This window comes from Microcaecilia unicolor, chromosome 1 (genome assembly GCF_901765095.1).
Source record: "Microcaecilia unicolor chromosome 1, aMicUni1.1, whole genome shotgun sequence".
NCBI classification, from domain to species: Eukaryota; Metazoa; Chordata; class Amphibia; order Gymnophiona; family Siphonopidae; genus Microcaecilia; species Microcaecilia unicolor.
Window position 1 is genome coordinate 608,107,280 of NC_044031.1, and position 1,153,433 is coordinate 609,260,712.

The 1,153,433-nt window shown below is 42.1% G+C and overlaps 1 protein-coding gene across 5 annotated transcripts; it reads right to left on the minus strand.

The window, feature by feature from the left end:
* Window positions 1–15,150: 15,150 nt before the first annotated feature.
* On the minus strand, window positions 15,151–971,280 carry TSNARE1 (t-SNARE domain containing 1). Of its 5 annotated transcripts, none has more exons than XM_030219717.1 (13): window positions 970,999–971,280; window positions 896,165–896,248; window positions 808,359–808,474; window positions 714,447–714,524; window positions 691,460–691,529; window positions 600,474–600,564; window positions 582,744–582,818; window positions 581,410–581,466; window positions 564,625–564,795; window positions 451,166–451,238; window positions 410,762–410,844; window positions 183,867–183,978; window positions 15,151–15,489 (listed from the first exon to the last, which is right to left on the minus strand). In XM_030219717.1, the coding sequence occupies exons 3-12, from the start codon at window positions 808,441–808,443 to the stop codon at window positions 183,883–183,885; spliced, it is 879 nt and encodes a 292-aa protein (XP_030075577.1). In that variant the 5' UTR covers window positions 808,444–808,474; window positions 896,165–896,248; window positions 970,999–971,280; the 3' UTR covers window positions 15,151–15,489; window positions 183,867–183,882. The 5 variants fall into 5 exon arrangements, with proteins under 5 accessions (XP_030075577.1, XP_030075569.1, XP_030075545.1 ...); XM_030219709.1 differs by lacking the exons at window positions 15,151–15,489; window positions 183,867–183,978 and adding exons at window positions 345,183–346,084; window positions 349,802–350,222; XM_030219685.1 differs by lacking the exons at window positions 15,151–15,489; window positions 183,867–183,978 and adding exons at window positions 345,183–346,084; window positions 349,802–350,225.
* Window positions 971,281–1,153,433: the final 182,153 nt, after the last annotated feature.

Consider the following 1,153,433-nt stretch of genomic DNA (forward strand, 5'->3'; position numbering starts at 1 on the left):
ACCATTAATGAATACGCTTAGCATGTTGTGCGCATAAATCTTAATTAATGCCAATTAATGCTGATAATTGCTTAACGTCCAATTAATAGCGCTGATTAGCTCGTTAAACAATTAAGTTACACACACATTGTTATAGAATACACTTTGATTTCTGCACAGAAATTAAGGCACCATAGAATCAGGGAAAACCATTTACAAGTTCAAGCTAAGAAGAGAGAGAGAGAGTGGAGAAGGAAAGGAGGGAGGCAACATAGTCGTAGGAAAGGAAACAGAAAAGATGAACTTTCAGAGCTTGTTTAAAGGTGCAAGAAAACCAAAGCTAGATCACATCTGAGGGTGGATGGGAGTTAGGTTGGCCATCAGTACCGAAACTGAAAAGCTTCTTTATTTCTACCCATCTGTAGCTTTCGATAAGACTTAGTCTGAGTGCAGCTTCTGAGCAACATCTGTATACAGATTATTTGTGACATTTATATCCCACATTATCCCAAACAAGTTTGAGTTCATTGTGGCTTACAATAAACAGTACATGAAGCAAAGAGAAGGTTAATGATAAATGAGCAGCATAGCTTAGTTTATTGTATGTACTCCCTAATTTGAAAATAAGAACCATGTCTTATTTGGCATGTTAACACTGCTCATATAGGCACAGACCCTTTGATTCTATAAAGGTCACCAACAATTATGCGCATAAATTTTAGGTTCGCTCCTGATTTGTGTGTGCAATTTAATAGACTAATGAGCCAATTAATGCCAGTAATTGACTTTTTAACAACCAATTATTGGAACTAATTAGATTTAATTGGGGATTACACACATAAAGTTAGGTGCGGGATCTGTGCATAAAATTTATGTACGGCCCAAAAATGAGGACACATAAATGGGAGGGTCATGGGCGTTTTGGGGTGGATCAGGACATTGTTTTGAGTTTCATATGTAATTATAGAATAACTGTGCTCCATGTCTAAATTTAGATGCAAACCCTGTAACAAAGAGTCCAGTAATACTTTATGGCAGTATACAATACTTCTTTAAAAATGAGGAAAGGACCTCAAAACACCCAAATGCTTATTTTTTATTTTCAGTGTCTTTAGCTGGGGTATTCTTCACTGGTCATAAAAAACTTGTAGCTTATTTTTTATTTATTTTGTCAAAGTTTAATATATTTCATCAAATTGTATTTATCCTTTATTAAAATAACCTTTTCTTTATTTTAGTTACAAAAGTGGGATAAAATGTAATTTTAAAATGAATGACACTGTACTTTTTGTGGTAAATGTCGATGCACAGCCCCTGAAGAAGCCGATAAAGTGAAACGGATCTGGCCGCCGTCGGGTGACAGATAAGGGTTCAAATTTTTTTGCTTCAGAAATTATTAAAGACATTTTTTTGTGCAAAGACAATCCTACATATACGGTCAAACAAGTTAGACCCTTTTGTTCCTAAAATAACGAAAAGGTTATTTTAATAAAGGATAAATAAAATTTGATGAAATATATTAAACGTTGACAAAGTAAATAAAAAATAAGCTACGAGGTTTTTATGACCAGTGATGAATACCATGACCCAAGCGCTACTAGGGTTACACAGCGCTGTACAATTTATCATAAAAGGACAGTGCCTGCTCAAAGAGCTTACAATCTAAAGGACAAGTGAACAGTCAGTTCGATAGGGGCAGTCAAATTGGGGCAGTCTGGATTTCCTGAAAGGTAAGAGTTAGGTGCCGAAAGCAGCATTGAAGAGGTGGGCTTTAAGCAAAGATTTGAAGATGGGCATGGAGGGGGCTTGGCGTAAAGGCTCAGGAAGGTTGTTCCAGGCATAGGGTGAGGCGAGGCAGAATGAGCGGAGCCTGGAGTTGGCGGTGGTGGAGAAGGGTTCTGAGAGGAGGGATTTGTCCTGTGAACGGAGGTTTCGGGCGGGAACGTAAGGGGAGATGAGGGTAGAGAGGTAGTGAGGGGCAGCAGACTGAGTGCACTTGTAGGTAAGAAGGAGAAGCTTGAACTGAATGCGGTATCTGATTGGAAGCCAGTTTTGAGGTCTTTTCCTCGTTTTTAAAGAAGTATTGTATACTGCCATAAAGTATTACTGGACTATTTTGGGATAACCATAGATATAGAGTTGCAGTTTGTTTCCACTTTCGAGATTTATTGTAAAAGTAAAATGCAGACATTTGCACCATGTTTTTGTGGGTGCAAATGGCGGTGGCAAAATTTATGCACCTCTCCACTTAAGCATTAATTCTATAAACCACGCTGAACTTTAGGCACGGCTTATAGAATACTGCTTAAACAGGATTTTTTTTTTAATGCTGACTTGTTAGATGTCATATATATATATATAGAATCTAGCCCAGAGTGTGAGGGAGCCCTATAATTCAAATAGCTTGCAAATATCATTTACAATACTGGATATTGCTTAGATTTCTTAAGTTGCTTAGGTTTTTGCTTAGATATTTCATTTTTTGACTGCCTTCTTCTGACATCTGTATCATGCTAAACTTCAAGCACTGCTTGAAGTGAAGGATAATAATTAAGGAACAAAGGAGCTCCTCAATTAACATAGATGAGATATACTAATGTCTAGAAAGCTTGTTGATAATGTCTGTGAGACAGTAGGCAGCATTCTGTGAATCATATAAATGATGTTTGGTTTGTAGGCAGACAATGAAAGATAATAGCAGTTCAGTTCCCTATTGCTTGCGCTTTAGAGACCTCAAGATGAGAACCACCTGCTCACTACTAGTCTCAGAGGGTCTGATTTACAGGAAAAAGCTTAGATTATATTTCAAATATCCAGCACCATATGTGAGAGAGAGAAAGTCGGTAATAAGCAGAGACAGAAATAACATCTACCCACAGTTTTCCAGAGAAATAAAATGTTTCCTTCATTAATACAGAAAGGCCAACTGCTTCAGTGGAAATGTTATCATCCTCCAGCTATCCAATAATAATCCAGATGACAAGGAGAACCCTTTCTGAAAATATTGCTCTGCTCTAGGATTATTAACCTGTTACCTTTGGGCGATGTGAGGCAAGGAGAAATCCAGTGATGAAAGGGTCAGTAGTAAACTAACACCCTCAGATTTCTCTTGGTTTGGTTTATAATTCAACACTCTGGACTCTAGACTTCATTTAAAACAAACATTCTGTAGGGGCAAAGGGCCCCTGCATAAAGCACTATATACAGCATTGTATGTCCGTATATAGGAAAGTATATGGGATTATAATACATGGCACTAATCAGCATTTCCAACCTGACTTTAAATACAGACTTTGGCTAACTTCATCTTTCATTGCTAAGGCCTGTATGTGTGGGTGGGTGGGTGGGTGGGTGGGGAGGGGCACAGTCAGCAAGGACATTGTAGACCTCATCAAAAACTGCAGGCCAGCCAAGGACCACTGGAAATTCCCTTGGTGACTGAGCTGACATAATGGCTAGAGAGACAGAATATCACAACATGCTGTTTCATGGGACAATGCACTCAATGGTCAAAGTGGCTCTGGTACATAATGGGTGTGATGTTGCGGTTGGATCTGTAAACCACAATGGTGGAAAGTCTCAGGCCTGTTGTCTCAGACATGGTGGCACAGTTGTTTCTCAGGAAATCACCTTTCTCCCTGAAATGCTGACTGCGATTAAAGTGCATTTCATTATGGTGGTCATTAAGTCATAACAATCTGTAATAAAGAAGGTTGTTTCACTGCAGCGCCGTAGCAAGGGCTAATGACACCCCGGGGCGGGTTGCCGCTGCACACCCCCCCCCCCCGGGTGCAGCACGGGATGCCCCCCCCCCCCTCTGCGGTGCACCCCCCCCCCCTCCAGAGCGAAAAAAAACCCCGGAGCGCAACCCCCCCCCCCGGACCGCATTCTTACCTGCGGGAGGGCCGATCCACCCCGAATGCACGTCACTTGGAGCTGCGTCGGCCCCGCTGGTTCCCTGCTCTCTCTGCCCCGGAACAGGAAGTAACCTGTTCCGGGGCAGAGGGAGCAGGGAACCAGCGGGGCCGGCACCCCCCGAGCGTGTGCACCCGGGGTGGACCGCCCCTCCCGCCCCCCCTTCCTACGCCACTGTTTCACTGAACACTTGGGGTCCGAGCCAAGTCAGGAGTGACATCACCACGCCAGCTGGAGTTGACTTTTTCTTCTATAAGAAGGACTGTAAACAAAGACAAGGGGTTGGCATTCCATCTGAGCAGACAGTACAACAGAAGAACCACAAGGACCCTTGCAGTCACAAAGATACCACACAGCAAAGGTGACACAAACATGGAAACTAGATGATGTTTAGTGGAATAAAAACTTTATTCAAACACATCCAAGGCTCAACACGAGTCATGTTTTGGCCAATGTGGCCTGCATCTGGAGTCTGCTATAGGAAGTATAAAGACTTCTAGCTTCCAAATTTAGCCAATAAAGCCTCAAGTATTCTATAGCGCAGTTATTTCCAAAGTAGTCACTGACAGCATCATTCAACAAATTCTTCTATGTGGGAAGAATGGTTCATTTAAATATTGATAAATCAAATCATTCCAGAGCCTGGGAAGCTGCTGGACAGCTGCGAGGTGAACACCAGAACTCCACCACATTCTACAGAGGAGTAAGGGATGAGGGGAAGGAGGTGCTATACAATCCAGCCTAAAAGAAAAAAGCAGGGATTAGGGAGAGCCCCAGAAGATCACTCAAAGTAAAGATTCCAAACCCAAATGTTCTTCTGGGGAGAACTAGCTTTACACTAAGCCTGGTATTTAAAAGTAGAGAATATTAGAGGAAAATATAAAAGATTATATCTGTAACTATTTAGTTACAGATACAATCTGTACATCTGATGCAAACAATTGGCACACTAAAAATGCATTGCTTGAATCTGGAACAAAAAGACTGAAAAAGTTTATAGACTGAGCTCAAAGAAAGGAGAAGTAGTTAAATTGTTTTACCTTGGACTGTAAAAGTTCTGGCAGAGAGCAGGTGAGTGAAAGAGCGAAGAACTGACGGTAAACTTTCTTCAGGTATTCCCAATATTTCTTGTAGATAACGTTTTAACATTTCCATTGGTTTCACCATGCCACCCTTGGAAAGTTAATAAACCTGAGATTGTGATTTCTCATATAATTTTCAAAGTTTTTCGATTTATACCTTAGATTTGAAATATCTTTTACCATTGATGTTTGTATATTTTCCATATTTGTTAAATTCTTTTCAACACTTTCAAATCGTTCAAAGATTTAATGTCAGTATCATTTTTATCTATTTTCTGTTCAACCAAAGCAATTTTCTGTAAAACGTAATTTGTTTGTACTAGGAAAGTTTGTCCTAGTTGGGAAACTAAGTCCCACAGTGAATTTAATGTTACCTCTGTCGGTTTTGCAAGTAGTTCAGAGGGCAAAGTCACCAAAGATTCAGGAGCCTTCTCTCATTCTGTGCCTTGTTGACCCCGCTACCAATGTTGCAGAGTCGCTCTCTCTAGGGGATTCCAACAGCACCTCTACCTCCCTCTCATTTCGATATGGTAGAGCTTCTTTTGATCCTGGGCCCAAACCGCTCCCTTGCCATGGTCCTGTCGATCTCGAGAGGGGAGAGCTAGTCCTCTGCAGTTGCGGGGGCGGAGCTCTGCTATCGGGGCTCAGCATGGTCTCAAGCCCAGGGGACGCCAAAAGTTCCTCCAGCAAGCCCGCGTCCCCTATGGGACTGCTTCCGATCTCCGAACCCAGTCCCGGAGTCCTCAAAAAATGGTGCATCGGACCGGCAGTTAACGGGGCTGGCAGCGGGGAAGCTTGGGCTGCTGCCCTGCCTCATCTTTTTAGCATTGTATGTAGTGGAGAGGAGGACTGCACAACTCCTAGGTGCGTGCGGCCATCTTGGAATCTTTATGTATATTTTTATGGAAACCACCTAGGTTTAGGTGAAATATACCTTTTTAAAATAAATAAATATGTAGGTAGGCTACATCAGAGTCCTGCTTTAATGGTGCTTGCAGTGACACTTAGAGAGTCTAATAGAATATTAGAGTCCTGGTTATGGCAATCCAGTTTAGGATTAGCTGGAGGGGGCTTCGACAGAAACTCCAGTAATTTGGATGTGAGGACAGTGCCAGGCAGACTTTTACGGTCTGTGTCCCGCAAATGACAAGATAGAATTGGATAGGCTAGAGTGGGCTTTCACAGCAAACTTCAGTAGTTGGAACCTAAGGACAAGGTTGGGCGGATTTCTACGGTCTATGTCCCAAAAATGCTAAAGAGAGACAATGATCAAGTATTTTATATCACATTCATTGTTGGCTTAATCATGACTTGATAGTGAGTGTGACTGTTGGGCAGACTAGATGGACCATTCAGGTGTTTATCTGCCATGATTTACTATGTTACCATCGTTGCCATGACATCATTGGTTGCTAGAGAAAGTAATTTTCCTGTTGCCAGTATTATAATGAAAGGAGGAGATTACTTTTGGAGGGAGCTTGCCAGAGGTATAAAATCCTTTGCACAATTCAAATTCTTGTCTTGGGCTCCTAGCCTCCAAGGCCACTGAACTTGCATGTGAGGAGAGAGCCCATAAAGGCACTGGCCATTTAAGCTCAAGAAAACATAGAAGACAGAGATACATGACTGCTCTAGTCAGGACAATCCAGGGGCTGACTGACTATTTGGGCAACCGGGCAGTGCCCAAGGCCCCACTGCCCGGATGCCTGCCACACAGTACAGCCCTCCGAGGTCCTACCTTTAAATGTGCGCCGCTGGTGATCTAATGGCCTCTGTGGGGGGGGAAACATGTTCTCTCCTGCGGTCTGACTATTGTGCTACCACTATTCCCCCTGCCCATCACCGCCATATTTTAAAAATGGTGGCCAAGACTCCCTGCAGAAGTCTCATGAGACTGTTGAGACCCTGGAGACTACCGTGGGAAGTCTCAGCTGCCATTTTGAAAACACGGTGGCGCCAGCAGGTAGGGGAATAGTTGGCAGGAAAGAACATGCCCTCCCCCCCTGCAGAGACCACTAGACCACCAGGGCCCTTCAGATAGGACCAGGGCAGCAGGTGCATCAGCTGTGGCGGTAGGGTGGGCGTCGGGCAGCAGTTGGGCGGGGGGCTCAGACCACTCTCAGTTTGCCCAGACCACTCTTAGTTTGCCCTGGGACAATCTGTAAGGAGAAGCCTAGGCGCATCTAGCAGTAACAGCAGCCATTTAAGCTCTGCACTGTAAATGAGACATTGGGAGCAGTGAACATGATGCACCCACTCCTGGGACCAAGGAGTAAATGAGAAGCTGAGCATAGTTGTGTATTTCCAGCAGGGCAACCAGGGGGTGCTATAGGTGCCTGAGCACCCCCAATATTTCAAGCTATACTTTATTAAATTTGGAACAGAAAGCTCCTTGCTGTAGGACAGAAGGGGAAGGCAAGAAGGAGGCTTCTGTATCCCAGCCACTGCTCCTGCCTCCCCCTGCAGCCTATTGGCTGGCTGTGTATGACTGATGGACTGCAGAGCAAGGAAAGAGTTGTTGTATAGCCTAAGACAGAGGCACTTCCAGCTTACAAGCTGCCAATGGGAAGGGAAAGAGCAGTAGATGTATACTGAGACAAGGAATGAAGACTGACCCACTTCTCCTCTCCCTCCGCTCTCTATTTCAGTCGACAACACCCTCATCCTCCCCGTCTCATCTGCCCGCAACCTCGGAGTCATCTTCGACTCCTCCCTCTCTTTCTCTGCCCATATCCAGCAGACAGCCAAGACCTGTCGCTTCTTTCTCTATAACATCAGCAAAATTCGCCCCTTCCTCTCCGAGCACACCACCCGAACTCTCATCCACTATCTCATCACCTCTCGCTTTGACTACTGCAACCTACTCCTCACTGGCCTCCTACTTAAGCATCTATCCCCCATTCAATCCATTCAGAACTCTGCTGCCCGTCTTATCTTCCGCCTAGACCGATAAGCTCATATCACCAATCTACTCAAGTCACTTCACTGGCTTCCGATCAGGTACCGCATACAGTTCAAGCTTCTCCTACTAACCTACAAATGCACTCAATCTGCAGCCCCTCATTACCTCTCTACCCTCATCTCCCCTGATGCTCCTACCCATAACCTCCACTCTCAGGACAAATCCCTCCTCTCAGTACCCTTCTCCACCACCGCCAACTCCAGGCTCTGCACTTTCTGCCTCGCCTCACCCTATGCTTGGAATAAACTCCCTGAGCCCATACGCTAAGCCCCCTCCCTGCCCATCTTCAAATCCTTGCTGAAAGCCCACCTCTTCAATGTCGCTTTCGGCACCTAACCATTGTACCTCTATCCAGGAAATCTAGACTGCCCCCAATTTGATTGACTGCACTTTTTTGTCCTTTAGATTGTAAGCTCCTTTGAGCAGGGACTGTTCTTCTTTGTTAGATTGTACAGCGCTGCGTAACCCTGGTAGCGCTGTAGAAATGTTAAATATTAGTAGTAGTAGTAGTACATAACAATTGTAAATGTGTTGCCATAGTAATATATTTAACAGTTAAGGTTTAAAAAAAGGAGTCGTACTGGGAGAGGAATAGAAGGGCTGGAAAGGGGTGAAGGGAATTGAAAAGGGTTACTGGTTAGGCAAGAAAATGGTAATGTGAAGAGCTGAAATGGCAAAAAGTAGCTGCAAGGGGAAGAGTGGCTAGATGATGGTGACGGGCACTGGGAATGGAGATCTGAGAAGGAATAGAGCAAGCTAAGAAAAGGTGAACAGAGTTGAAAAGGTTACTGAATGGGAGATAAGATGCTGCTGTAAAGCACTGGGATTGGCAAAAAGCAGCTGTAAAGGAAAAAGAGGCTGGTTGAGGGGACAAGAAATGTGAGTGGGACTGTGTGAGAGGAGTAGAAACAGGCTGTGAGGATGAGAAAAACTCCGAGACAGAAAGCATGGGCTGTGATGGGGAAATGTTGCTGGGAGAAAGGGACATGATCTGGGAGAGAACATAACATAAGAGTAGTCATACTGGGTCAGACCAATGGTCCATCTAGCTCAGTATCCTGTTTTTCAAACAGTGGTCAAGCCACGTCACAAGTACCTCACAGAAACCCAAATCGTGGCAACACTCCATACTACAAATCCCAGGGTAAGTTGCTTTTCATGTATGTCTCAATAGCAGAATTTGGACTTTTCCTCCAGGAATTTGTCCAAACCTTTTTTAAACCCACTGCTTATTTCTAGAATAAGCAGCATAAAATGTATTGTACTGTTTTGGGATCTGGCCAGGTACTTGTGACATGGATTGGCCACTGTTAGAAACAAGATGCTGGGCTTGATGGACCTTTGGACTGTCTCAGTATGGCAGTACTTATGTACTTATAGATCTTTTGGCACAAACCCCATACCATTTTTGAAGCTTTTCTCTGAACTGCTTCTAGTATTTTTCTATCCTTACCAAGATATAGCCTCCAAAGCTGAATACAATACTCCAAGCAGGGCCTCACCAATGATCTGTACAGGGGCATTAACACCTCTTTTTTACTACTGGTTATACCTCTATGTTGCCTATGGTCACTGCCTTATCACAATGTTTCATCACCTTGAGTTCCTCAAACACTATCATACCAAGTTCCCTCTGCTAAACAATCTCATCCCGTATCTTGTACATTGCAACTCCTTCCAGGTTTTCCCAAATTAAGCTCTCAGGAACACCTATATTTTGATGGACTAAACGTTGGTGCAAATCTTTCAGAGTTCCAATTTTACCCATGTTTACTTTTGCAAATTTTACAACAGCTACTTATGTACTTTCTATATAAAACTATTTCCTCTATATTTATTTGCAGATCTCAAATAATAATGCTCAGATAGAGATGTTTTTTTCCTCTTGGGATGCAGGAGAAATACCAGATATCTTATCTCCTAGGAAACCTTTCAACTGGGCTGATGGCAAAGAAGATACATTTATTTTTTAGTTTTGTTTATCTTAAGCTTTTTCAGTGGTAGATTAAAGTGAGTCGTACTGAAATATTTTCTTATACTTAGCAGGTTTATAGACTGGTGATGCAACTTGCCCAAGGTTTCAAGGAATATCAGCAGGGTTTGAATCTTGGTTTCCCTAATTCTTAGGCAGCTGTTCTTATCACCAGCAACTCCCCACTACCCATATATGGAAGCCTGACCCCCTAATGATAATATTAGTATTACTGCCAGAGGCTTTGGCAGCCATGTCGGATGGCTGGATCACTGAGGCAGGACAGAGTGGGCATCCCTTTGGCCCCAATATATCCAGGGAGCAGATGGGGGTTCTACCAGGGGGCACCATTTAAAAACTTTCAAGCTGGAGGACGGTTGGGCCTTGGAAGAGGATACCACATTTTGGGCAGTTGCCCACATGTAGGGAGCCTGCAATCATGGGGGAGGGGGGCTGCAATTGGCAGGGAGGAGTGACTACCATCAAGGGAACCACTGATGCTCAGATTGGGACTCTTTCTATGATTTTAGAAGGCTATTCCTATATCTAGATACAGTTTCTACCATTTTGCCTGGCACCAATGTCAAGATCACAGTCTGTATTTTCCTGGATTACCTGGAAGCCTTTACAAAAACAGACAATACATTAGCCACCCTCCAATCTTCAGGTACTGTAGACAATTTCAATGGTAATTTACAAATCACTAAGAAAAGTTCTGTAATTTCATCTTCAGTTCCTTCAACACACTATAATATATATATCATTAAGTTTCTCCAACTCTTCATCTTTAAATATTTCTGGCATGAATATCTTCCTCATTAAAGACAAAAGCAAAGAAACCTCAAAGCCATGAGCCAAGAGATTTACAAGTTCCCCCGAGGCAGCATTAGCAAAACAGTGGCCTCACTGAGGGCCCCTTTTACAAAGTGGCGGTAAGTCCAATGCAGGCTTACCACTCGCTATAAAGGAAATACCTCTGGGCTACCGCAGCAGCCCGGTGGTACTTCCTACTACTATAAATAATTTCTATAGCGCTACCAGTCGTATGCAGCGCTTTACAATTGAACATGAAGAAGCGTGCCATCATATCCAGTGCTACAAAAATATATCTATTTTTATAGCGCCGGTGTGTAACCAGCGGTAATCAGGCTGTGCCGGGTTAGCACAGGAGCCCTTACCGCCACCTCAGTGAGTGGTGGTAATGACTCCCCCCTCCCCCCCCCCCGGAAATAGCCATGCAGCAAGTGCTTTACCCACTGTAATAAAAGGGGGGCTTCGGCATGCATCAAAAACAAGCGCTGACGCCAGCGTAGGCCCCCTTTTGCCACAGCTTTGTAAAAGGGGCCCTGGGTTCTTTGATATGATCCCCACCTTGGAAATGAGAATTTGGATGCATGATTGAGCTAAGTTGACGGCATATTTTGATTTTTTTTAAAACCTGTTTCTGAATACGATAACATAGGAGTGGGATTTTATGCATAGATGTTTTCTTGCCATTTTTCTTGAGTTCTTTGGTCTCTCTGGGGTCCTTTTATTAAGCCATGGCAAAATGTGGCCTGCGGTAGAGTAGGCGTGTTTTGGGTGCGCATCGGGCCAATTTTTACCACATCTGCAAAAGAGGACTTTTTTTAATGGGCCAGGAAAAGGGCATGCAGTAAAACTGAAACCAGCACGTACCTAGAACCGTCCTGAGCTCTTAACGCCACCCATTGATCTAGCATTAAGGGCTCATGCGCTACATGTGAGGTGACTTGTCAGTGAGCACCAACTGCTGATTACCGCAAGAAGTGGTGCATGTGGGAGGAAATAAATAAATAATTCAGGCATTATGAGCCCATGTCAAATCTGAAATTACCACCAGGGGGGCATGGTAGCTTGGCGGTAGTCTCATTTGGGCGCATGCTGCACACACATAGAGCCTAACGAGCCTTTGAAAAAGGGCCCCTCAGTCAGTGTAATATAATTTTTGATGACTGCTATTTTTTTTTTAACTTTAAAGTTTTTATTGTGAGTTTAACACGCATAACACCTCAAAAAATGACTGTTATTTTAACAGCATGTCTAGAAGATAATATTTGTTTCATTTGTGTTGTAGTTGTTTTTTTTATAAATATGAATGTTTTATTGTACTCCATTTAGGCTATAAGTGGATAATAAATGACTAAACAAATAAATTATAGATTGAAGTACAGTTTAGATCAGGTAACTGGCTGATTGGTGGCATTATTGTTGTTCTGAGGTCTTTTTTCCCTCCACTTATTTATATTTGTTGGTTTTGTTATTGATTTGTTAGAGACCAAACGACACAAGAGGTTAAGCAAGTTTTGTGGTTGGAAGTTCCAGAGTAAATACTGCTCATTCTCACCTTCTTTTTTTAAGTAATTGAAATCACCCATGGTTATTGTGTTGCAATCTTTCTTAGCTTCTCTTATTTCTGTTAGCATTACATCTTCTGTCTGCTTATTCTGGCCAGGTGGACAATAGTGTACCCCCACTACTATTCTCTTTTCCTTCTTTTATGCGATACTCTCTTTAAGATATAAGAGAGAGAGAATTCTATGGCATCTACTTTAAGCCTATAAAGTATATTGAAAGTAGATGTGAATTAAGGTGTGATCACTTATACCAGCCCTTGGCTGGTGTAAATAGCCACAGCTAGATGTTAGCGTTTACGTGCATAAATTATAGCATTTTATAATTTACGTATGTACCTGTACATTCTGCCCAATCTCCACCCACGTGTATTCTCGCCAGCAAAGTATGCTCCATCAAATCATGCTGCATACTTTGTCACTATAAGAGGTCATTTGTTAACATCTATGCATGGAAATGACTAGAATACTGCTATTGATGTGCTTTCCTGCCACCTAAAACTAGGTGGATCCTTTTAGAATTATTTCCAAAGTACCACCTCCTCCACTCTATCCATTCTATCATCAGAAAAGTGGTGCATTTATTGTTGGTTTATTATTGGTTGCAGGTTGTGACAGCATGAATCCAGGTCCCTGATGAGGATATTTTCGAAACTCTGCAGTGTCGGACATTAAGAGGATCCTACCAGGACAAGACTGTTGGTGTTCGGAAAGCAACGGGAGATGCCGCGTTAAGACATCATGGTTGCTGGGTGTAGTGCACTTACCCGACAGCCTTAAGATAAGTGTGCTTACTAAAAAGTATTCTAGTTTAATAAGTTAATAAGCCAGTTTAGCTGTACAGTACAGATATTGTGTATCTGTACTTCCAAAGATGGGAGGATATGGGCAATGATAGAATATATTATCAATGTTATAAATGAGAAAATAGACATTGCAGAGATTGTTTGTTCAGCTGTACAGTATAGATATTGTATACGTGTATATATAAGTGCCTTTCATAGATGGGAGGACATGGGAAATGTTAGCACATACTATTAATATTATAAATGAGGAAATAGATATTGTCAAGATTGCCTTTTTCAAGATATTTTCTGCTCATAGTGCATGGCTTAGGCGTGAGTATAAGTATATACAAAAGAATTTGGAGCACAGGGTGTGCTTAAATTTATATACAAAAAAAAGAATAATTTTCAATGATTGAGAAGTTTATCCACCCTCTAAGAATAGCCTTTGACTCTAGGCATTCTGCTTGGGTGAGTTATTACTCTGAGAATTTCTCCTGTTGCGTTTCTTGATATATGTGGCATCTTTTGTATTTCTAACTTATCTATAGCCATATACTGTTTTCAGTAGATTAAGTACTAAATATTGGGTACTGAGGAATTTTCTTATGTCCTTCTTGATATTTGGCATTGTACACCCTGGTTTGTTATTATTTGAGGGGTAAAATGGGCACTCAGGGGAGACAAGATTATAGTGGAGACATTAAATTAATTCTTTGCTTTGGTCTTCACCGAGGAAGATGGACGGAGGGGGGATACCAGCACCATAAACGGTATTCAGTGGTGATGAGTCAGAGGAACAGAAACATCTTTGTAAACCTGGAAGATATATGGGGCAATTTGATAAATTAAAGAGTGTGTAAGCCCCCTTTGTAGAGGTGCCTAGATACAGTCCAGAAGGGACACAAGTTATTTATTTGGTGGGACCAGGGCCATGGCCAACCATAAGGCTGGAGGGCCGGGTAAGCCAGGCATCAGACCATCCATCCTCACAAGAATTCCACTCCAGTCCACACCATGAAGTAACTTAAAACTGTAACTTTACTGTACTCTCAATTGATGAAGCACAGGATCAGTATAAAGTCATATCAAACACCAACTTATATACACTTGGATACCCATTCCTTCTGCTTACATTTCTTAAATGTCAAGGCTACTCAGGGTATGCTGATGGTATTCAGATAGTTGATAGTTACAGTTCAGTGAAATGTTACATTTAAACAAGCTCATGGTCACACGTGTTAAATAAATAACTTTTGTTGATTTCGCATGGTACAGTTAAAGATTTGTTTTTCTTCATTTTCATCCAATCTGTTACAGATATGGTGTCCCACAGAAGTGGTGTAATATAGGCTGCCTGGGTGATAAGGTTAAGCATCCATACTCTTTCCCCAGAGACTATACGGAATAAGAAGGGTCCCCACACCTCCTCACTATAGCAAGCCAGTAACCTGTTCAGATCTGTCACTTGCCCCAGTCGCTGAATCCTTGCTCCTTGCCACAAATGTCTAACTAGTTGGGTACAGATTGGCTGAATATCTCAGAAGCCTGCTGCAGGAATGGGCTTTCCCTCAACAGGTATGGTCAGTGGAGGGAGAGGTTCCAAAGACAGATTTAACTCTTCTTTGGGGGAGTATACTACTGCTACTAGCAACACTCCTCAGAAGGTTCAGCTCCTCCCCTGCTTCTAGTTTCCCTTCCAGAAACAGCACTAGAACAGGTGTAAGAAGAACACAGGAAAACAGCAGGTCAAAAGTGCAGCTTTGAGACCCTAGGTCTGCAGATTGGTAGCATGGAATGTTGCTACTATTTGGGTTTCTGCCAGGTACTTGTGACCTGGATTGGTCACTGTTGGAAGCAGGATACTGAGCTAGATGGACCATTAGTCTGATGACCCAGTATGGCTATTCTTATGAGTTGTGAGCTAAAGTCATGAAGCGGCCATCCCAAAGGCAATGACAAATGCAACAAAGGAGCACACAGCTTTTAACAGCACAAAACAACTTAGAGGTATTTGGTAAGTAGCATTAAATGTTTATTTTTTTTACATTTTATTTTTTTGGATCAAAGTAGTTTAAAAAGCAAAAGACATAATGCAATATTCTTTCCATATTTCAGACTTTTTCATAGGTTAAACTAGACAGCAATGATGAGAACATGTTAAGCACACAGATGACCACACAAAACACCTGCAAACTTCATGCATACTAAATAGGAAGACTTGCAGTATAAATAAGACTTGCTCATGCTGGGTAGTAAACGTTACACACACAAGTGGATCAGAGCCTCCGGCAGAAATGATGCTCCTCTATTGTCGCTAAATAACTCTTCTCTTCTTCCGTGTCAGCATATACGCAGAGAGAGAGAGATTAATATAAAGCTCCTTCCAGTCTTTTTCTTCTTCATTACTAAACAAGATTATCTGCAAAATAAATAAATTAAATTAAATAAGAGAGCCATGCTTGAGAACTGCCCAGCTTCTCTCAGTCTTCTACAGCAGTGCTTCCCAAGTCGGTACTGGAGTACCCCATTGCCAGTCAGTTTTTCACGATATCCACAATGAATATGCATGAAATTGATTTGCAGACACTGCTACCAAAATATGCAAATCTTTCATGCATATTCATTGTGGACATCCTGAAAACCTGACTGGCAAGGGGGAACTCCAGGACTGACTTGGAAAACACTGTTCTACACGATCCTTCTGACCCTGGGCAAGTAACATCATCTCCTGCTACCTCAGGTACAAACTTAGGGGTCTATTCACTAAGCAGCATTATGGCAATAAGTTGTGTTATTAACTAAATAATGGGACCCTTTTACTAAGGTGCGCCCAAAAGTGGCCTGCGCTCAGTGGTGTGCTGGAGCAGGCTCTCACAGGCTCACAAGAGCCAGTTGTTAAGTTTTTAAGAATTTTGGGAGCTGGTTGTTAAAGTAGGGCCCTCCATGGCTACTTTAACAACTGGCTCCCAAAATGTGGGCTTGGGCCCCCTGCTGAATTCTCTTTTACTTTGCTGGTGGGGATGCTGAGCCCTGCCAGCCAAGTAAATAGACTACTGCTCTGGGCAGCAGGCTGGGACGTCTCGAGCATGTGAGAGAAGTTCCAGCATGCTGCTCAGAGCAAGGCGTTGGGAGTGGTGGCAGTCCATTTATTGGCTGCCAGCAAAGGTATGCCTAGAGTGCTCGCACGAAGGGAGGGAGGCGAGAGAGGCAAGTGTTGCTCCCCCCACCCCAGCCCCCCCCCCCCCCAGCCACTCCTGGCCCTTCCAACTGCAGAGCTGGCTACGTCCGGAGAAAGAGCCTGTTAAAAATTTACCAGCACACCCCTGCCTGCACTGCTCCATTTCCTGAGAGCGCCTAGAAAAAAGGGGATTTTTCAATGTGCCAGAAAATGGACATGTGGCAAAATGAATACCAGCGCGAGTCTATTTTTGGCCTGAGACCTTAATGCCACCTATTGACTTAGCGGTAAGGTCTCACACGCTAACCGAGCAGTAAGCAGCCAGCGTGGTAGAAAATAGAAATATTTTCTACCGAGTGGTAGCCAGGCAGTAGTACCAATTTGATGTGCGTTGGATGCGTGAAGGTGCCTACACGTCTTACTAAAAAGGTCCCCAATGTGTACTGTTTGCCAATAATGTGCATTATCTGTACCTATCTATCTATCTACTTATCATTTCTATAGTGCAACAAGGCATACGCAGCGCTGTACACCATACACAGAAGACAGTCCCTGCTCAAACAGCTTACAATCTAGATAAGACAGGTAAACAGGCAGAACAATTAAGGGTAAGGGAGTAAAGAGGTGAGGACAAAGGACAGGGTAAATGAGTTAGGAATCAAAAGAAGTGGTAAAGAGGTGGGTTTTGAGTTTGGACTTGAAAACGGCTAAAGACGGGGCTAGATGTTCAAGCTCGGGAAGTCCATTCCAGGCTTGAGGTGCAGCGAGATAAAAGGAATGGAGTCTTGAATTAGCAGTAGAGGAGAAAGGGACGGACAAGAGAGATTTATCAACAGAACGGAGCACTTGAGGGGGAACGTAGGGGGAGACAAGAGTGGAAAGGTACTGGGGAGCGGCAGAGTGAATGCACTTATAGGTCAATAGGAGAAGTTTGAATAGAAAACGGAATACCTGAATGTAACTTGCTTTGAACTTCTGAGAAAATCATGAACTAAATTACATTCCAAAAATCTGCCAATAAAGCAGCTTAATACAAAAAACATTGCAGCTTAACATGTGTTTAATAATGAGCTGCACCATATGCAGTTTTTGCTGAAAAAATTAAAATAAGCTTTGCTCTAGAGTCTTTCAAAGTGAATAAATCAATCAGTACTTGTGAGTCCCGCTCTCTCCAACAAATCCGTTGTTAAATTCCAAATGTTCCCAGGTACACATCTCACTGTTGCTTCCTTATCTTGTATGCTGAGCCCTCAAAAACCAACCCCAAAGGTTTTTCACCTTAGGCAGTCACCTCATTCTGCCAGAGACCCCCCACAAACAGACATAATTACCACTGCAGTGCCAGCAACATCTTCAAATTTGTGCCACCCTAGGAATATGCCTAATCTTCTTACTGCTAAGGCCAGCCCTGCCCACTCAGGAAGGGAAATAATTTGTGTACCTTAATGTAACTCAAGTAGTACTCAGATTTGGAAAAAGATAAGTAATAAATCTAAAATCTAAACCCAAAAGGAGAGGTGAAGAGAAACCTGCAGGCGGGGTAGTAGAAAGGATCAGAAAGGGACTGAGGAGATTGGGGGGGGGGGGGGGGGGATACCCATTTCAAACTAAAAGTTGATCATTTAAAAGTGAAAGTAAAAATACGGATCGGTGACAAATGGCAGCGTTTTCCTTTGGACAAATCACAGGCATTCAGCTAGCTGTGTTTCTGAGGATCCACAAAAAAAAAACCTTTTCCTGAAATAATTTTGCAGACATAACTTTAAAAAAATAGTTTTGGATGTATGTGTATTGAAAGAATATACTATGAATAATGACAGAATAATGCATTATGAGTAATGACAGACTGCAGACATTTGAATACTTGCTGGGAGATATTGAGGTTATTAACATTTAAGCACTAACATTTTACACCTGCCTTTTATATGGTGTAAGTGTTGTTGCCCAAATGCCAACTTAGGCTCTTTTCTATAACAAAATCTGAGCATCCAGATGCCACTATAAAATACTATCTTAGCCAACAGATTTTGGGCACCTAGGGTCCTATTTACTAAGCCGTGCTAGAGGCACGTTAGTGTTTTTAGCTCACTAAGCATTAACACGTGCTGTGTAGATGCCCTTAATATTCCTATGGGCATCTACACAGCGCATGTTAATTTTTAGTATGCGCAAAAACCGCTAGTGCACCTTAGGCAGAGGCGTAGCCAGACTTCGGCGGGAGGGGGGTCCAGAGCCCGAGGTGAGGGGGCACATTTTAGCCCCCCCCCCCACGGCACCACCGATCCCCCCCCCATTGCCGACCCCCCCCCCCATTGCCGAGCCCCCGCCCCGCCATTGCTGACCGCCGCCGCCGCCACCACCACCAGCAACAACTTTGACCCCCCCCTCCCACCACATGCAGGACGTCAGACTCAGAAACAGAACGAAGGAAGAAGAGGACCTCGGCTGGCGGCGGTTGGGGTCTCCCGCCAGCAAAGGTAGGCAACGGCGAGTTGACGGCAGGTTGGTGGCGGGAGAGGGGGTCGAGAGGGTTGTCAGCAGGGGGTCCAGGGCCAAATCTACAGGGGCCCAGGCTCCCATGGCCCCACATAGCTTCGCCCCCCCCCCCCCCCTTAGGAAATAGAGCCCCTAATTTTTTGTGCCTTTTTATAGAATTGCTTTCTTTGTGTGCAGGGCCAGAAATGAAGCTGACATCAGAGTGCAGCTGCAGACTGCAGCTCCTGCATGCTCCAAGCATAATATTGAGGCCCTGTGAATTATATCTGTGTGTATTTCAAAACAGCGTGATCAGCAGTAGAGTATCCCATTTTGAAACAGTATATATTTAGCATCTGTTCATTTAACAGAGGCCCAAACCTTTTTAGCTGAATTTATCCCAGCCTTATTCTTCTAGAAGCACGGCTAAACTTTCAAGTTATAGCAGATTCACTGCACATTTGGGCTTTTTAAAGTGTGTTCCCTGTCTATAGAGCAGGGGGTGTCCAACCTCGGCCCTCGCCAGGTCGGGTTTGCAGGATTATCCCAATAAATATTATGAGAGAGTGCATGCAAATAGATATCATGTATATTCATTGAGGAAATCCTGAAAACCCAACTGGATTTTGCCCCAGGATCCCAGGATCACATCACCTGAGTCTCACCCTTAACAAAGCATCTGAGAAATATGGTTTCCTATTTCATCTTCTAGAGCACTTTTTCCTCTTACAAGGATAATATGTCCCATCACAGGTGGATAAAAGTGCAGAAAAATAATACATCAAAGATACAAGGGAGGCCATTTTTAGAAGTATTTACATGTGTAAGTAGGGGTGTGCAATTTGATTTGTTTTCCTGGTTTGTGTTCATTTAAATCAATTTTATCCTGAGTTTTGTGCATTTCTTGTGCTTCTTTCACTTATTTGTTTTTTGTTTGTTTTTTTAGGTTCATTATATGTATGTAAGTACATTTTTTTATACATAAAAATCTGAAGACTTCACCGGGAAGACTTATTGTCTCTATGAGGAAATCAGTGCTTGAGCCTTTGGGGCAATTTTTGGACTATTTGTTTGACACCTAAAGCTACTACTGTTCAATCCTATTTGCAAGACACTATTCATTTGCTTAGAATCCATATGGATATACAGTTACCATCGAATACTATACTAGTCATTATAATGCACAACAAAAAAAAATTTTGTGTGCTACCGGGCAAAAACCATTCATCCTATACTAAATTCAGTGTGCGTATTCCAAATCCGAAGTCAAAACTGTTGTAACACGTCAGGAAATTTTGTGGAATCATAGTGTAACATGAGGCGGGCTGAAAGGACCGCACAGCAACCGACGGACGACTTCGGTGTAATCCCTCCACCACAAAGTAACGCTGCTGCTGCCGACTACCACCCACCCGCCGGGGTACAACCCGTAATCACCCTCCTCAGCAGCCGATCACCTCCCACCCACCAAGTCTTACTGAAGTCCAGCTGGTTTCCTGCCGAACCCGTCTCCGACACCATCGCAAAGGACGTTCCTGCGGGGTGCTTGTTGGCACTGAGTTTGCCAATTCAGAAGCTCACCCTCGGCCGTCGCGCTCCCCGGCAGGAACTGCCCGGGACCGTGTCGGCTGGGAGTCGGACGGAGTTCGCCTGCCTGCACCGCGACTCTTCCTGACTGGGCTGTTGGGATGGCGCACAGCGCGCCTGTCTTCCACAAGCGCCCTGGTCGCTCCGCTGCTTGAGGCCAGCCCAGATCGGTTGCTCTGCAGCCCAGCTGCCCTAGCTTTCCTTGGTCCACCCGAGCCAGCTTCTCTGCTTGCTTGCTCCAGTCCGACGGTTCCAGCTTGCTCCAGTCTGCTGATCCAGCTTCCTCCCTGCTTGATCCGGTTCATCTGCTCTGGCCTGCCTGCTTGCTCCAGTCCAGCTGCCCTAGCGTGTTCCAGTCCGCCTGATCCCAGCTTCCCCTGCTTGCTCCAGTGTTCCAGTCCGCCTGCTCCAGCTTCTCCAAATGCTCTAGTGTGTTCCAGTCCGCCTGTTCCAAGCTGATTCCAGTCTGCACGACCCCATCTTATTCCAGTCCGCCTGATCCCAGCTTGTTCCAGTCTGCCGATCCAGCTTCCCCTGCTTGCTCCAGTGTTCCAGTCCGCCTGCTCCAGCTTCTCCCTGCTTGTTCCAGCCCATCTGCTCCAGTCTACTTGCTCCAGCCTGCCTACTCCAGTACATCTACTCCAGCGTGTTCCAGTCCGCCTGAACCAGCTCTCCCTGCTTGTTCCAGTACACCTGCTCCAGTCTGCCTGAATCAGCTTCTCCCTGCTTATTCCAGTACACCTGCTCCAGCCTGCCTGCTCCAGTACATCTGCTCCAGTGTGTTCCAATCCACCTGAACCTGCTTCTCCCTGCTTGTTCCAGTCCATCTGCTCCAGCCTGCTTGCTCCAGCTTCTCCCTGCTCATTCCTGCTCATCTGCACCAGCTTGTTCCAGCCCACCTACTACTACTACTACTACTATTTAGCATTTCTATAGCGCTACAAGGCATACGCAGCGCTGCACAAACATAGAAGAAAGACAGTCCCTGCTCAAAGACCTTACAATCTAATAGACAGCTTACAATCTACTAGCTTGTCAGCCATTGACTTACTTGCCTGCCTGCTAGCTTGCTAGCTCGTCAGCCATTGACTTACCTGCTCTCCAGTTTCTCCCTGCTCGTTCCTGTCCTTCTGCATCAGTATGCTCCAACCCGCCTGCTAACTTGTCAGCCAGCATCTCCCTGCACCTCCCTGCTCGTTCCTGTCCATCGGCTCCAGCATGCCCCAACACGCCTGCTAGCTTGTCACCCATTGATTTACTTGCCTACCTGCTAACTTGTCAGCCACTGACTTACCTGCCCCCCAGCCTCCCCCTGCTCGTCCCTGTCCATCCGCACCAGCTTGCTCCAGCCCGCCTGGAAGCTCGGCAGCCACTGCCTCACTTGCCTGCCTGCTAACTTGTCGGCTCACCGCTCTATCTATCTGCTTCTCACCTCAGTCACTACACTTACACCTGTTACACCGCAATCACTACTTATGGCCCCTGTCCACATCCTCTTCCTTGCCCTGTCCCTTCCTAATCTTTTTCCCCTCCCCTTACCGCTGTCTACCGCTGGAACTCATTACCCACCTGTGTTCCCTCCCGTCCTGCCCGCTTCGGCAGCACCCTATTCACCCCTACCCCTCACCACCTCACCATCTCTCTTATCCCCCTCCTCCTTCCTAGCCCTCAATCTTCAACACCTCCTTCCTGCCATTAACCCTTCACCATTCTTCCTAAGTGCACCCCGTCTTCGTCGCCTTCGTTGCCCGTCCTCCCCCACCCTCCTCCGCACTCTCCTGCTCCTCCTCCTGCTATCCGTGGGAGACATTAATCCTAATCCAGGCCCCCCTCACCTGTCCTCCTCCTATCCATGCAAACGATTCCGTGATGTCTCCAATCTCGTCTCTATTCCCCTCCTCCCCCCCTCTTCCCTCCCCTTCTCATGTGCCTTGTGGAATGCCCACTCGGTCTGCAACAAACTGCCCTTCACCCATGATCTCTTCATCTCTCGTTCCCTTCAACTGCTCGCCCTAACTGAAACCTGGCTCTCCCCTGACGACTCTGCCTCAGTCGCGGCCCTTTGTCATGGAGGTTATCACTTCTCCCACACTCCCTGCCCAGATGGCCGCGGTGGAGGCGTCGGGCTACTTCTCTCGCCCTCCTGTAGTTTCCAACCCCTCATCTTACCGCAGTCTCACTGCTTCTCGTCCTTTGAAGCTCACTCCATCTGGCTATTCCACCCATTACCACTCAGAATTGCAGTCATCTACCGCCCCCCTGATAAGCCCCTCTCCTCATTCCTTACTGACTTCGACGCTTGGCTCTCCGTCTTTCTTGATCCCGCATCTCCATCCCTCATTCTTGGTGATTTTAACATTCACGTTGACAACCCATCCAACTCCTACGCTTCTAAATTCCTCACTCTGATATCCTCCTTTAACCTCCGACTATGCTCCACCACCCCTACTCACCGTGATGGCCATTGTCTCGACCTCGTTCTCTTCTCTTCCTGCTCACCTTCCAATTTCTGCACCTCAGTCCTTCCTATCTCAGATCATCACCTAATCACGCTCACACTTCATCACCTTCCCCCTCAACCTTGTCCAACTATAACCACTGCCTTCAGGAATCTCCAAGCTGTCGACCCTCCTACTCTATCCTCTCACATCTCCAATCTCTTCCCTTCCATCTCGTCTTCTGAATCTGTCGACACGGCTGTCTCTACCTGCAATGAAATTCTCTCCACTGCTTCTCGATACCCTAGCTCCATCTGTCTCTCGCCCCACTAAGCGCACTAATCCTCAACCCTGGTTAACCCCTTGCATCCATTACCTTCGCTCCTGCACCCGATCTGCTGAACGACTATGGAGGAAATCTCGCACCCTGTCAGATTTCACCCATTACAAATTCATACTATCCTCCTTCCAGTCCTCCCTATTCCTTGCCAAACAGGAATATTATTCTCAATTAACCAATTCTCTCAGCTCCAACTCTCGTCGCCTCTTCGCCACCCTCAACTCCCTACTCAAGGTGCCCTCCGCTCCCACCCCCCCCCCCCACTCTCTCCTCAAACACTAGCTGACTACTTCCGCGATAAAGTGCAGAAGATAAACCTTGAATTCACTTCCAAGCCTTCTCCTCCCTTTGACTTCTTAACCCACTCCCTCAACCAACCTAACATAGCCTCCTTCTCCTCCTTCCCTGAGATCACCGAAAAGGAAACTGCTCGCCTTCTTTCTTCCTCTAAGTGCACCACCTGTTCCTCTGATCCCATTCCCACCAATCTGCTTACCAACATCTCTCCTACAGTTAACCCCTCAATCTGTCACATCCTCAACCTCTCTCTCTCCACTGCTACTGTCCCTGACACCTTCAAGCATGCTGTAGTCACACCACTTCTCAAAAAACCATCACTTGACCCCACCTGTCCCTCCAATTACCGCCCCATCTCCCTTCTACCCTTCCTCTCCAAATTACTTGAACGCGCTGTCCACAGCCGCTGCCTTGATTTCCTCTCCTCTCAGGCCGTCCTCGATCCACTTCAATCCGGCTTTCGCCCACTACACTCGACAGAAACAGCACTCTCTAAAGTTTGCAATGACCTGTTCCTTGACAAATCCAAAGGTCACTATTCCATCCTCATCCTCCTCGACCTATCTGCCGCCTTTGATACCGTCAATCATAATTTACTTCTTGACACACTGTCCTCATTCGGGTTCCAGGGTTCCGTCCTCTCCTGGTTCTCCTCGTATCTTTCCCAACGCACCTTCAGAGTATTTTCTAATGGCTCTTCTTCCACACCCGTCCCACTCTCTGTTGGGGTTCCTCAAGGATCTGTCCTTGGACCGCTTCTTTTCTCGATATACACCTCTTCCCTGGGCTCGCTGATCTCATCACATGGTTTCCAGTACCATCTCTATGCCGATGACACCCAGCTTTACCTCTCCACTCCCGACATCACAGTCGAAACCCAGGCCAAAGTTTCGGCCTGCCTTTCAGACATCGCTGCCTGGATGTCCAACCGGCATCTGAAACTGAACATGGCAAAGACTGAGCTCCTTGTCTTTCCACCCAAACCCTCCTCTCCTCTTCCCCCACTCTCCGTCTCTGTTGACAACGCCCTCATCCTCCCCGTCTCCTCAGCCCGCAATCTCGGAGTCATTTTCAACTCCTCCCTCTCCTTCTCTGCCCATATCCAGCAAACAGCTAAGACCTGTCGCTTCTTCCTCTATAATATTAGTAAAATTCGCCCATTCCTCTCTGAACAGACCACCCGAACCCTCGTCCACTCGCTCGTTACCTCTCATCTTGACTATTGCAACCTTCTCCTCGCTGGTCTCCCGCTTAGCCACCTATCCCCCCTCCAATCTGTCCAAAATTCTGCCGCATGTCTTATCTACCACGCGAACCGATACTCTCATATCACCCCTCTCCTCAAGTCGCTTCACTGGCTCCTGATCAGCTACCGTATACAGTTCAAGCTTCTCCTATTGACCTTCAAGTGCACTCAATCTGCAGCCCCCCATTACCTCTCTACCCTCCTCTCCCCGTATGTCCCCACCTGTAACCTCTGCTCTCAGGACAAATCACTCCTATCTGTACCCTTCTCCACCACCGCTAACTCCAGACTCCGCCCCTTCTGCCTCACATCACCTTATGCCTGGAACAGACTTCCAGAGCACCATACTCCATGCGCCCTCCCTGCCCATTTTCAAGTCCTTACTCAAAGCCCATCTCTTCTCCCTTGCTTTTGGCGCCTAATCACCTTCCCCATTCATGATACCTACACTGACTACATAGTTTATTACCTTTAGATTGTAAGCTCTCTTGAGCAGGGACTGTCCTTCCCCTTGTGTAAAATTGTACAGCGCTGCGTAACCCTAGCAGCGCTATAGAAATGCTAAGTAGTAGTAAGTAGTAGTAGTAGTAGTAAAAACACGCTTATATTCAAGGTGTGATCACTTTCACCAGTCCTATAGCTAGTGTAAACGCCTGTGCCTAGATCTTAGCCAGAACACTCATAAATTGTAGTCTTCTATTATTTACATGCATAATTACGTGTTCACTCATGCACATGCCCATCTGCAAAGTACGCATCATCAAGAAGCATGCTTTTCTGCTAATCTGTATTCATTAAGAAGCAAGTTACACATGTTAATATCTAGAATACCTCCATTTACACACCTTTTCACTACCTAAAACTAGGCAGTTACTTAAAGAGTCATTATGGAGCTGGGATTGAGGACTGGAGTAATGATGAAATTCTTATAGAGGGGTCTTTACTTCAGATCTAATCATGATTTCAAGGAGACATCATGCTAAACCCACGAAGTGCAAGCTAGAAATGAAGAAAACAAGCAAAAAGAAAACATGCCAAGCTAAAGGGTCCTTTTATTAAGGTGTGCTGAAAAATGACCTGAGGTAGTGTAGGCACATGATTTCTGCACGTGCAGAATCATTTTTCAGCGCACCTACAAAAAAATGTCTTTTTTATTTTTGCTGAAAATGGACATGCGGCAACATGAAAATTGCTGCGCGTCCAGTTTGGGTCTAAGACCTTACCGCAAGCCATTGACCTAGCGGTAAAGTCTCATGTGGTAACTGAGCGGTAATGACCTGCGTGCATCGAATACATGCTTGGTAAATGGGCCCCTAAGTCAGCCAGTGGCCCATCAAGCCCTGATTCCTGGATTAACCAATGGAACTGTCCATTTCTTGTCGTTGATGTCCCAGTCTACCTGATTAATAACTGGTCTGTCCATCAGAAAACATGTCCAAACCTTTTTAACACCTGCTATACTGTTAGCCTTGGTCATAACTTCCATCATCAAATTCCATTGCTGAAAAAGTACTGGCTTAAATTTGATCCAGATCTAAAACCAGTTAGTTTCATGCAATGTCTCTAGAGCTAGCACTATTTAAAAAGATGGCCGACACAGACTGAATGCAGTCATACTGTAGAGATATGAGATCACATTTCACACTCCAGTAACCAAACAGTAGCCTACAGCGTCCTAGAATTCTTTCTTGTGTCTTGATGTTCACATTACAAAGGGAGAATAAATCCTAGGAATACAGCATCCCCTTGTGTAGGGACTCTTTTCCACCCTTTACACTGTAAATTGTCTTAGTAAAAGGCAGAAACATTCCCTGCTGTATCGAATGTTCCAGTACAGACAGCAAAGGCAACCGCTTAGCAGAAAGAGTTTTGTGAACAGAAGTGCATGCTACAGGAGGAACTGGAAGAAGGAAAAGAATGAGCAGAGTTACAAGTCTTTCCCAGAAGAGGAAGGTTTGGTTCTGTGTTTCTCTGAGGAGAGACGGAGACTCATTAACAGCAAAAGTAGAAAAATCCTCAGAAGTGGATATCCTACTTCACAGTACATTGAAATGTCTCAAAAGCAGATATCTGTTGGTCTGCATATAGGCACCACATAAAGAAGCTTGGGGAGGCTAAGGTGCTCATTTTTAAAGCAGATGGACATCTTAAATGCCTAAAACAAAACTCTATCTGCTAAAAATGTCCAAATCCTGATCTGTCTAAACCGAAGGATGTTTTAATCTAGACCTGTTTCAGTAATGTCCAAGTTACAAAACATTGTACTAATTGAGCAGCTGACCACAGGAGGGATTAAGGCATAACTCCTCCTTAATCCTCCAGTAGTTGCTGTCTCCCTCCCTCTCCACTGAAAGTGAAACTGGAAAGGAAACTAGTAGTTAGTGCAGTGGACAGTGAATCAAGGGACTCAGGTTCAAGACTCACTTTAACTCTTATTTTTTAAATAATTCTGAGCCTTCCAGAAACAGAAAAAATACCTGAAGACACCTGAAAGCCTGAAGACTATTGAAGTGGTGTACTTTCAGGTTCAGTAGGTATTTCTAAGGCCCTGGAGGGATTACATTAGGGTTAACATATTTTGTCCTCTGAAAAAGAGGGCACATGTCACGCCCCTGCCCCACCCCTGCCCCGCCCAAACCACGTCCCTTTCGGATCCTCGCCCCACCCTTTCTCGCTCTCACCCTGCCCCCTGTCACATATTTCCCTCCCCCGGGTCACATATTCCCCTCCCCTCCCCCTCCGTCACCTTCCCTCCCCCTTGTCACATATTCCCCTCCCCTCCCCTTACTTACTATCTACTGCCCTGGTGGTCTAGTGACCTCTTCGGGGCAGGAAAGAGCCCCCTCTTTCCTGCCCGGAGTGCTGCCTTGCCCTGCATCCTTCTCGGTCTCGGCTCGGGATTCAAAATGGCTGCCGAGAGTTGAAGTCGCGTGAGGCCGCTTCAACTCTCGGCGGCCATTTTGAATCCTGAGACGAGACTGAGAACGATGCAGGGCAAGGACAGGCAACACTCCAGGCAGGAAAGAGGGTCTCTTCCCTACCCCAAAGAGGTCACTAGACCACCAGCGCAGATAGTAAGTAAGGGGAGGGGAGACCCACGGTGCCGCTTGCCTGCCCGCCCACCCGTTTGTCCAGAAATCCGGACAAACAGGCGGGCGGGCAAAACCCGCCGGATGCCCCGGACATGTCCTCAAGAAGAGGACATGTCCGGGGAAATCCAGACATATGGTAACCCTAGATTACATTCACAGAAGAAAAAATAGTTATAGTGGGGTTTCAACCTGTGTCCCTTGGTTTACAGTCCACTGACACCTAACCCAAAACTCTACACCTCTGTTCTGCAGTGATGCATCTGTGGCCATGTTTTTGAAAATGATGCCAGACATTTATGTCCCTGGTTTATTTGTTTTTTTGTCATTCAAAAGTTGGACATTTCACTTTGGAAAACGGCTATTAATTTTGGATGTTTTTAGTGCAAAAACATCCATCTCACAGCCAACAGGAAATCGACTTTTTTCTGTTTGAATATGGCTGTGAGATGGCCGCTACTTTGGAAATTATGAGCGGGGCTTTTTTTTTTTTTTATTTAGATGGGTTTTTTTTAAATGCCTTTTAAATGCCCCAGCTCCAACCACTATCTTCCTCTCCCTGTGGACACTTGCTCTCCTGCCAGGTAGCTGTCTTCTCAAATCTGCAGAGGCAACAAGAAATCACTAACTTCCCCTCTGTGCATCCCACCCGCTCCCTACTTGCTCACTCTAACTGCCAGGCAGCTGAATCCCTGACTCGGTAGCTACAAACAATGAGAAACCATGGGACTATAGCCCATGAGTAGGGTGCTACTAGCAGCTTTGTTGATTCTGCCCCTCCAAAACAGGAAGTTACATCACAGGGGGTGTGACCTGAAGAGCCGCTAGTGGCATGCAGAGGGCAGGGCTGCCAAGAGACTGAGATGGGTCCGTGGCAGGGCCACCGCGGCAGGGCCCCACCAGGACAGCCACTGCTGCACCCCCGGACCGTTGTGTAAGCAGACCACAAAAATTGGGTGGGAGGTGGCTTGAGACCAAACTAGAGGGCACATTTTGCTCCACCTCCTTGCCCCCTTCCGCGACTCCATATACTTTGGTTGGTAGGGGTCCCCAAGCCCCGCCAGCAGAAGCCTTCCTCCAGCACTGTTCTCCGCTGCAGGGCACGCAATGCAACGAAGAACAGCCCTGAAGGAAGGCTTCTGCTGGTGGGGCTTGGGGACCCCCACCAGCCAAACCAGAGGCCTCGAAGCCCTGTGTCTGCTCCTCCCCAGCCTCTGAGGGGGGCCCGTTGCCGGAGTTTTCTCTCTCCTGCACCTGTCAAGATGCGATCACCTGGGTCCCATCAGGAGCAGAAGACAGACAGATCCCCAGTGTTGGGCCCCCCTTGAAGGCCAGGCTCAGAGGAATCTTGCCCACCCCCCCTCAGCAGCCTTGGTAGAGGGTTATGGTTCCGTGGTTTGCATCTATCAAGTCAGGGAAGGAGCAGGTGGAATGCACAGATGGGAGGGTTATGGATTCTATTTCTTGTTGAGTAGAGGCCTGGCAGAGGTGCTGATGAAGGAGTGAATGACCTTGGGGAGGGACAGAAGAAGGAAAATGGTGGTAGTAGTTGATGTTGGGGGGGGGGGGGGGACACACAGAGAAAGAGATCTTTCTCTTTTAAGCATCTGTTAAGCAGATTTTGAAGTGTCATCTGTTGGCCCATCTGATTGATTTAGGATGTTTTCTGGTATTGGTGCTGTTGGAATTGTGATGAACTGGCAATGCGGTGTTTTTTGAGTAATCTGTCTTTTGTTGTATTTTAGATTATGAATGTTATTATTATTATTATTATTTGTTACATTTGTACCCCCTGCTTTCCCACACAATGCAGGCTCAATGCGGCTTACATAGTAATTTGAAATACAAAGTTAAGAATAGAATTTTCAATAAAACAGTAAAAACAACATAAAATCGGGCTTAGTAGTGTATGATATGTTGAGTTAGATAATATATGACTAGGATAAAAGAGGGTAGACAGGATAGGATAGTGTTGGGTTATAAATAAATAAACATAAATAAGCAAATATGGGAAAGAAGAAGGGCTGTGGTGGCAGAGAAAGAGATAAGATGACGCTGGATGGTAGAGCAAGGGGAAGAGAAATGAGGCAATATTGGATAGTAAAGGATTGGAGGGAAGAGACCAGATGATGGTGGAAGGAGAGAGAGATGGGGTGATGCTTGATGTTGGGGGGGGGGTGGAGGAGAGAGAGAGGGGGCAATATTTTTTTGGCAGAGAATTCTCTTGAGTGTCTTCAGCTTCCATATTACAATTGCTAACAGAGGTATGGGGTGGGGGGAACCGAGGGACACAATTAAGGGGTCCTTCTCTGCTATGTTCAGAAGTGCTATCACAGGTGTTGCCGCCCCAAGGATTTAAACTTGCCATGCTCCGCTCTATTCTAACCTCCCTAGTCCCTCTCCAGCCCCGCCTCACTTTAGCTTCCACAGACATCTGAGTCACCGACCACCTATGGGTCTACATTTTGTACACCTATTGGCAATTCTATAAAATACAGTATGTGCTAACATATATGTGTGTGTTACATATGTAAATGTGTGGAGTACCAGCATCTATATACAAATGTGTACACATATACAAACATATCTGCTTAATTTAGACAGCGCTGATTGAAAGGGGAGCATATACAGGGCTGAAGCCTGGAAGGTACCCACCTAAACTTATGCACATAAATTTATAAGTTATGCACATATCTGCAGCATGTAGGCATTAACACACCAGCTCTATGTCTGGCGTTAAGTGCTCGCACCTAAATCTTAGATGCATTAATACCTGGTTAGAAAAGGAAGTGCCTACATCCCTTTATAGAATTGCCCCCATACCCCTGGATTCTATATAATGTGCCTACAGATCTGCACTGAAATCCAAGCATATTCTTTAATAATGTGCGTAATTTAATTGGGCTTAAGCCAATCAGCATTGATAACAGCTCTTAACAAGCAATAATGAGCACTAATTGGCAATAATTATAATTTATACATACAACTCGCTAAGCACATTCTGTAATGCAGTGCACCTAACTTCTAATGTGCGCAGGCAAAAAGAGGGCATGGTTATGGGCAGGAAAAAGGGTGTTTCATGGGTGTTCCGAAATGTACACATATAGTTATAGAATATGGCCCAGTGCATCTAAATCTACAGGCCAGGAAGTTATGCCACATTTTCATTGGTGTAAATGGAGGCATACAGTTTTAGGCACTGAGATATTAACTAAGCGTATTCTATATACGGCGCTAATATCTAGGCACTGCTTATGGAATATGCTTAGTTGGCATTGATTGCTGTGCTGATTTCTTAGGCACCATATATAAAAATCTCCCCCTAGAGGGGCATAATCAAATGGCACCGGCCATCTATATGGCCGGTGCCGCAAAAGGCGGTCCCGAACCGTATTATCGAAAAAGATGGCCAGCCATCTTTCGTTTCGATAATACGGTTGGGGCCGGCCAAATGTCAGAGATGGCCGGGTTTGAGATGGCCGGCCTCGGTTTTCGCCGATAATGGAAACCGAGGCCAGCCATCTCAAACCCGGCCAAATCCAAGGCATTTGGTCGTGGGAGGAGCCAGCATTTGTAGTGCACTGGTCCCCCTGACATGCCAGGACACCAACCGGGCACTCTAGGGGGCACTTCTAAAAATTGAAAAAAATAAATAAAAATAGCTCCCAGGTGCATAGCTCCCTTACCTTGGGTGCTGAGCCCCCCAAATCCCCCCCAAAACCCACTGCCCACAACTCTACACCATTACCATAGCCATTATGGGTGAAGGGGAGCACCTACATGTGGGTACAGTGGGTTTGGGGGGGGGGTTGGAGGGTTCCCATTTACCACCACAAGTGTAACAGGTAGGGGGGGATGGGCCTGGGTCCACCTGCCTGGAGTGAACTGCACCCACTAAAAACTGCTCCAGGGATCTGCATATTGCTGGGTATGACATTTCAGGCTGGCATAGAAGCTGACAAAAAAAGTTTTTTTTTTTAGGGTGGGAGGGGGTTGGTGACCACTAGGGGAGTAAGGGGAGGTCATCCCAGATTCCCTCTGGTGGTATCTGGTCAATTGGGGCACTTTTTTGAGACTTGGTCCTAAAAAAAAAATGGACCAAGTGAAGCTGGCGAAATGCTCCTCAGAGCCGTCCTTCTTTTTTCCATTATCAGCTGAAGCCGGCCATGTCTTAACAACGCCCCCATCCCACCTCCCATACCCTTCCGAAATGCCCCCTTTAACTTTGGCCGGCTCTGCAACGGAAAGCAGTTGGAGCCGGCCAAAATTGGTTTTCCATTGTACTGATTTCGCCGGCTTCAGGAGATGGCTGGCCATCTCCCGATTTGTGTCGTAAGATGGCCAGTGATCTCCTTCGAAAATAAGCTGGATAATGTGTTTGCAATACATAAATGTTAGTAGTAGTAATAGTTTAGATTGGAGGTTAGAGTCTCAGCTCTGAAAGAAAAAGGGAGCCTCGGCCTCACTTTACATCTCATTTAAATGAGCTAAAAACAAGATATTACAGACACATTCTTGTCAGAGAAGGATTTACATTTCCAGGAACAAGAGTGAAGGAGCTGGAACTTGTCCCACAGCCCAGGAAAATTCAGCGTTTGCAGTTTCCAGTATGAGAGCAGAGAGGGGAAAGAACTGTGCTGTTTTCTTGTATTAGGAATGGCTGCATCAGTACCATGATTTTAGAGCTATCTTTACAGTGAACTGCATCACATATTAAGTTTTGTGGGAGAAAAGGAATGACTTTCTTTCTGAAGTAATTTTCTTCAGTGCTGTTAAGAGAATCAGAAGTAACATAAAGAGACTGTTCAGTTGCAAATCTATTTCCTTGCAGTTTTCATTCAGTAAGAGCCTGTTTGGGGAAACACATATTCTTTGTGACATGCCATTATTGCACAAGTGAAAAGAAATGGATAAAGGAGACTACAAGTCACCCAAAGACTTTGGAGATTAATTCTTCCTCCCTATCAATAAAAACTCTGGTTACTGTTTTGGGAGAGGTGTTGGGGTTAATTTGTAAACTCTCTGCATTGGTGAAAAGACCACACTTACTTTTCAGTGGGGAACTTTACTTCAGTTTTTATTAAAACAAAAAAAAAAAAGACATGGCCCACTTTAAATCTTGCTGCAAGGTGCCCAATACTCTTTGTACTGGCTCTGCAGGATGACAACCTTACTACATCAGAAATAAGATTAGCATAAGAAAATCAAATGTAATCCACTACACTAAAGGATAGCTATTGCCAGAATCATACTGAGCTACAGCTGTTCCCTGTGCAACTCACTCACTAGCACCCAACCACCCCACTCACCTCACTACTATCAAAGAGAGGAGATGGTGTGCCAGGGGCCATTTCTACACACCTCCATATCGCTCGCACAGTAGCCCTTTAATGTGTATTATAAAATAAAGGTAGAGTTCAAGGTCATGTAGATGTTAGGGACACATTTTGAGACACTGCCACATATGGGATAGAGAAATTATGCACAGAAAAGAAATTCAAGCACAAGGGGTCTTGATCTGACGTTGCAGGGTGGAAGATTTGGAGGAAAATGAGAAAAGGCTGCTTTACTGAGAATATGTCAGAGCTCCCAGAGTAGTGAACTAGCAGAAGTAGTGGCAACCAAACCACTAGAGAAGTAAACATGCTTGGAAAATGCACAGAGCAAGAAGGTAGTAAGGTCAGGTGAGCGGCAACAGAAGAAAAGAGGAAGGGCAGCTTGAGTATTTTCTCAGTCATAGAGAACTTTAAAGGACTGAACAGATGAAATGTAAGCCAATTGTTAGACCGGTGGAACAGCTACAATGATCTTCCACAATGGCTACAACAATCTTCATGGAGAAGTCATATTTTCAATCTTAACAGCAGTGGGAAGACCGTGGCCGGGCTGATTCCAATGTCAGGTTTTCTGTCATCAGGCTGGCTGGGGATGAGAATGCTACAGAGACAGCATTCGTACTTCCTAAAAAACAATGCCCAGTTGCCAGACTTTGGGTTCATATTAGGTGGGTTCCTGAGAAAAGCTGTGGTTTATGGTCCTTGGCTAGGGCTACTGTTATGATCATTAAGCTGAGGAGAGCAAGAAGAGGAGATTCGCCCCCTCCCCACCCATCCTTCAGGGCATTGCAGATGAACGCTCATGGCCCCAGGCCCCAGCTTGGATATAACTGAGGTGGAAATATAAAGAGGAAATTGCAAAGCAAAATGACATCTACAAATTTCCTTAAATTTAGCTGACTATAATGTAGATGGCCATCCTGCTGCTGATTGCTTACTGAAAATACATTGCTATGTTATCAAAACTGTCTGTAGACCCTTATCTCATGACACATCCCTATCCTGACCTGGAAAAAAAAGAGTATTAACAGATATTTTTCTAGGAACAGTCCTGCAATGATCATTGTATAATACTGCAATAACCTGATATCCACTTGGAGATCTAAATCTAAGGATTGGGGAAGCAAATGTTTGTCGTTTGTAATTCTAGTTATTGCTTTTTTACTACCTGCTGACACTCATCAAGGTACTGTGTTTCACTCTGCCCCTCCCAAGATATCCTTTAAAGTACCCCACTACATAAGTTTATTTCATTTCATTTATAAAGTACTCCTTTCCAAAAGCCTGAGCGTTGTACAACAAACTACATTACAATTGAAAAACCAAATACATAAGAATACAAGAATTGTCATATTGGGACAGAACAAAAAGTCCATCAAACCCAGTATCTGTTTTCAACAGTGGCCGATCCAAGACAAAAGTACCTGTTAGGATCCCAAAAAAGTAGTTAGATTCCATGCCACATATTCCCAGAGAACAAAAAAACAACAAAAACAAGCGGAAGGAATCCAGAAAGACCAAACTAAAATCACGGGTGTAGAAAAGCCAAAGTATTTTATTATGACCCTACACGGTCCGTGTTTCAGCCAAAAAGGCCTTCTTCAGGGGTCTACAGATTGGCATATACAGATATTCTTCTTTGTTGTGTTTGGACATATTCCCAGAGATGCATAGAGGGGCATTTTCGATATGACATCTAAGTCTGACTGTTGACATTTTGCAGAATACATCCAAAATTCGAATAGGAAATAAGGTCATTTTCAAAGAAGAAAAATGTCTCTTTTTTTTTTTTTTTGCAAAAATACTGTTTCGAATAAGGTTTTGTGCTTAGGGCGTTTTGTTTTTTGGTCCATTTTTGGAAAAAAAATGAATAAGTGCAAAACGTAGAAAATCAAGCCATTGGGATGTAGGAGGAGACAGCTGACTGGTCCCCCAGACATCACAGGAGAGCAATGGGGCACCCTAGGGACACTTCTGTGCACTTCATAAAAATGCTCCCAGGTACACATTTTACCTTTGTTCTCTTATCTTGTCCCTTGAGCCCTCCAAAACCCACTCAAAACCCACTGCCCCCCACTGTACACTACTACATTAGCCCTTATGGGTGAAGGGGGCACCTATATGCGGGCACACTAGGATTTTGGTAACTTTGGGAGGGGTTAAGTTTCCACCACAAGTGTGTAAGGTAGAGGGAGATAGGGACTTGAGTCTCCTACTCCATAGTGCACTGCACCGACCACTAAACTACTCCAGGGACCTGCAAGCTGCTCTAATAGACCTGGCTATAACATCTGAGGCTGCCATAGAGGCTGGTAAGTCATATTTTTATTCACATTTTTGGGAGGTGGGAGGGGGTCAGTAACCACTCAAGGGGTATGGGGGGGTCATCCCTGATTCCCTCCAGTGGTCATCTGGTCATTTACGGCAACTTATTAGTTATCAAAACAGGTCTAGCTCAAAACATCTTAGTTTTAGTTTAGTTTTGTTCTGCTATGGCTGAAAAAGTCTTAGGAATGCCCAAATCTCACCCCCGACATGCCCCCTTGAGATTTGGACACACTGCAAATGAACAGCATAGAAAAATGTCTGAAAAATAGGTTTCAAAAATACTGATTTGGATGTTTTTGTGAGATAAACATTCAAATGCTGCTTTATGCCACTTTTTAGACATTTTTCTCTTTCGAAAATGAGCCCCATAGTACTATACATTGTAAGTGACAGCAGATAAAGACCTGAATGGTCCATCCAGTCTGCCCAACAGTCACATTCATTCTCAATTCAAGATGAAATCAACAATGAATGTGATATTATATACTTAATCATGGTCTTTCTTTGGTGTTTCTGGGACATAGACCATAGAAGCCCACCTGGCTCTGTGCTTATGTTCCAACTACTGGAGTTGCTGTCAAAGCCCACTCCAGCCTATCCGAATTTGCGAGACACAGACCGTAAAAGTCTGTGGTTATCTCCAGATTGCCTTAATAATGGTTTATGGACTTTTGCATGCACTGCTTTTGTCATGTCCTCTGGCAATGAATTTGTGTTTAATTATGCATTGAGTGAAAACAATATTTTGCTTTGGGTTTTTTTTTTAAATAATATTTATTAAACAGTAACCCTGGATTCTATATATTGCACCCAACTTTGTGCGTGCATCTCTGATGCACACACAAATAAATTGCCTATTGAGCTCAGAAACATCAATAATCAGGTGCTAACAACCTAATTTAGGCACAGGGATTGACACCAATGGTTACATAAGTATTGCCATAGTGGGAAAGGCCAAAGGTCCATCAAGCCCAGCATCCTGTTTCCAACAGTGGCCAATCCAGATCACAAATACCTGGCAAGATCCCAAAAAAGTGCAAAACATTTTATACTGCTTATCCCATAAATAGTGGACTTTCCCCAAGTCCATTTAATAATGGTCTATGGACTTTTCCTTTAGGAAACTTTCCTTTTTTAAACTCCGCTAAGCTAACCGCCTTTACCACATTCTCTGGAATAAATGATTACACTTAAAAGTAGTCACGTTTCCCGGTGCTAAGTGCTATTCTATAAATGGCATCTAACTTTGAGCACCATTTACAGAATAGCATTAAGCACTATTTCTTTTGGTGCCATTTTTTTAGGTGCCGTTGCTTGAATTTAGTCCTTAGGTGAGACCACTCACATGAAGTCTATGGTTGGCTTTGGTTGACATGCCTAAATATACTATGCAATATTTGCAACTTATAGTACTCTATAACTTATGTGCATAAGTTGGCGCCATGCCCATGGCCTGCCCCAGAGGCTTAGCTAGGTGGGTCACCAGGGGAGCGGCCACTCCCCCAAACAGACTTCCGATGGAGCCGGCACCTATTTTTGATGCGATCTGTTGGATTTAAATTAAGCGCCGGTGCCATCAGCAGTCCGCTCTCACTGCCCCGCGCCCTCAACCTGGCTATGCTTCTGGCCTACCCATGTGTATACCCCTCTCGCACTTAAACGCTACCTAATAGTATGTATTGCATTTCAGTATGTAAGGCACACATAACTGCACAGGGCCAGTTATATGAGTTACAAATGTCTTGTACTTCTTTATATATAACATGAGCCAATCTTAATATTTCATCTCTAACTCCTACATCCTGCAAAAGGGCAAGAAGCAAAGGATGGGCTACAAGAGCAAAAACTAACTCAAGATCCTTGCTAAACAGAAGAGCTGACTTACCTGCATTAAGAGATAATCTGATTTCATGAATCTCCCAGTAAGCAGGGATGTGTGTTGTGTCCCCTTTGGAAGCCAGATGATTTGAGATGCAAAACCAGCATGCTTTCAAGAAAGGACAAAATTGAGCGCATGTCGTTAGGTATAGTAGGTTTTATTCTGGTCCTGGAGGGCTCAGTACAAAACTAAGGAGTTATGGTGGGAATTGTACCTGAGTGCCATTGTTTAAAGTCTTCTGTGCTGACCACTAGGCTGCCCCTATGATCTACAAGGATGTCAGTGTGGCCATTTCTCTCAAAATGATGATAGACATTTTTGTGCCTGTTTTTTTTTGGCATTTATAAGATGGACATGTCGCTGTGGAAAATGGCTCTATTTTTAAGATGTCTTTTGTGCAAATACATCCATCTTAGAGCCATTTTTATAAGGAAAACCGAGATGATTTTTCTCTTCAAAAATGGCTCTAAGATTGATTTTTTTTGTATGTAATGAGCTAAATGCCCCAATTCTGAACTGGACCTGTATTCGAAAATGCCCCTCCTAGAGAGGCATTTTCGATATGATGTCTAAGTCCGACTTTGGACGTTTTGCAAAAATGTCCCAATCTGAATAGCAAAGAAGGTCATTTTCAAAAAAAGAAAAATGTCTATCTTTTGTTTTTGAAAATAGAAGGTTTTGTGATTTGGATGTTTTATTTTTTGGTCCATTTTTGAAAAAAAAAAAAAAAAACATCCAAGTGCAAAACACACAAATTCAAGCCATTGGGATGTAGGAGGAGTCAGCATTTTTAGTACACTGGTCCCCCAGACATCCCAGGAAAGCAATAGGGCACCCTAGAGGGCACTGCAGTGGACTTAATAAAATGCTCCTAGGTACATTTCTGATCTTTGCTCCCTTAACTTGTCTTCTAAGCCCCCGCAAAACCCACTACCCCCAACTGTACACCACTACCATAGCCCTTACGGGTGAAGGGGGCATCTATATGTGGGTACAGTGGGTTTCTGGTGAGTTTTGGAGGGCTCACAGTTTCCTCCACATGTGTAACAGGTAGGGGGAGGTAGAAGCCTGGGTCCACCTGTCTGCAGTGCACTGCACCTACCACTAGACTACTCCAGAGACCTGCATTATGTTCTAATGGACCTGAGTATAACATCTGAGGCTGGCACAGAGGCTGGTAAGTAATGTTTTTCATCACATTTTTTGGGGGTGGGGGGAGGTTAGTGACCACTGGGGGAATAAGGGGAGGTCATCCCTGATTCCCTCCAGTGGTCATCTGGTTATTTAGGGCACATTTTTGTGCCTTATTCGTTATAAAAACAGGTCTAGCTCAAAATGTCTTAGTTTTAGTCCTGGACATTTTTGTTTTCTTCCATTATGGTTAAAAATGTCTAAGTCTCAGGAACGCCCAAGTCCCGCCCTGAACACGTCTCTGATATGCCCCATTGAGATTTGGATGCACTTCTGACAGACTTCAAAGAAATATGTGTAAAAATCGGTTTCGAAAATGCTGATTTGGACGTTTTTTGTGAGAAAAACATCCAAATGCTGCTTTATGACACTTTTTAGATGTTTTTCTGTTTTGAAAATGAGCCCACTAGTCACCTATATTCCACTATAGAATAGGGTCCTACCATATTTCCTTCTAGTGCCTAAAAGGAGGTGCTTGGTCATAGAATTGCGCATACAGTTCAAACTCCTTTTATTGACCTATAAGTGCATTCACTCTGCAGCTCCTCAGTACCTCTCCACTCTCATCTCTCCCTACTTTCCTCCCCGGGAACTCCTGGGTAAATCTCTCTTATCTGCACCCTTTTCCTCCACTGCTAACTCCAGACTCCGTTCCTTTTATCTTGCTGCACCATATGCCTGGAATAGACTTCCTGAGCCGGTACGTCAAGCTCCATCTCTGGCCGTCTTCAAATCTAAGCTAAAAGCCCACTTTTTTGATGTTGCTTTTAACTCCTAACCCTTATTCACTTGTTCAGAACCCTTATTTTATCATCCTCACTTTAATATTCCCTTATCTCTTGTTTGTCCTGTTTGCCTGTCCTAATTAGATTGTAAGCTCTGTCGAGCAGGGACTGTCTCTTCATGTTCAAGTGTACAGCGCTGCGTACGTCTAGTAGTACTTTAGAAATGATAAGTAGTAGTAGTAGAATTGCTGCCTTAGTATATGATAAGTGTGCAAACTGCAGGACATTTTTGACCTGAGTCCCAACAACACACAGATTTTACACTTACCACACATTAATTTTTGCACATAATGCACAGCAAGTGCAATAACCTACCACACTTTAGTAAACATCCCTGTGGTGGTATGGGTGTAGTGGCCAGACATGGGGCCTCAACAAAACAGCCACACAAAGGGGTTGCAAGTACAACTGTTTCATTAATGTTCAAAGAAAATCTTCAATTCTGTTCTCTTCACTGGCTTGATACTTTAAACAAACAAACACTTGAAACTAGAGTCCCTTTCAGCCCTGTGCTTGACAGGGCTCCACAATTCAGTATACACTACTTCTCTCTTAAAGGTTCCTGCATGACATGGCTCCACAGGTTCAATAAACACTCACTTTCTCTTTAACTTCAGGGCTCCAAGGATAACTTGGCCTACCTACCTCAATTAAGCTTCTGCTTCTGGCAAATACAGGGTAGCAGAAGGGAATTAAGAAGAGTGTGTGTCCAGCATGGCCCATACTAAGCAGGCTGCCAATAAGTCTATCGGAGGAAAAGCTCCTTATAAATAGTGGCGACCAAGGTGGCTCACAAAAGCGCCCCGGCCACAGGTGGTGTGAAGAAGCCTCATCGCTATTGACCGGATACTGTAGAGCTCAGGGAAATCAACCACTAGCAAAAGTTTACCAAGCTGCTTATTCACAAGCTTCCCTTCCACTGCCAGGTGCAAGAGATCACACAAAGACTGACTTGCACTTCCAGAGCTTGGTTGTCATGGCCCTGCAGGAGGCTAATGAGGCTTAACTGGTGGGGCTCTTCGAGGATACCAATCTGTACGCCATCCAAAACAGGACGCCTAGCACCCACCTGGGGTTAACCTGCAACCACCTGTAGGGTCTGTCCCCAGCACTGTTCAGGCTAGCCTGCACCTGGGCATGTGCTCTACACTAACACCCTCCTCCCACCAACTGTGTCCCACTTGCCTCTGGGCGAGTCTCCCACTCACAAGTTATTCCCTGGTGATTTCTAGGACACTGGGTCTACACTCCCAGGGGTCCCACAGTTTTTAGAAAGCACTCACAGACCCAAAACACAAACCACCAGGATTCTTAGTCCAAGATATCAGATCTAATAAACTAATGGGTTTATCATCACAGAAATAGAACAGTAAATGATACAAAACAGGTAGAAAAACAACGAGCAATAACAGGTAACTGAATAAGGATCAATTTTAAAACTATCTAAACACTTTGTCACTACCTGGGTGGCACCTGGGGAGTTTCAGGAAAATACTGCTCACAGTTCTTGAACTTGGCCTCAGGGCAGAGATGTTTACCCTCTGCAATCCCTATCTGAGACTGGGGAAAATCTAATTCCTCCTGGCTGGATTTTGAACTCCAGGGCCAATCAGAGCCCAGAGCATTAACTTTTGAAAGAATCTGGCCAATAGTAGGGCAGGACACTTTTTCCTCAGGGCTTATGCTAAAAAGCAACAGTCTTTAATACAATAGTTCAAAACAGAAAACAGACACCACCTGCTGGCCAAACAAGAGAAATACACTGCATGAAAAAAAATAATACAGTTCACAGGCTTAAAAAAAAAACCATGTTTCGCCTTGCATAAACCCAGCCATATACCACCCAATTCATCACAATCTCCTTTTTAATAAACAGGTTATACTGAAGTACACATGACTATTTTCTGAGCAACAGTTGTACAAAATATTATGGCTTTTTCATTTTAAAACAATTCCCCTTGTTTCAGTGTTGAGGTTTAAACTCAATACATCCTCTGCCACATATCAGCCTGCCAACCGAACACTGGACTGTAGCTACAGTGCCTTGTTTCCTGGCTCAAGAAAGACATTCCAATTAGCAGATGCCTCTGCAAAATAGCTGTCCACAATAGCAGTGTTTATAATATTCTGCTCTACTACTTCCCAATGTTACCACATGGGTCCACTTTCCTTGGCTCGCTTGCAGACGATTTGGTAGTGCCATATGTTTAACACATATATAAGTGCCAAAACCAACAGAAACGACATGCAATAAAATCTAGAGCTGACTGCACAGCTAGTATTGTATCTCAATTTGTCAGAAAAAAATATTTATAACTGAAAGACCTATAAAAAATACTGTATACCATCTCATCTAAGCAAGAATAATATGAGACCTCTGTATTAAGAGTATATCTGTCACTGATAAATTAAAAGGATTTGGACATGCAATTGATAATCTAACCAAAAGTGTTCTAAAAAGACAGATGAGTCATAGCTAAATATTTTTTATTGAGGAGATGAGGTATAAATTGCTAGCCACTAACATCTGCTGCATTTCTTAGAAGTAGAATTGGGGGATCCAATCTTTAGGATTCGGTCTGGTAGGTGAGAAATTTAAGAGTTTCTTTTTAATTCCAATGCAGTTTTCTGATATTACTTTGATTGAGATAGTTTGGCCACATATAGGTGGCAATTTTAAAAGACATTTCAATGGATAAAACAGTGTTTCACTGGTGATAATGGACCATATGAAAATTGCCCACCTTCTATAAGTTGGCTAAAGCTAGGTGCCGGGATGCTGCCTTTACACAATACTGCTCGTCTTGATGGCATTCAGATAAGTTACTAAAAATTCTAGCAAAATTGGCTTAATTGGTCAGCTAGCAGTACGGTAGAATGATAAAAATAAAAATAAAAAAAAGATAAAATTAATGTGAAAATATCCAGAGTGATGCTAGTTGACGTTTAAGGTAGGATGGTAGGCATGAGTCTATGATTAAAAACGTAAGCAGTTCAAGGATGTTGAATTAACTGCGACTCGAATATGAGACCTTGCCTTTAACCTCCACCTAAGTGTCTCTCCCATAGAACTCTACTGGTGTCAAGTGTTGTTTACACAATACTAGCATAAGTTCACAGTTACACACCTAACAATTAAGCTAGCAAAATAACTGGTATACAGTAAATGCTCAAGTCTAACTGTAGGCATGTGAGGTGCTAGGCATGCCCCTGACCTGCCTCTGACTCTCCCAGGTCCATGCCCCCTTGCAGTTGCATGCATTTCTCAACTAGGTCCTAAGGGAGCACCTGGCCAGTTGGGTTTTCAGGATACCCAAAGTGAATCTGCATGAGACGTAATAGCATGCATTTCCTCCATTGCATGCAAATCTGTCCGATACATATTCATTGTGGGTATTGTTAATATATGGCCTGGCTTTAAGGCTACCACTGGAATAGTGATGGCCAAAGCTATGCAGCCTAAAACAACTGAAAAAGTACTGACTAGGCCAAACAACAAGTAAATGATTTAATATTTGAGAATCTGCAAAAAGCAGGTCTGAACAATGAGTCCTGACACAAACTGGTACAACTTTTAAATCAAATATAGCACCTGTAATGAAAGATCAGATGAATAAAATGGAGCTTATTAGTTTTGGTATACAATGATACAGAGGTAATACAGAGTTCATGAGATGGTATGAAAGGTATGAAAAGTATGAAAAGTATTGCAGCCGGAAGATGTGAAACTGTTATCTCAACGCTTCCCAAAACATGTTGATAATTAGCAGTAGCTGAGAACGGAAGGAGGTGGGCACATCAGACAGCAGACCGCGTGGGAAAGTATGATCTCAGAAAGTGAGAAAGATTAGGAGCAAGGTTTCTCACCATTCACTTCTATGGAGAGGTTTGTGTATAAAAGAGGGGAGATTTTGCCTTAGTTTGGAACTCCTCCCCAACGCTTCTCTCAGACGGCAGGGCGCTGTGCAGATAAACCCAGAATCTGATGTCTGTATTTGTATCAACTTGAAGACTTGTGTTTGGGTAAGAAATAAAATGTACCTATCTATCTAAACCTATCTCTGTCTCTATTTTTATTGATTCTATCTTCTCTTTACCTAACATTTAGCCTAAGGTAGATCACATACAAGTGACACTCAGTTTTGGACAGAAAGCAGTAGTTATGGGAATTAGTTTTCAATTACGGCTCCTAATGCCACCCCCTTATGATTGGGTGACAATGGAGGTTAGAGAAACTATACAGAACCTGATATATGAAATAAGTACCTTTAGTCCCCCGTGTGACGGAGTCAGAAAGAGGTCTATAAGGGGGGGGATTTAAAACAGTATCCTGAAAATCCAACTGGCCAGGTGCTCCCTGAGGACTGGGTTGAAAACCACTATTTACACAATACCAACTACAAGCAATTAAGCACAGAACTGCTCATTTGTGTCAGTCATCTCTATTTAACACCAACAGCCAATTAACAGCTCATTAAACAATTAAGTTACACACAAAACTGCCCATATTCTATAAATTATGCACACAACTTTGCAACTGAAGTGTACAGTTGGGCAAACAAATTTCTAGAATTAGGGGCTTGCGTGTGGTTAATAATAAATGCATTATTCCACCGCACATGTACTTTTTTACACGCATGGAGGGGGCTAGAGCAAAAACTGAAGCAATCCCCTGGTGCTTTGAGTTGTGCGTGCAATTTAATTGAATAACGAGCCAATTAGTGCTTATAATTGGCATCCTAACAAGCAATTAGTGCTAATAGGATTTAATTAGCAGTTATGCACATAAATTTAGGCATGAGTCCGACAAGGGGGCGTGGAAATGGGATAGTCATGGGTGGATCGGGGTGTCCCTAGAATTTACTCACACATTTATAGAATAAGGAGGATATGTGCCTAATTTAGGCTCGAGGATTTCCACAACTTTTTAGTTAGTACAAATGGCTGTGCCTAAAGTTAAACGTAATTCCTGGTCATAAACTCTATTCTATTGTGCCTATTGTTAAACAAGATTTATAAAACAGCACTGAGCATTATTTTTTTCAGTGCAGATTGTTTAAGCAACATATACAGAATCTCACCCAATATGTGCATGTTACTAGTTTTTTAAAAGCATACATGTTTTTTTAGTCAGAAAAAATAACTGCAGGAAAAAGAGAAGTGATTGTTGCAGATTTCTAAGGAAAAAGTACACAAAGGCCATTGATAAAAAGTATCTGCAGCCCCTCCTGCTATATAGGCAGCATGAAAATTGTCCCCCCCCCCCCCCCCCCCCCCCACCTCATACATTCATTCTCCTTAAGAATAACAATCGGGGTTCTTTTACTAAGCTGCGGCAAAAGGTGACCTGTGCTGGCATCAGCAAGTGTTTTTTACGTGCACTGAGGATCCTTTTACAGCAACGGGTAAAGAGCAGGGTTTAAAAAAAAAAAAGAAATGGCCTTGCGGCAAGTGAAGCACTTGCTGTGCAGCCATTTTAGGGGGAAGCACTTACTGCCATCCATTGAGGTGGCGGTAAGGGCTCCAGTGCTAAACCAGCTTTATCCGGGCTTTACCACCAGGTAAACACTGGCGCAACAAAAATAAAAATATTTTTGTAGCGCTGGAAATGGCGCGCAATGGGGGTAGGAGCTACCGCTGGACTGCTGCAATAGCCTGGCAGTACTTCTGGTTTAGCGAGTGGTAAGCCTGCGTTGGGCTTACCGCCGCTTAGTCAAAACCCTCCAATCATTTCCATTTATTTCTTAATACACTGCTCTTCACCACATCAATACTATATCAGGCATGTGAAGCCTACAAAAATTCAGAAGAAATAAAAATTCAGTGGAAAAAACAAAACAAAAACAAAATAGATTGGTCTTCACCATAATACTCAACTGCCTACACCCGTTCAAGATACTAAGCCACAACAAAATACTCGCTAAATTTACAGTACTTTCTCTACTCTCAGAGTTTAAACTGGGAACAATTTTATGTACCTGTTATAAAACCTTTGAACAACAAGCTTCCCTCATCCCACCCTCTCTCCCCAGAAGGGCAAAGATCTCAGAAAGTAGCATTCAGAGAGTTTTCACTGGAAGGAAACTTGTAGAGGAGGTCATGAAAGGAGGCTCCAAATGGTAGAGTCAGGAGAAACCCTACATTAGGAAACATTTCTTGGCGGTGGATGCATGTTGCTGCCATCAGAGGAAGTGATGGAAGCAAAAACTGTAAGAAATTTAAAGAACTAGAGGGATAAACATGGAGGATCTTTAGTTCCAAAGAAGTGAAGAGAAAACCAAAACAAAAGTGATAATGACAGTAGCATAGCCAGGCTGCCAGTTTGGGGTGGACCTGAACCCATAGTGTATGGGCACAACATTTTCTCTCTGCCCTTGCCCTGCCCTTGCACTCCACCCCCTCTCAGACCCCTAGCACCCCCCCCCCCCCAACTCAAAATATAAATACCTAGCTGGCTAGATCTCCAAGCCCTGCCAGCTGAAGACCTCCTCCTAGGTGACATGAAACTTCTACCAAGCTCAGCAATTGGCAGCAATGTCTCTGCCAGCCACAACAAAAGTGTGCTGCTGCTGGATGGGTGAGCCCAAAGTGGGTAGCAGGCACACCCGTGGCTATGCTACTGAACTATGATATTGCTCTTGAAGTAAACAGGTAAATTAGATGGGTCTAGGGGTCCTTATCTGATGGTACACTATCTTCTCTAAGGACACTGTTTCTTTAAATGCTGGCCGCCACCAGCTGAATTAGAACTGGATATTCTGTGTCAGCCCTTTACCAGGTCCCAGTGCTGAATATCCAGGTACTCCATAGCCTGCTGGGAGTTACCTGAGTATCGCTGATTTTCAGGGGCAGGACCCGGATAGCTAATAACCTAAGAATAGCCATATTGGATCAGACCAATGGCCATCTAGCCCAGTATCCTGCTTCCAACAGTGGCCAATCCAGGTCATGGCAGAAACCCAATTAGTAGTAACATTCCATGCTACCAATCCCAGGGCAAGCAGTGGCTTCCCCCATGACCATCTCAATATCAGACTATGGGCTTTTCCTCCAGGAACTTGACCAAACCTTTTTTAAACCCAGATACCCTAACCACTATTACCACATCCTCTGGCAGTGAGTTCCAGAGCTTAACTATTTTTTGAGTGAAAAAATATTTCCTCCTATTTATTTAAAGGTATGTCCATATAATTTCATTGAGTGTCCCCATGGTCTTTGTACCTTTTGAAGAAGTGAAAAATCAATTCACTTCTACCCGTTCTATACCACTCATGATTTTAAAGACCTCAATCATATCCCCACTCAGCTGTCTCTTTTCCAAGATGAAGAGCCCTAACCACTTTAGCCTTTCCTCATATGGGAGGAGTTCCATCCCCTTTTATCACTTTGCTCGCTCTTCTTTAAACCTTTTCTAATTCTGCTACATCTTTTTTGAGATACAGCGACAGAACTGAATATAATACTCAAGGTGAGGTCACACCATGGCGCGATACAAAGGCATTATAATATTCTTGGTCTTATTTTGCATCTATTTCCTAATAATTCCTAGCATTGTTTGCTTTTTTGGCCACCGCCACATACTGGGCAGAAGATTTCAGCATATTGTCTACAATGACACCTAGATCTTTTTCTTGAGTACTGACTCCTAAGGTGGGCCCTAGCATCAGGTAACTATGATTCAGAATATTCTTCCCAATGTGCACCACTTTGCATTTATCTACATTAAATTTCATTTGCCATTTGGATGCCCAGTCTTCCAGTTTCCTAAAGTCTTCCTGCAATTTTTTTTGACAACTTTGAATAATTTTGTGTCATCTGCAAATTTGATCACCTCACTTGTTCTGATTTCCAGATCATTTATAAATATGTTAAATAGCACTGGTCCCAGTACCAATCACTGCAGCACTCCATTATTCACCCTCCTCCATTTAACCCTATCCTCTGTTTTATTTCCAAAAACCAATTCCTAATCCACAAAAGGACATTGCCTCCTATCCCATGACTTTTTAATTTTCTCAGGAGTCTCTCATGAGGAACTTTGTCTCAAGCTTTCTGGAAAATCTAGATACACTACATCAACTGATTCACTTTTATCCACATGTTTGTTTACGTCTTCAAAGAAAAGAAGCAAATTGGTGAGGCAAGATTTCCCTTGGCTGAACCCATGCTGGCTCTGTCCCATTAAACCATGTTGGTTTATATGGTCCATAATTTTATTCTTTATAATAGTTTCCACTATTTTCCCCAGCACTGAAGTCATGCTTACCAGTCTGTAATTTCCTGGATCACCCAGTTACATTGGCCACCCACCAATCTTCAGATACTATAGATGATTTAAACGACAGGTTACGGATCACTAACAACAGATCAGCAGTTTCATGTTTGCGTTCTTTCAGTACCCTGGGGTGTATGCCATCTGGTCCAAGTGATTTATCACTATTTAACTTGTCAATTTAGCTCAGTACATCTTAGGGTGGCCTTTTTGCTGAAATTGAATATCAGTAGTGCCCAGTTAGCTCCTTGCTCCACCCTGACTCTTCCTAACCCACCCCAGCACTAATCGGATAGCACCTTGGTGATCACACAGGATGTTCAGTGTCTTCCATTACATGCTGCTAAATAGCCTGTGTAAGGATCAGGTAAGTGCCTAGTTAACTGGCTCCGAGCCCCTTTTAACCTGTTAACTAATGCTGAATATCGACCCCTGAGTTTCTACAATATTATATCAGTATTGCAAGCAGTATCTAGATAGACACTCCCATTGAATATCCAGATAGAGTAGAGAGCTGGTAGCACCATACAGATAGTGCCAAGGCAGTCAGAAGAAATATTTGGGGGCTCTAAATAAATATCCCTCTTACTGGCACTTATCCAAGTAGAAGTTGCTCCTACCTGAATGCCTTTGAATATCGACACACATACATACAGTATATATTGTAGGCTGGTGTCCTCCTAGGTGGGGATGGGAGCTGTGGCCCAGGCAAAGCTGGAGGAGTGGGTCGGGATGTTACAGTTGCCTATATTAGAAAGTAAGATGAAGTGCTCCTATAGATACATCAAACTGCCTTTAACATGGCATTGTGCTCCTAACTCAGTTACTTATTCATCCTAGGATGGGCACCCTGCTATTAAGGGAGGTGCCTACAACTAGAATTAAAGCCAGTGTGTAGCCACCCCCTCCCCATCCGAAGGCATCCATTTCAGAGATGCATGGGGTAAGGAATGAGTACACCCTCCCTCCCTCCCATCCATATACACCCTAGCTAGATGTTTGCTGTTTGTACCTGCAACATTGCAGCTATTTATGGGGGGAAGTTCCTGAGCCAGGGGTATAACAATATAGTAATGGTTATGTAAGCTTTGTGGAGGATAGACTCTACCCCATCCCTACACACACATAACTCACCAGCGAATGAAGGAAAACAACGGGGTTGAGGAACCCTATATGGCTGCATGATGCAGCTCGGTTAGGCGCACTTGTGTGTGTGTGTGTGTGTGTGTGTATATCTGTCTATATACATATACATACATACACACACACACACACACAATACAGTAGGAGAATTTCAATTCTGCTACTTGCCTATTTTATCTTAGTACAGATCACAAAAGATTTTTAAAAGGGAAAAACATCCCCTAATTACAAACATTAGTTAAAAGCAAAATTATACCATTAAACAAAAGTGTTAATATATTTTATTAAAAGATAGGATTTCAAAAGTTTGCTAAATCTAAGATAAGAAGATTCAGTTCTCAATGCAAGAGCTAAGGAGCCCCAGCATTTAAATGCTTGATAGGAAAATGATGCAACAAAAAACCCCCATTTAAAACGTATCTTATGTATGGACGGAAAGAGAAGTAGCAAATTATTCTGAGATCATAAGTTGTTGAGTAGCAATATTATAGGAAGATAGCTGAAAGCCAACTTATGGACGAGTGAGTGAAAAGGTAATAGTACATTATATATATACTAGTATAAAAGGCCTGTTTCAGTAGGCAATGAAACGGGCGCTAGCAAGGTAATCCCCCCCCCCTGCAGCGTCCTTCCTGTCTCCCCTGCCCACCTGCAGCCACCCATCTGGTCTCAGGACCCCTCCCTACCAACCCTCCTCTGCCCCTGCAGCCACCCTCCTCTCTCCCCTGCTTCCCCTGCAGCCACCCATGTCCAGCGACTCTCCTCTCCCCCTGCCCCCCCTGCAGCCACCCATGTCCAGCAACCCTCCTCTCCCCCAGACCCCCTGCAGCCACTCATGTCCAATGACCCTCCTCTCCTTCCCCTTGCCCCCCTGTAGCCACCCATGTCCAGCGACCCACCTCTCTCCCCTGCCCCCCTGCAGCCACCCATGTCCAGTGACCCTCCTCTCCCCCTGCCCCCCCTGCAGCATCCCTTCTGTCTCCCCTGCCCTCACCTGCAGCCACCCATCTGGTCTCAGGACCCCCTCCCCACCTCCCTCTTCCCTGCCCCCCTGCAGCCATCCATGTCCAGCGACCCTCCTCTCCCCCTGCAGCCACCCATGTCCAGCGACCCTCCCCTCCCCCCCAGCGCATCACCAAAGCCCCTACACCCCCCCCTCAGGCACATCAACCCCCTCGCCACCCACAGCCGCCAATACTAACGCTGTCCGGCCGCTGCTGCGTCTCCTGTTGAGCAGCAGCGGCCGGTACAAAAAGAAAAAAGCCAAAAAAAAGATTTTAAACCTGAAACACGGCTCCTTAGCCATCTGGCATTGGCTGTCATCTCTGAAGCCGCTCCTCCTCTCCGCTCTGATGTCACTGCGCTCCTCCGGGAGGGGAGAGGAGGAGTGGCTGCAGTGATGACAGCCAATGCCAGATGGCTGTCTATGGAGTCGCGTTTCAGGTTAAAAATCTTTTTTTGGCTTTTTTCTTTTTGTACCGGCCGCTGCTGCTCCACAGGAGAAGCAGCAGCGGCCGGACAGCATTAGTATTGGCGGCTGCAGGTGGCGAGGGAGTTGATGTGCCTGAGAGGGGGGAGGTAGGGGCTTTGGTGATGCGCCGGGGGGAGGGTCTTGGGTGATGCGTCGAGGGGGGGGTAGGGGCTTGGGTGCTGCACCGGGGCGGAGGGGCACTGAGAGCTGATTGGTAGGCTCCGCGTGTTTCCCTACTCCTCCCCCTGCCTGGCTCGCGGTTTTGCAGGGCAGGGGCTTGGGTGTTGCGCCGAGGGGGGCGCACTGACAGCTGTTTCCCAGGCAGGGGGAGGAGTATGGAAACACGCTCCACGTGTTTCCCTACTCCTCCCCTTGCCTTGGAATCAGCTGTCAGTGACATCACTGACGTCAGTTAATTCTAAACTGCCTAGCAGACCACCTCCGAGGGAGCCACGGTACCAGGCACATTAGAACGTTGGAGGTGAGAATTATCATATAGGATATATATATATATATATATATATAAATGTCACAAATAAATAAATAAATACACACACACACACACACACAAACAAACATATATACATAAGTACATAAGTATTGCCATACTAGGAAAGACCAAAGGTCCATCAAGCCCAGCATCCTGTTTACAACAGTGGCCAATCCAGGTCACAAATACCTGGAAAGATCCCAAAAAAGTACAAAACATTTTATACTACTTATCCCAGAAATTGTTGATTTTCCCCAAGTCCATTTAATAATGGTCTATGGACTTTTCCTTTAGGAAGCCGGCCAAACCTTTTTTAAACTCCGCTATGCTAACCGCATTTACTACACTCTCTGGCAACGAATTCCAGAGTTTAATTACACGTTGAGTGAAGAAACATTTTCGCTGATTAATTTTAAATTTACTACATTGTAGCTTCATCACATGCCCCCTAGTCCTAGTATTTTTGGAAAGCATAAACAGACGCTTTACATCTACCCGTTCAACTCCACTCATTATTTTATAGACCTCTATCATATCTTCCCTCAGCCGCCTTTTCTCCAAGCTGAAGAGCCCTAGCCGCTTTAGCCTTTTCTCATAAGGAAGTTGTCCCATCCCCCTTTATCATTTTTGTCGCCCTTCTCTGCACCTTTTCTAATTCCACTATATCTTTTTTGGCATATATATACATGTAAACATCAGAAGAAGGGCATGATATGTTGTAAGCATGAGTATTTAGAGAAGAAGCCAGGGCTGGTCTTAGCAATTGCGGGGCCCTGTGCAAACCAGTTTTCTGGTGCCCCCTGGCCCCTTGCTTAGCTCCGCTCCTGCCTAGCTTCACCCCTGCCTAGCCCCTAGGTTTTTTTATTTTTATTTATGATCTCTGGTGAGTCCACTTCCATAAAACATGTAAAAATAACCCTGGCTCAGGGCTTTCATTCCCCAAGTTTATTTAAGGACCCATCCTAATACAATACACATACAATATAGGATACAGCCACACAATAGGACCAAGGTTGGCTAGGTCTTGGAATTCACAAAAACATCTAGTTTTCTTGGGATCGTAAATAAACCTGTGGAATGAAAGACATGAGACAGAACTTAATAGATCTGTCTCTGTCTGCTTATTTACCAATTACTAGTTCATGCCATCCAGTTTTGTTGGAGTTCAGTTCCTGGCTCCTTCGGCAGGGGGAGGGGGGGTTAAGAAAATGGGCCAACACAAAGCAGCTGGGCTGAAAGCTGACTCGTGGCAACCGGATCACGTTTAGTGCCATGCCGTGTTGACACCATTTTTGTTTACCACTGCAGGAGGCCAGCGGCCCGGCCCCGAGACTTCCGAGATCTGCTGTACTTCTCTGGACTCAGCCACAGTTTCTTCAAGTGGCTGGGCTGCTACAGAATTGCAGCTGTGATTGGTCAGAGAGTCCTGTCTAGCATCTAAAAGGGCGTTCCTGATTGGCTAGAAACCGACCAATCAGACGCGCCCTTTTAGGCGCCAGCCAGGGGAGGACTGGTTGTTCTCCAAAGACAAGCAGGCCAATATTCTCACTGATGGGTGACGTCACGTCGGCCCGGAGGACTTTCCAGCAAAGTCCATGACAAAGTCTAAAATGTCCCCCGTCGCGCGGGCGGACGCAGTGCGCATGCGTGCGTCCACTTTCCCGCCCGCCGCGCGGGCACATTCCTCAGTTTTTTCTTCTCCGCGTCTGAGGTGACACGGAGCTCGACGAGTTCGTCTTCGTGTTCCTCCTGTGCCCGGAGGTGAAGAAAGAAAAAAGCGAAGTATCCTTTTTCTTTTCTTTTTCTGTGTCATTATTTTTCTAGACACAATCGCGTCTTTTGATTTGGCAGGGACAATTTTTCCCGAGATGTCAACGAAGACGCCCAGCGGCTTCAAGCCTTGTGCCCGCTGCCATCGGGCCATCTCTGGCACTGATACACACTCGTGGTGTATTCAGTGCCTTGGGCCGGACCACCGCTCGGAGAGTTGTAAATTGTGTCTCGCCATGAAGAAGCGGACACTGCTCTCTCGAGACGCCCAGAGAGAAAAGATTTTTGGGCCCGGTGCTTCGGCGTCGGCGCCGTCGACGTCGGCGCCGTCGGCGTCGTCTAAGTCAGCGCCCTCCAAACCGGCGCCGGGCAAGTCGGTGCCGGTGAAGTCGGTGCCGTCGAGGATGATGTCTTCGAGGCCGGCGTCGTCGAAGTCGACGTCGAAGGAGGCGTCGGCACCGGGAGACAGGGGACAGGCTGCCTTTAGACCCATGCACGCTGGGAGCAGTGATGCATCGAGTGGGTCTCCACCCGCCTCGGCGCCTCCTGCTGTGCAGGCCCCCCGGGACCGTCCTGCGTCGGACCCGGCCCCGAGGAGACGTGTTGATTCCACGTCCTCCTCTCCGGTGCCGAGGAGTCTCGATGACATGCGTCGGGCGAAGGCCAAGAAGCATCGTCGTCGATCTCCTTCGAGACACGGCACCGGGAGCTCCGGGTCATCGATGCACTCGATACCCGAGAAGCGTCGGTGCCGAGAGGATCGCTCTCCCTCTATTACTGAGGTTCCGACGCATGGGGTCGCTGGCAGCCGAGTCCCCACTCCCCAACCTCAGCAGACTTTGCCTCTGACACCTCAACCGACCCCGCAGCCTTTTCCGACACCAGCTCTGGATGAGAGTATGCAGGCCATGTTCCCATTTTTCTTGAACATGATGCAGCAGTGGCAATCGGCATCGAGGTTGTCGGTGCCGACGGCGTCGACGGGGCCGGTGTCGATGCTTTCAGAGGCACCGGTGCCGACGGCGTCGAAGGTGTCGACATTGCCGATGCCGGATGTTCCTGCATCAGGCCTTCAGCCTGTGGTGAGGTCTGTCTCACCGGTGCCGTCTCCGGTGCCGGTGCCTTTGACTTCCCAAGTTGACTCTCCCGAGGCATCGGAGCAGGAAGCTTCCCCGGAGCCTCAGGGACCATCAACTTCTCGGCACCATCATAGAGGCCATCAAGCCTCTTCGTCGAGACGGGCTCAGATTCGGGCGGCTCTGTCTGAGCTTTTAGCCCCATCTGGTGATACCTCATCCGAGGATGACGAAGGAATGTATGGGGAGTTCTCTGGCGAGGATTCTCAAGGCATTCCATCTGACTCCACTCCCTCGCCACAAAGGCAGCTGTCTCCTCCCGAGAGCTTGTCTTTTTCATCTTTTGTTCGGGAGATGTCTGAGGCCATCCCCTTCCCCGTGGAAATTGTGGACGAGCCCAGAGCCAAAATGCTTGAGGTTCTGGATTATCCATCTCCACCTTCATCTTCTGCCACAGTTCCTTTTCATGAGACTCTTAAGGAACTTATGCTGAGGAACTGGGAGAAGCCTTTTTCAAGTCCAACCGTCCCTAAAAAAGCTGAATCCCAATATAGGATCCACGGGGAACCCAGTCTCATGCAGACCCAATTGCCTCATGATTCAGCGGTGGTGGATTCTGCCCTCAGAAGAGCCAAGAGTTCCAGAAATTTCTCCTCGGCGCCCCCGGGGCGAGAAAATGCAACTCTGGACTCTTTTGGGAGGAAGGCGTATCAGGCTGGTCTGCTCGCTTCCAAAATCCAGTCTTACCAACTCTTCACGAGTGTGCATTTACGGAACTCTGTGAGGCAACTTGAGAGTTTAGTAGATACACTCCCTGAGGAGAAAGCTGAACCCTTTCGCCAAGTGATCAGGCAGCAGAAGGCGTGTCGCAAGTTCCTGTCCAGGGGCATTTTTGACACTTGCGATGTGACATCTCGCTTTTCCGCTCAAGGTATAGCGATGCGCAGGCTCTCATGGCTGCGTGCCTCTAACCTGGAGGAAAGAACTCAGCGGAAAATAGCAGATATCCCATGCCGGGGGGATCACCTTTTTGGAGAGAAGGTTGAAGAGATGATTGATCATCTCTACCAGCGTGACAACGCTATGGATTCTCTCTCCCGCCGGGCGCCTTCTGCAACCACTTCCACTGCTAGGAAGTTTTTTAAGGGAAAGAGAAGTGCTCCCTACGCTTCTAGAAATCGTAGGTACACTCCTTATTCCCGTCAGCCGGTTCAGGCTCGACCCCAGCCCGCTCGCTCTCGTCAGCAGCGGGCACCGAAGCAGCCCCCTGCAGCTCCCCAGCAAAAACCAGGGACGGGTTTTTGACTGGCTCCAGCAGAGCATAGCCGAAGTCAAAGTACCTGTGCCGAACGATCTGCCGGTCGGGGGGAGGTTAAAATTTTTTCACCAAAGGTGGCCTCTCGTAACCTCCGACCAGTGGGTTCTTCAAATAGTCCGGTGCGGGTACACCCTCAATTTGATTTCCAAACCTCCAAATCGCCCACCAGGAGCTCAGTTTTTCAGCTCCTACCACAAGCAGATACTTGCAGAGGAACTCTCCGCCCTTCTCAGCGCCAATGCGGTCGAGCCCGTACCACCAGGGCAGGAAGGGCTGGGATTCTATTCCAGGTATTTCCTTGTGGAAAAGAAAACAGGGGGGATGCGTCCCATCCTAGACCTAAGGGCCCTGAACAAATATCTGGTCAAAGAAAAGTTCAGGATGCTTTCCCTGGGCACTCTTCTTCCCATGATTCAGAAAAACGATTGGCTATGCTCTCTGGACTTAAAGGATGCTTACACTCACATACCGATACTTCCAGCTCACAGGAAGTATCTTCGGTTTCGGCTGGGAACACAGCACTTTCAGTACTGTGTTTTGCCTTTTGGCTTGGCGTCTGCACCCAGGGTTTTTACAAAGTGCCTGGCAGTTGTGGCAGCGTCGCTACGCAGACTGGGAGTGCATGTGTTCCCTTATCTGGACGATTGGCTGGTGAAGAACACCTCCCCGCAAGAAACTTTGCAGTCTATGCGGATGACTATTCAGGTGCTAGAGATGCTGGGCTTTGTCATCAATTACCCCAAGTCCCATCTCGTCCCTGTACAAAAATTGGAATTCATAGGAGCTCTGTTGTGCACACAGACAGCTTGTGCTTATCTCCCAGGACCCAGAGCAGACAGACTTCTGTCTCTGGTTTCCAAAGTGCAAGCATCTCAGCAGATCACAGCTCGGCAGATGTTGAGATTGCTTGGCCACATGGCCTCCACAGTTCATGTGACACCCATGGCACGCCTACACATGAGATCGGCTCAATGGACCCTAGCTTCTCAGTGGTTTCAAGCCACAGGGAATCTAGAGGATGTTGTCCGGCTGTCCACCAATTTTCGAAATTCCCTCAGTTGGTGGACCATTCGATCCAATCTGGTCTTGGGACGCCCATTTCAAATTCCTCAGCCTCAAAAAGTGCTGACGACGGATGCATCCCTCCTCGGGTGGGGAGCGCATGTAGATGGGCTTCACACTCAAGGAGCTTGGTCTCTTCAGGAGAGGCATCTCCAGATCAATCTCCTGGAATTGCGAGCGATCTGGAACGCTCTGAGGGCCTTCAGAGATCGGCTAGCCAACAAAATTGTTCTCATTCAGACAGACAATCAAGTGGCAATGTATTATACCAACAAGCAAGGCGGGACCGGATCTCGTCCTCTGTGCCAGGAGGCCGTGCAGATGTGGCTATGGGCTTATCAAAACGGAATGTTTCTCCAAGCCACTTATCTAGCCGGTGTACACAACGGTCTGGCCGACAGGCTGAGCAGAGTTATGCGGCCTCACGAGTGGTCCTTGAACATGACTATTGTCAAAAAGATCTTTCGAGTTTGGGGAACTCCATCGATAGATCTTTTTGCTTCCCAGGACACTCACAAGGTCCCTCAATTCTGTTCCAGACTTCAGGCCCACGGCAGACTAGCGTCGGATGCCTTCCTCCTTTCTTGGGGGACAGGACTCCTGTATGCTTATCCTCCCATCCCTTTAGTGGGGAAGACTCTCCTGAAACTCAAGCAGGACCAGGGGACCATGATTCTGATAGCGCCCTTTTGGCCCCGTCAGATATGGTTTCCCCTTCTCCTGGAACTTTCGTCAGAGAAGCCATGGAGATTGGACTGTTTTCCGACCCTCATTACTCAGAACGAGGGGGCGCTTCTACATCCCAACCTCCGGTCTCTAGCTCTCACGGCCTGGATGTTGCGAGCATAGAGGTTGCCTCCTTTGGTCTCTCTGAGGGTGTCTCCAGAGTTCTGTTTGCTTCCAGGAAAGATTCCACACATAAGTGTTACTCTTTTAAATGGAGGAGGTTTGCCGTCTGGTGTGACAGTAACGGTTTAGATCCTTTCTCTTGTCCTGCACAGACCTTGCTTGAGTACCTTCTGCATTTATCCGAGTCTGGTCTTAAGACTAACTCGGTCAAAGTTCACCTTAGCGCTATCAGTGCTTATCATTCACATGTTGATGGCTTGCCGATTTCTGGACAGCCTTTAGTCATGCGTTTCATGAGAGGTTTGTTTTTGTCAAAGCCCCCTATCAAACCTCCTCCAGTGCCATGGGATCTCAATGTCGTTCTCACCCAGCTGATGACAACTCCTTTCGAGCCACTGGATTCCTGCCATCTGAAGTACTTGACCTTGAAGGTCATTTTCTTGGTGGCTGTTACTTCAGCTCGTAGGGTCAGTGAGCTTCAAGCCCTGGTAGTTCATGCACCATTCCTTGTCTTTCATCATGACAGAGTAGTCCTCCGCACCCACCCAAAGTTTCTACCGAAGGTGGTGTCGGAGTTCCATCTGAACCAGTCAATTGTCTTGCCAACATTCTTTCCCCCTCCTCACTTGAGCCCGGGCGAAAGCAAGTTGCACACTTTGGACTGTAAAAGAGCACTGGCCTGTTACGTGGAGCGGACGCGCCCCTTCAGAAAGTCCGCCCATCTGTTTGTTTCTTTTAATCCCAACAAGAGGGGAGTTGCTGTCGGAAAACGCACCATCTCTAATTGGCTAGCAGATTGCATTTCCTTCTCTTACGCCCAAGCCGGGCTGACTTTGGACGGTCATGTCACGGCTCATAATGTTAGAGCCATGGCTGCGTCGGTGGCTCATCTAAAGTCAGCCACCATAGAAGAGATTTGCAAAGCTGCGACGTGGGCTTCGATCCACACATTCACATCACATTACTGCCTTCAGCAGCATAGCCGACGCGACAGTCGGTTTGGGCAGTCGGTGCTGCAGAGTCTGTTTGGGGTTTAGAATCCAACTCCACCCCCCTAGGCCCATGTTTATTCTGTTCCAGGCTGCACTCTCAGTTAGTTGAATTTGGTTTCAGGTCAATTTTGTTTTTGTCCTCGCCGTTGCGGGACCCAATTGACCATTCTTTGTTGTGTTGAGTGAGCCTGGGGGCTAGGGATACCCCATCAGTGAGAATATTGGCCTGCTTGTCTTTGGAGAAAGAGTAGTTACTCACCTGTAACAGGTGTTCTCCGAAGACAGCAGGCAATATATTCTCACAACCCTCCCACCTCCCCTTTGGAGTTGTATTCCTCTAATTCTTGTAATTAACTGAGGAATGTGCCCGCGCGGCGGGCGGGAAAGTGGACGCACGCATGCGCACTGCGTCCGCCCGCGCGACGGGGGACATTTTAGACTTTGTCATGGACTTTGCTGGAAAGTCCTCCGGGCCGACGTGACGTCACCCATCAGTGAGAATATATTGCCTGCTGTCTTCGGAGAACACCTGTTACAGGTGAGTAACTACTCTTTTTCCACACAGCCAAAAGGTAAAGCTAAATCCAACCAAGGGAATATAGTGGGGCAGAGTTCAGTGTTGCCAGGTGGGCGGTTTTACCGCCCAATTGGGCGGTTTTCCGCGCCCCGCCGCGGGAAATTTTTGCCCGCGGCGGGTTGCGGTTTTTTGGGCGGTTTTTTAGGCTTCCGGGCGGCTTTTTGGGCGGCTTTTTGATTTTTTTCGGCCGCGGGGGGCGGGGTTAGTGACATTTTTGGGCGGGGTTAGTGACGTTTTGGGCGGGGCCGATGACGTGGGAGGCGGGGCCGATGACGTGGGAGGCGGGGCCGATGACAGGGAGGCGGGGCTGATGACGGGGAGGCGGGCCCGATGACGTGGGAGGCGGGGCTGATGACGGGGAGGCGGGCCCGATGACGTGGGAGGCGGGGCCGGTGACGGCGGGGGCGGGGCCGGTGACGCGGGGGTGGGGGTGTCAGGGGCGGGGTTTGTGTTTGGGCGGGTTTTGGGCTGGTTTCTGGCCCGGATTGGGCTGGAAAAAAAATTTCTACCTGGCAACCCTGGCAGAGTTTGGCAAGACAAGAGTGATACTTGATGCCGACGCTGACATGTAATCATTTTAGGGTCGCGCGGAGCCCCTGGAAGCATGAGGCCCTGTGTGGTTGCCTCAGTCACCCTGCCTAAGACCGGCCCTGGAAGCAGCACATTTGTGCTGTCCTTACCATCGTGATCACTCCTCATTTTTCACTGGCATCTGGATAAAGTAGTGTGGTAGACATGTTAGTCCACTTTTAAAGGTAATAAATAGAAAAGAAAACAAGATGATACCTTTTTTATTGGACTAGCTATACATTTTTATTTAGCTTTCAAATGCAGTACCTTCTTCTTCAGATCAGAAATGAGTAGATGATGGCCAATGAGCAAATGAGTAACTGTGTGGTGTAAATTGCTTATGTTGTTGATACATAATATATTTTATTTACATTTATCTCACACCTTTTTATTGGTAGTCTATGCTTGATTCATTGATTCACCCACTCTTTTGGTTATCTGAGAAGGGACCTTATGGTAATATTTACCCACTATTCTCCATCAAGAGTAGATAGGTCAGTTTGTATGAATTTAGCACAGAGCTTTGCAGGAATGAGACTCTGGGTTCCAACATCCTAAACTCCTCTTAACAAAACTAATAGCTGTAACTGAAGAGATTTCTGCAAATATCAATACAGTGAGCACAATTTTGCTACATGAAGTATCTGGTAAACCTATTTTGATGGATTCCTTTTTTATAACCTTGATAGTGGTGACAAAAGGCCAAGATTAGGGTTGAGAAAACTCAGACCTGAAGGACCCCAAACCTAGTCAGGTTTTCAGGAATTTGGCAAGGAATATGCTTGGAATCTATTTGAATGTCCTGCCTCATAATATACAAACAGATAAAATACAACTGAGTAGCTAACAGCTGCCCTTGAGAACTGAGTTTAGAATATGAGAATTACCATACTGGGTCAGACCCAAGGTCCATCTAGTCTAATATCCTGTTTCCATCCATGGTCAATACCACGGCTGCCGAGAGGCAGAGCTGGGCCTGGGACAGTGTTGCCACAGTCGCTGCTACCTGCCGCCCTGCCCCCCACTCAGGCAGCCCCTGCCCATTACCTTCCTATGTCTGCTCCTCCCTCAGTCTGTCATCATTCTGCTCCTGTATGCTGAGATCCGGGTTATTAACGCAATCACCCAGGTCCTGACACACAGGAGCAGGAGAGAGACAGAGCCCGGTGCTAGACCCCCCTTGGAGGCTGGACCTGGGGAATCTTCCCCCCTCCGCCACCGCCATCCCCCTCTCAGCGGCCCTGGTCAATCCCAGTCACAAGTACCTGGTAGGATCCCAAAAAGTAGCAAGACTCCATGCTGCTTAACCCCAGGGATAAGCAGTGGCTTCCCCCAGGTCTACTGTAATAACAGTGTATGGACTTTCCTTCCAGGAATTTGTTCAAACCCAGATATGCTAACTGCTTTTACGACTTCCTCCAGCAATGAGTTCCAGAGCTTAACTATGCACTGAGTGAAAAATATTCACACTCATTTGTTTTAAATGTTCTACTTAGTAACTTCAAGGTATTATACTTTTTGAAAAAGTTATCAATTCGTGTTTACCTGTTCCACTCCACTCAGGATTTTAACTTTATTTTTTATTTTTAATATTTCTAATATACAAAACTTCCAAGAATCATCTTTAGATAGGAAAAGAATAAGCTACAGATAAAGAAATTAAAATAAAGGAAACTTTTTCAACAAGTAACAAGAAATTAACTCATTTCAAAAAGGCAATTGAAAAGAGGGGCAGGAACCGCGTGATACAGAACTAATGGATAGTCACATACATGGAATGTACTGCAATCAAGGAATAGCAGGACAAATGGAGATGCACAATGTAATAGCATTCATTTAAGTCCAGATTAAAGAAGAATGGATCCTCAGCTACTCTGTCTCGATCTCAGTTTATTCTCTAATAAATGCCTTAACTGAACAGGCTCATAAAATATGCAAACATCATTCTGCAACTTCAATACACATTTACAAGGAAATCTTAAAAGGAAAACAGCATCCAAATCCAGTGCTTTCTGTCTTAGGTAATAGAGCTTCAGTACCCAGTTGCAATCATACTTCACTGCAGAGGAAACTATCATGGTAGTTTGGGGTATTGGCTCCTGATAGCCTGAATATCACAGAATTATTGGAAACATCCACACGCACATATCTCCCCTCAGTTCTCTCGTCTTTAAACTGGAGATCCCCCAATCTTCCAAATCCTCTCAATTATTTTGGTCGCCCTTCTCTGGACCTTTTCTAATTCCACGATGGGGTAAATATTCAGTCGCAGGCGGTCAGCATTTTTTGGCTGTCACTGGCTTTATCCTTCAATATTCAGGGGTCTTTTTACAAAGCATCAGTAAATCCAACACGGGCTTACCGCATGCTAAATCAGAACTACCGCCAGACCAATGCTGCCTCAGGTTCTAAGAAAAAGCTGCTGTATCTCCTTTTTAATTGTCAGTGACAGCAGCTCAGTTCCACCCTAGTTAAGGTAGAGCTCATCTTTTCCAAAAAGGCTACCCCCCTCCCCAGATTGTTGACCAGTTCTTAACAAATCTAAATCCCTCTTCTATTCACCTTCATCTCATCCTCACTTTCAGACACCTCACTGAGAGGTGATCAGAATTCTCTCATCAATCATTCCTTTGAATCCAAGGTTCAAATAAGTAAGTACGCATGACTATATGCGGGGAGGTGTCATAGGCATGACTGGGAGATCTTGCTAAGAGTACTACAGTGATTGTGCACCTCTAAGGACTGGGGAGGCATGAACCACTTAGAAGGCCTCAATCACCTCTGTCAACAGACAACATGGCAAAATAAGGATACTCTACCAAGTCTGAGACCTCAGATTGTAGTGAGAGGCAGACCTCACAAAATCTTTTGGTCTACTCATTGCTTTAGGATGGCCCCAATACAGTGCAGGATTTTCCTGGGGCCTGCTCACAAGCACTGACTTGTGCCTATCAGTAGAAAAAAAAAAGCATGACTTTGGTGGACAGACCCGTGAAAATGATGAATCCACTTCGCCAGGAAGAGCAGCAACTAAACAGAAAAAATATTTGAAGAGAAAGAAAATCTGATCTTTCAATAGCAAAGATAATACCAGACAAATTTCATCTCATTCATATTTGAAAGAGAGTTGAAATGTTTGGCAGGAAATGTATTTTTTTCTTACAGTTGAACATAATCACAGTGAAGAAGGTGAACCATGCAGCAACATAATATAACAAGCCTCCAGGATCTCATGGGTATTTATGTTATTCTTCAAGCCTAATCTGCATTACTTAAAATAAGCAACAGTAAGCATTTTTATTTCAAGCAATACACGACTGTTCCTTCTCAGGCAACGTTTAAGCTAATTTGCCACTGTACAGTATTTGTGCTGACAGATGTGCCCATTTGTTCCCATAATTCCTTTTCATTGTATAAAAACATCATCAAGAAATCTTTAGGGTTCTATTCAGAAGTAATTATGCACAAACTGAACTTTCGGCTGGATTCTGCCGAGCCAAAGAGCTGCATCTTGACAACTGGTCAACTTGTTTTGCAGAACAGTTGCTGCAACCCAACCCTGTAGAGAGTAACTCCGCTGGCACTTACACCGTATATCTTTAATGTCATTTGGTATACTAACAGATAGAGTGACTGTATTAGAGACACAGAAGGGAACCATCACCTTCATGATCAATTTGTGCCAGAATAAGAGGAATTGGTGGGCTGTGCTGCTATAATTAGCTTCATGTGCAAAAAAAAAAAAAAAAATACAGAGCGAACAGGAATGTCAAGACAGCACGAATGAAGATGGCACAGAAATGCATAAAGAACAGTGGTGTAGGGCCTAGTCCCTTGCTGACATTCTAGCAAGTACTTTGGGATATGCAGCATAAAATCTGCTTCACTCTTTTGGGACTCTGTCAAGTACTTGTGACCAGGATTGGCCACTGTTGGAAATAGGATTGTGAGGTTGATGGGCCTTCAGTCTATCCCAGTATGGTGATGCCTATGTTCTTATAAGTTGTTTTACTTTCCAGCAGAAACTACAGTTGTTAATTCTCAGCATCCTATGTCATTCCATGTATATTAAAAAAAATGACTTCTCAGCAAAGTTATATAGAAATTAAATCTAATAGTAAGCTCAATTTTTATGAAAAAAAATGGCCTATGTGCAATAAGCTTTAGCAAGTCCCCACATGCATGCTAAAAACAGCAAGGTATGCAGGAAGGATTTTTCTGTGCATTTCAAAAGGGGTCCAGAAAGATATTAGCATGAGCATGAAAAATATAGAAATCAACATGTTATGGCACTCATTTTCGAAGCAGATGGCCCAGTCCATCTGCCAAAAACGTCTAAATCACAATTTTTGAAAGGCAGAGAGTTTGGACATCCTACACTGCAGTTCATCCAAATAGCAAGGGGGCATGTTGTGGTTGTGGGCATGTTTTGGGCTGGACCAAGGACAGCCCAAATTTAGGACATCCAACAGCAATAATTGAATGGAAAGAAATATCCTAGTCAAAAAAGAAAAGGATCCTAAGTTAGACCTGTTTCTATCACGTCCAGGGTATAGAAAGGTGCCCTGATTGAGTAGCTGACCACTGGAGGAATTAAGGCATGACTCCTCCTTAATCCCCCTGCAGTTACTGCCCCCTCCCTTAGCTCTGAAAGTGACAATGGAAAGGGAAACTAGGTTCCCTGTCAACATCAGGTATTGTGGACATTCTGAGCATAGCCCCAAGCATGTCTGAAGGGTAGTCTAGTGGTCAGTGCAGTGGACTATAAACTAGGGGACCCAGGTTCAAATCCCACTTCAACTCTCTCTTTGTTTTTTAACCTTTAAATTGTGAGCCCTCCAGAGACAGAGATATACTTATTGTACTTAAATATTAAAGGTACCTGCAAGCCTGAGGGCTATTGAGGTGGTATATAATTCAGGTAGAGTAGGTATTTCCCTATATCTGGAGGGCTCACCATTTCAAATAACAGAGATGAACCTGGGTCCCCTGGATTAAAGTCTACTGCACTGACCAATCCTGGGTGGCCATTTTTTTTACTTGTCCCTGGTTTTTTTGCCATTCATAATTTGGACATTTTATTTTGGAAAATGGCTGTTCATTTTGGATGTTCTCACCCATTTTTGAACAGCAAACTCTAATGTTATTCCTGATCAAAAATGGCTGTGAGATGGTTGGGTTTTATCAGATGTTAAGAGTGGGACCAGAGATGGGTAGTAACGAAGTACTTGTACTTCATTATAGTACTTAAGTACAATTGTCAGTACTTTTACTTGTAACAAGTTACTTTTTTTTTTGCACTACTTTTTACTTGTAACCCATTACAAATAACCAGCACTTTTGCACTTTGTAATGAAGTACAAATCAAGAAAGTATTTTTAAAATAAAAAGTATTTTCCATATCTATGCAGATGATTGGGCCCAAACGTCCAATCCTATAAACAGCTGAGCTGTGACCGGAAGTTCAGGCCCAATCAGCTGCAAGCCAGCATCTGACATCATTGTTCCCCCTCCCTTCCCCAAGGCCGGCTCCACCTCCAGCTCCCCCACAATTAGAAACTCTTACTAATGAACTCCCTCTGTTTTACAGTGGAAACCTTCCCTCCCTCCCTCCCTCCCTGACCCACTGTAGTTCTTTCCCTGAGCCCACCTTACAGCTCTGGTGATCCAGTGGTGAGCTGGGGCAGGAACGACCTTCCTCTGCCACACCCCCTTCCCCTGGAGCAGCATCTCCTCTCTTCCTTCCTCAACCCATCCTCAACTTCCCCCGGGTGGCATCTCCTGCCTTTCTTGACCGACCCCCTCCCCTTCCCCGTGGCATCTCCTCCCTTCTTTAACCTACCCCACCCCCCGAGTCTACCTTCAATTTGTTCTAAAAGTCAGTGGGCAGCAGCAGTGATTCACACACACACATGCTGCCCTGCAGCTGGCTCAGCGTTGTCTCTCTACTGCAGCCCACCCCAGAGGAAACAGAAAGTTTTGTCAGAGGGTGGTCCGAGCAGCAGAGATATGAGCAACGCTGGGGCCAGCAACAGGGTAGCATGTGTGTGCGCCATCTGGGGGGATGTGTCTGAGGAAGGAAGAGAGGAGATGCCGCATGGAGGGGGGGGGGGGAGAAGGGGTTTCAGCAAGGAGGTTGCATGAAAACAGGAAGCAGGATGCTACATCCACGCTGTTGTTCTTTATGATTGGTAGCATTTTTATTTAATCTCACTTTTATTTTCAAACATACCAGCTTGAGCAGCATATGGATGTACACAGAGGAAGTATAATAACGGAATAACTTTTCATAGGTAAAGCAGTATAATTTGTTTTATAAATCATTATCAGTGTGTCATTTGGAGGGGCTGTTTATAGGGACACCCTAGCATGTGTTACATTCTTGCAGATTTTTTTTTCTCTTAGAAACTCTGAATGTTGAGTATTTGGTTCTCATAACATACAATTTACTTATTAACTTTATATTCCACATTAAGCATGAATTAGGTTGAAATCTGGGAGCATTTAAAATCTTTTCTTTTTTTCCTGTACTTAGATCAAAAAGAAAAGGATAGCATGTGGGAACTTGCTCCTTTTGTTTTGTGGATTGCAGATCTACCTTCATGCAGATGTCCAGAGTCTGTCTAAATGTGCCAACACTGTCCAGTTCAGCATACTGTTAGCCACCAAGTTCATACAAAGTTAATTATGTTCAATGGAAAACAAATCTGTTTGCTCAAGGTTAATCATACGGGTGGTGAAACAATTACATATAAGTTGTGTTGTTTCTGATTTGTTTTGGACTGCTTTGGATCCTGCTGATCTGCCCATCTGCTGTCTGGAATTTTGGAAGATGGAAATGAGAAAAAAACAAATACGTTTTCAATCTTTTGCAAAATACCAAGCACTCAGGCTGACCCTTGATTGCCATTGACAGTGAATTCCACCACTTAGCACGCTGGTATCTAAAGACAGCAAAGTGAACTGACATAACACACTCTCTTGCAATCTGGAAGACGAAGTCTAAAGTAGTCCCTAGAACCAAAGATTATACTGCATAGGGGAATAGTTATTAAAGGCTGCATATAATTTGATGTCATGCCATATAATACATAATTTAAAAATAATCCTGGTTTTAATGGACAGCCATTGCAGCTTGCATAAAATGCAGTGGCTCTATCAAAACATGATACCTTGAGGACAAACCTAGCTGCAGTATTTTGGGCCATTTGCAGCCTTTTTAGGACACTCTCCTTACATCCAGCATAGATGGAATTGCAGTAATCGAACTGAGTTAAAACCAAGGATTGAACTAGCAGTCTAAAGATGTCATGCGAGAAAGATGATCTGAAGGGATGGGTTTGTCTTACAAACAAGAAACCCTACTTTCTAAAAAGAATGATGTTTATTGAAAGAGATCACATACATATGTAGAGTGTTGGAGCCCAGATGGTGTGGGAGCTCTGTGTCTCAGCATTTTCCTCCTCATCTGTGGGCATCTCTGTTGTATTGGAAGCTGGAAAGAGCCCCAACATGGTGGGCGAAGTATCACTAAGCCCAGAGGGTTTCTGAGCTCCTCTAGGACCTGGTGATGTGGCTTGAGGTATGCCTTAACAACAGATTGAACTTTGAAGTGTGACTGACCTGATTCTGCATAAATTAATAGTCTCATCAAAAGATAGGGGTTTGCTAGGCAAACCTTCTCCCTCTTAGTCAAGACAAATACTTTAGGTATCCTATTCCATGCAGACACTCTCAACAGGAGAATCATTCCCACAATATATTTTCCTGTAGTTAAGCTCCTGGTTGGTGCTTTTCTCTCTTTTTTCTTTTCTTTAGCTTGTGGATCAAGCGCTCAAGTTCACTCCTTAATTCAACATTCAGGTAGAAAGGTGGTTAAGTCCTCTAATTTTTATATGCACTTCACGCAAGATAGTAACTTTATAGTCAAGTGAGGATTCATATTGGACATATTCTAAACCCCTGTTTATTGTATAATAAACATAAACAAACTAGGCCCAAAGGCTTAGTCTTTAAAAATCACTGCTTCTCACACAACAACCTCTAATCCAACAAATCCACACCACAACCCTAGGGATCTCTGGCTTAGATAAGAGCAGACAGAACCAGTCATCCCAGCAACTGAATGGTGCACCCTTCCTCTACACTAAATTGGTATAGTCATAAATTCAGGATTATTGAGGGTCCTGAAAGGATCCACACATGAAAGTGCTAAAACGGCTTTATTTAAGCAAGGATCATTTTCAAGGACACCAAGAGGGGCATAATTGAATGGTGCGTCCAAGCTTTCCTGAGGGCATCCTCGCAGGACGTCCCTGCGAAGGGGCGGGGAAACCCGTATTATTGAAACAAGATGGGTGTCCATCTTTCGTTTCGATAATACAGTCAGGGACACCCAAATCTCAACATTTATGTCGACCTTAGAGATGGTCGACATAAATGTTGAGATGGATAATGGAAACCGAGGACGCCCATCTCAAAAACGACCAAATGCAATCCTTTTGGTCATGGGAGGAGCCAGCATTCATAGTGCACTGGTTCCCCTGACATGCCAGGACACCAGCCGGGCACCCTAAGGGGCACTGCAGTGGACTAACTGATGCACTAACTGAACGGAAAAAGCCCTTCCCTTACCGATCCCTTAGCGATTCGGAAAGGGACGGGCATGCATGAAGGAAATCGCATGCAAATGAGCTGCTCACTGTTAGCTAATTTGCAAATGATTTCATTCCTAAGGAGTGGAAGCCAGTGCAGAGCAGTCAAGCATTATGCGTGGCTGCTCTGCACATGCCAAAGACAGCTTCATACATGCAGACAAGCTGTGTGTATAATAGCCGTCTACAACCTTTAAAAAATTGCCATCTACAACCTTAGAAAAATGCAAGTCCAGATGAAAATGTCCAAGTGCTCATCAGGGATGTCTTTTTTTTTTTTTAAGAGTATGGGTGAAGGATGTCCTTTGCTATGCCTCTGGTCCTGCGATGGCAGTTGAGGATGTCCAAAATGTGGATGTTTCTGTGAAAAGGATGTCACATGCCTTTACTATGCCTCTGACACCCCCTTTGTTTATTTGGATTACAAGTAGCAGCAGTGGGATTTGAACTAGCCACTTCTAGATTGCAAGACCAGAGCTCTAAGCACTAGGCCACTCCTCCATTCCTCCACTCCACTCCCTTGAAATTTGGCTGTCCCTGTGTGAGGGGGGACAGTTCAGGACGTCCAAAATGTTTGAAAGAAGGACATCCACGCCTTCGCTATGCCTCCGCTGACACACACATACCTCCTCCCCAAGGGGCCTACATACTGCTGCGATGGACCTGAGTATGACATTTCAGGCTGGCAAAAAAAGTTTTTAAAGTTATTTTTTTGGGGGTAGGAGGTGGTTAGTGACCACTGGGGGAGTCAGGGGAGGTCATCCCTGATTCCCTCCAGTGGTCATCTGGTCAGTTCGTGCACCTTTTTGAGGCTTGGTCGTAAGAAAAAATGGACCAAGTAAAGTAACCCAGGTGCTCATCAGGGATGCCCTTCTTTTTTTCCATTATCGCTCGAGGACACCCATCTATTAGGCACGCCCCAATCCCACCTTCGCTATGCCTCGAACACGCCCCCGGGAACTTTGGTCGTCCCCGCGACGGAAAGCAGCTGGGGACGCCCCAAATTGGCTTTTGATTATGCCAATTTGGGCGACCCTGAGAGAAGGACACCCATCTCTCGATTTGTGTCGCAAGATGGGCGCCCTTCTCTTTTGAAAATAAGCCTGCAAATGGGAAAAAGACTTTTATGACAAAGACCTATGGTCCTCGGAAAAAGAAACCTCCCTCACAGTATTTTCTAAAGTAAATTTTAGGGGCTGCTATGGATCTCATTTCTTTTCTCTTTACAATCTAAAAACACATCTGGTTTTTGTAATGAGGCATGACGTTGTCTCCTTGACAACTTGGGCTCTTATCATTTGAAACTTCTCAGTTTTATATCTACATGAGGAAAGTTGGAAGACAAAATGTCATAAATGTAATTGCAGTTCAGATTGTTTTTCAGTTTCTTCTTTTGCTGAGCCATAAAATTAGTACATGCAATAAAATCCTTTCTGGATTTAGAAAAAAATGCACCATGGAAAAAATTCATAACAATAGCAAAACATTATACTGTAGGTGTTGCCAGAGGTAGCATGGGGCTGTTATGATATAGAGAGAAGAGAGAAAGGGAATAACAGGGAAGAGAGAAATTGACAGTGCAAGAGAGTACACAGATGGAAAAGGGAGAGAGGAAGGATAACCCTGGCTCTCTTAAGACACATCCTCCCTGTCCCACCTTGAAAAGGCTAGGCCACAGCTGAGGGACTCCCAAGTATTTTATAGCCTATAAGGTAGGACTGGGAGATCACAGATCAAGTACGATCTGCTGCAGAACTCATCATAAGGGGAACACCATGATCTTGAGCACACGTTATTTTGCTTGCTTCTCTTTCCTCATGGGGAAGTGTAAAGGGAGTTACTGGACTTCAACTTCCTGCCCATTTTTTTTTTCATTTTGCTGGTCCTATAGATTTTTTTGTTGTGCATTCTGGAGCAGAAGAATGGCCCAAGATCCCAGCTTCGATGATATCATCAGTAGGAAGACATGACTCATCTTTCGAGGAAGTAACATTGAGTCCAGCTGAAATGCAATTCCTCCTCTGCCACAGACGAAACGTTTCCTGGTGCTATTGGTCTCCACCTTGGTGCCAGATAGTGTTGCAAAGATGGAAGAGGGAAGGACTTCCAGCACTTGCCCGGATGAGAGTGGAGTGCCCCAATTGCAACATGCACTTGTGCTCAAGAGAAATAGAAGGAGCAGAGTGGTGTGTTGCAAGAACAGTTTTCAGAGACATCTGCATCTTCCAGTTCAACAAGAAGGTCTGTTTGATCCTGTATATCTTTTTTTTCTCGACCAGAAATTATAAGCTTGGAAACAATTTGGACTTGGGTAAACAAATGGACTTGGGGAAAATCCACTATTTCTGGGATAAACAGTATAAAATGTTTTGTACTTTTTTGGGATCTTGCCAGATATTTGTGACCTGGATTGGCCACTGTTGGAGACAGGATGCCAGGCTTGATGGACCTTTGGTCTGTCCCATTATGGTAATACTTATGTAATTTGGGAGGCCATCTCAGATTTAACAAAATTGCTTTTTCCCCATGTTAATGAATTGGCCCAGAAAGTAAAGTTATATGAAACAACGAATGCTCAGTCTCAAAAGATGGGTCAGCCCAAGCTTCATTTAGAACATGATACTACTATGAAGAATTTACAGAGTGTTATTGTTAAAGATGTGTCTGCAATGAAGCTAAAAATGCAAAGTCTGGAAAATTCAGTCAGGAGCTGTAATTTACAACTCCTTAACTTTCCATGGCTCCCTATGGAATCTGCATATAGATATCTGACTGAGGTGTTGAATGTACCTCAAACTAATCTTCTACCTTTTCTGAGTGCATAATATTTTCCATTAAAGAAACAGGGTCAATCTTTACGGGATGAAGAAGTAGAACTTGATAAATTTAATGTTACAACTTTAGTAGAAACTTCTGATTCTGAACAAGTTCTCTCTTCAATGGTAATAGTGACATTGGCTTTGCTGTCTGATAGAGAACAGCTACTGAGATTGTTTTTCAAGAATTGTCAAAATTTATTTTTGAATTTGAAAATTTCCATATTTTCTGATGTGGCACAAGAAACAAAGATGAGGCAGCAGCAATTTCTTTTATTATGTCCTGGGGTTTTGCAGTGGGAGGTTTTGTGTTGTTTTTTTTTTTAATTTCCGTGTAAATGTATTATGTATTATCAGTTTGCAAACTATGTTTTGTTTTGTTTTTAAATCCTGTTCACTTGACTGCCTTTTTGGCAACAAAGAGAGTAGGGCCAATGTCTGGTGTGTTTTGAGGTCAAGCTTTATCTGAATGATTGCTCCTGTTATGATTAATTCTCCATTATACATTTAGGGGCATTTTCGATATGGCATCTAAATGATGTCAGAGACATTTATCGCAAAACGTCCAAAGTTGGACAGCTATAATCAAACCCAAATATAAATGTCTCCAGTGATTCGAAAATATGCCAAATGTACATCTTAGGAAAAGATGTCTCCAAGGAGCACCAGAAAATATCAAAAATACACTATGAGAAACAGTTCTGGGAAAACATCCGTGGCAGCATCAAGATGTTACTGTGGTGGTATCCAGATGGTCCTGTGATGTACAAAACGTCTATATATAGCACTGCATGTGGAGGAACGTTCCTCATAGGGCAGCATGTCTATGAGGAGGGAGCCTAACTATTCTCCAGAGGAAACTGAGCTCCTGGTGCTCCACCACCTGCCCCCACATGCTGTCTCCATGTGGGCATGGAGAACAATCAATGGAATCCTGGGAAGGTAAGTGTGCAACAGTGTACCCCAGGATCACAGTACCATTCATGTGCAAGCACCATATATAGGCAGGATCACATACAGAGGTCCCCTTTTTGCCAGGCATGTACATGTAGGAAAAAAAATAACAGTGATGCAATAACAATGTACAGAATTTGTCCTGGGAATGGGTGAACACATGAGCAAAGGTTCATGGGGTTTACAACACAAGAGAGGGAGCGAACTGATGAGATGTGAGGTACAAGACTGAAGAACAGCCACCAGATAAGGACACCCATGAAGCAGCTGAAGATAGATGTGAGGCGCAAAGCTGGGGAAAAGCCACCAAATGGGTACCACTTGACCCTGAGTCCAGGGGAGAAGATGGTGGGCAGACCCATACCCAGAGCCTCTCCCCCCCACTAAACAGCCACAACTGGTTGTGTCCAATTGAGAATGAGAAATAAGTACACAGGCTGGAAACAGTTAGTATCAGTATCACAGTCTATAGTATCACAGTCCACTGCTGTCCCTTGTGTTTCTGCTGACCAGTGTCAGTGCTCTATCCTGCCCTGCATCCAAGTCCTATAGAAAGCAAGGATTCTTTGGTTAGCAGATACATAGGGCAGAGCATGTCTCAGGTCTGCTTTTTACCAGAAGGGGAAGGGTTGGATGAGAGGTCTATACTTACCTGCAGACTATGGCAAAATGGAGTCCACCTGACTCAAGGCTTCCTAGGTGCAGCTGACTGATACTGGGGGGAGACAATGGACAAAAGAGTCCGGTATGGAAAGCTCAGAGCAGATGAAAAGCCACCTCCCACTTTGGAACCATTATAGGAAGGTGGAGATCATCATGAAAACATTTATACATCATTGAAATTCAGTCTCCCCAAGACGTCTACACATGTGGGTCATAATCAAATCCCAATGTCTATATCACTAGCTATCTCCTCAGGACATTTTCAGGAACGGACCATAATTGAAAAAAAACTTGTCTATCTCCCAAACATCTAAATTGCCTCAACTGGGACATCTCCTGTGGGCTATATAAATGTCCATCTCAAGATTTTCAAACCTCCTTATGCCTGTTTGACCATGGCTTCCAAAAAGCTGGCCCTAAGCCGCAAAGGAAAGTTCAGCAATGGGGAGATCCAGCTGCTGGTACAGGAGATTAAAGCCAGGTATGTCAACCTATTACAGCTCTCAGCCACCACCAAGGGGAGAGAGTGGGGAGCCATATGTGCCCAGGTTAATGCTGTATACCACTGCAACAGGGAGGTGGAGGACTGTAAAAGGAAATGGTGCCAGCTGAAGCATGAGGTCTGGTGCAAGGCTAGCTCTAACCCTCCCAGTACAGACACCAGCAACCTCACCCCCTGGAACAGATGGTACATGGTCTCCTCCAAAAGCCAATGGAAAGACAGAAAGGATCTTGTATAGAAAATGTATTTAAGATACACAAAAAAGACTCATTTTGGTGTATCTTAAATACATTTTATATACAAGATCTTTTCCATCTTTCCTTTGGCTTTTGGAAGCACTTACCCCATTCACTCTACTCTTTTGGCTTGCTTACAACAGTCATAGGGATTACTGTTCCTCCACTTCCTGTAGTTCTTCCTTTTAACATGGACTCCTTCTCCAGGAGGGCATTCACGGGATTGGGAGCCAGGACATGTCAGCTCAGCCATAAGAGTCTGGTACATTTGGGATATGACAGCTATGATGTGTGTTCTTTTTATGTCACCCTCCCTCCTTTCCAAAGGTAGGGGCATTATGGGGGCCTCAGTGATACCACTCACATGTGTAGCCCAGGTTCTCTGGTAGGTGTGGGAGGGAGCATGGAGGCACATCAGAGGACATAGTGAAAGCCTGGTTATCTAGGCCATTACCCAACAATTCAACAGAGAATACCAGTTAGTGGTCAGGTGAGGGTCTCTCGATATTCTTCTAATCTAACCTATTTAAATGATGGTACATCACAAGCCTTGCAAAGGTTTCAGAGTAGTGGCTATATACAAAGGAGAATCCCAGTGTAATGCATGATCTTAAATTTAATTCTCCAAATAATTGGAAGCCAATGAAGATGTTTCAATACTGAAGAAATATGGTCAAATCTAGAAACTCTACAAATCAGATGTGCTGTCATATTTTGGGCTACCTATAATGTGCAAAGCAATAATGGAGAAGTCCCAACAACAAGGCATTGCAGAGGTCAAATAAAGGAAAATCAAAAGCCTGCATTACAGTTTGAAAACTATCAGCATGCAAAGCTCACATAAAGGACGCAGGAATTTCCATTTAATTTTTATTTTAATACCTCTTTGTATAATACTTTTAAAATGAGGTTTAAATGATAATGAAGAGTCCAAACTGAATCCCAAATATTTGAGCTCTTTCACAAAAGGAATCTCAATACCTTCAAAATAAAAAGAGTAGAAACATCGCTAATACTAAGACCTGATAAAAACAGAATCTGGATCTTTGAAATATTCAGACTTAACCTACTGGCAGATAATAGGTATATTTGGATGCTGTGCCAAATCTGAAGACGTGATGCTGCCAACTGTTTCCCCCACGTCCCACAGGATTCCCAGTTTGCACACACTGCAATGCCCAATGCTGGCCGATGGGTTTCACAGTGGTAAAACCACTTAACTGCCTCTGCAAGAGTCATCATTCACCCTGATTGGCACAAATGGACATAACACAGTCGCAAGTGGTGTGTCAGAATCCCTCCACTGCACCAAGTAGAACTTGTAGCTCAAACTTTATTTTCCACTGCTGGCCACTCCCCCCAGGCTCACAGTCTCCACAAGTCTTACCCCAGCTGAGAAAGAAGCAGGACTGATACTCTGTCCATGCTCTCCTGTAAATCTCTTCCTTCTCCTTTCTTTCTTTTTTTCTTTTTCTTTCTTTCTTTAAGGTTGTTGTGCTGGAAAAGAAGATCTCCAGAGGAAACAAGGTTGAGATGAAGGGAGGGAAGAAGAATATTCGCAGGGCACCAGATACAGGGATCTGAAGACCTCCAGATCTGACTCAGCAGACTCAAGCCACCCACAAAGCTCAACTGGGGACTAGGTGCAAATCACTGAGGCTGAAAAGTATATCCATCCACCTGCTGGAGATAGAAAATACTGAGAAGCTGGACTGCATGCAAAGAGAGATATGTCTCAGCTCTGTTTTCAGTTCTCTATCTCTACCTGCTAGTTGATGGACACAACTATCCTACAGGTTCTGGAATACTGGGAAACTACGTAATGGAAGTCCAGGTTTGCTATGTCCGAGTAATGGCAACAGTTACACTTTACCAAATCTTTTTTCCACTGATACTCCCACACAGGCATGCCCAAGTCTGTGAATGGAGGAAGGAAAAACGTACTTTTCATCCTGTATGTAGACACCTGACTTGTTTTCAATGTTTCATCTTTAGGTTTAAGTTCACCTCTGAAGCTATCCTTCTGTCAGGTTTGATCTACATGTGGTCATTGAAATAATATTTTTATTTCCTGCTTTATCTGTGCACAATTTCTGTAGCATCTTTCTGTGCATGTGCTGCCATGTCCTCAGTCGTTCCTTCTATTTTTTCAAACACTTGCTCAGATCTGATGATGGAAACTGTGACCATTCACTTTCTTGCAAGTGACCATTCACTTTCTTGCAAGTGCAGTGCTGGCTGTTTGTTAATGTATTCTAACTGGATGTTGCTACACTTGAAGTGTAAAAGTAACCAGAAGGAGAAGTTAAAATGTAAAAATTATTGCATTGTGAAAGGGAAATAGAGTAATTGCACACAATAAAGTTATAGTGATTTTGCTGTTTTAGATTTTTTAGATAGCTATAGACAGTTCAGAAAGTTGCATTCATAAGTTATAGACATATTACAAAAGATGTAAAGTTTCATGGCAACAGAATATGTTATTTAAAAAGATTTTAAAGAGATAATAGAACCAAAAAACATAACAAAACAGAAACTGGTCATAACAGTCATCCTCTTGGCAAGAGAATTCACCTGGAGGCAACAGATAAGAAAAAAATGAGATGACCAGAAAGGAAACTAATAAATCGCTGGTACAGCCTATGTACAGCACAATGTGCTAAATCACAATGCTTGCTATTTCTGAGGAGGATTAATTTTGCTCCAAGATCAAAATCTCAAACCATGGTCAAAATCCAAGAATTACCAGGGAGACAGTTTATTACTTTTCTGGCTTGTGATCTTGGATCACAGGAACAAAAATGACAGTAAAATGTACACAGCCTGGACTCTCTTCTAGGGCTTCACTAATATTAATCTAGTTTTACCATTTTCTTTCATATGTGATTCTAGATAAAGTATACCTGTCCAATAACACCCAGATTTGGGGTAGAGATGCAGTCTGAAATCTCAGATCTTGATTAATCTATTTGTACTTGAAAACAATCTGCAACTTTTAGCATCATCCTAACTGTTGTTGCGATAGAGGGGCATAAATATAATAATTGACAAAAAGCACAGAGGTGTATAATAGTGTGAGCTAGTGTTTGGGCTCTGGGCCTCTGGAAGGCCTGTAAACAAAAAAGTAAGGCAACCTTAAGAACACCCTTTATTAAGAACCATAATATGAAGCACAGAGAGTATGCCCTACCTTGCAGGTAAAGTCACTGGCTGAGCAACAAATATTCCTTAAATATAAGCAGTGGAGATGCAGTTTGGGGGTCTATTTCTTCCTGCTATTCCTTCCTGTTCTGGGCCTCCCTGCTTTACTCTGGAGCTGGGGTTTTAGCTGTTTCTCCTGAGCCTGTTTCAGCTTCTTTAGCTATATACTTGTTAAGGTGGGCTGGATTGTAAGGAGGAACAAGGATCTCTCCTACATACCCTTTTGCAACCCCTCCCCCAGCTCAAACTTGAGCACCTACTTGCACCAGGGTCTCCTCACTTATTTACACTAAGAAGGGATAATAGAAGTCAGGACACCCCAGCACTGACATTTAAAAAAAAGAAAAGTCCTAATCATAATGCCCAATAATATATATATATATATATATATATATATATATATATATATATATATATATATATATATACATATGTATATATATATATTACTTATTTGACAGCTTCCCATATGTAGATATAAATATCATGAAATAAAAACTAAATATCACTAAAACAGCTTTAAAAATTATTGTAAAAATACAAAAAATACTTTCAAAAATTAAGTGTGGATAACAGAGAACATACACCTTTAAAAAAATAATAATTAATGTAATTAGTTGAGTCCTCAGTGTTGGATTGCTAAAGTAGGGAATAGAGACAATGCTCTTCCCTAACTCTTCACTAACTCACAGCCAAATAGAATAAGTTTCACAACCTAGATGAAACTTCACATCATCACCGGGCACAACTGTGTGTGAATGTAGTAGACCAAAATAACAGTGAACGGTGCTTCAATTAAAAAAATAAGTGTATATATATTCTCTGCAATCAACTGAAACAGTCAAAATCAAGCAACAGTCGCTAATGAAAAAATCCTCAGATAGTTCACAAATAAAGAATGTCCAAAACTGCTTTTTTTGTTTCACGTAAGACTAATAGTAGTCAAGGTAAAGAACTTATCTCAACAATAGGATGAAATCAGGTGGGTTCTACAGAGCTCCGGTTCAGAAGTTACTCCTTCATCAGGAACCAGACATCAAACATCCATTATATAACTCATTTGAGACTGCAATGCTCCATACGATGGCGACTGGTCAATTGTAGCTGATATAAACAGCAGTTATAAACTCTGTACTTTGTGCTCATTTTTCTACACTGTTCTATACAATATAGATGGCCAAATTTCAGTGAGGATATTCTGTTTCCTGATGGGTTCATCTTAACTGTTATAATCTGCCTTGGGAAGTTTGATGTTATAAAGATGAAATATATTGAAATTAAATGGAAGTAAAATTAAACTCTCCTTTCATTGGGGCACATGGAATCACATCTTCATTTCATCTATTTTGTAGAAGTTTATATTTTAGATACATAAATGGATTATCCTGTTTTGAGCATGTTTCAGAGACAAGTGGTTTTATAAGTCAAAATAAAAATAAATATTTTGTTTCATGCAGATCTTTTTGTTTAAACATAACTAATGCAGACCATTGGTTTTCTTATATTTTGTTCTTGTGATGATTTATACTGTGCCAAAACTGAAAACTCTTATCTCCTCTCTTTGGTTGATAATAAAAGGAGCTCACTGTGAACACTATCCACCTTAAAAGGTTGTTTTGTATCTGTACATGAGGAATTGTGAATTTCACCATATAATCTTAAGGCTCTTTATATTTATCTGATATCCCTAGTACTTTAATAAGTTTAATTAAACAGCTCTATAATACTAAGATGCAGACAGCAGTCCAGCAACGAGAGGGGTGCCATCTAGTCTTTTGCATTGAGTGTCAAATGTATGATTATCTCTCTGTTGGTGAGAGGTTACATGTGTCTGCTTGATGCAAACAGCTCCTAGCTCTCATAGCACAAGTCAGTTCTCTTGAGGCTAGAGTAGCAGACTTAGAGGAGCTGAGGGAGACAGAGAGATACATAGAGGAGGTCTACAGGGAAGTTGTAGAGAAGTCCCACCTCCAGTCTGACAGCCCCTGTGCTGCCTTGGAGGAGGGAGGCCTTCTAAAAGAAAAAATGCATTACCCTGCATCTGGAAGTAATCCTGTAGCCAGGACCAGCCCACCAAGAGATGCAATATTCTCTTGCACTGAGGATGTTTCTCCAGGAGCTTCTGCCCAGGCGGGATGGGTTAGGATGGTTGTTGTATTTGGTGATTCGATTATTAGGCATGTGGCTGGTGGACATGAGGATCGCCTGGTTACTTGCCTGCCTGGTGCAAAGGTGGAGGACCTCACGCGTCACCTAGATAGGATTTTAGATAGTGCTGGGGAGGAGCCAGCTGCCTTGGTACATGTGGGTACCAATGACATAGGAAAATGTGAGAAAGAGGTACTGGAAGCCAAATTTTATTTATTTATTACATTTGTATCCCACATTTTCCCACCTATTTGAGGGCTCAGTGTGGCTTACAATACATTGTGAATGATGGAAATATAATTTGTTACAGTATGATTATGGGTTACATTGTGAAGAGTTATGGGAAGACAAAATTAAATTTCGGCTCTTAGGTAGAAAGCTCAAATTGACAACCTCTAGGGTAGCATTTTCTGACATTTTTCCCTGTTCCACACACAGGGCCCAAGAGACAGATTGAGCTCCGGAGTCTCAATGCGTGGATGAGGTGATGGTGCAGGGAGGAGGGTTTTAGATTTGTAAGGAACCTCTAGGGTAGCATTTTCTGAAGTGTTCCCTGTTCCACACACAGGGACCAAGAGACAGACAGAGCTCCGGAGTCTCATGCGCGGATGAGGTGATGGTGCAGGGAGGAGGGATTTAGATTTGTAAGGAACTGGGCAACATTCTGGGGCAGGGGGAGCCTATTCTGGAATGAAGGGCTCCACCTTAAGCAGGATTGAACCAGGCTGCGGACATCGACCTATAAAAAGGAGATAGAGCAGCTTTTGAACTAGAACATGGGGGAAGGCCAACAGTCAATTAAAAGTGCATGGTTCAGAACAAGGTATCTTTCAAAGAAATAACCAAAATAGGTAAGATAGGGTATCCCGATAGCGAGGTTGTAATAGAGACCATAGTAGACCAGGTGTCTTTAAATAAAAAGTAGACAAAAGATTGCAAATTAACACTGTCAACTGCTGAACAGGACAATGTTGTCACATTTAGACTGACTCTGGATAGAATTTCTGCATGAGGGAAACCCTTCCCTTATTATTCAATACTCCCCTGTAAAATAGTAGTAATAGAAAGGCAAGTGCACTTTTATAATATACCACTTCATTCCACAAAACAAAAGGAGCAAGCTCCCACATGCCATCTTTTTCTTTTGATGTAGGCACAGGAAAAAAAAAAAAGATGTTAAATGCTCCCAGGTTTCAACCTAATTAATGTTTTTTGTTGTTTTTTTTTAAAGTGTACTTATAAATAGTAAGTCTTATTGTTAAGCACCTGATTCTCATAATATAATGTCTGTTTTGGTGGCCCTTTACTAGGTGAAAACATCTCTTCATGAATCCAGGGAGTCTCTATAACTAGCCCCTTCAAATGACACAAGGATTTACAATTTAGAACTAAATACTACTCTAGCTGATGAAATCAATACTTCCTCTGTGTACATCCATATGCTGCACAAGTCAGCATGTTTGAAAATATAAGTGAAATCAAATGAAAATGCTACCAACAATAAAGAACGACAATGTGGATAGAGCAGCTCATAGATATTCTTCATTGTTTTGGGTGAATGGGGTGACGGCTGCGCAGAGGAGAAGAAAAGGGAATCCAAATTAATTGGCTTCAGCTTTTTGATGTCATGCCATCTCCTGTTGTGAATCTAACTTCTTTGGGTCAATCCCACCCCCTCTGATGTAGACTTCCTGTTTTGGAGGGGCAGGACCAACAGTTAGCAGTAACAAGTGCACAGAGCAGTTGTCCCATGCAATTAATTCCCTCTTGATTCTACAATGCTGGCACAAACCTTCAAAGTAGTACTACATGATCAGAGGCTTCCCATTGCTTGCAGCAAAAGCATTGTATTACAGCAGCATAGCAAACAGGTCCCTAGTTTGGTTATTGCAGTGACAGTCCTGGGCTGTGGGCCATGCACCTTTAAGTAATGATACAACAATCTCCCCCTAGGGGCTGTAAATGCTGCCTCCACTGTCTCTCTAGACATGGTTGACATTCTATGAAAATTGAATTTGTTAGGTCTTAGTTACAATTTGGTTTGTGGGATTCCTAATAAAAGAGCATCTAGATGCTGGCAGATATGTAATATACTTCCCTGAGGACAATATAATGCTTGTTAACCATATAACCTTTCTCTTGCATTCAGTTTATTAAATATATTTGACTCAGCAGGGGAACATGAACTAGTCCTGGCCTTTCCAGCTCAATTCCAAATGAATTTCAATGTGGGAAATACTGTTTTCTTTGGGGTCTATAAGTGATTTTCAACTGATTCATCTTTCTTTCCAAAGAAGATACACTGGCTCTGAATGAGTCTGGAAACATAAAAACATATGGGTCAAGACACAACAGCTGTGGTCGTCATTTTGTTTTCTAATTCCGGCTGCAGTAGTCAAAACATATCCAGGAATTCAGCACCACTATCCAGATAAGGAGTACTTGTAGAACACAGGCACTATCATTTATGTTACAAATAATCTGCCCAATATTTACAAACATTTAACCAGCCAGGAATGGCTCCTGGCCTGTTAAATGGCACTTAACTGGCTATCCAGCAATACTCAGCGGGAGATTAACTGTACATTTGTCTTTTAGATTGTAAGCTCTTCGAGCAGGGACTGTCTTTCCATGTTAAATTGTACAGCGCTGCGTAACCCTAGTAGCGCTTTAGAAATGTTAAGTAGTAGTAGTAGATCGCTGGTTATCTCCCGCTGAATATTGCAGGATAACGCTTAGTGGATAGTTAGTTATATTACATAATTAGTTATACTGCACGATATAACTGGCTATCCGCTAACATTCAGCTCATTGCTGGCTAAGTTTGGCCGCCAAAATAGCAGGCCTGTCTTTGGCCAGTTTCAACTTAACCGGCCAGTGCTGAATATCGGCTTGGCCAGTTAAATTGAAGCCAGCCAAAAACCACCCTGATCTTCAATACCAGTTACTGGAAATGGCCTAGCATTGAATATCCGGGCTTAGTGCCAACCGCGGAAGTCAGCTCGGGTACCTCCCATGGGCCCAATGGCATTTAACAGTGCCTCTAATGTGCATAAGTCGCATGTACCTCTAGGCACCAGTTTACGGAATTAGCCTCTAATTCTATAATGGAAAATAGGCTTTATGTTCCTTTATAGAAATGGGTCCTACAAAGCACTCTGCTATAGGACTGCCCTAATAGAGGGCAGTGTTGAATATCCGGATAATGCGGTCAGCGCCAGAACTTCTCCAACAATGATGACATTCAGTCCATTATCCGGATCATTTAGGACAACCTTTTGCTAACCTAAGTTATGCAGATAAGGGACTAAATATTGGTGCTATCCGGATAAGTTCTGAGACTGCCCTGGCTGCACCCTTGTACGGCTCTAACGCTAAGAACATAAGTGTTGCCAGCCTGCTCAGTCACAACTGAACTGCAATGATTTTGCTGCATACTTTGCCAACAAAATTAAAAGTCTCTGCCAGGATTTACAGGCAGTCCCACCCAGTCTCCAATCAGCTAACCAAGAGCACACAAAAAAGGGCAGTGGTGTGTCTTTTGCTAAAGAAGAAGAACCTTGACCCGGACAAACTTGAAAATTACCGGCCAGTATCCAACATCCTATTTTAAGGAAAATTTATAGAGCAAACAGTCTGTGATCAACTCAGTGATTGGCTAGAAGAGAGAACTGGCTAGATCTATGTCAATCTGGATTCATACTCAGTTAAGGAACAGAAATAGTTCTTGTATCCCTACTAAATGATCTTCACCGAAACCAAGACAGGGGATTTGCCTCAGTGTTAATACTGCTAGATTTCTCGGGACCTTTTGATACTGTGGATCATGATATTTTGTTAGCACGACTGGCAGAAACAGGTATCAGTGCAACATTACTTGCCTGGTTCAGATCCTATCTATCCGATGGGCAACACCTCATCACTACCATGGGCATTGACCTGTAGGGTATTAGAAGGATCGATACTGTCACCTATTCTATTCTCTACCTCAAGCCACTAGCCAAGCTGATTCAGTCAATGGACACTCGGTTCTAAATCTATGCGAATTACTTGCAGCTACTCATACCCATTGAACCTGACTTACCCACAGCCCTGAATAAACTGACTACCTGTCTAACATCAATTCAAGAATGGGCTAAAAACAACAAACTTTGCCTGAACCCAAGTAAAACTGAGCTTCTATGGATCCCTAACACAAGTGGGCACATACTCCCCCTCAAATCACAAGTCAGGAACATTGGAATACAGTTCAATTCAACACTTACTCTGATCCTCCAAATCCAGGCAACCTTCAAGAGCAGATTCTATCACTTACGGCAACTACACTGCCTCTCTCCTTGCATTGAGAAAGCAAGCCTTGTCTCAGTTGTGCATGCCATGATAATATCAAGACTGGATGATTGTAATGCATTCTACACTGGTCTGATGATAAAAGGTTTGCACCAGCTCCAATTGATTCAGAATGCTTAAGCAAGACTAGCAGAAAGTTGTAAGAATCGTGATGTGACCACATCACACCATTTTTGCAAAACCTTCACTGGTTACCAGTACAATACAGAGTCAAATTTAAAACCCTCTGTTTGACCTTCAAGGCCATTAAAGGAAATGGCCCAGAGTACTTGAAGAACAGGATCTCCCTCTACACACTTTCAAGGTCACTATGGCCCTCCCAAGGATTATGCCTAACCAAACCCTCTCCAAATGACATCAGACAATGGGATACCTGCAAGCGAGCCATCTCTGGAATGCACACCCTGAAAGACTCTGCTTAACACAAGACTATCACTAATTCAGGAAGCAGGTGAAAGCTTGGATCTTCAACCAGTCCTTTAATGTAAGAAGTAAATGACATTGCCTGCACATACTATAGCAGGGCATGTTTATCCATTCCTACCCTAGCTAAGATAATGTTCAAGCACATTTCTGACCTCATTTGCAACTTTCTTTAAAGTAGTCCCTTATTTTTTAACTCCTGTTACCCTATTTTATTTATCTATATGTTCCATATTTGCTTATACCCTATTCTGTCTATTAAAATGTTTTGCCGGAGGATGTGGTAACAGTGGTTAGCGTATCTGGGTTTAAAGATGGTTTGGACAAGTTCCTGGAGGAAAAGACCACAAAATCGTCACGGGGAAGCCCCGGCCTATATGTTAGACCTTATAGACTTACCTACTAGGAACGCAAAAAGATCAGCACGCTCATTCCTCAATCTCCACTACCCTAACTGCAAAGGGCTGAAATATAAATCCATATACGCAACCAGTTTCTCCTACATCTGCACGCAACTATGGAATGCACTACCGAAGGCAATAAAAACAACGCAAGACCTAACTGGAGTGGAGGAGTGGCCTAGTGGTTAGAGTGGTGGACTTTGGTCCTAGGGAACTGGGTTCAATTCCCACTGCAGGCACAGGCAGCTCCTTGTGACTCTGGGCAAGTCACTTAACTCTCCATTGCCCCAGGTACAAATAAGTACCTAAGCCACATTGAGCCTGCCATGAGTGGGAAAGCACAGGGTACAAATTAAAAAAAAAAAAAAAGCTAGCTTCCAAAGACTACTAAAAACTGATTTGTTCAAGAAGGCATACCAATAACATCCATCCTCAATACTAAATAATAATGACCGCAAATAAATTAGAAAACCTGAACTTCGATCAATTGACTGATCAACCTCTTTACTATCAATGATCAAGCTCTAATACTTTAATCATTATGTCAAAGATAAGTTATCTATAGTTGATGAATGTCACAATCCAATCTTTCACTTAAGAACCAATGTGCATTACCATAACATATTCTTCTCTACCATGTATGTATGTACTTTACCTTTTGTAACCCTGCTACTCAGAAATGGCAATCACCATGACGGCAAATGTAAGCCACATTGAGCCTGCGAATCGGTGGGAAAATGTGGGATACAAATGCTACAAATAATAATAGTCTGCTATTGAGAAAGACATGGGGAAGCAACTGCTTGCCCTGAGATTGGTAGCATGGAGTGTTGCCATGATTTGGCTTGGCCACTGTTGGAAACAGGATACTGGGCTAGATGGACCATTGGACTGGACCCAGTATGGCTACTCTTATGTTCTTATGTGTTGTGTTGACATTGTAATGTAACATACCATGTCATACTTTGTACTGCTTGAATATTTTTACTGCTGTAATTTTCTATTGCTTATGTTTGACTTATTCTTGCAGAACACCTCTTTGAGTGAATTCCTTCAAAAATATGGTAAATAAATCCTAATAAATAAATAAAATATTGGGATGGACTGAAGGACCATCAAGCCTAGTATCCTGTTTCCAACAGTGGCCAATCCAGATTACAAGTACCTGGCAAGATCCCAAAAGAGTAAAACAGATTTTATGCTGCTTATCCTAAAATTAAGCAGTGGAAATAAGCAGATAATGATGAGAATGTCTGTAAGGATGTCAAACAATGCTATCTGGATAGTATATGATGCTCAAAAAAGATATAGTGGAATTAGAAAATATTCAAAGAAGAGTGACCAAAATGATAAAGGGGATGGAACTCCTCCCATATGAGGAAAGGCTAAAGAGGTTAGGCCTCTTCAGCTTGGAAAACAGACAGTTGAGGGGGTGGGGGTGGGATATGATTGAGGTCTGCAAAATCCCAAGTGGAGTAGAATGGGTAATTGTGACTCAATCTTTCACTCTTTCAAAAAGTACAAATACTAGGGGATGCTCAATGAAATTACATGGATATATTTTTTTTAAAACAAATAAGAGGAGATATTTTTTCACTGAAAGAATAGTTAAGCTCTGGAACTCTTTGCTGGAGAATGTGGTAACAGGAGTTAGTGTATCTTGGTTTAAAAAAGGTGTGGACAAGTTCATGGAGAAAAAGTCTGTAGTCGGTTATTGAGATGGACATGGGGGAAGCCACTGCTTGCCCTGGATTTGGTAACATGGAATGTTGCTACTAATTATGTTTTTGCCAGGCACTTGTGACCTGGATTGACCACTGTTGGAAGCAGAATACTGGGCTAAATGGACCATTGGTCTGACCCGGTATGGCTATTCTTATGTTCTTATCTACATAAGGGCATCTGAATATTTGACTCTGTAGAAAATGACAGTGGATAAGGACTTCAGGGTTTCTCTAGTCTGCCCATCTGTGACATGGTTTAAGTGCATTGGAGGGGGAATATTTTTAGGCAGTCACAGATACCAGGACTAGCACCGACTGCAAATACTGTAGCAGGACTTGCTTATCCATTCTTACTCTAGCTGAGTTCATTTTCATGCATCTTTTAACTTTATGTTCAATTTTTCCTTATGTTGGTCACTCACCCTTTGTTTCTACTTCTTATCTGTCTATATATTCCCCTTCCAGTTCCATCCTATGCTATTACAATGTTTTAAGGGGGACGTTATCAAGGTGTGGTAAAAGGGAAAATTTTACTACACCTTGATCTACCACAGGTCACCAACTTGCAGTGTCTCTGTTCTGCAGGTTGACAACTTCTGTGGCAAATGACAAAAGCTGCTTGCGAGCCATAGGCCTGGGAGCATCAGGCAGTCTACCATGTGGACCCCCATCCAGCTCCCCCAAACAGTGCTCACCAATACAATCTCCCATGTGCCCCCACACCAAAGGGTGGCCCCAAGTTCAGAAGGGCCCCCCCAACCCATGCACCCCCATGACTCCCCCTTACCCCATACATTCAAATATGTATGGGGGGTCTAATGGGTGGACAGGAGCAATGCCTAATGGATCCTGCCCTGCTAATGCCTGGATCCCAAAATGGGGCCAGCAACCCCTAACAGTAATCTTGCATTATTATCACTAGGGATTATCTTCCCATATAAGGGCAAAAGAAGCTCTTATATGAAAAGATGACCCCCCTAGCGGTAGTAAAGTGAGTCTATTGCTAGGGGTCACCAGCACCATTCTAGATTCTGGTGCTAGCAGGGCAGGAGTACCAGGGATTTCTTCTGCCTCCCCCTAGACCACTACAGGTGAGAGAAGGGTGCAGAGATGGGGAGGCAACCTTCTGAACTTGAGGGCTGACTCTTTGGGGTGAGGAATTATTGAAGGTGGAGGCCAATGCAGAAGCTATTTCAATAGGTACTGCCTCTTTAAGAGACAGCCCGGAAACATCAGTCTGCAGCTTGGTGGCCTAGTACTCCTTGGCTAAAAGTTGGGGTTATTTTACCTTAATTTTAGGGCCGTGAAGTAACTTGCATTGTGCACCCGGTGTTCACTGTCAGTCACGTTACAGAATTTATATAGTAATGAGCTGCTTTACATGCATCTAAATGTTTGGTATATCATTACTATATAACCCATGGTGACTTAAATATTGCCACATTAATATAAGACAAGCTGCATTAATGCCCTTTAAGTCAGGTTAATAAGGAGCAAATAATGTGACGTGGAGGGGCATAATCGAAAGGGACAGCCAAGTTTTCCTAAGGATGTCCTTGCAGGGAAACCCGTATTATCGAAACTAGATGGGTGTCCATCTTTCATTTTGATAATACTGTCAGGGACGCCCAAATTGCGAAATTTAGGTCAACCTTAGAGATGGTCGTCCCCGATTTTCGGCGATAATGGAAACCAAGGATGGCCATCTCAGAAATGACCAAATCCAAACCCTTTGAACATGGGAGGAGTCAGCATTCATAGTGCACTGGTCCCCCTGACATGCTAGGACACCAACTGGGTACCCTAGGAGGCACTACAGTGGACTTCAGAAATTGCTCCCAGGTGCATAGCTCCCTTACTTTGTGTGCTGAGCCCCCCAAACCCCACTCCCCACAACTGTACACCACTACCATAGCCCTAAGTGGTGAAGGGGGGCACCTACATGTGGGTACAGTGGGTTTTGAAGAGCTCACATTTACCACCACAAGTGTAACAGGTAGGAGGGGATGGGTCTGGGTCTGCCTGCCTGAAGTGCACTGCACCCACTAAAACTGGTCCAGAGACCTGCATACTGCTGTCAAGGAGCTGGGTATGAAATTTGAGGCTGGCATAGAGGCTGGCAAAAAATATTTTAAAAGGGTTTTTTTTTAGGGTGGGAGCACTGGGGGAGTAAGGGGAGGTCATCCCCGATTCACTCCGGTGGTCATCTGGTCAGTTCGGGCACCTTTTTGAGGCTTGGTAGTAAAAAAAAAATGGACCAAGTAAAGTCGGCCAAGTGCTCATCAGGGACGCCCTTCTTTTTTCCATTATCGGTCAAGGACGCCCATGTGTTAGGCACGCCCCAGTCCCGCCTTCGCTATGCTTCTGACATGCCCCCGTGAACTTTGGTCGTCCCCGCGACGGAAAGCAGTTGAGAACGCCTCCACGTCATAAAGTGCACTGTTATTTGAATATTTTCCTCTGCTGTAATTGTGTGGGGTTTTCTTGCAGTACATTGCCTTGGGTGAATTTCTTCAAAAAGGTGCTACATATGTCCTATTAAATAAATAAATATAGTTATACAGGAAAAAACACTTTTAACCAACATAAGTGACTTTCAAAATTGTCCTCTCTTTATTTTGCACAGGCTGGACTGAGGGAAGGATTTTTATTAGCCAAAAAGAGTTTGTCCATTTTTCCTTTGCCTGGAGCAAGTTCAAAGACCAAGTAATGAATGTTGTGAATGCTGATGCCAGTAGGCAGATGGCATTAAATAGCCTACATGTCTATCACTGTACCAAAGTCAGGAACCAGAGCGTTCTGCAATTCTGGACCCAGAGAAGCAAAAACCCTGCCAAAGAAATCCTTGCCAATAATTTTGATGAACTTGCAAGAGTTTTTACAGGTTTGCTGAATTACTTTGTCAAACTTTTAAAAAAATCTTTGTAGAAAGCTGGAATGGATTTCCTCACATCTCACATTCCACATCAGGTGTAGAGTGAATTCAACCATTATGGAAATCCATGGCAGGCAAATCCCATATGGATTTTTTATTGGTAGTTCAAGGTTAGTTCTATTCAGGTACAGTAGGGGTACAGGTACAGGGTAGATGCACATTCAAATTAATTAATTAACAAGGTATTAGAAACATAGAAACATGACAGCAGATAAAGGCCAAATGGCCCATCCAGTCTGTCCATCCTCCATAACCCCTAACAATTCCTTTTCCTAAGGGTTCCCACGTGCCTGTCCCATGCTTGCATAAATTCTGACACAGTACTCATCTCCACAACCTCCACCAGGAGGCAATTCCACACTTCCAACACCCTTTCCGTGAACGAATACTTTCTTAGTTTCCTCCTAATTCTATTTCCTCTTAACTTCATCGTATGCCCCCTTATTCCAGAGTTTTTCTTAATTTGAAAAAGGCTCAAAGGGCCCTGAGATATCTCTATCATATCTCCTCTCTCCTTCCTCTCTTCCAGCGTTTACATGTTGAGGTTCATAAGCCTATCCCTATATGTTTTACATTCAAGACCACTTACCAATTTTGTAGCCACCCTCTGAACCAACTCCATCTTATTTATATCCTTCCGCATATGCAGTCTCCAGAATTACACACAGTACTCTAAATGGGGCCTCACCAGAGACTTATACAAGGGCACTATCACCTCTTTGTTTCTCATGGTCATCCAGCTCTTTATGCACCCAAGCATCCTTCTGGCTATGACCATCACTTTTTCTACCTGTTTGGAAACTTTAAGGTCATCAGACACAATAACCCCCAAGTCCAGCTCTTCCTTTCTACAAAGAAGCACTTCAACCCCTATATTGTACTGTTCCCTCGGATTCTTGTGACCCAAATGCATGACCTTGCATTTTTTAGCATTAAATCTTAGTTGACAAATATCAGAACATTCCTCAAGCTTTCCTAGGTCCTTCCTTATGTCATCCACAACTTCCGAGGTGTCCACCCTGTTACAGAGTTTGATATCATCCACAAAGAGACAAACCTTACCAGACAGCCCTTCCTCAATATCACTCACAAAGATGGTAAAAAGAGCCGGTCCTAGGACCGATCCCTGTGGCACTCCATAACATCCCTATCTTCAAAGCAAGCTCCATATACCACTACCCTCTGTCTCCTTCTGTTCAACCAATTTTTAACCCAGTCAGTTACTCTAGGTTCCATACCAATGGTACTCAGTTTATTTATGAGTCACCTATGTGGAACCGTGTCGAAAGCTTTGCTGAAATCAAAGTACACCACAGCTAGCGCTCCTCCCACGTCCAACTGTTTGGTCACTCAGTCAAAGAAATCAATCAGAATCATCTGACATGACCTGCCTCTAGCGAAGCCATGCTGCCTCGAGTCCTGCATTGCATTCAGTTCAAGAAACCTCATAATCCTCCTCTTTAAAAGTGTTTCCATTAGTTTTCTCACCACCAAGGTCATACTGACTGGTCTGTAATTTCCAACCTCCTCCTTACTTCTACTCTTGTGCAAAGGGACCACACCCGCTCTTCTCCAGTCCTCCAGGACCACTCCAGATTCTAAGAAAGCATTGACGAGGTCCATCAGTGGAGCTGCCAGAACTTCTCCAAATTCCTTGAGTACCCTCGGATGTATCCCATCAGGCCCCATCACTTTGTCTACTTTTATTTTAGCTAGCTCCTCACAAACACAGTCCTCTGAAAATGGGTCTTGGCATTTGTTTTCTGTGTTCCCACCCCCGCCTTTCGTCTGTGAACAAAGAACAGAAATAGTTGTTAAGCAGTTCAGCTTTATCCTTATTAGCTTCCATGTATTCCTCCCTCTCAGATTTGAGCCTCACACTGCTATTATGGCCCTTCCTCCTGTCGCTTACATATCTGAAAAAGTCTTATCCCCTAATTTTACCGTATTAGCTATCTTTTCTTCCATTTGCCTCTTCGCTTTCCTGATGGTGGGGGGAGGTTGTAAGGGCAATCAGTGGGTGTATGCTGCAAGGAGAGGGGATCAGAAACCTGACAGGTTTTCTGCCTTCTGTTCCAAGCACAGAATTCTGCAAGACAAGTACAGAATACTGTGCAAATTCTGCATTGCACTGTGGCACAGAATTCTCACACAAGTAACCTATGAAAAGGCAGTACTACAAATATTACACTGGACCCTAAAACACCAACACACCTACTACATGTAATATAGAACAAGTGTCACTGATCTCTACTAAGAAACTACATGCAAATGGAATAGTACACCACAGTCACATAAAACATAGACAGACCCTCACCAAATACAGAACAAGTGAACACAAATTAGAAATAAGAAGACAAAACCCCCCAAGAAGATAAACTCAGCATGTACTACAACACTGAAAAACAGAAATGCATTTCCTTTTGTACTGAAAACAATATATAGAAGTAACATAGTCTCATCCATAGTTAAGTACCTTAGACAACAACTTACGTTTCACAATGCATTATGATCACAAGGAAATCCCATTTTTAGATATCCTTATTAGGAAAAATGATTATGGTTTCAACACGATGCTCTATAGGGAACCAACTGACAAAACCCATGTCACGACTGTGGTTGTGATCCCTCTCTGACTCACCTTATGTCCTGATGGTCAGCTGCTGAGCTGGCTACTGTCTGCATTGTTTCTTTCCTGTCCTGTGTGTTTCAAGCCTCACTTTGGTGTTCAGTGTGTTCCCTGTCTCTGTCCTGTAGGGTTTTCACTTCCTGTGTGTTTCAAGCCTCATTTTTGTGTGTTCAGTGTATTTCCTGCCTCTGTCCTGTTTATAAAGAAGTGGTGCACTTTCATTCAGTGCCTTTGGAATGCCAAAGGTCTCCAGGTTAGTCAGTGTGCAGTGTAGCACTTCTGCCTTGTTCTAGTCTGTGTGCCTGTGGGCACTTCTGTCTTGATTTCTTGTTGCCTTGTTCATAGTCTATGTGCCTGTGGGCACTTCTGCCTTGATTTCTTGTTGCTTTGTTCATAGCCTGTGTGCCTGTGGGCACTTCTGTCTTGATTCCTTGTTTAGGGTGCCTGTGTGCACTTCTGCTTCTGTTCTTCTCGGTCTGTTTGTGTACTAGGTTCAGCCTTCAGCCATAGTTCTGTTGTTTGTCTGTGTGGGTCAGCTTTGTGTCCTGCTTAGTTTGCCTTGCTTGTTCTAGTCCCCTCTACCTTAGCTTCAGCCTTAGCTCTGTTGTTTGTCTGTGTGGGTCAGCTTTGTATCCTGCTTGTGTCTGCCCTGTTTGTCTTCAGTTCCAGTCCCCTTCCTGCTTGTCTCTGCCCTGTTTGCTTTCAGCTTCTGTTCCTGCCAAGCTTCCTGAATCCTGTTCCAGTCAAGCCAAGGCTGTCCCAGCATCTAGTTCCAGCCAAGCCAAGCTTGTTAGTCCAGTCCTGCTTGGTGGGGGGGGGGGGGGGGGGGTTGCCTCCTGCTGCCGCTCGACGACAGTAGGCCAAGGGCTCACGTTGTTCCAGAGTTCTTGACTGTTTGTTTAAAGCCTGGGATCGTGACAAACCATTTCCTTCATTTTGAAAGTTTCCTTAACAGGAATTTGAAACAAAATCTACCATATTCCCAATTCTTAAGATTGAGAAGATTATGTAGTGATCACACAGAATTTCAAGGGGAAGCAACACCTATGGCCAAAAGATTCTGGAACAGAGGATACCCAATAGATTGTATTAAGCAGGGGATGCAGAAGGCAAAAGCGGCCGACAGGGAATCTCTACTGACTAACTGTAAGGAACAACAACAACCAGATATTGTATGCACAGTGAGATTTTCGAATCTCTCAGCAGATATCCAAAAAATTATAAGGAAACACTGGCACATCCTGGAGGGGCACCAATGTTTCAAAGATAAAAAATTAACCATCGCATACACTCGTGGTCGCAATATTAAAGAGAGGATAGCACCCTTGGCTCTACCTATAGAGAATCTGACATGAGCCCCTCCTTTAGGTCATCGTCCATGTGGATCCTGTTTGGTCTGCCCCTCATCCCTGTCTGCCACCACTTTTACTCATCCACACACTACCCACTTCAGCATACATCAGATCGCAACACAACAGGAGTAGTTTATATCATCTTGTGTCCATGCAACTTAACATATGTAGGGAAGACACTTAGGAAAATAAAAATCAGAATGATTGAACACCGCAGCAACGTATGGAGAGGCAATTCATCAGCACCACTAGTGCAGCATTGTGTGTTTTTAAGGTAACAAGGTTATCATAGGGTGGAGGGGATCTTGATAATTTATTACTAAGGCAAGAACAGAGATCAATTTTTGAATTAGATACAATCTCGCTCGCAGGTCTCAACGCAGAAATAGAACTCTCTGTGTTTCTATAAAATGTCTCTGTAAAACTTTATAAAAATTTGTTTCATTATACTAACATGGTCTATGGTTTATTTATTTATTTATTGCATTTGTATCCCACATTTTCCCACCTATTTGCAGGCTCAATGTGGCTTACAATTTTCCGTCATGAACTGATCCATGTTCATATTGGAGATTATAACAAAAAAACTATACATCCAGTTCCCTGTTTACATTGAAGTAACTCCCTCTCTTTCCTCTTCTCTGCATGTGATGGAAGGTTGATACAATATATTTTTATAATCTGAGATTTCCTTATTATTAATTGTGAACATTGTTGGGTTTAATCTGTTTGAGTTTAGTCTATTCTGGTGGATAAATCAATGCTATAGATCCATTTATATTTCACATATTAGTCCATGTTGAGATTTTTAAAATATCTTTAATGCTTTTAACGCTCCTTGCTGGCATCTTTTTGACATACCATCTGACCAAGAGATTTGATAGATCAATATATGTTTTCACATAGGTCGATTTTAATTATATATTGCCCTATTCAAAAACTACTTTTAACTTCTGGTTATTTTACTTTATTCAACAATTTGCACGTACATTTGTAACGATACAATAATTCACGTTTTCCAAACTGTCAGATTCACTATAACGGTCTGTTTTTCCAATTTTAAAAGGTTAAGTATGTGACTCTTACTTTTATTTTTGTTTTTTTTAAATATATTTATTTAATCTAATTGCACTACATCATTATTCCTGTTCATTTTTTAAGCACAGCACTGCGCATGCCATGTTTTGTTTGCGGTTATTTTCAGAAGAACGGTGACAGCGATTGAAAGGATTTTGGTACAGTCGGCTAGAAAAGTGAGTAATAGCAGCTTTAGCAGCGTATATACTATATTTATAGTTAACTGGGAACGCTTATATATTTTCACATTCGAAAGGCACCGTTTGTTTACTCGGTTAGAGAAGAATATCGCCGTGTAATTGAAAAGGTTTATGTGTCTGTGCGGTACTTACTTTCTCATTTGCAGTACACTGTTCTCTGGAGACGAAGAGCAAGTAAGAAAGTTACAATTGCATATATTATTCACTAGTTAAAATATTAATATAAGGGGAAACATTAGTTAACAGCAATTCATCTGGAATATTGATTATATTTATAGTATGGACATGGCATTTTTAACTTCACTTTTACTTTATGTGCTATTAATGTTGGACCTTAAAATATTCTACTCGTAAGTGATGACAATAGTTTAAAAAAATATTTCTTTGAACTCAGTCATGCTTGTCCTGTAGAGAGATTTTATTCCCAAAGGCTGTACTCCTCTTCTTTACCTTGGTTTACTTTTGCGGGCTCAGACCCTTCTCGATCTGACCCTCCCCCAGTACTGACCCCACTTTTGGTCCACCCTGGTTCTGGAAAGCTCTCCCTGGCTCCGGTCCCTTGCTCCCAGGCTGGGCCTTTTTCTACCCACCCCTAGCACACTATCTCCCAGTTGCCACTTATTGAAGTCACAATCTGCCTCTCACAGCCAGTGGTTCTTTCCAATTTTTAGGACTCCCCTCTCTCTTCTCCTCCTGGTGAATGGCAGGGGATGTCAATGTCAGTGTCAATGTTGCTCTTATTAATCGCTATTTTCCCTTAAAATAAAGGTTCAATGTGATGTACAAATAAGAATAATCCTAATTAAACATAATATAGATAGTAAAAATAGTAACAATAACATTGTCTAAAAAGATATGTTTTAAGCTGATTTCAGAATCTCATATAATCTACTTCAACTTTTTTTTCTCTATCTCTGTTAATGGCTCTCACATCTTTCCTGCCTCCTCGGCTTGTAACCTTAGAGTCATCTTTGATTCCTCTCGCTTCTTCTCTGCACATATTCAACAAATCGCTAAAACCTGTCGTTTCTTTATCTACAACATTAGCAAAATTTGCCCCTTCCTTTCTGAATACGCTGCCAGAACCTTTATCCAAACCTTTGTCACCTCTCACTTGGATTATTGCAATTTACTTCTCACTGGTCTTCCTCTCAGCCATCTCTCTCCTCTCCAGTCTGTCCAAAATTCTGCAGCACGACTTATTTTCCGCCAAAATTGTTATACCCACACTAGCCCACTCCTCAAGTCACTTCACTGGCTCCCTGTCCGCTTCCACATACAGTTCAAACTTCTCTTAGTGACCTTTAAATGCATCCATTCTGCAGCCCCCCATTACCTCTGCACTCTCATCTCTTCCTACATTCCTCCTCGTGAACTCCGCTTACTGAACAAATCTCTCTTGTCGTCCCCCTTCTCCTCTACTGCTAACTCCAGACTTCGTTCCTTTTCCCTCGCTGCACCTTATGCCTGGAATAGACTTCCTGAGCCTGTACGTCTAGCTCCATCTCTACCTGTTTTCAAATCTATACTAAAAACCCACCTTTTCACCACTGCTTTTGGCTCCTAGCCACTACTCAATTTGCCCTCCTCTTGTTCCTTCTCACCCAGTACTTCCCTTGTCCTTAATTGTCTTGTCTGTCTGTACTATTTTTAGATTGTAAGCTCTGTGAGCAGGGACTGTCTCTCTATGTTGGATGTTCAGCGCTGCGTGCATCTGGTAGCGCTATACAAATGTTAATAATAATAATAAAGGAAGAACATTCCAAAATGGTATTATAACAACTGCAAAAATAGTATTAAATATTCTAACAAATCGTGTTTTACTATGAAACTAAGGACAAAGAATAAGCTGTTTAAGCAATCTGGAAGAAGAACAAAAAAGAAATGTAGAAATCATACTAATTACCAAATGAATATAATAAGTAGCAAGCTTTAAATAAAACCTGTTAAATAAAAAATATAACTAGAGACACTAGTGAAACTGTTCAGTCTGAATATTAATCTCACAGCAACAGTACAGACAAATCCAGAGCTGCAGGCAACCAAAAACGTGTAAGCAATCAAAGACCCCCCCCCCCCAAAGGGTATAAGTTTAGATTTATCTCCTTCCAAACTGTTCCTTCCTCCCCCCCCCCCCCCCCCCCCCCCCCGGTAACTCTTCAGTACCAGGACACTATTTATCTGCATTGCATTTCAAAACTACTACCCATGAGCTAGGCTTCCTCCACCCAGGGACATCCTACCACTCCAGCTTTCTGGCAGGGACCACCCTCCCACCAGGGCTCGGGAAAAATCTATCCCTCTAGTAATACCCATTCCATGGGATATTATGTGGAGGGGCATAATCGAAAGGGGCGCCCAAGTTTTCCTGAGGACGCCCAGCGAAGGAGCAGGGAAACCCGTATTATCAAAACAAGATGGGGGTCCATCTTTCGTTTCGATAATACTGTCGGGGACTCCCAAATCTTGACATTTAGGTCGTCCCTAGAGATGGTCGTCCTTAGACTTGGTCGTTTCTGATTTTCGGCGATAATGGAAACTAAGGACACCCATCTCAGACATGACCAAATACAAGCCCTTTGGTCGTGGGAGGAGCCAACATTCATAGTGCACTGGTCCCCCTGACATGCCAGGACAACCAACCGGGCAACCTAGGGGGCACTGCAGTGGACTTCATAAATTGCTCCCAGGTACATAGCTCCCTTACCTTGTGTGCTGAGCCCCCCCCCCAAAAAAAAAAACCCACTCCCCACAATTGTACACCACTACCACAGCCCTTAAGAGGGGAAGGGGGCACCTAGATGTGGGTACAGTGGGGTTCTGGTGGGTTTTGAAGGGCTCACATTTACCACCACAAGTGTAACAGGTAGGAGGGGGTGGGCCTGGGTCCGCCTGCCTGAAGTGCACTGCACCCACTAAAACTGCTCCAGGGACCTGCATATTGCTGTCATGGAGCTCGGTATGATATTTGAGGCTGGCAAAAAAATATTTTTTTAATTTTTTTTGAGGGTGGGACGGGGTTAGTGACCATGGGGGGGGGGGGGGGGTAAGGGGATGTCATCCCCAATTCCCTTCGGTGGTCATCTGGTTAGTTCGGGCATCGGAGGTAGTGTCTTACTGTGGATTAAAAACTGGTTGAAAGACAGGAAACAGAGGTGTAGCCAGACCTTGATTTTGATGGGGAGTCTGAGCCCAAAGTGGGGGGAGGGCACATTTTGCCACGCCTCCCTGCCACTCTCCACCCCCACCACAACCACACATACCTTGGCTGCGAATATTGCTACAGGAAAGCTTCTGCTGTCAGGGCTCGAGGACCCAGCAAACTTTGGGGGCCCAAACCCAAATTGGGGGGGGGGGGCAGGCACCATGTGGCTATGCCACTGCTTCACTCCTATTTAATGCTGGGACCCAGACCCTTCCTTTGCCTTCTAACAGTCACCAGCGGCAGCAGTTCACATAGGTTGCCTTACCGCTGACCTTGGAGTCTTCTCTGTACTGTGACCCATTCCTGAAGAAACACGAAAATACGTCAGAGAGGGTGAGACACAGTACAGAGAAGAATCCGAGGCTGGTGGCAAGGCAACCTATGTGAACTGCCATGGCCGGCAGTGGCGGTGACTGTTACAAGGTAAATTAAGATACACAGAGGGGACGGGGCAGGAAGGTGAGATGCTGTACCAGGGGTTATGAGGGAGATGAAAGGTGTCATGTTCCCTGTTTACGCAAGGTATGGGCATCTGAGGATATGGCGGCCATCTTGGATTTGGGCATCTCCAGGATAAGGCAGCCATCTCAGAGGTGAGCGCCTTAGGATGGGGCGGCCATCTTGGAGCTGGGCAGCCTCAGGTGGCAACAAAAGATAGACGTTTTTCTGCAAAATGAAGATGTTTTTGGCTAGACCTGTTTCAATCATGAATATGTGACCAAAATGTGTCCTAAATGACCAAATGACCACTGGGGGGGAATTAAGGTGTAACCACCCCCTTACTTAGGGTTACCATATGGCTCCAGAAAAAGGAGGACGGATTGAGCCAGCCGGGTTTTACTTCCATTGCTTTGAAAGCAATGGAAGTAAAACCCGGCTGGCTCAATCCGTCCTCCTTTTTCTGGAGCCATATGGTAACCCTACCCTTACTCCCCCAGTGATCACAGACCCCTCCCAACCCCCTAAGATGTGACATGACAGTATAAACCAGGCTCTTTGACAGTTTCAGATATGATGGCCATTCTTGTTAGAGCAGCAGACTGGTCCCAAGAGTAGCCTAGTGGTCAGTGCAGTGGACTGTAGTCAACAGGACCCAGATCCATATCCCACTCTAACTGGTACAATTATTGTGGAACATGTGAGCCCTCCAAAGAGTTCCAAAACCACTAAATACCTACTGTACCTATATATAGGTGACACCTGCAATCTTGAAGGCTATTATAATGGTGTACAGTAGGTTTTTCTCTGTTCCTGGAGGGCTCACCATACAATATAAGGGGATTATGGTGAGATGTGAACCTGGGATCTTTTATGTGAAGTCCACGGCAGTGACCCCCTAGACTTCCCCATTGCTCTGCTGGGATATCTGTGTGGCCAGTCTAAGAATGATGGCCCCAAGACATCCCGATGGCTGGTATTTGGGTGTTCTTCTCGTAGACTCTTTCTTTTCCCAAAAGGCGACTTTCAAACCAAAAAGATAGATATATTTCAGGTTCAAAAATGGAATGTTCACTACTCAATTTGTGGACATTTTTAGCAAAACGTCCAAAATTGGACTTAGACATTTTATTGAAAATGCCCCCCTCTGTGTACCAATAATGGATCTTAAATAGGCTGAACTGGCATAAATTGCCACTAATTTGCAGTTATGCATATAACTGCACTTATGTGCTATTCTCGAAACTTAGCACCTAAGTTCAATAGTGCATACCTGCAAAGGGGGAGGATTCATGGGTGGGTCTGGGGCTTGTCTCGCAGTTGTGCTCATAAGTTATAGAATACTAGCACTTAACACGCAGCTGCAGCATCTAGGTGCACTCATTTATACCATTTGTTTGGCTGGCATAAGTGCTCATGTCTAAAGTTGGGCGAGAGAATGCTGATTTATGGTAGTATTTTATAACTCCTCTAACTCAACAAGGGGATTTTCAAACTTAAAATATCAATATCTAAATTCTGAAAAGCTTGAAACTACCAAAAAAACCTGACCCCCGAGATTTAAACCAGAAAATCTTCACAAATATATTTAATAAGTGGAACCTCAAACATCTCCCAATAGGGGAAAACTCATAGTCTTCAAAAACCCCAATATAGTCAGGGAGTGAGGTACTATCACTGGTCCCTATCTAGGAACAAAAGAAAACAAAAACATCTGAAAAAACTATTGACAACAGAGAAAAACAGGTGGTTTAAAAAACCTTATGTCCAAAAGAAAGGGCACGGAAGTGAGAACACAAGATCAGTGTCTACAAATAAACGTGACTCATAAGTGCATAACCCCACTATAAAGACCCTAGAGACTGAAATTGGTATAGACTTGAAATCCCTTAGTATAAAATACAAAAAATGAAAATGAAAATGCAGATACTTATGGTTAAAGTGGAAATTATAGTTGGAGCACCAGTTGAAGCACACAAACGAGGTTGCTTTTGCAGTCGCTATTACAATACCAACTGTAGATCCCGTAATTCGGTCCTTAACTGCCCGATCGCCAGCCAATCACCCCTCGTTGCTTCATAAGAACCTTGCCTCACATCGATCCACTTGCCACTTGCCGATCAAATTGCTCACTCACATCTCCATTATGTTACAGCTACACCAATCATGTCCAGGGACGTGAACAATCATGTTCAATAAAGAGCACCCAGTTCTCCCAATGAGCGCCTATTTCAACAAGAGTGCTTTGTTTCGCCCATATGACGGCTGCTTCAGGAAAGAAACTGCTCCCAAACTTGGTCACACACTCACAGTGTTATCCGACAGCAAAGATGTGACATGACAGTATATGTCATGAGAGTTTTCCCCTATTGGGAGATGTCTGAGGTTCCACTTATTAAATATATTTGTGAAGATTTTCTGGTTTAAATCTTGGGGGTTCAGGAGGAGAGACACACAATCAGTTTTTTTGGTAGTATTCTATAACTGCAATTATACATGGAATTGCCATTAAAGAATTTGTGCTTAGTGCCTAAATTTTTGGTGCCTAACTTTTGGCACACGTTCTGGAATTTATCCTTAAGTGTGTAAGTGGCAGTAATGCGACTATATTTTATTCTATAAGGATGAATGTAAGCCACATACTACCGGATTCTATACATGGCGCCGAAAGATTGGCCCAGCTCCAAGATGTGTTCAACCAAATTAGTTAACATGCTATCAACAATGAATTCATGGGCCTCACCAATCAATAATTGCATGTAATTGCCACTAATTTGGATTTGTGCCCTATTGTATAACCCTTAGCTCCTAAATCTCATACCACACAAATCAAAAGGGGGCATGGCCATGGACAGGCCAGGGGAGATCCAAAAATGTGCGCCATTTATGCACTGAAATGCCATGAGCGGAGCGCTGGCATTTATACCAGGTTTCAGCTGGCGTAAATACCAATGCTCTTTAGGCACGAGAATCAGTTCTAAGCGCTATTCTATAAAGAGCACCCTACTGATTTTTTTCTGGCGCTGATTATAGAATGTACCTCATAGCACATAAATGCAAGGAGGGCATTCACATCAGCAGAGCATGGGAGGGGCATGAGCGGAGCTGTCACTTATGTGCATAACTTACAGAATGCACTCTCGCTTCATTTACATGAGCACAGTTATGCTAGTGTAATTGTAATCGTATAAATGTTAAGTGTACCAATGCCAGGATACACTAATATTCTAAAACCGAATCTAGGCATCCGGATGCTGTTATACAGTAGGCTCTTGCCGGGTAGCACTGGGGCACCTACAAGTGCACCCCCAATTATAGAATTGCCCCCTATTTGGATACGTTGGTACTGACCGCTTCATCTGAATATTTAGCTCTGGCCAGTATCTGGATATTTTTTGGCCTCAGGTGGTATTTAAAAAAATGCTGAGCACAGAAGCTGAATCTTGACCCGAGTATTTCTCTGTCCCATTCCATCAGGTTATTTTTACTTCCTGCCTGATCTTTTTGGACTCTAATTCATCTGGAATCAGCACAGCTAAGCAAAGATCAGTCGTAAGTGCAGAGGGTTGATGTACACTATGAACTTCTGCACTGTTCTAAATGAACACAGAAAATGGCCTTAGCAGAGCTCCAAAAATGATGGTAGCTCCTATCATCTTACACTGAAGCACAGAATCCACTTCCATCTTCATGTTTGCTTTCTGTGCTGCAGGCATGCAAGAAATACTAAAAACATTGCTCTTCTAATTAAGACTTCAATGCACACATCGCTGTACGCTCGCAGGGGTACCATGATCTGTCACCTCAGGCTATACTTCTGCCATCTGGTACCTTTTCTATTGCAGATAAATGTTAGATAAGAGAGTCTTTTCTTTTTAACAGATGGGTGGATAGTGTTCACCAAGGGAGGAAAAAAAAGGAAAGAAGCAGAACAATTATTTACAAAAGAAATCTATTTAACCTTTCATGTTCCTAGCCTGAATCTGCAAGGAATGCTTTGATATGTGAAAAGATCAAGACAAGGCATTTGCAGTACCCTGAGTATGAAACAATTAAATAATACATTTATGCCAATATTACTACTATTTCTAGCATTTATAGTGCACCCTACTCATGGTCTTTTACAATAAATATACAATGTAAATGAAAATATGCATCGATCAATGGAGCATGATCCAGAAGTAAGAAGGCTGAACAAAAAACAACATAAAACAATTATGTTGCCATGACCTGAACAGGACGACATAGGGGTCATTCATACTAATCTGAAATACAATGTTAAAATCAGCAAAGAGCAGGAACCACCTAATCTTCAAATACAGACCCACAGGTCTGTCCACTTCATGCTAAATACATACCACACAGTTATTGCTAACAGTTATGTTCCAGAATAATTTTATTGATAAATGTTGGAGCATATTTACTAAAGTGCATTACAAACATGATAACACACATTTTTCCTATGTGTTTGTCTGCTAATATCAAGTAGAATTTACAGTGAAACCTTGGTTTTCGTCGACTTCGGTTTTCGTTGTTTTCGGTTATCGTCGATTTGTTGCGCGAAATTTTTGTCTCGGTTTTCGTCGGTCGCCTCGGAGTTTGTTGGCGTTACCTCAATAATTTCTATATACTGTATATAGCAAGGGCTGGGATGAGTATACAACATCTGGGGAACGTCCGACGCTCCTTCACTTTGCAGCCACGCGAACAAAACCCCGCCTTCGCGTTGAGAGGAACTCCTTGTGTACAGGCAGTGTTGATTGAGAGATAGGGGCCAGGATTACATGGAGACTGCTCGTGCTGCCATGGTGCCTCGGTTTTTGTCGGTTTCGGTTTTCGTCGATAATTTTCAGACGAATTATCGATGAAAACCGAGGTTTCACTGTATTAAGGGTAGTTAATCTAAGTACTGTGTTAAGTGGTTTGACTATGACCAGCAACATGCATATGCTATTGGTTATATCAATATCAAAGTGTACTCATACACCATTTAATTCCCATTTGGATTTGAGGCAGTTACAACATAAGAATAGCCATACAATGGTCCATCTAGCCCAGTATCCTGTTTCCATCAGTGACCAAGCCAGGTCACAAGTACCTGGCAGAAACCCAAATCATGGCAATATTCCATGCTACCAATCCCAGGGCAAGCACTGGCTTCCCCATGTCTGTCTCAATAGCAGACTATGGACTCTTCCTCCAGGAACTTGTCCAAACTTTTTTTAAACCCAGGCATGCTAACCGTTGTTATTGCATCCTCCAGCAACGAGTTCCAGAGTTTAATTATTCTTTGAGTGAAACAATATTTCCTCCTATTTGTTTTAAAGGGCCCATTTTATTCCTATGGGCACTGCTGCAGATAACTCAAGCTAAGCTTTCGTAAAAGACCCCCCCCCCCCCCCCCCCCCAATCTCTGCTAAGCTTCTAAGGATCCATTCCTTCTGAACAGGATTCATTTATGTTTATCCCACTCATTTTTTAATTCCGTTACCGTTTTCATCTTCACTACCTCCAGCGGGAGGGCATTCCAAGTATCCACCACTCTCTACATGAAAAAATACTTCTTGACATTTTTCTTGAGTCTGCCCCCCTTCAACCTCATTTTATGTCCTCTAGTTCTACCGCCTTCTCGTCTCCGGAAAGATTTGTTTGTGGATTAATACCTTTCAAATATTTGAATGTCTGTATCATATCACCCCTGTTTCTCCTTTCCTCCAGGGTATATATATGTTCAGGTCAGCAAGTCTCTCCTCATATGTCTTGTAACGCAAATCCCATATCATTTTTGTAGCTTTTCTTTGCACCGCTTCAATTATTTTTACATCCTTAGCAAGATATGGCCTCTCAGTGCCGTAGCGAGGGCGACTGACACCGGGGGTGGGTCGCCGCTGCGCACCCCCCCCCCCCCACTGGTGCAGCACGGTGCCCCCCCTCTCGGCACGTTCCCTCTCCCCCCCCCCCCCCCCAGAGCGCATTCTTATTTCAATTAGGAAGTGAGGGCCGGGCGAGAGGGCTGATCTGCCCCCGAGTGCACGTCGCTGGGAGCTGCGTCGGCTCTGCTGGTTCCTTGCTCTCTCTGCCCCAGAACAGGATGTTCCGGGATAGAGGGAGCAGGGAACCAGCGGAGCTGACACCCCCCCAGCGGCGTGCACCCGGGGCGCACCACCCCCCGCTTCCTACGCCACTGTGGCCTCCAAAACTGAACACAATACTCCAGGTGGGACCTCACCAATGACTTGTACCCCTTTCTTCTGCTAGTCACACCTCTCTCTATACAGCATAGCAACCTTCTGGCTACGGCCACAGTCTTGTCACACTGTTTTGTTGCCTTCAGATCCTCAGATACTATCACCCCAAGATCCCTCTCCCTGTATGTACATATCAGATTCTCACCACCTAACACACACGTCTCCTGTGGATTTCTACTCTATAAGTGCATCATTTTGTATTTCTTTGTATTACATTTTAATTGCCAAACATTAGACCATTCTTCTAGCTTCTGCAGATCCTTTTTCATGTTTTCCATTCCCACCGGGGTGTCCACTCTGTTACAAATCTTGGTATCATCCGCAAAAAGGCAAACTTTACCCTCTAACCCTTCGGCAATGTCACTCACAAATATATTGAACAGAATTGGCCCCAGCACCGATCCCTGAGGCACTCCACTACTCACCTTTCCCTCATCCAAGAGAATTCCATTAACCTTCACCCTCTGGCGCCTGTCCGTCAACCAGTTCCTAATCCAGTTCACCACATTGGGTCCTACCTTCAGCCTGTCAAGTTTATTCAAGAGCCTCCTGTGGGGAACCGTGTCAAAAGCTTTGCTGAAATATAAGTAGATTACATCTATAGAACAATCCTTAATTCAATTCTCTGGTCACCCAGTCAAAGAATTCAATAAGATTCGTTTGGCACAATTTACCTTTGGTAAAACCATGTTGTCTCGGATCTTGCAACTTATTGGCTTCCAGGAAATTCACTATCCTTTCCTTCAGCATCGCTTCCATTACTTTTCCAATAACTGAAGTGAGGCTTACCGGCCTGTAGTTTCCAGCTTCTTCCCGATCACCACTTTTGTGAAGAGGGACCACATCCACTCTTCTCCAATCCCATGGAACCTCTCCCGTCTCCAAGGAATTATTAAACAAATCTTTAAGAGAACCTCTCTGAGCTCCCTCAATATCCTAGGGTGGATCCCATCCGGTCCCATGGCTTTGTCCACCTTTAGATTTTCAAGTTGTTCATACACACTCTCTTCTGTGAACGGTGCTATATCTGCTCCATTCTCATATGTACTTTTGCCAGTCAATCATGGTCCTTCTCCAGGATTTTTTTCAGTGAAAACAGAACCAGAACAAAAGTATTTGTTTAGCAAATTTGCTTTTTCTTCATCATTATCCACATAGCGGTTTGCAGCATCTTTCAGTCGCACAATTCCATTTTTAGTCTTCCTCCATTCACTAATATACCTGAAGAAATTTTTGTCACCCCTCCTTACATTTCTAGCCATTTGTTCTGCTTGCGCTTTCTCCAGACGTATCTCTCTCTTGGCTTCTTTGAGTTTCATCCGGTATTCCTCTTCTTGAGTTTTTCTGTATTTCATGAACGCCAACTCTTTAGCCTTTATTTTCTCAGCCACTTGCTTGGTGGTTTCCTTTTTTCTCTTGCTTTTATTTACTCTCCTTATATAAAGGTTTGTGGCCATATTTATACCTTCTTTCAGCCTGGACCAGTGCCCTTCCACTTCTCGTATGTCCTCACAGCCCATCAGCTCATTCCTCAGGTATTCCCCCATTTTACTAAAGTTAGCATGCTTGAAATCCAGGACTTTGAGTTTTGAGTGGCTGCCCTCCACTTCAGTTGTTATATCAAACCAAAATGTTTATGGTCACTGCTGCCCAGGTGGGCACCTACTCGGACATTTGACACACTATCCCCATTTGTGTGCACAAGATCCAGCGTCGCTCCCTCTCTCATGGGTTCTGTCACCATTTGTCTGAGCAGAGCTCTTTGAAAAGCATCCACGATCTCTCTGCTTCTTTCCGATTCCGCTGATGAAACTTTCCAATCTACATCTGGCAGATTGAAATCTCCCAGCAACAGCACCTCTCTTTTCTTTCCCAGCTTTTGGATATCTGCAATCATATCTTTACCTAGTTCCTCTGATTGTGTTGGAGGTCTATAGACAACACCCATGTGGACAAAGGTTCTATCAACTCTTTGTAAGGTGATCCATGTTGCTTCTTCCTTTCCCCAGGCCCCTGTCATTTCAGTCGCTGCGATATCATTTCTCACATACAGAGCTACTCCTCCACCTTTACAACCATCTCTATCCTTCCTAAATAAATTATAGCCTGGTACATTTGCATCCCATTCATGGGAGTCATTGAGTCATGGCTCTGTGGTTGCAACAACGTCTAAGTCTGCCTCTAACATCAGGGCTTGCAGGTCATGAACTTTATTGCTTAGACTGCGAGCTTTTGTGGTCATTGCTTTCCATCTACATTTCAGTGGCATTTTTGTCTTCTGTTTAGTTTTTTGTTTAGTCTCACTTCCTGCTGTGTTGGTAAGAAGTGATTTGCTAAGATTGTTGTTTTCATTGCTTTCTTTTCTACTGTCACACCTTGTCTTTAACTTTAGCTGGGGGTGACCTCTTGAAGTGACCTGCCTCCTTATGCCACCCCTGCCTTCCAGTTTAAATGCCTAGAAATATATTGTCTAAATTTCTCCCCAAGGATTTTTTTTCCTGCCACAGTGAGATGCAGTCAATCGTTACAATATAATCTTTTGTTTTTGCATGTATTGCCCCATCCTCCTATGTACCTAAATCCTTCTTGGTGACACTAGGCTTTCAACCAGCTATTGAAATTTTCAGTACTTCGCAATCTTTTCTCTCCCTTTCCAAAGGTTGGCAGTACTTCAGAAAAAGCTATTGTTTGTACCAAAGGTTTTAACCCCTCCCCAAGCTCCTGAAAAACTCTCTGCACGGTAAGTGGGGTATTACTGGACAAGTCATTTGTTCCCAGGTGGATAACAACATCAGTGTTTGACTCCTTACTGTCTTCTCTGATTATAGAGATTATTTGCTTGGTACTCCTGGTAGCTGAGGAGCCTGGAAGGCATTTCACTTTGCATGGCCCCTTGAAACTGTATTTCAAAGTTAATGTCTCTGATAATTGAATCCCTAGTAGCAACAGTTTCCTGGTATGAGTTTCAGTATTAGTGCTTTGGGGGTGTCTTTTCTCTTTGGGCACCTTCATATGGTTTTGTTCCGCCTCAGTTCTATTTTCAGGGACATCACAGTGCTGTAATGGAGCAAAAAAAATCTGTAGGGGCAACACTAGTGAGAGCGGATGCTTCTGTGCCACATAACATAGTCTGCCTGAGCCTACCGTGAACCATCTATAGGTTCTTAGGTGGTTTTATCCTTTGAGGCAGTGGTGAAAAGTTGGTATGATTCTGTGCAGTCTTCGAAGCTGCTTTAAGTGCATCCAATTCCTGCTTTAGTTTACTGAGCTCCTGTTTTAAACTAGTAAACTAAAGACAGATAGGACAAGCCTTAAGTATCCAGATGACTTGCCTTGAAACTAAAGCACCATAATTATTACAGAGAATAAAAGTCATCCTGATTGGTTTAAATGGGTATGAACAGGTGTACTGTGATAGGGTTAACAGTCTGCAAGACTGCCTGTGTATGACTGAGTAAGGTTAATGAGTTTTGGCTTGTCTATATATATCAGACTGGAAAACCCTGGGATGGGTGGGGGGACTATAAGTCCCAGTGAGTCAGCCAAGTGCTGTATCAAAAAATGTTCTCTAGGTGTGACCAGAAATGATACAGTCTGATCAAACAAATTCAGTTGATTCAACAATCAATTTCCACTAGAATGTAACTTTTCTTTAGTAAATCTAAATATTCCCAATAATTATAGCAGTTTCATCAATGTAAAATGCAAATTTATAATCAGTTGGGTCCAGACCCTTTTTAAACCCCGCTAAGCTAATCGCCTTTACCACATTCTCTGGCAACGAATTCCAGAGTTTAATTACACGTTGAGGGAAGAAAGATTTTCTCTGATTCGTATTACATTTACTGCTTTGTAGCTTCATCGCATGCCCCCTAGTCCTAGTATTTTCGGAAACAGTAAACAAACATTCCACTCCACTTATTATCTTATAGACCTCTATCATATCTCTCTTCATCCATCTTTTCTCCAAGCTGAAGAACCCTAAATGCTTCAGCCTTTCCTCATAGGAAAGTCGTCCCATCCCCTTTATCATTTTCGTTGCCCTTCTCTGTACCATTTCTAATTCCACTATATCTTTTTTGAGATGCAGTGACCAGAATTGAACACAATATTCGAGGTGCGGTCGCACCATGGACCAATACAAAGGCATTACAATGTCCTCACTTTTGTTTTCCATTCCTTTCCTAACAATACCTAACATTCTATTTGCTGTCTTAGCCGCCACAGCACACCGAGCAGAGGGTTTCAACATATCATCAACAACAATGCTGAGATCCCTTTCTTGGTCCGTGACTCCTAACATGGAACCTTGCATTATGCAGCTATAGTTCGGATTCCTCTTTTCCACATGATTCACTTTGCACTTGTTCACATTAAAAGTCATCTGCCATTTAGATGCCCAGACTCCCAGTCTTGTAAGGTCCTCTTGTAATTTTTCACAATCCTCTCGCAATTTAACAACCTTAAATAACTTTGTGTCATCAGTAAATTTAATTACCTCACTAGTTACTCCCAGCACAGACCCCTGGGGAACCCCACTTTCTACCCTTTTCCATTGAGAATACTGACCTTTTAACCCTACTCTGTTTTCTATCCTTTAACCAGTTTTTAATCCACAATAGGACACTACCTCCTATCCCATGACTCTCCAATTTCATGAGGTATTTTGTCAAACGCCTTTGGAAAATCCAGATACCCAATATCAACTGACTCGCCTTTAACCACATTTGACTATTGCAATCAATGTTATGCAGGTATTAAGTGGAGTCTCCTAAGAAAACTACAAACTGCATCAAACATGGCTACCCGCCTTATATATAGATCGCCGCATCTCTTCTTCTTAAGGATCTACATTGGTTACCTATCAATGAAAGAATTTCATTTAAGCTCTGTGTTCTTGTTCATTGGATTATTTATGGTATCTTACCATCTTATGATAGATCTCATTACGTTATCACCACGAAATGCCATCTCATCATCTAGAGCATACCTCAAATTACATTTCCCAAGTTGTAAAAACTTAAACTACAAAACTATCCATAATGCTAATTTTTCTTGCCAAAGTACCAAACTCTGGAACTCATTACCCAAGTATATCAGACACTCAGTTGATTATGGGGTCCTTTTACTAAGGTGTGCCGAAACGTGGCCTGTATTGGATTCACGCAGGTTCATTTTTCAGCGCACCTGCAAAAAAGGCCTTTTTTTGGCTGAAAATGGACATGTGGCACAATGAAAATTGGCTTGCGTCCATTTTGGGCCTGAGACCTTACCGCCACCCATTGACGTAGTGGTAAGGTCTCACACGTTAACCAGGCAGTAATTGTCAGCGCACGTACAATGCCGATTACTGCCCAGTTAGCGCCGCGTGCTGGAAATTTTCCAGCGCTTGTAGTGGGTGAGCATAAAAAATGAAATTACCACCCGGGCACATGGTAACCAGGCAGTAGTTCTGAATTGGTGCATGTTGGACGCACTTAGGCGCCTATATGGCTTAGTAAAAGGGCCCCTAAATGTTGTTTAGAAGTTTACTTACAGCCCACTTCTTTAGATCTGTGTTCAGCTAATATGAAAACAATTTTTTAATAGTTGTACTCTTGTATTAATATAAATTGTCTTGTAATGCTTCTTCTTAATTTGTTATGTAAGCTGCATTGCACCTGAGCTTTCTTGGGAAAATGCGGGGTAGAAATGTCATAATAATAATAACAAACATAAAGAGATTTTGGCAATCCTGGCTTGAAGAACAACAGGAGAACAAAAAGGTTCTGCAGAAAGCAAAAACAGCAAAAATAGGAGACAGCCTTGACAATAATGATGACACTGGAGCCACACTCAGATTAACAATTTATTGATGACCCAATATGGCCGTGTTTTGTTGAGTGCCTGTGTCAGGGGTCCTAGCGTTAAAACGTTTATGTATATCAAAAGAACTTGATATAATGCCTTATCTGACAGGCAGGTCTAGGCGGTTCACACAATGCAAATTAAATAGAATTAAGGAAAAGAATGCTTTGGTACATCTTCCAGCAGTTTAAGAAAGTGTTAAAGATATATTTGATCTGGCAGGTTTTTCCCAGCATATAATCTTAGGCAATTACTGTATAGGCTTTTTATCAGGCTTGATTTGTTTATTTGTTGGTCTGTATTGTTTTTAGATTATGTATGTTTTATTGTAAGCTGCTTAATTTTCGGCAGAGTATAAGTTTTTAAAAATAAATATATGTAAAATAGGACAGTTAAAAAACCACACATAAAACAGGGAAGACAGAGGGGTAGAGGACAACAGCAAACCAACAAAGGCTCCAAACAAGTGGCTGAATTCAGCCCCTAAAAAAGTGGATTGTTACAGCGGATTTAAATTTAGAAAAAAGATTATTCGGTATGAAGAGCACAAGGGGGGTGGGATCATTCCATAATTTAGGAGCAAGAAAGAAACATGCCCTATGCCTAATGGATTCAAGATGTGCAGATCAAGGAGAAGGTAAAATCAAATGATGTGCATCCAATGAATGAAGAGAATGAGTAGGGGTGTACAGGATGGTCCAACAAGAAAGATAAAAGAGAACCTCTAAATAATAGGCCTTGTGAGTCAGAGATTTTTAAACTGAATATGGAAATGAATGGGTAACCAATAAAGTTTGAATAATAAGAAGGAAGCATTTTCAAAATGATATGCATGGCACAGAAGACGGGCAGCAGAATTTTGTAACGCTTCAAGCAGTAAAGTTAGGATTGAGCTGCCTCAGCATAAACAGAATTACAGGTACAAAAACTTAGATTGCGAGCCCACTAGGGACAGAAAAAATACCTGCATATGTGTACAATGCTATGTATAGAAATGATTAGTAGTAGGAAGGCATGGTTCGGAGTATGGAGTGCAGAAGGTTCAAGATAGTTGCAAGGTGAATCAAGGATGTGAAGCACAGCAATCTGGATTTCAAAACATTTGAAATCTGCTGATGAAATGAGAGTTCAAAATCAAGAACAATCTCTAATTAATGAAACGAATTCACAATAGGAACTGACACATTAAAAAAGGTAAGTGTAGTACAAGGTCAATGGAGTTGATCAGTGACCCAGCATGCTACTATCTTTTCTAAGTTTAGTATTAGCCTGTTAGGCCTCAAAAATGTTGCAATGGGGTTATGTCTGGCTGTCATGGGGAAGTAGGGTAAAACAGAAGAATATCAACATAAAAAAGGTATTGATACCAATATCCTGAATAAGAGTAGCCAACAGGCTAAGAAAAATATTGAACATCAGAGGGGATAAAATAGAACCCTGAGGGACTCTACAGGGCAAAAGACATGGAAACTTTTATTGGACCCCATGCAGTATATCAAATAATGTAAATAAATAATAAACAGAAAAAAGAAAGAGACATAACTACCAAGAAGGAACAACCGTGAAAAAAAAACTGGACCAATCAAGCACTCTGCTATCTAGGCCAATCTCTGACAGACGAGCCAGTAGGAGTGAGTGGTCAACCAGATCAAAAGCAGGTAATAATTCCAAAGAAACTAGAAGAATTATCTTATCAACTTCCAGAGAGGAATGAAACTCACTCAAAAGAGTTGTCACCACTGTTTCTGTGCTATGGTTAATCCGAAAAACTGCCTGACAAGGGTCAAGAATAGATAAATGCTCTACTTGTGACAATAGCTGAGAAAAGACCATCTTTTTGTCAATATATTTATTTATTTGTTACATTTGTACCCCACATTTCCCCACCTATTTGCAGGCTCAATGTGGCTTACATAATACCGTAGAGGCGTTCGCCAGTTGGTTGATAACAAATACAAGGTTGTATTGTGGTTGAATGAGGTAGGTATGTGTCAGGCACCGTGAAGGTCGAAGGGAATGAAGATTGTATAGTGTCCAGTATGATCATTGCTTGTGCTATGTTGCTGGGTGTGGGGATTTACGTAGATTTAAAAAAAACACAGATTGGAGACAGGATGGTAATTAGCTGACTAAAGAGGGCCAAGAGAAGATTTCTTCAAAAATAGGACGAACTATGGCATGTTTCTGTACAGTTGGGACAGAATCTGTAGACAAACTGTGAGTGATCACGATCAATGGCATGAATTGGGTGCTTCAGCCAAGTAGACCAAGTCGATGGCAAAGGATCTAGTGAGCAGGTGGTAGAAAGCATAGTAGATAGCTGAAGAGGTGTAGGTATACAGAAGCCATCCAGGTAGAGGAAGCAACTGAGAACTCACTAAATGGCAGAACGTTCTCTGAAAGGGGGAGGGGGTAAGTGATAAATCTCTCAAAGAAAGGGGATAGAAGAGTCCACATGATCTGGTCTAATGGTAGAAGAAGAGCTAAGGAGTGAACTTATTTTATCACAGAAAAACTGGGCTAGTGTCTCAGCAGAGGGCATAAGAAAAAATGGAAGAGACTGTCAATAATGAGTGATGTTAATAACCTTGTACAATTGCTGAGTGGAGTTGAAAGATGTATTGATGAAATGAGAAAAAATATTGATGCTTAGCTGCCTTAAAGTGAAAATTTTAAGTATGATTACATTATTTAAACAAAGGAAAGAAATAATTGTGACCTATATTTACTCGAGAGACGCTCTGACCTTCTGGCGTACTGTTTAAGCAAGTGAAGGCTTTTATGATACCATTCTGAGACTGCGTACAGGCTGAGAAGGAAGGGGGTGCAAGAGAGTTAAAATTAGTGCACAGTACATTATTCCAACATAATGGCTATTCATCATGAGTGAACCCAGCAAAGTATCAGTAAAAGTGAGAAAAAAAAAGTTGTACAATCAGAAAGATCAAGATTGAGTAAACTTGCAGTCTGGTTTTAGTAACTGGGGACTATTGGGGAAGAGAAAGGGATATTTAAACAGAAACACTGAAGAAAGTGATCACACCAGGAGACAGGGTGTGAAGAGAAATTATCCAAGAAAAAAGGGTCAGATTCATTTGCCAGAACGAGATTAAGTGTGTAACCAAAAACATGACTCGGGACAGAAATAAACTGAGAAAGATCAAGGTCAGCAAGGAATGACAGGTCGTCAACATGAACTTTGAGGGCTGATTCCATCTAGTGCTAGTGCATAGATGGAATCTTCAGTGTTTCATCTTTCCATCATCTGCCTACCTGTTACCAGCAGTCTAGGAATTTGATATGTACTGAAAGCTCTGTCCCTTGATGACACCATAGAAGGAGGTCAAGACTTTAATAGATTGGCCCGATGTTGAGGCTGACTTTTAGGGCTGATTCCATTTGTGCCTGTACTCTGCCAGTGCAGGCTCTACAGTGATCCATCTTTCCATTGTCTGCCTACCTGTTACCAGCTGTCTAGGAGGCTAATGCGGATCACCAAAAGCTCCACCCCTTGATGACATGGGCATTAAGAATTGAATAGATCAAGCCTGATGCTGGAGGCAAGGCACAATGGAGAGTCACACACCTCCTTGGTGCGCCGACAAAGGATTGCTTTTTTGTGCGCTTCTTCACGTGGACTTTGGGGGGTATTGGGCAGAGCAGTAATGGTTATCTATTTTTAGATTAGGGGATAAATTGCATATATTGTTTGCAAAGTGTGTTGTTTTCTTTGAACCCTCATAATGTGGCTTATTTTTCCATTCCAGTCTGGATGGCAGCAGGATATTATGGTGTGTTACTGTGCCCAGGTGTATCGCTTAGACCAGGGCAAGTTTTAATGCCAATTGCTCGAGCATCAGTTATGAAAAATTATATTTGAAGTTATTGCAGTGTATCTTACTTAATGATAGATCTGTGAAAAATAAGATTCCTATATTATGTGATCTTATAATTGATTTACATCTTGATCTGGTATTTATTACTGAATCCTGGATTGCAGTCAAAGATGTAGTTTTGATTATTGGCTTTTTTAGCCTCCCATCCTGAGAGATGAGGCGATGGAGTTCTTTTAATATATAAGGATACTTTTAAGTTTATTAAGATGGATGTTCCATCTGCTTGCTGCATAAATGTGCTAGGGGTCCTTTTACTAAAGCTTAGCTTGAGTTGTGTGCAGCAGGGCCTATTTTATTCCTATGGACTCTCCTGCAGGTGGTCAGACTTTTATGTTGGGTTGGTGAGATATGCCTTTCTGAACAGGTTTGTTTTTAGTTCTTTCTGGAAATTTAGGTGGTCGTACATTGTTTTTACTATTTTTGACAGTGCGTTCCATAGTTGTGCACTTAAATAGGAAAAGCTGGATGCATACGTTAATTTGTATTTGAGTCCTTTGCTGCTTGGGTAGTGAAGATTTAGGTATGTTCGTGCTGATCTTGTTGCGTTTCTGGTTGGCAGGTCTATGAGGTCTGTCATGTATCCCAGGGCTTCGCCATAGATAATTTTATGAACCAGGGTGCAGATTTTAAAAGCAATACGCTCTTTGATTGGGAGCCAGTGGAGTTTTTCTTGGAGGAGTTTGGCGCTTTCAAACGTGTTTTTCCAAATATAAGCCTGGCTGCTGTGTTTTGAGCGGTCTGAAGTTTCTTTATAATTTGTTCTTTGAAGCCCACATAGATTCCGTTGCAGTAGTCTACATGGCTCAGTACCATTGATTGTATCAAGTTGCGGAATATTTACCTCGGGAAGAATGAGCGTGTTAGCGTTTTTAACACACGTAAATGGTGTACGCATGTTAAATGCTAATGCGCCCATAGAAATGTATAGGCGTATTAGTGTTTAACGCGCCTTAAATTTACAGCCGCGTTAAAAACGCTAACACACCTTAGTAAACATACCAAGAGAATTAAAACTGTCTTTTTAAAGCTTAATATTATAAGGCATTTGAAAGGTTATCTATCTCTAGGTAATTTTCAAATGATGGTCCAGAGCACTGTGATCCCTCATTTCAATTACTGCAATGGTTTGTTGTGAGGAATTCCTAAGAGATTTTTAAAATGCCTCCAAACAGCACAAAATGCAGTATGGGAGTAATCTTTGGAATATCAAAATTTGAACATATTCTCCCGGATTCTATATATAGCACCTGAAAATCGAAGCGTATTCTAGAACAATGCTCATATCTTAATTGGTTAACTAGCTAATCAGCACTGTTAATTGTTAACAAGCAAATATCAGCACTAATTGGCATTGAGATTTACGCGTACAACAGCTGAATGTATTCTGTAATGTGGTGTGCCTAAATTCTAAGTTGCATAGTTGAAAAGGGGGCATGGCCATGGGCAGGGCATTATTATAGAATACATCCGATCTGTGCCTAATTTAGGCATCAAGATTTACACCAAGTAAAATGTGGCCTAAATGGATGCGACCAAATTTGGTCATATGGCAAGATGCTCGATGTATTCTATAAACCGTGCAGAAATTTGCGTCTTTTCTTTAAAATTTAGGCGTATTTTAGAGAATACTCCTAGGCATATTTTTTTTCTGCGTGGACTTTTCAGACACCATATATAGCTAGCCCATTACCCCTTCACATATAACTCTTCACTGATTACCTGTTGAATTTCACATTTGATTTAAAGAGTTGCTAATGGTGTTTAACAACATGGTTTCTCCAGTTCTTGCTTCCTTGTTACACTTTCATCAACCTTTATGTTCTTTGAGATCAACAATGTCAAATGTATTGGATGTACCATCATTCCACTTAGTTTATCTGAATAAGACTACAAATGTGGAATGTTCTACCTAATAGTATTTGAGTCTTGCCATATTTGAAGGAATTTAAGGTTAATTTGAAGACCTTTTTATTTCAGAAGGCTTATAACACTAGAATACGATAGATGGACTCACTGGTGTAATACTATTTTGCTCAACTGTGAAGGTTTTAGCTGCATGTTTGAGGGAGCACAAGATACCCTGTTTCCCCGAAAGTAAGACATCCCCCGAAAATAAGACCTAGTAGAGGTTTTCCTGAATTGGTAGATATAAGGCCTCCCCCAAAAGTAAGACCTAGCAAATTTTTGTTTGAAAGCAGGGCCGCTGAGAGCCGGACAAGGCCACCCCTGGGCGGCCCCCCCCCCCCCCCCACCCGAGGTTGCCGGGCCCCCCCCCCCTCCACCCACCCTTTGTTGCTCCTGGAACTAACCTTAAACGCCTCCTTTCACCTTCGCAGCAAGCAGCAGCACGGCAGACCTCTCCTTCCTTCCGTGCCCCGCCCTCGCGGACGTTACGTCAGGCGAGGGCGGGACACGGAAGGAAGGAGTGGCCTGCCCTGCTGCTGCTTGTTGCAAAGGTGAAAGGAGGAGTTTAAGGTTAGTTCCGGGAGCGACGGAGGGCGCGGGGGGGGGGGGGCAGGCCAACCCTGATCCAACCCCAATGTTTCCCCGAAAAATAAGACAGCCCCTGAAAATAAGACCTAGCGCATTTTGGGGGGCAAGAATTAATATAAGACAGTGTCTTATTTTGGGGGAAACACGGTAGAAACAACTGTATATAAATGACTGTGATGTTTTAATTGGATGAGTGATATACTGATTTTGTTTTGTTTTACTTTGGGGGGGGGGTGTATTCTTATAAATTGTTATTTTGTACTCCTCCTAGAAATTGTGTAAGACAGAGTGGAAAATAAATACCGAAATAAATAAACATTAAAATCACCAAAAATTAAAATATTAGGGAATTTTACAACAGCATCTAATAAGGATTGAAGAAAAGAATCTCATTGTTCAACAGACAAGGACAGGGGACAACAGAAAATCAAAATATAAAGGAGAGAGGGAAAAGTCAGTTTCACTATCAAAACCTCTAGATAACAAAGGGTAAAGGAGGAGATTAACTCTGAAATATAGCTTGGACAGATAAAAGGTATTCCACCACCTCATTTGGAAGAACATGAGGGAAAGAAGGTAGAAAAGCCAGGAGTAAGACACTGGTACAATTAAATGTCCTCACCATTCTTTAAACGTGTTTTAGTCAGACACAACAACTAGATATTCAGGTCTGAGAACAAATCCTGTACAAGAGCTAATTTGGAAACTATAATTAAGACCTACAATTAAGAACACCAGGGGCCCTGTTTACTAAGGTGTGATAGCATTTTTAGCACGTGCACAAAATTAGCGCAAGCGCACACTAACTGTGTAGGCACCCATAGGAATATTGGTTAGCTAATGGTTAGCACACACTAAAAGCACTAGCGTGGCTTAGTAAATGGGGCTCCTAATGACATAGCTACTGAAGGAGGAGGAGTAGGCTCAGAAATGCTACAAGGAAAGTACTTGAGGTGGGCAGAAGGAACGTTGAGAGGTATGGGCCCTAGAATAGTAGCCCCAAAAAAGGGGAATGGGAAGAGCTATAAACAATGGAGGCATAATAGCAAGAAACTGAGAACACAGAGAAAAGGAAATCTCAAATTATCCTAAAAATTGAATTACTAACAATGCCGCAAAGTTTCACCCTCAAGTTTGCTTCAATAAATTATTATAAATAACTTTAAAACATCCATACATTTAAAAGTCAAAATATATGAAAACATCAAAATCATAAATCAAACATAAGAAAAATCTTTAAAAGAATTTAAAAAGCATAGTTCATATAAAAAGAGTGTAACCTTAAAAAGATGTAATGAATAAATTAAAGACATATATGGAGGGGCATTTTCAATATGACATCCAAATGGCAAATTAAATGTTTTATCAGAAAACATGTAAAATCTGAAGTCCATAATACCAGAAAAAACAATACCCTTTCTGATATTTGAAAATACACACACACACACACACAAAACATTTTGAAAGAGGATGTACTGAAAACGTCCTAGACATTCGGAAATAAACATTTCTGCCAATTGAAAATACACTACACAAAATGTTCAATGGTAGTACCAGTCCCCGCGGTGAAAAAACATCAGTGGCAATGGCACGACATTCCCTCCTTGTGTAAAACATGCATATATAACTCTGCATGTGGAGGAACATTCCTCAGAGTGCCCAGTGTTGTCACTGAAAAGGGAACCAAATTCTCTGTGGAGGAGACAGAGCCATAGTAGATAGATTAAATTAATTCTTTCCTTGTGAAGAAAGATTTGGGAGAGATACTGGTGAAAGAAATGGTATTCAAAGCTGAAGAGTCAGAGAAACTGCATGAAATCTCTAAAAACCTGGAAAATATAATGGCAGAATTTGACAAATTGAAGAGTAGCAAATAGCCTGGACCAGATGGTATTCATCCCAGAGTACTGATAGAATTGAAAAATGAACTTTCAAAACTATTGTTAGTGATATGTAATTTATCTTTAAATTCAAGCATGGTACCGGAAGATTGAAGAGTGGCCAATGTAATGCTGATTTTTAAAAAAAAGTTCCAGAGGTAATCCAGGAAATGATAGACCGGTGAACCTTAAATCGGTACTGGACAAAATGGTAGAGACTATTATAAAGAACAAAATTACAGAGCATATTCAAAAGCATGGATTAATGAGGCAAAGCCAATATGGATTTAGTGAAGGGAAATCTTGCCTTACCAATTTACTACATTTCTTTGAAGGGGTGAGCAAACATGTGGATAAAGGTGAGCTGGTAGATATTAGTGTATCTGGAATTTCAAAAGGCATTTGACAAAGTACCTCATAAAGGATTCCAGAGGAAATTGGAAAGTCATGGGATAGGAGGTATTGTTCTATTGTGGATTAAAAACTGGTTAAAAGATAAGAGTAGGGTTAAAAGGTCAGTATTCTCAATGGTGAAGGGTTGAAAGTGGGGTTCCGCAGAGGTCTATGGTCATATATTTATAAATGATCTAGATATGGGAATGACTAGAGAGGTAATTCAATTTGCAGATGATACAAAGTTGTTAATAGTAAGAGGATTAGGAAAAATTTAAGATGATCTTATGAGACTGGGAGACTGGGTATCCATATGGCAGATGACATTTAATATGAGCAAGTGCAAAGTTATGCATATGGGAAAGAGGAACCCAAATTATAGCTACGTGACATAAGGTTCCGCATTAGGAGTCAATGACCAGGAAAAGGATTTAGGAGTCATCATTGACGATACTTTGAAAACCTATGCTCAGTGTGCTGCGGTGACAAAGAAAGCAAATATTAGGTATTATTAGGAAAGGAATGGAAAACAAAAACGAGGATGCTCTGTGCAATTCTGGTCACCGCATCTCAAAAAAAGATATAGTGCAATTAGAAAAGGTACTGAGAAGGACGACAAAAATGATAAAGGGGATGGGATGACTTCCCTATGAAGAAAGGTTGAAACAGCTTCTGCTCGTCAGCTTGGAGGGTGACTGCTGAGTGGAGGAGTGGCCTAGTGATTAGGGTGGTGGACTTTGGTCCTGGGGAACTGAGGAACTGAGTTCAATTCCCACTTCAGGCACAGGCAGCTCCTTGTGACTCTGGGCAAGTCACTTAACCCTCCATTGCTCCATGTAAGCCACATTGAGCCTGCCATGAGTGGGAAAGCATGGGGTAAAAATGTAACAAAAAATATGATAAAGGTATATAAAATAATGAGTAGAGTGGAATGGGTAGATGTGAATTGCTGGTTTACTCTTTCCAAAAATACTAGGGGGCCCTTTTACAAAGGTGTGCTGAAAAATTGCCTGTGGTAGTGTACACGCATTTTTTGGGCGAGTGCAGAATCATTTGCATGTCAATTTTGGGTCTAAGTCTTTACCATCAGCCATTGACCTAGTGGTAAGGTCTCACATGGTAACCGGGCGGTAATAGTCTACACACATAAAATGCCTGATTACCACCTGCGAGCCAGAAAATACAAATACAAATATTTTCTTGCATGCATAGTGGACACACATCAAAAATGAAATTACCGCAAGGGCTACGCGGTAGCCAGGAGGTATCTCAAAACTGACACATGGTGGGCATGCATAGGCTCCTACTTGGCTTAGTAAAAGGGTCCCTGGGACTAGGGGGCATGCAATGAAGCTACAAAATAGTAAATTTAAAATGAAACGGAGAAAATATTTCTTCATTCAACGTGTAATTAAACTCTGGAATTCGTTACCAGAGAATGTGGTAAAAGCAATCAGCTTAACAGAGTTTTAAAAAGGTTTGGTTATCTTCCTAAAAGAAAAGTCCATTGGCCATTATTAAAATGAACTTGGGAAAATCCACTGCTTATTTCTAGGATAATACACAACCTAGTGGTGGTGGAACCTATAATATTCAGTGCTGTCAATTAATTAATGAAGGGGACGTCTCATTCAGTCACTTGGGCATGTTTGCAGGACACATATTCTTCATATATGGTCTCACTCCATCATCAGTGGACACAGACTGTATATGAAGAATATTCCCTTGACAAAGCTGTTAATGCAAAACAGGCTCCTGTCGGGATCATCAGATTTCATGAGTATACCTGGGATTAAATACAGATAAGTGACACAGCTTTGTTTCTTCCTGTTATATGGATATACAGCTGCAGGGTGTGAATTGCAAGGCAAAGTATTGTAAGAGATGTGCCTGACATTGCATAGACTGTGGCTGCATTAAGTTTGAAGATATTTTAGTGTGTCCTGCAACTGATAGCAGTTGAAGTGTGAGTGCTGCAAAGAAAAATTAAAACCCCAAAAAATAATATGTGGAGGGGCATAATCGAATGCGAACGCCCATCTCCATGGGCATCTACAGTATGTCCGAAAACAAGTACAGTTGTGGAAATAAGTATTTGATCCCTTGCTGATTTTGTAAATTTGCCCACTGACAAAGACATGAGCAGCCCATAATTGAAGGGTAGGTTATTGGTAACAGTGAGAGATAGCACATCACAAATTAAATCCGGAAAATCACATTGTGGAAAGTATATGAATTTATTTGCATTCTGCAGAGGGAAATGCGTTTAATACCAATAGAGAGGAACTACTGTCTAAACGAGCTATACAGAGTACACCAGACATTGTTTGTAGTCTAAGATTTTCTAACTACTCTCATGACATTAAGAAAATATTGCGAAGACACTGGCACATCTTGGAAGGTCACCAATGTTTTCAAAATAAATGGCTCACTATAGCCCACACACGTGGAAGAAATATCAAAGAAATTGTGGCACCATCAGCATTACCGTCAGGACCATTACAACCATCATTACATGCGGGACACCAACCCTGTGGCTCTTGTTCTGTATGTTCATCTAGTTTGACAGTTTCAACATTTATTCACCCACAGACAGGTAGACATTATCATCTTAATCATTCTTCTAACTGTAACACAGAGGGTGTTGTTTATCTTATCATTTGTACTTGTAATTTGATTTATATAGGAAAGACCATTAGAAAATTAAAATTAAGGATGATCGAACACAGAAGTAATATCAGGAGAAAGAATATTACGGCCCCCCTGGTTCAACATTGTATAGACTGTACACATGATTTTTCTGATCTCAAGTTCCTGGTATTGAAGGTAGCTAAGACCTCCTGGCGGGGAACAGATTTAAATAAGATATTGCTACAACAGGAACAACGTTTCATTTTTGAGCTGAATACGGTTTTCCCCACCGGACTCAATTCAGAAACGGACCTATCTGTGTTCCTTTGAGATGGTGGATCACATTCTATGTCTGTGCTCAGTATGACGACCTGGACAAATAACATCCTTGAGAATATTTTTAAATTGGGTGTTTGGTGAAATTTTAAGCACTGTAGGTAATTCTATTGGATTCTGATTAGACTTCGCTTCTTTTCTCTTTGGATGAATTTCGAGTAATTTTCACATCAGCAGTGATCAATAATAGGAAAGGTTGATTTTATCTCATCTGAAATGAGAATGCTTCAGTATTTGAGGGGTATTAGCTTGACAAATTCAATCTTATGATGAGCATTATTTATTTATTTATATCTCCAGACTCAGATGTTTGTTTTTTTAAATATGAATTACACACTGGTATGTGTTGTGTGACAGTGATTTGTCTCATATTGTTAGTGCTAATCATGTTTTATGCTTTAATGATAAATATTTTAACGATAAGTGGGTTTATGGATATTATATTCATAAATATGGGTATTTATGATAATAAAGGACTGCATTTTTTCCCAATCCTGAAGGCCCAGTTTTTGCTTCTTTTTCTTGCTTTGTTGTTCTTGTATGCTGTTTGCCCTCTCTTTTGTGACTGTGTTTACTCTATTGAGGGATGGCCTTCAGGAATTGGGATAATGTACTGAGCTATTCAGAGGACCGTCTACATCACTTTCTACAGGAACCTGATATCTTCGAGGATAATAATGAGGATTCGCTGGCGGACCACTGGAATCATTTAATTGACACCACGCAGAACTCCATTAGATGTCAATTGCATTATGCCACCCTCATTCAATATTGTAGAGTACAACGTATCCCTAGGGGCTTGAGGATTAATAAGGAACCTCAGCTCTTTAAAGATAATAAAACCTTTCTTGATAAATGGTGTTCTATTTTGAATAAATGTTCGTTAGATTTAATGATCCTGCTGATTGAAACATCCAAAGAGAAACTAGAGATACTCCAAACTGATATCAACCAGAAACATGAGGTACTAAGGAAGGAAGATTCTAATTTTGAAGCTAATTTGGTCGCTTTGAATTCTAAATTGGACTCTTTTAAAAAAGAGATTAAGAGACAAAAATATAACAAATATAAGCGAGATGAGGAAGATTATTACAGAGGTGATATTTATCATTGGGCAGTACCAAAGAGGAATACCTTTAATAAACGGAGAACAAGTTATCGTATAGGTCGTGTACCTACTCAAAGACCTAACCGTGAGAATTATGATGATCAGGGGAATAATCAAGTGACCAATACTGAGAGAGCGCGTAAGAGAGTGCGGAATGAATCTGAAGAATTGTTCACTTCCCCTTGTTCTACACCCATCAACACCCACATGGTGATCCCTGATAAAGATCCCGTGCCATCTAATTTTTTAGACAAAATTTGGGACAATCGAACGAGAGGGAGAGAGAGGACCTTCCAATCACGGCAGAATATGGCACAGGAGAAAATAGAGAGAGCTCCCTATCACAACTACAGAATCGAGTTCCGAGGAAGGGGAAGGGGTCGAGGAAGAGGAAGGACCTGGAATGCAGGCAACCCACGGCATCTATCATACAGGGACCAGACATTCCAATAATTAATCTTTCCCAACACAGACTATCAGATGTCGAGACTTCAGTTCTGCAAAAGGGTCTTAAATTTATTCCTACGGATCATTATAACCCTTTACAGACTAGAATAGATCTATTTAGATTTGAAAGGAAATTAAAAATCACTCACTTTTTTGCCAAGACAGAATCAATTTACAATGATTCATCAATGGTCAAACGGCCTTCGAAATGGATCCCTCCAGGACCCACAGACCCCTTGATCTCTGCATTTCAACAATGTGTCCTGCGAGATATAACACATTTGGAGAATAGAAAGAAAAGGAGGTTCTACAACCTATCTAAAGAGGAAAACGTGGCTCTCAATCAACTCCGAGACAACCCTGACATCATTATCAAGCCGGCGGACAAAGGTGGAGGTATTGTGATTATGGACAAAGCTAATTACATTGCAGAAATTGAGAGGCAACTTTCTAAATATGAATTCTACGCCCCTTTGGATGTGGACCCTACAGATGACATTAGAAAGGAGATTGAATTTTGGGTCAATTTTGGATTCGATTCAGGCTTCCTTACCCAAAAGGAAAAGGACTTTTTAATAACGCAAGTTCCTATTATACCTGTCATCTATATATTACCAAAGGTCCATAAGACGTTGGAGAATCCACCAGGTAGACCTATTGTCTCGGGCATTGGCTCAATTTTGGAGCCTCTCTCTGCATTTCTTGATTCCTTCCTCAAACCATTAATACCGTCGGTTAAATCATACATCAGAGATTCCTCACATGCCATTAATTTACTAAAGAACTTTGAGGAAGATATATCAGATGTTATTCTTGTCACCTTTGACCTGGAATCTTTATACACTAATATACCACAACAGGAGGCCATTCAAATAATTACCGAATATCTGAATAAGAGAGAACAAAATATGAGAGTACCAACTGCATTCATCACTCAGTTAGCCTCAATAGCTCTTCAGAATAATTTTTTTGCGTTCCAAGGGAAATTCTTTAAACAGATAAAAGGAACCGCGATGGGAGCAAGGATGGCCCCTGATATTGCCATTTTATATGTGGCTTTTTTTGAAGAGAAATTCCTGGAAAATCATCCATATCAGGATGGACTGCGGTTGTGGAAAAGATACATTGATGATATTTGGTATTATGGAAGGGAACAACTGATAGACTTTATGAATTTTATGGATGGCTAAATAGTTTGGACACCAATTTAAAGTTTACAATGCATTTTGACACTAGTGAAATCCCCTTCCTGGATATTATGATCAAAAAAGATGAATATGGCTTCAACACAACTATCTATAGAAAGCCTACGGATAAAAATAATTACCTTCATTTTCAGAGCTATCATGACAGGAATTTGAAAGAGAATCTTCCAACCTCCCAGTTTTTGAGGCTACGAAGAGTATGTAGTGACCTTTCGGATTTTAAACATCAAGTAGTACCTATGGCCAAGAGATTTACAGAGAGGGGCTACCCTGAAGCATGTGTTCAGAGGGGTATTAACAGAGCGTTTAATGCCAATAGAGAGGAACTACTGTCTAAACGAGCTATACAGAGTACACCAGACATTGTTTGTAGTCTAAGATTTTCTAACTACTCTCATGACATTAAGAAAATATTGCGAAGACACTGGCACATCTTGGAAGGTCACCAATGTTTTCAAAATAAATGGCTCACTATAGCCCACACACGTGGAAGAAATATCAAAGAAATTGTGGCACCATCAGCATTACCGTCAGGACCATTACAACCATCATTACATGCGGGACACCAACCCTGTGGCTCTTGTTCTGTATGTTCATCTAGTTTGACAGTTTCAACATTTATTCACCCACAGACAGGTAGACATTATCATCTTAATCATTCTTCTAACTGTAACACAGAGGGTGTTGTTTATCTTATCATTTGTACTTGTAATTTGATTTATATAGGAAAGACCATTAGAAAATTAAAATTAAGGATGATCGAACACAGAAGTAATATCAGGAGAAAGAATATTACGGCCCCCCTGGTTCAACATTGTATAGACTGTACACATGATTTTTCTGATCTCAAGTTCCTGGTATTGAAGGTAGCTAAGACCTCCTGGCGGGGAACAGATTTAAATAAGATATTGCTACAACAGGAACAACGTTTCATTTTTGAGCTGAATACGGTTTTCCCCACCGGACTCAATTCAGAAACGGACCTATCTGTGTTCCTTTGAGATGGTGGATCACATTCTATGTCTGTGCTCAGTATGACGACCTGGACAAATAACATCCTTGAGAATATTTTTAAATTGGGTGTTTGGTGAAATTTTAAGCACTGTAGGTAATTCTATTGGATTCTGATTAGACTTCGCTTCTTTTCTCTTTGGATGAATTTCGAGTAATTTTCACATCAGCAGTGATCAATAATAGGAAAGGTTGATTTTATCTCATCTGAAATGAGAATGCTTCAGTATTTGAGGGGTATTAGCTTGACAAATTCAATCTTATGATGAGCATTATTTATTTATTTATATCTCCAGACTCAGATGTTTGTTTTTTTAAATATGAATTACACACTGGTATGTGTTGTGTGACAGTGATTTGTCTCATATTGTTAGTGCTAATCATGTTTTATGCTTTAATGATAAATATTTTAACGATAAGTGGGTTTATGGATATTATATTCATAAATATGGGTATTTATGATAATAAAGGACTGCATTTTTTCCCAATCCTGAAGGCCCAGTTTTTGCTTCTTTTTCTTGCTTTGTTGTTCTTGTATGCTGTTTGCCCTCTCTTTTGTGACTGTGTACACTCACCCGAGAGCCACATCAGAACCAGGGAAAGGCTATCAGAGGATAGATTTTGGGTTGCATAGACCAGAGATGCTGCTCTGATCTTCTCCGCTCAACAACTTTGTTTCCAGTACAATTGAGCACTATAGCTTCAGTTTATTGGTAAGACACACATATTCTTTTTATATTTGGATAGAATTAATAATCAACAGACGGCAGAGAAGACTCCTGATGCAGGCCAGTACTGCCGAAACACAGCTGTGTTAAGTCCCTTTCTCCCTGCTACAGTTTGGCTAATAAAGTTGATTCTTCATTTTTACATCCAAAGTGTTGCTTTTTTATGTAATTTTTTGATTTTGATGGATTCATCTTTTAAATACATATCTTATGATTAATTTTAAATTTTGACGTTTTTTATATATATATATTTTATTTTTATGTTTTTTGTTTTTTGCTTTTGTTGGTCATCTTTGCTCTTCTTCTTCTTTTTCTTCTTCTTATCAGAGGATAGAACACATTCTGCTGTCATGGAGGTGGGTACGGCATTTGAGGCTGGCATACAGGCTGGGAAAAAAAGTTTGTAAAGTGGGTTTTTGTTGGTGGGAGGGGGTTAGTGACCACTGGGGGAGTCAGAGGAGGTAATCCCCGATTCCCTCCAGTGGCCATCTGGTCAGTTGAGGCACTTTTTTGGGACTTGGACCTGAAAAAAAAGGGTCCAAATAAAGCGGACCAAATTCTCGTCAAAAACGTCCTTCTTGTTTCGATTATCAGCTAAACACGCCCATCTCTCCTCAGCCGATAACCACGCCCCAGCCCCGCCTTCGCCACGCCTCCAACACACCCCAGTGATCTTTGTTCATCTCCGTGACGGACTGCAGTTGAGGACGCCAAAAATTGGGTTTCGATTATACCAATTTGGGCGCCCACGGGAAACGGACGCCCATCTCCCGATTTGGGTCGAAATATGGGCGTCTTTCTCTTTCGAAAATAAGCTGGATAGACACTCAAACACTGGAAAGAAATTTTGTTTTGAAAGATATTTTGCACAAAAGGAGGTTGGGGGCAGTCAATGATTAAACATTGTCACGAAACATGGGCTCACCGTTTTTGTGATTAAAGATTGCCCAAGTGACTGAATGAGACGTCCCCTTCATTAATTAATTGACAGCACTGAATATTATAGGTTCCACCACCACTAGGCTGTGTATTATTCGATTGTATATAGGAGGTACCTGGCCATTTATTGTTTGATTGTATTTCTAGGATAAGCAGCATAAAATGTATTATACCCGGATCTTGCCAGGTGCTTGAGACCTGGATTGGTCACTGTTGGAAACAGGATACTATGCTTGATTGGCCTTCGATCTGTCCCAGTATGGCAACACTTATGTAACACTTATGTACTTATTAAATCATATGCTTAAGATGACCTTGATTTTCAATATGAGTAAACTCAATATGCTTTCACGGTCATGGTTTTTACCATGTGATCATGATTCTTTTTGGTCAGATGCTGCAGCGGTTTGCCAATGTCTTGTGCAACCTCCAGCATCTGGTCTTTCTAGGTGATATTTTACCCCAGTAACTAGCCAGGCTTGATACTTCTGAGCTTTCAAGATCTGACAGTATTGGGCACACTCAGGATGCAGTAGCAGGGTGGGGAGGAGGAGAACACACAGTGCCAGATGCTCTTTTTCCTTGCAACACACATTTCTATCTCCATGGGAAGGAAATATTACCTTCCATCACAGAATGTGTTAATCACACTGCAGACTCTACTGCAGCCTATTCTAACAATGGACACATACATTTTGTCCAAGGTGATATATAACTACATTATACTAGATTTATTACAGCATGCACTTTGTAAATAAAAGGTAATTAGCCATCATAGCTATTTGTTCCTATTTTGTTTAAACACATTAATGTCTTACACATGGCACACAACAATTTATAATTACAATCATTGTCTCTTAATCAGCACATTGCAGCCTATTAGCTAACCACTATACCTGAGCATCACTAGCTGTGTTGTTGCTACATTATTTCAGGCAATTCATTTAAGCAAAAGGGAATGAACCTACAATGGATTCATTAACATATAGATTTTATTTTTTTTATGTCTCCCAGTGGCAAGCTTAAACAGGTTCATCCAAGATTAAAAATAGCACTTAATGGCAGACATTCCACTTCTGCTTCTATGGCTTTGTTCATGAACCCCAGCCAAGTGGATATAATTTTCACTACTGTTTAGGTCTGTTCTAATTTATTGAATAAAGACATGCCAGAGGAGATAAGATACATCTCCATGTTCTAGGTGTAATTCCCCCATTGTATGGGGATTACTGAGTAAGTTCCCTAGAGAGTCACTGGGGGGAGTGGCTGGGAGGTCCCTGGGTGGGAGAAAGCCCAACCCAAGGGGATTATTTTTGAAATAAAATGCAGAGAAATAGTGCCCTTATACTGAAGAGTGACTGTGGGGAGGGGGGGGGGAGTTTGAAAGGGGATAAGGAGGAGTGTTTGCCCTTTAGGGGGGTCTTTGGTTGCCTGATGGTCCCCTGCCTCTGACCTGGAGAAGTAAAACCATTGGCTGTAAAGAGAAGTTGTGGCTCAGCAAAGTGGCAACTGTGAAGTGGAGAGCTACAGGTAGGCAGAGGAGAGACCCAGCCTGGGAGTGTGGGATGGGAGACAGGGAGTGCCTATCCTAGGACCAGGGTGAGCCAAAGCAAAGGTCACCTTGGAAGGAGGTCAGGCCAGGTGGATCTGAACCTATAAAAGTGAGAGGAGCACAGCACTTGGGACTATCCATAGGCATGGACAGGAGTTTCTACAAAGCGTAAATAGTCCTGCTGAAAAGACTCTGTATATAAATAGGTAAAGGGGCTTTGTATAGGTTTTATAATGTACTGAAACATTAGCATGTGTCTACTAATCAGTTTTAATAGTAGAACGTGAAGTTCAGTTCTGATTTATTTACTGCAAAGTACACCGAATGACACCTTCCAATTAATTTAGGGGTCCTTCAACAAAAAAGTGTTATGTTTTGGGCTTAACGTGTTATAACGTGGGATTTTAATGTTCAGCCTATTACATACACCATGTTGCCTGTCTTATTAAGGTGAACAATGGAGCAATAAAACCTCATGGATAATGCAGCAGCAAAGGAAGAGGACTGAGGTACAACAAACAAAGAATCCAGTATATTAAAGCTATACACTTGATTGAAGAGACTTGATATGGCCGTGTTTCGGTGATGACACCTGCATCAGGAGCCCATCAACCTTCAACAAAATCATGAAAATAAACCATGTAAATATTTGGTAAAAGCCATGTAAAAACCAACAAAGAAAATAAATAAATAAACATATATGACTGAATTTAAATATCCATTTTTACTAGACAGCGATACAATAAAATATTTAATATGCATGTGAATGAAAGCTTGATTACGTAAAACCATAGATATGCTAAAATGTGCAGCATTTACAAACTACTATTACTACTACTATTTAGCATTTCTATAGCGCTACAAGGCATACGCAGCGCTGCACAAACATAGAAGAAAGACAGTCCCTGCTCAAAGAGCTTACAATCTAATAATCTAATAATAATACATCAATAAAAACAAATGGAAATTATTTAAATGGTGATATAAAAGTACTTTGAATTTTCTACAGGGATGTATGGTTGCATAAACAAATAAATAAAGCAGAATAAAAAAAAGATAGTCTAACACCTTTCTTCAAGTACCTTTAATGTATATCTCTATTTACCGCATTTATATGCAACTTCCTATAGTTTTTTTAATTAGTAGAGAAAGAGTAAATTAAGCGTTACATTGTGAAACCTGTATCTTGAGGGCAGTGGAGTGATAGGAAAATTGTACGTGGGTATGATGGTGAGATGTATCTTATACACTGACGCTTAGCCCAGGGCACTGTAAAAAAAATAGCAGCACATAGTAGACTAGTTAAGCTAGTTTGGGGGAACTAAAAATGAAGGGATAAAGATTTGACCCATGCCCTGCACATAAACATGAGCAAGCATTCCATCACAACCATCAAGAAAACAAAAATATGTGAATAAGATTAGCCGGTAAAACTGGATAACTGGTTATGCATTAAAATAGCCACTAAAAAATGTATATAAAAAAGCCACTAAAACCATATGTATATTGTACAGATAACTGGTGAACTTAAATCACCGGTAAAGTGAAAAGCTGATCCTATAAAAAGGCCACTATAAATGCATATGAAAGACTGGAATGGTGTTCTGGGTAATAAGAGGGTTTTAGATTTGCAAGCAGCGACTCTCTAAGGTGTGCTATAATTGATACAGAGACACAGCTTCTTAAGAAAGGTTTATCATATGTTTCTCCTGTTCATTATGATTCAAACAAGGATTGACTTGTACAAGTCTATATGATACATCTCATCATCGTATCCACGTACAATTTTCCTTTCATTCCACTGCCCTCAAGGTATAGGTTTCACAATATAACACTTACCCCCACCCATTTTTACAAAGCCTGCTGCGGAGTAATGCTGACGCAGCCCATTCACTTTGAATGGGCTGTGTTGGAATTACTTCACCAGCAGCCGCTAGTGCTGCTTTGTAAAAGGGGAGGGGGGGGGGGTTAGTTTACTCTTTCTCTAATTAATATAATCATAGGAAGTCACATATGGTTGCAGTATATAGAGGTATACATTAGAGGTTCTTTAAGAGAGGTGTTAGGGGACCACCCTCTTTTAATTCTGCTTTATTTTTTTGTTTATACAACCTTTCATACCTGTAGGAAATTCAAAGTACTTTCACACCATTGTTTAAATAATTTTCCAATTGTTTTTATTGATATATATGATGCACATTTTAGCATTATCTATGGTTTCATTTAGAGGCTCATTTTCAAAGCACATAAACTTACAAAGTTACATGCGTTACTTACATAACTTTGTAAGTCTATGTGCTTTGAAAATGAGCACCTAAATCAACCTTTTTTTCAAATGTATGCTACATATTTTAACATATTGCTGTCTAGAAAAAATGGATATTTAAATTCAGTCATATACCTTTGTTTGTTGGTTCTTAGGTGTATCATGAATTTACACATATTATTTTCATGGTTTTCATCGCCAAATCACAGCCACGTTGAGTCTCTTCAATAAAGTGTATTGCTTATTTGTCGTACCTCACTCCTCTTCTTTTGCAACTGTCTTACTAAACCATGTGTATCTAGATGTTTATAATTGTAATTTTGCAGTGTTCTGTATTACTTCATCATGTATGTGGCAGTGAAGGGGAAAGTGAGGTACAACATCCATCCAATTATGTGTTTTTACAGGATCATTCTTGAGGGAGACGGCAGCGGATTGTGATCAGTGCTGTAGTAGTCAAAATCTTGACTGGAGTTTTATGGATCTAAACAATGGTTCTGGGAAGTACCCAAGAATCCCCCCCCCCCCCCCCCCCCACTTACAGATGGTGTTAGTTGCCACTCTTTCTCTCTCCCCTATCTCCTTGATTCCGTCCTCATAGTCTGTGGGCTAATTCCAGTAGCTTTGCTACTCCAGTTCGATCTTTCAGCAGCATTCAATTTTGTGGATCATGCAATTCTATTACAAATTTTAGTAACTATTGGTATAACAGGAAATGTTTTACAGTGGATTCAAAATTTTCTAACAAAAATTTCATATAGGGTGAAAGTCAAAGATTCTTTTTCATCAACCTGGTTGAATCCCTGAGCTGTTCCCCAAGATTCTCTTTCTCTTATTTTATTTAACATTTTCTTACAATCATTGGAGTTTATATTAGCAAACAATGATTTTACAGCTTATAGTTACATGGATGATATTTCTGTTATTATCCCATTTAATTCCATCTCTGAAATTGATACTTTCAGGGTGCAACATTGCATGACCTTAATAAGTAATTGGATTCTTTAACATAAATTAAAACTTAATGCTGAAAAAACTAAGTTTCTATGTATTAAGGGAAATGGGACTTGATATACTGCCTTTCTGAGGTTTTTGCAACTACATTCAAAGTGGTTTACATATATTCAGGTACTTATTTTGTACCAGGGGCAATGGAGGGATAAGTGACTTGCCCAGAGTCACAAGGCGCTGCAGTGGGAATTGAACTCAGTTCCCCAGGATCAAAGTCCACTGCACTAACCACTAGGCTACTCCTCCTAACAAATTAGGCTCCGTTCCTGATTTTATCCGCATTGGTCAAATTGAAAATAAGTTGTTTATTGTGATAAAGATTATAGAAGGCGTATTTTCAAAGAACATAGACTTAGAAAGTTCCATAGTAACCTAAAATGGAAGAACCACCAGGCTACCGCAGCAGCCCGACAGTAGTTCTCACCCCCAGCATGTGCCATTTCAGATGCTACAAAAATATTTTAATTTTTGTAGCACTGGTGTGTACTCGGCAATAATTGGGCAGTGCTGTGCGCTGCCCAATTAACGCAGGAGCCCTTACTGCCACCTCAATGGGTGGTGGTAAATCCTCCCCCTCTGAAATGGTCACACAGCAGGTGCTTCACTTGCCGCACAGCCATTTTTTAATAAAAGAAAGGCCTGCCTTTTACCCGCTATGGTTAAAGGGGGCCTCTGCGCACATCAAAAACACACATCAATGCCAACGCAGGCCCCCCTTTTGCCACAGATTCATAAAAGGATCCGTAAGTGCTTTGAAAATGAGCCCTTAGGTGTATTAGTTGAAAGAGCTGCCTCTATGGAAGCACAGGTTGCTTCCTTAGTGAAAAAATCTTTCTTTAGCATGAGAAAACTTCATTGTGTTCACAACTGTTTTGAGACAGCTTCATTTCGTCTATTGACACAAGTTCTTTTTTTCTCACAATTAGATTACTGTACCTTAGCTTATTTGGAATGCTCTAACACTAAATTAAAAAGAATTCAAACTGTTCAGAATACTGCAGTATGTTTGATTATGTAGTTTAACCAGATATGATCATATTTCATCTTACTATATTAAACTTCATTGGTTGCCTTTCGAGGCTAGAATCCTGTTCAAATCGGTCTGTTCTGTACAAACATTTTACATGGCCTAGCCTCCAATTATCTATATTTACACTTTCAGTTTGCAGCTTCTGTTAGATCTAGGAGGACTATTTGAAATCATTTATTTTCTTTTCCTTCACCTAAGGGTAGAAAGAGACTAAGGGGGGCATTTTCGAAAGGGACGTCCAAGTTGCAATTTGGACGTCCTTGCCAAACGGCAAAATCAAGGGGTGGGGAAACCCGTATTTTCGACACAAGATGGACGTCCATGTTTCATTTCGAAAATACCATCAGAGATGTCCAAATCCTTAAATTTGGACATCCCTAGACTTGGTTGTCCCAAGACATGGATGTTTCTGACTTTCGGCAATTTTCAAAACCAAAGACGTCCATGTCAAAAACGGCCAAATGCAAGTCATTTGGTCATGGAAGGAGCCAGCATTTGTAGTGCACTGGTCCCCCTGACATGCCAAGACACCAACTGTGCACCCTAGGGGGCACTGCAGTGGACTTCATAAATTGCTCCCAGGAACATAGCTCCCTTGCCTTATGTGCTCAGCCCCCCAAAACCCACTACCCAAAACTGTACACCACTACCATGGCCCTTATGGGGGAAGGGAGGCACCTATATATGGGTACAGTGGGTTTGTGGTGGGTTTTGGAGAGCTCGCTGTTCCCTCCACAAATGTAATAGGTAGGGGGGTATAGGCCTGGGCCCGCCTATCTGAAGTGCACTGCAGTACCCACTAAAACTGCTCCAGGGACCTGCATGCGCTGTCATAGAGCTGAGTATGGCATCTGAGGCTGGCACGACATATTTTTAAAGATGTTTTTTGAGGGTGGGAGGGGGTTAGTGACCACTGGGGGAGTAACGGGAGGCCATCCCCGATTCTCTCCAGTGGTCATGTGGTCATTTCGGGCACCTTTTTGTGCCTTAGTCATAAGAAAAACAGGTCCTGGTGAAAACGCCCAAGTGTTCATCAGAGACGTCCTTGTTTTTTTCGATTATGGGTCAAGGACGTCCAAGTGTTAGGCACCCCCAAGACCCGCCTTCGCTATGCCTCCGACATGTCCCCTTGAACTTTGGCCATCCTTGCGACGGAGTGCAGTTGGAGACATCTTAAATCGGGTTTTGATTATACTGATTTGGACGTCCCTGGGAGAAGGACGTTCATCTTCTGATTTATGTGGAAAGATGGATGTCCTTCTCTTTCCCATAAGGATGCTAGAATTCACCTCAACATTCCAAGCTGCTCAGTATTGGAAAGAGCTTGCTCAGAATATTTTTTTTCTTCTGACTTATATATGATGTTTAGAAGAAAGTTTAAAACCTCACTGTTTCAGAAATTTGTTTTAATATAATTATCTTATTTGATTTTTCTTCTTTCAATCACATCCCAGAGGTCTCCTTTGGTTTGTCTTGCCTTGAACTGCAAGGCATTAGTGGGATATAAGCTTGTACAGTATGGTACAGGAAAGTGATACTAGTGGTGTGATGGAACAGAGGAGAAAGTTAACGGTTAGTGCAGTGCTTGAGACCGGAATAGGACTTGATATACCGCCTTTATGTGGTTTTTGCAACTGCATTCCAAGTGGTTTACATAGTATATGCCTTCTTGAACAAATCAATTTTTAGTAGTCTTCGGAAGCTAGCTTTTTTTTTTTATTTGTACCCTGTGCTTTCCCACTCATGGCAGGCTCAATGTGGCTTAATTATTTATTTGTACCTGGGGCAATAGAGGGTTAAGTGACTTGCCCAGAGTCACAACTCACAAGGAGCTGCAGTAGGATTTAAACATAGTTCCCCTGGATCAAAGTCCGCTGCACTAACCACTAGGCTACTCCTCCACTCCACTGGGTTTAATTCCCACTGCAGTTCCCACTGCAGTCATGTAACCTTCCATTGTCCAGGTTCAAAATAAGTACCTGTTTGTAATATGAAAACTGCTTTGATTGTAACCACAGAAAGGCAGTATATGAAACCCCATCTCCCTTCCTTTCCTTCCTTCTCTCCCTTCCAAGCACTTTTCTAACTCACTCTTCCTGCTACCTGAATTTTTCCCATCTGGTTAAAGCTACTTGAATCACACTTCAAACCACCATGGAAATCTAGAGATCTCTATGGAGATCAAATTGCTGGGCAAGAGAGGCACCAGTTGCAGGAAGAGTGGATTGGAAAAGTGCTAGACATGCAGTGCACCAGCTCCATTCACCTGCTCTCATTTGGGATTGAGCCACCACGAAAGGAACATGGAGAGGAGAGAGCTGATGCACGGAAAGCGCATAAGCAAACATTGTTTTCCAGGCTCCAGAGACCCATGGAACACTAGTGGTTGGTTCCCAATCTGTTTTGCAGTTCAGAAGCGTAAGTACCACCTTGTGTTGGCTATACATTTGTGCCTGCATGTGTATTCTCTTTAAATTGTGCTGCTTTGCTTGTTAATGTTTCATGAATGGCAAGATCTAGAACTTTGGTTACAGAGATATAATTTCTAATGACACATAATTAGGACTGTACTGTATAAACAATTGCTTTACCCACTCGCAGGCTCTCAATTAAAGAAAGATCATCTCATTTATTCAAAATAATTTTAAATGCAGCAAAACTTGGTAGTAAAAGATGGTAATTAATTACAAATATTTAATAGTACATCATGTTGTGAGAAATTAATTTGCATATTGAAAACAAAAGATTAAATGGAATTCTGTAATATTAGAAAACACAAATACTGTAGCTAACCGATGTCTTCAATTATGTCCTGTTCTCAGAACAATAAAGAACTTCTGTTCTGGCATTTCTGGAACAGAGTTAGTTTGTTCGAAATGACTTGCCTGTTCACTTGATTCCAAATTTTTAAATCTCTGTTTCTATTTTAGATGGCTAATACGATATCACACTCACGAGACTGGCAATTTTCAAAAGCCATTTATCCTGGTAAACAACCGCAAGATATTCAAAATGGTTTAACCGGGCAGGAGAGGCTAACCAGGCACTGGTCTGAATATTGGCCAGTGCCTGGTTAACTTCTGGGTAGCTACATCTGGCCTCCCCTCCCTCCCCCTGAAGAAGAATGAAAGTCAGCCTGAGCCCCCCAATTTCCTTTCCCTACCTCTGAAGAAGAATGAAGTCTGGGGCAAGCCCCTCTGATCTCCCCTTCACTCTGAAGAAAACTGAAGTCCAAGCCAGAGCCAGCCCACCCCGATGGTGGTCTAGAAGGGTCATGTGGACAAAAGCAATGCCCACTCACTCCAGCCCATTGTGGGTCCAGCCACAAAATGGCCACCATGACTCCTAGCAGCAGTTCAATAGCATATTTAAACAGGTGCATCAGTAGCATACGCACCTCCTTTCAAATCCCTCCTCTCGGTACCCTTCTCCACCACCACCAACTCCAGGCTCCGCTCATTCTGCCTCGCCTCACCCTATGCCTGGAACAACCTTCCTGAGCCCTTACGCCAAGCCCCCTCCCTGCCCATCTTCAAGTCTTTGCTCAAAGCCCACCTCTTCAATGCTGCCTTCGGCACCTAACTCTCACCTCTCAGGAAATCCAGACTGCCCCAATTTGACTACCCCTATCGGACTGACTGTCTTTAGATTGTAAGCTCTTTGAGCAGGGACTGTCCTTTATGTTAAATTGTACAGCGCTGCGTAACCCTAGTAGCGCTTTAGAAATGTTAAATAATAGTAGTAGTAGTAGACCCAGTCCCCTACCTTAAAATCATCTCGGTTTTAGTCTTCACCCAGGCAGCAGCAGAAGCACTCATAGGCTACCTGCAGCCTCCTCCATGACTTCCTTTCTGAACCGTCCCACCCCTTCCCAAAAATAGGAAGCTGCATCAGAAAGGACAAAAATGTTCATGGAGGAAGTGCCAGAGCAGGCTGCAGGCAGCCTATGAGTGCCGCTATTGCTGGCAAGGTAAAGACTAAAGCCAGGAGGATTTTAAGGTATGGAGAGGCAGCAGTGGGGGGGGGGGAGGGGGGAGGAGACGGGGCTATGGCAGCATAGGGGTGGCACAGGGGGGAGACACACACCCCCTGTAAAAATTTCCTGGCTATGCTACTGCAGCAGTCTCATGGTTCTCATAGGGGTCAAGGCAGCCATTTTGTGCCAGACCTTCAACAAACAAGAGTGAGCAGCACTGTTCCTGCCCATATGACCCTCTTAGACCACCAGGGAATGTCAAGGTGGGGGTTAATGTGGGGGCTTGGGTCCAGACTTTATTTTTCTTTGGGGAAGGAGGGGAACTGTGGGGGGTGGGCCTGGAATTCATTCTTCTTTGGAAGGGGTAGGGAAGAGATCAGGTCTATAATTCATTCTTCTTTAGGGAGGGATTGAGGGATTTGAGCCCAGACTTCATTCTTCTTTGGAAGGGCCCGATCTGTACCTCAGGTTTCAGTTGGCGTAAATGGTCGCACCTATATTTAGTCGCAGGTCTGGGCGCTATGCATAGTCTATAAACCACACTTAACATTAGGCACGGTTTATAGATTAGTACTAAGTGTGGGTTCTTTTTCTAGTTTATAGAACCTAGTCCCAGTGTCTAACTTTAGCTCCTCAAATGGAAGTTACACATCCAAATGGGGGGTAAATGGCCATTAGGCGCCTAAATGCACTAAGATGCTTTAGTGCATAAATGCAAAGGGGGCGCAGGCATGTGGGTGGGGCATGGGCAAGTCACACACTTAGGCACCAAACTTATAGAATACTGTAAGTTGAACTCCTAGGAAAGAACCCTACTCTTTCCTACCCACTGTGCTCCATTTTCAGACCATCAATTGTGAGTAAAATGCTTTTTATCTACATAAACCACTTTCAAAATTGCCCTGCACATGGGATGTAGTTACATTCACTGGCTCATTGTTCAGTAAATGTAGGGTAATGCCCATAAGAAAAGTCATGCTGGGTCAGACCAATGGTCCATCTAGCCCAGTATCCTGTTTCCAACAGTGGCCAATCCAGGTCACAAGTACCTGGCAGAAACCCAGTTAGTAGCAACATTACATGCTACGAATTCCGGGACAAGCAGTGGCTTCTCCCATGTCCATCTCAATAACAAACTATGGACTTTCCTCCAGGGACTTGTCCAAACCTTTCTTAAACCCAGGTACATTAACCGCTGTTACCACATCCTCCGGCAGAGAGTTCCAGAGCTTAGCTATTCCTTGAATGAAAAAAATATTTCCCCTTATTTGTTTTAAAAGTATTTCCATGCAATTTCATTGAGGGGTCCTTTTACTAAGCTGTGGCAAAAGGGGGCCTGCACTGGTGTCAGCGCATATTTTTGACATGATCAAAGGGCCTCTTTTATCGCAGAAGGTAAAAAGATGCTTTTTATTTCTAGAGAAAGTGAGGCAAGTGAAGCACTTGTTGCACAGGTATTTTGGGGGGGACCACTTAGGTGGCAGTAAGGGCTCCCATGCTAACCCGACAGTAACTGGGCAGCGCGTGGCACTGTCCGATTACTGCCAGGAATGGTGTACGCTGGGGGTGGGAACTACCGCCGGGCTGCTGCGGTAGCCTGGTGGTACTTCTGGTTTAGCGAGCGGCAGGGGTCTAGCTAGATGGGGCCTGGGCACTCCAGATTTAGCCAAGGCCCCTGGTTTTGCTGGTGGGGGGTCCCGAGCCCCCGCTAGCAGAAGCCTTCTTCAGTGCCGGTCTCTGGCACGCCGCGTTCGCTGATCTCTGCTTTCTTGAGTCCTGACGTCCTGCACGTTCCTTTTAGTGAAACTAAGCATGCTCAGTTTCACTTAAAGGAACATGCAGGCCATCAGGACTCAAGAAAACACAGATCAGCAAATGCGGTGTGCCGGAGACCAGACGTGGCAGGGGAAGGGCGATGGCTGGGCTAAAATATGCCCCCCCCCCCACACACACTTTGGGCTCTGGACCCCCCTCCCGCCGAGGTCTGGCTACGCCACTGGTGAGCGGTAAACCCACGTTGGGCTTACTGCCACTTGGTAAAAGACCCCCTGAATGTCCCCTGGTCTTTGTACTTTTTGAAAGAGTGAAAAATCGATTCACTTTTACCCATTCTACACCACTCAGGATTTTATAGACCTAAGTCATATCCCCCTCAGATGTCTCTTTTCAAAGCTGAAGAGCCCTAACCTTGTTAGTCTTTCCTTATATGGGAGGAGTTCCATCCTCTTGATTGTTCTTCTTTGAACGTTTTCTAATTCCATTAAATCTTTTTTGAGATAGGGCAACCAGAATTGAACGCAATACTCACTGTGAGGTCAGACCATGGAGTAATACAGAGGCATTATAATATTCTTGGTCTTATTTTGCATCCCCTTCTTAATAATTCCTAGCCACACACTGGGCAGAAGATTTCAACATATTGTATACAATGACACCCAGATCTTTTTCTTGAGTGCTGACTCCTTAAGTGGATAACTATGATTCGAATTATTCTTCCCAATGTGCTTCACTTTGCATTTGCCCACATTAAATTGCATCTGCCATTTGGATGCCCAGTCTTTCAGTTTCCTAAGGTCTTACTGCAATTTTTCACAATCCTCATGTGTTTTCACAACTTTGAATAATTTTGTGTCATCTGCAAATTTAATCTCCTCACTCATTGTTCCATTTTCCCGATCATTTATAAATATGTTAAATAGCACCAGTCCCAGTACAGATCCCTGTGGCACTTCACTATTCACTCTCCTCCATTGAGGAAAAATGGCCATTTAACCCTACCCTCTGTTCTCTGTCCACTAACCAATTTCTAATCCATAGAAGGATATTGCTTCCTATCCTACCAAGTTTATCAAGTTTTATCAAGTTTATTAAAAGACTTTCTATCCTGCCTATCAAACGTGTTTAGACGGCTTACAATCTAATTGAAGGGGAATAAAAGTTTCAAAAAATGAAACAAAACAAAATAAAAACAAATTCATATGTTAAATCAACAGGACAAACTGTAATTATTTTCTGTATGGAATATTTTAAAGATTTTAAAGATTGTTTTTCAACTCTGCTCTAAATCGACAGTCTACTTTAAAGTTCCTCTTTTCAGACCGAAACTAATTTTTTCTTGCAAAACAAGATGAAGTCATGTCTCTGATTTATTTGGTGCAAAAGGGAAGAGGAGCATGTTTAAGGTTCAAGAGATAAGCCATCTGGCCAGTGGCTTGTTTACTTGAAACCAAGAGTATGTGACTACATTATCTTGCACATCTTTGTAATTTTCCATGGCTCTGAAAAAGCCTAATAAAAAGGGGAGCTTTGAACAGTGAAGTCAGAGGCTCATCTATGGGTGGAAGGATCGCATAGAACCAGACTCCTGGTCCGACTCCAGCTTCGCTGAAAAAGGGGCTTCTCTCAGCTGATGTAAAGAGCCTGGATGTAGAGATTAAGGACCAGTGATGGATGTATGTATAATGATTGTTTACTGCTTCTTTTCTTGGTCAGACTCCGGCTTCGCTGAAAAAGGGGCTTCTCTCAGCTGATGTAAAAAGCCTGGATGTAGTAATTAATGACCAGTGATGTAATGATTGTTTCTTTTTAACTATAGATAGGTAGGTATTGTTTCTTTTTGGGTATATAGCTTAATCATTGTATATATCTTAATCATTGTGTATTTTAGAACCTCTAATAAAAGTCTCATTTACGTAATACGAATCCAAAAGAATCCACAGTAATTACTGAGTAGTCTGTGTCAGTAAAGCAGACTGTAAAACGAGGGTCAGAACATTTTCCCAGGTACTGAAGTCAGGCTTACCGGTCTATAATTTTCCAGATCACCCTGGAACCCTTTTTAAAAATTGGTGTTACATTGGCCACCCTCCAATTTTCAGGTAGTATAGATGATTTTAATGACAGGTTACAGATCACTAACAGTAGATCAGCAATTTTATGTTTGAGTTCTTTCAGTACCGTTGGGTGTATGCCATCTGGTCCAGATGATTTATCACTTTTTAACTTGTCAATTTGCCCCAAGCCATTGTACTAGCCTGTCTAATTGTGCAAAGTTTACAAATTAACCCTTCCCCCCATATGTTAATGTGAATTCACCAGATATTTCGAAGAAAAGATCCTCAACATCAGCAAGAGCCTAACACAAGACAACACAAATCTCAAAGCCCTCATAGATGAACTTGATTACCCTCCAGAAGAAGCCCCAGCAGACAGGACATGGACCAAATTCGCACAGCCCATATCTGAGACAGTAGCACAAGCACTAAGAAAATTCTCCTCTGCCCACTGCATGTTAGACACCTGCCCCAACCACCTTCTAAAAACAACATAGGACTGATTCATAGACCAACTCACCTCCCATCTGAACTACATGTTTCAGGAATGCCGATTCCCAAGGGAGAAAAGCAACCTACTACTCACACCTATCCCAAAGGACACCAACAAAAAAAACCCATCAAGGATACCTCAAACTACAGACCAGTGTTATCATCCCCACTAATGACAAAAATAATGGAAGGTTTAGTGGCCCACCAACTAACCGATGACATCAACAAATTCACAGTCAGGTTTAAGAACACAACACAGCACCAAAACAGTACTAATTACACTATTGGCTAACCTCAAAAAGAAAATTACAAATGGAAAAAACATTCCGCTACTACAATTTGACATTTCAAGCACTTTTGATATGGTTGATCACCATATCCTCACAAGAGTACTTGATAAAATTGGTACCAGAGGGAAAGTCATTGACTGGTTCCTAGGATTCCTGACTATCAGATCTTATCTAGTGAAGACAAATTCATCTCCCTCCCCTCGATGAAAATCAGAATGTGGTGTCCCCCAGGGCTCACCACTCTCATCAACGCTATTCAACCTGATGATGGTCCCTCTTACACAAACACTATCCAAACAAGGGAGCAGAACGGAGTGGAACCATACTGCAACACTACGCACTAAGATAAGTGTTAGACATTGTCTAATTTGGATATATACATAGCGAATTACAAGTTATATCTTAATTTGCATCATAAGGAGTTTTTTTTAGCCGATGAAGATTCCATCCCGGAAAAACAGAGTCTAATATGTTCTGAACCGGGAATTCAGAGGCTTTTCCCTCCACAAACACATGAGAACAATAGCCACGCCACACATGGCCATTCTTTAGAATTTAAATATTATTTATATCAAATATTGTGGCTAAGTCCAACTGATCATATAAAAGATGATGTATCAATCTACATCCCTTTCAAAAAGAATCTTAATGAAATCGCAACCAGAATAATGGACAGTGTAAACCTAATGGAATCATGGGCTGGGACGTTCAAGTTCAAACTGAACAAAGAAAAAATTCAATGCCTCATAATCACGACAACACACAATACTGATCACTTCTCAAACTTAACCATCAGGGGCACATCCCTTCCAAAAACCAACAATCTAAAAATCTTAGGAGTCACCTTTGACTGCAACCTATCATTCAATAAACAAATCTCAAACACCACAAAGAAAATGTTCCAAACCATGTGGAAACAAAAACACATTAAAAACTACTTCCCAAATAATGTATTCCATTTACTAGTCCAATTCATGGTCCTATCACATGCCAATTACTGAAATGGAATATATGCTGGATGCAAGGAACAATTATTAAAGAAAATGCAAACAGCACAAAATATAGCTGCAAGACTAATATTTGGAACAAACCAATTCGAAAGCGCAAAACCACTGCTCAAAAACCTACACTGGATACCCATCAAACCATATATATCATTCAAGATATGCTTTCTGGCCTACAGAATAATATTCGACCAAGCACCGAAATACACAGGGCCGTGCCTAGGGTCTCTGGTGCCCCCCTGCATGCTATCAGTTGGCACCCTGCATACTATCAGTTGGCATCTCCTTTCTCTCTTCTCCCACTCTGCCCCCCTTTTTAGCCCATTACCATAAATGGTGAATGACAAGTTGAAGAACAGCAGGCAGAGGGAGCACAAGATGTACCCTGCATGCAACATATTTTTGGATATGTGGCTAATAAGTCAATACAAATAAATTTCTGGCTTGATGATGATGGCTGCCTTGGAAGCCTGAAATCCCCCAGAAATGGGGAGTAAAGTTATTCTGTGTGCCTGAGGGTTCCACACAGCCTTCAGAGGCAACTCTTTGCCAGTTTTGGGAAACAGGAGTGCTAGCTTGTAAATATTTCAAAAGGATCGCAGGAGGCCTTAATACTGATTCAGAGTGTGCAGGAAACAGCAGGAAACAAAGACCGAGCTTCTCAAGGAAAGTAGCGACCGTGCTGCTAGATAGATTATAAGCCTTCCTTCTGGGATTCTACATATAGGTCTGATTTCAAATGGAAATCAGTGTTACACTTTAGGCTGTAATGGCTCTGGCAGTTTGCTTTTAACTACATAAGCTGCACTTTTCACACCTGACACAAGGAATCAGCGTTCGGTATCAAACTGAGCAAAGCTATAAACAATAAAGATGGCAGGAAAGTGCCACACTACCGAGGATATATACCCGGGCTTAGCCACAGAGTATGACCACCTGCAGCAGTTCTCTGCAGGTCACTCTTTTTTTTTTTGTCCTTTGTATTCCACCATCGGATCTTACTTACCCTGGACTTTATTAACATCCGGACTTCCTCTGGCCTTAAGAGTGCTTATAACAGCTGTTACAGTAAAATGATTTGAATGTAGCCATGTGAACGCAGTAGCTCTCAGTAAATAAACTTCCAGACCCACGGCAACACCCGGTCCTCCTGCGATCCAAATAACTACTTGACGGCGTCGAAGAGCTGGGCGGTGCCAAAGTCAGAGCCGACGAGCGCTGCGCGCGGGAAGGCAGCAGTGCATGCGCATAGGCGCCGACGTGCCGATGCGCCAACGCGGTACGGCACTAGTAAGGTTTTTTTTTAAAAATCAACACTCGACTGGCAGCACCGCAGCCAGCGCGGCGCCCTTGAAGGCAGGTGCCCTCCTGCCGTGCTTACCCCACTTACCGGGTTTGCACGGCCCTGGAAATACATGTCAAACCTAATTGAATTACCTATACATAACGCAATCAAGGGAGAAAGAACCTACCTCACACTACACTTCCTTAATTGCCAAAGACTAAAATACAAATCCTCAACACTCAACCAGCTTCATATACATCTGCCCCAAGATTTGGAACACAATACCAAAAACACAAAAATGCATGAATGACTACCAACCTTCCACAAACACATGAAAGCCCACGTCTTTAGAAAGTTCTTCTTTGACGAACCCACACAGTCGGGTTGAACAATAACCAACACTTCTTGTTGCTTGACCACTAACAGATCATGATCTAAGCTCTCAACTAATCCAAACAATATTGTAACTTGTCTATCTGAAGAAAGCTGAAAGCCACATTGAACTGACATCTAGATTGGAAAATGTGGGCTACAAATGCAGAAATAAATACAGTAACCATGAAAGTCTGTACATGTATATCACCAAATAGTACAGGGGTCGACATTCAAAACCACTTATGTCACTCAGGGTGCCACTTTCTTCCAGATATATCTACACTGCTTCTTTTCTCATCTCAGCTGTTGTTTATGCCTCTTGGGATTTATTGATTAAAGGGCATGTTTACTAAAGCATGCTAACTGTGTACTGCAGGATGAAGTGGGAACTGAGTGGGTAAGGATGGGGATTGGGCATGGACTGCACATTGCAGTTAGTGCAAGGTAATTAGCATGCACTGTCAAATGTGCAGTTAGTGCAGGTATACAACGTCACCTCAAAAGATGGCATTAGGGTCATCCACGATAATTGTACTCAACATTAATGCGCAGTAGAATACAGGGGGAATGCTAGACATGTCCTCAATAGCTATCATACTGCTTTTGCACGTACCGAGAGTTAATTATGACTGTTAACGTGGTAAGTGCATATTCTTATTGCACTTTAGTAAACTTTCCCCAAAGCCCTCTGGTATAACAAGCAGACTAATCAAGGCCCCTTAGTTCTTCCGTGTTGATTTTTTCCCAAGGAGGCTGCCCTGAGTTTAACTTATAAAAGCATTTTCCCTGTTGTGCACTTATTACAACATAAAAGAAAAATCCTGCCCCAAGGATAAGTATTCAATCACTTTTATTAATTTGATCTCTCTTCTAAAGTTTGACCTAATCGCAATTTGGCACAGCTGTAAAATCTGTTCACTATTCCTGTGAGGCCCCACTTGGAGTACTTGGTTCAGTTTTTAAGGCTTTATTTTGCTAAGGTTGGAAAAAGACTTGAAGCAGTTCAGAGGAAGGCAACCCAAATGGTATGGGGGCCTGTGCCAAATGAGGTGTGAGAAAGGGAAAGGGAATGGGACTTGCTATACCACCTTTCTGTGGTTTTTGCAACTACATTCAAAGCGGTTTACATAGTATATGCAGGTACTTATTTGTATCTGGGGAAATGGAGGGTCAAGTGACTTGCCCTGAGTCACAAGGAGCTGCAGTGGGAATCAACCCCAGGATCAAAGCCCGCTGCACTATCCACTAAGCTACTCCTCCACTCATGGCTCTTGCCAGAGAAGAGACATGAAGATTTGAATACACGGCCAGTCTTAGCAACTGCAGGGCCCTGTGCAGACCAGTTCGCTGCCCCCCCCCCCCCCAGTCCCCCCAGCCCTGCCCCTTGTTGACAAGATATGTTTTAAACATTTTCTTTTATTTCAAATAAAGACAAATCAAACAAAACTTGTATACAAAAACTAATTCAAACATGAAAAACGGTATACTAGGAAACCTTTGGGTTTAAAAAGCAAAACCATGTGCACGTAAATACTAGATAAATGAATTAAAATGAATCCCCTTAATATGTAATACTTGGTAGCAATAATGAAACAGTGATTGAATATTCAGATAGCAAGCAACCTGAGCCAAAAGATTTATTTTCCACTGAACATAATTAACTTTGTATGAACTTGGCTGCTAATAGTGTGCTGAACTGGGCAATGTTGGCACATTTAGCCACACCCATTTACCAGCCGTGGTGCATATAAACAGTAATCATTGAAAATAATAAACACTGCCAAACAAGTTGGGAACTGAGACCCAGTATTCTATAACACGCGCAACTTTTTGGAATGCCCCTAACATGCCCATGCCCCTCTCCCTCCCATGGTCAAGTCTCCTTTTGAGTTGAAGACCATGTCATATAGAATATTGCACAGTCAGATGTGTGTGCAAATCCTAGTTGGTGCCAATATCAATAATTGGTTGTTAGCAGCCAATTATTGCTCATTAACAGCTCATTAGCCAAGTTGCAAGCGCATCTTGGGATCGCATGCAAATGTAGGCACCCATATCTAGGCACCATATACCACCATACATCAACACAACTGCAACAACCATTGCACTAATCTAATCAGCTGTTCACTATTTTAGCAGTGGCAAAAGATGCCACCGCCATCTTCTTTGAAGCTGAGTATGAAGTGAGAAGAATTAAATGTGAGTTGCTGCTGTATATTTTGCTTTGTGATATTTTTTTAGATGGATATTAATGTTATGCTTCTTTTTCCAGTGAACCTCTTCCCTGAAGAAGAAAAACTAAACCAGGCCATGTCGGCAAAGGTTCTGACTATTTTTGAAGCTTGAAGCTAAGTAGCTTTATTTTTTACTACAATGCTTTTCAAACAAAAAATTATTGAAAAATCATTTTGGATCAATGACGATTTACACTCTGCTGCTTAAGATTAGTTGATTCTGCATTATTTGTGTTGTTATTTCTGAAGATTCATACTAAAATGACATGTGTTACAAAGTAGCTTAAGACATATGAGTTGTGTATGATGCTGGGAACAGTTTTGGATGTGACATGGAGGGGCATAATCGACCAGAAACGCCTATCTCCATGGGCGTTAATCTCCGAGAACGGGTCCGTGAAGGGGCGGAGTGAACCGTATTTTTTAAAAAAAATAGACGCCCATGCTTTATTCGCCAAGGTGTGAGCTGGGCGTTTTTGCTTTTCACCGATAATGGAAAATGAAATCGCCCAGCTCAAAAACGAATAAATGCAAGGCATTTGTTCGTGGGAGGGGCCAGGATTCATAGTGCACTGGTCCCCCTCACATGCCAGGACACCAACCGGGCACCCTAGGGGGCACTTTTACAAAATCAAAAAAAAAGGTAAAAGAGCTCCCAGGTGCATAGCACCCTTCCCTTGGGTGTTGAGCCCCCCAAATCCCCCTCAAAACCCACTGCCCACAAGTCTACACCAGTACTATAGCCCTAAGCGGTGAAGGGGGGCACCTACATGTGGGTACAGGGGGTTTGGGGGGGGTTGGACGACTAGTAGCATTAAGCAGCACAATTGTAACAGGTAGGGGGGGATGGGCCTGGGTCCACCTGCCTGACGTCCACTGCACCCCCTAACAACTGTTCCAGGGACCTGCATACTGCTGCTTGGGAGGAGGGTATGACATTTGAGGGTGAAAGTAAAAAGTTGTGAAACATCATTTGTTGTGGTGGGAGGGGGTTAGTGACCACTGGGGGAGTCAGGGGAGGTCATCCCCGACTCCCTCTGGGGGTCATCTGGTCATTTAGGGCACTTTTTGGGGCCTTATTCGTCAAAAAACAGGGTCCAGGAAAAGTGCCCTAAATTCTAGCTACAAACGCATCCATTATCGGCGAAGGGCGCCCATCTCTGTTCGGGTGATAACCACGCCCCAGTTCCGCCTTCACCACGCCTCCGACACTCCCCCGTCAACTTTGTCCGCATCCGCGACGGAGTGCAGTTGAAAGCGTCCAAAGTTCGGCTTTCGATTATGCCGCTTTATTTGTTTTTGTGAGAAGAACGCCCATCTCCCGATTTAGGTCGGAACTTGGGCGTTATTCTCGTTCGATTATAAGCAGGTAAGTCACGCAGATGGGTGCTCAGCGTATTCTATAAACTGCGCAGAAATTTAGGCATATTTAGGCATACTTTATAGAATACACCTAAACATATTTTTTTCAGCGCTCATTTTTTGGTGTCATATATAGAATCTGGTCCTACCTGGGTAACTGCCACTGAATATCCCAAGTTTGGCCCAATCAGTGTGATTTAACTGAGCAGAAGCCTCTCCTGCCTGATTACATTGTTTAGAATATCAACCCCAAAGACTTTGAGTAGTCCTGTTGCTGGCTGTGGCATGATTCCAGTAGGAAAGTGAAAAAGATAATTAAGATATTTATGAGATAATTTTTATAACTGAAGAGGCATATAAAAAGTATGTGCACAATCTTCCCCATGGGGGCTTTGGCAAATTATGAAAATGAAAGCTTTTGTGTTCTTCTGTTTTGAAAAATACTCTGAGAAATGTATAAATCTGCATTTGCTCTTTTTACATGCAGAAATTTTCTAGATTAATTTGTGTGCATCATTCTAATTTTGTGAAAGAATGCATGCAAATATAACCCCCCCCCCCCCCCCAACGACTCCATCCTCTGGAACATCTACACTCAGCCCAGGAACAGTTATGGATGTACAAGCCAAATTAAAGTTTCTGTACAATTCATTAGTAATCTACTGTAGATGTGTACTTGCTGCTTCTACGTTCCAAGTTTCAAGTTCAAGTTTATTCAGAAATTTACTATCCTGCTCATTACAAAAGTATCTAGGTGGCTTACAGGAGAATATGGAGAAAGACAAAAAACCAAAATAAGACTTGGAAAAGAAAGGGGAGCAGGGGAAGAGCTACAATACTGATAGTAAAGTAAGGGGTGGGGCAAAACACAGGGACAATTGTGCAGCCAGAAAGTTAGAGATGGACTCCATAACAAGGGGTGTTTTCAGATCGGCCTTAAACTGTTGCATGGAAGGTTGGAGCTTAAGGTGACTTGGCAACTGGTTCCATAGTTCTGGCCCCTGGACAGAAAAGATAGTGTTCCTGGTTGAGGCATGTGTAATGTCAGGAGGGGAAGGAACCTCAAGCCACTGTTGCTTTGAGGATCACAATGATCAAGGACAGTAGAGGAAAAAAAGACTGGAAAGGAAAGTGGGCTCCCAAGAGTGCCATATTTTAAAAATGAGAAGAAGCTTATAAATAACAAGCTGTGAGATGGGCAACCAAAGGGAATCCTTCAGAAGTAGTGTAACTTGGTCATACTTCCAGTGACCTATGGTTCTATGGTAGAGACCAGAAGAATGTCATCAGCATATATATATATATATGACATTAGATTCTTGAAAAAGTGCCGCCAAGGGGCTCAGAAAGACATTGAAAAGGAGGGGGGACAGGACCAAACCCTGAGGGGCACCACAGGAGAGTGAGAAAAGGGCCGATTCTGAGGAAGAGGTTAGAACCTTACAGGTGCAGTCAGACAAAAATGATACAAACCAAGGGAATATGGTGCCTAAGATATGCAAAGAAGATAGTCTAGAGAGAATGAGAGCAAACGTTGCAGAAAGGTCATAAGAGACCAGTACAGCCGCATCACTGTGATCAAAAGCAGTGTGAACATCATTAAGGAGAGAGGCAAGTAATGTTTCAGTGGAATGGTTGTTTCAGAAGCCTGATTAGGTAGGATTCAGGATATTAGAGGTTTCACTGTGTTGTAGCAATTGTGAAAAAGAAAACAAAAAGGCATGTGATCCACCAAATCCAACGTGGAAGACAAAAACCAGAGGCAGACCTTATAAGAAACATTCTTTATTGATATTCAAAAGCTCCCAGGGATTCACTCATCTGTGCCCAACATGGCCATATTTTGCCTGAAAACCAGCTGCATCAGATGTAAAGTGCCAGTTGGTGTAAAACCACTAACTTCATCATGACTGGTCCAAAGGATAAAAGTGTAGAAAGGAATGTTCCTTCTCCTGGGAACTTTTGAATATCAATAAAGATTTGTTTCTTATAATGTCTGCCTCTTGTTTCTGTCTTCCGTAATTGTGAGAAAACCATTCTCTCTGTGAGCTTGGCAAGAAACAGAATATTAGAGACGGGTCTGTAATTGCTAGGGTGGAAGCATCAAGAGAGTGTTTCTTGAGAACAGGACATAGGATTGCAGTCTTCCAAGTGGGGGGTACTAGGCCTAAGGAAAGACAATTTGTATTAAGTGCTAAAGACAGGAGGCCATGCAATGGAGCACCAATCCAGACAGAGAGAATGGGATCAAAAGAGCACATCATCTTCCTAGAGGAAGTAAAAGCCTTAATGAAAGTTGTTAAGGAGGGGGTAAGTTAAACTTTGACAAAGTGGTCCCTAATGGAGGCAATGAATAGGGCCTGCAGAGAATGGCAATCCTGAAGTTCTACTAGAAAATGGTAGAAAAGGAGCTCAGAGAGTTTGAATTTGAGATGAGAAAACATGTGCAAAATTAAATACAGATGGGGTGGAAGGAATAGGTGAAGGTGGGGAAATAGCTCCCTTGGTTCACATAACAGCTTATTTTTGAAAGAGAAAGACGCCCATATTTCGACCCAAATCGGGAGATGGGCGTCTTTCTCCCATGTGCGACCAAATCGGTATAATCGAAAGCCAATTTTGGTTGTCTTCAACTGCATTCCATCGCAGGAATGAACAAAGTTGACATGGGCCTGTCAGAGGCGTGGCGAAGGCGGGACTGGGGCGTGGTTATCGGCCGAGCAGAGATGGGCGTCTTTAGCTGATAATCGAAACAAGAAGGGCGTTTTTGACGAGAATTTGGTCCGCTTTATTTGGACCCTTTTTTTCAGGTCCAAGTCTCAAAAAAGTGCCCCAACTGACCAGATGACCACCAGAGGGAATCGGGGATCACCTCCCCTGACTCCCCCAGTGGTCACTAACCCCCTCCCACCAAAAAAAAAACCACTTAAAAAACTGCCTGTATGCCAGCCTGAAATACCGTACCCACCTCCATGACAGCAGAATGTGTTCTATCCTGTGACAGCCTTTCCCTGGTTCTGATGTGGCTCTCAGGTGAGTGTGACACCTTTTCTGTTATGCGTACTGCAGAGTCACATCAGCAATGCATTGTGGTGGGTGTAGGGTATTGGGCTCCGTGATTCCAGTAGCTTGTGTTAACTGCTCACGATGTTGGTAGTTGGTAGGCTCTTCTCCCATGGTGCTTTTCCCCCTGCTTACTGGGTCAGAGTGTGCCCTATTTTGTTTCCGGTAGTCCATGAGGTAGTGGCCATTTTTGTAACACAGTTTTAGATCCCTTTCATGTGTTAGCCACATTACAGCACTTAGTTCTTCCCTTGAATGTTGCTGAAAGAAGGCATTGTACAGCATTCTGCCAGCTCTGACCTACTGCTAATCTCAGTACTAGGAAGACTCTTTGCCAGTGGGGCACAACCTCTGATCTGCAGTTAACTGTGAGTAAATGTGCTTATTCAAATAAAGGACTTTTTCAAAGAGATTAGTCTTCAGGTGTCATCTGGTCTGCCAAGGTTATACAGCAGCAACAAATCCTAGAGGCCTGCATGTATGCAGGTCCCTGGAGCACTTTTAGTGGGTACCGCAGTGCACTTCAGGCAGGCGGACCCAGGCCCATACCCCCTACCTGTAACACTTGTGCTGGTAAATGGGAGGCCTCCAAAACCCACTGTACCCACAAGTAGGTGCCCCCTTCACCCCTAAGAGCTATGGTAGTGTTGTACATTTGTGGGCAGTGGGTTTTGGGGGAGGGGGGTTGGGGGCTCAGCACCCGTGGTAAGGGAGCTATGCATGTGGGAGCGTTTTCTGAAGTCCACCTCTAGGGTGTCCAGTTGGTGTCCTGGTATGTCGGAGGGCGAGAGTACTACGAATCCTGGCCCCTCCCACGACCAAATGGCTTGGATTAGGATGTTTCTGAGCTGGGCGTTTTTATTTTCCATTATCGCTAAAAAAAACAAACGCCCAGCTCACAAACAACTAAATCCATGGCATTTTGGTCCGTACAAACCGTATTTTCGAAACAAAAGATGGACGCCCATTTTTTTCGAAAATACGGTCTGTCCCACCCCTTCTTGTACCCGTTCTCGGACATAGACGCCCATGGAGATGGGCGTTCGCATTCGATTATGCCCCTCATAGTAACATAGTAGATGATGGCAGAATACGACCTGCGCGGTCCATCCAGTCTGCCCAATAAGACAAACTCATATGTGCTAGTTTTTGTGTATATCTTACCTTGATTTGTAACTGTCATTTTCACGGCACAGACTGTAGAATTCTGCCCAGCACTATCCCTGCCTCCCAACCACCAGCCCCGCCTCCCACCACTGGCTCTGGCACAGACCGTATAAGTCTGCACAGCACTATCCCCACCTCCCAACCACCAGCCTCGCCTCCTACCACCAGCTCTGACTGCACCTGTAAGGTTCTAACTTCTTTCTTAGAATCAGCCCTTTTCTCACTGTCCTGTGGTGCCCGTCAGGGTTCGGTCCTGTCCCCCCTCCTTTTCAATATCTTTCTCAGCCCCTTGGCAGCACTAAATGAGAAGACGCCCATTATATTCCTATGGGTGTCATATCAATTAGTGCACGTTAAATCTGTTAGCGCGCCTAAATAAATAAAATGACCCCAAAATGTGAACATATGAAAGCGGACATGGCCACATTTTGTCCATAGGATGAATCATAGATCTATGGTAAACACAAAAAAACAATATAAAACTTACATATCAAAATGTCTCTTTCTATTAGACCAGAAGTAATTATGAATGATTTTTGTTCATGAAAACAGCACTGCCTTGAGTATTCACTCTTTGGTTTTGGTTATTTTGTGATGCACCAGCCTCCTTTTTTTTTTAGTCCATGCCAAAAATCATCCTGATAGCACCTGAAAAGCTTTTAGTAGATGGAATTGGTCCATTAGGTGTTGATTGAAGGCTATAGAGCTTCAGGTCAGAGCTTCCCGAAGCCTATGCGAGCAGTGCAGTGGCACAGGGTGCAAGGGAGATGGGTGCACAAAAATTACTCCCCTTCCTATGATGGCCGCAGTGCAGTGGGTGGGGTAAATTTGCTAACAGATGTGTGCACAGGCTGTGATTCTGGCTCAGAACACTCTTGCTTTAAGTCATCTACAAAAAGTAGATCTGATGTTACCTCTGAATCTTTACCGTCTTTAGGATTAAGGCTTAAACTGTAGACTAGAGAATTAATAAGAGTTCCCAGTGGAGTATGAGCTATACAAATCAAGAATGGTGACAGGGAGTCTCCCTGAAATGTTCCTTGCTGAATCTTGATGTCAGGAATGAGAAACTGTCCATACTTCAAATAGAGTATTGCTTGCCACATTTATGTGGTGAACTGGATGCACTCAATCGATCTAGAGTATTTTTTTTTTCATGAAGTTTTATTAATTTTTAAAAGCAAACGTATACAAAAACAATCTGTAACAAAACTGAGAGTAATATATAATTATGCATCAAGGAGTGTTTGTACACTTAATCATATGCAGTCAAACAGATGAAGAGAAAAAGAATACAAGTGACAAAAAAGAACTCTAAATCAGGCAGAAGTGTACATTTCAAGGTAATTTATTATCCAGGATTGTGGGACACTGTCAAAGGCCTTCTTATAATTAATCCACACTATCTATATTGAGATTTCTTCTATTCTTAGCACTGGCCATGATTACTTTATTTAGCAAAAACTAGTCTTTGGTCTCAAATGCTTCCTTCTGTTTTATTGCCATGATGTTATGTTATTGGAATCTATGTGCTCATACTTCTATCAGCACCTACTATAATGAACAGTGTGCAGATTGTAGGTAGACAAGTTATTGTCAATAATTTTTGGAAATATCACTTGGGTCTCCCTTTGAAAGAAGAAGAAGTGTTTCTCCTGTTATTGGCCAGTGTGGTGTTAAGTGTGGCTGCCTATCATTGGCTCCCTATCCGTTTCCGCATACAGTTCAAACTCTTCTTATTGACTTACAAGTGCATTCACTCTGCAGCTCCTCAGTACCTCTCCACTCTTATCTCCCCCTACACTCCTCCCCGGGAACTCCGTTCATTGGATAAGTCTCTCTATCTGTATCCTTTTCCTCCATTGCCAACTCCAGACTCCGTTTCTTTTATTTTGCTTCACTAAATGCCAGGAATAGAATTACTGAGCCATCTCTGGCCGTCTTCAAATCTAGGCTAAAAGCCCACCTTTTTGATGCTGCTTTTAGCTCCTAACCCTTACTCACTTGTTCAGTACCCATGTTTTATCATCCCCACCTTAGTAATTCCCTTATCTCTTATTTGTCCTGTTTGTCTGTCCTAATTAGATTGTAAGCTCTGTTGAGCTGGGACTTTATATTCAAGTGTACAACGATATGTATGTCTAGTAGCACTATAGAAATGATACATAGTAGTAGGTACTATTTTTGATGTTTGCAGTTTGCCAGGTCTTGTAGGAGGGATGATAATTGTTTGAACCAAAAATTGAACTCTCAATCTGGGCCAGAGTTCTTTGAGCTTGGAGCTCTTTTTAGCTTGCTTTCCAACTCTTTTGTTGTTTCAGGCTATTCTATAACTTTAATATTTGTCTTTTCTAAATTCTTTCACATACTGGGTAGCTATTCTGCTTCTCAATTGTACCCTACCAGGGCCTTGTATCTATTTCTCCAAAACTTTTCCATTTTAGTTGATGGTATTTTCACTGTACTGATGCTTTTTCCCAGTTCGCTGTAGAACTGTTTTGGACTTTAAATAGTTTATTTTGATCTCTCTCTTTTCTGTTTCTTTGCTTTGTAAGCTTTGTTGAGCAGGGGGTGTCTCTTATGTGTGAGTGCACAGTGACGCGACATCTAGTAGTGCTACAGAAATGATAAGTAGGAGTAGTAGCATAAGATAGGTGGGGTTTTATTTATTTTGCCCTTCAAATACTAGTGATGTTTTATGAAATTACCTGTTTAGAATGTTTTTCAAGGGCAACTGTTTTTGGGTCAGAAAATTTGAATCATCCCTGATCTCTCCAAGGATACACAGCATATGCAGAAATAATTTCTAATATAGCATCCCCCGCTCTATCAGTGCTCAGCCTGTTCTTTGATATCTATATATCAGCCTTATTAAATATCAGAAAACAATATATAATTTCTATGGTTTTAATAATTTATGATGCTTCTCGCAAGACAAAGCTTTGTCAGTCCCGGTGGCTGATTCTTTACACTCAAGTACACCTTCATGCAATTTTGGTTTGAGGGGAATATTTCAATCTGTAATTGCACTCAGTAAATATTGGATGCATCTGTGGTTTAATATGTCATTATTGATCTTTTTGACAATGTAATTATTCTCCTTTTCTCTCTGATCCTAAATTTTTCTTACTTTCTCCCAAATTGAGGTCTATTAGAGACTGACACCTATAACTGTATTTCCTTTGTTATTTTCAGCAAAGAAATTTAGAGTTTATATGTATTATTTATTATTAGCCATTACATTTTTAAAGTATACTTGGCATGATTTTCAAACACATTTACTTGTATACCAGCAGTTAGTATACAAATATGTGACATCCAAGAATTTTTAGTGGCACTCTTACAGACAATCCTGGCAATATCCAGATATTTGCAGTCCTCTACTTGCCTCAGTACATAGCTGTGACCAGCAGAGATTAAGACAGACTGCCTCTGACAGGCCATGGGGCTTTCCCTTTGCTGTGTCCCACCTTCTCTGATGCAACTTCTTGTTTTTGCATAGGCAGGATGTGGCAGAAGGAAGGCCTCATGGCCCGCTGGAGGCAGCCTGTCTTAATTGTTGCTAGCCAGCCATCTCACTGCACCAATTGGGTACTGAAGAGAAATTGGACTGCAGAGAGGAGGGAAGGGGGAGTGTAAAGGATAATGTTTAAATTAAATTTCAATGCCAGTAGGAAAAGGCTGCTGCAGATGTCTGCGCCAGTCCTGCTGGGTTTTGATGGCTAGAAACACAGAGGAAAGGAGAGGCCCATGGCACCCAGCACTTACCAAGAGGAGATGATGTTGTAATGTGCTGGGATAGACTCCATCCCCCTCTGATCCTTCTACTCCTGGCTCCAGCTCTAGGAATCAAACTGGCCACTATAATCTCATGATCCACTAGGGGTCAACTTTCCATTTAAGGCAGTACCACAAGACTGCTGCTAGGGATCACAGTGGTCATTTTGATTCCTAGAGCCAGATGGCGCTTCCATCCTACAACACTGCACCATCAATGATCATCTCTAGATAGGTCCTAGTGTGATGGGGGGAGTCCATGGGGTTGGGAAGAGAGATTCCTTTACAAGTTGTGGGCAGGGCTTTCATTGAGGGAGGGGCTTATCTGAGCCCTGTGATCAGAGGGCTTTGGGAAGCTGATCAGGGGGATTAAAGGGCTTGGGGAAGCTAAACGGGGAGGGGGAAGGATTGGAACTCGTCATTGGGTGGGAGGGTGGGAGAACAACATATAGTACCACTGCATTTATCTCTACCAATTACAGTAATGAGCATTGCATTACATGTCCAGGCTATTAATGAGGAGGCAGATGCAGGGCACTCCCTGCATTTATTGTACAGGCTTTTCCATTTACCACACATTACATTTTGCCGCTAACATGTAGTATGTGCAAAGATTACCATACTTTAGAAAAAGGGCCCCTTAGTGTATCTATAATGGGAACTCTGCAACTTAGAAACTGGGATGCAGATTAAAAGAAAAATCAGTCAGACTGGTGAAATTTGAGGAGGGAGGACCAAGATCATAAAACTTGTATTAATTAGACACCCTTGAACTATACATAGTTGTCAAACAAGAGGCTGGGACCAACACAATTAGAAAAAGTAAATGGCCAGACAACAAAGGTAGGAAAAAATGAATTTTATTTTTAGTTTAGGATAAAGTAGTGTGGTAGCTATATTAATAAATACAGAAAATGGAAATAAGGTGGTATCTTTATTGGACTAATTTTAATACATTTTTGACTAATGTTTGGAGACCCAACCCTCCTTTCTCAAGTCAGAACAAATACCTTAACAGAAGTATACTGTCCTGGCCTGAGGAAAGAGGTTTTGGACTCTGAAAGCTAATAGAAATATGTATTTATTCCAATAAAATGGTATAATCATATTTTCCATTTTTTTAATTTGTATTTGTTAACCTATAGTATATAGTAGTGATTGAAATATGTCAGTTTTTGAAATTTGCATCTGCTGTTGAGACCAGCAGGACTACCACAGGAAGTCTTGGCTGCCATTTTGAAAACACAGCGGCGCCAGCGGGTGGGGGAATAGCGGCAGCGCAGCAGGCAGGAAAGAACATGCTCACCCCTGCAGAGGCCACTAGACCACCAGGTCCTTTCAGGTAGGACCGGGATGGCGGGGGCATCAGCTGCGGCGGTAAGGGGGACAGCAGCACGGTAGTAGGGGATGTCGGGTAGCGGCCAGGCGGGGGCCCCAGACCACTCTCAGTCTGCCCCTGCTGTAACTTCTTGAATTATGGCACCTGGCAGACTGCACACCTTCCAGGACATTATGTCTGGTCTGCAGATGGATGCCTCTGCACCCCTCAGAAGAGAATCGCCAACCACCACAGAGACAGAGCACATATGCATGGTGGTACAGTAATGTAGCTAGTAGAGTTGTGTTCTGCAGCCCCCATTTGCATGGAAGCAGGCTGTTTGTTGTTTATGTATATATGTTAAGCATTGTCTGTAACAGATTACATTGCTCTTGAACTACAAGGTTGTGCTCTTGAACTACAAATCCCTGTAATCCTGTAGTTCCCTGTGATAGACTTGCTCAGAGCACATGTCCAGCTCCCTGTATCTTTTGGGACTCTTTCTATTGGCTTGCCTTGTTCTCTGTCTATGTTGGGCTAGTTGCCCCCCCCCCCCCCTCTCTATCATGATGTAAGAGTCTGCAGCATTATCTCCTCTTTGAACTGAAACTGCCTATGCTGTATTTTGCTGTATGACAAATGCACTCGATCTGCAGCCCCTCCTTACCTCTCTACTCTCATCTCCCCTTATGTCCCCACCCGTAACCTCCGCTCTCTAGACAAATCCCTCCTTTCAGTACCCTTCTCCACCACCACCAACTCTAGGCTTCGCCCTTTCTGTCTCGCTTCACCCCATGCTTGGAACAAACTCCCTGAGCCCATACGCCGGGCCCCCTCCCTACCCATCTTCAAATCATTGCTCAAAGCCCACCTCTTCAATGTCGCCTTCGGCACCTAATCACTACACCTCTTCTCAGGAAATCTAAACTACCCCAACTTGACATTTCGTCCTTTAGATTGTAAGCTCTTCTGAGCAGGGACTGTCCTTATTTGTTAATTTGTACAGCGCTGCGTAACCCTAGTAGCGCTCTAGAAATGTTAAGTAGTAGTAGTAGTGTATGTCCCCCTTCAAGTTACTGTGACGCTATCATGATTTTACCTGTGTAAAAGTGTAAACAACATCACTACTCAGCATGTTGTTGAATTACTCCCAGCTTCTCTATTGCATAGAGAGAGAGAGAGCTGGTGGAGAACAGACTCCCAGTTTGCAAGGCTAATCTAATCTAGTCTAATCTAAGGCAAAAACTCTTGTTCAGCATATCTGAATTGTAAGTTATTTTTCCTTATTTGATTACCGCACTAAAGAAGATTTTAGTTAAAAACTACTGAGTCATCTCATAGTGATGTGCTATACTTTGGTTTAAACTGCATGCCAATCACCTCAGTGAAAGGGCAGAACAAGTTGCCCAAAGCATTTTAAAAGGTGAGTAACACAGTTTTGGCAGATAAATCAACACAGCCCTATAAAATCAGTATCTGCATGAAAATCTTTAAAAATAAAGAAATAATGGATTATTTTGAAGGTCTTGATATAGGAAAAGTGACATGTTTGTTCCAGCTACATTTCCTATTTCTGCACAAATGTTAAAAAAAAATGTGTGTTAAAATTGCTCCTGTAAAGATTAATGAGAGCTGTGTGACTGTGGCAGCACTCTGTTGCCGACTGACGTAAATACATTTCTGTTTGATTGCTCACAGAAACAAATAAATGGTACTTATGCAGGCACAAGTATTTATGGATCAAGTGCTTCGCTATCTGGAATCTGTATTGTATCCTCCCTCCAAAGAACAAAAATAATTTGGGTGAATTAAGTCAGTAGTACTCTAATCAACAAATTCTCTAGTTGTCAAAAATGTATAACATTTTAGTGGCGTCCAGGAAGGAGGAGAGATGTGGTAAGAGAATTCTGGCCAGCTTAGACTATGTATAAAGGGTCAATATAAGCCATGATAAAGAGTCACATAAATGTTGAATAGTGTAGATAAACCTAGTGGCACCTACAGCAATATTTTATTTTTATTAAACTTATATGTCACATTTATAAATTGCATCACATTGCATGATAAAATATCAAAGTGCAACGAAAAGTATAAAACAAAGAATAAAATATGCATGGAAGAGATAGTTGCTGGGATAAATTTCATGTCTCTTCTGCTAAGCTGTTTTTTTTTAGGATGAGAATCCTGGGGAAAATAAGCTTATATTCTACAGAAGCAGAAATTTCTATAAAAGGATTGGTACTGCTTTGTGGTAAGAAACCAGTCTCTGGGGCATGCACTGGTAAGGGTGTTGGGAAAGCTGCAATGGTTTTAGGGGGTCTGTCTCAATATGTCAAGTGAGGGTTCATCAGTTTATGGCAGTGCTTTTTCTGCGTATATTGGGGGAGATAAAATCTCTCATCAGAATGTGACCTGAATGTCACTAAAGCCTGGTGTTAGCTCCTACCTCTGGACATGCTGGGTGTTGCAGGGAAGTCTGTGCACCATCATGAGTCCACATCCAATACAGCTATAAAGCTAACTCAGCTAGGGTCCCAAGTACCTGCCTGTAGAGCCTAGAAAGGAGTGAGTGAGAGGCGTTCATGGCTTTGAATCAAGCTTTGTTACCACACGAGGAGTAAAGCTGCTGTGTATACTAATGTATAATTACTGAAGTAATTATATTTACATCGAGAGTTTGTTTACCGCTGTTCATCTTGAATAGTGACTGTTCTTGACGTTTGATCCCTTTTGGTTATCATTAGATTGGAAGTTATAGTTACATGACTAAGTGTAGAATAGACATATTCAAGGACCAGCTCCCTCCTCCAAAAGGAAGGTCAGGACATAGTACCTCGATAACCAGAGAGTGGTATTGCTTAAGACCTTAAAGATATTCTTCCCCATGCCTCATTTTCTTGATTGAGCAGCCTGAGAAATCGCCCTTGAACAGAGGTCTGCTTGAGAGTCCTCACACTAACTGGGCCTACCTCTTCAACATGCTCAGGCAGGCCACAGAATGGGGGTTGGCTGTTGAATGAGCAGGGACAGCCATGAGAGTGGGGTTCCCTTGGACAAAGCAGATTGGCAAGTGGCATCCCCCCTCCAATGATCAGAGAACAGGGTGAATGGTGGGAATGGGCCCCCCTGGATGAAACAAATGATGTTCCCCTCCAACGACATGTCCACAAGTTAATGGCTACAGAAAAACTTCAGAGCTGCCACAATAGCTGCATCATGGATTATCAGCATACTATCCCCTGACCAGGTGTTTTAGCACCCCTCAACTTGTCACCCATCTTACCTTCATGGAATAGCTCTGTACTTGGGTGGTTACTAAAGAGATTCTTCAAATCACATGCACATGCTAAAGTTTTCCAGTTTCTGTGCAAACAAATAACATGGGGGCTCATTTTCAAAGCTCTTAGACTTACAAAGTTCCACATCAGAAATCAAAAGGACTCTGCTTTAAAGCTTAAGCCAAATCTGTAGCAGCATTTAATTTTTGAAAAGGTGATGGATAAAATGAGCAAATGGCTAAAAAGAAGCTAAAACTATTTATTTATTTCAACATTTATACCCCACATTATCCCGAACATAAAAACAAAGGCTGCAAAGGTTAGGAATTTAAATCAGGCATGAACATTGTTTAAAAATACCATCTTGAAAGCCCAGAACAGATGCATTCCACATATTTACAAAGATGGAAAGGAGAGAAAATGGCAGGCAGAATGGTTAAAAGGTGAACTGAAAGAGGCTATTAGAGCCAAAAGAATGTCCTTCAAAGAATGGAAAAAAAAAAGACCCAAATAAAGAATATATGAAGCAACGTAAGGCCTGTCAAGCTAGATGCAAAGCATTGATAAAGAAGGCTAAAAGAGAATATAAAGAGAAACTTGCAGCAGAGGCAAAAACTCACAGTAACAATGTTTTCAGGTATTTCAGAAGCAGAAAGCCTGTGAAGGAATCCTTCATGATCTGTTAAATTCATGAAGGAGCAAAAGGGGCACTTGGAGAACAAGGCCATAGCGAAGAAACTGAATGAATTCTTTGCTTTGGTCTTTATAGAAGAAGATGCAAGAGATCTACCTATACCAGAAATGGTTTTCAAGGGTGATGATATGGAGGAACTGAAAGAAATCTCGGTGAATATGGAAGATGTTCTGAACCAAATTGACAAAGAGTAGTAAATCACCTGAACCGGAAGACATGCATCCATGGGTATTGAAAGAACTCAAAAATGCAACTGCCGATCTGCTGTTAGTAATCTGTAACCTGTCGATAAAGTCATCCAGAGATTGGAGATTAAAAAAGGTTCCAGGGGTGATCCAGGAAATTAAAGACCGGTAAGCCTGACGTCAGTTCCAGGTAAATTAGTGAAAACTATTTTAAAGAAAAAATTATAGAACACATAAATAAACGTGGTTTAATGGGACAGAGTCAGCATGGGTTCATCCAAGGGAAATCATGTCTCACCAATTTGCTTCATTTCTTTGATGACTTGTAGATAAAGGTGAACTGGTAGTGTACCTAGATTTTTAGAAAGCTTTTGACAAAGTTCCTCATGAGTTAAGTAAGAGCTTATAGGGCTAAGCAAGTAGGTCAGAGATAGGAAAAGGGGATGCAGTAAGTGTAGAGGAAGGACTGGGAGGCAGGAAACCAGAGAGGAAGTCCAGGAGGTGGAGAAAGAAGGTGGCCACTGGAAGCAGAAAGGGGCGGCATTTGCAAAGGTGCAATCACCTTTTTTTGCCTGTTGCTCCAACGGCTCACCCCACCCCCACCCCACCCCTCATTTTTAGGGAAGTAGAGTTTCTTTGCAGCATTTGGCAGTGGATCCTAGCCTGATAGAGTACACAGCAGCATGTTGCAGACCAAAGCAAGGTCAAAGAGCAAGTAGTTGTTGTCCCATACTAGCAGTGGCATGAGTGATGTCTAAGGCTAAGGCAGTTCCCCCCTTGTATGGAGGGGGCCAGTGCCGGAGTAAAAGATGATTAGCAGTGCCTACCTCAAGGACTTAGATGAAATGGGGAGGCTGAAGGCTTCAAGAAAGAGAGTCAATAGTTGCAAAGGGGAAGATGCTTTTATGGCAATCTCCTGAGCAAAGCTGGGATGTTAACACCTAGGCATGTCAGCGATACATGCCCCAGATGGAGAAGAAAATTTACATCGTAACAAAGGCAGAAATAAAGGGATCTGTGTGACTCAAAAGGTTAGGCCACCTTGCCCCAAATGCTCTGCATAGAAATAGTCATATATTTGATTGTTTATTACTGTAAGATGTATACATGAATAAAATTGTTCAAAAGTACATAAGTATTGCCATACTGGGACAGACCGAAGGTCCATCAAGCCCAGCATACTGTTTCCAACAGTGGCCAATCCAGGTCACAAGTACCTGGGAAGATCCCAAAACAGTACAATATATTTTATGCTGCTTATCCTAGAAATAATCAGTGAACTTTCCCCAAGTCATTTTAATAATGGCTTATGGACTTTTCTTCTAGGAAGCTATCCAAACCTTTTTTAAACCCCGCTAAGCTAACTGGTTTTACTACATTCTCTAGCATTACTGTGAATGTATTTATATATATAAGTTGTAGAATGCTGCAACCATAATAAATTCCATTCTTTTCTCGGATAAATGTCATGTGCGGATATATGTGGTGTATGGTTTGGAATGAATGGAGAGTGCTAAGGTGCCGCCTGCCCAGTTTGTGTTGCTACTATTTGGATTTCTCCCAAGTACTTCTGACCTGGATTGTTGGAAACAGGATACTGGGCTAGATGGACCACTGGTCTGACCCAGTATGGCTATTCTTATGTTCTTATGCACAGAGAGTGACCGACTCAATCCACTTCCTAATGGCACTACACAGCCAGTGGGTAAACTTGGCCTAAATGAAATAAAAAAGGGAAGGAATTTCAGACAATATGGCTGTATGCATCCAGCCCTTTGCACAACATTCATTACAAAATTATTTATTATGGTGTGGAACATCTGCCAGGGACGTGAGCTAGTAACTACAAAGATGCAACAATGGGAACATTAACTATTAAATAACAATAATACTGATAGAATAAATCAGGAGATTGATTAAATCCTACATAGAAAGCTATGTGGTTAGCTATATTCTCTTAATAAGACAGGAAATGAAGCAGAAGAAATACTTTAGAATAAAAGCCTCTCCCATTGCCAGGGAGCTTACTGTCAGGGCCTTATTTTAGGTAGCTATGACTGGGTAATAATAATAATGACAGATTTTACATTACAACATAAGACTAGCAATACTGGGTCAGACCAATGATTCATTTAGTCCAGTATCCTTCTGCCAACAGTGGCCAATCCAGGTCACAAGTACCTGGCAGAATCCCAAAGAGTAGCAATATTCCATGCTACTGATCCCAGGAATCAGTAGTAGTTTCCCCCACGACTATCTTAATAGCAGATTATGGACTATTTTTCCAGGAACTTATCCAAACCTGTTTTAAATTCCGATATGTTAAATGCAGTTATCACATCCTCCAGCAAGAAGTTCCATAGCTTAACTATTTGTTCAGTGAAAAAAATATATTTTCTTTTATTTGTTTTAAAATTATTATTATGTAACTTCATGGAGTGTCCCCTAATCTTTGTACTTTTTAAAGTGTAAACAATCAATTCTTGTTTACCCATTCTACACAACTCAGGATTTTGTAGATCTCTATCATATCCCCCAAACCCCCCCCCCCCCAGCCATCTCTTCTCCAAGCTGAAGAGCCCTAACCTCTTCAGCCTTTCCGCATATGAAAGCAGTTCCATTTTCTTAATCATTATGGTCACCCTTCTTTGAATCTTTTTAAAATTCCGCTATATCTTTTTTGAGATATGGCAACCAGAATTGCACACAATACTCAAGAGGAGGTCGCACCACGGAGCAACCCAGCACACTAGTGCTGCACTGCCAAGACTCAGAGACTTCTACTTCTACAGCAGTAAAATGAGAAACTAACCTGTTCAAAAAGGCATACCCTACCGACCCAAATTAAAATGCCTGTACCCTGTAACACAACAAAACCAAAGCTCGTAATGGACATATAGTAACGTGGAGGGGCATTTTCGAACGGGGACAACCATCTCTAAGGGCGCCCAACTGTAAGAATGGTGCTGCGAAAGGGCGGGGCAACGAGTATTATCGAAACAAGATAGACGTCCATCTTTCATTTCGATAATACGGTCGGGGACACCCAAATCTTGACATTTAGGTTGACCTTAAAGATGGTTGTCCTCAGTTTTCGGCGATAATGGAAGGAGCTAGCATTTGTAGTGCACTGGTCCCCCTCACATACCAGGACACCAACTGGGCACCCTAGGGGGCACTGCAGTGGACTTCAGAAATTGCTCCCAGGTGCGTAGCTCCCTTACCTTGGGTGCTGAGCCCCCCAACCCCCCCCCCCCAGGTCCACCTGCCTGAAGTACACTGCACCCACTACAACTGCTCCAGGGACCTGTATACTGCTGCGATGGACCTGAGTATGGCATTTGAGGCTGGCATAGAGGCTGGCAAAAAAGTATTTTTAAACTTGTTTTTTATGGTGGGAGGGGGTTAGTGACCACTGGGGGAGTAAGGGGATGTCATCCCCAATTCCCTCCGGTTGCGATCTGGTCAGTTGGGGTACCTTTTTGAGGCTTGGTCGTGAAAAAAAATGGACCAAGTAAAGTCGGCCAAGTGCTCATCAGGAACGCCCTTCTTTTTTCTATTATCGGCCGAGGACAACCATCTCCTAATCATGCCCCAGTCCCGCCTTCGCTACCCTGCCGACATGCCCCCGTGAACTTTGGTCGTCCCCATGATGGAAAGCAGTCGAGGGTGTCAAAAATCGGCTTTCGATTATGCCGATTTGGATGACCTTGCGAGAAGGACTCCCATCTCCCGATTTGTGTTGAAAGATGGGCGTCCTTCTCTTTTGAAAATAAGCATGATAGTAACATAGTAGATGACAGCAGAAAAAGACCTGCACAGTCCATCCAGTTTGCCCAACAAGATAAACTCATATGTGCTACTTTTTGTTTATACCTGACCTTGATTTGTTTCTGTCATTTTCATGGCACAGACCGTAGAAGTCTGCCCAGCAATAGCCCCGCCTCCCAAACACTAGCCCCACCTACCACCCAATCTCGGCTAAGCTTCTGAGGATCTATTCCTTCTGAACAGGATTCCTTTATGTTCATCCCACGCATTTTTGAATTCCGTTACCGTTTTCATCTCCACCACCTCCCACGGGAGGGCATTCCAAGTATCCACTACTCTCTCCGTGAAAAAATACTTCCTGACATTTTTCTTGAGTCTCCCCCCCCCCCTTCAATCTCATTTCATGTCCTCTAGTTCTACCGCCTTTCCATCTACAGAAAAGGTTCGTTTGCGGATTAATACCTTTCAAATATTTGAACGTCTATAATATCACCCCTGTTTCTCCTTTCCTCCAGGGCATACATGTTCAGGTCAGCAAGTCTCTCCTCATACGTCTTGTAATGCAAATCCCATACCATTCTCATAGCTTTTCTTTGCACCGCTTCAATTCTTTTTACATCCTTAGCAAGATACGGCCTCCAAAACTGAACACAATATTCCAAGTGGGGCCTCACCAACGACTTATACTGTTTTCTTCTGCTGGTCACACCTCTCTCTATACAGCCTAGCAGCCTTCTAGCTACAGCCACCGCCTTGTCACACTGTTTCATCGCCTTCAGATCCTCAGATACTATCACCCCAAGATCCCTCTCCCCGTCCGTACATATCAGACTCTCACCACCTAACACATACGTGTCCTGTGGATTTCTACACCCTAAATGCATCACTTTGCATTTCTTCGCATTGAATTTTAATTGCCAAACCTTAGACCATTCTTCTAGCTTCCGCAGATCCTTTTTCATGTTTTCCACTCCCTCCCGGGTTTCCACTCTGTTACAAATCTTAGTATCATCAGCAAAAAGGCAAACTTTACCTTCTAATCCTTTGGCAATGTCACTCACAAACATATTGAACAGAATCGGCCCCAGCACTGATCCCTGAGGCACTCCACTACTCACCTTTCCCTCATCCGAGTGAATTCCATTAACCACCACCCTCTGACTTCTGCCCATCAACCAGTTCCTAATCCAATTCACCACGTCTGGTCCTATTTCAACCTGTCAAGTTTATTCAAGAGCCTCCTGTGGGGAACCGTGTCAAAAGCTTTGCTGAAATCTAAGTAGATTACGTCTATAGCATGTCTATGATTCAATTCTCCGGTCACCCAGTCAAAGAATTCAATGAGATTCGTTTGGCATGATTTACCTTTGGTAAAACCATGCTGTCTCGGATCTTGCAACTTATTGGCTTCCAGGAAATTCACTATCCTTTCCTTCAGCATCGCTTCCATTACTTTTCCAATAACTGAAGTGAGGCTTACCGGCCTGTAGTTTCCAGCTTCTTCCCTATCACCACTTTTGTGAAGAGAGACCACATCCGCCGTTCTCCAATCCCATGGAACCTCTCCCATCTCCAAGGATTTATTAAACAAATCTTTAAGAGGACCCGCCAGAACCTCTCTGAGCTCCCTCAATATCCTGGGGTGGATCCCGTCTGGTCCCACGGCTTTGTCCACCTTTAGATTTTCAAGTTGTTCATACACACTCTCTCCGTGAACGGTGCTCTATCTACTCCATTCTCATTAGTGCTTTTGCTAGTCAATCGCAGTCCTTCTCCAGGATTTTCTTCAGTGAAAACAGAACAAAAGTATCTATTTAGCAAATTTGCTTTTTCTTCATCATTATCTACATAGTGGTTCGCAGCATCTTTCAGTCTCACAATTCCCTCGCCCCTCCTTACATTTCTAGCCACTTGTTCTTCCGCTTGCGCTTTTGCCAGACATATATCTCTCTCTTGGCTTCTTTCAGTTTCATTCGGTATTCCTCTCCGTGCTCCTCTTCTTGAGTTTTTCTGTATTTCAGGAACGCCAACTCTTTAGCCTTTATTTTCTCTTTTATTTGTTTTAAAATTATTATTATGTAACTTCATGGAGTGTCCCCTCATCTTTGTACTTTTTAAGTGCAAACAATCAATTCTTGTTTACCCATTCTACACAACTCAGGATTTTGTAGATCTCAATCATATCCCCCCCCCCCCCCAGCCATCTCTTCTCCAAGCTGAAGACTCCTAACTCTTCCTCTCTACAATTCCCTAATGTGTCTGTACACACGAACCTTATTCTACCACAACATTACTGTATTGTTCAACGCCTTTACGGTACTATGTAAGCCACATTGAGCCTGCAAATAGGTGGAAAAATGTGGAATACAAATGTAACAAATAAATAAATAAAATGTTGAGAAGCTATACCAATGTAGATTTCAGACACACAGAGCTGCTGCCTAGATTTAGACAGCCAGTATGTGCATAAATGCCAGTATTATAGTCATTTAATTTCAATTTAAACAGAATTATTCAAACAGCTGTGTAATCCAAAACACAGCTGTTCAAATAATTCCGTTTAAATCAAAATTTGATAGGATTACTCCATTGGATGCCAGTTAAGGCTTGTATCAAATTTAAAGTGATGTGTTTTGTATACAAAATCTTGAACGGGATGAGTCCAACTTACTTAGCAAATTTACTTAGTCTTCGATCTAAAAACAGACCTGGCAGCCGGCTGTACTGCAACAAGTTAGATCTGTCATCACTATCATGTATTTGATTGTCACAAAAATCTATTTATGGCTGCAGATGAACAAGTGTGGAATTCCCATCCTGTTGAACACAAGCTGGAAGCACATTGTACAGGTCACTTTAGATATGACATCCAAATAAAAAAAAAAAAAACTTTTCAAAACTCCAGTGCCAAACATGGTCATTTTTGAAAAAATGCTATCTTTCTTGGTTTGAAAATTGTCTTATTTTAGACATTTTTGTTCTCAGTATATTTTTCTTTTAGGGTCATTCTTAAACAAAAATGTCCAAGGGTAAAATGCACAAAAACAAGCCATTGGGATGTCTGGGGGCCAGCAGTCTTACTAAACTGACCACACAGATATTCCAGCAGAGCAGTGTGGCAGCCTAGGGGGTACTGCAGTGAACTTCACATAAAATGACCCAGGTACACATCAAATCATAACCCCCATATATTGTTATATTGTATGGTGAGCCCTCCAGGAATAGCAAAAATTTACTGTACCCAACTGTACACCACCACAATGGCTCTTATGCCTGCAGGTGTCACCTATATTTGGGTTCAGTAGGTATTTTGTGGTTTATGGAGCACTCACACTTTCCACCACAAGTATACTAGTTAGAGTGGGATATGGGCCTACAGTTCACTGCACCAACCACTAGACTACTCCAGGGACCTGCTTCCTGCTCTATCTAAGAGGAATGGTGATTATATCTGCAGCTGTCATACAGCCTGGTATGTACTGTCACTGTTACCTCTTTTGGGGGTGGGAGGGGGTCAGTGACCACTGGGGGATTAAGGGGGGAGGGTCATGCCTTTATCCATCCAGTGGTCATGTGGTCAGTTTTGGCATCTTTTTGGCATTTACTTGTTATTGAAACAGGTCTAGCCAAAAATGTCCTATTTTTTGCCCTGGATGTTTTTACAATGTTCCATTATCACAGAAAAACATCCAAATCGTAAGATGCCCTAGTCCCGCTCAAAACATGCCTCCAGCACACCCCCTTGAGATTTAGATGAACTACATAGAAAAAACATCTTTAAAATGAGTTTTGAAAATAGTGATTTAGACATTTTTACGTTAAAAACGACCATGTGCTGCTTGGTACTGTGTCAGCGATTTCCATAATGACTATGCATGAGATTGCTTCCATTGCATGCAAATAGATCGCATGCATATTCATTGTGGAAATTTTTGAAAACCTGACTGTGTTGTGGCCCTTGAGGACCATGATTGCACATCCTGCAGTAGACAGTAGCAGAAGCACGTGGTACCGTCTACTGAGTGGTAAAAGCCACATTAGCTGCTTAACACAGTTTAGTAAGTGCTCACATTTTATGCTTATATTCTATAAAGAAAAGTAGGCACCTACTTTTCTTAATAATATAGGCTTTAAATTAGAACCCTCTTATAGAATTGCCCTCCATCAATTGAGGCACCAGAGCTGAGGACACCCAGTGTATTTACTCTTGTGTTCTTTTCCTCCATCATTTTGGGGCCAGAAACTCAGATGCATCCCAGATCTGTATCACAGAGTTTAGGGAGACCAGAGGCAGAAGGGAAAGAGAACTGTTTTCAACACACAAATAGTCTTCTCTCTCATTCCCTTCCCACTACTACAAAAAATGCCAAATATAAAAGAGAGCATTTGCTAAATCAAATCATAGTGCATTTCATCTTCATTATTACAGATTCTAAAACAATACAATGTAAAGTTTAAATTTGCAAATGCCCATTAATCCATTAGCTAAGTAAAATGAGTACTAACTTTTAAAACACATGTAATCATAATCGTAAATACACAACACTCAAACCTATAGCAACGAATACAATTGCTCAAATCAGATTCCTAATATAACATGAGTATTATGATCATTCTGATTTTAGATTAAATTATTTAAACTAAAATGGAATTTACTTTTTATCTGTTGTCTTTTTTATTACACTGTTCTTAACCTTTCCATTCCTCTCAGTTTGCCTGCTGAATCATTTTCCTTCTATGTTCCTCGACCTTTCTGCATCTCTACCCTCCTTCCATCTGTCTGACAATTACCATATGTACTTGTTTATAAGTTGAACTCATACACAAGTAGATAGTCAATTTTGAGCCAATAAAGTTTAAATTTGCAGTAAGTTGTGCATAAGTTAAGGTTAACAACTGAAGATTCATAACAAATAGACGTTGAATGCTATACACACTAATAATAAAAACTACAGTAAATTTTAAATAATTAATTTAAAGTCAAATCCATCCAAAATATCACTTCTAATCATGTGATATATGTGCAAATTTGGAGAAACAGATGCTAAAATTATGAGTAGTCAGTGATCAGTACATACAAAACAACTATTGTAAAATTTAAGTATGGTAATGTACTTGGTGGTCAGATCCATCAAAATTGGATTCATCAGAAGAATGCCCAAATAGAAGGTGGAAGTCAGCTTCAGTAATGCCGCCAGCATAGACATCCTCAATATTGTTATTTTCATCATCCAATTTCCCTTTAGTGCCATTGTTTTTACCATCTGCACAGAGCACATTATCTTCTAACCCACCATGGCATTACTTACATCACACTTTAAAAAAGGCTTCATCTTCTCATAGGGAATAGCATGCTGATCTTCCTTTCTAATTTGGCAACCAAATTAGTCCGGCTTCATGAGGTTGCTGCCCTTAGTCAAGCTTATCTACCCAGAACACCTCCAGTTTTTCTACCTCATTCTCAAATGATCTTTAAAAAGCTTATTGAAGCAAAAATCTAAAGGTTACAACACTGAAGTTAAATCACAAGGTATAACTGCTACAGTAGTTTGCAACATTTTTGCTGTGTCCTTTATGTCATCGGTAATGTGACTTTGGAACATATCCTTTACAAGTAGTGATGACCTTTTCCAAAGTGCCACACCTGGGACCAGACTAAGTAAGTGGCACCCATAATTAGGTAAACAATCAAAAAAAAAACAGGACAAGCAAACCTCTACATAGAAGTAATACTGAAAAAATAACAAGGTTTGCAATAAAATACCCTATTTTTCAATTCACCTGTCACGTCTGTGGCCGTGACCACCCTCATACTTACCCTGTTTCTGGGAGTCAGTGGCTGTGCTGGCTTCTGCTTGTCTCTGTGTCTGTCTCTGTCTTAGGTTCTCTCTGGCTCTGTGTGCTGATTGCCCTACTGAACCTCACCTGTGTGGGCTATGCCTCTTCCAAGATGGCTGCCGCCTCTTCGTCTCTGCCAGTATCCAAGATGGCTCCCGCTGTTACTTTCTATGGGATGCCTGCTCTGAGTGTCAAGCCTCTGTTTGGTTGCAAGGTAATTGCTGCAGCTGTAGCTCTGGGGTTGAGGGCTTTATTAATCACTTGGAGACTACAGTCCTGGCCTTTGCATTGCCTTTCCCTCCGCAGTGCTTTAGGTCCCGAGGTTAGTGTGCTGTTAGCACCATTTGCTCTGTGGGTTTTCAGCCCTTCTGTGTCTTTTGCCTTGTGGGTTTCCAGCCCTTCTGTGTTATTTGCTCTGTGGGTCTCCTACCCTTCTGTGGGTTTTCAGCCCTTCTGTGTTTATCGCTTGTGGGTTTCCAGCCCTTCTGTGTTTATTGCTCATCTAAAGGTCCTGGTGTATAGAGTGCTCTGTACACAGTTTCAGTGTTTGCTCTGTGTGTGTTTCTTTGTTTGACTAGTTAGCTTAGGCACCGTCTGGCTTGTAGCCTGTGCCTAGCTCTGCTAGTTCTCTGTGTTTGTTTCCAGTGCATGATTAGTTAGGTTCTCTGTGTTTGTTTCCAGTGCATGATTAGTTAGTGCTAGTTCTCTGTGTTTGTTCCTGGTGTTAGACTAGCCAGCTTAGGCACCGTCTGTTTGTTAGCTTGTGTACAGCTTTCCTAGTTCTCTGAGTTTGCTCTGTGTTTGTTCCTAGTGTATGACTTGGTAGCTTGGGCACAGCTTTGCATTGTCAGCCTGTGTACAGCTTTCCTGTGTTTTGCTTTATGTATGTTTCGTGTGTATGACTGGTTTGCTTGGGCATAGCTTTCCTACTAGCTTGTACAGTTGACTAGCCTTCTTGTGTTTAGCCTGCTGGTTTTCCGTGTGTGTTTCTTTTGCTTCTGGAGCTTCTGCCCTTGTTCTATCTGTTGCCAGTTCTCCTTGATACTGAGGCTCCAGCCGTAGTTTTGTTCCTTGTCCTGACCATTGCTTTGAATCTGCCTGCTGCCGGAATCCAGACATTTTCTGCCTTGCCTTCGCCTAGGTGCCAGGGGGCACTCCTGGATCTTCATTCCTGCTGTTCCTGTAAGCCCTACCGGCTGCCAGAACCTGAGGGCTCAACCCGAGGGGGAAGGCAGTCAAGTGTAGGTGAAGCCTAGGTCCAGGGTGTTCCAGTTCCGCGGGTTCCGCTCCAGTGTGTTCCAGTCCAGCGGGTTTCACTCCTGTATGTTCCTGTCCAGTGGGGCCACTCCAGTGTGTCCAGTCCAGCGGGCCCCACTCCAGTGCGCACCCGTCCGGTGCGTTCCAGTTCCAAGTGTTCCGGTGTAGAACTCCAGTCCGGAGTTCCGGTCCAGTCTTGTCTCATCTCTACCTTGTGGGTGATCTTGCCTGCCACTGCCGCTCCACGGTAGTGGCCCAAGGATTCACTAAACCAGTGCTCCCGGGGAAGAAGCCTGACAGTGTGTCAAGGTCCTCGTGCACGCGACAGAATGCAAAGGCCATGAGTCCGGCAAGATCATCCGCCCAGCGGGGACTACCGTCCATGTCCGAGTTCCTCACGAACCATCCGGAGGTAGTCCTTAATTTGTGGTCCGATCCCTATATCAACCCAATTTTTTCTGTAAATCGTTTTTTGACCCTCCGCGACTACCGGAAGAAACTTTTGTCTGATCCAACCCTGAGAGATACTTTGGAAGCGGCAGCTGAGCGAAAGCGTCTCCAGAGGTGTAGGGTCCGCCATAGCCCAGTTTCGGATATTGATCCGTTGACTCAGCTTTATGAATACCGCTACAGACTTCTCGAGGAGCCAGCCCTGCGGGATACTCCAGAAGCGGAGGCTGAACGAATACGCTGTGGAAAGCCCATGCTCGGGGCTTCCCAGCGGGTGGTACAGAACCATCGGGGTGCCCCTCGCAGTTCAGCTCCTGTTCGGGATGTCAAGTCCAGCCAAGCTCCTAAGCCGGTCCGAGGGGTTCTTCCTACCAAGCCCCTGACCCCAGTTCAAGTAGCGCTGCCTCCTAAGTCACTGAGTCCAGTCCAGGGGATGCTTCATACTGAACCTCCAATTCAAGTCCAGGTAATGATGCCACTTAAGGCTCCGAGTCCAGTCCGAGGGAGGCTTTCGATGGAGCCTCGGATTCCTGTTCGAGGGGTGCTCCAGGTCGAGCCTCCAGTCCTCGTTCAACTGGCACGCCCTCTGAAACCTCTGAGTCCTGTCCGTGGGGTGCTTCTGACGGAGCCTCAGATTCCTGTGCAAGTGGCGCTTCGGGTCAAGTCTCCGGTTCTTGTTCAAGTGACCCGTCCAGTCAAGCCACTGAGTCCAGTTCGAGGGGGGCTTCTAACCAAGCCTCCGATGCCAGTCCACAGGGTGGTTCAGGTGGCACCTCCGCTTCCAGTCCAGAGGGCACCTCCTATCAAGCTCCTAAGGCCAGTTCGAGTGGTGCTTCAGACCGAGCCTCAGTTAAAGTCCAGTTCGCGGGGCGCTCCCAGCCAAGCTCCTGAGTCCAGTTTGAGGGGCCCTGCCAGTCAAGCTTCTGATTCCAGTCCGGGTTCCAGTCCCGGTTCTACTCCTGTTCAAAGTTCCAGTTCCAGCCAAGATGCTGAGTCCGTTCCAAGTTCCACTTCCAGCCCAGATGCTGACCCTGCTCCGAGCTCCAGTTCCAGCCAAGATGCTGACCCTGCTCCGAGCTCCAGTTCCAGCCAAGATGCTGAGTCCGTTCCTAGTTCCACTTCCAGCCAAGATGCTGAGCCTGCTCTGAGTTCCAGTTCCAGTCAAGCTTCTGACGCCCGCCTGGGTCCCAGGCCCGGTTTGCTTTTTGACTCTAGTCCGGGTCCCAGTCCCGGTTTGCTTCCTGAGTTCAGTCTGGGTTCCCTCGGAGAAGGGTGCCTTTTGAATGTGGTTCCTCTTGATGCATCCAAGTTCCTGAGTTGGCCCAGCGGTGATTGGAAGGAGCCTCCTGTTGACAAGTTCCGCTCCTGTCTGCCAGTTTCGAACTTCTTTGTGACTTCCAGTCCAGTGATCCATGTCTGGGGGTTGACACCGATCAGAAGGTTTCACCACAGTTACCCCTGGACACCTGACCTCCTCAGGGAGACCGAGAGGGGGGTCTTGAGGAGGGGGTACTGTCACGTCTGTGGCCGTGACCACCCTCATACTTACCCTGTTTCTGGGAGTCAGTGGCTGTGCTGGCTTCTGCTTGTCTCTGTGTCTGTCTCTGTCTTAGGTTCTCTCTGGCTCTGTGTGCTGATTGCCCTACTGAACCTCACCTGTGTGGGCTATGCCTCTTCCAAGATGGCTGCCGCCTCTTCGTCTCTGCCAGTATCCAAGATGGCTCCCGCTGTTACTTTCTATGGGATGCCTGCTCTGAGTGTCAAGCCTCTGTTTGGTTGCAAGGTAATTGCTGCAGCTGTAGCTCTGGGGTTGAGGGCTTTATTAATCACTTGGAGACTACAGTCCTGGCCTTTGCATTGCCTTTCCCTCCGCAGTGCTTTAGGTCCCGAGGTTAGTGTGCTGTTAGCACCATTTGCTCTGTGGGTTTTCAGCCCTTCTGTGTCTTTTGCCTTGTGGGTTTCCAGCCCTTCTGTGTTATTTGCTCTGTGGGTCTCCTACCCTTCTGTGGGTTTTCAGCCCTTCTGTGTTTATCGCTTGTGGGTTTCCAGCCCTTCTGTGTTTATTGCTCATCTAAAGGTCCTGGTGTATAGAGTGCTCTGTACACAGTTTCAGTGTTTGCTCTGTGTGTGTTTCTTTGTTTGACTAGTTAGCTTAGGCACCGTCTGGCTTGTAGCCTGTGCCTAGCTCTGCTAGTTCTCTGTGTTTGTTTCCAGTGCATGATTAGTTAGGTTCTCTGTGTTTGTTTCCAGTGCATGATTAGTTAGTGCTAGTTCTCTGTGTTTGTTCCTGGTGTTAGACTAGCCAGCTTAGGCACCGTCTGTTTGTTAGCTTGTGTACAGCTTTCCTAGTTCTCTGAGTTTGCTCTGTGTTTGTTCCTAGTGTATGACTTGGTAGCTTGGGCACAGCTTTGCATTGTCAGCCTGTGTACAGCTTTCCTGTGTTTTGCTTTATGTATGTTTCGTGTGTATGACTGGTTTGCTTGGGCATAGCTTTCCTACTAGCTTGTACAGTTGACTAGCCTTCTTGTGTTTAGCCTGCTGGTTTTCCGTGTGTGTTTCTTTTGCTTCTGGAGCTTCTGCCCTTGTTCTATCTGTTGCCAGTTCTCCTTGATACTGAGGCTCCAGCCGTAGTTTTGTTCCTTGTCCTGACCATTGCTTTGAATCTGCCTGCTGCCGGAATCCAGACATTTTCTGCCTTGCCTTCGCCTAGGTGCCAGGGGGCACTCCTGGATCTTCATTCCTGCTGTTCCTGTAAGCCCTACCGGCTGCCAGAACCTGAGGGCTCAACCCGAGGGGGAAGGCAGTCAAGTGTAGGTGAAGCCTAGGTCCAGGGTGTTCCAGTTCCGCGGGTTCCGCTCCAGTGTGTTCCAGTCCAGCGGGTTTCACTCCTGTATGTTCCTGTCCAGTGGGGCCACTCCAGTGTGTCCAGTCCAGCGGGCCCCACTCCAGTGCGCACCCGTCCGGTGCGTTCCAGTTCCGAGTGTTCCGGTGTAGAACTCCAGTCCGGAGTTCCGGTCCAGTCTTGTCTCATCTCTACCTTGTGGGTGATCTTGCCTGCCACTGCCGCTCCACGGTAGTGGCCCAAGGATTCACTAAACCAGTGCTCCCGGGGAAGAAGCCTGACAGTGTGTCAAGGTCCTCGTGCACGCGACATCACCTGAAAAGTTCTACAATTTGGGTTCTGTCCTGAAGCAGCAAGTGTCTTATGAAACAAGGAGCATTTGTTGAGAGTTGGGACAGTGTGTTTTGTCAGCTGTACTGTGCTGGAAGAGCTAATCACAGTCATCAAGAAGTCGTTATGGGGTTTCCTGATATCAGCGGTTTGAGAATGAAAAGTAAAAACTAGTGCTGTGCAGTGTACCCTATGTGGAACGACACTGTTGGAAAGGACTGCAGGATGTTTATGCTCCTCCTTTAAGTTAAGTGTTTGTTGACAAGCTTGCTTTTTTGTATTTTTGGATGTATTTGTATTTTGCAGAACCCTTTCATTTGACACGCTTATACTCATTCACTTAGGACATGTTGCTTTTTAATGTATTTATAAATGACCTAGAGATGGGAATAACTAGTGAGGTAATTAAATTCGCCGATGACACAAAATTATTCAGGGTCGTCAAGTCGCAGGAGGAATGTGAACGATTACAGGAGGACCTTGCGAGACTGGGAGATTGGGCGTGCAAGTGGCAGATGAAGTTCAATGTTGACAAGTGCAAAGTGATGCATGTGGGTAAGAGGAACCCGAATTATAGCTACGTCTTGCAAGGTTCCGCGTTAGGAGTTACGGATCAAGAAAGGGATCTGGGTGTCGTCGTCGATGATACGCTGAAACCTTCTGCTCAGTGTGCTGCTGCGGCTAGGAAAGCGAATAGAATGTTGGGTGTTATTAGGAAGGGTATGGAGTCCAGGTGTGCGGATGTTATAATGCCGTTGTATCGCTCCATGGTGCGACCGCACCTGGAGTATTGTGTTCAGTACTGGTCTCCGTATCTCAAAAAAGATATAGTAGAATTGGAAAAGGTACAGCGAAGGGCGACGAAAATGATAGTGGGGATGGGACGACTTTCCTATGAAGAGAGGCTGAGAAGGCTAGGGCTTTTCAGCTTGGAGAAGAGACGGCTGAGGGGAGATATGATAGAAGTGTATAAAATAATGAGTGGAATGGATCGGGTGGATGTGAAGCGACTGTTCACGCTATCCAAAAATACTAGGACTAGAGGGCATGAGTTGAAGCTACAGTGTGGTAAATTTAAAACGAATCGGAGAAAAGTTTTCTTCACTCAACGTGTAATTAGACTCTGGAATTCGTTGCCGGAGAACGTGGTACGGGCGGTTAGCTTGACGGAGTTTAAAAAGGGGTTAGATAGATTCCTAAAGGACAAGTCCATAGACCGCTATTAAATGGACTTGGAAAAATTCCGCATTTTTAGGTATAACTTATCTGGAATGTTTTTACGTTTGGGGAGCGTGCCAGGTGCCCTTGACCTGGATTGGCCACTGTCGGTGACAGGATGCTGGGCTAGATGGACCTTTGGTCTTTCCCAGTATGGCACTACTTATGTACTTATGTTTGAAATTTTGGAAGACACAATGGACTTTTTTGAATCAGTTGTTTTTCTCTTGTTTGGAAGACAGGCAAAAATATCTGGAAAAGCTAAGAGAATCTGGAAAAGCTGTCAGGAAAGCAAAGAGACAAATGGAAGAAAGGATAGCCAACATGGTGAAATTGGGGAACAAGACGTTTTTCAGATATGTAAGTGACAGGAGGAGGTGCCATAATAGCATTGTGATGCTCAAAGCTGAGGGGGAGGAATATGTAGAAGCTGATAAGGATAAAACTGAACTTTTTAACAATTATTTCTGTTCTGTGCTCGTGGATGAAAGGCTGGGAGTAGGACCGCAGAAAACAAATGCAAATGGGGATGGTTGCATGATAGACCAGGACTAATTCTCAGAAGACTGTATTCTGAGGAACTAGCTAAACTAAAAGTAGGCAAAGCGATGGGGACTGAAGGGATACATCCAGGGGTACTGAAGGAACTAGGAGATGTTCTGGCAGCTCTGCTGTCTGACCTCTTCAATGCTTCCTTAGAGTCTGGGAGTGGTCCTGGAGGACTGGAGAAGGGAAATGTGGTCCCTCTGTACAAGAGCTGAAGTAAGTAGGAGGATGGGAATTACAGACATATCAGTCTGACCTCGATAGTGAGTAAACTAATGGAAACACTTCTAAAGCAGAATAACGTGAGGTTGCTTGAATCAGATAGACTGCAGGACCCAAGGTAGCATGACTTCACTACAGGCAGGTCATGTCAGATGAATCTGATTGATTTCTTTAACTGGGTGACCAAACAGTTGGACATGGAAGGGGTGCTAGATGTGGTGTACTTGGATTTTAGCAAAGCCTTTGACATGGTTCTGCACAGGTGACTGATGAATAAACTGAGTGCCCTTGGTATGGGACCTAAAGTGACTGACTGGGTTAAAAACTGGTTAAATGGGAGGAGACAGAGGGTAGTGGTAAATGGAGCTTGCTCTGAGGAAAGGGATGCTATCAGTGGTGTACCACAGAGGTCGGTCCCCAGGCCAGCTCTTTTTAACATCTTTGTGAGTGATATTGCAGAAGGACTGGTAAGGTTTTCTCTTTGCGGATGATACCAAATTCTGTAAATGGGTGGACACCCCGGAGGGTGTGGATGGCAAGAGGAAGGATCTAGTAAAGCTTGAAGAATGGTCCGATAATTGGCAACTTAGATTTAATGCTAAGAAATGCAGGGTCATTCACTTGGGTTACAAGAATCGAAGGGCACAATACAATATAGGAGGTGAAGTGCTTCTATGTACGAAAGAAGAGCGGAACTTCGAGGTGATTATGTCTGACAACCTTAAGGTGGCCAAACAGGTAGAAACGTTGATGGTCACAGCCAGAAGGATGCTTGGGTGCATAAGGAGAGGGATGACCAACAGGAAAAAAGATGTGACAATGCCCTTGAGGTACTATTTAGAATACTGAGTGCAATTCTGGAGATCGCACCTACAGAAAGATATGCACAGGATAGAGATGGTCCAGACGGCGGCTACAAAATTGGAAAGGGGTCTCTGTCATAAAATATATATAGGGACAGGCTCATGAACCTCAACATGTATATGCTGGAAGAGAGGCGGGGAAGAGGGGATATGATAGAGAGGTTTAAATACCTCAGTGACGTTAATGTACAGGAGATGAGCCTTTTTCAAATGAAGGAAAACGCTGGAATAAAAGAGCATAGGATGAAGTTAAGAGGAAATAGATTCAAAATAATCTTTCACGGAAAGGGTGGTGGATGCCAATAAGGTCCATGCTAAGCTAGTATTCTATAAAGGGTGCTCTGCACAGAGCATTCTTTATCAAATACTAGTGTAGTGCGCTTCCCACACCTAATTTTGGCATGAGCATTTACGCCTGCCAAAGGTTGGTGTAAATCCTGGCACCCAACTGATGGCAGTGATATCAACAGGAGAATAATGGAGAAACCACTGGTCAAACACTCTATTTTAATGAATCACAGATTTGAAGACTACAGGTTTTTTGTATTACAGAAACTTTTTGTCCCTTGGAGAAAAGGTGATGTGGACTAACTTCTCATTAGAATGGAACAAACAATGATTTTTGATTTTAGGAATATTGAGCTTTATGGTCTCAGCAAAGAACTTGAATTGTTAGCATGTCTTTAATATTTTCCGCATGTTGTTTTATGAGTACAGCTGTTCCTGGCTTATTTTAACATTGTTCTTTTGACTCTTATCTCTTGTATAAGATTGTATATTAGTAATTTGTACAATTCACCTCTTTTTTTATTGTTCTTGTTTTTGAATTGGTCTGTGCAAAATCTGTTTCAATTTTGTATTTAATTTTTCTACACATTTTATTTGGAACCTTCCGAATAGTCAGCTCATGATATAAGCGTTTCCATTTGTTTTGCTATGTCCATTTAAGATATGTTATATGATGTTTATATAGATTTGTTAGGTAGCTTCAAATACTGTATCAATGTTTTTGCATTAGTATGGAACTTCAATTTTTCTATTTACTTATAGATGGCATGGTAACATTCACAGTATTTTTCATCATCCCAATTATTTGGAGTCATTAAAGTTACAACATCATAGGCCCTGTTTACTAAGTTGTGCTAATGTTTTTAGTGTATGCTAAAAATTAATGCATGCTAACCATGTAGACACCCATAGGAATATTATAGGGATCTACATGGTTAGCGTGCGCTAATGCTTAGAGTGCACTAAAAACACTAGCGCACCTCTAGCACTGCTGGACTGTCTCTCTGTGTCAGGTGTTCAGCGCTGTGTGCGTCTGATAGCGCTATACAAATGTTAATAATAATAATAATAATAATGCTTTTGAGTATTTTTATTGTGGATGATCCATCTGCCTGTTTAGAGAAATGAAGAAGTGCATTTTAACCCGTATTTCATGATTATTTTTACTGGTGCCGATTTTGAAGGTCACTGATTGGCTGACTGATAGTTTGATGTCACAAGAATGCATGTGCATTTCAATTATTCCATTCTTAATTAATTTTTATCTTTTTGAATATTGTTTTATACAATATTTTACATTTGGATCTTTAACAGTATTTTGGTTACTTTACTTTTATGGCATTTTATTATTGAAGTTTTGAGACGATATCTTTGGAACTCATATGCGTTCCAAACATGGTTTTCTAGTTGTTTTGATTTGAGGTTTGAGTCTGTTTTTTTTTCTTTTAATATATATTTTTAATCATGTTTTTCCAATCTATTTCTTTTTATATGACACATTTTTTGTTTAATGTAATTCGGTTGGCTGATGCCCACAGCAAGGATTTTATTTATAAATTATTCATCATGCTTGTCTTCAAATGCTGCCTGTGAGATGACAGCGTGTGTTGTGCTGCTGACACGCTGGTAAGAATTTTGAGCAATCTCTTTCAGTTATTTAAACATTGTAGTATTTGTCTCAAAATTCATTTTAAATTTGTTGTGGGTGTCTTTATTTTTTTTATAAATATTTATTGAGTTGACAGTGTTTTTATAATCATTGAATTGTTTGAGTTTTAAGGCCTTTATATGCCACCTTTTTATAGCATAGAAGAATCACTGCCAGACTACTTAAGTAACTAATGTTTCTCACTGCCTCAGCTGGTGTGTAGAACTATTGTCTGTGTTTATATTCCCTTTTTTAGTCACTTACTATTTATTAACATTTGCTGCATTGTGGAGCTTCCATTTTTATCTTTCACAATTTTGTGCTTTCACAGCATGATTGGTATTGCCACTTTTGACTAATTCATATTGCATACCCCACTTTCAGTGTTTTTTAAACAATTGTTCAGGAAAATTATTGAGCTATAGAGCACGACTTTCTGAGTTTTCTATGTGGATATGTGTTTTTATAGTCTGTAATGAGCCCTTTTACTAAGTGCCCCTTTTACCACATGGCCATTTCTGGGGAGGAGCACTTGCTGCCACCCATTCAGATGGCAGTAAGGGTTCCTGTGCTGACCCAGCAGTAACCGGGCAGCACATGATGTTGTGCATTTACCACCAGATACCACCTTAAGGAAATGGCATGCACTGGGGGTGGAACTATCGCCAGCACCCACATTGGGTCGGTGGTAGTTCCGGGTTATCACGCGGCAACCCTTTAGTAAAAGGGCCCTTAGTGCACATAATCCCATCACTCAGTTCCATTATATTTTGAATGTTATATGATTTATACACTGTATATGTTATATATGTTCATATGAGCTTATGATTATTTTTAGTACTACACCCTGCACATTTCACCCTTAAGCAGCCCTTGTTGTACCTTCTATACCAAACTTACATGTCCATCTTAGCTGACCAGCCTGAATATACAATGGGCCTGTTGCAACCAACATAGATTATGCAGACAATATGGGTATCACTGAAATGACTACCACACTCACAGATAAGGTGTTTCATCACATTGCCTAGCACAATGGGCCATCATTCCAACTTGTGCTGTTAGATTAAAATTGGTGTGATCCATGCATATGATGAACACATTTTTCATGATAAAATTTTCAGCATATATTTCTAAACTTATTCAAATGTATATATGACATTCAATTCAATTTGTGAGTTAAAGTCCATATTTATAACTTATATTATCTCTAAATCTCTGATATCTTGCTAAAGTTTCATCAGCATTAAAACTTCCAAATAATTTCACAGGAGTGAAACACAGCCCTCTGATGCATGTCACTAATGAACAGAAGTATCTGTTAAATATTAGATACTGGACTTTAAAAACCAAATAACCTTGGTTCAAGTTTTAAAAATAGAAAATATAGGTAGAATTAGCTGACTGACTTTATATCTAACCCTTATTCACTTGTTCAGAACCCTTATTTTATCATCTTCACTTTAATATTCCCTTATCTCTTGACCTGTTTGTCTGTCCCAATTAGATTGTAAGCTCTGTTGAGCAGGGACTGTCTCTTCATGTTCAAGTGTACAGCGCTGCGTACGTTTAGTAGCACAATAGAAATGATAAGTAGTAGCAGTAGTATATCTCATTTCAAATAAGAAATCTTTATTGAAGCAACAACAAAGCTCATCTTCCTAGGAAGCTGATACTTCAAAGGGTCTAAGTCCCTCTGCAAGCGCTGTCTACATAATTAACACACCATTGTTAACTGCTCCCAAAGACAAACCACCTTTAGCTATACTCTGAAATGCTACCACAGCCTACATGCAGTAATTCCCAACCAAGAAAAACAATATTCTGACTTAAATGAGACTGTTTAAGTGAATTTAGAAAAAGAGCTAAACAGTAAATTCATTCAACATTTTGTACTAACAGAGATAACCAAGGGTAATTATCAAGACCCAAGTGTTTCCTCGGCTACATTCCAAGGTATGCTTAAGGTCAATGATGCCCCCTTGTCTTACAAATACCTGAATCTACTCAGATCACCACCTCCTCCTCTCTCCATTGCCTATAGTAATTCCAATCCTGCAACTTGAATAAGAGAATTATCTGGATTTGTAGCCACTGTGGCCTGTCCATTCAAAGCTGCACAACTGACTATGGAAGAATGGCAGCCTGATAGAGAAACCCAAGGATTGCTTAAGGTCAGTTCTCTCCATTGTCCTACAAATACCTGTCCTGCTCAGCTCTGTACTTATAACCATACTTCAAACAGCAAACAAAGGAAATTAACAACTCTATAACAGGGAGCTACAATGTGGCCTCTCGCCCGAACTTAACTCCCCCAACTGCTGCATGACTGATTATGGAAGAATGTCAGTTGAAATGAGGAACCCTAACAAATTATAGTGAGTAATAGCATCAGTTTGAAGCCTGCCACATCGGCAAATCCACACCTCCCCAACTCCCCACCTTATGAGTTCCTGAGACACCATGATCTCTCCTCACTATCAGTGGCATCTACTTCAAGGAGGACTCCATTCTGAAATCTTTAACAGCATACATTGAGAACTGATAAAGAGTGTTAAACCCAACTGACTTAAACTAGCTCCAAAAGCTATCACAATGAAGTGGCTCACATGGATTTGCTTAGCCTTTTTGAACACTTCGGGTGGCAACCTATCAGATAACTTACTGCCTAATCCTATCCCCATAATCTATAACCCATCTAGAAAACCCTGTACTAAGAAACACCCTAATTGTAATATCAGATATCTGCTAGACATTGCCAATACATACTGTCAGAACACTACTATGGTTACAGACCAGAACCAAATGGCTAACATTCGACAGCCTAAAAAAACCTCGCTAACTCACTCCTGTCCCAGCCATTTATATCAATGCCAGGTCTGTGGGGAACAACGGTCTCTTACTCAGGGATCTGCTAGAACCTTCAGATCTGTACTTTCTGTTTATCTCAGAAACATGGCTCACAGAAGCTGATAGTCCGATACTGCCCCACATCTACCCACCCAGTTATTACTACTACTACTACTATTTAGCATTTCTATAGCACTACAAAGCGTACGCAGCGCTGCACAAACATAGAAGAAAGACAGTCCCTGCTCAAAGAGCTTACAATCTAGTAGACAAAAAATAAAACAAACAAATCAATTAATGTGTAGAGGAAAGAGGAGAGGAGGGTAGGTGGAGGCTAGTGGATACAAGTGGTTACGAGTCAAAAGCAATGTTAAAGAGGTGGGCTTTCAATCTAGATTTAAAGATGGTCAAGGATGGGGCAAGACGTAGGGGCTCAGGAATTCTATTCCAGGTGTAGGGCGCAGCAAGACAGAAGGAGCAAAGTCTGGAGTTGGCAGTAGCGGAGAAGGGAACAGATAAGAAGGATTTATCCAGGGGACGGAGTGCATGGGAAGGGGTGTAGGGAAGGACGAGTGTGGAGTGATACTGGGGAGCAGCAGAGTGAGTACATTTATAGGTTAGTAGAAGAAGTTTGAACAGGATGCGAAAACTGATAGGGAGCCAGTGAAGCGACTTGAGGAGAGGGGTAGTATGAGTAAAGCGACCCTGGCGGAAGACGAGACGGGCAGCAGAGTTTTGAACTGACTGGAGAAGGGAGAGGTGACTAAGTGGGTTTATCTTTTGAACCTTGTCGTGAAAGAATTCAGCAAGGGTTTGAGGAGATAATGAAGGGGAGTTGGGGGAGGGGGCACCTTGAGGAGAGAGTTCAATGTGGTGAAGAGAAGTCGAGGGTTAGAGCCAAGAGAGTTAGTCAGTTGGATATAATAATCCTGTTTGGCGCGTAAAAGAGCAGATTGGAAGGAGGTTAGCATGAACTTAAAGTGTAAGAAATCAGCAAGGGCCTGAGATTTTTATGGTATTCTTCATTCTCCAAGACAGGGTAAAAAAGGAGGTGGATTTGTTCTTATCTTTAAGAGTTTTTTCCATGTGTTTTTAGTTAGTTCTGGGGTTTTCCCTAAACTGGAATACATGCTGTGCAAATTCTGCGATGATTCAAAAGAGGCAAATCAAATCACCCTTCTCCTCATTTACCGATGAAGCTGCAGTGTGGTTACTTTAAAATGAATCGGAGGAAATTTTTCTTCACTCAACGTGTAGTTAAACTCTGAAATTCGCTGCCGGAAAAGGTGATTAAGGTGGTTAACTTAGCGGACTTCAAAAAAGGGTTGGACGGTTTCCTGGAGGAAAAAGCCATAGAATGTTATTGAATGGACGAGGGAATAATACAGTATTTCTAGGATGGGTGGGACAAATTGCTTGTTCTTTTGGCCGCTGTCGGTGACAGGGTGCTGTGCTCGATGGACCCTTGGTCTGTCCCAGCATGGCGATGCTTATGTATGTACTTATGCACTTATTCCCAATTGATGTTTTTTTTTTTTTTTAAATAAGCCATTACAAATGAGCCTGATGGTAATAAAATATCAACCTTTTCACTATTTCATTTCAGGGTAAAGAAATATAGAGCTTGAGTATAGAACTAGGCCTGTACTTACCACCACCTAAGCAGGATCAATGTTTTATTGAGACTAGAATGATTATCATGACCACCAAGAAAATGGTCACCCCAGTAGAGATCAAGCAGCACTTCACCTTTCGGGCTCGCCTCTGAAAAAAAAACAGAGAGAGGGAGAAAAGACACACTCTGAATGAAAAAGGTAAAATGCAAATCCAAAGAAGGAACACCTGCCAACCTCAGTACCAACTCAAACTGACCTAAGTGAATGCCACTATATCATATCTTGGTAATGATTTCCAAACTGTCCACCATGGGTCAAAGTCCATTGGTACTTTTATCCATGGGCTTTGGACCAGTTTCTAAAAGAAAACAAATGTGTGCTTTCATTTTGAAACTTGCAGGTAGATTGGTAGATTTTCTTTAGAAAATAACACTTGTAGACCTGAGATTACAATGTATATGCATTATTTGTTGATTTCATTCAGAACATGCCCCCTTGGAGAAGAAACACTGAGGGGAATTATGACAGAGGTCTATAAAATCCTGAGTGGACTGGAATAGGTAAACACATACAAAGACTGGGAAACACTCTATGAAGTTACTAAGTAGTGTATTTGAAACAAATTGGAGAAATAGTTTTTCACTCAATGCATAATTAAGCTCTGGAGCTTGTTTCTGGAGGATAAAGTAAAAGCAGTTAGCATAGCTATGTTTAAAAAAGTTAGGAAAAATCCAGGAAAGAAAAATCCACAAATCATTAAGGCAGACCTGGACAGGACAAATGCTTATTCCTGGGAGTAAGTAGCATGGAATCTTGCTACTCTTTTGGAATCCTGCCAGGTACATGTGACCTTGACTGGCCGTTCAGAAACAGGATGCTGGGCTAAATGAACTTTTGGTCTGATCTAGTATGGTAATTCTTATATGCTTATGTTCTAGCAATGCCACTCCAATATGCTGCTAAAATTATGTATGCCAGGGAATATTATAAATCACTAGAGTGGAGTGAAGTTTTCACACTATCAGTACAAAAAACACTTCACTATAAATGTGTTCAGCTCTTTTACAAGCAAGATCTACTGCACATTCTAGTGTTCAAACTCATCTGAAAAACAGGGAAGAAAAAGCCTCAGATATTACAGGTTACTTCAATCACTATGGGGCCCTTTCACTAAGCCGCATAGGTGCCTATCGGGCTCGTTTTCGAAAGAGAAGGACGCCCATCTTTCAACATAATTTGGAAGATGGACATCCTTCTCCCAGGGTCGTCCAAATCGGTATACTCAAAAGCCGATTTTGGACGTCCTCAACTGCTTTCCGTTGCAGGGACGGCCAAAGCTCAAAGGGGCATGTCGGAGGCCTAGAGAAGGCGGGACTTGGGCGTGCCTAACACTTGGACGTCCTTGACCCATAATCAAAACAAACAAGGATGTCCCTGACGAACACTTGGATGACTTTACCTAGTCGTGTTTTTCATATGACCAAGGCACAAAAAGGTGCTCGAAATGACCAGATGACCACTGGAGAGAATCAGGGGTGACCTCCCCTTACTCCCCCAGTGGTCACTAACCCCTCCCACCCTCAAAAGATATTGATTGCCAGCCTCTATAGCAGCCTCAGATGTCATACTCAGGTCCATGATAGCAGCATGCAGGTCCGTGGAGCAGTTTTAGTGGGTGCAGTGCTGAAAGGTCCCTGTAGGGTGACTGTATACTTTAAGGAAGGTCTCTAGGCAGGGATATGCAAACCATACCAGAAAAATAACCAATGATAGCTGATAAGAGTTAATATAAAAATATCCATTTATAGGGCCTTCCCCTAGGTGCACAAAAATGTACAAAAGTAGAGCAATGGACTCGCACAAATTATCACGTTCATTTTATCTGTTATAAGGTCCTTGTGCATTACTAGTGGGCTCATTTTCAAAAGAGAAGGATGCCCATCTTTCAACATAAATCGAAAGATGGACATCCTTCTCCCAGGGTTGTCCAAATCGGTATAATCGAAAGCCGATTTTGGACATCCCCAACTGCTTTCCTTTGCAGGGACGACCAAAGTTCAAGCGGGTGTAACGGAGGCGGGACTTGGGCATGCCTAACACTTGGACGTCCTCGACTCATAATCGAAAGAAACAAGGACATTCCTGATGAACACTTGGATGACTTTTCCTGCCCGAAATGACCAGATGACCACCGGAGAGAATCGGGAATGACCTCCCCTTACTCCCCCAGTGGTCACTAACCCCCTCCCACCCTCAAAAAATATTGATTGCCAGCCTCTATACCAGCCTCAGATGTCATACTCAGGTCCATGACAGAAGTATGCAGGTCCCTGGAGCAGTTTTAGTGGGTGCAGTGCACTTCAGGCAGGCAGAACCAGGCCCATACCCCCCTACCTTTGTGGAGGAAACAGCAAGCCCTCCAAAACCCACCAGAAACCCACTGTACTCACATCTAGTTGCCCCCCTTCACCCGTAAAGGCTATGGTAGTGGTGTACAGTTGTGGGTAGTGGGTTTTGGGGGGCTCAGCACACAAGGTAAGGGAGCTACGTACCTGGGAGCAATTTATGAAGTCCACTGCAGTGCCCCCTAGAGTGCCCGATTGGTGTCCTGGCATGTCAGGGGGACCAGTGCACTACAAATGCTGGCTCCTCCCACGACCAAATGGCTTGCATTTGGTCATTTCTGAGATGGATGTCCTTGGTTTCCATTATCGCCAAAAATCAGAAACGACCAAGTCTAGGGACGACCAAATCTAGGGACGACCAAACCTAGGGACAACCAAATTTAAGGATTTGGATGTCCCTGATGGTATTTTTGAAACAAAAGATGGACGTCCTTCTTGTTTCAAAAATACGGGTTTCCCCGCCCCTGGATTGTGGCGTTTTGCGAGGATGTCCATATAAAAACATGGACATCCCTTTCAAAAATGCCCCTCCACGTGTGCCCAACGCACGTCAAATTGGAGTTACCGCCCAGTTACCGCATGGCCTTTGCAGAATTTTTAATTTTGGCATGCGTCCGCTACGTAAGTCTGAAAAATATTTTTCATTTTCTGACACGCGGCATTTGACGCACATAGACTATTACTGCCCAGTGACCGCGTGAGACCTTACCGCTAGGTCAATGGCTTCCAGTAAGGTCTCAGACCCAAATGGACGTATAGCAATTTTCATTTTGCCGCACGTCCATTTTCGGAAAAAATTTTTAAAAGGCATTTTTTGGAGGTGTACTGAAAAATAATTCTGTGCGCGCCCAAAACACATGTCTATACTACCGCAGGCCATTTTTCAGCGCACCTTAGTAAAAGGACCCCTGAGTTGATCCTGCTGAATCAATCATTGGCATTAAAAATCCATCCCTGAAATCAGAAAATTCTTACTTTATATTTTTACTTCATGTTTAAAATTTTTTTTTCTTTAGAAACCTTATATTCAAAAACAAGCTACTTAGATTAATGTACCAGCTATATTGCTCTTCTCGATGCTGGCCACTCTTTCACGAGACCATATCGCTGCTTCAGGAGGAAATTATCAATTGTGCTGTCTCACTCACGGTCACTAGAACTTGCAGATCTTGCTTTTAAAAAAGTTGAACACATTTACAGTGAAGTGTTTTTTTGTATTGATAGTGCCATGGAATACTATGCATAGTTTCAACCAGACTGAGGGACGACAATTTTCATATAGCTGATTTTTGTGCATAAATGGCTTAAACTGTCCTTATGTCTTTACAAAACTATCAACATTATGACGTGCTAGATTCCAAGATCAGCAGGAAAAGTAGAGGACTTGCAAGGCTACTAAGACCAATTGGATCTCTCTAAAAACTTGTGTAGCTTACATGAAGCTGCTAACTTGTTGTATGATGGCTTTGAAAAATATAGCATATCAAAAGCTGTTGAGTTGGCACAAGAGCAGAAAAACTGCCATTAACCATCTGTCATGATTCCGAAGATGCCAACACAAAGCTTTTATTTGGTTTGCTGGACTCTTAGTTCAATCTGAGTTTGTCCCAAGTGGGATTTACACTGCTAAGAAACTTTCTTTTAGCTTTCTCAGTTATACAAATTATTTCCCCAAATTCCTATGTTTATTTTCTTGCTATCCACCTTCTACAACCCAATTTTATGGTGACAGGTTTTAGTATGGGGCCACAGATAGCACGGCATGTCTACTTTCTGCATGATGACAAGGACTTGCCACTCAGAGACCTATGCTCTAAAATTTTCTTGTGGCCTCACATTTAGGAGCAAGGGCATTTCAGGAGTCATTCCAGATCTCTGGGACAGTCTGACTCAAGAAAGCTAGTTAGGGTTGACAATCTTTTTTGTTTCTTGAGATTAAAATGTAGTATTTTATTAATATTATGGGGGTTCTGAGTTGACCATGGTTTGGTATAGTCAGCTGCATTTATCTGTTAGGGGGGTTTTATTAGTCCTCTCTTAGAACAATTCCAAGCATTGTTTTTTTGTTTTAGTTTAACTTACGGAAACAGTACAAAAGAAGGAAAAGAAAAAGAAGTGTGCTGAAAAGGAATAATCAACAGTTATGAATTAAAGTGGAGCAAACTAGGTTATGTTGCACATATCTGACTCTGGTATCATTATAAACTTATCAGCTGTTTTTTTTATTCAAGCTAAGGATCCCTAACCTGTTTAGCCTCTCTTCATAAGGGGGCTGTTTTATTCCCTTTATCATTTTTGTTGCCTTTCTCTGAACCTTTTCAAGTACCACTATATTCTTTTTGAGATGGGCTACCAGAACAGCATCCAGTGCTCAAAGTGTGTTCACATCAGGGACTTATACTGAGGTATATTCTCATATTTGTTCATTCCTTTTTGAATAATTCCTAATATTATTTTTGCTTTATTTAGGAGTCACAGCACACTGGGCTTTCAACGTATTGTCCACAGTGACTCCAAGATCTTTTTGGTGGTGACTCCTAACTCAGATTCCAGCATTTTGTACCTGTAGTTCAGATCATTTTTCTCTATGTTCATCACATTGCACTTGTCCACATTACGTTTTTCTGCCATTTAGATGCCCAGTCTCCTACTGGGGCATTTTCGATATGATGTCTAAATCTAATATTGGACGCTTTGCTGAAAATGTCCAAAAATCTAGTAGTGAACATAGCCATTTTTGAACATGAAAAGCCTCTATCTTTTTGTTTCAAACATGGTCATCTCCTAAATGTTTCTTAGATGTTTTGTGCTGAGTGTATCCATCTTTTTTGGCCATTTTTAAAAAATAAAAAAAGTCCAAGTGAAAAATGGACAAAATCAAGCCACTGGGATGTAGGAGGGTCCAGCATTTTTAGTAGACTGGCCACACAGACATCCCGGCAGAGCAGTGGGGCACCCTAGAGGGCACTGCAGTGGACTTCACATAAAAGGTACACATCTCACCCTTACCCCCTTAAATTGTATGGTGAGCCTTCAAAAACCCTCCAAAACCTTACTGTGCCCAATTATATACCACTACAATAGCCCTTATGGTTGCAGGTGTCACCTATATTTGGGTACAATAGGTTTTTGGTGGGTTTTGGGGGCCTGATACTTTCCAAGTGTAACAGTTAGCATGGATCCCCTTCTCCACAGTGTACTGCACCAACTACTAGACTACTCCAAGGACCTGCCTGCTGCTCTATTACATCTGGACAGAACATCTGAAGCTGTCATAGAGGTTGGTATGTACTGTTTTATTCACATATTCGGGAGGGTCAGTGACCACTAGGGGAGTAAGAGGGTATCATTCCTCTAGTGGTCATCTGGCCATTTAAGGCATTTTTTTATGACTGAGTTGTTATGAAAACAGGTCTAGACCAAAATGTCCAACTTTTAACCCTGGATGTTTTTGTTTTGTTTCATTATGGCAGAAAAATTTCTAAGTGTTAGGAAAACCCAAATATTGCCTATAACATCCCTGACATGCCCCCTTGTGATTTGGATGCACTGCAGATAAACAGCATACTAAATATCTAAGAAATGGGTTTAAAAATAGCTAACTGGACATTTTTGTGAGAAAAACATCTATCTGCTGGTTTATGCCACTTTTTGGACATTTTTTCTTTCGAAAATAAGCCCCATAATCTCATACATTGCTTCTGAAAATTCTCATAACCCTCTGCCATTTTAATGACTGAATAATTTTGTATCATCTGAAAATTGATCATCTTTATCATCACTCCTATTTCTGAACCATTAATTGACATTTTAGCACAGGTCCCATTACAGACCCTCGGGGTACTATATTGCTGATTCTTTCCATGTGGATAACTGACTATTTAGTCCCACTCTCTGTTTACAGTCTTTTAACCAGTTTGCAATCCAGAAAAGGGCATGAGCTTCTACCCCATAATTCACGGAGTCTCTCATGAGAGATGTCAAACACATTCTGAAAATCCAAATACAGCTCACCATTACCCACTTATTTGTTTACACCTTCAAAAAACGGAAAAAATTGATAAGTCTAGACATGCCTTTGCTGAACCCATACTGACTCATTCACATTAAGCTATGTCCATCTATATTGTCAGTAATTTTTCCACCTGAAATTCAGTCTCAGGAGATGGTGCTTCTTTTGTATACCAGCTGCCAAAGCCAAAATAAATCTGGATATTTAATGGTGGTATCCACGTTGGGCAGTCTGTGACTGGCAAGTTTTTGCTGTCCTATCTTTATCCAGATAGTTATTCAGTTAGAGACTAAATATTGCTACTAATAATATAACTTCCAGCTCCACTTTTGCTCCACCCTATACAGCCCTGGTACCATTCAGATAATACCAAGGCAGTCTGCAACAATATTTGGTGACAGCTATCCAGACAGGCCCAACTAAGCCACTTCCTTAAATAACGGCAGCTGTTATCCAGATACACAGCTTTGATTATCAGGTCCTTTGCTTTTTTAGTATAGCTTCAAACATTTTGCCCAGCGCTAACATCAGACACCATTTTCCAGGTCACCCCTGCAGACCCTTTTCAAAACCTGATGTGACATTGGTCATTGACCCCTTAAATACTCTGGTACATTGGCCATTTTGAATAATAGGTTACAGATTACTAGTAACAATTTAGCAATTTCCAGTTTGATCTCTTTCAGGCCTCTGAGGTGAATACCATTTGGTCCTGGTGATTTGTTACTCTTAAGTTTGTCAATGTGCTTTACTTGCTCTAAATCATCATGAACACAGGTTTCCAGTATGGATATAACCTGAACATCCTCCTCAGTAAAGACTGAGGCAAATTGTTTAGTTTTTCTGCTATGACCTTATCTTCCCCAAAGCACTCTTTACTCTTTGGTCAACCAGTAGGACAAAGCACCCCTCTTCAAACAGTTATTCTTCTAACAAAGCAGTGTATAAATCTTTGAAACAAATACATACAGCTGAACTGTATAAGCCCATCCAGCTAGGTCACTGGAAATATATTTTCAAGGCTTTAGTGGAACTAAAACTCATGCTAACCATTTTCTTGCATGCATATAGCAAAACTTTAACTTGCATGTAGGCCTTCCCATTCACTTTTAAATTTGTGCTTTAACCATAAGAGAAATCCAGCAAACAATTCTGTTCAAATCACAAAAGTCTCCTAAAATTATGTTCTCAAAGTAACAAACCAGTGTACATAGCCAATACAAAAATGGCTGACTAGTGCTTTATACATTTTCTTTGAAGGTACATATTGTAATGACTTGAGAGCTTTACCTACAGCTAGAAGGCAGAGCAGGGAACGTTCCCACTGGTATGATCCTCAGCCATAGCATAGGTTTTGGCAAGAGGAAGAGACAGACAGATGCCATGCAATTTCAGAGGCAATTCTTGCAGCCAGACCAGCAGACCAGGATCCTGATTTAGCCCAGGCACCTTGGCTGACTAAACAATACAATATGGACACTGGCTGCAGCTGGGAGGGGGAGTTATGCCTAGAGACTAATAAGAGAGAGAAAGTAGGAAGTGAGGAGACGGAGATGGAGTGGGTTGATCAATCAGTGCCCCAGACTGCTTCAGAGGCATCCATGATTGAGGGAGAAGAGAGAATGTAAGTATCTCCAGAGACTGAATAACACCCAGCTGCGGGGAGGTACAGTGCCTAGAGAACTCTGTGTTTTTTGTTTTGTTTTGGGTTGTTTTGGCTTTCACAAAGTCCCATGGGAGGACCAGTGTAAATACTAACTGGTGCGAGGGAGGTGGGACCATCCAGCATTATAGTATGCTGTAGCTGTTTGAAAACATTGTGAAAAGCCATTGACCAATTTGGAACTATAAAATGAACTTGTGTGAACTGTGAAATGAACTGTTTCTGAACTTTGAGCTGAACTTTGGAATGATAATCAGGGGTAGTACTTTAGGCTCTGTTAAGGGTTTATTTTAAGGAAGATAAGATTGCCCTCAGTAGAAGAAAAAGAGTTAAAGTTTCCTGAGAGTTTGTTTTGGGTTTTTTTTCTCTCTTTTGCCAAGCCCTGTTTGTCCAAGTGCTTTACTGAGGGGAAGAAGAGGTGTGGAGTGCCTTCCTTTTGGGACTTTAACCATAAGGAAAACCCGTTACCGAGTGTTATGTCATACGGGAGAAATATCTCTGCACAGGATTATTGAGGGCATTGAGGGTTATTTTGGGGGGGGGGGGGGGGTGAAAAGCCAGACTGATATCCCAGACTGGAACTTAGAATTGGGATTGTGGTAGTTTTTTGTTGTTGTTCGCTGTGTATTTTGAGACCTGCTTTGCAGCAACCATCTAGCTAAGGACAAGAAAAGACTCCTTACCAGCTTCTCCTCAGCATTACAGCCAAGTGACGTGCTAGAATATATAAATGAAATGCCCTCAGACACGCATAAATTTACTAATATAGCATCCATAATTGAACACCTTCAAAGTGAATAGGAATTCATTTCTTTCATCGGGTCATTTCAAAAACACTAACGTCAAATAAATCATAAATCATTTAAGTGCTCAAGTGTCCAAAGTACCCCTCAATAAAATCTATAAACTATACTTCAACAAGGGAACTAGAAAGACATCACTTATCTTTATGGTGCTCTTTGTATCTATTCACTTAAAGAAACTCAACTGGAAAGACCTACAATTCCAAGCTTTCCTCTGGTGCCCCTTACTTCTTAACCATACATGTGGTGAGTGATGAAGAAAAGCAAATGTGCTAAACAAATACTTCTGTTCTGTGTTCATGGAAGAAACCCCTGGAGAAGGACCACGATTGACTGACAAAGATACATATGAGATGGAGTAGATATTGCACCATTCATGAAGAAAGTGTTTGTGAACAACTGGAAAAATTGAAGGTGGACAAATGCATGGGACTAGAAGGGATTCCATCCCAGGACATTGAGGGGTACTTTTACAAGGTGCTCTTGCGGTAGTGTAGGCGCGGGTTTTGGTTGCGCGCCAATCCATTTTTTAGCACAACCTGTAAAAAAGGCCTTTTAAAATTTTTGCCAAAAATGGACGTGCTGCAAAATGAAAATTGCCGCGTGTTCATTTTGGGGTCTGAGACCTTACCGCCAGCCATTGACCGGGCTGTAATGACCTATGTGCGCCAAATGCCACTTGGAGCGCGTATTGGATGCACGCCAAAAATATAAATTACCACAAGAGCCACACAGTAGTCGGGTGGGTAACTCCATTTTGGCACATGTTGTGCGCATGTAGACGCTTACGCAGCTTAGTAAAAGGGCCCCTGAGGGAGCTTAGAGGCGTTCTGGTAGGTCTTCTTAAAGTCTTGCTTAATAAATCCTTGGAGAGGTTCTGCAGGACTGGAGATAAGCAGATGTGGTCCCTCTTCACATAGGTGGGTGGCAGAGAAGAAGCTGGAAACTACAGGCCGGTAAACCTCACTTCAGTTATTGAAAAAGTAATGGAAGAGCTGCTCAAAGAAAAGGATAGTGAATTTCCTGGAATCCAATGGGTTATAGATCCGAGGCAACATGTTTTTACCAAATCATAATGAATGTGCGAGTGGGTGCAAGAGAGATTGGGATACAAAAATCACTCCCCATCCATTGTTTTTTCTGCTTGGCTGTGGCACAGTTGACAACATGTGGTGAGGCTTCTAAAATAAGGGCCTATGGAAGTAATTCAGTAAAGGTCACTAAAAGTTAGGCAGCTAAATGCTGAACATTAAGCGCGAATTCTATAGCAGCAATTAAACGGGTAATCGCTGTTATAGAATTCTATAAATTGTCAGCATGACAAGTGCTGTTCATGGCCTAACCTGAAAGTTAGCCCAACTAGGCTTCTGGGAGATACTGCAGGCAGCTCTGACTCCTCCTCTCTCCCCCCCCCCCCCCCCCCCACAGGTCTGACCCTTGGTGATGTCAGTGTAAGTAGACAGATATCTCCTACCTGATGGGATTAGTTGGCCTGATAGAATTTGTTTACAAGGGTAGCTAGACAGGCTATCTTTGAGAACTGGGCCTTGAAAGGAATACACACCTCCTTGGTAATCAGGAGACAGCAGATCAAACAAACCAAATTATGACGCAAAAAGGTGCTGGAAAAAGAGAATTCAGAAACAGGGGACAGACACACACACACACACACACACACACACATTCATACCTAGAGATATTCATGCTCAGAACATCCCTGCTCAGCCATCCACAGAAGGACAGACACCTATTCACCTAAACACAGACCGAATTAGGACAGGCAAACACTGCAACATACGTACACAGAAGCAGCTCTGTAACCTCTTTCTGTTCTTAGTGTTGTGCATTTGTAATAGGCCTACTTCTCTATAAAATACCCTTTTCCAAGCCACACCCGTGTGTTGTCTTATTGTGTTATAGCCCCACTGCCTCTGAGAAGTGGACTTAGGGCCACAAGAAAAGATAACCAAATACAAGACTAGAAATGAAGCTGATATAAGTCTGCACTTACATGTTTAAATTTAGGCGCAATGACTTACACCATGTCAATGGCTGGTGTAAATACAGTTGCAACCCTACTATTTTGCCAACAGAGGTGGGAGCCTCAGGCGGCACAAATTATGGACTGACATCTTTTCCCCTTCCTTCCTCAACTCGCCTCCACAGCCTACCTTCTTTTTTTGTTTTTCAAAAGTCAGTGGCAGCAGCGATCCCCATATACTGCCCTGCCTCCAGCACCAGCGTCTCCACTGTGCTGCGGCCCACCTCTGAGGAAACAGGAAGTTATGTCAGAGATGTGGCCCGTAGTACATAGGAGACACCGATGCCGGCAGCAGGGCAGCGTATGGAGATTGCTGCTGCCTCTGACTTTTGAAAACAACAAAAAAAAAAAGGTAGGCTGGGGGGGTGGGGGAGAGATGCTAGACTGTGGCTGAGGAGTTTGCCTTTCCTTCAAACTCAAGGAAGCTCCTGAATCAATTCCAACAATTAGAGGACTAGCGTTGACTTTACTCAGAGGCATAAAATGCTTTTCTATCGGCCCTGGAGCAGAGGGAGTACTTACAGTCGGGTATTTCACTTTTATCTTACATTTCTCCATCTCAACATATATTATAAACAATATATGAGAAGTGAAAAGAAATCCACATGAAAGACAGAGTCTCCTGGCCCACCAGGGCTCCAACAGGGTTCACAAGGGGGCCTGGCATGCCCCTTTGGCCACATCCTATGGCCACATCTCAGGGGCTCATCTGATTTTAAGTCCAACGCCAGTCTGTCCTTGATGACATCAGCAGACCAGTTCACACCACTAAGTGTGCATCACCCTCGCTTGCCTCCATGCACCTCCAACTCTCACCATGCTCCAGAAGCCTCTCTCACTCCAACTAGTGCAGGGGTTCATTTGCTTTTACGTCTGATGCCGGACTACCTTTCAAGAAATCATCAGACTTGTTCACACCACCATGGGTGTCATCCTAGCACGTTGCAGTTTCATCCCAAGAAGTGTGATGAACTTGGGGTGCAGAAACCCAAAAGAGAGATACCGGATAGGAGGGAAGAAATTAGTAAGCTCGACTCAGGAGAGAGACCTTGGGGTGTTGGTGTCCAAGAATCTGAAGGTGAAGAAATAATGTGACAAGGCGACAGCCGTGGCCAGAAGGATGCTAGGCTGCATAGAGAGGGGTATAACCAGCAGAAGAAAGGAGGTGTTGATGCCGCTCTACAACTCGTTGGTGAGGCCCCACTTGGAGTATTGTGTTCGGTTTTGGAGGCTGTATCTAGCTAAAGATGTAAAAAGTCTGGAAGCGGTGCAAAAAAAAGCTACGAAAATGTTAAGGGATTTACGTTGCAAACCATATGAAAGACTTGCCGACCTGAACATGTATACTTTGGAGGAAAGGAGAAACAGGGGTGACATGATACAGACATTCAAATATTTGAAAGGTATTAATGCACAAACAAACCTTTTCTGGAGACGGGAAGGTGGTAGAACTGGAGGACATGAATTGAGGTTGAAGGGGGGCAGACTCAGGAGTAATGTCAGGAAGTATTTTTTCACGGAGAGGGTGGTGGATATGTGGAATGCCCTCCCGCGGGAGGTGGTGGAGATGAAAACAATAATGGAATTCAAATGTGCGTGGGATAAGCACAAAGGAATCCTTTTTGGAAGGAATGGATCCACGGAATCTCAGCGGAAATTAGGTGGTGACACTGGTAATTGGGAAGCAAAACCAATGTTGGACAGACTTCTACGTTCTATACCCTGATCGTGACTGAATAGAAAGAGATGGGCTTGAGTGTAAATTTTAAAGGGCTTCAACGTTAGCTTCAGAACTTTTAGTACAAGAAGAGTGCTGGGCAGACTTCTACGGTCTGTGCCCTGAGAATGGCAAGGAAAAATCAAACTCGGGTATACATATAAAGTATCGCATATCAAGTAAAATGAGTTTATCTTGTTGGGCAGAATGGATGAACCGTACAGTTCTTTATCTGCTGTCACTTACTATATTACTATGTTAATATCTTCTTGGTAACATTTGTCAGTGAACGTGAGAAGACCATGGTTCTGAAAACATACTTAAAAAAAAAAAAAAGGATTTCCTTTTTATAGTAGTAAGGTTCAGATTTTTCCTGATGTGGTCCAGATAACGCAGGCATGCAGAAAAGCTCTTCTTCAATTAAAAACTTGAGTGCTTGCACATAGGGCTAACTTCTTTTTGAAGTTTCCCTGCAAGTGCTTGATTACATTTTCTGACTCAATTTATGCATTTTTTGAACTAGCCCTGTTAGAACAATTATTACTAGAAAAAGAGAAATGAAAAATAATGTGATTATGTTTTGTCAGCTAGGTGAGGGATATAGGGCTTTAGATATACCAGGTGATTAAGCAGAAGATATACCAGGTGATTAAGCAGATAGTATAATATTTATTACCTATAGAATTTATTTCTTTATTTTTTTTCTCTCTTTGTCCCCATTAAATGTGGGCTGGAATGTTTTCTGATTACAGATTATATGTATGCAAGAAACATTTTTAAATGCAAATAAAAAAAGAGAAATACACAAAGACATGAATAATTCATAGAAACAAATCTTTTTGCTGAAAAGGATATTCTAAAACAGCAAGACACCGTTGAGTATCAAAGGGATAGATGCAAGAGTGGCACCTGAAAATAATTCTTGACGAAAGACTGGGGTAGAGAGGTAGAGGGAAATTCTATATGTAATCCCTGTTAGGTTGGGAATTACTAGGAGAGTAAGTCCCTGTAGAGAGTCACGTGGGGGGTGGGGGGGGGAGTGACAGGGAGGTCCTTAGGTGGAAGGAAGCCCAGCCCAAGGGGAGTAGTTTTGAAATAAAATGCAGTGAGATAGTGCTCTGGGACTGAATAGTGACAGGGGGAGAAGATTGGAAGGAGATAAAGAGGAGTGTTTGCCCTTGGGTGGATGTCTTTGGTTGCCTGATGGTCCCCTGCCACTGACCTGGAGAAGTAAGGGGAATCCCAATTAGGAGATGTAAAATCATTGGCTGTAAAGGGGAGATGTGGCTCAGCAAAACAACAACTGTCAAGGAGGAGAGCTACAGGTAGATAGGTGAGAGACCCAGCCCTGGAGCGTTGGATCGGAGCCAGGGAATGCGTGGATCCAAAGTAAAGGTCTCCTTGGTGGAAGGTCAGACCATAGGGGTCTGGACCTGAAACTTTTGAGAGGAGCACAGCCTTAGGGACACTATTCTCTGGGATATGCAAGGACAGGAGTCTGTAAAAGAGTAAATAGCCCTGCTAAAAAGTACCTGTAAATATATTCAAGGGAGGAGAATACAGGAGTTCCCCTGCAGAACACCAGAAGCATCGGAGTTTTAAAAGCTTTGCATTCAATGTTGGAGAGCTGAACTGGATTGATGTTCCAGCTGTTGCAGAGTTGAAGAATAAAGCGTTTGAGTTGCATGAGCTGCTGACTTCAGTGTGTTCATTGAACTTCAGAGAATATAAGTAGCTACCAAGCCTGCCTAATCTAACAGCCAAAGGACAAGACTCGACATGGCACCGTGTTTCGGCGAACAATGCCTGCCTCAGGAGTCCGGTGAGGATTGGTCTCCGCTGAGCACTAAGGTGGCAGGGGTTGGGCGACGTCTTTGAATCTTTAAAAGTAGCTTCTATAGAGCCGTGGCAGTGCAGTGATCTTCCAAGCCTGCCTAGTCTAACAGCCAGCCTTGTTTTCCACAGCTTGCTCTGGACTTGATTTTTGAGTTTCCTGGGGAGAATACGGTAATACCACCCGCTAACACTTCTGTCCCCTGGTTGAGACACTATGCGCCAAGTCAGTAAGGACCAATGGAGACTGCCTTCGGGAGGCTCCAACCGGGTTGGCCTCCGAATCCAGGAGCGTCCAGGTCAGGGGCATTACATATACATTGGGTGCCAATATCTATGTGCAAAATACATGCATACATGATTAGAACACTGGCAAATACACACGTAGAGGCCAAAAATCTACCTAAGTACAGTTCTGTATTTGACAGGTGGGAATACATATATGTGGACTGTGGATGAGGCATGGGCGGGACACATACTGAAACATGTAACTTTCAGAATAGTATAAGTTATGTGAATATCTCCATCATTTAAGTATTGTGTACCATACAGTGAACACCTTATTATTTGATGTTTCACTATGCATTTATTTCTTAAATCTTATCACTTCACACATTTAATATACGTCTCATGTATATATCACATACTAATTATCCTCACCATTCAAGCACTCCTCTCATCCATACATTCTTACTACTACTCACAGCAAAACTTGCCACAATATATCAAATACACGTTTTCATTTAAGTATGAGTTCTTTGCGCTAAGTCATGTAATTTCCAAGAGATTCTCTTGGTTCTTTAATTATTGTAAACTGCTTAGAACTATTTGACGTTAGTGGTACATACACACAATGTAATGTAATGTTGTTCTATGGTGGTGTAAATGCTGGTGCTTAACTGCAACTGCATACACTTGTATATAGCCAGTTAAGCTACTATTCTATAAAGGAAAGTAGGCTTCTACGTTCCTTTATAGAATAGGCTTCCATTGGACACCAATGATTTTTTAGAGACTTGCACTCAGAATCGCTTTCCAGAAAAATGCAAACAAATCCAAGAAAGCATGGGGAAACCACAGAGGATCTCTAGTTGAAAAGAAATGAAAGAGGAGCCAGAGATCAATTGGGAATTAAATTGGGTCGATGAGATGGGCCTTATGAGCCTCAACTGCCATCATAAACTATGCTTCTATGTAATAACCATTGTACAGTCTGAAGAAGTCCTGAGGATTCACTGTTTAGAATGTTGACTGTATCTGTGTGTTTTTTTTTCTCTGGTAGATATTGGGACTGTAAAACCAACAAAAATCAAATTAAAAATCAAGGTAGTTTATTATATAATAAAACAAACAGAGAAACGTTAAACTGTTGAATATAAAATATGACAAAGTCCCAACAAGAAACATGCTAAAAATTGTATACTGTAAATGTTACTGCTGGAGTATGTGTGTGTGTGTGTGAGAGCGAGTCAATAGGTGAGGGACTAAAGTATTATGGGGAAAGGATCTGAATTAGAACAATCATTTATAAGGTACTCATCTGGAAGTATTGTTGTTCCTGGTCTGTCTCGTTACAGCACTACGTTTTGAAAATTATCTGCATCAGACATATGTACTCTTCCTGCTTTGGTCTTTACTACATGTTGTGCTGCAACTGCTTTTCATGAATATTAAATATTTATTTATTTATCAGGCAGGTGTTCAAAACTCCGGTGCCGGAAAATACCGCTGTTCCACTGCCAAAAAATAAGTTCCCAATGCTCAGTGCTAATGGTATGCAAATTGCATGAACACTGTTAGCGCTGAGCATTAGGAATTAAGGAGGGGGGGCCCTGTGCTTGCGGCGGGAACCATTTTTCCCACGCGCCAGGGCCCTTTTTACAGCAACAGGTAAAAAAGCCCCCAGCACACATGGCCATACAGTAAGAGAACTCTTACTGCATGGCCATATGACAGGGAGCCCTTACTGCCACCTATTGAGGTGGTGATAAGGGCTCCCGCGCTAGCCAGGCAGCGCACAGTGATGCCCGATTACCATCGGGTAACTGCTGCGCAAGCTATTTCCAGGGGGTTTTCTTTTTGCCCAGAAATGGTGCATGCTTGGGGCAGGACTACTGCCAGCGGCCGCATTGGGCCGACAATAGTCCCAAAGAGCGAGCGGTAAGTCTGCATTGGACTTACCACCGCTCTGTAAAAGGACCCCTTAAGCCTGTGCAGTCTCTGTCTTCCCATCCTTCTGTCACACAGACATGTCTTATTCCACCCATAAGAGTCTGTGTTTCCTTCTGTCCATAAGGCCTGTCTTCTTCTGTACACAGTCCTCGACTAATATTCAATTCTCCACTGCTACTAAATGTATGCGCAAATACATAAATGCATGTAAGAGACAGTCCATGCTTCAGAGGCAAACATACAGGACAAAAGAAGCCTCATTTATTAATGTTTAAAACCAACAAACTTGTGACCAGGAGAATCAAAGGTTAAGATTTAGAAACTCTAACTTCAATATGGTAAGATTTTAGACTGAGAGAGCAAGAGGTACCATTTCAGTAATTGCCCAATGAGAGTAGTTCACAAGAAGGGATATAGTGGAAAATAAGAGCAGTAGTAAGAAGCAACCACAACTAGTACCACTTCATTCTTCCGGTCTGTGCAACTAGATGAGCGTGAGTCTAAACTGACTGCACCTTTACATGGAACATGATTTTTATGAGACTGAGGGTGTCCAAAGTAAAGTTATAAAACTTATAAGGCAATGGAATCCTTCAACATACTTGAACCAAGTTTTGGAAACTCACTCTGTGAAGAGGAAACCAAAGGGAGAATATTAAAACACTGTGTAAGCATTGAAGGTTTAGGTCAAGTATGGTCCAAGATAACATTGATGGAAATTGTGGGCATTGGGACATTTAAAAGAAAACTAAACATGATGGACAAACATTTTAAATGTAATTGTATAACATTTGGGAGAAAGGGCAGGTGCCAGTATAGAAAATAGACAATAAAAGTGGAGGAGTGGCCTAGTGGTTAGGGTGGTGGACTTTGGTCCTGAGGAACTGAGTTTGATTCCCACTTCAGGCGCAGGCAGCTCCTTGTGACTCTGGGCAAGTCACTTAACCCTCCATTGCCCCAGGTACAAATAAGTACCTGTATACAATATGTAAGCTGCATTGAGCCTGCCATGAGTGGGAAAGCGCGGGGTACAAATGTAACAAAAATAAATATATGAGAACTGAGAGAAGCAAAATAATTTTTCCAGAGCTAAAGGTGATGGAAGCGGAATGACTCTAATGAGGCAATAGAATAGGCTTCCAACCTTGTGCTTCCCAGACCCTACCTACTGACACAACTTACAGCAGATGGGATATATATCCCAGTAAAACACCCCAGAACTGGTTCACTGTGCTTACACTCCCAAGGGTCAGAGGTGTTCCAGTCTCTTCCATATGCAAAAGAAAATGCAAAGCAATCACCTGCTACCAATGCTGGAACAGAAAAAAATTAGATAAAGTGTTGTCCATTAAACTCCCCCCTCCTCCCTGCAAGACACCCAAGAAATATCCTTGCCAAGCATAACCCTCAACTCAGATGTATTTACTATGAAGGATTCCCTTAACCCAACTGTTACTTTTTCACTCCTGCACATAATCAAGTTACTGAGAAAGGAATATTAAAAAGAGATCTGAAAGTGTCACCAATCATTTGTTAATGATGCCTGAGCTGAAAGGTATATGCTAAATAAAACCTCATCTTGATTGATTTTTCAAGCTTTGGATTCCTTCAGTGTAGAGGCACAATACAAAATATCACATTTCATATGCAAATCTACAAGTAGAGGCTTTCAAAGCATATCAAGATCTGTTAAATTGCACTTTGCCAGGAACTACATATATGCATTCAAGCATACACTTAGTATGCAATTGTATATCGAAATAAGGGTCGTTAGAGCAAAAGCCTCTTTTCTGTTTGCATGCATAATTAATATGTTACAATCAAGGTTGCCATCATTCCTTTGATATTTTTCATGACCCACACTTTGGATTTCCCTTAGGGACATACATGCAAGTGCGACATATAACAGTAGCAGGTAAACAGGCGATGCCTCAGGAGTAAGCGAGCTTTCATTGCTCCAAAAGATAATGTCAGTGCATTACCGGCTCACTGCTCCCACTACTGCTCAACAGAGAATGCAAAGAAAGCTTATCAAGGTGAGTTTCCTGCACCTGTCTGTAAAAGGTAGACATGTGCTGATCCCAGGTGTGTAGCCAGCAGCCCATTTGGGGGGGGGGGGGGGGGGGGGGGGGCAGGGGTGGATTGGAGGGGGCATGCATTTCCTCTCTGCTCTCTCTCCCATCACATTAGAAAAGTTTACCGTTGCTGATGGAGATACCCAAGCCCCACCAGCAAAAAAGATCCACTGCCTTCCCATCTCCAAAAAAGGTTTGTTTGCGGATGAATACCTTTCAAATATTTGAACGTCTGTATCACGTCACCCGTTTCTCCTTTCCTCCAAGGTATACATGTTCAGGTCAGCAAGCCTCTCCTCATATGGTTTGCAACACAAATCCCATACCATTTTTGTAGCTTTTCTTTGCACCGCTTCCAGTCTTTTTACATCTTTAGCAAGATACGGCCTCCAAAACTGAACGCAATACTCTAAGTGGGGCCTCATCAACGACTTGTAGAGGGGCATCAACACCTCCTTTCTTCTGCTGGTTATGCCCCTCTCTACACAGCCTAGCATCTTTCTGGCCATGGCCGTCACCTTGTCGCATTGTTTCTTCACCTTCAGATCCTCTGACACCAACACCCCAAGGTCTCTCTCCCCTGAGTCGAGCTTACTAATCTCTCCCCTCCTATCCGGTATTTCTCCTTTGGGTTACTGTCTTACTAAGAGACTATAGTACATGCAGTGGTTCTGCAGGAGCTGGCCACAGAGGACCGTCTTCTCTTCAAAGACTGGTTTTGAATTTGAATTCTCCTTCCCCTGTAAACTGAACATGACTCCCTTTTCCAACACCTTTAATAAACATTAATTTCACTCATCCTAACCTGCTGCATGGTATCACTCTATCCAGGCCCCAAACCCACCCTTGCTAACAGTATCGCAGAGAAACTCTTTGGGGAGAAGGTAAAAGAAACAGTAAACATGATTAAAGATCACAATTCTGCTCTTTAGGATGCAATCAGCAGGTTAACCTTCTGAATCAACTACCTCTACTAGATGCCCTTCTTTAAACCAGTATTGACGTGGCTATTACCACAAAAGATTTTACTACCATAAAAACCTCAGCAGGCTCAATGTATTGTTGGCTTAAAGCTAAGGCAAAGAAAACAATTTCAACCAAAGTAAGTGGCTCCTGTTTAAGGAGCAGCCTTCTTTTTTACTATTTCCTAAGTCTTCAGTCTCTGCAAAATTCCCATCCTGCCTACCTTTGGGGGCAGAGTACAATTTTTCCTAATGACTTGGCAGAAGATCACTTTAGACTCATGGATACTATCCATAATCTGAGACTTAAGCTTTACATTTACCAGTCATCCCCCACATCATCCTCTACCATGGACCGAACTTTCTTCCTTACAGAAGGAAGTTCACCTTCTTCTCCAGACTAATGCCATAGAACATTTCCCAAGATAGGAGAGGAATCAAGGTTCTTATTCAAGGTACTTCCGTAGTTTAAAGACAACAGAAAGCACGCATTCTATGTTAGAGACTTAAATTGTTTCTTCCACAAGAAGAAATTCAGGATGCCGTATCCCCGCCATTCTTCTTTTGCTCAGCAAAAGGGGATTGGTTGTGCCTTGGATTTGAAGGATACAAACACACACATGTCAATCCATACTTCTTGTAAAACGTACTTCAGGTTTATCCTTCAGTCCAACAATCTGCAGTAAAAAGTCCTTCCATTTGGCCACTCATGGCTCCCAGGGTGCTTTCAAAGTGCTTTGTGGTAGCAGCTGCACACATTCACTAAAAAAGGACACCAAGTATGCTCATACCTGGATAACCGACTTCTTGTGGCTCAGGCAGAGTCACAGGCTTTAACTCTTCTACACAAGACCATATCTCTAATTCAGTCACTGGGTTTCCTTATCAACCTTTAGAAGCCCATACTATATCCATGCAATATCATTTCCTTTATAGGGGTAGTGCTGAACATGGTTCAGTCCAGAACCTTTCTTCCAGAGGACAGAATCTGGGCACGTGTGGTCCATAGTCTTGCCATACAGTCAGCAATCAAAGTTACAGCAAGAACATACCTACAGATGTTGGAACACATAGCTGCAGCTGTTCATGTCATTTCTTTAGCTCATTTAAAAGTGTGTTATCTTTAGCTGGGTCGAGTCACAATGTTTTATGTAAATAAGCAAGGAGGTTCAGCATCTATATGCCTCTATTGAGAAGCAGCCTGAATCTGGGACTTTTCCATTGTCAAGAGCATCTAGATACAGGCTGTTTGGTTTCAGAATCAGTTTGCAGACAAATTCAGGATAGTACTTCATCCTCGCAAATGGATTCTCAAAATGATTTTTCGTACTTCTCTCTTTCATGAGTGAGTAGCGTTTTAAAAATGACCTATTTGCCAGTGAAGAGAATGCAAAGCTTCCTCTCTACAGCTGAATTCTTCCATTTCCCTTACCCTATGACTAGCTCCAGATATCCTGGCAATTCCATGGACTTGGTCACTCCTTTATGCTTACCCTCCAATTACTACTACTTATACCAAGAATTCTGCTAAAATTCCAGCAAAGCCGAAGCACCATGGTTCTCACAGTGCCTTTTTGGCCTCAGGAGAAATTGGTAGCTCTACCCTTTCTCAAGCTTCATCAATTCCCAATGCTAACAACCCAACAGAAGGGCTGTCTTCTTCATCCAGAACATAAGTCTGTAGCCTTCATAGCCTGGAAATTGAACAGTGACTAGTGTCTGGCCTTGGAGATCCGCAACCTATTCAGGATATCCTGACAGCAATTTTGAAAAATCTCACTAGATGGAATAATGTTTTTAAGTGCAACAAATTTTCAATCTAGTGTTTAACTAAAGGCCATGACCTGGTTATATGTTCTCCTACAATAAGACTACAATATTTATACTACTTTCATTGACTTGGCCTTCAAACATCTTCTATTATAAAACACCTCAGTTTACTGTCAGCATTTCATACTTCAGCGGATAACCTCCCAGTACTGCAATCAAACATGGTGGCCTACTTCAAGAAGGCCTTCTTTCATGAAAAGCTTCTATTACAGGTGCCTCCTGTACCATGGGACTTAAATGTGCTGCTCACTTCATAATATCTCCCTTTGAATCACTGGAAGTGGCACTTCCCAAGCTCCCAACATAGCAGTCACTTCAGCAAGTAGAGTAAGGGGCTCATTTTCAAAAGAGAAATATGTCCAAAAAGAGGCATAAATCTGCATTTGGATGTTTTTCTCACAAAAACGTTCAAATCACTATTTTCAAAACCTGTTTTTCAGATGTTTTTCTATGCTGTTCTTCTGCAGTGCATTCACATCTCAAGGGAGTGTGTCAGGGGCATGTTAAGGGCGGTATGTGGGTGTTCCTTAGATGTTTTTCAGCCATAATGGGACAAAACAAAACCATCCAGGACTAAAACTAAGATGTTTTGAGCTAGACCTGTTTTTATAACGAATAAGGCACAAAAAGGTGCTCTAAATGATCTGATGACCACTGGAGGAAATAAGAGGTGACCCCTACAACACCCCCACCAGCGGTCACTGACCCCCTCCCACCTCCAAAAAAAACAAAATGTTTGAAAAAACCTTGTTTGAAACAGTATTTAAAAAAAAAAAGTTGGCCATTTTTTTTTTCCGAAAATGGCCTTCTTTCCTATTCAGACTTTGGACATTTTTAGCAAAACATCCAAAGTCGGACTTAGACGTCATATTGAAAATGCCCCTCCATGTGAACTTCAGGCTCTGGTAAGATACCAACCATACATGTAATTCATAGTAACATAGTAAATGATGGCAGATAAAGACCTGTATGATCCATCCAGTCTGCCCAACAAGATAAACTCATTACACATGGGGGCTCATTTTCAAAGCACCTGGACTTACAAAGTTCCATAGGTTACTACAGAACTTTATAAGTCTAAGTGCTTTAAAAATACGCCTCCATTGTATGTGATACTTCATATGTATACCTGACCTTGGTTTGTCCTTGCCATTTTTAGGGTACAGACTGTAGACGTCTGCCCAGCTCTGGCTTTGCTTCCCAATTACTGGTGTTGCCGGTAATTCTATCATCACAAGTATATCACACCAGTAATTCCCAATTACTGGTGTTGCCAGTAGTTTCATCATCACAAGGCTTTTCTTCTGACACATCCCAAGTTATTGCCTAAAATAGTCACTCCTTTCTACTTAAACAAGGAAACAGTGTTTTCTGCCTTTTATCTGGAGCCTCATTCCAGTTGTTATGAGAAAGCCCTGAATATTCTAGGCTATAAATGGGCTCTTGCATGCTAATTACAAAGAACTGAACTGCTAAGAAAATCAACTCAACTTTTCATCTCATTTGATCCAAATAGAATTGGTGTACCGATTGCAAAATGAACATTAGCAAACTGACTGGCTTCTTGTATCCAATTCTGCTATGAACAGGCAGATGCTCCTTTCAGCTCCAGTCAAGCTGCATCGGATTAGGAGGTACTGCAGTAACAGTAGCCTTGTTGAAGTCTGTCTCACTGGATACCATCTGCAAGGCAGCTACATGGACCTCTCTTCATATGTTCACTGCACATTACTGATTGGATCAGGCTTAAGTCCAGGAAGTGCCTTTGAGCAAGCGCTTCTGGCCAACCTGACCCTGTGAGCCAACAACCCTAGTTGCCATCTGTGCAGGCTGCTGAAAGACTTGGATAATTTAAGCATGAGAAGCCCTAAACTTTATTAATCCAGTCTATGGAATCCTGTTATATGTGAGCAGAATCACTTTACAGAAGTATGCAATCTACACATGTAAATGCTGCTATTTGCACATGTAGATGCTTCTAAAATGATCTTCAAAGTCACTTAGAGAAATACTGAATTAAACAGTGAGATTAAAGTCAGCTGTCAAGGCACCAGTGGTCCCTGAGTACCTTAAAAGAGTAACTGCTGAAAGGAAAAGAAGGTGATATAACTGATGTATAAGGCTTTGATAATGCCTCATCTGGAATAAGAGGAGTAGGTCTGAAGAACTGTAGTGGGAACAAACAAATTCCACATATATGTTTGGCAGCGAAAGATTTTAAAACTGTCCAATTTTATAGCACAGAATCAGAGCTTGCCAAACCAGACGCAGTAATTTCCATTTAGATGCTCTGAATGGGAAATATGAGTGGAGTCACTCCAATAAGAGCCAGTGGTCAAAGAGGAGGGACAGAGTCTCTTGGAAACAAACAGCTGATTCTTTCCTTACCTGAACAGTTATAAGTAAAGATGCTGAATACTTTGTTGTATTGCTCTATTTTTGTTGTGTGTCCTCTGAAAATTTTTGAACTTCAGCAGCCTGTAAGGACTGTCTCTGGCACAAACAAGGTAGGTGGCATCTTGGCACTCTCCTTTCCTCCCACCAAACAGTCCATATACCCACACATGATAAATTGTCCACAAAGAAGAATGAAATTTATTATGGCTGCAGCATTCTACTACTAAAATGTGTGAATATATTTACAGTATCGTCCAAATACAATCATGTATCATTATTCTACTACTTACATGCGTGAAGACATTAACCATATTGTGCAAGTACATATATACCTGCAGTTAATATCTAGAACTAAAATATATGGATAGATCTTCTATCTAGAGCAGGTAGGTGTGGGTTTTGGGCGGGTGCAGAATCATTTTTCAGCGCACCTGTAAAAAAGGCCTTTTTTTAAATTTTTGCTGAAAATGGACGTGTGACAAAATGAAAATTGCCGCGCGTCCATTTTGGGTCCGAGATCTTACTGCCAGCCATTGACCTAGTGGTAAATTCTCATGCGGTAACCAAGCGGTAATGACCTACGCGCGCCAAATGCCACTCGGTGTGTGTCCGATATGTGCGGCAGAAAATAAAAAAAATTTTTTGGCCATGCATATCAGACACACGGAAAAAATGAAATTACCACATGAGCCACGTGGTAGCCATGTGGTAACTCCATTTTGGCATGCGTTGGGTGCACGTAGACGCTTACGCGGCTTAGTAAAAGGGTCCCTCTATAATTAGAGAACCTTTGTGTTCATCCCACGTCTTTTAGGATTCCATCACTGTTTTTTTTCTCCACCACCTCCCGTGGGAGGGCATTCCAGGCATCAACCACCCTCTGCACACCTACTTTATTTATTTATTATTTATTTGTTTTATTTGAATTTCACATTTTCCCACTTATTTGCAGGCTCAATGTGGCTTACAATTTTCCGTCATGGCTTACGTCATTCCAGGGTATAGATACAATATGGATCCTCAGGAGCTTAGCCGAGATTGGGTGGCAAGAGCCGGTAGTGGGAGGTGGGGATAGTGCTGGGCAGACTTATACGGTCTGTGCCAGAGCCGGTGGTGGGAGGAGGGGCTGGTGGTTGGGAGGCGGGGATAGTGCTGGGCAGACTTATACGGTCTGTGCCCTGAAAAAGACAGGTACAAATCAAGGTAAGGTATACACAAAAAGTGGCACATATGAGTTCGGCAGACTGGATGGACCGTGCAGGTCTTTTTCTGCCGTCATCATCATCTACTATATAGAGAACATGGATGACATAATAAACAATCAGGTAAAAAGAGAAAACATTCAATTGGTATTACAATTGATACTTTCTCTATCTTCACACAAATTGTTATCTGCTTTTTATGTGGGTATGTTTTCTGAGGCAAATTACATGTGTGAAGCTGAGAACCCAAAAATGTCCACTTTGCATAGGTTTTGTATGTGGGCAATTGGACATCCAGGGTGGGCCATTCACATTTCCATGGTATTAGCAGTTATGACAGGTAGCATGCAGTACGTTCCACTGCATTAGCAGTCAGTGCCAGCCATGCCCCATCTCTGCACATGACTCATTCAGCACAGTGTAATTTCCATCTTACTGTAGGGCAGGACTTCCTAAACTGTGGGTTGTGACCCCAAACAGGATCACGGCCCAACTCAGAACTAAGTAAGCATGTCATTTTTACGTGCCTCAGTGGGGTCACCAGGGGGTTGTGGCCCAAAACTATTTGATAATCTCTGCTGCAGAGTTTTGGTACTGGGGTCAGTTCTATTTAATATATTTGTGAGCAACATTGTCAAAGGGTTAGAAGGGAAAGTTTGCTTGTCACAAAGATTGCCAACAGAGTGGAAACCCCTGAGGGAGTAGAAAACATGAGAAGAGATTTTCAAATATTTGACTGGTCTAAGATCTGGCAGTTAAAATTTATTGCGAAGGAGTTCAGACAAATGTACTTGGGATACAGAAATCCAAAAGAGATATATGAAATAGGAGGCAACAAACTGATAAGCACATTTTAGGAGAGTTGCCTTGGGATGACAGTGCCTGAGGCTCTCAAGATAGTAAAATAATGTGACAAGGCGGTGGTCAAAGCCAGAAGGATGCTAGGAATAAACGACAGAAGAAAGGAGGTATTGATGCCCCTGCACAAGTCATTGGTGAGGCCCCAATTGGAATATAGTGTTCAGTTTAGTAGTATCTTGCAAAGGGCGTAAAAAGACTTGAAGCAGTTCAGAGAAAAACAAGAAAAATGGTACGCATTATATAAGAAAAGAAGAATAGCCATAATGGGTCAGATAAATGGTCCATCTAGCCCAGTACTTTCTTTCCAACAGTGGCCAATCCAGGTCACAATGGATCAATTGCCAATTACAGCACAGCCAACTCAACGTGTCACTTGTGTTCTTCCTTATTCTTCAGGAGCATCCATTGTTAGATCGACAGTACTGAAATATTGGCATGTTTTGTGTATCCACCTGAACTTATACCAAACACAGCTGTGTCGAGTCGTATACATCTATCAATAAACTTTTTATTTTTTATTTTTTTACCTGGAGCATCATTTATTTTAGTCTACTTCGCTGTTTGTTCTACTTTCTATATCCCTGCGAAGATTTTTTTCTTCTGTTCTTGCATCATTGAGAAGTTTGAAAACATCGTTGCTTGATCTTTGCTCAGTCAGAGCAATTCCTCTACATTGCTGATTAGAGTGGGGTTAGCATGTGAGCCCTTACCACCTCCAAAACAGGTGACAGTAAGGGCTCACGTGGTAATGGCCAGGCACTAATTGGGAAATTATTGTGTGACCATTAATAGAGAAATACAAATTGTGGTCATTTTACTGCCACACTAACCTGCTTATAATCGAAAGAGAAAAACGCCTATATTGCGACCCAAATCGGGAGATGGGTGTCTTTCTCCCGAGGGCGCCCAAATCGGTAGAATCGAAAGCCGATTTTGGGCATTTCCAACTGCAATCCGTCGCGGAAACAGGTAAAGTTGACGGGGGGTGTCGGAGGCGTGGTGAAGGCGGAACTGGGTCGTCGTTATCGGCCGAGGAGAGATGGGCGTCTTTAGCTGATAATCGAAAAAAAGGCGTTTTTACTGCAATTTTGGGTCACTTTTTTTGGACCCTTTTTTTTCACGAACAAGTCCCAAAAAAGTGCCCCAACTGCCCAGATGACCACTGGAGGGAATCGGGGATGACCTCCCCGGACTCCCCCAGTGGTCACTAATCCCCTCCCACCAAAAAAAACCCCACTTTAAAAACTTTGTTTTCCAGCCTCTATGCCAGCCTCAAATGCCGTACCCACCTCTATGACAGCAGAATATGTTCTATCCTGTGACAGCCTTTCCCTGGTTCTGATGTGGCTCTCGGGTGAGTGTGACACCTTTTCTGTTATGCACACTGCAGAGTCACATCAGCAATGCATTGTGGTGGGTGTAGGGTATTGGGCTCCATGATTCCACTAGCTTGTGTTAAATGCTCAAGATGTTGGTAGTTGGTAGACTCTACTCCCATGGTGCTTTTCCCCCTGCTTACTGGGTCAGAGTGTGCCCTGTTTTGTTTCCGGTAGTTCATGAGTTAGTGGCCATTTTTGTAAGCCAGTTTTAGATCCCTTTCACGTGTTAGCCACGTTACAGAACTTAGTTCTTACCTTGAATGTGGCTGAAAGAGGGCATTGTACACCATTCTGCCAGCTCTGACCTACTGCTCATCTCAGTACCAGCGAGACTCGTTGCCAGTGGGGCACAACCTCTGATCTGCAGTTAACTGTGAGTAAGCGTGCTTATTCCAATAAAGGACGTTTTCAGAGAGATTAGTCTTCAGGTGTCAACTGGTGTGCCAATGTTATATAGCAGCAACAAGTCCTAGAGGCCTGTGTGTATGCAGGTCCCTGGAGCACTTTTAGTGGGTACCGCAGTGCACTTCAGGCATGTGGACCCAGGCCCATCCCTCCTAGCTGTAACACTTGTGCTGGTAAATGGGAGGTCTCCAAAACCCACTGTACCCACATGTAGGTGCCCCCTTCACCCCTAAGAGCTATGGTAGTGTTGTACATTTGTGGGTAATGGGTTTTGGGGGAAATGGGAATAGCTGAACTAATTTCAATAGTAGAACTAGCCTCAAAACTTCTGATCTCCTGCTTCTAATGAAGTTCACGTTACCTCTTCTTTTTTGCCTAGTAATAAAATTTGCATATTCTATATGTTACTTCATGCTATTGTTATCAATCTCTTTCACCAATGACCAATTTATCTCCTTTCCAGATATTCTCTCTTTTGAATTATTTCTCATCTCTGCCACATAATTGTTACATTTTTTATTTTTCCCAATACTTAATTTATATCCTTTTTCACTGATTACTTTATTTGCCTTATGTCCCGATAACAAATTACTCTTTCCACTGTCAAGTATCTTCTTATATCTCAATAATTAATCTTTATTCAATTCAATGATTAATTACAGTTCTTAAAAGTTACTCCTTCTGCGAATTCTCAATAATTTATTTCTGTCTTATCCTCTGCCTAATAATTAATTTGCCTCTTCTCAATAATACATTTAGCTATTTTGTAAAATTAAGGCCTTATTTTTTTGTTCATAGTTGCCTCAGAAATCCACAAATCGGGCAGGTGGCACTTCAGCACTCTCCTTTCAGTCCAGACCATACACAGTATATATTCACACTTGACCAGTTATCCGATAAAGAGTGGAATTTATTGTGGCCGCAGCATTCTACAATTTATGTCTGAATTATTCACAATAGCAAGCAATTTCCAATCATGTATACATTTTATAGTAATAAACAATCAAATATATGACTCAATTTCTAACTAGAGCATTTGAGGCAAGTGGCCTAGCCTTTATGAGTCACACAGTTCTCTCTCTTTCTGCCATAATCACGCTGTAGCTTTTTGCTCCACCTGGGGCATATACCGCCGACATGCCCAGGCGCTAACATCACAGCTTTGCTCAAGAGATTGCCGTAAAAGCATCTTCCCTCTCATACCCGTTGACTCTCTTTCTTGAAGCCTTCAGCCTCCCCATTCCAACCAAGTCTGAGGTAGGCTCCGCTGATCATCTCCATACAAGATTAATTAATACAAGAGGGGAACTACCCTTGATCTTAGACATCATCGATGCCACTGCTAGCATGGGGCAACAACCACATGACCTTTGACCTTGCTTTGGTCTGAAACATAGTGCTGTGTACTCTTTCAGGCTAGGACCCACCGCCTGTGGAATGCTGCGACAAGTCCCTATCTCCTTGATATGGGGCAGGTGGAGTGGGAGAGCTGTGGGAGCAGCAGGCTAAAATGGTGAATGCACCTTGTAGGCACTGCCCTTCTTGCTTCCAGAGGTCACCTCTTTCCCCACCTCCCAGACTTCCTGTCTTGTTAAGCTGCCTCCCTATAGGTCCTCTATTCTTTAGTGCCCCCCCCTTACTTATCCCTCTCCTAACTTGCCTGAGCTTGCAGCTCTTCTATACTTCCCATCCCCATCCCCCTCCCCTTACCTCCTATTTCTGCTGTTCTGGGCCACCGCCCGTTTGTGCTTGTGACCGCCTAATGCTGGGTCACTGTCCTTTTCATAAAAGCAATAAGGTGCTTCAAGTGCAGGCCTCAGTTGACTATAGTCATAAGAATATAAAAATTGCCAAACTAGGTCAGACCAAGGGTCCATCTAGCCCAGTAACCTATTTGAAACAGTGACCAGTCGAGGTCACAAGTACCTGTCAGAGTCCAAAAAGTAGCAAGATTCCATGCTACTTAACCTCAGAGATAAGCAGTGGATTTCCTCAGGTCTATCTTAATAAAGGTTTATAGACTTTTTCTCCAGGAATTTGTCCAAACTTTTTTTTTAACTCAGATACATTAGCTGCTTTTACCACCTGCTCAGGTAGAGGTTTTCAGCTGGCATGGGTAAAAAGTAAGATGAAGGAAGCTATTAGAGCTAAAAGAAAATCCTTCATGGAAGGATCCGACTGAAAATAATAAGAAATAGTGTAAGGAATGGCAAGTCAAATGCAAAGCACTGATAAGGAAGGCAAAGAGGGACTTTGAAAAAAAGATTGTATTGGAGGCAAAAACATATAGTAAAACATTTTTTGATATATTAAAAGCAAGAAGCCAGCAAAAGAATCAGTTGAACTTGGACCACTAGTTGACCGAGGAGTAAAAGGGGCACTCAGGGAAGACAAAGTCATAGTGGAGAGATTAAATGAATTATTTGGTTCAGTCTTCACCGAGGAAGATTTTGGAGAGATTCTTGTGCTAGAAATGGTATTCAAAACTGACGAGTTAGAGAAACTGAATGAAATCTCTATAAACCTGGAAGATGTAATGGTGCAATTTGACAAACTGAAGAATAGCAAATCAACTAGCATGGATGGTATTCATCCCAGAGTATTGATAGACTTGAAAAATGAACTTGCAGATATATTATATACTAACTATTGTTAGTAATACATAATATATCTTTAAAATCAAGCATGGTACCGGAAGATTGTAGGGTGGCCAATGTAATGCCGATTTTTAAAAGAGGTTCCAGAGGTGATCCGGGAAATTATAGACCAGTGAGCCTGAGGTCAGTGCTGGGCAAAATAGTAGAGACCATTATAAAGAACAAAATTACAGAGCATATTCAAAAGCATGGATTAATGAGACAGAGCCAACATGGATTTTTGAAAGGAAACCTTGCCTCACCAATCTATTACATTTCTTTGAAGGGGTGAAGAAACATGTGGATAAAGGTTAGCCAATCGATATTGCATATCTGGATTTTCAAAAGGCATCTGAAAAAGTACCTCATGAAAGACTACAGAGGAAATTAGAGAGTCATGGGACAAAAGGTAGTGCTCTATTGTGGATTAAAAACTTGTTAAAAGATGGAAATCAGAGAGTAGGGTTAAAAGATCAGTATTCTCAATGGAGAAGGGTAGATAGTGGGGTTCCCCAGGAGTCTGTGCTGGGACCACTGCTTTTTAACATATTTTTAAATGATTTAGAGATGGGAGTAACTACTGAGGTAACTAAATTTGCTGACAACATAAAAAGGCCTTTTACTAAGTCGCGTGTGTATGCGTACCCAATGTGCACCATGGCTGGCGGTAAGGTCTTAGACCCAAAATGGACGCAGAGCAATTTTGATTTTGCCGCACATCCATTTTTGGCAAAAAAGACTTTTTTACAGGTGCGCTAAAAAATGGATTGGCACGCACCCAAAACCCACTCCTAAACTACTGCAAGCCATTTTTCAGCGCGCCTTTGTAAAAGGACCCCAAAGTTATTTGGTGTTGTTAAATCGCAAGAGGATTGTGAAAAATTACAAGAGGACCTTACAAGACTGGGAGACTGGGCATTCAAAGGGCAGATGACATTTAATGTAAGCAAGTGCTAAGTGATGCATGTGGGAAAGATGAACCCAAACTATAGCTACATAATGCAAGGTTCCACATTAGGAGTCACCAACCAGGAAAGGGATTCGAGGTGTCATCGTTGATGATACGTTGAAACCCTCTGCACAGTGTGCGGCAGCAGCAGCGGCTAAGAAAGCAAATAGAATGTTAGGTATTATTAGGAAAGGAATGAAAAACAAAAGTGAAGACATTATAATGCCTTTGTATTGCTCCATGGTGCAACCGCACCTTGTATATTGTGTGCAATTCTGGTCACCACATCTCAAAAATGATTTTATTTCTATGGACCCTGCTGCAGATAACTCGAGCTAAGCGTTAGTAAAAGACCCCCTTAGACTTACACACTTTCATAGTAACCTATGGAATTTTGTAAGTCTGTGCTTTGAAAATGAGCCCCATAGTGGAATTAGAAAAGGTACAGACAAGGGTGACGAAAATGATAAAGGGGATGGGACGACTTCCCTATGAGGAAAGGCTAAAGCGGCTAGGGCTCTTCAGCTTGGAGGAAAGACGGATGAGGGGAGATGTGACAGAGGTCTGTAAAATAATGAGTGCAGTGGTAGGACTAGGGGACATGCAAATGAAGCTACATAGTAGTAAATTTAAAACTAATCAGAGAAAATATTTCTTCACTCAATGTGTAATTGAATTCTGCAATTCGTTGCCAGAGAATGTAGTAAATGCAGTTAGCTTAGTGGGTTTAGAAAAGGTTTGGATAGCTTCCTAAAAGAAAAGTCCATAAGCCATTATTAAAATGGACTTGGAGAAAATCCACTTTTCATTTCTTGGATAAGCAGCATAAAATATATTGTACGCTTTTGGGATCTTGCCAGGTACTTGTAACCTGGATTGGCCACTATTGGAAAGAGGATGCTGGGCTTGATGGACCTTTGGTCTGTCCCAGTATGGAAATGCTTATGTTCTTATGTAACTTAACTATATGGTGAGCGAAAAAAATATTTTCTTCTATTTGTTTTAAATGTGCTACTATGTAACTTCACGGAGTGTCCTCTAGTCTTTCCACTATTTGATAGAGTAAACAATTAATTCGTATTTACCCTTTCCACTCCAATCAGGATTTTATAGACCTGTATCATAACTCCCCTCAGTTGTCGCTTCTCCAGCCTGAAGAGCCCTGACCTCTTTAGCCTTTCCTCATATGAGAGTTGTTTCATTTCCTCGATCATTTTAGTCACCCTTCTTTGTACCTTTTCCAGTTCCATTACATTTTTTTGAGATGCGGTAACCAGAATTGCACACAATACTCAAGAAGCAGCCTCATCATGGAGTGATACAGAGATATTATGATATTACTTATTTATTTATTGCATTTGTATCCCACATTTTCCCACCTGCAGGCTCAATGTGGCTTACATTACATCATGAATAGTGGAAATATATGAGAAAATAGACATTTAGTATTGCAAAAGGATCTTGGGTAACATGATAATAATAAAGCATGATAGTAATATAACAAGCAAATATCATAAGGCAATACTGGATATATGTGTAGGAGTTCACATTTGTTGATCTTTGTGGTATGCCTGTTACCTGTTTTATACTCTATTCCTTTGTTTGTAATTCATAAAATTCTGTTTGCTTTTTGGCCACCATAGCACACAAAGCAAAAGAATTGAATGCATTGTTCATGACAACACCTAAATCCTTTTCCTTGGTGGTGACTCCTAATGTATTATTCTTCCCAATGTGCATCACTTTGCACTTGTCCAAATTAAATTTCATCTGCCATTTGGATGCCCAGTTTTCTAGCCTTTCAAGGTCCTCCCTGCAATTACACACAGTCCACAAGTGATTTAACAGCTTTGAATAATTTTGTATCATCTGCAAATTTGATCAAGTGGTGTAAGTGCTCGCATCCACTAATGGCAGATAGGAATGGAAATGCAGGTATTCTTTAACATTGCACCTAAATTCTAGAAACACCCTTGACCCTCCCATGCCCCTCCCATAGCTACATTCCCTTTTGGAGTTGCACACTATGATGGAGATCCTATATATGGCACTTGAAAAATCCACATGGTAAAACATTTCCACCTAGGTGTATACCCCCCCCCCCCCCAGTGCATCACCCAAGCCCCTACCCCCCCCCCCCCCTCGGGCACATCAACCCCCTCGCCACCCAGAGCCGCCAATAATAACGCTGTCCGGCCACTTCTGCGTCTCCTGTTGAGCAGCAGCGGCCGGTACAAAAGAAAAAAGCCAAAAAAAGATTTTTAACCTGAAACGCGGCTCAGTAGACAGCCATCTGGCATTGGCTGTCATCTCTGCAGCCGCTCCTCCTCTCCCCTCAGACGTCGCTGCGCTCCTCCGGGGTCTTCCTGCAGACGTGGAGGGGAGAGGAGGAGCGGCTGCAGTGACGACAGCCAATGCCAGATGGCTGTCTACGGAGCCGCGTTTCAGGTTAAAAATCTTTTTTTGGCTTTTTTCTTTTTGTACCGGCCGCTGCTGCTCCACAGGAGAAGCAGCAGCGGCCGGGCAGCGTTAGTATTGGCGGCTGCGGGTGGCGAGGGAGTTGATGTGCCCGAGGGGGGGTAGGGGCTTTGGTGATGCGCTGGGAGAGGGTCCTGGGTGAAGCATCGAGGGGGGGGTAGGGGCTTGGGTGCTGCGCCGGAGCGGAGGGGCTTGGGTGTTGCGCCGAGGGGGGGCACTGAGAGCTACATAAGTACATAAGTACATAAGTAGTGCCATACTGGGAAAGACCAAAGGTCCATCTAGCCCAGCATCCTGTCACCGACAGTGGCCAATCCAGGTCAAGGGCACCTGGCACGCTCCCCAAACGTAAAAACATTCCAGACAAGTTATACCTAAAAATGAGGAATTTTTCCAGTCCATTTAATAGCGGTCTATGGACTTGTCCTTTAGGAATCTATCTAACCCCTTTTTAAACTCCGTCAAGCTAACCGCCCGTACCACGTTCTCCGGCAATGAATTCCAGAGTCTAATTACACGTTGGGTGAAGAAAAATTTTCTCCGATTCGTTTTAAATTTACCACACTGTAGCTTCAACTCATGCCCTCTAGTCCTAGTATTTTTGGATAGCGTGAACAGTCGCTTCACATCCACCCGATCCATTCCACTCATTATTTTATACACTTCTATCATATCTCCCCTCAGCCGTCTCTTCTCCAAGCTGAAAAGCCCTAGCCTTCTCAGCCTCTCTTCATAGGAAAGTCGTCCCATCCCCACTATCATTTTCGTCGCCCTTCGCTGTACCTTTTCCAATTCTACTATATCTTTTTTGAGATACGGAGACCAGTACTGAACACAATACTCCAGGTGCGGTCGCACCATGGAGCGATACAACGGCATTATAACATCCGCACACCTGGACTCCATACCCTTCTTAATAACACCCAACATTCTATTCGCTTTCCTAGCCGCAGCAGCACACTGAGCAGAAGGTTTCAGCGTATCATCGACGACGACACCCAGATCCCTTTCTTGATCCGTAACTCCTAACGCGGAACCTTGCAAGACGTAGCTATAATTCGGGTTCCTCTTACCCACATGCATCACTTTGCACTTGTCAACATTGAACTTCATCTGCCACTTGCACGCCCATTCTCCCAGTCTCGCAAGGTCCTCCTGTAATCGTTCACATTCCTCCTGCGACTTGACGACCCTGAATAATTTTGTGTCATCGGCGAATTTAATTACCTCACTAGTTATTCCCATCTCTAGGTCATTTATAAATACATTAAAAAGCAACGGACCCAGCACAGACCCCTGCGGGACCCCACTAACTACCCTCCTCCACTGAGAATACTGGCCACGCAATCCTACTCTCTGCTTCCTATCTTTCAACCAGTTCTTAATCCATAATAATACCCTACCTCCGATTCCATGACTCTGCAATTTCTTCAGGAGTCTTTCGTGCGGCACTTTGTCAAACGCCTTCTGAAAATCCAGATATACAATATCAACCGGCTCCCCATTGTCCACATGTTTGCTTACCCCCTCAAAAAAATGCATTAGATTGGTGAGGCAAGACTTCCCTTCACTAAATCCGTGCTGACTTTGTCTCATCAGTCCATGTTTTTGTATATGCTCTGCAATTTTATTCTTAATAATAGCCTCCACCATCTTGCCCGGCACCGACGTCAGACTCACCGGTCTATAATTTCCCGGATCTCCTCTGGAACCTTTCTTAAAAATCGGAGTAACATTGGCTACCCTCCAGTCTTCCGGTATTACACTCGATTTTAGGGACAGATTGCATATTTCTAACAGTAGCTCCGCAAGTTCATTTTTTAGTTCTATTAATACTCTGGGATGAATACCATCAGGTCCCGGTGATTTACTACTCTTCAGCTTGCTGAACTGACCCATTACATCCTCCAAGGTTACAGAGAATTTGTTTAGTTTCTCCGACTCCCCCGCTTCAAATATTCTTTCCGGCACCGGTGTCCCCCCCAAATCCTCCTCGGTGAAGACCGAAGCAAAGAATTCATTTAATTTCTCCGCTACGGCTTTGTCCTCCTTGATCGCCCCTTTAACACCATTTTCGTCCAGCGGCCCAACCGACTCTTTGGCCGGTTTCCTGCTTTTAATGTATCTAAAAAAGTTTTTACTATGTATTTTTGCTTCCAACGCTAATTTCTTCTCAAAGTCCTTTTTTGCCCTCCTTATCTCCGCTTTGCATTTGGCTTGGCATTCCTTATGATCTATCCTGTTACTTTCAGTTGGTTCTCTTCTCCACTTTCTGAAGGATTGTTTTTTGGCTCTAATGATTTCCTTTATCTTACTGTTTAGCCACGCCGGCTGACGTTTAGTCTTTTTTCCCTTTTTTCTAATACGTGGAATATATTTGTCCTGAACCTCCAGGATGGTGTTTTTAAACAGCATCCACGCCTGATGCAAGTTTTTTACTCTGCGAGCTGCTCCTTTCAGTCTTTTTTTCACCATTTTTCTCATTTTGTCGTAATCACCTTTTCTATAGTTAAACGCTAGCGTACTTGATTTCCTAGTTTCACTTCCTTCAATGCCAATATCAAAACCGATCATATTATGATCACTGTTATCAAGCGGCCCTCGTATCGTTACCCCCTGCACTAGATCATGAGCACCACTAAGGACTAAGTCTAGTATTTTTCCTTCTCTTGTCGGCTCCTGAACTAGCTGTTCCATGAAGCTGTCCTTGATTTCATCAAGAAATCTTATGTCCCTTGCGTGTACAGCTGATTGGTAGGCAGGGGGAGGAGTAGGGAAACACGCTCCATGTGTTTCCCTACTCCTCCCCCTGCCTGGCTCGCGGTTTTGCAAGGCAGGGGCTTGGGTGTTGCGCCGAGGGGGGGGGCACTGACAGCTGTTTCCCAGGCAGGGGGAGGAGTAGGGAAATACGCAGAGTGTGTTTCCCTACTCCTCCCCTTGCCTTGGAATCAGCTGTCAGTGACATCACTGACGTCAGTGCATTCTAAACTGCCCACCTCCGAGGGAGCCACAGTACCAGGCACATTAGAACGTTGGAGGTGAGAATTATGATATAGGATACTAGCAAAAGTGGCCTATAATGTGCTTTATTTTTAAATGCGATCACTTACACCATGCCTAGAATTTAGCAAGGACATACATAAATGACAGATTTTATAATTTAGATATAACAAAAGAGAGGGAACGAAGTACAAACTAAAGTCCAAACAAAAAAAACAGCACCACGGGCCTTTAAAAATGGAAAACAGTTCTTTAATGAATGAGCCTTGACAAAAAGACCCGACACGGGCCGTGTTTCGGTGACTAGCACCTGCGTCAGGGGTCACAGTGATGACGTGGAAAACTTGGGGAATAACTCGAATATATTCCTCTACAATATATTATTCCTTACCCCACGTCTCATGGATACATTTGGATACAGAAAGTGAAAGTGCCTTGGTGCTTTGTAGCTTTTACTACATGAGACGTGGGGTAAGGAATAATATATTGTAGAGGAATATATTCGAGTTATTCCCCAAGTTTTCCACGTCATCACTGTGACCCCTGACGCAGGTGCTAGTCACCGAAACACGGCCCGTGTCGGGTCTTTTTGTCAAGGCTCATTCATTAAAGAACTGTGTTCCATTTTTAAAGGCCCGTGGTGCTGTTTTTTTTGTTTAGATTTTATAATTTATGCATATATTTGTAAGGTCCATCCAAGTATATGCCAGCAAGCAATATGTATACTTTTTAGGGCTGCATTTTGATTAAAATTTTAATTGTGATTAATTGTTCAATTAAAGGGATATTATTTTTTCACGCACTGCAGCTCCTTATGAAAAACAGCATGCAGAATAGCTATAAACAGCCTTACAGTTTTTACAGCCCACTTCAAAAAAGCAAGCCTAATACTGTTACGTTGGTCTTAGTAGGTTACGTTGTTTACCACATACACAAGTTAATGACTAAAGTAAGTTCCTGTGTACTTCCTGCCTACAAATACAAGTTCCTGGAAGAAAAGTCCATAAACCATTATTAAGGTGCATCTGATGGAAACCACTGATTATCCCTGTGGATAAACAACATTGAATCTAGCTACTTTTTAGGATACTGTCAGGTGCTTGTGACCAGAATTAGTTAATACTGTTGGCTACTGGTTTTGATAGACATTTGGTCTAAGCCAGTAGGCAATTCTTATGACACTATAAAAGGAAATAATTTGGGAAACCTAGATGGTTCCTGTTCTGTACTTCTCAGTATAATAAACCTCTAGAAAAATCAAAATAGATTGAGAAAAAAAGGGCATCATGAGGGGAATAGAGTAATATTCTATTAAAATATTATTACTATGCTTTGGGATCTTAAATGCAATTGTCATTGAAAGGCACATTTTTCTCTTTTATGCATCTTTCTAGCTACGTTTAGATTCAGTCAGCCACCGTGAAGGTTTTTGCTTACAGTTTTTAGCAGATTACCGACTTGTGGCTTGCAACCACCACAATATAATCACCACCTGCTCCCTACAGGACTCTGTGCATTTCATTATGGAAAAAGAAAGACAACAAATAGTATCAACAATACTTTATAGCTGCCAGAAACCCAATAAACTATTTATCATGGAAAGCAATTGCCACATTCCATCCGTTGCTGGAAAACACAAGAAAAACTAATTTACAATTAATGCACAATCAGTCATTCTTTCTTAGAAATCTATTCAGAGAGAACTCTACATTTTTTTATACAGAATTCTTACGTTTCCAGAGAAATGAGCTGTAGGTTCTGAATAAGCCATACCCTCTGAGTTTTAAGGTTCACTGTTTAACCATTTAGGAGTCAATAATCAATAGCACTTGAGCTGAGTAACTTTAAAGTCCACAGTTTTAAAAATTCTGTCCCAGCTAACGTATGCATTTTGGCTGGACATCTCAATGTCTGTCTAAATATTATCTGGTTGGTTATTACATACATATAGGAAATAAGAACCCAAACTTTAGGTACATGATGCAAGATTTCACATTATGAATCACAACCCAGCAAAAGAATTTAGGTGTCATCATTGATGATACGTTAATACCCTCCGCACAGTGTGCATTGGCAGGAAAGCAAATAGAATTATTAGGAAAGGAATGAAGAACAAAACAGAGATTATTATAATGTCTTTGTATTGCTCCATGCTGGGTCCGGACCTCAAATATTGTGTGCAATTCTGGTCACTGCATCTCAAAATAGATATAGCAGAATTAGAAAAGATACAGAGAAGGGTGACAAAAATGGAATAGGGGATGAGATAACTTCCTTATGAGAAAAAGCTAAAGAGGCTGGAGCTCTTCAATTGGGGAAGAGACAGCTGAGGGGAGATATGATAGACTTCTATAAAATACAGAGTGGAGTGGATTGGGTATACATGAATCACTTGTTTACTCTTTCCAACAATACAAGAATTAGTAGGGGGCATGCAATGAATCTACTAAGTAGTAAATTTAAAACAAATCTGAGAAAATATTTCTTCACTCAATGTGTAATTCAACTCTGAAATTCATTGCCAGAGAATGTGGTAAAAGCAGTTAACTTAACAGCATTTTAAAAAAAGGTTCGGACAAGTTCCAGAAAGAAAAGTCCATAAGCCATTATTAAGATGGACTTAGAAAAATCCACTGCTTATACCTGGGATAAGTAGCATAATATCTGTTTTACACTGTTGGAAACAGGATATTGGTCTTGATGAACCTTTAGTCTGTCCCAGTATGGCAATGGTTATGTTCTTACATCCATTTGCTTCTTCATGGAGAGGCTTCACCTTCCTAGAAGGAACTAGAGAGAGCTAGGAGGCATAGTGGTGGTCAAGATGGCGGCATGTGCATTGCTGACCGAGCGTGTATGACTGGTTCTCTGCTTAATAAGGATTTACCTCCTCCAATATGCCTCACACAAAAAGAAAGAGGGTTGTCAAGACAGTTTCTCTGAATGTGAGAACCTCCTCACCTGTGTAGAAGACCACTGACCAGTTCACAGCAAAGGTTTCCATTAATTCTGGAGTTGAGGGCCCAGCATTGCAAGAGGAAGGGGAGCTTTCAGGCAAGATGTAACACTCTCTCCCCCAGCACTTGAACCACCGCCATGCCCGCCCAACAAGCAAGCGTCAGATGGAACTTGTTCTACAGAAGTAACACGAGAGTAGGACCCCAGTCAGGGTGCGATAGCTGAGGGAGTCAGCAGTCAGATTGAGACCTTAAGGAGTATGCCGAGTGCATCAGAGTCAGCTAAAACCTTATCAGTGGTGTCTCTGGAGAATATTTGGGATGCACTTCAGAAGTAGAATGGAACCGTATAAAAGTCAGCAAAGGACGTTTCAGTTCTTGTGAGACTGATAACTGAATCTTTAGAAGGCACAAAAATGGAATTTTCAACTCAGATAGAAGTGCTTAAGACTAAAATCACAGGTTTACAAAATGTGACAGCTGTTATTATGAAAGGTAAAACTGTTTTACATAGAAGGCTTGAGTCTATTGAAAATTACAACAGAAGACTAAACTTGCACTTTCTTAATTTTACAAGGTCTCTCAGGATTTCACCTTTAGAGGCCTTTAAAAAATATTTGGTTTCTCCCCTATGAATTTGCCTCCTTTAAATAAAACATACTATCAGCCTTATTTTTGAAAGTGATGGGCGCCCAGATTTCGACCCAAATCGAGAGATAGGCGCCCGAATCGGTAAAGCCGATTTTGAGCGTCTTCAACTGCAATCTGTCGCAGAAACGGGTAAAGTTGACGGGAGCGTGTTGGAGGCGTGGTGATAAAGGGGATGGGATGACTTCCCTATGAGGAAAGGCTAAAGCGGCTAGGGCTCTTCAGCTTGGAGAAAAGGCGGCTGAAAGGAGATATAATAGAGGTCTATAAAATAATGAGTGGAGTTTAAAGGGTTGATGTGAAGCGTCTGTTTACGCTTTCCAAAAATACTAGGACTAGGGGGCATGCGATGAAGCTGCAATGTAGTAAATTTAAAACGAATTGGAAAAATTTTTTATTCACTCAACGTGTATTTAAATTCTTCAATTCATTGCCAGAGAATGTGGTAAAGGCTGTTAGCTTAGCGGAGTTTTAAAAAGGTTTGGACGGCTTCCTAAATGAAAAGTCCATAGACCACTATTAAATGAACTTGGGGAAAATCCACTATTTCTGGGATAAGCAGCATAAAATGTTTTTGTACTTTTTTTAGGATCGTGCCAGGTATTTGTGACCTAGATTGGCCACTGTTGGAAACAGGATGCTGGGCTTGATGGACATTTGATCTTTCCTAGTATGGCAATACGTATGTACTTCACCTTCACTTTTCCCCTTTCTCTCTCTCTCTCTCTCTCATCCCTTCTGCCTATTACATTCTCCCTCCCTCCCCCCCCCCCCAATCTCCTGGCCTCTATCTCTTCATGAGCAGTCTGACAATTAGAGAAGAGGGGGGAAGCATGAAGGCTGATCATGCCTCCCCCCCCCCCAATTCTTTGCTGTGTGCATGATGCACTTGAATTGATGAGGAGTGAGGTAGAGAAATGCATAACTGAGGGCATCCTTACCCTTCCCATTTTTGAGTGATTGTATTTAAGAGGACCATACCAAGCTATAGTTGTACCCTGTGCGATTTGCTTGCTGGTACCCCCTGCACCCTCCCCCCCTCCCTCAGCTTCACCACCGTCAATGAGAAAAGACATTGGGCTGGGAGAAACGTTCATGCTCCTTCACACAGCATTTGCACCCTATGCAGCTGTAGTGCTTGTAGAGCCTATGGTATGGCACTGGTATTTATGGTTATGGTTTATGGTTTTTAGCCATAAACTGCTTGTAATTCTTTTAGAAATGGGCAACATATAAATAGATACGAGAATGTGAAGGTGAAGTCTGAGAATGAGCATACTCTCTCATACTACATTAGGATTTGGCAACCTGGGTTGGCCTTGTGCTCCTTATCTGCTATCATTTTCTATGCTTCTAAACCAGGGGTAACCTCACCACTGCAAGAATTCATTCATGCACATCCTTCGGGCTGTCAGAATTACTCGGCTCTGTGATTCTCAGTTTTCAAGTCAGCACGTACCTGCCCTGCAGATATAAGCTAAATAAGCAGCAATAAATTTCATTTTCCAGTGCTATCCAGTGTCTTCACATGTACCACATCAACTGAGGATATGTTAAAGAAAAAAAAATTCTTCTCAAGCCTGTACAGAAGATGAATAGAAACCTTGGAACACCTGGTTACATGTGAAGAGGGTCCTAAAAAATCAGCGAGGGAGACATTTTGCTCCCAGTTACATCTTCAGCTGCCGCTGTGCAGGTATATGTCAATTTCTTGTTGCTCGATTTGCATATTGCAGTAATTCCCCCTCCCCCTCCCCCCTACTAAGTGGAGACAGCACATAAAATCCCCAGGAGTAATTAAAAATAAACGACTGTATCTGTACAAAGTCTCACTCCAAATAAATTATGCCCCCAGTACTATAAATGTTTTAAAATAGAGAGATACAGAGATCCACAGAGTAAATGAGCCTGGATTCCAGTTTACGTCAGCAATTTATTTCTTTAGATTGTTAGTTCTTTATTATAGTTTTGTCCTACTGTTCAGCATATGGGGGGTAATTTTAGGCAAGAGCTGTGTGTGTAAAAGGGCTTTTGGAAAATTACTCTAGGAGTTAAGTCAATAAAAGTAAGCACTGTGACAAGAAGGCATATATGTTTATGCAATCAGCACATAGGCCTGATCTATGCCCATTTAGAAGCCCAATTCACAACTTCCACTGTAAAGGCTGACATTTACATGTGTATATTGAGCATACATGTAAAAACCAATTTCATAAAACCACTATTTACACGTGGAAATCCATACTGCACAGAGATTTCAATGGGGTATGGTTTAGAGGTGGTTTGGAGCAGGAAGCGAGAACAATAGCAATGGCTGTGGATAAAATCAACTTTTATTTTAAAAGCACACTTTCTATAATGGTGTGAGTCAAGGTGCCCAGTTGTTCAGATCTTTAACAGTATGCTCAACATGTTTCAGAATGTGTAAGGCCTGCATCAGGGGCACATTGAAAGTATTCATAGGACAAGGATCACACCTTTTCAGAAATACTAGGACTAGGGGGCACACAATGAAACTGCTAAGAGAAAATACTTCTTCACACAACACATAATTAAACTCTGGAATTTGTTGCCAGAGAATGTGGCAAAAGTAGTTATCTCAGCAGGGTTTAAGAAAGGTTGGGATAATCTCTTAACAGAAAAGTCCATAAGCCATTAAAAGGAGGGACTTGGGAAAATCCAGTGCATATTTCTAAGGTAAGCAGCATAAAATCTTCTTTACTGTTCTGAGATCTTGCCAGGTACTTGTGACCTGGATTGGCCACTGCTGGAAACAGGATACTGGGCTTGATGGACCTTCAGTCTGTCCTAGTATGACAACGCTTATGTTCTTATGTACTCCAAAGGCTGCCGATAAAGAGCTCCCTAAGCTCAATGTATACTTTAGATTACTAAAATAGCTTGTTAGAAGTGGTTTAGGCATGGATTGGGTGGGACAAAAACCTATATGAGTAGTTCTCATTTTACAAAGGGAATACACATGTATGGGAAAAAAACCTTTCATATGGATTTTATATCTGCTCAATGTAAAGGTTTTCAAAAAGTGCTTGTTTTGGCCAGGGCTTTACACAAGGAATTCGAGGAGTCGTTTATTGGCAGCACTGGGGAAACTACACGTGGAAGTGAAAAATGGCTGCTCCCATGGCACAAGCCAGCAAATACCGGTGTACTCCTACATGTTATTTTATTGGAGGCTCTTTATTGGCAGGCTAAAGAGGTTAGGGCTTTTCATCTTGGAAAAGAGACAGCTGAGGGGGGATATGATTGAGGTCTACAAAAGCCTGAGTGGTGTAGAACGGATAAAAGTGAATCGATCTTACACTCTCAAAAAGTACAAGACCAGGGAATACTCAATGAAATTATATGGAAATACTTTAAAACAAATAGGATGAAATATTTTTTCACTCAAAGAATAGTTAATCTCTGGAACTCGATGCTGGAGGATGTGGTAACCGGTTAGCATATCTGGGTTTTAAAAAGGTTTGGACAAATTCCTGGAGGAAAAGTCCATTGTTATTGAGCTAGACATGGGGAAGCCACTGCTTGCTCCGGGATTGGTAGCATGGAATGTTACTACTAATTGGGTTTCTGCCAGGTACTTGTTATCTAGATTCACCACTTTTGGAAGCAGGATACTGGGCTAGGTGGACCATTAGTCTGACCCAGTATGGCTATTCTTATGTTCTGTTCTTTAGTCACACAGAACACAGAGGTCCCACAGAGTAGGAACACAACACCAAGTAGAGGAAGGCTCAACAAATGACAGGATTACAAACAACTTTAATTTAATGCACAAAAAGACTTGGCGTATTTTGGCACAATAGTGCCTTCCTCAGGAGTCTGCTGATGTTTATCCTGCAGGTAAATTGGAGCAGTCACACCAAAAAAAGTATATAAGTCTGAGGAAGACATGGAGGGGAATTTTCGAAAGGGATGTCCAAGTTTTGATGAGGACGTCCTCGCAAAACGTTCCGATCCAGGGGCGGGGAAACCCGTATTTTTGAAACAAGATGGACGCCCATCTTTCGTTTCGATAATACGGTCAGGGACATCCAAATCCTGAAATTGGGTCATCCCTAGACTTGGTCGTCCCTAGACTTGGACGTCTCTGATTTTTGGCGATAATCGAAATCAAGGACGTCCATGTCAGAAACAATCAAATGCAAGCCATTTGGTTGTGGGAGGAGCCAGCATTTGTAGTGCACTGATCCCCCTGACATGCCAGGACACCAACCGGGCACCCTAGGGGGCACTGTAGTGGACATCATAAATTGCTCCCAGGTACCTAGCTCTCTTACCTTGTGTGCTGAGCCCCCCAAGCCCCCCAAAACCCACTACCCCCAACTGTACACCACTACCATAGCCCTTAAGGGTGAAGGGGGGCACCTACATGTGGGTACAGTGGGTTTCTGGTGAGTTTTGGAGGGCTCACTGTTTCCTCCACAAACGTAACAGGTAGGGGGGGATGGGCCTGGGTCCACCTGTCTGAAGTGCACTGCACTTACTAATACTGCTCCAGGGACCTGCATACTGCTGTGATGGAGCTGAGTATGACATCTGAGGCTGGCAATCAATATTTTTAAAGATTTTTTTGAGGGTGGGAGGGGGTTAGTGACCACTGGGGGAGTAAGGGGAGGTCATCCCCGATTCTTTCCGGTGGTCATCTGGTCATTTCGGGCACCTTTTTGTGCCTTGGTCGTAAGAAAAACACAACCAGGTATAGTCGTCCAAGTGTTCGTCAGGGACGTCCTTGTTTCTTTCGATTATGATTCGAGGATGTCCAAGTGTTAGGCATGCCCAAGTCCCGCCTCCGCTACGCCCCCTTGAACTTTGGCCGTCCCTGCGATGGAAAGCAGTTGGGGATGTCCAAAATCGGCTTTCGATTATACCGATTTGGACAACCCTGGGAGAAGGATGTCCATCTTTCGATTAATGTTGAAAGATGGGCGTTCTTCTCTTTCGAAAATGAACCCACTAGTAATGCACAAGGACCTTATAACAGATAAAACGAATGTGATAATTTGTGCGGGTCCATTGCTCTACTTTTGCACACCTAGGGGAAGGCCCAATAAATGAATATTTTTATATTAACTCTTATCAGCTATCATTGGTTATTTTTCTGGTATGGTTTGCATAAAAAACCTTTCTTCCCAAGAGGCATTTTTCGCAACCTGGTACAATCAATGGTGTTGAGTCATCTAGATTATTGTAATGCGCTGTATAATGGCTGTAAAGAGTATATCATCAAGAAACTCCAGACAGCCCAAAACACCGCAGCTAGACTCATTTTTGGCAAATTAAAATACGAAAGTGCTAAACCCCTAAGAGAGAAGCTCCATTGGCTCCCAGTTAAAGAACGTTCTGTGTTCAAAGTTTGCACTCTGGTTCATAAAATCATTCATGGAAATGCTCCGGCATACATGTCAGACCTTATTTATTTACCACCCAGGAACGCTAAAAGATCAGCACGCACATTCTTGGGACTTCACTTCCCTAGCTGCAAAGGTCTAAAGTACAAACTAATACATGTGTCTGGTTTTTCTTACATTGGCACGCAGCTGTGGCATGCATTACCACTGGTTCTGAAAAATATTCACGAACTTATCAACTTTTGAAAATCTTTAAAGACTTTCCTTTTTAACAAGATTTACCATAATAATCAATAATAGGAATTCCAACACATCACCAATTACTTGATAATCTGTATGCTTTATTGAATTGACTAGTAAAAATGGCCCGTTTCTGGCGGGGATGAAACGGGCGCTAGCGGGCAAGGGACTCCCTTCCCCTCCCCTTACGCGTGTCTCCCTGGTGGTCTAGAGGTACCTGTTCGGTGGGGGCAGGAAAGAAAGAGCCCCCTCTTTCCTGCCCGTAGCGGTGGTGGTAGCATCCTTGCTACATCGTGTGGGAGTCCGGCTCTCGGCATTTCAAAATGGCCGCTGAGAGTTGAAGTCTGGCGTAAGGGAAGGGGAGGGGAGGTGACAGGGGGGGAGGAACATTGCTGAGGGTGAGTGTGGTACCGTGGGCGGGGCGGTAACTTCTAAGGGGCGGGGCTATGTGGGGAAAGGGGCCGGGTTGATATGGACGTCCGGGCGGCGTTTATTAGCATTGTTTTCCTGTTGCGCCCTCGAAGTCATCACGTGTGACGCGAGGGCGGGGCATGAAGATGTTGTGTGGCTTCACCACCATGAAACCACGAACCGGTGTGTGAGTGACTTCAGTGACGTCAGTGTCCTCAGAACGCTGAGGCTGCGTTTTATTATAGTAGATTATATCCATTTTGTTACACTTGTTCTTTATGTAACCAGTTGTTTATCTACTCTTGATTGGCGCTTGTCATGATGCATTATTGTAAGCCACATTGAGTCTGCAAATAGGTGGAAAAATGTGGGATACAAATGCAACAAATAAATATCCCTGCCCAGAGGCTTTCCTTAAAGTATACAGTCAGCCTACAGGGACCTTTTAGCACTGTTCTGTATACTTAAGAAGACAATGGTGGAGGAAATTTTGATATCATAGCCATAGACTCCAAAAATAATGTCTTCACCCACCCTGTGGGTCACGTTCAGCCCCACCTAATTGCTGGGTGTCTGAACATTCACACCTGCTGCTAAGCAGAAGTACATGTACACAGCTTAAATCTAGGCCTGATTCCTGCCCTTTACCCATAGTAATTTATAAAGACATAGCAATTTAAAGTACCTGTTTGTAGTCCAGTCTTGGTCCCATTGAATTCAGAGCAGAGGGGTGAGTAAAAATCTCTGACCTGTCACATTCAGTTCAAACTAGACACAAACTAAAAAGTCAAGGGAGTCTTCACATAAGACAAATGTGTACCGGAAAAACATTGGGATCATGGCTCTAAGGGAATTGTGAAAAACAAAGAGGTTATGATCACCTGAGACATCCCCATCCTGACTGATAAAAAACTGGATAATAAGAACAAAGAAAGCTAAGCTAACGTGGCGTCAAAAATAGATATTAACGCATCAGATAAACTTCTAAAGCAAGGCTAAAGGATCTCTTATAGCGCTAAGCTATTTCAAATCTCAAGCCTACTTAATGTTATCAATCACTTGCATTCAGCATCCAACTCTACACTTTATTATAATGTACTCAATACAAATTACAAAATATGTACTAAACAAATGTTCACGAAAAAAATCTTTATACGAAAAGAGCGACTACTTAGATGCAGAAGCCAACGCAGTGCTGTATCGATCTTCAGACATCCAAAACCTACTAAAGCATATTGGTGTTTCAGTCCCACAGACCTGCTTCTGGGGTCTCTGCAAGTCACCAAAGATACCTATTAAAGCATAATGGTGTTTCAGTCCCTGCAATTTGCCAAAACCTTAACATGTGGTGAACGCCATCTAAATCATAGGCTTGGTTCTCTTTGTTCTTACTATTTAATTTTGAGGAGCAAGTTCAAAACTTTCCTTTCCCCTAGTTTGTGATTGATAGAAAGCTGGATGCCAGAAAACTAAATATAATGATAAAAGAGAAAAACACCAGAATGGTATTGATTATAGAGGTGTAAGTCCTAATTGATTTCTTGATGAATCACATGGAGAGGGGGAACATTCTCAAGTACCAAGAAAATGTGGCAGAAAAATACAGAAATATTTTGATGCCACAGGCTTGATCAAAAAGAATTTCCAAGGGCATCTGGATAGATTGCCTATATATGTTACATCTCCAGAAAGAAGCGCTCTTTGGCGCAATGCAAGTATTACTGTGAGCATTAAAAGTAAATTTGAGACACTGGATCACACTCCATATATCTGGCTTAGAAGCAACATTCATTCCTGTCATTTTCCGATCTGACAAAGAAGGGCAACCTTTGAAAGCTAATCAAGAAATGTATTAAGTTATGTCCAATAAAAAAGGTATCATCTTATTTTCTTTTCCATGTTTTATTTTGTTTGATTTCTATTGATTACCTTTAAAAGTTGACTAACACGGCTACCACACCTCTCTATTCCTGTCATGCAATGTGCAAAACTAACCCATTTAGAGAAACTGCCCCCAACAAAGTGTGACGTATGAGAGCAAGTATCTAAAATCTAGTTCCATCATTAAGCTTGGACAGGCGTTCCGAGGAGCAGAAGGAATGAGGGATGGAAGCAACAAAATATACAAAGCAGGAGAAAAAGAAGTAGATCTGCAAACAAAGAACAAGTAGCAAATGAACAAATACAATTGGAAATATAAAGCGTTACTCCAGGAACCATATGTGGATCAAGCCCAGACACATGAATGGTACAGGGATGGAAGCAACAAAATATACAAAGCAGGAGAAAGCAGTATATCCGCAAACAAAGAACAAGTAGCAAATGAACAAATACAATTGGAAATATAAAGCGTTACTCCAGGAACCATATGTGGATCAAGCCCAGACACATGAATGGTTAAGAACAGGAGAACTGTAACCTAAGGATGAGAGATTTATAGTTGCAGCTCAGGACAGCGGATTACAGCAAGATGATTCACAATGAGCATAGAAAAAATTGGTACAACTGAATCTACAATTTGTAGATTCTGTAAAAAAACAGTCACATCTTGTGGCTGGCTACGAAGTGTGATGGCTGAAACTTTGTATACAGAAAGGCACAACAAAGTGGCAAAACTAATCCATTGGAAACTGCAACATCAGTGTACCTGAAAAGCATTGGGATCATGACTCTAAGAGAATTGTGTAAAACAAAGAAGCTATGATAACCTGGGACATCCCCATCCCAACCAATAACAAGCTTGATGCAAGAAAACCAGATACAGTATAATGGTAAAAGAGAAGAACCTCAGAACAGCATTAATCATAGAGGTGTCAATCATGAGTGATTACTCTGTGAATTAAACTGAGAGAGAAAAGATCCTCCAGTACCAAGAAATATAGTTTGAGACCAAGAAAATGTGGCAAAATGATACAGAAATAGTTCCCATTGTCTTGGGTGCCAAAGACTTGATCAAAAAGAATTTCCAAACACACCTGGAAAAGTTGCCTATAAACGTTACATCTTAGGAACTCCAGAGGGATGCTCTCTTTGGCACGAAGCACGTTTTACAGCAAGCATTAGCAGTAAATTTGAGAGACTGAGAACATGATCCACATGCCCTAGCATAGAAGTGAGGTTCATTCCTGTCATCGTATATGCAAAACTAACCCATTTGGAGAAACTGCCCCCAAAACTAAACTAAAGCCCAGTGTTAGGCCTTCACCTACTCAGACTCCGATTAGGAGTCTAAACCCTCACAGCTTATATCAACTCACCACACTACACCACCTACACCTGACCACCTGCTCACTAGGGTCTCTGGTTTACAAAGGGGCAGCCATCCCTAGAAAGGGATGTTGTAACCAGATGGTATGCACCTTTTAAATCTTGGTATGGCCTGGGGGTAGGAACACACAGGACTGTTACGTCTGTGTTCACCTCGCCCTCTGGTGGCCAGAACCAGTGGCTGCTGTGGACCGTCACCCGTTCCAGATTTCAGCCTAGTCCGGTCCGGATCTTCCAGGTTTGCTTGTGCTGTTTGAGCCTGCACAGCACCCGTAGCTGCCTGGGGATTGCAGCAGCTGAGTTCCAACTGCTTCTGGGCTTATCAGCCATCTTGGAACATTTCTGCTTTGCCTTTGCATTGCGTCTAAGGTCCCTGGTTTGTTGGTGCTGTGCTGCACTTCTGCCTAGTCTGATTTCCTGATTCTGGCTTTGACTCTGCTTGTCTACTGGACTATTCTTCTGCCTGCCGCCTACCTAGACCCGGATTGTTATTGGACTTTTCTTCTGCCTGCTGCCTGCCTAGACCTGGATTGTTACTGGACTATTCTTGCTGCCCGCCTAAGAGACCTTGCCTGGATTTGCCGGTACATTTGTTCTGCCTTGTTTCTGGTGTGGGGTGGTTTTGCTTGCTGCTGCTGCCCCTCAGCAGTAGCCCAAGGGCTCACTAACCTAGGTTCCAGCTTTGAAAACGTGACAGGACTAGTGAAGTTCCTGCAAGCATCCTCACATAAGTTAAGGACCCTTTTACTAAGCTGTGGTAAAATGTGGCCTGTGGTAGTTTGGACATGTGAAATTGGTGCACACTAAGCCATTTTTTACAGTGGCTGGGAAAAAAAGGCTTGTTTTAATGGGGCAGTAAATGGCCATATGATAAAATTAAAAGTAGTACATGGCTTTTTACTGCCTGAGCCCTTTTCGCCACCCATTGACCTAGTGGAAAGAGCTCACGGGCTACTTATGCGGTAATCATACAGTGAGCGCCAATGTCGCCATGCTCCTAATTATTGCCGGGAATGCCCCCCATGGTAGAAAATAGAAAAATATTTTCTACTGCGGGAAACAGTGCACACCAACTTCAAAATTACCGCCGGGCAACCTGTGCATTAACCCTAATGCTGCTAAGTGCATGGTATAGAATAGCAGTTAGGCAGCATGCTAGCATATACACATATAAATGTGAGTGTTTAATTTATACATTTGCCCGTCTAATGCACAGTAACAAAGTTTTCTCTGTGATAACTGCAAAGGAAACAGGCTGAAAAAATCCCTAACGCTTAGGCTGGATTCAGTAAATGGCACTCAAAATTTAGCATGGAAAACATCAACGCTAAGTGTGATTCTATACAGTGCCCTTTATAGAACAGCACTTAGTACTGATTCCCACGCTTAACTGTAGGAACCAGACTGATGCCTGCTAAAACCTGGAGTAAACGCTGGTGCCCAAGTTAGGCATGCTGAGGTCATATTCCGTAACTGTGTATGCAACTTTTCAGAATGCCCTTGATATGCCCGTGGCCACAGTGGAGTTATGCGTCATGCCTTATAGAATAGCGTGCAAATTTTAATGAGTGCCAATTAACATCTCTAATTGGTCGTTTGCATCCAATTCTAATCTAATCTGATCGAAAGATTTATATACTGCAAAATCCAAACAGATCCTAAGCGGTTTGCAAATGTTAAAACTCCCAATACAAAACATTATATGAACACAACAAGGTAAAAAACAAGAGAGAAAAAAGGGGAAAAAACAGTGAACATAAATTAAAATAAATATTTCACTGATAGCCATTTCTCAAAGAGATAGGTTTTCAATCTCCTCCTAAGGAGTAATACAAAGGATCTAACCTGAGGTTCAAAGGCAATTCATTCCACATTGAAACTGAAAAACAGAGAAAGAAGCTTTCCAATGCTTACTATATTTCACATCACAAGGTGAGAGGAGAAATAGAAAGCAATGATTTTTTGAATGGCATACATTTTCAAAAGAAGAAAAATTCAGTTGTTCAATCAAGAAAACATATACTGCACTATAAATTGCCTTATGAATAAGACATAAAACTTTAAGCATCACTCTTCCATGCACAGGAAAGCAGCGAAGAGTTCTTAACCAGGGAGAGACACTATCAAGCTTAGAGCAACAAAAAAAATCATTTTTGCAGCACTGTTCTGAAGCAGCTGCAACCTGGTCCTCCGTCTCTGCAAGAGGCCAAAGTATACTGAATTACAGTAGTCCAAACAAGCGAATATCATGGCCTGTACTACCAAAGTAAAATGTTCATCGTGGAAATCAGAATGGATCGTTCTCGGTTGTTTAAGCTTACAAAATGTTTTCTCAACCGCATTATTTACCTGAGCCTCAAAGGACAAAGTTGAGTCCAAAAGAACTCCAAGTACCTGAATTGTTGAGTTACTGATAATAATACCCCATCTGATAAAAGGGTAGCCACAGGGATATCAGCCAGAAAATTACTGACCTAATTACTGGGGTTAACTATCTTGTTACTCAATTAATTTCTGTGCATCTCGGGCATCTGCACATATTTTGGTGCACAATTCTGGGTGCCATATATAGAATCCAGGGGTTAATGCAGAGGTCTTGCAATTACTGCATGCACATTTTGACAGTTACTACCCACTAACTGCAAAACCCTAGCGCAACTTAGTAAATGAGATCATTAATTCCTTAACAAACATTTGGGATGTGAATTCATTTGAAATGAGATAAGAAATATCGATTGAAGTTGTTTTTAACCCAAATTGGTTTTCAGTGTTGTCAACAGGATCTACTAGAATGCAATACAGTAAACTATAGATGACATTATCCTACCCACAAAACAAAAACAAAAAACTTGAATGAAATGAAAAATCCTTGTCAATGACACAGTAAATTAAATAATATGAAAACTTTTGCCCTGCACACCTCTATCAACTATGTTATATTTCTGATAGTTAAACCTTTTCGTGTGATTTAGGCAGTGCTTAATTTGTTGACAAAAAGGAAGTGGAACTGTATTGCTGGGGGAGAGGATGACAGGAATAGGCACACAGGGGGCTAGAGTAGGGAATTTAGTGGTTGTTCTCTGCTCTGCTCCAGAGATTCAGGAAGTGAGGGGCTTTTGCAGAGCACTCATGTTGCTCTGGAGTTTGAATAGAAGTAACGTGGAGGGGCATAATCGAATGGGGACGCCCATCTCTAAGGGCATCCATCTCTACGGATGTTCTGGCGAAGGGGCGGGGAAACCCGTATTATCAAAGCAAGATTGACGTCATCTTTCGTTTGGATAATACGGTTGGGGACACCCAAATCTCAACATTTAGGTCGACCTTAGAGATGGTCATCCCCGGTTTTCGGCCATAATGGAAACCGAGGACGCCCATCTCAGAAATTACCAAATCTAAGCCATTTGGTCGTGGTAGGAGCCAGCATTCACAGTGCACTGGTCCTCCTCACATGCCAGGACACCAACCAGGCACCCTAGGGGGCACTGCAGTGGACTTCACAAATTGTTCCCAGGTGCATAGCTCCCTTACCTTCGGTGCTGAGCCCCCCAACCCCCCAACCGCCCCCAAAACCCACTGCCCACAACTGTACACCACTGCCATAGCCCATAGGAATGAAGGGGGGCACCTACATGTGGGTACAGTGGGTTTCGGGTGGGTTTTGATGGGCTCACATTTACCACCACAAGTGTAACAGGTGGGGGGGATGGGCCTGGGTATACCTGCCTGAAGTGCACTGCACCCACTAGTAACTGCTCCAGGGACATGCATACTGCTGTGATGGAGCTGGATAAGACATTTGAGGCAGGCATAGAGGCTGGAAAAAATGTTTTTGAATTATTTTTTTAATGTGGGAGGGGGTTGGTGACCACTGGGGGAGTAAGGAGAGGTCATCCCCAATTCCCTACGGTGGTCATCTGGTCAGTTCGGGCACCTTTTCGAGGCTTGGTCGTGAAAAAGAAGGGACCAAGTAAAGTCGACCAAATGCTCATGAGGGACGCCCTTCTTTTTTCCATTATCAGCCAAGGATGCCCATCTCTTAACCATGCCCCCGTCCCATCTTCGGTACACTGCCGAGACGCCCCCGTGAACTTTGGTTGTCCCCGTGACGGAAAGCAGTTGAGGACACAAAAATCAGCTTTTGATTATGCCGATTTGGGCAACCTCGGGAGAAGGATGCCCATCTCCCGATTTGTGTCGGAAGATGGGCGTCCTTCCTTTTTGAAAATAAGCTAGATAGTAATATAGTAGATGATGGCAGATAAAGACCTGCATAGTCCATCCAGTCTGCCCAATAAAACTCATTGCAACTGGAGTTGCAGTCGAAGCCCATCCAGATGTGTCTAGTCATGATCGGGGCACAGACCGTAGAAGTCTGCCCGCATTCCTAATTACTGGATTTACCGTCTAAGCACCTCTAAGTTTTGTTTTGCTTCCATTCTGTTTCCATATAGCATAAGTCGGCTGAAGAGTGACTGCAATTGGGTTCCACGCTGTTTCCCCAGAAATTAAGCCCTGAATTTAGGTATCAATTTTCTGCAAAGGAAGACTGACATTTTCAGCTTGACAATGTTCCAAGTTCTATGGTGAAGGCTACTCTTCCTCCATTAATTTCAAATCAAATTTAATTTAATCACAGCTTGGCACAAAGACAAAGCAGTGTAGATCTTCATTACACTATACAAGCAAAGTCATTTGAATTATTCAGTTTGAATAACCAATATGACTTTTGTTTTCAGGTAATCTATTCAGTTACTTGAAATGAAAATTTTCTAATCCTTCAATAGCTTTTACACTTTAGGCCTTGTTGTATTTAATTCTCAACCTTTGAAGAGCACTTTCCTGACTATGTATACAGAGTTCTATAAAACTAATAGGTTCATTCAACAGGGTAGTTTTTTTTATTTTTTCATTGGTAATGATGGTAATTTTTACTTATGGAGCAAAAAGGATCTGATGTTATATTATCTTTCATACGAGCTCTATAGCTTACTAAGAGCCAGGAAAAGTTGCCAACAATGGGTCACACTTCAAGGGCAAGTAAAGGATGGAGGGAGGAAAGATTAATAGAGATTTTTAAAGGAACAGACAGGGGAAATAGAGAGGGGAAAATCTATGTCAGTTGACCTTTTCAAGGTCAAAGTGCTTGCAGTGATATTTGAACTGAGGTCTAATCCAATAATAGCATAAGTCAACTGAAGAGTGGCTGCAATTGTATTCAGTGATATATGTGATATATCACTGAATAGCATGTAGTGATACCAATTTACTCACTTTAATTACCTGTCAAGCCAACACCTAACAACAGCTGACAGCCACCATGACTGAAAGTGTATCCACCTCTAAGGTGGCATTCAGTAGCAATTGTGACAAGCATGAATGTTTTACTTCCATATGTCTTAGGTACCAAAGGATTCTTACTATCTACAATCTGAGGCACAGGATGGATCCAAAGTAGTCAATTATCACTCATTACTTAGATCAAATGCTAAAACCAGTCCACAGTTCTAAGTGGGATACAATTAGTGCCAGTCAATACCATTTAGTGCCAATTATGCCCTAATTATGGCCTCACATGCATTGATCTAGTATCCTATAATCTGTGGGTGCAAAATCACACACAAGGCATGTAGATTTGTGCTCAAGATTATAGAATGGGCGGGGGTATGGCTAGATGATAGAGCAACACAGATTCACAACAGCATCTATTCTAAGATCTGGAAGACTGTTTTTTTTTTTTAAAGACCAACTATAAAAAAAAGAAGAAAAAAGAAACATTATCCACTTAAGGAAGATCAGAAACCTGCCTGCTGCTCTCTTGTCTCTCTTAAAATACTAATGTTCAGGGTCAGGAAGAGGGTGTTGGGCAGTCCCACATCAAGTAACCTCAGTGCAGAATAATTAAAGAATTATATTAGCCAGGTTTGATTTCTGACACAGTATAACTGACATTAATTGGTCCACAATCAAGATAGTAATTCTGATTAATTGGATTTCCACTGTCAGTGGTTATCAGTTTGTTTCAATATGTCATTGTCATTTAGGAATAATTAATCAAGGATGACTTTATTAGATCACGTTTGTTGACAGCTGACAGCATGGAGGGGAACAGAGCCATCAAGTTTGAAAGTTGCCTTCACTAACGGGAAGGATGTGACCACATGGAATCAAGGCTAGCAGACAGAACTGTGGTTTTCAGCATTAGTCCTTGGGACCTCTGGTCTCCATGGGTCCATTTTTAAGGATAACCAATATATGCAAATTGGCATGAATACAAATTGTGGATATACTGATGACTAAACCTGTTGGAAGTCTGTCATGTTGCACCCCTGTGAAAGGTGTGGTTAGGTCATGGCTGTAGAGTATAGGTAAGTGGCATTCTAAGGCAGCAGAAACCATCAGATCCAATAAATACAGACAGTTGTATTCCCAGAATAATCGTCAATGGCTGAGCACTATTAGCCCACTTTTACTTCAAAGCCAGGCACCGAATGACTCAGACCAATCATCAGCTAAAAAACCACCAAATGATTACATTTTAATCATTTTTTATTATGTATGCAATCCCTTCTCCTAAAAATTTTTTTTAGAGATCTCATCAGCCTCACAAAGCCAATAATAAACTCATTTTATTTGGTAGATGTTGCAGCTCTTCTTTCCTTGCTAGAGGGAGGGTGGGTCAAGTGATGTCTGACAACATAACCAGAATGACTTATGTGAACAAGCAGGGAGGTAACAGGAGCATGCAGCAGTACGAGAGATCAATGTCCTATGCAGCTGGATGGAAGATCATCTCCTAGCAGTTTTGACAATGCATAGTGCTGAGGTGGACAATGTTCAGGCAGGCTTTCTCATCTGTCAGCTGCTGGATCTGGGAGAGTGGCAGCTAAGCTCTCGGACCCTGCCTATGTATGGTGCTTGCACAAGAGTGGTACTGTGATCTTGGGGAGCAATGCTTCATACTCACCTTGCCAGGGTGCCTCTCATGGATCTCTATGCCCTCATGGAGATGTTGTGGGGGGGCAGGTGGTATTCAAAAATTGTTCAGGTTCAGGAGGGCCAGGAGCTCTGTCTCTGGCACTGTGAAATTCAGCTCCCTTCACAGAGACATGACTGTGCACACTGAGGAACATTCCTCCATGTGCAGAAATATACATGCATATTTGCATGTGGAGGGAATGTCATGCCATGGCAGAAGATGTTTTCTCGATGCGGGGGACCATTAACGCCACTGTACATTTTGAGTAGTGTATTTTTGATTGGCAGAAGTTTTTATCTCTGTACGTCTATGATGTGTGCAGTGCATCCTCTTTCTAATGTTTTTTTTTCTGTATTTTTGAATATCAGAAAACATTTAATTCATTTTTCCATTATGGACTTGCATTTTTAGATGTTTTACGATGAACATTTATTTTGCCATTTGATCATCATATTGAAAATGCCCCTCCAGATCTACTCTAGAACAACAGGATAACATTATATTGTTTAGGTATATAGAGGGGCATAATCAAATGGGGCCGGCCATCTATAAGGGCGGCCATCTCTAATGATGGCCCCATTAAGCGACGTACCCGATTGTATTATCAAAACAAGATGGCCGTCCATCTTTCATTTCAATATTACGGTTGGGGCCAGCCAAATCCCAACATTTGGGCTGCCCTTAGAGATCACTGGCGTTAGAGATGGCCGCCATTGGTTTTCACCGATAATGGAAACTAATGGAGGCCATCTGAAACCCGGCCAAATCCAAGCCACTTGGTTGTGGGAGGAGCCAGCATTTGTAGTGCACTGGTCCCCCTCACATGCCAGGACACCAACCGGGCACCCTAGGGGGCACTGCAGTGGACTTCACAAAATGATCCCAGGTGCATAGCTCCCTTACCTTGGGTGCTGAGCCCCCAACCCCCCCCCCCAAAAGCCCACTCCCCACTCCCCACAACTGTACAACACTACCATAGCCCTTAGTGATGAAGGGGGGCACCTATATGTGGGTACAGTGGGTTTTGGGTGGGTTTTGGAGGGCTCCCATTTACCACCACAAGTGTAACGGGGGGATGGGCCTGGGTCCGCCTGCCTGAAGTGCACTGCACCCACTAAAAACTGCTCCAGGGACCTGCATGGTGCTGTGATGGAGCTGGGTATGACATTTGAGGGTGGCAAAGAGGCTGGCAAAAATGTTTTTTAAATTTTTTGGGGGGTGGGAGGGGGTTGGTGACCACTGGGGGAGTAAAGGGAGATAATCCCCGATTCCCTCCGGTGGTCATCTGGTCAGTTTGGGTACCTTTTCAAGGCTTGATCATGAACAAAAAGAGACCAAGTAAAGCCGGCCAAATGCTCGTCAGGGCCAGCCTTCTTTTTTCCATTATCGGCCGAGGCCAGTCATCTCTTAACCACGCTCCCATCCCACCTTTGGTACACTGCTGACACACCCCCTTGAACTTTGGCCGGCCCTGTGACGGAAAGCAGTTGAAGCCGGACAAAATCGGCTTTTTATTATACCGATTGAGCCGGATTTAGGAGAAGGCTGGCCATCTCCCAATTTGTGTCGGAAGATGGCCGCCCTTCTCCTTCGAAAATAAGCAGGATGATGTTATGTTATATGACTTTTCTATTCCACAATAACCAAAAATAGTTCTATGTGTATCACATACCAATAATCTGGGGATTATAATAAAAATTTAGTTATAAGACCAATATCAGAAATATTCTCCAAACAAATGAGTCTTGAGATTTTTACGAAAGATCAAATAGTTTGATAAAACACAAATCAGCTTTGGTAGCGAGTTCCACACAAAAACAGTTTGATAGTATAATGAAGAATCAAACATTTTACATCTTTTAACCTGTTTAGGTGATGGGAAACAAAGCAACATTTAGTTAAGAGTTCTACTACTAAAACCATTAGAAAGAAGAACTAGCCAATCAGTTAGATATAAGGGAGCATCACCATACAAAATCTGAAAAGCTACCGTGCAGTTTAAATTGCATTCTAGCTTGCACAGGCCAACAATGCAATTTCTTGAGTAATGAAGGTAATCAATAGAAATAAAATAAAACATAGAAATGAAAATAAGATGATACCTTTTTTTATTGGACTAACTTAATACATTTCTGATCTGATGAAGAAGGGTTACCTTCGAAAGCTAATCAAAAAATGTATTTAGTCCAATAAAAAAGGTATCATCTTATTTTCTTTTCTATGTTTTTTTAATATTATTTCTATTGATTACCTTTAAAAGTGGACTAACACGGCTACCACATCACTCTACTCAAGATTGAGTAATGAAGAAACAGAATCAGATCCTCTAGCAGAAAATATCAGTCTAACGACCATATTTTGTACCACCTGCAAGCGTTTTATCAAGGTTTTAGAATAGCTCAGCTCGTAGAAACAACGTTAGAGTAGACAGTATCAAAGCTTGTACCACCAGTCTAAATATGTCCTCATCAAAATATTAATGTATCACCCTCAGTTTATTTTAACCTATAGAAGGACTTTGTAACAAGTGACTTTACTTGATTAGAAAATGTCAAACAACAATCTGCTTTACACCCAGGAACTCTGAGCAAGACTCAAGGGTAAAGGTATTAAAACCCATGGAAATATGTTGTGATAATTCCACTGAGTCTGGTGAACCCAACCATAAAAATTTAGTTTTCTCTGAGTTCAATTTCAATCAATTACTCACAATCCAATGTTCAATTGTTTGTACACAGGAAATAATATTAGGTAGAGTAGTCGACCAATCTCCTAAGATTGGGAATAACATAGTAATATCCACGGATATATAACATGGAACTTTACATTTTTCTAAAATAACCTCTAATGGCTGGAACAGAATATTGAATAAAGAAGGAGACAAACGTGAACCTTGTGGAACTCTGCACCCGGGACTGGCAGAAAATTTTCCATCTTTATGAACTTAATAGCTATGAGTTTATAAAAATCCCTCAAACCAATCTAATACCCTATTGCTCAATTTGATATCATTCAACCTAGTCAATAAAAGTTTGTGATCCACCAAGTTGAATGCACATGATAAATCACATTGAACCACTATCCATGAAAGGGTAAATAGTTGCTGAAAAACACATTCCAGAAGAGTACATACATTAACATTGAAGAGTTATGGTTTTATACAAAAGTGTGAAAAGGTCTTGCATGAATATTCATTGATTTCATTGGCTTTAATTGTGGGGCATGAAAACTCTGAAGTGGCAATAAGAGACAGTCCAGTTGAAGACTATAAAAACATGTAGCAGGGCCAGCATGATAAGCCCTATGAGGTGAAACTTAAAAGTCTAAATAGACAAACCATATAGAAGAGAAAAGCTGTGTGTGCACAGATGGGTAGGTTATATGATAAGAAACATCGAAATAACTCTAAAGTAAAAACTAATGCATAAGAGGTAAACATTTCTCAGTGAGAAAGGATGTTGGACAAGAAAAGAAAACAATGAGACTGAAAGGGTATTAAACTGATGAGTAACTTAGGGTGGCAGACAGCGACGATGGTTAAGGTAAGATCAGTACTGAAACTCAAGAAAGTGTAGGATAAGCATTCTGTAGAGGTTCCCTAGCTGCAAGGAAGCAATGCTAAATCCGGAGACCAGGGATAGACTTGCAGTATTGCAATAGGAAGGTAAAATGGGCCTATTAGATGAGCCTTGCAGTCTTTATCTACTGTTATATGTTCTGCTTCTATGAATTAGAAGAAAAAATCAATAGTAATATTCCCAAGTTTATAGTGTATGATCAGAAAATTGAAGCTAATATTGATTAATAATACAATGAGGAGGAAATAGTAAGATAAGGATTATTGTTTATGAAAGATTTCTAGTTTGTAAAGTGAATCTAAGCAGAACACATCAGTGACTAAGATAAACAGAGGAAACAACAATTTTAAGGATATGATGTCAGATTAGTCTGCTTTGTCAGTGGCAAGTGTTGTGCAGATCCAAGCAGGAGATCTGGTTTGATTCCTGGACCCAGATTTTGCCCAGAAGATAGTGTTCATGGCTCCTAGAAGGTAGGAAGTCTTTGTTATAGCTCAACAATACTACATAGAGTCTGAGACTTAGAACTCATAATATCTGGGATCCTGCTGAGAGCTGAATGCAATGGCAGGGCTACGTTAGGAGTATAGGATGATGGAATACAGATGAACAAAGGTATTGGGGAGAGAAACACCACATGAGGGAGAGGAGGAGGGAGAATAAAAAGGGGCGAAGATATGAAAGTGGAAGATCTAAGGATAAAGGGCAAGACAGAGAGAGACAAAATGGTAAAAGCAGGAGAGAAAGAAGGAGGTTGAAAAGAACTGGAAAGAAATAGAGTGCAGGGAGCAGGAGGAGTTATATTCCTGGATGGGGATAGATGCAGGACAAAGGGGAAAGTCGACAAAGCCTCTTCCTTCCTCCCCTGTAAATCTCTGTCAATTTCAATTTGGGCAGAATTCAAAAGCTTAGCCTGCGAATTAAGGCTGACCTTGAGTATTGTGTTCATATTGAGTTCAATTCTGGTCACCCTATCTCAAAAAAAGATATAGCGGAATTAGAAAAGGTTCAAAAAAGAGCGACCAAAATGACAAAGGGGATGGAACTCCTCCAATATAAGGAAAGGCTAAAGAGGTTAGGACTGTTCAGCTTGGAAAAAAGATGGCTGAGGGGGGATATGATTGAGGTCTATAAAATCCTGAATGGTGTAGAACGGTTAGAAGTGAATCGATTTTTCACTCTTTCAAAAAGTACAAAGACCAGGGGGTCACTCAATGAAATTATATGGAAATACTTTTAAAACAAATAGGAGGAAATATTTTTTCAAAGAATAGTTAAACTCTGGAACTCGATATCAGAGGATGTGGTAACAGCAGTTAGTGTATCTGGGTTTTTAAAAAGGTTTGGACAAGTTCCTGGAGGAAAAGTCCATAGTCTGTTATTGAGATGGACATGGGGAAGCCACTGCTTATCCTGGGATTGGTAGCATGGAATGTTGCTACTAATTGGGTTTCTGTCAGGTACTTGTAACCTGGATTGGCCACTGTTGGAAGCAGGATACTGGGCTAGATAGACCATTGGTCTAAGTATGGCTGTTCTTATGTTTTTGTCTAACACACTATACATGCAGGGAGTAATTTCATAACTGAGTGTTTATGTGAAATGTCAAAAAATGGCCTATTGTGTGTCTCTTATATAAAAGGATATACCAAATTTTTTTAAAGTGAATTATTTGCTTCTTCCAACCAGCAAATTATCAAAAGCAATGATATGAAGGAGGAGCAAGGAAAATGGAGGAGAAAAAGACCTCAGCTGGCTATGACTTTCCAAGGCAAATATTCGCTAAACCAACAAACGTACACAGCTCACAGGATCGATCATTGGTCATAAACCTCCATATGTGTTACCAATCTTCCGGGCCCTTTTATTAAGGTGCGTAGGCGCCAACACACATCCAACACACGTCAATCTGAAACTACCACCTGGCTACTGCATGCCCTGGTTGGTAATTCCAATTTTTATGCACATCCAAAAATATTTTTTATTTTGTACCGCGTGGCACTAACCGGACGGTAATTGGCAGTGTACGCGCGCTGATAATTACTGCCTGGCTAATGCATGAAAACTTACTGCTAAGTCAATGGGTGGCGGTAAGGTCTCAGGCCCAAAATGGACACACACCAATTTTTATTTTGTTGCACGTCCATTTTTGGCCCCCAAAAAAGGGCTTTTTTGCAGGTGCGCTGAAAAATGGACCTGCGCATGTCCAATACATGAGCCTACAACAGCACAGGCCATTTTTTGGTGCACCTTAGTAAAAGGACCCCTTAAATTGCAATGCTTTCTCATGCATATTTGTGCAGACACAATTACCATATAAACTTCTGCAATTGTGTATCGTATACTTGTGCACACACAATTACCACACATTTTTGCAATTGTATATCATTAAAATTTCATCCAGCTTATCTATCTTCATACTTTCAAATTTAATATTTTTATATAAACTTAGCTTCGGCTCCTCCTTCATATCATTGCTTTTGATAATTTGCTGCTTAGAAGAAGCAATTACCGTATTTTTCGGACTATAAGACGCACCGGACCATAAGACGCACCTAGGTTTTAGAGGAGGGAAATAGGAAAAAAAAATTTTCCTCTTTCCCTCCTCTAAAACCTAGGTGCTCCGGTGCGTCTTGTCCGGGTTTTGGACCTCCGTCCCGTACTTACAGGATTCCATGTTCCCTGGTGGTCTAGTGACGTCGGGGCAGGAAAGAGCCCCCTCTTTCCTGCCCATCGCGCTGCTCTCCGTGCTTCTCAATGCTTTCTGACGGTCTCGGCGAGATTCAAAATGGCCGCCGAGAATCTCGGCGGCCATTTTGAATCTCGCCGAGACCATCAGAAAGCATTGAGAAGCACGGAGAGCAGCGCGATGGGCAGGAAAGAGGGGGCTCTTTCCTGCCCCGACGTCACTAGACCACCAGGGAACATAGAATCCTGTAAGTACGGAACGGAGGTCCAAAAACGCTACCTTCGGACTATAAGACGCACCCCCCATTTTCCTCCCAAATTTTGGGGGAAAAAAGTGCGTCTTATAGTCCGAAAAATACGGTATTTCACTTTTTTTTGTATTTGGTATATGCACTTTGAAGTGATAATTTTCCAAATTTGTTTTTTTACGTCTTATATAAAAGGACCAATATCCAAACAACCTCACTCTCCAACTCTTTATACCACACTGTTTGGAAATATTTTTAAGAACCATCATATATGAAGCAAAAACTTATCTCAGCATTATTGCCTCTTTAGTCTAATCATCAGTCTAATTTTTCCTGTCATCACACAATTCATTGTTTAACTATCACAAATACTTATCATTGTCCATATACCCCCTCATTCTATAATCTTAGCACTTAAGTGTAAGCACCATCTGCACATTACCATTATAGCATACTCGCACGAGCACGTGAATGCTGTATTCAAATGCCTAAGTGTGCTGTGCAGTACAAGAGGGGAGATGGAGTGATGAGAAATCTGAGTGCAAGGAAAAGTGCTGCCTATCCACCTAAGAAAGAGAACTAGAGACTTGATGAATAGACTTGGAGTCTAAGTCTTACAGGACAAGTGTGTAAATTTTGAGAACCTCTGATAACGCTAGCCCTCTTTGTCACTCTGCGCTGTATGTTACAGTAGCACCACTGCTTACCGTATCTGTGAATGGCACTTTACCACCCTGTTTCTCTTATCGTAGCCATGTTTCTTTATCATGAGAAGCTCTCAGCATAGATAACAAGATCGGGTCAACTAGCTCAACCTGTAATGCTGATTGACTGATCTCAAGATTTCTCTGCAGGATGATACTTTTCTGGATGTGTGTTACTACAGAGATTTTTGACATTCCAGGCTCCTTCTCTAAATGCTGAGTTCTTTACTTAACACTGGCTCTAACCTGCCGCAGTGGCCTGTCTCCCTTACACAAAATGGGTTTTTATCCTCCTTTCCCCTCCCATGCTTTAATGAGTTTGTCCTTTGCAATCCTGAGCATCATCTAATCCTTTGTTGCCTTCCAGTACAAACTTAGGGGTACTTTTACTAAAACTTAGTGTGGGCTAATGAACATTAGCTTGCGCTAAGGGCCAGATTCTAGATATGGCACTTAAAATATCTGCACAGACAACATTTCTGCCTAAGCATATTCTATAATATTTAGGTGCAGTATATAGAATACGCTTAGTTGATATCCCAGTGCCTAAAACTACACACCTCCATTTACACCAACAAAAATGTGGCAGAAATCCTGGCACATAGATTTACGTGTACTGGGCCATATTATTTAACAACGTGCACAAAAAATGCCCAGTTCCTTGCCCATGCCCCTTTTGAACTACGTGCTTTAGAATTTAGGCGCAGTTCATTACAGAATACACTTAGGTAGTTATGAGCGTAAATTCTAATTAGTGCCAATTAGTGCTGATTATTGCTTGTTAAGTGCAGTTAAAAATGCTGATTGGCGACTTCTGGTTTGAGCTTCAACGTGATGGCTATGTGAACGGACAGCTCTTTGCTGATTCTCATTATTCTCAACTATTTACATCACTCAAAGCTTCAGTTTCAAGCTACTTTTTTATTAAAATGAAAAACAACAAACCTGAATCAAATTTCAGTGTCTCTTCCAAAAGTAAGCACTTAAAATCAACTCCTCCCTCTCCCAATAAGAACGGAGAAATTGACAGTATTCTGACTACGGATGATCTGATGCTCTTGGAATTGAGAAATATCAAAGAATTAATGCACAACCATATGGCAATTTCGAGAGATATGCATCAGGAACTGGAATTCATACATACTCAAATCGCCACATCTTAACAAAATATCACAGACCTTTTTAGTAGAACTGCAATTCTGGAGAATTCCATGCTGGTGATTAAACAACATGTGATTGCCATTACTAAACTACAGGGAGATCTGGAAGACTTGGCAAAATCGTAGCAGGAGGAATAATATCTGCATTTTAGGATTACCCGAAGGAACCGAGGGTAATGATGTCTCTTCCTTCCTGTCCACAGGGATTCCTAAATTTTTAGATATCAAATTTGATCCTGTCCTAGAAATCAAATGGGCTCATCGTACCCCATCTAGGCCTCAACCAAATGCTAAGTTTCTGAGGCCTGTAGTAGTGCGAATTCTTCACACTCTGCAAATTCTACTGCCAAAAGTAAGTCCTCTCTCCTACATCTTGGGCGAAAAATTTTAATTGGACCTTATCTGGCAGCTTCTTCTGCTTCAAAAAGGAAACATTTCCTCAGCCTTAAACAGGATTTAAAAGAGATCAGTGCCCAATTTGGCTTACTATTTCTTGGACCTCCTGGATATCTAAAGGCATTAGTCACCTACATCATCTATTTTATGAAAACAAATTATTACCCTTTTCACAACTTAGAGAAATCTATAATTTCCCTGGCACTGAATTTTTTAGATGGCATCAACCACAACATAGCTAATGTCTGAGTATAAATCTTTCCAAGACTGGCCGCATTGCTCTGAATTACTTCAGTTATTTCAGAAAGGATTCACTATGGGACATACCACTTCCTTGTTTTACAAAACTCTACGCTAAAAAAAAATATGCACTTTCCCACTCTATTGGATTAATTTGGTCATCTGAGACTAACAAGAAATATGAGAATCCCGATTGGCCTACTTTCTTTAAATATACCCTATGGCCAACTGAATCTACAAGTCATATGTAATCTCTTTATTTTCTGTTTTATAAGGCTATATGGACACCTTGTAAACTACATCAAACAAAATTAGGTTCCTCCAACCTGTGCTGGAATTGCAATTCTCATTTGGGAGACTTATTACATATGTTATTCGCTTGTCCAAATATTTTTACATTTTGGTTAGAGGTATGGGATAAAAGATTCTGCCTCTTAACAGTCCTATAGCATCTAATATTATCATATATCATTCCTTGAACTATCAAGACATTCTATATAAATGGCAATCCAGAATACTGAATATCTTAATTACTATCACCATTCAGATGATACTTCAGAACTGGAAATCCTGCTCTTTCTTAAATATTACCTTTTGGTGGTCAACAGTCCTAATGATACACAGATATGAATGTAAAGCTTCTGAATTTACTAATAGACATAAAACTATTGAGAAAATTTTGTCTCACATTATTTCCTTCTCTTCCATATAATTCTTTAATTATGTTCTCTACTATATGTACCACCTTTATTTCTGCATTATATACACACTGTAATGCTAATTTTCTGTTATTGTATAATATATTTTGATATACTTGGCCTGTTCGGTCGCTCTCATCTCATCCTGCCACGGTTGGGTGGCCGGTTGCCACTGTTCAATCCAACTGAATTAAAACCTTCTCTACCATCAGAGCCTGGCACAGGCAGCAAAAGGGGGTTCAGCCTACACCTCGGCCTCAAAAATATCACCTGAGGTCCTTCCTACCAACATATTTATGGACCATTTTGGACTTTTTTCACCTTTCCTTATTGTCTATTGTTCTCTGTTTCTTTGTTTCTATCTAATCAATTTCTGATTTCATTGTACTTGTATCTCCTCTGATCTGGCCAAAGCCTTTCAGTGCATTTTCCCTTCCCTTCTTCCTCTGATCCTTCTACCCTCTCTACTGTCATTGTAATTGTTTCCTCAGTTCATTGTAAGCCACATTGAGGCTGCTTTAAGTGGTATAAAGCGGGGTATAAATGTTCTGAATAAATAAATATAGAGGATGACATTGTTACTTATTATCACATTCCCCAAACTTGACACTTTGGAAATTGTATTGTTTCCTATATTATGTTCATGTTTATTATTCCTTTAAAATTCAACAAATATTTCATAAATTTAAAAAACAAAACACTGATTGGCTTGTTAAGCCAATTAAGTTACATGCTTTGTTATGGAATACACTTAGATTTCAGCACAGAACACTTGGCGTGCTATGTAGAATCCAGCAGTAAGTACCATGTGGCCCACAGGTATAAATCAGGATGTACAGCATTTAGCATGCATTAATGTCCGTTAGTGTGTGCTAAACTTTAGTAAAAGAGCCCCTTAGACTTTAAGCACTGTAGGAATAGGGAAATACAAGGCATCAGCTAAATCTAGCTCCCATCAGGCCAGCTTGAGCAAGGGTCTTTCATTCCAAGACTTGCTGAGATTCCAGCAGCTAATAGGACAGTTGGCTAAGCTCATGAATGCTTCAAAACACGGTATAGCAATAGTTTCCCTATTGTAACAAGAACTGATGATGCCTTCATAGTCAAAATGTGAACACTCTCTTCTGCCTGCAGCTTGGGAACACAATTGACAGTGACAGAATTCATTACATGGCAGAGGACAGATGGGGAAACTTCAGAAAGGAATAAAGCATCAGAAGCGAGTGGCTGTGAAGGTGCAGATAGGAAGCAGAAGCTTAGAAATGTCAATCCCCCTCCACCTCCCGCCACTCCACTGAAAATTACCAATCTTCTTATCATGACGGAAAACCTTATTATGCAAATTGTCCTCAAGTGAAACGCTCATCTTGGTGAAATTACTTTATAGTTGTTCTCCACGGAAGGTCTGTTTTGGTCTTGTGATAAGTGAGTGATTGACTGTGCTTGCTGTTCTAGCAAAAGTCCAGGATGTATGTGGTAGTGCTGTCAGGCGTAGAACCATTTTTATTTCTAATTTTGTTAAGCTGTGACATGCTTTTTCTTAACAATGCTTGCTTGTTGGGGTGTTTTTTTTTTAAGGAGGTATGTGGGAGGGTGAAGATGAAGGATTTTGTTAACATTATTATTATCATTAAATCCTGCTTTCTTTTTCAGTCATTTATTGATGTACTGTTCAGTTTCCCTGAGTGAGAGTGCAGCAGGGGAATTCGCTGCTGATGGGACTCCAGTGAGAAGTATGGTAATTAATCAAGTGGGCCTATATGTTCTAAAACTCATGCTAAAACTTTTTTTCTGCCCAATATTTAAAAACCATTTAACCAGCACTTAACTGGCTATCCAGCAATATTCAGCAAGAGATCGCCATTTATCTTCCACTGAATATTGCCTGTTAGTACTTAGCAGATAACTGGCTATATCATGCGATATAACCAGCTATCCGCTAATATTCAGTGCATCGTGGGCTAAGTTTGGTGGCCAAATTAGTCCACCAAAACATCAGGTATATCTTCTGCCAGTTTAAACTTAACTGCCAATAACATTGGGCCCTTTGTTTAGCATGCACAAGTTCAAATATTTTACCATACATGCTGAAAGGGCTCTTCATATTTGAGCACTGTTTATGTTGCCTTTATTAACTACAACCTATAAACTGTCACAGCACAGTAATTTTTTACAGGATGAAAGGACCATCGAATATAAGAAGCTATACTCCGGCACTCCCAGTAAATAGCTGCAAGCTTTAGAGATAGTATCATCATCAGTCCATTCCTTTATTTTATATAAATATAATCAGGACACTATTCAGAGTGATTTAAATGGGATAGAGAGGTTTTGGCCCGCTTAAATCGTCTCTCCCCTCCAAACCGCCGATATTCAACAGCACTAAATCAGGCAGTGCCGCTGAATATCGCATCTAACCAGCCCAAAAAAAGTGGGCTGGTCAGGGTCAAGCCAGGGGATGTGCTGAAGAGAAGCCAGGGCTTATGCAAGTGCCAGTGATATTCAGTTGACGTCCGCATAAGCTTAAGTGGGTGAATTTAGGACAGCTCAAAAGCTGTCCTAATTCACCCCCTTAAGCTTATGTGGACCCCAGCTGAATATCGGGCAGGTCCTGGACCTGCATAAGCTTTCTCTTTTTTTTTTTTTATTGAAGCCCCCCCAACCTGCAATTTATCTCATCCTCTCCCCTCCTCTCCCAACCCATGGCCACTTGCGGCAGCCATTTTGCAAAGGTGCCGCAAAGGGCAGGAGCGAGAGGACTCTTCTTCTGCTCCCAATGACCATCACTAGACCAGAAGGGATTAAGGTAGGCCTGGGGGGGGGTCTACCTGAACTACAGAGCTGTTAAGGGTTGGGTGGCATTTGGGGGGAGGGGGAGTAACTTGTGGCCATGGGTTGGGAGAGGGAGGGGATGTGACACATCGGAGGCTCGGGGGGGGGGGGGTTCAATTAAAAAAAACTTATGCGGGTCCAGAACTGGCCCGAAATTCAGCCAGGGATCACATAATTCTTATCCGGGCCTGAGCTGAATATAGTCTGGGCCCACATAAGCTCCGCTGCCCAGCCCACCCATTTATAGCCCTCAGTATTCAGTGCCAGTGCCTGGATATGGCTTGGCACTGAATATTGGGGGCTAGTTTAGCCAGCGACAGTCGGCATTTAAAAAAACGTTGACCATCGCCGGCTGGCTATCAGGGGGAATGTGTATATTGTTGCTGAAAATCCATGTACATACTAAATTGTTCAAGTAAGAGAAACTAGTACTTATCTCAAACTTTCAAGTTGCAATAAATTAGATAATGGCTGAATCCAGCAATCTAAATAATCACATCCAAATGCAGAGTGGTTGAGTCCAATTCAGTCTAACCTGACACAATTGTGTTTCGAGCTAATGCTCTATTTCAGGGGATCAAACGGTTTTGAAAAAAGTTTTAAATGCAGAAAATGGGTGTTATATAATATCACCCAAGTATACATACAGTGTTGAAATTGTTTCACATATAAAGAAAAAATGGGTGTTATATTGAAAATGGAAACATATATTCCAACAAGTAAACTGAAAATACTTTTCTTTCTACCATACTGTTCTCAGTCTTTTCTCTTTAATTTTGCCTACATTGTCTCTATTCATCTTCTTCATTGACCTTTCAACTTCAACTTTCTTTCTAAGTATTTCTTTCTCCCTCTCTTACCATCCCTCCCTTCAGTATTTTTGTTTCATCTTTTTGTTCCCCAAATACTCTTCTCTCCCTTCTATCACCACCCTCTTAACTTCGTTCGTATCTCTCCACACTTTCTTTTGCCTCAACCTTTTGCATCACCTACACCTTCTCATTTCACATCCTTCCACTTGGCCCATATCTCATCCAGTGCTCTCCCTCCTGCTCCCCCATGCTTCTATTTGCTCTTTTTTTCTTCACCTTTTTCACTACCTATTGGAATTTGTTGTATTTTTTAGTCTTCAGTACTCACCTTTCTAAATCCATTCTCAAGCTATAATGTAGGTAGCTCCCAGTCCCAGAAGACTTGCAATCTAAGGACCTTATTTAATGAGCATTGTCCTCACAGACACAACACTGGAGAAAACCTTTAGTAAATTGACTCCTAAGCTTGTACAAGAAGGCAAAGGAGGGTGAAACGAGTTAGGAGAGAATTATCAAGGTGAAGTTTTACCACACTTTGATTTACCATGGGAGTCAGCAAGCTGCAGTAGAATAGTCCTGCAGATTGATGACTACCATGGTAAATGAATAACGCTGCTTGTGAGCCACCATGCAAGCAGCATTATTCCAGGGGATTGGGAGCATCAGCCCTCAAATGCTCAGCCTGATGCTCTTGGGCAGCCCTCAAATCCTCAGCCTGATGCTCTTGGGCCAGATCCTGCTTGATCATTTCCCCCAACCCCCTGAAAGAGCCTTCTAAATGGCACCCTTAGCGGTAGCCTCATGCTAGTACCGCTAGGGATCATGTTTCTTTACAAGTGAGGGAGGGTATAGGAAATTGCTAGACCCCCTTAATAACACTCTTTCACATGGTTACCTTAAGAGGCATGAGACTACAGTATAAAATAGAAAGGGTATGGTTCAAGCAGGCACAGTTAGCCTGCTGAACCAGGAGGGTGGGGCCCAGACTGAGACAGAGTTAATCCCCAGAGGGGGAACAGAATAGGGAGGCCTAGAACAGGGAGGAAGGGTCCTCCAGGGGGTTCCCAGGAAGAGCTTCAGTGTCTGAAGATAGGCCAGGGGAAGAAGGGAACTGCCCTTCCACTATGCATGTCTAGGCTGACAATAGAACACTGTCATGGTAGAATGTCTTTTCCTGAGAGTTTTGAACCTATGTGACCAGGCTAGGGGCAAGTCTGGGTTAGAGTACCTGCTTCATCCTGAGTTTGAGGCTGGGCAAAAGAAGCACACCTTGGAATGACTTTTCACTGGCTGTACAAGTGTTGGGGACAGCCTAAGGCAATAAACAAGCTTTATTATTAAGCAATAAAAATCTTTGTTTAAATCCCATACCTTCTTCATCTGTTTTGTGAAGGTTCCGCATTTGACCATCACTAATGCTATCACAGTGCTTCAGATGGATTTGAACCCTTGTTTCCCTTCTTCTCAGCCTGTGGCTCTTATCATTTGGGCTACTCCTCCCATTATAACAAAGTATTATCACAACCAGGGCAATGCTGTATAAAATACAGTAGCTGCATTCCACTCCATCTTGGATGCCCTAAAACAGCACTTCTGTACCATCTCTTGAAAGCACGCCTGGCCATTCTGGTTTTCAGGATATCCACAATGAATATGCATGGGATAAATTTGAATATAACAGAAGCCTATGGTATGCAAATCTATCTTATGCACATTCATCGTGGTAATCCTGAAAATACAACTGCCTAGGTGTGGCTCAAGGAAAGGTTTAAAAAAATTGCTATAAAAATACAGTGCATCAGACAATGTCCCAGTTGTCCCACCCTAGTTTTGGCAGCTACTCTACTCTGAGACAGACTCTGTCAATCCCAATGCCTCTTATGTCTTTGAATGCAAGAGTGCACTTGCCTTTAGTACAACCCCCCTTAGGATTCATTCTGCAACCCCACCTGCCACACACACACATACACATACACTGATATTTGGTGCTGTAATACAGACATTATAGTGAGCTCAAAGAGACTCTTCATTAGAGGCTGTGTCTTCTGATAGAATGGCGGAGAGCAACTGCTTGTCTGCCATCCTTAGCAATGAAGGATGCTTGTGCAAAGGTAGAATCTACTGTAGAGCACATGCTCCCCTAACCCTAAGCCTTTAACATTATTTTTATCCCCACTATCCTCAGACCTCCAACACCTCAATTTATTTTTGGCATCCCTCGAGAGAAAAGAATAGCATAGACTCTGGGAGAGGGAAGAACTAACACCACCATGTAAACACATAACTGCAGTTACTTGCTTGAGTAACATAACTGAAGCAGAGATAAGGCATCTCCTGGGGAGAAATCTTATAAATATTTCACATATTAAGTAATACTTAGCCTGGAGGTGTCAAATACCGTTATGCCCTTTCTTCAGTTATGCTAGCAAACTTCTTGTGATAAATGCTAAAGGAAAAGAAACAAAGGCGCTTGCATACATAAATGAAAGCTCTACTCTAAGATTTAAAGACAAAATCAATTCTCTTTGTATGAAACTTATTTAATTATTACATTTTGCATTTTTCACAATATGTAAATATGACATATAATTGAGAACTAGGCACCTTAATAGAGCATTATCAGGTCTCCTTCCTTTGGCTCCAGAAAAAGGAGGACACATTGATCCAGTCCGGGTTTTGCTTCCATTGAAAGCAATGGAAGTAAAACCCAGACTGGCTCAATCTGTCCTCTTTTTTCTGGAGCCATATGATAACCCTAATGATTCATAGACAACATAAATATTCCTTCCCCTTCTCTAAGCCTTCCCTCCCTTCCTAACACCTCATTCCCTACACACACACACATACACTCTCTCTCTCTCTCTCTCATGAAGTGGTACACACACACACACACTCATGAAGTGGTATACAAAATTACAGTATACAGTTTTGAAAAATACCCCTGTGTAAATCACTTAAGTCTCTTCAGGAGCTGATGATACATCTCCTACCCTGTGAGCATTCTTAATGTTTCCAGGTCTTTAGAGGGGCCTCAAATGGTCACTTTATCCCTTCAAATTAGCAACCTCCCTTTAGCCTTTTGCATAATCTCTGTTCATGGCCATTCCACAGCTGGCAGCCAGTTCCTAAGTACATAAGTATTGCCACACTGGGACAGACCAAAGGTCCATCAAGCCCAGCATCCTGTTTCCAACAGTGGCCAATCCAGGTCACAAATACCTGACAAGATCCCAGAAAAGCTCAATACATTTTATGCTGCTTATCCCAGAAATAAGCAGTGGATTTTCCCCAAGTCAATTTAATAATGGTCTATGGACTTTTCCTTTAGGAAGCCATCCAGACCCTTTTTAAACCCTGTTAAGCTAACCACCTTTATCACATTCTCTGGCAACGAATTCCAGAGTTTAATTACTCGTTGAGTGAATAAACTTTTTCTCTGATTCTTATTAAATTTACTACTTTGTAGTTTCATTGCATGCCCCCTAGTCCTAGTATTTTTGGAAAAAGTAAACAAATGATTCACGTCTACCCATTCCAACATAGGAAGGGAAAAGGGAATGGGACTTGATATACTGCCTTTCTGTGGTTTTTGCAACTACAATCAAAGTGGTTTACATAGTATATACAGGTACTTGTATATACTGGGGTAATGGAGGGTTAAGTGACTTGGCCAGAGTCCCAAGGAGCTGCAGTGGGAATTGAACCCAGTTCCTCAGGATCAAAGTCCGCTGCACTAACCACTAAGCTACTCCTCTGACTATCAAGACCACCACCTCTGATCAGTTCCTAGTACATTCACTTGGAAGTCATTGGTACTTAATAGTCTTGGGACTTATTTGGTAGACTAACCCCCTAGTGGTAGCTCCACAAGACCACCATTTGCTTTTGTGACCGTTTGGAAGCCCAGAGGCACCAAAGAAAGAGTTCATTGACATCACTCCTGCCCCTCCACTAGCCAACAGGGAGACCCTCAGTAGGTATTAAGAGAAGGATTGTATTTTATATCTATGTATATACTGCTATTAATACATACATGTAGCACAGCAGTTTACAGTAAACAATAAAAACATAGTATAGTGCAGAAGAGAAACAGAGGTGGGAAGAAGAAAAGGCTAGTTAGCAAAAATAGGGCAAAGAAGACAGGTTAAGAACTGAAGGAAAATTGAAACAGCCAGGTCTTAACCACCCTCCTAAACATCTAGTAACACAGCTCAGATCTTAAAGGAACAGAGAGGGAATTCCAGAGTTAGGGCCCTAAATAACAAAACACAGAGTCCCTAGAAATATCTAGACAAAGTCCACTGGTGCTGGGGGGAGAGAAGAGGTATTTACAGAAGACTGGCCTGTGAAGAGTGTAGACTCCAACTGGAGGTCAGAGAGAGACAGACCACAGAATGCAGGTGGAGAGCCTTGAACACTAATATCTAAGCCTTGTAGTTAAAACCTCGTACTTACTACTACCAATCATTTCTAAAGTGCTACTAGATGCACGCAGCGCTGTAAACTTGAACATGAAGAGACAGTCCCTTCTCGACAGAGCTTACAATCAAATGTAAAATGAATAATGCTGCTTATGATCTACCTCGAAAGAAGTATTATTCAATTGTCCCACAAGCATTGGGCCACCAAGTTGCAGCCCAGTGCTTACAGGCTGCATTTTAAAGGGTTGGCAACCTTTAAAGGCAGCTGGTTTCATTTCCCCAAGCACAAACCCATGCAGCCACCACCCACCCCCATAGTGCTCCCCTAATCGGAAAGGCCTCTCAAGTGTTTAATCCCCCCCAACCTGGATTTTACCTCCCACACACTGAAAGACCCACCCAGAATGTTTTTTATTGCAATTTTTTTGATTGCTTATGAATTTGACTGTATTTAACTGTTGAATAATGCTATAATGATATTAATGGCAGAGTTGTAGTTATTGTTTGTTTTCATTCCGTTATATGTTGTTTTAAGCTTGTTTTTATTATATTGTGTTCCTATGGAAACCACCTAGGGTATAGTTGGCATATCAATTTTAAAAATAAAAAAATAACTCTTTCCAGCCTCCCGAGTTGAGACTACTGCTAGGGGTCACCATCGACATTTTGGATCCTAGTCCTGACGAGGGCAGCAAAGACTGGGGATCACTCCTGCTCAGCCCACTATGGACCAGAGAATTTCAAAGGTAGGCCTTAGGGGAGGGGGACTCCAGGAGGGCAACTTCCAAGTACGAGGTTCAACACTGGGGGCGGGAGGGGGCTTCAGGTTGGGGGATTTGTGCTTGGGGGGGGGTGCACTCTGAGACCAGCTGATCAGTTATACAACAGATTTTATGACTGATATCAAAGCGTGTTTGATGAGGATGAAGAGCCAGGCTTTTATCCATAGAAGTAGAGAGCTGATCTAGTAGTATCTTCTCAGTCAACTTAGCTAGATCAGATTAGAAATTGGTGAGAATGGTCAAGATGTGACTCTTTTAATATCATGGCGACCATAGTATATTTCTAAGTGCTAGAAATAAGCCCCTCAAGTAGGCTGCTTTGAAGAAGCAGAAGAATGACTGGAAGAAGTTGCTGGTCAAGTGGCTTGGAACAAAAAGGCTGGCTATGGATCAAGTAGGATGGATAGCTTTAGCAGATTTTGTTGTGGCTAGTAAAGTCAGCAGAAAAAACTCTGACCAAGCCACATGAGCTGGAGAGATGGTGGCAGAGTCAAGAAATTCAGCAGATGTGGAGGGTGCTGATGGGGAGGAAGATGAAGTAGTGACCAAAGTCTGGCAGAAAAGGCAGATGTTATCAAATCATTTCTATTCTTAATGAATGTAAATATTTGGATGTGATTGTTGATTCATCTTTATCTTTGAAAGTTCAGGTAAAAACTGTAATTAAGGAAACTTTTTTTCAACCTCAAATTTCTCAGGAGACTAAACAACTTATCTGCTACTAATTTTCATACATTACTATAAGTAATGGTTTCAAATATTTTTGACTATTGTAATTCTCTTTATCTAGGTCTTCCTAATTATGTGATCCATGAAATGCAGATTGTACAGAATGCCGCTGCTCGATTGATATCTGGTGTTGAGATACGATCATATCACACCTGTACTGAAGAACCTTTACTGGCTACCAACTGAGTGGAGGATTAAATTTAAGACCTTATGTTTAGTACATAAAGCATTGTGAATGATGAGGCCTCATTAAAGTTGGCAACTTCCCTTCAACTTTACAGACCCTCATGTATCTTACGGTCTTTGGACAAACTTTTACTGGACATTCTTTTAAGCACATTAGGTTGGATGTTCATTGTCTCACAACATTATATGTTGAAGGAGCCCATCTGTGGAACACTCTGCCTTTTGATTTATGTACTATCCTAAGTCTATCACAGTTCAGGAAACAATTAAAGACTTTTTTTTTTTCACAGGTTTTTGCAACATAACAAAACCTACCTCTTCAAAAAGGCCTACCCCAATGACCCCACGTAACCCTCTTCACCTACCAACACAGCATGACTATAATCGAACAGGACATCACGCAATCTTCATCCATTCCGACCCTCCACTTATACCTCACACGATCACTATACAACTTTGTATTTGTTATCCATTGACTGGGCAAACACCTTTGAGGGTACTGTGTAAGCCACATTGAGCCTGCAAATAGGTGGGAAAATGTGGGGTACAAATGCAACAAATAAATAAATAAAATAATGTGCATATTTTTTTTGGACTTGCAGTCTGAGTTAGCTAAGAATTCTTTCTGTATTTTACCATGTTTAAGAAATAGAGGACAATAGTGTTCACATGTGTAATTATTTATTGTCTTGTTTCATGTTTTATTGTATATGTTTTACTTTTGTACCCTGCCTACAACAGCTGGACAGTGTGGGTAATAAATATTTAAATAAATAAACCAATCCAAGGGGCAGAGGGTTGGATATTAAGGTGTTGGTGGGGTCAGAGATGAAGGGGTGCATAATCTTTTCCTGCACCTGCTCAGCCCTTTAAAAGTTAGCAAGCTCAACTTGTCTTTGTGTTGCTACAACTAGGAATATGCAATGTTCTTGGCTGCAGCAATGCAAAATTAAATTTACTATGCAGTAATTAATCTACAGTCAGGTTTGTGACTCACACGGTAAATTCAGCTGTGGGAAAATAGCACCTTTTACCAGAGCTTAGGAACTAGTTCCCTTAGCCAAGTCAAGAGGGCAGTGGGATTGTGAAGTCTTTCAAATTTCTTAGAGGTTTTTATATCCATCGATGTGCACTGGAGTAATAATGTTGAATGTTGAGAATAATGATTTTGTATAATATGCTTTTTTCCTATGTATTATTATCCTTTTTATATAACCTATGGATGGAAAAGTGGACGATAAATCTAAAAAAAAAACCCATCAAAAACAATCCTAAATTAAATCAAATATATGCTAGAATCCAGTTAAATAAAGAAAACTGAGATGCTTCCTAAGACAAGATGTCATTAAAACCTGTAATTCTCACTGAGAAGAGAAGTTGGGGATATTGATTATAGTGAGAAAACCAGTAGATACTATCCCCCTAAGCCTCCTGAGCTCTAATGTACCAGAAACCAAAGCCATTTCAACTCACTAATATGGCAGAATAACTGAGGCAAAAAATTATAAGGACTGAATAAGACAAATGATTCTAATTCTTTCCCAAACATAAGGCTGAAGTGGACATGTGTACTAATGCAATAAACAAGCTTGCTGGATAATTACATTCTTAAATAGAATGAATGGCCTTCCCTTAAGTGATACATCCATTAATATTCTATACAGGTCTAAGTATGATGCACTAAAATTTGAGGTATTGTGTGGAAGTGGAAAATAATAATATCCTTCTAGTAATTTTCATTTGTAATAATAGTTTACCAAAAGGATATGATCATGTGTAAGCAGACTATGGAAAGAGTTAGCTAGAAATGTGTTCTTCCATCTTGTGACTACATCACAATTAAAGAAGGCATTTTGGTGAGATCAGAGTTCTATAATGGAATAAGACGAAGAGTAACAGCAGATATGAGCCTCTGCAACTGTTATGATCATCATAGGGTATGTTGTTAGACTTTAGGGGGTTGATATTCAAAATGATTTATCTGGCCAGAAACGGATCCTGGCTGGTTAAATCACATATGCGGGGCTGTCCACTGCTATTCAGCAGCACTTAACTGGTTAGGACCTGAGATTGGGAACTTGATTAAATCTGTTAGGCCAAAAGTAGATCCTACAGTATTGCTTGATGTGTGGTCTCCTCTGCTGGATTATATTTCTGTTTTGAGGCCAGTGGACATGGTAGACCATTGGAAGAATTCTTTGAAAGCTGCATTGGATATAGTGGCCTCTTTAAAGAAGGTGGTTGTGAAGAAATGAGGGAAGTCTTTGCTGTGGTTTCCAGCAGCACACTATTACAGGTGCACCGTGAACTTAGGAAAATGGAAAGAGTATGAAGACAGACAGGAGATAGTGAATCTAAATTTAGTTATATGGTGAAATTGAAGGAATATACTTTGACAGTACATTTTGAGAAGCAGCAATATTATCAGAAGAGATTGGTACCTCTTTGAATTGTCCAAGGGAACTTTTTTCGATTGTGCACTCCTTGACTCAGGAGCATAAGTCATTGGAAGATCACTGTCCATTTTCCCCCAATGAGTTTGGAGCATTTTTTGAGAGGAAAATATGCCAGATATTTGAGTCATTTCCACAAGAGCGGATTATTAAGTTTCCCGAGATTGAGCCCATTTGTTATTGGGATTCATTTCAGGAAGTACATGTAGTGGAAATTATCTCATATTTGAAGACTTGTTGACCCATGACTTCAATGGAGGATGTTTGTAGCGCTGCAATGTTGCAGCAGATGGGAGATCTTCCTGTTTTTGCATTAGTCACTATGGTTAATATATTTTTGAGAGAAAATTTTTTTCTCTCTGGAGTTAAAACTGGCCTCTGTATGGCCAGTTATAAAGAATTTGCCCCTTGGATTCAGAGGTATCACCAATTTCTAATTTTTTATTTCTAATAGCCAGCAGGTGGCTATAGGGTAAGAGAAGATCCTGATAAGAGGGAGGTGGGCTATAGGCATAGCTTTTCTGGTGGTGTCCCTGATACTGTACATTGCATGGAGCTAATAAAACACTTTCCACCCAATATTCAACTGGTGGCTGACAGCAGTTTTTTGTCCATCGTCGGTGCTAAAACTGGAAATTCAATGTTGGGCTCCGTGCAGGCTTTGGAATTGAATTTCTGGTTAATTAAAAGTCAGCTAGCACTTGCTCGATTAAGGCAATATTCAGACTTAACCGGTCATGGGCTAGCGAATAAAGATAGGACAACTATTTATGCGGTCTTATTTATGTGCTAAACATGACCGGTAAGCTCTGAATATTGAGAGTTATCTGGACTTCACCCCTGAAATGCCCCTGACATATCCAGCTTCCACTTCAGCATTAACCGGTCATTTTCAATGCCACCAACTGGTTAAGTGCCGCTGAAAATGATCAGATATCCGCATACGAGTTTCTTTACAAGTGAAAAGACTGGTTAGTTTGGACTTGGACTAAACAACATAAAACTAGCTGATGATAAAGACTGGAGGGGAACTCTGTATCCCTTGGAGCAGGGTGGGCAACCATGGTCCTTAAGGGTTTTCGATATGTTCACCATGAATATGCATGAGATTTATTTGTATACAATGGAAGCAGTACATGCAGATCAATGTCATGCATATTCATTGTGGAAATCTTGAAAACTTGACTGGGTTGTGGTCCTTGAGGACCATGGATGCCCACCACTGCCTTAGAGGGTAGTGAGAGCTTGTCACCTACTGAGAATTGACAACCTTGAGAAAGAGCAGATAAAATAGCACAGATGTGCCACTTAAGGAAAGGGTTTGCTGCTTGGATTTAATTTCTTTCTTGGACAATGTGCTGAGAAGACATACTTATTTATTTTTAATATTTATTAGGATTTATTTACCGCCTTTTTGAAGGAATTCACTCAAGGCAGTGTACAGTAAGAATAGATCAAACATGAGCAGGAGGCAATTAGAGCAGTAAAAATATTCAAACAACAATACAAAGTATGGCATGGTATACTACTTGCAATGACAATAAAAAATATATTTTGCTTTGCTTACTCAGAGGATCTCTATATACAAAAGGGACGGAACCCAATTAAAGCAAAACTTAAATGACCTCATAGCTGAACTGAGCTTTGACTGTAGCTTCAGATGTTCACAAGTAAGACCAATGCTGGGCAGACTTCTACAGCCTGGGTCCCATAAGTGGCAAAAAAACAGATCAGGGTCAAGGCCAGAGTGGGCTTCAACAACAATTTCAGTAGTTGGAAATTAGGGCCGGTGTCAGGAAGACTTCTAGGATCTGTGCCCCAAAAGATTACTGAAGACATGGAACCTGTGTAGAGTGCTAGATTCAACTCTGGCTACCTTGTTGAACAAACTGAATGATCTGTGCAGGTCTTTATCTGATGACATTTACTATAGGGGAGGGGGTAACAGGAGAATAACCTCTGCAGAAACACACAGGCTGCATAGACAGCAAAGATGATCCAAGTTTCAGCTTTGCCTTCATCAGGTGTCTACAAACAAATATAGGTAAAAACAATTAAAAATTTGGCCAAGTTGGGACCCTCCTCAATAAAATCTGTTTTGATGAATTCTCATCTGTTCCTCATTCTCTGGATCACCTTTTCTGTCTGTGCTATGTTACTATTGTCCTGACTCTAGAGGTAGTACCACAAGTCTACTCACTAGAGGTCAAGGCTGTCATTTTGTGCCTAGAGCTGGCACGAGCAAGAGTGACTGGGGTTTGCTCCTGCTCAGCCTATCCCTAGACCACAATGAACCCTACAGTGGGTTCAAGGGAGAGATCTTCAGGAGGGGACTGGGAGGGGAACTGCTCTTGGGGAATAGGATAGGGATAATCTCTTGTGACTAGAGTTTGGGAGGTACAGGAGGGGGATAAGCTCTTAAGGTGGAGGTGCAGGAGGGGGATAAGATCTTATGGGGGAGGTGCAGCAGGGTGAATGCTCTGGGGGGTTCAGGAGAGGAGGAGGGGTATGGGAGAGGAGCATCTCTTGAAAAACATTTTGGGACCGAATTAGTTTCCCATTGACTCAGTCTTAATGATGGACAATAAGACTGTTCTTAATGTGAACCATTTGGGGAAGACTCCACTTCTAGGCTAAAAAAGGGACTCCCAAGAGGGAAGGGGTTGGGTGATATCACCAAACTTAAGAAAGCTCCAGATTCAAGTGATTGTCTATACTTAATCAATTTGGGAGGAACTACATCTTTATATTGTCACATGTTTATCATTGATCCCTAAATCACCTGGGAGCCAGAAGTTACTTCCTTTTTCTCACTTTTGTTTACCAATTAGAGAAAAACAGGCTTTTTTTCAAAAGAGAAGGGTGCCTATCTTCTGACACAAATCGGGAGATGGGTGTCCTCTCAGGGTCGCAGAAATCAGCATAATCGAAAGCCGATTTTGGGCGTCCTCAACTGCTTCCTGTCGTGGGGATGACCAAAGTTCACGGCGGCGTGTCAGCACCTTAGCAAAGGCAGGACTGGGGCGTGATTAAGAGATGGGCGTCCTCGGCCGATAATGGAAAAAAGAAGGACGTCCCTGATGAGCACTTGGCCGACTTTACTTGGTCCATTTTTTCTTGTGACCAAGCCTCAAAAAGGTGCCCGAACTGACAAGATGACCACCAGAGAGAATCAGGGATGACCTCCACTTACTCCCCCAGTGGTCACCAATCCCCTCCCAACCTAAAAAAAAAAAACTTAATTTTTTTTTTTTGCCAGCCTCTATGCCATACCTAGTTCCATCACAGCAGTATGCAGGTCCCTGGAGCAGTTTTAGTGGGTGCAGTGCACTTCAGGCAGGCGGACAAAGGCCCATCCCCCCCCCTACCTGTTACACTTGTGGTGGCAAATGTGAGCCCTCCAAAACCTACCCGAAACCCATTGTACCCACATTAGGTGCCCTCCTTCACCCCTTAGGGCTATGGTAGTGGTGTACAGTTGTGGGGAGTGGGTTTTGGGGGGCTCAACTCACAAGGAAAGGGAGCTATGCACCTGGGAGCAATTTCTGAAGTCCACTGCAGTGCCCCCTAGGGTGCCCGGTTGATGTCCTGGCATGTCAGGGGGACCAGTGCACTATGAATTTTGGCTCCTCCCATGACCAAAGGGCTTGGATTTGGTCATTTTTGAGATGGGTGTCCTCGGTTTCCATTATGGCCATAGGCGGTCGGTGGCCCAACTGTTTGGGGAGGCTAAAGGGGGTGGGTTAGGGGTGGGGCCAGAGGTGGAGCTTAAATCCATAATTGTCTGATAACACACAGAAAAAATAAATAAATAAAAATAAAAGTCACAATTAATACCTTTTATTAAATTTAGATATTAGATATGTATCATATGTCAAAGAATAAAGTGGTTGCTCAAAGCATATTCTAACCACAATCACTCAACTGCAAAACGCTATGTACAACTTTGTCCAAAAACACACTCAGAACCTTACTGTACCATAAATATTACACTGGGCAGACCTAATACACCAGTATACCAACCATACGGAAAATGCAGACCGTCAACAATATGAAACAAGGGATCATATCATCACAATTCTCATGTAGAGCCACAAAACACCCTAATTCATGTTTAATGTGGGATAAAATGCCATAAATAAGTAAATAAATATAAACTTTTAATGTTGAGCACCTGATTCTCAAAGTGGACATATTCCAAACACTATAATGAAAATAAAATGATCTTTTCTACCTTTGTTGTCTGGTGACTTTTTCTGATCATGCAAGCCCAGTATCCGTTCTGCTGCTATCTGTCTGTCCTTGGTGCAGGTCAGGAAGTCATCCTCCTTAAATATCTCCCTGGCAACCCAGGACACCTCCAGCCAACCCCCCCCTGCTTTCCCAGAAGTAAGGTAAACAAACCATAAACCAATTTCTACAACTGCTAGAGGGCTTTCACTGCAGCTCCTCTTGTGAGGATGGAGGTAAATCAACAATTTAATCCCCTCAGAGCAGCTGGACTCCACAGCTGATTCATTCTGCTGCAGCAGGGGGGAGGCTTAGCCTCTCCAAGCCTCTTATACTGGGCACCTATGATTATGGCCGAAAACCGGGGACGACCATCTCTAAGGTCGACCATCTGAACATTTAGGTCGACCATCTCTAAGGTCAACCTAAATGTTGAGATTTGGGCATCCCCGACCATATTATCACAACAAAAGATGGACGCCCATCTTGTTTCGATAATACAGGTTTCCCTGCCCCTTTGCGGGGCCATCCTGTGAGGACGCCCTCATGAAAACTAGGGCACCCCGTTCAATTATGCCCCTCCAAATGGCATAAAAATAGGAAGATGGTCACTGAAATCAAAACACGCACAGATGAAGATAACAGCAACACGTCTGTTCCAAAATCATCTGGCTCTGTTTTGCTCTATATCATCCCCAAACTGCTGCTGATCTTCCACCAATCCAGTCCTTGCCTATCACATCTCCACTGGAGCTCCAAAGGGGTATCTCCTTTGGTCATGCTCCTTCAGGAATGTGCCTTCATCCTGCCACCACATGCTGGCCCCACTCTTCCCCTCTATAGGGCTCACTTTGATGACATCAGGGGTTCTTCCACATCCTAACAAGGGAAGTTCTCATTGGGCTTCCCAAGCTCTGGTATTTTACTAGCAGTTGTTCCAATAAGGCAGATAAGCAGTTCTCTCTGCACTGTCTACTTCCAAGCTGGCCCCACTCATATCGCTCAATACAGGCTTAATTTGGCCACACCAAACGAGACTCTCACCAGCTTCTCAAACCCCAGTATTTCACCAGCAGCTACTCTGACAAGGCATACATGCAGTTCTTTCGCCCCCAAGAGCACAAGATATTGATGTCACAATTGATTATCAAGGGTGAAATCTCGCAGAATTTAACTTACTTTACATCTCCCACCACACTGGTACACATTTCAGCCCCTTTGTCTTATCCCTGAACCCCCACCCCATGTACACACAAAGATTTCACTATAATTGCCCTCTCATTTATTCAGCTCCACTCTGAGCTTTTCAAATGAATACAACACGCATAGGACCACTCCAAGCACAAAACAAGAGGTTTACTAAATCCTGTTAGTGCAAGCTGCTACTGGAAAGGCATAAGAGAGACGTGCTGTGTTGAATTTTCTTTCAGTGTAAAAGAAGAAATAAAAACAGCTCATATTTTATCAAAGAGCAAACATGTATCCTCTCTCAGTTGTCAAGGCTGCTGTGATCACATATCTTAAATTAAGACTTCCACCTTTTAATAGCTGGCTTAGCACTTCAGGAAACAGAACAAGCAGTGGTGCACTGCATGGATATGTAGATCATAAAAAACTTTTCCTGAAACTAACACTTGGCAGTTAATCCCTGTACACCCAGAAAATGTATGCATATGACAATATTCTTCATCTGTTTGACCTTTGCAGTTTCAGCAGAATGTACCAAATATGTCACTTACGTACTACGAAAGTAGCTGTTGGCAGAACCAAGTGTGCCACCACATCTTCTGCATGATCACAGATCCTAGTGAAAATAAAGTAACCCCAGTAGTGAGCTCCATGGATCTGCTCCTGAAGCTGGTACCTTTCAAAATCTACTCACCCCCATGTGTTCCCTATTCTTCAGAAGAGACTATACCAGTTCTAATTTCTTTATCAATACAAAAAAATAGAATACACAATTCCTTAAAAAGTGTTTCTTCACGCATAATTACCAAAACCTTATCTTTAGAGAAATAGTAATCAGATCCACCCATAACCTTACTGTCAGTAACCTGATCTTTCTCTTGTCACAGATGACTCTTTCTATGTCCAACAACCTGCCCTTTGAGCCTTTATGATCCACAAGGCGCATTCATGTACTCTCTTCCTTCCAGGTGACAAAGTTTATCCTCTCAGGTCATAGCTAATGATCCCCATAGCCCATCTCAAGGACTCAGCAGAAAAGAGATATAATGAGGCACACAGAAAGATCAGAGCTGTAATCAAGCATATATTTGGCATATTAAAATCTTGCTTCAGATGCCTGGAGTACTTCTTTCCACCCCTGACATAGCACTTAACATCTTCCTGGCCTGCTGCATGCTCCACAACCTTGTCATAAATTGGATGTAACTGTACCAGAGGCACCGATGTTTATGTTTATTAAACATTTTATATACTACCTTTTCTACATAACACAGGAAATGCTAAAGTAAAAATATGGGTGTTTAGAGTAGACCTAATCTAATGTAGAAGGGAGGGGGTTCCATAGGAAAGGGGCAGTACAGAAAATATTCCAGGTGCGAGCAATGGATTTAGGGTAGTGCTAAACAATGCTCAGTGAAGGGAGTGAGACTACATAGGAAGTGAGCAGTGAGGATAAGTAAGACGGGCAAAGGGAAGCCAATGATTGTATTAGGAGTGGCCTGACATGATCATAGTGAGAGGTACACAATAAAATATGAATAGCTGTATTCGGTACTGGCTGAAGTCTTCATAGCAGGGATAATGAGAGACCCACATAGAGTATATTACAGCAGTCTAGGCAAAATATTACCAGGGCATAGATCAAGCTTTCCCAGGATGCTAAGGGGCTCATTTAAAAAAAAAAAAAAAAGCGTCATAAGTTAGCAGAATGACTTTTTCTCTCAAAAACATCCAAGTTGCAATTTTCGGCACCCCGATTTTAGATATGTTGCTCCACAGTTCGTCCAAATTTGAAGGGGGCATGTTGGGCAGAACATGGACAATACTAAAAGATAGATGTTTTTCTGCAAAAATGGAACAAAATGAAAATGTCTAGGGCCAAAATTAAGATGTTTTAGGCTAGACCTGTTTCAATTATGACTAAGTAACCAAAAGGTGCCCTAAATGACTACTACTACTACTACTTATCATTTCTGTAGCGCTACTAGACATACGCAGTGCTGTACATTTGAACATGAGGAGACAGTCCCTGCTCGACAGAGATTACAATCTAATCAGGGCAGACAAATAGGGCAAATAAGGGTTAAGGGAATTACTAAGGTGGGAATGATAAAACGGACATGGGTACTGAACAAGTGAATAGGGGTTAGGAGTTAAAAGCAGTTTCAATAAGGTGGGCTTTTAGCCTAGATTTGAAGATAGCCAGAGATGGCTTAGGAAATTTATTCCAGGCATATGGTGCAGCAAGATAAAAGGAACGGAGTGTGGAGTTAGCAGTGGAGGAGAAGGGTACAGATAAGAGAGATTTACCCAATGGAGTTCCCAGGGAGAAATGTAGAGAGAGATAAGAGTGGAGAGGTAGTGAGGAGCTGCACAGTAAATGCAATTATAAGTGAATAAGAGGAGTTTGAACTGTATGTGGAAACAGGGAGCCAATGAAGTGACTTGAGAAGAGGGCTAATATGAACATAGCAACACTGGCAGAATATAAGTCGTGCATCAGAATTTTAAGCAGACTGAAGGGGAGAGAGATGACTTAGTGAAAGACCTGTGAGAAGCAAGTTGAAATAGTCTAAGCGAGAGGTGATAAGAGTGTGGATAAGGGTTTTGGTAGTGTGCTCAGAAAGGAAAGGACCAAATGGAGGAATTAACTCATAAACCCCCTTGCTCCGCCAATGGTCATTGAACTCCCTCCCCTGAAGCAAAGCTGTGAAAGAAATAGTACATACCAGCCCCTCTCTGACAGCTTCAGATGTTACGGCCAGTCCTATTACAGCAGCAAGCATGTCCCTAGAGTAACCTAGTGGTCGGTCCACAGGACTGTACAGAAGGAGGTCTAGGCCCATATCCCACTCTAACTGGTACACTTGCGGTGGAAAGAATGAGTCCTCCAAAACCCACCAAAAACTTACTGTACCTACATATAGGTGAATGAGGGCTATTGTAGAGGTATAGAGTTGGGTACAGTAAGTTTTTGTGGGGTTTGGAGAGCTCACCATACAATATAAGGGGGTAATGGTGAGATGTGTACCTGGACCTTTTATGTGACGTCCACTACAGTGCCCCCTAGGGTGCCCTACTTCTCTGCTGGGATGTCTATGTGGCTAGTCTACTAAGAATGCTCCCCCCCATACATCCCAATGGCTAATTTTTGTGCATTTTTCCCTTGGACTTTCCCCCCCCAAAAAAATGGTCCTAAAAGATAGGCGCACTGAGCATAAAAATGTCTAGCAAATGCTCATTTTCAAAATAAAAAGTTGGACGTTTTTCTGGTTTGAAAATGGCCATGTTCACTACTGGATTTTTGGAAAATGTCCAAAATCAAATTTAGATGTCATATTGAAAGTGCCCCTCCACATATAAGCAGTGATGAATAGAGTGGATGCAACGAAGTAAAGGAAAACCAGATATAACCACTGATGAAACCTGAGAAATTATAGTTGTGTATCAAAAACCACTCCAAGATACCCAAGAGTCAACCAGCATAATGAGAAAACCCACAAAGCACTGGTATAAGTATAGGAGAGAGAAGATAACCCATGGCCCATAAAGCTATATGTGCCCCTATGAACATTGAAAACTAAATCAAATCATGTTATTAGCAGCGCCAATGTGGTCCCCAATAAAATCCTCCCTCCCTCCCTCATGTGTGTCACTGTGAGCATGTTTATTTTGTGCCACTAATCTCCTACCCTCCCTGTGACCCATGCCCGTTTGTCTAAAGCCCTCTCAAACCCTAGCTCCTTCCCTTACCATGGCCATGCTTTAGGAGAGGCAGTTGCAGGCAAATGCTGTGGTGCAAAGGCTATTGTGGGTCATAGGGCTAACCATAAGAGTCTGGTCCACCTTTCCTCACCCCTGAGTCAGGCCTGGCTTCCCCATGGAAGCTGGGGAAAACCAGGTGATGATGAATTCACACCAAACTCAGTGGTGGGGTAAAGTGGACTGAAAATGTTCAAAAAGGGCATAGACATAGGGATGTCAGGGTGTAACCAGTGTTGTATGGTGTGGAATTAGCAGGGACAGCAAAACAGCTAGAGTATGATTCAGAGTCTGGAAGTCACCAATGAGGACCTGCAGCTCTTGGTACCGTCCACCCACGTCCACAGTGGCTTGCAGACCCTAAATGTCCTTGCAAAGGCAACTTATCTCTGCCCTGAGCAGGGTGTCATTCTGTTGAATGTGGCTAGCAAGTTCTGACATTATCCTCCTGCCCAGGACCAATGATGTCATTAGCATGTATCTTCTGCTGTGATCTCCTCAGTCTGATTGCTGTGATGGCTACCCCACAAAGTCCATCTCAACAAATATCATTGCCTCAGGCTCATTGTCCCCTAATGTGTCCTCCTTACTTTCTTCAGAGTGTTGGTCCTTCTCTTCAGGTTCCTTTACAGGACCCAGTGGTGATGATCCCTCATGGCCTGGGGCATCGAGATATAGCAATGATGTTCTCTGAGGACTTCTGCCCTCTGGGATGTTCGAAGGACCAACATGATTATCCCTGCTGCCTTCCTGCATTGCCTAACAACCCTCCACAGTTTCTGCATGATGGGCAAGAAAATGCTTAGCTATGGACTGCACTGAGACTTGATTAAGGTCTGTGGATTAATGGATATTCAAGAACTGGCACAAGCTGTAATTCACAAGAGCAAGTAAAAGACTGGGTGAAATTTTGTCAAAAGCTTAAAATGATCCTTTCAGTATCTGATGTTAGAATAATTCTTCAAGTCAATATTGGTTCATCTTGACTACTGTAATTCTCTCTTTCTTGGATTTCCATATACCATGTTAAAAGCTGCTGGACTCCTGACTAGCTCTTCCCATTTTGATCATATTATTCTGACATTGTTATCTTTACATTGGTTACCATCTGGTGGAGGGTGAAATTTAAAATCTTATTCCTCTTTGACAATGCTCTGTCAGGGAATGCTCCCACAAACTTTACCTCAGTTTTGAAACCATATATACCTGTTCAGGATGATGGAAGGTTATTACAAATTTAGAAAAAATCTGAAGTTAATTCTTTTGCTCTCTAGACTGAAGCAAAATGACTGTATACTGTTTTTTATTTCTATTGAAACAACCATTTAGCAATGTATTTACATTTCCTATATTAAATTGTATTTTGTCTTGTTTCGTCTTATGATTGTGACTGGTAAGAAAGCAGAGAAAACAGGAAAATATTTTTGGCTTAAAGGTAGGCAAGTTTAAAGCATAATTCATTTTAAAGAAAGTTGGACTACAATTTACAGAAGGTAATACACCTGCAACCACAGGAGCTATGCTAATTAGAGCCCAGGGAAAGCAGATGAGCAATCCTGGGCCAGCTGGTCTAATTAACACTGACTCCCAGAAAGAGAATGGTGCTTAGTGATGTATCTGGTATAAAGAATCTGTGCTCGTCAGTGAGACAGAAAACCTGGCCTGGGCTGTGACTTATGGCAAAGCCCAATCAGCAATGATTATAAGTCTGCAGGAGGGATTCAGAGAATGCTGTTGAGCTCAGAAAGAAGAATATTTATGTTTAGCATTAGATGCATGCTAGGACTGAGTAGAAATAATCACTAAGTTCCAACCTAGTGAAATGTCTTCCAGGATCTTCAGCTACAAGATGTACAGATCAAATACTGAAAGTGATCCGAGAAGAGAGAGAGGCTTCAAATGCTGATGTTGTAATTCACCTGGGGACAAATGACCTGGCCAACAATAGCAAGTTTACAGCACAGAGAGCGTTCCAGAAGCTTGGGGAGGGTCTGAAATCTTTGGTTTGGACTGTGGCTTTTTCTGAAGTAATTCCTACGTGGGGGAGGGGAGAGGAAAGACTGCACAAAACAGAGCAATAAGTGGCTTGAGTCTTGGTGTAAAGAAGAAGGTTTTAGATACATAGGAGAATGGGGTAATACGTGGAAAAATAACAGGCTGCACTGTAATGATGGGCTACATCTTTCTGTGATGGGGAAAGGGATCCTTGGGGAAAAATTCAGACAGTATGTTTCTAGACATTTAAACTAGAGGGTGGGGGTGACAAAAGGAAACAGGGGATTTCGGAAAGTCACCCCCAGAATAAACATGATGGCTGAGGGAAAGGTCATGTAAATATAGAAAACCACCCAAACTCACTAAGCACATGGAAAGCTATGTGCACAAATGCTTGTAGTCTAAGTAAAAAGGTTCAAGACTTGCAAGCCCTGATGTTTGAAAAAAACTTGGATATTGTTGCTATTACAGAGATGTGGTTCAATGATTCCCATGAATGGGATGTGACCGTACCGGGCTATAATCTTTTTAGGAAGGATAGAGCGGGCCAAAGAGGTGGAGGAGTGGCTCTGTATGTGACAGAATATCAGAGCAGCTGAAATGTGGGGAACCTGGGGAAAGGAAGAAGCTTTATGGATCATCATGGAAAGAGAGGACGGAACCTGTATCCACACGGGGGTTATCTACAGACCTCCTGCGCAAACAGAGAAGTTAGACAAGGATCTGATAGAAGATATTCAAAAGATTGGTATGAAAGGGGAGGTGCTACTGTTGGGAGATTTCAATTTGTATGACATGGATTGGAATGTCCCGTCTGCGGAATCGGAAAGAAGTAGGGAGATTGTGGATGCCTGTCAAAGTGCCTTGCTCAGACAAATGGTGACGGAACCCACGAGGGAAGGGTCAATGCTGGATCTAGTGCTCACTAATGGAGGTAGTGTCTCCAGTATCCGGGTGGGTGCCCACCTATGTAATAGTGATCATCACACCGTATGGTTTGATATAAGGAAGCAGGCAGAGTGCTGACGCACAAAACTCAAAGTACTGGATTTCAGATGTACTGATTTTGATAAAATGGGGGAATACCAGAAGAAGGAGCTATTGACGTGGGAAGGTGTAGGAAAAGTGGAAAAACAGTGGTCCAAGCTAAAGGCTGCTATAAATATGGCAACTAATCTTTTTGTGAGGAAAGTAAACAAAAACAAGAGAAGCAGGAAGCCTATATGGTTCTCCAACCAAGCAGCTGAAAAAATAAGAGCAAAAGAGGCTTTGTTCAAGAAATACAAAAGAACACAACGAGAGGATCAAGGAAAAGATTATCGGATTAAACTTAAAGAAGCGAAGAAGGAAATACAGCTAGCGAAAGCACGAGCGGAAGAAAACATGGCTAAAGATGTAAAGAGAGGTGACAAGACCTTTTTCATATATAATGGAGAAAGAAGAAGGGATAGGAATGGAATTGCGAAACTAAAAGATAATGAGAATGGCTATGAGGAGAGTGATGAAGATAAAGCAAATGTGCTAAACAATTATTTTTCTTCAGTGTTCATGGAGGAAAATCCTGGAGAAGGACCACGGTTGGCTGTCAAGGGAACATCTGGGAATGGAGTGGATACTGAGCCGTTTATGGAAGAAATAGTTTATAAACAGCTTGGGAATCTGAAGGTGGACAAAGCTATGGGGCCGGATGGGATACATCCCAGGATACTGAAGGAGCTCAGAGAGGTCCTGGCGGGACCTTTTAAAGATTTATTTAATAGATCTTTAGAGACGGGAGAGGTTCCACGAGATTGGAGAGAGGAGTGGATGTGGTCCCTCTTAGGGTTACCATATGGCTCCAGAAAAAGGAGGACGGATTGAGCCAGCCGGGTTTTACTTCCATTGCTTTCAATGGAAGTAATTGAGCCAGCCGGGTTTTACTTCCATTGCTGAGCCAGCCGGGTTTTACTTCCATTGCTTTCAATGGAAGTAATTGAGCCAGCCGGGTTTTACTTCCATTGCTTTCAATGGAAAGCAATGGAAGTAAAACCCGGCTGTCTCAATCCGTCCTCCTTTTTCTGTAGCCATATGGTAACCCTAGTCCCTCTTCACAAAAGTGGAGACAGGGAAGAAGTGGGAAACTACAGACCAGTAAGCCTCACGTTGGTGGTAGGAAAAATAATGGAGTCACTGCTGAAAGAAAGGATAGTTAACTTTCTAGAAGCTGATGGGTTACAGGACCCAAGGCAACATGGCTTTACCAAAGGAAAATGCTGCCAAACAAATCTTATTGACTTCTTTGACTAAGTGACCAAAGAACTGGATGAGGGACGTGTGCTAGATGTAATCTACTTGGACTTCAGCAAAGCCTTTGACACGGTCCACCACAGAAGACTCGTGAATAAGCTGAAAAGGTTGAACTTAGGACCGAAAGTGGTGAATTGGATAAGAAACTGGTTGACCGACAGATGGCAGAGGGTGGTGGTAAATGGAATCTGCTCGGAGGAAAGGAAGGTGGGCAGTGAAGTTCCTCAGGGGTCAGTGCTGGGGCCTAGTCTGTTTAATATATTTGTGGGAGATATTGCTGAAGGGTTGGAAGGAAAGGTGTAACTTTTTGCGGATGACACGAAAATAACCAATAGAGTGGATACCCTGGAGGGAGTAGAAACGATGAAAAGGGATCTCTGAATGTTAAAAGAATGGTTGAGGGTCTGGCAGTTAAACTTTAATGACAAGAAGTGTAGAGTGATGCACTAGGGGTGCAGAAACCCAAAAGAGAGATACCAGATAGGAGGGCAGAGATTAGTAAGCTCAACTCAGGAGAGAGAGACCTTGGGGTGTTGGTGACTGAGGATCTAAAGGTGAAGAAACAATGCGACAAGGCGACGGTCGTGGCCAGAAGGATGCTAGGCTGCATAGAGAGGGCATAACCAGAAGAAGAAAGGAGGTGTTGATGCCCCTCTACAAGTCGTTGGTGAGGCCCCACTTGGAGTATTGTGTTCAGTTTTGGAGACCGTATCTTGCTAAAGATGTAAAAAGACTGGAAGCGGTGCAAAGAAAAGCTACAAAAATGGTATGGGATTTGCATTGCAAGCCGTACAAGGAGAGACTTGCTGACCTGAACATGTATACCTTGGAGGAAAGGAGAAACAAATGAAGCAAATGAACCTTTTTCGGAGACGGGAAGGCTGTAGAACTAGAGGACATTAATTGAGGTTGAAGGGGGGCAGACTCAGGACTAATGTCAGGAAGTATTTTTTCACAGAGAGGGTGGTGGATATGTGGAATGCCCTCCCACAGGAGGTGGTGGAGATGAAAACGGTAATGGAATTCAAACACGAGTGGCATAAACACCAAAGAATCCGGTTTAGAAGGAATGGTTCCATGGAATCTTAGTGGAGATTGGGTGGTGACACCGGTAATTGAGGAAACAAAATGGGAGCTGGGCAGATTTCTACGGTCTATGTCCTGATCATTACTGAATAGATGGATGGACTGGAGTGCAAATTTTAAGGGGCTTCGATGTTAGCTTCAGAACTTAGTACAAGAACAGTACTGGGCAGACTTCTACGGTCTGTGCCCTGAGAAAGGCAAGGACAAATCAAACTCGGGCATACATATAAAGTATCACATACCATGTAAAATGAGTTTATCTTGTTGGGCAGACTGGATGGATCGTACAGGTCTTTAGCTGCTGTCATTTACTATGTTACTATGTTGATGAAAAATATTTATGTTTGAGGTATGATTGTTGCACTTATTAAGACTCTCTGCATTTTCAAGATCAAGCATTTTGTCTCTTGGTGAGATATCCAAAAGGTAATAAAACAGTCTCCACTGAGCTTGCAATTGTCTAGGTATCTAGACTGTTTTGCATCCTACTTAGTTTGGATATTGATATCTACTCAGTACAGAAGCCTTGCTTTCTATTATCCTAGAAGCAGACATTACGAAGATGTAAAATCAAGGTCTCTAAATGATACTTTTACAGTTTAGTATTTCAATGGCCTTTGATGCATTTGCCACCACTTATTATTGAAAACATTGAGTGTAGTTGGAGTTTCTGACATTGACTATAGCTGATTTCATGACGTTTTAATTAACAGCAGCTATTGCATTGTAAAAGATGGAGATCAACCCACTACTTGGCAACCCCCTTGGAGAGTTCTCCAGGGTTCACCACTCTGCCCAATACTGTTTAACATCTACATGAGCTCCCTGGGTTCTCTTTTATTGAATAAGGATGATCATCTATATTCTGATCCCTGTACTAAGATATTTACACCAAACATATCTAAAAATTATGAATTGCACTGGAAGAGTGATTTGTACTCCATCTAGAACCGAAGATACAGCTGATTAGAAAATATTTAAATAAATATTTGCCTAGACTTTTGAGTCTAACATATGAGCGTACTGCTGAAAAATCGATGCTAATCTCCTAATCATTTTCCCCACCCTAAATGTGCCCTAGTTGACACCCACTTTTTTATGCTCCTAAATGTAGGTATTTAGAGACATTTTGCCCCTCTTTCTATAATGTGAGAACCAAAATGGATGTGTTATTTGCATGCTCATATTATATTAAACAAGCATATGCATGAATGTTACAGATTCATGCATAAGTGCTAGTTAGGGGATAAGCGGTATTATACAACCTTAACATGCAACTTGCATAGTTCGCAAATGCAGGGGAACATTCACTTGGACATCTTCCACAGCTTGAATGTTACAGATTCAAATATAAGTGCTAGTTAGGAGCTAATTAGTATTCTACCTTCAGTGAATGGTGCTCAAAATTCAGCGCCAAAAAAAATCAGTGCTGAATGGTATTCTATAATGGGTGTTCTGGGATGGGCGCCCTATATAGACTAGCGGGTAGCACTGGGATCCACATTGGACACGAGGAGTTATATATATACCAAGTGAAACCAGGTATAAATCCCAGCATGCAAGTTGGGTGCAGATCTGTACTATTCTATAACACTGGCGCATCCTCTGACCCATCCGTGTCCCTCCCATCATTACGTCACCTTTGCAGATCCACAAGGAAACACATGCACTATTCTATAACACTGACGCTTTGTTTTGACCCAACCATGATCCTCCCATCATTACGCCCCCTTTGCAGATCGATATGGAAACATGTGCTAGTCTATAAATGGGTGAATGTGTTTTCACACGGATCTGCTGTTTTATGCCCCATTTCAGCTCCTTGCATCTGTTAGAATACTTTTCTGCGCCAAAAACTCAGCACAGAAGTAGTGCCTAATTTTAGGAACCATCTATAGAATTCCCCTATTAGTGCCCAGCATTTTGGAACTTAACTTGTGGTTCCCTTTATAGAATTGATCCCTATAAATTTAGGCCCTCAGCTCTAGTAAAGTGTTTTTTATTGATTGAACTTTTAACATATTTATGATAGAAATTTACTGCAACAAACATAATAGGCATAAGTCCTCAGCAGGAAATAAAGCAATTGGTAGAATAATATAAAAATAATACATCCACAATTTTAGGTAATAAGAACCAAGAAAAGGTAAATTTACAATTCAATTTTATGAAAAAAGAAACAAAAACCAAATGAGATCACATTTTCCACTTGTCTAACAAGCCGATCCTTACAGTGGAAATTCTATTTTAACTCTCAATTCCTCTTTGGCAGAAATAAAGTCCAACAGCTGTTTCAGGTCAAATAACAAATAATTCTTGGACTCAAATGTTATAACACATTGACATGGAAATCTCAACACAAAACCCATGCTCAGAGCCAATGCCCTGGGCTTCAACACCAGGAATTCCTGGCATCTCTTTTGTGTGTCTCTAGATAAATCTGGAAATACATGACTCTTAGACCCCAAAAACAACTAATTCATATAACGAAAATATAAACAAAGTATATTATTTCAATCTGGTTCTAATGCAAAAGTCACCAATACTGCGGTCCTTTTGGTAATGACCTCTAATGATGTCTCAAGAGATTCTGTCAAATTAATTGGATCAGTCTGATGTTTCCAAATTCCTTTCCCATGAGTTTCCAGTTCTACATGTTGAGCTTTTACAAGCAATGGTAAGGCTTCTGCAGGTATTTTTCAAATATCCAAAAAATATTCCCATGTCATGTCTATAGATGATATCAATGGCGACTTTAGAAAATTCAAAAATCTAAGATTTTCCTTTTGTATCTGATTAAATTGAAAACAAATATACTGGTAACTTTCAAAAAACAGTTATTGAAAGTCTCCAGGGCATCCCAAATTGAATCCATCGTGACAACTTTTGGTCTAACAAGTTCTGGCAGCACAGGGTCAGCTAGCAGCAACTCCCACCCTAAAGGTTGAAAACTCAGTTTTCTGGTCAATCTGTTGCTCCTTCCCTTCAGCTGTTATTGCAAGTGAGATGGAAAATACCACTGGGGCTCCCACCAGAGTCTGGAGATGGCAAACTTCCAATGGATGCACACACTCACGGGCTATGGGGGTGTTGTCCTCTCAATGGAGCTTAATGAAGTGCCATCTCCACTGCTGCTGGCAAAAGCCTCTGCCAGCAGGACCAAAGGAGGAACCCGGAAGGAAACAGCCATAGCACTGAACGGCTCAATATTTGTCTGGTGCAGCTTGGAGATAGAAGTAACTGCAGAGGGAAGTCAAAGTGTCTGGCTAGTGAGTCTCACGAAGACACCATCTTGGTACCACACACCATTCCCTGCCAGCTCTAGTAAATTTTCAAAGAGGAAAGTGAAAGGGGAAGGGATTTGATACACTGCAGTACTATCAAAGTGGTTTACATTTACTATGTGCAAGGTACTTTCTGTTCCCTAGTTGGCTCACAATCCAATTTTTTTTGCACCCTAGTTTTTTTTTTCTGTTCCCTAGTTGGCTCACAATCCAATTTTTTTTTTTGCACCTGGACCAATGGAGGGTTAAGTGACTTGCCCAGAGTCTTAAGGAGCTGCAGTGGGAGTTGAACTTGGTTCTCTAGTTTCTCAGGTCAGTGCACTAACCATTACTTCTTCACTCTGAAGACACCAATTTAGGGGCATAACTCTCAAAGGGCCCCTGGGCCCCTTTTACAAAGGCACGCTGGCATTTTAGTGCATGCTAAATGCTAAGACACTCATTATATTCCTATGGGTGTCTTAGTGTTTAGCCCATGATAATTTTTAGCGTGCACTAAAAACACTAGTGTGCCTTTGTAAAAGACCACAAAGATAGGTGCATAAATCCTTTGAATATCATTCCCTATAATTTCTATATATATATATTGTTATACAGAAGAATGTTTGAAAATGCCAAATGATTACGTTTTTCCTTTTATGTAACCGAGATATGCACCACTAGCTTTATATGTTTTATAGTAGATTAATATGTTGCAATAATAATTTAAAAAATGAGTTGTGTTCATTTCCTACTAATGATTTTTCATTGCAATTCTAAAGAATAAAAATGATAATAATAATAATAATAATAAAAACAGACTGTAACGCACAATGTTTCCGATATACTAAGTAGGATGGAAGGCACTAAGGAGCCCTTTTACTAAGGTGAGAGAGGGCTAACACAAGGGCAGTGCATGGCAAATCGGCACTACTGCCGGACTAGCGCGTGCGCCCGGTTGTAATTCTGAGTTGGGTACATGGGGGGGGGGGCATTCCAGGCAGTAATCAGCAGTTGGTGCATGCTGCATGGTTACCACATGGGTAGCGCATGAGCCCTTACCACTAAGTCAAAGGGTGGTAGTAAGGGCTCAGGCCGTAAATAGGCGTGCGCAAGTTTTAATTTCAGTGCATATCCATTTTCCAGACCATTAAAAAAAAAAAAAAAAACCTTTTTCCCAGCCGTAACAAAAAATGGCCCAGCACGCACCCAAAACACGTGCCCACACTACCGCAGGCCACTTTTTACCGCGGCTTAGTAAAAGGACCCCTAGCTATGAAACCAGAGTGGAGCTGTTCTTCAGCACCACCGCTTCCAGCAAGAAAAAGACTCGGGGGGGGGGGGGGGGGGGGGGGGGGGGGTGACTGCTGCACCTGTCTCAGCACTGTCAAAACAGCTGCAGAACTGTTTATTGCCTTTTTATGAACAGCAATGATAGCAATTTACTTGATGACCAATCCTGCAAGACAAATTATTTAAGGGAAATAATTTAAAGCAGACCTGAGTATATTCATTAGTTATTGCTTCAACCGTCTCACATCATGTACGGTTCCGAATGTTCTTTGATCTCAATACATAATGGATGGATTGGATACAGCTCCATCATGCTTTTGGAAATCATTAATTATTGCTTTCATCATCAAGGCTCTTAGATCAGCAAATTGTGGTAAGCAACACTCCATTTGTAATATGTGGAAATACACAATCTATGACATTAACAGAAAGACACATGAACGCTGCACAAGGAGCTGTTGATGAATAATCCTACTAGATATAGGTTTTATATATATATATATATAGGACTGCATTTGAAGTATGTGCTGTCATTTGTTGCATATGATGCTCTGAGCTATGCTGAGACAGGAGCCATCTGCAGTCTCTGATCTAAAAAGATAGGAAGACAGCAAAATATGATAAAGATGCAGATTCCTTGCCACAGGTGGGGATAGCTGCCATACTGGCATCACCAGGTTGCAAAAACTCATTTTTCCCTGTCTTGAAAATTCACATTATTAATAGGATAAATTTAGTCACAGTCTGTCAAAATAGTCATAAAAATTGTGCATTGAACTAGATACATATCCACATTTCTAAAGCATCTTTATGCTGATGCAACAGTGTGTTCAACCAAACTGCTAGACAAGCTGATAAGGAAGTAAATCTTCATGGGTTAGAGCTGGATATCTCTGAAGCCCTTCTTCCTCATTTTCAATCTTTAGATATATTACAACATTTCTACAATAGCATCTAAAAAATGTTACAACAAATCCAAAAATCCAAATCATAATATCAATATGCAAGCCAATAAATAAATAATTAATTATACATTAAATAACTTTAGAAAACATTTCAGAATATTAATTCAGTAACTATTCTTTCTCATTAAGGGAATCTTTTACTAAAGCTTAGCTCGAGTTATCTGCCTAAAAGAACAGAATTATGGCTCACTTTACCCCAATAAGATGTGGAGGGGCATAATTGAAAGGGACACCCACGTTTTGCTGAGCATGTCCTCGCAAAATGTCCCGATGGAGGGGTGGGGAAACCCGTATTATCGAAATAAGATGGAAGTCCATCTTTCATTTCAATAATACAGTCGGGGACGCCCAAATCCTGAAATTTAGGTCATCCTTCAGATGGTCATCCCTAGACTTGGTCATTTCTGATTTTCGGCGATAATGGAAACCAAGGACGCCCATCTCAGAAACGATCAAATGCAAGCCCTTTGGTCTTGGGAAGAGTTAGCATTTGTAGTGCACTGGTCCCCCTGACATGCCAGGGCACCAACCGGGCACCCTAGGTGACACTGCAGTGGACTTTATAAATTGCTCCCAGATACATAGCTCCCTTACCTTGTGTGCTGAGCCCCCCAAATCCCCCCAAACCCACTACCCACAACTGTACACCACTACCACAGCCCTTACGGGTGAAGGGGAACACCTAGATGTGGGTACAGTGGGTTTCTGGTGGGTTTTGGAGGGCTCACATTTACCACCACAAGTGTAACAGGTGGGGGGGGGGGATGGGCCTGGGTCCGCCTGCCTGAAGTGCACTGCACCCACTAAAACTGCTCCAGGGACCTGCATACTGCTGTGATGGACCTGAGTATGACATTTGAGGCTGGCATAAAGGCTGTCACAAAATATTTTTAACGAATTTTATAGGGTAGGAGGGGGTTAGTGACTACTGGGAGAGTAAGGGGAGGTCATCCCCGATTCTGTCCGGTGGTCATCTGGTCAGTTCGGGCACCTTTTTGTGTCTTGGTCATAAGAAAAACAGGACCAGGTAAAGTCGTCCAAGTGCTCGTCAGGGACGCCCTTTTTTTCCATTATGGGTCGAAGACGTCCATGTGTTAGGAACGCCCAAGTTCTGCCTTCGCTATGCCTCTGACATGCCCCCATGAACTTTGGCCATCCCTGCAACAGAAAGCAGTTGGGGACGCCCAAAATCGGCTTTTGATTATACCGATTTGGGTGACCCTGTGAGAAGGACAACCATCTTCCAATTTGGGTCAAAAGATAGGCATCCTTCTTTTTCAAAAATGAGCCTGATGATCTCTCTTTTTCTTGGTCTTCCCTTTGGTGATAACCCACAACCCAGAGTGGGCCTCCTTTTCAGAATGGCCCATGATGATCTCAGTAGGAAGGATGGGGACAAAGAGAGACTCAGAGGACCAGAATCATCCAAGGAATTAACCCCTCTTCTTTCACAAGGTGAGCTGAAAAAGAGAAACTCCCTCTAGACAATTCCTGCAGATCTTAACAGGGGCTGTTTCTCCCCCTCCCACCGCAGGCCACTTTTTATGTAGGACCATGATGACTTCAGTGTGAAGAGATGGGGCCAGTGAGAGCTAAAACTGGACAGCCTAGCATTCAAGGACACAAGTGGCTGGCGATTCATTTGTTTTAAAATGTTGAAGCAGAGGGGTGGGGGGCAGGATGGGGGGACACAAATAGACAGGTCCACCAATGATATGACTAAGTTGGACAATTAAAAAAAAATGGAAAAACTTTGTTATATGCACATGTTGTTTTGCCATTGTCCCACTTTCAATATCTTATGTTTTCTTATGTTGGATCTTTTCTTTGGAATTCATTACTAGATGAAATTTGTAATACTCCTTTCTATTTGGGATTTCACAAACTTTTAAAAACCTAGCTTTTTTAACCATGTTTTACTTAAATTGATAACATTTTTATTGTATTTTAATTGTTATATTGTACTTGAAATTTTATATACTGATTGTAAACCGAAAATCAATAAATCCAATCCAATTCTTCAATTCACTCCACTTTTTCTGTTCTTCTTCCATCCCTCTAATCTGAGCCCTTTCTCATCCTCACCTTCCTAGTAGAGACTGTCAGCCACCCCTAGATCTTCCACGCATTGCTTCTGGCAAACAGCATCAACCTGCACCGTGAAGCCAGTCTTTTGGAATGAGCTGTGAAATCTCACAGATCATTGAAAGAGTTACACTGGAACAAAAGGGGGTGATATGCAGTTAAGCTGGTCTTCTGCTGTAGGTTGTAGTGGGAGGACTGAAGATTTCAGCCAAAGTGCCAGGTTGCAGACAGTCCAAACTGGCCCAGCAGGTTTTAGGAACACTTATCCCCCATTCTCCTCCCCCTCCCCCAACTTCTATGGGCCAAAACTCAAGCCCAGTTTTTTCCATGGAGGAAGTTAGATGGAGAAACTCTTTCTGGACAATTCCTTATGATCTTATTATTTATTTGTGTCATTTAATATACTGACCTTCTGCCTTGCAGCCAATCACAGAACTTTACAATACAAGTCCAGTGCACAGATAGGAAGCAATAGAATTTATCTAATTAAAATTATATGCACCTACTTAAAACATCCAGGGAAACAGGACAAAGCAACCAACATATTCCACAAGGAATACACATAAAACAGGAAGGGAATCCAGAAAAGGATAGGAAGCACATCAAATTACATGGAGCTTACTAATCAGAACTGTAGTTCCTGATCTCAATTACTAGATCCAAAAAAATACTTGTTTAAAGAAAAAGTTCTTAAAACCCTTCTTAAAATAATCTAGTTGACTTTCTAGACTTTATTAATAGGGAAGAGAATTTCATTAAGTTGGTGCCAAAAATAAAAAGAAAGAAAGCTGATTCTCTGGTAGAATCTAGATCGGCTCTCAAGAGAGGGAGGATTACAAGACGCTTCTGATTTTGGGATCTCAGAGAGCATGGAGGGTGGTATGGGATTAATAAATTGGCCAAATACGGTGGGTTTTCACAAATAACATGCTTTATGAGTCAGAACTAATAATTTGCATTTTAAATGGAATGCATAGGGCAGCCGATGAGCCTTCTTCAGAAATGGCATAACATTCGTATTAGGAGAAGCACAATTCTATTTTGCAGTAAAGAAAAATGCCATTGACTGAATAGCTATAAATGTTCAGACTTTTATATAACTGATAGATTTTTCAAAATACAAGCAAAAAACTTGGCTTTCCTAGTAATAACTCTCCATTATCAATCCTTCTCAACCCTGATTAAACTTGTGTAGTCATCCTCCCCAACCCTAAGGAAGGGGGGACCATGGCTGAAACAGATAAGGGGTACAAGAACGTGCATGATACAACTGCTACTACTAAACATTTATACAGCATTGTACAGATAGACATAAGATACCATCCCTGCTGAATAGAGCTTAAAACCTAGTGAAAAGAGAGAGACAGACTATATAAATAAGTGTTTGGAGAAAGGCAGGGATAAGATATAAGCTTTTTAAGATTCAGTAATGAAAGAAAGGGAAACCTGGACATTAGCTTGCAGCAAAATTTAATCCTTCTATCTTCCCTTACCACAGTTGAGTCAAGTAAACCACTGATTAAACAAAGATAACTGCAAATCAATAAAGAGAAATGTTCATCCTGTGGGAATGCAACAAACAGACTCATAACCAGGGACCCTTGTCTGTTTTCTGTTCTGATCTGCATACATTTAAATAGTGATGATGTTCATATGTGAGGCTCTCTCCAGGGAAGTACAGTAGCAGGGCTTTGTTGTTATTTTCTCCTTGCAAAATTATTTTCAACATGTGCGCTGGAATCCACAGCCCAGGCATGTGTTTTGAAGAAAGAACCGCGTGATGCTAAAGCTTAAGCAATGAAAGGCGTTTCCAAGCCTGCAAACAGGTCTTGGTTTTCAGCATATTTACATTTAACAGTCACGAGATGCATGCATAGATGTTCTAATTCACCTATTTCTAGTCCAGGTGGACTGGAACTGGCCATTGCTTTGTTACATACTTTCATTAAAAAAAAAAAAAAAAAAAATATATATATATATATATATATATATATATATATATATATATATATATATATATATATATATATCAACCTTATTGACCTCCCCACCAGAAATAGATCATCGTTGTTTTGTACCCATCTGAACTTACACCTCCCCAACTGCAAAAGTATTAAATATAAGACCTTCTATGCATCCAGTTTCCCCTTCTTGGGTAGCCAGCTTTGGAATGCTTTGCCAAGATCCATCCGAACAATCAATGACCATCTACCCTTTAGGAAAATGCTCAAGACCCATCTCTTCAAGACAGCCTACCCGCCTGACCCTACTTAACTTTAAACTCTTCCTCCTAACTTCGGTCCATGATTTTTTACACCTTGACTATATTTCCCAATCTCTTCTTCCCTTATCTTTTCCTATCCATCCTCTGCCCTTTATCTTTCCTCTCCATCCTCCATCTCTTCATCCCTCCCAATTCCCTTCTCCTTTTGCTTTTCCTACCTTGTTTGCCCTGACACGCTCAATTCACTTATTCCTCAAAACCCGACTCTCACTACATTTACTACAGTTCATAATATTCTCTTTAAAAACTTTGTGATTGTAATTGTAATTTACTATGTAACCTGCATTGAGCCTGCAATGTGTGGGGAAAGCGCAGGGTACAAATTTAATAAATGCATATCATTTTATTTTATTTATATTTAAGGCCAACACACTGATCATTCACATCTGTGATAAGGATGATGAATTCTGATATTTTACATACACAATCAGGCGTTATAAACCTCAGCTCCGCTTGCCTGTATGAATGCGGCAAAAAAGATAGTGCATTTCAACCCTTTTCTTAACAACTGTTTGAATTATCCAGTGGAGGGAAAGGAACGTCTGCTGGATGGCACTGGTTGTAAGCAGTATTCCTGTTTCCCAGTCCCAGCAGGTTCTTTAATTACATGGGAAGCTAAGAGCAGAGAAGACTGCATTTACACTCATTTATTTATTTATTTATTCTTGTATCCTACTGTTATCTGAAAACAGGTTTTGGTTCAAAGTGGCTTACAGTTAGGTGAAATTATACTAGTGTTTTACATTTATTGTGTAGGGAGGTGATCGATAGCCTGTGTGGATTAGCTGTAAACCTTTTTGAAGAGATAGGTTTTCAGTTCTTTTCTAAACTGTAGATAATTAATGATACTTCTTACAGTTTTTGGTTTTGCGAAAGGAGAGTGCTGTCTGCGCTCTTTGTGCATGCATTCTACAAGTGGTTACAGCTTTCTCAGAGGGTACATCCAAGGAGAGACACTTAAAAGCAGCATCAGGAAATACAGAAAGGGTTGTGGATGCCTGCAATGGTCTTCCTGCAGGGGTAGTGTATAGAATAATTTCACTCAAAGCAGAACATAAATGACTTTCTCACTTTAAATAAAAGGTGTTGAGGAGGTTAACTTGCATGAACAGCAGTTATTACCCCAAGGACAAAAGGGGGGGGGGGTGAGGAAACCTGCACATAGTGACAAGTAAAACCCTAAGGAGAGTGATGCAGTGTGAAGAAAACCTGCACACAGCAGCAAGTACAACCCTGGCCACCTTTCTGGCAGGCTGGATGGACCATTCCGGTCTTAATCTGCCATCACTTACTATCCTGATTACCAATCTGAAATCTTAAATAAAGGTGACCCGATCGCTATTGTGTATCTGAATTTTCAAAAGGCATTTGACAATGTACTTCATGAAAGACTCCAGAGGAAATTGGAGAGTCATGGGATAGGAGGTAGTGTACTATTGTGGATTAAAAACTGGTTAAAAGATAGAAAAAAGAGAGTAGGTTTAAATGATAAGTATCCTCAATGGAGAAGGGTAGTTAGTGGGGTTCCCCAGGGGTCTGTGCTAGGACCGTTGCTTTTTATCACATTTATAAATGATCTAGGATTGTGGAAAATTATAAGAGGACCTTATGAGACTGGGAGACTGGGCATCCAAATGGCAGATGATGTTTAATGTGAGGAAGTGCAAAGTGATGCATGTGGGGAAAAAGGAACCCAAACTATAGCTACGTAATGCAAGGTTCCAAGTTAGGAGCCCTGTTTCCTAATGTGCATTAGTGTTTTTAGCGTGCCTACACTTAGCACGTGCTCTAACCATGTAGGCGCATATAGGGGTATTGTAGGCATGTACATGGTTAACGTGCATACATGGTTAATGTGCATTAAAATTAGTGTGCCTATAATGCTGCTTAGTAAACAGGGCCCTAGGAGTCACCGACCAAGAAAGGGATCTGGGTGTCATCGTTGATGATACGTTGATACTCTCTGCTCAGTCTGCGGCAGTGGCTAAGAAAGCAAATAAAATGTTAGATATTATTAGGAAAGGAATGGAAAACAAAAATGAAGACATTATAATGCCTTTGTATTGCTCATGATGAGACCACATCTCGGATACTGTGTGCAATTCTGGTCACTGCATCTCAAAAAATATAGTGGAATTAGAAAAGGTACAGAGAAGGGCAACAAAAATGATAAAGGGGATTGGATGACTTCCCTAGGAGGAAAGGCTAAAGCGGATAGGACTCTTCAGCTTGGAGAAGAGACAGCTGAGGGGAGATTTGATAGATGTCTATAAAATAATGAGTGGAATGGAACGGCTCAGCGGGATTTCTCCAACTGCATTGTTGCAAGTGGGGGGTGGTGCTTCAATATTTGTTTTCAATAGCTAATTATTGGCACCTCTGACGTGCATTTATTCTATAACATACTCATGCACTTGGCATCTAACATTAGGCGCCAAGTTATACAATGAGGGGGATAGATGTAAATCTATTTTCATTAATTTCTTTGGTAATGTTTTCAATAATTCCAATAGAGCAGAATATAGTATAGCTTCCCCCCCCCCCCCCCCCCAACCCATAAAATAAAACACAGGCCTAAGTCAGATAGAAGAAAATATGTATGTTTTATTCATTTTAAATGTGGCAATATTTTGAAGCTACCGTGCATTAATTGCCTAAATTTATATACCGTAACTGCAAGATCTCTGTGTTAACTGTTGGGGGCATTCCTCAGCAATCTCCCCCTCAATTAATGAAGAGGAAAAGTCATTATCATGCATTAATTGCATTACAGATAAAATGACATAATAAGCTTCACCTATTTATGTGGCATTAACCGCGCTGTGTTATCTAAAGCATAAATAGTTAAAACGCAATAAATACCTCCCCATTAATTCTTCAGCATTCCACATCCCCTTCTGTGTTAACTCAAACAGGCCACTAAATATTTCCAAAGAACTGGAAATTGTATTGCACTAGATTGTTGTGCCTTATCATTAGTAAGGTTGACTCCCCCAGTAGTAATGCTACTACTACTATAAATCATTTCTATAACGCTACCAGTCGTACGCAGCGCTTTACCATTGAACATGAAGAAAAGACAGTCCCTGCTCAAAAGAGCTTACAATCTAAATCAGGACAGACAGACAGGACCAATAAGGATAAGGGTAGGACAGACAGAAGGCCACATAGGGAAAGGGACTATTGAAGAGAGGAAGACAAGATAAAGGTTATTTACAACTTTAATTATCTTCCAGTTTATTCCAAAGGAATGTGGTATTAGATTTTATAACATTTTGCATTTTTCCTGCATGGTAATAAGACTTCTCTGTGCATGCACATCATGATAACACCCGCACTGTTCATTCTGCATCCTCTCTCCCTTCAGAAACCATGGTAAAGCAGCCCTCACAAAGAAAACAAGCTAGCTCCTTTCACACCAGAATTAGCTGTGAACCACAGGTGTGACATAAATCCAAAAACATTGTTATAATCAAAGAGATTCTTCAATATCATTTGATCATGGTAGGTCTCTTGACAGTCACAGAAAACAGCTCACATTCATGAATGCCACTCTTCTTTGCATGTTGATCTCTGTGGTGCTGGCTGTACCTAATCTAATCCTCACTTTAAAGCAGTTTGTTTTACATGACAGTGTGTGTTATCTGCTGTTTCTTCTGGCCAGCCATCATTTATGCCTAATCCCAGGTGTCAGTGATGAACAGATGTAAACTTGTGAGTACTAGCCAGGTGTACCCTATTGCCAACAATAATCCTCTACTTGGCTGGCAACTAATTGTAAATTGGATGGACCACCAGGAAATGATCATTTTCTCTACCCCTGTTATAGTGGAAGTAAAGGAGGTCAGACAGCATAACCAATGAATGTTTACAGGTGACACAGGGCTGGCCTGTAAATTGCTATATGCAAAGAATGGCACATAGGTGGTGAGGTGCCCAAAATATGTAAAGAACATATTGAAAAATCACAGCTTCCTACTCCAGAACATATAAATGTTGAAGAAAGGGATCCTCAGGCATGGAGCAAAGGTTATAAGCACATCCTGGCTCCTATTTGTCAATCGTTGGATCCTTCTCACTTTGTGCAGTTCAAACAATGTTGTGCTCATATAAAACTATATAGTCCAATAATATAAGTAAAAATAAAAAATAACAATCCCTTTATTCCCAAACATATCCTTGTATTACACTTACCCACTAAGGGGGAGATTCTATATATGGCACCTACAACATTCACGTGGAAAACAAGACTAAGCATATTCTATAAGTGGTGCCAAGATTTAGCCACGGTATATAGAATTCGCTTAGTCAATATCCTAGTGCCTAAAACTACATGCCTCCATTTACACCAGTGAAAATGTGGCATAAATCCTGGTGTGTAGATTTAGGCATAGAGGGCCATATTATATAATTACATACGTAAATTTCAGAATGCCCACAAAATGCCCATTTCCCCACCCATAACCATACTCCTTTTTGCCTGCATGCATTAAAAGTTAGATGCATTGTATTATAGAACATGCTTAGTGATTTCTGTGCGTAAATTCTATTGCCATTTAGTGCTCATTATTACTTAAGTCCTGTTATCAATGCTAATTAGCTTAAGCCAATTAAGTTATGCATGTTGTTATAGAATATGCCTGGATTATGGTGCGGGTCTCTAGGTATGCTATATAGAATCTGGGAGTTATTCTGTAAAAGTCACCAAAAATTACATGCACAAATTTGGGCATGCATCCAATTTGAGCACGCAATTTAATTATAAACAAGCTAATTAGCACCAATTATTGGCTTTTTAACAAGCAATTATTGGTACTAATTAAATTTAACTGAGCTTTACACATGTAAACTTAGACACTTGATCTGCGCCTAAATTTTACACACTAACTGAAAAAGTGGGTGCAGAAATGGGAGGGGAATGGGGTATTCTTAAAATTAGCATGCATTGTTATAGAATAACGAGGATATGAGCCTAATAAAGGTGCATACATGTCCACTATGTTTCAGTTGGTGCAAATGGCTGCGCCTAAAGTTAGATGCGATTCCTGGGCATAAGTGCTATTCTATAAACTGCGCCTAATTTTACGTGTGGCTTGTAGATTAGCACTTTTTGTCGCCATATATAGAATCTAGTCCTTAAAGTGCTTCTGACTTCATATATCACAATATATGCATGGGGAACTTAGAGCTTCTAGGCAAACTGAGATAACATGAAACTTATCTTGTATTCTGCATGCTGCCCAGTTCCACCATCAGACAGGAAAACTGCTTGCAATTCTTCCAGAAACAAAGGAATTAATGTATCCAACACAGTGCTGGGCTTTGAATCATGCATCACTGATCAGCGCTTGTCATAGGGTCGACTGGAACAATACTGGCATGTGAACTCCTATGTGTCCAGTGATTGACACATAGGAGCTGAAATTTGCAGGGATATGATTATACCCTTTACTCCATGCCTGAGGATCCCTTTCATTATATATAACATTTATATGTTCTGCAACAGGAAGCCATGATTTTTCAAAAACTATAAAGAGTATAGGAAAAGATGTGGGGGCACCGGGGTGACTCAGAAATGAGTGGAGTGTATCACAGTTTCTTTATGAAGAAATACGGTCTAAGATCAAGAAAGTGATTCTGGGCAAGTCACTTAACCCTCCATTGCCCCATGTAAGCCGCATTGAGCCTGCCATGAGTGGGAAAGCGCGGGGTACAAATGTAACAAAAACAAAACAAAAAAAAAGTGTGTCAGAAGGATACAAAAATATTCCCTATCGTATTAGATGCCACAGGCCTGGCTGAAAGGAATTTTCAAGCACACTTGGATAAGTTGCCTATATTTGTAAACATGAACTCCAGCTCTCTTTGGCATCATGCAAGTACTATAGCGAGTGTAAGCAGATAAATTGAGACGAGATCATACTCCATATATTCTGGCTTAGGAATGAGGTTCACTACCATCATAATATGTGAACACTAACCCATTTGGAGAGTGGATACTTTAATGCTTGCCTCTTAGTGCCTGCTATATGTTTTTCTTTCTGCCCCTTCTCTTCTTTCTTCCTGTCTCCTTTTCCTTCTACATTATCTCCTTACTCCAAAATCTGTCGACCTCTCTCTCCATGGGTCCTTTCATACTTTTCCTCTAACACATAAACAGTGCCCATTTCTCTTCCTTTCCCCCACTCTCCTATCCAAGATACTCTCTCTTCTTCCCCGGCCCCTTCCCTTCCATCCCTGGACCTCCTTTCATTTCTACCCCGCCCTTCCAAATCGAGTCCCTTTCTCTCTCTTAGCATCTACTGGGCCCAGGCTTCCCTCCCCTGCATCCCTTTGCTCTCAGATCGGATCTTCTCTCCCTCTCCTTCATCCTGTGCTCTATTTCTTTCTGATCTCATGCTAGATTTACTATACTATACTATATGATTCTTATATTCTACTAAGTTCAATCTAGATTCTAAGTAGATAACAAACAGTTATGGAGAATTACAGAACAAAACACCTGTTAAACATATAATTTTAAAATGTTTCCTTAATTATCCTTTTAAAATATCTTTCTCAGTAAACAAAAAAGTCTTTAAAGCCCTCCAGAAAGCATAATACAATGGTATTCTCCGAATGCCAAAAGGCAAATTGTTCCAGATCTTCGCATCCTGATATAAGAAGGATGGCAACAAAATAGATTTCTTTTGAATACAGTTGAAAGATGGACACTTTAATTTCAAACTGCATTCTGATCTAGCCAAATAAAAAGATGATGGAAAATCTAAATACTTAAGGCTCTTTCACAAAGCTGCAGCAAAAGGGGGCTTGTGCTGGCATTGTTGCATGTTTTTGATGTGCGCTGAGGCTCCCTTTTACCACAGCAGATAAAAGGCAGGTCTTTCTTTTTTTCAGGAAATGGCAGCCACAAGGCCATTTCGGGGGGAGGGCTCTTAGTGCCAACCATTGAGGTGGCAGTAAGGGCTCCCACTCTAACATGGCAGTAACCAGGCAGTGTGCGGCACTGTCTAATTACCACCGACTACACACCGGCGCTACAAAAATTAAAATATTTTTATAGCGCCAGATATGATGCTCGCTGGGGGTGGGAACTACCATCAGGCTGCTGTGGTAGCCCGGCATTACTTCCCTTTTAGCGAGTGGTAAGCCCGTGTTGGGATTACCGCCAATTTGTAAAAGGGCCCCTTAGCTACTAGAACTTTCTCCATACAAAGCAAGTTTGAACTGTAACCTTGAAACAGGGAACCAATGCAGATCATTCAACAAATGGGACACACTTTCATACTTTCCCAAACCATAAATCAATCTTGCAGATGTGTTCTGCAAAAATTGTAAATTTTTTAGCAGCTTTTTTGTAAGACCCCCAAACAATGAGCTACAATAATCCAAATATGGAAGTAAAACTGCCTGTGCCACTGTTCTGAAATTGTCAAGATACAGCTTAGAGCAAATTGCTCTTATTTGCCATAATCTGAAAAAAAGTTTTAGTCAGGTCCTTCATATATAACTCAAAAGATAAACTGGAGTCTACTATAACTCCTGGTACTTTACAGTGATCCTCAACATAGGAGCCAACTTTTCAAATTAATTGGGGGTGCTAAACGTGAAACAAATTGCCCCTCACTGGACACATTGAAGGAGTTTGCGCAATATTAGGGGCTCCTATGATCCTCAATATCTAATACCTTGCCTGTTTCACATACAAAACACTTCACCAACAAAGACTCATATGTTACAAACCATACAACTTTGGTCTTTAAACTATTTAATTTCAGAAAGTTATTCCTAGTCCAGAAATCAATTTTAATAACAATCTCCTTTAAGAAAGACGTGGAGAGGTATGTTCAAAAGAAATGTCCAAGTTGCGATTTGGACGTCTTTGTAAAATGTCCAAATCCGGGGGGGCGGGGAAAACCGTATCTTTGAAAAAAGATGGACGTCTATCTTTCATTTCGAAAATACCGTCAAAGACATCCAAATCCAGGGATGTCCTTAAATTTGGACGTCCCTAGATTTGGACGTCCTTGGATTTTGACATCTTTGACTTTCGGCGATTTTCGAAACCAAAGACGTCCAAGTCAAAAATGTCCAAATGCAAGCCATTTGAATGTGGGAGGAGCCAGCATTTCTAGTGCACTGGTGCCCCTAACATGCCAGGACACCAACTGGACACCCTAGGGGGCACTGCAGTGGACTTCATAAAATGCTCCCAGGAACATAGCTCCCTTACCTTGTGTGCTGAGCCCCCCAAAACCTACTACCCACAACTGTACACCACTACCATAGCCCTTACGGATAAAAGGGGGCACCTATATGTGGGTACAGTGGGTTTGTGGTGGGTTTTGGAGAGCTCGCTGTTTCCTCCACAAATGTAACAGGTAGGGGGGTATGGGCCTGGGTCCACCTGTCTGAAGTGCACTGCAGTACCTACTAAAACTGCTCCTAGGATCTTCATGCGCTGTCATGGACCTGAGTATGACATCTGAGGCGGGCATAAAATATTTTTAAAGATGTTTTTTGAGGGTGGGAGGAGGTTAGTGACTACTGGGGGAGTAACGGGAGGTCATCCCCGATTCCCTCCGGTGGTCATTTGGTCATTTTGGGCACCTTTTTTGTGCCTTATTTGTAAAAAAATAAAACACATCCGGGTGAAATGTCCAAGTGTTAGGCACGCCCAAGTCCCGCCTTCACTATGCCTCCAACACGCCCCCTTGAAATTTGGATGTCCTTGCGACGGACTTCAATTGGAGATGTCCAAAATTGGGTTTCGATTATACCGATTTGGACATCTCTGGGAGATGGACATCCATGTTCCGATTTATGTCGAAAGATGGACATCCTTCTCTTTTGAAAATGAGCCTGATGGTATTTTCAACCTTTTCCCGAGCTTCACATAATAGAAAAATATCATCAGCATACGAATAAACCATCACTCCCGCGCATCTGGAGGACTGGTAAAGGGATGCTGGAGAGGTGCTAGACCTGTGCTGGGGGGCAAGGGTGTTGGAGGGGCAGGAGTGGAGAGATGTTGATTCTCTGAGGAGGAGGAGGAGAGATGCAGGTCCAGGGGGTACAAAGTAGAGGGAATAGAGAGAGAAAGAGAGAGACCCTGAGCAAAGGAGAGAGGGAAGAGAGGGATCAGAGGGAATGTATATATGTATATATAAAGAGAGACAGACAGACTTTAAGCAAAGGGGAAGGGAAAGAAAGGGGGAGATATGCTGGACCTGGGGGAGGGGGAGGTAAGCAGAGGGAAGAGACAGATGGAGGGAAGGTGAAAAGAGGGGAAGAAATGCTGGACCTGGGGGGGGAGGGGAAGAAAGAGAAGATAGAGATAGTAGGGGAAAGTGAGAGGGAAAGATGCTGGACCTGGGGGGCAGGGGGAAGCAAAGGGAAGAGAGAAATACACTGGACAAGGGGAGATGGAAGAGGAGAGATGCTGGACCACAGGGTGCATTGCAGAAGGAAGGGGAGAAGCTGAACATGGGGAGGGACAGGGATTCAGAGAAGAGATGTTGGGCATGGAGGGAGCATGGACACAGTGGTATTACTGGACATAAGAGGAAGGATAGGGACACAGAAGAGGGAATGCTGAATATGGAGAAAGAATAGGGACACTAAGAGGGCAGGTGCTGAACATGGGAGGAGGATAAGGACAGGAATACAGAGGAGAGATGCTAGATAGGATGGATGGGGAAACAGAGGGAAGATGCAAAGCATTGATAACATAAGCACTGTGAAGCCAGATGCAAAGTATTGATAAAGAAGGCTAAAATAGAATATGAAGAAAATCTTGCCACGGAGACCAAAACTCATAGTACCAACTTTTTCAGATATATCAGAAGCAGGAAGCCTGTGAGGGAATCTGTGGGACTGTTATATCAGGAAAGAGCAAAAGGAGCACTCATGGAGGACAACGCCATAGCAGAGAGATTCAATGAATTCTTTGCTTCAGTCTTTACAGAAGAAAATGTAACAGATCTACCTATACTGGAAATGGTTTTCAGGGTGTTGATGTGGAGGAACTGAAAGAAATCTCAGTGAACCAGAAGCAGGAAGCCTGTGACGGAATCTGTGGGACCGTTATATCAGGAAGGAGCAAAAGGAGCACTCAGGGAGGACAACGTCATAGCGGAGAGATTGAATGAATGAATGAAAGAATAAGTGAATGAGTGCCTCAGTCTTTACAGAAGATGTAAGAGATATACCTATACTGAAAACAGTTTTCAGGGTGACGTTATGTGGAGGAACTGAAAGAAATCTCAGTGAACCTGGAAGATGTACTGAGACAAATTGACAAGTTAAAGAGTGATAAATCACCTGGACCGGATAGTATACACTCCAGGGTATTGAAAAAATTCAATCATGAAATTGCTGATCTGTTGCTAGTAATCTGTAACCTGTCATTAAAATCATCTGTAGCACCTGAAGACTGGAGAGTGGCCAATCTTACACCGATTTTTTAATAGGGTTCCAGGGGTGATCTGGGAAATTATAGACCGGTAAGCGTGACTTCAGTGCAGGGCAAAATAATGGAAATTATTATAAAGACTAAAATTTTTGCAAAACACATAAACAAGCATGGTTTAATAGGACAGAGTCAGAACAGATTCAGGCAAGGGAGGTCTTGCCTCACCAATTTGTTTCATTTCTTTGAAGGCATGAATAAACATGTCAATAAAGGTGAACCAGTTGATGTAGTGTATATAGATTTCCAGAAGGCTTCTGGCAAAGTACCTCATGAGAGACTCCTTAGAAAATTAAGGAGTCATGGGATAGGAGGCAATGTCCTTCTGTGGATTAAGAATTGGTGGACAGAAAACAGAGGGTAGGGTTAATTGGCATTTTTTTTTTCAATGGAGGAGGGTGAATAGTGGAGGGCTGCAGGGATCTATACTGGGACCAGTGCTACTTAACATATTTATAAATGCCCTAGGTGTCATTGTAGACAATATGCTGAAATCTTCTGCCCAGTGTGTGGTGGTGGACAAAAAAGCAAACAGGATGCTAGGAATTATTAGGAAAGGGATGCAAAATAAGACCCAAAAACTTATAATGCCTCTTTATTGCTCCATGATGCGACTTCATCTTCAGTAATGTGTTCAATTCTGGTCACCGTATCTCAAAAAAGAGATAGCGGAATTAGAAAAGGTTCAAAGAAGAGCAATTATAGAGGGGGTGGAACTGCTCCCATATGAGGAAAGGCTAAAGAGGTTAGGACTCTTCAGCTCGGAAAAGAGATGGCTGAGGGGGGATATGACTGAGGTCTACAAAATTCTGAGAGGTGGAGATGAATCGATTTTTTACTCATTCAAAAAGTACAAGGACCAGGGGACACTCAATGAAATTGCATGGAAATACTTTCGCTAACTTGTGATTTCTCAAATAATACAATAAGGGAAAAAATGGTAATTAATGCAAATCTACTAATTCTAAAGACCAGTTTGGACTTGGGCCGTTTCTCCCACGGTACAGTTATAAAATTACTATTATCAAAATAGCGGACCTCAAAGCTTCCTAGTGAGACAATTCCATCATGAATAATTGCTCCCGAAGGAATACAAAAAAATCATCACGGGGGGAGGAGTCAAGATGGCGCCGACACGCTGAACACTGCAAAGTGGTCGGAGAGATTCTGCTGCTAAAACTTGTTTTTCTTTCTTCAGAAACATGCCCCATACTAAACGAAAGTGGATGGTGAGAGCCTTACCTTCTCAGGCTTGTACGTCCTCTCCGGTGCAGCGAACTCTCGACGGGTTCGCAACGTGGCGTCCACCATTGGAAATGGGAGGAGGAAACCCGCTTGAAGCCGGTGCAGGGGCTCAGATATCATTGGAGGTTGAGATCTCTTTGTCTCCCCCGGACGCTAGAACTCCATTCTGCTCTGCCGCGATTCGGGAGGGGGTAGCTGAACTGCACAACCCGGAAGTCGGAGACGGTGTGGCCAGCGGAGAGGATCCCCCCCTGGAGTTGGAGACGGCAGTGGAAGGTAATCTAACACGGGGAAACCCGCCAAGGGTGGTAACACTTGATATGCTATGGCAATCAATGCAGAAAATGCAAGATTTAATAATTAATTCCACTCAAGAGACACAAAAACTTGCAAACACTGTTGATCAGCTGTCCAAATCTATGGAAAAGCTGAAACAGGGCTTAAAAACCAGGAAAAACGCTCTCAGGAAGAAACTGTGAATATTAAAGAAAAAGTTTCAACAGTGATGAAAGATAACATGAATATGCGTCAAAGGATTGAACAAATTGAGAATTATAATAGACGATTGAATATGCGAATTCTCAATTTCCCCAAACCAATAGGAATTCCACCATATGATTTGTTTAAAAAGTTTCTTGTGGAGAATTTAAAATTTCCTGCTCAAAATATTCCGCCGATTAATAAGATCTACTTTTTACCTACAAAGAAGGATCGAGAAGGAATTTCCTTAAATTTGGAGAAAGCTGAGGAATTGAAGGATATTTCATTGATATTGGAGGACTCATTGCCCGAGGTAACAGCTAGAGCTACTCTCCTAATATCCTTTGTATTTGAGCAAGACTTTGACGCTGTATTAAAACTATATTTCAAAATATTCAGCAAAACTTTTGTGGTCAGAAACTGTGGATATTTCCGGATGTGACCAAGACCACTCAGGAGAGAAGAAAACACTTTCTGGAAATGAGAGAGGAAGCCAGGTCTTTGGGGGCAACATTTTTACTTGCTTACCCTTTCAAATGTGTTGTAAAATATCTAGGCATAAAATATGTGTTTTTCTTGCCAACTCAATTGAGAGAATTTATAAATATGAAAAAGCTTGTCAAGTCATGAATCCAGTATAATGTATTGAATTGAAATGGTGGTAGTTAGGGCTATGCCTTTCCTTTGTAAATTGTCTTTAATTTAGATTCCCTGAATCATTTAGATTCCTCCCCATTTATTGTGGTCCAAGGAAGATATGGTGATTAAATAATGTTTTTGCAATTATGATTTATACTTGAATTGTGTGTTTCACTCATATCTGCATTATTTGTAACAAGTTTAATACTTGTAAAAGTATAAAAATTTTTATATAAAAGAAAAATAATTACTCCCTCAAAAAGAACGCTTCAACTATGTTTGGAACAGATTACTATCATTGGTCCAAATATTATTACTAAAAAGGGCAAAAACAGAATTGGATTACAGAATTCTGCACTTTTTCTAACAGTTGTTGATTGTTATCATTTAAAATGGTTTCTTTGAGAAACCAATGATTTTTCTTCGTAACAGGAGTTTTTTTTCATTGGTCCAAATGTTAATGGAAATACTTTTAAAACAAATAGAAGGAAATATTTTTTTTCACTCAAAGAATTGTTAATCTTGTGGTAATGGCGGTCAGTGTATCTGGGTTTAAAAAAGGTTTGAACAAATTCCTAGAGGAAAAGTCCAGAATCTGTTATTGAGATAGACATATAGAATTCACCCCAATATGTCAACTTTGGGAAAATATAGAATTCACCCCAATATGTCAACTTTGGGAAATGTGTATCTCTGATATGTTGTATTTCAGCTTCTATAATTTAAATTTGGATTTACTATGATAGGTTTTCTATGTATACCTTCTTGCTTTTTGCAAGGTTTGTTTACTGGAGCTCTGAAGAGATTCCTACCCCCACCCCCATGCCCCAGTCCTCACTATCTTGGGAGAGACGGTGTTATAGGGGGCACATTCGGTCCTAGCTATGCCATTGGCCTGACCCTTAAGGAAGCATTTTTGTGCCTTGCTCTAAGAAACTCTGAATGAAGGAAGAAGTTCCTAGAAATTTTTTGTTTCTGTACGTGTGATTTCTATTTTTGATTTGGACATTCTAGGACTTAGGGTTAATACCTGAGGAGAGAAGCAAAACACGGGCTCAGTTGAGTGACTTTGCCCAAGACTGACCCCCCCAAGAGGTTAAGTGAAGGTCTCCAATATAATCAAGGACATAACTGTTTTGCTGTGGTGGCAAGAGAGCTTCTATTCCTATAGGTGGTGGAGAACTCCTGGGTAAAGGGAATCAAAATCTTCATAGTTACTCACCCATGCCTACAGGGTGGTGCTTGACAACCAGAAAAAAATGGAACAAGCAGTGGCAACTCTAGCATACTCAGTTCATTTTTTTTCTATCGAAAAAGGTGCCGGTACTCAAATGCCAGGCCACCCTTCAGGGATGGGGTGATCATTGAGGGACCCACCCCACAATAGCCAGCCCCCCTGCAACCAGTGACAGAATCTATGACAAGGCAGAATTGGTGTGTAGGGCCTAAGCTCTTTCATTAAAACTTGGGGACCATCAGTCAATTTTAGCAGACAATAGAAAAGGTGCCGGTACTCAGTACCCCCAAGTACCCCTCAAAAAACGCCCTGAGCGTACTCTCTTCTTTTACTCCTTCCTTAGGTCATAACTTCCAGTGTGCGGCTCCTGTCATGATCCTGGTCCTATTGCTCCGAAGTTATTGCTATAAGCAGCTCTGGCTGCTCCTGCTAATCTGGGGAAGAGTGAAAAAAAAAAGAGTAAACTGGGCTTGGAGCTGCTCACTGCTCTTACCAATGGGATGGGATTAAAGGGAATATGTTGGCTTTAGGGCACTGCTCTCCCCATAGCTGGCTCAGAAGAGCAGGCTGCCACTCAGAGTAGCCACTCTGTTCACGTGTACACTTTGCACAGTGGGTCGCGCTTACCCTGAGGGCACCTAAACAGTGTAAACAAGGTATACAACAAGCCATCTTAAAAAATTGTGGGAGCAACAGGTTTTTTAAGTATGTAAGGGAGGCAAGCAAGGTACCTACAGTGATATCCATTGAATGTGTGAGAAATAGCAGTGTACCTAAAGCATACAGGGGGAGGGATACAGCAGGCAACCTAATAAAAGTGGGGAACGGGCAGCAGGTCAGTGGGGTGATTTGTGGGAGTAGCAGCAGGTACCTTAAGAGGTTATAGCCAGGTTATAGAAGAGGCCACTAGTTGCCTACAGAAACCAGGTGTGCTCAAGCTGTGAATATTATCACTGCCACTCACCTGCAATTCAACACCATTGCTAAAGTGTTATTGTAATGAAAAAGATTGCAACTTCTGAAGCACAGAGATACCTCATAGTTTGGTTCACAGGTTGTCATAGACACTTTACATGGAATATTCACCTGTGTCAGCAGTTGGAAAAATAGGATAAAAAAAACAAACCTCTCCCAAGGGCTCCAGACAACAGCTAATAAAAGCAAACTCTTACTTTTAGTGAAGCTCTGACCATGTCACACCAGCACAACTTGAAATGCTATCAAGCTGAGGCACATGTGCATTCATATTCTCACTCTCTCTGTCCAATATGTCTTCTACCTTAAACAGCCTTATCTACACACTGCATTCAGAAAATGCCATTGGAAGGGATGGGGAGGGAATGTGGTAGAACAAGCCTGGCTGCGAGCCAAACTAGAGGAGGAAAGAGAGAACTTTTCAGAAATGTGGAAAAAAAATCAATTTTATGCTGAGCCTTCCCAGCCTTTTCATTTGAAAGGCAATAAAATTCTATTTGTCCCTTGTTCATTTCATACATAAAATGCCACTCGTGCACTAGCTCTCAGCAACGACACAAAATGTAATAGGTTCGAGCTGCAGCCTTAAAATATGTTAGGCTTTATAATGAAACCAATTTATATCTGTTTGGCCCAGTGAAAGGGCTGAAGTAACTTAATTTACTTTCATTCTCCACGCATTTGTAGCCAAACTGAGAATTTGCTCATTTCCGATTCAGTCTTGCCTGCCTCTGTAAGCTGCCCTAAAGCTTTTCACCTTCATTTAGCATGTGACTTCCGCTAAATAGCCAGGTGTTGGGCTCTATTAAATGGATAAGCTTTCAGTACCAATGTGCACTGTTGATTTCTGCAAGTATATAAGGCCCTTTTGATTTATTTATTTTGGTACAGCTTCAAATGTATGCTCTTTGCCCACAGGTACTGACAAATGGCATTTGAAGTTCAAATAATTCTTTATACAGTAATAAAGGATGATCTGAATTTGTTTTTTTTGTTGTTTGTCTTTTTTTTTTTTTTTACATTTTTTGTTGCTGTTGTTTTTTTACTTTTCAGAAGGAAAGTGCTTTCAGGTGATAGAGGAGGAGGATGAGAATGAAGAATTCTTTTCAAGTCATCCTCTCAATTCATAAGATTGATTTTACTTTGATGGTAGCCGTTTTTAATTGTATGTTTAGAAGGAATTTTTGTTTTAGTTGTGATGTCATGATTTTTAAGAATAGAAATGTTTTATTTTACTCTGCTTAGGTTATAAGCATATACTGTAATAAATAACAAAGGGTCTCTTTTACTAAAGCTTACCCCACACTAAGGGCCAGATTCTATATATGGTGCCTAAAAATCCGTGTGGTAAATATTTACGCATGCACAACTTAATTAACAAGTGAATTAGCACCGATAATTGGTACTTAACAACCAAGTTAGCGGAACTAATTGGCTTTAATTAGAATTTTCTAGCACATTCTATAATGTGGTGTGCATAAATTCCAATGTGCACAGTCAAAAGGGGGGCATGGTCAAAGGTGTGGAATGTGCAGGTTGTGGGTGTTTCAAAAAACTATGCGCACTATTATAGAATACACCCAATGGTTTTAGGTGGCCTAAATGGGTGCGCCTAAATTTTAGCTGCAAGAATGGCATGTGACTGTATTCTATAACCAAGCCTAACTTTAGACATAGTTTATAGAATCATACTAACCGCGCTGTTTTACGGCGCCAATTTTTAAGACAAAATATATTGAATTTCCCCCTTAGTGCACAGTATCCTTGTGCCTAAATTTCAGCAACAGATTTAGAATGTAATAAATATAACTCACCTTGAGCTACTACTGAAAAAGGTGTGAACACAAAATCCAAATAATAAATAAATAAATAACAAAATCAGCACATAACATCTTTAAGAAAGCATTGTAAACGTGGTCATGTTCTCCTCCTTTGGTGTGCAGGCTTCAGCTGAGTCACATTGAAAGACAAAATTAGAATTCACTGGGTCACCTTACTCCCTGTTATACACAAAAACTTTCTTTATTAAGATTCACAGGAAAATGACATGAGGAACAAGATTTTAAGAAACACATATATTTTAATGCTCCTTCTGAGCTACTGTGGAATGCGACCAGAGAGGAAAATTTCAACTAGAAATGTCTCATTCTGCTATAAATTTATTGAATGCTGACTTCATCACATGGCTCTGAGAGCAACACTTAAGAAATGTATTCCTCACAATAAACCTACCAAGCGAGATTACTTTATATATTCCAGGTGTCAGTTACACATGCAACTGGCAAAATATCCACAACCAACAATGTTCTTAACGATGTCATTTTGGCGTATACTCTGCAGCCCTCAGGCCGTGATACAGTAATCTTGCTAAAGCTCAAACTCAACACACAAGTTCCTAATGCAATCACAGAGAACAGATCTATGAAACCTACCACTATTTATTTCTACAGTGCTACTTGATGCAAAGATGAGATTTAGTGGCATAGTTATCAATAACGGCTACGGTTACGACGGGTTATTTTACCACTAACATGCTATTTTTGCACAGATCCCATTTTATGCAATGAGGCCTAGTTAATAATAGCTGGGATTAACAGAGATCGATATATTAAAGTTCTTTCCTTACACGGTGATGAAATCCCTTTTCTTTTAGCTTCTAAGCTTGCCCTCTTGTTTTGTTTGCTGCTCCTGTGGTTTTGTTTTTAAAGTGATGCATTTATTGATATGTATAAAATGCAGTACAAGACCAGAATATTATCGACATCTACAGTTCTTAAATCCATTACCCACAACTATAACGTTTATAATCATATATGTTTATAGAAGGGGGGAATCAAGAAAAGAAATAATTCAAGGCAATACAAAAAGAAAACAACAACAACAAAACAAGTGGGCTGAGTTATATCCAGTCAAACAACCCACCACTTACTAAGAAATCAATACAAAATCAGAGCCTCTCAGTTACCCCTTCGGAAGCTGGGCAGAATTTGTCCGGGCTAGAGGCAACACCTGGAGCGCTGGTGGAGGGGTTGAAATGCGGCCTAGCCCTGAGACAGCCTTGCAACCGTTGGAGAGACCAGCAAAGGTAACATTGGAGTCCTTATGGTCAGCAATGGAATCACTGCACAAGGTTTGTCTCACTTTTGTATCCAATACAAGGTCGAATGCCTCAATGATAGAATCTCTTCAATCTCGACTTGTCCTTCAGGAGTCAAATTTGAAAAACTATGAAACATCTTTATCTCAAGTCAAAGAGGTGGAATGTAAATTATTGCAGAATGCTGATCTGGTTCTCACTGTAAGTTGGAGAACTTAGAAAATGGAGCTAGGTCACTGAATTTGAGAATATTAAACTTTCCTTTTGTTAAATATAGCTCCTCAAGGGACTTATTCACAAATTTCTAAAATAAGTTCTTAAATATCATGAAAATGGACTTCCCCCAATACAAAAACTTTATTATTTGCCATCTTCAATAGCTCGAGAAGCCAGATCAAAAGGCCAAGTGGGGGTGAATGTATCCTCTGATAGTTTGGATGTCTCAGCGCTTTTAGAGAGATCGCAAGATAAGGTGGACTTTCGGACCACCTTGTTGGTCTCCTTTGTATTTTTTTCAGGATAGGCTTTGATAAGACTTTATCTGAGACAATCGGTTCCAATTCTTTTTTTGGGAGAAAAGATTCAGATATTTCCAGATGTTTCCAGACCGACACAGGAAAGAAGGAAAAGATTTCTGTCTATAAGACAGACAGCCTTGACTTTGGGTGCTAAATTTCAGTTAAGGTTCCCATGTAAATGTAACATAGTAACATACATAGTAGATGATGGCAGAAAAAGACCTGCACGGTCCATCCAGTCTGCCCAACAAGATAACTCATATTTGCTACTTTTTGTGTATACCCTACTTTGATTTAGAAAATACGTTTCATTTTTTTGATCTTTTTTGAATGCAAGAATTCCTAAAAATGACCTATAGAGACCTTTTGGACTTGCAGAAAGTAATGATGCAGTTGTATGATCCTTTGTGCACTATTTTCCTTTTTTATTTATCTTCGTTAGTTTCCTCTTCCTCTTTTTAGGAATGGTGTATCAGTCCCCCCCCCCCCCCCCCCCCATATTGTGGACTACAGCCTATAAATATTATTGCAGATGAGGGATTTCCCCTGAATATTTGTTTCTTTGTAAATTATGGCAGATTGCTTGACAAAGTTCGCTTTGGAATTATGTTAAATGTTTAATAAATAAAAATATTTTTAAAAAATTAATAAAATAAATGCAGGAAACTCAGCAAGTTGCCTACAAATCCCAGTAAAAATGCTCATTGTCTTTAAACATAACCTTATATTTTGCTAAGCTGCCAAGTTATTCAGTTCCAGAAGATAGAATTTTTTTTTTGGCATTGCCTATTTTGGAACTTATGCCCCAAAGTACCATGGTACCTGTAGTCCCTGAATCTGTCTACTGAAATCAGTGTGGCAGATTCCATAATGCATCAATGATGAGGTTGTCAAACATCCAGGACTAGCCCACAATCTCCCTCTTGGAACTGAGTAACTTGACAGCTCTGCATTTGGCAGGATATCTTGCTACAAAAGTAGTTTCTGCTTTTATCACGCAGGTAGCTGGAGAGGGCAAAAAGACACATGCACTGGAGAGCAGGAGTTCTGAGTATATGTCCTTCTGAGCAGCAATTAGAGCTGATGCTTTCTGTGACCCTTTATCTCCCATTGTCTCAGATGTCTACTTCGTACTTATGAGTGGATTCGTTATGCTTGTATGTAGCTTGCCATGTGAAGTTCTAGTTTAGGGTGACCTACACATGATAAAGTTAACAGTAACAATGTTCTTTCTTCCCTTTGGTATTTGGTTGGAATACAGTAAATGAGGTTAGAGCAAAGGGTATCAAAGTAATCCATTCAGTTTAACCTCTTTCAGCTGCCTATCTTCTAGATGAGATTAACAGAGCAATTTAGTCTATGTGTAATTAAATCTTCCTTGGGTTATATAAAATGTTGCAGAGCTCTTTTTGCAGAACCACATTTCATAATTATAGCTTGGATTCAACATAGTTCTTTTCTGTTCTTTTCTTTCATGATTAGCATGGACTTTCTGAAACTCGGGAGAGGGACTGAGGGTCAGGAAAAAAGTGGGGTGGAGTGTGTATGTGCGTCAGTAAGGAAATGGGGAAAGTGTATGTGTAGCTGGAGTGTGTGTGGGTTAGGAAGGAAGTGCGGAAGGTGTGTATGTGTGTCAGTAAGGAGGTGGGGAAGGTATATGTGGGGCTGGGATGTGTGTGGGTCAGTAAGGAAACCGCTTTGGTTATACTACAGTAAGGCAGTATAACAAGAATCAGCTTTCCTGATCTTTGGCTGCATCAATATCAAATTATTCAAAACACTGCAGAGAAGTTGCTATATGGAGCTTCCAAGTTTAATCAGTTGAACTCCTTATTATTTGCTCAATATTGGTTACCCATTGTCTACTGCATTAAGGGGGTCTTTTACAAAGGCGCAGTAGCGTTTTTAGTGCACACTAATGATAAGCACATCCTAAATACTAGAGACACCCTACTACTACTACTACTACTATTTAGCATTTCTATAGCGCTACAAGGCATACGCAGCGCAACGCCCATAGGAATATATGGGCGTCTCTAGCATTTAATGCATGCTGAATTTTAGCGTGCACTAAAAACGCTAGTGTGCCTTTGTAAAAGGACCCCCTAAATATTGGATTGCACTTATGGATCATCATATACTACACTCAGATCTCCCACATTATTTAGCAAATGATCTTTCTCCCTCTCAGCCTTTTTGTTCTCTTCACTCCACCCATCTGTCTCTTCTTTCAATTCCTTCTCTTTGAAGATCTGCTTGAAGATAGTATGCAATGCAGTGTTCTCTCATTTGGCACCTGTTCTCTGGAATTCAATGACTTTATATTTATATGATGAACACTTTTGTCTTAGTTTTTAAAAGGAGAGTGCCCAAAGAAATCCACGTATGCGGAGAACTCTAAGGCCCCACGGGAATATATAATTTAAAGTTTTGTACCAATGTTCTCATCACATTTATAATTTGTATCCACATTTTCTCCTTTGTTTAAACAATATACACACATGCAAATATACAGATTGCATTCAATAAGATGTTAAATATGGCATATTTTTGTAGACTACTCTACCTGCTCAAAATTGGAAGTTCATCACATTTGGAACTTTGATGTTTATCCATTCTTTCTTGAAGACAGGTTAGTAAGTTTCCCTGGGTTTCTCTGTACAATCTCTATCACATTTTACCTTTGTGTATTTTGGCTTATTCATGACATATATGTATAGATACATTTTATATATATTTTCACCTCTATATAGATTTACCTATTTTCTGCATGGTTGCCCAATTGATGCTCTACTAAGCTCTTTTCACTTATGTATGTTATGATTGGTTTTTATTTATTTATATATGATTTTTACTTATATATGTATATTTGTTTTTAGACTCCTGATGCAGGCCTGTTGGCTGAAACATAGCGTTGTGTCGAGTCTTTTTTCAGTAAACACTTTTTCAACTCAAGATTGTCTCTCCAGTCTCTGTAACCTGTGGTCCATCACCCACTTTTCTCCTTTGTCTGTTTTTTAAAAGGCCATGAAAATGTGGTTATTTGAAATGACCTTGCCTGTCTACTAACAAACAGCCTTGCTCTGAAACCTACAGATAAGGGTATTAATCTCTCCTACTCCTTTATTTTTTATGTTGTATTTTAGTTTAACTTATATTTATGGTAATGTTAGGCTTTAAGATATCTATTTATGTTGATTGCTAGTATGTCTTCTTTCCTTTTCTAATCAACATTGTAAAGCCGCCCCGATTAATCATAGTTGAAAAGGCAATTAAGTAAATCTGGTAAATTAATATGAGATGTCAAATAATTAAGGTCTTCATTTGCTTTTTGTCCATTCTGCCTCTCCCTCTCATTTTTCCAATTGTCATAACCATACTTGCAGTCACCGCCTGCTTTCTTCTCTTGCTGCACTGTGGCACTAAATCTTATAGGAAACTGGTTCTTCCCAAGCTACAGCCAGAGAACATGTGTGTAAATTCACAGCATGCAGCAGCTCACTGGTGTCATGAATAAGAATCAGCCTGAAGCACAGAGCAATGAATTACAGTGCAGGGCAGGCAGCATTGCAAAGCTCCTGCTCCAGTGGGGAACATGAAGTTAGCTGGTGGTTTTAATGATCTATTCTGCTTATCTGAGACTGAGAGTTGTCTCTTCAATCTCTGGAGAGCTCAGTACAAAATTTGGGGGAGGGGGGGTAATGGTGAAGGTCAAGCAACAGTGACTGCTGATCTAATGAAGGGAGATTTTTCTAAGCTGTAATTCTTTGGCATAGCTCTTGAGAGTTAATTACAGATGTGTCAAATTACTCCAGTTAAAAAAGTATTACCTGTAGCTTAAATACAAACACAGAGAATGTATTTACTATATTTATATCCTGCCTTTATTCAAGGCGGGTAATGATAACAGATAAGACCATACAACCTATCCAGTCTGCCCATTCACACTAACTACTAAGCTCTACAATCAATTCCTCTCCCTCTGTGCTTGTCCCATGCCTTCTCGAATTCAGATACTATCCCTTATCACCACCTCAACTGGAAGGCTTTTCCATGCATCCATCGTCCTTTCCATAAACAAACATTCCCTTAGACTAAATCTATCCCTTTTCACCCTCGTCTTATGACCCCTCAACCCAGAGCTTGTTTTTCCGCTTAAAAAGGCCCACCTCTAGTGCATCCATACCTTGGAAATATTTAAATGTCTCTGTCATGACTCCCTTCTCCCACATTTCTTACAAAGTACACACAGAGATCTTTAAATCTATCACATATGTTTTATGAGAGGGATCCTCAAATCCAGTCCTCGAGGTTCACAACCCACCCTGGTTTTCAAGAATTCTACAAGGAATATGTATGAGATCTATTCGCAAGCAAATAGATCTCATACATATTCATTGTGGAAATCCTGAAAACCAGGCTGGGATGTGGACCTTGAGGACCCATACATTAAGACAGACAATTTTAGTAGCCATCTTCTGGACAGACTCCATCCAGTTTATATTCTTTTGAAGATGTGGTCTCTAGACTTGCACACAGTATTCCAAATAACGTCCTTTAGATTGTAAGCTCCTTTGAGCAGGAACTGTCCTTCTTTGTTAAACTGTACAGCGCTGCGTAACCCTAGTAGTGCTCTAGAAATGTTAAGTAGTAGTAGTAGTAGTCTCACCAGAGACTTATATAGAAGCATTATCATCTTCTGTTGCCTGATGGCTGTGCCTCTTATTTTCCCCACAGAAATTCAAGTTCAGTGTTTCACATTTGCATGTTTTGGCTTTTCTGCCTCCTAGATGTGAGGTGAGAGCACCAAGCCTAAAGCCCTAGCCAAATTGACTCAGAAATTCTAAAGACTTCCATATCATTTTATCTAAGCTGGTATAAGGAGATCAAGAAGTGATTCTGAAGTACACAGGAAACAGAAGCATCTGCCGTTTGGGTGCCAGTCGAGAATGGGGAATCCTCTACAACCCCTCTCAGAAAGTTGAAGGGAGAGACTGGGCAACATGTGTATTTTCCAGCAGGGCAATCAGGGCTTTTCCATCTACTTATAGTCCAAAAACATAAACTGGGCTTAAAGAAGCTTTGCCATCTAAATCTGCAGGATTTCTAAGACCTGCAGCAGAGCCTCAGAGTTTCTGAGCTGCTTCTTATGATGTGATCAGAACTGAAAGTAAAAATTATAGTGAACTATATTGTAGGTTTAAGGAGAGAAGGAATTGGACACTCTTGGATTTGGAGTTAGGACTGTAAAGTACCAGAGACAATGTAAATGATTCAGTTGCTACTTGTTGCCTTTGCCTTGTGCCTGCCTCTGTCACACTGTACTTGTTTTGTCCATGGATTTGATTTCAGTAAATAGTTGGCTCAAAACACCAGCTTTGGGGTGCTCTGGTTTATTGTGAAAGTGAAAAGTACTGAAGAAGTATGAAAGTTGATTACAATTTCTTGGAGAGTTCCGAACTCAACTAAATAAATACAGTTTCTGTGTGGGTGTGCATCTTTATCTGGGCATCTATTAGTGTAAAGAAAACCCTTCTACACATGAAGTCCTGCAGGTATTTTAGAAAAGGCTCTGCATTGGCAGAACTTTTCCTAAAATAGTACAGGCATTGAGTACACCCTGATCTGGACATCTCAATTCTGATCTCTACGTTCTATGCAAAATGGAACTTCACGTTTCAGATCACTAAGCTGCAGAAGGGAAAGGCCTCTTTGCTACCAGCCTGCTGCAAGTTTACACCCTTAATTCACATTTGCAGGAACTGAGCAAGGAGTTAGTTAAAACAAGAAGTTGAGAGAAAATACAGCACCTCAGTAGCTACATGGAAATACTAAAAAAAAAAAAAAAAACACAAGGAAAAATATTATTTCACTCAATGAATAGTTAAGCTCTGAAACTCATTGCCAGGGGATGAGGTATCAGTGGTTAGCGTATCTGGGGTTAAAAAAGGTTTGGACAAGTTCCTGGAAAAATTCATACTCTGCTATTGAGAGAGACATGGGGGAAGCCACTGCTTCCCCTGTGATTGTTAGCATGGAATGTTGCTACTATTTGGGCTTCTGCCAGGTACTTGTGGCCTGGCTTGGCCACTGTTAGAAACAGGATACTGGGCACGATGGACCATTGGTCTGACCCAGTATGACTATTCTTATGTTCTCATGTTCTATATACCTAATGGAGAGGATCTGAGAGCTGGGATAAAAGAAAGAACAGTGCATTTTTAAAAAACTGGGAGTACTTCTGTTGAAGCTGGTTCCTCACCTGCAAGTTGCAATCAAACTGTCATTGCTGGATTTTGCTTAACTCCATACCCTTTTAAGGAATGGCAGAATAAAATATTCATAATTGCACCTATGCTTTTTTTTCTCTCTTTTACCTAGCTTTGGTTAATGCTTGATAAAGGAAGAAAACTTTGTTATATATATGCTAGATTTGATACATGTAAGGAAGGGAGAGGTGGTGTTCTCAGGGGAGAGAGGGAGAGAAAGGGAGACATGGTGGACTCGGAGGTGGTGGAGAGGGAAGGAAGGAGAGAAGTTGGGAAGAGAAATGGAGAGATGGTGGACCTGGGGGTGGTGGGGAGGAAAAACGTGATGGTGGATCTGGGGGTGGTGGGGAGGGAGAAAGAGATGGTGGATCTGGGGGTGGTGGGGAGGGAGGAAGAGATGGTGGACATGGGGGTGGTGTAAAGGGAGAGATGCTGGATGGGAGGGCAGTTTGGAAGAGAGAAAGAAGTTGGACCTGGGATTGGGAGGGAGGGAAGGAAGAGAGAAGGAGAAATGTTGGGTTTGGGGGATGGAACAGAGGGAGAGGTGCTAAAGAATGGGATGGAGGGAGGAAAGAGATGCTATATCAGGGGGGAGGGAAGAACAGAAAAGAGAGGGAGTAATGTTGGACCATGGGGGTGGAGTTAGAAAGAGGAAGAGAGATCGGGGTGGGCAGGAATGGAGAGAGGTGGAACAGGAAGATGCTAATGGGTGGAACCATGTGGGAGAGGTCAAACTGGCTGTCTGCTTTTCACATATTTATGAGTATGGTGAATCATATGATTCTAATGCCACTATATCTTTTAATACTAAATTTTAATATATACACAGTATAGGATCCACACACACAGATTTATCCCTCACTCTTGACTGGTCCTTCAAAATTGTGTTTTGGGTACACAAGTGATTGGCAGAGAGGTCCTACAGTGAGCATTTGGGCCTGGTCCAAGATGACATGTCATTTGTGGGGCCTGGATTCCATGGGATATGCTGGGCACAGCTCATGCCAACTGTTTTGCAAATAATCAAAGTTTGTTCCCACCTGGGCATACCAGTCATCCACCTCAGGGATAATGACATTACAATGGCAAACAATGTTGAGCTGGTACAGAGGATTCAGAGTGACCTGGTGGGGCTACTTCCTTCAGCTTACTTGGTGGGTACCAAAATTATCCCTTATAGGGTTTGGGGAAATGAGCATTTACATAAAAGTAATTGAGAGAACAAGAAAAAAGCTGAACAAATGGATGTTTAAATTCATGTGCACAATTAGGGGTGATCATATTGCACATGATCTTTTGGTCAAATCCTGCCTTGGCCCCTAAAGACCTGATGGATCCCACCTTTCTGATACGGTTCCATACAAGATGTACTTGAACTCCATTTTCATGGGATGGCCACAACCATATAGTGCTGCTTGTGGGGGCCCTTGAAAAGTGAGGATTCACTGTGGAGGACTATGGTGGGGATTACTGGACAAAGCAACATACCCAACGTGCATTGGCAGTGTAGAATTGTTGGGAAAGAAAGAGAGTAATGGTGGCATGGTAGTGTGACAGTGTAGATAGCTTCCATGGCATGGGGATCATAATCTACCTAGCAGCAATTCAGTCCATTGATGTATGGGGGGCTTTTTCCATGGCCTCACCTTATTGAGGAGTGAAGTCTACGTGGGGGTACCAGCTTTAACAGCAGAAGTGCTGTGAGCCAGGAGAATGTCCAGTCATCCCAAAGTATGAGTTGATGTATCTTATCAATAAAACAGTTGATTAAAATTGCATTGTTTTTCATATTTGATTTGTTGTTCTATGTGCAATTTTGTTGTTATGTTCATTGCATTTGGCTATGGCTCTATGTATCCACATAAACAAGTTTCTTTTGAAACTTATGTTGTCCAAGTCACTCTGGATATAAAAAGGGGTGGTAGAGAATTGGATGTGTTGAGCAGCATGCTTGTATTGAATGCTTGATTATAGTTGATGTCAATTGACTTCTTTGGTAACAAGAATTCAGCAGGTGCCATCTTTTCTTGAACCAACATCAGAATAATCATTACAGATGTTGGCAGAAAAAGGCCACTTGGCCAACCCAGTCTGCCCATTTGTGTCTGCCTGCTGTCACAAGATCATATAAATTGTAAATCACAGCATGTTCCTGGTCAGCTAACACTCATTAGCCCCAAAATGATGAAGGTACTTTTATTAAATAGCCTAAATAACAGCTCCCATACAAAGTTACATCTACTCGCAGGTGTAAGTCTGTGCATGCATGTATGTAGTGAGAGAAATATGTGCAAATGCCTTTATAAAATATATGAAAAACAAAAGATTAGAACAAAAAACAAAGGGGTCTTTTAACTAAGCTGAGGTATAACGTGGCCTTAACGCACCCTTTTACAGGTTTGTCTCATGCACTAAGGCCATTTTTACTGCAGTAGTAAAATGGCTGATTTTCATTTTTTTAGCATTAATGGTCATGCGCTAATGTCACCATTGGCTCATGACCATTAAAAAAAATTATCGCATTAGCACTGACACTATTTTGTAGGCGTGAAATAATCTTGCACTAATCAGTTAGCGAGTGGTAATATAAATGTGCTGATTAGCACAGAAACACACATTCTCCACCCCCAGACATGCCCCCTCTGTGCAAAAATGAAAAAAAATATTTTTTAGCATGTGGGTAGTGCACACAGATTAGGAACTTATTGCAGGATGTTTGAATGCGTCCCGTGGTAAGCATGTGTTAGCGCTTACCATACCTTAGTAAAAGGACACCATAGTGCTTAATAAAGAACTCACATATAAATACTATTGTGATATCCTACCAAAAATGTATAAATAAAAAGGGAAAAACAAGTGCTCAGAACTCATTGCAGAACAAAAAGACCTTAAACTGATCTGCAAAGACCACCATATATACTTAAATATAAGCTAAGATTTTTTGACCAAAAAAAGCATCAAAAATTAAATCTTGGTTTATATTCAGGCCTACCCTCCCTCCACTATGGCATTCAGCATTCAGGTTGTTCCATCCCTTTCCTGAGGTGCCCTGTCGTGGCTGGCTTCGCTCCCCACCCCCTGAATCAGAAACTCTCTCACTCATTCCCGTTGTACAGATGAAGCCCCGACCCTTCCCGGAACCTACCTTACAGCCCTAGTGGTCCAGTGGTAAGCTGGAACAGAAGCGATCCCCCTATACTCCTGCCCCTGTGGTTTCTGTACCAAGAATGGATGCTGCAAGTTCTAGCGACACTGTTGCAAGTTTGCCACTGGAACTCATGGGAGACCGTATGGGCAGGAGGTTAAGAGGATCACTCCTGCCCCAGCTCACCACTGGACCACCATGGCTGTAAGGTAGGCTGGGGGCCTATAGTGGGTCCTGGGAGGGGGAGCTTTGTCTGTACAATAAGAGGGGGGAGGGAGTGGGAATTTCCAGTTGGGGGGAGGGCAGAGCCCTCCGTCCGGCAGCAAGACACCTCAGGGAAGAGAGTGAACTTCAGGAATGCAACGGGAAGGGAAGGAAGGAAGTAGAGAGAGGACTACTTGAATATACACCATCGGTTTATATTCGAGTTAATATTTTTCCTTTTTTTTAAGGGGAAAAATGTTTTCTTGGTTTATATTCGAGTATATACAGTAATCACTGTCCAATCCTGTCATGGGCCTAGCTGTTTTTATCTTTGCTCCTGCCCACAGGAGGTCCTGACACTTCTAAGAAATCAAACTTGTATTTAAAACAAAAATGAAATATATTTTGCTTACATATACAATATAGTTTTCACTATTCAGATGGTGATGCAGAGACATGGCTTGGGAGCATATTAATAACAAGCAAAGAATTTTAAAATTTCTGGACGCAGAATCCTTTCAGAATGACAGCACAACCCCCTCCCCCTCCCCCAACACACACACATACACACACACAATCACTGACTAATGAAGGACCCCCCCCCCCCAGCACACACACACACACACACACACACACACACAGTCTGTCACTGAATAATGAAGGAACCCCTCCCGGCCCTATTTACTTAATGCAATGATATAAATGTACTTTCCAAGTCTGAAATACAATTGATTGAATTAACACTTAAGGATTTTATTTATATTTGCTGGAACGTTGTTTAGCAGCTAAATTGCTGCTTCCATTTATGTTAAGCTGTGCTGTGAGTTATGTGACAACATATTCTGCACAAAATATCAGCAAAGGTAATGTAGTCAGCCACTAGCTGACAGTATTGCATAATACATCTAGGATATGGAGTACTGAAAAATCATGCCGCTTGTCACAGATCTGAGGAATGATTTGTACCTGAAGAGTTCTGAGAGGCTGTCACTACTGACTGGGTATGTGCATCAAAGTGTAACTGCTTCCTGAAAAACATTCCCTCTGTAATTCAAAATCAAGTAACTCCTCTCTTCTGTATACAATGCCCTGTTCAGACCACTGACCATGTTAACTCCTTCCCCCTAGCGCACCACCACCACCTCCTCCTCATCATCAGTGGCAAGTACTCACAGCAGTAGAACAGCAATAAAAAGAAACAGCGAACAACAAGCAAAAGTAAAATTCTTCACCATTCATTATGGAACATCTAAAGGCTGAGATACTCCATCTGTCTGCTGCAAATGCCACCTGTTGCTGGAGGACTTTACTGGTATTTTCTGGGAAATTGCTTTTAAACTAGGGGAAAGGTAGACAGAGTCAAACAGGTAATCTCAGAGACATTATTTTAAGTTACTCTGCTTATTTAGCAAAACTGCAAAAACAGCTTAGGAAATGGGTTTGTTTATCTTATTTTTTTGTTTTGTGTTCTTTTTTTTTAGCATTTAAAGTCACTGTTACAGTTCCATAGGCTAGCATTTAAAGGGATGATTTTAGAGTTTACCATAGTATTAGTATAGAACACAGTTAATAGTCACAGGAAACCTCCATTTAGAGTTTATTTCTCTCCCACCCACCCCTGGCCAGAAACATGTCATTGGAAACTTTAGCAAGCGCTGTTTCAGTTGAATGAAGAGGGTGAAAGCCAGATTGAAGTGGATCAAGAATAGAATGAGATAAAAGAAAGTAAAGACAACGGCGGTGAACAGCATGTTCAAGTATCTTGGATGAACTTGATTTGCATACACTGCCTCCACTATATGCAAATCTCTCCATGCATATTCATTGTAGATACCCTGAAAACCTGACAGACAAGTGATACTCCAGGACTGGACTTGAGAAACTGCTTTAAAATTCCTCCAGCTTCTCTGTATAGGCTTTGAGTTGAAATCCTTACATCATTTTGATATCTTTTGTCTTGACCTGTTTCCATGGTCAATACCTTTCAAAAGGTGTACATTCACAATTGAACCCAGTATCTACATGAGGTCTCATTAGTGGCCTATACAAGGATAATATTACCTCTTTTTTCCTGCTGGGGATATCTTTCCTTATTCATTCATTCATTGTTTTCCATTTACACCCCACTTAACACAATCTATCTAGACTGGTTACAAAAATATGCATATAAAATCCTGAGTGGAGTGGAATGGGTAGAGGTAAATCGCTTGTTTACTCTTTCCAAAAATACGAAGACTAGGGAGAATAAATTAAGCTACTAAGTAATAAATTTAAAACAAATTGGAGAAAATATTTCTTCACTCAACGTGTAATTAAACACTGGAATTTGTAGCCAAAGAATGTGGTAAAAGAAGTTAGCTTAGGAGGGTTTAAAAAAAGGTTTGGATAATTTTCTAAAAGAAAAGTCCATAAGCCATTATTAAGATGGACTTGGGAAAATCCACTGCTTATTTCTAGGATAAGCAGCATAAAACGTATTGCACTTTTTGGGATCTTGCCAGGTACTTGTGACCTGGATTGGCCACTGTTGGAAACAGGATACTGGGCTTCATAAACCTTTGGTCTGTCCCAAAATGGCAACACTTATGTTCTTAACCAGAATGAACCATTAAAAATCATATAATAGCTCGAGCATCATCTTCTCTGTTACTTTATTACACAAGCTGAAAATTTTAGGAATAATCTAACATGATTATTCCTAAGTGTTTTGTATGTTTAACAGAGGTCAGTTAATATGTATTGGATTTTGCACCCCAGATGGTAGATTTGCATTTTAGATTCAAATACTCACTTTTTTTTAACTGCAAAGGACTCAAATACAAATCAACTTACGCGTTCAGTTTTTCCTACATAAGCACACAACTGTGGAACGCATTACCAAAAGCCTTGAAAACTACAACCAACCACCTAAACTTCCGGAAAACACTAAAAACTAACGTGTTTAAAAAGGCATACCCTACCAATCCAACATACAGTGGGGGAAATAAGTATTTGATCCCTTGCTGATTTTGTAAGTTTGCCCACTGACAAAGACATGAGCAGCCCATAATTGAAGGGTAGGTTATTGGTAACAGTGAGAGATAGCACATCACAAATTAAATCCGGAAAATCACATTGTGGAAAGTATATGAATTTATTTGCATTCTGCAGAGGGAAATAAGTATTTGATCCCCCACCAACCAGTAAGAGATCTGGCCCCTACAGACCAGGTAGATGCTCCAAATCAACTCGTTACCTGCATGACAGACAGCTGTCGGCAATGGTCACCTGTATGAAAGACACCTGTCCACAGACTCAGTGAATCAGTCAGACTCTAACCTCTACAAAATGGCCAAGAGCAAGGAGCTGTCTAAGGATGTCAGGGACAAGATCATACACCTGCACAAGGCTGGAATGGGCTACAAAACCATCAGTAAGACGCTGGGCGAGAAGGAGACAACTGTTGGTGCCATAGTAAGAAAATGGAAGAAGTACAAAATGACTGTCAATCGACAAAGATCTGGGGCTCCACGCAAAATCTCACCTCGTGGGGTATCCTTGATCATGAGGAAGGTTAGAAATCAGCCTACAACTACAAGGGGGGAACTTGTCAATGATCTCAAGGCAGCTGGGACCACTGTCACCACGAAAACCATTGGTAACACATTACGACATAACGGATTGCAATCCTGCAGTGCCCGCAAGGTCCCCCTGCTCCGGAAGGCACATGTGACGGCCCGTCTGAAGTTTGCCAGTGAACACCTGGATGATGCCGAGAGTGATTGGGAGAAGGTGCTGTGGTCAGATGAGACAAAAATTGAGCTCTTTGGCATGAACTCAACTCGCCGTGTTTGGAGGAAGAGAAATGCTGCCTATGACCCAAAGAACACCGTCCCCACTGTCAAGCATGGAGGTGGAAATGTTATGTTTGGGGGTGTTTCTCTGCTAAGGGCACAGGACTACTTCACCGCATCAATGGGAGAATGGATGGGGCCATGTACCGTACAATTCTGAGTGACAACCTCCTTCCCTCCGCCAGGGCCTTAAAAATGGGTCGTGGCTGGGTCTTCCAGCACGACAATGACCCAAAACATACAGCCAAGGCAACAAAGGAGTGGCTCAGGAAGAAGCACATTAGGGTCATGGAGTGGCCTAGCCAGTCACCAGACCTTAATCCCATTGAAAACTTATGGAGGGAGCTGAAGCTGCGAGTTGCCAAGCGACAGCCCAGAACTCTTAATGATTTAGAGATGATCTGCAAAGAGGAGTGGACCAAAATTCCTCCTGACATGTGTGCAAACCTCATCATCAACTACAGAAGATGTCTGACCGCTGTGCTTGCCAACAAGGGTTTTGCCACCAAGTATTAGGTCTTGTTTGCCAGAGGGATTAAATACTTATTTCCCTCTGCAGAATGCAAATAAATTCATATACTTTCCACAATGTGATTTTCCGGATTTAATTTGTGATGTGCTATCTCTCACTGTTACCAATAACCTACCCTTCAATTATGGGCTGCTCATGTCTTTGTCAGTGGGCAAACTTACAAAATCAGCAAGGGATCAAATACTTATTTCCCCCACTGTAAATGCCTGATCTCTGCAACACAACAAAACTAAAGAACGTAATGGACATAACACAACTCTTCTGTTTTAAAATTCCCTAGTGTGGCTGTGCTACATGAACTTTATCTTACCAGGACATCATTTTGTATTTGTTTACACCAGAGTCTGTAACGCCTCTCTGGTACTATGTAAGTCACATTGAGCCTACAAATGGGTGGGAAAATATGGGATATAAATGTAACAAATCAAATCAAATCAAACTTGCCCTGAGCTTGGAGATAAAATCACATAGGTGCACACATTCACCCCTTTCTTCCATTGAAACACAGCTTTCAAGATTTTGATTATTTCTCCAGTCCCCTTTATTTTACTACCCTTTCTAGCTTGACTATTCTGTCAGAAATTTGTATCATCTGCAAACAAAAAAATTTCCCAACTTACTCTGCAATTTTTGATAATAAAAACATTTAGGAATCTGGAATTTAGCTCAAACCATTCTCATTAGTTCAAAGTGAGTTACATTCAGTACAGCAGGTATTTTCCTATCTCTGGAGGGCATATAATCTCAGACTATGTGAGGCAATGCTGAATTAGGTGATTTGGCCAAGATCATAAAGAACATTAGTGGAATTTGTAGCTTTGTTTTCAGCCCACTGCTAGTAAGCTACTCCTCCATCAGATCTATCATTTAGCCCTCGGGTTTCATGTCATCTTCAATGTTCCTAACATAGATTTTGGAAACAACCAGCTCCAGCCCAAAGCTCCACACTGGTGATATTACTAGGCCTGTTCTGAATATTTGTATTCAATTTGATTTGGCCCCAAATAGTGCCCCATTATTCGTATTCAGCCAAATAGTGATTTAAATACGAATAATCCAGGAATGTACACATCACATAGCCTTTTTCTTTCTTGCACCTCATACTAACAATCTCTCTTTCAGGAACTTTAAGGCAGAACTCAAAACTTGGATCTTTCGATTTGCTTTTGAAGAAGCAGGCTGATTGAAACCACCAGGTGAACTTATTTTTGTCCTTATTTTGCTTTTATGTATTTAGCTGCCCCCTTTGTCCCTGCCTCCCTCTTTATTGGTTTCTTGGTATGACTGTTCTGCATTGCTCATTTTATTTTTTCCCACATTTTTGCTTGTATATGTTTACCTACCCCCTTCCTCTCGTTTTCCTTACCTCCCTTCCACTGGTCTCTTGGTATGACTGCTTTGCTTCCCTATATTTTTAATGGAGTTCCCTTCATATTTCCTTTTTTTAGCATGTACACCGCTCTGTTCTGCCTATCAGCTACAGTGGTACAGAAATGATTGTAAATAAATAAATACAATTTCTTTTTGGTCAAATAATATTGTTCATTATTCATATTCTGCCAAATAGTAAAATATGCTACTCGTTACAACTGTAGATATTACCTTCACTAGATTCAGTTTTGTGACTTAGAACAGCTGCTTTTCCAAATGAACAGCTTTCTATCCTGGTCTGAAACTGGTTAATTTATTTTGAAACCAATGATTTTACAGAAAGACAACACAGGGCATGGAACAGAAATATTTCTGATCTCACTGGTGAACTCCGTAGGCACTCTAGTCACCCTATCAAATAATATCATTTTCTTTTCCTCTATGAACCCAAATTGTCTCGGAATCCTGTAATTTACTTTTTTCATGGTACTATACTTTGTTGCTGTTTTTTTTCCCTTTAATCAGTGGTTCTTCCAAAGAAGCTATATTAGGGGTAGATAACACTTGTCCAGAAGTTTCCAAGTTTATTCACTATTTGATATACCACCTAAAGAGTCCTTTCAGAGCAGTTCACAAAGTAAAAAACAACTTTATTGAGTCAGAATTGGAAAGGACATATGATCGTAATAGAACAGGACTGAAGAAACTCCAACAAAAGTTAAATGCCAGGTGCTGTTGCAGCCCCACGGGACCCCCAACATGACACAGAAGGACAGGGGAAAATCAGGAGACAAAGGCGTCTTAGAATACAAATGTCTTTAAGAGTGGACTTAATTTTAGCCAGGAAGGGTTCAAGACAAAGAGGAAGAGCATTTCAGAGAGAAGGGACAACCATCTGAAGATCCTCGACTGATCAAAGTCAAAGTAGAAGGTGCTGCAAGTCAGTCAAAAATTAAGAAATTCAAATTGAATATGTGAGAGTCATTAGCATGCAACATCTCCATTTAACAAGAACATGACCCAAAGGTAAAGGTAAAATCCCCTACATATAATCCAAGATAAAATCCAAAGAGTAGGGGTGGACCAAACAGTCTTGCAGCCACAAATTGTAATAAACTTTATTCAGCACCACACGTGTATATGACCCAATACAGGGCCACGTTTCAACGGGACACACCCATTTACTTCAGGGGTCTTACACTTACAGTAGAAATACAAAAAAGAGATTGGTACAGAATAATACTTGTGTTTGAAAAAACCACTCAGTGAATATTAATCATATACCGTCTAGCACCAACCTCTTTTTTGTGTTTCTACTGTACGTGTAAGACCCCTGAAGCAGACGGGTGTGTCCTGTCAAAACACCACCCCGTGTCAGGTCATATACACAAGTGGTGCTGAATAAAGTTTATTACAACTTATTTCTGGCTGCATTACTGTTTGGTCCACCCCTACTCTTTTGAATACATATTAATTGTGAATACCCTGAAAACCTGACCAGCTTTCAGAACTCCAGGACTACTATTTACCCCTAAACCAGAATGACAGACTTTCTCCGTGTTCCCATATTTGTGAAGTAGGACTATATCTACTGTTCTTCATGCCTTAAAACCTCTGCTCTTCTTAATGCCAAGTTGGAACTGAGTTACAAGAGTATAGACAGCACTTCCATTAGGGTTTTTTTTTTTTTTTTTGCATTCTGGAATCTTTTGCCTCATCTATGACAATATAGGGGCATGGTCTGGTCAGCCTTTCTGTGTGAATATGAGGACAGAACCAACATGAATGGTGCTGCCATTCTGTTTGTGTGGAAAAGATCAGGGACAGCACGTTTTGTTTTCTCTGTTATTTTGCTGGATCAACCTAGTGCCGGAGCTAGCCTTTATCTAGAAAGACCTAGCACTGGGAAATACAACACTGCATTCAGTAACTGAACCCTGTCATACTGCTTCAGAGATGCTGCACATTTGATTGATCCTGCCAGCATCGATGAACTCCAATGCTTCCAATCCCAGAGATAGTTTTCAGAATTCAGGCACACAGTACTGATAAACTTACTAAATGCATGGCACATTCAAAGATTTTGCACTTTTACCAATCTTTTAAGCATCTTTGCCTGATATTCTGCCTGCTTTTGGTTTTTTTTTCCATTGTAGCCATTTCTTTACTGCAAGCCTTTGCCCAAGATGCTATGGGCATATTATCTTTGAGTTTCCATCCCGGGTAGCACTACTATGATTCACATACGTTACTGGACATTGTGGGGTCAATTCAATAAAGGGCAACAAAACTTAAACGTCCAAAATTTGGACGCTTAACTAGAATTCTATAATGGTACATTTGCGCACCAAATCTGTTATAGAATACTAGCGTATGTACCCAGTTATACACCAAACATTATGTACAACAACTTATACCATGTCTATGACTGATGTAAATGGTCATGCCTAAATGTGGCAGTTGCATATATATAAATGCGGATATTCTATAAAGCATGCACAAGAATAATGGGAAGGCCCCTTCACAGTTACTATCCTATAAATGGACACTTAGGTGCCCAGTTATAGCATAGTGCCTCTAACTGCCATTTCCCTTCTGTTTTGACAATTACCTACCTTTATCTCCATTTTTGTGCCTAATGTATGGTGCCCTATGTAGAATTACTCCCTGTATTTCCCTGATTATTTGCTTCTGTGATTTTGTTCCAGGGTTCATGCACACTGCTCACCACCTGGAGCTCTGAGCTACTGTTGGAAGAATAAATACTGCTTGAACATGGAACAGCTGCCGTAGAAGCTTTCCTGAGATGGTGTCATCTGCCACATAAGGTTGTATGACTATAATTTACTATTTTCAGTGCAGGGGGTTTGACAGATAAGATTCTTTTAGTCTGAGAAGTGTGGATCAGAGTGTTTGACACTTTGGTATTTGCTTATCTAAGAAAAATGTATTGGTTGTGAGAATATAAGGCTTTTGTAACAGAATGAATGCTGAGAAACATTGCTTGCCTATAATTGCCACTTTTGTTATACTAATAAATCATATTCACATAGAATCCTCATTTTAGTTTTCTTACTGCTAGCTGATAGAGTGAACACAAGGTCAGAGAAATGTGTAATTATTACCCTAGTCACAGTCATCACCTCTTTGCCCTACAGTGAATTGTGCTGGTAGTTGAGGAATTTCTTTGTAGCCAATGGATTTACAACTATTTACTCAAGTCATAATGACATTTTCCATCAGATAATAAAATGCCAAGAAAATCATCATAATGCACATCACAGCATAATTTGTAATATTACTTTAAAGAGTAAATTTTGAATGGAAAGCTAATAAAATCAGCTGTGAGTCATAGACCTACTCACTATCAATAATCTACGCCAAAAAGATAGGTGTTGTTTTTGCACCACATGCAGATAATGGTGTTCTTTTGAAATTGTTTTTGAAAATCCGTCATCTTGTGCTCCTACAAGTTTTCTGCAACCTCTTCTAAACAAACTGATTGCACAGGCACACGTGTTAAAAGACATGGAATATAGAATGAATTACTAATGTTCTGCATTAATGTAAAGTTAAAAATATCCATGATGGATAATGGATTTGGTAATAATAAATACTTCATTACTTCATAACTAATGGGTCCCACAAGTTGATGAGAGAAGAAATCTTGCTGATTACTTGTACTTATTTTTTTTAAATAATTGGTTTCTTTAAAGTGTAGCAACCTGACTGGATTGTAGATTTTATTAAGCCACTTTGCTGCTGTGTGATAACCTACTTTAACGTAACTGGAAGCCATTTTTTTCAACAAATGCAATTGCTTCCATACAACTTGGTATGATACTTCTGAACTGTATGTAAAGGATTTTCACAAACTGAAGACCTAATTATGTTGGTCAACTTTCAGCAGAACATCTATGGAATAATGTAAAATGTCTAATCAGATATTTCAAATTATTCTTATATTTAATTGTACTATATATATATCTAGTAAGTACCACATAATGTTTTGCTCACTACATACATTTATACAGGCAAGGCACACACATAAGCTTTGCAAATGCTCTTCAGAGTTCAAAAGATGTACAGTTGCACCAGTAACTCTGATCATGTCAGGTTTGATGCTGCTAGGCAGGAAAATATCAAATTGATCATAACAGAACTGAAAGTATATTCCTAGCTAATAGCTACATTTTGTTACTGGACTATCAAGTCTGTTATAGTCAAAGGAGTCAAAGAGTTGCAAAGATATCCCCTACCCCTCTCGCCCCTCTACCCCATCCCTGTATGGATATGTATTGATCCTTCTTAGTGTGTGTGCTATTTACTTTCCCATCTGAACATTGTAGTTCCTTTCTCACATCTATCATATTTGTTACTAATTTTTAGAATTGTAAACTGCCTAGGTCTACCTATTAGTTCAGGTGGTGCATCAAATTACTGTACATAAAAACATATTTTTTGGTAGCTTGTCTTTCCTGGGTAATAAGTGAGAACTCATTTATAGTTCAGTGTGTGAAGGGCTTTCTTGTGTGTGTGTGGTTATATGAGACTTCAGAAGAAGGTAGGCAACACTATCTATTCATTGTGGAAAGGCAGGATTATCTTCAGTGGGAACTTAGGATGCACCTTTAAGACCGCCTTGTCATGATGGAATTGAGTGAGTATAAAGCTCATATGTCATGAACGTTTGAAGTTGACTGACTTTTTCTGGCTAAATCAACTGCTACTAGGAAATGTACTGTACACATGAAACAGTTTTTCAGTGGTGTTTTAACCTTTTTTTACTTTTATTTGTTTATCCCTTCTGTCCTTCATGATGGTGTCATTTTCTTAAGGTTCATGTTGTTAATTCACTGCCAGTGTTCATATTTCTCATTATACTATTCAAGGAATTTTCTTTTGTAAATCACTTTGCTGTCTCATGTATGAAGGGGACACTTAGTGAAGATACATGGAAACACTTTAAAAACAAATAGGAAATATTTTTTCACTCAACAAATTGTTAAGCTCTGGAACTCATTGCCAGAGGATATGGTAACAGTGGTTGGCATATCTGGGTTTAAAAAAAATATTTGGATAAGTTCCTGGAAGAAAAGTCCATAGTCTGCTATAGAGATAGACACAGGGAAGCTACTGCTTGCCCTGGGATTGGTAGCATGGAATGTTGCTATTATTTGGGTTTCTGCCAGGTACTTGTGACCTGGCTTGGTCACTGTTGGAAACAAGATACTAGGCTAGATGGACCATTGGTCTGACCCAGTATGGCTACTCTTATGTTCTAAGGATGGTATATCAAGTAAATGAATAAGCAAGCATATGTAAAAATAGATCCTGCAGAACTAATAGCTTTCAAATTGGAAGTCTGATATGAAGACAATCCTTTATGAATTCAGATATTCAGACAATGGGAAATCAGAGCCTGGTTCATCAGCACAAGGTAGGACAACAGAGCACTGAAGTATACTCTTTTAGAAAATGTCTAGAAACTCTTCTGACAGAGATGGTACAGGAATGGGATGTCCTTGTAGGATTCCTAACTGCCACCAGAATTTTCATGAATTGGAGGAGGCAGTTCTAAGGAAGCAACTAGTTGCTGCTCAAGTTCCACAGCATGGTTGCTAGAGAGTTGAAATTGGGATGCATCCCCTCCAAAGGGACACCACCTTGTAGTGGTGGAGGGGCTTGTGTGTTTCAGTGATTTAGAGGACTATGCTGTAGGGTCATCCATATTAGACAGGCCTCTAAAGAGAAATCAGATGAAGAGTGTCCCAAACCTGTGGGAGTCAAGATGGTATTTGAGGCAGAAGTGTTGTGAGTCAGGCTCCTATGTTGGCGTCTGTTTTAAGCCATTTTCTCCCTGTTTGTGCTGGCTATAATTGGGAAGAAGAGAGGCCAGATACGTACCTACCCGCAGGTGCAAAGTTCTGTTCTTGAGCTGATTCAGACCTTCTTCGAGTTTGCTGGCATAACGACCCATGGATCTGTTACAGTGCCTTTGGAGGGCCCGATGTTCAATGAGTCGGGCCTTAGTGCAGAATGGGAGATAGACTGGTTCCACCGAGATTAAGAAGCAGTTTGTTGGCTTTTGCACTGCCTGTGAAGGGCCAGGTTAGCCTCAATGAGCAGGGAGCCAATGCATGGAATGCCCCATTCCCACTACCCCCTTTTTGAGATGGCTAGGAGACAGGTTATCAGGGATCAAGGCTTGACACTGAAATAACTTCTGGTGCTGCTGGGTTGGTTCAGCACAGCATAGATCCAACCTCATTGGATTACAGAAACCAGCAGTAGTTGACTGGGATGCCACATGGGACTCCATCAAGATGCTGGACCTGTCCCTATAGCAAATTGTAAAGATATCTTTGGAGAAGTCAGGGGTTATCCAGGCTAAGGTAGAAATATAGGGTGTTTAGATCTACTCTGTTAGTAACCTTTTGCCCTGGAACTGGACAACAATTTGGTGTTATATAATTACCTCAGATATATGTATGAACAATTTTTGGATTCTAGTGTTCATCTATTTTCCAGATTTTTCTTTGGTGACCCCAAGGCACCCTAAGGACTTTTTGGGGATTTTGTCCAAGGGTCCTGGTGATGGGGTCATCTTACTTGTTAAACTTTCCTGTTATACGTCATGTAAAATTTAATGGTGGTGATTTATTTCTTGAACCTAAGCAATTGTTGGAATTTTTGGTGGCTAGAGAGGTTGGTCCAACTGTGTGATGGTAGTTCCCTTTGGTTAGCACGTAATCCAGTTGTCACTGTATAGAATTCATTTGCCTTATTGTTAGGGTTTTATTTCTTTTTCTATATTTATATTTCCTGCTTCACTGCAGCAGTATTGTTGACTAATGAATGATGTTTATTTCTTCTATCAAGTGGGCCTTGAGAAAGAAACACGTCTTGTCTGGATACATTTGTCTGGCGAGAACAGCTATCTGCTGTTTATCTCTCGGATTCTTAAATCACACCATATATTTTGTATTTTAGGTGATAGTGCGGCTAGTTCTGCCTTGACAAAAAAATGTTCTGGATGATATATATATATATATATATATATATATATATATATATATATATATAATACTTACATTTCTGTGGTGTGTATATTTTGTAAAGGCTTTTTCAATCTGATCATTTTTACAAGCAGACTCCATAAAATCATTAACGATAACCAGATTTACTATATGGGTGTAGAACCAACAGGTCATCGTTAAATGTCACAGGCAGCAAATCCATAAAATGTATAAAAAGATACTGGTTTGACAATTCTTCATACATAGGTTGCCAGCAGGAGTAACACCATATGATTTGCTTGCGTTTCACACTGAACGTAAGATCAGCGTGGCCTAAATTTTTTTTAACAAAGAAACTTTTACCACTGTTGGATGGCCCCACTATGATGCATGAGAAGGAATGGCACACGCATGTGCCAAATTCGTCAGTAGCCACATCAAAAATGTAAACTCCCAACCGCCTCGATATCTAAGTAAATTCTGCTTAGGATTTTTTTATACATGACATCATAGGGTGGTGTGCGTTTCAGCACCAGCGCTGTAGGGTGGGGGGAGCCGTATAAGGGAAGTGGTGAGGAGGTGTATGATTAGCCGCATGTTGCATTTCTGTACAGTGACCTAACGCTTCTGGGGAGGAAAAAATTACCTGTGTATAATATGTAAACCACTTTGATTGTAACTACAGAACAGCGGTATATCAAATCCCATCCTCTTTCCCTTTCACCAAGCAACCAGTTTGGCAGCTGGGATACTGCTAAAGCAAAATAAAGCATTGTTCTTCCACTATTTTCATTGCTATTACTTTTTTTGTTTCTTTAATGGCATTGAAGAGCAGAGCCTTTTACCACTAAGTTTTTTAAAACAGCCAAACTCGCAAACAATGCAATAAAATAGCTTCTATTTCTTTTTTTCTTTCTCTTGACTGTTAGAGCAAAACACACCCTGTATAAAGTATTGTCCTAGACTATACATTTCACCTGATCTTGCCTAGCTTTTTCTAAAAATGTATATTTCTTAATAAAGCATTGTTCTGCCCCTATTTTCATTTAAAAAGAAAAAAACTTTTCTTATCTGTAACTTTCCCTGTCAATAAAATATATGTTTTCATTTATGTGATCTTTCCTAGCTTTGCCACGTGTAGAGGGGGCAGGGGTACATATATGGTGAGGAGGGGCAGAGATCAGCATGATGTTAACCAGCACCTTTTTTAAAACAGTCTAACTTGCAAACAGCATAAAATGTGTGGGTCTCTAGTTTTTTCTCTGCCTTTTTGTTGTGCGTGGCTATCTGCTGCTGATTCACATTGCTAGGCTTCTGATCCTATATACAGAAAAAGGAAGGGGTTTGGGAGAGACTGCAGACCGATTGATCTCACAGACAAAGAACAGCGTGCTTGCTGTAAATCTGAAAGGTGGGGAGAAGTCCACTTTAAAGAAAAGAAGCCAAAGTTGCAAACAGTAAAAGTCAGCAAGTATTGAAAGCCTGATAGCTCAGACTCCTCCTCTCCCATGGTTTCTTGTGGAGGTTAATCTTAAAATAGCTTTGCATCTGCTGACTGCTCCCTCATGTTGTGAAAAAAAACAGATCCTTTTGAAAGGAAAATTCTGAAAGCTAAAAAACCTATTTTCTTTCCTGTGAGAAAAAAGGTTAAGCTACACACATTCCTCAAGGGCTGTAGGAGACGGTTTCAGGAGGTCTTTGATGTCATTTCCCTTCACATAACCCCACCCAAGATGGTGGCTAGTAGTAAAAACATGAAGCGACATACTGTGCCCAGTGGTAGCTGCCATCTTGGGAAAGGGGATGTGGTTATGTCACTTCCCATCACATCAGTACAAGGGGTGGGGTTTGGGGGCAGGGCTATTCAAATAAGGCAGGGCAAGAGGCATAGTTATGCAAAAGGGGTGGGGCTATGCCATATCCGGTGATATCATCAAATGGGGTGGGGCATGGGCAGGGAGTAGGTGTGGTCTGGGCAGACTATGGGCATGGCTTGGTGTGTCCTCACATATCATTGGCTGAGGATCCAGAAGTGGGCGTGTCACCTGTCAAAATCAATTAGTTTGACAAATGCCAGAGAGATAGACTACTCAAATCTATTCAATGGTTAGTGCATCTTGTATGAGGCAAGTTGGAGATGACTACTGAGGTAGTTTGGTATTTTTGCTCCTGGCAAATACATCTATTTAAGGAGTTCCCCAGTACTGGGGTATCAATTGAAGAACTTGAAGCTTACAGGCTCAGCCTGTGAGGCTGAAGGACTCTGCTGAGTCTGAATGCTAAGTACATAAGTAATGCCACACTGGGAAAAGACCAAAGGTAATTTGAGCCCAGCATCCTGTCCACAACAACAGTTTTCCAGGCCAAGGGCACCTGGCGAGCTTCCCAAACGTACAAACATTCTATACATGTTATTCCTGGAATTGTGGATTTTTCCCAAATCCATTTAATAGTGGTTTATGGACTTGTCCATTAGGAAACCATCTAACCCCTTTTTAAACTCTGCTAAGCTAACCGCCTTCACCACGTTCTCCGGCAACGAATTCCAGAGTTTAATTGTGCGTTGGGTGGAGAAAACGTTTCTCCGATTTGTTTTAAATTTACTACACTGTAGTTTCATCGCATGCCCCCTAGTCCTAGTATTTTTGGAAAGCGTGACCAGGCGCTTCACATCAACCTGTTCCACTCCACTCAATATTTTATATACCTCTATCATGTCTCCCCTCAGCTATCTGTTCTCCAAGATGAAAAGCCCTAGCCTCCTTAGTCTTTCTTCATAGGGAAGTCGTCCCATCCCCGCTATCATTTTAGGCGCCATTCGCTGCACCTTTTCCAATTCTACTATATCTTTTTTGAGATGCGGCGACCAGAATTGAACACAGTACTCAAGGTGCAGTCGCACCATGGAGCGATACAACGGCATTATAACATCTTCACACCTGTTTTCCATACCTTTCCTAATAATACCCAACATTCTATTCGCTTTCCTAGCCGCAGCAGCACACTGAGCAGAAGGTTTCAGTGTATTATCGATGACGACACCCAGATCCCTTTCTGATTTTGCTTTCTGGATATGTAGGCGGCCTGGATGGATACCTGATTTAGGATGACAAAATCCCATATTTATGTTCTCTTGTGACTTAAAGGGATTCCATGTCTCCATGTTTGCTATTTAAAAACATTGGCACCTGATTGCTGGTTTTGATCAGCACTGAATGACCATGAAGAAGGAGAATAGAGTAAAATAATGCTCTCAATTCCAGATGATTGACATATAGAAACTGCCTGACCTCTAGCAAATGCTGATAATAGCTCCCCACCCAGTGTTTGAATCATATGTAATAAGCATATGCTGCTCGGGCATAAAAGAGAGTTCATGCAGCAGGTTGGCTTCTGTGGTCTACTACTGCAACATTGAGAGAACATCTTGGTGGATAAGGCTGAAGTGCTTGGTTCTCACTGTGGCTTCATTAACTTGAAATGAGCAAAAAGGACTGCATACACGATGGATGCCATATGGCCCAGCATTTCTAAATGTAACAACAACAAAAAAATTAAGTTCTGGCTGTGACTGGTAGAGAACTAGATCTGAGGACAAAGCTGTAAGAAGCTAATTGCTGAAATATGGAAAAACTAGAAGAACCTGCTTGTGCATGCAGGTTGCTATTACCATCAGACACTTAAGTGCAGAGGAGCCCAAAAAGGGCTATTGATGATAATGGTTTGTCAAGAGAATGAATCAAATATATTGTCTGCAAACAGAATGGGCTGGGCTTTTATGTTCATTTATTTTCTTACACTTAATGGGGATAAGCATTAAGTTCATCATGATCAAGAACTGCTCTCCTTAAAGAGTGTGCACTACTTACATATAGTACATGCTCTTTCTTGACAGCACACACATGCATACAGGTTCGTACATGTGCATGTATCGGGGGAAAAAGTATACACTGTGTATAAATAGTGCACATTCTTTAAGGATAGCATGTTCTTGATGGCATTTATTTGAAAACAAAAGAAAACACAACAACAAATGAACACAGAATGCTTTTGGGTGCCCATCCTTAACACTTTAATTACCACCAGGCTCCAAGATGTTACAGCCTATTAGAGAACTGCAATGGAGTATAATGGAAACAAGTGTATGATGTTCTTATTGTTAAATGACGTTGAATTGGTGTCAATTCATGACAATCCTCTGAATAGTTGCCCTCAACTGTGTTCGGTCTTTAGTCAGGGAGCTACTCATTGACAGGGTGGCATCCAAAGAAGCTGCTATTATATCAATCCATTGAAATTGTCTTTCAACCTTGCCAAGCATGATGTCTTTCTATAATGATCCTTCTCTTTGCATGATAAGTATGAAAGTCAAAGTCTTGTCATTTGAGCTTCCAAGTAAAGCTTAGGTTTAATCTCCTCTAATACCGATTAATTTGTAGTTTGGGCAGTCCATGATAAATGCATTATTCTTCTCCAGTACCATAATTCAAAGGCATCAATTTTCCTTCTTCTTACTTCTTTACTGACCAGCTATCACATCCATATGACATTATTGAAAACATCAACATAGTAAATACATAGTAACAAAGTAAATGATGGCAGCTAAAGACCTGTACAGTCCATCTTGTCTGCCCAACAAAGCAGTCAGAACTGCACCCGCCACTCCATAAAGGCTACATTCTTTCATGATTAAACACTAACATCAGAAACAGATTAATTGGCAATTAACCACCATGGCAACCGCATATATAAAGTTATATATGGAGAAATCTTGGAAAAGTGGTTTTATAATTGGCTGGAACACAATCACAATTATTATTGAATTGTTGATTTAATCAATACTTGATTAAATTGACAATTCAACAATGTTGCTAACATTTTACTCTCTAATTTCAGCCTTCAGACATCTTCCCCTCCCTCGTTGAGATACACATCACCCACACTTATAGCATAAGATATGAATGGGACATAGAACAGTGTTTCCCAAATCAGTCCTGGAGTACCCCCTTGCCAATCAGGTTTTCAGTATATCCACAATGAATATGCATGAAATTGATTTGCATACACTGCCTCCATTGTATGCAAATCTATTTCATGCATATTCATTGTGGATATCTTGAAAATCTGTCTGGCAGGGGGGTATTCCAGGACCGACTTGGGAAACATTGACACAGGATATGCATACTTAAACCTCACTAGTCTTTGCCATTTGGTGGATGTTGACCACTGAAATCTGCCTAGTATTGGCCTTACTTCCCAAACTGCTTAATTCCCATGACTTGGACAAGTCAAGTCTTTGTATGCAGAGATAGATCTCTGTACTTGAAGATCATGCCTGGGTCCTTCATAGCCATTCTGCCAAGAGTAATAAGTCATTAGAGTTTTTGACTGCTTGTTGTTTTATTATTGATTAATGATTCAAGCAGGTTGAGATTGTCTACGCTTTCAATTATTTCTTCATCAAGAATGAAAGTATTGCTTTTACCAGTTGTCAGGATCTTTGTCATTTTCACATTGAGCTGCAGGCCTATTTTAAGACTACAGTGCTTATTTTCAAAGTAGATAGATGCACCAAAGTGCTTTACAAAATGTCCATATCCCGATATTGGAAAGTCAGAATTTGTACGTTTCATACTGCAGTACATCCAAATAGCTTAGATGCATGTTGTGGGTGTGTTTTGGGCAGGACTAGGGAGGATCCAAAAGTAGAACATCCAACAGCGATTTTCAAATGGGAAGAAACACCCATGTCTAAAAAGAAAGACATTGTTATCTACACCTGATTCAGTCACATCCAAGTGACAAAAAGGTGCTCTGATTGAGCAGCTGACCACTGGAGGGATTAAGGCATGACTCGTTCTTAATCCCCCAGTGGTTGCTGTCCCCCTCCTTCACTCCTGAAAGTGAAACTGGAAAGGAAAACCTGGATCTATGTCAGTTGCAGGTATTAGGGCTAGGGTTACCATATGTCCGGATTTACCCGGACATGTCCGGGCGTCTGGACGGGTTTTGCCAGTCCGCCCGTTTGTCCGAATTTCTGGACAAACGGGCGGGCGGCAGGCCTATCCTAGCCTCCTCTTCCCTTACTTACTATCTACTGCCCTGGTGGTCTAGTGACCTCTTCGGGGCAGGAAAGAGCCCCCTCTGTCCTGCCCGGAGCACTGCCCTTGCCCTGCATCCTCCTGTTGTTCTGACGGTCTCGGGATTCAAAATGGCTGCCAAGAGTTAAGCAGCCTCGCGAGACTTCAACTCTCAGTGGCCATTTTGAATCCCGAGACCGTCACAGCAATGGGATACAGGGCAAGGACAGAGCTCCGGGGAAGAAAGAGGGGGCTCTTTCCTGCTCCGAAGATGTCACTAGACCACCAGGGCAGTAGATAGTAAGTAAGGGGAGGGGAATATGTGACAGAGGCGGGGCGAGGATGCGAAAGGGGCAGGGCGTGGGCGGGACAGGGGCGGGACATGTGTCCCCTTTTTGAGAGGACAAAATATAGTAACCCTAATTAGGGCCATTCTGAACAAAACAGCAAGCAGGCCACAGGATTAGCCTAGTGGTTAGTACAGTGGACTGTAAACCAAGGGATGCAGGTTCAAACCCCACTCTTCATTTTGTTTTCCTGGGGCTCCATCTAGAAACAGAAAAATGCTTACTGTATCTAAACATATAAATCATCTGCAAGACTGAAGGCTATTGAAATGGTATACATTCAGGTATAACAGGCATTTTAGTGTTCCTGGAGGGATCACATTTACAGTGGGATTTAAACCTGTGTCCTTGGTTTACAGCCACTGCACTAACCAATAGGTGGCTACTCTGTTCTGCAAAGACGTCTATGTGGCCATTTTCATAAGAATGCTGCCAGAGAGATGTCCCTCTGCCTTGTTTTCCCCAGTTTATAATTTAAATGTTCCAGTTTCTACCATAGTTGTTCAGGATGGATGTCTCCAACATAAGGACATCCTTCTCATGTATTTTTGAACAGGAAACATGGACATCTTTCCTGCTGTCAGATGGTCGTTTGCTTTGTTCACATTTTTCTTTATTTGATGTACCTCCAAAGAGCCGTACCATCTCAGCTGTTTGCAATAATTACATATCCATAGGAGAGGCACAGTAAGAAAGGAACTACAAATCCAATAGTACAGAAAAGGAAACAAGCAATACAACTGTCACATAGGAGAATGAGACCAATAGAGAACTATAATAGACGGTACAGGCTCGGTGTTCCAACATGGGCCTCCAGCAAGGTAATAAAACAAAGGAAAATTGTTAATTGGGCTGATCATATGTTTGTCTAAACAAGTGGGCCTTAAGGGTCGCCTCTTGGTGTGACAATAATATATGTAGGCTAACAGGGAGGGCAGGGCATTCCACAAAGTGGGACCCACAACATAAAACACAGACGATCAGAAGAAGTTCAAAAGATCTGGCAAATCAAAGGATGTTATGAGCAGGATGTCCCAATTCTGACTTGGACGTTCTTTCGACAATGCCCCTGCATGTGAGTATAAGCATCCTTTAAATCTAACAAGACAGCTAATTTCCTTTGCTAGCATTGTTCAAAGTACTAGGTCAAAGTACTTAAGTAAAAGTAAAAATAAATGTATATTTTAATACTTAAGTAAAAGTAAAAAGTACAGTGAAGAACACATTACAAAATTTACTTAAGTGAAAGTAAAAAAGTTATTGCCTAACATAATACGTTTTGAGTAAAAAGTAAAAGTACCACAACTGCAATGAATGCAACTATTAACATCTTTATCCTGATGACTTTGTTGCTCTACAATTCAATCCATTTTGCTTTTAGAAAAACTAAATTTTTAAAAATGACTGTCACTGATGAGTATGCTTGTGAGTCATTAATCCAGCACAGCTAAAAAGGGTCAACAACTGAACTAGCAGAAAGTGGACTGTTCAGTTTGATAAAAAGTTCCTTTAAATCAGGCCAGGTTGCATTATTACTGATGTCTTTTGACTGGGTCTACAGGTCATGATCAAGAGAATCTCTGAAACACTTGACTTCCATCCAGCAAAAAATATTTTATCATCTGCATTAAAAGTAGTGCAGTCTAATTCATCACTTGCATCTTCATCTTTATCTTCATTATCATCATCGTGCTGAACAAATACAAAGAAGGCTTTCACAAAGTTGGAATCATTGTCCGTTGTTTTTCTAACAAGTTTTCGTCTGATGGCAAACTCTGAATATATTTGAGAATTGATGGAAGAACATCACGTGTGAGAACCCTTTAGTCTTCAGACAAGCAGAATTCCTCCCTAAAGACTTATCAATCCAGTGGACAGTTACCACAATGTAAAATTTCCCATGCTGTTCATCAAGAATTGCTACCAGATTTAGCTTCGTCTCTAAGTGACCCAACTCATCACTGTTCTGTTTGGCCAAAGGCCAGTAACCTGTTCAACAAATACAGGCAACTCCACTGTTCTTATAGGTTATATTCACTGAACAGCAAAACTTAAGATGAGATGATCCACTATTTGTGTGACAAGGTTTGCCACAGCAAAATCCTGTTCCCAGTTTTGCTGTTTCATTTGGTTTACTGAGGAATCGTCATTTACATCTCCCTTCCACTTTTACTTTTAACTGCAAGCATCAGATGTAGTAAAAATTGGTGAAATTATTACTTCAGTAAAAGTGAAAAAAACTTAATACACAGCACTGCCCTTTGTATAAAAAGGAAGAATAGTTGAAAGGATATTCATTTGGAACTTTTCCTTTTGGAGGAAAAGGTTACATCCAGAATGTGCTATATTATTTTTTCCCCTCTCCCTGGACTTCTTCAGGATAAGAAGGCATCTGGAATAGAACCCCTAATTTCTCTGAAGGAACAAAATTCTATTGCATTGGCTTGAAAAAATAACTGACTTTATGCCAAAGCTATATGCATGAAGATCTGTATGAGGTGGTTGAGCCCAATGGCGTGGTCTTCTTGGAGGAAGAGAGAGAAACTTAGATGATATCCAGATAGCTTCACCCTTGCCTTGAGAAGGCATTCCTTCTCTCACAGATATGGCAGGATTTGGGCTTGTAATGCAATTAACAGTATTTTAATTCAGACAAAAAGATAAGGGTTGTTTCAGCTGAGTTGAAACCATCTGCTTCGGCTCCTTCAGAAATGTCTTTTCCTGAAGCAAAACATCTGCTACACTCAGAGTTCAATAGAGGGTGAAGTAGACTCTGAGACTAACTCAGAGAGATGCTGCAGAGTGGTGCAGTGGTCTTTGATGATTTCAACTGCCTCTTTGACCTTCTCTCAAAAAAAGATTTATCTCCACTACAAAAGGGTGCCAACTAACTTGGCCTTAACCCCCTAGCAGCAATGGCTGAGGCAGAATGCAGAGCTCATGAGTACCATACTTGTCAGATTCAGAGTTTAACTCAGATCGATATTGTGGATAAAGTTTTAAGATGCAGCCTGAACTTTCTGAAATAAGCTATGCATATACTGGACTACTTCCTTTTCCAAAGAGTCTAAGAGCTTCTGGTCTATCCCCAGAGGGACAATTGAGTAGTCTTGGTCCTTTCATGGCTGATTCTACCACTGTGGGATACTCGTGTTTCACTAAATCCAGATGGAGACTGAACGTTATATTTAAGATCAATTTTTTTTAGACTCAGGCCACACAGATACTAGAAGTTGCCACAGGTGAGCTTACAGCTCTTCAAGCAGTATGTAGACTGGAACGGTTGCCATATCTTTTGAAGTCAATAAATTTCAGCAACCCAAAGTCATCAAATCTTGGCTCAGCCTCTTGCTGCAATGGTCGCCATCATTTTATATGTATCTGGGACATGCTATGACCTTATACAGGGAAAGTTTCTTGTCGGAGACAGAGATGGATCAGATAGCATGCTCACTGATAGATCAACCCTGCCAGGGGTAAAGTGATATGTTGGTGACTGTGGCTTGGCAAAATCTTTCAGAACAGTTTGGGAATGTGCCGAGAGAGGAGATAAAGAATGAAAGGAATGTCCTCTTGTCACTCAGAGTCCAATAAAGGTAAAATGGAAATCTCTGGATCCCAAGAAGATTGTGCTCCTCTTTATTAAATGTTTTTTTTTTTTTTTTTTTAAAGGATAGTATTTCTGTCTTGCAGTGGCACCGATACTGAAGAGGAGGTGTCATCTGTCACCATAATTAAAACTGGAGTTCAGAACATTGGCTCTTTAATATATGAATGAACACTTCTGAAGTCTCCGGTATAGGATCCCTACCCTGAGGAGTTGGCAACTGTATCATCTTGCAAAGGCAATGGTGATAAGGATTATCTGTTGTGCAGAATCCATTTTCAAGGGCTTCTGTGCAGAAATGATGACAACTGATCTTTTGCAGCACTGGAAGGACAGCACAAAAGGCAGCAACTTAATTTCATTTTGGTGTGCTGTACTTGAAGTCCTCCATGCTTCAGAAGTGCTGAGAGGCTTCCATGGGTGTGTAGCTTGGCATGTAGCTCCTCCTCAGACCAATGGACCAGTGCAGAGATGTGTCAGTTGAGATACGGCTTTTCCACAGCAGGGCTCTTTCGACCACTGTGTGAAGGGATGAAGGCAATATCCAGAGCAGAAGACCTGTTGCACATAAGATCTCAGTATCTTGGATTTTTTTATTTTCCAGACTCATTCATCCCTTCAGTGTTCTCTAAGCTGGAAGAGGTGCTGTTTCTGGTCCCCTTGAGGGACATCTATCCACAGTCATAGCAGTGTTGGTTATAGGCCCCAGGCAGATGACAAATCTCTTATGGGTATCGGCCATTTTTCAGATGCAAATTGAACAGACCCTCATGTCTGTTTTGATCTATGCCATGGCTCTAGAGTGAAGAAGCAGCCACAATAATTAAATAAAATTGATTTTTTTTTTTGTTTTCAGTGAAAAAAGAAAAAAAAGATGAAGAACCAAAAATACCATTGGTAAAACATGAAATTCTTTTTAAAAAAGTGGAAAGGCGGCTTTCATGCTTGTTTGGCAGAGCAGAAAATGAAAAACTGAAAAGACTCTCTGCACAGGCAGGGCTGCGCATGCTCATAACCTTACATTAGTTCTGAGCTCTGGAAGAGCTGTTTGTCCTACCACCATCAGATGTTGTCACCCATTTATGTGTTTGATTCAAATGTACTTGTTGATGAGGAAAAACAGAAAACCATATATATTTATATTTTTGTTACATTTGTACCCCGCGCTTTCCCACTCATGGCAGGCTCAATGCGGCTTACATGGGGCAATGGAGGGTTAAGTGACTTGCCCAGAGTCACAAGGAGCTGCCTGTGTCTGAAGTGGGAATCGAACTCAGTTCCTCAGTTCCCCAGGACCAAAGTCCACCACCCTAACCACTAGGCCACTCCTCCACAATTAAGAAAATGCTAACAGATATAGGAATGGGTCATGCATTTGATATACCACCTTTCTGTGGTACAATCAAAACAGTTTATATATTATATATAGGTACTTTCTCTGTCCTTAGTGGGCTTACAATCTCTGTTTTTGAAATACCTAGGGCAATGGAGGTGACTTGCCCATTCACAAGAAGCAGCAGTGAGAATCAAACATGGTTCCTCAGGTTCTCAGCCCATTGTACTAACCATTAGGCTACTCCACCACTCTGTCATTGGTGTTTAAAAATATACCTGGATATTCAGTGCCAGCTGTTTCCCAGATATTAGTCCTGAATACCCGTGTATGTCACTGACTGTCGATATTGTCTGGATTGCAATGATATTCATCACTGGAATTTGGATAACTGAGGATAATAAAAAAAAGCTGTCCTAAGTTATCTAGATAGTTGTCCAGACACCAGCTTTGAATATCACTATCATTGATGTCTCTGGACTGCCAGGACGATCTGCAATGAATTTCAGCAGTATTATTCAATACTGCCCTCTAGACCACAATTTCTTCAATCTGCATTTTCAAAGCTCACTCTGAATGCATTCAGGGCTTATTAAAACGACTAAGGAGAGTTTATTTATAATATTGCCGTCTGACACTATGGAATGACCCACATATTTTATACTCCAACATAAATCACACAGATGATATTATAGATAATATTAAATCTAATCTGAATTGTGTCACCCAAACCTATCTTCAAAATCCACTAACTCCTAAAAGCAAATTGATTTCTTGTGACTAAAGATTTATCATTCTTGAAGTGCCAGCTTAAGGCACATCCATACATGTGTAGAAAGAGATTATAGGGCAGATTAATCACTTTCTTTTTGCTCCGTAGCAAACATGGCTTCAGTTTTATAAAATCGTACTAGAAAAAGCCAAAAGACATTTTAAGCAAAATAACTGACCTTTTCCCTCCCCCCGACTCTATTATACATCACTGGCCATATCCAGCACTCTTTTCCCCTTACCTTCCCCAGCTTGACCTCACTACTCCCTCCACACCCCCCCCCCCCCCTATATCTACCACTGTGTCCCTTCTCTGGCACCTTAGGCTGCTTCAGTCCTATGGCTGGTTTCTGTGACTGCCAACTCACTGGCTTTTGTCTACATGGAGTGAAGGTCAACAACACACCCCTTTTTCTTCCTCCAGTTGCACTAGTGGGATGCCACTGTCTGGGCATCCTGCTAGTCTGTGCTGCCATGGAATGTAATGGGATAAGAGCAGTGGATTCTATAGCTACGGTTGTATCAATCCATTGCATTGCTGTTCTTACTATTTTGCCCTTTCAACCTTGCCAAGCATGACGTCTTTCTCTAATGATCTTTCTCTATGATAAGTATCCTGTCACTTGAGTTTTCAGGGAAGCTTAGGTTTGATCTTCAAAATCAATTGATTTGTTCTTCAGGCAGTCCACAGTATACACAATATTCTTCTTGAGCAATTTGAATCTATGTATGAAGAGATACATCTCTTTACTTTAAGATCTTGTCTAGGTCCTTCGTAGCCATTCAAATCCTGCTTCTTCCACTCATGTTCCTTTTAGACTCCCTTGCACAGAGAAATAATATTTGTACCAGTATGCAACTCATCTTCAGTTCAGATTTAGAAAAGTGAGTAATCAAAGCTAAAATCTAAATCATCTCAGTCTATAGCAATCTACCTGTGATTATTTTCCTTGAAATTCAATAAAAGCTCCATATCATCTGTTGTCTCTTTCATGGAGGACATTCCATGTTATTTGTTGTGATCTGCCTTGAATTTTAAAAGAAATGTAGAATAGAAATCCAACTAAACATTTCAGTCCAGCACTATGGAGGTCTTTTCTTTTCAAGTGGAATACTTGTAGCTCTTATTTTTGAAATGCAAATAATAATAATAACAATAATAATAATAATAATAATAATAATAATAATAATAATAAACAACCATAGACACTCAAATCTCATAGGGGGTCTTTTACTAAAGATTAGCTCAAGTTATCTGCAGCAGGGCCCAGGGCCGCCAAGAGTAGGGTTACCATATGGCTCCAGAAAAAGGAGGACAGATTGAGCCACTCTGGGTTTTACTTCCATTGCTTTCAATGGAAGCAAAACCCGGACTGGATCAATGTGTCCTCCTTTCTCTGGAGCCATATGGTAACCCTAGCCAAGAGGGGGGGGGGGGGCATGGGGGAAAAAGCCTGGGAGCAGGAGAGGGAGGCAACAGTGGTAGGGATTGGGGGTCCTTGCCCCGGGGCCGGAACAGTCTCTCGGCGGCCCTGAGAGGGCCCATAGGAATAAAATGGGGCCTACTGCAGATAACTCAAGCTAACTTTTAGTAAAAGACCCCCATGGGATTTGAGTGTCTATGGTGGTGGGTTTTTTTTTTTAATTTGCATTTCAAAAATAAGAGCTACAAGCATTCCACTTGAAAAGAAAAGCACATCTCAGAATTATCTTATGATAACTATCTCAAATATTGAACATTAAGAACATTTAGTGCATTATCAGTCTACAAGAAGGGAGGAGATTCAAGAAAGAAAATTAGCTGTGGAACTAGGGTTACAAGCAAACATAATAATTACTTGAGATGAGGCAATTTTAGTTAAATAAGCAATGTTAACCCATTTCACTACTAAGCACAAGAGACCCTATATTCTTTACATCCAGAAAGGATTTGAACTGATCAGGGTCATAAAAGTTATATCTATGTGTCACAGAAGTCAAACCACCTGTTGCCTCATCTGAAGAAATTTCTTTCTATGTTCTTGTCTGCTCTTAGATTAAGAAATATCCATATCTTTTGACCCATGAAAAGTTCATGTCTATGGGGGAAGTATAATTTCAAAATATGATTATGGTCCTGTGAAAAAACAAAAGTCACTAGGAGAGTTTGACGAGTCACAGTTTCAGTTTCTTATTTTTCCAGAAAGGCAGTCAGATCTAAGCTGCCCTGCGATATCTCAAGGCTTAAAATTTAAGCAGCCACAGGGGTCTTATCCTGTGTAGATGAAATCTTACATCTTAAACTGTAATATGCCTTAGTAGCTGTGGAATAGCTTCTTTGGGTAGTAAAAGAATTTCCTCGAAATAATTTCTTAAAAGATGACCTGAAGAAAAAATTGAATGTTTGGGGAAATTCAAAAATCTGAAGTTCAAAAACTTGATGGAGTTTTCCAAATTGTCAGTACGTCTATTTGTAAAAGCCTTATCTTTTATCTGAGCAGCTTGTACTTTCTGTGATTCAGAAGACTCAATGGAAACTTTCTGAAACTGATTCTGCAAAGTTGATAAAGCAACACCAGTTTTCACAACAGCTGAAATAAAAGTCATCACCAACTTAGCTAATGCAGAGACTGCTACATGCAAAGAAGTCACAGGTTCCCACACTGATTTGACCGAAACTTTCTCTGGTCTAACCAAAGGCTGCAGTGTCTTCAAAAATTCAAGCAATTATTCATGCAATAGTACCTGACGTAATTCTTCAGAAGCCTGCAGCTTGTAAACCAGAGATACATCCTCCTGCAAAGCAATCCTGGGTGCTCCCATTTGCTAAGGGCTTTCCTCCCCAGTCTTAATGCCGTCATGTGAAGCTGACAGTTGCAGCCCTTTTTCAGAGCACTGCTCCAACACCGGAGGGGGGTGCAACACTCTGATCTGGGTTCAAGGTGACTTCGGCGTCTCCCATAGCCACTATGTCTCGTGGCAAAGCAGGAGAAATCAGTGTCCATTAACAGAAAGCCTCAGTGATCATAACCTGCCGCTAAGGGGTAGCCAATTGAGACTCTGGGAAAGTCTGTTTCCTTACACTTCTTCCCCATTTTACAAACAGGGAGATACAGAGTGCGGCTTTTCTGTGGCTTCTCTCAGGCAGCCATCTTGGATGAGTACATCTCTTCAGTTTTTTTTCTTTCTTGATGTTCACATGACTATCTTTACAGATCCTATCTCTATACATGTTAAGATATTTGTTCCACATTCAAGAATTTATAGGGTGGAGGAGCAGCCTAGTGATTAGAACTCTGGGCTGACAATCAAGAAACCCTGACCCAAATCTCACCACTGCTCCCTGTGACCCCAGGCAAGTCACTTAGTGCAAAGTTGTGTTGGCATGCCGAAATTTAGGCACACTCATTTATGACAGGTCAACAGCTGGTGTAAGTTGGCATGCCTAAGTGTGCCATGCAAAGCATGCAACTGATAGTATTCTGTAAGTTGCATTGTTTTTTTTTGTGTGACATGCCCATGACCCACACATGCTCTGCTCACATATATGCCCCTTTGCAGTTACTTGCTAAGTGACTTTGATGTGTACTTTATAGAACAGCACCTAGCATTTACGTGCATAACTGCCAATTACTGGCACCTCTGACATATGTAAGTGCTATTATTCTATAATATACACACATTTAGGGCTGAACATTAGGTGCCAAGTTATAGAATGTGAGTTAGCTTGGAAGCCTTCTGGGGACAGGGAAATACCTAATGTAACTAAATGTAACTACTTACATTGAAACATAGAAAAATGAAGGTAGATAAAGACCATTTGGCCTATCCAGTCTGAAAAAAGGTTTAAGCAATATCCAAAGAAATAAATAATAATAAATAAGATAGGATTCTTAAAAAAATAAAGACAATGAAAATGGGAAAGCCTAAAATGTTCCTGAGTGCTCAAAGTTCGGGTCAATATTTAAACCTCATAGTTGGTGTTTCTTTTTTTTTTTTCTTTTTTGAAACACTGGCTGCAGCATTTAAATCATTCACATATATTTGGAGGTGCTGAATATATAAACGAGTGCTGAGCTATATGTATAGCAGCTCAATATCGTCACCTATTCATACAGTTGAGTACAAAGCTCTTGCTCAGCCATGACACTATGAGGGTAATTCTATAAGAAGCCACCCAGTTTTAGGTGAATATATTCTATTCACTTACACACATAACAACTTATGCATGTAAATGACCCATTATAGAATACTGACTACAATATGACCTTATAGAATACCATTACTTTGCCAGTGAGAATGTACTTGGGCACCAATGGGTTGAGCACATATGTGCATGTGTAAATTACAGAATACTATAATTTATGCACATTCTTGCACACACCTAAGCCTGGACAATTATATCAGATATAGAGCTGGTATGAGTGGCAGGGCCTAAATCTAAATGTGTTCTCAGCTTCTTTTGCTACTATTCTATAAAGAAAAGCAGGTGTCTTTTTTTTTTTTTTTTTTAAGAATAGGCTTCAAATAGATACCCCTTATAGAAGTGCCAAGGTAATCGGTAAGAATTTTCAGTGGCACCTTGGTGGTAATTATACAAATGATATTTAAAAGAACATAGGCGCCTACTTCTTTATAGTATAGTAGAGTTATAGCAAAAATACACGTTTATAATTTAGGTGAACTTACGCTAGTCAGAGAGCAGGTCTAAATGTGTGTGCCTATGTGCCAGAGATGCACATGTAACTCGTAGTATTCTATCAGTTACTCATGTAAAGTTGCACCCTACCCAGGCTCTACCTATGTGTACAACTACCTGTAAAATATGTAGAATTTAAGATATGTGCATATTTACCGAATAGCTCTTAGGTGGAATTTTGGCATTTACGTGTGTATGTTTACACATATGCACATATATGCTATATTCTCTTGACTTATGTGTGTAATCAGGGTGTACTTTATAGAACTATCTGGAACGTGTATAATGGCACAGAAAATTCATTGATAGGGCAATTATGTGTATATGTGCCTTTGAATACTGGCCTGTGTTTTTCTGATACAGTGCAAGGATTACACTAAAAGTTAATTTCAAATTTGTATAGCAATTTATTTCATAAGATCAATCAACTGGATATCTACTTCCAGTAAGACAGATATGATTTCAGTTTCATGTTTTTAAGGCCATTCATTTATTTAAGAAAAATAAAATAAAAAGATCAAATACAAAAACAGCTGCTTATAAATGCATAGTACCAAATATAAAAGTATATTACACCCACACCTATTCCAGGCAATAGGTTTTAATGCATTTACAGTATATAAGCATACCAAGAAATAGACAGGTTTTACCCCATACAAAATGCTAACCATTATACTAATATACAATGTTTTGACCCACTGTAAAAATATAGTTTTGTTTTAAATAAAGTCTTTGCTTTCTGCTTCCTTTAAAAGAGAAACAAGTCCAACAAACTTTGAAAAGCAGTTTTATACCTCCTCCTCCACTTTCAGTATCATGCCAGGGAAAACTTCCACCCCAGACGGTCCTGACTCACCACTGGATATTCGGGAAGGAAGCCTGGCTGAGGACCCTGTGGTGCAATCCTGCACAAAATGAATGGTCTCTTTCCGTTTGTGGCGGCTGTCCACCAGCTTCTCCAGAGTCTGGTTCAACAACTCAACATTGTCTGCCAGCCTCTTGTTCTGCTCCACCAGGTTCTCCAGGATCAGGTTTTGTTGGATCATGAGAGAACTTTGCTGCTGGCACCAAGAGGACAAAAGAGCATTTTGGTGCATCTGAGTGTCCATCAGCTGCTTTTCAAACGCCGAGGTTTCATACTTTCTCTTGGGCAGTTGCTGGGTTGCATGGGAAGAACGTCTCCCATTGGAAGCTCTTGACTGCATATGTGGTGAGGATGGTGGAGAGGGAGACGAGGCAGATGTCTGAAAGGCCCCACGCTGATTGGACATGTCATGTTCCATCACTAGGGGTGTCTCTATTGTCCTCAGTGGCACCCATGTACAGCCAGGGGCCTCATCATCATCATCTGTGGGGATCAAAAAAATCATACTGTTAACGCTTTCACACTGCAGCAAAAACAACCAGCCATAAAAGTGAAGATGCTGCAGATAGCTCATAATATCGTCACTCTTTCAAAAGTGAGATTCCATAGATGTGAGTGTACTTACACACCATCAATGGCCCCCTTTTCAGTTCCTTCACTTTTTGGGAGGGAAGGAGAGGGATTTCGATGCCATAGCAGTGAAAAACTTTCAACCAAATAGTTGGAAGATTTGTTTAATTTATAAGATTGTGTGGAAAGATACAAGAGTACTTTTTACAATATCCACACCAACCCCCTCCCCACCCCAACAATTCCTTAGATTAAGGAATTGTACCACATTGAATATGGCTACTGATGATTTATAAAAACATCTGACATCTGAGGCCAGGTGTAATAAAAAGGTATTTGCCAAGTTAGGGTCCTTGAGGACAAAATTCAATATTAATTCTTGTTAAATGGTAGGAAATAATTCTTAATGTTGCAATGATTATAACTGCCTAGGTGAGCAGTTAATACTACATTCTGAAAAATGATCACTTGTAGGCAAAAACTATGAAGGAATCTGTTAGTCTACTTACTGTATATGCACAAACATAAGCTCAAAGAAGGGGATAAAGGCAATACAGCATCATGGCACATATATTGCCAGTGCAACATCAAATCAAGGACGGAAATAATTTGCTGTTAATTTTAGGATCATAAATGGGTAGCAAAAATAAATATTGTAAGAAAAAAACCCAGCAGATTATAATCATCTCAAAAGAAAAAGCAAACAAAACTTTATCTCAGGCTCCTGGAAATTCTCTAAGGCAGGAATGGACAAACTCTTTGTCTCTTGCAGCCACTTCTACATTTCTTGCCTGCTCAAAATATTCTTCCTCTGTGCAGTAACTCAGGTTGCTCTTCTCCCAAAAGCCTCTTTAATAAAAAGATAGATGCCAAAAACAAAGTAACAGCAGCTGTGAACATAACCCCCAATAACCCCCCCCCCAAAAAAAATAAAATAAAAAGAATGGGGCTGGGTGCAGGGCCGCCAAGAGACAGAGCCAGGCCCTGGCCTCCGCTGCTGGCCCCTCCACTCAGGATGCAGCTGCCGGGACCTCCACCCATATTCGGGACGCAGCCGCTGGGCCCCCCCCCCCCCCACCTACACTCAGGACGCAACCACCTGGCCCAACTCGGAACACAGCCGCCGCTGCTGCCCCTCACTCTCGGACTGCCACAAGATCCCGTGCCGGGCCCCTCTGTGAGGCCGGGGAGGAGCTGACGCACTGATGTGGGGGGGCCCTGCCTCCTACGTCAGTGCGTCTGCTCCTCCCCGGCCTCCAAGGGGTGCCCGGTGCTATGGTCTGTTTCTCACCTGCTCCAGTGTGCCAGGACCGGTTCCCAATATGAGGAAACAGACAGACCCTGGGGCCTGGTGCTGGGCCCCCCTTCGAGGCCAGGTCTGGGGAATTTTGCCTCTCCCCCGTGGCCCTGGCTAGGTGGTAGGGCTCCAGAGGGCTACTGCATAGTGAATGAGAAAAAGTATTGAGAAAGTAGTTGTGATTGTATATGTGTGTGTGTGTGTGGGGGGGGGGGGGGGCAGAAAGGGATTTAGGAGAGGGGGCAACAACCCTTCCACCACCTGCAGGCTGCTCCATGACAACTGTTCCTGATATCACAAAACACACATTTAACTCATGTAGCTGCTGCATGGGGTGGAAGGGAAGCAAGGTCTGTTCTGTTATGTTACAACAACAACTGGCATCAGCAGTGGGTGGGCTTGGGGAGCTCTTTCATCAAAAGTAAGAGCAACAGACAGCATAAGAAGAGCTCCCTGATGACATCATCATCAATGGCTGGAATTATTCATGTTCCAAAACAGGCTCTTTCTTGATGACGTCAATTGGGACAGTATTCAAGCTACATTACGGGCAACCTGGCCACCTTAGGGCAGTCTTTGGTTGGATATAGCAGCTGCTGTGAGAGAAAGTGGGGGAATACTGATCTGTCCCTGATAAAAACTGCTACAATTAACCTCAATATGCTGGTGATGAGTGGGCCAGATGAAGAGACCATGGCTCCTGGGAAGTAGTTTTTTCCATCACTGTTTCATAATTTTCTTCATGCATTTTAAACAGAGAGAGGAAAAAAAAAAGGAGCAAGGCATGGATGATTAAATGGTTCTGAATGTTCTGGCACTTCATGAGATATTTGCTAGCCTACTTTGGGAAGCCACTTCGTCTTGGCTGCTGTGAGATGATGTGTCTGCAGCTTTGTTCTTACATTACTGTTAAGTTTTGCCATTACACAGCACCGCATTAACGTTAGATCAGACAGTAGTAACATGAAGATCCAGAAGGGCAATGTGCCTCTTCTTGTAAAATTAGCATTTTTTTTCACTGCTATGGGGTGTAATAGGTGCATCTTTCATAAATCTAGACTTTTTAAAGGGTATAGATGCTCTGCACTACATTGTTGAACCACATTTCATAACTGTTCTTGGAGCCACTGTATGCTCCCTCTGGTAAATTGGCGCTTTATCAGTACAGTGTATGAACCTTTGAGGTAATCCAGAAACCAGAGTTAAAATAGTATTGTATAATCTTTCAGCAATTTGGTGCTTTATCAGTATGTTTAAGGGTAGTCTGCATTTTAATATCCCACTTATCAGCTATTTGTTTATTTGGTATGGATTCAGTGATAATACAGTGTTATTTCTCTCAGTAGTAAAAAAAATAATAATTACAGTGCCTATTTACCTAAGCAGCATTTAGTGCCGATGTTAGAAATGTTGAAACCCAGGGCAGACTTGGGATGGGGCCCAAAATCTAACTGGCAGGCCACACTTTCTTGAACTTCTGGCAGGTTTGGGGCCTCCTGTGGCATGGGAATCTAGCGCAATTGCCTAAAAGGCGTGTCTTCGGTAAGTCAGTGCCATTTAGAATTATAGCACTGCAGGTCAGGAATGATTTGGCTTCAGTCTGACTTTGGAGAACCTACAGCTGCTCTGGGATAAAGAGGTGTGTGAGATATCTGGGGCTGAGTGGAGCTACTGGAGAATTCTCTGGTGGGGGTAGCCTGTAAAAATGGATTTTGTGGGTGAAAGAGATTATACTAGAGGATATGGATTTTGTGTTGGAGACTTCATTTTCTAGATGAGTTTGCAGTGAGAAGAGTGGATCTTAACTCTTGGTTGCTGCCCCACTGCCCCTTTAAACACTGTGACCTGGGCACTCATTAAACATGTATTCCCATGCAGGTTTCACTAAAGGCTTAATGCTATTTATCAAATCCCAGGGGAGGGTATCAAGGTGTGCTTTTAACATTTTTTAGTACCCAGGAAGCGACTTCCACTGCAGTATCCCTGCAATTAATTCTGGGTACTAAAAAAATATAATTTCTCACTCAGAAAATAAAATGATTATATAAAAATAGTAACCAGCAGGAGCTTCTCTTAATAAAACAGTATATGTAAAACAGTAAGCAACCTTTAAGGTCAGGTGCACTAACATTTTTCCCATGGTGTATCTGATTTACTAAGACTTTTTAAAAAATTATTTTTAAATTAAGCAATCAGTCTCTGAACTTAGTAATCAGTTCATCTGTGTCTATGGGAAAAACGCTTGATACACTTGATCTATTAAAAGGGATCCTGTAGACCATTGAGCTGATTTCAAGTTGCTGAGATTTGTTGAGTTCTGCAAGACTGTTTACCTGACTGAAGCTCCAGAGCTACGTGTGGGGCATCAATCTCCACCTCATCATCATCACCACCCATGCTGGTAAAACTATATGTGTTACCATCACTCCAGGTGGTCAGAGAACTCCCAGACACTGTCACATCTGCTGGGCTCGCTGATGAACGCCTCCGCATCAATGCCAGTTTCTCCTTGGTGCGCCGTTTCATGTCATCCCATCTCCTGCGGAGATCCCTGGTAGTCCTTGGAGACCTGGCGACGGCGTTGATCTTCCTAGCGATGTCGGCCCAGATCCTTTCCCTCTCTGGCTGGCTCAGGTTGACCCTCTCGCTGCCGTAGAGCTTGGAGTGACTTTTGGTCACTTCTGCCACCAAAATCTCGAGCTCTATAGAAGAAAACTTCTCCTTTCTCTTCCTGGGCCCCAGCCTAAAGCTGTTCTTCTTGTAAAATGAAACAAGGACAATTGGATGGTGGACTGCACTGAACCAGAACACTAATACTTCTCATGATTACAATACATAAGCTGCTGATGTTATCTGGCTTCTGCTTATGAAAAAGGCCTAGGGCATCAAACATGTTCACTGGTGCAAATCTTAATACAAATAAGGAAGTGGGGTTATTAGGGCACAGTGCTACAGTTTGTCATTTTATGATTGGTTATCTCTCAAGATATATGTAGGCATATCATATACTGCATAAGATATTTATGAAACAGTCAAATAAACACATTAGCAAAATTGTGACAAATGGTAGCATAATCCACAGTTCAGAACTCTTTTATTCCCTTGTGCTATACTTTATAGGTTTTGCCTTTGTTTTGTATATGTGATAACCTAATTATTGGTCTGTGATATATTCCCTAATAGACATTCTGTGTGACTGCACATATTTATGTATTATTTCTTATATACCAGCTTATGTCTATTCCATTATGACACACCCCACCCAGGATATAGATTAAGTATAATTTATAAAAAGCTGAAAAGTGAAGAGCTGTGATTTGCAAATCTATGTCGGATGACCTTCAATGCTGTTTATTTGATGCATGGTCAACCATCAAAACAGCTTGGGAGGCTTCCACTACTGGAAAAGCTGTGTTATCAGTGAATGAGGACATCACAATACAAGTCAGTCTCCATGAAAAATCAGCTGGAATAGCAAAACAAAAGAAATCAGATTTTAAACATGGTCAGATGTTTCTTAGTCTTAAGCCATATGGACTAATCGATGATGAGGAAGCAGAAGAGCAGAGATGGCTCTTTTGCTTCCTCTTGGTATGTTCTGCAGAGGTCAACTCTTCCTGCTTTTCTCACTAATAAATGTTGATACATTTTTGTAAATGCTGAACGCATTTTTCTGAAACCTCAAAGCTGATTTTCCATAGTTCTGTCTCACAACTTATGTATTTCATTCACTCAGGGGAGGGATATTACAACTTTAGTGTTTATATTTAATGCTAGGGTTTCATATAGGTGTCAAAATCTAGGCATCACAATAGCAGCACTGGGGTGAGTTGCCTACTGCAGTGGTTCAGCCCTGAACATCAGATCAATGACTGTTTTGTTATTCCAGGAAATAAGGGTGGGGAGGGGGTAGGGTAGCCTGTAGGGAATGGCAGATATAACCCTAACCACATTACTAAGAAGACTGGATGGGAAAATTCTGTTTTATCTGCTGCTATTTACTATATTGCTATAATAAAATATTGACTCATATCTCTTTACTGTACATTACTTCGGAGCAATGGTGCAGGGAAGCTGTATAAAAAAAAACCCCTACAACTTTTAAATAAATGTAACTAGAGGCCAATCAAATTTCAGTTTTGGTTTTAGTTATGGCGCCCAAACTGTCCCAAAATCCCGAAAGATAATTTTAATTTTCGCACAAATTAACAGCTGGAAAATGTACATCTTAACAATATGTGCAAATTATTCTTCCCTTTATCTTTCCCGTTTCCTACAACAACCTTATATGTATTTTTTTTCTTTATAGGGAGGAAAATACCTCAGTGCATCCACCACACTCATAGAATGTCCTGTTTACAATTCTGAGATCATTCAAAATAGTGTCTATATGGATAATTGGTCAAAAACCTACCATTTTTATATCCATGCACACCACTTTGCATGTAAATGGGACATTCTATGAGAGTGCCGAGACCAATGAGGTCTTTTCCTCCCTATAAATGGAAATATATGGACAAGGTTGTTGTAGGAAACTGGAAAAATAAAGTGAGGAATAATTTGTACATACCGTTAGGCTGTTGATTTTCTAGCCGTTGGTTTGTGTGAGTACATTGATTGTGTTGGAAAATATTGTTTCTATCTTCTTGATATTTAGTATTTTAATTTTTGGCCATACTTTTGCTTTTGGCTGAAAATGACGATTTTTTTTTGGTGGAAGCTGAAAATTTGTGCTTTGTCCTATTTGTCTCCCCCCCCCCTCCATGAACAGGAGTTGCCCCACCTCCCGGACCCTCCTACCTGAGTGCTTCCCCCTGGGTCTATCATATAATCCCTGATGGTCTAGGGATATAGTTGGGGCAGGAGCGATGCCGAGTTACTCCTGCCCATTCCTGCACTGGTATCAAAATGGCTTCCATGACTGGGGTATCACTCCTTCCCTGACTATACCACTAGACCAACAGGGATTTCAAAGTAGTCCTGGGGAGGAGGTTGGGGGGGGGGGGGGGAGAATAGTCTTTGTATTCTTTTTTGTACTGCAGTTGCAAGTAATGCAGTTTATATGGTAAACAGAGTGCTCCAAAAAAAATGCTTTTGAGATAAAATTTTAGCGGAAATGTATGTCTGTAAATTTGGAATGATAAACTCCTTAGGAATTAGCTCCTCTCTATGAACTTATGACATCAGTTGTCACTCCGAGTGTGATGCAACGTCAGCCACTGTATAAGTACCACGTAGGATGGAGGTGTAAGTGAGGAGCTCCAGCAAACAAGCACTTTTTATAGAACAGAACACCATTATTTTTTTTTTATGGAATAGCCTAATTACTGTATCTCAGTATGCTACAATCAAAGTATGGAAAGACAGAGGTGGATTTCACCTTGAATTCATTGGCAAAACAGCCAAATCTGATTCTTCTTAGCCGACAAAGTCAGACACGGGTCCCACTGAGGCGAACAGCATGGCAGAAATAGCAGACCAACTTAAGCAAATCTCAGCTGTGTTATGTGAAAGTAAGACAGATAAAAAAGTCACCAAGTTAGAATTTACTAACCTTATTTCAGAGACTGCTGCTTTGGATTCTTGTCTTGGGACTCTTGAGAAGAAAAATATGCTCGTCGATGAAGTGGGCTCCAATCAAAGGATGGATTGGAAGGCCTTAAATGTAACGGAACTAATGCTGGATGATCACGGTAAGCATAACCACCATAATAGTTTACGGATTTAGGGCATCTATGAAGAAACGGAAGGTACTGATCTGATTCACTTTTTAGAGCAATGCATACCAACTACATTGAATATGCAGTTTAACTGTCCTTTCAGAACTGAAAGAGCTCATTGAGCCCCTTTACGCATAGTCAGGGACTTCTAAACCATGCCCATTGGTCATTTACCCCCAGGTACTGGCTATTCTTGAAAAAAAATGAGATCCCTACAGAACACAAATTGCATCAGGGAGTGCTAGGGAAGTAAAATTACTAGGCATAATAAATGACTACTTCTGGGAGGAACTGGCCCAGGAACAGACAAGAGAGAGAGCTATTTTAGATCTAGATCTTGTCTAGATCTTAGTGGAATGCAGGACATAGTATGAGAGGTAACGGTGTTAGGTCTGCTGGGAAACAGTATTTATAACATGATCAAATTTGAGCTAATATCTGAAGTCACAAAGGAATCTACTATAGCAGTATTCAATTTTCGAAACAGCAACTATGATAAAATGAGGAAAGTGGTTAAAAAGAAGCTAAAAGTATCAGCTGCAAAGGTTAGGACTTAAAATCAGACATGGCCACTGTTTTAAAATACCACCTTCAAAGCCCAGACCAGATTTATTCCACTAATTTACAAAAGTGGAAAGAACAGCAAATGACAGCCAGCATGCTTAAAAGGTGAAATGAAAGAGGCTATTAGAACAAAGAATGGAAAAAGGACCAGAATGAAGAAAATAAGAAGCAACATAAACACTGAAAAGTTAGATGCAAAACACTGATAAAGAAGGCTAAAAGAGAATATGAAGAGAAATTTGCCACAGAGGCAATAACTCACAGTAACAACTTTTTCAGGTACATCAAAAGCAGAAAGTCTGTGAAGGAATCCGTGGGACCATTAAATAATGAAGGTGCAAAAGGGGCATTCAGAGAGGATAAGGCCATAGCGGAAAGGCTTGAATTTGTTGCTTCAGTCTTTATGGAACAAGATGTAAGAGATCTACCAGTATTAGAAATGTTTTTCAAAGGTGATGATGTGGATGAACCTGGAAGACATACTTAGCCAAATCGACAAATTAAAGAGTGGTAAATCCTAGGGCACCCTAGGTTACTGAAAGAACTCAAACATGAAATAGCTGATCTGCTGTTAATGATCTGTAAATAGTCCATAGTACCTGGAGATTGGAGGTTGGCTAATGTAACGACAATTTTTAAAAAAAGGTTCCAAGGGGTGATCCGGGAAATTATAGACTGGTAAGCCTAATTTCTGTGCCAGGCAAAATAGTAGAAACTAATATAAAGAATAAAATTTTGGAACACAGAGAAAAACATGGTTTAACGGGACAGAGTCAGCATGGATTCAGCCAAGGGAAGTATTGCCTCACCAATTTTCTTCATTTCTTTGAAGGCATGAATAAACATGTCGATAAAGGTGAGCTGGTTGATGTAGTGTACCTAGATTTTCAGAAAGCTTTTGATAAAGTTCTTCATCAGAAAACTAGTCATGGGATAGGAGGCAATGTTCTGTTGTGGATTAGGAATTGGTTACTGGACAAAAAACAGAGTGTAGGGTTAAATGGCCATTTTTCTCAGTGGAGGAGGGTGAATAGAGGAGGGTGAATAGTGGAGTGCCGCAGGGATCTGGACTGGGACCGGTGCTGCTTAACATACTTATTAATGATCTGGAAATCAGAATGACAAGTGAGGTGATTAAATGGGGATTGGTCTGGTGCCTTCCGAGGTTCCCTGCAGGCAGAAGAGTGCACGTCTACCCACTGGAGTCACCAGAGTGGGACCTTACTATCTATTTAGTGCGTCATTGCTGTGGGTGTGTGCTCGAAGGGCATGACCAAAGGGGCAGGTCCCACCCCTTTGGAATCCCATACGGAGCAACTGAGGTGCATGAAGCATGAGACTCTGCTACATTCCAATGGGGAAGCAAAAAAGAGAGAGAAAGACAGGCATCCGCTCCGATTATTAAGGGCCCTATGGACTTTCATCTTCAAGCTGTGATGGTCACTTTACCATCATCAGCCATGAGTACTCCTTCCTCCCCAGAGGCTTCTCTTTCGTGGGGGAGGGGTGTAGAATCCCATCCCCACAACCTGTTGCACAACAAGAGATGGAGGACGCTATCCAGAATGGAGGTGCATCAGCCTCTAAGGTTTTGGTACCGTTGGAGGACTCTTCTCTTATTCCTCTGGACAGAGTGTCAGTATCATCCGCAGAGGTACTGTATGTATTTCTATACCAGCTGCAGTTTCAACTGCATATAAGACTTTAAGGGATTCTTCAGTATCTTTGGTGGGAAAGCAGGAGGTTTCATTAAAGGATGTCTTTGATGCTACACTTAGTATGGATAGGAACCTGCAGGAGAATTTCTTACTGTATAGTAAATTCACAGACGAAACCTCAGATAATTAGTGGATCATAGAACTAGGCTTGCTGTGATGGAAAAATATCTGGAAAAGATTGAGCTTCAGCTTGCCCTAGGTCAATCAGTATTGTCTGTATCGACTAAGGACAACTTGTTGTTGCATTTACAGATAGACGCCTTGGGAAATGCTTTTCATGCTTCTAATCTGAGTCTCTAAAACTTTCCTGTTACCAATTACTTGTTTTTACTGTATTCTTTACCATGTAAGATGCTTTCTTTTACTACGTAAGCCGCACTGGATCTGCTGTATGTGGGAAAGAGCGGGGTACAAATGTAATAAATAAATAAATAAATAAATAAATAAATAAATAAATAAATAAATAAAACTACCTATCTCCTATGGAACTATTAAAATGTACCTTAAAGATATTCTGCAATTAGGTTTAGATTCCTCAGCTGTATTATCTGCCTAGGAATGCTAAGTCAGGTAATCAGGAAGGTGATTACGGTGTGTTGAATTCTCCAGATAGCTTGGATTTAACCAAGTTTCTTGAGTCATCAAAGGGAAATATTATTAAAAGAGCAACTCTACTAGTGGTGTTTGGCTTGATGGAACCAAAGTAGAAAATTTTGCATGCTTATTTTCCTAAGAAAAATTTACCTTTTGGTGGACAGAATGTGCTTATGTTTTCAGATGTGGCCAGGCCTACTCAGTTGAGGCGTAAAGCCTTCCAAAAGCTGAAACCCAGGGTTTCAGCTGTCAGTGGGTCTTTTTTCTTACAGTTTCCCTGTAAATATCAAGGGTTAGAGACAGGATGATCAAGTTGGGCTTAAATTTAGCTCTTCTCTTATTGCAGAATTACACTTTTCTTTAAATTTATGATTGTATTTGGAATAATAGGATCTCGCCAGGCCAGTCAATTTCCCATAAAGTGGACTGTTATGCTTTAATGAGGATTGTATTACTTTTTTCTTGTTTTTCATTGTCTTGCATATTGCTTTAAGATTTCTTTGTAGTCATTGAAAATTCTTATAAATAAAAGAAAATAAGATGATTAAATAAGCATATGACACAAAACTATTCAAAGTTGTCAAAACACATGCGGACTGTGAAAAATTGCAGGAAGACCTTAGGAAATTGGAAGAAGAATACTCTGAATCACAGCTAATTGATGCTAAGGTCAGCCTTGGGAGTCAGCACACAAGAAAAAGATCTAGATGTCATGGAGGGGCAAAACCGAAAGGGGCATCCAAGTTTTCCTGAGGACATCCTCGCAGGACGTCCCGGCGAAGGGGCGGGGAAACCCGTATTACCGAAACAAGATGGGCGTCCATCTTTTGTTTCGATAATACAGTCAGAAACGCCCAAATCGCGAAATATAGGTTGACCTTAGAGATAGTCGTCCTTAGAGAGGTTGTGCCCAATTTTTGGCGATAATGGAAACCGAGGACGCCCATCTCAGAAATGACCAAATCCTAGCCATTTGGTTGTGGGAGGAGCCAGCATTCGTAGTGCACTGGTCCCCCTAACATGCCAAGACACCAACCGGGCACCCTAGGGGGCACTGCAGTGGACTTCAGAAATTGCTCCCAGGTGCATAGCTCCCTTACATTGTGTGCTGAGCCCCCCCAAACCCACTCCCCACAACTGCACACCACTACCATAGCCCTAGGGGGTGAAGGGGGGCACCTACATGTGGGTACAGTGGGTTTCTGGTGGGTTTTGAAGGGCTCCCATTTACCACCACAAGTGTAACAGATGGGGGGGGGGGGGCCTGGGTCCGCCTGCCTGAAGTACACTGCAGTACCCACAAAAACTGTTCCAGGGACTTGCATACTGCTGTCATGGAGCTGGGTATGACATTTGAGGCTGGCAAAAAATATTTAAAAAGTATTTTTTTAGGGTGGGAGGGGGTTAGTGACCACTGGGGGAGTAAGGTGAGGTCATCCCCGATTCCCTCCGGTGGTCATCTGGTCAGTTCGGGCACTTTTTTGAGGCTTGTTCGTAACAAATAAATGGACCAGTAATGTCGCCCAAGTGCTCGTCAGGGACGCCCTTCTTTTTTCCATTATCAGTCGAGGACGCCCATGTGTTAGGCATGCCCCAGTCCCGCCTTCACTACGCTTCCAACACGCCCCCGTGAACTTTGGTTGTCCTCATGACGGAAAGCAGTTGAGGACGCCCAAATCGGCTTTCGATTATGCCGATTTGGGCGATCCTGGGAGAAGGACGCCCATCTCCCGATTTGTGTCAAAAGATGGGCGCCCTTCTCTTTTGAAAATGAGCCTGTTAGTAGACAATACGCTATGTGGAGAGTAATGAGGATAAAGTGAATGTGTTAAACAAATACTTCTCTTCGGTGTTTACGGAAGAAAATACTGGAGAAGGACCATGGTCGGCTGATGAGGATTTATCTGGGAATGGAGTGGATATTGCACTGTTCATGGAAGAAAGCATTTATAAACAACTCGAATATCTGAAAGTGACAAAGCTATGGGGCCGGATGGGATATATCCCAGGATACTGAGGAAGCTCAGAGATATCCTGGCAGGACCACTTAAGCCTTTAACAGATCTTTAGAAATGGAGAGGTTCCAAACAAAAATCTTGCAAAACGAATCTGATTGATTTCTTTGACTAGGTGACCAAAGACCTGGATAAAGGACACGCGCTAGATGTAATCTATTTGGATTTCTGCAAAACCTTTGACACAGTTCCTCACAGAAGACTCCTGAATAAGTTTTAAGTTTAAGTTTTTCAATTTGATATACCGTCTCTTTCAAAGCACAAATCGAGGCTGTCCCAGATGGCCTTACAATCTAAGTATACTGTACTTGGAGCAATGGAGGGCTACATGACTTGCCTAGGGTCACATGGAGCTGCAGAGGGAATTGAACCTGGTTCCCTAGGATCTTAACCCACTGTCGACCATTAGGCAGCAGTGGGAATTGAACATGGATCCCCAGGTCTGCAACCCGCTGCACTAACCATTAGGCCACTCCAAGTTGAGAAGGCTTAACTGGATTGGAAACAGGTTGACCAACAGGCAGCAGAGGGTGGTGGTAAATGGAATCTGCTTGGAGGAAAGGAAGGTGAGCAGTGTAGGAGTATTTACCTGAGATCTCACCTTTGCTGGTCTTGGCCTACATAAGCCGAACCATTCTGTTATAACAATATGGACACTTGTGCCTGTGGCCTGCATATATATCCGTATTCATCAGAAACCAGCTTTTCTACAAAGGAAAATTACTGCTGAACATACCATGATGACATCATCCATTATTTGTTGCAAACTAGCCTAGTTATCTCCTGGGAAGTAGGGAGGAGAGAGATACACATGGCTCCAGGAGAATGAGATACGACAAGGAGGTTTGCATGCCATCGATAACAGTTTCATTGCTACAACAAAGGCTCTCTTCATGACCATGAAGCTGGCTGGACATTATTACACCTGCTGTGATTGGTTCACAGGTATCATCTGACCCTTGGATGCCAGTGTAGGCAGAGAGGAGAGAGGACCAGAAGACTTGCAGGAGGATAGAAGGCTCTGAGAGAGCAAGAGACTGATTTCCTAAACACCAGTGAACTGCATACCTTGTAACAAACTCACAAGGTTAGCTCAGCTACAATATATGGCATTACCTAAAGACTGTGTCATCTGCATCCAGAATACAGATCTCGGACTTTATTCCTGGACTGAGAGAATCACTGAAGCTTCAGCTTGAGTCTCAGAGGAGGAATCACTTCTTTACCATTGGAAGTCTACCACAGACTGCAAGGTGAGATAACAGGATTTGCTACCTATTAGGGGATAATTAGTCCTTGGTTTTTGTCTGCGACAGATGGGTTTTATGTCATGACTTATGGCCTGTGGATTTAGCTGCTAACTGTGTATTTTGCATAAGATGTGTGGTGTAAGTTCTCATAATAATCATTAGGATATCAGTATTGTATAAGAAGAATGGTTAAAGGTCTGCCAGTTAAAATTTAACCAATGTAAAACACACTAGGATACCTCTTAATGTCCGGTTCCTATCAAAATAGGTTTCATAGTTTTTTGATAATTCTACTTTAAAACAGTTATATTTATTTATTTACTAGTTATACAAACTTTTTTTTGTTTTTAGTACTCAGAGTTATACATCCTACCAATTTACACCGGTTGCCTTGTTTTCAATATCAAAAAGAGCATGTAGCCAATCCTCATTATAGCAGTATTCAAATTATTCATCTAATATCCTTAAACTGCGTGGTATCTAAATGGAATGACTGCTGTCCCAATTCCTTGCTCTACATCTTTACTGATCACACAAATCCGTTGTAATTTCATTACTTATCTGGTGGTCTTGATCAATCAGAGTGACTCCAATGGGAACTTCTTAGGTATTATTCTTTGTTATGTATCCTATACTGTTTATTGTAAGCCACATTGAACTCAAACTTGTTTGGGATAATGTGGGATATAAACGTCAAAAATAAATAAACAAGGATGTAGATTTGGTTGTTCTCACGTAATCACGTGCACTACACTGGTTTCCGTTGTGCACTTTGTATTTTGGAGTTGCCAGAACCCAACAGCAGAATATAATCAGCTAAGCAGAGGGGTGATTGCGAGTCACTCTGATTGATCAAGACCACCAGATAAGTAATGATTTTACAAAGGATCTGTGTGCACAATAAATACATCATTCATGAGCAAGGAATTGGGACAGCAGTCACACCATTTGGATACCACACAAGCTAAGGGCATTTGATGATAAATAATTTGAATTCTGTTGTAATGAGGATTGGCTACATGCTCTTTTTGATACTGAAAACAAGGCAGCTGGTGTAAATTGGTAGGATGTATAACTCTGAGTACTAAAAAGAAAAAGGTTTTTATGAGCAGTAAATAAATAAATAAATATAACTGTTTTACGTGACTTTGGTTTCTTAGTTTTTTGATAGTTTAAATTTAACACCAAGAAGTGCAGAGTGATACACTTGGGGTGCAGAAATCCAATGGAAATATACCAGATAGGTGAGAGATTGATAAGTACAGCTCAGGAGAGAAATCTTGGGGTGATGGTGTCTAAGGATCTCAAGGTGACGAAACAATGCGTCAACACAGTGGCCATGGCCAGAAGGCTGCTAGGCTGCTTAGAGAGGGGTATAACCAGAAGAAAGGCGGTACTGATGCCCCTGTACAAGTTCTTGGTGAGGCCCTACTTGGAGTTTTGTGTTCAGTTTTGGAGGCCATATCTTGCTAAGGACATAAAAAGACTTGAAGTGGTTCAGAGAAAAGTGACAAAAATGGTATGGGGTTTGCATCACAAGACACATGAGGACAGACTTGAGGAACTAAACATGTATACCCTGGAAGAAAGGAGAGACAGGGGTGATATGATACAGACATTCAAATACTTGAAAGGTATTAATTTACAAAAAAATCTTTTCCAGAGACGGAAAGGTGGTACAACTAGAGGACATCAGGAAATTCTTTTTCAAAGAGATGGTGGTGGATACCTAGAATGCCCTCTTGTGGGAGGTGGTGGAGATGAAAATGGTAACAGAATTCAAAACTGCGTGGGATAAACACAAAGAATCCTGTATAGCAGGCATGGAACCAAATAAGCTTAGTAGTAATTAGATGGCAATACCATTGCTTATTTTTTCAAGAATTACTTCAACAACTTTCCATTTAAAGGCTATCCATGTCATTGCTGTTGGCGAGTGGAATCTAGTTTTAAATGCAATTCTAGAATGATGATCAGCAGCTCCTCATAGAATTCAAAAATCTCTCATTTTTTGATATTTGGAGACTTATGCACCCTTCAGACGTTGATTTTATTTTTTATTCTGTTCCCCATACTTCACATATGAGATTTGATTATTTTTTAAATTTCAAAATCCCTGTAGCATATGATTCTTGAACATATCCATATTTCTGACCATGCTGCCATCACACTTTTATTCCAAAACTCAAGAGATAACCAAAGGCTTCCAAAATACAGCATAGGCAAACCAATCTCAGGAGTGGAAGAAATAAAGCATAAAGATGATCTGATATTATGAAACCAATTCCTTTTATTGATTGATTTGCATGCACAAGTCCCAGACAAGCATACTCAACACAGGCCATGCTTCGGTTTAACAGCCTTCATCAGGAGTCAACTTTAAACAAAAAAGCAAATTAATGAATAAGTAAATACATGAACCATAATGAAAAAACTAATAGTGTCAAAGAGGATGGAAATGAATGCCAAAATGAATATCTCTATACTCAATATTACTTAAATACATTGTGAAATGTGTGAAAAACTGAAAACTGAATAAAAATATTAAACCCGAAAAGTGATAAATAGTGATAAACAAAAGGGGTCTAAATAATACTTATGGGTCCTTTTACCAACGGCACGCTGAAAAATGGCTTGCAGTAGTGTAGGTGCAGGTTTTGGGCGCACGCCGATCCATTTTTTAGCGTGTCTGTAAAAAAGGCCTTTTTTTTGTCGAAAATGGACGTGCGGAAAAATCAAAATTGCTGCGCATCCATTTTGGGTCTGAGACCTTACTGCCAGCCACTGACCTAGTGGTAAAGAATCCGGGCGGTAATGATCTACACGCACCAAATGCCACTTGGCGTGTGTCTGTTAAGCATGCCCGAAAATAAAAAATATTTTTCAGAGGTGCGTATCGGACATGCGTCAAAAATGAAATTACCGCAAGAGCCAAGTGGTAGTTGGGCAGTAACTCCATTTTGGCACACATTGGGTGCACGTAGATGCTTACGCGGCTTAGTAAAAGGGCCCCTTAATTATTAAAAGTGTTTTAAAAGCCCTTGGTGATAGTTAAAAATGCTAACAAGGTGCATACGAATTGTATCATAAATGAACTTAAGAAAGGTTCTTGAAAATCCCTAGTGTTGAAAGAATGATGATTTAAAAACAGTAATCAATAAAGCCGAGAAGTGAATGCATTTGTACGTGGTGTGTGTTACAAAGTGTAAAACTAAACAAAAAGACAGACGTGAGCCACTGATTGCCTGCTGAGACTCCCCAAAGTGAAACCTTCTTATGGAACACAATGGTTGAGAAGATCAAGTCTCTTTAAACTTGAGGTTGATCTTCTCAACCATTATTTTCCATAAGAAGGATTTATTAGTGTAGCAGCACCCACTACCACTGTTCCTGATTTGATTTTTAAGCAATGTTTTCATGATGATGAGGGGTTCTTTTTAGAGACAAATGATTTTTTTTTTTTGAGGGAGAGAAAGTTGTGAGTTTAGTTTCTCATGACTGTTTTTACGGGTATTTTTATTTGGGCATTTTTATCCTGACAAGGAAGTATAGGATTTCTTTGGGTTATTGTTTGCTGTGTTTTTATTATTTGATTGGAATTTATTTATGCACATAACTAAGGGGCCCTTTTACTGAAGGGTGTTAATCCCTTAACATGCGGTTATTGCATGCTAACAGGCCACCACAAAATGCATTAAAGCATTTTGTAGTATTTTATCTGTTTGTATGTAATAATCTGTGTTTTACCTATTTTTAAAGAATAATTTTAGGAAGGGGTTTGTCATGGGTGGAGAGTAGTTTTTCCCCTATTATCTAGGTAGAGTATTATGATTTGAGTGCACTAACTGGATAATGCAGGGTTAACAGGGTAACACTTCCACATTAATTTTTTTGCAGGTACTGTGTACTAATAGAAACATTAGCATAGGACCTGCAAAAAAAAAAAGAAAAAAAAAAAAACCCCAATAACAATGCTGCAGTAAATTGGGCTTCGCTCATGGGAAAATTTCACGTTAGAACTGTGCAGGTCTTTTTCTGCCGTCATCTACTATGTTACTATCCAGCTTATAATCGAAAGTGATCGCCGGCCATCTTCCGACACAAATCGGGAGATGGCCGGCAATTTCATAAAAGCGTCGAAATCGGTATAATGGAAAGCGGCATTTTTGACAGCATCGCTGCTTTCCCGTCGCTTCGCCGGCAAAAGTTCAAGGGGGCGTGTCAATAGATTAGCAAAGGCAGGACATGGGCGGGCATGGGCGTGGTTACCAGATGGCCGGCTTTCGCCGATAATGAAAAATAAAAAGCAGCGTTAAGCAGTATTTCGCCGGCTTTACTTGGTCCTTTTATTTTCACGACCAAGCCTCAAAAAGGTGCCCCAACTGACCAGATGACCACTGGAGGGAATGGGGAATGACCTCCCCATACACCCCCAGCGGTCACCAACCCCCTTCCATACTAAAAAAAATAAAACTAAAAACCTTTTTTGCCAGCCTCAAATGCCGTACCCACCTCCATGACAGCAAAATGTGTTGTATCCTCCGACAGCCTTTCCCTGGTTGTGCTATGGCTCTCGGGTGAGTGTGACACCTTTTCTGTTAGGTGCCCTGCAGAGTCACATTAGCAATGCATTGTGGTGGGTGTAGGGTACTGGGCTCTACTCCCATGGTGCTTTTCCCCCTTGCTAACTGGGTCAGAGTGTGCCCTGTTTTGTTTCCTGTTGTAGTCCATGTGGTAGTGGCCATTTTTGTAAGCCAGTTTTAGTTCCCTTTCCTGTGTTACCCACGTTAGAGAACGTAGTTCGTACCTTGAATGGTGCTGAAAGAGGGCATTGTACACCATTGTGCCAGCTCTGACCTACTGCTAATCTTAGTATGTGGGTAAGAGGAACCCGAATTATAGCTACGTCTTGCAAGGTTCCGCGTTAGGAGTTACGGATCAAGAAAGGGATCTGGGTGTCGTCGTCGATGATACGCTGAAACCTTCTGCTCAGTGTGCTGCTGCGGCTAGGAAAGCGAATAGAATGTTGGGTGTTATTAGGAAGGGTATGGAGTCCAGGTGTGCGGATGTTATAATGCCGTTGTATCGCTCCATGGTGCGACCGCACCTGGAGTATTGTGTTCAGTACTGGTCTCCGTATCTCAAAAAAGATATAGTAGAATTGGAAAAGGTACAGCGAAGGGCGACGAAAATGATAGTGGGGATGGGACGACTTTCCTATGAAGAGAGGCTGAGAAGGCTAGGGCTTTTCAGCTTGGAGAAGAGACGGCTGAGGGGAGATATGATAGAAGTGTATAAAATAATGAGTGGAATGGATCGGGTGGATGTGAAGCGACTGTTCACGCTATCCAAAAATACTAGGACTAGAGGGCATGAGTTGAAGCTACAGTGTGGTAAATTTAAAACGAATCAGAGAAAATTTTTCTTCACCCAACGTGTAATTAGACTCTGGAATTCGTTGCCGGAGAACGTGGTACGGGCGGTTAGCTTGACGGAGTTTAAAAAGGGGTTAGATAGATTCCTAAAGGACAAGTCCATAGACCGCTATTAAATGGACTTGGAAAAATTCCGCATTTTTAGGTACAACTTGTCTGGAATGTTTTTACTTTTGGGGAGCGTGCCAGGTGCCCTTGACCTGGATTGGCCACTGTCGGTGACAGGATGCTGGGCTAGATGGACCTTTGGTCTTTCCCAGTATGGCACTACTTATGTACTTATGTACTTAGTACCAGGGGACTCTTTGCCAGTGGGGCACAACCTCTGATCTGCAGTTAACTGTGAGTAAACGTGGTTATTTCAAGAAAGGACTTTTTCCAGAGAAATTAGTCTTCAGGTGTGAATTGGTGTGCCAAAGTTATACAGCAGCAATAAGTCCTAGAGGCTGTATGCAGGTCCCTGGAGCAATTTTAGTGGGTGCAGTACATTTATGGGTAGTGGGTTTGGGGGGCTCAGCTCCCAAAGTAAGGGAGCTATGCACGTGTGAGCTTTACTGAAGTCCACCGCAGTGACCTCTAAGGTGGCTGGTTGGTATCCTGGCATGTCAGGGGGGCCAGTGCACTAAAAATGCTGGCTCCTCCCACGGCCAAATGCCTTGAATTTGGCCAGGGTTTGAGATGGCCGACATAACTTTCCATTATCGCTGAAAAACAAACCCGGACATCTCAAACCCGGTGAACTCCACGGCATTTGGCCGGGCTAAACCGTATTATCGAAAAAAAAGATGGCCGGCCATCTTTTTCGATAATACGGTTCCGGCCAGCTGTAGCGCTGCCGCCAACATAGATCGCCGGCGATCTATTTGGCCGGCGACGTTTGATTATGCCCCTCTATGTTACTAAGCCTAGATTTTACTGCACTTTAGTAAAACGGCTCCTAAATGATTTAATTTCTCGTAATCTGCTTAGAGTTATTGGGTTGTGATAGACAGAACAACAAGACTAAATAGTTTTTTTCTTTACTATTTTTATTTCTTGCCATGTTGATTATTATTTAGTGTTTACATAGTGACCAACTGATAGCACTAGAAACTGAAGTCTCCTTTTGAAATGAGCATTAAAAAAACCCCAAAGTGTGCCTTTGTAGCTGGTATAAAATCTTATATGGATGTATTTCTCCATACTGGTGTATTTGGCCTCAAACAATGCACCTTTGATATTGCTGAGTGGTGTAGATCTCCATGTCTAAATAGCAGATATGTTTCAAAAAAATGGCCAATATTATTATAAGTTGTCAAAATGTTAACGGACTGAAGTAAAAAAGATAAAGAGTAGTCCTCTCTATGTAAGTAACAAGTTGAGAATGACTTATGCATGTTGGTTTATTGGTCGACTTTCAGCAGGATGGTTGCCATTGCCTTCCTCAGTCATCTTTACCCCCTAGCCAAGGTACAGTACTCATTTACAGACAGAGTGGATGGTTGAGTTGTTCAGAAGCCAGCTGCCTGAACAACATTCCACACTAACGTATCATGAGCACTGCAGGCAAACAACCTACCAATTGCACTACGATGTGTCCTAATGGACCGAGGAACTGGAGAAAAACCTTGCAAGATTGGTGAACTGAGCATCTAAAAGGAAAATGACATTTGGGGGCGGAACCTGACTAGCAGCCTGAGAGGATGATTAGAGTGAGTGCTGTCCCTCTGGAGCTACTATTTATCAAATAATCTATACTTGAAATTCAATATAAACAAATGCAAATAATGCTCAGGGAAGGGAAAAATGATGGGTTCCATATTAGCAATCACCACCCAGGAAAAAGATATTGGACAGTACACTGAAAAGTATTAATATAAAGTTTGTGTGTTTTTAGAAATATGAAAACTGCTGTGATGCTTTTGCCAAGAGGTGATCTATCAAACAGACTCAATCATAAAGCACACTATGTTAGGAATTATTCAGAAAGAAATGGAAATAAAACAGAGTATACCATAAGACCTCCATAGAGCTTTATGGTGTGACAACACCTCAAGTAATGTATGCAGTTCTGATTACCCCATATTCAAGCTACAGAAGTAATAGAAATGATAGAAGGGGATGCAACAGAACAACCTGAGAAGAGAAATCACAGGGACGAGAAAGAGGTTGGTAAAAGCAGGGAACAAGAAAAATATGGAATGTTTACTTTTCCAAATAGTTCCAAGATAAGGGAACGCTGCATGAAAAAGTTGTTTTTTTTCCACTAATAGTCCTTTACTAATAATGTATACTAACACCATTAACACAAGAGTAGCCAAAAAGGTTAGTGCAATAGCCTGAGAACCAGAGGAACAGAGTTCAATTCCCATTGCAGCTCCATGTGACTCTGGACAACTCACGTAACCCTCCTCTGCCCCAGGTACAAAATAAGTACCTGTGTATAATATGTAAGCCACTTTGACTGTAACCACAGAAAGGCAGTATATCAAATCCTATCCCCTTTCCCTTTCCATTATGGCTGAAAAACGTCCAAGTGTTAGGAACGTCCAGATCCCACCCTTAACACACCCCTGACATGCCCCCTTGTGATATGGACTTCATAGAGAAATGCCAAAATATTGGTTTTGTGAGAAAAACATCCAAATGCAGATTAATACCACTCTTTGGACGTTTTTCTCTTTTGAAAATGAGCTCAGTTATGCTCTTGCACCCATTCCAAATGCACAATTCACTACTTTTTTCATTAAATCCATTCCTCAAATGTTATGTCTTCATTGTCATTGGTAAGCCAATCTTGGTTCAGATGCTATGTAACCCACAACAGGATGTACCATCTCTACTAACCTGCCTACAGCAGCATGTACTAAAATATCAAATAAAATTGTTACATAAGTAATCCCTGTGGGGCTCCACTGGCAACATAAAGCTAACACCATTTATTTCACCCTCTGAAGCCTACTACTTTCTGAGGGCCTGACTTTTTTTTCTTGAGGCATTTTTTGTAGGCGGTGTAGAAGTGGACACCCACTTTTTATAATGTAGGAGTGTACCAACATTGTAAAACATATGATGCAGCTGCTTCCATAACCTATTCACTACACACACATTCCTCACTCAGATCATGTCTCTGTTCATTTCAAATTTTTTTTTATTATTTCACCACCATACACCCAAACAACAAGAACAATATTGTAATATATTCCCCCCTCAATTTCTTATCTTATAGCAGAAATTCTCAGAAAACAGAAAGTCTTTGTTCTCATAACCTCCTGTTCCCAAATCACCATACCCCCCACACCCCTTCCCCCCAAACCCCACCCCTCCCTTTAGGTGAGGGCCTGATTTTATACCAGGATGTTATTTGTTTAGTCCAAGAAGGACCTTATTTTATAAATGAAGCAACAGTATCTAAGGGGACCCGGAACCAGTCCCCATAGCATGCAAATGTCAACACATGCACTTGTGGCAAAGTTTGTGGAAATGTGTGCGTGTAAAATACATGTGGACATGACAACGTTGCCCCTATTCCATCCAAAACTACATCCTCAAGAACGCCCACATGGTATCACGCGCAAAAGTAATGTCTTGCTGCTGTGCATACATGTATGTACCGCCATGCAATTTATAAAAGGCTTTTCCCATGTGTAGAACAGGCCTTACACACAGAAAACCTTCATATTTTGATTCTTACCCACGTTATCACCCATCTCCAGGTTGCCCAGTTTGATGAGTGTCCTGTGAGGAACAACATCAAAGGCCTTAATACTACCTAAGCACTTAACACAAAGAACAAAATACCTGTAGGCTATGACAGCTTCAATAGTAAGGCAGCAAAGAAAAATGTGTTTCTGGTGATAAGTGTTTTTGTTCGATTTTTCAGGCTTTTCTTAGATTCAATGAACTGGCAAGCCAAAAGAAGACAGATTACCATTTATATTTCATGGAATTTTTTTTTTATGAATGCTATTTTTTTCCATGATAAATAATTTGCACTTTAGCACTGGCTGATACTGAAAACTCAATAATGTCAGAAAATATTTTTTTGTAAAGAAAGGATGGTGGAGGCATGTAACAGCATCAGTCAAGGTGGTGGGGACAAAAACAAGAACAGAACTAAGAAGTCTGCAATAAGCACAGGGGATCCTTAGCTGCAAAGAAGAGAGTGGAAGATCAGAGATCAACTGATACCTATGGTATTTTACCAGGAAGTAAGAATGAGTATCTTAGGAGGGGTCCTGCAGTCCTTCTATGTTTCAGTGTTCTGTGATGTGAAGTGAATGCTTCTGAGTGAGGACTGTTAGGTCAATTTTTGGTGGCAAGTCACAAAAAGCAACTTGATATGATATTCTATGAACTTTTTCTAAATACACATTTTACGAGTAGCCAAGAGTGATAATGGCTTTGATTATCCGGCTGTTAAGGACGGGAAACACTGAAGTCATTTATGTGTGTAACTACTTTGTTTCTTGGTGTCAGCTGCTTATTGTGCCTAGAGTGGTTTAAGTTATAGCCCCTTATTCTGCTTGACTGAAACAAGTACACCACATCCAGTGCTTTCTCCTGATTTAATAACTCATTAATTCAGTCAAAGAAATTCATCAGATTTCCTTGACATGACCCCCCCCCCCCCCTCTGGTGAAGCTGTGCTGCCTCAGATCCTGGAGTTAGGGCAGGATTAATCCTTTCATGGGCTTTAGGCAAACAAAGGTATTGAACTCAAACCCCAGGAACAAAGTTAGTAGAGCAGATAAAGACCAACACGGCCCATCCATTCTGCTCAGGAAGGTGCTTAGGGTTGCTGTTCCATGCAGATTGCACCCCATACTTGCTCTGCACTTGGTTTCCATCCCCCTGCCATTTAGGGATTTACCCCTGGATTCTATAAAGTTGTGCACTCAAATTCCTGACACACAAATTTTGGCATGCAAGTTACAGAATAGTGCCAATTGCGTGCTAATAATTTTTAAATTAGGCGCCATTGGCCTTAAGTACTAATAATAGCCCTTAAATGGTCTGGCACAAATTTGTGGTTATGTGCATAACTGCACTCAGGCGCCATTCTATAAAGTTAGCATCTAAATGCTATAGCTTGCAACTACTGCTACTTACTATTTCTATAGCACTACTAGACATACACAGCATCATACACTTGAACACGAAGAGACAATCCCTGCTCGAAAAGAGTTTACAATCTAATCAGGACAAAAAGGGACAAATAAGGGATAAGAGAATTACTAAGCTGGAAATGATACAACATACATGGGTACTGTACAGATGGGCTTTTAGCCTAGATTAGAAGATGGTCAGAGATGGGGCTTGACACATTGGCTCAGGATCTCTATTCCAGGTGTATGGTGCAGCAAGATAAAAGGAACAGAGTCTGGAGTTGGCAGTGGAGGAGAAGGGTACAGATAAGAGATATCTACCCAATGAACGGAGTTCTCGGGGAGGAGTGTAGGGAGAGATAAGAGTGGAGAGGTACTGAGGAGCTGCAGAGTGAATGCACTTGTAAGTCAATAAGAGGAGTTTGAACTGTGTGCGAAACTACAAAGGCCCACGGGCTGGTCTTGAAGCTGTAAATGTAAGTTATGGAATACTATCACAATCAGGCCCAAAGAGCCAAAAGTTAAGTGCAACCATCTACAACAGCCTTTGACATGGTGTAAGTGCTTGCGCCTAAAGTTAGGCATGTGCATGCCAACTTATGCTCTATTATATAATAGCACGGTCACAGGCAAATGCTGTTACAGAATTGGTGCTTAGTGCCCATATTTTTAATACACTTTCTCTACCCCGTACTGTGTTTAGCTCAATCTGGAGTTTGTGGAGGTGAAGAAGTGCACAGATTAGAATGACTTACTCGATGAGAAGAGATCCCAGGGAGGGGTGTAAGGAGAAGTAATGAAGTGCTGCAGAATGAATGCACTCGTAAGTGACTGAGAAAAGTTTGAAACGTAGTCAGAAACAGATAGGGAATCAATGAAGTTACTTGAAGATTATGTGAGGGTAGCAACTCTGGCAGAAGATAAGCTATAGAACAGAGTTTTTAAGTAAAGAAAGACCTGCGAGGAGCAAGTTGCAATAGTCTAAGCAGGAGGGGTTGAGAGAATGGATAAGGACTTAGGTAATATGATCAGAAAGGGATGCATGGCCACATTTTGGCAGCTATAAAAGAAAGAAAATGACAGGTTTTGGCAGCTTGTTGGATATGTAAAGAGAATGAGAGGAGTTACAGATGGGCCAAGGTTAGGGCCGGTCTTAGCAAGTGCGGGGCCCTATGCAGACCAATTTGGTGGGGCCTCATCCTAGCCCCGCCCCACTGTAGCCCTGCCTCACCCTAGCTCCACCCCATTGATAAGATTATTCCATTTTTAGAACATTTTTTTATTTATGAAATTTCAATTAAAGACAAATGAAGCTAAACTTGTACAAAAAAATTGACTGAAATAATAAGCAAAATGCTATCATGAAACCTCCCCTCCCCAGAAATTATTCAGTTCAAGTCCACTACAATTAGTAGTTCCAATTCTCATAACAAAGGAGAATTTAGGAAAAATATTAAGAAAAGATTCAGTACTTTCAAATTCCCCTATTACTCTGTAACCTGTATATGCAATAAAATAAAAATGAAATGAAAGGATATACAATAAAATAAAGTGAAGTGTAAAATATAATGTACAATATAAAAACATATAGACCACCAAGGTATTAAAATTGTTTTAAAATATATACCACAACTCTCTGACTCAAGAAGACTCCGACTCTGTCTGTCATCCATAATTGTCTGACAACACACAGAAAAAAAATAAGTAAAAATAAAATAGACACAATTAATACCTTATACACCAATATACGAGCCATACGGAAAATGCAGACCGTCAACAATATGAAGCTAGCAAGGGATCATAATATCACAATTCTCATGTAGAGCCACAAAACACCCTTTTAGAGGCATTGTGTCATAATTTAGGCTCTACACCCTTTCTGATGTTTGGTGCCACCTTAGTAAGGCCAACACACAATCTCTCCACTGCAAAACACTATACACAAACTTGTGCAAAAACACACTCATAACCTTAACAAACCATAAACAGCACTAATTCCGAGGACAGGACGAGCTACAACCTTATGCATGGTGTGGAAAGCCAACTGTAATTACACCGGGCTCTAAAACACCAGTGCACAACCTAGTGAAAAAAAAACAAAAATGGCTGCAAACTATACGCTAGCAGAATACTGCACCTTCCTTGATCACACCTGAAAAACACATGAAGGCAAAATACTGAACTGAAAATTTACCTCAAGAAGTCAGACTCAGCATGCAGCAATACTACAAAAATTGAAACTTACATGAAAAATATCACAGATGCACATGTCCAAAAACAGACATATTCCAATTAATAAATCCTGAATAAAATAGTTTTTTCTACCTTTGTTGTCTTGTGACTTTGTTTTTCTGATCATGCTGGCTCAATATCCGATTGTGCTGCTATCTGTCCTCTTAACTCCGTTTCCAGGGCTTCCTTTCCATTTATTTCTTTACTTTCCGCCTTTCTTCTTCATTTCTTGCCCTACATCCGTAAGTAAAAGCTGGGTCCTCCACAGACTTGACTGTCCAGTGGATCCAGCTTCTGCCTATTTTCTATATCCATGTGCACTTTTTTCCTCTCTTCCTTTTCCCTCACCTCATCTCCTTCCTCACTCTTCCCTCGCCTCCATCCATGTCCAGCATTTCTTCTCTCCCCTGCCATCCACCTATGTCCAGAAACCCCCCTCCCCTGCCATCCACCCATGTCCAGCGACCCTCCTGTCCTCCCTTGCCATCCACCTATGTTCAGAAACCCCCCTCCCCTGCCATCTACCCATGTCCAGGGACCCTCCTGTCCTCCCTGCCCTCCCCTGCCAACTGCCATCCACCTATGTCCAGAAACCCCCTTCCCCTGCCATCTACCCATGTCCAGCGACCCTCCTGTCCTCCCTGCCCTCCCCTGCCATCCACCTATGTCCAGAAACCCCCCTCCCCTCCATCCACCCATGTCCAGCGACCCTCCTGTCCCCCCTGCCAACTGCCATCCACCTATGTCCAGTAACCCCCCCGTCCCCCCTGCCCTCCACCCATGTCCAGTGATGCGACTCTCCTCGTTCCCCTGCTACCCCTCCCTCCAGCCACCTGAGCCCCCCTCCCATCTGAGCCCCCCCTCCCCGACCCGCCAAACGACCCTCTTCTGCCACCCGATCCGGCGGCACCTCACCTGACCCAGCATTTTAAAAAAATCTCCAAGCGGCGGTGCCTGTGTCTGAGTAAAAGAAGAAAAACCACTTCACAGTTCGGCCGACGGACAAACTGCGAAGCGGTTTTTCTTCTTTTACTCAGACGCAGGCACCGCCGCTTGGAAATTTTTTTAAAATGCTGGGTCAGGTGAGGTGCCGCCGGATCGGATGGCAGAAGAGGGTCGTTTGGCGGGTCGGGGAGGGGGGGCTCAGGTGGCTGGAGGGAGGGGGAGCAAGGGAACGAGGAGAGTCATGTCGTTGGACATGGGTGGAGGGCAGGCGAGCAGCGGCGGTCCGGCAGCGAGGCAGAGTTGAAGCGCGCCGCGCGAGGCTCTATGCGGCCGCCTCTGCCTAAGACCGGCCCTGCCCAAGGTTATGAGCTGAGGGATTGTCTGGGAGGAGGACAGTATAAAGATCAGAAGCTCTGACGTAGCCGTGTTAAGTTTTAGATGGTAGTGAGGCATCCAGGCAGCATTGTCAGACAAGCAGGCTGACATCTGGGACTGGACTCCTGGTGTAATATCTGGCATAGAGAAGAAGATCAGTGTAAAGATACCAAAATTCATGGGAGGAGATCAGAGCTCCGAGGGAACGAGTACAGACATAAAAGAGATAAGGACCCAAGACAGAGCTCTAAAATATATCAACTGATAGTGGAATAGCAGTGGCGCATGCACCAGAGCACCCGATAAGAGCCTGATTCTATAATAGGATGCCTATGTCAGGAGTTCAAAAATGTGCCTGTTTTAGGTCAATTTTAAAAAGGAAGTACAAGTACCTATGTGCCTTTATAAATAGACTCCCAGAACCAACCCCAATGACACATACCTCAGCGATTTTGTTGTGCTATTTTACCCTGAAAAAACATACTGTGGTATTCACTAACCTGCAGTAAATATCTTGTCTCCTGAGACACAGCAACACAAAAAGATAGTAGGCCCCAAGACTTGCAACTAGCTGTTTACTGAAAAATACTCTCCATCCTCCCCAAACCCTTATGAAATGACAGTGTCCCACACCTAAAAAAAAAAAAAACAACAACATTTCCCCTAATATTTATTTATTTGTTGCATTTGTATCCCACCTTATCGCACCTCTTTGCAGGCTCAAAGTGGCTTACAATACATCATGAGTAGTGGAAGAATGCTAGTAGTTAAACATTTAGTATTGCAGGATCTTGGTCAGCATGATGATAAACAAACAAAACAAACAGAGTAATAGTATACAAGCAGATATTATAAAACAGTTCTGAACATAGATGTGTGAGTTGTGTACATTCACAATGGTTTATCTTTGTGGTACGCTTTATTAAAGAGATGGGTCTTCAGCAATATGCGGAAGTTCGTTCTTTCGTAGATCTATTTCAAGCTGCGCAGCAGTGCGTTCCATAACTGTGTGCTCAGGTAGGTAAAGTCTGATGCATGCATTAGTTTGCATTTCATTCCTTTGCAGCTGGAGAAGTGCAGATCAAGGAATGTATGGAATGATCTTTTGGCATTCCTAGGTGGCAGGTCTATCAGGTCTGACATGTAATCTATTTTCAAGTCATCCCCTCTTCAATCCCACCCACCAACCTACCCTGGACCCTCTTGGCAGTATTCTTAGTAGGTAATTGGAGGGGGGATGGGTGGAGAGGCAGAGTGATCCCCTAGTCCTCCTGTCCCAGTGCATCATACAGTAAAAATAGCAGCCTCAGTATCTCAGTACTAACAGTAAGTCAAATAAAGGAGCTCTCCTTTTAGAAATGCAGTTTTTCATGATCATAGTAACATAGTAAAAGGCAGCAGATAACAACCTGAATGGTCCATCCAGTCTACCCAACAGTCACAATCATTATCAATTCATGATTAAACCAAAAATGAATGTGATATAAAATACTTGATCATGGTCTTTCTCTGGCATTTCTGGGACATAGACTGTAGATATCTGCCTGGCACTGTCCTTAAGTTCCAGCTATGGGAGTTGCTGTCGAAGCCAACTCCAGCCTATCCCAATCCGTCTTGTCATTTGTAGGACACAGACCATAAAAGTGTGCTCTACACTGTCCTCAAACTCCAGCTTCTGAAGTTGCTGCCAAGGCCCTTCCTAAACCAGACTGCAATGTACAGGACACAGACCGTACAAAAGTCTGCCTGGCACGGGCCTTAGTTCTCCATAGCCAGAGTGGCCATCTAAGCGCCAATTGATAAATCCACATATATGCAACCATGTTTTCTATTCCCTCTGGGGTGTCCACTCTATTGCAAATCTTGGTATTATCTGCAAACAGGCAAACCTTACCTTTTAACCCTTTAGCAATGTGGTTCCCAAACATATTGAACAGAATTGGCCCCAGTACCGACTCTTCAGGCACTCCACTACTCACCTTTCCTTTCTCCGAGTTTATTCCATTGACCACTGGTATCTGTCTGTCAACCAATTTCTAATCCAGTTCAGTCCTAACTTCAGCTTGTCAAGTTTTTTCAAGAACCTCCTATGATGAACTGTGTCAAAGACTTTGTTGAAATCCAAGTAAATAACATTTAGAACATTTCCTCGATCAAATTTTCTGGTTGCCCAGTGAAAGAACTCAATCAAAATTGTTTGGCACAATTTACCTTTGATAAAAGCATGTTGGCTTTGGTCTTCTAACCCATTGGATTCCAGAAAATTCACTATCCTTTCCTTCAGCAATTATTCCATTATTTTTCCAATAACCGAAGTGAGGCTTACCGGCCTGTACTTTCCCGCTTCTTCTCCATTACCACTTTTTTGAAGAGGGACCACATCCACTCTTCTCCAATCCCACGGAACCATTCCCATCTCCAAGGACTTATTAAACAAATCTTTAAGAGGACCCACCAGAACATTTTAACTCCCTCAATATTCTGGGATGGATCCTGTCTGGCCTCATGCCTAGATCCAACTTTGATTTTTCAAGTTGCTCATAAACTCTTTCTTCTGTGAACAGAGCAATATCGAATGGATTCTCAAATGTATCTTTGCTATCGGATTGTGGCCCTTCTCCAGGATTTTCTTCCGTGAACACAGAACAGAAGTATTTGTTTAGTACGTTCGCTTTTTAACTCATCACTCTTCACATAACGGTTCACAACATCTTCCAGTTTCACAATTACATTTTTAGCCTTCCTCCTTTCACTAATATACCTGAAAAAATTCTGATCTCCCCCTCCTTATACTTCCAGCCATTTGTTCTTCTGCTTGCTCTTTTGCCAGACATCTCTCTCTCTCTTGGCTTCTTTCAGTTTCATCTGACATTCTTTTCTGTGTTCCTCATATTAAGTTTTCTGCATTTTATGAATGCCAACTCTTTTGAACTGGATAAAGGAATTGTGCTAGATGTAATCTACTTGGATTTCAGTAAAGCTTTTGATACTGTTCCTCACAGAAGACTCTTGAATAAGCTGAGAGGGCTCAACTTAGGACCTAAAGTGGTGAACTGGATTGGAAACAGTTGACCACAGGCGACAGAGGGTGGTGGTAAAAGGAATTCACTTGGAGAAAAATAAGGTGAGTAGCGGAGTGCCTAAGGGGTCAGTACTGGGGCCGATTCTGTTTAATATATTTGTGACAGACATTGCTGAAGGGTTAAAAGGAAAAGTTTTTTTTTTTGCATATGACATAAAGATAGTCAACAAAGTGGATACCCCAGAGGGAGTAGAAACCATGAGAAGAGATCGCCAAAAATTAAAGAATGGGAAAATGTGGGATTCAAATGCAATAAATAAATAAATTGTATAAATCTCTGGTGTGGCCTCATTTATAGTACTGTGTACAGTTCTGGAGACCGCACCTACGAAAAGACAAACAGTATGGAGTCGGTCCAGAGGGCGGCTACAAAATTGTTAAGCAGTCTTGAACACAAAAAATATAGGGACAGGTTTATGAATCTCAACATGTATAAGCTGGAAGAGAGGAGCGAGAGAGGAGACATAATAGAGCGAGAGAGGAGACATAATGGTATTAATGTACAGGAAGTGAGCCTTTTTCAACTGAAGGAGAGCTCTGGAACGAGGGGGCACACGATGAAGTTAAGAGGGAATAAGCTTAGGAGTAATCTAAGAAAGTATTATTTCACAGAAAGGGTGGTGCAGACGTGGAATGGCCTCCTGGTGGAGGTTGTGGAGTCGAGGACTATGTCGGAATTTAAAAGGGCATGGGATAAGCATGTGGGATCGCTTAGTAAAAGGAAGAGTTAAGGGTTACAGAGGATGGGCAGACTGGATGGGCCATATGGCCTTTATTTGCTGTCATGTTTCTATGTTTCTGATAGTTTCTTCCTGAACGTTTGGTCTTTCAGTTCAACTGGAACCAGGTTCTGTTGGGTTATCTATCACTAGCCTTTATTCACAAATAATTAGGGTCATCCCCCACTCTCACACACCATTACATATCCCCTTCCAATTCAATATAACTTAGATGTCCATCAAAATAAATGAGGCAAATATATTGCAGAAGAAAATCAGTCTTCACCTTCTAAATAGGTGCTTTTATGACCATGTCTATCTATACATACACAGATAGGGTTGGGTGCAAATGATCAGGCATCTCTAGTCAAAATGTGTATATTTCAATAAATCCCTAAGTGCACAAAAGCTGACATAGGGTTTGCACAGCAAGATGTATAAAAGACTTGATATGTACCCTGGAGGAAAGGAGTAACAGGGTAATATGATGTAGATGTTCAAATGTTTGAAAGGTATTAATCTACAAACAAACCTTTTCCAGAGACGGGAAAGTGGTAGAACTAAAGGACATGAATTGAGGATGCAAGGGGTCCAACTCAGGAATAATGTCAGGAAGTACTTTTTCATGGAGGGGGTGGTAGATACCTGGAATGCCCTCCCATGGGAGGTGGTGGAGATGAAAACAGTAACAGAATTCAAAAATGTGTGGGATAAACACAAAGGAATCCTGTTTAGAAAGAATGGATCCATAGACGTTTAGCAGCGATTAGATGGCAACACCAGTAATTAGGAAGCAAAGCCAGTGCAGGGCAGACTTATACAGTCTATGCCCTGATCATGGCTGAATAGATTTGGATGAGTTGGAGTGGGATTTCAATAACAACTTCAGAAGTTTTAGAACAAGGACAGTGACGGGCAGACTTCTATTGTCTATGCTCTGAAAACAGCAAGGACAAGTCAAGGTCAGGTATACATATGAAATATCACATCATACGTTATGCTATGAGTTTATCTTGTTGGGCAGACTGGATGGACTGTTCAAGTCTTTATCTGCCGTCAACTCATATGTTACTGTGTTACCTGATATAAAGTTAAACACCACCAAAGCAAAGAAGAAGGATCACAGAAGATAACACAAAGAGGACCAAACTGCAGAGATGGCCAAGAAAGGATGCAAAACCACAGATCCAAAAGCAATTCCTTTATTGAACACTGACCCAATACAGCTGTGTTTCAGCACAATGCCTGCATCAAGGGTTGTTATTGATGTAAATTATCTGAACTGCACAAACTGGGGTGAATTATGGTGTCAACCCCCCCCCCCCCCCCCCCCACTTAAGCACTATACTATAAGCAAAGGCCTAAAGTTAAGAGTGGTTTATATAACAGTGCTTAAGTACAGGGGGTCATAAGTAAATGTAGGCACATCCATTTGCACCAATGAAAATGTGGTGTAAATGCTCCCGCCTAAATTTACATGGGCACCCCCTTATTCTATAATTGAGCACATAACTCAAATCCATGCCCACACTCCATCCCAAAATGCCCATGACCCTCCCATTTCCATGACCCCATTTCTAGGACACGCGTAAAATTGTTAATTGATTTCAATTAGAACCAATAATTATTTGTTAAAGGGCCAATTATTGGCATTTATTAGCTCATTATTCAATTAAATTGCATGTGCCAAAATTTATACACACAATTTTTGATGACTTTTATAAAATCAGGGGGACTGTATCAAAATTTAGTAAATTAAAAAAAAAAACAAGTAAAGCAGGTGGAAAAGTTTGGGCAACCTTTCAGTTGATTCACTACCACATTTTAAAGATATTACAAGCTGAGCCAGTGCTTCCATTAGGCAAAGTAAGCAGTTGTCTACAGTGCCAAGATTCAAGGGGAGAGAAGAAGCCTGGGCATCCCCTTCCCAATCAGTGGGAGGCAGAATAGTTGGAAGTTTAATGGCAGCCTGCAAGAAAGAGCTGGGTCTCAGCACATGCACACTGAAGGCCTACTGTGCCCCCGCCTACACCGATGGCTTCCTGATGTGGAGAGGATTAGGATGCAGCAGCCTTTGGTGTGTGCAAGTGCTGAGGCCCCTTACTTCTTTGTTGCTTAGCTGCCTGCTGAGCTTCGGCTGTTCCACAAGACTGCCATGGCAATGAATGGTGGTGGTGGTGGGGGGTCTGAAGTCCAGCATTTTACCCTATCAGGTAGACAGACATGAGGTGCTGAACTGGTTGGATGGAGGGGAAGGGAGAGAGAGAAAGGAGAATTCTGGTGGTTTAGGGGGGGGGGGGGTAAAGAAAGATGCTAGACTATGGAGGGAGAAAAAGGAACAGTGAGATTCTGGGCTGGTGGGGGTGTATAGGAAAGGAGAATGAGGCTAGGGGGAAGGGGGAAGCAAGCCTGAAGATTCAGTAACTGTGCTAATAGCCTTGCATCAGCTCTGTAACACCTCTCACTGTTGTACTGTTTAATTTCAGCTTCTCTAGGCTACTGCATGAACATTTTTACATGAAAATATTTCAGTCCCATAAAGCAGGGGAAACCCGTTAAAACATTCTCTGTATGCTTCTAGCTAACAATTTCAACTGTCAAAAACATTGTTAAGAAATGGAAGTTATGCAGAACTGCTGAAGTCAAGGCAAGATCTGAAAGACAGTTAAATATCTGATAGAATTACCTGAAAACTAGTAAAATCTGAAGAAAAGAACCCACAGATAACTGCAAATTATCTGCTAGTTTAGTTGATGCCAGCGTAGGTGTAGACAGATTCACAGTACAGCATTGCTTATACAACAATTTTCTGCAAGGAGGAGCTATCAGGAAGCGAGTAAAATAAGAAAACCTTGATAAGTCTGAAACCATTGGGGAAAAAAGTGCACTGGACTGAAGAAATGAAAACTAAACTCTGTGGCCACACACAATACAGATGCAGTAACAAGAGTAACAATACCTTGCCAGACGTTTAGCATAGTGCTGGATCTAATATGGCACAGGACATATTAAGCAGATAGAAGGAAGAATGGCTTCAACAAATTATCAGTATATCCCTAGAGAAGCTACCGTCTCATACTTGGTGAAGAAACAGAGGCTAAAAAGAAGTTTGATATTTCAGCATGTTAACAACCTAAAACACACCTCAAATCAACCATGAAAAACATATCTGCACAGAAAAAAGAGATTAAGGTTTTGGAATGGACTTTACAATTTTTAATCTTGATTACTGAAAATCTGTGAGAAGACTGAAAGTCAGCTGGTCACATTAGGAGACCTCAGAATACTTTTCATGTAGAAGAATTTGCAAGTAAACATTTGGAAGCTGTTAGGAGATATTATAAAGTGCAGACTAAAGGGACATCCAGAGTTTTGCACCTGCTATTTTCACTGATTTTAATTTCAAATCTGGTAAAAAAAACAAAACCCAAACAAACCAAAAAAGAAAGACAAAAAAAACACAAATAGTAATTATGCATTACAATAAGCAGAAAGATGGGCTTAATATTGTATCAGTGAATTAACAAAGGAACATTATGCAGGGTGTATTCTGCCCCCCATGGGACTGATGAACTACTGGCTCACTGAAAATTACCTTTATGCTGCCTATAATGTGCATGTTAAACTACTAGCAATTTTCATTGAACACATATTCCAGCATCCTTTCCAAGTTTAAGCAGCCAAGTCTGGTGTCTGAATCAAGCAGCAGAGCAACCTAATTATGGGAACCCATAGTTTCAAAGTAAGAAATTGGGAGATGTAGGTGCCAGTCACACTATAACACTAGTTTTCTTAGGTCTATTGTCAAATTATTGCCAGAAGTACCTTCCTTTAAACAAATTAGGCTCAATACTACCAGACCTCTATGGTCTGTGTCAAAGGTGCACGCCTCTGGAATGTGTTGCCCTTTGACACAGAAGTGTTGATTCTGGTTTTAGAAAATTGTTGAAGGCTCACCTTTTTAATTTGGCTTACTGTACTTAGGCATGCTATGGCTTTTGGCACGTTTCATTTCCGAGCAAGTGACCTATTTTCTTGCAAGCTATTTTGTGTTCTATGATGCTAATATATTGTTTATTTTCTGTTTGTTATAATGGTCTATTTGGTTTTATGATATTTTATTATGCATGTTGCCTTGTATACTGCCTAGTGGATAGTGCGGTTAATAAATATTTTAACTAGATAAATAAATAGAGTGAGACACTTTACCCCTAGTATTCAAAGATAAATAATAAACTTTGTAGATGCAAACTGTATCAACAAATGATTTGCTGTTCATAGGGCAGTATGACAACCATTCCATATGCAATAAATAACGAGCATGATTTAGCCTGTGCAGTCCTCCCTTTTCATATCTGATAGCCCCTAGACACATGAATCCTTCAGGTCTCTGGCTCTGTTATTATTTATTTATTCTATTAGAAATCTGCAGGGCTGCAATGCCCAGAAACAACTCATGCAGCAGAAAACATAATCTTCCCAGAGAGGGGAAAAATGTAAGCAGAGGTGGACACAGACATAAATAATGAATAACCAGTCAAAGACAGATTAATGGACGCAAAAATCAACTGAACCTGAGGGGTCTGAAGGGCAGAAAGGCTTCGGCAATGTCTGAATGGATAACTAAAGTGCAGACACACCACCAGACACTCAGTGGGAAAATATACGCAAAACAGTTCTATTTAGCAACCTTTTCTGGCATCAAACTTTCACGATGAGCACAGCTTCCATTACTCTGTCGAGAACGTGTCTTATTAGCAGCAGGAGATGGAGGTCTGCACACAGGGCAAATTCCGCAGTATTCTATTGCTTAGTGAAGGGGGTGCTTACATTGGGGCTCACTGAAAAAACTGCATGCCTACTACCTTTTTCTCATAGCTTTTCTCAAACTATGTGCATGACAGCAGTGCTTCTGAAGGTGACAAACAATGAATGGTTTTCCTTGCACTGTGTTGAAGCTGTGATTGAGTATGACAGCACAAATTTTAAGTTGTGAAATAGAGGTCCTGTCAGGTTTTGCATCATTTAAAAGTATAAGTGTTTTGTCACAGCTTTGGACAGAATTTAATGATTCACCATTGAAAAGAGTTGACCACATCAAATTGTGTTTTGATATGAAAGAGATTTTTCTGACCAATGATTTGAAAGTGCAGCCCCAGCCATAAGCATTTTCTGGTAGTACTGAGCAGGGTTTCTGATGTCTTTTCAGATGGTAAAACGCACATAAGTCACATGATGCCAAGATCAAATTTTGGCTTTTGATGTTTCACATAATTGGTGAACTTTGGATTTCCCTCCAACAGTCCAGCAATTCCCCTCCACCCAAATTGAACGTGGTACTGTGGGGTCTTAAAGGAATGTGAGCAGGTGAATTGGTGTCCTGCAGAAGTTCATGCCCTGTGCAGGCATTATATAAAACCATATAATGAGTGACATTGTCGAAGGGTTAGAAGGTAAAGTTTGCCTATTTGCAGATGATACTAAAATCTGTAACAGAGTGGACACCCGGGAGGGAGTCGAAAACATGAAAAAGGATCTGAGGAAGCTAGAAGAATGGTCTAAGGTTTGGCAATTAAAATTCAATGCGAAGAAATGCAAAGTGATGCACTTAGGGAACAGAAATCCACGGGAGACGTATGTGTTAGGCGGGGAGAGTCTGATAGGTACGGGCGGAGAGAGGGATCTTGGGGTGATAGTATCTGAGGATTTGAAGGCGACGACACAGTGTGACGAGGCGGTGGCCGTAGCTAGAAGGTTGTTAGGCTGTATAGAGAGAAGTGTGACCAGCAGAAGAAAGGGGGTGTTGATGCCCCTGTATAAGTCGTTGGTGAGGCCCCACCTGGAGTATTGTGTTCAGTTTTGGAGGCCGTATCTTGTTAAGTATGTAAAAAGAATTGAAGCAATGCAAAGAAAAGCTACGAGAATGGTATGGGATTTGCGTTACAAGACGTATGAGGAGAGACTTGCTGAACTAAACATGTATACTCTGGAGGAAAGGAGAAACAGGGGTGATATGATACAGACGTTCAAATATTTGAAAGGTATTAATCCGCAAACGAACCTTTTCCGGAGATGGGAAGATGGTAGAACGAGAGGACATGAAATGAGATTGAAGGGGGGCAGACTCAAGAAAAATGTCAGGAAGCATTTTTTCATGGAGAGAGTAGTGGATGCTTGGAATGCCCTCCCACGGGAGGTGGTGGAAATGAAAACGGTAACGGAATTCAAACATGCGTGGGATAAGCATAAAGGAATCCTGTGCCGAAGGAATGGATCCTCAGGAGCTTAGTCAAGATCGGGAGGCGGGGCTGGTGGTTGGGAGGCGGGGATAGTGCTGGGCAGACTTATACGGTTTGTGCCAGAGCCGGTGGTGGGAAGCGGGACTGGTGGCTGGGAGGCGGGGATAGTGCTGGGCAGACTTATACGGTCTGTGCCAGAGCCGGTGGTTGGGAGGCGGGGATAGTGCTGGGCAGACTTTTACGGTTTGTGCCCTGAAGAGCACAGGTACAAATCAAAGTAGGGTATACACAAAAAGTAGCACATATGAGTTATCTTGTTGGGCAGACTGGATGGACCGTGCAGGTCTTTTTCTGCCGTCATCTACTATGTTACTATATTGTGAGATACTAGTTCGCTGAATATCAGAAAATGCGGATGTTGCTGTTTCACAATCAACAAAACATTTAAATTGGATTTGTAGACCTAATTTCTAATTCTTGGGCTGGTGGTAGCTGTAGAACAAATGCACTTAACTTCCCCCTTTGATACGAAGAAGGGAATCTACATGCAATAAAACAGAATTACACAACTATCTAAAAACATTCTTACATGGAGGAAAAAGCCTCATTGAGCCCAGATGTATTTGATTCAGTCAATAAGTGGCTTCAATACAATCACTGGTTGAAAGAACCTCCAGTGACTAAAAATCTTCAAGACTTATATAGTTTTTTTAATCTTTTTTTTCGCTTTATTACAAAAACATTTAGCTTAAACTTCACGTGCTTCTGATCAAAAAAAGATAAAAAAACAATATAAATATGTTGAAGATTTTTAGTCACTGGAGGTTTTTTCAGCCAATGATTATACTGAAGCCACTTACTGACTGAATCAAATACGTCAAGGTTCAATGAGGCTGTTTCCTCCACGTGAGAATGTTTTGATTATTTCCAGCTATGGTGTGGTGTGATTCTATTATATTGGATGTGGAGGGGTATTTTTGATATGTCTAAGTCCGATTTTGGATGTTTTGCAAAAAAACGTCCAAAATCTGAATAGCAAAGAAGGTCATTTACAAAAAAGAAAAACATCTGGTTTTGTAGTTTGGATGTTTTATTTTTTGGTCCATTTTTGAAAAAAAAACATCCAAGTGCAAAACAAGCAAAATCAAGCCATTGGAATGTAGGAGGAGCCAGCATTTTTACTACACTGGTCCCCCTGACAACCCAGGAAAGCAATAGGGCACCCTAGAGGGCACTGCAGTGGACTTCAAAAAATGCTCCCAGGTACACATCTGACCATTGCTCCCTTACCTTGCCTGCTGAGCCTCACCCAAAATCCACTATCTCCAACTGTACACCACAACCATAGCCCTTACAGGTGAAGGGGGCACCTATATGTGGGTACAGTGGGTTTCTGGTGAGTTTTGGAGGGCTCACAGTTGCCTCCACAAGTGTAACAGGTAGGGGGAGGTAGAAGCCTGGGTCCACCTGTCTGCAGTGAACTGGACCCACCACTAGACTACTCCAGAGACCTGCATGCCGTTCTAATGGACCTGAGTATAACACCTTAGGCTGGCAAGTAATGTTTTTCATCACATTTTTTGGGGTGGGAGGAGGTTAGTGACCACTACGGGGGATAAGGGGAGGTCATCCCTGATTCCCTCCATTGGTCATCTGGTTATTTAGGGCACCTTTTTGTGCCTTATTCATTATAAAAACAAGTCTAGCTCAAAACGTCTTAGTTTTAGTCCTGGACGGTTTTGTTTTTTCCCATTATGGCTGAAAAATGTCTAAGTCTCAGAAACGCCCAAGTCCCGCCTTGAACACGCCCCTGATACATCCCCTTGAGATTTGGACGTGTTTCTGACAGACTTCAAAGAACAATGTCTAAAAATAGGTTTTGAAAATGCTGATTTGGATATTTTTGTGAGAAAAACGTCCAAATGCTGCTTTATGCCACTTTTTAAATGTTTTTCTGTTTTGAAAATGAGCCCTATAGAGTACACTGAACCCCACTCTCTTCCTATTATAATTACGTAGGAAGAAAGGAATCCCATACATTGAAAAACAGCAAGATCTGCTGGCTGGAATCTGGGTACAAGGCATATTGAACGTCACAGGAAGATCATGCTCCCTGATTGAGGAATGTTAGAACAACAACTGAGCAAGAGCTGTCCCAAAATTCGAAGAGGAGAATAAATCTTTAGCACTGCCACAGCCTGGGCCAGATCTGGGGTGGGTGGCTTCTTTGCTAGAGGTGCCAATGATGCCCACCCCCACTCTCTTGGATGAATTGTGTTTGGAGAAGCAAATCACCAATCACAGCTTCTGGGCATGCATGTACTCATGGTGGGCTATATCAACTGAGGCCATGAGGTACTCCTCATTCATATTCATGCTTGAGGCTCCACATGGTGCTCCATCTCATACAGCTCTCTAAAAGATCACCAGGCTTGCCATACCTTAAACCAACAAACCTATGCAATACACCAGTGGTTCCCAAACCTGGTCCTGGAGGTACCCTAGCCAGCCAGGTTTTTATGATATCCACAGTGAATATCCATGACAGAGATTTGCATGCATTGCCTCCTTGGTATGCAAACCTCTCTCATGAATATTCATTGTGGATATCCTGAAAACCTGACTGGCTGGGGTGCCTCCAGGACCAGATTTGGGAACCACAGCAGTACAACAAAGAAAAATTTTAAAAATCCTTCCACATAAATTGATTTTTTTCTACACAACTCTCAAGCCTGATTTTTAACAAATTCTTTTTCATAATAATTCAAAAGTATAATTCACAATATCATATTTTTTGAGGATGCCATGAGCCACACACATGAAGTGGGAAAAAAGACATCAAAGCTATAACAGGGAACACAGAGGCCCATTTACTAAGCTGCGGTAAGAGCTAGCGTACACTCACCCCTGCTTAAAATGATTTACCATAGGATGCGCTCAGGTATCCTGTGATAAGTTTCAAATCAGCATGTGCTAATCGTGAACATATTTTAATTTTTTTTTTTTGTTGGAGGGCGCATGTCTAGGGGGCTGGAATAGGCGTTCCTGTTCTAATCAGTTAGCACCTCCGCATTACCATGCGCTAACTGATTAGCACAGTATTACCGTGTGCACCTTTATCACCTACAAAATAGGTGTCGGTGAGTGAACATAAGAATAACCATACTGGGTCAGAACAATGGTCCATCTAGCCCAGTATCCTGCTTCTAACAGTGGCCAATTCAAGTCACAAGTATTTGAAAGAATCCCAAATAGTAGCAAGATTCATGCCACTAATCCCAGGGACATGCAGTGGTTTTCTCCATGTCTATCTCAATAACAGACTATGGAAGTTCCCTCCAGGAACTTATCCAAACATTTTTTTAAGCACAGATAACTGCTAAAAACACATAAGTACATAAGTAATGCCACACTAGGAAAAGACCAAGGGTCCATCGAGCCCAGCGTCCTGTCCATGACAGTGGCCAATCCAGGCCAAGGGCACCTGGCAAGCTTCCCAAACGTACAAACATTCTATACATGTTATTCCTGGAATTGTGGATTTTTCCCAAGTCCATTTAGTAGTGGTTTATGGACTTGTCCTTTAGGAAACCATCTAACCCCTTTTAAAACTCTGCTAAGCTAACCACCTTCACCACGTTCTCCGGCAATGAATTCCAGAGTTTAATTATGCGTTGAGTGAAGAAATATTTTCTCCGATTTGTTTTAAATTTACTACACTGTAGTTTCATCGCATGCCCCCTAGTCCTAGTATTTTTGGAAAGTGTGAACAGACGCTTCACATCCACCTGTTCCACTCCACTCATTATTTTATATACCTCTATCATGTCTCCCCTCAGCCGTCTTTTCTCAAAGCTGAAAAGCCCTAGCCTCCTTAGTCTTTCTTCATAGGGAAGTCGTCCCATCCCCGTTATCATTTTAGTCGCCCTTTGCTGCACATCTGGCAACGAGTTAAACAGCTTAACTATTCAGTGAGTGAAAAAAATATTTCCTCCTGTTTGTTTTTAAAGTAGTACCATGTACCTTCTTTGAGAGTCCCTCTACTCTTTGTACTTTTTGAAAGAGTAAAAAATTGATTTATGTTTACCTGTTCTACACCACTCAGAATTTTGTAGACCTCTATCATATCCCCCCATAGCCATCTGTTTTCCAAGCTGAAGAATCTTACCCTCTTAAGCCTTTCCTCATATGAGAGGAGTTCCATCCCCTTAATCATTTTGGTTTCCCTTCTTTGAACCTTTTCTAATTCTACTATATCTTTTTTTTTTTATGATATGGTGACCAGAATTGCAAACAATACTTAAGCTGTGGTCACACCATGAAGTGATACAGAGGCATTATAAAATTATTTGTTTTATTTTCAATCCCTTTCCTAATAATCCCTAGTAGTTTGCTTTTTCTTGGCCGTTGCCACTCACTGGGCAGAAGATTTAAGAGTACTGTCCACAATGATACTTAGATCTTTTTCTTGGGTGTTGCCTCCTAGGTGGAACCTAGCATCAAATAACTGATTTGTTTTCAAGTTTCAAGTGTTATTAGTACTTGATATACTGCCTATGGAAGGTTCCGTCAAGGCGGTTTACAATAAAATATATATATTTAAAACTGTTTTGGATTATTCTTCTCAATGTGCATCACTTTACACTTGTCCACATTAAATCTCATCTGTCATTTGGATGCCCAGTCTTCCAAATTCCTAATGTCTTCCTCCACTTTTCACAATTGACATGTCTTTTAACAACTTTGAATAGTTTTGTGTTATCTGCAATTTTAATCACCTCATGCATCATTCTCATTTTCAGATCATTAATACATGTGTTAAATAGCACCGGTCCCTTTACATATCCTCGGAGCACTCCACTATTCACTCTCCTCCACTGAAAGAATTGGCCATTTAACCCTGCCCTCTGTTTTGTATCCATCAACCAATCCGCAATAGATCACTGCATCTATCCCGTGGGTTTATAATTTTCTCAGGAATCTCTCATGATGGACTTTGTCAAACACTTTCTCAAAATCTAGATACAGTACATTAACTGGCTCACCTTTATCCATGTTTATTCACGCATTCAAAGAAATGAAGTAAACTGGTGAGGCAAGACTTCCCTTATCTGAATCCATGTTGACTCTCTCCCATTAAACTATGTTTGTCTATGTGTTCAGTGATTATAATAGTTTTCACTATTTTGCCTGGCACTGACATCCCAGATCACCCCTGGATCCCTTTTTAAAAACAGGCATTGCATTCGCCATCCTCTAATCTTCAGGTACTATGGACAATACAGATCACTAACAGCAGATCTACAATTTCATATTTGAGTTCTTTCAAGTACTCTGGGATTTATACCATCCAGTCCAGGTGATTTACTACTCTTTAATTTGTTGATTTTACTCACTACATCTTCGAGCTTTAACAAAATTTCTTTCAGTTCCTCTGCATCATCACCCTTGAAAACCTTCTCTGATACAGGTACATTTCTTATATCTTCTTCATTAATGGCCGAGGCAAAGAATTCATTCAGTCTCTCTGCTATGTTTCTGTCCTCCCTGAGTGCTCCTTTTACGCCTTGATGATCTAACGATCCCACAGATCCTCTCAAAGTTTCTGCCTCTGATAAAGTCTTTGCCTCCGAGGCAAGTTTCTCTTTGTATTCTCTTTTGGCCGCCTTTACCAATGTTTTGAATATAACTTGCCAGTTGTTTCTTGTTTTCTTCATTTGGATCTTTTTTCAATATTCTGAAAAATGTTCTTTTTGTTCGAACAGCCTCTTTCACTTCTCTCTTTAACTATGTTGGCTATCCTTTGCTCTTCTTTCTATCTTTATTAATATGTGGAATACATCTGATCTGGGCTTCCAAAATGGTATATTTAAAAACAACATCCATGCCTGATTTAAAGTCCTAACCTTTGCAGCTCACGATAACACAGGTCGCTAAAACTTAGGTGCCAAAAAACTGAGCACGAAGCTAATATTCTATAACAGATTTGAGCTCCAAATCTATTATAGAATACCAGTAAGTTTGCAGTTACACACCAAACATAGGCACTGCCACTTATGCCATATCTATGGCTGGTGTAAATGGTGGTGCCTAAATGCAGCAGTTGGAAATGTTAAATGTATAAAGTGTGTGCAACAATACAAGGAATGCCCTGACATACACCCATGCCCCTCCCATATTAATGCCCTCTTTGCATTTGCGCATGAAATAAGTTAGGCAAACTCTTAATAGAATAGGGGTATAAGTCCCGTTACACGCACAATGGCAGATTAACACCAATTATTGGTACTTATCATCGATTTATGTTACACAAGTAACTGGCTCTATTCTAAAACTGTGTACCTAATTGTGCATCTAACTTTGGGTGTTATTTATAGACATTGGGGGTAAATATCTAGCTCAATTTTCCACTGCATCAAGCTTTGGCATTCTCTACAAGTTGCAGAGATGGTGCACAGTATACCAGCATGCATCTGCTTCTGCTTGCTGACTACATCAGACACATAGGAGAACAATTTCATAAAGAGGGCAATCACATTTAGGTGCCAAGAATGCATGTAAATAACCAGAACACTGGCAAACACATTTGTATAGGTGTACAAATGTGACAGTATTCCGGCTACATGCTAGGAATGTGCATTCGTCTGAATGACATTTCCCAAGTTTGTTTTGTGTCTTATACAAGTTTTGGTGACCAGTGTTTTGCTACACAGCATCCAATATTCCCAGGCAGTCTTCCATTCAGGAAGGAAACTTTGATCTTTTCTAAATGTATACCGCATATCCATACTGTTCATAAGGTAAAACTGGCTTGTTACAGAGCAGTAGTACAAGCATAACAGCATATTATCACACTTTTTTCTTTGCATATTTATTTTTAAGGAACCAAGCTGAGCAAAGAGCTGCAGCTAGAAAAAGAGAAAACAAGTTGGGTTAATGCAGATTTTCTTGAATAGTGATGATTCATTTTCTTGATTTACAGAAATGGCTTTAAATTAATTCTTCTTAGGTAACAGCCTTGGTGATATGTAAGGAGAAATTATGAATTGCACAGAAAGAGAGTAAACACAGGGTAACTGGCAGGATTGCTACCATATTAGGTATCACTTTAGCAATTCTATTAATAAAACTTTATATACCCTCTTTCTGGTAAAAAAAAAAAACCAACAACAATCAAGATAGTGTATAGTAACAGACAACACACAATAAGATGGCACAAATTATAACTACATATACTAAGACCCCATAACGCTACTATGGGTAAAAACAGCTTTTCAATTACTATGTTACATCCAAGTACAGATGTGAGTATACAGCCAAAAATGTTAATGCCTTGAAACTAGCTTACAAACTGATTCCTCCCAGGGCAGCGGATTCAAGTTACTTGATTTATGCATACGAATACAGTAATGAACCTCAGTCCTTAGCCAAAGAATACTGGGTATGATCTGAATGACTCAAATTTACTCTAAATGCTTACCTTAACATGTGCATTGTACAAGAGAAAGCTTCTTCCTAGAGCTCATAAGGGTATAAAATATAAAGGTAATATATGAACATTATTGGCCTGCCGCATATTTAAATATATTTAAACTATGCTTTGCTGCTGTTATTTTTGTTTCTGTTTTGATTATGCATTGGATTTATGTTCTGTACTTTCATTCTGGGTGTTAGGGAGGAGCGAATCACAAATTTAAACAAATAAAGATATACTTGGAAATTCTTTTCAATCAGGCAGGTGGAGCCAAATATAGTTGTTAATATTTCTATATGTTTGTGCCACATTTTCATGGTCCCTCTATTTCTTTGAACTTGAGGATCTTCTTTCTCTCTCTATGCTCTACAGAATAGTCACTTACCCCCTACCATTCCATTAGCAATGCTGCTTTTGTGTTTTCCTTCTTTTCCACCACATGTTTTTTCCATCTCTTGAAATGGGAATGTCCCTATTTCTCCTATTGCATTGCACTGCACGTCCTCATTGATAACTAAAGTTATCACAAAAAAATAAAAAAAGGCCAGACATGCCATTTATATAGAAAATTAATTAAATGTATTCACAAAACCATACTGATGACATTTAGGTTTCTAAGAGCCTTCAGGAAACAAAATGTCAGAAACATGGTATGTGAATAAATGTAATTAACTGTCAGCATCAGTGGCGTGTCTGGCCCTTTGCAGACATCTATGGAATAACTGAATGTCTCGTGAAGCCTGCCATTTTACCAAGTGTGCCACATTACACAGCTTCCTACCAGATGACAAAACTATTTTATCCATGAAATTTTCCCTTAACTTGATTATTCTTCGAGATCTCTAAGCATATGTATACAGGGAACTGTATTCAATGATACAATGGCAACTATATTCAAAATAGTTCAATGTTTAATTTTTGCTTTAGTTTCTATTGTTGGTTGTTTTTTTTTTTTTGACTCTCCCAAATTTCTTATAGTACATAAGAACATAAGAATAGTCATACTGGGTTAGACCAATGGTCCATCTAGACCAGTATTCTGCTTCCAGTAGTGGCCAATCCAGGTCACAAGTACCTGGCAGAAACCCAATTAATAGCAACATTCCATGCTACCAATCCAAGGGCAAGCAGTTGCTTCTCCCAAGGCAAGCTAAAAAAGCAAAAGAGTTCCTCTATAGTACAAGGAATAGTTATAATGTATTAGATAAGAAGGGGGTGAATTTCATTAAGGTGCTTAGCTGCATGACAAGCAGATTCTTTCATGCTCATGCAACTTGTAGTAAAATTTCAAAGAGACACTTGCTACATGTTATGCAAGTTCAAAAGAATCCATAATTTTGACCTGATGGACTATGCCTAAAGTCCCCAAACCCTTATCGGAGGTCACACTGGACCTTTCAGATCTCTGAAAGGGCAAAGGAGCTTGATCTGTGTGAGAAGGACCATTCTCCCCGCCCCCATAACCTCCTGCTCTGTGGCCTAATACAGCAGATGTAGTTGATGCTCAGGGACTGGCAATATGCATGTAACTAAACACAATGAACTAGATTCTATATATCACACCTAAAAACTCGGCGCCAAAATGAAATACAATAAGTGTATTCTATAAAGTATGCCTTAATATATAAGTACTTTATAGAATAAGCCTAAATTTCAGTGCAGTTTATATAATATGCCAAGCGCCCACTCGCATGGCCAAATTTAGTTGCAGGCAGTTACTCCAAGTAAAACTTAGTGTAAATCCCAATGCCTACATTAGGCGCGGACCGGGTGCATTAGATTTTAGAAACACCCATGACCCACCCATTCCACACCCCCTTTTCATATGTGCATCATGTTACAGAATACACGTAGACATTTCTGCAGTAATTCTAATTAATGCCAAGTAGTGTCAATAATTGCTTGTTAATTGGCTTAACTAAGTCGCGCACACAAATACATAATATGACTGTATTTATACCCACAACTTAAGTCGCGCTGTATAGAATCCAGGGGAATGTGTCCCATCCAGATTTGTCATATTGGGCTACATTCTATATATGACACCTGAAAATTCCATGAGGAAAAAAAATACACCTAGGAATATTCTCTAAAGTACACCTAAATTTTATAGAATAGGCTTAAAATTCCATGCGGTATATAGAATATGCTGAGCGCCTCTCCAGGCAACCAAATTTAGTTGCACCCATTTACACCATGTTTTATTTGGCATAAATCCTGATACCTAAATTAGGCACAGAGTGGGTATATTCTATAACAATGCGTATAGATTTTATGCACACACCCACCCCACCCATGGCCACACCCCTTTTCAACTATGTGACTTAGCATTTACGTGCATCATGTTACAGAATACGCTTAGCAAGTTGTGCACATAAATCTTAATGTCAATTAGTGCTAATTGCTTAACATCCAATTGACAATGCTGATTAGCTAGTTTACCAATTAAGTTACACGCATTGTTATAAAATACATTTCGATTTCCACGTGGACATTAAGGTGCAATATTTATAATCTGCCATATTCCTTCTTATTTTCTTTTTCAGAAAGCTTTAAAAACTTATTTGTTCTCTATATGGTTGAATAATTAATTAAAGACTGAATCTTTTTGTATTTTATCTTCATTTGAATGAAGAACTCTTGATTTAATCTGCTTTGAATCTGATATGGAAATAGGAGGAATATAAGGAACAGAATAGAATAGAATGTGTTTTCCATCCTTTGACCTCAACACACCTCCTGAATTGCCTCCCACTGTTCAATCTAGCTGGCTAACTCCAGCATTAGGCAGCAAGATCATTTAAAAATTACTTTCAAAGGACGACTATAGTGTCAAGGTAAACAGTTCCATTTAGTTTACTCTCATCCATTGTACAAAGATGTCACTGTCACCAGCAGAGGTGCCGCTCTTGAGGTGTATGCTCAGTTATGCCAGAGCAGCCAAGGATGTAATTTTTAAGAAAAAAATATATATTATGACAGTAAGAAACACCTCTATGAAGTGTTGTGAAATTGGCATCATTGCCCATACCCTTAAGGTATGACAGTGCAGGAGGTATTAGATGGAAGAGTGGGGTCTCAGTTAATCTAGAATCAACTAAAAGTCTCCTCAAGCTGATACTAGTTTCCAATTGTAGCTATCCAAATCACTCTGAAGAAACCAAAGAGTATGTCTGCAACTCATACATTAATGATGACTTTGGACTGAATGTAAACTATTCAGTTTACATTACGACCATATGCAACGGTAATAATGGAGACCACAACTTGAGTAGTATGTACAATTCAGGTCCCCACATCTTGAAAGAGATATAGCAGAATTAGAACAAGCAAGAGAAGGATGATCAAAATGACATGGAGGATGGACAACACCCTATGAGGGCAGGCTAAACAGGCAAGGACTCTTCAACTTGGAGAAAAGACAGCTGAGAGGAGATCTGACAGAGGTCTATAAAATCAAGAGTGGGGCAGAATGTGTAATCACAATGTCATGGATTCAGTTATGGTGTGTCCTTGGGCTATAGCTGGAGCTGTGGCAGACAAGTCACCTGGGCTGGCACAAGGCAGGTGTCAGAACAAGACAGGACTAGACAAGGAAAGACAGAAGTAACAAGGTACAAAAGAAAAGACAAGAACCGGATCCAGGCAAGGCAAGCAAGGCAGAGGATCTAGAACTGGAACCCAGAAAGGAGAACTGGAACCCAGAAAGGACAAGGCAAGACTTGGAACTAGATTAAAACTGGGACTGGGCCCCAGGCAAGACAAGGCAAGGCAGAACAAGGCAAGACACAGAGCAGACTATCAAAAAACTCCAAAACAGCCCAGAATACGGCCGCCAGACTCATATTTGGAAAAACTAAATATGAAAGTGCAAAACCCCTAAGAGAGAAACTTCACTGGCTCCCTCTTAAGGAACGCATTGCGTTCAAGATCTGCACGATTGTACACAAAATCATTCACGCAGATGCCCCAATCTACATGCTAAACCTCGTGGACCTACCTCCCAGAAATGCCACAAGATCATCCCGCAAATTTCTCAACCTGCACTTCCCCAGCAGTAAAGGACTAAAATACAAGCTGATGCATGCTTCTACCTTCTCTTACATAAGCACGCAGTTATGGAATGCATTACCTACAGACCTTAAAACAATCCACGAAATAAACAACTTTCGCAAATCTCTGAAGACATATTTCTTCAACAAGGCATACAAAGAGAACCCACAACCATATTAATCCACCTCACCAACCACCCAGTTATGAAAACCCACCTTCTATACTTACCCGCCTAACACTCTCCTTCTTTCTCCCCTTCACTTAATCTTTGCACATCACTAATTGTATCTGATATCCTGTATGACAATGTCATAACAAAACTATGTAAGCCACACTGAGCCTGCAAATAGGTGGGAAAATGTGGGATACAAATGCAATAAATAAATAAATAAACAAACAAACAAACAAATAAATAAACTAGATTAAAACTGGGTCCAGAAAAGGGCAAGGCAAGGACAGGACTGGACTTGAAAAGGTGAGACAAGGCAAGGTTAGGCACAACTGGACAAAGCAGACAAGCAAGACAGAATCTGGATCCAGACAAGACAAGAAAGCAAGGCAAAGGGCTAAAACTGAACCCAGACAGGAACACGGCAAGACATAGGAACAAGGCTAGAACTGGTTCAGACATGGCCAGGCAAGGCAGAGCTGGATCCAGACACAAGAAAGAGTAAAACAAGACAATGCACAAGACTCGGCAAACAAAGCGAGACAAGAGCTAGGCAACAGGAACAAACAGAAGCAAGATTATAGACAAGGTAGTAGCCAGACTTGGCTTGGCAGGAACAGGAACCAGGAACAGACTTGGCATGGCAGGAACAGGAATCAGGAAAGGAACTTGTCTTGACAGGAACAGGAATCAGGAACGGAGCTTGACTGTAGCAGGAGCCAGGAACAGAGCTTTGGCTGTAGCAGGAGCCAGGAACGGAGCTTTGGCTGTAGCAAGAACCAGGAATAGAGCCTTGGCTTTAGCAGAAAGCAGAAATGGGGTTTGGCAATAGCAGAAAGCAAGAACAGGGTTTACCTGTAGCAATAGTGAACCGCAGGGCTAGACTAAAGCAGGAGCAAGAAACAGTCAAAATGTAACAGAAACCAGTAGCAGGCTTACAGGAACAAGGTTTAGGAACAAGACTCAGAGAAACACAGGCAGGAACAGGAGCAAAGCTTCCAGAACAAGGTTTACAGAAGCCAGGCTTTCAGGTACAAGACTCATAGAAACACAGGTAGGCAAGAAAAAAAACTACACAGGAGTAAAGCTTCAGGAAAAAACTAAAAGGTGTACAGAAGCAAGGCTTTCAGGTACAAGACTCATAGAACACAGGAAGGCAGGAACAAGACTACATGGGAGTAAAGCTTCAGGAATAAGGTTTACAGAAGCAAGGCTTTCAGGTACATGGTTTCAGAAACAAGACAAACAAGAACAAGCAAGACTCACAGGAACAAAGCTGGGCAGCAATCAAGGCCTGCAGGAATAAAGTCAAGTAGGAATTGGATCCAAACAGGGAACACAAAGACAAGGTTAAGAGACCTCTTGCAAAGGCAAAGCATGAAAGTTCCAAGGTGCATTATAAAGGACTTTCTCAAGACTTGGAATGAGGCTTGGAAGCAGGAACTCCAGAGCGAAGCTTGGATAACAGGGAAACCAGAGTGACGCTTGGATGCAGGAAAACAGGCAGCAGATGTATCAGGGCAGGGAAAAGACAGTCCAGAGAAGCCACAGAGCCAGATCACTGGAAAAAAGGTAAGTCTGGACCAGGGGTACGGCCACAGCTGTGATACACAAATTGGTTGTTTGCTCTTTAAATGTTCAAAGACTAGGGGACACACCATGAACTAAATACCACATTTAAAACATATTGGGGAAAAAAACTTTTTTTGACTCACTGCATAATTAAGCTTTGGAATTGTTTGGAGGAATGACTGCAGAAAAAGTCCACACACTATTAAGCTAGACTTGGGAAAATCCATTGCTTTCCCATTTTTATTTATAAAGTTTGCAAAGGGGAAAATACATTGCTGATCTCTGGGGATAAGCAGCATTGAATCTTGCTACTTTATTGGATCCTGTCAAGTATGTATGATCTGGATTGGCCACTGCTGGAAAAGAGATTCTGGGCTTGAATGACCTTTGGATTCACTCAGTATGGCAGTTTTTAAGATCTAATGTAATACCTTTATCACACGTTCTAGTTAGTTTTAACTCAGTTTGTCAGTAAGGCCCTAAATAGCAGTTTTAAAACCATTCATTTTTAACTCAAAATAGTAACTGCTGAATGTGATTTATCTTCATTTTATTAACAAGTAATGCTATTATAAAAAGAACACTCTAGTTACACGTTATTGAATGACAAGGATAATGTCATCTTCCTTGAGAACAAGAGCTTTTACATTCAGCCTTCCATTGGAAAGTGCATATTTAATTTTGCTAAATTAGTTTCTTAATACCATCTGATAACATATATAACTTGTTTCTCTCTCAAACTATAAGGAGAGAGAGAGAGACACACACACACACCTCATTCTTTTGAGCGAGGTATGTGTATCTCCATCTCTCTCTCTCATACACACAAACACGTATATACACAAACAAATGACTGTCTAAAATAAGCCCCTGACCTTTTCAATACTTTGTAAATGTATTTCACTGGTGGTCGAGAAATAATTTTTTTTTAATTTAAGAGTATTGATCAATTCTGTGATTTGAAAGAGTCAAATAAGCAGTAATCCAGTTCACATTTTTACATTTGACTCATGTGGCTGGGTACAATCCTCAATCATAAATTAGCAACCTTGCATTTCTGATGCAAGCCATCTCCTATGTTCCAGCTTAGTAAGGTAGAGAGCAAATTTTTTGTGGATTAAGTGGCTTTTTCTGTGAGTTTTAGAAGCAAGAAAAGTGGATGGGTACCCATAAATTCATCAGTCCACATTCTATTAGCATGCATTTAAAAATTTAGTGCAGGCAAAATCAATATAACATGCATTCTTGTAAGAATCCAATTTTACAATACAGTATCATAAACATACTGGGATAGCTATGGATGTTGAACATTATCTTTATTAACACCTACATTGTATTAATTTTCTTAAAGTTCCCTCAGTGGATCCTTTGCTTACATTCAAGCGTTATCTTTCTGAAATATTGAAAATGCCTGAGCAATCCTATCCACCAGAATCACAGATTTTACATCATTTGTTATAAATTAGACTAACCAGATAGTAGAGCTTGACCATGATGACTCATTTGATGTATTAAATTTAACGCAGCCTCTAGAAGGTGATACTAAAGAGGTTAAACCTTTAACCCTAATTGTTAATTTTCAGTTGGTACCCGACCATGATTGGGTTCTGAAACCATATCTTTGTCACTGAGATGAGTTATGTCTCAATTGCAAGATAAGGATCTTTCCAGATGTAGCCAGGGCTATGCAGAGGTGACGTCAACAATCTCTTAAGCTGAGACCACTTGAGTTACAACTAGGGGGCCTTTTTGGCTTAATTTTCCTTATGTTATCAAGTTAAATTCCCTGAAATATGTATTCATTTACCCAGATCATTTAGACAGATTTCTGAGTTCCAAGATTGTTGGATCACCTTCATGTCTGGTTTTTAACTTAGTAACTTCTACTCCATGATAGTAAGGAATAACCTGGGCCTTACTAAGGGCCCTGTTTGCTAAGCCGCGTTATCCGACATTGCTGCCTGGATGTCCAACCGCCACCTGAAACTGCATATGGCCAAGACCGAGCTTATTGTCTTCCCACCCAAACCCACTTCTCCTCTCCCTCCACTCTCTATCTCAGTTGATAACACCCTCATCCTCCCAGTGTCATCTGCCCGCAACCTCAGAGTCATCTTCGACTCCTCCCTCTCCTTCTCTGCGCATATCCAGCAGATAGCCAAGACCTGTTGCTTCTTCCTCTATAACATTAGCAAAATTCGCCCTTTCTTCTCCGAGCACACCACCCGAACTCTCATCACCTCTCGCCTTGACTACTGCAACCTACTCCTCACTGGCCTCCCACCTAGCCTTCTATCCCTCCTTCAGTCCATTCAGAACTTTGCTGCACGTCTTATCTTCCGCCTGGACCGATATACTCATATCACCCCTCTCCTCAAGTCACTGCACTGGCTTCCGATTAGGTACCGCATACAGTTCAAGCTTCTCCTACTAACCTACAAATGCACTCGATCTGCAGCCCCTCCCTACCTCTCTACCCTCATCTCCCCCTATGTTCCTACCCGTAACCTACGCTCTCAAGACAAATCCCTCCTTTCAGTACCCTTCTCCACCACCGCCAACTCCAGGCTCTGCCCTTTTTACCTCGCCTCACCCCATGCTTGGAATAAACTCCCTGAGCCCATTCGCCAGGCCCCCTCCCTGCCCATCTTCAAATCCTTGCTCAAAGCCCACCTCTTCAATGTCGCCTTCAGCACCTAACCACCATACCTCTATTCAGAAAATCTAGACTGCCCAACTTGACATTTCGTCCTTTAGATAGTAAGCTCCATTGAGCAGGGACTGTCCTTCTTTGTAAAACTGTACAGTGCTGTGTAACCCTAGTAGCACTCTAGAAATATTAAGTAGTAGTAGTAGTAGTAATATCCCTATAGGCGCCTACATGGTCAGCACGCGCGCTAATTTTAGGCGTGTTAAAAATGCTAACGCCCCTTAGTAAACAGGGCTCTAAGACTACTTTTCTTTTGCTTTTGTTATTTGAGAGAGATATATTTCTTTGTATTGTGCCTTGTCCCACTAGAACTGTGGCCTGGAAGACTGAGCAGTAATAGTTATTACCTGCTTCTTTTATTTTTCTTTTAACTGTAATTTGTGATATTGCTATGTCTTTTTTCTGTATCATAAGTATTTCTTGGATATGTATTTTCAAATTCTTTATAAATAAAAATTATTTAAAAAACCACAAATGAGTGAAACAAAAATATCTGAACATGGGGGGGGGGGGGGGGGGGGGAGGGGGAAGGTCAAGAATCTGATATCCCTAACAGATATCAAATCAGTATCCAAATCCCAATAACTCTGGCCTGATTTCACCCTTTCTTTCCCCATCTCCTCTTTTGTCTCTCTCTTCTTTTCTTCCCTAACTCTGTCTCTTGTCCCTATTATCCCCTGGATTTCCATTCCTGTTTTTTCTTTTATTATTTTCACTGTAAATCATCTTTCTGTGCCTTGTTACAAATAGTAGTATATCAAGAGGCGTATTTTCAAAGCACTTAGACTTATAAAGTTACATAGTAGCCTATGGAACTTTATACATCTAAGTGTTTTGAAAATGAGCCCTCAAGTCATTGTAAATAAATAAGGGACTGTTATGATTCAGGGTAGTGAGCCTTTGGTACGTAGTGGAAGTCTATTATAGACTGAACCCCAGTTGCAGAATCATAATAGGCCCACAACTGGGTAAATGTCTAGAACTAGACAACAGCAGAGATGACTGAGCAATCAAGCCGAAGTGGTCCCGGAACTCAAAGACACACAGAAGCTGGCTGCTTCTCCAGAACCCACTCACACACAATGAAGTGTAAGGCCGCTGGAACTCCCACACACACAATGAAGCGCAAGGCTACTGGAACCCACACACACCATAAAGCGCAAGGATGCTGGAACCCACACACATCATGAAGCAATGAGGAAAGGCTAAAGCGGCTAGGGCTCTTCAGCTTGGAGAAAAGGCGGATGAGGGGAGATATGATAGAGGTCCATAAAATAATGAGTGGAGTGGAACGGGTAGTTGTGAAGCATCTGTTTACACTTTCCAAAAATACTAGGACTAGGGGGCATGCGATGAGGCTACAATGTAGTAAATCTAAAACGAATCGGAGAAAATATTTCTTCACTCAATGTGTAATTAAACTCTGGAATTTGTTGCCAGAGAATGTGGTAAAGGTGGTTAGCTTAGCGGAGTTTAAAAAAAGGTTTGGATGGCTTCCTAAAGAAAAAGTCCATAGTCCATTATTAAATGGACTTGGGGAGAATCCACTATTTCTGGGATTAGCAGTATAGAATGTTTTGTACTTTTTTGGGATCTTGCCAGGTATTTGTGACCTGGATTGGCCACTGTTGGAAACAGGATGCTGGGCTTGATGGACCTTTGGTCTTTCCTAGTATGGCAATACTTGTGTACTTATGTAAAGGTTGTGGAACCCACACGCACGGTGAAGCATAAGGCTCCTGGAGCCAACACGCATGATGAAGTACAATGCTGGTGGAACCCACACACATGATGAAGCACAAGGCTGCTGGAACCCACACACACTGACAGACACTGGAAGTGTTGCAGGAACCCACTCACACAGGCACTGGAAGCGTTACAGGAATCCACTCACACAGACAGATGCCAGAAGAGTTACAGGAATCCACTCTTACAGACAGTGAGATCAGCTGTACTGGAATCCGCTGCGCAGTGAAGAACAGTGGCTGTTGGGCAGGCAGGAGGAACATTGTCTCAGGACCCAGAGAAGGGTGGCAAGAAGGGTTGCTTTGATGCAAGAGTTTCTAAGTCTGCTTACAATGGAGTTAAATGCCCCACTCTGCGTTTGACACCATTGGTGGTGTGCCGGTGTCCAGCTGGCTCGGGTCCCACGGTGCTTATCAGACCGCTGATGCTGCTGCTGACTCCAGAGTCATGGTAGGACTGTGACAGGGACCCAAGTTCAAGTCATGACTGATTTAGATCTAACATTAACATCTGGATTTGTATTTTGCTATCACCTTTCAGTTCTAAGCAGATTATAGACATCATAAAGAGACCAGAGCAGACCTCTGGGAATTATATTAAACCACTTAAAAATTAACAAAGCCAGCTTATAATACATGTTTCTTAAATAAAAAAAGTTAGTCTAGCATCTTGAACAGCCAGAGATTTCTCAAAGAACAGCCAGAGATTCCTGTAACACTTCCAGTGTCTGTGTGAGTGGGTTCCTGCAACACTTCCAGTGTCTGTCAGTGTGTATGTGGGCTCCTTTTGCCCTTAACTGAAGGAAAGGTGAAACAAATTAGCACTATCGCATCTCCCAGTTCTAAAAGAGGTTGTGAAGCAAAAGTGGGCAAGAAAATAGCTAGGAATCAAGCCTTGCAATGTTTTAAAAGAAAACAAGCTAATTAAAACAACATACTCTAGCTTTGATTGGTAACCAATGAAGTATCATATCAGACCTGGTTGGCAGATTTAGATTCAGTGCCATCTGCATTAGTTGACAATTAGCTATGATTGGATAAATGAAACTAAATAAAATCTTTTCACCCTTTCCCTTTTCTCTATTTGGAAGGAAAAGCTGAGCCTTCCCCAGGACAAACGCTCATGGAAGAGTTTCCCTTTGGAAATCCCACTGGTGTGCACAACATGGGTATGATGCGCCTGTTTACTTGTATGTCTGCATGGGAAGAAGTATGTACCCTGAAGTTATGAGCAGAGATTTTAAAATGCAATCACTTGCCTACTTTGCCTTCCTCGTGATTAAAAGTAGACTTTTGCTTACAATGAGTTGGGTGCTGGGAAAAAGAATAATGAAATGATTTTTACATGGGTAAAAACATGTCATGGTTAAATCTGAGTTTAATCCAAACAACTTGACCTAGATAATTTCTATCACAAGTATATGTACAATGCAACAGTGAACTGAATGCACTTGAGCTAAATGTGAACATTCATATACAGACTATGCAGGACCTTTTTTTCTGGAAAGCTATAATCATAGGACAGCCATTCTTTATCAATACAGACTTCCAAAATGGATATTACAAAGTAAAATAAAATAAGCCTTCGCATTACTGGGTGCAAGGAAGGAAGGTGGCATACTACTTTAATCCATGCCAGTTTACTGAATTGTCTATCCACAGTAAAGGACCTTTTTACAACGCTGCGATAAGCAGTAACGTGCTTAACATAGCAAAAAAAAAACCCTGCATATCACAGTGCTCACTGAATTACAGTTCCACGGTAATTCTGTCATGTGCATACTCTACCCACATGCTAAAAAAAATAATATTTAGTTTTTGGCGCAGGGGTCATGTCTGGAGAGCAGAGAATGGGTGCACCCATGCTAATTAGTTAGCACATGTACACTGCCGTGCACTAACCGATTAGCACAGGTTTAGCGTGCAAGTCCCTACCGCCTACAAAAGAGGTGGCAGTAAGGGCTCACACGCTAATGGAAAATTAGTGTGCAGCCATTAATGGAAAAATCTGAAAATTGTCCATTTTACCCCTACAGTAAAAACAGGCTCAATTTATGGAAAGACCAGTGTAATGGCGTGCCAAGGACCATTTTTTGTATCAGCTTTCTAATAGGGCCCTCAAGGGGCAATGTTCATTTTACAATACACCACCTAACTAAATGATTTATTTGCTTTTGGTCTTTAAGAAGGATGCTGGGATCATACCTACACTGGAAACCAATGGTGAGTCATTATCAAGATCTTAAACTTGATCTGGAAGCAGATTGGAAGCCAATGTTGTCATATCAATATGTGTCACAAGGTTTGATTTTTTTGGCATCACAAACGAGCTTAACACAAGTTATAAAATGTTTTAACTGATAAAGGGGACCCCTGCCAAGAGAGAGTTACCATAGTCCAACCAGTTAACAATCGGAACATGCAATAATGTTTTAAGCGCTAAGAACAACAAATGATTTCCTAACAACTAAAAAAATATGAGAATGAAAATAAAGTTTAGAATTAAAAAGAGGTCCCCAAAGATAAAATTGAATTCGCAACTAGAATCTGGAAATTTCAAATACTTGGATTAAATGGTGGTGGCCTGTTATTTCAAGAAATCTATGTCGTGTCCGAGTTCTGTGGGTTGAGGATCAGCTGATGTGTACCTATCCAAATGATCTTTTCTAAATTAGATTCCAAACATTATTGAAAACTCTATAATAATGAACGGTCTATTGCAAGCACAAAAGTGGGCACTTATCCCAAGATCTTGAATTAGAGTAGCCAGAGGTGCAATTAACATATTAAATAAAGTTGAACATAAGATCAACCTTTGTGGAACAACATATGAAAGAGGATAACTTGAAGAGACAGAACCATTAAAGCAAACCTGAAAAATATGTTGACACTGTCAAACCAGTCTCTTCAAGGCATGCTAAAAGGATGGTTGATGGCATCAAAATCTGCACGTAAATCTAATCAGAACATCCCTAAGGGAATCCAAATAACAAACAGTTTTATTAAGGATAGCCAAAGCAGTCCATGCGCAATGGCCACAACAAAACTCTGACTGATGATGGTGAAAAAAGTTATTAGTATGGAAAAACTAATGATTTGTTGGGTAGGTTAGACACGGCTTACCCAAACAGTGTAAATCCAAATTATACTTTTTAAACTGTGGATGTATTATTGCATGTTTCTATGATGTTGGAACTAATCACTGGCTCAGATTGGTGTTAACTAGTTCCAAGAGTATGGAGGCCAAAAGGAAGTTAGCAGTTCATCAGTAAGCAAGGAAGAATTTCATCTGCTAAAAGATAGATTCTGAGAAATTTACTGAACTGACTTTTTAAATCCAAACTGAGAAGAGCAAAAAGCAAATGAGCTCTGATAAGTTCCAAAGGAAACAGAGCCAACACCAATATTACCTATATTACCTATATTCCTGAAAATACAACCTTCCAATATACATTTTAGGACACGCTTAAGACCTATCTATTTGAAGATTAAATGTAATTATGTATTATGTTTCTGGTTTTGTAAACCTTTCGCCTTAATGTTTTGGGATCTTCTCTTATGTAAACCGCCATGAATCCAGTTTAGGAATAGCGGTTGGTATAAAAGAACCAGACAGAATAGAACAGAATGAAGTGGAGAAGGAATGAAACTGGGGGGGGGGAATCAGTAATCTCTGGGGTCAATTTGTCATGATAGCTCAGGACCTTCTGTATTAAAAAAAAAAGAGCAAGCACTAATGGTCCAGATGAATAATTGTAGAAACAATTTTCAGAGGGAAGAAGCCTTCCAACTAATGAATAAGTTTTTCTATAGGAGGATTTAGCCTACTTAACCTTTACTTTAGCCTGAAAATTCCTACAAGTAGTAAGGTTTAAGCTGGGCAGATCATTGCTCCAAGGATACTCAGCATGCTGTACCTGCCTAAGTTCCCTTAATTCTAATGTGAGCCAGGGGTTTTAAACTTCCTATGCTTCAAAGGAGCAAAATTGTTCAATTCTCCTTAAGGAGAATGGACCAAACAGGCAATTTCTCATAGTGACAATCCCTGAGAAGTATCAGAGAAAGGTACACTCCACTGCGAATAAATCCTTATCAAAAGTGCCATCTTCTAGTAGACTTGATAGAATCCTGAGAAGTAGATTTGTGGAAGGGGAAGTACAAATGAAAAAGGACCAAAAAATGGTTTGTTTGAGATGATAACCTTCAAACAGAATGGTGGGGATTATTCAAAAAAAAGGGGTGGGAAGGGGTTGTCCCTTCTCTAGCAGATCTAGAAAAAGTTGACAAAAAATGATAAAGGAGATAAAAAAACCTCTCTTGTGAAGAAAGGCTAAACAGGTCAGAGCTGTTCATCCTGGAGAAAAGACAACTGAGAAGGGATATGACAGAAGTTTGTAAAATCATTACTATGGTGCAATGGTTAAATGGGAAATGGTTGTTTTAACATTTCAAATAACACAAAAACAAGAGGACACTGAAACTAATGCCCAGCAGATTGGAAACAAATTACTGAAAAATATTTGTTTTCATGCAGCCCCTAATTAAGCTGTGGAACCTGTTGATAGAGAATGTGGTCAACACAACTAATACAGTGGGATTCAGAAGAGATTTAGAGAAATTCCAGAAAGTATAATCCATTAAAGTAAGTATTAGCCAGATAGACTTGTGGAAGCCATTGCTCATTCCTGGAAATTAGCTATGAGAAATACATCTGCTGAGTACCTGTGACCTGGACTGACCCCTGTTAGAAACAGGATGCTGGATTTAATGACCTTAGACTGACCTGGCATGGATTTGTTAATATAAGAACATAAGAATATTCTAACCCAGATCATCCAAGGAGGAACCAGTTGGTCCCCAATGCCAGGCAATAATGACTTGGGTGTCCGTTGTCCAATATGATTAACAGAAGAAGATATAAACAGCAGAAGGAAGAAGGTGTTGATGCATCTGTTCAAGTCATTGGTGAGGCCCCACTAGGAGTACTGCTTTCAGTTTTGGAGGCCATATCTTGCTTAGGACTTTAAAAAACTTGAAGCAGTTCAGAGAAAAATGACAAAAATGGTGTGAGTATTACGCCATAAGACGTATGAAGACAGATTGAGGATCTGATGATGTATACCCCGTAGGAAGGGAGAGGTAGGGGTAATAGGATACAGAGAGTCAAATATTTGAAAGGTATTAATCTACAAACGTTTTCCAGAGACGAGAAGACAGTAGAACTAGAGGACATGAATTGAGATTGCAAGGGGCAGACTCAGAAATAACATCAAAAAGTACTTTTTCACAGAGAGGTGGTAGATGTCTGGAATGTCCTCCCACATGAGGTGGTGGAGATGAAAACGTTGATAGAATTCAAAAATGTGTGGGATAAATATAAAGGAATCCTGCATGGAATGAGAATGGAACCAAACAAACTTAGCGGTGCTTAGATGGCAACTCCACTAATTGGGAGGCAAAGCCAGTACCAGGCAGACTTCTATGGTCTGTGCTCTGATCATAGCTGGACAGATTTGGATGGGCTGGAGTGGGGCTTTTATAACAACCTTAGTAGTTGGAGAACAAGGCCAGAGCGAGGCAGACTTCTATAGCCTGTACCCTGACAACAGCAAGGACAAATTGAAATCAAGTATACATATGTAGTATTGCATCAGACATTGTGCTATGAGTTTATTTTGTTTGGGCAGACTGGACGGACCATAGGGGTGTTTACCTGCATCATCTACTATGTTAATATTTATGTTAGCTTTCCTGGTGGACTCCAAATCCAACCCTCTTTAGAGTCACCAAGTTTTGTGTTTGTTTTTTAAAGCAGAATAAAACAGGCTCATTTTCTATTTTGAATTACCTCTCGTTTCCTACTGCCTTTTATTTAAAACTTTACATCCTAAAAAAACCGAGCCCTTTATTTTTGGGTTTATTATACATTTTGTAACATATTAACATACCATAAGAAGATGGAGAAAGAACAACATGGCCAATCAAGTCTGCCCAGGAAGGTTGTTAGTGTTGTACCCGGGGCACAGTGTCGGTTACTTTCCCAATGATTTCTTTGAAGTGCAAAAGTAATTACACAGCTGAAATGCTCCATACTTGGTTTATGTTATCATGCCTTTTTAGAATCCACTCTGGCCGACATTCAGCCGGCAAAGGTCAGCGTTTTTTATGTCTGCTACTGGCTGTATTCCTGGATATTGAATGCCAGGCCATGTCCAGGCAATGACACTGAATATCTGGTTGCATGTTGGCCGCTAAAACATATGCAGTTAAGTGCAATATTGAGCACTTAACATAAATGCCCACAAGTTAGCCGGTTTAAGCTCAGGTGCTAACCATGAATATTCAGCGTCACTAACTGGTTAAGTACCGCTGAATATTCATAGTTAGCTACAGACAAGCGATTTAAATGGCCAGGAGCTTATTGGGGCTGTTTAAACAACTTTGAATATTGGGACAGACTGTATATCCCACTCCTTTTTGAATGAAAACACCATTTTTATTTTCACACTTCCACTACCTTTTTTCAGGAGGGCATTTTAGGCATTCACCAACCATTCCATTACAAAATATTTCCTGAGGTTGCTTTTGATTCTACCCCTCAATAGCTTCATATAATGTCCTCTAGTTTTACACTTCTCATTTGGAAAAGGCTTGTTTGTTTAATAATTTCTTCCAAGTATTTAAAGGTCCTTATCATATCCCCCTGTTCCTTCTCTCCTCTTGGGTACACATATTTAGTATCTTCTGATGGAGACCTCTTACTATTTTGGTCATTTTCCTCTGAACAGACTCTATATCTTGCACCTCAAAACTGCGTACACAATTTAATTGACAAATGAGCCATTTAGCACCAATGGGCGCTAATAATTAATTATCGGTGCTATCTGGCATTGATTTAAATTGTACGTTGTAAGGATTATGAGGCTGTCCTACCCTGGTTAGGCCCCTAGAGGGCGCTGACCCCCCTAAAATGTCCAGGGAGAAGGGCTAGGTGAGTCAAAGGGGAGGTATAGATGGAGCTCGCTAGGACCGGGGAGAGTCCTGGGGGTGGAAACAGGTGCAGCCGGTTATGGGCTGGGTCCTGTTTGCCATTAAACCCTTAATACCCCACCTGGGAAAAGGGGAGAAAGTGGGGGGAGAGCTGGCAGCTGAAGAAGAGAGCTGGAGCTGGGAGCTGGTGGCTGGAGCTGGAGATCCCCAGGTGAAGTACTGGCTGAGCCCTTTTGACTTGTGGTGAACAGGGTGCAAGGCAGGGAAGCTGGCTGGGGTAAGAAGGCCCTAGAGTGCCAGGATAAGAACTATGGGTTCAGAGAGCTACTGTGTGTCCCAGATGCCAAGGCTGTGTTTAGAACAGTGAAGAGAACTACTGTGTGTCCCAGATGCCAAGGCTGTGGTTAGAACAGTGAAGAGGTACTGTGTGTCCCAGAGTTAATATTGAGAAGAGACTGGGTGTCCTGGACTGAGCTAGTACTGAGCCAAAATGCCAGTGGGAAAGGGCTCAGGGGGAAGAAATAAAGGGACATGGGACTGTGCAAGAAGAAATGTTTAAACTGGAAGATTGCACTGAGAGGAAGAAAGGAAATGGTTAAGCTGGAAGAACTGTTGAGCTTGTGAAAGTGTTTTAAGCTAAGAGAGGTGTGCCCCATGGGCTGAAATAAAGATTTGTATGGAAGAAATCCTGTTGATAAGACCTGACTCTGTTTGCTTTTTTTGAGAACCAGGTCACCCCGAGTAAAAAGGGGTAGGATCTGAATTTGCATAAAATCTGCATACTAAGAACCAGCTCACCCTGAGTGAAAGAGGGACCTGGGAGCCTGAGGTGAGAGCTCCATCCTCACAATTCCTCACAGTAGTCTCATCATGTTTACAACGTGCATCTTTAGGCGCCAGGATCCATAAGTAAGTTTTACGCAAGGGAGAGTGGCCATGAGAGGGGCATGGGTGGATCAGGGGCATTCCTGGAATTTGCACTCAGTATTTCAGAGGGAGAAATTAGGTGTGAGAATTTACAGCTTCAGTTAGTTTAAATCCTTGCCCCCAAGGACCCAGCACCAAATGTTATTCCATAAACGGCGCTCAGCTCTGAGCGCCGTTTATAGAACAGCACTTACTGCTAATTTTTATTGGCACCTAAATTTGGGCCATTTATAGAACTGAGTCCTTTATGTGCTTAGTGAGATAAGGCCTCCAAACTCAACACAGTACTCCAAGTGAAGCCTCACCAATGTCCTGTATAGTGGCATTATGACCTCTTCCTTTCTGCTCATTATGCTTTTAGCTATGCAGCCTAATATGCTTTTGGCTATAGCCACCAACTTGCTGCATTGTCTCACCACCTTGAAATTATAAAACACTACCACCTCAAGATATCTTTCTTGCTCCATGCTCATCAGCCTTTTAACTCCCATTGCATACAGTTTCTTTAAACTTTTGCACCCCAAATGCATCACTCTGTACTTCCTCACATTACATCTTTTTGGCAACCAGCAGCCAAGTGGCTAATAGCAAGTCAATACTTATTTGGACAACTGTTTATATCACATGACCATCAAAACATATAAGCAGTATATCAGAAATTCTGTGACTACTGTCAAATATAAAAAAAGTTTAAGACTAACAGGTTTGAATTTGTATTGTTTTTGCTTTAAGAGTTAATTTTATTGTTATTTTTTTAAACAGCAGCAGCTATTCAAATGACCTCTTTTCACAGGGATTATGCTACTCTAAGTCACTTGTATGCTTTAAAACTGAATAAAATAAGAATTATGTGAATCAAAAACTTAAGCAGATCAATGCTTTTGATATGATATACCTCTAACAAGGGTTGGACCTATTACCAGATGGACTAGGCCTCTCGAGGGTGGCACAAATTCAGGAGCAGCACAACCCTCACCTTTACTCTCCATTAGGCCAGCCCAGCTCCTTAAACAAAGAGAGAGTAGCCTGTGCTGGCTACTCTTGCTTTGTTTTAGGACCGGTAAGGTGGATAGAGGTGAACAGCAACAGCACCCACCAGTAGGAATGGAAGAGAGGAGGATGCTGCATACATTTGGGAGGGGTTAAGGAAGGAGTGGAGCTGGACACCAGGGGTGGGGTAGGAAAGGGGAAATGCTGGATATCTGGGGGGTGGGGATAGACAAGGCAAGGACAGATGCTGGACTATGCAGGGATAGGGGATTGAGTCACTTTGGTGGGGGAGGGGCATGGGCAAGGTGTCAGAAACCCTTGGGCAGGTGGTAAAAATGACAGAGGCTGGTGGCAGGTTATAGTCTAACCAATTTATTGAGGCATGTGCATACAAGGACAAGACTCCACTTCACCAGGTGCAATATACTGGTTAGTCAATAAGATGCTACTATCCTTTATCATTTTGCAACTCCCCCTCCCCCGAGTGGGTCATTTACTAATGATTAGCTTGCATTAGCCCATGCTATCTGCCACAGGGACCATGTGATTAGTGCATGCTGTTAGTAAATGACACTCTGAATGTACTACTTAAGTACTACCATTTACCTATCTATGTATGCAATTGAGAAAACAGAAACCGAGTTTAAGGGTTTTAGTCTTACAATTGTAGGATTTTAGACTAACTTACCTGGTGCTGACTGGCTTTAGCCAACTGTTCATTGGCTGACTCTATATTAGAAGATGTAATCTCAATGTTGGCTTCAATACTATCTGTAGATTAAGAGAACAGAAAGCAATCAACCCAAAATCACTAAAGATACTGTTGAACAGAAATGTAACACATCAATGTTTAATCTCAGACTCAAGGGATCACTCTTGGGCATTTTTATGCTTTAAAATTTATCAGATCAATGTTCAGCCACCATGATGAACATTTTAAAATGCTGTCTGCGGCAGTCAAAAATATCCTTATATTCAATACAACTATCCAGATAGAGCCTGACACTATCTGAATAAGGCGGACAATTTGTTCTTTAAAAACTTCAATTTATTCACAGTAATACAGTAAATGATGCAAATAAAGACCAGCATTGTCAATCCAGTCTGACCAGAAAGATGGCCAGCCTTGAACCTGTCACTTTATGCTGGCTACCCTGCCTCCTTTGTTGCTAAGGTTGTACCTGCTGATATGTGCAGGTTACCTCCATCTCACTCTCACTCATGGGTAAGACAGTTATAAGTGGAAATAATCTATACTTTTATTTTATCCTCTTACCATATAGGGATCATACTACTACTACTTATCATTTCTATAGCTCTACTTTTGGAATTCAGCACAGTTTTCATCTCCACCACCTCCCACAGAACAGCATTCCATAAGCCACCACCCTCTCTGTGAAGAAGTATTTCACGATGTTGCTTTTCACTTCCCTCTCCCCCTTACAGCTTCATTTCATGTCCTCTAGTTCTATCATCTCATTTATCTTTCAAGTATTTAAATGTCTCATATAACTCCCATCCCCCCTCTCCTCCAGGGTTTATATATTTAAGTGTTCAAGTCTCTTCTCAAACATCTTTTGGCACAAACTCCATAAAATTTTGGTGGTTTCCTCTGAACTGATCTACTACTACTACTACTTAACATTTCTAGAGCGCTACTAGGGTTACGCAGCGCTGTTCAAATTAACGAATAAGGACGGTCCCTGCTCAGAAGAGTTTACAATCTAAAGGACGAAATGTCAAGTTGGGGTAGATGAGATTTCCTGAGAAGAGATGTAGTGATTAGGTGCCGAAGGCGACATTGAAGAGGTGGGCTTTGAGCAATGATTTGAAGATGGGTAGGGAGGGGGCCTGGCGTATGGGCTCAGGGAGTTTGTTCCAAGCATGGGGTGAGGCGAGGCAGAAAGGGCGAAGCCTAGAGTTGGCGGTGGTGGAGAAGGGTACTGAAAGGAGGGATTTGTCTTGAAAGCGTAGGTTACGGGTAGGAACGTAGGGGGAGATGAGGGTAGAGAGGTAGGGAGGGGCTGCAGATCGAGTGCATTTGTAGGTGAGTAGGAGAAGCTTGAACTGTATTCGGTATCTGATCGGAAGCCAGTGAAGTGACTTGAGGAGAGGGGTGATATGAGTATATCGGTTAAGGCGGAAGATAAGACGTGCGGCAGAGTTCTGAATGGACTGAAGGGGGGATAGATGGCTAAGTGGGAGGCCAGTGAGGAGTAGGTTGCAGTAGTCAAGGCGAGAGGTAATGAGAGAGTGGATGAGAGTTCGGGTGGTGTGCTCGGAGAGGAAGGGGCGAATTTTGCTAATGTTATAGAGGAAGAAGCGACAGGTCTTGGCTATCTGCTGGATATGCGCAGAGAAGGAGAGGGAGGAGTCGAAGATGACACCGAGGTTGCGGGCAGATGAGACGGGTACGATGAGGGTGTTATCAACTGAGATAGAGAGTGAAGGGAGAGGAGAAGTGGGTTTGTGTGGGAAAACAATAAGTTCAGTCTTGGCCATGTTCAGTTTCAGGTGGCGGTTGGACATCCAGGCAGCAATGTCGGATAAGCAGGCCGATACCTTGGCCTGGGTTTCAGCAGTGATTTCTGGTGTGGAGAGATAAAGCTGGGTGTCGTCAGCATAAAGATGATAGTGGAAACCATGAGAAGAGATCAGGGAGCCTAAGGAAGAGGTGTAGATTGAAAAAAGAAGGGGCCCAAGGACAGATCCCTGAGGAACTCCAACAGAGAGCGGGATAGGGGAGGAGGACGAACCATGAGAGTGTACTCTGAAGGTACGATGGGAGAGATAAGAGGAGAACCAGGAGAGGACAGAGCCCTGGAACCCAAAGGAGGACAGTGTGTCAAGAAGTAGGTTGTGATTGACAGTGTCAAAAGCGGTGGATAGGTCGAGGAGGATGAGGATGGAGTAGTGACCTTTGGATTTGGCGAGGAACAGGTCATTGCAGACCTTAGATAGTGCCGTTTCTGTCGAGTGTAGGGGGCAAAAGCCGGATTGAAGCGGAATCGAGGATGGCATGAGTGGAGAGAAAATCAATGCAGCGGCTGTGAATGGCGCATTCAAGTATCTTGGAGAGGAAGGGTAGAAGGGAAATGGGGCGGTAGTTGGAGGGACAGGTATGGTCAAGCGATGGGTTTTTGAGGAGTGGTGTGACCACAGCATGCTTGAAGGTGTCCGGGACAGTTGCAGTGGAGAGAGAGAGGTTGAGGATATGACAGATGGTGGGGGTGATAGTAGGAGTGCTGGTGATAAGTAAGTTGGTGGGGATGGGGTCTGAGGAACAGGTGGTGGATTTCGAGATGGAGAGATGATGGGCGGTTTCCTCTTCGGTGATAGCAGGAAAAGAGGAGAAGGAGGCCTGGGTAGGTTGGTTGAGAGAGTGGGTTATAGGATGAAGAGGAGGAGAAGGTTTGGTGGTGAATTCGAGGTTGATCTTCTGGACCTTGTCACGGAAGTAGTCGGCCAGAGATTGAGGAGAGAGTGAGGGGGGGGGGTGGGAGCGGAGGGCACTTTGAGGAGGGAGTTGAAGGTGGCGAAGAGACGACGTGGGTTAGAGCTGAGGGAATTAGTCAGTTGGGTGTAATAGTCCTGTTTAGCGAGGAATAGGGAGGATTGGAAGGAGGATAGCATGAATTTGAAGTGAATGAAGTCAGTATGGGCGCGAGATTTCCTCCAGCGGCGTTCAGCCGAACGGGCGCAGGAGCAAAGGTAATGGGTGCAAGGGGTCAGCCAGGGCTGGGGATTGGTACGCCTTTTGGGACGGGAGATGGACGGTGCAAGGGTGTCTAGAGCAGAGGAGAGAGTGGCATTGTAAGTGGAGACAGCTATGTCAATAGATTTGGAGGACATGATGGAAGGGAGGAGATCAGAGATACTAAAGGATAAGGTGGGGGGGGTCAACAGCCTGGAGATTTCTGGACGTAGATTTCTGAGTCCTTTTAGGTCCTTGGCAAGATATGGCCTCCAACCTCCAAAACTGAACCCAGTACTCCACATAAGATTGGTATAGGGGTATCATCACCTCCTTTCCGCTGGTTATGCCCCTCTCCATGCAGCCAAGCATCCTTCTGGCCATTCTTTTATTTCACAATCTTGCACTTACTGATCACATATCCCTATTGGCTTACAGTTGCCCAGAGGGTACAGTGTAAAACTTTTGTTTTGATTTTAAGGTCATGAAAACCGTGCAGCCTGTGGCACATTTTAATGCATTGATGCCTCATGTACCCAGAAAATCATTTTTTTTCCATTCAACCCCCATCCAGGGCTCACAATTAAATTACTTGCAACTTGGCATTTTATATTTTAGTTCCATTACTTTGGAATACAATACAAAAACCTTTGAAATGAGAATTCTTTAGCTAGGGCTAAAGGCATACTATTTTTGCCATGTTTTGAGGACATGAACTCCCTTTGTCCAGTGTTGGCGACCTTAGCTGGGCACTTCTTCCCTTTCTACTTATTTTTTAGTTTACTATTGATAACTATAAAGGGTGGCACATAAACAAACATACTAAACATAAAGAGGGCCAAAACATATCTGGATAATGGCAATATTCAGTCTGCTATTCAGATAATTTAGGACGGATAAAAAGTTAGTTAGTTAGACAGTAGGCTTAATATAGCCAATATCAGGAGAAATTCCAGGACGGCTCTGGTTCTGCCCCAGTACTATTCATATAGGACTAGATTCAATAAATGGCAGTGAAAACATGGTGCTGAAAAAGTCAGCGCAGAGCAATATTCTATAAACAGTGCTCTGAGTTACGTGCCATTTACAGAATAGCACTTAGAGCCAATTTCCATGACAAACTTTGGTAGCAAGGATTTACACCAACTGAAACCCTCCTAATTTCTGCCCTGGGCCTCAAACATATCTAACACCAGCTCTGGCAGATATACTTTCCAAGAACTGACATAGTCTAATCATGAAAGAAAAAATAAAATTACTTTTTCTACCTTTGTCTAGTCATTTTATTTTTCCAATCATGTTGATCCCAGTCTCTGATTTCTGCTTTCCTCTGTTTTCTCTTGCCAGTATCTCCTGTCCATTTGGCATTTCTTGCCTTTCCTTGTCCAGCATCCATCTTCCATCTCTGTATCCCTATCTTCCAATCCACCATCTTCCCTCTCTGCTCATATCCTCCCATTCATCATTTGTCATCTATGTCCCTATTCCCCCTATGTCCAGCATTACCCTGTGTGTCCCTACTCATCCCTTCATGTCCAGCATCCCCACCTTATCCCTGCAGAGATGACAAGTTACCCAATTCCAGGCTGCAGATTTTGGGAGTCCTGGATTTCTGACCAACTCATCCTGGTGCATTATGGGACTTGTCTCTGATTCAATGGGCAGGATCAGACAATATAAATCCCACACTGCTTTGAGATGTAAGTTCAAACCCTGAACAGGCCAAAGAGTCTCCAGCCTAGAAATGGATAACTTGGCATCTCTACTAAGGTATCCCAGTCCCTATTCTGTCATCCCACCCACTCCACCATGCCCAGCATCTTCCTTCTGTGCTTCTATTCTCCTCTATGCCTAGCATGTTCCCTCTGAATCTATAACCTTCTCATATCTAGTACTGCCTGTGTCCATGCTTCCCTCTGTGTCCAGCATATCTCCCCATGTGCAACAACGCATCTCTGTGTCCCTATACCATCCACTTCTAGCACCTCCTCTTTGTGTCTCTGTCCCTATGCTCCACCCCATGCCATGCACCTCCCCCCTTTGTGTCTCTATACCCACTCATGTCCAGCTTCTCCTCTCTCTCTAACCTCTACTACTCCCATCCAGTATATCGTCTTCTCCTTTCCTCCTCTACCCCTCCCCCCCCACAGGTCAGAATTTTTTTTATTTTTTGTTACATTTGTACCCCACGCTTTCCCACTCATGGCAGGCTCAATGCGGCAGGCAATGGAGGGTTAAGTGACTTGCCCAGAGTCACAAGGAGCTGCCTGTGCTGGGAATCGAACTCAGTTCCTCTGTTCCCCAGGACCAAAGTCCACCACCCTAACCACTAGGCCACTCCTCCACACTTGGCCTCCCTCCCACTATGGGTTCAGCATTTCTTCCCCTCTTCCCCATGGTCTGGCATATTTCTGTCCCTTCCCTTTACTATGATCTGGCATCTCTCAATCTGCACTCCTCCTCCCTCCCCACTGAGGTCCTCAAAATTTACGTTATTGGCACTGGCAGCGACTCATACAGGCCAGCTCCAAGGCCTTCCCCCTGCCACATTCCACCCCTGTGAAAACAGTCAGAGGAGACTGAGCATGGTAGAAGGGGCCAGTCTGTATAATTCACTGCTGGCACCAATGAAGTAAGTTTGAAGGACCGTGGCAGGGAGGGAGGAACACCCAGAGATGTCAGACCTGTGGAAGCAGGGAGAAAAGGGAAAGGATGGAGAGACGCTGAATCACCAGGGGGTAGGGGGGACGCTTCTTGGTGGATCTGAGGCAAAAGTGGGTAAGGTCCAAACCCAGGCCCAGACCTAGCTTTGGTTATGATCCTGATGCACACACTTTCGGAAAGGTGCACACTTTAGCCATAAGGGTGCGTGTTCTTTCCGAGACAGCATGTACTCCTTTGAATATTGCTCCTATCATTAAAAAATGCCAACCCCGGCATCCCCACCCAAATAAAAATGTGAACATTATTATTATTTTTTTTAAAATTTCTCTTTATTAGTGTCAGCAACACATCAACCAATACAACCTCCAACATATAAGGACAACAGTCTACTTATTGGAATTCCACTGTAACAACATAAATCTCCATTATAAATGACATTGGAAACAATACAACAAAAACATTTTGGGGTTGCACATCCTTAGTGATAAGGAGCATTCTTTAACTATTTCCAGCCAGATTTGTTCTTAAATCTATAGTGTTCTGCTTTGTATTTTTGCTTCTGATTTATTGCCTTTCCTTTCTCTCTCTTTTTGTATTTTTTATTTGCATTTATTTATTTTTCTTCCCCTTTACCATGTCACGTTCTTTCTTCTTTTCAGCCTTCATCCTTTCCTTCTCTTGCTACTGTGCTACTATTCTGTGGGTACATATCTTGTGGTAGATCTAGGTGTTATTGGTCAGCGAAACAGTTTTATGTTACATCACTGCTGTAATCATCACTCCACAGTCATTTCCCAGACCTCAGGACAAATGATAGGCTCCAGCAAAGAGATGACAGATTCTGGCAAAACTAACCAATGCCCTGTGGATCCACAGACAGCACTATACATCAGATTTTAAGAAAAAAAATCAGCTAAATACCTAAAACAAGAAGACTAAACACAGAGATCCTAAACAAACATACGTATTTAATAAAAATATTTAAACAATAACCATAATTACACATGATCAAAAAACATGCATGCACAAAGTACTTTCTTTATGCAGAATTTACTTTGATTTTCATTAAATTCTTTATTTGATACAGTATTGTTTTGCAATCACCTTTATGGAGAAATTAGGTCTTACCAGATAATTTTCTTTCCATTAGTCCAGGGTTGTTCAACCTCAGTCCTTGAAGGCCGCAATCCAGTCAGGTTTTCAGGATTTCCACAATGACTATGCATGAGGTCTATTTGCATGTACTGCCTCCACTGTATGCAAATAGATCACATGCATATTCACTGAGGAAATCCTGAAACCCAGACCTGGTTAGAGTTGAGGTTAGACACCCCTGAATTAGTCCTTCCCACTATTCCAGAACCTATGGAATAGTTGTGTCCATCAACCAGCATGTGGGAAGAGAGAACTGAAAACTGAGCTGAGACATATCTCTCTAGGCATCCAGTCCAGCTTCACAGTATTTACATAGACAAGAAGTATGGATAAACTCAGGAGACATACAACAACCTTAAAACAACTCGCCAACCTAACACTAACCAGATGAGCTAACATGTGTGGACCTCTTTCATCTCTGGACAATTTGTAGAGAACAAGAGATATGCAAGAAGTACCATGCAAGGTGACTGTCATTATTTGAGCTACTATTTCGCACTTACTAAACATCTCAGAAACCTTGGGTGGGTCTCTGGAATAGTGGGAAGGACTAATGAAAGAAAATTATCGTAGCTTCCCATTATTCCAGAACCTGTGAGATGTTTAAAAGCAATCCCTAGAGTAGGTGGGATCCTGGCACGCCACCCTGAGGACCGAAGCCACAAAACTGACTTCTGAGCGCACTGCAATGTCCACCATGTAGTGCTTGGCAAATGTATGCAGCGTCGACCATATCGCTACCTTGCAAATATACGCCGGAGACAGTAAGGTAGTCTCCACCCAGGATGTGGCTGTAGGCCTTGTAGAATGAGCCCATAAGGCCTGAGGAGCCTGCTTCCCCACAAGCAAATACGCTGACGCGATAGTCTCCTTCAGTCATCTAGCAATTGTGGACTTGGAAGCACTGTTTACCAAAAAGCACAAACAGTCTGTCTGATTTGCGAAATTCATTCATGACTTACAAATATCTAATGGGGACTCTACGCATATCAAGAAGCTTCAAAGAAGAATACTGAGCTTCCTCATCCTCTCTGTGAAAGAATGAAAACTCCACAAATTGGTTGAGATGAAATGCTGATACCAGTTTTGGAAGAAAGGAAGGAACTGTGCGCAGGGTGACCTCTGCCTATGATCTAAGCATAATATGGAAATTTCACTTCTTACAATGACTGATGAAATTCATCTATGTTTTGAGAAGGGGCAGCAGTATTTGTTGATATCATTGGAAGCTGTAGCTGCTTTTGATACAGTCAATCATGAAATGCTGTTAGAACGTCTTTGTTCTTTTGGGATGGTAGATAAGGTTTCTGTCCTGTTTTGACAGGCCATTTTTTTTTCAGGTGGCTCAGTGTACTTCTGTTTCGCAGTGGGTACCTGTTATTTCTGGAGTGCCATAAGGCTCCTGCTTATCAGCAATTTTGTTTAATTTGTATATGCATCCTGTGTGTCAAGTGTGGTTGATCTGGGGGTTAGTGATCTTCAATTTTTTTCCAGTTCCTTCTAAGAAAGATGATGACATTGTGAGGACTTCTGGAGTGGCTCAAAAGGAGACTTCTGCATACAAAAGGGAGGCCGCAAGCAGCTCACTCCCTGTAAGAATCAAATAATATCCGAGTGAGCTACAAGAGACATCATCTATAGTAGGCCCCTGAAACTGGCACAAGCTACAACCTGAACTTTTAGAAAATCCTACATCAAGTCTTTCTGAAGACCTGCCTGGGGAAACGCTACAAAGTGTGCAATCCAAGCAGAGAAGGGAGAAAGTCTGTGCTCAGAACACCAGCCCTCAAACGTCCTCCACACCATCGCATACACCATGGATGTAGAGCACTTTCAAGCCTGAACAGCAATGACCAAATCACAGTACCCTTTTCGTCTCAATTGAGCCCTTACAATGGCTAAGCCATAAGACAAAAGGGGCGTGGATACACCATGAGCACCTGACCTTGCTTTAGTAGGCCACGTAACTGCAGAAGATCCCCGCCTGGCAGTCGAATCAGGTCCACATACCACGGCCTCCGCAGCCAATCCAGGGCTGAGAATTATTCAACCCCAGTGCAATAAAATCTTTTTCAACACACAGCCTACAGTAGACCGAGGAAGGAAGACATACAGTAGAAGTGTCTCTGGCCAGGGCTGCAATAGGCATCAATCCCCATCAAGCCCAGTTCTTTCCAATGGCTGAAGAACTTCGGCGCTTTGGTATTCCTTTTCATAGCCATCAAATTCAGAAGTGGAGTACCCCATTGGTCCACTATCAGCTGAAAACCATGACAGGATAGTTCCCATTCTCCCGAGTCCAAAGAGTGCCTGCTGAGAAAATCTGCCTCCACATTCCAGGATCCAGTGATGTAAGCTGCCGACAAGCAGAGAAGATTTTTTTCTGCCCAACTTATAATGGAGGGTGCTTCCACCAGCTTGCCTGTTAATATAAGCCACCGCCGTTGCATTGTTGAAGAAAACTTGGAATGGGGCTCCTGACATAAAGGAAGCGATATAGCATAAGGCATTCTGCACTGCCCTGAGCTCCAAATGATTTTTTTGACCACTGACACTCCTGTCAAGGTGCCCTGTGCCAGATGAACTTGTAATGAGGTCTCCAACACGACTTGCTGGCATTCATTCTCACCACCTCCTATTGTGTTATCAGAAAGGGAGCTCTGACAGTCAAAATCCTTAGTGACAATCACCACTGCATACTCTATCTGGCAACTAGCATCCAAGGAAGATGAAGACACTGGAAACCAGCAGCTGAGAAAAAGCTCCTGTAATGGCTGCATATGAACCCTTGCCTATGGCACCACTTCTATCTCCGCTGTCACTGACCCCAGAACCAGGATATAGCCCACACTCTGGGCCTGCCTTGACTGAGGAGAAGACAAATCTGTTGAAAAACCAGCTTTGACCTCCTGCATTCTGTAAGGAAGATCTTCTCCCTTGCTGTGTTGAATAGAGTTAGTCTGTTGTTCTTGAAATTGATCACCCAATATAACGACTGCAGAAGATATCCAGCTTTGTCAGTAGCCACTACTTTATGAATAGGATGATACACGAATGAGCCAGTCATCAAGATACAGGTGAACTCTGATTCTCTGGTGCCAAAAGAATGCCACCACCACCATAACTTTGGTAAATGTTCTTGGTGTCATGGCGAAACTGAAGGGTGAACTGGAAGTGACAACCAGAAATGTAAAATGTCGAAACCTCTGATGTGGCAGCCATATGGGGATATGCCTCCTTGAGATCCAGGGAAGTGAGAAATTCTCCTGCTTAAGCCAAGGCTAGGACTGCTCTTAGTGTTTCCATGTGAAAGCGGGACACTCAGAGGCAGCAGTTTAGATTTTGAGATCTAAGACCTTGCAAAAGATGCCTTCCTTATTTGGGGAACTGGAGCAATGGTTCAGAGTGCCAGCAAGGAATCTATGGTGGCCTGAACCTCAACTGCCTTGGTTCCGTTTCGACGAGGAGACTGCAAGAGAAGAGAGATGGGGTGGGAGGACTCCAACTTGTAACCTTCTGTAAGAATATCAAGAACCAACTGGTCTGACGTGATTTTGGCACACTACTCCTGAAACTCCTAAAGATGTCCTCCCACCAGAGGAAGAGAAGAGTAAACCAGCCTTGCATCATTGTGAAGCTCGAGAGGCACTGGGTGATCTAGCTGACTGACAGGAGGGCAAAAAGTAGAACTTCTGACCATATTGCTGATGACCAGGCTGGTACTGTCTGCTGTCTCAAAACTGAGATCTAGAGCCCCTGACGACAGATGATCAAAGGCTTTCAGCTTATCTTCCGGCAACCACTGTGGTTTAGTTTCCCCTTAGTCTTTCACCAGGTTACTAAGATCTTCTCCGAATAGGCACTTGCCCTGAAAGGGCAGTTTAGCTAGATGTTACTTTAATGCTGTATCCTCTTATCCAATGCCGCAACCAGAGTTGCTAACGTGCCATGAAAGCCAAAGACATACTGCGAGCCATAAGTTATAACATGTCATAAATAGCATCCGCCAAGTAGGTCAATCCCACTTTCAACTGGGCATTATGCTGCCTGTCTTATATTGCAGACTGCTGATGCCACTTATGGCATGCTGTTGCCATGAGCGAGCTGCACAATGTCGCTTGAAGGCCCAAAGAGGCCACTTCAAAGGCTTGATTCAGTGAGCCTTCTAGCTTCCTATCCTGTAGGTTTATTTAGGCAATGCCCCCTTCCACCAGCAAGATGGCCTTCTTAGTCACCACTGTGGCCAAGGAATCCACCCTGGGAAACAATTTATTTGTCTCATCTGGAACCAATTGGTCAAGCCGAGTCATGGCTCTTCTACTCTTAGCCTCGCATCCAGTGAGACCCATTCTGCTGTAATCTCCTGAATGTCTGGATGCATTGTGAAGGCCTCAGAAATACCTCTAAGCCCCCTCTTAACTGACTAAGAAGAACTCCTGACACCAAAGCAGAAGGCTCTTCAATGGAAAGCATTGTCAGTGCCTCAGAAATAAGAGTACTGAGCTCCTCTTTATGAAACAACCTCAGTACTTTCAGATCATCCCCCTCCTCAGGAGGGAGTTTTCCTCCTCTAACGAGTCCTTCAACAATGGCTCCTCTGAACAGACCGAGGCCACATCAGATAAACAGAGAGAAGCAGAGATAGCCTCATCCACTCCTGGAGGTCTAAATGAGATATCTTAGGATATGGGAGTGGAGGTGATATAATAAACTGAAGCATCTTGCAGCCATTCTGACTGTCCCTGCTTCAGGAAATAGGCCTGGTGTAAGAACAAAATAAACTCTGGAGAAAACAAAGATGCCGATGCAGCTAAATGCTATGTCTGGTTCTGAGGCTGTAAAACGGTGGTTGTGCTCTGTATGTGATCAGACAGAGGCCCACTCCCGCACTCTCCTGCAGCAAACTGTGCACCAGCCCTGCCAGAGAGCTCAAAGTCCCGACTGTCACAAGCACAGCAGAACGTGGTCCCAAGCGGAGAATTAGGAACCCTCCCATGCACCAAGTAGAACTTGCAGCCTTCTAAGCAGTTCTGGGTCAAACTTTAGTCGGACTTACCACTCCTCTCAAGCTCACAGTCTCCACAGGTGTTATCCTAGATGACAAAAGATAAGGACTGTCCCATGCTCTCGAGTAAACCTCTTTCCTTCTCCTTTCTTTTCTTTTAAAGGTTGTTGTACTGGAAAAGCAGAGCTCCACAAGAAACAGGGGAGAGGAGAAGGGAAGGGAAGGAAGAAGTAAATTCACAGGGTGCCAGAGTCAGAGATCTGAAGGTCTGCAGATATGACTCTGCAGACTCAAGCCACCTGCAAAGCACAACTGGGAACCAGCTGACCAACTGGACCAGCATCAAATCAGTCAGAACCAGAGGCTGAAAAGTGTGTATATCCACAGAAAATACTGAAGAACTAAACTGGATGCCAAGGGAGACATGTCTCAGCACAGTTTTGAGTTCTCTATCTGCACCTGCTAGAGGACGGACACAACTATCCCACAGGTTCTGGGATAGTGGGAAGCTACATAATGAACATTTTTTTTTCATTTTCTGATTTTTTTTGCAGCTCACTAGGCATTTGACATTAACTTCCTAGAGGGCCATATAATGTATTTGTATTTTCCTCTATGGTTTCAGAATTTCCTAATTGGATACTGTAATACTCTGTAATTAAACCCTGACACAGGTCCCTTCAATGAAACACCTTTTGAGATGTTAGGATTAGATTTGATGTATTTCTGCTTGCTGCTTCTTGCATAGTTTTGTATATATTACGATTTTGCTTATCTTTTGTATAATACACTGCATTTTTTTAAAAATTTCATGTTTAAAATATTTTGTTTCTGATCTGTGTCTTAGCTTTGCTCCTCTAGTAACTTATCTTTATGTTTTCTTAATGTCTGTACTCTTATACTGCCATATTTCTCGACTGGAGTTATTTGTGCTCCTAGTGTACTTTTAAATCTATTAGAGGTTATATAATTATACTGCCACCATATAGGTAGTGGCTGCCCAAACTGCAGAAAGCAACTCCTCTAATGCAATGCAGACTTAACATAGTGTGTATGTCTGGAGGGTATTCTGGGCTCATTGTCCACTGCCATGTTCTTATCTGGGCAAATATAATGCAGGTATCAGGAATCACTGCCACAGTATGGGAGATGGACTGCTGCCATAAGTACAAGCTGGGGGTAGGGGGAATAGGGCACATTGGTTCAGAAATTAAGCAGAAAGCAGACACCTCATGAGACAATGAATGTGTTCATTTCCCTATACTTGTAGCTGTTTCCTCTTCTTCGTATACTCTATTTGTGCAGAATTCTTGACTGGAAATAAGGCCTATCCAGAGGCCAAAAAAGGGGACAGGATATTGACTGCAAACTTTTCTTTAGTTTGGAGGTCACAAATTCACATGCTTGAGATACTTGTTCAGTTGCTACTTTCTAATAAATAGCTGCACGGGAATAGGGATTGCAGAAATCACACAGAATCTGCAGGAAACCCACGAGTATGACTTACAGGTTCCTGGGAATCCTGCAGGGATGTGAGGAGTCGCTACAGGATTCCCACAGGAGTGTACTCCAAATCTCTGGTGGTGCCAAAACAAGGCTTAGAATAAACTGAGAGAATCTATTGGGGCCCCAGAATGAGGTTTGGAATGCATAGAGGGGCTACTGGAATACTGGTTCTACTGCTGCTTAGAAATCAAAGACTTTGCCATTCTGCAGGTATAATATACACATTTGGACTAAGCTAGCTCATCAAAAATGCCAGTGTCAAAAGACTAATCTGAAGTAGTTTGAGCCTTTAAGAATAATTGAATTTGCTGTAGTAATAAAATCCACATCTTTTTTTTCTTCGAATCCTTAGTGTTGGAAGTACCTAGGGGTAAGGGTGGGGATGGGATAGATCCAAGTGGGGACGGGTAAGGATGGGTGAAATTTTTGTCCTCAGTCAACCAGTGAGAGACAAGATATGAGAGAGAGAGGGAGTGAAAAAAAAAGAGATGGAGGCTGGCCACAAGGGAGGTCATAACAGAGTGACTGTCGGATGAGAGGCGAGGGAAAAGGCCATAGTAACAAAGTAGATGACGGCAGATAAAGACCTGTAGAGTCCATCCAGTCTGCTCAACAAGGTAAACTGATAGCATAAGGTATGATGCGTTACTGCATATGCATACTTGATCTTGATTTGTCCTTGCCTTTTTCAGGGCACAGACCATAAGAGTCTGCCCGGCACTGGTCTTGTTCTCCAACTACTGAAGCTGTCATTGAAGCTCTGCTCCAGCCCAACCAAAGCCAAGCCATGATCACGGCACAGACCATAGGAGTCTGACCAGTACTGGCAGAAGGGATGTAGATGTCTGGTTGATGGGCGATTTTAGTAGAGGAAGGTGAAAAAACTACTAAGTAGGGAAAATGAGAGATGGAAGTTGGGGAGATTTGTGAAGGAAGAAGTAGGAAGAAAAGGGAGACAGAGGGCTGGGATGCATGAAAGAACAGCAAGAAACAAAGAATGGTGGGAAGTGTGGGGGCAAGAGACAGGATGAACAGGAGATGGAGTGGCTGAGAAGTGTGAAGGAATCCTTGTTTCTTTCTAGGAGAAATGGATTAAGTTATGCACTATCCTAAAAAGTTTGAATAAATATTTTGTATCTCATCCACCCGTATCCTCACAATTTCAGGAAGGAAATATCTTAGTTAGATTTAAACAAACAGGACCTCAAAACTCCCGATAGGGATGAATACTTAAAGTATTAACATAATCTACTATCATAAATGGAAGTGAGATAATATCATAGGTCACTGCAATTAGGAATTTGATGATTACTCACAGAGAGGGAAATAGAAGGCTAGAAGTTGTAAGTGAATAACTAGGGAGTGGGCGACGAAAAGCTGGCAGGTGTGGCTAGAATACCAGGGAGAAGGAGATGCAGAGAGCTGAAAGCCTGCCAAGCAGAGGGATAGGAGTGGTCAATGGGGAAAGGGACAGGGAAGTAGAAGAATAGAAAATGGAAAGGAAAAACAGGGATGAGGTAAATTCACTAGTAAAGAAGGGAGAGAAAGATAAGACAGATGGAGAGGAATGAATTTAAAGAAAAATACCCAAGACAATAGAGAGATATGAGGGAGAAAAAGAAAAGAAAAGAGAAATTTGAAAGGAGTACCAGGAAACAAAAGTTAGAAGACAGACAAGATGAAAAGAGAATGATTAAGGGGCAAAAGAACACAACTGTACATTGAAAAGCAATATCTTGTCAGCACCAGTAGTCATAAAAAGCAAGTTGTGATTTGTGTTTCCTCTAAATTGCTCATAAATTTGTGACACCAATGATTTGGTTTGGTACAATCATCATTGTGATGGAGCACCACTCAGGAAATTAAGAAAGTGAACAGTATTTCTGCATAAAATGTAACTATTTATTTTTAATGGTACACTTGCTTACTGCCTTTCAGAAATTCACACTGAAGGGCAATAATTATTTAGAAAACTAAACAAACAGCAAGATCTGAAAGACAAATTGAAAGCCAAAGAACATGAGAACAACAACAGTAATAGCTTGGATAATATAATTGGAAACTGAAAACAACAAAATGGAAAGGAAACAAACAGCTGACTCTTATTCTGCAGAGAATCAGGTAATCAGCCCACCAGTTGGAGCAGGATATGACATATGGTCTGGAAAAAAAAGACCATTTAAATAATTTTCCTGGAATCTCCCTTGTGTTTTGTTTAAAAGGCAAAATGAGTTGATTTGGAGGGAGAGATGCTCTATATGCTCACTCTGCTGAACAGATGGACTTAATAATTTTGCTTTTCTTATGAATATCAGAACTACAAGTCCCTGCATAAAATGGGTTAGAGCAAGCACTCTGGAACATAGACCTAGAAAATTAAAACATACGGCAGAACAGTGACCTGAAGGCCACAGCTGTCTTGGTTTTGAAGAGTGTGGCTGGAATCATGTGTTGTATCCTGCATGAGGGCTAAATGGTCCTTTCTGGAAAACTCATCTTTCAGCCAGAGTTCTGGGACACTATAAGGCTTTAAAGAAACAGGAGTGTTGCATTATGGTTTACCAGCCATTTGGGATATCATCATTAGCATGCCTTAAAAAATTCAGTGCACATAAACTCAAATTACCATGTGTTAACGCATATAAAGTCAATCTGCAAGCATTCAAAAAGTTCACATGTGGTACACATTTAAAAATTAAAACAATGTGAAAAATGATTTGGAAGGCAGCCAGAAATCAGGGGAAGGGGGGTGGGGGCATAAATCCATAAAGGAACCAGTTTTTCCTCGTGCACAACCTCACTAGTGTTCTTATAACTTGTAGGGACAAACCATTAAGGCACAAGTATCACAGTTACATAAAAGCAATAAAAAGAAAGAACAGTATGGAAAATGTAGGGTAAGATGATTCACTATCATTGTACCAGTTCAACATCTTTTTCTGTCATGTGACTGTATCATTTCGAAAATGCCCCTCAAAGTGACCTACAGGCTCATTTTCAAAGCACTTAGCCTTCCAAAGTTCCATAGGTTTCTTTGGAAGGCTAAGTGCTTTGAAAATATGCCTCCTAGTGGTTAAAACAACACGATGAGACCAGGGAAACAAGAGTTGAGATTCCACTTCTTCCTCTATACATCCTGTTACTTTAAGCAACTTATTTTGGGCTAAATTTATTGAACTGCTCTACTGGGCACTAACATTATAAACTCATAAATAACATGCAATAATGATTGATTGTGTGCGCTAATGTGGCAGCACATTTATGCCCTTAAGTAGAGGAAAAGAAGGTTGCTTTGGTTCTCAAAAGTAGTAGCTGAAAAGGTAAGGAAAAAGACATTAGCCTTCATAAAATACAAGAGATTGCAGAAAAAGGAACATAGGGGTCAATATCTGGAAAAGCTAAGAGAAGCTTAAAGAGTAGTCAGGAAAGCAAAGATGCAAATGGAAGAACAAAATAGTCAATATGATAAAATGGGGGGGGGGGGGGCAAAACAGTTTTAGATATGTTAGTGATAGGATAAGTATAAAAGTAGAATTGTGAAGCTCAAGGATGAAGGGGAGAAATGTAGAAGCTGATAAAGATAAGGTGTAATTGCTGAACAAATTTCTGTTCTTTGTTCAAAGCTGAAGGGCCAGGAGCAGGACCACAGAAGACAAACACAAATAGGAATGGAGGGGTGGTAGAGCCTTAACAATTTTCAGAGGACTATGTTCATGAGGAGCTAGCTACACTAAAAACAGACAAAGCAATGGGGTCATGTTCTGAAAGCTCCCCTGGATGACCCTTTCATTGTTTCTCTAGAGTCGAGATTGATCCTGGAGGAGGGCAGATATGGTCCCTCTCTACAAAAAGCAAGTAAGGAAAATATTAGGAACTACAGGTCAGTAAGTCTGGTTTCTGTGGTAAGTAAATCAATGGAAATGCTTTTAAAACAGAGAATAGTGATGATTGGTCTTCTCAGACAAATCTGACTAATTTGTTTGACTGGGTGACCAGAGAGTTGGATCAAGGAAGAGCACTAGATGTGATGTACTTAGATTTCAGCAAAGCCTTTGACATGGTTTCTGAATAGATGACTAATAAATAAACTGAATTCTCTCGGTATCTGGGTTTCTGTGACTTGGATTGGCCATTGTTGGAAACAGGATACTGGGCTAGATGGACCATTGGTCTGACCCAGTATGGCTATTCTTACGTTCTTACGGGCCCTAAACCGACTGATTGGGTTAGAAATTGGTTGCGTAGAAGGCAACAGAAGGTAGTGGTAAATGGAGCTCACTCTGAGGAAAGGGATGTTACCAGTGTTGTGCCACAAAGTGCAGTTCTTGGACCGGTTCTTTTTAACATTTCTATAAGCAATATTGCTAAAGGGCTGTCTGGTAAGGTTTGCCTCTTTACAGATGATACCAAAATCTGCAATGGGGTAGATACCCCGATAGTGTGGATAACGTGAGGAAGGACCTAGCGAAGGTTGAAGAATGGTCTGGAATTTGGCAGCTACAATTTAATGCTTAAAAGTGCAGGGTTTTGCATTTGGGCTCAAAAACATGAGGGAACAGTACAGTTTAGGGAGTGAAGAACTTTTGTGCATGAAAGAGGAGCAAAACTTGGGTGTGGTCATATATGAAGCTGTTAAGGTGACCAAACAGTGTTACGGTCTTATCTTGTCTTCACCTCGATCCCAGCAGAATCCAGCGGTGGCATCTTTATGTACTTGTGCATGCTTTCCTCCTAGTGTGTGCATGCATGCCGCAGCTCAGCAAATCTGGGCTGACATCGAGACATCAGGAAGGGACACGCCTGGGCGCCATCGAGGCTTCAGCAATCTTAAGGAAACTTAGCCCCACTTGTCAGTGCCTTCATAACCAAACAAGCCTTGTTCCTGGCAAGCCTTGCCCCTGCCAAACCTTGCTCATGGTTCCTGCAAAAGCCAAGCCTTATTCCTGTTTCCTATCAAGCTGTGTTCCTGGTTCCTGCTAAAGCCGAGCCTTCTTCTTGGTTCCCCAAGCTGAGCCTTGTTCCTGCTAAAGCCGAGCCATGTTTTTGGTTCCTGCTCAGCTGAGCCCTGTTCCTGGTTCCAACTAAAGCCAAGCCTCATTCCTGGTTGCTGCTGAAGTCCCACGCCTGAGTTCCTGCCTGGCCTAGCCCCAGAGTTCCAGTTATACCAGCTTTCTGCTTTTGTCTCTCTGCGTACGCCTTGGAAGTGATCTGTCTGCCACAGTTGGCCCTGCAATTGTGGCCCAAGAGCTCACTACCCTGAAACACGACAGCTTGTGAAGGCCATGAGCTTGACAGAATCACCAGACTTACAGTTGCTACAACAGGATGCACTCCAACTGCAGCAGCTCTCTGAAGCTGTACAAACTTTGACAAATCGGATGGAGAAACTTCAAGGACTATACGTAGCTCAGGTGGCAGCTGCACCTCTGGTTACTGAGGCTGGAGCGACCGCTTCCCCCAGAGGTGTGGGGATTTGGGCCGCTCCCCTTCCTCACTGATGGATATCCCAAGGCATGCCGGGGATTTCTGAATCCATGCCAACTCGTATTTGAACTAAAAAGAATCGGTGCTTATACTGCAGCAAAAAAGGACACTAACCAGCTTATAATCAAAAGAGAAAAACGCCTATATTGCGACCCAAATCGGGAGATAGACGTTTATCTCCCCAAAACGAATAAATCGGTATAATCGAAAGCCGATTTTGGACGTTTTCAACTGCACTCCGTCGCGGATGCGGACAAAGTTGATGGGGGTGTGTCAGAGGTGTGGTGAAGCGGAACTGGGGCGTGGTTATCACCCGAACAGAGATGGGCGCCTTTCACCGATAATGGAAAAAAAGTATGCGTTTTTAGCTAGAATTTAGGACACTTTTCCTGGACCCTGTTTTTTCACGAATAAGGCCCCAAAAAGTGCCCTAAATAACCAGATGAACACCGGAAGGAATCGGGGATGACCTCCCCTGACTCCCCTAGTGGTCACTAACCCCCTCCCACCACAAAAAATGATGTTTCACAACTTTATATTTTCACCCTCAAATGTCATACCCACCTCCCTGGCAGCAGTATGCAGGTCCCTGGAGCAGTTGTTAGGGGGTGCAGTGGACTTCAGGCAGGTGGACCCAGGCCCATCCCCCCCCTACCTGTTACAATTGTGCTGCTTAATGCTTAGTCGTCCAACCCCCCCAAACCCACTGTACCCACATGTAGGTGCCCCCCTTCACCCCTTAGGGCTATAGTAATGGTGTAGACTTGTGGGCAGTGGGTTTTGAGGGGGATTTGGGGGGCTCAACACACAAGGGAAGGGTGCTATGCACCTGGGAGCTCTTTTACCTTTTTTTTTTGTTTTTGTAAAAGTGCCCCCTAGGGTGCCCGGTTGGTGTCCTGGCATGTGAGGGGGACTAGTGCACTATGAATCCTGGCCCCTCCCACGAACAAATGCCTTGGATTTATTTGTTTTTGAGCTGGGCGCTTTCATTTTCCATTATCGCTGAAAAACAAAAACGCCCAGCTCACAAATTGTCAAATAAAACATGGACGTCTATTTTTTTCGAAAATACGGTTCGGTCCGCCCCTTCACGGACCCGCTCTCGGAGATAAACGCCCATGGAGATAGACGTTTTCGTTCAATTATGCCCCTCTAAGTCTGCCAATGCCCCAAAAAAAGCCATAAAACTTGCAGGTCTACTCCTGGCCAAGGAGGCAGGACTAACACATTTGTTACGAACTTCCCACACTCAACTACTGGTTCCAGTTGCCATCGATATGGAACCCGAGTTTTTCACTGATGTATTCATAGAGTCCAGAGTGGGAGGCAACTTAATTGATGAGGCCTTGGTTCAGCATTCCCACATAGAAATTACCCTGGCCTATTCCAGTATCCTCAGTTTATGGGTGCATTCAGGGGGTGCTCGAGGCCAAAAGCCTTCTTCTCCACCTCCAGATTGGGGTACTACATCGAGAGGCTAAAACCCTGTATGTTATACAGACTGCTGTAAACCTTGCCATTCTAGGTCTCTTCTGGTTGCAATAGCAAAATCCCCAGATTGATTGGACACAAGGCTAGTTAACTGCTTGGAGCAAATCTTGTAGGACACGCTGCTTGGACTCTGTCTTACCTCCCAAACTGGTGGCCCTTCACACACTGGAGGTTGGGCATACCATACCCCAGGCCTGCCAGGAACTTGTATACGTCTTCTCTAAGCAACAAGCAGAGATTCTTCCACTTCACTGAAGTTATGACTGCCCCACTGAACTGCTGCCTGGAAAAATACGTCCCCAGGACAGGGTTTATCGACTTTCGCATCCAAAGACCAAGGTCATGTCCAGCTACATCAAATATAATCTGCAACAGTGGTCTACATACCCCTCCAAGTCTCCAGTTGGAGCTGTTTTTTCCTTTGTGGGCAAAAAGGAGGGGAGGCTGCGCCCATGTATCGACTACTGGGGCCTAAATGCTATTAATGTAAAGAACAAGTATCCTCTACTGTTCATATCCGAAATTATTCAATCGACTTCAGGGAGCCTGTATCTTCACCAAGTTAGATCTATGAGGCACATATAACCTTATCCGTGGAAAACTGCCTTTAATACTAGGAACGGGCACTATGAGTATCTGGTCATGCCCTTCGGTCTTGTAAATGCTCCCATGGTATTCCAGAATTTCATTAACAACATTTTTTGGGATTTGCTGTACCAGTGTGTACTCGTTTATCTGGATGACATCCTGATTTTTTCCTGATCCCTGGAACAGCATAGACAGCATGTTAAGTTTGTGCTTCACCGTCTACAGCAAAATCAACTGTATGCTAAGTTGGAATAATGTGTTTTTGAACGTGCCAAACTGTCATTGCTGGGTTATATATTTCAGACCAGGGGCTGCAAATGGACCCAGCCAAACTATCTGCTATTCTCATATGGCCCTGGCCGGTGGGCCACTGTGCCCTACAGAGGTTCTTGGGCTTCACCGATTATTACAGACAATTCATCTTGAACTATTCTACCATGCAACTGTGGTCCAAGAGCTCACTACCCTGAAACACAACAAACAGGGAGAACAGGTGATAGCAAATTCTGGAGATCGCACCTTCAAAAAGATATAAACAAGAGGAGGTTTGTTGGTAGACTCCTCTGGCTTGACACATCATTGAACACAGAGCTGAAGACTATGCAAGCTCATCCGCTTGCAATAACCTTGCTGGCAACTAGATAATTAGGCCTCAGTTTCAGCAGTGTGAGCAGTCTCTGATCAAGGATAATTTAATTATGATAAATTGCAGAAGATGAAAAAGATGCCTAAAAGGCAGACTCTGATTTATCAATTTGTGAAAGATGTCTATGTCTTCTCCTGTGAATTTACTTAAAGGACATTTTTTTGAAGTTTTGAAAATCTGACAGCATGCATGCCCTCTTTTTTCTTGGGTGTTTTATCCCCCTCCATTTAAGAGCTATGCCACAATTATCATTTGATTCCTTGGGGGAAGGATTTGGGCATTCACAAAACTTTGACTTTTTTTTTTTTTTTGCCATAATGGAGAAAACAAAAACATCTAGGATTAAAACTTAAGACAGTTTGGTCTAGAACTGTTTCAACCACAATTAAGTCACAAAAAGGTGCCCTAGACAACCAAATGACCATTTGAGAGATTAAGGGCTATTGTAGTGGTGTATAGTTGGATACAGTAGGTTTTTGGTGGGTTTTGGAGAGCTCATCATACAATATAAGGGGGTAACAGTGAGATGTGTACCTGGGACATTTTATGTGATGTCCACTGCAGTGCTCCTTCGGGTGCCCCACTGCTCTGCTGGGATATTTGTGTGGCCAGTCTACTAAGAATGCTGACCTCCTATATATCCCAATGGCTTGTTTTTGTGCGTTTTTCCTTTGGATGTTTTTTTTCTTCCCGAAAATGGTCCAAAAAGATAGACACACTGAGAACAAAAAGATCTAGCAAATGGCCATTTTCGACACAAAAAGTTGGATGTTTTTCTGGTTTCAAAATGGCCATCTTCACTAATGAATTTTTGGATGTCCAAAATTGGATTTAGATGTCATATCGAAAATGCCCCTCTTTGTTTCTCAATTGTAAATCTGGGTTTTTCTAGATGTTGCAAAAGTAACACAGAAGAGAAAACAGGTTATACTAATTAGACCTAGTATGGTGCAAAATGAGGCTCTCAGCATTAGGGCTATCATTATCTAGATAATTCCTTTTGCCTACCGGACCCACAGAATATTATGGCAGGAGAGGACCCTATGGCTCATGCACTCGGCCCTTTTTCTTCTCCTGTAGCAATAACATAGACCTCCTGCTTTACCTTCACTTGTTTACAAGTGAGGATTCCCAGTGTTTATTCAACGCCTTGTTTTCTAATTGTTAACTGTTTTTTTTTTTTTGCTTCCATCACCCTACTGTGACGCTGTTCCATGCATCCACTGTGAATTAAAATGAAAAAATAAAAAGCCTCAGAAGTGCAATTTTAAAAACTTGTTGCTAGGAAGAGGGAATGCTGACACCTTGCACTACAAGGACATCATAACCACTTCTGTTACAGTGCAGTTGCAATTCTGACCCCTTGCCTAGACAGAATGAACTAAAATCACTGTCTGCATGAGTGACCTGAATAAATTACAATCAATATTTAACAATGAGCTCTGAGATATCCAACTTAGACTTGGGCTAATCTCAGACGATAAAGTTTAGTAATGCAAGGACTATGTTTTTAAACATAATGCACTTCAAATTAATATATAACTCTTGTCCTTTCCTTAGAGTATTACAATTCTTGTACTTCAAGGATTATGAGGCCCAATGGAACTAGCTACTTAACAGCAACATCTATTTTCTGCTTTCACAGTTCACCCATTTATCTTGTATGTGATTTTATAAACAAATACCACTATTTCAAGCATGACTGCGCCTACTGACACACACAGTATGCTACATAAAGCTTCAAACTGTCAACAGACAATTTAAGATCTACCCATGTAAATTATGCAGTTTAAGAAGTTGCTCGTTAAGGTAAATGCATTCCCTTTGTTGGTCTAAAAAATATATTTGCTCAGCATAGATTTATTGCCATTTGAGGCAAGCTAGCAGATCTGTGCCAGCAGCTCCACTGATTTTCACTGAAAAACTCATGATCTAAGAAATGCAGCAGACTGCTCTGTAAGATGACATTAAACAAACGTTTAATATGGGGAAAATATCATTCTGAGCAACGAAGGGTTTCAGTTTTTCTACCTCTATATATGCCCTCTGAATCCCCTCTCTCTCCTTCACTTTTCAATCTGCTTATCAGTCCCTTGGAGAGACTTTTGATCAGATCGAGGTTAAACACTATATATATGCAGATGACATTACTGTCATATTACCTGTGTCCCAATTGTGGTCTGCAATCTGATCTAATATTTGAAATTGTGTCAGTATGACAGAAAATGACTTAAACAAAAGAATAAAACCAAATCTTTACGGCTTCAACTTAATACTGGTCCAAGAGACATTGATGTTATATCCTTAGATGGGAACAATTTTCCTTTAGATCTCCACACTAAAATTTTGGGGGTAGAAGTGGATAAATTACTGAACATGCTGTTACATCCCTCACCTGGTGCTAGGCCTGCACGGCCGATTCACCGGCGAGTCGTGGCCCGGCGAAGATAGCCGGCCATCTTAGTGTTGGTTAGCTTCAGGAAGGAAGGAGGGTCTGTTTCTCTTTCCTATTTCTGGCAACCGTCATCTGGGTTGGATCAATGGCCGCAGCCATCTTGGATAGATCAGGTCCTGGGAAGCCATCTTGGAGTAACGAGGTCAGGAAGTAAGCCCATATTTGGACGTAGGCACCTCTGCTGATGGGGGCAGCCATCTTGAATCAGCTGCACATGCTTGAGCCTAATTCCTCCACTACTTAAGGCCCTGCCTTCAGTCCTTCGTTGCTTCGGCCTCAATTGTTTCAGAGGTCCACGCCGGAGTTCTGTTCACCGGCTTTCCTCAGTTTCTGTATTCCTGTGAACCAGACCTCGGCTTGTTTTCCTGACCATGATTGTTTGCTGCCTGCCTAGACCTTGGACTAGTTTGACTATCCTTTGCCCTACGGATTACTTGGCTATTGGACTGTGTCTGCTTGCCCGTCAGCCTGGTCAGCGGCTGTGCAACCCCGCCGGTTCCAGAAGTCCTGGTGGCCACCTGCAGCTGGGAGCTCAACTCTTGGTGAACAGTGGTCGCTTCCAAGGTGAAGCTAGGGGTTGTCTGGCTGCCTGACCGAGTGCGGCGTCACTCCATCTCTGCCGTGCTCAGTCGGGGCACAGGGGCTCACTACTACCGGGTCATAACACATGCATTGCTATATACAATCAGTTACCAATTTTTTTTTTAATATAAAGAAAATTAAGAGCTATCAGAAAATATTTTAAACCTGAGGCGTTTAGGATGCTGGTACAAACATTAATATTATCAAAACTTTTGCGCCTTGTTTACTAAGGTGCGATAGCGTTTTTAGCTCGTGCTAAAAATTAGCGCGCTCTAACCATAGGAATATTATGGGTGTCTACATGGTTAGTGCGCTTTAAAAATGCTAACGCACCTCTAGCGCGGCTTAGTAAACAGGGCCCTTATTATTGTAATCTCATCCATATCATTTGTTCTAATTCATTTATTAATCATTTCCAAGTAGTTCAGAATGAATATATGTGACTAAATTGGTTATGTAACAGAAAACAGAAGGTAGGATTAAAAGACCATTTTTCTCAAGGAGGATGAATAGTAGAGTGCCGCAGGATCTGTACTGGAACCAATGCTATTTAGCATATTTATAAATGATCTGGAAATCGGAACAAGTGAGGTGATTAAATTTTCAGATGACACAAAACTATTCAAAGCTGTTAAAACACATGCAGATTGTGAAAAATTGCAGGGTGACCTTAGGAAATTGGAAGACTGGGCATCCAAATGGCAGATGAAATTAATGTGGACAAATGCAAAAGTGATATACATTGGGAAGAATAATCCAAATCATAGCTACCTGATGCTAGGTTCCACCTTGGGAGTCAGCACCCACAAAAACACAATACATTAAAATCTTCTGGTCTGGTGTGCGGTGGTGGCCAAAAAGCAAACAGTATGTTAGATAAGACCAAGAATACTATAATGCCTCTGTTACCACTCGATGGTGCAACCTCACCTTGAGTACTACATTCAGTTCTGGTCACTGTATCTCAAAAAAGATATAGCGGAATTAGAAAAGGTTCAAAGAAGAGCAATCAAAATGATAAAGGGGATGGAACTCGTTTCATATGAGGAAAGGCTAAAGGGGTTAGGACTCTTTAGCTTGGAAAAGAGACAGAGACACATTGAGCCTGCAAATAGGTGGGAAAATATGGGATACAAATGCAATAAATAAATAAATTGAGGTTTACAAAATTCTAAGTGATGTAGAACGAGTAGAAGTAAATCGATTTTTTACTCTTTCAAAAATTACAAAGACTAGAGGACACTCAATGAAGTTACAAGGAAATACTTAAAAAAAAATAGGAAATATTTTTTTCACCCAACGAATAGTTAAACTCTGGAACTCGTTGCTGGAGGATGTGGTAACAGTAGCTAGCATATCTGGGTTAAAAAAAAAAAGGTTTGGACAAGTTCCTGAAGGAAAAGCCCATAGTGTGCTATCGAGACAGACATAGGGAAGCCACTGCCTGCTCTGGGATTGGTAGCATGGAATCTTACTACTATTTGGGTTTCTAATAAAGAGAAAAAGAGAAAGTATAATCAATGTGGCCGCTATTCACACAACCAACCAAGGTAAAGTGAATGCATCAGATAAAAGATAAAAGTGACTACTTAACTTGCAAAAGCAATCACAGCACCCTGTCTATAATTTAACACCTGACACCCACTCTAGTGTATTAATGGCGTTTCGGTCCCTCAGACCTGCTTCCAGGGTTTCCACTAGTCACCAGAAAATCTCTTAAAATCCCGCACTAGGCATGCTAATTATAGGCTTTTTATTGGGGGGGGGGGGTTATATTGTATGATTATAAAGCAGTATTGAATATATTGTGAATTGACAATTCAGTGAAACTTATAAGTATTTTGCACATGATTGACAACACTAGCAGGCTCCGGATTTGGAATAGCATATGCTACAGGAGATCCAATAGCTTGGTTTAAAAGTTTATCTGATGCATTCACTTTACCTTGGTTGGTTGCATGAATAGTGGCCACATTGCTTAGACTCTCTCTTTCTCAGGTTTCTGCCAGGTACCTGTGACATGAATTGGCCACGTTTGGAAACAGGATACTGGGCTAGATGGACCACTGGTCTGACCCAGGATGGCCTTATGTTCTTATGATTTAGTGTCCCTATTACAGGGGTCAGCTGTGGGATACAAAACTCAAAACCTTTTTTTGCTAAGATTTTCAATGTTTACGACAATTTTCCTGTTCTGTTCAGTATCAGAAGGCCAAGATGTGGAACCAACTTATTTTTGCTCTAAGATCATTATTTTGTTTTATCTAAAAGGCATTTGAAAAACCTCTTGCAAATTTGATTCATTAAATTTTATACAAATTTTATAACTAGTTTATAATGCTCACATGAAATGGTCTGGCTCTTGTTTTGTGGAATCTGTTCTTGAAAGATATAGGCAGAATACAAGACCTGGCATAACATAACGTTTGGCAATTTGTGGCTTCAGTTGAGGATGAAACTGATTTGCAGTTTGCTGTCACAAATGATGTGGGGGGAGGGATCTCCTTTCCCCAACTGGAGATCATAGGCCACAAGATACCATCATCTCCTTGAACCTCAGACAGCACAGTCTGAACTGAAATGACTGCAATTTGGGAAAACTCCTATGGCCAATTGTATGGCTGAATACATGAAGGTATAGGGAAAAGATGGTCCAAACAGCAATTACAGCTGAACTGATGCTGGATCAGCTCTGGGCTTGCCAGTGAAAACAGTGCAGGACTTGCTCCAGTTGGGAAACATTGGAGGCAATGGCTCAGTGCAGAATCAATTATTCTCTGTGGGTGGTTGGCTCCATCTTGCTGTATAACTTGTCCAATTAATGTTAGTAAACAGACCCAGAACAATTATATGTCTTTCCTGTGAGATCTCTCCCCTTTGTTTTATTGGGGGCTTGATAGTAGCTTATTGGAGTGCTATTGAAAAACAGTTATAGAGATTTCCCTTTTGATCTGCTTTTTCTGTATTTTTATCCCAGGTATGTGCATAAGTTAGCTGTACTTTTGATCTGGCTTGATTTTTCAACTTTACGTTTGCTACGCACTCTTCGATCAATGTTTCATTTTCAATCTTTGCATAATGTGCTTCACACTTTGCTTGTGTCTCAGGTCGACTATTGCAATGTGGTCTATGCGGGATTGCTTTCTTCCCAAGTAAAGACTTCAAACCCTTCAAAATTGTGCTGCCCATTATCTTTGCAATGCAGAGAGATGAGATCATGCTTCACCTCTGCTATTTAGACTCCACTGGCTCCCTCTAAAATTCCATTTCATTTTCAAAATTCTTATTCTTGTACATAAAGTATACTACACAGGGAACCCCTTTTATCTTGTCAATCTGATCACTCCATATACCCCTGCTCGTGAGAAGCCCTTAGTCTTTCCAATATATAAGAGGGCACATGGACAAATATTAATGTAAATTACCTGTGACGTGTTACAGTCTGAATCATGTTTTAATACATATTGTTTTTGTGTCTGTGGATGTGTAAATACTGAGATGTTCATGGAATGAATGCAGACAGTGCATTTCCTATTAGATTGTAAGCTCTTTGAGCAGGGACTGTCTTTCTTCTATGTTTGTGCAGCGCTGCGTATGCCTTGTAGCGCTATAGAAATGCTAAATAGTAGTAGTAGTAGTAGTAATTTCCCACAACTGTGATATCCTAAATGTTGTCTCTCATTACGTACTATTGGTGGAGGAGTGGCCTAGTGGTTAGGGTGTTGGACTTTGGTCCTGGGGAACTGAGGAACTGAGTTCAATTCCCAGTACAGGCAGCTCCTTGTGACTCTGGGCAAGTCACTTAACCCTCCATTGCCTGCCGCATTGAGCCTGCCATGAGTGGGAAAGTGCGGGGTACAAATGTAACTAAATAAATAAATAAAAATAATTCTGGTAATGCCAATTGAACCAGTAGGCATTACTCTATTTACCATTAACTTTCTCTTTACTTCATGTACAATTTCTCATTCGTAATAGATTTTCTAAATGTTAAACATCCATAGCTATCCCAATATGTTTATTTTTTTTTCCCAAGTTTAATATCTTTTATTGGATTTCAATACAATACAATAGCTCACTACAGTACAACAAGCAACATTTACAAATCATGGCAAAACTGGAGCTCACATTCAGGAAGCAACTATTCACAACTAGAATCACATTAAGAAAAAGGGGGAAGAAAGATGAGGTGGAGAAGAAGAAAGGAAAAAAAAGGGAAGGGGGAGAGCTGGAGGATACAAATCCAGACATAGAGCATGCATAGGCCACAAAATAAATCAAACTCAGTGCTTATCTCTATACCGAAGCAAAATAAGATACCAGTGGCATCCATTTTTCCCTGTAGGAAGTGAAGCGAGAAGATTTATTCGCCAGATGTAATTCGAATTTGTACATTTGGAGCAATAAGTTCCACCATTCCTGATAAGTAGCCTGGTGTAAGGACTTCCAGTGGGAGAAGATCACCTTCAATGCCAAAGAGATCATGGCACTAACAAGAGCCCCTTCACTAGGGTCAGCCGACCCCCAAAGAACTGCTCCCGAAGAATCACAAATGGATAAGGAATGGAGCCAGGGAGGGGAAAAATGGCTACCAGCTGTGACCAGACTTCTGACCAGAACTTGCGAAGGCACACACAATCAAATATAAGATGCCTGAGAGTACCCGTTTGGGAATGGCAAGACCAACAGACATCTGGACTAGAGGAATCAATAACATGCAACTTATACGGCGTCCAAAGGGATCTATGCATAAATAAATACATAGACTGCATGGTGGTAGAAGAGTTAGAGCACCTGAAAAGGGACTTCCAAAGCAATTCCCACAGCTTGCCAGAAATAGGTCGCGGCAAGTCTTCCTCCCAGCACCGTTGCAATCCAGTACATTTAGTGCTGGATTTACGAAGAAGATATTTGTAAATGTGGGAAGCAGCATGACCAGTGCGCTGAAGCTTCAGACCAAAATCCAGAAGCCCTGGGGTTTGAGAGAGGAACTGGGCTTGTAATCCACCCTTGTACTGCTTTTTTACCATGGAGCCAAGCTGAAGCCACTGGTAAAACTGGGTGTCAGAAAGGCAATATGTTTATGATATTGTATTGTAAAATTGGATTCTTACAACATATTACTTTCTTATGCATTATTCTTTGTTATGTATCCTATACTGTTTACTGTAAGTCACATTGAAATCAAGACTTGTTTGTGATAATGTGGGATATAAATGTCACAAATAAATAAATCTCGATTCTAATCAATTAATGATACCCAATCCTAGAAACATTATGTATGAACACACCCGTCACTCAGCTTTTTCCTGTCTTGTATCCTCCTTTTGGAAGTGTCTCTCTGGAACCTTCCACAAGGAGGAATCCTTTAGAAGGGTTAAGGCTCTTCTGAAAGCCCATTTCTTTCAAGCTTTATACCAATTCAGGTTTTCTTCGACCGCTGGTCAAAATTCTGGTGTGCAACAGTTTATTTTGTGTTTTTTTGTTGTATGACTATTCTTGTGTTTGTTTTTTTCTGTCTTATATGAAATTGGTGTTCCTTTCTGATGTACCAATTTTATTGTAAACCGCTTAGATCCTTTTTTTTTCTATTATTATTTTGCAGTATAGTAAGTTTTTAATAAATATAAAAAGGATAAAGAGCAAATTTTAAAATATCAAGCTCATTTTTTAAAAAAGAAAACATCCCATTTTCCTGAACTTATAACAATAACTATCAGCTTTCAAAGTGGCAGAATAAAAAGCACTAATTTTATGGAAGTCAGGTTGCTCCCTCCGTAATCATGTCTGACCTAGTCACAAGTCAAGAGGTACCGCTAATGAAGACATGGCCAATGTTAGATTCTTTGGTCTTTGCTAAGTGCCTAGAGAGACCATAAAGGCTGGTTAATTTAATCCAACAGAATACAATCCATTCTCTTCACCTCACCAACCTCTCCATTACAAGTGTGTTCCAACAGGATGTAGGCCCTAAAGGGCATTTCAATACATAAGATGTGCTGAGATGTTAAATTTAATAACTGGTTCAACAGATGAACAGGCTCATGTATGGCGACATTTTTTAGCATAATATAAATAAAAAAAGTAGCTCTGATCCACTTTGATATCACCATAGAGTGTACTGAAGACAAGAGGCAATACTATACCAAATCCCTTGGTCATGGGTTAGACTCTGGATAAGTCTATTAGATCATGACTTATAGAGAACCAGTCAAGTAATAAACCATACGCAAGATAAATTACAAGGTTATAAGGTTCCTCTTCCAAAGAGCACACAATCTCTCAGTCAGAATACCAGAATGTATTCATTCAGAATACCAGAATGTCAGCAGCTTTGTCAGTGTTCACAAATGAAAAAAAAAATCACAGACAGGATTTAGTAGGTGAGAATTCCTTCTATTAAGTCTGAAAATATCCATGCACACCTGAATTTAATACCCCAAAGGCCTCCAGTTGTGCTAACATCTCACATTCCTCTAAACTGTACACCAAAATTTCCAAGTAAATATGTTACTCGTAAGGAGGTTACTTTTCAATTTATTTTACATGAACAGATAGCTGCCTACCCATGTAAAAAGCCCTACAGAAAACCATGCCCTCTCACTACTGGCAGAAAGTACCTGTCTGGTTCAAAAGGTAGCTCTTACCCTCCTCAAAAAAAGAAGCATGGTTAGGTCATGGAGGGAAATAAAAACGAGGCTTTCATTCTGAATGCATTCCACAAGTATGTTTACACTTGCTTTAGAGCACGTGCAAATGTATGTAAGTATTAAGTATCTGCTACCCCAAACCCACCCATACCAGCTAGCTTTTGAAAAGTAAACCCAACATAGGATTTCCTCTTGAATACAGTGTCTCTCCCACTCTCACAGATCCCCTAAACTTGTCTCATCCCTGGCACTGGCAGCAATTAAGGCACACTGCTCTGGCTGGCGTCCTGGCCTTCCCTTTGCTGGGTCCCGCCCATGCAGAAGCAGGAAGTTGACCAGAAGAAGGAAGGCCCCAGTGCCAGCAACAGCAGTGTGCCTTAATTGCTGCTGGCGCCAAGGATGAGGCAAGTTTAGAGGATCCGAGAGGGAGAGATGCTGAATTTGAGGTGGGGAGAAGGAGAGAGATGTTGTCTGGACCTGGGAGATTTGCCCCTGTCTAAGACCAGCCCTGAACAAGTAGTTCAAGTCACAGCAGCAGGACACACAGCAGCACAGGTAAAACAGTTGGGGGGCGGGCCCTTTTGTCAGGGGCTCATTTGTTGGGGGCTATATTGTTGAGGCTTTTTTGACCTGGTACTCTGAAAATGAAAACCAAAATGTAACAGTTGGACATGTCTCTACCCACCTAAGTCAGTACTCCATCTCTTTGGTAGTAATTACCTCTGTGAGTCTGTTGGGACAGGTCTCCAACCCTTTGCACACTTTGATTTGTCAGCATTAGGCCATTTTTTTACAAAACCGACCAAGCTCTGTCAAGTTCCTTGGCATGCTGATGGATAGCGATCTTCAAGCCATGTCACAGTTTTTGGACTGGATTGAGATTAGGCTCTGAATGGCCACACCTCTTTGTTCCTCAGCCATTCCACTATAGATTTGGCTGTGCACTTTAGGTTGTTGTCCTGCTGAAGTATGAACTTCTGTCCCAGTTTCAGCTTGCTTGCAGACAGCAATGGGTTTTCCTTAAGAGCTTTCCTGTAATTTTGCCATTCAATGTCCCTTCTATCCTGCCAAACAGCCCCTTATCATCTTTTCAAAAATTCAAGACCAGCCTCAAAACATATTTTGCTGAGAAAACGTTTGTAATTGTTGATTCTTCCTTGTCCTATAGTTGAAATGCACATATATATAATTTATGTAAACCACTTTGGCTGTATCACAAAAAGACAGTATATCCAGCAGAGAACTATTATTCTACCACCACCCCCTTCCCTCTATTATCCTCCTGTTTCCCCCCTTAGAACCCTATTAGGTGAAAGTTAGATTCTTTCCTTCCCCCTCGTCTATCCTTTGTTTTCATTTCTTTGATTGATACTTTTTGTTATTATCTGTAAGCCCCATGTATAATTATTACAGAATTACCACAAACCACTTTAAAACACTGATAGGTGGTATATCAAATGCTAATGAACTTGAAACTATACTGTCAACACCATGATTCATGATGTTCTCTAGGTGATATACTGTGTTGGGTTTATGTCTAATGTAATATTTTGAATTCAGCCCCAAAGTTTATATTTTTGTTTCATCAGACCATAATACTTTTGACATGTAGTTACAGTAGCTCTTCAGTGTTTCTTTTTATATTCTATTCTATGCATTTATTAGTCATCTAATCTCTAAAGGTTCTGAGCAGCTTACATGTCATAAAGAAATGTCAAACAAAAACATTAACAGAGAATACATTTTTATTTTGGAATAGTATTTAATAAAATAAGATGTTTGGAACAGACAATGGGAATCCAAGTACAAGGAAGCTTCTCTAATTTTCACAGAGAGACCATTCCAAAGTTTACCAATTGGAAGCCAAAGAAAGATTCAAACACGCGCTTAAACCTAATACTTGTAATTGATGGCTATTCAAGTAAATCCTAGTTGCTTTTTCAAAAGAAAGAATGGATAAGAAGCTCATTTAATATTCTGGAGTAAATCCTTGTACAGTATTGCAAAGTAGACTCTTTAAAAGTCACAATCAAAAAATAACTATCTGAGTCTTTTCACTTGCAGCTCCATACTTCTAACTGGATCCAAGATGGGCTTTCTTCCTTCTTGCCATCCTACCAAGAGGATGGCATGATTTTTTTTTAAATCACCTAATATCCAAAAGTTATGGTATTCAGAGCAAGCATCTGTGATAATTGTAACAACTCACACAGAAGGGTTCCCCTTTCCTGAGGAACCCTGTAAATCAGCAAGGCTACCACATTTTGCCAGTTGCTCAGTTAAAAGACTTTCCATATCCTCAATTGTTAGAAGTATATTTCCAAATGCCCCCAATTCATCACTACTTTTCCTCATCCCCCACTTTTATTCTAAGCACAGGAGAAACTTAGGTGAATTATACCCACCACCAGTTAAGCTAACTGAATCATGAATATTTATCTATGATCCCATAAGATAGAAAATAGTTGAATTCTTCTGAATAATCAAATTCTAAAGTGGCACACACTTAGACTAAACTGTTCAAGCATTAATCAAATGCACATTTAGGTTAACTTCATGCTGAGTCTTGGGTAATGAATGAACCGAGGGGACTGGAGTAAAAAGAAAGAAAAGACTCCCATCTTTTGTATTTAGGTGCTCTATCACAATAATACATTTCATTTTTACTCCTACCGATACAAACAAGTATCAACGGACCATTTTCATCATACGCCAACATCCTAATATCACACATTAAGACCAGCATCAAGATAAAAAGCATGATGTAATAAACAGCCTTTACTTCCAGGTAAATAGCCATGAACATTTAAGAAATAAAAATAATTTAAAAAAAATACTCGACCCTTGAGCAGTTGGCATTTTCAGGGTGCCCTAATACAGAAGTGCTGAAGTCTAGTGGGCTGGGCTTAGTCTCTAGAGCACCCAAACAAATAAGGCTGGTGCAACAGTTAGTTCCCAATTAGCAAGAAGCCTACAGAGAAGAGTCTCAACATTCCTATCCACTGGATATAACCTAAGATCCCTAGTGGCCTAAGAGGACTCCAGAACACCTCCCTCCTCCCATACAAAAATAGTACCTGATGGTTCAAGTGGACCCCAGGCCTCCCATCCTCCTCCCCGACCCCAATAGACAGCACACAAAAACACATTTTTATAAGGTGAGCCGTGGCCATAAGTCCAATAATTGTTTTAATTTGATTAATATTCCTTGTGTCCAAGATACTACTAGAAAATTTACTTTTATTCCCTGTGGTTATATAAATTGTCATTCAGCTGTTAATAAGATTGAAATTCTTAGAGATCTGCTGGAAGATGGTCAATTTGGTTTCTTACATTTGACTGAGACATGGTTTCCTCTTCAGATGATCCAAGACTACAATTATTATGTCCTTTAGGATATAAATTTATGCACTTATCCAGGGCAAACCGAAGGGATGGAGGTCTTGCCATCTTATATAGATCATTTTTTAATGTGACGCTCCTAGATACTATTAGTTCCCCATCTCTTGAATTATTAGTTTGTGAAATTAAGGAAGAATCATTGTGTATTATGTCATGTACCTCCGGGAAAATGGCCTGATGAAGAAAAGATTTTATGAGGTTCATGCTAAATTTTTATGATTTAAATTTTTTTTTAACTTGGGGACCTCAATCTTCATTTAGTCTTTAATTTCCAGATTAAGAAGTTTTTTGACTCTCTAGAGGCATTTGGATTACAGAGATTGTTCAATGCTCCCACTCATGAAAAGGCCATCAACTTGATCTTGTAGTATCATCTACTATTACTACTTTTAAGGGATGTGCCTCACTATCTTTTAACTCTATTACAGCTGTTCCATGGTCGGATCATATTTTATTAGATTTCACTAAGTATCTAAGAAAAAATTTGTATCTCAACATTCTTCTTGCTAAAAAGAGAAGGCTAATCCAGATGAATTTTGGAAGGAAGCTGATAGTCAGCTTCCTTCTGTTTCTTTTTCTGATGATACTTTTCTTGAAAGCTGGAATTCTATATGTGGAAATATTCTTGATACCTTAGCTCCAGTTAAATATAAACTGAAAATCTGTAGAAACTCAGAGAAATGGTTTGATCAGGAACATACACTGTTAAAATGTTCCTGTAGTAGATTAGAGAGATTGTAGAGATGTTCCCCTACCCTAGAAAATAAAAACCTATGGCAACTAAGATTCATGAATATAAGTTTCTATTGACCAAGAAGAGGAGAGAGAATTATTCTAAGATCGCTGGGAATGTTAAACCAGATGTTATGAAATTATTTTCTTTACATGATCAGTTAACTAAGGTGAAACAACTAGTAAACACCTTGGACTCTATTTCTCCACCTGCCTCTGATTTGGCCACTTATTTCCAAACTAAGATTCAGTTAGTTGGATACCAGCTTAAATGTTTTAATTTTTACTGTGTTTCACTATTTTATGTTCCTATTTCTGTTTCTGTTCATAGAATCTGGTTGCAATTTAATGAGATACAATTTCCAGATGTGAAACGTTTATTAACAAAACACATGCTAGATCATTTTGTTGTATGAATGTTTGTCACTCATATTTAATTAAATCAGCTTCTCCAACTCTATTCGTGGCTCTTATTCAGTGGCTTAATTTTCAGTTAATTTCTGGGAAATTTCCTCTTGTTAGATGTGACATTGGCCTTACACCAATACACAAGTATCTGAAGCTGGGTGTATCTGATGTGAGTAGCTATCATCCAATTGTGTCTATTCCTCGTTTGTTAAGATCATGGAGGGATATGTGACTGAATTAGATAAAAGTTATCTTCAAAAATCTGATAGCATTCCTCCCAATCTGGTTTTAGGAAAAATTAAGGGGTCCTTTTACTAAGGCGCGCCGAAAAGTGGCCTCCGCTGGTGTAGATGCGTGTATTGGACGTGCGCAGGATCATTTTTCAGAGCACCTGCAAAAAAGGCCTTTTTTGGGGGGTTGAAAATGGACATGCGGCAAAATGAAAATTGGTGCGTGGTCATTTTGGGCCTAAGACCTTACCGTAACCCGTTGACTTAGCGGTAAGGTCTCATACGTTAACCAGGTGGTAATCGTCAGCGTGTGTACAATGCTGATTACTGCTTGGTTAGCGCCAGAAATTTTCCAGTGCGCCTACTGGACGCATGTACAAAATGAAATTACCGTCCAGGCCATGCAGTAGCCTGGCGGTAGTTCCACATTGGCGCACATAGGCACCAAAATGGCTTAGTAAAAGGGACCCAAAAGCACTAAAACTGTTGCATCAGCTTTGATAGCATTTGCTAAAGAATTATTCTGCAATGGTCAATGTGCAATTGTTATACAATTTGACTTAAGTAGTGCATTTGACTTAGTTGATTTTGAATTGATGACTCAAAGTTTGAATTACTTTGGTATCCAAGGTTCAGTTTTATCTTGATTTAATGGCTTTCTGATGGCTTGTCCTTACATCATTAAGAAGAATGGCTTTTTTTCTGAAAGATGGAGTCCCTCAAGTGGGGTTCCACAGGGTTCCCAACTTTCTTCTTCCCTTTTCAATCTCTTAATGCAGTCATACATAGTAGATGACGGCAGAAAAAGACCTGCATGGTCCATCCAGTCTGCCCAACAAGATAAACTCATATGTGTATACCTTACCTTGATTTGTACCTGCCTTTTTCAGGGCACAGACCATACAAGTCTGCCCAGCAGTATATCCCGCCTCCCAACCACCAGTCCCGCCTCCCATCTCCGGCTCTGGCACAGACCATATAAGTCTGCCCTCCACTATCCTCGCCTCCCAACTACCAACCTCTCTTGCCCCACCTGCTCTGCCACCCAATTTTGGTTAAGCTTCTGAGGATCCATTCCTACTGCACAGGATTCCTTTATGCACATCCCACGCATGTTTGAATTCCGTTACCGTTTTCATCTCCACCACCTCCCGTGGGAGGGCATTCCAAGCATCCACCACCCTCGCCGTGAAAAAATACTTCCTGACATCTTTTTTGAGTCTGCCCCCCTTCAATCTCATTTCATGTCCTCTCGTTCTACCGCCTTCCCATCTCCGGAAAAGATTTTTTTGCGGATTAATACCTTTCAAGTATTTGAACATCTGTATCATATCACCCCTGTTCCTCCTTTCCTCCAGGGTATACATGTTCAGGTCAGCAAGTCTCTGCTCATACGTCTTGGAACGCAAATCCCATACCATTCTCGCAGCTTTTCTTTGCACCGCTTCCATTTTTTTAACATCCTTCGCAAGGTACGGCCTCCAAAACTGAACACAATACTCCAGGTGGGGCCTCACCAATGACTTGTACAGGGGCATCAACACTTCCTTTCTTCTGCTGATCACACCTCTCTCTATACAGCCTAGCAACCTTCTCGCTACGGCCACCGCCTTGTCACACTGTTTCGTCGCCTTCAGATCCTCGGATACTATCACCCCAAGATCCCTCTCCCCCTCAGTACCTATCAGACTCTCCCCGCCTAACACATAAGTCTCTCGTGGGTTTCTACTCCCTAAATGCATCACTTTGCATTTCTTCGCATTGAATTTTAATTGCCAAACCTTAGACCATTCTTCTAGCTTCCTCAGATCCCTTTTCATGCTTTCCACTCCCTCCCGGGTGTCCACTCTGTTGCAAATCTAAGTATCATCCGCAAATAGGCAAACTTTACCTTCTAACCCTTCGGCAATGTCACTCACAAATATATTGAACAGAATCAGCCCCAGCACCGATCCCTGAGGCACTCCACTACTCACCTTTCCCTCCTCCGAGAGAACTCCATTTACCACCACCCTCTGTCATCTGTCCGTCAACCAGTTCCTAATCCAGTTCACCACTTCGGGACCTATCTTCAGCCCATCTAGTTTATTTAAGAGCCTCCTGTGGGGAACCGTGTCAAAAGCTTTGCTAAAATCTAAGTAGATTACGTCTATAGCACGTCGATGATTCAGTTCTCCAGTTACCCAATCAAAGAATTCAATGAGATTCGTTTGGCACGATTTCCCTCTGGTAAAACCATGTTGTCTCGGATCTTGCAACTTATTGGCTTCTAGGAAATTCACTATCCTTTCCTTCAGCATGGCTTCCATTACTTTTCCAATAACCGAAGTGAGGCTTACCGGCCTGTAGTTTCCAGCTTCTTCCCTATCACCACTTTTGTGAAGAGGGACCACCTCCACCGTTCTCCAGTCCCTCGGAACCTCTCCCGTCTCCAAGGATTTATTAAACAAATCTATAAGAGGACCCGCCAGAACCTCTCTGAGCTCCCTCAATATTCTGGGGTGGATCCCGTCCGGTCCCATGGCTTTGTCCACCTTTAGCTTTCCAAGTTGTTGATACACACTCTCTTCCATGAACGGTGCTCTATCCATTCCATTCTCAGGTGTACTTTTGCCAGTCCCTCGCGGTCCTTCTCCAGGATTTTCTTCAGTGAAAACCGAACAAAAGTATCTATTTAGCAAATTGGCTTTTTCTTCATCATTATCTACATAGCGATTCGCTGTATCTTTTAGTCTCACAATTCCCTTTTTAGTCCTTCTTCTTTCACTAATATATCTGAAGAAATTTTTGTCGCCCCTCCTTACATTTCTAGCCATTTGTTCTTCCGCTTGCGCCTTCGCCAGACGTACCTCTCTCTTGGCTTCTTTCAGTTTCATCTGGTATTCCTCCCCGTGTTCCTGTTCTTGAGATTTTCTATATTTCTGGAACGCTAACTCTTTAGCCTTTATTTTCTCAGCCACTTGCTTGGAGAACCATATCGGTTTCCTTTTATTTACTCTCCTTACATAAAGGTCTGTGGCCCTATTTATTACTTCTTTCAGCCTGGACCACTGCCCTTCCACTTCATGTACGTCCTCCCAGCCCATCAGCTCCTTCCTCAGGTATTCCCCCATTTTACTAAAGTCAGCACGCTTGGGTGCTGCTCTTGATCAAGCTAAGATAAAACATTTTATTTATGTGGATGACATCACTGTGATTCTACCTGTTTCTCAACTATGGTCTGACATGTTACCTCTTATTAGATCTTGTGTTGGTATGATAATTTAAACGTATACTGGCCCTTGCTGATAAACTCATATTCAATACTATAACTAGCAAGTATGACTCTCTAGCATTTTTATACGAGGAAAAAAAGACTTCAGACGCTCAACGATCTTTGTTCCTAAGAACATTAGACCATTGCATACATCTATCCACTATTGGGGAATATTCCCTTGTGGATAATAATTTGAGCTCCACATCAGTCTTTAAAAAACCTCAATATATGTGGATTGTAAATTAAACATTACTTATCTGGGCTTTTCAAGGCCGTTTGTATGATAGAAAACTGGATTATTTTTCACAGGCTTAAATTAAATAAGAGTAAAACCAAGGGCCTTGTTCACTAAGGTGTGCTAGCGTTTTTAGCGTGTGCTGTGTAGATGCCCACCTCTAGCATGGCTTAGTAATCAGGGACCCAAGTTTTTATAGCTGGGTTGAATTCATATCTTTGGAAGGCAGTTTTCTTTGGATCTTAATTCAAAAATTTTAGGGGTGGAAATAGACCACCTACTGTCTATACAGTGTCATACTCAGAAAATTATTAAACATTATTTTATAATGTTGAGAAGGTCAAGGATTTTTACAAAATATTTTAGACTAGTGGATTTCAGAATTTTGGTTCAATCTTTAATTCTCTGTGGACTAGATTATTGTAGTCTAACGTTAGCTGTTTCTTCTACATCATTGATCCAACGATTACAGCTGCTACAAAACTCTGCTGTTAGATTGATTTTTATATTATCTTGATTTCAGTCACTGCAATCTTATTTTTTAAGCTCCATTGGTTACCAGTTACTGAGAGAATATAGTTCAAGAGGTCTGTTTACTAAGCCATACTAGCGGCTTCCATGTAACATTGCCGAAAGCCCATTCAAAGTGAATGGGCTGTGTTGGCACTAGCCCACCTTTATGAAGAGATTCACCCAAGGTGGTGTACAGCAGCAACAGTTTAACATAGCACAACAATAGGAAAATGACCAAACATACACATAAATATGATCAATAAGGTAAACCTGGAGATAATTATTATTTTATATAGTAAGTAGCTTTGAGTTATTCTTGTGAGAATACAATTCTGTAAATCTGATTAAACTGATGGGCTAAATGAAATGATAATGAACATAAAGAGTGATACATACCTACTGTATCCCCCTGCTCATACACCATGGTTGCCAAGTCTTTAATGATCTGGTTAACATCAAGCATATCACTCTGAAAAAAAGGAGAGACCCCAGGATCAGTATTTAAAATATACATGTCTGCGAAGATGATTACTGGAAAAACTTACATGTTTATGTTGTTGTACCTAATACAGAAAAAAAAGGTTTACACTTGTAACCCAGGAGTTATCATGATTCAGAAGACCAATACTCCACCATAAATCCTCTAGAAGCATGGACTGCAATAGCCCATGACTCAGAATTTGGAGATTTTGTGGCCAATAATTTCAGAAAGCAATAAATTGTCCCAAGAATACTATGTACTGCTGCTAGAAAAATATCTGTGATTTCAACAACTTAATGAAGAGGGGAAGGAGGGAAGGGCAAGGAAAGCAAAGCTTCTGAATGTTAATCTGCTAAAATTCCAGGTCTTATTTATGCACCTCCAAATTAAAAAAAAAATAATTTACTTATGGCTTTCTTGAGTATTCAGCTTTTACAGATTTATCAGCTCCAAGCATTCTCCCAAGTTAGAAGCCAGAAATGACATAACATTCACCCATCCATGCTGCTCCAAATACACACATATCGCCTACTAAATGTGTTTGCCTGAAAAGAGAAGATACCTTGTAGTAGTAGCCTCAAAAAGATGTAAGTTTGGGCCTTGAATATATACTCATATCATCTATGGCAGTATTTGTTGCCGTTAAGGAAAGACAAGCTCTTTTTAGAGCAGCCTAATGTACATATGTGTGTGTGTCCCACTCATCTTTTGTAACAGGACTCTAGCCATGCAAATCTTTCTTATGCATACTCAGTGTGTATATCCTGAAAACTGGCTAGGGGGTTCTCCATAAAGGACAGAGCTCCCTCCTTTAACCGTAGCCTCCTTGAAATAGGCCCTTAAATGTAATTAGCTCTGTCACTCATATTGTGAAGATGGGACTACATTAAAAGTACTGACAGCTTCTTTTAACTTCCTCTCATTTGTCGCACTGAGAATTGGTACCGTGGCTTTGTAAAAGAGGTCCTGAATGAGAGAGACGCAATTTAGTGAAGTAGGAGTTTGTTTCACTGACCTTTCACATTGAAAGTGTAGAGTCAATGATAGAAATACCTGAAAAGTAATGAAGAATAAGAAACTAAAAAGTCTTGATTACATACTCCTTCACACCGTATTTAGTGAAAGCCCCTTTTGCAGCAGTAACAACCATGAATTATTTAGAGGTTTATTTTCAAAACAGAAAAACATTCAAAAAGCGGCACAAAGTGGCAGATGGACTTTTTTTTTGCCAAAACGTCCAAATCGTTATTGTTGAAACCCAATTTAAAAACGTTTTTCTATGCAGTTCATCTGCAGTGTGTCCAAATAACAAGGGAGCATGTCAGCGGAAGGTTTGAAAGTTCCTGAACTTGGACATTTTTGTGCCATAATGGAACAAAGCAAAAACGTCCAGGGCTAAAAGTTTGATGTTTTGGTCTAGAGAGTTGCACAGTGACACAAATCCAACCCGTCCCTGCGAGTAATCTTCTCCATCCCCATGAGTAATCTCCTCTGTCCCCATTAAAAAAGTAGTATCTACTTATGAAGGTTAATTCGTTTTTATGAAAATATAAAACGCAAACATCCACCAAGGAAGACGACAATAACCAGTCAGTCAAGAATATCAGGCAGTTATTTATTTAGTCCATTCAGAAACAGAAGTCCATCTACAGTATATGGTCCTAGTTGATTTTGACTTCCAGTAGGACAAGACATCATCAGTGATTTCATCAGTAGTAGTCAAGTATGCATCCACCTGAGAAAAAGCAGATTATATCGTTCTGAAATGTGAAGGTGTATTTTGCAAGTAATATTGTCATTACAAATAGATATACAATATTGAAATAGCTAAAGAAAATATATTCATATCTCAGATATATTTGAAGATGAAGAAGAATAGAGGTCTCCCAAGAAAATTTCCTCTAATTTCATCTTCTTATTGGCTTGTTGCAAGACAGATGAGTCATTTTCTGGAGTGTCTGCTGCTGGCAATCTATCCACTATCTCTTTCAAGCTGGCCAGTGTCTGTGAATATTCAGTTGGTGCCTATGTTCCAAAGTTGTTTTTAAACTGTGGATCCAACAAAGCTGTGGTACAATGCAATTGATGATCTGTGAAGTATTTATTCAGCATAGTAAGCAGATGTGTTTTCAGTTATAAGACAATGGTACTGTCTGAAACGTTTTGAGTGAATTGCTTTTGCAATTTTAGTTTTCTAGGTAACACCAGATACAATGAGGCTTTTGTCAGTAGTGAAGCATTTTGTGGCCACATCAACTAGTTTTAAAACTTGAATGAAATCAGCCAGTAGACAAACAAAATTCTATTTAAACCTGGCTCTGCGCTCAGTGTATGGAGATCTGAAAAATGTGTTGCCACTGAGGGCCGGATGCACTAAACCTTAACGACCCTCTAACAACCCTTTAACCCTTGCCCACTCCCGATCTATTTCGATTTTTGTTTTATTTTCTTCTAGTGCAGGGGGAAGCGGGGAGCCATGTGTTTGTGTTGTGGTTTTTTTTGTTTTGTTTTGACGTTTGTGGCATAACGCTTGGCTGCTCTGCGCATGCTTTAGGGGCCGATTACCAACAGGGATTACGAATGTTTAATACACTGTACTTTTCAATACCACACCGAACGTGTGCGACTTGTTTTTTTGGTGCATTCTACGTTTTTTCAAATTCGTTAGGACTTTTACGTATTAGTTTTTTTAACGTTTGATTGATGCATCTGGGCCTGATTTCTGTGTTAACAGCACACTGTTCCATCGTGTTACTACACATTGTTTAAGTGTTGTTACTAGCTGATTGTTAATTTTTATTTTGCTAATGTCACTAGTTCTTTTGAGGTGCCACTAAGTTTGGCTACCTTAGGTGGCAAACCAGTGCCATATGAATTTGTCTGCTGCAGTTTGGACAGCCTTCATATTACTGGCATTGGCTATAGTGAACACAATGTCTTGACGTTGAACACAAAACTCATCCAGAATCGACTTCACTGTCACTGAGCCCTGCCTGAACCTACAATGCATCTTGTAGAAAAGCTCTTTATCAACAAACAGCAACACACTAAAAACCCTCAACAAAGACAAAAGGGGGTATTGCTTTAGCTGGAGCTCTGATACGAACACAGCCAGCTAATCAAAATAAAACCACTTCCCAGTTCCCACCACTCTAGTCTACAGAAAGGAAGACAAAAAAATGTAGTCAGCTGACTCACCTCTGTGCAGTTCTCTTCTGCAGGTCTGAGGCTCACTGCTTCCTCTCTCCTCTAGTCACCTCAGCTTGCTGCCTCTGTCCTCACTCCTCTCCTCCTCCAGCACCGCTTCTGACCATGTGCTGTTCAGTGCTGCCTCCTCTCCTCTGGTCATCTCAGCTCGGTAGCTGTCTCCGTCCCCTCACTGCTTCTTCTGACCATGTGCTTCTCAGTGCTGTCTCCTCTATTCTGATCACCTCAGCTTGCTGCCTCTGTCCCATCACTCCACTGCTGCTGACCACGTGCTGCTCAGTGCTGCCCTCTCTCCTCCGGTCCCCTCAGCTTGGTTGCTGCCTCCATCCCCTCACTGCTTCTTCTGACCATGTGCTGCTCTGTGCTACCTCCATTTCTCTGGTCAGCTCAGCTTGCTGCCTCTGTCGCCTCACTCCTCTCCTCCTCCAGTACAGCTTTGCTGCTTGCTCCTCACTGATGCTGCTTCCTCCGAGACTGCTGGTGTGTGATGAATTTGCTGCCTAGTTCCAGTATATTTAAATACTGTCACTGGAACCTAACTGGAGCTTGCGTGTTCATTCAGAATCATGACTCACTGCAGCACACCTTTGCTCCTATTGGAGCAATGCCCTGAGTTGCGCAATCATAGAGGGAGAATGCTATTGGATGGAGCCCAAAAATGAGGCTTGAAAGCCCATGCCAGACTATGGGAGGGGGGGGGACTACTAGATGGAGATGTGCTAAACCTGAGGGGGGGGGGGGACTAGGAGAGATGGAGATGTGCTGGGCCGGGGTGGGTGTGGCTGGAGGGAGATGGACATGTGCTGGGCCAAGAGGGAGATGGACATGTGCTGGACGTGGCGGGAAGGGGAGCAGAAGAGGGGAGAGAGACCAGACTGAGGGAGGGAAGAGAAAGAGACCAGATGGGGGATTGGAACAGAGGAGAAAAGCCGCTGGACCCACAGACAGGGAGGAGGTATGCCAGAACGAGGGGGGCCATGAGGGAGAAATGATGGATCTGTGGGGTATGGGAGGAAGGGAAGAAGGAGGGGATAAAGGACATAGACAAGAGATGCTGGATATGCATTAAGAATAGACAGGGACACTGGAAAAGGGCTGGACAGAAATGCTAAGAGGGCAGATGCTTAACAGGGACACAGAGGAGAGGTGCTGGACAGGATAGATAGGGACACACAAAGAAGACAGATGGTAGACATGGAGAAAGAAGAAATGTTAAATGGACAGGAGATCCAGGAAAAACAGAAGAGACACAGACCAAATCAAATGGAAAAATAAAATGCTTAGACTACAAAGGTTGAAAAAAATATTTTGAATTTATCAGTTGGAACATGTCAGCTTTGGGAAATATGCATCTCTGATATCTTCAATTTCCATGTTTGTTTCTCTAGCATTGTTATACATGCAGAGTCTGACTCCTTGTGTTTTCTATTCAGAATTTTGCCTTCATATCTCTATTACTGGTCTATGATTCCCGCCTTTTCACTAAGGTTGTTTCTCTTTGTGTCCTGGGATTTAGTGCTGTTATGGTACAGTAAGGTTCTGAATGTGTTTTTGCATGAGTTTGTGCTTAATGTTTTGCAGTGGAGGGATTGTGTGTTGGTCATACTGGGACCTTTTATGTGATATCCACTCCAGTGCCCCCTAAGGTGTCCCACTGCTCTGCTGGGATGTCTGTGTGGCCAGTCTACCAAGAACGCTGCCCCCCCCCCCCTCAATATATAATTCAATGGTTTGTTTTTGTGCATTTTTCTCTTTAAAATTTTTTTTGAAAATGGTCACAAAAGAAAAAAAGCACTGAGCACAAAACGTCTAGGAAATGGCCATTTTCGAAACAGACATTTTTCTGGTTTGAAAATGGCCACGTTCACCATTTGATTTTTGGACTTCAGCAAAATTACTAAAATTGGATTTAGACATCATATTGAAAATGCCCCTTTTAGGAAAACTGTCCACCAACATTGCATAGTAAAGTGGTGAACTTTCTGTTCATGCTTCTTGGAAAATGGCTCAAACTCTTTCAAGCTGGCTTGGGTTTGTCTGTGGACCACATTCTTCAAGTCTTGCCACAACTTTTTTGTATTCAGGTCTAGGTTTTGACTGGACCTTTCAAGTCATTTGCTTTCTTCTTGTTGACCCACTTCGTTGTTACTTTTGCTTTGTGCTTTGGATCACTATGAATCGCAGATTTATGGCAGACAGAACAGATTTTCCTTCAGGATCTACCTATAATTTCCACCATCCACCTTTTCCTCTATCATCAAAAGTGTTGCTGTCCCTGTTGATACGACACAGTCCCATAACATAATGCTGTCAACGCCATACTTTATTATAGGGATAGCATTAGCAGATGATGTGCTGTGTTTTAAACCATAGGTATTGCTCAGCATTAAGATTATAAAGATCCTCTTTGTTCACTCAGACCACACCACCTTCTTTTACATATGCAACACAGCCTGTTTCCTTGCAAATGATATCAGACATCACATGACTTTCCTTCAGCAGAGGTTTCCTTCTTGCCACTCTCTCGTACAGACTATATCTGTAGAATAATCTTGAAATCATTGAACAGTCAACATTTGCCCCAGTATCAAACAGGCCTCTATAGTTCTTTCAAAGTAATCTTAAGGCTCACAGTGATGTTTACTCAAGGCTACTGACTTTGAAGGGATGGCCTAATCGAAGCAGTGTCTTTTTGGTGCCAGTTACCACTTTACAACAATTGACAGTACCCCAAGGGATATTTAGACACATTGAAATTTTCTTACAAACTCTCTTTACCTTTGAATAACTTTATCCTACAGTTCTTTAGCTGGTTCTGTTTCTGATACATTAGACCTTTGCTTCAAATTATGTTACACATAGTAACATAGTAGATGACGGCAGAAAAAGACCTGCATAGTCCAACCAGTCTGCCCAACAAGATAAACTCATATGTGCTACTTTTTGTGTATACCTTACCTTGTACCTGTCCTTTTCAGGGCACAGACCGTGTAAGTCTGCCCAGCACTATCCCTGCCTCCCAACCACCAGCCCCTCCTCCCACCACCGGCTCTGGCACAGACAGTATAAGTCTGCCCAGCACTATCCCCGTCTCCCGCCACTGGCTCTGCCACCCAATCTCGGCTAAGCTCCTAAGGATCCATTCCTTCTGAACAGGATTCCTTTATGTTTGTCCCACGCGTGTTTGAATTCTGTTACCGTTTTCATTTCCACCACCTCCCGCGGGAGGGCATTCCAAGCATCCACTACTCTCTCCGTGAAAAAATACTTCCTGACATTTTTCTTGAGTCTGCCCCCCTTCAATCTCATTTCATGTCCTCTCGTTCTACCTCCTTCGCACCTCCAGAAAAGGTTTGTTTGCGGATTAATACTTTTCAAATATTTGAAGGTCTGTATCATATCACCCCTGTTTCTCCTTTCTTCCAGAGTATACATGTTCAGGTCATCAAGTCTCTCCTCATACGTCTTGTAACGCAAATCCCATACCATTCTCATAGCTTTTCTTTGCACCGCTTCAATTCTTTTTACATCCTTTGCAAGGTACGGCCTCCAAAACTGAACACAATACTCTAGGTGGGGCCTCACCAACGACTTATACAGGGGCATCAACACCCCCCTTTCTTCTGCTGGTCACACCTCTTTCTATACAGCCTAACAACCTTCTAGCTACGGCCACCGCCTTGTCACACTGTTTTGTCGCCTTTAGATCCTCAGATACTATCACCCCAAGATTCCTCTCCCCGTCCGTACCTATCAGATTCTCCCCGCCTAACACATATGTCTCCCGAGGATTTCTATTCCCTAAGTGCATCACTTTGCATTTCTTTGCATTGAATTTTAATTGCCAAACCTTAGACCATTCTTCTAGCTTCCTCAGATCCTTTTTCATGTTTTCCACTCCCTCCCGGGTGTCCACTCTGTTACAGATCTTAGTGTCATCCGCAAATAGGCAAACTTTACCTTCTAATCCTTCGGCAATGTCACTCACAAATATATTGAACAGAATCGGTCCCAGCACCGATCCTTGAGGCATTCCACTACTCACCTTCCCCTCCTCCGAGCGAATTCCATTCACCACCACCCTCTGGCTTCTGTCCGTCAACCAGTTCCTAATCCAGTTCACCACTTCGGGTCCTATCTTCAGCCCATCCAGTTTATTCAAGAGCCTCCTGTGGGGAACCGTGTCAAAAGCTTTGCTAAAATCTAAGTAGATTATGTCTATAGCTCGTCCCTGATTCAATTCTCCTGTCACCCAATCAAAGAATTCAATGAGATTCGTTTGGCACGATTTCCCTTTGGTAAAACCATGTTGTCTCGGATCTTGCAACTTATTGTCTTCCAGGAAAGTCACTATCCTTTCCTTCAGCATTGCTTCCATTACTTTTCCAATAATCGAAGTGAGGCTTACCGGCCTGTAGTTTCCAGCTTCTTCCCTTATCACCACTCTTGTGAAGAGGGACCACCTCCGCCGTTTTCCAATCCCTCGGAACCTCTCCCGTCTGCAAGGATATATTAAACAAATCTTTAAGAGGACCCGCCAGAACCTCTCTGAGCTCCCTCAATATCCTGGGGTGGATCCCATCCGGTCCGGTCTACACAGTAGAAACAGCCTGATTCTTCATTGAAGAGCAACTGAATCAGGTAAACTAATGTGACTGAACACAGGTGGGGTCACAGCTAATATTATTGGGGCCTTAAGGCATTTTTAGAAAACAGAACCAATGTGGGTTTGCTATGACAAAAAAAGTAAGAAGACCTATACAATCAAGATAATTTTTTTTATTCTGATTACTTTGTGAATATATTGATTGTTCTTTCACACTGAAAGTGCAGAGTATGTTATGTAGATGAGAGAAATAAACTCCTACTAATAATGTATTTTGAATTGTATTTTTTAGACAATGGAATGTAAAAAATGTACAAGGGTGTAACTTTCCTCTTCCCAGAGTTATATCCCAGGTTCTATACAACAAAGTTTCCTATCAGAATTTGTCTTGAGACTACTCTGCCATATCTTTCAAGATTCTAGCTACAGAAGACCCCTCCACCAACTTAATTTATTTGCTAATTAATTTTGGGTTCAGCATTCCAAAAGGTTTAATCCCACAGAAGAGAGTCCTGCTTGGTTAAGCTCTGCTAAGCTGGCCATCTGCCAATATTCAGCAGCACATAAGCAGGTAGTGTCACTGAATATTGCTTGTAACTACTATGGCACTATTTAGCTAGTCCAGGGCAGAGCCCACAGTTAAATAGGCAGCAGCAGTATTCAGCTCGCTACCCAGTTAGCTAGCTGGGTAATATGCTGAATATTGGCTTTTTTCCTTACTGATTCTCCTTCCAAATCTTCACAAGAGATTTTTGATCATCAGAGAGTCCCGATTGATCCTCGGAACAAGAGAGTAACAGACTGAAGCTGCTGCCAAAGACAGTCCTTATGGGGAAATGATTTGGAAGAGGAAAGGAGATAGAACCCAACCTGGGTGTTAATCAACCTGCTTGTCCACCAGAAAAGAGCACTGGGGAATACGGAGCTACAAAGGAGTGAGAGAGTGGATACAAGTGTGAGTGGAACAAAGAGGAACTGTTTGCCACAGAGAAAGGAGTCAAACACGTGACTCAACCACTGCCCTAAAGAATACTGTAGCTGGTAAAGAAGGAAGGCTAATAATAAAGGCAGCACAGAAGACAGTAAAGATTGTTACAACTATTCAGTCTGCAAGGAGATGTGAAAGATGCATGACGTACAGAGTACTGTTCAAAGGAGACCAAGGGCCCTGTTTACTAAGACACACTGTAGGCGCGCTAACGTTTTAATGCAAGCTAATGCTGAGACACCCATAGGAATGGGTGTCTCTAGAATTAGTGTGCACTAAAACGTTAGCGTGCCTATAGTGCATCTTAGTAAACAGGGCCTCAAGAGTCACCAATCCATTCAGACTCATTCTTTTTGTAACCACTTCACATTCTTTTTTTTTTTTTTTTTTTTTTTTTATTTATAATTTTAATACATTTTTAACAAGGATAAACCTTGTAAGAGAAATACAGGCAAAAATTAATATAAAAGAATAATGTTCCATTCATAGTAACAAGGTATTAATGTTTTAAAGAAAAATATCTATTGGTACATTTATACAAAATAATATTTTACAGCCTTTCTTAGACCTCAATAGTGATGTGAGAGAGAAAAGAGTTAGAGAAGATCAAAAAGAAAAAAGAATAATCTCATAGGTATAGGCTGTTATTAACCAGTGCTTCATTACTTTTCACTTCACTTTCTTCATCTCTATAAACACTTTCAGCTGTTCCGGTGAAAAGAATGTATATTTTGTTTGAGCCAGCTTAACCACGCATTTGCACGGGTATGCAAGAAAAAAGGAAGCACCAATGTCAATTGTGTTTTGTTTTAAAGAAAGAAATTGCTTCCTTTTTTGCTGAGTTGACTTAGTAACGTCAGGGTATATCCAAACCTTAGCACCATAAAATTGGGACTTAAGGTTTTTAAAATAAAGTCTTAAGATAGTGTTATAATCTTGTTCAAAAACAAAAGATACAATGACTGTAGCCCTGTTCACTATTATTTCCGAGGACTGTTCTAAGATATCAGAGATATTTTGCAAATCGAGATTGTCTTTAGCAGGACCTTGACCCTCATTTCTAACAGGAATATAGTAAATCTTATTTAGCGGAGGTATAGCCTCTAAAGGAATATTCAGAACTTCCATCAAATATTTCCGAAAAATGTTAATTAGAGTTTCCCCCGCTATTATTGGAAAGTTAAGTAATCGGAGGTTTAGGCGCCTGTTAAAGTTTTCAAGTTGTTCAATTTTATTTCTGATGTCCGAAGAGTCTTTTATTATCACATTTTTAAAGGAGGTTAAAGTTTCAACTTCTTTCTTTATGGCTTGAACTTGCGTCGATAAATCATTCTTAACAGAATCTACAGTACTTTGTAATTCTTCAAATTTAGTATTTAGATTGACCACATCACCTGACGTTTTCTGTAGCGTGGTGGAAATCTGGTCCAACATCACCTTCAAGGTCTGTAGAGTTACCTCCGAGGTCTGCTCCGTGGTAGTCAAACTACCCACAGAGCCCTGGAATGCCGTTTGCATGCCTGGGTCCTCCACTGTTGCCCCTGTCGACACATCATCGGAGCCGATGGGGTTTCCCGCCAGGGACGCTCTCGACGTCGGGCTAGGAGGAATAAGCGAGGTGGATGGTGGTGATAAGGAGACTTCCTCTCCCGGCGGGGATTCCGCTCCTCCGGTTATCCCCGCTATGGGATCCGCTCCTCGTTGTAGTCTGGTAGCGCCGGGAAAGAAACGCTCAAGGGACGTCTGAGCTGGCGAAGAAGTTGCGGTGGGTGGAGGTACCAATCTCACAATTCCTTTTCTTTTAGAATGGGGCATTTTCTATTTAGAAAACAAAGATTGTTCGCTCATAGGCACGAGAGTGTTTCAACAATCAACCTGCGCGGCAGCCATCTTGAATCTCTCTCACATCGACTTCACATTCTTTAATGGACTAATTGACTTATGCTTTTCCTATCCCTACTTTTTTTCTACATTATTGAAGAGCCCAATAAAAGGGAGATTTATTATATTTAAGAACAATCTCCCAATTACGTTTTTTGCCTTTGAGTTTCTCGTGTTTATCTATTCTTGCCTATTAACTTTCAAGCCTTCCATTAGGGGACTCTTATTAGTCTGTGTCCATAAAAAGAAGCTTGAGGAGAAGTGGACTGCATTTTGGCCACAAACACCACTAAATTGTTTGTGCACCAGCCTCTGGGGTATCTCTCAGCCCCATTAATCTGAAAGGTTTGATACATCTGTATGTATTTTGGGCATTTACTAAATGAGTATTTTATTAAATTCAACAACCTACAGTATTGAGATCAAATTAACTAGAAGATGTTGTAGAAGAACAAGAATAGCCATACTGGGTCAGACCAATGGTCCGTCTAGCCCAGTATCCTATTTCCAACAATGGCCAATTCAGGTCACATGTTCCTTATACCTGGCATTGTCCCAAACAGTAGCAAGATTCATGCTATTGATCCCAGGAACAAGCAATGACTTCCCCAGCAGACTATGGACTTTTCCTCCAGAAATTTGTCCAAATTCAGGTATGCTAACTGCTGTTACCACATCCTCTGGCAACAAGTTCCACTCAGGATTGTGTAGACCTCAATCTTACCTCTCCCCTCAGCTGTCTCTTTTCCAAGCTGAAGAGCCCTAACCTATTTAGGCTTTCCTCATTGAGATGAGTTCCATCCCCTTTTATCATTTTGGTCACTCTTCTTTGAACCTCTTCTAATGCATCCATTATGACATAGATAGATTAAAAAAAAAAAGAAGAGAAACGTTTGACTTGCAGATTTCCATCCATTCTTTTGCACTCATGCATGGCAGAAAGTTTCGCGGTCGAGTGAACAAAGTGATAGACTAGACTGCAATATGGTTGATCTGAAAGTATTATTCAATTTGTTCTGCAGCTTGGCATTCTAGAGTAATTCCCCATTCTATATGCCAGACCCGTGCTTCTCTTGTTTGCAGAGAGAAGCTGTGCCTGATTACGTCTATCGTTCAGTTACTGTGAAACCATACATCGATGTAGCTTTATTGAAGGAAAGACAAAAGAACAGAAGCTACACTTTTTCATTTGTTGTCAGAAGGTATAACTGCTTAAGCTCTATTAAGTTCTTGTATTTCAGAAAATGCATATTTACGTGTTTATGTGTATTTATATCTGGGTCAATATACCCAGGCTAATTGTTATTTCAGGATATGATTTATGTTTTCTGGAATTCCATTTATTATGTGTTTGTTCAACTCTCCTGAGCAAATAAGTGGGATGGTATGATGAAGTTACAGGACAGCCAGCACTGGTTTAATTCTTGGAAACTATATTAAGGTTCTGCATTAAAAAAATAATAATTCATAGCTGATATCCATAAGAAGTTGGAATAAGTGCCTGATTAAAAATAATTTTCTTCCATTTTGTACCTTAAAAGAAAAATATTTAGTAACTAAGTTGAACACTCTTACTTGGTGTAAAACAAGCATCTACTAATAAAATAATTGGAGAAGTGGCCTAGAGATCACAGGAGTTATTTGAGAATAAAAGGCGCCAAGTTTCAAGTTCTACTTTTCTCAGTGACACTTGTGATTTTGAGCAAGTCACTTTCCCCTGGATTCTACAAACTTACACACCCAATTTTATGCCTAATGCGCAAATTTGCACACACAAATTACAACTTAAGGGGCCCTTTTACTAAGCTGCAGTAAAAAGGGCCCTGCACTAGCGGAGGGGGCTGTTTTTGCCACAGCGGGTAAAAAGGCCAAAAAAAAAAAAAGACATGGCCATGCAGTAAAATTGCTTTTACTGCATGGCAATGCAGGGGGAGCACATACCACCACCCACTGAGGTGGTGGCTAGGGCTCCCACACTAACTGGGTAGCATGTGGTGCCTGATTACCACCAGGTAACCCCCCTGAGGAAATATGTTTTGAATATTTACGCTAGCGCCAGAGATGCTGCACACGCTGGGGGTGGAACTATCACTGGCATCCACGTTGGCCCGCTGGTAGCTCCAGATCGGCGCACGGTGGGCTTACCGCCGCTTAGTAAAAAGGGCCCCTAACTTAATTAACTGGCTGTTAACTGGCATTAACAGCCAATTATTGGCTTAATATGATCTTATTTGATGCTAATTGGCATCTTCTATAGAGGTGGGGACATGGGAAGGTCAGGGGCCTAGCAGTTTAGCAAACAGGTTATAGAATTAAAGGAGTTGTATACTGCCAACAGTTTGGCGTGATTGCTTATACCAGCCTTTGACTTAGTATAAGTGCTCATGCCTAAAGTTAAGACAACTGTAGAATTACACCAGTATTCCTTAACGACAGTTCCATGTGAAACTGTCATTACAGAATTTACGTTTAGTGCGCATCATACCGGCACCTAAATTTTGACAATTTTGAATCTATCCCTTTATCTTTCAGTGCTTCAAGCACCCACTTAAACTGTTAAGCCCTTCCTCAGAAAGAGTTTATTAGTTGGCAAGGCAGACTAAGAATCCAAAAATTAAACACTTTCCAACGCTACATATATATTAGGCTATGTTAAATGAATATGTGTTACATGTTGATGACTTACACAGCAGGACCTGAATACCTCCACTCTCCGAATATGATGACAACCCATATGCTGAGAAATAGTTTATGCACAAAAGGACCATTTGGCCCATTCTGTCTGCCCTGGTTATTTCTGCTCTGCACTATTCTAGTACTGATATTTTCCAGCCATCACACATACAGGCTTGACTGTGTACTGTTCTTACACTCACCATCACTCAATGTACGAAGGGACATCTCCCAGCGGTCAACTTATGACTTCAGTGCTGCAAAAAATCAGTCTTCATTTTTTGACCTTAAGTTGTGGGTCTACACGTTGTTTCGCCTTGTCACATTTCCCCTAAAGCTCAAGAAAGTTGTATCATTGTCCTGTTTAAGTTGGTTCTATTTATTGTTCTTTTTGGCTTCTACCATTCTTGGTGGATGACCATACATATTGCATGACTAAATCAGCACCCTATTCTCCATGATTTTCACCCTCTCTTTTTCTCCTTAACTCTATTGCTACTACTGCAAAAATAATAGTGAAAACCATAGTTTGCTCTACCCATTTTCTCTCTTTAAATACCTTATGTGACTTAAACCAGGAGTTCTCAACCCAGTTCAAGAGACACACCCAGCCAGTCAGGTGGATATCCACAATGAACTAGGCTGAGACAAACTGCATGCACTACCTCCAGTGTATGCAAATCTAATTCATGCATGTTTACTGAGGGTATCCTGAAAATCTGGGTGTATCTCAAATACTGGGTTGAACCCAGTGTTTGGCACCTACAATCACTTTGAAATGCTGGCGCTTATGGTGCCACCCATATTATTAAAGCACCTTGCAAAAGGTTGCTACATGAATAAATTACAATAATATTACTAGCACTCATTTTACAATAAGTCTTACCAGGATGCTATGATCTGATGAATGCCAACAGAAGAAATTCATGTTTGTTATTGCAGACCTGGTATAGCTAATTGACTGTCTTATTCCGGATTCTAAACTTTTTGGCTGCAACAGTGATGGCTATAGGAATTCTAAGAAGCACAGCAGGGCACTTTATGTGCCCATTTGCATATTAATAGGGAAAATGTTTTTACACTTGCATGCCTGTATTATGACTATGTAAACCAAAGTTCTAGGACAAAACTGAAGTATAATTCAATAACGCATATGCAAAAGTCAATTTCTCACACTGTCTAGGCAATAACTAAGCCTGTGATCATCTCCTTTAAATGGTTTTATGTAACTTTTAACTGAAAATTCTTTTAGCATGCATATAGTGAGTGACAATTTGTGCGAAAACTAAAAGGTTATTTTGTCCCCAAATTCATGATCAAATGCAGGGAAAGTATGTTAATTTTGGATTTCTTGAGCAACAGTGCATGTTTACTAAGGAGACCTAAGCAGTCAGTGTGGGTTTTAGCATGTGCTAACTGTTAATGTGAGCAAGTGCTGTAGGGGCAAAACATAGTAACACAGAGGGGATTAATCGAACGATGTCGGCGAAATAGATTGCCGGCAATCTATTTTGGTGGCGCCGCAAACAGCTGGCCAGAACCGTATTATCGAAAAAGATGTCTGGCCATCTTTTCTTTCGATAATACGATTTGGCCCGAGTTCGACAGGTTTGAGATGGCCGGTTTTTTCAGCGATAATGGAAACTAAAAGCGGCCATCTCAACCCTGGCTAAATCCAAGGCATTTGCTCGTGGGAGGAGCCAGCATTTGTAGTGCACTGGTCACCCTGACATGCCAGGACAGCAACCGAGCACCCTAGGGGGCACTTCTAAAAATTAAAAAAATATATACAAATAGCTCCCAGGTGCATAGCTCCCTTACCTTGGGTGCTGAGCCCCCCAAATCCCCCCCAAAACCCACTCCCCACAACTCTACACCACTACCATAGCCCTTATGGGTGAAGGGGGGCACCTACATGTGGGTACAGTGGGTTTGGGGGGGGGGGTTGGAGGGCTCAACACTTACCACCACAAGTGGAACAGGTAAGGGGGGATGGGCCTGGGTCTGCCTGCCTGAAGTCCACTGCAACCAACAAAAACTATTCCAGGGACCTGCATACTACTGTCAGGGAGCTGGGTATGACATTTGAGGCTGGTATACAGGCTGGCAAAAAAGGTTTTATTTTTATTTTCTTAGTGTGGGAGGGGGTTGATGACCACTGGGGGAGTACGGGGAGGTCATCCCCCATTCCCTCCGGTGGTCATCTGGTGAGTTGGGGCACCTTTTTGAGGCTTGGTCGTGAAAATAAAAGGACCAAGTAAAACCGTCGAAATACTGATTAACGCCGCTTTTGTTTTTTCCATGATGCGCTGAAGCCAGCCATCTGGTAGCTACGCTCATGCCCACCCATGTCCCGCCTTCGCTACGCCACCAACATGCCCCCTTGAACTTTCGCCGGCTCGGCGACAGGAAAGCAGCGATGGTGTCAAAAAAGCAGCTTTCGATTATACCGATTTCGCCGCTTTTGAGAGATCGCCGGCCATCTCCCGATTTATGTCGGAAGATGGTCAGCGATCACTTTCAAAAATAAGCCTGATAGTAACATAGTAGATGACGGCAGAGAAAGACCTGTACGGTCCATCCAGTCTGCCCAACAAGACAAACTCATATGTGCTACTTTGTGTGTATACCTGACCTTGATTTGTATCTTCCATTTTCAGGGCACAGACCGTAGAAGTCTGCCCAGTACTAGCCACGCCTCCTTGATTTGTATCTTCCATTTTCAGGGCACAGACCATAGAAGTCTGCCCAGCACTAGCCCCACCTCCCACCACCGGCTCTGCCACCCAATCTCCGCTAAGCTTCTGAGGATCCATTCCTTCTAAACAGGATTCCTTTATGTTTATCCCATGCATTTTTTAAATTCCATTACCGTTTTCATCTCCACCACCTCCCGCGGGAGGGCATTCCAAGTATCCACCACTCTCTCTGTGAAAAAATACTTCCTGACATTTTTCTTGAGTCTGCCCCCCTTCAATCTCATTTCATGTCCTCTAGGTCTACCGCCTTCCCAACTACGGAAAAGGTTCATTTGCGGATTAATACCTTTCAAATATTTGAACGTCTGTATCATATCACCCCTGTTTCTCCTTTCCTCCAGGGTATACCTGTTCAGGTCAGCAAGCACTATGTACAGACCTGCATGTACCTATATGGTCAAATATATAGTTCATAAATATAAATATATGATACAATCCAGAATTAACAACCTCATTACAATATGCAAACTCAGAGGTTTCATCTCTAGGACAAGGCAGAGACATCCAGTCTACTAAAGATAAAACAACTGTTTGCAACAATCACTTTTGTTTACTGTATCTGGCACACAGACAGAACACTGCGGACAAGGTTCTCAATGGTCCAGAACAACAAGTTTGTTATCAGAATTGACATCATTGCCAGGACAGAAAGTACCAGTAGCAGTACAGATACAGCTTCTGCGTTCTCCATAAAAAGAGATAGGCGCTGCTGTGTCAACATCCCACCCTGAGGAACAGACCTGCATTGGAGAGCCTGATATCTGAAGGACTTCACCAGGTTATATGTGCCAAGTAGCTTTGTAGTGCTCTGTGGGTCTGAGTAACTCTTTGCATGTCAGAGTCTAGTTAGGGATCTAAGTGCATTTACTCAAAGTTTATTTCTGTAATGAGATGGCTTTGTCTTCATTTCCGTCTTTCTTATATCATGTTTGATGCTATTGTAAATAAAATAATTGCTCTATTTATATAATACTTGGATGTGGAGTTAGTTCCTTTTATTAGATTGGTGCAGTGGGCTTGGATCTAAGGATAAGGGGAATATATTTGCATCTGACACTTTCCTTGCCAATGGTAGTCTTGTTTGGGACCCATTTCTTTCAGAATTTACACTGTCAGGTACCCCAATAACACCCCCAAAACAGTGTGTCTGTATTGCGCCTACAGTGCTAACATTTAGCGCATGCTAGAACAGCCAGTATAGTAAATGTCTGGCATTAACTGCTTAGCGTGGGTAGGGGGTGGGAATCAGCAGGGTATGGGCAAAGAGTGGGCGTGGACTGCACATTGCAGTCAGCATGCAAAAGGTAGCATGTGCTAACTGGGAAATGGGCAGTTAATGCAGGTACACCTAACGTCACCTCAATAAGTGGTGTAAGGTGCATCCACATTCACAGACATGTTAAGAGTGCTTGTCTGTGTGAAAATTGCAAGGGGAATGCTGGACACTCCTCAAATAGTTGCCGCAGAGCCTTTGCACTTAAGGTACATTGGATTTGCCTGATGATTCACATTAAGTGCCAAACCCTAATTGCTCTTTAGTAAACATGTCTCTTAATTTATTTTTAAACAAAATGTTCAAGTAGCCAAGTCGATCCTGCAGGCTATGCACGGGAAGGAGGAGGCCACATACTTGGGCAATGACAATGCTATTTTTGCTGACTAAATTATTACAGAGACTTGTGGTTGGGCAAGGGAAAGATGGGTGCTAGACGGAACTAAATGTGTATCAGGAAGAGGAGAGGACTTGTATGTTCTTCTATCCAAGATGGCGGCATACAAGAAAGTAAAAAGACTGCCCTGGAAAAAAAAAAAAAGAACTCATATAATTGTGTGGCAGTTGTAATGTATCCTTAGAAGTGTGCATAACTAGGCAAAGTGAACCTGACCAGATGGTCACTGTCTGCCATCACTTACTGTGATACTGCGTGGAGTTCTAAGGACCAGAATGGTATCCCAGTGTTACTTGGATTCATAAATGTGAATGGTAAGAATTTTTAACAATTGTAAACCATACTGTCTCCTTGGACATGCACTGCTGCAACATACAGAATGATTAAATGACAGTCCATCAGAACACAGAGGCAAAGAAGCAATAGAACTTTGGAAAACAGGAGAAAATATTCTTTACAGAATTAACAGCAAATGAGAAAAAGTGGATAATGCACAAATACATAGATAAATAGAGTTACTTCAAAAAGAACAAACAGATCATATCCCAATAAAAGAATGGTTAAGGAAAGATGAATTTACAGCTAAAGACAAGACATTAATAACTTCAAAAGTGGATAGAGGCCTACAAGCAAGACAACAACAACAACAAAAAAAAAAACAGTAAAACTGACAAATGCAGATTTTGTAGCACTGAACTGTGAATGGTCACAGATCTTATCAAAGGGTACAACATATTGATGTCAGAAGGCCTGTATACAGAAAGACAGAATAAGGTGGCACATATCATCCACTGGAAACTACATATACATAACATTTTGTGCCAAACACTGGAATCGTAACCCTGGCAGAATTAAAGAATTCAATTGTGATCACCTGGGACATTTCCATTTCCACAGAGAAAATGCTTGAGGCACAAAAATTTGACATTGTGCTAACGGAGAAAAGATGTGGCAATTATGTGTGAGACAAGAAGATTCTGAAGCATAGGAGCCATTTTTTCAAAAAGATTGTGGGGGGTGCTAAATTCAAAACAAACTACCCCTCCCTGGACAAAGTGAAAGAGTTTGATTAGTAGTTGATGTGCTCAGCACCCACACAGTTGGCTCCTATGTCCTCAGGTACCAACAAATGCAATCAGAGATCTAGAAAATGTGGTGGAAAAAAACACAGAAATTCTCTCAATTATTTTTGAGTAGCACTGACCTCATTAAAAGGAATTTCCAAATACATCTTGATGTTGTCTGTGCCTACTGCACCTTATGAACTCCAGGAGGCGGCTCTCTTTGGCACAACACAAGTGTTAAAATCTGCATTAGCAATAATTCTGAGATCATTGCCTATATAACCTGGCATTCGAGTGAAGTTCAAACATGCCACAGTATGCACAAAATTAATCTATTTGGAAACACTACCTGGAAAGAGGGGATCTTACGCATTTGGTGTATTTTTACTGTTTTAACAGGAATAAGGAGACCTAAGTCACCAGCTACAAACTCAAAGATAATGATTTATCTGCTGCAGATGTGTGCTTCAATATGAAAAAACAAGAACCCTGCAAAGCTTATGAAAAAAAAATCCCCTGGTTCTTCAATTTCAGGCTTATTAATTTTGTACTTCTGATCTAACTCCATGAGATCATTTAGGCAGGGGGAAAAATTAATGAGAAATTCATTTTATTTTTAGTGGCGTTCTGGGAAACTGAGCAATTAGTGGAATCATAAGCCATCATGCATTATGAATTATTGCAATTACATTAATTTTGTTAAAATACTGCACAGCAAAGTTAATCTGCAAGTACCACTGACTACAGCCCATCATTTTTCTATTCCAAGCTGATAGCCCTAAATGCACCTGACATTACAACAACAAATTACTTAGCATTTATGGTTTATTATTCTGGCAGTGTTGTCCAGACTAAGGTTTTGCTTTGTATAAAAGTATCCTTTCATTCCTATTATTGTCCAATCACGTATTGAGCTACAGCAAAAAGTTGCAGCAATGGGCAGGGCCCCTGGTCTCTCATGAGCAGGGGCTGCAAAATAGGCTGGGCACAGTGGAATCACTATGGCAGGCTACAAGCCAGGTGCAACCTGCAAGCCAAATATTGTTACTGACAAAGATAATTCGTTTTTCTCCCTTCCCGGCTAGCTTGACACTTGGAGGAGGACAGTAGTAATGCAGTACCCTGGACTGCATTATCCTCTAATGATGCTGGAATCCAAGTGTTGCAGTTTTAACATGTGGTTCAAATTATGATTCCTGAGACCCTGGCAGTAGATCGGAAGGGAAGTCACCAGCTGGCATGGGGAAGATGAGATCATGGGGAGGAGGGAGATGGAAAGGGTGACTCACGGGGATCACCAGAGGTAGTGGGGGGGGGGGGGGGGGAGATAGGAAAAATAGGTCGCTACATATTACTGGGAGATGGGTGCAGATGGGAAGAGTGAAGGGATTATGGTTGAGAGGTGGCTCAGCGAAAAGGGAGAAAAAGTGACTTGAGCAAATATGGAAAGTAAAGAGTGTGAAGGATGAAAGTGCCAGAAAGGCACAGTGAAGGATAGGAGGTGCTGCAAGATGTGAGTGAGGGGTTTGCAGAGGCTTCACAGGACAGGGGAAGAAACTGAAAGATGGGATCAGAGCCAAAAGCAGGTAACACTGGATATTCACACCTGATCCTGGATGCACCTTTTCCATTCTCTATTTCTTTTCTCCTTATTTCCCTTACCTCTCCTTGTGATCCTTCCCTTCCACTGATCTCCAGTTCCTCCTCCTGTCCTTGCTCATCCTTTATCTTCTCTCCTCTCCTCCATGTTCTCCTTTCCCACCCCATTTCCCTACTTCCCTACCTTACTCTCATTATTTATCTCCTCTCTCTCTTCCTGGCACTGATCACTACGATCCCCTACCCTTCCAAAGAAAATGAAGAATTATATATTTGTACTTTATAAAATAATTATTCAGTACCCAGATGCATTTAAATTTATGCAAAAGTACAACATAACTTCTGCAGAATTTGAAAATTCTACCTTAGCATTTGCAAATTCTTGTCTCAGAATCTTGAAATACCTTCTGCAGGAGAACCAGAGGCTGTGGCAATAGGTAGATTTGGAATATAGATTTATCTATTCCGCTGTGCTTTCCTAGTGTAAAATCACATCTCTACTATATAAGAACTTTATTAACAGAGACACACAATCTACAACAAGGTGGACACCCCGGAGGGTATGGATGACATAAGGAAGGCCATAGCGAAGCTTGAGGAATGGTCCAATATTTGGCAACTAAGATTTAATGCATAAAAAATGCAGGTCCTGTACTTTGGTCACAAGAATCCACAGAACAGTACAATATAGGGGGTGAAGTCTTCTGTGTACAAAGCAAGAAAGGGATATGGGGGTGATTGTACTGAAGACCTTAAAGTAGGCCAAACAGGTAGAAAAAGCGACGGTCAAAGCCAGAAGGATGCTTGGGTGCATAAGGAGAGGAATGACCAGTAGGAAGAAGGGGGGGGGGGAGGGAATGGGACTTATATACCGCCTTTCTGTGGTTTTTCCAACTACATTCAAAGGGTTTACATATTATATACAGGTACTTATTGTACCTGGGACAATGCAGGGTTAAGTGACTTGCCCAGAGTCACAAGGAGCTGCAGTGGGAATCAAACCCAGTTCCCCAGGATCAGAGTCCGCTGCACTAACCACTAGGCTACTCCTCCACTCCACAGGTGATGGTGCCCTTCTATAAGTGTCTGGTGAGGCCCCATTTAGAGTACTGTGTGCAATTCTGGAGACCGCACCCACGGAAAGCTATAAACTGGATGGAGTCAGTCCAGAGGGTGGCTACAAAATTGGTAAGCGGTCTTGGACATAAAACATGTAAGGTCAGGCTTATGAACTTCAACATGTATATGCAGGAAAAGAGGAGGGAAAGAGGAGATATGATAGAAACATTTAAATATCTTGGGGCATTAATGTACAGAAAGAGAGCCTTTTTCAAATGAAGGAAGGACTCTGGAATGATGGGGCATACGATGAACTTAAGAGGAAATAGGCTTAGGAAGAATCAAAGAAGTATTCATTTGCGGAAAGGGTGGTAGAAGCGTGGAATGGCCTTCCGGTGGAGGTTGTGGAGATGAAGACTGTGTCAGAGTTTAAGAAAGCATGGGACAAGCATGTGGGATCCCTTAAAAAAAGGAGTAACATAGTGCAGAAGCCCACCTCTTCAATGCTGCGTTCGGCACCTAACTCTTACCTTTCAGAAAATCCAGACTGCCCCAATTTGACTGTTCCAGTCTGCAGACCCAACTATCAGACTGACTGTTCATGTGTCCTTTAGATTGTAAGCTCTTTGAGCAGGGACTGTCCTTCTATGTTAAATTGTACAGCGCTGCGTAACCCTAGTAGCGCTATAGAAATGTTAAGTAGTAGTAGTAGTACTAGATGATGGCAGAAAAAGACCTGCACGGTCCATCCAGTCTGCCCAACAAGATAACTCATATGTGCTACTTTTTGTGTATACCCTACTTTGATTTGGTACCTGTGCTCTTCAGGGCATAGACCGTATAGTCTGCCCAGCACTATCCCCGCCTCCCAACCACCAGCCCCGCCTCCCAATCTTGACTAAGCTCCTGAGGATCCATTCCTTCTGCACAGGATTCCTTTATGCTTATCCCACGCATGTTTGAATTCCGTTACCGTTTTCATTTCCACCACCTCCCGCGGGAGGGCATTCCAAGCATCCACTACTCTCTCTATGAAAAAATACTTCCTGACATTTTTCTTGAGTCTGCCCCCCTTCAATCTCATGTCATGTCCTCATCGTTCTACCACCTTCCCCTCTCCGGAAAAAGGTTCGTTTGCGGATTAATACCTTTCAAATATTTGAACATCTGTATCATATCACCCCTGTTTCTCCTTTCCCTCCAGAGTATACATGTTTAGTTCAGCAAGTCTCTCCTCATATGTCTTGTAACGCAAATCCCATACCATTCTCGTAGCTTTTCTTTGCAACCGCTTCAATTCTTTTACATCCTTAACAAGATACGGCCTCCAAAACTGAACACAATACTCCAGGTGGGGCCTCACCAACGACTTATACAGGGGCAATCAACATCCCCTTTCTTCTGCTGGTCACACCTCTCTCTATACAGCCTAACACCTTCTAGCTATGGGTGGGCAGACTGGATGGGCCATTTGGCCTTTATCTGCCGACATATTTCTACATTTCTATGATGAGCAAGAATTACTATTCTGATGTGCTTTAATGCTGTTAAATAGTACAGAATTCTAGTAGTTGAGATGTGATAAGATAGAGGTCCATAAAAATTATAAGTGGGATGGAACAAATGAAGAGGGAACAGTTTATCCTTTCAAATAGTACCAAGATGAGGCGGCATGCCATGAAACTGACAAGATATTTAAAGATAAGTAAACAACTTTTTTATGATTGAAATTAAATTAAAAAAGTGGTTTTGTACAAATTTGGGGCCCTGTTTACTAAGCTGTGCTATAGGCACACTAGTATTTTCAGCACACGCTAAAACTAGAGAAACCCACAGGAATATATGGGTGTCTCTAGCGTTTGCATGCACTAAAAACACTAGCGCACTTAGTAAACAGGGTCCTTGGAATTTAATGCTCGAATCTTACACCAGCTTTTATTGAGCCGATGATGCTCTGTGTGAAATGAGTTACCTCTGAGGCTCTGCTAATGTGTGATAATAAAATGTACCACCTTGTATATTAATTTGTATTGTATGCGTTGGGATTTACAAGATATTATGAAACTGACAGCTAGCACATTTACAACACATTGGAGAAAGTATTTCTTTTCACTAAGTCCATAATTAAGCTGTTTAATTTGATGCTGAAGGTTGTGGGCATAACTGGATTTAAAAAGGGTTCAACAGATTCTTGAGGAAAAGTCTATAAACCATTATTAGGCATGTGGATGTAGGAAACCCTCTGCCTTGTTTGTTTGATACAGTTTAGAGTTATTCTTCACTTTGTCCCACATTTGGTTATGGGCAACCTAATAGGAGCAGATTTGCTAACTGGGATCATGTCATGTGCCTGTGCCCCAGACTGGCTGCAGTCAGAGACAAACACTGGGATTGATGGATCTGTGGTCTGATGCAGCATGAAAAGCCTTAAAAAAAAACAACTGGTCCTATGCATGTGGATAATTACCCAAAGAAGCTGTCAAAGAGCTTTTAAGGTCCTATTCAGATGTTACCAATAAAGGGCTCTAAATGGTCTTGAAAGTACATGTGCAATAGCACGTCTATATAATTCCTTATCTTAGTACAATAAAGGGTATCTCAATTCACAAAAGGAATTCAAATAATTCCATTATAAAATGACTCATTATTTTATTGTTCCTTTCATTCATTTTTATGTCTGCAACCATTTTTGTATCTACATTCACCTGTTTGCATTTAAAGGCCTGAGCTCCAGGCAGTTTAATTTTGAAACAGTGAATTTTCAGTCTTAGAAAAAAAATCCAATAATTGTCTCTAAAAGAATATTTATCAGGCCTGAGAGAGGTTTCCTTCCAGTGTGGTCTTTATCTGCTGTCATGTTCTATGTTGCTTCAAAACCTATCGACAGAACAGTTATAATTAAAGCTTATCCCCTTTCTCAGTGTATTTTTGGAGTCATGAAAGATGTGACTGATAATGGTATATGATGATTAATGGTATTGTGACAGATTAATCAGTCATCAGGTGTCACAAAGCATTAGAAGCAAGTGTTGCAAAGCATTCATGAAAAGAAATACACTTGACTGCAAGTATTCTACAAGATGGTGAATAGAGATGGCTGATTTTTGGATGATGAGCCAAAAGACAAGGGTCAATGTGGACCTGCAGCTTGGTTCTGAATAGGTGAATAAAGGATTAAAAATTAAAAGCAGTCTCACTGTTCAGTAACCATGTTTATTTTAATCATTACCATGGCAGAAAACATGATGGTAGATAAGGGCCAAATGGCCCATCAGGTCTGTCCTTCCTCAGTTACCACTAACTTCTCCATTTCCTAAATGGTCTCACATGCCTGCCCTCACTTTCTTAAATTCTGACACAGTCCTTGTTTCCACGACTCCACTGGAGACCATTCCATGTGTCCACACACCCTTTCCATGAAAGGTTATTTTCTTAGATTATTTCTAATTTATTTATTTATCTATTTGTTGCATTTGTATCCCACATTTCCCACATATTTGCAGGCTCAATGTTGCTTACATAGTACCGGAGAGGCGTTTGCCGACACTGGTGTGAACAAATACAAAGTGATGTTTTGGTAGGTAAAGTTCATGTGGCACAGCCACATTAGGGAATTGTACAGCGGGAGAGTTGTGTTATGTCCATTACGTACTTTAGTTTTGTTGTGTTGCAGAGATCAGACATTTAAGTTGGATCATTAGGGTATTCCTTTTTAAACAGGTTAGTTTTTAGTGTTTTCCGGAAGTTGAGGTGGTCGTAGGTCGTTTTTAAGGCTTTCAGTAATGCGTTCCACAGTTGTGTGCTTATGTAGGAAAAAACTGGATGTGTAAGGTTGATTTGTATTTTAGTCCTTTGCAGCTTGGGTAGTGCAGATTTAGATAGTTCGTGTTGATTCGGATGTATTTCTAGCTGGTAATTCGAGCAAGTCTGTCATGTATCCTGGGGCTTCACCGTAGAGAATTTGGTGAACCAGGCTGCAGATTTTGAAAGCAATGCGTTCTTTGATTGGGAGCAAGTGTAGTTATTTCGTGGAGGGGGTTTTGTGCTTTCGAATCGTATCTTTCCAAATATAAGTCTGGCTGCCGTGTTTGAGCGGTCTGAAGTTTAAGGTTTGTTCTTTGCATCCCGCATAAATGCCTTGCAGTAGTCACATGGCTTAGTACCATTGACTGTATCAGGTTGCGAATGTATCCCTCGGGAAGAACTGTTTCATGCGTTTGAGTTTCCACAGTGAGTGGAACATTTCTTTCTGTGGATTTCACTTGGCTCTCTAGTGTTAAGTTGCGGTCCATTGTAATGTCGAAGAGTTTCAGGCTGTCTGAGATAGGGAGGGTGTAATCTGGGGTGTTGATACTTGTGGGTTGTCCGCGCTGTGTTTGGGATGTGAGGATGAGACAATGTGGTTTTTTCTTTATTGAGTTTTAGTTGAAATGCATTTGCCCATGAGTCCATGAGGTTGAAGCTGAGCTTGATTTCGTTGGTGATTTCTGTCAATTTAGTATTGTAAGGAATGTATATTGTGACATCGTCTGCATAGATGAAAGGGTTGAGGCCTTGTTTGGATAATGACTTGGCTAGTGGGGTCATCATTAGTTAAATAGGACCGGAGATAGCGGTGATCCTTGTGGTACTCCACAGTCTGCTTTCTACGGTGATGATATTTTTGAGTTTGATTTTACTGGTGTGTTCTTGTGGTTAGGAAACCCTTGATCCAACTAAGTATATTTCACCAATTCCGAAGTTATCTAGTACTCTTATTAATATATTATGGTTTACCATGTCGAATGCAGTGGACATGTCAAATTGGAGGAGAAGGATGTTTTTGCCTATTGCTATTTCCTGCTTGAATTTGGTGAGGAGAGTGAGTAGTACTGTTTCAGTGCTGTGGAGGGGGCAAAATCCTGACTGTGATTCGTGTAGAATTGAGAATTTCTTTATATAATCTGTAAGTTGTTTGGTTACCACGCTTTCCATCCTATTTCCTCTTAACTTCATCCTATGCCCTCTCATTCCAGAGTTTTCCTTTATTTGAAAAAGGCCTCAACTCCTGCCACTGAGATATTTAAACATCTCTATCATATCCCCTCTCTCCCGACTCTCTTCCAGTGTATACAGGTTTGAAGTTCATAAGCCTATCTCTATATGTTTTATGACAGAGACCACAGATCAATTTTGTAGCCACCCTCTGGACTGACTCCATCCTGTTTATAATCCTTTCGTAGGTGCAGTACCCAGAATTGCACACAATATTCCAACGGGGACTCACCAGAGACTTATACAAGAGCACTATCGCCTTTTTCTTCCTGTTTGCCCCATCCCTCTCTATATGCACTCAGCATCTCTTCTGGCATTGACCTGTCGCCTTTTCTACCAGTTTGGCCCCTTAAGTTCATCAGACACAATCACCCCCCAAATCCCGTTCTTCTTACATACACAGAAGCCTTCTCCCCCTGTACTGTACCGTCCATTGGATTTTGTAACCCAAGTGCATGACCCGGCATTTTTAAAATTAGATCTTAGTTGACAATTATTGGACCACTTTTCTAGCTTTGCTAGACCCTTCCTCCATGCTATCCATACTGCTCCAGGGTGTCCAACCTATCACAGAGTTTAGTATCATCAGCAAAGAGACAAACCTTACCAGACAATACGTCAGCAATATCACTCACAAAGTTGTTAAAAGAAAGTGGGCCCAAGGACCAATCCCTGTGGTACCCACTTATAACATCCTTTCCTCGAGCAAGCTCCACTTACCACTATCCTCTGTCTCCTCCCAGTTAATTGGTTTTTAAACCCAGTCATTCAATTTAGGGCCCATACAAGGGCCCTCAGTTTATTTATCAGTCGCCTGTGTGGAACCGTGTCAAATGCCGTTTGCTAAAATCCAAGTACACCACAATTGGCACTCCTCCCACGTCCAACTGTTTGGTCACCCATCAAAGAAATCAATCAGATTTGTCTGACAAACACCTGCCTCTAGTGAAATGCTGCTCGGGTCCCCTGCAGTCCATTCGCTTTGAGAAACCTCACAAGTTTCTGCTATAGAAGCGTTTCATTAGTTTTACTCACCACTGAATTCAGACTGACAGGTCTGTAATTACCAACCTCTTCCTTACTTCCACTCTTGTGTAGAGGAACAAAATCCATCCTTCTCCAGTCCTAGAGGACCACTCCAGACTCTACGGAAGCATTGAAGAGATCAGAAGATAGCAAGCCACCAGAACATCTCCAAGTTCCTTGATGTATCCCATCAGCCCATCGCTTGTCCACTTTTGTTTAGCTAGCTCCTCACAAATGCAGTCTTCTGAGAATCAGTACTAGTCTACCACATGTTCATCCCATTAGCATTTGTTTCTGTGGTCCTACCCCGTCCTTTCATCCATGACACAGAACAAAAATTACTTGTTAAGCAGTTCCCCATCTTGGCAAAGTTAGTTCTTTTGAAATCTACGACCTTCAGTCTTGAATAAGCCCTCTCCTCCTGTGTTGTAACATTGAACCACACCACTAGATGGCCAATGATCTCCACCGTAACATCAGAAACATTATACCCGTTTGTAAAACAACCAGTCTAGAATAGCTCCATCCCACATTAGTTCCATTAACCACTGCTGGAACAATTCTTCCTGTAGAGAATCCAAGATCCCTTTGCGTCTAGACAACCCTGCAGCAGAGAAGCTCCAACTGATGTCTGACATATTAAATTCACCTATCAGTAGTATTTCCCCTTTCCTATTATTTTGTGAATGTCTTCAATTAAATCTCTGACCATTTCTTCTGACTGTGAAGGTGACTGGTATATTACAACACCAATTTAAATACATTTTCCATTCCCATCTTTCCAGTTAAATCCACAGTGCTTCTTCCTTACCTATATGTCCTGCAATTCTGTCACATTAATATTATTCTTAGCATATAATGTCACTTCTCTACCTTTTTTACTACCCCGTCCTTCCTGAATAGATTATATCCCGGTCATGGCACTCTGTGAACCTTGTCTCCATGACCGCCACTGAATCCAAGTCAGCTTCTGTCATTGTAGCATCTAGATCTAGAAATTTGTTTCCCATACAACGGGCATTGGTAATAACAAAGCTCTCCAGATGCTACTCTCTTTTTTCCCCTTTCTATAAAGGTTTTCCTTCCTGAGGGTTGCTAATGACTTTGGGGCTTTTCTTATCCATCCCCAGTAAATTTAGTTTAAAGCCCTCTGTAGTACTTTAGCCAGTCTGTTACGGAAGACCACTTCGTCCTTTCCTTGAAAGGTGGACACCATCACTGCTCAGTAGCTCTTGGAAAATCATTCCATGGTCTAGGAAGCTAAAGTGTTCATGTCAGCACCATCCACGGCAGCTACACATTCAGCTCCAGGATGCAAGCTTTCCTCATTGGCCTTTACCTTCAGCAGGAAGGTTTGATGAGAACACTCTACCTGTGCACCTAGGTGCTTCACCCCTCTAACCTAGAGCATGAAGTCACATTTGATATGCTTAGTAGGATACCTAGCAGCATCATTTCTGCCAAAAGCAGCACAGGATAGTGGTCAGTAGGCTTGATGAGTCCTGGCTACTTTCTGCTATAATCTCGAATCTTAGCACTAGGCAGACAACACACCTCCCTGGACATCATGTTTGGTCAGCAGATGGGCGCCTCTATACCCTCAGAAGAGAATCACCTACCACCACTACTTTTTGTTTCTTATTGGTCACCGATCCAGTGGCTTTGGGATTTTTAATAATGGTTCCTCCTCTTCTCGAGATGTTTTCAGTTCTTCTACCTCCAGTGATGCAACAGGATTCTTCAAGTCAACAGACTAAATCTGCCCATTTTAAGTTAAATTTAATCTATGCAAAACAATTCCTCTGTTTCCTTTTTTTGTAAAGCTTATATTATCCAAAAGAACTGTGTGCTTCAAATATTGTTATCTGTAAATCTAATATCCAAAATCTGATGGCATCCTACATATATCAGCTGTTGAATCTTTAACTGCAGACTACCACTGAGGTAGGCGACGAAGATGGCCAGGGTTACCTATAGTTTATTCAGACTTACAAGACTGTTCTAGCTGCCAAGGCAGAGCAGAGCAATTTACAAAACTACAGTCATAAGAAAAAGGAAAGGAACACCATTATTTGATAGTAAAGATAACCATTCATGCAAAGAGCAGGGATAGTGAAGTCAAAAAGATACTATAGGGTATAGTCTCATGCTGGAAAATCCTGGATCCCCAAAAGCCTGATGAAAAAAGAAAGCCTTCAGGTTTGCTTTAAAATATTTCAAAGAGAGTTCACAGCAGAGTGAAAGCAGGAAAGGATTCCAAATAAAAGGGAAAAGGAAAAAGAATGTGCTGTATATCTGGTAGTGACCATGGCTATAATCATCCCTGAGCATGAAGCCAGATGTTTTACAAGCCAGTATCATGAATTTTGCTTGTTAAATAGATTACAAAATCTAGTGGTAAGACATAAAGGGATATCACGCTCTTTCTCTGCCCCTATTCAAATCCAGGCTAAAGACCACCTTTTTGATACTGCTTTACCTCTTAACCCTTATTTACCTATTCAGTACCTATGATGTACAATCATTCCCATAATAAATGAGAATCCATTATTGTCCTGTTTGTCTGTCTTAAATAGATTGTAAGCTTTGTCAAGCAGGGTCTGTCTCTTAAATGTTTCTGAACAGCTCTGTAGTTAGTACATTTAAAATTGGGTTTCCAGCAAACACCACCTGTAGTAAAATAAAATAACAGTATTGTAATTTTTACCATGGTTTGTATTTTAGATTTAGACTGTAAACTCTCTGAGGCTATTTTATTTTTACATTTATATCTTGCTTTAACCAAAGAGGAGTCATTCTTTAAGTACTTAAACTGACAAAATGCATTTGACCAGAAACAGCATTCATGGAATTTTTTCAACTGGAACCATGAAGCAACAGGGACAGCATACCCCAAGCTATGGTGTCAGTACTTGGTTAGTCTTTATTGCAGCACAGATTTCTCATATTATGAGTATATCATAGTACAAGTGTCTATCCTTTGCAAACAACTCTCTGTTGCAGACAACTCTCTCAGGATGGACTTCACCAAAACTTGTAGCCAATACAATAAAGACGACGTCGATCTTTCATCTTTCTCATAAAAAACCCCTGCAGCTTTTAAATTTATTTTGCAGTCGTAACATCTGATTATAGCTACTCTTTCCCAATCTGCTGAAAGACCCTGGATTCTGGGAGGCTCCTGATCCCAGCTGGCAGGCTTTCAGCTGGCACAGCCAGAGCAGACAACAGACAGACACATAAATGTGCTCAGCCTCCAGGGATTATGCTGCCAGCTGCAGTACTCTGTAAACCCTTTCTCTGGGGTCATCCATAGAGCGAAGCTGGCACTACTTCCCTAATGCATCTCTTACTTTCTCCCTTCCAAGTGGCAGCAGAAATAAACTAGAGCCAAGGGGGGACTGGAAAACACATCAATGACGAGGAAACAAAAGGCAAAAGTTGAAAGGCTGCAATTATAAGTATTATAGATAGTGCTCATACTGTTGAAGTGTAACTTTTGTAGCAGTAAACCAGCACTATTTAGGAAAAGCACTCAATATAGTTTTATATATTTAATCTTCTCACTTGTCTTTCAACTGTAGCATAACAGGAAGATAAACAGTTTGACACTACCAAACCTTTATGGTGACAGGAATGGCATACTACTCAGGAAAACAGCTATCATATATATAAGGTTAATTTCATATACGGAGCCTATGTAAAAATGTCAAAAAGCACCTATTTTATAAAGGCAAAAAAGGTGCTATCTGAATAAGTTACGACGATAACTTTGGACAGATAAATGGCTCTCGTAAATTATCCGGATAGCTGCCTGCATATTACCACTGTCTGGATAAGTTCCAGTGCTGACCACCTTATCTAGATATTCAATGGCCAGTTAAATCCCAACAGTGGGGCTGAATATCCAGATATGTTTTTGACAGTCACAGTGGGAATTTAAAAAAAAAAAATGCTGACTGTGGCAGCTGAATAATGACCCACAAGTATCTGCTATAGTCAGCTCTGCTCCTAGTTTCATGCTTTGTGCCAGATACTTGCTATTCACTCCCTTTTAAACAGCTGACCTGCTTGCGCCTGGGGAAATCTGTGCATCTTCAGGCAAGGCTTGTGGCTTCCAAGGGTAGGAAGATCAGTGGTTTTACTAGTTCACTTTTTCTAGCTTGCAGTGCCACAGACCAGGAGCCATATACCTGTAGTGCAGCATTGCTGCAATGAAGATAGAACCACCTAAAAACATGACGGCAGATAAAGGCCATATGACCCATCCAATCTGCCCATCCTCTGTAACCCCTAATTCTTCCTGTTCCTAAGCAATCCAACATGCTTATTCCATGCCTTTTTAAATTCTGGAACAGTCCTCGACTCCACCACCTCCACCGGGAGGCCATTCCACGCCTCCACCACTCTTTCTGTGAAATAATACTTCCTTAGGTTACTCCTAAGCCTATTCCCTCTTAACTTTGTCGTATGCCCCCTCATTCCAGAGCTCTCCTTCACTTGAAAAAGTCTCTTTTCCTGTACATAAATGCCCATGAGATATTGTAACGTTTCTATCATGTCTCCTCTCTCCCTTCTCTCTTCCAGCATATATATGTTGAGGTTCATAAGCCTGTCCCTATAATTTTTGTATTCAAGACCGCTTACTGATTTCATAGCCGCCCTCTGGACCAACTCCATCCTGTTTATATCTTTCCATAGGTGCGGTCCCCAGAACTGCACGCAGTACTCCAAATGAGGCCTCACCAGAGACTTATACAACGGCACTATCACCTCCTTTTTCCTGCTGGTCATGCCTCTCTTTATGCAAGTAGCTGAACATTATTATTCCCCAGAGAGTCTGTTTTTTCCACACTTCCCTTTCTCTAACTAGCACTGCAACATCATGTGTAATGCAATGTCCAAAACTAGCAAAGGGTACCATGATGCACTGTTGAGCACACCTGGAAAATTAGGGCAAATGATGTGAACCTCTGAATATCAGATTCACTCTAGCACTTCAAATAAACAGGTGCTTTTTAGTCTGAGCCTTTTTCATCTCTCCTTTCCTCATTAATGATGTGTTTGAAGGGAAGACTGTACATGATTAGAAAGGAGGCACCCCTCCCCCTGATTCTGGGCCACAAGGAATGCAGGTACCCCCTCCCCCATCCAGAAGGTATGGATTTCGATTGGGGCAGCAGGGTAGAACTGAATTTTTGTTTGGGGTAGGCTTAGTTATATACAACAGAAGTAGCCAGAGACCAGGTGTGACTTCTGCAGTTAGCAGTGAGATACCATCTATACCTGGTGAAGATATGGTGGCTTCAGCTTCTTCTATATGGCAAGACTTCTCCTTTTTGTTAATTTCTGAGAAATATTCTATAATAAAGTTGGAATCTGTACAGTTGTCATAAATAATCTAGGTAAGTTTTGGCAGAGCAGGTTCAATTCATGAGTAACTGTATTAGAAATCAACAAAACACGATGCGCACTATGAGAAATACAGCAAGAAACTGGAAACTTTGTATTTAAGATTTTCAAAGACTGAGTCATTGGAATATGCTATTAAAGATAATAAAATAATAGGTAAGAAATTAGATGGGCTTGAGAACAGCTCGGGGAATAAGAACTTGTAACTTGTTAATTTTCCGAAAAAAGAGGATTATGCACCTGCTGAGATTTTGAAAAAAAATCTTACTGAGATTTTTTGAATTGAAATAGAGAGGTTATCTGTATTACATAAGAGCAGGGCTTTTTTTGAGGAGGTACTTGGGGGCACTGAGTACCAGCACCTTTTCCACTGTCTGCTAAAATTGACCCATGGTCCCCAAGTTTTAATGAAAGAGCTCAGGCTCTACACACCAATTCTGTCGTCATAAATTCTGTGACTGGTTGCAAGGGGCCTGGTTATTGTGGGATGGGTCACTCAGTCCCTGAAAGGTGGCCTAGCATTTGAGTACTGGCACCTTTTTCGCTAGGGAAATGCACTGCCTAAGAGTATTTTATGTACCACCTGCTACCAGCTGATTCACATGTCAACTGCAAGACTCACTAGTCCTCTGGATAATTTGAATGTCCCAAGTTAACACCTGTGACAATTTGGCTAAGTTGTTTGTCCTGATGCTTCGACTGTACCCAGGATTTCATTTTGAGGAGGTACTTAAGGAATCATTATAAAACTGTTCTTGGAGTCAAGCTTTGAGTTTTCTGAATGTTTCAAGAGTAACTAAAAAAGAAGAAGCAGCATCTTGTAAGGCCTCAGTCCAGCAAATAGGGCTCAAATTATTTTAATATTTCCTTGCAAATATGTAATCTCTTATTTGAATGCAAAATATGTTTTTAGGGAGGAGTGGCCTAGTGGTTAGGGTGGTGGACTTTGGTCCTGGTGAACTGAGGAACTGAGTTTGATTCCCACTTCAGGCACAGGCAGCTCCTTGTGACTCTGGGCAAGTCACTTAACCCTCCATTGAGTGGGAAAGCGCGGGGTACAAATGTAACAAAAAAAAAAAAAAAATATATATATATAATATATTATTACAAAGCCACTCAAAAGCCTTATAAGCCACTTAATCAAATCATCTTTTTTTCTTACTAATAAAACCCTACAAATATTTAAAGAATAAATCTTAAATTGATATACTATTTTGTTTTCCCCAGTTTTTTTATTCTGATTAATCATGTTGTTTTCCCTGTTTTTAATTCTGACTAATCATGTTGTAATCTTCACTGAGTGGTAGCTAACTGTACCTATCATGTATTGCATTGTACCTCTGTAAGCAGATCTCCTCACCACCCTATATCTGGTATTTCAGGATGTCTGCTTTTATTGAAGTGTACAATGAAGTTGCATTGGTCCATTTTGCCTATTGTGATATGACAGTATCTTATTTCTTCAATATTCTCTCATTATTTAGCCCTTTATCCTGATATTGTAGACTTTTGTGAGCACGATTTAACACACAAATTCTCATCTTCCCTCTTTATATATATATATATATGTATCTTTACATATCTATCTATCTATCTATATATAGATAGATAGATATAGATATATATATAGATATAGATTTATTCTTCCTTGCTTCTAATTTCTTAAACAAATGTATACTAGTCTGCTTTCTTTAATGATTGCCTAAATAATTCTAAAAAGATTTTGGATTGCTTACTAAAATGACTACCAGGGTACATGTGCATCAAAACTGTAAGGCAAGCCTTTATATAATGTTAAATATTACATGTTCAGTGTTGGAAGCCGTATCTTGCGAAGGACGAAAAAAAAATGGAAGCGGTGCAAAGAAAAGCTACGAGTTTGTTATGGATTTTCGTTACAAGACGTATGAGGAGAGACTTGTTGACCTGAACATGTATACCCTGGAGGAAAGGAGAAACAGGGGTGATATGATACAGACGTTCAAATATTTGAAAGGAATTAATCCGCAAACGAACCTTTTCCGGAGAGGGGAAGGCGGTAGAACTAGAGGACATGAAATGAGATTGAAGGGGGGCAGACTCAAGAAAAAAGTCAGGAAGTATTTCTTCAGGGAGAGAGTAGTGGATGCTTGGAATGCCTTCCTGCGGGAGGTGGTGGAAATGAAAACGGTAACGGAATTCAAACATGCATGGGATAAACATAACGGAATCCTGTTCAGAAGGAATGGATCTTCAGGAGTTTAGCCAAGATTGGGTGGCAGAGCCAGTGGTGGGAGGCGGGGATAGTGCTGGGCAGACTTATACGGTCTGTGCCGGGGCTGGTGGTTGGGAGGTGGGGATAATGCTGGGCAGACTTATACGGTCTGTGCCAGAGCCGGTGGTGGGAAGGCGGGACTGGTGGTTGGGAGGCAGGGATAGTGCTGGGCAGACTTATACGGTCTGAGCCGGGGCTGGTGGTTGGGAGGCGGGGATAGTTCTGGGCAGACTTATACGGTCTGTGCCCTGAAGAGGACAAGTACAAATCAAGGTAGGGTATACACAAAAAGTAGCACATATGAGTTTATCTTGTTGGTCAGACTGGATGGACCGTGCAGGTCTTTTTCTGCCGTCATCTACTATGTTACTATGTTTGGGGTCGAGCCCTTACCTACACCAAGCTGGGCCTGCTGCCAACTGCTTTCTTCATGCTAGTCTTACACCTTATGGTTTTCAGGCCGGCTAGCTTGTTCTGTTATATGCAATGAGTGGTAGTTCTGACTGCCCTCTGCCATTATCTTAATACCGAGTGCAATGTACTCAGCAAGAACAGAGTGAGGTGAAGTAAGACCAGAGAGAGGCAGCTTTAGGACATGACTTCTTAAATAGGCAGGTAAGTTTGCAAGTAGTGTTTTCACAAGAGTATCAAGTTCTAACACCAAGACTGGACTCTCTTTAGATCACCTGAGTAGTACTTGGGGTTGAGGAGAATGGGAAAGCTGGATCCTGGCTGTTCTTGTCCACTACATGTATAGAATCTGTTGGCTGTATGAAGTTTTTAGATTCAAAAGGGCATCTCCACTAGTAATCAAACTTCACTGGCTCCCAATAAAGGCGAGGTCCATTTTCAAAACCTGTACCTTTATATAACTACCTAATCACCCCTTCTTCCTTCTACCCTTACCTAACCTCGACACAATATTAAATATATCTGTCACCCTGCATTGACTTTGCTAACAAAATATGTAAGCCACATTGAACCCGCAATGACTATGTTAACAAAACTATGTAAGCCACATTGAGCCTGCAAATAGGTGGGATAATGTGGGATACAAATGCAATAAATAAATATATAAAATAATTTACGGAATGACAACCGATTACATGCAAAATGCGACAGACCTACCAGCATGAAATGCTACCTTAGATGCCAAATACTATCTCATTCTGCATTTCTCTAACTGGAAGAATATCAGGTACACATCTATATTTACCTGCGACTTTTCATACTTAGGCACAAAATGGTGGAACTTTATTCCAAGAGAAATAAAACAAAGTGATAACTGCCTGTCCTTCCGCAAATCCCTAAAACCTTTCCTGTTCATAAAGTTTTTGTCTCAAGATGCTAATTAATTTCAGCATTTCTACTGACTATCATCATTCTGCACTGGTTGTAAAATTGTTCTCTTGCTTTGTAATCTTCAAACCTCGCTCATCTTAATTCAACTCCTGTAATGTATGTAAACCATACTGAACTGAAACTGTTTTTGCATAATGCAGAATATAAGAACCAATAAATAAATAGATAAGTTGGCTGGTTGAAGAGGGGGAGACATCTCAATGATGTTTGAAAATTATTGTCAGAAAACATTAAAGTAGCAGAAAGCTGTGGCTATGGCTTATGCTATACTGTCTCTTTGTAACTCCTTACTGACATCAGCTCTGAAATGTACACTCACAAAGATGTATGTAAATGTATGTGTACTTTAGGGAATTATGTGTGTACTCAGGGAGAAGAGATATGTCTTGTTATGAACTGTGCAGCTGCTTTCCGTAGTTGTTTCCCAGCTGCTCTCTAACATCTAATCGCAATCAAAGTTCAGTAAATAGAAGGGCAAGCTCTTCAAAAACAGCTACTGGAGAAGGAGAGCTATAGTTCTTTGGGGAGGTAGGTAGCTCTTGATTCAATGCTGTATACTGCTATAGTAACTACAGCGGTACAGTACACAAACTCAACACTTTTTGGATGCTGCTTTTAATTCCCAACCATTATTCTCTTGTACAGTATGGTTTATCATTCCCACCTTAGTAATTCCTTATCCCTTATTTGTATTGTTTATCTGCCCTAATTAGATTGTAAGCTCTTTCGAGCAGGGACTGTCACTTCATGTTCAAATGTATAGTGCTGCATATAGAAATGATAAGTAGTAGTAGCAGTATAAAGTATTATATTAACAATGCTGACCAAAGGTTAGGTCCAAACGAGCAGAAAAGGCAATGGCAAAAGCCAGAAGGCTGCTTGGGTGCATAGGGAGAAGAACGGTCAGTAGGAAAAAGAAGGTGATCTTGTCACTGTATAATTTTGTTACATTTGTACCCCGCGCTTTCTCACTCATGGCAGGCTCAATGCGGCTTACATGGGGCAATGGAGGGTTAAGTGACTTGCCCAGAGTCACAATCTAGTGAGACATCCTTTGGAGTACTGTGTACAATTCTGTAGACTACACCATCCAAAAGATATAAACAGAATGATCTAGGTCTTTGTCATAAAGCATATGCGGACAGACAAAGATCTCAGCATGTATACTTTAAACAAAAAATAAGATCTAGGTGTCAGTGTAATCACCAAATGAAAAACCCTTTAAAGAAAAAATACTATTTTAAATATATATTGTGTGCTCAAACATTTTTGCCTCCATATGATGTAAAATGCAGCACACTACAAAAGTGATGCACACTTCAAGTGGAGCAGTTCAACAGATTCAATTTCTCGGTCAACTATAGCATATCAAAACAAACTAACATAAGTGAAAGAATGTAGACACTGGCTGTGTTAGTGAGAGGAACGCAGGGAGAACATGAGCTGTGTGGGAGACGGTTGCTAGCAGAAGGAGACATGATCTGGGACAGAGGAAGAAGAGCAGGCAGGGGGACACAAGCGGCAGACAGAAGAAGAGCTGAAAGAGAGGGAGAGTAGCTGTGTGGAACTGGGAAAAGTACATCTGAGGGAAAGAAGCGGGGTCATGGTGGAGAGAACAGGCATGAAGGTCAGAAGGGTGAGAAATCAAGGATGGAGTAAGAAAGTGAGATGAGAGAAGCTGTAGAGAGAGACTACGAAGAAACAAATATTCAGATCTTCATATGAAGAGACAATGACGACATTGGAGGAAGACTGGAAAAGAATCATTAAAAGAAGGAACCTGATGACAGAGAGAAAACCAAGATCATGCAGAGACAGAGGACTGAATTTAAACTACTGACACAAAAGTCTGAGAATTGTTTAAGCTTTTAGTAAAAATTTCTATGCCAGCTGGGCTGGATCAAGGGTAGACAGCCCTGTAGTCACAAGAATTAATGTTATTTTACTGGAAAAATATGGAGGAGCAGGAGGGGATTGTGCCAGTATTTGATGCCATCATTTGAAAATATGTCTAAACTGCTTCTCCTTGGCAGCTCCAAAAAGCAGAGACTTATGATTAAGTCTCAGATTGAAAGGGGAACACATTCTCCCTTTTTTCACAAAAATAAAAATCAGTCTCTTGGTACATCTTATGGAAGACAGTGGTGTTGGACTAAGTGGGCTCATTATGCTGTATTGTCCCATGGAAACTGCATTGCAGCAGCAGCAGCAAGAAGAGATTACAGGAGAGATGTGTGGAGTTTGGAAGGGGGTAAGAAGGTCTTAAGAGACTGGGAGACTAGGTATCCAAATGACAGATGACAATTAATGCACAGTGATGCATGTGGGAAAGAGGAACCCAAACTATAGCTATGTGATGCAGTGTTCCATATTAGGAGTCACCGCCCAGGAAAAGGATCTAGGTGCCATCTCTGATGATACATTGAAACACTCTGCTCAGTGTACAGCAGTGGTTAACAAATGAAAACAGAATGGTTAGGAATTATTAGGAATGGAATGCTAAATAAAAATGACAATGTTATAAAGCCGTTGCTATCGCTCCATGGTATGACTGCACCTCGAATACGGTGTGCAGAATTAGAAAAGGTACAGAGAAGGGTGAAGAAAATGATAACGGGGATGGGACAACTTCCCTATGAGAAAAGATTAAAGCGGCTAGGGCTCTTCAGCTTGGAGAAACGATGGCTGAGGGGAGATATGATAAGAGGTCTATAAAATAATGAGTGGAGTGTCATGGATAGATGTGAATCACTTGTTTACAATTTCCAAAAATACTAAGACTAGAGAGCAATGAAGCTGCTATGTAGTAAATTTAAAACAAACTAGAGAAAACATTTCTTCATTCAACATGTAATTAAACTCTGGAATTTATTGCCAAAGAATGTGGTGGATATTTCACTGCCACAAAATACTGAGTGGATATTGCACCATTCACAGAAGAAAGTGTTTATAAACAGCTTGAAAATCTGAAAGTGGACAAAGCTATCGTACCGGATGGGATACATCCCAGAATACTGAGGGAGCTCAGAGAAGTCCTGGCGGAACTGCTTAAGGATTCATTTAATAGATCTTTGGAGAAGGGGGTGGTTCAATGTGGAAATGAACACAGTAGATCAATGTATGTTCCAAAATGTTCTTTAATGCAGAATCTCAAAAGACTTATCACAAAGATCAGCACATTTAACTGTACAATCTTTAATATATATAGGATTGTCTTATAACGTCTTTTGCTGTAATATAACCATGTACTTCACCACCATGTAACCCTAACCCTCCATAAACCAAATGTATATTCTCTTCTATTTCCAATATCCACGACGAATTGTAAGCCACATTGAGCCTGCAAAGAGGTGGGATAATGTGGGATAAAAATGCAATAAATAAAATCTCTCTATATAAAAGGCAACACCAACGTTCTATGAAGCCTCCAGCCGGAAGTGTGAAGGGGGCGGTTTCCCTATGAGTGTCTGCCCCGCCCTCTCTGTAACACAGTCAGTGAAGGAAAACAGCAGAGCACGAAATCAAATCGCTGGCTCTGTAACAGTGAAGGACTCAGAGGGGGGAGGGGAGAGAGGCCAGAGGGCAGGGACACACACACTCCCACATGCACACAGAAGAAAACATTGATAGCCCCCGTTTCATTTGCATCAGAAACGGGGCTTTTTTTTACTAGTAATAAAATAAAATGCCTGACACAGGCCATGTTTCACCCAAAAAGGGCTGCGTCAGGGGCTATATGTTAGACTTCAATACCAAGTAAACTGCATAGTGTGTGATAATGACAACCAAATGGTTAGAAGTCAATAGAAACTTGAACCAAGGAGATAAAAAAACAGAATAATCACTACTTTCAATGGCAGCGTGCATATATGCATTCTAGTTTGCTTCTTTGTAGACAATATCAAACCCTGTAATAGGGTAGACACCCTTGATGCTGTGGATAACATGAAGAAGGATCTAGCAAAGCTTGAAAAATGGTCTAGCCAAGATGTAAGGCTACAAAATGCAGGGCCATGCATTTGTGCAGCAAAAGCCCAAGGGAGCAATACAGTATAAGGGGTGAAGTACATTGGTGCAAGAATGAAAACTGGCACTTTGCAGTGGTCAAACAGGTAGAAAAAGCGATGGCAAAAACCAGGGTACATGGGGAGGATATTTGGGTGCATGGGGAGAGGAATGGCCAGTAGGGGAAAAAAAGGTGACATGCCATTGTAGAAGTCTCTGTTAAGGCTTCATTTACAGTACTGTGTGCAATTCTGAAAGGAACAGAAAATTAGAGGATGACACAGTGACTTCCACATGGGGAGTGACAATTTGAAAAACCTGATATGGGGCCGTGTTTTGGCAGGCACAGCTGCCTGCTTCAGGGGTCACAAAACAATACTATGCAACTTCAACACTGTATGTTGTGTCTGATGCAACAACCGGATGTATCTCAAGGATAAGTGACGTGCTGCCAACATGTAAGAAGATGTCGAGCTCAATAGATGTCAAAACGCCACCGCCTACTTGTTGGCAGCACTTCACTTATCCTTGAGATACATCTGTTTGTTGCATCAGATACCACAGTTATGTTGAAGTTGCATAGTGTTGTTTTGTGACCCCTGAAACAGTAGGCTATGCCCGCCAAACCAGGGCCCTGTGTTGGGTCTCACCCTGGTGCGTCAATAAAGTTTCTTCTAATTGTCACTCCCCGTGTGGAAGTCGATGTGTCAACCTCTACTTTTTTTGTTCCTTTTGGACATCCGTAGAGGTTGTTTCCTGTTTTTCTCTTTGGACATTGTAATTCTGAAAGCTACAACCTCAAAAAGATATAGTCAAGATGGAGTCAGTGCTCTTCATCAAAAAGCGAATAGGGACAAACTTACAGATCTCAACAACATACTTTGGAAGAAGGTGACAGAGGGGAGATACAACAATTAAATACCTCCATGGCATAAATGCACAGAAGGCAAATCTCTTTCAATTGAAAGGAAGTTCTGCATTGAAGGGGCATAGGATGAAGGTGAAAGGATAGACTCAGGAGTAATCTAAAGAATATTTCTTTATGGAAAAGGTAGTGGATGTGTGGAATGGTCTTCTGATGGAGCTGGTGGGGGCAAAAAACTATGTCTGAATTTTCGAGAGCATGGGATAAGCTCAAAGGGAGAAGAAGGAACAGTAGATGGTATGGATGGGCAGACTGGATAGGTCACATGGTCTTTATCTGACTTCATTTTCTCTGTTTCTAAGCACATTCTTCTTTTTAGTTGTGCAATTAAAGACAAAAAATTTTTTTATAAGCCAGTCTTTGGGTCTTCTCTGAAAAAAAAAAAAGTTCATAGATCACTCTGGCTGCTCCTAGCAGCAAAGTTCTCACTGAAAACCTTATCAGGGTGTCTTGTGTAGGATTTTTTTCTGAACACTACAGTGAATGCTAAAGCTCTGATGGACCTTGTAATTCCATTCACCACAGAGTGGCTTATAGCCCAATGTGTGTAGATGTCAATCATATCCAAACACACTGTTACAGAACAGAAGTTTTACAAAGTCTAAAGGCAAAAAGCCATGTGTGACACAACTTCTCAAATCAGGTACAAAATTAGATGCTAAACTATGCAGCATATTTTGTTTGATACTGACCACCTGGTTGATTTTAGTAGAAAAGAAAATATAACTGACAGGGCTAGACATTCTTAAGTCTTACTAAGTGCTTCTAGAGTTGTGACACTGCATGACAATGGAAAAAGCTGAAAGTTCAGATGGAGAAGTTCATAGATCTAAGTGTTTACTAAGTGCTGCTAAGGAACCAACCAAACCTAGAAGCTCAGAAGTGCTTAAAAATTCCTGAGAGTATATGATTCCCATTTTACCAGAAAATAATAATAAAAAAACATGTTACCTACATCAATATATAGATAGATATAAGGACATAGTATCAACAGAGCACTGAACATGCCTCACCACTCTAAAGAGAAAATGTACGTCCTGTAATGTGAATCAACGAACCTGGGTCCAGTGATAGGATAAAATTATACTTCTACTACTTATCACTTCTATAGTGCTACTAGAAATATGCAGCGCTGTACACTAAACATGAAACAGCCCCTGCTTGACAGAGCTTACAATCTAATCAAGACAAACAGGATAAATAAGGGATTAGGGAATTACTTATGGTGGGAATGATAAAACAGACAAGGGTACTGAAAAAGTGAATAGGAGTTTGGAGTTAACAGCAGCCTCAAAAAGGTGGGCTTTTAGCCTACATTTGAATATAGCCAGAGACAGAGCTCTTTCAATACAGTTGGGGGGGGGGGGGGGCAGAGGATGGAACGATAAGCAGAGACTGCAAGCTCTCAGCCTCTGCTGCTTTATCAGAGGTTCAGAGCGTATAGCTTGGGAAGGCTTTTGAGAGTCTGGGATATAGTGAGTCCAAAGACATTTGAAGTAGGTTGTGGGGTACTGGGAGAGAGGTTTGGAGCTGCTCCAGCTTGTTTTTGAAAGCCTGAAGGAGGATTAGGAGAGAGTGATGGTGTTGGGCATCCTGTATTTTAATTTCACTGACTAGAGGGGATCAAGAACAGACAAGGGGTTTGAATTTCTTTTTTCCATTTTTAGTACCAGGAAGATATCAGGGAGTTGGTTTGAAGTGCTAGACATATTGATTATCAACAAAAATGTGGAAGGAGCGTTTGGCTGGCCAGATTTGGGCCTGTTTTGGAGTGCCTAAATTTGTCACCAACCAAGAAAGGGATCTAGGCGTTGTTGTTGATGATACATTGAAACCCTCTGTTCAGTGTACTATGGCAGCTAAGAAAGCAAATAGAATATTAGGTATTATTAGGAAAGGAATGGAAAACAAAAATGAGGACTTTATAATGCCTTTGTACTCGAATATTGTGTTCAATTCTGGTCACCGCATCTCAGAAAGATATAGTGGAATTAGAAAAGGTACAGAGAAGGGCAACAAAATGATAAAGGGGATGGATGACTTCCCTATGAGGAAGGCTGAAGTGGCTAGGGCTCTTCAGCTTGGAGAAAAGACAGCTGAGGGGAGACATGATAGAGGTCTATAAAATAATGAGTGGAGTGGAATAGGTAGACATGAATAATTTGTTTACTCTTGCCAAAAATACTAGGACTAGGGGGCATGCGATGAAGTTACAAAGTAGTAAATTTAAAATGAATCGGAGAAAATGTTTCTTCACTCAACATGTAATTAAACTCTGGAATTCGTTGCCAGAGAATGTGGTAAAGGCGGTTAGCTTAGCGGGGTTTAAAAAAGGTTAGGCAGCTTCCTAAAGGAAAAGTCCATAGGACCATTATTTAAAATGACTTGAGAAAAATCCAGTGCTTATTTCTGGGAGAAGCAGCATAAAATGTATTGAACTTTGTTGGGATCTTGCCATGTATTTGTGACCTGGATTGGCCCCTATTGGAAACAGGATGCTGGACATGATAGACCTTTGGTCTGTCCCAGTGTGGCAATACTTATGTACTCATTTTTAGGTATAACTTGTCTGGAATGTTTTTACGTTTGGGGAGCGTGCCAGGTGCCCTTGACCTGGATTGGCCACTGTCGGTGACAGGATGCTGGGCTAGATGGACCTTTGGTCTTTCCCAGTATGGCACTACTTATGTACTTATGTACTTATGTCTTGTCTTATTTAGCTAGTTTGCAATGAATATAGTGCTAGTTAGCTAGATGCTGAAACCTTCCCCCCCATCAGGCCCTTTTTCTGACAGTGGAACCTCTTGTGCATAGAGTGATTCTGAGCACATATAGCTTCTTAAGAGGGGAAGATTTTTAATCAGCCATATTTAGCTAGTCACCTGTACGGCCAAAAGAAAGTTAATGCACTTTAGTGCATCATAGATATGAGCTTAGATGCTCATTATCCATTTTTTTTTTAATTACCATGCACTTAATTTGTTCTTGCATCCCATGGCAGCAGGAAATTTTTCCAGTGCTGTAATTTAAGCAATTGTTGTATCAGATTCCTTTAGCTGAATAAAATAAGAAATGTGATCATTTTTTTATAATACTGTACAGGAAAACCATAAGCTTCTGTGGAGGGTATAAAATTTGTTTAAAAATGTTTCCTTAAAATTAACTGTAATAAATGCATATTTGATCATTCCATCTGTTAAATCACTATCATGTAATAAGTAATGCACAATTATGGTCATGCCAAATGAATTAAAGTTGGCATAGCTACATACTAGAGTAGCAAGTTTATTGTTCCCTGTGTGAAACTGATAAATTCTCCTGCTGGCTAGGGCAAACACAACTACTGATTCTCGCCTTACAGCATTCTCTGCTCAATTACTGCAATCCTCTATCCCCTCTGCGTGGAAAGCATTCCTCTCAGCACTTACTAACTTTTACCAACATAGCTCAGTTGAAAAGAAAACAGAACCTTCCATTGTTTTCCATACTAAATGTCTTTATTAAGCAATAAACACAGATGGTCATAGCAGTGTCTTGTTTTCTAAGACAGCCATAAAACGTTTGTGCCCGATTTCCTGCCTCTAAACTTGAGAATTACAGAGCACTCTGTGCAAATTTATAGCCTCACAGGAGTGTTTATTAATAGAATTGGAGAGAAGAGAGACATCACTCTCGGGCTCCTCAGCTACACGCATTAAGCAACCAAAACCTCATTCCTTGTTATTCCAGCAAAAAACAGACAGTCATAAATTTTACACTTTTTATAGCATTCAAAGACCGGGTAAAGGTGCCCTCACTAAAAGCTGCTGATCAAGGTAGGTATGTTTATATAAAATGGTCTCCCATTTTGTTGCTTCTATGGAGGACATTACACCAAGGTCCTGCTAATGTAGCATTTTATCACCCTGCCCTGAAGGGATGGCAACACCTGTGAATTCCAAAGCAAAATTCCAACTGCAAAGCTCCACCATTCTTTCATTATTTGCTCTCTCAAACTGGTTTTTTTCAGCTTGTTTGGAGAGAGCAGCAACAACTGGATGAAAACAAAACAAAAAACTGGGCTGTAATTACCAAATGAACAAGTACTACTAACTGTTTTACACCCACAGTAAAGGGCTCAGCCCAAGAGGATCTTGCTGTATGTACCAGTTTGTTTGTTTTTTTTAAACTGTGGCAAGGTATATGTAGGGGGGTTGCCATTCTCTCCAACACTACTAGCTGTTGCTGTGCAATATTAAGGTTCCTGTGTGATTAATAGTAGCTTCTGTCCTCTGTCCCAAAGTGATAATGAAACAGAACTTTAGAGTGAAACCTGATCCCAGCTTTAACTATCATCTTCATATCTCCTCGATTGTCAGTAAATGTCATTTCAAAATCCATTCTATTAGCAAACTGTTAGAAGACATTAAGGACTCTAGTGCACACCTAGTCTTATTAAATCTACTGTAATGACCTATTTCAAGATATCCACATACTTGAACTCAAGCGCTTGCAACTGATTCAAAATGTCACAAAGTGCTTACTGGTGCTCACAAGTTTACTGTTTATTAATGCTTGATATACCACCTTTTACTGAAATAATCAAAGCAGTTTACAAAACTGAAACATAAAAGGAGAATAACTTGTGTATTAAGGACTGTTCTTGTGTATTTATCTATTTCTTGTTACTTTCCAGGCTTGTTCAGGAACCAAGCTATGTTAACAGTGTTTGAAACTTTTTTTAAAAAGTTCTCTATAAAGAAAAATAAACTGTGTGAGTCAATCTATATGTAACAGCCCGGACAGTTGGAGGGCTGAGTGCCAGGCTTACAGCATAGGACAGAGGGAGGATGTACCTACAAAGCCCTACCTCAGCAGGATGCCGTCTTCCTACCCCTGCTGCACCAGTACTTTACCCTTATAGGCACTGTACAAAATCTGCTGGCCAAGCCAAACTCTGATTAAAAAGCACAATTTATTGAACTGATTTCTTCCGGTACAAAGACCAAATAACTGGCATAATGACAAAAACAAAATATTTTCTGGAAACACTGTAGGCCTGGAATTCATTGCCTGAGGATGTGGTGATAAATACTGGTCATGTTGCTGGATTTTAAGAAGTTTGGACAAGTTCCTAGGGGAAGAGTCCATAAATCTTTATTAAGGTGAACTTGGGAAAATCCACTAGGACAAGCAGCATGGAATCTATCTTTATTGGTCATGTAGTACAGTAAAATTTTGAATAGTTTTGTGTCATCTGCAAATCACCTCACTTGTTGTTCCGTTTTCCAAATCATTTAAAAATAGGTTAAATAGCACCAGGCCCAGTACAGATCCCTGTTGCACTCAACTACTTACCCTCCTTCAATGAGAAAAATGGCCATTCAATCTTACCCTCTGTTTTCTGTTCAATAATCAATTCCTAATCCAAACAGAACATTGCTTCCTATCCCATGACTTTTTTAATTTTCTGAGGAGCCTCTCATAAGGAACTTTGTCAAAAGCTTTCTCAAAATCTACACCACATCAACACGTTCACCTTTATCCATATGTTTATTTACGCTTTCAAAGAAATGAAGTGAATTGGTGAGACAAGACTTCCCTTGGCGGAATCCATGCTGACTCTGTTCCATTAAACCATGTTTGTCTATGTGTTTCGTAATTTTATTCTTTATAATAGCTTCCACTATTTTGCCTAGCACTGACTTCAGGCTTACCGGTCTGTAATTTCCTGGATCACCCCTAGAACCCTTTTTCAAAAATTGGTGTTACATTGGCCACCCTCCAATTTTCAGGTACTATGGACGATTTTAATGACAGGTTACAATCACTAACAACAGAGTTCTTTCAGTACCCTAGTGTTCATGCCATCCAGTCCAGGTGATTGACTACTCTTTAGTTTGTATATTTGGCTCAGCATGTCTTCCAGCAGTTACTTCACATCATCACCCTTGAAAACCATTTCCGGTACAAGCAGATCTCTGACATCTTCTTCCGTAAAGACCAAAGCAAAAAATTCTTTGAATCTCTCCGCTATGGCCTTGTCCTCCCTGAGTACCCCTTTTGCTCCTGTCCCCCAGATTCCCTCACAGGCTTTCTTGCTGCTGATGTACCTGAAAAGAGAATATGAAGAAAAACTTGCTGTGGAGACAAAAACTCATAGTAACACCATGACACTGCATATGTTGCTTCTTATTTTCTTCATTCGGATCCTTTTTCCATTTTTTGAAAGATGCTCTTTTGGCTCTAATTGCCTCTTGCACTTCACCTTTTAACCACACTGGCTGCTCTTCTTTCCACCTTTGTTAATATATGAAATACATCTAGTCTGGGATTCCACGATGGCATTTTTAAACAACATCCATACCTGATTATAGTCCTATCCTTTGCGGCTGACTCTTTCAGCTTCTTTTAACCATTTTCTTCATTTTGTCACAGTCACATAATACACATAGAAAGTGTACTATCTGCAAATAAAAATACCTGTCACGGGGGGGGGGGGGGGGGGCAAGATTATATATACGTGCCAGGTGATCAAAACACACTATACTAACCTCATCATAGAGCTCTCCCCAAAACTCATAGAATTCTTTTCATCCATAAAGGATTCGAGCATGCTTTAAAATGACAGTGCTTCAGAAGCAAATATGCAGGCACCCCTGGGATATAAACCCTGTGTACCAATGTTGAGGTGAGATGTTTAGGACAACTCCCACATGGAAAACGACAATTGTCATCCTATTACAGCTGAATAATTTCAACCAATGTCAGGTAGATGTGGTTTGCTTGAAGATGCACAGAATGCGAGACGTTCTCCCGACTCACAGGATTTCCCAAAGAATAGGATGCACATGATCATTGGGTGTATTCAGTACTTTGGTGGCAGGCTTATTACATCTGCCTTTTCTTTTTTTCAATGCCAATCTTTTCTATAGCAGTAATATCTCTATATAACAATAATCAGTAATAAAGAGACTTCAGACTAAAATCTATATCAATATATAAAACTGAGCTTCTAGAAAGATTCATGATTCTATTATTTTTTCTCTCATTCTCTTTGGACTATTTATGGCCATAGAATCACATGTTAATATTTTCATAAGGATTTTCAGTCATGTTTCAAAAACACACACACACAAAAAGATGTGTATATGTGAGGGCAGGGGGGAACAGAAAATTCCACATACGAATCACATGCATTTCTAGTATGTCTAATTTTACTTCACACTAGAATCACAACCAAGACATGAGTTGGGCACATGCCAACCATTAGCTGCAGTATTAGACCCAACTTTTACCAGACACAACTAGTAGAGTGTCATAAATGGAACAGTAGCTTAGTGGTCACAGCTGAGAACCAGAGAAGCCATATTCAAATCTTACTGACAATCCTTGTGCTCTTGGGCAAGTCACTTAACCATCTATTGCCTCATGCACAAACATAGGGGCCCTTTTACTATGCCACGTAGGCGCCTACGTGTGCCCAACACATGCCAATTTGGAACTACCGCCTGGCTACCGTGTGGCCCAGATGGTAATTTCATTTTATTATCCACGTTCACTACGGGCGCCAGAAAATACATTTTATTTTTCTGCGCGTGGCGCTAACCGGGCAGTAACTAGCATTGTATGCGAGCTGATGATTACTGCCCGGTTAATGCATGAGACCTTACTGCTAAGTGAATGGGCAGCGGTATGGTCTCAGGCCCAAAATGAATGCACACCAATTTTCATTTTGCCGCACATCCATTTTTGGCCCCCCCCAAAAAAGAGGCCTTTTTTGCAGGTGCACTAAAAAATGGACCTGGGGGTATCTAATATATGCGTCTACACCAGCGCAGGCCACTTTTCGGCACACCTTAGTAAAAGGACCCCATAGATCGTGAACCCTCCTGAGACATGGAAATACTTATTCTACCTTAATGTGACTCACCTTTAACTCCTTGAAAGACATAAGTTAAATCCAATGCCAGAGTTTACCAGAGCAGTAGCAGTACAGTAGTGGTTTAGCTCACCTGAGGAGTTTCTAACTTTAGAGAAGCAGGACAACTACAGTGGTACTGGCTCTGGTCTGATTTGAGTGAGTTCAGATTGTAGCTGCAATAGCCATAGATTACATTATTGTTATATTATAAAAGTTCTTATATTCCACTGTTCTACACGGATCACGATATCTAAAGGTAACCTGGCAAACCTCGGAATTAACAACTTAACCAATAAAACATCAATATCTATCCAAGCTTTCAAACATTCAAAACATTTCTTGTTTTTAATAATTTTGTAAAATAATTTCTTGTTTCTCTGATGTAAGCAGGAAGAGAGCTCCAGATTGTTGGAGCCTGATATACAAAACTTGAGAACAGATAGTTTTATTCTTCAGCTTACTAGGATTAGGATCATGAAGGCATACAGAACCTCGTAATTTCTTTCCTTTGTTGGAATAAGAATCTTATCAATTAGATATAATGGGGCCAAACTATAAAGGGATCTAAAAACTAATGTGCAAATCTTGAATTGAATGAGGGCTTCAACTGGTAACCAATGCAACTTTATCAGAAGTGGAGTCACTCTGTCGTATTTCTGGGATGAATAAACCAGCCAAGCAGCAGTATTTTGGATCAGATTGTTTTTTAATTAAACCTTTCTTATATCCTGCATATTTACTATTAATATAATCTATAATAGGAAGAAACAAACTCTGAACTACCAAACAGAATACATGCGTTTCAAGTAAATTACAAAGTATTTTCAATTTCCTCAATAAAAGGAATGTGGAGGAGTGGCCTAGTGGTTAGGGTGGTGGACTTTGGTCCTGGGGAACTGAGGAACTGAGTTCGATTCCCGGCACAGGCAGCTCCTTGTGACTCTGGGCAAGTCACTTAACCCTCCATTGCCTGCCGCATTGAGCCTGCCATGAGTGGGAAAAAGCGCAGGGTACAAATGTAACAAAAATAAAATAAATAAACTAGAATATTAGTTTGGAGATCTAATGTTAATGATCTGAATAAAGTTATTCCTACAATTTTTATGTCATCTACAAAAGAGAAGTTCTGATTACTCAGTTTCAGAACATTGTCATTCCAAATACCATCATCTTGGCCCAACAACTAAGCTTCAGATGATAGTTACAAATCCAAGATTCCTATATATCAATACAATCCCTAATCTGCACAGCAGTAACTTCAACTTGATATCACTTTGGTAGGAGACTCAACATTTAAAGTATTGGAGAGGGTAGGGCATTTGCTTACCAAACTTTTATGGCATAACCCCATTATAGCGGCAACAGACAAACACAAGACCAACGAATCTACCTTGGCACATAAGTATTGCCATACTGGGACAGAAAAAAGGTCCATCAAGCCCAACATCCTGTTCCCAACAGTGGCCAATCCAGGTCACAAATACCTGGCAAGATCCCCCAAAAAGTACAAAACTTTTTATGCTGCTTATCCCAGAAATATTTTCCCCAAGTCCAATTTAATAATGGTCTATGGACTTTTCCTTTAGGACGCCGTCCAAACCTTTTTTTAAACTCTGTGACGCCTTTACCACATTTTCTGTCAACGAATTCCAGAGTTGAATTACATGTTGAGTGAACAAAAATTTGTTTTAAACTTACTACTTTGTAGCTTCATCACATGCCCCCCCTCCTAGTCCAAGTATTTTTGGAAAGCGTAAACAGATGCTTCAAGTTCTACTCCACTCATTATTTTATAGACCTCTATCATATCTCCCCTCAGCCGTTTTTTCTCCAAGCTGAGAAGCCCCAGCCGCTTTAGCCTTTCCTCATAGGGAAGTCGTCCCATCCCCTTTATCATTTTCATCGCCCTTCTCTGCACCTTTTCTAATTCCACTATATCTTTTTTGAGATGCGGCGACCAGAATTGAACCCAATATTCAAGGTGCGGTCGCACCATGGAGCAATAGAAAGGCATTATAATGTCCTCATTTTTGTTTTCCATTCCTTTCCTAATAATACCTAACATTCTATTTGCTTTCTTAGCCGCCGCAGCACACTCAGCAGAAGGTTTCAACGTATCATCAACGATGACACCTAGATCCCTTTCTTGGTCGGTGACATTCCTTGCATGACGTAGCTATAATTCGGGTTCCTCTTTCCCACATGCATCACTTTGCACTTGCTCACAATAAACGTCATCTGCCATTTAGACGCCCAGTCTTTCAGTCTCATAAGGTCCTCTTGTAATTTTTCACAATCCTCCCACAATTTAACTACTTTGAATAACTTTGTGTCGTCAGCAAATTTAATTACCTCACTAGTTACTCCCACCAGCACAGACCCCTGGGAACCCCACTAACTACCCTTCTCCATTGAGAATACTGACCATTTTACCCTACTCTCTGTTTTCTATCTTTTAACCAGCTTTTAATCCACACGACCTTCTATCCCATGACTCTCAAATTTCCTCTGGAGTCTTTCATGAGGTACTTTGTCAAACGACTTCTGAAAATCCAGATACACAATCTGCCTTATTTTCGAAAGAGAAAGACGCCCATATTTCGATCCAAATCGGGAGATAGGAGTCTTTCTCCCGTGGGCGCCCAAATCAGTATAATCAAAAGCCGATTTTGGGCATCTTCAACTGCAATCTGTCGCGGAAACAGCCAATGTTGATGGGGGCGTGTCGGGAGCGTGGTGAAGGCGGGACTGGGGCGTGTTTATTGGCCGAGGAGAGATGGGCGTCCTCGGCCGATAATCGAAAAAAGAAAGGCGTTTTTAGCGCGAATTTGGGTCACTTTTTTGGACCCTTTTTTTTTTCACGAACAAGTCCAAAAAAGTGCCCTAAATGACCAGATGACCACCGGAGGGAATCGGGGATGACCACCCCTGACTCCCCCAGTGGTCACTAACCCCCTCCCACCCAACAAAAACAACTTTAAAAACTTTTTTTCCAGCCTGTATGCCAGCCTCAAATGTCATACCCAGCTCCATCACAGCAGTATGCAGGTCCCTGGAGCTGTTGTTAGTGGGTGCAGTGGACTTCAGCCAGGTGGACCCAGGCCCATCCCCCCCTACCTGTTACATTTGTGGTGGTAAATGGGAGCCCTCCAAACCGCCCCCAAAACCCACTGTACCAACATCTAGGTGCCCCCCTTCAGTCATAAGTGTTATGGTAATGGTGTAGAGTTGTGGGGAGTGGGTTTTGGGGGGATTTGGGGGGCTCAGCACCCAAAGGAAGGGACCTATGGACTTCAGAGGTAGTTAACTTTATTTTTTTAATTGTTACAAGTGCCTCCTAGGGTGGCCGCTTGGTGTCCTGGCATGTGAGGGGGACCAGTGCACTACGAATCCTGGCCCCTCCCACGACCCAATGCCTTGGATTTTTTTAAATTTGTACCCCGCGCTTTCCCACTCATGGCAGGCTCAATGCGGCTTAGGTACTTATTTGTACCTGGGGCAATGGAGGATTAAGTGACTTGCCCAGAGTCACAAGGAGCTGCCCGTGCCTGCAGTGGGAATCAAACCCAGTTTCCCAGGACCAAAGTCCACCACTCTATCCACTAGGCCACTTTATCACTGAAAAATGATACCGCCCAGCTCAAATCCGCACAATTCCGATGCATTTGGCTGGCACGAACCGTATTATCGGAAAAAAGATGGACGCCCATTTTTTCCCAAAATATGGTTTGCCCCGCGCCGTCATGTACCCATTCTCGGAGATAGACGCCCATGGAGATGGGCGTTCACGTTCGATTATGCCCTTCAATATCAACCGGCTCCCCTTTATCCACATGTTTGTTCACCCCTTCAAAGAAATGTAGTAGATTGGTGAGGCAAGATTTCCCTTCACTAAATCCATGTTGGCTTTGTCTCATTAATTCATGCTTTTGAATATGCTCTGTAATTTTGTTCTTTATAATAGTCTCTACCATTTTGCCCGGCACCAACGTAAGACTCATTGGTCTGTAATTTCCCGGATCTCCCCTGGAACCTTTTTTTCAAAATCGGCGTTTCACTGGCCACCTCCAATCATCCGGTACCACGCTCGATTTTAAGGATAAAATTACATATTACTAATAGTTCTGCAAGTTCATTTTTCAGTTCTATCAGTACTCTGGGATGAATACCATCCAGTTTAGGAGATTTGCTACTCTTCAATTTGTCAAATTGCCCCATTACATCCTCTAGGTCTATAGAGATTTCATTCAGTTTCTCCGACTCGTCAGCTTTGAATACCATTTCTGGCACCGGTATCTCTCCCAAATCTTCCTCAGTGAAGACCGAAGCAAAGAATTCATTTAATCTCTCTGCTATGGCTTTGACTTCCCTGATCACCCCTTTTAGCCCTCGGTCATCTAGTGGTCCAACAGATTCTTTTGCCGGCTTACTGCTTTTAATATACCTAAAAAACGTTTTACTATGTGTTTTTGTCTCCAACGCAATCTTTTTTTTCAAAGTCCCTCTTTGCCTTCCTTATCAGCGCTTTGCATTTGACTTGACATTCCTTATGCTGTTTCTTATTATTTTCAGTCGGTTTCTTCTTCCATTTTCTGAAGGATTTTCTTTTAGCTCTAATAGCTTCCTTCACCTCACTTTTTAACTAGGTCGGCTATCATTTGGTCTTCCATCCTCCTTTCTTAATATGCGGAATATATTTGGCCTTGGATTCCAGAATGGTGTTTTTGAACAGCATCCACGCCTGATGTAAATTTTTGACCCTCAAAGTAGCTCCTCTAAGTTTTTTTTCCACCGTTCTTCTCATTTTATCATAGTCTCCTTTTTTAAAGTTAAATGCTAACGTTTAACGCTGCCTGTGCTGCTGCTCCTAGTCATCCTACAGAGTTTGCTGTGAAGTTGCTATATTCTCCCACATCCCATGGAGTCTGCACATGCCTACTTATGGCACAGGTTCAACAAGAGGCAAGGGCAGCTTGTTGTCTCCCTAGTGGTCGTGACCCCAAATGTGGATTATGTAAAATGTGATGCAGAGGGGCAAACTCCCCTTCCTCATCATGGTGACATTTGAGCACACTGTCATAAGGAAAGTTTATTCCTGGGCCAGTGTGGTAAAGGGGGAGACCATACACCTGCGAGTCTTGAGTGCTGGGGGAAGACTTGCTTCAAAGCACTATTCTTGTGAATGCATTAGATGGGTACAATCTCTCATTCTCTACTCAACTGAAGACTTCAGAATATGTTTTGTTGTGGTAGAAAAAAATAGGGGGTCAATATTAAACCAATACAGTCACCACAACTGAAGCATCAGCACTGGTGCTTATATTAATATGTATATTCAGCACCACTATTCATATAGGAAGCAGTGATGCATACATGTATTGTGCTGTGATCATGTCAGCACTATCTGTTAGGTTAGATCTGATGAATGGATTTTTATAGCACCACCTCCACCCCCTACCCTAACAAGGCATATAATAATATGGGCAATATTACCACTTAACAATTTAAGCAGCCCATTATCATCAATATATTTTGTAAAAATAGGTGTATAATGAAGTTATACACTTGCCACTCACCAGCAAATGCATAATTCCTACTGAATATTGACTCAATAGTCTTACTGGGTGATTAAAATCAGAACAAATAATTTGTTAGCTTCACAGGCACAAAGCAAAACGACAAAAAACTGCAGACAGTGAGATGACTTTTCTTCCTCTACAGTGTTTGGATTCTTTTCTGTTAGGAAATCTTCATTTCAACTGCACCCTGCAGGCAACTCCTTCTAAGAAACTGAAGAACACTGCACAAGAACTCTCTCTTCACTCCTAGTGGATGGAGGAGCACATTCCATGCCTTTTTTTTACAGTGTACATCAACCACTATCTCTGGTCAAAAGACTCTGGCAACCATCTTTACTTTTCTCAGATTAGAAGGAGGAAAACAGCAAAACCCCTAAATTCTTTGTCTACGGACTAGTATAATACCCCAGAACACAGCAACCTTGGCAGGAAGAAGGTCAAGACAAGTTTCATTCCAAAACATCTCTCTTCATAGATGGTGATATCACAAACGCCTCCCCAGCATTAAAACTGGGCCTGAAACAAAGGACTAAGCTTTGGCATTTAGACCCTTTCTGCCTTTGTTTTTTGCTGTCAACAAGCTCCTATATGCCGTCACTGAGAATCATCAGAACATTTCCTGGCATCCTACCCCCCCACCAAAAAAAAAATAAAAAACTGGGAGGTATAGACACCACAAGCATGTCTTTTTTTTCTTCTTCACATCAGAGTCTCTGAAGCTGCTTGGCTGCATTCCTTCTGAAAAGAGAGAGGATCAAGACCTTGGAACGGCTGGCCTTGTTGCTCCTGTCCAAAGATGAGTTCACTCTTCAGTGACCATTTAAGTTTTGGGTTATTTTATTCTTTGTGCTGAGTTATCTGTGAAGTGCAAGTGGTGGCTCTGATGGCCTAATTGATCTTCTAAGATGAATGAATTCTCCACGTCACTGACAGCCAATGTAAAGTTACAAGTAATGGGGTAGCACCGTCTCATCATTTATACCAGCTATGATATTCACTGCAGTAGAAAACAGTGGATATAAATGGAAAGCTACTTCTAATGTGATTTGTACCTGTGGTGAGCTATTTTCTGTCACAACAAAGCTCAAATGTGAATCCAGATAAACTGAAGTCTACTTATCTCCTAAATTGTACTGGCAATTTGTGAATGTCTCTATCTGCCCTATACACCACTGCAGCATAACAGCATATCAAAGTCAATAGGGAATTTCCTGACCAGAGTAGTATTTACAATCTTGTTTTACATCTTTGACTCAGAGATATTGCTCCCTTATGACAAAAGTGTAAAGATTTTAGAAAAACAATTTGGGAAATTTCAAAAAAATAAATTTTCTTAAAATCACTCACTGGGATCAGTTTTGTCATTATCTTGCAAAAGTTTATTTACTCCTCAGAAAACACTTACTCTTGTTCCTCCTGGGCATTTTAAGTTCTTGAAACCATACATATCTAATTACAAATACTGGGTTCTATTCTCACAATATGGTTTATTATATTATAAAACCAATGCATCTCATAAAACAAACTTTATTAAACTTCCTAACATGTTACCTCTACCGCTTAATATGAAACAATGTATCAGCACTGGTCTCCCAGTACAACAGGTGAAATGCTTCAACGTTGTTAAACATATACACACCCTAAAGTTTATACTTATCTTGTAGTGTGTCTCTGGAGACTAGCAAATTAGTTCATCCATTAACGGCCTGGTTGAAGAGCCAAAGCTTTCACCTGCCAGACGGTGGCTCTACCAGGTGCTGCCACACCAAGGACTGCAGAATACAGATAATGTTCAATTGATTTCTGCACTGCTCATATGCTAGCTATTTTCTTTCTTTTTTTTTTTTTTTAACTTATTTGATTTAAATCTCTCTAATTGTATTGGATCCCTATATTTGACGGCTTGAGCATTTTCTGTTTAGATGTTTTCATTGATAATGGATGGATTTCCAATTGCTAGAATTAATTTTATGAAAAGTGAAAACAACTGTTTATATTCAAGAATGTAAAAAGTAACTAAAAGTAACATATTACTTTCAGAGTAACTTAACCAATTTTTTTCATTAAACAAGTAACTAGTAACTTTAATATGTGATTTTTACAAAGTACCTTGCCCAACACTGTGTCTATATTTAATGAAAACAGGGTAGGAGATGGGGAGAACGTTATACTTGTTGTTAAACCCTGAAGATTATTTGACTCCACTGATAACATGGGTTGCAGAGTTTTGAAAAAGAAATGAAGAGAATTGTTCTGAATATCTAGTATATGAAAAAGCTGTACTATCTAGCCTTCAACAAGTGATTTACCATTAAAAATAACTCCCTACTGTTTTTATCTTCTAGGACTGAATTTGAATAAAATTCTCTCTTACCCTTAACAATTTCAGTTTTACAATCTTTAAATTTCGCCTCAAGGATATCCTAATGCACTTTTTCTCCTGAAATATGCCAGTGATGTTCACAAGATTTACAGTCTTGACATAATTTAACTTTTCAGAGAGCCAGCTTTCAACCCTGAAGCCCTGTACAGTTTTAATAGTGCTCTTTATGTACAGCAGTGGCATACAGCCATCCCAATCATGAATCAACCTATCTGTGGTAGCAACCTTAAGGTTAACGTAAACTTGGAATACTTTATTTTACAAAAAAGTCAGTCATACTAATCCTTCTCCTTGAAATCCATATAAAAGAGAGACATGCTAAAGTATTTACAATTTCAGACATGAGATAAAAACTGCAAGACAGCGATCCAATCAGATCAATGGGGGCATGTCCACTTTTGGTTACATGAAGTTGAGCACACTCTATCAGAACCAAAATTATATTCAGGGTTTGTCCAGCAGAATGCGTTGATCCCGAGTATATCTGTTTCATCATAATTGCATCATAATTGTTATGAAAATGAAGATTAATGTCACCAACTATAAACAGCAATGCATAATTATACATGTACAAATGAGACCACAACAGATAATCAGAAAGCCCATTGATCTGCATGATCCAATTTTCAAAAACACTAATTCAAAACTCTAAATCTGTTGAAAAAGAATATGGTAAGCTAGTAGGCCACTTTTAAAGATGGAATATACTTCCATGAACTGAATGACATAATGAGTAACAAAATAAAACCCTAACAGAAAGATACCCCAAAAGAGTATGCCCAACTTCCAGTTCCTACATGTATTTATTTTATTTATGTAAATTTGATATATCACCATTTGGTGGTGGTGAACAAACAAAGAAAGTATGGTAATAGAACAAATAAAACTAAAACAAGAGGTGTTAGTGCCCCTGTACAAATTGTTGGCTAGGCCCCACTTGGAGTAGTGTGTTCAGTTCTGGAGGCCCTATCTAGCTAAAGATATAAAAAGACTTGAAGCGGTCCACAGAAAAGCGACAAAAAAGGTATGGGATTCGCGCCAAAAGCCGTATGAGAAGAGACTTTAGGACCTAAATATGTAGAAGAGAGTAGTGATAGGGAAGACATGACACACACATTTAAATGCTTGAAAGGTATCAATATACATACAAATCTTTTCCAGCGACAGGGAAGTGGAAGAACCAGAAGTCATGGATTGAGATTACAGGGTGGTACAGATTTAGGAGTAATGTTAGGAAGTACTTTTTCATAGAGAGTGAGGTAGGTGCTTGGAACACCATTCCAAGGGAGAGGGTGGAGATGAAAATGGTGATGGAATTTGAAAACATGTGGAATAAATACAAAGGATCCATATTGTGTTTTAAGCCTGTAAAATTGCCTTTATTAATTCTGAAATGCATTTCTCTAGTTTGGCCAGTAAGTGGTGCATGTTTATGTTAAAGCTGTTATAGAAAAGTTAATGCCCTCTTTTAGTTTCACTCAGTGAAAAAGTGAATCCACAGTACTGGGCTCTGATTGGCCTGGAGTTTGAAATTACCCAGCAGTTGTTGCTGGCTGTTGCTTCAGTTTCAGCTTGGAAGAAGAGAGAGCCAGATCTCTTTGCTGAGGCTCAGTGAACAGTTATATGTCCTGTTCTTCCCAGGTACTGTTTAGACAGTATACAAATGTTCAGTTACTGTTATAATTGATCCATATTTCAGTTACCTGTTATTGTTTGTTGATTGTACTTTTTTTCTGTTAGACTGTTCAATATTTTTAAGAGAATAAACATAATTGCTCGCTCTGCCTGTCCGGACTGAAAGAATCCTGGTGGTTTGTGTGTTGGGTCTGTTAGTGCTTTCTGGGAACTGTGGGACCACTGGGAGTGTGGCTCCAGTAACCTAGAAATCACTGGGGATAATTTGAGAGTGGGAGACTCGCCCAGAGGCAGTTGTTTCCTAGTCGGTGGGAGGAGGAAGTACAGCTTAAGTGGTAGGTGCAGGCAGACCTGAGCTGTGCTGGGGATAGACCCTCTAAGTGGCCACGGGTTAACCCCAGGCGGGTGGCTAGGCATTTCACGACACTTAACCTTGTCGGTGTTTGATGGCAATTCTAGTAGGAAGGCCAGTACTGGGCGGACCTCTACAGTCTGTGTTGCAAATATGGCAAAACAGAGCAGACTTTTACAGTCTGTGTCCTGTTTGTAAATGGGCAGCAAATGACAATGATGGCAACTCCAGTGATTGGGAAGTAGGACCAGTGCCAGGCAGACTTCTATAGTCTGTGGCCTGACGATAGCAGGGATAGATCAAGAACAAGTGTGTGTTTTCTGTGTCACATTCACCTAAGCGTTCATAGCAAGTAAAATGTCAGTTTGCAACATTGATAGGTTGCTGGTTTATTCAAATATTGACAATAGATGGGACTATCCAAAATAATAAAACCACTCTTCCATGCTTGTATGACTGCCCAATTTGTTATACCAATGTTTGATCATGATAGAGTGTAATCTGCATGGAGTGGCAGGTGTGGCTCTGGCTGCCTTATTGGGCAGACTAGATGGATCATGCGGGTCTTTATCTGCCATCATATATTATGTGACTATGTTATTATACCCAGCAAAGTCTGAGGAAAGTGGTATAAACTTATCTTCACCCAAAATAACAACTCCACTGCACAAAATAATTCAAATATTTATTCAGAAAAATGTTGAAGACCCATCTCTTCAAGAAAGCTTACCCTAATGACCCAACTTAACTTTTTAAGCCCACCCACATGATTCCTGCCCCGACGATTATTATACCTTTGACCATGTCTCACAATCTCCTTATACTCATTTCTCAATATCTTCTTCTCCATCCTTCCTACTCCTTACCCCTCCCAATCTCTTCTCCTTTTGCTCATCCTATCTTTGTTTACCTCTCCATGCTCAATTTACATATCCTCAAAACCCCACTACTACTATGTTTACTACAACTTGTAACATTCTCCTTCAAGACTTTGTAAATCTATTTACTATGTAAGCCGCATTGAACCTGCTATGTGTGGGAAGGCACGGGGTACAAATGTAATTAATAATAATAATTAATCAAATATCTGCCGTTCTTCATAGTTCTCAAAGTCCACCATACAGCTTAACTTCTTATAATGTAGTTACTAGTCTTATAACTCAGATTTATGATAGCAATCTAAGTTTCAACTTTCAGGTATCAGTCCGTTCAATCATTGGCTAAAAAACCTTCCCTCTTTTTTTCAACTTTTTATTTATTGTTTCTGCACACTTTTATTCTTGAAAGAAGGTGCTTAAGCCCAGCGCTGATCTCTTGCAAGTGTCCAACATTGATGGTGGTTGCATTTTAGCAGGAGTGAATTTGTTTTGATATAAAGATAAGTAGATTTTTTGGGCTATAGATAAATAATTGACATAAGTTCACCCAAAAAAATGAATAAAAGTGTGCACTAAAATAGATAAAAAGAGGAAAAAAAAGAGAGGAGTTTTTTTTAGCCAGTGACTGAACAAACTGATAGCTGAAAGTTGAAACTTTAGATTGCTATCATACGTCTGAGACTTTTCCTACCCCCAAGGTCTGAAATAGTAATAACATTATAAGAAGTTAAGCTGTGTGGTGGACTTTACGAGAGCTATGAAAAATGGCAGACATTTGATTAATAGAATACGTTTTTGAATTATTTTGTGCAGTTTTTATTTTGGGTGAAACTATGTTATTATATACATAAATGGTCACAAGAGGCCTAGGCCAAGGAGGGGCAGAGTAATAGCACAATAATATTATAACCAAAATACAAAGTAGTGCAAGACACAGTAGGAGAAAAGATAAAGCTGACTAATCATGTTGTAATTATTTTAAACAGACACACACACACACACACAAAAACTTCAATTCTATTGCTAGAAATAGTTCACAAAGGCTCAACTAAAAAGTCAGATCTTCACTAGGGTTTAAAATTTAGGAAGGGGATATCTCCATGCAAATGTTTACTGGTAATAAATTCCAGAGAGCTGAGGCTAGCGGAAAAATGCTGAATCCTCTGAAAATGCAAAAGACAATTTTTTCTAAGAGAATCAATAACAACCTGATTTGTCATGGAAGATCAAAGATGTTTGGATGGGAGTTATGGAATCAGCAAAGGCGCAAGGGAATACTAGTAAAGAGGGTTTTATAGGCCAAAAACAGTATCTTATAATGAATCATACTCTGCACTGGTCACCAATGCTGTTCAAATAGAAAGAGGGCCACATGATCAAAGGAAATACAAATAGGGCATGTAAAGAGTGTGCACTTTATTCATACCTCTTTGGCCTGGTGCCTGCCTCAGGCTGTTTAATGGCCTCAGTCAATGAGTGGAGGAGTAGCCTAGTGGTTAGTGCAGCGGACTTTGATCCTGGGGAACTGGGTTCGATTCCCAATGCAGCTCCTTGTGACCCTCCATTGCCCCAGGTACAAAATAAGTACCTGTATATATGTAAACCGCTTTGAATGTAGTTGCAAAATACCACAGAAAGGCAGTATATCAAGTCCCATTTCCCTTTCCTTATTATTTAGTAGGTGGCGCCAACTTGGCAAACAGGGCAGCAAGAAACAAAGCTGTGAATGTAGTCTGAAACATAGCAGCAGTGCTCTCCCAGTGATAGGAGGAGGTGCAAGGCATTGTGAACAAAAAGATGAAGGGGAGGAATATGTAAATACCAACAGATAAGGCAGAACTGCTTAACAAATATTTCTGTTCTGTGTTCACAGCTGAAAGGCCGGGAGCAGGACTGCAGAACAGAAACATAAATAGAAATGGAGGTGTGATAGTCCCTGAAATGTTTTCAGAGGACTGTGTTCGAGAGGAGCTAGATACACTAAAGGTGGACAAAGTGATGGGGCCGGGAAGTTCTGGCAGGTTCACTGGCTGACCTTTTCAATATTTCTCTACACTCAGGATTGGTCCCAGAGGACTAGAGGAAAGCAAATGTGGTCCCTCTCCAGAAAACCATAAGTAAGGAAGAGGTTGGGAACTATAAGGCGGTAAGTCTGACTTCGGTGGTAAATAAATTAATGGACACGCTTTTAAAACAGAGAATAGTAAAGTTTCTGGAATCCCATGGATTGCAGACCCAAGGCAGCATGGTTTCACTACAGGCAGGCCTTGTCACACAAATCTGATTAATTTCTTGAACTGGATGACCAGAGAGTTGGATCGAGGAAGAGCGCTAGATGTGGTGTACTTAGATTTTAGCAAAGCCTTTGACATGGTTCTGCATAGATGACTAATAAATAAACTGAGTGTCCTCAGTACAAACCCTAAACAGATTGACTGGGTTAAGAACTGGTTGTGTGGAAGGCAACAGAAGGCAGTGGTAAATGTGGTCTTCATCCTAAAGTGTATGGTGACATTTAAAGATCTCAATATGTATATTTTGGAAGAAAGGTAGGAGAGGGGAGATATGATAAGAGAAGTTTAAATACCTATATGGCATAAATGCACAGGAGGCGAGTCTCTCTTAATTGAAATGAAGCTCTGAAAGGAGGGGGCATAGGATGAAGGTGAAAGGGGACAGACTCAGAAGTAACCTGAAGAAATACTTCTTCACGGAACGGGTGGCGAACTTGTGGAATGGCTTTACAGTGAAGGTGGTGAAGACAAAAAACGTATCTGATTTCAAGAATGAACAGGACGAGTACATAGGATCTCTAAGGGAGTGATAGGAGTGAATCGCTTCTTTATTCTTTCCAAAAATACTAGGACTAAGGGGCATGAAATGAAGCTACAAAGTAGTAAATTTAAAACGAATCGGAGAAAATATTTCTTCACTCAACGTGTAATTAAACTCTGGAATTCGTTGCCAGAGAATGTAGTAAAAGCAGTTGGCTTAGCAGAAGCCAACCAGACGATCAATGTGGAATAATGATTCAGATAAATAATAACTGGGGATAATCAGGTTAATACCACGTTTTCTTTGTTTACTGTTGTTTAATTGATCACCTTGCCTTGTTTCACTCTCCCTATTTTGTGGTCTAAGGAAGAGTATAGAATTACCTGATTGAAATAGTTCTTGTATTATTTTGTCTGTATTTCTGGCAAGTTATTTTAGTGCTTGTAAAATTAAATTGTTATAAATAAAATTTAAAAAGTGCCTTTTATGTGCAGCCCTATTCTGATGGCCCTAAGACCCTTGTTTTGCCATTCTATGTCTACATTTTCTCATGTCCAGACATTCCATTTGATACAGTCTTTCCCCAATCTCTATTTTAAATCAAGAAGTTAGGGCTGAAGAAGAATCCAATTAGGCCTGGAGGCAAAAAATAAGTGGAGGCAGTGGCAACATTTGTAATGCCTAATGCCGCATCTGTTAAACATCAAGCCCCACAAAAAAAATTGGTGATTACTTTTGGTAGGACAAGTTATTTTTGTAAGCTGCTTTGCATTTGCCACATTATTTATCTAGCTAGTGAGTGTCTAAGGGCCAATTAGGTATTGTCATATCCCTGAGCAAACGAGTCCTGAATAATTGCTTTTGTGTGTGATTATCTGATATAAAAGTACCTACAAACTGCATAATCAAAGGTCACGATATCAAGTTCTAGGGGGAAGATTCAGGATCATCATCAGTACATTTTGTTTTCAAGGCTGATGGATGCCATGCCCGAAGCAGCAGTGAAGACAAACTTGACAATCAAAAGTCTTGGGAGAAACACAGAGAATCCATAATGACAAGGGGATGGAAATGAAGTACTGGGGAAATCTGTAGTAAAGTTTCTGCATAGGAGATCTGCAAGAAATAGCAATTACAACCCTAAACACCTTTACTCTTACTAGATGTACTATTTTAGTCTTTGTGTGCCATTATTTACTATGTTGCTTTGACTGCCTAGAGAAACAATATATTACTATTTTATAAGTGTTGCGTGACAGAATCTGCTGCTATGGGGAGGAAAGTTGCACTGGCAAGTATTACCTGGTGGGAATCTGTTCAAACTTGGGATAAGATGGAACTGGGATTAAACAGGTAATGTTAGTGTATTTTTTTACATTACTCTGCTTATCTAACAAAAGCAGTTTAGAATTTAGCAGTTAAAGTCACAGTTTAAAGCTAAGTCACTATTTAATACTTGAGCCCCACCTACCCACTCCACTCCCGTACACCCTAGGCTTAATCTTTGTTTTAAAAACTTTTCATCTAATAAGGTGTATAGATGTTTTTAACTATATCAACTAGTAATTAACACTTAGAAATACAGGGGCTGATATTCAGAGCTCTTAGCACTCAGGAAATGAGTCTGATCCCTAGAGGCTAGAGTAGCAAATTTGGAGTAGCTGAGGCACATAAAGAGGTATATAGAGATGTTTAGGGACATAGTAGTCTGGTAGCCTTTCCTCTGCCATGGAGGTAGAAAAGTCACTTGAAAGGAAAACATTACCTTAATGTGGCAGGAAGTGATCTTGTAGCAAGGACCTGCCTTCCAAGTAATGTAATATCCTCTTGCACCGAGGATGAGTCTCCATAAACATAAGCACAGGAATGAAGAGTTATGATAGCTGTTATAGCAGGTAATTCAATCCTAAGGCATATAAATAGCTGGATGGCCAATAGACGAAAGGATCTCCTGCATACTTACTTGCCTGCCTGCCGCAAAGTTAGCAGACCTCACATGTCACCTAAATAAGATTTTAGATAATGCTGGGGAGCAGCCTGCTGTTTTGGTACATATGAGTACCAACACCATAGGAAAATGTGGAAGGAAGATTCTGGAAGCCAAATGTAGACTTTTAGTAGAAAGACGAAATCTAGAAATTCCAGAGTAGCATTCTCTGAAATGCTACCCATTCCACATGCAGGACCAAAGAGACAGGCAAAGCTATGGAGTCTCAATGTGTGCATGAGACAATGGTGCAGGGAGGAAAGATTTAGATTTGTTAGAAACTGGACAACATTCTGGGGAAGGGGAAGCCTTTTCTAGAAAGTTGGACTCTACTTTAACCAGGGTGGAACCAGGCTGCTGTTATCAACATTTAAAAAAGGAGATAGAGCAGTTCAGTTTTTAAACTAGAATCTGGAAGAAAGCTAACAGTCGCTCAGAAATGCATGGGTTAGAACAAGGTATCTTTGAAGGATATCATAGACACAGGGAAGTAAGGGCATCCTGATAGAGAGGTTGAAATAAAGGCCATAGTAGACCAGGTACCTCTAAATAACGAACAGACAGATTTGAAAGACTACAAATTATTAATGTCAACTCCTGAGCAAGTTGTTAAAAGGAACATATAGATGGGCATAATCAAACAGGGCGCCCAAGTTTTCCTGAGGTGTCCTCGCAGGACATCCCCGCGAAGAGGTGAGAAAACTGCTATTATCGAAACAAGATGGGCGTCCATCTTTCGTTTCGATAACATGGGCAGGGATGCCCAAATCTCAACATTTAGGTCGACCTTAGAGATGGTCGACCTAAATGTTGAGATAGTCGACCTTAGAGATTGTCGTCCCCGGTTTTCGGCGATAATGGAAACCAAGGATGCCCATCTCAAAAACGACCAAATCCAACTCATTTGTTCGTGGAAGGAGCCAGCATTCGTAGTGCACTGGTCCCCCTGTTATGCCAGGACACCAACCGGGCACCCTAGAGGGCACTGCAGTGGACTAACTGATGCACTAACTGAGCAGAAAAAGCCCTTCCCTTACCGATCCCTTAGCGATTCGGAAAGGAACAAGCATGCACGAAGGAAATCGCATTCAAATGAGCTGCTCGCTGTTAGCTCATTTGCACACGATTTCCTTCCTAAGGAGGGGAAACCAGTGCAGAGCCACGCATTATGCCAAAGACGGCTTCATATACGCAGACAAGCTGTGTGTATAATAGCCATCTATAATCTTAAAAAAACACTAGTCCAGGTGAAAATATCCAAGGGCTCATCAGGGCCGTCTTTTTTTTTTTTAGTATGGGTGAAGGACGTCCAAGTGTTAGGCGCCTTCGCTATGCCTCTGTCCTTGCGATGGGCAGTTGAGGACGTCCAAAATGTGGATGTTACTGTGAGAAGGATGTCCAAGCCTTTGCTATGCCTCCAACACCCCCTTTATTTATTTGATTTTTGGATCACAAGTAGCAGCAGTGGGATTTGAACCGGCAACCTCTGGATTGCAAGACCAGTGCTCTAACCACTAGGCCACTCTTCCACTCCACTCCCTTGAAATTTGGCTGTCCCTGTGGGGGGGGGGGGGGCAGTTCAGGATGTCCAGTGGTGTGCTGGAGCCGGCTCGCACCGGCTCGCAAGAGCCGGTTGTTAAATTTTCTTCCGGCTTGCGAGCCGGTTGTTGAAAATAGCGAGCCGGCTCTGACTCTCCTCCCTCCCTCCTCCCTCCCTCCGGATCCGCCTCACCGCCCGCTTGTTTTTTGAATTCTTCAGGGCAGGCAGTCTGAAGTCTCGGCGGCCATTTTGAAGCGTGAATCGGCAAGGGAGGACAGTCAGCGCTGGAAGCGGGCAGGCAAGACTGCCTGCCCCGAAGAATTCAAAAAACAAGCGGGCGGTGAGGGACCGGATCCGGAGGGAGGGAGGAGAAGAATTTGCGATATAACTTGGGAGGGGGTGGCAGGGGGGAAAAGGGAGTCGCTGCTGGGCATGGGTGGAGGGGGTCGCTGGGTATGGTTGCATGCAGGGCAGGGGAGAGGAGGGTACACTGCTGGACATGGGTGCATGCAGGGCAGGGGAAAGGGCAGGGGAAAGGAGGGTCACTGCTGGACATGGGTGCATGCAGGGGAGAGGAGGGTCACTGCTGGACATCTGGGTGCATGCAGGGCAGGGCAGAGGAGGGTCGCTAGGTATGGGTGCATGCAGGGCAGGGGAGAGGAGGGGAGAGAGAAGAAATGCTGGACATGGATGGAGGGGAGAGAAGAGTGAGGAAGGAGATGAGATGAGGGAAAAGGAAGAGAGGAGAAAAACTGCACATGGATGAAGAAAATAGGCAGAAGCTGAGGACCAGAAATGAAGAAGAAAGGAGGAAAGAAATAAATAGAAAGGAAGCCCTGGAAACGGAGTTAAGAGGACAGATAGCAGCAGAATCGGATACTGGGCCAGCATTATCAGAAAAACAGTCACCAGACAACAAAGGTAGAAAAAAATCATTTTATTTTCATTATAGCGTTTGGAATATGTTCACTTTGAGAATCAGGTGCTCAACATTAAAAGTTTATATTTATTTACTTATTTATGTATTTACTTATTTATGGCATTTTATCCCACATTAAACATGAATTAGATTGGAACCTGGGATCATTTAATTTTTTTTCCTGGAAAGAGTAATGAATTGCCCCCCCCCCCCCCCACGGCTATAGCCAGCTCTGCAATTTTGGGGGGGGCGCAGTGGTGGACGGGAGGGCACCGAGGTGGACCGGAGAGAGAGCCTGTTGTTAAAAATTTACCAGCACACCACTGAGGATGTCCAAAATGTTTGAAAGAAGGACGTCCACACCTTCGCTATGCCTCCGCTGACACACACACACCTACCACCCAGTGACCTGCATACTGCTGCGATGGACCAGAGTATGATATTTGAGGCTGGCAAAAAAAGTTTTTAAAGTTTTTTTTTTTTTAGGGTGGGAGGGGGTTAGTCACCACTGGGGGAGTCAGGGGAGGTCATCCCCGATTGCCCCTGGTGGTCATCTGGTCAGTTCACGCACATTTTTGAGGCTTGGTCATAAGAAAAAATGGACCAAGTCGGCCAAGTGCTCGTCAGAGACGCCCTTCTTTTTTCCATTATCGTTCGAGGACGCCCATCTGTTAGGCATGCCCCAGTCCCGCCTTCGCTGCGCCTCTGACATGCCCCTGGGAACTTTGGTCGTCCCTGCAACGGGAAGCAGTTGGGGATGCCCAAAATCGGCATTTGATTATGCTGATTTGGGCGACCCTGAGAGAAGGACGCCCATCTCCCGAGTTGTGGCGAAAGATTGGCGTCCTTCTCTTTCAAAAATAAGCCTGATAGTTTGAAGTTTCTGTATGCAAATGCTAGGAGCCTAAAAAATAACATGAAAGAGTTAAAATACATAGCACTAAATGAAAAGGTGGATATAATAGGCATCTTTGAGACCAGATAGAAGGAACACAACCAGTGAGATACTGGCATAGCAAGGCATAAATTATGTTGCAATGACAGTGTGGATCAAATTGGTGGAGGAGTAGCGCTATATATTCAAGAGGACCTTGAATCAAAAACACCAATTTGAGCCTGCAAATTGGTGGGAAAATGTGGGGTACAAATGTGTTAAATAAATATACTAAAAGCTCTACAGGACATATAATACACCTTGAAATCCTTATGGATAGATATTCCATGTGTAAAGGGGAAAGGGATAGTGATAGGAGTATACTTCCTTCTACTTAGCCAGAATGGACAGACAGATGTTGAAATATCAGCTGGAACTGGAGAAGCTAACAAATTAGGTAACACAGTAATAATGGGTAATTTCAATTACCTCAATATTCACTGGTAAATGAAATTAAGGACTGCTTCATGAATCACCTAGTTCAGGATCAACAAGAGGAGAAGTAATTCTAGATATAGTCCTTAGAGGACCCCATGATCTGGTAGGAGAGTTAACAGTGCTGGGGCCACTTGACAAAATCAATCATAATATGATCAAGTGTGATTTATACTTGGAGTAAATTTTTAAAAATACCACCCTGGAAGCCCAGATCAGATATATTCCATGTATTAAAAAAGATGGAAGGAAGGCCAAATGACAGTCAGCATGGTTAAAAAGTGAGGTAACGGGGGCTATTAGAGCTAAAAGAATATCCATCAGAAGATGGAAGAAGGATCCAACTGAAGATAATAGGAAATAGCATAAGGAATGGCAAGTCAAATGCAAAGCACTGATGAGGCTGGCAAAGAGCGGCTTTAAAAAGAAGGCAAAAACACATAACAAAATCTTTTTTAGGCACATTGAAGCGAGTAAATGAATCAGTTGGACCTCTAGATGATAGAGGGATAAAAGGGGCACTCAGGGAGGAATAGGATGCAGCAGAGAGATTAACTGAATTCCTTGCTTCGGTATTCAATGAGAAAGATGTGGGGGAGATACCCACGCTAGAAATGGTATTTAATGGTGATGAGTCAGAGAAACTGAAACATTTCTCTGCAGATTTAAGAGGGCAAATTGACAAACTAAAGAGTAGTAAAACACCTTGCCCTGGTGGTATTCTGACAGAACTGAAAAGTGAAATTGCATTTCTACTATTAGTAATTTATCTTTAAAATGGAGTGTGGTATCAGATGAGTGGAAGGTGAATGATGCAATGCCAATTTTCAAAAAGGGTTATAGCAGTAGTTCCTAAACCTGGTCCTGGAGGCACTCCAGCCAGTCAGGTTTTCAGAATATCCATAATGAATATTTACGAGAGAGATTGGTATTCAGTGGAAGCAGTGCATGCAAATTTCTTTCATGAATATTCATTGTGGATATCTTGAAAACCTGACTGGCTGGGATGCCTCCAGAACCAGGTTTGGGAACCACTGGGTTACAGAGATGAGCCAGGGAACTACAGACTTGTGACCCCGATGTCAGTGAGAGGCAAAATACTAGAGACTATTATGAAGAACAAAATACTGAGCACAGATTAATGGGACAAAGCCAACATGGTTAGTCAAGGGAAGTCTTGCCTCATCAATCTAATACAGTTCTTTAAAGGGTTGAATAAACATGTAGATGAGTCAGTTGATACTGTGTATCTGGATTTTTAGAAGGCATTTGACAAAGTACCTCACGAATGAATCCCGAGGAAATCAAAAAGTCATAGGATAGGAGGCAGTGTCCTATTGTGAATTAAGAAATGGTTAAAAAACAGAAAACAGGATTAAATAGTCAATAAACTCAATGGAGAAATGTAAATAGTAGGGTATGGAGGGGATCATAAAACCAATTTCAAACCCAAGGAAGGAACAGCTGAGAAATGAATGTTTTTTTTTCAGCAACTACAGCAGTGGATATTTAAATTAAACACCGAGGAACCCCAAGGTCTGAATATGAATACAATACTAGAATGACAACATATTAAAAATGAAAATAATTTGAGGGCTTCTAGTAGTAAGATGCACTGGGAATTTTCAGCGTTTCAATGGACATGACAAGTGACACCACCTGAGCTGATAAAAGGCAAGTTTATTGACCTATGACCATCTTTGACTGCCTGTGAGAATACTGACTACTGCCAATTTCAGTGAGGGTTGGTTTTTTACTTTTACACGAATGGTTTGTGGGTGAATTATTGAGTCTTGTTTTTAATATCAGTTATATTTATGTTTTGTCTTTTCAGATGCTTGGTCTTATTTACCCTGATGCAGCTTTCTAGTGAAATGCTGGCCACCATTACTGGACTCTGTCATTTGTTTGTTGGAGTCACAGACATTTTGAAGTAAATGGAAGTTTTTTCAGACAATGAGGTTAGTATCCTTGAATTTCTAGTTGTTTAAATTCTATTTCAGAAAGGGGTTCTGAGGCTTTTTCTTTCCACATATTTAGTTTTGATGTATAAATATTCACATTCTGTGTGTGTGTAAATTTGGTTGACGTGGAACTGTGTCTTTGGAGTTGAACAGTATTTGCTCCACTATCCTCTATTGTATGTGATTAAATGGGTTTCCCAACGAACTGTGCTGAGACTACTGCTTTTTAACATATTTATTAAATGACCTGAAAACAGGAATAACGAGTGAGGTGATCAAATTTGCTGGTGACATAAAGTAAAATAAAGTTGTTAAATCACAAGAAGATTGTGAACAATTGCAAGAGGACCTTATAAGACCAGGAGACTGGCCAACTTTAGGGCCAAATTCAGTAACTGATGCCTTATTTTGGGTGCTATGTACAATTCAATAAAAGGCACCCAGGCTGAGCACTCTTTATTGAATAACATGTAACAACAATACCCACACACAAATGTGTGTGCCAAGACTTACACCTGCTGAAACCAAGTGTAAATCATGGTGTGCAAACTGGGCATGCTTCCCCCAAATTCTAACACTGTGCATTATATTTTGGAACAACCTTGACCCTCCCATGTCCTTCCAATGATCATTTTCACTTATGGATTGTGCACGGGAGGATTTAGGCACTGTTCTTTATAGAATTGCATCTATGCAGTTGCATGCCACAATTGTTGGGCATTAATGGCACCTTAACTAATTGAGGCAAGGTTCTGGTGTGGATTAGGAACTGGTTATTGGACAGAAAACAGAGGGTAGGCTTAAATAGTCATTTCTCTCAATGGAGGAGGGTGAACAGTGGAGTGCCGCAGGGATCTGTACTGGGACCGGTACTATTTAGCATATTTATAAATGATATGGAAATCGAAATAACGAGTGAAGTGATCAGATTTGCAGATGACACAAAACTAATCAAGGTTGTTACAACACGTGCGGATTGTGAAATATTGCAGGAAGACCTTAGGGAATTGGAAGACTGGGCATCCAAATGGCAGATGAAATTTAATGTGGACAAAAGCTAGGTGATGCACATTGGAAAGAATAATCTGAATCATAGTTACCTGATGCTAGGATCCACCTTGGGGGTCAGTGCTCAAGAAAAAGATCTGGGTGTCGTTGTAGATAATACGCTGAAATCTTCTGCACAGTGTGAGGCGGCAGCCAAAAAAGCAAACAGAATGCTAGGAATTATTAGGAAAGGTATGGTGAATAAGACCGAAAATACTAGAATGCCTTTGTATCGCTCAATGGTGCATGTGCACCTTGAGTATTGTGTTCAGTTCTGGTCACCGTAACTCAAAAAAGATATAGCAGTATTAGAAAGGTTCAAAGAAGAGCAACCAAAATGATAAAGGGGATGGAACGTGTCTGGCCGAAACACAATTAGTAGCAATATTCCATGCTACCAATTCCAGGGCAAGCAGAGGCTTCCTCCATGTCCATCTCAATAACAGACTATGGCCTTTTCCTCTAGGAAATTGATAAAACCTTTTTTAAACCCAGATATGCTAACCACTGTTAACACATCCTCTGGCAGCAAGTTCATGAGCTTAACTATTCTTTGAACAAAAAAATAATTCTTCCTATTTGTTTTAAAAGTGTTTCCATGCAATTTCACTGAATGTCCCCTGGTCTTTTTACTTTTTGAAAGAGTGAAAAATCGATTCACTTCTACCTGTTCTACACTACTCAGGATTTTATAGACCACAATCATATTCCCCCTTAGCCGTCTATTTTCAAAGCTGAAGAGCCCTAACCTCTTAGCCTTTCCTCGTATGGGAGGAGTTCCATCCCCTTTATTATTTTAGTTGCTCTTCTTTGAACCTTTCCTAATTCCGCTACATCTTTTTTTGAGATAATGATACCAGAACTTAACACAATACTTAAGGTGAGGCAGCATCATGGAGCGATACAGAAGAATTATAATATTCTTAGTCTAATTTTGTATCTTTGAAAGAATAAACAGTTGATTCACATTTACCTGTTCTACACCATTCATGATTTTGTAGACCTGTATCATATCCCCCCCACAGCACTCTGCGCTTGCCAAGCCTTTTATAAAATAATACTCTTGTTTTAAATGGGAAGACGTATATGTCATTTCCATACCTGTACATAATTGTCCTCATTATCCCCTTTTCTACTCTTTGAATGTACCCTCTTTATTCTCATCACTTTGCAAAACACCAAAGGATTTGGTTCAGTATGTGGATAGATTCAATTTTGTCTGCTGAGTGAATTCAATATTCCTGCAGGCTGTAAATTTCCCACTACCACTGATGCTGACATAAATGGTAGAAAAATGTTCAGTGTCAAGTGATGGCCTTTTTCTTAGTGAGGTCTGAAACAAGAAAAATGAGAGTGCAGACTTCATTAGCTGCCAATTTAGGGTGAAAAAAAGCTTTGCAAAGGCAGATGTTATGGTCTTCAGATACATAGTAACATATAGTTGTTGGATTATTTGTAGTAAATAATTAGCAGATTTTAGTACACACAGCTTCAGCTTTAGAAATGTTAATTTCTTTCTTCATCTCTCTCTCATTCACCCCTGAATAATTCACTGCTGAGTCACTTTAAAGTTGAAGTAACAAAACATCTGTTTACTCACAGTTTGCAGTTAGATTATAATCAGACAGGCTTATATATACATATTGCTATACATTTGTATTATCAGCTCCTTCCATGTGCTTAGATGGTAATGGATGCTCACACCACCATAGATCCTCTCAGGTTAGGAGAGAACATGAGCTCCATGTGCTCCATGTGCTGCATCTGCTGCATCTAACCCCCACAGGAAGTTACATAGCTGTGTGACCTCTCTAAGTAATTCACATCAGAGGTCACAGAGTAATCACAGAGAAATAATAGGTGACAGTCAATGCATGTAAAATACAATTACATTCCAACAAACCCCTTCTCATGCATAACTGTCATGCAATTATTTATTCATACAAAGTCCAAGCTTTATACGCAGATTCACAAAATGTTCTCTGGGTAACGGTTTGGTCATGATGTCAGCTGTCATCTCACTGGTGTGACAATAGTGTAGACTGATGACCCCTTCTTTCGCCAACTCTCGCACGTTGTGGTATTTCGTTGCGATGTGCTTGGTGCGTGACTGAACCTTGTCATTCTGTGACAGTCGGATGCAGCTCTGATTATCTTCCATTATCTGGATTGGTCTCTTTTCAGCTATTCCGAAATCCAGCATAAGTTTTTCAATCCACATCAGTTCTCTGCACGCTTCCGATACGGCCACATATTCAGCTTCTGTAGAAGACAGACTCACAATACTTTGTTTATGACTGGCCCATGAAATTTGTACATTTCCATACATAAACACATATCCACTTGTGGATTTATAATCAGAATGATCCCCTGCCCAATCTGAATCACAGTAACATATTAGTTTTGGATTACTATTGGCTGAAATCTTTAATTTACAATCAATGGTACCCTTTAAATACCTTACCATCCTTTTAACTGCAGTCCAATCTGATTTGGTAGGTGAGCTGACCCTTCTGCTCAAAATTCCTACTGCATTTGCTATATCAGCCCTGTATGTGGTAGCTAGATATAAAAGCTTACCTATGGCTGATCTATATTGGATGTTATCTGGTAAAGGTTCTCTTACTGTTTCATCCTTCAGAAAATCAGTGATCATGGGAGTGCTTACAACTTGGGCATCTTGCATACCTAAACTTTCAATAAGCTCATTTATTTTCTGCTTCTGGCTTAGAAGATAAGAACCATCATTTTGTTTCTCAATTTCTATACCAAGATAGTATGACACATTACCAAGTTCTTTTATCTCAACATTGAGGTTTAAACACTTTACAATGTCCTTGTACTCTTGCTCACTTTCGCTTGCAATGAGCAGATCATCAACAAAAGCTAAAATGTATGCATATTGTCCATTTGTGCACCTAGTGTACAAACATTTATCTGCTTCACCTTGCTTAAATCCTAAATTTGTCAATATTTCATGCAATTTATCATTCCAACATTTTGCACTTTGCTTTAATCCATAAAGACCTTTGTTTAATTTACACACTAGCTGTCTTTGTTTTGTATTTATGAAACCTGTTGGTTGTTCCATGTACAAGTCTTCAGTTATTTCTCCATGAAGAAACGCTGTTTTCACATCAATGTGGTTGACTTGCATGCCTTTTGAGACTGCAATGCTCAGAAGTGTTCTGATTGTCGTGTGTTTCACTACAGGTGCAAACACTTCATCAAAATCTTCTCCATATTTTTGAAGATATCCCTTTGCCACTAATCTGGCTTTATACCTTTCCACTTTTCCTTGTGCATTCCTTTTTAACTTGAATACCCATTTGCATCCTATAGCTTTCTTGCCAGGAGGTAATTTTGTAAGAATCCAAGTATTATTTTTATCCAATGCATCAATTTCTTCTTGTGCAGCTTTATGCCATTCAGCAGCTTCTTCTGCTGGCATTTTCTCAATCTCATCCCATGTTAAGGGCTCTTGAGCTTCTGCTGACTTTGTTAGGTAAGACAGTCTTGGGGGTGGAACACCTTTGTTTTCCCTGGATGAGCGTCTGACAACAGGTTGGTCTGACCTTTCCGCATCCTCTAAATCTGAGAGTCCTTCTCCAATTGATTCCCCTTCTCCAACTGTACTGTCTTCTTCAATGATCCTTTCTGTGTCTGCTTCCTCTGCCTGTTCCTCGTTAGATACAGGTGAGTTGCTTTCAGACATCTGCCTTGGTATGGCATTTATATACACTGGCATGTCTATTATGGTTCTAGTTTCATATTCTGGATGATAAGGCTCATCTGGGATAATCCAGCCTTTATCAACCCTTTTGTTTTCATCAAAATATGTAACATGTCTTATGCCAACAATGCCAGTTTTCAGATTCAAAATTCTATATCCTTTGTGTCCTGGAGTATAGCCAACTAAAATGCCCCTTTCTGTTGTGGAATCCAGCTTATGCCTTCTTTGCTTTGGTATATGAGCATATGCTGTACTTCCAAATGTTCTTATGTGTGACAGGTTTGGCTTCCTACCATGCCATGTCTCATGTGGTGTGCGCTCAGCGCCTTTAGTTGGCATTCTGTTTTGTAGGTACACTGCTGTGAGAATGGCTTCCCCCCATAGTCTTTTAGGGAGATTGCTATCTGACAGCATACATCTGGTCATTTCCACAAGTGACCTAAATTTTCTCTCTGCAACAGAATTTTGCTCTGGTGTATAAGCTACTGTTGTGATATGCTGAATGCCTTCTTGTTCTAGAAATGTGCGCATGCTTTGTGAAGTGAACTCACCACCATTGTCGGTCTGAAGAACCTTTGGTTTTCTTTCAAATTTATTGCTCACCATGGCTACGTATTTCTTCAGCATGTCTGTGACTTGACTTTTTTCTTTCAGCAAATAGGCCACACAATATCTAGAGAAATCATCCAAGAATATTAGCACAAATCTGTTATTTCCCAATGATGGGATATTAAACGGTCCACATAAGTCACTGTGTATTAAGTCCAGCACTTTATTACTCCTATTTCCTGTGTATGCAGGAAATGAGGGTCTCACACCTTTTTGAGTAACACAGTCTATGCATTTCTCCATTTTACCAGCATCTGCACTTATCTGAATGCCGGTGGCCAGTTGCTTACTGTAAAGATCCTGGATCACCTTAGAATCACGATGTCCCAGGCGGCGGTGCCAGATTTCCGGACTACATTTACCATCATTCTTCCTTACTTGCGCCATATGTGAGGCTTCACCTGAAATGTTCAGCTTATAAACATCATTATGCATAAAAGCTTCAGCATACACTTCATCACTTTTAGAGATTGTGCACTTACTGTTTTCAAAATGAATCGCAAATCCCTTCTTATCTAATGTAGATACACTAAGCATATTACAAACTGCTTGGGGAATATACAAGACATCACTTACAGGAATTTCTTTAACTTCATTAGACACTTTGCATTTTAAGAATCCAATACCTTTTGCTTGGATCTTAGCAGTCCCTGCGTTTGCAGTTTTAAGAATACCTTCCTCTGGACACATTTCCTGAAAGAAATCCTTACAATTGGTTAAATGGCATGTGCTCCCCGAATCCAAAATCCAAGTACTTTCATTTGAATTATTATTTACCATAGTCAAAGATTTTTCTGTCATTAGAAAGCCTTTGTGTTTATCTTTGTCCTTCATACATTTCCTGGTTTGAAAATTCTTTAGTTCCATTGGCTTAGGTGAGCTAGAGGGAGTGTTTTGTGTTTCCTTACACCATTTAGATACATGTCCCTCCTTTCCACATGAGTAGCAAATCAGCTTGCCCTTGGGTGGAGTTTTCCCATAGCTCCGCCTTCCTCTGTTCTTTGCCAAGAAATTTGTTTCATTTCTCTCTGACTTGCTTTGAGAACACATCTCCTCAGAATCATTTATTATGCATTCCTGCCTTAGTTTTGATGTTGTCTGTTCAAAAGATTGCCCTTCAATGGCCTCATTTACAGACCTAAAAACATCAAACTTCTTTGATAGTGAGGTAAAAAGAAATGCTCTTTTCAATGCATCACACATGGTAATTCCAGAAAGTTCTAACTTTTGAAATGAAGACATAAGATGCATAATGTGATCATTACATTTACTTTTATCCCTTAATTTGGTTTCATTCAACTCTGCCAACCAAATTGGTTGCTGCTTTGCATATGTAGTTGCATACATAGTTCTCAGTTTATATAAAATGTCCTTTGGTGTATCTTTTCCCTCCACTAATATGGCTTGTTTCTCTGAGAGAGCTTCCAAAAGCATGCACTTCACATAATAGTTTGCATTGTCCCATTCAGCCATATTTTCAGCTGTTCTGTCTTGGTCTAAGCATATATTTAATCCATTTGCTCGAAGGAGACATATGAATCTTAATTCCCACTGCTGATAATTAAACTCAGTTAATTTAGGCACCTTGAGAGAATAGAACAATGGTGAATTTCTTCCCTCAGCCATTTTCTTAGCCTTCTGTCTGCTGTGTGGGGGGAGAGAGAGACAGACTGAATCTTTCCTTTAAAACTTAAGAGAAAAATGTGGCCTTTTTTTCTGCCTGGTAATATTTCTCTTCTTTTTCAATTCCTGAGCCCTGGGCCCATAACCCTTTTGTTGGATTATTTGTAGTAAATAATTAGCAGATTTTAGTACACACAGCTTCAGCTTTAGAAATGTTAATTTCTTTCTTCATCTCTCTCTCATTCACCCCTGAATAATTCACTGCTGAGTCACTTTAAAGTTGAAGTAACAAAACATCTGTTTACTCACAGTTTGCAGTTAGATTATAATCAGACAGGCTTATATATACATATTACTATACATTTGTATTATCAGCTCCTTCCATGTGCTTAGATGGTAATGGATGCTCACACCACCATAGATCCTCTCAGGTTAGGAGAGAACATGAGCTCCATGTGCTCCATGTGCTGCATCTGCTGCATCTAACCCCCACAGGAAGTTACATAGCTGTGTGACCTCTCTAAGTAATTCACATCAGAGGTCACAGAGTAATCACAGAGAAATAATAGGTGACAGTCAATGCATGTAAAATACAATTACATTCCAACAATAGTAACATAGTAGATGATGGCAGATAAAGACCTGTATGGTCCATCCAGTCTGCCAAACAAGATAAACTCAATACATAAGGTATGATGCGATACGTCATATGTATACCTGATCTTGATTTGTCTCTGCCATTTTCAGGGCATAGACCGTAGAAGTCTGCCCCGCATGGTCCTTGTTCTAAAACTTAGGAAACAACTAGGTATCTTTACAGCTTACACGGAAACAAATATAAACAAAATAAGTAATTAGAAATGCTGCTTCTGAACAAATTATACAAGGCTTTTTAATGTGTATGCTGAAACCCCCTTTTTTATTTTTTAAATAAAATTTACACGTCTCTGCCACACCTTCATAGAATCAACAGAGACTGCCAGGTATTATAATAATTCTCCGAGGACAAGCAGGCTGCTTGTTCTCACTGATGGGTGACGTCCACGGCAGCCCCTCCAATCGGAAACTTCACTAGCAAAGTCCTTTGCTAGCCCTCGCGCGCCCGCGCGCACCGCGCATGCGCGGCCGTCTTCCCGCCCGAAACCGGCTCGAGCCGGCCAGTCTTCTTTTGTCCGCACTCGGTACGGTCGTGTTTTCGCCGTGTCGAGCCCCGGAAAGTCGACCTCGCGCGTCCAATTTGTTTTGAACGTGTTTTTTTCCTTCGGGAAAGCTTTGTCCTAGTCGGGAAGTGCTCCGGAAACCCCCCGCCGGGTTTCGTGTAAATCCTCCCCGTACTTCCAGCTTTTTTGCCCCGGTAAGTTTTCTTTCGTCGTCGGGGTAGGCCTCTTTTCGGCCTCGGTCGAGATTTTTTCTCCCTCTAAATTTGGTGCTTCAAATTTCGCCATTTCGGCTTTTGATTTCGCCGGCGTGATTTTTCCGCCCATGACATCGAAGCCTTCCAGCGGCTTCAAGAAGTGCACCCAGTGCGCCCGGGTTATCTCGCTCACTGATCGACACTCGTCGTGTCTTCAGTGTCTGGGGGCCGAGCACCGCCCTCAGAACTGCAGTCTGTGTTCCCTGCTTCAAAGGCGGACTCAGGTAGCGAGACTAGCCCAGTGGAACGTGTTGTTCTCGGGCTCTTCGTCGGCATCGGCACCGGGATCTTCGAGTGCATCGACGTCGTCAGCGTCCAGACCATCTTCCTCGGCCGCCCCTGCATCGAGTGCATCGAGGCATCGGGCCTCTGCATCGGCGCCGAGACATCGGATAGCTGCATCGACGTCGGTGGTACCAGGACCTCGTCTGCTGATGTCGTCGGACGGTGGTGCATCGGGTGGAGTGCAGGTGAGGGCTGTCCATTCCCCCGCTGGTGGCGGTGAGCCCTCGGGTGGGTCTCCTCCTACCCTGAGGGCTCCTGCGGTACAGCCCCCCCGAGATCGACCTTCTTCAGTCTCGGCCCCGAGGAAGCGACGGATGGATTCGACGTCCTCCTCGTCGGTGCCGGGGAGCTCTGGTGACATGCTTCGGAAGAAATCGAAGAAGCATCGACACCGGTCTCCTCCCCGTGTCGGCACCGAGAGCTCTGGGTCGCCGAGGGATTCGGCACCCAGCAGGCATCGGCACCGAGAGGACCGCTCACCCTCTGTTCAGGAGGTGTCGATGCGCTCCGCTCTGGACAGCCCGGAACAGCCTCCACGCCCGGAACAGGTACTGACGTCGACGCCTGCATCGACCTCTCAGCCTTTCTCTGCAGCCGCTCTAAACGAGAGCCTCCGGGCCGTTCTCCCAGAGATTCTGGGAGAGCTGTTGCGCCCTACCCCTCCGGTACCGGCGGTGCTTGCGCCACCGGTACCGTCGAGCGTGGCGCCGGCTGGCCCATCGCCCAGGTTGAGGTCCCCGACGTCGGTACCGCGTGCGGTACCGACCGCGGCCACCTCCCAGGAAGGCTCCCCGACTACGTTGGCGGAGGGAGCTTCGCCGATGCGGGCGAGGGAGTCTACCTCTCGACGCCCCCATCGTGGACGGGGTTCCACGGAGTCGAGCAGGGCGAGGTTGCAGACACAGGTCCGTGAACTTGTGTCTGACACCGAGGGTGAGGCCTCGTGGGAGGAAGAGGAAGATCCCAGATATTTCTCTGACGAGGAGTCTGAGGGTCTTCCGTCTGATCCCACTCCCTCTCCTGAGAGACAGCTTTCTCCTCCCGAGAGTCTGTCTTTTGCCTCCTTTGTCCGGGAGATGTCTACGGCCATCCCCTTCCCGGTGGTTGTGGAGGACGAGCCCAGGGCTGAAATGTTTGAGCTCCTGGACTATCCTTCTCCACCTAAGGAAGCGTCCACTGTTCCCTTGCACCATGTCCTGAAGAAGACATTGCTTGCGAACTGGACCAAGCCATTAACTAATCCCCACATTCCCAAGAAGATCGAGTCCCAGTACCGGATCCATGGGGACCCAGAGCTGATGCGCACTCAGTTGCCTCATGACTCTGGAGTTGTGGATTTGGCCCTAAAGAAGGCTAAGAGTTCTAGGGAACATGCTTCGGCGCCCCCGGGCAAGGACGCTAGAACCTTAGACTCCTTTGGGAGGAAGGCCTACCATTCCTCTATGCTCGTGTCCAAGATCCAGTCTTACCAGCTCTACACGAGCATACACATGCGGAATAATGTGCGGCAGTTGGCGGGCTTGGTTGATGCTCTTCCCCCTGAGCAAGCCAAGCCTTTTCAGGAGGTGGTCAGGCAGCTGAAGGCGTGCAGAAAATTCCTGGCCAGAGGAGTTTATGACACTTTTGATGTTGCGTCCAGGGCCGCTGCTCAAGGTGTGGTGATGCGCAGGCTCTCATGGCTGCGTGCCGCCGACCTGGAGAATAGAATCCAGCAGCGGATTGCGGACTCGCCTTGCCGTGCGGATAACATTTTTGGCGAAAAAGTCGAGCAGGTGGTAGAGTCTCTCCACCAGCGGGACACCGCATTCGACAAGTTCGCCCGCCGGCAGCCTTCAGCTTCTACCTCTACAGGTAGACGATTTTTCGGGGGAAGGAAGACTGTTCCCTATACTTCTGGCAAGCGTAGGTACAATCCTCCTTCCCGACAGCCTGCGGCCCAGGCTAAGCCCCAGCGCGCTCGCTCTCGTCAGCAGCGTGCGAATCAGCAAGGCCCCGCGGCTCCCCAGCAAAAGCAAGGGGCGAGCTTTTGACTGGCTCCAGCAGAGCATAGCCGACATCCAAGTGTCAGTGCCGGGCGACCTGCCTGTCGGAGGGAGGTTGAAAGCTTTTCACCAAAGGTGGCCTCTCATAACCTCCGATCAGTGGGTTCTCCAAATAGTCCGGCAAGGATACACCCTCAATTTGGCCTCACAACCTCCAAATTGTCCACCGGGAGCTCAGTCCTACAGCTTCCAGCACAAGCAGGTACTTGCAGAGGAACTCTCCGCCCTTCTCAGCGCCAATGCGGTCGAGCCCGTGCCATCCGGGCAAGAAGGGCTGGGGTTCTATTCCAGGTACTTCCTTGTGGAAAAGAAAACAGGGGGGATGCGTCCCATCCTAGACCTAAGGGCCCTGAACAAATATCTCGTAAAAGAAAAGTTCAGGATGCTTTCCCTGGGCACCCTTCTCCCCATGATTCAGCAAAACGATTGGCTATGCTCTCTGGACTTGAAGGATGCCTACACACACATCCCGATACTGCCAGCTCACAGACAGTATCTGCGATTTCAGCTGGGCGCACGCCACTTCCAGTACTGTGTGCTACCCTTTGGGCTCGCCTCTGCGCCCAGGGTGTTCACAAAGTGCCTAGCTGTGGTAGCAGCGGCGCTTCGCAGGCTGGGGGTGCACGTGTTCCCATATCTCGACGATTGGCTGGTGAAGAACACATCCGAGGCAGGAGCCCTGCAGTCCATGCAGATGACTATTCGCCTCCTGGAGCTACTGGGGTTTGTGATAAATTACCCAAAGTCCCATCTTCTCCCAGTGCAGAAACTCGAATTCATCGGAGCCCTGCTGGATTCTCGGACGGCTCGCGCCTATCTCCCAGAGGCGAGGGCCAACAACTTGTTGTCCCTCGTCTCGCGGGTGCGAGCGTCCCAGCAGATCACAGCTCGGCAGATGTTGAGATTGCTGGGCCACATGGCTTCCACAGTTCATGTGACTCCCATGGCCCGCCTTCACATGAGATCTGCTCAATGGACCCTAGCCTCCCAGTGGTATCAGGCCGCCGGGGGTCTAGAGGACGTGATCCACCTGTCCACGAGTTTTCTCGAATCCCTGTATTGGTGGACGATTTGCTCCAATTTGACTCTGGGACGTCCCTTCCAAATTCCTCAGCCTCAAAAAGTGCTGACCACGGATGCGTCTCTCCTGGGATGGGGAGCTCATGTCGATGGGCTTCACACCCAAGGAAGGTGGTCCCTCCAAGAAAGCGATCTACAGATCAATCTTCTGGAGTTGCGAGCGATCTGGAACGCTCTGAAGGCTTTCAGAGATCGGCTGTCCCACCAAATTATCCAAATTCAGACAGACAATCAGGTTGCCATGTACTATGTCAACAAGCAGGGGGGCACCGGATCTCGCCCCCTGTGTCAGGAAGCCGTCAGCATGTGGCTCTGGGCTCGCCGTCAAGGCATGGTGCTCCAAGCCACATATCTGGCAGGCGTAAACAACAGTCTGGCCGACAGGTTGAGCAGGATTATGCAACCTCACGAGTGGTCGCTCAATTCCCGTGTGGTGCGACAGATCTTCCAGGCGTGGGGCACCCCCCTGGTGGATCTCTTCGCATCTCAAGTGAACCACAAGGTCCCTCAGTTCTGTTCCAGGCTTCAGGCCCACGGCAGACTGGCGTCGGATGCCTTCCTCCTGGATTGGGGGGAAGGTCTGCTGTATGCTTATCCTCCCATTCCTCTGGTGGGGAAGACTTTGTTGAAACTCAAGCAAGACCGAGGCACCATGATTCTGATTGCTCCCTTTTGGCCGCGTCAGATCTGGTTCCCTCTTCTTCTGGAGTTATCCTCCGAAGAACCGTGGAGATTGGAGTGTTTTCCGACCCTCATCACGCAGGACGAAGGGGCTCTTCTGCATCCCAACCTCCAGTCCCTGGCTCTCACGGCCTGGATGTTGAGGGCGTAGACTTTGCCTCTTTGGGTCTGCCAGAGGGTGTCTCCCGCATCTTGCTTGCTTCCAGGAAAGACTCCACTAAGAGAAGTTACTTCTTTCATTGGAGGAGGTTTGCCGTCTGGTGTGACAGCAAGGCCCTAGATCCTCGCTCTTGTCCTACACAGACCCTGCTTGAATACCTTCTCCACTTGTCTGAGTCTGGTCTGAAGACCAACTCCGTAAGGGTTCACCTTAGTGCAATCAGTGCATACCATTACCAAGTGGAAGGTAAGCCGATCTCAGGACAGCCTTTAGTTGTTCGCTTCATGAGAGGTTTGCTTTTGTCAAAGCCCCCTGTCAAGCCTCCTACAGTGTCATGGGATCTCAATGTCGTTCTCACCCAGCTGATGAAACCTCCTTTCGAGCCACTGAATTCCTGCCATCCGAAGTACTTGACCCGGAAGGTCATTTTCTTGGTGGCAGTTACCTCGGCTCGTAGAGTCAGTGAGCTTCAGGCCCTGGTAGCCCAGGCCCCTTACACCAAATTTCATCACAACAGAGTAGTCCTCCGCACTCACCCTAAGTTTCTGCCAAAGGTTGTGTCGGAGTTCCATCTGAACCAGTCAATTGTCTTGCCAACATTCTTTCCCCGTCCTCATTCCTGCCCTGCTGAACGTCAGCTGCACACATTGGACTGCAAGAGAGCATTGGCCTTCTATCTGGAGCGGACACAGCCCCACAGACAGTCCGCCCAATTGTTTGTTTCTTTTGATCCCAACAAGAGGGGAGTGGCTGTAGGGAAACGCACCATATCCAATTGGCTAGCAGATTGCATTTCCTTCACTTACGCCCAGGCTGGGCTGGCTCTTGAGGGTCATGTCACGGCTCATAATGTTAGAGCCATGGCAGCGTCGGTAGCCCACTTGAAGTCAGCCACCATGGAGGAAATTTGCAAAGCTGCGACGTGGTCGTCTGTCCACACATTCACATCTCATTACTGCCTGCAGCAGGATACCCGACGTGACAGTCGGTTCGGGCAGTCAGTTCTTCAGAACCTGTTTGGGCTTTAGGATCCAACTCCACCCCCCGAGGGCCCTGTTTGTTCTGTTCCAGGCTACACTCTCAGTTAGTTGGTAAATTTTTTAGGTCAATCTCAGTTATGTCCTCGCCGTTGCGAGGCCCAATTGACCAATGTTGTTGTTTTGAGTGAGCCTGGGGGCTAGGGATACCCCATCAGTGAGAACAAGCAGCCTGCTTGTCCTCGGAGAAAGCGAATGCTACATACCTGTAGAAGGTATTCTCCGAGGACAGCAGGCTGATTGTTCTCACAAACCCGCCCGCCTCCCCTTTGGAGTTGTGTCTTCCCTTGAAGTGTATTGTCTTGCTACATACTGGACTGGCCGGCTCGAGCCGGTTTCGGGCGGGAAGACGGCCGCGCATGCGCGGTGCGCGCGGGCGCGCGAGGGCTAGCAAAGGACTTTGCTAGTGAAGTTTCCGATTGGAGGGGCTGCCGTGGACGTCACCCATCAGTGAGAACAATCAGCCTGCTGTCCTCGGAGAATACCTTCTACAGGTATGTAGCATTCGCTTTATTGCTGGACCATCTGGCTGGACAAAGGTGAAATATAGGGCTGTTAATTTCCTTTCATGGGAGAACAGTCAGACAAGTGTGTTATGTCCTCCCTGTCAGCAGATGGATTCAGAGAAAAACAGATCAGACATGACTTCACTACATCTGTATTGAGGCTGGTGCTGCCTTTAGCTCCTCAGTATCCTATGCCAAACTTAAGATAACTGAAGGCAACTATAATGTTTCCAATTCACCACCAAGCCAAACTTGAAGCAGCCAAAAACACCATTTAAAAGAACTGACAGAAATAACTGCCAAGGCTCATCACAGTTATCAAAAAACCTACATGGAAACATGAATGCTGTGTCAAGGTAGAATATGATTACACAGATTGGTTTAAAATTGTAACTGGAGTCAAGCAAAGATGTGTATGATCACCACTGTCATTCAGCTTAACCATGGACTGATTAATGCGGAATGCAGTAGGGGTTAAAAATACAGAAATCACAATGACTTGAAAAAGTGCAGTTAGAGGACTTGGATTTTGCAAACAGAGAGGCCTTGTTAGTTCTCTTCAGGCAATGAAGACCAAGGCAAATAGAATAATGCATTTTGTTGAACAGATTAGGAATGGCATGTCAACTGTAAAGCACTGAGAAGGAAGGCAAAGAGAGACTTTAAAAAGAAGATTTTGTTGGAGGCAAAAACAAATAGTAAAAACTTTTTTTAAGGTATATTAGAAGAAGCTGGTAAAATAATCAGTTGGACCGCTAGAAGACCGAGGATAAAAGCGGCACTCAGGGAAAACAAGGCCATAGGAGAAATACCAGTGCCAGAAATTATTTTCAATACTGATGAGTCAGAGAAACTGAAACAAATCTCTGTAAACCTGAAGTAGTAATGAAGCAATTTAACAAACTGAAGAGTAGGAAATTGACTGGACCGGACGGTATACATTCCAGAGTACAAACACAACTGAAAAATGAACTTGCAGAGCTATTCTTAGTAATATGTAATATATCTTTAACCTCAGGCATGGTAGTGACACCATGCTACAAGGAAGAGGCCAATTAGCTCTTCTCCTGCTTCCAACCATGGAAACCCCATAAAATCTACTAATTTTCCATCTATATTGCATACTTATGGAGTACGACTCCTGGTACCTGCGGGTGTCATTTTCGCTATTTATCACTGATAGATAGCATCTAAACAGCTTATTTTATCTAAACAATAAGGAGTGTGGAAAGCTGCCAGAGACTAAGATGGCAGTGCCATCCATGTCCCTCTGCGCCCACTGTAAGCTCAGCTTGCGCAACTGAGATAACGTTGGAGGTGATCATGGCTCTGGAAGCGCTGCTGGGATGGAAGTTGCAGCCGCTTGAGTACAAACAAGAGAGCATGGAGGTGAAGTTTGACAAATTCATCCGCAAGTTAGTGGCCTTCCAAAAGCGAGCTAGTATACTGAAGGATCAGGTGCAAGAGGTTATGGACATGTAGGCCCAGTTGTGCCCTGGAGGACAAGGTTGAGGACATAGAAAACAGATCACAAAGAAATAATCTCTGTTTGATAGGCCTTCTGGAGTCGGTGGGAGATAAGGACATGGCTCAAGTTCTGGAGAACTAACAAATTACAGCTCCCTGTGTGCCTAGGCCCACTCCACGTAGAAAAAGCACACTGTGTAGGCACCTGACCATCCACCAACAACAAAATGAGGCTTATGATACAGATATTCAACTATGCTAACAAGGAGAATGCTCTGCAGGCCCTTTATGTGTGGAAATCTCTTTCTCATAAAGGACAGCAAGTCCTGTGCTTTCAGGGCTATTCGGCCAGTGTGGCAGCAAAGCGGTAGACTTTTCAAACGGTGTGTGACAGCGGTGTGTGATAACCTGAATGAAAAGAACATCAGGCCCATGCTTCTCTACCCAGCAAGCCAAATCGAGATGGAAGTGCAATGGGAGAGCTGTACCACAGTGAATGTTCCAGGTACTTTTGGTTCTCCTGTATTGCTGTGAATGGGTGTTCGGACATTACAGTTGGCACTGTGCTCGTCTCAGCTCTGAGGAAGCTCTACTTGTTACTTCTTCCTAACTGGTTGGCTACCCTTGACAGAGACATGGACTGAAAAGTTTAGTCACCAGTATGGTGGCTGAGTGTTTTATTTCATGAGTTTGGTTCCACAACAAGGGTGAGGAAACAGGGACCTTAACCCTCAAATAGTACCACAATGCTTCTGGATAATTAGGTACCAGAGGGTAGGCTGGTTTTAAGTTTTCTTTTTGATGCTCTTTCAACATTGGATCATTGTACTTCGGGACCCTGCATGTGCTGGCTTACTGGCGCTCTAGAGGGGGCACTCCCATAAGTGTGGACAATGGTGAACTGCAGTTTATGTCTCTCTTTCCCCATCTCTGCTTCAGCAAGTGACCAGTTGCTTTTAGATCTGCTGTAGCACTTGGAGATGGTAATGGTGCCTTCCTAATGTTCATAGACTATATCCGGGGGTGATGGTCTAGGGCCAGTGGGTGTTCTAAAGGCCCCCAGATGTGAAGCTTCATGGAGACATAAGAACATAAGAATATCCATACTGGGTCAGACTCCTGGTACCTGCGGGTGTCAGTTTCACTATCTAGCCCAGTATCCTGCTTCCAACCATGGCCAATCCAGGTCATAAGTACCTGGCAGAAACCCAATTAGCAGTAAAAACTAATCAACATTTAGTTCTAGTCATAAATAAAGGTATAACCAAGAATGTTTTCGTTGACTTATTTCCTGTGCTTGGACATTCAGGATTAAAATTTAAGAAAACACATGAGAACATAAGAATAGCCATATTGGGTCAGACCAATGGTCCATCTAGCCCAGTATCCTGCATCCAACAGTAGCCAATCCAGGTCACAAGTATCTGACAAAAATCCAATTAGTAGCAACATTCCATGGTACCAATCCTGGGGCAGGCAGTGGATTTCCCCATGTCCATCTCAATAATAGAATATAGACTTTCCCCCCAGGAACTTGTCCAAACCTTTTTTTAAACCCAGAGCTTAGCTATTCTTTGAGTGAAAAAAATATTTCTTCCTATTTTTTATAAAGTATTTCCATGTAATTTCATTGAGTGTCCTGGCATCCTGTTTGCTTTTTTGGCCGCCATTGTAGACTGGGCAGAAGATTTCAGCTTATTGTCTACAATGACACCTAGATCTTTTTCTTAAGTGCTGAGATCCTAAGGTGGACACTAGCTTAAGGTAACTATGATTCGGGTTATTCTTCCCAATGTGCATCACTTTGAATTTGTCCACATTAAATTTCATCTGCCATTTGGATGTCCAGTCTTCCAGTCTTCAAAGTCCACATGTAACATAGTAGATGACGGCAGAAAAAGACCTGCACGGTCCATCCAGTCTGCCCAACAAGATAAACTCATATGTGCTACTTTTTGTGTATACTCTACCTTGATTTGTACCTGTCCTCTTCAGAGCACAGACCGTATAAGTCTGCACAGCACTATCCCCGCCTCCCAACCACCAGTCCCGCCTCCCACCACCGGCTCTGGCACAGACCGTATAAGTCTGCCCAGCACTATCCCCGCCTCCCAACCACCAGTCCCGTTTCCCACCATCGTCTCTGGCACAGACCGTATAAGTCTGCCCAGCACTATCCCTGCCTCCCCGCCTCCCAACCACCAGCCCCGCCTCCCAACCACTGGCTCTGCCACCCAATCTCGGCTAAGCTCCTGAGGATCCATTCCTTCTGAACAGGATTCCTTTATGTTAATCCCTTGCATGTTTGAATTCTGTTACCGTTTTCTTTTCCACCACCTCCTGCGGGAGGGCATTCCAAGCATCCACTTCTCTCTCCGTGAAAAAATACTTCCTGACATTTTTCTTGAGTCTGCCCCCCTTCAATCTCCTTTCATGTCCTCTCGTTCTACCACCTTCGCATTTCCGGAAAAGGTTAGTTTGCGGATTAATACCTTTCAAATATCTGAACGTCTCTATCATATCACCTCTGTTTCTCCTTTCCTCTAGAGTATACATATTTAGGTCAGCAAGTCTCTCCTCATACCTCATATGTGTTTTGACAACTTTGAATAGTTTTGTGTCGTCTGCAAATTTAATCACCTCACTCATCATTCTGATTACCAGATCATTTATAAATATGTTAAACAGCATCGGTCCCAGTACAGATCACTGCAGCACTGTACTATTCACCTTCCTCCATTGAGAAAAATAGCTATTTCACCCTACCCTCTGTTTTCTGTCCAATAACTAATTCTTAATCCACAACAGAACATTGCCTCTTATCCCACGACCTTTGAATTTTCTCAGAAGTCTCTCATGAGAAACTTTGCCAAGGTTTATTCAGACCGTCAAAGAAATGAAGCAAATTGGTGAGACAAGACTTCCCTTGGCTGAACCCATGTTGACTCTCATTAAACCATGTTTGTCTATGTGTTCCGTAATTTTATTCTTTATAATAGTTTCCACTGTTCTGCCCAGCACTGAAGTCAGGCTTACCAGTCTGTAATTTCCCAGATCACCCTGGAATCGTTCTTGAAAATCGGTGTTACACTGGCCACTCTCCAATCTTCAGGTACTTTGGATGATTTTAACGACAGATCACTAACAGAATATCAGCAATTTCATGTCTGAGTTCCTTCAGTGCCCTGGGGTGTATACCATCTACTCCAGGTGATCTATCACTCTTTAACTTGTTGTTTTGTCTCAGTACATCCTCCAAGTTCATAGAGATTTCTTTCAGTTCCTCCATAGAAAGATTGTTTAAACAGAGACTCATGTCTTTCTACCACAGATTTCTCTGACTGTTATGATTCCCTCTGATCATGGTTTATAAGATAAAGGCAAAGCCCCTTGGTGATCAAAGACCGCACCCTGCTCTTCCTCAGGAACAGAATACAAAACCCATGGTCCTTGCCATCTTAAAGCTACAATGAGGCTCCCATCTCCAGCTATGAATAGTTTTGTGCCATCTGCAAATTTAATCACCTCACTCATCATTCCGATTTCCAGGGGAGAGATTAATAAACTCAACTCAGGAGAGAAACTTTGGGGTGTTGGTGTCTGAGGATCTAAAGGTGAAGAAACAATGCGACAAGGCGACAGCCGTGGCCAGAAGGATGCTAGGCTACATAGAAAGGGGTATAACCAGCAGAAGAAAGGAGGTGTTGATGCCCCTCTGCAAGTTGTTGGTGAGACCCCACTTGGAGTATTATGTTCAGTTTTGGAGGCCGTATGTTGCTAAAGATGTAAAAAGACTGGAAGCAGTGCAAAGAAAAGCTACAAAAATGGTATGGGATTTGCGTTGCGAACCATACGCGGAGAGACTTGCCAACCTGAACATGATATAGACATTCAAATATTTGAAAGGTGTTAATCCGCAAACAAACCTTTTTTGGAGACAGGAAGGCAATAGGACATGAATTGAGGTTGAAGGGGGGCAGACTCAGGAGTAATGTCAGGAAGTATTGTTCACAGAGAGGGTGGTGGATATGTGGAATGCCCTCCTGCGGGAGATGGTGGAGATAAAAACAGTAATGGAATTCAAACATGTGTGGGATAAACACAAAGGAATCCTGTTTAGAAGGAATGGATCCACGGAATCTTAGCGGAGATTAAGTGACGACAACAGTAATTGGGAAGCGAAACCGGTGCTGGGCAGACTTCTACAGTCTACACCTTGATCGTGACTGAATAGATATGGATGGGCTGGAGTGTAAATTTTAAAGGGTTTCGATGTTAGCTTCAGAACTTAGTACAAGAACTGTGCTGGGCAGACTTCTACGATCTGTGCCCTGAGAATGGCAAGGACAAATCAAACTCGGGTATAAAGTACCACATACCATGTAAAATGAGTTTATCTTGTTGGGCAGACTGGATGGACCGTACAGGTCTTTATGTGCTGTCATTTACTATGTTGCTATGTTTAGCTCTGAGCTGGTTTTCTCTTGCTCCAATTGCTGGGAGGGAAACGTAATCCATGCGTCTTGATTGGTCTGGTATGGATGATAAGGAAGGAAATCTCATACACATCCTGAATACTTTTCTTTGTGAAATCAGCACATAATCAACATGATCTAGGCAGCAAGGCATCTACCAAAATGAAGCCAGAAATTCACATAAATGTATGAGAGGAGAAGTATTTCTTCATTTTCATAAGCCATGTAGGAACTAAAAATAATAACTATTAATCAAAGTGCAATTAGACTAGACATGATGGAGTGGATAACAATTAGCAATTCAAAGGCTTTTGGAAAGTGCTTTTTCTTACTGGCGGGCACTTTAACGCTAAGAACCAGTTCTGCTCCTAGTACTAGAATGCCAATATCGTCATCTTTTATCCGAGATCAATTCAACATAAATATGAGATTTTCATTACATAAGAACATAAGAGTAGCCATACTGGGTTAGACCAACGGTTCATCTAGACTAGTATCCTGCTTCCAACAGTGGACAAGCCAGGTCACAAGTACCTGGCAGAAATCCAAATCATGGCAACACTCCATGCTCCCAATCCCAGGGCAAGCAGTTGCTTCCCTATGTCTGTCTCAATAGCAGACTATGGACTTTTCCTCCTGGAACTTGTCCAAACATTTCTTAAACCTAGATACACTAACCACTGTTACTACATTCTCCGGCAAAGAGTTCAAGAGCTATTTGTTGCGTGAAAAAATATTTTCTATTTGTTTTAAAAGTATTTCCATGTAACTTCCTTGAGTGTCCCCTAGTCTTTGTACTTTTGGAATGAGTAAAAAAAAATCGATTTACTTCTACTTGTTGTACACCACAATCATTATCTCCCCTCACCCGTCTCTTTTCCAAGATGAAGAGCCCTAACTTCTTTAGCCTTTCCTCTCATGAGAGAAGTTCCATTCCCTGTATCATTTTGGTAGCTCTTCTCTGAACCTTTTCTAATTGTGCTATATCTTTTTTGAGATGCGGCGACCACAATAAAATAATAGGTAAACGTCTATTGATTTTATCAGATGGCTTGCATTTTTATTAGTCATTTTTATGGTGTGGAAGTTTTGTCTGATAAAAGTAAAAATAAATAAATATGTATATATATTTTAAATATGGAAATGGCTGCACATAATCAATCATACTATAGGTTTACAGCCAAAGAAAAGCATTAGTCACATAACGCTAAGAACATTTAAATATTACAATGCATATATAATATACATCCTCCACAATTTTGCCATTTGATTTAAAAGAAATAAAGCAACTGCATCCACTAAAAAAAATCAACTCTGGTGCTTTTTTTTCAATCTGAATAAAATATGCAATGGTCCTATGGTTTCGTTTTTTCATTTATTACATTGTTATTAAGCTTTATCATTTAACTTGAATAAAATAGTATAGTTATTATGTTAGGTCACTTGGATAAGTACAAATAAAAGTTAACAAAAAGAGTTGTAGGTGGTATTTCTAATTAGATTAACTTAATACATTGATTAAATTTTACATTTCTGCAATAAAAAAATATTACCTGATGGAGACCCCAGGACCGAGGCAAACATCTATCTCAGCTTTCTTGGCGTCTACACCTGCGGGCGTATCCACTGCCAGTACGAGGGACAGTACTGGCTTGGAGAGCGATTTTTCGCTCAGTCCGCTGGGTCCAGCTACCCACCAATCCCACAAGCTACCGGAGCATCGTTGCCAGAGGCTGGAAGTATAGCGCCCCTGAAGGGGAGGCAGGCTCCGATGGAAACAGCAGCTATGGGAGAGAATTGGGGGGAGAGCCAGCTAATGCGAGCCCCAGAGACTGACGCCGACCAGCAAGCGGAATCTCTGCTTTGCGCGGAAGCGCTTCAGCCCCTGAAATGATCAGCCGAAATATCGCTGGAGGCGATATGGACGGCTCTGGAAAACCTTCATAAGGTTTGTAAATCCTTTATTACAGTATCATTGAATAATTCTTCTCAGATTAAAGACATGAAAAGCAAAATGGAACTTTTTATCGCTAAACAACTGAATAATGAACAGAATATTTCTAAAATACAAGCTACTCAATTGCAATTGGTGGCTGAAAAATTGTTGATCTCTAGAAAAAACCATACAAGAACGTAAGACCTTTGAAGTCAGAATGATTGAATATTTTAACACCCAACAGAAAGGACTTAACAAGGATCTGGGGTTCCTAGCCCATTATAAATCATAAAGTTGTATGTCTCTGTTGATCACCCTCCCCTCACCTATCCACACCCATCCTGTTAGAATATCAATGATATGCTTTGATGTCCCCATGCATACTTCCTACCCACCCTCCTCCTCCCACCCTGTCAGACTGTCATAGTAATGCTTGAATGTTTTCACTTATATAAACTGTCAGCTAGCACATTTGCTTATTTCCGATCTGAGGAAGAAGGGCAACCTTCGAAAGCTAATCAAGAAATGTATTAAGTTATGTCCAATAAAAAAGGTATCATCTTATTTTCTTTTCCATGTTTTATTTTGTTTGATTTCTATTGATAACCTTAAGAGTGGACTAACACGGCTACCACACTCCTCTACTTAGAAAAATTGAGAATTTAGAGAATAGCATGAGAAATTTAAATTTACGGATACTCAATTTCCCGGTGTGTGCCATGATCTCACCGAAAGAGATGTTTTTCAGACTTTTGAAGGAACAATTAAAATATTCTGAAAAGATGTTACTTCCATTACAAAAAGTATTCTATTTATTGGTGAAAAATACTACAGAAACTTTACAAGAGCCTCAATCGAAAGGAGAAATGCCCACGCTAGACATAACGGCTTTCCTGGAGCAATCCAGGGAAGAGATAAAATTGAGATCAACATTACTTGTGACATTTGTCTTCTTGCAAGACAAAGAAATGCTGTTAAAGAATTATTTTCAGAAAGCAAATGTAGATTTTCTTGGTGGTAAAATTTCTATATTTCCTGACATATCGAAATGGACTCAACAACGCAGAAAGAAATTTCTAGAAATGAAAACGGAAGTGCTTTCTTTACAGGCACGTTTTCAGCTTCGTTTTCCATGTAAATGCTTAGTAATGTTTAAAGATCGGAAATATATTTTCTATGATGATAAACAATTGAACGATTTTCTTAAAGCCCAGAAGGCAGCTAGATAAGTCCATATGTCTTAGCAGAAAATACATAATGTAGAGCCTGAGATGTTATCAGAAATTGTTTCCTATTATGCCAAGTCCCTTTGGTTTAACTTTGAATCTTGGATCCCCATAATGTGGGCTAAAGGCACCAAATGTAACCTTGTGTTCTCCTTGTTATAATTTTTCTTTATCATATTTTACTTATTGGTGTGTCTTGAAAAGATTGTATGTCTTGAATATTATTGCAAATTATAAATAAATAATTTAAAAAAATATTACCTATAGCTTGAGTTACGAACTGAGCTTGAAAATTCAGGATTAAATTTTAAAGAAAACACATAAGAACATAAGAATAGTCATATTGGGTCAGATCAATGGTCCATCTAGCCCAGTATCCTGCATTCAACAGTAGGCAATCCAGGTCACAAGTACCTGACACAAATCCAATTAGCAGCAACATTCCATGCTAACAATCCCAGGTCAAGCAATGGCTTCCTCCATGTCCATCTCAATAACAGACTATGGACTTTTCCTCAAGGAACTTTTCCAAACATTTTTTTTTTAATCCAGATATGCTAACCGTTGTTACCATACCCTCTGGCAGCAAGTTCCAGAGTTTAACTATTCTTTGAGAGAAAAAAATATTTCCTCCTATTTGTTTTAAAGGTATGTCCATGTAATTTCATCGAGTGTCTCCTGGTCTTTGTACATTTTGAAAGAGTGAAAAATCGATTCACTTCTAACTGTTCTACACCACTCAGGATTTTATAGACCTCATATCCCCCCTTAGCTGTCTCTTTTCCAAGCTGAAGAGCCTTAACCTCTTTAGCCTTTCCTCATATAGGAGGAGTTTCATCCTCTTTATCATTTTGGTTGCTCTTCTGTGAACCAGTCAAAAATAAATTAAGAAATCACTGTTTTGTATTTATTCACTCAAATAATTTTTTTAAATCTGTACAGACATCTCAGATTAAATATGCCAGAGTAATGCTACCATAATAAAGAAATAAGGGTGTCTTTTACAAAGCCACACTAGCATTTTTAGCTCACGGTAAAAACCAGCTGGTGGTAAACGTGAGAGGCCCATTATATTCCTACGGTCATCTCAGCATTTACTGACAGCTGCTAAAAATGCTGGCACGGCTTTGTAAAAGGTCCCTTAAATGTGTTATTTGCAGAAAAAATGACATCACTTCAGTGTTAAAATTCCAGGAAAAATCCTAAATAAAGGTCTTTTATAAAAATAGAACACACGAACAGGTCAGACTTAATATTCAGCCAAGTGGCATCTAGTCAAACATAACTGGCTAGGTTATCCAGTTATCCAGAATGAAACATTTGAAAGATATCTGTATAAGTCAATATCAGTGAATATACTTGGATAAAGATATTCAAATATCTATATCTAGATGTTTCAGGCCTGATGTATCTGTGGCCGACTTATCTAGTAGAAGTGAACTGCATTGTAGATGAAACACTGTCACTAATTCACTAAAGTTTAAACCCACTCAGCCATACCTTCGAGGTCTGGCCAAAAGTTAAAATTCAGCAAGTTAAAAAAAAAAAGTCAAGGAAGTCCCCTGTAAGCAAGTATCAAGTCATAAACAACTTATGGGGGCTACCACTTGATGACCCAGTGTAGACTGCAGTTCTAAATCCATAGATACTGTCACTACCACCAGGGCTGCCACCTTCTTAGTTCCAGCCTTCCGTTTCCCCATCGGAATGGAACAGTGTGTCACATTCCATGATCCGTAGAGGCTCCTAAATGGTGGGACCTGCCCCTTAGGTCAGTCCTTTTGGCACATGCCCATGGATATGCGCCTGAAGCCACATACCTTGGTAAGGATGCACTCTTGTAGCTGTAATCCAGGGACCTCAGCAGGAGTCCCAGACAATGTACTGTAGCTGTCCACCAAACTGCCTGTAGATGACCTGGAGTGCTCACAAGGGAGTCATCTGTACAAGGCAAGGACGCGCTTTTATAGCTGTAATCCAGGGACCTCAGCAGGAGTCCCAGATAAGGTCATGTACAAGCTATCCATCAAACTGCTTGTACATGACCCGGAATGCTCACCAACTATTTTCTTGTTGAAATGTTGTTGTTTGATTCTGAGTGAACTGGTCTTCTTGTTAGATGTGCCTCAGGGCACAGCCCTGATTTATGTGTGTGGTTCTTGGTTAAACCTGAATGGATTACTTTTCTGTTAGCTGTGCTCCCAAGTACAGTTTCTATGTGCGACTGGTTCTTGTTTGAACCTGAATGAATTACTTTTCTGTTAGCTGTGTTTCCAGGCACAGCTCTGTACTGTTTATGTGTGGGTGTGGTCAGGGGTGTGCTGGTAAATTTTTAACAACAGGCTCTTTCTCCGGATGTAGCCAGCTCTGCAGTTGGAAGGGCCAGGGGTGGCCGGGGGGGGGGGGGGGGGGAGCAACACTTGCCTCTCTCTCCTCCCTCCCTTCGTGCGGGCACGCTAGCCATACCTTTGCTGGCAGCCAATAAATGGACTGCCACCACTCCCAACGTCTTGCTCTGAGCAGCATGCTGGAACTTCTCTCACATGCTCGAGAAGTCCCAGCCTGCTGCTCAGAGCTGGAAACAAGGAGCAGGGAGCAGCAGCAGTCTATTTACTTGGCTGGCAGGGCTCAGCATCCCCACCAGCAAAGTAAAAGAGAATTCAGCAGGGGGCCCAAGCCCACATTTTGGGAGCCAGTTGTTAAAGTAGCCATGGAGGGCCCTACTTTAACAACCGGCTCCCAAAATTCTCAAAAAATTAACAACCGGCTCTTGCGAGCCTGTGAGAGCCTGCTCCAGCACACCACTGGGTGTGGTTCTTGTTAGAACCTGTGTGTATTATTTGTTTGCGTGTGGCTGTGTGGCACAGCCTTGCTTCCTTTGTGTGGTTCCCCTTATCCTCTGCTTGCTGTATTTGATGCTTGAACCTGAGTGGCTGTGTGATAAAGCCTTGCTTCTGAAGCAGAATTAATTACCTTTCTGTTAGCTGTGCTTCCTGGCACAGCCCTGTGTTGTTTCTGGGTTTGGTTCTTGTTTGTACTTGTTTGAATTAGTATTCTATGTTTGAATCTGAGTGGCTGTGTGGCTCAGCCCTGAGAGTTCCTATGAGTGGCTTCCCTTTATCCTTGAGTGCCGTGTGGCACAACCTTGAGTGTTCCTATGAGTGGCTTCCTTTCATCCTTGAGTGCCATGTGAAACTGCCTTGAGTGTTCCTATGAGTGGCCTTGTGGCCTAGCCTTCAGTTGCTTCTTTGTGTGACTTAGAATGGCCCTGCCTTGAGTTTCTTCTCTGTGTGCTTTCTGTTTGAATCCTCTCTTTGAGGTTTCTGTTTGAGTCTGAGTGGGTAGCTCTTCCGTTTAGTTGTGGCTACTAGCAAAGCCCTGAGCAGCCTCTCTGTGTGGCATGAGTGGGCTGCTCTTCCGTTTAGTTGTGGCTACTAGCAAAGCCCTGAGCAGCCTCTCTGTGTGGCATGAGTGGGCTGCTCTTCCGTTTAGCTGTGGCTACTAGCACAGCCCCGAGCGTCCTCTCTGTTTGGTTTCTGTTTGAGTGGATGGTTCTTCCGTTTAGCTGTGGCGACTAGCTCAGCCCTGAGCAGCCTCTCTGTGTGGCATGAGTGGACTGCTCTTTTGTTTAGCTGTGGCTACTAGCACAGCCCCGAGCGTCCTCTCTGTTTGTTTTCTGTTTGAGTGGATGGTTCTTCCATTTACCTGTAGCTATTAGCACAGCCTTGAGCTTCTTCTCTGTGAGGGTTCTATTTGAGTTTGAATGGATGGTTCTTCCATTTAGCTGTGGCGACTAGCTCAGCCCTGAGCTGCTTCTCTGTGTGGCATAAGTGGACTGCTCTTCCATTTAGCTGGGACTACTGCTATAATCAAGCTCTGTTCCTGGTTTTTGCTTCAGTCAGGCTCTGTTTCAACCTTGATTTGAGTGTGCACTGCTTATTTGCCACATCTTGTGTCTTGTTTGGGTTGTTCCTTTAGTGTCTGGATCCACTTCTTGGTCTGCCTTGTCTTGTCTGGATTCAGCGTCTGGCTCGCCTCTGCTCTGTGCCTGTGCCATCTCAGAGGACTTGTCTACTGCAGCCCTGGCTGCAGTCCAAGGGCTCACCATCCCTGAATCCATGACAAAAAGTAGCAAGATTGCATGCTACTTATTTCCACGAATAAGCAGCATTCCCCAGGTCTACCTTAATATGAGTTTATGGATTTTTTCCGGACATTTGTCCAAAACCTTTTTAAACACAGAAACATAGACAATTATCTGTCCACAGCACAACATAGACAATAATAGACAATAATCTGTCCACAGCACATAGACAATAATCTGTCCACAGCACAAATACCCTACAAACAACTCAATCACAACCCACCAGCCCTAAAAGTCAACAACTAACGAAAAGAGAAAGCAAATACACATGGAAACAACCAACAGAAAGAGAAGAAAGAACACAACAAAACCAAATACCAGGACAGCAATTATTAAAAATCAACACGTACTCGCACCAAGCCGAACCCTACACATCAATCCAAATAGGATACATAAACGCAAGATCTGTAGTCAATAAAACAGCAATTATAACAGATTGGATCACAACAGACAACTTTGACCTCTTATTCATCACTGAAACATGGATCCACGACCTCAAAGACCCCATAATATTAGACCTTTGCCCACAAGGATACAAAATAATCCACTGGACAAGAAATGGAAAAAGAGGAGGGGGAATAGCCATAATCTACAAATCTTAATTCATCATTACAACCACAGCTGAATCCATTGAGCCACAGCTCTAAATTGCCTCGGTCAGAATTAATCACCTAAACCTACAAGAACACCTCAATGCAGTACTGCTCTATAGACCGCCAGGCAACTGGCAAGACTCTCAAACACACTTCATGGACTTTATTTCGAATAAGTGCCTCTCTACCTCAAATCTTATCATCGCAGGGGACATCAATTTACATCTTGAAGACCTCACCTCAACTAGCACCAAAGAATGCGAAGAGTTCCTACAATTATGGGATCTCCATAAGCCAAACGCGCAACCAACCCACAAGAAAGGACACACATTAGACATCATCACACACAAATTCAACCCCGATTTAAACATTGTATTAAATGATACAAAGTGGACACCTGTCCTGTGGTCCGACCACTAGAAAGCTATAATCTTCCTCCAATGGCGAAAGAAAGATTCACCCAATAAACAAATACGAAAAACCTACACCACAAGAGGAAGAATAGATCCAGCAACATTCTGGCAATGGATCTATGACAATGAATGGACTATAAAGACTGATACACACCAATTCCTCCAAGAATGGGACAATAGATGCAAATACATACTAGACGACATAGCCCCGATTCAAACCAGAACCTCACACAGAAAGAACTCACTACCATGGTTCAACGAAGACCTGAAAAAACTTAAAACACAAGTTAGAAAGCTAGAACGAGCATGGAACAAACAGAAAAACGACTCCACACACGAGGCCCGGAAACAACTACATAGAAAATACAAATACACCATAAGATAAACTAAAAGATCATATTACAAAACCATAATCGGACCAAACTACAAGGACACACATAAACTCTTCCAACTAGTGAACAAACTACTAGACACCACACTGGTCACTTCTAACCACACAGATGCACCAACAGCAGACAGTCTTGCAAAATATTTCAATGAAAAAATCATAAAACTATGACTTCAGATACCTAGCAGCACCACCGACAATGCTACAATCCTTGACTGTCTAGACCCAGAACCTGGAGTATACCCAGCAGACAGAACCTGGACAAACTTCGAGACACTATCAGAAGAAAGATTTGCTAAATCCCACTGTAAATTAGACATATGTCCTAACAACCTTATAACATCGGCCCCTCAACAATTTATAACAGACCTTACGGAACATCTGAACTATATGCTATAAAATGGTCTCTTCCCAAAGGAGAAAGGAAATATTCTACTCACCCCCATACCCAAGGACGCAAAGAAAAATGCTAGCTAACTAACTAACTACAGGCCAGTGGCATCTATTCCCCTAATAACCAAACTAACGGAGAGAATGGTAACCAAACAACTCACCGACTATTTAAATAAGTTCTCAATAATCCATGATTCCCAATCAGGATTTCGTTCTAACCACAGTACTGAAACAGTACTAGTTACTCTCATGTCCAAATTTAGACAACTGATCGCAACTGGCAAAAACATACTACTTCTACAATTTGACATGTCCAGTGCTTTCGATATGGTAGATCACAGTATTCTACTACATCTCCTTGAATACTTCGAAATCGGAGGTAACGTTCTTAATTGGTTCAAGGGATTCCTAACCACAAGATCATATCAAGTGACATCTAACTCGACTACATCTGCTACATGGACACCTGAATGCGGAGTTCCACAGGGATCCCCCCTCTCGCTGACTCTATTCAACTTAATGATGATACCCCTGGCTAAACTACTATCCAACCAACACCTCAACCCATACATATACGCAGACGACGTAACAATCTACATCCCATTTAAACAAGATTTACAGGAAATCTCCAGCGACATCAACCAGAGTCTTAATATCATGCATTCATGGGCGGATGCATTCAGACTGAAACTTAATGCAGAAAAGACCCAATGCTTAATACTTACCTCTCAACACAATACGAGCAAATTCAGCACCATAAACACACCAAATTTGGCACTCCCTATCTCAGACACCCTAAAAATTCTTGGAGTGACCATCGACCATCATCTAACACTTGAGAGTCATACGAAAAATACAACCAAAAAGATGTTCCACTCAATGTGGAAATTAAAAAGAGTAAAACATTTTTTCCCAATGACAGTCTTCCATAACATGGTACAATCACTGGTGCTCAGTCACCTAGACTACTGTAATGCACTCAATGGTGGATGTAAACAACAGACAATCAAGAAACTTCAGACAGCCCAGAACACTGCAGCCAGATTTATATTCGGAAAAGCAAAATATGAAAGTGCTAAACCGCTACAAGAAAAGTTACACTGGCTCCCACTCAAAGAACGCATCACGTTTAAGATTTGCACTCTAGTTCATAAAATCATCCATGGAGATGCCCCAGCCTATATGTCAGACCTCATAGACTTACTGACTAGGAATGCCAACCCACACATTCCTCAACCTTCATCTCCCAAGCTGCAAAGGCCTAAAATACAAACTTACGCACGCAGCAAACTTTACCTACCTGAGTGCCAAGCTATGGAACGCATTGCCGCATTACCTGAGAAAGATCCACTAACTACTAAAGTTCTGAATATCATTGAAAACCCATCTTTTTAACAAGGCATACCACACAGAACAACAAATATAAATGCACGTGTCCCCTTTTCCCTTACACAGACCCACTTTTATCTGTTTGTTCTAAACTTCTACTATGTTACTTAAAATTTCTATGCAATAATATGTAATTATTTTATAATATCTGCTTGTTTTATACTTTTACCATGTTACTCTAACTCTATATGTAACAATAAGTAACTATGTTCTAATCCACTACCAGCAAGAACGATACATTGTAAGCCACTTTGAACCTGCAAAAAGGTGGGGAAAATGTGGGATACAAATGCAATAAATAAATAAATGCTGGCTGCTTTTACCATATCCTCCAGTGGAGGAGTGGCCTAGTGGTTAGGGTGTTGGACTTTGGTCCTGGGGAACTGAGAAACTGAGTTTGATTCCCACTTCAGGCACAGGCAGCTCCTTGTGACTCTGGGCAAGTCACTTAACCCATTGCCCCATGTAAGCCACATTGAGCCTGCCATGAGTGGGAAAGCGCGGGGTACAAATAAAAAAAATATAATAATAATATCCTCCAGCAACAAGTTTCAGAGCTTAACTATATACCTAATAAAGAAATATTTTTTCCAATATGTTTTCAATGTACTACTTAGTAACTTCATGGCATGCCCCCCCTTGTCCTTGTATTTTTTGAAAAAGTAAATAATTGATTCACATTTATCAATTCCTCTTAGAAATTTACAGATGCTATACTATCTCCCCCTCAGTCGTCTCTTCTCTAAAGATCCACAACTTCTCTAGCTTTTCCCTACATGAATTGTTCTATCCCCTTAATCATTTTGTCCTCTCTTCTCTGTAGCTCTTCTAATTCTACTATATCTTTGAGATCTGGCACCCGGGATTTCTCATAATACTCAAAGTACAGTTGCACCATGGAGTGATACAGAGACATTTTTTAGGGGGGTTGTTGTTTCATTCTCTATTCCTTTTGTAAATTCTAATTGATTTTTAGGCTGCTATCCCACACTGAGCAGAATACTTCTGCATGTTAAGGTAACTCCTACATCCTTTCTTTGGAATTCACTCTTAATGTGACAAGCTACCTATGGTAACTGCATTGAAACTTTTTGCTCTTTGTGGAGTCATTTAGGTGTTGCTAACAACGCTGATAATACAGCAAAATCATAATTCATTATTCCCAGCATTAGATTAAGCCTAAACTTTTCTGATTCAAGTCATTTTTAGATTTCTGAGTACAACACTGGATACAATGCACTTAGATTTCATTAAAACATCTGACACAATTTATTTTAAGCCCAACACAGGTATTCTTCCCTGTTGTCTTTACCAACACATTCTCCATACAAAATCAAAATAGAAAAACAAAGATCAAATGACAGGAAATAAACATTTAACTGCTCCACAATCCAATCCTAACATAGGATCTTCATCAGGAACAACACATACAATACCACATTCTCTGCTTTTACATCTTCAACCTCGTTATTTCTAACCATGACTTCATTTTAACCATGTTTTCTCTAATAAATAAAAATGACAGAAGTTTTATATGGCTTAACTAGATTGTAAACTAGAGAATGACTCAAATGTTATCAGTAAAGGGAAGGGAAGAGATATTGGCTTTAGCTCATGCCTTTTTCAGCTGCAGTTCAAGGCGACTTTACATTCTGGTACAGCAGATATTTTTCTGTCTTTGGAGGATGCACATTCTTAGTTTGTACTTAACACAGCACTATTCTAACTATAAAGATGCTATAAAGATGTAAAGGCGGTAGAACGAGAGGACATGAAATGAGATTGAAGGGGGGCAGACTCAAGAAAAATGTCAGGAAGTATTTTTTCACAGAGAGAGTAGTGGATGCTTGGAATGCCCTCCCGCAGGAGGTGGTGGAGATGAAAACGGTAACGGAATTCAAACATGCGTGGGATAAACATAAAGGAATCCTGTTCAGAAGGAATGGATCCTCAGGAGCTTAGCCAAGATTGGGTGGCAGAGCCGGTAGTGGGAGGCGGGGATAGTGCTGGACAGATTTATACGGTTTGTGCCAGAGCCGGTGGTGGGAGGCGGGGCTGGTGGTTGGGAGGCGGGGATAGTGCTGGGCAGACTTATACGATCTGTGCCCTGAAAAAGACAGGTACAAATCAAGGTAAGGTATACACAAAATGTGGCACATATGAGTTATCTTGTTGGGCAGACTGAATGGACCTTGCAGGTCTTTTTCTGCCGTCATCTACTATGTTACTATGTTACTAATGACTGTGTGAGCAATGCAGCCACACAGGGATCACATATTGCTCCCTGCCCACCGCTTCCTTTCCGGGGGGGGGGGGGGGGGCAGACACAGTGGATAAATCACACAGGGTGAAACTATAGTCAGTACAGTCCTAATCAGAGGCAATTGAGGGTTAAAGGACTCACCCAAGATCACATGGAGAGGGATTTGAACCCTGACTTTGCTGGTTTTCAGCCCAAACCAAGAAACCTAACAAAAAAAAATAAATCTTGTGGCACTGCTGTGTCAGAATTCAAAAGCTGATGTAAAAAAATGAATTAAAACTTCATATACCAATACAAAACTAGAAATCAGTTAAATGTCAGGAAAGAAAAAACAAAAAAAATAAAAGGAAAACAACTGAAAAGAAGCCCTCACCAAGAATTACAAATTCACACAAGCATTAGCACTGGAATGGAGGTGTATTCTTGTATTAATATTAATTGTCTTATAATGCTTCTTCTTAATTTGTTATGTAAGCCACATTGAACTTGAGCTTTCTTGGGAAAATGCAGGGTAGAAACTTTATAATAAATAAAATAAATACCTGATAATTTTCTTTTAAATAGCCCTTCCTATTATTCCAGAATCTGTGAGATAGTTGTGTCCATCAACCAGTAGCTGGAGATAAAGAACTGAAAACTGAGCTGAGACATATCTCTCTTGGCATTCAGTTCATAGTAACATAGTAGATGACGACAGAAAAAGACCTGCCCCGAAAGAATCGAACGATATCAGGGTGAATCGCAAGAGACATCGCTATAGAAATGCTAAATAGTAGTAGTAGTAGTAGGCCGCTGAAAAAGGACAAAGCCGCAATCTGAACCAATCCTTTCTGAAGACCTACTTGGAGAAACAGTAGGATGTGCACAATCTGAACAGAGACAGGTGTAATGGAAGTGAATTTTAAAGATTGCTTTTCAACTCTGCCTTGACCGACCAGTGCACTTGGGGTCTGTATTTTTGATTAGAAGTGATTCTGTTTAAAAATGATTGTTTAACTTTCATTGTGTGAAAATAAGTTGGAATTTAGAAGATAAGACACATTAATTTGGTATGTGAAGGAAGAGGTGGAGCATGTTTCGAGTTCAGGCTGGCCACCTGGACTAAGAAATATGTGACCACATTCCCACAGTATGGCTTGTTTACCCAAACAGAGAAATTCTCAAGCATTCTATAATTTTCCTCAGCTCTGAACATGAGTTCTAAGCCTAATAAAAAAGGGAGTTTCTATCAGTGAAATTGGGAGCTCGTCTGTGAGTAACGTACGAACTGCGCAGAGAATCATATTTCCTGGTCAAAGAAACTCCTGGCTTTCGTTGTGAACAGGGCCCCCCCAGCTGATGATAACAGCCTGGATGATGTAATGATCAGTGATGGACGTATGTATATTATAGTGTATAATTGTTTCCTTTCCTGGTCTAGAAACTCCTAGCATTGCTTGGATGTAGAGATTAGGGACCAGTGATGTAATGATTGTTTATAGGCATTGTTTCTTTTCAGTTATAATCATTGTATATAGCTTATATATATATCATTGTGTATCTTATAAGCACTGCCATACTGGGAAAAGACCAATGGTTCATCAAACCCAGCATCCTGTCTCCGACAGCGGACAATCCAGGCTTCAAGAACCTGGCAAAACCCCCAAAAATAAAAAAAAATCATTTTTAATAATGTTCAATGGACTTTTCCCTCAGGAATCTGTCCAAACCCCTTTTAAACTCCGTAAGGCCAGCTGCTGTCACTACATTTTCCGGCAACGAGTTCCAGAGTCCAACTACACGCTGAGTAAAGAAAAACTTTCTCCTGTTTGTTTTAAATCTACCATATTCTAGCTTCATCTTGTGTCCCCTGGTTCTATTGTTGTTTGAAAGTGTAGGCGGCAGGCAGAAGAGTAATCCAGGCACAGGCAAAGTCAGTAACGAGGGACAAGTAGATAAGAAGCAGACTACAGAGTTAGTAACACCTACCAAAGTAGAAGCCGAAGCATGGAGTCCAGGAAGAGCTCAGCTGATAAAGTGCTGGCGTCTGACATCAGCAGGGAGAAGAAGCACAGCCACAGGACAAGAGCAGGGAAAGGAGGAACCAGAAGCCCAATAAGAGAGAAGCAAGGGAAGCCAGGCAGAGAGAGAGAGAGCATACGCAGGTGCGTGGAAGCAAAGCAATCAAGGAGCCTGCAGCCAGAGAAGAACTACACACAAATGGCTCAGGGCTGTGCCAGTCAAGTGTGTGTGTCGACGGGACCCCGCGCAGCCCAAGGATGACGCTTGTGTTGCGGTAAGGGACATGACACATGAATAGTTAATGGAAGATTGTTCCAAAATTGAGAGGCGAAAAAATAAAAAGCACTACGGCTTCAGGACTAGCTGTGCGGGTTTTGGGCCCAGAATGACAAGACACTGATCATTTAATGATCGAACAGTGCGACTGGGAGAGTAAGAAATCATCAATTAGCCAAGTAATCTGGCATGCCTAGCCTTAAAGCTTTGAACGTCAGTAAGGCTACTTTGTAAGTTATCCTCTGCTGTATAGGTAGCCAATGATGTTTTTTTAGTAAGTGGGTAACATGATCAGTATGTTGGGCACAGTAGAGCAATCTAATAACTAAGTTCTGAAGGGTCTGCAGTTTTTTTTTACAGCTGTGCATGTCAAGCCGTCCTAAATAATGTTAGAGAAATGCAGTCATGAAACAAAAAAATGAAAGGATGAGAGTATGAAAACTAGAGTGTTCAAAAAGGTGTCTAATAGCTCGCAATTGTCGAAACACAAAAAAACAGGTTTTAGATAAATGAGAAATCTGAGGCAAGAAGGACCATGAAGAATCTAGAATAACCCCTAAATAACAGAAACTTGTAACTGGCAAAGTTCCAAAGAGACTGATTGGGCATGAAGGTCTCGGCAGAGATCCAGTAAACCAACAGAACTAATTTATATTTCTGCAACCAGGTAGCTACTGAGTCAAGAAAAGCATGGAGTGGGGCCATAGTTGGAGAAAATGGGTTGGCAGGATAAATTAGTAAAACGTCATCCACATAGAAATAAGCTGATATTCCTAATAATTGAATAAGGGAGGCCAACAAACTAAAAAACAGGTTGAAAAGAAGAGGGGATAGGATACAGCCCTGTGGAACACTACACTGTAATTTCTGAATCACAGAAGTAGAATCAGGGGTAACAACTTAAAAAGAATGGTGCATGAGAAATGATGTGAACCATGAAAATACTGTCCCCTAAATCCCAACTGTGGACAGGTAAGAAATAAGGAGAGAATGATTAACAAGATCAAAAGATGCAGATAGAGTCAAAGAAATAGCTAGGACTATTTGGTGCTTATCAATGTGAGAGTGAACTTCACTCAGTAAGGCTGGATGAGTAAGAGACGAGTAACAGAAATTAATTACACCAAGCATATACTTAATAATATACAATATAAACACCACAAAACTAAAAATATACAATATGCCATGTTCCTAAAACCATAAAACAGAAAAAATCAGTAAGCCAAACATGCTAACTCAGCTTTCACCACTAAGGACTTGATTCTATAAATGGCACCTAAAAAATTGGCGCTTACCCTTATTCTATAAATCATGCTTACAGTTAGGCACGGTTTATAGAATAGTGCTTAGCACCAGGAATTGTGACTACATTCAGGCGCAACTATTTATATCAATGAAAACCTGGTGAAAATCCCCACATGTAAATTAAGTGCGGATCCCACTACTTCTATAACAACGTGCATAAATGTTAGGTATGCCCCTCCTATGGCCACACCCCCTTTTCAGATCTGCGCAATAAGATTTATGCGCACTTCTATAGAATATCCCTAAAAAGATGTGTGCATAAATTCTAATTATTGCCAATTAGTGCTGATAATTACTTGTCATTGCCCAATTATCAGTGCTGACTGGCTCGTTAATTAAGTTGCACATGCAAATTGGATATTCGTGCAAATTTGCATGTGCAACTCAAAGCACCATATATAGAATCCAGGGATAAATGCCTCAGCAAATAAAATAGAATTAAATAGCACTATTTCCTAAATGTCAGTATATCTATTTTTGCAGGCAAAGAGAAAGATAGGGTTTTTCAAAGCTGGAGACCAGCTATTGCAAATACCCATTTTGAAAGAACACAGTTCAAGTAATGCAAGGTGGTTCAACTGCAAGGACTGAAATAGTGTACTTGAAGCCAAGCAAACAAGACAAGGAGAGGTGCACCTCATGGTCAAAAACAGTCAAAGAAGAAAGTAAGGTTGAATGAGTGGGCAACACCCAGGATGTCCACACAAAGTCACTTTATTAGTAGCAACTAAAGCAGATTATGACAAAGGGACTCAAAGGACTCAACTTGGAGTCTCATTTTTCATCTTGGCAAGAAAGAGGCTCTGGGATGCAGCTTCGGTGCTGCCTTGTTCACATATGACTGAGAGACTTGTTTGACTCTTGATGCAGGCGCAGTTACCGAAAAAAGACTATGTTGAGTCCTTCTGTCACACCCTGCTTTGGTTGCTACTAATAAAGTGGGCCTTTTACAAAGGTGTGCTAGCATTTTTGGTGCACGCTAAAAATAAGCATGCGCTAAAAGCTAAAAATGCTACCGTACCTTTTTAAAAGATCCTCAAAGTGACTGTGTGATATATTCGGTATGTATATCACTGCTTAGTTAGGGTTATATTTACTAAAGCAGTTGAAATCACGCATTAATGCAGTTTAATGTGGTATGTACTAGACAGCATTAAGCCTTAGTAACCTGTTTTACTCCAGCCAGTACTACATATACATTTTCAACCTGTCAGGTCTCTCAGGGAAATGTGAGCCCTTGGGCCGCTGTCACGGAGGTGGCAGCAGCAGGCAAAACCACCCAACAGGAGACAGGCAACCCTAAGACGGGCTGAAGAAGACAGGACTGGAGTGGCTGGGCTGGAGCTGAAGAGGAAAGCAACAAGGAATCCAGGAACAACATCCTACAGCAGGGATTAGGCTTGAGAAGCAGGATACAGGATACTCAATACAGGCTTCTCCCACAGGATTCGGGAAACTGGCACAGCATGACTGGATCTGGGATCACCCAAACACTAGGCATTCAGGGTGTCCATGGAAGCTTAGCTTGGCAGGAAAGAGGACACAGGAGCTACATACAAGCTAAGCTCAAGGGAATGGGAATGACAGATACGCTTGCCAGAGGAAGGGTTAGACTGGAGCTACAGTAGCTAACAGATAGAAAGGAGAGAAATGGCTGCAGCATCAGCCGCTAACCAACCCCAGACAGGGAGCAGAGCCACTGCACAGGGATAACAGAAAGGCTAGAAGCCCACAGAGAATAAAATACACAGAAAGGCAGAAAGCCTACAGGTCAGAGAGATACACCCAGAAAGGCTAGAAGCCCACAGAAGGGCTGGAAACCCCCAGGCCGTAGTAATACACCCAGAAGGCCTAGAAGCCCACAGATAGACTGGAGGCCCTCAGAGCAATGGGCACAGAAGGGCAGTAAGCCCACAGAACAATAGATACAGAAGAGATGGAAGCCCACAGAACAATAGACACAGAAGGGCTGAAAGCACACAAAGCAAATAATACCCTGAGCACAAAAGCAAGAAGCCCACAGGTAAGTAGTAGACTAGGCAGAAAGCCTACGAGCAATAATACCCTGAGCCAGAAGGCAAGGCCCACAGGTGAAAGTAACTAGCAAAGCAGAAGAGCTGGAAGCCCACAAGAAAAGACAAGGAAAGCTAACTGTGCAAACAGCACACTAACCTCGGGACCTAAGGCACTGCGGAGGCATTGGCAATGCAAAGGCACTGAAGACTAGAACACCAGTTCCTTAAGAAGGCCCTGACGGATGAGGTCACCCCTTCAGGCCACAGGCAGGGAGCATACAGAAGCCCAGAGAGGCCTAACCCACACAGGTGTAGTCTAGTGAGGTAATTAGTGTCTGGCTGGAAGCAGCCAGCCCACCCAGCCTGAGACAGAGCTACCCCAGGAACAGCCCACTGAAGTACAGAGAGGCCCAATATACACAAGTGTAGAGAAGTGAAGCCATTAGAGCAGCCAGCCCACAGAGACAGAGATAGAGCTAACTCAGGAACAGTATACTGAAGCACAGAGAGGTTAAACCCACACAGGTGCAGTATACTGAGGCAATCAGTGCCATGCTGGAAGTGGCCAGCACCCAGAGACAGAAACAGAGTCAACTCAGAAGTAGACAGGAACCAGCACAGACACTGATTCCCAGAAATAGGTTAAGTCTGAAGGTGGTCACGACCACAGACGTGACACAACCCTAGTAATGTTAACACACTCCCTGCAACATTATCCATAATGGCTGTCCTTGACTTGAAGTCACTCCCTTCTCTATTCAGCAACCCAGTGGAGAACCAATACCCTTCTCCAAAGCTGTCAAGGGACTCAGAGCCCCAATTCCTCTCTCCTCCTCTCCCACCTCAGCCCATGAGTGTTTTACAAGGTGCTCCAACCATGAGGGTTCCACCTCTAAGTACCCACACATCTATTCATCTGTCCAGATGCAGGAGGGCATTAAATCAGTCTGCAGCATTAGATGTTTCTACCTGCCCCAGTCTTCAACTTAGGATGGGATGGACAAAGAGGAGCTGGAGAGAAGAAGCAGCTTGGATTCCCTTTGAAGACTTCAGGGAGTAGTGGAAAAGGGGACAGAGGAGATCAGAGCCTGTGGGATCTCCTGCTGGGGTGGAGAGATTTACTTTGGGTGATGAATGGCCCTTTATAAAAAGTGTGACTATACTAGGTCCAGGCAGATGCAATTATATTTATTTGATGGGGTTAAAGCAAATTGCATAGTTAATATTTTTCCAGTTAAACACCATTTTAACAAGTTAGATATCAAACCTTGGAGGATGTAATGGGTCAGTTCAGCAAGCTGAAGAGTAGTAAATCACCGGGACCTGATGGTATTCATCCCAGAGTATTAATAGAACTAAAAAATGAACTTGCGGAGCTACTGTTAGAAATATGCAATCTGTCCCTAAAATCGAGTGTAATACCGGAAGACTGGAGGGTAGCCAATGTTACTCCGATTTTTAAGAAAGGTTCCAGAGGAGATCCGGGAAATTATAGACCGGTGAGTCTGACGTCGGTGCCGGGCAAGATGGTGGAGGCTATTATTAAGAATAAAATTGCAGAGCATATACAAAAACATGGACTGATGAGACAAAGTCAGCACGGATTTAGTGAAGGGAAGTCTTGCCTCACCAATCTAATGCATTTTTTGAGGGGGTAAGCAAACATGTGGACAATGGGGAGCCGGTTGATATTGTATATCTGGATTTTCAGAAGGCGTTTGACAAAGTGCCGCACGAAAGACTCCTGAAGAAATTGCAGAGTCATGGAATCGGAGGTAGGGTATTATTATGGATTAAGAACTGGTTGAAAGATAGGAAGCAGAGAGTAGGATTGCGTGGCCAGTATTCTCAGTGGAGGAGGGTAGTTAGTGGGGTCCCGCAGGGGTCTGTGCTGGGCCCGTTGCTTTTTAATGTATTTATAAATGACCTAGAGATGGGAATAACTAGTGAGGTAATTAAATTCGCCGATGACACAAAATTATTCAGGGTCGTCAAGTCGCAGGAGGAATGTGAACGATTACAGGAGGACCTTGCGAGACTGGGAGAATGGGCGTGCAAGTGGCAGATGAAGTTCAATGTTGACAAGTGCAAAGTGATGCATGTGGGTAAGAGGAACCCGAATTATAGCTACGTCTTGCAAGGTTCCGCGTTAGGAGTTACGGATCAAGAAAGGGATCTGGGTGTCGTCGTCGATGATACGCTGAAACCTTCTGCTCAGTGTGCTGCTGCGGCTAGGAAAGCGAATAGAATGTTGGGTGTTATTAAGAAGGGTATGGAGTCCAGGTGTGCGGATGTTATAATGCCGTTGTATCGCTCCATGGTGCGACCGCACCTGGAGTATTGTGTTCAGTACTGGTCTCCGTATCTCAAAAAAGATATAGTAGAATTGGAAAAGGTACAGCGAAGGGCGACGAAAATGATAGTGGGGATGGGACGACTTTCCTATGAAGAGAGGCTGAGAAGGCTAGGGCTTTTCAGCTTGGAGAAGAGACGGCTGAGGGGAGATATGATAGAAGTGTATAAAATAATGAGTGGAATGGATCGGGTGGATGTGAAGCGACTGTTCACGCTATCCAAAAATACTAGGACTAGAGGGCATGAGTTGAAGCTACAGTGTGGTAAATTTAAAACGAATCGGAGAAAATTTTTCTTCACCCAACGTGTAATTAGACTCTGGAATTCATTGCCGGAGAACGTGGTACGGGCGGTTAGCTTGACGGAGTTTAAAAAGGGGTTAGATAGATTCCTAAAGGACAAGTCCATAGACCGCTATTAAATGGACTGGAAAAATTCCTCATTTTTAGGTATAACTTGTCTGGAATGTTTTTACGTTTGGGGAGCGTGCCAGGTGCCCTTGACCTGGATTGGCCACTGTCGGTGACAGGATGCTGGGCTAGATGGACCTTTGGTCTTTCCCAGTATGGCACTACTTATGTACTTATGTACTTATGTAACAGAAAATTTAATGCATGCTAAGATATTAACGCATTGGTAAATAAGCCCCTGAATGTATTATTTATATTCATAAGGCAAAATCTGAAAAAAAGAATTTTGGCACTAGTAAAGACTGCAACAGACCTTAACAGATTTTGTTCATTCAAACCCCTCTTGCTAGCACATCTAATTATTTTACAAAGTGCTCTGAAACAGTTTGAAGTACTACAGCATATTACTATAGAAGCTTCTTAACAGGGAATGGCTGTCAGAGACAACAAACAGCTTTCCCAAATGTGAAAAAATTGTTTTTCATCAGCGTGCAGTAGCACATACAAGCAAAAAAGGAACATGATTCCTCTGTCCTCCTCATTGCAATCAGTATCATTTATTTCAGGCTTGATATTCTGCCTTTCACTAGAACAACCAAGGCGGTTTTAAAAAATCAATTACAAAAAAACCCAACAAAATGTCAAACCTCCTTGTCCATGCATATTCTGGACACACTCACACACAAATTAAATTTCATTTCAATACATTTATAAATCAACTGTTATAAAACTTCTAAACTGTTCAAATATATATAAACATAAAATACACAAATTACACCATCAATAAAAACACATAAAAACAAAAGCTAAGTCAACCATTATTATATGCTAACCAAAATAAATATGCTTTTAGTTTCTTCACATGAATAAGTCAAATTCTAAAACTTGTTGGTAGCAGTGCCAATCATCAAGTCCTGGGATGAAGCCTCAATGACCAGCGCTAAGACTGGCAAGCTTCAAATCTGTGCTAATTCAACCAAGTTTCCTATAAAAGTTTTTGCTCAAAAGTTTAAAAGAAAAACAAGCAAACAGCTTGAAGGAATGCCAGATAGAACTATATAGGTACCAAACATAAGTTTGTCATAGGATGATTTTATATGTTATACAGTTAACTGGATTTGGAAGACATGGGCTCTGACAGTGCCCCATGCAGCGAAATCATGCAGTCCACCATGAGGTTTCACTTCAGCAACTTCTCAATGTGCTCAAGTCAATGGCACACAACTAATGAGTTCTTCAGATAAAGAAGAGGTCATTAGAGAGACCTTATGTGCTACAATTTAAGCAAAACACCACTGACCTCTATCTGCTGAATGGATTCTTCCCGCTGGCGAACCATCTCCAGATCTTCCTCAGTGATTTCTTCCAGCAGTGCTTGGTCCTGAGTCTCACTGTGATTCTGCCACATTCCATCTCCACCATTAAAGATCTTTTCATCATCAGCCAGATCGGAGAAAGGGGCTCTGGGACTCTGTAGCAAAAAAGAAAAATGACAAATATTTTTGCATTCTAAAAGAGAAAGTTATTATTATTTATTACATTTGTATCCCACATTTTCCCACCTATTTGCAGGCTCAAAGTGGCTTACAATATTTCATGGATAGTGGAAATGAGAAAAGAATATACATTTGGTGTTACAGAAGGATTTTGGGTTGTATGGTAAAGAAATACATGATAATAATAAAGCAGAAGGCATTATTAGACATTTCTGGATATATGTGGGGAATTTCACATGTTCTATATATGAGGTTGTACTTTCCTGAAGTACAAAAGATTAAGTCCCATAAGTTGTTGGTAGATTCTTTCTCTTGTCAGATGGCTTTGACTTGGAACTCTCTACCATTTTCTATTAGGTTATCAAGAAACTATCTTCTGTTTAAGAAAAGTGGTTAAAACATTTTTATTTCAAATCTTTGTGCTGCCCAGAGGTTAATTTTAAACTGTGAGGTTTCCAGATCCCTTACTGAAAAAAAAAATTTCAAATTAAAATAAAATGTTCTTCTCCTTTACAGAAAATTCTTTTTGCAAAACCTATCTGCCCAGGCAGTGGGAAACATAACTTCCTTCTCTTCTCCAACCCCTAGGACCATAAGAAAAACAAACACAAAAAAGTGAAGATTTGTTTGGTTTTTTTTTAATGTATTCTCTTCTCCTTACGTAACAAAAATACAAGGGATAAGGCCTGCCAGTCACAGCCTTTGTTCTGGAAGCTCCTGCCTTGCAAATGACAATTACTAGGTTGTCCTTATGCTTTCTTGCAGCTCAGTGCAGGACAGAGAGAGAAAACTGTTCCCTTTCCTCAAACTACCTCTCATCTCTGCTACTAACTCTATTAGAATGTTCTATAGCTGACTCAGTGATTCCCCATTCAAACCCCATGTTGGGTCTCTCCCTGAGTCAACTGAAGCACCCCCAGTGGAGAATCCTAGCTTAAAAGCAACACCTAGTGGGTGGACTGAAGACCTGTAATTCCAGATTTCTAGAAGAGGGCCTGGGGTATTGCCTTCTAACCCAGGACTATTTCTCTAATGAACAAACTAGGTATGGCAAGGGAATATAATATGGGACCAAAATCCCCACATTGTTATAAATGAAAGCACATTGCGATAGATCCCAGTCTGGCCCCAAATGAGTTGGAAGTACAAAGGAGTAGGAAGAAACCAGTTAAGAAAACAAACAAATCTCAGAAGACTCTAGGGACCGGATTCTATATAAGGTACAGCAAGTAGCACGCATTAAATTATGTGCGTGGCCAATTTACGTGTGCTACTAAAGTAATGAGCCAATCAGTGATGATAATTGGCCAATAACAACCAATTATCATCACTACTTGTCAATAATCAGAATTTACGCACACTTCTTTTTAGGTGTATTCTAAAAAGAGGCGCACGTAAATTTCAATGTGCATAGCTGAAAAGAGGGTGTGCCCATGGGAGGAGTGTGGGTGTGTTGGGGTGTTACTCGAATTTACACATGTGGTTACAGAATTCGGGGGAACGAGTTTACATTTAGGTGTGGATATTTACACCAGATTTTCAGTGGTGGAAACAGCTGCGCCTAAATGAGAGGGGAGTCAGGTGATATTTGGCTATATTGACGACTGAGCCCAGAGATTGCAGTACTGAGATCACTTTGGCTGTAACCTGATGACTCTCTTCTGCAGAGTCTGCTCTGATGAGCCAGTCATCTAGGTACGGGTGAACCCGGATACCCTCTCAACTGAGAAAAACAGCTACTACCACCATTACCTTGGAAAAGGTTTGGGAAGCTGTGGCGAGGCCAAAAGGCAAGGCCCGAAATTGGAAATGTTTTCCCATCACCGCAGAACACAGAAACCTCGGGTGCGGGGGCCAAATTGGTATGTGCAAGTAAGCTTCTTTCAGGTCCAGAGACGTGAGAAACTCTCCTGGCTGTACTGCCGCTATGACGGAGCGCAGGGTTTCCATGTGAAAATGCCGCACGTTCAGAGACTTGTTGACTTCTTTTAAGTCTAGGTTAGGCCGAAAAGACCCTCCTTTTCGCGGCACCACGAAGTAAATGGAGTAACGGCCAGAGCCGCATTCAGCGGGAGACACGGGGGAAACCGCCCCAATGTGAATCAAGCCTTGCAAGGTCTCCTCTACCGCCGCTCGTTTGGTGGCAAAACCGCATCGGGACTCCACAAACACGTCTCTTATCGGGGCATTGAATTCTATTCTGTAGCCTTCTCTGATCAGGTCCAAGACCCACTGATTTGAGGTAATCTTGGCCCACTCCTCGAGAAAGAGGGAAAGTTGTCCTCCTATCACAGGAATCGAGGAGGGGGCCGGCGCACCATCATTGAGAGGGTCATCCATGAACTCCAGGTCTTGAGCCTGCTGCTGCGGAACGTTTGTCTGAGCGAAAGGAGTTCCTCTGCTGAAAACGGGCACGCAAAGTGAACCCAGCAGAATGCCCCGGGCGGTACCCTCTAGCTGCACGGAAGTGAGGTCTGTAAGAGGAGGGAACCGCCTGACCCTTGGAAGAAGGCCGCGGCCTATCCTCGGGTAAGCGCTGGGGTTTGGCATCCCCCAGGCCTTTCACAATTTTCTCCAACTCCTCACCAAACAGGAGAAGGCCTTGAAAGGGCAACTTCATCAACCTTTGCTTAGAGGCCATGTCAGCTGCCCCAATGCCGTAGCCACAGAAGACGGCGAGCCGCCACCGCTACAGCCATCTGTTTAGCCGAAGCTCTGACCAGATCATAAAGGGCGTCAGACAAAAATGACAAGACCGACTCCATCCGCGGTGCCACCTCCGTAAGGGGCTCCGCTCCATCTCCGGGCTATTCCACTGCCTATTGTAACCAAGCGAGGCAGGCTCGGGCAGCGTAGCAGCTGCATGCAGACGCCCGTAAGGATAGGCCTGAAATTTCAAAGGACCGTTTCATAGCTGCCTCCAGGCGACGGTCCTGCATGTCCTTCAGGGCAACTCCTCCTTCCACTGGGAGGGTAGTTTTCTTTGTCACAGCTGTGACCAGGGCATCCACTTTAGGCACAGCTAGGCGCCAAATGCTCCTCACTTAGAGGGTATAATTGCCTCATAGCCCTGGCGACTTTGAAAGGTCCCTCGGGGTCAGCCCATTGAGCCATGATACGCTCTTGGATGGAGTCATGCAAAGGCAAGGCTCAAGCAGGCTTCTTCGTACTTGCCATCCTCGGATTACCGGAGGTCTCAGTACTCCCAGGGTCTTCTATAGAGAGGGCCTGCAAGGCATCAGTAATAAGTGCTGGCAGCTCATCGCGGTGGAAAATCCTCTCCGTGGAAGGATCATCTGGATCCGGTGGCAATCCTGCACCTTCTTCTGGCTCTCCAGACCACGAAGGCCTGCCAGACCCCTCAGAGTCCTCACATCCCGACCACGGGGGGAAGGGGTGCGCCACTCTCTGAAGGGGAATCCAACCTTCTGCACTTGTCTTGCGGCCATCTATCAGGGGAAAACGCGCCTGATGGCCAAGGCTTGACTCCACTGGACCACTGGAGGGGATACAGAAAGCAGGGCCGCAGAGGACCCCTGCGGAAAAGCTCTTTTATTATGCAACAATAAAACAAATTCAGGGGAAAATGGCTCACCCTGGCCTCCCGGTTCCAGTCCAGGGGAAACAGCTCTTTTATTAGCCTTTACACGAGGCGCCCCTCCAGGCTCAAACCCCTCCGCCTCAGCGGGGGGTCGCGCCATGCTGTTCCAAAATGGCACCCGCTGCCAGCTCTACGGAGCGGGAAGCAACATCGCTCGCCATGCTTGGGCCGGCTCTACCGTCTGAAAAGCACGCCTTACAGAGCCCTGCTGCAGATTTGCGCTTGCCACAAATGAAACAGCACTTTACTTTCTCAGCAGCCATCGCCGAAAGCGGCGGAAATTCAAAATGGCGGATTCGCGCCCAAAATCTTCCCGAACGTGGGCCCTCCCCAGAGGAGCTACAAAATGCTCTTACCTCACCAGACTGAGTCTCCGAGCTCCGGTCACGCTGCACAATCAGAAGAAAACCTTTTCTGGGATCGCAGCGCCAAAGCGCGACACAACTTTTTTTTTTTAAACGCTGTGAGGAAAGTTTGAGGCAACAGCGAAAGAAGCAAATTTCCAACTCCGTGGGAAAGGCTGGGAAAGGGCGAACCTATGTGCCTGCATCCACAGCGTGGGCAAGACAGGGACAGGGCTTGCCTATTTGTCTACTTCTACATCGGGGGCCGGGTAAGGCAGGGAAAGGGCTAACCTATTTGCCTTTAAAGTGGGTACCATCAGCCACAACACCCCTGCTACAACTGGCAAGAGCACAGGAGCCACCCCAGGCAGATTTTCTGAAGGAGCTTGAACAAGCTGCAACCACCCTGCTGGGGAGATAGAGAATACTGAAGAGGCAGATGGAGCTAGCTGGCCATGAGGCACTATGGTTTTTCAGTGCTCTCTATCTCCCCCTGCTGGTTGATGGACACAACCCACTCGTAATGGCTTAATCTGCTTGATGACAAGGAATGGCCTATAGTAGAGGTGGGAACCTAAAAGAAATTTTGTCTCCTGCAGCTCTAAGAATATTGACCCACGTGAGCGACTCTGAAGTTGGACACACTAGATGCGGATCATGTCGGATGTGTGACATGATTTTTGTTAAACAAGATTTTTTAGATCCGCAATCAGGTAGGAATTTTGTTCTTCGATCTAAGACGTCCTGCACATCTGAATTTATGGATTACGGTATTATATGCCCGTGCAAAAAGTTATATGTTGGACAAACTTCGAGAAAATTAGCCACACGGCTGATAGAACATAAAAGTAATATATATATTAAAAAGACTGCAGCACACTGAGTTAAAGAAAACAATGTGTTTGAATCTTTGAGATGTGTTATCCTACAGCAAGTCAATTTCAATGTTAGAGGGGGTGACAAAAAACCTGTGCTCCTACAACAAAAACAAAAATGGATATATCGTCTGCAGACATTGCACCCAGGTGGACTCAACTCTAGGATTAAGTGGAGCCATGTTTTCTGAAGAGTGGGACTTTAATTTTTTCAAAATCATTCATTGGTCAGTTTAGACCAGTGGTGTCTCTCATCGGATATTTTAGAGCGCCATGTTTGTGATCAGCACCAGACAGAAGAGCAGAATGCAGGAGTGAAGTGACATGTTGATAGCAGTGGCCTAGTGGTTAGGGTGGTGGACTTTGGTCCTGGGGAACTGAGGAACTGAGTTTGATTCCCACTTCAGGCACAGGCAGCTCCTTGTGAGTCTGGGCAAGTCACTTAACCCTCCATTGCCCCAGGTACAAATAAGTACCTGTATACAATATGTAAGCCGCATTGAGCCTGCCATGAGTGGGAAAGCGCGGGGTACAAATGTAACAAATATAACTATAATATATAGTTCTATAGTAAGCGTGAGTTGCTGTAAGGACATTTCCATTCAGAAACATTTCTGTTATTCTTCACAGATAGTCATATGGACCACGGACCCTGAAGCAGGACCCAAAACGTGGCCACTGTTGGCCGTGGAAAGAAAAAGAGACTGTGCCACTGCAAAGATAAGTTTCTGTTTATTAAGAAATTAACAAAATTAAAAAAAAAATTTCAAAAAGCATTAAAGAGACGATAAGAATTTATGGAGGTTGTTATGCCAATGACGAGAGTGAGTGCTCTATAAAGTTGAAAGCTGTTGAGCTGTGAATAACGGATCACTTGAGGATACTTGAGGCTTTTCCTCCATTTCTCTAAGATAGCAATTAAGAAACACCACGCTAATATGAAATAAAAGGATTTATGTAATTGATGAGCTTTAGAAGTATGCATATCCTTTTTCTGGCTCTATTAGTGGATTAGATTGTTAATTTGAATATATCATTTGAATCATGTTATGTTACTGTGTTTTAGCTCGAACATTTTTAACGCACAAAAATCGCTAAGTAGTAATACTAAAATATCAGTAACATTAACATAGCTTAAGATAATTAACCGCCCCATTTACTAAACTGTGCTAGCAGCTGCCACGTGGCAATACCGACACAGCTCATTAAAAGTGCATGGACTGTGTTGGCATTAGCACACAGCAGCCACTAGCATGGTTTAGTAAACAGGGGGATAAATGTTATTTAACAGTAATACATAAGCATAATGACTAAGGGGTCCTTTTACTAAAGTGCGCTGAAAAGTGCCCTGCACTGGTATATACATGTGTATTGGATGCAAGCAGATTCATTTTTTAGCGCACCTGCAAAAAAGGCCCTTTTTTTTGGCCTAAAATGGACGTGCGGGAAAATGAAAATTGGCACGTGTCCATTTTGGGCCAGAGACCTTACCGCCACCCACTGACTTAGCAGTAATGTCTCACAAGTTACCTGGGTGGTAATTGTCAGCGCGTGTAAAATGCCGATTACTGCCCGGTTAGTGCCGCATGCTAGAAATTTTCCGGCACGCGTAAAAAATAAAAATACTGGCCGGGCCACGCAGTAGCCGAGCGGTAGTTCCGAATTGGCACACGTTGGGCGCACACAGGGGTCTATGCTTCTTAGTAAAAGGGCTCCTAAATAAGTACGTAAAAATTCTTACTGAAATTCAAAGTACTTGCTGAGAAAATGGCAAAAAACTCTAGGGGTTACTTTTTTTTGCCCCCACCTTGTATACCAGCTCATTCAGCTATTGGTTAGAAAGGGGAGAATGGTGGCTGCCATGGAATTTTCAGCCCCTTGCTACAGAATCTATCACTGAATTGCTGCAGAAACCAGAAGCTTGGACTATGAGTCAAAAAATATAGAGAGGTCTATGTTTAAGATGTATGATGTGAATGATTGTGTTCAAGGCCTTGCCACATTACATAAGTACACAAGTATTGCCATACTGGGAAAGACCAAAGGTCCATCAAGCCCAGCATCCTGTTTCCAACAGTGGCCAATCCAGGTCACAAATACCTGGCAAGACCCCAAAAAAGTACAAAACATTCTATACTGCTAATCCCAGAAATAGTGGATTCTCCCCAAGTCCATTTAATAACGGTCTATGAACTTTTTCTTTAGGAAGCCGTCCAAACCTTTTTTAAACTTCGCTAAGCTAACCGCCTTTACCACATTCTCTGGCAACGAATTCCAGAGTTTAATTACACGTAGAGTGAAGAAATATTTTCTCAGATTCGTTTTAAATTTACTACATTGTAGCTTCATCGCATGACCCCTAGTCCTAGTATTTTTGGAATACATTTCACATCTACACTTCACATCTACCCGTTCCACTCCACTCATTATTTTATAGACCTTGCCACCCCATTCTTCCTGTCACCAATGTCGTTCCTGGTGGGCAGTAGAAATCTGTAATCAGCTGCGCCCTTATGCTCTCACCTACGACTGGATCACATAAGAGGAAGACAGGAGGCCTGAGGTAATGTGTGTGTATTGGGGGTGGGCGGTGCAAATGTAAACACTGACCCACTGGTACTGGATACCCATAATATGCCACTGGCAAAAAGTGCTCAGAAGGTGCTGTTTCCCAACAGGACATATTCAGACCATTAGCTAGCATCATTAGGCAATATTAATTTGGCTTTTGCTCACACCTTGTTCAGTACTAGCTCAAGGTGTGTTACACTCAGGTACACTAGGTATAGCACTGATAACTCCCAATAACACCACTTTTGAAAACCTCCTCCAGAGCACAGCATCCCATTCTTATTGTGTACTTATAACGTGTGCCGGCAAACAATTTTAACCAGAAAGTGTGGTAGATATGGCCTGGAAGTTAACTTGTAGACCTGATTTCTGCACAGCTGTTTCTTAATGGAAGAGCAGTAATCAGAGAGAAGAGTCTCCTTCCGCCTCATCACATCTTGCTGCGCACCATATGCCACTGTTTTCTCCAGCCATTCCTTACTGAATGAAGTATCTGCTCAGACTCCAGAGGAAACAAAATCATTTTAACTCTGAAATCTATTTATTGAATTGGAAAACCAGAGTCTAACAATCCATCAGCTGGTTTTGACTATGTTCCTCCCTCTCCCATACCACAACAGCCAGTTTACAGCTAACTAAACATTTAAGACCAAAGGATTCAGCCAAAGTCCGCATCTGTGACAGAGATTATTTTCCAATAGCCATTTCCACCGTCTCTTACTGACCTCAAGCTGCGCTTACAAAGCATTCTTCCAACACAGCTTAAGTAGCACTGCACGGCACTCTACGATTCAAGTTACAAATGAAGCTTTTTCATTGCAGACAAGCTGTCCTAACTTTGTCAGATAGTAGCACTAGATATCTGCAATTTATTTAAACACCATGGTCAGTATTTAAACAAATAAAAGTTTACCATATTAACGTAATACAGATTGAATTGCAATAAAGTTCATAAAAGTATGTTTGAAGCTTAAAAATGTAGTCTGAAAAGCCAACAAATCCCTGCCTAGTTATCTTTACAGTCTCACGTTCTCCCAAACTGCGCTGCTCATAGTTAATCTGAACTGAACCCATGAATTGTGAAATAAGGCAGATTAGAACATTTCTTGATTAATTTTTGCTTTCAGATGTTAGTACTCAACCCCTTTGGAATTAAAATAACTCCTTGACCTGTCTGTTGTTTTTCTTTCACTCTCTTTCTGGAGTTTTATTTAGCTTTTGTTATGATTGGGCAAATAATAAACAGAAAAGCTGAAAACAGTGAACAAATCAATGGCAGATGCACAGAAAGCAAAGAAAGTTTAAAGGGACAATATATACTTCAATAAGCCTCTAAATCCATTGTTCTCACGTGTCAGGTATGTCAGAACATCTAAGAAGTTGCACTTCACAGTGATGGGTATGTTTCTAAGCATAAGTCCAAGCCTCTAGCAAAATTTGCATACATGTATGTTTGTATTTTAGAGTTACTATACTAGAACATGGGTCATAGATTTAAAAACGACTGACACTAGTTCTAGTGTAGCTTGGTTCTGATCCACTGTTTATATGGAAATGGATGGTATGGCGATTACTTGAACCCAGAATGTCCTCTACAGTAACTCTACGGGTACTGTCGCCACTTATCAGTATCAGGTCTACTGTCTCCTCACCATGTGTTAGTCCCTCAACTAGTTCAATGTCTGAGAGAGACTTCACGTATTTAACTACTTCTACTTAATCTGCAAGCTGGCATACTCCAATTTATATTAGGTAGACTTCATTAAACCTCATTACCTCCACCTCATCTTTACATGCTGCCTTTTAGATTATTTCTACGTGTCTATTCTAACTTTCCTCTAAGTGATGGTGTCTACTAGGGCTGAGACTTCTACAGACTGAGTCCAGATCCCCATGAACTTCTGGGAATTGTAGTTTAAAAGCTTTTAAAGGAAGCCTTCAGTTGCCTGAATTTACTGAAGAAATATTTCCTTGCTTCTATGCTTTCCTACTGTGAGATAGGCAGCACCCAGCTGCCTATCACAATAGATATTTGTTTCCTCAGGTCTTGTTAAGATAATTTATATTAATTCAGTAACTCATTGGTCACATGATGTCTCAATTACCTTTATTGTGTCTCTACCATATAATATCCCTTCCACTTTTCAACCTAAGGAAATAAATAGAAATAAAACAAACAAAAAATAAATAAAACCCAAAGGAAATAGGTGATATCTTTTTTATTGGACTAAATATATACTTTTGACAAGCTTTCAAATGCAGAGTCCTCTTCTAAAGGTCTGATCCAAATTATGGTCTGAATTCAACCACTGTTAGCAGTTGATATTTGTACATTCTGTAACAAGTATATGTTGTGAATTATTGGAATTTGTTTTTATTTATGTGGATGCTTGTGTTTGTGCCATTGCAACCAATTTATCAAAGTTAATTCGGAATTAGCATAGAACTTAAAAATCTGTATTACACAAATCACTAATAGATAGATTGATTTGGATTTCAGCAACCCTGACATATGAAACAAAGGTTTTCTGGGGTCGAAACTGCTATTTCTTTAAAAATGGCATCCCTGCAAGTCTACTACATTTAAACATCAGAAAGTAGAACGCAGAATCTACTGGGTGGGAGTGAGTGAGAGGCAGGAAGTATACTTCCATTTTACCAAAGGTGGTATGAGTGGATAAATAATCCTATTTCTAAAAATATTCAGTCACTGGGAAATACTGCTAAATATTAGTATCCCTAGGGATTCCTAAACAATCATGAATTATTCAACCCTAGCAAACAAAAGGGCTCTTTATATTTTTCCTCTTTACCTCATTTACGTCTTGTTTCATGTTGTACTTATCTTGTATCATATATCAAGTCTTATGCCTTAGTTCTCCAGCTTATAGTCTTAAGGATTTTGATTTAATTCTTATACACCTTGCTCTGAGATATTAATTTCTTTTTGTCTTCTTACTCTGGATTGACCTGCTGTTCATCTTTTACGTAGCTGATATATCTTACTTTGTTATTTCTAATAATGTGGGTCTCTGCAGAGAACCTAAAGGGAAAACAGAGTCAGACACTATAGGGGGGAAGTAGGATAAGAGTCTGCAAGGAACAGCAGTATTAGAAATATAGGTAGAGCGATGAGAAAGACTTCATGGGAAGCAGAATAAGAGCGTGATATAGCGGACTATAAGAGCGGCTTTCAGAAAGACTGAAAAAAAAGAGGAACATGGAGAACCACAGGGGAAATGATGAATGAGATGGCAGAGAGAACATCGAGAGATACTGCAGAGGAAACAGCCCAGAGAAGACAAGGGGGAACAGAGAGAGAGGGCATAGGAGATTTAGGGAACTGCATGGGGATTCAGAAATCACACTACAGCAGAAATGCTAATTTGACCACAAATATTTTGCTACTATAAAACACAACCACCTGTAATGGAGGTTTTCCAGAGACAGCCAGATGAATCAACTGCACAAATGGGTTACAGCATCCAATAATGTACATCTCTCTCAGAAGCCGATGCTCAGAAGTCGTCGTTAATAGCTGGGTGCGTTTATAGCTTTTCCTTCAGCAGTGACTCCATTATTTTTCCTACCATCAACATGAGGCTCACTGGCCTGTAGTTTCCTACTTCCTCCCTGCCCCCACTTTTGTGAAGAGGGACCATATCAGCTTGTCTCCAATCCTGTGGAACCTCTCCTGTCTCTGAGGATCTTTTAAATAAATCCTTAGAGAGGTCCCACCAGGATTTTCTGAGCTCCCTCCATATTCTGGGATGTATCTCATCTGGCCCCATAACTATGTCCACTTTCAGATTTTCAAGTTGTTTATAAATGCTTTCTACCGTGAATGGTGCAATATCCACTCCATTCCCAGATATTCTTTTGGCAGCTGACCACGGTCCTTCTCCAGAATTTTCTTCCGTTAACACCGAGAAGTATTTGTTTAGCATGTTCACATTATCTTCATCACTCTCCACACAGCTGTTCTCAGCATCTTTCAGTCTTACAATCCCATTCCTAGCCTTTCTCCGTTCCCAAATATATCTGGTCTACTGTAGTCTTTATTGCAACCTCGCTATTGGGATGCCCTACTTCTGAAAATGCTACCCTGGAGGTTCTGGATTTCAGTTTTCTACCTAAGAGCCTAAATTTGGTTTCCAGAATCTCAGTCCCACATTTTCCTGTGTACATATACATAAGATAGTAGGCTGCTCCTCAGCACTGTCTAAAATCTTATCCAGGTGACAAGGGAGCACTTCTCAATTTATTTTGTGCAGCGTCTCTGGGCTACCCTTACCCGCCATTTCTTTCTTCTTTTTTTTTTAATTTAATTTTATTAATTTCAAACAATTTACAAGCTCAAAACACATGAACAAGAAAACAGAGCTCAATTAAAATAATAAAAGAAAAAAAGGATATCACAATATAATCTAATAAGAGAAAAAATAAAAAGAAGGGAAAAAAGAATCTTAAATCAATATCATTTACAGTACGAAAACATTTCTAACATTACCCTTCCTTAGACCCCAAAAGAAAAGAGGGGAGAGACCCGTTGATAAGGAGATCCAAAAAGTAAAATAAAAAGGAAAAGGCCTAGCCAAAGTACAAACAGACAATATTTATAGCTAATTAGATGGTACAATGCTGGTTACTTTCTTTAGATCAAGAAAAGATCAGATGTTCTGGGCCAAAAAATACATATTTCATTCCCAAGTAATTCACCACACATCTACACGGGTATGTTAATAAAAAAGTAGCTCCTAATTTTTTTGTTTCATCTCTCATCAGAAGCAATTCTTTCTGTCTTTCCTGGGTTGTCTTAGTCACATCTGGGTATAGCCAAATCTTTTGGCCATAGAAAGAACACCAGAGTTCCTAAAGTAAAGTCGCATAATAGAATTTAGATCTTGTTCAAAAACAAAGGCAAATAACAATGTTCCACTTTCGGAGGTTTCAGAAAAAGAATTCTTCAAAAACACTGAAAGATCTTTTAACTCATCCTTATTAGAAGAAGATTGAACTTGTATATCCATCATCTTGCGGACTGGTAAGTAAACACTCAGCAGGATTTTAAGAGTTGGCAAAAAATAAACTTTATTAAGTGGAGGCATAGATTTCTGAGGCAACTTCAAACATTCCATAAGAAACTTTTTTAAAGAGTCTGCAGGAGTTACTCCCATCAATCTGGGGAAATTCAAAACTAAGTTCAATCTTCGAGTTTTCTAGTTTTTCAAATTTCCTATGCATACATTTCTGATCTTTTGCAATATATGACACAGTGTCTATAAGATTTCTTATTGCCCCTTCTGTATATGAAACCTGATCCAGTCCTTCCTGACAAACTTTATCCAAGTTCCGAGAAAGTAATTCAACTTTACTTACTAAAATCAAAGTTTCTGCCACCGACCCTTTAATAGTTTCATCCATTTGTTTGATACCTAACAAAAGCATTCCCAGCGATATCGCCGTGGGAGTAGTCAACGCCTTGACCTCTCCAAAAGATCCACACTCAGTCACACCAACTGCAGGGGAGTTCCCACCACCAGAGGCCTCAGTTACCGATAATTCCAGCGGCTGAGGAACTGCTGTCTCCACATGTAGGGTGGCTGGACATGGCAGAGTATTAGCTTCCGCTGGGGACAGAAAAGCGTCTTGCCCCACAGGGTCCGACGCTCCTTCAGTGGACCACACAGCAGGGCACCCATTCCAGTTCAACGGCTGGGGTTTGACTGCAAAATGGTCCACTCTGCTGGAGCGGGGATGACGATCCAGCTGGCGTGGGTAACGCCTTCACTATCCCCTTACATTTTGTATGGGGCATATCAAACAGGCAGGAAAAAAGAAGAAAACCTCAGCACAGATCCTGGAGCACCATGGTTCAGCATCTGGCCACCATCTTGGCTCCTCCCCTCCCGCCATTTATTTATTTTTTGGATTTGGATAATGGCTACAGCAATGCCTAACTTATATGCCTGACTACATTAGAAACATTATCGACAATACATTTAGGAGGAAGTTTCATAACTGGCTCGACTAGTGACAAGTATATAATATAATTTATTCTGCTGATTATGCATGATTTTTCCAAGTAAAATTATATGTGTGTTTCCAAATGTCATCTAAATCCTACTCCAAGGATTGCCTCAGCCTATAGTAAGTTGAACTGGAATTACACATATCAATTTATATTGGACCACCCTATGTTATAGTGGACCATTTCCAGGTATAAAATTGTTTTACTCATGAAAATGGGATTGAAAATTACCCTCAAATTTTCTCTCAACGTGTCAGATATTGACAGAGCTTGAAAGACACTGATCCCAAATATTCCTTTTATTTCTATTCATTGTGTTAAGAGTCTTGAGTTAAAGGGTTTCTGGCAAATACATCATTTGCCTACAGGAAAAAGCTAGCCCACATTTTTTAAAATTTATTAAAAAACTTGATATACCGCCACTAGTAGTGAAAGTACAGCGTAGCTGTTTACAGTCAAAAAACGACAGAGATAAGAGGCCAAATACTGAAAGTGAAAGAACATGAAAAAGAATCAAGAGGGTACAGACAAGCAAGAAAAAGTACAAGCACAGAAAATGAAATCAAAAGCAAATATATAAAGTTAGGAAAGAGTGGGCATGGACTTGAAAGAAGGAGGAAGGTGGAGAGTTGGGTAAAGATGTCTAGAGGGCAGAAAAGGACATGTGAGGAGGTACAAGGAGGGGGGAAAAAGCAGGAGGACGGAAGAGGAAGGAAGGATGTGGAGAAAGGCAAGGTGGCGGCGTGTCGTGTCCCTGAATATCATAATGCACCACATAAAAGAAACTGAAAACCCCGCTGAAAACCCCAGGTCTTAGAGCCCCCTCTTGAATGGTTCAGGAATTATGCTGGGCTGTTTAATAATCACACAAGACCTAGACAAATTCAGATACAGGTTCTTTCAAAACACCATTTAGCTGAAATTAAACAAAGCGATTCTCCCATGAGGCAGACTGAAAACCGATACAAAAGCAAGCGTGCTAACAGATTTCTCTTAATAGCTCCTTGTTTTATAATTCCTGAAAGAGACTTTAATCCTGACATCGTGAATCCTATAAATTGGTTGGTAATAAGTGAATTTCCCTTTTATCCTATTTATTTATATTTCTAGGTTTACTTATGTGGAACTGAATTCCAACCTCAATTTACAATCAGCACTCCCAAGATTATAGCTGTGTTCATTTTTGCACTGTGAGGATTGCGATGCTCAAAAGGCCATGGTCTCTTCTCAGAATTTCTTATTGACAGGTTCATTATGTATAGTGATCCTTGCTCAAACCAAACTTTTCCAAAATAACTGCGGTACAAATAGCTAAATGCTTAACTTAACAGACTCACTACTACGACAGGAAACCATTGGGGCAATCTATAAATTGATGCCTCAGCTTAGGTGCCCCAATGGCATCTTGCCGCCAAAAGCCCATTACAGAATACTAGTATGTGAATTGGCATTGGTGTCTCCATGTCTAGGTGCACCCTCTTATACCATGTCAATGGCAAAGGTAAGTTGGAACACCTAGGTGCGCCATGTGATGTGCATAATTTATAGTATTCTATAAACTACGTACGGCACCTGAAAACATGCCCATGGCCCACCCATATGTACGCCCCCCTTGCAGTTAGGCACTATGGCACTGAAATGCTATGTTACAGAGTGGTACTTAGTGCACCTGTCAATTAATGGCACCTTTGATGCAAGTAAGTGGCGTGTACCTCTAGGTGTCAGCTCATAGAACAGTCTTGAATATATTTTGTTACTGATGCTTTCTAAAAGATCTGGAGGCAGGGGAAATCAAACCTCTCAAGTGTTTGGAAATGTCTCAGGGTCACATAAAAGCAAAAGTTCCCTGATATGGCTTGGACTATGCTAATTAACTTAGACATCACCCATGCTCACTCAGCTGTTTGCAATTACCAGCCTACTGGTGGTGTTGTTATTGGCAGAGATAAAGCCTGTATAGAACAATCCATTGTCACTGAGCAGCAACTGCAGGGATAAGAAGGGAATTAAAATACTACACAGATAGTATGGGACCTATATCATTAAACAGTGCCTGCATAAACAGAAGTCAAACACTTCCCAATGGAAAAAGACCTGACACAAACCTTACAAACAGCAACGGTATTTAATATAACAGATATATTATGAAGACGCAGATGGCTGCAAAAGTATTGGTAGAATTTCATGTTTTCTTCTATACGTTTTTAGATTATGCGTGTTTGAGTTTGCAATCCACTTTGGTTAAAGCAGAATATAAATGAGTAACTCTTCACCATAAACATAGTATCATCAAAGGACTTTATTTGATGGGAAAAGTCTAGATAGTTCATTCAATGGGCCAACTCTAGCCTTAAAGGGAAATCAAATCTCAGGCCCCGATGGTCAGAAGCAAACACGGGTGCTAGAGGCCATTAGCTCCAGACTAGCACCAGCATTAGAGAGCACAGAATGCTCAGAGGCTCTAGCAAGGGAAACGAGCATGCCAAAGATTAGATCAAATAGCATGCTAATGAGGTAATTTCCTATTCCCTCCCAATGCCCAGAGAACAGAACACAAAACAAAGCCACCCTTACTGCTGAAAAAATAACGCCAGCTCAGAGCAAACATTACGGAGTTTGAAGAGAGGATTTCCCCCGATTTTTTCTTTAAAATCTGCCAGTTTTTCCTTAATTTTGAAGTAGAAGGAAGCCTATGTGAGCCCCTAAGGGCCAGTAGTGAAAAAATAAATGTGCACGAGTCTGGGCAAACCCGAAGGTGAAAGCACACATCGGCGCCTGTTTCCTGCGCTTAAATATAAGCCTTTCAAGAAAAAAAAAAATTTGAAAAAAGTTTAAATTTAAAGACACAGAAAACAGATGCCAATGTGTGCTTCACGTTCAGGTTTGCCTGGCGCATACGTCAAGCATATCTCCCCCCCTTGCCATTTCCTTTGAGCATTAGCAAGCTAATTTTCTGCGTTGTTCCGTTGATATAGCTTCTGTGCTGTTGGCTTATCGTTGGAATTCTGAGCATCAGGGCCTCATTATACAGTTGCAGTGCAAGGTTTGAATATGGCCTTTAATGATCTAACTGAGTATTCAGAGACATTTTAAGATGTTAATAAAGCTATTTTTTTTGCATGTGGCTGTTCAATAGAAGTCCATCAACAACGCAGTTAAACACGTACCTGCTTGCTACTTCTCTGAGCCATAGGAAGCAACGATTTGGACTTCTCTGCAATTTTCTGTCAGAATAAAGGGGTAAAGAAGACAGTTATAAAGTCAGTGAAAACAAGGGAATATTTCCAAATGTGATAAACTCTACTGCTTCATACTGAAACAAAATGTCATTGTAAATCTGCACTGGAAAAAAAAATATATACATACATATCTTAGGCAACACAGAGATTTACAAGGCTTTAAAGTAATTTAAACTCCAAGCATGACAAGGTTTTCAAAAAGGAAACATGTATTTAAAATGACAGTTGGAATGCGGAAGGATATTAATTTGTCACTTAGATCAGTCCTTCACGCAGCTGGGCACTCATAAAATACTAAATGCAATAGCTAATTTAGGAGCCGATGCTTAAAATAGACACATTTATCATAACACAGAGATGTACTAAATACATATCTCAAGAACAGCTGTTTTTTTTTCTGCACTAACATTACAATGAACACACTGTAGACTCAACGTGAAAAGTATTTGCGGAAAGGCTGCATTTCTGTCAGTTCACAGGCACATATATTGTCACACAGCTTTAAAAAAAATTAGCTGAGAGGATAGGTTCAACAAAGTGACTGCAGAATGTGTATCACAACAATAAGCAGCTCTTTCACACAGAGACTGTGTCTGTATTGAGACTATTTCCGGATGTAGCTACAACAGAAACAGCTTCTATTCTTAAGATGTACAGTAGGCTTCTGTAATTGGGGGGGGGGGGACTCAGTTTTCCCTGTGTGGTAAAATATGCATTAGTATTATATATATTTTTGACTCCTATCAGTTAATTGCTTTCTTTCCCTTCCCTCCCCCACCCCCAAAGTACTAGGGTCATACTAGAAACTGATGCTTCCTTGTCTCTCACCCCCCCCCCCCCCCCCCCCCCCGTTTCTCCACACTAGTTTCTGGTCCTCCTTAGAATGATACTGTTGGCCTCTAACAGGTGGATCTCCTTTCTTTTGTGATCTGTACACTCATGCTTATTGCTTGATGTTTTCTTGTAACTGTGCACTCCTCTCCTCTTCATCTTCTGGGCACCTGTGATTTTTAAAATCTTGGTTCATTTTGTTTTCTTCTCTATTTTGCTTGACACATTATAAGTTCCTTTTACTAAGCCATGGTAGTGATTCCCAGCGTGGCAAACGTGATGAACCCATTCAATTCCTATGGGCTGCGTCGCATCTGTCATGTGGGAATCACTACTGCAGATTAGTAAAAGGAGCTCTATATTTGTCAGAATAAGAGGTTCTGTATCTGGATATTTGCATCTAAAATAAATGAAGCTTTCAAGCCTCCTACCTTCTGCATGGTGCCATAGCGCTGGACAGCTTCCGATAACTGGTTCTTTAGCCTGTCCAACTGAAGTCGCTCTTGCTAGAATGAAAAATACAAAATGAATACTATATCAAACATATACTGTAAAACCATGTAGATTCATAGCCGTTTGGAAAACAAACATAAAAGCACTGCTTGTGGGGGGAGGCAAGATGGCGTCTTGAGCGGTCACGCATTTCTGAGCTCCTGACCCTCCACGATTTTGCCTGCCGTATAGGAGCCTTTCCTCATGCTATACATGGGGAAAAGAAAAAGGAAAACCAGGGTCAGCCCTCCTCCAACCCTAGAGAAAACCCTACCCTGCGACAGACAACTCTGGAGAGGTTCGGCGTTCAGATGTCAGAAATGCCGGCAACCGCCTCAGTTGGATCCGTGATGCTGTCGGCGGATCACAGCATAGAGGGAGTTTCATTAAGCCCTCCCTCCAACGCAGCTCCCCCATGACCTGGAAGCAATTTGGCATCGGCTGAGGAACAGCGTTGTGAGACGCCCGGTGAGGAGCTGATCTCCCAAAGCTGCTCGAGGAGGACCCGCCGCTACCTCGACCCCAGAAGTTTTAACAACTAGAGATATGCAGGCAAGTAAGCCTTCTTTCTCTTTTGATCTGGGAGCTGCCTCCATTGGTGTTGGGGGATATAGAAAACCAGCTGTGGTAATTATGGAAGCCCTGTGGGATGCTATATAGGGACTGAACTCTTCCCTTCTCCAGGTAACTAACTCCTTTAGGGGAGAAGTTTCTGACTTAAAACAATGTCATCACATTTTGTGTGGAAAAATAAATCTACAAGAGGAAAAAACTGAATTACTAGAAGGAGAACTTAAAAAACTGCAGAACTTTGCAACATCGGTCATTAAGGAGAGAGATATTCTAGCTAGGAAGCTAGAATATTTAGATAATCATGGGAGGAGGAATAACCTGAGATTTTTAAATTTTCCTAAATCGACATTAAATTCCAGCTATAGAAATGCTGACAAGACACTTTGGAGAAATATTGGGAATTCCGGCTGAGGGTTTTCCACCCATAGTCAGAGCCCAATACATAAGTGGAATCAGAACTCCAACCATGAATCCTCAGCAAAATTCTTGGAGAGCTCTCTGGAAGTAGTTACTGAACAAACAACTCTTCCACTAACTTTTGCATTAGAACCAGACAGAAATAACATATTTCAATTATATTTCAGACACATGGATGCATTGTTCTTTGGGGCCAAGGTTTGGCTTTTTCCTGATTTAGCTAAAGACATGCAAAAGAGAAGGCGAGAATTCTTGGGTTTAAAACCAAGAATACTAGCTTTAGGTGGAACATTTGTACTAAAATTTGCTTGCAGATGTTTGGTATCCTTAAATTTGACAAATTATGTGTTTTTTTGAGCTGGTCTCCAAGAAGTTTGGACAGCTAGAAATTCATACCCCAGCAATTATGCTTAAGTTGAGTGGTTCCTGATGAAGCCCTGAAGTGGGCGAAACGATCTGGGCCCCATTGAAACTCACCAGCTGGAGTGTGGGGTATTAAGCCAGCAATGAGACAGCTGAGTTTGTTTATTTAAGTAATGCTGCTGCTTGGAGAGTTTTTTGTACTCAGCAATGTTTGGAAGTAATGGTTTCATTTTGAATCAATTCTGTTGACAAGATATGTGAAAATATACCCCATGAAAGAGATAAGATCACAGGCACATAAATCTTATATAGATATCAGTGTCTTGATGGTCAGACCTTGGCAGTGACCTTGGTTTCTGAGGCTATTTCCTATTCGTCATTTATTGTTGTATATTCACCACACATGACCCTTTGAGATTGGGTTTGGCTGTTTTTCAGTTTTGTAGTATTAGATTACCCAAGTGTGACTAACAGCCCATACTGTTCATTGAACTTTGGTCTAACCCTTGGTCTTTTCCCAGTGTGGCATTACTTATGTACTTATGATGGGTAGATGTGGGAAGGGCATTGGCTGGGCAGGGGTACACCAAGCAGTACTTTTTTTGTGCCGGTACGCGCCGGTACGGCGTACCAGCACCTTTTTCCTCAGGTCCTGCCCCCGTCCGTTCCTGCTCCCGCGATTCTCTCTCCCCTCCTCTGCCCTCCCTGTCCAGTGATTCTCTCTCCCCTCCCTGTCCAGCATGTTCCCTCTCTCCCCTGCCCTCCCCTCTCCAAGTCGCGGCAAACCGGTCCGGAAGTGAAGGCAGCAGTGAGGCAGGCACGCAGCAGGCAGGTTCGTCTTCATCTCCTCTCGCGTTGCTTCCCTCTCAGCGCGTCCCGCCCTCGACACGCCATGGCTAATATAAGGGGTGTGGCTAATGTGAATGTGGCTATAATAGGGGTGGAGCCATATGTGGTGACCCTGCCCACAATGAGTATCGGCACCTTTTTTTCTACAAAAAAAGCACTGACACCAAGCATTGTATTATAAAAGCTAAGCGCGTAATACAATTTGTGCATAACTGCCGCATTTAGGCACATACATTAATGCCTGCCATTGAGCTACTCTAAGTACTCGCACCTAAAGTTAGGTGCATAAATGCAGACTTACCCTAGTATTCTATAAAAGCGATTACCCGCAGAATTGCTATTCTGGATTTGGACGTAGCGCACACTAGGCGCCTGACTTTAAGAGACCTCTACAGAGCAATCCACTTAAGTGCAAGGGTCTGGGACCAAAGAAATGTATGCAGTTAACCGGAGCGTGCAGTTAACCGGAGCGTGCACTTAACCGTTGTGACCCAAAGAAGCTTGATATCTGATAAACATATGTACAGTACTGTTTATTATTATACATACAGTATACAATCTCCATTAACTGACGTCAGGCTTACTTGAAGTAATCAGTTATAGTCCTCTGTACACTATTGGGTCTGTGAGTTCCATAGACTACGTCTACCACACGGTAAGAACTGTCATAGCACTGACATCCAGTGGCCTCCAGATAGGCCCGCACAGTGTTGAGACTCTCCAACGCTCTTGCAAAAGTGACAGGAGGAGGTTGTTGAATTTCATCAGCATGTGCCTCGCTGCTCATTTCATCCTGTTTCATCATCAGCCATTGTTGCCTGCGTGTAGGCACATACCTTCACATCAGTGCTGTCGTCAGCTGTTTGTAGATCGTAATCAACAGCTACGTAGCGATGAAACTCCTCTTCAGTAACACCGGCAGGGATATCAATAACCTGTTCCTCTGACATGTTTGCAACAGCTGCATCTGTTTAGTCCCTCTCCACATCCTTAACACAGCTTGCCCGCTTGTAGCAGTTCACAATGGTTGCCTGTGTAACATGATTCCAGGCTTCTTTCTGCATATGTAGGGAATCCAACAGTGATAGATTACGAGCCAGTTCAACAGCACGTTTATCCTTGCTAGTCTGGTCATCCATAACGTTCATCAGACGACGTAGCACAAGAGCCCGATACTGTTGTTTGAAATTGGCTATTATGCCCTGATCCATATGCTGTTCCTCTCCTTCCATCTTTCCAACCATCCAACAATGGCTTTGAATTCAGTTAGTCCAAGACTTTCAGCTAGCTGGTTAGCTTTCTCCATAAACAGTGGACCACTGACAGGAAACTGTCTGCTCCTGACATGAAAAAACCACCAAAGAGCGTCTTCTACCTCCTCAGCTTTTCCCGCCCGTTTTCGTTGTGGATTTGTATTGTTTTGAAAATTGGGAGATTCTGAACATAGAGCATAGGTACGTCCCAGCAAAATATTCACTCTTAGGGAAAAGATATCATATATATAAAGAGGAAAGGCCTCAAGAAGCCCCCAGCATAAATTTTAACTTCGGGGGCTGGACTTCTTCATCATCGGCCGAAAACCTCTTGAAGCTCTTTAATTCTCATAGATCTCTTAAATCTTGAGCATCATATTATTCTTATCAGTGCAAAATCCAAGTTACTTAGCTTGTCTGCTATTCTCTGTTGTGAGGGTCCTTCCTACACCTCGATATCCGACCACGGCTTGACTTTGTTTTCTAATTTTTAAAGAACTTCTATTCATTCAGCAAGTGTTAAAGTCTTACAGTTCCGCCACGACGACGGCCCCGGTGTACACTCTAACAACATTATTTCATTTATTCTGCCTGTGGCAGTTAAAGGGGCAGTAAATTTGAAATCTCGTTGGTTGTCACGCACCAATTGGCTTCCATATTCCGTGCGCACGCTTATGCGGAGTCTTTCCTGCAGAGGAGCGGTCTTGAACCATCCATATAAGCGTATCTTGCACTTATCAGTGGTGCGCTAAACCGAAGTTTGTCCCCATAGAAATTGATGGTGCCAAAACCGGGACCGAAGTACGGCATGCAGTTAAACAGAGCATGTGCTTATCCGATGTGCACTTAAATGGAGTGCACTGTACTTCCTTTCCAGAGAGTCTTGAGGTGGTCTAGAAGGATATCTAGTGGCACTACCCATGTAGTACTGCTTAATATCCAAAGATAACTCTGGTCAACACAAATATTCAGATAATGGCAGCTGTTGGCCAAGCACTGGCTTTTAAATATCTAACTCTTTATTTTTTTATACACCTTCTAACAATCAAACAACCACCACCACATTTTTTAGATACTCATATTAAAACAAAACAATAGAAACAACATAAATTACTAGTCAAGTCTTCTCTCCTCATTTCACAGGTTGCCTGTTTCCTTCAGGATTTGTTACAAAATGTTGCTGCTGACTCAATGGGCTCTCTATACAGAGACACCCCTCTATTTATTCAAGCTTTTTTTTCCCATTGTACCCACATACAACCCCTAGGGTCATCTTAAAGCAACTTGTTAATTATTCCATCTTCTACAAACTTACTCATAAGACACCCTTTTGTTTACTTTCAGAGCTAAGCTGAATACCTGGTACTTCTCTCTTGCTTTCCTTCTTGACTTTCACTGGATCAAACCTGTCCTTCTACCTGGCATTTGTCTTACACTTTATCCATAACTGGTGTGCCCTAGGTCTCTGCACTTATTAGTTTCCTAATTTGTGTTCCCATACCTTCTTAGCAGTTCAGTACTGTCAGTGTATTCTATAGTCCTCTTTGCCTCATTGTTACTATGGTATCTTGGCCCTTTTTTTTTTTTTTTTTGCTAGCGATATGTTTTATTTTGTATATGGCCTTTTACTTTGATTGCTGTATTTTATTACTTATGTTTTTTTTTAATTTTTCACTACTTTACGTTTGTGAGTGAAAGGTGGTCAATCACATTCATTAAACATTAGAAGTAGAATGAGTGGGTAGGACAGAGTAGACAATGGACTGTGTAAATACAGCTTGCTTCCTGTGTGTCTTACATTCTCCCTGTTTAGCCCTCAGACGTTTACCAGAGGCATAAACAGAGGGGTGGAAGAGAAAAAAAAATCTATCACTCTCTACATTCATCTGCATAACATGTGAAGAGGAGGAGGAAGAGTAAAGACCTATAGGCTCCCATCTCAACAGAAAAAAATCACACTGGAAGCCCAGCCCCTCTCGCTCCCTCACGCCCCCCTCCTCTCCCACTGGCATTCTCAGATAGGAGAGGAATTTGAGAATACCACCTCAGCATTTCTCTGGCATTCAAGGAGATGTTCAATCCCACCAAGATGGAAAACACTCATCAGAAATAACTCCAACCCTAAAGTGAGTCAAACAATTAGTAAAAAGATGACCCATTGTTTAAAGGAGGAAAAAGATCTCAGTAGCGGTTAAAGTTCTCGCAAAAAAAGAGCCCGACACAACTTATAAGGTACAGTCACTGGTCTAAAAACCTCCATGTTAAAAAGGTAATATATGTGAAATTTATTAATTTGTGTATAATAATTACTAAGACTGTAGCATGGAGGTTTTTTGACAGATGACTGTACCTTGAAAGGTGTGTCAGGCTCTTTTTTTGCAAGAACCATTTTCCTCCTTTAAACAACGGGTCATCTTTTTATTAATTGTTCAACTCATTTTAGGGCTGCAGTTATTCAGGGAGATATAACATTCTCAGAACAAATGGGGAGAAAAGAAAGATGAGTAACTGTGTGGTTTCAGAAGGACAGTAATATAGGTTAGGCTACATATTTACCATACTAATATTTGACAGTAACACCAAAGTGATTTATACAATCTAGAAAGACAGAGAAGAACTGAAAAAGAAGGAAAACAGAGGAAAGGGGAAGAGAAAAAAAAAGAGAGAACGTTCAAATGTAATATTCACGGGCCTCATCCCATTAGCAACAACCAAGTCTTGCCAAAAAACAATCTTTTAATCCCCATCGTATATTTGGCAAAAGACGACTCTGGCCTAAGATCGAGGCAATGTATTCCATAAAGCTGGTGCTGCAATGGCAAATGGAGTCCACTGGATGACTTAAAGACAGCTTCTGGAGGGTAAAATGGATAACAGAGTACTCTGGAAAGATTTCATTTATCCATTTTTATACTGCCTATTAAGTTAAGTGATTTACAATAAAGACATAAAAACATCAAAACATCAATTTCACAAATGAGTATTCTGGAATGGGGAGAAGGAATAAGCAGTTTATTAAGGTAATACAGCATGCCAATGGGAAGTGTACAGTGAGCCATCAAGAAAGCTTGGAATTTAATCCGTTATGAAATTTGAAACCAGTGATGACTGGCAAGTAATGGAGAAACATGCTCCATTCTATGAGCCCTGGGGAGTACCTTAACTGCTGTGCTTTAAATTAATTACAGATGCTTATACAACTTAATGTGAGACCAGGGTAAAGGGAGTTAGTGCTGTGACTCATCATCAGCATACTGGTCACTGTTTCAAAGCCCTTGTAATCTAATAATCCTTGAATTAACTTTATATAGAACTTTGAAGCACAATTTTGTGACTGCCATAATGTGTACTGTTAGGAGTGAGTCAAGGTGAATGCCTAAGGTAGGTAAGGACTCTTTAAGGGTAATAGGGATACCTTTGAATCTGTGGGATAATAGTAGGAAAAAAATACTTATAGCTATTGTTTACAGCTATGAAGTGAGATGGTGATGGCTTGCAATTATTGGAAGTAGTACTGGAGCCTTCCACCCAGAGGGAAGCAGTCAAAAGGCAGATGAAGCTTTGGCAGGGCTGCAGGAAAAGCATGCACCTTAAATTCTCTTGATCTTTGATCTTGAGGGTGTGCTTATGGAGTTTGTCATTGAATCTGCTGCCTTGCATATAAGGTTGGTATCTTCTCCCGGAGTAGAATTGCTGAAAGTATGGGTAGTAAGATGATTTTCTGTATTGATGCTCTTGAGGTTTCTTGGATTGTGTGTTTTGATTTTGAGACTGGGAAGAGAACTCTCTGATTGTTGAATATACATTGATTTGTGCAAAAATATTAATCAGCCAGTGCAGCAATTTATCAACTGTAAGTAATTCTAGCACCAGACCTGCCCACTCCCAGGCAGGGTCGAGCCTGGCAATGTCCAAACCCTTTCACAGGTTTCCATGGTGACACAATAAAGGTGTGAGGCACCACAGGGCCCATCAGTCCACTAGGCAGACAGATCCTGTGCTGACTTAATTTGTAGGAGACAAGTTGTTGCACCAGGCCATCTGCTCTTCAACAGCAGTGTAAGTAAGGGGGATAACCCAAATAGTGGTAGGAAGGGATGGGGTTCCTCTTTCCCCCTTTTACTTTTTTTTATAAATGATAGGGGAAAAGACAGATTTCTTAATGTAAAACTTCTAGAGAAACCTGTATTATATCTTTTGCCAAGAATTCATAAAAGATTGGAGGATCTTCCAGGACATCCAATCTTGTCCTCAAGCAATCTTTGTTAAAACCACTGTCCATAATTGTGGATTATTTTTTGAGAGATGCAGTTGAACAGAGCCCAGCGTACATAAAGCGAATGCTACATACCTGTAGAAGGTATTCTCCGAGGACAGCAGGCTGATTGTTCTCACTGATGGGTGACGTCCACGGCAGCCCCTCCAATCGGAATCTTCACTAGCAAAGTCCTTTGCTAGCCCTCGCGCGCCCGCGCGCACCGCGCATGCGCGGCCGTCTTCCCGCCCGAAACCGGCTCGAGCCGGCCAGTCCAGTATGTAGCAAGACAATACTCTTAAGGGAAGACACAACTCCAAAGGGGAGGCGGGCGGGTTTGTGAGAACAATCAGCCTGCTGTCCTCGGAGAATACCTTCTACAGGTATGTAGCATTCGCTTTCTCCGAGGACAAGCAGGCTGCTTGTTCTCACTGATGGGGTATCCCTAGCCCCCAGGCTCACTCAAAACAACAACCATGGTCAATTGGGCCTCGCAACGGCGAGGACATAACAGAGATTGACCTAAAAAAATTTTACCAACTAACTGAGAGTGTAGCCTGGAACAGAACAAACAGGGCCCTCGGGGGTGGAGTTGGATCCTAAAGCCCAAACAGGTTCTGAAGAACTGACTGCCCGAACCGACTGTCGCGTCGGGTATCCTGCTGCAGGCAGTAATGGGATGTGAATGTGTGGACAGAAGCCCACGTCGCAGCTTTGCAAATTTCTTCAATGGAGGCTGACTTCAAGTGGGCTACCGACGCAGCCATGGCTCTAACATTATGAGCCGTGACATGACCCTCAAGAGCCAGCCCCGCCTGGGCGTAAGTGAAGGAAATGCAATCTGCTAGCCAATTGGATATGGTGCGTTTCCCTACAGCCACTCCCCTCCTATTGGGATCAAAAGAAACAAACAATTGGGCGGACTGTCTGTGGGGCTGTGTCCGCTCCAAGTAGAAGGCCAATGCTCTCTTGCAGTCCAATGTGTGCAGCTGACGTTCAGCAGGGCAGGAATGAGGACGGGGAAAGAATGTTGGCAAGACAATTGACTGGTTCAGATGGAACTCCGACACGACCTTTGGCAAGAACTTAGGGTGAGTGCGGAGGACTACTCTGTTATGATGAAATTTGGTGTAAGGGGCCTGGGCTACCAGGGCCTGAAGCTCACTGACTCTACGAGCTGAAGTAACTGCCACCAAGAAAATGACCTTCCAGGTCAAGTACTTCGGATGGCAGGAATTCAGTGGCTCAAACGGAGGTTTCATCAGCTGGGTGAGAACGACATTGAGATCCCATGACACCGTAGGAGGCTTGACAGGGGGCTTTGACAAAAGCAAACCTCTCATGAAGCGAACAACTAAAGGCTGTCCTGAGATCGGCTTACCTTCCACATGGTAATGGTATGCACTGATTGCACTAAGATGAACTCTTACAGAGTTGGTCTTGAGACCAGACTCAGACAAGTGCAGAAGGTATTCAAGCAGGGTCTGTGTAGGACAAGAGCGAGGATCTAGGGCCTTGCTGTCACACCAGACGGCAAACCTCCGCCAATGAAAGAAGTAACTTCTCTTAGTGGAGTCTTTCCTGGAAGCAAGCAAGATGCGGGAGACACCCTCTGGCAGACCCAAAGAGGCAAAATCTACGCCCTCAACATCCAGGCCGTGAGAGCCAGAGACTGGAGGTTGGGATGCAGAAGAGCCCCTTCGTCCTGCGTGATGAGGGTCGGAAAACACTCCAATCTCCACGGTTCTTCGGAGGATAACTCCAGAAGAAGAGGGAACCAGATCTGACGCGGCCAAAAAGGAGCAATCAGGATCATGGTGCCTCGGTCTTGCTTGAGTTTCAACAAAGTCTTCCCCACCAGAGGAATGGGAGGATAAACATACAGCAGACCCTCCCCCCAGTCCAGGAGGAAGGCATCCGATGCCAGTCTGCCGTGGGCCTGAAGCCTGGAACAGAACTGAGGGACTTTGTGGTTCACTCGAGATGCGAAGAGATCCACCAAGGGGGTGCCCCACGCTTGGAAGATCTGGCGCACCACTTTGGAATTGAGCAACCACTCGTGAGGTTGCATAATCCTGCTCAGTCTGTCGGCCAGACTGTTGTTTACGCCTGCCAGATATGTGGCTTGGAGCACCATGCCGTTCCGGCGAGCCCAGGTCCACATGCTGACGGCTTCCTGACACAGGGGGCGAGATCCGGTGCCCCCCTGCTTGTTTACATAATACATGGCAACCTGGTTGTCTGTCTGAATTTGGATAATTTGGTGGGACAGCCGATCTCTGAAAGCCTTCAGAGCGTTCCAGATCGCTCGTAACTCCAGAAGATTGATCTGTAGATCGCGTTCTTGGAGGGACCAGCTTCCTTGGGTGTGAAGCCCATCGACATGAGCTCCCCATCCCAGGAGAGACGCATCCGTGGTCAGCACTTTTTGTGGCTGAGGAATTTGGAAGGGACGTCCCAGAGTCAAATTGGTCCAAATCGTCCACCAATACAGGGATTCGAGAAAACTCGTGGACAGGTGGATCACGTCCTCTAGTCCCCCAGCGGCCTGATACCACTGGGAGGCTAGGGTCCATTGAGCAGATCTCATGTGAAGGCGGGCCATGGGAGTCACATGAACTGTGGAGGCCATGTGGCCCAGCAATCTCAACATCTGCCGAGCTGTGATCTGCTGGGACGCCCGCACCCGGGAGACGAGGGACAACAAGTTGTTGGCTCTCGTCTCTGGGAGATAGGCGCGAGCCGTCCGAGAATCCAGCAGGGCTCCTATGAATTCGAGGTTCTGCACTGGAAGAAGATGGGACTTTGGGTAATTTATCACAAACCCCAGTAGCTCCAGAAGGCGAATAGTCATCTGCATGGACTGCAGGGCTCCTGCCTCGGATGTGTTCTTCACCAGCCAATCGTCGAGATATGGGAACACGTGCACTCCCAGCCTGCGAAGTGCCGCTGCTACCACAGCTAGGCACTTGGTGAACACCCTGGGCGCAGAGGCGAGCCCAAAGGGTAGCACACAGTACTGGAAGTGGCGGGTGCCCAACTGAAATCGCAGATACTGTCTGTGAGCTGGCAGTATCGGGATGTGTGTATAGGCATCCTTCAAGTCCAGAGAGCATAGCCAATCGTTTTGCTGAATCATGGGGAGAAGGGTGCCCAGGGAAAGCATCCTGAACTTTTCTTTTACGAGATATTTGTTCAGGGCCCTTAGGTCTAGGATGGGACGCATCCCCCCTGTTTTCTTTTCCACAAGGAAGTACCTGGAATAGAATCCCAGCCCTTCTTGCCCGGATGGCACGGGCTCGACCGCATTGACGCTGAGAAGGGCGGAGAGTTCCTCTGCAAGTACCCTCTTGTGCTGGAAGCTGTAAGACTGAGCTCCCGGTGGACAATTTGGAGGTTTTGATGCCAAATTGAGGGTGTATCCTTGCCGGACTATTTGCAGAACCCACTGATCGGAGGTTATGAGAGGCCACCTTTGGTGAAAAGCTTTCAACCTCCCTCCGACTGGCAGGTCGCCCGGCACGGACACTTGGATGTCGGCTATGCTCTGCTGGAGCCAGTCAAAAGCTCGCCCCTTGCTTTTGCTGGGGAGCCGCGGGGCCTTGCTGAGTCGCACGCTGCTGACGAGAGCGAGCGCGCTGGGGCTTAGCCTGGGCCGCAGGCTGTCGGGAAGGAGGATTGTACCTACGCCTGCCAGAAGAGTAGGGAACAGTCTTCCTTCCCCCGAAAAATCGTCTACCTGTAGAGGTAGAAGCTGAAGGCTGCCGGCGGGCGAATTTGTCGAATGCGGTGTCCCGCTGGTGGAGAGACTCTACCACCTGTTCGACTTTTTCGCCAAAAATGTTGTCCGCACGGCAAGGCGAGTCCGCAATCCGCTGCTGGATTCTATTCTCCAGGTCGGCGGCGCGCAGCCATGAGAGCCTGCGCATCACCACACCTTGAGCAGCGGCCCTGGACGCAACATCAAAAGTGTCATAAACTCCTCTGGCCAGGAATTTTCTGCACGCCTTCAGCTGCCTGACCACCTCCTGAAAAGGCTTGGCTTGCTCAGGGGGAAGAGCATCAACCAAGCCCGCCAACTGCCGCACATTGTTCCGCATGTGCATGCTCGTGTAGAGCTGGTAAGACTGGATCTTGGACACGAGCATAGAGGAATGGTAGGCCTTCCTCCCAAAGGAGTCTAAGGTTCTAGCGTCCTTGCCCGGGGGCGCCGAAGCATGTTCCCTAGAACTCTTAGCCTTCTTTAGGGCCAAATCCACAACTCCAGAGTCATGAGGCAACTGAGTGCGCATCAGCTCTGGGTCCCCATGGATCCGGTACTGGGACTCGATCTTCTTGGGAATGTGGGGATTACTTAATGGCTTGGTCCAGTTCGCAAGCAATGTCTTTTTCAGGACATGGTGCAAGGGAACAGTGGACGCTTCCTTAGGTGGAGAAGGATAGTCCAGGAGCTCAAACATTTCAGCCCTGGGCTCGTCCTCCACAACCACCGGGAAGGGGATGGCCGTAGACATCTCCCGGACAAAGGAAGCAAAAGACAGACTCTCGGGAGGAGAAAGCTGTCTTTCAGGAGAGGGAGTGGGATCAGAAGGAAGACCCTCAGACTCCTCGTCAGAGAAATATCGAGGATCTTCCTCTTCCTCCCATGAGGCCTCACCCTCTACAAGTTCACGAACCTGTGTCTGCAACCTCGCCCTGCTCGACTCAGTGGAGCCACGTCCACGATGGGGGCGTCGAGAGGTAGACTCCCTCGCCCGCATCGGCGAAGCTCCCTCCGCCGACGTAGTCGGGGAGCCTTCCTGGGAGGTGGCCGCGGGGACCTCAACCTGGGCGATGGGCCAGCCGGCGCCACGCTCGACGGTACCGGAGGGGTAGGGCGCAACAGCTCTCCCAGAATCTCTGGGAGAACGGCCCGGAGGCTCTCGTTTAGAGCGGCTGTAGAGAAAGGCTGTGAGGTCGATGCAGGCGTCGACGTCAGTACCTGTTCCGGGCGTGGAGGCTGTACCGGGCTGTCCAGAGCGGAGCGCATCGACACCTCCTGAACAGAGGGTGAGCGGTCCTCTCGGTGCCGATGCCTGCTGGGTGCCGAATCCCTCGGCGACCCAGAGCTCTCGGTGCCGACATGGGGAGGAGACCGGTGTCGATGCTTCTTCGATTTCTTCCGAAGCATGTCACCGGAGCTCCCCGGCACCGACGAGGAGGACGTCGAATCCATCCGTCGCTTCCTCGGGGCCGAGACTGAAGAAGGTCGATCTCGGGGGGGCTGTACCGCAGGAGCCCTCAGGGTAGGAGGAGACCCACCCGAGGGCTCACCGCCACCAGCAGGGGAATGGACAGCCCTCACCTGCACTCCACCCGATGCACCACCGTCCGACGACATCAGCAGACGAGGTCCTGGTACCACCGACGTCGATGCAGCTATCCGATGTCTCGGCGCCGATGCAGAGGCCCGATGCCTCGATGCACTCGATGCAGGGGCGGCCGAGGAAGATGGTCTGGACGCTGACGACGTCGATGCACTCGAAGATCCCGGTGCCGATGCCGACGAAGAGCCCGAGAACAACACGTTCCACTGGGCTAGTCTCGCTACCTGAGTCCGCCTTTGAAGAAGGGAACACAGACTACAGTTCTGAGGGCGGTGCTCGGCCCCCAGACACTGAAGACACGACGAGTGTCGATCAGTGAGCGAGATAACCCGGGCGCACTGGGTGCACTTCTTGAAGCCGCTGGAAGGCTTCGATGTCATGGGCGGAAAAATCACGCCGGCGAAATCAAAAGCCGAAATGGCGAAAATGGAAGCACCAAAAATTTAGAGGGAGAAAAAATCTCGACCGAGGCCGAAAAGAGGCCTACCCCGACGACGAAAGAAAACTTACCGGGGCAAAAAGCTGGAAGTACGGGGAGGATTGACACGAAACCCGGTCGAAGGGTTTCCGGAGCACTTCCCGACTAACAAAACTTTCCCGAAGGAAAAAAACACGCTCAAACAGAATTTGGACGCGCGAGGTCGACTTTCCGGGGCTCGACACGGCGAAAACACGACCGTACCGAGTGCGGACAAAAGAAGACTGGCCGGCTCGAGCCGGTTTCGGGCGGGGAAGACGGCCGCGCATGCGCGGTGCGCGCGGGCGCGCGAGGGCTAGCAAAGGACTTTGCTAGTGAAGATTCCGATTGGAGGGGCTGCCGTGGACGTCACCCATCAGTGAGAACAAGCAGCCTGCTTGTCCTCGGAGAAAGGATACTACCTATTTTCTTACCATTTTGTATCACAAACATAAGAACATAACAGTAGCCATACTGGGTCAGACCAATGGTCCATCTAGCCCAGTACCCTGTTTTCAACAGTGGCCAATCCAGGTCACAAGTACCTGACAGAAACCCAATTAGTAGGAACATTCCATACTACCAACCACAGGGCAAGCAGTGGCTTCCCCCATGTCTATCTCAGTAACAGGAATTTGTCCTCTAGGAACTTGTCCAAACCTTTTTTTAAAATCTAGATATGCTAACCGCTGTTAACACATCCTCCGTCAAAGAGTTCCAGAGCTTAACTATTCATTGAGTGAAAAATTATTGCCTCCTATTTGTTTTAAAAGTATTTCCATGTAACTTCCTCGAGTGTCCCCTAGTCTTTGTACTTTTGGAATGAGTAAAAAATCAATTCACTTCTACCTGTTCTACACCACTCAGGATTTTGTAGACCTCAATCATATCTCCCCTCATCCGTCTCTTTTCCAAGCTGAAGAGCCCTAACCTCTTTAGCCTTTCCTCATACGAAAGGAGTTCCATCTCCTTTATCATTTTGATCATTCTTCTTTGAACCTTTTCTAATTTGCTATTAGGTAATAAAACAGGACTGTTCATTTTTAATCATAACCTTGGATGTCACTTATTTATATACTTTAATTCCACAACAGGAAGATTTGAATGTGATTTTTGTAGTTATGGAATCCAGACAGCAGCCCCATCTTATATCTTCCAGTTGTTTGCTAAATCTGGCAAAAATTTTTCCAATTCGATGGTGTTTATTACCCACAACTCTCATCGGGGCAACTTTTGTCCCTTCAGTGGCTAACCTGTATATATCTGCTTTTGAGAAAGAATGGATTTATGTATTGCCCTTTGAACAGAAGATTTAGAGTTGGCATCAGTTTATAGACGATGTCTTTATGTTATGGAAGGACACAAAGGAAGAACTAGATCAATTTGTGGTTTGGTTGAATTCTTGCAACGAGAGTTTATCTTTTACAGCACAGAGTTCTGAGAGTGAAATCAATTTTTTTGATTTGACAATTTACAGAAGGATCATTCTTTTCAGATCAACAGACAAGAATATCTTCGGTGCCGGGGCTGCAGGAGATGTATTTCTAACGAATGCACAATTATCTTGCATGCACAGAGATGAAAGAGGTCCCTGTGAGGGGAGAGGGAGCATCAGAGCAGGCTCAAAGGCCTGGATGTTTGTGGCGCAAAAACGCCAGGTTAATGAGAGCCCTGAATGGCTAGCTGGCCCAGCAACATTGGCAGGGAGAGGGAGAGAGAGTCCCTGGATGTCAAGGGCACAAAAACGCCAGAAGGAACAGCCCTGATTGGCTCAGGAGTGCTCAGCAATGGGGGAGGGTGGGGAGGGCTGGAGAGAGTGACAGTGAGGTGCATGTGCACGGAGCCAGAGCTCAGTAGCAGAGGAAAGGTTTTCTGCAAAACACAGTCACATCTAACCTGGCTGAATTTATTAAAATCCCCTGGGCTTTTTCAGCCTCAGGGGCAGTCAGGTAGTTTAAAGCAGTCTGTTGCTGACTGAGATGCTGGAAGACAGAGTGGCTGCAGTAGTGAAAGGTGAGAGATGACAGTGCTAATGCTGGAGACTGTCGGGATATTCATGCAGCAGATATCTGTGTGCTGAGAACTGGTGTATGGATGGCCAGAACTGGAGAACTATACAGGTTTAGCTGCTGGAAAGGTATTGTGTGTGTGTGGGGGTGTATTGGTTGTGTGCACGGATCAGAGCTCTGAAGAGTGGTAGTGGTATGAGTAGTTGATTACTATTATTTTCTTTGTTTTAAAAAAAGATGATGATTAGACGTCTGTGCCTTTTAAAAAGGATAGGGTTTATTTCTGCAATGTTTGAAGATGTGGCACGTGCAGGGCTGGGAAACTGACAGATGCCAACCCAGAAGACTTAAAGAAAGTTTACCGTTTTCACAGTTTTTGATAATCCGTCCGAATTGTTCAGATGAAATAATTTTCAAGAAACAAGCAAGAGCATTGCAAGAGAGATTATGAGAGAGGGGTTATCCAGATCGAGTCCTAAGAAGAGCTTACAAGAGGGTGAGGTTTAACAATAGAGATCTTTTGTTGATGGGTGAACCCAAAGGACCAACATCTTCTGAACCGGAAATTCAAGCATGCGTGATGCAGTTCACCTCTAGTGGCAATCAAGTAGCAAAGAACATTACCGACAGATGGAACACCATGCAGTTACTTCCTGCCTTTGAAGAAAAAGATTTCAGATTGTATTCATGAGAGAAAGGAACTCTGAAGAACATTTTAAGTCCAGTAGTTATGAAGAAGGATATAATGAGATCCGCAAGGCTTGGACATTGTCAGTGTGATGCCTGCAGTTTCTGTGGAATTATGTTACAAGAGACTGAGTTTGAAAATACTGTGGATAGCAGTCCATAAATTAAGGCACTTGACAAACTGCAGGATGAGTTTGTAGTGTATGTCCTGATTTGCCCTTGTAAGAAACTTTATGTGTGTAAGACATCTAGGAGTCTGAAGACACAAATGACCGAGCATAAATCACATTTGAAAACAAAAAGGATAAATGAACCATTATTTATGAATTGTGTTAAATTTCATCATCATTTCCAAGATTTGAAGTGTACAGCAATTGATGTAGAGGTTGCAAACATTAGAGGTGGTGACTGCACAATACATTTGAGACAGTGGAAAGCCTGTTGGATTTTCAAGCTGAACTCTTTAGAACCTCACATAGCATGATAGAATGGATTGCTTTTTTTCATTGGCATCATTGTTTTTATCATTGCATTGGCGAACTGAACATTCAGTGTTATGAGATTAGCGATCTGTATAAGCATGACGTCACAAAGTTAGTGCATGTGTGAGAGTTCTTTTTAAATACAGGCACCATTTCAGAGAGCGACACATGACAGGAATTAGGCTGCATTGCAAGATGACAGTGAGTTGTTTTTATTTAATGTTTTTAAAAACTGTGCATTGAAAATCATTTTTGGTTTTTTTTCTAGATTAGCACTGCAGTGTTATGGGATAGATATGCACAGAATAATTTAACCTTGAAGTAGCTCGACTGAATGGGTGAAATGGGCCTTGTTTATTGCTTTTGAAAAGATAAGTGCATGTCTTTTTGCTTTTTTGTTTGAACATTTTGGTCAGCATTGAAAGAAAGCACTAAAAAATCTGGGTTTTTCAGGACCGATGAATAAGGATGGAACTGGGTTCAGGTGCAATTTTGAAATTGACTTTTCAAGTTGAATATTTGCACTACCAGTGTCTGAGGTCTTTTCCCCTAGAACACGAACATTTATTTCTCTGGTGAACTTACACCAAGAACACCAAAGAGAGTAATCTACCATCATAAAGGGAGAAGAACACAGAAATCCTGTTGCCACCCATTAAATGATAAGGATACCCATTGGACTTGATCTTTGCCCAAGTTGAGGAGGAGAAGAGGGGGACATTACACCTGTAAAACTCCATTCTAGCCTTCCTCAGAAGTTTAGTAACACATGCAAATTAAATACTGAAGGTGAACATGTGGAACCTTCCAGTAATTTCTAGGTCATCATAGTTCAATCCCAGGAAATCAGAATCCTAGTACACCAAGCTAAGAAGACAAGAATTACTTGTTATATTGCATGTCTTCCTTTTGATTTTAGGAACAAATCTAAATTTAATCATGTCTTCAAGCTACCTACCCTAGATGAGCCCCTGATGATCTCGGACAGCTGTTTGATCGCATTGGTACTGGAAGTGATGATTTGGTTTGTCTCCTGCTGCGCCACATGCCTGTAAGAATAAAGAACCAGGGTATCAGTTAATTTAGGAAGGAAGATCATTTTATCCTTTGTTTTTTTCATCATGTGGCAGTTGCTGTTGCTAAGCTATCGCTGCTGCTTTTCACTAGAGCATGAGGTGATTCTGCTGCTGCATTATTCCTAGAAAGAAGATTAATTGATGGGGACTGGTCTTTGAGACTCACACTGCAGCTAGAAGACAGGGGTTAAATGGACTACAAATGCAACACATTCAATCCCAAGGATGGAAGGAAGATGGCTGCTGCTAGTGCGGTGGTCGCTGCAGGTCAAAGGAATAGAGTCTGTGTTTTGAATGGTACAGTTTTAGTCTTCCTGGTTGGTGAGGGTAAGGGTCATCCATGCATGTCATCTAGGGTGGAGCAGGCAGCATAAAAATAAAAATTGGGATAAAATTTTAAAATACAAAAAAATAGGGAATTCCATTAACCTTGCTCCTTTTACATTTGTAAATCCAGGGAAAATGTTTCAACTATGAAATTGTGCATATCTTTAGCCAGTAGATATATCAACCCTAAACTGGCATCTTATGGCATATTGATATATAAATTGATGCTCCAATTGCAGCTCACTGGAATGATACCATCTGACCCCAATAAAACTTGGCCTCTGACTTCATTCACTTTAGATATTATTTAGAAAAGAATACATCTGGAACACTACACTATACCAGCAATAACATAAGAACTGAAATACCACCCAAATCTGCCACATCACAGTAATTCACTATGACCAGAAATGAATGCTCCTGCCTGGTAGTGAGACATGCTTTAGAACGATAACCTTCCCCTATATTTTTAAGGGGCACCAATGTGTTAGCCAAAAGACTTCATACATAAGAGCTTGTTTATGTGAGAAGGAATTGAGTACAGACTGTCAAAACACATCACAACCACTAGATCACCAGGATTGTCAGAATATTTTTGCTCTCTAATTGAAATAAAGAAAATATTTTTTGGTCTGTAATATTGTAGTATTCCAGGCATGGAATGTAAAAATGGTCTGAAACATAAGCAACCCTATGTCACAGATTCAAAATGAAGCATCCTGTATGCACACAGATACCAAGACACCCACCAAACCAGGCAGCCTATACAAACTGCATCCTGTAAGTACGAAGAACAGTACTTTGCTATTGATAGAATCAATGCACAATGCAAGTAGTTTTATGCACCATACTACTTAATGCAAGTAAATGGAAATCTGCTGACGCATTAAGACACCTTTCACCCAAGTGATACAGTAGGGTCTCCAATGCACATTCTATGGCTAAACAACCTCTTTTTCTTGAAGGCAGATTGCAATAGATCTGTTTCATGGTAAGATATGGTGTGTGCCTTTAAACGGACTCAAGCAACAACTGAAGCACAATACAGATAGAAAAAAAATAGAAATGAGAGATACGAAAATAAACTATTTAGTCCAAACTCAAAGTAATTTCATAGGGAACTGGAAAAGAACATTAGTGTAGTTAAAACACCACAAACCAAAGCTGAATTAGAAAAGTTCTGGAGAACTTATACAAGGAATGTAGAATGTACAACAGTTAAGCAGAATTGCTACCCAACATACATAAGAAAATTAAAAAGGTGAATTTAAAAGCTGTGGAATGGCATGAAATAACAACAGTTGGAAACCAAGTCGAAAAGAGTGGAATGTCCAGCTACTGGCTCAAACATTTAACATTCACCCACTACAATCTGGCAAAATGCTAAAATCAGTTGTTCCAACAACCAGAACACATAACATAATGACTAACAGGAAGAACACTTCTCCTTCCAAATCCTCAAAAATTACTCATCAATAAACTGCTCATCTATAATTTATAAACTTTTCATTACAATAGATGCAATCACATAGCTGCAACAGGTACTGTTACACAGTCTTCAAGAATAAATGGATAAGAAAAGAGGAGCATACAGAACCAAATATCAACAGATCCTAAACAAAGCCAACTGTAAGAAAATTTGAAATTCCAATACAGCATAAATTAACAACTTTAAGTTGCCTTGAAATGAACAGAACCAACCCTAGATTGACTGAATGCATCAAACTCACAATAAAAATATGGCAGACCACATTCCAAATGAATTATGAAGATGAATCATTTGCCATTACAATCCTGTGAGGAATGGTACCTGGTCAAAACAGACTTGACAAAAGGACCCAAACACAAAACAGCCCAACAAAAAAATCCCCCGCCAAACTAGCCCCCGGCAAATGAGCCCGACAAAAGGGCCTGCCCTCGTATTTTACCTGTTCAGCTCCTGTCCATGCTGCTGCAACTGTGCGTGTTTCTGAGTCCCACTGCTGCTTTGAGCCGAGGTAGGTCTCCCTTTTGCCACCCCAGTTTCAATGCTCGCTGTCCGAAATGTCTCCCTCTTTCTCCTGCCTCCCCTGCGTGGTGTGATATCTCTTTCACCCTTCCCCCCTTCCCCTGGCGATCCTCCATTCATGTGGGCCGTCAGCAGTGTCAGCAAGGAAAACAAGCTGCTTCAGCTGGTCCCAGAAGCATTCCATCTGTTGTGTCCCGCCTCATCTGACACAACTCCCTATGTCCACGTAGGCAGAACACAACAGAGAGAATGCCCCATACTTGCATCACTTTTACGGACAGACAGATTGTTTATGTAACGGTCTTTTTAAAGGTACGTGGCTTTTGTCTTCAGTGATACTGACATTTGTATATTAGCTTTAAACACTGACTAACGCTACGGTACGTTCATACGGAGTATCCCTGGACAAGTAGGGCAAGTTGTCCTATTCTATACAGCATTTTCCCTCTAGTTTCTTTACTGGATTTTACTGTATATGCGCTCATATGGTCAATGTTTCATTATTATTCTTTTCTATTTTTTTCTTTTTTCTGTTTTCCACAGACCACTCGTTAGGTTCTGTTTGCAGTTCTTTTACTTTTGGAAGTCTTAACAATGATTTTGAGGTTAGTTTTCCATTTTTATGAATATTATTTTGATTATATTCTCCTTAGAACTTCTTTTTTATTATTTATTATTTTTTATATACACTCTCCTCTTTTTCTTTTATATTTTTTTGCAGATTCAATCATTACACTAGTTGATGCTTTTATTCCAGTATCTATTTACAAGGTCAGTTTTCTTTATATATTTTTACATTTTTTCAATTACATTTTTCCAAACACCTATGTATGTATATTTGTACTCATCATCTAATGTGATTCTGAGGCTAATGGTATTTTTTATTTATTATTTTACATTTCATATTCTTCTTTACACTGTTTATAAATTAAGGATGTTTCTGTCTGCATCAGCATGGTGATTATTTTGGATATTTTGTTATTTGGTTTTTCCTATCCTATATATACATATATTATTTGATGCACACATTGTTCATGTATTTATTTATCGTTTTATTGTTTTTGTGTTTTTAGACTCCTGATGTGGGCCTATCCGGCCGAAACACAACGTTGTGTCGAGTCAATTTTTATGTGCAATTGTTTTATTATCATTTGTTTGGAAATTAATAAACGCTGGTTATTTTTATTTCGGTTTGGTTCCAATCTTTGGATAGCCTGGCTTTTATATTCCCACCTTTTTTGTTTTTATCTTTACGCCTCGTGTGATCTATTGAGTTCTCCACTTTTGTGGATTCTCTCTAGACTTTCGCACCGGGACTCTGCCATGGCGTTCCAAAGTTGGACCAATGTTTTAAGTTTTAGCGATGACCACTTGAACCAACTTTTACAGCAACTGAATCAAGAAGAGGAACATCATCCACCACCAGAAGTATCGCTGATGCAACAATGTTTGGATATCGTAAACATCAAGAAGAATATTGTTAGGAATGAATTGCATTTTTTCACCATGCTTAATTACTGTAAATCTAGGCGCATCCCTGGAGGTCTTAGAATTTCAAAAGCACCCACTAATCTTTGGATAGCCTGGCTTTTATATTCCCACCTTTTTTGTTTTTGTCTTTACGCCTCGTGGGATCTATTGAGTTCTCCACTTTTGTGGATTCTCATATTAAATTCAACAGCTATGAACAGTGAGCCTAGTCAAATGTCCTATGTCAAAGCTCCTTAAGGGAAAACCAAAACTGAAAATGTTGCTCCAAATGAGGACCACCGAGTTTGAGCATGAAAAGTATATCTACATATTTAGGAGTAGATCCAGCATAAATTATTGAGTTAAAGGATCAACAAAAAATATTACAGAAGACTGAAACCGATATTGAAAGGAGCTGGAACAACACAAAATAAACAAATCCATCTGCCTGCAAAACTTCATATAATTTTGGAATTATATACAGTGGCCTCACAAAGAAACCAAATAAATGGAAGTATGAACAAGAAAGCTTCATGACTACCAGTATATGCCGAGATTGTACATCCCAAAAGCTAAAGGTGGTTTTGGTGTTATAGAAATAGATTAGGCTTCAAATATTTTTTCTTAGAATATAGCAGCCAGCCTAAAAATCTAGGACTCAGGCTTGGAATAATTGAAATACTATTTATGCACATAATTTGCCATTTATAATGCACTCAAAGTGATGTGGAGCAAGCTATTATAGAAACAAAGAAGGATAGATAGGAAGCTACTGGTCCCCCTCCCCCCCCTTCCTCCCCTCCAAATAACCCATCCACCTGCAGTCTACCTGCAACAGAAAAAGATTTTACGGCTGTGGTTGCTAGGGTAATAGGGAAGAAGCTAAAGCTGCAGCTGCTAGGGCTGAGTAGAGGTTGCATCTACCCACCAGTCCTGAGTCCTGCAACCTACGCTTCTCTCCATTGCTCACCCACCTACAACCAGCAACCACAGCCTGAAGCTTCTCTTCATCATTCACCCATCAGCAACCTTGACATCAATTCCACTTCTCTCCAGCAGTACTTCTCTAAATCTTTCTTCTCTCTCCCCGCAAAGCAGTAGCCCTCTCAGTCCCCCTTCCCATCTGATGACACAAACACCAATTTCTCTCTCCCTCTGTCTCCCCCTTGTAATGGCATACTGACCATCCAGCTCTCTTCCCTCTCTACCCCGCAACCCCAGCCCAGTCTGATCACAAGTGGAAGACAAGGATAGCAGTTGCACATCAGGCTGCATTCTCCTCCTCCTCCCTCTGGTGCCTTGGCAGCAAATGCAAAGTTTGAACCATAATGAACATGGTAGAGTCCTGCAGTTTAAATACTGCATTCAGCATGCATGGTAGAAGAGGATGTGACCTAATATGCAGTCTTCTCCTCTACTTCTGAGCACCAGACGGGGGGTTGGGGGTGGAGGGAGTGTGTACATGTGGTTTATGGTTTAGTTTGTTTGTTATACCGCCTTTCCTAATAAAATAACAAAGCAGTTTACAATATATATCCAATAAAAGAAAAAAAGAAAAGAACACCATTTCACTATAGGAGGAAAAATGATAAAAAATAGAAATGGTGAAGATAATCTATTGGGTAATAGAGTGACAGAGGTAAACTGTCATCTAGTGGTGTGCAGCATTGAAGGTACTGCAGGGAGGGGTAGAAAAGGAAAGCAGGCCCCTAATGTTGCATGCTTTCCGCAACTCTGGCGCAGCTACCCAGGTATTCTGCCTGAAAAAGCTAGGTCTGGTTTTTTAGCCCCGTGGAGGGGCATTTTCAAAAGGTCGCCCAAGTATGAATTAGGAAGCCCTCACGAAGTCGGCCAAAATCAGGTAGATATAATCGAAAAATAGTACAGACGTCCTTAGACATTCCATTATCACAATTCAAAACGCCCAAATCAGGGACGCCCAAAGTATACTAACCAGAACTGCGAAAGGACATCCCTAAAACATTCACTGTACTTTCATATCAACATCCTTCATCGGTTCAACGAGAAAGAAATCCTTATTACTATACTTTGGGCTTCTCTGATGTACCTGTTTGTTCCGTAAGTAGTGCACGTAGTTGCCGACATCCATTTTACAAGGCCCACCGAAGGACGGCGGGCCTATAAGAGGCACATCCATCGGCAGTTCTGTGAGAAACACGTCCTTGTTACTGTATTTTACACTTCAGAATGTTCCTTATATTTCCCGTACCTGGATGTCTGCAACTACATGCACTCTACTTGCGGAACATGCAGCTATGGGAAATATAAGGAACACACATATTTTATTGTGTATATATGAAGAAGTTCGCACTCTTGATAATGATCTATATAAGGAAGGCTCTGCACGTATGAACACGTACTCATCCAAATAAGGCCCTGCACGTGTGACGACGGTCCATGCATGTCATGGACGTCCATGTGCCGACCCTTCATATATGGGGCAGGACGTCCACGTGCTGACCCGTCCATATATGTAACTGTACAAGGACAGTTACATATATGGACTGTGTAAGGACGTCCATCACAAATAGGCGTCTATATAAGGCGATGCAAGTTTTCCAACTGTTATTCACTGAGAAACATGGCTCTCAGAAGGGAGCCAAACTTTAGTTTAGCAGAGAATCTACTCCTGGTGCAGCTCTGCCTGAGGCACTGGCGCAGGCTCTTCCTGCACCACCACTACCTGCCCCCAGGACTGTGGCCATTAGAACATGGGCACAGATACGACAAAGGCTGGAAAGGTAAGTGCTTTTTTTCACCCCCCCCCCCCCCACACTGTTCCTGGGCTATCAGGATCCCCCCTCCTGTAGCACCACATTTAAGAGCTCCCTCAGCAATGTAAGCACTAACTGTAGTCTGCATTCAAGGGTAATCAGTGATATGTGCAAATGCACATTCATTAATAGAATCAATGCACTAGAAAGGAAAAACATTTCCACATCCTCACAATACTGCACAGAAATGGTATTCTCTGTCCTCATGTCCACCTCAATGACATCACCTGTACCAATGTAATGCCCCCCCCCCCCCCCCCCCCCATCAGTGTTGTGTGTCTCTACAATTTTGCTGCCAAATGAATTTGTGTTGTGAAAGCAAGAAGGGCCATCCCCTGACTCCTGGTGTACAAACTTGTATCTTACAGCCGTTTTGGAATTCGGAGGGACCTGGAGTCCCTGAGACGCCGGTTCCGGTGTATACGGCGGGACAGCCCCAATCTCATTAGGAGCGTGCGACGGTGCCTCAGGGCTCGACGTAAGTATTTTAAACAGGGCACCTGTACTCATTTGTAAATGTATTTATTTAATAATGCAAATATCATGTACAATATCAGTTTCCATGTGGCTAATAGGCAACTAGTAAGTCATAACGCCTCTGTCCCAGATCAAGGCCTGAGGTTGCAGCTACCCTCCCATGAGTGTAGCTGTAACTTCCAACTAATCTCCTCTGTGATGAATGACATGCCTCACTTCTGTATCCCCCTTTCTGGGGTGGATACTGTTTATGGTATTCTTGCCTGATGTCCTGCTCTAAGTGGATGGGTTTTTTTTGTACCCCGCGCTTTCCCACTCATGGCCGGCTCAATGCGGCTTAGGTACTTATTTGTACCGGGGCAATGGAGGGTTAAGTGACTTGCCCAGAGTCACAAGGAGCTGCCTGTGCCTGCAGTGGGAATCGAACCCAGTTCCCCAGGACCAAAATCCACCACTCCAACCACTAGGCCACTCCTCCAATTCATGTTATAGCATGAATTGAAAACGTAAAGAAATAGTGCTTCCACCCCACCCCCCTCCACCTCCTCCCCCCCCAAAAAAATAAATAAAATGGTCATCCTACCATAGTCACAACTCAAAATGCTAACATGCTGCTGAGGAATGAGTGTTCCCTGCCAACACATCTTATAGTGTACTCCTTTTTCAGACTAGCTTCCAGGGTTCCCTGTCATGTCATCTCATGCATCTCACACCACGTGTCTAGCCCAGGGCTCACCACTGACCCCACATTTCCCCATTCCTGCCTCATGCCAGCCAGCCAGCTCCTTCACTATGCAAGCCATGTTGAATGTGCTGTTCTCAAGGCCAATCTTTTTACATACACAGGGCACCAGCAGCAGGAGGAGGAGCAGGATGAAGAGGCAGGACTGCCTGCTCCTGTGGTGGAGGAGGAGGAGCAGGAGGAGGCAGGACTACCTGCAGCGATGGTGGAGCAGGAAGAGGAAGATGAAGACAACGACCCCTGGCATAACATGCCTCCCCTCAAGGAGGAGGGCCCAACACCTCCTGCAGCAACTGGGGAATAGCCAAAACCAGTTGCTGCAGGAGGTGTCATCAATGAGGCTGGAGATGTCAGCAATGAGGCTGGAGGTGTCAGCAATGCGGCAGACAAACGAGCAGCACTTCAGGGTGCAGAGGCTGTTCCTGGTGCTTCTCATTAGCCTGCTGCATAACGCCTTGTAGGGACGAGGACGTGGCCTCCCGTGAAGGATTTTTTTTTTTTTTTTTTTGGGGGGGGGGGAATTGTACATAGTTCTACTTTTTTGTTAAATGCATATTGGATATTTTTTTCATATTGAAGGACTTTGGGGGGAGGGGAATTGTACATAGTTCTATTTTTTTTGTTAAATGCACGTTGGATATTTTTTCATATAGCAGGGTGTGTGTCTCTATTTTGTGCACTATATATTATCAAATGCTAGGGCTGATGTGAGAGGAGTCGGCAAGCTGGGTTGCATGACAGGTGAAGTGTGACAGAGACACTTTGGTACATGTGTCATAAGTGTGGCCATACAGAAGGCCACCTCTTCCTTCCAAACTGCATAGCTGTATGGTAAGGGGGTGGGGGGGGGAGGCTGGGTGGGCATTTCTGTTGAGGAACAGAAATGCCCATCCAGCTTCTCCCCCCTTACCATAGAGCCCCACAGCACAGAGTTGTGTAAATAGGTATGTTGTCTAGCCCTAGTGATCTGCCAAATAGAAACTTCCAAATAACCATAGGTAGCGCATATACGATGTTTGCTCTCTGATCACCAGACACCCTTACCCACAACCAAACCACATTGGTGAGGGCCAGGAAGAAGCTAGAAAAAGCTGGGTCATCTTTTCACATTGAATGTATCAGCAATGGTATATAGTGCTGAGGAAAAAAGGGAAAACAGTAAAAGCATTAGATGGCTGTTTACTTCATCACAATTGCAATATAATACATCAGGTACAGAAGGGCACAGGCTAGGGGAATAATATAGGCACTGGGCTGGAGCCACCTGCAGGTAATTTAGAATAGGAACTGTAACCGGAACCCCTCTCCCTCACCATGACTTACGGGCTCAAGGCCAAGGTAGGCACGCACCTGTGGCCACCTTGAAATTAATTTGCAGGATAGAATTTAGAAATGTTGTTGTTCCATAACTGTGGAGGATGTAGGACTGTGTTGAATAATGTGGAAAAGTCATTCATTGCATATATGCTTCCCCCCTCCCCACCTCCAACAACCTTCACAATGGGTGGGCACTTCATAAAAGGGGACTGGAGTTCACCACATAAAGAAGGATGGAACCTAGTGGGGAGACACATGAGGTGGAAAGCGGGAGAAAAACTACCTGTTGCGGATACCCGTGAACCTGTTGAAAATAGAGGTAATATTTGAATGCAGAGAACATACAGAGAATGGGGAGCCCTTGACCATGAGGGATGCACACATCCACTCTCAGGGCCTCTTCCTCTTCCTCTCCCCCTCCCCACAGGCAGCCACAACTGAGTGTGTCCAATAGAGAACAAGACATCTGTACAACGAATTGGGTAGAAACAATCATGGCTCTCAGAGTGCAGTATATTACAGTCCACTGCTGTCTCTTGCAATCCTCTTGACCAGCTGTCCTGCAACATGCAAGAAGTGTTTGTTTAGTACTTACATAGCAGAAAGGGAAGAGGTGGCTGAGAGGTATGAGGTTACCTTGAACTTGTTGTGCAAGAATCTGTTGGCTCCAAGGGACCAGAGGCTGCCTGCTTCAACAAAGGAGAGAGAGAGAGAATGGGGGGCAGTGAGGGAGCAAATCACAGACAGCAAGGAGCTCCTGGAGGGTAGAGAATGAAGAGTTGGTCAGATGTAGAAAATGAAGATTATATGCTAAGCTACCAGCTAACACCCAATCTGAAACAAAGCCCGCACAGCAGTTATCTTTCAAGAATTGGCCAAAAAGTCCCCCCCCCCCACCCAACCCCCCCCCCCCAAAAGGTATACAAAAGCATACAGTGGAAAAACAAGGTTTACTTTAACTGAAGCTAAAACGCTTTGAAATACCACCCCATAATCTAAAGAAAACCCTCTAAAGTGCAAGCACAGAGAAAGCCGTTTTAAAGAGGCGCCAATAAAGGGAATGCAAACTTCCAAATCGGAAGAGCAGCTGGGGATGTTTATCATTATCACCCATAATCGAAATGAGGACGCCCAAAACACAGAGCAGCTGGGGACGTCCCTACCTATAATCAAAATGAGGACGCCCAAATCGCCAGAACAGCTGGGGACGTTAGGGATTTTGTCAATACCCTTGTCCACTGGCTTGTCCTATCCCATCTGGATTATTGTAGTGGTATTTATGTGGGTTGCCAGGCCTCCTTATTGAAAACGTTCCAAACGGCTCAGAACACTGCGGCGAGGCTCATCCTTAGAGAAAGGCGTTTTGCACACGCTTTAAACTTCATTGGCTGCCTGTACAGGAGCGCATTGCTTTTAAGATCTGCTCCCTAACACATAAAATCATCTATGGGGCTGCCCCGGATTACATGCTCCCCTTGATCGACCTTCCGCCTAGAAATGCCAACCCTGCTGCTCGGTCCTATCTCCACCTCCATTTTCCGAATTGTAAGGGTGTCAAGTACAAGAAAATCTTCGCCTCGTCCTTCCGTTATTGGAGTCCCAAACACTGGAACATGTTACCTAGTCACCTTAAAGCTCAAGTGGACCATGCCCTTTTTAAGAAGTTGTTAAAGACATTCCTCTTTGCTAAGACTTACCCCTCAACTTACCATGTTGATTGATGCATCCCTTGTCCCTTACCCTGCCTAGTTCACGCTGTTAGTTTCTCCCCTCCTACTTGCTTCTTTTATGCTTGCCTAAGCTTTTAAGTTTGTACTCTTATTTAATTCTCTGTAAGCCACATTGCGCCTGCATGAGTGGGAAAATGTGGGATATAAGTAACAAATAAATAAATAATCAAAACTAGGTGTCCATCGCATTCTTATATGGGCGTCCCTGGGAGAGTATTTAAACGCCTTTCTCTGTATTTTCGATTCTTTGCATCACATTGGTACAATGGCACCAAAGCAACCACCCACTTGCAAGGGTAATTTCAGTGACCCAGAAATTGAACTGCTGGTTCAGGAAATCCAGAGGAGACACATGCATCTCTTTGCTCCCACGGGCAGAGGCTGGCTGCTACAATGAAGCAGAGAGAATGGGAGGCAGTAAGGGACCACCTCAACGCGGTCTTCCACTGTGACAGGGATGTGGAAGACTGCAAACGGAAGTGGCGCCGGCTGAGGCGTGATGTCAGGAGGAAGGCTGGTGCCAACCCCCCAGCAGATGACACTGCTAACTTGACCCCCACTGAGCGCATCATTCATGGGCTCTTGCCCCAGGAGGGGATCCACGGCATTGGGTCCCTTGACACATCAGCACAGCCTGAGGGCTCAGGTAGGTTCACCATTAGGAAGCTAGGGTATCTGTTATGCTGCACTACACTCTGTTTTACACAAGTGGGGGACAGTGTGGTGCTCCTCAGTAGGGGAAGGGGTGAGAACACCACATGCAATACAAATCACTATTCATTACAGACCTTGACACAGGGAGCAGCAGGGGGGAGGGGGGGATTTCCAGCATTGGGTGTGTAGGTTACCACTGTTTCACAGCTTTGGGGGCCTTCCCCACTCCCTCCTCTTTTCCCATCACCAAACTCTGCATATCTTCTTCCCATACCTCTGTGCTGTAGCCACTGTGTCCTCTGCGCTCCTTCCACAGTTCTATGTCTATCCACCCGCCTGTGTGGCTCTCTTCCACATCAGTCTCTGTAGCACACTGTGCTCCTCGTCTCCAGCTCTGTACCATGTACAATGACATCTGTGGCTTGCCTGCCAATCCCATTCCTCACCATCTCTTTGCTGGGTCTTTGCTATCTATATGAATGCTGAAAAACAAAAGTGGGTTATTTTGACCAACACACTTCCTCCCCTTTTGCTATGCAGGTGATGACAGCCAGTCAGAGGAAGAAGCTGGCCCTAGTGGCCACCAGCCCCAGCACACAGAGCAGCAAACCAGTGGGCCTGAACAAGAAACCACACAGAACCATGGGGTGGAACCACAGGACCCAGCAGCAGCACCAGCTCTTCCTCCACCACCCGCAGCAGAGGCTCTCCCTCCACCACCCGCAGCCTTTGCCAATGGTGGCACTGAAGAAGAAGATGCGGAATGGGGGGCACCTCCTCAGCAGAGGCCATCTAGCCAGAGAAGGCAGCTACTGTGCCTCGCCAGAATGTGCACACGGAAGATTACCGGCGCCAGAAATTGGAGCTGCAACGGGAAGCGCTCCAGGTGCAACAGGAAGTGGTACAGGCCCAACGTGATGTGGTGCAGCAGCTCCAATGGCAGGAGCACAGCATTGAGGGCCTATGCCGTGACCTGAAAGCACCTAGTGCAGCCCTGATGCAGCAACAACTGGCGTCTACTTCCACCACTGCACAGCAACCACCCGCTAAGAAGAGGAGCTTGAGATCCTCAGCCTCCCCAGCCACTGGTCCAGCAGCCACCACACCAGCTTTCCTTCTGGGTCCTATGCTCAGGTTGTAGGGCAAGCCACAGAGCGCAAGGTGGCCGGACTTCCACAGGGCAGCCGAGGCAGCAGGCTGCCTTGTGGAGACAGAGGAGGAGAATGGGAGCTCATCAGAGGACTCTCAACAGAGTTCCCCTGCAGCACCAGCTGCAAAGGAACACGGTGGGAGGGGTAGGAGGGGACAGGGATGGGGCTAGGGGAGGGGGCGGGGAAAGTGATGGGACATGCTGTGGGGGGTGGGGGATGAGGGTTGTAGGGAGGGGAATATGCACAGAGCGGGTGATGGTGGTAGGGGTGGTGGTGGTGGTGGTGTGTAAATACTATGTCATAGAAATAAATGTCAACTTACTCTCACACAAAACTTGTCTTGATCAGTCTTTGCCTGGCTCTGACTCCCAGCTAGTGTGCACTGTGCTCTCCTCTGTGGGCGGGAGGTGGAGGAGGCTCTTCATCCTGTTCATCTGGGGCCTGCTACTGTGGTGGCTGTGGCTCTTCTGGGAGGGCCTGCCCTCTGCGAATTGCCAAATTATGTAACATGCAGCAGGCCAGGAATATCTTTGCCACCTTTTGGGGGCTGTACAGGAGCTCCCCTCCAGAACGGTCTAGACATCGGAACCTGTTCTTAAAGTTGTCCAAAGGTGCGCTCGATGATGCCACGGGTGGTCCGATGTCTACTGTTGTAGTTCACCTCTGACCCTATTTGTGGGTGCACTATGGGGGTCATGAGCCAACTCCACTATGGGTAGCCTCTGCCACCATTGGGAAGAAGCAGGATGAGAAAGATGAGTGTGTATTGTTTGGAGCAGGTACCTTGTGGGGGGGGGGGGGGGGGGGGAATAGTGGATTGTGGAGGGTTGCCCGATGGAGGAGGTATAGTTTGGGCAGATCCATGCTGCACTTACCTAGGAGCCATCCGCCGGTGATCTCCCCTCGCTCAAACCTGCGGAAGATTCCCGAGTGCTGCAATATATAGGCGTAACGGGTGCAATCTGGGTATCAGGCACACGCGTCTAGAATCTCCCCCTGGGCGTCACACACAACTTGCATATTGAGTGAGTGGAATGCGTTCCTGTTCGTATAAGTGGCCTCTCATGCCCGGGGGGGGGGGTCTGAGTGCGACATGTGTGCAGTCAATGGCGCCTATGACCAAGGAGAAGCGAGCTACGACGTAGAAGTCAGCCATGATGTTCTGCAGGACCTGGGGGGTGGTGGGGAAGGTAATGTACTCAGAGGTGTGGGTAAGGAAGGCATCAAGGAACTGGGTGAGGCAGTTAGAAATGGAAGCCTGGGTGAGACCCGTGTTCACAGATAGGACAGACTGGAAACTCCCAGTGGCCAGAAAAGAGAGAGAAGCAGTGATCTTTAGGTGCACAGGGGTGGGGTTGTTCCTATGGGTCCTGGGCTGCAGGAGGGGTTTGAGCTGGTCACAAAGGTGCTGAATGGCAGCCCTATCAAAGCGGTACCTAGTGAGACACTGCAGGTCAGTGAGGTCAAGGAAACTGCTACGGGGCCTGAAAACTCTGGGGCATGAGTACCTCCTGCGGTAGCTCCCCTCTTCCTCCAACATGTAAGCCACCTGTGCATTTAGTTCCTCCATTTCCCCACATTACAGGTGCAATGCAGTGACACCAGTGCTTACCTCTCCCTACCAACTTGGTGAAACACAGCAGCAACAAACAGAAACTGACACTCACTCTCACACCACCGACAAACAATGCGGTCACACACAGCAGAGCCACACTGCAAGCACTCTCTGACCCATTACAAACTCTCCTGCCACACCTTCTAGCCACTCACTCTCCAAGCAGTCTTCACAAACACGCTGCAACAGTACATAGGACAAAGAGACAAACAGAAACAACAAACAGGTAAGGGAATGAAATATGAACTTGGGGACAGTGAATAAAGAGGGATAGGGGCACGGATGGGGGAGACAGAGGAAGGAGTAGTGGTGTCTGGGTTTGGGGGCTAGAAGGGGTAGGAAAAGCTGAAAAAGTAAAACACAAATGAGGTAGGTGAGGGTGAAAACGTTCTGACTACGGCACACAGACAAAGGTAATAGGTACTCAACAAACTCTCAGCTTTCCCCAACAACGCTCTCGCCACTCTCCAACTTCACAAAATCGCTAATGGGTCTAAAGACAACTTCCCCCTTACCCTGGTCACTTTTATTTCAGGTCTAACTAAGGACGCCCATGTTCCGACCCATGCGAAACCATTTCGCTAGTCGTTATAAGGTGGGGGCGCCCATCTCGTAATGCCACCCATAACATGCCCCTAACGGGGATAACCAAAGATGGGCATCCTCGCGCTGAGGATGCCCTTACGGTCCTGTTTCGATTATTGGATTTGGGCGACCTTCTTTCACGGGGACGCCCATGTGCCTTTTGTGTCGCTTTTTGGACGCCTTTTTCTTTCAAAAATGAGCCTGATAGTGACCCGGCCCCTGGGGTTTGTCAAGCCCTCCACATGATAAGGATAGCCCTAAAATAGATTTATAAATATTTATAGAGAGAGAGAGCTACTATCAAAGGCTTTTGGAATGAAAGTGAGCTGCCAGAGTTCAGTTTCCATCCTTAGCCTTGAATAAGCGTCCTAATGAATCCAAATGCACACCTGGAAAAGAATCAAAAGTTGCTAAACAAGAGAAAAGAAAATGCAATTCTTTCAAAAATAAGACCAGCAAAAAATGAAAAACAATTACCTAAATCACAAATACAGTGGGAAATATAAAGAGTTACCTCAGAAATCACAAGTAGATCAAAATAGCGTTTTGGGGTGGTGTAGTCTGCAAGATGGTGAGGCATTTGCAGGGGGGTAGTTTTGGGGTTGGAGGATAGTTTTGTGGGGTGGGGTAGGTTTATTTTGAGTGAGCAGTTTTGGGGTTAGGAAAATAGAAAATAGGGGGAGGTAGTTTGAAAGATGTGAAGGAGTAGCCTGATCATTAATGCAGTGGCCTGAGAACCAGGGGAGCCGGGTTCGATTCCCACTGCAGCTCCTTGTAACACTCGGCAAGTCACAACCCTCTGTTGCCCCAGGTACAAAATAAGTACCTGTATATATTAAGTAAACTGCTTTGACTGTATCCAGAGAAAGGCAGTATATATCAAATCCCATCCCCTTTCCAGTTCACTTTCTCTAACTGCTGCGCTTCATTGTATGTTAGTTTCTCTGCTACAGAAGTTAAAATTCTTTTCCCATAGAAAGGCAGTGGTTCAATCTGGTCCATTTTTAAACTCACTTTTTTTTTACCTTTTCTCCCATGTGTCAAGTTTCAGGCCATTCCATTCAATTTTCAGAGTTGTTTTACCCCCAGACAGACAGGCAGATGGATGCATGAAAAGGGAGACATTTTCAATCCCCTTTGTATAATTCTGTTGGGTTGAAAGGAATTACAGGGGAACTGTTCTTCTTCCACAGTTAATAGCTCATCTAGCCTTTAGGAAGAAATCTCATTTTTACTCTACTCTTTTACTGGGGTTTCTGTCTGTTAAAAAAAGTTTGTTACAAAAAAGTTCTTGATGGCTCTTTTATTTCTCAAGCTAGTAAACTGTGAAATTGTATATCTGAACAAATTTGAACGCTTTTTGGATATTTATGTCGTCATAAAAGATTAAAGATGTATATTTTTAGTAAATATTTGGATAAATAATATAGTAGGACTATCAGTATCTTTAATTGTATGTTTTGAACTTTATGTAATCAGCTTAGGGGTATGTTTACTAAGGCGCATTAGCATTTTTAATGCGCCTTTAAAGTTAAGGCACGTTAAATACTAACACACCTATACATTCCTATTATTAGCATTTAATGCACATCAACCATTAACTTGCGTTAAAAATGCTAATGCGCCTTGTGATAAACACAGGCCTGCCCTACCCTGAAGAGGCCGCTAGAGGGCGCTCTTCTACCAGTAATAGGAAAATGGTCCTCAGGGTAATGATCTGAATGGACCAGCAGGGGGAGCACCAGCTGAGGCCTGTTAAGAGAAAGACACCCAGTGGGTGCTGGACTCTTCCAGAACTAGGAGGAGGGGCCCAGAAAGGGTGTGGTGGGCTAGTAGCAGCTCTATATAAACCGTACCTCCTGAGGAGCTAGGGAGAGAAGAAGGTGGGGACCTGCAACACCCAGGTCCTGAGGCAGGCTGCAATTCCTTGGGTAGGAGAAAGTCCCTAAATAAAGAACGGAAGCCTGAAGACAGCAGGGGAACGTGAAGAGGTACTTACGTGACTGTGGACAGGATTTATGAACTGATGTATTGTGTGAAGTTAAAGTAACTAACAGCCGTGGGGTGGAGGATAGGACAGTAAAGTTGTAGAACGTGAAGAGTGTCCTATCCAGGGATGGAGGCTGTTAGACACTGAGACCCAGGGTCTCCCAAAGGCAATGGGCTCAGTGAGTGGATTTACAAAGTGAATAACTTGTTCCCCACAAGACTGAATCCAGGTTCTAACAATACAGTGAATTTGCATATTTCTGAAGGCTGGAGAAGCAGAGTTATAGTCCCAGGGAAAGTGCAGTGGGTCACTGTCCATGAGCAAGAGGAGTGACTGGGGCACGTTGGGCATAACTGGAAGGAGTTCCAGGGGGAAGGAAGGCAGGTCTGAGCAGTCACTCTGAGTGAAGCAGGAACCCAGGATATTGAGGTGGGTGCCTGCCAGCCACTAGAAAAAGACCAGCTGGAGTCCTGCTCAAGAACCAGGGGCCAGTGAGGCTGGGTGGAGAGCAAGAAGTGCATGTGTCTTTCAAGCTGTTCAGAAGCTGAGCACAGGTGAACCCAGACAGGAGCCACTAGAGGGCCTCAGCACACATGAGAGCACTACTGGGGTTTACAGCTTATAGCGCACCTTAGTAAACACCCTTTAGATTCTTTACTGATTATAGCAGGATATAAATACTCAGACTAGAATAAAATAATAATAATCTAATCTGTAATCTAATCTAGTTTTTCTATACTGCCTTCTCCACCGTAAGGGTCCAAATCAGTTTACAAAAATATAGGAACTATAAAGTTGCACAGCAGAATTTAAAAAAACTAAAACAATTTAAATAATAACCAGCATTAAGTCAAAACATTTTGAAATAATTCAGTTTTAAGATTTACGAAAAGCATAATAAAAAGGCTGCTGTCTCGTAGCAAGAAAGAGATTATTCCGTGTTTCAACTACCTTATAGGAAAATGGTGACACATATTTTTATATCTTACAGCTTTTAACAGAAGGAAAAATCATTACAGGCTCCTTTTACAAAGCGGTGCTACTGTTTAAAATGCACTGAATGCAAAGGAGCTTTATATGAGTAGTTTTCAACTTAGATTCTTCTCTAAATAGAGGATACTGAATTAGGTCATTCAAACTTTCAGGAACTAGACCACATAACATTTCAAATATCAAACACACCAGTTTGTACTTTATATGTGCTTTGACAGGGAGCCAATGAACTGTAACAATGGAGTAACATGCTCAAACCAGGTCTTTCTGAAAATCAGCCTTACTGCCATTTTCTGCAGAAGTTGTAATTTCTTCATCAAGGTATCAAAAATTCCAGAATATAATGCATTAGCATAATCCAATTGAGAAATGATCAAAGCTTGCATTAAAACCAGAAATTGGCTCTCATAAAAATAGGAGTGAATTGTCTTCAGTTGTTTTAACTTAACGAAGCATTTCTTATATAAGTTGTTAATTTGGGCTTGACGAGGTAAGGCTAAATCAAGTATAATAACCTAGAACTTTGGAAGATTTAACCAAAGTCAAAGTATCATTGCTATTCAAAAAAATCAAAGAAAAGGCAGATGGACCAGTACTCAACCAAAGAATCTTAGGGGTCCTTCTACTAAGGTGCGCTGAAAAATGGCCTGCGCTAGTGTAGGTGCGTGTTTTGGATGCATGCAGATTCATTTTTCAGCGCACCTGTAAAAAATGCCTCACTTTTTTTTGCCCAAAAATGGACGTGCGGCAAAATGAAAATTGGTGTGCGTCCATTTTGGGTCTGAGACATTACCACCACCCACTGACTTAGCGGTAAGGTATCACGCGTTAACCGGGCGATAATGGTCAGCGTGCGTACGCTTTTTACCGCTGGGTTAGCACCGTGCATAGTAGCTGGGCAGTAATTTGAAACTGACACGCGTTGGGCAAGCGTAGGCACCTACACGGCTTAATAGAAGGGCCCCTTAGTCTTAGCTGGATTCAATTTTAATCAATTTTGGCATGACCAAAATTCAATGTAACACAATTCAGTATCTTTGAATGTAAAAAAAGAAGAATAATCCTTCAGAAGGGCGACAATCACAAAAATATTGTCTACAAATGAATAAAGGTACTCTCCTTTACCCAAAATAGCAGATTTCAAAGAACACATAAATATTGTTAAATAAAATAGGGGATAAGGGGGAGCCCCAAATTACACCACACAGGCAATGCTAAAAACAAGAAATCTACCCTCTCTTTTTACAGCATAAAAGCAACTGACCAAAAAATTTGGGAACTTTTTGTTAATAACCTTAGATAATTCCTTACTTCAGATCATTTTGAGAGACCTTATTTTGGATTGTGATATATTTAAGAGTGTTCAGGGTGGCATATTCACCAGTCTTACCTAAATAGAAAGGGCTGACCAATATCAGACACAGAGATATGTAGATCAACCATCCAATTATCTTCATGAAGGCCACAGCTTTGAATGTTGACCCCTGAAAGATTTGTCTGGGTGGCTTCCAAAGTTACCTTGACAAATCTTTAGATTATTGATGTCATAATACAGCAAACGTGGAACAGTCAGGAAATAACCAGTGCCTTGACGTTTGTATCTTGATAGCTAGAAATCATGTATATTTGCTTGCTGCTCAGAGTGAAATGCTGTCTCTCTGTTGATATTCTTCACATAGGTTGCACCATTTTTCATTTATTTATTTATCTTTGAAGAAAATATGTTTTCTGTAGAGTCCTGAATGGATCGTGAAAAAATGCAATGCTTACATAATAAAAAGGGGAAAAAAAGATGCTAACTTAGCAGTTTCATTGTGGAAGAATAAGGTTTCTCCACTCTGCTCTGACTAGCTCACCTGCTTCTGCTAATCTGCAGAGTACAGGGATTGTATTTCCATGCAAATGTGTCTCTTATCTCTCCTGAACTGGCAACTAGCAGAACTATTGATCAGTATTTTCTATTGTCCTGGGGAGAAGACCACAGCAGCATTCTTGAAACAACCCATGTTACTTGTAAAGCTGGGTCAGTAGTTGCTGCCTGTTCACAAACCACTGCAGAGGCTGGGGCTGCATCTATATTCCAAGGGAAAGCCTTCCTCTTTTACTTGCATTCCATTTCACACCACATGTAAGACTCAACACTACCTATCTGCAGATAGATGCCAGGTGCCAACTGGGTAATAAAAAGTAATGAAAGTTTAAATGGAGAGAGAGAGAAAAAAAAATCACACTGTAATGATTTTCATTGTGCATAATTTTTTTTATTGTGAACCATTCTGAGCCACTTGGTGTTGATACGGTATACAAGATTAATTATGATTTATTATTTAAACAGAGCAAGAGTTCCAGTGCATAGAGATTAACCTGGCTTCATAGCATGTTTCCTGGTGGCTATTAACACCAAACAACTTTTTGTTAATATGCAAGTTTCATGGTCCTTTACTGGAACAGATAAGAATTGCTGAAAGATGGTGATTTATGTGAGCTTTCAAGGCGAACTCAGGAAGCTAGCAATCTTTTTTGGTCTAAAATAGTTTTCCTGTTTTCTTACAGTATCTAAAGCCAGTGTACTCTTCAGTGTAATGCTATGGGTATATTCTATCTCACTTGCTGCTCTGAAAATCTCATGCCCAGAAGTTTACAGTTAGGAATGCTACCTCTCCTCTTTATTTCCCTATGACCTTCCTCATGATCTCTGTCACTCAGTGCTCTCCTATTTGTCCCTGTTTCAGCCATTGCAAATTCCAGACCTTGCTGGATGAAGTGGCAAAAGACAGCTGAGTTTACAACAGGTTTGAACAAATTCCTGGAGCAAAAGTCCATAAACCATTAAAGTAGACCTGGAGAAAGCCACTGACTTCTGATCCTGCCAGGTACTTGTGACCTGGATTGGATGATGGGCTAGATGTACCTTCGGTCTGACACAGTGGCATTTCTTGCAACAAAAGTATCTGGAACAGCCTTGATCTCTACCTATGGTCAAGCTCTTTTCCTGTTTTAAGATCCATCCTTCTGAGGTTGCTTTTAAATCTAGACTCTTCCTATCTTGATTCTTTCACAGTAAACATGTTTTTACTGGAATACTTAAAAGATTACTAGAAATTGCTTGTCTTCTCTATGTGTCTCAACTATATTATAAGCTCCAGGGAGCAGAGAGTGTTTATCTTTACATATCTGTATAGAGCTACAGAAATATTAAATAAGGAACACCGAATGTTGTTGTAAGTATAGGAGTTTGTGTGCCTATTTATTTAAAACATATTTATCCTAAAACCTATTAAAAACCATTCAGTGCAGTTTACAAAATATTACATGCAAGTCAGTAAAAAGACAATCCAATGAAATGAATATTGCTCTCACTTCTGCAGGAAGCTGCAATTGTAAAGGCTGTGGAAAGAATTCTTTCCAGCCTTGTGACTTTCCCCAGAACAAGCTGGCAGGGCCTGAATGTACATTGTGAGACTGAGAATGCCAACAGATCAGGGGTTTTTTATGTTTGTTTGTTTTTTTTAAGCAGCCTAAGGGGGTCCAGGCTAAAAGGCATTTTTCTGAGAAGGGGCCCATTTGGGCCACTAAGGATTGGGGGGGAGGATGGGAAGAGAGCAACAGGGACCTTTTTTATTATTTTTTCTAGTATTTAATAAAAAAACAAATCAGAATAAACTTTATTCACAGAAGCATGGTATTGAAATATCGCAGAGCACAACATTTCAAAAATTATTTTGTAAATGTAACAACAGAATTAGATCCAGATATCAATATCTCCTTACACTACAAACTTTAGCACAGGGACCTTTTTGGCAAGGACATTGCCTTATCTCTGATACAGTGGACCACTTAAACTGGTGGCATAGCAATGGGCTGGTATCCAGGCAGCAATGTCAGACACGCAAGCTGATACTTGGGCCTGGATTCCTGCGGTGGAGAGGTACATCTGGGAGTCATCAGTATAAATGTGATACTGAAAACAATTGGATGAAATCAGAGCACCAAGGGAAGAAGTATAGATGGAAAAAAGAAGAGGTCCCAAGACAGAGCCCAAGTACACCAACTGATAGTGGGAAAGAAGTGGAGGAGAATCTGTCAGAGTATACACTAAAAGTACAATGGCAGAGATAAGAAGAAAACCAGGAAAGAACAGAGCCCTGAAATCCAAGTGAGGACAGCGTATCAAGGAGCAGGTGGTGATGAACAGTGTCAAAAGTAGCAGATAGATCAAGAAGGATGAGGATAGAATAGAGATATCTGGATCTGGCCAAGAACAGGTCATTGGAGACTTTAGCAAGGGCTGTTTCAGTTGAGTGACAAGGGCAAAAGCCAGATTGAAGTGGATCAAGAATAGCTTGAGATGAAAGACAGTCAACACAATGGCAATGAACAGCACATTCCAGTATCTTAGATAGGAAAGGGAGGAGGGAGATGGGGTGATAGTCAGAAGGTCAGGTTGGGTCCAATGAAAGTTTTTTCAGGAGTGGTGTAACTACAGCATGTTTGAAGGCATCAGGGACAGCTGCAGTGGAAAGTGAAAGATTGAAGATATGACAGATAGAAGGGATGACAGTAGGAGAGAGAGAGTGCTAAGTAGATGGTAAGAATAAGATCTGAGAAGCAGGTAGTCAGTTTGGAGGAGGAAAGAAAATGTGAAGTTTCCTCTTCAGTGATTTCAGAAAAGGAAGAAAAGGAGGCAGAGTTGAAGGAGGGTTGAGAGAATGGACTGAGGGAAGGAGAGGTGGAGGTGACTTGGTTGAGAATTTAAGGGTAATCTTGTGAGCCTTATCATGAAAGTACTCAGCCAGAGTCTTGGGAGAAAGTGAAGGGGGCGATGGGGGTGAAGGCACTTTGAAGAGAGAGTTCAGTATGGCAAAGAGACGTCGAGGGTTTGGGTCAAGAGAGTTTGTCAAGTGGATGTAGTAGTCCTGTTTGGCAAGTGAAAGAGCAGACTAGAAGGAGATCAGCAAGAATTTGAAATGTATGAAGTCAGAATGGGCAAGGGATTTCAGCCAAAGGTGTTTGGCAGATTGGGCACAGGAACGTAGGTAGCAGATTCTAGAGATCCGCCAAGGCTGGGGTTTGGTACACTTTACAGAATGGGGAATTGAAGGAGCAAGAGTATCCAGAGCAGAGGAGAGAACAGTACAGTATTATAGGAAAAGACAGCCTCATTGACAGATTTGGAAAACGTGGAGGGGCATAAACGAACAGGACGCCCAAGTTTTCATGATGGCATCCTCGCAGGACGTCCCTGCAAAGGGGCGGGGCAACCCATATTATCGAAACAAGATGGACGTCCATCTTTCGTATTGATAATACAGTCGGGGACGCTCAAATCATGACATTTAGGTCGACCTTAGAGATGGTCGTCCTTAGGTCGTTTTTCAGATGGTCATCCCCGGTTTTCGGCGATAAAGGAAACCGAGGACGCCCATCTCAAAAACGACCAAATCCAAGCCATTTGGTCATGGGAGGAGCCAGCATTCGTAGTGCACTGGTCCCCCTGACATGCCAGGACACCAACCGAGCACCCTAGGGGAAACTGCAGTGGACTTCAGAAAAAGGTCCCAGGTGCATAGCTCCCTTAGCTTATGTGCTGAGCCCCCACAACCCCCCCCCCAAAAAAAAACCCACAACTGTACACCACTACCATAGCACTTAGGGATGAAGGGGGGCACCTAGATGTGGGTACAGTGGGTTTTGGAAGGCTCACATTTACCACCACAAGTGTAACAGGTAGAGGGGGATGGGTCTGGGTCCACCTGCCTGAAGTACACTGCACCCACGACAACTGCTCCAGGTACCTGCATACTGCTGCGATGGACCTGAGTATGGCATTTGAGGCTGGCATAGAGGCTGGCAAAAAAGTATTTTTAAAGATTTTTTGAGGGTGGGAGGGGGTTAGTGACCACTGGGGGAGTAAGGGGAGGTCACATCCCTGATTCCTCCAGTGGTCATCTGCTCAGTTCGGGCACCTTTTTGATGCTTGGTCGTGAAAGAAAATGGACCATGTAAAGTCGCTCAAGTGTTCGTCAGGGACGCCCTTCTTTTTTCCATTATCGGCCGAGGATGCCCATCTCCTAAGCACACCCCAGTTCCGCCTTCGCTACACTGCCAACACGCCCCCGGGAACTTTGGTCGTCCCCGTGACGGAAAGCAGTTGAGGGTGCTCAAAATCGATTATGCCAATTTGGGTGACCTTGCGAGAAGGATGCCTATCTCCCGATTTGTGTCTGAAGATGGGCACCCTTCTCTTTCAAAAATTCACCTGATAGTGGTTGACAAGAGGTTTGAAACACTGGAGGCCAGAGTAGAAGAGTCAATAGCCTGAAGATTCCTAAATGTATTGGTGGCGATTGGAGAGGACTGGGGGGAGGGTGTTTAAGTGTGAAAGTTAGCAAATTATGGTTAGAGAGAGGAAGAGATGAGTTGCAGAAACTGGAGAGTGAGCAGTTGGAGAAGAAGATAAGATCAAGACAGTGGCCATTCTAGTGAGTAGGGGTAGTGGAGCTCAGTTTAAAGATTGAAAGAGGATGTTAAAGCGAGAAACTGAGAGGTATAAGAGATTGAAAGAGGATGTTAAAGCGAGGCATAAGAGTCAGAGGGATGATTAGCATGAATGTTAAAATCCCCAAGAATGAGGGAAGGAGATGAAGGTTCAAGAAAGAAGGATGTTCAACTCAGAATACGATCCCCAGTGGAGGAGTGGCCCAGTGGTTAGGGTGGTGGACTTTGGTCCTGGGGAACTGAGGAACTGAGTTCAATTCCCGGCACAGGCAGCTCCTTGTGACTCTGGGCAAGTCACTTAACCCTCCATTGCCCGCCACATTGAGCCTGCCATGAGTGGGAAAGCGCGGGGTACAAATGTAATAAAAAAAAAAAAAAATACTTTGGATTATTCATTCCAATATGTGTCACTTGACGTTTGTCCACACTAAATTTCGTTTTCAAATTTCCTAAGGTCTTCCTGCAATTTTTCACAGTCCACATGTATTCTAACAACTTTGAATAGTTTTATATCTGCAAATTTGAATCACCTCACTTGTTAAGATTTCTAGATCATCTATCTATATATATATAAAAGGCACCACCAAAGTTCTGAAGCCTCCAGCCGGAAGTGTGAAGCGCCAGAGATATCCGGTTTCCCCATCAGTGAAGGAAAACAGCACAGCACGAAATCCCTCTCTCTGTAACAGTGAAGGACTCAGAGGGGGGAGGGGAGAGATGCCCTCACTCTCTCTGTAACACAAACACAGAACAGCAGGAAACTTAACACTGAAGGACTGGACTCGGAGGGGGGAGGGAGAAAGGGCAGAGGGCAGGGACACACACTCCCACATGCACACTCTGAAGAAAACCTTGCTAGCCCCCCGTTTCATTTGCATCAGAAACGGGGCTTTTTTACTAGTTTATAAATAAGTTAAATAACACTGGTCCTAGTACAGATCTCTGCAGCACTCCACTATTCACCCACTCCATTGAGGATAAAGGCCATTTAACCCTCTGTTGTCTGTCAATAACCAATTCCTAATCCACTACTGAACATTGCCTCCTATCCCTTGTCTTTAATTTTTTTCAGAGTCTCTCATGAGGAACTTTGCAAAAGCTTTCTGAAAACGTAGATGCATTAAATCAACTGGCTCACCTTTATTGACATGTTTATTCATGCCTTCAAGGAAATGAAGCAAATTGATGAGGCAAGACTTTCCTTGGCTGAATCCATGCTGACTCTGTTCCATTACATCAGGTTTGTCTATGTGTTCAATAATTTTATTCTTTATAATAGTTTTGACTATTTTGCCTGGCACTGAAGTCATGCTTACCGGTTTGTAATTTGCCAGATCAACCCTGGAACCTGAGGTGTACCCAAGGGAGTAGCGGCTCCCCGAAACGGACTTCCGATGGCACCGGCACCTATTTTTCACGCAATCTGTCGCATTTACAATACATGCTGGTGCCGTTGGCAGTCTGCTCTCCACTCCCCTGCGCCCTCAACTTGTGTACGCTTCAGCCTGGAACCCTTTTAAAATATTGGTGCTACACTGGCCACCCTAAAATATTTAGGTACTATGGACAATTTTAACAACAGGAAGGAAATTCAACACAGTGTCGGGAAAAAAAAACAGCACCTCTTACATAGTTTTAAAATACTTTGCAATTGCTTAAACATTTAGTATGACCTTTGAAATTACGTGAGTATAATGGGGTTTTTTTCTTAGTTAATTCAAATGTGCATTCAAAGTGTCCTCCTTCAACCATGACACCTTCACAAAGTCTTCGATGCCACTGAGCTGTTGGCTCAATGAATTCTAGGGTTTTATTAGTTAAGAGCTCAACTGTTTTTCGAGCTTGATCTTTTAAAAATAAAAGTACTCATAAATGTCAAATTTCAAGGAGAAGTTTCTGCTGCAGTAAGATATTTTCGGGCTATTTGGAAAAATGTTGCAGGTCCTGTTTTTTCCAGACACATGTATAACTGGGTACACTTAGGGCACGTGGAAGGACACTACACACTGTATAAGAGTTATAGAACTAGATGCAAGGGGGAGTACATGTGGGCACAGTATGAGAGGAGTATGGGTATGTCTCCAACTTATGTATACATCTTCTAGAATACTATAAGCTATGCATGTTCCATGGGGTATTTAGGTGTGCCTATTTATGTTTGTCATTGATCTGACGTACATGGCTGTGTCTAAATTTAGGTGTACCAGTCTGGTGTTACACTGGAATTCTATAACGGAATCTGCATGCTCACACGCAGTTATAGTATAGGCCAGGGGTCCTCAAACAGAGTCCTCGAGGTCCACAACCTAGCCTGGTTTCAGAATTTTCACAATGAATATGTATGGGATCTATAAGAACATAGTCATATTGGGTCAAATGGTCCATCTATCCCAGAATCCTGCTTCCAACGGCCAATCCAGGTCACAAGTATCTGGCAGAAACTCAATTAGTAGCGATATTCTATGCTACTAATCCAAGAGCAAGCAGTGGTTTCCCCCATGTCCATCTCAAAAACAGACTATATATAGACTAACTCCAAGCACTTGTCCAAACCATTTTTTAAAATCTAGATATGCTAAATGAGCAAGTGATGCATGTGAAAAAGCAAAACCCAAACCATAGTTATGTGATGCAAGGTTCCACATTTGGAATCTAGGTGTCATCGTTGATAAGCTGAAACACTCTGGTCAGTGTGTAGCGGCGGCTAAGAAAGCAAATAGAATGTTAGGTATTATTAGGAAAGGAATGAAAAAGAAAAATGAGGATGTTATAATGCCTTTGTATCGCTCCATGGTGTGATTGCACCTTGAATACTGCATGCAATTCTGGTCAACGCATCTCAAAAAAGATGTGGAGGGGCATTTCCGAACAGGGACGCCCATCTCTGAGGACGTCCCAGCAAAGGGGCGGGGCATCACGTATTAACAAAATAAGATGGGTGTCCATCTTTCGTTTCGATAATACGGTTGGGGATGCCCAAATCTCAACATTTAGGTTGACCATAGAGATAGTCAACCTAAATGTTGAGGTGGACGACCTTGGTTTTCGCCGATAATGGAAACCAAGGATGTCCATCTCAAAAATGACCAAATGTAAGCCATTTGGTCATGAGAGGAGCCAGCATTCATAGTGCACCAACCGGGCACCCTATGGGGCACTGCAGTGGACTTCAGAAATTGCTCCCAGGTGCATAGCTCTCTTACCTTGGGTGCTGAGCCCCCCAAAACCCACTCCCCACAACTGTACATCACTATCATAGCCCTAAGGGGTGAAGGGGGGCACTTAGATGTGGGTACAGTGGGTTTCGGATGGGTTTTGGAGGGCTCCCATTTACCACAAGTGTAGCAGGTGGGGGGGATGGGCCTGGGTCCGCCTGCCTGAAGTGCACTGCACCCACTAAAAACTGCTCCAGGGAGCTGCATACTGCTGTGATGGAGCTGGGTATGACATTTGAGGCTGGCATAGAGGCTGGAAAAATGTTTTTCTTTAGGGTGGGAAGGGGTTGGTGACCCCTGGGGGAGTAAGGGGAGGTCATCCCTGATTCCCTCCGGTGGTCATCTGGTCAGTTCAGGCACCTTTTTTCCATTATCAGCCGAGGACGCCCATCTCTTAAGCACGCCCCATCCCGCCTTCGGTACACTGCTGACACGCCCCCGTGAACTTTGGTCATCCCCCTGACGGAAAGCAGTTGAGGACGCCCAAAATTGGCTTTCGATTATGCCGATTTGGGTGACCCTGAGAGAAGGACGCCCATCTCCGGATTTGTGTCGGAAGATGGGAGTCCTTCTCTTTCGAGTGTGACCCTGATAGTGGAATTAGAAAAGGTACAGAGACGCACAATGAAAATGATAAAGGGAATGGGATGGCTTTCCTATGAGGAACGGCTAAAGAAGCTACAGCTCTTCAGATTGGAGAAAAGACAGCTGAGGGGAGACATGATAGAGGAATATACAATAATGAGTGGAACCGGTAGACGTGAACCGGGACTAAGGGGCAGGCAATGAAGCTACAAAGTAGTACATTTAAAACAAATTGGAGAAAATATTTCTTCATTCAATGTTAAACTCTGGAATTCATTGCCAGAGAATGTGGTAAAAGCAGTTAGCTTAGCGGGGTTTAAAAAAGGTTTGGATAGCTTCCTAAAAGAAAAGTCCATAAGCCATTATTAAGATGGAATTGGGGAAAATCCACTGCTTATTTCTAGAATAAGCAGCATAAAATGTATTGTACTTTTTTGGGATCTTGCCAGGTATTTGTAACCTGGATTGTCCACTGTTGGAAACAGGATTCTGGGCTTTGATGGACCTGTCTACCCCAGTATGCCAACACTTATGTACTTATCTGCAAAAAAGCAAACATTTCCTTCTAACCCCTTGGCAAAGTCATCAGAAATATTTTGAATCGAATGGTCGCTATTTTGAAGTCTGAGACACCCTACCACTCACCTTTCATTCTCCTGAGTAAATTCCACTTAGCACCACTCTCTGTCTTCTGTCAATTAACAGTTTCTAATCCAGTTCACCACTTCAGGTTCTAACTTCAGCCAGCTGAGTTTACTGATTAGCCTCCTGTGAGAAACTGTATCAACAGCTTTGATGAAATCCAAGTAGACAATGGGGCTCATTTTCAAAAGAGAAAAACGTCAAAAAAGTGTTATAGAACACCATTGGGAAGGATTTCTCCTCAAAACATCCAAATCGTATTTTCAAAATGTCTATTCATTTCGTCTAATACTTGGATGTTTTATAGCCATAATGGAACAGAATCAAAATGTCTGTTTTTACAACTAATAAGACACAAAAGGTGCCCTAGATGACAAGATGACCACTGGAAGGTTTTAGTCATTACTGACCCCCTCCCACCACCAAAAAATGTGCATAAAATAGTACTCACTAGTCTCTGTGACAGCCTCAGATGTTATAGCCAAGTCCATTAGAGCAGCATGCAGGTCCCTGGGGTAGTTTAAAGTGGGTGCAGTGCACTGTAGACAGGTACACCTAGGCCCATAACTCCCCCTATATGTTACACTTCTAGTGGAAACTGTGAGCCCTCCAAAACTCACCAGAAACCTACTGTACCCACATATAGGTGCCCCTTTCACCAATAAAGGCTATTATAGTGGGGGTAGTGGAATTTGGGTAGGTTTAGGAGGGCTCAGAAGAAAATAAGGAAGATGAGATATGTACAGAATTTAAGTCCACAGCAGTGGCCCCTACAATGCCCCATTGCTCTCCTGAGATGTCTAGGGGACCAGTGTACTAAAAATGTTTGATACATCCCAATGGCTTGATTACGTACGTTTTTAACTTGTGGGTTTTACTGTTTTTCAAAAATGGCCTAAAAAGATAAATGCACAAAGCACAAAATCCTGTTCAAAATGTTATTTTTGTATTTTTGAAAAAAAAAAAAAAGGATAGTTTTTATTTTTTCAAAAATGGGTATATTTCCTATTTGGATTTGGTTCACTTAGTGCAAAATGTCCAAAGACCAACTTAGACACACTATCGAAAATGCCTTTCTATATCTAGTATGTGCCCTCTTATCCAGTGCTCCTATCACCCAGTCAAAGAAAATCAATCAGATTAGTTTGGAACAATCTTCTTTTAGTGGAACCATGTTGCCTTGGATCTTGGCAACATGTTGTATTCCAGGAAGTCCATCATCTTTTCCTTCAGTAGCGTCTCCATTAGTTTTGCAACCAACAAAATGAGGCTTACCAGTTTGAAGTTTACCACACATTTTTGAAAAGAGGAAACAATCCACTCCCATGGAACTTCCTTGTCTGCAAGGATTTATTAAACAAATCTTTATAAGAACCTACCAGAACCTTTCTAAGCTCCTGCAGTATCCTAGGAATTATCTCATCTGGCCCCATGGTTTTGTTCACTTTGTTTTTCAAATTATTCATAAACACGTCTGTGAATGGGTGATATCAACTCCATTCCCATGTATACCTTTGCCAGGTGACTGTAATCCTTCTCCAGGATTTACTTCTGTGACTCACTGCATGTTTTAGTCTTGCAATTCCACTTATAGCCTTCCTCTTTTTCCTAGTATACCTGAAAAAAAAGTCTTCTCGCCTGTCTTTAAATCTCCAGCCATTTTTTTGTTCCACCTGTAATTTTGCCAGCCATATTTCTCTTTGTTCCATTGAGTTTTACCCAATACTCTTTTCTGTGTTCCTATTCTTGCATTCTTTTGTACTTCACGAATGCTACCTCTTTTGCCTTTGTTTCATCCACTTGTTTAGAGAACCATACTGGTTTCCTTTTTCACTTGCTTTTATTTACTTTCTTACATAAAGAGCTGTTGCTATTTTTATAGCTCCTTTCAGCTTGGACCACTGTCTATCCACTTCTCTTATGTCATACCATTCTGTCAGCTCTTTACTAAAGTCAGCATGTTTGAGATCCAGGGCCTTTGAATTGTGTGTCTGTACTTCACTTTAGCTCTTAGATCAAACCATACTGTGTGGTGGTCATTATTGGCCAGGTAGGCATCCACTTGGATGCTGGACACACTTTCTTCATTTACAAGCACTAAACTGATTGTCACCCCTCCCTCGTGGATTCCATTACCATTTGTCTGAGCAGAGCGCTCTGAAAGGCACCCACAATCTTTCTTTTCTTTACTTTTTTTAATTGATTATACAGATGGGATATTTCCTATCTGCACCTGGCAGGTTGAAATCTCCCAGCAACAGCACTTTCCCTTTTATTGCCTACTTTTGGAGATCTGTGACTAGATCTTTGCCTAGCTTTTCTGTTTGTGTTGGAAGTCCATAGACAATACGTGTGAACAGAGGTTCCATCTTCTCTTTCCAAAATGATTGATATAGCTTCCTCCTTTCCCCATGTCCCTTGCATTTCAGCTGCTTTAATTTTATTTATTGGGATTTATTAACCGTCTTTATGAAGGTATTCACCCAAGGTGGTTTATTTATTATGATTTATTAACCGCCTTTATGAAGAGATTCACCCAAGGCGGTTTACAGTAGTACAATTTAACATAAAACTTACAATTTTGTTAACAGTATAACAATAGTAAAATAACCAAGAATAAACATAAATACAATAAATGAGGTAAACGTAACAGTAAACTGAAACCTAATAATATAACTACTGTGAAACAGTATCAAAAATATACATATTTAACAGCACGGGAATTCAAATACCAGAGATATAATACAATGTTAGCATACTACTAATGATACACCTAATAAGCATGCATTAGAACACTCAATTAACATAAATATGGTGCTACAGATTTTCTATAATATGGCTTACCATATAGCTGTGGTACCAAAAGCAGATATATGATAGGAACAAGATACGTGGTACAAAGTCAGTTGGGATAATTTGATGGTTAGCTAAACTCAAGTCAAGTTCTTTGTCTAGTTAAGCAAGAGACAAGGAACTGATCTAAGTTACAGTGTGTGTAGCAAGCTAGTCCAGGTGCAGAATGAGTGTATAGTTTGTTACGATATACATTAAAGGCTTTGGAGAAGAGCCAGGCTTTCACCTGCTTCCTGAAGTAGAGGTAGTCTCGAGTTATATATAAAACCTCTGGGAGCAAATTCCAGAGTGTGGGAGCTACTCCTGAGAAGGTTGGCTGGTGGTTATCACATCATACAATTTATTTTGAGGGTAAAAATAGAGATGATCCTTGAGTGGACCTCAGAGGTCTTAAAGGTGTGTAAAGGGCTAACTTATTCTTTAAGTACTCTGGCCCATTTTGTCTGAGGACCTTGAAATCAAACATAGAGTTCTAAATTTAGCCTATTAAGGTACGGATAACCAGTGTTGATTTTGCAGGAAGGGTGTGATGTGGTCACACCACTTGCAGCCTTCTATCAGTCGTGCTGCAGCATTCTGAATTAGTTGGAGCAGATACAAACTCTTTTTGGTTTGGCCAGTGTACAGGGCATTACAGTAATCTAGTCATGATGTTATCATGGCATGGACCAGTGTGGTCAGACTCGTCCTTTCGATATATGGAAAGAGATTTCATAGCTGCCATAGGTGGTAGAGACAGCTGTGAGATCACAGTGAGTGATGAGTCTAGCAGTATCCCAAGATTCTTGACCTGTGATTTTTTTACATACAGTGCTTCTCCAGTGCTTTGAACTGAGAGAGGGAGTGTTAGCTCCTAATAGTTATTCAGGAAACACATTAAGTTAGACCAATATAAAGGTATCACCTTATAGTTTTGATTTTTAATTGCTAACGTTTTATTTCTGTGCATTCCAGCTGACTAACACAGCTACCACACTGTATTGTGCTGGAATCAAAAACTCTTTGTTTAACTAGACCAGTGCTGCTCTTTGCCAGTATATCTTTTTATTAAGGTCATCACGATGGGTTTTACAGTTCTATGCAATGGAGACATCTCTTTAATTAATTTTTATAGTGCTGTCGTGAGAGGTATATAGTGAAAGCTAATAACTGAAATAATGAACTATCATATTACTGTTATATATTAAAAATTAAAGATGACGCCCTAGGTAATGGAATTCCCAGTCCTCCATTTTTTTAATGAATTTCTTAATAGCATTTGTGTAAATTAAATATAATCAAATTCTGATTTGTGAATCAGTGTTCAAGGTAGAAGCTAGTTAATTATAATCAAACATACTAGCATATCCTTTTTTTCAGTTATACATGACTGATTGTCTTGGGGATGTATAAATGTTGTAATTTAAGAGTGGGAAGAGTTCAAATTGACCATGAATATGGGATTGCACTTTGTGAGTTTAATAGGCATTGAATTGTATCATAAGAGAAGGTCTCCCGTAAACAGAAGATAATCATACGGAGATTTAAAAATTTTTCAGTCAGATGACTACAGTACTTGCATAATAGATAAGTTAGTCATTGGCAGACTTTCAGCAGCACTGTTCTTTCAAGTTTCATTCAAAAGTGTAGCCACTGAAAATCCACAAAACCATTTTTAAGAGAGAGAACTTTGGTGGGTAGCAATTTAAATGGCTTCATTCAAGTGGCCTGGATTTAAGACAAACAAAAAAAAATTCAAAAAAACACTTGTACAGTCAGTTGATTAAGTTGGTTTATCTTGAACATTTAATATAGTCAAAGTACCTGCCAGTTTTTCTTAATTTCTGGGTGGAATAAATTCTTACAGAGGTTAATGCATGCTTGTAACAAACTACCTTGATGTACTAGAAAGGCTGAATTGGACTAGTTCCATTGAGTCTTGGTAAATATGTAGCAGCAGTGTTGTGATGTTTATAAATTATGTGTATGCATTTAAGAGCTTCCTTTCAATTTAAAGAGACTTGCCTCCTCTATATTTACGTTATGGAGGTATTTTAATGTCTCTATCAAATCTCCTCTCTATTGCCTTTCTTTCAAATTATACTCAATCCTAGATTTTGGGAATATTGCTTTGGTGATGTCTTTAGATCTTTCCACTGCATTCAGTTTAGTAGGTCACTTGCTTTTACTAAAGCACCTTTCAGCTACAGGTCTCTCTGGGACCATTTTTAGGTGGTTCCAATCGTTCTTGGAAGGAAGAAATTGTATGATTAATTTTTCAGCCAACAACTCACTACCTTGTTGAGCTCCCTTAGGAGTACCAGAGCTCTGTTCACTTTCCTTTCATTCTTAATTTTTATTTGAGTACTCTAGCTTCACTTATTAAATCATATGACATTAAAATGTTTTTCTGTGAGGATAACATCCTATTAGTTTTTCCCTACTTCTCTGCTTATCAATCTGCAACTGTTACAAGACAGAAATCCTTATGCACTGGCTTCACCAATGTATGCTGGTTTTGAATCAGGGCTTTTTTTGTGCAAGTACACACCAGTACAATGTACCGGCACCTTTTTTTTCCCTTTCACACACATCCCCCGTGGCCACAACTGCTTTTCCCAATGAGCAACAGCAGTGGGCAAAGCAAGGTGTAGCAGGTTCGGGGCTGTAGTGCTAGGGACATGCGCTGTTGGCTCTGCTGATCCCCTGCACCAGAACATGAAGTTGACATCAGAGGGACAGGGGATTGGTAGAGCCAACAGTGTGCATCAGAGCACCATGGTCCTGTGCTTTTTACTCCTTGATTTGCCTGCTGTGGCTGCTTGTTGGGAGAAGCAGCAGTGGCTGCAGGAGAAATATTGGATGGGGAAGAGGGGGCAAAGGGAGAGAGATGGTGGATAGGAAGATAGAAGGCAAGGGAAGATGTTGGATGGGAGAGAGGGGTCAAGGGGAGATGCTGGAAGAGGAGAGAGGGATCAAGGGGAGATACTGGATGGGGAGAGAGAGGGCAAGGGGAAAAATGCTGGATGAGGGGAGAGGGGGCATGGGGAGAAATGCTGGATGGAAAGAGAAGGGGCAAGGAGAGAGATGATGGATGCTAGATTGGGAGAGAAAAAGCAAGGGGATATGCTGGATGGGTGGGGGAGGGGAGACATACTGGAGAGGAGAGGGGTCAAGGGGAGAAATACTGGAGAGGAGAGGGGTCAAGGGGAGAGATACTGGATGGAGAGTGAGAGGGGGCAAGGGGAGAGATGCTGGATGGGGGAGAGAGGAGGCAAGGGGAGAGATGCTGGATGGGGGAGAGAGGAGGCAAGGGGAGAGATGCTGGATGGAGGAGAGAGGAGGCAAGGGGAGAGATGCTGGATGGGGAGAGAGGAGGCAAGGGGAAAGATGCTGGATGGGGAGAGAGGAGAAAAGGGGGGGAAATGCTTGATGGAAGAGGGGAGGAGACAAATGCTGGATGGAAGCGGTGAGGATACAAATGCTGGATGGAATAGGAATAGAGAGAAGGGGAAATGCTGGTTTGCAGTGGGGAGAGGACAGGGGGGCAAATGCTGGATAGAAATGGGGAGGAGAGAGAAGGGCAGATGGAAGTGGGGAAGAGAGAGGGGGAAATGCTGGATGGAAGTAAGGAAGAGAGAAGGGCACGATGGATGGAAGTAAGGAAGAGAGAAGGGCACGATGGATGGAAGTGGGGAAGAGAAAGGGGCACGATGGATGGAAGTAGGGAAGAGAGAGGGGCACGATGGATGGAAGTAGGGAAGAGAGATGGATGGAAGTGGGGAAAAGAGAGGGACAAGCTGTATTTAGGCACAGTCAAAAGAGGGAAATGGAAGTTTGGATAGTAAGAAAGAACTAATTGTAGATAAAGGCAGAAAATAAAATCGAAGAAAGCTGAAAGGAAAAGGAGGAGAGAAAAATGACAAACAGGAAATCCTGGCAGTAGAGTTAAGAGAAGACGAGGAAAGCAGAAACCAGAGACTGGGACCAACACAAATGAAAATAATTACGTGGCCAAACAACAAAGGTAAAAAAGAATGTTATTTTTAGTTCAAAATTAAGTAATGTGGTATCTGTGTATATTTTTTATTTTATTTGTAGTTGTTACTTTGTACTACAGTGAATGGAATGTCAGTTTTTGAAATTTACATCTGCTATCTTTATAGCAATCCAAGAGGAAAATATTTTTGTTTTTTCTCGTTTCAGCCTGCATGCCAGTCTGTTTTCGGGGGGGGGGGGGGGGGGGGGGAGGGTCAGCTTATCTTTTTGTCTACATATTTTATTAGTTTATGGTCACTCTTAGGAGTTCTTTTGTTGGACCTAGGAACTTGTGTACTATTTTCAATTATGCCTTTTTATATGCTCAATGGCTGGTAAAATAGGTGTGGCTACTGTGGGGGTGTGGCCACAGATAGTGACCCTGCCCTTAGGCTGGCCCTGTATGAGTACCAGTACCTTTTTTCTTACAAAAAAAAAAAGCACAGTTTTGAATCCAAACAAAACAGTGGTATGTTGGATTACAGGGTTTTGCCCTCCGCCACAGATCAAGCTTTCTCTTTTTGAACTTTATATTGAACCAGTTTGTTGTTTTAAATATTTGATGATTCTCATTGCCTCAGTTGACCTTTACAGACAAAATTGGTGCCGTGGTGAGAGCAAGTTTTCTTTCACTATGAAACTTTATTTGTGTAGCTATTTAGATTTTGCTTCTTTTTTTTCACACTAATTCACATATTTCTAGATTATTGCAACTCAGTTTATGCGGGCATCTCCAAATACTATCTCAAATGTCTTCAGGGAAAGGGTATGGGATTTGATATCCTGCCTTTCTGTGGTTACAATGAAAGAGGTTTCCATATTATATGCAGTTACTTATTTTGCACCTAGGGTATTGAGGGTTAAATGATTTGCCCAGAGTTAGAAAGAGCTGCAGTGGGAATTGAACCCAGTTCCCTGGTTCGCAGGCCACTGCACTAACCATTAGGCTACTCCTCCTTCAGTCTTCAAACACTGCAAAATACTGCAGTGCAGCCTGCAAATATGATCACTGTACACCACTATTTTGGCAATTGCATTGACTTCCTATTCACTTTCATGTTTCATTCAAAATGTTATGCTTGGCATACCATTTAGGGACCCCATCATATTTATCTTCTCTAACCATCCCTTATACACTTCCCGAACCCTTAGTTCTTTAGATGCTAGTTGATTGGTTTTACCTAGTCCTATGCAGGCCCATTATGAAGCGACATCCATTCTGCTTTTTTATTTTTTAGCCCCCCAGTTATGGAATGACCTCAATGGATTTATTTGTGCTGAGTAGTCCCATAACAAGTTTAAGATCTTGCTCAAGATGCACTTTTTCAAAATTTCTTTTGGAGTATGACCTTTGAGTCACTTGATCTGATGCTTGTTTTTACCCAGAGTGCAAGGTGATAATTGATCAGTGTGTTTCTTTCCTATTTTAATTATTATTGCATTGCATTCCCCCCCTCTAATACATAATAGTTATACGTAAACCGCATTGATCTGTCCATCAGCAAAGGCGGTATTTCAAGACTGGAATAAACATAATGATTTCTTTAAGCCTGTCCCATACACGTTATGACAAAGACCACCAACCATTTTAGTAGCTGTCCTTTGGACTTACTCCAATTTGTTTTGAAGGTGCAGTCTCCAGACTTTTACACAGTACTCTTAATTATGTTTCACCTGAGACTTAAACAGAGGCATTTTCATTTTCCTCCTGGCCATTTCTCCTCCTATACACTCAAGCATCCATCCGGCTTTTGGATGGATCTGTCTAACCACCTTAAAAGTATCACATATAATCACCCCCCAAGTTCCACTCCCCTTTTGTACAAAGAAGTACTTCACCCCATAAACTGTATCACTCCCCTGAGTGATACGGAAACCTCACTCTCCACTGATTTTGAAGGTTTCCATTAATTTACATCGGTACCGGGCAAAATGGTATTTTATTTATTTATTTGTAGCATTTGTATCCCACATTTTCCCACCTATTTGCAGGCTCAATGTGGCTTACATTATGCCGTGCCATTCCGGTTACAGAATTTCAAATGGTAATACATTTAGGTGTATACATACATGGTAAAGAGGAATACATTGTGGTATTGCATACCAATGATTTTACATCAAGGTGCATACATACTTAGTACAGAGGATTGCATTATGGCATTGTATAGAGGTTTCTAAGTGATAAAATGAGTTGTAGCATAAGTTAAACAGTCAAGTGACAAGAGTTTGGCCTTGTCTGGTTCGTGTAAAGTCTATTTATTTTGTATTTAAGATGGAACATTATGGTAAGCCTTCTTGAACAGGTTCGTTTTCAGTAGTCTACGGAAGATTGTTAGGTCATGTATTGATTTTATGGCCTTCGGTAATGCATTCCATAGTTGCGTGCATACGTAGGAGACGCTGGATGCGTATGTGGATTTATATTTTAGTCCTTTGCAACTGGGATAGTGGAGATTGAGGAATGTTCGTGATGATCTTTTTGTGTTCCTAGTAGGCAAGTCTATGAGGTCTGACATATAATAGGTCGGGGAGACTATTACATATGCATAAGCATGGATTAATGAGACAAAGCCAACACGGATTTAGTAAAGGGAAATCTTGCCTCACCATTGTTTTGTATTTACATTGGTTTTAATCAAAAGGCTTTTTTAAGAGTTTGTTTTTTTAATCAAAATGATAGTAATTCAGCATATATTGTTTGCCAGACAGACCCAATATGACCTTCTTTTTCCTTAATATGTTATATTACATGTTTTTGGGAAAGGCTTTTACATTTGAATTACTTGATCTTAATAGTAATATGAGTAGTAACCTTTGACCCCATCATAGAGTATATATGAAGTAACCTCATTCAAGATGGCAGACTCTTTACTGATTCAGTGGCATAAGAACTGCTGGTCAGCAGCTTGTGCTGTTATTCAATGTTCAGGAGCTGCAAGTATTTGTGGTCTTGTATGTTTAAAATTAGGAAGTTTTATTAGGGAGTTGACATTTTTGGTGGATAAAGATTTTATTGTTTTAGGCAGTCTTGGGTGAGAATTTGCTAATTAAGAGGGGATTAAGAGTACCTTTTGAACCCCTTAGTAGGTATGTGTTCCTTTTGGGTCTATTCACTACCTGTGTTCACCAGTTTTTCAGCATTTTTACATAATATCCGCATTTGAGAAGTATAACACTGAGTGTAATTAATTTTTGATGTGATCACTAATGCATTTTTGCAATCCACCTTTATCTGATATGATTGGTTTTGAGCACGTTCACACATTTTCTATGCATTTCAATTATGCATGACTGAGTTTCATAGCAAACCAATATGCATGTATTTTTGTTATGCTTACGAATTATGGAGGATTTGCATGGTTCTTGATATGTTGCTTTGTTTTTAAATTACATTTTGATTTTTAATTATGTCTATAATCCATGTATAACAAAACGTGGCAAAACGTGGCCATGTCAGGTGCTTGAAAATACATTTTCATCTGCATACCAGCGGGTCTACAAGATAAAACCACTCATCTTCAATTATATAATTCAATGTGAACAAAGATCAATAAAAGAATAATTAATGACAAAACTAATGATTAGCTGTCCCTTTAGCATTCTGAAAAGCTTCCTTTTACTTTTTATTTCACTTCTTCATCTACAGGTCAGCTGAATTGGAAAATATCTTTGTGCAGTACCTTCAAAAACCTCCAAGCAAATGTGTATGTTTCTCCTCAATGAATCTCGAATAACTTTAGAATTGTATATTCAATTTCATTCCAATATCTAACATTGATGGTAGACCACTCAATGGACCCCCACCACCACCACTAAGTCTGCACTTTTGACATGCTGTTGCCCTCTCTGATCTTGAATCCCTAAGGCCATTATTCACCTACTCTTAATTTATGTGATTCTTTAAGTGGATTTGCAGTCTACTTAACCACTTAAGTCAGATCCCTAAATAGACAGCCATAAATATAAACAGACTAGTAAAAAAGCCCCGTTTCTGATGCAAATGAAACGGGGGCTAGCAAGGTTTTCTTCTGTGTGCATGTGGGAGTGTGTGTGTCCCTGCCCTCTGCCCTCTCTCCCTTCCCCTGTGCTGTCTGTCCTCTCTGTCCCCTCCCCCCTGGGAGTCGAGTCCTTCAGTGTTAAGTTTCCTGCTGTGCTGTGTTTGTGTTACAGAGATAGTGAGGGCTTCTGCCCTCTCTCCCCTCCCCCCTCTGAGTCCTTCACTGTTACAGAGAGAGCGATTTGATTTTGTGCTTTGCTGTGTTTTCCTTCACTTTGTGTTACAGAGAGAGCGAGGGCGGGGCAGACACTCATGGGGAAACCGGATATCTCTCCCCCTTCACACTTCCGGCTGGAGGCTTCATTTAGAACGTTGGTGGTGCCTTTTATATATAGAGATATGCTACACATTTAAGTCAGCCATTCATGTGGTCCTGTTTAAACACATAAATTTAACAACACAGGAGTAGATTCAGTAAACCGTGCCCAAAGTTAGGGGCTGGGAAGACATTAAGCTAGTATTCTGCAAAGGAGAACTCTGTACGCAATGACCTTTACAGAATACTTGATAAATCAAATTTGTCAGGGGGTCATTCAGGAGAATCACAATCATCTTTATGTTTATTGTTTCATTTGGCTGGTTAGAGACTTTTTAGAGAATACTGGCATAACACACATCTCATGCTTAATTTTGGGTGTGAGAACTTATATCTGCCAAAAGCTGGTGCAAATGATAGTGCCTAACTAAATGACACTATTCTATAACATCGTGCCTAAATCCTGGGAACACCCCTGATCCACCCATGACCCTCCCATGGCCACACTCCCTTTGCAGTTGGGTACATGAGAAGTTAGGCATAATAGGTGTGTCAGTCAGTTATATGTGAAAATGCTAATTAGCACTAAGTGCCAATTTAGCACCAATTAGCTAATTATGTTATGCTCGTAACTGACCCTTTTCAATAACTGGACGTGCCCACTTTAGGTGTCATTTATAGAATTGGGGGGATAATGCTGAATATCAGCACCAGGAATATGCACTGAAAAACCTTTTAGCTCATTTTTGTACTTTTCACAGATACAGACATTTTTTTCAGCTTCACACATTAATACATTTTTTAGCAAGCATTAATTTGTAAGTTAACATCTATTTAAAAATTTAGTATGTGCAAAATTGATTTGAGGCATGATAACAAATGTACATCCTTAATCAACAAAATATAGTTAACTTTTAGTCTCACCACTGGAATGCCCTCTGAGCTGCCACAACATGAATGAATGCATAACTAGGGCTGGCTTTACTAATGGCAGACTAGGCAGAAACCTATGGAAGCAGTTTTCTGAGGGGTGACAAACAGCAGCTGAAGTCAAACCAAAATAATAGGTTCTGATAACTGCACAAGTTCAAAAATCCATCAGAATGTATTTTCACCTGCAGGGAGGATGGGCAATTTTCAAATAGTGTAATCCAACGAAATAGGTAGAATATATTATCAAACAAAAACACACCTTCCTACCTTGTATACAACAAGTTTGAAAGCAACAATGGCGTTATTTTTTTCACCTTAGGGACGCCATTGTTGCTTTCAAACACGTTGTATACAAGGTAGGAAGGTGTGATTTGTTTGACAATTTTCAAATAGCCCATTATTGGGTGCATAACATTTGCACTTTCTATTTTCTTTCTAATCTGTGAGAGGTGCCAAAAAAGTATCTATTTAAAGCCTATCTTATAAAGGTGTCCTAGATGCTACGCCCCCCCCCCCCCCTAAGAATGCCTGTCTACACAATGCATACACATATCTGCCAACTTAGCATGCAGTTTTAAAAAGGCCTTTTCTACATATAAAACAGGCTTTACCATACCCCATACCCTACTAATGTCTGGCCTAAATTGGTTCAGTTGATGAGTTCAAATTTTCGGTATGAAAGCATATTCAAGTTTCTGTATCAAAAACAAAATAAGACAATGTTCACACAACACTTTGTTTGTACACAACTACCTGGCAGGCTGTTCCAACACTGGCCTGCCCAAATAAGATAGCATAAATGCCCTTCCCCTGCCAAACCACACAACTGTACATATTTACTGCACAAAGTTTATTTAAATGACCACCTGAAGGGCATGGCATCATCCAGAGTTTTTGAAGATCAGAGACAAGTAACAGCTGACTGCTTAGAATTTCCTAGAGGCCTTGGACTATCCCAGTGTGTATCAACAGTAACTACAGTGTCAAGGCCCTAGAAAAACTGTATCACTAAAAAAAAAAAAAAAAAGTCTGATGCCCACGTACAACTTCAAACCCTTAAGCACAAAGGACGAAAACTGAAGAGGAGAAGACTTAAATGTTGCCTGGATGATGACAGGCTTTAACCAGAGGTGGTTAACCTATGGCCAGCAGGTGAAATGCAGCCTGCTACTGAATTTTATGTGACTCCCAAGATGTGGGAAGTATACACAGAAAGCATCATTAAACAGAGTTTTGGTGATTTTAAATACTGTAATAATTTCAGCTACACTAGAAGTTTGTTTCTATCGTTTTTTTATTACATTTTACTTATTTTATTTATCACAAAAGGAAATCTGTGCATTTCAGGTTCTGACGTGACATAATGTCACGGCCGCTTGGGCAGCACTGACATTAACATGGCTCTCTGTGTATAAAGGTTGCCCTCCTCTGGTTTAAACTGTAGGAAACATATGACAAAGTACTACCAAGCCTTAATAGCTGCCAAAAGAAACCCAACATATTTTTCTCAATGCATTAAACAGATTATCAATTCAACCAAGCACATATTCAGAATAGTAAACAGCCTACTGCAACCCAACAATAGAACCAGTTTGCCCATTCAACACTGAACTGAATTAGAGACAGACTTACCCAGTCTCGGTCAATTAACCGGAAGCACACAAACTTGCCCTCTCCTTACACAGATATATGGGGCTCAACCCAATAAGAAGGCCCTGACAAAATCAGGACAAGCCTTCAATCCCCACCTGCGCCTCTCAACCCTTGCTCATCAAAGATAACGCAGCAGTCAAGCAGAAGCCCAACAGAAGGGGGTCATAAAAATTGTGACACTCCTCTCTTTCTAATAGGTATCTACAAACTGCATTAAAAAGGCAGTGGTCTGTCCTCTGCTAAAGAACCATCACCTTGACCAGGACAAGCTTGAAAGTTACCAGCAAGTATCTACCTTTAAAGGAAAATGTATAGAAAAAAAAGCCAGTCTGTGTTCAGCTCAATGATTGGCTAAGAGAGAAATTGACAAGATCCATGTTAATCCCTGTTACGAAATGGAGATGGTTCTCATATCCCTACTAGGTGATATTCAGAGAAATTGAAACAGGGGCTATACCTGCTGGATTTCTCGGCAGGTTTTAGCACTGAGGACCACAATATGATGCTACCCCAACTTCCAGAAACAAGAAACAATGGCACACTATTCCCTGGTTCAGACTACCCTATCTGATTAGCAACAGTTCATACTACCTTATTCTCACTATGGATGATGACCTGCAAGGTACCACACGGATTGATACTGTCACCTATTTTAGTTAATATCTACCTCAAGTCACTAGCCAAGCTGATCTGGTTGATGCATACTCAGTTCTACCAGGGCCGGTCTTAGGCAGAGGCGACCGAGGCGGCCGCATAGGGCCTCGCGCTTAAGGGGGCCCCGCGCGGCGCATACGGAATATTGGAACATGTACGAACCAGATGCATGCTCGAAAAATGAGGTAATGAATTCCTGTCTGTTTTTTTTTTTTTTTTTTTAAAGTCGTATGAATCCCAGTCAATTCCTTCTGTATCAATTCATCTCAGTCACTCAAATTTACTGCTAATACTTGCATTGTGCCAAAGACAGCTTCTTTCTGGAGTTCATAAGATGTAACATGTATATGCAACTTATTCAGGTGCCCTTGGAAGTTCTTTTTGATCAAGCATATGGCACACAAAATGATGGGAAATATTTCTGTATCTTTCTGCCAAATTTCCTTGGTCTCAGACTGCATTTCTGGGTACTTGAGGATCTTCCTCCTCTCCACGTGATTCACCGAGTAATAGCTTGGGATCGACATCGCTATAATCAATGTCATTCTGGTGTTTTTCTTTCACCACTGGCATCCAAGCTTTTTACTAGTCAGGATGAGAAGGTCCCACGTTATCACCTTTTGGGATTTTGCCAGGTTCTTGTGACCTGGATTGGCAACTGTTGGATACAGTATACTGAGCTTGATGGACCTTTGGTCTGCCCCAGTATGGCAATGCTTATGTTCTTACCTGCTTTTTTCCACTAGCTATGCTTATCCCCATATAGCATATCATCTCTCCAGATCAGGCCAATGTTTTATCACTCTTTTACTACCTTTAATTCACATATGATCACCTTGAGGTCTCTTTCCTGATAGATGCATATCAGTATTTAACTACTCATGCTGTTTCTAAGGTTCAATTCTTCCACTCCATACACTCCTGAACTGCTGAATATCAATATCCATGTGCACTTTTTGTGAGAGGAGCCATTCACCCTTTTCCTTTTCATATACAATATGCTCATACCCTGCAGTCTTATTTAGTTTCTTTTTTCGTCACATATAGAACAATAAAATTTATTCTTTTGAATGATCTGTGGACCAGAGTTGCAAAATAGTTGCCCAACACTAGATCAGTGCTGTTAATGTCACTGTTCTTCTGGCTCTCACTGAAAGACAACACCCATCAGATCTTATTATTCTGATGAAAGGTTAGTGATTACAACATTAAGTTTTCTTGGGGTGAGGGTCTCCATGGCAACAGCATTCCCACTCTTCCATCTCTTACCTAGAAGGATCCTGTCAGCCCCCTCAGACTGTAGGAGTGATACCTATTGAACACATCAGAGCTACAGAGTATAGCTAGGGATTCTGCTTCAGCATCCCAACTGATCTACTAACAGACTAGCATTTTGTACTGTATTGAACAGGTGCAGATTTTCACTCCATGCTGATAAAATGTTAAAAGAAACTGAAAACCTCCCCTTCAGAAAGTAATCCCTTTTATCTTTCTTCTGACCTCCGCACAAAGAATTAAATGATGAGAGAGGGTTGCAACCCCTTTAAGAAAAAAAAACATAGAATTTTCTTACCACCAACCTTAAGAAGCACTGAGGGCCAGAATGTTTGTAATAATTTTTAAATCCTATTTGCAACTGAACGCTGGGTTGGACATTTCTGGTTCTTTTGCAGGAAGCTTAATCCTCTTGCCTGTAGCAATGGTCATTACATCACTGTGCTACCAGTGGCATCAAGAAGAAAAGCATTGTACAGGTTTTTCACCTCAGCTGACAAGCCAAGAAGGGACAGTATTGAGTGTGATGCTCTGGTTTATTCTATTTAAAGAGAAAATAGCCTTCAACAACAGTTTTGTGCAGGGGAATATTTTTGAGAAAATAAGCTAAAGCTCATAAGGAAATCATATTAGCTAAGGGAGATGAGCCTTGGTTTCAAACATTAACATAGAAAATGATTGAAGATAAAAACCACATGGCACATCCAGTTTGCCCATTCATACCATCCACTATTTCTTCTTCTCCCTTAGAGATCCTATGTATTCATCTCATGCTTTCTTGAATTCGGATACAGTTCTTGGTCTCCACAACCTCCACTGGGAGGCCATTGCACACCCTTACCATAAAGAAGTATTTCCTTAGATTAGTTCTGAGGCCACCTCCTTTTACCTAATACACAAATGCTGCAATACAATTTATTTCTACACTAATTGATCAGAATATAAATTAAGGAGGAAAAAGGCCTCAAAGGTCTGTGGTGCTCACTGGTCAATGCTAGGATAAGTTTAGCACTGATACAGACTGTCCCATCATGGGCCTCAAAAAAAAATCTCCAAATTTTTTTAATTTATTTTTTATATTTTACTTTTCATTTCTTCAACACTAATCTCCTATATTCTTCCAATTATATAAGTTTTCTATTCACATCAGGTTAGCCTTCAAAGCATATTATTTCTGCAAACGCTAAACATTGAAATCATCGGCACTTATCTGCTAATTCCCAACAGGTCCCATAACGCATTCATGCTTTATCAAGGGAACACATTTCACTGTGCTTTCATTCTGTAGTGAAATATAGAAACACTGACTATGAACTAAACATCAAAATACAATCAATCAGTGCAAAATAGTAAAGTTCTTAAAAAAGAAAAAGCTTACTTCTTGCAGTCTATTTCTTCAGCTCCTCTCTGTCACACCAGTTTCAGAACAAATGGCACATGTTTAAAACCAGAACGCCGACTTCAAAATCTACCAATCAACTGATTGCTAAAATCTTCCAATCAGTTGTTGCAAAATCGCTTTCTATGGGAACTTCAAAGGAATCGAAACCTTCACAAAAATACCATCTACTCTATGGAAGAGTTTAATCCATTTGGTTCCAAAGATTGTAGCCTTTGATCCACTTCTGTTCTTTTTGCCTGAACAGGCAATCTCTAACTCCTCCCCACAATTACTACTTATCATGTTCAATCACAAAACATCTTAAATCAGTGAATACATGATTTCTCAATTTACAGTGCATAACTAAAGGTGCTCCTATTTTGGAGCACAAGTCATGTATTGCTTGCTCCATGTCTCAAACAAACTAATTATTACCTGAATTGGCTAACACTCTATTTACTATTAACCTTCTCTTTGCTTTATGTACAATTTCTCATCCATAATAGATTTTCTAAATGTTAAACATGCATAGCTATCCCAGTACGTTTATGACACTATATTGTAAAACTGGATTCTTACAACAAATTACTTTCCTATGCATTATTCTTTGTTATGTATCCTACACTCTTTATTGTAAGCCACATTGATCTCAAAACTTGTTTGGGATAATGTGGGATATAAATGACACAAATAAATAAATGATGCTGAAAAATGTGCTATTCTATAAGCCACACTTAAAAGTTGGGCGCGGTTTATACAATAGTGCTTATGCCCAGGAATCGCGCCTAACTTTAGGCACAGCCATTTGCACTAACTGAAATGTGGTGCAAATGTACGCGCCTGCATTAGGCACATATCCCCACTGTTCTCTAGCAAAGTACATTACTTTTAGGAATGCCCCCATTCCGCCCATGACCTTCCCATTTCCACACCCCTGTTTCAAATCACGCATAAAATTTAGGGGTGGATGCCATGCCTAAATTTATGTGCTTGGTAAAAAGCTAATTATTGGCGCTAATGAGTTTATTCAATTAAACTGTGCACACAAATTGCAGTCTCCTCTCCAAGCTACATCATTATGTTCAGTGCAACTTTTTTGGGGTAGAAAATTTAAGGCAGTCAGGTTTTCAGTTGAGTTCTGAATTGTGCTGCAGACTCAGTTTTTCTCAGCTCCTGTGGCAATATTCCATTGTGCTTGAGCCACCAGTGAAAAGATGCAGGCACGTGCCTCAGCTAGATGAAAAGAGTCTGAGCAAAGGAATGTGTAGTTGACAGGACCCCTCCGATCTCAATGAATGCACTGGTTTATATATTTTTAAAACTGTGTTCATGTAACAGGGGTCATCTCCACGCAATGATGGATGAATAAAAGTCAAGATTTTGCATTTAATCCTTCAAACCACCTGCCACAAGTACAATGCAACCAAGTGAGAAGAAATATGTTCTACACAGGAAGCCCCTTACAACAATGAGCAGGAGCACTTTGAATCACCTGCAATGTTTGTAAAGATGTCTTTGGCAATCCCAAACACAAGGAATTGCAATAATCCAATTTAATAAAAATGATTGTCTGTAGAACAATTCTAAAGTCTTCAGTAGGAACAATATCAAAGGACATACAGCAAGCATAGCTTGTAAATTTAAAACACACGCACATACACACAACTTCCCTAATATGGGGTTTCATGAATAGAAAAAGATCAAGGATAACACCAAGGCTATGAACCTCCAAAGTTATCATAATGTTATGTTTCTCTAACTGTACCATCTCTGGGCAAACCCCGACTCTAGACCTAAAAATACCATCAGTTCAGATTTATCCAAATTAATGGATAGACTATTTTTATTCATCCGCTTCTCTATTTTATTCAAACATCTCGTTACCTTCAACAATGTATCACCTAAGCTAGATGTAAATGATAAAAATAAATTGCATGTTGTCTGCATATATTCTATGTTCTACATAACAAATGTACATTAAACAAAACTGCAGATGGAGCAGAGTCAAGGATGCTTCATTAACCTACCAAACTGGATAAAGACATGCTGACATCAATCTGTGAGAAAAGTTGAGAACCACGTTAATACTTTGCCTACCATCCCCATTGCTTTTTTTTTGTTACATTTGTACCCCGCGCTTTCTCACTCATGGCAGGCTCAATGCGGCTTACATGGGGCAATGGAGGGTTAAGTGACTTGCCCAGAGTCACAAGGAGCTGCCTGTGCCTGAAGTGGGAAGCGAACTCAGTTCCTCAGGACCAAAGTCCACCACCCTACCCACTAGGCCACTCCTCCACTCCCATGAATTGAATGATCCATATTCCAAGTGCTAGGCATTCCAATGGCATGGTTTCTTAGCCTGGAGGTGAATTTAACCTCATTTTTGGAGTCCTCTCTGGAGGTCATTACTCAAAGGACTACTTTGGTAGTGACTTTTGCTCTTGAGACCAATCATAATACTGTTTTGAAACTTTCTTTTTGATAACTGAACTCGCTGTTCATGGGTTCAAAAATTAGGGTATTTCCTGACTTGACAAGAGGAAACAGGCAAGGTGAAAAGCCTTTCTGACCATTAGGCCTAGGGTTTAGGTTTTGTGGGCTAACTTTGTGTTATGATTTCCTTGTATATGTTTTGTAGTAATTGAGGGTAAATAATTTCAATTTTTCAACCCTAAACAGCTTGAAGTTCAAGGGAGGATGTTAATGTTGCAGTCTAGCTCTACATGTTCACTGTCAAGGGGTAGCTGAAGTAGTGGAAGGGAGGGGCAAATTTCTTAAACGGTTTCTTTTAGATTTCGTTAACAGTCCATATTTTTAACATCTTGGATCTAATTGCCTTAATTTGTGGTTGAAGTGTGTTATTTATAATTGGAAAGTGATGATTTTCTTGTTATATTTTGTTTACTTTTTCTTGTATCCCGATACTGTGTTTTTACCTGGATATTGTAGTGTTAAATAATTATTAAAAAATAAATAAATAAATAAATAATTGAATGATACAAAGTATCAAACACCGCAAAGACATCCATACGGATAAAGATCCAATAAGTCATTTTCTGTGAAATCTGATAATCAAGTAAGGGTAAGGATAATGTATTTGATATATCACATTTATGTATTACAGCCATATAATAATCATTGCTGTTCTGGAAAAGACTGAAGGTGCATCATGCAACAGTAGCCAATTCAGATCTTAAAAACTGCCATATTTGTTCACATTGAAGGTCCATCTAGTCCAGAATCCTGCTTCCAACACTGCCAATCCAGATCACAAAACCTGGCAGGATCCCAGAAAACAGATTCCAAGCTGCTTATCCCAGGAATAAATACATTTTTCTCCAAGTCCACTTTAATAATAATTTATAGACTTTTCTTCTAAGAACTTGTCCAAAACGTTTTTCAAATCCTGCTACTCTAACTGCTTTTACCATATTCTCTGGCAACGAATTCCAGAGCTTGATGATACTTTGAGTGAATATTTTCTCCGATATGTTTTAAATGTATTACTAGTAACTTCACTGAATGGTCCCTAGTCATTGTACTTTTGGAAATAGTTAACAAGCAATTCATGTCTACCCATTCAACTCCACTCATTTTATAGACCTCCATCATATCTGCCCCAGCCATAACCTCTTTACCCTTTCCTTATTCCCTTTATAATTATGGTTGTGCTTCTCTGTACCTTTTCTAATTAAGCTTTATCTCTTTTTTAAATGTGGTGACCAGAATTGTACACAATATTCAAAGTGTAGCTGTAACATGGAGCGATACTGAGGCATTATGATATTCTCTGTTTTATTCTCCATTCCCTTTCTAATTATTTCTAATATTCTATTTGCTTCCTTGCCTGCCACTGCAAATTGAGCAGAGGATTTCAAATGTATCATATACAGTAATACCTAGCCCCTTTTCTTGGGCCGTAACTTCAAAAAAAAAAGGCAAAGATGAGATCAACCTGTAGTTTGACAACTTTGTAGAGTCTGAAGATAACCTTTTCAATAATGGTTGCAGTGGCATTTTTCAATGATTGTGGAGTACAGCTCAAAGAAAAGGATGCATTAATCATGGTTGCCAATATCAGACATTATCTCTTGCTTCATTGTTTTCAGTGTCGCTGGAGAGCAAGGGTCAAGCGGACAAGTTGTCAAATTTAAGGATCGAATAATACATATTCGCTTCGGGATCTAACAGTGGCAGTAAATAATTTTGTTTCAGATATAATTTTATTAGAGAGTTACATGGACAATTTAACTGAACCCTTTGAGAGTGAAAAATTGATATAACAAATGATTCTACATGAGCAAGTGGTTATGATTTTGAAAATGATAATAGACCAGAAACTCTGAATAATTATAGATGATTAATATTGAGATTATTGTTTTTCACAGAGTTCCGGGTATGACTCCTAATGTTTTCCTCAGAAATATTTCCTCAATTTGGAGTGGAGTGGCCTAGTGGTTAGGGTGGTGGACTATGGTCCTAGGGAACTGGGGAACTGAGTTCGATTCCCACTTCAGGCACAGGCAGCTCCTTGTGACTCTGGGCAAGTCACTTAACCCTCCATTGCCCCAGGTACAAATAAGTAGCTGTATATTGTAAGCCGCATTGAGCCTGCCATGAGTGGGAAAGTGCGGGGTACAATTGTAACAAAAAAAAAAAGGAGTGAAGCCTGTGAAAACTGGGATTACTTTAATCAGTGGGATTTGAATTAGAGACTTAAGTACATGTATTGTAAAATAACTTCTGGTTTTTAAAAGAGAGAGAATTAATCAGATTTATTATTTCTAACTAATATTGGGCAATAAGTACGTTTTCAATAAAATGATTTGACCATACACCACCGTATTGGCCTTGAAGAAGCCAACCAGAAGATCATGTGGAATAATGAATTAGACGAGTAATATCTGGGGATAATCAGGTTAATACCACATTTTTTTCTGTTTACTGTTTAATTGATCTCCTTGTCTTGTTTCACTCTCCCTATTTAGTGGTCTAAGGAAGAGAATAGAATTACCTGACTGAAATAATTCCTATATATTACTTTCTCTGTATTTCCGGCAAGTTGTTTTATCACTTGTAAAAATTTAAATGGTTATAAATAAAAAATAAAAAAAAAAATGTTGAGTGAAGAAATATTTTCTCCAGTCTGTTCTAAATTTACTATTTTGTAGCTTCATTGCGTGCCCCCTAGTCCTAGTATTTTTGGAAACAGTAAACAAGTGATTTACTTCTACCCATTCCTTTATCAAATCTCTCCTCAGACGTCTCTTCTCCAAGCTGAAGACCAGTTTAGTGTTTGCAGAAACAATCACTGATCTGGGTAATTGTAAGACTGGGTGTCCAAATGGCAAGGGATCTGTACTGGGACCGATACTATTTAACATATTTATAAATGATATGGAAAAGGTTGTTAAAACACGTGCGGACTGTGAAATATTGCAGGAAGACCTTAGGAAATTGGAAGAGGACATCCAAATAGCAGATGAAATTTAATGTAGACAAATTCAAGGTGATGCACATTGGAAAGAATAATCCGAATCATAGTTACCTGATGCTAGGGTCCACCCTGGGGGTCAGCGTTCAAGAAAAAGGTCTTGGTGTCATTGTAGATAATACGCTGAAATCTTCTGCTCTGTGTGTGGCAGTGGCCAAAAAAGCCAACAGGATGCTAGGAATTATTAGGAAAGGGATGGTGAATAAGACCAAAAATATAATGCCTTTGTATCACTCCATGGTGCGTCCGCACTTGAGTACTGCGTTCACTTCTGGTCGCCATATCTCAAAAAAGATATAGAGGAATTAGAAAAGGTTCAAAGTAGAGCAACCAAAATGATAAAGGGGATGGAACTCTTCTCGTATGAGGAAAGGCTAAAGAGGTTAGTGCTCTTCAGCTTGGAAAAGAGACAGATGAGGGGAGATATGATTGAGGTCTACAAAATCCTGACTGGTGTAGAACGAGTAGAAGTAAATCAATTTTTTTACTCATTCCAAAAGTACAAAAGACTAGGAGACACTCGAGGAAGTTACATGGAAATACTTTTAAAACAAATAGGAAGAAATATTTTTTCACTCAACAAATAGTTAAGCTCTGGAATTCTTTGCCAGAGGAGGTGGTAAAAGCGGTTAGCATATCTGGGTTTAAAAAAGGTTTGGACAAATTCCTGGAAGAAAGAAGTCCATAATCTGCTATTGAGACAGACATGGAAGCAACTGCTTGCCCTGGGATTTGTAGTATGGAGTGTTGGATTTCTGCCAGGTACTTGTGACCTGGCTTGGCCACTGTTTGGAAAACAGGATACTTGGCTAAATGGACCATAGGTCTAACCCAGTATGGCTACTCTTATGTTCTTATATAAGTTATGAGGCTCATTTTCAAAGTACACAGATGTACTATGTAACTTTGTAAGTCTATACGATTTGAAAATGAGCACCTATATGTATTTATAAGAGCCCCTATTTGTTTTACTTTTTAACACATGTCCATATATCAAGCCCCCTCCCTGCCCATCTTCAAATCCTTACTCAAAGCCCACCTCTTCGATGTCGCCTTCGGCACATAACCATTATACCTCCATTGAGGAAACTAGACTACCCCAACTTGGCATTTCGTCCTTTAGATTGCAAGCTCCTCTGAGCAGGGACTGTCCTTCTTTGTTAAGCTGTACAGCGCTGCGTAACCCTAGTAGCGCTCTAGAAATGTTAAGTAGTAGTAGTAGAAGTAGTAGTTAACACATGTCCATATATCCGTGGATTAAGGATTTTAAATATATATGTGGTTGTTTTAAATGTGTACATGAGTTTTTATCTGAGTTGGCACGTAATTTTTAAATTAGCCATATTTTGACTTTATGATTTTATTAATACTGTTTCTGTCTTTGCAGTATCATTGCCATTTAGGCAGCCCTGTACCAAACGAAACATGGCCAGCTTGGTGATCTGTGTGAATCCCTCACTTGTTGCTGTGACAAACTATTTCTGAAATATTCCTCTGCTTAGGTTTGCTTTCTTTTCACCTATGTGATAGAGCCCAGCAAATGTGTCCTTGTGATGTCTTAGTCAGTTTGAAGGAATATGAGAAAGGAGAGGGCAGGGATAGAGGTAGGGACATGGCCTGACTCTCTGGCTTGTGAGATGTGTTGAGACCACAGTCTGCAGGGTCTGGTCCCAGCTGTCATGAAGGGGAGGACAAAGGAGTCCAGGAAGAGGGCGCCTGAATCCCTTTTAAAGAGGAAGCTTACGGCCCAGCAGAAAAGAATGCAGAAGTATTTCCAACTTCCACTTTGGTCTAAAGCTAACTACCGATCCTGGAGTCCAGAGTGAAGATGAGAGAAAAATTAAGACGAGAAATTCAAGCTTTCAAGAGCCAAGTACCAAACAAAAGGGTCACTGGGGTCAAGGGATCCAAGTTCAAACAGAAGGGAACGAGGATATCCCATATAGGCAGGGCAAACAAGAGGAGGAAAGAATTACCTCTATTCTGCTGATTCAGCCTGCATCGTTTGAAAGCTATCTAGCTTTCCATCTTTGACCTGAAAAAAACGCTTTCAGTAAAGACTTTATTTTTGTAACACTGCACCCAGAGTCTGGAGTGCATCCTTTGTAAGACTATTATGCCTAGGGCCTTGAAGTCGTAATCCTTCCCCATCAGAGAATCCACACCAAGTTTTCCAAGCACCTCATGGGAAAGGGACAATTGTTACCAATTTTTGCTACCCTACATACACTTACATCAAAGGAGCAAGCTGTACAGACAGAGGGATTCATATGGCCACAAGAGACAGCAATGAAAAATCCCCACCAGAAGATGGAAAGATTCAAGGGAGAAGGCACTATGTGCTGTGTGTTTTACACAAAAACAGGGCCTAGATATCCATGCCCTGCCTGCTCCTCTAATTCCTTAACTCCAGAGCTCATATTATAGCTTGGAAGGAGAGGCATGCATGACTGCATGTACTCAGAAAGGAATCCCTTTATGTTTAAAAGCTTCCTTTGTTGTTTCTTGTGGATGCAAAATTCTGAGAGCAAAACCAGGGTGCTAAATGAATTTTCTATGGCACATGAACAAAAGTTTGGAAACGTTACTTTAGACTGGAGCTGAACTATTCTACAGGTACTTCTTCAACGCCACAATTGCTTTGTGTATTTGGCCAGAATATATTTAAGAAGGTTTTGAAATTATTTTGGGGTTCAATAAACTCTCCTGCAGTGCTTTCAGTGACTGTCTATACCAAAAGTAAGTTGGGGAGTGCATGCTAATCAACTGACATTTTTTTTCTCACCGACTCTTTCGTGTGCCTGTATTTTACAGATTTTTGACAGTCTCACTTTTCCCAACCAGTCTGCATCAGATGCATATTACCAGCTCACACAATGATAACTTCCTGAAGGAAGAAGAGGTCAGATTATAACCATGAACCAGTATGCTCATGAGGAAGCGCCAATTTATACAGGAGCACACAGAAGCAGAGAAATGATGAATATCCTTAATTAAACTGTTCACAGAAAAAAACAAACATCTGGTGTGACAGCATTTGGAAAGCTCTGCAAACTTAGTGGGTGGCTTTCAAACTAACTGTTGACTGAACTATTCTATTCCAAGTTTCTCAAAGAGCTAGAAGAGGTAATCAAAAGGAACATTTTGGTACAGGATCAAGTAGTTATACCACTGCTGGAAAACACCTCCAGGAAGTGCACAAAAGGATTCTTCTGCTTGAAGCAGATCCACACTGCAAGTCCTACTTCAAAATAAGGCACGTCTCTGAGCAAATAAATGCAAAATATATATCTCCAACAATAATTCTGTATTTTCCCCATTTACAAATGCTTCATCATTAATTTATTTTTATAAAATGCTGCAAGTTTACATAGCCCAGAGTCTCAGTACATATAAAAGATGTGTTAGAATAAGATTAAGAACTCACATGATGACATAAAACTGGTGAAGGTGGGTATCAGATACTAAATGTTGGAGCCTAAGAAGTATTACATAAAAATGAAAACTTAAGAGGAGCTCTACACCAGTGATTCCCAAGTCCATTCCTGGAGTAGCCCTTGCCAGTCAGGTTTTCAGGATATTCACAAAGAATATGCAAGGAAGAGATTTGCATATAATGGAGGCAGTGTATGCAAATCAAGTTCATGCATATTGATTGTGGATATCCTGAAAACTTGAATGGCAAGGGGTACTCCAGGACTAGACTTGGAAAACACTGCTCTACACTGTAAAGTTCATAGCTGAAATGAATAAGTACATATGTACTGCCGCACTAAGACAGACCAAAGGTCCATTAAGCCCAGCATCCTGTTTCCAACAGTAGCCAATCAAGGTCAAAAATACCTGGCAAGATCCCGAAAAAGTTCAATACATTTTATGCTGCTTATCCCAGAAATAGCAGTGGATTTTCCCCAAGTCAATTTAATAATGGTCTATAGACTTTCCTTTAGGAAGCTGTCCAGAGCTTTTTTTTAAACCCCACTAAGCTAACTGCCTTTACTACATTCTCTGGCAACAAATTCCAGAGTTTAATTACACGTTGAGTGAAGAAAACGTTTCTCCAATTCGTATTAAATTTACTACTTTGTAGCTTCATCGCATGCCCCCTAGTCCTAGTATTTTTGGAAAGAGTAAACAAATGATTCACATCTACCCATTCCACGCCACTCATTATTTTATAGACCTCGATCAGATCTCCTATTAGCGGGGAGATAATTGGCGAGACATGAAATACAAAGGAGAATGCTAAACACTAGTAGTCACTTAACATGTATATTCATTTTAAATATACAATGTCCGAAAAAAACTGGTAACCCCCCTCCCTCCCAAAGTTTTTCCAAATAATCCAAAAACATCCTACTGCAGCAGAAATTTCTGCCTGAAATTTGAGACATATCTGAGTACTTTATTTTCAACAGGATGGATCTCCAGCACATTAAGGGGCCCTTTTACTAAGCTGCGTAGGCGACTACGCGCATCAATTTTGAAATACCACCCATCTACTGTGTGGCCCGGGCGGCAATTTCATTTTTTATATGCATCCACTAAGCGTGCTGGAAATTCTCTGGTGCACGACGCTAACCGGGAAGTAATCAGCATTGTATGCACATAGATCATTACCGTCCAGTTAACATATGAGACCTTACTGCTAGGTCAATGGGTAGTGGTAAGGTCTCAGGGCCAAAATGGACGTATGGCAATTTTTATTTTGTGGCACGTACATTTTCGGCCCCCAAAAAGGCCTTTTTTCCAGGTGTGCTAAAAAAAATGGATCTGCGCACGTCCAATGCACGCATCTATACCAGTGCAGTCCACTTTTTGGCATACCCTGAGTTGACAAAACAGTTGAGTTCTTAATGAAACCCCAAAATTAATTGAGCCAACAGCTCAGTGGCGTCGAAGACTTCATAAAGTTGTCAAGGTTGAAGGAGGCATTTGAACATAATTATGAATTAACTAAGAAAAAGCACCATTATACTAATGCATTCTAAAAGGTCATATTAAATGTTTAAATAATTGCAAAGTATTTTGAAACTTACAAGGGGTCCAGTTTCTTTCCAGACACCGTGCAGATGCTCCAAAAGAAAGTGTCAGCAAAGGATCCTGTGTGTTAACATCAGTCATGTTAAAATAGTCAGGATTTTGGACAAGAGATAATACAACAGAATAAATGTTGACATTGAGGACCATTTTGATCCTGCTTGCCAGATTGTTGTGCCCTACATTGTCCTAGGAGTACAATATCAGTGGTCCACACTCCTCTTGCTCAAATCCTCACCCTTTGTTACTCTTACCAGCACTCACTGTGCTAAACTTAACTATCTTCAGGGAAATCAATCTTTTAAGTCCTTAGATTAAGTGGAGGAGTAGCCTAGTGGTTAGTGCAGTGGACTTTGATCCTGGGGAACTGAGTTTGATTCCCACTGCAGCTCCTTGTGACTCTGGGCAAGTCACTTTAACCCTCCATTGCCCCTGGTACAAAATAAGTAGCTGAATATATGTAAACCGCTTTGAATGTAGTTGCAAAAAAACCTCAGAAAGGCGGTACCGTATTTTTCGGACTATAAGACGCACCGGACCATAAGACGCGCCTAGGTTTTAGAGGAGGCAAATAGGAAAAACATTTTTTTTCCTTTTTACCTCCTCTAAAACCTAGGTGCTCCGGTGCGTCTTGTCCGAGTTCGGGATCGCCCTCCCCTACTCACGTCACGCGATGTTCTCTGGTGGTCTAGTGAATCGGGCAGGAAAGAGCCCCCTCTTTCCTGCCAGCGCGCTGCTCTCCGTCCCTCCTGTATGCTGCCTGACGGTCTCGGCGAGATTCAAAATGGCCGCCGAGACTTCAATTCTCGGCGGCCATTTTGAATCTCGCCGAGACCGTCAGGCAGCATACAGGAGGACGGAGAGCAGCGCGCTGGGCAGGAAAGAGGGGGCTCTTTCCTGCCCCGACGTCACTAGACCACCAGGGAACATCGCGTGACGTGAGTAGGGGAGGGCAATCCCGACTCGGGGGGAGGGGCGATCCCGAAATCGGACCTCGCTACCTTCGGACTATAAGACCGCACCCCCCATTTTCCTCCCAAATTTTGGGGGAAAAAAGTGCGTCTTATAGTCCGAAAAAATACGGTATATCAAGTCCCATTTCCCTTAGCTGGGAAACATAGCCTTGTCAGCCTACTACCCTGGTAAATATCCTGCAATTAAATCTCAGTATCTAAAGTTCTCAGACTGAGCCACAACAATATATTCCACCATTTTTCCTGGAGTTCAAAGAACTTATATCACCATTCTGTGCAAACTGGCTTTCTCATCCCCTTTTTGATCCTCTGCAGTTCCAATTCTCTGTTATACTTAACCTGACAATCAGATCAACCAATTTATTTTACTCTCCCTCCAACCTCCCCAACCTCATCACTATTCTCTGTTCCTGTCTCAAGTATGCTTACAGCTTATCAGAGTGTTGCTTACTGCCACCACCGTTAGCAGGTTATTCCGGGTATCGACAACTTCCCTGCTGCAGTGAGCAGTCTATCTTTAGCTCTCAATGCGTCTGGACTTTTCCCACTGTACTGTACTGTTGTAGGAATATTATGGCAGGGAACGAGCAACAGCACTGCCTTTAAGGCTTTCTGACAGAAATATAATGGAGCTGCACATGCAGGATACAATCTACGTTCTAGCACAGCACGTAAAAACCTGAATCCAAAGGATGCCATACGCTTTCTTACGCTATGCAAAGCAGAGTTAATGAGAATGATAATAGTAACATGTTTAGAAACTCCATCTGTTTTATGCTGCCTACGCCACCGTTGTGGACCTGTGAGTCACTCAAGCAATGAGATGGTTTGAAGTTACTGCTCTCAGCCTTTCTGAAAGTGATTAATGAGCCGTCACTGCATTATTTCATGGATGCTCCAGCAAAGCCCTATGGCGCACACGCTTCAATATGACACCCCGAGTTTCAGAAGGGGATGAGGAATGGAGGAATTCCAAGCCAGAGTAAATCTTCCCCTCCTGCAAAAGTTTTCAACAGCAACAGTAAAAATACACAAATGCACATGAGCACAAACATTCTACTACCCACACAAGCCCCAATCACAGAAAGTTAAATGCTGCCATGCTGATTTAATTGACGCAGGAAAACCCAGAGAGCTGAAATGAACTTGTCGTGCAACACTCGTACCATCCATGTCTTGTTCTTCCTATCAAAAAAAACTCACGCACATGCCATTTCAGCCCCCACTACACCGTCTCCTCAGCTAGGCAATTGCAGAAGCAACAGATAAACAATCAGCTTCCTCAAGGGAATACGAAAATGTTCAAATGTAGTTTTTTATATAAATAATTCTGGTTTACCAGATTTTCACTCCATTAAAACAGCAGCAGTATCTAGATTCCTCAAAATTGCTGGTTTCTTCATTCTGATATAGCTTACTGAGTCTTATTCCTAAATTTCCTTAGTTTTCACACTTTTCTAGTTTATGTTTTATACTTTGAATCAAAGACGTGTACATTTTTTCATGTAAACACCACAAAAATCCCCCACTGTGAATGATCAAGGAAAAAATGCAAGATTAGTACTTTAAGAATTTATGGTTTATGAGAGGGAAAAGCCTCAAGGAGCTCTTGATCCCCAGATCTACAGAGCTACGATGGACCTTATTGACCTATCTTTTGGTTGGAAAAGGATCTGTTCCTCATCATAGGCAAAAATCCTTCCCATAACCTTGAATATCGATTGACAAGAAAAACTTGTTCCAATCTGTTACACTATAGTTATGATAATATCAAGACGATCGCTGAGACATTACTCAGAGAATAGTCACCAGTGGCTTTCGTATACTGGTTCAGCTGTGTAGTCTCATCTCCTGCTCAAAGACCATCTATCCCCCAGACCGACGGTGGCCAGCGTTTCACTCGTGCTTAAGGGAGCAAAGCTGCTTCAGGGTTCCAAACGGGTGGCAGCCGCAAAGAAGGAGACATCTATTAAAACAGCTGAATTCCTTGGATCAGAAATTCAATAGCAATCACTCTCCTCTATACAGCTGAACAAAAATATATATATTTTCTGGCGCGTGTACTGGATGCGTGTAAAAATGAAATTACCGCCCGGGCCATGCGGTAACTGTCGGTAGCTCCGAATTGGCACACGTTGGGCAGGCTTAGAGGCTCATTTTCAAAGCACTTAGCCTCCCAAAGTTCCATAGAAACCTATGGAACTTAGCCTCCCAAAGTGCTTTGAAAATATGCCTATTAGGCACCTACGCAGCTTAGTAAAAAGGCCCCCTCAGTCTTTTAGGAATACATGATACTTGGATGTCTACAGCAAATATACTATGTACAACTAAATTATGACCTAATAAGCCATCCAGCCAATAGAACAGGGGAAGAGGAGGTAGAGTTATAGCTGTCTGTTGTGCAAATACACATATATAAATGTTTTCCCCTTTTAATGGTAATACTTCTGAGGATGTATTAATACATAATGAGAACTGGGCACTGTGAATCACCTATATTCTCCATGTTCCCTCTGAAAATTCATTTCTGGTATTGGAATGGTTAATTACATTAGAGTTTCAGTTTATCAAATGCTATCATCCTTGGGTATTCTGACATTCATGTATGTTACAGTCTATCTGTATAGATAATTTATCTGTAAGCATTCTTACAATGCACTCAGGTGATTATTTTCTTGATTTTTTTTTCTGAAAAAAGAAATTGATTACATTGTTACATATGTAGACAACTACCAGAACAGCATTGATTGTAGAGGTGTCAATTCCAAGCAAATATTCTGTGAATCGTATGGAGAGAGAGAGATCATCAAATACCATGAAATACAGTCTAAGACCAAGAAAATGTGACAAAAAGATACAGAAATATTTCCTATCGTTTTGGATACCACAGGCTTGTTTAATAATAATTTCCAAGCACACCTGGCTAGCTTGCTGACACGTCTTATGACCTCCAGAAGGAAGTTCTCTTTGGCATGATGCAAGTACTACAGCAGTCATTTGGGGTAAATTTCATTGAATGAGATCATACTCCACATACCCCTGGGCTTAGTACTATGATGGTATGTGCAAAACTAGCCCATATGGAGACAGTACCCCCGAGATACACCTATTCCTTAGTCAGCTCACTATTTAATAAGTTTAGCTTTATCCAATTTGATAATGACTCCTCATTCTAATATAAAACTGTTATATAAGGTGAAAGCAAAATTTGATTACAAGGATGGTGCCCCTGATGGAAAGGATGTGAACGGGTTAGTTCAACTGTGGGATTCCACAGTACAACAATAGAGCAGGTATTACTATTGTGAATAAGACAGTAATTTTTAAATGGCCACATGTTGTCCAGTGGTTTACAGTACAAAAAGTACGTTACAGAAAGTAGAGAGGGCTTATAGAAAAGAGAAGACAATGTAACTTATGAATGAATGCATATTTGCAAGCTCTTAAAATATATGAACCAGCTTTAGATGAATTAAAAAAAGGCTTTTTACTTTTTAAATATAAGCTGCTTTATAAAAACCTTTGGAACAGTTTTTCGTGGCTCACCATTTATTTTGACATCTTAACGTGCATTCAAACTTCTATCTTGCTTCAGCATGTGAATTTGTTGATTTATCTACTATTAAGATTAATAATTTACCCAAATATAGCTTATGTCTGTGTTCTCATGAATCTAAAGAATACAATACTTGACCAAAGGATACTGGTTGTATTCTTTGGGAGTCTTCCACTAACTGAGTCAGAGGTGATTATACAATTGTTTTAAAAACATACCAGTTACTTCTGTTTTTAGAAACTGCAACATCTTCTGGGAAATTGTTGACAATTACTATAGCCATTTTTTAAAGAAACCTAATACAGATCTCTGTAAGTGAAGGCATTATGCCCATAATTTTAAAATGTGTTATCTGTTAGGCCAATGATAAAAGAACTGATCCAAAAGCCAACTGTTAAGGAAAATGAGAAGATTCTAAGAGGGCACTTGGATATGCATAATATCTTAGATCCATGGCAAGATGGATTTAGAAAAGGTAATAGCCCTGAAACCTTGGTAACATCTCTTCTTGATTCTGTTTTCGAGAGCTTATAGGCACAAAGTACAGCCCACCTGTTTTTACTGATGTTTCTTCGACTCAGTAATTCCTGGACTTTTATCATCTAGATGAGCAGTACTGGGAATAGGAGGGGCTATATTAAAGTCAGTCTCATTATTTCTGATGAGATGCGAACAAGTGTGTATTGGAAATACATCTTTGTCTTGGTTCTCCCTGGCATGGGGTGTTCCACCAGGATGTGCATTATTGGCAGATTTAACATATATTTGCTTCCTCTCTGCAAACTGCTGCATGAAATGGATATGTCTTTTTGATTACATGCAGAGGATACTCTATTATTTGTCTATTCTCTATCATAGATGATACCCTCTCCATAAGGTTCTTGAACAGCAAAGTCTCGATTATCTGATGTAAACAGAACCGACCAACTGTCAGGTAAGTGAAAAGCCCGATAACAGAGAAAACACCCAGGTCGCAACGGTGCTGTTTTGCGGTAAAAGCAGGGGCCTGGCTCACAACGGTGTTATTTTGCAGTAAAAATAGGGCCCCAAGTTTGAAACTAATTGTCTCAGGTGTGAAACTTCCTTCTGTGCTTCACTGGAAAAGGGAAAGAGAAGCTGCACGCTTCTTAACGGCGATGCAGCGACGTCACCAGGGGTCTGTCTGATATGCCAGAGGGTCGGATCAACGAAGGTCAGACAATCAAGTCTGTACTGAATTTCCAAATGATTTGACCTAAATGGGCTAGCAATAAATTTCAAGAAAACTGAGACAAATGGTAGTACATAATAACGATGACTATATGTCACCTATATCTATTTCAGAAACGGTAATGGAATTTCTTTGATTAGTTAAGCAGATATCTATGAATTGTTCTTGGTACAAATTTATCCATATGACTTCAAATCTCCAAGGTTCACAAAACATTTTTTTTAATAAAACTGTATATGGACCATGGCGGTTTTTGTGTGCTGAGAACTTCCACTTGGTAGTGCAGGCATTACTTCTACCTTGCTTTCATTACTGTAATGTTCTACATTTGGTCCTTCCTGATGCATCATTAGTGAAGCAGGAAGTCGGAGTATATTAAGGAAGCTCGAGGATTTACCCGAGGGCAATATAACATTGGCATCACTCCAGTTAAAGTGTATGCCATCTGGGTAGTGCATTTATGATGTGGTACAGGATGGGGAGAGGGGGTGAAATGAAAAAAAGGAGGATTAATGGCATGGAAATTAGTTTAAAGTTTATTCATGTTGTAAGAAGGAAGCATTTAACAGCAGGATTGGGAGATCCAAGTAAAGTTAATTAATTTATGTAGAGCTGCTGGTTATAAAATTAAAATTGCATTAAAAGAAATTGGAATTCAATTAAATACATTTAAGATGAGATTTGGGGAACTTAATGTGGAATTTAATTAAGGGTATTAAGAGGAGTGCTGAGAAGACAAGGGTTAATGGAAGTTGGGATGTGATTGGAATTCTGGGAAGGAGGCAATAGAACATTCAGGCTGAGAAGATATTCTGTGAAAAAGGGTCAGGGCAATGGGGGTTGGAACAGGAATGTGGAGTTGTTAAATTTGATAATTTTGCTCGCACCCGGCCCACCCTTTTTGGGGGGTTATTAACATTGTTTTCGAATTTTACTGGGGATATGTGTAACATTCTTGTTTTGTGCTGTGCTGTTTGTACTGATGGGATTGTTTCTTTTGGGTTGGGGTTAGGGGGTCACAGCAGTGGAAAACTACAGTGAACAATTGGCAAGCGGCCTGCATTTATGATTTGAATTACTATTTTCTTTGTTGTTTGATAGGCTTGTGTGCGAGACCGCCACAAATTGATGTGAGGCCTTGTTGACACCACAGGTCTCACTGGAATACATATGATGAATAACTAAATATATTTGATGGATTTGGGCAGCTCGTTTGGCAACGATTAGCAACATAGATGGTAAGGACATTTGAAAGTAGCTTGTTAACTAGCAGATTGTAATTATTTTTGATTGGTTAATATTGAAATGATGCTGCTGGCAAGTTTCCTTCCATGAAAGAAGGTAGTTATGTGGTTTAATTTGTGAATACGGAAGTGGATGTTAGTGCCAATGTTATGCTAATATGAAAAGAATTACACTGGTGACCCATAAAATTTTGAGAGACATTAAAAGCATATGTTCGGTTTTTAAAACTTTCCATGACCCGACAATGACTGAATTAATTTCTCTGGGGCAGCACTATGAGTGTCTTACATTCTAGTCTATATGAGTTACTGATTCTACTTGGGGTTTTGATAGTCCATAAAAATATTTATGTGTTTCTATGGGCTCCTTTTACTAAGCTATGCTAAAAAATGGCCTTAGTGCACCCTTAAGCAGGTCTTTCCCACTTAATAAGGCCATTTTTAGCATATCCAGAAAATGGCCAATTTTCCATTTTCCAAATTAATGGTCATGCACTAAGGTGCCCTTTTACAAAGGCGCGGGTAGCACGTGCCAAACTGGCCCTACCGCCGGGGTTATGCAGGAGCCCAGCGGTAGTTCCGAAGTTGGCACGTGCAGTTACTCACAGTGTGGCCACATTGTCGCATGCTGCCTGATTACCGTGGGGTTAGTGCGTAAGCCCTTACTGCTAAGTACATAGGAGGTGGTAAGGGCTCACACGGTAAATGGCCAGGCACTAATTTTAGACTTACTGTCTGGCCATTACTGCCAAAAAACAGAAATATGGCTTTTTGGCAGACGTGCTAAGAGGTGGCCTGAGCGCGTGGGAAAAATCACCTGCTAAACGTAGTGCAGCATGTCAGCATTTACCAACATCTACTTTGTAGGCAGTAGGGCTCAAGCACTAATCACGTGCTAATCAATTCATGCACAGAAATGCAGATGTGCTAATTAGCACAGATACACCTCCTCTGCAAAAAAAAAAATGTATTTTTTAGCACATAGTTAGTATGCACATTACAAAATTACCACGGGACACCTCAGCACATCCCATGGTAAGCCCTTCTAAGCTGCAGTAAGCATGCGCTACTGCTTCCCACAGCTTAGTAAAAGGACCGCTATATGTTTCCAGTGACAGGTCAACATCAATGGAATAAAGTACCTATTGCGATACACTTTTTTAACCTTTCAACAAAATTTAAAAGATTACTGTTCCCAGTTAGCTTTTACTTAATTTTAATTTATTTTGGACTAGATTCCATAAATGGTGCCCAAATTTGGGCGCTGAAAAAAATGAGTGCTAAGCGTTATTCTATAAACGGCATTCCAAGCCAGGTGCCCTTTACAGACTAGTTCCTAGTGCTGGGATCCGTGCCCAATTTTAGGCGTGAGGATTTACACCAACTGAAATCTGGTGTAAATCCTCATGCCTAAATTAGGTGAAGATCTGCCATATTCTAAAACGCTGAAATGCACCTGACCTGCCCATACCCCACACATGGCCACACACACCCCTTTTTGGGCCACGTGTAAAACTTTACATGCATAATCTTTGTAAAATACCATCTACGAAGATATGCGTGTAAATTCTAATTGTTGCCAATTAGCGTCAATAATTGATTATTGGTACCCAAATTATTGCCAGTAACTGGCGCGCTATCCAATTAAATTGACATGCAAATTGGGCATGCCAAAATTTGCTCACAGAATTTTTACCACTGTATATAGAACTTAGGGGTTTATGTCTTGAATTTATGCTCTGACTTCTATGACTACTATCTTTTATAAGTATTGTTGTTGTAACCTGCCTAGGAGCCAAATAATAGGCAGGCTATGTATTGAATGAAATGTCACTTTGCCTTTATCACCCTCACCACTATGTGGATCCTAACATCACCTTTTATCTTACTAGCATTTCTTTTACAAGGTCTTCTAAACCCAGAATCTTTAATAAAATCCTAACAAATACTTCCATGCAGTCTGCCTGCTTACTTTGGAGACAAAGCGTAAGGAAGTCATATTGGCGAGAGGAGGGGGAGCAGTTTGACAAATTCAGCATTAGCACCTATACCTTTGGGACACTAGCCCTTCTGTCCATCCCAAAATACTCCTATTCGTAAAAGCTGCATCCCTGATAGTTCTTTCCAAGAGCATGTTAAACTAGAGAAATCAGAATATTTCAATCTGTGCAACAAGGTTTCACCACTCATGTTGAGAACAAAATGTAACTCACCTTGAGCTACTACTGAAAAAGGTGTGAGCAAAATCTAAATAAGCAGCCAATATATTTTGCAGAAACTAAGGTAGTCAATATGTTTTATCAGTTCAATAATACCCACTATCATTCCCTTTGTTTACAGGGTTGCAATCTGATAGAAATTTTAATCACGATTAATCATACCACTAAAGGCCCACCCAAAACAGTGTATATATCATTAAAAACAATAAAAAGCAAACACAAAAATACAATATATAAAAAAGCCATCAGTGTTTTGTCATATCTCCCACCCTTACATCACCACACTTAAAATCTACCTACAAAATCCTCTCCCAAGATTACCCAAAGACATTAGAAATTGGATTAGAAAAAAAATGCATTCTCCGACCTTTAAGTTGTAAAGTTTTACAATACTTATAAGCTTCACTATTCTTTCTCCCATACGATTTACACAAATTCCTTTCTAGCATCCTGATCTGTAATTTTAGTTTATTTAATAATTCATACCATTTTACATTCTTTTTTTAAAGAGAAAAAACAAAGTGGATTACAATCATAATTTTATAAAGAATAGAAAGGGAAAAAGTTACAAATTTTATAAAAGGAAAAAGAGTTATAGTTGAAAAAGAAGGAACGTTGAGGACTAGACTAAACTAATCTGTGCCACTCTAATTAATGTCTCCTGTTTCCCCAAAGGCTTGAGAAAATAAATGGGTTTACAAAGCAGCCATAAAACGATTTGTGTCAGAGCCTAAGGAGTGAGGAAGTGAATTCCATTCTACCAGTCTAAAACAAGAGGCAGAATTGTGTCGTGATCTGTCAAGACAATACAGGAAGGGAGGTGGAATAGCTAGTTGATGTAAATATTGAGTGCAAGTGGGAAACTGAGAATGTAAAGGAATGAATAATTTTGCTATGGAAATGACTACGTATCATGAATCAACACAGAGAGGGTTCGAAGCACAAGGCACAAACCAAAAAGAACAAAGAAAAGCACTAAGAGTATCCAAAATTGGGCCAAATCCTTTGATTCAACAGCAAAAATCCAAGTAGTACATCAATCTCCTATAGAGTGGACCTGGCGCACAGCACCTGTCGCAGAGGTCATTGGTTCAGTTGTATCTAATAATAATGAACTAGCTGAAAAGCTTGGATTCAACACTTATGTAATCAATAGAAATAAAACATGGAAAAGAAAGTAAGATGATACCTTTTTTTATTGGACATAACTTAATACATTTCTTGGTAGATGACAGTATATATAAGTGAAACATCAAAGCATTTCAGTGATGGGGTGGATGGTGAGACACCGGGAGATATGCATGGGAACATCAAAGCATTTCAGTAACAGTCTAACAGGATGGGGGTGGATAGGTGGGTGAGATATGCATGGAGACAGGAGGGTGACAAACAGAGCAGTACCACTTTATGTTTTATAATGGGCTAGAAAACCCAGATCTTTAAGTCCTGTCTGGTGGGTGTCAAAATATTTAATCATTCTGACTTCAAAGGTCTTACGTTCCTGTATTGTTTTAAAGTTACCTTTCAGGATTCTTACTATGAAATCACTGGTACAGTGTTCTGGTTTTGTAAAGTGCTGCCCCACAGGCGTGGATCCTGGCTGGCATTTGCATTTTTCATGTGATGTCTATGTAAATTAAATCTTATCTTTAGCATCTGGCTTGTTTCTCCAATATAGCATCCTTCGTCACATTTTTTACACTGAATGATGTATACCACATTAGAAGAAGAGCATGTAAAGGATTCCTTTATGTTGAATATTTTTCCTTTGTGAATGACTGTGGGGTCCTATGAAATGTTTTGGCATAGCTTGCAGCTGGATATATTGCAAGGATGCGTGCCATTCTCTTCTTTTTGAGTCTGTGTTGGGAGCTTACTTCTGATTAACTTGTGTTTTAAGTTGGGTGGCTGTCGGAAAGCCAGCACTGGTGGGGATGGGAATATCTCTTTCAGTAATTCATCCTCCTGGAGTAGAGGCTGAAGATCTTTTATGATTTTTCTTAATTTTTCCAGCTCTGGGTTGTATATCCCTGTGTGACTGAAGCCAAATCAAGCCAAAATTCTGCAAGTGTAAAATCTTGCAGTGGATCCTAAGTTAAACTGGGAGCCAGTGAAGCTTCTTTGGAGATAGAGTAATGTGGTCAAATCTCTTACTATTTGTTAGTAAACAGGTTGCAGCATTCTGGGCAAGTTGCAATCTCTGAATATTAGAGTGCCTTAAACCATAATACAAAGATATGCAGAAGTCAATGTGATTTAAAATAAAGGTTAAAGCTAGAATTTTTTAATGTTTTAATGAAAAAAATGTTTTCTGATTGTAATTGACAGTAGGTAGGTAGGAAAATGTAATGATTGATAAGATACTACTACTACTTATTTCTATAGCGCTACTAGACGTACGCAGCACAGTACAATGAACAAGTAAGAGACAACCCCTGCTCGACAGAGCTTAGAATCTAATCAAGACAAACAAATAGGACAAATAAGGGATAAGGGAATTACTTAAGGTGGGAATTATAAAACAGACATAGGCACTGAACAAGTGAATAGGGGTTAGGAGTTAAAAAGCAGCCGCAAAAAGGTGGGCTTTTAGCCTAGATTTGAAGATGGCCAGAGCTGGAGCTTGACATACTGATTCAGGAAGTCTATTCCAGGTATATGGTGCAGCAAGATAAAAGGAACAGAGTCTGGAGTTTGCAGTGGAGGAGAAGGGTACAAATAAGAGAGATTTACCCGATGAAGGAGTTTCTGGGAGGAGTGTAGGGAGAGATAAGAGTAGAGAGGTACTGAGGAGCTACAAAGTGAATGCACTTGTAAGTCAATAAGAGGAGTTTGAATTGTATGTGGAAATGAATGAATTGAATTGAGGAGAGGGCTAACATTTGCATAGCAACACTGGCAAAATATAGGTTATGCAGCAGAGTTTTAAAAAGACTAAAGGGGAGAGAGATGGCTTAGTGGGAGACCTGTGAGAAGCAAGTTGCAGCAGTCTAAGTGAGAGGTGATAAGAGTGTGGCTAAGGGTTTTGGTAGTGTGCTCAGAACGGAAAGGATGAATTTTGGTGATGTTATAAAGAAAGAAACGACAGGTTTTAGCAGTCTGTTAAATCTAAGTGCTGTGCCAATACGCCTCCTGGTCTCTTACCATTAGGCTGCTCCTTGAGTTTGTAACAACATGAATGGTTAGAACTCAGCTATGATATTCTTTATAGTTTGCTTTTCTCATTGGCATTTCCGGTCTATTATTGTAAAAAGATTGGATTTAATGGCAGTAAGACTTTTGCTATTATCCCTGAATCACGTAATTCATATGGAGGCCAAGCACACTTTAGACAATACTGAAAACCTATTTGCTTCAAAAGAATTTAAATTAATGTATTGAAATGATTTTCTGTTGGGATAATGATTGTTTAATTGTGATCTGCCTTAATTACATTTCTTATAGTCCACTTTATCCCATTGAGTTCAGAGTGGATCAAATAAGATTGCAATACAGAATTACAAAACAAATAAGATTAAAGAACAAACAACTTGAGGCTGTAGTTTAAAGAGGAATATAAGTATTGACTATATAAATTGTGACCCAGCCCAAGTTCATAGACATACAAACTATGTGGTAAGCCCTATTGTAGAAAATCATTAGCATCATATCTATGTTAGTTGAATGTTCTAATGCATGCTTATTAGGTGTATCATTAGTATTATGCTAACATTGTATTATATCTCTAGTATTTGAATTCCAGTGCTGTTAAATGTGTATATTTTTGATACTATTCTGTTATTAGGTTTCAATATACTGTTTTCAAGTTTACCTCAGTAGGGGGCCCTTTTACTGGGGCTTGACTTGAGTTATCTGCAGCAGAGCCCATTTTATTCCTATGGGCTCTGCTGCAAATAACGAGCTGGGCTTTAGTAAAAGACCTCCTTATTGTATTTAGTTTATTCTTGGTTATTTTGCTTTTTGTTATGCTATTAACAAAATTGTATGTTTTATGTTAAACTGTACCTGCTGTACACCACCTTGGGTGAATCTCTTTATAAAGGTGGTTGATAAATCCCAATAAATAAATATGTACAGAGAAGGAGAGAGAGGTGTCAAAGATGAGCGCAAGGTTATGAGCTGATGAGACAGGGAGGATTATCCACAGAAACAGAGAATGGGGAAAGACACTGAAGACACCACGCGTGGGACTCGGTACCTGAGATCGACTGGTTGCACCGAGTACACTTCTTGAAGCCACTGGGAGTCCTCGATGACATGGACGGAAAAATAGCGGCGGCGAAGTCAAAATTCGCGATTGTGCCGATTAGAAAGGCACAAAAATGAGAAGCGCGTACGCGCAGCTTAAGAGGGCCACGACGAAGATGAAAGGAAACTTAAAGGGCCAAACTAGGAAATAAGGGATTTTTTTTTTAGTTTATAGGCAGGATAAAATAGAGAAAAGAAAGAGAAAAGAGGGAGAAAAAAACTCCCAAAAAGTCGGAAAAAAGGAAGACTCTTTCTCTGGGCCTGAGGAGAGAGACTGACCAAGCAGCCACTCTCTACCGCGGAAAAAGAAAAACACTGAGCGAGACTCTCATGCGACAGGTGGGAAGATGGCCGCGTATGCGCGGTGCGCACGCCCCGCACACTGGAAGGCTCTGGCAAAACTTTTGCTGTGGAAAATTGCCGTTCCAGGGCCGCCATGGACGTCGACCCATCAGTGAGAACAAGCAGCCTGCTTATCCTCGGAGAATAGCATATTTCCATGCAGTAGGAAACAGTCCTAGCGAAAGAATAGTAATAATTTGAATTTTGCTCATAACTTTTCAGAAGTAGTTCAAGGTGAGTTACATGGGATTAAAAAAGGTTTGGCCAAATTCCTGGAGGAAAATAGTCTGTTATTGAGATGGGCACGGGGGAAGCTGCTGCTTGCCTTAGGATTTGTAGTATGGAATGTTGCTATTAATTTGGGTTTCTGCCCCGACGTACATGATGGACCTCATTGACCTACCACCCAGAAATGCAAAAAGATCTTCCTGAACTTTTCTTAACCTACACTTCCCCAGCTGTAAAGGATTAAAATACAGACTACCACATGCAACCAGCTTCTCATACTTGAGCACACAGCTGTGGAATGCAATGCCAACTAACTTGAAAACAATTAACAAAATAGCTATCTTTCGCAAATCACTAAAAACCTCTCTCTTCAACAAGGCCTACCAAGAGAACACATAACCTAACTATAACACTCCTCCACTCCGCCCTCACTCTGAATGTCTTCTTTCTATAATCACTTGAATAATTCCTTTTGTCATCCCTTGATCTCATTGTAACTCCAGTTGTATCATGTACCCTGTATGACGACGCCATGACAGGTTTCTGTAAGCCACACTGAGCCTGCAAATAGGTGGGGAAATGGGGATACAAGTGCAATAAATAATAATAATAATGACCTGGATTGGCAGCTGCTGGAAGCACGCTATTGGGCTAGATGGACCATTGGCCTGACCCAGTATGGCTATTCTTATGTTCTTATTCAGGTACAATAGATATTTCCCTGTCCTAGGAGGCCTCACAATCTAATTTTGTACCTGAGATAATGAAGGATTAAATGATTTGCCCATGATCACAAGGACCACCAATGGGATTTGATCCCAGTACCTCTGGTAAGCATAAGATAGATAGGATTCCACTAATGGGTGATGCCCAACAATCACTAGGATGTACTTTTTGCAACTTGACTTCCCTTCCCATGACAGTACAGGGTAACCATCCAAAATGACCTATAGCACTGCAGCAAAAGATAGACAGGAGCACTGCCAGAAGCATGTCATCCACTCTGATAGTAATATAGCTCAGTTTAAGTGCCAGTATGTCTTCTAAGACTTCTCCAACATTCATAGGGTTTCCATATCTTCTAAAATGCTGGTAGATGAGATCTATATAGCACTGTCAGTTTCATCTTAAGGTAGACATACAGGCTCATTTTCGAAAGAGATGGTCGTCCAAAAAGTGACATAAATCGGCACTTGGACGTCCTTCTTACAGAGAAGTCCAAATCGGTATAATCGAAAACACATTTTGGACGTCTTTGTCAGAAGTCCGTCGCAAGGACATCCAAATCTCAAAGGGGCATATTGGAGGCGTGTTCGAGGCGGGACTTGGGCATTCCTAAGACTTGGACGTCTTTGAGCCATAATGGAACACAGCAAAGACGTCCAGGACTAAAACTTGGATGTTTTCAGCTAGATCTGTTTTAATTACGAATAAGGCACAAAAAGGTGCCCAAAATGACCAGATGACCATTGGAAGGAATCGGGGATGACCTCCCCTTACCCCCTTAGTGGTCACTAACCGCCTCCCAACCCCCAAAATTGTGACGAATAACATTACTTGCCAGCCTCAGATGTCATACTGAGGTCCATTACAGCGCATGCAGGTCCCTGGAGTAGTTTAGTAGTAGGTACAGTGCACTACTTCAGACAGGTGGACCCAGGCCCATACCCCCCCCCCCCCCCTACGTGTTACACTTGTGGAGGAAACGGCAAACCCTCCAAAACCCACCAGAAATCCTCTGTACCCACATATAGGTGCCCCCTTCACCTGTAAGAGCTATGGTAGTGGTGTACAGTTGGGGGTAGTGGGTTTGGGGGGGTGGGGGGCTCAGCACACAAGGTAAGGAAGCTGTGTACCTGGGAGCATTTTATGAAGTCCACTGCAGTGCCCCCTAGGGTGCCCGATTAGTATCCTGGCATGTCAAAGGGACCAGTCTACTACAAATGCTGGCTCCTCCCACGTCCAAATGGCTTGACTTTGGACGCTTTAGACTTGGACATCTTTGTGTTCGAAAGTGGCTGAAAATCAAAGACATCCAAATTGCAAAATGTCCAAATCCTAGGACGACCATGGTATTTCCGAACACAAAAGATGGACATCCATCTTTTCGAAAACGACCTTCTCCCCGCCTCCAAATTTGGACGCTTTACCAAGACGTCCAAATTCCAACTTAGACTTTTCTTTCAAAAATGCCCCTCATTTGTTATAACTCTAGTGATCTGTGGCCAATCTGGCTGCCTCCAGAACACCATCTGAACTGCTGTTAGGAAGGATGCTACTAATTTCCAGAGGTCTGTTTTAATCAGGGTTCACCCACTTATTTGACTTTGCTTATAACTCCATACCAGCCATTTCGCACCCTTCGTTCTGCCTTTGAATCATGCTTAACTATTTCCTCTATCTATTGTGCTCAATCTGAGCTCACTAGACACTCTTGATTTCTTTTTCCTAGCCCCCTCTCTTTGGAATGCCCTACCAATCCTTTTGCATTTAGATCAGCCTTAAAGACTTTTCTATTTAAGAAAGTTTTTGAGCTACATGAGCCACCTGGTTGAGCAGCTGGATTGTTGGGTCTGTAGCACATAGCTTTGTTTGGGCATCTTTCTTTCTTTCCCCTTCTTTTCTGCTTATACTTTTCTGTCCTGTTATTAATGGTATTCCTTTCATTTTTTTTCTCCTTGGTTTGTAAACTACATTGTGCATCTACCTAGCTAGGCAGTATATTAAGTAATTTATAAAACAACAAATAAAAGAAAACTTTGATAAGTATGAAACTATTTAGAACAATGGACCCTGTTTACTAAGTTGCGCTATAGGTGCGCTAGTGTTTTTAGTGCATACCCATGGGAATATATGGGTGTCTAGTATTTAGCACACACTAAAAACGCTAGTGTACCTTAGTAAACAGGGCCCACAGTGTTTTGGATTGATCAAAAATAAAATGAACTGTTTGGCTATAACCTCCCAAAATACAGTTGGAAAGAAAAACTGTGATGTATTTGAAGAAAAAAAACAAACAAAACAACTTTCTGTTAAGCATAGGATGAACCTATTATGCTTTGTGGTTATGTGACGGCCAGTAGCACAGAAAATCTGTGCAGACAGGTATCCTAGAGGTTAATGACCCACAGTCAGTGAAGGAATTAAATTGAAAAGAGGCTGGCTGTTTCTGCAAGATAATAATCTGAAATGTGCCTCAGAAATTTAGAGGAAAGTAAGATTAAGGTTTTAGAATGGTCTTTGTAGTCACTAGACTTGATAATTATTGAAAATCTGTAAGGAGATCTCAAACATGCAGTGCATTCAAGGAGGCCTAAGAACATTCTAAGCTAAACAGAGTTCTGAAGGGAACAGTGGGAAAAAAATTACAAATAAAAGAACAAAACTACTCATAGCTGGCTCGTGGAAACATTATGAAGCTTTTACTTCAGCCAAATGAGAAGGTACAAAGCACTGACTGAAAGGATGCCCAAACTTCATCATTGTCTTATTCTGATTTTTTTAAAACTGCATATTAAGTAATAATTATGGTGTAAAATTTGCAGAAAGACATCTTCCTTAATTTTGTACTACGCAGAGGTTGTATCAGCTTCTGCTAAAATAAGGATTTATTAAAGATACAATTTGATCAGGAGTGCCTAAACTGTTGCATACAACTATCCTATATAATAAAAAGCACCTCCAACGTTCTGAAGCTGACTCCGTGGCAGTGAAAGTTTGAAGGGTTCGTGCTGCTGTATCCATCTCCTGAATTGACGTCACATACTTCCAGGTTCGTCACAAACAACACTGACCAACCACAGGATAGCAGCATGAGGCACAACCTCAACGTCTATAGCCTTCCCTTCGAGTTCATTCCCTCAGAGTCCTGCCCTCGCGGAAAGAGGAAATGACATCAGCAGGCGGGACTCAGAGGGAACGAAGTTGAAGGGAAGACTACAGACGGGCAGGGCTTTCAAAGACGCGGCCACTTCCACGGAGGTAAATAGGGAAGCGAGGAGAATCAATGGGTGGCTGGAGGGGGGCAGGGGAGCGAGGAGAATCTCTGGGTGGCTGGAGGGGGAGCAGGGGAGAGAGGACAATCACTGGTTGGCTGGAGGGGGAGCAGGGGAGAGAGGACAATCGCTGGGTGGCTGGAGGGGGGGCAGGGGAGAGAGGACAATCGCTGGGTGGCTGGAGGGGGGGCAGGGGAGAGAGGACAATCGCTGGGTGCCTGGAGGGGGGTAGGGGAGAGAGGACAATCGCTGGGTGCCTGCATTTGTATCCCATATTTTCCCACCTATTTGCATGTGGCTTACAGAGTCTTGTAATGGTATTGTCATTCCAGGATATCAGATACAGTTAGTGATGTAACAAGATTAAGTAGGGAAAAGAAAAGAGTTAGGTGGGAGAGTATAGAAGGTAGACATTCTTAACTGGGTTGGGTTGGCAAAGTGGTTTATTGAGGCTATGGATTTTCTTTGTAGGCCTTATTGAAGAGAAGTCTTCAGAGATTTGCGAAAATTGGTTATTTCGTCAATTGTTTTCAAATCATTAGGTAGTGCGCTCCACAGTTGCGTACTCATGTAGGAGAAGGTAGTGGCATGTAGCAGCTTGTATTTTAGTCCTTTACAGCTGGGGAAGTGCAGATTGAGGAATTTGTGGGCTGATCTTTTGGCATTTCTGGGAGGCAGGTCCACGAGGTTTAGCATGTAAGTTAGGGCGTCTGCGTGGATGATTTTGTGTACAATCGTGCATATCTTGAACGTGATGCATTCCTTGAGTGGGAGCCAGTGAAGTTTCTCTCTTAGGGGTTTTGCACTTTCATATTTAGTTTTTCCAAATACGAGTCTGGTGGCGGTATTCTGGGCTGTTTGGAGTTTTTTGATAGTCTGTTCTTTGCAGCCAGCATATAGTGCGTTGCAGTAGTCCAAGTGACTTATTACCATTGACTGTACTAGGGTACGGAAGATGTATCTCGGGAAGAAAGGTTTTACTCTTTTGAGTTTCCACATGGAAAAGAACATCTTTTTCGTCGTATTCTTCACGTGAGTATCGAGTGTGAGGTTTCGATCGATGGTAACGCCAAGAATTTTCAAGTTTTGTGAGACGGGAAGAGAACAATATGGTGTGGTTATGGTGGTGAAGTTGTTTGTGTTATGTTGTGAAGTGAGTACCAGACATTGTGCTTTTTCTGCGTTAAGTTTTAGCTGGAATGCATCCGCCCAAGAGTGCATGATTTGGAGACTCTGGTTGATCTCATTGGTGATTTCATTCAGGTCATATTTAAACGGGATATAGATTGTGACATCATCTGCATATATGTAGGGGTTGTAGCCGATTTGTGTGTGGAACGAAATTGGTTAACATGCCAATCAGCGCCAAAAAGTGGATGTTAACAAGCAATGATCAGTACTAATTGAGACTACTTAGGATTTACGCACATAACTTACCAAGTGTATGCTATACACTGATGTGTCTAAATAGGACTGTACAAATCTCAAAAGGGAGTGTGGCCATGGGAAGGGAATGGGTGTGTTGTTGGCATTCTGAAAATGTATGCACATTGTTACAGAATATGCTCAACCTGCGCCTAAATAAGATGTGGTCATTTACACCAGATTGTATGTGGTGTAAATGCCTGCGTTTAAATTTTAGTCAAGAGATGGCCGCTTCATGTATTCTATAAACCACACCTAAGGTTAGGCAAGGCTTAAAGAATAGCACTACTGTCAGCGCCAATTTTTTAACTGCCATTTATAGAATTGAGTCCTTTAAATGTAACAAGTAACATCCCCTAATACCTGAGTTCATGGACTCCACCACTGGTTTCACAAGATCACAAAACTGAAGATGCTGAAAGTGTAATGAATGGAAAAAGAAGGCTTCCACAAAGCAGAAACAGGATCCAAAGCACACATAGAAAGTAGCAAGAAAGCTAAACATGGAACACTGATGTAAGCTCTGGCAAAAAGGCCAATTTAAAAATGGGTTTAAATCCAAATCTATCAGGAAGAAGAAAGCTATGACAGGAAGCAGAAGGCAACCAACCAGCCAGCTTGGTGGAGCTTGCTGACACCGGCTACCTGCAGATCAGAGGTTCACCCAGGTAAGACTCTCCCAGGAGCCGAGCCTCCTGCAGTCTGGCATAACCTCACAGCATGTTGCAATATTTCTGACTGCAACCAGTCACTGTATAGGGCTTTGACATTTCATCAGCATAAAAATTAATCCACAGTATTCAATCCTAATTGAAACATGATGCTTTCATGATTTTCAACTCTCAAGTGGTAGGACATCATGCTACCATTCAGCACTCCTTACCCACCCACCCCCACCACCCAATCCAGGCTACGTGTGCTGCAGCTGCATACACTGGGATATGAGTTACTGTTATGAATCCAATCTGAAGGTTTGAATAGTGCTTCACAACTTTTTGTGCCTGTGATCCCACGATTGCAGCCAAATAAAATTGTGTAACCTCCCTGGAGATGCAGAATAATGATGTACCTATGAAGAACCCACCTAGGTTGTGACTGCAAAAGCAGATTTTGTGGCCCTATCTGGGGTCTCAACCCACAGTTTCAGAAGCTCTGGGGGTTTTTGTTTGCTTGTTTTTTCACTTTTTCAACAAATATACAAGTACTCACAAGAACTGATATATTAACAACAAAATCAAATAAAGAAAAAATCCCTTAAGAGTTTTCTCATTAGACCCCAAATAAAGTAATATGAGGGGTGGAGAACTGAATACATTGGAGATAATAATTAGGAACAATAATATCTAAAGAAATAGATTAATGGTCACAGATGCCCTATCGTCCTTAACTCACCATGGCATCAGCCCTCTGGTTCAGTAGGTTCTCCAGTCACCTTCTTTGTAATTGTTCCGGGGCAAAGAATACATATTGAGCATTAAGATAATTAACCATGCATTTACAAGTGTATCGAAGGAAAAAAGTTCCACCTAGAAAAGTAACTTTTTGACGCATGGCTAAAAACTACTTTCTTCTTTCCTGGGTGGCACGTGACACATATGGATAGATCCAAATTCTCTGTCCCAAAAATATAATTGTTGCTTTCCTGAAGTAAAGTCTCAATCTAAGAGTCAAGTCCTGCTCAAAAACAAAACTCAGTAAAAAAAAGGAGTTTTCTTTTGTACTTCTGTGAAACTTTCAATTATAGCAGAAATAGCCAATCTCTCTATATAATAATTGGTCAATCTGCGTCCCTGGATGGCTGGCTGGGTTCATAACAGTATGCTAATGAGCTTACATCAGTTCGACTCCAGCATTCCCTTCCCTCTCAGTGTTCCGCCATCGCGGAAAGACGAAATGACGTCAGAGGAGGGCGGGACACTGAGAGGGAAGGCTGGAGGAGACGCAAGCCGAGCCTGCCGCCGCTGCAACCTCAGGTATGGAGGTGGGGGGGAGGATTGATGGACATGGATGAGATGGAATGGGAGGGCAGAGGAGGGCAGGGCAGGGGAGACTCGCTGGACATAAAGGGGAGGGCAGGGCAGGGGGGAGAGAGACGAGAAAACACTTAGACTATAGCCTTCCTAGGGCCCGTTTCATTTGTTCCGAAATGGGCTTTTTTGCTTATGCTTGAATATTAGGTCTCTGAGCTTCTGATTTTTTCAGAGGAAGCATGTAGACATTATTAAAAGGGGGTATAGAAGAATCACTCAAACTCAGTACTTCCACCAAATAATTTTTTCATATTGTTATACGATCCTGACCAACAAATAAAGGAAAATTTAAAACAAATTCAAATGTCTCAAATAATTGTCAACATTTTCCAGGTTCCTGTGTATAAGGGGCCCTTTTACTTAGGCACATAGGTGACTATGCGCGTCTAACGCATATCACTTTGGAACTACCGCGAGCCCGGGCGGTAATTCCATTTTTTACACACGTCCGATATGCACGTCAAAAAATATTTTTTATGTTCTACCATGTGGCACTAACCAGACAGTAATATACATTGTACACGCGCTGACGATTACCACCTGGTTAACACATGAAACCTTACCACTGAGTCAATGGGTGGAGGTAAGGTCTCAGGCCCAAAATAGACGTACACCAATTTTTATTTTGCCGCATGTCCATTTTCAGCCCCCCAAAAAAGGACTTTTTTGCAGGTGCGCTGAAAAATGGACCTGTGCGCATCCAATACATGCATCTACGCTAGTGCAGGCCATTTTTCAGCGCACCTTAGTAAAAGGACCCCTAAGTGACTTATCTTTAATCAGGGCCATCACAGCAAACTTATTTTCCTCAATCTTCTTTCCATCTCAGTCAATCACTGTTGAAAATCCCAAGATGTACTTTTTTGCTTTTGAGACAAATTTGAAACTTTACCTACAAATACAGAACCTTCGGATGAATATTTACTGGGTTGAACCATCAGTTGGAGAGTTTTGGCTACCAATCTTTTGAACTTTCAGATAAGTGATTTCGACTTATCATCACTGAATGACTATTGTGTTATACTGTATTTTGAATTATTTTTGGAGTCTTTTTTAGCTTGCTCATTTTGGGGACATTTTTTCTATTTTATTTTTATTTATTTACCACCTTATTGAAGGAATTCACTCAAGGCAGTGTACAGTAAAAATAGATCAAACATGAGCAATAGACAATTACAGCAGTAAAAAATATTCAAAAACAATACAAAGTATGGCATTTTGTGATGGTTTCACTGATTTCATATTTGTACACTTATGAAAATGGTAAACTCAAGGATGTATCTGGGCAACAAATGTTAAGAGCATGAAATAGGTGGCTCAGAGTTCTTGTTGCCTTAGTAAGCTATAGACTCTGGGTACGACATAGCTTAGATAACTGAGAGTCACCATTATATTATTTAATTTCTATTGCATTTTCATCCCTATTTTGTTTGTGGGGATATTTTCTATTTGCTAGTTTTAAAAAAATGCATTTTCTTAATCATATTTATATGTTTTCTTTATTCTGCCTTATGCAAGCTTAAAAAATACTTTAAAACAACAAAAATTAGATTTCTGGTAATATTCTAAATGCTCCAAAGTAGCATGTGAATTATAACAGGGACACTATAGGATTAACAATCAATGGCTCTTTCATCCCTGCTATCATCTAATCCTGAGTCTGGTGCGGAAGTAATTCAATTCATCAGTTTGTAGTGTTTCTAAAAAACTTGCTTTGAAAAGCATCATGCTGATACTGCAAAACAGAAAGCGAGGAGGACAATAAAGCCTTTCTCCCTAGATCTGAAGACCAGTATGTTATCTTGTCTTAACATATGGAGCATAAACCCATGTTTTTCATCTTCTGGAAAATAGGAAAATGCAAGATGATCCTATTAACCAAGAATGCAAGATTTGTTACTCTCATAGTCTATGTATAATGGATTACAGTTTAATAATCGGAAACATAATTTACTCTCAACATTTCACTTCCTATGTATTTGGATGGACTATTATTCAGTCTGTTCTGTCCAATTTCCTTTTTCTTAAAGTAACCCTCCAGTAGGAAAAAAAAGTTGTAAAGTATCTGCTAAAAGCATTGCATAGCAGCACATTTCATTAGTTCCCTTTCCTACCTGTAACAAGTCTACACAGTGAAAAATTAGGGAACAATGGCATCAGCAGCTGACTAGATTTTTAGATGGCCACTGCTTCCCCTGCTCTCCCATTGACTGTCCTCCAGGGTATGCCGTTGGGAGTATCGGCACTGGCACCATCACCAGCACGGACAGTGCACATCCTGACCTCCTCTTTTGGGTCCTCATTTCCTGGCATATTACATGTGCAGATCTATGTCCACGTGTCCATGTGTTTTCCCACCTAGGGTTCACATTAATGCATGCACACATATTGCTTCATACAGACAGGTATTTTCACAAATGCAAAATGTGTCTACATAAACCACTGCAATGGGATGTAAGATCATGCAAGTTCTTTCAGGAACAGAAAAAAGAATTCAACAGATCCCTTGACTCTACACATAGGCATCAATTTCCTCTACACACTCCGCTCTATTACTTACTCTCTGTGCTTCCAGTTCCTTTTTCTTCATTAGAAATCCTACAACATGCAGACTTTCAAGATTCTGCTCTTGCAATTTGTACCTCAGCACTGAAACAGTCCCCCAGCACAGCTTTTTGACACTCATCTACACAACACACTTAAATTTGTGTCTAAATCCCACTTTTCCTTTTCTGCAACTGAAGGTTTTTTGCGTTCTACCTTTGTCATTCTTTCTCCTTATTTTCTAGTCAAAATCAAAGCAAAAACACCACAAAAAAAAGGAATAAAACAACCAGCCAACCAGATTGATTTGCCTTGGGATGTTTGTCCGAGTCCCACCACTTTTATTGATTGTTTCTCATTTATAGTGAGATATTTTGTTATGTATCCCAAAATAAACAGAGAGAATGCCTCATTTGCAAGCATTTGAGTTAAAACTTTCCAGTAGCAATATCCTTCATGCAGAAAAGCAACGTTAGTCACCTGTAGCAGATATTCTCTGAGGACAGAACGCCAAGTCTTCTCATAGCAGGGTGACATAATCTGACATTACCTGGTATGGACACTGACTAGCGAGATCAAGAGTTTTCTAGCAGTGTCCCACTGTGCATGCGCTGGTGCCTTCCTGTTTAACACATGAGCGCGGGTCCCTCAGTCCTTATAAAAAGCTAAAGAATTCAACTCCAAGGGGAGGTGGGAGGGTATGTGACAATACCTGGCCTGCTGCCCTCAGAGAACACTTGCTACAGGTGAGTACCTTTACTTTATCTGAGGACAAGCAGGTTGTCATATTCTCACAACTGGGAATCCGTAACTACCAGGCTCGTTGGAAAGAACAATGCTAGGACAAAAGGGATTAGAAATGTTGAGGTCTGTTATTCAATCAACCTAAAACAATTTGTTTACTAGTTGTGGAGATGCAACCTGGAACTACCAGGCTCGTTGGAAAGAACAATGCTAGGACAAAAGGGATTAGAAATGTTGAGGTCTGTTATTCAATCAACCTAAAACAATTTGTTTACTAGTTGTGGAGATGCAACCTGGAACAAAAAAAAATTGGGCCTGGGGGGGGTAAAATTGGGTGGAGTTGGATTCTAGACACTGAACAAATTCTGCAGGACTGCTTGCCCAAACCGGCTGTCTCATCAGGTATCCTACTCAAGGCAGTAATGAGATGTGAATATGTAGACAGATGATCACATCATAGTTTTGCAAATCTCCTCCATGGAGGCTGACCTCAAGTGGGCTACCGACGCAGCTATGACTCTGGCATTATGAGCCTTGACTTATCCCTCTAGAGTCAGCCCAGCCTGGGCATAATCGAACGGGGACGCCCATCTCTAAGAACGGCCCCGTAAAGGGGCGGAGCAACCCGTATTATCTAAACAAGATGGACGTCCATCTTTCGTTTCGATAATATGGTCGTGGACACCCAAATCTCCACATTTAGGTCAACCTTAGAGATGGTCGACCTAAATGTTGAGATCGCCAACCTTAGAGATGGGCGACCCCGGTTTTCGCCAATAATGGAAACAGAGGACGCCCATCTCAAAAACGACCAAATCCAAGCCATTTGGTCGTGGGAGGAGCCAGCAGTCGTAGTGCACTTGTCCCACCTCACATGCCAGGACAACAACCGAGCACCCTAGGGGGCACTGCAGTGGGCTTCAAAAATTGCTCCCAGGTGCATAGCTCCCTTACCTTGGGTGCTGACACCCCCCAACCCACCCCCCCCAAAACCCACTCCCCACAACTGTACACCACTACCCTTAGGGATGAAGTGGGGCATCTAGATGTGGGTACAGTGGGTTTGTGGGGGCTTTTGGAGAGCTCACATTTACCACCACAAGTGTAACAGTTGGGGGGGGGGGGGTGGGCCTGGGTCCCCCTGCCTGAAGTACACTGCACCCACTACAACTGCTGCAGGGACCTGTATACTGCTGAGATGGACCTGGGACTGGCATAGAGGCTGGCAAAAAAGTAGTTTTAAAGTTTTTTTTATGGTGGGAGGGGGTTAGTGACCACTGGGGGAGTAAGGGGAGGTGATCCCCGATTTCCTGCGGTGGTCATCTGGTCAGTTCGGACACCTTTTTGAGGCTTGGATGTGAAAATAAAACGAACAAGTAAAGTCGGCCAAATGCTCAACAGGGACACCCTTCTTTTTTCCATTATCGGCCGATGACACCCATCTCTTAACCACGCCCCCGTCCCGCCTTCGGTACACTGCTGACAAACCCCCTTGAACTTTGGTCGTCCTTGCGACGGAAAGCAATTGAGGACGCCCAAAATCGGCTTTCGATTATACCGATTTGGGCGCTCTTAGGAGAAGGACGCCCATCTCCTGATTTGTATCGGAAGATGGGCGCCCTTCTCTTTCGAAAATAAGCTGGATAGTAACATAGTAGATGACGACAGAGAAAGACCTGTACGGTCCATCCAGTCTGCCTAAAAAGATAAACTGAAATGTGATACTTTATGTGTATACCTGACCTTGATTTGTATCTGCCATTTTCAGGGCACAGACCGTAGAAGTCTGCCGAGCACTAGCCCCACCTCCCACCACCGGTGCTGCCACCCAATCTCCACTAAGCTTCTAAGGATCCATTCCTTTGGAACAGGTTTCCTTTATGTTTATCCCATGCATTTTTGAATTCCGTTCCCATTTTCATCTCCACCACTTCCCTCGGGAGGGCATTCCAAGTATCCACCACTCTCTCCGTGAAAAAATACTTCCTGACATTTTCTTGAATCTGCCCCCCTTCAATCTCATTTCATGTCCTCTAGTTCTACCGCCTTCCCATCTACGGAAAAGGTTTGTTTGCAGATTAATACCTTTCAAATATTTGAACATCTGTATCATATCACCCCTGTTTCTCCTTTTCTCCAGGTTATACATGTTCAGGTCAGCAAGTCTGTCCTCATACATCTTGTAACGCAAATCCCATACCATTTTTGTAGCTTTTCTTTGCATCGCTTCAATTGTTTTTACAGCCTTAGCAAGATACGGCCTCCAAAACTGAACACAGTACTCCAAGTGGGGCCTCACCAAAGACTTGTACAGGGGCATCAACACCTCCTTTCTTCTGATGGTCACACCTCTCTCTATACAGCCTAGCAATTTTCTGGCTACGGCCACTGCCTTCTCACACACTGTTTCGTAGCCTTCAGTACCTCAGCTACTATCACTCCAAGATCCATCTTCCCGTCTGTACATATCAGACTCTCACCGCCTAATACATACATCTCCCGTGGATTTTTACTCCCTAAGTGCATCACTTTGCATTTCTTTGCACTGAATTTTAATTGCCAAACATTAGACCATTCTTCTAGCTTCTGCAGATCCTTTGTCATGTTTTCCACTCCCTCCGGGGTGTCCACTCTGTTACAAATCTTGGTATCATCCGCAAAAAGGCAAACTTTACCTTCTAACCCTTCGGCAATGTCACTCACAAATATATTGAACAGAATTGGCCCCAGCACCGATCCCTGAAGCACACCACTATTCACATTTCCCTCATCCAAGCGAATTCCATTAACCACCACCCTCTGGCGTCTGTCCGTCAACCAGTTGCTAATCCAGTTCACCACGTCGGGTCCTATCTGCAGCCTGTCAAGTTTATTCAAGAGCCTCCTGTGGGGAACTGTGTCAAAAGCTTTGCTGAAATCTAAGAAGATTACGACTATAGCACATCCATGATTCAATTCTCCGGTCACCCAGTCAAAGAATTCAATGAGATTCGTTTGGCACAATTTACCTTTGGTAAAACCATGTTGTCTCGGATCTTGCAACTTATTGGCTTCCAGGAAGTTCACTATCCTTTCCTTCAGCATTGCTTCCATTACTTTTCCAATAACCGAAGTGAGGCTTACAGGCCTGTAGTTTCTAGCTTCTTCTCTATCACCACTTTTGTGAAGAGGGACCATATCCGCTCTTCTTCAATCCCACGGAACCTCTCCCGTCTCCAAGGATTTATTAAACAAATCTTTAAGAGGACCTCTCTGAGCTCCCTCAATATCCTGGGGTGGATCCCATCCGGTCCCATGGCTTTGTCCACCTTTAGATTTTCAAGTTGCTCATACACACTCTCTTCTGTGAACGGTGCTATATCCACTCTATTCTCATATGTACTTTTGCCAGTCAATCAGAGTCCTTCTCCAGGATCTGTTTAGCAAATTTGCGTTTTCTTCATCATTATCTACATAGCGGTTTGCAGCATCTTTCAGTCTCACAATTCCATTTTTAGTCTTCTTCCTTTCACTAATATACCTGAAGAAATTTTTGTCGCCCCTCCTTACATTTCTAGCCATTTGTTCTTCCGCTTGAGCTTTCGCCAGACTAACTCTCTCTTGGCTTCTTTCAGTTTCTTCCGGTATTCCTCTCCGTGATCCTCTTTTTGAGTTTTTCTGTATTTCATGAACGCCAACCAGGGGCGTATCTGCGTGGGGCCTGGACCCCCCTAACACTGACCCTCTCCACCTCCCCCGCCCGTCCGCCACCAATCCGTCGCTGATCTTTGCTGGCGGGGGACCCCAAGCCCCCGCCAGCCGAAGTCCTCTCTTCCGTGCAGGATGCAAGTTGCAACGCTTCCTGTTCTTCTGAGTCTGACGTCCTGCACGTTCAACGTGCAGGACGTCAGACTCAGAATTTGGAACTCAGTCTGATGTCCTGCGCGTTGTACGTGCAGGACGTCAGACTCAAAAGAACAGGAAGCATTGCAACTTGCAGCCTGCATGGAAGAGAGGACCTCGGCTGGCGGGGGGGTTGGGGTCCCCCGCCAGCAAAGGTAAGTGACAGCAGCGGGGGAGGGTTGGCGGGGGCGGGAGGGGGTGGAGAGTGTCATTGGTGGCGAGGGGGGGGGCATCTGGCAGTGGCGGGGGGGTCCGGAAATGGCGGGGGGGATCGGTGGCGCCGGGGGGGGGGCTAAAATGTGCCCCCTCCCTCTGGCTCTGGCCCCCCCTACCACCAGAGTCCAGATACGCCCCTGACGCCAACTCTTTAGCCTTTATTTTCTCAGCCAGTTGCTTGGAGAACCATATCGGTTTCCTTTTTCTCTTGCTTTTATTTACCATCCTTATATAACAGTTTGGGGCCATATTTATAGCTTCTTTCAGCCTGGACCACTGTCCTTCCACTTCTCGTATGTCCTCCCAGCCCATCAGCTCCTTCCTCAGGTATTCCTCCATTTCACTAATGGCAGCAGGCGCCCAAATTACCCACTCCCGACTCGAGGAGGTAGTGACAAAAAATAACAATACAGGACTCTTGGAATGAGTACACTTTAAATCCTTTAACAAGGATCCATTGGAGGGCAAGTCTAGTGCCAGCAGCAGCAGTAATTCCAGCTCCAATAGCCTATATTAAAGTTGCTGCAATTAAAAAGCTCATAGTTGGATCTTGGGATCGAGCTGGCGGTCCGCCGCGAAGCGAGGTATCGCCTGTCCCAGCCCCTGCCTCTTGGTGCCTCCCCGATGCTCTTGACTGAGTGTCCTGGGGGTCCGAAGCATTTACTTTGAAAAACAAAAATAAGTAAAGTAGATGTAATCTGCTAGCCAATTGGAAATTCTGCATTTGCCGATGGCTAACCCTATCCTATCTGGGTCAAAAGAATCAAAAATCTGGGTGGACTGTCTACGGGCTTTAGTCCGCTCCAGATAGGCTAAGGCATGCTTACAATCTCACCAGGATGAGCATGTGGTTTTGGGAAAAATATTGGTAGAAACACTGACTGCTTAAGATGAAACTCCGACACTACCTTAGAAAAGAACTTGGGGTGCGTACATTGAACTACCTTACTGTGGTGAAATTTAGTGTAAGGTGGGTCGTCTACTAGGGCCTGAAGCTCACTGACCCTGAAACTGAAGTGACCGCCACCAGAAACACAACAGGAATCAAGCGGCTCAAAAGGAACTTTCATCAGTTGGATGAGGATAATGTTGAGATCCCATGACACAGCTGGAGGTTTGATAGGAAGTTTTCTCAATAACAAACCTCCCTTGAAGCGAACAACTAGAGGACATACAGAGATGGGCTTACCTCCCACATGGTGATTAACACTATTTGCACTGAGATGAATTCTTACTCGAGTTGGTTTTCAACAAGACTCAGCGAGGTTCAGGAGGTATTCAAGCAGTTTTTGTGCAGGACAAATGAGGGTATCTAAGGCCTTGGCCTCACACCTGACAGCAAACCTCCTCCACTTAAATGACTAACACTTCTAAGTGGAGTCTTTTCTGGAAGCCAACAAAATGCAGGAGACACCCTCTGGCAAAAAGTTTTTAAATTCTATGCTTACAACATCCAAGCCATTAGGGCCAGGTATTGGAGGATGGGATGCAGAAGAGACCCCTTGTTCTGAGTGATGAGGGCTGAAAAACAGTCCAACACCCATGGATATTTGGAAGATAACTCTAGCAGAAGAGGGAATCAGATATGCCTCAGCCAGTAAGGTACGATTAGGATCATAGTTCCCTGGTCTTGCTTGAGTTTCAGTAAAGTCTTTTCTATGAGAGGTACTGAAGGACAGGCATACAGAAGACCCTCCCCACAATGTAGGAGAAAGGCATCTGAGGCTAGTCTGCCATGCGATCTGAGCCTGGAGCAGAACTGGGGGATCTTGTTGACATAAATGGCAAAACAATCCACCGAGGGGGTGCCCCACTCTCAGAAGATCAGGTGGGCCACACCCATATTAAGAGACCACTCAAGTCGTTGCAAAATCCTGCTCAGTCTGTCTGCCAGGCAGTTGTCCTTTCCTGGGGAGGTATGTGGCTCGGAGGTCCATCCCATGAAGAACAGCCCACTGCCACATCCCCACTGCTTCCTGACACAAGGGGTAGAATCCTGTACCCTTCTGCATGTTTACATAAAACACTGCAATCTGGTTGTCCATTTGGATAAGAATAATTTGGTTCTGCAGCCTTTACAGAGTTCCAAATGGTCCTCAGCTCAAGGAGGTTGACATAAGAGATCTGTTTCCTAGGTAGACCAAGTCCCCTGGGTGTGAAGCCCATCCACATGACCTCCCCATCCTAGGTTTCATGCATCTGTTCTTAGCACCTTCTGAGAAGGTGGAATTTGGAATCATAGTCACACAATCAAATTCATCCAAATTGTCTACCAGAGAAGGACATGAGTCAACTCTGGAAGAATCTAGATGACATCCGCTAGGTTCCCAGCCACTTGAAACCACTGGAAAGCTAGAGACCACTGGGCTTTTCTCATGTGGAGATGTGCCATGGGCTTCACATGCGCTGTTGAGGCCACGTGGCCCATCAGTCTCAACATTTGCTGATCTGTGACCTGCTGGCTACTTCAGACTTGTGAGATGAGCACTGAAAGTCTCTGCTCTCTCTTGTGGAAGAAAAGCCCAAGCCTACAATGTATCTAGTATAGCTCCTATTCCAATTGCTTTATTGGGAAAAGGTGGGACTTGGGGTAGTAACTGCAACACCCAAATAGTTAGGCACAATTGCTTGCCCCTCCTGTGATGGGCTCTTAATCAGCCAATCATCCAGATAGAGAAACTCCCAGCCTGCATAGATGCATCGCTATTACCGCTAGACATTTGCTGAAGACCCTGGGAGCTGATGCAAGGCCAAATGGAAGTACACAATACTGGTAACAGTGTTTCCCTATTCAAAATCTGAGATACTTCCTGTGACTGGGAAGTATTGAAACGTGGGTATAGGCATCCTTTAAGTCCAGACAGCACCTTCTTAGGTGCAGCCTGCATTGAGAGGGGAGATTCTCACTTCTTCATCAGTGCATCTTTAAGGATTGGGTGCAATGGTACAGTGACCTCTTCCTTAGGAAGAGACTCACAGTCTAGGATAGTCAACATCTCTGTCCTGGGCTCTTCCTCTGTTTCTAACTTAATTGGGGTGGAAGAAGCCATCTCCCTGATAAAACCAGTGAAAGAGACCCTCAGGGGGAGATTTACGTCTCTCTTAAGGTGGGGAGGGATCAGAAGGTATCCTGTAAGACTACTCCTTCGAGAACTAATGTGGGTCCTCTTCTGAATCCCCATGAGCAGTCCCATTCAGACTTTTCACCATACTCAGGCTGTACTGAATGAGTCTGTGTCTGCCTTGCTCAGTGTATATATTTCCATGCCCCGAAGAGCGCCAAGGTACAGATCTACTCCCTGATTCTGGGGAAGCTTCCTCCCCTGTCAAGAGCAGTACTGTATTCACTGAGGTTGACGTTGACACCCTTTGAGGATCTCTGCACCAGCACTGAAGGAACCTCAGGAAGAACCTGGGCTTGATCTGCAATTAGCGCAAGGACCCTTGATGCCTAAGCAGTTTGCAACTGCATCATTTGTGCCAGTTCCTCCCTGAGCATGGCTGGAAACTGCTCATTGAAGGAAGGCATCAGCAAAGACAGAGTATCCGGAAGAGAGGCAGCCTGAGAAGGTGTCATGTTGGATGGTAACAGGGACCTGGTTGCTACATGACCTGCACACCAGCACCTCTTCCAAGGAAGAAGAGCACTCTTCACAGTGCCAGCACTTCTCAGGTACTACCAATGCCAATGCTCTGCTGCTCCCAGTACCGTGTGTCGAGGATGACATGCTTATGCTTCTTGGGCTGCCATCATTGCACATCATCGTGGTCCTTCAGTGCTGACGAGTAAGTCAGTGATCTCATATGTGCTTTTGGTGTCAGGTCCGATACATTAGCACCCGATGTCAAGAGAAATGGAGACCTCCTTGATGCCAGTGCACTCCCAGTAGATGCTTAAGAAATTTCTTGATCTCGTTAGTCAGCGTCTGCACCGGGCTCCATCGGATGATGTCACCCTGTGAGAATATGATGGCATGCTTGTCCTTGGAGAAGTAATTTTGGGGGACAGATAGTAAGTATTAGGATCCAGACAATTTCTTCCCACTCCTTGCTTCGGCTCAGACAATTTCCTCCCACTCCTTGCTTCAGTTCAATCTAAAAAAAAGCCTACGATTCAGCACCTTAATCCGTTTCAAATGTCTCATGGATTTCTTTCACTCCCAGCTCACCTTACCCAATAAATTCAACAGCAGTTCTTAGCCAACAGCTAAGCAATGTACACCCTGCAATCTTGGGCCTCAAAATTTAACCAGTAGGAATTCATTCCCCTAGAAGCTGTGAATGCTGTACCCACAGCAACCCTAGCATAATCAGCCTGGGAAATGGTCGATCTGAGTCAGGAGTCGAGCCTAAGGCTAGCATAAGTGGTTTTATTTACAGCATAAAACTATAAAGGCAGTCTTATACGCAAACACAGAGTCAACTAAGCTAAACTGAAGGAAAGAAAACACAATTGATCGAATGCTTGTGAAATTAAGTCAGATTAGATCATTTTTGCAACATCATACCATCCAAGGGTATAGTAAAGCAACAGAGAATTATAACAAACTCTGCACTTCCTTTACTTAGATTACCCATCCAGTCCTATACCCCCTCTGCTATTAATTTAACTGTCCTTGGCACAAAACTCCTACAGAAAATTAGCTTCAGTGTTTGTTGTCAAATTCTCAGTGGAACATTTCCACACATGGGCCAGAGATTACTTTATATTCTTGCATGTACATGTTCCCTTCTACTTCTGGTGATTGGCATTTAAACATGTCTAATAATCATGAATATGGAACACCTTGTTCTGGAGCAAGAAAGAAAAAGCTGATATGCAGGAGACCAAAGTTCAGGTCTTGAGTCCAGTTTCTAATGCTCAGGCCAGCTAGGTAGGGCAATGCTAAAGAGACAGTATTTATACACTATGAAAGTTCAGGGAAGGTGTCCCGGTCACTGCTCAACAACAGCACCTACAGGACTAGTCATGGGATACAGGAGTACCAGTTTACAAAGACAGCACTGGAACCATAACAATGATTATTTATTATTTATTTATTAGGATTTATTTACTGCCTTTTTGAAGGAATTCACTCAAGGTGGTGTACAGTAAGAATAAATCAAGCATGAGCAATAGACAATTACAGCAGTAAAAATATTCAAATAACAATACAAAGTACGGCACAGTATACTAGTTACAATGTCAACAATATGTAATAGACCATTTTAATTGAGAGTGTAGGGTATAAGCAAAGATGGAACATATAGATAGGTAAGAAAGTAAGAGGAGTTAAAAAATAAGGTGACTAATTTAAAGAAAGTTGCACATGAGGTCAGAGAGACGGTTAACATATAGATAGGTAAGAGGAGTTAGAAAGTAAGGTGACTAATTTAAAGAAAGGTGCACATGAGGTCAGAGAGATGGTTAAATATTATCTCAGCTAGGGTAGGAGTGGATAAAAATTTAAATTGGTGAAGGGGACCCATGTTAAATACAAAGACTCAAGGTGTCAATCTCAGTAGAGACTGGTTGCGAAAAAGCAAAAGGGGGGGGAACCTAATGGGTACAAAAACTTTTTGGGTGCCACAAAGATATCGTTCATAAAACAAGGAGAAACTCACAAGCCATCTCGCAGTTCCTGATCATCATTAGGCGTCCCAAGAGACCTGAGGCATCTTTCCAAGGAAGTTACTGTGAAAAGAGGACAAAATGAAACCTAAGGATAAATAAAAAGAGCATGGCTTTATGTATACATTGTTTCTATATATATGTGAGGGGAGGGGGAGGTACATTTTGTAAAGCCCATGTATAAAGCTTTCATAAAATTGGGCTGCTGAATATGTATGTATAAGTTCATGTGCTGACAAGATCATATGTATTTATGTGTACACTGTGCCAATACATTCCTGGCACAGTTTGGGCAACTGAGTTGAAATGTATATACATAATTCTATAAAATACGATGTACATGTATAGAGAACCTGTATAAATTTATATTTTTACAGCAAGTGATATCTGTGCATTACTGGGGTTGGTTCTGAGAGCTTATCTTATAAAGGCACACAGGTACCTAGGGTGTTTTTATAAAATAAATTAAATAGGCAATCTTTCTGACTTTCACATAGCCATCCATTTATAAAATTGTCACTTTGGGGGTATACACTCTCCCAGAAATTATATAAATGGCGTTTAAAATTGTGCGCACAAAATTTGGGTGCACATCCAATTTGCACATGCAATTTGAGTAACAAGCTTATTAGTGAATAATTGGCTGCAATTATTGGCACTAATTGGCAATAATTTGGATTTATGCATGCATCTTGCTACGTGCTATTCTATAAAGATGCGCACATAAAATTTTCAGCATGCAGCTGAAAAGGGGATGTGGCCATGGGAGGAACATAGGCCGGTCAGGAGCGTTCACTAAAGATGCACGCAGTATTATAGAATTCAGGGGGTCAACATCTAACTTAGGTGCTGGGATTTACACCAGGTTTCAGCTGATGGAAACCCTTGCTTCTAAACATTTAGTGCAGATCCTGGAACTAAGCGCTATTCTATAAATGGTGCCCAACTCGGCGCACCCTTTATAGAATAGAACTTAGCGCACATTTTTTTCAGAACCCATGTTTGGGTGCCATTTACTGAATTTAGTCCTCTGTATATGACTATCCATCTCATTGAATGAACTTAGTGATTGGTAATGTGTTGATTGTGTTGGACCAACCTGTATTTTTGATCTCTTGTTGTTATTTAATGAAAGCAACATATCACATATCACCTACATATCTTTTTATATGTTTATGTTTATTACCAAACTTGATACATTGCAGTCCATTACACATTAAAGCAGTTTACAATATTAAGCATAATCAGGAAGAAAGAGACAAGAGAAAGCATGACCGCACACCATTTACTTCACCCACTCAAGACAGTGAATCAACCGTCTCCAAATGCTTGACAAAATAGATCAGACTTAAGGATTTATATGGTGCTTAGACCCCTCATAGTGAATCCCAGGATGCACTGGGCAAGGGCTGGGCGCCGCCATTCTGAAGTAGGTGGGCCCAGAAGCAGGAGAGAGGAGGCAGTCCTTCTGCCTCCAATGTCAAGGTATGTGTAGGGGTCTGAGGAAGATGGAGGAGAATTCCACTACACCACCAGGGCTTAGTGGTGACTAGGGGAGTCCAGTCCAGTCCATACAGGTCAAGTTGGTGGGTCTGCTGGACCACCATGGAGATTTATTGGAGGGTGGGGTCAGGGGGGTCCACCGAACCATCAAAGATGTCCTTAGGTGTGTGGAAAAGGTTCAGGAATTGGTCCACTGGACCACCAAGGATGTTTCAGGTGGGGGGGGGGGGGTCAGGAAGGAGTCCACTGGATCACCAGGGATACATTAGAGTTTTGGAGGTGGGGGAGGGTCAGGGGTCCAGTCTGCTAGCAGACTGCACCCATAAGAACAGCTCCAGACCAGCCATATAATTTGTGACATTACAGGTAGGCGAACGGAAATGTCTATGCATCACTCAGAATGCTCATTTTAATCATGATGAGCTTGTTATAATACATTTGCACAGGGTTATCAATAGATGCTACAACAAATGGTACAAGGGACACAGAACCCCTTTGTGCATTAGACACTGGCTACAACTGGTCTAAAGCAAACTTTGCAAACACGGTAAGCTTTGTACATCAGGCCCAGAGTCCCCACTGTGCCTAAATGAAGGAAGAATCATCAGTAATTTGCTGAAAAGCAAAGAAATATGTCGCAGATGTTAAAGCAGTGTGCTGTTTGAAAGAGAAGTCTATGTCTAAGGTAATGCAAAGAGTTTTATGAGTGGCTGTTAAAGCAACTAGCCTCCCCATAAACAATAGTGCTAATGATAGGGTAACAGTAGATCCTGTGATCAATATGACCAAACATTTCTCTGGATTAAGAACCATCTGATGAGCAGTGAACCATGTCTAAACTTTGGAAAGTCAGTCATTAAGTGAACAGATCTGGAATTCATATAATAACGCAGTTGAATGTCACTGGTAAATAAAAATGAGGTAAGACTCCAAGATTGTATGAGTGTAGCAAGAGGCTGAGGTATACATTGAATAGCACAGGCATAGCATGGATCCATGAAAAACTATTAGCATCAGAGGATGATCTTCTGATAAAATACCAACAACATTCACTCTGAAAGTTTGAACTAAACAATGTAAAGACTGTACCACCAATTCCCAAAGTAGATAACCTGGATAGAAGAATGCTGTAGCAAGGCCAAGTTTAAGTAGCATAGCATAACATTTTCCAGCATTCAGCTGTCACTTGACTTCATTCAGTATTCTCATGTTGGCGTGGATGAAATGAATTTTTCTTATTCAGGAAAGACTTTAGCTATATTGTACTAGCACTTCCTTTTCTGAAACGTTGAAAAGAACTAAAAGGCTGAAAACTGGCCAGTACTTACTTAGCAGGATCTGTAGTATCAAGCTGTGGCTTTTTGATAAATGAGTGCAAGGCAGCCAACTTCCAAATCTTAAGAATTTGTCTTGAGAGCAAACTATGGTTAATCTGACAATCCTAAAGATGGATCCCCCAGTAATGAAAGGGACATGGGATCCAACAGGGATGGTGACAAGGCCAAAAAAACAAGTACTTTGCCTACATTCAAAGAAGAGATAAAACTAAATGATGTCCATGAAAACACCTAGATAGAAGTTGGTCCTTTAAAAGAAGCATCTAGGTCATACCAATAGCTAAATTGAAGCAGGAACTGGGAGAACCACCAATTTTGGAAATTGATGTTTGGATCTTTTACACAAAAAAATAGTCTGGATAGGATGGTGACTAAACTGAAGAAGTCCATATAGTTAGCAGAGGAAAGACTTTCTTAGTTGGCCTCTGCAGTGATCATAAGTAGTGATCACTGCAGAGTAGTATTTCTTCTTGGTTTCTTTTATGTGTCTTAAGAAATATTTTTGATATTGCTGGCAGAAGTTAAATGTAGCTGGGGTCTTTAATTTCTGCTAAGTTTGTTCACCGCCTCCCCCCCCCCCCCCCCCCTAAAGCACCCATACAGTTCTATCTGCTCCAGAATAGGTATAGAATATAAATTTCTTCCTATGTTTACATAGATACACATGTAGGTTATAAAATACAATTGAATCTCACAATTTCACCACTCCTCATCCTCAGAAACATCTACAAAAGTATGAGATATGCATCGGGAGCACATACTTTTATTCGTGTATACCTCCAGGCAATTTAATAAGCACATATTTCTGCATGTTTTATGTGCAAACATAAAATTATCCTCTTCGTGAAGGAATTCCAGTAAGAGATTCACTGATTCACTCAAAGATCCAACACGGTTATGGCAGGACTCAATTTTCTATGAAAAAGAACATTCTCATAGGACCTCCTCTATGCACCATCACTTAGAAATCAAAGATACTCATGTCACCAAGCTATGCTACCAGACAGCAGGAATAAGACTACTTCCAATTTTAATTTGAAAACTTTGAGGAAAGATAAAAAAATGCCTAAATGTATTGATGGTAATTTCTTAATACTATAACATTACAACAAAGGGTTTGTTTAGTCAGTGTACAAAATATATGTCCTTACTTGGTGTCCATAATTACCAGAAGTCTCTGATGCTGGATTCCTCAGGGTATACTCAGAAGGAGAAACTCTGTATAGTTGAACAAGTAATCTAAGGAGATCCTAGTATGTGTCTTCATGATCTCAAACCACTGTACTTGCTGTTCACATTATATTTTTTGTTGCTACATATACATACTCAAAGCTGAGGGTTTATTCACTCATACTCTTAGTACATAATTTGTGTTAATCACTGTTGGAATCAAGCTACGTAAAATAACCCAGAAGACCTGCAATATTTCCTCCAGATTAATTTGTATCCTTTCTCAACATCTTCAACTCAATATTTTTCTGACTATACTAGCAAACATGTAGGCTGTTGTAATAAGGAGCACCTTTTTTATTGGGAGGGGGGTTAACATTTACTCTGGATTTAATAAGGTTTCAAATCACATTAGAGGTGCACTAAAACAGGTAGGCTAAAATTAGCATACCTTTATTTATTTATTTATTGGTATGGTGAGTTTTATGGGATAATATCCTCATTCTGCTCACCAGCCACTGTTTGGGGTAAGTTTTCTGTAGATGTAAAGATGCAAAGAATATGATTACATAAAACGTCGTGGTGCTCACAGTGTGTCACGGGTGCAAGTATTGTCCATGAGGTGCATCTCGAGGGGAAAATGCTTCAGACCACTAGATTACAGTGAAAACTGAAAAAAATAGCATTATAGTCTTGAAGGGCTGCATTTTGAAAACTGCTGAAACAGGTGTAACAAAGTAAGCAACAGCAGATAGAGATCTGAACAGTCCATCCAGTCTGCCCAACTGTCACACTCATTATCAATTCATGATTAAATCAAACAATGAATGTGATGTAAATTACTTGATCAGGTCTTTCTTTGGCAGTTCTGGGACATAGACTATAGAAGTCTGCCTGGCCCTGTCCATATGTTGCAACTACTGGAGTTGTTGTTTGTTACATTTGTACCCCGCACTTTCCCACTCATGGCAGGCTCAATGCGGCTTACATGGGGCAATGGAGGGTTAAGTGACTTGCCCAGAGTCACAAGGAGCTGCCTGTGCCTGAGTGGGAAACGAACTCAGTTCCTCAGTTCCCCAGGACCAAAGTCCACCACCCTAACCACTAGGCCACTTCAGTCTACCTGTATTATCATTTGCAGGACACAGACTGTAAAGGTTTGCACAGCACTGCCTTCAGGTTCCAGCCACTGAAGTTCCTGTCAAAGCCCTTTCCAGCCCTTCCTAAACCAGATTGCCATATATGGGACACATAGAGGGGCATTTTCGACCGGGGACACCCCGTCTCTAAGGGTGCCCATCTCCAAGGACGGCGCCGCGAAGGGGCGTGGCCAACCATATTATCGAACGAGATTGGTGTCCATCTTTCGTTTCGATAATACGGTTGGGAGCGCCCAAATCACAACATTTAGGTCAACATTAAAGATGGTCGACCTAAATGCTGAGATCGCCAGATTTAGAGATGGGCGCCCTCGGTTTTCGCCGATAATGGAAACCGAAGGCGCCCCTCTCAAAAACGAACAAATCCAAGGGGCCAGGATTCATAGTGCACTAGTCCCTCTCACATGCCAGGGCATCAGCCGGGCACCCTACAGTGGACTTTGCAAATTGGTCCCAGGTGCATAGCTCCCTTACCTTGGGTGCTGAGCCCCCCAAAACCCACTCCCCACAACTATACACCACTACCATAGCCCTAAGGGGTGAAGGGGGGCACCTACATGTGGGTACAGTGGGTTTTGAAGAGCTCCCATTTTCCAACACAAGTGTAACAGGTAGGGGGGGATGGGCCTGGGTCTGCCTGCCTGAAGTCCACTGCACCCACTAAAACTGCTCCAGGGACCTATATACTGCTGCGATGGACCTGAGTATGACATTTGAGGCTGGCAAAAAAGTTTTTTAAGTTATTTTTTTGAGGGTGGGAGGGGTTAGTGACCACTGGGGGAGTCAGGGGAGGTGATTCCCGATTCCCTCTGGTGGTCATCTGGTCAGTTCGGGCACTTTTTTGGGACTTGGACCTCAAAAAAAAAAGGACCAAATAAAGTGGACCAAATTCTCGTCAGGGACGCCCTTCTTTTTTCCCTTATCGGCCGAGGGCGCCCATCTAAGCACGCCCCTGTCCCGCCTTCGCTACCCTTCCGATACGCCCCCGGGAACTTTGGCCGTCCCAGTGAAGGAAAGCAGTTAGGGACGCCCAAAATCACCTTTCAATTATGCCGATTTGGGTGACCCTAAGAGAAGGACGCCCATCTTCCGATTTGTGTTGAAAGATGGGCACCCTTCTCTTTTTTAAATGAGCTGGATAGCATACAAGTCTGCCCAGCGCTGGCCGAAGTTCACCACAGCCGAAGTTGCCATCTAAGCATCACTTGACACATCCACACGCATGCAGCCATTTAAGTTTAGGGGTTTTTTTTTATACCATCCATTTTCTAATTAGAGATCCTCTGTGTTCATCCCATGCCATTTTGAATTCTGTCACCGTTTTTGTCTCTATCACCTCCCTCGGGAGGGCATTCCAAACTTCGACCATCCTTTCTGTGAAAACGAATTTCCTGTCATTACTCCTTGTCTACCGCCCCACAACTTCAATTCATGTCATCTACGTTTACCGTTTCCCCTTCTCTGGAAAATAATTTTTTTCTATATTAATACCTTTTGAGTATTTAAACGTCATGTCTCCCCTGTCCCTTCTCTCCTCTAGGGTATATATAAGTTTTCTTCTCATAAGTCTTTTGGTGCAAACCCCATACCAGTTTTTTTTCACCTTCCTCTGGACCGCTTTAAATCTTTTTACATCCTTATCAAGATACGGCCTCCAAACCTGAACACAATACTTCAGGTGGGGCTTTACCAACAATTTGTATAGGGGCATCAACACCTCATTACTTCTGCTGGTTATGCCTCTCTCGATATAGCCTAGCATCCTTCTGGCTACGGCCACTGCTTTGTCACACTGTTTCGTTACTTTAAGATCCTCGGGCACCATCACCTCAAGACCCCTGTCCAGGCATTTCAGCCTCTCACCTCCTAGGACATACAGCTCCCTTGGATTTCTACTCCCCAAATGCATCACTTTGCACTTCTTTGCATTAAATTGTAACTGCCAAACATTGGTCCATTCTTGTAACCTTTGCAGATCCTTTTTCATGTTTCAACTCCCCCTGGGGTGTCCAGTCTGTTACAAATCTGTAATTAAGTATGTATTTTGGAAGTCATTTTAGAAGCCATATGTGGCATTTACATATGTACATTGCATACATGTGTAAATGTCAGTCTCAGAACGCCACTATTTACATTTGTAGATGGCCTGGGACATCTAGATTCAAAAGGGTGGCCAAAGAAAAAGATATGTGTATTTCCCATTTGACAAAAGAAATACAAGTATATTTTTTAAAAGCTCCCTGTTTGCTTTGGCACTTTCTCCAAGCCATACATAAACTTCTACAAACTGCTCATGTTGGTCAGGACTTGCCCTTTGCCCCCATCCTCACCAGTACTTTGTATAATCTTTAAAATGTAAAACTTTACCTTTTGGAGCTTCACTCCTCAACTGGTTGCAGTTATACATATAATTGTCTGGAATATTGCTCTAAATGTTTAATTGCTGACGTGTATGTGAAGGTGGAAAAACTCAGTATTTCCATGTATGATCGCTTAACACACATACACAGAAGCTACAAAATCATGCTGTTCTTTTTTCGTACATGTAGGTTTTTTTAAACCTCTGCTCCTGCTGTACATGCCAGCAAATGTGTGCATATTCACTGGCATTCTTATATGCATTTTACAACATGCTCCAAGTTATGCAGCCTTTAGTAACAGTTTAAGTTTATTTCAATTTAATGTTTTGGTTTACATTGAGTTTACTTTAGTTTTTTACTTGTAGCCCACATATATCCAAGAATACATGAAAAACATACACAATCAATAAACAATTAACAATACACAAACCAAGCATTAAAAACACAACATATTTTTAATCTATACATTTTTTTATCCCATCACTGGATAGTTCAAACACAAGTCAAACTCAACATCTGCCTGCTGCTTCAAGATGTACATTCAAAGATATGCCCTAACATAGTGCTTCAACAATTTTTTTGAAACGTAATTTATTTATTCATTCATTCATTCCATTATTTAGCCCGTCCTTCCGACAGTGCCAAAAACGGGTTACAGAATTACATTCATACTATAATAACAAAGTACAACATAACAAAATAAAATTAAACAATGGTTCCAGTCCAACAATTTCCATTTCAACTCATCACATTGCTAGATTTAAACAAGTAAGTTTTAACAGCCTTATGAAATCCCAAAAGATCATTAACAGATCTCACAAAGGGAGGAACCTTGTTCCACTACCAGGTTATTAAAATAACAGTAAACTCGAGAGCGAGCACACTCTAACCGAAAGGATCTGGCAGGAGATAAAAGAAAACACCTCTCACTCTGAGAAAGTCTTGATCACTTAGGAGTATAAATTGGCAGCTTATTGGTGCCATGCCATGAAACATTTTAAACACTAACACCAGCATTTTGAAAATGCAACATTTTTTAACTGGAAGCCAATGCAAAGAAGAAAGAATAGGTACAATATGATCTCATAAACTGTATTTTGAACATGCTGGAGTCTCTGACTGTCCTGATGCATTATGGTAACAAATTCCACATCATGTGACCTGCTACGGAAAAAGTTTATTCAAAATGAAAATATTGCAATACTGGCACAGACAGCTAAAAGAGCCTTCTGATCTGAGCGTCCTGTTGGACACAAAGATGCAACACAGAGGAAAAATACTGAGCAGTTTCTTGTCTTAGTGCTTTATGTATAATTACCAGCATTTTAAATTTATAATATAATCTCCCAGCAAAGTATATACAATAGTCAATCATTAAAATTATGTAAAACAGCCCCAGCCCTAAAAAACTGGTAGAATACTAATTACAAATCATTCACATTTCAATCTTTTCCTGAAGTCCCTATAATTCAGTTCTAAATGAGGATTAAGCAAAAATATTTGTTCAAGATAGGGCACTGATACATTAATGTGGAGCGCCATGAGCACTCTAATCGAATAACAAAATATAGGTATGATCAAATCTCCTTGTTCCAAAGAATATAACTGCTTTAGGGGAATGTAATTAGGCAATAATGTGGTAAAGGTGGCAGACTATTCCTTCCACACTCCAGTTTAGCTGGGGCTGGAGATGCTACTGGGGCAGCATTTAGAGCCCTTGGAAGGGAGGGAATGATGGCCTTTATTAAGGGTAACACCTCATGGCTGAAGTTAAAACCCATGTTAACGATTCTGGGAGGAGTCCCGATTCCCAGCTCAAGATCATTGTTATAATAACAAGACTAGGAGTGAACTGCAGGAAAGTTTGTTAAAATAGGAGAAAAGAATTCTCAGGTAGCTAGAAATCAAGGCTCCAGGATTCTAGCACTAGTTCCAATTGAGCTGGTACAAAAAAAAAAAAAAAAAAAGAAAGAAGAAAGGAAGGAAGGCAACCTCCCATCCCCCCCCCCCACCCCCCACCCAAAAAAAAAGCAAAAGAGGGCAAATCACTGAGAAACTTGATAATATATTTGTAAATGATCTTTTTTTTTTTTTCTGTTTCCAGTTGAGTCTTAATTAAAGCGGCTAAGCTTTCCTTCTGATACACTTTCAACCTCAACAAATCAGGGGAGCCTCTGAAGCACAAGCTGTGAGGGACAGCTCTTTTTATACAAGAGAGCTAATCCCTAAGGCTTTGCCTCACAGTGCAAGGAAAGATGCTAACTGGAGATGTGCTAATCATGATGTGAGAGCACAGCCCTCTGTTCTTCCTGTAAGGAGCAGAATATGCTAAATCCTAAAACTGCATTCACAAACTTCAGGAAAATGTCAGCTTATTTAATAAAAAGTGTTTCTACTACTGCTATTCATATTTATGCATTTTCCTGCCCTGATGCTCCTGAGAAGCATAGGGTTCTGGCATAATTCTTCTTTGCATTTTTAGATAATTCAGTGTCCAATCTCAAAATGCACCAAATGGCGCAAAACTTTAAACTAAAAACTCCTTCCAGTGCCTTTCTGCAGGGCCACAGCCTGATCAACCTTTTTGTGTGCATATGAGGCCAGAGCTAAACCATCATGGATTCTGCTGCCAGAATATGACATTGTTCATTGTCTCAGCACCAAATGTAGCTTTGAAGACCTTGAAGCTGCAACAATGTTTTTATTTCTTTTTATTTATTTGTTACATTTGTATCTCACATTTTCCCACCTATTTGCAGGCTCAATGTGGCTTACATAGTACCGTAGTGGCGGTCGCCAGTTCCGGAATGAACAAATACAGGTGTTATTGTAGTAGAATAGGTTCATGTAAAGTAGGTATATTAGGGAACTTAGGATGGAAGAGGGAAGTAGGGGTGTGTCCAGGCGACGAAACAGTGTGACAAGGCGGTGGCCATAACGAGAAGGTTGCTAGGCTGCATAGAGAGAGATGTGATCAGCAGAAAAAAGGAAGTGTTGATGCCCCTGTACAAGTCGTTGGTGAGGCCCCACCTGGAGTATTGTGTTCAGTTTTGGAGGCCGTACCTTGCGAAGGATGTTAAAAAAAAATGGAAGCGGTGCAAAGAAAAGCTACGAGAATGGTATGGGATTTGCGTTCCAAGACATATGAGCAGAGACTTGCTGACCTGAACATGTATACCCTGGAGGAAAGGAGGCACAGGGGTGATATGATACAGACGTTCAAATACTTGAAAGGTATTAATCCGCAAACAAATCTTTTCCAGAGATGGGAAGGCGGTAGAACGAGAGGACATGAAATGAGATTGAAGGGGGGCAGACTCAGGAAAAGATGTCAGGAAGTATTTTTTCACAGAGAGGGTGGTGGATGCTTGGAATGCCCTCCCGCGGGAGGTGGTGGAGATGAAAACGGTAACGGAATTCAAACATGCATGGGATATGCATAAAGGAATCCTGTGCAGTAGGAATGGATCCTCAGAAGCTTAGCCGAAATTGGGTGGCGGAGCAGGTGGGGGAAGAGAGGTTGGTGGTTGGGAGGCGAGGATAGTGGAGGGCAGACTTATACGGTCTGTGCCAGAGCCGGTGATGGGAGGCGGGACTGGTGGTTGGGATGTGGGAAATACTGCTGGGCAGACTTGTACGGTCTAGGCCCTGAGAAGGGCAGGTACAAATCAAGGTAAGGTATACACATATGAGTTTATCTTGTTGGGCAGACTGGATGGACCATGCAGGTCTTTTTCTGCCGTCATCTACTATGTTACTATGTTATTACGATTTTTGGTTTAGTTGTGTTGCAGGTGCTCAGGCTTTTATGTTGGGTCGATGGGATATGCCTTTCTGAACAGGTTTGTTTTTAGTTCTTTCTGGAAATTTAGGTGGTTGTACGTTGTTTTTACTATTTTTGGCAGTGCGTTCCTTAGTTGTGTGCTTAAATAGGAAAAGCTGGATGCATAGGTTAATTTGTATTTGAGACCTTTGCTGCTTCGGTAGTGAAGATTTAGGTATGTTCGTGCTGATCTTGTTGCGTTTCTGGTTGGCAGGTCTATGAAGTCTGTCATGTATCCTGGGGCTGTGCCGTAGATAATTTTATGAACCAGGGTGCAGATTTTAAAAGCAATACGTTCTTTGATTGGGAGCCAGTGCAGTTTTTCTCGGAGGGGTTTGGCGCTTTCAAAACGTGTTTTTCCAAATATACGCCTGGCTGCTGTGTTTTGAGCTGTCTGAAGTTTCTTTATAATTTGTTCTTTGCAGCCCGCATAGATTCCATTGCAGTAGTCTACATGGCTCAGTAGCATTGATTGTATCAAGATGCAGAATATTTCCCTTGGGAAGAATGGTTTCACACGTTTAAGTTTCCACATTGAGTGAAATATTTTCTTTACGATAGATTTTGCTTGGTTCTCTAGTGAGAGGTTCCGGTCGATTATTACTCAGAGAATTTTCAGGCTGTCTGCAATAGGAAGGGTATAACCTGGGGTGTTTATGTTTGTGGGTTTGTATGTGTTGTATTCGGATGACATGATGAGACAGTGTGTTTTTTCTGTGTTGAGTTTTAATTGGAATGCGTTTGCCCATGAGTCCATGATGTTCAGACTGAGCTTGATTTCGTTGGTGATTTCTGCCAGATCGTGTTTGTAGGGGATATATATTGTGACGTCATCAGCATATATGAATGGGTTAAGGCCTTGAATGGATAAGGACTTGGCTAGAGGTGTCATCATGAGGCTGAAAAGGATCGATGATAGTGGTGATCCTTGCGGTACTCTGCAGTCAGGTTTCCAAGGTAATGATATGTTTGTGCTAGCTTTCACTTGATATGTTCTTCTGGATAGGAAGCCATCATCTTCAACCAGTCCTGATAACACTGCATTCCTCGTCTATCTCCAGTTTCTTATTACATGGTTCACCTAATTGCCATGTGATCGTAAATGTCGGATTGACTCTGCCAATGTTGATGTGCTCCAACTCCTCCAATCAGACTGTTTCTGATGCTAAAAGACTTGCACACAGTACTTATAATTGTAAGTTAAGAGAAACTGACTCTGTTTTTTGCAACGTTTGCTTCTACCGATACCCAAGTCCCTGTCGACATATTGCCACTGTGCTACCCTCCAAGGCAAAACCCAGAAAACTTAGTCCAATTTCCAGCTAAACATCTACCTTATCTGCCCCTCTGCTCATTCTGTAGCCTCAGCTTTTGGCTCAGACAATTGGCTCGCTGACTGAGGATCAGGCTGGCTAGAGCATGTATAAGAAGAATCATTCCAGCCTCTCCAAGGAACCTTGAACCTAGATCTGCATTTTGTCTGACAGAGGAAGGCAGTTCGGCTGTTAACATTATTATCCTAGAAGTCTCAGGTTAGATAGAAAAATGTTCCTTTTTACAGAAGGGAATCAGACTTTAGTTTATAATCCACAGGGAAGATTTGTTAGTTGCTATAAGAAAAGGTTTATAACAAATCTAAAGGTAAGAAAACATTGCTGATTATGCCTTGTCCACTACAATTTGTCATGCTTCAGTAAATCATTACATTTCCAGAACTAGATACCGTATGTACTCAAATATAAGCTAAGGCACCTTCCCCATACTCAAATTTAAGCTAAGGCACCTTCCCCCCCCCCCCCCTCCCAATGCTTGGCTCCAATAAGCCGAGGATCATGGGAGTAATTTTGACTGTTTCATCTGGTGGGGGGCAAAGGATGGGGTGGGTATATCCTATATAATAATTCTCACCTCCAACGTTCTAATGTGCCTGGGACCGTTCCTCCCTCTGAGGTGGTCTGCTAGGCAGGCACGCACTGACGAAACACACTCCTCCCCCTGCCTGAGAATCAGCAGTCAGTGCCCCGCTCCCTGCCACTCTGGATCAAGTGGCAGGGAACGGGACAACACAGACCCCCCCCTCGCCGCATCACAAAACCAACCCCCCACCCGACGAAAAAGCCTAACCCAAAACGTTTTGCTTACCACCCGATCATATGGAGCAGAAAGCGCTTCCTTTCCCCACAACCTCCCTTCCCCCTCCTTTTCAGCAATGCTTCACAAATCTTTCCTGAACACCCCACAGCCAAGCAAGATTTCAGTTACCCACAATTAACCCCATCTCAGAGAAGGTTTTGGAACAGCGCCCCATCCTTACACACTTCGGGAGACCACCAGCGACTGTGCGGAGGCACGCGTGCTCTCTCCTCACTAATGGAAGCCCTTTTCCCCTTCCATCTCGATATTGTGCCTGCTTTCCCGCGCGCTCCTCCCCTCCGGGCCCACGTCTAGAAGCATGATTGCTTGGCATTCAGAATTTCAACCAGCCGGTTTGGGAACGCAATTAACGGTTTCATCGATTGGTAAGAGGCGACATTCGTCGCTACCAGACCAAAATCGGCACGGACAGACGGATCACAGCCGGACGGAAAATTAGCTAGGGAGAGAAAGACAACCCGGAGCCACAGGTCTGGGGAACATATAAAAAAAAAACAGAAAGAAAATGCTGATTCAAGAAGGGAGGTACAAACACAATAAAATTCCAGAAAGAAACAGGAAGAGGAGGCGAAAAAAAAAAAATACATCAGACACACATACAGGGAGGGAGAAATCCAACAGAGAGAGAGGGAAGGAAAGGAGTGAGAGAGCAATCCAAGAAATACAAACATCGATTCAGGGAGGGAGAAATCCAGGAAACACATCAAAGGGGAGAGCAAAATCCAGAAAGGGAATTGGCCAAAGATAAATCTGGGGGAAGCTCAAGATCCAGATAACAGAAAGGGCACAAAAAGCTCTGCAAGAGGGAGAGAGAGGAGGAAGTGGGGAGTATTGGGAAAGGAGAGCAGGAAGAGACACTCACTCTTGACAACAGATACTGCACATAAAGGTTTATGCTATCATAGCAGTAAAGATAAAGATTCAGTTGGAGGGAGGGTGCCATTAACCCATTCTTGGGTGTTAATTGCCCATGACCCAGCGGTGTGGGTGTAAAATGGGTGAGAAGTGCCATTAACAAAGTAACCTATTATCAGACGGGCCCAGTGACTGTGCGGTGTAGGTGACCCTCACACACACATTTGCATCTGGGAGGGAGGGAAGGGGGCCACCCTGGGGGAGGGGGCCCAAAAACGCCCCTTACAAAAAAAACACACACACACTGATCCACAACATGCACAGATGAACACTCACTCTCTCCCCCACCACACCCTCACAGTTGAACACCCCTGCCATCCCCCAACCCCCTCCCCCCAAAAAACAAACATTTACAACAACAAGCACACTACAACACCACACTAATACAAGCCAACAACAACAGAACCAACCCCCCCACCACTTAAAAAATCATATTGCACATAATTCACAAATGTCAATTCTTCATTACCAACACAAAAAAGTATCCAAAAAATCCCTTTCTAAATATTCATTGCACAAAACAAATACCTTGCTAGCGCCCGTTTCATTGCTCTCAGAAACGGGCCTTTTTTTACTACTATATATATATATATATATATATATATATATATATATATATATATATATATATACACATACACACACACACACACACACACATAGTACTTCGGTCCCGTTTTTGGCACCATCAATTTCTATGAGGACAAACTTCAGTTTAGCGCACCACTGATAAGTGCAAGATTTGCTTATATGGATGGTTCAAGACCGCTCCTCTGCAGGAAAGACTCCGCATAAGCACGCGCATGGAATATGGAAGCCGATTGGTGCGTGACAACCAACGAGATTTCAAATTTACTGCCTCTTTAATTGCCGCAGGCAGAATAAGCGAAAGAATGTTGTTAGAGTGTACACCGGGGTCGTCGTCGTCACGGCAGAACTGTAAGATTTTAACACTGGCTGAACGAATAGAAGTTCTTAAAAAATTAGAAAACAAACAAAGTCAAGCATCTATTGCTAAAGAATATGGTGTCAATCCCAGTCAAATTTCATGTGTCTTGAAGCAGAAAGACCAGCTTCTGGGAGACTGGCAAAACAATACAAATCCACAGCGGAAACGAAAATGGGCGGGAAAAGCTGAGGAGGTAGAAAATGCTCTTCTTCGGTGGTTTTCTCGAACCAGGAGCAGACAGTTTCCTGTCAGTGGTCCACTGCTTATAGAGAAAGCTAACCAGCTAGCTGAAAGTCTTGGACTAACTGAATTGAAAGCCACTGTTGGATGGTTGGAAAGATGAGGGAGAGGAACAGCATAAAATTCAAGAAACAACATGGTGAGAAACAAGACGCTGATGACTTTGGTGCTGAAAATTGGGTTGTTTCAGTTCTTCCTCCCATCTTGAATGAGTTTGCACCTCGTGACATTTTCAATGCTGACGAAAATTGTCTCTACTGGCGAGCGATTCCTAATGGAACACTTGCATTCAAACATGCTGAAACTACAGGAGGTAAAACATTGAAGGACCGACTGACAATCCTCCTTTGCTGCAATATGGATGGGAATGAGAAGTTGGAACCACTCGTCATTGGAAAGAGAAAACAGCCCGTTGCTTCAAGAAAGTTAAGCGACTTCCTGTGTCATACGAGGCTAACGCAAATTCATGGATGACTGGGGAAATTTGGAAGAAGTGGCTAAAGAAGTTAGACACTAGAATGCGGGCACAAAAGCGTCAGATTGTGTTGCTTTGTGATAATTGTGCTGCACAGAGGGGTGATGTCAAGCTGTCTAACGTCAAGGTGGTCTTCCTGCCACCAAACACTACCTCTCTGATCCAACCTATGTATCAGGGCATAATAGCCAATTTCAAACAACATTATCGGGCTCTTGTGCTACGTCGTCTGATGAGCGTTATGGATGACCGGACTGGCAAGGATAAACATGCTGTTGAACTGGCTCGTAATCTATCACTGTTGGATTCCCTACATATGCAGAAAGAAGCCTGGAATCATGTTACACAGGCAACCATTGTGAACTGCTACAAGCGGGCAAGCTTTGTTAAGGATGTGGAGAGGGACAAAACAGATGCAACTGTTGCAAATGCATCAGATGAACAGGTTATTGACAACCCGGCCGATGTTACTGAAGAGGAGTTCCATCACTACGTAGCTGTTGATTACGATCTACAAACAGCTGAAGACAGCACTGATGTCGAGATATGCGCCTATATGCAGGCAACAATCGGCCGATGATGGAACGGATGATGAAATGAGCAGTGAGGCACATGCTGACGAAATTCAACAACCTCCTCCTGTCACTTTTGCAAGAGCGCTGGAGAGTCTCAACATCGTGAGGGCATATCTGGAGGCCACTGGATGTGAGTGCAATGACAGTTTTTACGTAGTCTATGGAACTCACAGGCCCAAGAGTGTACAGAGGACTATAACTGATTACTTCAAGTAAGCCTAATGTCAGTTAACGGAGACTGTATACTGTACGTATAATAACAGTACTGTACATATGTTTATCAGATGTCAAGTTTCTTTGGGTCACAACAGTTAAGTGCACGCTCTGGTTAACTGAATGCATTTCTTTGGTCCCAGACCTTGCACTTAATTGGATTGCACTGTGTATATACATATACATACATATATATATATATATATATGCAAATGAATACGCTAAAATGGAGGAAGGAAGGAAGGGAGAAAGAGCTGGCTTTTTGGGGAATAACCATAATGTATATGTATGAGATATCTCATACATATTCATTATGGTTATTCCCAAAAAAGCCAGCTCTTTCTCCCTTCCTTCCTCCTTACCCAGCACTCCCTCTTCCTCTCCAGTAGTATTTCTCCACCCCCTTTCCCATACCATGCCAGTGTAGACCTTAGAAATGCATAAGCTCTATATGTAGATCCTTCACGAAAAACAAAAAGGGCTGCAAATACTACACACTAGCCATGAGATAGGAGGCAGTTTTCTGTTGTGGACTGGGAACTGATTAAAAGATAGAAAATAAAAGGGTAGGGTTAAATGGCCATTTCTGTTAATGGAGGAAGGTGAATAGTGAAGTGCCCCATATTATAAATTATCTGGAAATGGGAATAAGTGAGGTGAGTAAAATTGCAGATGACACAAAGCTATTCAAAGTTGTTAAAATGCATGTGGACTGTAAAAAAAAAAAATTCCAGGAAGACTTTAGTTGAGCAGACTGAAAAACAGACCCAAGTAGTCCAAAGTAATCCAAAACACCATTTATTACAACACTGAAGGAATTAGCACAGTGCCAGACTTGGCCAAGTTTTCCCTTCTTGGACTGCCTCAGGGGCCAATAGTACCAGACCAGGTAATAAAAGGTTTTGTATCCAAGCCTTGAACTAAGCGCTGTTCCTGCATCAACCAGCCTTAATGCACAGACAAACCTTTAAGTCTAGTACTGGTCACATGACTGGAAAAGTATAAAGAACTAAGCATTGTTGAATGCAAGGTTTGTCTGTGCAGTAAGGCAAAGGCGTAGCCAGACATCCAATTTTGGCCAGGCCTAAGCCCAAAGCAAGTTGGCATGACAACCCCGCCACCTCCACCTCCTGCCCAACATTTCTCCCTCCCCCTCCCAGGCGGACAACAGTTAGCTCCACTTCCCTGACCTCCCTCCCTCTCGCTCTTGCTACCTTTCACCCCCTTCATTCAACTGAAACAGCGCTTGCTAAAGTCTCCAATGATCTGTTCCTGGCCAGATCCAAAGGTCTCTATTCTATCCTCATCCTTCTCGATCTACCTGCTGCTTTTGACACTGTTGATCACAGCCTACTCCTTGATACGCTGTCCTCACTTGGATTTCAGGGCTTTGTTCTTTCCTGGTTTTCTTCTTATCTCTCCCAGCGTACCTTTAGTGTATACTCTAGTGGATCCTCCCATGCCTCTATCCCACTGTCAGTTGGTGTACCTCAGGTATCTGTCCTGAGACCTCTTCTTTTCTCCATCTATACTTCTTCCCTTGGTACTCTGACCTCATCCCATGGCTTTCAGTATCATCTCTCCGCTGATGACTCCCAGATCTATCTCTCCACACCAGAAATCTCAGCCGAAATCCAGGCCAAAGTATAAGCCTGCCTGTCTGACATTGCTGCCTGGATGTCTCAGCGCCATCTGAAACTAAACATGACCAAGACTGAGCTTATCTTTCCTCCTAAACCAACCTCTCCTCCTCTCCCATTCTCTGTTTCTGTGGATAACACTCTCATCCTTCCTGTCTCATCAGCTCATAACCTTGGGGTTATCTTCGACTCCTCCCTCTCCTTCTCTGCACATATTCAGCAGACTGCTAAAACCTGTCATTTCTTTCTCTATAATATCAGCAAAATTCGCTCTTTCCTTTCTGAGCACACTACCCTCATCCACACTCTTATCACCTCTCACTTAGACAATTGCAACTTGCTTCTCACAGGTCTCCCACTTAGCCATCTCTCTCCTCTTCAATCTGTTCAAAATTCTGCTGCACGACTAATATTCCGCCAGTGTCGTTATGCTCATATTAGCCCTCTCCTCAAGCCACTTCACTGGCTTCCTATCCGTTTCCGCATACAGTTCAAACTCCTCTTATTGACCTATAATAATATGGAGTTATGATACCAGATACTGTAATTTTAAGTAAAACTACGCAAAATGTTCCTATGTATTTCATTATGTGTGAAACCATTTTAGGTCTTTTTTATGCAGTATATGCAGCATTTATTGGGGCTTTTCAGACATTTGAGAAGTATAATTTTGTTTAATTTTAAGGATTAGATGTGAATAGAGGGATTTTGTATATTGATGTATTTATATACATCATTTGTCTGTGCCTACAACATGCGAATGTTATATCACTTTAAATATTCGGACTAGCCCCATTACGTCACTTCACTTCCTCCTCCCTCCGTCCATTTAAACATAGCTTTGCGCATGCCTTAACTTTTGGCGGTTTATGCGGCTGAAGGCGTTTTATCTATGAGCTGTTCAAACACCGGGTAAGATTATCGGTTTCTTTAAGGAAAAAAATATATAATTTTATGATTCGTACCATTTCAGTTATTTATCATCCTTTACGCAGCGCACATAGATATCCGTTTGGACTTTCACATATTCCCACGATCAGTAATTTGTCTGACGTACGATACTTAGGATATGACGTGAATGAATCTTTTTGGGGGATAATATCTAATTTTATTGCGCTTATGATTCATAAATGTGGAGTTGTTTTAAATATTAGAATATACCCCGTGATGTCTTTTTCAAACGTTGTGCTGCGCATGCTTTTAATCTTTGATGGTTGACGCGACTGTAGGCGTCCCACAAACGGGCTGCCCGAACAGCGGGTAAGATTTTAAGTTCTCCTTTGACAAGATGTCGGACTGTTTGTTTTTTTTCGACTGTTAAGTGGTTTAAAACAGATATTTATTTTACCCGATTGCTCATTTATTGTATGTGGATGCATGGGAATGTTTTTTATGAATTTGACAAATAGTGATCAATTTTGAAGGATGTTTCAATGTTATTTATGGATCTGGAAAGTATTTATTAATTTTGAAAACTCTGTTCCTTTTTTTATATTAGGGAATATAAGTTGTTTGTTAATCATCTTTATCTACTAGCTAACTAGCTGACCTAGAAGAGCTTTTTGGTAAGGTTTGATGTTTATTTATTTATTATCATTACTTTTATGCTCTATTTTCTATGCAGAGTCTGTAATCAGTAAAGTTACTTATATGGTATGAGTGTTTGAAAGCGTGCACTATAAGTTCATAAGCCCCTGTTGCACTCATTTTTCGCAACACTTACCCCAGATGGTAAGGTCTTCACAGACCTGCACACTTGAGTTTGAAATATAACATTATGGTATGTAGGTATATGTATGTATGAGTAAGTTTTTTTAAGTTTGTGAATAAGTACATGTAAATGGGGAGATAGATATATGACGATATATGTATGGATTGTTGGTTAATATTTCTCAGGTCATGATGATGATGTTTTATATCATATGTTATTATGTTTTATCATTCTTTATATGTATATTCTTGTAACCATGATAACTATGTTTTGTTTTTAAAAATTTTTATAATATATATGTGTATGTATGTTTATGTAAGCATGCATATGCATTTTTGATTTTGATGTTGGTTCTGCATTATTGTATTATATATAATTTTTAATGATATATGTTTATGTATTTTTTACGTTAGACCCCTGATGCAGGCGTTTGTACGCCGAAACACAGCCCGTGTCGGGTATTCATCATTAATAAAGGATTGCATTTTTCTCATTCCTGAAGGCCCAGTGTTTACTTTTTCTGTTTGTTTGTTTGTTTGTTTGGTTGCTTTTGTATACTGCTTTCCCTCTGTTTTGTGATTGAATAATTCTGTGACATATTTAGCAGTTTCAACATATATCAGAATAGAAGCACTAAGAAAACCAGGATCATCAGCTTATACAATATACATCCATCTAAAAAGTATCCAAATGTTGTATGTGGCAGAGCTTATTAAGTTTTTTCTTCAGCTCCTGCTTCATACTGTGCTGATGACCGTTTTTGAAAATGTATACATCATCTTCATCTTTCTCTCAGCTGCAAGACTAGTAGTTTACATCAGATGGAAATAGAGCTAAATTGTTCACCTTCTCTATGAATGCAGGTGTAGCACAAAAAACAATCGGTATTCTCTGTCTCCAAAAAGGGAGGTATTTGGCTGATGCAGCAAGGAATTGATAAAGGCAGCTCTTGTGGTCTAACTCTTGAGGGTCTGCTTTTGTCTGCTAAGCTACGATTTGGGCAAGGGAGCTTTTAATTAGGTAATAGCTTCCACGGTGAGCAGTGTTTCTCCATACCAGTACCGCCTGCACACTGCTTCTGATGCTACCACTGACGCTGAAGTATGGTAACTCCAAGCTGTACTGGTAAGGAGCCTTGAACATTTGCACATGCTCTTCAGCTTGGAGAAAAGGCGGCTGAGGGGAAATATAATAGAGGTCTATAAAATAACGAGTGGAGTTGAACGGGTAGACGTGAAGCGTCTGTTTACGCTTTCCAAAAATACTAGGACTAGGGGGCATGTGAAGAAGCTACGAAGTAGCACATTTAAAATGAATCAGAGAACATTTTTCTTCAGTCAACGTGTAATTAAACTCTGGAATTCGTTGCCAGAGAATGTGGTAAAGGCGGTTAGCTTAGCAGAGTTTAAAAAAGGTTTGGACAGCTTCCTAAAGGAAAAGTCCATAGACCATTATTAAATTGGACTTGGGGAAAATCCACTATTTCTGGAATAAGCAGTATAAAATGTTTTGTAGTTTTGGGGGATCTTGCCAGGTATTTGTGACCTGGATTGGCCACTGTTGGAAACAAGATGCTGGGCTTGATGGACCTTTGCTCTGTCCCAGTATGGCAATACTTATGTACGTATGACTCCCGCTCCTTCAGCATACGCAGATGCTCAAGGCTCCTCTCCGGCCCAGATTTGCAGTTACCATACTTCAGTGTCAGCGGTAGTATCCCAGGCGGCATGCAGGCAACACAGGTAAGAAGAAATGAAGCAATGTCAGTCATGGTGGGGAAGAGATAGATGTGCTATTCACTGTGGGAGAAGGGAGTGATAGAAGCACCTGTAAAACTTATTGGACCTGTCCCTGCATTGCCTAAGTAGTGGAAAAAAATAATTTAAAAAAATGTCACTGCAGGAAGGGGGGAAGAAAAAGAGTGGCTGCAGGGGAGGAGAGACCAGAAATATGTTGCAACTCCACTATAAGCCGAGTTCCCAATTTTTGGGCTTTTCTTTAGGCCCCAGAATCTTGGCTTACATTCAAGTAGATACAGTACATTTCAGTTTAACCATTTTATTAACATATAAGATAATGGGAATCTGAAACAGGCAAGGTACAGCACACTTCCCTACATTCCCTTATTCCTGTATACCCACTTTTAAGAAAAATGGACATTTCAAAGGGTTGGAAATTAGGATTTCCAACAGTATGAGAAAACGTATCTTGCAAGGGATTATTTCTTTGCTTTGCATGGTTAACAGGTGCAATGTGTGGGATGAAAAAGAATGGGTATTTTTATTTTTGTTACTTTTGTACCCCGCGCTTTCCCACTCATGGCAGGCTCAATGCAGCTTACATGGGGCAATGGAGGGTTAAGTGACTTGCCCAGAGTCACAAGGAGCTGCCTGTGCCTGAAGTGGGAATCGAACTCAGTTCCTCAGTTCCCCAGGAATTGAGTCCACCACCCTAACCACTAGGCCACTCCTCCACTTCTTATATGAATGCTGTTAAGATTAAAGAATATATATACAGGCCACAGTGATATTCGCTGGCATTATGAAATAGATTGGTGTGGTCTTAGTCCAGCTGAGACGACAAAAGCTAGGTATAGGCCCACTCCTGCAACATGTACATGGCTGATTTATTTCTTAAAAAGTCAAACAAGTGAGTAAATTAAATTAAGATGAAATACTGCTGGATCTAGTGATCAGAGGAGATGTCTTTTGCAAGCAATTAGATGACAACAAGGATTTTATTGAATGACACGTACCATTAGAGTTAATTCGGAAGACGTTCACAGAAGTTTCCTGGAACAGCTCCTGGAGTTCATTGGGATCAATCTGAGTGGCTGTAGGAAGGGAAAGAAGACAAAATATTACCATTCCACACTCATTTATTTTCATGAATGGCAACTTTGAAAATGAAAGCTAATAAAAACCATAACAGCCATCTAGTTTGACCATTTCCCCTACCTGATGCAGTGTGGAGATTATTTAATTTCCCACTTTGAACCCCATTCGCACCACTGTGCTTTTTCATGAATTGTAATCACAGACCAGAATGAGGGGAGCCACAAAGGCTCTGCCCCGGCCAAAATATCCCTGCAGAGCATGGGTATAGTTTGGGGAACCAATGCTCCCACCCCCCCCCCCCCCCAAAAAAAAAAAAAAAAAAAAACTAACCAAAGGGATGGGAATGAGGGCCCCTCTCCTGTCCATGTAGCCAGGCATCTTACCTTCAAGACTCAACCCCATCGCAGTTCCTCCACTGTGGTTGCAACAGCATTAGCAGGAAAAGGGCCAGTTAAGGGGCCATGGAGCCTCAGCATTCAGGTGCTCTGTAAGGCTCTTATGACCCTAACACCTTGTGATGAACAGTACCTACTGCAGTAGGGACAGGGCTTGTAAAAAAACAAGGCTCCATAGCCTCTTAACCATCCTTTTGCTGCTTAAGCTGTTGCAGCCACACTGGAGGAGCTGTGATAGGGACCATAGTTTGATGGAAGTACGGAACAGGGAAAGATACCTGGAACACAGGTAGGAAAGGGAAGGGAAGATACTAGACCACCGGGTGGGATGGGAGAGAAGGCAAAAAACTGGACCAAAGGAAGGAGAAAGGGAGAGAGGGAAAGATGCTGAACCAAAGGAGGACGGGAAGAGCGAGGGAGATACTGGAACATGAGAGGGGGGAGAGGATGGGAGAAAGGGATGAGACATGAACCATGGGGGGAGGGGGCAAGGAGAAGAAAGAGAGAGATGCTGAACCATGAGGGGGGAGGAGAGGAAATGGGAGAAGAAGGGAGAGGCTAAACCACAGGAGGGGAGGGAGAGAGTGGAGAGACTGAACCACAGAGGAAGAGAGAAGGGGCAAAAGGCTGAACCACAAGGGGAGGGAGAGAGAGCGAAATATTAGACTATGGGTTAGGGAAAAGAGGGGAGATGGGTCTAATGCAGGGCACTGGGGACTGATTTGTTGGGCAGGTGGAAGAAGGAAGCTGGGGCTTGGAGATGGGTCTGATATAAGGGCTAAGGCAGGGTGAACGGGTTGGGGACTGATGTGATGATGGGGATGGGAAAAGGTAATTAATAGTGGCATATACAGTGGGGGAAATAAGTATTTGATCCCTTGCTGATTTTGTAAGTTTGCCCACTGACAAAGACATGAGCAGCCCATAATTGAAGGGTAGGTTATTGGTAACAGTGAGAGATAGCACATCACAAATTAAATCCGGAAAATCACATTGTGGAAAGTATATGAATTTATTTGCATTCTGCAGAGGGAAATAAGTATTTGATCCCTCTGGCAAACAAGACCTAATACTTGGTGGCAAAACCCTTGTTGGCAAGCACAGCGGTCAGACGTCTTCTGTAGTTGATGATGAGGTTTGCACACTTGTCAGGAGGAATTTTGGTCCACTCCTCTTTGCAGATCATCTCTAAATCATTAAGAGTTCTGGGCTGTCGCTTGGCAACTCGCAGCTTCAGCTCCCTCCATAAGTTTTCAATGGGATTAAGGTCTGGTGACTGGCTAGGCCACTCCATGACCCTAATGTGCTTCTTCCTGAGCCACTCCTTTGTTGCCTTGGCTGTATGTTTTGGGTCATTGTCGTGCTGGAAGACCCAGCCACGACCCATTTTTAAGGCCCTGGCGGAGGGAAGGAGGTTGTCACTCAGAATTGTACGGTACATGGCCCCATCCATTCTCCCATTGATGCGGTGAAGTAGTCCTGTGCCCTTAGCAGAGAAACACCCCCAAAACATAACATTTCCACCTCCATGCTTGACAGTGGGGACGGTGTTCTTTGGGTCATAGGCAGCATTTCTCTTCCTCCAAACACGGCGAGTTGAGTTCATGCCAAAGAGCTCAATTTTTGTCTCATCTGACCACAGCACCTTCTCCCAATCACTCTCGGCATCATCCAGGTGTTCACTGGCAAACTTCAGACGGGCCGTCACATGTGCCTTCCGGAGCAGGGGGACCTTGCGGGCACTGCAGGATTGCAATCCGTTATGTCGTAATGTGTTACCAATGGTTTTCGTGGTGACAGTGGTCCCAGCTGCCTTGAGATCATTGACAAGTTCCCCCCTTGTAGTTGTAGGCTGATTTCTAACCTTCCTCATGATCAAGGATACCCCACGAGGTGAGATTTTGCGTGGAGCCCCAGATCTTTGTCGATTGACAGTCATTTTGTACTTCTTCCATTTTCTTACTATGGCACCAACAGTTGTCTCCTTCTCGCCCAGCGTCTTACTGATGGTTTTGTAGCCCATTCCAGCCTTGTGCAGGTGTATGATCTTGTCCCTGACATCCTTAGACAGCTCCTTGCTCTTGGCCATTTTGTAGAGGTTAGAGTCTGACTGATTCACTGAGTCTGTGGACAGGTGTCTTTCATACAGGTGACCATTGCCGACAGCTGTCTGTCATGCAGGTAACGAGTTGATTTGGAGCATCTACCTGGTCTGTAGGGGCCAGATCTCTTACTGGTTGGTGGGGGATCAAATACTTATTTCCCTCTGCAGAATGCAAATAAATTCATATACTTTCCACAATGTGATTTTCCGGATTTAATTTGTGATGTGCTATCTCTCACTGTTACCAATAACCTACCCTTCAATTATGGGCTGCTCATGTCTTTGTCAGTGGGCAAACTTACAAAATCAGCAAGGGATCAAATACTTATTTCCCCCACTGTAGTTAGAGTTGCAGAAGGGGGCTGATGCTAATGCATGGAGAAGGGGGCTCAGAGATAACACAGGAACTGGGGCTAGGGGTTGCAGAAGGGATCTAATGCTTGCCTCACACCCTCCAAACTAAAAGGTATTCTGTTACCCCTGATTCCAACTTCTTTTTGTTTCAGGCAACCACCTCTGTGAGGCTTTCCCACATATCAATCACCTAGAGCAGTAGTTCTTAACCCAGTGCTCATGGCACACTCTGCCAGTCAGGATTTCAGGATATCCACAATGAACATGCATGAGATAGATTTGCATACCAAGGAGGCAGTGCATGCAGAACTCTCTCATGCATATTCATTGTGGATATCCTGAAAAACTGACTGGGTGTGCCCCAAGGACTGGGTTAAGAAGCACTGCCCTAGAGGACCTACTGTACTTCCCTATACCACACCTGCATTTATCCTGCTTTCAGCCTGAAAGCATGATCTCTTCTGCAACTTCCTTTATAAAGAAAATTGTTAGGCTCTTGTACATTATTTCTACATTTTGAGGTATCTTACATGTTCAGCTACTACATTTGCAACCAAAGTACAGTACAGACAATTGTAAACTGCTGAGATTTGATTAAGCCAGACTACCCTACTAGTACCTAAACCTTAACCATTCTCTCCCTCCTCTTCTTCCTTCCCTTCCTAATCGCTACACATTACTAATTGTATCTGATATCCTGTAATGACTATGTTTACAAAGCTATGTAAGCCACATTGAGCCTGCAAATAGGTGGGGAAATGTGGGATACAAATGCAATAAAATAAATAAATAAAATACTTAACATTTCTAAAGCGCTACAAGGGTTACGCAGCGCTGTACAGTTTAACAAAGAAGGACAGTCCCTGCTTAAAGGAGCTTACAATCTAATGGACAATACCCTAAGAGTAGATGGGAACTCTCACTGTATATACAGTCAATGTGCTTGCGACAATTGAATCAATCCACACTTCAGGACTATTACACCATTTTGGTGATGTTCATACGAAGAACACCATGAAAAAGAACATACCAAATGGCACATAAAGGGCATAATTCTATAGATGTCATCTAAATAATCGACGCCGAAGGAAAACATGTTTAGGCATATTCTGTAAACCATACCTAAAATTAGGTGTGGTTTACAGAATAGGCCTAAATCCATCCACGCGACTAGAATTTAGATGCAGTCAATTAGACCAATGAAAAGCTGATATAAATGCCCATGCTTAACCTTAGGCATAGGATGGGTTAATCTATAACACTGCCCACAAATTTTAGGAATGCCCATGAGCTGCCCATGCTCCTCCTATGGACACACCCACTTTAAAGATCGGCATGGTAGAATTTGCGCAGACTACGCACATAAATTCTAATTAGTGGCAATTAGTGACAATAATTGCTTAACTTTCCAATTATCGCACTGATTAGCTTGTTAACTAATTAAGTTGCGTGCATAAAACAGAATACGCTCAGATTTGCACACGCAAATTTAGTCGCACTATATAGAATCTGAGGGAAAACGGGGAAACTGGAAAGAAAAGGAAAGTTCTCAGTATTGAGAAAACACCAACATTCACTTTAATTAGTGGGACTTAAATCTTAGAAACATATTGTACTGTTTCATAAAATAGTCAAAGCCACTTAGGCCAAGAAATACATTCAGTAGGAACAAAGGGTTCACTTTCTCTCAGTCAACAGTCTGGGAACATTGCTGGATGCTCAGAAAGTAACTGTGATGTTGTTGCCTTAAACACATTTGTGAATGCTTATATACAAACAATATTTTACTTCTGAAATCAATACAAAACTGTACCAACATACCCCCATGAGCAAAAATTAAAGTATCAAATGGTTGTTAGAGTATGTGACTACATCTATGCTCCTATTGTCTGACCCTTGTTATAACATCTGACAGAAAATTAAATTAATATAACACAGACTTATCAGCATTAGAAAGTGGCTAAAATCTCCTCTTCCTCTGTTCAAGGTCTTTGTCAGTTCATTCATGAATTTTGCTATGCTCCCAAGTTACAATATGTCTGGAGTAAAAAGAGAGAGACCAAGTTTTTGATGGGGATATTCAATAATAGTACAGCTTTTACTACTATTGATCATGCTTTAGGCCTTTCAGGACAAGTATTGAACTGTCCTTTCTACATGGTCGTCAATTTCAAATCATCGGGAGTACTGCAAGGTTCTGCACTTTCTGCGTTACTATTTAACATTTATATTGCTCCACTGTCAAACTTTGGGGCTGTTTCAGTGTAACGTTATCAATTCTATGCTGATGAAATTCAGTTCTATTTTACAATTAAGGCTTCATCTGTGATTTTTGTGTGTGTGTGTGTGCGCGCCTTTGATTATCTACTATAAAATCTTGGCTATCTGCTAATAAATTAAAGTTGAGTCACTTTTTCCTTTCTATTCATAAAATCATATCTAAAAGAAGTTGTATGACGTACATTTTTTTAAATTAAAATCTCAGACCTTTAAAAAAATTTTTGAACCCTGCAAATTTTTACACAGTGGTACAAGCCTTTGTGCATCCACTATTTGATTATTGTTTTTGTTTGTTTTTGTTTTCGGTCTTTCAAATTATTTTCTGAGAGTAATTCCAGTAGCCCAAAATGCCACTGTCCGATTGATTTCTGGTTGTTCTCATTATGAGCACATTACTCCAATTTTCAAAGAAACCCTATTTGTTGCCTATTTTTTTGGAGAATTTGTTTTAAAATTTTAACAACTGATTTAAGTCTTGGTTGACAAAACTCAATCTTGACTTGCCCCTGTACTTTGAAGATTTATTTACCTACCTACTCCTTGAGGTCAAGTAGGCAGTCTCTATTATAGGTCCCAAGCTTTAGACAAATTAGGCTTGATATATATAGGAATTTTATGTTTATGGTTATTGGCCCAACACTTTGAAATTCTTTGCCTTTGAATTTACGTCACATTGAATCTATACTTTCTTTTTGAAAGCAACTGAAAACTCATTTATTTCAGCAGATTTTTTATTGATTTGTATATACTGTTAAGTATTTTTTATTGAAGTAATTCTTTTTATTTTTTGAACAATACCATCATTGGTATTGTGTTTTTATGTTACTTTGAGAGTTTTTAGATTTTGATTATGTCTATTTGTAAGCCGCCTAGATTTGTAGATGAGCGGGGTACAAGAGATTTTAAATGAATAAAGTAAAAAGCCTAGCGGTATAGTAAATTTAGTAAACTGGAAACTGGAGTGAAAAGAACATGAAATCAGCGAGTATTTCTTAACAGGAACGAATAGATCCAGACTGATGGCTCAGTGGCAAGTGCCATACACCGCCATACAAGATCCTAGTCACTGCTCCATGGTGAAACTTAATGGCTAAAAGCTAATGCCTAGATCCAGAAGAAATCACATTCTGAGGATTCAAGCTAAAGTCCATTATTGCAATGCCTGAATAAAGAACAAAAATAGGGTACAAGCTCCAACAGTTGTGAAAGAAGGCACCTAATGCCATTGCCCAATGAAGACTAGCTCTGATGGAGCCTACATCCTAAAAACAACAGTAAGACACAGCTAACATAGTTACATACTATCATAGTAGATGACGATAGATTGGCCCGTCCAATCTGCTTAACACTCAATACATCATCAATTCATGATTAAACCAACAATGAATATAGTATAAAATATGTATACTTGATCCAGATCTCTCTTTACCATTTTTGGAATACAGAACCATAGCACTGTCCTTACATCCCAACTACTGCAGTTTCCATCAAAGTCCACTCCAACCTATCCTGATCCATCTTGACTTATACCGGACAGACTTTAGAAGTCCTCTTATCTGCACCTTTCTCCTCCACCGCTAACTCCAGACTCCGTTCCTTTTATCTTGCTGCGCCATATGCCTGGAATAAACTTCCTGAGCCAGTACGTCAAGCTCCATCTCTGGCCGTCTTCAAATCTAAGCTAAAAGCCCACCTTTTTGATGCTGCTTTTAACTCCTAACCCTTATTTACTTGTTCATAACCCTTATTTTATCATCTTCCCCTTAATATTCCCTTCTCTTGTTTGTCCTGTTTGTCTATCCTAATTAGATTGTAAGCTCTGTCGAGCAGGGACTGTCTCTTCATGTTCAAGTGTACAGCACTGCGTATGTCTAGTAGCGCTATAGAAATGATAAGTAGTAGTAATAGTAGCATTGTTCTTATGTTCCAACTACCGAAGTTGCCATTGGAAGTCCTCTCCAACATATCCTAATCTGTCTTGCCATACACACAACACAGAGCATAGAAGTCTGCTCAGCACTGGCCTTAGTTCCTCACAGCTGGAGTCACCATCTAGGCACCACTCAACACACCAACATTAATGCAGTCATTTAATTTTACACTGAATGATATATACCACATTGGAAGATAAGCACGTGAAAGATTCCTTAATGTTGAATATTTTTCCTTTGTGAATGACCGTGGGGTCCTGTGAAATGTTTTGGCATAGATTGCAGCTGGATATATTGCAAGAATGTGTGCCATTCTCTTCTTTCTGAGTCTGTGTTGGGAGCTTACTTCTAATTAGCTTGTGTTTTAAGTTGGGTGGCTGTCGGAAGGCAAGTACTGGTGGGAATGAGAAAATCTCTTTCAGTAATTATACAGACACCTTGAAATCCTGACTGCATCCTTCGAACAGAAAGGTTATAACCCCAAAATAATCTCCAAGAATATTGCCTCCTCCCTCAAAACACCCAGGGAAAATCTGCTACAGTACAAAGAAAAAAAAAGCCACAGACAGAATCCCCCTTATAGTGACATACAACCCAGAACTGAAAAAATTAAGAAAAATCATAAAAGATCTACAGCCTCTACTCCAGGAGGATAAATTACTGAAAGAGATATTCTATGTGTTTTTGCCTCCAACGCAATCTTTTTTTCAAAGTCCCTCTTTGCCTTCCTTTGCATTTGACTTGACATTCCTTATGATGGTTCTTATTATTTTCATTTGGTTTCTTCTTCCATGTTCTGAAGCATTTTCTTTTAGCTCTAATAGCTTCCTTCACCTCATTTTTTAGCCTTGCCTGCTGTCGTTTGGTCTTCCATTCTCCTTTTTTAATACACGGAATAAATTTAGCCTGGGCTTTCAGGATGGTATTTTTGAACAGCATCCATGCCTGATGTAAATTTTTGACCCTCGCAGCCGCTCCTCTAAGTTTTTATTTCATCGTTCTTCTCATCATAGTCTCCATTTTGAAAATTAAATGCTAACGTATTGGATTTCCTGTGTATGCTTACACCAAAGCTAATATCAAATCTGATCGTATTATGATTACTGGTATCAAGCAGCCCCAGCACCATTACCTCCCGCACTAGATCATGCACTCCACTAAGGACTAGGTCTAGAATTTTTCCTTCTCTCGTCGGCTCCTGTACCAGCTGCTCCTGTACCAGCAGTCCTTGATTTTGTCAAGGAATTTTACCTCTCTAGCCATGCCCTGCTGATACGTTTACCCAGTCAATATCGAGGTAATTGAAATCACCCATTATTATTGTGTTGCCCAGTTTGTTAGCCTCTCTAATTTCCGATAACATTTCTACATCCGTCTGTTCATCCTGGCCAGGCATTCCTATCACTATCCTTTTCCCCTTTATACATGGAATTTCAATCCACAGGAGTTCCAAAATGTGTTTTCTGCAGAATTTTCAATCTATTTGATTCAAGGCCCTCTTTAACATACAATGCTACCCCTCCATCAGTTCGATCCACACTATCACTACGATATAATTTGTTCCCCTATATGACAGTGTCCCACTGGTTATCCTCCTTCCACCAGGTCTTAGAGAAGCTTATTATATCTAATTTTTCATTTAGTGCAAATATATTCTAACTCTCCCATCTTATTTCTTAGGCTTCTGGTTTTCACATACAGACATTTCAAACTATGTTTGTTGTTCCTATTTACATCATGCTCAGTACTTGACAGTATTAATTTGCAATCTTTTGTCTGATTTTTATTTTTATTTAAGGACATCTGATCTACTACGGTCTCTTTTGCAACCTCACTATCAGGATACCCTATCCTCACGGTTTTGGTGATATCTTTGAAAGATACCTTATCCCAAACCATGCACATTTGAGCGACTGTCGGTCTTCTCCCAGTTTCTAGTTTAAAAGCTATTCTACCTCTTTTTTAAATGCCGATGCCAGCAGCTTGGTTTTCACCCTGGTTAAGGTGGAGCCCATACTTTCAGAACAGGCTCCCCCTTCCCCAGAATGTTGCCCAGTTCTTAACCAATCTAAAACCCTCCTCCCTGCACCATCATCTCACCAACGCATTGAGACTCCGGAGCTCTGAATGTCTCTTGGGTCCTGCACGTGGAACAGGTAGCACTTCAGAAAATGCTACCCTAAATGCTCTGGATTTGAGCTTTCTACCTGAGAGCCTAAATTTGGCTTCCAGAAGCTCTCTCCCACATTTTCCTTTCATTGGTACCCACATGTACCAATACAGCTGGCTCCTCCCAGCACTATCTAAAATCCTATCTAGGTGACGCGTGAGGTCCGCCACCTTCGCGTCAGGCAGGCAAGTCACCAGGCAATCCTCACATCCACCAGCCACCCATTTTCTGTGTTTCTATTTGTTTATATTGCACTGTCAGATTTATATAAATCATCACTTCTTTGACCTTTCTTAGCTTTCTACTGCATTATTTTCACCATTGTAACTATTTTTAAAACAAAGATTCTTTCTAAAATAGAATAAAAAATATAGCTTTAAAATCTCTATCATCAATTTTTACTCCTTAAGGCTTCAAGATCAAAGCAAATAATGCTTTTCTGGCACTGACTTAAAAAAAAAATTATGTTTGATCACTGGGTCTTAAGCAATACCATAATGCCGACCCAACATGCTAACATTACTTTCCTTTCTCTTGCCACCCAATCACTGAAAGAGAGTGGAAAAAAAGGGGGGGGAGAGACACTATCCCCTTAATTGTATTAAAAAAAAAACACCAAACATTGTGTGCACGCCCAATTTATGTGCACAATTTAATTGAGCTAATTAGTACCAATAATTGACTTAATTATTGGCACTAATTAAATTTAATTAGGACCTACGCACTTAAAGTTTACACACAAGTATAAAAAAGGTGTGGAAATGGGAGGGTAATAGGTGGAACAGGGGTGTTCCTAGCATTTACACATGTTATAGAATATGGGGGATACAAGCCTAATTTAGGCAAGTACATTTGAACCACATGTCACCAGAGCACGATCCATGGGCATAAGCACAATTATTTAAGCACAGTTTATAGAATAGCAATTTTCTGCACCATAAATAGAATTCAACCCTATAGCTCTCATGCCATGTCTGTCGCACTGCAATGTCACTTAACAAAGGCCCACCTGACATGTCATTCCTGATGTTGTCAGCACAAATAACCTCAGAGCAACAGTGTAGGCAGACCTATAAGTGTTAAAATTTGCAGAAGCCTATCAGGTTGGCTAAAAGGGCCACCTGGACCATTTCTATCTTGCAGGCCCCCTAGTTTGCCCACTTCTGATGTAAAGCACCTATGGATTCCATATGGAGGGGCAGGGGCAGTTATTAAGGAGCATTACAGCCCTAATGTATTATTTGCCCCTGAGAGGAGTGGAACGGGTAGAGGTAAATCGCTTGTTTACTCTTTCCAAAAATACTAGGACTATGGGGGGCACGTAATGAAGTTACTTCGTAATAAATTTAAAACAAACCGGAGAAAATATTTCTTCACCCAACATGTAATTAGATTCTGGAATTTGCTGCCAGAGAATGTGGTAAAAGCAGTTAGCTTAGCAGAGTTTATATAAGGTTTGGATAATTTCTTAAAAGAAAAGGCCAAAGTCCATTATTAAGATAGAGTTGGAAAAATCCACTGCTTATTTCTAGAATAAGCAGCAAAAAAATCTGTTTTACTGTCCTGGGATCTTGCCAGGTACTTGTGAACAGGATTGGCCACGGTTGGAAAAAAGATAGTGGTTGATGGACTTTCGGTCTCTCCCAGTATGGCAACACTTATGCTCTTATTACCATAATCTATGTTAATACGAGGTACCATGAGATACATAAGTACATAAGTATAAGTAATGCCACACTGGGAAAAGACCAAAGGTCCATCGAGCCCAGCGTCCTGTCCACGACAGCGGCCAATCCAGGCCAAGGGCACCTGGGCCAATCCAGGTAATAAGATGCAAAGCATACAACACAGATCATTACTATGTAAAACCAACAAGACAGCAAGCTGTGGCATTCCTGGAAAAATACGTCCAGCAAAAAGTTGAAAGTATTTTTTCATCCCAGGAGAATCGGGCCACAGAGGCACAGCCTCATGCTCCCAGGCTGCTTAAAGCCCATCCTCCTGATGCCCCCCTTTCGCCAACTCCTCCATGCACACACACACGCCCTGGTAGGCCCCCACAGGCCTATTTGGTTAATCCAGTGTTATAACATGATCAGGGAAGGACCAATTTCCAGGTTGCTGTTGCCCATTTCACTGCCAGGTGCAAAATGGCACTAGTGACATAAAATAATATATTTTGGAGTATCATACAGAAACGTGATACGGGAAAAAAATGTATTGGGCTATCGACACCCCCCCCCCCCTCCAGCAACCAGTTCCAGAACTTAACTATTAATTTGAGAGAAAAAATATTTCCACCTATTTGTTTTAAAACTATTTCCATGTACCGTCATTGAGTGCCCCCTAGTCTTTGTGCTTTTGAAAAAGTAAAAACTTGGTTCACTTCTACTCGTTCTACACCACTCAGGATTTTGTAGACCTCAATCACATCTCCCCTCAGCCATCTCTTTTCCAAGCATGAAGAGCTCTAACCTCTTCAACATTTCCTCATAAGGGAGGAGTTCCACCCATTTTATCATTTTGGTCGCTCTTCTTTGAACCTTTTCTAATTCCGCTATACCTGTTTTGAGATAAGATGACCAGTACTGAACGTAATACTCAAGGTGAGGTAACACCATGGAATGATACAGGGGCATTATGGTATTCTTGGTCTTATTTACCACCCCTTATCTAATAATTCCTAGCATCCTGTTTGCTTTTTTGGTTGCCACTATACACTGGACAGAAGATGTCAGCATACTGTCTACAGCTACACCTAGATCTTTTTCTTGGGTGCTGACCCCCAAGGTAGACCCCCAGAATCAGGTAACTATGATTTGGATTATCTTTTCTAATGTGCATCACTTTGCATTTGTCTACATTAAATATCATATGCCATTTGGATGCCAAGCCTTTCAATTTCCTAAGCTCTTCCTGTAATTTTTCACAGTTCACATGTGTTTTAACAACTTTGAATAGTTTTGTGTCATCTGCAAATTTAATCATCTCAATTGTTGTTCCAATTTCCAGATCATTTATAAATATGTTAAGCAGCACCAGTCCCAGTACATATCCCTGCGGCACTCCACTATTCACCCTCCTCCACTGAGAGTGGGTGGGGGCGGGTTCTTGTCCAATATGTTTATGCCAAGTCAGAAGAAAGAAGGGGTTCCAGGGTGGCCATGACCTTTGAAAGGTCAAGTCATTCTGCATGATGTAGTCTTACTACCCCTCCAGTCTCCATGCATAGGTATGGGCTGATATTTCCATACATTTGTGACCCTTTTCAGACAAATGTATTGTTTACTTACTTGATATACACCTTTTGTTAAATGTTGATGTGTTTTACAATCAAAGTTAGATAATCCACTACAACGTCGGATGAAATAATTACAATACAAAGAGCCAGGGTATAATTATCCAAATATTACAACACTAACTCCAATATACAACATAAAATCGTATGATAGTCAGTACAATACTGGAATATTCATAAGCATTTACTATTAATAAATATGAGTTAATATACACTTAAACAATAGCCAAACAGCTGAAAACTATTGATCAGTTTCTTCCGGACAAAGCCAATTACTGTATAGCATCATCACCTCTATCCAGCATCCACCAATGTCATCACTGCTGCTGGGCTGGGCCCAACATCGCCTCTTAATACAGAACAAAGCCCCTGTACTGGCACAACACCAACATCTGTACTGTGTGTAGTCACTTCCCCTTTTTCCACTACGTATCTGAAGCAAACCAGGCAGTCACTTTTTGCTCATGTCAAGATGGAATTTGTTGAAAACAAAATTAATTCTGACTCACAGTGACCTTCTGTTGTCCACTGACCTAAGGTAGACTCCAAAATTTGGAACTCTCCATCTCCTCTGTTTACTCTGTACCCTAAAAGCCCAGAAGAGGGCACTACGACCCTTATCACAAAGTGCCTTTGAGCTTAAACAAACACTACTACTACTACTACTAATAATTTCTGTACAGCTACTAGATGTACGCAATAAAGTGTTAAATGATTTGCCCAAGGTCACAAGGAGCTACAGTGGGACTCAAACCCAGGTTACCAGGATCAAAGCCTGCTGCACTAACCATTAGGCTACTCCTCCACTCTAACACCCTGCCACAGAAGGAATTTGTGCAGTCACCAGAAACCATGCAAAAGAAAAAACTAACACATGCACAGACTAGCAGGGACCACAAAGGAGAAGGATCATCTGTCCCGGCCATCAGAAAAGGAAGCAGGGTGTACTATTGGCTAGATGACCTGAAAAGTGGCACTTGAAGGCATAAAGTGGTAGTGGGATTCAGGGGCGTAGCTACGGGTGGGCCTGGATGGGCCCAGGCCCACCCAATCTGAGCTCAGGCCCGCCCAAATTATCCTGATAGGCGCAGGCTAACAGTGGGAGTACACAGCCTTTCTGCTGTGGTTCGCTCCCTCATGCAGCCTGCACTGCAGTCAGAAGCGCCACACGCCTACTGCCCTTCCTGCAAGTCAATGCCTTGTCTTGCCTGAACCCCCCTCCCCCTCCCCATGCCATGCACAGAAAGGCACCACCGTGGCGGCGGGAAAGTCTTCCGTTTTCTGCCAGAGCAGTATCGCTGCTATTGCGGGCTGTGGTGGACAGGGCCGGTCTTAGGCCAAGGGCCGCATAGGGCCCCACGTGGCGCACCTCAACACTGCCCGCTCCGCTCCCGCAGCACCGGCACTCACTGTCATAGGCAGCGCTCTCAGCCCCAGCAGTGCGCATTGCCTCTTCTTCCCTGGGCTTCAGTTAGCTCCGTCCTTTTCCCGCGCGGATTTGTACACAGCCACCTTCTCTCCCTCCCTGTCCCCCCTCCAAAGCCGCCGAACACGTCGAACCTCAGCAAAAGCACGGGCAGCAGCCAGCAGAAGGGACACCAAGATGCGCATACGGACCCTGTAAGTAGTGACTGGAGTGCTAGGGGTGGGCAGAATGGGTGATGAACGTATTTGTGATGTAAGGCCTCGCCAGGTTGTGCTGCCCTTGATGGGGTAGAGGAGTCAGGCGTTTCCACCTGGATCTCCAGGCCCGGTTACTGTTTTATTTGGTGCTTGATGGACCGATGTGGTGTTGTGGAGGTGAGAGTACCCGGAGAAACAGGTCGGGAAAGAGGCCCTGTTTACTTGGCTCTGGATGTCACTTGTTCATAGTGTTTTCCAATAGTTTGTTTCCAATACAAAAGAAGATTATGTACTGTGAAAACGGGCAAAATATAAAAACAGATACAGCGGAAAACGATTTTATTTGGTTATTTTGGTGGTTTGAAATTAAAGAAAATCCCTGTTGGACATTGTAGACGTTTCTCAGTGTGGGTACTAAATCCAGATGTTCTCCAGGTGTTCTTTTAAACCAAAAAACCGGTTTGTGCAAAGCTTAATGAGGTAACTGATGTCAAAATTTAAAATTATGCCATGCCTGGATATACCTGTAGATAAGTACATAAGTACATAAGTAGTGCCATACTGGGAAAGACCAAAGGTCCATCTAGCCCAGCATCCTGTCACCGACAGTGGCCAATCCAGGTCAAGGGCACCTGGCACGCTCCCCAAACGTAAAAACATTCCAGACAAGTTATACCTAAAAATGCGGAATTTTTCCAAGTCCATTTAATAGCGGTCTATGGACTTGTCCTTTAGGAATCTATCTAACCCCTTTTTTAAACTCCGTCAAGCTAACCGCCCGTACCACGTTCTCCGGCAACGAATTCCAGAGTCTAATTACACGTTGGGTGAAGAAAAATTTTCTCCGATTCGTTTTAAATTTACCACACTGTAGCTTCAACTCATGCCCTCTAGTCCTAGTATTTTGGATAGCGTGAACAGTCGCTTCACATCCACCCGATCCATTCCACTCATTATTTTATACACTTCTATCATATCTCCCCTCAGCCGTCTCTTCTCCAAGCTGAAAAGCCCTAGCCTTCTCAGCCTCTCTTCATAGGAAAGTCGTCCCATCCCCACTATCATTTTCGTCGCCCTCGCTGTACCTTTTCCAATTCTACTATATCTTTTTTGAGATACGGAGACCAGTACTGAACACAATACTCCAGGTGCGGTCGCACCATGGAGCGATACAACGGCATTATAACATCCGCACACCTGGACTCCATACCCTTCCTAATAACACCCAACATTCTATTCGCTTTCCTAGCCGCAGCAGCACACTGAGCAGAAGGTTTCAGCGTATCATCGACGACGACACCCAGATCCCTTTCTTGATCCGTAACTCCTAACGCGGAACCTTGCAAGACGTAGCTATAATTCGGGTTCCTCTTACCCACATGCATCACTTTGCACTTGTCAACATTGAACTTCATCTGCCACTTGCACGCCCATTCTCCCAGTCTCGCAAGGTCCTCCTGTAATCGTTCACATTCCTCCTGCGACTTGACGACCCTGAATAATTTTGTGTCATCGGCGAATTTAATTACCTCACTAGTTATTCCCATCTCTAGGTCATTTATAAATACATTAAAAAGCAACGGACCCAGCACAGACCCCTGCGGGACCCCGCTAACTACCCTCCTCCACTGAGAATACTGGCCACGCAATCCTACTCTCTGCTTCCTATCTTTCAACCAGTTCTTAATCCATAATAATACCCTACCTCCGATTCCATGACTCTGCAATTTCTTCAGGAGTCTTTCGTGCGGCACTTTGTCAAACGCCTTCTGAAAATCCAGATATACAATATCAACCGGCTCCCCATTGTCCACATGTTTGCTTACCCCCTCAAAAAAATGCATTAGATTGGTGAGGCAAGACTTCCCTTCACTAAATCCGTGCTGACTTTGTCTCATCAGTCCATGTTTTGTATATGCTCTGCAATTTTATTCTTAATAATAGCCTCCACCATCTTGCCCGGCACCGACGTCAGACTCACCGGTCTATAATTTCCCGGATCTCCTCTGGAACCCTTCTTAAAAATCGGAGTAACATTGGCTACTCTCCAGTCTTCCGGTACTACACTCGATTTTAGGGACAGATTGCATATTTCTAACAGTAGCTCCGCAAGTTCATTTTTAGTTCTATTAATACTCTGGGATGAATACCATCAGGTCCCGGTGATTTACTACTCTTCAGCTTGCTGAACTGACCCATTACATCCTCCAAGGTTACAGAGAATTTGTTTAGTTTCTCCGACTCCCCCGCTTCAAATATTCTTTCCGGCACCGGTGTCCCCCCCAAATCCTCCTCGGTGAAGACCGAAGCAAAGAATTCATTTAATTTCTCCGCTACGGCTTTGTCCTCCTTGATCGCCCCTTTAACACCATTTTCGTCCAGCGGCCCAACCGTCAGCAAAACCGTATGTATTTAGGGACTATGATGCTATCAAACAAAACGTACACAGAAGGAAAGACATTTCTTCAAAATAGAAAATTAAAGGATTTTCTACATGTCCCTAGACTTCAGAAGTTGAATTCCTTGATGATGGGAGTAACTCTGCTGTTCCTTTTCTATATATTTTTTTTGTTACATTTGTACCCTGTGCTTTCCCACTCATGGCAGGCTCAATGTGGCTTACATGGGGCAATGGAGGGTTAAGTGACTTGCCCAGAGTCACAAGGAGCTGCCTGTGCCAGGAATCAAACTCAGTTCCCCAGGACCAAAGTCCACCACCCTAACCACTAGGCCACTCCTCCACTCCATTCATAACTGAGTTCTCTTAAATAGAGTAGGATTGAATATATGTGTGTATATTGACTTATAAGTGCATTCACTCTGCAGCTCCTCAGTACCTCTCCGCTCTCATCTCTCCCTACACTCCTCCCCGGGAACTCCGTTCACTGGGTTAATCTCTCTTATCTGCACCCTTTTTCTCCACAAATAACTCCAGATGCCGTTCCTTTTATCTTGCTGCACCATATGCCTGGAATAGACTTCCTGAGCCGGTACATCAAGCTCCATCTCTGGCCGTCTTCAAATCTAAGCTAAAAGCCCACCTTTTTGATGCTGTTTTTAACTCCTAACCCTTATTCACTTGTTCAGAATCCTTATTTTATCATCCTCACTTTAATATTCTCTTATCTCTTGTTTGTCTGTCCTAATTAGATTGTAAGCTCTGTCGAGCAAGGACTGTGTCTTCATGTTCAAGTGTACAGCGCTGTGTACGTCAAGTAGCACTATAGAAATAAGTAGTAGTAGTAATTCAATCATCAAGTGCATTCAAAGGCATTATCCCAAGAAACACTATTCATACCTGTATACATAGTGCCCACCCATATTAGCTGTGGGCCCAACCAAAATGTCAGGTCTGGCTACGCCACTGGTGGGATTGTAGGTAAGAAGAAAGATAAGAGGGAAATGAAATAACTAAAGGGAGGAAGAGGAATGCAAATGCAGGTAACATAAGAATGAAGGGGAACCTGAGACCTTGAACTCACTAAACAACTCCTCCCTGCTTTCACCCTGCCCACACAGCCATTTTCCTTCTGTACCCTGCTGGTTCCGTCCTACCATTAGTCACTTCTCTCCCACAACCAGCAAAATGTGGTCTCTAACTATGGCTTCTCTGCAATTTTCTCTGTGCATAAAAATTAAAAAAAAAAACAGCAAGCCTTACAGTTAAAAAAAAAGACATATCTGCAAGTTACAGTTGAGTTCCTCCTTGGCATTTTCTTTTTACATAAAATTAGACATGCAAAAAAAAAAATCCTTAAAGTAGTTTCAGGGATTAATTTTATTCAAAGTGCTCAATTAATCCAAACATCCTTAATCTGCCAATGCACAATGGAGAATGTGGAAAGATTGGGTCTGAATACAACTGCAAAGGGGGGGGGGGGGTTGAGAGAGTATGAAATGTATCCTAATATGTCCCACCCCATCCAGCACAGTTTTCCACATTGCCACTTCTTTTGGAAATTCTAAAGGCCTCAAAATGTCTGCTCCTAGCACTCCAAAAAAAAAAAAAAAACTCAACACAGAGCCTGTACATCTGGCTGCTTGTCCATAACACTTTAGTATTTCTTCCTCGCCTTGAGCCAACTAAACAGATGCATTTCGTTCTGGTTTTCCCCTATTGAATGCATGTATTAGTAATTCTGAGTTTCCTAAAAGAAATCAATGAGAAAATCAAACACACAAATCCATGCATACAAAAAGACAAAAGTTGTGACTGGATCAGCCTGATCAGTTGATCTAAGGCACAGGAGCAACTCTGTACTTCATAGCATACCACATGATTATCAGATGTGTTGCATATGGCACCACAATGTTTCATATTGTGTAACCAGGGACCTCATTGTGCAGCCAAGGATAGAACAGTCTCTTCCAGCCACAGGCTCCAGGTACAGCCTACCTGAAGCTGGGCCCCAATCTGAAGCGAGGGAACATGCTGCCCATCTTCTACCAGTCTGACTGATGAAGGAAAAGTTCTGCAGCTATTTTCCTGCCTACCTCCACAGCACTGTTCCCAGCCCTGGCTCCCTCCCGGCAGTGTCTCCTGTAGTGCAGCTTTGGGCTTTTCTTAAATATTGTGGAAGATAAAGATCAATCGTTGACTGTTTTTAAACACTTATGGTGGATAAGGTCGTCAACCATCCATGCTGAAAGTCCATCTCATCAGCAAGCCAAGCTGGAGAAGATTCACAACAGATAAGTTTATATTATTCAAGATGTTATTGTTCACAGTTTGTATTGTTTTATTAAAGGATTGGACATTCCTATACACATGTGGAAGTGATAATGCCAACCAACTCGGACCCATGTAAGACTTTATGTGCAATGATAGAAGAGTTGGTCATCCTCATGTAGAAGGCCACCTGGTTCTGAGCACATTTATATAGGTGATGGAGGCAAAAATAGTGATTCAATTCAAAAATGTGCGAGATAAGCAAAAGAATCCCTATATGGAAAGAGGTTGGAATAAAAACAAAACTTAGCAGTATTTTAACAGCAAGTCTCAAATCTGCTGCTCCTGCAGCCAGAACTGACACCTCTTTCCACTATTCTGTAGTTGAACAGTTCAAACATCAGCTCATATTTGAACTGTGTGGACAGGAAGGTCAAGGGAAGAGTGGCACCCAGGACAATTATAGGTACCAGGCTGAAGCATTGCAAAGGAGTGACAGGAGATTTCTTCAAATTCAGAGAGCACAGTTTGCCACCTCCTGACTCCCAAACTCCATTCATGCACTGGTTTTGAAATCTGAGGCAAGGCCTTTGCATCCCCATAACAAATGATGGCTCCTGGAAACAAACCCTCTTATTTTATCACTATGCTGTGTGGATCCAGCTGTATGAATTCCCCTCAAGGGAGAAAGATAAGCTGATGTTGTGTGCTTTATTACCTTAAAGCTGGGAAATAAGTCAGTAGGTGACCTTTGCAAATTGCAAATCTGATGTTAAATTGATATGCTAGTATTTGTATACCTCTACATAGCAATGATTTATAGTTATCTAATGCTTGACCCTCACTAATATTTAAAATGTCAGCATGAATCTTGACAGTAATTATATTCTGAGTAAAATAAAATAAAACTCATCATTGATCAAGACAAATAAAAGATGATTTCTCTGAATTTCAGTCTTATGAGACTGTAAGATTAACTACATAACTGTTACACCATTAAGTTTACGTGTGAAACCCAGCAAAAGTGTTCTTAACTTCCAAATTAACAGCTTGATTTGCAAGATCCCTCCCCCCAAACCCCCACCCATTTTAAACCAGAAACAGACTAAATGACGTCAGACAAGGATATAAGGACTGAGGCTTATGCCCAGTCCTGAAACAATTCAATTCAGCCAACTAGTGTGACAATTTCTCCTTGCTTCTATGGTTTCTCCATGTGTTCTTGAATTCTGTTACCGTTTTGGCTCTGTACAGAAAAAGATTTCCCACAATTGTAGCCCCATATTGAAGAATCTCTGAAGGGACTGCTTCTCAATATCAAAGTTTTCTTTCAGAAACAGCATGTATCGTCTCCTAAAAGGATCGCTTCACACACATATAAACAGAAATATGTGCAACTAGAAATCTGTTGCACTAAATAACAGGTTTGTGAAGAGGGTATGATAAATTGCATGCATCAGAGAGAGAAGTAGTACCAGAACTTTTACAAACAGAGAAAAGAGAGAAATGGATGAAAGACTCGGTAGAAAATTAATAGCAGCCTCTCTTTTTCCTGAAGGAAAGGCAATAGTTAACTTTTAGATGAAATATTGTTTCATGATATGGTTGAGGTCTATAAAATCCTGAGTGGTGCAGAACAGGTAAAAGTGAATTGATTTTTCACTCTTTCAAACAGCACAAAGACCAGGGAACACAAAAAAACATTATAAGTGCATAAATATTGCCATACTGGGACAGACTGAGGTCCATCAAGCCTAGTGTCCTGTTTCCAACAGTAGCCAATCCAGGTCTCAACTACCTGGCAAGATCCCAAAACAGTATGTTTTGTGCTGCTTATCCTAGAAATAAGCAGAGGAGTTTCCTCAAGTCCATTTTAATAATCACTTATGGACTTTTCTTTCAGGAAGCCATCCAAACCTTTTTTAAACCCCGCTAAGCTAACTGCTTTTACCACATTCTCTGGCAATGAATTCCAGAGATTAATTACATGTTGGGTGAAGAAATACTTTCTCCTATTCATTTTAAATTTACTACTTTGTAGCTTCACTGCATGCCCCCTAGTTCTAGTATTTTTGAAAGAGTAAACAAGCAATTCGTGACTACCTGTTCCATTCCACTCATTATTTTATACACCTATATCATATCTCCCCCACAGCCGTCTTTTCTCCAAGCTGAAGAGCCCTAGCCGCTTTAGCCTTTTCTCATAGGGAAGTTGTCCCATCCCCTTTATTATTTCTGTCACCCTTCTCTATACCTTTTCTAATTCAACTATATGTTTCTTGAGATGTGATGACCAGAATTGCACACAATATTTGAGGTGTGGTCGCACCATGGAGTGATACAAAAAGGCATTATAAGGTCCTCATTTTTGTTTTCCATTCCTTTTCTAATAATACCTAACATTCTATTTGCTTCCTTAGCCGCTGTCACACACTGAGTAAAGTGTTTCAATGTATCATCAATGATGACACCTAGATCCCTTTCCTGGTCGGAGACTCGTAATGTGGAACCTTGTATTACATAGCTATAGTTCGGGTTCCTCTTACCCACATTCATCACTTTGCACTTGCTTACATTAAAAGTCATGTCATTTGGATGCCCAGTCTCCCTGTCTCGTAACAACATTGAATAACTTTGTGTCATTAGCAAATTTAGTTAGCTCACTAGTTACTCCCAACTCTAAATCATTTATAAATGTTAAAAAGCAGCGGTGGCACAGACCCCTGGGGAACTCCACTAACTACCCTTCTCCGCTGAGAATACTGGCCATTTAACTCTACTCTGTTTTCTATCTTTTACTCAGTTTTTAATCCATGCTAGAACACAACCTTCTATCCCATGACTCTCCAATTTCCTCTGGAGTCTTTCATGAGGTACTTTTTCAAATGCCTTTTGACAACCCAGATACACAATATCGACCAGCTCACATGTTTGTTCACCCCTTCAAGGAAATGTAATAGATTGGTGAGGCAAGATTTCCCTTCACTAAATCCATGTTGGCTTTGTCTCATTAATCTCTGGTTCTGAATATGCTCTGCAATTTTGTTCTTTATAATAGTCTCTGCCATTTTGCCTGGCACTGTCGTCAGGCTCACCGGTCTATAATTTCCCAGATCACCTCTGGAACATTTTGAAAAATGGGCGCTACATTGGCCACCCTCCAATCTTCCAGTACCATGCTTGATTTTAAAGATAAATTACATAGTACCAAAAATAGTTCTGCTTCCCCTGGGATTTGTAGTATGGAGTGTTGCCACGATTTGGGTTTCTGCCAGGTACTTGTAACGTGGCTTGGCCACTGTTTGAAAATACGATAGTGGGCTAGATATACCACTGGTCTGACCCAGTATGGCTACTCTTATGTTCTTATACTAATATGTTAATTTTTCAATTCTATCAGTACTCGGGGGTGAATACCATCTATGCCAGGCGATTTGCCATTCTTCAATTTGTCAAATTGCCCCATGACATCCTCCCAATTTATAGAGATTTCATTCAGTTTCTCTGACTCGTCAGCTTTGGGTATCATTTCTGGTCCCGTATCTCTCCCAAATCTTCCTCGATGAAGACCGAAACAAAGAATTCATTTAATCTCTCTGCTATGGCTTTGTCTTTCCCGAGTGACCTTTTCACCCCTCAGCCATCTAGCAGTCCAACCGATTCTTTTGACAGCTTCTTGCTTTTAATATATTTAAAAAGATTTTAAAAATTTCTGTTTTTGCCTCCAACACAATCTTTTTTTCTAAGTCCCTCTTTGCCTTCCTTATCAGCACTTTGCATTTTAATTGCCATTCCTTATGCTGTTTCTTATTATTTTCAGTCAGATCCTTCTTCCATTTTCTGAAGGATTTTCTTTTAGATCTAATAACTTCCTTCACCTCACTTTTTAACCATGCTGGCTGTCATTTCGTTTTCCTTCCTCCTTTTTTAATACACATAATATATTTAGCCTGGGCTTCCAGGATAGCATTTTTTAACACGATTCATGCCTGATGTAAATTTTTGAGCTTCGCAGCCGCTCCTCTACGTTTCTTTTTCACCGTACTTTTAATTTTATCATAGTCTCCTTTTTGAAAGTTAACTGTTAACAAATTGGATTTCCTGTGTGGACTTACTCCAAAGCAGATATCAAATCTGATCATTGTTATCAAGTGGCCCCAGCACCATTACCTCCTGCACCAGATCATGCACTCCACTAAGGACTAGGTCTAGAATTGTTCCTCCTCTTGTTGGCTCCTGTAGCAGCTGCTCCATAAAGCAGTCCTTGATTTTGTCAAGGAATTTTAACTCTCTAGCATGCCCTGATGATACATTTACCCAGTCAATATTGAAATCACCCATTATTATTATGTTCCACAGTTTGTTAGCCTCCCTAATTTCTGATAACATTTCAACATCTGTCTGTTCATCCTGGGCAGGCGGATGGTAGTACACTCCTACTATCCTTTCCCCCTTTACACATGGAAGTTCAATCCATAGGGATTCCAAGATGTGTTTTGTTTCCTGTAGAATTTTCAATCTATTTGATTCAAGGCCCTCATTAACATACAATGCTACCCTTCCACCAATTCGATCCAACCTATCACTACGATATAATTTGAACACTGGCATGACAGTACCCCACTGGTTATCCTCCTTCCACTAAGTCTTAATATGCTTATTATATCTAACTAGTAAAAAAGGCCCGTTTCTGGCTGAAATGAAACGGGCGCTAGCAAGGTTTTGCGTGGAGTGTGTATGTTTGAGAGAATGTCTGTGAGAGTGAGAATGTGCAAGTGTGTGTGTGTGACAGAGAGTGGGTGTGAGTTTGTCTGTGAGAGAGCGTGTGTGTATGTGAGAATGAGTGTGTGCGAGTGCGTATGTGAGACAGTGAGTGTCCTTCCCTGTCCCCCGTCAGGTATCAGGACTGGGGGGACTGTGGACAGTCATGAAGGCAGCCCCTACCAAAATAATGAAAGCAAGACCATTTGTATAATAATCACTGCATTCCAGAGAACAAAATGGAGCAAGTTCCCACATGCTATCTTTTGCTTTCTGTATTCAGTAGCTGACAGGCTTGCTAGACTTACCTAAGTGGCTGCAGCTGCAATACACTGAAAAGAAAGCAAGGAAACCTATGAGACGTAGATACGGCCGTCCCATTGGCCTCTGACGCTCCTCCCTTCTTCTATTTGACTTCCCTCTGATAGGTCCGTCATTCGGTGTGACGCTCCTCCCTTTTCCTGTTTCAGTTCCCTTTGATAGGTCAGAGCGGTGCAGCTGTGACACTCCTCCCTTCTCTGATAGGTCAGGGCGGGGCAGAGATGTAGTGTGCTTAAAAATGGTTACAGAGCTTCGAACATACGAACTGTTGAAGCCTCAGAGTATGCTCTATAACGTTGAGGGTGCTTTTTATGTGCAGATGGGGCGTGGCCTACAGCCCAGATGGGCGTGGCTGAGACTGAGGGTGAGTAGTCCGAATAGCCTAGCCTACCAGGAGGACAGGAGTTCAGGACAGATGGAGTGAGCTTCAGAACGTCTGAGGGGGGATTTTATTTATATAGATGTTTCATTTAGTGCAATATATTCTAACTCTCTCATTATATTTCTTAGGCTTCAGGCATTCGCATACAGACATTTCAAACTATGTTTGTTGTTTCTATTTACATGTTTCTCAGCAGTTGACAGTGTTAATTTGCAATCTTTTGTCTGCTTTTTATTTCAAGACATCTGGTCTACTATGGTCTCTATTGCAACCTTGCTATCGGGATACCCTATCGTCCCAGTTCTGGTGATATCTTTGAAAGATACTTTGTTCAGAACCATGCACTTTTGAATGACTGTTGGCCTTCCCCCAGGTTCTAGTTTAAAAGCTGATCTATCTCCTTTTTAAATGCTGATGCCAGCAGCCTAGTCCCACCCTGGTTAAGGTGAAGCCCATCATTCCATAAATACTTATAAAACAAATAGGAAGAAATATGTTTTCATGCAAAGAATAGTTAAGCTCTGGAACTTGCTGTCAAAAGATGTGGTAACAGTGGTTAGCGTATCTGGGTTTAAAAAAGGTTCCTGAAGGAAAGTCCATAGTACGTTATTGAGACTGATATGGGGAAGCCACTGCTTGCCTAGGGATTGGTAGCATGGAATGTTGCTACTAACTGGGCTTCTGCCAGGTACTTGTGACCTAGACTGGCTACTGTTGAAAGCAGGATAATGGGCTATATGGACCACTGGACTGACCCAGTACGACTATACTTATGTTCTTACAATTTAGATATTTTGCTGTCATGTAAAAAAAAAAATCCCTAACACAACTAGATTGCCAACTTTCTGGGACATCTATAAGCCTGCATGCATTTGAAACACTACATAACAAACACATCAGAATTCTCATGTTGCCTCTGACATGTCCTGAAAATCTGATGCAGCCAAGATGCGCACACAAACTGATCTCAAAAGCCCTTTTTTTTCCTTCAGAAAGTAGGCTAAAAGGAAGAAAACAAGTCACTGGAAGCCTCCTCTTATTTCAAATGTTTTCTGAAGGGCACAGGTCTCTGTTTCCATCTGCAGCGCTTGATGCTGAATTAAATTTAAACATGATTAGTTTGTACTTGGTATATTAGCAATGGGTGAGATTTTAATTGAGGAAGGGAGGACAAGGGAATGCTTGCAGGTGACGGGGATCCTTGCTCTGAGGAAATGAGAGGAGTGGTAGTCCTACTAGTCTTACAATCACTCTGATATTCTAACACCCCCCACAGAAACACTACCTCATCACTACACTGCTTTGCTTCAAGCCCACTTTGCCCCTACATCCCCCGATCCATTTACTGAATGCTCTTTACACCCACTAAAATGACGTTAGCAAATCAGCAAAGGCTACAATCACCAGTCACTGCACGAAGCATCTCTGAGGGGGCTCTGGCACACCCCCGTCTCTTTTCAGACTATATTTTCCTTTTAATCCTCTGGATTACAAGCACTGTGTGGGAGGACCTGTGTTTGTGTGTATGTAACAGAAGGATGCAGGAAGAAGGGCCTGAATATATCAGAGAGAGAGAATGTTTGTGTCTGATCAGGGAAAACACTCCCTTTTTCATGTCCTCTGCATTGTTCCAGGAAGAAAGTGGACCATAGCATGACCTTTTCTGAAAAGTCAGGCAGAAAGGACATCTGGCAGATGGCAATGGTGGTGGTGGTGGTGGAGGGGGGGGGGGGGGGGGTTGTTCCAAAGAGTGAAGCCTACAAATGCATCTACTATGGCAGAAACAAACAAAAAAAATGTCTTTGGTAAAATTGTGGCAGCCCTCTCCCCTGCCTTCTATCTCATTTCTCTGAATCAGAAATATATCCTACTAATGCACCTCAGATGAAAACTCTTGAGGAGGAGGGATAGAATGCGATAAGATTTTCTAAGGTGACAGACCAGTGTGTTATGAGATGTCAAGGTCACAGTGTAAGCAAATAAAATGTGCCACAAAATTCAGGCACCTTCCAAAAAGAAGGTAGGAGCAGGTCACAGCTGCACTGCCAGCAGTGGCTTTTCATTTCTCATTCCCTGCCATTGCTTCTGCTGCCAAGAGGAACTGAACAATCCTCTGCTGGATTTTCTCTAATATCAGAACAGTGCAGGGGTGGCAGGTCTAGAGGACCCAAGAATTCTGACTACAGATGAAATCTGCAGAAAACAAAAGGAGGAGCAAATAAGGAGCACTACTCACAGGATTCCTCTTGAAGGACAGAAAGCATCCCCAGGGAGGAAAAGATGGCAATAATGAGGTAGAAGAGGGAGAATGGTGATGGTGGGGTATGGGGAAGAAGGAGGAAGAGAAGAAAAGGTGATGCTGGGAGAGGAGGGACAGGGAGAGAAAAAGTTGTAATGCAGCACAACAAAGTGGAGGAGTGGCCTAATGGTTAGTGCAGCAGGTTGCAGAACTGGGTTCAATTCCCACTGCTGCCTGATGGTCGGCAGTGAGTTGAGATCCTGGGGAACCAAGTTCAATTCCCTCTGCAGCTCCGTGTGATCCCTGGGCAAGTCACTTAACCCTACACTGCCCCAGGTACAACAGTAGTGCAATGTACTACTTAGACTGTGAGCCCACTAGGTAAAATGAAACTGTAAACTGCTTAGGTCTAAGCGGAATATAAAAACTAAAATGAATGAATGAATGAAGTGAACCAACTCAGGCCCGAGGGACAAAGCTTGGAGAGGAGGGGCAGAGAGAGGAAAGGTTGTAATGCAGAACAATAAAGTGAATGAACTCAGGGCCTGATGCACAAAGGCAGCCATAAAATATGGATGCCTCATAAAATTTAGCGAGTCACGAACAGTGACTGATGCACAAAGGGGATTGCATGCAAATGAGCTACATGAATCCCTATTTGTGCTTCGGTTGCCATTTGACAGCTATTGATGCAAACCCAACCCACACCTCCCCCCCTTCCCCCCCAGTACCTGGAAAAAGAAAGAGGCATGAGGGTGGGAGCAACACCACCCACCCTCCTGCCTCGGGGTTTGCCCTGCACAAAATGGCAACAATGCCCAGCCCCGGGCACCTGAGATGCACCGGGGTTGGGCTGGGTGCTGCCATTTTTGTAGGGCAGGTCCCAAGGCAGGAGGCTGGGAGGTGTTGCTCTCGCTCTCCTTTCTCCATCTTTTTCCAGGTACGGGGGAGGAGGGGAGGGGTGGAGTCACTAGACCACCAGGTAAATCTTTGCTGCTGCGGGGGATGGGGGGTCCAATAAACCAGCACGGTGATTTTGCCTGGGAAGAACCGGGAAGGGGGGGGGGGGTCAGGGTTCACTGTACCAACAGGGAATATTTTTAAAAGATTCAAGGCGGAGGGGTCGCTGGGAGGGTACGCGAGGGGAGTTGCCAGGAGAGGAGAAGTAGGGAGCAAGATGAAGGCAACCTTTGCAGCTGCCTGCTTGTGCTTACAGCCTCAGAGCAGCCTTAAAATGTATTCATTAGAGCTAGGCACTCTGGAGCTGTGAAATACCCAGATTGCTCATTAGAATACTAATGAGCTCATTGTAAATACATTTGCATGGGGTTCTTGGTGGCTGCTAAGGGCACACGTTAAGGCCATGGAAAAACCCCTTTATGCATTACTCCCTAAATTAAAGTTTGCTTAGACAGACTACAACCAGTCTAAAGCAAACATTCCCAGCACAGCCCTCAGTGCTAGTTATGCCATGACATGCTGGTAACCACTGCTGCAGAAGGAACTCAGTGTCCCAATCACTTTCAAATAATTCACCTGAGTTTTATTCCCAGCAAACATAATTATACTATCACTGCTGCCAGCTTTACCATTCTTGCAAACCTAAGCAAAATATAAATATTACTAATCACTCAGACAAACAGAACATCTTGTATTTCTGCAGCTTCTGTATTCAGTTCTTTACTGTTACAGTGTAACAGTTTCTTTGTACTTGATTACAGGAATTAAGCAAATGTATTAACAACTGAATACATTTTCTGGAGCTACGTGGAATAAAGATCAACAAACAAGCCGTAAGTACCATCTTTTTACGGATTAGTGTAATCCATTTCTAACCAGCTTTAAGTAGTTATACTCTCTTCATCAGGACACTGTAAACCTGGGAATGAATTAAATTTAGGCTAGATTAGATACTGTATAAACTATAAAAACAGCTGCCTTCTGTCATACACCTTTCCCTAATAGGAGTATGGAGCCCCACCTCAGTGGACTGACATCATGCTAACTTCGCCCTCTGTCAGGAGCTGACATGGAGAAATAAAATGGAAGTCTTTGCTAATGCAGAGCACATTGAACAGAATGGGCCCAATCTTTACCACAACAACCCCTCCCATACCAAGACAGCCTGAAGCAGCAGAGGGACAAGAGCAGACACTTTTATTAGTTTTTAAAGTTTTAATAGATTTAATGCCACCAGGATTTTCAACAACCTTTCATCTACATAATCCAGCACCATTGAAGGTGTTAAGATATGCCTTCCTTCCTTCATGATGATCCAATTGGAGGACTACATTGGACCTATTTTATGGGTCAATCTCCCTTTGTCACTGAGAATGATTGATAAGTATATAAGTACACAAGTATTGCCATACTGAGAAAGACCAAGGGTACATCAAAAGCCCAGCATCCTGTTTCCAACAGTGGCCAATCCAGATCACAAATACCTGGCAAGATCCCAAAAAGTACAAAACATTTTATATTGGTTACCCCAGAAATAGTGGATTTTCCCCAAGTCCATTTAATAACGGTCTATTGACTTTTCCTTTAGGAAGCCGTCCAAACCTTTTTTAAACTCCGCTAAGCTAACCGCCTTTACCACATTCTCTGGCTCCGAATTCCAGAGTTTAATTACATGTTGAGTGAAGAAAATGTTTCTCCGATTTGTTTTAAATTTACTACATTGTAGCTTCATCGCATGCCCCCTAGTCCTAGTATTTTTGGAAAGCATGAACAGATGCCTCACATCTACCCGTTCAACTCCACTCATTATTTTATAAACATCTATCATATCTCCCCTCAGCCGCCTTTTCTCCAAGCTGAAGAGCCCTAGCTGCTTTAGCCTTTCCTCATTGGGAAGTCATCCCATCCCCTTTATCATTTTTGTCGCCCTTCTCTGCACCTTTTCTAATTCCACTATATCTTTTTTGAGATATGGCGACCAGAATTGAACACAATATTCGAGGTGCGGTCACACCATGGAGCGATACACGGCATTATACCATCCTCATTTTTGTTTTCAATTCCTTTCCTAATAATACTTAACATTCTACTTGCTTTCTTAGCCGCAGCAGCACACTGAGCAGAAGGTTTCAACGTATCATCGACGACGACACCTAGATCCCTTTCTTGGTCCATGACTCCTAACGTGGAACCTTGCATGACGTAGCTATAATTCGGGTTCCTCTTTCTCACATGCATCACTTTGCACTTGCTCACATTAAACATCATCTGCCATTTAGACGCCCAGTCTCCCAGTCTCGTAAGGTCCTCTTGTAATTTTTCACAATCCTCCTGCGATTTAACGACTTTGAATAATTTTGTGTCATCAGCAAATTTAATTACCTCACTAGTTACTCCCATCTCTAGGTTATTTATAAATATGTTAAAAAGCAGCGGTCCGAGCACAGAACCCTGGGTGTCGTCGTCGATAATACACTGAAACCTTCTGCTAAGTGTGCTGCTGCGGCTAGGAAAGCGAATAGAATGTTGGGTATTATTAGGAAAGGTATGGAAAACAAAAATTAGGATGTTATAATGCTGTTGTATTGCTCCATGGTGCGACCGCACCTTGAATATTGTGTTCAATTCTGGTCGCCGCATCTCAAGAAAGATATAGTACAATTGGAAAAGGTGCAGCGAAGGGCGACTAAAATGATAGCAGGGATGGGACGACTTCCCCATGAAGAAAGTCTAAGGAGGCTAGGGCTTTTCAGCTTGGAGAAGAGACGGCTGAGGGGAGACATGATAGAGGTATATAAAATAATGAGTGGAGTGGAACAGGTGGATGTGAAGCGTCTGTTCACGCTTTCCAAAAATATTAGGACTAGGGGGCATGCGATGAAAATGTTTCTTCACCCAACGCATAATTAAACTCTGGAATTTGTTGCCGGAGAACGTGGTGAAGGCGGTTAGCTTGGCAGAGTTTAAAAAGGGGTTAGACGGTTTCCTAAAGGTCAAGTCCATAAACCACTACTAAATGGACTTGGGAAAAATCCACAATTCCAGGAATAACATGTATAGAATGTTTGTACATTTGGGAAGCTTGCCAGGTTCCCTTGGCCTGGATTGGCCGCTGTCGTGGACAGGATGCTGGGCTCAATGGACCCTTGGTCTTTTCCCAGTGTGGCATTACTTATGTACTTTATCCACATGTTTGTTAACCCCTTCAAAGAAATGTAGTAGATTGGTGAGGGACGATTTTCCTTCACTAAATCCATGTTGACTTTGTCTCATTAATCCATGCTTTTGAATATGCTCTGTAATTTTGTTCTTAATAATAGTCTCTACCATTTTGCCCGGCACCGACATCAGACTCACCGGTCTATAATTTCCCAGATCTCCTCTGGAACCTTTTTTTAAAAATCGGCATTACATTGGCCAGCCTCCAGTCTTCTGGTACCACACTCGAGTTTAAGGATAAATTACATATTTCTAACAATAGCTCTGCAAGCTCATATTTCAGTTCTATCAGTACTCTGGGATGAATACCATCTGGTCCACAAGATTTGCTACTCTTCAGTTTGTAGAACTGCCCCATTACATCCTCCAGGTTTACAGAGAATTCATTAAGTTTCTCCGACTCGTCAGCTTCAAATACCATTTCCGGCACCGGTATCACTCCCAAACGTTCCTTTTTCCCAGTATGGCAATACTTATGTACTTATAATAAAGGCCACCTTAAGAACATAAGAATAGCCATACTGGGTCAGACCAATGGTCCATCTAGCCCAGTATCCTGCTTCCAACAGTGGCCAATTCAAGTCACAAATATTTGACAGAATCCCAAATAGTAGCAACAATCCATGCTACCAATCCCAGGACAAACAGTAGCTTCCCCCACATCCATCTCAACAGCAGAACCCATCCAAACCTTTCCCAAACCCTGATACACTAACCACTTCTGCTACTAATTATTTCTATAGAGCTCCTAGAGGTACTCAGTGCTGTACACATTATATGCAGATACTTTTGCTGTCCTTAGAGGGCTCACAATCTTAACTTTTTCTTTTGTTTTGTACATGGGGCAATGGAGGGTTAAGTGACTTGCCCAATGTCACAAGCAGCTGCAGTGGGAATTGAAGCAAAGTTGTCAGGATCAAAGCTGCTGCACCAACCATTAGGCTACTACTCCACTCTACTGCCACCACATCCTCCAGCAATGAGTTCCAGAGCTTAACCATTCTTTGAGTGAAAAATATTTCCTCCTATTTGTTTTAAAAGTATTTCCATGTAATTTCATTGAGTGTGCCCTAGTCTTTGTACTTTTTTAACCCTAGTAGCGCTTTAGAAATGTCAAGTAATAGTAGTAGTAGATTTGCTTTTACCCACTCTACTCCACTGTCTGCGGGTCTGATGTAAAAAATGTAACCAAGGATGCTATATTGGAGAAACAAGCCAGATGCTAAAGACAAGATTTAAATTACATAGACATCACATGAAAAATGCCACCTCTGTGGGGCAGCACTTTACAAAACCAGAACACTGTACCAGTGATTTCATAGTAAGAATCCTGAAAGGTAACTTTGAAACAATACAGGAACATAAGACCTTTGAAGTCAAAATGATTGAATATTTTGACACCCACCAGACAGGACGTAACAAAGATCTGGGCTTTCTAGCCCATTATAAACCATAAAGTTGTATTGCTCTGTTTGTCACCCTCCTCTCACCTATCCACCCCCATCCTGTTAGACTATCACTGAAATGCTTTGATGTTCCCATGCATATCTCCTGGTCTCTCACTATCCACCCCCACCCTGTTAGACTGTCACTGAAATGCTTTGATGTTTCACTTATATATACTGTCATCTACTAACCACTTGCTTATTTCCGATCTGAGGAAGAAGGGCAACCTTCGAAAGCTAATCAAGAAATGTATTAAGTTATGTCCAATAAAGAAGGTATCACCTTATTTTCTTTTCCATGTTTTATTTCTATTGATTACCTATATCAAAACAAAATGTTCTGACCTGTTGTCTGTAATGTGCAGCTGGCTTTATGTTCTGAGTACTAAAGTGCAGAATGAATGATTAAGTAAGCTTGAGTCATTAAGAGAAAGGCAGAAACCCTGCATTTCAAAGGGCAGATGTATCATGCCTCTTTTTTTTTTTTTTTTAACTCTATTTACCTGGACTAGAGACTCAAGCAGTGACTCCTGCTGAGTCCATGTCCCTGCAGAGGCAGCAAGGCTGGGATCCTCCACAGTGTGGCCTGCAATGGAGCAGTTACATTGTATCCATAGTTCTATTCTATAGCAACTAGAATGGATTCTTCTACCCCTGGGGGTGGGGGTGGGGGCTTACAATCTATCTAAGGGATCCTTTTACTAAGCTACAGTAAAAATAGGCCTTAAAATGCCCTTACTACTACTACTATTTAGCATTTCTATAGCGCTACAAGGCGTACGCAGCGCTGCACAAACATAGAAGAAAGACAGTCCCTGCTCAAAGAGCTTACTTTTATTTTTTTTATTACATTTGTACCCCGCATTTTCCCACTCATGGCAGGCTCAATGCGGTAGGCAATGGAAGGTTAAGTGACTTGCCCAGAGTCACAAGGAGCTGCCTGTGCTGGGAATCGAACTCAGTTCCTCAGAACCAAAGTCCACCACCCTAACCACTAGGCCACTCCTTCACTCCACAATCTAATATGTAATTTATCTTTAAAATCAAGCATGATACCAGAAAATTAAAAATTGGCATTACATTGGCAACCCTCCAAAAAGGGTTCCAGAGGTGATCTTTCCCGCATAGGCCATTAAAAAAAACCCTGCTTTTCTATTTTTTGCTTTAATGGATATGTGCTAAGATTGCCATTAGTGTGTGGCCTTTTTTTAAAAATTACCACTACAGCAGTTACCACGACCTATTTAGTAGGCGGTAAAGGCTCCTGTGTTATACCTGTGCAATAACCAATTTCCAAATCCACATTACCGCGCACTAACTGGTTAGTATAGGATCGCCCACTCTCTGCTCCTGTTCATACCCCCTCAAAATATACAAAAATGATTTCACGTGCATAATAAAAAACTGCTACATGATACTGTAGCACATCCCGCGGTAGTCCATTTTCTTGCTGTGTTCTGCGTACGAAAAGGTGAGTTTTCTTCAAGCTCATAACCCCACAACCCTCAGTATTACACTGTTAAAACCATCAGTGGTTCTGCAAGACTACAGAGATAAAGAAGGCAGCAGGAAATCATACTTTTACTTTTTTATTCTACTCCGCCAATGGTTACTGGACAAAAACAAGAGAACAGTCAAATAGCTGTGCCGGGTGCTGGTGAAACGCAGCATCATAATATGCCAGAGGAGTATCAAGCAGTTTCTCCTAAATTTAAAACTGAGGGATCAAAGGGAAACACAGCTTGCTGTTTGGATGATTTATGCAAATATTAGAAAATTGTTGCTTCCTCTGCAGCTAAATATTGTTCCAAATCTTCATAAGTTTATCTATTCAAAGCTCCCATATATAGTGCATATTTATTCGGGGAATAAAAAAGCATGTACAGTAACTAACCATTCAAAAATGTTTGGAGGGGAATTTTATTAACAGTGTGTCTAAAACAAACTTGAAAAGTGGACCTGTTTTTATAAAAACATCATAGGTGCCTTCTCAAAATAAGCATCGAGAAAGCAAGCAAATGTACAAATTTACTCTTGCTCCAAGGAAAGCATAAATGCTGTGCATACTTTAAGCCATGCACAAACACATTTTATAAAGAGTGTGCATATATCGCAACCCTTCCACAAACTCCACTCCAAAACACATGTATCAACCCACTCTGCCTGGACTCCATCCCCGCAGTACATGATTAAATACTTAAATGTGTGCATGGAGCTATATGATTTCAGAAAAGCCCCTTTCCCACATACAAGGGAGGCTTTACATATACAGGAAGGTCTTTCTAAAATGACCTAAGGGCCCGACATTCAAAGGATGTATGATCATAAAATGGCCTCTTTGAAAATTTACTGGAGCTGAGTGTACAAATTGTTATTCAAAATTTCACTAAACTCAAATTTAGGAGCATAACAAGTAGGTAGCAAGAGAGGTGGATTTAGGACAAGGGAAAAAAAGTTAGAAACTTAACACTGATTTTTAGTGCTAGGTTCATACGTTAGGCTCATAAATCTAGGCAAATGAATTGCAGGCCTAAATTTTTCTATCCTCTGCTGGTTCCACACATATCCAGAGCCAACACAGGTACAGTATACCAGGGGCGTAGCTAGGTGGGGCCAAGGGGGCATGGGCCCCCACAGATTTAGTCCTGGCCCCCTCTACTTTTGACCTCCCCCCCCTACACAGCCGCAAGGTTCCTTTGCTGGCAGGGGTCCCCAAACCCACCAGCCTTAGTCTTCTTCATTGCCGGTCTCCGGCATGTTCACTGATCTGTGCTGTGAGTCCTGACGTCCAGCACGTTCCTTTAAGTGACTCTGAGCACAAGAGCACAAGTAGATACGAAAACATTCTGGCAACTAATATACAATAACGAATGGGCAACACAAACAGACTCCATATACTACCTCACAGAATGGGACAAAAGGTGCAAAAGCATACTAGATGAAACTGCGCCCTTACGAACAAGAACCCCATGCAAGCATAACTCAACACCATGGTTCAACGATGAACAAACCAGGAAACTCGAACGAGCATGGGCTAAAACAAAAGATGAACATCCACTCAACATATGGAAACAAATACAAAGAAAATACAAATATGCAATAAGACAGGCCAAAAGATCATACTAACCAAAATTGGGACAGATTACAGACATGAAGAAATTATACCAACTTGTGAACAAACTCCTAGACACCAACTTGGTCACTACCACTACCACGAATACAGACATCCCATCTGCAGATAAACTTGCGAAGTACTTCAATGAAAAAATTGTAAACCTAAGCAACACGCTACCTCAGAACAACACCGACACTGAAAACTTCCTTAATGAATTGGACCCAACCATTGGAGAATATCTGGCAGATCAGACCTGGTTAAACTTCGCCCTCCTTACAGTCGAAACAGTTACCCAGGCGATTAGTAGGTTTTCCAACACTCACTGTAAACTAGATACCTGTCCCAACTACCTAATGAAATCCGCCCCTGACCGCTTCATAGCAGACCTCACATCCCACCTAAAGTACATGCTTCAGCAAGGCCTCTTCCCTAAGGAAAATGGCAATATCCTACTCACCCCAATACCAAAAGATACCATGAAAAAAAACAAACGAAACCACTAACTACCATCCAGTAGCATCTATCCCATTGGTGGTCAAACTGATGGAAAGCACGGTAACCAAACAATTCACAGATTACATAAAACAAATTCTCAATATTACACGAATCACAGTCAGGCTTTCGCCCCCCTCCACAGCAAGGAAACAGTATTACTCACTCTTCTAGTCAAATTCAAGCAGGAAATAGCAACAGGCAAAAACATCCTTCTTCTCCAATTCGACATGTCTAGTGCATTCGACATTGAGTGGAGGAGTGGCCTAGTGGTTAGGGTGGTGGACTTTGGTCCTGGGGAACTGAGGAACAAGTTCAATTCCCACTTCAGGCACAGGCAGCTCCTTGTGACTCTGGGCAAGTCACTTAACCCTCCATTGCCCCATGTAAGCCGCATTGAGCCTGCCATGAGTGGGAAAGCGCGGGATACAAATGTAACAAAAATAAAACCACAATATATTAATAAGATTACTAGATAAGTTTGGGATTGGTGGAAACATACTTAATTGGATCAAGGGCTTCCTAACCACAAGAACATATTAAGTAAAATCAAATTCAAACATATCATCACTGTGGAAAGCAGACTGTGGAGTACCGCAAGGATCGCCGCTATCACCGATCCTATTCAATTTAATGATGACCCCACTTGCCAAGTCCTTATCCAACCATGCCCTTAACCCTTTCATATATGCAGGTGATGTCACAATACATTCCTTACAAAACCAAACTGACAGAAATCATCAACGAAGTCAAGCTCGGCCTGAACATCATGGATTCATGGAACATCATGGATTCATGGGCAAATGCATTTCAACTAAAACTCAATAACGAAAAAACTCATTGTGTCATCCTCTCATCCCAACACAGCATGGACATCCCCACAAGTATCAACACCCCAGATCACACCCTTCCTATCTCAGACAGCTTGAAAATCCTCGCGTTACAATGGACCGTAACTTAACACTAGAGAGCCAAGTGGCATCCACAACAAACAAAATGTTCCACTGAATGTGGAAACTCAAACGCGTGAAGCAATTCTTCCCCAGGGAAACATTTCACAACCTGATACAATCAATGGTACTAAGCCACTTAGAATACTGCAATGGAATTTATGCAGGATGTAAAGAACAAACCTTAAAAAACTTCAGACCGCTCAAAACACGGCAGCTAGGCTTATATTTGGTAAAACGCGATTTGAAAGTGCAAAACTCCTCCGCAAAAAACTACACTGGCTCCCAATCAAAGAACGCATCGCCTTCAAAATCTACACCCCGGTTCTTACCAATTAGAAATACATCCAAATCAACACGATCTTATCTAAATCTGCACTACCCAAGCTGCAAAGGACTTAAATACAAAACAACTTACGCATCTAGTTTTTCCTATATAAGCACACAACTGTGGATCGCATTACCAAAAGCCTTGAAAACAACGTACGGCCACCTAACCTTCCGGAAATCACTAAAAACCAACCTATTTATTATTATTTATTGCATTTGTATCCCACATTTTCCCAGGCTCAATGTGGCTTACAGAGTCCTGTTATGGCATTGTCATTCCAGGATATCAGATACAATTAGTGATGTAAAAAGAGTGAGTAAGGGAAAAAAGAAAAGGTTTAGGCGGATAGGCATAGAAGGTAGACTTTCATAACTGGGGTGGGTTGGCGAGGTGATTTATTGAGGCTATGGGTTCTCTTTGTAGGCCTTGTTGAAGAGATATGTCTTCAGAGATTTACGAAAGTTGGTTATTTCGTCAATAGTTTTCAAGGCAGTAGGTAATGCGTTCCACAACTGCGTGCTCATGTAGGAGAAGGTAGTTACATGTATCAGCTTGTATTTTAGTCCTTTACAGCTGGGGAAGTGTAGATTAAGAAATTTGCGGGATGATCTTTTGGCGTTTCTGGGAGGCAGGTCCACGAGGTTTAGCATGTAGGTTGGGGCGTCTGCGTGGATGATTTTGTGTACAATCGTGCAGATATTGAACGTGATGCGTTCCTTAAGTGGGAGCCTTTGAAGTTTCTCTCTTAGGGGTTTCATATTTAGTTTTTCCAAATATGAGTCTGGCGGTGGTATTCTGGGCTGTTTGGAGTTTTTTGATAGTCTGTTCTTTGCAGCCAGCATACAGTGCGTTGCAGTAGTCCAGGTGACTTAGCACCATTGACTGTATCAGGGTACGGAAGATGTATCTCGGGAAGAAAGGTTTTACTCTTTTGAGTTTCAACATGGCTTGGAACATCTTTTTCGTCGTATTCTTCATGTGGGCATCGAGTGTGAAGTTTCAATCAATGGTAACTCCAAGAATTTTCAGATTTTGTGAGACGGGAAGAGAACAGTATGGTGTGGTTATGGTGGTGAAGTTGTTTGTGTTATGTTGTGAGGTGAGTACAAGACATTGTGTTTTTTCTGCGTTGAGTTTTAGCTGGAATGCATCCGCCCAGGAATGCATGATTTGGAGGCTTTGGCTGTTCTCATTGGTGATTTCATTTAGATCATGTTTAAACAGGAAATAAATCGTGACATCGTCTGCATATATGTAAGGGTTGAGGTTTTGATTGGCTAGTAATTTGGCTAAAGGTATCATCATTAGGTTAAAAAGGGTTGGTGAGAGGGGGGATCCTTGGGGGACTCCACATTCAGGTATCCATGGGGCTGATATGTCCGCATTTGTTGTTACTTGGTATGATCTTGTGGTCAGGAATCCTCTGAACCATTTGAGAACTGTACCTCCTACTCCAAAGTATTCTAGTATATGTAATAGTATTCCATGATTGACCATGTCGAAGGCACTAGACATGTCAAATTGTAGGAGGAGTATGTTGTTGCCAGTTGCAATTGCTTGTTTGAATGAGTTCATTGCAGACACTAGAACAGTTTCGGTGCTGTGATTCGAGCGAAATCCTGATTGAGACTCGTGTAGAATTGGCATACTACTACTACTATTTAACATTTCTAAAGCGCTGCTGGGGTTAAGCAGCGCTGTACAATTTAACAAAGAAGGGCAGTCCCTGCTCAAAGGAGCTTACAATCTAAAGGACAAAAATGCAGTCATACCCTACCGATCCAACTTAAATGCCTAATCTCTGCAACACAACCAAACTAAAGCACGTAATGGACATAACACATTCTCCGATTCCCTAATGTGGCTATGCCACATGAACTTGATCTTACCACAACATCACCCTGTATTTGTTCACACCGGAGCCTGCAAAGGCCTCTACGGTACTATGTAAGCCACATTGAAACAACAAATAGGTGGGAAAATGTGGGATACAAATGTAACAAATAAATAAATATACAGGACAGACTGTAGAAGCCTGCCTGGCACCGGCCTTAGTTCATGAGAACATAAGAACATAAGCACCGCCATATTGGGAAAAGACCAATGGTCCATCAAGCCCAGCATCCTGTCTCTGACAGCGGCCAATCCAGGCTTCAAGAATCCGGCAAAACCCATTTTAAAAAAAAAATATTTTTAATAATGTTCAATGGACTTTTCCCTCAGGAATTTGTCCAAACCCCCTTTAAACTCCCAAAGGCCAGCTGCTGTCACTACATTTTCCAGCAACGAGTTCCAGAATCCAACTAGACGCTGAGTAAAGAAAAACTTTCTCCTGTTTGTTTTAAATTTACCATATTCTAGCTTCATCTTGTGTCCCCTGGTTTTGTTGTTATTTGAAAGTGTAAACAAACGCTTCACATCTGTCTGCTCTACTCCGCTCATTATCTTGTAGACTTCTATCATATCACCCCTCAGCCGCCTTTTCTCCAAGCTGAAGAGCCAGAGTCACCGTCTAAGTACCACTCGACAAACCAAACACACATGCAGCCATGTAAGTTTTGTTTATTATACCATTCATTTTCTAATTAGAGATCCTCTGTGTTAGATTAATTATTTATAACCTGCCCTTATCCAGAGCGAGGTACAATATACAGACAGAGAAATACAAAAAAACAAAGACAAAACAGACCAAGAATTAAATTCTAACAATCATCATTAATCTAAATGGACAGCCAAAAATCTTCAAAGCACAGCCTTATACTTAACCAACAGTAGAAGAGAAAGCCAAACACATCAAGTATGCTTTAAGTCAAGGCTTGAAAGTCCATAAATGAGTCTCATGTTTCAAACCAGCAGAGACCCTCTATGTTCATCCCACGCCTTTTTGAATTCTGTCTCTGTTTTTGAAGTCCATTCAACTTTACAAAAATTATTAGTTTAAAAAAAATCACTCAGCCTGACTACTATGAGATTTCTAATTTAGGCTAAACCAATATTTGTGGAGTATTGCTTTTCTCTTTTCGAGGTAATGGTAAAGCATTACTCCAGTGTTGCAGCACTTGTACTGGCTTCCAGTGTACTGGCTCCCAGTTGAGGGTATATCTAAATTCAAAGCCTTAAGTATCGTGGAGGGGCATAATCGAACGCGAACGCCCATCTCCATGGGGGTCTATCTCCGAGAACGGGTATGTGAAGGGGCGGGACAGACCGTATTTTCGAAAAAAAAAAATGGGTGTCCATCTTTTTTTTTTTTTTAAATACAGTTTGTGCCGGGCAAATGCATCGGATTTGTGCGGATTTGATTTGGGCGGTTTCGTTTTTCAGCGATAATGGAAACTGAAGGCGCCCAGCTCAAAAATGAACAAATCCAAGGCATTTGATTGTGGGAAGGGCCAGGATTCACAGTGCACTGGTCCCCCTCACATGCCAGGACACCAACCGGGCACCCTAGGGGGCACTTGTAACAATTAAAAAAAAAAAGTTAAATTCCTCCAAAGTCCATAGCTCCCATCCCTTGGGTGCTGAGCCCCCCCCCCAAATCCCCCCCAAAACCCACTGCCCACAACTCTACACCATTACCATAGCACGTATGGCTGAAGGGGGGCATCTAGATGTGGGTACAGTGGGTTTTGGTGGCGGTTTGGAGCGCTCCCATTTACCAGCACAAGTGTAACAGGTAGGGGGGGATGGGCCTGGGTCCACCTGGCTGACGTACACTGCACCCACTAACAACTGCTCCAGGGACCTGCATACTGCTGTGATGGAGCTGGGTATGGCATTTGAGGCTGGCATTCAACAGGCTGGAAAAAAAAAGTTCTTTTTTTTTTGGTGGGGGGGTTAGTGACCACTGGGGGAGTCAGGGGTGGTCATCCCTGATTCCCTCTGGTGGTCATCTGGTCATTTAGGGCACTTTTTTGGGACTTGTTCGTGAAAAAAAAGAGTCCAAAAAAGTGACCCAAATTCGCGCTAAAAACACCTTTCTTTTTTCGATTATCGGCTGAAGGCGCCCATCTCTCCTCGGCCGATAAACACGCCCCAGTCCCGCCTTCACCAAGCCTCCGACATGCCCCCCTCCCCATCAACTTTGCCCGTTTCCGCGACAGATTGCAGTTGAAGACGCCCAAAATCGGCTTTCGATTATACTGATTTGGGCGCCTTTGTGAGATGGGCGCCTATCTCCTGATTTGGGTCGAAATATGGGCGCCCATCACTTTCGAAAATAAGGCCGATAGTATCTCAACAACAGAGTAACATAATAAATGACAGCACATAAAGAAACCCACAGTCCGTCCAATCTGCCCAACAATATAGCCAGAGCCATACCTGCCACTCCATGCAGGTACATCCCTTCATGATCAAATATTAGAATCAGAAATAGGGCACTATTTCGCCAAAACGTCAACCACATATAGGCATTTATATCTGATACAATCTTAGAAGAGTACTTTAAAATTTTGGTTGCAACATAGTCACATTCCTTGTCCATATTTGATTAAGCCAACAATCCAACAATGTTGCAAACTGACAATTTACTTGCTATCAACCTTAAGGTATCCTTCCTTCTCCCTCTGAGATTCATATCATATGTTATTGAGTGTATGTGATATAAAATATGCATACTTATTTTTGATCTATCCTCGTTATTTTCCAACACAAATTGTAGAAGTCTATCCGGCACTGGCCTTACTTCCCAACTGCTGGAGTTGCAGTTGAAGTCCATTCCAAACCATTCAGATCTATCTTTCCATAATCAGGACACAGACCATAGAAGTCTGCCTGGAACTGGCATTGCTCCTTTCCATCCCTATCCTAGACCCCTTATCCGTGTCCAGCACTGCTTGTTCCTTTTCACTCCCTAGCCCCTTCCCCCAATCCGTTCTCTACCCCCCCCCCCCCATGTCTGGCATCAATTCCCCTTACCTATCTTTTGCTCATGCTCTATGCTAGACTGCCTGCCATGCCTGCTGGCCAGTATCACTCTGCCACATGCCAGCCGCATCCCTTCTGCTGTGATAGCTGCACAGAATGGTGCAATTTCTGCTGGAACTAGTAGAGAACCAGCCTGGGAAGAAAGCAGTACCAGGGGCAGAACTGGAGAGGGTGGCAAAACAGTGCTGATGAGGATCATGCGGCCACTTCCATGGTCGGGGGCCAGGCTATCTGCCTATAGGCTGAGATAAGAAAACAGCTGCCTTATGAGTATGTCTGTTGACCAGTCCCTGTCCTAGTCTGGACTGTGGTGATCTGCTCTGCTGCCCAGCACAAAACTAAGAACACTTTGCCCAACAGCTTCCCCCACTCTGGGCCATCCCTAAAGTTGTGCTACCCTAGGTGGTTGCCCAAGGGGCTCATTTTCAAAGCACTTAGCCTTCCAAAGTTCCATAGGTTTCTATGGAACTTTAAGTGCTTTAAAAATATGCCTCCAAGTCATCTAGTGATAGGACCAAAGCTGCATCTGACATGGCCCTCCTAAATATTTGGCCCTAGGCTTCAGGGCTATGGAGTCAGTATGCCATTATTCTAAACATTTACACAAATAATAAGCACTCAAATTTAGTACCTATGTAATAGATTTGTCCCAACAAGGCTCAGAAGTGTCCAAATTCTTGCCAATGAATTGAATTGAAAGTTTTGGACTCAACAACAAGGACCAATCATTCACCTGAGAGAAGGGGAGGCACATGAATTCCTCCCAATATACACACATTAAAAAGTAATTGGAAATAGCTTAAGAAATTAAAACGAGAAAATGCTAAATGGAGCCTGCACTTCACTCGGGAGTCCCACAGTGCCTAATAATGTGGGCCGATGAGTGGTGACAGAGAACAAATTGAGTGGAAGAAAAGAGGAGGAGAAGAGAGAATACATTTCTGCTTCCTAACAAAGAATTAAAGATCTTGTCCTAAAAGACATACCTATATCTAATTCTTTTAAATCACAACGGACAGGAAAGAAAGAGCAAAAGGCAACCACAGAAAATCAAAACTAATTCAAGAAGATTTATGATGAGTCAGATATGGCTTTCACAAACAATGCACTGCACCAATTACTATATAATGTTCTATAAAAAAAACTAGAAATATTCTACTTATTATGTACAGAGTTGTACAGATTGAGATTGGCATACAACAGGCTTGCGAATACAAAGAAATCTGAATGTGGACAAATACCCTATAAGCTATGCTGAGTGTTGTAGTGTTCTGGACCAGTCATAAAAATTCATAACACAACAAAGCAGCATCAAAATACAAACAAAATAACACAAATATCAAATTTCACAGAACCAGACTGGCAAAAAGGGCTGGGTTAACCTGCCAACAGCAAGCTCAGCCTATGATCCGGGGGACAAAGGAGGAGAAGATTGAAAAGAAGAAACTAGATCTGCGACCTCAGAGTGGAAGTATAGAGATAGGTCCTGCACAGAAGGACTGGAGTAGTGAATTGTAGGAAGAGAGGTGAGATTATGATAAATAGAAATTCTTTAGCTGGGTCTGGGGCCTTTATGATATGCTGGAAGAAATATTGGGCTTTAGCGTTTCTGAGACAGAAATTAAACTCCTAAGCTTACATTTCAAAGCTGCCAAGTCAGCAGATGACCTAGTTTTCCTCCAACTAAGCTCGGCCTTGCGGAGTTGCCTTTTCAGAAGTCTAAGGCCATTATGACACCAAGGTTGAGTTTGTCTGGCCTTAGGGGGCTTTAAAAGCTTTAGTGGGGGCCTATCCAATCAAGGGCTTTAGAATGAGTGGTGTGAAAATAAGAGGCTTGAGTGTCAAGGGGCAAAAGATCAAAATCAGGGGGAAGACTGAAAAGAGAAATGGGAACGCTACAAAGGTCAATTTGTGAGAAAAGGAATGAGACTTGATATACCACCTTGGTACTTATTTCTACCCAGGGCAATGAAGGGTTAAATGACTTGCCCAGAGTCACAAAGAGCTTAAGTGGGAATTGAACCCAGTTCCCCAGGATCAAAGTCCTCTGCACTAACACTAGGCTACTCCTCCACTTGACAGTAGGTGGAGTGGGGCAGGATGGTGTGAAAATGGGTGTTGTAAAGCAGATCGCAGCATGATCAGACCAGGGGACCTGAGTGAGGATTAAGGAGGTTGCCAGAGATGGGAGAATTTTCTGGGAAGAAAACACGATCCAAGGTACTTCTGCCTTGGTGCATATGGAAAGATATCCACTACTGTAGATTAAGATCAGAAAGAAGAGAGAGAAAAAGCCTCAATCGAGGATGGTCAGCAGTCTCAACATGAATATTGAAATCTTCAAGAATTATGATATTTAAATGATGGGCAGTTGCATCTGCAAGAGTCTGATAACAAGAATCCCACTGAGCCTGGATCAGCGAAGGGGGACAATAAAGAGGGGACTGGAGGACTAATACGGACCATAAGGGCTTCTGCATAATTAGAAGACAGGACTTCAGAAATTTATGTTTTGGAAGAGCAAAAGAGAGCTAGGCCACCTCCTGGTCTGGAGAGCCAGGTCAACAAGATGACATCAAAACCCTCTGGAGGGCAGTCGAACAAATAGTGTTCCTCACCCTTTTTTATCCAATCCTTAACTCGTACTTTATGTCTCTGGTTGATATTTGGTAGGCAGATATTATGTGTTTTCTTCTATCTATTTACCTTTTTCTTATCTCTCTTTCTTCTTCTTTCATCTGACTTTTCTCATCCCCCCCCTTTTTTCTTTGAACAGTGCTGGCACCTTGCATTTTCAATTACATTTTACCTTTGTCTATTTGTAATCTATTTAGTTAAATGTGATTATGTTTTATCTCATTTAGTGTTGCTTCTTTGTTATTACTGAATACTTAGTAAAATTTCTGGAATACAGACTACCAGTAAATCCCGGGGGGGGGGGTAGTTTTCTCAAGCATGCATGGAGGGGGGTTGGGCAGAAAGGGAAGGACAATAGGGCCTGACCACCAGCAATTTATTATTATTTTTTTATGTCGACCATCCTATCAACACCTGAGCCAATTGTCGCTCTAACACTGGGAGGAAGGGTGATATTTCACAATGGGCTGCAGATTACTGTGACAATTTTAAGAGGGCAGATTACTGTGACAATTTTAACATTGCTTCTAGCATTCCATGGTTGCTTTAGTGCAATGATTTTGCAGTAGAGCTGCCGCTAAATCAGCTCTACCTTCATCAGCCCTTCTATGATCCCTTGCAAGGAGGAGACTGCTTGAAACTGAGCCCATCACTTTAATCATTTACATAAGTACCATGATAAACTGTCTAGCTAAGAAAGCATTTCTAAAAGTGGGACCGAGACTGTAGCAAGCATAAACCCTCCAGAGGTTAACTAAGGATTATGAGTTTCTTTCCCTCACTTTTTTTGTTTTGCTACTTTTGATCTACATTGAAATCCGACCTTTCAGTGTGCATTACATTCCAATATGAACTATTGTTGATAGTCCAATATCTCCAATTTCCCCCTTTATTGCTCACAGATAGTACTGATGGTATCTTTGCGAAAGTAAAGAGACTCAATACTATATCAAAATATGTAACCTAGAGTTCACTGCCCTAGGGCTGAGCAGTTCTGAAACAGATTTACACGGTACAGTGCCTTCTAAAGAGTCTTTACACCCTTGCACATTTTTCACATTCTGCTGTCTAAAAAATACAATCCAAAATACATTAAAGTAGGAGATTGTTTCAGTGATCCACAGAACCAATTCTACATTTTCAATGTAAAAGAACAATTATAGGATTATGCAAAGCTAAGAATAAGTAACCAAAGAGTCTTGCCTGCATAAGTCTTCACACCCCATGAAGCAAATACTTGCTGGAAGTCCCTTCTGCAGAAACAGGAGCCATGTGTCTTTTTTTATGTGTCTACCAAATTTGAATAGCAAGATGGTGCACAGTTTTTGCTCCCTCTTCTTGGCAAAATAGCCTGTGTTCTTTCAAAATTAATGGAATTTGTTCATGGACTCCAATGTTCAATCTTGTCACAACTGAGCCTGGGCTCTAACTGTGCCATGCAATAATATCCAGGGGGGGAAGTTATCAATGTGGGGTGGGCTACTGTTAAGACTACTACTACTACTTAAAGCTCTTACTGTATAAAAAGGGACCTATGCTAAAATAGCAAGGGTTGTGGTAAAATAACCTGTTGAAATGGTAGCCCACATTAATAACTTCCCCCTCCCCCACTGTCTTCTTGCTGAGCCACTCCTTTGCTGCTGTTGCTTTGTGTTTAGAATTATAGTTCCACTGAAAGGTGAACCTTCTGTCCAGTCCCAGGTCTATGACAGGGTGGAACAGGGATTCCTCTAAGCAGATATCCTTTTCTCCCACTCCCATAGTGATCACTGTTTCCAAATATGAAGCAGCTAGCCAAACAGCTTCTAAAATAATTACTTAAGGTGAAAGCATTTTCCAATGGGCCTCAAAATTGAAGACAAATTTTTCAGTGCAAGAAATTAAGTCTAAGAAGAAGACATCTGAATAGTTTTTATCCCGATCTGAAGCACTTTGCCCTGATCCAAAGGTACTTAGTTCTAAAAGTTTCTTCCTGCTCTCAATGCCAAGAAATGTATACATGGTCTAGGGGTGCAAGTTTTCAGACACAAGCTCTTTCTGCAGCTTTTAACCCCAAACCACGACGACATCTGTTTTTTCCAGATATCAAGAACCCCAGCAAGTGCTGTCCAATGATAGGATGACCCTCAGGAAATACCATAGATCTCACAGCCAGGGCCATGCCAACACGGTAAGCGGGGTAAGCGCCGCAGGGGGCGCCTGCCTTCAAGGGCGTCGTCGAGTTGTATTAAAAAAAAAAAACCTTACCGCGTTGGCGAACTGGTGGGTGGGGCGCCAGTAGTAAAAGCAACAAGCAGGCATGCTCCTCTCAGTCCACTTCCCTGCCCTCTCAGCGTCCCGCCCGCCCGAAAGGAAATGACATCAGAGGAAGGCGGGACGCAGAGAAGCGGGACAGAGACGACAAGCGTGCCTGCTTGCTGCTTTTACAACCCCCGCTCGCTCATGTTAGGACATCAGTGTAAGTTGAACGCTTCTTCCTTCATTCCGTCCTTCCTCGTGCACGTTGTAATTGATGCGGTACTGGTGCTATTTACAAAACTGTAAACTGTAATTACGTTCATTTTTGCACTAAGTCACAGAGCCAAGCACTAAGTGGATCTTTTATTTGTTAGAAACGGTGCTTATCTCCAAATGACACTGGCTTTTTGCTTGCTCTTTGTTTTAATGTTTAGCACTTTAGAGATTAATTATGCATTTTGCACCAGTGCATTTTACGGAATATTTTTGAGGGTTGGCACTTCTCCAGTGAAGTCTTTGGGTTAGATCTCACCTTAAGATGGTGCTGGAATGGATAGATTCTCTTCACATTTTGCTGTAGTACTCTCAGAAATAATCAGAAATTGTAGCTTTTTTTTGGAGCTTTTAATTAACATATAGACGGTAAGTCTGTTTTATTTTTCCCTTCTAAATGTCATAATTATTTACTATTACTTAAGCAGCTATTTTAAAGAATAAGCATTAATTTATGGTTTGAAGGTACTATTCCCAAAATTTAATCAGTCTCTGATTTCAGGTAATGAAGGCAATACATTTGACAGGCCCCTGTTAAAGTATCTTTAATATAACCAATTTATAGGCTGGAAATGGATTTAAGAAAGTTTCAGAAGTACAAAAAGCACAAACATTGTGGCTGTATTTCTTTTCACTAAATAATATAAGGCAGATAAGTACACGCTGAATATCCGGTCTAAAGTTAGCCAAAGTTGTTCCGTTAACTTTAGGCATGCAACCGGACTAGATTCTATATATCATGCCTAAAAATATGATGTTGAAATGAAATTCACCAAAGTGCGCCCATGGCTGCTGCTGCCTTCCCGCGCGCAGTGCTCACCTCTTTGGCACCGCCCAGCTCTTCCACGCGCCTTGGAGCCAGGCAGGTCCGGGGGGCGCCAACTGATAGTCTGCAGGGGGGCGCCAGAGACCCTAGACACGGCCCTGCTCACAGCAGATGGTGAAGTGGCAGCTCCAGGGAAGTAGAGATTATAAACATTATGGCCACATGGAGGTTTGCTGGCTACAGCACTTCCAGATCATGTTATTTTATTGGTCAATCAAATTGGCTTAAGCTAAGTTACAATCCAAAAATAGCAACAAGATACTACAACCAACAAAATCCATCATATTTCCCCATCAACCCACACCACATTTACTATCATTCCTATTCAAATTAGCTCTCTTTTTTCCCCAAATTCCTTGATAACCCCAACAAAACAACACAAATCCCCCTCCCCACCAAAATAATTACTGGCAGTCCAATCTGACTACAAACTGAGTAAAAGGTCAAAATTAGAGGGTCCTCCCCACACACACACGCACGCACACACATACACACACACTCCAGAGACCAGTTGATACAGAATAAAGAACAGCAATGTCATCATTCCTTAAAATCATATGGAAGGATAGTTATTTCCTGTTTATTTTGTTTTGTAGAGGATGATGGGATGAAATATAAGAGCGTGTAGTTTGATTTAATGTTCAGCTTTCATACATCCTCTTGGCTCTCCCCCTGGATGTGAACCTGAATATTTTGAAATTATTTGCATTCTGTACATTTATTTATTTATTTAGATTTTGCTCACACCTTTTTCAGTAGTAGCTCAAGTTGACTTAAATTCAGGTACACTGGATATTTCTCTGCTCCAGGAGGGCTCACAATCTAAGTTTGTACCTGAGGCAATGGAGGGTTAAGTGACTTGCCCAAAATCACAAGGAGCAGCAGTGGGATTTGAACCGGCCACCTCTGGATTGCAAGACCGGTGCTCTAACCATGATCTTTAGAGCTCAAAGGAAACAGACAAGCATATTTTCTTAGGTGAAGACCAGTATTTTTGCTTTGAGAGATTTATGAAGCATATACATTTCCCAGTATATTTTTAGAACTCAGAACTCAGCTTATCTCACCAGTCTAAGCCTTTACTGAATGCATGACATTAATGAAATGAAGCATTTTGGTATTTTTTAGTACACTTTTTTTTTTCTGAATGAAGGAAAGAACACCTCATGTTCAGGTTTCGGTCATCTATCTGTAGCATTCTGCTGCAGTACTCCAAGGTCTTCTGCATGTGGACACCATGGCAAGAGAGGCAATAGACTACAGCAGGACACAAAGACACATAATAAGAAACAGCATAAGGAATGGCAAGTCAAATGCAAAGTGCTGATAAGGAAGGCACAGAGAGACTTTGAAAAAAAGATTGTGTTGAAGGCAAAAACACATAGTAAAAAAATGTTTAGGTATATTAAAAGCAAGAAGCCAGCAAAAGAATCAGCTGGACCACTAGATGAGAAAGGGTAAAAGGTACACTCAGGGAAGACAAAGCCATAGTGGAGAGATTAAATTAATTCTTTGTTTCGGTCTTCACAGAGGAAAATTTGGGAGAGATATCGGTGCCAGAAATGGTACTCAAAGTTGACAAGTCAAAGAAGCTGAATGAAATATAAACCTGGAAGATGGCACAATTTGACAAACTGAAGAGTAGCAAATTGCCTGAACAGGATGGCATTCATCCCAGGGTACTGATAGAATTGAAAAATGAACTTGCAGAACTACTGTTAGTAATATGTAATTTATCATTAAAATCAAGCAAGGTACCACAAGATTGGAGGGTGGCCAATGTAACGCCGATTTTTAAAAAAGGTTCCAGAGGTGATCCGGGAAATTATAGACCGGTGAGCCTGACGTAAGTGCTGAGCAAAATGGTAGTGACTATTATAAAGAACAAATTAGAGCATATTCAAAAGCATGGATTAATGAGACAAAGTCAACATGGATTTAGTGAAGGGATATCTTTCTTCAACAATCTATTACATTTCTTTGAAGAGGTGAACAAACATAGATAAAGGTGAGCCAGTTGATATTATGTATCTGGAATTTCAAAAGGCATTTGACAAAGTACCTCATGAAAGACTTCAGAGGAAATTGGAGAGTTATAGGATATGAGGTAGGGTTCTACTGTGGATTAGAATCTGGTTAAAACATAGAAAACAGAGAGTAGGGTTGAATGGTCGGTATTCTCAATGGAGAAGAGTAGGTAGTTGGGTTCCCCAGAGGTCTGTGCTGGGACCGCTGCTTTTTAACATATTTATAAATGATATAGGGATGAGAGTAACTAGTGAGGTAATTAAATTTGCTGACAACACAAAGTTATTCAATGTTGATAAATCGCAAGAAGATTGTGAAAAATGATAAGAGTACCTTATGAGATTGGGAGACTGGGCATCCAAATGGCAGATGACGTTTAATGTAACCAAGTGCAAAGTGATGCATGTGGGAAAGAGGAACCTAAAGTCACATGATGCAAGGTTCCAATTTAGGAGTCACCAACCAGGAAAGGGATCTAGGTGTTATTGTTGATGATACATTGAAACCCTCTGCTTATTGTGTGGTGGCGGCTAAGAAAGCAAATAGAATGTTAGGTATTATTAGGAAAGGAATGGAAAACAAAAATGAGGATGTTATAATGCCTTTGTATTGCTCCATGGTGTGACCACACCTTGAATATTGTGTGCAGTTCTGGTCACCGCATCTCAAAAAAGTTATAGTGGAATTAGAAAAGATACAGAGAAGGATGACAAAAATTATAAAGGGGATGGGACGACTTCTCTATGAGGAAAGGCTAAAGTGGCTAGGGCTCTTCAGCTTGGAGAAAAGATGGCTGAGAGGAGATATGATAGAGGTCTATAAAATAATGAGTGGAGTGGAACCGGTAGACGTGAATCGCTTGTTTACTCTTTCCAAAAATACTAGGATTAGGGGGCACGCAATGAAGCTACAAAGTTGTAAATTTAATACAAATCAGAGAAAATTTTCACTCAATGTTTAATTAAACTCTGGAATTCGTTGCCAAAAAATGTAGCAAAAGCAGCTAGCTTAGCGGGGTTTAAAAAGATTGCATAGATTCCTAAAAGAAAAGTCCATAAGCCAGTATTAAAATGGACTTGGGGAAAATCCACTTCTTATTTCTAGGATAAGTAGCTAAAATGTATTGTACTATTTTGGGATCTTGCCAGGTATTTGTAACCTGGATTGGCCACTGTTGGAAATAGGATGCTGGGCTTGATGGACCTTCAGTCTGTCCCAGTACGGTAATACTTATGTACTAAAACTTACGACCAGATAAAAGCAACCCCATAGAGGCACTACAGCAACATACATCAATCACACAGCCATATGAAAACCGTATGGACATAAGGTACAGGTTAAAAACGAGGTTAGAGTAAGAATGAAGAGCTATGAGATAAGAAGGAGCCTAGAGACCTGGAACCTTCCACCTTGTTTTTAAAGGTAATTTAATTGTGAATGCTTACAAAGGAGCACAAATGATAGGGCAGGAAGTTTTGAAAATGAGAATTACTTACCTGTTACTCTCCATGGACAGAAGATCAATGGAGTTCTCTGTGGACACAAGATCTCATAGCCACACAGCTGAAGTGATGTCACGGTGATGTTGCTGACCCGGCCTAATAGAGCTTTCTGCGCATGTCCCTAGGCTTGTACCCTACTGTATTACTGTAAATACTATACCACCCTCTCCGCACCTCAGTTAGTCCTAAAGCTGGCGGCAACTCCGAGTGGGGGGGGAGGTATTTGTGCCAAGAGATCTTCTGTTCACGGAGAACTACAGTTACAGGCAGTGCTTTTTTTGTGCCGGTACGCAACGGTACGGCGTACCGGCACCTTTTTTTTTTGCTCCCCCCGCCCCGTGAGTCCATGTCCCGCACGCAGTGCCAGCCCCCATTTCCGGCCGCTGCTGCTTCTCCTGTTGAGCAGCAGCGGCCGCTACACAAAGAAAAAGATTTAAAAAAAAATTCAAACCTGGCTGAAACGCGGCACCCTGGCACTGTAGACAGCCATTAGGCATTGGCTGTTGCCCCGCAGCCGCTCCTCCTCTTGCCTCTACGTCACTGCGCTCCTCCGGGGTCTTCCTCCAGGGGCAGTGACGTAAGGCAAGAGGAGGAGCGGTTGCGGGGCAACAGCCAATGCCTAATGGCTGTCTACAGTGCCGGGGTGCCGCGTTTCAGCCAGGTTTCAATTTTTTTTTAATCTTCTTTTTCTTTGTGTAGCGGCCGCTGCTGCTCAACAACAGGAGAAGCAGCAGCGGCCGGAAATAGGGGCTGGTGCCGCGTGCGTTGCGTCTTCGCGCCGTTCGCGCCAAACTTGGCAGGGAGAGGGAATCCAACAGAGGGAAGGATTGGGGAGAGAGAGAAAGAGGGAAAACAACAGAGGGAAGGATTGGGGAGAGAGAAAGAGGGAAAACAACAGAGGGAAGGATTGGGGAGAGAGGGAAAAACAGATGGAAGGATGGGGAGAGAGAGGGAAAAACAGATGGAAGGATTGGGGAGAAAGGGGAAAACAGATGGAAGGATGGGGATAGAGAGAGAGGGAAAACGGAAGGATTGGGGAGAGAGGGGAAAACAGATGGAAGGATGGGGATAGAGAGAGAGGGAAAACAGGGAAGGATTGGGGAGAGAGAGAAAGGGAAAACAACAGAGGGAAGGATTGGGGAGAGAGGGAAAACAACAGATGGAAGGATGGGGAGAGAGGGAAATACAGATGGAAGGATGGGGAGAGAGGGAAATACAGATGGAAGGATTGGGGAGAGAGGGAAAAACAGATGGAAGGATTGGGGAAAGAGAGAGGGAAAACAGATGGAAGGATGGGGAGAGAGAGGGGGAAAACAGATGGAAGGATGGGGAGAGAGAGAGGGAAGATGCTGGATGGAAGAATGCAGAAAGAAATAGGGGAGACACTGGAAGGATGGGGAGAGAAAGCAGAGCTGCTGGATGGAAAAGGGGAATAGAGAAAGACTGGAGAATAAGAGGAAGGGGCATGGGGAGAACAAGGGTGAGGAAAAGATGAAAAGCCACAGGTAGATGAAGGAAATTAAAGAATGGATAGTAAGAATGAATTAAATCTGGACAGAGAGAGAGCCTGAAAAATATTGAAGAAAGCAAAGAAAAAGGAGACAAAAATGACAAATGGCACAGAAGAGTTAAGCGAAAAGAAAAGAAAGCAGAATCACAGACTGGGACCAATATGGAAAGAAAAACAGTCACCAGACAACAAAGGTAGAAAAAAATCATTTTATTTTCATTTTAGTGTTTGTAATTATGTCCAATTTGAGAATTTACATTGGCTGTCTTATTTTGCACTGGGTATACTGGAGCTGTAAGAGCTTACAGAGATTATTTATAATGAAAAAAATCACTTTATTTTTTTCTCCTATAGTACTATAATATTTTCAATGATGTCTGTTTATATGCGCCATGGCTGGTATAGGGGGTGTGGTTAATGTGGGTGTGGCTATGATAGGGGTGGAGCCATGTGTGGTGACCCCGCCCATAATGAGTACCGGCACCTTTTTTTCTACAAAAAAAGCACTGGTTACAGGTAACTCATTTCTCCATGGACTGTCAGATCTCATAGCCACACAGTTGATGACTCTCAAGCTAAGAGAGGAAACAATAGCTATAACTGATTAAAAAATATCTTGATAGATAGATAGATAGATAGATAGATAGATAGATAGATAGATAGATAGATAGATAGATAGATAGATAGATAGAGATATTTATTTATTTTTACTGTTCCCTGATACTGGAGAAGGAGAGTTGACACGTAATAGGAAGGACAAAAAAAGAGCCTGGCTAAAATTGGAATCTGCTGAGGAAGCAGCATTTATACAATAGTGCTTCATTAATGTGTGTAAACATGTCGACGCTGCAGATATCCACTGAAGACACTTTTTGAAGACGAGCTCTTGTACTGACCATAGCTCATAAATGAAATGCTGTGACATGAGGCATCTGCGTAGTATTTTGTTGACGTGCTTGCTGATAATAGAAATGAACATATGCAGCTATCAACTTAGATAACGTTCCATTAGTGACAGGTTGAGGCTGATGTGAATTATTCAAAACAGAAACAGTTGAGATGGTCTGTCCTGATATCGTGAACGGGTAAGGTAAATTCGAAGCACATGGCTTTAGTCCAAACTATGCAGTTGGACCTTAGATGTGGTGAGGTGTGGAGGTGGATTAAATACTAGGAAGAATAATATACTGATTAAGATGGAAAGGAGACACCACCTTAGGTAAGAATTTTGGATGTGAACAAAGCAACACCTTATCCTGTAAGATTTCAGTATAGTGAGCTAGTGCTTGAATTCACCGATACGTCTAGCTGATGAGATAGTAACCAGAAACAGTGTTTTCTAGCTGAGAAACCTATGTTTTGCCAATTGCAAAGGTGCAAACGAAGGGGTAGTGAATACATTTGGTACCAGATTGAAATTCCACACAAATGCAGAAGGCTGAATTGAAGGACAAAGTTATATCAAACTCCTCAAAAAAGCTTTCAGCATATGATGCTTGATCAGGGTGATATTATCTAGAATATCATGAAACATGGATAATGCAACAAGATGTCCTTTTACTGTTGAAAAGACAATGCACCATTCCAGAAAAGCAATAAATAGTCAAGAACTCAAGACAACCCATAGTTTAGAGAATCATATTTATGAGGTGCACTGCACACACAGAAGATCGATGCCACTTACATGCATATAATCTGTTCATGGAAACTTTTCTAGACGGAAGAACCACCTGAAAAACATCTGGAGAAACAGTGTATCCTTGAATACGAAGGACGAAGAAGGCAGGTTACTAAATTGAAAGTTTGTATGCAGAAAGTGGTCTTGATTCTGTGTGAGCAAAGCCAGCTGATTCAGTGCAAAATTGAATTGCTTCTTTACAAAATAGTTTCAAGCCCATGCCCTCTGCTTGTTGGTATATGACAAACTGATTGTCCTGTCTGGACGGGAATGATTTGATTTGTCAAATTGCTGCGGAAAGGACAAAGATCTAGTCAAATGACTCTCAGTTCTAACAGGTTGATGCTTTACACGTGCTCTTTCACTGTCCAAGTACCCTAGATCATATGCTGTGACAGATGTATTCTCCAGCCTTATTTAGAAGCATCTGTTGTTAGTAATACGGAGTGAGTTGAAGGTTGAATAGGTGCCTCTATCATGAGATTTTCTTGGATAGTCCACCACTGTAGTAATTGTTTAAGGTGTAAAATAATTGGAATCTTAGTTGTCAATGGTTGATAGAAGTGTGACCATCGATCTCTTAGGTGCTACTGCAACTGTCATGTGAAGCCTTGCTAGAGGTAAAATATGAAGTGTTGCTACTTCATACTATGTAGAGGAGTAGCCTACTGGTTAGCGCAGCGGACTCTGATCCTGGGGAACTGGGTTCGATTCCCACTGCAGCTCCTTGTGACTCTGGGCAAGTCACTTAACCCTTCATTGTCCCAGGTACAAATAAGTACCTGTATATAATATGTAAACCGCTTTGAATGTAGCTGGAAAAACCACAGAAAGGCGGTATATAAGTCCCACTCCCTTCCACCATATGGCCCAACAATGGGAGAAAGACTCTGGCTGTTGGAACATGCACGGTTTGAACATATAGCACTAGCGAGATGGTAGGTTTGCGCTCTTGAGAGTGTTCATTTTGCAAGAAGTAATGGAGTGATTATGTGAGCTCCTATATACTCTAGTTGTTGTACTGACTGCAAAAAATTACTTTCCAATGTTTATAAGGAAGCCTAGACTGTTTAGGAGACAAAAAGTAATCTGTAATGCGTGGTTTGACATACAATTAACTAGTCGTGTAAATATGGAAATACTAGACCACTCTGATGAAAATGGGCCACAGATGTGACCAGAGATTTTGTGAACACTCATGGTGATGAAAGAAGACCGAAGGTAAGTACACAGAACGGATAATGATTTTTACAGAGAAGAAAGTGAAGAAACTGTTTTGATACTTAATGAATTGGAACATGAAGATATGCAACCTGTAAATCCAGAGACATGAGCGATACATGGCGCTGCAAAAATGGAAGGATGGTAGTGTGATCATCGAGAATTTTTTTGATACAGTTTTCGGAGATTCAGAATCTCAAGGAAATCCCATTTTAATCTTTGGTATGAGGAAATATTTGGAATAAAATCCGGTGTTCCTTTGGGTGGGATGCACTTTTTCAATCACCTGTGCTGCTATGAGTCTAGACAACTCCAATTCTAGGTATTTGCTGTACTGGAGTTGGGTAAGCAGATGGCACTCATGGTGGTGGGGAAAGAAAGAAATTGAGTTGGTATCCATTCTGAATAATCAACAGCATCCAAGTATTCGTAGTAACGGACCTCCAGGCATCGCAGAAATACTAAAGGTGACCTCCTACCGGAAGATGTGGATGGGAAACTATATCAAAACCTTTTGCTCAGTTTTGCCTGCTGAACTAGCAGCCGTTTTGGGGTTTTCTGCTCCCTACCAGGCTTGCTCGCCCGGTACAAAGATGAATGTTGCTGTCGATAGACATGCCAACAGAAATGACAATGCTGATGTTGGCATCGAGAATTTAATCGCGATCAATACCGGCTCCTAGAACTAGGCAAGGTATGTCAGGAGTATACACTAGAGACCTGCACGGGAACGAGGTTCGTGGGGACAGAAGCAGTTCTGTGGGGATCCCGCGGGGATGGAAGCAGTTCCTGCGGGGTTCCCATGGGGACGGAAGCAGTTCAGGTGGTGTTCCCGTGGGGATGGAAGCAGTTCCTGCGGGGTTCCCATGGGGATGGAAGCAGTTCAGGTGGTGTTCCCGTGGGGATGGAAGCAGTTCCTGTGGGGTTCCCGTGTAAGTGTATGCTGCACTTGTGCCAGCCTCTCACCTACCGAGTACCAAGTTCTTTGTAACAGCACAGATGCTGAAAGTCTCCATTAAGGAGGTGGTACAGATGCAAATGGTGATGACATTCAAAAAGGAATGGGATGAACACAAAAGATCTCTAATTAGAAAATGGAAGTTATAAAAAACCTAAACTTAAATGGCTGCGTGTGTGTGGATGTGTCGAGTGACACTTAGATGGCGACTCTGGCTGTGATGAACTAGGGCCGATACCGGGAGACCTGTATGGTCTGTGTCTCATATATGGCAATCTGGTTTAGGATGGACTGGAAAGGACTTAGACAGCAGCTTTAGTGGCTGGAACATGAGGACAGTGCTGGACAGACTTTTATGGTCTGTTTCCCGCAAATGAGAAGACAAATAGGCTAGAGTGAACTTCGAGGGCAACTCCAGAAGTTGGAACATAAGGATAGGGCCAGGTAGACTTCTATGGTCTATGTCCCAGAAACACTACAGAAAGACCATAATCAAGTATATAATATCACATTCATTGCAGATTTAATCATGAACTGATAATGAATGTGACTATTGGGTAGACTGGATGGACCGTTCCGGTTTTTATCTGCTGTCATTTACTATGTTACTATTAATCTCTCTGCTCCCGGGCTGATGCGCAGACCTCAGCTCTGACATAGGCACGAGCATCAGATGTCACCTGACCTACTGGCGCGTGCATGTGGCAATCTCTTATCACACAGTGCCAGTGAATCAGAGAAGTTTTACATTTGTGCACAAGAGTGTTCCAACTTCCGTTCCTTCCTTGCCTGCAGTGCTGTGGCTCGAACCCAGAGAGAGATTGAGAGAGTCAACAAGAATTTTTTTTATTGTACCATTAAATTCTTGTGGGACTGGGTGAGAACCGGTTAAATTCTTGCGGGGACAGGCAGGGATGGGTTAGATTCCCCACAGGGGCGGACGGGGATGGGTTAGATTCCCTACAGGGATGGATGGGAACAGGTTTGATTTCTGTCCCCGTGCAACTCTCTAGTATACACTTGCTTTTGTGGTTTGTTCCCTTTGTAATTGCACTATGGTCTTCAGTATCAAAGTCTCCCTCTCAAATCCAATGACTTCCCCCTGACGTTTATGCATGTCCATGTCAGAGCCATGCGTATTGACATCAACAGTTGGCATGGCACCAATCATGCTCTGAATACCACTGTAAACTTGATCCTGATCTCCCAGCATAGCATGGGAGAGAGCAGAAGCAAGTACTATTGCACCCTGGGCTTCAATATTGAGGTCTCCCTCTCGACTCCTGACATCTATGCACATCCATGTTGGAGTTGTGCGTACTGATGCTAACAGTTGGCATGGCACCAAATGTGCACTGCATGCCACTGTGAGATGGCTCCTGATCTATCAGCAGCACCACATGGGAGAGAGCAGGAATAACTACTTCAGAAGATTCCATAAGAACAGCTTTTGATCTAGACTGTTGCACTCTGGGGTGAGATGGATTAACCGAGTGCTTCTTTTTGGTACAGCCTGAAGGTGCTGGCTTATGCGAGGATGACTGAGACTGAAAGTAGTCTAAGCTGACCAGACACCTTAAGCACTGAACGTGCAGGTCACAATTTGACATTTTCCTAGTGCAAGTTTGATATCTTTTGAAACCCGGTGTGAGACCCAACAAGGGAAATAAAACCACTTCTAAATTAAATTCAGAAATTATAAAATAATATGAAATAATATGAAAAGTAGAAGAAAACTAAAATAAAAGAAAAAAATTAAAGTTAGAGTAAAAATTCAACGCTCTGAAGGGACTGAAAGGCAACACGGGTCCTGTCGCAACCATGGACTATATAAAACTGAGAGTGCAGGATAGTATTTACAGTAAGTATAGTAGGGCGCGAGCCTAGGGCATGCACAGAAAGCTCTATAAGAGCTTTCTGAGCTTTAAAAGGCTGGGTCGGCAACGTCATTGTGATGTGGAGGAATGGCCTAGTGGTTAGGGTGGTGGACTTTGGTCCTGGGGAACTGAGGAACTGAGTTTGATTCCCACTTCAGGCACAGGCAGCTCCTTGTGACTCTGGACAAGTCACTTAACCCTCCATTGCCGCATTGAGCCTGCCATGAGTGGGAAAGCGCGGGGTACAAATGTAACAAAAAAAAAATGTCACTTCAATTGTGTGGCTATGAGATCTGACAGTCCATGGAGAAACCAAGTTTCACATATTTTAAATTTAAACAAATTCAACCATTCCTCTGAAGTATCAATAGTGGAATTCTAAAGGAAAAGCTGGTAACAGCATGCCATAAGGCAACAGGATGAGCACAATGGGTCCTTACTTCATAGAGAATGAAGGAAAACTCAGGAGATCAAGTAGGATCAAGCCTTCAGTGAATGTCTTCATACCTCACACTAACATTATCAGCTTTCGTCTCACCTAGAACGTAAACCACACTGAACCCTAAAAAGGGGTATTAACGGTATTCAAGAATTGAATTGATCTGATAAAGGCAGTTAATAAATCCCAATAAATACATAAATAAAAATAGATAATGAAGGTTCTGTATGTTTCTTTTTTTTTTCTAACCAATGATTTCTATGCTTCAAATTCATCTAAAGCAATGACGCTTTCACAACCACTCATCAAAATCCGTATGCTTTTAGCCATCTGCAATATAAAGAGGGAGACTCTTCAGTGGATAGTGTTTTGTTGTAATTTTCAACTGGGTGATCTATGGTCTGGTACAGGATTGTAATATTTAGCAATCTGATATTAAAATTGGCTGCCGATACCTTTGTGGCTTTTGCAGATGCATTTCCTGTCCTGTTTTTAGACAAATAATGCCAAGATATTCCTAGGAAGTGTGGTGGGGAGTTAGGAACAAGGAACAGCTTCTGCTCTCTTCACATCCCTTATGAGTGCCTGGAGTGAAATAATATTAAGTACATGGGTACTTCTTTTTTTTTTTTTAATCTGACAAAATCTACATAAAGAAAAATATGTGCATGCTTTATATCCATGTATATAGTTATAAAATTACCCCTTTAATGACCATTAAAAAAGGCTGAAGTTTTTATCAATATACACTAAGCCTGTCAGATTCTTATGAGTTTTGCCACTGTAATGGTAGGAAATTAGTATTTACTGGTCTTCCTTCATAAATGTATATTTACTTGATCCCCAAATATGAAGCTGTTTGGCTTTCAAGAAGCAAGAGATGGTAATCACATGCTGTCATTAGTCTGTTTTAATAACTTCAATATATTAAAAATATTGTGCTTCCTCCAGTGAGCAGATATAGCCATCATGTTAGTTTAGCAGGAGTACTGTGAGTATGCATTTAGGGGTTGTGGTTATTTTTGCAAATATGTGAGATGTACATCAGAGTCAAAGACAATCTGTTGTATTCATCCGGCATCTTGGCTCAGTTGCAGTGCAGTGAACTGCCATGTGGAAGGTCGCAGGTTTGATCAGCCATCAGGCCTTTTGTCATTTTCACCCCCCAGATTAGCTAGAGATGTTATGAAAGAAGAATTCATACTTTCCCCACAGGAAAGGGAGCTGTAATCATTACTTAAGAGTGACAACTAGTGGCTAGATTCAGGGCACCGTAATGTTAGGTTCTGGAGAGCCCTGGAGCATGTCCCTGACCAAGCACCATTACTGAACTAACCAGACTTGGGCCCAGATGCACAAAGGTCCCCATTAAGAGTCTGCCTGTATTTCCAATCAGTAAAAATTACCCTTTTGGAAATACAGAGGATTCCCAAAGTGAACTGCATGCAAACGAGTCGGTCGCTGCTTTTGCAATCAGTAGGGAAGCCAGTCTGCCAGATGAGAATGCGCAGAACAGCCAATCGCTAAGTGTGTCTGCTCTGCACATGCTACAGATGGCTTTCCTTTATGCAGACAAGCTGTGTATATGAAAACATGTAGCCTTTTTTTGTTTTGTTCCGTTTCTCCAGATGCCCCAAGGATCTGACACTTGGTAGAGTCGTTGCGCTTCCTTATGTTGTTATGGATGGAAAAAGTGCTATCACCCCTGCCTTCTCCTCTGGCCAGAGCCTCCATGCCCGCCCATAAAGCTATTAGCTAAATCCCACTGCAGCTTCCTTTACAAGGCAGGAATGGAGAGAGAGCCGAGAGAGGCTGACAGCAGCAATCTCCAGAGAACAGCTGGCTGCACTTCCTCAATCCCGTTGTTCATCCCTCCACATCCTTTGCCTATGGGCCTCTAATTTTAAAGGAAAAACCAAGTGCTCTTTTAGACTTGCAAGCTGCCAGCCATCGGAAGGAGCAAGAACCGGCAGGTCAGCTTCCTTGTACCAACACTATCAACAAATGGTCCACAGCTCACAACAGCCCCAGCCAGGCATTACCAAGAGCTCCAGACCTCCGGTTAGAGTTTCCATGGTAAAAGTAGGGACTGCTTCTGTGCATCAGGTCAGAAAATGGCTATGTATCGCCCTGCATGCACATTTTGTTTGTTTTCCCGTGTGTCCTTCTGTTTTCTTCCCTTTTGTTGCTCCTGTATTCCCATCTGTTTTCTCTTATTCCAACTGCTTCTGTATTTGTATTTGTCAATTTTTTTTTTTCTGGAACAATTTTATCCTGTTGTATTATGTACTTTTCTTGTAACTTTGTTAGCCACATTGAGCCCACATCAGCTGGGAAAATGTGGATACAAGTGAACCAAAATGAATAAATAATAAATCATTTGTATAGTGATTAGCTCATTATAATAGCTTTGCATTCCGTTTTCATTAGCTGCTACTGTGATAGGAAAATAGCTCAGAGAACCCTTCTGTGCATGTCTAGTTTTACTTCTTGCTCACTAAACAGGCCAGAACTGGTATAAAAACCATGTTGCTGGCTTGTTAGGTTTAGTACCTTGGTATGCTGGTATGTGGGACGATATGAAATTATAGAAAAATAATCCCTGGGTAGCTGTCATCTCAGCTTGGATAAAGGCATGTGCAACATGCCTAGTGCCAATATAATTCAATGGCTCTCAAGGCAGATTTTTGCACTAGTAAGTCAGCTACTGGCAGAAGAATGGGGACATGGTCCAGAACCACCTTTGCCTGCAAAGTAGAGAATGACACAGGAGCAGGTAAGCACGGCAACACCATGGGCACGGCAGAAAATTTCAAAGTTTTACTGCTGGTGCAAACAGAGGTTATTTCCCCACCCTACAGGAGCGCCCTGAACCCACAGTAAAACGGGCGCCTATCTTTTTACCGTCTATTCTGCTCATTTTCAAATTGTTGCTAGTTCGCTGCTCACTCCGCCTCCTTCCAGGCTACAGTATACTATAGCATGCAGGCACACACATCACCACAAAAAGAGGACCTCCTCATTGGTCTCTCCTGAGTCTTCCTCTGTTTCATTCCCAATTCCCATTGGTGCAGGAATAGGAGACACAGTATTCAGGCGACTCAGTAACTGCAAGCAAGGACTCGAGTTGATCCAAGCCTGGGCCGCCTCTCCTTTGTCGGCGCGTGCAGAAGGGATGGCTGAGACTTTGTTTCCCCACCTCGAAGACCCCCATCAGATACAGCATTCACTGCCAGCTCTTCCTCCTCCTTTCCCAATCCTCAATACCTATGCCAGTGAGAGAAGAATCTTCAGTGGGTTCAGTGAGGAGGCTGGAGCTAGTGTGTGTGAGGCCAGGAGCTGGAGAATAGAGAAAGTTTTATTCACAGGGTGGCCTTTTCTGAAGACTGGTAAGCTGCATATTGCAACGTCTATGTCTGTGAAGAAACTGTGTGTTTTAAGCCCGTAAAATGTATTGGATATTTTCCCTGCCTTGATTATGTCCTGAAGTGTTATTTCTCCTATTTGGCCAGCAGGTAGTGTTTCTTTGCTGTAAAGCAGTTTCTTTAGTTTGACACAAACAGGAAGCAAGAAGAAGCATATATCTGAAATTTTGTTGACTGTGCTCTGATTGACCCAGGAGCTCATTTCCTTTAGAATGTGCTGGGTTTCCCTCCAGTTTCAGCCTGGGAAAAGAGAGAGAGAAAGCTCTTTGCTGAAGCTCAGCGAATAGCTATATGTCCTGATCTCCCCAGGTACTTTTTAGGAAGTAAGCAAATGTTTAGTCAGTGTTATAGTTGATCCATATTTCAGTTACCTGTTATTGTTTTGCTAATTGCATTATTTTTTCCACTTCAATTTATAAGACGATAAATAATTTATTTTATACTCTCTCTGAAAGGACTGATAAAGAATCCGGGTGGTTTGTGTGTTTGGTCTGCGAGTGCTTTCTGGGAACTGTGGGACCACTGGAAGTGTGACCCCAGTAGCCTAGAAATCACTGGGAATAATTTGAGAGTGGGAGACTCGCCTAGAGGCAGTTGTGACCCAGTTGGTGGAAGAAGGGTGCTAGTGTAGAGAACAAGCGGCAGGTGCAGGTGGACCTGAGCTGTGCTGGGGATCAACCCTCTAAGTGGCTGTGGGGTAACCCTAGACGGGTGGCTGGGCGATTCAAGACAGCGTCCAAGAGAACTTAAGTGTAAGAAAGATTAGAAAATGAAGAACACAGCTTGCATGAAAATTGTCTGTATGTGTGATTTTTTTTCCTTCACAACTGGGAACGTGGACCACGTGGAAGCTGCACCAAAATGCAACGCACCTGGGCTTATAAAGAGTGACAGATGTTTAAGGGATTCGTGGTTGTGCTGGACTGGTCAAATAACTGGATCAAAGACAAGAGTTTATGTGTCCTTTTGATTGTATGTGCTGTAGTAAACACTGTGATGTGGCAATTAAAGGAAAGGCTTCCTGAAAGGCACATAATGGAAATATATATATATTTTTAAATTTGGGCCCATAATTGAGAACAGTGGTCTAAATAAAATGGTGTCTTGGATTATTACTGCATTGCAGTGCTTTGGCAATCCAGCTTCAGATGGCTAATATATTAATTTCTCTTTAGTGAAAATGCTGTCATGTAACACCTTTTATGCTAGCTCAGGCATGTGCTACTGACTTGGAAACTTCTGATTTAGGAATCGCTTATTTTCAGAATGGCACTCAGAACTCTACAATGAGATTTTATACCAACTAAAATGTTTATCTGTTCGGAATTGTTGCAGTGCATGCATAACTCCAGCCTAATGGCTGGATGAGAGAAAAGAATTAAATGTGCTTGCAGTTGTAGATGAATGATTAGAAAAATTAGTTCTCATTATTGCTTGCTATATGAATGAATATTCCATCACTGTTTCATTATTGCTTGTTACCAGTCCAGTATTATTACACATTAAGGGCATTTGTTTTGCTTATTCATTCGTTATATGCACATGGTTTTGCTTTTTAAATCCAAAAGTAAATCTTCCCCTCCGAAGGGACACCACCTTGCAAGTGGTGGAGGGGCTTCCGTGTTTCAATGACTCAGAGGGCTATGCTGTAGGGTTACCCATATCAGACAGGCCTCTGAGGAGAAACCAGACAAAGAGTGTCCCAACCTGGAGGAACCAAGATGGCGTTGAGGGAGGACGTACGCTAGTTGAGTTCCCGTTTTACACCAGAATGCCTGAAGAAGAAGGCGCGCTCCCCAGAGAATGGGGAAGAGAAAAGGCAAAGCCGTGGTGCTGTCCTCCTCGAACACGGCTGGGGTTCCCACCACTTCTCAGTCTATTTTGGAGAGAATCGGGGTCATAACGTCGGGGATATCGGTTCTTGCTTCGGGGAACACCAAGGCTTTATTGCCGAATCTCAGTGGAGAGAGTGACTTTGAGTCCCTCTGTTGGCATGACTCCTCCAAGACCCGGAAATAGTAATGCTTCGCTATGGAGGTCAATAATGGAAACGCCCGAAGTGGGTTAGGATTTTCATGTGACCCGAGGAGGTCCTGGCGCAGCATCGACTCCAGATAATAAACCAACTGGGGGATTGGAGAGTGAGCTCTTCCCCTCAAAGATATCTGGAGCGATTTCTGTGGAGAAATTGGACTTGGTGAAGCCAATAATGTCATAAAGGACATACTATAGGAACTGCAGCAGAATGTGAATAACTGTCTTCTTCAAATGTTTAAAAATTTCACTATGTGAGTTAAAGAATTTATATTAATACTTATCTAACAAAGTGGAAGTCCAAGATATAAAAAGAGACTTTGATTACGGAAATGGCTTCTCTATGAAAATTAGATAATTTGGTAATGAAGAATAGTTATTTTTCTTGTAAAAACTGGAATTTCTGGAGAACCAATTAAGGGAAAATAACTTGAGAATGATAAATTTACCTATAATATCCTTTATATTAGCTACTGAATTCTTGAAGAAATATTTCTCTGATACTTTGCTAATACCTTTTGATAGCCACCTTTTGGTGACTAAAATTATATTTCCTTTAAAATCTTCTTTCAGAGAAAAGAGATGTGTTTAATTGACATTTTGGAAAATTCAGAAGTTATAGATAGAGTTATACTATTAGTGACTTTCGTCTTTGATTAGATAGGAACAACGTTTTAAAACTGTATTTTCGATATATGGTTGATAGTTTTTTGGGTTCAAAGATGAATATATTTCCTGACACATCAAGGGAATCACAGACTGGGAGGTGTGAAGTCTTGGCTTTTCAGCCAGGAATCATTGCCCCAGGTGGGACCTTCCTAGCACGATTCCCTTGTAAGTGTTTTATTTTCCTTATTACTTATTTGTTTGAACCTAAGAAATTATAGAGTTTGTGGAAACAGATGAAGAATCCTCTGCAGCAACTTCCTTCAGTTACCACTGTACCGGCTGCAATAACCGATTAACCTTCCTCCCTCAGAAAATGTGTAAGATTAACCGTTTTGAGTTTTTCTTATTTTCTTTAAGATTGTTTTCCTGATCTTGGATCTTCCAATTGTGGACAATTATGTAAATATATATTGTTTAGAGAAAATGTTTTCCTTTTTATATTAATTTCTGTATTTCCTTACATTTATGTGATAAATGTGAATGTAATTAAGTAAAATGATAAATAAAATAATTAATAACAAAGGTAAATCTTAAGGGTAGTTAAACAGTTAGCTATAAACTTAGTTGTTTCTGACTTTACTTGTTTTGAACTGCTTTGGGTCCCTCCCTCCTACTGATCTGTATATCTGCTGTATAGAATTTTGGAAGATGGAAATGGAATGGAATAAGCAGTGGATTTCCCCAAGTCCACCTTAATAATTTATGGACCTTCTAGGAATACCCAAAACCTTTTTGAACCTTCTTATGCTAACAGCTTTTACTACATTCTCTGGCATTGAATTCCAAAGTTTAATTATATGTGAAGTGAATATTTCCTTTGATTTGTTTTACATATACTACTTAGTAATATCACTGCATGCCCGCCCCCCCCCCCCCCCCAAGTCCTTGTACTTTGGAAAGAGTGAACAAGTGATTCACATCCACCTGTTCCACTTCACAAGAACATTTTCCTGAAATTCTCTTATTCTACAGGATATTTAAAAAAGTGGGATGGGAGGAAAACAGTGGGTCACTAGTGGAGACGAACTCCCTTATGTACTTGTTTTTAATTGCTGTAATGTTCTAATTTATTTGTATCTTTGGATTGTTTGAATTCTGGGATTCTGGAACTCTGCACGGCTTAGCAGAATAGAAACATTAAATTTAAACAGTGTGAAAAAAATTCTGGAGCATCACAGGATATTTTAAAGGACACATCAGGTCTCTATAACTTTCACTGACTAAAAGGGACCTATGATTCACAGATGCATCACAGCAGAGTGAAAGAAGGGATGAGAATTCCAGAATAGGCTCTTTTTCTCCATGCTGCACACACCTCCTAAGTTCCATCTGACACAAACTAGGGAGGAAACTGCTCTCCCCTTCCTGCGACGGCTTTCATTAAAAGCACACTTTAATTATAAGGGGGTTCCCCTATGCTGACATGTTTTTTCTAAAGGCTACTTCTCTCTCCTACTATATTAAATGAATCACAAAGACAGTGAACCATCTTTTGATCTCTCACAATGAATGAGGACAGCAACAAAATGACTCAGCTGTAATCACTAGTGAACTTCAGGCAGGTATTCCAGTTTGTCTCAATAGACTGTTAGATCTATAGAGCATGGACTGTTTTATGTGTACATACAAAATTCTGGGTATATCTAGTAGCACCACAGAAACTAGTAGTAGTAGTAATTGTTGTTTATTTATTAATTTAAAAAACCTATAGCTCACCTAAAACCTAGGTGGGTTCCACATTAAACATAAATAATACAATTTAACAAAGTGTTGCCTAAAGCAGTGCTGCACAAAACCATCTCATCAAAGACATTACATGATTTGCAGTATACATATTCATCCAGTCAAGAAGGTTGACAAGGCGGTGGCCGTAGCTAGAAGGTTACTAGGCTATATAGAGAGAGGTATGACCAGCAGAAGAAAAGAGGTGTTGATGCCCTGTACAAGTCGTTGGTGAGGCCTCACCTGGAGTATTGTGTTCAGTTTTGGAGGCCGTATCTTGCTAAGGATGTAAAAAGAATTGAAGCGGTGCAAAGAAAAGCTACGAGAATGGTATGGGATTTGCATTACAAGACGTATGAGGAGAGACTTGCGGACCTGAACATGTATACCCTGGAGGAAAGGAGGAACAGGGGTGATATGATACAGACGATCAAATATTTGAATGGTATTAATCCACAAACAAACCTTTTCCGGAGATGGGAAGGCGATAGAACGAGAGGGCATGAATTGAGATTGAAGGGGGGCAGACTCAAGAAGAATGTCAGGAAGTATTTTTCACGGAGAGGGTGGTGGATGCTTGGAATGCCCTCCCGCGGGAGGTGGTGGAGATGAAAACAGTAACGGAATTCAAGCATGCGTGGGATAAACATAAAGGAATCCTGTGCAGAAGGAAGGGATCCTCAGGAGCTTAGCCTAGAATGGGTGGCAGAGCTGGTGGTTGGGAGGCGGGGCTAGTGCTGGGCAGACTTATACGGTCTGTGCCGGGGCTGGTGGTTGGGAGGCGGGACTAGTGCTGGGCAGACTTATACGGTCTGTGCCGGGGCTGGTGGTTGGGAGGCGGGACTAGTGCTGGACAGACTTATACAGTCTGTGCCGGGGCTGGTGGTTGGGCGGCGGGGATACTGCTGGGCAGACTTATACGGTCTGTGCCAGAGCCGGTGGTGGGAGGCAGGGATAGTGCTGGGCAGACTTATACGGTCTGTGCTAGAGCTGGTGGTGGGAGACGGGACTGGTAGTTGGGAGGCGAGGATAGTGCTGGGCAGACTTATACAGGCTGTGCCAGAGCTGGTGGTGGGAGGCGGGGTTGGGGGTTGGGAGGCGGAGATAGGGCTGGCCAGACTTATACGGTCTGTGCCCTGAAGAGGACAGTACAAATAAAAAAGTAGCACATATGAATTTATCTTCTTGGGCAGACTGGATGGACCGTGCAGGTCTTTTTCTCCCGTCATCTACTATGTTACTATGTTACTTTCCTGTATGAAGACTACACCTGCAGTAAAGCAAAATTGCAACAGGTGTTTGAGCACAGCAGTATACCAGTCCTCACATCTGACAGAGCTTGGGGCTAAAGAATATAAACCAAGCTGAAGAGCCTTTTAGACCACTCCAATGAGCATGTGCAGGAGTTCCTGGATCAGTGACCTCAGTTACACACAGAGGGCTAGATTTAATAAATGAAGATCAACAATTGGTGCTGAAAAAACCCCATCTGTGCTCAATCTATTCTAGGTGCTCATATTTCAGCGCTCAAATTTGTGCGCCAGGACTTATGCCTGTGGAAGCCAGGTGTAATTCCCAGTGTCCAATTTGAGCACACATCCTCAGTATTCTATAACACTGTCTGCAAATTTTAGGAATGCCCCTGACCCACCTATTCACCTCCCATGGCCACGCCCCCTTTTGGGTTGCAAGCTATGGGATTTGGGAGCACATTGTTATAAAATAGCATATAGCAAGACGTGCATGCAAATTAAAACTGGTATCAATTAGCACCCAATTATTGGCAGTAATTGGCTCGTTAGCCAATCTAGTTAGGCACCCAAATATCAGCATCCAATTTTGGGCACCATATATAGCATCCAGGGTAAAACCTCTTCTATGAGACAGTCCGCAACAGAATACCTGTAATAGAAAGCAAGTTCAGGGGGTCCTTTTACAAAGGTGCGCTGAAAAATGGCCTATGGTAGTGTACACGCATGTTTTGGGTGCGCACAGAATCATTTTTCAGTGCACCTGTAAAAAATGCCTTTTTTATTTTTGCCGAAAATGGATGTGCGGCAAAATGAAAATTACCGCGCGTCCATTTTGGGTCTGAGACCTTACCGCCAGCCACTGACCTAGCAGTGAAGTCTCACACAGTAACCGGGCGGTAATGACCTACACGCATCAAATGCCATTTGGCACACGTCCAATACGTGCGTGTGAAAATTTTAAAAAAAATTTTGGACACGCATATCAGACGTGCACCAAAAATGAAATTACCGCAAGATCCACGTGGTAGCCGGGCGGTAACTCCATTTTGGCGAGGGTTGGGAGCACGTGGATGCTTACACAACTTAGTAAAAGGGCTCCTCAATTCCTTAGAAGACAAGGAGGATGGCAGTTTAAAAAAACGCCAACAAGCAAAAAATCATATTAGGGGGCCCTTTTACTAAGTGCGATAAGATTTAGCACTTACTGTATGTTAAAGGAGTGGAGTAGTAGCCTAGAGGTTAGTGCAGCGGAATGAGAACCTAAGGAATTAGGTTTGATTCCCACTGCAGCTCCTTGTGACTCTGGGCAAGTCATTTAACCTTTGGTTGCCCCAGGTATAAAACAGGTGCCTGCTTTGATTGCAACCACAGAAAAGCAGTATATCAAGTCCCATCCCCTTTCCCTTTCAGAAAAAGCCAAAAATTAACATGCAGCCAACTGCAAAATTTTTGAGGTGAATGAAGGGTTTGCCCAGGATCTGCCCTGCATTTAGCGTACAGGCGACAGCCATATCGCTCAGATACTGCATTACATGCAGTGTCTAAAAGCTCATGCTATCTGGCATTGCAGATAATGCAGGGCAGACCTAACAGAAATAAGTACATCAAATAAATTGCCCCCAAGCGAAGCTGAATGCTGTGGTAGTGCTCCCCATCCCTAACTTAACTGATTGAAATTCCTGACCCCCCCAACCCCCACTGCCTTCCCCCCTCCACTGAAGAGCACACCTCGAAAGGCACCTCCCCTGTGCCAAAGCCCTGCCCCATACTAGCTGTCAGAACTCTTCCTAGGCACAACCCCAAATAACCACTGAGCCTTACTCAATTGTAATCATCGATGGTACCGTGGATCAAATAGAAGCAGAGGGCAGCTGAGCCTCTCAAAATGTCCGCCATGACCCCTAGCAACAATCTTCGTGTACTACCACTAGGGGTCAGCCTTTCATATAAGGAGCAATCTGCTGCTGCTGCTGCTGCTGCTGCTTCTTTTTTGTTTCTTCTACTAAGGGCATCAAGTTAATGCTTTCTTATGGAAGAAATGCTTTTACTTGAGTAACATCTCGTAGAGCTTTCTAAAAGAGATTTCCATTAATAGTATATCCCGATATTGAAAGTTTGATCATATAGCCTTCAGTAGGCAACTTGGTGGGATTTCTAAAAAGTTTTATTTGCATCTATTCTATAGTTTGTTGAAAGCCCAGGTATCTGAGCTGTACTCCCAAATTTCAGCACACAGCAGTCAGCTTATTTGACAGCACTGACCGCTGGCACCTATCCGAGTACTGTCACTGAACACTAAACTATTTTTGTGAGCCTGGAACTTAGCGAGTCCCACATGTGAGAATATCATGCCTGCTTGTCCTCAAAGAAAACTAGATTAGCTACCTATAGCAGGTATTCTCTGAGGACAGCAGGCATATACTCTCACATCCGTCCCGCCTCCCCTTGGAATTGTCTTTTTACCTTTAGTATTACACTGCTGGTCCCATGCTGGAGCGTCGAGCGGGAAGGCACCTGTGCATGCACCGTAGGGGCACTGCCTCAAAGTTTTTAAAGCGACAATTCCCTGTGGCAGTGTTGCATCGGGCCCTGTGGATGACATCACTCACATGTGAGAATATATGCCTATTGTCCTCGGAGAACACCTGCTACAGGTAAGTAACCTAGCTTATTCAAGTATGTGTCATTTTAAAATTCCATCTAGTCTTTATCTTCTGTTTCCTAGCAGCCAATTTAATTTATATGCTTCTTATACATGCTTTGAACCCATTCCACATCAATGCATATCTAGTTTCCTCATTGTTATGGTGTTCAAAATAGCCACATCTCCCCACCCCTGTCACGTCCAATCCCCCCACCCTGTCAAGCCCCTCCCCACACCATGCCACAGAGTCACCTTGATCCCCCCCCCCCAAGAAAGCTTCCCTCACCCCCTACCCACATTACATCCATAATCCACCTCACCTCTCCTACCTTATCGTGTCCTGGTGATCCAGTGGCCTCTTTGGGGGCAGGAAAGGACCCCACTCTTTCCTGCTTGGAGATGCCACTCCCGTTTGCTGTTGGCACTGCTTCAAAATGGCTGCCGAGACTTCATGCGGTGACCTCAAAAGACTTGTGTAGAAGTCTCACAAGGCCGCCGCTTGAAATCTCAGCAGCCATTTTGAAGTTGCGCCAACAGCGAGCAAGAGCAGCATCACTGAGCAGGAAAGAGTGGGGTCCTTTCCTCCCTGAAGAGGCCACTAGACCACCAGGGCACAATAAGGTAGGGAAGGGGAGGACACCCTGAGGCCTGCCACACTAAGGCATGATTAGACCTCTGTATATGTCCTATTTCCACTTGCCCTCTTGTTCTATCTACTGACTTATTAAGTAGGAAATACTCTTCTTGATCCCATGTTCAATCCCTATTATAATCTCTCGTAGGATTAATTGCTCAGTCCCTGTCCGTACAACCTTGTTCCAGTCAAGCTTCTCTCACACTCATGCGAAACAAAGAACCGCCTTCTCCAGACACCAATTAATCACTTTACCTTTAATTAGTTTGGTCTCCATTTCCTACCTCCCTATTCCAAGTGGGTACATAAATGCTAGATCAGTGGTCAATAAAACTGATGTTATTAGCGATTGGATGGTGGAGAAACTATTTGAGTTATTACTGGACTCTGAAACGTGGCTTCTTCAACAGAGGATCTTTCACTCAATGCTTTATGTCCCCTAGCTTACAAGATCCTTCATCAAATTAGAGCTAAACAGAGAGGAGTGGAATTGCCATCATTTATAAGGTCGTCTTCAAAGTAGTGTCCCAACTGAACTCTTCTGATCTCAAGATTACTGCCTGGAAATTAATTGATCCTGCGTTGCTGGAGCCCATATGCCTTGTTCTCTTCTATCGCCTCCAAGGAAGCTGGTCTGCCTCAGAAATTTGTTTTACTGAATTCCGCTCAAATATTTGTGTTGTTAATGTTTTATTAGGAGATATTAATTTGTATCTTGATAACCCTAGGGATGTTAAGACAAAGAGCTTACTTAATTACTTAATTTTCTTGCTTCCTGGTGATTCCTTATGCCACATTCTCAATCCTCCTACATTAGGGGTCATCTGCTGGATCTTCTGGCTTATAGAACTGTACATATGGGGAATTTCTACTTGGGTGACTCATCCTAGTGCCATGTCCTCAGACCATAAGTCTCTGGAGTTCACTCTTTACTGGAGGGAAGCTACTAGATCTTTTCAGTCTTCTGTCACCTCTCCTCCTCTTAAACCGAGAGGCAGAATTGACCCTGTAAAATTCTAGTCTGGAATCTTTGTTGATCCACAGCTTCCACATGCAGACTGCATGGATTTCTTGTGTAAGGGGATGAGTTATATAGTTCTACCCTAGATAGTATGGCTCCCATCAAAGTTTTGCCCAAACCTACCCATAGGGTGTCACCCTGGTACAATCAAGATATTCTTCTCCTGAAGAGGCAGTATAGAAAATTAGACAGAAAGTGGTCCAGACATGAATTTGATGGAAAAAAATGCTTTGGAGGAAGGCTATCAGGGATTATAAGAAAAAGACTGTAGAAGCTAAAACCCTCTACTATAGACAGCAAATTGGTAGCAACCACTTAAATACACATAAGTTCTTTAGCCTTCTTAATAGGCTTCTGTCAACTGAAAACTTAATACCAGTAACTGTAGACACTCCCTCTGCTAATCAAATAGCCATGTACTTCGAACAAAAAGTAACTAAAATTAGGGGGGCTGTACTGAAACCTACGGCCACTAGACCAGGCCACAATCTCGCAGACTAATCTGGATGCTGGTATTGCAGCTGACCAACTGTGGTCCTCCTTTATGTTACCCACTCATGAGACTGTCAAATCCTTTCTCAAAACATTTTTTCCTCACATTGCCTTCTGGATGCTTGTCTGAGTTATTTATTAAAAAGCACCAACAGAATTCATTGACCTTCTTCAAGCTCATATCTCATTTATGCTGACTCAGGGTGCTTTTCCTCTGTAGAAAGGTTCGATAACATTTATCCTGATGCTTAAAAGCACCTCAGGAGATGTTATTAATTAAGGTCTGTTGCTTCTATCCCATTGTTGACTAATAGAGGGAATAGTTGGTACTCAGCTTATGAATCACTTTTCCTCTTTCTCCCTCTTGCATAAAACCCAGTCAGGCTTTAGGCCTTGTTATAGTACCAAGACAGGCTTGACCACCTTAGTATCTGATTTTAGGAAAACAATCAGTCTAGGCTTTAAGTTTTTAGTGATGCAATTTGATATGTCACATGCCTTTGACCTCATTGATCATGAGTTGCTTTTAGGCCTGTTGGACCAATTCAGTCTGTGTGGGAAGGTTCACCAATGGTTCCACGGCTTCCCAAAATCTGGATCATATCAGATGAAGTTATCAGGTTCTCTCTCACCATCCTGGTCTCCTGAATTGCGGGGTGCCATAGAGATTGCGGTTATCTCCAATTCTGTTCAGTGTTATGATGGCTTCGTTAGGTGAAAGACTGGAGGCAGCAGGGTTCTGCACTTTAACTTTTGTGGATGATGTCACAATCTATATCCCTTTCAAGACTGGTCTTCCAGAAATTGTCCCTAAGATTAGGCTTGGTCTTGATTTGTTGGAATTCTGGGCTTCCAAATTTAAGTTTAAATAGAGATAAGACTAAATTTCTTGTGGTAACCAACCCCTTTGACCATACTGCTTATAATTTTACCGTTGACAACGCATCCTACCCCCTAGACCCTATGAGCCTCAGGTTTTCTCAGTAGTGAAAAAATCCTTCAGGTCTCTTTGAAAGCTGAGGAGAATTGGATCATATTTCTCCCTGACATCATTAGACTGCTAGTTCAATCCTTGGTTTTAACTCAATTCGACTACTGAAATTCCATCTGTGCTGGATGTAAGGAAGGTGTCCATAAACAGCTGCAAACAGCCCAAAATACAGCAACTATGGGCTTGTCTTCAAGGTATCATGTTTTGATAGAGCCACTCCATTATTACGCAAGCTGTACTGGCTGCCCATTAAACCCAAGATTATTTTTAGATTATGTGTTTTTGTCTTTCAAATATTATGTGGCATGACAATGAATTACATGTAGCCCTTAATAACTATTCCCCTATATAATATAACCTCTGGTTCTAGGGACTACCTTAGACTTCAGATTGCAAGAGAGTGCACTGTAAGTCGGTCCACTCCGCAGACTTTAGATACTAAGGTGCTAAGTGCTGGAACTCACTCAAGGGTCACCCTGATTACTTGGTATTTCACAAAAGACTATAAACTTTCGTCTTTGAGAGTTTTCTACCCATTGATGGAGTGTGTTAGATTGTAATTGGTTATCAATGGTTTATTATTTAGTTCTTATTTGTGCTAATCTGCACTTACTTGATATTTTGTTTATGGTATTGTAAACCGTGATTGTTTTATTTATTGTAAGCCACATTGAACTCGAGTATGTTCAGGATAAGGTGGAGTATAGATGGCAAAATACATAAATAAGTAAACTGAGTGAGACTATTGGTGGAAAAATATAGTCATGTCTGGTTGGCTTTCAAGTGGATCCCCAAGTTTTAAATATTATACAGTTTAAGTAATTTTCTTTGTTGTCCCTCACTGAAGTCTGTCACTTTAACACAGATTTTTAACATAGTTTTATTACATTAGTCTTCCAGATTTCAAAATTGGTAAGCAAACTGCAGGTCATTCTATATCATCTTGCTGGATATACAAAAATTTCAAAGTTTGTTCCCAGACACTACTGCACTTGCATGAAGATTGTTTAATGCCATCTTTACAAATCTCTCAATAAAAGCCTTTTTTTTTCTCCCTGGTAGACGGAGGAGGGGATTAAAAATGATTTCCAAATGCTGAAGAAACCCTAATCTTCTGCAGCAGTGAGAAACTGGTGATTATTAATACTTGCTCATAGAAAGAAGAGCTAGGAAGACCCTAGGGTGGCAGTGTTCTTCACCATGTTGTCCAGTCTAATTGGAGGAATTTATGGTTGCTTCCTGTGGCTTAGTGTTTTGGCTGGTAGCCTGGGGTACAGATTTATGAGACTGTTAGATCTAAAGTGTTTCCAAGTTCTTTGTGCCCAGTACCATGCCATCAAAAATAGAATAAAATAAAAACTTGCAGAAGGCACATCTTAATTACTGACTCAAACTGCAGGTATACATTTTTGAATTCTTTTTTCTACTGTTGGTTGAAGATATTCATGGAGACTCCTGGCTCCTTTTTCAGCTAGGTTATAGAATGTATTGGCAAGACTGAGAAGGCCAAATCATTGGACATTGGATAATTTTATAAAGGTGAAGGACATTCAAGGTGTGATGATCCAGTTTACCACCTGAGTGCAATACATGATTTGGAACAGATTAGAAACTTATTTTATTGTTGCTTTTTTTTTTCAGTGTAAAAATCTGAAATAAACATATATTTCTATATAGGGCTTTTTGTCTTGTTATAGATTGAGAAAGGGAATAAATACACGAAACAATCAGTAACTAGGGATGCAACCTGACTCCATCTTATAAAGAAGAGGCTTATCCATTCCTGGTTTTTACCCATGGATTTGTGGTTCTGACTTTCCCATTGGGTTTTCCAAGAAAACCAAAACTACAAATCCATTCATGCAATAGAGTAAAATCATGAATGGATAAGCCTGTTCTTTATTACATGGAGTCAGGTGAGAAGCCTTGCAAGAATTGTAATCTGAAGGACACACAACGCCGCCCCCCGCCCCCCCCTGCAAAAACTAACACAACAGAGTGCAAAGGAAAGTCAACAAGGGAAAACATTTTCCCTTTTTACTTGAACTGTTATAATAAAGTAGTGCCACCTGCTGACCTTGTCAGAGATTTCACTGCTGCAATGTAGTAGGCTTAATTTATGGCTGCTGTGTTTCTGAACAAACTCACACAGGACTTATTTGTACCATTTGTGCAGACATTAGCATGCCCCTTGAACCTTTTTAGTAAGGGGAGGCCATATAGGTCAGACAGTAACTGTACAATATGAGTCTGAAACCACAACCCGAAAGGTGCTGTCCATGATTTTGAAAAAGCCTGAAAATTACAGTCGCAGTTGCTGATGCCTCTTTTTTTTTTGTCATGAGCGAGAGTATAAAGTAGTAGCTTAGCATGTTCAATTATTTTTTCAGTGAAAAGTATGCCATTGCTGCCACCGCCACCGTCACCACCACTGCTATTTTGGACATTCAGTACAGACAGATGGTAATATGATTAACTTGGGGGAGAAAAAGGATTCTTGAAACAACATAACATGCCTTAGAGTTATATGTAACTGCTTTGTCCTTGGCTTTCTTGGGCCACCATAGGAGCAGGTAGAGGGCCTAGAGAGCACATGTTGCTCACTGGCTACATGCAAGAGAAGAGCTTGGCTTAGAGAAACCTCACACATATAATGGGAGAGCTTGGGAAGGCTGTTTTCCCTTTATACTTCAAAGACATTCTCTCCCAGTGGAAAAATTAGCATTACACTTCTTAGTTACTTACAGCCAACTCAAGAAAGATTTGAAAAGGGAGGCAAATGTTCTTTGGTTTATGTTCACCTGCTGCTTTACAGCATTGTTGACAAGTTTCTGAGGATTGCTGCATGCTCTTTCTCTTAGCTGTGCAAAAATGAAACTATAGGGCCAATTTAAATTATCTTTTCACAGGCGGTATAGTTTATTGTAGAGTATAGAGATGCAAGGTTACAGTGTCCCTAATTCACAAAGGGCTATAACTTATTCTGTGCCCAGTGGATGATAGTGGAAGACATTAAATAAATTGATGGAGATGCCCATTTTAAAGACTTTATATGCAGAAGCTGTATACATTTGGATTAGTTTGATAGACATTTATTATTATCAGTACCAGTAAAGCAAGTTGTTGATCCAGCATCAGCTGATCTATGGTGCAGTCATAGAATGGCACAAACAAAAATGAATTGTTCCACAATATTTTATGAAGCTAAAAAAATCAAAAATAGTGGAAACCATACATACCCAAAGAACTGTTGAATCCAGTGACAATAAATACTGTTTTTCAAACAAAAAAAAAAACAAATTTTAAATAATTTTTTTAAGTTATACAATTTTTCATTTTAAAAAAGGAGGAATAATCCTCAGCAGTCAAAGGTAATTGCCATCGGCTGGGCACAACCCACCTGATTTTCAAAAGCCAAGGCTCCTTCTCACTAAGACCAATCATCAGACAAAAACCTCCAAAAAGTATTATTTCAATTTTGCTTATTCAATTTAATTTCTTTCACTTAGACAATTTCAACACTTTAAAGCAATTAAACATCTTCTGGCATATCATAATCTGCACAATGAACACAGTCACTATTTCAACTCTTTTCTTTTTCCGCCATATAACATCACACAGCATGTATCAAAGAAGTTCAGAGAGAAGCAACACATAACCCTATTTAAAGGAACTCTAGCAAAGAAAACTTTCAGTTATCACTGAAGCCATGCCTTCTCATCTCTCTCCAAGCACACATTCACCAGGGTTTCATCTGCAGCATAATACTTCTCCCCATTACCCCTACTTGAGGCAGCATGCCTTCTTCGCACTGCTGGGGATTTTGAACACAAAAGGATTCTCTTTCTGAGTATGAAGATCAGGGCTGCCATTTACTCCCACAATACTAGAGTTAGGTGTTCAAGGTGTGGCTGAAATCTGCTCTCTCTCTCTCTTTCAGGGCTCCTTGATACTGTACTTGCCTGTCTAGAAATAGTTTCCAGCTCCCCCCTTCTCCTCAGCTAGGGCTATGATGATCCTTCCTGCTCACTAGCAGACAGACAAAACACTACATCTCCCATAAGGCTTTTACTTTCTTTTTGGTTACTTCCTATTCCCAGGTCTATAGACCCGCTTTGTTTCACCCCTCCCCCAAGAATCAAAAATGCTGTAGCTCTTCTTAAACGGCACTGCACTTTTCAGGTAAGAGAGACTTTTCCTTGTCTTCCTGGACTTTTAAACTACAGAACCATACCGCTCAATCCAAATAGGATACATCAATGCAAGATCAGCAGTAAGCAATTCAGTAGATATATTAGACTGGATTACCACAGATAAGTTACACCTTCTATTCATCACGGAAACCTGGTTCCACAGCCCTACAGACCCCGCCATCTTAGAGACATGCCCACCAGAATACAAAATCACCCACTGGACAAGAAACGGAAAAAGAGGTGGCAGAATAGCCATTATCTACAAATCCGAGTTCACCATAACAAATACAGGTGAATCCACCTCACCACAACTTGAAATTGCCTCGACAAGAATTAATCACCCAAATCTACTAGGACACCTCAACGCAATCCTATTTTACAGGCCACCAGGAAAGTGGCAAGACGCCCAAACTCAACTTATGAACTTCATCTCAAACACATGTGTCTCTACCTCAAACATCCTCATATTAGGAGATGTCAACCTACACCTTGAAGAAGACACCTCAACAGGCACATGAGAATACAAAGAATTTTTAAAACTCTGGGATCTACACGTACCTAACACTCAACCAACACACATGAAAGGACACACACTAGACATTATTACACACAAATTTGACCCAGACTCAACAATCCTACTTACTAATACAACATGGGCACCCACACTATGGTCAGACCACCATAAAGCACATGTCTCCCTTCACTGGCGAACAACACACAGAAACGCAATCAACAAACATGAGCGAACAACATACACCACCAGAGGAAAAATAGACCCCACAACATTCTGGCAACAGATTTGTCAAAACGAATGGTCAACAAATGCAGACACCATCCAATTCCTCCAGGAATGGGACGATATATGTAAAACAATATTAGACAAAATCGCCCCAATCCAAACAAGAACATCACACAGGAAAAAATCAAATCCATGGTTCACCGAAGAACTGAAAAAACTCAAAACACAAGTCAGGAAACTAGAACGCGCATGGAACAAAAAGAAAGATGAACAAACACTAAATGCCTGGAAACTACTTCGGAGGAAATACAAATACACCATAAAACAGACCAAAAGACTACATTACAAAACAATGATTGGACCAAACTACAAAGACACACACAAACTCTTCTACCTCGTGAATAAACTGCTAAACACCACACCAGTAACAAACAATAGCAAAGACATACCAAGTGCTGACAACCTTGCGAAATACTTCAAAGAGAAAATTATACAACTACGACTTAAAATACCCGCCAGCCCGATTCAATACGCCACACTCCTAGATTGTCTAGACCCAGAAGACGGAATATACCCAGCAGACAGAACCTGGACCGAATTCGAATTACTATCAGAAGACCTCATCTCTGAAACACTCAAAAGATTCGCCAAATCCTACTGCAAACTAGATATATGCCCAAACAACCTCATGAAATCAGCTCCTCAACAATTCATAACAGACCTAACGAACCATGTAAACTCCATGCTACAAAACGGACTTTTCCCAAAAGAAAAAGGAAAAATTCTACTCACCCCAATACCAAAAGACACAAAGAAAAATGCAAGCAAAATAACTAATTATAGACCAGTAGCATCCATACCACTAATAACCAAAATAACTGAAGGGATGGTAACAAAACAACTCACAAACTATCTAAACAAGGTCTCAATACTGCATGACGCCCAATCAGGATTCTGATCAAATCACAGCACAGAAACAGTATTAATTACCCTAATGACTAAATTTAAACAAATGATTGCAACCGGCAACAATATACTCCTCCTACGAAATCCTACTACACATACTTGAATATTTCGGCATTGGAGGCAATGTCCTAAACTGGTTCAAGGGGTTCCTAACCTTGCGCTCATACCAAGTTACATCAAATTCAACTACGTCTGCAGCATGGACACCAGAATGTGGAGTACCGCAAGGATTACCCCTATCACCAACTATTTTCAACCTAATGATGATACCCTTGGCAAAACTTCTATCAAACCATAACCTCAACCCATACATATACGCCGACGATGTAACAAAATACATCCCTTTCAAACACGACATCAAAGAAATCTCCAATGAAATTAACCAAAGCTTACACATCATGAACACCTGGGCAGATGCATTTCGACTGAAACTGAATGCAGAAAAAACTCAATGCCTGATACTTACCTCCCAATACAAAACGAAAGAATTTACCGCAATAAACACACCAAAACTAAATCTTCCAATCTCAGAAACTTTAAAAATCCTTGGAGTCACCATTGATCGCCACCTAACACTTGAAACTCACGCAAACAACACAACCAAAAAGATGTTCTACTGCATGTGGAAATTGAAAAGAATCAGACCATACTTCCCAAGTTCCGTCTTCCGCAGCCTAGTGCAATCACTTGTACTCAGCCATCTGGACTATTGCAACTCATTATACGCAGGTTGCAAAGAGCAAACACTGAGGAAACTTCAAACAGCCCAGAACACAGCAGCCAGACTCATCTTTGGGAGACCAAAATACGAAAGTGCGAAACCCCTACGAGAGAAGTTACACTGGCTGCCACTTAAGGAACGCATCACTTTTAAAGTATGCACACTAGTCCACAAAATCATTCACGGTGAAGCCCCAGCCTACATGTCTGACCTAATAGACCTACCACCCAGAAACGCTAAAAGATCATCCCGAACTTTCCTCAACCTCCACTTCCCTAATTGCAAAGGTATAAAATACAAAATGCTGCACGCATCAACCTTCTCTTATATGAGCACGCAATTCTGGAACAAACTACCATGAAACCTGAAAACGAACTATGAACTAACCGACTTCCACAAACTATTAAAGACTCATCTCTTTGAAAAAGTCTATCGAAAAGATCAAAACACATAAAGTCCACACACACTGTTAACAATGCATCAATACATTCTCCTCTGTAACATTATCCCCCGTAACTTTAACACACTTAAACCTCAATTTTACAGGTAAAAATATATTAAGCCAGAACGTATCAATTGTTCTTCTATTGTTAGTCGTTCTTCCCCACTGTTTCATTCCCCTTAACTATACCTGGACCTTGTTTTAACTTAACTCCTCACAATGTAACCATAACTGTGTTGTAACAAATTGTACTTCCATCATTACAATGTATTGTAAGCCACACTGAGCCCGCAAATAGGTGGGAAAATGTGGGATAGAAATGCAATAAAATAAATAAATAAATAAATCTTCCCCCTCTTTTGGGGTCCTGACTTACGGTATCTACCACAGTATATCTATATAAATAATTCTCACCTCTAACGTTCTGAAGCTCACTCTATGGCAGGGAAACAGTGAAGCCCTGTACTGTGTAGGCTGTCAGCACCACTCACTCTCACACTCACTCACAGACCCGCCCTCAGCCACGCACCTTCCGGACATAATTCGCAACCCCAACATTCTAATGAAGCCTCAAGAAACTCTGCAACTTCCGAGGTGGTCTAGATCAAAATTTGACCATGAGTGTCTGCCCCGCCCTCGCATTACATCGTCATGACGTCGAGGGCGGAGCGATGACACTCAACACTTAACCGACCAAACAATACACAGCAGCACCCACAAAAGCCCCCTCTCTCTCCACTCCCTCCCACCCGCCACTGCACCCGCTACTCTCTCCCTCCCCCCTCCAGAGTTGCTGCTCCACCACCGTGATGACGTCGACGGCGCTCATAGGTTTGCTGCCTTTGTTTTGAGTGTACTGCACAATACACAGCAGCACCCACAGAAGCCCCCCCTCTCTCTCCACTCCCTCCCACTCGCCACTGCACCCGCTACTCTCTCTCTCCCCCCTCCAGAGTCGCCGCTCCACCCCCGTGATGACGTCGATGGCACTCATAGGTTTGCTGCCTGTGTTTTCACTGTACTGCATTACGGCTGCGCAGAGAACTGGAAACACAGATTACCCAAATTGCCTTCCTCCTTGCAGCACCTCATACATTTGGTTGCTTTGTTTTCAGTGTATTGCAATGACGACGACGTGGGGGAATGGAAACAAAGATTAACCAAATTGGCTTCCTTGCTTACACTGCACTAGATAGGCTCACTTCCACTCCTGTCTATTAAACCTCCTTCATACATTGAAGCAAGCAGAAAGCAAGATGACGTCAAAAATTGAAGCCACTTAGGTAAGTCAAGCAAGCCTGTGAGCTGCTGAATACACGTTGTCGTTCTTTATTATTGGTGGCATATTTATTTAATCTCACTTATATGTGCAACATAGGAACTGTTGTGTCATTTGGAGGGGTTGGTTATAGGGACTCACATAAATCATGTTATGAGAATCGGGTACTTAACAAGCAGACTTACTATTTATAAGTACAATTAAAAAGAAAACATTAATTACGTTCAAATTGGAGAATTTAACATCGTTTTTTTCCCTCTGCCTACATCAAAAGGAAAAGATAGCATGTGGGAACTTGCTCCATTTTGTTTCCTGGAATGCAGTGATTATTATAAAAATGGTCTTCCTTTTATTTTTTTCATTACTATTTCACAGATATATATTTAATACTGACGTAGGAGCTGCCTTCATGACTGTTCACAGTCAGTCTAAATGTGCTTGCATTGTCCACTTCAACACACAATTAGCAACCAAGGTCATACAAAGTTAATTATATACAATATGGACAGGGGGGGGCCTTACGACCAACTGAGGGGGGTCCCTAAGACAACAGAGAGGGGGGGAAGGGGGGGTCCATAACACCACAGAGAGGAGGGGAAGGAGGGTCCTCAGACCACAGGGGAGGGGGTCCTGAGACCTGACAGTGGGGACAGGGGAGGACACTCACTGTCTCACATATGCACTTGCACACACTCATTCTCACATACACACACTCTCTCATAGACACACTCGCACCCACTCTCACTCTGTCACACACACACACTTGCACATTCACTCTCTCTCTCACACAGTCACTCTCACAGACACTCTCTCAAACATACACACTCCGCTGAAAACCTTACTAGCGCCCGTTTCATTAGAGCCAGAAACGGGCATTTTTTACTAGTATACTTATAAATAAATGTGAATATGTGAGGCCATCATATTAGAGTCTGATGAAACATCTTATGTTTTTTTTCTAAAGCCTCATTAAAATATAATCATAGATCCTCTTTTCAATTCAAAAACCATTCATTAATTGTGCAGATCAAGAAGTTTTTCTTTCATAATATTTTTATTTTAATGTAAACTATTTAAAGAAAAATACAATGCTTTATGATTATTCTGGTACACCAATGCAACCATATTTCAAGCAGCCACTCTACATCAGGGTGTTGTACTCATCAGATAAATTTACCATCCGTGTCAAAAATTCTATATGCAGGAAATTCTTCTTCATTAGGCTTGTGTCTTTCATTAACCCTTTGACTCCATGAGGAACACAATACCTTGATGCAAAGCGGCAGTTCGAAATGCAATTGTGTCGCTGTAACTGAATAATCAAAAAGCTAAATACTGTACTCATCTACATGTAGTAAATTCTTCTTCGATAACCTGTAGACTCTAAGAGGCCTATAACACCCCAGAGCAAAGCGGTAGCTCGGAACGTGATAGCATTAGGATTATTCAGATACACCAGTGTGTACACCAGTGTGAAGAATTGCAATACTTTTTAGTTTATATATTTTTTTTTAATGCTACTGATCTGCAAACTTGCTGAATGGTTTCTGAATTGAAAAGAGGACAGAATATTATATTTTAATGAGGCCTTAGAGAAAACATAAGATGTTTCATCAGACTCTAATATGATGGTCCCACACATTTATGTACAAGTATATGCACACACAGAAGAATAAAAAACAATTTGAAAAGGTGATAATATTCAAAGGTGGCTGTTGGAAGGCACTGTTGTTAAGATCAACAACTCACTGTGGATGTTACAGGAGATAGTTTGCTTTTATACAACAGGCATCTTTTGGGGACTTTTCACACAGATGCTCTGTCATGAAATGACCCCCGAGGTTTCCCAGAAGGGATACTTCTAGGTTGTGCTTGTCCTCCCATACAGACTAAGAATCGTGCTCACCGTGGCCTATAAATTATAATTATCACTGCAATGGTTGTACAGTGTTGTATAAAATGCAGAGCCAGCAGAAAATCTGGTGCTCCAACAGGTAGCTCCATTACTTCACACAGTGCCACTAACATATTGCTCATAAATTCTCACAGAAATCTTAAGTAAAAGTAATGTTGCTGTGTGTGTTAACTTGGATATGTAGAAATAAAGGCTAGCAAACAAGCTGTAGACAATTACCTTTTACCAGATTAACGTAACCATGTCTGATCATCTTTCAACAGCTGCACTCTCATCAACAAGGAAATTTTGCCTCTGTTTACTAATTTTCTACAGCACATTTCCCTCTGCCCATCAAGGTAGTTCACAATGCATGCAAGACAGGGAGATTGAAAGGGGATTAAACACCAACTCAATATAGGAAGACTAATGAAGGGAGAACGGTTCCTAAAACAGAAGTCAAGACATGAATAAAGTTAACCTAATGAAAAGATATCACCTACTGTACATAAACCTGAAATGCTTGAGCATCTACACCCAAAACAGAAACTCTGTAGCTATGGAAAATTTATAGTTTTCATAAAAGAAAAGGAGAACAGCAATAAGGGGTAGAGGTTCACATACAATGCTTAGAGCTAATGTAATAGGTTATAGATATGAAATCAATATCCAATGAAGAATTTAGGGGCAGAAACCAATGTTACAAGTGAAAGAGATATAAACTGTAAGAATTAAGGGATGTGGGTGCCTGCTTGCTTTAAGAGGGGAAAATTAGGTTCTTACCTTGGTAATTTTCTTTCCTTTAGTCATAGCAGATGAAGCCATTACGTATGGGTTATGTCCATCAACCAGCAGGGGAGATAGAGAGCACTCAAACTTTCACAGTGCCCTCTTGGCCAGCTAGCTCCACTGCCTCTTCAGTATTTGAAGCTTCCAAAGCAGTATGGCAAACCGCAATGGGAATCACAAGAGCTTTCCTCACAGCGAACGATGGCCCATCACAAGGGCATGAACTCATAAAGGAGGGAATGCACATCCTCCTGGAGGGAATAAACTCATCCTCCTTATTGTATAAGTGGAGGGGAACACACGCGCCTCCTGGAGGGAATCACACATCCTCCCAACACACTGGAGGGAATGAACTCATCCTCCTATTTATAGAACTGGAGGGGAACACACGCGCCTCCTGGAGGGAATGAACACATCCTCCTAAATTTAAACTGAACATGAATCCTGAAGATTGTTTTCCAACTTTCTCCCAAGGAAGGAACTTCAGGAAATTAGAACAGAACCTGAAAAACAGATTCACAGCATACAGACAATCATACAGTGAGGGCTCATGGCTTCATCTGCTATGACTAAAGGAAAGAAAATTACCAAGGTAAGAACCTAATTTTCCCTTCCTTGTCATCAAGCAGATGAAGCCATTACGTATGGGATGTAACAAAGCAATCCCTAGATAGGGTGGGAACAAGCCACACCATGCGCTAGCACTTGTGCACCAAAACGCGCATCCCTCCTGGCAGCCACATCCAGCCTGTAATGTCGGGCAAAGGAGAGCTTAGAAGCCCATGTTGCTGCACTGCATATTTCTTGAAGAGAGAGTGCTCCAGTTTCAGCCCAAGAGGAAGAAATCGCTCTAGTAGAATGTGCCTTAAAGGCTACAGGCGGAACCCTGGCGGCCAGCAGATAAGCAGAAAAGATAGTTTCTTTGAGCCAGCGGGCAATAGTGGCTTTAGACGCTGGAGACCCTCTGCGAGAACCGGATAGCAAAACAAACAGATAATCAGAAGTCCTGAAAGAGTTAGTAACTCGCAGATACTGCAGCAGAGTCCTGCGCACATCCAAAAGGTGCAGCTGCCCAAAAGATTCTGGAAACTCTTCCTCTGAAAAAGAGGGCAAGAAAATAGGCTGGTTTAAGTGAAAGGCTAAAACCACCTTAGGCATAAAGGAAGGCACGGTCCGAACCGTGACTCCGGACCCTGAAAATTGCAGAAATGGGTCTCTACAGGACAGCGCCTGGAGCTCTGACACCCATCTCGCCGAGGTAATGGCCACCAGAAAAACGGCCTTCAGTGTCAAGTCTTTCTCCGATGCTCGCCGAAGCGGCTCAAAAGGAGATGCCTGCAGGGTTTTCAAAACTAGCCCCAGGTTCCAAGCTGGACAGGGTGCTCGCACTGGAGGTCGGAGCCGAAGCACCCCTCTAAGAAACCGTGCCACATCTGGGTGAGCAGCCAAAGACACGCCTTCTACCTTACCAAGAAGGGAGGCCAACGCTGCCACCTGCACCCGCAGGGAATTATAGGCCAAGCCTTTTTGTACACCTTCCTGCAAAAAGTCCAAAATCGGCGAGACAGGAGCCCGCATTGGAACAATGGCTCTGGAAGCACACCAAGACTCAAACAGGCACCAAATCCTGGCATAAGCCACGGAAGTGGACCGCTTGCGGGCTTGCAGGAGAGTGGAAATAACTTTATTGGAATAACCTTTATCCCTCAATTGCGCCCTCTCAATAGCCATGCCGTAAGACCAAAGCGGCCGGCGTCCTCCATGGCTACCGGTCCCTGAGTCAAGAGGTTCGGTACCAGAGGTAACGGCAGAGGAGCCTGCAGGAGCATCTGTCGGAGGTCTGCATACCAAGGTCTCCTTGGCCAATCCGGGGCGATGAGGACCACTTCTCCTGGGTGCAGCCGAATCCGCAAGAGCAGGCGCCCTATCAAGGGCCATGGGGGAAACACATAAAGTAGACCCGGAGGCCAGGGTTGAGCCAAGGCATCCAACCCCGCCGAGCGAGGATCTCTCCGTCTGCTGAAGAAGCACGAGACTTTGGTATTGGCACTTGTCGCCATTAGATCCATCACGGGCTTGCCCCATTTGGCACAGATCTGCAGGAATACTTCGTCTGCCAGATTCCATTCTGCTGGATCGATCTGATGCCTGCTCAGATAATCGGCCTGCACATTGCTCTGACCTGCAATATGAGCTGCCGACAGACACTGAAGATGCAGCTCGGCCCAGTGGCAAATCAGTTCGGCCTGCGCGGCTAGTGCTCTGCACCGTGTTCCACCTTGTCGATTTATATAGGCCACCGTTGTCGTGTTGTCCGACATCACTCTGACAGCCAATCCTTCCAGGGTCACTTGAAAGGCCAGAAGCGCCTGAAACACCGCTTTCAACTCCAGGCGGTTGATGGACCACTCCGATTCCTCGGGTGTCCATAGACCCTGGGCATGCTTCCCCTTGCAATGTGCGCCCCAGCCCTTCAGGCTGGCATCTGTTACCACTAGGCACCAAACAGGGAGCGTCAGCGGCATTCCTCGCCGCAGCATGCTGTCCGAGAGCCACCACTCCATGCTGAGTCGGGCCGCAGGGAGCCAAGTAAGTCTGCATTGGTAATCCTGAGAAATAGGAGACCATCTCCGGATTAGGAAATACTGTAGAGGTCTCAGGTGCGCTCTCGCCCAGGGTACCACTTCCATCGTGGCTGTTATCGATCCCAGCAGCTGGACAATGTCCCAAGCTCGCGGGCGGGGCATCCTCAGGAGCAGACGGACCTGATTCTGAAGCTTGCACCGCCTTAGCTCGGGTAGGAACACATAGCCCGAGACTGTGTCGAACCTGGCCCCCAAAAACTCTAGAGATTGTGAAGGGGACAGGTGACTTTTGGCCATATTGGCGACCCAGCCTAGAGATTGCAGTACTGAGACCACTCTGGCTGTAGCTTGTAAGCTCTCTGTTGCAGAGTCTGCTCTGATGAGCCAGTCGTCTAGGTACGGGTGAACCCTGATACCTTCTCGCCTGAGAAAAGCAGCTACTACCACCATTACCTTCGAAAAGGTTCGGGGAGCTGTGGCGAGGCCAAAAGGCAAGGCCCTGAACTGGAAACGTTTTCCCAACACCGCAAACCTCAGAAACTTCTGGTGCGGGGGCCAAATCGGAATGTGCAAGTAAGCTTCTTTCAGGTCTAGAGACGTGAGAAACTTTCCTGGCTGAACCGCCGCAATGACGGAGCGCAGGGATTCCATGTGGAAATGCCGCACTCTCAAGGACTTGTTCACTTCTTTTAAGTCCAGAATAGGGCGAAAGGACCCACCTTTTCGCGGCACCACAAAGTAGATGGAGTATCGGCCGCAGCCTTGCTCGGCGGGAGGCACCGGGGTCACTGCCCCTAACTGAATCAGACCTTGTAAAGTCTCCTCCACCGCCGCCCGTTTGACGGCAGAACCGCATCGGGACTCCACAAACACGTCTCTTACTGGGGCGTTGAATTCTATTCTGTATCCATCTCTGATCAGGTCCAGAACCCACTGATCGGAGGAAATATTGGCCCATTCCTCGACAAAGAGGGAAAGCCGTCCTCCGATGACAGGCATCGAGGAGAGGGCCGGCGCACCATCATTGAAAGGGTCGCCCCTGAACTCCTGGTCTTGAGCCACCAGCTGCGGAACGCTTGTCCGAGCGAAAGGAGTTCCTCTGCTGACCACGGGCACGAGAAGTGAACCCAGCAGAACGCCCCGGGCTGTACCTTCTAGCTTCACGGAAGCGAGGTCTGTATGAGGAGTGGACCGCCTGGCCCTTAGAGGAAGGCCTCTGCCTATCTTCGGGCAAGCGCTGGGGTTTTGGATCACCCAGGCCTTTCACAATTTTCTCTAACTCCTCACCAAATAGGAGAAGTCCTTGAAAAGGCAACTTCACCAACCTTTGCTTAGAGGCCATGTCCGCTGCCCAGTGTCGTAGCCACAGACGACGGCGAGCCGCCACTGCTACTGCCATTTGTTTAGCCGAAGCTCTGACAAGGTCATAAAGGGCATCAGCCAGAAAGGACAAGGCCACCTCCATCCGCGGAGCCACATCCAAGAAGGGCTCCGCTCCATCTCCGGGCTGAGCCACTGCCTGTTGCAGCCAAGCTAGGCAGGCTCTCACAGCATAACAGCTGCATGCAGATGCCCGAACAGTGAGACCTGCAATTTCAAAGGACCGTTCCAACGCTGTTTCCAGCCTACGGTCTTGAACATCCTTCAGGGCAACACCTCCTTCAACAGGGAGGGTAGTTCTCTTTGTCACCGCAGTGACTAGGGCATCCACTGAAGGCATTTGAAAACGAGCCAAATGCCCCTCACGCAGAGGGTATAACTGCCCCATAGCCCTGGAAACTCTCAAAGGTCCCTCGGGGTCAGCCCACTGAGCCAAAACAAGCTCTAGGATGGAGTCATGCAAAGGGAAGGCCCAAGCAGCTTTCTTGGTACTAGCCATCCTGGGATTACCCGAGGAGGCCATGCCACTGTCAGGATCTTCAATCGAGATGGCCTGCAGGGTATCTGAAATAAGCGCTGGCAGCTCATCACGGTGGAAAATCCTCACCGCGGAGGGATCATCCAGATCCTGTGGTAAATCCGCACCTGACTCTTGTTCCTCAGACCAAGAACGTCTGTCAGAGTTCTCCGAATCCTCACACCCCGACCACGGGGGGGGGGGGGGGGAAAGGTGCACCACAATCTGAAGGGGAATTAACCTTCTGCGCTTATCTTTAGGCCAAACATCCGGGAAAAAAGCCTCACTGGGCAGTCCCAGGCCAGAATCCATCGGGGGGGCAATCAGAGGAGCCTCAGGCGACCCTTGAGGAAGGGCTCTTTTCATCATGTATGCTTTATGCAGCAAAAGCACAAAATCCGGGGAGAAAATCTCACCCTGGGCACCCAAATCCTGTCCGGTGCTAGCCACTCCTGAAATAACCTCATCTCGAGGTGCCTCACCCGGCTCAGGTCTCTCCATGTCCACGGAGGCTGCGCCATGCGGTGTAAGCAAAATGGTGCCCGCTGCCAGCTCAGAGCGGGAAGAAACATCGCTCGCCATGCTCGGGCCGGCTCCTACGCCAATACAGCACGATTTACAGAGCCCTGCTGCTGATTTGCGCTTGCCACAAGTGGAACAGCGCTTTACATTGTCCGCAGCCATCGCCGAAAAACGGCGGTAAAATCCAAAATGGCGGTTTCGCGCCAAAATTGCCCCGATTGCGGGCCCACCCCGGAGGAGTTGGAAAACACTCTTACCTCAAAGGATCTAGTGTACAACTACGATCCTGCTGAAAATCAGGTCAAAAACCTCTGTTCCAGCGTCTCTGCGTTTAAAAAACGCGACGCGACTTTTTTTTTTTTTTTTTTAAGCTGTGAGGAAAGCAGAGGTATTGAAAACTCCGGAGGCTCAGATGAATGGGAAAGGCAGGGAAAGGGCAAACCTATATGCCTGCATCCACTGTTGGTGGGTAAGGACAGGGAAAACAAGGCAATATGTCCACATCCACGGAGGTATGGGTAAGGCAGGGAAAGGGCTAACCTATGTGCCTTTAAAGTGAAGCTGCTATAGCCTCCAACACCCCGGTTAACAACTGGCAAGCCAGGAACCACCTCCCGGCAGATTTTTCTGGAGCTCGAACAAGCTGCAGCCACCCTGCTAAGGGAGATAGAGAATACTGAAGAGGCAGTGGAGCTAGCTGGCCAAGAGGGCACTGTGAAAGTTTGAGTGCTCTCTATCTCCCCTGCTGGTTGATGGACATAACTCATACGTAATGGCTTCATCTGCTTGATGACAAGGAAACACCCATTCTTGCAAGATTGTATTTTGAAATAATACATTAATTAAGACTTGCTTCACCAATTTATTTTTGAAGTTCTTTCCTTGTATAGGTTCTCAGGTTATCTAAAACCCATTTCTAACATCTACGATGATAATGTAACAGTCATTGTACCTTTTCTTAACACTACATCAGATATTTCCCAACAAATTAAGAAGGGAATAGATATTCTTTCTGGATGGGCTGCAGCTTTTAAATTAAAACTACATAATGAAAAAACAAATTTTTTGTTTTAGGAAATTCTTTTAAAACTTATTTGGAAAGAACATTATATTTACATTGGAAAAAAAAATGAAAATTCTTGTTGTAATTTTCGATGCACACATTTACATTTGAACCACACATTAAATCTGGGATAAGCAACATATTTTACACAATGAGAAAATTGAGAAGAATTAGATCTAGTCGATTTCACCACCTTCAGACTTGCTGCCCAAACACTATTCTCTCACACTGATTACTGCAATGTATTATTTATAGGACTAACTGAATGATTGATTTAAAAACTGCAGACACTGCAGAATACAGCAACTCAGCTGATATATAGATCATTGTGGGAGCTTAAAGTTGGTCCAGAGAAACAAGATGTCTGCTTTACAGTTTGGGCTTGGTGGTCTATTATACATTCTGAGCACCCCTCCGGATGATATATAAGACCTACCTGTAATATCTGTTCACCGTAACTGAATGACCTGACTTAGACTCTGTGGAGCAGAGTGAACCAAGAGTGTACAGCATAAGAACATAAAAACATAAGAGTAGCCATACTGGGTCAGACCAACAGTCCATCTAGTCCAGTATCCTGTTTCCAACAGTGGCCAAGCCAGGTCACAAGTACCTGGTAGAAACTCAAACTGTGACAACATTGTACAGTAATAGAATTTTTAGCACTGAAAGCTTTTTACCCAGAACCCTCCTCAACAGAATGGAATCAGGCATGTTTACGCATAAATGTGATTCACTGGATCCCTACATAGAAGAATAACAAAGAGAGAATGAGAGGTGAAACATTCACAGGGGTACAGATGGTGGGGAATGGAGAGGGCTGGATCATGGAAAGTGACTAAAGTTCATTGTCGAGGGAAAGGCACCACATGAATAGAAAAGAAGCTTGGTTAATTATAAGTTTAGACATAGTAAGATTGTTTAGGATATATATTTATCAGAAATGTATTTACATGTAGAAAGAAGGATAAGGAGTGGCCTAGTAGTTAGGGTGGTGGACTTTGTTCCTGGGGAACTGAGGAACTGAGTTTGATTCCCACTTCAGGCACAGGCAGCTCCTTGTGACTCTGGGCAAGTCACTTAACCCTCCATTGCCCCAGGTACAAATAAGTACCTGTATACAATATGTAAGCCGCATTGAGCCTGCCATGAGTGGGAAAGCGCGGGGTACAAATGTAACAAAAAAAAATATAAGAATTGTATTCACACTGGCTAAATAAAAGGAGATATTACATGTGTGAAACAAATGATGCATATTTGAAGGAATTCTGTATAACGCATATATAACAGTACGTATAACTTGCTGTTCACCTTTGTCCCACATTTTCTTAGCTTGTGTCAAGGTTGACTGAATGTAACATATTTCAAGGTTGTTCAGCTTCAGGTTTGCAAAAAGCAGAAATCAAAACTTTGTGATAGACTAGAGACAGGATGTAACTGGTTGACCACAAGAAGCCAGGGTATCAGAAAATAGCCCCCTGATAAGAGGTCTACTTGACACATGAACAAAGTAGGGGTTGGAACAGAATATTTTGGAACATGGGTGGAATTAATGATTAGGTGAGAAATGATTGGTGACACATGAATACAGTGACTTGTTCTGTGAGGGTAAATGATTTCCTGTTTGATTGTATGGCAAAGTGTATAAATGTAAGTGAAAAAATAGTTACTTACCTGTAACGGTAGTTCTCCTTGGATAGTTGATGCAAGGCTACAAATCACAGAATGTTCAAAAAAGTGTGTAAAAAAAAAAAAAAAAGAAGCAAAGCCCAGAAAAGAATTAGGCAAGTGTTATTTAACAACTAACTCGTGCTATTTTAGCACGTCTCATTTTATGTAATGAGACCTAATTACTAATCACTGGGGTTACTAAAACAACATGTTTTAACAGTATCTCATGTTAACAACTTCCCCCCTTAGACCATCACCAATGGTTTGGAGTTAATTAAAAGGTGATTGCTAGAGGAAGAAGGAGGATGAAAGTTTAAAATAGATGATATGCCTCTTAGAATTACTGAAGAAACAGCAACACAGAGAGGAAGAATAATGCCTGCAAATTAACGTCCAGTTTCTGGAGCCCTCAAGTCAGAACACAAGTCCTATAGGTATGAAATGTAATTTCACATCTACTCAGAACCAATACAGTAACAGTTAAAGCCTGCTAATTCACTTTTTATAAATTCAGGAGATCTTCAACCATGGTCCTTAGGGGCCACAAATGCTAGTCCTGATGTTTAGATACTTAGTTGCATCAATATTCAGCCAATGGGATGATTATATTAAGAGCTGGTGCTTAAATTAATATGAATGTTCAGCAACACTGGATATAAATATCTCTGCTACCCAGATAATTTTCCAGCCTTTCCTTACTCCACCTCAAACCCTGCCCTTCTTATACTGATAGTATCAAGCTGTTACTTCAGATTGTCAGTCATTACAACCCTATAAAATTGAAAACATGTGGATAACGAAGCTACACATTTGCTGGCTACCAGTGAACATGTAACTTTCACCACATATGCATATGAAAATCAGACCTGTCTGTGGCTCTTGGGGACTAGAGCTGAGAACCCTTTAAATTGAGTGTCATTGAATAAAATGCCATGTCTTTGTCAAATCTTGATATCAAGTCCATTATGAAAGTCTTCACAATAAATATGGTTCTCCCAACATATCCAAATTGTTTTGCCAAGACTTTACCTAGAGGTTGGTATCCTGGCCTCGATGACCCGCCAAAGGGAAGTCTGCTTCCAAACCTGCTCCCATCAAGGGACCCATAAGACATTTTTTTTTAAGTGGATCTTCAACTTTTGAGCCTAAAAAGGAAGAAAAAGAAGAAGCAATCAGTTAGTCAAGCAGTATTACCCAATCTCATAAAAACACATTCACACAGAAGCAATAAATGCCATGTAGTGGTATCTGTCACTGGCAACTACCATGGCACATTCTATTTTCAGGGCAGATAAATGCCTTCATGCTGTTCTACCATTCACAAAGCTGAAGGTTAGCCTAGGGCACCAAATAGCCATGCATCAGCTGTTTTCTGTGAATACATATTTTTTGATACTGCTCCCAAGTCTACCTTACTGGATAAAGCTTCATACCATGCCTTCTTGTTCTAGAACAATGGTTCACAAGCCTGTCCTAGGGGATTCTAAGCCAGTCAGATTGCAATGGAGACACTGCATGCAAATATCTCACACCCATGCAAATATCTCACACCCATATTCATTGTGGATTTCCTGAAAACTCAAATTGGCTGGGGTTCCCCAGAACAGGTTTGGGAAGCACTGTCATACAGGAGTGGAGGAGTAGCCTAGTGGTTAGTGCAGTGGACTTTGATCCTGGGGAACTGAGTTCGATTCCCAGTGCAGCTCTTGTGACTCTGGGCAAGTCACTTAACCCTCCATTGCCCCTGATACAAAAATAAGTACCTGAATATATGTAAACCGCTTTGAATGTAGTTGCAAAAACCTCAGAAAGGCGGTATATCAAGTGCCATTTCCCTTCCTTTCCTATAAAGCTTGCTTTCTATCTCAGAGTCAAACTTTTCAGGTATTTGAATGTTATCTTTATGTCCTTCCTGTCTCTCCTTTTTTCTAGAGCAGTGTTTTCAATCTTTTTTTCCATTGGGAGACCTGATGGATAATAGTTGCATATGTAACACACTGCATATGTGATCATCATACAATACAATGCAAATACATACTCTGAATGCACAGAAATCTTTCCTCTCCCTCCCCCTCCACGCTGGGTGCAGTGCAAAACTACAATATTTCTCCATACAATTCGTCATAGAGAAAATATTTTGATTCTGGTGATGTGATGTAATGTGATATGATATAATTTTTGTATCCTGCCAACTCCCACTTGAAAAGTGGTTAAAAAGTGGAGGCAAAAAGGAAAAAAAAATTTTGTAATGGTTCCTACCTTGGTTAAAGAAATATTTGATCATAGAAAATGTGTAAATGGCTTTTAGTTAATGAACAAACATCAAACAGTGACTGCCTTACAGTACAGCAGTAGACAATCTACTTTTCAAAAACTTCCAGATTTGAGTTTGACTGAGTCTGAGCCCAAGTGTACTTTTCAGAAGAGCAGATATCCCTCAACAACTTTCTGTATACGTGTCAGAGGAGGAAAGGCCCCCAATGACACACAAGGTTGTCTGTGAAAGTCCCTATGGAGCAGATTACTAAAACAAGTAAGGAAGGCTGCAGGGGGGAGGAGAGGAGAGCAGACAGCAGGAAGACAACAAAGGAGAGGAGGACACGCTGGCGCAGGAAGGACTTCAGAAAAGGGGGAGCCTGAAGGAATTAACTGTGTAAAAAAACTTTTATATAGTGCCCATATACATATAGTGCATGGGAGGTATCGCGGTTTGTAAAACACATAACGCATGTGTTGTGTGTAAAAATACAGTACTGGTTATAGTCCTCGAGAGCATGATCATCAAGAACTCCTTGTCTTACACTTGCTTCCTGCTTTCCGTAACTCAAAAGTCTATTTTTAACTTGTGTACCTTGACTTTTAGGGCTTTACAGGATATTTTATTGAGCTTTTTAAGGGGCAATTTAAACACTATTAGCCTATTCGCTCCTTGAGTCGCACTAAGCCAACTTAAATATACTATCATTAAAGGTTACTTATTTGTCCAGGACAAGAAGTCTGCTTTCTTAGTATCTAGCCCTGCTTTATAGAATTTGATGCCAGAGGTTTGGGGCTGACTAAATCTCTCTTATTTGACTCTCTCTGAACTGTTGCTGCTACTTTACAAGTTATCTCATCTCTATGAGCTGCAAAGTGCCTTGGATGCTGGTACCAAAGTATCTCAGCAGCAAAAAAAAATAAATAAATAAATAAATAAATAAATAACAATTAAAATAATGTTCTCATTTAAAATGTAAAACATATTAAACATATCCAGCAAAACGGAAATATGTTGAAAGCTCCATTAAATTTGGATTTATCATCACAATTAGTACTGATGGAACACAGAAATTTCAGTGCTTCCGGTGTGTGGGAAGGTTCTCTGTAATAAGAGAGAACTGCAAACCTGTAAAAGCATCTGGGAAAAAAATTTACCCTGAAAATGTTGAAACAAGCTGCATATTTTCAAGCAAAAGGCAACTAAATTTATTTGATCTGGCACTTCAACCAAGCTTTATTTTCCCCAATTCAAAAACCCAATTTGAAGGAATCATAAGTACATAAGTATTGCCGTACTGCGACAGACAAAGTCCATCAAGCCCAGAATCCTGTTTCCAACAGTGGCCAATCCAGGTTACAAGCTAGATCCCAAAACAGTACAATACATTTTATGCTGCTTATCCTAGAAATAAGTGGATTTTCTCCAAGTCCATTTCAACAAAGGCTTATGGACTTTTCTTTTAGGAAGCTATCCAAACCTTTTTTATACCCTGCTAAGCTAACTACTTTTACTACATTCTCTGGCAAAGAATTCCAGTGTTTAATTATACATTGAGTGAAGAAATATTTTCTCTGATTTGTTTTAAATTTACTGCTTTGTAGCTTCACTGCATGTCCCCTAATCCTAGTATTTTTAGAAAGAGTAAACAAGTGATTCACATCTACCTGTTCCAGTCCACTCATTATTTTATAGACCTTTAGCATATCTCCCTTCAGCAGTCTTTTCTCTAAGCTGAAGAGCCCTAGCCGCTTTAGCCTTTCCTCATATGGAAGTAGTCCCATCCCCTTTACCATGTTTATTGCCCTTCTCTGTACCTTTTTTTAATTCCGCTAAATCGTTTTTGAGATGCGGTGACCAGAATTGCATACAATACTGTAATAGTTACAGCCCAGGTCACTTTTAAAGGAGCTATATTCTTACTGACCTAAGAAAGTCATAGCAAAACATTATGAATACTGTAACTATAGCCTTTTCCGACATTATTGCATCTCTAGCCATCTGCCAGCACATGGTCTCTCATCACTTTAACTCTGCTATGAATAACCTTGTTAAGACAGAAACAACTTCTAATATACCATAAGAAAAGCTATACCCTTTATGGAGCGCTGCTGGCATATTCCAACCCGATAGAACACTATTTGACTAAATGGGGGGAGGCCCTAGGGGTAACATATACGCCCCCGCAATGGAAGTTAGCACTTCATTTTTTGCTTAAAGTGTCGATTTCTAGTGCCATGATTGAAAGTGGACATAAAGTCTTATACTGCTGGTACTATACTCCCCATCGGCTGGTAAAGATGTTTCGGACAGGATCGGCGACATGCTGGCGACAATGTAATGCAACAGGGGACATGTTCCATATTTGGTGGACTTGCAAACACGCTCAGGCTTACTGGGTAGAGATATTGAAATTTGTACGTGAAGTCACGGGAGTGACATACCCATTAAAAATGGACCACTGTTTGCTGCACTTCAAACCTGAGGGGGTCCAGAACCCAATACATCGATTTGCGGGACAAGTATTTGTGGCGGGCAAGTTGGTTTTGGCAGCAGCATGGAAACAACCGTTGCTTCCTGGCCTCGGAAAAGTCTTGCAGAAGTTGGACTACATCAGTCTGATGTCAAAGCTTACGGCACTGCGGACAGGCCGGTTAATGCAGCATCAGAAAATTTGGAAGCCATATGAACAATGGTTATCCTCGCAGCAGCTCTCTGGACAATAATGAGCATAGAAAGGTTGGGGCAGATCAAGCTGATAGTCTATCGAGAAGGGGGGGAGGGGAGGAGAAGGTAGAAGAGACAGATATGTTTTGGTTAAATGGGTTTGTTCAAGATGATTTGGTTAGCAATTTTGGTGTATTAGTAATGTAGTATACACTGTCAATTATATATTTGAAAATAATAAAATAAATGGTTAAAAAAAAAAGAAAAGCTATACCAAGTCAGAGCGAGGTCCATCAAGCCCAGTATCTTGTCTCCAGCAGCAGTCAATCCAGGTTACAAGTATTCAAAGTTGTTAAATCAAAACAGGATTATGAAAAAATTGCAAGAAGACCTTATGAGACTGGGAGACTGGGCATCCAAATGGCAGATAATGTTAAAGGTAAGCAAGTGCAAGTGTTTGGGGATTTTGCCCAGTACTTGTGACCTGGATCTGCCACTGTTGGAAACAGGATACTGGGCTTGAAATGAGCAATAGCTCTTCCAATCTACCGGGCTAATAATTGTTTATGGACTTTTCCTTCAGTAGCTTGCCCAAACCTCTTTTGAATCTTGCTATGCTAATTGCCCTGACCACACTCTCCAGCAAAACGTTTCAGCACTTAATTATGTACTGTATGACTATGATTTGTTTTAAATTTGAAGGTTATTAGTTTCATGGTGTCTTCTTTTGCTTTGGGGTCTGAAAGGTTAAATCAGTGGTTCCCAAACCTACAAGAAGATCAAAAGCCCCGCGTTGTTCCAAACAGCGCTCTAAATATAGCGCTGGAAAAGCATGGGGCGTTATTGGACCTATGATCAGAGACAATGAAATGCAAATTTAAGCACGCAATTATCTCTGATCATGGGGTAAAAGTGCGGGAGGATTGTGCCTCACTTGTTTGACAGGTCTAGGCTGTCAAAAGCCCAGACCTATCAAACACAGGGGCTGGAGGTCCATGGGACCACCAGACCCCAACTACCCCTGCCCCGAGCAAGGCAAAATGCGGGCTGGAGGTCCAGCGCGCCCCCCCCCCCCCCAACACAGGTTCAGAGAGGGCTGGAGATCCGGTGGGTCTCTAGCACCCCTAACCCCCCGCCCCTCAGCATTTCTAAAAAGTCCCTGGTGACCCAATTCAACCCCCACCCCAGGAGGAATTCTGCTTTGTTTTCAGCAATATAGTAGATACACCTGGAACTTCCTTCTGATCTTATATCATCATACTTAGCATTGCTGAATGCACAGTCAACACTTTTTTCTTTAATGCTTAAAGAAAAAAAAAAACTACACTGTGTCACCTTTAATGAACCAGCTGGCAAAAGAACACACATTAACCTTGCAGAAGTATTTTGGAATAGCTGATGTTGACAGGCTTACTTAGAGCCCCATTTTTCCATTTTCATGCTTATTTATTTTTAACAGAAAAGGGGTCTACAGCAGCTGTAATTCATGATGCAAATTCTGCAATCAAATCTGCTCTCACTCACATCCTACAAACACTGAGCGCATATGTAGTACTAAACTATTTCTAGCTCAGTGCTTCTGTATGGACCACTGGGTTATATCATTACACCACATATGTAAGGTCTCTGTTTCCATTATTCTCTGCAAAAATAGTGTTCTAAGTTGACAATTCTGTGACAACCAGGTATGGTATACTCAGTTCTTTTCCCTTCTATTAACATGTACTTACTGGATGCTTGTATATGCTTACAGTGAATTATATTCCTTTTATCCAATATAAAATTTTATTTGACAAGCAATTTTGATGTTTAGTGTGCAGTATGCACACCATCTGCATTCGTGTAGTCTCTTTTCGGTGTATTCAAACTAGGGGCACACTTAGTTCCAGTTCTCTATCCCACTATCTGCAAAACCTGGAATGATTCTCCATGGGAAGGAACATAGTAACATAGTAGATGACAGCAGATAAATCCATTCTGTCCAACAAGATAAACTCATTGTATGTGATACTTTATCTGTATACCTGACCTTGATTTGTCCTTGCCATTTTCAGGGCACAGACTGTAGAAGTCTGCCCAGCACTGGCTTTGCTTCCCAATTACTGGTGTTGCCACCGAAACTCAGCCAACCTTCTGTGGATCCATTTCTTCTAAAGAGGATTCCTTTGTGTTTATCCCACGGAAGGGATTCTCCACCTCAGGGCCCAAAGCATAATATTACTAATTCAAGAAGGCATGTCACAGATAAGTATGGTATTCCAAATAAAAAGTCTTTACTAAATTCCATGGAGGAACTGCACATCTCTTTCAGATTCACCGGGCATCTCCTCACCACCTGAAGTGCCAGGATGCCCCCAGGAACAGGTAGGGGCATCTCTGGCCAAAGGTCTCGTCTCAGGAAAGGCCCCACTCACAAATGCCCTATAGCCATGATCTGAGAGAAGAGAGTGGAAAGGGAAACTGCAGTCATGCTTCCTGCCCACTGTGGAGCCTGGTAGCAGCTTCTATATACCTTACGGTTTGATCCTATATCACCTGTGTTGCGACAACTGCGCTGGCACAGCAGATCAAATTCAAATTGTTGCTTCTGGTGCATCAGGGTTTATATCATGACTCTCCCTGTTATTTGTGTACTGCTTTCCAGCACTATGTACCATCAAGGGCATTGCGCTCAGCTGATGCTGGTTTACTTGGAATACCGGACCTGAGGCATCTGCAATGACAACTCACTAGAACTAGCACTCTCTGCCTTTTTCATTGAAATCACAACAGAATACTGCATTATTTAAGCAGATTTTGAAGTACTATCTGCTGGCCCATCTTGCTGATTAATAATGCTTTCTGGTGTTCTTTGCTGCTGTTATTTGTGCAGAACTGATGTTACTGCATTGATTAATAGTATGTATTGTTGTATTTTTTTGTTATGTATGTTGTATTCTTACCCACCTTGGATAAAGGAGGGATATAAATAAACATAAACATTACACCTGGTCAGGTGCTGGAGTGGGCAACCTAGGTTCAAAAGGCTATTTCTGGCTGGGGCAGCCCATTATACATTCCCTGTCATCTTTTTTCTAGCTACTGGAGACATGGCATAATGGCTTGGGATGTGTTGTGGCATCTTGGGGGCTGCAGGTTCATGTCCCACTGGTCCTTCTTATAATTCAGGGCACATTGGATCCCTCTCGATTTGACAACCTTCTGGTAGAGCACTTGACATTAAGGAGGAGCTGCTCTGAATGTGTTCACTGAGGGGGCTGTTAATCCGCCTGTTCTTCCCCCTCCAGCGGGGGCACGTCTCTCCAGGGATCCTCCTCCTCAACATCCTCCTGCTAGGTTTGACCCTGTCATGGGGTGAGAGGCACTTCCCACGAGCCAGTGTCCATGACCACCTCCTCCCAGGGCCTCTCAGCTGCAGGCTGGTCTGGGGCTGGCTGCTCCAGGGCAGTCTGTGCATCAGCTGGATGGTGACCCATGTGTTTAAAAGGTTTGCAATTGAGATCAACACATCCTACATGGTTTGCATAGTGGTGCAGCTGGATATCAGAAGACAAAGATAGGGACAGCTGGAGGCTGTTGGTTTTTACCCAGGGGATATCTCTGATCTGTGGTGCCAATCAGATGACATAGAAGGGAACCCCAGAGCCAAGGATATGACAGGTATTTGTCTCCCTACGGACATGCAAGATGGGTCCTGGCCCTACTGGAGGCAATATGCCACTGTGCTGTTGCCTGGCTGGGGTCATTGTCACAGCTCTTGTCAGGGTTGTGGGTCCCTATGTCAATGTTGCCTACAGCTGGCTGGGAGATGGCATGGGACCCTGTTTGATCCTCCCATCCTTCTGGCCACCTTTGCTGGGATCCCCCTTGAGGATGATATTTTACATCCTGCAAAGTGAGAAACCTAGATTTTGGGGCTTCTATGTGTAATATAATCAGGCTTGCTGGCTTGGGGCCCTTACAGATGCCAATGGCTGCACATTACCCCATGACTAATGGGCATGATGTTGGGGTGAGCAGGAGGGGAAGGGAGGGGGTACTCATAGGTGGTAGGTTCCCTAAGGAGGGGTTTGTGTGCCACTATCATGTAGAGTTTTGAAGCGCCCCCAGATTGGGCCTTCAGGGATATTTCAAAGAGCTGCACACCCAAATTTGCACCTCATAATGCTATATACAATCAATGTGAGGTGTAGCCCATGCAAGGCCATCCATTTGGGTTGCAACTTGTGCTTTGACAGCCCTCTGTGGTCAATGTACTGTTTTCCTTGCACGTTCCTTTGTCAGATACATGTGTGACATAGGAGTTAGGACTGTGGCCCCTCAATGCAGGGGATGTGGGTATGGGTCCCTCTGCGGTTCTGTTTACAGTTTTATTTACCCTGCCACAGCTGTGTGTGATATGCTGGCTACCTTTCCTTGGGTCACAGGAGGGTGCTGTCCAACATCCCTTCCCCCTTCCTTTCCATGTCACCTCACATATTCTGTTAGATATGGGTGTTAGGGACACACTATGGTGAGGGTAGCTGCATACTCAGACCTTGATCCAGAACAACAGATGTTATAGTGTTGCTGGAAGGTTGGGATGAGTAATAGGATAAAGCAGGTGTAGGGGTGGGGCAGGATGCTGGCAAGGAGGAGGGAGAGGGTCCAGATAGGTGCAGCACCTCATTTTAGCATTGAATAGTTAGTAGAAGGGGAAGCAGCCCACCATTTGTATGTCTCACAAACTCACAGGGGGATGATCAAAGGTAAATGCAGGCACTAGACGCCACTAGCGCCCAAATTTACCTGTGCACATGATCAGTAGCCTCTAGAGCAGCAAACAACGTGTGCACCAGGGAATACATTAAATGAAATTTAAATGAGCTCATTGGTATTTCCCCCTCATGATCAGAGAACTGTGCTCTGATGCTCCCATGCTCTTACCGCCTTAACCCTATGCCAGCTCAGAGCTGGCGTTAGGGCTAAGGGAACAGCCTCCCCCCTGCTCTAGCAAGGTAGCCCAGGCTGTCATTGACAGCCCCGGAGGACCAGTGGACCCCCAGACCCTCCTCCATCTTGTAAGGCCCCAGGGGTCCAGTAGACCCCCACCCGCAAGTACAAAAGAACACCCTAGTGGTCCAGTGTAACCCAAGACAGGGAGCCCGACCTGAACCACCCACCCTCCCAAAAAGCTTTCCCTGATGGGTTAGTGGTGGATGTGTCCCTCCAACCCAACCCCTCCCCAGTGCCTTGAAAGTTGGAGGAGGGATTAGCACTCCCTCCTCCTCAGCAGGCACCACCTCAAAATGGCAGCACCCTGCCCAGGGGCTTAACTTCCATTTAAGGGAATTTTCTCCCTTATATGGAAGTTAAACCCCGCCCCCATGTATCCCAGGATGCACCAGACAGGGCGCTTCCATTATGCTAGTCCCTCCTCCAACTTTCAAGGTACCAGGAAAGGGATTGAAATGGGGGGATCCCTCCAGCACCACTAGCCCACCAGGAAAAGCTTTTGGGGGAAAGGCAGGTCAGGTCAGGTCAGGCCCCCTATCGCAGGTCACACCGGACCGGTGGTGATGGCCGTGTGGGGGGGGGGGAGCGAGGACCACCAGGGCACTGGTTCCCTGGGGCCAACAGCCCGCGTCCTGGACATGCATTCAAAAATTGTGCTTAATGCAAAACTTTTGAACGCATGTGCCAGACGCCATCCGCCCGCTTTGCTCCCTCATGATGGAAGCTAATAAAGCAACATATAATTTGCATACTATTAGCTTCGATCATGAAGGAGTTAGTTTAGGGTGCTGCTGTAGCGGTAAACTCCAGCGATGGTCCATGCAGCGCCGGAGTTTGGATCATCGGGCTGTCAGATCTCCTATCCACAGAGCTCCCAGACTCAATCTGCCTAGGTATGGGGTCCCAGACTCCATTCTCCCAGGTGCTGAGGTCTTCAAATCAAAGCTGTAGAAGAGGTTCCCTCATAGAGAATCCACAAGTACAGAAGAAAAAAATTTTAAAATATTCACTGACTTCCCATGAAAATAATAACAATAAAAAAATGTAAAACTACAATTTACTAATATTTAGAGCACTTTTCTGCATAGAGAGTAATTTCATATGCAGGTTATTAGCACACTTTTGTTTGCAAAGTACACTAAAATTAGTTCACTGTTCTATTTTCACCTTGATGCCCATTTTATGTGCTCAAACCCTTCTTGAAGCAAAAGCAATTTTAGTGTACTAAAAATGAACAGCAAAACTGAAGCAAATCGGTATAGCTGGTATAATGCATGTTATTACGTCAGTTTATTTACCTGCCTCACTTAGTTTTATCTATCAATACTTTGAAATTCAATGCCTATGCAGAGCACAGAGACAATATTTAGGAACAAGGATAAACAATTGACCTGTAGCATATATCAGACCATAGCTCAGATTATCTACAGTCTACCTCCCACTTAGCATATCAATTTAATCACTTAAGACTGGCTATAACCCTACATATCCTACCCCAGAGGAGCAAAAGCGTCTTGGCACATACTGAACCCATACAGGACCTGACATTTAGTTGGCTTGGCAACAAGAATAACAGACACCAACCACAATGTTTAACTAACTTTTTTTTATATATATTCAGTAGGATATACATTCCTATAAGAGACACTGCATACATCAACATGTCCCATGCTGTTTCATATAGTTTCTAACATGAAACAGTGAAAACCCAAAATAATAATTTTCCTATGTTGTCAATAGTGTACCCTATGGCACAACTGGTACATATATATTGAGCAATAAGTCACACTACTGTCAACATTATTCCCCAAACCAAAAATTTTTTAAAGTCTGAATACAGAAAAGGAAACAAAACTGAACAGACAACTTTGTGATATTCATATGTAAATACTGGCACATGCACTTACTGCAGAAGGACACATTTATCCACTCCTACCCTAGCTGGGATAATATTTAACTATCTCTCTGACCTCATGTGAACCGTTCTTTAAATTAGTCACATTATTCTCTAACTCCTCTTACCTACCTATATGTTCCATCTTTGCTTATACCCCACACTATCTATTAAAATGTTTTACTGTGTATTATTTGAATATTTTTACTGCTGTAATTGCCTATTGCTCATGTTTGATTTATTCCTATTGTACACCTTCTTGAGTGAATTCCTTCAAAAAGGAGTAAATAAATTCTAATAAAAAAATAAATAAACAAACTTTACTTTCTGACCACATACAGCCATACATGAATGAAATAAAAAATCACCATATTGGCACTATACATTTTAATTTAGGGTAACCATGTGGATAATATTGTGACTTGTCCTCATTCCACTCCTTTCCTATAGGGATAGTATCAGGCTGTTCAGTCAAATTTTCAGCCTCATTTTTTCCATCTATAGGCTAAAAATCCATGGATTAGTTATATGTTCACCACTCGCTGGTAAACATATAATTGATTTTGAAAATCAGCCTCATATCTAGTGACAGACATTATAACTAGGTAGTGCATACAAAAAGCCACATCCCAAAGGCTTCAGGGGAACAGTGCTATAAAAATGATTTTATAAACTTCACAGAAAAAACATAATAGATACTCCCAACAGTGGAGTGGAGGAGTAGCCTAGTGGTTAGTGCAGTGGACTTTGATCCTAGGGAACTGGATTCGATTCTCCCTGCAGCTCTTTGTGACTCTGGGCACGTCACTTAATCCTCCATTGCTCCAGGTAAACTGCTTTGATTATAGTTGCAAAAACCTCAGAAAGGCAGTATATCAAGTCCCATTCCCTTTCCCAACAGATTAAAGGTAATGGGATTTGATTATATTACCTATCTGTGGTTTACATGTTTATTATATGCAGATACTTTCTATGTTCCTAGTGGGCTCACCTGGGATAATGTGAGGGTTAAGTGACTTGCCCAAAGTCACAAAAGCTGCAGTGGGAATCGAACCCAGTTCCCCAGGTTTTCTCCCCACTGCATTAACCATTACGCTAAGTTCTCACTAAAGCATCTCGTTTCGCTCTATAAATGTCCACTGATAAACAGGAGTTTTGCATACTTCCTCGACCTTTAGCTCTATGCGGTTTACATTAAAGAGGTCTTTACATGGCCTCGGTTACTACATACTACATGATATAATCCACAAAAAATACACACAACAAATTAGGAATTATCATTCTGACAGATACTTGACAAACAGCCAGGACTTCAAGAGTTTACAGAATCCCTGATTTGTTTCACATCTAATTGTATGTGGTTGAGAATTCCACAAACTAAGAGTAAAGGTATTAAAAAGTTTCTTACTAGACGAGACTAGATGAGTAAACAATGTTTATGGAAGCTCAAATTTGTTTCAATTAAACAACTAGACACAGACTGCCAGCAGCCAATAACAACAGGTACCATAGCAGAAGAAACCAGGGAAAAAAACAAAGAAAAAGGAGTACATTTCAGTGTGCTGTCTTTTCAACTGTCCTTAAGAGCAGGAAGGGAGATTGTACAGTAGTGTCCTTTGTGAGAAACAGAGAGATAATGTGATCAGACATCTTTCAGAGCTGCTACTTTAGTAGTACGTTTTGCTGTATAAGTCAACAAGGAGGCATATTTTCAAAGTACTTAGCCTTCCAAAGTTCCATAGGTTTCTATGGAACTTTGGAAGGCTAAGTGCTTTGAAAATATATATGCCTCAAGGTGCCCAAGATTGAATTGAATGGTACTGTGACAATGGAAACTTGGCATCCTGATGCCGCTGCATGATGCAGGACTTGCACAGAAAATAAAATAAACATGAAAAAGACAGTTTCCAAAGCTGTATTGGCCCTAGAGCAACTTCGAATGTTTGCCGGTTCCAAAACCTTTTATTAGAGCAACATAGGAATTATGCAAAGGATGACGACAAAGTGTATTTCAAGGGTCTCATTTAGAAAGAGATGAGGACACTGTTGGATAATTTTTATGCTGGCCAATAAAGAAATCTCACATCCTGCCAAGAACCCAGCATCTTCTGAGTAAATGATTACAGTGTTCATTTACATCAGGATTCTTAAATATTCTGCTGTAATCCACCTTTAACATATAATTCTATGATCCAAAGGCAAAACAAGAGGCAATGTAAATAAGACCAAATATATATTCAAACAATGCAAGACAAAAATTTTAAAATAAAATAAAAAGCTTTTCCTATGAAATTGCTTTTCAAGGTTTTGATGGGAGGTTTAAAACACGACTTGTACATATCCTGGGAATCATTGTAAGCAGGTAATTATTAATGGCCTAACATCTGTAATCAGCCTTGTGTTTTTCTCCTCCTGGAATTCTAATGGTCCTTTTTTGCACTGTGATATAAAATTAGTAGTTGTCATGGTAACAACCAAGAAAAAAAATACACCAACCATTGTGTTGGAATTCAATGTCATCTGTCATGCCTGCAGGTTACAATTACAGGGCACTGGGCTTTGAATCTCTTCCCCTGAGCTGCTGTTTTGGTCTACAAAATATGACAGAACTCTTTAGAGCTCATTTTTTCCCTACCTGTAGTCTAGCTGATAAGTGTAAAGAGCAAACTGCCCTGCAGCAATCTACTGCTTGTTGTTACTGACCAGTGTTTCCCTCCCTCCACACAGCCTCCTGCTCTAGTGCCTGCTTTTGTCATACACTTCTCAGGGAGAGGATCCTTCTGTAAGTTTGACCATTAAGGCAAACCAATCCCTGCATTTATTTTTTTGAGCACCTCTTTTGGATCACTTACCTTGAGACGAAGTTAAGTGACTAAGGGGTCCTTTTACAGGCGCACTGAAAAATGGTTTGCGGTAGTGTAGGCGCGTGCCGATTCGTTTTTCAGCGTGCCTGTGAAAAAGGCCTTTTTTAAATTTTTGCCGAAAATGGACGTGCGTCAAAATGAAAATTGGCGCACATTCATTTTGGGTCTGAGACCTTACCGCCAGCCATTAACCTAGCAGTAAAGACTCATGCGGTAACCGGACGGTAATGAGCTACATGCGCCCATTGCCACTTGGCGTGCATATCGGACACCCGCCAAAAATGAAATTACTGCAAGAGCCACGCAGTAGTCAAGTGGTAACTCCATTTTGGCGAGCACGCTTACGCGGCTTAGTAAAAGGACTCCTAACTGTCTTGGATCACACTAGCCGTAGAAAATTTTTGTTGTTTTGTTTATTGTTTATATTTGTTTTGGATTTTATTTATTTATTTATTTATCACACTTGTACCCCACATTTTCCTACCTATTTTGCAGGCTCAATATGGCTTACATCAAACCGTAGAGGCACTCGCCAATCCGGTAAATATACAAATACAATATAGTGTAGTGATTTTAGGCTTTATTACTCAACTTTCCAAGCCTGAGTTTAAGGCAAAAGATAGTTTCTCTACCCATGAAGACTTACAGCCTTAGAAGCTGATGTTCAAAAGTTTGCCCTTTTAATTTCGGGAGCTACTAGACAAATTTTTACAATTTAAATTCCCAACCTCCCTCTCCCAGTTAAATTTTTCTTAGACAAGCCACTGCACACAAAATTTACTCTGAAGAAACGAAACAGTTCTGGGTTATTTCAGGAGTATAGTTTCACACAGTACACTCACTGCCGATATTTAATGCTAGTCTGATAAAGACGAGTAACTGAGCAGATAAATAGCTGTCCTAAAAAGTTACCTAGACAAATTTATCCAATTAACTTTAATCAGATAACCTAGTCTAAACTTAAACAACTGGGGGCAGGATCAAAGATAGCTGGCATGCTGTGAGTTTGCGCAGGCTGATCTGATTTCTCTCCTATTATTACCTCGTTCTTTATTCTCTGTTTGATCCTAAGAGGTGGGGGTGGGGAAAAGGGAAGCCTTATCTTGTACCCCCACCCTGAATCAGGCATCGATTCAGCGACATGCAGCAATGAATTCTGGAAGAATTGGAGGTATCTTCACTGCCCACCTGTACAGAGAGAGCTGATGAGGCTTGAGGAGAGTGCATCATTCAGTCTACCAGAATGAATACCTCCGCAGCTGTTGGCATCTAATCCCCCCCCCCCAACAAACCCCAGAAGGGGTGCAAGGAGCACAGGGAACGGCTGCATCATTGGCAGTAGCAAGCTGCCCTTGTGTGATCGGCACCCCAACAGGGGTTGGAACTGTTTCTCCTAGTGCGGAGAGTACCAGACTGGGAGAATAGCCAACAAATATGCCCAGGACAGGAACTGCTTCTCGTAGTAGTACTGCTGCAAGGATTTCTGAGCCAGTGCTTGGATAAACCTACACTGTGGAGGTTGCAGAGATCACTCTTACCTCTATTTGGGAGGTGATAACCATAACAGCATAAGAATAGCCATACTGGGTCAGACAAATGGTCCATCAAGCCCCATAACAGTGGCCAATCCAGGTCACAAGGACCTGGCAGAAACCCAAATAGTGACAACATTCCATGCTACTAATCCCAGGGCAAGCTGTAGCTTCTTCATGTCCCCACACTGACAAAGACTAAGTAACAGGACGGATCAAGTAGAAAAGGTTGTAAAAGCTGTAATGTCTCAGGTTTCTAAAACTGAATCATCTATGGAGGAAAATGTGGGAAAACTTAAAAGTTTACAGGAAGACAAAGTTGTAAAAGAAGGCCAAACCAAGTTGGCTAAGAACTCTATGGACATTCAGTTTAAAGTGGAACATATTAGGAATGCATTGTGTGTCTGTAACTTTAAGGTTTTTGAACTTTCCCAAGGTAAATTTGTTTTAAAAAAATATGTGCAGGAAGTTCTGCAATTGTCCAACGAATCCCTACCTCCAATAAATAAGATCTACTATCTTACTTATAAAAAGAAACATTATGAAATCATCTGGAATAGATCTAAAGGGTGGAATAGATCCTGTTTCCCTGGATAGTTTGAATATCTCTTGAGTTTTTAGAAATTTCTCAGGAATTAGTAGAAACCCATGCAACACTCCTGGTCACCTTCATGTTTGAATTTGATAAAAATGTTATTTTATGTTTGTTTTTCAAAAATTGTGCAACTTTGTAAATGGGCCAAAAACTATGGTGTTTTCCTGATATGGGGAGGGATACTCAGATAAGGTAAACAGATTTAATAGCTCACCGCTCCCGAGTTCAACAAAATGGTGAAGATATTTTTTCTGCATATTCCAGTTAAATGTTTGGTAAAATTTCAAAATGTGAGTTATATTTACTATGACTCAGTGCATTTTAAACAATTTCTTGATAATAAGTTTCCTGTACAGATGGCTACTGATCCTCCTATTGAGAGGTAAACGTAATTCAGGCAAAGGTATAGACAGCATGTTTTGGGGTTTTTTCTTTGATAATTTTGTTTTCTCTTTGATTATTTAGCTCACTGTTAGGAGCCCTTTTAAAAAGCTGTGCTAAAAAGCATCCTGCGCTAGCGGCAGAGGCCGTTTCTGACATACGCTGAAGCCCTTTTTACCGCAGCGGGTAAAAAAGCCAAAAAAAAAAAAAAAAGACAATGACATGCAGTAAGATTGCTCTTACCACATGGTCATGTAGGAGGGACCACTTACTGTCACCCACTGAGGGGTGGTAAGGGCTCCTGCGCTAACCGGGTAGTATGCAGCACTGCCCGATTACTGCTGGATAACCCCCTGCAGAAATACTTTTTGAATATTTCCGCTAGCGCCAGAAATGCCATGCGCTGGGGGTAGAATTACCATTGAGATCCCATGACACAGGCTTTGTCAAAAGCAAACCTCACATGAATCAAAGAACTAGAAGCTGCTCTAGAAATGTTAAGTAGTAGTAGTAGTAGTAGTAGATGGCCTTACCTCCTACACAGTGATGGTATACACTAATTGCACTGAGGTGAACTCTTACAGAGTTTGTCTTGAGACCACACTCGGAGAGATGCAGAAGGTATTCAAGCAGGTTCTGTGTAGGGCACGAAAGAGGATCTAGGGCCCTGCTCTCTCACCAGATGGCAAACTTCCTCCATTTGAAAGTATAACACTTCTTAGTAGAATCTTTCCTAGAAGCCAGCAAAACCTTGAAAACGCCCTCCAGGAGATTCAAGAAAGCAAATTCTATGCTCTCAACACCCAGACTGTGAGAGCCAGAGACTGGAGGTTGGGATGCAGAAGAGATCTCTCACTGTGCATCCCATGAAGGATGCAAAAGGGGCATTAAGGGAAGACAATGGTATCAAAAGAAGTGGGGAACAACAATGGCTCTTCAAAGAGGCTTTGTGAAGCAATTGTGCGAAGTTGAAGATCAGTCTCCCCATAATAGTAAATTGTCCAAGTTGCCTCTTCTCCAGTTCTGCTTGAACATTTTATGAACAAAAAACGTTAGATTGTCCACAGAATGGCCTGCTGAATTCCAATGGGTTACACGGGGTGCAGTTTCAATATTTCTATTAATACAACTGCGGAGTTTAATCATTCTTTTGGTCTTCCCAATATAGAGAAGAAAACACGGGTACTGGATTAAGTCAAGAACCTGTGAAGAATTGCAATTTGATGTGTGGTGCAACTTATATTTTCTCTGCGTTTCTGGATATACAAATAAGTCTATCTCCCAAGCATGCGGGCAGACACTACAGCTGCCGCATTTCTGGTGTCCCAAGCAAGTCTCAACCTTTTAAATTTTGTATTTATGCATTCTACTGTTATATTTATGTTTTATACTATGTCACTGTATTTAATTATTGTTTTAGACTCCTGAGTAAAGAGTTGCACAGGACAGAAATCTAACCCGTCCCTGCTAGAATCTAACCGTCCCCGTCCATCCAAGTGGGGAATCTAACCCGTCCCCATTGCAAGTAATCTCCTCCATCCCAGCTCTCCTGCCCAGCCCCTGCCATGCCGCAGTCACCTTGACCCCCCCCCCCCCCCCCCCCAAGAAAGCCAAATTCTATAAGAAGTAAAAATACTAGTAAAAGTAACATTAATCATTTTCTTGCATACTCTGTTAAGACCAGATAATCCGAAACAAGCGGAGAACTCGAACGCCCCACGGGAGAAAACAGGTATAGGAGAAAGTGGGATGTTTGACCACGGAAAACCAAACACTGAAGGGATTAATTCTTAAAGCAGTTGTTTATTGATGTTAAAAAGGACTCGACACAAACGTTGTGTTTCACCCACTTTCTCCTATACTCTGCTAAGACAGCAGGTGTACAGATCAGCACAGTTTCCAGACCATCCAAATTCCAAAATAAGTAGAGTCAGAAACAACAACAAAGTTTATACCTAATTGTTCAACCACCCTTGATTCACCTTTGGGTTTAAAAAGCAAAACTACGTGTATGTAAGGACTGGATAAATGAATTAAAATAAAGTTTAAAGCAAATGCCCTTATCATGTAATACTTGGTAGCAATAATTAAACAGTGATGGAACATTCACAAAGCAAGCAGCCTGAGGCAACAGATTTATTTTCTACTGAACATATTAACTTTGTATAAACTTGGCAGCTAATAGTGTGCTGAACTGGACAATGTTGGCACACTTAGACTGACACTGGACAAACTGTCTGCATGAGGAAGCCCTACCCTAATTATTCATTACCTCTCTGTGAAAAAGTAGTAATAAAAAAGGCAAGTGCATTTATATAATATACCACTGCAATCCACAAAACAACAGGAGCATGTTCCCACATGCCATCTTTTTCTTTTGATGTAGACACTGGGGGAAAAAAAGGATTTTAAATGCTCCCAGTTTTCAACCTAATTTATGTTTAATCTGGGATATAAATATTATAAATAAGTAAATAGATAGATAGAAACGCTGAATGTTGAGCACCTGATTCTCATCACATGACATCTATTTTAGTGGCCCTTTTACCAGGAGAAAACAAATCTCTGCACAAATATAACAGTGCTCGGGTGTCCCTATAACCAGCTCCTCCAAATGACACACTGATTATGATTTATAACAAATTACTACTCTATCTATTAAAGGTTATTCCATTATTATACTTCCTCTGTGTATATCTGTATGCTGCACAAGCTGGCATATTTGAAAATATAAGTAGATTAAATAAAAATGCCACCAACAATAAAGAACGACATCTTGGATGCAGTGGCTCATAGGTTTGCTAAATTTGTTTTGAGTGTACAGTGATGATGGCTATGTGAGGAAGAGGAAACAGAGACTAATCCAATTGGCTTCAACTTTTTTACATCATCCTGACTGCATCCATCCACCTCCCCTCCAGCCCTGGGTGACGTCCTGGCACATACCTCAAGGCACCATGGCGGTCTAGTGGCTTCTTCTGGACAAGAAAGAACCACACTCTTTCCTGCCTGCTGCTGCAGATCCTCTCGCTGTCTCCACTTTTTTTTAAATGGTTGATGAGACTTCAAGTGGTGGCCTTGCAAGACTTCAGGGATCTTTCCTGCCCCCAAAAATCCACTAGACCACCAGGGTACCTTGAGGTATGTGCCAGGAGGGCATCCAGCGGCACAGGGAGGGAAAGCACTTTCTGGGTCCATCCCTGCTGGATTCCCGAGGATCTAGATCCATCTCCGTGGGATCCCCTCAGACCTGGATGGGATCGCTGCAGGAATCCCACTATCCCCGCTCCTGTGCAGCTATCTACTCCTGAGGCAGACTTCCACATCGAAACATGGCGCCGTGTTGAGTCTTCAATGACCAATAAAGACTATTTCACATAGCTTGTGGTTCCATGGTTTGTCTTTGAAGAGCCATCCTTTGTTCCCCACTCCTTTAGAGATCTACCTTTACCAGAAATGGTTTTCAAGGGTGATGATGTGGAGGAACTGAAAGAAATGTCGGTGAACCTGAAAGACGCACTGAGCCAAATCCACAAAGAGTAGTAAATCACCTGGGTACTGAAAGAACTCGAACATGAAATTGCTGATTTGCTGTTAGTAATCTATACCCTGTCATTAAAACCATCCGTAGCACCTGAAGACTGGAGGTTGCTAGGAAATATGGTAACAGCAGTTAGCGTGTCTGGATTTTAAAAAGGTTTGGACAAATTCCTAGAGGAAAGGTCCAGAGTCTGCATTTGGAGAGACATGGGGAAAACACTGCTTGCCATGGGATTGGCAGCATGGAATGTTGCTACTATTTGGTTTACTGCCAGGTACTTGTAACCTGGATTGGCCACTGATGGAAACAAACAGGGCTGACCCAGTATAGCTATTCTTATGTTCTTATGTAAAACAGTCCAATCTCCATGGTTCTTTAGAGGATAACTCCTGAAGAAGTGAGAACCGTATCTGCCTGGGTCAATAAGGGGTGATGAGAATCATGGTTTTCCAGTCTTGCTTAAGTTTCAGCAAAGCCTTTCCCATTAGAGGGATGGGAGGAATACGCATACAGAAGACCTGTCCCCCAATGAAGGAGGAAGGTATCCAATGCTAGTCTGTTGCGAGACCTGAGCCTGAAACAGTAATGAAGGATTTTGTGATTGTAATGAGTGGCAAAGAGATCCACAGAGGGAGTGAGTGCCCTACTCTCAGAAAATCTTGTGAGCAATGCCCATGCTGAGAGACCACTCATAAGGTTGCAAAAGAAAGGCGTCCCTGACTAGCATTTGGCCGACTTTACTTGGTCCATGTTTTTTCACGACCAAGACTCAAAAAGGTGCCCAAACTGACCAGATGACCACCGAAGGGAATCGGGGATGACCTCCCCTTAACTCCCCCAGTGGTCACCAACCCCCTCCCACCCTTAAAAAAAATTTTAAAAACATTTTTTGCCAGCCTCAAATGTCATACCCAGCTCCATGACAGCAGTATGCAGGTCCCTGGAGCAGTTTTAGTGGGTGCAGTGCACTTAAGGCAGACGGACCCAGGCCCATCCCCCCTACCTGTTATTTTTTTATATAAACATTTTAATATACATAATATTCAAACAAGAATATAATACACCATTTATGAAATATTCATAATCATAATAGAATAATGAGAAGGAAATTAAAACAAAACCTCCATCGACCACAAGTTAAGAGAGAAATGATCCAAGAATTAGGAAAAAAAACATCAAGCTATAGAAATCAAGCTTTTAAACATTTCTATTAACCAAAAGACTGCACCATGCCATATGGGCTCACTCCAAATTGCTATACAGTGTTTCATTCGGGTCTAAAGTTTCACAATAATATTCTCTTTACTTTTTAGAAAAACATCCAACTGACTGGGTTCAAATAATTGATATTGTTTGGTGTGGAGTAAAACCCTACACACACAAGGAAATTTCAGAAGAAAATTTGCTCCCAGGGCTATTGCCCTAGGATGCAAAGCAAGAAATGACTTACGTTGTTATTGTGCTGATAAATGTGAGCCCTTCAAAACCCACCTGAAACCCACTGTACCCACATGTAGGTGCCCCCTTCACCCCTTAGGGCTATGGCAATGGTGTACAGTTGTGGGGAGTGGGGCTGGGGGGGGGGTTGGGGGGCTCAGCACCCTAGGTAAGGGAGCTATGCACCTGGGAGCAATTTGTGAAGTCCACTGCAGTGCCCCCTAGGGTGCCCGGTTGGTGTCCTGGCATGTCAGGGGGACCAGTGCACTACGAATGCTGGCTCCTCCCACGACCAAATGCCTTGGATTTGGTCGTTTTTGAGATGGGCGTCCTCGGTTTCCATTATTGCCAAAAACGGAGGACGACCATCTCTAAGGTCAACCTAAATGTTGAGATTTGGGCGTCCCTGACCGTATTATCGAAACGAAAGATGGATGCCCATCTTGTTTCGATAATAGCGGTTTCCCCGCCCCTTCACAGGGCTGTCCTGCAGGGACACCCTCAGGAAAAATTGGTTCGATTATGCCCCTCCACGTCAAAGATGTCAAAAGCACCCCTGGCCAGAAATTTACAAAAGGTCGCCTGTTTCTTGGCCAACCAGCAAAGTGACTCAGCATGTTCCAGAGGGAGAGTGTCTGCCAAACCAGATATACTGCACACCAAGGACTGCAAATAAAGGCACGTGTAGAGCTGGTGTGATTGAGAATATGGGAGATGAGCATCGAGGCCTGATATATCTTACACCCAAACGAATCCAGTGTCTGGGCTTCTCTGCCTGGGGGAGCCGAGGAAGTCCTTGGAGCTCCTGCTTGCTTAAGTGTGGATTCAACCACCAAGAAACAATAAGGCAACTATGGCCTATCAAATCCAGGTGCACTTTTGGAATCCGATACATGGTGTTAATTTTGTGGGCATAACCGGGACAGAAAGAGGGGACTCCTAATTCTTCACCTAAACATCCCAAATGATTTTGTGAAGAAGGACAGTCACAGCCTCCCTAGGAGATGAATCGTAGTCCAGAACCTCAAATTTCTCAGCCCTGGGCTGAGTTCCATCTCTAACTTAATAGGGAGGGCAGCTGCCATTTCCTTTACAAAAGCAGGGAAGGAGAGATTCTCAGGTGGAGATTTATGCCTCTCCTCTGGAGGAGCGGGGTCTGATGGAATTCCATAGGATTCCACCTCTGAGAAGTACCTTGGATCATCATCAGACTCTCATGAACGATCCAAATCAGAATCAGTGAAATATTCTACATGAGAGGGCTGTGTCCGTGCCTGCCACAGATGAGAGGAACCATGTCCACACCTGTAATAGCGTCAAGATACAAGTTCGCCTCTAGATCCTCCACAGACATCAAGGGGGTACCTTCATGGGCAAGTGTCGACATGGATGCCCCTTGAGGCACCAGTGTCTGTGACCATGCCGCAGACAGAGGTAGAGTCGAGGCTGGTGCAAACGCCCACAGTGCCAATGGTCTCTAAGCATTGAGAAGCCCTGCCAAATGCTCTTGGAGCATGGCCCGGATACATTCAAGGGTCAACATCGGTAAAGGCTGGGATGCCGGTTCGTATATAGCCTGCAGAGTTGCGGATGCCGTAGTGGAAATTGGGTTGCGGTTACCTGGAGACCAGCGCAAAGGCACTTCTTCAATAGATGGGGTGCGCTCCTCTTGGTGCTGATGCTTCTCGGGTACCAAAGTCTTCAATGCTCCTGGCCCCATGCATCGTGGGATCGATTCTTGATTCTTGTGCTTCTTAGCAAACAATGAACATAGTTTAATGGTTATGGTCTGGCCCCAAGCACTGGATACACCAGGAATGGATGTGAGACCCAAGATGGTCCTATTGTACTGGGTACAGTGCTTAAAGCCACTGGAAACCTTAGATGGCATGGATGGGAAAATGGCTGAAGCAAAATCAAATGACTCAATGGTGAGGAAGAAAGGGGCAAGCTCATATGAAAAACATATCGATGCTACCCAGCCGGTGCTCAGGGCTAAGAAGGCCTTCAGATTCAAAAAATATAAAGAAACTTAAAAATGGGGAAAACACTAAGAAAAGGTATAGGAAGCACAACCAAGTCAAAAGGAGAAAATTGTGAATGGAAAAGGACAAACATCCTGCTAGGGAAGGCACCTTATAATTAAAAAAAAATGCACTGAAGAGAACCGCTATCAAACTTGACCTCTCTTTACCACAGATGAAGAAAAATTGTTGATCCCGGACTCGTAACTTCAGATGGAAGGCCACCGGCACATGCTCAGTGGGAGCACTGCCTCAAAATCTTAAATTATAACTACTCGAGGTAGCGTTTCCTGCACCAGGCTCCGAGGATGATGTCACCCACATGCAAGACTAATATGGCCTGCTTGTCCTTAGAGAATCAGTGTTTCACTACAATGGGTTTATATTGATATTTGGGCATATGAGGCGGGTGGAAGATTTTGATAATTCTGCTTCACAATTTGTAACATGTTTTGGGCTAGCAAATAAGGCATGGAAGCCAAGTACTAGAAATAAATCTTAAAACCCTGAGAATGACATTGCGCACTCCTCACAGCTTCTGAACTGTGTAGTACTATCTTTAAGTATGCTCTGTACCTTTCACTGAGCAACCACAGAACTGTCCACAAAGCAAAATAAAAGACAAAGAGTTTTCATCTAAAAATTTACTTTCAAATATCTTAAGATGATGCAATACAGTACGTAATAGTAAATGAATCATACAGCATTTATTAAGGGAGAGATGGTGTAGGGAGGAAGGACAAACAAAACGTGTGCCCACAGCACCAATTCACCACATTTACTCCCAAGTACAGCTCCCAAATGTTTAACTGTATGCACCAGGGCTCCAGGATTACAAACTGATTTCCTCCTGTTTAACTGATTTTCTTTTTTGTAAATATGCTTTGCAATTTTTGAACTTTGGTACAGTTACTTGTTATCTGCACATGCCATAATAATTTTCATTTCACTGAATTCTGAGTCATTGGAACAACAGCCCTTTAAGGATGTCAAACAGAAGCCTGGGGCTCAAGGTCATATGGGCTCACACCAACTCTGGTGATATCACACTTCACCTACGGTCTAGTAATTTTATTCATCTGTACTAATTGGTCAATAAAATCTTCAGTAGCTTGGATACTCGTATGTCTGATAAATAACATTGATGTCATATTTGTTTCTTTGGGCTCTGTTTTGGCTCCATTCCTTAATAGCAGCATGGCTTTGATTTTTTTTTTTTTTAACTCATTTGAAGCTAATTTGGAAGACCATACGATTCTTTTTCTGGTGACTTTTTGACTGTGTCAGTACAGCAAATCAAGCTCCTCTTTAGTAAATTCATACTTCATTGAAGTTTTAATTTCTTTCCTTCCTATATGAATAACATTTTTGTTATCTCCGCTTAAAAGTATGCATTTGTTTCTCATACTGTATGTAATTGAAAAATGTAAAAATACAACTGAAAAAAAATCAACAATTTCAGGAGTTACACAAAATCACTCAAGTGTTTTTAACACTTGTCCACATCACAGTGTGTCACTGGATAGCAATGAAAACATGAGATTACTTCAGAATGTCTGCTTAATGAATTCCTTATAAAAATAAGTTTTTCATCTGTGGGTACTTTCATATTTTTTTTACCATACAAAATCTTCACATAACCCTTCGCTATTACATTAGCTGTGTTTCTGTGCAGACTCTAAAGAAAAAAACTAATTATTTATATTCTACTTAGCCAAAAACAAAGGCTCATGGCAAATTAGAATACAAGATAAAAAATACATAAATTAGAATACAATCAAAAATAAGATAACTTTAAAAAAAGAAAGAAAAAAACAAGCCAAACTAGGCACTACAAGAACATTTACTGATTTAAAAAAAAAAATTACATTTCCCCCTAAATTCATTACAAAGCCACACAGCAGTGCCAACACAGCCCATTAAAAGTGAATGGGCTGTGTTGGCATTACTGCACGGCTTTGTAAACAGGGGGATAATAATGCTAGCTGCCCATAATATTTTTGAAATAATCATGTTTTCAAATATTTCATAAACAATAAATAGTTGTCTATATCTGGTATGTGCTAGTTCATTCCACTGTTGTTGATCTCTATAAATTAAAATGTTCTCAAACTTAAAAACCAGTAGAAGGAAACTATAGCTTCTTGGAAGATACCAATCTAGTGGCATGTAAAGTGGACTCTACCAAAGAGACTGGGCATACAGAGAGGGCAGGACCATAAATAATTTTAAAAGCAAGATACAATAATATAAAAAAAATCATGGGTGGAAACAGGAAGCCAGTGTACACATATCAAAAAGAAGAGATAAATGCTCCCATCTTTTACCTCTGAAAATCATCTAATTGTGTTATAAATCATCTGTAACTGAGTCTCTTGCCATTAAACAAAAACAAAAAACAAAAAAAAAACATAGAAATGGCATCAGAACAGTCCAACTTTGTCAAGATAGTAGACTGACCTGCAAAGTTTAAAATTATCTTCCAATAAACATTGCTTCACCCATCATAACATATTGAGTTGCCCAAAATGTTTTTTTTGTTGTTGTTGTTTTGTCTGTTTCAATCCTAGACCAGGAACCCCTTCCAACCAGACTGCCTGCTTGGGAACCCTTGGAGGCTCATTCAGGTGATGAGTACTTCCCACAGGATGAGGACTCATCTGAGTTGAGGGACCTCCTGCTGGCCGAGGAGGAAGACTTCCTGGTAGTACAGATGTTTCAATGCGAGGAGCTAGGTCAATTCATTGTTTGCTGACTAAAGCCTTACGTACCTTGATGTCCTCCCAGGCGCATCTATCGGACAGGGATCCCATTCTTGAGACTCTGGAGGCTACCTAAGGCCTTTATATTACATATAGCACTTGCCATGATGGTTTTGCCTGAATGGGAGACTCCTGATCATTTCTCTGGAGTACAGTCTCTTCCTCACGAGGATCTGGACAGGTTGCTTCGGTTCCTCAAGGTGGATGCTCTGTTCATGGTGATAACCAAAAAGGCAACAATGTCCAAATCAGGATCATAAAAGTATTCCCTGGAGATGTCTGAGTCTCTCCCTGCCTCAAGCAACTGACACCTTAGTTCCCTGAGGAACCCCCCCCCCCCCCTAAACACTGGAGATCAAGACTCTTTGAGACCTTGAAGCCGATGTGCTCCCCACAGGCAGTTAATGGGCCTCCAGGACAGACTGGAATTTGAGGAGCCAGCACTTGAGCTCTCAATTCTATGGCCTCATGTCAGGCAACTAGGCGCTCCATCTACTCCTGGAACCATCCACTTGGAGACAGAGAAAAATACTGAACACTCCAGGCTGCATGATAACCTTAAGGGGCATTTCACAATAACTATTTTATTCTCTGTCTCCTTCCACTGGTAGGTGGATATAACCCATTAGTCTGGACTGGTCTGGTATGATGACAAACAATATTTCATTATTGCAACAAACCCTATAAATAAAGACTACCTGTGAGGTTTGCAAGATCAACGGTGGCTTGATTATCCTATAATAAATAAAAACATCAGCTGATTCATACACATAGAATAATCTCTGCTAATAATTGAAAGTAAAATTAATCTGAGTGCAGATTCTTATAAAAAATAAAAATCCTTGCCTTGAACATTTCAGTCATAATAAGCATCACAGCTGAACTTAACTATTTTCAAACCAGACTTGCAATAGACCAAGAGAGAGTGTAAAGAAAGACTCCAACTGCCGCCAGTCTCCTTGGCAAAAAAAAAACAAAACATCTGGTGTCTTACATTCAAATGATTCTTTCTCCAGACTAAAATTCCATACATTTGGAGAAAACAAAAGTGCAGTGACTGGATTTTATTAACCTGACTTGTTAATGACATTTTACTTCTTGCACTATGCTGTTGATGCCTGCGTTTACTTAGTTTTCTCATTTCTGGCTTCAATGAATGAAATCTGTTCATTGGCAGAGTTTTTTTATGCAGAATGAAGAGTGGTGGTGCCGACACTGGGAGACTGAAGTCTTGTGTGGGAGTTCACATGTGGGTGTCTTGTGTGGGATTTCATATCTGGGTGCTTGTGTGCATGCACAGAGCAGGAAGGGGGTGGATATTATCATTTCTTCTTATAGTGTTTGATACTCACTGGATGTAAGTCATGTTTGTTATTAGAGAGTTCTCAATTCCTTCATCTCAGGCAGAAATTTTGGTTCTGAGAACAGAAATCTATAGGGTCCTTTGCTTCTGTAGATGTTTAGCCATCTTTGACTGTGTTGAGTGTCTCCTCTAACTTGGCTCATCTATGCCTCCAAAAGAGCAATCAAAAGTTGAGAAGGCGGCAAAAGACCATACTGCTTCAACTTGGAAAATATATTTTTTTAAATGCATGTTTTGAGAGAAAGAAATCCTCTGATAGATTTTTCACATGCCAGCAAGACCGAGGAATAGATTCTGCTATTGTAAACATTTCTTTAAACACCTGTTCTCTCTGGGCCTTGGACTGCTGCAGCTGAGAGTTGTTGTTTTTTTTTTTTTTTAAAGACCACCTGCTAGGCCTGGGAGGATTTAGCTCCGTTTCCATACAATATCAGACTTGTCATATAAGACTCTCGCTTGGGGCCCTGTTTATTAACCCACGCTGCAAGTTCGATTTCATTTATAACACACACTAATGCTACAAACATCCATATATTTCTATGAGTGTTTCTAGCGTTACCACGGGCTAAAAAGGCTAACATACCTTAGTAAACTGGGTCCTTAATATACTACTACTACTAATCATTTCTATAGCGCTACTAGACATACGCAGCGCTGTAGAACATGAAGAGACAGTCCCTGCTTGACAGAGCTTACAATCTAATTAGGACAGACAAACAGGACAAACAAGAGATAAGGGAATATTCAGGTGAGGATGATAGAATAAGGGTTCTGAACAAGTGAATAAGGGTTAGGAGTTAAAAGCAGCATCAAAAAGGTGGGCTTTTAGCTTAGATTTGAAGATGGCCAGAGATGGAGCTTGACGTACCGGCTCAGGAAGTCTGTTCCAGGCATATGGTGCAGCAAGATAAAAGGAACGGAGTCTGGAGTTAGCAGTGGAGGAGAAGGGTGCAGATAAGAGAGATTTACCCAGTGAACGGAGTTCCCGGGGAGGAATGTAGGGAGAGATGAGAGTGGAGAGGTACTGAGGAGCTGCAGAGTGAATGCACTTATAGGTCAATAAGAGGAGTCTGAACTGTATGCGGAAACGGATAGGAAGCCAGTGAAGTGACTTGAGGAGAGGGCTAATATGAGCATAACGACCCTGGTGGAATATTAGTCGTGCAGCAGAATTTTGAACAGATTGAAGAGGAGAGAGATGGCTAAGTGGGAGACCTGTGAGAAGCAAGTTGCAATAGTCTAAGTGAGAGGTGATAAGAGTTGGATGAAGGTTCTGGTAGTGTGCTCAGAAAGGAAAGGGCGAATTTTGCTGATATTATAGAGATAGAAATGACAGGTTTTAGCAGTCTGTTGAATATGTGCAGAGAAGGAGAGGGAGGAGTCGAAGATGACCCCAAGGTTACGAACTGATGAGACAGGAAGGATGAGAATGTTATCCACAGAAATAGAGAATGGGGGAGGAGGAGAGGTTGCTTTAGGGGGAAAGATAAGAAGCTCAGTCTTGGTCATGTTTAGTTTCAGATGGCGCTGAGACATCCAGGCAGCAATGTCAGACAGGCAGGCTGATACTTTGGCCTGGGTTTCGGCTCAGATTTCTGGTGTGGAGAGGTAGACCTGGGAGTCATCAGCGTAAAGATGATACTGAAAACCATGGGATGAGATCAGAGTAACAAGGGAAGAAGTATAGATGGAGAAGAGAAGCGGTCCCAGGACAGATCCCTGAGGTACACCAACTGACAATGGGATAGAAGAGGATCCACTAGAGTATACACTAAAGGTACGCTGGGAGAGATAAGAAGAAAACCAGGAAAGAACAGAGCCCTGAAATCCAAGTGAGGACAGCGTATCAAGGAGTAGGTTGTGATCAACAGTGTCAAAAGCAGCAGACAGATCGAGAAGGATGAGGATAGAATAGAGACCTTTGGATCTGGCTAGGAACGGATCATTGGAGACTTTAGCAAGCGTTGTTTCATTTGAATGAAGGGGGCGAAAGCCGGATTGAAGTGGATCAAGAATAGCTTGAGATGAAAGAAAGTCAAGGCAACGGTAGTGAACAGCACATTCAAGTATCTTGGATAGGAAAGGGAGGAGGGTAATGGGGTGATAGTTGGAAGGACAGGTAGGGTTCAATGAAGGTTTTTTAAGGAGTGGTGTGACTACGGCATGTTTGAAGGCATCAGGAACAGTCGCAGTGGACAGTGAAAGATTGAGGATATGACAGATAAAAGGGATGACAGTAGGAGAGATAGTGTTCAGTAGATGGGCAGGAATAGGATCAGAGGAACAGGTAGTTAGTTTCGAGGAGGAAAGAAGATGTGTAGTTTCCTCTTCAGTGATTTCAGAAAAGGAAGAAAAGGAGGCAGGGGTTGGAGGGTTGAGAGAAGGGACTAAGGGAAGGAGGTGGAGGTGACCTGGCTGAGAATTCAAGTTTAATCTTGTGAACCTTATCATGAAAGAACTCAGCCAGAGTCTGGGGGGAAAGTGAAGGGGGGGGGGGGGGGGGTTGGAGGTGAAGGCACTTTGAGGAGAGAGTTCAGTGTGGCAAAGAGATGACGAGGGTTTGAGCCAAGAGAATTAGTCAACTGGAAGTAATAGTCCTGTTTGGCAAGTAAAAGAGCAGATTGGAAGGAAGTCAGCAAGAATTTGAAATGTATGAAGTCAGCATGGGTACGGGATTTCAGCCAAAGGCGTTCGGCAGTGCGGGCACAGGAACGTAGGTAGCAGATTCTAGAGGTCAGCCATGGTTGGGGTTTGGTACGTTTTACTGAACGGGGAATGAGAGAAGCGAGAGTATCCAGAGCAGAGGAGAGAATAGTATTATAGGAAGAGACAGCCTCATTCACAGACTTGGATAGCATAGTGCTAGAGAAGAGATTTGAAACATTGGAGGACACAGCAGAAGGGTCAATAGCCTGAAGATTCCCAAAATGTATTGGTTAAGATTGGACGGGACTGGACTTCCGGTGACGTCACGCTCTGCAATGGCGGTCTGATTGCGGAGCTCCCGTCTTCCAGCCCGAAAACGAGCTAATATAAAGAGCAAACGATCCACAAAACAAGGTGGAAGCTGCGAGAGAGTGAGGCGAAAGATTCGCGATCCGTAAGATGGCGGATACAAAACTTAAAAAGGCAGATTTGGCGAACTTCGCTTACCGCCAACGGGAACGTGCGTCAGAGATACAGGCCGGAGAGCAAGAAGGCGAAGAGAATACATCTAGCCCGAAATCGCCGGCGAGCCAGAGAGAGCGGGAAACTGAAGATCATAACGAGGTCCCGCAGGACAAATGGGACCAATTAAGTACATGGCTCCAGGATATAAAAAAAGAAATAAAAGAGATGCGGCAAGATTTTGCGCAACTGAGCGCGGATTTGAGGGAAGAAATCAAAGACTTGGGGAATCGCGTCAATGAGGTAGAAATGGGGCTAGAAGAACATGCAGAAACTTTAAATGAAGTAGAGAAACATATGGCAGAACAACAATCGGATATGAAATTTCTAACAGACAAGGTGGAAGACCTTGAAAATAGAAGCCGACGCTCCAATATTAGAGTGCGAGGCCTACCGGAGCTGCCTGAATATAATAACTGTGAAAAAGTAGTGCAAGCAATAGCAGCCCAACTTCTCTCCACAGCTGACCATCCAATAGCCCCAGAAACTATCCGACTAGAACGAGCACATCGGGCGCTGGGGTCAAGAAAGGCAAATACCCCAAAAGATATTGTGGCCTGCTTCTCGGAGTTCAAAGTGAAAGAAGAAGTTATGCACCAAGCTAGAGTGACCAGCCAAATCACATGGGAGACATATCCCATTGAACTGTTTCAAGACCTAGCAGCTACCACCTTAAAACGGCGTGCAGAACTGCGCCCGTTGACGGAGAAGCTTAGAGCAGAAGGAATAAAATACAGATGGCAACATCCATTTGCCCTAATATTTTATAAAGAAGGCAAACAACGTAAGGTGGCATCGCTAGAAGAAGCTCATGAATATTTGGGTCAAGAAAAGATGGATAAAGCATCGACGCCAAAACCATCATCTGGATTTCAAAGAAATGTCAAACAGAAGTGGCAGAGAATCTCAAAAGGTCGTGGAAGGCTGCGGAGACAAGCGTCAGAGCAGACAATAATATCAGAGAAAGGCCCGTGAAAGAGCAACTACAATTGGAATACAAAGATAACACATGACGTGTTAATAATATGATAATCTGGATCGGGCTAGAACACACTGAACAACAAAGAAGGATCAAACAAACTGAGCAGGCTGGAAAAGTAAACGGGACCGGAAGTCCACACCATTATAGGCATGATCTCGATTACAATAGAGATGTGCTATATCAGGTTTTGGGGAAAGGAGGGAGGGGGGAGGGGGGGAGGAGGGAGGGAAAGGTGGTGTATAAGTAATGACTTATGGATTGATGTTGGGGGATAAAGTGTTCAAATGTATAACATTTAATGTGCGGGGCCTGAACTCCCCTACGAAGCGCCAATTAACATTCAAAGAAATGGTGCGCTTGAACGCAGATGTGGTACTCTTACAAGAGACACACCTGAAAAAAGGTTATGAGAAGTTAGTGTGTCACAAGCGATACCCCACTATATATTTCTCATCTTGCACAAAACTCAAAACAGAGGGGGGTGTTAATAGCGCTGTCTAGCGCACTCCCTTGGGAGGTCAATAAGGTTATAAAAGATGTAGAAGGTAGATTTTTGATAATGTTAGTATCATTGTATAATGTTCAATATACAATTGTTAATGTTTATGCACCAAACACGGGACAGGGACTGTTTGTAGAAAAAGTAGAACAGCAAATACAAAAGCACCTGCAAGGTCACCTAATAATGGGTGGAGATTTTAATCTCACGATCCAACCACACTTAGATAACTCCACAGGCCAGGCAGTGTATGCTAAATCAGATAGGAAAATATGGAGGAGATTCATGGCTAGATGGGGCCTAACAGATATATGGAGAACCAAACATGGACAAGAAAGAGACTACACATATTACTCTTCCCAATACAAAACATATTCTAGAATAGACGGATGGATGGGGGATGTGATAGTGGCAAATAGAACACGGGAAACATATATTGAACCTCGTACCTGGTCTGACCATGCTCCGGTGGTTCTAGAGCTAAGGGCAGGGGCCCGACAGGTGGGTGCCAGATACTGGCGGATGGACGAGACGCTGCTATTGGACACTAAAAATATCCCGGTAATAGAGAAATATATTCTGGAATATCTGGAATATAATGATGTGGGAGAGGTCCACCCACAATTTATATGGGAGGGACTTAAAGCAGTGCTCCGAGGGAAGTTAATAGCGTTGAGAGCCCATCTGACAAAAGAGCGAGCAGTACAGGAAGATAATATTAGAACAGAATTACGACAGCTTGAACAACAACATAAAAAAGATCCCAAGGACACTAAAGAATTGTCAAAAATGCAGGAACTGAGATTAAAGCTGAACAAGTTACAGATGGCAGATTTAGCTGTCAAACTGCAAATAGTACAGCAGGAAAATTTCGAGTTTGGAGACAAAGCGGGTAGGCTATTAGCATGCAAGTTAAAAAAAATGTCTCAACGCAATTATATAGGGGGTATACAAACGGCAGAAGGGGGCTATATCTCACAACTTGAACACATACATGAGGCATTTCTTGCTCACTTCACCAATCTATATGAACCAGAACAAACTCCTGAACTAGATGAAATAGAGCAATACTTGCAAGAGGCAGAGCTACCTCAGATAGGAAGAGGGGGGTCGACTCATTTATCCTCACCCATCACATCGGAGGAGATAGGGTGGGCAATAACAGATATGGCAAATGGCAAAGCTCCTGGCCCGGATGGGTTTCCCACAAGATTTTACAAACTATTTAGTAAACATCTTATACCAGTGTTACAGAAACTATTTAATACATTGGAAGACTTGCAGAAGCTACCAGACACCTGGAGACTGGCAGCGATAACCCTAATATTAAAACCAGGGAAAAACCCGAAATTATGCAGCTCTTACAGGCCAATATCACTCCTAAATGTGGATTATAAGATATTCACAAAAATCTTAGCCCGAAGGTTACAGAAGCAACTACCAGAGGTTATACATTCAGATCAGGCGGGATTTATAGAGGGGCGCCAGACCTTTGACAATATAAGGTGTCTAATGCATGTTCTACAACAGGTGAGAGACGACCAGACCCCGGCGGTACTGCTGTCAATAGACGCAGAAAAAGCGTTCGACCGCGTGGACTGGTCGTTTCTATTTGCAACATTACAACGAATAGGTATCGAGGGGAGGTTTTTGAACTGGCTACGTTTGCTATATCAGACTCCAATGGCCACTATAAAGATCAATGGGACATACACAAAAACATTTAACCTTTGGCGGGGAACCAGACAGGGATGTGCAATGTCACCACTACTATTTGCCCTATCATTGGAACCATTGGCCAATATGATTAGGAAAGATAGAAAGGTGACAGGAGTGGTGAGGGGCTTAAGGGAACATAAACTTATGCTGTTTGCCGATGATATTCTGATGACAATCTCGAACCCATTGAAAGCGGTAGAGAGGATAGTGGAACATTTAGCAAGATATGGGCAATTATCGGGATTTAAACCCAATCTAGACAAGTCGACCTTCCTTAATCTCACGGTACCGCCTGAGGAACTGGAGGCCCTTAAGGCCGCCTTCCCTTTTGTATGGGCGACAAATTCCATACGGTACTTGGGAATACAGGTAACAACACAAATAGAGGGACTATTTGCAGCTAACTTCCCCCAAAAAGTTGAAGAATTATTTAGCGAATTGGATAAATGGGAAGGACTTAATGTCTCCTGGAAAGGGCGTATTAATGCGATTAAAATGATGCTGCTCCCGAAATTGTTGTATTTATTCATGGCAATTCCGATCCCAATCCCCAGTAGCTTTTTTGCAAAACTCAATCGCAAAATATTCGCATATATATGGAAAAAACGCCCACCAAGAGTACGGTGAACTATGATGTACCAAACTTGGGAGAGAGGAGGAATGGGGGTACCAAATTTTTACTTATATTACCAAGCGGCACAACTTCGTATTTTGGCAGAATGGTCCCCTGGAGCAGCCAAGAAATGGTTACATTGGGAAAGAGCATGGTTGGGTAGGAGAGCAATTGGGGATATTTTGTGGATACCAGGAGAGGAATTGGTCCCCATAATTAAACAAATGCCCATTGGATTAAAACATCCTATGTGGACATGGTATCAAGTGAGGAAGACGCTTTTCCCTGAGAGGACTTATTATCGGCAAACAGCTATAAGATGGGCAACAGGATTCTCACTGGGGAAATCGGAGAAGGTATTTGAGATATGGGCCCAAGCAGGGTTATGCACACTGGGACAATTATGGAAAGAAGGAAAAATGCTTCCATTTAGAGAGCTTCAGGAAGAGTATGGTCTAAAAGAAAGAGATCTCACATACTACTGTAACTTACGTAGCTTCCTTAAAAAGAAAGCGCAGGATGAGTTGGACCTAGCTGAAACAGATATGGAGATAGCTATAAGTAGAGGGGGAGGCAGGGGAGGTATAACTCGCATATATCTGGCCCTGCTGGGACGTACCGACCCACAGGTGCGCTATCAAACCCAGTGGGAAGATGCGTTACAGACCACATACACCAAAACAGAATGGAAAGCAAATTACAAATACTTACTTAAGCCATCACTAGCACAATCAGTGAATGAAAATGGGTTTAAAATGTTGTATTGGTGGTACTATACGCCTGAGCGCCTCCATAAAATGTACCCGGGAGTCTCGGGGCAATGTTGGAGAGATTGTGGACACAGGGGATCATTTTACCACATTTGGTGGACTTGCGAGAAAGTACAGATATATTGGAAAGATGTAATGGAACTGGTTAACAGCATATTACAGAGCACATTTGCATGGAAAGCGGAGAACTGTTTGCTTCATTTCCGTCCAGCGTCCATTCCAAGCTGGCAGCACAGACTGGCGATTCAATATTTTGTAGCTGCAAAACTAGGCTTGGCTCGAAAGTGGAAGCAAGTAGAGACACCATCCTTACAGTCGGTAACTAGGAAAGTAGACTTTCTTTACCAAATGTCCAAGCTAACAGCCATGCGAAGAGGATCCGTACTATCTTTTAACAAGATATGGACACTTTATGAACAATATAATGATTGCACTCAGTCACCACCTGGGTAGGGAGGGAGGGTAAGATATGGTTGATCAGAGGGGGGGAATTTAACAAATGAAAAGCAAATTGTAATTGAAATGTTGGAAGTTTGAATGCTGTTTATTTGATGACAATTTCAATAAAAATAAAAAAAAAATAAAAAAAGATTGGACGGGACTGGGGAGGAGGGTGTTTAAGTGTGAAAGTTATCACATGATGGTCAGGGAGGGGAAGAGCTGAGAGTGAGCAGTTTGAGGAGAGGATAAGATCAAGATATTCAAAGTTATTCAAAGTCGTTAACTCGCGACAGGATTGTGAAAAATTACAGAAGGACCTTACGAGACTGGGAGACTGGGCGGCTAAATGGCAGATGACTTTTAATGTGAGCAAGTGCAAGGTAATGCATGTGGGAAAAAGAACCCAAATTACAGCTACGTCATTCAAGGTTCCACGTTAAGAGTTACGGACCAAGAAAGGGATCTGGATGTCGTCGTCATCGATAATACACTGAAACCTTCTGCTCAGTGTGCTGCTGCGGCTCAGAAAGCGAATAGAATATTGGGTATTATTAGGAAAGGTATGGAAAACAGGTGTGAGGATGTTATAATGCCGTTATATCGCACCATGGTGCAACCGCACCTTGAGTAGTGTGTTCAATTCTGGTCGCCGCATCTTAAGAAAGCTATAGTGGAATTGGAAAAGGTGCAGCGAAGGGCGACTAAAATGATAGCGGGGATGGGACGACTTCCCTATGAAGAAAGACTAAGGAGGCTAAGGCTTTTCAGCTTGGAGAAGAGAAGGCTGAGGGGAGACATGATAGAGGTATATAAAATAATGAGTGGAGTGGAACAGGTGGATGTGACGCGTCTGTTCACGTTTTCCAAAAATACTAGGACTAGGGGGCATGCGATGAAACTACAGTGTAGTAAATTTAAAACAAATCGGAGAAAATTTTTCTTCACCCAACGCGTAATTAAACTCTGGAATTCGTTGCCGAAGAATATGGTGAAGGCGGTTAGCTTGGCAGACGGTTTCCTAAAGGGCAAGTCCATAAACCGCTACTAAATGGACTTGGGAAAAATCCACAATTCCGGGAATAACATGTATACAATGTTTGTACATTTGGGAAGCTTGCCAGGTGCCCTTGGCCTGGATTGGCCGCTGTTGTGGACAGGATGCTGGACTCGATGGACCCTTGGTCTTTTCCTAGTGTGGCATTACTTATGTACTTAAGATAGTGGCCGTTCTGGTGAGTGGGGGCAGAGGAGCACAGTTGAAGATTGAAAGAGGATGTTAAAGCAAGAAATTGCGAAGCATAAGAGTCAGAGGGATCATTAGCATGAATGTTAAAATCCCCAAGAATGAGGGAAGGAGATGAATGTTCAAGAAAGAAGAAAAGCCAAGCATCAAAGTCAGTGAGAAAGGAAGAAAGGGACTTATCAGGGGATCGATAAATGACTGCTACTCGGAGAGGCAGAGGAGCAAATAGCCAGATGGAGTGGATTTCGAAGGAAGAAAAACAGTGAGACTGAGGTAGAAGAAGAGGTTGAAATCTACAAGAGGGTGAAAGTAGTAGCCCAACACCACCTCCGCGGCCAACTGGGCGAGGAGTATGGGAGAAAAGATAACCTCCATGGCATAGGGACGCAACTGAAGCAGAGTCTTCAGGGTAAAGCCAAGTTTCAGTTAGGGCAAGCAGATGGAGAGTACGAGAGATAAAGAGGTCATGGATGTAGGACAGTTTGTTACAGGCAGAGCGGGCATTCCACAGAGCGCAAGAGAAAGGCAGGGAAGGAGGAGGGAGGAGAGGAACAGAAATTAGATTGGAGATATCACGGTGTGACCTGCAGAAATAGGACGAGAGCTGATGTGGAGGACCAGGATTAGGATTAATGTCCCCAGCGGAGAGCAGGAGAAGGAGTAAGAGAGTACGGAGAACAGTAGGAGAGGTACGACGACAGCGATGAAGGAGAGATGTACTCAGAAAGGAGATGGATGAATAGAAGGAAGGAAATGTTGCATATGAGGTTTTGTTTTTGTTTATTTTTTTGTTTTTTAATGTGATGTTGGCACACCTGTCTTGTAGAAACCGGAGGAGGAGTGGCCTAGTGGTTAGGGTGGTGGACTTTGGTCCTGGGGAACTGAGGAGCTGAGTTTGATTCCCGGCACAGGCAGCTCCTTGTGACTCTGGGCAAGTCACTTAACCCTCCATTGCCTGCCGCATTGAGCCTGCCATGAGTGGGAAAGCGCGGGGTACAAATGTAACAAAAATAAAAATAAATAAAAATTAAGTCAACCAACTTTTTTTTCTAAATTTTATTTTTATTGAGCTTTACAAAAATATATCCCAACATTTCGATATAAACAAGAAATATAGAAAATTTACAAAACAGAAACAAATAAGCAAAGAAAATAAATTTAAACTTTCATCCACAAACAATAGCAAAAAGATCCAAGAGATAAGAAAAAGGATATCAAGAAAAACTCTAGAAATACATTTATACCTATCTTTACCCAAAAGATCCTCCCGAGCCTGCAACTACAGTGTACATACGAGACTATATAACAACATTTATCTCTTTAGCCACAAGAGATTCTACTAGCTGCTTTGGGTCAAAAAATTGAGTAAAGAGATGTGGTAGCCTTGTTAGTCAATAGAAATAAAACAAAATAAAACATGGAAAAGAAAATAAGATGATACCTTTTTTATTGGACATAACTTAATACGTTTTTTGATTAGCTTTCGAAGGTAGCCCTTCTTCATCAGATCAGAAATAAGCAAATGTTGGTAGATGACAGTATATATAAGTGAAACATCAAAGCATTTCAGGGACAGTCTAACAGGATGAGGGTGGGTTAGGTGAGAGACAGGAAGAGTTGGGTGGATGAGGGACAAGGAGATATGCATGCAGATAAGAGGGTGCAAAGCAGTACAATTTTATGGTTAATAATGGGCTAGAAAACCCAGATCCTTTTTAAGTCCTGTCTGGTGGGTGTCAAAATATTTAATCATTCTGACTTCAAAGGTCTTATGATCCTGTATTGTTTTAAAGTTCCCTTTTAGGATTCTTACCATAAAATCAATGGTACAGTGTTCTGATTTTGTAAAGTGTTGCCTCATAGAGGTGACATCCTGGTTGGTACTAGCATTTTTCATATGGTGTCTGTGTGAATTAAATCTCTTCTTTAGCATCTGACTTGTTTCTCCAATGTAGCACCCTTCATCGCATTTTTTACACTGAATGACATATACCACGTTGGAAGATGAGCATGTGAAAGATTCCTTAATGTTGAATATTTTTCCTTTGTGAATGACCGTGGGGGGTCCTGTGAAATGTTTTGGCATAGTTTGCAGTTGGATATATTGCAAGGATGTGTGCCATTCTCTTCTTTTTGAGTCTATGTTGGAAGTTTACTTAATTAGCTTGTGTTTTAAGTTGGGTGGCTGTTGGAAGGCCAGCACTGGTGGGGATGGGAATATCTCTTTCACAGATTCATCCTCCTGGTGTAGAGGCTGTAGATCTTTTATGATTTTTCTTAATTTTTCCAGCTTTGGTTTGTATGTCACTATAAGGGACATTCTGTCTGTGGCTTTCTTTTCCTTGTATTGTAGCAGATTTTCCCTGGATGTTTTGAGGGATGAGGCAATATTCTTGGAGATTATTTTGGGGTTGTAACCTTTCTGTTCGAAGGATGCAGTCAGGATTCCGAGGTGTCTGTCTCTGTCCCCTGGGTCAGAGCAGATACGGTGGTACCTTGTGGCTTGACTGTAAATAATGGATCTTTTTGTATGTGAAGGGTGGAAGCTGGAGTTGTGGAGGTAGCTGCATTTGTCTGTGGGTTTCTTGTATATGGATGTTTGTATATTGCCATCGCTGATTGAGATTGTGGTGTCCCAAAAATTGACTTTTTCTGGGAAGTAGTCAATTTTGAATCTGATTGTAGGATGGTATGTATTGAAGGAACTGTAAAAATGTTTCAGGGTTTCTTCCCCCTCAGTCCAAATCATAAAAATGTCATCGATGTACCAGTAGTATTTTAGGGGTTTGGTCTGGTATGTATTCAGAAATGTCTCTTCCAGCTCAGCCATAAAGAGGTTGGCATATTGGGGTGCTATCCTGGTGCCCATGATTTGCAGATAGATATTGTTAAAGCAGAAATAGTTGTGAGTTAGAATAAATTTGATTAATTTTGTAATGGTTTCTGGTGAGTATTGATGGTCCAGTGTGGATGTTTTTAGGAGCTTCTCACATGCATCTATGCCATCCGCATGGGGAATGTTGCTGTATAGTGATTCTACATCCATCATGACCAGAAGGGTACCTGGTGGTAATTGCTTGATATTTTCAGTTTATTCAGAAAGTCTGTGGTGTCTTGTATGAAGCTGTTTGTCTTGTGCACGAGAGGTTTCAGAATCCCCTCTATAAGTCCAGATATTTCCTCCACGAGTGTGCCAATACCCGATATGATTGATCTGCCAGGGTTTCCAGGTTTGTGGATTTTGAGTAGCATGTAGAATGTGTCCACAGAAGGCTGGTTTGGCATGAGTTTCTTCAGATGTGGCTATACTTGTTTATGAAATGTTTTGATAAAGTCTTTCAGTTATTTTGTATAATCCTGTGGGGGAACCTCAGTTAGTTTCCTGTAGTATGTATTGTCTGAGAGCTGTCTGTGCCCTTCTTCAGTGTATTTTTGTGTGTCCATAATCACCACTGAGCCTCCTTTGTCTGCGGGTTTGATGATAATGCGTTGGTTATTTTGTAGAGTTCTTATGGCAGCTCTTTCTGGTGCAGTAAGATTGTACAGAATTTTCTTTTGTTTGCTGGAAAGTTGTGATTTTACCCTATGTCTGAAACTTTCTATGTAGTTGTCCAGCTTGTTGTTTTGTTCATCCTGTGGGGTGAAATATGTGTTCTTTTGTTTAAAACTGTATTCCTTTGTTGTGGAAATGTGCCTTCAGGCGTAATTTTCTAAAGATTCTTCCAGGTCTGAGTATAATTGAATTTCATCCAGCTTGCTGGAAGGGCAAAACGAAAGTCCTTTGGAAAGTACAGAGACTTCATGCTGTGATAATTGATAGTTTGAGAGGTTTACTATCCCCATTTGATCTGTATCACCAATAGTGTGATCAGTAGTTTGTCTGCAGGGCTTCTGCAGACTTCCCTGATCTCTTGGTTTGTTTGGGCTCCGATTTTCACATACCTCAGATGGACTGGAAACTGTATCCAAGTTGTCTGGGAATGTTGGTTTCTGCAGTGCTGTTTTTGCTCCGAGATAAGATGTTTTTCTCTCTGTGATTCTGCAGGAGAGAAGAGAGCTTTATTTCTTTTTTTGCGGACAGCAATGTATTGTTTTACACCTTGGATATTCTGCAGGTCCTCCTTAAGTTGGCACATACGGTGTGGATGTAGTTCCTCCATGTTCCTTATGATTTCATCCCTTTCGGTTTTTATCATTTTCTTCTTCTTGTAGAGTTGATGTATAAGTTCATTTCTTAGTTTCTGACTAGTGCGTTTGCAGAGTTTCTCTGCATAATCAGAATTGTAAGTAGTAGCCAAAGGATTTTTGATCCTCAGTCACTTAGAAATGATGTCATTCTTCTTGCAGATTGTCAGAAAGTAAAGATGACTGTTCACTTTTGATTCTTTTTCCATAAGTTTATTAATTTGCTTTTTCATGCGGCTGTATGTGGTATCTTCCATCTTGAGTAGAGAGATGTGGTAGCCATGTTAATCCACTTTTAAAGGTAATCAATAGAAATAAAACAAAATAAAACATGGAAAAGAAAATAAGATGATACCATTTTAATTGACATAACCTAATACATTTTTTGATTAGCTTTCGAAGGTAGCCCTTTTTCGACAGATCGGAAATAAGCAAATGTTGGTAGATGACAGTATATATAAGTGAATCATCAAAGCATTTCAGTGACAGTCTAACAGGATGAGGGTGGGTTAGGTGAGAGACAGGGAGAGTTGGGTGGATGAGGGACAGGGAGATATGCATGCAGATAAGAGGGTGACAAAGCAGTACAATTTTATGGTTTATAATGGGCTAGAAAACCCAGATCTTTGTTAAGTCCTGTCTGGTGGGTGTCAAAATATTTAATCATTCTGACTTCAAAGGTCTTACGATCCTGTATTGTTTTAAAGTTCCCTTTTAGGATTCTTACCATAAAATCACTGGTACAGTGTTCTGGTTTGGTAAAGTATTGCCCCACAGAGGTGACATCCTGGTTGGTACTAGCATTTTTCATATGGTGTCTGTATAAATTAAATCTCTTCTTTAGCATTCAGGGTAAACAATTGAAATTGTTTACCCTGAAAAACCAAAACACATAATAAACAAGGAAATTTAAGTACAAAATTGGCACCCAGAGACTGCACCCTAGGACGAAGGGCCAGAAAGGCTTTACGCCTCATCTGTGTCTCTCTTGAAAGATCAGGAAAAATTCAACCAACTTATTTTGTCTAAATCACAAAATGCCTGTCAGATGGTAATGCCTTGAAATGACTGTATCAAAATGTCACAGCCAGGGGTTCATAAGGATATGGGGTCCACTGATCTACTAAAGAGTTTTGTTGATGGGGTGGCAAGGTTCTTGCCAGTGTTATGACTTACATTTTTGTAACCTTGCCTCCATATCAAATTCATCTCTTATCCTTTTATATTATCATGTTTTCTCTCTTTCAGCTCCTCTACATTCTTCATCCCTTCATATTTTTCTATGCCTTTGCCTATTTTTACTATTCAACCTTCATTCTTAACCTTTGTCTTCACTTATCTGTTTCACCTCTCTGTTCCCTTACCTCTCCTTTCCTATGCCCTTCACTTCCATTCCTCTCTCCATGGGGCATTTGGATCGACTCTGGGATGCAGCAGTGTCTCTCATTAATAGATCCTGCAGTACGCCACACATCTTCATTTGGTAGAGGAAAAGAGGGAGGAGACCAAGATATGGGAGTCTTGTCATTTAGGTTGGTGGCTCAGATGGTAAACATTGACAATATCACTGAGATACAATTTAATAATACGTAATTGTCAAATAAGTATGGATGCAGGAAAGCTAGATTAAGCTATTGTTTTTGATCCCTGGCTCTGGTAGTTTTAGTACCAAGTCCTCTGAGGCATCCTGCGGTCCCTTCGGGAGAGCCAAACCAACTCTGACAAGAAGCTAGAATGCATTCTTGGTTCTGGTCCACAAAGGCTACAGGCAGATCTGGTTTTAGGATATCTGACCACAGCGAATATTCATCAGATATGTTTGTGCAGATTTAATCTTAAGAAGAGAGGAAATTTGAAAACCAAACCTATTAGTGGTTCACCAAGAATATTTTTGAGAAACCCCTGAGCTAGAACAGTGGTTCCCAAACCTGTTCTGAGGGATCGCAATCAGTGGTGCCCTTAGAATATCCACAATGATTATGTATGAAAAAATTGTATGCCGTAGGGACGATGCATGCCAATCAATCAATCTCAACAGTATTGATTGTGGATATCTAAAAAAAAAACCTGACTTGCTGAGGGATCTCCAGGACAGGTTTTGAAACTGCTGGACTAGAATATTGTTTTATACCCTGATGGTGGTTGTGACTGTCCATCCTTGATGTATACACATTTTTTCTCCCCCCCACCCTGAATTTCTGGGAGCAGGAAATGCAACAGTTTATGGCTTCTAATGCACCCAATTTCCAGCCTCTTCATAAATGAAACAGAAAATGATTGGGGGAGGGAAGAAAAAAAAAGAAAACAATAGAATACAATGACAGGTCAAGATCATATGGCCTATCTAGTTTGCCCATAAATGGTTATTGTTTGTCTTCTGAAATGTTTATGAAAATCAAAAGTAATTTGCCATCTTTTATATTTTTTTAAGAGAAGCATAGTCTGAGATGAGTCCTAAGACAGCATCTATATCAGCTGGATTGAAATATTGAACATTACAATTTTGCCATCTTAAAAAAAATGAAAAAGAAATATATATATTTTTTATTGCAAAAGCGTGATGCTGTTGACTTTGACAAAGCACTTGATTAGAGCGTGAATTATAGACAGCTTTCTTTTTAAAGAGCAACAGCAGACGACAACCTCCTATACATGAAAGCTTCAAAGTTTTTATGCTATGGAGATGATCTTAATTAAAATCTAGATACAGTCTGGCAGGTGGTAGGCATAAAACACTAATATCAGTTAGGAGTATAGTGAATGGTACCTAATCAGCTTCCAGTCTGTGTGGAACACACTACTGTGTTTGTTAAATAAGTGAGCATGTGAGTGCTGAGGAGGGTGTGGATCTGTGGGTTTAGAGCAGGGTGTCCCATACCTATCTTGGGAACACCACAGCTGGTTGGATTGTCAGGAGATCCACAATAATTATGAATGAGAGTTTGCATATACTGAGGGCCCAATATTCAGCACGTGGCAGTAAACGGCTTGTAAGTCCTCACAGTTGCAGGCTGAATGATCCCCAGATATTCAATGCCAGGGCACATCTGGTTTCCAGCATTGAATATCCGGGTTAACACGGCAACCTGAAGTTAACCAAGCACCAGCCGATATTAAGACCAGTACCCAGTTAACTTGGCAGATAACGTTAGGACAGCCTTTCAGCTGTCCTAAATTTATCTGCTCACTTAAGCAGTTCATAGATTGAACTTCTCTTGCCTGGTTAAATCCTTTTGATAAACATGTTGACCCCCCAAGTCTTTTAGTTTATATAAATTGATCGCATGCATATTCATTATGGATATTCTGAAAATCTGACCAGGTGTGGGGGTCCCAAGACAATTTTCGAGAGCCCTGGTTTAGAGAGACCTGAATCATAGTTAGTATAAAAACATAGTAGATGATGGCAGATAAAGACCTGTATTGTCCTTCCAGTCTACCCAAGAAGACAAACTCATTACATATGGTATGTGATACTTTATATGTATACCTGATCTTGATTTCTCCTTGCCATTTTCAGGGCATAGACATAGAAGTCTGCCCAGTACTATCCCTGTTCTAAAATTTCTGAACCTATCGTCAAAGCCCCTGAAACGTTCCACTCCAGCCCATCCAAGTCTACTCAGCCACGATCAGGACATAGACCGTAGAAGTTTGCCCAGTAAAAGCTTTGTTTCCCAATTACTGATGTTGCTACCTATCTCTGCTAAGCTTCTTTGAATCCTTTCTTTCTAAACAGGATTCATTTGTGTTTATCCCATGCATTTTTGAATTTCTACACTATCTTCTCGGTGAAAAAATACTTCCTGACATTATTCCCAGAGTCGGCCTCTTTCAACCTCAATTCATCTCCTCTAGTTCCACCACCTTCTCATCTCTGGAAAATGTTTCTTTGTAGATTAATACCAATATTTGAACATCTGTATCATATAAACGTTTCTCCTTTCCTGCACTGTATACATGTTCCATTCAGCAAGTCTCTCTTCCTAAGTCTTGCTACACAAACCCCATATCATTTGTATCCCTTTTCTTTGAACCACTTCAAGTCTTCTTGCATTCTTAGCAAGATACAGCCTCTGAAACTGAACAGAGTACTCCAAGTGGGGCCTCATCAATGACTTATACAAGGGCAGCAACTCCTCCTTTCTTCTACTACTACTACTATTTAGCATTTCTATAGCGCTACAAGGCATACGCAGCGCTGCACAAACATAGAAGAAAGACAGTCCCTGCTCAAAGAGCTTACAATCTAATAGACAAAAAATAAATAAAGTAAGCAAATCAAATCAATTAATGTGAACGGGAAGGAAGAGAGGAGGGTAGGTGGAGGCGAGTGATTACGAGTCAAAAGCAATGTTAAAGAGGTAGGCTTTCAGTCTAGATTTAAAGGTGGCCAAGGATGGGGCAAGACGTAGGTGCTCAGGAAGTTTATTCCAGGCGTAGGGTGCAGCGAGACAGAAGGCGCGAAGTCTGGAGTTGGCAGTAGTGGAGAAGGGAACAGATAAGAAGGATTTATCAATGGAGCGGAGTGCACGGGAAGGGGTGTAGGGAAGGACGAGTGTGGAGAGATACTGGGGAGCAGCAGAGTGAGTACATTTATAGGTTAGTAGAAGAAGTTTGAACAGGATGCGAAAACGGATAGGGAGCCAGTGAAGGGTCTTGAGGAGAGGGGTAGTATGAGTAAAGCGACCCTGGCGGAAGATGAGACGGGCAGCAGAGTTTTGAACCGACTGGTTATACCCCTCTCTAAGCAGCCTAATACCCTTCTGGCCATGGCTATATAGCTATCAGTGTAATATAGTGAACAGTGCTCAGACCAAGGTGGATCTGAGCACCAAGGTGGATCTTTTCACTAGCAAAATTGAAAAGAAGAAAAAATTGCATCAAATTGAGTTGACGTCTATGGCAGCAGTGCACCGTATTTAGGCGGCATCCAGCACTCTCAAGCTAAGTACCACCATTTAAGACACTCGACTAATAGTATTAGAACAATTACGTAGCGAGGGAGGGAATGAGTGCTGTGATGCGGAGGATGGTGCTATGATTATCAGCTACTCTATAGCTCTACTCAAGCACCTTTGTCTGAACACTGTTCACTATATTACACTGATAGCGATATAGCCACATACTTCACTGTCTTACACATTGGGAGTTTTAAGATATTATCTTATGAAACAGGTTTCTGTTTTGCTGTTTATCGAAATATACTCAAAGGAACCTTTTGTTTATAAATCCCCAGATTGGTTGGATTACATTAAATTTTAACTGTCAGACCCTTGAATATTCTTCCAACATTAGGAGATCCCTTTTCATGGTTTCTACTCCTTCCAGTGTATCCCAATCTATTAGTTATCTATGTGTCACCCACAAAAAGGCAAACTTTTCCTTCTAACCCTCCAGCAATGTCTCTCACAAATATATTAAATAGAATCTGCCCCAGCACTGACCCCTGAGGCACTCCACTACTCACCTTCCTTTCCTCTGAATGGATTCCATTTACCACCACCCTCTGTCACCTGTCAGTCAACTAGTTTCCAATCCAGTTCAAGACTTAGGGTCCTAAGTTCAGCCCTCTAAGCTTATTCATCAGTCTTCTGTGAGGGACCGTATCAAAGGCTGAAATCCAAGTAGATTACATCTAGCACATGTCCTTCACCAAGTCAAAGAAGTCAATCAATTCGTTTGGCAGGATTTTTCTTTGGTAAAGCCACCATGTTGCCTTGGATCCTGTAACCTGTTGACTTCTAGAAAGTTAATTATCCTTTCCTTCAGCAGTGACTCCATTTCTTTTCCTACCACCAAAGTGCAGCTTACTAGCCTGTAGTTTCCTACTTCTTCCATGTCTCCATTTTTGTAACAAGGGACCACATCAGCTCATCTCCAATCGCGCAGAACCTCTCCCATCTCTAAAGATCTATTAAACAAATCCTAAACAGTTCCCACCTGCACTCCGCGTCTGCTTTTATATCAAACCATATTGTGTGATGATCACTATTACCTAGGTGGACACCGACAAGAACACTGGAAACACTTCCTCCATATGTGAGCATTAGATCCAGCATCAACCCTTCCCTCCTGGGTTCCATCACCATTTTTCTGAGTAAGACACCTTGACAGTAATCCACGATCTCTACTTCTTTCTGATTCCGCCAACAGAATGTTCCAATCCACATCAGGCAAGTTGAAATATCCCAACAATAGCTCCTCCCCTTTCATACCAAGCTTATGAATATCTTCTATCAGATCCTCATTCAGCATCTCCATTTATGCCAGAGGTCTGTATACATAAGTATTGCCATACTGGGAAAGACCAAAGGTCCATCAAGCCCAGAATCCTGTTTCCAACAGTGGCCAATCCAGGTTACAACACCTGTTGGATACAGGTTCCGTCTTCTCTTTCCAGGACGATCCATATAGTACCTTTCTTTCCCAGATTCCCTGCATTTCAGCTGCTCTGATATTGTTTTTCACATACAGCATCACTCCTCCACCTCTTCGGCCTTCCCTATCTTTCCTAAAAAGATTATAGCCCATATGGTCGCATCCCATTCATGGGACTCATTTAACCATGTCTCTGTAATAGCAACAATATCCAAGTTTTCCTCAAACGTAAGGGCTTTCAAGTTTTCCTCAAACATCAGGGCTTGCAAATCTTGAAATATTTTAATTAAACTACAAGCACTTGTACTCAATGCTTTCCATGTGCTAAGTGAATTTGGATGGTTTTCTATATTTACATGACCTTTCCATCTGCCATCATGTTTTTTTCAGAGGGTGACTTTCTGAATTCCCTTTTGTTACCCCCCCAACCTCTAGTTTAAATGTCTAGAATCATAATGTCTGAATTTGTCCCCAAGGATCCTTTTTCCCCGTCACAGAAAGATGTAGCCCATCATTACAGGACAGCATGTTATTTCTTCACGTACTACCCCATCCTCCTATGTATCTAAAAACATAGGAGGATGGAGTAGCCACTTATTGAACTTATGTTTTATGTAGTCTTTCCTCCATTCCCACATGAAGGAATTACTTCAGAAAAAGCTGAACCAAAGATTTCAGTCCCTTCCCAAGCAAGTTTAATTGTTGGACAGGTCATTTGTCCCCTAGGTGGAAAACACCATCAGTATTAGAACCTTACTCTCCTCTCGGATCACATTCAATATGTGGTTGGTACTTCTTTTAGCTGAGGATCCTGGAATGCATTTCACTAGGTTGGGACCCTTGAACTGTGTTCCTAAGTTAACGCTCTGATAACAGAGTCTCCTAGCAGTAAGAATTTTCTGCTTTGCATCAATCTGTCATTGTTTCGGGGATATCTCTTGGCTTGTGTTACATTCCTCACCTCTGAATTTCTTTCCTCAGTATCATAATGATCCAATGCAGCAAAGGAATTATATAGGGTCAAAGGATGAGAGGGTGAATGTCTCCATGTCACAGATCATAATTTAGCCGAGCCTACTGTGACCCATCTATTCCTCTGTTGCTTTATTCTCTGTAGCAATGTTGGTGGTAAACCGCTTTGGTGCCTTCTGGTGAAAGGCAGTATATAAATCAAATCAATTGGTTAATCCTGTATAGACAGTGCCTGAAAGGGGACGATTGAAGCAAACAAAAATGGATCTTTAAATTAAACTATATGGAACCAGAAGGTTGCTTCAAACTGAGTGTTTGTATTCATGCTTGTGACATGATGCTACCCACGACAAAAGCTTGTCCAGGTACAGCAGTGTGTTCTGCGAAACAAAGGTCTGTGGCTGGGTATCTGGGGAGGTGAAAAGGAGATTATAGATATGTTTTCAAAAATTTTATAAAAACAATGGAGCTCGCCGTTTTCCTTTGTGGCTGGCCGATAGTCTCCACATCGCAGCTGATCTCTACCGGAGCCTCACCGCCTGGGAGTGTTTTCCGGCACTGCTTCCCCTCCTCGGCTGTCTTCCTGCTTCGTCAAAGTCCCGTCTCGACGCCGGCCAGCTGTTTCCTGCCAGCAATTCCCTTTTCACCAACTGATCACTGCTGCGGTTTCGGCGTCTGGGGATTAAGGAGAGCGGCCTTGCAGGCCATGGCGTGTACTGGGATAGTTGATGCGTGGGGCTTCTGTTGTCATCCTCTTCGCCTGCCTTACCGAGATTCGGCGAGTCAAGACCTGATTTCGGACTTTCTTTCTCTTTTTTCCCTTTTCCTTTCCCCTCTTTTGCTTTCCTTTCCCTACTTACTTTTTACTTTATATTCAGATTGTATTTATATTCCCCTCCTCCCTTCCCCTCTCTGTTCCTATTCTCCTTGTAACCTATTTATTTTATGAGTTCATTGTAAGCCGCTTTGGGGCTGCACAACTGCGGCAAAAGGCGGGGTATAAATGACCTTAAATAAATAAATAAATATATTGCAAACACCCGTGAGCAAACCTTTGCTCTCAATAAAGTTGAATCAAATTAAATGTTCACCTATCCAAAGTAGTGTACGTATATATTAATAATAAAATTGTAAACAAGCTCTCAATTTATATCCTAATTTAAACAGAGAACTCTGTCTCATACTCAGTTTAAACAAGAGAACTCTATCTCATACTTCATTATTAAACTTCATTTCATGATTAAACTTCATAACCAAAGAATGTGCTTAAACAATCTAAAGCAGCGTTTTCAGCAAATCTGGCGCAGAGGATGTTTGTTGGCAGCAGAAGGCAGTAATATTTTGGGTCCCTGATGAAGAGAGTATCGAAACCCTGCAGAGTTGGACTCAGATGGTATTCTGCCATCATACGACAGCATTCTGCAGTTACGTTGGAATCAGCAGTGAAAGGATATTGACTCATGCTGAATTTTGCGACAGCTGCCGGGTGTAGTGCACACACCGGGCAGCATAGAGATAAGTGTGCCTTTTATGTTTACAAAGGTTTCTTTCATTGAATATGGTGATTTGTATTGAATTGGATTATTTGTGGGAGCTCTCTCTCTCTTTTTCTAAAAAAAATATATATTTTGAATGTGCTTTTCTGTAGCGTGCATTTATGGACATTATTGATACCACTATGCATTATTTTGGAAAAGAGTATTACAAGTTATGAAAAATGTTGAATAGTGATATATGTACAATGTCTGTATGTTAATACATCAGTACATTAGCTTTTATGCTTTAGATTGTGCCAATACTTTAACATGTATGCTTTAGATAGTGTCAGTTTATAAACCAATAAGAGGGAATAAGAAACTATACTAAGCAGCTGCAGCTAGTTAGGCTTTAGACTGTTTAAGCACATTCTTTGTTTATGAAGTTTAATCATGAAGTATGAGATAGAGTTCGCTGTTTAAATTGAGTATGAGATAGAGTTCTCTGTTTAAATTAGGATATAAATTGAGAGCTTGTTTACAATTTTATTATTAATATATACGTATACTACTTTGGACAGGTGAACATTTAATTTGATTCAACTTTATTGAGAGCAAAGATTTGCTCACGGGTGTTTGCAATATATTTGGAGACATTCTATGATAGAGAAACCCATCCACCCTCTAGGAACAGCCTACTTAAAGTGGGTTGTCCGCTTGGGTGAGTATAACCTCTGAGAATATCTCCTTTCACATAAAAAATGTGAGATTTAGTATCTTAAGCGTATTGCTTTAGGGGTTTTTTTGGCTCTCGATTTATATCCTTGAGAGTAGCAGAGTTAAGTTGAAGTAACCCTGGTTTGCATTGGCAATAGTGTTTATATCCACCAGTGGTTTATAAAGTGGGATATTTTTGTTTTAGATTTTCCACCCAGCAGGGACTATGCCTTTTGTCCATCTGTACAGTACTGTATGTATCCAATAGCACTACTGAACTGAGTATTAACAGTAGAGAAAGATGTTTGCAAATGTCTGGAACCTTCTTTTACCATTAGAAAATCAGAGCAGTATGGAGGTAATGACATAAAAAATGATGAAAACATAGGTGAAGTGAATTGGAAAGTTGAGAACAGGGAGAACTGGGATGTCATGGTTACCAAACTTCCTGTCAGATAGCACTTGACTAAAAAATCTCTATATAATAAAAGTCACCTCCAACGTTCCATGAAGCCTCAAGCCGGAAACTTGAGGCGCCAGAGATATCCGGTTTGGCCTGGAGTGTCTGGTCTGCCCTCGCGTCATGACGTCGAGGGCGGCGCTATGACAATTGGCCAAACGCCATCTCCCTCTGACCCTCGGCGGACATTTCCCACCTCCGGAGGACTAACATCACCCGCACAACGTCGGAGGGAGGCAGGCGGGGACGCAAGCATCGGCGACACGCGATCTGACTCCTCTTGCCCCTCGGCAGCCATTTCTCAACTCCGCAGGACTCCCATCGCCCCGCACAAACTCGGAGACACGGAGGGAGCGACGCAGGCAGGCAGCCTGAACGTCGGACACACGCAGGGAGCCAGCCTGCCTGCCTGCCTGAACATGCCAGGAAGGGATACAGCTTCAGTCGGAGGGAGCGCCACGACCCTGAAAGGCACTGGAAGGGGGGGCACTCGAACCTGAACCTGCAAGGAGGGAAGGGGGGGTGGCAGGAAGGGGGGAGGAGGAAAAACGCCGGCCGACGGAGGGACCACCATCCTGAAAGGCCAAGGGAGGGGGGCCAACACCCTGAAGCTGGGATTCCCTCTCACACACACACTCACATTCTCGCACAAACACTCCACACACACTCTCGCACATTCACTCTCTCTCACACACTCTCTCAAACATACACACTACGATGCAGAAAAACGCCGCCAGAGGGCCCACGATCCTGCAGGCCGGGGGGGGGGGGGAACCCTGAGGCTGGGAGGGGGGAGGGGGACGAGAAGGATATGGGAAAAGGAAACACAGGGGGGGAGCGGGAAGGACGCCAACACACGGAGGGGGGAACCCTGCGGCACTCTCTCTGTCTTGAACACACACTCTCACACAGACAGTCTCACTCGCTCTCTCTCTCTCACACACACACACTCGCACATTCACTCTGTCTCTCACACACTCACTCTCAAACATACACACTTCGATGAAAACCTTGCTAGTGCCCGTTTCATTGCTCTCAGAAACGGGCCTTTTTTACTAGTTGGAATATAAAAAGGACGATTTCAGAGATGTTGTACCAGCTGCCATTTCAATTAATTATTTAGTTTGCTACTACAGCCATTCAAAATAAAATGGCTTTCTGATGCTAATGGTACATTCTTTTCTTGGAATATAACCACAAAACACATTTTTCGTACCAATCTTTTCTGGTACTAAAAGTGTTAAGTGTCTGCCACTTAAAAGTTGTATTCACCTTCCCTTATGATACTTGTTGACTCTGTCAAATGGAGTTTCCCTTTTAGAATACCATCATAGGTCCGCAGTTACATGCCTAACCTTATTTTTAAACCAGCCATACTGGGTCAGACCAATGGTCCATCTAGCCCTATATCCTGTTTCCAACAGTGGCTAAGCTAGGTCACAAGTACCTGGCAGAAACCCAAATCATGGCAACATTCCATGCTACCAATCCCAGGGCAATCCCCATGTCTCTCTTAATTGCAGACTATGGACTTTTCCTCCAGGCACTTGTTCAAACCTTTTTTAAACCCAGATATGCTAACTGGCAAAGAGTTCCAGAACTTAACTATTCATTGAGTGAAAAAATATTTCCTCCTATTTGCTTTAAAAGTATTTCCATTTAACTTCCTTGACTGTCCACTAGTCTTTGTACTTTTGGAACAAGTAAAATAATCAATTTACTTCTACTCGTTCTACACCACTCATATCTCCCCTCATCCATCTGTTTTCCAAGCTTAAGAGCCCTAATCTCTTTAGCCTTTCCTCACATGCGAGAAGTTCCATCTCCTTTATCATTTTGGTCGCTCTTCTATGAACCTTCCCTAACTCCGCTATATCTTTTTGAGATAAAGTGAACAGACCTGAACGCAATACTCAAGGTGAAGTCACACCATGGAGCAATACAGAGGCATTATAATATTTTTGGTCTTATTCACCATCACTTTCCTAATAATTCCTAGCATCTTATTTGCTTTTTTGGCCACTGCCACATATTGAGCAGAAGATTTCAGCGTATTATCTGCAATGACACCTAGTTGCTGACCCCCAAGGTGAACACTAGCATCAGGTAACTATGATTCAGATTATTCTTTCCAATGTGCATGACCTTGCATTTTTTTTCCACATTAAATTTCATCTGCAATTTGGATGGCCAGTCTTCCAATTTCCTAACGTCTTCCTGCAATACTTCACAGTTCGCAACAGCTGGTGTAAATAATCTACAGTTAATCAATATATTATGGTGTTATGCTTTCCTTTACAAAGGCTTGAGAAATTGTCTTCATACCTGAAAGCCAGCCCAATAACGTAAAAGCCGATGGTGAGAACTCTCTTGATCTCCCTTCCCCACAAAAGTTGGACAGTCGAGTGGTAGGGACCTTTCCAACACTGCTTTAGTTCCTTTAATGAACTATCATGCACTGGAAGAAATATGAAGCAAGCAGTTTCCCCACAGGCATAGCAAGTCCCCCCCCCCCCCCCCAACACACACACAATAGCTTCGCCTAAGGCAACTGTTTCTTTGAGTCATCTATTGTTGTGGCTCTGACCCCAAGTCTCCCTCTTTCTCTCAATTCCTCCCAAATCACAAAAGTCTCTCTCTCTCTTCATCCTTCCACCTGTCTCACTCCCTCTGTCAATTCCCCCCATTTATCCCCTTCCCTGGCAGTCGTCTCTCTCCCCTCTAAACAGCAGCCTATTTCTCTCAAAGTGTTCCCCTTGAGCAGCCTCCCCCCCTCCTCCCCAAAAAAGTAATCTGCTTATTATCGTCGTTCTCAAAATATTTTTCCCAGGCCAGCAGCAATCTACTTTCTAACATAGAACAATTAAGAGCTGTGCTTAATTCAGGCTCCAAAATTAAACGTAGATGTCTATTTTCAGGTCAAAATGTAGACACCTAAGAACAACTGAAAATGGGTTCCTAAGTGAGGGGCGTAACGCAAAGCAAAGAGCAGGTAAGATGATGTTTGACATATCCATGCTACTCTGAGCTAATAAATCAATTTTCATTACAGGAAAAGTCAACCTTTTCTAAATTTTTCCAGAAATCTATGATATAGAAGAAACAGACTGAAAAGCTACCACCATTCTTCCAAAAAAGAAAAAAATGTTCCTTCAGTTCATTAATTCCCATTTTCTGGTAATGGGATATCGGGCTATGACTTTAAGGCCTAGGACATGTGGTTAGTAAACAGTACAATCTGTCGGATCTGTTTGTTCATTTGTTTTTATAGTTACCCCATGTCTTTCCCAGCAAACTGTAGGAAAGGCCCATATAATCTATATTTAAAATCTTATATTTTGTTGTACAAAAACACTCACTCATAACAGATTACTATGGTGTAATTCAAGTATTTCCCTGGATGAAAAAAGTAAATGTTTTTAATATGAATATATTTAGTAGTAACCGCCATAACCACGGCATCCATCCACCATGAGAAAGAGAAACCACCCCGTAATCCGTAGCCACAGGATACAGGCGAGACATCGCCTTGGCCACCTTCAAACCCCCACCAGGGTCAGCCCACTGGGCTAAACTAAGCTCCTGAATGGCCTAATGTACAGGAAAGGACTTAGATGGCTTTCTTATACTGGCCTTTTTTGGGATTGACCGTAGCCGCAGCTTGCGTCTCTGGGTCACAAATATTCAAGGCCTCTAAGGCACTAGAGATGAGCGAAGGCAGCTCATCCCTATGAAACAGGCACACTGCAGAAGGATCATCAGACTCCTCCTGGACTACCTCACCATTCTCTGGCTTGTCCATGTGAAAAGGGCGTAAGGACTCCCTAGAGAGCGTGGCTAGAGACGGGGTGACAGAGGCAGGCCCCAATAAAAGCCGGATCCTCCACCAAGAAGACTGAACCACCAAGCCCAAATCCGGCACAGAAACCCCCGGGGGGGGGGACACCAGATGCTCCCAAAACCGCTGCAGGCCGTGAAGCGTCAGAAGCCACCACCAGTTGAGTGCCAGGAACCGCATTGGTGGGCGCCTTGCAAGATAAGAGTGGTCTCCTGCCGCGCCAGCACAGAAAACAGACTGCTCAGGGGGAGAGCATCACCATTTCCTGCCAAGGCCTCAGAGCACCCAGCCACACAAACTCCCACTGCAGACCGTCTCTTGCCACAGCGGTAACATCTTTTCACTGATTCCACCACCATACAAGCCCTGCACCACCCATGCGCTAAAACAGGGAAGCACTCACACAGAGAAGCAGTGCATTCCAAGGTAGCAGAAAAAGCAGCCTGCTGCCCGACCGGCACACAGACTGAAGACAGCAGCGCTGGGAAGCAAAGTACATCACAATGTGTGGTTCCTCTCAGCTGTCTGATTTTTTGTTTGTTTGTTTTTTATGCAGAGGCTTAAAGCAAAGTAGCTGTCTCTTTTTTTTTTTTTTTTAATGGTGAGGAAGGCTAGAGCTCACAAACCAGCACAAATATTCTGGGAGGCAAGGAAATACAGGGTGAGGCAGGGACCTGAAAACCCCAAAGCCGGCTCCACTAGCCAAACACCTCCAAAACTCAATTGGCCACAGGACCCCAGGAGTTGCCCCAACAGAAGAATCCAGGAGCTGCTGTAAAGCCATCTACCACTGCTGCAGATAGAAATATACTGAATGAAGGAGGAGCTAACCATCTGGTATCACTGCCTTCAGTTCATTATCTCTTTCTCCACCTGCTGGTAGATGGACACTTGCCCACCAGTTCCTGGATTCATCTACTGCTGAGGCTAATGGAATTTACTGTACCAACCAAGCAGTATACAAACAAAATAACTGCTGACACTTTACATGTATACCTTATACAACATACAGTATTGTCAGTAATCTGACACAATGCATAACCTCAGATTACTAACATTCAAATAATTAACAACTGCACTTTGAATTAGTGGCGCAAACAACTGAATAAATGGCTAAGAAATTTCTTGCAGTTCCGGATGCTAGAGCAAAAGTCAATGTTTTTAACACTATTTGGTACACTTTTGATATGGAAATCAATTCCCCTGCACCACCACCATTCCACCTCTCCCTGAGGCTTTATAAGAGGGTCTAGGGCTCTTATTAGTAAGACCAGTGAAGAGACAGTTTCATTTATTAGAGATATCTTCAATATCAGTATGGCCAAGGAGAGGAAAAAGGGCAGGTCTGAGCAGCATTATCTTAAGTGCTGAGAAGCTCAACAGAAGAGGACATCCAGAAGACTGCCCTCCAATATAACATGGATCCATAAAACTGAATAGTCTTAATTTTTTTTTAATCCATGTAAAACTGAATGCAGCTGGATTCATAAGCAACTAATTAAACACAGTCAATTTATTCACTGAAGTGATATAACATCAAATCTACCAATTGTTGGGTTGTCACAGCTGCTGATAGAATCACCTTGGCTTTGCATCCTAGTGCCATTAACAAAGTGTCATTATTCCCTCCATCACACCAGAAAGGTGCTTTTCCACTGCATCTAGTCACCTCCAGAGAACAACCCACAACTTCATACCCAATCTCCTCCTCTGTATAACCAAAAGCAATCATTTAACTTATCACTTCACAGGTCTCTACTGGCATGCAGTGAACTAAACTGGTGTCCAGAGAACTGTCTCAATTAATAACATTGCCATAAACCAGAGCATGCCAACTATATTTCACCTATGGAATGTAATGCTCTCTCTCATTCTTTGATCTTGCCCAAGTGAAAATTATCAGCCACTGTGGGCAACTTTAAAAAAAAACAAATGCTAACAATATCCAGACACAGTAATCCAAGCGTATACTTTTGTTCTGAAACAAAGTGTTAATGTAAAAAGATATTTTAATAGATCTAAATTTCTTTTAAAGTTAGTTCTGATGACTGTTGTGCACCATCAATCCTGTACCTGTGGAAAATAAGTTAGCTGTAAAGTGAGAGAGTTTGCAGGTTGGTTTTAAAGGCTAAGAAATTTTGTGCAAATGATCAGAAACCCTGCACTATTCCAAACAGTGTTCTAAAAATAGCGCTGAACAGCACAGGGCAATAACGCCCCTATGACCAGAACTAATAGCATGCAAATTTAGGAATGCTATTAGTTCTGATCATAGGGGTGAAGTACGGGAGGATTGTGCCTGAGTGCATTTGCTTGACAGGTCAGGCACAGGCAGCTCCTTGTGACTCTGGACAAGTCACTTAACCCTCCATTGCCCCATGTAAGCCGCATTGAGCCTGCCGTGAGTGGGAAAGCACGGGGTACAAATGTAACAAAAAAAAACCTGTCAAACAGGGGCTGGAGGTCCATGGGACCTCAGGACCCCCTCCAAAAAAGTGAGGCCCTGGTAGCCTAGTGCTCCCCCAAGCCCCCACAACCTCCCTCCAAAATAGCTTCCCAAACCCCCCCCTCTATGCGAGTTTCTCCCTTATATGGTCTGAAAGCCCCGCCCAGTACATGATGCCGCCGTTTTGAAGGAGGCGCTGAAGAGGAAGCAGTGTGATATTCCCTCCTCCAACAAGGAGATATAGGAGGAGGGTTCTGCTATAGCTGGGGTAGGCAACTCCGGTCCTCGAGAGCCACAGGCAGGTCAGGTTTTCAGGAGATCCACAATGAATATGCAGGAGATAGATTTGCAAGCACTGCCTCCATGGTATGCAAATCTATCTCCTGCATATGCATTGTGGATATCCTGAAAACCTGACCTGCGGCTCTCGAGGACCGGAGTTGCCTACCCCTGTGCTATAGCGCCAGGGTGGGTGGGAGGTAGAGGTGTTGCATTTGGGGGGATTAGGGGGGCTGGAAATGCACTGGACCTTTCCAGCCCCCTCGTACCACCACATCGGGGAGGGGGGGTTGGAGGTCCTCCGGACCTTCAGCCTCCTGTATCGCTATTTCAGTGAGGAGGTTGTGGGGGATTGGTGGGGCACTAAGCCAACATGCCCACACTTTTTGGATGGGGATCATAGGGTCCAATGGACCCCCAGGACACAATGACAGCCCAGGCTACCTGACTTACAGGGTGGGGGGTGAGAACACAACCTTAACCCTAACACCAGGGTTAAGGCACTATTCCGCCCCTATGATCAGGGCTCTAAACCAACAATAAATAAAGTTAAAATCTAGCAAATCAGAAACTATAGTATGATTTGATAAACACAGATCCTAAAGCAGGGGTGGACAACCTTGATCCTCAGGGACGCTAACCAGTTGGGTTTTCAGGATTTCCCCAATGAATATGCATTAATCACCCTAGTAACTTTGGTTAATTTTAAATAGTGATTCTTTATTTAATCTTTATTTCCTTACAAACTTTCAGTTCTATAAAACATTAAAACTCCCTCGCCTTCCCACTCATTCATGCCAACCTAACATTAAATAGTTTTAGATCCACAGCATGAGTGATACAAACTGTCGCAAATTCCAAAATGGATACTAACTCACATGCTAACAACCCCGTTTATCTTTCCTCTTTCTAACTGCAATGTAACAATAGTTCTATATCAAACCCACATCAGTTCTTAATGTCCAACACAGCAGTCACAACAACGCTTCCTAATAAGGAAAGACTGTCTCATCTTAAAACATTCTCCTTTCCCAGTGGATTGTCAGTTACTTCCTTCTTGCGATTTGCATCTCAATGTAATGGGCTTCAATCTGAGGGCCGCTCTTCATGCCTCTACATGCCGTAATTCTTTACTTAGTCCAGCACTGCTTTGTTCATTCGGGCTAGGCAGCTCCTGGATTGCAAGACCCTCCTCTGTTCATTACACTCAGTATGGTTAAACACAGACTGAGTGTAATGAATTGCAACATTTTGAGTAAATTTCTCACAGAGGTTTGTCAATGAATTTGCATGAGATCTATTTGCATACAATGGAAGCATGCATGCAAATAGATCTCATGCATAGTCTACTGGGGACAACCTTCATACATACATGAATGCTGAGTATTTGTATTTTGAATTTTAGAATAATTGCTAATATACCGTATTGTCTCTAATAATCACTCAGGCTATTATTAGAAACACTGGGTCTAGGGTCGGCTATTAATGGAGGCGCTATTTCCCTCATCCAGCCCTCCTCCCTGTAATGACCATTTCTGTCCTCCATCCTGCCCCCCTGCAATAATCTGTTTTACTTTTTTGGGATCTTGCAGGATACCTGTGACCTGGATTGGCTACTGCTGGAAACAGGATACTGGGATTGATGGACCTTCTGTCTGTCCCACGATGGCAGTGCTTATGTACTTGTCTCTCAAGTTCTTTCCATTTAATATACGGTATTTTTTTTTTTTGTTACATTTGTACCCCGCACTTTCCCACTCATGGCAGGCTCAATGTGGCTTACATGGGGCAATGGAGGGTTAAGTGACTTGCCCAGAGTCACAAGGAGCTGCCTGTGCCTGAAGTGGGAATCGAACTCAGTTCCTCAGTTCCCCAGGACCAAAGTCCACCACCCTAACCACTAGGCCACTCCTCCACCTCCCCATCCCAAAACACTGGAAAATTTGGCCTTCAGACCAAATCAAGATTCCCCCAATAATCACCCCCGCCTTCACATTGCTCCCGTTCACCCTCCACCCCAACCCCCAGCAACAACCAAATCTTTTTTCTTATCTCGTCTCGAGGTTATGTTGCTGGGCTGGTTCATGGCCTTGAGCCTAGTGTATGTTCCAGACCTTAAAAATTCACAGATGCTCAAGGCCCCACACTGGCCCAGCACCATAACTTCGAGATGAGGCAAAAGAGTTTCACTGTGGGGGAGAAGAGATGAGAGCAATGCCAGTTACCAAAGGGTGGAGGAGAGAAATGGTGGTTGTGTACTGCTTATTCTAGGAATAAACAATGGAACTTCCTAAGTCCATCTTAATAATGACTTATGGAGTTTTCTTTTAGGAACCTGTCCAAACCTTTTTTTAAACCCTGCTAACCTAACAACTTTTACCACTTTCTCTGGCAATGAATTTCAGAGTGGTTAAAAAGGGAGGTGAAGGAGGCTATTAGAGTTAAAAGAACATCTAACTAAAGATAATAGGAAATAGCATAAGGAATGACAAGTCAAAATGCTACTGTGAAAAGGAAATTGCCTTCAAGGCAAAAAACACATAAAAACTTCTTTAAGTATACTGGAAGCCAGACGCTGGTAAAAGAATCAGTTGGACTGCTAGATCAGTGTTTCCCAAGTCCTGTCCTGGAGTACCCCTTGCCAGACAAGTTTTCAGGATATCCACAATGAATTTGCATGAAAGAGATTTGAATATAGTGGAAGCAGTGTATGCAAATCAAGTCATGCAAATTCATTGTGGATATCCTGAAAACCTAACTGGCAAGGGTACTCCGGAAGTGGACTTGGGAAACACTGAGCTAGATGACCGAGGGATAAAAGGGGCACTCAGGGAGAACAAGGTCATAGCGGAGAGACTAAATGAATTCTTTGCTTTGGTCTTCACTGAAGAAAATGTGACGGAGACACCGATGCTATAAATGGCAGTTAATGGCTATGAGTCAGAAGAACTGAAACAAATCTCTGTAAACCTGGAAGATGTAATGAGACTACTTGACAAACTAAAAAGAGTAGCAAATCACCCGGACTGGACAGTACAGATCTCAGAGTACTGAATTAAAAAATGAACTTACAGAGCTATTAATAGTAATATGTAATTTAACTTTAAAATCAAGCATGGTACCGAAAGATTGAAGGGTGGCCAATGTAATGCCAATTATTTGTTGCATTTGTATCCCACGTTTTCCCACCTCTTTGCAGGCTCAATGTGGCTTGCAATACATCATGAGTAACAGAATTACATGAAAAAGTATACATTTAGTGATAACTGAAGGATTTTGGGTAGCATGATAATGAGATTCTACATGATAACGGTTCTAGAGGCGACCTGGGAAATTATAGACTGGTGAGCCCGATGCTGGTGCCAGGCAAAATGGACTATTATAAAGAACAAAATTCCTGAGTCCTATGCTTTCTTTGTACACTATTACGACCATGTTATTTCTCTTCCCAGTTAACCACGTCCACTTCTGCAGGCATTTGAACTTCTCCTTTTGTATTTCCTTTAATGAATGCTTTTCCTCATAACCTCCATTCAGTAAGAAAGATGTTGCTTCATCAACTTACAGCTTCATACTTTTCACCTTACTGGGCAGTGTACTTGGAATATCTTTCCTAAGCTGGTATGTCACACCACTCCTATAATCCCCACCGTGTGCACTGTGTTGTCTTCCTTGATAAAAGGTGGTTAATTAAAATTGATAACCTTAACAGGACAATTCTATAAGCTTGCACCTACAAGTACGCACCACTTATGCAAGCTATAGTTAGGCATCTATGTGCACTAGGCACTATTCTATAAGGTAGCACCTAAGTGCCATAGTGCCTAACTGCAAGAGGGGCGTACATATGGGCAAGCCATAGGTGTCTCCCAGTTATATGTGTAGTTTATAGAATACTAGAAATTATATGCATCACTTGGCATACTTAAGTATGCCAACCTATGCTTACCATTGACATAATGTAAGGCAGCATACCTAAACATGGGCGCACCAATGCTCACTTAAGCTAGTATTCTATAGTAGACTTTTGGTACCAAGATATCATTATAGAATTAGCACTAAGTGAATGGCACTGGGGTGTCTAGACTGAGGCGCCAATTTATAGAATTGCAATGTAAACTTTCTCTGGTCCAGCCTAAAAATCTTTTGAGTTTGCTTTTATATCTTCAATTCTGGTTCTTCCCAGCCATAGTCATATTCATGTGTCTCTATCAATGACTCACTCTCTCTCTCTCTTATGTACATTTGTACAGTATTATGCATGTCTTTTGATACTGAATTTTTGATATTTTATGATGCATTTATTGTAAAGGCTGAATGAATCTGGGTTTCAGTTTTGCCACCAAAATCAACCTAAAATACGAAAGATATAGTGGAACTGGAAAAGGTGCAGTGAAGGGCGACTAAAATGATAGCGGGGATGGGACAACTTCCCTATGAAGAAAAACTAAGGAGGCTAGGGCTTTTCAGCTTGGAGAAGAGCCGGCTGAGGGGAGACATGATAGAGGTATATAAAATAATGAGTGGAGTGGAACAGGTGGATGTGAAGCGTCTGTTTACGCTTTCCAAAAATACTAGGACTAGGGGGCATGCGATGAAACTACAAATAAAACAAATTGGAGAAAATCTTTCTTCATCCAACGCGTAATTAAACTCTGGAATTCGTTGCCGGAGAACGTGGTGAAGGCGGTTAGCTTGGCAGAGTTTAAAAGGGGGTTAGACGGTTTCCTAAAGGGCAAGTCCATAAACCGCTATTAAATTGACTTGGGAAAAATCCACAATTCCAGGAATAACATGTATAGAATGTTTGTACATTTGGGAAGCTTGCCAGGTGCCCTTGGCCTGGATTGGCAGCTGTCGTGGATAGGATGCTGGGCTCGATGGACCCTTGGTCTTTTCCCAGTGTGGCATTAATTATGTACTTATGTACTTGTTTTGGTTTTGTCTGAAAATGCTGGTGTATTTTCAGCTGAAACAAACTGCTTCTTCTATATCCTGTGGCTCTTTCCCTCTCCACCTCCCACCATTCCCCGAACCACAGAACTCTCGCTTCCTTCCTCCCTCCCTTCTCCCACCCCAGAACATAAGTGGCCCCCCCCCTCATGGGCCCACCTTACCACCCTGATGTTCTAGTGTCTAACTGGGGCAGGAGCGATCCCCAGTCACTCCTGCCCATCTCATGTCTACAGTCAAAATGGCTACCACAACTTCCAACAGCAGTCTTGTGAAATTACCGCTGGAGGCTGTGGCAGCTATTTTGGGACTGGAGCCAGTACAGTTAAGAGCTCTTACCAGCTAGGGGGCTGGGCTGGTTTTGATTTTGGCTGAAATCAAGCAGCAAATTTTAGCTGCAAATTTGGTTTTGAACAAACTGGAGAAAAAAAAAGGCAAAACAGTTTCAATCGCCCTCTAATTTATTGTATTCTGTTTTGTGAAGTGCTTTGGGTTGGACTATGTCTATGGAAGGCAGTTTACAAATACCACAATATAACACAGTCCTCTAGAGATCATAATCAATAATAGTACAAGTAGTACCTTCTTAACATAAATATCTGTAGCAATAAATATAGTTCCTTCTAATACACCATTCCTCTACTTCAGGATCTTTCTGTTTCATTGTGGTACTGCCCCCACTTTAGAAAGTTGATAACTCGAAGTATAGGAATCCATCATCTCCCAAGTCACCTGAAATGTTACAGCTGCTATCTCATATCTGTGCCTTAATAATACATCCAGCTTCCTATTCTGTATTCTGGGAGTCACTCAAAGTCAACTTTCCTTCAACTGGAATGATTATACAACTGGTGATACCTGCCACAAAAACATTTACCTTATGCACCTTCAGAAGCTTATCCTGCTCATCTTTAGGCAATGGGGATAGTTTCCCCATCGCCCAGGATTCGCCCATACTTTCTCCTCCACTTCTGTAATGGCTGAGTGGAAGGAAAAGCTCTGGCCATTTTCCCAATCCCCTTCAGAATAAATCAACAGATTAATATGGCTCCTTTTGAACGCCAGTAATTTTTAGGACTTTAAGGGTGACTTCTCTTTCCTCCTGGTCCTCACTACTGAGTAGGCCAGTCTGGTCCTTTACAGATTCCGGGCTAGATTCCCTAGAAGTTCTAGACATAAAGTCCCTAATCCTCTTTGATGCTGGTCCATAAACTCAAAGAAAAAATAAAAGAACAATGTTCACTGCCGCCTGAGCCACCTCACTTCTGCCACTGCCAGGGCTCCTGACTCCACAATGGACCTGGTTTACTTATGTCCATAGAAACTAGCATCTAGGACATAGGGCCTTCTCCCCATTACCCTCATGCTAGTTTCTCCTACCTGCTGCCCATCCTGAGCCAGTTCTGAGTCCTACTCAGGCAAAGGGGGGGAGGGGAAATCATACAAACGGCAAAAACATCCCACTACTGAACTCTCTTTCCAGTCCAACCATGCTTAATGCTGTCCACCATCACTGCATATTGCTGAAATACTCTCATACCTACAACACACGATTTTGGGTATTTGGCCATATGTGGTTGGCCATGACTGCAGAATGTAGGCATGGCAACTACTAGGATGGTTACTCCAGCAGTACCGAGTACCTGGCTGGAAGGTTATAAAAAGTGCTCCAAGGAAGAACTGGGAAAGGCAAAAATCGAGGCTGAAGCAAAACAGTTCCACCTCTACATAGATGATTTTGCTGCAGCTGCTTAAGACTAATTGCACTGGAAGAGACTCAATACAGATCTCTTCAGTTTTCTCAAACATGTCATTTCACCACTCCCAGGGTGATGAGATACACAAAGTTATTTTCACAGTCATTACCATATCAAATAGCAAGTATTTGGAATCCTCTTCCATCTGATATTAGATCATGCCACGATTAAATGGCTTTCAGACATAAACTGAAAACTGTGGGGTTTTTTCAGAAAAATCTATAACTCTCGTAATTAGACTAACATGGGTATCTGGAATTTCTAATTTAATATTGATTTTATCTTATAATTCCTAGTGATGACTTGTTATCTTTTGTTGTACTCTGAAATGAGCTGCAAGGTAATTAGCGGAATATAAGTACTATTACTGTTTTGTATTGTTTTCAGGATATCCAAAATGAATATGCAGGAGATACTTTTGCATGTACTACCTTCTTGATATGCAAATCTCTCTCATACATATTCATTGTGAATATCTTGCTCCTTTGTCTTTCTGCACCCCAGATGCATCACGCTGCATTTCTTCACATTAAAATGTAACTTCCACCAGACTTCCAATTTTTTTTAGATCACTTCTATCAGCACCAAATTCCTTTTCAGTACCCACCTGGGACATTATATAACACACACACACTTACTCCCACAAGTTTTCTTTCTGCCTCTCCTTATTTTTACTCTGTCATCATTGAAGAAATGTTTCCTGCTACATTAGAAAATGATTTATAGACTTGCACTCTAGCCCCATGATAGACCTTGGAGTGATCTCTTCCTGCACATCTGCCAGTCAAGCCAGTAGCACTTAGCACTCCATTCAACAATGGGGCCAATCTTCAGCATCTTCAGTCAAAAATGTTCATCTGACTGCTTAAACTGAAATTAAATATAAAAAGTTTGGAAGTCCATTTCCTGTTGTTTATGAATATGTATTCTTTGCAGAAGTCTCCCACATGTCTTTTAACTAATCAAGAGTTTATTCAAACAGAGGAAGCAAAGCATACCCATGCCGAATGCTGGATACAAGAATGCAAGCTGTCTTGTTTGCAGACACACTATCAATTACTCTCTTCACATTAAGTATTCATGTCAGTAAATAGACTGCTGATTACATTTTGCAATAATGGAAAAAAAAAGATGGGAATTTTCTTTACCATCAATTCCTGTTTTACTACCTCCTAAGGCAATCAGAACCTGTGGATGCTACCGCTCAGTGTGTGTAATTGAGACTAGCATCTTCAACCAAACCTACATCACAACACTTCCTGCCCCACCCCTCCACCTGTAGCGGTCCTTTCTACCCAGTCTAAGCATATTTATTTATTTAAAAACCTATATCAGCCCTTTACAATAAAATATATTAAAGATGCATACGTCCACAAAGAACTAAACACACAAAATAATTATATATATATATATACACACACATACATATTATTTTAAAGGAGGTCCTTATTAAATAGCAAAGAATCATACACAAAATAATATGCATCATTAAACATACAACCATACCAAGACAACTTGCTACAACAGCTTGCCAAGAAAACAAACACTGCAGAGTCCTCCAAATTTAACAAATTTTGTTTTATATTGTAAAAAAGGCTAGAGACTATACCTCCACCCCCTATGAATAAGAGTGTCTCCATGTCAGTCTGTAGTTCACCCAGCAAAATGAAAAGGCCTCTCTCACTCTAAGTCCAGTTATGCATTGACTCCCAGATTGCCTTCCAACATCCAACTGCAAGACATTCAACAACAGTCAATTTTCCATACTATATATATGAGATAGCTTAGCCCTCCAACAAAGCAACAAAGGTATTCCAGGGTCCTTCCAAGATGCCACAAGTGTCAGCTTAATAGTATGCAGGAAACGTTGAACTAGGAGAGTTTGAGTTTTAAGTTCACCCAGGATAGTCCTATTAAGAAGGAAAATCCCAGGGTCCCATGGAACTTTCAACTCCTCAGTCATCTTTTCTCCAAGCTGAACAGCCCTAGCCACCTTTAGCCTTTCCTCATAGGGAAGTCGTCCCATCCCCTTTATCATTTTAATCGCCCTTCTCTGTACATTTTCTAATTCAACTATATCTTTTTTGAGATCTGGACCAGAATTGCACACAGTATTGCGGTCGCACCACGAAGCGATACAAAGGCATTATAATGCCTTCATTTCTGTTTTCCATTCCTTTCCCAATAATACCTAATAAACTATTTGCTTTTTCTACCATTTTGTCTGGCACCAACATCAGGCTCACTGGTCTATAATTTCCCACATCACCTCAGGAACCTTTTTTTTAAAAATTGGCAATACATTGGCCACCCTCAAATCTTCTGGTACCACGCTTGATTTTAAAGATAAATTAAATATCATTAACAATAGTTCTGCAAGTTCATTTCAATTCTATCAGTACTCTGGGATGAATACCATCCGTTTCAGACAATTTGCTACTCTTCAATTTCTCAAATTGCCCTATTATATCTTCAAGGTTTATAGAGATTTCATTTAGTTTCTCTGATTCTTCAGTTTTGAATATCATTTCTGATGCTGGTATTTCTCCCAAATCTTCCTCCGTGAACACTTAAGCAAAGAATTCATTTAATCTCTCTGCTATGGCTTGGTCTTCCCTGAGTGCCCCTTTTACCCCTCAGTCATCTAGGGATACTACTGATTCTTTTGCTGGCTTCTTGCTTTTAATATACTATAAAAAGTTTTTTACTATGAGTTTTTGCCTCCAACAAAATCTTTTTTTCAAAGTCCCTCTCTGCCTTCCTTATCAGCGCTTTGCATATGACTTTTACCATTCCTTAAGCTGTTTCTTATTATTTTCAGTCGGTTCCTTCTTCCATTTTCTGATGGATTTTCTTTTAGCTCTAATAGCTTCCTTCACCTCACTTTTTAACCATGCTGGCTGTCGTTTGGCATTCCTTTCTCCTTTTTTAATACATGGAATATAACTGGCCTGGGCTTCCAGGATAGTATTTTTGAACAGCATCCATGCCTGATATAAATTTTTGACCTTTGCCGCTGCTCCTCTAAGCGTTTTTTCACCGTTCTTGTCATTTTATCATAGTCTCCTTTTTGACAGTTAAATGCTAACATATTGGATTTCTTGTGTGTACTTACTCCAGAGCCGATATCAAATCTGATCAAATTATGATCACTGTTATCAAGCGGCCCCAGAACCATTACCTCCTGTATCAGATCATGCGCTCCACTAAGAACTAGGTCCAGATAAGGCAAGGCTAGGGCTAGAACTAGACAAAGTAAGGTAAAATAGACACGGAAGGCTGGAGCCTGGCAGAAAGTCATAGACAAGGCAGGGATAGAGCCTGGCAGGAAGTCGGAGACAAGGCAGGGATGGAGCCTGGCAGGAAGTCAGAGACAAGGCAGGGCTGCAGCTAGGCAGGAACTTAGGTAAGGCTGGGTCCAAGGCTAGGCAAGGCTTGGTCCAGGGTCCAAGGTCCAAGGCAGGGCAAGGCAAGACTGGGACTCGGCAAGGCAGGAACTAGAACAAGGCAGGAACACAAAGAGCTCCTGTGAAGGCCCTGAAGCACAATCCCAGCAACCCTTTTCAAGGGCGCTGCTTCCGACATCAACAAAGGGCGTCCCCATTTAAAATAAGGGCTGCCTGTTCACATGCATGCTTAGAAGTGATGTCAGCCAGCGCCCTGCCAGGAATGGAGCTGCAGGAGGAAGGCAGAGTGCAGACCCAGTAGCAAAGACTAGGTGTATCGGGGCAGAAGTCACGGCAGGGCAATGACACCTCATTTTCAGGAGGCTAATGTTAAGCATCCATGAGCGTTCAGAGGGATCCTCACAAAAGTCCAAGATGCTCACCCAACAAGGTGTATGGTCAGAAAAAAATGTTACCAATTCCAGAACTGCCTGTTTGTCCTCAAAAAAACAAAATGTTCCAAAAAAAAAAAAAAAAGGTAATCAATAAGAGAGTATTGTATGTGAGAACAGGAAAAGAAAGTATAATCATGATGTGTACCATGCTCCTCCCTCCACACATCATACAGGCCAAGATTGTGTATGAGAAGTTTCAAAGCCTGGGAATTCAATCTCTCACTCAGAGTATGAGCTACAGCTGAGTCCAAAGCCAGGTTAAACAAGTGTTACTGTATCTGTCAAAATTCAATGGATCCAGTGAAAAGTCCCCACCTGTATCTTAAGGTCATTGAAAAATAATCAATCTGCCCAACATTAGGAGCATATACATTAGCAACAGTAAAGGCAGCCTCCTCCAATTGTACATGTACAAAAATGTATCTTCCTAAAGGATCATACTTTATGAATTTGAACTCTTAAGTCACAGTGAATAAACAACGCCACCTCTCGCTTTTTAGAATCCTGTGCATCGGAGGCAAAATTCTGGATGGGATAAGCTCTATGGCTCAAGTGTTCGTAAAGATTTAACAAATAGGTTTCTTGCACTGTGAGGGGGTTTACTGAGCACTGCCCCACACCCTTAGGAAAAGTCCTCCCCCCTCCCCTGACAGCCTAAGCCACCTTAAGAATAGTCCCTCCAATAGCTGGGACCACCTTAAGAGCACTGGTCAAGCCCTGGGATGGTGCCAGGAGGGGCAGGCCCAGACCTCAGAGTATAAAAGACAGGGCCAGGCTGAGTTTAAGGAGGCCCAGAGAGAGAAGAGCTGAATCCCCAGCATATGACACTGAAACTACAGTTCCATACTCGCGACCTGGCGGAGGTAAGCCATTTGTTATTGACAGATTGAACCTTGCAAGTTTTGCTTTGAGGTCTCCCTGTCCTCTTTCCTTCCACTCTTATCCTATTCTCAGTGTTCCCTCTTAGCTGCATAGCTGTGCACTATTTTTCAAGCTTTCACACAGCAGTTCTCCACTGCAATGCAGTACAGCACTGTCTGGAACTATCCCCTCCCTCCCTTCACCACCCTCCTAAGTCAACCTGGCCTCCCTGGTTGTCACATAAGTAAATCAGACAAACCCAAAATCAGAGAGACCAGCCACCCTACAAAAGGCCTACAGTAAAGTAGGGATGGACCACAGGTTTCTAACAGAAACTAAAGAAAAGTACTAGAAGTAAAAAGTCAATAAAGCAAGGGGAAGCAGACAGATCTAAAATGCTATATGGAAACAGCTAAATCTTATTCCCTCTCTCATACCTTTTTTCTTACTCCTTTATGATACTAGAGCAATGTTATATGATTTTAGCTGTTTCCATATGGCATTTTGGATCTGTCTGCTTACCCTGTTTGTCAGGTATGCCTTTTCACTCACCAGTTTATTGCTGTCACTACAGAGGTGCCTTCTGCATATTACTATCTACATACTGCTTATATCAGGTATGCCCTTTTGTGTATTTAAATTGATATTATCCTTTATTATTGGGTACCCCATATTTATATTTCACATTACTGAAGCTGAAAGAGATATACATATATATCTGAAATCTAGTATATCAATTGTTTCTTTTTTATTACATTCATTATCTTATTTTAGATATATTGTTCATATAATATTTTAAATGTCTATATTATTAAATTTGTTTCCTATTTTGAATTTTATATGTCATGTTTACATGTATTATTTTGTTGATTTTGTTTCCTTTGGACCTTTGATTGATATGTTTCTTCTTACTGTGATATCTATTTTCATGCATTTATTATATGTATTTCACTATATATATTTTGTTTAAAACATTTAGATTCCATGACCCCTGAGGCATGCATTCGTGCCAAAACACAAATCTGCGTTAGGTCCTTTGATTCAGTTGTGTTTCTCCCTGGTGGACTTTACACAGCAATTTGAGACACACCGGTTTGACCTACTGTATTTTCTATGCCTTGGTGAAAATTGTCATGTTTATTAGTTTTGATTTAAAACATTTTATTGACTTTTTATTTCTAGTGCCTCTCTTCTCTTCCTGTTGGAAACCCATGGTCTATCCCTACTTTGTTCCACTTTGTCACTTAAGTAAAACATTAAATACTTCTATAGAACAGATTCTCAACCCAGTGCTTGGGATATACCCAGCCAGGTAGGTCTTCTAGATATCCACAATGAATATGCATGAGAAAAATTCAATTGCACTTCCTCCATCGTCCTGTGGATAGAGAGTGAACACTTCAGGAAATGCAAAAGAGAGGTTGAAGACTCATAGGAACTGCAGATATTGTGTTCCTATTGATGGCAAGGGCCAAAACATGTGCTCTTAGGCTTTCTTTTCCTATATAGAGCAGTGTTCCCCAACTTTTTCAAGCCCAAGGCACACCTATATTAGCAAACTGATTATAAGGCATACCAACCTCTGTAAAGCAGGCAGTGTAAATACTGAAAGGACTCAAACACGACTGAGGCCTACGCTAAACTACTCTTGACTAATGTGTGACAGGAGGAATGGACAGCTAACGTCCAGGGCTAGAGAATCCTGTTCCCTACATGTCCAAAGCAGGTCTCAGGCTGAGATTTCCAGGTGAAAGGTCTCCAAAGGAAAAGAAAGCCAGAAAAGTGATGTCATCAGAGTGTCTGCCGGTGCGAGTCACGTAAAGGTGCCTTGAAAAGCTGTGATAGTGAATCGAGGGATTATGTCGAGTATGGTGTAGTCCATAGTAGCTGGCCTGAACTGAGGCATCAGATGGCTTTAACCCAACTCCCTGAGGAAATTGTTGAAACCCGCGGAGTCGGGCATTATCAGGGGAAGCCGATGGGGCAGTCACATATTGTGACTGGGAAGCAAGTTGGACAAGCAAATCGAGCAGTTTTCATCAAATGAGCAAGTGCAGCATTTTTACAAAAAATTCTTTGAAAAAAATGACTAAAAGATAAGTTCACGTTTTTCAACATTAAGCACTATATTATTTGTTAGCACTTTTTGATTAAGGCAATAGCACTTACACTTGTGATTAAGTGTTAGCCCTATGAAAGATGTGCTATGCCACTGAGCAAAAATCAATCATATTGCCTTAAAATTGGTGGACTTTTCAAAGGGTACTCTTTTAACAAAAATATTAAGAGACTTATCAATTTATATCATGAGTATTGGACTACAAGTATTTTTTTAAGTGCTTGACCTTATTGTGCTGTTAGCCTGTTTAACACAGCGTTGATCTTTGGTTTTTTGTATCCTGCATCTGCTGGATGGCACTACACACTAAGTGGGGGGGGAGTTATCAACATGGATGTGAGGGAGACAGTGGTATAGCAGCACTCCCTCACTGAGGTTGCAGTTTAGCTACCTTACGGCAGGTGAGGCTAACTTGCTGTGTCGGAGGCTGAGTCAGAGACGTGGGGCTCCGTTTGGGAGGTGGTTCAATGCCCTGAAGCAGAGTGGATCAGGGAGGCCTTGAGACAAGAGGTCTCCTAGAGAGAGATCCTGAATGCAGAGATCTCCTGGAGGGAGGCTCCAAGTGAAGGAATCCTCCCTAAAGTTTTGGCTGGGCTGCAGTACCTGTGGGGGAATCCCAGCGAAGTAAGGAGTGGCCACAGCTGTAGAAGATAAAACAAAGAGACAGACCTTGTAAAAAAATGCCTTTATTAGTAGATTAAAAGCTCACAGGTATTCAACATAAAATGCCCAACATGGCCATGTTTCGCCAGTATAAAAATGGCTGCGTCAGGGGCAGTAGATCACTGTATATGAAAATAAAATCATTCAGTATCTAAAAATAGATAATAGAAATAAAACAAAATAAAACATGGAAAAGAAAATGATACCTTTTTTATTGTACATAACTTAATACATTTCTTGATTAGCTTTCGAAGGTTGCCCTTCTTCATCAGATCGGAAATAAGCAAATGTTGGTAGATGACAATATATATGAGTGAAATATCAAAGCATTTCAGTGACAGTCTAACAGGATGGGGGTAGATAGGTGAGAGTCAGGGATACAGGGGACAGAGACAGACACCTCGAAACCCTGACTGCATCCTTTGAACAAAAAGGCTACAACCCCAAAATAATCTCCAAGAATATTGCCTCATCTCTCAAAACACCCAGGGAAAATCTGCTACAGTACAAAGAAAAAAAAGCCACAGACAGAATCCCCCTTATAGTGACACACAACCCGGAGCTGGAAAAAGTAAGAAAAATCATAAAAGATCTGCAGCCTCTACTCCAGGAGGATGACTTGCTGAAAGAGATATTCCCATCCCCACCAGTGCTGGCTTTCCGACAGCCACCCAACTTAAAACACAAGCTAATTAGAAGTAAGCTCCCAACACAGACTCAAAAAGAAAAGAATGGCACACATCCTTGCAATATATCCAGCTGCAAACTATGCCAAAATATCTCACAGGACCCCACGATCATTCACAAAGGAAAAATATTCACATTAAGGAATCTTTCACGTGCTCATCTTCCAATGTGGTATATATCATTCAGTGTAAAAAGTGCGATGAAGGCTGCTACATTGGAGAAACAAGTCAGATGCTAAAGAAGAGATTCAATTTACATAGATATCATATGAAAAATGCCAGTACAAACAAAGATGTCACGCCTGTGGGACAGCACTTTACAAAACCAGAACACTGTACCAGTGATTTCATGGTAAGGATCCTGAAAGGGAACTTTAAAACAATACAGGAACGTAAGACCTTTGAAGTAAAAATGATTAAATATTTTGACACCCACCAGACAGGACTTAACAAAGATCTGGGTTTTCTAGCCCATTACAAAGCATAAAATTGTATTGCTCTCCTGTCTCCCTGACTCCCACCTATCCACCCCCGTTCTGTTAGACTGTCACTGAAATGCTTTGATGTTTCACTCATATATACTGTCATCTACCAACATTTGCTTATTTCCGATCTAACGAAGAAAGGCAACCTTTGAAAGCTAATCAAGAAATGTATTAAGTTATGTCCAATAAAAAAGGTATCATCTTATTTTCTTTTCCATGTTTTATTTTGTGGACTAACATGGCTACCACACCTCTCTACTAAAAATAGATAGATAGACAGAGACTGAAAACACCAAAGGAACATTCAGAGGGACACCAAGCTAAGAAGGCTCTGGGTACTTATTAGGTAATAAAACAATGTGCAACTGTGAATAATACATATCTTCAGAGAAACTTCAAATGACAGCACCATGTTAAAACACTGAATGTCTAGGTGCTAGAGATTGCATGAAAAGGAACAGATGACAGCAAAGGTAAAAGAGTGCCTTTATTTTTCTGTGAAGACCCAGGTCCTGAGTATCCTAGTTGGAGCCAGGCCTGGATTTATGTTTGAGTAACTAGAATTGTACTGAAGATGACAGAACTGTTAAGAGACAAGGAAGTAAATGTTAATGTGGTTGTTGCCCAAGGTGGAAGTAAATCTGTAACAGGAACAGATGGTCTTGCTTTGATTACTTGTTCACCAATAAAGCATTTCCTTTGACTTTATACTGGCCTTTGCCGTTTCTGTGAGGTCCTGCAGCCAGCCGCAAGCCACATTACCACTGTGGGCTACCATTAAGGCACGCTATTTTACTGTTAACTAGAGTTAACTAATTAGGGAAAGGGTATCATTGCATAAAATGGGACTTGTGCTAAAATAGCAGAAATTAGTGGTAAAATAATACATCTTAACCATAGCCCACATTGATAACTACATCCCACACCAATTTCACATCATAGTAACATAGTAGATGACGGCAGAAAAAGACCTGCAGGATCCATCCAGTCTGCCCAACAAGATAACTCATATGTGCTACTTTTGTGTATACCTTACCTTGATTTGTAACTGTCTTTTTCAGGGCACAGACCGTATAAGTCTGCCCAGCACTAGCCCTGCCTCCCAACCACCAGCCCCTTGATTTGTATCTGTCTTCAATGCTAGATCAATAAAATGATGTCATAGATATGGGCATAGCTTATCTACTAGATTCTTATCTATATGGAAACTTAGAATAATGAGGAGATAAATAGGAACAGACTACAAATTAAACATATTAATGTACAACATGAAGGAAGACTGATATCCAATTTTTTTCTCTCTATTTTTGCTTTTAAACAGTTTATTTATAAAATTCGCTTTAACTGCCAATTTCCTAATGAATAAGCGCACACTAAATTATTCTACAAACATGGTCTACTTTTGATAACTGGGAAAGAAAATGCTTCACAGGAAGAAACCATGGATTTACAATATACAATTCTAATAATAAATCCCCACTGCAATGCTTGGAGCCAGACTATGTAGATGGGCATAAATAAACTAATATAACATTAACATATACTGACTCCTAGGACACAGTTAACTTGATCTTGATAGACCTTAGTTGTAGTGTTTTATTTTCTGTTTGTACACTTTTATTGTTCTATGATCTGCATCATTTTTTTCTTCTTGGATCAGAGGAATATAAGACATGTTAAATAAATAGCCATGCCCAGACCTGGGATCTTTTGCGGTTTTATTCAAGCCAAGAATTGGTAGAATGAAAGTAAAGGGGAATTAACTTATGTACCTGCAAGAAAGTTGCAGCAAAACCTACCTAGCAATTTATGGTACAACAACTATGCTTTGCTTCTCCTCTCCACTTTACTTTTCTTCCCTTTCTTCTATATTCTCCCTCCTCTCCCTCCACTTCTCTGTCTATTGTTTCTTATCACTCATATGTTTTCTTGAGGTTTTTGTTCTCTGTATTCTATGAAAAGCTTGGACTTTTATCCAGGTTTCTATGTGTCTTCCAATTGCTTCTTATGACCCTCCCTCTGTCCTTCAGCTCTTACTCCCTTCCTCTCTGTGACTCACACGCCCATAACCCCTCCTATTTCCGGTGCTTTATCCATCGTTTTCCCTATCTAACCTGTAGAGTGCCTAGGAACAATCATGTCTAGAGCTCAGCAGTTCTCTTAAATCAAAATGTAGTACCATTCTTTATTCATCCCAATCTGTCTCTATCAAAATGTAAGCACTGCTGTCATTAACGTTTGTTTCCAAAATGTCCAAAGCTTCCAGCTGCATCAGTAAGCACATGCTTGCTTCATTATTATCTGTTGTTTACAGATAACAGAAAATCCCAATCTATCAAGCTGAATCAACCTACCATTTGTACACTTGCGTGCTCTTTGGTTTTTGGAACACTTGCAGATTTTGTTCATACACTGACATCTTTTAAATTATTTATATATCATTAACTTTCATTTTGCTTACAGATGAACATCACCTCAGACTGAACAGAAGAGCTAGTTAACTTTTATGATAAAAGTCATTTGTCTGGGACTTTCCACTCTGCCAAGGACACAGAATACTTGCAGTTGAAATATGAACAGTAGAAAATTAAAAATAAAATAAAAAAACAAGCAGCCAGAGCCTATATAAACAGAAGTCAATAAATCTATATGTAGCAACCCCCTTATTAGTTGGGGTTGAGGGTTACCCCAGAAAAGGGTACACAATCAATTTGTAATGTCTATGGCCAAATTTATATTTCTCCCCTCTTATCTTCAACTCCCAGCGTACACACAAATGGTTCCCTTCCAGAGAGTTTATACCTTTACGGATGGAATATTAATAAGATGCACAAAAAGGAAACAGGCAAAAAGAAGGCTACAGAAACATGATGGCAGATAAAGGCCAAATGGCCCATCCAGTCTGCCCATCCACACCGCCTACTATCTCCTCTTCTCCCTACAGATTCCACGTGCTGTCCCACATTTTCTTGAATTCAAATACAGACTTTCTCTCTACCATACTCGCTTTAATGGGCATGCCAGTAGTGAATAATTATGTACAAAAGGAGAATGGTAAAAAAATAAAAAGCAAGTTGCTTATAAAAATCAATGTAAAGTGGTTGCAACAAGTATATGATTCAGATTTTATGAAGCCACGGAACCATTGGTGGACCTTCCCACACAATCCAAACTGATCCAACAGGCCTAAAAGCAACTCACGATCAGCAAGGTCAAAGGCACTTTGCAAACATAATTCCCTGGCATTATTTCTTATCATCAGACCCAAAAATATCTCCTTAAAAGATTTTTTTTATTTTATTAACACTTTAAATCATATTGGTCTTTAAAAAGCAAAAAAAAAAAAAAAAAAGGTGTCAATATGGTTCATATTTTGCACAATGCTTTATCGGGGGCTCCAGCCCCCCAAATCTAATATTCCATTATCTTTGCTAACTCTGTTTCTTTTCCTTTCTGCCTCTGAATCTTAACCCCTTATTCTCCTGTATATACCCATGTTGTTCTTAATCATTTCTCTTAATAAATTAAAATGTCTAATCCCTTGTCTAGTTTATCTCTCCTGGACAAACCGTCAGTACTGTAAGCTCTATGGATAAGGAACTGCATATTGTGTATATGTACCATGTTGCTTACATTTAGTGGTGCTACAGAATTAAGCAGTGCTAATCTAATCTAATATCTCTTATCCCACTAGTTCCCTAAAAAGGTTCAGAGAGGCTTACATAAAAAAAACAAATAAAATCAAATGAGATAAAGAAAAACATAACATTTCCAAACTTGCTACAAGCATTTCTCAAATAAATAAGTTTTCAGATGTATTCTAAATGGAAAAAAGAATCCTGAAGTTTCGAAAGAAAGAGGGAGACTGTTCAGAGATCTGAGCGGAACAGAAAACACAAGAATTTTCTAACATTTTTCCTGAATACACCCTTAGGATATGCTAATAAAATTTGTCTGTAGATCTAACTGTTCTATCTAAAGTAGGGAAAGAAAGCAGTTTAAATAATAAAAATGGTGCAAGGCCATGCACTAACTTAAACAAAACAAGCAATTTTAAAATCAATTTGGGCTTTACTATAATGTTTAAGAGTATAATAATAAGAACATAACAATAACCATACTAGGTCAGACCAATGGTCCATCTAGCCCAGTACCCTGCTTCCAACAGTGGCCAATTCAGCTCACAAGTACCTGGTATAAACCTAAATAGTGATCAGCAAAACAGAGGATACAACACAAAAAAAAGTCATCTAGTAGAAAAGATGTATCTGGCCGCAGATGGAACAGACAAGGCAGAAACAAACCGCTACTGCTTTTCAGAGCCGCACAGAGAATTGCTTTTACTTTGTCTTGTGCTTATAGTTGAGAAGGACTCCACAGACAAACGTCTTACATTTGATCTTTGACTGACCCCTGATGCAGGCTCTAGCTAAAGCATAGGCCACATCGGGGTTTGAATAAAATATTGCTTCCCTTGACTTCCAAGTCCACCTTGTCTGTTCCACCTGTGGCCGGATACATCTTTTCTACTGGAAAACCCCAAATAGTAGCAACATTCCTTGCTACTAATCCCAAGGCTTCCCCCCCATGTCTATCTCTATAATGGGTATATACCAATGATATACAGGTATTATTTTCCTCTGACTACTCAAGGTATCTTGTATAGAGCACTAGTTTGTACAGAGAAATGAATGTGGGCAACACTGAGTTGTTGTTTCTGTGAAATTATATTTTAGGCATCATCAGTTTTCAAAATTATCCCAGGTACAGAACTTGGATGCGATTTTGGATTAATCGTGGTCAATGAAAACTCAGATTAAAGTAATGGTTAGATCTCTTTATTTTAAGCTTTGGTAGCTTCACAACTTAAAGACGAATCACAGGATGATTTCAGAATGGTTTTGCAGCTTTTAGTTCTATCCCAACTTGATTATAGTAATGCTCTGTATCAGAGGCTCACAAACTCAGCTGCACAGCTTTACACTGTTGTGTCCTGATTTGAAGGATAATTCTCATGTATATTAAGTCAATGTTAACAATGTACAGTCCTAATCATACACTCACTCAGGAGGTTGATATTCAGCCTGAGGCAGTGAGCAATTTTGTTTTCTGCCACCAGCATTATTCCCAGATATTTACCCACCTCAGATCAGTTGGAGAAGAGACAAGATTGAGGCAATGGCTATGCTGGTAAGCAGGGATAGTAAAACATACATGAAAGTTGAATGAGGAGGTTAAAGCAATATCTGGTTTTATTATAATAAATATGGGAAAATTAGGTTCTTACCTTGGTAATTTTCTTTCCTTTAGTCATAGCAGATGAATCCATTACGAGTGAGTTGTGTCCATCAACCAGCAGGGGGAGATAGAGAGCACTGAAAAACCATAGTGCCTCATGGCCAGGTAGCTCCATCTGCCTCTTCAGTATTTGAAGCTTCCAAAGCACCGCAAAGCATAACAACATGAAATTTCCTCACAGCGGATGAACGCCCCAGAACTGGAGCAACAATTCCAAGGAGGGTCGAACTCAACCTCCTGTAACAGAACAGAAATCCTGAAGACTGTTTTCCAACTTCTCCCAATAAGGGAACATATCTACAGGAAAAACTGAACATAAAATTAACAGTCACATAATGAATCACTGAGGGAGGGCTCATGGATTCATCTGCTATGACTAAAGGAAAGAAAATTACCAAGGTAAGAACCTAATTTTCCCTTCCTTGTCATCAAGCAGATGAATCCATTACGAGTGGGATGTATCAAAGCAATCCCTAGATAGGGTGAGAACAAGCCACAGCATGCGCCAGCACTTGTGCTCCAAAATGCGCGTCTCTCCTGGCAGACACATCCAGCCTGTAATGTCGGGCAAAAGAGAGCTTAGAAGCCCATGTCGCTGCACTGCTATCTCTTGAAGAGAGAGTGCTCCAGTTTCAGTCCAGGAAGAGGAAATCGCTCTTGTGGAATGAGCCTGAAAGGCTTCAGGCGGAGGCCAGCCAGACAGCAAATATGCTGAAAAAATAGCTTCTTGAGCCAATGGGCTATAGTGGCCTTAGACGCTGGAGACCCTGTGTGTGGACCTAACAACAGAACAAAAAGATGGTCAGAGGTCCTGAAGGCATTTGACATGCGCAGATATTGCAACAGAGCCCTTCGCACATCCATAAGGTGCAACTGCCCAAATGATTCTGGAAATTCCTCTTTAGAAAAGGAAAGCAGGAAAATAGGCTGGTTTAGGTGAAACGCTGAAACCACCTTAGGCATGAAGGAAGGCACCATACGTACCATAACTCCGGACTCTGAGAATTGCAGAAATGGGTCTCGACAGGACAGCGCCTGGAGCTAAGATACCGGTCTCGCCGATGTAATGGCCAGCAAAAAGACCGTTTTTAAGGTCACATCCTTCTCCGAAGCTTGCCTAAGCGGCTCGAAGGGTGAACACTGAAGGACCTTTAAAACTAACCCCAGGTTCCAGGCTGGACAGGGAGCCCACACGGGAGGACGGAGCTGAAGCACCCCTATGAGAAACCGTGCCACATCCGGGCAAGCAGCCAGAGAGAGGCCAGCGACCTTCCCTCGAAAACATGCTAAGGTTGCCACTTGAACACGCAGGGAATTATAGGCCAAGCCTTTTTGTAAACCATCCTGCAAAAAGTAAAGTATCGGCAAGACAGAAGCCCGCATGGGTGTGATCGCTTTAGAAGCACACCAAGCCTCAAATTGGCGCCAAATCCTGGCATAAGCCACGGAAGTGGAACACTTGCGGGCCTGTAGGAGAGTGGAAATGACTTTACTGGAATAACTCTTGTCTCTCAATTGCGCCCTCTCAATAGACATGCCGTAAGACCAAAGCGGCAGGCGTCCTCCATGGTTACCAGTCCCTGTGACAACAGATTCGGTACCAGAGGTAACGGCCAGGGAGCCTTTCCCCGCATCCACCGGAGGTCCGCATACCACGGCCTCCTGGGCCAATCCGGGGCAATGAGAACCACCTCTCCTTGATGTAGCCGAATCCGCAGGAGAACTCGCCCTATCAAGGGCCACGGAGGGAACACATACAGGAGGCCCAGAGGCCAGGATTGAGCCAAGGCATCCAACCCCGCCAAGCGAGGAGTTCTCCGTCTGCTGTAAAAGCACAGGACTTTGGCATTTGCGCTTGAGGCCATAAGATCCGCTACAGGCGTCCTCCATTTGGGACAGATCTGAAGGAATACTTTGTCTGCTAGTTCCCACTCCGCTGGGTCGATCTGATTCCTGCTTAGATAATCGGCTTGCACGTTGCTCTGACCTGCAATGTGAGCTGCTGACAGAAACTGCAGATGTAGCTCGGCCCAGTGGCATATCTGAGCGGCCTCTGCGGCCAGTGCTTGACACTGAGTGCCGCCTTGTCGAGTTATGTAGGCCACTGCTGTCGTGTTGTCCAACAGAACTCTGACAGTCAATCCTTCCAGGGTCAATTGAAAGGCCAGAAGCGCCTGAAATATCGCTTTCAACTCCAAGCAATTGATGGACCACGCCGACTCCTCGGGTGTCCAGAGACCCTGGGTATGCCTTCCCCGGCAATGTGCACCCCAGCCCTTCAGGCTGGCATCTGTTACCACCAGGCACCAATCGGGGAGCGCTAGCGGCATTCCTCGCCGCAGCATGCTGTCTGAGAGCCACCACTCCATACTGAGCCGGGCCACAGGGAGCCACGTGAGTCTGCATTGATAATCCTGAGATATTGGAGACCATCGTTGAAGCAGGGAACACTGCAGAGGTCTCAGGTGCGCTCTCGCCCATGGCACCACTTCTAAGGTGGCTGTCATCGACCCCAACAGCTGGACTATTTCCCAAGCTCGTGGGCGAGGCATCCTCAGGAGCAGACGGACCTGGTTCTGAAGCTTGCACCGTCTTTGCTCGGGTAGGTATACATACCCCGAGGCTGTGTCGAACCGGACACCCAAATATTCTAGAGATTGAGAGGGGGTCAGGTGCTTTTGGCTAAATTGACGACCCAGCCCAGAGATTGCAGTACTGAGACCACTCTGGTTGTAACATGATGACTCTCTTCTGCCGAGTCCACTCTGATGAGCCAGTCGTCTAGGTACGGGTGAACCCGGATACCCTCTCGCCTGAGAAAGGCAGCTACTACCACCATTACCTTTGAAAAGGTTTGGGGAGCTGTGGAGAGGCCAAAAGGCAAGGCCCAAAACTGGAAATGTTTTCCCATCACCGCAAATGCAGAAACCTCTGGTGCGGGGGCCAAATTGGTATGTGCAGGCTTTCAGGTCCAGAGACGTGAGAAACTCTCCTGGCTGTACCACCACAAAGACGGAGCGCAGGGTTTCCATGTGAAAATGCCGCACTCTCAGAGACTTGTTGACTTCTTTTAAGTCTAGGATTGGCCGAAAAGACCCTCCTTTTCGCGGCACCTCAAAGTAAATGGAGTAACGGCCAGAGCCGAGTTCGGCGGAAGTCACTGGGCACACCGCCCCTAGGTGAATCAAGCCTTGTAAGGACTCCTCTACCGCCGCCCGTTTGGTGGCAGAACCGCATCGGGACTCCACAAACACGTCTCTTATCGGGGCATTGAATACTATGCTGTAGCCTTCCCTGATCAGGTCCAAGACCCACTGATCTGAGGAAATCTTGGCCCACTCCTCGTGAAAGAGGGAAAGTCGTCCTCCTATAACAGGGAGCGAGGAGAGGGCCGGCGCACCATCATTGAGAGGGTTGCCCTTGAACTCTAGGCCTTGAGCCAGCTGCTGCGGAATGCTTGTCCATACGAAAGGAGTTCCTCTGCTGAAAATGGGCACGAGAAGTGAACCCAGCAGAACGCCCCGGGTGATACCTTCGAGCTTCTCTGAAGCGAGGTCTGTAAGAGGAGGGAACCGCCTGACCATTGGAGGAAGGCCGCGGCCTGTCCTCAGGTAAGCGCTGGGGTGTAGCATCTCCCAGGCCTTTAACAATGTTCTCCAACTCCTCACCAAATAGGAGAAGGCCTCAAAAGGGCAACTTCACCAACCTTTGCTTAGAGGCCACGTCAGCCACCCAATGTGTAGTCACAACAGGCGGCGAGCCACCATAGCCATCTGTTTAGCTGAAGCTCTGACCAGATCATAAAGGGCGTCAGCCAAGAAAGACAAGGCCGACTCCATCCGCGGTGCCACCTCCGCAAGGGGCTCCGCTCCATCCCCGGGCTGTTCCACTGCCTGTTGTAACCAAGCAAGGCAGGCTCAGGCAGCATAACAGCTGCATGCAGACGCCCGTAAGGATAGGCCTGAAATCTCAAAGGACCGCTTTATAGCTGATTCAAGGCGTCAGTCCTGCATGTCCTTCAGGGCAACTCCTCCTTCAACTGGGAGGGTAGTTCTCTTTGTCACAGCTGTGACTAGGTCATCCACTTTAGGCACAGCTAAGCGCGCCAAATGCTCCTCACTTAGAGGGTATAATTGCCCCATAGCCCTGGCAACTTTCAAAGGCCCCTCGGGGTCAGCCCATTGAGCTGAAATAAGCTCTTGGATGGAGTCATGCAAAGGAAAGGCTCGAGCAGGCTTCTTAGTACTTGTCATCCTCGGATTAGCAGAGGAGAGCTCAGCACTCGCAGGATCTACAATAGAGAGGGCCTGCAGTGCATTAGAAATCAGCGCTGGCAGCTCATCGCGGTGGAAAAATCCTCACCGCGGAAGGATCATCCGGATCCAGTGGCAATCCTGCACCTTCCTCTGGCTCTCCAGACCACAAGGGCCTGCCAGACCCCTCTGACTCCTCACATCCCGACCACGGGGGGGGAAAATGGGGGTGCGCCACTTTCTGAAGGGGAATCCACCCTTCTGCGCTTGTCCTGCGGCCATCTGTCAGGGGAAAACGCACCTGACGGTAATTCAAGGCCGGGCTCTACTGGAGGGGACACAGGCAGCCGGGCTGATTGAGACCCCTGCGGGAGAGCTCTTTTTAACACAAATGCTTTATGCAGCAGCAAAACAAATTCAGGGGAGAATGGCTCACCCTGGCCTCCAGGTTCCAGTCCGGGGGAAATGGCTCTCATATTAGCCTCCATTCGAGGCTCCCCTCCAGGCTCACACCCCTCCGCCTCAGCGGGGGTTGCGCCATGCTGTTCCAAAATGGCACCCGCTGCCAGCTCCACGGAGCGGGAACAAACCTCGCTCGCCATGCTCGGGCCGGCTCTGACATCAGAAGAGCATGATTTACAGAGCCCTGCTGCTGATCTGCGCTTGCCACAACGGGAACAGTGCAGCTTTACAACCTCCGCAGCCATCGCCGAAAACAGCGGGAAATTTAAAATGGCAGATTCACGCCAAAATCGCCCCGAACGCAGGCCCACCCACTTCAAAATGCTCTTACCTCTCCGGATCGAGTCGACAGAGCTCCGATCCGCTGCACAAACTGAAGGAAAGCCTCTTTTCTTGGATCGCAGCGCTACAGCGCGAAGCGCCTTTTTTTTTTTTTTGACGCTGTGAGGAAAGTTAGAGGCAACAGCGCAAGAGGCAACTTTTTCCACTCCGGAGGATCAGTAGCGTGGGAAAGGCAGTGAAAGGGCAAACCTATGTGCCTGCATCCACAGCGTGGGCAAAGACAGGGACAGGGCTTGCCTATGTGTCTACATCCACATCGGGTGCCGGGTAGGGCAGGGAAAGGGCGTACTTATGTGCCTTTAAAGTGGGCACCATCAGCCACAACACCCCTGCTACAACTGGCAACAGCACAGGAGCAACCCCAGGCAGATTTCTGAAGGAGCTTGAAGAAGCTGCGTCCACCCTGCTGGGGAGATAGAGAATACTGAAGAGGCAGATAGAGCTAGCTGGCCATGAGGCACTGTGGTTTTTCAGTGCTATCTCCCCCTGCTGGTTGATGGACACAACCCACTCGTAATGGATTCATCTGCTTGATGACAAGGAAATTCTTTATTACTCTCTACCTCTGGAGTCTTGCCTGGATTGGTTGTCCTATATCCCTTCCCTACTCCTTTGGACATTAACTGGGAGAATCTATATATGGCAGCTAAAAAACTGGCGCAGAACTCGGTTCTGACTAATCATATTCTATAATCGGTGCCTAGATTTAGGCACCGATTATAGAATATGCTTAGTTGATATTTCAGCACCTAAATCTACATGCATCCATTTACACCAACGAAAACATGGTGTAAATCCCAGCGTGTAGATTTAGGCACACTAGGCCATATTCTATAACTAGGCGCATAAATTTCAGAATGCCCATTTCCCAACCCATAACCACACCCCTTTTGCCTGTATGTGTTAGAAGTTCAGAGCACATCGTTACAGAATACACTTAGCGACTTGTGCACCTAAATTCTAATCAGTGCCAATTAGTGCTCATTATTGCTTAAGTGCTGTTATCAGCGCTCCTTAGCTTGTTAAGTTTGTTAAGTTATGCACGTTGTTGTAGAATATGCACCGATTTCAGCGCAGATTTATAGGTGCGCTATGCAGAATTTGGGGGTGAGTGCAATATTTAGCATTTAACTGCCTAAGCAGCACCAAATAAAGATTGGACTGCATAAAAGTCAGTCCTATCAACTGCTAAACTTAGATGGTTAAGTGCTGACTCGGCCCAAATACCACCCACAAAATAGCTGGCTTTGAGTCAAGCGGTCTGTGATGATATTCTGTGACACTAACTAGTTAAGTGCTGCTAAATATCAGCAGATAGCCGTAAACAAGTGATTTAAACCAGTCAGCAGCTGTTTCTGGCCAGTTAAATCGCTTTGAATATTGGCCCCTAAGGTAAACAGAGATGAGGTTTGTGGCTACTATTGCAATCCATTGCTGTTTCTGGTCCCACAGAATGGAACTAATTATCAGCGGAATTAAAACAAATGACACACACTCTAATTTTTGGAGACATCTGAAAAGTTACCTTTTTCAAAGGATTTTCAGTTGGTTAAGGGTTGATGTTACTGGAAGTGTCTCCTGGCTGCTCTGTCTTTGGCACATAATAAGTAGAAACCCCATTTCCTAAAACTAATTTACAAGCCCAGTCTCAGAAGTTTCTAACTGCACGGTATTCCCTAAACTCCCTCTTCAACTTCAAGATTCTCCTCCTGTGCCTACATTTCCCTCCTACCTAAAGAGAGAATTGTTTCTTTTCAAGCTATCCTTCTGTTAATCTGCCTAGCTGACTATTTACTCTGTCCCTAGTCCATGGTTTCTCTGCCAAATTTGCCCTGCTCATGTAAGTTCTATTGTGTCAAGCACCCCAGACTATAGTATCATATACATAGTATCATATACATAAAACAAATAGTATAATAAAAACAACAATGGATACAAAAAGAATAAAACTGATCCCATTTTAATTCATTGTTGTTTTTTTTTTGCAAGTGTTAGCTATGCACAGTGGATTATATACAATTGCACCAAATAAAAGACTGCTTTGAGATATTCTATCAGTTTCTTTCAATATACATTGTTTAAAAAATCCAACAGAGTTCTGGCTCAGTGACAAAGCTGTGTATTGCCTTGCCACAAAAAAAATAACAAATATATACAGAGCACTCCATTTAAGTGCACGTCGGATAAGCGCATGCTCTGTTTAACTGCATGCCATACTTTTGGCACCATCAATTTCTATGGGGACAAACTTCGGTTTAGCGCACCACGGATAAGATTCGCTTATATGCATGGTTCAAGACTGCTCCTCTGCAGGAAAGACTCCGCATTAGCACGCGCATGAAATATGGAAGCCGATTGGCACGTGACAACCAACAAGATTTCAAATTTACTGCCTCTTTAAGTGCCACAGGCAGAATAAGCGAAAGAATGTTGTTAGGGTGTACACCGGGGTCGTCGCTGCGGCGGAACTGTAAGACTTTAAACACTGGCTGAACGAATAGAAGTTCTTAAAAAATTAGAAAACAAACAAAGTCAAGCATCTATTGCTAAAGAATATGGTGTCAATCCCAGTCAAATTTCACGTCTTGAAGCAGAAAGACCAGCTTCTGGAAGAATAGCAAAACAATACAAATCCACAACGGAAACGAAAACGGGCGTGAAAAGCTGAGGAGGTAGAAGGTGCTCTTCTTCGGTGGTTTTCTCAAGACAGGAGCAGACAGTTTCCTGTCAGTGGTCCACTGCTTATGGAGAAAGCTAACCAGCTAGCAGAAAGTATTGGACTAACTGAATTCAAAGCTACTACTACTACTAAACATTTCTAGAGCGCTACAAGGGTTACGCAGCGCTGTACAGTTTAACAAACCGCTTATGGAGAAAGCTAACCAGCTTTCAAAGCCACTGTTGGATGGTTGGAAAGATGGAAGGAGAGAAACAAAATGGTGAGAAACAAGACGCTGATGACTTTGATGCTGAAAATTGGGTTGTTTCAGTTCTTCCTACCATCTTGAACGAGTTTGTACCTCGTGACATTTTCAATGCTGACAAAAATGGTCTCTACTGGAGAGCGATTCCTGATGGAATACTTGTATTCAAACATGCCGAAACTACTAGAGGTAAAACACCGAAGGACCAACTGACAATCCTCCTTTGCTGCAATATGGATGGGAGTGAGAAGTTGGAACCCCTCGTCACTGCAAAGAGCAAACAGCCCCGTTGCTTCAAGAAATTTAAGCAACTTCCTGTGTCACACGAGGCTAACGCAAATTCATGGATGACTGGGGAAATTTGGAAACAGTGGCTAAAGAAGTTAGACACTAGAATGCAGGCACAAAAGCGTCAGATTGTGCTGCTTTGTGATAATTGTGCTGCACACAGGGATGATGTCAGGCTGTCTAACGTCAAGGTGGTCTTCCTGCCACCAAACACTACCTCTCTGATCCAACCTATGGATCAGGGCATAATAGCCAATTTCAAACAACATTATTGGGCTCTTCTGCTACGTCATCTGATGAGCATTATGGATGACCAGACTAGCAAGGATAAACGTGCTGTTGAACTGGCTCGTAATCTATCACTGTTGGATTCCATACATATGTAGAAAGAAGCCTGGAATCATGTTACACAGGCAACCATTGTGAACTGCTACAAGCGGGCAAGCTTTGTTAAGGATGTGGAGAGGGACGAAACAGATGCAGCTGTTGCAAACGTGTCAGATGAACAGGTTATTGACATACCAGAGGAGTTCCATCGCTAAGCAGCTGTTGATTACGGTCTACAAACAGCTGAAGACAGAACTAATGTTGAGATATGCGCCTACACGCAGGCAACAACGGCTGATGATGGAACAGATGAAGAAATGAGCAGTGAGGCACATGCTGACAAAATTCAACAACCTTGTCCTGTCACTTTTGCAAGAGCGCTGGAGAGTCTCAACACCGTGCGGCCTATCTGGAGGCCACTGGATGTCAGTGCTATGACAGTTTTTTTCGTCTGGCAGATGTAGTCTATGGAACTCATAGACCCAAGAGTGTACCGAGGACTATAACTGATTACTTCAAGCAAGCCTAATGTCAGTTAACTGAGACTGTATTCTGTACGTATAATAATAAACAGTACTGTACATATGTTTATCAGATGTCAAGCTTCTTTGGGTCACAACGGTTAAGTGCACGCTCTGGTTATCTGCATGCATTTCTTTGGTCCTAGACCCTTGAACTTAAGCAGATTGCACTGTGTATATATATATATTCTGATATATATATATATATATATTTATATATATCAGAATTTGATTCTCTATTGTGGTTGTGCCTGGCTTTAGCTGTTGCAAATAGCCTGTGCAATTTTGAAACAACATGGTTTTTGCCTGTAATATCTGATTTAAGTACAATTTTGAGTGTCAAAACTTCTGGTGACCATGACCTGGCCCCCAAAAATCAGAGACTGCAATGCCAGCATTACCAAAAACCAGAAGCCGCTGGCGCGGCTTGATAAAAGAGACCCTAAGTGAACCATTATGTGAGTAGCAGGAAAGGTGGTCAGCTCTCCAGGGTAAGAAACCCAGAACAGGCAGTTGACTATAAGAAAGTGATGTCATTTTAAAATACCTGCTTACCCCGTGAAGAAGGATACCTGGGCTCACTTTCTGGGCTTGATATCTGAAATCCTCCTCAATGCCCCAAAATAATTCCTTCAGAATCTAAAGGGTGAAAAACAAAAGAAAACAACTCACACATGAAGTACAAATAAAGTACTGGTACTTTTTGTTCTGTGCTTTTCTCAAGACATTACCCTAGAACAGTTTCTAACTCAATCAGTAAACACAGGAGAGACCTGCACATTGGAGTTCCACTCTCTGAGACAGAAAAACTGTACCTACAACACTCAACATGTAACTTTCAAACCTGCAGAGCACTTGCAGCTGTACTGATCCTAGAGAAGGGGTACTATCATAAGAAAAAATCAACACAGTTTGAAGTGCATTGAGCTTTTGAGATTATGATTAGTGCTGTCCAATTTGTGATTTGAATCAATTCGCTGATTCATTTTAGGCAAATCGATTTTTTTTTTTTTAAATTGGATAGTTTGGTTCCCCCAAGTAACTTTTAAAACTGTTGTTGTTCACCAGCAGCAAGAATAGCCAGCTCCACTACTCATGCCGGCCGCACAGCCTTCCCAGTGATGTGACTTCTTGTTTCCACGGAGGCGTAAATACGTCAGCAGAAAGACTGTGCGGTCCGCAGGAGCAGTGTACTCGTTGGTTGTTCCTGTTCACTACCAAAGAAGATGAACAGTTTTAAAGGTACAGAACTTTAAAAGCTAAGGTGTGTCGGGGGCCTTTATCTTGCAGTAGTAGAGATTCCTCTCTATACTTCAGGCCTGATGTGTTGCATCCCATTTTCTGCACGTGTTAGGTAGAAGAAGTGTGGTGCTCCTTGCATCATGGCATATGGGGGGGGGGGGGGGGGGGGGGGGGGGGGGGACATCATGGTCTTTGGTGGTCTGATTGAAAAATGCTCAAAAGGCCTTGGTGCTGTTTTGTTCTTGCTGCCTTCCATTCCACAAAATACTAATAGTAATAAAAACATGCACATTCTTGCTATGTCTATGTCTAGATGTTTTTCTGCTCCTGCCTCTGTTCCTGACAGCAGCATCAGCTTTTGGGTTTTCTGAGGACTGAGCCAACTCTCTTGTTGCTCAGCACTCTGGAAATGTTTCTGTGCCTGGACTGTATGAAGACCGTTGGGTCATTTAAAAAATAAACGTAGAAATAGGTTTCCTATTAGTACTACTCAGTAGTTGGAGATGTAAGCAGGCACTAAAGATCAAATTTGGAGAAATAATGTTTTCAGCATTAAAATATACTGGATCTGGGAGAAAGTTTGATCTCCAGTTCTAGTTCATTTTCCCTTAAGCTGTAATTTTCTTGTGTTTTAAAGCAGTGGCCTCTAAGCTGGTGTTGTGGGTGGTACAACTGTACAGCAATAGCAAGCTCTGTTAGAAATTCTACCATGAGATACTGAGAGCTCACCTCCAAACTAGCAGCAGTTCATGTCTGTGTGTAAGATGACAAAACATGGCGGGGGGGAGGGGGGTCCCAGTGCTGAAAAACCATATGGGTAAAAGAATGACTTTTCTCCTTGTTCAAAAATCTTCTGCTGTTCCTGAAGCATTTTCTGCATTTAACATTTTGCATGTGAAAGGGTGCTTATAAAAAATGCTTCGGGATATATGTCATTAGAAAGTGTGCACACCGAAAACTGAAGTGTACTTTTATGCAACTGCATGCAGGCATTGCTAAGGATGCACTTTGGGCAGAGTGGCAATGAAGTTGTGATGCAGGTGCATATTTTATAAATTAACCCCCATATTCTATAACAGGTTGCCTAAATTAAAGCGCCTAATCTACTCATTTCCATAGTAGCCTTAAAACAACAAAACAAATTCAAATCAAAAGTGCAATTCACATGAGCGAATCAAATCAACAACTTTTTGACTGAATTGGACAGCACTAATTACGCCTTCTTTATAGTAAATAACAGCAGAAAATGACCAACCAGCCCATCTTATCCAGCTACTCCTGTTCACACTGTAAGGATATATGACTACCTCCAATCATCCTATATAATAATTTGCACCATGAACGTTCCATGAAGCTGCCTGGGCCCATGCCTCCATTCTTTGGCTGTGCCTGGGACTGAAGCCTCAGATGACATCATCCAGAGAGCCCAAGCAACAGCAGTGCGGGCCCAGGCAGCTTCATCGAACGTTCATGGAAAATAAAAGCTAAGAAAAAGAAAGGACAAAAAGCAACCGAGACTGCCACCCTTCCGAACACCCTCCCGAACCACCCCTGACACAACAGACAAGATAAGGGGGGGAAAAAAAACCACATGAAAGAAAGTGACAGAAGCAACTTAACTCCTGCTGCCATGACACAGGCGCCTGACAGGCAGCTCCGAACAGAAAAAGAAAGAGATGATTTGAATCCTACTTCAAAGCCTCTGATGTGCCCCCCCCCCCCCCCCCCAAGGCCCATCAAACACCCCCTCCCCCCACCCGAAGCACATCAACATCCTCCCACCCTGGGCACATCAAGCCCCTCACCATCCGCAGCTGCCACTGGTAACACTGTCCGGCCGCTGCTGCTTCTCCTGTTGAGCAGCAGCGGCCGCTACAAAAAGAAAAAAAGTGATAAATGTTTTTAAACTCAGCCCAAATCATTTGCAAATGCCCGAGTCTTAAAACGCAGTCTCTGCAGCCGCTCCTCCTCTCGCCTCCACTTCACTGCCCCTGGAGTAAGACCCCGGAGGAGTGCACCAGGCATCCCTCCGAGCACCAGGCAGGCCGCAGGCCCTCCGAGCACCAGGCCAGCCGGCCACCCTCCCTCCGAGCACAAGGCCGCCTGCCTGCCCGCCCACCCTCCCTCCCTCCGAGCACCAGGGCCCCCCTCCGAAATTTAAAAGTCATACCTGGTCGGGGTTAAGGCGGCAGCGGCAGTGAAAAGCGTGCTGGCTCGGCAAGCTTTTAGCCTTCCCTTCTGTCTCTCAAGCTCTGGTCCCACCCTTGCAGAAACAGGAAATGAGGGCGGGACCAGAGCTTGAGAGACAGAAGGGAAGGCTGAAGGCGGGCCGAGCCAGCGCTTTTCACTGCCGCCGCTGCCGACGCCGCCTTAACCCCGAGTAAGTATGACTTTTATTCGGAGGGGGGCTGGAACTGGCTGAGGCGACGGTACGCATGCCCTCTCTGGAACGCGTGCCATAGGTTCGCCATCACTGCCCTAGAAGGTACACAATCTTGGGTTTTGTACCTGATTCAAAGAAGGATTTTAAGTGACTTGCCCAGGGTCACAAGGAGCTGCAGTGGGAATTGAACCAAGGATGCTGGGATCAAAGTCCGCTGTACTAACCATTAGGCCTCTCCTCCACTCCAATGCATGTCCTAGTATTTTTTTGGACAGAGTAAACAAGTGATTCACGTCTACCCCTTCTACTACAGTCAGGATTTTATAGACCTGTACCTTATCCTCCTTCAGCATTTCTTCTCCAGGCTGAGGAGCCCTAAATTCTTTAGCCTTTCCTCATTCTCGTTACCTTCTCTGTAATGAATTTTGAGCACTTGTAGAATATCGCTTCTTACCCAGGTGAATTTTTGGTCAACAGCAAACTACAGGATGGAAGTGTCTCTCCATAGAATGATGTGCTATAGGAATCCCTACAGTCAAGGATTTTGGAAGATGTCAGGTGGAAAAGAAATTTTGCACTGGCTTCTTGTGACATACTAGTGTACTGCAGAGAAAACTCAGAGGTACTACAGAATGTTTGCCCTACAGACAGAAGATGGGGTAGGTCTCAACTGCCACTGCTGGTGGTAAATTCATGTTCTCTTTCCTCATTTGCTTCCTGCACTACTCCCTTTGGCCAGCTAGGGGAGTCAGCAACCATCTTGTCTTATCTGATGTTTCCTCCTCTTCTGACACAGAAACATAGAAATATGACGGCAGATAAAGGCCATATGGCCCATCCAGTCTGCCCATCCTCTGTATCCTGCTTATCCCATGCCTTTTTAAATTCTGACATAGTCCTCGACTCCACAACCTCCACTTGGAGGCCATTCCACGCTTCCACCACCCTTTCTGTAAAATAATACTTTATTAAATTACTCCTAAGTCTATTCCCGCTTAACTTCATTGTATGTCCTCTCATTCCAGAGCTCTCCTTTAGTTGAAAAAGGCTCACTTCCTGTACATAAATGCCTTTGAGATACTTAAACGTCTCTATCATGTCTCCTCTCTCCAAGCGTATACATGTTGAGGTTCATAAGCCTATCCCTATATTTTTTGTGTTTAAGACCACTTACTAATTTTGTAGCCACCCTCTGGACCGACTCCATCCTGTTTATTTCTTTTCATAGGTGTGGTCTTAAGTACTGCACATAGTACTCTAAATGGGGCCTCACCAGAGACTTATACAATGGCACTATCACTTCCTTTTTCCTGCTGCTCATCCCTCTTTTTATGCACCCAAGCATCCTTCTGGCTTTGACCGTTGTTATTTCTACCTGTTTGGAAGCTTTAAGGTCTCAGAACCACATAGGACTGCTGAGGTTCATGAGACTATGGGATCACCATAGTTCCAATGGAGTGGCCTAATGTTTATTGTAGCAGATTGCGGACCTGGTGAACTGGGTTTGATTTCCATTTTCACCCGATGGTCAGCAGTGGGTTGAGATCCTGGAGAACCAGGTTCAATTCTCTCTGCAGCTCCATGTGACTCTGGGCAAGTCACTTAACTCTCCATTGCCCCAGATACAACTGTAGTACAATGTACTATTTATACTATGAGCCTGTTAGGGACAGGCCCTGTACCCATAAAATGAAACTGTAAACCGCTTAGGTCTAAGTGGTGTATAAATATTTGAATGAATGAATGAATTCAGAGGAAAGATAGCCAAGAACGGGGCAGCAATAGTTAACAAGAACTGCTTATCCAAATCTTCTTTTTAGCAGAAAATTCTCTCAGGGGAGGAAAGGAGGGTGGTGCCAGGGAGGTGGGAAGAAAGGAAAGGTGGTGATGCTACGGGATGTGTGAAGACAGAGGGAGAGATGATGACACAGAGGGGTGAGAGGATGAAAAAAAAGGAACCAGGTGAATCCAGCGCTGGTTGTGGCACTGTGATGAAGAATAAATTAGCATCTATTTAAAAGGATTAGCTGTTGGACAAGTCAGAAGTACTGTGAATCCTCATAGAGACAGTGATAAGATGATGCAAGATATTACTATAATGAGTCCTTAAATCAATGTATAAATTCAGGCTATTGTCTTTTCAATCTAATAGATGAAAATATATTTTAATTTAGATTTAATTACTCATCTTATCCAAATTTGAGCTCCAGGCAAGTTACATTCAGGTATATTTAAGTTAAATTGTATGCTCACTTGAAAATGGAATTTAGTACGCCTGAGGCACTACAGGGTAAAATCATTGTCTAAGGTTCTAGATTCTGTACACATTACATTATTGGATCTGATCTTGTGGATTGTATAACTTGGGGGCCCTTCCATGATGCAACTGCTAAAATTACACTTATTCCTATTCCCAAATCAATTGGATCTGATCTTGTGGTTTGTATAACTTGGGGGCCCTTTTACAACGCGGGCTTACTAAACGGTAATCTGGAGCTACTGCAGGCCCAACACGGGTGCAGGCAGTAGCTCCAGCCCACATGTGCACCATTCCCTGAACTAGGGAAAAATCGGCCTGTACTTTTAGCGTGGTGCTAACCCGGCAGTAATCAGGCAGCACCCATGTGTCACCCCCGTTACCTTTGAGTTAGCGTGGGAGCCCTTACTGCCACCTCAATGGGTGGCGGTAAGTGCTTCCCCTCCGATGGCCATGTGGTAAGAGAAATCTTACTGCATGGCCATGACTATTTTCCGTCTTTTTTACCTGCTACGGTAAAAAGGACACCCCCTTGGTTAGCAAAACCTTTAAAATTTGCTGTAACTGAACAATTATTAGATTTTATTTCTTCTCTGCATTATTTGTATGATACGCAACATAGTATTAGACCTATGCATAGCACAACGTCACATCTACTGATATTAACTTCAGACATTAGGAAATACCTGAGTAGAGGCCAACAGATTATTCTGCTTCAGTTTGATATCTCGGCAGCTTTTGATACCCTAGATCACACTTTATTAATCCACAGATTAAGTGAACGGGGACTAACAGGTTGCGTAGTCTCGAAGGAGCGAGAATAACTGAGGGCTCGGATCCCCACTCCGGTAGCCGGCCAGTGCCTTGAGACAGAATAGGAAACTGGAAGTGAGATAGGAGGGGAGGTCAGGACCGGAACCTCGAGGGATTGGCCAGTTTAAGTGTAGCAGTCTTTCCCGCCAAGACTCTATATCATGATAGGTGTAGCGGCGGTGAAGAGGGAGGGCAAGAGGAGATTATTTAGGGGCGGGACCTCCTGGGGCTCCTTGGAGGCAGTTTACCCACCCACCCTCTCTTGCAATATTTGATACAAGGAACGTGGTCCTGGGAGGGAGGTGGCAGGGAGTGGAGTGCGAGATGTTGCAGCGGGCAGGTACCCGAGGTATGGGGAAAATCTCAGTAAAAAATTAGCTTACGGGAGGCTCCATGAGCCAGCAGGTTGGTGGGTCAGGTGACCCGGTACTGATAGGCATGGAGGTCTATGCTGCAGCTATCGCTCTAGCTGAAATGGTGGAGCAGTGGTAATGGAGGGATTTAAGGATGTTATGATGTTAAGACTGTTACAGCAGCTCGGGTTTTTGAGCAAGGTGTTCAGTTCTTCATGGTTTAATATACGTTAATAAACAAGCTGCGGCCTATGTGTTTATATCATATCTGTGTCCAAGTCCATTCTTTGGGCAGTGATAGAGATGAGATTGAGGGTGGAGAAGTAATGGTAGTTGGGGGGGGGGGGGGAGTGGGGAAGGTCCCAGATCCCAAGGTTAAAGGTCTTATAATGTATGTAAGGAAAATAATACTTCACCTTTTTGGCAAACTTGTTGTGGTGTCCCTCAGAACTCCCCAGTCTCACCATTATTGTTTAATATATTATTTAAGTCTGCTGGGTACTTTGATGACTAAGGAGGTCTTTTACTAAGCCCAAGTAGCATTTTCAGTTCACGGTAGAAATCAGCTGGTGGTAAACTCCACAACGCCCATTATATTCCTACTAGTAAAAAACGTCTGTTTCTGACACAAATGAAACGGGCGCTAGCTAGGTTTTCCTCTGAGTGTGTATGTTTGAGAGAGTGTGTGTGAGAGTGACTCTGTGAGAGAGAGAGAGAGTGTATGTGCGAGTGTGTGTGTGTGACAGAGAGTGAGACTGGGTGCGAGTGTGTCTGTGTGAGAGAGAGTGTGTGTGTTATTATATATTGCTAGATTGGAGACCCTGTCGCTGTATTTAATTAATTGGTATTTTTTAATAATTTTTAAAACTTAGACAGACAGCTTGTGCCGCCCCCCCCCCCCTCCCTTTTCTTAGTATCAAACGATTAGGAAACATTGTCTTGCCTCTCTTTTTAAATACATAATTTACTTGATGTAATGTGCCTAATTGTTATGCAAATGGGCATTTTGATAATTTGTCCTAATTCAATTATTGATTCCATCCCTGACAATCAGAAACATTCGGAAATGACGTCATGAATTTCGGTTTACTTTTGGCGGGATACTTTAAAATAGATTGACAAGACTAGCTCTGTTTGTTCTCATAGCTTCTCTGATTTTTCTGCTTGACTTTGTTTCAAGTATTGTTTTACGCTACATCATCATCAAAGAGGTAAGGATATTGATTTCAGATATGGTACTTTTTAGTTTATTCATCTTATATAGCCCTTTTTAAAACCGGTGTTAGAACACTATATATTTTTATTTTGGTTACAATGTCATGGTTGTACTTATTGGAACATATTGATAGGGAGCTGCCTGCACTGATAACTCCTTAAGATGGGTTCAGATACGCTTCATTTTATTTTATGATAGGTTATACAGTTTAGAGTTTTTCGGTGTAACATTGTTTCAATATTTTCCAGCAGTACACATTAGTAAAATGGGAAGACTAGCGGCAATGTTTTACATTACTTACTGCCTTTCATAATGATTTTGGAGAGAACCAAAGTGTATGTTACCACATCATCCAGGGTAACAATATCGCTTTTTAACTATGGCAATGACAAATATTCTAAACATATTAGACGACACGTTTCATCTACTCAACATACAACCTATATAAGTTACCATATGAACACTCTTTAATTTATATTTTTTGTACAGTCCTCTATAGAACTGGCGTTATACCATCATATATTCATTTTGAAACGCCATATGAGAACATCAGAAGTAATTTGAAACACACTGATATGGAGCTGTACGTACAGATACTTTTCTCAAGATGGATTTAGATACCGTACTAGTTCCGTTTGGTTATGGTGATAGGCTATGCAGTTTAGAGTCTTTCGGTGTGTCAATATTTCTGGATTATCCAGCAATACACATTAGCGAGATAGAAAATTAGCAGTAATTTTTTACTTTATTTGCTACCTTCCATAACGGTTTTTGAGATAACCAAAGTACATTTTATTATTATATTTTCCAAAAGAAATTGTCCAGGTTAATAATAACGTTTTTGACTATGGCAATGGCAACATACTAGACGATATGTCCCACTAATCTACACTTTATATACAGTCCATATAAGTCACCATATGATCACTTCCCTCAGACATTATTTTCAGCAGAGTGTTTCATTTTTATTTTTTCAACATCTGAATTAATGACATGATTTTTTTGTAGACACATATATTCCCTCTACCATTTGGATAATATAAGAAATCAGCATACAGTGAGAAGGTAATTCAGATTTCTTTTTATACATATGTTTTCCTTTTTAGTCTACACGTTATGATATATATAATATTAATTGTTAGTTTTTTAGTTTTTGCTAGTCAATTTTTTGATATGCAATATTATATACTGCTCATATAATATTCAATTAAGATCAGTTAATTCTTTATTTAATATTAGGTGCTGTTATTGTACAATCATTTTACCTCTGCTAGTTCTTAATTGGTTTAATGTGTATAGATTGTTGCTCAGTGAGCTTAATAACTATTAGGTATATACATGTGCGTTGGTATGTATGTGTATGTATGTATTGTGATAAGGAAGAGGCTGTCCTACCCTGGTTAGGCCCCTAGAGGGCGCTGTTCCCCCTAAAATGTCCAGGGAGAAGGGCTGGGTGAGTCACAGAAGGGAGCCAGTAAGGGGAGGTATAGCAGGAGGTCGCTAGGACCGAGGAGAGTCCTGGGGATAGAAACAGGTGCAGCAGGTTTTGGGCTGGGTCCTGTTTGGCCATTAACCACTTAAGACCCCACCTGAGTTGAGAGGGAGAAAAGGAGAGCTGGCAGCTGAAGAAGAGGGCTGGTAACTGAAGCAGAGGGATCTCCATGAGAAGTACTGGCTGTGCCCTTTGGACTGGGGGTAGAACTGTGTGTTCCCAAGAAGGAAGCTGGCTGGGGTAAGAAGGCCCTAGAGTAACAAGAATAAGAACTATGTGTTCAAGGAGGTATTGGGTGTCCCAGCTGAAAAGACTGTGTGTCTAGAACAGTGAAGAGGTACTGTGTGTCCCAGCTGAAAAGACTGTGTGTCTAGAACAGTGAAGAGGGACTGTGTGTCCAAGATGAAAAAGCTGTGTGCTACAAGGAGGGACTGTGTGTCCAAGGACTGAGTTAGTACTGAGCCCAAATGCCTGTGTGAGAGGGCTCAGGGGGAAGAAATCTGTTGGGTTTGAACTGTGCAAGAAGAAGTGTTTTAAGCTAAAAGAAGTGTGCCCCAGAGGCGGGAATAAAGATTTGTATGAGAAAAATCCTGTTGATAAGACCTGACTATGTTTGCCTTTTTGAGAACCAGGTCACCCCCAGTAGAAAGGGGTAGGATACTAATTTGCATAAAATCTGCATACTGAGAACCAGCTCACCCTGAGTGAAAGAGGGGCCTGGGATCCTGAGGTGGGAGCTTCCTCTTCACAATAGCCTCATCATTTTCTCAGTATATATACATATCTATATGAGTGTGTGTGTGTGTGTGTGTGTGTGTGTGTGTGTGTGTGTGTGTGTGTGTATTGTGATAAATAAGAGGCTGTCCTAGCCGGGGCAGGCCACTAGATGGCGTTGTTCCCCTAACAATGTCCAGGATGTCCGGGGTAGGCCACTAGAGGGCGCTAGGAGAATAGGTGGAGGTCGCTAGGACCGGGGAGAGCCCTGGGAGATCTACAGCTGTAGGAGGTTATGGGCTGGGTCCTGTGTAGCTAATTAACCACTTTATACCCCACCTGAGATGTGAAAGGAAAGGAAGAGAGCTGGTAACTGAAGAAAGAGAATCCCCCTGGAAAGAACTGGCTAAATCCTATGGACTTGTGGTGGACTGTGTGCTCAAGGAAAAAAACAGGCTGGAGTAAGAAGTCCCTAAAGCATTAGTGTTGGACTGTGTAGCCTCAGTACTTAGAGGAACTGTGTGTTCAAAGAAAGGACTGTGAGTCCAAGGAAGGAAGGACTGGTGTCCAAAGAAGAAGTAGGGCTGTGTGTCCTAATACTAAGAAGCAGGCTGCAAAGCCTGGGGTTAGAAGTCCCCAAAGTATTGAGGTTAGTGCTGAGCCCAGGAATCTGTGTGGGGAGGCTCAGTGTAAAGATATGTAAATGTATAAAGTATTTAAACTAGAAGAACTGTGCCCAGGGGCTCGAATAAAGAATTGCCTGAATATGCTGTTGGTAAGACCTATTTAATTTTGCCTCTGGAGAACCAGGTCACCCTGAGCGTGAAAGGATAACATGCTAATCTGCATACAATTTGCATACTGAGAACCAGCTCACCCTGAGTGAAAAAGGGGCCCAGGGGCTTGAGGTTGGATTGCTCAGGATGCTGGGAAGAGACTGGAGTCCTGTTCAGAGGCCATAGGCCAGTGAGGCCTGCTGGAGAGTGGGAGCGGAAGCTCATCTTCCCAATATATATATATATATATAATATATATATATATAAGATATATAATCTTGTGTACAGTCAACAGGATGTTACTTGTGATTGGATTTTCATATACTTACTAGATTTGGTTTTCTTTATTTTATTTGATAACATTGCTTGTAATAGAAAGTTTGGGATATTTGTAATGTCTCTCTACATTTTTATTGATTTTATATTGTTTATGTGTTTTGATTTATATAGACTCCTGACGCAGGCCTGTACGGCCGAAACACAGCCGTGTCGAGTCCTTTTCTCCCTGCTATCCATTGATTAATAAAGTTTGTTTTTAATTCTCACAACCAAAGAGTCGCCTTTTTTATTTTTTATTATTTTTTAAATTATTTTTTACATTCAAATTTGAAGATTTTTATCATAATTTTTTCATTATTTTTTCATGGCTTTATTATTTTATTTGATGTTTTTCTAGTCATCTTCGCTGTTTTGTTTGTTGTTGTTTCTTGCAAAGACTGGTTTCTTCTGTTTTTTTGCGCATGTGAGAATGAGAGTGTGTGCCAGGGGTCCGCCCTCCCTCCTAGCTCCAGGGCCGGGTCCCCCTCCCTCCCTCCTTCCCTCTCTTCAAGTGCCAGGGTCATCCCCTCCCTCTCTCTGAGTTCCAGGGTTGTCCCCTCCCTCCAAATTCCAGGGTCGTCCCCTCACTCCCTCCGAGTTTCAGGGTCAACCCCTCCCTCCAAGTTTCAGAGTCTCCCTCCCTCCCTCCGAGTTTCAGGGTCCCTCCCTCCTAGACCTATGCACTACATGACACTAAGACCCGAACCATAGAGTGAAACAGAAAATGACGCTGATGCATAAGCACTCGCAGTCACCTCACCTTGGAGCGGAGGCGGGAATTAGGAGGGGCTGCTCCGTCCCCTTTGGCTGAGAGGGGTGGGATTCCTGTCCCTCTCGCCTGGAGGTGCCGATTCAGAGGCACCGCCCAGCCGGTCCCGGAGCGGTGGGGGTTGGGGCGGAGCCTGGGCTGTGGTTTCCCATTCCTTTCCTCCCTTCTTGAGGTGCAGGCTCCCCTCGGCGCTGTGCTCGATCGTCACGTCGGTGCCTCCGGTGTGGTGGAGGTCGAGAGGAGCTCTGGTTTCTTTTTCCTGCCTCCCTCCCTGGGTGACTGGGCTCAGCGGCGGTAGGTAAGACTCCGGCCTCGTGTGGGGCTTTTCCAATTAGAGATCCTCTGTGTTCACCCCATGCTATTTTGAATTCCGACACATTTTTTTTCCCACCACCTCCCTCAAGAGGGCATTTCAGGCATCAACCATCCTCTCTGTGAAAAATAATTTTCTGATATTGCTGCTAAGTCTACCACCCCACAACCTCAATTCATGTCCTCTAGTTTTACCATTTCCCTTCTCTGGAAAATATCTGTTTCTATATTAATACCTTTCAAGTATTTAAATGTCTGTATCATATCTCTCCTGTCCCTTCTCTCCTCGAGGTAATACAATCCTTCTGTATGGTAGTACAATCTCTTAAGTCTTTTAGACTATTGTAATATCATTTATCTGGGTTGCTCCAAACAAGTATACAAAATACTTCCTTATATTTATTTCCTGAATAAATATGATGGTTTATCATCTTACTACATTAAAAACTCATCGGCTATCAATATATGCCAGTCTTTTTAAAATTATTATGTCTTAACTTTTTAAGACAATTTTTGGTGCTGCACCATTATTCTTTTCAAATATCTACCAAATCTACTAGGAATTTTAAGTTTTCTTGCCTGCCCCTCTTTGAAAAACAAAAATAGAACTAAAATGTAATTTCAAGCAGCAAAACTAGATAAGGAGCTCCCAGGACTTTTGTTAAAACTGCAGCTGAATACATACAATGCAAAAGCAGTCTTAAAACACACTATTCAAGAAATATGTCCCCAATGCTAGAGAATGATATCCTAAAGTAATGATTAATTATACTATTTTTAGTATTGTACCTTTGTTAGATTTTGAGTGATTGTTTTTGCTTTTAGCACTGTCTGTTACTGGTGATTGTCCAGCTTCTTGAAAAGTGTAATCTGCGTAGAACCGAGAGGTTAACTGCAGAACATAAGTCATGCTGTAACGTAAAGTAATCTAAAAATGCAGGTCAAAGATTTGGAAAGTGGTGCACATTTTTACCCATATTCAGATAGATTTTCAGGCAGCCTTTTTACCCTGGTCAATTGCACTGGGGGAACCAGATGTGTTTTCTAGACCCTTCCAGAGTTATTCATCTTAAAGAGGGAGTTTTAAATACTAAAGATGAACACTGCAATATTATATTCTGCCAAGTCTAGGGTTATTCTGGGAACCATCAAATAGGTTTTCTTGGAATGTGACAATGCTAAGGTATTCTTCAATTTCAAGTATCACAGCTTGCAGATCACTACTTCTAAAAACCATCATCATCAGATGAAATCTCAGTTGGTTCCCATTTAGAAATCACTGCTAGTTTGTAAATGGGATAAGCAGAACATGTAAGTCTTTTGGCCTGATGTGCCATCTCTCTTCTTTTGTTTCACGCAGAGATTATATCATTAGTTCTACAGTCAGCCCTCATCTCAATATACTTGTTGCATCTGATTCTTCTTCAATTATGACAGAATTGTTTTCCTAGGAACTCATTAATTCTATTTTTCTTCCCTGGTTTACCATTTATGGAGCTTGATTTCTTATATTATTCACATCATAAATACTTCAGTTTCTTTTTCTAGGAGGTGTTTTGAACATTTAACATTTTTAATCTGTATGACATGTGTTAATGATCTACAGCTTTTAGTGCCAGTGAGCCATTAATCTACTGTCTGTCACTGTCTATTTAAATAACTGAGGTGCAGGAATGGATGACCCTGAACCAATTAATGTTGAATCTGAAGAAGACTAAGATGATCTATATTAACAACCCTCCCCAGAATTTTGGTTTCTTAACTATTGGGGGATGGCAAGACCTTTATTCATGGAGGCCTATAATTTCAGAATTTAGTTTGGTTCAAAGTTATCTTTTCTCATTCAGGTAAAGCTGGTGGTTTAGGATGGGAAAAATTAGGTTCTTACCGTGATAATTTTCTTTCCTTTAGTCATAGCAGATGCAGCCATTACAGATGGGTTGTGTCCATCAACCAGCAGAGGGAGATAGAGAGCACACTTTTTTCAGTGCCTCATACCAGCTTGCTCCACTGCCTCTCTTCAGTATTTGAAGCTTCCAAAGCAGTATGGCAAACCGCAATGGGAATAACATGAGCTTTCCTCACAGCGAACGATGGCCCTACAACAAAGGACATTAACTCAGAATGGAGGGAATGAAACATCCTCCCGGAGGGCATAAACTCATCCTCCACTGAGACATAACTGGAGGGAATAAACTCATCCTCCAAAACATGAAACTGGAGGGAATTAAGTCATCCTCCTTTAATTGAACAAGAATCCTGAAGACTGTTTTCCGACTTTCTCCCAAGAACGGAATCTCCAGGAAACACGAACAGAACCTGAAATAGATTTACAGCAGATAGCATCAGACAGGGAGGGATCATGGCTGCATCTGCTATGACTAAAGGAAAGAAAATTATCACGGTAAGAACCTAATTTTCCCTTCCTTGTCATCAAGCAGATGCAGCCATTACAGATGGGATGTATCAAAGCAATCCCTAGATAGGGTGGGAATAAGCCACACCACGAGCCAGCACTTGCGCTCCAAAATGTGCGTCCCTCCTGGCAGCCACATCCAGCCTGTAATGTCGGGCAAAAGAGCTTAGAAGCCCATGTTGCTGCACTACAAATCTCTTGAAGAGAGAGTGCTCCAGTTTCAGCCCAAGAAGAGGAAATTCCTCTAGTGGAATGCGCCTTAAAGGCATCAGGCGGAGGCCGGCCAGCAAGCAAATAAGCTGAAAAGATAGATTCTTTAAGCCAGCGGGCAATAGTGGCTTTAGACGCTGGAGACCCTCTGCGAGGACCTGATAGCAAAACAAACAGATGATCAGAGGTCCTGAAAGAGTTAGTAACTCGCAGATACTGCAGCAGAGTCTTGCGCACGTCCAACAGGTGCAATTGCCCAAAAGATTCTGGAAACTCCTCCTCGACAAAAGAGGGCAAGAAAATAGGTTGGTTTAGGTGAAACGCTGAAACCACCTTAGGCAAGAAGGAAGGCACGGTCCGAACCGTGACCCCGGACTCTGAAAACTGCAGAAAAGGGTCTCTACAGGACAGCGCCTGGAGCTCTGACACCCGTCTCGCCGAAGTAATGGCCACTAACAAGACGGCCTTCAGTGTCAAATCTTTCTCTGAAGCACGCCGAAGCGGTTCAAAGGGAGCACCCTGAAGGGCCTTCAGCACTAGCCCCAGGTTCCAAGCTGGACAAGGTGCACGCACGGGAAAACGGAGCCGAAGCACCCCTCCAAGAAACTGTGCCACATCCGGATGAGCAGCTAAAGACACGCCTTCAACCTTGTCACGCAGGGAGGCCAACGCTGCCACTTGCATCCACAGGGAATTAAAGGCCAAGCCTTTTTGTACACCATCCTGCAAAAAGTCCAGAATCGGCAAGACAGGAGCCCGCAGGGGTGTGATCTCTCTGGAAGCACACCAGACTTCAAACTGGCGCCAAATCCTGGCATAAGCCACGGAAGTGGAACGCTTGCGGGCTTGCAGGAGAGTGGTAATTACTTTATTGGAATAGCCTCTGCCTCTCAATTGCGCCCTCTCAATCGCCAGGCCATAAGACCAAATCGGCCGGCGTCCTCCATGACAACAGGTTGGGAACCAGAGGTAACTGAAGGGGATCCTCTACGAGCATCTGTCGGAGGTCCGCATACCAAGGCCTCCTGGGCCAATCCGGGGCGACAAGAACCACTTCTCCTGGATGCAGCCGAATCCGCAGGAGCACTCGCCCTATCAAGGGCCACAGAGGGAACACATACATTAGGACCGGAGGCCAGGGTTGAGCCAAGGCATCCAACCCCTCCGCGCGAGGACCTCTCCGTCTGCTGAAGAAGCACGGGACTTTGGCATTGGTGCTTGTCGCCATTAGATCCATCACGGGCTTGCCCCACTTGGCACATATCTGCAGGAACACTTCATCTGCAAGTTCTCACTCCGCTGGATCGATCTGATGCCTGCATAGAAAATCGGCTTGCACGTTGCTCTGACCTGCAATGTGAGCTGCCGACAGAAACTGTAGATGCAGCTTGGCCCAGTGGCAAATTTGTTCGGCCTGCACGGCTAGAGCTCTGCACTGAGTGCTGCCTTGTCGATTTATGTAGGCCACTGCTGTCGTGTTGTCCGACATCACTCTGATAGCTAATCCTTCCAGGGTCACTTGAAAGGCCAGAAGCGCCTGAAACACCGCTTTCAACTCTAGGCGGTTGATGGACCACTCCGACTCCTCGGGTGTCCATAGACCCTGGGCATGCTTCCCCTTGCAATGTGCGCCCCAGCCTTTCAGACTGGCATCTGTCACCACTAGGCACCAATCGGGGAGTGCCAGCGGCATTCCTCGCCGCAGCATGCTGTCTGAGAGCCACCACTCCATGCTGAGTCGGGCCGCAGGGAGCCAAGAGAGTCTGCATTGGTAATCCTGAGATACTGGAGACCATCTTTGGAGTAGACCATACTGTAGAGGTCTCAGGTGCGCTCTCGCCCAGTGCACCAGTTCCATGGTGGCCATCATCGATCCAAGCAGCTGGACAATGTCCCAAGCTCGCGGGCAGGGCATCCTCAGGAGCAGACGGACCTGATTCTGAAGCTTGCACCGCCTTTGCTCGGGTAGGTACACATACCCCGAGGCTGTGTCAAACCTGGCTCCCAAATATTCTAGAGACTGCGAGGGGGTCAGGTGACTTTTGGCCAAATTGACGACCCAGCCCAGAGACTGAAGTACTGAGACCACTCTGGCTGTTACATGCTGACTCTCTGCAGCAGAATTTTCTCGAATGAGCCAGTCGTCCAGGTACGGGTGAACCCGAATACCCTCTCGCCTTAGAAAGGCAGCTACTACCTCCATAACCTTCGAAAAAAATGCGGGGAGCTGTGGCGAGGCCAAAAGGCAAGGCCCGGAACTGGAAATGCTTTCCCATCACCGCAAACCTCAGAAACTTCTGGTGCGGGGGGCCAAATTGGAATGTGCAAGTAAGCTTCTTCCAGGTCCAGAGACGTGAGAAACTCTCCTGCCTGTACCGCCGCAATGACGGAGCGCAGGGTTTCCATGTGAAAATGCTGCATTCTCAGGGACTTGTTTAATTCTTTTAAGTCCAGAATAGGGCGAAAAGACCCTCCTTTTCGCGGCACCACAAAGTAGATGGAGTAGCGGCCGCAGCCGTGTTCGGCGGGAGGTACTGGGGACACGGCCCCTATCTGAATCAGACCTTGTAAAGTCTCCTCTACCGCCACCCGTTTGGCGGCAGAACCGCATCGGGACTCCACAAACACGTCTCTTACAGGGGCGTCGAATTCTATTCTGTAACCGTCTCTGATCAGGTCCAAGACCCACTGATCTGAGGAAATGTTGGCCCACTCCTCGGCAAAGAGGAAAAGACGTCCTCCGATGACAGGACTCGAGGAGAAGGCCGGTGCACCATCATTGAGAGGGTCGCCCCTGAACTCCAGGCCTTGAGCCAGTGGCTGTGGAACGTTTGTCCGAGCGAAAGGAGTTCCTCTGCTGAAAACGGACACGAGAAGTGAACCCAGCAGAACACCCCGGGAGGTACCTTAGAGCTTCACGGAAGCGAGGTCTGTAAGAGGAGGGACCGCTGCACCCTTAGAGGAAGGCCGAGGCCTATCTTCGGACAAGCGCTGGGGTTTAGCCTCACCCAGGCCCTTCACAATTTTCTCCAACTCCTCACCAAACAGAAGGCCGTGAAAGGGCAACTTCACCAACCTTTGCTTAGAGGCCATGTCCGCCACCCAAGGCGTCAGCAAGAAAGGACAAGGCCGACTCCATCCGCGGAGCCACATCTGAAAAGGGCTCCACTCCATCACCAGGCTGTTTCACTGCCTGTTGCAACCAAGCCAGGCAGGCTCTAGCAGCATAACAACTGCATGCAGACGCCCGAATAATGAGACCTGCAATTTCAAATGACCGTTTAAGTGCTGATTCCAGTCTACGGTCTTGAATATCCTTCAGGGCAACACCTCCTTCAACAGGGAGGGTAGTTCTCTTTGTCACAGCTGTGACTAGGGCATCCACTTTAGGCATAGCAAAGCGAGCCATATGCTCCTCACTCAGAGGGTATAATTGCCCCATAGCCCTGGAAACTTTCAAAGGTCCCTCGGGGTCAGCCCATTGAGCCGAAATAAGTTCTTGGATGGAGCCATGCAAAGGAAAGGCTCGAGCAGGCTTTTTGGTACTAGCCATCCTAGGATTCACAGAGGAGGCTGTACCACTGGCAGGGTCCTCAATAGAGAGCCTGCAGGGCATCAGAAATAAGCGCTGACAGCTCATCACGGTGGAAAATCCTCACCGTGGAGGGATCGTCCAGATTCTGAGTCACTTCTGCACCAGACTCTGGCTCCTCAGACCATGAAGGCCTGCCAGAGTCCTCCGAATCCTCGCAGCCCGACCACGGGGGGGAAAATGGAACTGCAGCACTCTCTGAAGGGGAATGAGCCCTTCTGCGCTTCATATTCTGCCAATTATCAGGGAATAACGCCTCAGAGGGCATACCCAGGCTAGAATCCACCGGGGGGGGGGGCAATAGAAGAGGCCCATGCCGGGCTTTGTGGGAGAGCTCTTTTAAGCAAGTATGCTTTATGCATTAATAAGACAAAATCAGGGGAGAAAAACTCACCCTGGGCACCCGAATCTCTGCCGGGGCTAGTAGCTCCCATATCGGCCTCACTCCGAGGCCTCCCCCCAGGCTCAGGACTCTCCGTCTCAGCGGAGGTCGCGCCATGTGGTAAATTCAAAATGGCGCCCGCTGCCAGATCAGAGCGCGAAGAATCGTCTCTCGTCATGCTCGGGCCGGCTCTAACGTCTGTACAGCACGATTTACAGAGCCCCGCTGCTGATCTGCGCTTGCCACACTTGGAACAGCGCTTTCCTGTCTCCGCAGCCATCGCCGAAAACGGCGGTAAAATTCAAAATGGCGGTTCACGCCAAAATCGCCCCAATCGCGGGCCCACCCCGGAGGAGTCAGAAAACACTCTTACCTCACTGGACCGAGTATCACAGCTCCAGTCCCACAGAAAAAGGCAAGGAAAAACCTCTGTTCCAGCGTCTAAGCTGTGAGGAAAGCAGAGGTATATAGAACTCCGGAGGCTCAGGTGAGTGGGAAAGGCAGGGAAAGGACGAACCTATGTGCCTGCATCCACTGTTGGTGGGGAAGGACAGGGAAAGCTAAGCAATGTGTCCACATCCACGGAGGTATGGGTAAGGCAGGGAAAGGGCGAACCTATGTGCCTTTAAAGTGAAGCTGCTATAGCCTCCAACACCCCTGCTAACAACTGGCAAAAGCACAGGAGCAACCTCCAGGCAGATTTTAGATGGAGCTCGAAGAAGCTGCAGCCACTCTGCTAGGGGAGATAGAGAATACTGAAGAGAGGTAGTGGAGCAAGCTGGTATGAGGCACTGAAAAAAGTGTGCTCTCTATCTCCCTCTGCTGGTTGATGGACACAACCCATCTGTAATGGCTGCATCTGCTTGATGACAAGGAAGCCTTTTTTAAGTAACTTCTGTTCGGCTACTGTGTCATAGTCTTGCTCCTTAGGACTTTTGTTCAGGCCTTCAGTCCTTGGTTTAAATAGCTTTATTATAACTGTATCTTTTTGAGATGCACTACATCTATACTAAGAACACTGTAGATGGTCCAGAATGTGACTGCCCATCTGATAATAGGAGTAACATGGTTTGACTCCATTATGCCAAAGCTGATGGCCTTGAAATGGTTGCCAGTTGAATGCCATGTAAAATTTAAAATAAGATATACCCCTCAATATTCAAAACCATTTAACCGGCCAGGAACGGAATGGCATTTCACTGGCTATCCAGCGATATTCAGTGGGGGATAATCGGCTATCCAGCGATATTCAGTGGGGGATTGCCAGCTACTCCCCACTGAATATTCCTGGTTAGCGCCTAAGAGATAACTGACTAACTGGAATATCGTTGGCCAGTTTAAAGTTAACCGGCTATCTCTAGAAATCAACTTAGACGGTTAAGTCTAAACAGGCTAAAAGTAAACTGGATAGTGAATGCCAGTCACCAGAAACGGCCTGGCATTTACCATCCGGGCTGACCTTCAACCATGAAAGTTAACAGGGCTCCACTCCCACCGTCTGAATATCGACCCCATAGTGTTTAAAATGCCACTTGCTGACTACCCAGTATACCTAAAATTTCAATTAAATAGCACATTTGTAGCTCCAATGCATACCACTCCGTAGGTACATGAAGATTGTGACAAAACTAGGCTGCTAAAATAAGTCTTTACAGAGTGGTCAGTTGAGCTCTGTTTTGTTCAGGTAACTGCCAACAATGAAGAAATTTATGAGCTGGACTATCAGTTGCCAGATCTCACTCATAAGCTCCTTTCAGACAGCAGGGAAGATACAAGTTATATAGGCAGAAACTGCTTACATTAGTTACATTACATGAAATTGTTAATCTACTGTTAGTAATATGTAACCTGTCATTAAAATCGTCCATAGCACCTGAAGACTGGAGAGTGCCGATTTTTAAAAAGGGTTCAAGGGTGATCTGGGAAATTACAGACCAGTAAGCCTGATTTCAGAGCCGGGAAAAATAGTGGAAACTATTATAAAGAAAAAAATACATAGACAAATATGGTTTAATGGGACAGAGTCAGCATGGGTTCAGCTGAGGGAAGTCTTGCCTCACCAATTTACTTCATTTCTTTGAAGGCGTGAATACACATATGGATAAAAGTGTGCTGGTTGATGTAGTGTATCTAGATTTTCAGAAAGTTTTTGATAAAGTTCCTCAAGAGAGACTCCTGAGAAAATTAAAGACTCATGTGATAGGAGGCAATGTTCTGGTATGGATTAGGAATTGGTTATTGCACAGAAAAGAGGGTAGGACTAAATGGTCATTTCTTTCAAAGGACGAGGGTAAACAGTGGAGTGCTGCAGGGATCAGTACTGGGATCGGAGCTATTTAACTTATTTAGAAATGATATGGCAATCGAAACAACGAGTGAGGTGATTAAATTTGCAGATACCAAACTATTCAAGATTGTTAAAACATGAGCGAAGTGTGAAATATTGTAGGAAGACCTTACGAAACTGGAAGACTGGGCATTCAAATGGTAGATGAAATTTAATGTGGACAAATGCAAGGTGATGCACATTGGAAAGAATAATCCAAATCATAGTTACCTGATGTTTGGGTCCACCTTGGGGGTCAGCAACCAAGAAAAAGATCTAGGTGTCTTCCTAGATAATATGCTGAAATCTTCTGATCAATGTGCAGCGGCCAAAAAAGCAAACAGGATGCTAGGAATTATTAGGAAAGAGATGGTGAATAAGACCGAAAATACTATAATGCCTCTGTATCGCTCCATGGTGTGACCTCACCTTAAGTATTGCGTTCAGTTCTGGTCGCCGTATCTCAAAAAAGATACAGCGGAATTAAAAAAGGTTAAAAGAAGAGCTACCAAAATGATAAAGGGGATGGAACTCATGTCATATAAGGAAAGGCTAAAGAGGTTAGGGCTTTTCAACTTGGAAAAGAGACAGATGAGGAGAGATATGATTGAGGTCTACAAAATCCCGAGTGGTACAGAACGAGAAGTAAATCAATTTTTTAGTCGTTCCTAAAGTACAAAGACTAGGGGGCACACGAGGAAATTACAGGGAAACACTTTTAAAACAAATGGGAAGAAATATTTTTTCACTCAACGAATAGTTAAGCTATGGAACTTGTTGCCGGAGGATGTGATCACAGCAGTTAAAAAAGGGTTTAAAAAGGTTTGGACAAGTTCCTGGAGGAAAAGTCCATAGTCTGCTATTGAGACAGACATGGGGAAGCAACTGCTTGCCCTGGAATTGGTAGTATGGAGTGTTGCCACGATTTGGGTTTCTACCAGGTACTTGTGACACTTGGCCACTGCTGGAAACAGGATACTGGGCTAGACGGACCATTGGTCTGACCCAGTATGGCTACTCTTATGTTCTTAGGTTGGCTACACACAAAACAATCAATTAGTCAATATGTACCAGAGCGTTCTCAACCCACTCCTTGGGACACACCTAGCCAGTCAGGTTTTCAGGATATCCACAATGAATATGCACAAGTTAGATTTGCATAGAATGGAGATAATGCATGCAAATTTATCTTACACATATTCATGGTAAACATCCTGAAAGTGTAACAGGCTAGGTGTGTTCCATGGACTGGGTTGAGAACCTATGATCTATACCAAGACCAAGACATATCTTAACAGAGTAGAACTTGATCCAAGCAAATATGCTAACATCTGAAGTATACTACTACTTATTTCTATAGCACTACTAGACATACACAGCGCTGTACAGTTGAACATGTAAGAGACAGTCCCTGCTCGACAGAGCTTACAATCTAATCAGGACAGACAAACAGGCCAAATTAAAGGAATTATTAATGGTGGGAATGACACAACAGACATGGGTACTGAACAAGAGAATATGGGTTAGGACTTAAAAGCAGCTTCAAAAAGGTGGGCTTTTATCCTAGATTTGAAGACAGCCAGAGATGGAGCTTTACATACTTGACTCAGGAAGTATACATGTATAACACAAATGAAAAAGTCTATTGCATAGTACTTCTCAACTAGATTTAACAATAGGATCTACATAAGTACATAAGTAATGCCACACTGGGAAAAGACCAAGGGTCCATCCAGCCCAGCATCCTGTCCACGACAGCAGCCAATCCAGGCCAAGGGCACCTGGCAAGCTTCCCAAACATACAAACATTCTATACATGTTATTCCTGGAATTGTGGATTTTTCCCAAGTCCATTTAGTAGCAGTTTATGGACTTGCCCTTTAGGAAACCGTCTAACCCCTTTTTAAACTCTGCCAAGCTAATCGCCTTCACCACGTTCTCCGGCAACGAATTCCAGAGTTTAATTACGCGTTGGGTGAAGAAACATTTTCTCTGATTTGTTTTAAATTTACTACACTGTAGTTTCATCGCATGCCCCCTAGTCCTAGTATTTTTGGAAAGCGTGAACAGACGCTTCACATCCACCTGTTCCACTCCACTCATTATTTTATATACCTCTATCATGTCTCCCCTCAGCCGTCTCTTCTCCCAGATGAAAAGCCCTAGCCTCCTTAGTCTTTCTTCATAGGGAAGTCGTCCCATCCCCGCTATCATTTTAGTCGCCCTTTGCTGCACCTTTTCCAATTCCACTATATCTTTCTTGAGATTCCCGACCAGAATTGAACACAATACTTTAGGTGCGGTCGCACCACGGAGTGATATAACAGCATTATAACATCCTCACACCTGTTTTCCATACCTTTCCTAATAATACCCAACATTCTATTCGCTTTCCGAGCTGCAGCAGCACACTGAGCAGAAGGTTTCAGTGTATTATCGACAACGACACCCAGATCCCTTTCTTGGTCCGTAACTCCTAACGTGGAACCTTGCATGACGTAGCTATAATTCGGGTTCTTTTTTCCCACAGGCATCACCTTGCACTTGCTCACATTAAACGTCATCTGCCATCTAGCCGCTCAGTCTCCCAGTCTCTTAAGGTCCTTCTGTAATTTTTCACAATCCTGTCGCGAGTTAACGACTTTGAATAACTTTGTGTCATCAGCAAATTTAATTACCGTGCTAGTTACTCCGATCTCTAAATCACTGACCCCTGAGGAACCCCACTAACTACCCTTCTCCATTGTGAATACTGCCCATTTAACCCCACTCTCTGTTTCCTATCCTTCAACCAGTTTTTACTCCACAAGAGGCCGTTTCCTCCTATCCCATGACCCTCCAATTTCCTCTGTAGCCTTTCATGAGGTACCTTGTCAAATGCCTTTTGAAAATCCAGATACACAATATCAACTGGCTCCCCTTTGTCCACATGTTTGTTTACTCCTTCAAAGAATTGAAGTAAATTGGTCAGGCAAGATTTCCCCACACAAAAGCCGTGCTGACTCGGTCTCAGTAATCCATGTCCTTGGATGTGCTCTGTAATTTTGTTTTTAATAATAGCCTCTACCATTTTCCCCGGCACTGACATCAGACTCACCGGTCTATAATTTCCCAGATCTCCCCTGGAACCTTTTTTAAAAATGGGTGTTTCATTGGCCACCCTCCAATCTTCCGGTACCACGCTCGATTGTAAGGATAAATTGCATATCACTAGCAGTAGCTCCGCAAGCTCATTTTTCAGTTCTACCAGTACTCTAGGATGAATACCATCCGGTCCAGGAGATTTGCTACTCTTCAGTTTGCTGAACTGCCCCATTACGTCCTCCAGGTTTACCGTGAAGTCAGTAAGTTTCTCCGACTCGGCCGCTTGAAATATCATTTCCGACACCGGTATCCCACCCAAATCTTCCTCAGTGAAGACCAAAGCAAAGAATTCATTCAATCTCTCCGCTACGTCTTTGTCTTCCCTGATCGCCCCTTTTACCCCTCGGTCATCCAGCGGCCCAACCTATTCTTTTGCCGGCTTCCTGCTTTTAATATACTGAAAAAAAATTTTACTATGTTTTTTTGCCTCTAATGCTATCTTTTTTTCATAATCCCTCTTGGCCTTCTTTATCTGCGCCTTGCATTTGCTTTGACACTCCTTATGCTGCTTCTTGTTATTTTCAGATGGTTTCTTCTTCCATTTTCTGAAGGCATTTCTTTTAGCCCTAATAGCTTCCTTCATCTCACTTTTCAACCAGGCCGGCTGTCTTTTGGAGTTCCGTCTTTCTTTTCTAATTAGTGGAATATGTTTGGCCTGGGCCTCCAGGATGGTATTTTTGAACAGCGTCCATGCCTGTTGTACAGTTTTTATCCTCTAGGCAGCCCAAAATCTAGGAGCCAGACTTGAAACAACTGGAACTTATGCATATTTATAAATCACACACTCAAAACGTGCTCATTGTGCTGTATAGCAAGCTATCTACTACAATAGCATGGAAGGAGTGGCTAAGAGGCTACTGGTCTTCTCCACTGCCCACCTACCTGCAGTGTATCTGGCAATGGAAAGAGGCTTTAGGCTACAGTTATGAGACAACAGTAGACAGGCTAAAGCTACAGCTACTAGGGGTGGACTGGGGGTGCATCTACTCGTAAAAGATGCAGCCTTAGCCTCTCTACTTGCCCACTTGTCCCCAGAAGCTGCAGGTTTTATCCCCTCCCCATTGCTCATCCACCTGCTCCCAGCAGCCGCAGCCCAAAGCCTCTCTTCATCACCTACCCAACCACCCTGGCAGCCTTGGTGTCACATCCTTACCCCCAGCAGTAGCCTCCTTGAAGCTTACCTGTCTGTCCCCTCCCCCAAGCAGTAACCTCTCTGAATACCTCTTGAACTTCACCCCAGGAAGAACCTCACTGTCCCTTCCCAGACTAACATTTTGAATTGATCCTACCAACAGGGCTGCTCCTGGCATACACATCTCCCATGGCTATCATTGCTTCCCCTTGTAACTCCTCCCCCCAGGGATCTCTCTCAAACCTCTTCTTCTCCAGCACACAAAGCTATCTCCCAGTCAACAACACTCTCAAACACTCCCCAAGCATATACTCCCACAGTTTTTCTTGGTGACCTCTGTAGCTCTCTCCCAACAGCCACCCCCCACAACTAAATCCCTTCATACATCTCTCAAGCTTCTCTCCCTTCCTGCTGCACCCCCCCCCCCCCCCCCCCACACTATCATTGCAGGATCACACCCCCAGCTCTTTCTCACTCCTCCTGCACCACACAGACATATTCTCTCTCTACCCCCTTGGCATACAGATGCCCAAGTCTATCCCTGCCTTCCACCCCCATTGCACAGACACCCAGTCATCTCAGTAACAGCATTATAAACCATCTCCAGAACCAGGTATTTTGTGAAGTAGTAACCACCCCCCCCCCCCTATATGTCACTCAGGACTTGCAGAACAAATCTACAATTTCATAACAGCATCAACTTCCAAAACTCACACAAGAACATACCTAGGAAAAGTCAACACCATGAACACTGCAATGAGCCCTAGAAAATACACCAATTAGGAAAATTGAACAAGCCGGATTACTACAGATCCCTATTCAGAAACTTGGCTTTGGTCACACATGCAGAACACAGATAGCCCCTTTTCAAATACAGGATAAGTAACCAAAAACAAAAACAAACAGTAGAAATATGTACAAACAAATTAACCTGAAACCCCAAGAAGCCATATTATGTATGCAGCACAACAACAGGAATATGGACAGAGACAGGTTTCCTCCTGTACAGTGCAAAATATAAAGAAAGCAACTCTAAGTTATCAAAATGAACACATTCCAATGATTAAAATGAAAATAAAATTATTTGCTCCACTTTTGATGGCTGGTGACTGTTTTGCCGATCATGTTGGTCCCAGTCTCTGGTTCTCCTTCTCTCTGCGCTCTTAACTTAGTTTCCAGGGCCTCCTATTCATTTGGTATTTCTCTTCTCACTGTCTGTTTTCTTCACTTCGTGTTCTATATCCATCTTTAGAACTGATCACTCACCTTCAGGTTTCTTCCATTTTTCTGCCCCTTCTCAAATCTAGTTTTCCATTTACTTTCTTTCCCCTCCATCAATGTATATCTTATCCCGCTTGCTTTTCTTCTCTTCCTCTCCATTCATGTGCCACATGTCCCTTCTCATCCATGTCCATCTTTCCCTCTCTCACTCTCTCTTTTTTCCCTTCCATTCCATCCATATACTGCATTTCCACTCTCTTCTTCCCTTCCCTCCATCCACATATGACTCCTCCATCTTTTCTTCCCTTCCATCCATGTGCCGCATTTACCCCTCTTGTCCTTTCCCCTACATTCATGTGCATGTCCTTCTTTCCCCTACTCTCTACCCTCCCTACCAATTCCATGTCACCCCCTCCTCATCTCCCTCAGTCCAACATTGTCCCCAATCTCTCTCTCTCTTCCTCCTTCTCTTCTCCTGAATGTATTGTAATATTAAGTGAAACCACTGACACATCACTACTAAAGTACAAAAGTTCTGTCATAGCTGCATTGAAATTGAGCAGATGTTGATTTGCTCAATAGTGAATCATAAAAATGTAATCCTAAATGGAACCTTGTAGTGTCAACAAAATTGATGTCACTGGAATTAACACAAATATATCATCAGCATATGACAAACTGAAAAATCCTGATGAATCTAAAACTGAACCCAAAAAACACATTAAACAAAATCAGGCAAAATGGTGAACTCTGTGGAACTCCAAAATCCAGACTCCAGCTAGATGAAAAGATGATACAGATGTTCAAATATTTGAAAGGTATTAATTCACAAACAAACCTTTTCCAGAGATGGGAAGGTGGTAGAACTAGAGGGCATGAATTGAAGCTGAAAGGGGGCAGACTCAGAAAAATGTCAGGAAGTATTTTTTCACTGAGAGGGTGGTAGATGCCTAGAATGTCCTCCCGTGGGAGGTGGAGGAGATGAAAACGGTAACAGAATTCAAAAATGCGTGGGACAAAAAAAAAATGCGTGGGACAAACACAAAGGAATACTGTTTAGAAGGATCGGATCCACAGAAGATTAGGTAGCAAAGCCAATGCCGAGCAGACTTCTATGGCCTATACCCTAAAAATGGCAAGGATAAATCTAGAACAGGTGTACATACCGTATGTAATGAGTTTATCCTGTTGGGCAGACTGGATGGAATGAGTTGATCTTGTTGGGCAGACTGGCTGGACCATACAGGTCTTTATTTGCTGACATCTACTATGTTACTGTGTTATTCTGTTTAACACAATAAAGCCTTTTTTTTTCTTCTTTTCTTTTTTTTAAGTCTATCCATTTCTGGACTGCACTTGAGATACCAAACTCACTCAATTTGCTCAATAAAATTCTTTAATCCAGTGTGTCAAGCACACCAGAAATATTAAATTGAAGCAAAACTGATTGAATTCCATAACTTAGAAACTCCTTAACATTAGATACCAAAGATAATAGCAATGATTCTGTTTTACACATTGCATTGAATCCAAAATGAAAGTTATGCAATGAAAATATTCCAAATAAGATGTAAGTTGGGATGCCACTATCGACTCCAACAATTCTGTCATCTAAGGAATGCTAACCACTGGCTGAAAGTTTGATACAACCATCAGATCTGCACCCTGAGATTTTAGAATTTGTGTTAAAATAATTTGTCCTAATGCCAAAGGAAAAGCCCTTCATGTAATCAGGTCCTGAATGTCTGGATGCATCGGGAAGGCCTTACAACCTCTAAGCTCCCTCATGATCGACAAAGATGGAACTCCTGACACTGAAGCAGAAGGCTGCTCAATAGAAAGCTCTGCCAGTGCCTCAGAAATAAGAGCACTGAGCTCCTCTTTATAAAACAACCTTAGTATTTTCAGATCAACCCTGTTCTCTAACAGCTCCTTTAACGATGACTCCTCTGAAAAGACCAAGGCCACATGAGATAAGGATGGAGAAACAGAGATAGCCTCATCATTCCTGGAGGTCTAAATGAGACCTCTTAGGAGCCAGAGGGGCAGCAGGGCAAGAAACTGAAGAACCTTGCAACAACTCTGCTTCAGTAAATAGGCCTGGTTTAAGAACAATATAAACTCCAGAGAAAACAAAGATCCCAATGCAGCTGAATGCTCTGTCGGACCCCGAGGCTTTAAAATGGCGGCTGTGACCTGCACATGAACAAACAGAGGCTGCTCCTCACTGCCAGTCAGCCTCAACAAAACAGCTCCCATTCCCACACTCTCCTGCATCAAACTGCAAACCGGCCCTGCAGGAGAGCACGAACACCCCAGTATACTCGGATGCTGTGCCAAATCTGACGATGTGCTGTTGCCAACTGTTTCCTCCACATTCTGTGAGATTCTCGGCTTGCACGCACTGTAATGCCCTGATACCTACCTGCAGGTCCCACAGAGAGAACACCACGTCACTGCTTCCATGGGAGTTACCATTCACCCCAACTGTCACAAGCACAGCATGTGTCCCAAGCGGTGAGTCAGGATCCCTCCCCTGCACCAAGAAGAACTTGCAGCCCTCCAAGTGGTTCAGCTATTTCCCTCAAGCTCACAGTCTCCACAAGTCTTACCACAGATAAGAAAGGCTCAGGACTGATGCTCTGTCTCATGCTCTCCAGCAAACCTCTTTCCTTCTCCTTTATTTTTTTTTTTTTAAGGTTGTTGTGCTGGAAAAGGAGAGCTCCACAGAGGTAAAGGGAGGGAAGAAGTAAACAGGACACTCGGAGACAGGGATCTGAAGACCTCCAGATATGACTCTGCAGACTCAAGCCACCTGCAAAGCTCAACTGGGGACCAGCTGTCCAACTGAACCAGGAGCACATATCACTCTAAATCAGCGGCTGAAAACTTTGTCCATCCACTTGCTAGAAAATACTGAGGAGCTGGACTGGATGACAAGAGAGATGTTTAGCTCAGTTTTCAGTTCTCTATCTCCACCTGCTGGTTCATGGACATAACTATCCCACAGGTTTTGGAATAGTGGGAAGCTAAGTAATGGAAAGAAATGTTTTTATATAAATAAATAGGACACGAACTTCAAGTGCATATTCAAAGAGAAACCCCACACAAGGTTTCCCTCTGAAAATCTGGCTGACAACAGCAGACAGATATTTCCATCTGCTTTGAATGAAGCATAAATATACCTAAGTGAAGGCCATGGGCTTTCCTTCACCAATTTTGTTTGACGCAGATAGGAGTACCCACACTACGAACAGTATAAGTACTTTTAGCCACAGTGAACGAAGAGGCACGGGATTTTATTTTTTAATGTGGTTAGGGTTCAGAGATGTGGCTGTTGCTAAGGGGGGGAAAGGGAAATGGGACTTGATATACCGCCTTTCTGAGGTTTTTTTTTGCAACTACATTCAAAGCGGTTTACATATATTCAGGTACTTATTTTGGAGGGTTAAGTGACTTGCCCAGAGTCACAAGGAGCTGCAGTGGGAATCGAACTCAGTTCCCCAGGATCAAAGTCCACTACACTAACCACTAGGCTACTCCTCCACTCTCTAAGGGTGGATTGCTTTAATTTTCTTTTTTCTTTTCTAATAAATATCTAAGCAGAAAGTTCAATAATTTGACTTTCCTAGTGAGGATGGAATGAACTGAGTAATGCTTCTAAGCTGGTGATCTGTTACCGAGTGTACATATTTATTATATTATGATATATTTATTATGTTATCCACTATATCACAGAAAGTGTTCCATAACTAACCATTTTCAGTGGGACTTTTTATGTAGGTAAATGAGCTGTTTACTGCAGAAAGGCATTGAAAATTACCCTCAATATAAAAACAAGGAGGGCTGGAAAAGAGAATCCAGGAGCTGTGAAGATCCATCTAACACCTGCTGGACATAGAGATAAACTAAAGAGGGAAGGACTTGGGCTCTCTGGGTCACTGCCTTCTTTCAATGTTCTCTATCTCCACCTGCTGGTAGACGGATACAGCCCACCAGTTCCTGGATTCATCTGCTGCTGAAGCTAAAGAAATTTTGGTACTTGGTGCCTAGCATTGCCCCAAGCTCAAGAGAAGTTGCCACTAGTCTGCAGCGAGATTTGGCCATACTCAGTGCAGGCACCTATCTGGACTATCACATCACTCCAAGGAGACAAAGGCATGGCTATGGTCCTCTATGGTTCTCTGCCACTGCACTACACAGAAGGGTGCAAGCTGAGATAGCTACATGCCACTGGGTCACATTGAGAAATAGGCCACAGAGATAAAACAACAAAAAATATATGAAAAAAAATCATTAAATACATGAAAAGCGCCAAAAGAAAAAAGATTACAGGGAAAACTTTTCTCCAGCTCTTAAAAACTTTAGACAGCAAATAAATTTCAAAATACTTTTCCACTCAGACTAGAAGGCTTTTTCAAAAACATAAGCTGTCATGTTCTATTCTTTGTGATCCACCAGCTTCATAAAGTCTCAAGAAGATGTCTTTGTGGCAAAGCACAAGTCTCATCTTTGGATAATTCCTATACTGGGATAATAAAAGGAATTACAACTATTTTCAAACCTTAGTGAATAAAGGATCTGTGGGCTTAAATATTAGTCTGATGTCTAAGCTTCTAGGGGAAAGGATAAAAGATATTCCTTTGTTGCCTGAAAATATTCTTTTGCAGAAAACTCAATATCAATAGTCCTGATGTGCCTCTGTCTCACAGAAGCAAGTGTTTCAAGGCCAAATTGACAGAGTTTTGAATTAAATGCAGAGTGGAGGTAGGCACTCTGGGGCATGTCTTCCGGTCTTGCATGAATATATGACCATTCTGAGTAGCGGTTATTTATCATCTGACTACGGTAACTGGTCTGTAACTCTTAGCTGGGAAGAGCTGCTTATATCTGATTAGTCTTCTAAGCATAAGTCAGTAATTGGTTTGTAAAATTGCTCCTTTAGAAAGCAGTTCTTGTTAGGAAATTTACGTAAGCCCACTGGAAGAAAGAGGGCCCTCTCCCTCTCTGGAGTAATAGCATATGCCCCTCCATACCTTGATGGTGATGGAAAAGATTTCAACCAGCAAAATTAGGGTGAAACAGTAGAGAACCTCTTGATGGTGATGAAAAAGATTTCAACCAACAAAATTAGGGTGAACCAGTAGAGAACCTTTATTAAGATCTGAAGTTTGTATCTAGATTTCCTGCCACACAGAGCAGGAAGTACTCTCGCTCTACAGCTTTTCACTGCCTGGCTCCTTCTCTTTGGAACCAGATGCTGGTGGCTCTCCGGTCTGAAACTTTCCATCAAAATTTTAAATCTGTACCAAAAACCTGGTTCTTTGCTAAGACATTCCCCTGGATCAGGCCAGTTTGCACTTTTCCATTCTCTATCTTGTTTATGAGAAGTAGCCTTTTTTTTGTGCAGTTTGAATATTTACGATTATCATAATTACTGTTTTAGGATTTTTAATTGTTGTTCTATTCATACCCTTCCCTTTGTTTTCTCTGTCTTTTGTTCTTTTTGTCTGTTGTTAATTACTTATTGTTATTTTTGTTTCTGGTGCTATCCCAGTCTGTACACCGCCATGAAGCTGTGAGAATGGTGGTATATCAAATACAACAAATAAATAAATACATAATTCATTCATTCCTAAATCCTGCAGCTGGTTCTTACTCTATGGTTCTTGAATTTGTAATATTTGCTTTTTGGGATGCCCTTAGGGTGGTGGGGCAAGTTAGTTGTGTTGCATGATGTTTGTCAGTTTTGTCTTGATGCCCGGGAGATATAACGTACTATGTACTGTGCCACGTGTTTTTCCAGGACTGCACTTTAAAAAAAAAATTAAAGTATTGCAACCTGCAAAAAAGCCAGTTTGACTCAGGATCAGTAGAGCTACTAGAACTCTGCAGATCCTAAAGAAAGACTCATTTGTTCTCTTCACAGCTCTCTCATTTCACTTTTGGCTGCCAAATCTGCAGAAGAGGCCATGCTCCTCCACACCAACTTTACTTCCTTTAGTTGGTGGTTATTTCGGTCTGGTAGTTTTTGCTACTGGCCACTGGTATTCAAAACCTAATTTAAAAAAATCTAACCAGTGTAAGTTCCACACAAATCAGTAAATTACAACACTGCAGCTAACTGGTTTTGTCTGCACTTTTTTTTTTTCCACTCTCCATTCAAAGCAATTCTTTTCAGCAAACAAGATCTACAACCAAAAAATGTGAGAAGTTTAAAATTCCTTTTGTTTAGGCTGCTTTTAGAACTTGTATTATTGCATTATAAACGTAGGATAAACAGAACATTGTCACTAAAAGCTATGTGACAGACTGAACTACAGTCAATGCATTCTCTTCACAAACTGAGCTGCCTTAAATGTTGACTACAAACCATTAAAAAAAAAAAAAATTATACACACACAGCATGAGCTTGCAACAGCAGCGATCTGCCTCAGCTGTGGCATTGCCAAGGAACCAGTGTTTGCTGAGCATTTATTCAGAAACTATGCACCGTGTACTAAATTCCTAATGTGACTCCCATACTTCCATCCCTCAACTATAATAAACATTTAAAAGGGTCAGATTAAAGCTCAGTCAATCATATAGGTAGCGGTTATTGCAGCCAGCCTTAGGTAAGGTCCTCCAGCTGGGACGCACAAGGCAGTTACAAGTTCACTGAACGATTCGGCATCCCATTATTGTCTCTGCAAGATGTTTTGGAAACAGTCCATAAACAGAAGCAGTGAGTACAATAGCGCAAAACTTTCAAAACTAGTGCAACAGACCTGCCTCCAAAAATTCCAGCGCTTTCACAAACAGGGTGCATACTGATTCTAGCTTGCAAATGGGTATGTTATAGATTTAAAGGGAGCTTTATTTGGAAACATACTTTAGTAGGTTAGAATAACCATAAATAGCTAGTTCAAAACATCACAAAAAAAAAAAAAAAGATTGATGCAAATACTTCTCTGGGGTTATACAAAGTGTAGAGCAGTAAGGACCTTAATGGCACCTCCAGTACTTCACGCTCACCTATACTCTGGCAGACACTGCTGGCAACACTACGTGCCAATCAAGAATGCCTAGGATGGGGCTTTTGATTGGGTGCCTGTGTAGAGAACAAGGGTTAAGCTCTAGAATACTCTAAGAAGTGTGTACCCATCTGTATAAGAATTAATTATCTCAGGACACTGACCCAAAAACAGACTGTTTTCAAATTCAATGGCAAGCTGCTTTAGGAAAGATTAAAACCGTGATCTTTGCAGTGCTACACTCCTGACATCTTTATATTATGGTTTTTAAAACATTTGGAGAGAAATGCGTAATGATGAAAGCATGCCACAAAACAACAAAATAGCTATCCTTGACGTTGATGATGGGCTTCAACTTCTCTAAGGAGATACTCTCCAATGCACAGCTGTACAGCAGTCATGGTCAAGAGGCCATGGACCCAAACCTATCTCCATATGTTTATTTGCATTAATCCTAGCTTCAAAAAGCTCTAGCTGCAAAGTTGCTCACATTGAAAAATACCCATTCCTGATGTGTCTCACAATCCACAGTATCAAAAGCACAATGCCTACAAAGCAAACACACAGCAATACATATCAGATACATAAACACAATTCTAAAGCCTGAAAGGATAAGCTAGATCACTTACATCCCAATAATAGGCAAGGAAGTACATCTGAACAGGTTCTTAGATCTCACATTAACTACCAGTTTCTTGTGACTTATGGAACAGGTGAAGGAAAAATAAAGTTGGGACCTTCATAGGGCTTTTTCTTTCTATCCACAGGTACAAAAAGCTCCTACAGCTGAAGTATGGCTAAGAAACATCAGGGCCAATATTCAGACTGCTAACTGCCATGGTCCACGGAGATGCTGGATATTCAATGTCAGACCATTTCCGGTGACCAGCATTGAATATCCGATTTATTTTTAGCCAGTTTCAACATAACCAGCTACGTAAATACTCAGACTTAGCCGGTTACCTGAAACTGGCCAAAGATATCCCATGATTTCAAGCAGATACATTTGGCCACTTAACTCTGCCTGAAATCTGGCAGACGGTTATATCGCCAAATATAACCGGTTATCCGCTAGCAGCTAACATTCAGTGGGGGATTATCAACCACTGAATACTGCTAGATAGCCTGTTAAGGGGCCGATCTTGGCCGGTTAAATGCTTTTGAAAATCGGGGGAATCGTGCCCACAAAGCTGCTGCTCTCATCACAGCTTCTGCCTCTGTCCAGACTAAATGCTTGATCCAAAGAGAGACTAGTTTCATTTGCTTAATGTGTGCACATTGAATCCCTCTCATGAAAGAAGTACAAGAACAAAGAAAGAAGGTGGCAAGACTAAGAAGCATTTGTGACAACCAGAAATCCATCCCTGAAATGCATCTTAAGGCACTGGTGATCTCCAGCAAAGGAGAAAGATGTTGTGCTGAAACAGGACAGCTGGACACAGATTACCAGATCCTGCAAAATCACCCCCCCCCCCCCCCCCCAAATCCGTCTTCTATTGAAAAGAACTGGTTTGCAGCCCTGAGGGTAGAAGAGCTAAAAATATCTTGCAAACAGAAGGAAACAAAGCTGAAAAATCCCAAAGCTGTTGGATCAATAGCCAATAAGAAATGAAAGGTAGTGGTGGATGGCTGTTCTCTTCTGAGGAGTACACAGGCGCCCATTTGCCAACCAGACATGATGTCCAGGGAGGTGTGCTGTCTGCCTGGTGCCAAGATTCGAGATGTAGCAGAATGTTTGCCAAGACTCATCAAGCCTACTGACCATTATCCTATGCTACTCACACATGTTGGCACAAATGGTACAGCAAGATATCCCACTGAACATATCAAGCGCAACTTCATGGCTTTAGGACAAAGGGTGAAGCAGTTAGGTGCACAGGCGGCGTTCTCTTTTTTTTTTTTAATCAGAATTTAAATTTATAAGCAATAAAATAACTTGCCAGAAATACAGAGAAAGTAATACACAAGAATTATTTCAATCAGGTAATTCTATACTCTTCCTTAGACCACAAAATAGGGAGAGTGAAACAAGACAAGGAGATCAATTAAACAACAGTAAACAGAAAAAACGTGGTATTAACCTGATTATTCCCAGTTATTATTTATCTGAATCATTATTCCACATTGGTCGTCTGGTTGGCTTCTTCAAACCCAAAATGGTGTGTATTCAATTTATTTTGTTGGAAACGTACTTATTGTCCAATATTAGTAGAAATAATACCCCTAATTTCATTTTTTCTCTTTTAAAACCAGAAATTATTTAACAATGCGAACACTTGAGTCTCAAATCCAAATCCCACTGATTAAGATAATCCCAGTTTCACAGGCTTCACTCCTTTTGAATTAATATTACTAAATAATAATTTATATTACTAAGAGGAATCATTACAAAGGAAAATAACAAAATTTTCAGGAAATATTTCTGAGGAAATCTTTAGGAGTCATACCCGGAACTCTGGGAAAACAACAATCTCAATATTAATCATCTGTAATAATATTCATTTTGGTCAAATTTCTGGTCTATTATCATTTTCAAAATCTTAACCGTTTCCTATTCCTGTAGAACTTCATTTGCTGTATCAATGTTTCTTTCTCAAAGGGTTCAATTAGGTTATCCATGTAGCTCACTAATAAGATTATATCTGAAGCAAAGTTATTTACTACCACCGTTAGGTCCTGGACCGCCTTCCAGATGATATTCAATGTAACCTCCACGGGAGCCAAAAATACTAAGCTGATAACTCTTACGGGTTTAGGAGTGGCATTGCCGACTCGGGTTCAGCTGTAAACGACTTCCATTTCAGCATAGACTCCTAACTCACTCCTCCACTCCTTTGGACATGGTGGTTAAATGATTCGGGAGCAATGAAGTTGTTTCCAGGTCCAAGAGCGTTGACGCTCCTTCGCCGGCACTAATCAAAGGACTCACCAACCCAGTCATCTGTGGGCAGCTCGTCGCGCAGTGGTCCCACACTTGCTGCACAGGGGACAAAACTCTGGCCATCGGCGGCTTACCCCCGATTGTCCCCTTCCTCTCAGTTAAGGTAACTGCAGTTGCAGAGAGGAAATTTCAAGTAAACAAAGACAGAACTTCAGAGGACAGCTAGGCCATTGAGCGTACGAGCTTCAGGTCGCCATCTTTCCACTCTCCCTAGTTTGGGACACTCTTAGTCTGGTTTCTCCTCAGAGGCCTGTCTGATATGGGTAACCCTTCAGCATAGCCCTCTGAGTCACTGAAACTCAGAAACCCTCCACCACTGCAAGGTGGTGTCCCTCGGAGGGGACAGGCGGTGTTCTCATCGATCCTCCACGTTGAAGGCAAAGGCCAAATGAGGGAAGCTCGCATCCTGGAGCTGAATGTTTGCCTGCATGGATGGTGCCAACATGAGTTCTTTGGTTTCCTAGACCATAGGATGACTTTCCAAGAATTACTGAGCAAAGATGGTGTCCATCTATCAAAAAAGGTATGAAGTGTGTTCTGTAACAGACTGGCCAATGCACTAAAAAGGCCTTTACAATAAATTTGTTGGGGATGGCTGAGAAAAGTCCCAAAGTTATTAATAACCCTCAGGAATGTAAAACATCAAATACCTATTTTAGAAATGGAGAAAAGGGGTAATATCTGGAGAGCTTTGTATACCAATGCCCATAGTACTGGAAACAAATGTCTAGATCTAAAGACTGTAATGGTAGAAGCCAACTTCGATTTACTGGCGGTCAAGAAGATGTGGTTCATGGAAAACTATACCTGGGATACAGTTATACCTGGCTATAATCTATTCAGGAAGAACAGGATAGGAAAAAAGGGTGGAGGAGTGGCATTATATGTTAATATTGAAGTAACAAAATTGTAGGACATATTAGGTAAGGAATTAGCACTGTGGATTAATTTGGAAAGAGGGAACAGAAAATGTATTTACATTGGTAAGACATATCGGCCTCCTTTACATTCAGTAGAAATAAACAGATTTAACTGAAGACATTCAGAAGATAACTGCAAAAGTACTACTAATAGGCGATTTTAATATGAATGACGTTGATTGGGGTATCCCTGCTGTGGGGTCACCTAGACGCAAGGAGTCTGTATAGGAAGAATTGTTCCACCAGTTGGTAATGGAACCCACACAGGATGGAGCTATTCTGGACCTGGTGCTTACAAACAGGGAAAGTGTTTCTGATGCTATGGTGGGTGATTATTTGGCATCCAGTGATCACCAAATGGTATGATTCAATATTAAGACATAGGAAAAGAGGGCTTATTCAAGACTGAAGGTTCTAGACTTTAAAAAAAAAAACTATTGTCAAGATGGAGGAGAACCTCAAGGAACAGTTATTTGGATGAGAACAGCTGAAGGAAGCAGAACAGCAGTGGGTAAAAATGAAAGGAGCTATTTTAAAGGCAACAAACCTTTATGTTAGGAAATACATAAAAGTAAGAGGAAAAGGCGGCCACAGTAGTAGCTGAAAAGGTAAGGGAAAAAAAAGTTAGCCTTCATAAATTACAAGCCACCACAGAAAGAGGAAGACAGGCAGAAATACCTCAAAAAGCTAAGAGTAGCTGGAAAAGCTGTCAGGAAAACAAAGATGCAAATGGAAGAAAAGATAGCCAATACAGTAAAACCGGGGGGGGGGGGAAGACATTTTTTAGATATGCAAGTGATAAAAGGAAGTACCAAAATGGCATTGTGAGGCTCAAGGGTGAAGAAGAGTAATAAGCAGAAACTGATAAAGCTGAAATGCATAACAATTATACCTGTTCTGTGTTTACAGATGAAAGGCCAGGGGTAGGACTGCAGAAAACAAATGCTACTGGGAATGGATGTGTGGTACGCCAGGACTGATTCTCAGAAGGCTATTCATGAGGAGCCAGCTAAACCACATACGCATTGCCACACTGGGACAGACCAAAGGATCATCAAGCATAGCATCCTGTTTCCAAAGTAGCATTCCACATATCCCACCACCCTCTATGTAAAAGAATACTTCCCGACATTACTCCTGAGTCTGCCCCTCTTTAACCTCAATTCATGTCCTCTAGTTCTACTGCCTTCCCCTCTAGTTCTAGTCTCTCTGTGCCAGTGACAGCACAACGAATTCCCAAGAATCCAATGTACCTAAAGATTTGACAAATACATTCTATACTGCAAATACCATACTCAATTTTCCTGCAGTTTATTGACTAGCTCTCAATACTGTATGTGCATAACGCTCAGGTCTCTTGTTTATCAGAAACTGTCTGCATTACTAAAGTTGTTTATTCTTCAAGAAAGGGAATATGTAAAATGTACACAACAGCATCTTTCAAGGCATTTATGAAGCTAATAAATGCAGCTCTATGGGAGATTTTCCAACTAACCACAAGATTATGTGAATGCCAGTAATGAATACTGTAGAAATGAAAGGTCCAAAAATTTCCACAAAAGTCCAACACAAGAGAAAAACGAGTGGAAATACAATTTCAAGAGATCAAACCAGGAAAAGAGGTGAAATGCTCCGAAAAACTTTATTGAGGACCCAACACGGTCCGTGTTTCGGTTTTTAAAAAAACCTTCATCAGGGGTCTAAAAGATAACAATCAAACATATATATGGTTAAATAACATGAAAGCAAATACATTACGACAATTATAGAAATCTAAAAACACACCATATATACCAAACACGTAATAATTAAAAAATTTTTATAATCAAAAATCTGAAATGTCAACTGAATCGATGCACATATTGTTATTATATCATCAGATGACCATCATAAGAAGCAAAAGGTAAACCGATTATATAAATTTGAATTGATATATATAATAAAACTTGTTTCTACAAATGTTATGTATTAAAATAATAATATTAAACATAAATATGAAAAAGAATTTGTATGAAAATAATTTTGTATAATATATGACAAAACGGATGTCTATAATTAGAAGAACAGAAGTCTACATATAAATGTCATGAATTTAATAGAAAACACTAATATCATTTATTTAAGAAAAGATAATAATACATTAAATGAGAATTAAATAAATAACATATAAAATGAGGTTTATAGCAGATATTTTCTCAATACATGTATATTAGATGAAAAGAAATCAATTGAACATACCAATCAGTAGTAGCACGGGAAATATACTGACAGACAAAGGGAGCTTGTAAAAATGTAGTCTCTATAAGAATTGTGAATAATCAGAAAATATTAAGTATGGCGAACAGTAAAAATCAAAATCATAATAATGAGTTGTATTAAAACGTTTAAAGACCAGTATAATAAAAAGTTATTTTTGTAAAATTGTTTGATAACTGACATATCTATATGAATATCCGTATCATGATAACAAAATAAATTGTTAAAAAATAATAAATCATATTAAATAAAAATGTAAATAACATATAGATCCACCATCATTAAATACCTGAAGTAAAAAGTTAAAGATTGGAACATATATTTCCAAAATGTCCGTACTTATTCAAAAATAGCCGTGGAACACCTAACCTTCAGGAAGTAAGAGACAAGAAGGTATACACTTGCACTTCACATAAAAGATCGAAAAAAAGAGAGGGCTGTGTATATCAAATTGTAATATATCTTAAATTACAAAGTATGCTAACGCATGGGGTATGTGTGTATATGTACATCCCTGAACGATAAAAGCGCCAGAAGTGTTAGTCAAAAAAGGAAACAGCTAAGAAAAGTATATTTGTACCCATCGTGTTATATCAATCAATCATAGTGAATATCTAAATGCACTCATTTGCTAATATATAGGATATAAATAAATATGTGTATGTGTATGTACCATACGTATAGGGACGCCCAAAGTCCTATCAAAAATAACATATCGGTAATGAAGCTGTAATATAGTCAAAATAGTAACCAGCTGCATATACATCAGTAGTTTTTTATCGAGTAAAATAGAACGGTATCTTACCTTGAATGAGTAAAAGAGTGTAACTCTGTATCAACGGGTTTAGTTTAAAATAATAATAGAAAAAAGCGCCAAAGAATAATTTAAATAACGATATGATGAAACGTGGGACCCGTCGATAGGATATCTCAAATTTCAAAATAAAGATTGTCACATATATTAGCCAATAGAAAGAAAATGACAGTTACGCTGGATAATTACTATGGAGATAAGTGAATCAAACGAATAAGAGTGTAAAGTGATAGGTATATCACATAATTATTTCATTAAATGAAAGACGATTTTTGAAAATAAAATTAAAACTTAATTAATGGATTTAGAAAATAACTGTGAAGAACTCAATAGACTAATAAATTGATAAATTTATATTCGAAAAAAATGATCAAAGGGGTAATAACCAAATATTTAATCCAATGATGTTTTAAACAATGATCATATGTTGATGCCGAATTTTGAACAATATATTAACTAATAGAATGCAAAATGAAAATTATATAGAGGAATGATAGTAAGGACTGAAAAAAATTTTTGTGAATAATATATAGTGATTGTATGATCAAGTCCCTAACGGTAGAAGCGCCAGAGATGTTAGCCAGAAAAAGAACAACCAAGAAAAATATACTTGTGTTCATCGTCTTATTTAGTTTGGTGGAATGATAAAAACTAGACGTCTAAAAACACTCTTTGCTAATATATAGGATATGTATATGTGTATGTACCGTACGTTTAGGGACGCACAAAGTACTGTCAAAAAGAACATATCGATAGTAAAGCTGTTATATAGTCAAAATGAAAACCAGCTATATATACATCAGTATTTTTTATTATCGGATAAGCATAATAAGCTAAATAAAGTCAAAGAAAAGAGCGATACCTTACCTTGGCTGAGAAAAACAGTGTAGCCTCGTATCAACGGGTTTGGTTTCAAAATAATGATAGAAAGGGCGCCAAAACGAAATTTTATTTAAATAACGCTGTGATGTAACGTGGGAACTGTTGATAGGGTATCTCAATTTTCAAAATGAAGATTAGCACATGTATTAGCCAATAGAAAGAAAATGACAGTTACATAATACAATTACTATGGAGATGAGTGAATGAAACGAGTAAAAATGTAGAGTGATTAGTATACCACATAATTTTTAAGAATAGAAACTTAATTAATTAATTGAGAAAAGAAAAGGACTTTGAAGAACTCAATAGACTAATAAATTGATAAAATGATTTAAAGAGATAATGTCCAAATATTTAATCGAGTGATGATCTAAACAATTTGGCATGTGTTATTGCCGAATTGTGAACGCTATATTAACTAATAGAGTATAAGCAAAAGTTGTATAAAGGAATTATGACTGAAAAAAGGTAATATGTAAATAATGTCATTAGATAAATTACGTAAAAATAAATGAGATGGAAAATTATTGGAATAAATACAACTCTAATATTTAATTTAAAAAGTACATGAAAAGTAAATAAAAATTACTAACAAAAGAATGATTAAGCACCTTGAAATTAATAAGTGAAAATCCGAAAATGAAATTTTCTAAAAAATATAGTTAAAAATTGAATTTAAAATTTAAGTAGATGGTGTCAGAATGGTCATCTGATGATATAATAACAATATGTGCATCGATTCAGTTGACATTTCAGATTTTTGATTATAAAAATTTTTTAATTATTACGTGTTTGGTATATATGGTGTGTTTTTAGATTTCTATAATTGTCGTAATGTATTTGCTTTCATGTTATTTAACCATATATATGTTTGATTGTTATCTTTTAGACCCCTGATGAAGGTTTTTTTAAAAACCGAAACACGGACCGTGTTGGGTCCTCAATAAAGTTTTTCGGAGCATTTCACCTCTTTTCCTGGTTTGATCTCTTGAAATTGTATTTCCACTCGTTTTTCTCTAGTAATGAATACTGACCAGCAACAAAGAGAAATCCTGCTTTAGAGTAGCCATGATGTCAACATGACCAAGGTATCATGAGGAGAGTCAACAAAACCACAAAAATTAACAAGCAAGTGATATCTGATCGGCATAGAATAGGTCTTCCTGGTAACATATCATAAAAGAGAGACAGTATTAGGAACAATACTTTTGGAATTCTTTCCAAAAATAGGGGACACGCAATGAAGCTACTAAATAGTAAATTTAAAACAAATCAGTAAAAATATTTCTTCACTGTGTAATTAAAACTCTGGAATTTGCTGCCATAGAATGTAGTAAAAGCAGTTAGCTTAGCATGGTTTAAAAAAAAAAGGTTTAGACAAGTTCCTAAAAATCCATAAGTCAATATTATGATGGACTTGGGAAAATCCACTGCTTATTTCTAGGATAAGCAGCATAAAATCTGTTTTACCCTTTTGGGATCTTGCCTAGTACTTATGACCTGGATTGGGCATTGCTGGAAACAGGATACTGAGCTTGATGGACCTTCAGTCTGTCCCAGTATGGCAATGCTTATGTTCTTATGTGTGCATAGCAAAAAAGCTGCTACAAAAGTTTGTATCAGTCCGACTAGAGTCATCTACTGAGAAATAAACGGCCCTGGACTATGCTACCTTCAGAACAGCACAAAGCAAGATGAAGAGACTCTGGGTAAAAGGATTCCTACTTGTGACTTAGAGAAAGCAACTTTCCCTCCCCCACCACCTCCAAATGGGTCCCCTCAAAACAAGTGATAGCTCTGATGCAAAAAGAGAAGGAAAGATGAAAACAGAAGGGTTTTGGAGGGGGGGATGCAGAGAGAGGACTGCAGAGGGAAGAAATGGTTGTAAACAAATTAAACAGAGAAAGAGAGAGACCGATAAAAAGACAACTGGGGAAACAGGTGACACAACGAAAAGTAAAAACAGTAGTTTCAACAGTCAAAGTGGTGTGGTAGCCATGTTAGTCCACTTTTAAAGATAATAAATAGAAATAAATCAAAACTTTAAAAAGAAAATAAGACGATACCTTTTTTAATTTGGCTAACAATACATCTTTTGATTAGCCTTCAAAGGTAACCCTGGAGCGGAGGAGTAGCCTAGTGGTTTGTGCAGTGGACTTTGATCCTGAGGAACTGAGTTCAATTCCCACTGCAGCTCCTTGTGACTCTGGGCAAGTCACTTAACCCTCCATTGCCCCTGGTACAAAATAAGTAGCTGAAAGTAAACCGCTTTGAATGTAGTTGCAAAAACCTCAGAAATGCGGTATATCAAGTCCCATTTCCCTTTCTTCAGATCAGAAAACTGAGTTAAACAAATTAAAAAGGTACATCTCACCAAAATATGTCAAAAGCAAATACAGGCACTTGGTTAGCATTTTCAATGTCTGGCTCTACCTTCATTCGGGGGGGGGGGGGGGGGGGTGAGGGGGAGACCCTATGTAAGCAGTTATTTCCTGAAATTTTGCTACAAAATTCTAACTCATTGCTTCACAAAAACTACTCTAGTCTGACCTGAATAGAACTGTAGGACAGTAGAACCCCAAAGTCTCAGTGGAGGTGACCCCCTTCACCTGGCTAGAACTGAAGGGTACACATAGTAAAATAACATTTAATTCCTACAAGCAATGAGACACTGAAAGGGTTTTCAACCTACACCCACACGTTTCTCTCATTCAACACTGCTGCTCTGAAGACTTTTCTTCTTTTTGCAGAGCTATGCTCTCCATATGTTAATAGCAGGGACTGGATGGTAGTTATACCTTACGTAACCCTCAGTAGCAAAAGAAAAAAAATAAAAATTAAAAAAAAAATCCTAATGAAAACTATGACTTCCGATGCCTTTCATGGAAATGGCTAAACCTCCCCAACAGCAACCATAGACTTCAATACCTAAACAGCAGACGGTGGCTACAATTATATGAATCACAAGGTTGTTATAGCAACTTCCCTTCCATACGAAGCCTAAGAGCCAAACGTACGTCAAATGAGATAGCAAGCAGCAAAATCAATTACAATTAAAGAAATCCGGAAACTGAGGAGACCTTAAAGAAACTTCCTCTTTCCTCAAATCTTTTAAAATTCATTTTGATGTATTTGTTTTATTGACCCTCACCTGCAAGGCTCATTATCCTTCACACAGTTCAGCTGCACAGCCAGCAGGGCCCCCACTTAACCTGAACACCTGATTCGTGTCATTTTTGACGTGTTGATCCACTGCATTCCAGAACTATTAAAAATGGGACTGCTTATCAGAAGTGGAACAGGCAAAAGTGTTTGATAGAACAGGGCTTAATCAGCCTGTCAAATTCTATGTACCGTATTTTTCGGACTATAAGACGCACTTTTTCCCCCCAAATTTGGGAGGAAAATGGGGGGTGCATCTTATGGTCCGAAGGTAGAGATTTCCCTCCCTCCCTCCGAGTTTGGGATCGCCCGCCCTCCGGCCGTGTCACCACTTCTCCCTACTCACATCACGCGATCTTCCCTGGTGGTCTAGTGACGTCGGGGCAGGAAAGAGCCCCCTCTTTCCTGCCCAGCGCGCTGCTCTCCGTCCTCCTGTATGCTGCCTGACGGTCTCGGCGAGATTCAAAATGGCCGCCGAGACTTCAATTCTCGGCGGCCATTTTGAATCTCGCCGAGACAACCGTCAGGCAGCATACAGGAGGATGGAGAGCAGCGCGCTGGGCAGGAAAGAGGGGGCTCTTTCCTGCCCCGACGTCACTAGACCACCAGGGAAGATCGCGTGACGTGAGTAGGGAGAAGTGGTGACACGGCCGGGGGGAGGGCGATCCTGAACAAGACGCACCGGAGCACCTAGGTTTTAGAGGAGGGAAAAAGGAAAAAAAAATTTTCCTATTTCCCTCCTCTAAAACCTAGGTGCGTCTTATGGTCCGCGTCTTATAGTCCGAAAAATACGGTATATGCCAACTCCATTCTCTGTATTTTCCTGTTTCCCTTTCTCACCTAAGGCTGAAAGCACCTGCTATAGTCCAAGAAGCAGATTTGTAGAAGACTGCTAACTGGACTGGATATCCCAATTCTTTGCTCTACATCACAGAACAGCCATAAATTACAGAAAAACAGCAATTTGCTACTTCAAACTGCTCATGAAAGAGGACATTCCAACTTAAGACATGCAGCTGAAAAGAACAGCTGTGCTGCAATATACACTTAAAATTCACAGTCATAAATCACAGCAACTCTGATCCAAAAAAACAATTAATATTAAAATAAGAGAACAACAGCAATTGTACAGTTAGAGTTGTTGGATGGCTCGATATTTAGCCTCACTTCCAACAGGAGGATTAGCCTATAAGATCAACATGTCTATCTGCCTCCCAATGAACACACCCCTCCCAATAAATATTCCAAATTTGGGTGTGGATCCCAGACCTGCACACAAACTAAATAGTTAATGAGCTGTTAAAATTAATTATCAATATTAATTGGCACTTTATTCGTGGCTCTACCCATGTGCTATTCTACTACACTGTGCGCCTAAATGATCTTGTGCGCAACCCAACAGTGGGTGTGGCCAGGGAAGGGACATTCCCGAAGTTTAGACGCGAATAGGGTCATTTATGCATCCAGCTGCCATTGGTTGTGGGCCAGCATTTATACCAGGTCTGAGCAGGCATAACTGTCGGAAAGTTGGTGTAGGAATCTGTGCTAAGCCTATTCTTTAAGGATTACTTGGTGCTAAGTGACCTTTACAGAATTGGTGGTTTGGCACCATTTATAGAGTCGCCCCCCCCCCCCCCCCCCCAAAGTGACATGGTGAATGATGGCAAGTAAAAACCAGCATAGCCCATCCACTCTACCTAGAAAGATGGCTAGGGTTTAACCTGCCACTCTATCATGTCTCCTCTCTCCCAGCGCATATATGTTGAGGTTCATAAGCCCGAACCTATGCCGACAATCCCACTGTCAAACAGATGAACAACCACTCAGCAGTGCTATGCAATGGGTTGCTGTAGCAGCTGTGTCAGTTTGCACACCATACAGTTTGCTGATGCGCTGTGCAAGACAGGCAATGAAGCCTTTGTGTAATACTGTATATTGTGCAGCAGTGCTATACAGGAAAAATTCTATATTGTCACTCTAAGGGGCAAAACCAATTAGAGAAGTGGCACTGTATTTGTGCAGTACTAGTTGGCATGAAAATGTAGAATATAGCTGGTTACCACAGTAGTATAAATAAGCATACCACTAAGGAAAAGTAGAATGATGCATCTGTGAAATGGAGGTTAGGAACCTCTATAGGTGAAAGCAGGACTGGTGGAGGAGTGGCCTAGTGGTTAGAGCACCGGTCTTGCAATCCAGAGGTGGCCAGTTCAAATCCCGCTGCTGCTCCTTGTGATCTTGGGTGAGTCACTTAACCATCCATTGCCTCGGGTACAAACTTAGATTGTGAGCCCTCCTGGGACAGAGAAATATCCAGTGTACCTGAATGTAACTCACCTTGAGTTACTACTGAAAAGGGTGTGAGCAAAATCTAAATAAATAAATAAATAACCCACAGTAGCATTTGCAATATAACTATCATTGCTATACTTCTGTACAAAATGTGGTTGAGACTGCAGTGCATCAGCCAAAAAGGTTCTTCCAACCATGCTGCCACAAGACTCTATGGGAGCTGCTGAACCCAATAAAAAAAGTTTAAGGGGGAAAATTAGATGAAAAATTCACTCCTTTATTCACTCCATCACCTACTTGTCTCTTTTTCTCTAAGTTATAAAAAAAGTCTTTACTATTTTTTTAACCACACCTGAATATGAATCCCCCTCCATCTCTTTTTAGCTGTGGTTGTCTCTCTTTGCAAGGAGCCCTTCTTCTGAGCCGCGCTAAAAAGTGGCTGTCAGTGTATGGGTTTCCTGCTCGCTGCAGCCACTTTTAACGCAGCAATAAAATGGCCGCATTCATGGGAGGGGGTTATGGCCAAGCGCTAATTTCCCCATTAGCAAGTGGTCATTACCGCCACCTATTTAGCAGGCGATAAGGGCTCCCATGCTAATTGTGCAATGTGCGGTAATGTGCCTGCACTACCTGATTAGCGCAGGCACACCTACTCTCCACCACCCAGACACCTCCCACGCTGGAATAAAATATCTTCTGGTGCAGGATTAGCGCACGTTAAATGGGAAACTACCAGGGGACGCTTCAGCACATCCTGCAGTAGTGCTTTTTTAGCTCACGGTAGGCACCCGGTAGGCCTACCGTGGATTAGTAAAAGGGCCCCCAAGTCTTTCCTCCTCACTTTCAATCTACCAGTTCTCTCTCTCTTTCTAAACTCAAGGTGTACATTTCTACCCCTTTTTTGTTTTTAAACACACACACATGCCCACAGATACAGAACAAGCCCCTTCCTCTACATCAATGGTGTTGGATTATTTGTAGTAAATAATTAGCAGATTTTAGTACACACAGCTTCAGCTTTAGAAATGTTAATTTCTTTCTTCATCTCTCTCTCATTCACCCCTGAATAATTCACTGCTGAGTCACTTTAAAGTTGAAGTAACAAAACATCTGTTTACTCACAGTTTGCAGTTAGATTATAATCAGACAGGCTTATATTTACATATTATTATACATTTGTATTATCAGCTCCTTCCATGTGCTTAGATGGTAATGGATGCTCACACCACCATAGATCCTCTCAGGTTAGGAGAGATCATGAGCTCCATGTGCTCCATGTGCTGCATCTGCTGCATCTAACCCCCACAGGAAGTTGCATAGCTATGTGACCTCTCTAAGTAATTCACATCAGAGGTCACAGAGTAATCACAGAGAAATAATAGGTGACAGGCAATGCATGTAAAATACAATTACATTCCAACAAACCCCTTCTCATGCATAACTGTCATGCAATTATTTATTCATACAAAGTCCAAGCTTTATACGCAGATTCACAAAATGTTCTCTGTGTAACGGTTTGGTCATGATGTCAGCTGTCATCTCACTGGTGTGACAATAGTGTAGACTGATGACCCCTTCTTTCACCAACTCTCGCACGTTGTGGTATTTCGTTGCGATGTGCTTGGTGCGTGACTGAACCTTGTCATTCTGTGACAGTCGGATGCAGCTCTGATTATCTTCCATTATCTGGATTGGTCTCTTTTCAGCTATACCAAAATCCAGCATAAGTTTTTCAATCCACATCAGTTCTCTGCACGCTTCCGATACGGCCACGTATTCAGCTTCTGTAGAAGACAAACTCACAATACTTTGTTTATGACTGGCCCATGAAATTTGTACATTTCCATACATAAACACATATCCACTTGTGGATTTATAATCAGAATGATCCCCTGCCCAATCTGAATCACAGTAACATATGAGTTTTGGATTACTATTGGCTGAAATCTTTAATTTACAATCAATGGTACCCTTTAAATACCTTACCATCCTTTTAACTGCAGTCCAATCTGATTTGGTAGGTGAGCTGACCCTTCTGCTCAAAATTCCTACTGCATTTGCTATATCAGCCCTGTATGTGGTAGCTAGATATAAAAGCTTACCTATGGCTGATCTATATTGGATGTTATCTGGTAAAGGTTCTCTTACTGTTTCATCCTTCAGAAAATCAGTGATCATGGGAGTGCTTACAACTTGGGCATCTTGCATACCTAAACTTTCAATAAGCTCATTTATTTTCTGCTTCTGGCTTAGAAGATAAGAACCATCATTTTGTTTCTCAATTTCTATACCAAGATAGTATGACACATTTCCAAGTTCTTTTATCTCAACATTGTGGTTTAAACACTTTACAATGTCCTTGTACTCTTGCTCACTTTTGCTTGCAATGAGCAGATCATCAACAAAAGCTAAAATGTATGCATATTGTCCATTTGTGCACCTAGTGTACAAACATTTATCTGCTTCACCTTGCTTAAATCCTAAATTTGTCAATATTTCATGCAATTTTTCATTCCAACATTTTGCACTTTGCTTTAATCCATAAAGACCTTTGTTTAATTTACACACTAGCTGTCTTTGTTTTGTATTTATGAAACCTGTTGGCTGTTCCATGTACAAGTCTTCAGTTATATCTCCGTGAAGAAACGCTGTTTTCACATCAATGTGGTTGACTTGCATGCCTTTTGAGACTGCAATGCTCAGAAGTGTTCTTATTGTCGTGTGTTTCACTACAGGTGCAAACACTTCATCAAAATCTTCTCCATATTTTTGAAGATATCCCTTTGCCACTAATCTGGCTTTATACCTTTCCACTTTTCCTTGTGCATTCCTTTTTAACTTGAATACCCATTTGCATCCTATAGCTTTCTTGCCAGGAGGTAATTTTGTAAGAATCCAAGTATTATTTTTATCCAATGCATCAATTTCTTCTTGTGCAGCTTTATGCCATTCAGCAGCTTCTTCTGCTGGCATTTTCTCAATCTCATCCCATGTTAAGGGCTCTTGAGCTTCTGCTGACTTTGTTAGGTAAGACAGTCTTGGGGGTGGAACACCTTTGTTTTCCCTGGATGAGCGTCTGACAACAGGTTGGTCTGACCTTTCTGCATCCTCTATATCTGAGAGTTCTTCTCCAATTGATTCCCCTTCTCCAACTGTACTGTCTTCTTCAATGATCCTTTCTGTGTCTGCTTCCTCTGCCTGTTCCTCGTTAGATACAGATGAGTTGCTTTCAGACATCTGCCTTGGTATGGCATTTATATACACTGGCATGTCTATTATGGTTCTAGTTTCATATTCTGGATGATAAGGCTCATCTGGGATAATCCAGCCTTTATCAACCCTTTTGTTTTCATCAAAATATGTAACATGTCTTATGCCAACAATGCCAGTTTTCAGATTCAAAATTCTATATCCTTTGTGTCCTGGAGCATAGCCAACTAAAATGCCCCTTTCTGTTGTGGAATCCAGCTTATGCCTTCTTTGCTTTGGTACATGAGCATATGCTGTACTTCCAAATGTTCTTATGTGTGACAGGTTTGGCTTCCTACCATGCCATGTCTCATGTGGTGTGCGCTCAGCGCCTTTAGTTGGCATTCTGTTTTGTAGGTACACTGCTGTGAGAATGGCTTCCCCCCATAGTCTTTTAGGGAGATTGCTATCTGACAGCATACATCTGGTCATTTCCACAAGTGACCTAAATTTTCTCTCTGCAACAGAATTTTGCTCTGGTGTATAAGCTACTGTTGTGATATGTTGAATGCCTTCTTGTTCTAGAAATGTGCGCATGCTTTGTGAAGTGAACTCACCACCATTGTCGGTCTGAAGAACCTTTGGTTTTCTTTCAAATTTATTGCTCACCATGGCTACGTATTTCTTCAGCATGTCTGTGACTTGACTTTTTTCTTTCAGCAAATAGGCCACACAATATCTAGAGAAATCATCCAAGAATATTAGCACAAATCTGTTATTTCCCAATGATGGGATATTAAACGGTCCACATAAGTCACTGTGTATTAAGTCCAGCACTTTATTACTCCTATTTCCTGTGTATGCAGGAAATGAGGGTCTCACACCTTTTTGAGTAACACAGTCTATGCATTTCTCCATTTTACCAGCATCTGCACTTATCTGAATGCCGGTGGCCAGTTGCTTACTGTAAAGATCCTGGATCACCTTAGAATCACGATGTCCCAGGCGGCGGTGCCAGATTTCCAGACTACATTTACCATCATTCTTCCTTACTTGCGCCATATGTGAGGCTTCACCTGAAATGTTCAGCTTATAAACATCATTATGCATAAAAGCTTCAGCATACACTTCATCATTTTTAGAGATTGTGCACTTACTGTTTTCAAAATGAATCGCAAATCCCTTCTTATCTAATGTAGATACACTAAGCATATTGCAAACTGCTTGGGGAATATACAAGACATCACTTACAGGAATTTCTTTAACTTCATTAGACACTTTGCATTTTAAGAATCCAATTCCTTTTGCTTGGATCTTAGCAGTCCCTGCGTTTGCAGTTTTAAGAATACCTTCCTCTGGACACATTTCCTGAAAGAAATCCTTAGAATTGGTTAAATGGCATGTGCTCCCTGAATCCAAAATCCAAGTACTTTCATTTGAATTATTATTTACCATAGTCAAAGATTTTTCTGCCATTAGAAAGCCCTTGTGTTTATCTTTGTCCTTCATACATTTCCTGGTTTGAAAATTCTTTAGTTCCATTGGCTTAGGTGAGCTAGAGGGAGTGTTTTGTGTTTCCTTACACCATTTAGATACATGTCCCTCCTTTCCACATGAGTAGCAAATCAGCTTGCCCTTGGGTGGAGTTTTCCCATAGCTCCGCCTTCCTCTGTTCTTTGCCAAGAAATTTGTTTCATTTCTCTCTGACTGACTTTGAGAACACATCTCCTCAGAATCATTTATTATGCATTCCTGCCTTAGTTTTGATGTTGCCTGTTCAAAAGATTGCCCTTCAATGGCCTCATTTACAGACCTAAAAACATCAAACTTCTTTGATAGTGAGGTAAAAAGAAATGCTCTTTTCAATGCATCACACATGGGAATTCCAGAAAGTTCTAGCTTTTGAAATGAAGACATAAGATGCATAATGTGATCATTACATTTACTTTTATCCCTTAATTTGGTTTCATTCAACTCTGCCAACCAAATTGGTTGCTGCTTTGCATATGTAGTTGCATACATAGTTCTCAGTTTATATAAAATGTCCTTTGGTGTATCTTTTCCCTCCACTAATATGGCTTGTTTCTCTGAGAGAGCTTCCAAAAGCATGCACTTCACATAATAGTTTGCATTGTCCCATTCAGCCATATTTTCAGCTGTTCTGTCTTGGTCTAAGCATATATTTAATCTTTTTGCTCGAAGGAGACATATGAATCTTAATTCCCACTGCCGATAATTAAACTCAGTTAATTTAGGCACCTTGAGAGAATAGAACAATGGTGAATTTCTTCCCTCAGCCATTTTCTTAGCCTTCTGTCTGCTGTGTGGGGGGAGAGAGAGACAGACTGAATCTTTCCTTTAAAACTTAAGAGAAAAATGTGGCCTTTTTTTCTGCCTGGTAATATTTCTCTTCTTTTTCAATTCCTGGCCCCTGGGCCCATAACCCTTTTGTTGGATTATTTGTAGTAAATAATTAGCAGATTTTAGTACACACAGCTTCAGCTTTAGAAATGTTAATTTCTTTCTTCATCTCTCTCTCATTCACCCCTGAATAATTCACTGCTGAGTCACTTTAAAGTTGAAGTAACAAAACATCTGTTTACTCACAGTTTGCAGTTAGATTATAATCAGACAGGCTTATATTTACATATTATTATACATTTGTATTATCAGCTCCTTCCATGTGCTTAGATGGTAATGGATGCTCACACCACCATAGATCCTCTCAGGTTAGGAGAGATCATGAGCTCCATGTGCTCCATGTGCTGCATCTGCTGCATCTAACCCCCACAGGAAGTTGCATAGCTATGTGACCTCTCTAAGTAATTCACATCAGAGGTCACAGAGTAATCACAGAGAAATAATAGGTGACAGGCAATGCATGTAAAATACAATTACATTCCAACAAATGGCACACCCTCTCAACTTGCTCTGTGCCACCATGAAGGATAAAGAGAACAGCAAAAACACAGCACATCTCCTGCTGTCTCTTGATTGTCACAACAGTACCAGCAGAAGTTATTACAGCCAGTTACTCTCCACCTTCGGCCAGCTAATGGCTGTCAGAACCACTGTACAGTCAAGAAAAAAGGATCTACAGTACCTGATGATACAAAGAACCAAGCAACCTACTCCAGCAAAATACTGTAAAGCAAGTCATGCACAAACTATGGGAATCCCCTGGTCCACAAGAAAAGTAGCCTTAATCTTTCCTTTAACAAATCCAGCTAAGTTTCATTTCTCTGACCTTTCTCCAACTTTCCAGGTCTACAGAAACTATGTAGCTACTAAATCTTCATAGGAAACAATCTGAAGTCAACAGTGCTGCAGTGCAGGGATTTTTGCACAGCTATTATGTAACAAGAAACAGTAACACTCAATCACCATAGAAATCAGTTTCTATAGCCAGCAAAAGAGAGAATGCCAGCCGGACACTTAAGAGGTTATACACATGGAAATGCAGATTTTACATTGTCACCAACTGCATATTTAAAATCTGCAAATGCACTGATTTTAAGGGGACGTGTTCTGGGCAGTCCTCCATTGCCCCACATACAATACCATACTAGATTATGAGGTCATTAGGAAGAGTACCAGTACCTGAAAAAGAGATTTGTTAACCGCTCAGGTCTAGGCAGCATCTAAATACTGAAAATAAAGAAATAAAATACTTGTACTTCTCATTTCACAATGGTAACATATAATTTTTAAGAAGTCAGCATTTACACCACCTCCAAGAAAAGCATAAATATCAGCTAGCTGCTCATTTGGAAATGGGGTCTCCACATATAACTGAAGGTGCAAATGGTTTTACCTCAGTGGCATACACCACCATCTCAAAAAGCACAAAAAATTAATTTCTCTAAGCTACTTCACTAGCTCTTCTTTAACATATAAGTATTGTCATCCTGAGACAGACCAAAGGTCCATCAAGCACAGCATCTTGTTTCCAACAGTGGCCAAACCAGGTCACAAGTACCTGGCAAGATCCCAAAACAGTACAATATATTTTATGATGCTTACCCTAGAAATAAGCAGTAGATTTTCCCAAGTTCATTTTAATAATGGCTTATGGACTTTTAGGAAGCTAGCAAAACCTTTTTTAAAACCCTGCTAAGCTAACTGCTTTTACTACATTCTCTGGCAACGAATTCCAGAGTTTAATTACACGTTGAGTGAAGAAATATTTTCTTCGATTCGTTTTAAATTTACTACTTTGTAGATTCATTACATTCCCCCTAATCCTAGTATCTTTGGAAAGAGTAAACAATTGATTCATGTCTACCCATTCCAATCCACTCATATAGTGGCTCTTTTACTAACATATGCTAAAATTTGCAGTAGCAGTAGCTTAAGGCAGTATTTTACCCCAAGATAGCTACAAATTTTAAGTGGCACCTTTTAGGGTGTTCCCGCTGTTTTTATTGCAGGTCGTGCATTAAGGTTCCCATTAGCATGCAGTACCTGCCGAGATTTAATGTAGGATCACTTAGCTCCTCTTATTTAAGAGGTGTAAAGTAGTCCCGCATTAACTCTGCATTAGCCAGTTAGTACACGGTAAGTTTAATGTGCTAGCTGGCTAACACTTCTATGCCACTCTCTGCCCATGCCACACCTGAAGGGAAAAAAAATCTGGAAAATGCAGTAACATGCAGTTTACCACAAGGAAACAAGCAAACCACAACAAAACCTCTTAAAGTAGTCACACAGTAGACTATTTCCATGTGTTAATCACGCATTAAGGTCTTAACGCTCTTTAGTAAAAGGGTCCTACACTTTAGTAAATCTGGCACTAACATGTAAGTATCAACAAATACCCGTGTATGTTGCAAATACTTAAAGCATGAACTTACTGATCCTTACAGATCCTTACATGTGTGAAGTCTTGAGCAATGCTTCTCTTTTTTTCTTTAATGTGATTTTCGTATAATAGCTGTTCCCACTGGACATGTCGGCAGACCAGGAGTACAGGTCAAAAATTATACCCATGAACTTACACACTGGCTCAGTTGTACTGAGCCACCAAACTGGCTCCCATTTTTATTTGTATGGAAATGGACTTACCCTCAGAGCAAAACGTGTTAGACATCAGCATCTAATCCAAAGAGATTTTTGTAGGTTTTTTGTTTCAAAAAGGTCACAGTCTACCAAGACTCCAACTCCATGAAGCATTAAAAAATGTAACATCTGATTCCATGAAAACAAATACAATTTCATTATATGTGTCACCCTCCAATGGTATGTGAAATTTGGTTTTCAAATATGCAGCCTGTTTTAAGCTAGTCAAAGACCAGAAACTGAGAAAACCTTACAATTTATGTTCCTTTAACATAGGGCACTTTAAATCTATTTGCCTTTGTCTATGTCCAAAACTAGAAAACCAGTCTAGCATTTAGCAAACTCAGATATATTAAGTACTGTGGTATTCTCTGCCATTATTTCAGGCAAAGTTTTTTTTATAAAATTATATTATATATATACACACAAGCCATTAAGCCCATTAAAATGGGCAAGATTGTTTATTTCTGAAATGTAATTTAAAAGTTGATCAACATAATGTGAGTTGATGTCTATAGTACACTTTTATATACTATGTTCTTTGTGTAAACAGCATTAGATCCTTCAATTAATTTACCTTGTTCTAATGTCTCTTTAACTAAAACTTTTACATCTGAAGAATTTCTAACTGTAGAAAATGTGACATACAGCAACTGTACACCATTACCATAGCACGTATGGATGAAGGGGGGGCACCTAGATGTGGGTACAGTGTGTTTTGGGGGCGGTTTGGAGGGCTCCCATTTACCAGCACAAGTGTAACAGGTAGGGAGGGATGGGCCTGGGTCCACCTGCCTAAAGTCCACTGCACCCACTAACAACTGCTCCAGGGACCTGCGTACTGCTGTGATGGAGCTGGGTATGACATTTGAGGCTGGCATACAGGCTGGCAAAAAAAAGTTTTTAAAGTTCTTTTTTTTTTTGTGGGAGGGGGTTAATGACCACTGGGGGAGTCAGGGGAGGTCATCCCCGATTCCCTCCGGTGGTCACCTGGGCAGTTGGGGCACTTTTGGGGACTTGTTCATGAAAAAAGGGTCCAAAAAATGGCCCAAAGTCTTGCTTCTGCCGCCCTTCTTTTTTCCATTATCGGCCAAGCGCGCCCATCTCTCGGCCGATAAACACGCCCCAGTCCTGCCTTCACCACGCCTCTGACACGCCCCCGTCAACTTTATTCGTTCCCGCAACAGACTGCAGTTGGAGGCGCCCAAAATCGGCTTTCAATTATACCGATTTGGGCGCCCACGGGAGAAAGGCGCCCATGTCCCGATTTGGGTCAAAATATGGGCGTCTTTCTCTTTCGAAAATAAGCTGGACAGTGTCCCACAGATCAATCCAGAGACTTGTGCGATGTACCAAAGCAGTTCTCAAGTGGGGCAGGGTACTACAACCTCAGCAGACTGAAGCAATGATCCACAGGCCGTGGTTACATGTGCTGCCACGTCAAATCTGGAATGTCTAGCGCTGCCACGCCAAGCCTGCAAAACCTGGCAAGGGAAGGACAGCAGATCAAGTGGGCGATCTGCAAAAGCCATCCATGGAAGGACAGAGGACCAAGTGGCCAAACTGCAAAGGGCAGCCACAAAAACCAGACGGGACACAGAAAAGGAAGTCATCTGCGCTCTGGAAGAAAGCGCTGCCACCCGCAACGGGAGAGACTGTCCCATACAGAGGCCAACTGAAGAAACTGCCTCTCTCAGCCAACGGCCACTGCAGCACTTGAAGCCAGTTTCCCTTTCTTGAGACAAGCCAGACGACAACATGAGGGTATGCCGGGAGGCATTTCTGCTCAGCAGGTCAGGAATCTGATGATCCTACCACAGTGTGGATGTTTCATAAGGAGTCGCCACCTTCCTATATACCTAAGGCTCTCCAGGTTCTGAATCTGTCTGCTTCTGATCCTGCCACCACTACATCTGCTAATCTTAAAATGGTGAGCACTAGAAAACCGCTACAGTCTTTAGCAGTGCATAAGACTATGCAGGAAGTCACTTATGCTCAGTGGGTCATCCCAGGCACAGCCCCACTATGCAGAGATGTAGCCAGGTGGGGTGCAAGGGGAGCAGCTGCTCCCCTAAAAGGATTTTGAATAAAATGGCACTTATGCAGAACAGCTCGTCAGCTTCACACTGATGCCTATTCTACAAAAGGTCTGCTCCTCCTGACATCAAAACCGCTATGCCCACATCTGCCAATCTAAAAATGGCGAGCCTTCTTATGGTACCTTCCTATGGTCCCGAGCAAAGCAAGAAGCAAAGAGTTGACCAACGGAATGCGCTGGTCACTTCCAAATAGTATAGGAGTATATGGTGAACATTCAAGAAGCGGGAAGAGAAAAAGGTGGAAAGGGATGGAAGGCAGAAACCACTGTTTGCAGAAAAAACAGTAATGTGCACCTGTCACCAGTAGAAATCCAGAGGATCTCAAACGGATGAAGTTGGGAGTTCCGAGAACCTGCCTGGACTGGACTGGTAAAAAAAAACTAGGCTGCTCAGGACGATAGCCCTGGTGTCGTAAAGATAAGGGCGAGCCTGACCCAACCGAAAAGAACTTGTAGACATGTCCTCAGGAAGACACTGAGTCTATAAGTCACCCAGGTCTTCCACCAACTTCATGGAGTCCTCAAACAATAGTTGCCCTGAAAAGTAATGCTCTAGCAAAAGACTTTCAGATAGTCAGTACTTTCCAAGCTGCGGCTTATGGCTCTCGCTGCCACAGAACAGCTGCAGGGGACTAATGGGTCTCTGACCTCGCCCCTGGAAAGCTGTGGGAGACTCAAAGCTGTGGGAGACCCGAGGCCTCCCACAGGAGTCTGCAAACCTCCCCAGGCCTCCTTTCTTAGAAGCCCTTAAATAACAAATATGAAGAAACTGGGAGTGATCCACACCAGTTCCCCAATCACATTTCTGAAAAGCCTACATATAAAACTGCCTGAATCACAAGCAAATCAGGCCCCAGGGGAGCGCTGGGGCTTTAGCATTGCCATGTGGAGTGGCAAGAAAGATGGCGCCATCAAGCGCGCAAGCACACCCAAAAAACAACTGCCCTGCGCCCACCAAAATGAGCTGGGAGGGAAGGAGCACACCGCTCCACCGAGTTGGGCTGTACAGTGGATCTCCAGCATGGGAAACTGCAGCAGCCCAGTGGCTTCCACACTGGGAGCCGCTTTTGCTCTGCCCACTGATGCAGATAGGATAATGACTACTCACCCTCTCGGGAATCGCTGTAGCATGCCAAGTCGGTGCTCACACCATTCACCTGGTACTGCAAACTGGCATGAGCTTGCCATGCTTGACAAATCTCTTTTTTTTTTTTTTTTTAAACAGTGCTCAAACGGCATTTTTTTTTTCATTTAAGGCAGGAGAGGACGCCGGAGCAAAAGAAACCTCAGACTCCTTTTAAAGTCAGGAGAGTGAGAACCACAAACCCCAGTCAGAGAGGAGGGTTTGAAGGGGGAGGAAGGGAGGGACCTGGCACCACCAGGTGTGTACCCAAGTCCCAAGACTGGGACACCTCAGACCCCAGAAGCTCAACTAGACCCAGGGGACCAGTCCAGGAGCCAATCAATCCAGAGCTGAACAGATATGACCACCCACCTGCTAGATAGAGAGAATATTGAAGTTAAGGTGACTGCATATGACCACATATAGTAAACTTCTGAAGTTCTCTCTATTTCCACCTGCTGGTAGAGGGACATAACCCACAAGTCTCTGGATTGATCTGTGGGTCGCTATGGAATAGAACAATTACTGATGTTGTCTTAGCTAACTAAAACATTCTATATGTGTGGACATCATAAGGGCCTTGTGACTCTACATAGTATCATTCTTTCATCACATTACATAGGCTAACCTGTTAGAAAACTTACTAAATCTAATTGGTTCACGTGAGTACTTAAATAATATCCTACAACCAAAATACATATTACAACTACTTCCTAGTTTCAAAAACGTATCCCCTAACTCCAAAACCTACAAAACATGCTATAATCACCCTTATCAAATCCTCTAATGTCATCTATATCAGATTGCGTTTCATCTGTACTGTCGCAATTATAAGGGGCAAATTGTCTCCACATTTTGACATTTCTACCAATCTCACTGTTCACATTCCATTCTATTCTCAGCATTTACATCCCATTTATGTCAACATGAAATCAGAGATCACTAAACTTTAAAGCTTTCTGAAATTTCGACTAGTTAGATAAATTCTAGATAAATTTAGAATTTTAATTGGAATCGAATTCCACATTTTACTTGACAGACCCAAAACAAGAGAAGGACCAAGCAGCAAGGATGATCAATAACTGAGTATAGGCATAAGGACAATAACCATTGATAATATGGAACACAGGCATGCCATCTTGCACTCTTATTCATGAACTCGACAGTTAAAGCAGATCCCTAAATAAAGAGGTTACAGAATCAAATTCCCTACATCCAAATATCAGTCTTTCTGCAGTATTCTGCAAGAGTTGCAACCTACTGTAAAGTTCTAATGCATGCCTATATACAATTAGTTACAATAAACAGTTTGCGATATGTATAGCTTAAACCAATAAGCAAAAATGTTCTGAAAAGAGAAAATGTTCTGATATAGCTATAAAAACTCTTTTTCAATTTATTCACCTGACGACTGTTAAATGAGAATCTAAAATAAATCCTAGAACTCTGGGAAAACATTTCATAATTAATTTGTTCACCAGTCCTTATTGTATAAATCTTAGAAACTCCAATAAAGTAGTGTTAAAATATAACAACTTAATTTTTACAGAACTGTCATCCTTTCTCAGAAATACCCCAGTAACCTACACTTACTGATATTGGTGAAAATATATCTACATAACAAGTGACATGATGGGTTTTGAGTACTCTGGTCGCCGCATCTCAAGAAAGATATAGTAGAATTGGAAAAGGTGCAGAGAAGGGCGACTAAAATGATAGCGGGGATGGGACGACTTCCCTATGAAGAAAGACTAAGGAGGCTAGGGCTATACAGCTTGGAGAAGAGACGGCTGAGGGGAGACATGATAGAGGTATATAAAATAATGAGTGGAGTGGAACAGGTGGATGTGAAGCTTCTGTTCACGCTTTCCAAAAATACTAGGACTAGGGGGCATGCGATGAAACTACAGTGTAGTAAATTTAAAACAAATCGGAGAAAATGTTTCTTCACCCAACGTATAATTAAACTCTGGAATTCGTTGCCGGAGAACGTGGTGAAGGCGGTTAGCTTAGCAGAGTTTAAAAAGGGTTGGACGGTTACCTAAAGGACAAGTCCATAAACCGCTACTAAATGGACTTCGGAAAAATCCACAATTCCAGGAATAACTTGTATAGAATGTTTGTACGTTTGGGAAGCTTGCCAGGTGCCCTTGGCCTGGATTGGCCGCTGTCATGGACAGGATGCTGGGCTCGATGGACCCTTGGTCTTTTCCCAGTGTGGCATTACTTATGTACTTATGTACACTGTTATTAACTTTTTATGAGAGAATCAGTTCCCCTCAGTCCTTTATGATTAAGAGTCCATCAGGATTTGGTTCTGCGCCTGATTGCAGATCTTCAGGCCTATGTTGAAACCTCTTTCAGATAAATGCTCTTTCCTAAATGTTCCCGCAGGTGTCTTCTGACAGTGGACACTGTGGAACCTGGAAAGTACCCTTTTTCACTTGATAGTAAAGCTGATCAAAAACACTTTATAGGGAGGGTCCTCCACTTTGGCTCAAGGCGGTTATTACTCTGGAACACCCTCGCATAACCCCAATTCCAGACTACAGCTGGTGATACAATTCCTAAGCCTTGTCTGGGAGGACAGCAGCCACCTGTAAATGATAAAACTATATCATACAGATTAGATTTTTCTTCTTGTTATAAAATATAAATGTACTTTAAATTACCCCAGAACATAAGAGCAGCCATACTGGGACAGACCAATGGTCCATCTAGCCCAGTATCCTGTTTCCAACAGTGGCCAAGCCAGGTCACAAGTGCCTGGCAGAAACTCAAATAGTAGCAACATTCCATGTTACCAATCCCAGAGATAGCAGTGGCTTCCCCATCTCTTAAACGTTTACAGCATGCACACACAAAAGGAAAATACGTTCATGGGCCTTCCATTAATTATCTCATATATTGTTAACTCTTTTGTTTCAAATAGATGTACTTAAAATTTTGAAGACTCAACAGAGCACTTTGTTTTGCCTTGAAAACCTGCCTCAGGCATAATAAATGCATCAATAAGCAATAAAGACTGTATTTTATCGATTTGTTGTTTCATAGTTCCTTTGTGAAGAGCCATCCCTTATTCCCCACTCCCCTTAGATTCTTGTCTTCATATTTGACAACCAACCGCGATTTTATCAACTACCCACTTTATTTTGAAGTTAATGCATCAGGGATGGCACTGGCTGTGTAAACAGTTCATCCTATCACACCGTATAACTGTGCTGCTTCCTCTACCAGGCAATAGAGACTTGAACCCTGATAGTTCAAAGACATCTGGAAACGTGACCACAACAAGGGGTATAGCGAGTTGTGGACTTGGTTACAGATGAAGGGATGTGCAAATCCTTGGCAAAACTTTGTACCAAGGGTTTATTGCCCAGAGGTTTACTACTTACAAGTGATACATTATGTTCGTTCTTTGGATCCTGCTTCATTAACAGAAGATGCAGCAGATTTTCTTGCCAAAACACTAAGGGCCCTGTTTGCTAAGCCACGCTGTAGGTGCGCTAACGTTTTAGTGCCAGCGCTGTTAGACACACCCATTACATCCCTATGGGTGTCTCCAGCATTAGCGTGCCCTACAAAGTTTGTGCGCCTACAGCGTGGCTTAGTAAACAGGGCCCTAATACTAGCTAGACAGACTAAAGCTAGCCTGCCGTCTTATTTATTTATTTCTTTTTATATTTTGCTCACACCTTTTTCAGTAGTAGCTCAAGGTGAGTTACATTCCGGTACAGTCTTACAAGAGAAACAGCACAAGTTTCTTCTGAGATTGGTTATCTTGCCTCACCGTGTGGTTTTGGTAAAGATGGAGACTAATGGTAACTGTCTGAAATGTGGAACCGGAAACACCTCTCAGACTTGTATGTTTTAGAATTGTGTGAAATTGAGAGCTTTTTGGTTTGGATTCACACAGTATCTTAATCAAATATAACACCATGGGATTCCTTTGAGTGCTGACATTAAACTGTTTACTCAATTTACCCAACTGAACTTATGTAAAGGTGCCAATGCTCTACTCAAAAAGGCCTTTTTATTGGCGCATGTATCCTGCGTCATTGGAGGAGCCAAGAGGTGCCTACTGTGATTTACGATTTGTTAAAACGAGCATTTGGGGGCCCGATTGTGGCTCCCCTAAGGCCTGGCAGTTGTTCCAGCGTATCTGGACTCCTGTGTGGGAGGCGCTTTCTCACAGAGCGAGGAGTTTTATACTTAGGTATAACTGAGAGCACTGAAGTGGAGGAGGGGGATGGTTGATGGAAGGTAATGGAACAGGTAATGGGATGACTATGAGGCATATTTTCAAAGCAGTTTGGGAGGCTAAGTTCCATATAAGTACATAAGTACATAAGTAGTGCCATACTGGGAAAGACCAAAGGTCCATCTAGCCCAGCATCCTGTCACCGACAGTGGCCAATCCAGGTCAAGGGCACCTGGCACGCTCCCCAAACGTAAAAACATTCCAGACAAGTTGTACCTAAAAATGAGGAATTTTTCCAGTCCATTTAATAGCGGTCTATGGACTTGTCCTTTAGGAATCTATCTAACCCCTTTTTAAACTCCGTCAAGCTAACCGCCCGTACCACGTTCTCCGGCAATGAATTCCAGAGTCTAATTACACGTTGGGTGAAGAAAAATTTTCTCCGATTCGTTTTAAATTTACCACACTGTAGCTTCAACTCATGCCCTCTAGTCCTAGTATTTTTGGATAGCGTGAACAGTCGCTTCACATCCACCCGATCCATTCCACTCATTATTTTATACACTTCTATCATATCTCCCCTCAGCCGTCTCTTCTCCAAGCTGAAAAGCCCTAGCCTTCTCAGCCTCTCTTCATAGGAAAGTCGTCCCATCCCCACTATCATTTTCGTCGCCCTTCGCTGTACCTTTTCCAATTCTACTATATCTTTTTTGAGATACGGAGACCAGTACTGAACACAATACTCCAGGTGCGGTCGCACCATGGAGCGATACAACGGCATTATAACATCCGCACACCTGGACTCCATACCCTTCTTAATAACACCCAACATTCTATTCGCTTTCCTAGCCGCAGCAGCACACTGAGCAGAAGGTTTCAGCGTATCATCGACGACGACACCCAGATCCCTTTCTTGATCCGTAACTCCTAACGCGGAACCTTGCAAGACGTAGCTATAATTCGGGTTCCTCTTACCCACATGCATCACTTTGCACTTGTCAACATTGAACTTCATCTGCCACTTGCACGCCCATTCTCCCAGTCTCGCAAGGTCCTCCTGTAATCGTTCACATTCCTCCTGCGACTTGACGACCCTGAATAATTTTGTGTCATCGGCGAATTTAATTACCTCACTAGTTATTCCCATCTCTAGGTCATTTATAAATACATTAAAAAGCAACGGACCCAGCACAGACCCCTGCGGGACCCCACTAACTACCCTCCTCCACTGAGAATACTGGCCACGCAATCCTACTCTCTGCTTCCTATCTTTCAACCAGTTCTTAATCCATAATAATACCCTACCTCCGATTCCATGACTCTGCAATTTCTTCAGGAGTCTTTCGTGCGGCACTTTGTCAAACGCCTTCTGAAAATCCAGATATACAATATCAACCGGCTCCCCATTGTCCACATGTTTGCTTACCCCCTCAAAAAAATGCATTAGATTGGTGAGGCAAGACTTCCCTTCACTAAATCCGTGCTGACTTTGTCTCATCAGTCCATGTTTTTGTATATGCTCTGCAATTTTATTCTTAATAATAGCCTCCACCATCTTGCCCGGCACCGACGTCAGACTCACCGGTCTATAATTTCCCGGATCTCCTCTGGAACCCTTCTTAAAAATCGGAGTAACATTGGCTACCCTCCAGTCTTCCGGTATTACACTCGATTTTAGGGACAGATTGCATATTTCTAACAGTAGCTCCGCAAGTTCATTTTTTAGTTCTATTAATACTCTGGGATGAATACCATCAGGTCCCGGTGATTTACTACTCTTCAGCTTGCTGAACTGACCCATTACATCCTCCAAGGTTACAGAGAATTTGTTTAGTTTCTCCGATTCCCCCGCTTCAAATATTCTTTCCGGCACCGGTGTCCCCCCCAAATCCTCCTCGGTGAAGACCGAAGCAAAGAATTCGTTTAATTTCTCCGCTACGGCTTTGTCCTCCTTGATCGCCCCTTTAACACCATTTTCGTCCAGCGGCCCAACCGACTCTTTGGCCGGTTTCCTGCTTTTAATGTATCTATGGAACTTTGGGAGGCTAAGTGCTTTGAAAATGAGCCTCTATATAGCTTCCCCCCATGCTGGATATGATTTGACAGTGGTTTAACAAAAAGTATTTTACAAAAAAATTTTAAAACTAGAACTTTATGGATTTTTGTATATTATTCTTCATTGTCTATTGCAAGCTTTTCTAGCAAAAACACTCAGATATAACGTGGGAACCTCTGTGCTTGTCAAATTTTTCCAAGTCAGATCAAGACAACCTGTGTGGCTACTGCATATCTGTGTATCAATATGGCAGCTCTATAGATGCAGTAGTTAGACAAATTTGAATCAGAAGTAAAATGTACTTCGGTTTAAGGGTTCTGGAAAATAATTAAAAACCTTGCATTTGAGAAATAGTTGTATATGGACAAGTATGTGTTTAGAAAGAAATACTTTAACTTGGCATGAAATATGGCCTCCCCTATTGGCTGCTGCTGCTACACCTTTCAGCCTATGTTGAATTTCTATCTTTTTTTCCCCATTTTGCAATTTACACCTTCTGCTATTAATAATTTCTATAGCACAACTAGACATATGCAGCACTGTGCAGGTACATATAAGAGAATATTCCTGTCCCATGGAGCTTACAATGCAGTTGAGACAAGAGAAGAAGGAAATTAAGAAAGGCTTCTGGTTATAATCTTCAAGGCCATGACTGAAGAACCAGGTTCAAAAGGATATTTAGGTGATTTTTAAATGATGAAAGAGCCACATTATCTATTTAAAACTGCATGAAAATCAGGCTGTCTGTATAAAATCTGTAGTATGAGGCAGAGGGGTGAGGATCTAACTACAAAAACCACCACCATAACTACCTACAACACCTTGTTCTTCTAATCCAGCCATAAAGTACTATGCTGAATCAAACTACAAATAGACCAACTTTTAAACAGTAGATATTACAACAGTAATCAGAATAAAAAGTAAACATCAACAATGAAAAAAAAAACCAATTTTCAGTTACTATTCAGGTTTTTTGTGTATTTACCATCCAGAAGCCAAAAAAAGAATTTGTTGAATCAATTCTATTATACAATGCAACAAGCTATTTTGGTTTGCATAAGCTCCAGTGAGCACCTGTATTATGATGTTATCAATGACTATTAAAAGTAGATTCTCACTGTCCATAAACATGCAAATGATATTTCCATCCACAATAAAGCACAGCTTGGTTGGATGCTTTCAATTTTAAGCAAGTGCTCCTTTTAAAGGAGTGGCCCTCCTTTGTATCCAAAATCATCCATCACTGCCTGCAAGAGCTGGCAAACCTGTCTATTTTTATAATAGGCTTTTTAGAGCCTGTCTGGGTCTTTTTGTACCAAATTTGTATCTTATATTATTGGTTTCCCATAATTGACTTGACAGACCGTGAAATTTGTTACCCATTTCAGTACAGCATGCTCATGCAACAAGTGCTAATATTACAACAGAAAACATAAGAAGCCAAGTTCTGTAATCCAGACAGAGGCTCTAATTTTTTCTTCTTCACTGGAATGAAAAAGAACGCGAAAATTTGGATAGATGATAAATTGGAGTTTAGGGATCAAATTGCAGGAGCAGCAGTCAGGGGTTCTTTAGTCAATCTTAGAATAATTAGATGTTTAAGATCATTATTACATGAAAAGGACTTGGCTGTTTTGATTAATACTTTCATTAAATTCAGGTTAAATTATTGTAATACACTAAACTGTGGTTTGCCTAAATATCATGCAAAATACTAACAAAAGTTCCTGCACCCATGTTACCCCAGTTTTGTTTGGTTGCCAATTGATTTTCTAGAGTGCAGTTCAAACTTTTATGTTTAGTGTTCTGTGCCCTATTGTCTAAAGATCCAATATACTTGAAACAACTGTTGATACCCCTACCTGCTATCCAGGCAATTACATTCATCATAACAATAATTACTCTAGATTCCAAGTGGAATCAGATTAAGGTCTACCCCAAAATATATGAAGTCATGATGCTTTCAAAGATGTTTTGGTGTTCAAGATTTACTTTTTCAGATGGGGGAATCATTTAAGTGAGGATCATTTGCTGTAAATTTTGTTTATAATTTTTAATTATATTTTTTGTTTTAATGCATCGATTTTAACTTTGTTATTAGAAACACAGAAAAATGTAGGCAGGTAAGGACCATATGGCCAATCCAGTCTTCCCATTATGCCCTCTTCTCTCCCTAACACTTACTCCCTTAGAGATCCTATGTACTTGTCACAAATGTTCTTGAATTCAGATACTGTTTTTGCCTCCACCACTTCTACCGGGAGGCCGTTCTATGAATTCGCCATCCTTTCCATGAAGAAGTATTTCCTCAAGTTATTTCTGTCTATCCCCTTTCACGTTCGTCCTATGCCCCCTTGTTCCGGAGCTTCCTTTAAACTGAAAGAGATTCATCTCCTATGCTTTTATGCCACGTAGGTATTTAAATTTTTCTATCATATCTCCCCTCTCCTGTAATATATATATCGAGGTCTCTGTCCCCATACACTTCATGACGAAGACCACTGACTGTTTCAGCAGCCACCTTATGTCCTTATACGTTTCATGATGAAGACCACTGACCATTTCAATAGCCGCCCTCTGAACCGACTCCATCCTGATTATATCTTTTTGAAGGTGCAGTCTCCAGAATTGTATACAATATTCTAAATGAGATCTCACCAGAGTTTTATACATGGGCATCTCCTTTTTCCTACTGGCCATTCCTCTCCCTATGCACCCAAACATCCTTCTGGCTTTCGCCGTCACCTTTTCTACCTGTCTCATGATAACCTGTTTCCTTGATTATTTCCATAAGTCAGTCAAACCAATACTGGCCATTTACACTTTGTGTTGATTTTAGGCACAACTTTGTTTCAACAGAAAACTCATCAAAAAATTCAATAATGTTCTTAAGATCAGTAGACAAACCACAGCACTGGCTAAGAGTGGAAAAAAATCTTTATTCTAAAAACACAAATGTGGTACAAAAGGTCCAGTAGTACTCAGTTCAACAGCCCGGCATATTTGAACAGTTAACGCCTGCATACTACTTACACAATCTAGGCAACCTAAGACACCTACAACACATATAAGAACAAAACATAACCAAAATCATATTAAAATCATAAATAACTCAGATATTTACTACACTAAAGAGAAAAAGAAGATCAGAATAAAGAAAGCAAACAAACAAAAAAACCGAGGCAGAAAGAGAACAAGCAAGAAGAATAACTTTAATAGAAAAATATTTAAAAAAAATAAGAAGTGTCCCCCAGTGCCAAATAAACTAAAAAAAAGCAAGCCGCAGAGGGTGAAGTTAGAATGTATGGACCACTGTAAAATGATCATATACCAGTCTCATAAAACATAAGGTAATTCTGCTATTAAGATACTCCTGAATGCATACTTAAAAAGGATAAATCTTAACAGGCAAATCAAAAGAAAAAAAGCAGATCAAAAAAAGACAAAAAAATAGAACAGGAGGGTAACAGAAGAAGTGGTTTATTACAAGTTACCCGACGTGGCCACGTTTCGCCCTCAGGCTGCGTCAGGGGTAAAAAAACTACAAAATAAAAATACATAATGAGTAAAACATAAACTGAGGCTGACTTCAGGTGGGCTACTGACGCAGCCAATGCTCTGACATTATGAGCCATGACGTGGCCCTCTAGAGTCAGCCCAGCTTGGGCATAAGCAAAGGAACTGCATTCTGAAAGCCAACTGGAAATGGTGCATTTACCGATGGTGACTCTCCTCCTGTTGGGATCAAAAGAGACAACTGGGCGGACTGTCTGAAGGGCTTTGTCCACTCCATGTAAAAGGCCAATGCTCTCTTGCAGCCACTTTCTTTTTTTTTTTTTTTTGAAAAATAAAAAAAAAACAAAAATGTAAAACCTAGCCGAAAGGCACTGACAAAAAAAAAAAAGGATCTTTCCCGGGCAATAGAGGAGCAGCAGAGAACACCTAGGCTCCTCATGTGGAAAAGAAATGAACTAAGATGCACAGTCGCACGATGGGAGGGAAGGCACTCCGCGCATGTGCGATGCAGCACGCGCATCAGAAGGCTCTAGCAAAATTCTTTTTTGCTATGCGATATGCTGGTTCCTGTTGAAACGTGGATCATCAACCCACTTGTGAGAATGATTCAGCCTGCTTGTCCTCGGAGAACATAAATATGAAGATAATTCCAGCCCAAGGAACGCATCAATTAGGTCACCAACTAGACTTTGTAGCCTGGAGTACAGCTTCTGAGACCCTAATAAGGATAGAGGATAAAGGCTGGTTGCCCCTAATTTGGTCTGACCACTACAAATCACATGTAGTATATTGGCAAGAAGACCTCTTGGGGAAAAAAAAGAATAAGATAACCAAACAGGAATTAAGAAGTATGGAAAAAAAATTGATAATGAAGTCTTCTGTTCCAAAGTGGAAGAAAATCTGAAAGAATCAGATTTTCAAGTAACCCCCCCCCCCCCCCCCCCCCCCCCACCACCACCACCACCACCACCACCATCACCAATGGAACAGCTTTACAGTCAACACTAAACGAATCAATCCCAAAAAAACTTTAAAAGGTCACAAAAAGGAGTAAAGAACATTGGTTTAATGAAACCTTACTAAAACTGAAACAATACTGTTTGAAACTGGAGAGAATATGGTGGAAAACCCAGAGTAAAACAGCTAGAGAGGACTGGAGAAGAATGGTACAGGTATAATTTCAAAATAAAGTAGTAGACCAAATATATATTCCAAAAAAAACTATGATAATGAAACACCTAATCAGTGCAGAAGAATTAATAGAAACATCACTCTACCCACTGCAAACTGTGTAGTGCAACACTTGAGGACAAAATCAAAAATGTAAGAAATACAATAAAAGGGAAGGAAATAAATCTCAATGATTATGAAGACATTATATCCAGTGGAGAAGTCATAAGACAGAAGAAAATAGAATGTGCAGCAGAAAGAAACTGGTCAAACCTTTCACCTATTGAGACAAGAAGTATTCAATAATTTAATGCTAAAATACTCAGTGTCACAATGCCAATTAGATACCAGTCCAGTCTAGTTACTGAAAAGCCCCTCAGGAAGTTCTCTCATTCTAGGAATGACATGGATAAAAGAATTCTTAAATACAGGTTCTTTTCCAAGACAACATGGCAAAATAATACTGACCCCCATCCCAAAAAATCAGAAAGGAGACTTAGGAGATGCCACCAACTATAGATCAGCGGCATCAAGGCCATTACATGTCAAAATCTTAGAAGGTACAGTCGCAGAACAGTTAACAAATGTTTGGGAACACTACAATCTATTACATCAAACCAACCGGGTTTCAGAAAAAACTACAGTACAAAGACACTGCTAGATACCTTGTTCACGATTTCAGGAACATTGTGAGTATTGGCAAGTTTTTAACTGCCATCATCTACCATGTTATTATGTTCAGCAGAGGTTTGAGTAGGGTCTGGTCCTTAACTTTCTGAAGGTATGGGTGGCTGCCCTGACCTTGTACAGTAGCAAAAGTCATAGAAGTATACCTGGCAGCACATTTAGACCTGTTCTTCCTCCATGAGTTCTCCTTTGCTGCTTAATGTTTTGTCAGTGCTTTCTTTGGAGTTATTGAGGTCTCACTGTCACAATGGTGTTTTTGGTGGCCATGGCATCAGCATGGTGAGTCTCGGAATTCCAGGTGTGGTCCTGCAGAGATCCTTTTCCTGCCTTCTCTAAGGATGCAGTGTTTATTCAGACAGCCACTTCATTGCTGCCAAGGGTGGTGTCTCATTTTCATGTGAATCAGATGTTAAGCATGCCTGCCTGTCTGTCCTCCCAGTGCATGCCATAAAGCTATGCTACCTAGATGTCAAGTGTGTTGCTTTGCTATTCACAGTACTCTTTCCATCTCTTGGATCAGCTGTTTGTGTTGCATCAGGGGATATGTAATGGTCAAGCAGCCCCTAAATCATCAAGAGCTCACTAGATCAGGGAGGCCATAGTGGTGACACACATTTATCATGGTAATCAAGTCCTCGGAAGGGCCTGAGAACTTGTTTCATTTGGACACAGGCAATCGCCGGGGCAGAAGTCTAGACTATATTGCCAGAAGTCATTTGCAGGGCAGCAATCTGGTCGTCACTCTATTCAATGGTGAAGAATTATAGATTGGATAGCAAAGCTAGAGATGATTTGGTGTGTGGCAGTGGTGATCTGGAGAGGGGCCTTGTTTTTCCCTCCCAGTGAAATTATGCAAGGGTATAATCCTACTAGTTTGGACTGGTTCACAAACTCAAAGAAAAAAAATTAACAGGTATGACTAAAGGTCACCATCCTTATCATCCCTACCATACTAGTCCAGGATCCGCCCTGGAAAACTACAGCTCTTACGGTGCTTTGTGTTTTCTGCTCTCTCATTAGCTCGTTTTATAGGTATAGTTTTTAAGTTAATGTTGATGGCTGCAGTAATAAAAAGAGGGTTGTTTGGAGTATATAAGAATGAACCTATGCTGCTTTGGCAGCAGCATACTAGAGAGTTCTACAGTTCACCAGAACTTACATTGATGATGTCACTGGAAGAATTTGGTATCTCTACCACCATCTGCTGGTAGGAAGGTGGTACAACTCATTTGTTTAGACTAGTATGGCAGGACTCAAGGAAAGGAAATTAACAGGTATGACAATTTTACTTTACTAGTACAGCACAGCTCAGTTCTAATCTGAAAATAGAAAAAATGGCAGCCAACTTGAAAGCTAAAAATAAATGCGCAACACAAATCTAAAATCAGGGACAGTCTTCAAAAATCTTGTTTTTACCTTTCTGAAGTCTTCTGGGACTAGGAAATGCTTGTTCAGCAAAATAAATGTAAAACTGCGCATCATTTTAACATTAAAAATGCCCAACTAGACTATGTAACCTATAAACAACTTCTAGTGGCACAATCCTCCATTTACACACACACACACAGAAAAAAAAATCTTTTATGCGCCACCACATCCATTATGGAACAACACGAACATTTCCTTTCAAAATCTTTCAAGTGAAGATCATCTTTTCCTAAACAATTATTACAAGCAATATAACCTTCAACTTAGATTTTCTCTTTGGACAGCAAAATGGTAAATATGAACATTGCCAAAAAACTAAGAAGCTCCATACAAAACAGGTGCACTAGCTGTTTCTCTGCCAATGCCTCCAAAAATAAATTAAAAATAAAAAAACTGCACTTGTAACTCATACAAGCTGTAGCCAAGATGCTTCCCTAAAGTGGACATTTTAATTTTTATATACAATACCAGTCTATAAAACATCAAGTTGCCTCCTTTCATGGTTCAGCTGCATCCTCCTATCTATCCAAATCCCAAGGTTTCTTTTCTTTGTCCTAATTTAAACTATTTAAGAATACAAGCTGTAGCCAAGATGCTTCCCTAAAGTGGACATTTTAATTTTTATATACAATACCAGTCTATAAAACATCAAGTTGCCTCCTTTCATGGCTCAGCTGCATCCTCCTATCTATCCAAATCCCAAGGTTTCCTTTTCTTTGTCCTAATTTAAACTATTTAAGAATATATTGCAACCTTCTTCAGAATTGATTTAGATTGTAAGCTCTTTTGAGCAGGGACTGTCTTCTTCATGTTCAATTGTAAAGCGCTGCGTACGACTGGTAGCACTATAGAAGTGATTTATAGTAGTAGTAGTAATAAAGCTGCACGCAATTTATTGAGGAAACTTTTTTCAAAATTTAAAACTGAGCTAGATAAGGGAATAACAAAAAGGATTAAAATTCTTCAAAAAGAAAAAAAAAGAACCAAAATACTTTTCCAATCCAAAATATTAAAATGGAGCTAGACACTAAAATTCTGTGTATTTAAGGGTATGATCATGTATGCAAAGTTCTTAAAGTCTCATTATCTGTGGATTACACACCTCACAAAATATCTTGTCAGCAATCTGATCATCCATTCCTTTGTGTTTCTACTCAAACTCGAAACAACATATTAAGGGATATGTTTACTAAGGCACATTAGCATATTTATCTCACCTTTAAAGTTAAGGTGCGTTAAACTCTAACGCGCCTATACATTTCATATGGATGCACTAGCGTTTAACGCATGTCAACCATTTATGCTAAAAAGTTAGCATGCCTACAGCGCGGCTTAGTAAACAGGGACCATATTTTATTTATTTATTTAGATTTTGCTCACACCTTTTTCTGTAGTAGCTCAAGGTGAGTTACATTCAGGTACTCTGGATATTCCTCTGTCCCAGGAGGGCTCACAATCTAAGTTTGTACCTGAGGCAAAGGAGGGTTAAGTGACTTGCCCAGGATCACAAGGAGCAGCAGTGGGATTTGAACTGGCCACCACTGGATTGCAAGACCAGTGCTCTAACCACTAGGCCTCTCCTCCACTCCACTCCATAGTGTTTTAGAGTCTAGTTTAGCATTTTAGGTTGCATTTTAGAGCTTGGCAAGACATCAGTTCAGAGCACAGATACCAACTGAGGGAAGCCTCTGTTTAGTGTTTAATTCACTCCTCCCCCGCCATCCCATTTGCAGCACAATCTCTGTGATCAAGGGAGAGAGACAATGAGGAGAGACCCGATGCTGACTGCTGTGCGTGCACCCGGGGGACTGGTAGGGGGCAAGGTAAGAGTGCATGGTGAAGCGGGAGGACACAGAAAAGCAGGCTATGTGCCACGGGGATGGGAGAGGGCCACAGAAAAGCAGACTATGTGTCACAGGGATGGAAGAGGGCCACAGAAAAGCAGAGTATTGCCAAGGGGATGGGAGAGGGACACAGAAAAGCGGAGTATGTGCCATGGGGATGAGAGAAGTAGCAGACAACGCTGAGATTGTGCCATGGAGGTGGGGGAAGGATCAGAACTAGCCAAGGGTGTGCCATTGGTGTGAGAAGAGATCATGCTTCAGGGTGTTCCATGGCAGGGGGTGGGGGAGAGATAAAATAATAGCTAGGGAGGTGTGGGGAGAAGAATGAGAGGTGAGTGGCACACAGAATTAGGGCTCTTGCTGAGAGCTGGAGTGAGAGATGGAACACAGGAGGATGGAGTCTGAGGAGGGAAAAGACAGGAGGAAATTCCAGGCCTTATGACCAGAGAATTATGTGCAAAACAGTACAAATAATAAAGAATTTTGCAGAATTTTAAAATGTGTGCAGAATTTCCAAACATTTGCACAGAATTCCTCCAGGAGTAATATTTAGCCATCATGTGTGTTAAATCAATTCATGTATTCCCCTTATTTTCCCAACTAAAAAAGTATTAAGATCAAATATGTACTGATTGCCCTCACAGGAAATTAAAACATGTACAGGGGAATTTAAAATAAAATAAGGTTACCAGATTTTTGGTTTGCAAATCTGGGATACCGGGGTGGGATGGGACCTCGCCAGACTACTTTCTACCATAAAAAATTATAATCTAATTACATCATTAGATTCCTTTATATCTTAAAAGTACATTCTTTAAGATGCTTAACACTAAATACAATAACAGTACTGCCAGGATTCGAGCAGAACCAACCCAACCAATGAAAATGCAGCATTCTAATTACATCAGAATCTAGAAGACCAGAACATCTGGACAACAGAATAAGCCAGAGAGCTGCAGGTACCTACACCAAAATCATACAATCACGCACCTCAGTCACACACTGAAAACACAAAATATGAAGCTGTCCTGCCTTAAACCCATAGTTCAGGTTTCCTCAACCCAGTCTGGTTTTCAAGATATCCATAAAAGAATATGGTTGTGCTATACTCGTATGCAATGCCTTCATTGTATGTAATATATATCTCATACACAATCATTGTGAATATTTTTAAAACCACACTGGGTGAGAAACCCTTCAAGTCTGAAGATAAAGGTTTAATTTTCTTAAAGACTGTCAGGAACATGTCTTAAATTTAAATGCACCCTATGTTCCTACTGGCTGGAGGCAATGGAACTTGCAGATACGAGAGTACTACCACTACTAGATCCAGCAAGGTGAGCAGTGTTCAAATAACTCAAGATCTGTCACCTGAAACAACTTGATAGGAAACTGCAGCTTAAGCTGAGTGTGCATGAACAAGTGGCTGAAAGAATACATCCAGAGCCTCATTACTCCTCTGCAGCAACCAAGTGTAAAGTGGTTTAATCAGTTAGAAATACTTAAAGACTGCGTATGCAAATAAAGGTGCAATAACAAATGAAAGCTCAGAACAAACTTGCTGTTTGTCCTCTCCTTCCCAAACCAGAGGGCCAAGCGTTTTTTTAGACCCCTGGATTAGAGGCTAGAGCATTACTTGATGTCATAAAACTGCTTTTGTTTTATTCTTACCTCAGCATAGCTGGACAATGTGATATGCTAGTCATTTCAGGAGAAAAGGCATTTATAACAAACCTAGGCAGCCTTTCTGATCTTTTTAAATTTTATTTCTTTTTAATGCTGCCAGTGAAAGACCCCGTTGCAAGCAGGAAGGGTTAGGCAGCTACCGAGAGTTGGTGCAACTGTATAACAAACCCACCCTGCAACCCGGAATAAGAAGATGAGTTCCCTGCTAAGGAGGTGAGGGGACACTTTTAAGAGGAACACCAAGGACAGGAATATAAGTTTAGCAAAAAAAAAAAAAAAAAAAAAAAAAGACAGAGAGAGAGAGCGCGAGCTGTGTGTGATGACAGAGGTCAGGAGAAGAGGATCTGCGATCACGGAGTGTGGCAAGGGGATTGTCATAGTAATATAAGCCCGGAGGAGAGCTGAGAGGTAGTACAAAGAAGCAGCAGGAAGACAAGAAAATTGCGCACCTTTTCATACTTATGAAAGGGGACAGGAGATGATTTTAGGACGGAAGGTGTGGGAGTGAGAAAGTATTACCCTAGGTAGATGAAGCTAACGTATTGGCTGTGATTTTTTTTTCCCAAGGATGGTGTAGGTCAAACACCTATTTCTTACGTTTAAAAAAAAGCCTTTTGGAAATTAAAAGTAAGGCAACTGCAACTATGTTTTTTTTTTTAGATGCACGAGCCCTAAAGGCAGTTTTTATTTATTTATTTATTGGGATTTCTTAACCGCCTTTATGAAGAGATTTACTGAAGCAGGCAGGTAGAGCTTAACGTAAAGCCTACAATTTTAACCACATAGTAATAGTAAAACGACCAAGTATAAACATAAATACAATAACTAAGGCAAACTTGAAAACAGCTAATTGAAACCTAACATGAAACAGGATCAAAAATATACACATTTAACATTTGTATATGCTTTATTGTTAAATCTGTTGTATTATTGTAATGTATTATATTCTATATAGGAATAAATGGAAAACTGCAGATGTTATGTAATGAGTTATCTTATTGGGCAGACTGGATAGACCGTACAGGTCTTTATCTGCCGTCTTCTACTATGTTACGAGTCGGAATGCAGTTGTCAGGTTGATTACGGGAAGAAACAAGTGGGATAGTGCTATTCCTATACTTGGAGAACTTCATTAACTACCAGTTAGGGAACATTGTTTTGTTTTTTTAAGGGGTTAATATTCAAAGCAATTTAGCCAGCCAGAAACAGCCGCTGTCAGGTTACATTGCTTCTTTGGGGCTATCTGGGCATTTTCAGTGGCACTTAACTGGTTATCTTCACTGTAAATGACCAGGTAGTGCTTATGTGAAAATCAACTATCTTGGGGCATTTTGGGGGTGGAGTCAGCACTTGGCTGGCTGGTTAAGTTCCAATATTCAGAAGTTATCGGCTAGGTTTAGTACATAAATGGGACCGCATAAATCACAGTCCTATCTTTATGCTCTAACCCATGGCCAGTTAAGTGCTGAATATCAATTTAACCGGCTATTTGTTAGCCAGCTCTGCATAAACCGGATATTTAGTACTGAAGCCTGAATAGGGCCCAGCATTGAATATCCGGGAATAATGCCGGTGGCGGTCATCGAAACTCAGAGCATCGCTAACTGAATATTACTCCATAAATTATTATATTACCAGATACCGACGTATTTACTAATGCCAGAACTTGGGACATCCTCATCAATTTTGTTATACGTGCAACTACCTGAAAAGTCTGCAATGTCATTCCATGGAATAAAGGGTACAAAAACAAGCTTTTAATACATTAACCTGATCTTTCTCAAGTACAGAAGTCACCAACAGGGTTGCCTGGTCAAAAATTAGATCTTATAAATCTAAAAGTTTTCTGAATGCGATTGGTTGGTGCCACAAGCCTCAGTCTCACCCTTGGTAGCATCTGAAATCCATCTGATTAGATGCCTCATATAATTTTGAGGTCACAATTTAATCACCTACTTTTCTTTATAGAATAGACTTCAAATAGGTGCTTTCAAGGTGTCTTAAGTCTAGCTACCCTCTTATAAAATTACCCTCAACTTGCCTGGCATGGAAACAGTTTACATTTGTCTAGTGCTAACTTATTGTGCCTTTCACTGTTCAGGCCTGCTGACATCACCACATCTCACCTAACCATGAAACAGAAAAAAAGTTTATTGGTGTAGATTAGCAGGTTCTGAAATCTCAGTATTATTTGATAATCCACGGGCCACTATGAAAAAAAATCTATGGGGCCAGATATTTTCCTGCAATCTGCGCCTCAGGTTACTATCACACAATATAATCATTAAAGCAACTGGTGTACAGTGCTGCGTATGCCTTGTAGCGCTATAGAAATTATAACTAGTAGTAGTAGTAGTCTTCTTTACAAGGGTGAAGGGGAAAATACTGTAAGACCCTCTGGAGCATAAATTTAAGAAATCAACATTGGTAGAATAGTATGTGTGCACCTGCACAGTGCCTGCTACACAATGCCAGTCCACACATAAAAACAATCTGCCACCACAGCATATCCTCCACCTTCCTAAAAGTAACAAACTACCCTGATCACTCCCCCTCCTGATCAAGATTCTCCTGCAATCATCTCTCCCCTCACCAACCCCCCCCCCCCAAACTCAAGACTCAGTCTCTTGCCAAACCCACCCTGGTCACTTACCACACTTGCTCTGGTGTCTAGTGTATGGGGCAGGAGTGGTCTCCCTCTGTTCCTGCCCTGGCCAGTCCTAGGTTCAAAGTGGCAAATTAAACCCCTAGTGCAGTTGTCTTCACTAATTTTTAAATCGGGGCAACTTTGGATCCAAATGAGCTGAAGGAGAGCTACCAAATACTTCCCATGCATGGCTGCAACACTGCATTAATGATATCAACCCCACCAGCATGCCTTCAGACTTTTTATTGAGGTTATCTTCAAGGAGGTGGGCATTTCCAAATGTCTTCGCCTATTGAGAAATGCTTTGTGCTTCAAGCATGCAGCTTTTTCTTCCAACCACTTTTCTGTCATGAACTTGGGTAGAGAGGCAAAGAGTAGCAGAAAAAAAAGCCAGAATATTGATAAGGGCTGCCCCAGAAGTCTCCAGGGGCTGCAATTGGTCCCGAGCCTTGCATTGAAGAACACTGCCCTAGTAGCAGTATTGTGACACTACCTTTAGAGAGACCTGGGCTGTCTGCTGGGGCAGGTGCAGAGGGGCACTGCTCCTATCCAGCCACCTGTGGCTTTGTGGCCTACTAGATTGTACCCACAACCATCAACCTGCCAACATCAACCCAGCTGGTTTCCTAGTGAGTTGCAGCCTACTTGTTCCAACCTGGGTATTCCCATGGCCTCAGTTCTGCAAAAGTCCTAAACATCACAAAGTAGTTATTTGGCATATCACCTTTTTGTTTTGTATTGGCTCTTAGGACACTCAGTTGTGTTCCACAGAGTTAGACCTATGCAAAGTATTTTATAAAAAACATGCGAGGAGAGGTTAAGTGACTCACTCAACTTTGTGCAGTTAGTGACGGATACAGATTAATTACTATAGACTTTCCTCTCAAATTTGGAGGTATGCCTAGCATTAAGCACAAACCTGGGCATACCAGAGCCCAAACACCTTTCACTCCTACCATTATCAAACATATACAGTAAATGGTACTCGCAAATGCGCAGTAGAGACCCTTTCTGCCCCGCCCCCACGTCAATACGAGATGATGGGGGCGGAACAGAGAGGGTCTGTACTGCGCATTTGCGAGGGATGAAACCGCCGTCGCTAACGCTCCCCCCACCCTCGCTCAGCTACTGAAACAGCGAGGGAACGCAGCACACAGCTCTGCTGAGCTTCCGTTCTTCCTTCTTCTTCTCTGCCTGTGTCCCACCCTCGACGACGTTACATCACACGAGGGCGGGACACAGGCAGAGAAGAAGAAGGAAGGCCGACGGCAGCTCAGCAGAGCAGAGCTGTGTGCTGCGTTCCCTCACTGTTTCAATAGTGGAGCGAGGGCCCGGGCCGGATGGAGGGGTGGCGGCGACAGGAAGAGGCTTTCAACCCCCCCCCCCCCCTTTCCTATACTAGCCCGTTTTTACGGGCTCAACGGCTAGTTTCTTACATACTACATGTAAACCTGGAGGCTATCGAAATGGTGTACATTCAGAAAAAGCCCAAATACTTGGATAGTTCACTGGGGCAATGACAATGTAGCCACTACTCAAAATGTCAACGTTAAAGAGAATATTTAGGAATTGACAGACAGACAACTTTCGTTGCCATACAACTATGAGGTTGTGCATGTTCTTTTATGGTCCAACAAGGCACTGTGATGACTTTAATGGAGAAATTGTCACACCCCTGCAAAGCAATGGTATAACTGCATCAGATTTCCAAGGTACAGTATTTGGGTAGCCTGCATAGGGAAGTACTTACAATCCAGAACTGAGCTTTCGAGAAGGCTGGGGAGGCAACTGTGGTTGAAAGCCAACATTTAACAAGTAAAGGCAAGCCAGATGTTTTTTTTTAACAATATGTTCATGTTGGAGATTATTACAAAACTTGGTAATAAGATGTAGAAGAGGGCTCAGCTGCTGGAAGAAGTATTTGTCTTGTGGAAATCAAAACTGAAGATGAGAAAGCCCAAAATGGGTGACTTAATGAAAGTGGTGTCAGACAATAGTTGTGCATTCTGGGCATACTTGGGATGCGTAGGAAGGAAAATGGTGTGAAAAGGGTTGAGAGGTCATATAAAAGACATGGAGGCGTATTTTCAAACCACTTAGATTCAGAAAGTTGCACAGTAACCTATGGAAGTTTGTAAGTCTAAGTGCTTTGAAAATGAGCCCCATGGGAAAAAGAGAAGGAGGTAGTGTTGGGTTATATATGGAAATTCAGATGCTGGGCAGACTGGATGTGTCAATTTGGTTTCTATTTGCCATCAACTACTATGCCATTGTGCATCAAAAGTTAAATTTGAAGTACAGTGGTAAAATTCCTTGATGGAATCAATGACCGCTTTATGCAGCAGCTGCTTCAGGAACCAACAGGAGGAGGAACAATTCTAAGAGGAGGAACAATTGTAGACCTACTTCTTAGTGGAGCGAATGATCTGGTGCAGGAGATAATGGTGCTGAGGCTCTTGATAACAGTGATCATAGCATGATCAGATTTGGTATAAGCTCTGGAGTAAGTACACACAGGAAATCCAATATGTTAACATTTAACTTTCAAAAAGGAGACTATGATAAGATGAGAAGAACAGTGAGAACAAAAACTTAGAGGAGCAGCTACAAAGGTATTTTACATCAGGCGTGGATGCTGTTCAAAAGTACCATCCTGGAAGCCCAGGCCAAATATATTCCGTGTATTAAAAAAAAGAGGAAGGAAGACCAAACGACAGCTGTCTGACTGAAAATAATAAGAAACTGCATAAAGAATGGCAAATCAAATGCAAAGTGCTGATAAGGAAGGCAAAGAAAGACTTTGAAAAGAAGCTTGCATTGGAGGCAAGAACGCATACTAAAAACTTTTTTAGGTATATTAAAAGCAAAAAGCCGGCAAAAGAATTGGTTGGACCACTAGATGACCAAGGGTAAAAGGGGAACTCAGGGAAGACAAGGCCATAGCAGAGAGATTAAATGAATTATTTGCTTCAGTCGTCACCAAGAAAGATGTGGGAGAGATACCAGTGCAAGAAATGATATTCAATGCTGATGAGTCAGAGAAACTGAATCAAATCTCTGGAAACCTGGAAGATGTAATGGGGCAATTTGACAAACTGAAGAGTAGCAAATTGCCAGGACCAGATGATATACATCCCATAGTATTGATAGAATTGAAAAATGAACTTGCAGAACTATTGTTTAGTAATATGTAATTTATCTTTAAAATCAAGCATGGTACCGGAAGATTGGAGGATGGCCAATGTAACGCCAATTTTTTAAAAGGGTTCCAGAGGTGATCCGGGAAATTACAGACCAGTGAGTCTGACGCCGGTGCCGGGCAAAATGGTAGAGACCATTTATAAAGAACAAAATTACAGAGCATATTCAAAAGCATAGATTAATGGCACAAAGCCAACATGGATTTAGTGCAAGGAAATCTTACCTTACCAATCTACTACATTTCTTTGAAGGGGTAAACAAACATGTGGATAAAGGTGAGCCGGTCAATATTGTGTATCTGGATTTTCAAAAGGCATTTGACAAAGTACCTCAGGAAAGATTCCAGAGGAAATTAGAAAGTCATGGGATAGGAGGTAGTGTTCCATTGTAAACTAGTTAATGGATAGAAAACAGAGAGTAGGATTAAATTGTCAGTATTCTCAATGGAGAAGAGTAGATAGTGGGGTTCTGCAGAGGTTTGTGTTGGGACCGCTGCTTTTTAAAATATTTATAAATGATCTAGAGATGGGAATAACTAGTGAGGTAATTAAATTTTGCCAACAACACAAAGTTATTCAAAGTTGTTAAATCGCAAGAGGATTGTGAAAAATTGCAAGATAACCTTACGAGACAGGGAGACAGGCATCCAAATGGCAGATGATGTTTAATTTGAGCAAGTGCAAAGTGATGCATGTGGGAAAGAGGAACCCAAACTATAGCTACATGATGCAAGGTTACACATTAGGAGTCACAGACCAGGAAAAGCATCTAGGCATCATCATTGATGATACTTTGAAACCCTCTGCTCAGTGTCCTGCAGCGGCAAAGAAAACAAATAGATTGTTAGGTATTATTAGGAAAGGAATGGAAAATAAAAATTAGGATGTTATAAAGTCTTTGAATTGCTCCATGGTGTGACCGCACCTTGAATACTGTGTGCAATTCTGGTCACCGTATCTCAAAAAAGATATAGTGGAATTAGAAAAGGTACAATGAAAGGTGACAAAAATGATAAAGGGGATGGGATGATTTCCCTATGAGGAAAAGCTGAAATGGCTAGAGCTCTTCAGCTTGGAGAAAAGATGGCTGAGGGGAGATATGATAGAGGTCTATAAAATAATGAGTGGAGTGGAACGGGTAGATGTTAATCGCTTGTTTACTCTTTCTAAAAATACTAGGACAAGGGGGCATGCAATGAAGCCACAAAGAACTAAATTTAAAATGAATTGGAGAAATTATTTCTTCTCTCAATGTGTAATTAAAGTTTGGAATTTGTTGCCAGAGAATGTAGTAAAAGCAGTTAGTGGGGTTTAGAAAAGGTTTGGATAGCTTTCTAAAAGAAAAGTACATAAGCCATTATTAAAATGGACTTGGGATAATCCACTGCTTATTTCTAGGCTATGCAGCACAAAATGTACTGTTTTAGGATCTTGCCAGGTACCTGTGACCTGGATTGGCCACTGTTGGAAAAAGGATACTGGACTTGATGGACCTTCGGTCTGTCCCAGTATGGCAACACTTACTGTACTTATTTGAAAGGTAATGTATAATGAAATCTACAGATGAAAACATATACATTGCTCCAATAAGCGATCACAAAAGCAGAACACTAGATAACTGGTTTGCTTTGGTAGCAGCTGAATCAAAGAGTGAGAAGGATCTGCATTCATTGAATACTCAACCCATATCCATATCATTATGAGATTTTAATCCAGTCCTCAGTTTATAAGTCCCATCTCAATCCATTCTGCAATACAGCAAGCATCAAAGATATATGCTATATAAGCAGGACTGGATCTACATCTCATAACATGGAGCTTAATAGTTTGTGTGCATGAGCAATCTTTCTAAGACATATGGTTTTTATCTGCTGTCTTTTTCTCTGTTCTTATAAATTAAAATAGCAGTGCTATCTTTGACTATGAAGTCAAATAGTTTCACTTCTATTGAAAAGTAATTTCAGAACTCATAATATTGCAAAATATTTGGAAAAAACACTATAATAATGGGTGATTTCAATTATCCCATAGGAGATAACATTTCTAGATGTAATAAATTACTGCATCTGACAAGAGGGGGAGCTATTTTGGATCTAGTCCTTGGTGGCGGTATTGGGTCCCGTGGGAAACAGTGATCATAACATGATCAAGTTTGACCTGCTATCTGGGATGAACCCGCAAAAGAAATCTACTGTAGCTGCATTTAATAATAAATGAGGAAAATGGTTAAAAAGAAGCTAAAAAGATCGGCTGCAAAGGTTAGGACACATTCCACATTCCTGTCTGTTTCTCTTGATGCGGAGAAGGCCTTTGACCGGGTAGAATGGAAATATCTGTTTCTTGTTCTAAAGCTCTTTGGTTTCCCTGATCCATATATTCATATGGTGCAACTTCTGTACTCCCGTCCTTTAGCCCGTATAGTAGCTCATTTGTTCTGCATAGAGGTACCAGACAAGGTTGCCCCATCTCCCCCTTATTGTTTAATTTGGCTCTTGAACCTCTCCTAGTGGCAATCCATCAATCCGCAGACATTGCTGGTGTCCATCTGGGCTCGGATGAGTTCAAGCTCTCAGCATATGCAGATGACATCATGTTATATCTCTCCAATCCTCAGACATCCCTGAAAGCCCTCTTTAACCTAATATCTAGATTCTCGATAATTTCAGGCTACAAAGTTAATTGGGATAAAACAGAACTGATGCCTTTGAATGACAACTGTACTCCTTTTAATGCTCCTGAGTTGCACTGTAAATGGATATTCTCTTCCATAAAGTATCTCGGTGTCTTCTGTGATAGAGACCTCGCCAACACCATTAAAATTAATTCTGACAAGGTAATCTCACAGGTTGAAGCCTCACTGGCATCCTGGTCCCCATTAAACCTCACTTGGTGGGGACGGCTGGATACTATTAAAATGATGATAGTCCCTAAAATCACTTACACGTTGAGCATGATCCCTTTTCTCTTTCCTTGCACCTTTTATAGGCGTCTAGAAAAGATGCTCACCAACTTTTTATGGAATCTTCGATTGCCAAGAATCTCTCTGAGCAAACTTAAGCTCCCCAAAAGACATGGAGGTGTGAAATTTCCTGATCTCCTGCTTTATCATAAAGCCTTCATTATGCGGCAGGGCATGGAATGGATCTCCCCTTTACATGTTGCTTCCCCGCCCAGATGGTTAACCTTTGAACAGGCTCTTATTGACCCATTAAAACATTCCCATATCATTGGCATGCGCCTCCCCAAGCGCGTTATGTCTAATCCGTTCATTCACACTACCTATAAATTAATGGTTTCCTTAGATAAATTAATGGATATCCCTTGGTCTGCTACGCCACTCACCCCTATATGGCACAATCCTAACTTTAAAATTGGCAATAAACAAGTTTCGTGGTCTCAGTGGCAGCGCATAGGTATTTGGGCCTTAAAAGATATGATCCACACGAGTAGGCAGACATGGAAAACCTTCTCAGAGATGAAGTCAGAATTTGCACTGTCTGACACCCAATTTTACCAATGGCTTCAGATTAGCTCCATGGTAAAAAAGAACTCCAAAGTCAGGTTACATGCCTGGTTCCTGGCCCAAACTCCAGAGCTTATTGATTTTAATCTGAAGCTTCAGCACATTGGTCACGCTGCTTCCCACATTTACAAGTGCCTTCTTAGCCACTCCTGCACTAAATGTACTGGTTTACGTAAATGCTGGGAGGAGGACATACAACAACCTATGTCTGAAAAGCAGTGGGAACAGCTTTGGAAGTCCCTCTTCTGGTGCTCTAACTATTCTGATACTATAAAGTCTATGTATTTCTTTATGCATAGATCTCTTTGGATGCCTTATAAATTGCATGCTATCAATTCCTCTAACTCTAGTATATGCTGGTCTTGCCAGTCTCAAGTGGGTACTATAAAGCATCTTACCTTTGAATGTGTATGCCTTCGTCAGTATTGGCTGGAAATCTGGTCGCAGCTGGTAGACATTTTTCACCTTCCTGGCTCACTCACTTATCAATTTGTGATTCTCAGGGATCAGTATTACAAGAGTCTGCTGACTCCTAGTGAAGGGGCTCTTGTTAGCACCCTGTTTTCTTTAGCATTGAAGGTAATCTTCTCCCATTGGAAGTCTTTACATCAGGCTACCTACCAGGAATGGTGGAACTTAGTGCTCCAAAGTTACAAATTCGAATCACACCTTGCAAAGAAATCTTCTCGTTTTGCTTCATATAGGGAAAAATGGCTACCACTTGTTGCTTATTTTGATACGGTACAAAGATAAGTTCAAAATTTGATGTGTTTTTTGGCATATGCATGCTTTATACTTTGATTTGTAATCTCCAGCCTCCCTCCCCTTTCTCTCTTCTTTTCCTCTTTCCTCCCTCTCTCTTGTTTTCACTTAATTTGATTCTGAATGTAGATTCCTGCTTTTTACATGTGAACCCCGGTATTGCCTTACTTTGTAAAATGTTACTTGTTGTTATGTTGTGAGCACTTGATGGTATCTGTATCAAAAATCAATAAAAGAAATTAAACTTGTAAATTAGGCATGGACATTATTCAAAAATACCATCTTAGAAGCCCAGTCTACAGGCATTCCATGTATTTGCAAAGGTGGAAAGAAGAGAAATCGTCAGCCAGCATGGTTAAAAGATGAAGTAAAAGAGGCCATTACAGCCAAAAGATTGTCCTTCAAGAATGGAAAAAGGATCCAAATGAAGAAAATAAGAAGCAACATAAGCACTGGCAAATCAGATGCAAAGAATTAATAAAGAAGGCTAAATGAGAATATGAAGAGAAACTTGCCATAGAGGCTAAAACTCATAGTATCAACTTTTTCAGGTACATCAGAAGCAGGAAGCCTGGGAGGGAGTGCATGGGACTGTTAGATCATGAAGGAGCAAAAGGGGCGCTCAGGAAGGACAAGGCCATATAAGAGAAACAGAATGAATTCTTTGCTTCATTTCTTTTAAGGCATGAATAAACTTGTGGATAAAAGTGAGCCAGTTGATGTAGTGTGTCTAGATTTTCAGAAAGCTTTTGATAAAGTTCCTCATGAGTGACTCCTGAGAAAATTAGAGTCATGGGATAGGAGGCAAGGTTCTGGTGTGGATTAGGAATTGGTTATTGGACAGAAAACAGAGGGTAGAGTTAAATGTTCATTTCTCTCAATGGAGGAGAGTGAACAGTGGAATGCCACAGGGATCTATACTGGGACGTTTACTATTTAACATATTTATAAATGATATGGAAATCAGAATGATGAGTGAGGTGATGAAATTTGCAGATGATACAAAACTATTCAAGGTTGTTAAAACACATGCAGACTGTAAAATATTGCAGGAAGACCTTAGGAAATTGGAAGACTGGGCATCCAAATGGCAGATGAAATTTAATGTGGACAAATGCAAGGTGATGCACATTGGAAAGAATAATCTTAATCACAGTTACCTGATGCTAGGGTCCACCTTGGGGACCAATTCTCAAGAAAAAGATCTGGGTGTCATTGTAGATAATACGCTGAAATCTTCTACTCAATGTGTGGCAGTGGCAAAAAAAGCAAACTGGATGCTAGGAATTATTAGGAAAAGGATGGTGAATAAGACCGAAAATACTATAATGCCTTTGTATCGCTCCATGGTGCGTCTGCACCTTGAGTATTGAGTTCAGTTCTGGTCGCTGAATCTCAAAAAGATATAGCGGAATTAGAAAAGGTTCAAAGAAGAGCGACCAAAATGATAAAGGGGATGGAACTCCTCTCATATGAGGAAAGGCTAAAGATGGCTGAGGGGAGGTATGATAGAGATCTATAAAATAATGAGTGGTGTGGAACTGGTAGACGTGAATCGCTTGTTTACTCTTTCCAAAAATACTAGGACTAGGGGGCACGCAATGAAGCTATAAAGTATTAAATTTAAAATGAATCTGAGGAAATATTTGTTTTCTCAATGTGTAATTAAAGTCTGGAATTTGTTGCCAGAGAATGTAGTATAAGCAGTTAGCTTAGCGGGGTTTAAAAAAGGATTGGCTAGCTTCCTAAAAGAAAAGTCCATAAGCCATTTTTAAAATGGACTTGGGGAAAATCCATTGCTTATTTCTAGAATAAGCAGCAGGTACTTGTAACTTGGATTGTCCACTGTTGGAAACAGGATGCTTAACTTGATGGACCTTTGGTCTGCCCACTATGGCAATACAAATGTACTTATGTACCAAGTTTAACTACTTTTACTCAGTTACATCTGATGCTTGCAGTTAAAAGTAAAAGTGGAAGGGAGATGTGAATGACGATAAATCATTAACCAAATGAAACAGCAAAACTGGGAACAAGATTTTGCTATTGCAAACCTTGTCACACAAACAAGGGATTATTTCATCTTAAATTTTGCTGTTCAGTGAATATAACCTATAAGAACAGTGGAGCTGCCTATGTTTGTTGAACTTGTTATTGGCCTCCAGCCAACAGAACAGTAATGAGTTGGGTCATTTAAAGTGGAGATGAAGCTGATGCTGGTTGCAATTCTTGGTGAACAGACATATATATGTGTCTCTACCACAGCAGATTGCTCATCATCCCATGGCAAAATTTACATTGAGGTAACTGTTCACTGGATTGGTAGTCTGAGAGGATGTCTGCTTGTCTGGCCTTAAGAGTGAAGGGCTCCCACACATTAAATGTTCTTGCCTCAATTCTCGAAGGTTTTCAAACAGAGTTTGCCATCAGATGAAAACTTGTTAGAACAACAGACAATGATTCCAACTTTGTGAATGCCTTCTTTGTAAATTGGCAGCATGATGATGATAATTAAGATAAAGATGAAGATGCAAATGATGAATTAGACAGCACTGCTAATGCTGAAGATAATGACAATAATGATGATAACGTATTCTTTGCTATATGGAACTTAAGTGTTTCAGAGATTCCCTTGATCATAACCTGCAGACCCAGTTAGAAGACATCAGTAATATTGCAGCCTGGCCTGATTAAAAAAAACGTGTTATCAGACTGAACAATCCACTTTCTGCTAGTGTAGTTGTTGAACCTTTCATGACTCACATGTGCACTCGCAAAAGTGACAAGTCATTTTCAAAATGTAGTTTTTTATATAAGCAAAGTGGATTGAATTGTAGAGCAATACAATTGTTGGGTAAAAATGTTAATAATAGTTGCATTCAGTGTAGTTGTGGTACTTTTATTTTTTACTCAAAGTATTATATAAGGCAATACATTTTTTACTTTTACTTAAGAATTAAAATATACATTTATTTTTAATAAGTGCTTTGGCCTAGTACTTTGAACAACACTGCTCCCTTCAAACACTCTTTCCTTTACTGATATAGAAACATGACGGCAGATAAAGGCCAAATGGCCCATCCAGTCTGCCTATCCTCTGAAACCCCTAACTCTTCTTTTTCCTAAGCAATCCCATGTGCTTATCCCATGCCTTCTTAAATTCTGACACAGTGCTCGACTTCACAACTTCCACCAGGAGGCCATTCCACGCTTCCTCCACTCTTTCTGTGAAATAATACTTTCTTGGATTACTCCTAAGCCTATTCCATCTTAACTTCATCGTATGCACCCTCGTTCCAGAGTTTTCCTTCAGTTGAAAAAGGCTCACTTCCTGTACATTAATGCCCTTGAGATATTTAAACGTCTCTATCATATCTCCTCTCTGCCTCCTCTCTTCCAGCATATACATGTTGAGGTTCATAAACCTGTCCCTATATTTTTTGTGTTCAAGACCACTTACTATTTTTGTAGCCGCCCTCTGGACTGACTCCATCCTGTTTATATCTTTCCATAGGTGTGGTCTCCAGAACTGCACATAGTATTCTAAATGGGGCCTCACCATTTGGTTTTGACCATCACTTTTTCTACCTGTTTGGAAGCTTTAAGGTCATCAGACACAGTCACCCCCAAGTCCCGCTCTTCCTTCATACACTGAATCACTTCACCCCCTATATTGTACCATTCCCTCAGATTCTTGTGACCAAGTGCATGACACTGCATTTTTTAGCATTAAATCTTAGTTGCCAAATATCGGTCCATTCCTCCAGCTTCGCTAGGTCCTTCCTCATGTCATTCACACCCTCCAGAGATCCACCTTGTTGCACAGTTTGGTATCATCCCCAAAGAGACAAACTTTACCAGACAGCCCTTCCTCAATATCGCTCACAAAGACGTTAAAAAGAACTGGCCCAAGATCAATTCCCATGGTACTCCACTGACAACATCCCTTTCTTCAGAGCAAGCTCCATTTACCACTACCCTCTGTCTCCTTCCATTCAATCAATTTTTAACCCAATCAGTTACTCTAGGTCCCATACCGAGGGCACTCAATTTATTTATCAGTCGCCTGTGCGGAACTGTGTCAAAGGCTTTGCTGAAATTCAAGTATACCACATCTAGCACCACTCCCACATCCAACTGTTTGGTCACCCAGTCGAATAAGTCAGTCAGATTCTTCTGAGACGACCTACCATTAGTGAAGCCATGCTGCCTCGGGTCCTGCATTCCATTCGGTTAGAGAAATCTCACAATCCTCTGCTTTAGTAATATTTCCATTAGTTTACTCAACACCGATATCAGACTGACAGGTCTATCATTATCACTATCCATGATATATTGTAAGCCACATTGAGCCTGCAAAGAGGTGGGAAAATGTGGGATACAAATGCAATAAATAAATAAATAATTCCCAGACTCCTCCTTACTTCCACTCTTGTGCAAAGGAACCACATTTTCCCTTCTCCAGTCCTCCGGGACCACTCCAGTCTCTAAGGAAGCATTGAAGAGGTCAGTCAGAACCTCTCCGAGTTCCTTGAGCACCCTCAGGTGTATCCCATCAGGCCTGATCATTCGATGATCACTAGATGCCAAATGGTCTCCCACCTTGACTTCAGAAACATTCTCTCCATTCGCAAGCACCAAGTCCAGAATAGCTCCATCCTGCATCGGTTCTATTACCCACTGCTGAAACAATTCTTCCTGTATGGAATCCTAGACGACCCTGCAACAATTCTTCCTGTAGGGAATCCTAGACGACCCCTCAACAGGGACACCCTAATCAACAACTGGCATATTGAAGTCACCTATCAGTAGTACTTCCCCTTTCCTAGCTATCTTGTGGATGTCTTCAATTAAGTCCCTGTTCATTTACTCCAACTGTGAGGGTGACCTGTATATTACTCTGATATAGATACATTTTCCTTCCCCTCTTTCCAGTTTAACCCTTCTTCCGTACCCCACATGTCCTGCAGTTCCGTCACTTTAATATCATTCTTAGCATATAATGCCACTCCACCCTTTTTTCCTACTCTGCCTTTCCTGAATAGATTATAGCCAGGTATAGCAATATCCCAGTCCTGGTTCTCCATGAACCACGTCTCCGTGACTGCCACTAAATCTAAGTCTGCTTCCATTGTTGTAGCCTCTAGATCTAGAAATTTGTTTCCCATACTACGGGCATTGGTATACAAGGCTCTCCAGATGTTACTCTTTTTTTCCTCTTCTATAGGGGCTTTTGATGTTCTACCTTCCTTGGGGTTATTTTGGCTTTGTGGCCTTTTTTACCCATCCCCTCTTTAGTACTTTAGCCAGTCTGTTGCTGAAGACACTCCATCACTTCCTTGTTAGATGGACATCATCACCACTCAGTAGCTCTTGTACCAAAGCACTCTCGTCGGCACCAGGGGAGTATCCAGACCTCGGCGGGAGGGGGTCCAGAGCTCGAGGTGGGGGGGGACAGTTTAGCCCACCTCTCCCAGCCGCTGACCCCCCCCCCCACCACTTTGGAATCCCCCGCCCGCCCGCTGCTGACCCCCCCTGCCGCCGCAGACCCTCCCCGCTGCCGCCACCGCTTGACATCCTGCACGGGGCTGCATACAGGACGTGCACGCAGGACGTCAGGAGTCAGAAACAGATCCTCAGAGCAAAGGTGCCGGAGTCGACCGGTGCTGAAGAAGACTTCGGCTGGGGGGGGGGGGTTGGGGACCCCGCCAGCAAAGGTACCTGGCAGCGGCAGCGACAGGGGAGGGTCGGCAGCAGCGGGGGGGGGGGGGGGGGGGGTCGGTGGCAGGTGGGGGAGGGGGGGTCAAAAGTAGAGGGGGGCCAGGGCTTAATCTGTTGGGGCCCGTGCTCCTGTGGCCCCACCTACCTACGCACCTGGTCAGCACCATCCACACAGCCACGCATTTATCTCCAGGATGCGAGCTTCTCTCATTCGGCCTTTACCTTCAACAGGAGGATAGATGAGAACACTGCCTGTGCACCTAGGTACTTCACCCTCTGACCCAAAGCCATGAAGTCTCATATGACATGTTCAGTAGGATACTTAGCAGTATCATTTGTGCCAACATGGATGAGTAGCACAGGAGTGTGGTCAGTAGGCTTGATGAGTCTAGGCAATCTTTTCACAACATTACGAATCTTGGCACCAGGCAGATAGGACATCTCCCTGGACAACGTTTTCCGGTCGGCAGATGGGCGCTTCAGTGCCTCTCAGAAGTGAATCTGTAACCACCACTACCTTTCGCTTCATTTTGACCAGTTGTACAGCAGTCTTGACATTTGTGGTTGTTGTTTCCTCCTGTTTTTTTAGATGTTTCTAGTTCTTCTACCTCCAGGGCTGCGAACCGATTCTTTAGTTCAACAGCAGACAGAGTTGGAAGGTTGATCTTGCAGGATCTTTATTTTAACAAATATTTTTTCTGGACGTCCCACGTTTTCCACACAAACATAGTCAAGCTCAACCATAAAACTCCTCAACTAACTAATTAGTACTCTTACCAATGAAAACAATAGTTCCTCTGTGTACATCCATATGTTGCACAAGCCGGCATGTCTAAAAATGTAAGTGAGATCCCAAATAAGAATGCTACCAACAATAAAGAATCACAACGTGCATAGAGCAGTTTACCAGCACCTCCTTGCCTCTTCTTGTTCTGTCGGCCGCCCACGGCGCGCTTACATTTTTTAAAGCAGTGCTGGTACACGTCGGCAGGAACAGACTGCTTCAGCCAATCCCAGGGGCCTTCCTTCAGCTTGTCCCACCCCCGAGGGCTGAAAGAAGGTCCCAGGATTGGCTGAAGCAGCCTGTTCCTGCCGACATGTACCAGCACTTCACGGCCGGCAGAACAAGAAGAGGGGGGAGGGCAGTGGAGACAGAAGATTCCTATAGCCTAAGCCACACAGGGGAGAATGACACCAACACCAGGAGGGTATCTGAGCCCACATTTTGGGAACCATTTGTTAAAGTAGCTACTTTAACAACCAGTTCTGAAAATTCTTAAAAATCTAACAAACGGTTCTTGCGAGCCGGTGCGAGTCATCCCCAGCTCACCACTGCGCATAGCAAACTTAACAGTAGCACTAATCCTATTATTCAAACAGTCAGAACCCTACCTATGAATAGGCAGCAGTACTCTAAGGGGTCCTTTTGCCAAGCGATGGTAAAAGGACTCCTGTGATGGCATCAGTGCGTGGGTTTGCTGCACGCTGAGGCCTCCTTTCACCACTGCCAGCAAAAGGGCTTTTTTTTTTAAATGGAAAAAGTGGTGCGGCAAGTATAACACTTGCTTCACAGCCATTTCCAGGGGGAACCGTTACCGCTTCCTATTTAGGAGGCGGTAAGGGTTCTCGTGCTAAAAAAAAATAGTATTTTTGGCGCTGGAAATGCCGCATGGTGGGAGTCGGCACTACCGCCAGCCTCCTGCAGTAGCCTGGTGGTAGGGCCAAATCACCACGCGCCAAGCTGTACTGCGGCTTGGTAAAAGGGCCTTTAAAACAGCAATACACATACTACAGATAAAACAGAACAAGTGGGACTGCTACAGAAACTACATGCAAACAATACCATACCTCAGTCATATCCAGACACAGACAGATCCTCATTAAATACAGAGCAAAGGATCAAAAATGACAAATAGAAATATGAAGGCAAAAATTGAACTTGGAACCCCAAAGGAGTCAGACTTGACATATACTGCAACACTGAAAAAATAAAAACAAATGCATTTTTCCTCTTATACTGAACATAATAAAAGCCATTTGCAATGCACATTTCCCAAAGCTAACATACTCCAATTAATAAATTCAAAATAAAGCTACAGTCAGTGTCACAGTGGGTTCTAAAAAGTGTGGAACTTCTCCAGCAACGCTCGGTCACATGTTTTGGCACTGTCCGGTAATAGCCCGTTTTTGGAGGGAGGTTTTACAGGCTATGAAGAAGTACTGGGGATGCACAATAGCACAAGATCTGCAAATGCTTTTTGGCAGTTATACATACTCCGCAGTCTGTCCACCTGGTTACAAACGATTTATTCAACAAGCATTATTATTTGAGCTAAAAGCTATTTTGATGATGTGGATGGCAGCTGTGGGTTCCATGGTACAAGACTGGCGTTTCACTACTGTTGGTGCAGCTGGTGCTTAGAGAGACAGAGGATAACAATGTTGGAAGATGAACTGGCCTGCAAATTTCAAGAGACCTGGGAGCTGTTTTGGCTTACATTATCATCTGCGGTCCACAGTTATTTGTTAAACTTGTGACTTTATAGCATATGGAAGACAGGGGGAGTCAAGGGAGATGGGGGGAATTGGGGGGGGGCCTAGGGCTGGGGGTGTATTCTATATTTATTTTTATTTATTTAGATTTTGCTCCCACCTTTTTCAGTAGTATCTCAAGGTGAGTTACAGTCAGGTACTCTGGATATTTCTCTGTCCCAGGAGGGCTCACAATCTAAGTTTGTACCTGAGGCAATGGAGGGTTAAATGAGTTGCCCAAGATCACAAACAGCAGCAGTGGGATTTGAACCGGCCACCTCTGGATTGCAAGATCGGTGCTCTAACCGCTAGGCCACTCCTCCACTCCACCATATTGTTTCCATATATCTGTTATGGCAATGACTGGTACTGAATATTAGTATTTTCTTTGTGGTTATGTTGAAACGCTTTAATAAAAATGATTTAAACATAAATTCAAAATAAAACATTTACTGCCCAATAGAGAGACTCCTGGCTGTTTCACTTATCCAGGGCTAACCACAAATATTCAGCGACACTTAACTGGATAGTGCCTCTGCCTCAACCTTGGCACCTAAGCCAAAACCGGACAATTTGTGGGTGGTCCAGGGGCAGAGTTAGCACTTATGTCCTTAAATGCCGATATTCAGCACTCATCCACATAAGATAACCACATAAATTGGGCTGCATAAAAAGCTGTCATACCTTGATGCAGTTTATTTTTTATTTTTATTTTATTTGTTACATTTGTATCCCACATTTTCCCACACATTTGCAGGCTCAATGTGGCTTACATAATACCATAAAGGCATTCGCCAAGTCCGGTATGGGAATAGTACAAAATGTTATTGTGGGATAGGGAAGATAAGATTCAATCAAGTTGGGTTTGAGGTAAAAGTGTTTGTCAATGTTCAGTACGATCTTTGATAGTGAAGTGTTGCAGGGTTGAGTCACCTAAGTTGGATCATTCGGATATGCCTTTCCGAAGAGGTGAGTCTTTAATAATTTTCTGAATTTTAGGTGATCATAAGTTGTTTTCACCTTATGTGGTAGTGTTCATTATTGCACTCAACCTCATAAGTGTTAGGCGGCTACGTATGACTGGATATTCAATGCTGGTGTCCAGACATAGCCCAGCATTGAATATCCAGGAATAAAGCTGGCGGCAACCAAAAAACGCTGACCACCGCTTGCTGGATGGTTACAAAATATCTGCACATATAAAGGTATCAGAATACTCTTCTTTGCTTACTAAATTTTTGAAGCCACTAAGAGCCCTGTTTGCTAAGGCTAGCATTTTTAACGCACCTACAATTAGCGCATGCGCTAACTGTGTAGGCGCGTACACAGTTAATGCGCATACATGGTTAACGTGCATTAAAAATGTTAATGCGCCTATAACGTGGCTTAGTAAACAGGGCCCTAAATGTTTGTATCTTTTATTGCAGTGAAGAATGTGAAGCTGAACCCTGAGGAAGAGCATTTATGAATTTTAAAAAAGTGTAATTGATATAAAAAATTTTTAAGTGGGCTTTATAAAAAAAATGGAGGGAGGGACCTATGATAAATTAAGTGGTTTGGCTATTGGTGAAGTACTGATGACACAAAGCAAAGCCGGTTTATCAATCATTTCTGACTAGCCTCTGCTGTTGAGTGTCCCTGTACCCTTTGCCTTTCATAACCTGAGTTAGATTAAGATATTTACACACTGGATTTTGGATGTTCTGGTGTTTTTGAATATTCTATAACATCAGCACCTAAATTTCATGGAGCGTAACTTAAAAGGGGGTGTGGCCATGAGAGGGGCATGGGCGGGTCAGGGACATTCCCAGAAATTAGATGCGATGTTGTAGAATACTTGGATTTGCACTTAGCTTTAGAATGTCTACTACGGAGGGTCTATGTGGTCTGACATGAATCATGTTTCGCCGGCAACTGACTGCTTCAAGGATCAACCCCCCATTCTTAGTATCAAATCAAACATGCCAACCATGCCAGTGAAATGTGATTCATGTTGGACCGCATAAACCCTCCGTAGTTGGCATTCTAAGATTAAGTGTTAACTTCAAAATAGAAAAGCTTATATATTATATTAAAGTGATTTGGAATGAAGGAAGAATCTTGTGAAAATATAAAGCAAAGTTGGTAAAAAAATTTGGACCAGTGACGATATTAGGGATATCTATTCAGTACGGTAAAAAATAGTTATGTCCATCTGAATTCTCCACTGAGGTCTAAAAAAAAAGCTCTATTATTATATGTATTTCACTTAAGAACTTATACAGGCATTTTTTTCATTTAATTTGATTATTATACTTGAGCTTGATTTGATTATTATACTTGAGCTTGTGAAACATCGTTTAAAGATTAAGCTGAACGTATTCTATAACGGCATCTTGGTGCACAGATGCCATTATAGGACTAGTGCTCAATATGCAGTATTGGTTCGCCTAAATTGTGGTGCTCATTTATTGAATTGCCCCCTTGATGGACTGTAATGACATGTGTCTGTGAGGTCATTCCAATCCTCACAGCAATCTCTACAAGTGATACCCTCGCTGTCTGTTGTAGTTATCAATTACTGAGTGCATAGTTGTCAGTTATTTTGCACCAGATTCCATTTGAATTGAGAAGTGAGCCTAATTATTTATGCTTTTTGGCTTTTTGATTGAGTTTTATTGGGCTTTAACAGAGTATTTTTATATACTGTAGAGACACCTGCTTCTATTGGATTTGGAAGGGTGTATTGAGATTTTATGATGTGTTGTAATCTTTATAATTAGATTATAATTATACCTCATCTTGATGTTTCAAGAGAAATATGAGTAATAAAATGAATTCATAAATATTGAGCATATGACGGTAGTGCCAGGAGAGTTGAAAAGCAAAGATGAAAGAGCTCAGATAGCAAAAGGCAGCTCAAATGTTTTAACTTACACCACTCAATTAAAGAAATAAAGGCTCTCTCATCCAGGTTGAGACCCTGAGCCAAAAGGACTCTGCCCCTAGATACTCTCCACCCACCTACTGTACTTACTAATACCCCTCCACACACATAACTAAGGGGCCCTTTGCCTAAACCACGTAAGCATCTACACGCGCCAAAATGGAGTTACCGCCTGGCTACTGCATGGCTCTTGCGGTAATTTCATTTTTGGTGTGCGTCCCAAAACCTTTTTTATTTACAGACGCACGTATTGGATGTGCGCCAAGAGGCATTTGACACACGTAGGTCATTACCGCCCGGTTACTGCGTGAGACTTTACCGCTCGGTCAATGGCTGATGGAAAGGTCTTAGACCCAAAATGGATGCGCACTAGTTTTCATTTGAGCCAGAGATGGAGTAAACTTAACTCGCATTTCTGGGGTTAGTGTTATTCTACAACACTGTGCCAGCAGGTCCTTTGGTACAGGACATCCCAAATCCAAGATTCCACCCAGAACCACTCTGACACAGCACAATGGACTAATGCTAACTCCAGAAATGCGAGTACTGAAGGAAATCATAAGCCTATGTTTATGTACTGTACAGTCAGTCAGTGAAGGAATGTGGAGGAGTATGGTAGCAAATATTCAGTGATACATTACCACTACTACTAATCATTTCTATTGCGCTACTAGACATACACAGCATTGTTCACATTATATGCAGGTACTTTTTCTGGTCAGATTCTACTAGACCTACTGCCACTCCTTCACCTTCCACTGCTTCAGGCTTCATACATCTTGCTCTTAATTAAACTTTTCTCACAATTTAGTAAGTTTCTACTATTTTGCCCGGCACTGATATCATGCTTACTGGTCTGTAATTTCCCAGATCATCCCTAGAACCCTTTTTAAAAATTGACGTCACATTGGCCACTCTCCAATCTTCAGGTACTATGGACAACTTTAATGACAGGTTACATATTACTAACAGCAGATCAGCAATTTTGTGCTTGAGTTTTTTGAGTACCCGTGGATGTATGCCATCCGGTCCAGGTGATTTACTACTCTTTAATTTGTCAATTTGGCTCAGTACATCTTCCAGGTTCACTGAGATTTCGTTCAGTTCATCTGCTTCATCACCCTTGAAAACTATTTCCGGTACAGGCAGATCTCTTATATCTTCTTCTGTAAAGATAGAAGCAAAGCATTCAGTTTCTCTCTGCTATGTCCTTGTCCTCCCTGAGCACCCCTTTTGCTTCTTCGTGATCTAATGGTCCCACTGATTCCCTCACAGGCTTTCTGCTTCTGATGTACCTGAAAAAGTTGTTACTGTGGCAAGTTTCTCTTCATATTCTTTTTCAGCCTTCTTTATTAATGCTTTGCATCTGACTTGCCAGTGCTTATGTTGCTTCTTAGTTTGTTTATTTGGATCCTTTTTCCATTCTTTGCAGGATAATCTTTTGGCTGTAATAGCCTCTTTGACTTCACCTTTTAACTATGCTGGCTGTCATTTTCTCTCATTTCCACTTTTGCAAATGTGTGGAATGCATCTGAACTGGGCTTCCAAAATGGTATTTTTGAATAACATCCACACTTGATTTAGTGCATCCAATCATTTTAGTTTTTTTTTAACCATTTTCCTCATTTTATTATAGTCGCTGTTTCAAAAATTAAATGCAGCTACAGTAGATTTCCTTTGCGGGTTCATCCCAGATAGTAGTTCAAACTCGATCATGTTATGATCACTAGGGGACCCAACATTACCACTCTTGCAGTATGCCCTGCATGCCACCAAGGACCAGATCCCAAATGGCTTCTCATCTCATTGGTTCCTGGACCAGTTGCTCCAAGAAGCAGTCATTTATTACATCTAGAAATGTTATCTCCCTGGCACTCCCTGATGTAACATTTATCCAGTCAATATCGGGGTAATTGAAATCACCCATTTTTAGAGCATTGCGCAGTTTGCCAGCTTTCCTAATCTCTATAAACATTTCCTCATCTGTCTGTTTGTTCTGTCCCGGTGGACACAATGTTTTAGTCTCAGTGTTGTGGACCTATAGGTACAGTAGGTTTTCTCTGTTCCTAGAGGGCTCACCATACAGTATGAAGGGGTTTAGGTGGGATTTGTATCTGGGTCCCTTTATGTGAAGTCTACTGCACTGACTACTAGGCTGTCCCTCTGCACTGTTGGGATATCTGTGTGGACAGTTCGCTAGGAATGCTGCGAGACAGACATCTCTGTGGCTTGTTTTTCTCTGATTTTTCCCTGGGACATTTTTTGTTTGAAAATGGTACTTACAGATGGACAAGACAACATCTAGCTCAAAGTCATAACTGAACCTGAGATTTAGACATTTTTCTGGTTCAATTTTGACTATGTGCTCAATGTTGGATTGAGATGTTTTCAGCAAAACATTACAATTCAAACTTAGATGTCCTATTGAAAATGCCCCTTAATTGTTTATTGCTATTGATTTTTGCAATATTATGTAATGTAATGTATTTTATGTTATACACTGCCCAGCGCCTATGTGGAATGGGCGACCTACAAATTGGAGTAAATAATCGAAGACATAAAATTTTAAGTAGGTCAATATTCAGTAAGCGGGCTGAACGCCGATATTCAGCAGCACTTAACTGAGCGGTGCCACCGAATATTGGTTCCCACTACTGCGGCACTGTCCAGTTAGTGCCGGAGCAATCAATGGGCAGCTGGGGAGGAGCTGGCACTGGCCAAATTCACTGCCTAGGCCTACATCACTTTTCAGGCATATAAGACCACATGAAAGGCAGTCCTATCTTTACCTGCTTAGAGCCCCTTTTAAAAAGAGGTGGTACGCATACCGCCGCTTTGCCACACGTCATTTTGGCACTACCACTGGCAATTTAAGCAGGCTCCTTAAATTGTCTGGGGAATATTTAGCATCACTAAACCGGTCACTGCCACAGAATTTCAGCGCTGACTGGCCCCACAAAAAGTGAGCAGGTCAAGGGCGGTGTTGGGGAGGACTCAGGGGTTATGTGGGTGCTGGCAATATTCAGTTCCAGCACACACATAGCTAAGCAGGTGAATTTCCCTTCTTAGCTATGAAGGCCCTGGCTCTGAATATCAGTCAGGACCCACATTAAAAAAAAAATTGTAGTTTTCCTCTGCTCCCAACTCCTCCCTTCAATGGTCCATAACCCCCATTTATGAGTAAAGATTCCCCCCCCCCTTTTGCGAGGCTGCCTACAGAGGTTGCAGCAGCCATTTTGAAATTGCCACCGCTAGGAGCAAGAGCAAGTGAGCTTCGCTACTGCCCCCAATGCCCCTGATGGATCACCAGGGACCTCAGGAAGGCCGGGGGGGGGGGGGGGAGGGGGGGCTATAGACCACAGTGTGAAGGGGCAGAGGGAAACTGCAATTTTTGTTTTTTAATGTTGATCCCGGCCAATATTCAGCAGGGGCTCGCATAGGGCTAATTTAACCAGCCATGGTCCGGGTTTTTAAAAATGTTAACCGCCCATGGCTGAATATCAGGGGGATTATGCCTACCTCAGAGTATGTATAACTTTGTGTGGGAGTTTTCGGGAGGGTATTTTATAATCTTTCACTTATTTATTCAGTTTCTTGTATACCATCTGCAAGCCTGAAAGCTATTGAAGCAGTGTGCATTGCACTCAGATACATTTGGTGCCTTAATAAAACAGTTTTTTTCAACATGAAAAGTGAATACCAAGCAGTATGTTCCTTATAAACTATAATCCCGTCAGTTTTTTTTTAGATTAATTAGGAGTATTTATATGAGGTATCATATAATGAAGCTACAGGCAGGAGCAATGCACCAGTAGGCAGTACTCAAAAGCTCTTAGCAATTATGTCTCATTTATATTCATTTACCTCATTTTAAAATATTTTCATAAATATTCTTAAGATGTTGAAATCACTTGAAAAAAATTGATTAATACAAACATTTTCAAAACTTGTAACTTCCAAATGAATGTGAATCATATATCTCTATAAGACTCTGTAAGCTACCCGTTTTCATGCTGATAAACTCCTGACATCACCACCTGTCTCAATGGGATTTCATTACTTCCTTCAAAAGATTTTCAGGTATGAACTCAATTCCTGGGAGTAAAAGTTCACATTAAAAAATATCCTTGTATTACAAAAGGCACTTCATCTTACTCATGGTCTGTCTTATTAGAAACTGAGAAATTGACAACACATAAACACCATATGGCCTATCCAGTCTGTCCATCCATACCAACTAATAAACTCTACAGTCCTATGTGTTTGTCCTATGTTTTCCTGAATTCAGATACTGTCCTTATCTACACCACCTCTATTGGGAGGCCATTCCACACATCCATCTCCCTTTCCATAAAGAAGTATTTCTGTAGAGTACTGTCTTCATTCCAGAGTTTCCTTTCAGTTGACAGAGTCCTGCCTTTTATGCATTTCTGCCAGGAGGTATAAGAACATAAGAGTAGCTATACTGGATCAGACCAATGGTCCATCTAGCCCAGTATCCTGTTTTCCAAACAGTTGCCAATCCAGGTCACAAGTACCTGGCAGAAACCCAAATCATGGCAACACTCCATACTACAAATCCCAGGGCAAGCAGTTGCTTCCCATGTCTGCCTCAATAGTAGACTATGGACTTTTCCTCCAGGAATTTGTCCAAACCTTTCTTAAACCCAGATACACTAACCGCTGTTACCACATCCTCCGGCAAAGAGTTCCAGAGTGAAATGATTTATAGGGATTTTCTTTATTCAGTTGCGAATTGGAGTGTTCAGTGTGTCATGACCTTGAATGTTATCACAACAGAAGAAAAGTTTACAACCACTGCTCTAGGGTATACATATTCAGGTCTTCAAGTCTATTTTCATATGTCTTTTGGCACAAACTGTGAAAGGACTTTTGCCAGAAACCTCCTAAGGAAACCTCATCTGAAACTGTGGAGACAATTCTGCAAAGACCGCTGAACCTGGCACCAAGAAATGAGCAGCAGAAACAGTCATTTCAAGTAGTATGTGGATTGGAATGTCCTGTCAGCAGAATCAGAAATAAGTAGGGAGATCATGGTTGCCTGTCAAAGTGCCTTGTTCAGACAAATGGTGATGGAACCCATGAGAGAAGGGTTGATGCTGAATCTAGTTCAGGCATGTGCTATTAGAGAATATAGAAAATGGAGAGAGATGAGCCCCTACGTCTTGCCCCATCCTTGACCACCTTTAAATCTAGATTGAAAGCCCACCTCTTTAACATTGCTTTTGACTCGTAACCACCTGTAACCTCTCACTTCTACCTACCCTCCTCTCCTCTTTCCTCTACACATTAATTGATTTGTTTGCTTTATTTTTGTCTATTAGATTGTAAGCTCTTTGAGCAGGGACTGTCTTTCTTCTATGTTTGTGCAGTGCTGCGTACGCTTTGTAGCGCTATATAAGTGCTAAATAGTAGTAGTAGATGCATGCCACTATGTAGCCGCAATAACTTATTGCAAATATCTTAAAAAAGGAGAAAGAAAACATCAAATATATAATAGCAAAAAAATGGCTTGCAAAACTTGGAATTGGAACTGTTCAGGAGAGGCAAAAAAAATTTTTTTTAATCACAAAAGGCTTCAAAGCTCCCAGGGTATGGTGTGACAAAACACTCGCCAATCACTCTCTAGCTGGAGTCCCAATCAATATCATCGGCCTTTCTTTGCTAACCAGAATAAAAGAGAACAGTGAAAAAAAAAACCTCCAATGGAGAAAAACTCAACTATTGCCCCCTAAAATGGTAAAATAAACGTAAATCACCATTGATCAGTCCCAATACCCAAAAGATTTTCAAAAATGGCCACAAAAAATACAAAAACTCACACAGTTCCAAAATAAACTGGCAATAAAATACAGTCACAATTCCAAAGTAATAAATCCAATACAATCACTAACTTCACAGCTGAAGAATGTTCCTCCATAAACGGCTCTGTGTCAAATTCACGCCACAAGGCCAACACAGGATCTCCCTCCAGGTCTTCAAATCAAGACTGCCAGCAAACAAAAATCCTTCAACAAGGGCCACTTGTTGTGCATTATCAGACACCGCTTCAGAAGGTGGAACTGCCCATACTCACTGTTCTCTTTTTTCTGGTTAGTGAAGAAATGCCGATGATATTGACTGGGACACCAGTTGGAGAGTGATTGATGAGTGTTTTGTCATTCCATGCCCTGTGAGCTTTGAGGCCCTTTATAATTAAAACTATTACATTTTTGCCTCCCCTGAACGGTTCCAAGTTTTAGCAAGCCATTTTTTTTGCCACAATCACTTATGCCATGTCAGGGGCAAGTGTAAGTGTTCAGGATTACCCTGTGGCACTTTTGCGCTTAAGTTACACTATTCTACATAGAAACAGAGAAAAATGTAGGCAGATAAAGACCATATGCCATCCATGCTATCTACTCTCCCTGTCACTCCCTTACAGATCCTATGTACTTGTTCCAAGCTCTCTTGAATTCAGATACTGTTTTTGTTTCCACCACTTCCACCAGGAGGCCGTTCTGTAACGTATGTGTGAGACTGGTGATCCCGCCCATTGCCTACCCATGCTCTGTCCTCATGTATGCCCCTTGCATATACACAAGTATTTGGCACCTACCGATAGCATGAGTTTATAAAACTGGCTTTTGTAGGCTTTAAATAACTTTTTTACTTTGATATTGCCCGTTTTTAATTGCTACTAAAATTTGTGCCCTTTTACTTGAAACATCGAAGTTAAGTAAACCCTTTGGTTCAGAAAGAGAAAGGGGGATGGGATCTGATATTCTGCCTTTCTGTGGTTACTGTCACAGTGGTTTTAAACATTATCCCCAGGATTCTATGTATCGCGCTGAGATTTCCGCACGAAAATTGAAGCATATTGCATAACAGTGTGCATAACCTAATTGGTCAACAAGCCAATCAGTGCTGATAATTGTCAATTAAAAAGCAATTAGTGACATTAATTGGCATTAATTAGAATTTATGCACAGAACTGTCTAAGCGTATTCTATAACATGCTACTCATAAATTCTAAGTCACGTAGTTGAAAAGGGGGCATGGCCATGGACATAGAATGGGCGGACCATGGATGTTTCTAAAATCTATGCTCGTAGTTATAGAATACACCCAGTCTGTGCGTAATTTAGGCGTTGGCATTTATACAACGTTTCACTTGGCGTAACTGCCCGTGACTAAATGTAGTCACATGTACCAGCACACTGTGTATTTTATAAACTGTGCAGAAATTTAGGCTTATTCTGTAAAGTACGCCTAAATTAAGGTTACTTTTTAGAATGCGATTAGGCTTCATTTTGGCCCTGAATTTTTAGGCATGATATATAGAATCTAGTGCTATATACAGGTACTTATTTTGTAAATAGGGAAATGGAGGGTTAAGGGGTCCTTTTACAAAGGTGCGCTGAAAAATGGCTTGCGGTAGTGTTGGTGCAGGTTTGGGCGTGCACTGATCCATTTTTTAGCACATCTGTAAAAAAGGTGTTTTTAAAATTTTGGCCGAAAATGGACGTGTAGCAAAATGAAAATTGCCATGCGTCCATTTTGGGTCTGAGACCTTACCGCCAGCAATTGGCCTAGTGCTAAAGACTCACACACTAACCAGGTGGTAATGACCTACGTACGCAAAATGCCACTTGGCGTGCATTCCATTACACATGCCCGAAAATAAAAAATATTTTTCAGATGCATGAATCAGAGGCGCGCCAAAAATGAAATTACTGCAAGAGCCACACGGTAGTTGGGTGGTAACTCCATTTTGACGCGTAGATGTGTATGCGACTTAGTAAAAGACCCCTAAGCGACTTGTCCAGAGTCACAAGGAGATGCATTGGAAATTGAACCTAGTTCCCTTGGTTCTCAGGCCACTACACTAACTATTAGGCTACTCCTCCACTCCAGAGTGGGATTAATGTGTCTTAAGTCTTCCATCTAAAATTGAGTTTTGGGATAACTTGTAGAACCTTTATGTGAACTGGTGGAAGTGAAGAAGTACTAAATTTTGGTTAGAGGAGTTAGATAATTTCTGGATTTAATTTTATAGATTTAAGACAAAGGTACTGTAAGGGAATTTGTGGGTAAAGTGGAGGAGTTTTGCTTTGTGAATCTGGAACAGTGAGACTCTGGGAGAAGCAAGTTCTATGCTGATTTCCTGTTTGTGAAAGAAACATCTTTATTATACCCAAAGTGAGATTAAGAAGCTCTGGTTCTAAAAGAGCTGTGTTTAAGAAATTAAGTTTATTTGAGCAGTGTCCGTTTTCCTAAGCGGATGTTATAATTTTTAGGTGAAAGTTCTGTTCTGCCAGTGACATTTCTGTCACAAGCACTGCTTAAAGTTGTGCCTGTCTAATTAGCAATCTAAAGGAACCAATATCAGGCTATGGTGTGTGTGTGAGTGTGCAGTTGTGCTGAAGTGAGTCCACCTAGAAGACCTGTAAGATAGTCAGGGAAATACAATTCTAGACAAATAGCAACTAATCGATAAGAAAATCATTTTAATTTTGTAGTAAATCAAATACAGTAAAGTAGGTATTTTGTGTTGAGGCAGGAACATTCTGAGGAATAGGGTGCACACACTTGTAGTAATAAGGAGGTAATAATTTGTGGTTTAAGAATATGTAGTAGGTTCCACTGCAGCTGTCTCCATCATACAACTCTGGAGAAAAAGAAGCAGGGCCTCACCGTTTTCAAGCAAGGCGAATATAGAAGATCCAAGAAAGCTGGAAGATTTTCAGATAAATCTGCCGTAACTACACCTACCACACTCAGAAAGTAGGATCAATTCTATCTACACTCTCACTGAGTTTTAAGAGACTTAAGGAGACTCTGATATAGAAGGTGACAAGAAGGAACTAGAGGAAATATTCACCTAGTTGTGTTCTAAACCAGTGTGGAGATTTACCTCTACAAAGAAAGCCCAAGTAGGGGAGAGGGCCCTTTTCAAAAAACTACTACTACTACTTATCATTTCTATAGCGCTACTAGACGTACGCAGCGCTTTACACTTGAACATGAAGAGACCGTCCCTGCTCGACAGAACTTACAATCTAATTAGGATAGACTAACAGGACAAACAAGAGACAAGGGAATATTAAAGTGAGGATGATAAAATAAGGACTCTGAACAAGTGAATAAGGGTTAGGAGTTAAAAGCAGCATCAAAAAGGTGGGCTTTTAGCTTAGATTTGAAGACGGCCAGAGATGGAGCTTGACGTACTGGCTCAGGAAGTCTATTCCAGGCATATGGTGCAGCAAGATAACAGTACATGTATTCCTAGAGGAAAGGGCTGAAGATGAAAAGAGACATAATTTCCACAGGACTCACAAATCTGACATAATAGTAGTGAAATTTCAGTTCTGGTTATTGTAGGTACAGAAACGTTCTGGACTGTACAAGAGTTTCCACATGATTCACGTTAAGTGAGAAGAGAATAAGAATTTGGATTGTAAAGTTCAGCTGAATTTATATATTTATTGATGATAGAGTTTTGCATTTTGCTGACTGAATACTCTTGTCAATGGAAATTCTAGTTACTTAGTCCTAAATACTGTAAAGTTCAATTAGAATAAACACAGTTCCTTAAGCACTCCTGGGTCATTCTCCATTATTTCTTTATCCACAGTCTTCACATGTTCTTATTGAGTGTAACGTCTTTCCTCTGAGGGAATGAATTTATTTCTTTTTTCCCTCTTGAGTTTCTCCACAGAACTTGAGACGAGGTTAGTGTTTTGATGAGCTTTTCCCTTATCTTAAAAGAACACTCTGTCTGAGGTAATGTTAACAGGCCACCGGTGACATATTCAAGTTTTATTTGGGTTCAAGTAGGACAGAGTCTGTTCCTGAGAAAAAAAAAAGGGGGGGGGGGGTTATATTATGAATGATTTTGATGTACTCCTGCCTAGGTATAGGTGGGTTCTAAAAGAAGTAAATACAAAAAATGCATACATAATAAAAGCTTATTTATGCCAATTGTCTTGTCTGGTTCTTCCTGGGCCCTGGCAGGCATGTCTGGAATCTACACGACACTCTGCTTTTTATTTTATTCCCCTTCTTCTTTGGAATTCTCTCCCAGCTCACATTTGCTCTGAACCCTCTTTTCTTGATTTAAGTCTCTTCTAAAGATTTATTATTGTTCATTAGCATTTCGGGATGTATCCTATCAAGTTTCCATCGGTAGTCTAGTCTGTGGTGCCTGTAGGCATTGCGTTATATAATTAAGTTGGCTGTGTCTGTGTGAATGATTGTCTTGCTTTTTTGTTTCTAATGGAGTTCCTTTTCCAATTTTTGTGTTTTAGGTTGTAAACCACCTAGATCCTCTTGTTTGGAATACACGATATAGTAAGCTTTTAAGAAACATAAAAGCCTTTATGAACAAAAATACCTTATAAAATCACCCCCATAATATATACCATAATATATTCCTCGATACCACTGATTTTTAAGAACTGGAATAGCTCAAGTATTTTACTGTAGCAAAAGCAGTTTTCTAGTACCCTTCTATTTTTAAATTGTTCCAACTTGTTCTTGCTGTTCTGTTAGCGCCATTAGAGTCGAGTGGATTCCATTCTCCCTGCCTTCCTTTTAAAACAGCTCTTAGCAACATCTTTATAAAAACCCAATACGATGTTTCCTATGGAATCAGTCCCTGCTCTACGAACATTGTGCTACCAGAATATTTTTATCTACTCTCTAACACAAGGTAAATATATCGCAAAATCAAAATGCCTTGGAGTGCACATTTTTATTTTAGGAAAGAAACAGGTTGGGTGGTATCCTAATTGGATCAACATATGTGCCTGAACTGTATCTCGCAACCTGTTTTTGTTCTTTAAGTGACCACTATGGCTATAAATATATCTACATACATATAAATAGCTGTTGTGGATTCTTCTTTGTTTTCATGCTTTTCAACACAAGGAATGGCAGAAAGAATTATGTGAAAGATGTTAATGTCTGTCTCTGTGGAAAATAAATCTAAAAAAAATGGACAGAAATTCATCAAATTTGGCAGGAAGGAGGAGAATGTGAATATCACAGATGACTTTAATTATTATTAGATTCTTTGGGCTCCTTTTACAAAGCAGCGCTACCAATTAGCATATGCTGAATGTGAAGAAGCCCATGGGAATTGAATGAGCTTCTACACATTCAGTACGCCACTAATCGGAAGTTTCGCTTTGTAAAAGGAGCCCTTTATATACCGCCTTTCTGTGGTACAATCAAAGTGGTTTACATATTGCATTCATATACTTTCTCTGTCCCTAGTGGAATTCCAATCTACGTTTTGTACCTGGGGCAATAGAGGGTTAGTTGACTTGCCCAGGGTCATAAGGAACCGTCGGGGGAAATCAAACCCAGTTCGCTGGGTTCTCAGTCTATTGCCCTAACCATTAGGCTACTCCTCCACTCTGGAAATATTGGGCCAGTATTTTCACAGAACCAGGCCTCCATAAAAACCCCTATTGCACTCTGTGGTAAGCATTAGAGGTAGCAGATTATCTGCCATTCCAGTCCAAATCCCTCCTCCACTCCAGCACTATAAACCCAAGTCAGCTACCCCATGCTTCAAATTCTCATCCATATATGTATAGTCCAATGCTGCACCCACAGCAGTGTGCGATGGGGGTGGCGGCTAACAAAGCAAATAGAATATTAGGTATTATTAGGAAAGGAATGGAAAACAAAAATGAGGATGTTATAATGCCTCTGTATCACTCCATGGTGTGACCACACCTCGAATATTGTGTGCAATTCTGGTCACCAGATCTCAATAAACATATAGTGGAATTAGAAAAGGTACAGAGATGGGCACCGAAAAAGATAAAAAGGATGGGTTGACTTCACTATGTGGAAAGGCCAAAGCGGCTAGGGCTCTTCAGCTTGGAGAACAGATGGCTGAGGGGAGATATGATAGAGGTCTGTAAAATAATGAATGGAATGGAATGGGTAGAAATGAAACATTTGTTTACTCTTTCCAAAAATACTTGGACTAAGGGGCACTCAATGAAACTAGAAAGTAGTAAATTTAAAACAAATCGAAGAAAATATTTCTTCACTCAGTGTGTAATTAAACTCTGAAATTTGTTGCCAGAGAATGTAGTAAAAGCAGTTAGCTTAGCGGGGTTTGAAAAAGGTTTGGATAGCTTCGTAAAAGAAAAGTTCATAAGCCATTATTAAAATTTACTTGGGGAAAATCCACTGCTTATTTCTAGGATAAGCAGCATAAAACGTATTGTACTGTTTTGGAATCTTGGCAGATACTTGTAACCTGGATTGGCCACTGTTGGAAACAGGATGCTGGGCTTGATGGACCTTTGGGCTGTCCCAGTATGGAATGCGTATGTACTTATGTATTTTATAACTGGGATTAATGTAAAATAACATGTATACATTTTATTTATTTATGACATTTGTATTCCACATTATCCTGAATAAGCTCAGGTTCAATGTGGCTTACATTCAAGAAAAACATTAAATATATAATAGTCAGATAATTAATTATAACATTTTAACCTCAGATTGCGCTTTTTGAATTTGGTCAATATTTTCCTGCCGCATCTTATCCACCATTTGAGACAAACTATCAACTTTACTTATGAGTGTAGCTGTGTCTGAAGCAGTCTTTCCCAATATAATATCCAATTTCTGAATAGCGATCCATAGAGCTTCCAGCATCACATAACTTCCCCCTCTTGTGCTCAGTCTACAGACTTACCCCTAATGCAGCTGTATGTCAGGCAACACATGGCCATGTTGGGCCTCTATCATTTCTTATTTATTTTAAAATAAAAATATATCTTTTGTGTGTCTGTACAGAATCTTTTGTCTATGTAATGGCTGAGTATCTCTACTAAATGGATGTGTGGTGCTGCTTTTGCACCTCCCAAACTCAGGCAACAATTATATAGCTAGTATTGGGCCATTTAGCATTTAAAATGGCCAGATGCTGTCTGTATCCTTTTTGAAAGTCTATATATAAGAAAGTTTTGGGATGGTCACTGCATAGCACCACTGAATAGTTTTACAGAGTGTTATGACACTATCCAGATAGCACCAGGGTGGTCCAGGGCAGAGTTATCCACATAAATTGCCCAGATAGCAACTGAATATTTTTGCTGCACAGAAAATGGTGGGCACTCAGTACAGAATCCAGAATCTGGAGAAATTTCCTGCCCTGTGGTTGTGTTTGTCAGCTCATGTGATGTCATCTTGAAGGGCCAATTTAAGAGAACAAAAGCACACCTGCTCCTGCGGTGGGTGGCCGCAGGGGCATGGCATGAAGGGGCGTGACCAAAGAGGCATACCCCTTTGAAGCCCCTTCATACCCCAAGAGAAGCCAGAGCCAGGGGCTTATTTCCTTTCATTTTGTTATATCCATACAGGTACTTTTGCTCTTGTTTTACTTTTTCCTCTCAATAATTGCTGAGATGACAGTTAAAAGAAAGGGCACACATGTGGTGACTGTGCCAAAAGTCTCTACTTTAATGCCCTCTTCTAGTCCAGTGTATGAACTGTTGTTTAGTGTGGGAGATAGTCTGCTCCACTCCTTGACTCCGATGGTATTAAGTGATACCCAAACTGGTCTTCCTTTCCCACTGAGAAGAGAATACTCCACTCCAAGTATGAAGGATAGTTTGGTTCTTCATAGGCAATTAGAGGCCATAGAGAAACAAACTAGATGTAAAAATCTTATCTTAAAATTTCCAGTATGTTCTTTGTCACCTGAGATACTGTTTAGACAATACCTCAAGAAGATTCTAGTTATATCAGAATTTGACAAAACTATTATTTCCTTGTGTCACTATTTGCCTAAGAATGTTATACAGGTGAATCAGCGGGGAGGGTGGATCTGATGCATTGGCCCCTATTGAATCCTTTAACTTAACTAATTTCTTGGAAACAACTCAAGACAATATCTCTGTACAGTTTATCCTGTAGCTTTCACTTTGCTGTATTGAGATTGTATTTTATAAAGAGATTTCCTAATCTGTTGTGCTAAAATGCAGATATTTCCAAATGTAGCTCATGTCACACAGGGAAGCTTTTCTTCAATTGAAACCATGAGCACTTGCAATTGGAGCGAATTTCTTTTTGAAGTTCCCCTGTATGTGCTTAATTAAATTTCCTGATTCTAATTATGTTTTCTTTTGAACCAGCTCAATTGGAATGTTTGTTGTTAGAAAAAGAAACTAAGTGAATTACTTGATTTTGGCATGTTTATTGTTAGATGGGGGATTAATAGAGCAAATTGGTCTTAAAATTGTTAGGTACTTTAAGGAATGCTATAATTCATTATTTTATTACTTATTTCTTCAGTATTCTCTCCTATCTCTCTGTTATGTGGACTTGATTTGTTTGCCTTTTGCTACATTATTTTTCATGTGAGATTTAATTAAAAATAGTAATAATAAAGCATGTTCTGGATAGTATGTGGAAGATCAAGAGCAATTTTGCTCAATTTTCAGGCCCTTCAAAGTTTCAAGTTTCAAATGTTATTCAGATTTGATGTAGAATGACCTTTCAGCGCACTTTACAATAAAATAAGGAAGGACTATTGAAAGGAAAAACAATATTGGATTTCATAGGGATAGAGGTTAGGGGACGGTGGGAAGAGAAGGGGGATTCGGCAGATTCATCAGCTACAGTGCACCTATCTAAGTCTAATAATAAAGGTTTGGGAGGTTAATTACAAAAAGCATCTGTAAATAGGAAGGTCTTCAATTCAGATTTGAATTTATTGAGTTAATGTTCAAGGTGAAGATACAAGGGGACAACATTCCACATTGAGGGACATTAATGCTGAAAATGTTTGCGTGAACAGTATCGAAATACTTGTATATGTGTTGAAAAAAAGAAACACGAAGATGCTGTCATAAACAGAGAGATCTGGGCAGTGTATAAGGTATTAAGGGCCCTGTTATTAAGCCGCACTGTAGGCGTGCAAATGTTTAGCGTGCGCTAACGATAGAGACACCCATTATATTCCTATGGATGTCTCCAGTGTTAACACGTGCCTATAGCGCGGCTTAGTTAACAGGGCCTAAGCGTTGTGACAGGTATAGCAGGAGACTGTAGTAAAATGCCTTATAAGTCAGGAGGAGAACTTTACATGTAATACAATGAGATACTGGGAGCCAAAGTATGAAGAAGGGGAGTAACACGGTCAAATTTTCAAGATCCGGTGACAGATTGCATTGCTAGTTACTGCACCTAGAGGTTGATGGCCTCTTCATGGAAGATTCTCAGCTGGTCTGTGCAAATGCAGGAATCTTCTGCCCAGAGGAGTTCTTGTGTGATTTTCCAAGAAGTAGCTTTTTATCGGTAGTCTCGCAAAGCCATTGCTTGAAGTCTTGGCAGCAATTTTGAAAAAGCAGTGACAGCGAGGAGGTCACCGGTAGCGGGCAGGAAAGAGTGGAATTCTTTCCTGCCCTAAAGAAGCCACTAGACCTCCAGGGCACATTACAGTAGGTTCGGGGAGGGCACCCTGAGGTTCAGGGGTGGGGGTGGGAAGGTGATCCCACCAACCAGTCTGCAAACCCGGACAAACAGGCTGGCTGGAAAAAAAAACTGCCTGGACCCCCAGCAGTCCCCTAAAAAAGAGGACATGTCTGGGGAAATCTGGATGTATGATAACCCTAATTGTAGGAGGCCTGGCTATTGTGTGGCAGGCCCCTCAGTGTCACCCCATCCCCCCCGAAGGACTTTATTTTTAACTAGAAAAAATGCACTGTATATAAGTAAGATAAAACCGTGACATAAAACTATCATATTACTCTAAGACACAAGAGGAAGGTAGGCGGGTATGCATGACATAAGACTGTTTTTTTTTTTTTTTTTGCTGTGCTTATTTGTGTTGCACCTGTATATAGTTTTGCTTAAACTGAGAGGGTTGTTTCCCTTTTATGATGAGTATGCTGGGATCTTGGTTTCCTTTCCTATATGATATGAATGTTGTTTTAGAACATGGAAGGATTGATATTGGGATGAAGAAGCGAACCTAACGTTATCCCTTGCGAGTAGACTATTTCTTTTGATCCGCTTTGTCCCCCTAATGGTGTGATTTGTAATAGAAAACCACATTTTAAAGAATGTATCTAGCTTGTTTTTTTTATTTTAATCTTAGAAAAAAAAATCTGTGACTCGACACTGACTTTCAATCCAACAGTGGGTGGGCCTGACTTTTTCTCAGTCACAGAATGGGAAAAAAATTCTAGGTCCAGTGTGTTTTATAAAGCACTTTGACACAGAATTTTTGCTAATATTGTAGTTCATGTTCAGGTAACTCTGTTCAAAGTCATATCGCTTTCAAAGAAAATCAATTCTTTTAGAGAATTCCTTTTTAATAGTTTGCACCTGTTCATTGTGGCAGTCCTATGTGACACTGTGGGATGTATAACTAATAAGCAGATTTTTTTATATGGTGTGGAACACTAAAATGAAATGCTTTTAAAAACACTGCCATGGTTGTGAGATGGCTGTGATGGAGGGTTACAGCCAAAGCTGTAGAGTGCAGAAAAAGTAATATTTCTGCGTGTAAGTGAAATGAAAAAAAAAACCCCATTGGGTATTCAAACAGGCCTGTATACATAATTCCTGTATAACTGTCAGGTTTTTTTTGAAACAGGGTAGGATAAAAAAAAGAGAATTGTAACAGTTAAGTTAATATAGAAAGGGTTCTCTAATCCTACTTGCTTGCTTAACATACTCCCTGTTTTAATCCTTGCTGCAGACTCGGAGTGAGAAGGGTGCATATTCAGATCCCAAGATCCCTGACAGGAAACAAAGCCAATTGTATTTTATGACTGAAAAAAATATCTTGCCAAGGGGCCCATTCATTTTGGACAAAAGCCAAATAAATTTCCCTTGTTTAGGGTTTTAAGATAATGCTTAAATAGAAACAAAGATAATGATGGCAGATAAAGACCACATGGCCTATCCAGTCTACCCATCCATACCATCCCTTTCTCTCACTTAGAGATCCTATGTACTTGTTCCATGCTTTCTTGAATTCAGGTACAGTCTTCATCTTCATCACCTCTTTTGGAAGGCTGTTCCACACATCCACCATCGTATTTCATGAGTCTGTCCCTGTGACAAGGTTTATAGGACATTGCCTGTCACCCTTAAGAAAAGTCCTTTAAGTAGCCTGGGCCCCCTTAAGAGTGCAGGTCCCACCCTGGGAGAAAGTAAGCTGGGTGGGGGGCAGAGTCAAAACAGGAAGTTCAAAAGACAGAGCCATGCAGAAGTTAAGGAGGCCCAGGGCAGAAGAAACTGAAGTCCAAGCCTATGCCCTTAATGAATATGTATAGCTGATGTGACCCGACTAAGGTAAGCCATTGCTAATACTGAACTGAGTACCGCAGATTTGCTTTCAGAGGCCTGTTTAATAACTGAGTTTCTGAAGCACAGAGGTTTACCCACGCTATGACTTGGGCCCTGTGAAGTAGCAGGCCCGTGAATCCTGTAAATAAATACTTATCATGTGTTCATCCCTGTTTTCCAGCTGTGTTATTCCAGGTCCACTCCCGCTCTCACTCAGGATCTCACATTTTGTAGCAGTGATGGGATTCCAAGCTTTTCCTTCCTAAGGAAGCTGGATCCATGACCTCTGTGGCTCTGGGCTTATTGACGAGACAACACAGGAACGGAGGGCAAAAGGGATTAGCCCTGCCCCAGACAGGAGGGGATGTTTAGCTAGTGCTGGACAGGCAGGCTTTTGTTTTTGTTTTACGGTGTGCTGTGCGGTCTAAATCACTTGCAATAAACATAGAAAGGCTACTCTAGGCCTTGGTGGACGGCCAGCAGCAACAGCAGGAGATCTTGCAAAAGCAGCAGCAGCAGCAACAGCAACAATTTATGCAGGCACATTTTGCACAGTGGCAGCAGCAACAAAAAGGTACAGCAGCAAATGTAAACATATCTGGGGAATTTACTGATCAGTAGCAGCCAGACGGCATTTCAGGACATTAATCCTGCTGGGACGCTACCTATGCAGAGGTGAAAGCAGCCATCTTGGAGAGGATGGCCTGCACATCAGAGGCCTATTGGCAATGGTTCCGGAAGGGTTCCATGCAAGCCAAGGAAGACCCCAGAAGTTTCTTCTGCCACCTCAAGGAGGTTGCCTGGAGAATGCTACAGCATAGGGAAAGACAGGCCCAGAGAATGCAAGAATCATCCTCCTACCCCACCTCCCAAGTGCACCCCAACCTCCCCTACTTTTAGAAGGGAGGAGGGATTAGCACTCCCTCCTGGGACGTTTCCTTCAAAATGGTGGTGCCCTGCTTGGTGCATCCTGGGATGCAATGAGTGGGGCTTTGATACCATATAAGGGAGCTTTTGGCATTGGGGGAGCTAGGGAGGCTGGAGGTCCACTGGATCTCCAGCCCCTTGTGTGCAGGGGGTACACTGGACCCCCCCAGGACTGACAGTAGCAGCCCAGGCTGACAGTGACAGCCTGGGCTGCCTGGTTTGGGTGAGGGGGTGGGGGGGGGGGAGAGAAGAGTTTTAACCTAATGCCAGCTTTGAGCTGGCAAAGGGTTAAGGCATTACTCTGCCCTTACAGTCAGAGCACTGTGCTCTGATCATGTGGATGGAATACTGTAGAGATCATTTAAATGAGCTCTCAGTATTCCCTGGTTTGGACGCTGTTTGCCGAACCAGATCCCTCTGATCATATGTGCCAGGGGCGTAGCCACGGGTGGGCCCGGGTGGGCCTGGGCCCACCCAATTTGGGGTCAGGCCCGCCCAGCAGCACAGCGATTCCGGAGGCTCCGGTCCCCATCGTCGGCCCTTCCCCCGTGGCATGCCGCAACTTTCACCCCCATCTTCCCTCACCCTCGCAGGCCCACCCAGCAGCGATTCCGATCGCACGCAGCTTCTTCGGCTCGCACACGCTGCCTGCCGGCTGCCGCTCAAATCTACTTGCAGCTACTAAGCAGCAGCGCTAACCCGGAAGCCTCTCCTCTGAGCTTCCGGGTTAGTGCTGCTGCTTAGTAGCTGCAAGGAGATTGAGCGGCAGCTGGCAGGCAGCGTGTGCGAGCCGAAGAAGCTGCATGCGATCGGAATCGCTGCTGGGTGGGCCTGCGAGGGTGAGGGAAGATGAGGTGAAAGTTACGGCATGCCACGGGGGAAGGGATGATGGGGAAAAGATGTTGGATGGGGGAGGGAAGATGGGAACAGCAGCTGCACGGGGGGGGGGGGGGGGGGAGGGAAGAAGATGGAAGGAAAGATGCTGCACAGGGAGGAGGGAAGATGGAATGATGAGGCATGGTGGGTGGGGGAGAAGCTGCATGGGGAAGAAGGGAGAGATCCAGTAAAGGGGTGGAGGGGTCAGGAAGGGAGAAGTCTTGGCTGCATATGAGGTGGAGGAGAGGGAGACATGCTGCATAGAGAGGGGATAGGTGGTGAGAGGGGGAGAAATGTTAAACATAGGGGTAGAGAGGAGGGCAAAATGGTGGGCATAGGGGTGGAGGGAAGGGAGAAATGTTAGACATGCTGGTAGAGGGGAGGAAGGTAGATATGCTGTATGGGAAGGGGAGAGAGACATTGGACAGTGGGAATGAGAGAGGGAGATAGACATGGGGGTGGATGAGAGGTACACAGTAGGTGGTGAGGGGGGGAAATGCTGTGCCATGGGGGAGAGGACTTCTACTATTACTATTTAACAGGAATGAAGAGAGAAGGGGCAGGAAAATATAAGGCTACCATGGTGGGGTGGGGAGGGGATCAGATGCTGGTTAGAAGGGTGAAGGGAGAAGATGATGGAAATGGTGGAACCCTGTGGGAGAGGGCAAGGAAGTGAATGAGAGATAGTGATTACAGAGAGTAGAAATATGGTAATGGGAAGTAGATTAAAGATAAAAAGAGAAAGTAGAGATGGGGAGGAGTAAGATGGGGAATGGGAGAGCAAGAAAGTAGAGATGGGGAATGGGAGAGCTAATGGGTGAAAGAAGAAGATGGAAATTTGATAGGTAGTTGAAAAGTAAAAAGGAGACAAAGAAGGGCGAGAGAGAGGCAGAAAAGAGCTACAAAGGAATGATCAACATGTCAGAGGCAGGAATAGTGAGGGAACAGACAGGAGAGAGGAGAAAAGACAAATGGACTACAGCCGCTTGAAGAAGAATTAGTAGACGGCAGAGAGGAAAGCAGAAAAGAGAAATTGCAACCAGCAAGATGGAAAAATAAAATGTCCAGACAACAACGGTAGAAACAAAGCATTTTATTTTGAATGTTTTAAATGGAATATGTTAGCTTTTGGAAATGTGCATAGGAAATGTCTTTGTATTGTGTTCTGTAGAAAAGGAAATGCATGTTTTGTGTCTCCAGTGTTGCAGTAATGCTATGTTTAACTTCTTGGGGTTCTTTTTCAATTTTTGTCTAAATATTTTTATTTCTAATTTGTGATCCCTTGTTCTGTATTTGCTGAGGTTCTGTTGGTGTGATAGTAATGGCAGGTGGGAAATTGGAAGGGAGGCAAAGAGGAGAGGGAATCGGGGAGGGGAGCCCTCCTTTATTTTCTGACCTGGGCCCAAGCAGGTCTAACACCATTCCTAACCCTTGCGGTATAGCTGGTGAGGATTCCCAGACATCCCCAGCTAAGGATCTCCTCCAAAGGCGGCCAGGACTCCCTTCTACCAAGCTCTGGCAACAGCATCCTTGAGCCATCGACAGCTAAGCATGTGTGGGGTGCTGGCATCAGTGGCTTAGGGTCATTGCTGCTGCCTGCCAAGCTTGGTAAAAGAGAGTTCTGGCCACCTTCAGAGAAAGTCTTCAGCTGACTGAGCTTGAGGATCCTCATTAGCTAAAGTATTTATATTTTGAGGTGGAGGTAGGGCGAAGCAGAGAAAATTTTGTGCCCACCCACTTTGGGCTCAGGCCCACCCAAAACTGGCTGTCTGGCTACGCCACTGATATGTGCGCTGGTAAATGTGGATGCTAGTCCGGTGCTAGTGGTCTCTAGTGCCAACATTTACCTTTGATCATCAGGGTCTAAGCCAGTTGGGAATGTATAGAAAGAAGACTCCAAAAGTCTGTCTGAATGGAGACCAGTAACCCATTCAACAAATAGACAACTCTACTGTTCTCATAGGCCGTATACCTTGAACAACAAAATTTAAGATGAGATGATCTGCTGTTGTTTGCGTGACAAGGGTAGCATTAGCAAAATCCTGGTTCAGTTTTTGCTGCTTCACTTGGTTTACCAGGGAATCATCATTTAAGTCTCTCTTCCACTTTTACTTTTTATTTTTAATTGCAAGCATCAGATGTCACCAAGAAAAATATTAAAAATTAGTGAAATGATTACTTCAGTAAAAGTAATAAATCTTTCCTGTACTTCTGTACAAGTAAAAGTGGAAAAACTTTTACTTAAGCACAGTAACTAGTTACTTTTACCTAGGATCCCTTTTACTAAGCTGCAGTAGGCACTAGCGCATGCTTATCGTGTGCTAAAAAAACCTGCTGTTGGACATCCTGGGACATCCTGCAGTAGTGTGCCGATCAGCGTGCGCTAATCCTGTGCTAAAAAAAGGTTTTTATTTTTTTGTCATGGGAGGCATGTCCACGGTTGCAGATTAGACATGCCCTGTTCTGATTGGGTATTTTTATTTATTTATGTTTGTTACATTTGTACCCCGCGCTTTCCCACTCATGGCAGGCTCAATGCGGCTTACATGGGGCAATGGAGGGTTAAGTGACTTGCCCAGAGTCACAAGGAGCTGCCTGTGCCTGAAGTGGGAATCGAACTCAGTTCCTCAGGACCAAAGTCCACCACCCTAACCACTAGGCCACTCCTCCACTCCAATAAATATGGTGTTCACTCACACCTTTTTTAAGTAGGTGGTCAAGGTGACCTACATTCCAGGTCTTTCCCTGTCCTAGGAGGACTGTAAGTTTGTACCTGAGCCAATGGAGGGTTAAGTGGCTCACTCTAGATCACAAGGAGCAGGAGTGGGAATTGAACTAGCAACCTTGTGATTACAAGGTTGGTGATCTAACCACTAGGCCACGGCACGGACACATTGTTGCAAACTGTGTGATTAGCACAGGACCCCCTTACCGCCAAGTAAATAGGTGGCAGTAAAGGCTCCCACGATAATGGACATGTGCTAATTTCTCAGTTAGCGTGTGGCCATTACAGGAACATATACAAATGCAGCTATTTTACCGCCATGCTAAAAGTGACTGCAGCGCGGGAAACCCACATGCTGCAAACAGTGCTGGCCACTTTTGAGCACGGTTTAGTAAAAGGGTCCCCTAGTTATTAAACACTGTTCATTAATGCTATCACAGACAACATCGATGTAGATATAGCACATTTTTAAAATGGAATGGAAGGCTATGATGATGAGAATTTCAGCCTAAAACTGTGGTTATTTGTGTGACCAAGAAATTCTTAGAACTCTTGAACCTCTATTACCTTTTGTCCTTTTTTATTTAGTCTGAATCGTGTTTAAATAGATAAGAGTGCTATTTATGCTTCTAGAAAACGATTTCTTTGAAAAAACATTTTTGATTGATTTACCACAAATTACTCATGTGTTTTCAACAGTAGACTTGTGTTATAGAAAGGCATATAAGGTATCATTTTTTTTTACTATGTAAATGTGAACAATGAGACACAAAGGGCCCCTTTTATTAAGGCACGCTAGCCGATTTAATGCCTGCTAAAAATTAGCATGTTCTAAACGCTGACACCCATTTGCATTTATCCCGGGATTCTATATATCACGCTGAGATTTCCTTGCAGAAATTAAAGCATATTCCATAACAATGAGCATAACTTAATTAGTTAACAAGCTAATCAGCGCTGATAATTGGATGTAAACAAGCAATTAGCACTAATTAGCATTAATTAGAATTTATACGCACCACTGTCTAAGCGTATTCTGTAACATGGTGTGCATAAATTCTAAGTTGCATAGTTGAAAAGTGGACGTGGAATGGGTGGATCATGAGTGTTTCTAAAATCTATGTGCATTTTCATAGAATACACCTGCCCCGTGCCTAATTTATTTATTTGTTACATTTGTATCCCACATTTTCCAACCTATTTGCAGGCTCAATGTGGCTTACATAGTACTGTAGCGGCGTTCGCCAGTTCTGGTCTGAACAAATACAAAATGTGCACAAGTACGAGGTGTAATTGTGGTAGAATATGGTTCATATATGGTAGATACATTGGGGAAACATTAAGTAGGAAGAGGAAGAATTGGGGTGAGTCCGTTACATTCTTGGTGTTGTTGTGTAGCAGGTATTCTGGTTCTTATGTTGGGTCGCTGGGGTATGCCTTTTGGTGTTGGGATTTACACTAGGTTTTAGTTGGCGTAATTCACTGTGACTAAATTTAGTCAAATGGACTGGCGCTTGGCGTAATCTGTATACCATGCTGAAATTTAAACCTATTCTATAAAATTTAGGTGTATTTTAGAGAATACACATAGTCATTTTTTTTCCATGCAGAATTTTCAGGCACCATATATAGAATCTAGCCCTTAGTGCACACTAAATTCGCTAGCGTGCCTTAGTAAAAGGGACCCACAGATGTATTGCTGTGCATTAACCCCACGTCTAGCTCAATCAAATATACAAAATTTCCTACTTCCACCCAACTATAGGATGGAGACCGAGTGAAACAAACATTGCTAAAAGCCTAATTGCTATTATAAAACTGTTAGTAATTTTTGGACTATTTTACAGCACTTAGAATGAGTGGGAGTTAAGGTTACCATCATTTTTAGACAAACCTGAGTCATTTACTTCTGAGTAGTAATAGCAAGCAAGCAGACTGTTAACAGGGATCAGAGGTATAATTTCCTCATGAATAACTGGAGCTCCAAAATATGCATTTTTCTACCAGCTAAAAGGCTGCTGTTACGTGCACATAACAGGCCACTTGGGAAAATTCTCTAGATGCAAAATCAACCTTCAGTCCTGTACCTTCCTCAAGCTCTCTCCCCAAGAGAACAGACTGGAGTTTTTCGGAGACCAGACTAAGGGCTCCTTTTACAAAGTGGTGCTACTGATTAGCATGCACTGAATGCAAAGAAGCCCACGGGAACTGAATGGTCTTCTTCGCATTCAGTGCACAGCTAGTCAGTAGTGCCACTTTGTCAGGACAGTAGCTATGGGGGGCCTTGGGGGCCTGGGCCCCTGCAAATTTCATCGGAGCCCCTGGTTTTGTTGGCAGGGGTCCCCAACCTCCACCAGCTGAAGCCTTCTTCAGCACGGACTCCGGCACAGCAGCATTCGCTGCCTGCCCCCTGCTCTTCTTTCTTCTTGCTCCTCTTGTGCACGCTGACGCTCGTTAGCGTGCACAAGAGAAGAAGAAAGAAGAACAATGGGTAGGCAGCGAACGCTGCTGCACCACAGACCGTGCTGAAGAAGACTTTTGCTGGCGGGAGTTGGGGACCCCCGCCAGCAAAGGTATTTGCTTGTGAGGGGGTGAGGCGGTGGGGGTGAGGAGGCGAGACGGGGCGTGGTGGCACTCAAAATGTGCCCCCAACCTCGGGCTCTGGCCCCCTCCAACTGTGAGGTCTAGCTAAGCCCCTGCACTTTGTAAAAGGATCCCTATGCTTTGATGCTTAATATTGGAAACCTGGAACCCAAGGGCCAGAGCTCTTAGGCTTAAATGCCAAGCTATTGTACTAACTGCAGTTAGTTCAAAATATGGCAGTACGTTTAGTTTTCCATCTGAAGAAATTGGATTGAGTGTCTTCTTACCTCTAAAAAGCTTCATTGGCTTCCTGTTAAGGCACAAATTGTCTTCATGGTTGTTTGTACAATGTTTCGAGTCTTATATGGTAACACTTCCAATCTGCTAATTCAACTGTTCCCTGACGTGTATTTCCTCAATAAGATTATGCGGTCAGTTCTTATTGAAATCTCCATCATTCAAGGGTATTCGAATTAAGTGTCAATTTGAAGCATTGTTCTCTTATTGGGCAACTTCCATTTGGAATACTCTTGCTTTGCAAATTTGCTGTGAGATGAATTATATGCACTTGCGTAAAAACTTAAGACTTTCTTGTTTGGTAAATTTTAATTGTGCATTAATATGATTTAGTTCTCTGTAATTCCTCAGATTGTCTGAGCTACTCTTTTGTTAACCGCCTTGAACCTCCCGCAGGTCTACAAATTGAAGATTAGATTACATTAGATTTTTGGGAGGCCCATACAGGAAGGTTTATGGTAGAGCCGTGTACAGATGTCTGAGAGTGTTGCTTCTACTGCAAGTGTAATACTGTGCCATGCAGAAAGATAATGGTGTGCAAATTTTATGAGCTGAAAACTTGAGTCTAATGGGGAGGGAGGGAGTGTGGTGGACACATGAGCATAAAGGTAACGTGGTGAACATGGCTTCTTCTATGCGTGTCCAATCAAAAACCAAAAGTGTCAGCACACAATTGATGCTTGTACTTCTGTGCCTAAAGATAAGCCTTGCAAAAAATTCCTTTCACATGAAGTTTTTGTGAGGATTATATTTAGGCACAGAAGAACAGGCACCTAAGTGTGCTCTCACTTTCACCTTTGTTTGGACACACACACATTTGTTACCGCCCATCTGCCTTTGAAACTTTCAGAGGCTTTCCTCTGCTTTCAAAACAACACAAAACTGGCAATTAAAGCACAAAAACTAACATGAAATCCTCTCCGCAAACCCTTCTACACCGCTCTGGACCTGGCAAAAGATTTCTTGTATTGTGTGTGCTTCAAAAGCTCTCAGTATTACATGGAATACTCTCAACAACCCTAATTCCTGTCTTCTGTTGAAAGGAATGTGAAAAAATGGTATGCAGTTAGCGCCATAAGATGTATGAGAAGAGACTTGGAGACCTGATTTGAATACCTTAGGGGAAGGGAGAGATGGGGAAATATGATAAAAATATTTAAATAGAAGCAGAGAAAAATGAAGGAGGTGCAGACCATATGACCTATCCAGTCTGCCCATTCATGCAGCTGCTCTCCCTTCCTCTACCTCAGAGATGATAAGTACTTGACCCAAGCTTGCTTGAATTCAGATACGGTATTCATCTCTACTACTTTCACCAGAAAGCTGTTCCATGAATTCAACAAGTTACTCCTGAGACTGTCCCCTTTCACCTTCATTCTATGCCCTATCATTCTAGAGCTTTCTTTGAATTGAAAGATACTCACCTGTGCATTTATGTCATGAAGATATCTATCATATCTTCCTGCTCCTGTCTTTCTTCCACAGTATACAAATTGAGATCTTTAAGCCTGTCCCCATATGCCTTATGATGAAGACCACTGATCCTTTTATGTTGTTTATATCTTTTTGAAGGTGCTTTCTCCAGAATTGTACACAGTACTCTAAATATGGTCTTGCCAAAGATTTATACAGTGGAATAATCAACTCCTTTTCCCTGCTGGCCGTTCCTCTCCCTATGCACCCAAACATCTTTCTGGCTTTTGCCGCTGCCTTTTCTACCTGTTTGGCCACCTTAAGATCATCATATATGATCACACCCAAATCCTGTTCCCAGGGCCAGCAGAATGTGGTAAGCAGGGTATGCTGGACGGGGGGGGGGGGGGGGGGGGGGGCAACATTTGGGGTGCCTGGCTTTAGCCCTCCCTAGCTGCCCTGCTTTTTTTCACTGCCGCTGCTTTGCCTCTAGTCAAATGGTCTGGTGCGCTGGCACTGTGCATTCCTCTGAGTCACAAAATTAACTACTTCTGGTTTTGTGAAACCAGAAGTAGTTAATCTGTGGCTAGGAGGAAAATGCATTATTAACGGCATGTTAGACCCGTTTGACTAGAGGCAGAGCTGGAGGTAGGAGCTGATCTAGGGGACAGGTGAGAGAATGGAGCTGGAGCTGGGGCTGAAAAAGGGGGCAGATGTGGGAAGGGGGAGGGAGAAGAGAGAAAGAAGATGCTGGGCTGGGCTGGATCAGGGTGGGGGTGACTGATAGTTTGCAAGGGGGCACCAGAGACCCTAGCATTGGCCCTGCCTGTTCCTCTTTTATACACAGAAGTACTTCACCCCCTGAACTGTACTGTTTCCTTGGTTTTTGTAGCCTAAATGCATGACCCTACATTTTTTATAATTAAATTTTAGCTGCCAAATTCTGGACCACTCTTCAAGCTTCACTAGGTCCATTCTCATATTATCCACACTACCAGGTGTGTCTACCCTATTGCAAATCTTGATATCTTCCTTAAGGGACAAACCTTACCAGGCAGCCTTTCAGCAATATTGCTTACAAACATGCTAAAAAGAATTAGACCCAGAACTGAACCTTGCAGCACAACGATGGTAACATCCCTTTCCTCAGAATGAGCTCCATTTACCACTACCCTCTGTCATCTTCCAGTCAACCAGTTCCTAACCCAGTCAGTCACTTTAGGGCCCATACCAAGGGCATTCAGTTTATTTATAGAACATCTATGTGAAATCGTGTCAAAGGCTTTGCTAAAATCTAAGAACAATACATCTAGCTTCTCCATTGAACCAACTCTCTAGTCACCCAGTTAAAGAAATTAATTAGATTTATCTGTCTGATAAGACCTTCCTCTACTGAAGTCATGCTACCTCAGGTCCTGCAATCCATTGGATTCCAGAAACTTCACTATTCTCTGGTTTTTGTTGATGCCCCTCTACAAGTTGTTAGTGAGGCCCCACTTGGAGTACTGTGTTCAGTTTTGGAGGCCGTATCTTGCTAAAGATGTAACATACATAGTAAAAAGACTGGAAGCGGTGCAAAGAAAAGCAACAAAAATGGTATGGGATTTGCGTTGGAAACCATACAAGGAGAGACTTGCTGACCTGAACATGTACATCTTGGAGGAAAGGGAAAACAGGGGTGACATGATACTGTAACGTGGGGTTAGGGAAAGAAGATAAAAAGAAAGTGGTAAAATGGGGATTTACTTGTGCTGGTGAACATTCCGCCAGTCAGCAATGTAGCTTAGAATTTTGAGAAGGGTTTTGGAATGGGAAGCTAAGGAGGGGTTACCTGGGAGATGGGGCTGGCTGGCAGTTGCAGAGAGAGGTTCTGGCAACTGAAGAGAGTGGATGTGCTGTTTGATGTGGGACAGGCAGTGTGGAATTGAAGGAAATTAAAAGTTTTAGGAAGTGAGTTTGGCTGGCAGTGAAAGTATTTAGGTGAGAGTGATAGTAAAAGGGAGATTGAGAAAGGGAGATTTGGGAAGTTTGTGTAAATGTGGAGTGAATGGTGAAGAGAGTGTGTTGGACAGTCTGAGAGAGATTTCGCTGCACGTTTGGGAGAAAAGAAGTCTGAAGCATCAGCAGCTAAGTGACTGTGGGGGGAAACACGGGACTGGGGTAAAGGATAAGGGAAACGTGAGAGAGACTTACCTGGGAAGGGAAAAGGAAAAGAGAGAGAAAATAAATAAAGCACTTACCTGTTCCTGTAAAAAGTGAGTGGAGACGTCTCCTGAAAAACATATAAGTTGACACAAAGTATCAAATTCATAAAGAAAGTTAACCAAAGGGGCATTAAGAAGAGTTTAAAAGGGAAACAGAACTAAGAAAAAAGAAATGTAATACTTATCTGACTTCTTTAATCTGATGCAGAGGTGTGAACTCCTGGAAAGAAAAGAAAGTATTTGTTTTAGTTAACTGTTGGGTTTGTTGTACAAATTTTAATTGCATTGAAATTACTTTGTCTATTTCACTGAAAAAGGGATACTAATAAATGTTACTTTGTTATTGATAAAAAAACCTGTTGCTGTCTGGGTTTGTACGCTCAAGCAAGCAAGTATCCTGAAATTTAGTTTCATTTCCTCACTGAGTCCGAGTGGCTGAGTGACGTGGTTAGTTATTGTACCCACTCCTCATTCTTGGTGTCAGGTGTTCCGACCAGGCTGGCACGACTACAACCATCAGGCTGTTGGAACACCGTCATCTTATACATCACACTCAAGAGTGTGGGGGTGGGTAACAATTGGCGTAGTCGACAGGATTTTTCCTGTTTTGGGGGGTAACCAGTGGGGTAATCTGCAAATACAGAAGTGTGTATTGTGTTGTGGGAATTTGGGAAAAAGGGAATTGACTAATTTTCCATTTTAGAGCTTCCAGTGGGACGGTATAGCTGATTTAATAAAGTTATTTGGGAAAAAAAAGGGTCTGAGTTTTTGTCTCCCGGGGCCTCTGTTTCTGCAACAAACCCAGTCTCCGGAGAGAAGAAAGAGAAGATGGACGGGGAAGCCGCCATGGGAAGCCGTACCCTGCCACAAATTGTGACCCACACAGTGGTAATCCCGCAGGATAGAACCATGCCGGATTTTCACGGGTTCCCGAAAGGACCCGATGACCTTAATATAGAAGAATGGATCGAGAAGATGAAATCGAGATTGAGAATTTTAAGGGTTTCTGTAGAAGACCAGGTTGAGGTCATTCGTGATCACCTGAGGGGAATAGCGCTGGACACAATCAAGTACTCCTTACCGAGAGATTGTTCTGTGGAGGCCATTTATGATGTGCTCTGCCAGGTCTATGGAGACAAGGTGGCTCTGGGTCTTAGGATCCAGGAGTTTTATAATTACCGGCAGGGAGAACGTGAATCCATCCGAGTGTTCGCCTACAAGCTACAAGAGAAGATGGAGATTATCATGAAGCGGGACAGAAGGAGGATGGGGAATGCCGAAGAATCGTTAAAAGAGCAATTCATAATTGGGCTGAGAGACGAAGTTTTGAAGAGAGAAATTTCAAAGCGGAGCGAGGACAATCCAGCCATGCCGTTCTCAGACCTGATGCAAGCTGCCATTCGGTGGGCAGGAGAGGAAAGAGAACAACCGCCAAAGAGGATTCTTCAAAGGAACTGGGAGGAAGCTGGCGATTACAGCCATTCTGGGGAGTCAGCTACGGTTGCTATGATGCAACAAATGACCAACATGTTAGCCCGGATGTGCGAGCATCAGGAGGTGGAATGGGACAGGCAGCGGAGAGAAAGAAATGACTGGAGGTATGCGAATCCCCCAAGGGAATGTGCAGGACCTAGCCAGAGCTGGGGGCCAACAAGAACACAGTCGGGGGAGATCATCTGCTTTCGGTGCCGGGAACCAGGGCATTTTGCAAGAGATTGCCAAAGAGAGAGCATCAGTAGACCTTATGCCGGACCAAAAAGGGAAGAACCAGCTGTACCAAGTACAAGTGGGAATGTCCCAAGGAATAGCAGTGTACGTGGTGATCCGGTGGAAACATCAAAGGGAAGTGATCCTCATGTGGTTGTCAGAATGCAAAGGAACTTGAATAGTGTGGAGCCAAGGGAAGAAAAGCTTTTTGGAGAAAAAGCCGTTGGAGCCAGTCCGAAGCTTAAAGTGAAGATTGATGGTGTGGAGATGGTGTGCACAGTGGACACAGGATCTAGCGTCTCCACTATCATGGCCAGTTTTTTCTACAAAAACTTCAAAAACACCGATTGCCTGAAAGATGCTAGTCAGCTGACACTGGTAGCAGTTAATGGGACTGATCTACCAGTACTAGGCTACATTGACACCGACGTTCAATGTTTAGGACAGCGGGTGCCAGAAAGGTGCATTTTTATTGTGAAGGATAATTTCCAGGATGGGCAAGTGGACACTACTTCCTCACAAGGCATTGTGGGGATGAACGTCCTTCGACATCTGGAAGGGTTATTTAAGGACCTATCCTGTTTTATCCTGGAACCGATAAAGATAGCGGGAATCCTGTCCGAAATCACACAGAAACATTCCAACTCCAGAGAAAATGATGGAGGGGTAAAAGTGCAAGGGATCGCGAAGCAAATTATTCCAGTTATGTCTGAGAAAGCTGCCAGAAAAACTTCCGGAGTTTTATCAATGTCTGTCTCCAGAAAGATTACCTTTCCGAGTAAGATTATGATAGCAAATACGATGGTCAAACCGAATCGAGAGAATTTTCTGGGAAAAATGAAAAATAGAGAAGTACGAGATGTCATAATCCCAGAAAGGACACAGTTCGCAGATGAGCCACTAAGGGAGAAATCTAATGCTGAACCGGAGGTCAGTAAAAAGGCTAATAGGGGAGATTCAATGATAGTTCCGAGTCTGCTTCAAGAACAAGATAAGTTGCTTCTGGCAGTAAAGGAGGAGGCTGATCTGACCAAGGAGCAATGTAAACAGTTAACCCAGGCGCTCTTAACAGAGAAGCAGAAAAGCAGTTTGTTTGAGGCCAAGATGAGAGAACGGATCAGTACACTAGAGGAAGAACATGCAGCTTTACAGAACAAGATGCATACCAGATATCAGGACACCCAACAAATGCAGCTGACATTCAAACAAGTTAGTGCGCAGATGGAGAATCGGATCACTCACCTGGAACAAGAAAATGGTATCCTTCGAGACGCTGTTAGCGCTGCTACCAACCAAATGGAAAGCAAGCAGACTTCTGAACTTAATAAATTGCGCCAGGATTGTGCACAGCTTATGAATGAGTTGGCTGAAAAGACTAGTAAAGCAGCTCAGGAGGAACTGCAAAAGAAGAGGGCAGAACAAGCAGTGGCACAGTTAACGGCTCAACAGCAAGAAGCTGAGAGAAGAAGGGAGGAAATTGAGATCTATTTAAGGAAAATGACAGTACAATATGAAGACATACAGGCTAAGTTGTTGGCCAAAGAGAATGAAATCAAGAGTCTACACAGTAAAATGACGGATACAGTTGTATCCAAACAACAGCTGGAACAAAGAATGATACAATTAATTGAAGAACAACAAGCAAGGGTGGAAGAAGATTCACAAAGAATACAGATGCAGGAACGGGTGGAGAAGAAGGAGCTAATGAAAGTTCAGAAACAAAATTGTCCCACACAGGTGGCAGCCCAAGCCTCTACGTCAGTTACTGCAAGAGTACAACAGGTTGTTGCGGAGAAAGAGAGATTGGGTTTTGTTGTGGGGACAGAGGTTCTCGGGGCGACATAAAATTCAGGACCTCTGGTAGGCTCAACTGGATAAGCTGATAGAAATTTTGGGAAGTAATGACAATGTTTTAAGAATAAGGAATGCAAAGCTGGAGAATGTCTTGTGTACATCCTGACTGGGTGTCTAAAAAAATATGGTTGGTACATTATATGTACTGATATAACTATTATACCTGCTGAGCCAGATTATGAGAACACTGATAATGTAAGAAGCTCTAGTAGGAGTGCTAAGGCAGTGCATTCTCCATATTTGAGTGGATGGTTGGAGGGATGATTGAGGGTTGGAGGGAAATTTTTGTTTGGTTGGTAGGGAATGGGAAAGAATGGGAGTAAGGATGTATTCTTTTGGTTGGGAGAAAAATTTAGAAAAGGGGGATCTGGGGTTTGGGTAGAGGTGATGCGAGGATGAGTTAGTGTGATGAAATATTGGGGACAATATTTGTTTTCAGCATGGGTGAATGTAACGTGGGGTTAGGGAAAGAAGATAAAAAGAAAGTGGTAAAATGGGGATTTACTTGTGCTGGTGAACATTCCGCCAGTCAGCAATGTAGCTTAGAATTTTGAGAAGGGTTTTGGAATGGGAAGCTAAGGAGGGGTTACCTGGGAGACGGGGCTGGCTGGCAGTTGCAGAGAGAGGTTCTGGCAACTGAAGAGAGTGGATGTGCTGTTTGATGTGGGACAGGCAGTGTGGAATTGAAGGAAATTAAAAGTTTTAGGAAGTGAGTTTGGCTGGCAGTGAAAGTATTTAGGTGAGAGTGATAGTAAAAGGGAGATTGAGAAAGGGAGATTTGGGAAGTTTGTGTAAATGTGGAGTGAATGGTGAAGAGAGTGTGTTGGACAGTCTGAGAGAGAGGAGGTGTACTTGGTGATGTGGAGAATTTTATGGTGTTTGAGAGTTTTTAATTTGAGAGATTTTATTGTGAAATTGGTTAAGGCTTAGTGGGAAGGTTACAGGTTAAAAGAGAAGATTTTTAGGGTGTTTTAGTGAGAATTTTGGGATTTTTGGGGTTAAGGGGCTAATTATAAGGGAAACAGGGGAAGGGTCTAGAAAGGATTGTTTAGGAAATAGTGTATTTAAGCAAGAGTTAAGCATATAGGGATAGGGGTTAAGTAGGGGTTAAGTTGTGGGTTAATAGGGTCACAGCTTAGTTTTAAATTGAAGGGAATGTGGAAGGAGGATATGTGTGTTGTGAATAAATGGTGAAAAGAAGAAGACTGCCAAACACACCTGTGTTAGTGCTAGTTAGGGAATAAAAAAAGTTTAGGTAGAGAAGGAAAGGATCTGACAGAGAGGGAATCTGAAATTATTTTTTTATTTCTTCAGCTAGAAGGCCACAGTGAAAAAAAACATTTGCTTCCCTGAAGTGCAGAATCCTTATGGACTTAAACAGAGTAGCTAGGGTCTTGCTTCCATTTACTTTAAATTTAAGGAAAGGTTTAGGAAGAAGAGTCGTGTACACATTCTTCTGAAGACGACTTCAAGGGCCCCGACGCAAGAAAGATTTCGCTGCACGTTTGGGAGAAAAGAAGTCTGAAGCATCAGCAGCTAAGTGACTGTGGGGGGAAACACGGGACTGGGGTAAAGGATAAGGGAAAAGTGAGAGAGACTTACCTGGGAAGGGAAAAGGAAAAGAGAGAGAAAATAAATAAAGCACTTACCTGTTCCTGTAAAAAGTGAGTGGAGACGTCTCCTGAAAAACATAAAAGTTGACACAAAGTATCAAATTCATAAAGAAAGTTAACCAAAGGGGCATTAAGAAGAGTTTAAAAGGGAAACAGAACTAAGAAAAAAGAAATGTAATACTTATCTGACTTCTTTAATCTGATGCAGAGGTGTGAACTCCTGGAAAGAAAAGAAAGTATTTGTTTTAGTTAACTGTTGGGTTTGTTGTACAAATTTTAATTGCATTGAAATTACTTTGTCTATTTCACTGAAAAAGGGATACTAATAAATGTTACTTTGTTATTGATAAAAAAACCTGTTGCTGTCTGGGTTTGTACGCTCAAGCAAGCAAGTATCCTGAAATTTAGTTTCATTTCCTCACTGAGTCCGAGTGGCTGAGTGACGTGGTTAGTTATTGTACCCACTCCTCATTCTTGGTGTCAGGTGTTCCGACCAGGCTGGCACGACTACAACCATCAGGCTGTTGGAACACCGTCATCTTATACATCACACTCAAGAGTGTGGGGGTGGGTAACAATACAGACGTTCAAATATTTGAAAGGTATTAATCTGCAACTAACCTTTTCCGGAGATGCTGGAGGATGTCACGGATCCACACCCTGATGCCCTATGAGATTAGTGCAGAGACTGGGGCTAGGGGCACGGCCATGGCCGTGACAGTTCTTCCTCTCCAGTGGCCTTTTTCTTGACATACAGGCTTAGGCTTAGAAGGAAACATGCAGTGGAAACTTCTAAGGAGTACAGCCGCATGAACCTGGTTTGCAGGTTCCCAGGAGTTCTCTTCGGATCCATAACCTTGACAATGGCTAGGTGGGCCCAGGGTACCTCGGGTACTGGAAGCTGTTGGAGGAGCCTACACAGGTGTATGTGGGAAGACTTGTGACTGGCACAAATGAGGCAAGATGTCATATAGTTGCATATGTCTCTCCTCAGCTGTGGCCACCAGTAAATTTGAGAAATGAGCTTCAAAGTGCCTCAGATTCAAGGATGGCCAGTAATCTTGGAATCTTGGAAGCTGCTTGGGCACCACAGTCTTGCCCAGAAGAACCAGAACGGAAACTGCTATCAGAATCGTGGGATCCAGGATGATCTGAATGTCAGGACTCTCTTTGGTGGTCTCCAGAGCTCAAGAGAGGGCATCAGCCCATACATTCTTTTCGGCTGGGCATAAGACCACCTGAAAGTCAAATCAAGAAAAGAACAGGGACCATTGGGCCTGGCGGGGGTTAAGTCTCTGGGCCTCCTGTGGATATAGAAGGTTCTTATGATCTGTAGTCATGGTAAATGGATGTTTGGCTCCCTCAAGGAGATGGCACAGTTCCTCTAATGCCATATTGATGGCCAACAGCTCAATGCCCTCCCACAAGAGGTGGTGGAGATGAAAACAGTAATGGAATTCAAACATGTGTGGGATAAACACAAAAGAATCCTGTTTAGAAGGAATGGATCCACAAAATCTTAGCGGAGATTGGGTGGCAACGCTGGTAATTGGGAAGCTAAACCAGTGCTGGGCAGACTTCTCCGGTCTGTGCCCTGATCGTGACTGAATAGGTATGGATAGGATGGAGTGTAAATTTTAAGGGGCTTCGATGTTAGCTTAAGAACTTTTAGTACAAGAACAGTGCTGGGCAGACTTCTATGGTCTGTGCCCTGAGAATGGCAAGGACAAATCAAACTCGGGTATACATATAAAGTATCACATACCATGTAAAATGAGTTTATCTTGTTCGGCAAATCTGGATGGACCGTACAGGTCTTTATCTGCTGTCATTTACTATGTTACTATGTTTTTCCAATGTACTATAAAGCACACCGGGGAAAAAAAGGGAGGGGAGGGAGAGTCAGTTTGAACATCACAGTCCATACAGATAAAAATAGTCATAGTTGTAGGTAGAAGTAGTCCTAATATATATATATTTAAATCGCTTATGTGCTTTTGAATATTCACATGATGGAGTTCATTGTCAACCATGAAACATGAAATATTATGTGAGAATAGACTATTAGTATGTAGTGTAGTTCATCCAGGATTTTCAGAGGCTCACTGTATGGTACATTAAGAAATTAATGTACTTGATCTTATGAAAAATTAACTTCTTGCTCCCTTAATCTGGAAGGACTGAGAATAATAGTGGCTACTGAATAATATATTAGGTGAAAGCAGTGCACGGTTTCAAGACAACAAACAGAGGGTGGTGGTAAATGGTATTCACTCGGAAGAAAGATGAGTAGTGGAGTGCTTCAGGGATCAATCTTGGGACTGATTCTGTTCAATGTCTTTCTGAGTGATGTTACCAAAGGGTTAGAAGGAAATGTTTGCCTTACTGCAGTTGATGTAAAGATTTGCAACAGAGCGGACCTTCAGAGGGAGTAGAATGAATAATTGATCCAACAAAACTAGAAGCTTGGGCTAATGCTTGGCAGTTAGGCATTAATGTGAAGAAGGGTAGAGTGATGCATTTGGGATGCAGAAATCCAAGAGAGTTGTATACGATTGAAGGACAGAAGTTGATGTAAACAAACCAAGAGACCTTGAGGTGATAGTGTCTGTGGATCTCAAGGTGGCAAAATAAAGTTTTTTTGGAGCATCTTATCTCTTGTCTTGGATTGATCCCTTGAAGTTGTTTTTCCACTTGTTTCTTTTCTGTGTGGGCAAAAAGAATATGACAAGGCAGTGGCAAAAGCCAGAAGGATACTAAGCTGCATAGAGAGATGTACAACCAGCAGAAAGGAGGAGGTAATAATGTACCTGTACAAGACGTTGAAGACCCACTTGAAGTGCTGTGTTCAGTTTTGGAGACCATATCTCACTAAGGGGCCCTTTTACTAAGGCGCATAGGTGCCTATGCGTGTCCAACATGTGTCAAATTGGAACTGCCCGGTTACGCAGTAGTATTGAGCAGTGTATGCGCGCTGACAATTACCGCCCAGTTAAAGTGTGAGAACTTACCGCTAAGTCAATGGGTAGCAGTAAGTTCTCAGGCCGAAAATAGACGTGCGCTGGTTTTAATTTTGCCACATGTCCATTTTCAGCCACAAAAAAAAATGGCCTGTTTTGCGGGCATGCTGAAAAATGGACCTGCGCATGTCCAAAACACGTGCCTACACCAGCATAGGCCACTGTTCTGCGCGCCTTAGTAAAAGGGCCCCTAAAGTTATAAAAAGACATGAAATAGTTAAGAATACAATCCAGCTTATAATCGAACGAGAATAACGCCCAAGTTCCGACCTAAATCGGGAGATGGGCGTTTATCTCACAAAAACGAATAACGCGGTATAATCAAAAGCCGAATTTGGGTCGCTTTCAACTGCACTCCGTCGCGGATGCGGACAAAGTGGACGGGGGCGTGTCGAAGGCGTGTCGAAGGCGGAACTGGGGCGTGGTTATCGGGCGAACAGAGATGGGCGCCCTTCGCCGATAATGGAACAGTTTTGAGCTAGAATTTAGGACACTTTTCCTGGACCCTGTTTTTTTACGAATAAGGCCCCCAAAAGTGCCCTAAATGACCAGATGACCCCCAGAGGGAGTCGGGGATGACCTCCCCTGACTCCCCCAGTGGTCACTAACCCCCTCCCACCACAACAAATGATGTTTCACAACTTTTACTTTCACCCTCAAATGTCATACCCTCCTCCCAAGCAGCAGTATGCAGGTCCCTGGAGCAGTTGTTAGGGGGTGCAGTGGACGTCAGGCAGGTGGACCCAGGCCCATCCCCCCCCTACCTGTTACAATTGTGCTGCTTAATGCTATTAGTCGTCCAACCCCCCCAAACCCACTGTACCCACATGTAGGTGCCCCCCTTCACCTCTTAGGGCTATAGTAATGATGTAGACTTGTGGGCAGTGGGTTTTGAGGGGGATTTGGGGGGCTCAACACCCAAGGGAAGGGTGCTATGCACCTGGGAGCTCTTTTACCTTTTATTTGGTTTTTGTAAAAGTGCCCCCTAGGGTGCCCGGTTGGTGTCCTGCCATGTGAGGGGGACCAGTGCACTATGAATCCTGGCCCCTCCCACGAACAAATGCCTTGGATTTATTCGTTTTTGAGCTGGGCGATTTCATTTTCCATTATCGCTGAAAAGCAAAATCGCCCAGCTCACACCTTGACGAATAAAACATGGGCGTCTTTTTCTTTTAAAAAATACGATCCGCCCCGCCCCTTCACGGATCCGTTCTCGGAGATAAACGCCCATGGAGATAGGCGTTTCTGTTCCATTATGCCCCTCAATATAAAGTAGTTTTGCTGTCTTTCAAAGCTTTCCCCTGGGACTTCCATTATACAATATCTGTCCTCCTTAACCATACCTTATTCTTCTCCGCAGCTGCGTCGCTCAATTAACGATCACCGAATGGTCCTTCCCAGTCCTAAGTTGGCAAAATTTGAGCATACAAGACAAAGCATTTTTTATTTTTTTGACCCCTGCAGCTTGGAACAGTCTTCCTTTAGAGATTCATGCAGAACAATCCCTTCCAAGATTTAAAACTGCAATCCAAACCTGACTTTTCAAGCAGGTTTTCGGTGCCAGTGACTGTGACTGAGTCTTGATGATTCTTTTTACCTTTTCCTCCCTCCCTATTTCCATATTGTTCGTTTCTTGGTTGTTGGTATATTTGCACTTCTTTTCCCCACCTTTCCTATTTGATATTGTAGTTCCTTTTCTGTTTTTTGTTTTTTTTACGTCTCTTTACTTTGTAAACTCTGTTTAGTTCTGTGGTCAGTTGAAGTGGTATAATAAATGCAAATAAAGAATAAAAGCAATAAGAAATGGTATGGAGTTTGCACCAGAAGATGCATGAGAAGAGAGGGCCTGAATATTTGTACCCTGAATCAAAAGAGGAACGGGAGAAATGTACCGATGGTTAAATATTTAAAATGCATTAATATATAAACAAATCTTTTTTCAGAGACATGGAAGCAGTAGAGCTAGAGGCCATGAAATTAAGCAGCAAGGAGGTAAACTTCAGAGCAACACCAGGGAATACTTTTTCAAGGAAAGGGTGATGAATGCCTGAAATGCCTTCCTAGTGGATGGGGTTGGGACAAAAATAGTGATGAAATTCAGAAAGGCATGAAATAAATATAGTAACATAGAGGGGCATAATCGAACGTCGCCGGCCAAATAGATTGCCGGCGATCTATGTTGGCGGCAGCGCTACAGCTGGCCGGAACCGTATTATCGAAAAAGATGGTGGACATCTTTTTTTCGATAATACGGTTTAGCCCGGCCAAATGCCGTGGAGTTCGCCGGGTTTGAGATGGCCGGGTTTGTTTTTCAGCGATAATGGAAAGTTATGTCGGCCATCTCAAACCCCGGCCAAATTCAAAGCATTTGGCCGTGGGAGGAGCCAGCATTTTTAGTGCACTGGCCCCCCTGACATGCCAGGACACCAACCAGCCACCCTAGGGGTCACTGCGGTGGACTTCAGAAAAGCTCCCACCACGTGCATAGCTCCCTTACTTTGGGAGCTGAGCCCCCCAAACCCACTACCCACAAATGTACTGCACCCACTAAAATTGCTCTAGGGACCTGCATACAGCCTCTAGGACTTATTGCTGCTGTATAACTTTGGCACACCAGTTCACACCTGAAGACTAATCTCTCTGAAAAAGTCCTTTCTTGAAATAAGCATGTTTACTCACAGTTAACTGCAGATCAGAGTCCCCTGGTACTAAGATTAGCAGTAGGACAGAGCTGGCACAATGGTGTACAATGCCCTCTTTCAGCACCATTCAAGGTAAGAACTACATTCTCTAACGTGGGTAACACAGGAAAGGGAACTAAAACTGGCTTACATAAATGGCCACTACCGCATGGACTACAACAGGAAACAAAACAGGGCACACTCTGACCCAGTTAGCAGGGGGGAAAAGCACCATGGGAGTACAGCCCAGTACCCTACACCGACCACAATGCATTGCTAATGTGACTCTCTGCAGGGCACCTAACAGAAAAGGTGTCACACTCACCCCAGAGCCACATCGCAACCAGAGAAAGGCTGTCGGATACAACACATTCTGCTGTCATGGAGGTGGGTACGGCATTTGAGGCTGGCATACAGGCTGGAAAAAAGGTTTTTAGTTTTATTTTTTTAGTTTGGAAGGGGATTGGTGACCACTGGGGGAGTATGGGGAGGTCATCCCCCATTCCCTCCAGTGATCATCTGGTCAGTTGGGGCACCTTTTTGAGGCTTGGTCGTGAAAATAAAAGGACCAAGTAAAGCCGGCAAAATACTGCTTAACACCGCTTTTTTCTTCCATTATCGGCGAAAGCCAGCCATCTGGTAGCCACGCCCATGCCCGCCCATGTCCCGCCTTCGCTAATCTACTGACACGCCCCCTTGAACTTTCGCCGGTGAAGCGACGGGAAAGCAGCGATGCTGTCAAAAATGCCGCTTTTGATTATACCAATTTTGCTGCTTTTAAGAAATCGCCGGCCATCTCCCGATTTATGTCGGAAGATGGCCAGCAATCACTTTCGATTATAAGCTGGATAGTAACATAGTAGATGACGGCAGAAAAGGACCTGCACGGTCCATCTAGTCTGCCCAACAAGATAAACTCATATGTGCTACTTCTTGTGTATACCTTACCTTGATTTGTATCTGCCATTTTCAGGACACAGACCGTAGAAGTCTTGCCCAGAACTAGCCCTGCCTCCCAATCTTGGCTAAGCTTCTGAGGATCCATTCCTTCTGCACAGGATTCCTTTACGTTTATCCCACGCATGCTTGAATTCCGCTACCGTTTTCATCTCCACCACCTCCCGCGGGAAGGCATTCCGGATTTTTGCTTATCGTCTTCAGGAAAAGTTGGATGCCATCATGAGGAGGGATAGACGCCGAATGGGAAATCCCGATGAGACACTTAAGGAACAGTTCAAGATCGGGTTGAGAGATGAGAGCCTGAGAAGAGAGGTCTCCAAGCGGAGTGAGGATAACCCGGGCATACCCTTCTCCGAGCTGATGCAAGCGGCCATACGTTGGGCCGGTGAAGAGAGAGGATTGGCTCCGTGGGAATCCTCTCCTAAGCGAATCCTACAGAGGAGTCGAGATGAGGCCGGAGATTATTGTAGGCCTGAGGAATCTGCAAGAGTAATGATGCAGCAAATGACAAACATGTTTGCACGTCTCTGTGAAAGACAAGAAGAGGAATGGGAACGGCAGAGGAGAGAACGGGAAAGGTTAAGATATCCTAATTTCCAAGAGAGAAGATATTCTGGGTATGATCCCAGTAGGAGAGAGTCAAGAGGTAGTAATGGAGAGTTGACCTGTTATCGGTGCCAGGAGCCGGGTCACATAGCGCGAAATTGTCAGAGCGAGAGGCCGAATAGAACTTATCAGAGGGAAGTTCGTGGTGAGCCAGAGATGTCAAGTGCTGGTGGGAAATGTGAGAAGCCGAAGAATTGAGACGAAGCAGGACTGGGACCATCAAATGTGAAGTCTATAGTGAAAATGCAGAAGCATGTCGATAGAGAGGAGGGAAAGGACGAACAATTGTTCGGAGAAAGGGCGATAGGCTCCAGCCCACTATTGAAGGTTAAGATCGATGGGGTGGATACTTTGTGTACAGTAGATACTGGCTCTAATGTTTCGACTATCCTGGCCAGTTTCTTTTACAAAAATTTCAAAAATGCGGACTGCCTGAAAGATGCGAGTAAATTGACCCTTGTGGCGGTGAACGGGACGGAATTGCCGGTCTTGGGGTACATCGACGCTGATGTCCAGTGTTTGGGACAGCTGGTACCCAGAAGATGCATTTTGTAGTAAAGGACAATTTTTGCGATGGACAAGTTGAGAACCAGGCGATCCAAGGAATAGTAGGGATGAATGTCCTGCAGCATCTAGAGGGTCTATTTAAGGATCTTACCTGTTTTACCTTGGAACCAGTGAAATTAGCAGGAATCCTGTCCAAAATATCGCAGAAGCGTTCCATCCAGATCAGGGAATCAGATGGAGTTGTCAAGTTGCAAGGGAATGTGGGAAAGATCATTCCTGCCATGTCTGAAAGGATATTATTGGGGACGTGCCAGCAGATACGGAAGTGTACAGGAGCGGTCCTGGTGTCAGCTTCCAGAAGGATAAATCTACCCGAGAAGATTATGGTAGCTAACACTTTAGTTATCCAGCAGCGAGGGAAGGTCCTTGTCAGAATGATTAATGTGGGAGTACAGGACGTCATCATTCCTGGCAGAGCACGAATTGCTGAAGTGCACATGCCAGAAGCAATTGTACAGGGGGTGAAACCTGACCTGTTCTTGGAGAAGGAGGACAACTGGGAAAACCAGCTACCAAAAGTAAAGGTAGACTGGGAACATCTGTTGCCGGAACAAGCTAGCAGGTTAAAAGATTTATTATGGAAATACAGATCAGTTTTTTCAACCAATGATTCTGATTTGGGTTATTCCAGCCTGGTGTCACATCGAATCAACACCGGAGAGTCCCATCCAATAAAACAGCCTTTTAGGAGAGTGTCCCCACATATATATGAGCAGTTCAAGATGCATGTGTACGATTTGGTGAGCCAAGGAGTGCTGCGGAAGAGCCATAGCCCTTGGGCTTCGCCAGCTGTTGTCATCAAGAAAAAGGACAGTAGTCTCAGATTTTGCTGTGACTACCGCAAGCTAAATGCTATAACGGTGCGGGACGCATATCCATTGCCCCGTATTGATGAATCCCTGGATGTGTTGGGGTCAGCCAAGTGGTTCTCTTCCCTCGACATGACCTCTGGATATTTTCAGATGGGCATGTTCCCAGCTGACATGAAGAAGACCGCTGTCACAACGCCATTCGGATTATTTGAATGGACGAGAATGCCTTTCGGCCTGTGCAATGCGCCAGCGAGTTTCCAGCGTTTAATGGAAACTGTATTGTGCGAGTACGTTTTCGAGATCCTCTTGCTCTATCTCGATGATATCTTGGTCTACGCGCCAACATTTGAGAAGCATCTAGAGAGGTTGGACCTGGTGTTCCGGAAGATGCAAGAGCATGGATTGAAGCTCAAACCTTCAAAATGCAAACTGGTGTGCAAAGAGGTTCGGTTCCTAGGATACATAGTATCCGATGAAGGTGTCTCAGCTGACCCAGAAAAAGTAAAAGCTCTGAAAGATTGGAAAGTGCCAAACAGCAAAACTGAGGTCCGAAGTTTTCTGGGATTTGCCAGTTTTTATAGGCGGTTTGTGAAAAACTTTGCACAGATCACCGCTCCACTCCACATTCTCACTGGGAAGAATGCTCCAGAGGGATCCACATTTGTTTGGACGGAAGACTGCCAACAGGCATTTGAGGTTCTCAAGCGGAAGATGTCCACTGCTCCTGTTCTGTCATACCCAATTTTTACAGAACCTTTCATCTTGACCACAGATGCGAGTAACAAGGGCCTGGGAGCAGTCCTGAGTCAAGTTCAGGAGGGGGAAGAGAAAGTTATCGCTTTTGCAAGTCGTGGATTAAGAAAATCGGAGAGAAATGCTGGAAACTATTCCGCCTTTAAGCTAGAATTGCTAGCACTTAAGTGGGCAGCTACACAAAAGTTCCGTGAGTACTTAATTTACAAAAAGTTTGTGGTGAGGACAGATCATAATCCTCTGAAATACTTAGAGACCGCTAACGTACAAGCGGTGGAGCAGCGGTGGCTAGCGCAGCTAGCGGAATTAGAATTTTCTGTTGAATATAAACCTGGTCGGAACAATGTGGTAGCGGATACCCTCTCCCAGTTACCAGACACGGAGGAACCAGAGTTGGAGGGAGAAGACACAGAGAAAGACTTCATGAGTTGTGTCTGTGCTCTAGTGACCGTGAAACGAAGAAGGGGGAAAAGGCTTCCAAGAGAATATCCTGAATGTAAGCGCATATGGGTTGAGGACCAACATGCTGAAACAGCAAAGGCACAAAGAGAGGATGAAGACTTGGGAGATATAATGTCGTGGTTGGAGAAAAATTATCAACCCGATCCAGAAGAACTGAATTCAGTGGGGAAAAAGCTGTTGTGGAAACATCGGGAACGATTGCAGATTAAGGATGGGGTACTGTTTCGGGTGTATGAGGACTGTCGGCTTGGGAAAGATGAGTACCAAGTAGTAGTGCCAGATTGCTTAAAGCAGGAGTTACTAAAGACTTATCATGATCGGATGGGACACTACGCCGTGGAAACCACCTTCAAGAACTTAAGGAAGAGACATTTTGGGTAAAAATGAAGCAAGACGTGGAGCAGTGGATTCGGGGTTGCAAGAGATGTTGTTACTCAAGAGAATTATTTCCTAAGGAGAGAGCTGAGTTAGGATGCTTTAATGTGATCCGCCCTCAAGAAGTGTTGGCCGTAGACTATACGGTATTGGAGAGGGATGGCGGAGGATTCGAGAGCGTACTCGTACTTACGGACATGTTTTCCAGATTCACTGTCGCAGTGCCTACTAGGAATCAAACTGCCAAAACAACGGCCAAGGCATTGGTAGAGAAATGGTTTGCGGTGTATGGAGTGCCTGAGAAATTGCACTCGGACCAAGGATCGGCTTTTGAGTCCGCAGTAATCAAGGAGTTATGTACCTGGTACGGGGTGAAGAAAACGCATACGACACCTTATCATCCCCAAGGGAATGGGCGATGTGAGAGATACAATAGAACACTTCATCAAATATTGAGAGCATTTTCCGAACAAAAGAAAAGGTACTGGTCCAAATTCATACCAGAAGTAAACCAGATTTATAACAGTTCGGTTCATCATGCAACTGGATTCACGCCTGCTGCGTTATTTTTGGGTAGAGAAACACTGCTTCCTTATCGTTCCCTGGTGCAACAGACCGAGGTCTTGGATAATGAAGATTTGCCTGAAAGCCTCAGAGATTGGATGAATATTCATCAAGCGAAGTTGGAATGTGCGCAAAAGTTAGCCAGAGAGGCTGCAGCTCTTCAATATGAGAAAATGAGAAGGCAGTATAATAAAAGGGCTGGAGTTGAACAGCTTAATAAAGGAGAGTGGGTACTGCTTCGTAGACAGAGATTTTCGGGGAGACACAAGATACAGGACATTTGGGAGGCCAGGCCTTATAAAGTTATTGGCATTTTAGGGGACAATTCTAATGTCATTAAAATTGGAAATGTAGATGGTGAAAAGACAGTCCATCGTAATTTAGTAAAGAAATATGTTTTGGATGGGGAAGCACCTGATATAGAAGTACAGCCCCAAAGGGAGGTTACTGAAAAAGATAAAGTAAAAGAAGAGAGTATTGCAACAGAAGAGAATAACTGTGGGTACATAATATATACAGAAGCAATTTTGGCTCCTTACGTTTCTGAACCAGTTCAGAAGAATTTGGAAACAGTAAGGAGTTCTGCGAGAAGTAATAAAGGGATATGTTCATCTTTTCTAGCGGAACATTTTATTTTGGATTAAGTAAGAAAAGATGATACGAGTTGTAAATCCAGATGAAATCATAATGTCAATGTAACAGATTTTTGATTACAATATAATCAAAAGTCTGATTTTGATGTGTATGTACAAGTGTTGAAAAACTGCAAAATGGTTTAGTTGTACTTAGAGATTCAAAGGGTTAGGCTTATCCTGTTAATATAGGGTACATTGTTATAGCCAAAGTTATGGGAGTGTGAGAGTGGCTGGAAGACTATTGATGATAAAGAATTTTATGGGATGTTTATTTTGAGAAGGGTGTGAAGCAAGGATGTGAATTTGCTGTTTGAGGTTGGGGATGGTTGGAATGATAGAATATTGGGGACAATATTCAGTTCTAAAGCATGGGCGAATGTAACAAGGGGTTAAGAAAGGAAAGAAAAACAAATATATACTTACCGGGGGTCCGTTTCAGGGCTCCGGGAGAAACTGGGGCCATTCTGGGGTTTTGAGGGTCCAGGAGGGCAGCAGGATCCGGCAGCGCTGTTTTGAGAGGCCTGAAGGGGCTCCGGCATCGTTGGCCCCGTTTTCGGGCTTGATTTGGGGTAGCTGTGGGGATGTTTGGGCCCGTTCTGGGCAGCTCTGGTTTCCCAGGGTCCGGGAATGATGGGGTAAGTTCCCAGGCCCGAAGGGAGGAGCGCTCAGGGGAAAGTGTGGCCCGTTTTCGTGGTGGGGTTTTGGGGGCTTGGGAGACGCTACAATGCTGCAGCGTCGTGAGGGTCCGGTGCTGCAGAGGCAGCGTTGTGATTCCTTGGCTTCGGGGACGTCGGAACAAGTCCCTGAGGCCGGCAGCGTGTGGGGAGAAAAGAGAAAGATGGCCGGGATTTGCCCGATATTTTCGGGCCCGCGGTTTTGTGGGCAGCGGTCCTGTTTTGTAGCCCGGGGACGGTTGAGCACGTCCCCGGGTGTAGAAGGAATTCTTCGCCCCGTTTCGGGGCCGAATGGGGCCGGTTTTGGCTTTGGCGCTAGGCGCCAAAGTGAAGAAGAGCGTCAGGGGAAGAAATAAAAACGTGCGGGCGCGCTCCCGGTGGGGGCGCACTACATGCACGAATCGGGATCGCGAGTTTCCTGTGTAGGCCGAAGCCGGGGCCTAAATTTTGGGCCCGGGCTCGGAAGTTTTTTTATTTTGATTCCGATTTCGCGAGGAGGACGTCGGGACCGAAACAGATGGGGGTCTTCGAGAGTGGGAAAAATCTACTTTCAGGTAAGGGTTTTTTTAATCTAAAATTGTAATTTATTTATTTTTAAATTGAAGAAATAGCGTTTTTTATTTTTAAAAAATCAGGATTTTTTTAAATTTAAATTCTGTTTTCAATTTTGGGGTCGGGTGATTTTTTGGGATTTTTTGGGTGATTTAGTTTTTGAATTTTTATATTTTTGAGGGGTGTTTTGGGAAGGGGCTGATTTTATGAGGTCAGGAAAGGGTTAATTTAATTTATTCGACGGGGTATGTGAAGGAAGGGTTAATTTAATTTTTGATCGGGTTTTTAGGGAATTTGGGATTTTTAAAAGGGGATTTAAGTGGAATAAGGGTAGGCGGATAGTAAAAAGGGGTATTTTTAAATTTTAAAAACATGATTTGATAGGGGACAGGAAGTTTTATTAGTGTGGAAATTTTGGTGTAAATTAATTAAGGTTAAGAGGGGATTTAGATTAATGGAAGAATTTTCCATTAATTCCTATGGGATTTAATTAAATAAAATGGAGATTTAGCACTGCTGGCCAACATTCCGTTGGTCAGCAGTGAATCTTGGAATCTTGGAAGTGGTAACGGATTGGCTCAGGGTTTTTGGAACTGCCAGCGGAAATTCCGTAACCTAGGATACGGAGTCGCTGGCAGTTATCAGAAGGAGTTGGGAGTGTGGTGAGTGTGGTTGTGTTTAGGAGAGGCTGGTGCTATTGGAGAGAAAGGAGGAGAGATAAGTGAGAAAATAGGGTAACAAGGGAGGATTTCTTGGAAAGGAGTATAAAGTAAGGGAATGAAAGAGGGGAAGGAGTGATTGTGTTGCTATTTTAGGAATAAAGTTTTTTTTAATAGTTCATAGAAGTAGGGGTTAAAATTTCATTAGTGATTAATTGAGTTCAGAAGGGGGTGAGTAGTGTTAGTGGGTTTTGGGGAAGGAAGGGATTATATGATATTATTAGAAGATAAGAAGTAGTAATAAGGATAGAAGTAAGAGTGTAAGTGTTTTGTGTGGTTGGGTTCCTGTACCGCTGAAGGCACTCCTTCATTAGCACAGGGAACGCAAAAGAAAAGCTTAGGCTTCAAAGGAAGGGTGATTGGATTATTTTAATTTTGAGTTAGTGCTGGGCCACAGTGTGATAATTAAAATCTCACCAAGAAAAAGGGAAAATTTAACTCAGACAGACAGCTAGGGTTTTGCTCCCTTTTATGTTTATTAAGAGAGGTGAAGGGAGAAGTCAATCCTGTGAAGAATTCCGACAGCCGTGCGTCCAGAAGGAGTTTAAGGGCCTCGACGCAAGAAAGACTACGAGGAAACGATTTGAAAGTGAAGCTTCAGCTAAGTGACAGTTAACACAAATTAAAAAAAGGAAAGAAATTATACTTACCTGAACGGAGATAGAAACTCTTTGAAATCCTGAGGGAAACAAAAAGGAAACACAAAGAATCAATCCATTTTTTTATTAGTACAATTCTATAAATTGAATCTGGGGTATACTATAAAAAAATAGATGAAAATCTAATACTTACAGTATCTGATATCTTTAGTGAAAGTAGTTTCTGATAAGGAGGTTCTGTAAATAAAGGGAAAGGTAATTACAATATTATAAGGACCCTTGTTTGTCTAGAATGAAAATACATTAAAATGTTAACAATTAGAAAGGTTGATTAATACCAATGGTACCATTATAAAACAAAAGAATTTACAAGTTTTTTTATTTGTTCACATTTTGTAATTAAATAAACGTTGTTGGGTTCACTTTAAAAGTCTGGTGTCATTTCAGTTCAAGAGTTATCCTAATTTAGTTTTTATTCCTCTCCTGTTCTTTGAGAACAGGAGACGAGGTTAGTGTATTTGATACCTCTCTCCCTGTGTGGCCAAAGAGTCCTGAGCGTGGTCACGACTACAGATAACTAACCCCTCAGAGAAACTATAGTTGCCAACGCATGCCCTACCAGGGAGGGCAGGTAACAGTATCTGGATTTTCTAAAAAAGGCATTTGGCAAAGTACCCCATGAAAGACTCCAGAGGAAATTGGAGAGTCATGGTATAGGAGGTAGTGTTCTATTGTGGATTAAAAAAGATAGAAAACAGAGAGTAGGGTTAAATGGTTGATATTCTCAATGGAGAAGGGTTGAAAGTGGGGTTTCACAGAAGTCTGTGCTGGGGCCACTGCTTTAACATATTTATAAATATCTATATATGGGAATAACTAGTGAGGTAATTGAATTTGCTGACAACACAAAGTTATTCAAAGTTGTTATATCACAAGAGAATTGTGAAAAATTGCAAGAGGACCTTATGAGATTGGGAGACTGGGCATCCAAATGGCAGATGATGTTTAATGTGAGCAAGTGCAAAGTGATGCATGTGGGAAAAAGGAACCCAAACTATAGCTATGTGATGAAAGGTTCCACATTAGGAGTCACACTGACCAGGAAAAGGATCTAGGTATCACCACTGACAATACGTTGAAACCCTCTGCTCAGTGTGCAGCAGTGGCGAAGAAAGCAAATAGAATGTTAGGTATTATTAAGAAAGGAATGGAAAACAAAAATGAGGGTTTTAGGATGTTATAATGCCTTTGTATTGCTCCATGGTGCGACTGCATGTTGAATACTGTGTGCAATTCTGGTCACCACATCTCAAAAAAGATATAGTGGAATTAGAAAAGGTACAGAGAAGGGCAACAAAAATGATAAAGGGAATGGGACGACTTCCCTATGAGGAAAGGCTAAAGTGGATAGGGCTCTTCAGCTAGGAGAAAAGATGGCTGAGGGGAGATATGATAGAGGTCTATAAAATAATGAGTGGAGTGGAACAGGTAGACGTGAATTGCTTGTTTTCTTCTTTCCAAAAATACTAGGACTAGTGGGCACACAGTGAAGCTAAAAGTAGTAAATTTAAAACAAATCAGTGAAAATATTTCTTCACTCAACATGTAATTAAACTCTGGAATTCATTGCCGGAGAATGTGGTAAAAGCAGTTAGCTTAGTGGGGTTAAAAAGGTTTGGATAGATTCCTAAAAGAAAGTCCTTAAGCCATTATTAAAATGGACTTGGAAAAATCCACTGCTTATTTCTAGGATAAGCAGCATAAAATGTACTGTTTTGGGATTTTACCAGATACTTGTGACCTGGATTGGCCAGTGTTGGAAACAGGATACTAGGCTTGATGGACCTCCGGTCTGTCCCAGTATGGCAATGCTAAAAAAAAAAAGTCCTTATTTGGGCACCAAATTCATGTGAGCCTGCCGATTTGCACCAACTTTATCCATCCAAAGTGTTGAACTTTCCTACATAATACCTGCAGTACCTGAAAAAAACATTTTTTTTATTTAAGCAGTACGTGAACTTTATTGAAAATCCTTAACACAATTAAACCTGAATCCATATTCTCAGACATATTGAACTGGTAGTACATGTAATTAATAATTTGTTTACAGGTATGTTCAGGTCAATGAGGCAATCCTGTACAAGAAAAAATGATTTGCATTATTTATTGAACAAATTTTTTGCTACTAATAGTTTGATATGTTAATTTAATATTGTGCCTAATCTAATTTCTTTATTGTAATCTTTTCAGTATAAATGGGGTGCCTGATATCCTGGCTGTAGATTTCAGAGCAGTAATTGCCACATCACCAAGATTCTTCAGGAATTACATTAAGGGGTAAATAGCTGGTGGTGCTCAGTATTTTTCTGACTGCTGTCGGTGTTATGCCCAGAAATTGAATGCCGGGCCATGTCCAGGCTTCAGCTTTGAATTTACGGATTTCCAGAGCCGGCTACACCATAGCCAGTTATGTGTGATACTGTATTTGTTGAGCAATTCCACTTTATCCTTGTCAGCTTCTACAGTATATATTGTTCCCTAATCCCCCTCACCTTTGAGCCTCGCAATGCCACTTTTGCAGTTCCTCCTATCACATACATATGTAAAGAATGTCTTATCCTCAAATTTTACCTTGTTAACTTAAATCTTCAATCTGTAATGCACTGAAGAGCTATTTTGCACTGACACAGCTTTGGAGGTACACAAAGAAGATTTCTTCACACAAACACCTACAGATAAGTGTTGGCCAGGGCTATCCAATGATTTATAGCACTAGCATCCAGACAGTGCGGCTGAAAGTTACTACTGATCTCCCTGGAACTAGTGTCAGGGCAGTGTGTAGGGAAGAGAAAGGGAAATGGGACTGGGACTTGATATACCGCCTTTCTGAGGTTTTTTTTGCAACTACATTCAAAGCAGTTTACATATATTCAGGTACTTATTTTGTACCAGGGGCAATGGAGGGTTAAGTGACTTGCCCAGAGTCACAAGGAGCTGCAGTGGGAATTGAACTCAGTTCCCCAGGATCAAAGTCCACTGCACTAACCACTAGGCTGCTCCGCCACTCCAGGCAGAGCATGGGTGCAGCTGGCAGCTATCTGTTGGTGGTGATATTCAGACTTCTAACCAGATAACTATCCATGTAGAATTAGGTCAGAAAAATTGCTCTCCTAACTTTATCTGATTAGTTGTTGAGTACTGGTTTGATTAGCCCTTTTACTAACCCACATAAGCATCTACGTGCCCAACGTGCGCCAAAATGGCATTACTGCCCAGCTACCACGTGGCTCTTGCAGTAATTTCATTTTTGGCACACGTCCAATACACACGTCCAAAAAATAATTTTTATTTTCTGGCGCGCATAGGACTTTGACAAGCATAGGTCATTACTGCCCAGTTACCGTGTGAGACTTTACCGCTAGGTCAATGGCTGGCGGTAAGGTCTCAGACCCAAAATGGACATGCACCAATTTTGATTTTGCAGCATGTCCATTTTTGGCAAAAATTTAAAAAAAAGCATTTTTTGCAGGTGTGCTGAAAAATTGATCTGCGCACGCCCAAAACATGCGCCTACACTCTGCAGGCCATTTTCAGCGCACCTTAGTAAAAGGACCTCTGAATATCACCACAATCCAGAGAGCTCACCACACTATCCAGATATTCAGCACTGGCCACAATCCAGATACCTGTGTGGAATATCCAGATTTCTTTTGACCACCGTGGCCCGTGTTTAAAAACAACATTGACTGTAGCAGCTGAATTTCAACCTGCTAGTGTGTTCATCTTTCCTCCATGGTCTATCACCGTCATTTCCATGTTTGCCACATGCTCTGCTAAGCTTCCAAGAGAAGACCCCATGCCACTTTATTATCTTCTCAAATGTTACAATGGCTTGCCAGATGGCCTTTAAACTTAAGATCTTTCCAACAACTGATTTACCAGATTATCAGTACCTCTTTAAGCCCTCTGGGTTCAGGCATGTGCTCTGTGCTGCTCAGGATGTCAGCTGTCCTTTCTAGTGCAATTTGTGCTGAAATGCCTTGCACTACTCTACAACTTCTTCCAAGGCAGATTCAGGCTATACATTATCCACCTCTGTGCTGAGCATTGTCTGGCTCCAACTCGGCATTCTCAGTAAGGTTCCAACTCAGTTCCTCTATTGGCATCACTGAGATCTGCATTTCTCTGAAAAATGGAGCCAGCTTTAACAGTGCCTCAGTTGGGGGATTCCACTTTACTCCTGACAGCAAGAGAGGCTTATGATACATCAGCTTCCCCAGGTAATACTGCAGACTATAGCAACGTACTATTCTGAACATGTGGTGAGGATCCTGGAGGTCCTCTTTACCATTGTAAGAGCTGTAAGAATATTTTTGCAAGATAATTGAGAAACATCAGCTATAGAATAGAGAGCTGCACAGGAATGGGGATTCCCGTAGGTATGGAAGAAGTTGCCATGGGATTCCCATGGGACTGTAGTCAAAATCTATGGTGACTCCAGAATGAGGCTTGGAACGTAAGGAGAGAAGCAGTTGGAGAGCCAGAATGAGACTTGGAATGCCCAGAGAGGCAGCCAGAATACCAGACTGAGTTTTGGAACACTCATTGATTAAATAGTGAATACCATCCAAAAAACTACAGGAGGCTGATGGGGTTGTGAGGAAACAGAAAGCTGTGAGCAAGTAAATAATAGCACGGATTCCTTCAGGTAAGGGTGGGGATGGAGGAGACTGTGGGGCTGGGTGGGGATGGAATGGATCTTAGCGTGGATGGGTGGAGATGGGTTAGATTCCATTGGTGACGGGTGAAATTTCTGTCCCCGTGCAACTCTGTACTGTACAGTGCTAGTGAAACATCCTACACATTAGACACCATTTTGGATCACCTAACTACCAATTTTAACTAGGCTTGTATACATGAGCATCTAAACATGGCAGCATGAGTAATATTTTGAATTAAGATAAATGAGCATGTGTTTCCAGTTCCAACTGATCTTTTCTGGCTGCCAGTTAGAGCCCACATTCATTTTAATTGTTTGAGCAACATATTAAAGATCCTTTGGGGTACTTTTACTAATTTTTTAAATATTTTTTTCATGGAGGAAAAAGCCTCTGCTCATCTGTGCTCAAAGTCCAATTATCATGTGACTCATGGACTGTTTCTTCATCGGCTAAAAGGGAAAGGGAAATGGGAACCTCTGTATGCACTTGTATACTTGTTTTCAAAGTTATTTTCTAGAGATTTCCCAAAATGTCTTGCTCTTAATGTCTGTTTATTTTCTAGCACCAGTGGACAGGGAATGGGCATGCCCAGCAGTAATTGGGCAGCACCAAGTGCTGCTTGATTACTGCCGGAAACCTCACTGCCTCCTAAATAGGAGATGGTAAAAGCTCCAGCAGTAAAATGGCCATGCAGCAATTTATACCACCCAGCCATTTACTGCCCCTTTAAAAAAATCTTGTACCCGCCGGAGTAAAAGGTAGCCTTGGGGCATAGCAATCCCATGCGCCGATGCCACTGTGAGCCACCTTTTACCACTGCTTGGTAAAATGGTCCCATGGGTATTAAAAATATATAACACAAAATCTTCTCCTTGGAAATAAGGTTGTGGAGTGCCACAGGAGTCCCCGCTTTCACCTATTTTGTTTAATATCTATCTTAGCTTCCTGAGAGCTGAATTAAGATCTGTGGGATTGTCCTACTAAATGCTGACAATGTTAAAATTATTTTTCATGTAGAAAAATCACCTGAGGAATTCTTCAAGAATATTGATGCAAGCTTTAAGTGAATTGCAGATTGAATGGCTATCCATCAATTTCAACTGAACACTGAGAAAACAACTTTACTCTGGGGGGTGGGGGGGACAGGAAGATGACTCCTTTACCTCCATTAGTCCCAGTATAAATGGCACGACTATTCCTCTTCAAACAATGGTCCATAGCTTAGGCGTCTGAATCGATTCTCATTTAGAAGGATATTCTCAGGTTAATCATGTGGCATCTTCTGTTTCTTCAAAATTAAGATTTCTTTGACAGATTCAAGGTTTTTTTTTTCTTGCTGATGATTTACAGAAATTGGTCCATGCAATTATTTTCTTTCACCTGGATAACTGTAACTCTCTATATTTAGGAATTTCTAACACATTATTGTCACTTTTGCAATTATTACAAAGCATTGCAGTGAAAATAATCATGCACAAATCTAAATTTAACAGAGTGAGTCCATTACTAAAAGAGCTTCATTGGCTGCCAGTAGCTGCCTGCCTTGATTTTAAAATATTGTGTTTTGTTTTAAGTTGATCTACAGAAGCTGCCTTTTTTTTTATCTTGTTATCTTACTTAAGGTCATACCCTGTTGGATTTCTAACAGATTGACTCATGTCCTACAAATTTGAATTTCCAGTTGTATCTTTTGTTCATTTAGCTTCAACGTCTAAGAAACTTTTAAATACAGTAATTCCGAGTCTCTGGAATTCAATTCCACCGGATATTAGATGTAAAAGTGACTAAGATTTAGAAAACATTTAAAATGTTGGAGACCTGATACCAAACAGCAGTAAAAAGTGGCCTTCGAGTACCCTTACACAGGTCATTCCTGCTCACTAAGGCTATTTTTACCACTATGATAGAGAGGTGTGTTAGCCGTGTTAGTCCACTTTTAAAGGTAATCAATAGAAATAAAACAAAATAAAACATGGAAAAGAAAATAAGATGATACCTTTTTTATTGGACATAACAATACATTTTTTGATTAGCTTTCGAAGGTTGCCCTTCTTCGTCAGATCGAAATAAGCAAATGTGGTAGATGACAGTATATATATTTTCTTTTTCTATAAGTTTGTTCATTTGTTTTTTCATGCGGCTGTATGCATGATGTTTTGATGTTTCACTTATATATACTGTCATCTACCACTTTGCTTATTTCCGATCTGACGAAGAAGGGCAACCTTCGAAAGCTAATCAAGAAATGTATTGTTATGTCCAATAAAAAAGGTATCATCTTATTTTACATTGCATGCCAAGTTTAAGGCTTCAGTTTAATTATTGTCTACATATCTTTATCTTTATATATTAAACTTTAGAGTAGGATACATAGCTATCAAGCTTATTTTCGAAAGAGATCGCCGGCCATCTTCCGACACAAATTGGGAGATGGCTGGCCATCTCCTGAAGCCGGCCAAATCAGTATAATGCAAAGCCGATTTTGGCCGGCTCCAACTGCTTTCCGTCGCAGAGCCGGCCAAACTTCAAGGGGGCATTTTGGCAGGGTAGCGAAGGTGGGACGGAGCATGGTTACGAGATGGCCGGCTTCAGCTGATAATGGAAAAAAGATGGCTGGCTCTGACAAGCATTTTGTCGGCTTCACTTGGTCCATTTATTTTCAGGATCAAGTCTCAAAAAAGTGCCCCAATTGACCAGATGACCACCGGAGGGTATCGGGGATCACCTCCCCTTACTCCCCCTGTGGTCACCAACCACCTCCCACCCAAAACAAAAAAAAACCTTTTTTGTTAGCCTCTATGCCAGCCTGAAATGTCATACCCAGCTCCCTGACAGCAGTATGCAAGTCCCTGGAGCAGTTTTTAGTGGGTGCAGTGCACTTCAGGCAGGTGGACCCAGGCCCATCCCCTCCCTACCTGTTACACTTGTGGTGGTAAATGGGAGCCCTCCAACCCCCCCCCTCAAAACCCACTGTACTCACATCTAGGTGCCCCCTTCACCCATAAGAGCTATGGTAATGGTGTAGAGTTGTAGGGAGTGGGTTTTGGGGGGGACTTGGGGGGCTCAGCACCCAAGGGAAGGGAGCTATGCACCTGGGAGCTATTTTAATTTTTAGAAGTGCCCCCCAGGGTGTCCGGTTGGTGTCCTGGCATGTGAGGGGGACCAGTGCACTACAAATGCTGGCTCCTCCCACAACCAAATGCCTTGGATTTTGCCGGGTTTGAGATGGCCGGCATTAGTTTCCATTATTGGCGAAAACCGATGCCGGCCATCTCAAACCCGGCCATCTTTGACATTTGGCCGGCCTCAACTGTATTATTGAAACGAAAGATGCCGGCCATCTTTTTCAATAATACGGTTCGGGACCGCTTTTTGCGGTGCCAGCCATCTAGATGGCCGGCGCCGCTCGATTATGCCCCTCCACGACACTAATTTATCCTAAATTAAAAATGAAAATTCTTTTTTTCTACCTGTGTGGTCTGATCATATAATTTTTCTAATCGTGTTCCCCTTACTCATATTCCCCAGACTTTCACTAACTCTGTCCTCTTCTCCTGCCACCCTCTTTCTCCCTATTCCATCCCATGTCTCCTTCCTTACCCTCTCTCCCCCCCTATTCCATCCAGCATCTCCACTCTTTGGGGCCCTTTTACTATGCCATGTATGTGCCTACTCATACCCAACATGCGCCAATTCTGAGTTACTACCCAGCTACCACATGGCCCTTGTGGTAATTTCATTTTTGGTGTGTGTCCACTCTGCACATCCGAAAAATATATTTTTATTTTCTGGTGCAAGGGGCCGTAACCTCGTGCTTGCTGCTAAAGACTTCCTTTCTCCTCCCTCCCCTCATGATATTACTTCCTATTTGGGAGGAGGAAGCAAGTCATCAGAGGCACTCATGCAGAGCTACAGCCCCAAGCATGGTTTCATTTTGTTTTTTGTTTTGCCACCGCAAGCACAAGGTTTGGAGAAGGAGGAGAGGAGGGCGAGCACAAGAGAGAGAGAGACAGGGTAGCTCTTGGTTCCTCCAGGCTACCATAGTAGCAGCCTGGGAAGAAGTAGTCTGGGTGCCTGTGCCCTTACCCCTGCCCAAGTAGGGCAGCTTGTTTGGGGGGGGGCAATGCCCCCTCACCCTCCCAAACTACACCCATGCCCTCACCCTTAGGAAAAGCACCCCCTGATAGCCAGGGCCACCTTAAGAACAGTCCCTCTGATAGTCGGGAACAACTTAAGAGCACTGGTCCCACCCTGGGATAGGATTGCCATATTTGCGGAGACAAAAAAAGAGGACAGAAAAAATAAAAATGGGTACTACCTTTGCTAAAGAAATATTTAATCATAGCTTGTAGTTAATGAGCACACGTCAAACAGTGACTGACTTACAGTACAGCAGTAGACAAATCTACTTTTCAAGAACTTCCGGATTTAAGTTTGACTGAATCTGAGCCCAAGCGTACTTATCAGAAGAGCGGATATCCCTCAACAACTTTGGCTGGCTTCTGACATATATGTGAAAGTCTTTGCATGAAATATGTTTCAAGTTGTGGTACGCGAACAAAATTCCTTTGACAGATTCAACGCAGGAGAACAGAGAGATCAGCAATGCCCTTCTCTCTCTTTAGCACCCTCATTGACTAATAGGCCAGAGATGGTTTCTCTCATGTGGGTATGTGTGTTGGTCATAGGCACATAAAAGAAAAAGAGGGCATTTCCTTAAAACTCCTGGAGGACATATCTGAAGAAGTCCAAAAAGAGGACATGTCCTCTTGAAAGAGAACATATGGTAACCATACCCTGGGATGAAGTGAGCTGGGAGGGGCGGAGCCCAGACCTGGGAGTATAAAAATCAGAGCCAGGCTGAGATTAAGGAGGCCTAGGGAGAGAAGAGTAGAATCCTCAGCATGTGACGCTGAAGCTACAGTTCCAAAATCGCGACCAGGCTGAGGTAAGCTATTGCCAGACTGAACTTTGTAAGTTTTTCTTTGAGGTCTGGCTGGATCCAGACCTGAAACTTGGCAGAGAACCGAGAACAATTTGGCTGTGTTTGGGGTGTGGCAACCCCGGCAGTCACAAACTGTGTTTGGCCTACCGCCAGAGGCTTGCTTACAACTGAAAATACTGAACTACAGATGTTTCCTATCCTATATCTCGGGCCCTGTGAAAGGAACAGGCCAGAGGATTCTGCTGAATAAATACTTATTTTGGTTATTTACTGGCCCACTCCCCAACCCTCGCTCGGGGTCACACAGCCCCTTAGTTAATTACTAAATATCTCTCATAGATAGTAAACCTTTAAAGTATAAGCTATGTTTAACGACATTTGAAACCAAGCTAACTTTATTCTATTTGTAACCTTGGCTTTAAGAAAACTGATAATTGCTTTTTGTTATCTTGTTTGATTGAGCTTTATAAAACTCACTGTTTGTGAACCATCTAGAGCTAAAAGTCATGACACATACAAAAGCTTTGTTCATTATTATTATTATTAATAATATAGTATTCTTGATTATCTGACATAAATGGGTCCAACAGGTTTTCAGATAACTGAAAAGTTGGATGTAGCAGCATGAGCAAGGGCAGGGCCTGGCACCATGAAAACACAGCCACACATATTTATTTATGTGCAAGAGGCAATAGCTGCTTTCAACCTCTTGAAACAAGTCTTCACAACAGCCCCAGTAATCCATCATCCTGATCCGGAGAGGTCCTTCTTCGTTGAAGTTGATGCCTCTTCCATAGGAGCTGGCACCATACAGTCCCAGTCTGACTTCAAGGACAAGTTGTTACCTTGTGCCTTCTTTTCTGAGTTATTGCTTGCCAAGAAAAATTAGGTTCTAGGTCAGTTCCCATCTGGACGGTTACCACTCAATTACCCTGTGGAAAATTGCCACCTAGGTCCAATTACCACCTAATCAATTCCCGCTGCTCCAGGGAGGACAATTCTCACTCATAACAATCATAATGAAACACTTACTTTTTCACACAGTATAAAACCAAGAAAAAAGTATGATATGAAAACTTGGCTGGGTCAAGACGCTTGGTTAGAGCTCTCCCTTGACAACAAAATCAAGGCAGCTTGAGAGGCTTCTTACACCCTTCTAGCACCCCCATAGTCTGTTAGCACTCTCCTTCCCTTCCTGGCCCCCCTCCCCTGAAGTCTGGCATCTATCTCCTTCACTTCCCCTTCCAGATAAGCAGCTTATTTGGGGGGGGGGGGGGGAATACCCTCCTCACTCCCAAACTATGCCCATGCCAGTTCCCCACCCAGACATTACCTTTGGCTGCATTTTGAGCAGAGCTCTGGCCCTCCAGCTGCAACTCCAAACACACTGAATGCTTCCAACCTGACGCTTAACCTATGACACACTATGCCCCTTCAAAATTCACTTCCTGTTGACTAAACAGCACAAAAAAAAACACAGCAACCCGAACTGCAGAGAAAACTAAAAGAAAAACTACTACACTAATGCAACCAGTGACTAACAAAGTGTTAGGCAAAATAAAAATATAAAAAACAAATTTTTACAACCAATCTCCATAGTCTTTTCCACTTAGTTTTAAAAGCTTTGTACCACAGCATTAACAGAATCTAACAGTCACTGCAGGATCTAGTTTAGTCTTCCCACCCACCCCTAGGACAACTCTTCAATTATAATCAGTTATTGTAATTAGGGTAACAAGCAAGGAGTGCTCTTACGGAGTTTTAAATACATTTCATTACCATCTAAGAAGGAAAACTAAATAAATCATACAATATACTATATAAACTAAAAGACACTTTTATATCAGGCTAATATCCTTAATACTGTAGCAAGTTTTAAATTATTGAAAAACTCAAAAACACTAAGATGGAGTCAGCAGTCCAGCAGCGAGAGGGGTGCTATCCAATCTTTTGCATTGAGTGTCACATGTATGATTATCTCCCAGTTGGTGAGATGTCATATGTGTGTGCCGGATGCAAAGAGCTCCTCGCTCTTAGAGAACGTGTCCGTTCTCTTGAGGCTAGAGTAGCAGACTTGGTGGAGCTGAGGGAGACAGAGAGGTACATAAAGGAGACCTACAGGGATGTTGTAGAGAAGTCCCACCTCCAGTGTGGTAGCCCTTATGCTACCTTGGAGGAGGGAGGTCTCCTAGAAGGAGAGCATCACCCTGGTGAAGTAGGAAGTACGCCTGTAGCCAGGACCTGCCCACCAGGGGATGTACTATCCTCTCGCACTGAGGATATGTCTCCAAGTGCTGCCCGGGAGGAAAAGGTTAGGACAGCCATTGTAGTTGGTGATTCAATCATTAGGCATATAGATAGCTGGGTGGCTGGTGGACGTGAGGATCGCCTGGTGACTTGCCTGCCTGGTGCGAAGGTGGCGGACCTCACGCGTCACCTAGATAGGATTTTAGATAGTGCTGGGGAGGAGTCGGCTGTCTTGGTACATGTGGGTACCAATGACATAGGAAAATGTGGGAGAGAGGTTCTGGAAGCCAAATTTAGGCTTTTAGGAAGAAAGCTCAAATCCAGATCCTCTAGGGTAGCATTTTCTGAAATGCTACCTGTTCCACGCGCAGGGCCAAAGAGACAGGCAGAGCTCCGGAGTCTCAATGCGTGGATGAGACGATGGTGCAGGGAGGAGGGTTTTAGATTTGTTAGGAACTGGGCAACATTCTGGGGAAGGGGGAACCTATTCCAAAAGGATGGGCTCCACCTTAACCAGGGTGGGACCAGGCTGCTGGCATCGGCATTTAAAAAGGAGATAGAGCAGCTTTTAAACTAGAAATGAGGGGAAGGCCGACAGTTGCTCAAAAGCGCATGGTTCGGGATAAGGTATCTTGCAAGGATACCTCACAAACAGGGAAGATAGGGTTTCTGGATAGTGAGGTTGCACAACAGACCTTGGTAGGCCACGTGCCCTTAAATACAACTAAAGATCAGACAAAAGATGGCAAATCAATAGTGTCAAGTACTAAGCATCATGCAAATAAGAGCAACAAACATACTCTGAAATGTCTATATGCAAATGCTAGGAGTCTAAGAAATAAGATGGGAGAGTTGGAATATATTGCACTAAATGAAAATTTGGATATAATAGGCATTACTGAGATCTGGTGGAAGGAGGATAACCAGTGGGACACTGTCATTCCAGGGTACAAAGTATATCGTAGTGATAGGGTGGATCAGACTGGTGGAGGGGTAGCATTGTATATTAACGAGAGCCTTGACTCAGATAGATTACAAATTCAGCAGGACACAAATCACACCTTTGAATCATTGTGGGTTGAAATTCCATGTATAAAAGGGACAAGGACGGTGATAGGAGTGTACTACCATCCACCTCGCCAGGATGAGCAGGTAGACGCAGAAAGGATAAAAGAAATCAGAGACGCAAACAAAATGGGCAATGTGATAATAATGGGTGACTTCAATTATCCAAATACTGGCTGGGTAAATGTAACATCGGGACATGCTAGAGAGGTACAATTCCTTGATGAAATCAAGGACAGCTTTATGGAGCAACTGGTGCAGGAGCCGACCAGAGAAGGAAAAAATTCTAGTCTTGGTCCTTAGTGGAGCGCATGATCTGGTGAGGGATGTGGAGTGGAACAGGTGGATGTGAAGCATCTGTTCACGCTTTCCAAAAATACTAGGACTAGGAGGCATGTGATGAAACTACAGTGTAGTAAATTTAAAACAAATCAGAGAAAATGTTTCTTCACCCAACGCATAATTAAACTCTGGAATTCATTGCCGGAGAACGTGGTGAAGGCGGTTAGCTTGGTAGAGTTTAAAAAGGGGTTAGACGGTTTACTAAAGGACAAGTCCATAAACCACTACTAAATGGACTTGGGAAAAATCTACAATTCCAGGAATAACATGCATAGAATGTTTGTAGTTTGGGAAGCTTGCCAGGTGCCCTTGGCCTGGATTGACCACTGTCGTGGACAGGATGCTGGGCTCAATGGACCCTTGGTCTTTTCCCAGTGTGGCATTACTTATGTACTTATGTAACCTGCTGCTCTGTCTGTTAGGCTAGTTCCCTACTCCCAGAGCAAGTCTACTAAGATAAGCAAGGAAAATATGGATCAGTTTTTAGTGGCAGCGGTGATCACATATTTTAAACACTGGCAGTGGTGTAGCCAGATGGCAAATTTTATCAGCAATGAGCTGAATGGGTAGGCACAATGCTTTTATTTTCCCCCTTCACCCACTCATGCCCCCAACTCAAAAATGAAATACCTTAGCTGGTAGGGATCTGCAAGCCTTGCCAGCTGAAGACATTCACAGCCCACCAAAACTCCCCTCAGACATCCATGACAGTCAGCAGCAGGGCTTCCAGACACCAATGCTGGCAACCCACATCTGCTCAGTTCTCACACGTGAACTATGCATGTGTGGAATGCCACTCAGGGCCAAAGTTGCTTGAGAAGAGTTATGGTGAGCTGTGGATGTCTTCAGCTGGTGGGACTAAACCAAGGGTGCACCACTGCTGGGTGGACCTGAACAGGGCCGTGCCAAGGATCTCTGGTGCCCCCCTGCAGACTATTGGTGCCCCCCCCTTACCGTCTCGCTTCTTGATTAGATGTTTCTCGGTTGCTACCTGTCTTTCCTTTAGACTAAAAACTACAGGCCCAGTCAGACCTGACAAAAGGGTCTACCACACCCTTCAGTGTCAAGCATATACTAGAAAACGGCAAATTAGCTTACACAGGAAAGCAGTTAAAAAAAATAAACACAATTCGTGCTGTTTCTTAACACTGCTCTCCAGAGAAAGCACTGCCTTTATAAAGAGGCTTTTCAGTGGGACTTAGCCTATTAAAAACTATTAGCATAATTAGGAATGGCCAGCCCTTGTAACTGCAGAGACCTAAGCTTTGATTATGCATGTTCCTGTCTTTGTTACCAGGATCTCTTCATCTCATTTACACCATCTGACCTGGCTCACTGGGAGCCCAGTCTCTTGGAGTAGAAGAACTGCTGGCTTTTTTTTCTTCTTCCAGAGATTATATCAGCCAGCACTGTCCATGGCAGGCTGCAAAGCGGGCACTTGCAGCAGAAGCAGCCGCCTCCGATCCCCACCCCCGATCGGAACTGCCTTCAGTACAGCAGGGTCTGCCCTGCTTGTAAAACAAGTAAATCTCTTTTATTCATCGTCGTCGGGCCTCACTGTGTCCCGCCCTCGTGGAAATAGGAAGTTACCTCAGAGGAGGGCGGGACACAGTGAGGCCCAACGACGATGAGGAGAAGAAGAGATTTACTTGTTTTACAAGCAGGGCAGGCGCGAGACACTGCCTACAACTCGGCTTCACAAAATTTAAACCTCCAAGCGGTATGACGGGGCAGCACCGCAGCGGCGCCCTTGAAGGCAGGCGCCCCCCTGCGGTGCTTACCCCACTTACCGTGTTGGCACTGCCTTGGACCTGAACTTAAAATAGATGGGTCTAGGTCCTCCAGGACCCACCTGTGGTTGTACCCCTGGATGCTGGCTGTGGTTTTTTTGTATGTGTTTAATTATTTAAACAGTATCAATATGCAAACTAATCTTTTTCAGAGATGGGGAAGTGGTAGAACCAGAGGTCGTGAGTAGAGGTTGTAGGGTGGTAGATTTCGGAGCAATAGCAGAAAACACTTTATCACAGAAAAGGTGGTGGATGCCTGGAACGCCCTCTCAGGGGAGATTGTGAAGACAAAAATAGTGATAGATTTTAAAAATGTTTGGGATAAACACAGAAGATTGTATTAGATTTACATACCGCTTTGTACACTACGACTATCAATTAATAACAATTTCAATCTTTCATAACAAAGCTATCATTCAAAGAAACAGAATCGGGGCAATACGAATTCTAATTAAAGCATTGCTGAAGCAGCCACAGTTTAAAAAGCGTACAAAAGGTAAAAGGACGGAGAGTTATGCAACTCATGCTATGCTATGTTATGCAGGGTTTATTGTCTGCAGATACCAATATTCAGTTCATTGCAGATCACAAATCAAAATTACTGAGACATAAACCTCAGAAAGTATGTATTATTATGGTTAAAAACAAACATAATTACAATTATGAGAAATGAGTCATAAGAGCACTCAATTATTCCAGATATTCATGAAACAAAAATGTATTGAGGGATCTACGAAATACTTGATAATTCCTAACCATACACATCTCTAAAGGTAGAGAGTTTCATAATGCAAGATCCTAGTAGTGGAGAGAAGAATTAAACAACTTCTTGGATCTTGGACTGTTAGGAAGTTTAGCAACATGCGATCGCAGGATTTTCTATTATTAGTGCGGTTACCATGCAAGAGCTGCACCAGCTCATATAGGTAAATGGTGAAACACCGTAAATGATCTTAAATGTAATTGTATACAGTTTAAAAACTTAGCCCTGGCTTCAATCTGGCTGATGAGATCTGCTACCTGGAATTGCCCCAGTGCTGCCTCAGCAGCGAAGTAAGCAGTTCCTTTCCAGCCACTGACACTGGTACTCCACGCGCATGCTCAGTTCGTGCATGAACTGATCATGCATGAGGAGTGCCGGCATCAATAGCTGGAAAGGAGGTTGCTATTTTCATCACTGCTGAGGCAGCACTGGAGCAGTTCCAGGCAGCGGATGTCATCAGCTGGCGGGGATTGGACATACCTGCCAACAATGGTAAAATTATTAACGAGGTGGGGCGGGGGGAGTAGAGATAAAATGCATTGCTCTCCCAGTCCACCCTTGGGCATCCCCAAAACTTGAATCCTGGCCATGCCCCTGCCCAAATCTATCCTGGTACATTCAACCTCCTATACCCCTAAACTCACCCAATACCCATATCCCATATCCCATTTTACAACCAGCTCTCTGGCTTGTGTGAGTGTTCATGCCTAAATTATACCACTGACAATGTCCACAAATTTGGTCTGAAAAGCCTGAAGATCCCATAGTATATCTCTGTTGTTACTGTATCTCTGTTTTCTTAAATGTTCTCCTATAGTTGTCCCCCTTGTATAAGATATAATAGGAAAATCCCAAAAAATTGAATTCAACTATATTACATGCCAATGAGTTCTCATAATATTGAGGTGTGGTAGGCCGTGTTAGTCCACTCTTAAAGGTTATCAATAGAAATCAAACAAAATAAAACATGGAAAAGAAAATAAGATGATACCTTTTTTATTTTTATTCTCTTATATATACTATCTGCTAACACATTTGCTTATTTCCGATCTGACGAAGAAGGGCAACCTTCGAAAGCTAATCAAGAAATGTATTAAGTTATGTCCAATAAAAAAGGTATCATCTTATTTTCTTTTCCATGTTTTATTTTGTTTGGTTTCTATTGATAACTCATAATATTGACAAAGCGCTGTCCCATCCGCGAGAATGGGACAACGCAAGTTCACAGTTTTCTTTTTTTTGTTTGTTCTTGTAACAATAATTCATGTGGAGCAAATCTTGCCCATAAATAAGCATTTTTCACTGCTGACTGTGGATATCCTCATGCCAAAAATCTATTCTTCAACAAAATTGCTTGTTCTTTAAAATCATCTAATGATGAGCAAATTTGACATAGACATAGGAACGTTTGAATTACAGAGAACAATGGTGGCTATTTAAGCTAAATATGGTTGTTCCACTCAGCTTAAATTTAGTAGTGAAGTGGATAATATTAGTTTAGCCCAGGAGCATCATAGACTGAGAGCAGTACCATGACATCATTTTGTAGGTAAATAGAACCAGAAAAACGCGGTTGCCATCTTACTAAGATCAAAAACACTGATGGGTTAAGCTGGCATTGAATTTAGTACAGGAAGTTTATGTATGATTTAAATCTTAAGTAAGTAAGGTTTTAGTACAACACTAATGTTTGATGCTTTATTAATAGGGGACTATCCTTGAAACAGCTAGTTCAGCGAAATATGAATCATGTCAGATTATGTCCCCACCCGGCAGTGGAATGTTAATGCAGATGATTATCATTCTAAAAAATTAAATGACTGTATTTAAATTTGTTAAACTCGCCAAGATTATTTGAATAATAAAGTTTTGATAGTGATTTCAAAAAATACTTTTCTCTCTGCAAAGCCAATGATGAGGCTGGCGTTGTAAAATACTACTACTACTTATCATTTTTATAGCACTACTAGACTTACGCAGCGCTGTACACTTGAACATGAAGGGACAGTCCCTGCTCGACAGAGCTTATAATCTAATTAGGACAGACAAACAGGACAAATAAGAGATAAGGGAATATTAAAGTGAGGATGATAAAATAAGGGTTCTGAACAAGTGAATAAGGGTTAGGAGTTAAAAGCAGCATCAAAAAGGTGGGCTTTTAGCTTAGATTTGAAGATGGCCAGAGATGGAATTTGACATACCGGCTCAGGAAGTCTATTCCAGGCATATGGTGCAGCAAGATAAAAGGAACGGAGTCTGGAGTTAGCAGTGGAGGAGAAGGGTGCAGATAAGAGAGATTTACCCAGTGAATGGAGTTCTCGCTTTTCCAAGTCTTGGACACCAGTGAGTTACGCCGCTGAGGCAAGCAGTGAAGTTCGTGAATATTTTGGGATTGTTATTTTGCATGCCTAAATTATAGGCATACTTTCTCTTAGAGAATAGGTTGCCTTCCGGGCACCTAAATATAGGTGCATTGTTATAGAATTAAGAACAATTTTATAAACCAGCACTTGCATTTGTACACCCTCTGCCAGGTAAATGTATAGAATACAAGTGTGTACACATACCTGCAGAAGTGCCACCAGGATGCCAAAGTGCTATTCTTCAATGACGCATGTAAATGCAAAGGGGTAAATACATGGATGGGGCATTTACAGGACATGGCAGGGCTCCCATTTACGCACATAACTTACAGAATACTGTAGTTATGTGTGCCCTGCTGCATTTATGCATCTGCAGTTATGCCGAGTCTATGGCTGGTGTAGCTGCAGGCGTGTAAAGGTAAGGCACACCAAAAATGGACTCTGGGTGCCCAGATGTCGTTATAGAAATGACTCCCATCGCACATCCTCAGGATGCCTAAATGGAGGCACCCAGCGTAGAATTTCCCCTGTGTATCCTGGAGGAACATGACAGTCTGCTCATCCACACCGTCAGCCCATTCTCTACAATGCTTTATTCTCCATCAGAGTTCCTTATTCTTTATCCCATGTTTTTTTTAAATTCCAATATTGTCCTTATTTTCACCACCTCTCCTGTCTCTTGCCCACTACCCTTACTGAAACAACATGCTCCCTTAGATTGCTCCCGTTTCTATACCCTTTAATTTCATTAAAAAACTTATAGTCCACTTTTGATACTCAATAGAACGTTCCAAGGGGAGCATTTCATCCTCCTCCTATAATCCTTCATTCTAAAGACCCCTTTCCATTGAAAAAGGCCTGACTTGGATGTCAAAGTCCAAGTGGTTTGTTCTTCCCAAACATCTGGATAATCAGAGTTACTAACGAGAACTACTATGTTAGTGCACGCTAATGTCATACATAAAATGGGACCTGAACTAACGATAACATGCACTAATAGTATTTAGCATGTGCTAAGATGTCAGTATGCATTAGTAACTCTGGCTGAAAATGGTGTAGCCTTAGCCTCATGCCAGCACCAGCACAGTGAATATTCTTTAACTAGTAAAAAAGGCCCGTTTCTGACACAAATGAAACGGGCGCTAGCAAGGTTTTCCTCAGAGAGTGTATGTTTGAGAGAGTGTATGTGAGAATGACTGTGTGAAAGAGAGAGAGTGAATATGCGAGTGTGTGTGTGTGAGAGAGAGAGAGTGATTCTGGGTGCGAGTGTGTCTGTGAGAGAGAGTGTGTGTGTGAGAATGAGAGTGTGTGCAAGTGCGCATGTGAGACAGTGTGAGACAGAGAGAGAGAGAGAGAGAGAGTGTGTTTCACACAGATACAGTGTGTGCGAGAGAGAGAGTGTGTGTGAGACATAGACTCTCTGTGAGACTGACTGTATGAGACCAAGAGAGTGTGTGAGTGACTGTGTGACACATAGAGAGTGAATGTGATACAGTGTGAGACATAGAGTGTGTGAGAGACAGTGTGTGAGAGTGAGAGAGAGAAAGACATTGACTGTGAGAGAGAGTGTGTGTGAGAGAGAGAGAGAGAGAGAAAGACATTGACTGTGAGAGAGAGAGTGTGTGTGAGAGAGAGAGAGTGTGTGTGTGTGACAGAGATACCCCCCCTCTCTGGTGTCAGCCCCCCCTCCCTCCCTCTCTCTCTCTGCTGTCAGGCCCCCCTTTCTCTCTCTGGCGTCTGAGCGTTACTGTGCAGGACACTGAGCTCTGGCTGTGCTTCAAGGAACTGACCAATCCTATTTAATAGAATGCACCTCCAACATTCTGAAGCCGAGAAACCTCATGTGGTTGGTCACTTCTGCTTGTGACGAACCCGGAAGTAAGTGATGTCAATTCAGGAGATGGATACAGAGAGCAGGAATGCCTCAGCCATGCAGTCAGCTTCAGAATGTTGGAGGTGCGTTTTATTATATAGGATGTACACACAGTTCTGGGTTCAGTACCAAAAAGTATAAAATACCTGTAGACCAGGAGTTTTCAACCCAGCTTTTGGAACACACCTAGACAGTCAAGTGTTCAGGATATCCACAGTGAAAATACATGAGATAGATTTGCATAGAATGGAGGTAGTGCATGCAAATTTATCTCATGCATATTCATTGTGGATATTCTAAAAACTTGACTGCCTTGATATGTCCCAAGGACTGGGTTGAGAACCCCTGCTCTAGACTCTTCATGTATTATTTCTCAACCACAGGGTGCTGCAATGTTCTCCTGAACAATGAACCCGCCATTAATATCTTCCACAAGATGTTTCTCAGCCACACAGGCTTCCCTTCCATAAAGAACGATAACAATGTAATCAGTTGCCATAACAACACATGGTTTTTAACAATACGAAATGTCAGATTACTGTCGATATTTTCTTAACAGACTCTGTTGACGGCAGTGCAGAAAGGAGAACACTGTATCAAATTACAGTAAATCTGCTGTTTCATTTTTCTTATTCATACATTTCCTAATACCACTAATGTACTACTAAAATTGAGTAGTTGCTTGAAAACATCTCAGAAGCTGCCAAGCTATAAAATGCTTAAAATAGGAAGAAATCTCCAGTTTATGCTTGCTGGATTTTTCAAGCTTTAATCCTGGCACTGATGTTTTGGTAATTTTCAATGCCTGGATGGCTTCCGTAAGTAGTAGGGCAAAGCAAAACCCCATCATTTATTTGGTGCTGACATCAATGTCTACCCTAAAGGCAGAGTTTGATCAAATTCTGGCATCCGAAATGTTTTCAGCCTGAGGGCGTTCTTCCCTTCCGATGAATGTAAGATCTGTGTTTAATCTTTTAAAAATGACTGGGACTGCCTCAGGCTTTTAGAGTGACCCCTTGCTCTGAGACATAATCTGTCCTCCTACATAACCATTTTTGGACATATGTATTCACTCTCCAACCTCAGGTAGTTATACTGTCATTTCAGTGTGGCATTTATGGGGTCCTGTATCTCCTTTCTTTTACCCAATCTTATTTAATATAGCTTCCTCAGTAGAAGGCGTATTTTCAAAGTTTTAAAAATAAGCACCCCTTTGAACCTGATTCATTTGTGTAGCTTTTCCAATACACTTTTATGCATTTGGGTTCTCTTCCTTTTTTTTGCTGCAGAGCAGGGGCGTAGCCAGACAACAGATTTTGGATGGGCCTAGACAAGAAGTGGGTGGGCACCAAGTGTTCTCCCCCCCCTCCCCCACCACCACAAAAATATGCCAGCTGGTGGGAAAACTCTTCTTTCCACTTTGGCAGTCTGCAGCAGGCATAAACTGAAAACCGAGCATGCGCAGGTCCGGTATCATGGACAGTAGCGTTTTCGTTACCATCAGGGGGAAGTCTTCAACTGGCGGAGCTTGGGATCCCCACTAGCTACTGCTAAACATGTGCTACTGTTGGGTGGGCCTGAGCCCTAACTGGGTGGACCCTGGCCTACCCAGGCCCACCTGTGGCTACGCCACTGCTGCAGAGGCAATGGGTCTTGAGGTGGTATGTAATAAAGGAGGGTTCATACAGGCAGAATCCAACAACTGTTCAGTTAAGGGCTGTTGAATATCCCTGGTTAACCCTGCACAGCAATTTAAACACCCAGGAACCTCTCCTGGCTATTTCAATTGCTTTGAATATCCAACCCCAGATGTTTATGTTCTATTTCAGAGTTCAAGTTTCAAGCTCAGTTTTTGGCACACATATTTTTTACGATGGGGATATTCTAATGCAGTGGTAAGATATGCACATTTTAACAGTGAGATTCACCCAGAAGAACTACTACTTTAGTATAAGCACAAGAAGACTTTTTGATATTTGTTCTTCCATACTCTAGGCTCTCTTCAGCCATTGGTGAGTCGGTGCATAGACACTGGCATTTATTGAGGTTGTTAGATGTTTTTCCAGAACCCCAGTAATAGCTCTGTAGAGGGGTAAGACTATTAGTGAATATTTTTCCCAAACAACAAATAAACAAGTTCGTTAACAGGAACATGTGGGACACAGAAGATAAGAGGAACATAAAAACAATCATACTGGGCCAGACCAATGGTCCATCCAGCATTGGCCAATCCAGGTCACAAGTGGCAGAAACGCAATTAGTAGTACCATTCCACATTACCAATCCCAGTGCAAGCAGTGGCTTCCCTCATGTCCAACTCAATAGCAGGCTATGGACTTTTCCTCCGGGAACTTGTCTAAACCTTTTTTAAACCCAGAAACGCTGACTGCTGTTGCCACATCCTCTGGCAACGAGTTCCAGAGCTTAACTATTTTGTGAGTGAAAAAATATTTCCTCTTATTTGTTTTAAAAGTATTTCCATGTAATTTCATTGAGTGTCCACCTGCTCCACTCCACTCAGGATTTTGTAGACCTCAATCACATCCTCCCTCAGCTGTCTCTTTTCAAAGCTGAAGCACCCTAATCTCTTTAACCTTTCCTCTTATGGGAGCAGTTCCATCCCCTCTATCATTTTGGTCACTGTTTGAACCTTTTCTAATTCGCTATATCTTGTTTGAGGTACAGCAATCAGAACTGAGCACAATACTCAAGGTGAGATCGCACAATGGATCAATACAGAGACATTATAATATTTTTGGTCTTATTTTGCATCCCTCTCCTAATAATTCCTAGCATCTTGTTTGTTTTTTTGGCTGCCGCCACACACTGCACAGAATATTTCAGTGTATTGTCTACAATGACACCTAGATCTTTTCATTGAGTACTGACTCCTAAAAATGTGGATGTTGCCAGTAGTGCGCTATTACTATTAAAGGAATTTCTTGAAACCATCCATATAGAAAGTAGAGATTCATTTTACCTTTTGAGATCACTTCTGCAATGGCATATGTAATATATCTTATAATATAACCCATGTGACCTTACATATATTGGGTGAATGTCTCATACTCTTAAATTGTGATTGAATGATCATAAGCCCCACATTCAGCATGGAACTCTGACGGCCCACCTCTCACTGGCTTGCAAATTAGCATACTATGAACAATATTTGGTGGAGTGTGATAGATGGTACAATCAAACTGGGAAGGGGTGATCTGGAATGGATGTTGATTTTCAAAGAAGAGAGCTTTGAGTTAAATACTGTAGTTTGGAATGGGCTGAATGAGGAACCTGAGTGGATGTCATCGGTATGATGTAATTGGTTTCAGTGGATCATGTGACCTACAGTAAGTCTCGATTATCTGACCTTTGCTAACCTGCTAACTCCAGCCGGCATTTCTGACAGACCCATGACATCATGATGTTTATTTCTATTAAAAATCTTTGTTTTAGAGGAAGCACATGTACAGAAATTATGTTTTAGCATTCAGTCATGCTGCAGAATGTGGTATAGTGTTGTTAATAAGCAATTTTTGAAAATCGGGAACTCTATGCCTTTGTTTATGTATTGTTTGAGGTGTTTATGCATTGTTTTCCATATTATCTGACTTTCCACTTATCCAACAATGGTTCGGTCCTACTTACATTGGATAATTGAGACTGTACTGTATTGGGTTTATAAAAATAAAAATGCTGCTGCTGCCATTTGAATTGGAAGCTGTGTGTGATAAATGACTACTGCAAGTAGTTATTTAAATCAGACATTAATACTTATTTTGTATACTTTCTCAGGAGGTACTGTCCCTGATGCAGCTTTGAGAACATGGGGGCCTTTGTATTAAGCTGTGATAAAATTTGCAATTACTGTGGCTTTATGCAGGACTTTATCATATGATAGCTGCAAATTTAATGTGGGAACCATTGGGGGCATTCCCAGCATTCACCCTTATAGGTGGTGCTTTAAATTTGCAGATAGCATGTGCTAGAGCACTGTATTGTGTTTGAAGTTGGTGTGGAAACACTTAGCATCTCCTATTTGGGAAGTTTGAGAACAGGAGGTGGGATGACGTCAAAAAGTTGAAGCCGTTTCCCCCACGTAGCCGCCATATTGTGTGACCCCCAAACATTTGCAGACACTATTGAAAACAACATCAAACTTGTGAGCTTTATGACTGCCTATCCTGCTTATAATCGAACGAGAAAAACGCCCAAGTTCCGACCTAAATCGGGAGATGGGCGTTTATCTCACAAAAACGAATAACGCGGTATAATCAAAAGCCGAATTTGGACGCTTTCAACTGCACTCCGTCGCGGATGCGGACAAAGTTGACGGGGGCGTGTCGAAGGCGTGGCGAAGGCGGAACTGGGGCGTGGTTATCGGGCGAACAGAGATGGGCGCCCTTTCGCCGATAATGGAAGAAAAATATGCGATTTCAGCGAGAATTTAGGGCACTTTTCCTGGACCCTGTTTTTCCACGAATAAGGCCCCAAAAAGTGCCCTAAATGACCAGATGACCACTGGAGGGAATCGGGGATGACCTCCCCTGACTTCCCCAGTGGTCACAAACCCCCTCCCAGCACAAAATATGACGTTTCACAACTTTTTATTTTCACCCTCAAATGTCATACCCACCTCCCTGGCAGCAGTATGCAGGTTACTGGAGCACTTATTAGGGGGTGCAGTGGACTTCAGGCAGGTGGACCCAGGCCCATCTCCCCCCTACCTGTTACAATTGTGCTGCTTAATGCGTTAGTCGTCCAACCCCCCCAAACCCACTGTACCCACATGTAGGTGCCCCCCTTCACCCCTTAGGGCTATAGTAATGGTGTAGACTTGTGGGCAGTGGGTTTGAGGGGGATTTGGGAGGCTCAACACACAAGGGAAGGGTGCTATGCACCTGGGAGCTCTTTTACCTTTTTTTTTTGTTTTGTAAAAGTGCCCCCTAGGGTGCCCGGTTGGTGTTCTGGCATGTGAGGGGGACTAGTGCACTACGAATCATGGCCCCTCCCACGAACAAATGCCTTGGATGTATTCGTTTTTGAGCTGGGCGCTTTCATTTTCCATTATCACTGAATAACAAAAACGCCCAGCTCACAAATTAGCGAATAACATATGGGCGTCTATTTTTTTCAAAAATACGGTTGGGTCCGCCCCTTCACGGACCCGTTCTCGGAGATAAACGCCCATGGAGATAGGCGTTTTCGTTCAATTATGCCCCTCCATGTGGTTTAAAAAAAAAAAAATTTGACAGCATTTTTATTTATTTGAAAGCTTTCCATATGTAACCTGAGGTTTTCTTGTTCCTTCGGGGGTTTCCCATAACTCTGCCCCGAGGCTCAGGCAGGGGCCTTTCTTAAAGCTGCCCCCTACAAAAAGCAAGCCTCCCACAGCTTCAAAAACAAGTCTGCCGCTCCAGAGCGCCTGCACCCGCAGCTCACACCCCAGGACCCCTCCCCCTAGAGGTAAACAAAACCTTGGGTTACATATCGGAAGCTGTAAAATAAAACAAAACACACACACATAGGCTGTCATAAACCTCACAAGTTTGCTATTGTTTTCAATAGTGTCTGCGAATGTTTGGAATCGTACAATATGGTGGCAAGCTCCTCCAAATGGCTACAGCCCACAGAATGGGCTAGATAGGCTCATGCCATTTCCTGTTATAAAACCACCTTGTCCCACACTAACTGCAAAAGTGGCGATTAGTACGCCCGCTCTCCACCTATAACCAGTGGCGTAGCTAGGTGGGGTGCCAGGGGAGTGGCCGCTCCCCCAAATGGAGTTCTGCCGGCGCCTATTTTTTTTCATCCTGTTGCAGTGAAAATGTGCGCCGGCAGAAGTCTGCTCTCGCTCCCCCCGCACCGTCAACTTGCCTCATCCTGGCTCCACTTCTGCCTATAACACACCCCTACAGAAAAAAGCACTTAAATGTGCAGTTTACTGTGTTAACGCAGTTGTGTACTAGCAGTTAACGTGCAGTAAACTGTACATTAAGGGCCAGATTCAGTATACTTCTTACCCATACAATTCACAGTCCTCTCTTTCAGTACCATTTGTTTACTCTGTTGTCTAAGTCAAGCCCTTGTCTTTTCCTGTTACGTCCAAGTTGATTTTTCTAGTATCTCCTGTTTACATATACCCCCTTTCCCCCTTTTTTTGTCCTCACAGTTTCTATTGTCATTTCAAGCTTATGCTTGGCATATTCATCTATCACTAGCCTTTTTAAAGGTACGTACCATCTCTACCTTTTTTCCTTTATCTATTTTTTTATTTTTTTGCTAATATTTTTTTTTAGTTCTTCTTCTTTTCTCTCTACATGCATTTTTTTCATGTTTCACATTGTCCACCATTTTAGGCTTGATTTGGTTTCCTCGCTTATGTTGCTCCATTCATTGGCTCACACTACAAACAGGTTAGCATTAAAATTCTACTCATCTATGACATACACGTTTTACTACTTTAAATTCTGTTTTGGATGGTCAGCAATATTTATTCATGTATTTTTATATTGGCTGTTTATGTTACAGTTTATTTAATCAGCCTGATGTGTAATTAACAGTCTTCTTGGGTGTCTATTATTTATTTTTTAGCATATGCTTTTTTTGTTCTTGCATAAAACTCCCTGTTTTATTAGTCATTGCTTTTTATATTCTTGTAGTAAGTTACATGTTTTTATGTATTGTAATTGTGTATTCCTTTTAATTTGTAGACTTCTGAGGCAGGCATTGTTCACTGAAACACGGCTCCGTGTCGAGTCGTTTGAGTATGTTAATGAGTCTTTTTGAGTCTTTTGAGTTTTTTAATGAGTCCTTTTGAGTTTTTTAACATTGTCTTTTAATAAAGTATTATTATTTATTACTCATCTCCACGGTGTTTTGGAAGTGTCGTGTTGATCGCACTACTTTCTTGGGGTTTTTTTTGCTCAAATTTAAGCGCCAGGGAAAATCCACACAAAGCACTGTTCTGTAAAGGGCGCTTTGGGCTGAGCATCCTTTATAGAATAGTGCCTGCCTAATGCAGATTCCTGCCGGCTTTGGGTGTGAGGAGTTATGCCTGCTGAAACCTGGTGCAAATCATGGCGTGCAAGTTGGATGTGTTACCCCAGTATTCTATAACAGTGCGCTTAAATTTTGGGAATGCTCCTGACCTGCCCGTGCCCCTCCCATGGCCACACCCCCTTTTGGGCCACGTGTGAGACCATTTAGGCACTGCAGTATTATAAAGTAGTGAGAAAGACTGATCTGTGTTCAAATCCAAATTAGTGCCAATTAACATCAATAATGGATGGACTGTACAGGTCTTTAACTACCATCGTCTACAAGGGGCATAGCCAGACTTCGAGGTGGAAGGGGCCCAGAGACAAGGTGGGGAGGGGCACATTTTGATCGCTGCCCCGCCACCACCCCCCCTCTGCCACCCACTGCTGCTGCTATAACATCTTGGCTGGAGGGGGTCCCCAACCCCCGCCAACTGAAGACTTTGTCCAGTGCTGGTCTCCGGTACCGCCGCATTGCCTGCCCTGTTCTCTCTTTCCCTCACATCTGGCACACTCCTTTTAGTGAAACTGAGCATGCTCAATTTCACTAAAAGTGGCGTGCCCGACGTGAGGGGAAGAGAAAACAGGGCAGGCAATGCGATGCCGCCACCGCAAACCAGCACTGGATGAAGTCTTCAGCTGGTGGGGGTTGTAGACCCCTGCCAGCCAACCAGGGGCCCAGAGCAAATTTGGGAAGGCCCAGGCCCCATGGCCCCACCTAGCTATGCCACTATCGTCTACTATGTTACTGATTGTTGACAGCACTGTTACATCTAAGCTCAGCGAGAGTCTTCCAGCTACACTGCTGCCAGTGGGGGGTGGTGCTTCAATATTGTCTTTTCAATCACTATGAACAGATAGGCTTCCAGGAGTCCTGCAGAGTTTGCCTGTCCCTCACTATTGAAAAAGTGACAATGAAACAGCACCCCCCCCCCCCCCCACACTGGCAGGACTGTAGATGGAGGACTCCTGCTCAGCTTAGAGGGAACAGTGGTTCACACCTCGTTAACTCATTTATTTGCACACACCTCTGCCCTGTGTGCTTAGCTTTGGGTGACCTATATGTAATCCGTGGGTAAGTGCTTAACGTGGTTTAACAGAAGGGTCCCATGGATTCATGTCAGTTTATTCCTTTTCTGAAGTAGAGAAATTAGCAACTGAGATTTAAAAGTTAAGTGCATGTTTCATATTTTAACTGCATAAGGAAATTACCATGTTGGCATTTATATTGAATAGTTTAAATGCCTATGTTCTGATGGTCCAATTTTCATAATATAGTAGGTGAAAGGTGTTTTGGGGGTTCTGTCCTTTCATATTCCTAAGAATATTTTTATCACATTTCCTTGTGCATTACAAAATATGCATAGAAAAAAGCTATATACTTTATATGAGGTGGAAGAGTGGCTTTGATCCACACATCCTGGGTTCAAGTCCCAATGCAATTCCATGTGATCCTGGGCCCTCTAGGGACAGAAAAAATACCTGCTTATAATATGTGATTGTCCTCTGCCTTGGACTTCATTGGTTAAGCAGATTATAAATGCCAAAATTAAATTAAAAGGGAAAGTAAGCATCTATTTGTTTTCAAAAATTATGCACATATTCAGGGTTTCTTTTACCAAGCTGCATACTTACCACAGCTTAAACAGGCTTACTGCAGGGCATGTTCAGGCTTCTTGTGGTAAGTTCCAGATTAGCATGCACACATCACACACTAAGAAATTATTTATATTTTTACGGTGGAGGGAGCATGTCTGGGGGCAGAGTGGATCGTTTTACAGTAATCAGTTAGCGCACTGTACATTGCCACGTGCTGATTACCATATGATTAGCATGTGAGCCCTTACCACCTACAAAATAGGTGGAGTAAGGGCTCGCATGCTAATCTTTTTCAGTGCAGCATGTTTCGCTGGCACTTTATCAAACTGATATTGAATGGCTGGTTGACTGGATGGCCATACGCTAAAAGGCAAAATTAGCATGGTGGCATGTGGCCATTGATTCAAAAATGTGAAAATCTACTCTTTTACCGCTGTGCTAAAAATGGCCTTAGCATGTGGAAAAGACCTACTTAAGGGCACACTAAGACCACTTTTTAGCACTGCTTTGTAAAAGGGGCCCCTCAATGTGTAAGTTAGGCATTCTGTTATAAAATTATCTTTCAAGTGTGGCCTTTTAGCTAGGGTTACCATATTTTCCCCAAGAAAAAAAGAGGACACATGTCCCGTCCCCTGTCACACCCCCACCTAGTCCCCCCCGTCACATCCCACCCTGCCCCTTGTCACACCCCCACCCTGCCCTCTGTCACTTTGACACCCCACAAAGAAATTTCCAACAATTCCACCAGCTTAAATGATATACAACTCAACTACAATACTTTTTTTATTTTTAATTTGCAGTGCTCAGTAGTGCTGTAGTGTTCTTTAAACCAACTGTCTCTGGTTCAGAACTGCAGCCCTCTCACATCATAGCACAAGCCCTTCCTACCTTCCAATTCTGACAGGGTTAAACAATAAACACTCCCTGTGGAGAGAACACAAAAAGATGTAATACTGTAAACACTTATCCTTAGCTGTTTGTGGGCCAGTGCTCGGTCTGCAGTGCCTCCAGAGCACCCGTGATTGGTGTTCAATGTGATTAAAACAACCGGCTCTCTGTCTTTATCCCCAATGTGGAGCCAGGTTTCACATTTTCGAGCTTTTTCAAGGGGATGTATGTACAATCTGTTGAATAAAACGGGAGAGATTACTCTACACGCTCCTCCCTGCTGCTGATTTACCCACACCAGGTTGATTAGATTGAAACCCATATATTTTTTATTGACCCTACAAGAAAGCCAGATTCCCTCTCTCTCTCTCCCCCCCATGTTATCCCTTCCCCAATTTTCCAACCTCCCTCTCCTCCACCCACATAACTCCATTCACTACCCCTCCCCTCCCCTACCTTACTGTAGTGACCTGGTGGTTTAGCGGCCTCTTCGAGGCAGGAAAGAGCCCCCTCTTTCCTGTCCAGCGTGGCTGTAGTCCTCTCTTGCGCCCAGCATTGATTCAAAATGGCTGCCGAGAGTTCAAGCAGTGACCTTGCAAGACTTCTGCAGAAGTCTCAAGAGGCCGCTGCTTGAACTCTTGGCAGCCATTTTGAATCGGCTCTGGGAGCAAGAGAAGTCTACAGCCACGCTAGACAGGAAAGAGGGGGCTCTTTCCTGCCCCGAAGAGGTTGCTAGATCACCAGGGCACCATACAAAAGTAGGGGAGGGGAGGATAGGCCACCCCTGAAGCCTGCCTGCCCCTGCCCCCAGCAGCTTGCCCATTCATCCGCAAATTCGGACAAACGGGCATACTGGCAAAACTTGCCCAGATGCCCGGCCGTGTCCTCAAAAAGAGGACTTGTCCGGGTAAATCCGGATGTATGGTAACCCTATTTTAGATGCATTGAGAGGAAATATCCTCTAGGTTGTTGTTGATTGGGGGGAGACAAATAATGCACACAGATTGCGATTTCAACTCTATGGGGGTGATTATTATAGCTCTTTCCATTGGTAAAATAATGCTTTATTTTTTATCCTTTTATATATATATATAAGAAAGTTTTAAAACTGATTATTGGTACATGCTAAGTAGGCAGTTAATACACTGATGCGTTCTGAGGGTTTTCCTCCTTTAATCTTTGAATATTATGAAGTTTATAAGAACATAAGACCAGCCATACTGGGTTAGACCAGAGGTCCATCTAGCCCAGTATCCTGTTTCCAGCAGTGACCAAGCCAGGTCACAATACCTGACAGAAATCCAAATTGTAGCAAGATTCCATGCTACCAATCCAGGGGAAAGCAGTGGCTTCCCCATGTCTATATCAATAGCACATTATGGACTTTTCCTCCAGGAACTAGTTTCTTTGTGTATTTTTAAAATAATGCATTACCCATGAAATTTGAGGCTTTCGTTATTGGCTACTTCACTGGGAAAAATATCTGCACTGTTATACAAAGTGCATATCTTTCTCTGTATTGTGCAAAGCTGTTCTCAGGGTGTGAGGGATCAAATAATGCATATAGTTTTATATAATCATAATGATGTCTGATTTACACAAAAATATTGTCTGCCTAGTAAGCAAGGGAAAATCCCTGTGGCTAATGTTTTGAGGTGCAACATGACATACAAAAAGTACCCTATGGAGTTTCCCACCAACTCATGGGCCAATGATCAGAAGCAAACGCAGGTGCTAGAGGCTGTTAGCGCCATACTAGCGCCTGCATTTACTACCGCCTCATGATCAGAGCCTCTGAGCGTGTGAAACAACGTGCTCATGGGCTCTGAATGCAACCAGCAAGCAAATGCATGCAAAACCTATTCATCCCCAATGATCAGTGACCAGGGTGCCAAAGAATGGCGTGCAGGCCGCGGCAAACCCTACACCAGCTCGGAGCTGGTGTTATGGTTTACAGACATTGGGGAGGAATGGTGAGCCCTGTCCAGCATGCATTTGCATGCTAGCAGGCCCCCATTCCCCCCAATGAAGCAACCCCCCTGCAGGAACTGATGACCCGACCAATGACCTCCCCCCAGCGACAGGGGGCTGGAGGTCCGGCGGGCCTCTGGTCCCCCAACTCCACCCTAAAACAGGTTCAGGGGGGACTGGAGATCCGGTGGGTCTCCAGCCCCCCTAACCCCCACCCCCAGCATTGGCAAGAAGTCCCTGGTAGCCCAGTGGGCTGTGGTAAATCCCCCCTCTACCTTGGGTTGGAGAAGGGAGGTGGCTTCCCTCCTATTCCTTCGGCGCCACCTGAAAAATGGTTGTGCCCAACCCTGCCCAGCGTATCCTGGGATGCGCTGGGCGGGGCTTCACACCATATAAGGGAGAAACGGTATCGCCTCCAGATCTCCAGCCCTCCCTGAACCTGTGTCGAGGGGTGTCGGGGGGACCGGAGGTCTGCCGGACCTCCGGCCGCCATTTTGCCTTGCTCGTGGCAGGGGTGGTTGGGGTCTGGTGGTACCATGGACCTCCAGACCTTGTGTTTGACAGGTCTTGGCTTTTAACAGCTCAGACCAGTCAAACAAGTGTGGGAGGTGCTCAGGCACAATCTTCTTGCAATTCTACCCTGTGCTTAAATGTGCATGGAATTATCTCTGATCATAGGTACGGTAAAGTCCTGCGCTGTTCCAGCGCTATTTTTAGAGCGTCATTTGGAACAGCATAGGGCTTTTGATCATCTGCCTCTTGTGCATTATTTTCCATGAAAAATTTACAGGTAGAAAATGTAGGTACAATTGTTAGCAGATACAGGGGCAAAATCTGCAGGCAAGAAAATCCATGGTTACCCTGTGCCATAGCAGCCAATAGCATCCTTTCTCACTCTGTGTGCAATTACATTGGTGGGATAGCTGCAGCCAGGCGCAGAGGTAATCTTTGGCAGGGGCAACTAAGACAGAGCAGCATGAGGCTTGTATGCCTGTGCTGGAAGGCTGCAGCGTTTATGGAGTGGGTGAGTGTGTGACAGACTTCAGCACAGGAATAGAAGGAAGGTCCCCATGCTGCTTTTAGTCTTAGTTGCCCCTGATGAAGATGACCTCTGGGCTCGGCTGTAGCTATCCTGCCACTGCAGCAGCACGAGAAGATGATGTTGCTGCCACAGCTCAAGGTAAAAACAGCCAAGCTGAAGCACTTGGGGATAGGAAGGCTTAGCCACCCCAAGCTTCTTATATGGGGTACCTTTGGAGGCAGCATTCTCAGCCCCTGGAAGAGAATTTGAGTCCTATGTGGCTTTTATAGTGAAATCCAATTTCTGGCCATTGGGATTATCTCAGATGGGACAGCAGTCACTCTTTCAATCATAGGTTAAGGTTACCTGGCTTACATATAGGAACATAAAGCAGGGGAATTGCTAAGGAAAGAATCCTATGATGGAATGGTAAAGATTTAATAATATCATCACATATCATCACATCAATCTTATACTCTGTCCTGTGGAAGCCCAACTTCCCTCTGATCTTCATTTCATTATCCACTGTCCCTCAGTCTGCAGGAGTGCCTTATGGAAACTGAATTGATCCTTATAGGACAAAATGCAGAAAAAAGGATGAAAAATACACAGAGCGCATATCTCTGGGTTACACAGCATGACCAACAAATCATGAAATTGCATTTCTAAATTTCTGGAATTGGTTTGTTATAATAACTATATAACAATTTGCTGGTTACAGATGAAATCTTGTCAGCTCTCTCGTATACCAGGATCAAAACCAAATGCAATAATTTTCTCACATAAAGAGAGCTGTTCTGACAATGTCGAGCTCTCTCATTAATTTAAACAGTGGTGTACGTAGTGTTAGTTTGAAGGATGGCTTGATAATGCATTTGTGAAGCAAGACAAAAGAAGGACAGTGATTGCAGGGCGGCAGAGAACAGGACAGCATGAGAACAGTTCTGGGTGTCAGCTGGATTCAGCTCAGTAGGGAGGATATTGTAGAAGTCTTGCATGATATTTGCCCATGTAAATAGCAAGTTTTCATGTGTAGATAGTCCAAAACCTATATAATAATTTGCACCTCCAACATTCCATGTCTGGTTGCCTGGGCTTGTAACATCTCATGACATCAGCCAGCCTCCAGTGTTCCATTCCCCTTCACTTCCTCGCCCTCGTGTCAAGACGTAATGACGTCAGAGGGCAGAACAATGAGAGAGAAGGGAACGCTGGAGGCGAGCTGAGCTGACATCAGAGGATGTTACCAACACAGACAGCAAGCCAGCCAGCGAAGCCCGAGGTGGAATTTGGGCAGCCAGCGAACCCCGAGATACAATTTATATAGTAGATACATTTAGATAGATTTATATAGTAGAAACTTTAAAAAAATGCAACTGGAACCCCGGGAAATAGTCGATGGGCTGAGCTCCGGGGGAGGGTGTGTGTGCGCGGCACGGTGTTGGGTTACCTTGCTCGCCCAGCGCCAGCTCGCCCAGGATGCACTCGGCCTTGCTGTACATGTTAATGAGCGCCGTGTCAAACTCAGATGCGCCGCTCAAACTCCATTGTAACCAGCAAGGTGGCGGGAAGCGGGCAGACACGGAACTCGCACCACAACTTGCTGCTGATGTCCCAACTCCTGCGCCACCCGGACTCCATCGTATCCACTCTGTCTCGCTCTGTCACACACTGAAAGCGGCGTCTGGGATGGCCAGCACACCAATTGCTTAGTTAGACAACATGACAGGCAGCGCCTGGGACAGCCAGCACATCAATTGCTTAGTTAGACGAGGGGTTCATATATATGTGAAAATTAAGGATGATATCTAAAAATGAAAAGGAGACAGAACACACAGAGACTGAACTCACTCTCATACACTCTCTCTCTCTCTCTCTCTCTCTTTCTCACACACACTCTCTTTCTCTCTCTTTCTCTCTCTCACACACACTCTCTCTCTCTCGCTCTCTCTTTCACTCTCTCTCTCCCACACACACTCGCACACAGTCTCTCTCTCTCATACACACATACACACACTCTCTCTCTCACACACACACACACTCTCTTTCTCACTCTCTCTCTCTCTCTCTCTCACACACACACTCTCTCTCTCTCACACTTTCTCTCACACACACACTCTCTCTCACACACACACACACACATTCACTCTCTCTCTCTCACTCTCTCTCTCTCTCTCACACACACACACACACACACACACACACTCGCACACAGGTGAATCACAGGATATGGATGGCATGGGAGGCAAGGGGAGGGGAGGACATAGGAGAATCAGTGCACACCATGTAGAGGCCACAATCGCTGGAGACGGAGGGGAGGGGAGGGGAGGGAAGGGGAGGGGAGGGGAGGGGAGGGAAGGGCATAGGACAATCGCTGCACATGGATTGCATCGGAGGAGCTGAGAGGGGAGGGAAAAATTGCAGCACATGGAGGGGAGGGCAAAGCACAGAGGAGAAGCAGAGGCACACTCCAACGTACTGTAGCTCACAAAAAATGAGCAGAGACACACTCCAATGTGGTGCACATCACATGACTTGAAAAAGAACACTAACTGCTGAGGAGCAGGCTGAAGGTAAACGGAAAAGAGCTGAAGCACAACGGAAAAGGCGTGCAGCTCTGAGTGAAGACGAAAAGGCACGTGAAAGTCAATAAGCCACTGCAAGGAAAAGGTCCAGGATACAAAAGATTACTGATGAGGAAAGTGCAAGTAACAGACAAAGAAATGCCAATTTAGAAAGGCACAGAATTGCTGAAATGAAGGACAAACAGTGACAAACACACAGAACAAGGCACACTGCTATACAATGCAAAAGATTTGAAAAAATGGCAGATGAATAAAGAGCAACAAATAGAAAAAGGAGAGCATATTTAGAATGGGAAAGAATTAAACAAATGACAGAGAAACAGAGACGAACAACCAGACAAAGACGAAAAGATTTAGAACGGCAAAGACTTCCACAAATGACAGACAAGCAACGAAGAACGATTACACAAAATATAACAGATTTTGAATGGAAAAGAGTTGCAAATCTGCAACAAAAGAAAAATCCTGTGACACAGCACAAAATAAAGCAAGAAGAACGGATACAGTGACAGCACAGTACAGAACTCCAGCCACAGGAATTGCAATAACAGACTCTCAATGAGAGCGAAACTCAATACTATAGTTGTGGTCCAATGAACGCAGTCTGTATATTTTGCAATGCCAAACATTTTCACAATGTAACACCTTCTGACAATCTAGTTACACAATGCTGTAGTAAGGGCAAAGTACAACTTCCAGGAATTAGGTACAATGAATTAATTCAACAGCTTCTCTCCTGGGAACATCAATATTTCTAAGATTTTTTTTTTACAAAACATTAGGTCTATTAATAATAGTTCCTTACGTTTTGCATCCATGGGAGCTAACATTGCACCACCACCCAGATATGGCCCTTATTGTTTTCGAATGAATGGTACTATTTACCATAGAACAGTAGCACTACATCCTCCAAATGACAATCAAAGACAATTTGCTCAATTATATATTCTTGATCCTGATGAAGCAGCCGTTCAGAGACTACGAATCTCCCTGAATGCACACATCAACCATACATTAATGAGACAATTAAGTGATTTTATGGCAAGGGAAAATCCATTTGCAGACGCATGCAAGATGCTGTATGAAGTAGAAAATGAATGCATATGTGAAGCTCAGCGATGAAGAATAGAACCTCCAACAGTTTCAATGGCCATTGTTCAAGATATACTGGGTGCCATAGTTGATTCATCCCAAATAAGGATTTTAGCATCTCTAATGATGGAAGCATCATTTTATGTTAATCTGATATGTGATGTTGACATTTCCAGTAGAAGAACAGGTAACTTAAACTGTGAATGATAAGTTTGTCCTCCTGGAAGGAGATTTGGAGCAATTCCTGTAGAAGCAACAGGTAGTGCAATTCCTCCATCTCCTCAGATGGTGCTCAGAATAGTGTTATACGTATACGTTTTTCCACTTCCACTAGGAGCGTCTAGGAAGAAGCACGTGTGGGTTATGTTTTTTGTATTGCAGGCAGAAAGTATAGTATGAAATGCTTCCCTTTGCTCATTATTTAGGGTTTTCTAGCATTTGTTGAGCCTTACGCTTTTCATCTCCAGCGTTGAAGGCAAGTTTAGGATCTTCTAGTCTCTGGATGACTGTTGGTAAACCAAAGTGTTCAAGTTTTTTGCCACGTGTAGTCAGAACGGCTTGGATTTTCTGAAGGCACAATTGTTCACAAACCGAGCAATCAACTTGGCAACCATGGATGTGTTGAAAATCTTGTATCATAGTAAGTTTGTATTTTTGGAAAATTTGGAAAGCATTTGATGGTACCGCAAACACACAAATGTATGCAAAAAGGTGTCTGATTTCCTGTGGCATGCTGCATGTGACTGCACCATCTAAGGTGTTCTCCCATAGAGCTTCATTGTCAATGAGCCCATTTTCTTGGCTGCATCTTGAAATGTATTACAAAGACTACATTCAACTGTTTTTAAGTCTTCAAATGAGTTAGCCCCTGGTTGGTGTAGTAGAATTAGCCTTAAACAGTAACGCTCAGAGTCTGCTGAAAAATTAACTGCATACATTCTCCCAATTGTTTTCTCATGTCCTGCTTTTCTACGTTTCCACTTTCGTTCTCTTTTGTCGAAAATATAGTACATAGGAATATCTACGTACAAAATTTAATTACACATTGAGTGAAGAAATATTTTCTCTGATTCATTTTAAATTTACAACTTTGTAGCTTCATTGCATGCCCCCTACTCCTAGTATTTTTGGAAAGAGTAAACAAGAGATTCACGTCTACCTATTCCACTCCACTCATTATTTTATATACCTCTATCATATCTCCCCTCAGCCACCTTTTCTCCAAGCTGAAAAGCTCAAGCCGTTTCAGCTTTCCTCATAGCTAAGTCGTCCCATCCCCTTTGCTATTTTTGTCGCCCTTCTCTGTATCTTTTCTAATTCCACTAAATCTTTTCTGAGATGTGCTGACCAGATTTTCCATTCCTTTCCTAATAATACCTAACATTCTATTTGGTTTCTTTGCTGCCGCAGCACATTAAGCAAAGGGATTCAAAGTATCATCAGCGATAACTCCTAGATTCTTTTCCTGGTTGGTGACTCCTAATGCGGACATGTAGTTATAGCCAGCCAGCCAGCCAGCCAAACCAGCAGACTTTGGGGGCCCAAGCCCAAGTTGAGGGGGCCCAGGCACTCAAGGCCCCCCCCCGTGGCTATGCCACAGCTGCCCACACAAGCAGTTCCTCTCATTGCTGTCCACCTGCTTCTGAGCTAGCTTGTAGCAATACAAGTGCTTACCACACTCTCAAAGGATCACTCAGTTGTAACCTCCAAGTTATTACCCTGGGGTGCAGCTCCTGCATCAATAAATTCCATGTAGTGCCATAGCATAAAACAAAGATACGTACCTGTGGCAGGTATTCTATGAGGACAGCAGGCCTTATATTTTCACAATTGGTTAACGCGATCTTGGGTTGTCCGGTCCGGAGCTTTTATCAAGCTTCAAAAGAGCTTTTGTGGAGCATGAGGCACACTCCATTGCACATAGATGAGTGCCTTCCCACCCTTTGTGAGAGTGCAGTTACCCCAGTTAAATACTACATCATAAAAAGAAAAAATAGGAGACAACTCCAGGAGATGTGGGAGGATTCAGGCACAATCCTCCCGCATTTGTTTAACAGGTCCGGGCTGTCAAAAACCTGAACCTGTCAAACACAGGAACTGCCCCCCCCCCCCAGAAAAGAAGGGCCTGGTGGCCAAGTGCCCCCCAAGAGTGAAGATCCCACCCTAATCGGGCGAATGCAGGAGCACCTCAGGGCTCCACATAAATACCACAGACATCACATAGCACCCCTATAACACCTCTGACCCTGATGAAGGCCTGAGTATGAGCTACCCTCCTTACAGTGCCCACAACCCCCAATCTACTAGAATGTGTTTCAGTTAACCCCAAATCTATGAGATGACATAAAAAGGGAGGGGGGGGGGGAAGGCCTTTGGTCAGCATCCTCCAGTGACCAATATAAATGTGCACAGCATGTTACACACACCTACCTAGCACATTGCAGCTGCTAAGGCAAGGGAAATAAAACAGTAACCCCAAACACCCATAGTGAAAATCAAACCCACATCTCCTGCATTCGGGGAACACAGTCCCAACCAGTATTCTAAATAAGCATCTGAGAAAGGAGTGTTCAAGGAGGATAGTACACTGACCACAGAGAGCCGTCACATATCAGTTGCCCTCCAAATGGACGTTTTTTCATGTCCCTTAACCCACACTCATTAGATATACCATAGTCTGCTCCAAAGGTTGGTATGCTGCTCTGTGAGACATACCTTCAGGCCCAAGCTAGGGGCCCCTGAAATCTCCACATTATAGTGGGCTTACAACCCCGCAATGGAAACTCCCACCTATGAGTATATTCCCCTTTCCCCTCAGACACCCCCAAAGTATTGCCATGAGTCATGGGGTGATGTGCAGCCCCTGCCATCCGTGAGGGCCTTAAAATAGCTAGCATCAGTATTCCACAGATAAATGCCTCAAAACTAAGGTTTCCCACCTTGACGTCTGGAAACTGCCTTTCTCCTGGGATCCCAGCAGAGGTGGCCAGAAGGATGGATGGCTACAACAGGATTCCCTGCCATTTCCTAGCCAGCTGTAGGACACATAGGCATGGGAATTCACAAACACCCGCAGGGAAACAATGGCCCAGTTTGTTCAAGAGCGCAGTGCCTTACTAACTCCCAGCCAGTGCCTGCTCACTCAGTGCCCTCAAGAAGGCCCAGAACACATCCTACATGCACATAGCCAGATCACCCTCTCAGGAGACAAACACTTCTGATATCATTGCCTCCAGGGTTCCCTGTTATTTCATCTCGTTGGTGATACACCTCAGACCTGTCCCCTCGGTAACAACAACTGCCATCAGTTGTCCCTGTCTCTGCCTTCTGATAGCCAGCTGCACTACTATGCAAGCCATGTAGGATGTGTTGATCTTAATTGCAAACCTTTTACACACACAGTGCACCCTCCAGCTGCTGAACACCCTTCAGAGGACCAACCTGGCCCCAAGAAAGCATAGGAGAAGGTGGAGATGGACCCTGGGCACTGGAAGGTGCCACTCCCCTCACAACCTGTGGAGAGGGAGGAGGGGGAGGACCCCTGGAGAGACATGCCCCCACTGGAGGGGGAAAAGAAGGTCAGGAACAGATGCCACCACCTATGCTAGAAGGCACAGCTGCTCCAGGTTGCACTGCAACATCTGCCATGCCTGCTGGTGGACTCACCCAATCTGACCCCCAACTCCAGCTCCTATTGCAAGATCTGCCATACACAGAGATTTGCTGCAAGAGCTGGCAGCACAAAGACAAGTACTAGGGCAGATACCCTGTCCTCACTTGGATTCCAGGGCTCTGTCCTTTCCTGGTTCTCTTCCTACCTCTCCCTCCGCACCTTTAGTGTTCACTCTGGTGGATCCTCTTCTACTTCTATCCCTCTGCCTGTCGGCGTACCTCAGGGTTCTATTCTTGGTCCCCTCCTCTTTTCTATCTACACTTCTTCCCTTGGTTCATTAATCTCATCCCATGGCTTTTTCTACCATCTCTATGCTGATGACTCCCAAATCTACCTTTCTACCCCTGATATCTCACCTTGCATCCAAACCAAAGTTTCAGCATGCTTGTCTGACATTGCTGTCTGGATGTCTCAACGCCACCTGAAATTAAATATGACCAAAACCGAGCTTCTCATTTTTCCCCCCAAACCCACCTCCCCGCTCCCCCTATTTTCTATTTCTGTTGATGGCTCTCTCATTCTCCCTGTCTCATCAGCTCGAAACCTTGGGGTCATCTTTGACTCTTCTCTCTCCTTCTCTGCTCATATCCAGCAGATTGCCAAGACCTGTCGTTTCTTTCTTTACAACATCCGTAAAATCCGCCCCTTTCTTTCCGAGCACTCTACCAAAACCCTCAGCCACACCCTTGTCACCTCTCGTTTAGATTACTGCAATCTGCTTCTTGCTGGCCTCCCACTTAGTCACCTCTCCCCCCTCCAGTCAGTTCAAAACTCTGCTGCCTGTCTCATCTTCCGCCAGGGTCGCTTTACTCATACTACCCCTCTCCTCAAGACCCTTCACTGGCTCCCTATCCATTTTCGCATCCTGTTCAAACTTTTTCTACTAACCTATAAATGTACTCACTCTGCTGCTCCCCAGTATCTCTCCACACTCGTCCTTCCCTACACCCCTTCCCGTGCACTCCGCTCCATGGATAAATCCTTCTTATCTGTTCCCTTCTCCACTACTGTCAACTCCAGACTTCACGCCTTCTGTCTCGCTGCACCCTACGCCTGGAATAAACTTCCTGAGCCCCTACGTCTTGCCCCATCCTTGGCCACCTTTAAATCTAGACTGAAAGCCCACCTCTTTAACATTGCTTTTGACTCATAACCACTTGTAACCACTCGCCTCCACCTACCCTCCTCTCTTCCTTCCCGTTCACATTAATTGATTTGATTTGCTTACTTTATTTATTTTTTGTCTATTAGATTGTAAGCTCTTTGAGCAGGGACTGTCTTTCTTCTATGTTTGTGCAGCGCTGCGTACGCCTTGTAGCGCTATAGAAATGCTAAATAGTAGTAGTAGTAGTAGTAGCTACAGAGGCTCCAGTTTCACCCTCAATGAGGGATATGAACTATCCCCAAAGTAATTATACTTATATTTAAACTCTGAGAAATACAAGGTTTAAATAGTTTTGCATACAAAGGTCTGTGTCTCCACTTTGTTCAAAATGTGTTGATATCCTGATCTGCAAGGCTGACAGGTGCTGTGGTGGCACCACTACTAGGTAAGCCCTGGGAAAGTGAGATTGTAGAACCCAAGAGGGGTTCCTGATGGGGAGAGAAGTGACCAAAGGGCCCTCTATGTCCACAATCAGAACAGATCCCCCTAAGCTGAAAACCAAACCATACACTATATCAATCTTATATTAATACAAACTTAAAATACTTTTGTCAGGAAACAAAACCTTCAAATACCGCACCGTTGCTATAACAGTAACTCATTATACTTCCAACTTTTTTATTTTTTAATACATAAGTCCCCCCTAAATCCACTCCAAAACCCCACCCACTCCCCTCATTCCCCTATCATCCCCCTATCCTACCCCCATGTCCTCCCAAACAATCTTCATAATTACCCTCTCATCCAGAGCATTTTTGCAAAAAGGATTCCCAAATTTTCTTCCATTTAGGCAAGGTTCTTCTTTTCACAGCAGTCAGTCTCTCCCTCTCACACATACGTCTAACTTTAGTTATCCATCACACCCTGGACGGTACACCTTGTGATTTCCAGTGCTGGGCTAAGTTTACTTTGGCTGCAGTGAGAGAGGCTCTTACTAAGAACCACCGATCTGTCATAAGTCCCACTGGCCTCTGCCCCAGCAGAAAAATCAAAGGATGCCACTATACAGACCTACCTGTCCACACCTGGAGTTGCGCCATTAAAGGTTCTATACTTTGGAAATCCTCGTTGTCTTTACCTCACTACTTTGTCATTATCACTTTGCATTTGTCCACATTAAGTTTCATCTGCCATTTGGATGCCCAGTTTTCCAGTTTCCTAAGGTCTTCCTGCAATTTTTCACAGTCTGCATGTGTTTTAACATATTTATAAATGATCTGGAAAATGGAATGACGAGTGAGGTGATTACATTTGCAGATGACACAAAACTATTCAAAGTTGTTAAAACACATGCAGACTGTGAAAAATTGCAGGAAGACCTTAGGAAACTGGAAAACTGGGCATCCAAATGGCAGATGAAACTTAATGTGGACAAATGCAAAGTGATAATGACAAAGTAGTGAGGTAAAGACAACGAGGATTTCCAAAGTATAGAACCTTTAATGTAGTCACAAATTCAACATATCTAGGACCTGACACGGCTGTGTTTCGGCATGTGAACCTGCCTCAGGGGTCAACAAACCTGTGAACATTTGTCGGTAGAAATACAGATAGCAGAACTATTGTTAGTAATATGTAATTCATCTTTAAAATCAGGCATGGAGCCGGAAGTTTGGAGGGTGGTCAATGTAATGCCAATTTTTTAAAAAAAGGTTCCAGAGGTGATCTGGGAAATTATAGACCGGTGAGCCTAACGTTGGTACTGGGCAAAATAGTAGAGAACAAAATTATAGAGCATATTCAAAAGAATGAAATAATAAGAGAAAGCCAATATGGATTTAGTGAAGGGAAATCTTGCCTCACCAATTTACTACATTTCTTTGAAGGGGTGAACAAACATGGATAAAGGTGAGCCAGTTGATATTGTGGATCTGGATTTTCAAAAGGTATTTGACAAAGTACCTCATGAAAGACTCCAGAGGAAATTGGAGAGTCATGGGATTGTGGATTAAAAACTTGTTAACAGGTAGAAAACAGAGAGTAGGGTTAAATGATCAGTATTCTCAATGGAGAAGGGTAGATAGTGGGGTTCCTCAGGGGTCTGAGCTGGGACCGTTGCTTTTTAACATATTTATAAATGATCTAGAGATGGAAGTAACTAGTGAGGTAATTAAATTTGCTGATGACACAAAGTTATTCAAAGTTAAATCGCAAGAGGATTGTGAAAAACTACAAGAGGACCTTAAGAGAATGGGAGACTGGGCATTCAAATGGCAGATAACATTTAATGTGAGCAAGTGCAAAGTGATGCATGTGGGAAAGAGGAACCTGAACTATAGTTATGTGATACAAGGTTCCACATTAGGAGTCAATATTGACTCCTGACCAGGAAAGGTGTCAATATTGGTGATACATTGAAACCCTCTGTTCAGTGTGCTGCGGCGGCAGCTAACAAAGCAAATAGAATGTTAGGTATTATTAGGAAAGGAATGGAAAACAAAAATGAGGATGTTATAATGCCTTTGTATCGCTCCATGGTGCGACTGCACCTCGAATACTGTGTGCAATTCTGGTCACCGCAACTCAAAAAAGATATAGTGGAATTAGAAAGGATATAGAGAATGGCGACAAAATTAATAAACGGGATGGGACAAATTTCCTATGAGGAAAGGATGAAGCTGCTAGGGCTCTTCAGCTTGGAAAAAAGATGGCTGAGGGGAGATATGATAGAGGTCTATAAAATAATGAGTGGAGTGGAACGGGTAGATGTGAATCACTTGTTTACTCTTTCCAAAAATACTAGGACTAGGGGGCACGCAATAGAGCTACAAAGTAGTAAATTTAAAATGAATCAGAGATAATATTTCTTCACTCAACATGTAAATAAACTCTGGAATTTGTTGCCAGAGAATGTGGTAAAAGCAATTGGCTTAGTGAGGTTTAAAAAAACTTTGGATAGCTTCCTAAAAGAAAAGTCCATAAGTCATTATTAAGATGAACTTGGGGAAAATCCACTGCTTAATTCTAGGATAAACAGCATAAAATGTATTGTACTATTTTGGGATCTTGCCAAGTGCTTGTAACCTGGATTGGCCACTCTTGGAAACAGGATGCTGGGCTTGATGGACCTTCGGTCTGTCCCAGTATGGCAACACTTATGTACATATGTTGATAGAATGTGGTCCTTTATTAAACTGATTGCAGAGCCTGTTTTCAAACAAGGCACTTGCACTCTGCTAAAGGTACACTGCTCCTGAAAAAAATGGGCACTGCGATCAGTTTAATATAGGACCACATTCTATCAACATATGCTACCTGCATTTCTATGAACATATGCTCACAGGCAGGCTCAGATGCTGAAACATGGCTGTGTTGGGTCCTAGATATGTTGAATTTGTGACTACATTAGATGCCCTATACTGTAGAAATCCTCACTATTTTGTCGTTATGTACACATCCGTGAGGTTCTGGATTTTCTCTTCCTTTTGTTTCCTTCAAATGGAAAGTGATGCACATTGGGAAGAATAATCTGAATCATAGTTACCTGATGCTAGGATTCACCTTACGAGTCAGCACTCAAGAAATGATCTAGGTGTCATTGTAGATAATATGCTGACATCTTCTGCAGAGTGTGCAGTGGAGCCCAGAAAAGCAAACAGGATGCTAGGAATTATTAGAAAAGAGATGTAAAATAAGATCAAGAATATTGGAGGAGTGGAGTGGCCTAGTGGTTAGGGTGTTGGACTTTGGTCCTGGGGAACTGAGGAACTGAGTTTGATTCCCGGCACAGGCAGCTCCTTGTGACTCTGGGCAAGTCACTTAACTCTCCATTGCCTGCCGCACTGAGCCTGCCATGAGTGGGAAAGCGTGGGGTAGAAATGTAACAAAAATAAAATAGACCTCAGTATCGCTCCATGGTGCGACCTCACCTTGAGTATTGAGCTCAGTTCTGGCCGCCATATCTCAAAAAAGATATAGCAGAATTAGAAAAAGTTAGAAAGAAGAGCTACCAAAATGATAAAGGGGATGGAGTCGTCCCATATAAGTAAAGGTTAAAGAGGTTAGGGCTCTTCAGTTTGGAAAAGAGATGGCTGAGGAGGGATATAATTGAGGTCTATAAAATCCTGAATGGTGTGGACTAAAAATGAATTGATTTTTCACTCTTTCAAAAAGTACAAAGACCAGAGACACTTGATTAAATTATATGTAAATACTTTTAAACAAATAGGAGAACATATTTGTCCACTCAAAGAATAGTTAACCTCTGGAAATCTTTGCTGGAGGATGTGGTAACAGTGGTTAGTGTATCTGGGTTTAAAAAAGGTTTGGACAAGCTCATGGAGGAAAAGTCCATAGTCTGTCAATGAGATGGACATGGGAAAAGCCACTGCTTGCCCCAGGATTGGTAGTATGGAATGTTGCTATTATTTGGGTTTCTGCCAGGCACTTGTGACCTGGATTGGCCAGTGTTGGAAGCAGGATACTGGGCTAGATGGACCATTGGTCTGACCCAGTATGGCTATTCTTATGTTCTTATGTGTGTGTGCTGGGGAAGGGGTGTGTGTGTGTGTGCATAGGGGGAGGGAATTGGGTGCTATGGGAATGGGTTTGTGTGCTGGTGAAGGGATGGGGTGTATGTGTAGGGGAGGGAGTTGGGTGTTGGGGGAGGGGTATGTGCAGGGGGAGAGCGGTAGTGGTGGTTGTTAGAGGTGTTGCAAATAAATAAATTGTACACTTACCTTTACTGAAAATTTGTCAGATTGAGTCTTTGTCTAGCATGGACCCCTAGCTGGTGTGCACCCTGGTCAGCTCTGTGGGTGGGGGGGGGCTTTTTATTTTCGGGGTCTGTTGGCTGCTGCTATGGTTCCTATCCCTCCTCTGGCAGGGCCTGTCTTCTTCGGAGAGCCAGGTTGTGCAGCATGCAGGAGGCCATGAATATTTTGTCTCCCTTTTCTGGGCTGTAGAGGAGCTCTGGAATGATCCAAACATCTGAATCTATTCTTAAACTGGGCAAAAGTGTATTCAGTGATGGTGCGGGTGCTCTTATGCCTCTTGTTGTACTCCTCCTCCTCCTCTGCCTCCTTTTGTGGGGGAAGCAGAATCACAGACATGGGTGTCTAACGGGAATATAGGCTTGCCAATTCTGAATTTGGTTTTATTTTTGGAGTTCTATGAAAATGGCGAAATCTGGATATTGTTGCTTGAATTTTTTTTAAATACTGTTTTTAGTGATTCAGCAGGTGCTTGGCTATGTGTGTGTGTGTGTGTTTGGGGGGGGGGGGACCAATTCCTCAATAAATGCTTGTCCCACTAACATGGTGCAGAATAGTTATTGCCAACCTATTTTAACTGCTATTAAGAGTTTAATGCTCACTTCTATTCAGACACTCACTGCAAGGAAGTTTAATGAGGGTAGGCATTTTATGAACAAGTGTGTGTGTAGTGCTTCCTCTCTGTCTAATTTAATTAGGATTTCGAGAGTGTTTAATCATAATAAACTGTCTTATATCCCTATGCCCGTGTGTTATATTAATGCAATATCTGTAGTTAATAAAAGTGACATATTTAAGGAATGGATAGACTAGGAACAACCAGGTATATTATTTGTAACTGAAGCATGGCTCCATTTTAAAGATGATCCAATAATTGGTGATTTTTGCCTCAATGGCTGTAAAATGATTAATTTAACTAGAAATGGGAAAAAGATAGGAGGGTTGGCTCTAATTTATAAGTCCTTTTTAAAATTACAATTGGAAGCCAGCTTTATCTCCCATTCTATTGAAATGTTAGCATGTTCTATTCAAGATGATTCTCTACATAGTAGACTATGTTATATAGTATTTTATTGTTTACCAAGTAGCTAGAGGTCGGCACAGGATGACCTCAGTGATTTTATTTCTGACATTAATCTGAGATTTGCTCATGTTTCGCTCTTGGGGAATATCAATATTCATTTAGAAAAGTCAGATAATTATGATTCTAAAATGGTATATAATATATTAAATTATTTAGGTTATGTGGCTTTTGCTACAGGACGTACTCATGAAAAAGGCCATTAAATTGATTTGTTTACAGCAAGATTGCAATCTGTAGGTGATTTTATTATTAATGATTGGGCTTGGGAGCCAGTAATTTGATCAGACCATTTTAAGTTACAGTTTATACTATATTGTATGGATAAGATTAGGAAAATTAATAATGGTATAACTTTACAGTTTGAAACACGAGGGAAGGTTGATTCACAACAGTTCTGGGAGAAGGTGATAGGTTTTCTAATGCAAGAGACTGAAATTGATGACCTAACAGTGTTTTGGGATGAGGTTTATGGTAAGGTTCTGGATGATCTAGTGCCTATTCAAGTTAAGAGAGACTCAGGTAAAAAGAAGTCAAGTTACCTTAATGATGACCTGTTACTGCTTAAAAAAGTTTGTAGGGGGCTACAGAGAACATGGCATAAAGATCCTATGAGCTACACAAACTAGCATGGAGGAAGGTGATTAATGAATATAAATTTCAGATAAAAACAAACTAAATTAAATGCCCTCCCGCGGGAGATGGTGGAGATGAAAACGGTAATGGAATTCAAACATGCTTGGGATAAACACAAAGGAACCCTGTTTAGAAGGAATGGTTCTGCGGAATCTTAGCGGAGATTGGGTGGTGACGCCGGTAATTGGAAAACAAAATGGGAGCTGGGCAGACTTCTACGGTCTATGCGCTGATTGTGACTGAATAGATAGGGATGGGCTGAAGTGTAAATTTTAAGGGACTTCGATGTTAGCTCCAGAACTTAGTAGAAGAACAGTGCTGGGTAGCCTTCTATGGTCTGTGTCCTGAGAAAGGCAATCAAACTCAGGTATACATTGTAACCAGGTCCCCTTTCCAGGTGGGAGCCAGGGTTGACCCTGCTTAGCTTTCATCGGCTTCCGTCTGCTTTCCTAGCCAGCCACCGCACTTTCGCTCACTCTCTCTCTCCACCTTGCCAGCTGCTGAGAAAATCAGTCCCACTCCAGCAGTAAGAGCAATCCAAGTTCTTTATTGTTACAGATGTCAGCCTTGTTTAAACACCTCCAACTATCAGCAAACTTTAATCCATTTTCAATTACAGGCTTTTGTTTTAAATTCTCCCTCCCAAGCCTCCAGCCACACTATCTTCACCGCAGATAGTTTTGGAGATTTAGCTGGAACCACCTCCTCTCTCACCTCCTACAGTTTTAAGTTCCCCCAATGCACATGCCTTTCTGTCTTAAAATCCTTCCCCCCCTTCCACAGCTCTACCTCTTGGGAACAGCCAATATGGTAGCAAGTTGTGCTTTCCAGTTGCTCCCCCACTGCTTTGCTCCCAGCTTCCCCCAACTCCACAATCGGGGCAATGGTGAGGCCACAAAAGCTCTCACCCTGTCTGCACGGGTTAGAGCCAAACCACCCACCTCCATACATTCCCCCTTACCTTCTCCTTCTACCTCTTCTTTATTCCACTCCATCTCCTCCTCCTCCCCAAGCTCCACCAGCTGTTCCCCATCTCCAGGATCAGACCTCATCTCCCAATCAGTCATTCCACCCTCCCCCTCCTGAGAGTTCAGCTGACCCTGCACTGGCTTCTGGGGAGTGTAGTTTTTCTCCTGCATTACAGCTTTCCCTGGCAGTTTGATCCCTAGAGGGCGCCCTGCTCTCCTAGCTGGGCTGAATGACCGGGGATGATGCCGGCTGAAAGAACCACTATCCCCTTTCCCTCGTATCAGCCCTCCAGAGTGCTCACAACATATAAAGTATCACATACCATTTAAAATGAGCTTATCTTGTTGGGCAGACTGGATGGACCATACAGGTCTTTATCTGCCATCATTTACTATGTTACTAGTACTCAAATTATGTGGATAAGGATAGAGTAGACCTAAAAAAAAATTATTCCCTTGTTATCAGTATGACTAATTTGCTATGTCTGCTATTGAGGCAAACACTGGAAGCAACTGTTTGCCCTGGGATTTGTAGTATGGAGTGTTGTCATGATTTGGGTTTCTGCCAGGTACTTGTGACCTGGCTTGGCCACTGTTTGGAAAACAGGGTACTGGGCTACATGGACCATTGGTCTGACCCGATATGGCTACTCCTATATTATGTTATAAGGTTTTGGCAACTAATGATTTAATACCATCAGTAGATTTGCTTGCCTTGTTTTTTTAGGTCTAAGATAGAGAATACTAGGACAGAAATTCTTCCTCATACACAGCATTCACTAGGATATATTCAAGATTGACTTTCCCATCCCTCTATTATTTTACTTGAAACATATTTACACAGGTACACTAGATCCTATTGCTCACTGGACGTCTGCCTGACTTATTTGTTGCAAAACGCTCTCTGTGAATTTTTGTCCTTTTTGTACCAGGGAATAATAAATTTGCTAGATACAGGCAAATTTCCAACAGCAAAGGGACAAATAGTTTTGACTCCTATTCCAAACAATCCAATACTGCAATTGGGTACTGTTTCAAATTATAGACCGGTAACTGCCATACTTTTGTTAGCAAAATTTATGGAAGGTGTGGTTGCGGAACAATTAACTATTTATCTGGCCCATCATGAGATTCTGCATGAGTCTCAGTTTGGCTTCAGAAGTGGCCATAGGACAGAGATAGTACAGGTGACATTAACAGCAGAAGTTAGACAAGAGGTTAGTCTAGGTAAAAGAGTCCTTCTAATGCAATTTGACATGTCAAGTGCTTTCGATCTGAGGTTTTGTTATCCATCTTGGACTATTATGGTATTGGTGGAACAGTTTTAGAGTGGTTTAGGGAGTTCTTGACTAGTAGATGTTATAGGGTGAAAATGAAGGAAGTGACATCTAAAAAATGGAACCTGATTTGTGGAGTTCCTCAAGGTTCCTCCATATCACCTATTCTATTTAATCTGATGATGGCTCCATTGGGACATAGGCTTTCTAGACATAATTTTTGACTGCTAATCTATGCTGATAATATTACAATAGTTATCCCTTTTGAGGGTGAGCTTTTTGTACATAAGTAATGCCACACTGGGAAAAGACCAAGGGTCCATCGAGCCCAGCATCCTGTCCACGACAGTGGTCAATCCAGGCTACTTCTTGATAGACTAGGTGAGATTGGCATTTCAGGGACAATTATGAAATGGTTTATATCTTTTCTTACCGAACGGTCATTTAAAGTAGTTCAGCAGCAATCGTCCTCTACAGAATACAACTTACCATGTGGGGTTCCACAGGGATCGGTCCTGTCCCCATTACTGTTTAATCTATATGTCAGTCCCTTGGCACTTCTCATTCAAACAATGGGTATTAGTTTTTATTCTTATGCGGACGATTTCCTTCTTATACATTATGTTAAACCATCTAATATGGATCTTACACCACTACAAATTTGTCTGGATAAAGTGGCAGACTGGCTCACAACATATCAATTAGTATTAAATCCAGATAAGACTATAACATCTTGGATAGTAGGACAGGGCACATGGCCAGCAGTGGTACCTATGCTATTTGGCAAGAATATCCCTACAGTTAAATCTTTTAGATACCTTGGGGTTATAATTGATTCTGCTCTGACTTTCGAGGAACAAATATCTGATGTAGTGAAAAAATCTTTTTTCCATCTTAGGAGACTTCGGTCAGTTAGGAATTCAATTAGTAAGGATTCCCTTAAAACGCTGACATCTGCTTATATTACCTCACGCTTAGACTATTGTAATATCATATATTCAGGGATCACCCAAGCTAGCTTGAAGCGATTACAAAGAATACAGAATACTGCAGCACGTATGATTTGTAGGGCCCGGAGGGATGACAGAGTAACACCTTTGCTACATCAACTGCATTGGCTTCCAGTTGAAGCAAGAGTTAAGTTTAAAGCCTTAGTCTTGACCCATAAGGCCTTTTATACACTAAATCCTGACTATCTGTCAAATCTAACTATTCCTTACACTGCCACACGAACCCTTAGATCCCTGACAGATAACAGGTTAGTGATTCCTCCTCTTGCTAGGGCTAGATGGGAATCTACACGGAATTCGGCTTTTTTCTATCTGTCTCCCTCTCTTTGGAATGGCCTTCCAAAAGAGATCAGACTTGAGAAATCTTACTTTCATTTTCGGAAACTTTTGAAAACCTTCTACTTTATCGAGTATGTAGATCAGAATTTAGAATAATGGAAGAAAGGTTATAAATGGGCATCTGTAATATATACTAAGTCAAAACTGTATTATCTGTCTGTGTAGATTATATTATGTATTTAATTTTGTATCTGCAGTGTTCTCCTGTGTATTAATCATGAGTTATATTGTTTTCATCTTATGTAGCTAGTTTGTTGGGTTTGCTGTGCTTTCCTGTAATGATTGGAGTTCTAATGTTTGTCCAATTTGTACTTATTGTACTGCTTTTTTTTTTTTTTTTTTTTATAAATTGTAAACCGTTCTGTCTTGCAGTAGCAATAAGATACGGTATATAAATTGATGTAAATAAATAAATAAATAAATAAATAAGGGCACCTGGCAAGCTTCCCAAACGTACAAACATTCTATACATGTTATTCCTGGAATTGTGGATTTTTCCCAAGTCCATTTAAGTAGTGGTTTATGGACTTGTCCTTTAGGAAACCGTCTAACCCCTTTTTAAACTCTGCTAAGCTAACCGCCTTCACCACGTTCTCCGGCAACGAATTCTAGAGTTTAATTATGCGTTGGGTGAAGAAATATTTTCTCCGATTTGTTTTAAATTTACTACACTGTAGTTTCATCGCATGCCCCCTAGTCCTAATATTTTGAGTATAGTTACTTTCATCAAACAAGGTTTATATATACATAATGGTCTGCAACATTCAAATTAAAACTGAATAAAGTGAAAACTAAGTTTTTAACATTCCACACTCCTTTTAACCCCATTAATGATAAAAATTTAGACACTGAAGGAATGACTTTCCCTTGCGGGTCAAAATGAAAATATTGGGGGTGATTTTTAACAATTATCTTATATGAAGAAATAGTGGGGAATAAAGTTTAGCTCGAGTTATCTGCAGCAGGGCCCATTTTATTCCTATGGGCCCTGCTGCAGATAACTCAAGCTAAGCTTTAGTAAAAGACCCCCAGTGTGGTTTAAGCCTGTAAAATGTAATAGATATTTTCCTATTTTAATTATGTCCTGAAGTGTATTTCTCCTATTTGGCCAGCAGGTGGTGTTTCTTTGCTTTAAAGCTGTTATAGGGAATTGAATATTCTTTTTTGTTAACACAAGCAGGAAGCAAGCAGCACTATACTTCCAAATCTTATTGACTGGGCTCTGATTGGCCCAGGAGCTCATTTCCTTTAGATTATACTGATTTTGCCTTCAGTCTTGGCCTGGAAGAACAAAGAGAGACAGATCTCTTTGCTGAGGCTTGGTGAATTATATGTCCTGATCTTCCCAGGTATTGTTTAGACAGTATATAGATGTTTAGTTAGTGTTATAATTGATTCATAGTTCAGTTACCTGTTATTGTTTGCCAATTGCACATTTTTGTCCACTGTTCCAAGTTCTGAGAATAAACACAATTGTTTATTCGTTCTGCTTGTCTGGACTGATTAAGAATCCTGGTGGTTTGTGTGTTGGGTCTGTGAGCACTTTCTGGGAACTGTGAGACCACTGGAAGTGTGGCTCTAGTAATGTAGAAATCACTGGGGATAATTGGAGAGTGAGAGACTCGCCCAGATGTGGTTGTAACCCAGTCAGTGGGAGGAAGGTGCACAGGTGGCAGGTGCAGGCGGACTTGAGCTGTGCTAGGGATCGACCCGCTAAGTGACCGCAGGATACCCCGAGGTGGGTGGCTAGGTGTTTTGTGACATCTTACATTTGAATTTCAGTCTTAGGATCTAGTGAGTAAAGTCTTTAAAGTATTCTGTAAGCTGAGACGTATAAGAGAGATTCTATATATGGTGTATATATGCAGAATTAAGCGTATTCTATAAAATTTAGGCATAGTATATAGAATATGCTTAGTCAATTCTGTAGCGCTTAAATCTATGTGCGTGCATTTACACCAATAAAAAACTAGTGTAAATCCGTGCATGTAGATTTAGGCACACTGACCCATATTCTGTAATTATGTCCGGAAAATTTGGAATGCCCATGAAACGCCTATAAATATGCCCATAGACACACCCCTTTTAAGCTATACAAGTTTATTTTGAACTGCACGATTTGTAATTTAGGCGCAGTTCTTTAGAGAATACATGTAGCAATTTCCACGCATAAATTGTAATTATTGCCAATTAGTGCTTGTTAAGTACTGTTAAAAATGCTAATTATCTTGTTACGCTAATTAGGTTATGCGCATATCTCCGTATGGAATCTAGATACCCTACGTAGAATCCGGGGGATAAGGTCCAATTTTCCATTAGAAATGTTCAGATTGATTGCTTATATTTTGGTAACGCCTCATGTGGACTATATAATATAGTCTATATGGGCTATAGAGAGAAGATAATCAAGATAATTCAGACTTTACTGAATACAACAGCTCATCTGATTTTCAAAGTACCACAATTTGGGAAGGCTACTCCATTGTTAGTACAGCTATACTGGTTACCAGTGAGTGTACATATAGAGTTTAAACTTTACTCCTTGGTTTTATTTTTATTTTTTTGCATGGGTTAGCTCCTCAATATATGGTGTCACTGATCCATTTGTCTCCTAGGAATTCTAACCCTGAGTCTAGAGAGTTATTGCTCCATTATCTTAACCCCAAAAGGATTAAATATAAAAATTATTTAGTCAGTACTTTTGCATATCAGGCCACCTTATATTGAAATAGGCTCCCTCGTGACATTAGAGATCAGGCTAATTATGTCATATTTCTGAAATTACTGAAATCTTTTTTTTATAAATTACCTGATTTAATGATTGTTATGCTCAGTCTTGATTTTTGATTTTTAATATGATTTTTTTTGTATTGTTAATTTTATGTGTTATGTTTTTTTTTTCTATTGTAATATTTCTGGGTATTCCTAGTCTCTTTGACATGTAAGCCACATTGAACCCGGTTCTAGTTCTGGACCCGGGCCACAAAAGAAGTTCACTATCTCTCTCACTTCAAATCTCAGTTTTCGCTTTCACGCGGGCCACTCTTACCACTCACCTCAATTCACTTGCAGTCGAGCTGTGAGTGGGTCAGAATAGTGATCTGGGGCCTTGGGAGACACTTTACACTTTAAAACAAATCGGAGAAAAATTTTCTTCAGCCAACGCGTAATTAAACTCTGGAATTCGTTGCCAGAGAATGTGGTGAAGGCGGTTAGCTTAGCAGAATTTAAAAAGGGGTTAGATGGTTTCCTAAAGGACAAGTCCATAAACCACTACTAAATGGACTTGGGAAAAATCCACAATTCCAGGAATAACATGTATAGAATGTTTGTACGTTTGGGAAGCTCGCCAGGTGCCCTTGGCCTGGATTGGCCGCTGTCATGGACAGGATGCTGGGCTTGATGGACCTTTGGTCTTTTCCCAGTGTGGCATTACTTATGTACTTATGTGTTCTACTCAGCTCTTCAGTCCAGGAACCACGCAGCACTCCAAAGGCTTAATAGTAAACTCAAACTTTATTGTAACTTCTGCAACAAGCAGATGGTGACTTGATTTACTTTCAACACAATTGATTGTAGTACTCTGTTATAACTTAATCTCTAACTTCTCTCATTCCGGGGGTACACCTATACTACTTTCTTCACGGGTGTATGTACAGAGATATTTCAGGGCTATTTACATATAGACAACTGCTTCTATCCATGGGAGGCAGTGGTAAATCCCAAAAGCTGTTTTCTTCTCTCTCAATCAAATTATCTCCAGTGGGATCAGACCCCTCATTGTCTGACCCTCCTCCTCCTCGTCCTTTCTATAGCGCTGCTAGACATACTCAGCGCTGTACACTTGAACATGAAGAGACAGTCCCTGTTCGAAAGAACTTACAATCTAATGAGGACAGGCAAACAGGACAAATAAGGGATAGGGGAATTATACTAAGGTGGGAATGATAAAACATACAAGGGTACTGTACAAGTGAATAGGGGTTAGGAGTTAAAAACAGTATCAGAAAGGTGGGCTTTTAGCCTAGATTTGAAGATAGCCAGATATAGAGCTTGACATACCAGCTCAGGAAGTCTATTCCAGGCATATGGTGAACGTTAAAAGGAATAGAGTATGGAGTTGACAGTGGAGGAGAAGAGTACAGATAAGAGAGATTTACCCAATGAACAGAGTTCCAGTGGTGATCCCTCTCTAGATTCACCCTGGACCTGGGACTGAGATATCCCTGGCTCCAATCCCATTGCTACCGGGCTGGGTCCCTTCTTTGTCCACCCTTAGCACTCTTTATCCTTCGGTTGCCACTTGTATGTAGTAGCCTCCTTCCTTGTCAGCCAAAGGTCATGCTCCTTCCAACAGGACTCCCCTCTCTCCTTCAGATCTATTGGCAGGGGATTCTCAGGCAATCAAAAGACCATGTACTCTCACATGCAACTACTTTTATTAACTCCTAACCAGTGGCGAAGTTAGGTGGGGCCACGGGGGCCTGGGCCCCCCAGATTTTGTCCGAGCCCCCAACCCCCTGCCAGCCAAAGGCCTTCTTCAGCACCAGTCTCCTCGCCTCCTCCTACCATCTCGCCGCACCCCACAGCACCAAATACCTTTGCTGGCAGGGGTCCCCAACCCCAGCCAGCCAAAGCCTTCTTCAGCGCTGGTCTGAGGTGCGCTACGTTCATTGCCCTGTGCTTTCTTCCTCCTGATGTCCTGTGCATGCTCCTAGAGCATGCACAGGATGTCAGGAGGAAGAAAGCATAGGGAAGCTGTCATGTCCCCTACCTCAATGCAAGCGGCGTCCTCGGGCTGCGCGGGGTCCCGTCGACACACACACACTTGACTGGCACTGCCTTGAGCCATGTGTGTGTAGTTCTTCTCTGGGTTTGTTCAGAGAACAGTGGTTGCAGGCTCCTTAATTGCTTTTCTTCCATGCACCTGGCTCTGCTCTACTACTACTACTACTATTACTACTATTTAACATTTCTAGAGCGCTACAAAGTGTACGCAGCACTGTACAAACACAGAAGAAAGACAGTCCCTGCTCAAAGAGCTTACAATCTATTAGACAAAAAGTAAAGCATTTAAATTTAAAATATTTAAGCAGTCAAGCACAGGTATTGTGTTTTCCTTTGAAACAATGCTTTATATGTAAGGATTAATAATTTATAGTTGGTGCAATATAAACATGGCAGCCAGAGAGCTTCTTTTAGGAGAAGCATGACATGTTAAAATTGTCTACTACCTTTAACTATTTTTATGGCAATTTTTGGATAGTTTGCAATCGATTTAGGGTATATTTGGTAGACCATTAAAAAAAAGCATGACCAAAGTCTAGTCTATTTGAGACTAAGGCATGGACTAATTTCTGCAAGGAAAATGTATTTAAATAAGGATGCAAAGCTCTGATCTGGTATGTAGAGTAATACAAGCTCTCTCTCTCTGCTTGGCTTCCAGGCTCCTTGATTGCTTTGCTTCCACCCACCTGTGTCTGCTCTCCCTCTGCCTGGCTTCCCTTGCTTCTCTCCTATTGGTCTTCTGGTTCCTCCTTCCCCTGCTCTTGTCCTATGGCTGTGCTCCTTCCCCCTGCTGGTTCCTGCTGATGTCAGATGCCAGTACTTTATCAGCTGAGCTCTTCCTGGACTCCATGTTTTGGCTTCTACTTTGATAGGTGTTACTTGCTCAGTAGTTTGCTTCATATCTACTTGTCCCTCGTTGATGACTTTGCCTGTACCTGGATCACTCTCTTGCCTGCTGCCTGCCTATTGACATTACCTGTGCCTGGATTACTCTTGATCTGCTGCCTGCCTACTGACTTTACCTGTGCCTGGATTACTCTCTTGCATGTTGTTTGCCTTTTGACATTGCCTGTACCGGGATTACTCCCCTGCCTGCTGCTTGCCTGTTGACATTGCCTGTTCCTGGATTACTCCCCTGCCTGCTGCCTGCCTATTGACTTTGCCTGTACCTGGATCATTCTCTTGCCTGCCTACTGGCCGACATATTCACCACCCCGCTTTCAGCTCCGTCTTGTAAGTCCTGCAGGCTGCTTACATTAGGGGCTCAACCTCTGGGGAACGGCAGTCAGCACAGGTGAAACCTGGGGTTGTCTGGCCGCCAAGCAGAACCTGGTACGAGTACTGGGCTCAGCAGCGCTCTACTTGGTATAAGAACTCACAAATCTGACAGCAGTGAATGCGGTGTGCCGGAGACCGGTGCTGAAAAAGGCTTCAGCTGGCAGGGGTTGGGGACCCCTGCCAGCAAAGATATTTGGTGCTGTGGGGTGCGGCGGGGGGGGGGGGGGGGGGGGGGGGGGAGCGGCAAGGCGGGGGAGATGAGGAGATCGGCAGTGAAGAAGGCTTCGGCTGTTGGGGATTGAGGACCCCCGCCAGCAAAAGTATTTGCAGCGAGGCGGAGGGGAGGCGGTGGGGTGGCAGACTGAAGGGAAGGGAAAGGGAAATGGGACTTGATATATCGCCTTTCTGAGGTTTTTGCAACTACATTCAAAGTATATTCAGGTACTTATTTTGTACCAGGGGCAATGGAGGGTTAAGTGACTTGCCCAGAGTCACAAAGAGCTGCAGTGGAAATTGAACTCAGTTCCCCAGGATCAAAGTCCACTGCACTAACCACTAGGCTACTCCAAAAAATGTGCCTCCCCACCTCAGGCTCTGGCCCCCTCCCACTGCGAGGTCTGGCTATGCCCCTGCTCCTAACTCCTCCCAGAGCTGTCATTTACCCCAACATGGGCATTATCTTTCTGCATTTTATTCCATAAACACTCCCATGGTCTGGGCTTCCTTCCACCAAGGGACCTCCTAGTCACGCCTCCACAGTCACTCTCTACCAGGACTCACTTTTTTCAGTAATCCTAATGTAACCAGGGATTACATAATGTAATATATATATGGGCTGGTATGCTGACCTTGTGGAGGTTTGGTAATGGTTGTAGGTTCTGGGGGCATCTAGAAGGAAGGAGTGTGTTGAAGGTTAGAAGGGGAGGGGCAGGGAAGTATGGAGTTTGAGAATCCCTTTACTGCTTAGCTAGGAGTCAGCCGCCAGTTATCTCTCTCAGTCAAACCTGCGTTAGATTCCTGAATGCTGGAGGATGTAGGCATCAAGGGTGGAGCCTGGATAGCAGGCACACACATCCACAATCTCCCCCTGGGCATCACACATGACCTGCATGCTCATAGAGTGAAATGATTTTCTATTTCTATAGGTCTCCTCATGTACCCAGGGGGGTCTTAGTGTGACGTCTGTGCAGTCAATGATGCCTATGACTGAGGGGAAGTGGTCTATGGCGTAGAACTGAGCCATGTTTGTTCTGCAGTACTTGGGTAGTAGTAGTAGTGGGGAAGGTAATATAGTCAGAGCTGTAGGTGTGGAAGGCATCAAGGAACTGGGTAAGGCAGTTGAAGATGGTGGGCTGTATGAGGCCTGCATTGACTACTAGCACTGACTGGAGCTGCCAGTGGCCAGAAAGGTGAAGGAGGCAGTGACCTTCACATGACTGGCACAGGATTATTCCTGCATGTCCTGGGCTGGAGGAGGGTTTGTAGCTGGTCACATAGGTGTTGTATGGCAGCCCTTCAGAAGCGGGACCTAGTCAGGCATTCCTGGTGAGTGAGGTCCACCAAGCAGATGTGGGTCCTGAAGACTCTCTGATAGGAATATCTCCTCTGTGGCCTCCCCTCCAAACTCTCACCCACCTCCAGCAAGGTGTGAGCCACCAAAACATTTAACGTATCCATGATTGGCGTGCAAATGTCCCATATCCATATAACTTATGAAACAGCATTCCTCAGGATCAATTCTTGCAGTTAAAATGATGTAATAAAAGGAGGATTTTCAAAAATATTCTTCTGAGATGTCAGTCAGATTTAAGCAGCGAGGTTATCCTCATAAAATTGTATGCAAAGCATACAAAAGGGCACACAGATTCCACAGGCACTGATTATTACATGCATCATCAGATAGGGAAAAGAGTGTATCAGATAGAGACTCAGTTTGTGTTTTACCATACTCTAGACAGGCTCAAAAGATAAGCATGATTATAAGTCAGCATTGGCCTATTTTACAGCAGTTACAACATTTTGATACTTTACTTGATTTTGCATATATAACCCCTTCTAGTATAAGGACATTTGGTGGACACAGACCATGTGGTTATTGTGTATATTGCCAATATTCTTTGACTACTGAGAGTATAATTAATCCTAAAATGGGCAAGGCTTTTATATTACAATCCAATATAGACTGCAGTTCTTACCAAGGGGCCCTTTTACTAAGCTGCGTAGGCACCTACACGCACCCAATACACACCAAACTCGAGTTACCGCCCAGTTACTGTGTGGCCCTTGCGGTAATTTCAATTTTGGCGCGTGTCCGTGACGCGCATCTGAAAAATATTTGTTATTTTCTGATGTGTGGCAGCTACGCACATCAAATGGAATTTGACGCGCGTAGACCATTACTGCCCGGTTACCACGTGAGACCTTACTGCTAGGTCTATGGCTTATGGCAAAGTCTCAGACCCAAAATGGACACGCGGCAATTTTTGTTTTCTGCGCAGCCATTTTTGGCAAAATATTTTTAAAAAGGCATTTTTTGCAGGTGCACTGAAAAATGATTCTGCGCGCACCCGAAATATGTGTCTACACTACCGCAGGCCATTTTTCAGCGCACCTTAGTAAAAGGACCCCGAACTGATATAGGTCATTCTGTGTCAAGTGGTCTGGTGGTCCCTGCACGAAGGCTGCAGTATGGGGTCAAACAGATTACTATATCTCAGCAAGTATTGCATCGGCGAGCGTAAAACTTTACCAATGTTCACTGGGGACATGTATGAATGTTCACAGAAAATTTCATCGAAATCCGTGATGGTCATGCAGGGACCACCAGACCACTTGACATGGAATGGCCATTAAATCTCTTGCACGCATCAGTTATGGTACATTGGTCAGATCAAGCGCAAGATTAAGTTGAGGATTGCTGAACATCTTAGCAATACATGCAATAAGGGACAGGATGCTCCTGTAGTAGAACACTGGAGTACCCAGCAACATGAAAAATCTGATTTGCGATTTGTAGTACTTCAACAGATTATTCTGCCCTGAGGTGATGATGTGTCAACTATACTGTTATGAAAAGAGCAACAAGTCATATATGAATGTCATATCCTCAGAAGCTTAGCTGAAATTGGGTGGCGGAGCAGTTGGGGGGAAGAGGGGGTGGTGGTTGGGAGGCGAGGATAGGGGAGGGCAGACTTATACGGTCTGTACCAGAGCCGGTGATGGGAGGAGGGACTGGTGGTTGGGAGGCGGGAAATACTGCTGGGCAGACTTATATGGTCTGTGCCCTGAAAAGGACAGGTACAAATTCAAGGTAAGGTATACACATATGAGTTTGTCTTGGGCAGACTGGATGGACCATGCAGGTCTTTTTCTGCCGTCATCTACTATGTTACTATGTTACTATGAATGGAATACTGTGTATCCAGCTGGCCTTAACAAGGAAGTCGAGTGGTTATTTCTGTAAAAATATTTTGTGCATTAAACACATTTTAAGAAGTTTCAAATTTGGTTTCAAGTTTTCAGATTGACGTCATTTGTCAATGGACTTAAAGTTGTGATGGGCGCATGCGTTGGTGTCAGGAGCTGTCCGGCGCTATATTGGAGATTTCCTCTCTAGCGATGCCGATCCTAGATGAAAATGTAACTAGTTAAATCATTGCAATACAGGTGATATATAGGTTTACAGGACATTCAGGTGATGACGGTCCTGTATAGATGAATAGGATATTATTGTAATTTTATTCTTTCAGAATCCCCTGAAGATGAAAGTGAGCGAAACATGGAACCATGTCAGGGATCAGGAGCTATTTTGAACTATTCATAAGCCTAATGAACAGCGTTGGAGAGCTTTTGTGGATCATCATTTGAAAGAATAACTACTGTGAAGAATGACAGCTTGGATACTTACATAGTAGATGACGGCAGAAAAAGACCTGCACAGTCCATCCAGTCTGCCCAACAAGACAACTCATATGTGCTACTTTTTGTGTATACCCTACTTTGATTTGTACCTGTGCTCTTCAGGGCACAGACCGTATAAGTCTGCCCAGCACTATCCCCGCCTCCCAGCCTTCATGTGTGGGAACAGTATTTGGAAAACAGAAGTTTTTGGTCACTAACTAACTTTGTCATATGGAAGCTTCCTCAGTGGATTCATTGCTTCACCTCCTGGAACAGTTGCACGGTGAGTGATTTAGGTGCACTGTTTATAGAATAGTGCCTAGCACTTATGTGCATAACTGCCAATTATTGCTGCCAATCGTGCCCGTAAGCATTACTATTCTATACTCTAGAGCAGTGATGGGCAACCTTTTGAGCTTGGTGTGTCAAAATTCGCCAAAAAACCGAGCATAACTCGGGTGGTGTGTCACTTCGAGAAAAAAACCATAATTTCGCGATATTTATAGTTTAAATAACAAAAATGTATAATTGTAATATATAACTGTATTTAATAAACCAAAAACTAATTATTTAACTTACCTGCTTAGTGACTTCTTTGTTCATCTGTCAGTCGGTTCCTTTTGTTGGTCTTGATATTATTTAACTTGTGTGGGGTGCCGTGAACTAAGATAAGTGAGGGGGAGGGGGAATTCTTTAACTAATCTGCCTATTAGTGACTTTTTTGTTGCTGAATTTCATTGGCTAAATCTTCAATTGAAGGTTGGTATTTTGTACACTTCAAGCCCAAGCAAGCGCTACTAACTTCATCTGTCAATCTGTTTCTTGTGTTGGTTTTGATATTATTTAACGCTGAGAATAAGGTTTCACAAAAGTACGTAGAGGGAAAAATTGTGAGTAAAGCCATTGCTATATTTTTCAGGGTGCTAAAAGTGTCTGGTAATCGGTTCCAAGCACTCCAAATTTCCTGTTCGTAGTGGCACTCCTCTTGATTCTCCAAGCGGCACCTTTCCAGATTCTCAAGCTTTGACCTCAAGTCGACAAACACCTGAGCCCAGATGCTGTCTTGAAATTCTACAAGTTGCATCTCCAAATCATCAATTTGCATCCATTGGAAACCATTTAATTCCAAACTACTGTAGACTACTACATCAGGATACTTAATTATTTTCATGGTCTGTTCTAGGCTTCTAAATTGATTAAATCTATCACTGAACTGGTCAAGTAACGAGTCTAAAACATGCTGGTACTTTATATGCAAGGGTTCCATTTCATTTTGTATAGCTGCACTGGCCTTCTCAAAATACTTTGTTACTCGAAGAAAATACTTATAAGTTTTAGTTTCTACATCTCGCTTGAAAATTTTAAGTTTACTTTCAAAAGCTTTTATGTATCCAAACATAACGTCAATACTTTTGCCAAAACCTTGTAACTTTAAGTTCAGTTCATTAATATGAACAGAGAGATCTGTAAAAAACATCAGGGTGTTGACCCACTTATCATCATTGAGCTGAGGAAAGTTTCCCAGATCCTTATCCTCAAGAAATACCTTAATTTCTTCAAAGCACTCCACAAAGCGCTCAAGAACTTTGCCTCGGCTCAGCCATCTTAAATTATTGTACATCAGCAGTCCACTGTAGGTGGAATCAACCTCCAGTAAAAGTGCAGAAAAATCTCGCTTGTGAAGGGGGCGAGCTGCTATTAAATTAACTATTTTTGTAACGACTGACATTAAGTTGTTTAAGTCGGTGAATCCTGCCTTGGCACATAAAGCCTCCTGATGGATAATACAATGAAAAGGCACAATCGGATGTCCAATAGCTTCCGTAAACAATTTGACAAATCCAACTTTTTTCCTCACCATGTTTGGTGCCCCGTCTGTCGTCACTGACACAACTTTAGAGATATCAATGCTTAGGTCACGGAATGTTTGTATAACAACCTTACATATTTCGCTTCCTGATGTACTTGTTGGCACTGATACTAACTTTATCAACTCTTCTCTCATTGTGAGACCATCAGAATATCGACCAATAATGGCCAACTGAGCATGTGATGTGACATCAGTAGTTTCATCAAGAGAGATCGAAAAATATTTACAATTACTTATGTCTCTCTTTAATTGATGTTGTACATTTGTGTTCAGTCTCATTATTCGGTCTTTTATGATATTTCTACTGAGTGGTAACTCAGATATTCTCTTAATAATTGCATCTTTATTCTGCATATCGTGAAATAGAACTGGTGCACATCTTAGGAGAGTTTCTTTAATAAATTCTCCCTCACTGAGTGCTTTTCCATGCTGAGCTATGGAGTGAGCAATGCTCAAACTTGCAGATGTTAAATTTGTAGAACCTTTTACAAATTTAAGGATGGAATTAGATTGGCTCTTATAAAAGTGTAGCTGCCTGGAAATGTATTCCTTCCTTTCATCCTCACTTTTTTTCAAGAGCTGTGAATGATTAGTTTCAAAATGTCTATTTATATTCCACGTTCTGCTTACTACCGTTTCAGTACATAGAACGCAAAATGATCTGCCATTTTTTTCTATAATGCCATACATCTCGGTCCATGTCTCTTGAAAGGGTCGGCTACTGCTACTACCACTTCCTTTACTTAACCTTGGTTTTTTATTTTTTGGGTTCTCCATCAGGGGGGGTAGTGACAGAAGATAGAATTATAGATAGCCTGTTAGCCCTGCAGGCAATTAGGGGTTAACTAGCCTAACTGACCACCTTATGTAAATTAAGATGGCTGCCGCTATTTCTAATGGCGGGAAACGGCACCCATAGCACATGCCCTCGCCTCTCCCAGCCTCCCCCTCACCTATCTCAGTAATGATGGTCAATTAGAAATCCACGACACCCCAGAACAGTAGATTGGATGATGGTTGCTGTGGTTATGTGGTTGCTAGTAATGGCGATCACAGGGCCCCCAGAGATGCGTTCCCCCAAGGCATTCCGCTGCTCTCTGCTCCGCTGGCCGGAAGTGAGGTCAAAGATCCCCTAACGGCTGTGCAGGAGCCGGGGCAGAGGGAGCAGCAGGGAGGGAACGTGCGGAGGACTCGGAGGGAGCCAATTGGAGCTCACACGGCACCCCCCCAGCGGGTAAACATGCACCGGGGGGGGGGGGGGTGATTTCACCGGGGGAGGAGGTCGCGCTGCACCTGGGGGGGGGGGGGCGCATCAGCGATCCGCCCCGGGTGTCAACAAGGAACGCCGCTGCTTCTCTGTATGCGGCCACATGCGGCCGCGTGTCACCGAAAATGGCTACGCGTGTCAGTACTGACACGCGTGTCATAGGTTCGCCATCAGGGCTCTAGAGGCTAGCATACAGAACTGCCTTTTAAAAAAAAATCACTTTATTTATACGTTAATAGCAAACAGGAATCTTACAGTGCATAGTGACAATCAGCACTCCAAACAAAGCATCCAACCCCCCTCCCCCCAATGTTTCCCACATAAGTAGACTGTTCTATCCAATTCTACCTAAGCCAACTAAATTAACCATTCAGTACACGGCTGCACAGAACTGCCTTTTTAGACTATGTGCCCTCCAGGGACAGATAACTACGTGCAACTTGCATTGAGTACAACTGGAAAAGCCATATTCCAATTACAAATAAAGGGCTAGATTAGAAACATAGAAACATTACAGCAGATAAGGGCCAAATGGCCCACCCAGTCTGCCCATCCTCAGCAACCACTATCTCTTCCTGCTGTGTTTTGTGGTAGTGAGCCCTTGGACCCCAATCACAGATCCGACTGCAGCAGATAGATCACCTCCAAGGCCCACAAAACAAAGCTAAAGCAGGGAATTAGCACAACCGGAACCCTGGAACTTGGCACTACAGGAACTCAGGAGCTTGGTAGGAACTGGGAAGAAGGCTTTAGCAGGAACGGGAAGAAGGCTTTAACAGGAACCAGAAGCAAGGTTTTGGTAGGAACCAGGAACAAGGCTCTTGCAAGAACAAGGAACAAGACTTTTGCAGGAACCAGGACCAAGGCCTTGGGAGGAACCAGGAAAAAGGCTTTAGCAGGGATCAGGCTCTGGCTGGAACCAGGAACAAGGCTTTAGCGGGAACCAGGAGCAAGTCTTTGGCAGGAATCAGGTGCAAGGCTTTGGCAGGAACCAGGATCAAAGCTCCAGCTGGAACCAGAAGCATGGCTCTAGCAGGAATAAAGTAGGCATGACAGGAGCAAGGCAGGCTAGCAGGAACGATGCGGGCTCAGCAGAAACAAAGCAGGCTTGGCTGGAACAAAGAAGGCATGGCAGGAACAAGGCAGGCTTAGCAGGAACAAGGCAGGCTATTCAGGAACAAGGCAGGCTAGTCAGGAACCAGGAGCAAAACTAGCGGGAAGCAGGCTTGTTGCAAAAGCAATGAAAGCTGGGCTGAGTTTCCTTAAAAGCGCTCAGCCCTGATGACACCTAGGCGTGCCCCCTCCCGGATGTCCTGCTGCCAGCCCTGATTTGCCAAGCCACGATGTGCATGAATGCCTCAGGAGGGGGCATGCGCGGTGGAGGATGATATTGCTGCTGGATTCTGGATCGGGGAGGTGAAGTCATGGTAAGACCGTGATACCTCCTTTCCTTAAGAGATCCCACATGCCTGTCAACAGAGATTCTATAAATCACGCCTAGAAAATTGGCACTGAAAAAAATACACCTAGGCTCCTAAATTTCTGTTCTGTTTAAATAATGCACTGAACACCTGTCTGCATGACTAAATTTAGTCACGGGCAGTTATGCCAAGTAAAACTTGGTGTAAATGCTAATGCCTAAATTAGGCACCGACTGGGTGTATTCTATAACAATGCACATAGATTTTAGAAGCGCCTATTACCCGCCCATTCCACACATATGGCTATGCCCCCTTTCCAACTATGCAACTTAGAATTTATGTGCATCACATTATAGAATACGCATAGACAGTTGTGCGCATAAATTCTAATTAATGCCAATTAGGGTAAATTATTGCTTGTTATTTGGCAATTATCAGTGCTGATTGGCTTAACTGAGGGCCACTTTTACTAAAGTGTGCCAAAAAATGGGCTGCACTAGTGTAGGCACGTGTTTTGGGTACGCGCAGATCCATTTTTTAGCGTGCCTGTAAAAAAGGGCTTTATAAAAATGTTTGCCCAAAATGGATGTGTGGCAAAATAAACATTGGCGCGTGCCCATTTTGGGTCTGAGACCTTACCGCCAGCCATTGAGTTAACGGTAAGGTCTCATGTGTTAACTGTGCGGTAAACGCATGTAGAATGACAATTACCGCCTGGTTTCTGCCGCACAACAGAAAATAAAAATTATTTCCCGGCATATGTAGAGGATGTGCGTCAAAAATGAAATTACTGCAAGGGCCATGCGGTAGCCTGGCAGTAACTCCAAATTAACACGCGTTGTGTGCACTTAGTAAAAGGGCCCCTAATTTGCTCGCCCAAATCCAGAATATGACCGGATTTGCATGTGGAACTTAAGCTGCGCTATATAAAATCCGGGGAAAAATGTGTACATGTTGATACTTACACACATACAGTGGTGGAAATAAGTATTTGATCCCTTGCTGATTTTGTAAGTTTGCCCACTGACAAAGACATGAGCAGCCCATAATTGAAGGGTAGGTTATTGGTAACAGTGAGAGATAGCACATCACAAATTAAATCCGGAAAATCACATTGTGGAAAGTATATGAATTTATTTGCATTCTGCAGAGGGAAATAAGTATTTAATCCCTCTGGCAAACAAGACCTAATACTTGATGGCAAAACCCTTGTTGGCAAGCACAGCGGTCAGACGTCTTCTGTAGTTGATGATGAGGTTTGCACACATGTCAGGAGGAATTTTGGTCCACTCCTCTTTGCAGATCATCTCTAAATCATTAAGAGTTCTGGGCTGTCGCTTGGCAACTCGCAGCTTCAGCTCCCTCCATAAGTTTTCAATGGGATTAAGGTCTGGTGACTGGCTAGGCCACTCCATGACCCTAATGTGCTTCTTCCTGAGCCACTCCTTTGTTGCCTTGGCTGTATGTTTTGGGTCATTGTCGTGCTGGAAGACCCAGCCACGACCCATTTTTAAGGCCCTGGCGGAGGGAAGGAGGTTGTCACTCAGAATTGTACGGTACATGGCCCCATCCATTCTCCCATTGATGCGGTGAAGTAGTCCTGTGCCCTTAGCAGAGAAACACCCCCAAAACATAACATTTCCACCTCCATGCTTGACAGTGGGGACGGTGTTCTTTGGGTCATAGGCAGCATTTCTCTTCCTCCAAACACGGCGAGTTGAGTTCATGCCAAAGAGCTCAATTTTTGTCTCATCTGACCACAGCACCTTCTCCCAATCACTCTCGGCATCATCCAGGTGTTCACTGGCAAACTTCAGACGGGCCGTCACATGTGCCTTCCGGAGCAGGGGGACCTTGCGGGCACTGCAGGATTGCAATCCGTTATGTCGTAATGTGTTACCAATGGTTTTCGTGGTGACAGTGGTCCCAGCTGCCTTGAGATCATTGACAAGTTCCCCCCTTGTAGTTGTAGGCTGATTTCTAACCTTCCTCATGATCAAGGATACCCCACGAGGTGAGATTTTGCGTGGAGCCCCAGATCTTTGTCGATTGACAGTCATTTTGTACTTCTTCCATTTTCTTACTATGGCACCAACAGTTGTCTCCTTCTCGCCCAGCGTCTTACTGATGGTTTTGTAGCCCATTCCAGCCTTGTGCAGGTGTATGATCTTGTCCCTGACATCCTTAGACAGCTCCTTGCTCTTGGCCATTTTGTAGAGGTTAGAGTCTGACTGATTCACTGAGTCTGTGGACAGGTGTCTTTCATACAGGTGACCATTGCCGACAGCTGTCTGTCATGCAGGTAACGAGTTGATTTGGAGCATCTACCTGGTCTGTAGGGGCCAGATCTCTTACTGGTTGGTGGGGGATCAAATACTTATTTCCCTCTGCAGAATGCAAATAAATTCATATACTTTCCACAATGTGATTTTCCGGATTTAATTTGTGATGTGCTATCTCTCACTGTTACCAATAACCTACCCTTCAATTATGGGCTGCTCATGTCTTTGTCAGTGGGCAAACTTACAAAATCAGCAAGGGATCAAATACTTATTTCCACCACTGTAGGTTACTGAATTAACACTTATACTTATGAAGTTGCCACAAGTTGCATTATTCCTTTACCCTGGGAGTCACTACACTGTGGTACTACGTTACTACTGGTAAGTAGCATCCTTGGTAAATTAAGTTGCAGTAAAATGCTATGTTTTACTGCAGCTTAGTAACCTCTCCCTAAACTAAACTAATAGCTTGTTTAGGTGGTATGGTATGGCAGATGGTACAGATACTAGAATTAGTTATGCACCTTCAGTTTATTTGAGTCTTTTTTTAATAACCTTTGAAGTTGTTTGAATTGCTAGTCATGCTACATGAACCATCTTGTCTTGGACATTTCTCTCCCAAGTGTACTAAAAGATAAGACTTTTCCTAAAAGGTTTCCCCAGTTGTGAGATATTTTTATTTATTGAATTTTGCTCACACCTTTTTCATTAGTAGCTTAAGGTGAGTTACATTCATTTCTCCATCCCAGGAGGGATCACAATCTAAGTTTGTACCTGAGGATATGGAGGATTAAGTGATTTGCCCAAGATCACAAGGAGCAGCAGTTGGATCTGAACCAGCCATCCCTCCACCTCTGAATTTCAAGACCCGTGCTCTAACCACTAGGCCACTCCTCCACTTCATAGGTCACTGTTTCTTAATAACACTGTTGTTGTTTACCATCATTGTTTACTATATATATTTTTTAGACACCATTTGTTTTCCCTCTATATGTTATGCTGATGTTTTTATTTTTTAAATCTCTAATTTTTAATGTTTATTTTTTTTTATTTTAGCACACATTGCTTAGTTTTATTTTCAGGGTGCATGTTTTGATTATTATTGTTATTATCCATGTGGTTTTATCATTTGTATTGTATTGTATTTTATCATGTATCTTTTATTCACATATATGTATTTCATCTTTACAAGGTTTGATGACCCCTGAGGCAGGCTCACACCGAAATATGGCCATGTCGGGTTCTAGATGTGTTGTTACTGCTACCTCAATAAAGGTCCTTGTTCTTTGGGAATCCTTGTATTCACCTCACTACTTCATTTCCTCATATCATGAGATTTAGTAGAAAAGGGGTGGTTGTGGACCACTTAGCAGTGTTTTCTTTGGTTTGTTGAACCATAAGTAAATCCCTATTGAAGAACTGTTGCCCTGTATATGCTTTCTTGAAAAAGGAAACTGTACAGCCTCACATCGGAAAATGCTGACTCATAATGTGGGCATGTTTCTTAAATTCTACACTACAAGAACATAATTGACTTAATCTCCTAAATTGGTTCACTGGTGACAGCTGTCAAAACTCAGCAATGCATTTCAATCTGTGGCATTTCTGAAAAAAATTCAAACCCACCTTTTCTAATGGAAATATTAATATCCAAAAATGATACACAATTACTGCTGGCATATAGTAGGAACATTTTAAATGATCATCACAGCTAATAAGCCAGTTCTTTCCACAACATGAAATTGTTATCCATACAACAATTTTAAATACCTATCACATACACAGTAAAAGTGGATAGAGTTAGAGACAAATCTCTTCAAAATTGCCTACATCGAAATTAGTAGGTGATAGCCAAGTACTGTCCAGTCAGACCACCAGGACCTAGGAGGTTAGATGTTCAAGTAGCAGCTTCACTAATTTTAGTATTTTTAAAATGATTGCAAAGCTTTACTGTTAAGAAAGTAGGAAATAGATATTGGATTAATGTACAAGACTCTGTTGGACCGAGTCCACTTAAATTGCTTGTGGGCGTCTACCCCTCCCCCCTCGATATTCATTGGTACTACAGCAGGCAGTGCCACCTAATATCACCTCTGACCACCACCAAAAAAAGGAGCAGGTCTGGGGAAGTATGGGGGGAAGAGGGCGGTATTAGAGAGGAGCCCGGGGTCATGTGGATGCTGGCAATATTCAGTACCGGCACCTGTATAGCTAAGTGGCCAAATTTAGGACAGTTAACTTTGTCTGACCTAGCTATCCAGGTCTCAGCACTGAATATTGGCTGGGACCAGCATAACTTAAAAAAATGTTCTCCCTCCTCACGAGCCCCTTCTGAAGCAGGCTGCCACCTCCCTCCTCCAACCCCCAGGCTGCCACCAGTCTCAACAGCTCTATCATCTCTGTAGGCCCCCTGTGGCCCATCTAAGGTCCCCAGTAATTGTTGGGGGCAGGAGCAAAGGCCACTTGCTCCTGCCCCTTGTGGCCGTTAAAGGAAAATGTTTGCTGCAACATCTCACAGCAGCTTTATGAAGTAATGCAAGCTGCCACGAGAGGTTGCAGCAGCCATTTTCCTTTAGTGGTCGAAAGGGGCAGGAGTGAGTGGTCTTCATTCGTGCACCCAATATCTTCCACAGACCACCAGAGACTTCAGGTAGGCCTTGGGGGGGGGGAGGGGCCTAGCTAGATGATGGCCGGGGGGGGGGAGGGGGTTAAGACTGGCAGCGGCCTGGGGGTAGGGAAGAGGCAGCCTGCTTTAGGGGGGAGAGAAATTTTTTTTTAAGTTATAAAATTTTTTAAAAAAGCTAACTTTTGAAGGGATTTGGTTCCAACCCTATCCACTTTTACTGTGACTGTCATTCAGTCGTGGCCCACTTAACTGTCTATGGGGGCCCTGGCTGAATATCGGCTGGGACCCACATAAGCTCCGGCAGCCAAGACAGAAAAATTTAGCCCCCAATATTCAGTGCCTGGCACTGAATATTGCGGGTTAACTTAGCCGATTATGGTGAGCGTTTAAAAAAAATGCTGACCATTGCTGGCTGAATATCAGAAGGTGTAATAATAGGTAAGTAGATGTTGTTATTTATTCATTTATTGTACAGATTTAATGATGTGAATTTATTCAGTGCTGCTACTGTCCATGAATTTGTCACTCATTTTGTCCATGAATTTGTTACTCATGTATGCCAACATTTGTAGAGTGCATTGTGTTTGCCTTTGCCTAAAAGAACTTGGAAAGTAGTGCTAGAGGTAGAAAAGCCTACTATGATCAAGGGACTATCTCTAAGGAATACCACATTGGTGACAAGGTGTTCACCTTTAAATTTTGACCTAGGCTTCAGAATAAATTTTTGCCCAGTTGACATGGTCCATTCCCTATTGTGGAAAAGGCTTCACCTGTGGTTTACCAAATTCACCTCTTGAAAATTCTTAAGGTGAAGATTCCCCTTAATCTTGAGACCATGTCATCCCAGTCACTTTGTTCCAGATGTATGACTTGTTGACATGACCCAGACCCAAACTAACTTTGAAGCAGAACGGCTTCTTTTTCTTCTTTTGTTTTTCAGATACAGAAACAATTCTGAAGATTCTGTTCCTACTTTTCATGTTGATTGGAGCCATTGCCAAATTGATTGACCCTGTTTCCATGCCTGGTGTCATTCTTCATGATGTTCCTGACTTTCTGCTTCCCAATCCATTTGTGGTTTTGAACATTTCTTCTCTTGTTCCTCGTGATTTCTGTTGTCTAGTCATAACTATTGGATTTTCTTTTCCCAAGAAATTGTCTTCTTGTTGGAGGCAGCCAGCACACGACGCACAATTTAAGAGGACAGGAGCCTCTCCTGCCCATTTCAATTGCTTTGAATATCAACCAGGATGTACATAAACAAGAACTCTTGCATGACTTCATGAATATGAAAAGCCTTGGAAGGCTTCTTAGTACCAGGCATAACAGGGTCTGAAGGTGCAGTAGGTGACTGAGCATAGGAGAAGAGCTATTAAGAACTTCTAAGGCTTTTGTTATCAAAGCTGGAAGCTCTTCACTATGGAACCGGAAAGATACTGAAGTATCATCTCCCTCATTCCTTGGAATTTCTACCTCCTCTAAGAATTCCCAAATTCCAGAGTGCTCAGAAGGCAGAGAGTGAAGAATAAGAGAAGGGGATTCAGCAGTAAGAGACTCAATGTCCCACTTAGCATTAGGTTGGACCTGCGTTTTCTTACAAGAGACAGTGTCCTGAGGTAAAGTAGTCTCAGCAGAATGTGACTCCTGAAAAGGATCAGATCACATCATTAAATAAGCTCTGTACATCAAAAGGATAAATTATGCAGAAAACGGAGCTGTTTCATCTTGTTGATCAGGAGTGACGAATAATGCATTAGTAAGGCATAGAAATTGCTGAGCCAAGTGAGATTACATAAGTATATAAGTGTTGCCATACTGGGACAGACCAAAGGTCCATCAAGTCCAGCCTCCAGTTTCCAACAGTGGCCAATCCAGTCTGTTGGGCAGACTGGATGGACTGTTCAGGTTTTTATCTGCCGTCACTTACTATGTTACTATTAGTGCTAACATAATGGAAGGAAATCAAGCCCTCAATACTCACCCAATGCATGAAGACTCCCCCCTCTCCTCCCCAGGCAAAGCCTGATGGACTGACTATTGCACCTTTTTAAAAAAAAAAAAAAAAGAGGAAGGAGACCTCAGCAAACTTCAGTGGTCAGCCGGGGAGGGGGCGGGCGGGGGAAGTACTACCACCACCAGGTATACCCCTTAAGGCTAAACACTGTCTACATCCCCAGCTCAACTGTGACCAGGGTCACTGGACCAAGAGCTAGCGTCCACAAGCAACAATCCAGGAGCTGCAGAGAAACATGCCTTCCACCTGCTGGAGAAAAAAGAATACTGAAATGGAAACATTCCACACTGTCTTATATGGCACTCCTCAGTTCCTGTCCTCTATCTCCACCTGCTCATAGGTGAGCATAACCCTCAAGTCTGGATTGATGTGTTGTGACACTAAGGAATGATTCTTTAATTAAAAAAAATTACTCTCTGATATTTAACCATGGCAGACAGCAGAAAAACGCCAGTCATCATAGTCAAAATTAAACCAGATATTCAGCACCAGTACCTGAATATTGGTTGGTGCTGAATATATCTGGTTTCAGCAACAACCCAGAAATGCTATCTGGTTAATAGTGATATTCAGACTGATAACTGGACACCTAACCAGATAAAGATAGAATGGCCATTTTGTTGTCTGAATATGACCGCTAACCAGGTACCTTCTGGATCTACCCAAGATCTGCCTATGGACCATCCCGGCATTGTCCAGGTAGAGCTGATGTGGTCAGAGGAAATATTCAGCAGCACTATCTAGTTAGTCCCACTGATTTTCCCTCTCAATTGCACTTATTTGGTTAGCTGGGTATGCATATGTGTTTGTGTGTGTATGCAGTCATGGAAATCAGTGCATGTGTATATATGTATTTGTGTGTGTGTACAGTCATGGAAATCAGTGCATTTGCATATGTGTGTGTGTATGCAGTCACGGAAATCATAGCATGTGTATATGTGTTTCTGTGTATATGCAGTTACAGAAATCAGTGGATGTGTGCATATGTCTTTATATGTATACAGTCATGGAAATCAGTGCATGTGTGCATATTGTAAAGCTCCTGGCCGATTCAGAAATGCAGCCCTCTGCTGGCTGGAGTCTCACTTGCCAGTGTCCTTGGAGTTCCCTGCCAAGCTACATATTGTAATCGGCCAGGCAAACTGCTCAGCCACAGGCAGTTCCAACCAAAGCAGTTCGAACCAGTGGTAAATCCTTGGTAACTCCAGCAAAAACAGCACCGAAGCAAACAGTTCAAAACAAAGTGGGTTCCTTTATAACCCCCTGGGTATTCTTGTGCCAAACCCTCTTGAGGCTTTCTAGTGCTTGGCCTTCGAGCCGCTTGTAAAAACACATGCACATCCTGCTTTCCACCTAGCCTCACTGGCCCTGGACTCCTGAGCTGGACTCTATCTGGTTTTTTCCCAGTCACTGGTAAGCACCCACCTCTATATCCTGGGCTCCTTCCTTACTCAGGGTGACTGCTCTGACATGCCTTCCTCCTGCTGGATATCCTTCCCTGTTAGGTCCAGTGTGCCTCGGTCACTCCTCTGGTTCATGGCCAGTGACCCAAGGCATTTTCCTAGGACTCTCACTCGGATTCTCCAGACTTCCCAAATATGCAAATTAGGCAGTCAACATATGCAAATTCAATTTATTAGGACTTGGATTCAGTCTTGTGGGGAACAACCTCTTTCCAAGTATCATTCACTTGCAAATACACTGACTGAGCCCCTTTTACTTTGAGAGACAGGGGTCTCAGTGTAAAACAGCCACCACCCCTGGATAGGACTTCTTCACTCTCATTGACCTGACAGTCCTATCCTCCACTCCACGGCTGTTAGTTCATTTTAAATAAGTCCTCAGTCCATCAACAACATGGCCCTGTTCACAAGTCCATCAACAACAGGGCCTGGTTCACAAGTCCATCAACAACCTGGCCTGGTAAGTACCTTCACTTTTTAAGGTCTGCTTCTCGCTCTCTCTTCCCTCTTCCAGGTACTCCTTCTCCAGCAGGCTCACCAGGTTTCCATCTCTCCTCCCTCCTTTAGCTCCTCAGGAGGTACTGTTTATATAGGGCTGCTACTAGCCCACCACACCCCTTCTGGGCCCCTCCTCCCAGTTCTAGAAGAGTCCAGAGCCTTCTGGGTGCCTTTCTCTTAACAGGGAACCTCTGCTACCGATACTTCCTGGTCCCCATGTTCAGTCCTTGGCTGGAACTCCCTCTACTGGCCCATTCAGGTCATTCCCCTGATGTCCAATTGGAGCTCCCTCTAGAGACCATCTCACGGCATTTTCCCTGTTTCTGGTAGGAGAGCGCCCTCTGGCGGCCTCCTCAGGGTAGGGCAACCACTGTGTTTATCACAATATGTCTTTGTGTGTGTATGAGCCCACAGATATATGCCTGTTTCTTGTGCCTGTATGTACCCACAGAAAGCAGCACATATGGGAAAGTGAGTCTATAAAGTATTCTCTCTCTCTCTCTCTCTCTCATTCCTATGTGTATTCTTTGGTGCATTGTGAGGTTTACCTTCTGACCAAAGGTTTTACCAGATTTTATACATGCAAATGGCTTCTCTCCCATGTGGACTTTCTGATACACTTTGAGATTTACATTACAACCAAAGCTTTTACCCCACTTAGAACATGTGAATGGTTTCACTCAATTGTGGATTTTCTTGTGTATTTTGTATGCTTTGCATTTGGATGTCTTTTGTTTGAAAATGGACCAAAAAATAAAACATCCAAATCACAAAACGTTTTTCCAAACAAAGTTTTCAAAATGAAAAGATAGACTTGTTTTTTTTTTTTTGTAGAAAATGACCTTTCCTTTTCTGATTTTGGATGTTTTACAAAAAATGACATCATATCCAAAAATGCCCCTTGTGCATTTAACTTGCCCAAAGTCACAAGGAGCTGCAGTGGGAATTGAACTCATGTTGCTAGGATCAAAGCCTACCGCTCTAACCATTAAACCACTCCTCCTCTATTTTGGATGTTTTGCATCTGGATGTTTTTTGTTTGAAAATGGACCAAAAAATAAAAAGTCCATATCATAAAATGTCCAAAAAACAAAACGTCCATAGTATTTTCAAAAGCAAAAGATAGATGTCTATCTTTTTCGAAAATGACCTTCTTTCCTGTTTGGACATTTTATGTAAAATGTCCAAATTCTGATTTAGACGTTCTATCGAAAATGCCCCTCTTTGTCCTTCAGTCACCCGTTCTGATGTGCCTTCTGCTTCACTTATTACATTTATAGGGTTTATTAGGAAGTGCTTTTGTTTGCTTCACCCTTAGCACCTTTTTGGACATTTCACATAGGCACACTGTTATAAAGTAATCCCTATAACTCATAGTAGGACAGTATGTACTCCCAGCACCTAGTTTTATGCACGTATATCGCTGAGCTATAGGTGTGGTTTGCTTCCTTGTTTGAGGGCGGCAAGAAGTAGGGAACTCAATAAGTGTGTTGGTAGGGGAGAAGCCCTCCCCATTCCTTCAGATTGGCGACTAGTACCTTTTCCTCTTCCCCACTCACCTTCTCTTCCATACACACACAATCTGTTATTCACGTTCCACCCAGTCCTGCTGCTACCAACCGTAACATTCCTATGTGTTCAGCTGAAGGGTGCAATAACATATTTCCAAACCTTTATATAAGGGGAAAGGGATTTGATATAGTGTCTTTCTGTGGTGGCAATAAAAATGGTTTACATATAGGTACTTATTTTGTACCTGGGGCAATGGAGGGTTAGGTGACTTGCCCAGTCATAAGGAGCAGCAGTGGGCATCAAACCTGGTTTGCCTGGTTTTTAGGCCACTGTGCTAATCATTAGGCTACTCCTCCACTCTGGGGGGAACCTTGGTTTGGAGCAGTCCACTTGTGCTCCACAAAACACTTATTTTATCCCAACTCTCTCCTTTTCTTCACTTAGCACACACACTCTTCCAGAAAACAGTCTGCCTCTGGGGAATTGGCGGGGAGGGAAGGGTTGAGCTTCCAAACCAATGTAGGCTGTAGGGACTATTAAACAACTGGTGCTTATTTAACAGAGGCATTCCCAAAACAGCATGATTTGGGGGGATAAATAGTGTTTCATCATTAATAATTCAAGCCGAGAAAGTTAAGCACTTGCTTTTCTCTTGTTCTTTTGAATGTTTCACTTTCAGACGAAGCTGGTAGTGCTGCTTTAAACAGTTTCACTGAGATTTGTTACTGCAGAATGTTCTTTTGGAAAAGGCCCTGGCTGGGCATAATTCCAGCAATTACCTTCTTATTTATGCATACCGCAATCACTTTTATTTTGTTTTCAGAACTGTAACAGTTTTATACATGTACCGCCGGGAGAGGCTATTGACAGGTATCAGCCACATCAGCATTCTTGCTGAGTCGAAGGCCTTTTGACAAGATGACAAGATGACTCGCAGAAAGATCAGACCAGGGAAAGTTTGCTAATCTGTCCCAGTGAGAACAAAGTGAAGTTTCCTCCAAGAAAGGTGAAGAATTTTATGTGCAGGCTGTGTCCTAATTTTAGTCCTGAATTTAGACAAAGGTAACAGAGGCAAACACTTTGGGTGCCAGATTTTGAAGGTACCAAATACTTGGCTTAAGCATGAACTTGATTCCACTTGCTTTAGAACTGTGACCTATAATTGCAGGGGTAGATTCCCCCCACCACACACTGTTCCCTGTCCTTCCTTAGGTGCTAACATCTTTACTCCAGCATTGTCTAAATTGAATTAACTTGACTCTTTATAGGATATGCTTTAACATTTTATTAATATTGCAGGACACTACGATTTTCTATGTTCAGAATGGGAAAGATTCCAGAATCCTGCTCCTAAATTGACCCCATTTACAATGTGGTAATAGAGGTTTGAGCCTGCTTCTCCATCATTGACATGTGTTTCCTCTATTTTTGAAGGAACCCTGTACAGACTGGATCTAGAGCCTAGAGGGCAGAGAGAGAGAGAGAGAGAGAGAGAGAGAGAGAGAGAGAGAGAGATGTAGAGAATTGCATATAGGGTAGTTTGAGATCCTGTATTAGAGTAAATTTCTTAAAGGAAATGGGGGATGATGGGGGATGGATTTGTTTTATATTGTATAGAAGTCTGTTGTTAACCATCGTGGACATCCATGAGGATGATGGGCCAGTATATAACACATTTTCAAATAATAAAATAAGCATCCAGTCAGTTTACCTCAAGAGGTGAGTGACACTGCTCTGGTGAATCCTAGCTCCAGCCCCTGAGGCATCTAGCTTTGTTACAAGGACTAGTCTCCTGGCACTGAGTGTACAGACAGTAGTGTTTTTAAAGAAGTTTTAAAGTAATTCTTCATGTTTTATCCCCTGAGGAAGGAAAGCAATTTCCACATTTTCTTATCGCTCCAGAAGAAGTAGTTTTGAAGTGATTTTTTTATTTTTTTCAATTGAGTATCCTGGGCATTGATACTTCTAGTACTTTTCTAAAGCATTTATTAGTGAAATGTGTTTCGGAGAACTTTCCTGTGAGTATATTTTGTAGGATTTGATTAGAGCAGTGCTCCTCAACCCAGTCCTGGGAGCACACCCAGCCAATCAGGTTTTTAGGATATCTGTAATATATATGCATGAGAGATATTTGCATGTGCTGCGTCCCTGGTATGCCGATCTATCTCATGCATATTCATTGTATATATCCTGAAAAGCTGACTGGCTGGGTTTGCCCCCGGAACTGGGTTGAGAAGCACTAGGCTAGAGCAGTCTAGGTACTCTGCTGGGACCCTGAAAGACGAGAAAGAGAAGAGGGGACTTTATCAGGGTCCCAGAAGATGACCGAATTGTAGTTTAACAAATGAATCTACTTAGGACTTAAGGAATGTGGTAAGACATTTCATTTTGACTTTGCCTATTGGTTTGCCTTTTTTGCTTTTGCCCAAATTTTTCTCCTGCATATACTTTGCTTTGGGGATACACCAAAGAAAGGTCTTTTTATATACAAGATACCCTTTTGGTGAAGACTTTGTTCTTTTTTTTAATGGTTTTCCTTCATATGCATAGGAGCCAACTTTTCATAATTATTGGGGGTGCTAAGCCCAGTAGAAATAACTCCTTCCTGGACACATACAAAGAATTTTCTCAATATTGGGGGTGCTCAAGCACCCACAGCACCCACAGAGATGGCTCCTATGCTTCATAGTTGTCATTCCAGCAAAGGCTTTGGAGTTTTTAGTCTTTCTCACCCACCGGAATAGTTACTTTACTTTTCTCTCTTAAATGTCTCCCTGTTGGATGCAGGTTACACTAGGCCAACATAAGAATAAACTAAAGATGGGACCAGATGATCTAAAAAAAATCTCAGATACTCAAGACTACCTTTGCTTTGAGCTGGAGAGAACTAGGGGCAGAACACTGTATGCAACATAGAACTGCATGGGAATGGGAATTGCAAGAATCTTGTGGATGGAACCTGCAGGAATCCCATAGGTATGGCATCCAGGTTTGCAGGAACTCCTGCAGGTAAGACTTTTGAGTTTGCAGGATTCCCATGGGGATGGAAGAAGATGCTGCAGGTTTTCTGTTGGAGTGTAGTCAAAATCTCTGGCAATGCCAGAGTGAGGCTTGGAGCGCACTGAGAGAGGCTGTTGGAGCACAAGAATGAGGCTTGGAATACACAGAGAGGCAACTGGAACCTGGCTGAGGTTTGGAACACACATTGTTTCTGCATGGATTTAAGAAATAACTACTTTCAGTTAAGAAATATTTTTTTCCATTGGTTAAATATTTTTCCATTGGTTTTTAATGTTTATATACTCTAGAGTCCAAAGGAAAGTTTGGGTGAGGTGTTAAAGGAATTACCTGTGGGTGCAGGTGGAGGAGATAAATTGCGAGGATGGGTGGGGATGGAATGGATCTTAGCAGGTATGGGCTAGATTCCGGTGGGGACAGGTGGGGATGGGTGTAATTTCTATCCCCGTGCAACTATCTAGTCTGCAGTCCTCCTTGACAAATAATAATGCAATTTCTTCAGCATATACACAACTTAAAAAGTGCTGATTGTGCAATCTTCGCAATCTGTGGTTTCATTGAAAGTGCCAAATCCAATTCTACCCCCAGACTATGCAATTAAGTACCCACCAGTCACTGATCTGCATACCCTGCAGCCCCTTAACGCCCAATACTTTCCTCCATATACCCAGGATTTCTGTTTTGGTTAGATTCTGGGATAAAGAATTATCCCTTAAGGCCTTAACCAGCCCTTTACCACTTCTAGACAGGCACAAAAGGGACTGTTATATATTTTCCAAAGAATCTAATGCTAGAATCAATAACTGAACATCACCTGCATAGATCCAGCCCCTCCTTATTTGCAAACAGCTTCCTCAAAAGTTGTGTGGGGCAGGTGGTAATCTTGCAAAGTGGGTGGCTACATAGATTCAAGTCAAGTTTATTCTTATATATCGTTAATATCCCCATTGCGGGTTCAGTGTGGTTTACAGTATATGAGAACAGGTTTACAGTAGTGGTTAGCCGGTATGAGGTAGCTTATGTAGCTTATGGTTGCAATGCGGTTTACAATAATTTAGCGATATACAAAACATGTATTGGAACTTATTGGTTTAGACTAAGCAGTAGGCTGTGACCAGCATTTTACACTAGGCATTGGATAATACTATGGTTTTTATGGGGAGATCTTTGGGTTAAATACAGGTAGAGCCTCTACTGAAAAAACAGTGTAGCGTTACCTCATGTCTGACATCAGTGGTTGCCAGGCAGAGCAATGAGGATGTGGTAACAGCTGTTAGTCTATCGGTTTAAAAAAGGTTTGGAAAAGTTCCTGGAGGAAAAGTTCATAGTCTGTTATTGAGATGGACATGGGGGAAGCCATTGCTTGCCCTAGGATTGGTAGCATGGAATGTTGCTGCTAATTGAGTTTCTGCCAGGTACTTGTGACCTGTATTGGCCACTGTTGGAGACAGGATACTGGGCTTGATGGACCACTGGTCTGACCCAGTATGGCCATTCTTATGTTCTTACATGACTTTTGTATATTCTAGCCTATTCCAGAAAGAGGAAGTAGCTAGCATTACCATATCATAATCAGAAGAAAGGAACACTTTGGTAGGAAACTCCCCTGAATTTAAAAACCTCTCTTACATAAGACTGTCTTTGGTTTTATTGCCTTCCCAGCTACTGACCATACAGTTTAGGGAAGATCCCTTCCAGCCTGTTTATCATTTATCGTTTATTTTACTTGATATACCATTTTCCTTGTAGTCAAACCAAAACAGTTTACATTATAGCCTTATAGGCTCAGAAATTCTACAGACTGTATACTGTGGTACCCTAGTTGATATATCAAATTAAGAGAGTGATGCAGGAGCATATAGATGACAGAATCTACTTATGTATCTGCCCTATTGGTTTGAGAGAATGAGGAACCCTCTGCATCCCTTCAGTGTCACTGGGAAGAAAAGTGAGACTGGGATATAAGTGTATATTCCAGCAAGGGAACCTGGATTTCAACCCATCCACTACTGGTCCAGGAACATCTACTGGGCTGAAGGAAGTTTAACCATCTAAATCTAGAAAGGTTCTGAGGATCCAAGTGCATTTCAGCTGATCCTGACTTCAAAGACCTGCATTCACTGTTTTAACCTGAGCGGGAGTCCTCAACCGACAGTGCTGCCGGTAGGGGGGGGGGGGTGCTGTTTCTGTATCACATTTTCACTAGTGAGGGACACGCAAGCTCTGCAGGACTCCAGGGAACCTGCCTGTCCCTATTGACTGAAAACCCAATATTGAAGCACCACCCCCTACTGGAAGCAATGCAGTTGAAGATTCCTGCTCAGCTTAGAGAACAGTGCCTGCATCAGAGCCCCTGAGACTTATCGCAGCTAACATCAGAATTGTGATTACTGAAACTGTATTGATCTCCTGGTATCCACAGTAATAGTCCTAGAGGAAGGAGAGTTTGAAGTTAAGGGTATCAAGCCTATGAGACATTGAGGGGCATTTTCGAAAGAAACATCTAAATCATTTGGACGTTTTACAAAGATGTCCAAATTCCGAACCAGGAAGAAGGTCATTTTTGAAAATAGGCGTCCATCTTTTGTGTTCGAAAATACCATGGACGTCCTGCGATTTGGACGTTTTACGATTTGGATGTCTTTGATTTTAGGCCATTAAAAAAAAAAGACGTCCAAGTCTAAAACATCCAAAGGCAAGCCATTGGGACGTGGGAGGAGCCAGCATTTTTAGTAGACTGGTCCCCCTGACATGCCAGGACAGCAATTGGGCACCCTAGGGGGCACTGCAGTGGACTTCATAAAATGCTCCCAGGTACACAACTCCCTTACCTTGTGTGCTGAGCCCCCCAACCCCCCCCCCCCACAACCCACTACCCCCAACTATACCACTACCATAGTCCTTACGGGTGAAGGGGGCAGCTATATGTGGGTACGTCCAGCAAACCCACCAGTGAGTTTCTGGTGGGTTTTGGAGGGCTCACAGTTTCCTGCACAAGTGTATGGGCCAGGATCCACCTGTCTGAAGTGCACTAAACTACTCCAGGGACCTGCATGCTGCTGTCATGGACCTGAGTATGACATCTGAGGCTGGCATAGAGGTTGGCAAGTAATGTTCTTTAATACACTTTTTGGGAGTGGGAGGAGGTTAGTGACCACTGGGGGAGTAAGGGGAGGTCATCCCTGATTCCCTCCAGTGGTTATCTGGTCATTTGGGGCAACCTTTTGTGCCTTATTTGTAAGAAAAACAGGTCTAGCTCAAAACATCCAAGTTTTAGTGCTGGACGTTTTTGCTTTGTTCCATTATGGCTCAAAGATGTCCAAGTCTTAGGAACGCCCAAGTCCCGCCTTGAACACGCCCCCGATACGCCCCCTTGAGATTTGGATTATCCTTCTGATGGATTTCTGAGAAAGATATCCAAAATGCGGTTTCGATTATACCAATTTGGACATTTCTGTGAGATGGACGTCCAAATGCCGATTTATGTCACTTTTTGGACATCCATCTCTTTCGAAAATGAGCCTGATTGTAAATAATTTATGTTGCCACTTGCTGCCTCTTGTATCTGCCTCTGCCACATTGTGTTTGATTATCTGAGGAGACTTGACCTAAATAAACATCTGGTTCAGAACAACAGCCTTTGGAGTGGACTGGCCTATTGAGACAGTGAAAAATGTGGCTACTGAATCCTGTTTATGTACAGCCTGGTTGATATTCAAAGCAATTGAAATGGGCAGGAGAGGCTCCTGTCCTCTTAAATTGTGCATTGTGGGCTGGCTGCCAATATTCAGTGGCACTTAACTGGGCAGCGCTGCTGAATATTAAGCTCTGACTGTCCATTTTTATAATTGTTGGGAGAGGGGCATTTGGAGGGCAGAGTCAGGGAAGAACTGGTAGCTATGCAGGTGCTGGCAATATTCTGTGCCTTGTTTTTGATGTGCACCGAGGCCCCCTTTTACTGCAGCGGGTAAAAGGTAGGTCTTTTTTTTTTAAGAAATGGCTATGCAGCAATGCCGAGCAGCCATTTTGGGGACAGCCCTTACCACTACCCATTGAGGTGGAAGTAAGGGCGCCTGCACTAACCTGGCAGTAACTGGACAGCGCACGGCACTGCCCAATTACCGCCAGGTACACACCAGCGCTACAAAAATAGATATATAGATATATTTATATAAATAGATATGAAAATAGATATATTTTTGTAGCACCAGATATGACGGTGCCCTGGGGGTGGAAACTACTACTGGGCTGCTGCAGTAGCCTGGCAGTACCTCCTTTTTAGCGAGTGATAAGCCCATGTTACTGCCACTTTGAAAACGGGGGCCCTAAGTGACCAAATATGACCATATAAAAAGCGGTGTTAATTTTGGTTGCTTAGCTATGCAGATGTTGGAACTGAATATTGTAGTTTCTGGGTAGCAGCTGACATTCTTTGATGCGCTCCCCTTCCCCAGTGCCCCCTGCTGATTTTGAAACCCCTATGAATACCACTACTAATTCAGATTTCCCCTCCTAAACCCTCTCCCCATATGGAAGGCTGACATACAACACTAATACCACGAGACTACGACAAAGGGGGGAAGGGATTTAGGCATAGGCGGTCGGTGGCCCAACTGTTTGGGGAGGCTAAAGGGGCGGGGTTAGGGGTGGGGCCAGGGGTGGAGCTTAAATCCATAATTGTCTGATAACACGCAGAAAAAATAAATAAATAAAATTAAAAGTCACAATTAATACCTTTTATTAAATTTAGATATTAGATATGTATCATATGTCAAAGAATAAAGTGGTTGCTCAAAGCATATTCTAACCACAATCGCTCAACTGCAAAGCACTATGCACAACTTTTTCCAAAAACACACTCAGAACCTTACTGTACTATAAATATTACACTGTGCAGACCTAATACACCAATATACCACCCATACGGACAATGCAGACTGTCAACAATATGAAACGGGATTATATCATCACAATTCTCATGTAAAGCCACAAAACACCCTAATTCATGTTTAATGTGGGATAAAATGCCATAAATAAGTAAATAAATATAAACTTTTAATCTTGAGCACCTGATTCTCAAAGTTGACATATTCCAAACACTATAATGAAAATAAAATGATCTTTTCTACCTTTGTTGTCTGGTGACTTTTTCTGATCATGCTGGCCCAGTATCCGTTCTGCTGCTATCTGTCCTCAGTGCAGGTCAGGAAGTCATCCTCGTTAAATATCTCCCTGGCAACCCAGGACACTTCCAGCCAACCCCCCCTGCTTTCCCAGCAGTAAGGTAAACAAACCATAAACCAATTTCTACAACTGCTAGAGGGCTTTCACTGCAGCTCCTGCTGTGAGGATGGAGGTAAATCAACAATTTAATCCCCTCAGAGCAGCTGGACTCCACAGCTGATCCATTCTGCTGCAGCAGGGGGGAGGCTTAGCCTCTCCAAGCCTCTTATACCGGGCGCCTATGGATTTAGGGAGAAACCCTTGAGAGAGCATAAAGAACTGTTGAAAAAGTACAGAATTTGTTATAAATGTTTCTCTTCATTCAAGCATATGGCTAAAAATGGTAAAGCAGCCTTCAAGTGTACAGTGCGATAATGACCAACTTGTCAGAGCCTTACACCCTGACAACTGTAAGCCTACTTCTCCGGTTAACCCCAACCTCAGAGTCAAGCCGCAGCAGGGAGATGGAGGCAAGAGCGAGCATCATCAATGAATGTCACTCCAAACTGTGCACAAGTGTGTAGAGAAGGCTGCAGTGGAAGGCCATGCACTAGGATGTATAGCTAAAGTATATTCAACGAGCAACCAGAAAAGGCGGTAACAATGTATGTCATCATAGATAAGCAGAGTAATCAGTTCCTGGCAAGGCCAGAATTCTTTGACTTATTTGACATCCAAGGAGATTGCTATCCCTACAACCTCAAGACCTGTAAAGGGACGACAAAGAGGACAGGGAGGAGAGCAAGTGGATACATGATAGAAACAATGCATGGCAGCAACAAGACTCTTATTGAGTAGGGCTGTCCATCGATTAAGTTTTAATCGCATGATTAATCATGATTAAAATTTTTGATTGCATGCTTAATCGCATAAAGTGGCCCCCTCACATTTCGTCTTGTACAGTGCAATATATAGATAGCAGATGTAAATTCTCTAAACTGATATATTTCAATTACTAAACTGAAACTAAAATCATTTATCTTACCGTTGTTGCCTAGTGATTTTATCTTTCCAGTCATCTTGTTCGCTGTCTGGTTCTGCTTCCCTGTGCTCTGAACTCTGCTTCTAAGGCCTCCTGTCTAGTATTCACTATTTCTTTTTTTTCTTCTCTTTCTCATCCTGCCTTATATTCATCTTTCACATTCAACTTTCATCCATTTTTTCCTCCTTTTCAATTCTATCTAGTTTCCATCCCTTCCCTTCTCCTCCATTCATGGGCACCATCTCCTCTGCTCTCTCTTGCCTTCCCTTCCCTGGACACCGTCTCCTGTCTCTTCTCTTCTCACCCCTCCCCTTCCCTTCCCCTCCATGGGCATTGTTTCCTCCTATCTCTCTTCCCTTCCCTTATGTTCCTCTCCATGGGCACCGTCTCCTTCTGTTTCTCTTCTCTTCTCTCCCCTTCCCTTCCCCTCCACAGCACTGTCTCCTTCTCACTCTCTTCTTTCCCCTTCCCTTCCCCTCCACAAGGCACCATCTCTTCTCTTCTCTCCCCTTCCCTTCCCCTCCATGGGCACCGTCTCTTCTCTCCCTTTCCTTTTCCATCCATGGGCACTGGCTCTTCCCTCCATGCCATGATCACCATCTCACTTATTTTTTCTTTTACCTATTTCCAGCATCTGTCCCTCTCAAATACATCTCTTTTTCTCTCTCTCTCTCCCAGCAAATCTTCCTGTGCTACTGAACCCTTCTCCCTCATGATCCCCATTTTCCCTTTCTCCCTCTTTCTCTCGACAACTCTTCCTGTGCTTCTGAACCCTTCTGCCCCCTTGCGATCTCCCTGCAGTCCCCATGCTCCCTCTTTCTCCCAACAACTCTTCCTGTGCTTCTGAACCCTCCCCCCCCCCCCCATGGTCCCCATTCTCTCTCTCTTTCTCCAAAATCTTTTGCTTCTGAGCCGTCCCTCCCATGGTCCGCATTCTGCGTTCTCTCTTTCCTTATACCTGCTCCTCTCAGCCCTCTGACTCATCTTCAATACTGCAGTGCTGAAGGCATGCTGCTTCTTTCAACCGCCCAAAGCCCCTGTAGCGTTCTGCCTCCTCTGACAGAACTTCCTGTTTCCTGGTGTGATGCTACAGAGAGATGCTTTATGCCTGATGCGATCAACATCTTATTATGAGTCTTAATTCATTTCAGAAAGGAACCTATTATCATAACAGTGGATATCCAGCAAATGTTCTACTGTTTTGTCGTACATCCAGACTACAGAAACTATTTGAAATTCCTGTGGTACCGAGACAATGACATCAACCAGGAGATTGTGGAACACAGATGAGGGTTCACGTCTTTGGTAACAATCCATCACCTGCAGTAGCAACCTATAGGCTTGGAAGGACAGCCCAAGAAGGAGAAAGAGTATGGCACAAATGCCAGATGCTTCATTGGAAGAGACGTTTACATCAACGATGGTTTGAAGTCCTTACCTACCATAGAAGAAGCCATTGACTTGTTAAAAAGAACACAAGCAATGCTGGCAGAGGCCAATCTAAGACTTCACAAAATTACCTCCAACAGTCCAGAACTAATGAGAACATTTCCTGCAGAGGATCATGCCAAAGATTTAAAGATTTAGGTCTAAGAATAGACACCCCTCCACTTCAGAGAAGCCTTGGATTACATTGGGACCTAAAAAGAGACATTTTTACCTTTTAAGTCTCCATATACACGCAAAGATGTCTTGTCCACAATCAATAGTCTGTATGATCTACTGGGGTTTGTGGGTCCAGTCACCATTCACGAAGAGCCCCATTGAGGGAGCTTTCCCAAAGTACTGACAAGTGTGATATACCATTGCCAAAAGAAATGCGACAAGAATGGAAGAAATGGAAAGATTCTTTAAAGACTCTTGAACAACTACACATCCCATGCACTTACATCCCTGCAGCACTCAGTACTGCCTATCACAAAGAGAGCTGCATCTTCTCAGACACTTCTGAACAAGCTATAGCTGCCGTGGCCTACTTGAAAGCTACAGATGCAGGTGGGCTTTCTCATGTGGGATTCATTTTTGGCAAAGCCAAGTTAGCACAACAACCTAATCATACCATTCCATTCTTAGAATTGTGTGGAGCAGTGCTAGTAGCAGAGATAGCAGAGATGATACTAAGTGAAATGAACATTCAAATAGACACAGTCAATTTTTACACTGACAGCAAATGTCATCCTGGGCTACATCTACAACCAAACCAGGAGATTTTATGTGTACATCAGCAACAGAGTTGAGCATATACGGAAGTCAACATGATGAGAACAGTGGCATTAGATGCCAACTAACCAAAATCCAGTAGACTGTGCCACCAGAGCTTTGCCAGTGTCCAATCTAATGGAAACACGTAGTTATCAGGACCAGATTTCTTGCTAAGACCTGGTTACACATCTCCAGCTATGGAGAACTCCTTTGAGCTTATAGACACTGACTCTGATGCAGAGGTCCATCCAGAGATGATCTGTTCTTGCTACTAACATTGTGCCTGAAAGCAACTTGGAAGCTCATTGTTTTTCTTGTTTCTCAAGCTGTGCACCACTCAGAAGAGCTATAGCGCACTTCATCAATATTTTATCTTCAGTTCATCAATCAGCTGATGAAAGATCAGACATCAAAGTGCCATCAGAAATGCAGAATTGTAAATCATCAATAAAAACTTGGCACCACCCTGGAATTTTGACACTGGACTCCTATGGAAGACAAATTTCTTCAGTAGAGCAATCATTGAGCCAGTGATCCACATAGACCATGAAGAGACATGAATTCCATGGATTTTTGTCCACCCTAGAGACTCAGATACTTTTTCTCTCTGTTGTTTGTTTTGTCTGTCTCTCATTTCAGCTCCTGTGAGACTGCAAGAGAAAAGTCACCTGAACAACAGAGAACTTGAGACAAGCAAGGAGTTATCAACCTGTAAGATCCAGCTTTATTGATGGACTTTGCATACACATAATGGTTTATATTTTGAGGAATTAAATAGTGGTATCTACAGATACCAGGTGGGAAGTGTCTGCCCCTTTGTGCATGGAGGCAGGCTGTTTGTTGTTTATGTATGTATGTTAAGCATTGTAACAGATTACATAGCCTGTATCTTTAAATAAGGTTGTGCCTTTGAACTACAAATCCCTGTAATCCTGTAGCTCCCTGTAATAGGCTCTTTCAGAGCACGTGTCCCAGATGTCTTATGGGATTCATTCCATTGGCTTACCTTGTTCTCTGTGCATGCTGTCTAGTTGCTCCCCCGTTTTCTCTCTCCATTGGGTCTGTAACAGTTAGTCTGTAGCATATCTCCTCTGTGAACTGAAACTGCCCATGGTGTATTTTGCATTATGACCCCCTTCAAGTTACTGTGACGCTATCAAGATTTTGCCGGTGTAAAAGTATAAACAACATCATTATTCAGCATGTTGTTGAATTACTCCCAGCTTCTTTCTTGCATGGAGAGAGAGCTGGTGAAGAACAGACTCCCAGTTTGCAAGGCAGAAACTTTTGTCCAGCACATCTGAACTGTAAGTTACTTTTCTTTGTTCGATGACTGCTTTAAAGAAGGTTTTGGTTCAAGAGTTCTGAGTCTTCTCATAGTGATGTTCTATACTCTGGTTTAAGCTCCATGCCAATCACACTCAGTAAGAGGGCAGAACAGATATCATACATGCAAGTGTAACCTGGTCCTGCTATCCCGGGTTAGAAGGGGCTCAAGAGGCACTTAGTCACTCTGGACCCGTCAGCTCATCCACTCAGAAACCCCACGACACTCAGAGGATTAAAAGAACTGGAACATTTATTAACTCTTAACTGATGGTTTCCACTGCATTGGTCTTCTTACAGTCAATTGAAATTCATATTGCTTTTCAGGTGATCATCAGCGATAATACATATCTGAGCTAATACATATGCCTAACCCTCATGCCTGTTCTGCAGCTTAGTCAGAACCCATAGCGGATTTCACACTTCTGATGTACTTCAATATCATCCGAACCAGGTTTCAGTAACTGCATACTCCCTTTAGGCTGCCTCCTGAAGGTCTCGCTATTAGTCGGGGTAGACTACAATTTCACTCAAGCCCCAGGTATGGCTGGACTCATCAATCTGCCAAGTTTTTGGCTCCTATAATGGCTTATGCAACATAACAGCTTACTTTCCAAGTAATCAATCTACTGGTTACAGTGCTACAGGACTTCCCCTTCTCTTGCAATGGGTCATCTGTTAGGGGAACTGACAGTAACACTCCCACATCCAGAGCTGGTTACTTTATCAAAAGGCAGAAGTGAGAGAAAATCCTTCCCACAGGGTTTACCTTTTTATACCCTCTGAGTCCCTCCCGGGTCCTCCAGTCACTCCCTTAATGCTCTGCTACCCGGGGCCCCACTCTATCATGTTCTTAATCAAAACATGGGTTACACAAGATATTCTCTTAATACTCAGCTGTCATCACCAGCCATGTGACATTCAGGTCACAGTAAAATGCATAAATTGCCATTTATCAAAGAGTTTTGGAAGGGCTCTAGAGTATTTTCATCTGTCTGAGAAACAGTCTACTGCCAACAAAAAAAATATCTCCATTTATAAACCTAAAAGTAGAAAAATAAGCAACTATGGAAAAACAGATGGCGACTCAACACCACAAGATGCAGGTAGCAAGAAACCAATATACTTTTCCTTTCTTCTAATGACATAATTTTCATTGATGCAACAAGCACAGATATCATTTCATTACACTGATCAGGGGGAATTTGCTTACAATTTTTGAGGGGGAGGATGTTTGTCATCCGGATTTATTTTCTTTCATTTGTCTCCAGAAGCATCTTTAGAAACTGATGCCATATGGATAATGTATAAGTGTAGGGAAAGGTAGGCAGGATCAGCTATTTTTGGAACTCAAGACAAAATCCAGGAATCAACAAAACCATTGTTTACAGATATATGAAAACACACTGAAAGCATAAACAAAATCCCCCACAGGATTCTTTAGTCTCATTTTTTTAAATCAGTGTTTTTTTTTCTTCTTTAAATTTAATAATGTGCTTATTTATGAACAGCAAAAAAAGCTTGCTGATGGTTCTGGAGACTGAAGCATGATATGTATATCACAGGAAGCAACAGACAGAAAAGGAGAGAGGCCCAGCCACAAGAATAGAATAAAAGCATAGAAAAAGTTTTATTTAATTAATACACCAAGGGGTTGATATTCAAAGTGAGTTAACTGGTTAGGAGAGGCTCTTGTCTGGTTAACTCATGCTGACTGGGCCCTGAGGGAATATTCAGTGGCACATACCCAGATACTACCACTGAATATTCCCTTTAACCCCTAAGGCTGAAACCGGCTATTGTGCGGGTGGTCCGGAAACGGAGTCGGCACTTAACTGGATAAGTGCCGATATTCAACCCTTAACTATAGAAACATAGAAAACATCAAAACATAGAAAAATGTAGGCAGATAAAGACCATATGGCCTATCCAGTCTGCTCATCCATGCCATCTACTTGTCACAAACCTACCGTGACTCTGGAGTCAGGAGCGGTGCTGGCGGGCAGCGGGAGGAATCACTCTGGCAGTCTGGCAAGCACCATGGGACCTGCTCCGACCAGACTTCGGCACACCGATGATGTTAGACGTGGAGTGAGGCTTTTAACTCCATCGGGTGCAGGCTTTCGTGCTCTTGCAGTCAAAGCCACCCTTCTTGCATTTTTGCTCCTGTGGGTCCTGTGATGCAGTTCCTTTTGCCTGCCTGACAGCTGCCATTCTGCTACCTCACTGTGCAACTGATTCCAGTGAACAGCTGACCTCGCTGTATATGTGGGTTCCAGTTGTGCTGTATTCCAGCGTGTGTGTGTTCCAGCAGTCTTGTGCTTAATCGTGTGTGTGTGGGGGTTCCAGTAGCCTTTCGCTTCATTGTGTTTGTGGGTTCCAGTAGCCTTTTCCTTCTTTGTGTGTGTGGGTTCCAGTAGCCCTGTGCTTCATTCTGTGTGTCTTTGAGTTACTGGGCCACTATGGCTTGCTTGCTCAACCATCTCTGGTGTTGTCTAATACCCTACCATCAGAACTGCCAAGTGATCTGGTTTCTGCATGGAGACTTTAGACAAATCTTTGATTTTGACATTTGCATTATATCCACCTGCTCAAACACACATACACAGATAAGGTCTACAGCGATGGTCAAATCTGCAGTTCTTCCTATGGAAGAGCAGCTGACCTGCTTCTGTATAAGAAGAGAAACCTAAAGTGGATTCTAAAGTTCTAAACTGGGTTATGAACTAGTTGAATGATAAGTACATGAGGTTATTGATACTGTACATGGAGTTTATTCCAAAGATAGGTGGCGTATTAGTGACATATATTAGGGATCATTTCTGGCTTCAGTTCTAGATTTTAGATCTCTTATGGTGGTCAAACAGGTAGAAAAGGTAACAGCAAAAGCCATAAGGATGCTTGGGTGCATAGGGAGAGGAATGGCCAGCAGAAAAAAGAAGCTGACATAAACAGAATAGAGTCAGTCTATGAAAATGGTCAGTGATCTTCGTCAAAAAGTGTATGGGCTTTTTTATGGGGTCCTCTATGCTAATTCTGAGCTTTTAATATAAACTTGATCAATGGAACCAGTTGAAAAACAGATTTGTGTAATCACATTTTCAGATAAAGCAACTGTAGTAGCTGGTATTATCTGTAAACTTTGGCACTGCATGAAATTTTCAAAGAAGGACCATGCACAGCTTTTAGTCAACCCCAAAATCTTGTCAGTCATCTACTTCATTCTAAATTTTCTTCTCATGTGGATGTTACCAGTTCTGATACACAGTTCATGTGGATATTGTGACGTGTGCAGTTTCATTGGATTGCACATCATGGACAAACCCTTAGACATATAAGACGTATAAACTACAGCATAACATCATCTGAATCCAAATTTGTAGTGCATCTGATTGTTTGTCCGTGTTCTAAAGCATACCTGGAACAGACCATTAGAACTATTGGGGTAAGACTTCAGGAACATAGAAGTTGTGTACGTACTAAGAACTTAAAATCCTCTGTACTCCCTTAGTGTAATGAATATCAGCTTGCATTTATTGATTTGAGATGGTGCATAATTGAACAAATACCAGAAATTTACTCTGGAGACAAGACACAACACGTGCAACTGAGGGAACAATACTGGACATTTGAATTAAGAACTGTCAAACTGAGTGGCTTGAATGACTGTATTGAGTGAAAAACTATTTTATGAATACAGTAACTGCTGCTCTTTGGCTTCTCTATGATATCATAAGTACATAAGTACTTGGGATTGTGTGGTATATAAAATTTTAAATAAATCAATAAATGAGTACATAAGTGTAGCCATACAGGGACAGACCGAAGGTCCATCATAAGTACATAAGTATTGCTATATTGGAAAAGACAAAAGGTCCATCAAGCCCAGCATCCTGTTTCCAACAATGGCCAATCCAGGTCACAAATACCTGGCAAGATCCCCAAAAAGTGCAAAACATTCTATACTGCTTATCTTAGAAATAGTGGATTTTCCCCAAGTCCATTTAATAATGGTCTGTGGACTTTTTCTTTAGGAAGCCGTCCAAACCTTTTTTAAACTCCGCTAAGTTAACCTTTTTTACCACATTCTCTGGCAACGAATTCCAAAGTTTAATTACACGTTGAGTGAAGAAAAACTTTCTCCGATTCGTTTTAAATTTACTACATTGTAGCTTCATCGCATGCCCCCCTAGTCCTAGTATTTTTGGAAAGTGTAAACAGACGCTTCACATCTACCCATTCAACTCCACACTTATTTTATAGACCTCTATCATATCTCCCCTCAACCTCCTTTTCTCCAAGCTGAAGAGCCCTAGCCGCTTTAGCCTTTCCTCATAGAGAAGTCGTTCCATGCCCTTTATCAGTTTTGTTGCCCTTCTCTGTACCTTTTCTAATTCCACTATATCTTTTTTGAGATGCGGCGACCAGAATGGAACACAATATTCGAGGTGCGGTCGCACCATGGAGCGATACAAAGGCATTATAACATCCTCATTTTTGTTTTCCATTCTTTTCCTAATAATACCTAACATTCTATTTGCTTTCTTAGCCGCAGCAGCACACTGAGCAGAAGGTTTCAACGTATCATCAACGACTACACCTAGATCCCTTTCTTGGTCTGTGACTCCTAAAGTGGAACCTTGCATGACAAAGCTATAATTCGGGTTCCTCTTTCCCACATGCATCACTTTGCACTTGCTCACATTAAACGTCATCTGCCATTTAGACGCCCAGTTTCCCAGTCTCATAAGGTCCTCTTGTAATTTTTCACAATCCTCCTGCGATTTAATGACTTTGAATAACTTTGTATCATCAGCAAATTTAATTACCTCACTAGTTACTCCCATCTCTAGGTCATTTATAAATATGTTAAAAAGCAGCAGTCCAGCACAGACCCCTGGGGAACCCCACTAACTACCCTTCTCCATTGACCATTTAACCCTACTCTCTGTTTTCTATCAGTTTTTAATCCACAATAGAACACTACCTTCTATCCCATGACTCCAATTTCCTCTGGAGTCTTTCATGAGGTACTTTGTCAAATGCCTTTTGAAAATCCAGATACACAATATCAGTCGGCTCACCTTTATCCACAGGTTTGTTCACCCCTTCAAAGAAATATAGTAGATTGGTGAGGCAAGATTTCCCTTCATGTTGGCTTTGTGATGAAAATATATCTGCAGATTATAGAAGTCCTGTATTCTTCAACCAGCAGCACCATATTTGTGACCCTGCAAGAGAGCAGCAACAAATGTTTGGAGGGTTCCTGAGAAAGAGGAGTGTTTAAATTTTAGATAAGTGGATTAACTTTTAGTAATTGTTAACTGTAGAAGTACATCTGGTTATAAACATTTCAGTTCTGTATTGTGGACAATGGATTATTAGTTATAATTTTTAATGTTTGCACACATTGAGCATTGCACCATTATAGACTAGATTCTATGTATCATTCCATACTGGGTCAGACCAATGGTCCATGTAGCCTAGTATCTTGTTTCCAACAGTGGCCAAGCCAAGTCACAAGTACCTGGTAGGAGCCCAAATCATGGCAACACTCCCTGCTACCAATCCCAGGGCAAGCAGTAGCTTCCCCATGTCTGTCTCAATAACAGACTATGGTCTTTTCCTCCAGGAACTTATCCAAGCCTTTTTAAAGCCAAGATACGCTAACCGCTGTTACCACATCCTCCGGCAAAGAGTTCCAAAGCTTAACTATTTGTTGAGTGAAAAAATATTTCCTCCTATTTGTTTTAAAAGTATTTCCATGTAACTTCCTTGAGTATCCCCTAGTCTTTGTAGTTTTGAAACAAGTTAAATATCGATTTACTTCTACTTGTTCAACACCACTCAGGATTTTGTAGCCCTCAATCATATCTTCCCTCATCTGTCTTTTCCAAGTTGAAGAGCTCTAACCGCTTTAGCCTTTCCTCATATGAGAGAAGTTCCATCCCCTTTATCATTTTGGTCATTCTTCTTTGAACCTTTTCTAATTCCATTATATTTTTTTTCAGATACTGCAACCAAACCTGAACATAGTACTCAAGGTGAGGTTGCACCATGGAGCGATACATAGGCATTATAGTATTTTCGGTCTTATTCACCATCCCTTTCCTAATAATTCTTAGCTTCCTGTTTGATTTTTTGGCCGCTGCCGCACATTAGGAAGAAGATTTTAGTGTATTATCTACAAGGACACCTAGATCTTTTTCTTGGCTGTTGACCCCCAAGTTGGACCCTAGAATCAGGTAACTATGATTCGGACTATTCTTTCCATTGTGCATTACCTTGCATTTGTCCACATTAAATTTCATCTGCCATTTGAGTGCCCAGTCTTCCAATTTCCTAAGGTCTTCCTGCAATATTTCACAGTCCACATATTTTTTAACAACCTTGAATAGTTTTGTATAATCTGCAAATGTAATCACTTTACTTGTCTTACGGGTGGTTATCTGGTCATTTAGGGCACATTTTTGTGGCTTGGTCGTAAAAAAAAAAAGGACCAAGTAAAGTCGGCCAAGTGTTCGTCAGGGATGGCCTTCTTTTTTCCATTATCGCTTGAGGACGTCCATCTGTTGGGCACGCCCCAGTCCCACCTTCACTACGCCTCCGCCACTCCCCCAGGAACTTTGGTCGTCCCCACGACGGGAAGCAGTTGGGGACACCCAAAATCGGCTTTCGATTATGCCGATTTGTGCGACCCTGAGAGAAGGACGCCCATCTCCTGATTTGTGTCGAAAGATGGGTGCCCTTCTCTTTCGAAAATAAGCCTGACAGTGTTTTCCAGTTATACTTCTGCTATAGGAGCTTTGGCACCTTTTGAAACAAATGAGAAATATACCTTTCAAAGTCCCTTCATTTTGCTCAGAAGCTCTGTTAGCACATCGAGTTAGTATCACCCTCCCCCCCCCAAAAAAAATCCTGTCTCTTTTATGTAAAATCTAATATCTCTGCTTTGATTCCCTCTGTATAGTCCTGCTTATTTGCTTACCTGTTAGTTTATCTCATCCCTTCAGACTATAAAATGCATTTATGAATCTGAGGTGTGTAGTCTAGTGTTTTCCCTTTGTAGAATTATCTAAAAGATTTAATAAGATATTACTAATGAAAGCCCCCTGAAATATACTTAATTGCTCTCTTTTAACAACCCAAAATTGCCCTAATTACTTCCTTATTTTAACTTTCCTAAAACAATCTAATCCATCCCCCTATTTGGTGAGTCACTCTGCAGCAAAATTCATTCAGCTGGTGATCCAGTCTAAGTACCTGTATATAACATGTAAACTACTTTGACTGTAACCACAGAAAGGCAGTATGTCAAATCCTAGCTATGTAGCAAGATTAATTCAAAATGAAAATGAAAAAAAACAATTGGTAACTTTTAAGGAATTTCTGCAAATATAGAGGTGTTTAACAGTTGAAAAACCCCCTTTGCACACCTTTCCCCATGGAGAAAGAAGGTGGTCCTGGAGACAAGACTGGGGCAGGGCTGGAAAAGCAAGTGCAAAGTCAACATTTTCAAATCTCTGTGCCTGTCCTTCAATAATTTAGGACCTCTATTTAGCACCAGCAAAGAATACAGGTGAAATACTACTCCCTATATAACACAGTCCCACTAGTTGATATTCAAAGATACTCCTGCATGGAGTTTCCTTTTGAAAATCCACTTGTAGCCACTCAAAAATGCTCTCTAACTATACACTTCCCTTATCTCAACAATCTCTGTTCACTTTCCAATAATGAGAGCTATCTTCATTTAAATTAAAAGCATATAGTCTACCTTTTCCAACAATATTGGTACAAAGCCAATTCCAATGCAATGTTAATAACATTTCCAGTAATATAGCATACAATATATAATGGCATAATTTAATATGAATACTGCTTTTTCTAGTACTCTCTCATACCTGCCTTTGTCTATCTTATATCCTCCACTCTGCTTTTTTTTAAATTATTTATTTTATACAATATACAATTATTTCAAGGAATTACACTTGATTAGAAAGTGTTTTTCTCAAATTAACAATTTAGAATATTATAAGTGTTTCCACATAATTCAACACGCAAGTCCACTTTAAAGAGAGACATCCATACTATAAGAGGAATAAAAGGAAAAAAATAGATAGGAATACTTAGCACCTAGGAGACATTCTAACAAGGTTAATTCTATTTCACTCCTGTTCTTTTAGATGTTACAAATGATGTTATTTGTGATGGGTCTATGAAGACATATTTATGTGAATTATAGCATACTATGCATTTACAAGGAAAACGAAGGTAAAAGGTGGCTCCTAGCCTCAATACTTCTGGTTTCAGAATCAAAAATTGTTTACGTTTTTTTTCTTTTGAAATATCTGGAAATAGCGATATCTTTAAACCCCAAAACATTTTATCTTTATGCTTAAAAAACATTTTAAACAACCATTGTTTATCTGGCAGAAGGGCAACTGTGGCTACCAAGGTTGCCGCAATTGCTTGTTCAGATTCAGATGTTTCTAAGAAATTAGTAACATTCAAAGAGTCTTGTTGTAGTTGTGGTTGTTCTTGTATTTTAGAAGGCACGTAGTAAACTTGAGTGAGTGGTGGCAGATTTGCCTCTGGTATCTCCAAAACCTCTTTGAAGTAACGACGTATCATCTCCAAAGGATTTATCATTTTAACTTTTGGAAAATTTATAAATCTTAAATTATATCTTCGCATATGGTTCTCATATATTTCCATTTTGTTCTTAAAGTTTGTAATATCTTTCAAAATAACAGTCTGAATATTCTCTGCATTCAAAACTTTTTCTTCTACCTTATCAAGTTTATCAGAACAAAGTTTAAGTTCAGTTTCATTTTTTTCCACTTTCTTTTCAATAACACTGACTTTTTTAGATAAGGCTTTAATTTGGTGAAATTGTGATTGAACCATTTGAGAGACTAGGTCCCACAAGGAATCAAGAGTCACCACAGGAGGCTTCTCTAAGATCGGTAAAGGCATATCTAATAAATCTGTTTTCAGCCCATTACCTGTTTTTTCTTGTCCCACACCAACTAACACCAGATTCTCTTCTTCCAGGGGCATTACAATCCCACTGGATCCCTCTGAGGATGTTTAATATGGGCTTCACACGAAGTCAGTTCAGTTCCGCTCTTTGGCATCCGACTGCTCGCTGTTCAGAGGGGGAGCTTGTCCGTAGTGGTTGCAGGGGCGGAGTCCTTGCTTTGGGGCTCAGCGTAACATCCAGTCCGGGAGACCCCAAAAATTCCTCCAATATGCTAGCATCTCCTATGGATCCACTCCCGAGCATTCTGTCTTGAACTGGCATCCTCAAAAAACGGTCAGTAGGACCAGAAGATATGAAGGTAGGTGTTGGGGAAGCCTGAGCTGTTGCCTTCCCTCTCTCCACTCTGCTTTTGTGTCTTGTCTGCATTTATGACTTCTCATCTGCAGCAGTACATGTCTATGATTCCACTGTAAAAGTTACTCATAATATGTTTATATTTAATTTGATTTTAACTGCCTTTTGTAAAACAAACAAATTGAGTTTAAAATAACGTTAAACAGGAGGTAATTTAGACTTATGAAGAAGCTCCTCAGTAAGCTTATGCACAAATTGTACTTTAACTGAGCATCCGAAGTCTTTTCCTTCTGTTTTAGAAAATTCCTCAGTTGAGTTATATTTAATTACTTGCTGTTCTCTCATTTGATATTTTTCATATTGACAACTATAACGCCTATTGTGTCTTCGTGAAGTCTAAAAGCCATGTTCTAAATGTGTTCCAATTTTCTGAAAGTAGAATGCTTCATCCCATTATATATCCAGTTGCAATAATCTAAACATGTAAGCACATATACATAGACCAAGACCTGTAGGTCCTTATCATCAAGGAGATGCCTGATAGCATGAATCAACTACAAGGAATAAAACAAGGACCCCTAGTATTAAGGAAACTTGAGTTTTAAACCAAAGAGCAGAATCAAAGAGAGCTACCAAGGTAAACACGGATCCCTTAAAGGGAATAGTACCTATGTCACAAAAACACTGTTAAACATAGGATCCTTCATTAGCTGGGTAATAAATACCTATAGTGATGGAATATGTAAGAAATTACCAGTTCCCATTTGCAACATTTCCTCACAGAGACACATTAAATCCTGCAGTACAAAGCAGAAAGTGTATGGTTAGGTCAAGACCTCAGTCAGAGCAGGGAGGGCGTGGATCAGGCAGCCAGATAAAACTCTGAGCACAGTCAGACCAGAGAAGCCCAGGGAAGATGAGAGCAGACCTTCAGCATTTGCCTTAACCACAGATGTTCAATCAACAGAAGCTTAATGCAAGGAGACCAAGTTTTTCCTTGGACCCTTGTGAAATCCTAATCCTGGAGGCCAGCCATGGTTTGGGTTAACTTTGAAGACAAACACTCATACATATTAAGACTATGGGGCTTTGTCAGGAACAGGGCTGTAGGAAGATTATAACAGAATTCCAAGAGACATAGGGGCCCTTTTATTAAAGGGCATTAGAATCTGGGCTTACAACATCTTAACATGGGAACTTCCCATGTGTTAAGCCCAGATTCAGTATGGCAGTATTTAGGGTTTTTTCATTTTTTTTCATTTTGCAGGTCTCATGCTAATGTTTTCATTAGTACGCTGGACTTGCAAAAAACTTAAAATGGGAGCACTTATGGCCTTCTGCTAGGAGGTGCTAAGTGCTTCTGTTAACTCTGTGTTCGCAAGTTGGTATATACTAATGCAAATGTGCTAACTGGTTAACACTTCCATGCCCATTCTCTACCTATCCAAAAACTAAGGACTAGATTCACACCTTAAAAAAAAAAAAAAATTTGGCTTTGAAACAAAATACGCCTAGGCATACGCCTAAAGCAGACCGGGTGTATTCTATACAATGTGCATAGATTTTAGAAATGCCCATGACCTGCTCATTCTATACACATGGCCACACTCCCTTTCAACTACGTGACTTAGAATCTACGTGTATCATGTTATGGAATATGCTTAGACAGTTGTGTGCGTAAATTCTAATTAATGCCAATTAGTGTCAGTAATTGCTTGTTAAGTGGCAATTATCAGTGCTGATCAGCTAACTAAGTTGCGTGCAAATCCACAATATGACCGAATTTGCTTGTACAACTTAAGGCGCGCTATATGGAATCTTGAGGTAATTGGGTAACTAACATAAGCATACACCCTCTCTTAGAAGAATTAAAAGAAATTTATAAAAGTATTTTAAAAGCACATTTAGAAGAGGAAATAATTGAGTATGATGAGACCCAAGGTTAGGGCTTGAAATGGGATGTCCCATAAGAGGCCCACAGTGAAATTCTGATACTCTTCAAGTGCGGTTACATGGATAAGGTATAGGAATAAGAGAGGGTGTATGCTTATGCTAGTTACCCAATTAGTTTTTGGATATTGTATATGATGGGTATAGCTGTGGTTTTATACCTCATTTTTATGCTTGGTTATGTAGCATTTTCTACCCATGACATGCCCCCTCTAATAGGGTTTAATTCATTTTGTGGTAGCCTGTTTTTCATTTATTCATTCATTCATTTAAGTATTTATATACCACTTAGACCTAAGCGGTTTACAGTTTCATTTTACAGGTACTGGACTGTTTCTAGTGGGCTCACAATCTAAGCAGTACACCCTTTAGTAAAAGGGACCCTTTATTTCTTAAATTTATCAAGACTGAGAAGGGAACAGAATTTAACATTCTTATAAATGTAAATAAAGGGCACCTTTTACAAAGTGGCGTTACCGATTAGCATGCACTGATGCAAAGAAGCCCATTCAATTCCCAAGGGCTTCTTCAGAATCAGCACACGCTAATTGGTAATGTCCTTTGTAAAAGAAGCCCAAAATGTTTTGTTTACTTTCACCACTCTGAGTGGCTGAGTCTGTAGAGGCTCCATGCTACACCCTCCTTCATACTGCCATACCCATTTTTATTTATTTATTGAATAACATTTATAGACTGTTTAAACCTAAGCAGTTTACAAATTAAAACATAATCATAATACAAATCCATATACAATCACAATATCAGACTACTACAATAATGTGCCAACTCACTTAAAACAACCAGCTCCATATGATCAAGCTATTCAGTAGGGAAAGCCTGATAGATAGCTAAAAATAGAAGTCCTAAATATAATGCACAAATTTGCAGTACCCTAAGAAAGCAAACCTTTTCCTTCCAGATCCTACAATACTAAAACTCAAGACAGCAAGGCTAAAGGCACTAGAAAGTGGACCCTCAACTGCATCGACCTTAAATAGACAGAGTGGGTAGCAGCTTTGAGCACATGAATGCGCCGAGGGCCTGCCATATCCAGCTCCCTTTCAAAACAGTAAGTTTGTACATAAGAACATAAGCATTGGCATTACTGGGACAGACCGAAGGTCCATCAAGCCTAGTATCCTGTTTCCAACAGTGACCAGTCCAGGTTACAAGTACCTGGAAAGATCCAAAAAAAGTAAAAAAGTACAATTCATTTCATGCTGCTTATCCTAGAAATAAGCAGTGGATTTTCCTCAAGTCCATTTTAATAATGGATTATGGATTTGTAGGAAGTTACCAAACCTTTTTTAAACCCTGCTAAGCTAACTGCTTTTACCACATTCTCTGGAGTGAATTCCAGAGTTTAATTACACGTCGAGTAAAGAAATATTTTCTCCAATATGTTTTAAATTTACTACTTTGTAGCTTCATTGCATGCCCCCTAGTCCTAGTATTTTTGGAAAGAGAGGGGTAGGACATGCGGGCATGTGATTCAGGGGGAATTCTAGCTGCCCCACAGCATAACCTGGTATCAGAATGCCTAATATTTAGGTGGCCACAATTACACCATAAATAGAGCTCTAAGTGCAGGTGCCTACATGCAGAAACTGCTCGTGTAATTTACAGTATTCTGTAAGTAGCTGAGAATACTGCCCATGCTCCACCCTTGTATACATCCTATTACATTTACATGTTATGTTAGGTGTACAGTTATAGAGAATATTGCTTAGGCAGAATATCAACATTTACGAGCACATGTGCACACATGTCAGTATTCTGCTTATTTATCCATGTAACATGCATGTAAATATAAGCAACCTTTTATAGAATTGCCCTGGGAAGATTGATGTAGTGTTCTGGCAGCAGCAGCAGTGATAAGGAAGGGCACAGGAGGAAGGGAAGTTGAGGAGATGTGGGACATGGGGAGAGGAGAAGGTAAGAGAAAGGGAGATGCAGGACATGGGTGGTAGAAAGGAAGGAGAGATGCTGGACGGGGTGAGGATGGGGATGTAGAGAGAGGGGAAGTTAGTTAAAGGTGGGTAATAAGAGGCTGGGGAAGGAAGGAGACAAAGGGAATGAGAGGGCTGGGATGAAGGAGGTGGTAAGAACGAAGGGTGAAATTTGAGTTGATAGTGAAGCAGAAAAATAAAATGGAAGAAAGATGAAAGATCAGTGTCAGAAATGGATGTTGTGGAGGAAATGAAGGCAGGAGAACAGAAAATAAATGGCAAATGAACAAGAGACTCTGCAAACAGAGGAAAGAGAAGACAGTGTATGCTTTGAGACAGGTTACTCCTTTCAGCATTTTGACCTTGATAACTTTTTTATTTGGTTTGCTGGCTTTTAAGAACCCCTGATGAAGGCTCTGTATATCGAAACACGACCTGAGTTGGGTTTACTATGTCAGCACAACTTGTTTGGAAAATAAACTTTGGTCTTCTTGGACATTGTGGTTGACTTATTCCACTCCTGTGCAGCTTTTTGCGTTTTCAACAGTATAGGGGAAACACATCATTGTTTCTATTTTTCTGATGATGCATTGCATGCAGCATGTGGCTTTAAGGTTTCAATTTAATTTTTATCTACATGAGTAGAGAGGTGTGGTAGCCGTGTTAGTCCACTCTTAATGGTTATCAATAGAAATCAAACAAAATAAAATATGGAAAAGAAAATAAGATATCTTTTTTATTGGACATAATACATTTCTTCGAAAGCTAATCAAGAAATGTATTATGTCCAATAAAAAAGGTATCATCTTATTTTCTTTTCCATGTTTTATTTTGTTTGATTTCTATTGATATCTACATGAGGTAATTTATTCTGAACTTAGTGAGGATCTATCTGTGTGTGACTGAAGCCAGGCATTCTGTTAGCACAGAGTTTGTACGCAGTGATTTGTAGCAATCTGGTTTGTTAAATTTTCCCAGTAGGTGTACTGATGCTGTAGAACCCTTTGCAATATGTATGGTGCTGCCTTATCTAAGGTAGGTTTCTTGCTGTGTGAGTTCTGGTCCTGAGTGACTTTTGTAAAGTTTTATATTATTTCATATTATGCCTGGTACAGGAGACAGTTTATGTTGCTGTTCCTGAGATGAAACCAGAATTAAGAATGTTGTTTTGAATAGCACATTCTCTGGGGAAATGCTCTTGTTTGGCTCTGCACCCATTGTTGGCCAAAGGGGAATTTCTGTGGATGCAGAACATGTTTACAACTAATACCATGACAGTCCAGTGTGTATTTTCCTTGTGTTTATTGTGATGCTTTCTATACTGCTTTTTGTGCATAGCCAACAGTGGTTTATAATAACAAAAACACAAAATCAGATAAAAATAACACTCAAAGACAATACAGTCATGGAATTAAACTGGCTGCCTCCTCTAAATTCTGCCCTCAAGGCCCAGAGTGCTCATTTTATCAAGTTTAAAGCCTGTTTTGAACTTTCTTGTAAAGAATGATACAGGGATAAAGTTTGTCCCCATCCCCGTCCTGTCCCCGCCCCATCCCCGTGGGTTCTGTCTCCATCTCCGCCCCATCCCTGCAGGCCCTGTCTCTGTCCCCACCCTGTCCATGCAGGTTCTGTCCCCATCCCCACCCTGTCCCTATGGGCTCTGTCCTCATCTGCAGAAGCCTCGAACAATTATAATTTTATATTTAATTCTTTTTATTAAAGTATAAAAAGGAACAATATGCTGTGTAACTATTGTGTATAAATTACAAATAGAAAACAATAATAACAATGAGCAGCTTTAATAACCCTCCGTACTGCTATGGATTTACAGCCTGCTTCACTGACACAGACTACTCAATAATTACTGTGGATTCTTTTGGATTCAAATTAGGTAAATGAGACCTTTATTAGAGGTGCTAAAATCTACAGTGATTAAGATATATACAATGGTTAAGACATATACAATGATTAGCTATATACACACAATGATTAGCTATATAACTAAAAAGAAACAATGCCTATCTATAAACAATCATTACATCACTGGTCTCTACATCTAAGCAATGCTAAGAGTTCCTAGACCAGGAAAAGAAGCAATAATACACTATATACAATCATCACTGGTCCTTACATCATCCATGCTCTTATCATCAGCTGGGGGGCCCTGTTCACAGCGAAAGCCAGGAGTTTCTTTGACCAGGAAACATGGTTCTCTGCGCAGGTCGTACGTTACTCACAGATTTGCTCCCAATTTCACTGAAAGACACTCCCTTTTTTATAAGGCTTAGAACTCATGTTCAGAGCTAAGGAAAATTACAAGAATGTACATGAGGATGCAGTCACATGCTTCTGGCCCAAGTAAACAAACCACTGGCCAGGTGGCTCATCTCCTGAACACCGAGCATATCCTGTTTCTCTCCTGCACAAACTGAGTTGATCAGAGACATGTCTTATCTTCCACATTCCAACTTGTTTTTGTATTTACAAGGAAAGTTACTTTCAGTCAAAGACAGAAGATTTCAGAGTGTATTATCGGACAAAGCAGGGTTGAAAAGCAATCCTTTACATCTTCCATTACACCTCCTCACCACCACCCTCTACTCTTCCAACCCCAACAATAGCTGATTTCTATTACCACAAGGAATCCTAATCCACCCTGTTCAAATATCCAGGGGTACAAAATACAACCCATTCTGTATGCCCTAGAGAGGAGAGATATACCCTATGAAGCACTGTTATGATTTTTTAATCTGTGGATGAATAAGAAGCCATCAACAATCTCAGGATTCAGTCTAGCTCTCCTGTCTTCTACATTCCTTCCGACAATAGAAGATGTCTTCTTAGAAGATGTGCTAGTAGCAGGATCCCCCATGCAAATTTTGCTAGTTGTGGCCAGCATGTTTGCTTGTTTTTCCAAAAAATCAAAATATCATTGTCTGCATCACTCAAACATAAATAACAGTCCAGTTCATTAACAGGCTTCAAAGTAGAAATGACACAGGGACAAAGTTTGTCCCCATCCCTGTGGGATCTGTCCCCATCACTGCCCCGTCCCTGCAAGCTCTGTCCACGTCCTCATCCCCGCGGCTACTACGGGTCCCCATCCCCATGTCATTCTCTACTTTCTTGACATTTCAGTTGCCTAGACTGATACAAAGTAGTTTGGGAGGAAAGCCTAGGGAAAAGGGTATCCAAGGTAAAGGAAACCAAATAATCATCTGATCAAAACAGGGGTACAATTGAGAGTTTACTTACCCCCCCTGTTTACTAAGCCACGCTTAGTGAATGGGCTGGAATGGTATTAGCTCCCAGCAGCCGCTAGCGCGCCTTAGTAAACAGGGTAACCATGGACATTCTGCAGAGAAAATTAATCTAATATAGGGCCAGTTGATTGCATGGATGTGAATGACCTCTTGGTGGAAGTGGTGATGAGAACTGTGTTTGAATTCAAGAGAGCATGGGACAGGCACAGAGGATCCGAAAGGGGCATGAAAGGATAAAAGAAATTAATAGCTGGTACTGATGGGCACATTGGATAAGCCATATGCTGGCCGATATTCAAAATGAGTTAACCAGCTGGGAACAACCGCCAACCGATTAACTTGCTTGTCAGAGACTAACTGGTCATCTTCAGCAGTGTTTAACTGGTTATTGCTGCTGAAAATGATTGGTTAGCGCCAATCTATAAGCCGGCTATGTTGGGGGTGTTCTGGGGCATGATTGGTTAAGTTCTGATACTCAAAACTTAAGCAGCTGGGCACAGTGGATGAACAGGAACGCATATAAAAGCAGTCTTATTTTTATCTGCTAACTCATGGTCAGTTAAGTCGACCTAACTGAGCACGTGCTAGCTGCCTTTAAAAAAAAAATGGAAATTCAATGCTAAAGACTGCATAGGACCCCGCAATGAATTTCCAGTGTTAGCACTTGCTGTAGACAAAAAAACGCTGTCTGCTGCTGGCTGAATAACCCTGGATGTTTTTTTTTAATCTGCAACCGTTTTCTAAGTTTCTATGTTTCTGTGGAGACTGAAGATGCCAAGAAAAACCCAGATCACTCACAAATCATATTCAGAAGATGCAGTGGCTTATACAAATGAATATTAAAATACCCTAATACTAATACATTAGGATAGTACAGTGCAGAATGAAAAATGAAAGGTAAAAGCAAATTCTAAGTAGGAGCGTAGCTAGACCTGTTATTTTGGGTGGGCCCCAAGTTAACCCGGTTGGGCCCTTCCCACCTCCACCCCTGTCCATACATATGTTTTTTTTTTAAACTTTCCCTCTGTCCCTGCTATCATCATGTTTCTCCCCTCCACCGCTCAGCATCTGTTCTCTCTTCCCCCCCCCCTCCCTGGTTGGCATCTGTTCCTCTCTTCCCCCCGGCACCGTTCCTCTCTTTCCTTCCCCCTCCCCCTGCCGGCATCTGCTCCTCTCTCCCTCCCCAGCCTACCTCCAAGCAGTCACTAGTGGGCAGCAATTCCAGTAAACAGCCAGCGCCAGCATCCCTGCCAGTGAACAAACAGGAAATTGTTATTGAAGGTGGAATGTGTTAGAGGGAAGCTTACAAGGCTGGCACAGGTTGATTACAGGAATCACTGCTGGTGATAGTTCAAAGGTAGATGGGGATGGGGTGGAGAATTTAGAGAGATATGGACAGCTGCCATGAAGGCGAGGGAGAGAGAGGCATGAGGCACTGCCAGTGAGGAGCTTTGGGGCCACTAGAATGGGTGGGCCTGAGGCAAGAATGGGTGGGCCTATGCCCACCCAGGCCCACCTATAGCTATGCCACTGCTTCTAAGAGACTGTTGGTAATGAAGAACTGATACATACGAGCAATGATTCAGGTCAACCTATGACATTATTGGCTATTTCAGTGACCGAATGACACTAGAAAAAAAAATGAAAGCTATGCCCCTGGTACTTTAAGGTATCTCCACAGAAACTGCGGAGAAACCTGGGGTAAACACTGTAGCGGATAAGAATAGATCCCCATCTTTCAGCTAAGTCTCAGTAAAGCAGAAAACATCAAGACCAGTGTATAAGATAAATACACGAATAAATGTAACTTTAGCACGTAGGGACCTTGAAATAAATTGTCTGATCTTAATGCAAGTAGAGAGTGAGGAGAGGGGAAAAAAAAAGCATTGAATCAGCACTGACAGTAAAGGGGACAAGTTGCCTTACATGTGAGGACACCAATGGATTTGATACTAGAGTAGTTCGGTAGATCTAAAGAACAGGGATCAGAAAGAGGAGTCCTGTAGAGTCAGTGAGACTGGGTTAGTGGCAGATAGCTGCACAAATAACTGTGCACTAAAAGGAACAGTTGTGCAAAAGAAATGGATGATTACTATAAAAAGAGTAAAAGAGCTGTCCCCCCCCCCCCCCCTCAGGAGCTGCCACATACTTGCTCTTTGGTGTTCACTTGCTTCAAATTTCTTTCAGTGTTAGTGCTGTCACCTCATTATCAAAAGGGTGTGGCGAACAGAGGGAGCAGGGTGGGCTGAAGCAGAATTTCAGCATCCAGCATAGTCATACAGAGAGGAAAATCTAAAATAAACTGCAGCAAGGTAAATTTACAAAAGATACAGGGTTAGGATCCTAGATTCCAATAATACATGTTTTAGCTGCTACAACTTTTTTGCTGAGTATAACCAGTGACTGCAAAAAAGTTCTCATTTCTTCATTATATAGCCTGGGGATATTAATGCTTTCCTGTGGCAACTGCCTGGTCTGTGTTCTGGGAGAGGAGACCCTTTCTTCCTCCTTGCTCCCTAACCAGAGCTGAGTGTACCTTCCCTTTTTCATGCCTTGAGGCATCAGATTGCCTTGAGCTGTCCCAGGAAAACGAGGCGGGGGGGGGGGGGGGGGGGGGGGAGCGCAAGGCTGGAGATTGGGCAGGATCTGGGAGAATTGAAAGAATGAAATGGAGTTAATTGGAGATATACAAGTAAAGAAAAGTTACATACCGCTTTGGGAGAAAGAGAGAACTTAGAAAGGAGATGAACAAGGAGAAGAGAGAGAGAAAAAACAGATATACATACAGTACTGAGAAAAACTGAAATCCAAATCCAAATATTAAGAAATATTCAGTGAGGGAAATGATGAAAAGCATACCAGAAGTTGAAAAGTGAGAGAGAGGTAGGGAACACGAAAAGGAAATTTACAGAGGTAAGACAATGCAAGAAAAGTGGTTGATTCAGCACAAGGTTTGAAACTTGTGAACAGTAACATCTCACCAAGGCTTCAAGCCATGTTACTGTACATTCACACACTTTTCATGAACATTCATACTTTCTCACCTTTCTAAAAATTGAGTCCTCTCACCTGACTTATTCTAAAGGAGCTAACAGCTCAGGCAGGAAAAGAGGTCAGAGAATGGGGGAAGGACTCAGTGAATAAGAGGGCTCTGTCCTGTGCTGACAAGTGATTGCATTTCGTGAATGGGAGGAAATTTTTCTTTGTACATTTTACTTGAAACAACACACAAATTACCCAAAGATGATAATGTAGATGATCTTGTCTCTCTTAAGAAGGAATGAGAGATCAGTTGGGAGTCTAGGAAACTGAAACCAAAGTAAATTGGGTAAACTTGATGGGCCTTGTGGCCTTAACCACCTTGACTATTATGAAGAGGTTCACCCAAAGAGGTGTACAAAAGGTATGGCTTGAAATAAACAATTTACATTGTGCTAACATAGGAAATTCACCAAATATAAGGATAAAATACAATTGATGAGTAAACTTGGAAACAGGGAAATTAAGTCCTAGTAATAGCAATGACATGATACAGTATCAGAAATATACATATTAAAAGAACCCAGTACAACATTCCTATAACAGAAATATGATATATGTCAGCAGAATAAAAAGGATACACCATAATAGGCAGCATGGAAGAACATTCATGTAACCTAGTTATGATACTCATGATATCAGCACAATACAATGAAACATCTTAATAAACCAACCAACCCACCAACCACCCACAAGGTATCTTAATAGGCAACTGGGGGTAGGGTAGGTAGAATGAGAAGTATAGTTTAGACACATTGAGAGACAAGATAGGTAGGACAAAAGCATTCAGATAAACACATTTGTGGCTAAATTGAAGGCAAAGCAAATTATATGTAGTTGAATAAGGTATGTTAAACTGGTCTTAATTACAAGGTGTGCGACAAGCTAGTCTAGATGAGGAGTGAATGGATAGTTGGTCACAGGCATTAAGGAGGTAATTCTATAAATAGACGCTAATATTTACACACTGGTTACATACATAAATGATTAGATTACTAGCATATAAGTGTGTATGTGTGTCCGTATGTGCGTAGTAATCAAGAGAAAGAGTGGGAAATAGACCAGGCTAACCAGAGACAAACGAAGAAACTTCAGTTGATTGTAGATACTTTATTGATGAAGGCTCGACACAGTACTGTGCTTCGGCTAGTAGCTTGCATCAGGAGTCTTTAGGGCAAAATATGTGAATAACATCTAATGGTCAATAAATGTAGACCCGAGTGGATGGAACAACGTGGTCTTTAAAAAGACCTATTATTAGAAAATGCATGGGTTCTGAAATGGGCTGACAATTGGGTCTACATTTATTGAACACTAGATATTATTCACGTATTTTACCCTAAAGACTCCTGATGCAGGCTACTAGCCGAAGCACAGTACTGTGTCGAGTCTTCATCAATAAAGTATCTACAATCGAGTGAAGTTTCCTCATTTGTCTCTGGTTAACCTAGAGGCATATTTTCAAAGCACTTTGGGAGGCTAAGTTCCATAGGTTTCTATGGAACTTTGGGAGGCTAAGTGCTTTGAAAATGAGCCTACTAGTCTATTTCCCACTCTTTCTTGATTGCTTTTGTTTTGTCATGGGATCTTGACATTCCTTTACCTTAGTGGGACTCTCACCAAACCTGTGCATATGTGTGTACATGCTGGATATGCACCTAATTGCTGTTCTATAACTAGAAACGTATCTCCAATTACATCTAGTTTGCAAGTGGGGGTATGCATGGGCAGAGTCTGGGCGGAGCACCTCTGTGTGCCTTTAACTGACTACATGTTTAATAGCATTTCAAGAATAGTTATGTAATTTGATACATCAAGTGCCTTTGATGTGGTCAATCATGATCTTTTGTTAAATTTACTAGGCCAATTTGGGATTTGTGTGAAAGTCTTGTCCTGGTTTCAGGGTTTTGTGAAGTCTAGGTCTCCAAATTGTGGTGTGCAGCAAGGCTCACCCCTATCTCCAATATTATTTAATGTCATGATGGCTCCTCTAGGGGGGGAGACTTGAGTCAATGGGATTCCATCCTTTTATCTACACAGATATCATCATTATTTACATCCCTTTTCGAGGTAACATCCAGGGAATTCTATATAGGATTAAAACTGGCCTTGATTTAATGGAATCCTGGGCCTCTCAATTCAAGCTAAAATTAAATTGGGAGAAGACTACATTCTTAGTAATAACTAATCTGTTTGATCATGATTTCTGCAGCAATTTTAACATTGACTGTTTTTCTTATCCTTTGGAGTCCACTCTAAAAATTTTAGGGGTTGTTTTTGATCGTCACTTAACCTTTGAATCTCAGGTGTCCTTGGTGGTTACTAAATCTTTTATATTACTTTGGAAGCTGAAGTGCATTAGGCCCTGTTTATCTATTGATATTTTAAGATTACTTGTCCAGTCTCTTGTTTGACCCAATTTGATAATGTTATTCTATCTATGCAGAGTGTAAAAAATGTATCTAAGCAAACTGCAAACTGCCCAAAATACTGCGGCTAGACTTGTCATGCATGTACCACACTTTGAGAAGGCTACTCCTTTGCTGATACATTTGCATTGGCTTCCCATTAGGGCCAGGACTGCATTCAAACTCAGTATTCTGATATTTCAGATTTTGTATGGTATTGCCCTTGACTATATGTTGCCCCTTGTTACTTTGACCGTCTCGCAATTCAGTCTTTGGTGCAACAGACTACCTATGTCTTTATTTTCCTACCTATAAGAAAGTAATTTATAAATCTATATATTCAGCTACTTTTCATACCAAGGTACTAAATGGTGGAATTCCTTGCCGAAAAAAATAAGATCCCAGCATGATTATTTGTTTTTTTCGTCAGTTTTGAAATCTTTCCTTTTCAAAAATTTCTGTCAATTGATCCCACTGCCTAATTTTCCCCTTCCATTCTCCTCATTATGCTTTATTATTGAATTCTTTATATATTTATGATTCTTTCCTTATTAATAAGTGTGGGTATAAGTATTTTGTTTCATATTTTGTAATGAGTTCTTTTTAGCTTGTTAGCCACATTAAACTCAAAATTGCAAGGGAAAATGTGGAGTAAAAATGTCATAAAAAAATAAATAGGCTAAAACCAGCAAACCTTTATGTGAACCCAAGTAAAACAGCTCTGGTGGGTCCCTAAGACAAGCAGTCACATACTTGACATCAAAATCTTTTGGAAGATATGAACTCTCACTTACATCACAAGTTAGCAACCGTGGGATATAGCTAGACTCAAAGCTTATGCTAATCCCCCAAATCCAAGCTACCTTCTGGAGCTGCTTCTATCATCTGCGACAACTATGTTGCCTCTCTCCATATATTGAGAAGGCAATTCTTGCTACAGTGGTTCACAGCATGATAACATCAAGACTGGATTACTGTAATGCACTTTACATTGGACTGATTAGAAAGGGTTTGCACCAGCTGCAATTGATTCAGAATGCTGCAGCAAGACTGATAGAGTAAGTGATGTGATCATATCACACCGTTTTTGCAAATACCATTGGCTATCAGTATGATAAAGGGCAAATTTAAAAACTCTTATGTCTGATCTTCAAGGCCCATAAAGGAAATGGGCCAGAGTTTTTGAAGTACAGGATCTTCCTCTACACAGCTCCAAGGTCACCAAGGAGCATCCCTAATCACATCCTCTCCAAAGGACATCACATGATGTGACATCTGCCAATGAGCCTTTTCCAGAGTAACCCCTACTCCCTGGAATGAACTCCCTGAAAGGCTTGACTCAATGCAAGATTATCGCTACTTCAGGAAGCAGGTGAAAGCTGGGCTCTTCTCCCAAGCCTCTAACAGAAGAAGCAACTAACTGGCTATTCACACATACACAAGGACTAACACCAGATGTACATACTGTAGCAGGATTTGCTTATCCATTCTTACCGTAGCTGAAATCATGTTCACGCACCTTTCTGACTTCAAGTACAACTTTAAGTTGCCTCTTTTTTTTCTGTCTAACTCCTGTTACTCTGTATATTCCACTTCCACTTCTACCTCCACCCTATGCTATTAAGAAATTTTATTGTGTATTGTGTCAACATTATAAGTAGCATATGATGTCATAATATGTACTGTTATTTGAAATATTTTTTTGCTAGAGTTTTTTATTGTCTATGTCTATTATTTTCTTGCTGCACACCACCATGGGTGAATTTCTCCAAAATGAGGTAAATCAATCTTCATAAATAATCATTGATTTTATAATTTTTTTAAATACCTTTCCCATCAGTTCTTTTTCTCCTTTCTTGTTAAAGATCCAGGAAACTGGGAAAGAGAGGGACTGGGACAGAATAAATGGCAACTTCCTCATTATTATTCAATAAAACATGGATATAGCTTTTAACTTTGCAAGGATTCTGCTGGAACATTAATGAAGTTTGGAGAAAATGCTGTCAGAACATTTTGTTTCAGCTAGGGACATGGACAGCTCTTTCCTACTTACATGTGATATATTTTCACAGCAGGATTTATATCTTTTCCTTCTTTTTCTTCCTGCAGCAAGCTGGTTTTATGTTTTTTTCTTTCTCAGGCAGACGGTTAAACAGAAAAAAAAGGCTTGGTAGAAATTATTGTTTCTAAAAAAGACTGCTAAAACTGTAAAACTGTATTTTGTCTCCTCTTGCTTTGGGAATGAACTGCGAAATAAAGATAAGAACATAAGAATAGCCATACTGGGTCAAACCAATGATCCATCTAGCCCAGTATCCTGCATCCAGCAGTGGCCAATCCAGGTCACAAGTACCTGGCAGAAACCTAATTAGTACCAACATTCCATGCTACCAAACCCAGGGCAAGCAATGGCTTCCCCATGTTTATCTCAGTAACAGACTATGGACTTTTCCTCCAGCAACTTGTCTAAACCTTTTTAAACCCAGATACACAAACCACCATTACCACATCCTCTGGCAATAAGTATTAGAGCTTAACTATTCTTTGAGCAAAAAAAATATTTCCTCCTATTTGCTTTAAAAGTATTTCCATGTAATTTCATTGAGTGTCCCCTGGTCTTCGTACTTGAGTGCTTTCACTTTAGAGGCCAGTCAGTCATTGCTTTGCAAAGGAGCAAACAGAAATGAAACAGCTAACCAGGGACAGATATGGCTTAGTTCAGGTAGCAAAACTGACCATCTAAGGTGACTTACCTGGGCTAAGCCATATCTGTCCCTGGTTAGCTGTTTCATTTCTGTACCCCTGATGCAGC

Bases quoted from the DNA above. Each gene is read 5' to 3' on its own strand.
- TSNARE1 (XM_030219685.1), bottom strand. From the start codon at position 808,443: ATGTCTTATGGGTCCCTTGATGGGAGCAGGTTTGGAAGCAGACTTCCC. The intron at 714,525-808,358 runs GTAAAGTCTTGG...CCCTTCCTACAG, and splicing joins GCCAGGATACCAACCTCTAG to CCACTCAGATTGATCCCAAT. The intron at 691,530-714,446 runs GTACGTGTCATT...CTCTTTTCACAG, and splicing joins CTTCCGAATTAACTCTAATG to TAACTTCCTTGGAAAGATGC.